Raw genomic sequence first — 1,041,748 nt, forward strand, 5'->3', positions numbered from 1 at the left:
GACCTCAACCGTAAGGGGACCTACGGTCGGGGTAACAGATACAGGTTCCCAATCTCCTACAAGGTTGTCTCCCTCGCTGGACATGGTAGTCCTGCGTGTCACTTTTTCTCTGCCAGATAAAAGCATTGTTACTGTCCCAGCCTTGGTTGACTGTGGGGCAGCTGGATTGTTCATGGACGATTTTTGGGCGAGAAAACAGAATATTCCCGGTCTCCCAAAGCAATCGCGATACCTGTTGAAGGCGTAGACGGAACCCCACTAATATCGGGACCTATACGAAAACAGACTCTCACTTTGAAGATGTTCATTAGATCACACAGGGAGGACGCCCTATTTGATATAATAAAAGCAGCTCACTACCCTGTCATTTTGGGCTTGCCATGGTTAAGACTACATAACCCTTACATAAATTGGGCAGCCGGTTCCATTTTTTTGGGATCGGAATATTGTACCCAACACTGTCTTGCTGAAGGATCAGTCGGATTTTGTACTCCTTCTTCGAATCCTGTTGCCCCTCAAAGGATAGTAGACTTGATTAGTCTTGTTCCTCCTGAGTACGAAGAGTTTCAGGATATTTTCTCCTCTTCCAAATTTTCTGAACTTCTGCCTCATCGGAGAGACGATTGTTGCATCAGTCTAGACTCCTCTCAGCCACTCCCTTTCGGAAAGATGTACATCCTTTCCAAGAAGGAAAAATTAGTCCTACGACAGTATTTGGATACCCACCTTAGAAACGGTTTGATTGCGGAATCGACTTCCCCTGCAGGCGCATCATTATTCTTTATAGCAAAGAAGGACACGGACGAGTTACGTCCCTGCATTGATTATAGCGGTCTTAACAAGATCACTATTCCCGATCGATACCCAATGCCTTTAATAACAGACATCCTAGAAGCAGTAAAAGGGGCAACAATTGACACAAAGTTGGACCTCAGAGGGGCTTATCACCTCATCAGAATTAAAGAAGGCGATGAGTGGAAGACCGCGTTTCGTACCCCTTTTGGACATTTCGAATACCGGGTTATGCCCTTCGGTCTCGCGAATGCACCTGCAGTGTTTCAAAGATTCATTGACCATATATTCTCAGACCTCCTTCTTCATACGGTAGTGGTGTATCTTGACGACATATTGGTGTTTTCCAGGAATCCTAAAGAACATCACCAGCATGTGTGTCAGGTATTACACCGATTACGAAGTAACCACCTCTATTGCAAGCCAGAAAAGTGCAGATTCCATCAGACTACAGTCACGTACCTGGGGTTCGTTCTATCCCCTACTGGAATTTCCATGGATCCTCGCAAGGTGACCGCTATTCTGGAATGGTCCCCTCCTAGTTCTATCAAGGAATTACAGAGATTTCTGGGGTTTTCGAATTTCTATAGGAAATTTATAGCAGGATTTTCCTCAATCGTTCTGCCCCTTACAAGATTACTCAAGAAGGGAAATCCTTTTGAATGGACAGAAGACGCCCAGTCAGCCTTTGATACTTTGAAGACTCTTTTTACTTCCGCTCCACTCTTGCGAACCCCAGATCAGAGCTTACCGTTTATAGTCGAAACTGATGCCTCCCATTTTGCTTTGGGTGCAGTGCTTAAACAAGCTTTTGCTCAAGGACCAGAGCACCCTGTGGCTTTTCTGTCCAAGACTTTTTCTCCCTCTGAGATCAATTACACAGTGCTAGAGAAAGAGTTGCTGGCTATAAAACGGGCCTTTCAAGAATGGAGACATCTCCTTTTGGGTTCCCAACATCCCATTGAGGTTCGCAACGACCATCAGAATCTCAAGAGTCTACAATACGCTGAGACTCGCAACAGCCGGCAAGCAAGATGGGCCAATTTTTATCTCTCCCTACAATATCACTTTCACTATTATTCCAGGTAAAACTAATCTTCAAGCAGACGCTCTATCTCGAAGAGATCCCGATTGCAAATCTGGTTTTCAGACCGAAAGATTGTTTCCTCATGCTACATTTATATCTATGGTTCAGGACTTCCTCCACTCTGTAGCAGCCCAAACTCATGCCTTAATGGGCTCCATTAGATTTCAGGCGGATAAATGGGGACTAAGTCTCGAAGATGGATGTTTCTACCGGGGTCATCAGGTTTACATTCCCTCACTCCAGCTCCGAACTGAAGTAATGCACATGTGTCACGATTCTATAGTAGCTGGACATCGTGGAATAGCCAGCACACAGGAGCTCATACTGAGACATTTCTGGTGGGAAACCTTAAGAAGGGACGTGACTGATTACGTCTCTTCCTGTGTGGTCTGTCTGCAAGTCAAGGTTCCTCGCAGTAAACCATTGGGAAAGCTGGTTCTAGTCCAAATACCTACCCGTCCTTGGCAATTGATTTCCACAGATTTTATTGTTGACTTACTTGAGTCTAAAGATCATACCACCATTATGGTAACGGTTGATTATTTCACCAATTAGGGACCGCAGGGGACTCTCCATTTGCCTCGTTGGTTGCTGCACGAGACAGGTTAGTGTTGAAACATTACACCTTTCCGCTTACCCGGGGAACTAGACAGGGCTGCCCTCTCTCCCCCCTGTTATATGTCCTCACAATTGAGGCTTTAGCCATAGCGGTCAGATCCCACCCAGACATTGGGGGTATTAGAAGGTGGGAGGTGGAATTTAAGCTCTCCCTGTTTGCCGATGACATCCTGGCATATGTGGTGGACCCGGCCTCTTCGATCCCCCCACTTCTGTCCCTGGTCAGCTCCTTCGAGCGGTTCTCGGGCCTGAAGATTAACACGACTAAGTCCGTTCTCCTCCCAATGCGCCTGGTGGACTCGTACTGGACCCCTTGCCCAGATTTCACGGGAAAGCAGTTAGCAAGGACAACGTTAAAAACCTGGGCATCCTCCTCACTAGGGACTTATCGGAACTGGGAACCTCCAATTATGGGCCCATTCTATCTGAAATCAATTCTGACCTGAGGAGATGGGGAAAAATGATTCTCTCCTGGTATGGCCAGATGACGGCGGTAAAAATGAATATACTACCCCGGCTTTTGTATTCTCTTCACGGCCCTCCCTACCCGGGTACCCGCCCAAACCTTCATAGACTTGCATAAAGGGGTCCGAGACTTCATTTGGCAGGGGAGAACCCCGAGGGTCGGTAGGGCCACCCTGACGCTTCCAAGGGAGGAGGGGGGTTTCGGTCTCCCAGACTTCCAGTTATACTACCACGCAGCACAACTACAGGTCCTCCTAGAACACATGAAGGAAGGCTTGCGAACATATTGGTCTTATTTGGAGGACATGGACGTCCACTCCCTCAAGGTCCGAGACCTCCAATGGTCCCCTCGCAAGTTGATTCCGAAACACGTACTGTCCCACCCGACCCTAGGTGTTCTTTGGGAGATCTGGAGGGAGTGTCCTCGAACAGCTCATCTTTCATCTTGGCCGTCCCCTATGACCTCCTTGTGGGGGCCCCTTCTGAAATTGGGCAGCAGAGGGTTTAGCCAATCCCAGCGCTGGTCCGACGAGGGCTTGGAATGGGTGGGCCAACTGTTCAGAGAGGGCGAGTTCCTGAGTTATGAGGACCTCAGGGATGGGCTCGGAGGTGGGTCCCTCTCCATCTTCGAATACCTTCGTCTTAAGGGTATCCTCAGCAACCCCGCATGGGGCCCAAACCTTCGGAGACAATTGACTCCCTTCGAGAAACTCCTCGACCCAGCAACTTCCAGAAAGGGCGCGGTTTCCTGTATGTACACAGTCCTCAACACCCATAACCTTCAGGCTAGGAGAGGTTTTCGTGGGTTTTGGAATGATCTGGCAGGGGAAGAGATATCTGAGGATGATCTGGCGGGGGAAGAGATATCTTTAGGATATCGTTTCATGGCAATCTTTTTACTTCAGACATGGAACATAATTTCAAAATCCTGCAGGGGTGGCACAGAGACCCGACAAAACTCTCGAAAATGTTCACAGGGGTGTCACCAGACTGCCAGAGGCATGTGCCCAGGCAGGGACCAGAGGCCACATGTGGTGGCTATGCCCGAAAGTGCAGTCCTACTGGGAATCCGTGAAGGATTGGATAGCGAAAGGTAGCGGAGGACTCTCTTCCTCTCAACCCGCTGACCATGCTGCTGGGCCTCCCTCCGGAGGAGGCGGAACTGTATCGGTACCCAATGATGGTGGAAACTATGTTAAGGGCAGGCAGAGTGGCCCTGGCCCAGAAGTGGAAGAGCCCGGAAATGCCTTCCAAAGACGAATGGATAAAAAACTCAAGAATATGTTCTTGATGGACAAATTGACTGCCCTGGTGAACAATGACTTGTTTGTTTCTCGCAGACTGGTATGGGGTCCAGCAGACATGGGGATGGGACGTCCATTAGGGTCGGGACGGCACAACCGGATGGCCGGGGCGCGAACGTCTCTGAACAGGTATACACCCAGTTGGGGGTTCCCACGACCCGGGGAGACATCGGCCTCAAGCCAGATATAATGAGGGTCACATGTCGCGCTGCTTCAAAGACTGTGAGCACGATATGAAAGTCTGGTTTCCTTGCAGTTGTTATGTTTGAATTGGACTTGGGGGGGATGAGAGGGGGGACAACGATAGGGGGGGTTCGGGGTTTATGCACTTTGTTTTTTTGTGTTTTGTCTTTAAAAATGCTAATAAAACCAAAGTTAAAAAAAATAAAATGTATAAGTCCCACCTCTGAGACCGGAACTGCATAAATACAGCGGGCCAAGAGCAATTGGCACGCGCGCACTCATAGTGAGTGCTGAGGTTGAGTGCTGTGGTGGCTGTCTGCGCTTTGGAGTTCCTGGGCGCCTGGGACTAGAAGAGTAAATCTACCTTGTGCATGCCAGCATATTACTATTGCAAAGCATACGCCACTATAATCATTTGCATCACACTCGCTGGGCTAACTGCGCACTTGAGATCGCCTAGCCTATTTAAACTTGAACTATGAAGCCTATACTGGTTACAGAGACAAGGACTACGTAGTGACATACTACATAGGGGGAAGCGGGTACGAAGCCCAACGCTTTCCCGGAGACTGGTAAAGGTGGCACCAAAAACTAAAAGGGGGAAGAACGTTTGGGGGCCACATGGGGGCTGTCCCCCCAACTTTCAATCTAGAATCTCTGGGTTTTTCTCTGGGGTGGGCAATGCCTCCACGCAGATGAACAAAACCAACATGGTTGCTACTTCCCTCCCCCCAAGGGTATATCCACGCTCCCTGTTTCTAAAGCTAGTGCTACTAATTCACCTATGCTACTGCCAAGCTCTAATGATAAAAGCTGTATCCAATTATCTTGCTCTATGTTGTCTCTGGACAGCAATGGCTCGCTACTCACCTTATGCAGGTCCTTGCAAATTAACACATTAGGCAATGTTAACACTGCAGGGACAGACAATCTTTCTGTGAACCTGTCCAGTAGCCCCAATCCTGAGGCGCTGGCTCATGAATTGGAGGCAGCTGCAGCTACAAACTCCGAACCAGAGTCCACAGGGCAAAGGCCTGATCTGGGCCCTTTTGCTGGAGCCGAACAGTTTACTACGTATTTTAATGATCTTACGTCCAAGCTTGATGCACTGCTTGCTTTATGCTCTGTAATAGCTTTGGACCAGTGTGACTTAAAATCGAAGATGGCGACGCTACTGGAAACAAATGTTGTACGCAGGTCATTCTGCTCTGTCAATACTCAGACTTCTGTGGGCATGCAAGCTGCATCGAATACCCTGCTTGGGGCCACGGGGCTTCCAACGATCTGTTGAAACGTATGCTGTGAGCTTGGGGTGAGGAGGAATGGCAACTACGATCTCTGTCTCCTCAGATGGGACTGAGGTTTCCTGGAACTCAGGGGATTTAGTTAATATTGCTGCTGGGAATGAGGCAGATGCCCTGGAAGCGCTATGTGCGGAGATTTCTATGACGGAGAAAATCCCTCCCCCGGTACCCAGGCCTAATACCTCTAAGAGTTTGCTACTACAAAGATGCGCAAGGTGACGAGAGTGCCGGCTGATGGTTCTAGGCACACAGTGACGCTAAAAGGCCCCCTTGATAGGTCGACTGTCCCCAAGAACGCATCTGCTGTACTAAACCTACAGGCAGGTATTGGTCTCGGATTGGACATAGAGAGCTGTAGGAACAGATTGGTAGTAACACTGGCCAGTCACTCCGGCCATTTGCCCTCTAACATTCCTGGTCAACATGCTTGGAATTCGCATGAGGCCACTACTGAGCGTCTGCTGCATGTAAATGTAAAGGCCCAACCCCGATTAGTGGAAGTACCAGTGATTGAAAGACTGTGAGTGGCACACAGCATTATAGGGTAAACGTGCATGTACAGTGCAGTCTCTGGCAACAGAGTGATGGGTCCTAGAAGGCCAGGATCTTCAGCTAAATTGGAGGAGATCAAGCCCACTGTCTGTAGCCCATTTTTGAACAGATCAACTTTACTCCGGCGTTGGGCCTCTATACCATGGTTATCCACAATTAACTCCACAGACATGGTGCAACTTGAATTGCCCAAATGGGGTAGCCCCACTAATTGGGTTCTGATACGCTTTGTTTCACCATCCATTGTTTCGTTACTGTGTGCAAATGTTGATGTTTTGTTCTCAATAGGTTTGAAACAAACTGTTTGCGGTGACCTACAAACTACCCCCAGGTGCCTTGATTTGCATAAGGGGTGACGACAACTTGTGGGGAAGTATAGCTATAATGCTAAATAGGTATAGTCATAATTATGCTTCGTTTGCACATGCACCAATGGCTGAGGCCACCCCAGGTTTTGAAACAGTTCATTGGGTGATGACGCCCCAGCAAAAGCTCACTCCTGAGGGACCCCATGTGGGGATGTACTGACCTTTAAAGATTGCAAGTTGGAACACAAGGGGGTTTAGCCACTTATTGGCAGCCGAGGGGTCTTGTAGGGTTTTGGCTGATTTTGACATATTTCTGTTGCAAGAAACTTGGCTTGATTGCCCTTTGTTGGTGGAGGGTGTTCATCTGTACCAAGCACAGGCAAACAAAGGCTGTAGGGGAGGCCCTTTTGGTGGTCTCATTATTGGAGTGAGCCAAACAATCAGGTCCCGGAGTGTGATCTCTGCAACAGTTGGGGGTAATGCCTTGCCGGTCGAGCTTTGGTCAGATACCATCTGAGAGAAGTGGGGGATGTTGCTTTTTAATACCTACGTACCACCCAGTTTGAGTAACATGGAGGAGGTGTTTGGTGTGTTATAGGAGGCCCTAGCTGTGAGTAGTGGGTACCCTGCAGAGTACCTTGTCCTATTGGGAGGAGACCTCAATGCTAAGAAGTGTTTAGCAAATTTCAATTTGCCCCCTATAAGAATGTGGTTAAACAATGCAAAATGCTGCAGGGGAAAAGCAATGCAAAGGGTAAAAATTGGGTTACGTTTCTGCGAAGTTGGGACTTGGTAATGTTAAATAGCATGACTAGGGGGGCGGGGGGGATATTCCTGGCAACAATACGTGGACTGGGAATAATAGTCAGTCCACGCTTGATTACTGTTTCAGGAATAACCCCTGCCTTATGACTGCCATGGACCTCAGGGTGATTGTCAATGATAGCAGTGATCACAACATATTGGCCCTTACCATTAGTCTCCGACTTGTGGCTAGTAAGCTAGTGGTTGCCCTGTGCTGTTGCCAAATCACGGGGGCACATGCATACTTTGGACCACTAGACACACATATAAAGTGGGCGCTTTTATTGCAGACCCCTCGAGTGAGGCCATTATGGGTCTGGGCATGCTCGGTTGTAACGATATAGAAAGATGTCTTAAGGAGTTAGCAGGAAAAACTGGATCCTGCCCTGAGCGTCCATTTATTTCTTGTGTGAAGCCTGTGAACAAATATGATGGTGCTATCCAAGATGCCAAACGACTAATGCACAGTAAACTAAAGGGAGTACATTGCACCAAGTTGCTGGGAACGCAGAAGACTCGAAGGGTGAAGCAGATTAAAAATGGCTACAAGTGTTGGTTTAAGCGTTGGGCACACTCTTTACAAAACTCACATTAGCAAAGTATGATTGTGGTGCTCCGCAGCGGTAACCCTAAGAATATATGGGCGGTGCTATCTAGGGCCAGGGTAGACCTTAGAGTTAACATTCTTAATCCCATACATGAAGATATGTGGATAAACTACTTAAAAGAGAGAGGATGCTCCACAGTAGATGCAAATGTGCCCCAATTTATGTTGGAGGGTTAGCCACTGGAAATTGGGGAGAAAGATATTGAAAGTGTTATTAGAAATCTAAAGAACTCCGGGGCCCCTGGGCCTAATTGCCTTACTAATGTTGTCTTAAAGCAAAACCCTGGTCAGTGGGCTGGAATCCTTAAGATTTTATACAATAAAGTGTGTAATGAGCAGGCGATTCCAACCTCATGGCAGCATGCCGGGCTGGCGCTGGTCTATAAGAATGGGGACCGGGACATGCCGAGATAACTCCTGGCTGCTGTCACTTTCTGATTTTTTGGGGAACATTTTCTCCACATTTGCATTGAGGGCCCTGCAGAGATGGGTGGAAAACACACAACTGCTGCATTTTACCCAAACTGGGTTTCGCCCTGGATGCAGTACCGTACATAATCTGAGGATCATGGACATGTTGTTCTGTGGAGCTTCTGCCCCTGGGGGGTCCATGTTGTACGTCATCTACGTGGAGTTTTGGGCGGTTTTTGATGGTGCGAACCGTGGGGCGCTTTGGGCAAAAATGGAAAATTGGGGGTGCCCAGTGTGGCTTTTGAATGTCCTTAAGGGGCTACATTTAGATACTAAAGCATGAGTTTGCTTAGACAATCAGTGTAACACGACTCAGTTGGTGCAGATTTTTAGGGGCATTAAGCATGGCTGCACCATGGCTCCATTTTTTTACAATTTATACATGGCTGATCCACTCTGGTTTTTCACGCCAGAGGCTGGGTGCTTTCCATAAATTGGTGATTGCCCTATACCATGCATGCTATATGCAGATAATTTGGTAATGTTCAACCATGCATATACGGGTGACCGAGCAATGTTTGATATTTTAGTCAAATCTGCAAAAGAGAATGGGCCTCATTATGAGTGTGCCAGTCTGGAAACAACGTGCCGGTAAGCCTACCAGCACCGTTGTTTCTGGACCGGCACACTACGACTCTGCAGGTGGGTGCCGTCCCACCCACCAGGGTCAGACCTGGCAGGCAGAACAGCACCCGCCCGCAGAGTTTCACGTAAGCACCGGCACCGTTATTAACGATGCTGGTGCTTCCGTGGTCCCCATTCTCATGGAGTCCTCATGGAGTCGGAATACCCCCGGTGTTACCGGGAAGTAGGGTTCCGGTAAAATTCACAAGTCCGGCGTCAACCTGCCGGTTGTACCTCCACAGTTACCGCCGGGCTTGTGATGAGGCCCAATGACTTAATGATTAGCATGGGGAAGATGAAAGTAATGGCAATCGCGCCCAAGTATGCCTGTGTATTGTGACCAGCTTAGGGACACTCGAACATGTGGAGTCGTACCCGTACCTTGGCCTGGATATGAGTGCTAACAGGGCCTGCACATACATAAAAGAGGCCAAGGCTACTAAGGCACAGCGTTTGTCTCTTTTGGTAGAAATATTTGGTAACAAAATAGCTGGATATTCTTTAGAAGGGATAATCACCATATACACCCAGTGCTTGTGTCCCATGGTCTTATATGGTCTGGAAGCCTTGATTATGGGTGACTAGAAATGGTTGAACCGTATACAGGGACACTTTTGGAAGCGTATATTAAAATTGAGCCCTTCAATTCCCATAGAGTACCTTAGATTGGAATTGGGGTTGGTCTCTTTGAAGGGCCAACTGATGGTTAGACAAGGTATTTTACATATTAAAGCCCATTCCCAACCTCGTTGTCAGCATCTGGCCTCATTAAGGGTCTTACTCGGAAGCTGCCCTAAGCAAAGTGAAGCTGAATATGAGGGCAGACAAATTGATGACTAGATTATATGAGGGCATTGGTTGGCATCCTGATTTTAAACGTGGCACTAGGATACTGATACTAAAACAACTGTTTCAAAGTAAACTGAAGAACTGGGATTGGACTAATAACTACTTGCATTTGTCAACCTTATGCAGCTATAAGTATCTAAAGTTACGCACTTGTAGCTCCAAACCCAAAGATACTTGAGACAATGCCCTAGCCCTGCTAAACAGTTCTTTTTATTGAGACTCAGGAAGAATCAACTCCCCTTGCAAATATTTCTTGGTTCTAGGGAGAATAATCTAGAGCCGATTCTCCTTTTGAACCTCTACTGGAATCCGCTAAAAGTAGACATTGAGGAAGTGGAGGACTCTCTAGATATAATCTTGGGAAATTGGTTTGAGAAAGGGTTAGGAAATTGCATTATTTTGGGAGGAGATTTCAACTCAGCTTGTGCCGATGGTTCGGTGCTTAATGAAAGAGGGGTATTACCTAGACTTCTTAGTACGACGACAAAAAGAGGTATAAGGTGGGACAACTACTTAGATAACTGGGATTTGGGTCTTTTAGACCACGCCTTAGATTGGAATCTTCCTAAACATACTTGGAAAAGAGGAAGTAAGAGCTCTAGAATTGATTTCTTCTATGTATCTAATGGCTGGAAGCAAGCTTGTGGAAAACTATCACATATGGAGGTCGAGTTCAGCGACCACGTTCCCTTATGTTTTTCTCTCTTGATCCCCGTCAGGAGTATTTCTGTCAATCCCATGTTGCAAGGTTTAGAGGTGGGAAACAATGGGAGAAGAGTTATTTGGAATAAGAAAATAACTAAGAAATTTAATACCATGGTGTTGGAAAATTTGTCACAGGTGCAGCTTCAAAGTATCAGGGGGGATGACATTGAGTTGGGAGGTTCCTACTATAATATTATTTTGTCATGTGTTTATAAAATTAGTAGGGCCAGAGATCTGGAGGTGCCGACACTGAGGGTGCGGGTGGCTGATCCCAGAATTCAAAAAGCCAAGCATACTAAATATAGGGAAATTAAAGCCTTGAAAAAAGTATCTATTCCTCTCGAGGAATTTAGGCTGAAAAAGAAAAAAATAATTCAGAACTATAAAAACTTTATCAAGTCTCTTAGAATGGATCACTATCAAGAAACACATCAACTGATGATGTATAATCTATGTAAGGGCAGAGAGGTTAAATTTTGGTCTACCATCAACTCCATACTAACGCCCTCTAAAGACAAATTAGATTGCCCCATTCAAGCGGATGTGTGGACTCTCTTTTATAAAGCAAAGTTCGCTCTACCCGCTAATCTCGCTAGGGAACAGGATGTGAACTTGGGCCCTCCGGTTGTAAGTGAGTGTTTGTGGAATATAGAAGATATCAAATGGGCCATTAACAAGCTCAAACCTTCTAGAGCATCGGGCCCCGATGGTATTCCCCCCTTTGTTATAAAAGCGGCCCCAGAAATGTGGGCTAAGTTACTCAAACCCATATTTGATGATGTATTTACATATCACACTATCCCTAAAACCTGGTCGCAGAGCATTATAATTCCAATCTACAAAAAAGGGGATGTCCTAAATCCACAGAACTACAGGCCTATTGCACTGTTAGATGCAGCGAGCAAAGTCTTTGGCATTTTGCTCTTGAGGGACCTTAATAAGGTTATTAGAGGGAAGGCCTGCTATAGTAAATTCCAGGTGGGCTTCAGAGAGGGCTTGGGAACCGACCTAAATGGGATGATTTTGGCTCATTTAAGGGATACAGTCCACCAAACTAAAATGGGAGATGTATACATGGCTTCCCTGGACCTCTCTAATGCCTTTGATGGGGTCATTAGAGCTAGATTGTGGACAAAAATGTTAGCTATGAACAACGCAAGATTGTCCAAATCTTGGCCCTCTTACACAGGAATACCACCGTTAGGGTACGCTTATCTCAAGAAGGCTCCCTTTCCGAGGCAGTTGCTACTGAGGTTGGGGTCAAACAGGGCTGCTCCCTTGCACCCACGCTCTTTAACCTGTACGTCAGCGATGTGGAGGACCTGTGGCAGGGCCCTTCTACTACTCCGGTCAGGTTGGGTAGCTTGGCTATCGAGTGGATGGCCTTTGCAGATGACTTTATCCTCTTTGATCGTACCCCGAGAGGCCTTCGCAGAAAGATGGATATTTTTTATCAATATGCTCTGGCGAATAATCTCTCCCCCAACGCTTCGAAATCCCAAACGATTGTAATTTCTAGGAAAAGAGTTGCCAAACCTTGTATCTGGAAGATGGGAGATAACTCGGTGGAACAGGTTCAGGCCATAACCTATCTAGGTTATAATTTTTCCAACCAATCTAGCTTAAAGATGTGGAAACTGAATCTTGGGAATAAAACAGCTAAACTAAAGAATCAGATGAAGTTTCTGAGGGGAAAGGTCTGTAAATTTTCGCTTCTGCCTATTAGACGATTCTACCTTGCGAAATGTGAACCAGTTCTTTTATACGGTTTGGATATTTGTACAAAAGACTTGAGCTCTCACCTTAATGTGATCCAGGGGAAATTGTGGAAGGAAGCTATGGGCCTTTCTAGGGCTATCCCCAATTCCATTATTCGGCACGAGTTATGTCTCATATCACTTAAAGCCAGATACTTGTGGAGGCAACTCTCCTCTTTTAGAAAAATATATGATCCTCCGATAAATACTTTATATGAGTTGTTGAATAAGGTTGTCAAAACAAGGACGGTACTATCCATTAAGAGTTTCAGCGATAGAATGCTCTCGTTGTTGGAATCGCTGGGACTCTGCTTAGACGATCTGATTCAACGACCGGGACTAGTCAAAAAATCTTTATTTAGGTCAGACTGGGTAGACACAGTAAATGATATTGAATCCCATGTTACCTACAAAGAGTACGCTAAATTTTTTCATGCAAGGGAATCAATTCCTCTATATATTCAAAGATTTCCTTGCCAGAAGGCGAGAAATACATTTATGCGTTTCAGACTAAATCAGATGCCCACTCTAGAAAGAATTTACCATTGGAACCATAGAGAAAAAGGATCGAAGGATAATTTTAAAAATTTCGCATGTCGATTTTGTGGAGCGACCGACATGACAGAAACTCTTAGGCACCTTCTTCTGACATGCACCCACTTTGGGAATAAAAGATCTCTCTACCTGACAGATAGATTTGAGGGGGACTGGGAAATGTCGAAGAATCTGTTCTGGAGTCGCTGCATGTGGGGTACAAATATCTCCCTAATCCTCGCATTGAATGCACTCCTTCTTAATATTCAGGAGGAACTGGAAGTTAAAAATAATGAATTCAACGAGTAGAGACTAGATAGATCCAATGGTACATGAAATGATATATGATATATGAAATGTAATTTGTATATAAACATATGGAATATTGATTTTACGGCTGTGAATGATTTTAAAAGCTGATAAATGTGTTAAAAATGTTCTTTTCTTCATAAAATTAAATATATTTTGCTATTTGTTTGGAATGTACTTTATGTTGTATAAGGTTTTATGTAAACTATTCATGCAACAATAAAAATAAAAAAAAATAAAAAAAATATTTCTTGGTTCTAGGCTAAAGATACCGGAGTCCCATAGGACATGTTTAATATGCAAAGTTCCTGGGATACTGGAAACTGCAAAGCATGTTTTTACTGAGTGCAAATCACTTGGGCCTACGTATAGGACAATATTGGGCAGTTTTGTGCACAATTATGAGGCGATAAAGCACGACGACCACTGCCTTAATACTGATAGGGAAAGTGTCCAGATAGCTCCGTATTGGCTGTGGTGTTTTAATGTAAAATATTATCTGATGTAAATGGAGAGAGGCTTGAGTAATGAATTACGGTTGTTCTGCTTTATGTAAGACTAATTGATCCTACATGAACAGGTGTATAGCTATAGTCCACATCTCACTACAATTTCTGACCATAGTTTAATATTTCTCACTATCGATCGATTACTGTTTTGCTGCCATGATTTTTAATCATATTTATTGAGTATTGTCCTTATTTGGACTTTTAGCCTTTTATTTTGTATATTTACTGAGTGATTTATAATAATGTTAACCGTGATACCTCTGTAGCCAAGCTGTATGGTATTGTGTGGTAACGTATGGTATTGTATGGTGTTGAAATATGGAACATGTAATGATATTGTATTTGGATTTGTAATTGTACATTTTGGTGTTTGTGCTTTCTTTTAGTATTTGATGTGTTTTGTAAAGGTTATTTGAAATTAATACAAATAAATAAATAATAATAAAGAGACTAATCCAAGTTTTCCTCAAGAGTGCTTAAAGACCACTGTGGAGAACTCATATAGAAAGATCTGGAGAAGGGATTCATTTTCCTGGTCCTTTGTGATGGAATATTGAAGGAGTTACTTCTCCTATAAGACAGAAGCAAGAAACCAGGAGAAGGGAGTCATTCTCCTGGTGAAGGAAACGCAAACTTCACTTTAGTTAAAGACTTATGTTAGGGCTAGATTACTTGGTTTCTGACAAAGGACAGAGAACATTTAATTTTGATGGATATTCTGACAACTCACCAACGTTTTCCCCGGTTGAGGCAGGGCAGGCCCCTTTACAGGTAGTGGGTGATTGGTTTCTGTATTGATTTATTAAAAGTTTGTATCCCACAAGATGACCCTTCCTTGTCACTCTCCTTCTATTCCCTCACAGACACCACAAGGTGCTGCTATGCAGCTATGGCAAGCACACCCGGCCACTGCCAACAACCCTATGCCACCAGAGACAAATACAGGGCATACAGCCCCCTCCAACAATGGGACATGCCTTTTGGGGCCAAAATACAAAGGCCTGGACACAAACTTTAGCAATCAGCATCCCAGGATGTCACGGCTGTCAATTTCACAATGAGTGTAAATGGTAAATTTGGCACACAGAGGTACTAAGCCATCCGCTCACCTTGGCGATTGTAGACTCCAACCGGAAGACTCAAAAGCAGATAGGAAGATTACCCTGAATAAATCCTGACACCTCCGCCCGAGGTAAAGTAACCCGGGTGAGGAAGCAGGATTCCCAGGGAAACCCTCTAATGGGAAGAAAACCCTGGACGACTTCCAAGCACGGTGGTCCAGTTGACGGCAGTGGATAGGACAGCTCCGGCAGGAACCCTCAATGGTAACCTCAGAAATCTGATCTGTCGATTTGAACAAGGGAAGAAGCAGAGGAAAGTTTAGAGGAGAGCGCCAGGTAAGAAAAGAAATAAAGAGGTAATGGAAAGCTTCTCACCATCCGAAGATGGATTAGGAGTGATATCCGGAGCTTAATGGAGTAGGAGAGCTTCGGGAGAATCTAGATCGGGATAAATGGGAATAAGACACTGCGGTAGAGGTACGAGAGCCCCTAAAGAGCGGGAGACTTACTCAGCTGGAAGGGAGGCAGAGACGGGAATCAAAGGAGAGTAATCCGTGGAACCGAAGGCGAGCGGGATGAACGGGGATGGAGAAACCGGGGAGAACACTCTACAGAGGATCGAAAAAGACAGGTAAATCAGAATTGTTAGTTTGAAGAGAAAACAAGTGAGTTAGGAGAGAGAGATTCAGTAGCGAACTCACGGAGCGCCAAAGGCAGAAGCGACGCAAATTGCCGGTCGCTTGGTTTCCGTATAAAGGGTCACATGATCTCCATGCCACACGTGATCGTCTGTTTGCACGGTATGGGAGCGTGCAACAACTAGACCGCTGCTAGTCGGATGAGGAGAAAGGGAAACCACCCGCCTAGCGGGATGAGTAATCAAGGCACCACACAGACGGGTTTGAGCCCATATAGACCACTTGCGATGAGGTGTAACAGTATGCCCCCTCCTCCGGGAGGGTGCCCCGGGTTTACCCGGATGAAGTAGGAAGAACCGTCGTACCAGACGAGAAGCGTGAACCCCAGAGGCAGGTTCCCAAGTTCTCTCAGCAGGAGAATAACCCTTCCAATCAATAAGAAATTGTAAGCGACCTCGATGGATTCGTGAGTCACAAATAGCCGCAACCTCATGTTCAGGACCATCATCAGTGAGAACTGGAGGAGGTAAAGATTCCCCATCACGCTGAAAACGATCCTGTACTACAGGCTTGATCTGGGACAGGTGAAAGACTGGGTGAATCCGAGACCAGGAAACCGGTAAGGCCAGACGAACAGCAGCAGTGCCCATCTTGGAGAGGATTTGAAAAGGACCAAAGTATTTGGGAGACAATTTAGATGGAACCAAACGACGGGGAAGAAACCTGGACGAAAACCAAACAGAATCCCCAACGGTTAAGTTCTGAATGTCTCGTCGATGACGATCAGCATACTTCTTGGCTCGATCCTGAGCTTTTTGTAACGACTGTCTGGCAATCTTCTGCCCTTCATGGATATCAGCAACCAGAGAATCTATACCTGGGCAGCCAGATCCAGAGGGAGACACCGATGGAGCAAATGAAGGATGATACCCATAGGTACAATAGAAGGGAGTGGTTTGTAGAGCAGAATGTAGAGAATTGTTGTATGCGAATTCTGCAAACGGAAGCATTTCCACCCAGTTGTCTTGAGCTGCAGAGATGAAACACCGTAAGTATCCCTCGAGAGTCTGATTCAATCGTTCTGTTTGACCATTTGTCTGGGGGTGAAATCCAGACGAAAGGGCCCGTTTTACCCCTAAAATGTGACAGATCTGTTGCCAATAAAGAGAGGTATACTGAGGACCTCGATCAGATACAATTGTCTCTGGTAGGCCATGGCGAGAAAAGATTTCAGAGAGGAATATCTTGGCCATGGATGGGGCACTGGGTAGTTTTCGCAAAGGAGTAAAATGCGCCAATTTCGTGAAGTAGTCGATGGTGACCATGATGGTAGTCATTTTCGCCGATGGTGGCAGATCAGAAATGAAATCAGTTGAAATTATCTGCCACGGTCGTTCCGGAATAGGCATTCTTGCTAACAGCCCTAATGGGGAGGAACGAGGAGTCTTAGCATGAGCACAAACCCTGCAGGCAGCAACATAGTCCTGGACATCAGATCTCATACTTGGCCACCAGAAATGTCGCTGGATGAGCTCCAAAGTGGGAAGGACTCCTCTATGTCCGGCTGCACGTGAATCATGACAGAATTTTAAAACCTCCAGTTGTAGTGAAGGAATAGGAATCAAAACCTGAGTACCATGAAAGTAATAATCTGCTTCCTTGGATAGTTGGTGAAGAGAAGCCAAGTCTTCACAGAGTGATTTATTACATCTGGAGGCTGATTGTATCTCTTGAAGGAAATCAGTCAGAACTGCGATAAAACTAGCGTTGGGAAACATCTTTTCCGGACGAAAGGAAGAAGCTGGGGAATCCTTGCGGGATAGAGCGTCAGCTCTGAGATTATGTCTGCCAGGCCAGTAAACAAACTCTATTCGATAGGGCAAAAAAAAATATGCCCAACGTGCTTGCCTGCTGTTAGTGGTGTAAGCGTTTTGGAGAACCTTGAGGTTTTGGTGGTCAGTACGCACCAAGACTGGAAAGGGGGAACCCAATAACAAATGTCTCCATTCTTCAAAGGCGCGTTTGATGGCCAACAGTTCTTTCTCGAGTACAGAATAGTTTGTTTCAGCAGAACTAAAGGTTTTTGATAGGTATGCTACTGGTCTCTCTTCGCCATGAGCAGAGGACTGTAGAAGCACAGCCCCTAATGCATTTTGGGAAGCATCTGTTTCCACTATGAATTGTTTAGATTGATCCGGATTGATCAAAACGGTCTCTGATGTAAACAGTTTCTTCAGAATATCAAATGCTTTCTGGGCTGCTTCATCCCAAACAAATGAGACACCCTTCTTGAGAAGACGGGTCAAAGGAAGGATGATTTCAGAGAAGGATGGGATGAATTTCCTATAAAAATTGGTGAATCCCAGAAACCTCTGAATTTCTTTTACTCCTGTTGGACTGGGCCACTCTATCACTGCGGAGATCTTTCTTGGGTCCATGGCGATTCCCTGGGACGATAGAACAAAGCCCAAGTAAGTGACCTGTCCTTGGTGGAACTCACACTTAGATGCCTTGCAGTAGAGATGATTGGATTGAAGGCGTTCGAGTACAGTATTGACATGATTGATGTGTTCGTCCTTGTTGTTGGAGAAAACGAGAATGTCATCGAGATAAATGATCACATACCGGAATAGAATGTCAGCGAATACGTGGTCCATAAATCTCTGGAATACTGCTGGAGCATTTACTAACCCGAATGGCATTACGTGGTATTCATAATGTCCGAAAGGAGTGCGGAAAGCAGTCTTCCACTCGTCTCCGGGTGCGATACGGATGAGATGATATGCTCCACGAAGATCTAATTTGGTATACCATGAGGCCCCTCTAACAGCTTCTATAATATCAGTGATGAGTGGCATCGGATACTTGTCTGCGGTTGTTATCTTGTTGAGACCCCGATAATCTATACAGGGACGGAGCTCTTCTGAATCTTTTTTGGGAATGAAGAAGAGAGATGCCCCTGCTGGAGACACTGACTCAGAAATGAGGCCATTCCTCAAATGGGTTTGCAGATAGTCCTTCAATACGGCTTTTTCTCTTTGAGAAAGTACATACATTCGGCCAAAAGGTATAGGTTGATCGGGGAGCAGATCAATATGACAGTCATCTCTTCGATGAGGAGGTAAGGTAGGAAAATCCGGATTATCAAAAACGGATCGGTAGAGTAGATGACAGTCAGGAATCTCAAGATGATTGATGGAGGATACAGTGGGTTTGAGGGTCTGATCCGAAGGTATTCGGATTCCTACTGATTCGAGGGAAAGGCAGTGATGAACACAATAATCCGATCCTAAAAACAAAGTACCAGCAGTCCAGTTTATGAATGGATTATGTAGTCGTAGCCAAGGAAGTCCAAGGATGATTGGGTAATGGGCCGTTCTTATGACATCAAAAACCAATCTTTCCATATGACCCGAGATAGAACAAATAAGTGGAATGGTTTGTTCTTTAACAGGTCCAGAACTCAAAGGTGTACCATCAACCCCCTGTATCGGAGTTATCAACGTCTTTGGTACCTGAGAGATATTGTGTATCTTAGCCCACTCTACATCGATATAATTACCGGCTGCTCCACAGTCAATAAGCGCCGGAATACCTGGGATAGTCCTTTCAGACAACTGGATAGAAAGAGAGACGACCACCATGGACTGTTTAGTGAGTGAATCGTCAAGAGACATATTGGTCACATACGGGGAAGAATGTTGTTTGGCACTTACCGGTCTTCCCCTCACGGTAAGGCTTTGGAGTTTTCCGACTTAGGGAAAAAAGGACGGCGAGGGGGAACCAGATGACAATCCTTCAACACATGAGTCGAAGATCCACAATACATACATAGCTTTAAAGACTTTCTCCTCTCCCTTTCGGCAGCCGTAATAGGTCCACGGATGGTCCCAATTTGCATGGGTTCTTCCGATGAAGACAAACCTTTTTGAAGCGAATGGGACTGATCCAACTGAAATCGTGTTGTTCCTTTCCCTTTCTTCCTTTCATATGCCCTTTCATGCATGCGATAGTCAATTTGCATGGCTAGGGTGATCATGTCGGCTAGATTAGCAGGACGAGGAACTTTAGAGACTTCATCTTTAAGTTCGTCTGTAAGACCTCTCCGAAATAATGTAAGTAGACCTTCATCTGGCCATCCTAGTTCAGAGGAGAGTTGTTTGAACTGTGTGATGTACCAGAGTAATTCTTTGTTTCCTTGTTTGAGATCTAAAAGGCGTTCTTGTGTGGCAACTGTTATCTCCTTTCTTCCGAACATGGTTTTGAGGCTATTAGTAAAGGCAACGTAAGAATCGAGAATTGCATTGTTGGACGTAACTAGAGGGGTTGCCCAAGCCAAGGCTGGTCCCGAAAGACGTGACATCAAATATCCAACCTTATCTTTGTCGGTCGGAAAAAAGCGAGACTTAAATGTAAACAAGACGGTACAACTGTCAAGGAATTCCTTTAATTTGTAGGGATCCCCGTCGTACATAAGGGAATGCACAGAGGACGGAGGGGTATCGGAAAACACTCTGTCTACACGATTACGTAGTTGAGCATTGTCTTGTTTCAGGGATTGGACTTCTAACGACATGGCCTGCATGGCTGCCATTAACTGCTGCATTTGTTGTTCCATTTGGAATAACAATCGCCAAGAGCGATACCGATAGTATCTTTTTTAGGGCGTCGCTTACTGTCACGGCTGTCAATTTCACAATGAGTGTAAATGGTAAATTTGGCACACAGAGGTACTAAGCCATCCGCTCACCTTGGCGATTGTAGACTCCAACCGGAAGACTCAAAAGCAGATAGGAAGATTACCCTGAATAAATCCTGACACCTCCGCCCGAGGTAAAGTAACCCGGGTGAGGAAGCAGGATTCCCAGGGAAACCCTCTAATGGGAAGAAAACCCTGGACGACTTCCAAGCACGGTGGTCCAGTTGACGGCAGTGGATAGGACAGCTCCGGCAGGAACCCTCAATGGTAACCTCAGAAATCTGATCTGTCGATTTGAACAAGGGAAGAAGCAGAGGAAAGTTTAGAGGAGAGCGCCAGGTAAGAAAAGAAATAAAGAGGTAATGGAAAGCTTCTCACCATCCGAAGATGGATTAGGAGTGATATCCGGAGCTTAATGGAGTAGGAGAGCTTCGGGAGAATCTAGATCGGGATAAATGGGAATAAGACACTGCGGTAGAGGTACGAGAGCCCCTAAAGAGCGGGAGACTTACTCAGCTGGAAGGGAGGCAGAGACGGGAATCAAAGGAGAGTAATCCGTGGAACCGAAGGCGAGCGGGATGAACGGGGATGGAGAAACCGGGGAGAACACTCTACAGAGGATCGAAAAAGACAGGTAAATCAGAATTGTTAGTTTGAAGAGAAAACAAGTGAGTTAGGAGAGAGAGATTCAGTAGCGAACTCACGGAGCGCCAAAGGCAGAAGCGACGCAAATTGCCGGTCGCTTGGTTTCCGTATAAAGGGTCACATGATCTCCATGCCACACGTGATCGTCTGTTCGCATGGTATGGGAGCGTGCAACAACTAGACCGCTGCTAGTCGGATGAGGAGAAAGGGAAACCACCCGCCTAGCGGGATGAGTAATCAAGGCACCACACAGACGGGTTCGAGCCCATATAGACCACTTGCGATGAGGTGTAACACAGGATGCCATTGCGGTTCCACAGTAGGCCTGCATGGATGAAGTGGACAGGGCTTAGCCCCCTATTTGTAATCCTGGCTACATACAACCTGTCTCGGGTGGGGATGACAGACCAGATTGGCCAGGGGCAAAGAGCCAACCCATAGAGAGAGTGGGAGGGGTATATAAAGAGGCAACCAACTGCAGGAAGTGTGGGTTATTTAGTTGAGGTCAGAGGGAGAGGTGGAAGACCAAGAGACCAGTAGGAGGGAGGAAGGAGCTGCGAAACGCAGAGGCAGGCTTTGCAGCTGAGGTATTGGCTAGTAGATAAAAGTAAAGAAAGAGAGAGGAACAATAAAGAGTAGGTAGTGACAACAGAGGATGGATGTGAGACCCAGGAGTGATAGACATCAGCGGGATAGGAAGTGGAGGGAGAAGTTAGAAGAGGAGAGTAGAGTGGAAGGAGGAGATAAGATTAGAGTAGGCTAAGTGTCATGAATCAGCCGTGGAGACTTTGGAGACGGTGGAGGCTTCATTGATTTCACCGACACTTGCCGACATCTCATCTAGCGGTCTAGAATTCTTCCAACATTGCCGCCGCCAGGTTTATCACAGGAACAGTGCATCGCTCAGGTGCGTTGCAACTCTGCTCTGTCTGAGTCAAGACGCTCCGTAGTCTCGCTACTACCTTTCTACTCGTTTCACACCACTTGCATGCTTTCAGTCCCAGCTCCTCGGGCACTGCCTGCTCTCTCCTTCTGTGTAGTCTCCACGGCGCTGTTCTGCTTGTCATTCCCTGTCAGCGGACTCCGCGGTCCGGTACCCGTGCTCATTTCACCCTGTTTCAGCGTTCCTCCGCTGGTTCTGACGATTTTCTTACTTTGTGGCTAATCCTCCGCTGTACCCCTCTCCTGTCTCCCTGGCCAGGCTTCCCGTCTCCTTGTTTGTGCCTACTCTGATTGTCCATACTTACCAGTTCCATCCCGGGTTCCGGGGATTCCATCTGCTGCAGTCTGGGTACTGTAGTCCTGCTCTATCTTCCTTCTGCACGAAGCAAAAGACAGCTCCGACCCAGAATACTTTCTTTTTTGGAAATCTGCTCTTTACGTTGTGGACCGTCGGAAACGATCTGTTTGGAAATACAAGCCTACAAGACTCTTTTGTTACTCGAGATTAACAACACCAGGGTTTTTACGCCTCACAGCTTTTCCCTGGATTGGGGTTGGCTCCCCAGAGTCCCCAATGCCGGGCAGATTGCTAAGTAGGCAAAGTAGCGTCCGGGGGAGCCTACCCTTCTCACTTCCAGAAGAAGAGCAAGAGTAAGAGATCAACGCTCCAAAGAAGAAAGAAGAAGGACGAGTCCCCGGAGGAATCCACAGGTGACACAGGTGAGGAGACCGAGGAAGAGACCCACAGTAGTGCACCTGAGACAGTTCTAGATTCTGAGAGTAAGGTAGGAATTCCCTGATGTAGTTTAACATATACATATAAGGCCAAGGGCCGTTAGGTCAACATCTCAGTCCGTTTAGCACTAAGTTTAGTGAAGGAGAATCACTATATACTCACCTGGGGCTAACAATGTCTGGGCTAGGGAGGAGGTGCTTGTAGAGGAGAGAGGGGCAGCCATAGGACCCATTAACATTTCAATAAAAACATTGATCAGAGTCTGTAATTTGGAGCGATTTTGTGCCATCAGTGACACTCCACAGTACCTACCACTTGCACTCACTAACCAATATCTCACATTTTCAAGAAATCACAGCCACCCTCTGCTGCTGCTTCCTTCCTCCTGCTGGTCTCTTGGGCTGCCATTTCCTCCCCCTCTGACCTCACCCGAATAACCTACAACTTCCTGCTTCCTGTCCTTTTTTCTATGCTCACTCTCTTGTTTCTAATGGTCAGGTTTCGCTGGCCAATCTGGCTCTACCTTCTGTGAGAAAACTGAAGGTGTCTCCCTAGCTAGTCCCCGGGGATCTGTCATCCAGGTGGCCAGGACAGGGCTATTGCTGTTGGATCCAGTTCATAAGGGTGGACCAGTGAGGGAGGATCACCTGGAGGGGCGGGGGGGGTCCTTGGGGAGTGGGAGGTGGACATTGACGGGTGAGACATGGTATCCCCCTTCTTTCAAAACCTTTTTCTCATCCTACCACCTAGGATATTCCAAAACACTGTCCCTCCTCTCCCACACAAAAACTTTTGCACAACACTAAAGACAACAGACTAACACCAGAGCCGTTTACCTGACATGGCCCAATACAAGGGTCAGGCAAAGTCTGCCAATAGACCAGCATCACACACACACCTGACGGCCCTTCCCCTTCCCCACAGGGATAAAAGGTAGAGCACGAAAGCATATGATGAGCAAGGTAGACCACACAACGTGAGAGCTAACTCAGCATGGCAGTTCAAGAGGAGGCGAAAGACGGCGAATAATGAGATGGTGGCAAGGAGATAAGCGACCTTGCCCTTTCCGACCAAGGCCTGTGAAACCTCAGCAGAGGGAATTATAAGTCTGTGAACAAAAGCCAGCGTGTGTTGCAGCAGATGTCTACGGTAGATGAGACCCTCCTCCGCTGATAACCAAGCTGTGGAGAGACGTGGGTCTCTATGGTACCAACCGTGACTCAAGGGAGAAGAAAGGCAAGCAGTTCATCATAGCCGGTGAGTCAAGGGAAGAGCCAATAAGAAACTGAACCGTGTTGAACGATAAATAGCCAACGGCTAATTTGAACTTTTTAGAAGTTTAAAGATACAATTGATGAGAGAGGGGGGAAAACCAGCAACAGAGGAGTCCGGCACCACGCGGGTGTTCAGGCAGGAAACTCTGGGCGATTACCCAATGGTAGAAACTACCGTAACCAGAAGCCGGGGGAAGAGGCGAGAAGAGGTCAAAGTGGTCATACAGGGTGTTGTAAAATCCTCTGTACCGTCGAAAGTCTTTGACCGACAGATGATTGAGAAGCTAAGGGAAATGTGTCCCGTTTGCTGAAGTCGCTATGAACAGTGGGTTGTAAAGTTGTCAAGAGTGAAACCGGCAGAGGGAAGCCGACAAAAAAGCAGCAAAGCGCGAAGAACTGTTTAAAAGGACATTAAGATTTGTGAAAGTAAGAAAGGCCACAGTAAGCCCAAAAGAGGGAGGCGAACGTCTAAAAGGGGTCCAATGCCGAAAGAGGGAAATCGGGGGTGGAAAGTTGTCACCCAAAGTGCATTGAAAAAGGAACTGTTAAACCGATTTGTTGAATACGCAGGGGTGAAGCCATTACCCAAGGTATATGTGAAGCAGAACTTTGTGTTTGTTTGTTGGATACATCAGGAATCAAAGGCAAGAGACTTTTGTGAAAAGAGATTTGGCCATTGAAGAACCGTATAACTGATACAAAACTTTTGGCTCGTGCTGGGAAAGCTCGAGAATGTGCTGTGCTCAGGAGATCCACTTTATCCTGTGCTGAAAGCGTGGGGCTCCTGGCAATCACATCCCGACTTATTATTTGTGAACACTTCTTTCTTTATTGAAACCCTATCCCACACTCTTTCTGTAATTGGTTGTAAGGACTTGGCAATACGTTTTTCTTAGTATAGGCCCTTTTATTTGACACAAGCCACTAGGACAGACTTATTTTTCATTTGATGGTCGACGCTGGCTCCCATCTTAGATTTAGGTTTAGTTTAGGCGTTTTTCCACCCTGCATTCATTGTTCAATAAACACCCTTGAACTGTGATCACTTTTGGCTGTCTTTACTCTTGCCAACATGAGTTCCTTACACTTCCCAACCTGGGAGGGGTTCGTTACAGCAAAGATGTTATGGGCTGGGCTTAGGTAGGACCACTCTTTTCTCCACGTAGGCCCACTGTGGAATGGAAACGGTGGCCTGGATGGTGCATTATTCATGTTCGTATTAGATGGTCTTAATCCAGGTCCTCCTGAGGTAAGGAGAGTTTGTGTAGGGTTTTGTTGCTCCTTATTAAATTCTTGGTGGTTGAGAGTGTTGTCCACAACCTACGGCTGTTTGTAGTTGTTTTGGAGTGCAGCATGGGCTGTCTTGCCGCTGCAGATGCACAACCCTTCTACTGTGGTGTCTCGCTGCTCCCGGTTACTCTCCACGTCGGACACGGGACAAAGGACTGTGCGAGCTGCGGGAGGATTGTCTGTACTTCGCTGGGTTTGGATCTCTGGCTGCCTCGTAGGGATAACATGGGACGCTGGGTGACTGCTCTCTCTCTGCTCCTTCTCTCCGCTTCCACGGCTCAGTATGTTGTTCTATGAGAGCTATAAAGACACTTGCAAGCATTTTGTTTACAAGACAATGGGTGAGATAAGCTTGTACTGCACAATAACAATCTGGCACGGGGAAGGAACTGTAACCCTCTCAGCTGCCCCAGTCCTCCTCAGGGGAATAATTAGCTCTGGATTTCACCCTGGTGGGCCTCCCACCCTCGCTGAAAGGGGTACCCACGCCCTCTTTACAAGGCCAGGGTACTGGCCTGTTAGCAGGACACTATACCCCTGGGATTGCCAAGAAGCTAGTATGGTGCTATATCCCTAAGAGTGCCAAGCATCAAGTAGGCACTATATCCCTAGGATTTCCAAGATGCGAGCAGGGCACTATATCCCTAGGATTGCCAAGATGCGAGCAGGGCACTATATCCCTAGGATTGCCAAGATGCGAGCAGGGCACTATATCCTGAGGATTGCCAACATGCGAGCAAGGCACTATATCCTGAGGATTGCCAAGATGCGAGCAGGGCACTATATTCCTAGAATTAGCCTAGATGCGAACAGGACCATATAGCTACAGAATTGACAAGAAGTGGAGCTTGCTACTATTAGCCTGGGACTGAGAATAGAAGCTAGCTGGGCTCTACAAGACTGAGACTGCATTAAAAAAGAATCTATTTTGTGTCTTTGTTTTTCTATTAACCAAGGACTGAACAAGTACAAAAAAGGTGCAAAGATGCAAAACAACATCAGGGAGCAATTGTAATGTGTCTCAATATGCAAACATGATGCAAACGGGGTTCCTAAAATACAATCATCTGTTTACCTTGATCTCTAATATCGCTCCACTGAATAAACAATTTCATTATTTCTAGCATGGAATGTAACATAAATCATTTGACAAACAGCAAATTGTTTAAATAAAATACATCACCCCATAACTTGTCAATGCAGTTCAGTACCTCTGTCTTGTGTGAGGGTGCAGTAGTGAGAGATCGACACACAGGTGGCATTTTATTTGCTACAGACATTTATAAAAATATAAATATGTTTGGGGGAAGGCCTCGCTAGCCCTAACGCTAAAATGGGTTTCCCTGACTCCCATAAATCTTAAATGGGTCCGACAGGATGTCAAAAATAAAGAATTGTCCACCATCATGTCAAAACCCTAACTCTAGCCATCACACTAACAACCTCACCAAAAGGTGCAATGTAGTGTCTTCGTAGCAGATCGTTCACAGTTCCTTTCAGAAGTTTCAAACACAAAGTTCCTAATGGTGCAAAAACAAACAAAGCTCCAGAGGGGTCAAGAGAATGTCTCCCTTCCCCAGCTTTCTCTTCCTTTTACACAGCCAACCATGTTCACTCTTCTCCCCGGTACTGTGACTAAGAAGAGTAGTTACAACTGTTCTTCTTAAATGGGTGCGAGTCCCAGACTCCCATAGCAAACAAAATTCTCTTCCCAGGTATACTTGGTATGCTCTCCTGCCAAGTACTACCTTCTACAAATTAAGAAGGGAGGTCCTGGGAGTCCCTCTGCCAGACATTAGTCCTGGTTACGAGAGACTTACCAAGATTCTTTAGCTCACTATCTTTCACAGAGGAGAAATATCCAAAACATATCAGTCTTTGTCCGGCCCTGGGGCAATCCAGCACCGAAATGCTAGGCAATTCTCCTCTGAACAAGAGTACCAACAGCAACCCCAGACAAGTGTTTCGGTCTGGTTGGACCGCATCAGTTTGGTGGAGCTGTGCCTCTCTAAGAATAGTGGGCAAGGTGTCTACGTCTGGATTCCCCTACTAATTTAGTACTACCTTCTGCCACACCTATCCTTCTTTATATTGGTGTTAGCCCCAGATTCGTTTAACAGTTCACCTTCTGGGTAGACTTGGTGTACTCTCCTGCCAAGTACTACCTATTGCACAGCCAACATGGTTCACCTTTCTGCCAGGTACTGTGACTATGAAGATGAGCAACTGTGGTATTCCATTCTGTCTTCCTCTTTCTCGATATGCATGGTTTACTCTCCAACTAAGCACTACCATAAACGACCAAAGATGTAAAAGCTTCTTCGCTATAACTTTCAGGGTCCCAGAACCTTCGTTCGGGGTATCCCTCCCCCTTCTTGCTTGCCACAACCTCTTCTCCTTATCAGGGTTCCAGACCCTAGGTTCAGGGTATTCCATTCCCCTTTCTGCTTGCCACAACTTCTTCCCCTTATCAGGGTCTCAGACCCTAGGTACGGGGTATTCATTCCCACTTTTTTCCTGCCAAAACTACTTCTGCTTCCCAGTGTTACCCTAAACCCTTTGCATACATGTGGATTTGGTTTGCGAGCGTGTCCACTTTCTCCCAGTTTCCTCCATCAGCCGCCGGACTTGTGCTGCTTGCGAAGGCTCAGCTTGGTCTACGTCAGCTCTGTAGTACCAGCCTTCCTACAGGAAGTCATCTCGCTTCTGACTCCTCGGGGTCGCTTGCTGTCTTCAACCGCCAGCCTGCTGTCCCAGCCAGCATCTCAGGACTGGCTCCAGAGCGCTTGACCTCGCACTGGGCATCCCGGCTTCCTTCCCAGGTGCAACAAACACAGTCCTCTTCTTCGTGGCTCATCCAGGGAGTCATTCCTTGCTTTTTATTTGTTAGTTGCGTTCGACCAAACTGAATAGGCTGGCCTGCTCCCTGCAGTTCTGCAGGGTGCTCTTCTGCACACTGTGCATCTTCTTCATCGCAGTACTTTTCTTCAGGAAGTCATGACTGCTCTTCTTCATCTCAGTATTAATTTAAAGGAAGACAAACTTCTACCTTGTTTGCATATATAGAAGTGTGGAGGAGTCTTGCACCATGGAGAAGGTTAGAGGCTGAGGGAGCTGGGATTGTGGCGCAAGTGTACTGTGTCTCTCCTAGGGTGTCATCCCTCATCCCATGAGGGTGCTCCCTCCACATGTGATCCTCCACTGGTGTACCACCCCGAGGGGGATTATTGGACTGTGGCCACACCCACTGGCCTCATTAGAAGGGCTCTCCCCCATGGGAGAAGGGATGACATTCAAGGATTCATCACACTTAAGACAGATGTTTTGAGCCCAAGGGGAAATGTGTGCCATATCCCAAAGAGTGGGTATTAAGCCAATCATGTATTCGATCAAGGATTCATGGAAAGACCAATGATTCCTAGATTTACATCCCTTGTGGTTGTTGATCCTGTCTGCCTACGAAAAGGTTGTGTTTCGTAGGTGAACCTTTCCCAAAGGCAGAGAAACACAGGGCAGAGCCCAATACCTTTAGTTAGACTCCTACAACACAATTAATTTCTCAATCTAGACACTTTTGAGAACCGTTATCCCATTTGTGATTTAGTTAAAAACTCCAGGCTCTCCAGGTATTAAGCCTTCGCCATGACCCTTGAGAAATGCTTTAAAATAATGGACTACAATGGTGCATTTACAGCAGATTTTCTCTGAAAAATTACATAAAAGTCATACAATTTACAATCGTTTCTGAAGGGTAACACATGCACAAATCCAATAGATGCTAGGTCACCTACAGTGTACAGGAACATTTGTCAACATATTTTGACAATCTCTGCCCACAATATAAGCCACCATTGACATTGTAAAGTACACTTCATTTTTTTCTGGTCCCACAAATTTCTGGTCCCACAATATATGTTAATATATTGCCTCTGTAAGAAGGCATGTTGATGCTGGCAGTGTTAGGATTGCCACACACAGAACATGCTTATGTTGGTTGTGCCCAATAATGCCAGCATTGCCATTGAAAGACCAAACTCAGATTGGCTTTGCCTACTGATGCCAATATTGCCACTGTATGATGACATTTTCATGCTGACTGTGCCAATATATGTCAGCATTGCCCCATGTTAGGTTTGAGTTAGCTTTGTCCCATAGAAGTTGCAAAACTCTACAGATCCCTCAAGCATCCTGCCTGCAACGGCCTGTTCCCCCAGCTTTATTCTAGCCTTTTCCAGCTCATAGAGTGAACCCTATTTGAACATTCAGCAAAAACATGTATTACAAGTGGCTCAATGATTATTAGCAATGAGCACGTGTGGTGCAGCTAATGAACTAGCTCAGATTGTAGGCTGAATCCGAACATAATAGTCCACTTCTGGAGTGAGGTAGAGGCTGCTTTCCTGTGCATGCTGTAAGAAACCAGAAGGTGTCTCACCCGCTGGTCCCGGGGATCTGTCATCCAGTAGGCCAGGACACGGCCATCACTTTTGGATCCAGTTCCTGGAGGTGGACCAGTGCAGGGGGATCACCTGGGTGAAGGGTCTTCGGGGAATGGAAGTGGGACACCGGATGGCGAGGCGTGGTATCCCTTCCCCGGTAACACCTTTACCCCATGCTACCAGGTAGAATATGTGGGACCTTTACCACCCTTTTCTCTTCACAAACACTTCCACACGGACAGCCCGCTGTGGGAGAACACAGATTCACTGCCGAGCAGTGTACCAGACATGTCCCGCTACTATGGTCAGGTGAAGTCAGGCAATTACTGACACTCACTCACACCTGACTTCCATTAAACTTCCTCACACAGATAAAAGGCGGAGCACGAGAGCACACTCTGAGTGAGGCAAACCACACGAAGGAACAGTACTTTTCCAACGGCAGCTGAACGATGGAAAAAAGACAGCAAAATGAGAAGGGCACACAAGGAGGGAGATACCCTTGACCTTATCGGCTAGAAACAGTTACTTTCCAGAACCCTGCAACTCAGAAAGTATAAGGCCCGGAAACCAAACTACAGAATCCTGTATTGTGTGTCAGAGATACCCGGGGCCCTCCTACACAGCTGCACAGCTGGCCGAGTCAAGGAGGATCAGCCGCTGCGGTGGTTCCGTCCTTGGCTCCAAGAATAAAGCAGTGCCTGAGAGATCAACACAGGCTGTCAGTTGGGGAGACCGATACAAGACCGGTCTGTGTTGAAGTCAAGGTTGCAAGTGGCAACATTGTATAAAGAGTGCAAGAACAAAAAGTGAAACGCGTGTGATGAAAGACGTGAGGAAAGCTGAATTGCTGAACATTACAGAAAAAAGATATAATACCAGTGACAGAGTGGTCCAATACCATGTGGGTTCCCTATTGCAGGTCTTTGTAAAGGTATCCAGCCAAGAATGTAAGAACATTGTGTGAGGTAAATCGAAGTGGTTCTGCGATGGTTTAAACAAAACCCATCGCATATTCGAAAGTCTTCGATTTTGATGTCAAGAGGAAAACATAGAAAGTGAGATTGCATGGTCCGAGCTCGAACGAAGTAGACCAAATGTGAATATTGTGCTAAAGGGATCCGAGCCCGAATGAGGGAGATCCATGGTCCGAGCCGAACGAGGGAGACCAGTTGTGAACATTGTGGTAAAAAGGGGTCCAAGCCTGAAGGCGGGAGACCCATGATGAATATTGGAATGGAGAACTTGTACATGTGAAAAATCCTGACAAGAAAGGAACTGTGGTGCTTGTTTGTTACAACAGGCCCTCTGCAGTAAGAGGCTGTTATTGGAAAGGAGGCTTTGGCAAAAAACCTTGATATCTATGCTTTGTACTGTATCCAGAAGGCACAGAATGGGTCAACTGGCAGAGAAGCCAGAGTGTGGGTGAAGCTCGAACGTGCCGCCTTGCCCCGTGCTAAAATGTGGGGAGGGAAGCCAAATGCTTAACTATTCTGACATTATTTGTTGAACACTTTTCTTTTTGCATACATTATTGCCCCACACCATTTTGTATTTAGAAGTAAGGATTGGCAATAGGTTTATTAGCATAGGCCCTTTTATTTTGACTGACAGACTCGACTAGGACTGTGTTATTATTTGATGGTCATAGCTTGCTCCCATCTTTAGATTTTGGTTTAGATAGGCGTTCAACGAACCCATTGAAGTTCAATAAACATCCTTGAACTGTGATCACTTGTGTCTGTCTTCACTGTTTGAGACATGCCTTCCTTAGAATGCCCTGCTCACTCGTAATCCCGCCAATTTGCGGACACCTCTCTCTTGCTCACCCACCTTGACCACCACCCACACACCTGCACCACACTTACAATTTCCACTTTGGATTCACCGCCATCTTCCTTTCACTATGCCTGCCATGGAAAGACAGAAGGTGCTTGTTTTAGAGCACCCTTCCCTGGTTTCCAAATAGGCCATGTTTGCCCAGGTTTGTTTTCTGTCCCTGAATAAATATTCACCTGTGAGCATCCTTTAATGAAAAGAGTCTTCGTTTCAGTCAGGCCTACCAAATTGGGCTAGCAGACAGGTACTGTTCAGGTCGTCCCCGTAGTGGCCATTAATGCTTACAGATAATACACACACAAAAATGTGAATTCTAGTATGGAAATAACCTTTCGTTTACGAAATGAAAACTGGCTGCACAGATTTAGTGTATGTCGCTGCTTGTATTTCATGATTGAACACAGGGCTGGTGAAATCACTAGGCAAACTAGGTGGCTGCCTAGGGAGCTGGCCAGCAGGGGGGCACCAAAAAGTTGTTTTTTCCATCTTTCATGAAGTACAAAAGAGATGTAAAGCAGTCCAAGCTAAAGGGCTCCATGATTCTCTCTTGCAATTGTGGTGCCCAGCTGCAAAACCCAAGATTTGCATGTTTATGAGTCGCTAACTTAGCTGTGGGAACAGGGTTGTTGTCCATTGAAACCTGTTTTTGGGCTCCACTACGCAAGATCTGGCTCTAAAGTGGAAACAGAGAGGCCCAGCAGTAAGATGTCTTGATAAAATGTGGTTAGGACCAAGTCACTCACCCCAGGCAGGTGGGTGTCAGGGTAGATGCCTCTTGAAACTTAAGAAGGTACAAAATGGGTCAACCAAAGCAGACAGCGTAGTGTTTCATGCAAGTTCCGCAGCTAGAAGCTGAATAGACTTTTCCACTTTTCCACACAATCTCAGAAAAGGTCAAAGTGCATTGTGCTCAGAGCACATTCTCTCCTTAATGTTTCAATTATCATGAACAACCTGATAGATATAACTTTTTAAGTAATGCTGCAAGGACTGCCTCCAAGTACTGAACTTACGATTGATTTGTTGCATTTGCGCCAGAACTGAAATAGATTTAGTCTTGCAACTTTAACATTACTGCTTGAATAGACTATTTTGAGCAGACTGTGAAAGCATCATGAAGCAAGACACGTACAACAGATTCAATGTTCAAATAAAAATACTTTTATTAAAGTAAATGTCAGGATGGTGTAAGGCCTAACTTGCCATGTGATAAAATGGGATTTCCCTACCTAAAGGCACTAAGGATAGTCTGAGTCAGTAAGTTCAACTTAAAAGTCTGTCTGTGTCCAAAACCTATACTTACCCGCACAACTAAAGCTAAACAATGTGTAGGGATGTCAGCGCCAAAAGAAATAGTGTTACAAATAAAGTTCTGAGCTACTTCCAGCTCATGGCTTGCATTTCAGCCATTGTCCAAGTTCAAAACGGTTCCACACAAAAGCGCTTGGGGTTCCTGTCCCCGAGTTCAACACAGTTCCAATAGGCCTAGGGGTTCCCTTGCCTAAGTTCAACACAGTTTCAATAGGCCTAGGGGTTCCCTTTCCCAAGTTCAACACAGTCAGTTCTCTTGACTTTCAATAAGTGTTCCAAACCAACTTTGTAACCTCTCAGGCTTTTCAACGGTTCACTTAACTTGTTCTTTTCAATACTTGATAGGCACAACAACTTCAGTAATTTAACTTTCCTTGGTTCACTCCAAGTAGGGGCTAATCGGTATAGGCACAGTTGTCGGGCCACACGGTCCACCCACTACAGGTCACGCAACCGACAACCGTAGGCACTTTTTTATATTCCCTTGTTCTCATTGGACTTCCTTGCTAACACAGGCTCCCTCTTTGAACCTGTGTCAATTGTTAACTTGCGGTTCTTTTTATCCTTGGCAGCTTCTTGCCTCTGCCACAACGTAACTTTCACACCATCCACTTTGTGGGGTGCATTCCTTGTCACCACCTTGCTTTCACACTTCACAACAGTGCTTATCATTTGCTTTTCACATGTTTCCTAAACCCTTGTTACTGGCTTTCATTCGGTTCATAATTTCACATTGTCCATCAGTGCATTTTCACTTGCTTTCACTGTATTCGAAAATGCACCATGCTTTCACTTCACTCGTGCGGTGCTTTCATGTACTTTGCATAACATTTCCTTAGTTCAGTATTCAATAATGCATGAAACACTTTGCAGCTCGTTCGGCGTTCACAAAACTTTCCTTTGGTCTCCCGACCCTCTTATGTGTTTTGATCTGATTGGTATCTCCCTGTGCCCAAGCCCAGCCCCTGGGGCGCCCTGGTGTGACTATTCCCTTTTTGCCACTCGCCGGTCTGTGGCAGCTCCTCTGGGTCCTTTCGGCTTTCTCTGCTGTGTTTTCTCGCTCCCCGTTCACTCGCCGGGAGCTCCAACGAGCAGCGCTCGTCGCTTCCGAACTTTCAAGCTGCTTTTGACAGCTTTCTGGAGTCTTCAGTGTTCCCCAGCTCCAGCGGGGTACACACAGCGCTGAAAATCTGCAGGGCTCCCGACCTCCTCACAGGCCACTGCGGCTGTGGCTTCTCTCTTGCTCTCCATTAGCGCCCGGCGGCCCATCCACCAGCACTTCTCCAGCCTGCTCCATACCGGGTTGCCTTGTCCTTTTCCCCAGTGTTTCTTCCTCCAGGTTGGTCTCTAGCCCCAGGCAGACCTCTCTTTATATACACCTGTAGCCTTTCATCTGGCTGCAGGTGTAGGTCCTTTGCCTGACCCCAATTAGTGGAACATACCCGACCATGGTAGTAGTGTTTCACAGTCCTCTTCTTCGTCTCAGTACCAGATTGGTGTGCACCAATAGAAGTGTGCATGACTCCTAGGTGCCCAGGGTCAGGATCCAAAAGCAATGGCCTTTCTCTGGCCACCTGAGAAGACGATCCAAAGGGAGTAGATGAGAGGATGCCCTTGGGTTGCTCACAACACCTGATACATGCACGATGCCATACTTCGTATCCTGATAAATTTATAGCTCCATGCATTATGCAATATTCCTTGGAAAATTAACTTAAAAAACAAACATATTTACTTACAAATTATCTATGATAACTTTCCAAGCAAGGCTGAGCCACTTTGATCAGGGCTTGCCCAAGAATGGTAGTGTTTATCTGATGCAGGTTATAAAACCAAGATAAACAAGCTATCTGCGAATAAGTGCATGTTGGTAAATGCATAGAGCTAAACCTGGCAGTGGTTTATGTAGGTGGTCCAATGTTAAACTGCTTGGCCATCATCAAACGTAAAGTAAAAGACATTAAACTAATTAAACCTCTCGTAAGGTCCTGGCAGAATGGTGGTAACTTTGAGGGTGTCATTTAAGTCAATTAAAAGCAGGACTGAAACAAGTGTGGGTGACATTGAATATAGGGGACGCTGATGGCATATGCCGGCAGTGGAGTTACGCTTCGAAGGAGAGCGAAGGAGAGAGGAGGGAGTGGAAGAGAGGGAGAGACAAGTACATGGTCACTGGTAAGGGCTGTTGTTTTGGGTAGAGGGTCATGTTAAAGCATGCAAGGATATCAATTCATGCAGACTGCTAGCTCCCAGTTTACATAGGAGCTGGCAGACTGCATGAAACCAGCACACATGTAGTACATTTTATTTGCAAATGGAACTTGCAGTGCCCATGCTGTACTGGTTGTGTCTAGAAGGGGAGCTGACCAATAGCTCTGCCCATGCTGAACACGTACCCATTTTAAGCTTTGACAAAAAATGTGGCATGCCAACTTTGCAAAAGTATTACTAAGTATACAGGCTTTTCAGATTTCTATTTTGGCTTGTAGGGCATTCACCCAATTCAGTTTTGTGCCTGACCCTTACAAGGCATGTCAAGCACACTCTGATTTGATAAATGGTTGGTCACCCCCGAACACTCTGGTCCCTCCTCCCCGTCCTAGCTCATAATTTAAAAGAAATCCACGTTCTTGGTCCTAGTCCTGCTACGTCATGCTCCATCATCACAGCCCTCTTCCTTTGTCACAGTCCTGCATGTGACACGGTTCCAAATCTGCCCTCTTAGCCTCGGGTGGGAGGCCTACCAGGGTGGAAGCCAGAGACAGTCCTACCCCAGAGGGGGAAGGTGGCAGTTGGTAGGTCCAAGTCACTGTCCGCTCCCCAAATTCCTGTAGGTGCTCTGGTGGATCACAAGGACAACGTGGGCACTGTGATGACAACTCTGATATATGTTTGTTAAATGCTAGGAACAGAATAAGGCCTATATGTCCTGAACACTAGTGGGTATTCCCCATCTATATGAATAACCAAGGTGCTTATCAGTCATCAGATAATGTCCAAAATAATGAAGTCCGCCATGTTTGGCTTTCTGTATTTTGAAAAGATATTCTCTCCTAGGTGATGTACCTTTTCTGTTTCTTTTGTCCAATAGGCTTCTCTTGCCTTTACTTTGTAGTACTTTCTCTCACATAGGCTATGCTCTTTCTTACATAACCGGGTCTCATCCCCTTTTCCCATGGTAACTTTATGCCAATTTTAATTACCTCTTTCTCAGGACCACTTGGGATTCTCTTTCTCAGATTATTATAGCTCAAGTTCATCAGTTTTAAATTTTGAGTTTCAGTTCACTGGGACGAGTTTCTTTCCACGTTATATTCAAACTTTCGTCAATTTCACTGGGACGAGTTCCTTTTGAATTATAACAAATCCCCTGTGCCCTCCCAGTCCTCCCGTTCTTCCAGTACCAGTTACCACTGTCCTTTCAGCGGAACGTCTACAGGACTTGCAGTCACTCAGGACCATTTCTTTCCTCCCACTTCTTTGCCGGCTCGCTCTTGGTGGCATGCCTCTTTCAGCATCCCAGTATCACTTCAGATGCCCAGACAGTTTGCTGCACCCTCAGCTGGGTGGTATCGACGCTATTGATGGGGCAGCCTGCCCACCAAGGTACGTGGTCATGCCACCACCGCAATCAGCATTCTCTTCGCCTCGGCTTTTCTCCACCTGCATACGCTGCCGCTTTAGCACCTGTCTCTAGCGCAAAGCAGTAATGAACTTCACAGGCTCTGAGACTCTGCTGTGCCCCACCTCCACCAGGTGTTACATTTCCAGCAGGCCTCCCCTGCTGGCATACCACCTCTCTCGTCATTCCTTGTCCTGCATGGCCTCTATTTTAAACCTCCTTGTTGCTGTCAGTTGGAGTTTTGTTTAAAAGTGATAGATTCTTTCTCTTGAGGATAATGGCATACTTATATTTATCTTCAGCCAATCTTCTAAAGCTGGTTGTGTTTTGCACATCGGTTCGTCCCATGTATGCCATCACAGGGAATGTCTTAGGGAATTCCTCAGCGGAACGCAAGTCCTTGTCCTCAAAGAGGTAGTCTGTCCCAGTGAAGTCCCACTTGCCCATTCCCCTAGGGAGGGTCTTGCAGAGCAGGCTCACCTCCCTAACCTGAAAAGGGGAGGCTCCCCCTTGGGGAGAAGGGACACATTCCCTAGATTTGTCACAGCGCCTGGCAGTACCACTGGAACTCATCCAATGCCTCTTATAAAGATACTGGCCAGTTTATTCAATTTTATTGTAGGCCAAATCAGCCATCGATGATCGGGCGGACCGCCGTCAACATGGCAACCCACCTGAGTCTCCAGATAGACAACCTCTGTCCCAAGATTTGCTCAAACATTGTGAGGAGCAAGAACCCATATGCTGAGTGGTACGCACTATACAAGGCAACGAGGAATACATGCTACTAGTACGCCTTTGCAAGGGAGTTGCACTGGCCCTGCCCATATTGTACCGGTTTGTGAAGCAAGCATCTCCTGGCCCTTGTCCAGCACATACCTTTTTGTGAGCAAAGCTTTCACTGGCCCTGTACGTTTTGTTAGGGAGGCTTGACCTGGCCCCACCCATGATGTCCATGTGCCCATTTCTTAGGGAATCATGCTTTAGTCTAGTCCATGCTCTACCTGTAACTATTTGTGAGGGAAACTTGTATTAAACATGGTCAAGCCGTTCTACAGTGTGAGGAAATGGCCAGTAGCCCAGGCTGAACCATTTGTATGAGAGTGTTGCACTTGTCGTAGTCAGGTTGTACTTGCTTGAGAGGGAAGCTTGCAACATTCTTGCCCGTGCAGTATGCATACTTGTTATGGTAGCTTGCAGGGACCCTACGCATGCTGAATCGGTTTGTGAGTAAAGGTTCCATTGTCCTTATCTATTGATTTTCAGGGAAACTTGCACTAGCTCGATCCCTGTAATCCCTACCCGAGGAATGTTTGTGCTGGCCCGGCCTACTCTATGCCTGTGCATGTTCTATTTGTGAGTGACACCTGTGTTAGACTGTACAATGTATTAACTGTTCATTCTGAATTTGTAAGGAAAGCTGGTACTTTTGCCAACTTTGCACTATTGCTGCCTAGGCTGTGACTGTTATAGGTGCCTGTGAGGGAAGTTGGTAGCGCTGCTACCCGGTCTATACCTGTTCAGTATGTGTTAGTAGCTTGTAGTGAGTGCTGTTGTCCATGATTTTCTGGTCCAGAATGTCATGAACACATTGAATGCTGCTTGCTCCCTGTGCTATAGCTGTGCTTTTGTGGGGTTCACTTGCTCTGATGTTAGCCATCATTTTGCTGCACGTCAGGGCAGTTTGAACCACTGCTGCATATGCTGTTTTCTGTGTGCGAATACAGGTTGCACTGCTTCTGCCAGTGCTGTAGCTGTCTAGTGAGCTAAGGAAGTGGGGTAGCCCACATTCATGAAACACAACAAACTAAATTTAAAGAAAATTGAGCAAGTAATCTTGGTTAAAACTCCCAGCTGCACAGTTCACTAAAGCCCCCATGCAGGTGACCTGGCTGAAGCAGAGCTTTTACCACATCTCCACTCCACCTGACGCCCCCACTGACAAGCAGAGCCACTGGCCCATGTTCACATCTGGCACTAACAGTGACCGATTGGGGCAATCGACCTGGATGAAGAACTTTCACCAGGCAGTTTATCTGTACCACCAGTTGGTGCATTGGGTAGCGTAGCGCCTGCTCGTGGGTTGCCCCGGCGCTCCCATTCCTATCCTCCTCCCATACCTCTGAGTTGCCAAAGGAGTTCCCTTCCAGCCAGCCACGCATGCGCAGCCGGGTGAAAAGGTTTTATGCTTGGAACGAGGCTACGAGAGGAAGCTAACAACCTCCCTGCACTGGGATGGAGGTGCCGGTGGTAAAGCTACTGACAGCCATTAACACTCTCAACCGTCTCACTGACATGACCAACGGTTTCGTCTGCTCAGTTCAGTGGTGGTGGCATGAACGTCGACTGAGGCACGTCAAAGTTAGTTACTGCAAGCAACGTCAGCAGGAGCACCGCCTCAAAATCGGAGTTGCTAGGGGAGAGCCAGCAGTGTTGGTAGAAGGAAGCATTAACTGCCTTCCAAAAACCCTTAAATAGGCATGGGCCCTCTGGAGGTGGAAGGCCCAGGCACATAAGATGGGAGGTGGGCTATGTTGTGGGTCCGGATATGGGTAGCACCTTCTAGGTCCCCCCCCCTTTTATCATGCAGGGTGCAGGGTGGACCAATAGGCCCCAGCAACAACAGGGACCCAGACTCCTGGGCACCCAAACGGCAAGGAGGAGACAGGGGGCAGGTGACAACAGGAAGTCCCTATCCCCGACACCTCACATCAAAGGCCCCTCTCCCATCCGGACGGACGTGAAGACAAGAGGCCTTTGATGTATCAAAGGGGGGCTGCCTTGCCCTCAGGCCAGTGTTGGCCTATATCTGTGTGAGGGCTAGGCAGTACCCATTCATCTGTTCCCTGCTCCTGCATCGACTGGAGTTTCAGGACATTAATGAAAACCTCCCTCCCTCCCACTAAATGGTTATACTAGTGATTTAAATATGGTGATCAAAGAGGACAGATACTAATGGTAAAATAGAAAATCCTCAAGATAGAACAGGCACCAATTAAAAGGACATAGGTCACGGAACACTCAAAGAAAGGGGTTATCATAGAACTCAATCGTTTCAAATAAATAATCAAAAGGGCAGGTGGCCAAACTTGGATAAATTTGATAAAGCCGAAGCCCAGGAATCATCCACCAAGGAGGTAAAGACATAAGTAACCAAAAGGCAAATGCCTAGCACATCAAAAATCAATTAAATAACCAAAACCCAATGACAGATTGCCAAACTTGAAGCAAGTTTGATTAAAGCCAAAGCTCAAGAATCCACCACTGAGGATAAAAAATTAATAACGCCTCACAAGGGGCCAAATCCCAAGTGGATCACAGAGCAAAAGGCAACAGTGGGGAAAGGAAAAATGCCTCTCCACGGTGCATGGGAAAGGTAATCCCAAAAACTCAGATTAAGTTTGATGAAATCTGAAACTCAAGGATCCACCACTGAGGATAACAAATTAATAACGCCTCACAAGGGACCAAATCCCAAGTGGATCACAGAGCAAAAGGCAACAGTGGGGAAAGGCAAAATGCCTCTCCACGGTGCATGGGAAAGGTAATCCCAAAAACTCAGATTAAGTTTGATGAAATCTGAAACTCAAGGATCCACCACTGAGGATAACAAATTAATATAGCCTCACAAGGGGCCAAATCCCAAGTGGATCATAGAGCAAATGGAATGCCGACATATGCCTCAAAACGAGGAAAAAGTCGCACAAACAGCGCGGAAAGGCAAAATGCCTCTCCATTGTGCATGGGAAGGGCAATCCCAAAAAGGAGTTAATATCGATATCAAATAAAGACTGGATTTTGCAAGAAACTTTGGAAGACAGGAATGCCATTGGCGAAGCCATGGAGACATCTTGGGTATGAAGAATGCAGTATGAATATCATTGAAAAAGCAAAGAAGATAAACCAGACACAGCTCACACCCTACGTGGGAGTAGGGTCCCTGCTCTCCTGATCACCTGTTCCCCAAAATATTTGTGTTATGTTTTTTCATTATGTTTTATTATGGTTGGTTGGTTTTCTTTAGCACCATAGCTCATGTACAACAAAGCTTGTGGCCAAAGTTTTTCCACCTTACCTCTTGGTTGGCCTCCTCATTATGGCACTGTCATTACTGTCACCTGTCACACCCTGTATGGCTCCCCCCACACTAAAACACTTCCAGGCTTATAGATGTCTACTGTATGTCTAAAGTGGCCCACTTTGGCCCATAAGATTGGCTCACACAGGGACGTCCAGGTGCTGGCTGCGAGTGCGGTATGGGAATGGTCATTATTTCTAATTTTTTTTTTGTTTGTTTACTTGTATATAATCATAAAAGAAACTGATTTTTACAAGAGCAAGAGCAAATTCTGCTCGAGGTAAAGTCTCGTTGACATTGCTGTTGGTTTTACAGACGTATAGACCACAGACTTGAGGTTATGTAGGCGAGAAACCGACGTCCGCGGATGCTTTTGTTTTTTCTATTGCCAGTTCCAGTAGTTTGGCTGCTGCCGTGTGCCATCGGGTTTTTTCGCCTGTAATAACACGGTTCCACCAGATGTCTTCGTTGCCCACCAATGAGGAAGCTGTCAGAGGGCTGAAGTATGCAATTCTGGCTTGGTGCAATCTCATATCGTGCATTTTTCAAAATCCAGCTTTATATTTTTATTTCTAATCCTGCATGATCTGCTATAGATTGTGTACGAGGGACTGCATGTTACCTTATGAAAATATCCAAACCGTGATGACTAAGCAGCAGCGTGCGAGCGTGGTGGTCAGGGCATGCATGTAAAGAGGTGTGAACACATCTGGTAAGAGCAGATGCTATGGTTGGGACACATGGGGCTGGTATTGGAGGAGCCGCGTGGCAGAATGACCTTCCGGTTAGAGCGCCTAAAATCCTTGCACCGGCCCAGATTGAACAGGCTACATATCATGATGATATATCATGGTCAGGCTGCAGTATGCTCCCTTTTGGCGCATGCTGGTCTCTCAAGGAAACTTGACCTTATTATTGAAAGTAGGAGACCTGATCTGCCAACAATGTTGAAAAATTCCAGCCACGTTGTTACTAAAGCCTATTGGACAATCTTTTAATTAGAACATGGAGGTCAAAAAAGGGTGCGAAATTGAAATCTCTCTATTATAAACATGGTTCATTATTATAGAAGGGATGGACAAATGCACTGCTCCTAAGGTTTTAGAAAGATTTAAGGAGTATGCTAAACTAAACCTATTTCAAAATGGACTGGATGAGCGTGGTGGTAGCTGGAATCATTGGCAAACGCACAAGCGTACAGCAAGACAAGCAGAACACTATAGCTACATGCGCCTTTAAGCCTCCGGGCACCCAGATTCGCGTTATAAATATGTTAATGTTAAAGGATATTTGTACCGCGCACTATCACCATCGGAGTGGTCCCCTGGCGCTCTGGCATATCTGAAACAAAAAAGGGATGGGTAGGTTAGGGGTGTTAGTAGGACATCGTTTGGAGAAGAGCAAGGGAGCTGTGAAGCACTGTTGGCAGCTTCAGCTCGGTTAACACCGTTCGCTGAGCATATTGGTGTTTTATTCGGTTCTGAGTCCGTCGTGTGCTGTTGTTTGTGAGTTTGTGTGGTGTGGTTGTTGTTGCGGTGTGGTGAAGTGCGTGTGGGTTGCTGCGGCTTTAAGAGGTGGGGTTGTGTTTGGTTAGAGTGTGAGAGGTGTGTGAGGAGTGGTGAGGTTTTTAGTAGTTTTTTTGCAGGTGTTTGTTAGTGTCCTTGTTAGGAGAGGTGCCTATTTATATTGTGTCTCCTTCATGATTTAGAGGGGGTTGTTTCCTTTCGGTGATTAAGTTGGAGCATGATAAGGCTGTCTCATCTCCAAGTCATTACGCTAAGTTAGCTACTTTCATGTTTCCATCTTTGTAATTGGCCAGTCCTTTTATACCAGTTTGTCTTTGCTGTAACCTAGTTTTTTGGATTGATTTACTAGCGAGCTACGCCTACTTTAAATAAAAGTAAAGTAAAAAACACGATGGTCGAATAAGTATTGTGACCACTAAGCTGTGACCGGTTCCATTACATTGTAAAATGCAAAACTGCTTGCCAGGTGCTGGAGTTCCCAACCCGCTTCCAGGTTTGTTTTACCACCCACCACTTTATCCTCCTCAGAAATCTTCTTCCTCCTCTTGTGCAAAGCTGCCATCCAGTGGTCAAACTTGGAATCACGTTAAGTAATTCCATACTAATCAAACGACATAAATGGAACAAAACGGAAATTCTAACAGCAATATTAAAATGTTTGTGGTGTGGGAGCAGTATATGGGGAACTTACTGTACAGGCCAGTGCCCCTGAAACATTAAAACGCAGGATCAAACACTAATACTATTGACCGGTTTTCTTGACAGCCAGATCAGTGCCACAATAAGGCAATTCTATGAGGCTGCCTGGACCAGCAGAGAAGATTCATTTTACACCTAAAAAGATCAAATCTGGACCCAACAGAGACGGAGAAGGGGAGAGGGGCATGGGGGGAAGGCACTATAATGCGTGGGCGCCTGAAGCAGAATATATCCTTGCAAGACCCTGCAAACGCAATTTAGCTGATGAGCTGTTCATAATGTTATGACTATGGTGATTGTTCATGTTCATGCCATCTCAGACTAGGACAGGGTCTGCAACCTGTGGTTCTCCAAATGTTTTGGACAACAACTCCCATGACTTTTTGCTACTGACTATGCTGGCTAGCACCGATGGGAGTTGGAGTCCAAAACATCTAGCGAGGTTGCAGGTCCCTGGCGACTAGGGAAATTATTTATTGCTCAGATTACCTACCGGTAATCTTCATTACACTGAGGCCCACTCTTCTCCATCACAGTCCTTATTTCCTGATGGTGACCCACCGCCCTTTGGAGACAGGAACTTGCTTGCTCTATGTTTTGTACTCTTCCCCTTAACACAGGCTATCCGCCTCGTCACCCTTCCTTAATAAACCTATGCCCAATAAAACAGCACCGACCAAGCCCTAGAATTGCTGATTCTCTGTTGAGGATGTGGAGGGCTTTATTGAGAGTTTGAAATCCTCTCATGCCCAAAGTGGTCACTGGCTACGCAATTTATTAAAATAAAATCTGAACCGCCAATCTACCAAAAAGGGTTCTAGAAATGACCCAATAAACTTTCGTTTTATAGCACTGTGAGGACCTGCCAAGAGAGATTACGCGTGAGAAGCTCGTAGAGAGACACAAGTGCGGCAGATGCGGAGCAGGGGACCAGGAGGACAGTTGTGTCCGAGCGCTCCTCTCTAGCGCAGAGAGCCAGCTCCTGAAGGTCAGCCTGTGAAGCCAAGCAGGTTCCCTCGCTTGCAGAGTGTAATGCCATGGCTGAGAGTAAGCCTTGTGAGGGCTCTGGCAAGTGAGGAATTGTGGGATCAGTTACTGGGTTACCAGTGCAGTGAAATCTTTTGCACTGATCCACTGAGACTGAACTGTGAGTATTGGACCCATGCCCTATCTATGTAAGGTGTCTCAATAAACGCCTCAACCCCAATCCAGTGTCTTGTGCTCCTTGAGGCCACCACATAATTGGTGACGAGGATGGGATGAAACACGCGCTTTAGCCATGCAAGGCGCCACGCCACCTCCTGCTTCCTCCAGTCCCCCGGCACACCTGCCATTCCCTGGCAACAATGGGAGCCGTTATTTTGTACATATTTGGAGGCATTAGGACTCGAAGGGTATTCACTGGCCAGGAAGAAGGGCATGCTCCTTAATGCAATGGGATTTAAAGGACAACGCATTTTTGCGGGCCTGGAGGCTTAGCCCCCTCCTGGCGATGGCGTCGATTTCTACAAGGAGGCGATTCGTCACACTATTAAGAGGTTCTCCAACAAGGAAAATGTGGTCCTACACAGACTGAAGTTCTACACAAGGAAACAAGAAGGGACGGAGTCAGTTGATGATTACATCACCCAAATGAGAGAGCTGGCGGCCCTGCGTGGATTCGGGGACAATGTGGAGCAGGTCATATGAGACATGTTGGCAGTTCACACCAATTCCTGCAAAGTCCAGGATAAGTTCATCCAGGAGAAATAACTGGAACTGGACAAGGCTATTCAAATAGCGAGAGCCGAGTAGAAAAAGTTGAGCAGACGCAGAGAGGGGGTCGGACCCTTGCTGGCACCTGAGATGGCGGCTGTGCAATGGAAAGAGGGCAGATACAGGTAGTCACGGGCACCTACCCAAGAGAGGGGATCCAGGTGGAGGGATTCCCAAAAATGCTACAGGTGTGCCATGTGAGAAACCTGAAGGCGTCTCCCTGACTGGTCCCCGGAGGTCTGTCATCCAGGTGGTCAGGATACGGCCATTGCTATTGGATCCAGTTCCTGGGGGTGGACCAGCGGAGGAGGATCACCTGGATGGGGGTCCTCGGGGAGTGGAAGTGAGACGCTGTATCCCCCTTCCTATAACCCCTTTTCCCCATCATACCCCGTAGGATATTCAAACACTCTACCCCACCCCTTTCCAACTCTAATACTTTCACTCATCATGAAAGATGACAAACACCAGAGCCTGACGTGTCCCAACACAAGGGTTAGGCAAAGTGAAGCAATTGACCTGAATCACACAGACCTGATGGCCCTTTCCCTTCCCCACAGGGATAAAAGGTGGAGCACGAGAGCATACTAAATCAGCACGGCAGTTCAAGAGGAGGAGAAAGACGGCGCATACCGAGAGGGTGACAAGGAGAGAAGAGACCTTGCCCTTTCCGACCAAGGCCCGTGAACCTCTGCAGAAGCAATCGTAAGACCGCAAACAACAGCCAGAGTGTGTTGCAGCAGATGTCAACAGAACACAAGACCATCCACCGCTGATAAGCATGCCGGGGAGAGACGCTTGTCTCCGTGGTACCAACCTTGACTCCAAAGAGGAAGAAAGCCAAGTGGTTCATCATAGCCGGTGAGTCGAGGGGAGAGCTGATAAGAAACCAAATTGTGTTGAATGAAAAGTAGCAAACAGCTAATTGAACTTTGAAAGCATAAAGAGTGATTGATGAGAAAAGGGGAAAACCAGCAACAGAGGAGTCCGGCACCAAGTGGGGGATCACTCAGGAAACTGAGCATTACCCGATAATAGAAACTACCAGAAGGCCTTGGGAAAGGCGAGAAGAGGGGTCAAAGTGGTCCTACAGGGGTCTTGAAAAATCATCTGTACAGTCAAACGTCTTTGACCGACAGATGATTGTGAAGCTAAGGGAAGTGAATCCCGCATCATAACAGTTGAAAGAGAAAAGGTACGAATGACAGATTAGCAAACGTGAACCCGAACGAGGGATGCTCACAAAGGGGCAAATGTGAACCCGAATGAGGGATGCCGACAAAGGGGGGTGAAGTCTAAGTCCCGATATACAGTGTGTTGACAAGAGTGAACCCGGCAGAGGGATGTACACAGGGAATTATACAAAAAGACATTTTACGAAAGTCACCAGATAAATTGCATTAAAAGCCCTAGTGAACCCGATCGAGGGAGGTGAACAGACGAGTCAGATCTGAGCCCGGAAGAGGAGGACCCAAGAGTGAAAAGCCAACACCCACGGACCCATGAGTGCAACAAATCAAAATACAAAAGGAAAAGCCTTTTGAATGCATGATATGCCAGAGGGAACCTGATAAAGAGAAGTGATATTTCAGAGGGGTCTGAACCCGGAAGAGGGGGAGCTCGGGGGAGAAGAACTATCACCCAAATACAGATAAGAGCTTTTGTTTAACTTTTGTTTTGATGCTGTGAAGACACCAGACCCTCGAAAGCAGGATGAATAACTATCAGAGGCTCTAATATCATTAAAGATCTTTCTAGGCATCTCTGCCCGGACGACGGGGATCCAGAGGTGAAAGACATCACCCAATGTATCTCTGAAAAATAACTCTTTGTTTATTATTTGAATACATCAGGCCCACGGCGGCAAGAGACTTGTTGATAGAAAAGAGACTTAACCACTGAGGGCCCTGATTGCTGAAAGTGGAACTGTTAGCTCGTGCTGAGAAATCTCAAGCATGTGCTGTGCTCTAAAGTCCCACCTTGTCCCATGCTGAAAACGTGGGGAAGGGAGACCTCAAGTACCGCATCCTGACTTATTATTTGTGAACACATCCTTCTTTCTTGAGAACATTATCCCCACACTTCTTTTTGTAGTTAGCGTAAGGATTGGCAATAGGTTTTTCATAGTATAGGCCCTTTCTTTTGACACAACCCCACTACGACTGCCTTATTATTATTTGATGGTCGAAGCCTGCCGATTTTATATTTAGGTTTAGATTAGGCGTTTTTCCAACCTACCTTTACAGTTTAATAAACACCCTTGAACTGTGATCACTTGTGTCTGTCTTTGTAATACATAGTTATTCCCTGTGGGAAAAGTGGAAATTACACAGGTTATTCCCCCTTTTCCATCATGGCAACTCAGAGGTCCATTCATTCCATTCTATGAAACAGGTCTAGTTGCTTAAAAGATGGCCGTTGTGTCTCCTCCTTTAAATTCACTCCTTGCATGGCAGACCGAACGTTACTTCAAAGCTGACTGCCATCAAAGGCTGCTGGTCCGTAAAAAAATAACGAGTAAGTGCTACTGCTTACTTCCTTCCTACCTTTCCCTCTCCACCTTCCTTGAGCCTTTTCTCTCCCTGATCTAATTCTTAATCAAAGCCCTTTCACGGCTTCTGACTGCAACACTTGCATTCCCATATTTTCCCTTCGTGGAAAACTACCAGTGCTCATATCCCTTGGGATTTCTCTAAGGGCTTTTAGCCCCAACTATTTACATACGCGCGACACACAGAGAAACTTCACTTTGCATTTCCCGTGCCGCGTGTGGGGGTTTTTACATACCTCTAAGGGCTTTCAGCCCCCACTATTTACATACGCACGCCACACGGAGAAACATCTCTCTGCATTTCCCGTGCCACGTCTGGGTGTTTGTGCATTTAGTTTGGCAGATCAGAGCCAATAATCGCTCCGCCTTACTGTTCCGTTTGTGGAAGCCTTTTCTACATCGGAACGTTCACCGGCATAGGGATCTCCGTTAACCTCCATTCCTTGAGTGTTCATTCACTCACTTTGCATGCTTCAGCTTCATTACCCACCACGAGCTTTGGAAACTATTAATCTCGTGCAACATTATCCAGGTTAACCTACTATAATACGCAACCCGTGCCTCAGTTTCTAACGTCACGAAACACGTGCATCAGTTTCCAACATCACGCAACATGTGCTCTCTGGCCGGCCTCCCTTGGCCCTCCTCCTACATCCACCTGCGAGGCTAAGAACCTCAGGGTCATCTTTGACTCCACACTGTCCTTCTCCGCCCACATCGCTGATGCCTCTAAAAAGTCAAACTTCCTACTGCACCTCCTCAGAGGTACTCTGAATTTCCTCTCCTTCGCCCAGAAGCTCATGGTCTCCCAAGCTCTGGTTCTCTCTAGGTTGGACTATTGTAACAGCCTCTTTCTAAATCTACCTGCCTCTACTCTCTGCCCTCTGCAAGTAATCCAGAACAGGACTGCAAGACTTGTCCTTGGCCTCAAGCCCTGGAATCGTATCTCTCCAGCTCTGAAATCCCTCCATTGGCTCCCAGTGGATGCAGGGATTAAATTCAAAACCCTCTGCATTGTCCACAAGGCTTTCTGGGGCCTGGGTCCAAAATACCTTCAGCTATCCCTGCGCAAATTCCTCCCCTCTCGAGCTCTTCGTCCTCTACCTCTAACTCCCTCTGGGTCAGTCATTTTTCAAAGAAAGGAGCTGGGGGTAGATCTCTGTCTTCGGCTGGAGCCTCCCTCTGGAACAGCCTCCCTGCCACTCTAAAACTTGAGGAGAACCATCTCCGGTTCCGGAAGCACCTCAAGACCATCCTCTTTTCTTCTGCCTTTGCTCCCCCTCTCCCCTGCTGATCTGTTCTCTCTTGGCACAGTGCACCTGGCCACCCTCTGTCCTCCGTGCCCAGGTACCTGCTCACCTTGCCACTCTCCTGCACTGCCTCCGGGCCACCCCTTGCAATGGGGTCTGTATCTGTACCCATATAGCCCCCTCTTTGTTTCCTGCACTTATCAGACCTACCCTGTCTGCTGCCTTAAACCTAGCAATTGCCAATTTCTGGCTGCACTACCACTGTTTGTTGCCTTTATTTATTTATTTATTTATTATTATTTATCTGTTTCTCCTTTGCTTCACACTTTCCACTTCTCCCCCCTTCATGCACTTTTCCCCTCCCCCTCTCCCATGCACTTGCGCGTTCTCAATGTCACTGGGCCTAGTAAGATCGTTGTGTGGTTCTTCCCTGTTCCCCTCCCTTGCCTTGTCGCGCTCTGAAACACTTGTGTACGAGCGCAATAGAAATAAAATATCAATATCAATGTGCATCAGTTTCCTGTTTATGACAACACCTGGACCAATCCTCCAGTTGAAAGAGCTAGAGATCTTTCCACCGGTAAGCACAAAATACCTAACCTCTTTGAACTCTTCCATTTTATGTCACTTCTGCCATCCATATACCAGCACAGCACTAATTTTCTCTGTGTTTCTTTCTTTCTCAATCCCAACATGGGAGCAGTGTGGGAAATTTAAATGTAATAGAAGACCTCCCGGTGTCTGCGCAACACTGAAAGGCGGTATAGCCTATCCTTGAAGCCTTCATTAAGAATTCAACCCAAGTTAACTACCTTCCACTCTGCCAGGGTTTTTTCCCCAGGAGGGATACCCCTGCTTTACCTGTGTCCCTGTCTCATCATTTTAGGGTCCGAGGTGGAGTTGTGAAGGCTCCCCATAACGTCGCTTTGTACCTGTGTGTCACCAGGTAAGGGTTCTATGAACCAACTCAAAAGTCTATCATGTTGTATTCTCTGTAAGCTAAGAAAGTCATAACAGTTGTTACTGTTGCCACCATGAGTTCCTTACAGCCAGCACCAAGCATCTGTCCAACGATAGGGACTGTCCCGCTAGGAACAAAGAGTGCTCCAAGTGCAGGCCTTTCGGTCACGTTGCTGTAGCCTGCAGGTGTCGGGAATAGAAGGTTACCTACATCAGAGGAATAGGTCAGTGGTGATCATGGTAAACTCACCTCGTGCCAGAAGAGAGAAGCCCCACTGCACAGTGAAGGTGAACGGAAATGAAACATGAGTCATGGCCGACTCAGGGTCAGACCATACCATCCTCCCTATTCAGCCATACAAGACATGGCTTGGTTGAGATTAGAAGCACCACCCACAAGCCCACAGTCTTCGGGGCAGCCGCCGTGGGCCCTTTGGGCTACATCAATGTTAAGCTCGTGTTTAAGGATAGATGCACCACAACGTAAGTCTACTTCTCGACCGAAGGTCCTGCAGTGCTGAGATGGACCGACCAGCACAAATTGAGCATACAGCCCAGCACCGATGACCAAGTGTTGCTGGTCTCCTTGGGAGGAGCGTCAGATCTGAGGAGTGACTTTCTCCTGCTGTTTTCAATAACACCAGGCAAGATTAAAACCACGTTCACAAAATTCGCCTAAAACCGAATGCTGTGCCTGTAAAACACAAAGTCAGGCCCGTTCCAGCAATGGCAAAGTCAGTTCTAGAATCCCAGCTTCGCAAATGGTCAAAGAGGGCACCATCTAGACAGTTGAGTCCTCAGAATGGCTTAGCCGCATCGTCCTCATTAAAAAGAAGTCCTCAAATGAGTTGAGAATATGCATAGACCTACGCAGCCTCAACTTGGAGGTCGTCACAGACAGAAAGTTTTCCATTGCCCAGCATCAACTAAATAATACTGATGATGAAGGAAGCAAAAATCTTCTCAAAGCTCGACATGCAAGACGCTTACCATCAGATCGATCTGCACAAAACCTCACGTCCCCTCACAGCATTCATCACACCGTTCAGCACATTTCAAATACACACCCATGCCGTTTGGTTTGTCGTCAGCCGCATCAGCATTCCAGAGAATGATTAACTCATTACTCCACAGCATCGACAGCATCTCATACTTCCAGGACGACATCTTGGTATATGCCATGAACGCTAAAACCCACAACGGGGTGCTGAGAGAAGTCCTCAGCAAGCTACAGAGCGCAGGAGTTCACCTACGCTACGAGAAATGTATGTTTGGTGCGCATGAAGTGGAGTACCTGGGCTACCGGATCTCGAAAGAAGAGGTGAGCCCTAAACAGAACCTACTACAGGCCATAGTCGACACCCCAGCCCCTACCTCAAAGCATAATCTCTGGTCATTTTTGGGGCTAGCAGAATATTATGCCAAGCTGGTTCCCAGATTTTCCAAGACCATGTCCACCTTGAGAGAGCTACTGAGGAAAGGAGCGGAGTACATGTGGGACTCACGGCAAGTTGCGGCCGTCACTGAAATCAAGGAGAGAATTCTGCATGCCCACATTTAAAACCGTTCAATCCCAAATGGCAATCGTACATAACAACGTATGCCAGTGCATACGGTTTGGGCGCCACACTCACACCAAAAAGGGGGGGGACACCGAAAATATAGTTGCTTTCACGTCCAAAGCACTATCCGATTCAGAGAAAAATGACTCCACGGTCAAGAAGCAGATGCTGGTGTGTCCATGGGCTGTGGAGTACTTCAGGTCATACGTGTGGGGAACTAAGTTCTCCTTGGTCACCAACCACAAGCCCCTGGTGCACATGTTGAGCCCCAGGGGACATCAACGCCATCCCTAGCGAGAATTGCGCACATACTGCAGGAGTACACTTACAAGATCACCCGCATAGCCGGCTGGAAGAACGCCCAAGTGGACTGCATGTCCAGATTACTGGATCAAAGAATCCCAGTACCACCTGCCTGGAAGATGAACGTGTTGTGTATCCATAGGAGACCTAAGAAATAAGGACTTCATGGAAATGAGCGAGTCCTATTGGCATGAAGAAATGAGACACGATGATGCTCTGAGCAGAGTAGCAGAGTGGGCCCAAACGGTTGGCCTAATGAGAAAGAAATCCCAGAAGGCTTGCGGCCGCATTGGAAGGTCAACGAGGAGATCGTAGAAATGGATGGCTTAGTAATGAGAGGCGACAAAGTAATTCCTCCCAGAGGCATGCGCAAAGTCATACTGTGTAGAGCCCATGTGGTTCATTTGGGCAGCACTATGACATGGCGCAGAATGCCCGATGTGTACTGGTGGCCCGGCATGGATCAAGAAGTGAGAACGATGATAGAGAGGTGCCATGAATGTGCCAACAGCGACAAAAGGCTAAAAGTCAGGCAAACACCCATGATACGCACAAAAATTCCAGCTAGGGTGTGGCAGAAAATAAGACTGGACTTCATAGGCCCCTTGGAAAGCATGTCGAGTGACAACAAATATGGGGTAGTCATGGTGGACTACCTTTCCAAGTGGGTGGAAGTAGAATTCGTGCCAGACACCACAACAGCCACAGTCATTGAAGTATTCAACTCCGTCTTCCAAAGAGAAGGACTGCTCAGAGAGATTGTGACGGACAATGGGGCGCAATTAATTTCAAGAGACATGGAACATTTTCTCAAGAAGCATAACATTCAGCCATTGAGAGCAAGCCTGTATCACCCACAAGCCAATGGGCTGGTAGAAAGGGTGAACCCATTTATCAAAGGAGCTCTCCAACCGGCATGTGCAGCGGGCATGAATCCCTATAAGACAGTCAAAGAGGCAGTGGCGTTGCACCGCTTGACACCCAATGCCATCACAGATATATCGCCGTTTCAAATGTTGAGAGGGAGAAAGGCTGCATTCACGCTTGTACCCCCGTGGCTACACAAAGTCAGACAGGACGACAACATCGACTTGAGCGAAACCGTATTTTGACTACAGAAGAGCAAAGATGTCATGAAATCACAGAGTGACAAGCGCAGAGCAGCATATTGTACGGAAGTCAATGAAGGGGACCGAGTGAAGATATGCCTGCCACACAACACATCCTAACGGGTTCCAAGTCCAGCCAAGCCATAGAAGCCACCCGGAAAGGCACGTCTACACCAGTGACAGGAAAAGATGGAACCTAGAAAGGGTAGCTGTGCACAAGAAAAAAAGGTTGACGGCCCACCCCTCCAAGGGAACGGGAGAAGGCAATGACCCATAGGGTTCAACCGATGGTCTTCAGCAGCAGGACACGGAAGTTAGGGAAAAAGGCAAGCAAAGTGAGAGTATCCTCATGAGCTCTACACCCTTAGGGAAAGGCCTACACCGAGAAGCAACCCCAGCAGAACAAACTGTCATGCGTCTGCATCTCTGCCTCTGGGTGACGCTGCCTTCAGACCCGCGGGGTGTTTTCTACCATCTTCAGAGAAGCCCCTAAATCATTATTTGACATTTCCTTTCCGAAATCTGTATTTCCAAAAACATGGACTTCAATTCCCATAATGCACCTTGCAGCAGTTCTCCTTTCCTGGTTATTCCTAGGCATCAGTGTTGGAACCACAATCCCCAGGAGCCCTAGAGATCAGTGCTACTTTCACCATCCCAGGACCAGAGAGGGAGGCGGCAGATTACCTTCAGCTGTGCTGCTTCAGGTGCTGCTAATTAGCCTGCTTCAGCACAGAACAGGGCATTATTTAAGCAGCTGCCTGCAGGAGCACAGGCCTCTTGCATTGAGTTCACTCCCAGCCCTTTTTGCCTTGAGCCACGATATTATGCTGTTTCCTGTTGCTGTCAGATCCTGCTCATGTTCCAGTGCCCCATGCTCCCTGCCTGGCAGCCCTGGCATTCTCCTCTCTCTTCTGCCCTGCTCCTCTGATTTTGTTAGCCCAAACAGTGGAAAACACTCATGTCCTTTCGGGCATTTCTTCTGACACTGTATTCGACTTTCAGCCTGTGCACAAACCATGTACCCTTTTATCCCAGGCTGTCTCACGCCCATTGTCCAAACACTGCTGCAGCCAAAGATTTTTCACTCGTTGCGGCGGACTCGCAACCAGAGTATGTAATGGGGATTCCAGTGGTACAAGTTGTTTGCTCGGGACCTGCTTGGCTAGCGGCCCAGTACCCTACGCCTGTTTCTGGAACTCTGATCCCCAAACAGGTCACTCAGTTTCCCGCAGACAAATGGGTACAACCCATGTATACAAGACCAGTACACACCCTGGGATTTATCAGCTCAACTCCAGTGGCTAGCGTCCATTCCCAACCAGCAGCTAACGCTTACATTGCAACAACTAGTATACCTGCTAAATCAGCACCTAAGATTTGGGAATATGAAAACAATTTGAGCATAAACCAGGTACAAGAGCACCCCTGGCAGGTGAAAAGACACACAGTAGATCTTTATGATGAATATGTTTAGTTGTATCTGCAAAATCTTTCCCTTGGGTACTTGTCACCTGATCAATATACACAGTGTCCACAACCTGACATACTGTCTATTACCCTTAGTGAAATGAGACCTGGTCTAGAGCTAATTAGATTGATGCAAACCCATGCAGAGCAGTTGGAGGACCTGAACAGAGCATATGCTTACCAGCTACAACTTAAGAAAAGCCATTTCCCTCCCAAAGAGTCAAATCTAAGCTGCCTCTGCCACCTTTAACAAGGATCTATTTTAATGTTTTCTGAGCACTGATCAGGTAATGACTATTCCTGACCCACTGCCTATCACCTTTTCTGAAGATTGCTCTACTACTGATATCCAAGCCGCTACTACAGAAGCTGCATGGGATTCCAGTCTCTGCCTAGAGTCAGAAACCACCACTGCCCTACTGTCTGGACTCAGCATATCTATGGATTCACCTGTTACTCCAATCTTAAACCCAGAGGTGAATGATGGTCTTGTCCTTGTTATGCTAATTCTCTAACCTAAAATGAAACTCGCCAGTCCGGTGGTATATTCTGTTTCTTCTGTATCCCAGCCACAAAATACTGCTAATCATTCCTTAACTAAATGTATCCCTCCAAACATGGAGGAAGACTTGAAATCTAGCCGAGTCTTTGAAGATCTGGTGATAAGAACTGTGATTAGCGTGATGCTCCAAGAATTTCTAATCCAACTGAAGACAGTTTTTCACTTCTCAAATTCTCGTGCTGAACTTCAAAACTCAAGTGATGTGGCTAATTCAGTACAAACTACAGCAAGCTCTACATCTGAGGAGTCTATGATAACTGATGATGAACAGTTCAATGCACCGCCAGAGCCAATTGACAGAGAAAAGCCTTCTATTCCTGCTTCTACTCACTTGGAATCGTCTGAGTCTGTTATTGAAGTTACAACTCCCCCTTCTAGTGAGACTTTTAGTGCAACCAGTGACTCTATTGCTTTGACAAAATAACACTTGTCTCTATCTCCAACACATTCTGGGTTGCTTGCTGCTGACGAAATTATGTTTTTTGCCAAGGATAGAAAATCACATCATTTGCTGATTGTTTCCAACTTTCCAGTCTGTGAAGACACTAAGACCTTACTTAAAACCAAGCCTGTGTCTGCAGGCCTGAAGACTGCGTCATCAGGTACCAAATGGCTTATCAAGAAAAGAGTCCAGGTTTCTGAGCATGTAAAGAATGTCTTTTTGTGTCTCTGGAAGAACCGGCATTCAGCAACACACAAATGAAGCTGGTTTTTGCAGCTGTGTCTGGTAGTTTCTGTAATTTTGAACATTTCGAATAACGACTCTTCCCTTTTGTCCCTTCAAACACTGGATCTTTGAGGGGGATACTGTCATGCTTCTACATGTCTGCCTCTGGGTGGCACTGTCTTCAGACCTGCAGCGTGTTTTCTACCATCTTCAAAGAAGCCCTTAAATCATTATTTGACATTTCCTTTCCGAAATCTGTATTTCGAAAAACATGGACTTCAATTCCCATAATGCACCTTGTAGAGGTTCTCCTTTCCTGGTTATTCCTATGCATCAGTGTTGGAACCACAATCCCCAGGAGCTCTAGAGATCAGTGCTACTTTCACCTTCCCAGGACCAGAGAGGGAGGAAGCAGATTACCTTCAGGTGTGCTGCTCCAGGTGCTGCTAATAAGCCTACTTCAGCACAGGGCAGGGCAGTATTTAAGTAGCTGCCTGCAGGAGTACATGTCTCTTGCATTGAGTTTGCTCCCAGCCCTATTTTTTGCCCTGATTCACAATATTCTGCTGTTTCCTGTTGCTGTCAGATCCTGCTACTGTTCCAGTGCCCGGTGCTACCTGCCTTGCAGCCCTGCCACTCTCCTCTCCCTTCTGCCCTGCTCCTCTGGGCTCCCTGCCTTGCAGCCTGCTACTCTCCTCTTCCTTCTGCCCTGCTCCTCTGGGCTCCCTGCCTTGCAGCCTGATACTCTCCTCTGCCTTCTGCCCTGCTCCTCTGGGTTCTCTGCCTTGCAGCCTGCTACTCTCCTCTGCCTTCTGCCCTGCTCTTCTGAGCTTCCTGCATTGCAGACCTGCTGCTCTGTTGCAGTCATTGTTCCCTGTCTGCAGCCCCTTGCTCTCGACCTCCTATTATCTGGCTCCCTGCCTGCTGTTCCTTCTTCCTTTCCTTCAGTCTGTGTTTCCTGGCTTTAGGTTCCAAGTTCCAGTCCTGGGTGTCCTTGTATCCGTCTTCTGTCTTGCCCTTGTTATCCCACTTCAGAGCTACAGTTTCTTTGTTTATCTGTCTTCTGTCCAGCCGTCTTTATCCCACTTCAGAGCTACAGATTCCTTTTAATCTGTCTTCTATACCACCCTTGTTTTCCCACTTCAGAGCTACAGTTTCCCTGTTATCTGTCTTCAGTCCTGCCCTGGTTATTCCAGTACAGATTTACAGTTCCTGATTACCGGTCTGCAGTTCCAGTCGCCTGTATTATTGCAAATAGAATCTTTTCTACTTGCTTTTCCCCTTCTAGGCCTTGCTTACTTGACTGCCTAGTTGTCCCTAGTTATTTATGTTACTGTTCCTGTCCTCACTTGTGCTTCTCTTATTCCTTTGTTCAGAGTTTGGCTGCTGGGTTTCCCAGCAGGCAATCTCTGCCCCTTCCCTTGTCTTGTTTTACTTGTAGTCTATAGTGAATTAAATGTAACAGTGGGTTGCGTTCTGTTCCCTCAGAGGGCATCCGCTGTAGGTTCCGTCTGGACCCATTACGGCTTGTCTCGTGTAAGTACACTCCTTGTTTGTGTCCGAGGGTCTAGATACAGAAGCCACTCCCGCTTCCCCTTTCCATGGGCTTGCAAGGAGTGGTGCCTGTAAAAGTAACTTACACAGAGGCATTGAGCTTCCCTTATATCTGTGGCAGTCTCTAGTCCAACCTGTGTATACACCCCTAGTTGGATTCCTCATTGTTTGTCCACTGCATGGTTCCCACCCCTTTTTGTTCACCATTGAGATCCGTCCTTTCTTCCTGTTCCGTCGTTCTGAATTTCCTTGCCTATTCTTCATTCTTGTTTAGCTTCCTGCTGTGTGCGTTTACCTGCCCCCTTACATCAGCACAGCCACCCAAAACCTACCTGGGTATCCCAGCGCTCCTCCCTTGAGCAGAATGCCAGCTCCTGAAGGGCAGCCTGTGAAGCCAAGCAGGTTCCCTCACTTGCAGAGTGTAATTCCATGGCTGAGAATAAGCCTTTTGGGGGCACTGGCAAGTGAGGAATTGTGGGATCAATTACTGGGTTACCAGTGCAGTGAAATCAACTACACTGATCCACTGAGACTGAACTGTGAGCACTTGACCCATGCCCTATCTATGTAAGGTGTCTCAATAAACGCCTCAACCCCAATCCAGTGTCTTATGCTCCTTGAGTGTCACCGAATGAGCCGAAAGTAAGGAATATTACCACTGAGACAAACTGGTGTCAGGGCTGACTATTCCACTATAACATTTTTCTAAAAGGGTACTGAATATAGGGGGAAAGCCATTGTTTTCTGCTGTCCTTCACCCCTCTTCCTCGTCCCAGTACTTAGTTATGTTTTGTATTGGGACGAGGAAGAGCTGGACTAGGAATTATGGCGATTACTGGTAAGTAATCCCCAAATTACCTCCGCCCCCCTCTTCCTCGTCCAGGTACATAACACAAAGAGGTTCTGGGATGACGAGGAAGAGTTGGACTAGGAGTTATTACAATTACTGGTAAATAATCCCCACACTATAGTGCCCTTTTAGATGCAATCAGCAGATGTTATGAGTCAAGTTTCTCAAGCAAACTGAAAGGCCTCTCTTAAGCATTGTTTAAACAAGCACTGTTGCCCAATTTAAGCATTTACTGAGTCTTATAAAAGAATAAATAGGGCACAACAAATTTAAATTAGAAAATGCTTCCCGACGATTCGGAAAATGTGAAGCAAATGCTTAATAGTGCTTTTTTTAAGCAAGTGCTACGCAAATAAAATTAACTGAGACTACATAATTTTAGAATTTTTGATTCGATTTGGATTTTTGAATCTTATTTGGTGCGCTGTTTGCACTCAGCATTTTCTTTATAAAGATGATGACAAATGGATTTATTATTGGGGAGTACCTGTGTTTGTTGGGGTAACAGGTCTTCCCATCCCCTAATCTCATTGCGTGCCGGCCCTTCCAAGATGGCGGCCCGTACTTGGAAGCATTCGAGTCCTTTGTGCCTGATTTTTTGTGGTGTGCTGTGATTGGCTGGAGACCGCACTATCTTGGCCCAAGGGATAGCCAAAAGGCTTTGCCGGCCCTCCCACCAAAGGCACACTCCTGGCCCCTGCCTCTCTCGACACACTATTCTTCACGTTCTTCCTTCCTGCAACGTGCTGCCCAGCAGAAGCACCTCTCCCTCACACACGAGCGCCACCCGCATATCATGAGGATTTACGGTAAGCCCCCTGGGGCTTTCTCTGCAGTGCTCACGCTAGCGCTCATTTTTTTATCTTATTTAGTGCGCTGTTTGCACTCAGCATTTTCTTCATAAAGATGATGACAAATGGATTTATTATTGGGGAGTACCTGTGTTTGTTGGGATAACAGGTCTTCCCTTCCCCTCATCTCATTGTGTGCGGGCCATTCCAAGATAGCAGTCCGCACTTGGAAGTATTCGAGTCCTTTGTGCCTGATTTGTTGTGGTGTGCTGTGATTGGCTGGAGGCCTCACTATCTCGGCCTATGGGATAGCCGGCAGGCATGGCCGGCCCTCCCACCAAAGGCCCACTCCTGGCCCCTGTCTGCTCCCTGTCCGCTACAGGACGCTCCAAGGTGAGATGCTGTCCCCCCGGTTGTATGCATGTGCCATTGTGCCTGAACCCTGTACCCAGCGGTCCCCCCTGTTGTATGCATGTGCCTGAACCCTGTACCTAACTGTCCCCCCTGTTGTATGCATGTACCAGTGTGTCTGATCCCTGTACCTAGCTGTCCCCCCTGTTGTATGCATGTGCCAGTGTGCCTGAACCCTGTACCTAATTGTCCCCCCTGTTGTATGCATGTGCCTGAATGTGCCTTCCTAATTTGACCCTCCGCATCTGTGTGTCACAGCCACCGGGCAACATGGGGTTAGGCTTCATGAATGTGCCCATCTGTTTGACTTTACTGCATCTCTGTGTCGCAGCTGCCCTGCAACATGGGGTTAGGCTCCATGAATGTGCCCATCTGGTTGACTTTACTGCATCTCTGTGTATCAGCCGCCCTGCAACATGGGGTTAGGCAGGAAGAATGTGCCCATCTGATTGACTTTACTGCATCTCTGTGTATCAGCCGCCCTGCAACATGGGGTTAGGCAGCAAGAATGTGCCCATCTGATTGACTTTACTGCATCTCTGTGTATCAGCCGCCCTGCAACATGGGGTTAGGCAGGAAGAATGTGCCCATCTGATTGACTTCAGAAATCTGTTCGCACTTTTGCTTGTGATGTAATTACTTATGTACTGCTCTCTATGATGTAATCACTTCCTGCGCTTTCTCTCTGTAACCATAAGCACTGTAACCAATCTCTTAAGCATAAGCGCCTAGATACCTCCAGATTTGGTGCGCTATGTAAAGAAATAAACAAAGAGTTTAGCAATATTTTAGTAAATGCTAATGAATAAACCGTGAATGAACATTTCCTAAGGAGCTTCTTTAATGCTTAAATAACACAAACTGCTTCTAGCGTAGAAATGCGCATCACTGCTTGGAAACTTATTGAAACATTTAACCTGCTTGGTAAGGGCTTGATGTATGTTACACAAGCCTTTTTCTTTGCCCTGGTTTAACTCTGGTGGACTGAGCACGCACTGTTAAAAATGATCACAACTCTTTACGAATCAAATACAATAATGACTATGAGATTAAAGTCGAAGGGAGAGGTCTCTCAACAATTAAAAACTGAGTTACAGCAGGGATGTGCTCTTGCACCATTACCTTTACCTGTATGTTGACAGTGAAGGGGGCTCTCTACAATCTGCTGAGCCGTTTCCGCCAAGGCGAGGCTAACAACATATCCAATGTTTGGGATATGCAGACGATATAACACACTTAGATGCACCTCCCATTGGTGTGCAGAGGCTTTCGGTTTAAGGGTTGAGATAGTCTTCATCAGATGACCTTCGCCTTAACCATGACACATAAAATATACATGCTCTACTAAAAATCTAATAAGTAAGACTAGCAAATGACATTTATGTCGCCCAATGGACCTTTTAGAAGAATGTGGATACTTCAGAATATTGTATCTTGATTGCCTGAAGCGGCACACCCTCACACATGCGATTGGCAGCAGGAGCCACGTGCCTATGGCAGCAATAAGTGTATTTGATCTCCTCTTTCGAGGATTCCATTAATGGCAGCTTTGAGTTACAAATTAGGTCTTTCATCCTCTATTATTATTGATGATTTATATTGTGCGGACAACTCCAGCTTCTAAGCACCAGACCGGGGGATTGAACCTGGGGGATGTTGTAGATCACCATCGTGTTCCCAAGCTATCCCTCCGGCTCTATGGAGCAGAGATCTGGCCTTACCAGGACATTGTATCCTTCACAAATTAGAGGGCAATGTCTGCAGGGGCATAGGCGGGTAGGGTCCGTGGTCTTTACGAGAACACCCTAGTTGCATGGATTCACAGTGAATGGGGGGGGGGTCTTCTTTCTGTAGGCAATGTGGCCTTCACGAGGCAAGCCTTGTTTTATATTGTGGGTTCTGCAGACTAATTATTGAATGCCATCAAGATTGGATCGGGTGAGTGCTATTTCACCACAGTGCTCCTGCTATATTTTTCAAATTAATTTTATTTGTGGGGATATCTTTTGACTTTTTTGCTGCATCGCAACCTGTTTCTGTAAATCCCTTGCTCTTCCTCCTTCCCTCCCACCTCCCTCCCCGCCCGACCCCAAATTGGGCACACTGCCCCACTTAAGTGTACTCATCAAGGCAGCCCCAGGGCTCTATGCGGAAAACCTGAAGGTGTCTCATTCGCTAGTCCCGAGGGATCTGTCATCCAGGTGGCCAGGACACGGCCATCGCCTTTGGATCCAGTTCCTGGGGGTTGACCAGTTCGGGAGGATCACCTGGGTGAAAGGTCTTCGGGGAGTGGAAGTGGGACACCGGGTGGTTAGACACGGTATCCCCTTCCCTGTAACAGGGATAATTAGGAACTCAAACCCCCCCCCCACTTTCTCAACACAAACACTTTCTCACGGACAGCTCACTTTGAGAGAAAACGGACTAACATCCGAGCGGTATACCTGACATGCCCCATTGCAATAGTCAGGCAGGGTCAGGCAATTACTGAACATTACACACACCTGACTTCCATCACACTTCCCCACATAGATAAAAGGCTGAGCAAGAAAGCACACTCCGAGCAAGGCAAAGCACACAAGGAAGCAGCAGTTCCAAGATGGCAGTTTAATAAAAGGCGAAAGACAGCAAGACTGAAGAGGGTTGCAAGGAGGAAGTGCCCTTGACCTTTTCAATGAAAGACCGTTACTTTCATGAACCTTCGAAAAGAGGAAACCTAAAACCTGGAATCAAAACTGAAGAAACCTGCATTGCGTGTCGGAGGTACCGGGGCTCGCCTGCATCAGTAGTCAAGGCGGGGAGAATCATTTGCTGCTGTGGTACTGTCCTTGGCTCCTACAACAAAGCAGCGCCATTGAAGTCAACACAGCTGGTGAGTTGGGGCCACTGATACCAGACCGGTCTGTGTTGAAGCCAAGGTTGCAAGCAGCAAAATTGTATAGTGAAAAATGAAGAGAACTGTATGAATCGTATATGACAAACAACACAAATATAATTAAACAGCAGATGAGTGATTGAACTTTGAAGCCAAGATACAATACCGTAGACAGAGTGGTCCGTCACCACGTGGGTGCACATTCAAAAGTCTCTGTCAGGTATCCAACTGAGAGGTGGCAAAGGTTACAAGAAAAGGAGTTGTGAAATCAAAGTGATCCTGCAACCGGTCAAGCAATACCCTGTGCACTTTCGAAAGTCTTCCATAGTAAGAACATAAAGAAAGTAGGTGAAGTTCGTCCGAGCCCGGCAGAGGGAGATCAGCTAAGAGCTTTTGCTAAACCAAGTTTGTTGAGAGTTACATGTGAAACTGAAATTTGTCTGAACCCGGCTGAGGGAGACTTATTGTGTTAAAAAGGATTTGAGCCTGGCTGAGGGGGATCCGGGGTGAACCGTGAGTCACCTGAGAAAGAATATCGTACAAACATTGTGTTAAGAGGATCTGAGCCCGGATGAGGGGATCAAAGGGGAAGAACATTGGGTTGAAAGGATCTGAGCCCAGCTGAGGGGGATCCGGGGTGAATAGTTAATAGCCTAAGAAATTGACTCTCCTGATACGACCTCTGGACTCTTCCTCAACCTCTGTGACTCTCTTTCCCTTTCAATTTTTCCCTCCGGTCCGACGCACACAGCCGGACACACTTTGGATGCTTACATCTCAGCAGACATCACCATCTCCAGCCCTATTATTACGTCTCTCTGTTGGTTGGATCATGCTCTCCTGTCCTCTCACTTGAACCTCCTGGGCCCTCCAGCTAAGCCCCCACCCACACTGATAGTCTTCTTCTCTGTCATTCCACCAATGAAGCAAGTTTCAGATTCTGATTTTGCCGCCACCTTCATTCCGCCTCCCATTCCTGCCACCGACTCTCACACTGACACATCCCTTACTAACCTTCAACTCCCCATCTCCAACACTCTTGACATCCTTGCCCTTGTCATGAGGATCCGCATGAAGCATGCATCTAAGCACAACACCTGGTATGACTCCGACCTGGCCTATCTGCAACGCAAGTGTAAAGCTGCTATGGGGAAGTGGCAGGCTTCGAGCACATCCTCTTGACACACTGGCCTGCCGCCTGCTCCACAGGCAATATAGACTATCCATCTGCTCGAAGAAGATGGCCTAAATCTAGGCCCACATCTCTGGGACCACTAACAACATGGCTGACTGTTCTAAATCTGCGAGGATCCCGCCAACCCTACTGCAGTCTCCACTGCTCCTCCTCCTTCCCAGGCCCACTGCACTGGTTTCTCACTTCATTACTAAAACTCGGGACATCCTGTCCTCACTCTCCTCTACACCACTCCCCTCTCCCTCACCCGTTCTCGGGCCTTCCTTGGCCACCCTCTCCCCTTTCCACAGTCTCTCCCATAAGTCTGCTCTATGAAAGTCTTATCCAAGCAGGTGCTCCCCTGCTCCTCCAGAACTATCAAGGACAACATTGCCTCCCTTGCTCCAGTCTTGTCTGATTTCTGCAATCACTCCTGTGCCACTGGAACCTTCCCGCTACTCCTCAAGCACTCCCTTGTGCACCCTCTCCTCAAAAAGCCTTCTGCCGACCCCTCCTGTCCGGCTAACTACCGCCCTATCTCCATTACCCCTTCCTGGGCAAACTCTTGGAGAAGCTGCCCATCTCCCAGCTTATCCACCAGACTGAATCTGTTGGTTGTCTCCACAACCACCAGTCTGGCTTCAGAGCAGCCAGAGGGATGGAAACTGCACTCCTGAACACCTATGAAGACTTGCTCCATAATCCCGATTCCAACACTCCTTCTGTTCTCATCCTTCTTGACCTTTCCTCTGCCTTTGATACAGTCAATCATGCCACCCTTATAAATCGGCTCTGTGATACTCTTTGCATCACAGACCTGGCTCTGTACTGGTTGACCTCCTTCCTCTCTGACCGTCCTTCCCAGGTTCAACTGAGCCCTTTTCTCTCACTCCATTTCACTCTACACCTGTGGTTTCCCTCAGAGATCTATCCTCTTAACATGGCTCTTCAACATCTACCTTGCCCCTCTAGCCCATCTGATCTCCGCCTTCTCTCCTAGTTTCCAGTGTTATGTGGATGACACACAGCTCTCCTTCAAGCTTCCCACCACTGCCTCCTCTCTCATTCCTGATTGTCTGTCTGCTATTCCGGCACTGCAAACAATCTCTGCATTACTGTCACTAAAACTGAGAGTTATCAGGTAATATTGTCCCCCGTATATAATGTCGCCATACATATAATCGCTGGGAAACGGAATAGGCAACATTATATATGGGGTAAATGGGAGCAGGGGTTGCGGGGGTGTCCCCCCATGTTCCTTATGATAATGTCTCTGCAAAAAAATGGTGCCATTCTTGCATGGCAACATTTTTGTAGGGACATTACCACATGTAACCGACTGAGATCCTTCTCATTGGGACCCCAGCTCCCTCCTTCCCTCCTTTCCTCCTACTCTCTGGCCATCTTCATGGGCCCCATCCCCTCACCCTGCTGTGAGACAAAAAACCTTGGTGTCATCTTTGACCCCTCTCTCTCCTTCTCTTCTCACATCACGGACCTGGCCAAGAAGGCCCACTTTCAACTGCACCTCCTCAGAGGCATTCTGCTTTCCTCACCTTCCCCCAGGGTGGACTACTGCAACAGCCTCTTCCTCAATCTGCCCAATTCCTGCCTTCGCCACCTTCAACTAATCCAGAATAGGACTGCAAGACTTATCGTTTGCCTCAAGCCCAGGGACAGCATTTCTCCAGTCCTAAAATATCTCCACTGGCTCCCAGTTGCTGCAAGGATCAAGTTCAAGAGGCTCTGCATCATCCACAAGGCTTTCAGGGGCCTGGGATCCCATTAAATCCAACTCTCTCTCTCTAAATATCTCCCTGATAGAGCCCTTCGGCCTTCTAGCTCCAACTCTCTGCAGATAAGATGCTTTTCCAAGCAGAGACTGGGAGTAGATTTCTCTCTTCCGCAGGTGCCTCATTCTGGAATGGCCTGCCTGGCCCTCCCAGACTTGAGCTGGATCTCCTTAAATTCCATAAGCTTCTCTAAACCCTCATTTTTTCTTTCCTGTTCCCTTGCCCCCTCTCCTGCAACCTTTTGACTGGCTGCTTGGTTCCTTCAGATTCTTACAGGGCACCAGGCCCTCATCAACCAGTCTACCCCTGCACTTGGTCTCCCCCACCCCTAACCTGCACTTGCCCAATGGGCTCCCTCCATCTGTCTGGGCCTGCACCCCACTGAGCCCTTCCAGCCCGTCTGCCCGCACTTTGCATGTGTACCTTCTTTCCCTGCACTCTCTGCCTCCACTCCACACTTGCATAACCCATGGGCCCTTTGCCACCCTGACCGTCACTTCCCCCCACTCCTCTCCCCCGTAATTCTTGTTACTGCACTTGCACAAACCGAATGGTACAGGGCCTAGTAGGACAGTTTTTGTTTTCTTCATCCCGACTCCCCCTCCTTTGTCTTGCTGCACCTTGAAACACATTGGAATAATTGCAAAATTATAGAGAGAATCCCTAGTCAGTAATGCAGATGCTAAACAAACCACATCCCTCAGCTCAGTGGAGGTGGCCTCAGAGAGGAAATCTCAAATCCAAGATGGTGGACGGGACAGATACATGCTTGGTTCAAACTCATGAGCCCAAACCAGCCCCAGATGAGCTCAGGAAAGATAGCCAACCCCAGTCCTCACTTAATTACCAATCACAGGTGCAGACCCTGTGTGAAAGGCCCACCTCAGGGGGTAGAGGTTTCAAACAATAGAAATGCAGCAAGCCCCAGTTGCTGAGTGTTGGTTATAGGAGCAGGAGACTTCCATTTAGTAAAGAGTGGTGGAGAAGGCAGTGTCAGGAAAAATGAGAAGGGAACATCTGTAGCAGAGAAGTGGTGCGATCTGAAGAGAAGGATGTGATGGCATGTGTGCTGAGAGCAAAGTAGGTAGAGGAAACAGCTAAGGAGAGAGTCATGAGTTGCAGAGGTGGTCACAACAATTGAGGAGGTGTTAGCAGAGACACAATAGGTGGCAGCAACTGAGCAGGGGTAGTAGCAGAGGTCTTAAATAAGGAGGTCGTGGTAATAGAGCTGAAATAGGTGGTGAGTGATTAGGAGGTAGAAGATTAAGAGGAAACTAAATGGGAAGAGGTAATAAGTGAAGGAGGTTGGAAGTAGAGAAGGGTTTTGGGGTGAAGAACATCCGAATGAAGCAGCGGAAGCTTATAGGTTGGAGAAGAAGAGGAAAAGGTGGAGTAAGAAGTGCAACCTTATTTTGATGAAGTGGCAAGAGGAAAGAGATGGCCCTAGATTTAGGAGACTAAGCTCTTTTAGCTGCTCAACAAGGCAAAGACATGAGAATAGACCAGCAGAACGTTTAGGGAGAGGCAGGTCAGATCCTAGGCAAGCCCATGACATGGAAGGAGAATCCCGTTGGGGCCAGGGAGCCCAATGATAGTTCAGAGAGTAAGGAAGACAGATATACAGACAACCATGTCTAGAGTAGGTAGTAGAGACTGATCCTTCTGCCTCTTTCTTGGCCTATGCCCACAGCTTCTGGGGGGAACTGCAGCAGCTATTCAAGCACCTGACAGACTTGTTTAGCTGTGGGGTTCGAAGCCCTAACTAGAATGACAAAATGGAAAAAGTGTTGTGTCCTAGTCCTAGCGGTTGGCATAAACCTTTATTATATTATGAAAATTAAAAGAAAAGCCTATCTTACCCTAACTCTTAGAGGGATTTCCCTGTCTCAACCAAATTAACCAATGTCACTGTCAGGATGTCAAAAGAAAAAGTCTCAATGTCAGAGTGCTAGCTCTGTCCCTCACACTCCAAGTTAAACTAACTAAAAAGGTTGTCTTCCCGGCCCAGAGGAATGACTCTCTTCCCTTGGACAATAAAACAGTTCTGGAATGTCTTAGTTATGTGGTGGGGGTATATCTCCCATCCCCAGCCTTCCTTAGTCTTCTTGTGCAGTTTGTCAACTGCTAGGGGATGTCTCCTTCCCCCGCCTTCTTCAGGCTTGCAACATAGTTCAACATTTGGTGGTGAAATATCTCCATTCCCCAATTGGCCCTTATCAGGCTTCTCCTCTGTCTCTGGGGTCCCTGACCCTTGGATAAGCAAGCCTGGTTCTTTCAAACCATGCACTATGACAAAGAAGATGAGTTTGAAAGTGTCTCCAAACTGTGGTGGGTCCCTGACCCTGGTTGGCACACCTGGTTTTCTTCCTACCAGGTAATGCGATGAAGAATAGTGGCTTGAATGCTACTCCAAGCTGTGGTGGCTCCCTGACCCTGGTTGGCACACCTGGTTTCACCCGATTAGGTACTGTGACGAAGAAGAGTGGCTTGGATGCTCCTCCAAGCTGTGGTGGGTCCCCGACCTTTGTTGGCAGACCTGGTTTCCTCCTTCCGCAGGTCTCCTAGTTTTAAACACAGGCATGGTTCACTTGTCTGCCAAGCTATGTGTTCCTCTGTATTATTCTCACAGTTCTTTTTATGGCCTCTTGATGTCACATACAGACGCGGTTTACTCCTGTTGGATACATCCTGACACTTCTCTTTTGTCACAGTTTATTCCCTGGGATCTTAGCTGGACATCTACAGACTTTGTACCTTACCTTTTTTTACTGTAGATGGGCATTTACTCTCGGTGCAAGCCAAAGAAAAACCAGACATAATAATAGCCACCACATGCTTTCACAGTTATGCGCTTAGGCACCTTTATATTCATTCATCAGAGAGAACGTGTAGAAAATCAAACCATCTCATAATTAGTATAATGGTGAGCACAGAAACATTGGTGGTAAACATTTGCATTGAACACATGTGAGAAACAGGAAAAACGCTTTGCATAAATAATTACATTGCATTGGATCAGCAGAGAACTTCTAACATACTTTCTCTGTAACCTTAGACATCCTAGCTGACACACAGTGACTATGAAAACAATGCACTGTGAATAATTCAGCTCTCGGTTACTTCCCTAACTTTCCCTAACATTGGATTAGTAGCAAGATTATGATTATTAGATAAGTGATATTGTGATTGTGATCCCTTCTGCGTGAAAGAAGCCCCCAGTTAACACTTTGGTTCCCAGCTACTTTGTTAACCCCTTGGATGGGTTGAAAAAGTTCTGCCCTCCGTGTCCAGTCTGACACCTTTGCAAGTTACATAAAACCCTACAGAAGGGACCCTAAATAATCAATTGATTATTGCCCTGTGTCAATTTCCCCTTCCTTCTCCTCACCTGAGTCTCCAGAAGAGTTGTGCTGCGAGGAATCTGTCTGGGTTGGCTTCTTGTTTCTCATCTTCTTGGATGTCTTGCGTTCCTTGTAGAGATATGGCCTGTCGCGAGGAATAGGCAAGAGGCTGTCTCCCCGGAACACCCAAGCCAGGGGAAAAAGCCAAGGACCTAAAAAAAAACCTGAGAAACTCCTTAGATGATGTAGGAAGCTTGGGAGCACAGGCGATGAGTGTCGATGGATTCAGGAATGGCGTGAAAGGCAGCCCAGTAAATATATTTTCCGGGCAAAGAGGGACTGCTTCTTACGAGAAGCAAATGGCTGCGAGTGGAAAATAAATTGATATGCTCAGCAGGAGAAAGTCCCAATGGTAGGTAGAAGCCGACACAGCACAAGAAGGATAAGGCAGATCAGAAGGCAATCAGCACAAATAGAGAGCGGTAAGGCAGTCCAGCAAGCAGAGCTACCCAGCACAAGCAGAGCGAAAATGAGCAGCAAGTGAAAAGCAGCAGGGTAGGTCTGAAGATGAAAAGAGGCTGCAGGGATGTCCAGCAAGCATTACGGCAAACACAAGAAAAGGAGGCAAGAACAGAAAAGCAGCAGCGTAACTAGGGAAGAGGGCAAAGAAGCAAGGTAGAATTCAAGCTTAGGAAAGGGAGGAATACGGAGGAGCATCTTAACCAGAGGGAAAGCAAGTGGGTTGAAATGCACCGCCGTAGGATTCCAGAGCCGACTTATCCTAGCCGGCAGCCATCTTGCAAAAGACTAGAGAGGAACACATGTTCATGGGAAGAACATGGCGGTGCATCAATGGCGTCTCGTTCTACACCTCCAAACACGCCAGAATGGCGAAGCAGTGACACCCTGTTTATACTCACATTGGGCTTTCTGTTTTCCGCAACGATCTCCAGGTCCTAATCCAGTCAAGTACGATTTTGCCTGTTTCTCCCAGGGCCCTGCCCGACTCGAGATATGTGGTCTCCAGAGACAACTATGCAGGGTTGCCCCTACTTCTTTTAGTCGAGTCAGCTCCTCAATCTCTCCCCAGGATTCATGCACAGAGGCCCAGGAATCCACAGAAAGCCCCGGCAGCGCGCTCTCTCTCTTATCGGGAAGCTCCAAGCAGCCAAAGACCACTCCTTCTGCCTTTCTCCCCCTTTTAAACCTTCACAGGAAACCCAGTCTCCTTCATATGGCTCCTATGGATTTTTTACATTTTTCTCCTCCTATTCTGTGATGTCACCTATCACCACCCCTCCTAATTTCCAGCCCCTTTTATCCAATTTCATCTCGTGGCAGAACTTCGAGTACTATCCACCACCTTCCGACTTCCAACTTTCCAGCACTCGCTAAGTGACCTTCGCAGAGTACTCGGAACACAACACCTCCCTATAATGCTGGATCTCCATCCTCTCTCTTCCTGTTCCACACAATGCACGTTTTATTGTCAAGGCCCTTTTTGCAGCTACAGTACACACTCTGCCTCGTGAAACACCACTGTTCAGTTTTCCATTTTTTATTATTTTCTGAAACTGGCAATGGACAGCCAGTGGAGTTTGTGTGCCTGCTGCATTGTTAGTACTAGTAAGGCCTGTGGCCTAACATATCTGGCCCGGTGAAGTCACCCCAAAACTAGCTGTTAATACCCAAAGTCACCCCCTTTATAGCCCCAACGCTAAATGTTAGTAATCCATGTACTACACAACACTAGACACAGCATATGCTGTACACATTCTTTAGCTCGCAATCTTTCCTACACTCCTCTGCCAAGTACTGTCTTCACATGTATCACCCTCCCAGTTTTCTCTATGATTTCACATACAGACTTGGTTTACTTCCCTGCCAAGTACTGTCTTTAGATATATTGCTCTCACAGTACTCTTTATGGTTTCTCTTATGTGACAGACCTGGGTCACCTTCCCTCCAAGTACTGCTGCGAAGAAGATTATGCCCTCTTATCACCTGATATGTCCTTCACTCAGAAAGGTCCTAGACCCTGTTTCCCTTGTTATCATATCTTGGTAAACTGTCCCTTCGGATCGCGTAGGGGCCGTCTTCTTTCCCCCACTTTTCATTTGTTATGCTTTTTAGGGTTTCCTTCACCCTCTGGGGACCCCCACAGGCTTAGCCACCTAGTTACCTCCAGAGTCTTGGCTGCAGCCCTCTGATTGGTTGCAGGCTTCCCTGTGCTGCTTTCAGCTTTGCCGGTACTCTGGCATTATTGTCGGCTTGCCTCTGTGGCTCCAGACCCACTTCGGCGTCTCCCTCTTCGCCGGACCGTGTGTTCCTTTTAGGCTGCGTTTCTCGCACTTCCCACAGCCAGCCTCTCCACTTGTTTAGTGGTTTTGGTGGAGGCCACCCATTCAGCGTCTCTGCACCTGCACCTGGGTCTGCTCTTGCCGGCTTCCCAAGCGAGCCACGGACCCTCTCGCAGTTCCTCTAAGGAGCGTCTGACAAACGGGTCAGTCCGTTGTCAGTCTTTATGCTCCTAACCAGTAAGCTCTGTGACTGAAGACTAGACCATTCAGAAAGGTCACTGACCTGCGTGGCTCTGCGCCTCTTCCTCACCAGTTTCTTCATTGTATTCATCCTTATTCTTCCTCGTCTCAGTCCTTCCTACTTCTTGCATACTACAGAAGTGCATAGGGTAGGGGTGAGGAGAGTAGGGGTGAAGGAGAGGTAGGGGTACACGGTGGATACTGCGTTCTCTCACTAAAGACGTCACTGCTCCCATAGGGGGTTTCCCCTCCCATGAGATCCACCCGCTCAGTACCACCCCCAGAGGGACTTTGGTTAGCGGCCTCACCTCCCTGGCATCATGGGAAGGAGCTCCGGCAACGCAAACAGTGACGACATCTTGAGATTCGTCGCTATTCTTACTAGGCCACAAAGTCAACCTTGCGGGGTTTGAGTAACGAAAGGATGATCCTTGCAATGTCTTATTCCTTTTTAAGTTCGCTCTGGTGGTGGTAGGCCTTCTAATTTTTTTGTTTGTTTTCCAAATCATTTATGACGTGCTAGTATTTTGAAGACAGTTTCAGACATTTGGCACATACTTCTTTTGCCACATTTATCAAGATCTGTGTGTTAATAATAATGTCCGGACAATTGATTTTTATAACTGCTTGCTCAAGGGACTTTATGGCTGCTGAAAGTGCATAGCAGCTGATGTTGGTTTCTTTGAGAATTGTAAGAGGATGAGTATTTGCTTGCTTGCTGCAAACATCTGTCTGCACTTAGCCAAACCACAGATGAACTCCTCACTAGTGAGGGGTCTCTTGAAAGCAATCTCTCTAAATTTGGAAAATTAGATTTGGAGTTTTCTAAGATGTACAAATTGTGGTGAGTTCCCTGACCTCCCCATACTGTTATATGGGGGAAGCAGGCCACTATGGACTAGGTTTGGCCAGCCTTTACCAGATGTGTCTCCCAGAGGGTGGACAAGACGGATTCCCGTTGGCCCGCTTCCACCCATTAAGACACAGTATTCCTCATTCAAGGGGCTTTGGAAGGAAGAGAGATTTGAGACTCACAGTGGCTGGGAGACAAGTAGTCCGGCTAAAGGTTTCACAAATTTCCCAGTTCGCGTATCTGTCGCTGACCCTCGGAGAGCAAGAAAATATAAGATGCACATTATCTAGGAGAAAGCAGTCAAAAGGCAGCTGGGCTGTACCACGCTTTGAGATCACCAATTCAGAGGCAGCAGTAGAAGGTAGGGAGAGAGAGAGGGAGATGCATAGGCCAATGGAAATGGCTGGTAGAGGCAAGTCCCTTCCTGAGGTAGGATAAAAAGAGGTATGAGATCTCAGAAGAGGCGACAAACCCAGAGGAGACAGACAAGTCTACTCACGCTCTATGACCTCTGTGGGCGAGACCTATATGTACAGCACAGGAAGATGTCCTGGAGGAGACAAATGTACCTACTTGTGGCTCCCTTGTTCCTACGGCAGGTCCTGGAAGAACAGTGTTAGAAGGAAGACAGTCTGGGGGAAGACCGTGGCAGCTTGTTAGGCAGAAACCTGTGCAGTTCCCTTAGGGACCACTGCAAAAGGCTTAAGACTACAGGTGTTAGCAGTAAACCCAATTGGTAGCAGTCTGCACCACCCAGATTTACCTGGTAGCTGTGGCTGAGCAGCCAGACTTCTCTCAAGAAGAGTTAGACAGTATATAGAGTATACAAGATAGGTGCCAAAATACAGTAGCACAAGCAAACACTGACCAGAGCTTTTGGTATCAAGTATATAATTATTTATTTAAAGACACACTTAGAAACACTCTAGCACTATTATTATTAGCAAGTTCAAAAACACAGTCACTATTAATATATATACATCCCTTAGTCCTTATTAGACAAGTCTTAGTTAACACCACTTATTTCCAGACAGAGGTGAGCGCTTAACTAAAGATGACACTCCAATAAGTTTAAGAAAAAGGGAGGAAAAAGGCAGAAATTAGGAACAGCACACAACACAATACTTTAGAAGCACTCAGCAAGGCAGAAAGTCAAAGTGTACTTGTGAGCAAAAAGTTCAGAGGCCAGGCTCCCTCTTGGAGAGAGTAGAACATCAATGCGCCCAAGATCACACAGTTTAAAAGGCTTGGAAAGTCTTGCAGAGAGTTTAAAAAGGAATCCGTTCGGCTCAGAAAAGTTCAGTTAGCCAGCCTAGGGCCAATGCAAGTGGTAAATTGAGGATTTACGAGACACCCCACATAGACCGTTGCGAGGGAGGCCAGGCGGACACAGTACCTTAAAAGTGGAGAGAATCCTCAAGCGGGGGCAGTTGTTCCTGGCAGTGGATGCAAGTCACAGCGTCGTCCAGAGGAAGAGAAGATCTCGACGTGGAGGAAAGCTGAAGGTCGCTGCACTGCCAGGGAAGAAACCAGCCGCTGAGTTCTCCGGTTAAAAGGTACTACCTTTTTATTCGCGGTGGTGGAGAAAATGTGGTATTCCGGTTGCCGGGGTGCTTGGCACAGGCAAGGCGGCCACATGATGATCTGGGAAGGCGAAAAGGCGGGCAAACTGGTTATCCCCACCAGTCAAAGGAAGTAGACTCTTCGGGATGAAGATCTCCTCTGTCGTTGGAAGAAGTGGTGAGTCGGTTCAGCAGGGCTCCACCGGTGGTGTCGTCGTTGCAGGTCGGCTCAGCTTCTCCCTCTTCAGATTCTTTGGTCCTGTGGTGACGTCTGAAGTCCCAGTCCCCAAAGCCCTGCTTTTATGCAGAAAACCCCCATTCATCAGTCCTGGCTGTCACTCAAACATGCTAAGTGGTGAGCCGGCCGGCTCACCACTGGGCCAATCACACAAGAGTGCGACTTGAGTTGCCGAGGCAACTCAGACCAGGGTGCCTAAACCCCCTCCCACACCCCCTGTGGTACCCAGACAGAGTGGCACCACTTTTGGAGGCTTCTGTGGAGAAGCCCGCCAAAAAGTGGAACAAAGGGCTCGACTTGGGTTGGAGTCACAGAAGCGAACACAAATGCCATTTCGGAACCGAGTTCTGGCAAAAGATACCAACCGGTGAATTAATATTAAATAAATAAACCGGCGGTATGTTTGAGGCTATGTTAAAAAGTATTAGCCTCGAACAATAGGAAAATCCCATAGGAATACATTTGCGGTTGAATATAAAAAGTAGTATCCACTGCCACCACCCAAAACTCGCTCAGGGGGGACTGGACAGTGCCCCCTCGAACAACAGACCCAGGGGCAATCGAATTGCCCCTACCAGTACGCCCACAATATGATGGTTTGTACTGGTTCTGTTCACAATTTAGGACTAGTAAAGCCAATGATGACTTTACATGCCCTGGGAGACAGTAGTCAGTCCCAAGGTACGGAGTCTATGTTTGGGGGTCACTATGACACCCCTGTGTTACGGCACGGAGGGTGCTGTGTAAAACACATACCAAAAACACATGAAGGCCTATGGAGTAAAAGACCCCATAGCCCATCAAACACATTGAAAGTCAAAGGATATCTCAAATCATGTCTAGGAGTGGGAGAAAAAGAGTCTCATTCTTAGCAGGAGAAAAAAATAAACTCAAAAAATCCAGCAAAACTGCTGGGGGACTCACTAGGTTTGGGAAATTAGCCTTAACAGAGAATTCACCCTAATACTCGCCCCCCCCTCCCCCCAGACTAAGGGACAGGAGGATTTAATCCACTCCTGGATGAATCTCATACCTCTAGTCGATGACATACATCCTAGAGAGACCATCAGCATTTTGACATATGTTCTATGGTCCAATCAATCAAAGGTTTTCCTTTGTAAGGTATATGCCCTACAAACCCTTTGAGGAACATCAGTCTTTTTGAAACTATAAGGCATCTGTTTGACCAGTCCCTCAGAAGTTGGTACAACTTCTGAACCTGTGATAGGTTTTTTCAAGGGGTGCTTATAAAGGATTCCCTTAGATCTAGAGGGGCCTCCAGAGATCCTCACCACCTCTCTGTTTGGAGCAGGTTGGATTTTGGGCCTCTTGGTTGGAGGGGATGGAGATAAGCAAGGTACATGCTTCTCCTTCCTCTTAGATCTACCCTTACCTACTTTAGGAGTTTCACTCCAAAGATTAGGATTTGAGTTGGAGTCTTCAGTAGAAGGTCCAACAGTCTGAAGGTTTTTGGCCTTAGACTTTTCTTTCCTGGTTTTCCGCCAGCACTGAGAATTACCAGTTCTCTTAGGCCTAGTTAGGGGTCCAGTGGGTCTATCCACCTCTTCTTCAGAAGCAGGGGGAGTCACAGACTTTAAAACTGGGGGAATAATGATGGAGCTTGGTTCGGGCTCACATTTCCCTACCATTTTAGCCTGAAATGTGCCTGAGTTAGTGGTCAATTTACCAACACCAGGGCTTGGAGTGGGGTTCTCAGTAGAGGTTCCCACAGGCTTAGAGTGGTTCCTTAAGGTGGCCTCTCTAGCCAATTTGGTTAGGTTCTGTGTCTCCATACTGGGAGGCCTGGGGGTACTGGATACTACTCCTAGAGTTCTTAGATCATTTCCCAACAGGACTCTCCCAGGCACCTCAGTCTGAACACTGACAGGAATCCTCACTGTCATGTTATTACACTGAACGAGGGCTGGTAGAATTGGAATCATTTGGACAGGGCCTCCAGACATCTTAGTGGGACCTTTGGGTGCCTTAGCAACATCCTCAGGACTGAAAAAGCTTTCATCCACTACTGTTCTGCTGGCCCCAGAGTCTCGCCTGGCAGGAGTATCCTGGCCATTGACAAGAGCACTGTCCACATAATAAACTTTAGAGTTTTCTGGTATGGAGTTGTACACACTCCTATTCTGATCACTAACCAGATCCATGGACTCTACTGTTACACTTGCTTGAAGACCCAAAGGTTCTTCAGCAAAGACTTCAAAGTGAGCACTAGCCATTTGGATTTCCTCCTCAGGAGTGAAGGCTAAGGAGACTGTGCTGATCCCTGCAGGTTTACCCTTACATCTGGGATCTCCTTTGATATGGTCAGTGGCCTCACAGAGATAGCATGTTCCAAATGCTCTCTGAAAGGGTGGCTTCGTCTGACCTCCTTCTGGTTTGTGACCAGAGGGTACACTAGCCTGTTGTGGTTTACCCTGGGGCTTACCCTGGTTATTTTGTTGTTTGGGGCCCTCTTTGGGTTGGGAGCTATTAGAAGTCTCTTGGTTCCCTTTTGGTGGCTGCTGTCCCTCATCCTTTTTCTGAGTGACCCCTGAATCCTTGTGAGTGGCCCTGTTGGCAACCCACAAGTCAGCAGCCTTAGCTATCTTCCTGGAATCTAGTTCCTTTGAATCAGCCAAGTGCTGTCTGAGCTCAGGAGAGCAGGCATCATAAATCGACTCCAACATAACAAGATTTATCATTCCCTCATAAGTGTTCACCTTGTAACCCTTAATCCATCCCTCTAAGTTTTTCAAACTTTCACTCACCCAGGTAGCCCAAGGGGTACCATCATTCTTTTTGAGGTTCCTGAACCTCTTAAGGTACTGGGAAGGGGTCTTCCCAAATCTAGCTATCAAAGCTAGCTTCACACTTTCATAATCCTTCTTATCCACCTCCCCCAACTCCATTACCACATCAGTTGCAACAGGAGGAAGCCTAGAGAACAACCAGGTAAGTAAAGCATTACCTGTGATGTCCTGGAGCCCATGATTATACCCAAACAGACTCAACCAATCCAACACATCCAACTTAGGCTCATACATACCCACCAACTCCCTAGGCATCTGGGGTCTTTTGGGACTGGAACTCCTAGAGGATTTGGAGAGAGAAGCACTTTTCACAGACAATTTTTTCATTTCTACCTCATGGTTTCTCTGAGCCTTAGTTCTTGGTGCCGTTGTTCTGTTTGAGCACTAATTCTTTTGAATTCTAATTCAAGCTTCATTTTTTCTAGTTCCATATATTGGGGATTAAGTGTGGGACCTGGTAAAGGTCCAGTAGGTACAGCTGGCAGGCCAGGTAGAGGCCCAGGGGAGACAACTATATCGTCTTCACCCTCCTCTTCTGCTTCTGACTCAAAGTTATCAATACTAGCATCAACATCAATATCATTGCTGTTATCTACATTTGCTGGAGTGGTAGGTTCCTCTGAACCACCATCCAGACTTTGGTTTGCTAACAACCTTTCTATTAGCTCCATTTTCTTGCCTTTAGACAGGAGATTCTTATGCTTACAGAGAACTCCTAAACAATCAGCAGTTTTTGTAGCAAAGGACTCTTGACTATAACTTTCCATAGTTGACAGGTTTAGAAAATAACTTTTTTAGTGCTAAGCTTTGTGGTTAGTTGCAGTAAGGTATCTATAAGCACACTAAAATGTATACCCAATACAAATCCCACTGCTGTACACCAGTGTTAGGCAGAAACCTGTGCAGTTCCCTTAGGGACCACTGCAAAAGGCTTAAGTCTACAGGTGTTGGCAGTAAACCCAATTGGTAGCAGTCTGCACCACCCAGATTTACCTGGTAGCTTTGGCTGAGCAGCCAGACTTCTCTCAAGAAGAGTTAGACATTATATAGAGTATAGAAGATAGGTACCAAAATACAGTAGCACAAGCAAACACTGACCAGAGCATTTGGTATCAAGTATATCATTATTTATTTAAATACACATTTAGAAACACTCTAGCACTATTATTATAAGCAAGTTCAAAGGCACAGTCACTATTAATATATATACATCCCTTAGTCCTTATTAGACAAGTCTTAGTTAACACCACTTATTTCCAGACAGAGGTGAGCGCTTAACTAAAGATGGCATTCCAATAGGTTTAAGAAAAAGGGAGTGTCATGATGCCTACCTCCAAGGAGCCAGGTCCGACCCAGCAACCCCAGAGGCAGGCATCATTCCCCCCCAGGGAAGTGCCAGCGGGCCCAAGCTGGGGCCCTTTGGACACAGTCCTGGCGCATTAGGCGCCAGGCTCATGTTGGACCCCTGTCCTGGCGCCTTAGGCGCCAGGCTCATAAAGCTAGACATGTGTTCAAGTGTTTAAATGTGCACTTACCTGATGCAGACCAGGCTGCTACATCCAGGCCCTCTTGGGGCCTGAATGGAACTACTTTACCTTTGGGACTACTTTCCACCTGGGTGTGGTCGGGGAAGGATACATACCTGGAACTTCTTCCAAAGCTATTTAAACCACACCCGATCAGCAACTCACGCTTTGCGTTGTTCTGCTCCTCGCAGCTGGACGCTCACCGTGTCAGCTCCTGCATCTGGACTTCAGCCACGCTTGTCAGGATCCTGGGTTGCCTGCAAAGGGAGATAAGAGAGAATTGGAGAGAAAGAAGACCTTACCTGCTAAAGCTGCACCACGGGGACATCACACCGACGATCCTGAAAGGGAAGACATCATTTTAAAAGCATTTCGCTTCGATCGCTGCAGCGCTGCATTTCGCTCACCTTTCCTGGGCGCCTCCATCTTCAGCAGCGATCATCCGGATCCGCACCCACTTCCCAGAGCCTAGAGAGAAAAGACAAGAAAACAAGGTGAGAGAAGGAAGGGAAATAGGAAAAGCTCAGTTTCCTTCTAAGACTTACCTGTTGGGTCATTCCCATTTCATTTCGGGTCCTGCCGCTTCCTGGCATTCCGGACCCCAGCCCCAATGGGGAAAAAAGACAAAGACATTGAATGAGCGAATGCAAAGACATTACCTGAACGCTCATCCAGAACTTACACTTCGGGTCGGCGCCATATCTCCGGCATTCCGAACCCCGGCCCCTAAGGGGAAAAAGACATAAGCATTAGCGCTTGCTGCAATAAGACAATGAACATTATTATTAAGCTTGAACTTTTGAACTTGCAACAGAACTCTTACAGCGCCTCACCTGAATAGTCAAGCTTATTTTGAACTCCCATCAAACCTCAATCCAGTGAAGTAACTGGGTTTCAACGCGCCCCTGCATCAGAAGCAGGATGGAGAACTCATCCTTCCAGACCCTAAGGTGAGACTTCACGGGGAATCGTGGCAGGGTATCGAGGAGGGTTGGAAGGGGGTGGGAGGCTTGAGCATTATTCCGTCAGTAGGTAATACTCCCTTTTCACGCACAGGGGAATATTCCTGCGAGCCAGAAAAGCCAGAGTAGAGGGGCCCTTCATGTCCATCATCAAAGTCCTGCGCTTCACCATTGAAGAAGCATCAGCACTCGAAGCCAGACCTGCGCCTCCGTGGGAATCAGGTGAGCGTGACAGGGAGGGAAGCGGCAGAAATTAGGAACAGCACACAACACAATACTTCAGAAGCACTCAGCAAGGCAGGAAAGTGAAAGTCTACTTGTGAGCAAAATGTTCAGGGGCCAGGCTCCCTCTTGGAGAGAGTAGAACACCGATGCACCCAAGATCACACAGTTTAAAAGGCTTGGAAAGTCTTGCAGAGAGTTTTAAAAGGAGTCAGTTCAGCTCAGAAAAGTTCAGTTAGCCAGCCTAGGGCCAACCCAAGTGGTAAGTTGAGGATTTACGAGACACCCCACACAGACCGTTGCGAGGGAGGTCAGGCGGACACAGTACCTTGAAAGTGGAGAGAAAACTCCAGTGGGGGCAGTTGTTCCTGGCAGTGGATGCAAGTCGCGGCGTCGTCCAGAGAAAGAGAACATCTCGACGTGGAGGAAAGTTGAAGGTCGTTGCACTGCCAGGGAAGAAACCAGCCGCGGAGTTCTCCGGTTAAAAGGTACTACCCTTTTATTCGCGGTGGTGGAGAAAACGTGGTATTCCGTTTGCCGGGGTGCTTGGCACAGGCAAGGCAGCCACGAGATGATCCGGGAAGGTGAAAAGGCGGGCAAACTTGTTATCCCCACCAGTCAAAGGAAGAAGACTCTTCGGGATGAAGATCTTCTCTGTCATTGGAAGAAGTGGTGAGTCGGTTCAGCAGGGCTCCACCGGTGGTGTCGTCGTTGCAGGTCGGCTCAGCTTCTCCTTCTTCGGATTCTTTGGTCCTGTGGTGACGTCTGAAGTCCCAGTCCCCAAATCCCTGCTTTTATGCAGAAAACCCCCATTCATCAGTCCTAGCTGTGACTCAAACATGCTAAGTGTGAGCCGGGCGGCTCACCACTGGGCCATTCACACAAAAGTGCGGCTTGAGTTGCCGAGGCAACTCAGTTCAGGGTGCCTAAACTCCCTCCCACACCCCCTGTGGTACCCAGACAGAGTTGCACCACTTTTGGGGGCTTCTGTGGAGAAGCCCGCCAAAAAGTGGAACAAAGGGCTCGACTTGGGTTGGAGTCACAGAAGCGAACACAAATGCCATTTTGGAACCGAGTTCTGGCAAAAAATACCAACCGGTGTATTAATATTAAATAAATAAACCGGCGGTATGTTTGAGGCTATGTTAAAAAGTATTAGCCTCGAACAATGGGAAAATCCCATAGGAATACATTTGCGGTTGAATATAAAAAGTAGTATCCACTGCCACCAGCCAAAACTCACTCAGGGGGGCTGGACAGTGCCCCCTCGAACAACAGACCCAGGGGCAATCAAATTGCCCCTACCAGTATGCCCACAGTATGATGGTTTGTACTGGTTCCGTTCACAATTTAGGACTAGTAAAGCCAATGGTGACTTTACATGCCCTGGGAGACAGTAGTCAGTCCCAGGGTACCGAGTCTATGTTTGGGGGTCACTATGACACCCCTGTGTTACGGCACGGAGGGTGCTGTGTAACACACATACCAAAAACACATGAAGCCCTATGGAGTAAAAGACCCCATAGCCCATCAAACACATTCAAAGTCAAAGGATATCTCAAATCATGTCTAAGAGTGGGAGAAAAAGAGTCTCACTCTTAGCAGGAGAAAAAAATAAATTCCAAAAATCCAGCAAAGCTGCTGGGGGACTCACTAGTTTTGGGAAATTAGCCTTAACAGAGAATTCTCCCTAACACAGATTGAGACAGATGGACAAGTTCTAAGTCTGAAAGTGCCAGCATTATAGGATTAGTGAGGGGCCATAAAGCTGGGGGGACTAAAGCTGGGGGGACTAAAACAGGCCCTGTAGGAAGTCCTTACATTTGTGTGGGTTTTCGCATCAAAGGTCTCACACCCAGGAGATGTGCAAAACCTGAATTAGTGACTACATTTCCCAGAGTACACAGCAGACTGCCATTATGCCAGGATTCTACTGCAGCCCCACCCCATCCATACTCCGTGGTGATAATGGAGTTATTTTATTTATTTGTGTCATAGTTTATACAAACCTTTCACACAACATGATTCAACAATATTAAAAGAATACCCCCATAACAACCAATACAAACATCATCAATAATCAAGTATAAATAATAAAACAAAATAAAATCAGGTTCACAAGGTAAAAACCCTTCTTAAGAACTCATCGGGCGCAATACACAGAGAAGTCTCAGAGCAGTTCATTCGTAACCAGAAATCATCCCTATAAAAAGAACCTTCACAATCAGCACATTTATCAAAAACCTGTCTGGGAATATCCTCTACGAAAGTGCATTTAATGAAAAGATGCTTCACATTTTCAATAGCAGAATTACAATATGGGCTTACGCTCGTGTTTTTGGGTGTGCCATCTCTAGCAACAGTAACGTCCCTAGTTGGGTACAAATTCAGCTTAAATCTCAAAATAAAATGTCTAAAAGCCCACAATGGATGCGTGTATAAATATGGTACGATCGTATTAAAAAGCTTAATGTTCCATCTGAAATGCTAAAAAATGTGGCTAGTCGGTAATAGTTCTCTTGTCCGGATCCAGTCCAATACAAGGACTTTCTTCTTTGTATAACCCAGACGAAAGCATAGTTCTTCCTCGGAAGCGCCAACACTTATAGCAACAACTCACATAAGTCTTTCTACTAGGTCAGGACTCTACATAAATTAGAGCACACTTCAGCTTGGAGTTTAACAAATAAAGTATCAAATGCAGGCGATAAGACGTTACTATATAACTGAAGTAGCCTCCAATCGTAGTGTGCTTGCAGAGATCTCAAACCAGGTTTCCAACATATAGCAGCCATAGGGACCCCCTGTGGAAGGACCAAAACCTTTCTCCATAACAAGGCTTCCCACTTGGACCATTACACTGAAGTGGCAGGCCTTTCAGAGCCATGTAACAGCTTTGGCATGATTTTCTGATGATAACAACGCCATACTGGAAGATTTGAAAATCAACCATATCTTTTATCCAGTTGGCGCAATTGTACCGAAGCAGTAATAACTTGTGTTCTAATAGAGATATCCACAATCTTTTTACTATTCGCACAGATAGTAACCTGCAGATATTTAAAACGGTTCATAACTTCCAATGTAGTGTCACAAACATGCAAAACAAAGCGATTTTTATGTGAATGACATTTCACGGATTGCCAATTCATATTTTTAATTTGCCATCATTCAACTTCAAATCTAACTGCACTGAACAACCATTCAAGGCAGTGAGTGTTCTAATACCGATGGGGGTTCAGAGGTCGAAGTGGGCAGGAGAAGTCACGAGCGGTGCTCCCAAACTTTTTATTTTTTAAGTTTCACTGTTCCTATACTTTTATCTTAAAAAGAAACCGTTCTGGAATGGTTTTGTTTTAAAATAAAAGTGTAGGAAGAAGTTGAAGCTTGCACTTCAGTGCACTGCACTGAGCATTCCCTTAAATACCAGGTGCGTTTGTTTGGGGGTTTGGATTGTGTGTGGGAGGGGGTGCAGCAATGGGGTTTGTGAAGAACGGGGGCAGGCCAGCAGGGAACATAGTTCCACTACTACTTTTCCTACACTTCGACCACTGTGGGGGTTAAATAAATTAACACAATATCGTCTACATAGACCAACTACTGCATGTTAACACTACCCAGCTTAGGCAGATGCGCGTTGACCCCCCCCTCAAAAACAGATCCCATGTCACTTACATAAGCATTAAATAAAAAGGGGGTCAACACGCAGCCCTGCCAAAGCCCTCGTTAAGTGTCAATCCACTTAGTGAAGGTACAATTCTGATCCATTCAAACCTTTACTTTTGTCTAAGTATGGAGCGCATCAAAAATACTGACCAAACCTGGGGGACAGCCAAGATCAAGCAACATTTGCCAAAGTCTAGATCTTACGACACAATCAAAGGATTGAGAAATGTCAAGCAAGGCCAAATGTAGAGGTCTACCTTTTAGTCTAGCCTGCTTCAACAATAAATTAAGAACCAAACAATGTAAGGAAGTACCTACCCCCTTTTTGAAGCCAGACCATAAAGCATCCAAGCAGGTAGTACCTTGTGCCCAAGACTGGAGCTCTTTCAATAATAAACTAGCCAAGATTTGTTTTGAGGAATCTAACAATGATATAGGTTGATAATTAGTTGGCTGCATTCTATCTCCACATTTATATATAAGTATTATCGTAGCACACTTCCAGGACTCTGTGACAACGTGTGTCGGCAATATATTTTTAAAAAGAGACAGTACAACATTGGCCAATAGTGCTGAATTGGTTTTTAGTGTAGCATTAGAGATGCCCACAAGAAACAGATTTTTGGAGCACTAAATAAAAGTAGAGGAAGATAGAGCAAGAGCGAATCTTGAAAAACTGCTGCGGAAGCTGGAACATTATTTATCCACGCAATCCCTTTGCAGTCATCTTACTACTGTCAAGTGGTGGGCAAGATATAAGCTGGATAATATCGTGTGGGGTGAGCAAAGTTTTGTTGGTGGCGGCTTAACGCTTAATATGTATTAAAGGTCTGGAAGACAAGGAAGAAACCGACAGTGGAGGAGTGGATTTTAGTTTTGTCAAGATTTGAAAAAACTATGTATAGTAAACAAAACAAGGAAACCCTTTATGAAGAACTGTGGGGAAGGTTTATTGATCTTTATGGGTGATGCTGGATTGGGTTATGTAGTGGAGTGAAATGGTTTATTTTCAGATAATGTGAATATTGAGGAGGGTTTGTGTTAGTTATGTGGTTGTTTTGTTTTGTGTAGTCATTTGTTTAGTGCATATGGTTTTGTTTTAGGTTAGTCCTAGTTAAATATTGTAGAATATAGAGTTACGATTTGCAATTCTATTATAATAATTGTCTTAAGTTATTGTGTAGTTTGTGACCAAATGTCCTAAGATGTAGATACTGTTGTTTTTGTTGTACCTTGTTGAAAATAAGAAATAAAGAGTAAAAAAAAAAAATTGAATTACATGCATTACAGTTACAGAGACAGCAATTGAAATTAAATTACATACAGTTACAGAGACAGAGCATTTAGCAGTTGACTTGAGTTACATAAATCTGAGAATCAGGGGGCAGGCAAGAGTAGAATGAGAATTAAGGAGACAGGAAGGGTGTCATAAATTACAGAGACATTTTTGAAACAGTGACTACATATACTTAGAGAGAGTGTGTAGAAATCAATGATATACAAGGTTACAGGAAAGGTCACTAAGCAATTGCTATAGAATGGCAAGGAGTGTAAATTAGTTCTGCTGGGCGAAGAGCCAAACTTTTGCGGTGTTTCTGAAGGACCAGAAGGATGGTTCTTATATGTGGGCAGCTTCAGAACAGCCAACCTAATGTTGTCAAGTAAAAACTAGCTCACTCAAGGGAGACTCCTGCGAATGTTAACCGAAATGACTATGTGTATAACACGCAATCTGTAATTTAATCTCGGCAATTGAGGGGACCTAAAGAAGGCCATGGCTATGTACAGGTGGAAAAATTGAATTATGAATCATGCATTTACAAGTATTTCCTGAGAAGGGCTGGGTAATCTATATAACATATATGCAAACATAGGCAAACTTACTAATTACATCGGGGCTATGTCTTCTATTGTTCCCTTTTCTCTTTCATCCTTTTGTTGTTTAATGTATAATTAATATGTCTTTTAGCAATTGTTAATAGCTCATGTAGTTTCAGTTACATCAAATTTTAACTTGTTTGATATGTTGTAAAGGTTTTCTATAAAAACCAAAACAAATAAATAAATGAATGAATGATTTTAACCAATTATTGTAAGCCTGGTTCAGTTTATTAATCGCTAAACGCACGATCAAATCACTTCCTGTCAGGCATCTAATGTCCTACCTAGTTCCCTTTTTTTCAGTTAACCGAATATAATTCTCATCCAATTTCTTATTTGCGTTCTTCACGGGCACAGCACGGGAGAGGCAGCAGAAACCTCGCTCTCTCATTTGTGAACTGCCCCCAAGGGTTGCTTTTGGGGCACTATCTGTCACTCCAACTCCCACTCTAGTAAGACGCACTGGCTTTTGTTCCCCACTCCGCTTTCCTCGACAGTATGAATGTCGACGCCTGTCCAAATGCCATGTGCAGAAGTCACAGAAATAACCACACATTAACTACATTGCCCTAGGCACACTAGTTCCGGGTTGCAGGGCCCAAAGCTAAATACCAAACTCTTGTAGTCTAAATTGGGCATGGAAAACTTTCTGCGCATTGAGTGCTAATATGCGGAAGTGTCGTCATGGTTCAAGCCTCTCAGTGCCTGATGACTACGTGATACCATGAGACAGAAGAGTTGGCTTGGGAATACAGAGCAGGCCATGTTTCCTTATTTTATCCAAGGACTTGCTTCTGCTGGTCTGCCATGCTTTGTACCATGACTGTGCTATGTGTATGCCACATGCTATGCGACTGGCCTCTGGCTGTGCTACATGTGTGCTACCAGCAATATGTGCATATGTTCTAAAACGCCTTTCCGGGTAACATGATATCCTATCATCAGACTGGAACACTGAGTTCTTGGGTGCTAGTAGCAGCCTAACAAATAATGGGTAAATTAGCCACTTTGTACACCCTAAAAATAGGACCATTCTCCCAAAAAAGAAAAATAGATTACAAATATTCCAAACAAAAAATAGGAAACAGAGGCATAGGGGCTTGTCCCCCAGCTTTCAACCACAGCTCCATGCATATGTTTGTACCAGAAGTATACACAGTGCCGCTGGAAGAAACTTCTACTACAATCCGATTTGAAGAAGTAAAAACGTATGCTGTAATTTGAATGAATAACAAGGTGAAAAGAAATATTTATTCCAAGAAAATTATACAGTCAAAACACGTTTGACTTGCTTATTTATAAAATACCATCATTGGAAATGGGACTTACTTTTTCACACCCTAAAAATCATTTCACTCCCAACTTAAAATAGTGAGTAAAGTGCTCCCACTTTAGATTGTCTGTCAGCTGGAGCACTAACTAGTAGACTAGTAAATCCTGTGAGCTAGGAGAATGCGTTTATGTTAATAAATGAAGATTACCAAAGGTACCTACTGTGAGACAGGCATGGAATAAAGAGAGACACAGGGCCTCATCACAAGTTTGGCGGTAACCCTTAAATGAGGCGGTAACGCTAATACTGCCGCATTTAAGGGTCCGCCAAATCACCGGTTTGGCAGGATTTACCCCCACTCTGAGCTGGGGGCAAATCCGGTTTCGATTTTGCCAATTTTCACTGCTATTACCGCATGCTAATACTGCCGGCGGTAGTGGTGCCGAAAATTCCCCAGTGAGCCCAATGGGGAATGGGGAATTCCAGAATGGGCTCAATGGGGAATGGGGACTTACCGTTCCGCCAAACCAGTGATACGACTTTAATAGCGCCGGGGGGTTTGAAGGTAACACTAATAGCCCTGGCGGTAATACAGCCGTGGATACAGTCCAACTCGTGATGAGGCCCACAGATTCAAAAATAACAATTTCAAAACCTTTATTAAATAAAGTTCTGGGGTTGGTGGAATGACTAACTGGCCCCAACTCTAAAGGGATTGTTCCCTCAACTGATGCTTCTAAGGGCCGTTGATGTCCCCAGGTCCAACACCAAAGTTCGTCTCAGTCTAAACCTATGCTTGACCTTACTCTTAAATCAAATGTGATAGGGGGTCTTCTTAAAGAAAAACAGTGGTTAAAAAGGAAATGTAAACCACAGCTGACTTCAGGTAGTCTTACCCCTAGGTGTAGTTCTGCCAGTTCAAAAATTAGTTCAACTTAGAAGACTTACCTTTGGAACCTTCCACATAGGGCTCTTGCAGCAATTCACCAAAGTCCCAAATGTCTCTGAGCCTCTTGGGGTTACCTTCCCCAAGCTTCGATTCTTCCAGTTTCTTTAAGGGCTCTCAGCAATCCCTTCCCATGGTGTCTAGGCCTTTTCTTCAGAGTTCAAAAAAGGTCTTTGTGGGCCTCTCAGGGTTCCCTTGCCCAAGTCCAGGCCCCTCTGGTCCCAAACAAAGTTCACTTTGTTAGAATGTACCTTTTAACACTTTTCTTTCTTTCATGGGGCGGTGTCAGAGACGTTTGAAAATGTCGGGCTTTTGCTCCTCCCCTGTGTGACCACTCTTGACTTCTGGCCTCTCTCTCTGCACTTTGAATCACTCCTTTGGCACCTTTCTCCTCCGGTGCTTCTTCCACTATGCTCTTCTTTCCACTTTCCTTTACTTTTCCTTATGCATCCTTGCACCTTCTTTCAGTCTTTCCACTTTGCTTGTGCAAACTTGCACCTTCTTTCACTCTTTCTGCTTTTCATGTCCACATTTGCAACTACTTTTGGATTGTTCGCACGCTCTTCTTACTTCTATTTCCCTTTAAACATCTTTAATCTGGATTTTGCTTTATTTCTACACCTCTAGCACGCTTTCTCTTTCTTTCCGCTTTACTTGTTCCTTTTCTACTTCGTCTTTTTATGCTTTTACTCTCGCTTTACGCTCTGCGCCGCTTTACAAAATCTTGTCTCTTCTCCCTTTCCGCTCCAGCCAGCCGCACGCTCCCAGAGTTTCTCTCTCTCACTTGTTCAAACTCACTGGGTAGCGTAGCGCTGGCGAGCGGTCTCTCCTGGATGCATTGGGTCGCGGTCAGGGTCTCACCACCTGCCCCTCAGACACCTTTGGGACTGGCACATGTCCCAAGGGAACGAGAATTCCCTTGAACACTGCCAGCAGGATACAACTGCCTTGTTCCGGCTCCCTGGAGGCTCCCTGCCACGCTGCAGCCACTCACAAACACTGGTCCAGCCTCTCGGCAGCCCGTTCTCCTCCGTATTCACCAGGCCACTTTTCCTGCATCTCTCTGCTCCTTGACTCCTCTGGTCTAGTCAGCATCCCCAGCTCGCTCTCTGCCTCTGGCAGAACTACCCTTTTTATAAAGCAGGTGAGACTCAATTGGAGTCAGATGTGCACAGTTGGAGTAAAGCACCTGACCTTGCCTGACTATTAGTGGGACAATTCAAAGGTGTTACATGGTAGGCCTCACTTGGTATTCCTATGTTGTTTCTATTGGTAATCCTCATTACCCTCGGTTGCCTCTTCTTCGTCTCAGTATTTATTGGAAATGGGGAGAGGAAGATGGGTTGTGCTTGGAAATACCCTATTAGGGCAGAGAGAGAGTGGGTTGGTGTATAATTGGGAAATGGGGAATATCATGTCTTGCCCTTGGGTATTCTCCCCCCAATCGCCAGTGACCATCCACTCAGGTGATCCTCCCTCGCTTTTCCACCCCAAGGGTCGGGATCTAAAAGCAATGGCCCTCCCCTGGCCACCTGAATGGAAAATCCCAGGGGTGTAGGTGGGAGAATACCGTCATGTTTCTAACACTACCTATATGTTTATTGCATATCCCAATAAATCCCTCTACCCAGTCATAACATCTTCCTAATCCTCTTTCTTGTTTTTCTATTGTCCGTTGCATCTCCACAACCTCTCCCTTACAGTCTCCACCCTCATTGGCTGCCTCCTGGTGACCTGCTGTTTATTCTTAGGCATCCTTGCCAACCGAGATGGGAGGATTATATCATATGGCTTCTGTGTTAACAAGGAGGATGTGGGTATATCACCTTCATTCCGGATCGACCCTCACAGAAAGTCCCAACCAATTCATCCTGGAAAAAAAGGTTGTGCTGGATATTTGAAAAGCCACTCCCACATCCAAGGGAACTGAAAGGTGAACAGTAAAAGGTCAGGGAGGAGGACAGAGCCTATGTCAGGAACAGTGGTAGGCAAGATAGGGAGGAGACACCAATCTAAGTGTGCTGAACCCAAGGTCCACGAAGGACAAATGGTGTGGCAACAGTTGAACCTGAAGTCAAGAAAGTACCAGTCAAGAAAGTAAAAGCTGTGGACCAGAGAAGCAACCAGAGAAGAACACAATCCAGGAGAGACTTCTTGAGAAATCAGTCTGTACTTACAGTCCATGATGGACCAGATAAACTGAGGAGACCTAGGGCAAACCAGGTTGGTGCAAGATCGAACCAAGAGGCCAGCCTATGCTTCAAATGTGGAAAGGCTGAGAGACGATGCTGAGAAAGCTCGAGACCAGATCGAATCCAGACCAGCTGAGAGGTTTGTCAAAGCTGAGATGCATCTGAAGGACCAAGAGCCAGGAGGTCTAGATCAAGGTGTGAGGTACTGCATACGACAGGAAGAACAGAAATTCAAGGCAGGAATGACTAGATGTAATACCTTCTCAAAGACAATACCCTGAAGAATATTTGTTTTGTGTTTTAGACTAGAGTTGGACCTCTAAGTCATAGGCTTTAGGACAACTGTGTTGGGCTAAATATTGGAACTTCCTGTTACAAATATTAGGATAGCCAGAGAGCTAAGGACTAGTCCAGATTAGGTTTCAACTTTTAAATTGGCCATCCTTTTAAAAAGACTGTGTTCTAACATAAGGTGTCTCGGAAGAGAGATAGAAACTCATAAGATAAGGAGATACTATTTTTTAAAGTTCTCAGAAGGCTGAAAGACTGGAGGTACCAGATTCCAACACAAGCCACACTATCTTGTCCCCATCTCTTCACTGCTTTCGCGCAGTCTTTTAGTTGGGTCTCTGCGCTTGGAGCCATAAAAGGTTAAACCAACCCATAGCTGTTAAAAAAACCTTTAACCAAACTTAAGTGGTACAATGCTAGCTGCCTTGTCTGGGCTATCATTGTTCGGCCTATCAAAAAACCCACAAAAACCTTCACAAAAAATGACAAACACAGTATGTATGTGCAGCAAATTGACTCAATAAAGAATTCTCATACATTTTATTAGAAAATGTTTACTAAAACTGAATGTGCCAATGTACAGTACATGATTAGTGAGTGTTGTTCAAGCAAGTCATAAGTTAAATCTCTCTTCCACTTCAGATGCGATCATTTCTGCAATGGCGAGAGATGAGGTAGCAGCAGGAGACGGAGCATTTCTTACATGAAGAACTCGATTACCAATGGGGCCAGTCGCTCCATCAAATACAAAGTCATCCACAAGATTTCCATTCCTGTCCAAGGCTTGCGCTCTCACACCAGCCGGTCCCCTGGAAAAAGAAAAGCAAGGAAATTCATAATAAACTTAGTTCTTGATCAGTATTTCTACCATGAGAAAAGTGTGCCATGGATGGCACGCACGCACGTGTGCGCACATACACCCACCCATTGTTTAACATTTATTTTATTGTTATTTTATTTGAAGGCTACTAGCAAAACAATTGCTTGTATCGCACATCAAGAAAAGAAGGTGTGGGAGGGTGAAGACGGAAAGCTTGGTATACATTCACATGGTACATGTACGGATATGCAGAGCAAAAGTATAGTAGAGTACATTGACATTTTTACATTTGTTTTTAGGACCAAGTGGGTTGTGCGAGGATCCTCCTATATTATGTTTGGGAGGAGCAGAGAGAGGGGAGTGCTGTATACATTCACAGTAGAGGTTGGTACATTCCTGGTATACAGAGCAAGATATGATTTACATAGGTGGTGGTTAAGAGATTTCAATTATTTGCGGTTAGATTATGATCATTAGCTTAGCCTCTGGTAATTTACTAAGGGGAAGGTATTTGCAAAAAGTCAGGCCCTAAGGTGGTGTTTGAACTTGCACATTTTATTTTCTCGTTTGAGCTTTTTTGGGGATGGTATTTCAAAGATTGGGGCCTATGGTGGCAAGTATTCGACCTCAGAAACACAGTTTCCTGAATTTGACCGGTTTGCATCTGTGTTCATAGGATGATCTGCGTGTTCTCCGGGATAGGTATGTCTACCAGCAGGGTGATAGACATTTTGACCAAAGTAACACAGTGTACAATGCAAAGAGTTTTTAGACCAATCCTGGATGTATTTGTGAGCCAGCGGGGGAGTTGGTGGGGGCATATGGGCATGGGGATTTAAGCATGAACAGATTTAGTCCCATGATCTAAGGCCAAGAATCAGTTTGACTGCTCTATCCTGATTTAGTTGGAGTTTACGAATCATGAACTTGATCAGAGACTATTAAAGATTGGATGAGACTAACATTCGGAGGAGTTAGATCACTTGTGGCATTTCTAGGTAGGGTGTGACTGTTAGGTGAAGCTGAAAGCACAACCTTCTGGTTATTTCGCACTTATGCGTTAGGTGAACGATATGTCTGTGTCCCACATGGACCCTACATTTTGTTTCTCTGCCTTTCAGGTTGGGGGCACCTATGAACTCTGGTCGTTTGAACGATAGATGTTGGGATCAGAGTGCCACCCCCCCCCAACCCCCCAAAAACATTCTGTTAAGCCAGCATTAAGGCACAGATTATCTATCTTCCAGATTTGCACCACTGTCAAGAAGTCAACTGATCAGGCCAAACCTCTACACTCATGCCAAATCTGGCCATTCCAGTAACTTTTCCATGCCCAAAGGGATTGCAGCCAAAACATTTTTTGCCGCGTAAATTTCCATGGAGGCAGAAAAAGAAAAAAAAAACACTTTTGCCCCATATCTCGAAATTGTCTGGTCCAATTTGAGATTTTTGGCATACACCTTAACTTTTGTCTGAAGTTGTGCACACTGCAAACATTTAGAAACTCGGATCAGCCAAACTAGAGATTAATGAGGGCAAAAAATGTATTGCAATTGCTGTACATGCACAGTAGGTGTGGTGGGCCATGATAAATTAACAACATACTGCCCAACACACACAAGCATCCACAACCAACACAACCAACATACCCAACATTGAATGTATACACAGTTAGGTCATAGGGACAACATGAATGGGGGTGATATTGTTCAAGGACACAATCATCCGCACCACACAACACACACAAAGACGCACACATATCTACCCCCAAACCACCTGCAAACCCACTCAAGCCACCACCCCTATGGTTAAAAAGAACATTAAAAACTGTGTTAAACAAGATACATTGTGTGATAAATCCCTAGATGTTGTCACTTCTCACCGAGGGGGAGCCCCTTCACATGACGCCAGGGCAGCTACCCGAGAGTCCCCCTGGGGGTGGTACAAAGTGGAATTACCTCATGGGGAGAGACTCCCCCTCTGGGGACAAGGACAACCAGCTAGGGAGAACACGGTACGACAACCCTCACCCAACACACCTCAATACCCCATACACCCCAAGATCATCCGAAACCAACCCATAGACTATCTTACAGAGACTTCACTGATAAATACTGAGACAAGGAGGAAGTGTACAGTAGTGAAGAACATCCCGTGGAACAAAGATGAACGTTCTAGCCTTCCTCAGGGGAGCGTGCAACCAAGTAACCAGTTGTCTAACAATAAAAGGGAATAAGGACTAAAGAAAAGAGAAGGAGAAAGTGTATCAGGAAGCCACAAGGAAGTAGTCAGCAAGGAAGTGTCCTATCCTGTTGGGGAAGGCAGCCGGTGTCCAGTGCGAGAGCAGAAAGCACGGAACGGTAACCGCAGAGAAGCAGAGCATGGCGGGAAGACGCTGAAGGAGTTCTATGTTTGCCACAAGAAGGCAAACCGAATCCCAAAGCCAGGAAGGCACATCAGCATCAGGTGTGCAGTGGAGAGCAACCCGGGGAGCCACAGAGGTGCACCCCGAGGCCTGGAAGTCCTGGCGATGTATCTAAACCTTGGGAGAGGTAAGGGGAGATATGAAAGAGCCGGCAGGAACAGAGGGGCAGCGCACAGGCTAGGGGGGGGGGTTCTCCTGAGACCCAGTAACAGCAGGAAAGTTATTGGGTACAACCAGAGACGGGTCTGGGACCCGCACCAATGGCAAAAGAGTAATATAAGCAATCTTCTTCATGGCAGTACCTGGCAGGAGAGTGAACCATGTCTGCCCACGTATAAAGAGGGGGAAGCTAGGGTCTGGCACTCTCAAAGAAAAGACAAGAGTCATTTCTCCTGGTGTTGTCTAGAAAACAGTGAGAGCTAGATACCAAGAGGAGGGAATCATTCCCCTGGTAGTGGTACCTACAAGAGGGATCAAATCATTGATCCAGAGGAAGGGAGTAATTCCCCCTGGAGTGAAGAAATAGTGAACTCTCTGATGCAGAGTGTTAAAGGATCGGTAGTCTTTTGTTTGTGAAATACTACAACCAGGGGAAGGGACCAATTCCCCCTAGCGAGGAACTTGCAACCAGAATGGTGCCATCCAGTTCAGGAGAAGGGAGTCCTACTTCTAAGTCCATCTAAGTGTGGCACACGCTAACATTCATAATCCGATCTAGATGCGACACAGGCCAATCTTCACAGTTTTCTCTCTAGGTGTGGCACTAGATAACATCGGCAAGTAAGTTAGTGTGTAATGCAATACAACATTTGCAACAAGAGTTCCAGCTCGTTTACCTAAAGTTCCAAAATATACAGAGTTCTCCAAAACACAAAGTTCCCACTTAGAAAACCAAGTCCAAGAAAATAACTCCCATTTCTAGGTTGTGTTTCATCTCCTTTCTTTGGTATCCTGCTAATGTCACGTTTTGTAAGGGTACTATTCTCTTTTCCCTTTGTTGCTTCCCAGTTCCTGGTAGACTTGGTTCACTCTCCTGCCAAGTACTACCTGTCTTGTTGCCCAACCACTGGGACGAGGAAGAGTAGCACTGTTGTGGTGTACCTCTTTATTCTTGTGATTCTTCCCTTGTAGTCTAGGGTCACTGTCCTGCTCAGCACTACCTGTCACCTCCACTGTAGAGAGTAAACTATATTGGAAGGCTTATCAGATCGTCTCTCCGGGGTTCGACTCTACCCCCTTATAGGTCGCCATCACTCTCTCTAGTCCCCAGGGATCGTTTTCCCCCATGTGGGTGCCTTTTTCTTATCGTTCGTTGCGCTTGTTGCCTGCTTGCCGTCTGGCTATGTGAGCATGGGACCTGCGTGGCTTTGTTGCCCTCCTTCGTGCCGGCGGTTAGACACCATCCAGCAAAGGTCCCGCTGTGTACACTTTTCATGTCTTTCCACAGTCTTCAGTCTTACTGGAAGGCGACTAACCAGTTCTGTATCTCTTGATTGGTTTCCAAGCGTTCCTTCGCTCCACCGACTGGCTATTTCCACTCTGCTTCCTCGACTTCCTTGATTCCAACAACTAATACTACTAATCCCTCAATCTCGTCCTTCTTTTCTTTTTATTTGCAGATGGTTTTCCGATATCAGGGAACATCTACAAGGTTGGCTGTGGTTCTCCTGTCTGCTCCTTACATCCCCAGGGGGGGCCTACCCGTCTCAGTTCAGCTCCCATTACCCTCTATGGGATCTCCTCTTTTCTTCTAAGTCCCAGTATTATTCACATATGTGAATGGGTCTGTTATACATAAATACATATGTTTATGTGCCATTTTATTGATTGGGGGAGGAGAAACTGTGAGAGTGTTATGGTAACACTTATCTCTTCCAAGTTATTACCCCTAATCCTATAGGGGTTAGTCCTCTCCAGGCAATCCTCCCTTGTAACAGCACTGCTAGGGAAACTATTAGGTAATGGCTGTTCCTCCCTAACCTCATCAGAAGTGCCCCTCACCCCCATTAGGAGAAGTGCTGATGCCTTATGCTTCATCACAACACCCTTAGGAGAATTAGAATTAATTACAAACGCAATACAGGTGGGTAGTCGGAATGCACAGAAATAGAAAGGACTCCTTAGAACCAACAAATGACACTTCCCTAATTCATATAAAGTCCAAGCTTAAGATGATTTGATTTTTGCATTTGTATCGTGCACATGACGGACTAAACCGTATAGCTGCGCAGATGATATATCACATTCAAACACGACAGAACATGGTTCCAGGGACAAGCGAGCCAACAGAAATTTAGATAGACTACCTGAACAAATTATTTTTGAGAACCCTACGAAATTGATACAATGGCTTCGTAGTCCTTATCTCAATTGAAAGCGAGTTCCACAACTTTGGGCCAAACACAGCAAAACTTTGGTCTCTTCTTGTTGTATGCACTGAACGAGGAATTGACAAAAGATTACAGCCTTGTGCCCAAATGTCACCAGTTGAAAAGCATATAGCTCTTTGGGTAACTTCTTATAGACATTGCAGTGCCATTGGCTATGAATAATACAAGTTTGAAATTTAGATAAACGTTCAAATAAAGTTCAGGTAAGTGCTCACTCAGGCGGATAGGCCCAGGGAGGTATCCTTTACCCAGGTTCCACCACTAAAGGTCAGGTCAGAGAGAGTTGTGGTCAGAACCTTACACCCAATATAACCCTATGGAGGACAGAGGGGACAGAAACAGGTATGTTAACTTACCCCCTCACTCCGATTCTCCCACAGACCATTAAAGGTGTTCAGGAATCTGTTGGGGACACAATCTTCTGTGATTGGTCTGGTCGCGGAAGGCTCAGGAGTTGCGGGTGCAGAGGTCACTTTCAGATTTGGGATTTAGTTTCGGTTGGTGACGGTGCACAGAAATCTATTCCAGACAGCATCTCTTAGAAGACCCAAACAAGGAAAGATGAAGAATTCTCAGGTGCAGAACCCCTCAGCACACCTCACAAAATTGAAGTAGTGTTGCAACCGAGTTACCACAGTCAGGTGCCAACAGGCAACCGTCAAGTGACAAACACAGGCGCTAGTCCAAAACAGCTTCCCTTTGAAACAGAAGCAGGGAGGTAAACTTGCACATCTGACTCTGATTCCTCCCGAGACCACTGCTGGTTTTCCAGAATCAGCTGGGGACCCAGTCTTCTGTGATTGGTCCCATCAAGGAAGGTCCAGGGGTTGCCGGTGCAGAGGTCACTTTTCGGATGTGGGATTTAATTTCAGTCCATCGTGGTACTTAGAAATTGGCTGCAGACAGCTTCCAGAAAAACACCCAAATGAGGAAAATTAACACTTCTGTGGGGCAGGCCACATTAGGACACCTCTAGGGATTGAAGGAGTGTTGCAAGAGGAGTCACCACGGTCAGACGGTGATAGGTGAACTTCAATGGATGAACAAAGAAGCAGGCCCAGCACAGCTTCGTTCATGAAAGAAGGCACTAAAAGCAGGAGCAGGGCTGCAGCGAGGGATCCCAGGAGAGAGCTGGTCAGTCCACCGTTTGGTGCTGGGACACTTCCGAAGGCTCAGAAGGCACGGATCCTCGAGCAGGGTTCAAGACTGGCTGTTCCCACCATTCCAGGTGTCGAAGCACCAACAAAGTCTTTCTTGAGATCCAGACAGAGGAGCAGGACTTCACCGCAATAACACTGAAGTTGATGCTGATCAGCCGCAGGAGTAGTGTTCGGGACACCAGCAGGCTTCTCTTTTTCGTACAGGTCGTGGTTCCAACCATGATCTGATGAACAGTCACAGAAGTCCTCCTTTTATCCATTTATCCAAGATTCAGGCAGGGTGCAATCTCAAACCCACCAATGGTAAGGATTTGCGCCATTCAAACAGCCATAGGCTATCCAATCATGGATAGACACTGGCCATCACAACTGCCCATCAACAGACTCTCTGGCACCAAATATGTGGATTGGTCCCTGCTCGCTTCCCTGGCTCACACACACACACAACACCCCTTAGCCCGCGAAAGCCACAGCTTTCCTGGAAAAAGGGATTTCCAAATATGGCATTTCCTGACCCGAGGAGGCGGGAAGAATGACAAAGAACAACATGGCCAAAGAACCAGCGAAATGTTCGATATCATTTGCACCCTACAGCTAACTATGCACTCTCAGAATTATTTTGGTTACACTCACAGGTAGAAGTGGCAAGTCCATGCATTGGTATGTAGCCGATTTACCACAAATGTGCTGGTTTCTCACTGAATAATCACTTGTAGGTAAGATTATATCTGTGTTTTTGTTAAAAAAACAGAAATTTCAGACGATGGGATGTCTCTACAAAAGAGTTGTCCCTTTTCTATTATTGCAGTTGCATATAAGTCATTGTCGACCAAAGGGTCCCCCTGGATAAAGGTACCACATTTAATCAGTTAAGGGATGTTCACATTTTTATTCAATAAGGGCAATAAGGCTGTAGGAGTTGCAGTGAATATGGGGATGAGTCCTCTCAGTTAATGCTAATTGTGAATATGTTACATTTCTATTTTGCAGGGTCCAGTTATTGGAACCAGCATAGCATAACCAATGAAAGCATGCACTTATTTTTGGCCCATAGGTCTAGTAAGAACAGTTTGGAGCAGACTATAACAGGCAGTCTTAGCAAAACTAAATCTTTTCTGAATATTATATCTATTTACCAAATATATGTATTTGATTTCAGGGTCTATTTAGCAGTCCAGTCTCGAAGAAGGCGTTTGTAGACATTGCATCCACCGAAAACGCCGTAAAAGGGAGTACCCCTCTGATTTATTATATAATATGAAGTCGAGTACTCGATCAGTTCCAGCTATTTGATGGTGGCGTAGACGATAAAAACCCTGGTTACAAATAGAGTGAAGAAGTAGACGCCTATATATAGTTGGATGAAACATAAGTGCCAAATGTGTCAGGGTCCAGAGATAGATCCAATGAAAATAATTGGTTGCACAAAGTGACTTTAATAAATGGAGTGAGGGAGCTACATTTACCTCATGCTTGTGCAGCATACACATATATTATGCTCTGTTCATTAACTTTAAAAGTTAAAGAGATTGACCTACTGTTTACTCATACTTGCACATTTTCAAGCTTTTCTATAACATTTATTATATTCCACTATTTGTTTGTTTGTATGGATAATTGCAATAGAGCACTTTTGCATTGTTTGTAAGAATTTGTGTTCATTACACTTTTTAGAAGAAATTATCTGTAAACATTTGAGCAGGGATCAATGATAAATTAAATAGTTGTGTGTGGCCACATTAGATGGGCTTAGAAAATAATGCATTGATCTCCATTTTTGTATATTTATACAAACATGAATGGAGACAATCCTAACTTTGCATTTTAATCAAATAAAATGAAATTATTATGTATTTGACTGTCTGACTTAATTAGATAGCAGTTTTATTAAATCATGCCTTTTTTAAGTTAGGCGCATTAGGAGCTTTTCCCTATTAAGTGAGCCAAGGAGCATGGACTATTCTTAGGTTTCTCGAGACCCACGAAAGGCTGCCTGATTTCCTAGAAACAATGTTGGTCCCGGGTCATGCTTTCATACATTCTCTTACCACGAGTCCAGTCCCATTTGGATGGGCTTTCTCCTCTGTTCCCTCCCTTGAGCCCAATCAGTCTACTCAAATCTTACTGGATTTCCTCTCTACTTGCACCTGTTTATCTCATCAAAACACATCCTGCTCCCCACTATTTCTCTTCCTTATCTGCCCTCAAACCCTCCTTAACCTTGGTCTGATCTTTCTCTACCACCTCCTTGCTTCCTTCAGCTACTTGCTCCTTTTCACCTCCTACCCTTCTTTCTTTCATCATCTCCTTTATCAAAACCTTGGAATCCTAATGGACAACGAGCTAACCCAAGAACTGCAATTAAACGCGATAATCAAGAAATGCTTCTTCCACCTAAACACGACCAAAAAGCTTCTACCATTCCTCTCCTTAACGCACAAAACACTGGCCATCATCTCCCTGATCATGTCCAGGATAGACTAAGCCGACAGCCTACCCCTCAGAATGCCGGACTATTTACTGAAGAAACTACAATGTATACACAACGCAGCTGCCAGACTTCTCAAACCCTCACAAAGGGACCACATCACTCCAGTGCTAAAGATGCTACATTTGCTGCCAGTCAAAAAACGAATTACCTTCAAAACAATGTGCATAACACACAGAGCAATCCACGACCAGGGAGCAGAATTAATCCAAAAGAAAATGACCATTTACCAACAGACCAGAACACTCAGATCCAGCGACATCGGCATAGGACCTAAACCAGCCACAAGGAAAAAAACTCAGTGGTTCAGCTTTCTCTTGCCTAGCCACTAAACCTTGGAACCCCCTTCACAGAGAAATACGAACCATGAAAGATCATCTAAACTTCTGAACACTTGTAAAAACATGGCTATTCAACCCAGAATGGGACGAAAACGAATGAGCAACACCCACGCCCCATGGAATTAACACAAAGCTGGAAAGACAGGGGACTAGGACAGACCACAGTGAAATGCAGGGAAGTAGAGAGGCCTCTGAATGGGAAGGAGACCCAAGTGCAACCATTCAGATATAGGGGCCACATCGGAAACAAATAGAGGGCAATTAAAGGGTAGAGAATGGAGCCCGAAAAGATGGACCACGGGGCACAGAGAGCTCAAATGCGCATACAAGAGGTGCCAATCCTCAAGGGGCCCATGGAGGCGAGGGTTGCTGCACACCGGGAGGCGCCAGGGAGTAAAGTGATGTGGATATCAATTAGTCTGAACACGGGGGTGGAGAGGGTACACCCACTAAACAGCCCTGTTAACAACACACGTCCCTGCACAGAAAATAGGAGTGGGAAATGAGGCACACCACAATGTAGGACTTTGGAAGGGATACGTGCTGCAGGCAACCAAAACTGAGGGGTATAATATGATAATGCAATTAACCAGCCTCATCCCCCTCTGCATAAACCTCTCAAACTCTGAACTAAACACAACCATACCTCTACAGCTCAACAACCCACAAGCCCCTTACTACAACACAACAACTAAACAAATCACATACAGCCTTGCACAACGGCACATGAAGGCTACCGACTGAAAATGTCACACCTATACTCAGCGAATGGTGTAAACCGAGCTGAAGCTGCCAACAGCACATCCCAGCTCTCTTGCTCCTTGGACCTGGTTATTCCTACTAACCTACCCCCCACACCTTACACTCTTGCTTTACAGACACACCAGAGTGCCAGGGGACCACAGAGGTGGTGATAGTGTGCGGTATAAGAAACCTTTAACATAACATAACATCTCCTCCCCTCTTTCACCAACCACCTAATATTCTCACCCACTACCCTTGGGGCTTACAAACTTCTTCCTCAATTCCTCATACCGCCTGCTGATCTTATCCCTCCATCCACCTCTTTCTGAGGCTATCTTGCCTCAAACTCTCTTTACACCTGTCTAGCCTCCAACCACCTCTCACTCTGAAAACTCCTTTCCCTGCTCCCCTCTCCTTCCAGGCTCCTTATTCTTTACAATGGTCCCCCAAATCTCTTCAGTATCTCCTTCTGGAAAACCCTTGTCAGAGTGAGAGTTTATTTAGCCCTGTATCCCCTACCCCTGGACCGAAGTCTATGAAGGTCTACACCTGGCATGGCAAATGGGTGAGGGACTGGGATTGGCTCTCAGTAATGAGTTCAACTGGGTTCGCAAAGGAACTGGGAAGGTGAGACAAGCCTTAAAGTGGCTGATCCTCCATCTTTGATTTCATACATGTCCCTGTCGAAGTCTGCAGAGAGCTGCAGGAGCTGTACTCTTTCAGTGAGTCCAGCATTGCATCTGCAATGGCAATTGGTGGGGGACTAGGATTGGCTGTGTCTAAGAGGTTTGGATGGGCTCTTTATAACAGGGGAGGTGGACCACGCCTGTAAGTGGCTGATCCAACATCTTGGATTATCAAACAGATAATGGCCGGAGTTTGCCGGGAGACATGTGCTGTACAGTTTCATTGAATCCAATATTTGAGAATATTACTAAGCGCTGGGTGTGCGTTTCAAACTCTCCCACTCTCTGCATGTGCTTCACTCATGGATTGAGGCCTGCCGCACTATCCTCTACATTCAGTTTCCAATGAACTCACTGCATGGGCTACAAAGGGGTTTTTGTGAACGTCTGCAATCTGCTCAAGGAAGATTGTGCAGAACTTCATGGAGAACTCTCGATGTCGGTGCAGTTCCAGTGAAGAATAGGGATTCTTTGCACCTCATGTGCTATGTTGTCTGGGGACAGTGCTGAGGCCCTATACCTAAAAGGGAGAGAGCTGCTGAAATGGTCCTTCAAAGAAAAGCAAGGCTGATTGTGGCTATGGCCAGGGGTCTTTTGAAAGGGCGGGTGACTGTCCCCTGTCCTTTGGTGAGGGCTAAGTGAGGATGGCGAGGGGATCCTCCCCATACCAAATCCAGGCCCATAATCCCATAGATCCTCTAGCGGGCAGAGATACCCGACACCATGATCACAGGGTCATGCCACTAAAAATGTCCATAATCATGCACAGAACTGTCACAACACACATACCATTGGCTATGAATAATACAAGTTTGAAATTTAGATAAACGTTCAAATAAAGTTCAGGTAAGTGCTCACTCAGGCGGATAGGCCCAGGGAGGTATCCTTTACCCAGGTTCCACCACTAAAGGTCAGGTCAGAGAGAGTTGTGGTCAGAACCTTACACCCAATATAACCCTATGGAGGACAGAGGGGACAGAAACAGGTATGTTAACTTACCCCCTCACTCCGATTCTCCCACAGACCATTAAAGGTGTTCAGGAATCTGTTGGGGACACAATCTTCTGTGATTGGTCTGGTCGCGGAAGGCTCAGGAGTTGCGGGTGCAGAGGTCACTTTCAGATTTGGGATTTAGTTTCGGTTGGTGACGGTGCACAGAAATCTATTCCAGACAGCATCTCTTAGAAGACCCAAACAAGGAAAGATGAAGAATTCTCAGGTGCAGAACCCCTCAGCACACCTCACAAAATTGAAGTAGTGTTGCAACCGAGTTACCACAGTCAGGTGCCAACAGGCAACCGTCAAGTGACAAACACAGGCGCTAGTCCAAAACAGCTTCCCTTTGAAACAGAAGCAGGGAGGTAAACTTGCACATCTGACTCTGATTCCTCCCGAGACCACTGCTGGTTTTCCAGAATCAGCTGGGGACCCAGTCTTCTGTGATTGGTCCCATCAAGGAAGGTCCAGGGGTTGCCGGTGCAGAGGTCACTTTTCGGATGTGGGATTTAATTTCAGTCCATCGTGGTACTTAGAAATTGGCTGCAGACAGCTTCCAGAAAAACACCCAAATGAGGAAAATTAACACTTCTGTGGGGCAGGCCACATTAGGACACCTCTAGGGATTGAAGGAGTGTTGCAAGAGGAGTCACCACGGTCAGACGGTGATAGGTGAACTTCAATGGATGAACAAAGAAGCAGGCCCAGCACAGCTTCGTTCATGAAAGAAGGCACTAAAAGCAGGAGCAGGGCTGCAGCGAGGGATCCCAGGAGAGAGCTGGTCAGTCCACCGTTTGGTGCTGGGACACTTCCGAAGGCTCAGAAGGCACGGATCCTCGAGCAGGGTTCAAGACTGGCTGTTCCCACCATTCCAGGTGTCGAAGCACCAACAAAGTCTTTCTTGAGATCCAGACAGAGGAGCAGGACTTCACCGCAATAACACTGAAGTTGATGCTGATCAGCCGCAGGAGTAGTGTTCGGGACACCAGCAGGCTTCTCTTTTTCGTACAGGTCGTGGTTCCAACCATGATCTGATGAACAGTCACAGAAGTCCTCCTTTTATCCATTTATCCAAGATTCAGGCAGGGTGCAATCTCAAACCCACCAATGGTAAGGATTTGCGCCATTCAAACAGCCATAGGCTATCCAATCATGGATACACTGGCCATCACAACTGCCCATCAACAGACTCTCTGGCACCAAATATGTGGATTGGTCCCTGCTCGCTTCCCTGGCTCACACACACACACAACACCCCTTAGCCCGCGAAAGCCACAGCTTTCCTGGAAAAAGGGATTTCCAAATATGGCATTTCCTGACCCGAGGAGGCGGGAAGAATGACAAAGAACAACATGGCCAAAGAACCAGCGAAATGTTCGATATCATTTGCACCCTACAGCTAACTATGCACTCTCAGAATTATTTTGGTTACACTCACAGGTAGAAGTGGCAAGTCCATGCATTGGTATGTAGCCGATTTACCACAAATGTGCTGGTTTCTCACTGAATAATCACTTGTAGGTAAGATTATATCTGTGTTTTTGTTAAAAAAACAGAAATTTCAGACGATGGGATGTCTCTACAAAAGAGTTGTCCCTTTTCTATTATTGCAGTTGCATATAAGTCATTGTCGACCAAAGGGTCCCCCTGGATAAAGGTACCACATTTAATCAGTTAAGGGATGTTCACATTTTTATTCAATAAGGGCAATAAGGCTGTAGGAGTTGCAGTGAATATGGGGATGAGTCCTCTCAGTTAATGCTAATTGTGAATATGTTACATTTCTATTTTGCAGGGTCCAGTTATTGGAACCAGCATAGCATAACCAATGAAAGCATGCACTTATTTTTGGCCCATAGGTCTAGTAAGATCAGTTTGGAGCAGACTATAACAGGCAGTCTTAGCAAAACTAAATCTTTTCTGAATATTATATCTATTTACCAAATATATGTATTTGATTTCAGGGTCTATTTAGCAGTCCAGTCTCGAAGAAGGCGTTTGTAGACATTGCATCCACCGAAAACGCCGTAAAAGGGAGTACCCCTCTGATTTATTATATAATATGAAGTGGAGTACTCGATCAGTTCCAGCTATTTGATGGTGGCGTAGACGATAAAAACCCTGGTTACAAATAGAGTGAAGAAGTAGACGCCTATATATAGTTGGATGAAACATAAGTGCCAAATGTGTCAGGGTCCAGAGATAGATCCAATGAAAATAATTGGTTGCACAAAGTGACTTTAATAAATGGAGTGAGGGAGCTACATTTACCTCATGCTTGTGCAGCATACACATATATTATGCTCTGTTCATTAACTTTAAAAGTTAAAGAGATTGACCTACTGTTTACTCATACTTGCACATTTTCAAGCTTTTCTATAACATTTATTATATTCCACTATTTGTTTGTTTGTATGGATAATTGCAATAGAGCACTTTTGCATTGTTTGTAAGAATTTGTGTTCATTACACTTTTTAGAAGAAATTATCTGTAAACATTTGAGCAGGGATCAATGATAAATTAAATAGTTGTGTGTGGCCACATTAGATGGGCTTAGAAAATAATGCATTGATCTCCATTTTTGTATATTTATACAAACATGAATGGAGACAATCCTAACTTTGCATTTTAATCAAATAAAATGAAATTATTATGTATTTGACTGTCTGACTTAATTAGATAGCAGTTTTATTAAATCATGCCTTTTTTAAGTTAGGCGCATTAGGAGCTTTTCCCTATTAAGTGAGCCAAGGAGCATGGACTATTCTTAGGTTTCTCGAGACCCACGAAAGGCTGCCTGATTTCCTAGAAACAATGTTGGTCCCGGGTCATGCTTTCATACATTCTCTTACCACGAGTCCAGTCCCATTTGGATGGGCTTTCTCCTCTGTTCCCTCCCTTGAGCCCAATCAGTCTACTCAAATCTTACTGGATTTCCTCTCTACTTGCACCTGTTTATCTCATCAAAACACATCCTGCTCCCCACTATTTCTCTTCCTTATCTGCCCTCAAACCCTCCTTAACCTTGGTCTGATCTTTCTCTACCACCTCCTTGCTTCCTTCAGCTACTTGCTCCTTTTCACCTCCTACCCTTCTTTCTTTCATCATCTCCTTTATCAAAACCTTGGAATCCTAATGGACAACGAGCTAACCCAAGAACTGCAATTAAACGCGATAATCAAGAAATGCTTCTTCCACCTAAACACGACCAAAAAGCTTCTACCATTCCTCTCCTTAACGCACAAAACACTGGCCATCATCTCCCTGATCATGTCCAGGATAGACTAAGCCGACAGCCTACCCCTCAGAATGCCGGACTATTTACTGAAGAAACTACAATGTATACACAACGCAGCTGCCAGACTTCTCAAACCCTCACAAAGGGACCACATCACTCCAGTGCTAAAGATGCTACATTTGCTGCCAGTCAAAAAACGAATTACCTTCAAAACAATGTGCATAACACACAGAGCAATCCACGACCAGGGAGCAGAATTAATCCAAAAGAAAATGACCATTTACCAACAGACCAGAACACTCAGATCCAGCGACATCGGCATAGGACCTAAACCAGCCACAAGGAAAAAAACTCAGTGGTTCAGCTTTCTCTTGCCTAGCCACTAAACCTTGGAACCCCCTTCACAGAGAAATACGAACCATGAAAGATCATCTAAACTTCTGAACACTTGTAAAAACATGGCTATTCAACCCAGAATGGGACGAAAACGAATGAGCAACACCCACGCCCCATGGAATTAACACAAAGCTGGAAAGACAGGGGACTAGGACAGACCACAGTGAAATGCAGGGAAGTAGAGAGGCCTCTGAATGGGAAGGAGACCCAAGTGCAACCATTCAGATATAGGGGCCACATCGGAAACAAATAGAGGGCAATTAAAGGGTAGAGAATGGAGCCCGAAAAGATGGACCACGGGGCACAGAGAGCTCAAATGCGCATACAAGAGGTGCCAATCCTCAAGGGGCCCATGGAGGCGAGGGTTGCTGCACACCGGGAGGCGCCAGGGAGTAAAGTGATGTGGATATCAATTAGTCTGAACACGGGGGTGGAGAGGGTACACCCACTAAACAGCCCTGTTAACAACACACGTCCCTGCACAGAAAATAGGAGTGGGAAATGAAGCACACCACAATGTAGGACTTTGGAAGGGATACGTGCTGCAGGCAACCAAAACTGAGGGGTATAATATGATAATGCAATTAACCAGCCTCATCCCCCTCTGCATAAACCTCTCAAACTCTGAACTAAACACAACCATACCTCTACAGCTCAACAACCCACAAGCCCCTTACTACAACACAACAACTAAACAAATCACATACAGCCTTGCACAACGGCACATGAAGGCTACCGACTGAAAATGTCACACCTATACTCAGCGAATGGTGTAAACCGAGCTGAAGCTGCCAACAGCACATCCCAGCTCTCTTGCTCCTTGGACCTGGTTATTCCTACTAACCTACCCCCCACACCTTACACTCTTGCTTTACAGACACACCAGAGTGCCAGGGGACCACAGAGGTGGTGATAGTGTGCGGTATAAGAAACCTTTAACATAACATAACATCTCCTCCCCTCTTTCACCAACCACCTAATATTCTCACCCACTACCCTTGGGGCTTACAAACTTCTTCCTCAATTCCTCATACCGCCTGCTGATCTTATCCCTCCATCCACCTCTTTCTGAGGCTATCTTGCCTCAAACTCTCTTTACACCTGTCTAGCCTCCAACCACCTCTCACTCTGAAAACTCCTTTCCCTGCTCCCCTCTCCTTCCAGGCTCCTTATTCTTTACAATGGTCCCCCAAATCTCTTCAGTATCTCCTTCTGGAAAACCCTTGTCAGAGTGAGAGTTTATTTAGCCCTGTATCCCCTACCCCTGGACCGAAGTCTATGAAGGTCTACACCTGGCATGGCAAATGGGTGAGGGACTGGGATTGGCTCTCAGTAATGAGTTCAACTGGGTTCGCAAAGGAACTGGGAAGGTGAGACAAGCCTTAAAGTGGCTGATCCTCCATCTTTGATTTCATACATGTCCCTGTCGAAGTCTGCAGAGAGCTGCAGGAGCTGTACTCTTTCAGTGAGTCCAGCATTGCATCTGCAATGGCAATTGGTGGGGGACTAGGATTGGCTGTGTCTAAGAGGTTTGGATGGGCTCTTTATAACAGGGGAGGTGGACCACGCCTGTAAGTGGCTGATCCAACATCTTGGATTATCAAACAGATAATGGCCGGAGTTTGCCGGGAGACATGTGCTGTACAGTTTCATTGAATCCAATATTTGAGAATATTACTAAGCGCTGGGTGTGCGTTTCAAACTCTCCCACTCTCTGCATGTGCTTCACTCATGGATTGAGGCCTGCCGCACTATCCTCTACATTCAGTTTCCAATGAACTCACTGCATGGGCTACAAAGGGGTTTTTGTGAACGTCTGCAATCTGCTCAAGGAAGATTGTGCAGAACTTCATGGAGAACTCTCGATGTCGGTGCAGTTCCAGTGAAGAATAGGGATTCTTTGCACCTCATGTGCTATGTTGTCTGGGGACAGTGCTGAGGCCCTATACCTAAAAGGGATAGAGCTGCTGAAATGGTCCTTCAAAGAAAAGCAAGGCTGATTGTGGCTATGGCCAGGGGTCTTTTGAAAGGGCGGGTGACTGTCCCCTGTCCTTTGGTGAGGGCTAAGTGAGGATGGCGAGGGGATCCTCCCCATACCAAATCCAGGCCCATAATCCCATAGATCCTCTAGCGGGCAGAGATACCCGACACCATGATCACAGGGTCATGCCACTAAAAATGTCCATAATCATGCACAGAACTGTCACAACACACATACCCACACGAGAGAGAGCCAGAAGAACTAGGCATTTTAGGCTGTATGGTTTCCATTTGAAATATGAAACAACCAAAGATACTGTACAAGAAGGGTATTTTTCTTACCGGAGAACATCGCTGGTTGAAAGATCAGGTATAAACCTTTGAAGCTGTTTTATCTGAGCACTTAGGAAACATGCTCTATACATTTCACCCATTCCAAAATATAGATTTCTGTACACCAGTTTACGAAGGCCACTACAATGAAGGACATACAAGTAAAATACAAAGGTTACAAACATGCAGTAATAAGAAGGGAAAATAAACAGCATTATTATGGCAGGGAACAAAACATGCTTGCTTATGGAGTCAGTGGACAGTTGTACTACTGAAAGCACTTATTGACATGTTCATGCCATTTGCTTCAAAGCACCTTTATGAGAATACTTACCAAACGCCCATTTAAGTTTATTATGGTTTCCTCGTACAAATGATTCCATTTTACCCGTTACCAAAGATCTGCAGAAATTCTAGTGTATACAGGTGACAGTCAAAGAACAACACATTGAAGCACGGTAATGTTGAGATTACCAACGGAAACAATAGGGAGTCAGTGGACTATAGTTGCTGCTGTCGTCAGACCTTAGGACAGAGAGAGGGATGAAGGAATCTCAGTGAGGTGTGGGTCAGTGGATGAGGACTTACCAACTCAGGCTCGGCAACTTCCACAATCCGCTCATGTTTTAATGTTCATTCACTTAAAGAAGGAGCTGCAGGTGTTGGGAGGGTCTAGAAGGAGAATACTCCCTGCTGTGCCCCTTGGGAATAATACATTATGTATAGATCAGTTATTAGCTGGTTGACAAAATTAAAATATCAGATCATAAATTTTGAAGCATCTAAGTATGGATGCACAGTCATACTGCATCACACCTAGTTATGTTATGAGAGTTCTTTTTTAACAAATTAACAAGGGGGGGCCTGGCAGTGCCTCTGCCAGACATTAGTCCTGGTTACGAGAGCCTTACCCAGATTATTTAGCTCACTATCTTTCACATAGGAGAAATATCCAAAGCATATCAGTCTTTGTCCTGCCCTGGGGCAGTCCAGCAACGAAATACTAGGCAATTTGCATCTGAACAAGAGTACCAACAACAACCCCAGACACGTGTTTTGGTCTGGTTGGACCTCATCAGTAGGGTGGAGCTGTGCCTCTCTAAGAATAGCGAGCATCTGCATTTTATTTGAATTCCAAAATGGAAACATCAGAAACTAACAGCACAGAAGTATGGCTACAAGAACACATAAAAAAATGAAAAACCTGTGTTGAACACATCACTAGTTTTGCACATCACTTTCCAGAAACAAGCCAATATAGATTACAGAAATAACTAAAAATTCTCCCAAGAAAACATGTGACCATATAGTTAAGCCCAGAGTAGCAGAGACACAAGAGTTAATTTCACAAAGATACCAAGGTCCTCTATCCACAGCCTATATAGTCATATGACGCCACAGTTAAGGCAGAATTTGTTGCTACTAAAACAAATGACCAAGTAAGGCTAATATGTAGGTTGGTCATGCATTTCGGAAACCATACACGTTTCTTGTAAGAGATACATCCATATTAAGGGTATCACTCAGTCTGTCACATACTTGTTTGCTTGAAGATTGGTTTGTCCTGAAGAGGTTCATCAAAGTGTGAGACTTTTCCGGAGATTGGTCATGCGAATAGTTTCTTTGCATAATAATGTCCCCACAAGTTAGGAAGTTCTCTCGATAGCGGCACGGTGACCATTAGTCACTCACCCATCATCAATATCCGTACCAAGGCCAATCAGACAAGGCAATCTCTGGCTTCTGGCCAGCAGCAGTTTCTCAGTACTGAGGGGGTGCTCAACTATGCAAGGATATTGGAGAAGTCTTGTGAAGAACCACAGATGCACTCTGAATCCTTGTGTTGTTAAATGTCCATCTTTTGAGAACTATGGAACATCCTTCTGAGGTTTATTGCTGCCACCACTGACATGCATTTTGTAAATATCTGACCTAGCAGTTCAGGCTGGACTGCCCCTTTTTGGGGTAGGACCTAGCCTCATTTGCATATGGTTTTTGCCCTTCAGTAATGGCTTAGCAGGTGAAGCACGATGGTCTGGAGGGTTTCCCAGAGCAATGCCATAGGTTATGATTCATTCTAAACCTTACAGCCATCAGCTCTTTGTTTTTGCTTCCTCCTTCTGGCAAAATCGGGGAAACATCAGAAAGTACATCCAACATTCAGAGTTGGGACATTGGATGAAGTCGTAAACCCTCTTAGCTCCTGCACGCCATTGATCCTGCCTAATCCTGGCCACAGAGATGCAACCCGAACAATAAACATACCTAGGTGCACCTGAACATTTTGGGAGCTCAATTAGGGTGATTCCGACTAGTGATACCATCTTGGCGCCCTGCTGCTCTGGCAAGAAAACACGGGTGGCCGACAGCAAAACGGCCACTGCCCGCACAGCTTAACTTACTGCTGCAGTTCAAGCGTACTACCTTGAGTCGGCAGCACCAGAAGCTTGGCAAGTAATCTGCCTAAGGAGACTGACATGTGGACTGCCATCCTCCGCGTGGGCGGAGCAGAACAGGAGAAAGAGGAAGCCAGGGACTACGGAGAAAGCGAGCCACAGTAAAACCTCCCCGTGATAATTAGAAGATCATTGTGCAGGCTCGCTCAGAGTGCAAGCTCCACTACATACTTTCCAGCCAATGTGTCCACAAGGACAAGGATCGCGACGGCTGCAGAGGCTCGGCACCACAGCGGGTGGGTAACAACCTGAGCCTGCTGTGGTGAAACTGTGCTGCACTGATACCTGGCAGCAAGGGCGCCAGGCCCACGGCGGTGACAGCTGGAGAGTGGGCTCTTGGAGCCTAAATGCAGAGGTGAGGACCGGGGTGCTCTGAAGAGTAGAGAGGGAGCCGGAACCATAGGGCCGGAGCCCAGCTCTGGCGATTATTAGAGTGGGGGAAGCATTATTGTCTGGTCAGCAGCAGCGAAATAAACAGAATAAAACGGTGAGACCCAGTGGGTAGCAGCATTTTAAACACAATGCCCCCATAATACTCGCAGAACAGTAGTGCTTCTATACAGGGGGCACATAGTTTGACTGGCCCAGGGGCAGGCTGAACACTGGATGCAGTTGTGCCCTGTGAACAGATGGGCCTGATGGGCCTAATAAAGTAAAGGCAAGTAGAATACCCTGCTAGACAACATAAGCTCCCAACTAATACCAACTAATAGCACATGCCTTAAGGGAGGACGGCAGCAGGAAGGACTGGACGACCTTGGGAGGGAATGAGGACCAGGGATGCTGCCTGAGCAGTGGGCGCCCGCAAACAGAACTGAATGGGTGGCTTAGGGCCAACAGAAAGCTCCAGCATCGATACATCTGACAGATAAGGGTTTGGTCATGGCCGGGGAAGCATGACCTTCCTGCCTTCCTGTACCGGAGGCAACAGTGGTGTTTGGCGGCCATAGGGACCTAGCAGCGTTTGGTGAAGGCAGTAGGCGAGGAAGGGAATGTCAGTGCGTCCTAACCGCAAGTGACATTGTGGCCAAGGAAAGGCCCAGGCGGGGGGGGGGGGGGGGAGACTCCAACACAAAATGGACCAATACACAGCGAGTAGCCCACCCAACACCTCAGCCCCTCCCGCCAGATGGGGGTAATGCAGGAGGCACTCAGAAACCGCAGCTCTCCCTCCAAGACATCATGGGAGCCATGAGGGAGTCCAGAACCTCGTTTGAAGTCAAAATCGATGGCATTGGAAGTGTCTTTTCTGAGGCAGGACCTGCGGAAGCTCTCCCCAAGAGTCGGTGAGGCAGAGCAATGTATCGCCAACTCAGAGGACGCCCTGAGGCGCCTGGAAAAACAAATGGCCATGGTAGCTCAAAAACTCACCCAGCTGGAAAGAAGGGCAGAGGACAGCAAGGGGAGATCTAGACTTAACAATTTACGGATCCTTGGGGTGCCTGAGAAGGAAGAAGGTCCCAGTATGGAGATCTTCCTGGCAAAATGGCTAGCAGAGCTATATACCCCTAAAAGTCTGTCTAAGTTCTTCTCTATTGAAGGGACATATTGGATTCCAACAGGCCGCCCAGTCCCGGGGGCACCCCTGTGCATCATTATTGCTTGGCTGCTGAACTACAGAGACTGCAACACCCTACTACAGGTGGCAAGGGTAGCTGGCCCGATAACATACAATGGCCACTGGATCAGCCTTTTTCCAAACTACTCTAAGGAAATGCAGAGGGCCCACCAATCCTTTGACTTGGTTACGAGAAAGCTGGCATCCATGGGGGTTAAGTATGCCCTCTTTTTCCCGGTGCAGCTGAAAGTGTATCATGAGCAGACAGTTCACATGTTCAATAATCCTACGGAAGCCTGGAACTGGATGGAAGTCCGGGTCTTGTCGGTCCTCGGATCCCGAACACTGAAGGGAAGACCCAGAGCGGAAGGGGTGGGGCAGGCGCATCTCCGCTTATGTTCAACTTGTGGCCCATGGAACAACACGACAAAGCGGCTGGCAAGTTGGACCCCGGGGGCTCCAGCTGAACGAAAAAGCTAGAATGAGGCTGGCTCAACTCAGTGGTGACTAAATTGGGGTTGTAGCTAAACGGTGGCAGCTGGCGGAGCAAGGCTTGCATAGCCTGCCTAGATGCATACCCCACGCATGGTTAGTTGTATTCTCTTGTGTCCGTTTGACGCAGGACTGGGGCGACAGGTGCTTCTAGTTAGGGGTAAGTATGGGGAGGGGAGAGTTGGGTTGTTTGTAGGGTCGTGTTTGGGAAGGTACACAGTGCATGAGAAAGTCTTACAGACACAGGGTAACAGGGTGGGGGTGGAGCGGGCAGGGGAGGGTGGCCTGTGGCATGCCAAGGTTTCTCTGGGATGATGGCGCATAAGGGGAAGGTCTTGCTGATGACCTGGAATGTAAACGGGTTGTGTTCAAGCGTTAAGCACAGGCTGGTACTACAATTTCTTAATAGGCAGTCCCCAGACATTGGATTTCTCACTGAGATACATCTGGCGGGAAGGGAGTGCATGTATTACCTCAGAGCCAACTACAGGGTGGCATTGCATCCCGGGGGACGCTCATACTCCTACATAAGAGGATCCCATTTCGGTACGAAGAGGTGAAGTTGGACCCTAGGGAACGCTTTGTGATGGTTAAGGGGGAGCTATGGGTGGCCACCTGGGGCTTGGTTGCGTAGTATGTGCCCCCTCCACTTGCGCCCAATCTTCTTTCAGAACTTCAGGGGCTCACCCTTCAAAGTCAGGCAGACATATGAGTGCTGGAGGGGACGTCAAATGAGGTGTTGGACCAGGTCCTAGACAGAACGCACAAAGGCACCAGGAACCCGGTGCTTTGCATAAAACTGTGCTCTTTCGCCACTGCCCTGGGCTGGGTAGATGCATGGAGATGGCTGCATACAGCAGACCACGGATCTTCCTTTTTTTCTGGGGTTTACACATCCTTGTCGAGGATTGACTATTTGTTTGTCTCATCTAATAGATCTCATAGGTTGCTGTCTGCTAGGTTCTTGGCCAGAGGGATATCAGACCATTCCCCACTAGTCATTGAGCTGAATGCAAAGGCTAAGTCTGTCGGTGCTGGCACCTGAATACCTATTACCTGGGGGACCTGGAATTTGTGGAAGAGCTGTCTACCAAGAACAAGGAGTATTTCACTATAAACATTGGAACTGTTGACAGCCCCGTTATCCTCTGGGAGGGCTATAAGGCAACACTGCGGGGGGAGGTGGTCTCAGTGGTGGTCGCCATGCCTAAGAAACACACAGAGGCGGTGGAAGAGGCAGAGAGGGCGGTACCGCTAGCAGAGGAGTCGGCAGAGGCAAGGCTTTCCTTGGTCATGGCACAAGAGGCAATGCGCAACATGGCATTGGATAACGCCAAGGAGGTGCACTGGGCTAGACAAAGTCAGATACATGAGGTAGGGACAGGGGGAGTCGGCTTGTGCAGGCCATACAGGACGCTCAAGGGAGACACCTGACTGACAAAGATATTGTGTGGGCCTTCGCCCAATTTTATGAGACACTTTATAATCCTGCAATAGGGTGTGTGGAGGCAGAGGGTTCTGCTACGCTGGAGCGGTTGCCTCTTCTAAAACTCACCGCTCAGCAGGCTTTCAGCATGGAGGCAGACATCTCTGAAGAGGAGATCTCTGCTGCGCTAGCACAGCTAGAGACGGCAAAAACGCGGGGACCCAATGGTTTCCAGGTTGAAGTATGGACGTGATTAAGGGAGCGGGTGGTTGGACCACTGCTTTGCCTATACATGCAGTGCAGACGGGATATGTGCCTTCCTCCTGATCTCGGAACGGCTAGCAAAGTGGATCTCCCAAAACTCTGTAAACCCCCAGAACAATGCGCCTCTTATAGGCCAATATCTTTGATAAACTAGGAGGCCAAGATCCTTCTGGCTTATCGCTTACTAGGTGTAATCGGTTCTCTGGTTCACCTGGGTCAGCGCGGGTTCATGCCTTCGAGGTCCACACGGATGAACGCGCAGGGTGCAACACGCCATAGGGTTGGCTGGTGACTTGCCGCACTCGCTGGCTCTCCCTACAATAGACTTTGAAAAGGCGTTCTGTGAGATGGGATTCGCTTTGGGAGATCATGGGTTGCATGGGGTTTGGGGATAACTTTTTGACCTGGGCCCGCCTGCTCTACACCTCTCCTATGGCAACGATCAGGGTGAACAGAGTCTCCTGGCGGACCTTCTCCCTTGGGCGGGGCATGAGGCAGGGATGCCCCCTCTCCCAGATGTTTATGCTGGCGGTCGAGCAGCTTGAGATACAACTCAAGGATAGCCCGGAATGGGTGGGATTCAGATAGCCTTGGGTGTGTGGGGGGAGGAAAAATGTAACGCTACGTGGATGATCTCCTAATTTATATGAGCAACCCAGGGGTTTCCGTGCCTGGTAGTGACATGTATATTAACGGCATACTAGGGCTTTGGAGGGATAAACATTAATTGCTAAAAGTCTGTTTGGTTCCTGGGGCAGATGGAATTCCACGGGACTGGCCATATGCAATTGCAACCTCGGGATAGAAATACTTGGGTATTCACCTGAGCCCAAACCCGTCACAATTTTCCCGGCCTAATCTCTCGCCCATGGTGAACAGGTTTGCACTGGATACAACGCACTGGCAATCTCTCCCACTGACCTTGTTGGGCAAGGCGGTCCTCTTTAAAATGCTAACACTTACTACATTTCTCTATGCCTTGCAGAACGCCCCACTCCCAATCCCCAGACAAGTTTTTTGAGATTGAGGGATCCCTACGTGGGTTGCTCTGGGGAGGGAAGCAACCACGGGTGGCATTGAGGACACTCAACAATCAGTATGGGAGGGGGTATTGGCTTGCCCAATCTCCAAAGGTACTACTGGGCAACAGAGTTGGGGGTAGTGAATGATTGGCTGCATGGGGACCCGGCACTTCTTCACATAGCGCTCGAGTGTAGAAAGATGAAGGGGCGGACACCTAAGCAGGTACTATATGGGGGGGGCAAGAAACAGAGGGACTCTCCCAGGGTTGACGTGGCACACATGCCAGATATGGGTGAAGCGCACCGGGATGTTGGTTGGGTGGGCAGGCTGACTTTAGGCCAGGCCATCTGGCACAATACACACCTGACTGAATTGCTAAAGGTGGAACATTTTGGGAGCTGGGAGGCAAGAGGGATAGCCACCCTAGCAGATGTGGTGCAGGAGGGCCGGCTTTGCTCATTCGCGATGTTGAAAATTAAATTCCGCCTGACGGAAATGGAAAGGTTTCGATATGTGCAGATAACACACGCCATGAATACTCCATTTCCAGCTTTGGAAGAAATTCCGAAGAGCTCACCACTGGAAGCTAACTTGTTCTCGGCAGGTATCCCCTCCAAGGTAACGTCCACTCTGTACCAGGTGATCACGGCCTTCGGTGCCAAGAAACTGACCTGCCTAAAGGAGGGATGGGAACGGGACGTAGGTCAGTTGGAACCAGAGAAGTGTGTGGAGGCTTTAATGTTTCCAAGAGAAGTGGGAATTGCGGCCAGATTGCAGCTAATACAATTTAAGATACTCCACTGAGTATACTCTTCCCGTACTGCATTGGCCAGGTGGGGCATGGTGGGAAGTGATGTTTGTTTCAGATGTGGATGGTAGGGCAACACCTTCTATCATATATTGTGGGACTGTGCACAGGTCTAGGTTTTCTGGGGGAAATGTATGCGGAAACTGTCCACGGTGATGGGGGCTCAGGTGCCTAACAAACCGAAACTGGCTCTGCTGGGGATTTGGGAAGAGGCCAGGCTCACGAAACACGAAAAGTCATTTCTGGTGGTATCAATTGGGCTCCCCAAGAGACTGATTGCTGCATTCTGGGGCTGTGCGGAGGGCCCGAGACTGAGCCATTGGACTGCGGAAGTGGACCGATGTGCATCCCTGGAAAAGAGAGTGTATAGGGTGAGGGGCTGCCCTGAGACATTTTTGAAGATATGGGATAAATGGGTGGGGGAGGGAGTATGATTGTCTGCATTGTTTCAATCCCGGACATTGAAGAGGGTGTACTATTACCCGCTGGCTTCCATTGTTTTATTATGTTATTGCATTTGTGTCACCCTGTGGAGATGGCTGTATCATGCTTAGACCTGCCAATGTTTGTTTTGTTTGTTCAGTTATGGCAAGCATAATAAAAAGATCTGATAAAAAAAAAAGAGGTGGGGCATTTGAGATAGGGAGACAGATGGAGTGAGTAAGATACAGACAGAGAGAGAGAGAGAAAGAGGCAGAAAAAAAAGAGAGAAAGAGAGTCACAAAGAAAGAGAGAGACATAGACACATCGATCGACTATGGAACCTCTGCTTTCCATGAGAAAGACCGTACACACAGAGCACTCTTCCCCGTCAGCCCCCAATGGTGGTAAGCAGCTTAGACGACATATAAAAGTTCCACCCCAAATCTTACCCTCTGGCTGGGGAGAGACCCTGGCATCACAGGCGAGCCACAGTCAGAAAGGTCAGCTTCTATCTGACCTCAAAATGGCAGCATGGACCTTTAAGCCGTTGGTCGCCGCTGTGAATTACTCATTACCAAATTTGCCAAACAGGGAAAAGGAAATAAAAAGACAGCAAGCTCTTGATCCAATTACACCATGGAAGTGCAATCAGAAACAGAACAAAAGCAATCTGAGTCGAGTGTTCGAATTAGCATGGAGAACAGCCTGCACAGAAAATAGGCACTGGTTCGGACAGGTAGTGCAAGATCGCTAGAGACAGTAGAGTAGGAACCTAATATGGGGACAGAGGTTGGGAGAGCCCAGAAAACGGAATCAGAGACAGAACCCTAAGCCTGCTGAGGGTTATAGCTCAGACTATGGCAAAGACCCTAGCACAGTTAGCTAGAAGGGGAAACAACAGTTGCAGTCATTGCCACAGCTAATGGAAGGGGCCAGATCGAGAGAAAGTGAAGAAGCAAGCCAAACGCCTACTGGGACTACATCTGAGAAAATGGAGAACAGACCCCAGGAGAGTGCAGAGAAGAACTTAGCCCAGAAAGGAAATCTATGGTCGGTGAGTTATAAAAATACAGCCTGACAACAACCTTAAACAAAGGGGAAGAAATATCTGCTGGTACAGTATAAAGGGGTACAATCATCATCATCATCGGCCCAGAAATGTGACCCATGGCTAGAGGAAGATAATATTTAAGCCAACCCATAACTTAAGTCAAGGAGGAGTACCTGCTGTTTGGTGAAATCAAGAAGGCAGCTGGTTGCTATAATCCTGGTAAACTAAGAAACGCTATATTCCACTGACAGTTACGCCAAAAAGCCACCTAGCCACTGTAACCCTAACATTGAGTACAGTCAAATGTCATAGGCCAGAGAGGTCTGAAAAGTTTGGTTCTCCAGATGTATTGGATTACAACTCCCATCAGTCCGATCCTGCATAGACCTATAAAGGGAATGGAGCAAGAGCCCCTCCACCGTTGTGCCCCCTTTTCATAAGGCCTTAACCCTCTGTATAGGTCTTTGAACCATGTCCCTCCGGCCTTTCATCCACCCCACCCTTATTGGCTACAAATATATGGGTCACGTGACCCAGAACACAAAAGCCTGCACCTCTGCACCGGAGCACTCAACGGGTATTTTACAGCACAGGGCAAGAGAAGAAGAGGTGAATTTCAGACCCTTGAGGCGCTTGCAGACTCCTGCGCCATTGTGCCCCTCTTTCACAGGCTCAAACCTTCTGCATAGGCCTTTGTCCAATGTGCCTCCTTTCACTTTCAGCCTTCCCCCAGCCCTGGTCACCTGCCCCTGATTGGCTACCTATAGGGGTTATGTGAAGCAAACATGGTAGCCTGAGCCTCTGAGCCGGAGTGTTCACTGGGCATTATCCAGTGTGGAGCACAGGAGAAGAGGGGAGTTTCAGGCTCTCAAGGAACTTGAACCCCTGCATCATTCTGCCCGCCTTTCACAAGGCCCAAACCCTCTGTATAGGCCTTAGTCCCCTGCCCCTCCCTTCACCTCACCTCTGGCCTTTCCTCTATCATGCCCAACTGACCGCTGATTGGCTACCAATACAGGTCACGTGACACAAAACACCCACAACCCTTTCCCTTCCAGGGCAGCCTGACCCATGCAGCCTCGAAGGGCAGAGACTAAGTGTGCCTCCTCTTTACCCGATGCCCCAGCCCTGTTCTGCAACACCCTTCACTTGGAATCATCGAATTACCAACATTAGGGTAAGGGATTGTGCTATGAATAATAATTTACCTCTGTAACACGTTGCCACAGCAATAGTTTGCCACACTGATAGTCTCCCACTGTAATATATTGCCACCTTGATATGTTGTCACAGTGATATCTGTACCTTTGATAGCCTTTTCCTTGTAATAGGCTGCAACCCTGATAGCTTGCTAAACTGAGATAGTTTGGAACTCTGATAGTCTCAAACTGTGATGTTGCCACTGTGATATGTTGCCACAACATTATCCCATTATGACAAACTGCCACCATGAAGATGTGGCAGTTAAATAATTTGCCACTTTGATACCACTGAATTACAATACACCATCACTCCCCTTCCGGGGTCTTCGAGAGCTGCCCCATCATCCTAAATATAATCTTTAATAAAGGTTCCCAGAATCTCCTGCCCCCGTTACGTGCACAAAATTGACAAGCCATTGGGACTCTTGAGCACTGGAACACTTGACTACTGCGCTAGAGGGCTACTTGGCCACTGGACAACAAAATAAGCATACCCTAAACACAAACAAGATATTGGGGGTCATTACAAGTTTGCCGGTCATTACAAGTTTGCAGGTATCCTGCCGGTAATTCTGACCCCATCTACTGTTACCAGCACCGGATATCCAGGAATTTCCAGGATATTACAGGTGCCGGTAAAGGCAGTAAATCCCCCATTTCATGAGTCCCATAGGACTCGAGGGATGGGATTGCCGGAATCAATGTCACTGTTAATACCGGTGCCGGTAATTCCAGCATTTATTTGTCGGTGGGTGCCTGATTTAGCTTCAGGTCTTGACTCAGAAATTACTGGCAATTTTCCCAGAATAGCAAACATGTAATGAGCCCCCTAGATAATCCTTCAGCAACCACTCAACCAACATCACAAACGTAACCAAAATGCCTCGATCATGGAAAGGCCACAAGCCAAGTACTACCCATACCCAGCGAAGAAAAAACAAACATTATAACCTACTACCTCGCAGAACTGAAAAACACCAGGCAACCCAGCACAAAACCTCTACAAGGAAGAGAGCCCTTCTGTGAAAGCTTGACCTATGCGTCGCAATACCTGTGTACCTACAAACCATCTCAACCAGCAATTGAAAGACTTTCAACCATAAGGAGAGAAGAAGCAAACACCACTAATGAATTTAACAAGGATCAAAGAACTAGAATAGTACTAACCCACCACAACACACCGTCCTTCACCAAAAGCTGACGAGACAACTGTACTCACCATTATGTAAACTGGCTACCAATTCTTCGTTCTGGGCAAATTGTGCAAACAGCACCAGTTAACAGGCCCACAGACCCATCACGTTTGTTTTTCTCACAGCCACTTTTTAAGGCACAATCTATTATAGATTTAAAGGTGTGAAGGCAGGCGTTCAGTTACCAGTCTTTAGCTTCTCCTCCTAACGCACGTTTTCATGACTTCATCAATCTTCAGGGAGGCTGAGTTTCTTTGTTTTTTCAGGCGGGTCTGCATTTCTGTTTCAGGTGTGACAAGTTAATTAGCTCTGAGGATTCTGGTACTTGTATTTTTCGCACTTGATTTTGCTGGTAGACTGGTAACAGAGCGCCTGCCTTCACATCTTTAAACATTGTTCCAGGAGTCCCGGTCTCACAAGGCAGTGCAGCAGGGCCATCATGCCTTACATTGGAGAGCCACAACCATGGCTTTCCCCCTCCCCCCATCAAGGGGAACAGTTGTGCTATGGAGGGAGTTGTTTCCAGTCACCTGCCAGCAAAATCAAGTGCAAAAAATACAAGTACCAGAATCCTCAGAGATAATTAACTTGTCATACTTGAAACAGAAATGCAGACCCGCCTGAAAAAACAAAGAAACTCAGCCTCCCTGAAGATTGATGAAGTCATGAAAATGTGCGTTAGGAGGAGAAGCTAAAGACTGGTAACAGAGTTCCTGCCTTCACATCTTTAAACAATCTATTATAGGGTTAAATGTTCCAGAGTTAAACATGTAACAAGACCCGGTTCCCTGACCCAGATGATGGGGGGGTGGACCAGGGAATGCTCCCCATGTCCTGCAACGAGGAGCAGTTGGGCGCCCATGGCCCCCATGGTCATCTTATCTCACACACCTGCAGTCAGGCAGGGGGCATTGTCAAATAGCATCAGTGGCATTTGAAGAGCAGACATTGTATTTGTGATAATGTAGGATTAGGTGGAGCTAGGTGTTGGATCGAAAGGTGAGCGTTCCCGTATGTGTGACTGGTGATGGTGAAGCAAAAGCAGCTTGAAATTCATATGGAGACCAACGACTCTGACATCTCTAAGAAGTCAAACTACCAACTGCACCTCCTCAGAGGTATTCTTCCTTTCCTTTCCTTGCCCCAGAAGCTCACTGTCTCTAGAGCTCTGGTTCTCTCTAGGCTGGACTATTGCAACATCCCCTTTGTAAACATGCCTGCTTCTCCCTCTGCATCTCATCTAGAACAGGACTGAAAGACTTGACCTTGGCCTCAAGCCCAGGGATTGTATCCCTCCAGCACTGAAATCTCTGCATTGGCTCCCAGTAGCAGCAAGGATTAAGTTCAAGGCCCTCTGCATCGTCCACAAGGCCTTCTGGAGCCCGATTCCTCAATACCTCCAACTCGCGCTTCGTAAATACCTTCTTACTCGAGCTCTTCGCTCCTCCACCTCCAAATCCCTCAGGGTCAGTTGCTTCTCCAAGCTACAAGTTGGTAGTCAATCTCATTCTTTGGTTGGGGCCTCCCTCTGGAACAGCCTCCCTGCCTGTCTGAAACTCGAGTAGAACCATCTCCTGTTCCGGAAGCACCTCAAGACCTTCCTCTATGCTTCTGCCTTCTCTCTTCCTCTCCCCTGTGGATATCCTGTCTGATACTGCACTGGTCACCTGGCTACCCTCCGAATTATGGCCCAGGTCCCTACCCGCCCAGTTGCACACCCCGCACTGCTCCCAGCAACCCTTGCACTTGGGTCTGTATCTGTAACCCTACAGTCCCCCTACCTGCACTTTTGGACAACTGCTGTCTGCACTTAACCTTGCACCTGTCACCTGCTGGCCGCACTTCTTGTTATTGTTTTGATACCATGTACAGCACTCCCACCTCCCGTTTCCCCTTGTACTTTTCCCCTCCCGCCTCCCATGCACTTGCACAATCTCAATGTGACTTGGCCTAGTAAGACCATTGTCTCTGTCCTCCCTCTGTTCCCCCTTCCTTGCCTCGCCGCGCCTTGAAACACTTGTGTATAGGCGCGTTACAAATGCCATATCATATCATATATCATAACTAGAGCATGCCAATCATCAAAGTAAATTCCTATCAGGTAAGGAAAGCAAGAAACTATCATGTTCCTGTCCTTCCTCAAACATGAAATGGATTCAAAGAACCTGTTTTAGAAATAAAGAAAAACAAAAAATATGACATTGTGCAAAATATACGAAACCCCATTTACCTGAAGGTCACTGCATCAAAGAAGTCAGTGGCGCTGAAGTCGCTCAGTTTATAGCCCTCCCGTTTGAATGCCAGCACTGCATTAGGACCAAGCCAGACACTGCCATCCATTCGTGGAGTGAAGTGGACACCCAAAAATGGAAACCTGGGGTTTGGAACCTGCAGATCACATAAAGAGTATGGTGGAGATCAAAAGAAAGCTGAAAAAAATGCATCACAATTACCATGCATTCTACCATTTGCCAGCAGTTATGAACCGACAGAAGACAAAAAGGGACTAATTATAGCGTTGTGAAAAAAGGAGAAGGAGCCTTGCTAAGGGACCAAAAAGGCTTTACCAACCCTCTACACAAATGGAATGACTAGGGTCTTACAGCAATTGGTTGAACGATTAGAAAACATTTTTAAAACTTTTTTCTATTTTGGGCACTGGAACAAATGAGGTCTTGACATAATAATATGCTAACAATACATGTTTTTGTTTCTACTTCAAAGCCAAGAAGCAAAATACCCTCAAAATGCCATGGATTGCACTCCCACAGTGCTAAAGTGATTTCTCAAACCCATGGGCCCGAGTCTCAAAGATCTCCCATGGACCAAATAAAGGAGATGCCCGAGACCTTCTGAGAGGTACACCTGACAGGGGTCTCTAACCTTTCTTTCTCCAGATGTTGGACAACTCCCATCAGTCCGATCCAGCATGGTTAGTTGTGAGGGATCATGGTAGTTGTAGTTGCAATACATCTGGGAAGCCACGGGTTGCAGTCCCCAAACTAAACCGGTTTCACAAAGCCCAAAACCGGAGTAAATGTGGCAGGTGCTTCGAGCATCCTTGAGATGTTCATGTACAATTGCCATTCACAATGGTTTGTTAAAAAACATCTAAGAGACTCTCCATGCATCTCAGGATTTGCTTAATTGGGTTTTCTCAATCAGTTTGAGGTAGCAGGTGCAAAGGATCTCCCAATTTGCTCCACTGCAAACCTTCACGCATCAGGATAATTGTAGCAAGAGATAAAACGTTGTGGGGGGCCATTAATTAATGCACACACTCAAAGAAATAATACTTAATTTAACAATTCAGAATACAACCTTAAGCTTCATAGCATAATGCTGTACAGACATGTTGAACACGGCTCAATCACAGCTCCCTACCTTACAAAAAAGGCCTGAGTGAAGTACAGCCATGTTCTACGCAGACGGCACCCCCCCCACAAATCATACACAATTTACAAATTGTACAAAACCAGGGGGCCAGACTGTGCCTCAATGCAAAAAAAGATACAATTACATGCAGTTCATCTTAAAATCACTAATTTGACATGGTTTTTATGTGATTACATTTAGAGAAGGTATGGTCATGGAGGCATTCGCCTAGTGCTGGACCCCCACACTATTGGTTGACGTAACGTGGGCTCCATATGCTGCATATATTGCTGTGCCACTAAAATGGAAGGGCCTTAAAAGACTGCATTGACTTGCAGCACCAAAAGAGGCAGAAAACGGCATATGCACCCTACCAAGCTTAATAGATAATAGGTAGCCCCAAAATATGTATACACCCCAGCCGGAACCAGTGCTAAATAACTACACTCTCAAGTTCCCAAAGGATGCTAACAATACTCAATATTATATAAACAAGGTATTTTCAAACAATTTCAACATACAACTGATATTTAGCTAAAAAAATGTATGTTTGTACAATTTATTTGTACAGATTACTCAAATTCCTACACATTATAATACATATACTTGGATGTGTTCATATTTGGCTATGTGTATATCCAGTGTGCTGTTGGTGACAAGGACAGTACCCTGAAGTTCCACAACCAAAATGCACAGTTATACAGTCGTGGTAGGTCAGAAACGTGAGACGGACAAGGTGGCATTGTGAGTAATTTCCTTTTACTTTTACACAAAACTGAGTTGTCCCTATGTCTAAGGTTCTACTCTATCAAGGAAAATATCCAAAAAGGACTAGTGACGAATCTGAGGATATCGTCCCTACTTCACTAGGGAAAGAGGGACAGAGAGTTGCATACTTGGCAAGAGAACGAACCAAGTGGCAACAAACCTGTGCAAGTCTGGGTCCTGCACCCAAATATGCAAGAGACAGAGGGTCTGGAGCACTGCAGTTGCATACTTGACAGGAGAGTGAACCAAGGGTTTGAACTTGTGCAATTCTGAGACCCGCACCCATATCAGAAACCAAAGTCTAAAGTCAGGAGGGTCTGGGACCTAGAGGAAGAGACCTTTGCGAGTCAGGGACTTGCTCCCACCTATTAGATTGGAAACCAGGGGAACAAAGACTCTGAAAATGATGAAGCAAAACCTTTACTTGATAGAGGAGTAGGCCAAGTTACGGGGATTGAAGGACTGGGAATACAAGAGACAATTATTTGTGCGCTATCCAGTGTCTTGGAAATATAATAAACCTAGGGGAAAGGAGCAATACCCTAGCTTTATTACCAGCGAACCTGGAGACTTTTCAGTTTACTGAGCTCCACGAACACTGTTTATTTGAAGTGAAGACATTCATTGTACAGTTATAGCAGTATATTAGTGTTAGGGGCAGAAGTACGTTTACTTTGGCCATGACAGGGACTGACCATATTTATAGTTTCTGACTTCCTGACATTTTCAATAGTTTCTTTAGAGGCAGGGAAACCCTTCTTAATTTTAGGAACAGAGGTATTTTTCCAACCCTTTTTCCTTTAAAAAAAAGTCTTTACCCAAAATGATGCCACCCTTGTGTGTGAGTCTGACTTCTGCACCCTTACATATTGTGTCAGAAATGGGATCTGATCTGGTTGACACAAACTGGGAACCCTTAATGTTATCAAACGTAGTGGACAAACTAGTATCCCTATCCCCATAGTAGCAACTAAAGAATCCATAGAATTTGATCTTGCCAGTAGTAGAGAAGTAAACCAAGAACCAGGCGAAAGACAACTAATACCGACAGATTTATTATTGACTTCCCCTCCCAGGACGTACATCAGGTTAACTTTGAAGTCAGGATTGGTCTGGAAAAATGTGATGGCCAGTGTAATAGACCCCGGCTTCAGAGGGGATGTCAAAATAATCTTACAAAATAGTGGCAAACAAACCTATCATACCAATCAAACCGGGGGACAAAGTAGAACAAGGTATCTTGGAGAAAGTCCTGTTCCCCAGAAAAACAATTATGACAAGGCCATTGTTGCCTGTTCTTTTTCAGTTGGTCAAAAGGTTTTAGTACTTTTGCCCACATCTGAACACAAAATACTTTCTCCTTGGCATGGCCCTTATGAAGTTTTAGAAAAAACGGGACTCTGTAATTATAGGGTATAACAACCAGAACGAGGGGCCAAAACTCAGGTTTATCACATCAATCTTCTAAAAGAATGGAAGGAGGACGCAGCTGAGACAACTGCAGTGGTGATGGCCAGTCTCCTGATTGATGAAGCAGAAGAAATCAGTTTATTTCCTCCTGATTTACCACCGAGTAGAAAACACGAAATGTAAATTTAACTAAAGCAATTCCCCAATCTCTTTAAAAGTGAACCCAGGAGGGTAGTTTTTTTCATTATATCCGTACCTCTGCTGATAAAGTTGTTAATTTAAAACCTTACCAGTTTCCAGATGCCCATAGAGAAATAGTCTAGCTGGAAGTGGAGAACATTTTAGCTTCCAATATCAGAGAGCCATCACAAAGTCCCTGGTGCTCCCCAATAGTCCTAGTGCAAAACCCTATCAGTCCTGGAGGTTCTGTATTTTAATTAGACATTTAAATGCATTATCCCAGTTCAACAACTATGCTATGCCTGGGATAGACAAACTTATCGATCAACTGGGATCTGCAAAGTTTCTTTCCAAAATCGATCTAATGGTATTGACAAGTGCCAATGAATCCGTCTGACCAAGTAAAGACCACCTTCTCCATTCCTGTGGGACTATTTCAATTCAAAGAGCCCCCATTTGGTTGTCACGTAGCACCGGCAACCTTTCAGAGATTAATGGATCAAATCCCAAGACCATTCTATGGATTTTGCAGGTCCTACTTAGACGACATAGTTATTCACAGTAATACCTGGGAGGAACAGCTGTTACACTACACCTCTACAAAGTCACCAGGGCTCTAAGAAAGGGTGGTATTACTGCCAACCCAAAAAGTGCCATTTGGACAGCCCGCTGTTAAGTATTTTTTTTGGTTTGTTAATGGACTATTGCAGTCTCAAACCGAGCAGTAAAGGAACACACAGTACCCAAAACCAAACGAGACTTAAGAGCTTTTCTCGGTTTGTTTGGATACTATAGACGTTTCCTTCCAAACCATTCTTCCATCACCGCTCGTCTTACCGATAAATTAAACTCTGCACCCCAAAAGCTTAAATGGGATCAAACTGACCAACCCTATTCCAACACTTTAAAACATATCCTTTGCAGTGTCCTGGTATTGAAAGTGTCCAACTTCACTAAGGAATTTATCCTTCAACAGATGCCTCAAAGGTTGGGGTAGGAGCTGTTTTACCCCAGGAATATGAGGGGAAAGAGCACCCAATATTTTACAATAGGAAGCTCTTCCCTCGGAGGTAGAATAATGCAACAATAGAATTGGAGGCTTTAGGCATAAAGTGGGTAGTGGGATACTTAAACTATTACCTCACTGGTAGAAAGTTCATGCGAGTGAAACACTAACCCCAGAATTATGCACTGGTTTCTTGATCTCCAACCATATTGCTTGTCTGTAGGAGACCGTAAAGGTCAAAAGCAGGGAATGTAAACTTTTTGTTCCATTTCCTTATTGGAGATGAAGAAACCAGCAGCATAAGGGGAAAGATATGTGACGAATTTGAGGATATCGTCCCCTCTTCCTTAGTGGGAGACCTTTCCTATGGGGCCAGTGTTGTGCTTCCAAGTAAAATAGTCCCCCTGGGCGTGGTGTACAGTGGGATTATCGCATGGAGAGGGAAGCCCCCTCTGAAATTGGGGATGATTGTTCTCAGAGAACACAGATTTCTTCCACCTTAATACACCCAGCCCCCGCTCAGATACCAAATCCTTCCCCCTCATTTGTAGGCACTATTCCCCGTCCTGATGAAGGCCAATATAGTTGCTGCATTTCACTCCTGGTACAAGGCCAAAACACAGGTGTCTCGACCATTCCATCAAACAGTGCTCCTCACGCAACACTGTTGATTAAATTGTTTTGGCATTATTCTACAAAAATACTGCGCCTCAGGTAAGGTGAAACATTTTTCAGTGAAGATTGGATTCACTTTAAATGTATCAGTTTGTCTCCATGTGTTTTGATTAATTGCCTATGTAGGGAACGTATGCTTTTCTTTTACATGTGTAAAGATTTTTTGATTCAGTAGGTTTAATTTGTTGTTGGTCAAGATAACAATTCCAATAAAATAGTGGGTCATCACATATCCGGACTCAACCTGATCGGTTCTTTGATTTATAAATGCATCGCCCATACGTGCCTCTCCAACACAGCGCCCTCCTACCTAGCACACAATATAACCAGAGCTCACTCAGATAGACCCATAAGAGCGGCCTACACCAACAGACTTGCTGCAACCAAAATTTAAACTGACAAATCCTAGTGGGGCGAGCTTCCCTACCTTTGCAGCTAAACAATGGAACGTGCTCCCAACTGTCATTTGAGCTGATAAATCATACTGGGCATTCAGAAGAAGACTGAAAACTTGGCTGTTCCCATAACTCTAAACATTCAGCGCCACTCTGGCCAACAGAGAGACTATAGACTATATTCATGACGCTGTGTCCTCTATCATGCATGTTTGTGTAACTGGAACTGCAACAGCGCCAGGATGCCTCTGGGCTTGGCGTGCTCTACAAATGTAAAAAATAAATAAATACAAATAAATAACTAATATACCTTTCTAGGGACCTCCTGTCCTCTGAGGTGGGGGAGGGTGTTCACCCCCAGTGGAATACTGCTTGCTGTGAGGGGGTCAGCAATGAGAGGCGGACACACAATTGAAATATTCTCAATATTTGCCATGTTTATTAAAATAGAGTTTGGAAAAAAGCCTATCTTGCCCTAACCAAAGGAGAATGTCCCTCCTATGAAAACAAAACTAAAATAGTTGACCTTGTGTCTAAATACATCTAACCCTCACACTAACATATAAAAGAAAACAAAGACCAGTCAGGATTTATTCTAGGACGCTCTGCACACAACAACATACGTAGGGCGATTGATTTGGTAGCCTTGGCCCCCAATATGCCGGGTCCGTTTTCCCTCCTATCCCTTGATGCCCATAGGGCATTTGACAGCATGGCCTTAGACTACCTAGCTATGGTGTTGAAAAGTTTTGGATTTGGCCAGAAATTCCTGAAATTGATCCTTTCAAATTTTCAGATTCCCTCAACCCAAATTAGAGTCAACTCACTATGGTCAAAGTCGATTCTGTTGGGTAGAGGGACTAAACAGGGGTGTCCCTTATCCCCGTTAATATTCGCCCTAGCGATTGAACCCCTGGCTCAGCATATTCGTTTACATCCGGAGATTAAGGGCTTTGTCGTTGGGAGCCAATGTCATAAGGTTGCGTTATATGCAGATGACATCCTCTGCTTTTTGAAAGACACCCGGCTCTCTCCCCCCCCCCCCGGTCTGGCCCTCCTTGATCACTTCGGAAACATTTCGGGATTCACAATAAATATGACCAAATCTATGGGGTTAAATCTATCGGAAACTCCCGAGTCATTGAAGGTTCTGCAGAGCCTTTCCCCCATCCAGTGGACGAATACATCCATTAAATACCTAGGTGTTCAGCTAACGCCGACCTTTGCGGGGCTGCTAAAAGCTAATATTCCGGCACTGCTAAAGGAAGCCAAAGATTCTCTGGGGAGGTGGTCACTCCAGGAGATATCCTGGTTGGGGCGAATATGTGCCATCAAGATGGTGCTGCTCCCTAGGCTTCTCTACACATTCCAAGCCCTTCCCATCCTGATCCCCGAACGTGATCTCTTGGGACTCCAGAGAGAAATCTGTCGATTTGTTTGGAAGCGCAAAACCCCCCGTATCCAACGCAAGCTCTTGACTCGCTGCTGTTGGGTGGGTGGATTGGGCCTTCCCTCAGTTGTTCGATATTACTGTGCTTCCCAGGTTGCCGCCATCCTGAGATGGTCTCATACAAGAGAACCCCCTAGATGCCAAGATATCGAACAGCACAGAGCCGGGATACCTCTCCATCACTTGCCCTTTTCCCTCCCAGGAATCGCGGGTCCGTAATGGGCCGCTTTTGCCTGGCACTAAGACCTCTCTCCCTGCATCGGATAGATTTTGCACCCAAAGAGATATCATACCGGGTCTGGGTCCAATGTCCCCGGTACTGCAAAATCCAGACTTCACTCCAGGGCTTCAGCCTAAGTCTTTTCGTCTATGGTCAAAAGGGAAACCGCTAGCATTAAAGGACCTGTATGAAAATAGTTCTCCCCTAACTTTCGCCCAGTTTAAAGCTAAATTCAATCTTCCAGAAACCGAAAGGTTTAGGTATATCAAGCTAAGGCACTGGATCACCAACCCAGGGGTTAGAAAAGCAGCTACCAGACCCCCTACAGGACTGGAACTGACGGTAGTGGAGGGTCAACTCACCGGAAGGGTGGCTACATGCTACCGTTTGTTAGAAGAAGAAGTGAGTGAAGAGAAAATGTCCTATATGGCTGCTTGGGAAAGGGAGCTAGATAGGGAAATTGACAAAGGGACTTGGCAGAGGATATGGAGAAGGGCCCACAAGGTCTCTAGATGCACCACGGTAAGGGAATGTGCGATAAAAATCTGTTTTTGTTGGTACTTCTCTCCGCAGAAATTTCATGCGATTAACCCTGACTATCCCGATACCTGCTGGCATGGCTGCGTGGCAAAGGGAGACTCAGGCCATTTATGGTGGTACTGCCCAATTATCCAGTCTTTTTGGTTGTAGGTTAGATCCAAGATTAGAGACATATGTGGAACCCTTCTTCCCATGGATCCGCTGGTAATGGTACTGGGAGCCACCCCAGACGATGGCACATACCCACTGTCGGGCCCCAAAGCGGACTTGGTAACTCAACTGCTCATGGCAGCCCGGCTTACTCGTGCCAGATTTTGGAAGGACATTGAAGGACCCCACATTGCATACTGGTGGGTTAAGGTGTGGGATCTGTTGGGCTTGGAAAAGCAAACGGCGACCCTAGAAAGGAAAATGGATAAATTCTCTAGAATATGGGGTCCCTTCTTAGAGTTCGTGGCTGAGAGGGAACACATGTCTTTTCAACCTCGTATGATGAAATATTTCCTGAATCCTTAAGAGCCCTCTATAGGGGACACCGGGGTAGTCCAAGGTGGTAGTTGAGCTGATTGATGGTGATTGGACCCTGAATCGGGGTGTTAATTTATTTTTTTTTCTCTTCCCTCTCTGTCAATGTTTGTTGTAAACGCATCTAACTTGAGTTAAACGTTTCTCTTAATATGCCAGTTATTAATGAATTTGATGATATGCGGACTTAATTCTGATAAAAAAGAAATATCGCTGAGCTGATTGTTTTCAATTGATTTTTATTATGCTTCATATGAATGTATCCGACAATCTTTGTCCACTTTCAGCAAGACAACCCTTGTTTTCCAGGTTTAGTTTCCTTTGTCAGGAAAGGAAATTTCTAAATATTGTGTTTCACAAAAGTTATTTTAAGGATTATGAACATGTCTTTTCCCTGGTTATTTTCCTTAAGGTGACAATGGAAAATGCTCTTTTTAGAATAAGGGTAGACATTTATTGAAAAACAGTTTTGTAGTATTCAGGATGGTGAAAGCAAAAAATGTACAAATTTAACAAGTGTTTGGTTGGTTATGATAAAGTTATTTTTCCAACACACTTTGGATTTCCCGGTGTACTCCCTTGCCAGAAATTCCTTCAACTGAAATGTCCAAGTGCAAACACGATTCAATAGAACAATCCTTCTTGTCTTCCCTTTGGTTGAAATAGATACCCTGATGTACTCGCCTGCCAGGTATCTTTTCCCAAAGAAGGTTCAGCAATAAACTTTGTATATCCTGGTTTACTCTCCTGCCAGAAATATCCCCCTCTTGACTCACACACATAACTGGTGTACTCTCCTGCCAGGTAACTTAATGAAATAAAAAGGTCTCAATACTTGATACTCTTATCATACCTCTTCACAACAGCCACATTTCTTTTAAAGGTTCTCACAATTGTATTTCTACAGAGGCACAACCTTATTGACTTTAGTAAGCACCTGTATTAATGTCTTCATTCTGATTTCCCCAATATAAGTGTTTGCTCAGGCTCCCTCTTGTCAACCTCTTTTACAGTGTCTCTTGGCTCTTGGCAATGCTGGTTCGAGATTTCCCCCAACTGACATCTAATGTCAGGAGAATTGTACCATATTTGCCCTCTAGCTCTCACTTTACAATAGCTTTTGGCTCAAGGCAATGCTGGTTCCAGGTGTCCCCGAACTGATATCTCATGTCAAGAGAATTGTAATATATCTGCTCTCTTGCTCTTTATTTTATTCTATTAGGTCGGTATTCAAAACGTCTACTTTCTTGTCCAACCACCTGTCGGATCGCCCAGGGTCACCACTATCAAATGGCCCACTCACCGGTTTCTCCTGGCTGGGATGAATCAGAGATGATTCCCACAGAAAACGTGGCCTGGGACCCTTCCCATGTGGCCAGTGAAAGGCAGACGCTTCTTGATCCTGACCATTGGGGTGGTGCTTTCCATGGGAGGCTCACATGGGGGCCGAGGATTGAGGGTGGGGGAACGATCAGGTCAGGAAAAATAGGACAATACCTTTATCAACTTTCCCCAGAGACCCTACACTATTAATGGCCTATTGTAAAATTGAAACTGTACAAGGAAAAGCAAAGTACTCGGACAAGGAAGAGGGGTTTGGAGGTACTACACTGCAAGGTGCAGTCTAATGATTTCAATGACCCACACCTGGGAGGGATTAGGGAGTATAAATTACCCCCTCAGTTGCAGGCCAAGGCAGTTAGCAGGAGAAGAAACAGAGGGTGGAGTGACTCCACGTTGCAACAGCTACAGAAGCTGAGCAAAAGCAGAGAGGCAGGAGCTGACGCTAATTGGGAAGCGGATGCCGGTTTCGTGAGGGTCTCTACCCTTAAGCACCTTGTATGCAGTGCTTGCAAGGTGGGAAGCATTATTCTAGAGGATCATGTGTACACAGGGAAGTGTTAATTCAGAATACTTTCCCCAACGCTCCTCTCCCAACCAGCCCGGGCCGCAGGGAGCAGAAGAAAGCAACTTACCTTGTAGTTGGAGCAGAGAAAGCAGAAGACGTAGAGGCAGCGGTGCGAGCGGATGCGTATGCAACACCCAGTGAGTTCACTAGTTGAATGTGACCCCAGAACACTCCGTAATCGCCAGCTAGCCAGTATTTACAATATTGAATACGGAACTAGCGTAAAAAGGTGGAAAAGGCCGACTGGGAATAACTTTGCATACCAAACTGATGCTTACCAGCTAAAGTGGCAGAATAAGAACATTGGGGTCAATTGTAATTCCAACCGCCAAAGCCAAGAGAGGGAAATAGCAAAGGACATTAACTACAACCAATATTGCCACAACCTAAAAAGGGCAATTAAGAAGCAGACCAATTGTAAACTCTATTGTCACAGAGAGGAAGAGGCAAGAATCGAGAAAAACCCAAACAAGCATTGTTAAAGCCAAAGAAGAGCAAGGGTCATATTTCGCCATTGCCAGTACACCCTAGACTTGTATGCCGACCTCGGGTCAAATGTTCAGCCCACCAACTGTTGTGGGGCGGGAGCAAGCAATCGCAAAATCTGCGATCTCCCGAAATCGCCTATACTGATAGCACATGGCCGTCCTGTGTAGGGCGAATGGGTGGGGTTGGTCATATTTCGCCATCGCCAGTACACCCTAGACTTGTATGCCGACCTCGGGTCAAATGTTCATCCCACCAACTGTTGTGGGGCTGGAGCCAACCCCGAACATACAAACTTTCACAAATATATGTATACCTATACATATATTTGTGAAAGTTTGTATGTTCGGGGTTGGCTCCATCCCCATAACAGTGGTTATGGGGGTGGAGCCAACCACAGTTATGTTAAACAGTTGTTTGACATAACTGTGATTTTGTTATATTTTGAATTGCCATATATTCCCTTCATATGTTTATTGTATGTATGAGTATGAGGGACAGATTCCCTTTTAGAGTGTTTCCTTTAGTTTATTTGGATAGGTACAGGACTTCTCTTCAGGGTAGGGATAGTGAGGCATTTATCAACCCCTTTTAAGTGACTAAAATGGCAACTTATGAAAAACCTCTACAAAGTTGTCCGGCTCACATTTCTGATCCCTCAAATGGTGTCACCGACTTGTGGTTTGCGATAATGGCACAGTTCTGTTATGGGTACGATATCCGTAAATGGTCTGACTCCCTTTCAGGTTCTCTGCTCACTTTGTGGTCCCACGCCGGTACGGGTATTGCTTTCCATTGAGGCAGTGCAGTTGACAAACTGTCTGCAGTTGCTGATGCCTCTGTGGTCCTTCCCTGGAGCCCGATAACCTCTGTCCAGAGGCGTAGACAGGGTAGGACCTGAGCAGACAAAGGCCAGCCTAAATCTGTAAATGCCCGCTCAGCAGCGCTGTGTGACATTTATAGATATTATTGCGACTGCGGTGGGCCCAACTCCATTAGCTTCAGGCCTCACTTATTAGGCAATCCTGGCTACACCTCTGTCTCCGTCGGTTCTCCTGCCACTCTGGTACATTGGGGTGACAGAGGCATTCCGGGAGCACCTCTCCTCTGTGATCTGGTGCACTATCGCATGTCTGCCTCCCTCAGCAGCTCTGTTCCTGCTGCGCACACTCTGCAGCCTGACCTGGCTTCTCCTTCACTTTCGTTCACGTTTCTCTTCCTCTCCTGCCTGCAGGTGTTCTTACATTTAAATGTCTTGCGCTGTGGATTGTAGGGACAACTACTAGAAGACACATTACTATTGGCCATGTTCTTAGTTCTCATAAACTCTACATTCCTCTTCATCGTCCCAGTACTTCTGTGAATTGAATTCCCAAGGACTCCAGTATGTTAAGTTCTGTTTTTCCACATTTGTATCTATATAACAGGCATTGTCACTAGCAGATGGGGTTATATATGTGTGAAGAATAAAGACAATTCTGCTTCAAAGGTTCAACAGAAGTGGATGTCAAGAGCTCATAGTTAAAGGGTTGTGTTTAATGGCAGCAGGCCAATCAGAAACTGGATTTTTTGTTTCTTCTTCACTGTTATGAGAAGAGTACCGCCGGTCCCCTGTCGGAGTCACCACCTTCTCCCGACAGCCATCTCCTGCTATATGATCCACCCTCAGAATACCACCCCCAGGGTCAGGATCAGGTAGCAGCTGCCTTCCCCTGGCCACATGGGCTTTAGGCTGGGGTTCAGTGATGACTCTGCAGGAGTCATCAGATTGCCCTGTCCCCTAGGGTGTGTTAAGTTTAGCAGTCTCACCTCTCGTCCCAAAGGACATGGCTCCCCTTGAGGAAAGGGGGCAAATTCCCTAAACTCTGCACAATATTTCAGTCCCCCTTTAAGAAATAGATGACCAAGGAATTCTGACCAACTCCCAGTGACTGACAGAATCGCAACTGCAAGTATTATGAGGATGAGGTGAAATATGTTGACGCGTCAGTTTTTGGCCAGGCTGTTCCAGGGAACTCATTTGTAGGTAGGATGTTTCATATGGGAAGAAAGCTTAAGGTCAAGCACGGTTACAGATGAACTACTACAGCTGCCAAATGGGGCATTTTGTTAATGAGCGCAAGTTAGCAGACCTACAGATAAGGGGTTTATCTGACACTCCTAATCCCCAAAAACAGGCAAATTCTCCCAAAAATGAAAGACAGGGAGCAAAAATAATCCCAACAAAAAAATAAAATAATAGAAAACACACATAGGAGGAGCCTGTCCCCCTGCTTTCACTCCCACAGCTCCACAGATATGTTTGGACCTGTAGTACATGTATTGCAACAGGAAGAAAATATTACTGACACATCGAGGTTAACTCTATTTTTGAATGTGCATGAATTTAAAGGTAAAACATTTTACTTGCTTATAAAATATTCCTGCTGGGAATGGGGTTTACTTTTTTAGCTCCTAAATATGTATTTTACCACCAACTTTAAAAATAGCGAGTAGGGGGCGTGGATAGGCACGTCATCGGAAAGATGGGTTCCTAGGAGCCTCAGGTGAAATGAGGGCGAGAACTGCAGCGTGCCACTCTCCCGGTGCCCCAACTTTCCAAATAAATGCGGATACGAGCCTAGCGCTCCATGTGGGTGCTTTTCTGATCCTCTGCGGTGCCCACATTCCTTTGACTGACCCCCTTGATTTACGGGCAGTTCACACAAAATTGGTGCCTCCCGGTGCAGCGTCTACATGTGCAGAGGGACGCAGCCTCTGAGCGGCGAATGTGGAGAGCTGCGACTGGGCCCATGCTGATCTGAGGACCGCCCTGATAGTATGGCTGTGCCTTGACGTTTGCTAGGGGACTGCAAACGCAAAGATATCAGGGACAGCGCTGGGCTGCTGACTGCCATGACTGACCCTACAGGAGGTGCTGCGGCTAGAGGCTCCAGGCTGCCCTCGGTGGAAGTAAGTCGTGCCGGTGCAGAGGACTCGCTTCCCAGGACTTCTACTCTCCATCGGGCGGTGCGGTGGGGCCGTGACAGGACTGCCTGCTATGGGACCCTGGCCGTAGCAATGGCAGTGAAGGGGTGAACCAAATTGGTGCTGGGTGTCCTGTGCGCTGTAGTTCCCCTCCCACCCCTCAGTGGGGCATCCATTATCTTGCTACCTGTCTCTGGCTTTGGGAGTGTGCGGACCGCCCTGCTGCTAGTTGTTGTGCACCCTGTAGCTACAAGCATTCAACTCACCGCTAGGCCCACCATCACAGGTCTGTAGCACACCAGCTTCACCAGATGAGCGGGGTGCCCTTCTCTCTCTCTCTTAGTGCTTAAATTGCCCTGATTAAGTGGTACTTGGTCGTGCTTTGCCACTATCAGCCACAAGGCTTGCCTGATTCCTGTTTTAAGCATCTGGAGCCTTGTGATTCGTGACGGTCTGCACTTGAGCAACTCTTGGTGGGCTTGCTGGAATATATGCCTTTGGGTGTAGTGGTTTGGCGTTGTGAGGGGATCTGTGACCCCTTTGAGATTGGTGTCCTACTACTGCCAGAGGCTACAGTGTTGCAGGGTAGTGTTCCGCAGCTGAACTGCTGGGTGAGCCCTGGGTTGGGGCGTCTTTGGAGGTGCCGGCCGAAGCCACGGCTGCAGGGATGGAACACATTGTGTGGGGGCTCTTGAAGATTCATACCTGAGTCCTGCAGGCACTATGGCTAAAACATCCAAACCGGGAAAGCAAGGGGACCTTTCAGCAATGCTGCAACCAGCCGACAGGAATAAGCGCAGCAAGGTGGCGATGGCTCAGATCCATTGGGCTGATCTGCTTCCAACTATACTTACGTAGATGTCCACCAAGGCAGATCTGCAAGAATTATTAGCATAAATTCGAAAAGAGATTCAAAGAAGTACAGCGGAGCTCGCCCACAAGATCTTGGCATTAGATAAGAATCTCGGAGGAGGAGCAGCACATTTCTGAAGTGGAGGACACACTCTGTTAACAGTCGTATGAGCTAGGGGAGTGCTCCAACACTTTAGAACCTCTGGAGGCGCACTGCAATGCCTTGGAAGATAAACAGGAGGATGGGGAGAATCACTCCTGCAGGAACAACTTCCAGATCCAAGGTATCTCCTCAACAGTGCGGGATGAAGAACTCCCAGACTTCATGGCAAACCTTTTTTGCTTCATCTTGGATCTTCCAGAGGACTCGGCTATTGAATTGGGCAGGACCCATTGGATGAGGTCCTGAACTTCCTTGTACCAGGACAGGCCTCAGATGTGCTCTCCCAAGTATAATTCTTTAAGTTGAAGGAAAGCATAATGTCTGCAGCTAGTTCCCCGTCCACCATTACCTTCCCTAACATGTCCCTTTCCTTAAACTAGGACTTGGCCTCCACCACTGTGGTGAAAGGAAGGGTGCTGCGGCAATTGACAGAATGGCTGCGAAGCAAGGAGGAGAACCATAGGTGGGGGTTTCCTACGGCACTCCTCTTCTCATAACAAGGGAGAAGATGGGCTGTTAGAACCCTGAAGGAAGGGGAGTGCATGTTGACAGAGGGGGAGGTGACTGGTGAGGAGGCAGAGGCAGAAGGGCTGAATGCGGGCCCTAGTCAGGAGGGGTCACAGATGGCTGAAGGTGGGCAGATGGAGGAAGGTGAAGTGACCGGTCTGGAGGACCTGAGGAGAACTGAAGCCGGTATTGCTGGCGGTAAGGATTATGGTTGTTCATGCAGGTGGGTTCTCTTGACTCCCTTTGTGGGTGTGACTTCTTGGCGGGTGTTGATGCAGGGTGATTTGGGCCTATTAGTTGGGGTTGCTGGGAGAGTTGTGGTTGGTGATTCTACACTTTTGGTTGAGAAATGTTTATTCTCTGGATGGGGGATGGCAGGGGAATGGGGAGATCAATTTGTAAAGTATATTGTGGGTTTGGTATTGAACACGCACTACACATGGATTAATATCTTGGTGCAGGATGGTGATCTTGGTGCAGGATGGTGGGGAGGCGAAAAGCTGGCCCTGGGTTAAACCATGACTGAGGGCATAGTGGATCATGAAGTCGAGGACTATGTCCAGCTGGGCACGTGGAATGTCCCGGTGAAAAGGAAATTAGTCCTCAGGAAATTAGGGGGGGATGTCCTTGTTTATAGCCTTCCTGCAGGACAATCACCTGCTCATGCAGGACGAGAAGCGGCTGCGTACAAAGGCATTCCAGAAACAGTTCTTTGCTTCAAGAGATCAGAAAAAGCGAAGTCTGGCAATATGACTCGGTGAGCAGATCCCTTTGTCTAGGGTTAAGGTTTTACAGGATCCCCAGGTGAGATATTTGTGTGTTAAGGGGCTGCTCTGGGAGTGCATGGTTACCCTTTGCAGAGGCACATATTTTGTTGGGGGCGATTTCAATCTGGTGCCCAACCTTCTGCTGGGCAAGTCCCTGCCTGACACCAGGCTAGACTTTAAGCAAGCCCTATCTTTTGCATCCTTACTCTGGGAATTGGATCTGGTGGATGCATGGCGATTGCTTCGCAGTGAGGAGAAGTACTTCTCATTTCATTCGCATGTACATGGGGGCTTCCCCAGATTGGATCTCATACTGATCCCTGGAGCATTGTACCCTTGCATAAGTGGGGTGGAAATAGGCATGAGAACGCTCTCAGACCATGCTCCAGTGTCACTCGCTTTGTCGATAGTGGGCAGGCCAGACAGGACCTGGCACCCTTGGAAGCTGTATGACCAGATACTGAGGAACCCGGTAGTGTGTCAAGACATAGGGGAAGGAATAACTAACTATTTCCAGAAGAACAGCACCTCAGGTCCTTCTCTGGGTATTGTCTGGGATGCAATGCAGGCGGTGGTTCGGGGGGAACTAATTAGTAAAGCAGCAGCCTACACCAGGGAGAGACAGTTGGTCTGGATATGGCTAGAGGGCGAGGTGACAAAAGCCGAGCGGACTCTCAAAATGGACGGATCACGTGCAGCTCTTTGCGCCTTGCGAGACTGGCGCAAGAAGCTGGAAGAACACCTAGCATATATGATAGCCCAAGCAATGTTGAAGACCAGGCAATATTATTATGCTAACGGAAATAGGGCCTATAGGCTCCTAGTAGCCAAATTGAGAAAACTTCAAAGTCGGAATACAGTTCTGGCCCTGCGTGATAGCCAGGGAGTAATGAGGTAGGGTGATGGCAACAAATTGGGGTTATTTGAGGCCCACTTTAGAGCAGTGTTCCGGGAGGAGGCTGGTCCGGCTGACGCCTGAGTTAACTACTTGGAGTCCGGGTGTTTGCCGATGCTGGCGGTTGTAGAGCACAATGCCTTAGACGGCCAGATCTTTCCGGGTGAGGTAGAATGGGCTATTAAGTCACAGGAAAATAAGGCTCCTGGTGCGCATGGGTTCACGCCTCCCTTTTATAAAAATATTTACTCTCACCCGCTTACCCCCCGACCCCCAGTGGAGCTCTTTAATTCATTCCTGGCATATGAGTAGGACTCCTCCCTCCATGGATATCTCCACTACCATTCTGATCCCTAAACCGGGGAAGGCTCAGACGTTTTGCGAGCCATACCGCCCCATTACTCTTACCAACATACTTTCAAAGATATCTTCTAATATTCCGACACGTCATCTGATGGAAGTTCTCCCTAAGCTTATAGATTGTAACCAAACAAGGTTAATCACTGGGCGCAGCACCCATGACAATGTAATGTAAGGCAGATGCAGAACCTGTTGGAGGTGGGGCAGTTATCTGGGGCTGATGTGGGGATAATCGCGCTGGATACCCACAAAGCTTTTGACAGGGTTGACTGGTGGTATCTCCGGTGCATTCTGGAACAATTTAGCTTGGGGCTGGGGCTTATTGCACAGGTCATGGCCATCTATCAGTCCAGTCAACCTATCTACAAGTTAATGGGTGACACTCATCTGGCCTGAGCTTTTGACAGGGTTTACTGGTGGTATCTCTGGTGCATTCTGGAACAAGTTGGCTTGGGGCTGGAGTTTATAGCCAGGGGTGCAAGACAGGGCTGGCTATTGTCCCGCCTTAATTTTTGCATTGAGCATGGAACCGCTGGCTTGGAATAATGTAGCTATAGAAGAGATTGTGGTTGGGGGGTAGCCTATAAGGTTTCTATCTATGCGGATGACGCTCTGCTAACCCTGCGGAACCTCCATTCCTCCTTGGGTGCAGGGCTGTGCGAGCTGATGGATTTTGGCCTGGTCTCAAGCTTCAAGGTCAACTATGAAAAGTTGCATAGGTTCAAACTCTCCTTGCAGCTGCAGTACAAAATCCCAGTGTCTGCTCTGGCCTCGATAAAATGGACCCGGGAGGCTACCCTCTATCTAGGCATGCATATTCCAAGCAACATTTCAGAGTTCTTTCATTGTAATTTCCCATCTCTATTTCAGGAGCACTCTGAGGACTTAGCTAGATGGGGAGGGCAGGAAATATCCTGGTTTGGCAGGATTGATGTTGTTAAAATGAACCTAATCCCAAGGTTGCTTCATCTATGTTTGGCGCTGCCCGTCAGGCTCCCAGACTCGGAGCTCCGCACACTGCAGGGGAAGATTCTCAAATTCATATGGGGTAGCAGTCTGGCTAGAATCTCTAGGAGGGTGTTGTTAAAACCCACCAGGGTGGGTCGCTTGGGGGTCCCAGATGTGTTTCGATATAATCTGGCCATCCAGATCCTGCATGTGTTTATTTGGGGTGACGCTAATATACAGCCGAAATGGAAAACAATTGAACAGGCCCGCTCACTGGTAGCATATCTCCCATAGGTGGAGAAGGAGAGCATAACGAGGAAAAGAGGGCGCAGGTGTCCTGATGTGGAGGATCTCAGTCTTACTGGCATTAAGGCAGAGATCAATGGTGGCACACCATTCCCGAATTGTGGCCATACAGTCTGGTATGAGAGAAGAAGCAGAGGTGGCCGAGGGGAGCCTGAAGGAGAGCTGGGTGTCATCCGCATATATGTATACAGTGGGTGATCCTGTCCGCTAAAGTTGAGGGTACTGCACGTGTTTAGTGGGCAGTAAATTCTTTAAAACCTTCCTGGGTTTCTTATATCAGGCTCAGTAGATCCCTAACATAAGGTGAGAAAACAACCTTAGACAGTTAAATAGGTTTTAGTAAAGGTAGCCTTTTTTATTTTTTAAGTGGCTTGTTTTGCAATTTTTTCAAACATATAGAGAAGACATTTCAACTCAAAGATTCGAAAAGAAATCATATAGAGAAGACATTTCAACTCAAAGATTCGAAAGAAAATAGGCATGTCAAGGCGCAGGAGTGCACAATGAGGAAACAGGATTTAGCATTTTCATATTTCAATCTACATGCCTCTTAGTAGCATCATGTTTAGAATACAATTTCTTAACATACAATACTTTTTTTTCAAATTAATTGACATTTTCGACGTCTGTTAATCAAATAAAGAAAGTTCTGTGTGTTCCTGAGCTGTGGTCTTACAACAAGCTGCCCTTAGGAGCACTGACGTTTCGATTGATAAAAGGTTACAATCTTCATCTGGGGCCTTAGTATATTCAGGTCTCCCTGTTCCCTGCACCCTGGAGCAGTGTGGAACCTCCTGTGGCTCCAGAGGTGAGTGGGGGTCCAATGAACCTCGTGAGAGTTCTGGGGGTCCAGTGTAAATGCTGGTTTTAGTGGGCAGCCTCGAAGTGATCCGGGTGCCTGGAGGTGTACCCTGTATGGTTTGGGGTCAATGCACGGTTCGTCTGCGTATGCCGTGCTCGTGTTGTCTGGGCTGTAGTCCGCACTGCTCCAGGGTGCAGGGAACAGGGAGACCTGAATATACTAAGAGGCATGTAGATTGAAATATGAAAATGCTAAATCCTGTTTCCTCATTGTTCACTCCTGCGCCTTGACATGCCTATTTTCTTTCGAATCTTTGAGTTGAAATGTCTTCTCTATATGATTTCTTTTCGAATCTTTGAGTTGAAATGTCTTCTCTATATGTTTGAAAAAATTGCAAAACAAGCCACTTAAAAAATAAAAAAGGCTACCTTTACTAAAACCTATTTAACTGTCTAAGGTTGTTTTCTCACCTTATGTTAGGGATCTACTGAGCCTGATATAAGAAACCCAGGAAGGTTTTAAAGAATTTACTGCCCACTAAACACGTGCAGTACCCTCAACTTTAGCGGACAGGATCACCCACTGTATACATATATTTTGAAACCTCAGCCCACTATATCCTGTCCATTACAAGGGCTGTCCCTCCAGTTATAAGGGTGTCATCCGCATAACACTGAAAGTTAGAGCCGAATGTAGCGATGCGGTCGGCAAGAGGTGTCAGGTAGTGGTTGAAAAGCCAGGGAGAAAGGTTAGACCCCTGGGCAACACCCCAGGTAGAGAGAGAGCTAGAAGAGAGGAAAGACCCAAGTTGGACCTGGGAGGGTCCTGCAAGCTGATGCAGAATGTTGTTAATATTAATAACAGTGCATGCTTACATGTGTATAGCCCATCCTTTCGAGCCCACAATGCAACAGCTCACAAATTATTTGAGTCTGATTGCACAACAGCGGTGGCAGAGGCATGCACAAGAGTCTACTGCCCCCTGTTGGCTTAATACACACTCATGAAAATGAAGGAGCAGGGCTATTCAGCATTATCAATGAGGCAGAAGTCAGCCATTGTTAAGATGTATTTCTAAAATCTGGCCTGGTGAACAGATTTTAGGGGGCCAACCTAGTTTTAGTGTACAGGGAACTCAGAATTTAGCCAAAACCCAATCAATGTAAACGTGGTGAGCAGTCAAGGCTATTTTCAGGAGAGTGAGAGTAGGATCAGGGGCCCACAATGAGTCCACACAGTGAAGCACACAATAATTCAATTTAGACAGGAATGTCTAAAAATACAAATATTTATTCTAGGCCTTTACACACACACAAAAAAAAAATAAACGAGCAGGTGATATAATTGCATAAACCGCACTAATAAACATATATGCATTCACCATGTTTCTTAAAATGCATTCAAATGAATTATTCAACACAGAAGGTAGGTAAAGTGATGCAGTAAAGATGGAACCATGGAATTTCCCCTGACTTCAGCAGTCCAATACCTAAGAAGAATGGGGCCTTGACTGTGCCCAAAAGTCAGAGGAGCCACAATGCTTCTCTCCAGAATGTAGTCTCTGTAAGTAAGTTCTAGTTTTACTTGCATTGGTGATTGTTCAAAAGAGAATATTCAACAAGGTAACCAGGTAAGTAAATTGTGCTATCCTTCAGTAGCAAATACTACCCAGGTTCGACGATCGAAAGGCAGGTATATAGAAGATTAGGAAACAAAGGGACTAGTTCTCAATATTATCCTATGGAGGACAGGGGTTGAAAAATGCTTTGCATTTACTTACTCCCATGACTCCTATTTTCCCAACTGACATGATGGGTCGACTGGGGAGTGGGGGGTTCGCTGGAGGTTGGATTACCTGCTGTTGGTTCCAGTGAGAGATGCCCAGGAGCTGCAGAGGCAAGGATTCTTCTGTTAAGGTCCAGATGCAAGATACAACCCCTGGTGAGGAAGAGATTCAAGACTCACCTAGGCAAGCCTCTTCAGGACACTTCACAGGACAATGGAAGGGGGGTTCCAGCAATGGCCACCACACACAAACGATGGCAGTAGTCCTTTGAGTCGCAGTTGAACTAGCTTCTCTAGAACAGGATCCCTTGAGGCTGGGACACTGATATTTGCAGGTAAGGCAATTCGTAACACAAGCTGGTGACCACAGAATTTCCGGGTGCAACCATGGAACAGCGACTCTTCTGGGAAGGTAGCTGATGAGTGAGCAGGTAGTCCACCGGGCGGTGCAGGGACACTTAAGAAGGAACAGAACAGCCGGATACTCGAGAAGGCGTGGAGATCAGATGGTTCCACTAGACCAAAGGCTGAAGCACCGCTCAGGGTCTTCAGAGATAAGGTAGCCCAAAAAGGTTTCAACGGGCCAGACGCAGGAAGGGAAGCCAGGCATCTTCAGGAGTCTTCTTCTAATATTCAGTTGGCTTTCATCTACGAGGGATTCTTGGCTCCAACGTTGATCTGAAGAAATGGCTGCAGGAGTCCTCTTCATATTTAAAATTCAGCCTGGAAGCAAATCAAAGCCCACCAATGGTAAGGATCTGCACCATTCAAACAGCCAGTAGTTGTCCACTCAGGCACAACTATTGGTTTCACTCATGCCCCACACCTAGACTCTCTGGCTACACAGATGTGGAATGGGCCTAGACAGTCCCACCTACTTCTGAGCCAAATACACACAAAAGCAGCTTTCCCGGACAAGTGCATGACCTTATATGGGATTTCGGGACCTGACAAGGCAGAAATAAGGCAAAACTACAATATGGGCAAGGAACAAATAGAAATCTCAATACAGGGGCATTTTAGGGCACTAGCCACGCCGAGTAGCTATAAGCAGTAAACGCGAATGTGCACACTAGAAAAAACGCATAAAACTGTAAAAATATTTCAGCTGCCATCAGCTTGTCTTTAGGCACTGTGATGATACTTCAGGTGCCATTACTCGCTCCAGAGGGGAGCCCCCTCCCTTGAGGCTAGGGAGGTGCGGCCGGTACTAAATAGTCCCCCTAGGGGTGGTAACGTGCAGGAGGATCTCATGGGTAGGAATTCCCCACCTGGGGAAAAGGACACTGTCCCTTTAACTCCCGATCCTACAGGGTTGTAACAACACCCAAACCTTCTCTACCTATGGTGCAGTCTGAGAATATGTGTTATTGTAAACTGTTAGACAATCTCGCTGTGATGAGGATGGGGACAAAGAAGATTGCTGCCATCAAGCAAAAAGAGTGCTCGACCAGCTGGTGTCAATCGAACTGACATTACGCTGGGGCCATCCCCGGTATTTAAACTAAACAGTAAAGAAGGACTTTGTTCTGAATCTGGTAGGAGAACCAAGTGAGGGAGGATGCTGTCGAGAAGCCTGGCTTCAGGAGACTGCAGTGAAGCAGCTCTCCAGAGTAGCAGGGACGAGCAGCGGGATGCCCGAGAAATGTCTTGCAAGTTTGCTGGGAGCTGGCGCCCTTGAAGTTGAGAAACCGAGAAGTGGTGGTGTTACCTGTCGTGGGTGGACCATGTGGTCCGAGAACTGCGCTGAGACCGCCTACTCTGGCCTACTGTGTAGCCGCGTAGGCAAATGTATGGGGAGCACAAGAAACTGTGTTGGTGGCGTGACTTGTAACAGGTGGACCATCTGGGCCACAATGTGCGCACAGGCCGCCTATAGTACCTGGCCATGAAGACAAGCGGGCCTACAAAGAGAAGTAGAAAGCAGAAGAATGATGCTCTGAGAGAAGGTAACAGGAATAAAATAAGTTCCGGTAAGGGGGCCAGGAAAGTTTGTGATCGTGAAGCAGAAGCAGTAGCAGTAGAAGTAGAAGAGAAAGCAGTGGAACACGCTGTGAGGCAATTCCCTGGCCTGTTCCACAAGAATGTGTGGTACTGGGAAGTCATGGAGGACTCCGGGAACCTTTTCATTTTCCCAGTGGGGGCAAGTTCAAGAAAGTAGAGAAAGTAGAGAGTGGAAAGAAGCCCTTAGCGGGAACTGCAAAAACAGTTGAATTTAGAAGATAGCCCAGAAGAGGCTTACAAACAATGGTGACCAAGCTAGAAGAAGAGGGTCATACTCCTAGCTCCACTGAGTATTGTTGCACCTTGTCTTCCTGGATTGTGAGTCTTGGAACATTTCCAGAAGTTGAGAACGCTGCATCTTGAGAGACTCGTACCCAGGAGAAGGGAATCATTCTCCGGGGCTGTCGAAAGAACTTTTCTTAGATTTGAATTTGTGTTTAAGTCATGAGGATAGATTAGGAGTTTGGACTAGGACAGTGAACTTTTCATTTTGGACTACACAGACTTCCTAATTTTTAGTTTGTTTTGAAGTAGGGAAACCACCTCTAGTTAGGGAAAGATAGGTTTGATGGGTGTTGATAAACATTTATAGCAATCACTTTGTGGAAGGCATGGTATCAACAGTAAGACAGACACAAGTGACCACAGTTCAAGGGTGCTTATTGAACTTTCATAAGGGTGAGATAAACGCGTATCTAAACCTAAATCTACAGATGGGAGCATGCTACGACCATCAAATAATAATAATGCAGTCCTGGTGGAGTCTTGTCAAATTAAAAAGGGCCTATACTAAAAAAAACTATTGCCAATCCTTACTACTAATTTACAAATAATGTGGGGTGAAGTTCATGAAAAAGAAAGAAGTGTTCACAAAATGTCAGGATGAATGGGCCGTTGGCCTCCTTTCCCCACATTTTCAGCCAGGGCAAGGCGGTTCACTTGAGCCAAGCACACACTCTGGCTTCTGCGGCACGAGGATACAGTTCTATTTTCACAGTTCAGGACCTCCTGTGTACAAGTCTCTTTGCTTCGTGCAAGTCTCTTGACTCGGAGGGCCTGGTTTACACAAAACAACACGTAAATGTTCTTTTCCCTGGATCCCCCCTCAGATGGTCTCAGATTTCTTTCAATAGTTCAAAATATTCTTTCTTCGGTTGCTCACAGTTCACCCAGGATCCCCCTCAGCCGGGCTCAGATCCCTTTCTTTCAATCAATTAGTCTCTCTCAGCCGGGCTTGGATCAATTGTGATGCACATTAAACTATCTAAGACTTTCAAATGTGCACAGAGTTTGGCCTGACCCATTTCATAACTACTTCTATCTCAGTTTTCCTTTTCCTCACATTCAGAGTCAGTTGGATACCTAACAGAGACTTTCAAATGAGCAGCCACATGGCGCCGGACCAATCTGTCCACAGTTTCTTTTTTCTCGCAAAGTTCAACCACAAAGTTCAATAACTTCTTTGGTGCCAATTATACTTGCGTCGCTCATCGCCTCACACACTGTTCTCTTTATACAACGATGCAGCTTGCAACCTCGGTTCAAAACACAAGCTAGTTTGGTATCAGTCTCTCAGACTCAACAGCTGTGCTGCCTTTTCTGATGCCGCTTTGTTGTATAAGCCAAGGACAGTACCATGGCAGCAATCGCTCCTCCCTGCCTTGGTTATCGACGTGGGAGCATCCCGGGTACCTCCGACACACTGTGCAGGTTTGATCAGCCTTAGTTCCTGGTCTTCGGTTTGTTACTTTCAAAGGCTCACAAAAGTAACAGTCCTTAGAGGTCACGGGTACTTCCCTCCTTGCGACTCTCTCTGGTCTCGCCGTCTTTCTCCTTGTATTAAACTGCTATCTGGGAACTGCTGTTTCCTTGTGTGGTTTGCCTCGCTCAGAGTGTCCTTTCGTGCTCTGCCTTTTATCCATGTGGGGAAGTGTGATGGATTCAGGTGTGTGTAATAATCTGTAATTGCCTGATCTTGCCCGTCCATGGTGCTGGGACATGTTAGGTATACTGCTCTGGTGTTAGTCTGTTTTCGCTCATGGTGAACTGTCTGTGACAAAAGTGTTTGTGTCGGAAAAGGGGGTTGGGGGGGTTGAGTTCCTAAATATCCTACCTGGTAGGATGGGGAAAAGGTGTTACAGGGAAGGGGATACTGCGTCTCACCATTCGGCATCTTACTCCCACTCCCCGAGGACCCCTCATCCAGGTGATCCTCCCGCACTGGTCCACCCCCAGGAACAGGATCCAAAAGCGTTGGCCGCGTTCTGGCCACCTGGGTGACAGATCCCCAGGGACCAGCGGGTGAGACCCCTTCAGGTTTCTTACACACTACGGCACAGTTTCATCAGCCTTCCCATTCCATGCCGCCACAGCACATATAAAAGTAACCGGAAATCCCAAGTGTAAAAAGCTACGGTGCTACAAAGGTATCCCCATTGCACTGCATTGTAAGATTCTTTTTGGTATAAGGGTGTCGAAGAAGGAAGCTGACACAAAGGTGGCATGGTTTTGGTCATAGACTTATTTGTGTATAAAAAGTCCCTCACTATCCCTAGTTCTAAGAGGGGTTTCCCTGCCCCAAAACTAATACTAAAGGGCCCGTCAGAATGTCTGTTAAATTAAAACACCAACATCCTGTGTCATAGCCTACTTTTATCCTCCACACTAAAACTTCTGGATAATCTAACAGAAAGCCCCTTCTCCAGGAGAACGTGTCCCTTCTCCTGGTGCTTGGATAATGTTAAAAAAGAATATTCTCTTGCAACAAGATTATGCCGGGGGAACAACGCCCTTCCCCTGGCTTGCAGGTTTCACTCATTCTTTCCAGGAGAATGGCACCCTTCTCCTGGTATAGATCAATACAGTTTCTAATAAAACCACTGCCTTCCCCTGGCATCTCTACAAATCTCAGTTCGGTACCAGGAGAATAACTTGCTTCTCCTGGTATTTTTTGGCACAGTTCACAAAAAGGCCAGGGAGAATGACTCCCTTCCGCCGGCATATTTAGGGTATGTTCCACAATCTGTGGCACCTTCTCCAGGAGAATGATTCTTCTCCTGGTATTGCTTCAAATGTTCCTCATCACAACCCTCAGCTTGATTTACACTTTTCCACTCTGTTTTGTTGTTACCAAAGTGACAAATCCTTCTTTGCTGATCACTGGTCTCAGTGCCTCCACTGCGACGCAGAAGTTCTCCTTGCTTGCTCAGTTCCCTTGTGTTGGGGTCCCAGACCCTTCTCTGGTGGTCACTGGGCTTATTACTGCCACTGCGATGAGGAAGCTCTCCTCAGATGCTTTGTTTATGCAGTTTAGGGTCTCCAACCCTTCCCTGGTGGTCAGTGGGCTTATGGTCACCAATGCAATGAGGAAGTTCTCCTCAGAGGCTTGGCATGTCAGCGTTGGGGTTCCTGCCCCGTTTAGCTTCCATCCCTGTGTCCCTTCTGGGTCTCTTGCACCTCCTGTTACCTTCTAATGGAATTTGGAACGCCACTGGGACTTTCGGGGACTGGGATTCTTCTCTTCGCTGCACGGGTGTTTTCTCTTCGGTTTCCACAGCAGCGAAGAAGCTCCATGCTCCGGTTTGCTGCTCGGCTCTTCGTTCCTGCTTCGCGTTTGGGTCTTTGTCAGCTGGACCATGGAGAACTTCTTCCTTGCCTCACCGGCGACATCCGCTCTTCTCAGACTCTGGTCTCCCGGCTGGGTTTGACAACTTGGTTAGTCCGTTGTCCATACTTATACAATGTTGCCAGTCCCGCCCTGGTGGATTGTACAAGTCCTTTGATATTGTAGATAACAATCTTCATGCCTCCTCTGGGCCACCTCGTACCAGAACTAGCACAGTCAATTACCTTCATGCCTCCTGTGCTCTTCTTCGTCCTAGTAATTTTGGCTTTAGCTTTATCCCCTGTATTACAGCAGTACATAGGTTTGCTTTCAACTAAATGGTTCTGGACAGTGGGGAAGGCTAAGGAATATTGAGGTGTGACAGTATTTAATGGGCTGCACCCCAGGGGATTGTCCTTGTTCCCAGTGTGGGTAGTTACTCCACCATGAGGTCCTCCCACATTAAACCAGCCACAGGGTGGCTATTGGGTAGCGGCTGCACCTCCCTAGCCTCATGGAAAAGGGCTCCCCTATGGGGAGAAGTGGCGGCACCTTGTGAATCGTCACAGTGCAAGGTTAAAAAGTTACAAAAATGTCAAAGGTAAAAAGGGAAATAGTTTCCCAGTGCTGATAGTCTGATGGACTGATCAGTTTAACCACAACCAATGAGCAAAAGGCAGGGGAAGTGAGCTGAAAGATTTACTTCCTCCTCGAGACGTCAGAACAGGATAGGGGCCCATAGAAACTATGGAGGGAAAGTTGCCAAAAGAGAACACAGCCATCTACAAGCTATTTCTATTTCAAGGGCAACAATGTTCATAACTATTTTGAAACTCCACAAACTCCTCTGTCTCCTCCCCAGGGTAAAGGCTGGGTCAGTTGTGGCAACAGCCATAGATACTGGATGAACTAGGCTCTAATAAAGCTGCCGCTCGTCCCAAGACCCTCAATTCGGATCTGTCCTGAAAGGAATGTTCAAAAGAGGCTGCATGTCTGAAGTCTATGCCGACGTTGAATTGTTCTTGCAACTGCCCCTGATTTCTTATATACTCTCTATGGCGCGGTATTTCCAATGGAAGCTCAGCCAGTCTCTGCTGTGGGTCCTCACTCCCCACAGTGAACCTGTAGTAGTCAGTCCATGACTTGCTGCTGAGTCCGCTTTAGTTGGAGGCTAGGAAGTTGAGATTCTGACTCCCTCAGGGTCTGGTGGGTGCCACCTAGACTGTAGCCGCGCGGCTGTGTGCAGCAAGCCATCGCCCTCCATGGATACATCTTTCCTCTCTGCCCAGACGCCATCTTAAGCTTCTGCCTCTCCTAGCTCTCTGCTCCATCATCAGAAGGCCATTAAACACCCCTTCTATGGAGAATATGTTCATTTTTCAAATCCCTCGCAATGCTTCTCTACCTCAATACCGGAGCTTGGGCTACAAGGCCTGTCACACTACTGAATCCCAAATATACATAAAGAAGCTACTTTCTGACAAATGAACAATACTAGAACACACATTTACCAAAGTTAATTACTCCTATGAAAGTCTGTAACACATAGCCAAAACCTTTGTCTAGCAAGTTGCAATTTCCGTGTTGGGTGTCTAGTGTGGAGTATTTTGACATGCTGACTGGTATAATGTAAGATCTTTATTGAACCTCATAGATTTTAGGCCACATGGATATATTTTTGTGTGCAAATTACTTAAAAGTCTAAGTGGCCGCTCCACTATTCAAGCAGAAGCAGTTCGGCCCACCCTCCCGCACCCTGGCAAGCAGACCTCTTGGTTCTCAGTCCACATCTACCTCAAACTGCTCCAGAGCACAACCCTCCAGAACGCCTTCACCAACAGACTTGAATGGAAGACTGCAACAGATTGACTTTCAGGCAGTCAGGGGTAAACCTTGTGCGCTGCCGCCCTCTAGAGGGCAGCTGCATGCAGTGCAATTAGTGCATACAAACATTTCCGAAGGGGCAGGTCTACAGGGTTGAGTACAGGGAAAGAATTCGGCTGTGGGAGTGGATTTCATCTGTGGGAGTGGATTTCATGTAGCCTGCTATTCCTCTGTGTCTCAGAACTATAGGGGTGTCACTGGTGCTTGATGGCCCTCTCACGTTATGTAGGCCAATATCAAGAAGTCACTCATAGCCACAGGGAGCGGCCTCCATGTCTTGTGTCACCAGGAAACAAAAGGGGGCGCATCGTCAAAACAGGAAAATAAAGAGTGTACAATTGGGAACACTTTTCAAGGAGATGTTCAGAAAAGGAGTTTAAAAACAAGATAAAAACGTACATACAGGATAAATGTTTCCTTTCACAAGGTAGCATTTTTCTGGCTTCAGCACCAGGTAATCCCCACGGAAGGGTACGATCCGAGGCTCGGGGCTGCATCCGCTGACTTCTGATATGCGGTCTGAGTAAAGCCCTGCGCAGGTCACCACATACTGACAGTGCACTTCCTGCCCCTTGTACAAAAGTAAAACAGAAGATGAATCCATAAATATAAAGCAGGAACATTTCAATCACAGGACACACAACTTTTTCCATGAAATCGCAACACAGCTTAAGATAGCAATTTAAAATGCATGACGGGTATTCTTGTCCCTGCTTGCTAACGCATAATTGCTTGACTGAAGGGGCAGGGTCGGACTGGGACAAGAAATAGCCCGGTCACCACAAAAAAAGTGGCCCACCCCTCGCCTTAGAAAAGTGGCCCACCCCTCGCCTCACGACCCTTGACCTCTGATGACATCACCGGAAGTGATGTCATTTTATCCCATCCCAAAGTGACATCCCTGGAAGCGATGAAACACGACTTTCACCCCTTGACAAAACAGGAAGTGTCATCAAATAGCACTGTTCCTAAGTACACTAAATCACTGTGAAACCAAGCAGACGTCCAAGGCCAAATGATATGTTATTGTATAGCACTTGCGCTTAAGCTCTTTTTTTATAGAACAAATATGCATACAATATCACCCAACCTGTGTTGGTACTCATTTATCAACCTAAGAAGGAGGAAAGGCTTTTTGAAGAAAAAAAAAAAGTTTTAAAAAAATCTATTTTTTTTCCAAACTGGCCCAGGCATGGCCAGAAATCGACCCCCACTCTACAGGGACGATTTCGGCCCGGCCACGGGCCGAAAGGCACAGGGGCCAATCCGACCCTGTGAAGGGGAGAATAGAATAAACACTTTGAAAAACCACTGAACAGGTTATCATGCAGTGTTCTTTCGAGAGAGGGGCGCCTGCTACCTTTTTGGTATTTTTGGAAGGAACTTGGGGTTGGTCACCCTAAGTTACCTGGGGGCAACCAGACCTGCACTCCCTGCTCACAGTGCTCAGAGAGGAACCGCTTCACCTCACTGACAAATGAGGCCCTACTAGGCTGAAACACGTGTATGGGGTTCCTGTTGGTACTCTTGTTCAGAAGGGAATTGCCATAGCATTTCAGTGCTGGACTGTCCATGAGGGCGGGTCAAAGACTGATATTTCCCATCTGTGAAAGGTACATTGAGCTAAAAGCAGATGGCTGTGAACTCTCAAAGTGGTTAAAAACCACGGAACAGGTTATCATGCCGTGTTCTTTCGAGAGAGTCGATGAAACACGACTTTCTACCTGCTACCTTTTTTATAACTTTGAAAATCAAGCCACATTGAAAAAAGTCGTCCATAATAATAATTGTGCCACGTGCTGCACGTGCATTACAGATTGGAAGAGTGAAAATACCCATTTAACCACCCTTCCAGACTTTACTTCTCATAGGAACAAAACAGTAGGACAGGTCACTTCTGTTACCAACCATACCTGGGCAATAAAGACGTTGACACCGATACACACAGTACACAGGTTTAGCAAGTGTACATTTACTTCATTTGGAGAAAACGGACGCACGGGCCAAAGCAGTGAATTCAGCGTGTAAATACCAAACGAGATGTAATCTCCGATACGGTGGATCATACCATTGAAACCATTGAAAGAGTTGCTCAGGATGACGCACGGTTTCCAGTGAGCAGGCCGTCCAATCAATGCTCACAGGGAGAACCTTTGCCACCTGCGATACTAGCTCCTGCTAAACAGTTATCTGGCTGCGTGCAAGAAACGTCTACCTCCTGTCACAGATGGCCTTAGGAATACTCAGACACCAGATGTTGCTTGAAGACTTTTTTTGAGGGCTAACATTTAAATGATTTAGAAATGTGTTGCAGCTCACATGGGCTTCCCACCTCTTTCGCCCAGGGTTCCCTGTTCCCCAGGTTGGCAGCTAGAGATCGGTAACACCCACTTATTTATAGTTCTGATTAGAGTCATGGCCTAAAGACTTCAGCCTTTTCCATCTGTCTCCTTCTGGCATTTTCCATGGGGAACATATTCGAACAATTCCCCGGGATATGGTGCGCAACAGCATCTGGTGCCTCTGCCCAATTCCTCACACTCGACACCTCTACGCCCTTGCGTTCCTGTCCCGGATGTTCCCTGTCTCTACCTACGCACTTGCGTTCCTGTCCCGTATGTTACCTGCCTCTACGCACTTGCGTTCCTGTCCCGGATGTTACCTGCCTCTACGCTCTTGAATTCCTGTCCCGGATGTTCCCAGCCTCACTCTTCACCCCGCTTGCCTACTCCGTCCGCTCCCTCCTTCTGTCCATCCGATGGTCACACAAACGCCTAACTAGTGACTCCGCCATAGGTGTTGCTGTTGCAAAGATGCAACAACTTTCTTTTCACTTCGGCAATGGTTCACAGGACTCTTGCTGAGATTTCCAAGATATTTGTGTGAAGTCGGCGAGTCTTTGTCCCCGACCACAGCGACTTACATCTGCTGCAGTGGCTCTTGCTGCATGGTGTCCTAAAATGGAAGAAACATAACTCTGGCCAGAGCAAGGTACTCCTGATAGCGGTACCTCTACTTCTAACCAGGCATATAGGGGGAGGGAGGAGGGACTGCAGCCCTCCCAACTTCACTCACCTTGCCTCTTGGGCAGGACTGCCTTTGGTGAAAACCTTAGTAGACCTGCTGCCCCAGGATGAGAAGGGTCCGGGTCAACATGTGTTCCGGGGACCCTGTCACCCATCAGAAATGCCTAAGGGAGTGGAAGGGAGCCAATATGGCCACCTTGTAAGACAAACTCTCTGCAGCTCTGCCACCGAAATAGGTAAATGAACCCTGTCCTAAGCGATGGACCAAAGTTGATTTATACAGAAGAAGCAGAAGACACAACCACTACCCCTGCAGAGAGGAGAATGCTGAAGCCACAGCCGGCTCGAGAAGACGAACCAGGGCTCCAGTGGCAGTGGCACGAGAAGATCAGAGAAGTGGACCAGTGTCAGTGTGTGAGATGCGGGTGAAGCCAAGATAGATGAGGAGGTCCCACCAGAAGGTGTGAAGTACGAGACCCTGACCGATGACACGGTGAAGAGCGAAGGAGCTGCTGGACTGAAGCGCAAGGAGTAGTGTCATTTCCTCGCTGGAAGGGAGCTGAAAGAGGCTCCATGGGAGAACACGCCTAGCTGACCACATGACACTGCAGATTCAGCAGTGGGAGCAGCGTATCAGTCGAACCAAGACAGAGGGGCCAATGCGGCGCAAAAAGAAGTAGGACATATTGCCCGGGAAGAGACACACATTGGAATGATGTAGAAAAGTGAGAATTCACCAGCACAAGTTTGGGGTAAAAAACACAAACCCGCTGGACATTAGCTTCTCTCTGCCTGTGCAAATGTAGAGCAACATGGATGAAGGGGGAATACCTGGGGAAGCTATGGCAGAGGATAACTGCCACTCAAATGCTGATCAGAGAATGCTGATTTTGGAAAGCAACATGCAGATTGCAGACGTGCAAGACTCCCTTTCAGCTCCAATGCCACAGATGAGGCAGGATGTTGAAAAACAAAGACAGGGGAAGTAGAGAAGAGTCTCAAGCCTTGAAGATACCGGCCAAGAGTGCTCAAAAGAAATGGCCCACCTGAAAGAAATAACCAAAGCTCAGCAATTTGGAAGGCAGGTCAGGGAAAAATAATGTAAGACTTCTATGCCTATAGTACAACAACATGGGTGATAGCTGGAAGGTTTAGAATTAATCTTAAACTCTGGCATTGCTCTGGGTAACCCTCTACACCATCGTTCTTTTCCTGCCAAGCCATTACAAAAGGGGAAAGACCATGCGCAAATCAGGCTTGGGCCCACATCAGTGAGAAGTAGCCTGGGTCTCAAGGCCCAGAAGGCACAGTACCCACATCTGGGCATATCCCTCCCACTCGGGGTGACTACAGCAAAAAAAAAGAGAGGATGGCTGGAATGCTTAGAACTATTCTTAACCCCTGGCATTGCTCTGTGCAACCCTTCACACCATCGTTCTTTGTCTGCCAAGCCATTACAGAAGGGGAAATACCATATGTAAATCAGGCTCTGTGCCACCCCAAAAGGGGCAGTTCAGCCTAAACTGCTTGGTCACATCCCTTCTGCACGAGACCATTTGCATCTTCAGACATGTTTCAGCCTCGCTGAGCCACCACAGTGAGGAGTAGCTTGGGTCTCTATGCCCAGAAGGCATGGGACCCATGTCTGGGCATACCCGTCGCACTCGGAGGGGCTATAGCAAAATAAAAGGGGGGATGGCTGGAAGGTTTAGAATTAATCTTAACCTCTGGCATTGCTTTGGGCAACCCTCCACACCATCGTTCTTCATCTGCCAAGCCATTACAAAAGTGGAAAGACTATATGTAAATCAGGCTTGGTCCCACCCCAAAACGGCCAATTCAGCCTGAAACAAAAGGGGGGGGGGAATCGCTGGAAGGTTTAGAATTAATCTTAACTTCTGTTTTGCTAGACCTCTATGCCTGCCAGAGGGACCGGAGAAGGGGCACACAAAGACTTTCTGAAAAACGTTATACTAAAGTTGTTCAGTGATGAAGCACACATGAAGGAGATTAAAGTAGGCAGGGCACACCGATTGCGAGCGTGAAAACAGCCTGCTGCAGCGTCCCCTACGTGTAATTATGATTTGCCTCCTAGGGTATCAGAACAAAGTTAAGGTGCTGGCGGCAGCATGCATGCATGCATGCATGGCAACATCAAGCTTAATGGAAGCAAGCAATCATTCTTTGCAGATTTTGGCACAAAAACACAGAATCGAAGAGCTTTAGAGGAAGCTAAAAGGCTGCTCATACCGAAGAACATAGTATGTGCTCTGTTACACTGTGCACGATGGCACAGATGTGGGAGGGAATTGCCAATTCTTTGAAGACCCTAAAACTGCAATACATTATCATGAAAATATGACCTAAAGTAGGGGAAAGAGCTTCATGTACAAGAGAAGAGCGTTGGGTGGCATGATCATGGATATTGCAATGGCATGGCGGCCATAAATAGCATCAAAACAAGGTTCAGTTCTAATTATTCTTCCATTAACACTCTTGTGGTATGCAATAGTTTGGTTCATGCAACTAAAAATGACTACTGAATAACGAGAATCTATGTTAAAAAAGGTTTGGTAGCTATTGTCGAGCAGCCAGGCTTAGTCTAGGAGGGAAAAGGGCTGTAGTTGAGTACAGAGACCTTTCAGCACACTTATAATCAAGGAAAGACACACTGTAGTTATATAAAAATATGGTTATATTTATAAACCCTCCTTTGTGGGTTTGTGGCTTGGCGAAGCATTATTCCTTATACAATTCCTCACCGTTTCACCAATCTGCACCAAATCCTGCATAGTTAATGTTAATGTTAAAGGACATTTGTACCGCGCACTATCACCACCGAAGTGGTCCCCTGGCGCTCTGGCGGCTCTGAAAAAGGGTAGGAGAGGGGGTGGGTTAGTGGGAATAAGCTGGAAAAGTGCAAGAGAGCAGTGATGTGCTGTTGGCAGCCTCAGCCCGGTAGGTCCTTTGGCTGGGCTTGGGGTGTTTTATGGTCCGTAGTCGTCGTGTCTGTTGTGCAAGTCTATGTGTGGTTTGTTTTGTTGTTGCATTGTTGTGACATTTGTGCGGATTGCTGCGTTTTAGGCTTGTGGTTGTGTTTGGTTATAGTGTGAGAAGTGTACGCAGAGGGATAGAATTGTTAGTTGGTTGGTTAGTTAGTTGGCATTGCTGTCCTTGCAATTGTGGGATTCCATCTAGGTGCGGTACATGCTAACAGTCGCATTTCTATCTAGATTCGACGCAAGCTAGGTTCATAATTCTAAGTGTGGTGCATGCTAAGAATCACATTTCTATCTAGATGCGACGCCAGCTAACGTTCAGAATTCCGTACTAGTGTGGCACATGCTAACAGTCACATTTCTATCTAGATGCGACGCAAGCTAAAGTTCAGAATTCTAAGTGTGGTACATGCTAACAGTCAGATTTCTATCTAGATGCGACGCAGGCTAGGTTCAGAATTTTAGTTACACGTTAGAACCACCTGGACAATATTGGGTACATGACATTTGGACACCACACCCTGTTCCCGGGATTTCTGCAAAAGTCAACATTTTTGGGTGTGTGGTTTGGCAAAATGTTGTTACTTATACAATTCCACACCGTTTCACCAATCTGCACCAACGTTTGCATAGTTACCCATTAGGACCCTCCGGACATTACTGACTACATGACATTTGGACACCCCAAGCCTTTCCCCGAATTTCAGCACCTTCCCACATGAGACGTTGCTTGAAATCGGTGAAACATCAATGTGGTTGCAGAAGGACCCGTCCTCAATCCTAGAATGCATGGTTTCTGGAACATTTACACTGCAACGAAGTACATCACACCAGGTTGAAGTAACAGGTGGGGAGATAGCACAGTAGGTCCCCGTATGCAGCAGCCCACCAACTCTTGCCTCCTCCCATTATCTGCTCCGGGGTAAGTCAGTCAGCCACACACGCTCATTCTCAGTGCAGATTACTTCAGAGTGAAAAGCACATCAAGCGATAAGCGATTCGCAACAGCGACCTACAGGATCATTGATTTTCAAAAATTGATAAGAGACTTATCATGTCTGTCCACAGAGCCCGTTCGGAGAACGGTACTTTTTGCTAGTTTGTTATATATACTAGGACAATGTTAAAATAAATACAGTTCACGTAAGTAAATTGTTCAAACAGATAGACATATACATTACATATTTGCTATTGCAATACTAACTTCAATAGTAGACCTTTAGATGCTAAACCGGTAAGTATAGAGTAGGTTTGGGTTAGCAAATCATCCATCACCCAATATTTACTTAGTTAGCAACACTGGTAGGTAGGCAACTTTAGGAAAACCTTATCTTTAGGAGTGTGAGAAACTCAAAGGTATCCTCACACCTACTCTCTTTGGATCCTCTTCTCAGGTGGCCAGGTAAAGGCAATCGCATTTGGATCCTGACCCTGGGTGTGAAGATGTGAGGGAGGATCACCTGGGTGAAGGGGCCTAGGGGATTGGGGAGAGGATATCTGCAGGAAAGACATGGTATCCCCCCTGTTCTAGTGAGGACCACCCTTACCCTCCCCCAGCCATTATAGGCTGTTGTAAACCATCTCCCCTAATTTGTCCTCATTCAGACCATTATTGTACTGGGACAAGGAAGAGGTGACTAAGAGTAGTGAACACTAACAGGTCATTTCACCACTCTAGTACTGAGACAAGGAGGAGGCATGAGGACTGCTGTAAGGGTATGGGATGTCCCAATAACTATGGTCAGGCAAGTGAAATTAAGTGTTCACACCTGCAACCTGTTAAATGGTTGCAGGTGTATAAAAAGTGCCAGAAGTAGCAGAGAAGAAAACAGGTTGGGCCGGGTAGCGCAGTTATCTGAGATCGGGCGGGCAGAATATGGGCCGGTGAAAAGGACGCCGGCAGCAGAGAAGTCAGGAAGATGCAGAGGCCATTACTGGCTGCGAGAGTGTCTGCAGCTGTGCGAGGCCCGTTGCCTTGTGTTCCCCATTTGGAGTGGGGAACACAGACGCCGCCGACCACTGTAGGAAGAACTGGTGGGTGCGAGCGCTGCTTGCCAGAGCTGCTCAGGAGTGAGAGAGGAGCGAGCGGGAACCCAGAAGCGAGACCAGAGCACCTGCAGAGCCTGCTGCACACCAGTAAGTGACCAGGAAGGTTCACTCAGACACGGGCGCTCCAGGGGCATGGTGTGGGTTGTGGCGAATGCCGAACAAGCAAGAATATATAATAAAGGGGTCTGGAGACCCAAAAGTGAATGATTGAATACTGAACAAATTTCCAAGCAAGTAATGAGATTGAATACTGTTAAATGGGTCAGATGACCAAATAGGAACTATTGGATAATTAACAAGTTGAAAAGCAGTGAATAGGTTTTGAATGCTTAAAGAAACGAATATGAGAATTGCACGAATGAAATTGAAAGAGAAGTGCATTTGCAAACAAGAGTAATTTAAAAAAACAGCATTTGCAAGCAAAGTGAAAGGAGCGAAAAGCAAAACACTATTGGACAGTTTGAAAGAAAGGCGGTAACCAGGAGTAATACCATGAAAGAAAGTGTGTGAGAGTCACATGTTGATAAAGGCAAGTGAACCAGAAATACAAGTGGACTTATAGCACAGGTGCAGAAAGGAAATCCGTGTTGTCAAGGAAGTCCTATGAGAAAGAATGAACTGTTGTAAAGTGCCATGGATTATCAGTTGTGTGACCTGTGATGCGTGGACCATGTGGTCTGACAACTGCGCCTAGACAGAGGAACCCTTTCTTGGAGTAAACCAAGAGAAGTTAAGAGCTGGTCGGCCTACGTTGTTCAAGAGATGGAAAGAAAAGGCAAACTAAACAAATTGATGAAACTGTGAATTTGAAGCCGAAAGAACTGTGTTGAACTTGGGGACCGGATCCCCGAGACCATTTTGCTTAAACTGTCTTGAAATTGGGAAAGGGAGCCAAGAGTAAGCCTGGAGCTGAAAGCAGCTCAGAACTTTCATTTGAACACTGTTAGTTTGGTTGCTGACATCCCTACACATTGTTTAGCTTTAGTAGTGAAGGCAAGTTTAGGTTTTGGACACAGACAGAATTTTAAGTTGAACTTACTACTTACTGACTCAGACTATCCTTAGTTTATTTAAGTAGAGAAATCCTACCTTAGTATAGGGCAAGTTAGGCCTTACACCATCCTGATATTCAAGTTAATAAAGACTAAGTATTTGAACTTTGAATCTGTTGTCTGTGTCTTGATTCATGATGCCATGACAGAGTCCAACCCTATTGGGGGAACGAGTGTCTCAAAAGTAAGATGCGGATACTGGGGGACTAGTGACCCTTGGGCAGCAGAACAAAGGAAGGTAGACGCTGTCAAAGTTGTCAAATATCAGAAGAGGCACTTTCGTAACAAGTAAGTAATGGAATTGGACCCAAAGGGTTCAAGTGTGCTAGATAGGCCACTTAAAGGATTTCAGTCTCAAGGACGGATGTCCTTAGGCCTGGGAGAAAACGGTTGTTTCATCCACCCCAATGTTACTGAGGGAGCTCGGGAGGAGTGAACAGCAAAACAAAAACTACTGTGTGATTGGCATCATGGAAGTAGACACAGACAGTAGATTAAAAGTTAAACAATGTTTTATTAAATAAAAGTCAGGAGGGATTAAGGCCTAACTTGCCCTATACTACAGTGGGATTTCCCTACCTAAAGTAACTAAGGGACGTCAGTGTCAGTAAGTTCAATTTAACAATCTGTCTGTCTCAAAACCCTATACTTGCCCTCACAACTAATAAAAACACACGTGTAAGGACATCAACCATAACTCAAATAGTGTTCCAAACAAAGTTCTGAGCTACTTCGAGCTCTGGCTTACTTGTTAGCCTTCTCTCCCAAATGTCATTAAGTTCATCACAAAGTTCAATTTCTCCTCCTTTGAATATTAGAGGAAATACAATTTTATAAAAGTTAGTGTACCCTTCCCCATGTTCAACACAGTTCCAATATAACACAGTTTCAAGACACCAAAATGTAGGGATCTCTGCCCCAAGCTTAATGTCGATATCAAAAGGAAATATCTTGACACTCGAGTCTTTGAAATGGATTTACACAGCTCAGGATTCCCTTCCCCAAGTCAGAAGATTATCAAGAGTTGTTTTGCTGTTTTCACCACAGCAAGCTTCTTTGTTGGCATACAGGAATTCTATGGTCAAGGCGCAGTTTCAGACCACACGGTTACAGGTCACGCAACCAGGAACTTTCAGGTTTCCTTCAAAGTTCAATATTAAACAGAATTGCCAGTTTCTCGGAGTGCAGCTTCAATTTTAACACATTGGTATCTTTCATTCCATTTAGCTTCCTTTCGATTTTCACCTTAATGTTCATTCAGGTTGGTTTATCGTATACCATTGTATTCATATATCAAATATCTTTTGGCTTCTTTCAGTTCTATATTTAAAATAGAAGTCAGCCTAGTTGCAGTCCGCTAAACAGAGTTCAATAATTGTGCTTTTGTTAAATTCAATCACAATGGTATTCAAAAATAGTTATTTTCACTTATTTTAGTCAATTCAATCTTCAATATGAACAATGTGGTCCTTTTCGTTCCTTGCGATATGTTGCTTTTACTTATTTCACTTGATTCAGTATTTTTTATTCAGTTCGGTGTTCGATAGAAGCAACGTAATCTGTTTCATTCAATGTGGAACGTTACGTTCATTAATTTCATTCAGTTAGGTATTCAACAGTAGTAATGTGGTTCAATTTCATTCAATGTGGGACATTACTTTCACTCAGTTTGTGTGCTTCAGTCATAATTCATGGACCGTTATTATCTGCACTGTCTCCTTTGAGCGCCCTGGGTATTATAAGTGTACCCGACACTTACCCAGTCTCGGCAGCTCCTTCACATTGCTTCTTCTTCCTGAGGGACCGCAAAATAGTCAGGCACTTCTCTTTGCACTTGCCGGCTAATAAATGGAGTTTCGCCTCTGCCTGCATGTACCGCCTGCTGCTCACCTCGCCAAGGGTGGGATCTCCAACCTGCATTCCCAGTCCAGCGGGACCCCAAGGATTTCCTCTGGCGTACTGGTGTCTTGGCTTCTCCTCTACTCCAGCTTCCACTCTGGTTTTCCCGCTCTGATTCTGACTCTCGCTCCGACCCGTGCTCTCTGTTCTGCCTGCTGCCACAGCTTTTATACACCGGTGTTGGGCTAACTGCATACAACTGGTTGTCAAGAGTTTGCCTTGCCTGACCATAATTGAATGAATTAGTGGGACATGCCTGAGTTTCAGAATATTCTTCGTCCTGGTACTTGAAAGGGTAATGGTAGTAATGGTAATTGCTCCTAGTTGTTTCTTCTTCGTCTCAGTATTGTCATACAGTTTAAATGGGGAGAGAAGTGGGATACATTTACAGTGACCCATAAATGTCAGTGGACAATCAGGTTGATTATCCTGAGGAAAAGGGGGATACCATGCCTCGCCCCAAAGGTACCTCACTCCCAATCCCCAAGGCTGCTCCTCCCACGTGATACTCCCTCACTTGTCCACCCACAAGGTCAGGATCCAATAGCAATGGCCTTTCCCTGTCCACCTGCATAGAGGGTCCAAGGAGTAGAAGTGAGAAAAACCTCAGGTTTCTCACACTGCCCAAGTAAGTACCCAGGAGTCCGACAGTACCCTCTATGTTGAAGAACAATGATGTAACTGGCAGGTCCCCACTGGAAGATGACAGCAGCTCCAGTTCAGGTCTCTGGCCTTTGTGGCTGGAGGATTAACTTTTGGCAGGAGCAGATGGTCAGACTTGGTCATAGGGATGCTAACATATGATCTTCACGGCATTTGGTTGTGGCATTTGGTTGTGGCGGCTCGACACAGGCTTTGTAGCAGCGATGGTTGGCACCCAGCAGACTTTCTTCCTTCTCTCGGTCCTCGACTCTTCTGAGGGGACTTCTATGATCAGGATGTAGTCCATATAGGCCCAGACAGATGCGGACGAGTTTGCAGCCGGAACCACACTGGACGAGACGATGCACCGCAGCAATGCCAGAGGTCGCGGGGTATTCGGGTATTGCAGGCCTGGAAGGTCGCTACACTAAATGGGAGGGGTCAAACTGTAGCTGGTCTCAAGACTGGTTAGGCACACCAGTCCAAAGGAGGAAGTCGTCAGTCCCTGGATCTACCCTGTAGAAGAGATGGTTGGAGCAGCAGCAGTCATTCAGCTTTGGCGGTCGCTGGAGGTAGCTGCAGACGTCCTCTTCTTTCTTCTTCTTCAGAATGGATCTTCTAGTGGTCGACTCTGGCTTCTGCATTTAGACCATAGCCTTTTATGCAGTAACCCAGCCAATCAGCATGCATGCAACTTCAAACTTTGGGTGGTGGCTGTCCCAAGGGGAGCCAGACACCCAGTGAGCACTGGATCTAAGCAGATATACTGGAGGACAAAGACCTGAGGAGTTTCAGTGTCCTCCTAGCACAAGCAGCAAGAGGAGCCATACCGAGAGGAAGGGGATAGAATCCTCCAGGCGTCTGAAACACTGGCGAAGTGCGCGCGAAGGAGAACATGCAGTCAGGAGGCGTCGTGAGGCTGCAGAGCCACTGCAGAACCCGCTGCGAGTCTGATTGCTGCCAGAGCCTCACAGAGAGATGCAGCTGCCCGGGAACCACAGAAGCCTGTCAGAAGGAAGGAAACAGATTTGTGGGGTGTCCAGAAGGTGCATGAGGTCCCAGGATGCAATATAAAGCTGGAACCCCGAGTGACTTGACAGGAGAATGAATCAAGCATGTACAACGAAGAAGTGCAAGTGTGGGACCCGCACCCAAATAAGAGAACGAGAAGCAGAGGGTCTGGGACCCTGAATACAAGTAAAGAAAAGCCCGAAGAGTTCTACATTTAGCAGGAGAGTGAACCAAGCGGATATAACAAAGAATTGCGAGTCTGGGACTCACACCCACCAGAGAGGTTGAAAGCAAGAGAGTAAAGAACCCTGGAAATGACAAAAGGAATCCTATGCTTGATAGCGAACTGTACCAGGGGGCTAGGATAAAGAACCACAAGAGGGTAAGTGTATCATGCCACTGTATACAGCTGGTCATCAAAGTAGAGACTCAACACATACAGAGGATATTGGAAAAATGGGAACAAGTCCTCACAGTCTTTTGGTGGAATATGAGAGGAGGAAGTCTAAGAGCACTAAGGAAGTGTCGTGCGACATGAAGCTTAAGCTGATTCAGTATAAATGTCTACAACAAGCATATATTTTGCAAGCCCTGGTGAAGGAAATGAATGCACAAGCAAATGCTAAATGTCCTAAATGTGCATGTCTGTGTGCGACCTTCATTCATATGTGGGGGGAGTGACCCCAAGTTCAAGCATTATGGAGAGGGGTATGAGATGAATCAGTAGTGATTCCCCCAAAAACATTGGCCTGGGAACTTCCTCATGAGGCCAGGGAAAAGCAGACGCTTCCTGATCCCGACCCTGGGGTGGTTGTTCTGTGGGAGGATCATACGAGGGGAGGAAACAGGTCAGGAGGAATGGGAAAATTCTGTTTAACTTCCCCCGAAACCCTAGTTTTTTGATGGCTTATTGCAAAGTAGGAAGAGTTAGAAAAAAAAACACATTTTGTTATTCAGGACTTCAAATCCCATAACAGCCTCAGTACTGAGACGAGGAAAAGGGATGCAGAGGAACAAAACAGGAGTGGTCAGATAATTACCCTAAATAACCCTCAAATGAGGGAGACAGAGTCTGAGACTTAAATGGCCCTCTCAGGGAGAGAAGTCAGAGATGCAGAAGCCGAGGAGCAGTGTATGCTTGCGTCCATTGAGGTTTGAGGCGAGGCTGGAGGAGCAAGAAGATGCCGGGACCACTGTGGGTCCTAAGAGAGTCTGTGCCTCTTGTTATCCCCTTGCAGTGGTTGCGCAGCGGTAAGCGTGAAAGAAGAACACTTAACCCCCCAGAAAGTGCGTTGTGCAGAGCTTGCACAGTGGAAGGCAGAAGTGGCAAGAGCAGCCGAGACGTCTCTGTTGGCTGAATTGCACCAGGGACGCTCAGAGGTAAAGGCGGCTCTAACTTGGCGTGGCGGAAGCCAAGGCAACCCAAGAAAGGTCTGGCACCTGGTCAGGAGCAGCCGCGAGTGTCGAGATTCTGCAAACACCAAGCAGAGCACAGAGAAGCGACTTACCTGGTGAGTCTGAGGCAAGCGAGTGACTCCGGGTCTCTGGCGCTATCTGCGTGTGCCGCGCAGAACGCTTCACTTGAGTAGGAGTGAAAGACATGCATACAAACTGTATGAATTCCAAGCTGTCAAAAACAATGCAACAGGGATGCTGTAAGCTTAGAAGGCTCCAACCCAGATTCTGTAAGGTCTTGGAAACTCCAAATACGCACGGAGAAGCCTCTTTGGACTCTGAAGGGCACAACCAATACCCAAGCCACAAGAGTTGGAACAGGCAATATCAATCTAATAACCGCTGCCTGAGGTAATAGGGGAACAGCAAGAGGCCAAAGGTTCTAAAATTGGATGCTCATGCTTTGGGAGATTCATAAATGATGTTGATACAAACACACATTGCCAAAGCCAAGAGAGAGGCAAAGTAAAACCTTATATATGTCACTGTTTGGCTGTTGATGTATTTGTATTTTTTATGTAATTTTTGGACATTACTATGGTGCCTGTACACAAGTGTTTCCAGGTGCCAGAAAGAAAGGGAAAAGGGTGGAAAACAGGCTGCCCTTCTGGAAGAAGCTATTCAGAGGGAGATGAGCATCGTTTGTAGAAAAGTTCTGATATAGATCAATGTGAATGTTCTATTCACTGAAAGCTGATAACATTTTTATACTAAAGAACACTCTCGAAGTTGGTGTTATTCTAATTTGAAAGTTACCATTGAAGCACTTTTCTGTTTAAGTGTTGAAGAAGTAGACTGGCAGGCGAGTATACCCATAGGGCAAGAAGTGATTGCCCAGAAGAAACTGGTGAAATAATAAGTCAGGTAGTGGAAGGTGCAAGTGCTAAAGCGTGGTACTAATAGAAAACAACACAATGAGTTGTGACAATTGGTTTAGAATTGTGAAAGCTGGATGAAGGAAAGTTACAATTCTTTCTGCAGTTAAACATTTTAGTGAACCATCCTGACCAAACTATTTTGTAGTTGCCCCAAATGCAATACTTTTCATATTCCAGGAGTGAGAGCTTATGATTATTTTCAAGGTACTTTGATGCAGCAACAGAACTTTAGGAATTTTAGTACAAGAACTTAAGAACTGTTCTGGAACTTTGTGTTAAATTGGATTTCCCCGTTTTCCTTTCTTTTGGAGAAAATCCTGAAGTTTGCCCAGACCACGACACAAGACACTGATTATATTATGAATCAGGTCATATGTTATATAATTCTGTTGAATTGCCATATATTTCCTTTTTACTTTGATTGTTGTACAAGTGTGAGGGTTAGACATCCCTTGGTTAGAGTGTACCCTTTAGTTTATTTTAGGCAGGGAAATCCTTGTCAGGGTAGGGATAGTGAGGCGTTTATTCAACCTGTTTATTTAATAAAATGGCAAGAATTGAAAACTGTACAAAAGGCGTTTATTCAACCTGTTTATTTAATAAAATGGCAAGAATTGAAAACTGTACAAAGCTGTCCGCCTAACATTTCTGACTGCTCAGAGGTTTTAGGGTTATTGGAGAGGTTCTCAGGTTGGGAATTGCACTTGACAATCACGGTATCTCTACTGGGGCTAATACACATTAAGAAGAATAGCAAGTTGCACAGGACATTTATATTGTTGTAGCTTAGGTCAGCGAAACGGCTGATTGCAATCAACTGTTAGCAAACTTGCTCGTTATCAATAACATACTAGTCCAAAGAAGTGATTACCTAGGTAGCAGTGAAAGTGACATTGGAGTAAGGAAAGCTGAAGTTAATAAACCGAATGAAACCTATTCTATGTGGGATTCATACATAGAGGCAGTGCTAGAATGGCAGGATTTGGTGCCTCCATGAACCTGCACCGTTTGTAAACATTGGAGAGTAATTGAAATTGAAAATGTAGTGAAATATAGCTGTGGTAATGTGATGATGTAAAGGGTAACATGGAATGAATTGTAAAAGGGACAAGATTATTGTTATTAATGATGTATATTAGAGTACTCTGACCTTGTTTTTAATTGATTGAAGACATCTGTAAAGTTTTATGGTTTTAATTGTTTGATTATACAAAAATAAAAAATATCCCCCCCCCAAAAAAAATGCGTAAGTATGTGTCAAAAGTACTAAGCTGCCAACATCAACAATGGAATGTAGAAAATAAGAGCCTGATGTCTCATATCCATAAAAAAGACGATACAACTGTTTAGATTAAGTTGATCTCAACTTCCTGTTGCTAGAGCTGTGAAAAGGAATCCTGTTCAACCACATGGGAGGGTTGGGGAGGGCTCTGTGTACCACACAAGGGCGTGTGGTTTGTCGAGTGCCTCTTTGTCACATGAAACTGACAATGTTGTAATCTATGAGTGTTTTTAGACTTTTGCTGTTACAACAGCATCTGATGGCGACAGCTTACTGTTTTGTAATGCAGGATCTTTATAAATGTGCTGTGTATGTGTTCAGACGGCTGTTCTGCTGATGGACCAGCGAGCATGTGCTGTCTGCACTTTCATTAAATAGTGTTCCGATTGGTCAAAGCATCTGGATGCAACGTTGCGAGTGGAAGACGTACACTGCGAGTTTGGAAAATACATTTGGAGGGGGCTTGGGGCTTATTCCAATAGGGAAAAAACCAAGCAGGCTCCACACTCAAACCTGATCTCCTAAATTAGATCCTAGATCTGGACACTTCTCTCATTACAGGTAACGAGAAATGCAAACCCCCTCAAACCCTCAAGTATACCCCCACCATCTACTGTAAGGAACTCATGGTGGCAACAGTAAAGACAGACACAAGTGATCACAGTTCAAAGGTGTTTATTAAACTGTATATGCGGGTTGGAAAAACTCTCATAAAACCCTAAAAAAACCTCAATGTTTACCTGCACATTCTTTTTAGCGCAAGATACATTAAATAATAACTGGTGACGATCCTTTCATCGTCTCACAACGTATGTCTAGGAAATCTAATACTTCAGACCACCGTTTTTCTCAACGATGAAAATGGCTGGCCTATGCTAAATTTCCTTACCTGAAAATACTAAAACAGATTAACAATGGTTGAAGAACATTTTTTTGTTTAGTGTTTTTTTAACCATATCAGTTTTCTTCCTGGGGAAAAAAGATGGCATACTGTTTGTACATACCATTGAACTGCTGACAATAACAGGATATTTGATTCCTGAAACAAAACAAGAGAACACACCAAGTCAAATACATGCAGAAAATTAGATTTCAGCTGCAAGGCTTCTCCACTGTAGCTGTTAATAAACAATAGTGCCCTCGTTTTGTTATACACTTTCACAAGCCAATGCATTTTGCATGTTGGGCAAAAGGCTGTGCTCATTATGCAGAAAGCCCAAAATGTACTGAAACATGAATACGGTCTTCTTTGAAGTCTGCTTAGAGATAAAAGTATGATTCTTTTTTCCCAAATTACTAGTCAGCTGAATTAGAAAAACAAATGGTGCAGAAGCTTTGTTCCCTGGCATAAGTAGGGTTGTGGATTGTCCAAATCCAAATAGACACCATTGATAGACATAGCTATTCCTTTTTTTTAAAAAAAAACTTCCAACTTAATGTGTCTTTCCTTTGTGGCATAGAAAGGACCAAATGGAACGAATATACAGAATCATCCTGACGCCACCTGATATACCTCCTTCCCGCTACCATTACAAAGAACCCCATTAATAATCATCCTCTATTTGTGATAACCTACCAATCATTACCCTAATATACCAATCCCAACACACAAAGTTGGATACTTTCATATTACGTAACAAGATTACAAACAATTGATACGTATGCAGAAATATGGGCTTTTTTTCCTTGAAGGCGTGCAGTGTATGTCAAGCCTTGTATTTTCAGTAAACCAAGCAACCAGTCAGCGCGGAACAGAATGCAACCTCTTGTCCAAGTTTGGTGTCAACCCATACAGAGTTTTTATGATACATGAATGCAAAAACTCCCTTTCGGAAGTTGAATAATGAATAATTGTTTGGGTTCATCTTCCTTTATTTACCTTTGCTGTTGGTGCGAAAAGAATGGAAAAATAATACTTTATGTCCATCTCACACCACTTTGCCTTTCCTGGTTTTCATTTAGAACTGTAACTCGGAACACGAAGGTACTGCGACTCAGGGCACCAAGGTGCTTAATTGTCTTGTTTTATCCAAATGGTATAAACAATGTAGATTATGCCATCAGAAAAATCTAGATTCTGCAATGCAAGTAGATGCTAGATCAACAATTCTACTTTAGTCATGGCAGAGTATATTTTCAAGCCCTATTGATCGATCTAGGCCAAGGGTCTGCTTCTTTTGGGTCGCTAGAAGTTTTGAACTGGAAGTGCCATCAGCCCTAACCAGCATAGTCAAAGGTGAGAGATCACAGGAGCCACAGTGCAGAACATGTGGAGAGCTGCAGGTGGCAGACCACTGATTGCAGGCTCTGATCTAGGCCACCTTAAGGAGATAGCATGGATTGAAAGGCTATCTCTAGACCTGTCACGGCCTCATGAAGTGTTTGTATTTGCCTCAAGCAGAACTTTTTTCGGTTTTACTGTGCTTGCCGGTCCTCTACTGCAAGTGCACCTCTGAGTTACTACAATTGGGAACATTTACATTTGTATAAGATACTGTTTTTTATGTGTACTGTGATGAATCTGATGATGCCATCACTCCTTGCATGAGGGAGCCTCTCCCCATGTGGCCAGGGGAAGGCAGCCACTATCCGATCCTGACCCTGGAGGCAGGTATATGAGGGAGGACCCCCTGGGGAATGACATGACATCACTGGGGAGAGTCACATACCGCATATTCCCCTGTGCGGATGTTCCCTCCATTCCTCATGCCTTAATGGCATACTGTAACACTCTCCCTCAACAACTTGCCAGACCTATGTGTAGTATTCCCCAACCTGACACACAGGCTAGTGTAACAATTACTGAGACTTCCCAGGCCTTCTGCAATGCACTGGCCACACACTTTACCACTAAAACTCTGGACATCCTTAGCACCCTTGCTACTCACTCCTCTAACACCGCTCCCACCCCCTGCCTTCTATGGCCCCTCACCCTCATTTTCCACTCTCTCCTCCTTCTCCCCTATCGCAACTGAGGAGGTTACCAGAATTGTCCGCTCTATGAAGGTCTCCTCCAATCAGGTCTCCCTGTGCTCCCCCAGAACCATTAAGGACAACATTGGCTCTCTTGCCCCTGCCTTTGCAGACATTTGCAACCATTCTTTTGCCACTGGCTCCTTCCCCTGTTCCCTCAAGCACTCCCTTGTGTGCCACCTTCTGAAAAAACCTTCAGCAGATCCTACTTGTCTAGCTAACTACCGCCCTATTTCTATCAGCCCCTTGCTTGGGAAACTCCTAGAGAAGCTGGCTTTCCCCTAACTCACCTCATACACTGAACTTGTAGGCGGTCTCCATGACCATCAATCTGGATTCCTAGCATCCAGAGGCACGGAAACTGCTGTTCTCAACACCCGTGAAGAAATGCTTGCTTCCCTTGATTCCAACTCTCCAGCTGTCCTCATTCTACTTGATCTCTTCTCTGCCCTTGAAGCAGTCAACCACTCTATCCTCATAAAACGACTCCATGATACCCTGGGCATCTCGGAGCAGGCACTGGACTTTCCTTACTGATCGTCCGTCCCAGGTTATTCTGGGCACCTTCTCACCTATCTCCTTCTCCACCTATGGTGTTCCCCAGGGTTCCAACCTTTCCCCCTGGCTCTTTAACACTTACCTGTGAGAAACCTAAAGGTGTCTCATACCCTAGTACCCGGGGATCTGTCATCTAGGTGGGCAGGACACGGCAATTGTTTTTGGATCCAGTTCCTGGGGGTGGACCAGTGCGGGAGGATCACCTGGATGAGGGGTCTTCAGGGAGTGCAAGTGGGACACAGGACGGGGAGACGCGGTATTCTCTTCCCAGTAACACCTTTACTCCATCCTATCAGGTAGGATACTTAGGAACTCAGCCCCCACCCTTTCCAACACAAACACTTTCTCACCAACAGCTCACTGTGAGAGAAAACAGACTTATACCCGAGCCGTATACCTGACGTGTCCCAATACAATGGTCAGGCAATTACTGATCATTACAAACACCTGACTTCTATCACATTTCCCCACACGGATAAAAGGCGGAGCACAAAAGCACACTCTGAGCAAGACAAAGGACATGAGGAACCAGCAGTTTCAAGATGGCAGTTTAACACAAGGCGAAAGATGGCAAGACCAAAGAGGATTGCAAGGAGGGAAGTGCCCTTGACCTTGTCACCGAAAGAACGTAACTTTCATGAGCCTTCGAGAATAGGAAATGTAAGACCTGGAATCAAAGCTGAAGAATCCTGCATTGTGTGTCGGAGGTACCCGGGGCTCTCAAACATCGATAGTCAAGGCAGTGAGAATTGTTTGCAGCTGTGGTGCTGTCCTTGGCTGCTACAACAAAGCAGCACCAGTGAAGTCAGCACAGCCGGTGAGTTGGGGAGACTGATACTGGACCGGTCAGTGTGGAAACCAAAGTTGCAGCACATTGTATAAAGAAAATTGAAGAGAACAGTGCATGATGCGTGTGTGCCTAGCAAAGCAAATATAATTAAAACAGCAGAGGAGTGAATGAACTTTGAAGCGAAGATACAATACCGTAGACAGGGTGGTCCAGCGCCACGTGGGTGCTCATTCGAAAGTCTCTGTTAGGTATCCAACTAAAATGTGATGAATGCTAAAAGAAAATGAATTGTGAAATTGGAGCGGTTCTGCAACAGGTCAAGTCAAAAACCCTGTGCACATTCGAACGTCTTTGATACTTGTAAAATTGAAATTGGTCCGAGCCTGACCAAGGGAGACTAATTGAGTTTAAAAGGGATCTGAGCTAGGCTGAGGGGCATCCGGGGTGAACCGTGAAGTCACCGGAAGAAGAATATCCTACGAACAGTGTGTTAAAGGGATCTGAGCCCCACTGAGAGGGATCCAAGGTGAATAATGAAGCACCTAATGTGAATTGAAAATCTAAAGAGGAAAAGAACTTGTTGTTTATTTGGTCGCATCAGGCCCTCTGAATGAAGAGACTCTGAGAAGTAGAGAGACTTGAGCACAAAAGGCACTGATGCTAATAATTGAACTGTATCCTTGTGTAAAAGAAGCCAGAGACTCTGCTACGCTCGAGTGAACCACATTGTCCCGTGCTGAAAACATGGGCAAGGGAGGCCAATGGCCTGAACATCTTGACATATAATTTTGTGAACACTTCTTTCTTTTTCGTAACACTATTTCCCACAGTATTTGTAATAGGAGATAAGGATTGGTAATAGGTTTATTAGTATAGGCCCTTTTGTTTTGACAGACACCACTAGTACTGCGTTATTATTTGATGGGCGTAGCTTGCTCCCATCTGTAGATTTAAGATTAGCTGTGCGCTTTTCAAACCCTTTTTGAAGTTCAATAAACACCCTTGAACTGTGGTCACTTGTGTCTGTTTTACTGTTGATACCATGCCTTCCTCACAGCTCTTTAACACTTACCTTGGTCCGCTGGCATGCATCATTTCCTCCTTTACCCTAATTTCCAGTGCTATGTAGACGACACTCGACTCTTCTTCAAACTTCCTGCTGACTCTCTTGCTTCTTCCATCATCCCGGACTGCCATCCAGTCCTGGTGCACTTCCAATGATCTCTGCCTCAATGCCAGCAAGCATGAGACCCTTCCTATTGGGACTCCTGCTCCCTCTTTCTTCCCTTCACTCTGGCCATCCTCTATGGTGTCTCCACCTTCTGCTTCATCTGAAGCCAGAAACCTCAGAGTCCTCTTCGACACCTCGCTATCGTTGCTCCCTCACATCCAGGACATTGCCAAGAAGTCCAACTTTCAACTCTTCCTTCTCAAAGGTTTTCTCCCTTTTCTCATTTTCCCCCAGAAGCTCAATGTTACCAGAGCTCTGGTTCTTGCTAGGCTTGACTACTACAACAGCCTTCTCTTGAATCTACCCTCTACCTCTCTACGACCCCTCCAGCTAATCCAGAATAGGGCAGCAAGACTTACCCTTGACCTCAAGCCCAGGGACCACATCTCGCCTGGCCTAAAAACTCTCCACTGGCTCCCCGTTGCTGCATGGATTAAATTCAAATCCCTCTGCATCATCCACAAGGTTGTCTGGGGCCCGGGACTGTGATATCTGCAACTGGCTATTCATAAATACTCTCTCTCCAGACCCCTACATTCTTCCGGAACCAACTGTGTGTGAAGCGTTTCACTAAATAGAGTGCCGGAGGCTGATCCCTTGCATCTGCTGGCTCCCTCTTAGCGAACACTCTACCCCTTACGCTTTGTCTTGAGCTGCACTGCCTCAAATTCCATTAGCTCCTCAATACTCCCTTTCACTTCTTCCTTCCCTTCTTCCATCCTCGGCTAGCCTCAGTTACTGTGATCGGTGACCAGGGCACTTAAGTGTTCTTGGGGCCCTGGCTGCCCACATCCAATTGACTCAGCTTCTGTTACACACAGCACTTGCCACAGCACTCACTGGCCTAAGCCTTTGCAGGCCTGCACTTACTACAGCTCAACGCTCCTTTGCACTTACTATACTCAGCACTTACATCTGCTGCTCAACCACGAGCACAGACATTCCATAACTTACCACCACTCCCTCCTCCCCCCTTCTCTCTCTGCACTTGCACGTCCTGAATACTCACAAGGCATAGTAGGTTTGTCTTTTCTTCCAATGTTCATATTTTTTCAATCCCATGTACCATCCCTGTTGCCATGTGGGCGATTTGAAACACATTTAGTTGTATACGTGCCTAACAAACGCACAATAAATAAAGAAATAAAATGAGAAGAGGAAGACGCAGGGATCACAAATGATCACTCCCAATAAGACCTCATACCATCTTCCTCAACATCATATAATGAACGACATGGTAACCACTGAGACGAGGAAGAGGGACAGAACAATGAAGATCCCTAACACCGGTAAGCCCACAAAGCGGTCTAGTCTTTGGAGATTATTCAATCACGACGGGAACCCAGCACAGCTGGCAGCAAGCAGAGAGAACTGCAGACACTGGGTTGCACGGAACCTGCACGGATACCGACCAGTATGCTAAGGAAGAGGACGCGGCGGGAAACAGGGTTGAGGCTAATCCAGAAAGTGGAAGAGGAAACTGGGGTGCAGACTGCTCACCGCCTGAGAGGGCAGGGCAGCGGCGACTGAATACTGCAAAGAAGGACACAGTGAAAGCACAGTGGCTAACGGGATGCACGCTGAGCCAGCAACCTGGATGAAACTGAAGCTGAGAAGCACGAGTGACACTACAAGTACCCGGTAAGCCCAGGGAAACGGAAGGGTTACCGGGTTGCCTGAAAGTGTGCGTAGCTTCATAGAAACAGCACGAAAGAACGTGAAGAGGTTAACATACCTGTAAACCATGCCACAAACGGATCATTGAGCCCATACCTTGAAAGAGACAGAATTAAGAAAGAATGACAAATAAATGTGAATGAACTTGTAAAAGGGCGAAAAAACCATTATATGAAAGAAAAAACTATTAATGAAACAGACACTGTGTGTGAGAAATCTGAGGGCGTCCTCACATCTTACCACAAAATATCCTCCTCGCAAGGGGGCCAGGAAAAAGGCTGTCGCTATCAGATCCTGACCCCAGGGGTGGATATGTGAGGGAGGATCACCTGGGTGGAGGAGACTTGGGGAATGGGGATGATGCACTCTTGAGTAAGACATGTTATCCCCCATTTCCGTTTTCTAATCAACCTAATATCCCCCAGGCCTGTATAGGTTATTATCAGTCCCTTCCCTATTTCTTATCTAAAGTGACTCCCAGTAAATACAAGTCAGGTACTGGGATGAGAAAGAGACACATCAGAGGTATACATCCGCTCTTTATTAATTCTCACACACACGAACACCACTTTGGTACTGGGATGAGGAAGATGCACCAAAGGCTGACAAAATACTGCAGAACTCACTCTGTGCAGTCTAGTTGCCAAATGTCAAATCAAGCTGGTGGGATTTTTAAAAGCCAGTGCTGGAAGCAGAAGAGGGACCTGAAGGAGAGAGCAGTCGTGTGGGAGCTAAAACCTGAGTATTCCAGAGGAGCAGGAGAGGGAAGCCGGCAAGCCGAGCAGCAAGCCAGGTAGAAAGTAGGCTGGCACAAAAAAGCTCTGCAGAGGAAAGGTGAAGCTTCCCTCTGAAGCAGAGAAGCAGCTGAAGGGGCCGGGTGAGAAGCACTGCCAAACGAGCCGCAGCAGAGAAGGAGCTGGCGGGGTCACGGAGGCAGAGAGGTGCATCAGACTTACCGGCGGGCAAGAGATAAGCTGTCCACAAAGCAGCGGGAGGACCGGCAGGACAGAGAATGCTTCCCGGGGACACGAGAAGTGCTGCAGCCTCACACCAGATGTCGGACACGCCAAGAAACACTGGTGAGTCTGCCCAGAAGCACTGGGAGTCCCAGGGCGTACCGACACAGGTTTCAATGGGCTATTTACCATATGTTTCAAGCGAACAAAAGAAAGAAAATATAAGTATGTGAATTTCTTGAAATAAGTCAATTTGGTGAAAATACAGAATAAGCACAACAAAGTGATGAACTGTGATAAAACCAGTAAACTGGCTATGAACCGACATGAAAAGCAATGCTAATCAAGATAGCCAAATAAGCATGCATAAGTGAATGTTTGAGATGAAAATGTTTCAAGAGGCAAACAAGCATTGTCAAGATATTATTGTGCATTATTGAAAGACATGAATGGTTAAAAGCAGAGAACCTGTATGCAAGAGAAACCTGGTAAAAGGGCATCAGAGGTTTTGACCAGAATGCATGAAACAGTGAATACATTTCCTAGCAGGAGAGTGTATTGGGAAGCTTATGATAAGTGGTGCAAAAGAATTTTAAACTGAGGTTCCTAGCAGGAGAGTGTACTGGTAAGCCTTTGTTGGTTAGTGAAAGTGGATGCTTTTGAACAAGTGAGTGGTGATAAAAGAAGCAACAATAAAGCTTCAAGGGTACTTGGAAGAAGAACAAGTCAAGCCTTAATGTGAAGCTGAGATGGTAGGAAAATACTTATGAAGCAGATACTAAGGTGTGTTGGTTGCGTGACCTGTAATGGGTGGAACGTGTGGTCAAACAACTGGGCCTAGACCGAGTAGACCCACCTACGGAAAGCCACTTGGTAATTGAATAAAGGAAAACCTGAGGGAATTGATACTAAGAACTGAACTTTCTAAGCTGGTGAAAAGTAACCTGTAAGGAAGGCATGGTATCAAACAGTAAGACAGACACAAGTCATCACAGTTCAGGGGTGATTATTTAACTTCAATTGGGTCAGAAAAATGCCTACCTAATGCTAAGTCTAAAGATGGGAGCAAACTATGACCATCAAATAATAATAACACAGTCCTAGTCGAGTCTGTCAAAATAAAAGGGCCTATACTAATAAACATATGTACAATCCTTACTTCTAAATATAAATACAAATTGTGTGGGAAACAATGTTATGCAAAAGAAAAGTGTTTAAGTAATTATATGTCAGGATATTCCCTTCCCCACGTTTTGAGCACGGGACAAGGCAGTACACTCGAGCTTAGCACACTCTCTGGATTCTCTAGCACGAGGATGCAGTTCAGAACCTTAACATAAGGGCCTTCTGTGCCAAATTCTCTTTGCCATTCAAAGTCTCTTATTTCAGAGGGACTGATGCAAAACGACAAACTAATTGTTCCTTTCTTCTTAGGATTTCACATGTACAACTTCTCGGGCGATTTACTGTTCACCCCTGGTGCCCCTCTGCCGGATTCCGACTCACTTTAACACAAAATCTTCAATTGGTCTCCCTCCTGCGGGCTCGGACAAAATGTATCTACTTTTCCAAACTTTCTCGACTTCATCAAAATCGAAGACTTTCGACTGTGCACAGGATTTTCCTCAACCCGTCTCAGGACCACTTTCATTCACAATGATTTGTTCTCTTCTAGATAGAACCTTTTCCTAACTTTCACTTTTGCCACTTCTCAGCTGGATACCTCACAGAGACCTTCGATTGAGCCCCCACGTGGTGCCAGACCACTCTGTCTAAGGTATTTTATCTTGCTTTTAAAGTTCAATCACTCATCAACAGTTCAACTTTACATGCGTCTCTTATCATATGCGTTTTAACAATGTTCGTTCCAGTGGTCACCATACAATGTTGCTGCTTGCAACCTTGGCTTCAACACAGATTGGTCTTGTACCGGTCTCCCCAACTCACAGACTGTGTTGATTCACTGACACTGCTTTGTTCTTGGAGCCAAGAACAGTACAACAGCGGCTGGCGCTTCTCCCCGCCTTGATTATTGAAGCGGGAGGGCCCCGGGTATCTCCGACATACAATGCAGGATTCTTCAGCCTGGTTTCCTGGTCATACTCTTTCTATTCTTAAGGTTTCTGGAAAGTAACGGTTCCTTGTCATAAAGGTCAAGGGAACTTCCCTCCTTGCGATTCCCTTCTGTTTTGCCGTCTTTCCTCTCTCGATCAGTTGCCCTCTCGAAACTGCCGTTTCCTCCTGTACTTTGCCTCGCTCAGAGTGTGCTCTCGTGCTCCGCCTTTTATCCGTGTGGGGAAGCTTAATAGAAGTCAGGTGTGTCTGATGATCAGTAATTGCCTGACCATTGTATTCGGACACGTCAGGTATACGGCTCGGGTGTTAGTCTGTTTTCTCTCTTAGCTGGCTGTCCGTGTGAAAGTGTTGGTGTTGTAAAAATGGGGCAGGGGTGGAGTTCCTAAATATCATACCTGGTAGGATGGGTAAAGGTGTTACAGGGAAGGGGATCCACGTCTCAGCATCTGGTGTCCTACTACCACTCCCCGAAGACCCCTCACCTAGGTGATTCACCCGCACTGGCCCACCCCCTGGAACTGGATCCAAAAGGGATGGCCGTGTCCTGGCCACCTGGATGACAGATCGCTGGGGACTAGTGGTTGAGACACCTTCTGGTTTCTCACAAACCAGACGTGAAGAACTGGTAAGTGTCCCAAGGAACTATATTATTTTGGAACATTGAATATCCTAAGGAATTGTTTTGTTTTGGAACATTGACAGACCTGCAAGCTTGTGGGAATAGAGCCCCTCTGTTGTAAAGTCAACTGTTTGAACCTTGGGCAAGAGAAACCCTCTTTCCATCCAAGAGCTGGACAAAGCTTCTGGACTTTTATTTGAACACTTCTTATTTGATGCTGCCATCCCTAAACATTATATACAATAAGATATGAGGGCAAGTATAGGTTTTGGACTCAGACAGCTATTTGCTTTGGACTTTCTGACACAGACTATCATTAGTTGTATTCAGGTAGGGAAATCCCACCTTAGCATAGGGCAAGTTATGGCCCTTTTCCAGCCTCCTTTTAGTTAATACAAGTTAATATCCAAAATCGTATTCATTTGTCTTTGTCTACTTCATGATGCCATCACATAAGCAAGGAACGACAACGATATTGGGCAAATATCGTTTCATGGGTAAAAGGAAAAATTACTGTGGGAAAGTCCTGGCAGGAGAGTACACCAGGTAAAGACAAATGTTTTCCTTAAAAGGCATTGTGTGAAAGTCCTAGCAGGAGAGTAAACCAGGTGAATATAAGTGTTTGCAAGTGTGTGTAATATTACAGAAGGAGAATCTCAAGGAAGAAACTGTGGACCTGTGCTAAAAAGAAAAGCCAGCAGTGAGGTCTGCACACCCTTGTCTAGCATATTCGCTAGGATAACATGCCATTGAACTGTAACTGTGACATTACTTTTGTTCTGTCATTGCATAAGGAAAACACCAAACATTGGTTGTGGGAAAACAACTCTGTATTCTCATAAAAAATGACCACTTTACAGCAGCCTATGACAAAGTGCTAAAATGCCAATGCATTTCGGACATATTGTCCATCATCAGGGCAAATAGCTGGTAAGGTTGGTGCAAGTGGTGATTAGTAAGCCGCAATGTGCAGACTGTAACGGCTGACTTCAACAAACCGCACTCTCAGGATGAGTGCGCCCTTAAATTAGAGCGTTCTGAAACTAGTATTCAGCGCCTCATGCCACAGACGGTCACTGCAGGTCACTGCACTGCTAATGCTGCTCGGGGGCCTGCTCGTGTAATGTGCTCTCTAGGAGAGTATATCAGGTAAAGACAAATGTTTTGGTTAAAAGTCATTGGGGCACATCCCAAGTATGCCGATCTGGAAACAACGGTGCCAGTAAGCTTACCGGCAACTGTTGTTTCCAGACCGGTACACTACAAGTTTGCCTGCCGGAGCAGCTGTGCCCGACAGGGCAGACCCTGCCGGACACAGCGGCCACGGTAGGCAGACCGTCACGGAAGCACCGGAACGCCGGGGTTGTAATACACCGGTATTTCCGGCAAGTAGGCGCCTGTAAATATTTACGGGTCTGGCAGCAACCTTTCCGGTAATACTGGCACGGTTACCGCCGGACTCGTAATGAGCCCCATTGTGTGAAAGTCCTGGCAGGAGTGTACACCAGGTGAAGATAAGTGTTTAAAAGCGTGTGTAACAAATTACAGAAGGAGAATCTCAAGGAAGAACCATGCCCTTAAGATTGCGATGTACTGTAAGTGTGAAGAAAAACCTGGCAACAAAGTATATCAGGTGATCTGCAAGTCTGGGACCTCCACCCAAATTGTCATACAGTAAGAGGAGATAATCCCGAGAAAGTCACATGCCCTTAGGAATTGAAACTATCTGAAACGTGAAGAGAAACCTGGGGAAGGGAGTCATCCAGCCCGCACCCCACTCCCCCGAAACTGTGAAGGAGCTTGATTGTTCTTTGTTGAAACTTTTTGTTGTTGTAGAATCTGTGGAAGGGAGCCATTCCCTGGAACTGTCAACATTGTCCAATTTGAACTTTTTGGTTGGATTTATATCTTTATGTTGAGTTCGAACATGTGTACACCTTGAGATCCAGAAAATATATCCTTTGCATTCTTTGTTCGTTTTTAGACTGTGAAGGCCATAATAGGGTTTCAGACACAGGACATATTTTGCTTTGGACATCTTGGCACAGAACAGACCCATTAGTTTTAGTTGAGGAGGGGAATAACTCCTAGATTAGGGACAATGAGGCATTTTCCCACCCATTATTATTTTGAATACAGGTTTATAGCCAGAACAATGAGTCCTCTGGGTTCTGCATACAGTACCATGGCCATGATGTTTCAATGGTGAGCAGGTAATGGAAATAAAGTGCTTCTTGATTACTGCTTCTGCAATAAGCTCAGACCTCACTGAAGGTGAGGAAGGGGCTTGCATATTATCTCCTTTTAGCTTGTGTTTTCAGTTTTATTAGTCAGCAGGACTGATCCTTTGGTGGTTTTCATTTTATTTGGTATTTGCACTCTTGTCTCTACACCCATCATCTCCTTTGTTTTTCCCTTTTTCACCTTCCCTATACAGTGTGTCTAGGGCCTCGCTAGATCTCTACTGAAAGATTTACACTATGGACTTGTCTAGGCGAAATAATTGTGCTGTTTACTAGAGAAGCATGAAGTTTGGGACACTTGCAACATACCATATGTCTCCCAATTGCTGTTACAGTTCCGAAATGTTTGGACAATTGTGAGATTGACGGCAAGTCAATGTACAAAATGCAGAGCTGACATCTCCATATATATTCCAGGTGTCCCGGGCAATTCCCTTGCTCTGCCTCCAAAAAAGGACAGTGTCGCATCCAGTAATTGCGTGGAATATTGCTAAGGGGGTACAGCAATCAAGACCCAGAGCTCTTGCCAACTCACAAGCGGAAAAGAAATGGAAGTTCTTCCCAACTCCAAATGCAACCCATAGTTCATTAATGTTCTAACGATGCACTGATGTTCTGGCTAGAAATACAACATTAGGGTATGCAGTGTGAATTAATGTTTTGTTATAGCTTTGCTGCACAGCATTACTTAGGTGAAGTAAGATGCGACTGTCTGCATCTTCCTGTGAGCATGGAGCCAGTCTCCAGACGTTGTCTTGACACTTTACACAAAACACATTGGCATCGTTTGTGATAATCACTTGTTATTTGTGTCAATGGCTGCTGTAGACGTTGCCAAGAAGGCAATTCATCATTGTTTTCATCAATGCAGATACACTCTTGACTGTTTTTAGAACCATACTTGTTGGCTCAACACGTTTAAACACGTCAGCCTTCAACCTTTTTGGCCTATACAAATTCTTCAATCTTGATACAGATTGAAGCTGTGATTTGATGTAGGGCATGAAACAGTTGAACAATTTTTAAATGTTTTTGCAAACCCTGTTCCCAGCACGTTGACAATGGCTGCACCATCAAGAATGGAAACCTGAATTACACAGATGGGGAGATTTGCTCTCTTCAAGTGTGAGCTTTATCAAGCATTACAATGTACGAGACTGTGTTACGGGTCTCCGACTCCCTATCTTTGGAAGTGCTGGAAGTAAGCATGATTTTTGCACCGAAAGAAATTATCCAGGTCATCAATCTGTACCTGGGATGCAATGTAAAGTCTAGAATACAGTGAGAAGGCACTTCTTTTTGGTGATGTCAATTGTAACTGTTTTGAGTTTTCTCCGATTGGAGGACGGCTGAAGATCTGGATGTTGTTCTGTCTTTTAGGCCCTTTGATAGGTTTGGTTTGGATAACAAGTCACTGACTGAGACAAGTCTATTGGTTAAATCCACATTTCTTATTCTTGAGCACTGTGTATGCCACTGCTGGATGGAATGTATCTATTTCAAGTACAAAAAGATTGCAGCTGGTTTCATTAAATGTTTTTCCCATACCTTTTACTGTTCTGGTGAGAGACTAGACATCTTTTGCATACGCCGTCCTTTAATGTTCCATCTCTTTTTAGTTGATTTCTCAAACTCATCAATTAAGTGGGCCATCTCAGGTCAAGAGACCATCCAACAACGCAGAGCTGCTGGGTTTTCTGTGAGGCCTACAGGCCAACCATCACCTTTCATGGGCACATCATTCTGTTCATAGGCCTGATCAATCGCAATAGCAGAAAATGCATGTTTTCAGTTTTAAATAACACATTTCCCCTGCTTGAATTTTTCATGGGTGTTACAATGGTGCTCTTTCAAGTGAAATCATATCACGTAAGTGGACAGGATCCATCTTGCATAATGGATATGGTCTGAAGAACAGAACCAGAGAACAATCTTGGACAGGGCCTCTATATACAGCATGTTTTCCTCTCGCATCACTCTTACATAAAGCATCAAGAGAAGTTATAACTGTAGAATGAGGTACCAGAATTGGGGCTGGGGGACGATCCTTTCCTTACAACAGTCTTCGTGCAATGTTATTTGACAGGTTTCTTCCATGTCGTGTCTGCACTCAATGTAGGCCTGCTGGAGAAGTCCATAGAAACTACTGGCTGTGGTTTCATGTGCCCTACTGGTGTGTGTAAAATGGGAGAATTTTGTAAGCTAATCAGCTTTTCCATCTGTGGTATCACCAGCCAAAACAAGTGCTACAATCCACCCACTTCATCCAGATGATTTTCAAGTACCATGAGAATTGCCATCTCAATGTGGAGCCCACAAAACATTACAATACACTTATCCCCACCATGAGTTCCTGGCTAGCTCCACTGGATTTCTTTTGCTAATGAGTGGAGTGGCAGATATAATGTGATGATTGGCCATTGCTCATTAATTAAGCATTGATTTGCAGTCTTCACACTATCCATTGAATGGCGAATCATGGCCACTGACATGGCACAGTCTGGAAATAAAGGAAGCACAGATCTAGTCTCAATTCACCATCTGTTAGTGGTGGTTCTTGTTGACTTGCGTGGTCGGCCACCCAGGAGATTAGTTAATTTCTTGGAGGTTGCCAGTAGCCAGACCTGTGTCACACGCTCCAGCCACATATACCCTTTCTTCATGGCTTGCTGCATTAGTGGACAGTGAACTTTGCTTGGGCCTTCTTGCTTTGGCTCAGGACTATCTGTTCCGATAAGAGAAGCAGGGGGTGTATGCTGGTGTAGGGCTTGTGAGATGTGCAGTCTTTTCATTTGCACCTGTATCATAATCTCTGGAGATGGTTCAATCAACTGCACTGAAATGATTGTGTGAATGTTGAGACAGTGCTGTTCCTGTTCCATGGAATGAGTCATGAGCAGCAGTGGGCAGGGATTAGATGACATATTGTCAGCCACACTAGTCATATAGACCCCTCCATTTAGATGAAGTCGACCAACAGCCTTTTTCATATTGTACAGATTACATTATATTTCCTATCTCCGATGAGGATTAGCACAGGTTAGAACATTATAGTACACATGCAAGCAAACTCAGTTCCAGTTTGCCAGAAAGGGCATCAAACATAAGATCAAGCAGACTGAAACATTTCTTAGGCAGCCATTTTAAAATAAAAGTCGGCCATTACTGCTCTGGGGGAAATCTGCGATGGCCCAACAGCATAAAACGATGATCCTCAAAATATGCACTAGCCCCGAGTCTCATGCTTCTATCATAAAATGCAAAATTCTGCCAAATAGTTCGCCTGTCTGCTATATTTGATGGGATGTCCTGCTCCACTTCACCACTAGGCCCACCCCTTATATCCAACTTGTTCCTTTGGCTTGTCATTACTAGAGCATTGTAGCGAAGCAGATGACGTCAACTTTAGTGCCTGCCCTGTCACCTCTGTCATAATGGAACAATAGCAGGAAGACACTATGCACAATACCAGGTATTATCCCAATAGTGCATCAAAGATATGAGGGACGTTATGCACTTAGACAACAGTATCGATTGTACCCTCGCACTGATGTGGTGGAAGGATGTTGGCATACACCACTGGACATAGAAGAGCGGTAAGTGAAATCAGACCAGAGCAAAGTGACGTTATGAAGAGAAGACACTAAGACATACTGAAATGATATGCAAAAACTTAAAGAATGATAATGTAACTGATGTAACAAGAGAAACATAATTGCAGAGACAGAGAAATCATAATACAATAAGAAGATATGAGGAAAGCGGCCATGATGGAAAGATGGACTTTGGATCATGTCAAAACTACCTCAGAGACAAACCAAGGCTGTAAGCATGAAAGATGCTGAATAAACAGTTTTGTGCAAGGAACAAAGGATATCTGTTTGGCTGAAACGGAGGATGACACATCAAGAAATAACTGGAAGGTGCAGAGGGAGTCAACATGGATAATCTATGAGCAAAGGATACATTTCTGTTCGATTAAGAAGAACGTAAAAACATTTGCAAGTGCCAAGTATTGAACAATCAAGGATGCAGAAAACATTTGTAAGATGGAGGGCCAAGTCTCCAGAGGCCAAAAGGAGTAAAACAATCAGCATAATTAAATCAAACAGCAGTAAATAAAAGGTTGAAATTGACAAATTCGTGGTCTACTGGCATGTGATGCGAGACTCGAAAACAAGGCCTATTCATTAAGCTCCAATTGAAGATAGTGATGTAACTACACTCCCTTAAAAGTCCCAGTGAAAATGACAGTCAGCAAGGTCAGCTATAAAGAAAAAGCCTTGGCTCATGGTCTAATTTATGAGAGATGGTAGGCTGACTGACCAATGTGAGCAGTCGTCTTGACATTTCCTGCACCTGGGTTTCGTTTTGCTTACGTGCTGCTAAGAGCCGAATGTCCAAGGTTAGGAGAATATGCCAAACAATCATAAGAGGCTCTGTAGCAGCATGCTATAGAATATTGCAGAAGCCAATCCGCTGTAATTGTTTCCCTATAATCTGTATTATACAAATTTAGAGGTAGTTCGAGGCGTGCCTAATAGATAAGGGACAGCCAATGATGTTATTAAAACCTATACACACTATAGGTATATGTGTTCCCTAAACCAGTGCCTCCCCTCGATAGGTTTAATTATTTGTCAAGTAGGAGGACGTCATAACTGACATACATCGAAGTATAAAGTCTTTGTGTAATGGAAATGTATTTGAGAGTGAGTGAGCTGCAATTTGTATGGTCACCAGAGCTCCCTTCTTTATTTGAGCTGACAATAAACTAGTACTTTGCTATTTTCTTTGAGTGTGTCCTGTTATTTGGATCCGAGATCGTTTATGATGGTAATTCCATTCTGTGCATGAGAAACACTCAAAGGTGTTGGTGCACAGCCTCTTCCTGCAACCATACACACTCAGATTCTATGCGAGCAGCAGCCGAAGCAACACTTAGGAGGCCACATGTGGAACAGCAGGAAATGCATTCACAATCAAAAAGGCCATGTTTAACAAATGCTCACGCAAGGACGCAAATGGCTGAAAGAGTTAAAAGGTTCATGTTCGTACAAGATTGTTTTCAGGGGGATGTACAGGACCTATGTGGTCCCAATTTGACTTCTTAAAGGGAGTGGAAAGACGCAAAGGGGGACATGCACTCTAATTAGAAATCTGACTCAAGGCTTTGCTCATCTTCAGAGTTCCCATTGAATATAATATACTGTTTGGACATGTACACCATGTACAGGGTGCAGATGTGATTGCATTTTCAAATCCAACAATGAAATTAATGAATTAAGGCATGACTAATACCCAACGTAAGGAAAAATTACCTTCTTGATCGTCCTCTGCGCTTTCATTCACGATTTCAATACCATTTACTTCAAATTCAGTCAGGACTGTTCCGCCAGCTTCCAAAATATCTGTTGTGAAGGACTGTGCCACCTCCCTGTAGTTCACAATGCCAGTGTGAGGTGAATCGAGAGCCATTATGCCCTGAAATAACAGTACAGCAGTTATCAGGCTGCAGGAAGGAACTTTAAAATGTTACAATGTTTTGCAACTGTAGCACACCTACAAGATATCAGTCAATGTAAACTTCATACCCTAATGTTTTCTAAGCAAATATTGGCATACACCTTAATGTTAAATGTGTACCTCTAGTTTCATACTGAAAGTTTTTCTGTTTCATAATGCAAACAATGGGCAAATAGTCAGAGACCTACAAACAAGTAAATGAATGGGATTTTTCCTCACCTTGAGTCAATGCCACCAACCTTAGATACGAGGAGTACTTTGTTTCTCAGTCATGCGGACTCCAGTCTTATTTTTGGGTCTATAAAGTGTGAGTCAGACACACACCACATCACCAGTTTCACTGAATTACATTAATTGGTTGCATGACTTTCAAGACTCACTTTTTCACTGGCGCCTCCACAATTTAATACCCTACGACTCTAGAGAACTTGCCTCTTGTTAGGTTTCAAGGTGTGTCAAACATTCCACAAATGTACTCCTTTTGACTATGCAGAGGGCTAGGCTGTGCAAGGGGTAGGGGTGTCCATAGTAGCCTCAGCTTGTGGAAGGCATTGATGATAATCCGATTGTGGTAGGTCAGAAGAAAGAAACAGACTAGTTTTTGGCATTCTTGAAACTCTTATTAAAATATTAAGTGAAAAAGGCCTCACTATCCTCTAGTCTATGGATTTCCCTGCGTAAACAAACAAACTTAGGTGCTTGTCATCTGTTGTGAAGTCCAAAGTAAACAGGCTGTCCTCCATACAAAGCGAAACTGCTCTGCTCCTACCACTAAGACAAAAGATCAGTAGAATGACTCTTGTCTCCTGGATAGCTTTCCTCAGCCTTAGTACACAATGAATATTACCCACTCTTACAGCTCAGGGAGTCTTGATTCTATTAAAGACACAGAGACAAGCATTATGCGTCACTTCTATATTTGCCACTCTCCAGCAGCTTTCAAAACCTATACATTGATTTTGAACATTTTCAACTGTAAACCAACATACTCAGAAAACTCATAGAAAAAGTAACTACCCCTTCTCATAAGTCCTTTCCTTCCAGTAGTTTCTGAGTTTACAACTTTGACCAATTAGCACCCTCTTCTTCTCCATACGTCATGTCCTGCCTACATCCTCTCCTCTTATTTTGGGTGTCCTGCAACTGATACTTCCTTTTAAGAACTGTACAACCAACTGCAACAGTCCAAACCGACTCTTAACATTCTGTCAACTGACTCTGAGCATAACTGGGTTCACTAGGAAGGAACATCTTTGTCTAGTCAAGAGATGTACTTACTCTGCAGTAGGGCTCCTTCTCCTTTATTTCTTTTGCACTGATCAGCTTCAAATCTCGAACATTGTTCTCGAGGCCTCGTTCATACAGAGCTTTCAGTCTGGGGATTTCCTCTTGCTCGACCGCTACAATGAGCTGCATAAAAAAAGTATTTGTTAGGCCATACACTGCAAACTGATCCATACACTCAATACTCAAGCCACGTACATGAATTATGCTGAACTAAAGGCGCAGAGAATATGAAAGATGACCGCCAATGGCTATCAAAAAGGTACATTGTTCAGAGCTTGTTTGGAGACCCTAGACAAGATCTTGGTTGTCCAACCTGCAAGTGCATACCTGCAACTCATGTCTGGACCTTGATTCTGTGGTGAAATACATCAGTAAGGACTGGAGGGGCACTGTAGTTATGCATATTTTTCATGTGAAGAGTATCCCTTCTACTGCTTTCTATAATGTTAAAGACTATGGAAATATAGACCATTACCTTCACTGCAATTCCAGTATTCAATGTCTTTGCTCTCCCGCCTTCATAATTGATTAAAATGTCTGAATTGCAGTCAAGACCAAATGAACTAACAAAGAATGCTCCAAGTTTCAATCGGTACCAAGCACAAGCGTCTCTCTGCACAGTTAAGCGCCCCCCACCCTCATGCCACAATCCCAGTTTGTACAGGTTTCCAACGTGTTTGCAGCAATGTTTGTTCTGGCCTGTTGGCTGGGAGGAGGTAGAAAAGGATGCTGAGCAATAAATAAGAGCACTGAAAACGGCAGGAAATATATTCACTCTTTCGTCATGCTCAACCTTCTTTCGAATTGGATTTCACACACCAGCTGGAGAAGACGGCTGTGGTGAAGTGCCGTACTCATCCATGAGACCAACATAGTCTTTCCTCCAGGTCCATGGACATGAAATGCTGCCTGCAGCCCTGGGGTAAAAAGGGCGGAGAAGCCAGTGAAAAGAGGGAAGAGGTTTTACAATAGCATTTAAAGACAGAGGTTGGTCTTTAATAGGAGAAGAGGGATACCATCTCTCTCCTGTTTCATCCTTGACCCTTCTCTTCTTCACCCTCCTTCTGGTGTTTCTAGAGTGGTAATATCTCTGGGCCTTTTCCTGGTCAGTGGGACAGGGATAGCAATAACCCATAACCGCCTCTGGGATAGAGGGTTCTTCCTGAAAGGGAAATGCAGAATATCACATCTTGCCTGAGAACATCTCAATCCCAATCTCCAAGGACCATCCACCCAGGTGATCTCTCTCACGTCTCCACCCCCTGGGTCGAGATCCAAGAACAATGGCCTTCTCCTGACCACCTCAGAAGAGGACCCAAGGGGAGTAGGTGTGAGGACGCCCTCAGGTTTCTCACATTGTGCACAGCAAGTTTATCATCAAAGTGAAAATAGAGGTTCTATTTTAGGGGGAGTGTTGGTGAGCCAATGACGAGAGAATGAAGAGGAAAGTGGGGACGCTGGAATAAGGATTCCTGATGGGTCTTCTCTCTCCAGTCAGAGTGAGTTTGCTGAAATTCATCCACCCATGAATCGCTTTGTGACAGATGTGGAGAGAGATGAATAATGACCGTTGAGAAGACTGTCGGGAGCTAGTTCGAGGGAGGCGTCTGGCTCTTGCCACTAACTGGGTGCCGTCTGCAAACATCTGGAATTCTTCAAAGATCAATTGATGTTCATGAGCGGTTCCACATATGCATTAAAGAGAAAGAGAACATGGTGAGCTTTGAGAAACTCTTAAGACTAGATTGATAAGATAGGAAAGGGCCAAATTTAACTTGTTGGCATCTTTCAAATATGAAGGTTTTTCGCAAACCACAGGCCGAGTCTGATCTTGAAGCAGCCATGGAATTGTATAAGGAAGAAAGAATGGTTGACTGTGTCAATAGATGTCACCAGATCAAAGACGATGATGCAAACGGGTTGGACAGTCAAATACCTCAATGAGGTGTTCGCCGATGTCCAGAAGGGCTATTTTGGTTTCATGTGAGGGCCGGAATTCTGATTGGTGAGAATCCAGGCATTGGTTTATTTTAACTGGCTGTAGAGCTGCTTGATTCAGGTTTCTCCATGACTTTGCCAATTCGGAGTGGGGGCTGTCGAGATTGGAGATGGGGCAATAGTTGGCAGGTAAAGAAGGATCCAGCAAAGGCTTCAGGCTTCATGTGGAGGGGAGTTACTATGGCATGTTTCAGTCGGGTAAGAAAGACGGCCCCTTACGACGACTGGTTGATGATAACTGAGAGGGTCTCGAGTCAGGTGTTCAGCCAGAACAATGGAAACAGACACCAGGCAGGTATCTATGAGGTATGCAGAGTGGCCGTGTAAAGACTGGAGGGGGGTGTCTGTACTTCTGCTCTCTATATGGTAGAGGAGAGGCACAGAGGACCCCAGCCAAGAATCGCTATTCGGTAGCTATGGTCGAGCAATCAAGGCCTAGCTTCTCAGGAGGTGATGTAGGCTGGTTCTTAAGTACAGTGCAGTCCCCAAGCCCCCACAAAGGAATGTCCACACACTGTATTAGTTAAAACACAGTCTTTATATAATTAATATTCAAGGTTATGTACACTATCACAATAACTCACTTTGTGCTCAGAAAATCAATAATGGTAAATATATACAGTTCTAAAGTGGTACCACAATTATTATTAGATCTCATTAAAGTGCATCAACTATACTGTCAAAATGCCACTGAGATCAATAAAGAGGAAACCAGCAGTAGAGAGGGGAAGGAAAGCAAGATGGTTGAACAATTGGCAGAATACTGGCCTTTACCAACTAGGCACAATTCTGTGTGGAGATCCCCCCACCTGGGCAACCTGTAAAGCAAAGATGTATCACAAGCCCAGTCCATATATTGTTCTACGAGTCTTATTTCCCTCTACAATAGTTCTACAGCCCCAATGTACCTGGAATTGTAGCGTTCGTCGTCGGGTAATCGACGGCCCTTCTTGAGTGCCCTCCCTTTACGGAAGGAGTCAAGGGTCGTCGAACGTCCGACGGAGAACAGGGTGAACTACGGCGGTGAAGTGGCAGCTTCATTCCTAGCGGTGCTCGACGACGACGGAGCGTTGGCGTCCTGCAAGGAGGAGGCGTGCAGGGCGCCTCGGTGACGGTAGTTCTGAATCGCAAAGAGATGTTGAAGAACTGTGGCCCAGCAAGGGCGTCGAGTCGTCAGCGTCTCTGTGGTCTTTAGGTGGCAGGAAACCCACCGGCGGATGCTCCTCGGCGCGTCGACGGTCGGGCCTTCTCCAGCGGGAAAAAAGCAGGCGGCGATGTAGATAAGAGCGTCCTTGGATCAAATGAAGTTCTTAGGCAAACAGGAGCACGGCGTCTCCAGTCAGCGACGGCGGTCGTCAACAGAGACGGACAACAGACCGGGTGCTTCTCTTTGGGATTCCGCGGCAGTCCCCGTCTCCGGTTGGCAGCCTGTCGTAGGTCTGTCTACCAGGGAGCTTTGGCAAAGATCAGCTGGTGCACAATGGTCCCTCGTAGCTCGGGAAGAGGGCGCCTTACCAGGTCCTCTCTGGGTCAGTCCTTGGAGACACAGCAGCTTTCAGATTGATGAAGGAGAGCAACAGCAATTCTTCTCTTCCAGCAGGGCTTCAAGGTTAAGCTTCAGTTTCACTGCAGTTACTCTTCAGCTTCTGAGCACGAATTCTAGCCGTGAGAGGCCCCCAGATATACTAGTTGGTCTCCCATTCATTCTGCTGGGTCACACTCAGGCAACCAATCGGTCAGAAGGCCATTCATGCAGGCAGGCAGCCAATAAGGTGCATAGTGCATTCAGGCCATTCACTCCTCTCAAGTACCCAGCCATTCAACACTCCATACTGCATTCATACCATTTTCGGGCAGGGCTGTCTCAGTCATTGTGTCAAACACCAGATACTAGACACCCACAACACAGAATGCGTATTCATCACACTCTCCATTCACTCAGGTCCCACCCACAGGGTGTACCCACAACATACAGTCACTGGGAAGGCTCCAGCCAGTCTGGCCTGGACTTCAAAACAACACCATATATGGAACTTCCACCCAACAGCCGGTCAGGGGGAAGGGACAGAGTCAGGGCTTCCCAGGACTTTGGGAAAACAAGTTAACAGGCAATAGAAAGCAAGAGGCCAAGGGGGCCATCTTGTTTCCTATCAGGAACCAACTGATTCACATGGCTGGGCCTGGGTATCCCAAAATGGAGGATACTCAGAGCACCTGTCAAATTCAGCATGGAGCTGCCACCAGCCCATACCCTGCTCTGTAGGCCACCCACAGGTGCCCAAAAACATACACTAGGGGCTCGGGGTTGTACCCGCACCGATGGGTGCCATAAGGGTATCCCATGGGTCTGTACACTAAACCAAAAGAGAGAGCTGCACCACCAGGAGTGCCACATGAACTCCTGCGCGGAAAACACGACAGAACACACGATAAAAAACAGTAAAGGACAAGGATACAGAGGCCCTGTCCCTCCGATGCATTTCCAGCATCACAAGCCTGCTGACTTATGCAGTCTTCCAGGTGTCCCAAAGAGTGAAAGGAACACAATTAGTGAACTGGGCTGTAGTCAGAGAGGGAGTGAAAGAGAAGGAAGTTGGCGGCATAGGCAGACAACATTTTGCTTTTGATATTTGTAATCCTGGCAGTGAAGAAATCTGCCTGAATGATGAGAAGATCAAGCTCCTCCTAGTCGGATCACCCAATAACCTACAGAAACTCAGCCCTGACTACACCAACATCATCATCGATGGTAATACCATCCCCATCGTTAAAAACATGAAAACCCCAGGCTTTTATCTCGACGGCAACACCAACCTTTCTAAACAAGTCAACATGACCGCCTCAACCACCGCCTGCACCGGGAAACTAATTAGGGCCTGCAGACCTGTTCTATCCACCAACAGCTGCCTCATACTGGCCAAGGCTCTCATACAATCGAAGCTTGACTGTTGCAATAGCCTTTACCTAGGTGCCAACCAAGCTATAATCAATTCACTTCAGGTTCTCCAAAACAATGCACTGCGAGCAGCACTAAACATTCCCAGGCGAGAGCACATCTCTCACATCAGAATATCTTGTAAATGGCTCTCCATTCAACAAAAAATTTACCTAAAAACTCTCCGCCTCACCTATAAAGCCTTAAACCACCTAGCCCCCCTTATCTCACTAATAAACTCACTTTGAAGCCGAACACCAGAATCACTAGATCCTCCAATACTCTCTGCCTTACTGTGCCCAGATTCACCACTAAAAGAGCCGGTGGCTCGAGTTTCACGGTCCTCGCCCCTCAACTTTGGAATACCTTGCCGTTGAACATCAAATCGACCAAATCCTTCCAACTGTTCAGGAAATTAGTCATTGGCTGGCTACTGGATAAAACCAATCCCAAGTCAGACTAAGCACATTACAAACTGTATATACTGTACATGCCATACAAATGTTTATCCACATGTTCTAACTACCATTGATTGTATATATTGTTTATTGTATATTAATTCTACAAATGTATAATTGCTAAGTTTATATATATTGTACTTCTGTAACCTGTCCTTAAGCGCCCTTTTACTCCTGGGTCTGGAGCGCTATATAAATAAATAAACAAACAATTAGTTACAGCGATTGTACAAGGTGAGGGAGGGGAAGCAAGGTGGCTGGTCAAACTTGGTTTAATGACGATATTGTAAACTTTAAACTGGGATTCTGTATTATGCGTGGGTCTGCAACCTGTGGCTCACCAGAGGTTTTGCATTGCAACTCCCATCATCCTTCACTATTGACTCAACTGGCTAGGTCTGATGGATGGGAATTTAAGTCCAAATATTTGAAGGGTCAACGGTTGAAGACTCCTGGAGTAGAAGAAAGTGTTCCTTGCTCTAATAATGGATGCAACGGGCTCAGCTTGCTGAGAAGCCAAATTGCTTCCAGTGTCGTGCGAGCCTCTGAGCTTCTCTTCTGATATCAATGAATGTCTTGGAGCACCATTTGTTCTGAGAGTAACAAGGTTTTTGAATGGTTCAGATTTGGGTGGGGCAAGGTGATTGACGGATTCAATGAGGGAAGCAAAGTGTTTTTCTAGGGAGTGTTTGGAATTCAGTTGAAGCAAAGACTTGTCAAGGGGAAAAGTCAGCTGTGAATACCTCTGATGATAGGCTGTGCAAGGTGTATAGTGTTGTGGTCTGTCCAAGGAAAGCGAGATTGGGGGAATTTGGGCAGGAAGGTGAAAAGAGATCAGGAGGTGGCCGGACTAAGGAATGGGTTTGGTGGAAGTGTCCATGATAGATAGCACACGTTTAAAAATGAGGTCCACGAAGTGACCTTTGTCACGGCAGTTGCGCAAAGGTGGTATTTGTACTTAAAATTGTTGAAGATGTCAAGGACATTATAGAAGTGAGAGGTCTTGGTCTCTGTTCCAATGGTGCATTGATCGTGGCCTTTTCCAGCCAACTATGAAGTAGATGGACCTTTTTTCATTCAGGATTTTCATGCCGATTTAATTCGGAGTGGTTAAAAATCATGAAATAACTGATTGTCATGTTACGATTTGAAATTATAGAAAGATTTCTTATAAGGATTATTTTGCTACGTGATATTCTAAAAATAAAGGGATGTGCGTGTGGTCCATCCTTTGCTCCAGTTTCATGTACATGAGTAACTTTATTACAATCATATTGGATCTAATCATTTTGGCCATTGTCGCCCTGAAGAAGATGGGACTGGCAGGACAACTGTACTCACCAGAATTCTAGCTCCCATTGAAAAACATGTTGGCGCGTTTACAAGACCATGACCCATTTCAATAAAATAATTTTGCTAACATGTGCTATTTAATTGTGACGATAGAACTTATTGTGACTATCAATTGTTGGATTTATATAAATTAATTTTCACTATAAATGTAATGTATGATTTTCGAACACATATTTGTATTGTAATACTTAACTAATATGCCAGCATTATTGTGCGTTGGCCACTATTCAATATAGACACTAGAGTTGAAAAGTATTAGATGACTGGGAAACCCACATTCGCAGATTATTTGAACCAACGTCATAGGTTACATAAAGTGCTCCCCCAAATTTGAACCTATTGGTACCATGTCCAAACAATTTAGTTCTCAAGCACAATGACATACTTTAACAGTGGGGACATTCCTTAGAGCTGGTCGGACAGGTCTGTGGTGAGGGTAACTGTTCCATTGGGCGGTCAGTAAATGATATTGATAAAGAGTGAGGTCTTTGGCTCGAGAAGCCCGTTGGAAGTTGTGTTTAAACAAGTCAAATATTTTGGAGGGCACAACCTGTTCTTGGTGGTAGGAGGAAGCAATGGTTGCGTCACCTCGTCCCCTTTTCCTTTTTTATTTGTTGTAGAGGCAGGAGGAATTGTCTGCAACTATATCATACAGATATTATGTTCAAAGACTGCGGTTTCAGTGGCGACAATCTCAAGGTTATGTACGTTGATGAGGTTGGCAATGAGAGTAGTTTAGTTGGAGGTTGATCTAGCGTTTAGAAATAATTCATGAAAAAATGTGGAATTGGGTTTAGCCAAGTGACTGACACAGTGCATGGTCAAGGATATGTTGTAGAGTGACGGAAGAGGCTTTTCCTCACCATCCTACTTGTGCCTAGGCTATACAGTTTTGCAAGAACTGATTCTGTTCAAGACATGATTCCTGAGAGGGGCGCAAAGGCTTTGAGGGAATATTAATAATATTTGAAGAAGTCAGGGAATCTGTAACTGGAGGTAGTCCATTTCGATTGTGGGCCTCAAAGTCAGAATGTACTTGCCGTTTATTTACACAATCTCTGGTTTGTATACTATTCAATGCCACTTCCATTCATTTTGGAGGGGAACTGTTTATTACCGCTAATTGCAGGCTTGGAGAGTTTAGCATCTGCAGGGATTTGGTGGGGTAAAATGAACCATGATGTCTATTGTAATTGTAATTTGTCTAGGTCTTTGTTCTGAGATCAGAACCAATAACAGCAGCAGGATTGAACACTGCATTCCGCAAGCATATACCCTGTTGATGTGGACGCTAGTTGAAGATGCTTGGTTTTGGAGTGAAACGTAGAAAATAATGCAGGCATTATAGCATCTGGACAGTTATGATTTTTGTTACACTGAAAATAGTGTGATGTAATTCTGCCAGGCTCGGAATGCTTGATTAATGGCTGGAGGGCAGGAATCTGAGGTTTCTTATTTTGTATACATGAAGAATGGGGAGATGATGCTTCCAAGATGTCCCGCGTGTAGAGTTCACAGTACTTTTAGTTTTTATGTAGTAAGTTGGCCCTGAAGGACAGGACACTTTAGTCTATTTGTCTAAAGCCCCCTCACCACAAATACGTACGGCAATTGTAAGAATGAGATTTAACTTGTGGCTCACGCGAGATGTCCTGGTCCAACGTAGACAAATCTGTATGACGTAGTATTTCTGTAGATTCTGCAATGACCCACTAAAAAAAGAAACCCTAGAACATCTGATTGTAGAATGTGCCGCACTGGTCCCCTTGAGAAATAAATTGTTCGAGAAGCCTATGACTGTAGTTGCATACGTCCAGCCTGAACTTAAATGGCCCTTCTTGCTTATTTCTGCAAACATGAGCCTAAACACAGCATCAGTGAATTTTCTTACTGCTCTTCTTTTGAATGATTGAAATTGATAGTCGGAATTTTTGTTGAATTGTTACAGAATCTTTTGGAATGTTTATCCTAGATATAATGTATTTCAGTTAAACATCTTACAGTGATTGTCTAAGGGTAGAGAATTAGTTTGTTTCTCCACATCCATGTGATAGATCTGATGTTACGGACATTATTTCCATTTATATATGTAAATAATCAAAGTTTAATTGTGTAAATAACTTAGAACTTTTTCTCTTCTGTAACTTAGTATGGATTTAAGAAATGTATTTTGATAAATTGAAAAAAGATGATTGATTTCAACTAAACTTCAATAAAAAAACATTTAAAAAAAGACTTTAGTGACTACCCTTGGTGACAGGCTCACTGTAGGAACAGCACAGAGCACCCAGGTACTGATGCACAGGCTCCTAGAGGACATGCAAGCCCCCCGCCTCCCAAGTGGCCAAGGACGAGTCAGTAGCGTTTCACGATGCGGTATAGTAGGTCACTCAAGTGGTTCCACTATGGTAGCACAAATGATGACTGAAGCAGGCTGGGTGGCCACTCATGGGAGGGAGAGGGCTGTGGCAACCAAATAAGGAACTTCAGATTCCTCACCGGGCAAATGCTGCAGATTGCTGATACTTTTATAGAGATGTATCAGAGTCCGAAGATCAGCTGAGAGAAATGCAAAATAGGGGAATGTAAGTTGAGCGAGGGTTGTGCAAGGTGAAAGTCCAGCGTAAGCCGTTCAGTTGGAATGCAGGGGACCAATGACGGTCCAACTCGTTTGTAGCGGCTATCTTCTTCAGTGTTGATTGACGACACAAACTGTGTGGTTATGTACAAAACTCCATCAGCCAAAATATCACAAGGTCCTGATTGATTGAAATACATGAAGAATGATTTCTTATTTAAGGCAAAATTCTGATAAAAACGTTGGAATTAATGAAGGGATCACTCGAGGGCAACCTTAATGTGAGCCTCTTTAAAAGACAAAGTGTGTTATACATCTCGTCCTATTGACTCCCTAAGGTGGGTGGAATCAGCACTGCTTGGCACGTGTGTAGTGGGGGACTACTTTGAAGCTAATGGGAACTAATGCATTTAATTTTTAATGTTATTTTTCACAATACAAGATGAGAAGAAGCAAACAAAAACTCATCAAAACAAATAATACAGTCAAACAATTGCAACTCCCATCTTTTCCCCAGCTCATCTCCCACATTTCTCTGCCACCCTCCGGGTATAGGCAACAAACATCTCCCGAGCCAAATCGAAGATCCACAAACATCAAGTGCGATACAGAACCCAAAAGAAAAAATATAAACCGGTGGCAAGGTGACCAACATCCCCAAGCGACACCGCCCGTTACCATCCAATGAGTCCCACCCTTCTAAAGGAAGAGCAGAAACCCACATCTTCCGGGGTACACCTTTTGATCAAAACATCGCCTTATTCCTAGTAGCCCAAGAACCTCACAGAGGCACAAACCGGGTATGGAATTCACTCCATTCCATCTCCATTTCCACACTCTGTCCCATGAATGGCTGCCGTAATCCTTTCAATCACATAAATATTTGTAGCCGTGTTGACCCACTCCATTTTCCCTGGTAACGATAACCTTTTCCAATGCATGGCCAAGCATGCCCTAGTCGCTAACAGTAAGCAGTGGGCCAGGTGTGATAATCCTCAATAGTTCCCCCTCAATTTCCTCCAAGCCAAATACCACAAGTAACAGCGTACATTCCCGAGACATCTCCTTTATCCATCCAAGCACTACATCCCAAAAAAACCTGCACCTTCTCACATCCCCACCACATATGCCAATAATCTGCCCGCAGACTACAATCATGGCAACAAAGATGACTCGCCACAGCAAACATTTTAGAAAGATGTACCAGATTGTTCTGCCACTGATGCAGTACTTTAATGGTGCAGAGCTTGTACTGGCAGGCAATCGACACTTTGTATGCCCGGCAACACAGTTTGTGCCATAGAGCCCTGTCTAACCCCCAGCCCAGGTCTCTCTCACACCGACCCCAAAGTTTATCAGTAGTACCCCCTTCCGTTGCAGATACGAAAAAACAGACAAGCCCCCCTGAAACCCAAGGCCTCTTCCAATTCCAATATCAGGATAAATTGTCCATTTTTCCATAACTGTCCAACCCTGGTCAAGCATGCCTCAAAACAACTCTGAAAACTCTCCAAATTCAGGATATGGTCATTCACCCCTTGGGCCCTTAAATGGCTCAACAGGGAGGGCCAAGTCATAACACCTACTATCTCGGGTCCCTTGCGCCAGATATTCCAAATGACTCCCAATATAGGATGCTCCCTTATTCAACAGGCGATCCGGTCCCACTGCACTGTGAAAAACCAGGGGTGTTTCACAGCCCAGTCTCCGGGGATCCTGTAATAATCAGGTGGCCAGGGAAATGCCATCGCTTTTGGATCCCGAGCCTGGGGGTGAACAAGCAAGGGAGGATCTCCTGGGTAGGGGGTCTTTGGGGAGTGGGGGAGAAGAACCCTATGGTGAGACATGGTATTCCCCTTTTTCCACAACCCATCTAGCCTACCCCTGATTATTTTATGGGAAACTACAACTCCTAAAATTCCTCTGTAAAATCCTGGCAAAAGTACTGCACCAAGGAAGAGGAGGAATGAGGCTAGGGAGATTATCTCCACTAACTTGCATTGGCTCTGTGCCTGTATTGAGGCCAGGCAGAGTCAAGCACGTAGCTTTAACAATTTACACCTGCCACTAATTAGCACTCCCTATGAGGATAAAAGGTGGTGCGCACAGGCACACTTTGAGCGAGGCTGGGTACGTGAAGGAACAGCCCTTTCAAGGCTGATGCGGACCGGGTGGTGGAAGCTGGAAGGCCAACAGTCTCACCAACAGTTGAGAGGATCAAGAGAAAGCCAGGCAAGATTTTCATGCTTTCGGGAAGCTGCTAGTGTTAGAAAAGCAAAGCCGAGCGAGTGGAGAAAAGTAACCTTCAGGGTACCGGAAAGGGGCTTGCGACACTCACGGGTGAGCGAAGGAGTAGGGGAGGAGCAGAGGAGGCGTTGGTAATGGCCTTGAGCTGCAAGAAAAGATGAAAGACATCTAATTAACACGACAAGTGAGTTATCGAGGGGAATAAAAGTCTGTTGGTTGTTAATGGGAAATTGATTGTATTTTTGCAAGTTGAAGGTTACGCTTGTGCCAATAAAACGCGATTCAAGAGAATCATTATTTAAAGAAAAGGATACAAAGTAGCAGAGTGTTCCTGTGAGGTGAACTCGTGCATACGAAAGTCTCTGGGAAATGTTATGAATAATTGATAAAGATATTACAGCAGAGATCAAAGGAAAAAAAGTTGAACAAGTGCAAGATGAAAGATGTGAATATGCCAAGAGGGCAAAAGCTTGAAACATGTGAACTGTGAATACGCCAAGAGGGCAAAAGCAAAACATAAGAATTTTGGCAAAAGGCCAGAAAGGTAAATGAAAGAGAATAAGAACTACAAGTACCAAAAGGCAATGGTGCTGCAAGAGAAGATCGTGAATTGAAAGAGAGGTTGAAGTGGTCATGCAGAGGTCTATGGAAATTCCTTGCAGTTTCAAAAGTCATCAACAGAAAAGAGATACCTTAGATAAAACATGGGGAAAGGAACCCCCACAAGGGAAAAACAGGCTCGAGCCCGGCAGAGGGAAGCCTGCGCAGAACAGAGAGCAATTGAGAAACATGTGAACTGAGCATTCATGGAAAGGCGAGCAAAGCCTAAAGAAAGTGATTGAACTATCGGAAATTTTAAGACTAAGATTGAACTCTTGAAATTATACTAGTAAGTCAAAGTGTGCAAGACTGAGAGAACTGTGCCATCCACCTATCTTTCATTTTCTTAAAAGACTCTAGACCCTGTGAGGTTGAACCTGGGAAAGGGAGCGGATACTGAAGCCATTCTGACATTTCATTATGAGACACTATTTTCCTTTTGTATTCCCTTTACACATTTTGTTATTCTGAGAAGGTGGTCAAGGTTAGGTTTTCTTAGTATAGGACTTTTTATTTTGACCAGACTGACTTGGACGTATTTGTTATTGTTTAATGGTTGACATTACTCCCATTTTAAAGTTAGGGGCAGTTAGGAATTATACCATCCCAAGCAAAATATTGAATAAAGGTTTTTAAAACTTGTATCCATTGTGTCTGTGTCTACTGCTCGATACCATGCCTTCCTCACAGCGCCCACAACCATTCCCCCACCGTTGCCGGACAAAGATGAAAATTATCCAACCCAACCCACTGACGTTCCACCTCTTCTCTCAAATGTGGTCCCACCACCCAAAGGTCAGCCGCCTTATAATACCAATACAGGTAAGTAAAACCCAGAACACCTTGCTCTTTCAGAAGTAATACATCATAGGCCACCTGTGCTTTTTTTTCCCCATGCCATACAAACTTTAAAAGATGCCCCTTTCTGTCTCTAAACATGGAGTCGGGAACCCTGATGGGCTGCACCTGGAATAGATACAACAATCTGGGAAGGAAGTTAATCTTTATAGCTTTCAGACGTCCCATCCATGATATGTTTAGTCTATCCCATCTCACCATATCATTAAATAATCTCTGCAACAAGGGAGGGCAGTTATCCTCATACAGCCCCTGTATATCCCCTGTAGCCCACACCCCCAGGTAGCGGATATGATCTTCTCTCACCTCCATTCCCAACTGATCCAACCCCTATGTATCCCGATCCCCCCTTCCGGTCAAAAGGAAACAAAATAGATTTGCCTAAAATAATCTTAAACCCTCAGAAGACCCCATACTGTCCCATCAACTCAACCGCCGCCAGGACTGATACCAATGGGTTCCAAAGATGTAACAAAATGTCATCTGCACATAATCCCAATTTATATTCTACCTTGGCCACTTTAATACCTTCCACTCACGGATCTTCCCTTAACCCTTGGGCCAATACCTCCAAAGAGTGCAAAAAGAAGTGGCGAAAGGGGACAACCGTGTCTCGTGCCCCGGGTCAAATCAACCCAGTGCGAAAACCACCCATTCACCGCGACACACGCTTTAGGACTCAAATACAAAGCCATGATCCCATTCATCACCCTATTCCCCAACCAAAACTTGCGCAAACACTGCCTCAAGAAAGGCTCAGTCAACTCTGTCGAAGGCATTCTAGGCATCGATAGAAAGCAATGTAGGATTGCCCCCCTTCGCCCTACCTCAATCGATCAGATGCAGGGATTTCCACATAGTATCTGCTCCCTGGCGTCCCCTTATAAATCCCACCTGATCCAAGTGGACCAGCCGAAGCATGTGTAGGTCCAATCACGAAGCAAGAACTTGGTTAAATATCTTTACATCCACGCTAAGAAGTGAGATGGGTCGATAAGAACCACAGGCAAGTGGATCCTTACCCTCCTTAGGCATCACTGAAAGGAGAGCCCTCACAAAAGAACCAGGGGCCCGTCCGGATGACAAGATATTATTAAATAACCTCATCAAGTGAGGTACCAGTACACCAGAAAATGATTTATAAAATCCTGGCATAGAACAGTCTTCACCTGGGGCCTTTCCAACTGTATACGGTGAATAGTGGTCAAAATCTCCTGCCCCCTTATACGGGCGTTCATACTCGCCAAATTTTCGGCCGCATAACCGGATGAAAGACCCCATTCAGGTAGGCCTCCAGAGTCCATTTGCTCCTCCCCCTTATAACAAATGCATTTTTTAATGCTAAGCTTTTCTGGGCTGGCGATCCCATTGAAGTCTACGGAAGACCATGGTGTGATGGGAGGTTGACAATAGGACCAAATCAGGCTGCACCCTCCAAATGTGGGTTAGTTGAGAGGAATGGCAATCATGGAAGGGCTTAATCAATGAACAAGCAGCTATAACAAGCCCTGGGTAGATGCAAGGCCGGTGCAAACAGCCCCAAGAATTTGACAGATGCTCTGGTATTCTTACATTCCCCCAAGGATTCATCTCTTTTCACAGCAAAAGTTTGTTCCCCATCTCAAAGCATTTCAAGCAGTATTGCCTGAATGCCAGAATGAATCCCAAATACCTCATCCAATATTCACCCAACTGTCATCTTGGTGCACATGGACCTCCCTAGGATGCACCAGATCATTTTGGTATTTGAAATACTCGGGTTCATTCACACCAGGGGATGATCAAGCATAGAAAACAAACATTAGTGGTGGTGCTTACAGCCTGGTGTGAATGGGAGGTGCAGGGGGACGTGGCAGAGTCAGGCACAAGATTTTGGTCTGAAGATTTGGTTATATGTGGGCCAGGCAACAAGCACTGGAAAGAGGGGACAGACTTGTCGTCATTTCGGAACCATGTGAATTGGTCAGTCAAACAGGTTGTGACCAGCGTTAAAGCACAGCTAGCGATTTTCAACCAGCAGATTCACAGATCCACCCAGGCTGTCCACTGTCTCCAAGCTGGTCTTCTAGATTTATTTTAATGCATTTTGACTATCTACAATCATTTCCAACAAAAAACGTCTGTGTTTAAGCAGGTATGTGAGGTGAAGCCCATTCGGAAAGTCCTGCAGAATACAGGTTGATCTTGCAAGGGCGCCCAAGGGATTTAGCCTACATAACCCAAGATCCCTGGAGGCAAATTCTTTCCTCCCAAAATAATTTTAATTTCCAAGTGAAGATTGGGAAAGCCATTAAACCAAAGTCTAGCGCTCAATGCCCAAATTGCCAGATCCTCAGGTGCAGGACCGGTCAAGAGGAACATCAGATCCCCCAGCACAAGGCTGTACCTGCTGGCCACCTTCCTACAAAGATTCCCAACACAACCACACAGTCCCTTTGAAGAGCATCAGGATGCCAGCATTGGCAGCCCTATCTTGGATGCCGTATGGACATGGGCCTTCCTTTCTGCTCTAGGGACAACCTGCCCCAAGTGTATCAGCTTCATTACTCATTACCTTATTTTAAGACAAAAACTCATGCATGGGTCTATGCAGCAATTTAGGAAATAAAAAGCTCTGTTGAGGTGTAAAACCCACTTGGAGCCTCAAGGCCAGTCACTTGAGCCCGAAGGTTAGTATCATGGTTCTATCCCAAGTTGCCCAGTTCATTCTTCATCCCCAAGTAAATGAGGCTCTGATTCCTCAAAGAAATCAATACCTGGTCACTAGGTGACTCCATATGCAAGGCACATCAGGCTTTGTTAAAGAGGACAGGTGCTGCAGTGTGCGTTGTGTGGGCTTTTGGACTGCACCCAGGCTTTCCTGAGCTGCTCTCCATCCAGTGGAGCGCAGCAGTGTGCTGAAGTGTGTGTTTCGTGTTCCGTGGGGCTTGGGTGCTGGTGGAATGCCCATAGACTTTTTTTCCCATGCGGTCCCAATGGTTTGGGGTCTGCAACACCTGTGACCTCTTGGCTGCACACGCAAACTAGACCTTCAACAAAGGACTTGATGGCTTTCATCGCCCGTTCCGACCCCAGTATCTTGAAGTAAGTTGGAAAGATCAAAGCGAACAACTTGAACAACTCTCGATTGTATGTTTTGTTTTCTCATTGCAGGTACATTGGTTATAGATGCTACTTCTGAATTTCTGAAGTTTCTCAACTCGTGGCCTGCTATTTTAAGGTGGCTGCAGCGCTCAGCTATATAACTGAGAATTCTACAGGGGGGAGAGCGTTGCAACTGCGTGGGTTGGTCCCTTTGAGCTACGCTAGCACCTCACCTTTTTAATTACCTCACTGCGGCTCAGCTGCGGCTGTGACGCCGCCACGCCAAAGCTATGAGCCACTTGTGGGGTGGTAGCCGTGCCTCCAAAAGACTTGCTATTGCTAAACAAGGCAGAATGGGGCCTTTAGTTAACGGGCTGTTTATACAAGAGGCTGCAGGTTAATCTCTTGCAATTAATTTTGCACCGACTCATGCTTTAAATTCAATTGATATGGACTGTTCTGGCACTCAGGCTGAGGCTGATGACAGGGTAGTGTCTGTCAGCCTCTCGCTGCTTGAACTACCATATGATTTACTGTATGACTCCGATTTGGGGTCACAGCGGTACTCTCGAAGCTGCCCGCAAAAGACTTTCCATCTCTATGAGCCTGCCTCAAGCAGCCGGGCTGATCATAAAATTACAGATTTATTTTTCAGTTACTGATTCTGTTGTGCTCAGTGGTGGTGCTGCTGGGCCTGTGCCCGAGTTCTGCTCTGGTCTGGCAGAAGAGCTTTTAGTTTCACTTCCCTGCCTTGGATCAAAAACTATTGAATCTGTGGTAAATGCCTTGGCTAGTGGTTGCTTTGAGCCACATAGGGAACCTCTACTTGATCCCCATCTGGTGAACTCTTTTGGACCAACAACGCCATCAACTTCGGCCCTGTCAGCTCTTTATTAATTGTGGCTCCTGTTGTGCACTCTTGTTCTAGTCCAGTGGAGCCTGTGCCCAAGCCTCTCTCCGAGCCTGAGCTTGCATTTCTGGCAGAAAAAGAGGCCCCTGATGGGGTCATAATTACTCAACCTCTGTCCCTGCCCCATATTAGTGTTCCTTTGGGGGGTGAAGGCGCAGATTAATCCGACTATCATTCTACCGGCGGCCGCACCACATAAAGGTCAACTGACTTTTTTTTCCAGGGTCGCCATGGTTGAACCTGCCTCTGGACCAAATGAGTCACTAAATAGTGGCATAGCCGGCGGCGTCCTCAGTGGTTCATCTGAGACAATATTCTCTGTGTTGGAAAACTTACTTTCTCAGTTGCTTGCTAGAAGGGACACTACCAATGAAACTACAGAGGCAGGACACCTCCCTTAAAGTCATTGAAGGATCAATGGTCTCTTTTTGAACTGTTTGAATGGTCATATTATTAGCCTGGAACCAGTGGATGAGGAGCAGACTGAGCTGGCTGCTAACATCATTACTCCTATGGCTGGACGTTCTAAACGGAAATCTGTAATGGATCCCAAGGTCCCTACAGTATACCATGACCACTATGTAGTCAACTCAGGGAACCGGACCATAAATAGGAGGAAACTAAATAAAAGGGGACACAAAGTGACAAAGCCAGAGGACTCTGAATATAATCTGAAAGAGTTGTTTTGCCACGAGGATGGAGGAAGGGATACCAACTCAGATTGTCCTGTTAGCAACACTTCGGTTCAAACAGATTTTCCCAGAACTGAAACTGATGATCGGCAGCTGGCTCTGAAAAAGCCATTCCTTGGTAAAAACAAGGTTCTTCAAATTCAAAGACTATTTGGCGACAGTAAATTTCTCTATATGAACTGTACCACACTAATGGAACGGTTTCATCTAATCTCACATTTACACTTCATTAGAATCAACGACATAAGAAGGATTGATATCTGCGAAAATATCAGCCAGGCTACTTCACTTTTGTTCTTCAAAAAGGAAAATTCACTTGACTATGTTATGGCCCATTGTTCTGCATTTGTTAGATTTGGCTATGAATGCAGAGTGTTGGAAGTTGATCCCAAATTGGGTACTGCCACTCAAGGCACATTTACAGAAAACAATGAGCAACCAGGCTGCTTTGCAGCCGCTAATGTTATAGCTGGTACCTCATGTGAATGTGCCTCTCTGACAGATAAGAGGCAAAAGGAATGGAAACTGGAGAATCGGTCGGAAAAAGTGCTGAGTCAAAGACATGGGGGGTCATTACGAGTTTGGAGGCAGCCATGGCGCTGTTAGTGCCATGGCTGCCTCCAAACTCGTGTTCGGGTTCTCAGAATGGGGACTTACCGGGTCATTCCAACCTTGGAGGACCCGGTAAGTCCCCGTTCTGAAAACCACTTCCCATTCCCATTCGAGGCCCAATAGGGCTCAATGGGAATGGGGAAGGAGCTAATAACAGGCCCGCAAATAGCGTGCCCGTTATTAGCTCCCTGGTCCCTTAGCGGCTCCCGCTAAGGGCGGCTGGTAAAACCAGCCGGCTTTAGTGGGACCCGCTAAGGGACCTCGGAATGCGGCGGTAAGGGGTTGACGGCAGCGGCATCCTTACCGGTGCCGTTAACCTCTTACCGCCGGCCTCGTAATGAGGCCCATGGTCTAATTTATCAGACAATTGTCTTGCTAATGACAATCAATTTTATTTGGGGGAGTTGCCAGTGGGAGGGGGAGAAGAGTGCGATTGGGAATGGTTAGCAAACATGGTAGAACAACGCAGGTCTCAGCATTTCTAGCTCTCCCCTTCTCCTTTTCAGCTGGAATAAACATGGCCATCTTCACTTGTTTGCACATGACGGATTGCTCGATCACATTGACAACTTTAGTGTGATAGCATTGCAGGAGACCTGGCTTACTGAACCCTTAATTATAGATGTGTAGAACATAATTTCTTCCATGGCCACCCAGGGCCCTAGGGGTCACCCTAAGGCGGGCCTCATGTTGGGAGTTAGCAAACAGTTGGTTTTGGCAATTATTCCTTGTGTCTCTTGCCACGTACTTATTAGTAGAGTACTACTCCCTCAGGATCTTACTGTGCCCAGCGAAATGATAATCATCACCATTTATGATCCTCCTTATGTGGGTTGTCATGATACTGTAATCAAGGAAGCGGAGGAGCAGATCACCGCCCTGATAGAACACTGTAAGGAAGGCATGCTATCAAAGTAAGACGGACGCAAGTGACTGCAGTTCAAGGGTGTTTATTGAGCTCTCAAAGCGGGGTGGATAAACGCCCATCTAAACCTAAATCTAAGATGGGAGCATGCTACGACCATCAAATAATAAAGAATGCAGTCCTAGAGGAGTCTTGTCAAATAAAAGGGCCTAGACAAAAAAAAAAAACTATTGCCAATCCTTAGTACTAGTTACAAATAGTGTGGGGTGTAGTTCATGAAAAGAAAGAAGTGTTAAAAAATGATAATCAGGATGCTTAAGCCGTTGGCCTCCCTGCCCCACGTTTTCAGCACAGTGTAAGGCGGTTCACTCTGAGCAAAGTGCACACTCTGGCATCTGCAATACGAGGATATAATGGCAGTTCCAGAATCAGGGCCTTCCATGCTCAAGTGTCTTATTACGGAGGGCCTGATATTCAAAACAATAATGTAGAAATTTCTTTTCTTCTTGCAACCAAACAATTGTGGATGTTTCTCCCTGGATTCCCCTCAGCCTGCTCAGATCCCTCTTCACATTCAACTATCCTCCCTCAGCCGGGCTCGGACCAATTTCAGTTAACTTTTATACATATCAAAGACTTTCGATTGTGCACAGGTTTTAGTTTGTCCCGATGCGGGACCACTTCGATTCAAAGTTCTTTTTAGGACCATGCAGTTCCCCTTCAATGTGATACTCAACAGAGACCTTCGAATGAGCACCCCCTTGGTGCCGGACCACTCTGTATACGGTATCTGCTTTAGCTTTCAACAATTCATTCACTCCTTTAGTTTCCAATTCTTTGCGCCTCTTAATCACATGCACTTCATGCACAGTTCTTTGTGGATTTCTTCATACAACATTGCCGCTTGCAACCTTGGTTCAAACATATGGTGATTTCATATCGGTTTGACTCACCGGCTGTGCTGCTTTTACTGGCGCAGCTTTCTTGCAGGAGCCAAGGACAGTACAACAGTGGCATTTGCTCCTCCCGGCCTGGCTTGTCGACACAGGAGTGCCCTGGATACCTTTGATGCACAGTGTAGTTCTGTTCAGCTTCAGTACCTTGTCCTAGGCTTCTCACCTTCCAATGCTCAACAGCAGTTTCTGGAGGTTAAGGGTTCTTACTTCCTTGCAATCCTCTCCGGTCTCGCTGCCTTTCTCCTCGTGTTAAATTGCCAACTTGGAACTGCTGCCTCCTCGTGTGCTCGTCCTCGCTCAGGGTGTGCTTTCGTGCTCTGTCTTTTATCCGTGTGGGAAAGTGTGATGGGAGTCAGGTGTGTGTAATGATTAGTAATTGCCTGACTAAGGCGTTGGGACATGTCAGTTATACAGCTCTGGTGTTAGTCCATTGTTGTTCACGATGAACTGTTTGTGAGAAAATGTTTGTGTCGGAAAAGAGGGGGGCTGAGTTTCCAAGTATCCTACCTGGTAGGATGGGGAAAAGTTGTCACTGGAAAGGGGATAGATACTGTGTCTCACCTTTCGGTGTCCCACTTCCACTACCCGAAGACCCCCCCATCCAGGTGATTCTCTCTCACTGGTCCACCCCCAGGATCTAGTTCCAATAGCAATGGCCGTGTCCCGGCCACCTGGATGACAGATCCCTGGGAACTAGCAGTTGAGACACCTTCGGGTTTCTTACACCACTCGCATGTCATTAGCTGAAGGGGCTTTAATTGAAGGGTACCGCGTGATCTAGGTTGGATGGAGCAGGAGAGGGACTTTTCAACTTCACCCTCATTGGGCGACAGGCTGGACAAAACCTGTAAGCGTTGGTTGAACTGGGCACATTTTCTTTACATGGCTGGGTTCAGTGTAGCAAATGGCCATCAGACTCCCACCCCCCCCACCCCTCCACCCCCAATATACCAGAATAGGGCCTCATTCATGTAGCATCATTGATTCCATTGTCTTTGCCAACGCACCATCAATTATCTTTGACATGTGCATTTTCCAAAGTCAGTAGAGTCCTCACTTTCCAATCATTGTTAGTTTACACTTGAAGAGTAAGCCCCCTAGTCTAGCTCAACTGGATGTTTGCAAGTCAATCTGCAATTAAATTGTTTGGCTTGGAGTGATCGTAATATTGGGACTCCTTCTCTGTTGGCCTGTACTATTCTTGGAGACTTCATCATGGGAAGTCAGCACATTGCTGGTCTTCCATCAACTGAGGCCATTGACCCTATTATTGCTAACTATGAAATATGTATAGAAAACATCATGACTTGCACACCGGCCAAACACGCTGTCTGTTTGCATGTCGGGATTGCCCCTCATAGACTACATTGTTATGACTTTGGTAAGTTTATTAGGGTAAAGAAAAGGGCTGTGCGTAAAGAACTACAGAGGCTTGCACAGGTGGAATCGCATGCATCTGGGTTTGCCCTTGGGGTTAAGGATATTAAAAACGCCTACTGTAAATGGTTGAAATGGCACAAGTATCGGCACAAATTTGAACTAAACACTGCTGCCCTTCTGCTGTAGCCCCAACAACCTAATTTCTATTTAAATAGGCGTTACAATTAATGTCATTTTGCCATATGTGGATTTCAGTATTCTATGGGCCAAAACTCCATTCCTCAATGCAGACCTCTTTCCCCCCAACTTAATTCTCCTAAACTTCGAGGTCAGGAATAAGTTTCCCAAAAACTAGAATGTTTTTTCCTTAGGTGCAGACAAGAACCACACAATCCAAGGAGAGAGATGCCCCTCCATCACATAGAATACAGAAAATAAAACCCTCCAATCTCGAAAACTCACGTTTGTTCGGATCTAGATCCAACCTTTCTCTTGCCTTTATATCAATTATATAGGTTTAGGCCCTTTGCTTACTTTCTCTTTCAGGGATTGCCTCCCTCCATTTAATCTACTCATTCATTACATTCGGAATTCCATGGTGCCACTGTGCCCCTTCACCACATACATTGGTCATGTGCCCTGGGAGGATCTGTGCTGGAGAGATTCTTCTGCAATCCTTGTTCCTGGTCCCATCTAGCACAACATTCACTGCATTGGTACCAACTCTGCAACCTCCCTTTCAAGGGACTCTGGTCATTACAGTTGTCTGGTTCTCCACTCGTCCGGCTCACAAGCCTCAAAATGAAAGGCTCTGCTTCTCCCTACGGACACTAGTAAGTTTTCCTTACCTTTTAGTTAATACCAGGAGCTGGTTGTTGACTATAACCCGTTAAAGTACATGGATACACCTTTTGAACGCTCTAAAATGATCTAAATAGGTTGTTTACCTTTACATTTGGGATGAATACTTGTTTAGATGATGCTTTTCTTTTAAAAATAGAAATTAATATTCTAAGAAACAGTGAGGTACTTGCCAGTGTTTATATAAAATTGTAAATTAAGAAATACCTAAAAAAATATATATTTTCAGTTCTTTCCTGTGTGAACCTTCCTTTGAGCGCTTATGGGGAGCATGTACTTCACTGCCAACGTTCCTCCCTCTTTAGGGGAGGCATGGTATCACAAGTATGACACTGACACAATGGGTACAGTTTGTAAAACTTTTATTAAAACTGTTGGGGTTGGAGAAACTCCTTCTTTGCACTATAACTAAGATGGGAGTAGTCTCGACCATCTAATAATAAATAATGCAGTCCTAGTGGAGTCAGGCAAATCAAAATGACCTATGCTAACAAAACCTAATGCCTGCCCTATCTATTGTACAAAAAGTGTAAAAAGGAGAAATGTATGCAAAAGGAAAAATCAGTGTTCAAAAGAATAAATGTGGTTGAACCAGCTCTTCTCCCCATGTTAGACCTCACGGAATAACAAGTCTCTGTAGGTAGGATGACACACTCTGGCTCAGCTTCCAACACAACAGTTCCAAAACGTGGATGTTTTCTTGGTTAAAGTCTCTTCTCCTGACTTCCAAAATAAGGTTTCATCAAAAAGTTCACAAAGGTACCCCTCGGTCGGCTCAGACCTTTCACCACACAGTCCCCCTCTGTTGGGCTCAGACCTCTGATGACAAAGTTCAACAAAGGGGGCTCCCTTCCCCAAGCTTATTATACTACGAGTCTCCCTCAGTCAGGCTCGGACCACTTTCGGACATCAAAGACTTTCACATGTGCATGGCTTTGTTCACAGACGACGAGAGGATCACTTTGACTCAAGGCTCACAGTTTAACTTTCACTCTCCCCTTTTCTAGGAGTCAATCTTGCTTTTCTTCACTTTTGCTGTTCATTCGCTTCAAACAATGTACCTTTCACAGAGACTTTCAAGTTGGCTACTTCCTTTCACCGGACCACTACGTTACATAGTATAGCTGATTTCGCAGCTGTCTTTACTTCAAAGGTCATTCACACTTCTGCCTTTCTTCACATCCCACAACTCACGCATGCAGCTTCACTTGCAATATAATGTTGCTACTTCAAACTTTAACACACACTGGTCTCTCAGGTCGCTTGCCAACTCACCGGCTGTGTGCGTCTTTTGCCTGGTTTTGCGATTTCCCCTCGCCTCCCCAACTCTGCCGTTTACCCGCAAGGGTCGCTGGAGTCCTTGAAACACAATGCAGTCTTCACTTGTGGGATCTGGCTTTCTCCACGTTTCTTTTGCAGCCTGTCAGAGGGAACGACCTCCAGTAGGGAACTCTTGGGGTTTTCGAACCGCTCTGCTCCAGTAGGTTTGGCTTCGTGCCGGAAGCCCTGCTCGTACTCGTGTTCCGCCTTGCTCAGAGTGTGTCTCTAGGTTCTGCCTTTAATTCGTGTGAGGAGAGCTAATTGGTATCAGGTGTATAGTCAAGTGCCTGACTTTGCCTGACCCGACTATCGGGACATTTCCAGCATGATGTGTGAAGGTTAATGTTGTTACTCTCAGTCACCCTCTTCCTCGGCCCAGTGTCTGTGTAAAGGGGGGGGGGTGGATTGGGACCCCAAAGAATCCTAAAAAATAGGATGGGTTGGATAAACAAAATAGGGGGGAATACCGTGTCTCACCATCGGTCATGCACCAACCCTGGAAGCTCGTCCATCGCTGGAGGTACTACTAACATGGATGCCAGAAGCAAGCCTTACGGTCTAGTCTATTCTAAGATGGCCGCCCACTTCTATAACCTGCTGATCAGACTAGCGCTCGGCGCGTTGTATCGAATTGCTACCAGCGCTGCCAGTCCCTTTCAGTGACTCGCTTTCTTTATTCAGTTTAAAGTTCCTAGCCTTTATTTCTGTGCCTTTCCACTTGTGGTGCTTTCAGGTCTTCAGGTAAGGTGATCGGGATCTATTCAAGCTGTCTTAGCTTTCACTACGCGTTTACTTCATTACACGCGTATTCCATATCTGTGTTTTCTTTGCGTTTGTCCTGCCCCGCCGTGCACAACCGCTATCTCGGTTGGGGTAATTCTATACCTTTTCTGATCTATTCCCTATATGTGTTTCCTCTATTCCTTCCCTCTACCACTCCGTATATTCGGCTTGTTAAACTCTATGCTGGTTTATTCACGGAGACCAGTGAAACCGAAGAGACCTGCGGTATCCCCGTACGCTGAGTCCAGCAACCTGCTCCTTATTCCATACCGGAGTGTTCCACAGCTGGAATTGGCGGACCAAGGTTCCCGCTTCAGCAAGTCTTCGGCAAGATCTCAGATCTCATCACTACGGTCTTGATTTCATCGGGGTTTTTTGCCTATACGGCTTTTTCCCCGTTTAGGGCGTGCTCCTCTGGCAACCTGCGGTTCTGTATTACATTCAGACCACGGAGGCAGCCGAGGGAGCGCGGCCCTATTTACGACAAAAAAAGGAGAAGAAGAAGCCAGAGAAAAGGATTAAGAAGAGAAGCCCCGTCAGGGTGGAGGAAGAACCTGACCAAACAGGTGAGGAGGAGTCTGGGGAGGAGGAGACCCCGCTTGACACCATCGGCTGCCTCACCCCCACTCCCCGAAGACCCCTCACCCAGGAGATCCTCCTGCACTGGTCAACACCCAGGGTCTGGATCCAAAGGCGATGGCCGTGCCCTGGCCACCTGAGAGCGAGAGATCCCCGGGGACTAGCGGGTGAGACACCCTCTGGTTTCTCACTCCTCGTACGAGTAAACCTGACTGCTCAGTCACACTACTACTGAGACTCACGAATAACTCAAGGGAAAGCCAGTCTAACACTACTGATTGGTCTTCTCAAGCCCTCCCCAGGGGGATTGTAAAAACAAATTTTAAGTCAGACAAAGAGGTTTTGCAGAACAGTTGGGGAGAATTCACAGACCAGTTGCCACCCTCCATCTTACTTCATTGATTGGTAGTCTTCGACAAGTGTAAAGGAACAGGGATGGGATATGGATATAAACCAGTTACATGTTGTAGTAAGTTAACGTCTGGGGGATTTGTTGGCCCATAGTATTTTAGGCGTTCTAAGGAAATTAAAAGATAGGGGTCGAAACAGGCATTCCTGTAAAATACCGTTTACAGGCTACCCTTCATGCACAACCCTTCGCCTGCCAATATATTTTTTTTCCGCCATCGAGTTTCATCACAAAATGGATATGTGGATGAGGAAGATGCAGGTACAGGTCTGCTGAGGCTTCAGCATGGTCTTTGAGTCTCCATAAGGACGGGTCATAGGAGAATGATCTTTACAGACAGGTCGTACGAGAATGATCGTTAAAAGATTTTTTAAGTTTATGGTCTCAAACCCCCAATATCAATAGTTCTAATGGCAAAGCTGCCTTTTAAATGTTGTACAACGTGCAATTCCAAGTTTGCCAGTAATGTCACCCCCAAGCAACCACGGTCCACAAAGCCACCACGTGGAAGAGACTTGGAAATCCTCCCAAGCATTGATGCCAAAAACTGGATGTCTCAAAAAATGACGCTGGGGAGCATAAGCCATTGAGAAGCCTATAAGGTAGCGCTTGGACCAGGTAGCTGAACAATTTCAAGTTTAAACCATCAGGGGAAGGCCCAAAGGAGAGGGTATGAGGAGACTCCTAAATTGGGGACATGTCTACAGGCTCCACACTCTGTGATGCACACTGGCGCCACCTACAGTAAACACAAAGCTTCTTCAGTCGCACCTCATTTCTGGAGGGGCCCGGGGAAGGCATCCCAGGAGAAGTAATAGACTGGTGGGCAAAAGAATGTGGTACTAAGCACCCTGACATCCATAGAAACACCTTCACCAAAAACTCTATTGGTCCTTTCAACCCGCCTGTAAAGCCAGACACCAAGTCAATGGGCAGAAACACCACCAAAAGGTTGGCATCATGGGGCTAAGACTCAATGTGCCAATCGGAAAAACACGCACAAACATAGCATCTATAGGCCTGGTACTGACCAGTACAGCACTGACAAAAATGTCTCTAAGAACAACAGACTAAAAAGATGTTTAAAAGGGGCATACACACGTTTAAACACCTTCACAATACACTAACATGTTCGGGTGGGTGTACGATCTACAGCCACCTAAAAGCAAACTGGCACCACATTCACAGGGCAATTGACCACTGTAACTCTAAAATGAAATCCATTAAGCATATTAAAGCTACCATGGCTCCAGTTGTGGCCAGATGCGTGAATAGTCAAATTGAGAAGACAGTAGACGCTCCTGCCAACAAAAACAAACCAACACATGGCATGAGCAAAATGATGGCCACCACAGGGACTTGGTTTTCCAACGCCCCTCAGAGAGACATGGACATGTGCTGCAGGGTAATGATAGTTGTGTGTCATTACTGGTTACAGCAGAGGACTCAGGACCTGTGAAGAGTTTGAGGAAAATTGAAGGAAGGACTTCAGGCACTTTCTGAGCCTGCAGCTGGAAGGGTAGTGATGGGGTTTGAGCTGCCTGTAGAGAACTCATTTAATACAGAGAACTCGGCCTTGTCCGCATTTATTGTGCGTGTAGCTTTAGGCGGAGCCTTTGGGAGAGGTGCCTTTGTAGGTCGCGTTATATGCTGCATTCTAGCCAGAGGAGCCTTGGTTTATTTATCCCACCGCCTTTTACCATCTTTCTTTACCATCTTCCTCAATTTCTGCTTTTTTGCCCATCCAGCAAACTACCCCCTGAAATACCAACACCTGGGCTAAGAACAACCTTGTAGGACTGGGACTGGATGTATCCTCGTTTTTACAAGCAGGTCCTGGCGTTGCAGTGACTGTGGGGGTTCCTTGTATGGGAGCTGGCATTATGACTGCCATCTCTCTGGGACCTCCATTCGCTCTCTTGAATGTACTTGGCCCTACATAGTTGCTTTCTCCTGAAAAAAGGCCATGCACTTTGAGTCCTGCCCACTACTGCCCTCTAGTGAACTATGATACCTTCTTTGTGTGCCCCTAACCCTATGCCTTGACTTTTCTGTCACATATCAATTGTTTGTGCCTTCCTTCAAGCATCAAGAATCCTCATTTTGAGCAACATGGGTGCTCTATCAAAATAAGACTCAATCAACTCCCTTCAATGAAAATCGTACCACATGCAGGCACTAGTCAAGCAGATGCCGGGGGATGTCAGACCTCGGGCTCTAGCACAAGGGACAACTTTTCTTAACAGCATACTTCATAGCAGTCCTAGTGCTCCAGAAACATCAGGCAGACAAGCTGCCAATGCGACGGTCACTAAAAGTTATGCCTGGCTCCGGGCAACAGGATTTTGCCCTGTAACACAATCTATCCCGACAAATATGCAATTTGACTTTGAGACCTGGTTTTTTTAATGCACGAGGACAACTCACCACCCAGCTTGAGACAAACTAAGTTGCAGCACACAGCCATAAAGTGTCCCCATCACATGGTGTTTACCCACTCACATACAGGCCCAGCCCAACAAACATCAACCTTGGATGACCCAGCATCGGCCCAACAAGCAAAAAGCCCACCAGGAAGAACACAGGGAATAGAGAGTCCCAAATTAGATTTATTCAAATAACTTTTGAGTGGCATGCCATAAAGGTGCAGCCCATCATGTCTATACATCAATATTTTTGCAACGCCACCCAAAACCTGTACAAAGATTAGGAACTGTGGGGGTTCGGAAGAAGGAGTCAGACATGTTGAGGACATTTTGTACTCGCTTTAAATGAAAATTGTAAGAATAATGCCCATCCTCTCCCTATTGCTAAAGTGAATACCCTGCATATCTAAAAGGAATTAAAGGAGCTTGTCAGAGGTCAGGAAGTAATCCCAAAGTAAATATGTCCTCCGTCCATACTAACTATCCGATTCTAACCCTAAAGTAAATAGGCCAAGAGAATGTCACTCCCCCCCACCCCCATGTCTTTTCGTCATCTTGTATAGTCTTTTTATATACAGGTTTCTTTTTGTTCATATACTTCTTGATGTAATCTCCTTGGATAGTCTTTCTTAACAACTCTTGTAGTTCTTCAAAATGAATCTTGGATCCCAGTCACTTTGCTCAGGCTTTCCTAAACTATGTTTGTTTTGATTCTCTTTTTGGCTATATTTGCCAAGGTTTCTCTCTCTGAGATGCTCTGCTCTTTTTTATCTTGTTCACTGGCAAGCTTTATCTCGTCTTTCTCCTTGTGTTTTTCTGGCATGTACTTTCTCTGGCCTTCAACTCTGCAGATATAGGGTTCTTGCCCTTCCTCCCAGGGTTTTAGCTCCCAGTCTATGTTGGCTCCTCCCACTGGTTGATTAATTCTCTCTCTCAGATATGCATCGCATCCCTTGTGAACTACTTTCTTCAATACTAACTTGTCCTCAGGACTGGGACGAGTCTCTCTCTCTCTCTCTTCAAGTGACAACGGTCTTGCCCGACCGGGTTGTTTGCTATCTGCTTTCTCTGGTTTTTACAGGTCCAATCACTCAACTTTATACTTTTGTTCTCATCCTTAGGACTGGGGTGAGTTTCTTCATGCACAATGATTCCCTTCCTGCCTCCCGCTATTCCCGCTTCCCCCGGTACCTTTTGTTGTGCGGGGGGAGTGTTACAGGGCTCGGCTGGTACTGCTTTTCCCCTCTTGTCGCTGCTCAGGTTCCTGTTCTCAGTTCTTCGTGGGGTGCCTGCCTTCCAAAGACGCTGGCGATCGGATGCCTTTCAGGCTTCCCTACTTGGTAGTCTTGGCACTGTTCCTTGGGCGTCCTGCCCACCAGTCTGCAAGCGTGGTCACGCCACTACCAGGTAGCTCTCCTCTGTGTTTCTTCTCATACCGCTTCCATTGCGGTTGCATAGCTGGGCCTCTGGTGTCTCCCACTGTGTTTCTCTCGCTCTTCGAAAGTCGAGGGCTCTGTGGCCTGGCTTGACTCCACCTCCACACGCCGTGAGGTTGTCAGGCGCCTTCCCCTGTGCATAGCACTCTCCTTCTCTCTTTCTGCTCTGACTGGTTGCAGTTAAATGCACGTCTCTGGTTAAAGAGACATATTCCCCTTTTCTTTCACATGTTTCCTTTCACATTGTCTTCAGCCAAATGTAAAGTTCCCACACTACTTTTCATATTAGATAGTCCCATATATGCAGCTGTGGTAATTGACTGAGGGAGCTCCTAACAGGAACGGGAGTCTTTGTCCCCAAGGGGGGGGGGGGGGGGGAGTCTTTCCCGGTGAGATCTGACTTGCCTCGACCCCTAGGGAGAATCTTGCGGAGCGGGCTCACCTCCCTAGACTCACACAGGGAGTCTTGTACATGCAGAGAAGGGATGAATACCTGCGATTAATCACAGAACCCTCACTCAACTTCTCAGTAGCTAAAACCATTAAGCAAAATCCTAACACAAAAATATATATTGCAACTGCTATAAAAGTACACAGCATAAGGCGGTACCCTGGACTTTTCAAGAGGGGGCGCAAACCACTCTCAGCCAGGGAAGGAAGGCCTTGCAGCGAGAAAACCAGAGCCAGTTATACGCCGAGGTGGGTAGTGGCAGTTGAGAGCCCAGATTGCAGTGTGCCCCTACCCCCTTCCTGAGCAGCCCCCCTGCATCTTGTGAAGAACTCATGGTGGCAATAAGTAAGACAGACACAAGTGATCACAGTTCAAGGATGTTTATTGAACAATGAATGCTTTATGCAGGTTGGAAAAACACCTAATCTAAACCAAAATCTAAAATTGGAGCAAGCGTCAACCATCAAATGAAAATTAAAGCAGTCCTAGTGGCGTTATGTCAAATAAAAAGGGCCTATACTAAGAAACCTATTGCCAACCTCACAACTAATACAAACAGGGTGTGCAATGGTTTTCAAGAAAAGAAAGAAGTGTTCTCAAATAATATGTCAGGATGCGGTAGCCTGGGTCTCCCTGCCCCACGTCTTGAGCACGGGCTAAGGTGGAATCTTGAAGCACAGTGCAGTCTCTGGCTTCTCCACCACGAGACAACAGTTTTAATGGCATGTGTCAGAACCATCGATGGCCAAGTCTTGTCTCACTTGAAAGTCTCTTGCTTTCGAGGACCTGATGTCTTCAACTAACAAAAACAAAAGTTCCTTCCACAAAGGAAAGTTTGTTTCTAATATTTGCTGGGTGATGGCTTCACCCCTGGGTCCCCCCTTCTGGGCAAGGAGCCTTCTCAATGTCTTTTCAAACAGTTCATAGTGGACATCCCTCTGCAGGGTTTATGTCTGTCACCTCTCTGTTTCTTGGGACTTTAGACTTTGCTCCTCTTGGGATATGCTTACCTTTCTTTCACTTGGTTTGCAGATCAAAGTCTTTCAATTGTACAGGGAATTTGCTTTAGCCTCAGTATGACCACTTTGACCTATTCCCCAGCGTCTCCTATTGCCTGCTGGTATTTGTAATTTCTCTCAGATGGGCATCGACCAAAGTCTCTTGAGGTAGCACCCACGAGGTGCCAGTTTCCATCTCTACCCTTAACACTTTACAGTTCTTTCACAGTTCCCAAAACTTGGTTCAAATCTTGCCACTTTGCGATTATCAATGAACACGGCCCCATTCTTATCGGCTCTCCCCTCGACTAACTGGCTGTGATGAACCGCTTGGATTTCCTCTTCATTGGAGTCAAGGCCGGTACCGCGGTCGCGGGAGCTTCCCTCGTTCCTGCATATTCGGGTAGGCTTGCCCCGTGTACTGTTGAAATTTTCTGCAAGACACTTGTGCTATTGTTCATGGTTTTAGGCTTTCTTCCTCCAAGGCTCTGTGGGTCTGGGACAAAAAGGGCAAGGTCACTGCTCTCCTCGCCACCCTCTTGTGTCCTGCCGTCTTTCTCCTTCGTTTGAACTGCTGCACCTGATTAGTTGTCTCGTCGTGCTGTCTGCCGTGCTTGTACTGTTCTCTCTGGCTCCACCTTTTCTCCCTGTGTGGAAGGGCAAGGGCCGTCAGATGTCTGTGTGTGATTCTGATCAATTGCCTGACTTTGCTGGACCCTTGTATTGGGATATGTCAGGTAAACGGCTCTGGTGTAAGTCCGTTGTCCTTTGTGTTGTGCGAAAGTGGTCGTGTTGGAAAAGGGGGGTGGGAGGGCAGTGGTTTGGAATGTCCTGTATGAGAGGATGGGGGGAAAGGTGTCAACGGAAGGGTGATAGTGCATCTCACCAGTCTGTGTCCCACTCCCAGAGGACACCCCATCCAAGTGATCCTCCCTCACTGGTCCACCCCCAGGAACTGGATCCAATAGCGATGGCTGTGTCCTGGCCACCTGGATGACAGATCCCGGGGACTAGCTGGGGAGACACCTTCACGTTGCCCACAATCCCCTACCAATCCTCCTATATTAGATGCTTGCCAGTCTTTTCAGACTTTTCCTAATGACAGCTCTTCCAAACAAAGAAACACAGAGGAACGGTAAAGCTAGAGCCTGTGCCAAATCAGAGGCCCAATCCAGGGAGAAGGTTAACAGAATACCACAAGAAGCAGGAAGTAGGGCTTATTCGGTTGAAGTCAGAGGAGTTGAAGGTGGATGACCAACAGACCAGTAGAATGGAGGAAGGTGCAGCAAAGTGTGGAGGAGTTTTCAGGAGCAGGTGAGGTACTGGTTAGTGAGTGAAAGGGGGTACTGCAGTCAGAGTACTGTAGTGGTGTAGAAGGAGGACTCCGACACAAAGGTGGCATGCCTGGAACTAAATACTTATTAAATTATAATGCAAGAGAAAATCTGTTTTTCCCTATTCCTAAGAGGGGTTTCCCTGCTTGACTAAAAATCTAAGGTGACGGTCAGTATGTCTGTTAAAGTAAAAGTGTCCACCTACTTGTGTCAAGAAAACCTTACTTCTGTCCCTCACACTATAAACTAAAGAATAAAGCAGGACTGCCCTGGTCTCAGGAGAATGCCTGGGTTAGGGTCAAAGTTCCACACAATGGGCCTCATTCCGAGTCCGGCGGTAACCGCGCCTGAAATTCCCGCAGGTTACCGCCGGACTCTTATTACCATTCCACCTCTGTGATTCCCAGAATTACCGGGGCATTACGACCCCGGTGACCCGGGAATTCCGGAGGCGGAATTCGGTAAATCCCCATTCCCATTTGAGTACTATAGGACTCAATGGGAATGGGGAAGTGGAAACACCGGCACCATCTCGCCTTGCAAGATAAACCTCCTAGTTATGACACTCCAATGGTCTATTGTAATTCCTGCCCAGCTCCTTCCATGGAGATTAGAAAATCCTTTTCTTATAACCTATAGACCACCTCTCAAACACTGACCTGCTTTGTAAATCTGCTAAAATCATCTCTCATAACTCCACATACCAATATGCCATGGATAACTTGCCATCAAAATGCATTATGAATATTCATCCAACATTTTCATGCAAGTTGCCAAAAGGGGACTACTGTTCCCATAAACACCTCAACACTGTGACGAGGAAGAGGAGAAGAGGAATGCAGAGCAAGAGAAGCCCAGAGCACAGGCAGCGATCTAGTTGCTATGAGCACACACCTGTGCCCGATTAACTGAGGAATGCGAGAAACTCAGCACGACGGCTAGTGGGAGCGGGATGCTCCTCTCTGGATGAACGACGGGCTGGAAGGTCGGTGGAGCTAACCGGCTCAGGAGCTCAGAAGTAGTGAACTATCAAGAGGGGATGTGTGAGCAAATGCACAAAAGTGGAAAGCCCTGGCAGGAGAGTATACCAGACAGTTACAGGTGTATGTTTTATAAGAATATAGACAACAGTGAGACTGATTACCCCTCTGTACGCTACCTTACCATTAGAATAATAATTCTTGCACGTTAGACAAATATGGTTATAGTAACCCATATTCTACATGACAGATGTGGTAGAGTACACACTAGGCTTATAGAACAAACATAGATTATTAAATTCTCAGCATATTAAGTACAAGAGACTTCGTTAGAAAATATAGAAACAAAAATAAACTTCATTATTTTGTCATGGTTGACACTGGTAAAAATAGACTAAAACAGGGTCCACGATTGGGAACAGAATATACAATGGACCAAGTCAGAACACTTTAAAAAAACAAGGAAAATTAGATTAAACAGCACAGAGAGTAAACCAACGTTTAGTTTGTAAGACAAAAGACTCTGTTAACATTTAGTTACAAAAAGGATAAGAACCAGGAATTTTTGCTGTGGGTATCTTAGATAGTCGACATGTTTCGGCCTGTTTTTATACATTAGACACTATCCCTAGCGTCATTAAAATCAACAGTTTTAGGCCATCTTCAGGACAGCGATTTCTTCAAAATGAAACAGTGATTCTTTTTAAACCCCTGATGAGTGTATTCGAGAGTAATTGATCTACAAAACATATAAAGACATACCAAAAGGTCATATGAAATTACAGATAATTAACTCAATTACTAGTGCTAAAAAACTCTAACATCGAAAGACACTTATCTTCTATTTCCAAAATGTGTATGTTTTTGCACAGAAAACTTAACACATACTAAATGAGCAACAAAGATATTCTTTCTTAATTGGCATAATACTGATAGCATAAGAAAAACTGTATTGACTGCAGTTAACGACTGATTTTGTGGCCATATGGATTGGCCTATTATTAACATCATAGTGGTGGAGAAGCCTAGTTTTTCATCACTATGTGGAGCTCACTTCGGAACTTCCACAAAGGTGGATATCGAGTAACATATTCAGCGCTACCGGTAGATTTAACTCGAGCAGCTAAAAGTTGTACCATTGATGAAACCTCTGCTACTTATAGGCCTACACATCAATGCAGAAGGAAGACAAGACTTACATGTTAGCGAAATAGTGATGGTAAACTCGGAAAATAGTCGCAGGAGAGTATACCCAGCAGATACAAGAGTGTGATTCCAAGAGGCCTGGCAGGAAAATACACCAGTCAAATAAAAGAGTGGGATTCCAGGAAGCATGGCAGGAGATTACACCAGGCACATACAAGTGCATAGGGAATGTCCTGGTAAGGAATCATACCTGGCAAGGACACATTAAGAAACATTTCAGAATAACCAGAAAGGCAGTATTGGTCCAAAGGACTAAGGAGCAAAATCCATCCAGAGAATACGCCAGGTATCCTCATAAAACAAAGACCAAACAAAGTTGTGTATTATTTTGTTATTAATGAAAAGAACAGGCAAACAATAAAATAAACATGGCAGGGGAGTGTACCAGGTATCTTGAGAACATAAAGATAAGAAGCCAAACTGTTTATAAAGTACTTTAGTGTAAACTAAAGAAATGCAAGAGACGTTTTGAAAGGAAACATCAGGACTACCCAAAAAAACAGAGTTCAAAGGAGAAGAACAAGGAACCTATCTCTGAAACAGAGGTTTCCAAACCTAAAAGCCTTTTGTTTATGTTTCTCGACATCCAGAGGAGTAAAGACTTTGTGTTTGGGAATTCATATATAAGAAAGCACAAAGTGTTTAACACCAATATCCAAATGTGTGAGAGAAAATAAGAAGAGAACAAACCTCCACACAAAGACAACTAAGGAGCTTCTGTATCGGACTAAAACGAGAGGAAACCCCAAAACCTTTAATTGTGAGAAAACGTGAAGAAGAATCCAGGGGAAGGGAAACATCCTCTGGAGCAAGGGGACATATCCGTGAGAGACTTTTTGTTGGAGTTACCCATTTCTTTACCCATTTTGACCACTGAAGGTAAAGAACATGATCCTTTTCGCCTTCAAATTATTTTCTTTAGAGTGTGAGGATCAGAATAGTACTTTGGTCAGAGTACGATTTTGTTTTGGACATTCGGACACTGACAAATCCTTAGTTTTAAGTTCAGGTAGTGAAACACCTCCAGTACAGGGACAGCAAAGCATTTTCCCTACCCATTTTTATTTATCAATAAAAGTCTTTAGCCAAAACCACATTTAAAGTGTGTCTGAGTTTCATTCCTGATTCCTCACAGTAAGCAGGCCCTATTGCTAGTAAACTATGTTGCTTATTCAGTTTCAGGAATAATATAGTTGTACTAACAATGTTATAAGTACATTACAAATCTAAGTAACTTGCTCTATCTCCGGAATAATAAAGTTACCCTACCACAATAGTAAGTACCATGTAACTTATTCTGTTTCATGAATATGCATTACATTCTAGAATAGTGAAACACAATTCAAAAGGTAAGCAATAAGAACGGCAGCGTGCACTTCAAAGATAAGTAAAAACTCAGTATTACACATTTAGAACAGCAGTATGCTTTTCAAGGCGAGTAAACCCCTACTGGTAATATACTGTTACACTTATTCAGTTTCAAGAATAATACAGTATTACCAACTGTTACTTTCTAGAATAGTGGAACACAATTCAAAGGTAAGTAAATAACTGTGTCTACTTTTCAAACTGGCAGAAAGCAATTCACGGTAAGTAAGTACTTTGTAACACTTGTTCTATTTTCTAGACAGAGGCCTTATACTTTAGGAGTCCTTCCCTATTCTAGGGCATGAATGTTGTCAGAGGCATAAAATGGACACTGGTGGTCCAGTGGCCAACAGTAGGCAGGTCAAAATAAGGCACTCGTGCAGGAAAGTCAGAATTCCAGAGGATTTCTAGTCCAACAAGTAAATACAGACTTTAGAGTTAGTATAATGTATTCAGGGACTTCATAGAAGGCTCCTTATATGTGTGCCAGCATTAGGCCTGGGCAAATGGTATGGGCAAACTCCCAACTACACAAATCATTACCCTAGCCACACAGGGATGATACAAGACTTTAGGTAAGTATTACACTCGGCACACAGTACCTCAGCAGTGAAGAAGAGCTTGTAGGCGGACGCACAGCACAGGACCAGGTCTCTGGATTGTTGGTTGTGGTGACGAAAGAAAGGACAATGGATGGGAACTTGCAGCAGCAGTCAACAGAAAAGGCTCCCAACACAGAATGCTTCGGTGTTTCTCACGACTCTGGATTTGGGCCCTTTTCAAGGTACCAGATGTGAAACGGTCATCGTCTGATCGATGCTCCTGCACTTGGGTGAATGGACTTCAAGGAGTGGAATATTGCTTGTGGAGGTCCAACAGGAGTCCACCAAAGTTTCAGCGAGATGTGTTCATAGGAAGATGTTGCACAGCACTCAGCCTTGAGGTCCCAAGATATTGGCAGTTTGCAGCCCAGGAAGGTCACAGCTCGTCATGGGATGACTCGAAATGCACAAACCGAAGACTGATTGGTCCCACCAGTCTAAGGGTCGGAGTCGTCGTCTTCGGGACTCCCAGGTCGCATGGAAGAAGGGGGTCAGCACAGACAGCTGTTACACAGCAGGCATTTCTGGTAGTTGGAATCGGCTACAGCCGTCTTCTCTTCTTCTTCCTCATCGGATTCAGCACACATGCTACAGTCGAACTTTCTGGGGAGGCTGTCCTCGCAGGACAGCCAGCCTCCCAGTTAGGGCTGGTTCTAGACATGCAAGAAGACAAAGTGTGAGTTTCAGACTCCTCCCTCATTTTCCTGTCTTCACAGACAGTCTGGAGTCTCGGCGGCTGCACAAAGGGTTCCCGCCGAAGACAAAAATCACAGGACCTCCCCTTCCCAGGACAGCAGAAGAAGGACCAAGAAAGGCAAGCACACTAAAAATGGCAAAAAGAGAATGAAGCCACCATTCTATATGAATGGTGAGCCTTCTGTGCATTACTGCGGCTGATTTGACCGCCTTCAAGTAAAAATCACAACAAAGTCAGTAGAACACGTCCACTGCCACCAGCCATAATAGTAAGCCTGTCACTGTAACATAAATGTTGCAGGGGCAGTGAGAAAAGGGGTTACAGAGTAAGCCCCCCAGCACTCCACATAAGGTGGAGTGTGCTGGACTCCCAATATACAATGTAGAGAGGATACAATGATCTCTCTTTACCCTTGAGACCATGTGTTCTGCAAGGTAAGTAACTAACAGAAAAATTACAGCAACAGTGAGAAAGGGGATACTATGCATTTCCTCAATACTCAACATAAGGTGGGGTTTGCTGATCTCACAATGGGGATTGTAGAGAAGATAAAAAGGATCCTACCCTTGGGAAGGGTAGTTCACACAAGGAACCCATGCGGAAATAAAAAGGGAAGCTCAAGGGGCACCCCAGCAACACTGCACAGCAAGTGCTGTGTGCTGCAATCGAAAAATGCAGATGCCCAAAAAGTTATAGGAAAGTATCATTCCAAAAATAAAGAATGGCGAGCCATAAAAAGGACAACCATGAAAAGAGTAAAAGGAAGGGTGAGTCGGGAAAAATGTCCCCACTCACTCAGGAACATAACAAATAATCTGTAAATCCAGCAAAAAGTACTGGGGGTCTCGCAGGCAAGGGAGATTTAGCATAAATATGAAACAGGGGGAATGGCTCCCTTCCCCCAGTCTTCTCTCCACTAGGTTTTGCACCTATAACACCCAACTCTGAGTGTTCGGCGGGTGCGCAACACTGGCTTCTCTTCTTCTTTGGTTGATATGATCTGGCATTTATAACGTGCCTGTACACAAGTGTTTCTAGGCGCGACAAGATAAGGAGGGGGACACAACTATCTCACTAAGCCTTGTGTCATTCAGATTTCGCAAGTGCATGGAAAGGGAGAAGTGTCAGGGGGGAGTGGAAGGGGGAAGCACAGTTAGCTCACAAGTGCAGCCAACGGGTGGCTCATAAGTGCAGAGAGAAGGGACTGTAGGGCTGCAGATACAGACCCTTAAGTGCTGGGGAGCCTGGAGGCAGTGCAAGGGCAACTGGACATGTAGCAACTTGGTCCCGAGTTCAGAGGGTGACCAGGTGGTCAGTTTGCAGAGCAGTCAGGTGCATCAGCAGGGGAAAGGAAGAGAGAAAGCGGAAGTGAAAAGGAAGGTCTTGAGTTGCTTCAGGAACCATAGGTGGTTCTGCTCAAGTTTGAGAGGGGCAGTGAGGCTGTTCTAGAGGGAGGCCCCAGCCGAGCAGATAGATCTGCCCCCAACTCTCCGCGTGGAGAAGCGTCTGACCCTCAGAGAGTTGGAGGTGGATGAGGGGAGAGCTCAAGAAGGAAGATGTTTTGGAAGAGAAAGTTGGAGGTAGAGTGTTCCCAGGCCCCAAAAAGCCTTGTGGACAATGCAGAGGGTCTTGAACTTGATCCTTGCAGCCACAGAGAGCCAGTGAAGAGATTTCAGAGCTGGAGAGATACGATCCCTGGGCTTGAGGCCAAGGACAAGTCTCGCAGTCCTGTTCTGGATAAGTTGTAAAGGTCGAAGAGTAGAGGCAGGAAGATTTAGAAAGAGGCTGTTGCAATAGTCCAGCCTAGAGAGGACCAGGGCTCTACAGACAGTGAACTTCTGAGGGAAAGCGAGAAAAGGAAGAATACCTCTGAGGTGGTGCAGCTGATAGTTTGACTTCTTAGAGGCGTCAGAGATGTGAGGAGAGAATGATAGGGCAGAGTCGAAGATGGCACCAAGGTTCTTAGCCTCACAGGAAAAAGCAGGAAGAGGGCCCAGAGTGGGCGGCCAGAGAGAGAGAGAGATAGAGGAAAGGAGGGAGTGGGTGTCCCAATGAGGAGGATCTCAGTCTTATTGCCACTAAGGCAGTGATCATTGGCGGCACACCATTCCTGTATTGCGGCCGAACAGTCTGGTATGAGAGAAGAAGCAGAGGTGGCTGAGGGGAGCCTGAAAGAGAGCAGAGTGTCATCCGCATAACATTGAAAATTGGAGCAGAAAGTAGCAATTCAGTGGGCACGAGGTGCCAGGTAGTGGTTGAAGAGCCAGGGAGAGAGGTTAGACCCCTGTGGAATACCACAAGTAGAGAGAGGGCTAGTAAAGAGGAAAGACCCCAGCTGGACCAGAGAGGGTCGGTTGGTGAGAAAAGAGGTCAACCAGGCCAGGGTCTGATCAGTCACCCAAAGGTTGTCCCGGAGATGATGGAGCAGGATGGCCTGGTTGACCGTGTCAAAAGCAGAGGATAGATCAAGGAGAATGAGGACAGAAGAGAGATTAGAGTCAAGATTGGAGAGCAAGTCTTCACGGGTGTCCAGGAGAGCAGTTTTCTTGCTTCTTGCAGCTCTGAAGGCAGACTGGTGGTCATGGAGGCAACCAACATTCAATATGTAGATTAAGCTGGGAGACCAGGAAAGGAGTGAAGGAGATCAGGCGATAGTTAGCCAGAGAGGAAGGATCAGCCGAGGGCTTCTTTAGAAGGGGGTGCACAAGAGAGTGCTCAAGGGGGAGGGGAAAGTTCCAGAGGCAAAGGAGTTGTCAATGATTTTAAAAGGCATGTTACACTCCAGACCAGGACTCTTTTTACTGGCCGAGTTGCAGCATACAATTAAAACACTTATTTTATTTATTACGAATTCAGTTTGAGAAGGCACCCAACCCGTCTCACACCCCCCTTTACAAATACCCTGGGTCGCAATGGACCATGAACCAGGGCGGTGTGTAATAATACAAAATTTATTTATTTTTAAATTCCAATGAAAAAATCACACACATTTAATATAAGGCAGCAATCACCAGTGTGGTGAGAGTTACACTGTGCATTAATAGAATACACGTAGTCTAACCTCGTTACATAAGATATATAAGGCACAATTGAATAAAGGCAAGATTACTTTTCGGGTGGTATTTTCCGCTAGCACCCCAGTTAATATTTCCCCCTGCAACACTCCCTCAAACCCGGTTAACTGAATTTTGTGTGGGTAGAAAGGAATAGCAAGGAGTCAGGTACACTAGGCAACAAACAGAATGAAAATCCGAACTTCCACCTCTGAATGGGAGGCAAAAATCGGATGAAAACCCTTGAAATTGAGCAAAATAGCACTCAGAATGACTAAATATTTGTTTTACATGTGTGTTTGAATGAATAAGGCAGAAATGGGTATAGCAGTATCAAAGAAGTCAGAAAACTAGCAGACTACAAGGCAATGTACTAACAACGGGCATACAGTTAAGAAAATCAGCTTTGGAATAAAAACACAGTGCAGCAAAATCACACGTGGAAAACTTGCAATTGATTCATTTCACAGGTTTAAAATAGCGAAACGGTTTGGAATTTGGGCTAAACAGGCAATATCGGAATGCGGTTTTGATGCCAAGGTACAAAGACAACTCACAGGTAGGATATGAAAGTGAAAGGATAACTCTGAATGAATGACAGGATGGGATTCTTAAAGGGGAAGGAAAAATCGGTTTTAAAAATGAAAGAAGTTGCACAGGAAAAATTGTTTTGGAAAGGAAAGGACAAGTTTTACTGAGACTATATTTTAGTGGCTAATAAAGAGGAACGCCGCCCACGAAACAGGTTACTTTGCAACTGCAACCCCTTCACGCCGTGTGTCTCTTTGGATGGGAATTTAATTAATTTATTCCAAATATTGCTAAGGACATATACAACAGACTGAAATGATTGGGAAGGAACAGCGCTAACACATGGAGATCACTACAGATTTTCCTAAGAACATGGTACACAGAGAATTCTGACAATTTTAAGGATTTTGCTAGGGCAGCTATAGGATATCTATGGGATTGGACCTAATACAAGGTAACAAAGCACGGGATGCAGTTTTTGGTTACTGGGGAAGGGAAATACTCACAACAAGCACTTGAATGGGGTTTGGACAGCGAATCGGGTTTCTGGACAGCGAGGCAAGATCTGGTCACTGTGCAGCGGGCTCTCTTGGAAGGGGACAGCTGGGCCTAGTCTGGTCACTGGAGACAGCGAGGTGCATCAGCTGGGAAAGCAGGTAGCGGGGCAAAAGCCGGCCTGGTCACAGGATACTCCCAAAACCCACAGCCTTTCCCCCTTTCTCCCTGAATTATTGGGATTTTTTGTAGGGTTTTAATTCTGGATCAGGGGTTCAGCCTGGGTAAAATCAGCTACCTCTGGCCTGGCTTCTGGAATCTGGAATCTTGCAGGGTGAATGGGGAATATCTGGATCTCTGGAAGTTGATTTATGAATGCTGGATTTTCTTGAATGTCCGTCTGTCGGATTTGAATGTCTCCCTCTTTATAGGCCCGATGACATCAGAGTATTTTTACTATGTGGGCAGAACTAAACTAGACATACCTCTGAATCTGATATGTCGGCCTATGGAAGTCACCTCCTCCCTGTAAGCAGATTGGACTGAAGGGGGGGGACTCATTTTAGGGTGGGTGTTTTATGATTTACCTTTGTTTCACCAAAGTTATTTTTGCCCAAATAATTTATGAAGCAAAAACACTTATTGTTATACCCATCACCCTTATAAAAATTAGATAGACAGATCCCTTATTTTACAAAGAATATACCATTCAAATCCCAACACGGTGCGATGCTGTTTAATCTTTCGCCATTTGCATGGAAAACATTTCACCTAAAATTCTACAATTGTATATATACATATTATCACAGGGCATGTTTTCATTAATTTTCAAAGCTGTACCATGTAGGCGTTCCCCAAAAATGACATTTTCCTGGCGTTTGCGTCCCCAACATGCTAGGCAAACCTACAACATCTTATTTTAATGGTGCAAACATGACATTTAAACGGTCATAATTTCATACTAATATGTCTTTTGATTACTGAAATAAATGACATGATCAGAACAGTCTCTGAAATCTAAAGGGCTTGCTTTGTTTTCCAAATATGGGCAATCTTTCCAACCCCCAGCCAAACGTCAGGCTCTGGTCAGTTTAGCCCAGTGTTGCCATGGATTTGCCTTTGAAGTCCTTCAGTTGGAGTTGAGAGGAGGTGTCAGAGGATTTCACACCTCTGTGCAGGGCAGTCCATTGTCTCATGCTGGAGCACTGCCGCTTCGTCTGACGAGGTTGCTAGATTCTCCACCTTGGCCCATTCATAGTTTCCAGGGGGCTGGTCCCCTTGGTGAAGGTGATTCTGTTCCCAGGGGAGGCAGGGCCCTTTGAAGCCAGGGCCTGCCAAACCTGTTCTGCTGGCCTAAAACACACACATTTATTTTTCTTGCTTTCTATCACAGAAACCAGTCATTTTAGGAATATATCTCATGTTCATTTTAGAGCAAGCCCCCATCACATTTCTATGCAAGCACAGGGCCTTAGTTTAACATTTCACTTTTTTTAAGGCATTTTCTTGCTTGGCAAAAACACCATTTTACACATGGGTTAATATTCCTTGTATGTCACTTTTACAAATGCGGTTCTTTCTCGCATCTATATTCTGAACATTATTTATAGCCCTAGTCAATTTCCAATACACAGAAATCTGTCCAACAGAAGGGTTCTCTGAAACTGACTTCAAGCAAAAGGAGACAGAGCTTTTTCTGGAGGGTTTGGACTGCGTTAGATTGTTGCAAAAGTAAAACGTTTGCCGTGTGGCCTGGAGTGAATTCCTCCGCTATTTCACAGTTTTTCCTTGACACATAATGCCTTTCAGGGAGGACTGCCCTCCTTTGCTGGTGTGTAGCCTGAAGATAAATGGGCATGAATGTGTCTTACTGGAACCAACTGTGTCATGTTGAAGAAAAATGGAAATGGCATCAGTGCAAAGCCATTTTAAACTCAGGACATTTCCTTTTCTTTATTTGGATGTTTTTAAGCTGGCAGCATAGCAGCGCTGTACTAGCCTGCTTTTGAAATCATCTATTTCATGCAAATTAAGTTCTCGGGGTGTTCTATGTTTCATCTCGCCCCATATGTGCCTGGTAAAGACAGCGCAGCCATTATTTTGGTGACTGCAAAACACAGGTTTTGATGCAAGGCAATACTGCTCAACAGAGCCAGCACAGCCATTCTGCTGGTAACTGCTGAAGTGCAGTTTGGTGATGTGGGGGAGTTCTGCTGGGCTGGTAAAAGTACCCCACAGTGTGATTACAGAAATCGACCAAGGCTGGAGCAAGGGTATCGATGTGGTCTTTGATAGTTCTGGATGAGCTGGGGAGAAACTGCTTTGATGAGACTTTCATAGATCAGATCTGTCTAGAAACATTGTCAGGGGTCAACAGGAGAAAGGAGGAGAGACTACCTCAGACGGGCAAGGAGCGGTAGAGGAGGAGGAAGAGAAGGTAGAGGAAGAGAGTGGACAGGATGTCCTGAGTTTTAGTAGTGAAATGAGAGTCCAAGGCAGTGCAGAGGGCCTGGGAGAGAACAGGAGAGGTAGAGACTGCAGCAGGATTGGCCAGCTCCTTGCAGATTTTGAAAAGTTTGGCTGTGTTGTTAGATGCCACAGAGATGCAGGCTTGGATGTAGGCTCTTCTTAGAGAGGACAGAGAGTCTGTACTGCCTTTGGAGCAGGCGGCAGGTCAGTTTGTCAGGGGGTGCGTCTGAGGCTCTCCACTTCCTCTCTGCCACCCTACACTTGAGTTTAAGGTCGGCGAGGTTGGGATCGTACCAAGTCTTGCACTTGGATTTGGGCTTCAAGTGGATCCTCATGACAGGGGCAAGGACATCCAGAGTGTTAGCGATCGAGGGATGAAGGTTAGAGAGGGCTGTGTCAGGGTGTGAGTCAGCCAAAGGTGCAGGAGGAGGAGAGAAAGTAGCGGCAAAAGCCTCAACTGACGCACGCTTCATGGGTCGGATGACCGAGAAGGTAAGCGGCAGTGCTGGAGTTGGCTTGACTTGGGGGGAAGAGAGAGAGGTGGGAAGAAAGGAGAAAGTGATCAATCCAAGAGAGAGGAGTGATGAGAGGGTTAGAGAAGGGGAGGTCGCAGGAGATGAGAACATCCAGGGTGTGCCCTGCAGAGTGAATCAGGCCAGAGGGAAGAACAGAGCGAGATAGAGAATCATAGAGGTTGCAAAAGAGTCCTGAAGAAAGGCTGGTAGCATCCAGGTGGATGTGCAAGTCTCTGAGGAGAAGTTGGGAGGTAGAGGCAAGGAGAGAGAAGGAGGGAGAGGGGAAGAGGGCGAACTGGCCAGGCGGCCTGTAGATAGTGCCCACAGTGAGAGAGAGGTCAGGTGAGATGGAGAGCCTGCAGACCAGACATTCAAAGGAGGAGTAGTGCTGCATTGGAATGATAGAAGCAGGGATCCACACGGCGAAAATCAAGGCTACACCCCGACCGGGACAGTTGGTTCTGGGTTCGGAGAGGATCTTGTAGCCATCAGGAAGGAGAGAGTGTTGAAACTCGTGACAGAGCTGGCTGAAAACCGAGTCTTGGTGAGTCCGAGCACATCCAAATCAAGCTCTTCCAGGAAATGGCAGATGTCAGAAGAGTGTTTAACAGCTGAACGAGAGTTGAGAGTAGCGATGTGGAGCAGGTTGCCACATTTGAAGGACTTCCGGGGAAGGGAACAGGTCAGCGGTACACCTTGCAGAGGTGTTGGAGGTGCCTGAGGATGGGCAGAGGAGGAAGGTAGAGAAGGCAGGGTAGTCAGAGGGGAGGCAAGAGGGTGGCCAGAGAAGCATCAGGGGGTGCCGAAGAATTGGCAGAGGAAGGAGGCAGCAGATGTGCCAGAGAGGGATAAGAAGGGATAGCAGCAGAGGAAAGGAAGTTGATAAGGCACAGGCAGCGTCTATCAAAGAGGAGGAGATTGGCCTGAGGGCTCTGGACCTAGACGGTGCCATCTAAATATGATATATGATATGATATGGCATTTATAACACGCCTATACATAAGTGCTTCAAAGCGCGACGAGACAAGGGAGGGGGGACAGAGGGAAGACAAAGACAACAATCTTACTAGGCCCAGTGACATTGAGATCACGCAAGTGCAGGGGAGGGGGGAGAGGGTAAGTGCGGGGGAGGGAGAGGGGCAGTGCCATACATAGGATCAACAGTAAAGAATACATAAAATAAATACAACAGAGGAAAAAGTGTGGCCAGCTAGTGGCAAGTGCAGGAGTAAGTGCAGACATTAAGTGTCAGGAGCTGGTGGGGACTGTAGGGATACAGAAAAACAGCCCCCATGTGCTGGGGTTGCCCGGGAGGCAGTGCAGGTGTGCAGCTGCCAGGGAGTGATCCTGGGCCCGAGATCAGAGGGTAGCCAGGTGACCAGTGCAGTTTCAGAACGCAGAAGCAAAGGGGAAGGTCTTGAGGTGCTTCCGGAACCAGAGATGATTCTCCTCAAGTTTCAGGGAGGCAGGGAGGCTGTTCCAGAGGGAGGCCCCAGCCGAAGAAAGAGATCTACCACCAACTCGTTGCTTGGAGAGGCGACTGACCCTGAGGGAGTTAGAGGCGGATAACGTAAGAGCTTGAGAAGGAAAAGAGAGTTGGAGGTATTGAGGCCCCAAACCCCAGAAGGCCGTGTGGACAATGCAGAGGGTTTTGTACTTAATCCTCGCAGCCACTGGGAGCCAGTGCAGAGATTTCAGTCCTGGAGAGATACAATCCCTGGGCTTGAGGCCAAGGACAAGTCTCGCATTCCTGTTCTGGGTGAGTTGTAGAGGGCGGAGAGTAGAAGCAGGCAGATTTAGAAAGAGGCTGATACAGTAGTCAGGCCTAGAGAGAACCAGAGCTCTGGAGACAGTGAGCTTCTGGGGGAAGAGAGGAAAGGATGAATACCTCTGAGGAGGTGCAGCTACTAGTGCAACATGATGAGGGTCTTGGAGGAGTGGAGGGGTGCCAGGAGGGCCTCACACTGGGTGCCACCATTAATGGGAGAAGAGGAAAGGAGGGGGGGGACAGAACAGGATGAGGGGACCTGCGATGCAAGGGAGCGCACGCAGCCAAGTTGTTGGCTAAGTATTTGAGCAAGCACAATACAACACACACAGATTTGAATTTCCCAAAAGGGCAAAAAAAGGCTACACCGGCATACACCACTGGAGCTGTCCTTGGCCGAGGGGGCTGCCACCACAGCAGGGTGTGATTTGGGTGGCCAATTTAAAGGGCCTGTCAACCAATAGAAGCACGGTGGGATGGAGGGAGGGGAGAGCGGGCAGACATGCGCTGCGGTGTGAGAATAAAACCTTTAAAAATGCACAGCTTACTGTGTCAAGGAGCACCTGTCCTCACCCCACCACCGGATATGTTGATGTTGGCATTGCCTGATGATGGTGGGGATGGCCTGTGGGGAGAGGGAGAAAACACACGTTGGTACATGCTTACCTGCAATCTGAGCAGGGGTTCGGGCCCTGGGTCCTCCTGCTTCAAACAGGAATTGCCCTTTTCATCTGCCCTTCGCTTCAGATACCCGGGCGAGAGAAGCCATTAATCTAAGAGTTAAGAGCAGAAACAAAGGGGCAGGGCTAAGAAGGCGAGTGGTGCTTAGGCCAGGTGACCTAGATCCACTTGCACATGCTCCCCATTGGGTGGGCCCACTTGGTTCAATTATCTGACAAGTACTGCCACGAGAAAGAGGACTTGTATCTCTCGCTTGCTTTGGGTCCCCAACCCTGGTTTCTCTCTTACTGTGTCTATCTCCACCACTGTTGTGAGGGACTCTCCCTCTCAAGTTCTGTTTAGGGTATTTGGGGTTCTCGACCCTGGTGATCAACAGGCTTTGTTTCCCTATTGAAATTAGGAGAAGGTTTGTAGGCTTTCTGCCCCTGCCGTGCCACCCAAGCGTTATGGTCGCAAGGTGGCATAGGTGCAACTGCAAGCCCCCTCTGGGGAAAGCCGACCACGTCCCCTCCCGATCTCCCATGCCACCCTTTACCTTGTTGAGGGCCCTGACATGTCACTGAGGCTCACTGGGATGGTGGGCACCCTTTTCGGCTTCTCCCGCGTCTTGCCTTTCCTCCAACTGGGTAACATCGTCCTTGTCTGCCTTCTGCTTTCCTTCGTTGTCTTCTCGATGATGCTGCTGGGCACTGGTTTGCTACTGCAGACCTCCCGATCATCAGACGCGGTGGACTGCCAGCATCCTTGGAGTTCTCCTTCTACGGATGAGCGACAAGGGTTTATATCTCACGCGTTCGGCATGTAGCACACCTGCCATCCTCCGCGGCTGCCAGAGAGACAGTGTTTAGTCCATTGTCAGTTTTTATACAATATTGCCAGCAGTGTCTGGGCCCATTGTATAAGTCCTTCGTCTATTTCACATGTTTCATCTTCATTGCTCCACAGGCCAACTCGTCCCAGTACTTGAATTACCGATGTTCCTGATTTTCACGTTTCAGTACTTTTCAGAACCTTGGAAGTAGTCTGCTTTATAACAGCACATATGTCTACTGTCTACAAAGAGGTTAGCAGAAGGAGAGGCTAGAGTATGTGGGGGTGTGATGTTCTTACAAGGGCTGTACCCTAGATGGTCATCCTTCTGCCATGTGAGTGTGGGTGGGTGGAGTCACTCCCCATGAGATCCTCACGCATTATTCTGCTGCCAGGGGGACTATCATCTAGCGGCCTCACCTCCCTGGCCCCAGTTGGAAAGGTCTCCCGCTCGGGGAGAAGTGGCGACATCTAGTGGTTTGTCACAGTATGCATGTTAGGGTGGGAAGTGTGGGTAAAGAAGTTAATGGAGGGAGGGACTATAAAGTTTGGCACACTTAGATGGATTGTTGGGGGTAAGAAATGTGGTTCACTTTGATGGACTTTAGGGGGTTTGGAATGGTGTAGCACTCTCTCGCTGGCCTGTCGACATACACAGCTGTTTTATGATGATAACCCCTGCACTCTGAAGATCATAGGGAGAACCGGCCCAATGGGCATGAAGTCATTGGAGGTCAGACTGTTAATTGAACTAAGAAGATATATTAGGATTGACTCTTCTGTGCTTAAAGATCTGTCAGGATAACTTGTCACTGCTCCAGGGCCTTGGTACTGGACCCGACAGTTTCTTGATATTAGGCCGTTTATATGCTTAGAATACCTGTAAGTGCAGCCATGGGGTTGTACCTAGATATGCAGGTAGCCTGCCATTGCAATTAGAAGAAAACACATGCAGGTTAACACATGTGTTACACTTAAAGCATTAACGCGCCATAATGTTTCGCCCGCCCATGACACTCCAAGATATATGTTGGTAACCCTCCATTGCACTTATAATTGCTTAGGTTAGCCATTGCAATGCACAGTGGTTATATGCAAGTTTCATTGATATCACACTTAGTAGACTCATTTGGTTAGCGTTTATAGAATTTGGAAGATATGTAGTAAGTCTATAAAGGTAACCTGTCTATTGTGCTTAGAGAATCCCATTATCCTAGTTTCTATGGTAGCCTGTCTGCCACCCCCTAGAAGATATTCTAGGACAGCCAGTCTATTGCACTTGGTAGACTTGACGGTAGCGCGATAAATCCTACAGAGTCCTCACAAAGACCCTAAGTCTCCTCCCAGGTGGCCAGAGAAAGATAGGTTCTTCCTGATCCTGACCCTGGGGGTGGTATTAGCCAGGAGGATCCTGTGGGAGGAGAAGGGCCCCAGGAGAACAGTAGGACTCAGTTGGGCAAAACGCTGTTTTTGGTCTTCCCCAAGGAAGGAAATATCATTAATGACAGAATCTGTAATGGCTTGCCGTCAGAGAGAGCTGTTATTTTCCCAAACCAACTATCTGAATGTGGGTGAAAACAATCATAACCCGTTATTTATTTGCAGTAAGAAAACTCCCTTTGAAGTCATTAATGTCAATAGGGATGAAAACTCCTTTGACTCCCAGGGGAATATTAGAGATGAGTCTTTAAATATTACCAACTCTCATTCTTCTGTAAAGTAAAATCCTTAATTTAATCCTTATAATATTGGTTTAAGGCATATAAGTGAGAAGAGAAAGGAACTTGGTACTGTTATTTCCACTATAAAAGCTGACTGAGATTGGGGACTACAAGTCCCACAAAGCCCAAAGAACTGGGACAAGGAAAAGGGCTGCAGAGGCACGAGACTGCAAGCTGCAGCCTAAGGAATCCTGTTTTGTAAAAAAAAAGTTCCAATTCAGTATTTTTGGTTCCACTTGACAGCAAAAGTTCCAACTTGCATTCCACCAACAGTTCAAAAATGTTCAACAAGGTTTTTCCGCTTTCCACTTGTGGGTATTAGTGGTAATGACCCACACCGAAGGGAGACTTGGAGGCATGAAAAGCAGGAGGTGGAGTTGTTGTGACACCTCCACATGACAGCAGAAGCAGACGTCTGACGAGAGCAGAGACGCTGGGAGCACCGTTGTGTATCGAACGGATGCCGTTCCTGGGAGGGTCTCTGCTGCTCGAGACCTTAATTGCAGAGGTTGCGCAGCATGAAGTGTTGGGAGTAATGGCTCCACCCCCACCCCCGAGGATTTTAGCTGCAGAGGTCACTGAGGGAGAAACACACAATTTGAAGGCTTTTCCATTTGTCAGACGGACTCCGGTCGCAGACAAGAACCGGGGAAGCTGTGGGAGCAAGGAGAGCTGCTTTATTGACAAGCGCCAGCAGCAGGACGCCGATAAGGAGAGGTTGCTGCGCCACGCAGTAAAGCAGAAGCTCAGGACCTCGAGGCAGCAGGCGAAAGGACGCACACAAAAGACCCAGTGAGTTCAGGAGTAGATTGTGACACAGGCGAACTCCGTTACCACCCGCTGGCCAAGTCCAGGCACCTTAAACAGCAGATAAACAATGTAAAGCGGAAAAAGAAACATTGTTTTGAATACCAAACTGACAAAGCAGATCGATTACCCTTTTGCAAACCAAGTTGACTTCAAACGAAGCAGGTTGAAGAACAAGAGTTTAGCCCTCAGACCAGAAGGGTATGATTACACATATGTGGGGCAGATTAAATACCAGCACCAAGAGAGGGCAATACACAGAGAGACCAATACAAACATTGACAAAGCGGAAAGAGAATTATACTTAGGCAAGATATAAAGCAACCACATTGCCAAAGCCAAGAGAGGCAATGAAGAATTCAAGTGTTTGTAAAACACATTGCCCACATGTAAATGAGGTCATAAGAGGAACCGGCTTAAATCCACATTGCCAAAGCCAAAGACGGTGCGAGAATTATTGTCAGCATTTGGTTTATGCTGAAGTGGGAAAACAGGCGTGGCAGGAGGGCTGCCCTTCTGATAAAAGGCATTCAGAAGGAGTGAGGCATACCCTGCATTGCGTGGTGCATTCACAAGTGTGTAACAAACAGCACCAGTGCGGTTCTTGTTTCCCTGAAGAAATGTTGTGGAGCAAAAGACATTGCTAACCTGTTTGAAGTTAACCTTTACCACAGAAGTACTTGTAGTTAATAGTTATATTCTGTCCTGACAGGAGAGTACACCAGGGCAGAGAACTGCGTAGTAGTAGGTCTGGCAGGTGAGTGGACCAGGTGGAAGTTATTTAAGTACTGTGATGTGGTTGAACCAAGTAGCAGAACCCATAAGACGTTCTTGTGAACTGTCAGAGAATCATCATGACAAATTAATATCCGTCATGCTCCGACCCTGGAAATGCTGGAACCGATGGAAATTGGGCTGCATTGTTTGTTGGAACCGTTCTCAGCAGTCTAGTCTACCCCCAAGATGGCCACCATGAAGATATAGTCAGTTACTTCCAGATACACGGTGCGTTGCATCCGTCCTTGGACCTGCGCTAGCTAGTACTACGCTCCTGAGTCCCAGCGATCGTTTCCCTGCTCGCTTACTGCCTCTCATCTCTACTGTCCTTGCTTAGTTTTCTGTTCCCTGCATGCTGTGTGCTTTCTTAGCGTTCTCTTTTTCCGCGTCTGTTGCATTTCTGTCCACCCGCCTTTGCAGCGTGTTTTGTTTACTTTCGGTTTCTAGTCTTCTTGTTAGTACCTTTGGTATTCTGCGTATTTCGCTTTCACTCATACCTTTCTCCCTTACCTCTTATTTCCCCACGTTTGGTGTTCCCTTATCGTACGGCTACGGACACCTATACCGAAGCGGTTAATTCTATTGTTTGGTTTGATTTTATTCCGCTCTTTGTCCGTCTCCCGGTTCATCACTCCTATCTTTTGGTTTACCCGTTCTGACTTCTGTTCAGTTCTGCTTTTCCCGCTACCTTTTTGAGGTGCTCTTTTCTACTTCACCCGTTCTATATATGTACTTGCTTACCCATATCTACGTGCCTCTCTGGTCCTTTTGTGGTATTTTCCTGCTGTCTCAATACGGGTGGTCTTCCCGTACTTGTCCTTCCTTGGCTTTCTCCCTTATCGAAAGCTCAGGGCTACAGGAGCAATGAGCATCTCTGCAGCCATATGTTACCTTCCTTAGAGGATTTCTGCATCCATAGTTAACGGAGAAGGATTATTTACCTACGTTCTTCTGAGCAGTCTACTCCTGATCAGCGTGTAGGCCATACGACTTGCATTGGGACCTTTTGCTTGAGACAGTTTTGCTGCAACCAGTTTATATCTCATCACGACTTCACAGCAGCGTTATTTCTGCCACAACTGGCTTTTTTCCCTGTACAATTTGGGAGCTTGCTACTTGGGGTTCCCCTTGATCCTGTTCCCCTGCAGGACACGGTGGCCTCCGAGGGAGCTCGCCCTTATTTGCACGTTAAAAAGGAAAAGAAGCATGAAGAGACCAATAAATCAAGACGGAAGTAGGAGTCGGAGAGTCCTGAAGACACCATTGAAGACTTAGGAGATTAGAGGGATCGGGGAGGTTATACGGATCCCGACAATATCTCCGAAGCAAGTTTTGTGTGAACTGTTGCAGAATTATCCTGACAAAGACATTTTTGTTGATCCTGTTTAACTGTGGAATTATTCTTGGTTCATAAGAAGAAGTTGTTTTGAGCTCTTTGTCACAAGTGGAAAGTGGAAAATCCGTGTTGAACATTTCTGAACTGTGGTGCAATGCAAGTTGGAACTTTTGTTGTCAAGTGGAACCAGAAGTACTGAGTTGGAGCTGTGTTACATAATAGGATTTCCCTACCCTTTTGGAACTGTTGAATAGAATCCTGCTGGAATCTGGGGAATATAAGGATAGATTATAAGGATAGACAGGTACCAGGTTGTGAATATAACTTACATTTGTTATATGTGAACTGCCATACATTACGTTGTTGAGTTATTGTATGTATAAGTGCGAGGGACAGAGAATCTTTTTGTTGGAGTGTTTCCTTTATTTTATTTTAGGCAGGAAAATCCTCGTCAGGGTAGGAAAAAATCTTTACAAAACTGTCAGCCTCACATTTATGACCCCTCAAAGTGGCCTGTACATAATGCCTGGAAAAATCTATGAACGTAGCTGGCTTTTTCTCCTCCACAGATGATCAAGTGACACAGCGGCATCAAAGATAAGCTCTATCTGAGTTTAAAGTAGGTATAAACACACCACTTCGGTGGAGATCCGCCCCAGGCATGACTTTCCCTCCATGCACTTTATAATGCATCGATGAATACGACAGATTCGGTTTAGCTGGTCACATAACTGCCTCGCACTTAAACACCAGACTTGCCTCAACAACTCTGCTATTAGCATACGGTGACAACCTTACGACAAATTTTGGTCTAGCTGGGTACATATCGAATCTCCTGCACTAGCACTCTGTTGTGACCTCCCTCAGCACCCGTCCACATGCCTGACCTCTTGGGACGCTTAGTGGAGCCCACCAGCCAAAGGCGTTGCTAGGGGTGGGGGGCTTAGGGGACTATAGCCCGGGTCTTTTGCTTGTAGCCCCGGATAGAATCTCAGGGTCTACAACCAAAAGGCTAGCTAGCCCAGAGTCCTAACAATCACGGCATTAGTGTAGCCCCAGATCTTTTCCAGACCTAGCAAGAACCCTGCCACCAGCCCTCCTAAATCCCAATCTTAGCCAAATGCACACATGCATTTTAAGCCTCCTCTGAGAACTTTCCCATACCTGGAGTTCGGTCCCTGGGGGCGTTCCTACCACAAAGCGGTCTGAGGCAATGCAAACGGGAAAAGGCGCTATATAAATGACTATTACAATACAAGTATAAAAGTGTTGTCTAGGAGGAAGTAGTTGTGTGGAGAAGGAAGCAGTGGTGAGGAGGGGGATAAAGTAGTGATATGGAGGAGAAAGTAGTGGTGTGGTGGAGGGAGGAAAGTTGACTGAGTGAATGCAGTAACAAAGGGCAGAGGCGAGGCCTAGAAGGTGTAAGACATCGGTGGAGAAGGAGTAGAGGGAGAAAATGAGGGCTGCGGGTGGAGTTGGAGGGAGAGTGCAGCAGGAGAGAGGGAGCGTGAAATAAGAAGACCAAATAAAACGGTGTGCGCAAGGTGGAACCAGCATCCATGTGTGACACCACAACCATGCCACAGTACAAACAAAGAAATTTAAAAATGTGTGTACCCACACATGCATTTGGCCAGCATGCTTACCAACACATACACCATTGATGTGTCTCACACATGAGAGGACTCACATGCGGCAGGCTCATGTCCCTGTACATACACAACCATACATGGCCCTACAAAGACATATGTGCAACCTGCACACTCCTGCCACAACTCAACATGCACAGCGTCCAATCAGTACGCATGTACACTTACCCCTCGACTCTGGACGGGTCTGCCTCTCAAGGACCTGGAGGTGGAGCGCTGGGCGTATACGTTCCAGGACCCTCATGTGGTTGTTGGTTAGGCGGCCCCGGCACCCCTCGGCATTCGCTGCCTTCAAGAGGCGCCAGGCCTTGTTGAGGGTCCTGGACCTGAAGTCCTCCCAGCACTTCCGGACGTGTTCAATGTCGCGGACTGCCACCCCCTCCATGTTGATGGCAGCCACAATGGTGTCCTTCATTGTAGGCGCACAAACTTCCAAAGAGGGCATCATACTGCCCCAGGACTCGCTCCACCAGGATACCAACTTCATTGGCACTGAAGCTGGTAGCCCTCTGCCTCTCTGGTTGGGGGTTGCCAGTGGTGCCAGATGGTGTTGTGTCCGACATGGCAACCCCAGAGGCAGGTGTGGGTGGGCAACTGGGTCCTGGGGCTGGGCTGTGGAGCGACGGAATACCAGTCGGGAGTCTTCTGTTCCAGCAGGAGTGGTTAAAGCAACTGCACCCCTGCAGATGGCTGACGTGCAGGCACCAAACAGCAGGGCATGTGGGCAGCAGGCAGCAGCAGATGGCAGGTGGGAGCCTGCTCGGGACTCTGGGGGGCAGGAAAATGGCATTCTGAGCAGGAGCGTGGTCTTCCATATGTTGTTGCGTGGCCAGCTTGATAGGGAGTGATTTGGCACGTGAAAAAACTGCACGTCTGTGTGTAATTCGAGGAAAGGCCCTTAGCGCGTAAGCGCGTCTGTGACGCGCAAGGGCGTTTCCCTCAACACGGGTGCATGTTGATTGTACACGTGCAAAAACTGCACGTCCGGGTGTCACTGTGTGTAATTGGAGGAAAGGCCCTTAGTGCGTATGCGCGTAAGTGACGTTGCACGTGTGGGCTGGGTTAAAAGGTACGCGTAGGATGCCATTTTCTTGTACGTGCTTTTTGTGGAGAGCGAGCGGGCGATTCTTGTACTTCTTGTCGGTTCACACGCGATTACTTCACAACGGTTCCAGTTTGTACTCCCTGTATACTCAGACAGCGTCTTTTTCACATTCTTTTTCCAGGCAGACGGTGAGTCGCGCATGTATTTTTCAACTGTGATTGCCCCCGTGTTTTGCGTACCCATTCAGAGGTCATTGTAGCCTGCGTGTACCACGCCTATGCTTATTGTTGTGTTTCTGGGTGCCACAGCGTAGTGCGGGTTCTTTATTCCACACACGTGGTCTACCAGGAGTCGCGTGCACGTTAAATTTTGTTTTTGGGGTGCATGTGCATTGCATGACCCGTCATCTTCCCCCAGGGGTCACATACAGCCTTGCTAGATCACTAGGGTACGCATTCCATCTAGTACCCTACCCCTTTCACACCAATTGCCCAGGACAATTGTTTACTGCAACTCCCATTTGCACAACAACATCAGTGCCATGGTTGGGAGGCGACCAAGCAGTAAGGGAGGCAAAGGTGGCCGATCTCAAAGAGGTGGGCGTGGTAGGGGACGTGGCCAGGATGTGCAGGGTGGCCCAAGAGGCCAGTGTGTGGAGGACCAATCGGGGACACCTATGCCCCCCCCCAATGGGTCAGGGAGATGTAGCTGACACCATCCCAGCTCAGGCATTGTTAACCCGGCCCATATTGTCAACCGAACCAGCACAGGATGACTCCCAGGCTGACTTCCGTGCCACCAAGTCAAAGCCACGTGTGGCGGTGAAAGTTGCTGTCACCAGGCCATGTGGATCTGGGCAGCAATGTCATCTGCTGCCCCAAGTAGCCAGGGTGAGGAGGCTGCAGGGGCAGCTGCAGCTCAATCCAGCCCAGCTCCGAGTCTCCCAGCCGGGACAGTGTTGGTCCAAGTCCATCACACCGAGGTTGGTCCTGCCAACATCACCCAGCAGCCAATGCCTGCAGTGAGACCTTTGGTCATCGTGCTTTTGGCTACTTCCAGTGCCCAGTCCACCTGCGCTTCAACCCCTACCAACCAGAGCGGCGTAAGCCACTCAGGGTCCGCACCACCTTCCAAGAGGAGGAAGGGTGCTCTTGCGGTACAGGCTGGGACCCCAGACACGGCTACCCACTCCGGCACGTCAAGGAAGCCTAGTTTCAATGAGGCAGAACTAGGCGCACTTGTGGGCTACGTGTCAGCCCATGGCCGCAAAATGGTGGTGACTGCAGGGTGCAAGATTATGACTGCTCAACGTAGGGCCCACTGGCAGACCATCGCGGACTACATTAGTTCCCTTGGATTTGTGGAGAGCACAGCTGATGATTGCTCTAAGTGGTGGAATGACCTGAAACGCAGAGCAAAGAACAAGCTGACTTCCAATCATGCCTCTACTCTGGTGACTGGCGGTGGGTCTCCACCAGAGGAGGAACAACTCACTGAACACGAGTCTATCGCTGGAGCATTCATCACAGAGGATCAGATCCAAGGCGTGGGAGACCTACCAGATCTTGAAGCAATGTCCGGTGAGTGCCCATGCATGTGTGTGCAATCCATGTGTATGTTGCTTGGGTGATGTGTTCTGATTGAGTGCCAGGTGAGGCTGTGTAGTCATGACTGCTATGGGTCACCCATGTGGTCCCTCCAAACCATTCTCCGGCCTTGGGTTTCTGTTTCACAGTATCCCATCTGACCGCAGTTGACAATTTGCACATGATTACTGCACTTGCCCTTCAACTGTCATCTTGCCTCAACATTGTTCATACTGTTTTCCTGTTTATTCTGCCTGATTGATGAAATCATTAGCATTTTTACCACACATTTATGTGCCCTACTGCCCCAAATGTGACATACTTCAGTCATAGATTACAGCCCACAATGGCCCACATTTCTTAACTTATTATGGGAATGATTTGACCAATCAAGCTGATTTAGTAATGTGCACCTACACATGGCCTACACACAATCATTTTGGGGCCCTGTTTGAATGTTGAACATGACAATTGTATTCTGTCATGTCGAAGTGACCAACCATTGATGTATCGATGTGCCTGCCATCACTGCATCAGTGAACACTGGCTTTGTTGCAGCGTGTGGCACATGCGTGTTTTGTCACACTTTTTTCCATTTTTTATTTCATGATATCTATCTCACATGGATGGGTGACAGTACTGATTTGCTACCATCTGGGTGTCCTTGTCAAATCTGCCATGGCTATGCTAAGTGCCATCTGGGTGCTGGCATGTGTCATGTATGTGGATTGTCCATGCCACTCACAGGCTAATGTGTGATGCCAGTGCTATCTAGCATGCAGCACATGTGTTTGTTTTCCATCTTGGAGTCATCAGTGTTTGGTTTCTGCCCCCCTTCCAACTCATTGACAGTGCATGCATGCCAGAGTTATTGTCAGGTGTGACATGTGTCATTTCTGTACTGGATGTCTTCCTCGTCATGCCTAAGTGTGTGTGCTATGGTGCTCATGCCTGTTTACATTACTTATCTTTCATGTTTTTACAGGTGATGAGGCACTTGATGCTGTTGAGGAGGAGGAGGAGATGGCGCAGAGCCAGGAGTACTCACAGCCACAACAAGGCACCAGTGGAGGACATGGGGTGGTGGTGGGTGAAAACCCAATCCTACTACAGACCATACTGTCCACGGGTGTCTCTGGGTACACTGCCAGAGACCTCTATGAATCAGGTGCTGAATCGGACATTGAGACATATGTCCCGTCGCTGGTGAGTGTTTCTGGCAGGGATGCTGTTCTGTCCAACCCACCTGCACCGGGGGTAGACCCTCTATGGGGCATTCTGCATTGGAAAGTCTGCCTGTGGGGGTTACGGATGCAGGGTCACACTCCACAATATTTGCTCCTGTTCCTGGGCCAGCAGATCAAAGGAGGAATGCAGTCCTGCAGCCTCAGGCAGTGCCAGCACAGCAAGGTGCACATCACCTTGCCCCAAACAGGTGTGGTGCCCGCCAATGCGGTGGCCGTGCGCCACCAGGCAATACTATGTGGGAGAACTCCATCTACACTATAGCAGCACAACAGGGGGCATCGTGTGAAATGATGGCTCAGGCCATGGATAGGGTGGCCACTTCCATTCTCCCCCCTGAAAGGCAGGTGGAGCTTCAGCAGCAGGCAACAGAGTCTATTTGCCACTCACACATGGAGGACATGTTGGTGTCCGACAGGGACCGACGGGCTGGACTGGAGACTCTGCGCACAGCCATATCTGTAGAGTCACAGGCCCACAGGCAAGCCCTGAGGTTAGAACACAGGTCCCTCAGAGATACTCTGTGTGAACTTGAGGTGTCCCGGAGTACAAGGTCAGAACAGCAGCTGATACGCACACTCTCAGCTGAGCTCCAGGCAACATGTCAGGAGAACCGGCATCACGCGAGGCCATGCAGGCAGAGATGCGTGCTACCCATGAGGTGCTGCATGGGCATCTCCGTACCACCATCCTGCAGAACCAAACCTTTCACACCCGCATGCTTGCTGCCATGGAGAAGCATGCCAGGGCTTTGCGTGGTCTGCCTCCCATATCACCCCACCTTCTGATGTTGCACCAGAGGGTGATGACAGCGATGGCAGTTCTCCCACTGTAGCGTAGCCGTGCAGGCCATGAGCCCATGGAGGGTTTTTTTTTCTCAACATCCATGCATGTGGGTGTTGAGGTGCACCCTGTACCTCATCCCTCCTGGGTGCCCCCCCCCCCCCGGTCCACACATGGCCATTTTTTATTTTTTACATTTTTTCTTTACAGTGTGTTGCTTTGTGTGGCTCCCGTCGGCATTCACTGTGCATTCCTGCTGGGCACAGGCAGGCTTGTCCTGTGTTTGGGTTAGAAACTTGGGTTCCTGACACACATACCCCTCCTGCTTCCCCTTTCATGGGCTTGCAAAGGGTGTGACCAAGTGACAGTAACTTACACAGTGACATTGCACTCCCTTAAGTTGTGTGGGCAGTCTGTAGTCAAAACTGTGTATACATCCTTAGTGGGGAGTGTTGTTCAATTCTCCACTGCATGGTGGATTTATATATGGTTCTGCATCCATGACTTTATCCTTACATACATGTACCTTCTTCATGTCTTATCAAGCCAGTCTCCTTTGCAGATGCAGTTCATGTTGTATGCAGTACACTGACACATTTGCCTACCAGCAACACTCTGCAGTTGGAAGGGGCCGATGCGCTGCCTTAGTCAGGTTGTGACACTTGCACTACTTTAATTTTTTACTGTCATATATTGCCGCTGTTTGATCCTGTACTGATGTTTTGTCTTGCTGGTAAGTATTTCTTCATGTGTGTTGTTTTTTATTCATTACTGAGAGCAATTTGTCTGTGGCCCGTTTCCATTTGGGACAGTGTACTTTGTGACACCTGTGTCATGTGTTGTGTATTCATTTGGTTGCTTTCACATTGCATGGCATGGTGTGTTGGGTAGCTGAGATGGGGAGGGGGTGGGTGACATGCCACTATTTTGATGTGGTATTTTGCAAGGGGGGAGTCTTCATGCTGCATGAATGTGTGCCTTTTTCTGACACAGCATTGGGTGTCTTTAAGTAGCTAGGGATGCACACAATGTAGCACTTCCAGGTGAACAATCTCAGGCTTGTATGGTTGTGACAGTTGACTGTCCCTTTGGTCATCATCATTGATTGTGAGCTGGTATGTGCCAGGCCTGTGTGCACTCCACAGGGGTGGGATTTTAGGTGAAGTAATTTGCCACAAGCTGGGTACGGGCTGCCTCACCACGTGCCCTTTCACCTCCCATGCGCAGCGGTCGTGCATGTGGTTGGGGATGTGGGGACACCACCATGTCCACCGGCATGGCCCGCCGGGTTGCAACGTTGTGCAGGACACATGCTGCCACTATGATCCTGCACACTACTGGGGGCGCATATAGCAGCTGCCCACCAGAGCGGTCAAGGGAGCGAAAGCATGACTTGAGCACTCCGAATGTGCGCTCCACTGTGCCCCGGGTTGCAATATGGGCTGGGTTCTATCTTACCTCGGGTGGTGTGGTGGGGTTCCGAATTGGCGTCATCATGTAGGTGCTCGGAGGGTAGGCACTGTCCCCTGGGGAGGTGATAATGGTTGTCATTAGTGGGGTTTTCACATTTCTCAGTGTCTGACATGCATGCATGTGCAGAGGCATTTATACTCATCAATTAGCCATGTGTCGCCATGCTGTCCAGCTTCCAGGTCCCGGTTTAGGGGTGACATTCTGAATATGAAACTATCATGGCTGGACCCTGAATAGTTGGCATATACTGAGGTGACAATTCCCTTGGCATCACATACAACCTGAACCTTGATGGAATGTCAGTGCTTGCGGTTTTGATAGATGTGCTCAGTGGCCCTGGGAGGACGTAGAGCCACATGGGTGCAATCAATGGCACCTAGCACTTTGGGAAAGTGTGCCACCCCGTAAAAGTCCTGGACAACAGCCTGCCTTTCTGCAGGTGTTCTGGGCATGTATATGCGCCTGTGGACTGAGGGGCATGCAGTCATGATGGCCAACACCTGGTGTAGGCAGCGTGACTGCGTGGCCTGTGAGACCCCCCCCCCCCCCGACTATGGCACTTGTCCGCTGAAATGACCCACTAGCCAAGAAGTGCAGTACATTGAGCACCTTTTCCAAGGGGCTCAGTGCTTGGGAGCACAGGGTGGGTGATGTGAGGTCATCCTCTCACTCCCTGACCAGTTCTAGGATTATGTGTGGTGGAAACCTGTACCTCCCATACACCTGGTCATCAGGCATCCCAAAAAGGCTGGTCCTGGGTAAAATAATGCGGGGCCTGGCTATCCTCCTCCTCCTGCGGTGTCCCACGACCACTGCTGCGAGGAACGGTATATTCATCGTAGCGTCTGAACTGGTTTGTTGTTTGCGCGCACTTTTATGATGCGCGGGGCCGCTTACGCCTGCTTCCTGCTGGCATAGGTGTTTCCGGATTAGCGCGTCTTTTTGGCGATATTCTGCTTGAAATTCAATTTGCTTTTTACTGCGACACACTGAACTGAGGCCTTTTGCTAATGTCCAACCTGCTTTAATACGTTTAGTGGAAACATCCATAATTCTCCCATTCCTATGTATGTATGCATTAGCGCTTGCCGCAGTCTATTTACTATAAGCTTAGAGCTAGCTTCACGAATACTTTGCTGCTTGCTTTTCTTCTGCATCTGTACACGTGTAAAATGACTTGATATCTTCATCTGTTTCTGTAGCATAAGCTTCTTCACCTCGAGCCCAAGATGTCACTTATTCTTATTGCTTTCTTGATGCCTTATAGAATATCTGCATTCTCTGATCACTGCATCTCCTTTATGTACTTCATCTTCAGCTCCATGTAACCTACTTGGCAAAGGTCAGTGATACTACCGTTCTTACTTGCCGTTTATTGGCTCTGCTTCTTCAGGGATTTCATTCAAATGGCCATCATATTTCTTTGTATGCACATATGGTTTTCTCAATGAGTACCTTGGCTTCCTGAATCTCTTGGGTACGGACCCCTTTACTGGTACTGGACTGAGTCCATACTCTGATCTTTGTCGATTCAGCTGTTCTGTATACGTCACATACTCTGGTTTCCAGCATATAGGTAAAAGGGGTGAGTCGATTGAGGTGGTGGTACTTGGCTCTTCCTCTACACTACCTTTGTCCAGGAGAGACAGCATTCTGTACTCACACCTTGAAAATTGCTACTCATACCTTGCAAATTGCTAGGAGATATCAGGGACAGTCCCAGTTTCCCCCATCTTAGACAATCTTAAGCTTCGCCTCTTTGGTCCCCGGCATCTGACTCCCCTTGGTTCCAACAGGCACTGTTGGATTCGGTTTTCCATACGCTGCTGTCCAGGTGGAATCGGGTGGCATTTCCTTAGGGTGCGCTAGCTGTGGGGGCTTCGAGGTAGGGCTTTCCGCTGGACAGCATGTTTGCTCTTCTTTTGCTCCTCTTTTTTTGGCGATTTAGACAGCAGACATTGGCATTGCAGGGACTTCAGGTTTTGCATGTGTTGTGGTTTTAAAGGGCACCCCCTGTTGTTTTGGGGAAATGCTACAGGCTAAGTCCTATTAATTCCCTTACAGGTCCCTCACAGCATCTCCTTTATGTACTTCATCTTCAGCTCTATGTAACATATACTTGGCAAAGGTCAATGATACGACCATTCATCCTTGCCGTTTATTGGCTCTGCTTCTTCAGGGATTTCATTCAAATGGCCATCATATTTCTTTGTATGCAGATATGGTTTTCTCAATGGGTACCTTGGCTTCCTGAATCTCTTCGGTACTGGCCCTTTTACTAGTACTGGACTGAGTCCATACTCTGCTCTTTGTCGATTCAGCTGTTTTGTATACGTCACATACTCTGGTTTCCAGCATATAGGTAAAAGGGGCAGGTTGATTGAGGTGGGGGTACTTGGCTCCTCCTCTATACCCCCCGCCCTCTGGGCGATTCATCGACCACTCCCACATCATCCTTCACATCCAGGCAGTTTGTCCTAAGGAACAACTTCTTTGGGACCCATATTTTTATGACTCCCTTCAGGCATCCTGCAGTTTTCACATGCTCATCTTTATTCCATGTCATGAGCTGGCATTGTCCCCAAACAGAATTTCTACAACCTTTCTTACATGTGAATGGTTGCCAATGGCACTTATCTCAGACTCCGGTAATTGGTCATCTTTCTTTGGGTCAGGAATAACCACATGGGGTCTTGGGTGCCTAGTAGTTGCCACAATTGCTCCTTCCTTTTGCTCAGGATGATTCACTGGAGTCTTAGCCCTATGTACGTCAAAATATTAAGAAGTGCTAACTGTGAGTGAGAGCAGTATGATTATAAACAGAATGCAACCATAAATGGGGCAAAGGAATGTAGATGTACAACATCTATTCCGTGGACAAAATGGATGTCTTTCTACATCAGGTATCATGAAATTACTATTAGTACTGCCCATCTTCATTGCCTAAAAAAGAAAAAAATTATCTTTAATACATCAGCATTTTGCACTCCTCCTAGAAGTAGCGGTTTTGCCTCGGCACTTTCATCCTCGATCCACTGTCTGCTTGCTGAACGATGAGAATGAACTCTTGATCTCCATTTCACTGGAACCAGTTTTTAACCATACAAGATATAAATGTTTCCAGCAAGAAGAAAACTGCTCTCATTATGTCTATTCCAGTTCAATGACATATCAGCTCACAATCAACTCCTGAAATCTGCCTTAGTCCAGATGACATGACAAACTTCTTTCAGCACGAAACAAGAGCCTGTCTCTATAAGCAACCTTCTCGATTTGTCCCTCAAAGGAAAGTTTCACACCACCATCCTGTGGGTTCTCTCAGAGTATAGTCTCACGTGAATTATAATTCCCTCCAAGATCACATTCAGATTTTCACTGTTTCTGGGATCCCTTAGAAATGTGAGCACATCTGTGCGTCTGCCAACAAGATGTGGGTATTCTTCAATTAGACAAAAGAAAACCCTTCCGACAAGTCTGTGTGTGGTATCAGGTGATAGGGGCATTTGTGCTATCCCCACTATACTCGGGTAACTGCAACACTTGCTCGATGATTGCTGTAAGTAGTCTCCTCACAATCACGCAATTTATAGGATCTTGCAAGAAGGTACGAATGTTAGAAGTTCTCCCCAGAAAATATAATCCTCGAAACGTTGTCATTGGATAACACCAGGGGCAAATCCGAACAAGAACTCAGTGTGGAATGAGTCAGGATACTACACTCTTTTCCAATTATCAAACCCACGATCAGAGTCTGGCATATTTCTCTTCTTATCAAGGCTTTAGCATGCCTCAGTCCAAAGTTTTTAATAAGCTCCTCTGTGGCACAAAAACAAATACTTTTCTTTCACTCTGAAATAACAGCACAGAGTGTTCGCATCAGCTTCCTTTAACCCCTTCAAAGATGGCTTGAAAGAGTGTCCTGAACCATGCCACAGTCCAACAAATTCTTTGTCTTTCTATTTGTGAGCTTCTGCGTCCTTCTTCCTCATCATAGATCTCGTCTGCACATGCTGTGGTTCTTCCCCGATGCTTGTATTTGCTTCTAGTTGGGGTGCGGGCAAAGAGGATTCTCCAGCAAAGATTTTAATGTTGGCAAGAAATATCCAAGCATGCCTGCCCTGCACTTTGACAGCAGACCGCGTGACGTCTTCCACAATGAAGGGCCGTTAAAATCGCGGTTCATCCCACCTTTTCCTTGTGTAGTTACGTATTAAGACCACATCTCCGGCGAATAGTTGGGGAAGACGAAATTCTTGAGATTTATTTGTTGAAGCATCTCCTTCTGTGTTCTGTACTGCCCTACACCCTGGTCGCTGCAACTGTCCTGAAATGACAGAAATACTGGAAGTCATACAGTTCAAATAATCATGCATTTCCATTCCAAACAAATCTGCAGTTGACTGAGCATCAGCTCTGGCTGGAGGCATTAGTGATGTTCTCATTCGACTCCCAGTCACAATTTCGTGAGGCGTGAGATGGTGGTCAGAACACGGTTGGTTCCTTAAAGCATATAATGCCAGTGCTAGGCAATGCAACCACCCTTTCTTCAAAGTAAGCTTTAACATGGCTATCCTTTCCTTGAACAGGCCATTGAGCCTCTCACAGACCCCATTTCCTTGAGGATGATAAGCCGAGGAAAACTTGTGCTTTATACCAAGCAACAAGCTGATCGGCTCAAATGTCTGCTTCACAAAATGCAGGCCATTGTCTGACCAGATTACCTCACATACTCCCCATCTAGGAAATACTTCCTGAACTAAGAATTTAGCTGCACAGGTGGAATCTGGATGTGTACAGGGACCTGCCTCAATCCACCTTGAGAAGGGACACACTACAACAATCATGTATCTATATCCATTACATACTTGGATCAGATCGACATAGTCGATATGCAAATGCTGAAAGAGGCCAGTAGGTCTCGGAATAACCCCCCCTAACTGTGCGCAGTATATACCCAGCCATGAATTTTTGACAGACTATACAATTTGTCATAGAAAATGCAACATGCTCTAACAGATTTGGTACAAACCAATCTTCAGCAATTGTTGCAGCAAGGTTCTCCCTAGATGTGCGCGCAGGGTATTATACGTATTCCAGTGCCACCCTCAATAAGGCTACAGGCATCACCGGTTACCAGTGCTGTCTTGTCGCCACAATGCTTCAGAGGGGTTTAAAGAACACCCTCTTCGTGCCCACAAATCTTTCTCATCTTGAGGTGCTTCCCCCTGAACCTCCATGAGCTGCGTTTTTGACAAATGACCATACTTTTCAACCACATTCATCAACACAACCATTTTCTCTTTTAATCGTGTGTTTCAAAAGACATTATGTTTTCTGAACATGCAGCGATTTTCGCTTCATCGTCTGCTGCTTGGTTTCCGCTTGAGATAAAGTCTTCCCTTTTAGTATGTGCTGCGCATTTAACAACCGCGATGGCCACCGAGAGTTGCATTGCCTTGATAAGCCTGTCCAATAAGGCAGCGTGCTGCACTGGTGTGCCATCTGCTCGGAGGTAGCCCTTCCTTTTGCAACGTGCTAACCCTGCATGCACCATTGACGTCACATAGGCAGAGTCGCTGTACACTTACTTCCTAGTCTGCCTGACTCTCGAGCGCAACAATCAGCACCACTAACTCTGCAGCCTGTGCCGAATAGTCAGACGGTAGTCGTGCACTCACCAAAGTTTGAAACTCCTCATTGGCTGTGTATTTTACCACAGCGGTACCAGTATATCTTTGTCCATCATTTTGATCGATTCTTGAAGAACCGTCAATAAAAACAATTTCTCCACCTGGCAGGCATTTTCTTTTACTCTTGGAATTTCGTAATAGAACTCTTCATAATTTGCACAGTCATGCGCATGATCGTCTTCTGTCAGTGGTTCGGCTACAAACATGGCAGGATACACTACTCTGCATCAAACTAGTTTGATCGCTGGATTTGATACGACTACCTCGTAGGCAGAAGCACTTTGAGAAGTCAATGTGCCCCTAGGTTTTTCTAGAATAGCAAATAGTGTGGGGTCCACAAATAAAGTCATGGAGCATCCCCTCACTATACTTGCAGCTTTTTCTATGGCGAACGCGGCGGCAGCCAGAGACTTTTCACACGGAAAGTGACCTTGCATTACTGGGTCTAAAATCCCACTGTAATATGCAAGGGGCTTGTACCCCAATGTGGTTCTCTGCAGGAGTACTGCTGTCATAACATTGCCATCTGTGTGCGAGAACAAAAAGAATTCCTCAGCATAATTAGGAATCCCTAAAACAGGAGCTGTGCAAATTGCTTGTTTCAGGTGTTCAAATGCTTCCTCCATTCTCACAGTCCACACAATTATTTCCTGTGTTGCCTGTGCTTTCTTTACAGCCTGCAGTAAAGACCTTATATATGAACTGTAATCAAAGACCCATGCTCTGACGTAATTACATAATCCCAAAAACCTCTGCATGTGTTTTATCGTGTGTAGCTTTGCAGTTTTCAAAATAGCTTCTGCTCTCTCAGGAGTAACCTTTTTTCGTTCATGTGAAATCAATTGGCCAATGTTCTTGTGGACAATATTGTAACTTCTCTTTGTCAACCTTATACCCTTTGTCAGCAAGTATTATCATTAGCTGAACAGAATCGCGTCTGCACTCTTCCTCTGAAGTGCTGCAAACTAAAATGGCATCCACGTATTGCAGAACAAAACTTTCCAAATCAATATTGCTCAAGACCATCTGCAGGACTCTATTGAAAATCGATGGATACTCAATACCACTGAGGCAACCAAGTACTTTTCAGTCATGTTTGTCTCAACGTAAATGACGTCAGATCCTGTGAGTCTTTGTGCAATGGGATTGAGAAAAACTTATTTTTCAAATCAATCACAGTGAAATATCGTGCTCCAACAGGTATATTACATAGAATTGTAGACGGGTTAGGAACTAGAGGGAACTCGGCTTCTACAATTTGGTTTATCGGCATAAGATCTTGTTATAGTCTCCAAGACCCCCCCCTTAGATTTTTTGATATAATACACAGCAGTATGACACGGTGACTCGGACGTCACTAAGATGCCCTGTTCCATCATGGCAGAAATTGTCTTTAAAATACCTTAATCTGCCTCTCGAGAAATGGGATACAGTTGTGCTCGAGGAAAAATTGCTCCTGGTTTCAATTTAATCTTCACCTCTCCAACATCCTTTAACAGGCCTACGTCATAGAGGCCTATGGTCCATAATGAAGCTGGCACTTTCACCATGTCTTCATCAAAATACTTACAACGTTGTTGTGCTATAATTTTTTGAGGCACCTCTCGTTTGATTGCTTTTACACAATAAGTAATACTCATCTCAAATATTACTTAGTCATCAGATGGATGATCGCCACATATGTCCTCATCAGTGACGTCAGTTAATCTGTAACCTTCTCCGATGGCAATCACTGCACACCATTGTCTGCCTTCGTCATCATTCCCATCAAGCAAAGCCATTTCACCCCGCACTATGGCTCTAAAGGTATTGCTCTCATAGCTACTTGTCCTGCAAATGCTCTGATAATTTCCCACATGTTTACATAATGCATTGCTGGTGCTGAGTATACTATGCCTTCATCAGTAAACAAGATTGTCATATTCAACTTCGTCATTACATCTCGACCCAATATATTGACAGGTGTCTGCCTTGAATATAGCAGAGGCATCTTCATATCACATTATCCTATAGAGACTAGTAACTCTTCAGTGAAAGGGACTCTGCCTGTAGCTCCTGAAAAACCTTACGTATTCATGGCGGTGCCAGACATTAAAAACTTTCCCTCACGAATACATGAGGCCGTTGCACTGTGTCTACTAAAAACTAAAAAACTCTTGCCCCCTATGTTGACGTCTACCCCTGGTTCCTCATGAGGATTCAGGATCACGGATAGGACCGAAAACATCAAGCCTCCCAGTGAGCCGTCCTATTGCGGGTACAGACTCATTCCGTTACCTGCAAATGGATTCCCCTCAACAGTGGCACTCCCTATTCTTGGTGTCGTTATCTGTCCTGTACTTGTGCTCTGTTGAATCTGCATAGGTGCATGCTGTAACTGCCCTTGTGGTGGAGCCACCTGCTACCAGCTGTGTCTGCAAACCCCACTGCACTCTCGGCGCTTGATGCTGTTGCATTGTGTGATTCTGAGCAAACACATCACTGTACTGCTGCGAATATACAGGCGGGTTTGGAATCCCCTCTCTTATAAATTGGTAGTTTTACACAAACCCTGGACACATGCAAGCAAAATGCCCTCCTGCATGTCCAACATATAGGTGGCCTCCTAATCTGCCCATCCTGTATGTTCTGACCGTCATTCTGCATATTTTGAAACCCACCTTGATTGTTCTGAAAACCTCTTCCTCGAAATCCACCCCTTCAGCGTGGAGTAAACCCATTATTACTCTGGTCAAACTGTCTTTGGTTGTTCACCTGCGGCATATTTGCAATCTGCAGTGGATTCAATCCATCTACACTCGTCAACATTGCCCCTTAAATGGCATATTTGGACAATTTTTTCTGCACTAATTTTGCCTCTGTCTTTTCGGGCATCGTCTTTTGTTTGTGATTCTTTTCCTGCAAGAGCCTCCAATAGTGTGCAATGATCAGCTGAATCTCTGACCACGGTTTGGCTTCCATACCCACTAATTTTTTGGGCTGCTTCTGTACTAGCTCTGGCAGCACTTGGCATAATATATGCTAGAATACCGGTATAGATTTCCCCCAAGATTTGCACGTTTCCAAGGCCCAAGCCTCCTGGAAAATGTTGAATGTAAACCAACAGATCATCTCCGTCCTTCATCTTTTTCGTCATTATAGCTCCCATATCGGACGTGTCTGGATACAGTACTCTAAGCGCTTTCCAAACTGCTGCCCTATAGTTATTAAACGGTGCCCCATCGTGAGCAGTGTTGACTGTAGTCACAACATGGTTCGCTGCCCTCGTCCACACGTCATCAGCTCTCTCACAAAGTATGGCGATAAGGACGCCCTTAATGTCCCTTATGGCCAACATGTTTCCTCCCGTCATTTTGTCTAACACATGTATCCATTTCCCAGTGCCTGAAGTTAAAGTGGGGAGTTTATATCTTAAGTTATCCTTGTCCATCTGGGACCACAGTATATACTGTGGTCTGGCCCCACCTTTCTCCAACAAGGGAAACTGTGACACCCCAAACTCATTCTCATCTCTCATCATTTGTCTGTCCACAGCAGGGACAATATTACCACATCGCCTTCCACCTGGTAGCGATCTTAATCTGCTCACATAAGGCGGCAATTCTCTCCTTTCACTATGGAAATGCCCCATAGGTCGATCTGACTGTCAGTGGTTCTGGCACCCTGGTTACAGGTGCATTTAAATATGACCATCTGACTTCTTTCTCCATTGAAAACATCCCTCAGGACTGCATACGTTCCTTCTCTCTTCCCTATGGAAGTTGTCTCTGTCTTCATCTAACATTTCCTGTGCCAAACTCGTACAACTTCTCTCCTTGTCATCTCTGCTCAGAGTCAGTCTATCTAAAGATAGCTCTTTGGCCTCGTACTACATGAGGCTCCCTCCGCATCATACAACTGAGTACTCTCAAGTCGATAATTCTTTCCCCTTCCCCTTTAATTCTTTCTGGGCTTTCATGTCATGATATACTTTGTCGATTGCCTCTCCAATGCTCCTAGAGTCAAACTCGTCTTCTAGATTTACTCTAGATGGGCCTGGTAATGACTCGTATTCTGGGAAGAATTCTATCCTCCCATGCTACTTCTGGCTCAGGATCTCATCTCTTTTTCCAGGCAATCGAGATTGCGTGCTCTCTGCCTTCTCTTACATTCCATATCGTCATCAAATTCTCTTCATTTCCTTGCTTCATCTCTCACTCTTGTCTTCCTCTTTTTTCTTCATATCCCTTCTCTCATTTGCCCTGCGTATCTCATCCTTCCATCTCTGTATTCTTTTGTCCCTTAATTTCTGTTCCTCTACTTCTATTCTTTATTGTTCTAACCTTTCCTGCTCATCGAACGCTCTCTGTCTATCATCGCGTTTTCTTTGCTCTTCTGCTCTCTCTTGTTTTCTTGACTGCTCTTCTTGGTATAACTGCTCTCTTCTTTGCCTATCCTTCCTTTTCGCTCCTTCATCCTTCAATCGCTCCTGTGTTTCCTTATCTTTTTTATCCTGTTTGTCTTGATCTTCCCATTGTCTTACATCCTCAAAGCTCTTACCATTGAGTTTTAATAACATCTGACCACCCATCCATTCGTTCTGTAAAAGCTCTATCTCATCAGCCTTGTCTCCTTCTCCTTTCCATTGTTTTAATCTCTCTTTCTATGTCTAGAGATGTACTTGCTTGATCACTTCTTTCCTTATCGCGTCTCTCCTTGTCCCTCGGGACCCTAGAGATTACATCTTTCTCAGTATTTTTCTCGGTGCTCTCGTCACTGCTCTGCACAAGTGACTCATTTACCGTGTTACTATATCCCGTTGCTGCTTTAAGATCCCTCAATGGGTATAACCCATCGTTTTTCTTGCTCTCGTCTCTTATTTCAGCTGAGGCAGGGGAGCAGAAGGCTCCTCACCCCCCTCTCTGCATATATTAAGTATCCAATCTATAAGAGGTTCACATCTTTCTCTTGTTGGTACATTTTCCAAAGCCCTAAACTAGCTAATCGCTTCTCTAGCTTCTTCCCTGTGTATGCTGCTTGCAGATATGTTGTCATATGCTGCAGGACTGCTTTTGATAGTGACCCTCCTTGAGGCCATGGTATAAACCTTTTGTCCGCGGTTCATTTAACCCATTCGGCACTGTACTTTTTGAGCTTAGGTGCATGCTTCAGTAATTGCTTACAGAGATGCACAAGTGGAGTAATATCCTCCATTCTTGACTCGTCTACTCTTTACTTTGTATAACACTCGTTTATTTTCAATCACAGATTTAAAAAGTATGTTTCATAAAAATAATATAATATGAGCGAGCATCACTCGTCGCAAGCTCCAACCCCACTAACCACCATTTTTACTTTAATCTTACTAAAAACAACCATCAGGTTCAATTCTAAACAATCAATTTCTGTTTTATACTTATGACATCATTCACAAAAACCACATAAAACAAACAGACAAACTCAACCGGTTACAAAAATCTCTTACAATCTTTTTTCTAAGACACGTCTTGCCCTCTAAAAATACTTCAAGTGAAGTGCAAAATAACCCCATTGAAACCGTCTTTAATCAGTTCTGTCTCCTAATGTTCCACTATGGGACTCTGGATTCAAATTTCTTCTGTTACGTTGTAAAAAAGCAGGCCAGGGTGTATTCTCTTATCGTGGCCTTTCTCACGATTATTTTATTGCTCGGCCACACTCAAGTCAATATTTAATTCCCCATATATATTATACACTAACTCTTACGTTATATTTTATCCCGCCACCCTCCACTACTTTCTTTTTTCTTCAATCATCACCCATGCTTTTGCTAACTCACTCAGGTTTTTACTCACCAATATAATTTTTCGTCTTCTGACTCTCTGGATCATCCGCCTTTTTTACTGCCTCTTCAACCTTCCAATCGATCCGCTTCGTGTAAAAGTGGGAGGGGAATTCTTTGGAAACTATTGGACCCGTGACACCCTGTCTTGCAAGATTTTTTTAAACATTACACTAACTACCATCTACGGGGAGCTTCACGTCCTTTCAGCGGAATGGCAAAGGTAGTTTGATATTGCCGAAACTCTAAAGTCTACTCAGATCGATGGCTCTTAAACCATCCTCTGGTACAAAGTGAACTGGATAGTCCAGCCCCTTTGATGAGTAGCAATTACCCCTTACTCATACATCAATAATGACGCCAACTCAGGAAGTTGACAAAAGGAAGACTGTTTTAATGTCAATTATCTAAAACAGGGAGCATAACGAACATCAATGCAATCGCTCGATCTTCAAACTCAAAGTACTTTAAGAAAAAACTGCACTTTTTTAAGCAAAATGTGTCATCAATGACGTCTAAACCACACATGTACTACCTTCATCCTATGTAGCAAACTACAAAAATTTATAAGCATGGGCTATTGGTTCCGAGTGAACATCCAAGTATATGATCCATACTAGTCTAAAAAAGTATAACTATGTGATTGGTTACTCAACATCAGGTGGGGCAACTAAGCCCTCCCCTAAAAATGACTATGAACATCACTAAATTCACAATGTCCCATTGGTTTATATACCCCTAAATACACAGGTCCTCTACAATTGGTTGGCACCCTATCCTCCTTCAGTACTTTTCCACCTACGTTAGCAGCCTATAGGCTGGCCATCCAGATGCTGGCGAGGTTACCTTAACTTTAGCTTCCCACCAATTAGCATATCAATCTATCATCACCTCAGTGGCCTACTGTCAATGAGGCCTTTGAAATTCATCCTTGAGAGTGTTCTTAGCTCTGGGAAAATTAGGGAGTGAGAAGCACAGTCTGCCTTTGTGCGTAGGTGTGACCATCTTGTTCATCCAACTTCATGCTTCCATGTTACTAGAGACCATGGAATCCAGTTTTGTTCGTGCATTTAATATTATTTTCTAATAGACCTCGGATGTCTTTCTTGTTATATTCATACCTTCTGAACAGGAGTTTTGTTCTTTCACACGATTTTATATCCAAAGTCAGTTCACTCCAGTTTTAATAAGACCTTGGCTTCTTGGCTCGGTCAGCCTCACCTTTTGCTAATATTCTGCTTGAAATTCAATTTGCTTTTGACTGCGACACACTGAACTAAGGCTTTCTGCTAATGTCCAAACTTAATGTTATGTTGAAGGATATTTGTACCGCGCACTATCACCACCGGAGTGTTCCCCTGGCGATCTGGCGGCTCTGAAAGAGGAGGGGGGTTGAGTTAGTGGGAGGAAGCAGGAAAAGTGCACAAGAGCATTGATGTGCTGTTGGCGGCCTCAGCCCGGTGGGTCCGATGGCTGGACCTGGGGTGTTTGGCAACCTGCTACAATAGGTTTAGTGGAAACATCCATAATTCTCTCATTCATATGTAAGTATACGTTGGCGCTTGTTTACTATAAGCTTAGAGCTATCTTCACAATTACTTTGCTGCTTGGGTTTCTTCTGCATCTGTACACGTGTAAAATGACTTCATATCTTCATCTGTTTCTGTGGCATAAGCTTCTTCACCTTGAGCCCACAATGTCAGTTATCCTTATTGCTTTCTTGATGCCTTATAGAATATCTGCATTCTCTGGTCAGTGCATCTCCTTTATGTACTTCATCTTCAGCTCCAAGTAACATATACTTGGCAAAGGTCAGTGTTACTACCATTCACCATTCATCCTTGCCGTTTATTGGCTCTGCTTTTTTAGGGATTTCATTCAAACGGCCATCATATTTCTTTATATGCAGATATGGTTTTCTCAATGGGTACCTTGGCTCCCAGATTCTCTTAGGTACTGGCCCTTTTACTGGCACTGGACTGAGTCCATACTCTGCTCTTTGTCGATTCAGCTGTTCTATATACGTCACATACTCTGGTTTCCAGCATACAGGTAAAAGGGGCGGGTCGATTGAGGTGGGGGTACTTGGCTCTTCCTCTACACTACCTTTGTCTAGGAGAGACAGCATTCTGTACTCACACCTTGCAAATTGCTACTCACACCTTGCAAATTGCTAGGAGATATCAGGGACAGTCCCAGGTTCCCCCATCTTAGACAATCTAAGCTTCACCTCTTTGGTCCCCGGCATCTGACTTCCCTTGGTTCCAACAGGCACTGTTGGATTCGGTTTTCCATACGCTGCTGACCAGGTGGAATCAGGTGGCATTTCCTCAGGGTGTGCTAGCTGTGGGTGCTTCGAGGTAGGGCTTTCTGCTGGAAAGCATGTCTGCTCTTCTTCTGCTCCTCTTTTTTTGGCGATTTAGACAGCAGACATTGGCAATGCAGGGACTTCAGGTTTTGTGTGTGTTGTGGTTTTAAAGGGCACCCCCTGTTGGTTTGGGGAAATGCTACAGGCTAAGCCCTATTAATTCCCTTACAAGTCCTTTTAGGTCCTCTTGCTGCTGCACAGCTTCTGACATTTTACTATTAGAATACATGGGCATCGAAGGTGTGTTTTAATAATGGACCAACTAGGAGGTGGCTATGGATTATTTTTTATTTTAACTTGATTTTGCTAAATTGGAGAGATGAGTGTATGGGAATGGTGTGGGCAGATAGATAGAGGATCAAAGAAGCACCATTTCACATGTCCATTTTGGGTACCTCTTAGCTGCAAAGAACACATATGGGCAGGGCAGGTGTGTGAGCAGTATCTTATGCTCTCCTCCTTTTCCACTCGGTTTGGACTGAAACCAAAAAGTGCCTCACATTCATGAAGCACAATTTGTGACTTTTGCGACAAACTGTTTGGGTAGTGCCTGGGGAAAACGTGCAGTTGATGTTCAATTTCAAATTACAATGGGCCTATGTCATGGGTCAAAACTACCAGCTGCACACTGCACCAAGTCATCAAACTGACCTGCAAGGGCCCACTTCCCACATATTGCACCACATGTTCCTTGTAGCCTCATTGATGGGGCAGTTTACACCAGTCAGCTTTGCGAACAACAAAAGTTGGTCAACACAGGAGTCATGACATGTTTGAGGTGCAAAGGAAGGGAGTACTCTAGCAAGCCACATCGCAGATGCAGTTGCTTGCCCCTAATGCTACTCATCTCAGACATACTCCACACTGCCCAGCGAAAACACAATCTGCCGGAATTCCACCGGGAGGTATTAGGCTGGAACAAGATGGAGCGTAGGAACTATAGGAAACGAAGGTAGTTCAGTGTCCATTACACATAATGTCTCTCCTGCTTCACATACTCTGCACAGCACCTCTGCCATTAGAATGCAGCTACCCTCCACGATAAAATTTGATCTAGCGGCACACATTATCTCTCTTGCACACTCTCCAGACTACCTCTGTGTGCATACCCACTTGCCTGCTCAACATGGGTGACTAGCAGGAACTTGGCCACCCCTACCAGACTTGGCCACCACTGCCTACCTTCGTATAGGCTAAAATACACACACGGATTCTATAACTCTCTGATTGGTTTCCCATACTTGGACTTCTCGCTCCAAGAGAGTTCAACCTACTGGGCGTTGAGACCATACCAATGGTGAAAGGCGCTATCCAAATGCCCATTACATTACTTACCCAGAAGGGTTTAATGCTTAAATCATTAGAACTGGCATATTTTATCTATACAATTATTTGGTCATTCTTATGCTCCCAAAATGCTCTTTTCTTTTATGCAAATGTCCATACCACGTGCAGGTCCGCCCCCCACAGGTCATTCCTTGAGATCAGCGTGAGTTGGGCTGGGACTCTTCCTCCAGCCATCCCACTAGCCCCACCTGATTGACGCCACCTGTAATTGGGGGGTGGGGGGAGCAAAATGGAGGCAGTCCCCACAGTAAACGTTGTCCATTTCCAGCCAGGTTATTGGATCTATAAAACATGTACAAAATGTCAAATACAAAATGAAGAAAAAACAAATGTTTACCTTGCCACATTTTTTGTATGGAATCCTTTTCTGGTCGCAGTATTCATAGCAGAGTGCTGCACCTTTTACGCAGAGTTTGGCTTTAAGGGACCCAGGTGTGTAGTAAATTCCAGAGTGAATAACTCCACTATTATGTCCGCTCTGATGACTTGCTAAAGAACAGTGAGACACAAACATTCTGCGTTAGTGCAGCCAGTCATCGAATCAATAAAGTAATGATCTCGGGGGGATAATTCAGGTGGCAACGTGCTCGCCTTGGAAGCAAGACGACACGGAGCAACACAGGTTCGATCCCCGGGTCCGCGCTTAGAAACCTCTGGGCCAGGGGAGTTGCTAGGTCTGACCCGGGGCTACCCTGATGTCGGAACTGTTGGGACTGGGGGCTAGCTAGTCCTTTGGCTGTAGCTCCTGAGATTCTATCTGTGGCTACAACCAAAAGATCAGGGGCTATAGCCCCGTTAGCCCCCCACCCTAGCAAAGCCCCTGCTCTGGGCATTAAGCGCGTTATAAATAACCTATCATATCATATATCATATCAATGGATATGCATATATCAATGAAGAACTTAAGAGGTGGACATGTATCCCCAAAGGTGGTTGGGGCTGGGAACCCTATTTGACTGATATGCTTAAAAGGCAGACCAAAAGGAATGCTGGGTGAACGTGGGTAAAGTGGGAATTATCTACCACTAGTGCGTGGGTTTGGTCTGTAGCAGAGGGGCGGCAGAGCTCATTGCCAAATGGCCTGCAGATACTATCGGAAACAGAGAACCCGCTGATTGAAGCCCCAGTTAAAAAGCTGTAGGGTACTCACATTCATCTCATGTGGAGGCCAGTAATGCATTAGCACGCTGTATGAATGACGCAGCATTGGCAGCACCATAGCTAAATACATGGGGCTGCTTGTTTAACGGGGTAGGTTTGTTTTAAGCTCAGATTTTCAGCATTTGAAATAACGTATTTTAGAGAAAATGTCTTTTTATATGGAATTGAATGCTTATTCTTGATTCGAAGCAAAGGGGGAATCCCAAATAAGGCTGATATAAAATCAACGTACGTATTTGTATGGCCGAGTGAGTGCAACTTAATTACAATTGGCTTAGAAGACGAATAGACGGAAAACAGTAAGGAAAAAGTGAATGAACATTGTGCTTTCAAATTCCTGGCTCCAAATGCAAAGTCCAACACACCATCGATAGCAGCAAAGTGCAATATAAGAGGTTGCACACTTGTAGTCAGGACAAAATGCTATAAATAAACTCACATCATAAACAACCTATTCCTGTGTGGTCAGGGCACGCAAGCTGCTACTAGAGCAGAGCAGCAAACAGAAGCTGGCACTTCACGCCATTCAGTTCCTGCAAATAGGGGTATGAGGCAGGATTGAAGGCCTTTGACTGGATGGCTGAGACCATCTTTAGAATGCGACACCCCCATATTCAACAATGGTGAACATCTCCACACAATGCAGAACCAACAAATGGTTGTCCCGACGTTTACAGTGATCCAGACGTCTCCTAGGCCCGTCACTACGTGGTGGGTTTGGAAGTTAAATCTCAAACGCTACAACCCAACCGCTGCGTGCAGAAAATCGCTGCACAAGTGCAAGGCTTCCTCTCCAAGTCCCATCTTGTGTCGTAAAAGAGACGAGGCTGAGCTAGCGAGGTGATAATAAAAGTGTTGGGAATAGGGAAGAGCACAAGTTATTTTTCTTCCCAATGAGAGGCGAGACACCCAACACCCATCCTACCACGGGCGGCAAGTACGTGGGTGCTCCTGGGCACCCCCTAGGAAAAGAAATCTGTGGCAAAAATTCCTATGGAACTTCCCTCAAATCTGGCCACCAGCACCCACCGCCCCGGAATTTTAAAAGTTGCCTCCCCTGCATCCTACCAACCCTACACAGACCCCAGGCAAAGCTGGGGAAACAGAAAATGAACTGAGAGTAGGAAGGGACTGTACAGGTGAATTGAGAAACCTAGAAATCCTCCCCAAACTAAATTAGAAGCAAATTCCCCCCCCCCAGCACATGAAGAAAGCTACAACGAAAAAGGAGCAGCAGATACCCTGCAAATGGAAGCTGAAAAGGGGGCAGGCCTAAGAAGCCTTTTGAAGGCTTTCAGAGATAGCTTAGTCAGAGATTAGCCATGGGGAGCAGCATGTGACGGGGCGGAGGCGCAATGGGAGCTTTGAGGAGCGTTGGAAGCGGGAAGACTTGGCTGCACAAGCTGAGACAGCACAGAGGGGATTGAAAGGTGTTGGGGGGAGGTAATGGGGAGAAAGAAAGAGTTCTAGGTAACACTGTACAATTTTGAATTAAGGAAAGTCCACACAGGTTTTTTGAAATAAACTTGATATATCGTCAAGGGATAACAGGTGTTGATGCAGGTTGCAGGTAAGTAATTCAGGTTCAGAATCTCTTTACTTAAATAGCGTTTTGAGGTTGTGGCCCTCCTGTTAAGGTTAGAAGTAAGTCAAATATCAACCAGGACATTTGGTTACCAGGTTTGACAGTTCATACCTAGGAGGTAACTTAGGTCTTTATATTGGCTCAAGCGGGATGCCGTCTCTCATAGCAAATAGTGGCTAGATATGGACCGGCTTTCGATTGGCGGAGCAGTATACTGCTGTGCACCTTTGTACCCTATTCCCTGCTGTAGATCTGTTCTGTTACCACTGAAAAGCGCTCTGTTATGCATCTGAAATGTTGCACAGCTCTGTAAAGCGCTTTGTTATGTATTAATAATAAATACTTTATTGTGGTACAATCCAGAAATTGGATTTTACACAACTCATATCACATGTAAGATAGCTCACATATGAACAACATATAACATCAAATGTCAAGCATAAAAATATCTCACATAACAACAGTATAAGAAGAGTATAAGGACAGGAGCACACTAGATACATTTCATATACATATACATATAATTTACCATATAGGCAACCATATAGGCACAGGCTAAACAATCGACAATATGATGATGTCATTTCAATCGTTCATTCAACCATTAGCCTTTGGATTTCACAGTCCCATAGAGCGGCAGTATGTTACGATACCATAAGGGATCATTTTATTTCTGAGATAAAGAGTTTGTTATCACTGGGATAAGTAAGTAAGGGCTTTATTTGAGTCCATACCCTAAAAAGGGCTAGCTGTAAACTTAGGGAAACTGGATTCAAGCACCCATACCAGAACACTTCTTCTTTTATCGAATCATAATTATGGACCCATTGTCCATATGCATTCATATATGTTGGGTCAAGTTTTGGGCACAAGGTTAGCACATGCCGCGCAGATTCCAGCATTCCTGTCACCTGACATATTCTACAAGTCCTGGACTCACGAGGGATTTTCAACCTTGGCCCAATTATAGAAAGGACCGGGAGCTGGTTCGTTCTTAATTGTAGCAAAAAACGCCTTCATTCAGGCGCCGGGGATAGCAGTAGGTAGATCTGGGGTCTTAAATATCTGTGAGAAACATGAGAGACTGCCTCATATCCTTTAAGCTTAGTTAAGTGTTCTGTGTTCATGCACCAGTCCCACTTATTAAACTTATCTTGGAACGCTCTTTTCTGGTGAATATAAGGCAAATGTTTTAACTTTTCGTATGGCCAATCAATCTCCACAAACAGTAACTCATTCAGCTCTTTGTATGAACCACCTCTAGGGTGTTTTTCTAGGTGGTAGCTTTGTCCTGCCAGCCTGAGCAATTTACAAGGGTTCGCTAAGGCTTTCAAATAGAAGGAACCATGTGCCCGCAGTGCCATTCTTCTCAGAGAGATAAGGGCCAATTCCAATCTTAAATATTGAACTGAACAAGATGGTCCCAGGCCCAAGACACTCCACCAATAAAATCCCTCCAAGATGTGAGGTCCTGCATTGCCAAAGCCTCCATGCCATATAGCACGGCAGGTACAAAGCACTGTAGATACAGTTTCATAATACCAGCCATACTAAAGCCTGCCGTGCCCTTGGCAAATCTACAGGCCTGATACGTGAGCAATTTAGCTCTCCTCTTTTTAGTTCTAATAATGGCCTCGTAATCTGATAGGGCTTTAAAATCCAGCCCCAAATATGGGTATTGCTCCACCACCGCAATTGTTCCTAAATTGGTAGCAATTTCCGATCGTCTCGGCCCTCTTCTTGCGATCACCATTATTTTGTTTTTTTCCCAAGTTTACCACTAGACCTAATTGTGCTGAATAGACCTGCAATTCATTGAGTAAGTTCTTAATACCCGTTAGTGTACGATCGAAGAGGATCAGGTCGTCTGCATATAACATTCCCGTAATAGGAGTTTCATTTAGTTTAGGTGGGCAATTTGATTTTAATGCCATACGGTACAGCAGGTCGGCTCTATATAAATTATAGAGCATAGGAGCAGTTACGCATCCCTGCTTGACTCCTGTGTTAATCTTTTCTGATACCTCCCCCCTGTCATTTAGCCAGACCCTAGTTGAAGTACTAGTGTGCAGGGCTATCAGAATGTTTACAATCCAACTTGGGCACTCCATTTTCTTTAACTTGAGCCACAATATATCCCGGTCCACCAAGTTGAAGGCACTGGTAAAGTCTACAAAAACCATATAAAGTGTAGCCTCCTTACAGCTAATGGTGTTATTAATCAGCTGATCTAGAACCCTGATGTTATGGATTGTGCCTGCCCCTGGCCTAAAGCCCGTTTGTGCAAAGTGTAACACCTGTCTTTCTATGGCCCACTTTTCAATCTCTTTGAGGACCAAGGTGTTAAAGATTTTACTACTCACTTCCAGCATAGAAAGTTGGCGATAATTAGCGGGTAGTGTTCGCTCCCCCTTTTTATATACTGGTATCAGTAGGGACATCCTCCAAGAGGAGGGAATTTGGCAGGTTCTGCAGATCCTAGAGAATAAAGTAAGTAAAATCTGCACCCAGTTATGTGGATCCTGCTTCAATACCACGTTGGCCAAACCATTTGGTCCTGGTGCTTTTGAAGATTTTAAATTCAGTATAGTCTGTTTAATACACCTGTAGCTCATAGGGAGAGGCCAACTTGTAACCCCCTTAATACTTTGTGGGTTAGACATGTTCTCTCTGTGGAACTTATTAGTGATATATTCGACCCATTTTTCGCCCGAGATAGGATTTAACACCTTTAAATTCTGTTCTCCCCCCGCCAGTGCCAGTATTTGCCATATCCTATGGATATTTTTACTACAGAGGGCTTCCGCAAACTTTTGCCATTGAGTTCTTTTTTGAGACTGGCGATACCTTTTTAACCAACTACGATATTTACATTTTATCTGTAGAGACTCAAGATTGCACATGTCTCCCACAGCATTAGTAGTTCTATGTGCTCTTACGGCTCTTAAAGCTCGTCGCATCAGGCGTTTCTGGTCTCTAATGTTTGCGTCAAATGCAAGAGTACCCCCACTCTTCCAGCTTATCCCCGGGGAAGAAGTTGTTTTAAAAAGGGAGTGTGTTAGATGCATAATCCAATTTTCAATCTCTTCAGGGCTCTTTCCCCTCATTTGCTGTTTAATGGTCTTATGGATAGGGAAGGAGATAGTAATCATTTTTTCAATGTATCTTTGGGTCCATCTGATCTTATTACCCGCATGATTAGGTACCAGCTCTCTACTAGAGTCCACCTTAATAATCTCCCCCCCCCTTCAACACAAAATGGGAGGGTTCCATGGTCGCTAAAGTCATTTAACTTGATATTTAGGTGCTTAACATGTGGGAGAAAACATTCTGATACAGCCATATAGTCAACGACAGAGCACTTATTCCCCACCGACCAGGACGCTTTCCCTGGTGTATCCCCCCTTACACGACCGTTTAGGATTGTCAAATTCCACTCTTTCAATATGTCTAACCATATTCTCCCCTTGTTATTACTTTTAAACAAAGGCATATCACACATATTTTGTACATGAGGGTAGTTTCCACTCCCCTCTAGGTCACAGCATTTTGCATTCAAATCGCCTCCAAGTATGACTGCCATCTTATTTCCCCCAGTGCACCAGCCTGTCATCGAAGTGTCCAATTTATCCCCAATGGCTTCTGTATTAAGCTCACCCGGAGGGTCATAGATGGTAATTATCAAGACCTCCTTACAGCCTGCCCAGCCCCCTGGAGGATTTATTTGAACAGCCAATACATTTCCTCCTGGGGTAGCCTGATAAATCAGATTGGGGTTATAAGAGGACTTTGCACCAATTAGGAGACCCCCCTTGGGTCTTCCCCTTTCTCATCTTACTGCCCTACGTTGAAAAGATACGTAGCCATCAAATTCCACTTCAAAAGTTACCCAGGTTTCTTGCAGTAGAAATAGGTCAGCAGATAATATATTACAAGATTCTCCCTCACTTAACCAGTGGTTGTGTCCCCTCGTATTCCAACTGATAATGGAGGTAATTCAATCTTTTTTCTTCTGGGCAAACATTCCTTGCAACCACTCCCACCCTTGTTCATCACTAAGTCTTTGGGCAGCTTTAGTTGTCATAGGTACCACAGTTCTAGGAGTACAGGCACAGGAGCATTTTTGGCATGTTTCCTCCCCTGCCAAAGTCAGTATGGGTACATCTAATTTATATCCCAGATATTCCAAAGACGACCGGTTAGCCCTCATCATAGCCGCTGTCTCAGGTAAGCAGCAGTGGATTGTTGTAAGTTTCATTCCCTTTAAACGCGAAGGTTCCACAAAGTCAACATCGCTGGTATTCAGTATTCGAAGTGAAGGAATTTTAGAAAAAGGGGTAAAGAGTGTAGATCTGTTAAGATGGATACCCATTTCCCCTACTTCAATAGGCGCAATAGTTACATTTTTAATGTCCAATTGCTCCAGCACCGGAAGCTCCCCACAGGCCAGACTGGGCGTTTTAGTGGGTATAGGTTATGGATGAGACACCTGTTTCTGTCCAACCAAGGATACAGGATTTTGTATAACTGCGCCTGATTCAGTACCAATTGACAGCTGATCTTCCAAATGTTGGCTAGCATGCCCCTGTTGCTCATCCATGAGCCAGCTGGGGAGGGTGCCCGCTGTTTGGGCTGATCTTCTTTTTCTTCTAGCAGCCCGTTTATGTTATTTTTTAGATAAGATTTTTACTGAAGGCCGCGGAGTGGAATTGCGGGGTGGAGGGGGAGGGTTATTTACTTTATCTTCACATTTATTTGTCTGTCTTCTCTGTTTTCTAGAGGGTATAGTTCTATTTTCCACCTCCTCCTCTCCCACAAGTATGGGCCTGTGTTCCTCCTCAGTCGTAGTTTCCTTATCTAAGGTTAGTAATGGGGCTGCCCTATCCCGTTCCTTTCTAGGGATAGAGGTGGGTAGGATACCCCTTAGATCGATACAAGGAATAGTGGATTTTTTGGCCGGGGCACTCAATAGTTTATAGAGGGCAATAACCACTCTCCCCTGTGCTTTTTGATCTTCATTTATCGTGCCACATAGTTTTAACAGGATTTTAATAGCAAAATTAAGAGTTGCATTTCCAGATTGTGATGTTTCATGGGTGCTATACTCCGTTGGTACCAGGTCATGCAACGAATTTCCAGAATCAAAGGCCATGTTTGGACTAGCTGATAGCCTCGGTACCTTTGGTGAGGGTGTCGAGTTTATGATAGGTAACGGGGGGGTCCGTTTGTGAGGCAGAGGACACACAGATAGGATATACCTCTGCCCCTACAAGGGGGGCTTTTGGAATATGCTCCAATATAGGTGTTGTAGGTCCTTTTTCCTCCAGAGTGTCAGGTATAAGATCACTTGATGCAATGGATCCTACCATCTTTTCCTCTATTTGTATCCCCTCTTGTGATCCTACCCGCTCCTGGAGGGCATAGCATAACTGTAGTAATGAATCGTTATCTAAATCAAGCGGAATATAGCTGCCTTCCCCTTCAATTTGCGAGGCGTTTCCTCTTTTGGGTCCAGACGTGGTCCCATCATCCATAGGTTTACAGGGAAAATATGCATCCAAAGGGTCCTTTTGGGGGACTGCCACTTTTCCTCTGGTGGCATTTTTCTCCCCATTTTCTGCCATATGGTTTTTTTCCCATATCCACAGAGGTTCCTTTGTTTGAACGTAGCTCATAGGGTTTCCTCCCCTTGCAATTGCTTTATTTCGGCTTGTTGCCTTTCCCGGCATCTTTATCAAGCCTGGTTTAGCTGAACCAGAGGGGCAGCAAGATACAAAGAAAAAAAAAGGGGGGGGGAGGCAGGCAAGAGGAGAATAGAAAGTGTAAGTGTCAGTTATGAAAATTGTCCAGATTGTAGCACTTTTCTTTTACTCCACACGGCACCCCGACAACCAGTAGGTCAATGCAGCCCTCAGGTATAACTATGTCTAGGGCAATAACAGTATTATTGTTACACTCCCAATCAATTGACCACGAATATTCTGCAGCGTGCAACAAACTGATATTAACCCAATGCTTACACTTACGATATAGTCGTCCGGGATCAAAGAGAAATGATTCCACAGTCTCCCGCCCGATTTAGCCGCCAAACAGCCGCTCAACAGTACAGCTAGCGGCCTTGTCTCCGCCGGGCTTTACGCTGCAAGGGTTACTCGAGTCTCCTGAAGTGGACTCGTAAAGTCACGTGACGAGTCACGTGGGCCGGGCTTGTCCCGCCTCCTCCAGGAAGCTGGTAGCCTCACGGCAAGAGCTGCGCTCGCAGTGCCGTAAGAGGAAAGTTGGATTAAGTTGGATTAAGTGCAGCGTTCAGGTAAGGTCCAACAAGTCTTTCAAACAGAGTAAAAACACACCGCTCGGGCAGCTACAAAACCATTATATTAAAAAAAGACAGTCACAAGGGGACTCGTAAAGTCACGTGACGAGTCACGTGGGCCGGGCTTGTTCCGCCTCCTCCAAGAAGCTGGTAGCCTCAAGGCAAGAGCTGCGCTCGCAGTGCCGTAAGAGGAAAGTTGGATTAAGTTGGATTAAGTGCAGCGTTCAGGTAAGGTCCAACAAGTCTTTCAAACAGAGTAAAAACACACCGCCCGGGCGGCTCGAGTCTCCTGAAGTGGACTCGTAAAGTCACGTGACGAGTCACGTGGGCCGGGCTTGTCCCGCCTCCTCCAGGAAGCTGGTAGCCTCACGGCAAGAGCTGCGCACGCAGTGCCGTAAGAGGAAAGTTGGATTAAGTTGGATTAAGTGCAGCGTTCAGGTAAGGTCCAACAAGTCTTTCAAACAGAGTAAAAACACACCGCTCGGGCGGCTCGAGTCTCCTGAAGTGGACTCGTAAAGTCACGTGACGAGTCACGTGGGCCGGGCTTGTCCCGCCTCCTCCAGGAAGCTGGTAGCCTCACGGCAAGAGCTGCGCTCGCAGTGCCGTAAGAGGAAAGTTGGATTAAGTTGGATTAAGTGCAGCGTTCAGGTAAGGTCTAACAAGTCTTTCAAACAGAGTAAAAACACCTGTTATGTATTTGCATTGGTGTATACCTCTGTAAAGCGCTCTGTTATGCATCTGTAATGTTGCACACCTCTGTAAAGCGCTCTGTTATGCATCTGTAATGTTGCACACCTCTGTAAAGCACTCTGTTATGTATCTGCATTGGTGTATACCTCTGTAAAGCGCTCTGTTGCTTCTCGAAACTAGGTCCGTGCTAAATAAATACCATAATAATAAAAAGGATACCGCTACGGATACTGCGTTTTCCCCAGTTGCATGTTTAGGACTCAATGTTGAAAATATAGCCATTGTTGAAGGTAGGCTATTGCTTTAGAATTGTTCTGGTGCCTTTTTTAACACAATCCAAATGTAGGAAAACTACAGGTATGGGGCTAGGAAATGTGGCACTGGGAGCTGGAGGAAAAGCAACCTGCCCCACAATGCTGACACAGAAGAGGAATATGGAGGTTTCTCTCTGGGCCTCTTGCCCCTTCCAAACTGCCTCGCCAGGCCCACCTACATCGCCTCAGAGTCAATCTAATAGTCTCAGAATCTGACAGTAATTAGCGATCATGGTGATCATTGAACCGGACCATCCGCTCAATATATGACATGGAAGGGAAAGAGTATGCGAGCGCTGTCAGCTAGTTGGATCTGGTGGCGATCTTATCGGCTATTCTCTGCAGCAAGGTCCAAAGGAGGAGCTGCAGGTAGTTGGAGAAACAAGAGGCAGCAGTGCTGGAAAGTCAGTGGACACTCAGAGATTCAGGGAAACAATTGGCAAAATCAAGGGGCCACCAGGATAGGACTGCCTGATTCCAAAATGGCAAACCCTCCCTCCCTTACTCCCACCCACCTATATGTTGACTTTGCCTGCAAAGCTTGAACAAGTAATTGGAACGCTTCAGAAGGAGTCCGAGACCAATGGCTATTATCCATTCTAGCACTCCTTCACCGATTGGACCAAGGTGTCCACCCAAAAAAACCCTCATAGCACGAACCGCCTAAGATGCCTCCACAGTTAGTCTGGAAAGTTGATCGCAAGGAGGTGGCTGAAGTGAGCCAAGAAGGCGACGACGAGAGGAAAGTGAAGGGAGATGACAAAGTTGGAGAGGGTCGAGAGTAGAGGACGTAAGGAGTGCAAGAGAAGATGCAGTTAGAGGAGGGGAAGATCACGAGGATGAATGATGGAGTGCACGGCGGAGGAGGGACAGAGGATAAGGGGAGTTGGAAATGGAGCAAGCTCAAAAGAGAAGCGCAGGAAGGAAGGAGAAGAGGTTGGAGAGAGAGGAGGGTCCGAAAGGAGGAAGTAAGTCGACAAAGAGGCCCAAAGGCAAGACAAGAGAGCGAAATGCTAAACCGTGTCCCGAGATGTAGGTGTTGAGACCAGTGAGTACAATCGGTAGAGAAGCAGAGAGCATTGTTAACCTGGATTCAGAGATTGTGGGCCTAAAGACAGGATAGAGACAGAGAGTGAGACAGATGTTTGCCGGGAGCCACTATCTGTAGACCAGTGCGACTAGCAAGCTCACCAAGGGAATAAAAATACTTCTCTCCAGAAAATCTGAACTTGTGAGCCCACCTGAGTATCTGATCCAGGAATGCCCCTAAGAAACCAAGCCAGAGAGGAAAGCGGGAGGGGGAATCTATGAGAATCAAGCCAGGGAGGAGGGCCCCTGGGAATCAGAGTTGGGGGTGGGGGGGCTTGAAAAACCGAACCAGGGGCTTTCTGGGAAACCAAGCTATAGGGATTCCCTAGACAATTAAGGCAAGGGGTCCGCCCCACCCCAGAGACTCTGAGCCATGTGGGTGCCTCTCCAGTGAATATGGAACACGGGCATATGAATTTTGGACCCGAGTAGTCCATGGGTCCCTCAGTCTGTGACTGAGTTCGGCAGCATCTGTTCCTGTGTTCTGGTGGGCCAGTGGCACTTAATTGCAATGGACGATGCAAGAAAGACTACTGTGGGGTACCTGGGGATACTGCTTTACCAAAGAGAAACCTTGCTGGACCTGGGGTACAGTGCAGCTGCCCATTTGTTGAATATGCAGCACAGATACCCGACAGTGCAGTTGTCTCTAACGGAGGTAATTAAGTGAACACATTAACAACTTGAAGTCCCAATGTTATTTTGGGATTTCTTTCTAGCATAACTTAGTTCTTTACTTTGATACCAACCAGAGGCCTTGAGTTCTGTGAAATGCCCATACTCTGCCTTTCGCTTCCACTTCTTTGTGTCATATCCACCTATAGATGATTAGTAAAGGTTCCTGGGAGCAGTGGGATTCCACTGGGCCTGACAAGTTAAGAGAAGGGATTACTGGTTTTCATGTTCCTCTGGGAATCAGGGCTGTATGAGCCATAAAATTGTCGGGTACCAATGAAAAAGCAGCCCACAGCTGCAAATGGCAATTTGTTTCTTCTGTGACACTGTTTGAGTAGTACCCAAGGAGGAAGTTACTGATAACATGTAATGAGAATTGTGCATTTTAAAGAATATTTATTCAGTAACACTGGTCAAAACTTCTAGCCGCATGGTGCAGTATCAAACTGGCCAAATTGGCCAAAATAATGGCCCACTTTGACCGAAAAAACTGGCCATGGACATATTGCCCTATAGGCTAGTCCGGCCTTGCTGGGAATGATAGGTTTGGTGTCCACAAACACTGGGTACAGCTTTGAAGTCGGGACAGTCATTGAATGGGTAAAGGGACCAGCAGAGCTTCCTTACAAAATTTATTTGGTTGGATGTTACTTTCTTTGCTTCTGAACTTGTCCCCACGTTCATTACAGGATCCCTCCAGATCCATGCTTTTACGAGATATGGGAGCATCTAAATTTAGCTCAGCAGACATTCTCTGGGGCATTGGCTCAGATTTGGTTTCATGCTTGAATCCCAACACCATTGACAAAACAGGTCATATCTGGTATGTCAATATTAAAAGTACACATCCATATCCCGGGGACAAGTTCTGCCTTGTACTTCAGAATGGATGGCAAGGATGAAAGGTGTAAATTTGGACACACTGGGCCTCATTAAAACCTTTGCGGAATGGGTTAACGGGTGCCGCTAATGGAGGCGGACCCGTTAAACCCATTCCTCAAGATTACGAGGTCCCCTCGCGGACCCGGTAAGGACGCCTGGTAAAACCAGGCATCCTTACCGGGTCCCGCGAGGGGACCAGGTAGCTAACAACGGGCCGGTCGTAATCGGCCCGTTGTTAGCTCCCGCTCCCATTCCCATTGAGCCCTATGGGGGCTGAAATGGGAATGGGGAAAGTCTGGGTCCGGGTTCCCTGAAGGAGGAATTACCGGGCCCTCCAAACTCGGAATGGCCCGGTAATTCCCCATTCAGGGAACCCGGACCCGGTTTTGGTGGCAGCCATGCCCTTATTAAGGGCATGGCTACCGCCAAAGTCATAATGAGGCCCCCTGTGTCCTGGTTAAATCTGCCGGCAAGCGCAATCTGCGCTTTTGATTAATTCGAAGCAATAGCTGGCAAGGTGCAAATGGTACTAGAGCTCCCTATTTGAACTAGAATTTCAAGTACCTTGTACCAGCAAACATGTCCTCATGTTTCTACAGTGTAGCTGGGAAAAGGAACTACACAATTAGACAAATTCCAGGATTTCCTGTGCATGGTGTGATGTAAGTATACTCTGAGATGTAATTATACTCTGATGTAATAGCACTCTGCGCTTTTGAATAATTAGAAGCAAGAGCTGGCAAGGTGCATATGGTACTAGAGCTCCCTATTTGAACTAGAATTTCAAGTATCTTGTACCAGCAAACATGTCCTCATGTTTCTAAACAGTGTAGCTGGGAAAAGGAACTGCACAATTAGATAAATTCCAGGATTTCCTGTGCATGGTATGATGTAATAAGGTAATATTGATACCATACCCAACTCCTTTTCCTTTTCCAGAACAGCGAAGGAAAGCGATGGATGTCGCTGGATCAGCTCCCTGGCAGTGGCCAACCCCACAAGTCCCCCACCAACAACCACAATGTCGCAGGTGCTGAAAGAAAACACGAGTAGGTTTATAGTTAATCTAAACAATAATTCATGACTAGATGTCTAAACTTTAAAAAGTATACTATTCTACCGTTGAACTTTTTAATCTGGTTGTGAAATACTGCTAGCTATACAATGTTCAATAGTGATCACTAAGCTCCAGAACACAGAGTTGAAAACATTTGCGCTGTCTCCCTCGGCAGAATATTTAAAAATAATTAAGATATATCCGATGATATGTTCATATTATGCTAAGTGACCCAACTTGTCACTCTCCAGCTTTAGAAACATACTATCATCGGCCTGGCTATGCGCCTAGCACTAGAAAAGAGAATCATTCTTTTTTTTTTTTTTTTAAACTGGAACGACCTGGCTGTGCATTATTTGTGTCTCCAATCTTTGGAGTGAAAGTCATGTGTGAGCAGAGCCGTAGCTAGGGGAAGGGGGGTCTTCGAATGGCCCAGCCAGGTTTGTGTTTGTACGAGTACCCTGGCAGTGTTTACATGTTTGGCATGATCTCGGCTACAGTGTACAATGCGCACATGGGGTTCCTTTCATTCACAAGCAAACCGGGAGGTGCGCACGGACAGACAGATGGTACATAAGAAAGGGAAAATAATAGAGGGGGGTTGACTTAAAATAATAATACATACACAAATTAAAAATAATGAAAATATGTTTAACAGGGTGCAAAATGTCAGCTGTTAACATACCATAAAAAGTCGCTCGCAGCCTCCATGCTAGACACAGAGCGAGCACACACATTCTTACTCACCAAGAGTCCATTATCTCTAGCACATGGTGAATGGCGAGTGCAAATTGTGCGGCGGACACAGAGAACGATGAACAGACAGGCTCATGAAGGGGGATGGGAGGGGGGGAAGCAGTGACCAAGATTAAAGAATTGATATAATTATTTGGATGTGAAATGCACTGCGTGTTTGGTTGTATTGTTTTGTTTGATTAAAATTAATAAAAATTGTTTAAAAAAAATATGCACCCTGTGTTTAAACTAACAATTTAAAAATAATCAACTGATCCTAGAAGCAACCAGCATTCAAACGATACAAAATGCATTTACAAGCCCAGCAACAAGTGGATTATTTATTTATGCATTTCAAAATATCAGTTTTGACTGACCAGTCGAACATTTGCCAGGCAAATAAAGAATGCATACTGTATACGAAAAACAAAAACAAAAAAAGTCCTTAGAGAAAGGCAAACGCAAACCAAAAAGAAATGTTGACATACATTAAGGATGGGTTGCAATCTAGCATAACCATTAAGCACATGAAAAACTATTTCAGGGGCTCCGCTTAAAAGATCAGTAACAGATGAAATTAAAAGGATTTACACAAGTATTGGTAGCTGGAGGACCCCTATCTTTTAGGGAGAAGGAGTTGGTTCACCATACGCCATGCCAGATGAAGCAAATTATCTAATAGCAGGTGCTGCTTCCATTTCGTATTTTTCAAAACCATAAAAAAAATAAAATGATCAACGTTGAAAGTACAAAGCACAAAGGTCAACTGTTTCAATGCATTCAAATTCAGAAATGACCTGTGTAAACAATGTTCACAGTCCAATCTACCCTTCTCGACTTTCCACAAGGGAAATGGAGAAAGGTGGGAAAAGGTTTTCTAAAACCGCCATTCTTAAAACATTGCTGTACAGAATGTAAACCCTGAATGGAAAATGTACTTATAAGATCCTGAACATTTTTTTTCAACTCAATGATTGACCTAAAGCCAAGCAGAACAGCTATCTCTGGGGAATGTTTCAAAGCAAAATTTTGAACAGCAATATAATGGCAAAGATTTGTATTATCAGCGCAAGCAAAGAGGACAAAGACAGACAACATCTCTATTAGATTCTGTGTAAAAGTCAAGTGAAACATATAATAATACGTTTTCAACTGTCACCCCCTCCAACCAAATTCTTCAATTGGTCTCCCTCCGCTGGGCTGGGCTCGGACTAAATGTAAATACTATTCCAAAGTTTCTCTACTACAACCAAATCGAAGACTTTCGACTGTGTGGGATTTTGCTTGACCATTTCGATTCACAATACCTCTTCCTAATATAACCTTTTACTCACTTTCACTTTTATCACTTTTCAGCTGGATACCTTCCAGAGACCTTCAATTGAGCACCCACGCAGTGCCAGACCATTCTGTCAAAGGGACTGCATCTTACTTTTAAAGTTCAATCACTCATCAGCAGTTCACTTTACTTGCGTCTCTTATCACACATGGTTTTAACAATGTTCGTTTCAGCGTTCACCATACAATGTGGCTGCTTCCAACTTTGGCTTCAACCGACCAGTCTTGTATCAGTCTCCTCCACTCACCAGCTGTGTTGATTTCACTGATGCTGCTTTGTTCTTGGAGCCAAGGACGGTACCACAGCGGCTGCTGCTTCTCCCCACCTCGATTATTGACGCGGGAGGGCCCCTGGTATCTCCGACACGCAATGTAGGATAGTTTAGCCTGGTTTCCTGGTCTAACACTTTTGATTCTCGAGGTCTTAGGAAAGTAACGGTTCCTTGCTGAAAAGGTCAAGGAAACTTCCCTCCTTGCAATCCCCTTCTGTTTGGCCGTCTTTCTTCTCTCGCTCAGCTGCCATCTCGAAACTGCGGTTTCCTCTCATGCTCTGCCTTGCTCAGAGGGTGCTCTCGTGCTCCGCCTTTTATCAGTATGGGGAAGCTTAATAGAAGTTAGTTGTGTGTCTGTTGGTCAGTAATTGCCTGACCATTGTACTGGGGCACGTAAGACATACTGCACGGGTGTTAGTCTGTTTTCTCTCATAGCGGGCTATCCGTGTGAAAGTGTTTGCGTTTTAAAAGGGTAGGGGTAGTGTTCCTAAATATCCTACCTTGTAGGATTGGGTAAAGGTGTTGCAGGGAAGGGGATACAGTGTCTCAGCATCCGGTGCCCCACTCCCTGAAGACCCCTCACACAGGTGATCGTCCCGCATTGATCCACCCACGGATCTGGTTCCAAAAGCAATGGCTGTGTCCTGGTCGTCGCGATGAGAGGTCCCCGGGACTAGTGGGTGAGACACCTTCTGGTTTCTTACACCACCTTCAGCAATAGGCAGATGCAAAAAGACACTGTAAAAGCTGGGCAGCAGTTGGGGTGTGTGATGTTGGGGAAGGGACGGGTGGGGGGAAGGGAGGGAAGTTGGGGATTTATCGTGTACATAGTTATGGGGAGTTTGAGCTGGTACGAGAAGCTACAAGCAAAAATGGAGGGCTGTATCTGTATCACGTGGGCAAAGGGGAGTCGCTACATGGGAGGCAAGAAGACACTCATGAGCCATGGGAGACCTTAAGGTCGTAACATGGAATGTCAGGGGACTTAACAGCTACTTAAAAAGAAACAAAGTCATGATGTACTTAAAAAGACAGAGGATTGATATTGCGCTGTTGCAGGAAACACATCTGACCCAGCAAAAATCGGAACTGGTGGGGAAGAAGTGGAGAGGTACTGTAGTGGGCTCTCCGTACTCTGCCTACGCTAGGGGAGTGCTGGTCTGGGTGGCACCGCACGTTCCGCTCCAACTTACACAAGAGGTGGTGGACACGGAGGGTAGGTTGGTCATATTGAAGGCCTTGGTAGAGAATAAAGAGGTGTGCATTATAAATACATATGCCCCCAACCAAAACACTGCTACGTATTTTAGAACCCTATGTACTCATCTGGGCGCGTGTGTGGGGGAAGTGGTTATCTGGGGAGGGGACTTTAACTGTGTGCTCGACCCAAAGGCAGACAGATCTGATGGGAAGATTGATAGGCCCACCCCAGTGGCCAGGGTATTACAGACATTACTAGAGGACTTTGGGCTGGCGGATGTTTGGAGACTGAAACATCCTAATGAAACAAAGTACTCGCACTACACAGCTCCGCAGCACCTGCACACGAGGCTGGATTATTTTTTTGCCACGCCAGATGTGATGATAGAGACCACCCAAATAGAATATAGAGCGAGGGTCCTGTCGGACCACTCGCCTCTGGTGCTGACCTGGCAGCACTGCCGCCCCAGGGCGCGGATACCGACGTGGCGCCTCCGGGCGGAGGCGCTCAGAGACCCAGTCTTCAGGGAAGATATCAGGGATGCGATCTCACAGTACTTTGAGGTAACAGAACTAGAGGAAGCGGAAGAGAAACTGGAGCTCGAAAGCAACAGGACAGCAGGGAACGCGGAACTTGTACTCGAGTTGCAGCAGAGGTGAGCGGAGCTTTGGGAAAGGCTCTGCAACCTTAACTACAAAAAGTATGTCGAGAGGCAACATGCAGGTGGGGATAAAACTGGCCGCTTGTTGGCGTGGTTATATAAGAGCGAAACCCCCAGGCCCCCGATTAGGATAATAACCAGAGAAGACGGGGAGGTGGTTGACACCCAGGAAGGAGTCAACGAGGCATTCTTGGACTATTATAGAACATTATATGAGGACAGAGGAGGGGACAATCAGGAGGAGATTAGAGAAACACTAAAAGACATGGAATTACCTAAGATTAGTGATGAAGACAGGGAGGAACTAGACGCACCGATTACCCTGGAGGAATTAGAGGAGGTGGTGAAACAGCTGCCCACCTGCAAGACCCCGGGTACGGACGGATTCCCAGGCGAGTTTTACAAAATATATAAAGCAGAAGTACTCCCCCCTATGCTAGAGATGCTCAATGAGTCTTTTGAGAAGGGTCGGCTACCGGACACGCTCAGAGAAGCACTAATCGTGCCGCTCCCCAAGCCCAACAAACCAGGGCATTGCTGCGGCTCCTATAGGCCGTTGTCAATGTTGAACCAGGACAGCAAGATCTTGACGGCAGTCCTGGCTAATAGGCTGCAAAGGGTCATCAGTAAACTGATACACCCGGATCAGACAGGTTATGTCCCCAACAGAAATATAACCCACAACCACAGGCGACTCCACCGGGTGATTGAAGAGGGAAACAGGAGCGAAGGGGAAATGGCGGTGGTTTCCCTAGATGCAGTCAAAGCTTTTGATTCAGTGAGGTGGCTATGGTTGCTGGCGGCCCTGGAAGAATACGGGATGGGGCCGGGTTATGTTAGGTGGGAGAAATTGTTGTACAGTGAACCACTGGCCAGAGTACGCACAGGATCGGTGATATCTGAGAGGTGGCAACTCAGTAGAGGCACCAGACAAGGGTGCCCCTGGTCCCCGATGTTATACATTCTGGCCCTAGAGCCCCTGGCAGTGTACCTCAGACAACAATATGACATGGTCGGTATTGAAGCAGGGGAGAGAAACACCTAATATCCTTATATGCTGACGATTTGCTACTGTATTTGAAATCTTCAGTATATTCTAGAGGTCATGGAAAAGTATGCAGAACTGTCCGGCATAGCGGTGAACCCCCAAAAATCGAGCATGTTCCCATTGGGGAGCTACATAGGAGCCCCTCTGGAACGGTTGCCAGTGTTGTCCGTACCTTGGGCGGCTGATTCCTTCCTCTACCTCGGAATAGATGTATATCATACTGTGGAGGGGGAACACTTGCATAACACTGAGGTGGCTGTGAAAACAATCCGCACAAATATGAAGTTTTGGGAGAAGCTGCCGCTGGCGACGATGGGACGGGGGCGATGCTCAAAATGGTGGTCCTGCCTAGGCTGTTACATTTCTTCAGTAATATACCTTACTTGATACCCAAAAAGTTTTTTGTCAAACTGAACAGCACGTGTAGGGACTTCCTATGGCTCGGCACTCGCAATAGAGTGGCGCTATGGAAGCTACAGAACTTCCATGATAGAGGGGGCATCAAGCTGCCGAACTTTGAGGCCTATTATGTAGCCAGTCAGTTGCAATATGTAACCAAATGGCTCTCTGATGAAGAAACTCCTGAATCTAGGCTGTTTGGGCAGGACTGCACCCCGTTTTACCTAAAAGAGATTATCTGGGTTCCTAGACTTGAAATGAAAGAACGCCCGGGTATGCTGTTGCTTGGGTGGAAGATGGGGCACAGAGTATGCCAACTGATGGAGAACCCATGCCCGTGTTCCCCACAGGTGCCACTAGTTGCCTTGGCTAGGGGAGACAACCAGCTCAGGATGATAATCAGGACCTATTGGGAATCGGTTGGGCTGGTCACATTGGGAGACATATGGCAAGAAGGGGCTATTAAAGATTTTGAAGAACTGGGAGAAGAGACAGGCTTGCATGGAGGCCAACATGTCACGTATCTTAGGCTAGTGCAGACTATTCGCAAAACCTGGCCAGAGACTGTACTGGCGGAAGAGCCAGACGTTCTAATGGGAACAATATATGACATATCGGAAGGAGGGCACGAGATCTCTAGACTATATGAGATGGTGATGACCCGGGTGGGGAAGGATTTGACTCATCTGAGGCTGGACTGGGAAGCGGAGGTGGGGGCACAGATGACCGATGGAATGTGGGAACGTGCTACAGGATACCACAAGAAAGTGTCCAGAAATGCTAGATTGCAGCAGATACAGTTATACATAACGCATAGAGCCTATATGACCCCGAAGAGAATATCTAAGTTTGCAAACGCAGGAAGATAAGCATGCCCAAAATGCGATGAGGAAGACGCTGATATGACACACATGTTCTGGTCCTGCCCAGTGATTGAAGCTTTTTGGGGGGAAGTGGCATGGAAACTAGCGGATAAAGGGGTCTCGCTCAACATAGATACAGCCTGGGCCTGCCTGTTGGGAGGGTTTCCCAGACCACGGAACACTAAACACCTTGGGAAACTGAGGGACCTGGCATATGTGCTTGCTAAAAGAAGGATAGCTATGGGCTGGAAGCAATGCCACAAGCCACGGGTAGAGGTATGGTGGCGGGACTTGCAAAAATGGGCGGAGGCTGAAACGGTGGTGTGGCAGGAGGCATGTAGCAATTGCGGGGAGGAAGATGTGGGTAACCTGATGGCTTGGAGAATGTTAATAACAGGACTGTTTGGCACAGTAGTGGATCCTGCAGCTTCGGAAGGAAGCGATACCCGGCCACACGCAGCGGACACAGAACTAGAAATGCAAATAAGCTCTTGAGAGGGGGGGATTTGGGGAGCAGTAATGAGCGTTAATTGATGTTCACGAGTTTATTGTAAATAATGCTGTAAGTTTTGTTTGTATTGTTTATTTTTCAAAATAAACATTTAAACATTTTTTAAAAAAGACACTGTAAAATCCAGTGTTATGCAATACACAACATTTCTGCATACCCGTAATAAAGTACAGCATTCCAATTTATACAACAACTCAGAAAATACTTAATTATCAACCTCATGTACTTTACCACGGAAATACATGCAAGGATGCAACCAGAGACATGTCCAAAACGTAGCTTTTACTTTAGCTAATAGCCCTCCCCAGTTCTTTTGTACAAAAATTCCAGAGAAAAAATACCCAACACTTTTATACCAACCCCTTTATACCATCTCTGTTCCATATCGAATCTATTGGTAACTGGGATGTTGAGCGTCATACGTTGGCCAATAATATCTTTGCTGAAGATGCATGTTCAAAAGTGTGAATACAAAATACTAGCATTTATAGATCACTGTCATTATAATGAATCATGTGACCTGCATGCACAGAAGCCATCAGAGGTCTAACTTCTGGCACAGAAGCGATAGGCAGCCCAATTAAAGATTTCCTGATAAAATTCAAAAAAATTCAATAGCTAATGAAAACAGCAGGTCAGAGAGTGAACAACCTTTTCGTATTCTTCTCTGACAGTTCAGTGCAGGATTGATTTTTAAAACACTACAAATATTTTAATACAGTAAATTAATTTCCAAATCCGAAAGATGTCAATGTGTGAAAAAGAGAAGCATGATTAAAAGTTTGTTCTTGATCCAAAGAAATGAGAAAACATTCCAATTAAAAACGTTTCCAAACGGCAAAACTGCTCTTAACAAACACAAATGATCAAATATATATATATATATATTTTTTTTATTGTAAAATAGTTTATATTAAACCTTATACATTCAGAGAATTTAAAAAAAATCATCATAAAAAGGAGAAAAATATGAGTCTCATGATTAAAAAAAACGTTACAAATTCCTCTGATGGAAGAAGATAATAGAAAGTACATGAATTATTACATTTAACTTTCAGTTTTAAAAAAAACGATTCATTATATACCACCCAGGTATTCAGTATTTTTGATCAACATTTACAATGGAACTCAAGTGCATTTTAAGTCCGTTTGCTAAAACATTTAACAAACGTGTTTCATATTAGCATAAAAAGGACACTCGCCTCTGGGTACTAATGATACAACAATTTTTATATGGAACTAGAGTGATAATGGCCCCACTGTAGTAGAGTGGCAAGCTGTTCACTTTCTGGCATTCCACAATTATTTGAAGAAAATCGTCCTCAATCAAATCCCAGAAAAGTTCATAAAATTCATGCAAGTCCATTGTGAGAACAGATCGTTTTAATAAAATAAAGAAATGGTCAGTATAAACTATATATCGGCAGTGAAATATAGCGATAAACCTATACGATAAAATAAAATAACCAACAATAATGTGTTAAAAATACATATAAAAATTCTTAGAATCTAAAATATAAACAAATCATTTTCACACTAATTCCATTTCATGTGCTTGCAAAAGTGCCCAACGTACATATTGTAAAACGTTTCATGTATAGCACAGAATAGATCAAGTAGTTAAAAAAACATACCTGGAGGACATTGTTTGAACCCAAGTTCCTTTAGACTGGGAATTAAAAGACTATTCCTTGAAATGTTATATTATATTATGGACAGAATAGTAGAAACTACTAAATAGATTCAATAAACGTTAAATGAACAGGACAGGAGCATATCTGGTCCTGAGCTCCATGCCACCTAGATGTATTGTGTTGAGTGGGAAACAATTAAAACAGAGACAAGTAATTAAAATATGGTTCCCTGCTAAAGGGGAACAATTTAGATATTCTTAGCAACCAGATTGATTCATTAGTAAAAAGGATGATCCATTAGTCATTTTCATCATATCAAGGTCCTTTTGTGATTGAGATGAACAAGTTACTTACCCCTGGTACCGTTCTTTCGAATGTTCCTCCCACGTATTCCTTATCTTTGATATTCCCAATATCCCAGCTTTGCTGCTTCGGCAAAAAATGTTCAGCGGGGGTGCTGTGCGTCGATGCCCGTCGAGTCAATGTCCCTCTGAGACCTCCTTTTCAACGTCGACATCATTGCAGGTATATGTAGCACGCGCAGCACCCGTTGGCCTCCGTTCCGTTTTTACAAATGGAGCATTACCTTGTGTTCGACGGTTAATCCCCAGAGAGCGCGTAGGCTGCAACAGCAAGGGAAATTCTACTGCAGGGTAGGTTGGAAGGGGCAATAAGGAATACGTGGGAGGAACATCCAGTTGAAAGAACGTTACCAGGGGGTAAGTAACTAGTTCTTCAAATGGATGGTGTCCTCCCACGTATTCCTCATCTTTGATACACTCCCAAAGCACTTTACGTAATTTGGAGGTGGGAGTAGAAATGAGTATGGCATGACACTGTTATGGTTGTGTATGCACTGAATGCAACACTGCTTTTCCAAAAGCTGAATCTTGGCCAACGGAGGAGTCTAAACTGTAGTAAAGGTGCGCACAGACAACCATGTGGCAGCTGCACATATATCCTTTATCCAAACTCCCCTCTGCGCGGTAGACGAAGTTGCAATGCCCCTGGTCGAATGAGCTCTTAGGTGTTCTGGAGGATCTTTACCTACCAGTCTGTAGCATTCCGATATTGTTAGAATAATCAATCTGGATATTGTTTGCTTGGTAATGGCCAGTCCAAGTTTGTGACCAGAATAGCCCACAAACAACTGGTCACCTTGTTGTAATTTCACCAATCTGGAGATGTAAAAGCTCACTGGACGCCTAGGGTTTTCTGGAATCAGGGTCGAGGTCAGGGACATCGTGAAAGAAGCAAGCCATTGGAGACGGGGTGATGGCACGCCCCAAGATTCCAGTCATCATGGAGCATACCTCTCCCCAAAAACAAGCAAGAGATGGGCAAGACCAGAGAGGGGAGTGATCAGGGGACATACGATGTAGCATAAGCGGGGTGTAGTGGAACCTATGTAATATCTTAAACTGAATGGGCCTCATTCCGAGTATGGCGGTAAGGGATAGCAGCCACCGCTAACGAGAGCGGTGGCGGTAATCCCTTACCGCCATACTCCGAGTTCCCTTTGCGCCATGGAGGTTTTAACACCTGCTTTTAGCAGGTGTTAAAAACCATGGCGCTAAGGGACCTTGATGTTAATTACGCCACCGTAATTTACGGTGGCGTAATTAACGCCTTCCCCACTCCCATTATGCCCTATGGGGCAAGAATGGGAATGGGGAAGGGTAAATGGGGATTGGGGAATTACCGCCCCGCCAACCTTGGAATGGGGCGGTAATTCCGCCATCCACCAAGGCGCTGCCGGTCCGGGTACGGCGTCAACCAAGGCGTTAATAGCGCCATTGGTTAGCGCCGTACTCGGAATGAGGCCCAATGAGTTTGAAACGGGAGTTGAAAGATACTTTGCGGGTTCAAGCACACATCCGCTCCCAGCATTCATCTGTGATGTCAGTCTGAAGGTCTGTTGCCCAGGAGCGCCAGAGTTTGTCAAACACTGGGGCAGACTTGGCTTGCAACAGGGCATATAACCTGGAGATCTTCCCCTTAAAGGAACCAGCGTCCATAAGTTCAGAAAGGATGGGGTTATCTGGGGGCATGCTAGGGAACCCCGGGTATCGGTTTTGAGGAACCGACGAAGGCCAGAGTATTGGAGCCAGACCTGAGGGCCCAAGCAAACGGTCACAGGTAGGTCAGCCCACTGTATCAAGTGGTTCTGGTCAAAGACGTCACAAATGGACGCTAGTCCAGCATCTGCCCACAGGATGGGGAAGTTCCATAGAGGCAACGACCCGTTGAAAGGGTGAGGGACCTTAGTCAGAACCCAGATCTTGGATAGCGCCATAAGCGTAGTGCCAACTGGATCTAAGGGCCCACACCCAAGGATGGGGGTAGAGAGGACCAGGGACCAAATGTCAGGGCTACCAACCGCTTGCTGCTCCAACAGAACATGTGGAGGAAGGTTTGCCATATTAAACCAATGAGATGCAAATTGTGGCCGAGATACCAGCCAATATTTCTCAAAGCAAAGCGCCCAGAGTCCACCAGCATCCATCGGGGCAGCTAGTGTATCTAATTTTAAGCGAACCGCACCAGAGTGCCACAAAAATGTATTCATGAAACGGGATACAGATTGGAAAAACTCCCTACCGGGCCAAAGGGGGATATTGAGAAATCGGTAAAGAAGTTGAGGCAACACCAACATTTTAAGGATACCTACCCGACCGGACAGTGAGATTGGAAGCTTCGCCCACCACAAGCATTTATTAGAGAGCAAAGACAAGTAGTTCCGGTTGTTTAAGACGAATTCTACTTGGGAATGTCTGGCAACGGTTACCCCGAGATAAGTGAATTCAGAATGTGCCCATACAAACCCCTGTAGGTCATGAGGCGGATGTGTAGCCTCAGTAAGGGGGAATAAAGTAGACTTAGAGCAGTTCACCTTGAGACCCGAGAGCCGACCAAAGAGAATGATATCTTCTAGTATTGGGGTAAGGTTGTGCTCCGGGGAACGGACAAACAGTAATGCATCATCTGCATATAGGGATATAATGTCCGGCGAATCCAGCAGCCGGAGCCCGCGGTGAGAGTGGACTTGGTGTATTCTATCCGCAAGGGATTCGATGGCAATGGCGAAAATTATGGGAGAAAAAGGGCACCCTTGTCTCGTGCCCCTGGCAATCGGAAAGGAAGGTGAACATCTGTCTTCTGTGCGAACCCTTGCTACCGGCATCGTATATAGCAGCTTGACCCATGATAGAAAGCGGGGTCCAAAGTTGCATTTAACAAGTACCCGCCAAAGATAGTCCCAAGAGACAGAGTCAAAGGCTTTCTGCATGTCAAGGGCCATCGCTACTGCCTGTGTGTTGGGATCAATTCTCGCTATGATGTTAAATGGACGGCAGAGGTTGAGGGACGTGGACCTCCCAGGAATGAAACCAGACTGGTCTGGGTGGATGATATGGGGCATATAGGGGGTCAGGCGTTGAGCCAGGGTTTTAGCGTAAATCTTGATATCGCAATTAATGAGAGATAAGGGGCGGTAAGAGCCGCATTGAGTGGGGTATTTACCCGGTTTAAGTAGGACCGTTATTACGGCCTCCCGAAGAGAGGGTGGTAATATACCTTTCTCGCAAGACTCCTCCCACAGTGCCAGGAGGTGAGAAATAAGCTGTGATTTATATTGTTTATAAAATTCGATCGGGAGGCCGTAGGAACCGGGGGCCCTACCAGAGGCTAGGGAATCAATAGCAGTGGAGATTTCCTCAGCCTTGAATGGAGTGTCCAGAGCGTCACGAGTAATGTTGGAGAGGATGGACAAGGGCAGAGAGTCCAAGAACTCGTCAATTTCGAGGGAAGAGGCAACCTCAGTCTTGGAATACATGGACTTGTAGAAATGTCGAACTCTTCATTAATGTCCTGGGGAGAAGGGCCAAAGACCCGTCTACCTTTCCTATAGCTGGTATATTAGGAGTTCCTCTCTCCTGACGAAGGAGTCTGGCTAGAACACAGCCAGGCCGTTCAACCTCTCCATATCGTCTGGCGATGCCAGGGGTGTCAATGAATTTTCTCTCACGTTCTGCATGGGCACAGAAATTATCCAGCTCAATGCCAATGTCGGCGAGAAGCGCCGGGGAACGCGTCAGAGCATATTGTGATTCAAGAGAGGCAAGTGACGCTTCGCTAGTAAAAATATCTCTCCTAATCAACTTAAGGATCCCAGACTCTTTGGAGATGCAAACACCCCCCTAATATAAACTTTAAAAGCCTCCCATAGTGTGGCTTGAGTGCGGACCGATCTGGCATTGAGAGAGAAATAGTCACTCAAAGCAGATTGCAGGTCCGCATCAAATACTGGGTCCAGTAAGGATTGTGGTTTCATCCTCCAAGAACAGGGCCCAACACGAGACAGGTCCCAAGTAATGGAGAGGGTCACCGCAGAGTAGTCAGAGAAAGTCCGGGGAAGAATCTCCCATCTGTGTGATTTTTCCTAACAAGTATGTCAGAGGTGAGCCATCTATCAATCCTGGAGTGCGAAACATGCACCTAGGAATAAAAGGAGAACATACGGGAGTCGGGATGCACAAGTCTCCAGGCATCAGTCAGTGAAAATTGAGAAAGAGCGGAGAGGATAACACTAGCTGAGCTGGTAAGTTGACGGGGACTAGATCCGGACCTATCCCAGTCCACATCGAGGATTGTGTTGCGGTCGCCCCCCCCAGAGGATCGTAACTTGGGGTAATCCGGCCAAAAGGGAGACTAGGTGAGTATAAAATTTGGGGTCATCTGTATTGGGGCCGTATACATTCAGTAGGACAACCTCCTTGTTCTGGAGTCGCACATATAAAAAGGACATAGCGCTCAAGGGGGGTCTATATGAGACTTGGTGCAGTGGAACTTGACGCTCATATGGATCATAGCCATAACACCCCTATTCTGAGTGGAATAATCAGTGTGGTATCTCTGGGGGCCCCAACATTTAGCGAACCTGACACAGCCCTCAGCCCTAGCGTGCGTCTCCTGGAGAAACAAGATTTTAACCCGATGGCGGTCCACAAATAGCTGTAGATTCTGTATCTTTTTACAGTTCCCCAGGCCTCTCACATTCCAACTCATGCAAACCAATTTGCGCTCACCCATTAGGAAAGCCAAGGGTCATAGAGAACACTGCAGTATGATTGAGACATTTAGGAGTAGTGGATAAGAACCATAATAGAAACATATACCTCTCCTCTGTGCGGCATGTCAAGCTTTTTTAATGAGATTCTCCCCTCCCACCCAGCCGACCCACATCCCTCTCCCAATCAGAGGGGTGAAACCCAAACACCCAACAACCAAGAACAAAAACAAATACAATAATCGTGGCATCTACGCCTGGAGGGGCTGTGAACCAGAGGGGTGGCAATACCACGGCTCCAGAGGACCAAATAAGGATCGAAGCGAAGCTAAGCTAGTGAAAGTAATGTCGCGTATCTGCGATGGTGGAATAGAATGGTAATGGACGGAGCGCTGAATTTTGAGACCATAATAACAAGTCAACATGTAGCAGGATAGAACAACGAGAAAACACCAATCAATGTGAAAGCTGTTAAGCCATGCAGAGCTTCACTATGAGTGCACCAGGCTAAAAAGCCGGAACACAGCAACTGGTACAGACGGTTCTCACTGCAATACTCTGAAAGTGGGTGGAAACAATGCATGTCTAGAAAGAGAATCAGCCTGGGAAATGATCGTCAATGAACTTGGAGGCTTCCTCAGGAATGGTAAAGAAAAGAAAAAAACCTGGTTGGAATGTTCAATTCTGCGCTTGGCTGGGTATAGCATCGAATATTTAACCCCAAGATCTCAGAGGCGCCTCTTGACAGCGACAAAGGTTTTACGCTCCTGCTGGACAGCCACTGAGAAATCTGGATACAAGTGAATTATGGAGGAGCCCAGGAAAAGATCACCTTTCATTCTTGCAGCCCTAAGCAAAGCATCACAATCTCGATAGTTCAACACGCGGGCTATAATAGGACGCGGTGGAGCGCCAGGTTTCGGCTTAGCAGTGACGGCACAGTGAGCTCTCTCTATTGCAAATTGTGGCGAAAGTTGAGGGGAGCCGATTAGAGACTGCAGGGTGCGTTCGATGAAGTCCTCCATGGTCCCATTAATCTTATCTTCAGGGACCCCGATGATGCGGATGTTGTTGCGCCTCGAGCCCGACTCAAGGTCCTCATTCTTCCTGGCTACCTCCGACACCCTCCTGGTGAGGGTAGAGACCTCCGCTCGGAGGGCAACCAAATCATCCTCAGCGGCCACCACCCTCGTTTCCACCTCAGATACCCGTCCATCAGTCTTCCCCATGTGGGCCTTAATGGAGGAAATGGTACTGTTCATATCATCTAATTTGGCGTGTAAAGCAGTGAATTCCTCCTGCATAAAATCCATCATTGAATGGGAGTCCGCGGGCTCAGAAGAGGTTGCTGAAGACAGTACAGGCTCCGGGACATCAGCGACCGTTTTGACGGGCACTTTAGCGAACATATGCATAGAGCCTTGCTTTTTGCCCGCTCCTTTCATCATGATGCAGGGACACCAAGTAGTCAAGAGTGTAACAGGGAGCCCGGAGTCAGCCCCCTGCCGATGTTCAGCACGAGCAGAGAAATTGACAGAACCCACACACTACAGATGGGATGTGGTACTCCAGAAATGTAGCCTCAACTGATGGCCGGAAGCATTGTCACACCCATCAAGACAGCGGGAGGCCCAGGAAGGAGGCACGGGAACCGGGCGGGACCCCCAGCGCAGCAGTTCAGTGAGCAGAGCCTAGTCGCTGAGTACCCCCACCGCTGGCGAAATGCAGTGAGGTATAGGAGTCGAGCAGGTGGTCACATTAAGGAGTAGTTAGCCAAGGGGACTCATGTAAGCTCCTTAAGGAAATTATTATCAGGAGGGTGTGAGTTGCAGCGACCAGGACCTCTCTGTCACCAGCATCTAACTGAAGAAAGAAGAAAAAAAAAAAGTGTCTGAGGTTGGGGCCAGCTAACTGTATCCCAAGCAGGAGGAGTAGAGGCGAGGGCAGCAGGATCCAAAACCCAAAGAAGACCCACCAACAGAACATGCAGCAGACGGTGTCAGAAACAATTGTGCCTCAACAGGTGCATGAGAATCATGGGGAGAGGAGGTCCAGCGAGGCTTTCCCTTAATCAGAGGGAGAGAGAGCAGATGAGGGCTTATGGCACGTCAAGGTGGCTTACTTGCAGTTCCGTCCCGGATGGCTGAGGGATCAGCAGTTAAACAAGAGGCGGCCCACGTTTTCCTGGAGACTGGTGCGTCGAGAAGTGGAGAGCCGTTGCTCCAATGCCCCCTGCCGCCAGCAGCCCACGCCGCCACCCAGGAGCAGTGAAGGCGGCAGGCCAACCAACACAGCCCAGGTGCCACACGCGGGGCAGCGCCGTACACCCACCGAGGCCCAGAGGTGCACAGAGTGAGCCATAGCGGGACGGCCGAACCCACAGCGGCCAGCAGGCGGGGCCGCAGCGGCAAGCAGTGAGGTGCACCAGTCACACTGACAGGACCGTTGGACCCTGGACGCCGCAGTGCCCCTCGCCCACAGCAGGCCAGGCGGCCACAGAGTATCCCAGGAGCTGGGAGCCAGCCGTGCCGGAGCTCAGGGATGGGCCGAAGGAGTCCCGCCATGCGGGTAATGCGGATCAGCTGTATCTGCTCACACCGGTCTCGCCGGGCCCCCAAGTCGGCCAAAGGTTGAAGCAAGGACTCTGATTCAAAATGCCAGTCGCGGATACCAGGAGAATCCAGTGTAGCAGCAAATATTCATGCGAATGTCATCCTCGAGCAGGAGCACACTCAGAAGGCAGCCATTCCCCACAAGCGCAACAGAGCCCCCCCAACTCAGACAATTTTGGGGAGAAAATTAGGCTTCACCTTCAGTACCACTCTGTCTTTATAAAATATTGTATGAGGAGGCTTGTAGCATAAACCCTGCAGCTCACTCACCCTTCAGGCTGATGTAATTGCCACTAAAAAGATAGTTTTCAGAGTTAGCAGTCTTAAGGGAGAAGAGTGTAACGGCTCGAAAGGAGCTCCCATCAAAAAGTTTTAACACCAAGTTGAGATCCCACAGTGGGGCTTGAAACGGTACCAGAGGGAAAACATGAGTTAGTCCCTTTAAGAACTGTACTATTAAAGGAATCTTAAAATAGGAGACTTCCTCGGAAGTGCGCTTAAAATACGAAGTGCCGCCAGATATCCCTTGGTGGTACCAATCTGGAGCCCCAGATTTGCCAGATGTAATAGAAAGGATAACACCATTGGTGTATTACATGAAAAAGGGTCAACATTCTTATCTTTACACCAGCTGAAGAACGTATTCCAACGGCAGCGGTACAAAGACTTGGTTGCTGGCCTACTAACCGAAAGCAAAATCTCCATTACATCGTCCAGGAGGTCCCAATCTTTGTATCTCAGCCTCTCCGAAACCATGCGTGAAGGCTGAAAGTCCTGATATTCGGATGGAGAATCTGACCCTCCCCTCGCGAGAGAAGGTCCTCTCTTTGCGGAAGGCGTATCGAAGGGCAGATGGACATGTCCAGAAGTTCCAGGTACCATGTCCTCCTGGCCCAATCCTAGGATAATGGATTTCATGAACTTTATTAACCTCTTGATCACGTGAGGAATGGCAGGGATGGAAGGAAACGCGTACAGGAGTGGAAATTCCCAGTCCACCACAAATGCATCTCCTAGAGCTCTTCTTGGAGGAAATTCCGTTGAGCAGTACAGTTTGCACAGGTCGCAAAAAAACAGATCCACTTTAGGGGTTCCCCAAACGATGAAGATCGTTTGAAGGAATTCCAGAGCTGGCTCGTGGGAGACTGTGCTCTGACTGCTCAGAGCGTCCACTGTCGTGTTGTTCTCTGCGGCTATGTGAACTGCCGACAGAGAGATCCCGTCTTGTATTGCCCAGAACCAGAGCTGGATTGTCTCTCTGCACAGTGGTAGTGACCCTACACCTCCTTTTTTGTTGAGGTAGTACATGGCCACTTTGTTGTCCGTCATTATCAGGACATTATTTCCCCATACAGAGGGCAGGAAGGCCTTCAGTGCTAATCTGATTGTCCTCAGCTCTAAAAGGTCGGTATGTAGTTTGGACTCCAATGGAGACCAACGACCGCTGATGGTCAAATCGTTGGTATGGGCTTCCATGAGTGAGGCGTCACTAATGTTATCTCTGGCCATGGTTGCCAAAATGGTTCACCTTTCAAGATGTTCTCCCGACAGGCCCACCACTGAAGATCCATTGAGACTCTGTTTGGGATTTGTAGGAGATCTGACATTCTTCCTGAGAATTGTGACCACTGGGTCCTGAGAGCCCACTGGAGAGATCCAATTCTTAGGCGAGCCTCCGGCACCAGAAAAATGCAGGATGCCATGAGACCGAGCAACCTCAGAAAATCAAAGGCCGGTAGATGCTGGACGTTCTGGAATGTGGTCACCATCTGCAGAATGTCTTGAGCCCTGGCAAGGCTTTTCCCAGGGATGCACCCAGGACTGCTCCAATGAATCAGAGTCTTTGTGATAGTATCATGTGGGAATTCCTGAAGTTGATGGAGAAGCCCAGCCTGTGAAGGGAGTGACAGGTGGAGCGGAGATGTTCCAGGCCCTCTTCTGTGGAAGTGGCCCTGATCAGCCAATCGTCCAGATAAGGGTAGACATGAATCCCTGCCTCTCCTGAGACTCGTTGCCACAACCGCCATTAGCTTGGTGAAAACCATTGGGACAGAGGTCAGCCCAAATGGCAGAACGCGAAACGGATAATGAGAACTGCCAACGGCGAACCTCAGGTACTGTCTGTGCTAGTGGTGGATCGGCACATGAAAGTTAGCATTTTTGTATTTGTTTATTAATTATATTGCGCGCCGAACCCTGGGGTAACTGGGCGCTTGAGAATATAGGTTACAGATATACAGCAGGTATACAGGTTATACAGGAAAAGTGATCCTGGTTACAGCTGGGTCGGAATACGAAATACACAGGTGGTTGTACAATGGTGGTCGCTGGTTACAGTAGGATCTGTCAAGGGAGGCGGCTAGTCTCTTACTGAGAGGGGTTGTTGCTTAGCCATGTTTTTATGCCAGCTTTGAAGGTGAGGAAGGAGGGTTCCTGTTTGAGGGTGGTGGGGATGGCATTCCAGCATTTGGCGGCTTGAACTGGGAAGCTGACACCGCCTGCTGATTTTAGGTTGTATCTTGGGACCACTAGGTTTGAGGAGTTCGAAGATCTGGTGATACGGGTGGGTTGGTGGAGGCAGAGTTTATCTGCCAGGTATTTCGGGGCAGAATTGGTGAGGCATTTGTGCATGATGGCTAGGGTAGGAAGGGTGATTCTGTCACGGATGGGCAGCCAGTTGGCATTTCGTCTGTGTGTGGAGATGTGGCAGGATCTCGGGAGGCTGAGTGCTGCTCTTAGGGAATTATTCTGAAGCACCTGGAGTTTGTTGAGGTTGTGTTCCGAGGTGCCGAGGAATAGTGTGTTACAATAATCTATTTTGGAGAGAGCGAGTGCTCTGGCTAGTGTTAAACAACTATTTGTGGATAAGAAAGATTTACAACTATAGATCAGTTTGTTTGTGTAAGCTGTAGAGGATGCAACGCTGTTGACCTGTTTTCTGAGGAAGAGGGTTGAATCAAGATAAACCACCAGGGTTTTTTTATCTCTTTGGAGACGCCGATTGTGTTGTCAATGTCGAAAGATGAGTGTCTGCAATCGAGTTTGCTCAGGCGTGCCCGAGAGCCTACGATCATCAACTCTGTCTTGTCATTGAGACAAAGGCCATTGTCGGCCATCCAGGTTTGAATTTCACGATAGATATTGTTGAGTAGTTTGGAATCATGGTCATAGCAACCAGTAAGGTGGATGAGGACTTGGGTGTCGTCGGCATAATTAGTGTAGACGACACCCATGTTGTCTAAGCGGTCGAAGAGGAGCTTCGTAAAGATACTGTATAAAGTGTGTGACACGCAAGAACCTTGCGGAACGCCGCATAGTATCGGTGTTGGGTCTGCGGAAGCTGAGGGTGAAAAGACTCTGGTAGTGCGGTCTGCTAGGAAGGATTTGATCTAATCAGATGCATTAGAGGAGAATGCTGCTGCTGTGGATAGATGTTTGGCAAGGATTTGGTGGTCGACGAGGTTGAAGGCTGCAGATAGGTCTAGTAATAGAAGGACTGCCAGTTTACCTTTATCCTTTGCCTCATCCATTTGGATCTTTAGGTCTAGGAGGGCTGTCTCGGTTCCATGTCTAGGTCTAAATCCGGATTGTCTAAGACTGAGGAGGTTGTTCTCGTCTAAATGTTTCTGAATTTGCAGATATGCCACCCGGTCCAGAATTTTTAAGAAGAAGGGGACAGTGGTGATAGGCCTATAGTTGGTGGGGATGTTCGGGTCCAGGTTGGCTTTCTTCAGTAGTGGCATGACCCAAGCTTCCTTAAGATTTTGGGGTACCTGATTGGATGCAAATGAGGAATTGATCACGGTGGTGATGAAAGGGGCTAGGATTTTAGCGCCATCCTTGATGATAGTGGCCGGACATCTCCTTGGCAGTGTGAGGGCTTTAGGCTTTTAATAATGTTTTCGACTTCCTTAGGTGTTACTTGTGAGAAGGAGAACGAGGGACAAGGGGGGGTTGTTCTGTCGTAGTTGAGGTTACGAGATTGGTGGTCCTTTTGAAGACTGGCTTTTTTATCTTTGATTTTGTTTTGGAGGAGGGCAATTTTGTCTGCGAGAGCTTGCTGTATTTTGGTGCACCATTCTGCATTTTTGATGCAGTCTTGGGTTGGGGGTGCTGGGGACTCTAGCTCTTTTAGGAGGCTAAATAATTCCTGAAGGTCCAATGATACCATCCAATCCTGAAGCTGGAGGGCCTGTAGGATCTGAGAAAGAGTTACAATCTTGAACTTGTCCTTCTTGCGGAACTTGTTCAAGTCCAAGATGGCTCTCAATCCTCTGTCCTTCTTGGGCACTATAAAATATGGAGAGCATCAACCCTTGTTCCTCTCCGCTACAGGTATTGATTCTATAGCACCTTTCTCTAGCAGGGTTAAAATCTCCTGCATAAGGAGCAGATCTGGAACCCTCAAAGAGTTGTTCCCCGGTGGATGACAGATTTTTGCAGGAAAGGTAGGCAGTATCCTTGGGCAACTGTTTCCATTGCCCAAGCATCTGAAGTAATAGCATGCCATTCTTTCAGATGCTGTGACAACCTGCCTCCTACTGCAGTCTTGTGAACGAAGACCTCAGAGAGGTTTTGGGGCAGCTGACGCGGTGGCTGATGATAAGATAGCCACTGCTGTTGTGGTCTTAGTACTTCTTCCCCGTCCACCACGGGGGAATCGTCTTTGTCCTCTTTGAGCCGGCTGTCCTTTGCCTCTTACAATGTGGAGTAATGGTGAAAGGACCTACCCCTCCAGGGTGTCCCTGTAGGGCGGTTTGGAGTTAGTCTTATTGCAGCTCCAAGGGATTTGGTGGCCACCTTGGAAGTTTGCAGCTTCTCCAAACTCTCATCAGCTTCGTTTCCAGATAAATGCGTGTCGTCAAAGGGCATGTTGAGAAGCCTGGATTGTACATCTGGGGAAAATCCTTACTTTCGCCACCAGACAAATCTGCACATCACTGTACTAGCCGCCATAGCTGTGCTGATACTATCAACAGAGTCAAGACCAGTCTGGAGGGATTCGCACATTGCGTCTTTCCCATCCTTGACAATGTTAAGGAAACCGTCGTTCCTCCCCTTCGGGGATATGGTCAGCCACCATAGACATGCACTCCCAAAGGGTGTGTGTGAACCAGAGGCGTTTCTGGGGGGGTGGGGGGTGAGGGGGCTCTGGGTCTTCTGGTTGTAGCCCCAGATAGAAGCTCAGGGGTTACAACCAAAAAGCTAGCTAGCCCCCAGTCCTGACAGTCCCGAAATTAGCGTAGCCCCGGATCTTTTACAGACCTAGCAACACTCCTGGTGTGAACCTAGCTAGCTTGCACATAGCATCGGCCGTCTTCAAGGCCATACTGCTGGACGAAACCCCTTTTGGCCATGGCATCATAATGTTGGTCGTCTCTATCCTGAGGTATTGTAAGATAGGCATTTTGCCTACTTGTGAAGGTGGCTGCCTGAACTACCAGGCTTTCTGGTGTTGGATGCTTGGAGAGGTAAAAAGGGTCAAAGCTCGAAACTCTATACTTAGCTGTCAGCTTTTTATTTACAGATGGAATAACCTCTGGAGCCTCCCAGTTATAAGACGCTCGTCTTTGTAAGGCTTGATGAAAAGTAACAATTGGGTCCTTCTGTGGCCCTCTGTCCAATATGTCCGAAAGGTCATCCTGTTCAAAAACAGTTGTAGGTCTTGACCACCCCATGTATTCCATGAGCCTTGACATTAGCTGCCTATATGTTACCTCAGCGTCATCACCAGGGTCTGCTTTTCCAAATTCAACCTCAGGAGAGTTGTCAATTCCACTAGCCGCATGAAGGCATTCTTGTAAATTCTTTATACACAAGTCCTCTGATAACGGTTCCTCAGGCACTAATGGTGTTCCATATTGTGACCCAAATAGCTTTTCATCAGAGGATTCCTCTGCATCTTCATAAATGGAAGACAGGGATCATAAGAATTCTGAATGTGGTAAAGGGGTATAAGTCTTCTCAACCGCAGTTGATATTATATTTGTTGTTACAGGTGTCGAAATTACTTTGACGGCTGCATCAATGGCTTCGACTCATGCGGCGTTGAGGAGGTCGACACTCGAGGCGTTGAGGTCTTCTCCACAGTTATCGGCACCAATGGCGTTGATGACGCACTTTTCGGTCCTGTCTCAATCAAGTCCCTTGGCATTGACGGTTTAGTCTTCGAGGTGACCTTCTCGACTCTAGGGATGGGATCACTCTCGAGGAGACTTGGCTGCCGGGACCGAGGATGCACAGCTTTTGTGCTTCGAAGGTCTTTCGACCAAAGCATCCGCCAAGATGCCTAGGTCGTAGTTGAAGATCTTTCCCTGTACACTTTCCATAATCCTTAAAGACAAGTCCGTCTGACTTGCTTTATTTGACATATCAGAATATTTTTCCAAGCTAGTAGATGTAGAAGTGACTTGTTTCTGGCCAGCCGTACCAGTAGAATGTAACCTTGCCTCACAGTGAAGATACGCGTCCAGAGTATCATTGACCAGCAAGACTTCTGCCTACAGATCTTTCATTATTCGATAAGGGGATTGAGAATGCTAAGGAGTATGTTGGCAATTTCTACTCTGTTTTTGTCTAACTTCCCCTGGACTGCTGAGATAATCTCTTCCAGAAAAAAGTGTTTTAGTGTGCGTCATTGCAATGAGGGTCATTTGATCTTTAAGTTGGTCATTTATCGATTCATAAAGTTTAGTAAACTGGGCCATGGTGATCAATAATGCTGCCATCATATTAGTATTGATCCCAGACCAGTTTGAATCATTATTTGGCTGTATGCTATAGACAACCCTTAAGCGAATTTGCTAATTTTGGCGGTGTAATGGGAAGGGTAGAAGAACGCGATCTAAAATATCATTTCATATCATACCATCCTGGGCTTGCACAGCCTCTCCCACCTCCACAATCTGAGGTGGTTGTATCTGCTGTTTTTGAACCCCGGCTGATTTCAAGGTGGTTACAGTTTGGGTAGAAGTCTGATTCCAGGTGCTTGGCGGATTGTCAATGGCAGTGGGGGGAGCCCTCTTGCATGGTAAACGAAACCCAAGTACACGTTCACCTCACGTCCGGGTCATCTTTAATCCCCATGGGTGAAGGACCATTTGGCTTTGTTTCAGTACTATGCAACTTCTCTGGTAAAGTTAAACCATTTTGTGCCGTACTCTTCCCATATGATTGTTCTAACAATGTCCAGCTCTCCATAAGTGCCACATCATCCACTTCACCTGAATGTTATGCGTTTGTGTAAACTAGAATTACAACTCTGCCTTTCTCCTGTGGCGTAGGATTTCTATAGTGGAATCTTTGATTTACGGGACCAGTGTTGAGCCCCAAACCAGATGGCTTCCAGTAAATAGCTCCTTTTGAGGGTATTGTTGATGGAAGCTTCTGATGTGGATTTTTAAACCCTCCATCATCCATAAGTGTCTTGGGTGGAAAGGATAATAATCCCGTCTTGCGGTCCCATGGGACGTTCTTTAAGCTTTTAGTCTTGTTGTTTAAAGACACGTCCGTGGAGCGATCATCGGGCTGTGCCCACAATTCAGAAGCTGAAGGTAATGAAACAGCAGCAGTTGGGCATTATTGCTGGTTTATTAGTACTGGAGAGTGGGGCTGATTAGAACATTGAACTTGGTGTAAACAGTTAATTTCTGCCATAAGTGGAGTTGACCCATGCCCCTTTTGGTATTCCAATTGGGGAAAATATTTGTTAACGCCACCCCCTGCTTTTCAGCAGGAAAACTAGTCCAGAGAGCAGACTGCTGGCAACTTACATTCCAATTTAAAACATGTTTCTTGATAACTACTCTGGCAGTTTCCGTTATATTGGCATAATTTTCATCAAAAAATTCTACTACTGCCAAAGAACATTATGGCCCACCAGTCGTCTGGATATAATACTGTAAATCGAGTTATAATTGTATCCATAATGCAGACCCGTAGCTTCACCCAATCAAGTAAAAGGTGTCAAGTAGTTTCTTTTACCAAACTTGAATATTATCACCAGGCCGGAGCCAGAGAGAAAGAGAAGAACCAGAAACAGAAATTAGAGAGGGTCAGAAACCAGCAATACAATCCAATGTATAGTGAAAGTAGCGTGCATAAGCCATTTACATTGTTTAGTTATACTGGTAGAGCTAGCATAGGATACAGAGGAAGGAATTTATGTGAGACACCCTGACGAGAACCTGATTGTTATTTTCTTTCAAGACTAGGGTACCTTCATCACAGAGCTAGGGATAGCTAAGGTTTTCTTTAATAATGAACACCCTTGAATCAGGTCTTCATGTCCATCACCTACGGCTGACTTACCACAGTCCTCATCCGTCTGCAGTGCACAGGCAGAATGGTGGCATGCTACTTGTCCAAAACTTGAGCCTGCAGATTAGGCAGGCATCATGAAGACCTAACAGTTCAAATCAGATCAGAAGCAATAACCACCTCCTGCTGCATCCACGCCCCTGGGCCATGTGGGTATGAATGCACATTGACCTAGCGATGTGTCGATTCTACGTCAAGACCGGAGGCTAGCATTATGCTTCAACTTCTTCATTGACTCTCCCTAACAGATTTTTTAAAACTTAAACAACAAAACATCTCTTTTTTTAAACAACTGTATTGAAACATCACTGGGAAACACTACCAGGCACTGAACTCCAAATCCCCTGATGTCCCTGCTCTTGAGTAGTTTCCCTCCTCTTTATATCCAGCAATCAGGGCTCTCCCTTCTCCATCATGTGATCTGTTGTCCAGGTCCTTTCCTCTTCTTTGATGCTCTTCTAACAGATAGGTGCCCTATAGATTGTGTGCAAGATTAATGACATGAGCTAGAGGCTATTATAATTTGTATTTATATTTATTAAATTTATAGAGAGCTTTGTTTTGTAAACGAATGCATGCAGAGTTAATGAGATAAAGCGTGCTTATGTAAGTACTGTATTTATATTGATCGCAGGGCGTGCAAATTGCATACAGAAGGCAAAGAGAGAAGATAATACCTGCGAGGGGGTAGCGTGCAGCGCCCGAAGGAACATGGAATAGAGAGACTGAAAAACTAGGTTCCAGGTCGCATTCCGAGCATGGGCCAGGCCTGTGAGCAGTCTCAGCTCACTTCAGATAACACCACGGATGCTCTAAGGGTCCGAGGCATAAGGCGTCACCCTCGATGTATGGCACAAAGACATACATATTGAAGCGCAACCAAAGACACAGTTGCACTCACTCTCAGCAGAGCCATACTGAACCACAGGGCTTATAGCAGCACACAAGGGTGAGCAATCGAGAGGGCATATTTTAAGCAGTATTAACTGTACCAGGTTGTGGGTGTGGCAGATACCTGGAGCAAGTGGAAGCCACACATACGCCGCCACAAGGTAGCCTGCTTTGTTCAGGTCACAAGTTTTATCAGTATGCCTGCCTACTGAATTTCATGTTAATCTACAGGAATTCAGGTATGGGGCACAATATTATTGGAATGGAGCCAGAGATACAAAATGACAGATGGAGTGAAGACAGTCAGGGAGGCTATGTGTCTGAGGAAGACAGAGACCTCAATTTAAGTTTTAAAAAGATACTAGGGGACTCGCTTGTCGAGGCCGTATCACAAGGAATGATGCCCAGCAAGAAAGGGTTGCAAGTGTTTGAGAACCTGCTAGGGGAGAAGGTTTAAGATAGGATTACCAAAAAAAAAAGAAGAGAGCAGCCAGTCCATGTGAAGGCAGATCTGCCAGACACCCCCAAAGAGGGGTTGATAGACAGGAGAGTGAGCAGACCTGAAAGAGAAAGTACTCTTCTAATCCATTGGGTCAGCAATCGGGGGGGAGAGACAGCCCTGAGAGTCAGCCACTGCATCTGACAAGCTCAAGGCAGCTTTATTACCAAGCTTGGCAGTGCCCAGCCTCTACCCCCCCTGCCCCAGGGGCGCAAAATATAGGGGATGCTGACACATTGTCCATCTGACTGATTTCCATTTGACATTCTGTACACCAAGACACGCAAGACAAAAGACAAGAAAGTAGAGTGCAAGAAAGGCAAAGATGAAGGCTGCAAATGGGAGATGGCAGACATGTTCGAGCCTGAGAGCATCAGACACCATAGATCTATGGACTGGCTGCCATACCCAGAGTGACGCTTTATATGGTGCAGATTGTTCAAACCATTAGAAAGGGACGGAGGGTTCAGGATGAGATCTGAATGCGAGGCTAGAACTGCCCAGTGCAACGTGGCAGGAATAAAAATGGGATGGACAGATCATGGAGGAGCTGTCAAGACAAGCTCATAGACCTCGCTAGTCTGATTGCCAAGATCATGGATCTAGCCAAAAGAGCAAGAGACACAGGTGATCCGGTAGATGCAGAAACACTGGCCAACTGGGCGCAGTGAGCTGTATATCTTTTGGGTTAAATAGAAGGGTACATGTATATACCATAGGTCCTCCGGGTAGGTTAAATATGGAAACAACACAATGGACCTAGGCAAATTAAGCTAGAGCAGACACTTTTATAACAAACGTTGTATATATTTGTATCAAAACTATTGTGGTACATCCAAAAATACTTTGTGTTTGTTCATAACATCTCATACATCACAATTTTAGATGTAGTTTTTTATCGATCTCACCATTCATACTCTTATTCACACATTCAATCAATGTCTCCTATGTTAAAAGCACACTGTGAAACACAGATTATCACATTTAAACACAACACAATCCCATCAGTGTACAATATTGTTCCACCATCGACAGGTTTTCATATGTTCTTCATAGAATAGCTACAATTGCTTTTCTGTAAGATCTACACATGTTTCTGTCATGCTTGGGCCAGATAGGCCTGCTGTTCTCTGACCTTCCTCGGCATCAGAGTTCCCCAACTGTGGGTTTAGCCCAATAGAACAAGGTGAGTGATGTCCCCTGGCATATGTCTCCAACCAAAACGTGTCCGGGGTAGTATTGACGAGGGAACTAATCCTCCAGACTTCTTCTGTCGTCACTTACAGGAGCATTAGTCTTGTGTCTGTATATCTTTTGGCCAACACAAGCTGCGCACTCTCTTCAGCGAGAAGAAAAAGCCTTTTGTTGAAGATCAATAGTACATTGGGTGACATAGCTTCATACAAAGCAGGGTCAGGCCGCACAGGCCTGCTAGTTGGTAAGGCATTCACAAAAGAGAGGAATACATTTTTTTTTTTTTTTTAAACATGTTTTTATTAAGAGAGCAGTTCACAAGCACGGCATTAATTTATACAGTGTCATTAACATACAAAGAGGGAGCATTCAAAAGTGAGACACCACAGTATTCATATTATAAGTACAAAAAACATCACTGGCAAGATAAGCAGATAACACAAATCAGGGGGTATGTTCAGATGCTGTGTACGAGTCTGAATCCAGGTCACAGAGATAGATGCGCAGCAGTGACCAGATGTCCTTGGGGCGAGAGGGCGATGGTACTGACAGTATGAATAATTCTTCGTCATCATGTTCCGTATCATTAAAGAAATGAGAAACCCACCAGGCTGTGACAACACCCCAACCCCCTCGGAGAAACTATGCAACAATCTTGCAGACCACTTCAAAAAGAAAATCAACGACATCCGACAAACCATCCAACAGAGACCAACTAGCAGCGACATACAACCAAACAAACCCAAATCAGAACCGCAGCACAAACTCAATAACTACCCCGAAATATCAGCAGAGGCATTCGCAATGCTGGTAAAACACAGCAAGAAAGCGGGTTCACCGATGGATCCCTGTCCCCCGGACATCTACAAATCAATCCTCGCACAAGGAACACCAGCAGAATACTTCAGAAACCTTCTAAATCTATCACTGGCAACAGGAACAGTACCAAGGATCTTCAAATCGGCTTTCATCAAACCACTTCTGAAAAACACAAGCGGGGACGTAGACGACCTCTCCAACTACAGACCAATCTCCAACATCCCCTACCCAGCCAAACTCCTCGAAACCTACGTATACAAACTAACCCAAGAATACGCTGAAGAACACCACCTGCTAGACCAAGCTCAAGTCGGCTTCAGACCCACAAGAGGTACAGAAACAGCACTACTATCCATCTGGGATGACCTAAAAACAAACGCAGACTCCGACACAACATCTGCCCTTATCCTGCTCGACCTCTCTGCAGCCTTTGACACAGTTAGCCATGACACCCTAACCAAAAGACTAGCAGACATAGGCATAACAGACACAGCGCTACGCTGGACTAAATCATTCCTAGCAGACAGAACTGAAACCGTCTGGATCAAACCATTCAAATCTACCCCACGAGTCAACGACTGTGGAGTACCACAAGGATCCTCACTATCACCACTGTACTTCAACATCTATCAAACCCCAGTAATCAGAATCTTCAAGAAACACAACATCAAATGCTACAACTACGCAGACGACACTCAAATCATCTACAAGATCGAAGACACCCAAGCCGATCATTCAAACTTAACCGACTGTCTAAAAGAAGTCTTCAACTGGATGAATGCCAACAACCTGAAAATCAACCCAGGTAAAACCGAAATCATGATCATATCCAAAAACCAACAAAAGGAAACCGCCATCCCGTGGCCCACGGAAATGGGATCTGCACCATCACCATCTAAGGTAGTAAAAAATCTGGGAGTCCTGATGGACAACACCCTAACCTTAGAACCGCAAATAAACGCAACAGTCAAGAAATGCTTCTTCCTCCTCCACACGGCAAGAAAAATACTACCTTTCCTCTCCTTCACACAAAAAACTCACCATCGTCGGCCTCATCATGTCAAGCATCGACTATGCAAACAGCCTCTACCTCGGTATACCGGAATACCTACTGAAGAAGCTACAAAGGATCCAAAACACAGCAGCCAGACTACTCCTCAAACTATCCAGAAGAGACCACATCACCCCGGCCCTAAAAACACTACACTGGCTCCCAGTAAAACAGCGCATCATCTTCAAAACAATGTGCATAACGCACAGGGCAATCAGCGGACAAGGAGCAGAATTCCTACAAAAGAAAATAACAATCTACAAGCCAACGAGACCGCTCAGGTCAACCAATGAAATCCGACTGGAACAAAAACCTTACATCAAGAAGAAACTCGTAGGAACCGCTTTCTACCACCTAGCCGCGAAAACCTGGAACAGCATCCCAAAAATAATAAGGAACACCAAAGATCACCTCAAATTCAGAAAATTACTAAAAACCTGGCTCTTCAAAACCAGAGACTAAAACCGAAACAACAATAAGACAAATGACTCAACAAAAAGGACCTTGACATCGGGGTCCACCTGCGAGACCCAGGGATGCGGAGGCAACGACTCCAGCCAACCCTCACCATCCCCCATCACCCGTACAGCCACAACTAGGTACCACGAGCTGTGGAACGGACAAGACACAACTAATCACCACACAAACGGAAGTATGGACACTAGCAGCTGCGCTAGTCATGTGGGGGGGTGAGGAGCATGCAAAGTTATTAAGGGAGCGGGCGGAGGGGACAGCTAAATCCTCAAACGGCCTCGAATGGAGAAAAAAAAAAAAACGAGCACGTACCTCCTGAGGCACAGGGTGTACAAGTATCCCGTCGTGTAAGATTACACGAGCCCAACCGGCTCAATCCAGGATACAGATGCCAACTAACCAATACCACTAACAACTTCCTTCTCTGCATACACCTCTCAAACTCCAAACCAAACACAACCACAAACCTCCAGCACAGCAAACCGCACGAACTTCACTACACTGCAACAACAACAAAAAAACACACATAGACTCGCACATCAGCACACGACGACTACCGGCCGCATACACCCCAGGCCCAGCCGACGGAACCACCGGGCTGAGGCTGCCAACAGCACATCACTGCAATCTTGCACTTTTCCAGCCTCCACCCACTAACCCACCCCTCCCTCCCTCTTTCAGAGCCGCCAGAGCGCCAGGGGACCACTCCGGTGGTGATAGTGCGCGGTACAAATGACCTTTAACATTAACATAACATTAACATCATTTACCATACATAGTTCCTTCAGGAAGGAGGCCCTAGTCGGGGCGTTGGGGGATTTCCAGTGTTTAAGGATACAACGTTTTGCGATGACGCATGATATATTGAATAGCCTCCTCGTAGTTTCCTTCACCTTCCCTATGTCGCCCAAGAGAGATGTCAGGGGCGAGAGGTCTGCCGGAATGGCTGTGATGTCCTCGAGGAGCGTTGCCACTTCCCTCCAGAATTCAGCCACCCTGGGACACATCCAGTACATGTGATAAGGCCCTGCAGCAGGGGAGTCGCATTTAGGGCAGGCGCCCGTACAAGTATTCATAAATTTAGCTACCCTGGAGGGGGAATAATGGAGTTGGTTCAGTACTTTGAATTGGATTAGACGTAGCCCAGAGTTCATAGACACCGATCGAGTTAGTTGACAGTACCGGGCCCAGCGGACCTCATCTATCTGGCTGCCTGTGTCTCGTTCCCAGACCTCTCTCATCATGTTACGTGATGGGGAGTGGACTTGAACCAGTGTGTATAGCATGGAGACCCCCTTGCCACAGCTATCCGTGGACACCATTGATCTAATACATTCATGGGAGTGGGGTTCTTGTGGGAATGTTGGCCATTTCGCCGAAAAGGCCGCCCTCATTCTGTAGTATTGGAGGTGTTTAAGTTGACCTCTGCCCACCACAGCAATGAAATCTGTGAGATCACAGAATTCCCCTTCAGGGAACATATCGCCCAGTGTAAAAAGCCTGTTAGGATCCCAGGATTGCTGGAGGGCCCGATCAAACGTGGGGGAGATGCCAGGGAAGTCCCATAAGGGAACTTCCGGGTCATAGGGGGATTCCACGCCGATTCTTCTGTATATCTTGGCCCAGGCCTGCGTCGTTGTATATACCGGGTCAAATGGGCATCTGCCGCCATAGCGCGGGTTAAGGAGGACTGAACGTATGTCGTTAGGGCGGACTGAGTGTTTTTCAATAGGTATGTGTGGAGCGGTGTCCTTAGGATCAAACCAGTGTTTTACGAATTGTGCTTGTGCACATAAATAATATAACTCAAAGTCCGGTGCAGCAATGCCACCCTTAACGAAAGGTTCCACCATTTTATCCCAACCCATCCTGGCCGTTTTCCCATTCCAAATGAACGAGGAAGCAAGAGATTTAAGTTTAATGAAAAAAGGTTTACCAGGCCAGAGAGGGATATTATTGAAATAATATAGGAGCTTGGGGAGAACCACCATCTTTAGTAACGCCACCCTCCCGTATAGTGATAGTGGCAGGTTAGCCCACATCTGAAGCTTAGTCACCAGAGTTGACAGCAATTCCCCATGGTTGTGTGCGTATAGCAGGTCTCTGTCTCGAGCCACTAATATCCCCAGGTACCTTACCGTGGAGGGGGCAAAACGAAAACCCTCTATACCAGCCAGGTCCCCTGTGCCATCCGTAAGGGGGAATATTTCGGACTTGGGCACATTGATTTTGTATCCAGAATGTTCCGAGAATTCCTGTATGTCTGCCATGATGTGTTTTACGTTCTCGATGGGGTCTCGGACGTATAACAGGGTATCGTCCGCATAAAGCGAGATAATCTGAGGTCCCGACATCCTAAGCCCTCTATGTGCGTGGTGTTGGCGTATGAATTCCGCCATTGGTTCGATGGTTAAAGCAAAAAGTATGGGTGAAAAGGGGCATCCCTGTCTAGTCCCCCTGTATAGGTGGAAAGCGGGGGAGAGAGTGGAGTTAGTCAAGACCTTAGCTGTCGGCTGTGTATATAATAAACGCACACAGTTGATATAGTAGCGACCCAGGCCAAACCGCTCCAACACCAAAAAAAGGTAGGTCCAGGACACCGAATCGAATGCCTTCTCGGCATCTAGTGCAATTACAGCCGCCTTGGCATCCGGGTCTAACTGTGCCATGACATTAAAGAGGCGCCTCAAATTTAGGGCAGTAGATCGGGCTGGAATAAAGCCCGCCTGGTCGGGGTGGACAAGGATTGACATGAACGGGAGGAGTCTAGTGGCCAGCACTTTTGCAAAAAATTTTGCATCATTGTTAATTAGGGATAAGGGTCTATAGGACGCCATGTCGTGTGCTGGTCTACGGGGTTTCAAAAGAACAGTAATGATTGCCTCCCTCATTGACTCCGGAAGCACCTGCCGGTCCATAGCCTCCCCCCATACCTTCAACAACAGCGGGGCCAATTCATCACTGAACTCTTTATATAGCTCCGCAGGTAGACCATCAGAGCCAGGGGAGCGACCGTTCGATAAAGCCTTTATGGACTCAACAATCTCTTCCACAGTAATAGGACTATCTAGCGCCTCCCGGGTCGCACTGGTTAGTGTGGGAAGGTCAAGGTTGTCCAGATATCTGAACGTGTCTTCTTTATTTTTTTGAACATGATTGGGATAAAGAGTGGAGTAAAACTCCATGAATGCAGAGTTAATGTCCCGTTCTCCATTCACCAGTGTGCCATCAGGGGCGTGTATACTCGGGATCAGGTTGTGGTGCCTGTCAGATCTAAGCATGTTGGCGAGGAACCTCCCAGCCTTATTACTCTCCCCATACCGTCGTGCTCTGGCCGGTGTGGCCATGTACAGGACCTCTCTATGAGCTAGTTTATGGAACTCGTCCAGTGTTGTGTGCATTTGAGCAAGGGTTTCCTTGTTCTGTGTAGTACTGTATTCGGTCTGTAGTAAATCAAGCTTCGTCTCAGTAGAACCCAGCTCCTCCCGTACCGACTTCAACATACCTGTCGACTTCCCCAGGATATTACCCCTGACCCAAACCTTAAATGCACCCCACAGAGTCGCATAAGTCGGGACTGAACCCTCTATTTCCAAAAATTCTGCGATCTCCACATGCAGCGACTCACATACATTGGGGTCTCTTAGGATTGTGGATGGAATTCTCCATCTTCTCGCTGGGGGGAGGGCGTACCTCAAATTTATATCAAGTGTTATCGGTGAGTGGTCAGAAAGGGTACGGGGGTGTATATCACATCTAGAGATAGCCTCGGCCAGGGATTGACTAATGATCCAGTAATCAATGCGCGAGTGAGAATCGTGCACCGACGAGTAGAAGGTATATTTCTTCTCCTTCGGGTGTAGTGCTCGCCATGCATCAAACATGCCCATCTGTTCCATCAATTGTTTAACCACTAGTGCCGCCCTAGCGGGGGCCCTAGAGGCCGTCGATGAGCGGTCTAGGGATTGATCTAGTATGTTGAGATCCCCACCCCAGACGACCCACGCCTCCCCAAACGAGATTAACATATCTGCCAGGGTACTATAAAACTGTTGATCATCTTTATTAGGGCCATATGTGTTGATCAGGATTGTCTGGTGTCCCGCCAACTCCCCTATTACCAACACGTATCTTCCTTGTGGGTCTATTTTGCTGGACTGATATTTGAAACATAGTTTAGGGTGTATAAGGGTCAGCACTCCCCTGGATTGTGACGAGTGATCAGTGTAATACCTGTGGGGTCCCCATTTAGGCAAAAATTTAACAGTGACCTGTCCAAGTGCATGCGTTTCCTGTATAAACAGTATTTGGGGGTTATGTCGCACCACATACGCTGAGACCTTTCTTGCCTTAACTGGGTTATTTAACCCCCGGATGTTCCAAGATAGGAGCTTGATGTCTAGTCCTTTATTGTCCCGTGTCATGTTCATACCACAAATCAAGTGGGAGCCCACCCTCTAGTCCCCCGTGCAAGGGAAACGAAGGACCTGCTATAGAACTGCTCTCAGGTTTAATCATAGCAACACTTAACGTACAATCCCCAAACAGAGCCGGCATAACCGCTGGCATAACCGTGCCATTTTCCCATCCCCACCCCCCACCCGTATCATCAACCCCAACTGGACGATGTACCCTTAGAACCATAACCTAGGAACACTCCTGGGGGGTATGAGCGACACTCACGCGGCCTCCAGCCCAAGAGATCTGCATGGCCTCGTTGAACCAAACATTAACATTCAGGGCCGCCCAGTGGCCAACAGGCCGCAGCATTATAGTAGTGCAACATCAGGAGAATCACATCAACCCTCGGGGACACTGGGCTCCGCCCCACCTCGGGGCGGCGGGGTACGACCCCCAGCCCGGTCCCGAGCTGGCAACGGGATGGAGGCCTCAACATACAACATGGCTTCTGTTGGATTCTCGAAAAAATGGGCCCGGCCACCATGCTGTATCCTCATTTTCGCCGGATAAACAAGTGAATACGGGACCTGGCGCAGCCTTAGCTGCCTCTTGACGGGTTCATAAGATCTTCTTAGTGTTTGGACATTCGTGGAAAAGTCCGGATATATGTGTATTCTGTTATTCTCGTGTAGCAAGGTGCCCTTTTCCCTGGCCGCTCGCAGGATAGCGTCTCTGTCCCTGTAGTTTAGGAGACGGGCGATTATCGTACGGGGCGGAGCGCCCGGTTTGGGCAGGGGTGCCGATGTACGGTGTGCTCGCTCAACCAGAAAGTGGGCCGAGAATGTATCCGGGCCCAGTAATTCTTTCAGGAGGGTTTCTACTTGGCGCTCCATAGCTCCTTTACCGAAGGTTTCGGCCACCCCGACCAGCCTTATGTTATTTCTCCTTGAACGAGATTCCAAATCTTCACACTTATCAAGAGTTTTCCGGAGGTCCCCGTTCAGTTGGGCAATGTCACGGTCATGTTGCGCTATCGCCTCTTCGTTGGTGGCGATTCTACCTTCGGCCTCAGTGGTGCGGGCACTCTCCTTGTCCACCCTCGCCTTGAGGGAGCTAATTGTTGCCCCAATGTCATCGAGTTTTGTATTCACCGCCAAGAAGCCACCCTGGACCATAGCCATCAGTCTATCCACCCTCTCCTCCATTGGCAGCTCGGGCGAGCCAACTGCCCGCTGCGTTGGCGGATCCGCGGACCCACCGGGCTGAGCACTTGCAAAGGAGTCCATTGGACCGGTTTTCCTGGAGCGCGCTCCCTTCAGATCGTGGCGGCCCATATGCAATAGGGAGCGATCCGGGGTCTCTACTACCTCCAGAATTTCCCGCGTCCGCGTGTTGTAGAGGCGTTTATAGGGTGTTTATCTCAATAGCCGTTTCAGGGGGGTGAGTCCAACGAAGCCGTAGTGGGAACCAACCAGGCAAGGTCGTAGTGGCCCTTATAGGGGGGAGTTACGGATAGGTGACTACGGGGTCAACAGTACACTGCATGCCGATGTGTGTAACCGCCAAGTTCAGGCATACGGATAATATTGTGTCGCGTAGTCCAGCACCCCAGCCGCCTAGGCTCAAGCCCGCACCAGGGACGCAAGGAGTCTCGCTATGTGTGTGGCGGGCCCCGTAGACCCCAACAGGATTATTGTCCAGGGGGGACCTCCCTGAGTGCGTCCACAGCCTCCAGTGCCAGTCCCCAGTTGAGGACGGTCTTCCCTCCGTCAACCACCACACCGGACCTACTTGTGGCGGGAGTCGTCCAGCCAGACCCCGCAGATGTCGTCGCAGGGCGTCCTCCACGGGCTCCGCGCAGACTCAGGAAAAGCGGGGGAGATGCACGGGCGATCCGACAGTCGCCCCCGTTAGATCTCCGGTCCACAGAATCAAGACACCAGCAGGGAGCTTCCGCGTCCACCAGGCCTAGGCGAGCCACACGCGAACAGGATGTGTATTCGTACGCGGCCCCTCCCCCCGCGGCTCCGGATGGGTTGCGCGCGGAGCCCGCAGGCGGCCAGCAACGCGGCCACAAGCCGCCGGATTTTCTGGGCGGTGTATCTACCGCACGGTCCGGTGCCCAAGCCCCAGTTTTTGATGAGTGGGTGCCGCGACCGTCCGCCACACAACGTCGTGTTGATCGTGCTGCTAGGGCGGCCCTGAGCAAGGATGGTCGGTCTTCAGGATTGATCGAAGCCCGAGCTCACGGGCTAGTCGGCCATCTTGTTGTGTGCTAGCCACGCCCCCACCAGAGATGAATACATTTGTAGGCACTGTGAGGGGTCAGAAAAAGGAGGCAGACAACTTTTGTATGATCTCAGATTTTGCCATTTTATTAAATTATAAGTTTTATTAAAGGCCTCACTATCCCTAATCTGACAAGGATTTCCCTGCCTATCAAAAATAAAAGGAAAACACTAACATAGGATATCTGATCCTCACACTTAAACAGTAAATACACAAAGAAATATATGACAACTCACAACAAACATCAACAATGGTATTTTCAATATATTCTCAGCCTTTCTTCGTAACCTGGCTGAACTCCTGTTCCCCAGGTTTCAAGTCAAATTCAGTTTCAAAATTCAACAAAAAGAAACAAGTAAATCAGGGTTTGTAATGAAGTCTCAAATCAGTTCTTGGTTCCTTCAATGTGTCAAAAGAAAGTTCTGTTAAAAGTTCAAAAAACAAAAAAGCTCCTGCTCTTCTTTGAACAATGACTTTCCACTTTATCAATGAGCATCAATGTTATTTCAGGCCGAGAGGTTTCGCCACAATTTATAAATGTATGTAATGATTCAAGACTAACCTGTTTTGTGTAGCAATCAACGAGGCACTTGGGGAGTCCCCTGAAGACCCTGACACCTCCCCTCCCCTTAAAAGGGGTGGTGCGAGGGATCCCAGGGAAACCCTCCTGGGGAATAAAAGCCTGCTGGAACGGATGTGTAGCTGGATGGATCAACTCGTCCCTTGTATGCCGCTCTTCAATACGGGAAGGAACTCACAGGTTCTAGCCGCGGGATCCCGAAAACGTCTGGACTCTAAATAAACAAACAGGATATGAGCCGAGGGACAGACACGTAGTTAAATCAGATGAAAAGGGGTGGAGAAGTACCCAGTGTGTCGGGAGGAAGAGCCTAACGAAGACTCTTGAAGGGCCTTGGATGACGGGAGTAAATGGCAGGATAAAGACACAAGGCTGTGGGAAGGAATAGAAGGAAAAGGTAAGCAGAAGCAAGGATGTAGGTAACATGCACCCTAGCTGCGCACTCACGTAGCGTCTGGGGAGAGAAGCGATGCGCTGAGCTTTGGATCCGCTGGGCCATATCCAGAATCCCCGGAACAACGTGATGACGTCAAAGGACGTCCGACTTCCAAACGCGGAAATGCTGCACCACTACCCAGAGTAAGAGGAGCCATGTTGGAAGAAGGAAAAATAGACAATGCTCGCAACCTCCAGCGTTGCCAAAGAGAGCGGCGGCGCCAACGAGCCATGACAATGTCAAAGAAGAACACAGTTTCTTGTTAGGCCCAAATAGACAACTTCTGATAGTTTGGTGCGAGTGTTCCCGGTGCAGAGAAACCAAAGGAGACAGTCTATCTTTACTGTCCGTTTGTGAGAAGGCAGTGCTTAATCCATAAACACTCACCACTGGAGCGCAGCATGGCGGAGTGTGGTGCAAGTGTTCCTGTGGCTGCGTGGCACAGTGGAGTATAATTCTGGGCTTTAGGTTCTCGGAGGCCAACGGTTGAGCAATCTATTCTACACTACAGCTGGTGTGAAGCACAGTTTGCATTCAAGCCTACGGCAGCCATGGTCTGCAAGTGAAAATTGCGCTCGGAGACCAGGAGTAGAAACCGAAGTTGAACAACCGGTAAGAGACAAGCACAGCGCCTGTTTAAACAGATGACTTGGAACTGCTGTGGATATCGTTAAACTCAGGTTTCCTGAGTTTGCAGGGTTGCACAGTGAATACTGCAGAGAGCTAATCACGACCGAGTGACAGTTGCATTATTGGAGGCTCCATGAGAGAGTCAACGCACCATTCCTAGTTACTCAACAAATCTGAATGAACCAGCGAAGATCAGTGTATAATAATCACTTGCAGCCACAGTATATGTTGCTGGTTATTCAGAATTTAAATGGGACGAGGCTTAGCTGACTTACCATGTATCTGTATAAAGCACAAGCATCTGCGGGCAGGGACAACCAAAATGCTGGGAAAACTAAGAACAAGGGCAAAAAACTCAAATCTGTGAAGTACTGCTGCCCGTACTAGGGGACACAAATATAACTCACCAGTTACAAGTTCACCTCGTAGCAATGAAGTAAAATCCAAGGAAATTGGGGAAAAGATGGTATTTTTCCCAATTGAAATTGTAACACAACCAAAAGAAGCTTCACAAGTTGAATCCCAGATGGAGCAGCAGAAATCTGGGCCAGAGAACAGCAATATAGAGGCCTCTATGGATCCTCCTTAGCAACAATAGACGAGTACAACTTGCTGTTAGCACTCTGCTATATGCTGCAGGAAACTATCGATAATGATTGATGTGTGGGGGCAGAAATGGCAAGTGTCACAAAAAGCCAAGAGTGTATTGCTAACATCACGGAAATCACACAAGCAGCACCTACCTCTATCCCCAACAAAATAAATACACATAAACTCTCTGCATCGCCATACATATGTATGAAGGAAGAGGGATCTAGTGCTGCAAGTTCAATTTCTGATATGACTGCCTCTCATAATGAGGTGCAAGCCCAGCTAACAGCGCTAAAATTTGCGATGTGAGTTTTGTCGAGACTGAAGGGCAAAATACTGGAAGAAGTCACAAGAGTATCCACATTCAAACTGATATCACATGGTGAAGACAGAGAACTGGAGGCTCTGATTGCTGAAGCAGATCTAGAAGCACATCGCTCCGAGTCTCCAATGGAAATGAACAATGCCCTGGAATTGAAGCTTGTAGAAGCAACAGTAGACCAGGATGAACATAGTAAAGATATTAATTACATCATCAATTTACCTCACTAGAAAGGAAAGCAGGCAGAATAAGCGCGCAATAAACAACAAGCCGGCAAGCTCTTGAAAATTAAAGTCACGGTCTTGCATGACCCCGGAGATATAATCAAATAGGAAGGTCAACAAAAAGACAAATAAGAAGAAGGCGAAGGTCGTTAAGTCTAAGGGCGTACTGACAAGTTGGCTGGTCAATGATAAAAATAGAATTGAAACTGCAGAGGATTCACTATCGATCATCAGTGAACAATCTGACCTGGAAATATGGATAGTTCAATTCGGGATATGCCCATGGCAACAATAACAGAAAATGTAAAAAAAACATCCTGTGGCACCCAAGGCGAAAGGAATTAAAATGAATAGATCAACTGCCGTTGGAGACATGGAATCAAGCAAAGGCCAACCAGTTATCACGATAAAGCGAATGGCCCTAAGCCCAACAAAACTGAAGCAGCAAATAAACGGAGCCGATTTTTTAAGCATAACACGTCTACTATTACCGCTTTGAACTCTGGACACTAAGGACTTCGAATACATCAAACCTATTAAATATCTAAACCATCAATTTAGCAGCGTGTATAATTTTACAACGGCCAAAACGGCTGACATGGCGAGACTGTACCACAGTAGATTTTTGGAATTAGGGTACGAGCTGGATGCAGTAGTGGACCTGGTACCCTTGACGAGTAACCAATCACAGACTATGGGAAACCTACAGGAGTGTGTAAAGGCGGTAGCTACCAACGTGGAAAATAAGAGTAATCCCGATACTTTACATAACATACTAGGAGTCTGGAAACGGCTAATTGAAGCCAATGTACAGAAGTGTCCACTAAAGATCTGAAAATTGACTCTCTGCTTGTGCAATACTCAAGGTTCTGGTCACTTATTGAATGTAGAAGGTTCACTTAGAGGGTTATTGAAGAACAATATTTCTCTCTTACAGGAAAGCTGGTTGACTACTGAAATCTACATAGATGGATAGCAAATATTCCAAGTACTGGCGAAAAAGGGATTAAAGGGACGCCCCTATGGGGGCTAGGTGACTGGAGTAAAATACCATTACAGTGCAACTAGAATACTGACCAGTAGTGAAAAATCGATCTGTATTGCCACCAAGAACCTGCTTACTTAACAGTGAAATAAGCCTGGTAATAATTAATATCTATCACTCAGTGGGAAACAAGCATACTGTCAAATCCTGAGGGCCACGTGGATTAGTATACCTCTGTCCCCAAGCACCAGTCAGAGAGGGGCAAAGTACTTGCTGACCGGTTATTGGAGCCACAGGTGGGGGAAAACAGGAAACTCCAGGTCCCGGGTGGCTGCAAAGAAAATACCAGGTTAGCTAATGGCTACACAGTATTCACAACAAGCATAAACAAATAATAAGAAAGACCTACCCTGGAGGTGAATGATGAGTGACTTGAACCTAAGTGAATTTTCCCCCAAGGGTCAGATGAGTAGTGCAGAGGGGATAACGGGACCACAGGATCTGAAGGGAGAGGAGAGGGTTTGATTGTAGGTGCACAGTTCTTGACAAAGTTCCAAGGGTTCAAACAAAAGGTAGCTGAAGGTTTATCAAGCGCCAAATCCAAAGGTCAATCCATAAACAATCCAAGAAAACAGTTCAAAGTTCAGATAATCCAGTTATACAGGTCAGAAGAAATCCAAGCGCCAAAATTTGAGGGCAATCCAGAAGAAAAACGAAGTCCAAAATCCAAGAAATTCGATAAGCATGAAGTTCAAAACGCAGGAAATCGCTAAACGCTGAGAGATCAGCTGAGAAGCAATGTGTGCAAAGGCCAAGCCCCTTTTATTGCAGTCTTCCTGATTCGTTGGCCAATCGGGGACGATTTCCTGGTCACGTGATCTTTCACTTGGTCACGTGATCCACTGGTTCATTTGGTGCCTGTTTCCTGGAAGCCATGTCACATGACCCCTTCTTCGTGACGATCTGCGTCGAGCGGAGGACCGCAGTATGGAGTGGTGATCTCCTCCGCGCCTGCAGTCTCCAAGGCAATCCCCACTGCAGGCGTGGAAATCGACGCCAGAGATGCCTCAGAGTGTAGCGTCCCACTAACGATCGAGCAGAGGTGATCGCGGGAGGGGTCCATGTTTCTCTCCGCCGCCTGCATATCACCCGGTCGTGATTGGGTGAGTCTGAAAGCATGACACATACAGACAGCATCATCAGTGGTATTAATGCTAAGGGGAATAAAGAATCACTCATAATTGGAGGCGACTTCAATGCTCAATGCTGTTGCCTGAGCGAAATACCCGAGGCAGACTTTGTTAACAGTAAAATCACAAATGAAGTCTAAGATAGTTAATCTCAAACAAAATGCATGGTGTGATTTTCTGTTAGACTTGGGATGCTATTTGTTGAATGGTCGTGTGAGTGGTGACCAGCTTGGACAAAGACATGGAAGTGTGGTACAAAAATCGCAACACTGGATTACTGTATTTGCAATGACCCAGTGGTATCATGCATTACGAAATTAAGAATCAAACAGAACGAATTTAGTGACCATGCAGTCTTAATATTAACCCTAGAAGGTTGGGATGCCTGCGACGAACTAAAACAAGTGGGGGATCTTGAGGTAAATTCGAGTGGCAATAGGATAAGCTGGAAAGAGAAGAATATTGAGAAAGCGAGCAACCTGGTGGCTCTAAATCCAGAGAGAAAGTTAGAACATCCAATGGGACAGACTGCAGACGCAATTGAGACATGGATAACTGATACAATATGTGGGCTGGCCACGCAAACAGGAATGTATACTTGTGGGGCTAGCACTAGTAAGAGAGAACACTGTGACAAAGTAATCAGAGATGCAAAACGAGATATGAGAAGAGAGGTCTGTAGATTAAAAAAAAGGAAATAACTTTGCAATGTAATACGGTCCATCAAAAAACAAAAAAGAAATACAGGAGATGGGTCAAATGTTGGCAATGCGCCTGTAGAAATGCTCAATGGCAACATCTTGCCAAAACTAAAGATCCACAAAAGATGTGGTAACTACAAGGTCAGCCTAAATTGACCAAAGCAAAACAGGTCACCAGCATTATCGGTGAGCAGGAATGAGTGGAATACATTAGCTGTGCCTTCGATTATCTAGATAGACCTCAAAATGTGGAAATCGGTATGAAAAAAGCGCTTTAGAATCTTTTTTGATAAAGGGATATTGAGATCAACGTTAATGAACTCAAAGAATCTCAAGCACCAGGACCAAATGGCCTCTCAAACAGTGTTGAAGAGGGCCCTGGAATGTTGGGCCAAATTGATCTTTATCCTGTACACCAAGGTCTGTGAAGTCTCTATACCAATTTCCTGGAAGAGATCTTTGCTGGTTTCGATACATAAAAAAGAAAAAAGATCAGAGCCTGCAAACTTCAGACTTCTTGTGATGCTTGAGGTGTCAGGGAAAACGTTTGCATCTCTGGTCCAAGACGAACTGTCAAAGTGGGTAAACTCCATCAATTAACTGGATACATTCCAAATGGTATTTAGAGCAGGGTCTGCCTGGTACATTGTCTTAGACTGATGGATACTCTTATTACTCAGTCTAGGATAAAATAAAAAGAAACCCTTATTTACATGTGGCAATGATTTGAATTCCGAGTAGCCTTCGACACAGTAGAAAGAGACTGTCGTGGAAAATTGAGTCATACGGCTGCACGGAGGATCTATTGCGAGCTGTGTGTGGCTTTTATTAAAACACCTCGGTGCAGGTAAGAATGGACAGCAGGGGTGCCATCACGCAGTTGAGAACTATCCGGAGAGGAGTAAAGCAGGGATGTGTGTTGGCACCCATGCTTCTCTATATATATATATATATATATATATATATATATATATATATATATATATATATTGTATTTTATTTTTTTTCCAAAAGGAAAAGTATGCAATGAAGAGGCAAGACAGCAGGTCCAGGCAGCACAAGTATTCTTTATTTAGTAAAAGTGCATCAAAAAAGGGAAAGCCTGGCAAACGACGCGTTTCGCGGTATACTAACCACTTGTTCACGTAGGTAGAGAATGACACTGAAAAAGGACTCCTTAAGAATGCTTTAAAACCTCTATGGTAAAAAATACACAGAGTGTCCCCATTCACAAATGAATGCAAAGTGATGGGCACGTGGCGGCCATATTGTAACAGCAAAAAGTATCACAGTAGTATAATACTCCAAAAACAAGGTGCGCACCACAGTCATCTACAAGATATGTAGATGTTACACCATTCAAAATGTTACGACAAGTGCGCAAACACGATGTATATATATGTAAATAATTACTCCCCAAAAATTGTTGGAGAAAAGGTGGCATGTATATCATGCGCTGATGACCTAGTACTATGCGATCGTACACTTTCAGTCCTTAAAAGATCACTGACGGAACTGCATAGGTATGCAAACACAAATGGACTGAAAATAAATTATGAAAAAACTAAGGTGATGCATTTTGCAACCAGGGAAATAAAAATTCCCATGGTTATTATAGGGGGAAACCTCATTGAGCATGTAAAGAGCTTTAGAAATGTGGGTAAAGAGTTGACGTCCAAATGTGATTATCTTGCGATCACCACCGAGAAGGGCAGGAAAGCTATGGTATTGATGGCTATGATCTCGAGATTTATTAGAGAAGTTTCCGGCTAAAGCCTGCAAGGGGTATTGATGCTGCATAAACAGTGTTTTTGCGCTACTATACTGTACGGACTAGAGGCCTTGTGTATTCGTTATCTAAACTGGCTGAAGGTCATTGACTGAACATTATGGAGAAAAATATTGGGACTGGGCCCTAGTGTTAAGCGTTTCGGTTGTGCCTTTGAATACAGGAATCCGATATATGCACATAGCACTTTACCATGTATGGCTAATAGGGTTGGCCACAGAACTAGATAAACAATGTAATTAATGTTTAGTATTTCATATCGTTTTGATGGGTTTGCATATATATGCAGTATTTTATGGTTTGTATTATATTAATAAGGATATAATGAAATATGTTATTTATATGAAATATATGATAGTTGTATTAATATTTTTGTTTGACATGTGAAAGTTCGTAAGAACTACACACATTAAAATAAATAAATAAATAGATACATATAATGGAACACAACTTCTGGTAATACTTATTAAGTCTTTTTTAGTAGTATTTGGAATCACAGTTTATCTTTGTCAGGATGACTTCCCACCACTTCTACTTCAACCTGAACAACTCATTTCCGGTTAACTTCTGCGCGATTTCACCATGAGGGTCTACTCGTCTGACCCATAATGTTCCACATCCAATTGTGCTACTGAAGTTTCAAATCCACTGACAACCAAAAGCACAACCACAGCTTCAGTACTTTGTATCTTTGTGACTTTGAACAACTTTTCAGATGCAACAAGATTCACGTTAGTGTACTTTACCACCTTCAAGTAAGTAAGGCACTCTTCCTCTGAACATTCACTTTTCAGAAAGACAGCCTCTTTGCCACTCTTGTCCGTGTGCAAACCCAACAACACAAAATTGATAAAATACTTTCTTTCTCCTATTGGCTTTGACAATGTAGGTTGTATCTGCTTTTAGAGAACAATCGCCAGCAGCCAGCTTCCCTTTCCCCAACCTTGCCTTTTCCTCTTTGCACCCAGCTAACCAGAGTAGTTTACTCATAAAACTTGTCAGTCTATTTTGGCTGTAGGCAATGTTTGCACACTCTTGGCTTGGGCAATGTTGGTATCCGCTTTGGCTTAGGGGAATGCTTGCACCACACTTTGGCTTTGGGAAAAGCTTGTTTCACTCCTGGCCGGAGACACACTTGTATCCCTCTTGGTGTGGCTGTGGCCATTGCTCGCACTCTATACCTCATAACGTTAATGTTCAATGACTTATCTTTAGTGTTATATTGTTTTCAACTGCGGTATAAATGATTACCCTTCATCTCAGAATCATTTTTAAGTACATACGACTACTCTCATCCGATTTCAGCGACTTTATTATTCAATTAAAGGGTTGCACTGCATCTTCCTCTTACGCAAGTGAAAATAATAATGTTCGCTTTACATGCGAGTGCTAATTTTCAGACTACCATTGTCTGAGAATCAACAATCAGTTTCACATTGCTTTTTCTCATACGAGGGTGATTCTATTTCGGTAAAGTTGCCTGTCAATGTTCACGCAAGGGATCAGAACGCTGGGTAACACTCACTGGCTTCTGTATGCATCCCTTTGCATGCGGCAGGGCTTCTACACATTCTGGCTTCTTTTTGGACCCACACCCTTCCTCGTTGAAGGCATCTTCGGTCCGGCCATGAATTAAGAAGCGCCTCTCGCTCCCGAGACCCTCGGCTTCACAATGTCTTCTAGCCACGGTCTCCGGTACGTTTACTGCTGCACAATCTCTGCAATTAGGTTCACATGGGGAAAAGCAGTCTTCCTCCATGCCTTCCACGCCGCAACCTCTGCACTTCAAAGTTAGGAGGAACAGGACCCTCTCAGGATAGGCAGCTTAAATCAGCTTGATCAAAGCCTGGCGTCCCTTCTATTCTCCCTTTTCTGCCTGGATTGCCAACACTGTACTCTCTTCCTTCTGCTACTACTGCTGCTGCATGCACTCCAGCAACTAACCTAACACACTTCATCAGATTGTTGCTACCAGACTAATGAATCTAATTTGATTGTCATTTGCAGCAGCTGGGCATCTGAACAATGAAGGTAAACAGCATTCTTACTGATGCATCCTCATGCCCACTGCGCATCATAGTCCTATTCTTCTTTACTCATCATGCTTCTAAATTCCCTACTTCTCACAAGAGGCACATCTCTCTCAGGGCCTCCGCCTGTCCCCATTCTCTGTCCCACCCCTCCTCTCCCTACAAACCGTTTCCTGGCGACTGCTATCCCTTCCACACTACCTCATCTCCCCTGTGTTAGATAAACTGGACCTTGCCTATCGTTCTGCCTCTGCTACCTCTATGGCTCTCATCCTGAGCTGCCGGAATGCCCAATCCACTTGTAATAAAAGTTCTTTATTCACTAGCCACTACGACCAAAACAAGGCTCTCCCACAATGACATTGCCACTCCAGCTGCCCTCTACATTAACTTTGCAACGTTTACTCACTCTGCTCACCTTACCAAAACAAGTGGTGGTGTTGGCCGCCTCATCAGCAAGGATACACCATCAGCCCTTCTGCCCCTCTCACTTTACCCCCTCCCCATTTCAGAACATCTCTATCCAGCTTCTCGATCCCACACCTCTAAACATCCTCATCTGTTGGCTACCTGGCACTCCTCTTCTTCTCATAGCTAGACCTACAACTCTAATCGATCCCAGCGTACATCCCCTTGGTCAGGCTGGGAGAACTCAACCTATCCAGCATTATCAAGGCCCACCAATTACAGATTGACTCCACTCTAGTGGACTACTCTTTGCTCTGCTTGCATAATCTCCCAACCCAGACCCATACTAACTCACTTGATCCTGTCTTTGGATCCTCAATACTCAAATTCTCCATCTATAATGACACCTCTTCCTCTGACCATTCACACTATTTATATCCCCCTACTCGCTGTGCCTTAGAGAGGCTCAGCTTCACCTCACTGAGGAGGCCCAACACGGCCGAAACACGGGTCTGGGGTTGCTGATGGTACTCTTGTTCAGAGGAGAATTGCCTAGCATTTCGGTGCTGGACTGCCCTTGTGTGACCGACAAAGACTGATATGCAAATTGTTATTTCTCATCTGTAAAGAGTGAAGTGTGCTAAAATGTGGTTGTAGACCATCCCGAGTGGAAGAAATTCCATACAACAGGGTATTTGACCCATGTTCATTATCAGTGAAGGGGTTCCCACACTCCCGTGTAACTATATATATTCCCCCCTCACTCACAGCCCACCACCATATATCAACAAAGAAATTAAAAACAACTCTCTTTGGTCCATTATCCATATCCTGTTGAATCCCCCCTCCAATCCTCTACCCTCCACTTGCCTATTCCATCGAATTGAGTTTGTTGTGGCGTTCAATAACGCACTTGCCACCTCTTTTGATCAACACTATCCTGCTCCTTCCTCCACCCACTCCAGGCCCTTAAACATAGATCTTTTCAACCATCCAACGGCTGAAGACAATGACACGTCCCCACCTTTGTTGCTGGCACAAATATCACTCTCTTACTCTTCTATTCCTATAAAGACCTTTGGACTTTGCCAAATCTCCTATTTAAATCTTGTCTCTGTTCTTACCTGTGCAAGCTTTCCATAACGCTCCAAGCCACAATCCACCCCGCCCCTGTCTCTGTAGACTACTTTGCCACCTGATTCTCCTTAAAGATCACTAAAATACTCATCACAGCCACTGTCGTCCCCACAATGAAGAAACCCAATGCTGATTGTAACAATCACTTGTTCTACAGTCCCATTTCCCTCTTGCCCCTTCACTCCAAAATTCTTGAGAGTTGTCTTTAAACCCATTGTCGGTTACCTTGGGTACCCCCATTGTGTGACCCTTCCAAGAAGGCTTCAGGAGCAAACACTCTCATGAAACTGCTCTCACCTGCGTCTTCAACTTTCCAGCCACTGCCCACCACTCTCACGTCACCTCCTTACTCCTCCTAATAACCTCTCTGTAGCCTTCAACACTGTTGAGAATCTCTCCCTCCTTCTGTCTACCTGGGCTTCAAGGACACTGCACTAAATGAGGTACCCTCATTCCTCTTGGACCCCTTCTCCGAACCCCTTCTCCGTCTTATAGAACTCCAACATGTTCACCCTAAACCCATGCCAGTAAGAACACCCCCCCCCCCACCCCCTGCCCCCTGCCATCCAAGGCTCTGTCTTGGAGCCACTCCTCTTCACTGTCTACATCTCTTTACTGGGCAAACTCATCTTGTCATTTGGTTTCCACTATCACCTCTTGGCAGATGACACCCAGGTCGTTTTCTCAATTACTTCATTTACCCTTAAAAGACTCTGAACACAGTGCAAACTGTCCCACTGACATTTGTCACTATATGGCGTTGTGCTCCCTGATGTTAGACTCATTCAAAACTTAACTAATCTTTTTCCCCTGCACTCTGAATTCTGCATTCTCTTTCCATTTGGATTTCCTTATTCCCTCCCTGAATGCTCATACTGACCCAAGTCATCCCCAATGAAACTGTCCCACATAGATCCACTGAATGTAAATAAGTTTATTGATAATCTGTGATGGCAGTAGGCCGTTTTGTTGATGTTTTGATGTCTATCCCATATTTATGGACAGGTCTATTTCTTTTCCATCATCAAGTTAACCTCAGTCAGACACCCATCCTCTACTGTAAAGACAACTTTACTCTTTGACTGCCTCTGTGATCTGCATTGTTTCCTATGTGCAAGGTTTCAGAGAGATAATATGGGCACGCAGTAATAATGACAAGGAAAAGCTAAGCAGAAATTCTGGGCAGGTTGTTCAATTTGTTAAGCATTTAATGCTTATATTCTGTGATCAAATTGTTTTTGGGGGTACATTTTAGGTTATCTGATCATATTTATATGTGGGTCTTTTTATTAAAATATCTTTTGGGAAACTACTGGCCAGACAACTAAAGGGGAAAATTCAGGATAGGACAGTAATGGCGTTGGTTGACTATAAGGGGGATAGAAAGTCACAAACGATGGAAATTGGGGCCATATTCGAGCAGTTCTATCAGCGTCTTTACTTGACGGACCAACCAGACGAGAACCTCTAAAAGACCTATCTAGAGGGGGTAAATCTTCTGGTACTATCGGACATAGAGAGGCAAACACTAGACAAGATATTACTCAGGAAGAGTTAGAGCCCTTCCCAGGAATAAGGCCCCGGATGGATATACCGCATAATTCTATAAAAACGTACAGCGATATATTGACCCCAGTCCTAACAGATCTATTTAACTCCTTTAAAGATAAAGCTAATATCACCCCATCGATGAATGAGGCAAAGATGCTGGTTATACATAAACAGGGTAATGACCCGGAGCTTCCATCTTCATACCGCTCGATAGCGTTGATAAATTAAGATGCAAAGTTGTATACCAAAATTCTAGTCACCAGGTTCACGCAAGTACTCCTGAAGTTGATCTATCAGGATCAATCTGGATTCGTCCCTGAAAGACAAATGCATGACAACATCAGGAGGGTTCACCACAAAGTAGAAAAAATAGGAATAACACACTCGCCAGCAATAATATTGGCCCTGGACGCAGAAAAGGCGTTCGATAGAGTGGACGCTCCTGTTTCACACACTGAGGAGAATGGGGGTGACTCCTTCATTAGAATGGTTAAAGCCAACTACAACTCGCCAAACATAAGAGCAGCAGTGAATGGAGGCCTATTCAATAACATTCAAATTGAGGGGGGGACAAAACAAGGTAGCCACCTATCCCCCTTATTATATGCAATCTTCCTGGAGCCACTACTGGCGCAGATAAGAAACAAAAAGGAAATAACTGGCATAGAAATGGCAGGTAGCAGCCATAAAATAGCAGCATACGCTGACGATATGTTGGTGATTCTGGGGGATCCAGAGATCTCCCTCCCAATCCTCATGCAGGAGATTGAAACATTCAGCTCCCTGTCAGGGCTGAAAATCAATAGACAGAAATCAGAAATCCTGATACTGGCGGGTAATATTATGCAGATTCAATCAGTAGCAGCCGATCTGCACCTAAAAGTGGTGAACACGGGGGTCAAATATCTGGGAATCACTTTGACAGACAATATACAACACCTATACTCCCAAACCTATCCCCTTCTACTATGACAAATTAAACAAGGCTTGGGGAGATGGAACCCCTTATCAATATCATGGCGGGGGCGGATAACGGTGATCAAGATGACCATCCTACCTAAACTTATGTACCTATTCCTAGCGTTGCCGATAAGACTCCCACCGGCTTTCTTCAAATCTCAACCTCTCCGTCACCCATCCCTAATTTCTGTCTTTGAATTGTAATAATTGATAATATATGTATTTGTTCGGGGGGGTTGACAGACTTAGTGCACAATAATAGCCCAGTTTTGAAAAAGGCTTTATTTAGCTGAAACACGTGTCAACACAAAGGGCATCCTTATTTTTGTATAACACAAAGGGCATCCTTATTTTTGTATAATTCAACTTTGGATGACCAGAATGGCATCCTTATTTTGTTTAACGCAATTTTGGATTGAATAAAACACAAAGTGTGTGATAACGGATTGGCGCAGACTCACGGAGTTATTCCTTCATGCAAGGCTCTAACGAAAGCCGTCACAGAATACATATGGCAGGGAAAAACCCGAGGGTATCGAACACGGTCCTTACCGCCTCAAGGAAGGAAGGAAGGTGGGTTTGTCCTCCCGCACTTTAAAAAATATTATGAGGCGGCCCAATTATGGGTGTTGAAAGAATGGGTACCAGACAACTCACAGAAGCTGTGGGCAGCACAAGACAGAGCAGTGGCAACTACACCCACAACACATTTGCTATAGGTGGGGAGAAAACCTTGACATCCCAATTTACAAATCAGCAAAATTATGAAAGCAACACTAGAAATATGGGATAAGGCAACACAGAAATGTACACTAACAAAAGATCCAGCCCCCTTCATGCCTCTATTCAAAACTCCAGAATTCTTGCCAGGATTAAAGAAAATGGCGTTCCAGAAGTGGGAGGAGGCAGGATGCAAAATGGTCGGGGACATGTTCCAGGGACAACAGATAAGATCATTTGAAGAATGCAGTGCTCTGCTAAACCTGAACACTAAGGACACATATAAATATGATCAATTATACCACTGGTAAGATAAGCCCAGAATAAAAGAAGCCGCAACGAGGGAGCAAACTCCATTTGAAACATACATTATGACACTCGATGGAACAAAACATTTTCAGGGTAATTCATAGAATTCAGCGCACAAGTAGCGCACGCGGCTGGCGCACAGCGTGCGCGTGCGATAGTCTGCGCCAGCCGCGTGCGCCAAAACCGAATCCGGCGCACAGCGTATTCATGGATTTTAGCTTCCCCAGGCAGCCGTGGCGCACAGTGGCGCAGCGACTCGCTGCAGCGCCAGTTACGCCCCCAGGAACGCCCCTTGCGCTGGGAAATCTCATAAAAATCACAAACCAGCGCAAGGGGCTGCGCTAACCCTGGACCATCACGGCAAGCGGCCCATGCGATTTTCAAGGGTGCGCGGGAAGTTTCACACGTCAAATCCCAGGCTACGTCCATTTCAGGGGTGCGCGGGAAGTTTCACACGCGAAAAGCTAGGCTACTTCCATTTCAGGGGTGCGCGGGAAGTTTCACACGCGAAAAGCTAGGCTACGGGAATTCCAGGGGTGCGTGGGAAGTCCCACACGCGAAAAGCCAGGGTACGTCCATTACAGGGGTGCGCGTGAAGTTTCACACGCGAAAAGCTAGGCTAGGGGAATACCAGGGGTGCGCGGGAAGTCCCACACGCGAAAAGCCAGGGTACGTCCATTACAGGGGTGCGCGTGAAGTTTCACACGCGAAAAGCTAGGCTACGGGAATTGCAGGGGTGCGCGGGAAGTCCCACACGCAAAAAGCCAGGGTACGTCCATTACAGGGGTTTGCGGGAAGTTTCACACGCGAAAAGCTAGGCTACGGGAATTCCAGGGGTGCGCGGGAAGTCCCACACGCGAAAAGCCAGGGTACGTCCATTTCAGGGGTTCGCGGGAAGTTTCACACGCGAAAAGCTAGGCTACGGGAATTCCAGGGGTGCGCGGGAAGTCCCACACGCGAAAAGCCAGGGTACGTCCATTACAGGGGTTCGCGGGAAGTTTCACACGCGAAAAGCTAGGCTACGGGAATTCCAGGGGTGCGCGGGAAGTCCCACACGCGAAAAGCCAGGGTACGTCCATTTCAGGGGTGCGCGGGGAAGTTTCACACGCGAAATCCCAGGCTACTTCCATTTCAGGGGTGCGCGGGAACGTTTCACACGCGAAAAGCTAGGCTACGGGAATTGCAGGGGTGCGCGGGAAGTCCCACACGCGAAAAGCCAGGGTACGTCCATTACAGGGGTGCGCGGGAAGTTTCACACGCGAAAAGCTAGGCTACGGGAATTCCAGGGGTGCGCGGGAAGTCCCACACGTGAAAAGCCAGGGTACGTCCATTACAGGGGTGCGTGGGAAGTTTCACACGCGAAAAGCTAGGCTACGGGAATTCCAGGGGTGCGCGGGAAGTCCCACACGCGAAAAGCCAGGGTACGTCCATTACAGGGGTGCGCGTGAAGTTTCACACGCGAAAAGCTAGGCTACGGGAATTGCAGGGGTGCGCGGGAAGTCCCACACGCGAAAAGCCAGGGTACGTCCATTACAGGGGTGCGCGGGAAGTTTCACACGCGAAAAGCTAGGCTAGGGGAATACCAGGGGTGCGCGGGAAGTCCCACACGCGAAAAGCCAGGGTACGTCCATTACAGGGGTTTGCGGGAAGTTTCACACGCGAAAAGCCAGGGTACGTCCATTACAGGGGTGCGCGGGGAATTTTCACACGCGAAATCCCAGGCTACGTCCATTTCAGGGGGGCGTGGATAGTTGAACACGCTACTCCGATCGTTGGGTCTTCACAGGTCTTCCCTGTACAGCCTCCACGTCCCCTGCATGCAGTCCACACCACAGGGGATTACCCTGCACACCTGCTCATGACTCCCACCCCCCAGCAGTCATGGGGCACCCTCCATCAGGCCCCCACCCATGTCCCACTCATGCCTCCCACCACCCCCACCCCCCAGCACTGTGGGGCACCTGCCAGCAGGCCCCCACTCATGTCCCACTCATGCCTCCCACCACCCCCACCCCCCAGCACTGTGGGGCACCTGCCAGCAGGCCCCCACTTATGTCCCACTCATGTCTCCCACCAACCCCACCCCCCAGCAGTCATGGGGCACCCTCCACCAGGCCCACACAGATGTTCCCCTACCAATAGGAAATCACAATACAGATCCCAGGATCCCATGGGAAACCACATCCCACCCCATGTCACCCCAGTCCATACACACATCCAAGGTACACATCCATTCAAAAATCAAATACCCATTACATGATACATAACCAATGAGCAGTATGCGCATGAGTCCAAGTCCGTCAGACTCACACAATGGCAACACATGACTGTGAAAACCCAGATTGTGACAGTCAACAAACCAATGAGAGAAGTCCACACAATAGAATCAAAAGAACAATGTATTAAAATGTAAGAAGGAAAAAAAAAGAAACACCTAAATGAATACACAAAGTAACAGGTAAAAAAAAAAAAAAAACTAATGAAAGGTGAAATCCAAAAGAACGGGTGCAAAGTCAATCAAAATGGAAATCAAAAACAAACACATTGCCCCATGGTCCAAATAATAAAATCGAAAATATCCACAAACTATGTACAAAGATGATTGTCCGGGTCCAATATCCCTAAAAACCATAAAATGAAACCTACCCAAAACCTAACTAATGCTAACTATATACAAAAAACGTGGGCCATTGTCCAATCAACCCAAATAATAAATAAAAATAAAGGAAACCTACTATCTACATAACTATATACAAAGGCGGCGGGCCAGTCCTGCGGCTCACTGAGAGATGTTATGGGCCAGGGCATCATCGAACTCCCTTTCTATCTCCCCGAGGCGTTCCTCCTCAATGGCCCCGAGGGCCCGCAGGGCTGACGCAGTGTCCACCTCCAAGCCCCTGCGGATCTCCTCGAGGCACTCGGCACGCCTCAGGGCCCTCTGCATGGAGTCCACCGCCCTGACCATAGCGAGCCGCCCCTCTTCTGCCCGCCGCCTCTCCGCATCTATTGCGTGGCCTAACCGCTGCCACACGGAAGACACATTCTGTCCAGGGTCCTCCTGCCCTCCAGCCGATGGCTGCCCCTCCGATGTTGATGGCCCCGAGCCATGACGCCTCCCACGTCGCTGCCGCTGCCTCTGCAGCCACTGCCTCTGCCAGCACGACGGCATCCAGGCTGATGGTATCCACCGACGCCGTCGTGCACGTGCCCTGCCTGATGATGCCGGCACATCCTCCACCTGCAGGGGTCCAGTTGCCATGATGTCCACACCAGCTGGACCACCGACTCCCGACTGTGGCAGGGATGGGATCCCCACTGAGCCGGCTGCATTGGTCGGGGCAGGTCCACAGGGGGCCCTGGTGTCAACTGGGCCGGAAGACACAAGGAGAACGACCGGCGCATACTTTCCACAGAGGAGGAGATGCTCGACACATTGGCCATCACCTGCAGAAAACCCGCGCCAATGGCAGATCCCAACTGGGCCACGTCGGCACGGTGCTCTTCGTGATGATGTGCGTGCTCCTCCCGGGAAGCACGCACGTCATCACGAATGACCCCCGTGCGCAACGCGACCCCAATCAGGACCTTTTCCATGCGCCCACGGGTCCCCTCGTCCGCAGGTGGAGGGGAGTCAGATGACATAGACACCCCCTCCACCTGCGGACGGGCCTGGGACGGGGCATCCATGCTGGTGCATGGTGGTGCACTCACAGGGTCAGGGACAGCGACATGCACAGGCACCTCCACAGCGACCTGTGCTGCCTCCTGCCCCTGGCCCTGGACTGCACCACTTGCACCAGCAGGGATGCCCCCACCAGGCCTCAGGTGTGCCTCAGTCTCGGCCGCCTCCTCCTCTGTAGAAACCACCAACCTGGATGGCTCCTTGCCCTCTTCCGCTGTAGCTGGCCCCTGTGGGGGCTCACCCACCCCTTCCGCCGCAGCCGTGGGGGCATCCCCGCCGTCTACCTCCACAGCGCCGTCTCCGCCCTCTCCATCACTAGCCGCTGCATAGAGGGAGACATAGAACACAAGCATCAGGGCACTGTACAATGGTCCCCTACACAGGAAGCAATATCAGATGACTGGCAATGGTAAAGTACACTTCTATCATGTCCCTCCACAACACATGGGTCAGGCAATACACACACGCAACACCCATGGTCCATGGCATGCACATCAACATACATGTCCACTGCACTCTTCTAAAGTACGATGTCATGGAACTCACATGCATCATTGGTCATGCAAATCACACGCACACACTTCACCTCTGTCACATCCATGTGGCCTCGTACATCACAAACACAGTAGATACAAGGATGATTAGGCAGCATCAGTGAATCTGTACAGTGTCACAGACATGTGTCATGCATCCATGCCATTCAAAAGTCACAGACATGCAGGTCAAGCACAATGACCTCGACACCATACATGTACCTGGCATCAGCATCCATCCCTCACCCACACCCATGTCCACGAACATACACTTGCATGCTCACATGTGTCCAATCTGCATAGGCCTCCTCAGGTTGCATAGCAACACATACAACAACCATGTGATCCACAAATTACTGGTCGCACATGCATCGCCATGACAACACTGCACACATACATGCCTACAAGGCCCATTCCACACATACAGCATCACACAACCAGCACACTGCAACATGCACTGTCTCACACAGCAATGCCTGCACACTTACCGCTCAACTCCAGACGGGTCTCCCTCTCAAGGACCTGGGAGTGGAGCGCTGGGTGTATGCGTGCCAGGACCCTCATTTGGATCGAACTCATGTGGCCCCGGCCCCCCTCCACGAGGCGCCGGGCCTTTGAGAGGGTCCTGGACCTGCAGTCCTCCCAACGCTTCCTGACATGTGGGTTGTCGCGGACTGCCACCCCCTCCGCGTTGATGGCAGTCACGATGTCGTCCCAGATCCGAGTCCGTCCTTCATAGTTGGCGCGGCTACTTCCGAAGAGGGCATCATACTGCCCCAGGACTCGCTCCACCAGGACCCCAACCTCGGTGACACTGAAGCTGGGGCCCCTCTGCCTCTCTGGCTGGGGGTTGCCAGTGGTGCCAGATGTTTCAGTGCCCGACATGGCAACCCCAGAGGCAGGAGTGGGTGGGCAACTTGGTCCTGGGGCTGGGCTGTGGAGTGGTGTTCTTCCAGTCGGGAGTCTTCAGTTCCAGCAGGGGTGGACACAGCAACTGTACGCCTGCAGATGGCTGATGTGCAGGCACCAAATGGCAGGGCACGGTGGCAGCAGGCAGGCAGGCAGGCAGCAGCAGATGGCACGTGGGAGGCTGCTCGGGGCACTGGGGGGACGTAGAGCCACATGGGTGCAGTCAATTGCACCAAGCACTTTGGGGAATTGAGCCACACCATAGAATTCCTGGATGCACGCCCGCCTTTCTGCAGGAGTCCTGGGGAGATATATGTGCCTGCGGACTGATGGCCGTGCAGTGATGATGTTCAAGACCTGGTGTAGACAGCGTGACTGCGTGGCCTGTGACACACCACCCACTATGGCACTTGTCCGCTGAAAAGATCCAGTGCCCAAGAAGTGCAGTACATTCAGGACCTTCTGCAGGGGGCTGAGTGCTTGGGAGCACAGGGTGGGTGATGTGAGGTCATCCTCCCACTCACTGACCAGGTCCAGTATGATGTGTGCTGGAAACCTGTACCTCCCATACACCTGGTCATCAGGCATCCCGAATAGGCTGGTTCTGGGTGAGAAAATTCTGGCCCTGACTCTCCTCCTCCTCCTCCTTTGGTAACCCACAGCCACTGCTGCTAGGAACGGTATGTTCATCTTTGCACTGAGCTTCTAGGATTTTTTCACGTGAATATTTAGACGTGCTGGGTCACGTACGCCTGCTTCCTGCAGGCGTACGTCTTTCCGTATTGCCTGTTGTAATTTTGCACGTGTCGTGGCCGAGCGTGTGTGACTACATGCTCGAGGTTTACCAGGTTAAATGTACGTTATTAATATTGTAATTGTATTCAGATGTAAATGGTAAACGGGCGTTTTTCACGCGCGCGGTTGAATATGCGATTACTCGCTGTGTGCCTTTGGACCAATGAGATCGCATACGCGTGCTGACGCGCTCGCGCGGGAGGTTTATTTTTTTTCACGCGGGTTGGGAAACGGCCGTGCGTTATAGATGCGCTTACGCGCCTGGCCCTTTGGACCAATCACGCGGGTTGGGAAACGGCCGTGCGTTATAGACGCGCTTACGCGCCTGGCCCTTTGGACCAATCACGCGGGTTGGGAAACGGCCGTGCGTTATAGACGCGCTTACGCGCCTGGCCCTTTGGACCAATCACGCGGGTTGGGAAACGGCCGTGCGTTATAGATGCGCTTACGCGCCTGGCCCTTTGGACCAATCACGCGGGTTGGGAAACGGCCGTGCGTTATAGACGCGCTTACGCGCCTGGCCCTTTGGACCAATCACGCGGGTTGGGAAACGGCCGTGCGTTATAGACGCGCTTACGCGCCTGGCCCTTTGGACCAATCACGCGGGTTGGGAAACGGCCGTGCGTTATAGATGCGCTTACGCGCCTGGCCCTTTGGACCAATGAAATCGCGTACGCGTGCTGACGTGCTTACGCGGCCTTTCCTCGGATTCCACGCAGACGTGCATGATTTTCACGTGCCAATTCACTCCGTATCAAGCTGGCCACGCGTTCACACACGGAAGACCACGCTCCTGCCCCTAAGGCCGGAATCCTGCCCCCCAGAGCCCCGAGCACGCTCCCACCTGCCATCTGCTGCTGCCTGACTGCCTGCTGCCCACGTGCCCTGCTGTTTGCTGCCTGCACATCAGCCAGGGGTGCAGTTGCTGTGACCACCCCTGCTGGAACCAAAGACTCCCGACAGCCGTACCATCGCTCCACAGCCCAGCCCCAGGACCCAGTTGACCACCCACTCCTGCCTCTGGGGTTGCCATGTCAGGGAGCACAAAATCTGGCACGACTGGCAACCCCCGGCCAGGGAGGCAGAGGGGCACCAGCTTCAGTGCCACCGAAGTTGGTGTCCTGGTGGAGCGAGTCCTGGGGCAGTATGATGCCCTCTACGGACGGATGCGCCTCGACAAGGAAGGACGGACCAGGATCTGGACGGACATTGTGACTGCCATCAACGCAGAGGGGGTGGCAGTCCGAGAATTCCATCAAGTCAAGAAGCGCTGGGAGGACTACAGGTCCAGGACCCTGAACAAGGCCCGGCGCCTCGTGAAGGCAGTGGATGCCAAGGGGCGGCGGGGCCACTTGTCGCAAGATGAACTTCGGGTCCTGGAACGCATATCCCCAGCGCTCCATGTCCAGGTCCTTGGGAGGCAGACCCGTCTGGAGTCGAGCGGTGAGTGTACATGCATACTGATTGTAAGCTGTGTGTGCGGTGGTGTGCCAGGAGTGTGCATGTTGCACATGTCTTTGTGTGGCCATGTATAAATGTGTGTGTGCAGGGCTGTGAGACAAGCACATGTGTGCCTGTGATGTGTGAGACAAGGATGGTGCATGTGTGTGTGTGTGTGCTTGCAGTGCAAATGCTTGTGTGTGGGCACATGTGTTTGACTGTGCATGTGAGTTGGCATGCTTGTGGTGTGACACATGGATGCTGATTCCAGGTGCATTAGTCTGCAGCGTGTGCGTGTGTGTAGTTGTGAAGGGTGCAACAGTGTTGCTACATGGATGCAGGTGACACCGTCATGTTGGAGAGTGAATTGCAAATGTGACATGGATGTTCATCTCATGACTGACAGTTTGCGGAGTGGTACACATGCTTGGATGTGTGCTTTGCATGTGTGCATGTGTATTTGAGTCCGTGTGTATCATGTGATGTGTGGCTCACCTTTGTCTGCTCATGCTGCTGTATGTGAATGTATGTAGCGGGCTGTAGAAATATGGCTGTTGAATGACTCATGTGTGTGCGTTGAGGAGACAAGTGTGTTGGGGATTGTGATGCCAGGTCTGGAGTATGACAATGCCACTCTTGTACAACTGTTATGTGTGTGAGTCAATTGTACAGTGTCCTGATGCCTGTCTCCTGTCTCTCCCTGCCTGCAGCGTCATCTGATGTGGAGGGCGGAGAAGGTGCTGTGGAGCACAGCAGCAGGGATGCCACCGCCAGCCGGAGACGCAAGGCCCGGCTCCCCTCCCCTGTTGTCATCTCGTCGGGGAGTGAGGAGTCCGGTGCTGTGTCCCAGGTCGCAGCTGCCGAGGGGAGGTCCAGGAGGCGCAGGAGGAAGTTGGACTCCTCGGCAGCAGAAGGGGCAGCTGAGACCCCACAGGGTTCCGCGGCGGAAGATGGCAGGGAGTCATCCAGGTTGGTGGTGGGTTTGGTGGAGGAGGAGGCCGTGCAAGGGACTGAGATGGGGTCTGGAGGTGGGCATTCCACTGGTGCTAGTGGTGCAGCACAGGGGCAGGGACAGGAGGCAGCACAGGCCGCCGCGGAGGTGCCTGTGTGTAATCCTGTCCCCGGTCCTGTGTCTGCATCATCTTGCACCAGCAGGGTTGCCCACGTCCGGACCCATTCTCAGGGAGACCAGGCTGTGTTCCTCCATACACTGGGCCTTGTTCCGACCCCCTCCTCACCTGAACCCCCTATGCGCCAGTCGTCCTCCGTGCCATCTTCCTACCCACCTGTCACCTGGGTGCCCTGTGGAGCTGCCTCTGACGATGGGGCCAGGCTGGTGGAGGACACATCCCTGCCCCAGTCGGGAGTCGTGAGTCCAGCAGGGGTGGCCACCGCAACAACAGCACCCCAAACAATGGAGGATGTGCAGGCAGCAAGTGTCAGGGCACCGGCACCTGCACGTCAGCAGCAGGAGGAAGAAGGTGGGAGCCTTGATGGCTCGGGGCCATCACCATCAGAGGGGCAGGCATCAGCCGGAGGGCAGGAGGACCCTGGACGTCAAGTGTCTTCCGTGTGGCAGCGGTTGGGCCATGCCATAGATGCGGAGCGGCGGCGGGCGGAAGAGGCGCGGCTCGCTATGGTCAGGGCGGAGAACTCCATGCGGAGGGCCCTGAGGCGGGCCGAGTGCCTCGAGGCCATCCGCAGGGAGTTGGAGGTGGGTACATCGGCGTCCCTGCGGACCCTCGGGGCTGTGGAACGGGGCCGCCTCCGGGACATCGAGCGGGAGTTCGATGATGCCCTGGCCCGGAACAACAATCAGTGAGCCGCAGGACTTGCCCGCCGCCTTTGTATATAGTTCTGTAGTTTAGTTGTAGTTAGGTTTCCTTTGTTTTAATGTTATTATTTGGTTGCCAAAGGACAATGCACCACATTTTTGTATATAGACATTTTCTTACTTAGTGTAAATAGTTAGGTTTCATTTATTAGGGCTCATGGACCCGGATCATCATGTTGACAGTTTGAGGGATGTTAATATTTGTTTGAATTTTTCACATGAGGCAATGTGTTTCTTCTTTCATTTGTACTTGGATTTAATTTTGGACTTTGACTTTGGACCCCTATTTTACTTTATTTGTGTTAATTAGTGTTCCTGATTTTTTTGGTTGTGCTTTTTTATTATTTAGTTTGCATTGCATGTTTATTGTTATTTTTTATTTTTACCATCCTTGTTTATTTTTAATACATTTTCATTTGATCCTTCAATGTGTTGTATCATCTCATTGCTTTCATGCATGACATGTGGGGTGTTTGGACATTCACTTGCAACATCTGTGTGTGACAGACATGTGTTCATTCATATGATTTACATTGGGTGTGTCACATGTCATTGTGTTTGATATGTGGGTGGATGGGATAGTTGTTTGGGAATTCTTGCAGGGCAGACTGTCCATTACGGTCATGATTGTGTGGGGTTGTGACCCAGGTGAAGGTGGACATGGATGGTACATGGGTGGGGGCCTTCTGGTAGGTGCCCCTGACTGCTGGGGGGGTGGGGGTGGTGGTAGACATGGGTGGGGGCCTGCTGGAAGGTGCCCCTGACTGCTGGGGGGGTGGGGGTGGTGGTCGACATGGGTGGGGGCCTGCTGGAAGGTGCCCCTGACTGCGGGGGGGTGGGGGTGGTGGTAGACATGGGTGGGGGCCTGCTGGCAGGTGCCCCTGACTGCGGGGGGGGGGGTGGGGGTGGTGGTAGACATGGGTGGGGGCCTTCTGGCAGGTGCCCCTGACTGCGGGGGGGGGTGGGGGTGGTGGTAGACATGGGTGGGGGCCTTCTGGCAGATGCCCCTGACTGCTGGGGGGGTGGGGGTGGTGGTAGACATGGGTGGGGGCCTGCTGGAAGGTGCCCCTGACTGCTGGGGGGGTGGGGGTGGTGGTAGACATGGGTGGGGGCCTGCTGGCAGGTGCCCCTGACTGCGGGGGGGGGGTGGGGGTGGTGGTAGACATGGGTGGGGGCCTTCTGGCAGGTGCCCCTGACTGCGGGGGGGGTGGGGGTGGTGGTAGACATGGGTGGGGGCCTTCTGGCAGGTGCCCCTGACTGCTGGGGGGGTGGGGGTGGTGGTAGACATGGGTGGGGGCCTGCTGGAAGGTGCCCCTGACTGCTGGGGGGGTGGGGGTGGTGGTAGACATGGGTGGGGGCCTGCTGGAAGGTGCCCCTGACTGCGGGGGGGGGTGGGGGTGGTGGTAGACATGGGTGGGGGCCTGCTGGAAGGTGCCCCTGACTGCGGGGGGGGTGGGGGTTGTGGTAGACATGGGTGGGGGCCTTCTGGCAGGTGCCCCTGACTGCGGGGGGGGGGGGGTGGGGGTGGTGGTAGACATGGGTGGGGGCCTTCTGGCAGGTGCCCCTGACTGCTGGGGGGGTGGGGGTGGTGGTAGACATGGGTGGGGGCCTGCTGGAAGGTGCCCCTGACTGCGGGGGGGTGGGGGTGGTGGTAGACATGGGTGGGGGCCTTCTGGCAGGTGCCCCTGACTGCAGGGGGGTGGGGGTGGTGGGAGGCATGAGCAGGTGTGCAGGGTAGTCCCCTGTGGTGTGGGTTGCATGCAGGGGACGTGGAGGGTGTGAATGGAACACCTGTGAGGACCCACCCAGCAGAGCCGCGTGTGAAACTTCCCGCGCACCCCTGTAAATGACGTACCCTAGTTTTTCGCGTGTAGGATTTCACGCGCACCCCTGGAATTCCCGTAGCCTAGCTTTTCGCGTGTGAAACTTCCCGCGCACCCCTGTAATTGACGTACCCTGGCTTTTCGCGTGTGGAACTTCACACGCACCCCTGATATCGACGTGGCCAGGGCAATCGCGTGTGGGACTTCCCCGCACCCCGGGATACACATACCCAGGGCAATCGCGCGAGTGACTTCTCGCGCAACCTGTTGTACACACACGCGCGAATTTTTGAACAGTGGGTGTCCGTGTTAATGGCGTACACCTTTGCACATCATTTGTCCTTTGGGGTCACGGTATGGCCCATTGCTGTATGTGGGTGGTATTTGTTGGCGCAGGTTTTGGCGCACTTTCGTTAAGTGCGTCGGGACGCTACCGCCTGCTTACTTGTGGCGTACGTTTTTGGGCCTGTGCGCTGGTTTGATCGAGCGCTGTTTTGCCCTGTTCGAATCCATGAATACGTGTTGCCGGAGAGCGTGTGGGCGTTCCGCGCACTTGCCTCCTGTACTTCCCCGTGCCGCCCACATTCTTCCCCATTCCGAGTGTTGTGCCCCATTTTATTCCCCATTCCGAGTGTCCAGCCCTGTGTTCCGCCTACTTTAGAGCTGTGCGCTGCGCTCGGAGTGATAGCGCAGTGGCCGTGGCGCACGCCGTTGGTTGACCTGTGCGCCGGCGTGCGCCGCGCACTTTTTCAGCGCACGTCCTATGCTTTTCTTACGCACGGACTTCCATGAATCGACGTGCGCTGGTTTCCCTGCGCTTTTCGCTATTTTTCGGCGCAGCGCACGTATAGGCCCCTCTGCGCCGGAATTTTCGGCGCACATTTATTCCATGAATCGGCCTGTTTGTTTCAAGCACCTACAGATACATAAACACCTATGCAGAGGAAATAAAATGACAATACATTAAAAGATGGGAAAAGACCCTGAGAAGATCAATCCCAAAGGAGCGGTGGGAACACACATGGGAGATGATACCTAACTTACGAAGGCGATACAGAAAAGAAATGTGGATGAAAATACTCTTGCAATGGCGTTACACACCAGTAAGGTTCCGGGGATTCCCTAATGAATGTTGGAGGGAAAGGGGACTTGTGACATATTTGATGGGAATGCCCAAACCTGCAGCAATACTGGGTTGACGTGAAGGCACAGATGCAGCTAATGTTCCCAGGAATGGGGGACTTGGGGGAAGAAGTATGTCTATGTGGGATATGGGACCCGAAAGACAAGAAACTAACCAAAACACAGAAACAAAACTTTATGGGTCTACTGAACGGAGCATGGTTAGAAATAGCCCAAAAGTGGAAGCAGAAACTCCCACCCCTGGCAATTGATTGGATAAGAAGAGTATGGTCCCATATAACAATGTAACATATCACATACAACCTACAGGGGAGTAACCAAAAATGTAGAGACGATTGGGCTGAATCCCTTGAATACCTTCCAAGCGACTATATGGAACAGTGGTGCCCACACAAAATAAATATATTGGACTTATTTAAATAAGAAGGAGACAAGATATCTCGGAAAACAGACACATGGAACTTCCCTTGGAGGGGTTGGGGGGGGGTTGGGAATGTTACAAGTTCATTGTTGTAAAATCAATAAAAATATATATCTATCTTTTGGGGTCACTGCATGATGATTTTGGGGATCTTAATGATTATTTTGAGGCACACGCTATTTTTATTTGAGAAAGTTTATTGATTTAAGGTAATCTCTGAATGCACCGATTTGTTCATTATTTGCATCACATTTTATGGAAATGTGATGCCCAGACTGACATTATTGTGGTGCCTGCCATGGCCCTTACTTTTTAGTTTGGGCTATTTGGTGGTGCACCTATAAGCTGAAACTATTGCATTAGAGTACAGACAGGGAGAAATGCCATCTGAAGAGAGACATAGATGTTTTGTTACTTGTCCACCCATTGACTGCCCATGGTCATGCCACCTAGTTACCACCCACAAGCATTACCATCACACTTTGCACTCAAAGTGCCTGGCAGTGCTTTTTCAAAGCAGTCTTCTGAGAGTTAATTATTTAATTGGAGCTGTAAACATACATGCCAACATTCTGGGGCACCTGTTAGGGAGATTACAACAGGGAAATCTGGGAAACTATATTTTCCCGTATAACTGCATTGGGGCTAGTTATTTTAGGCGGGAGACCATGAAAAATAGCAGTATTTTTCTTTTTTTTTACCAACTTTATTTATTTCTCAAGAGCATAGGTTACAGACATGTATATGAGAATGGTAAATGATGGCCCCATTTCCCCCCCCGCCCGTCCGTCCCCACCTTTGTGCTCCGTCTGCTCATGAGTTTTAACTATTGAACCAAACTTTAATTCAACTTCCCCCTTCCTCCTCCCCCATCCCCCGCCACAATAATTCTTCAGCATTTGGGTGAAACATAGCATCTCTTATTCAGCACACGTGGGAATGTTGCAAGCTGGACTGTCTTTTCAAATCATGGCTTGCTTTGCTAGATAATAGAGACCCTGCGGAGTAGCTTTCGTTTGAGGTACATGTGTTCCCTGTCATCCGTGAACTCGTGAAGCAGCATCCAGGTGTTCAGGAATTTCGAGTATGAGCCATACGCCATTGCCGTCACCTTTTCCATGGCCATCACCCCCCAAAGTCTCACCCACCACATGGCCACTACCGGTTTGTTCTTCCACTCCTGCGCCAAGGTGATTCTGGCTGCACTCAGCATGTGGGTGATAAGGCAAGCCTTATTTCCGGTGCTCGCGTAGCATCCTTTGACAGCTTCGCCCAGTAGAACTATCACCAGGTCAAAAGGCAATTGTGTTCCCACCATCTCCCTAATATGGGTCAGGATCTCCTTCCAGTAAGTCTCCGGCACTGGGCAGGTCCACCACATGTGGATTAGGTCCCCAGGTTGCCTGCATCCCCTCCAACATGACATGAGATACTCTGGGTTAATGGAGTGCATACATTGTGGCGTCATATACCACCTCAGGCATAGTTTGTACGCCGCCTCTTTAATTGAGGCACATCTGGAGACTTTGGCGGCTCGATGCCATATGCGACTCCATGCCTCCTCCGCGATTGGTTTCCCCACATCTAGTTTCCATTTCTGCATGTACGGTAGGGTCTCTTGTGGGTCCGCCTCCCCCATCAACCGATACAGTCTTAATACCCCGTTTTCCGCACTTCCCTCCTTTACAATGAGTTCCAACCCTATTGGGTCCCCGAGTTGCTCTCTCCCAGACCTTCATGTTCGTAATCCAATGTCCAATTTGAATGTAATGAAAGCGTTCCCTCTCAGGAATGTGAACTTTAGCCTTACAGCCCTCAAATGTTAGGAGTAACCCCTCCACGTAAAGTTCTCCCAGTTCCAGGGCCCGCTCCCCCCTCCCCAGTGTGTCCAGATGTCAGGCTACATCCCTGGAGTAAATTCTGGGTTATGGGCCAGTGAGGCGAATGGGCCCCCCCCTATTTTTACCATTTTCCCCCATAGCGCTTTATCCCAGTGCCACAGGGTAGCCTTGTTTGTTTCCAGGAGTGTGCCTCCTCTACCTCTGTGGGGTATCTTAGCTGCCTGCCTTTCAAGGGTCACCCAGCGGTTTTGGTTTTCTCTGAGTGCCCATTGCAGCATGGGTGCTACCTGTGCTGCCCATAGATACCTGCACAGTTCTGGTACCCCCAGACTCCCAAGGCTTGTGGACGAAATAGGACTTTCCTAGAGACCCTAGGTTTTTTCTTCCTCCAGATGAAAGACATAACCTCTCTCTGTAAGTTTTTTATTGCTGGACCTGGGATGCATATTGGGAGGGCTCCTGTCACGTACAGGAACCTGGGAAGAAGGGTAATTTTAACTGCTGTTATGTGTGTGAACCATGATAGCTCCTGCATGTCCCATCGTTTGAGATCACCTATCTGCCATTTCAATAGGTCCAAGATATTAGCCCCATACAATCTCTCTTAGGTGGGTGTTAAGTGTACTCCCAGGTATTTTATGGATTTCTGTTCCCATTTCAGGGGATATCGGATTTCCCAATTTGACACGTGTTCCGGGACCTCAGTGATGTTAAGTGCCTTAGATTTGGGGCAATTGATATGAAATCCCGAAACCTCTGCAAACCTGTCCAGCAGCTCTATAGTCTTTGGAAATGATTGCTTTTTGTCCTTCAAAAACATGAGGACATCGTCCGCATAAAGGGCTACCTTCCGAGACCCCCCGGAGCCCACTTCCACCACTCGGACTCCTGGTTCATCACGGGCCTTTTGTGCCAGAGGCTCCATGGCCATAGCGAAAATCAGCAGTGACAACGGACACCCCTGCCTCATGCCCTTCCGGATAGGAATACTCTCAGTAAGATGTCCATTAATCGTTAGCCGTGTGGACGGGTTCCTGTAGTTCGCCAATACCATACGAGTAAAGACTGGTCCGCACCCACATTTTTCCAAGGTCAGCAGTAGGAAGTCCCAATTTAAAAACTATCAAAGGCTCTGGAGGCGTCAAATGCCAGCACCGAGAACCGTTGCCCTGTCCTTCACCCCCATTCAATGGTGTCTATAGCTCTACAGATATTATCATAGGTGTGCTGCCCTTTCACAAATCCTGCCTGGTCTGGGTGTATTATCTTCGGAAGGACATTTGCCAGCCTCAGGGCCAGAACCGTGGAATAGATTTTTTTGCGTCCCCATTCAGTAATGAAATAGGGGGATAACTAGCACATTCTGTAGGATCCCTGTCCGGTTTCAACAGTAATACCGTAGTGGCTGGGCCCATGTCCCCCGAACCCCACCCTGTGTCCCGTATGTAATTAAACAATTTCGTTAGGGGACCTACCAGAATAGACCGGAATGTTTTATAGTACGCATTACTTAGCACATCTGGGCCTGGAGCTTTGTATCCCTTCAACCCACTTAGGACCTCCCCCACTTCCTCCTCTGTTATGGGCGCTTCTAGCAGCAGCCTGTCTGATTCTGCGATCAGCGGCAGGGTCACCTGGCCCAGGAAAGCCACCTGTGCTTCCCTCTCCAAATCTTCCCCCTTCAGGTTGTCAATGTAATACGAAGACATGATTTCCATTATCTCTTTCTCCCCTCTCACTAAGTCTGGGCGATGTCTCAATTTGGCCGGAAGGAATCGATTGGCCTTATCCCCAATTATATAGTAAGACTGTTTAGTTTGCAGTAGAAGTTGTGCAGCTTCATCTGCCAGATGCGTCTCCAGGGCCGACCTGACTTTTTTAAAGTTTTCGCCACATTTTCTGTGAGCCCTTATCTTTATACTCCGCCTCAGCCTGTAACGCTCACCTGATATCCCTGGGGGCATCTGGAAGGCTCTGGGATCTGGAACCCTGGATACGAAGTTACCCAGCACGGAATAGCGAACATGCAATCACAGAAGGGAGGATTTGTGATAACTGTCTCTAATGGGTGAATCTCCAACCTCTCTCTGACCGATCCCCTCCCACTGTGTCTTTCTCACTTTGTTTGCAGGGTGAGCTATCCGTCCTGCATCTGGTGCAGGGGCGTTTGGTGTTTGTTGGCGATCTGCCCGAGTTGCTTCACTGGTGCAGTGCGCCTTCCTTCGGGTCCAGGCCTGCTGTGACCCCGACTCTGCTGGTAAGCAGGTAGGTTTGTTAATTGTAAGTCTTAGTTCTGTTTTATGGTGGAAATCCTGTTACTGTCTTTATCGTCTTCTTTTCAGGTGCGAAGGTTTGATGCTATTGCGCTGGATGAAAAGGCACGTTGTAAGGTAAGGGAAAGCACGAAGCGCGGTGTTCTGTATTGTCTTTTTGATGCTAACCAGTGTTCTCTTCTTCTCCTCCTCACAGGCTTCTGTGGTGCTACGAGTGGACGAGAGCATGATGAAAACTGACCCCAGGGATCCGTTAAGGTAAGTTAAGCGCTATGCGGGCATTAAATATTGAAAGCGAACCTGAATATTTCTCCTTTTCTCTTGCAGGGTGTTGCTGTGGAGTTCCAGATGGAAGCGCTGCATAGCGTGATGGACTTCAGGTAAGAATGATGGAATTCGATGTTTTGGAAGCGCGCGCGTTCTAATATTGGTTTTCCCTCTCTTGCTTTGCAGGTCGCGATGTTCGAACAGGAGCTGTGGCCACGGAATGCTGGAATTCCTCAAGCTAGTACTCACAGGTGATATTTCTTCTTCTCTCGGTTTGCACAGGTTGCGGCCCGGTTGAAATGCTGAGTGTAGGGTGGTGTATTCTCAGGTAAGACAAGTAATCTTGTTCTTGCAGGATTTCAGGAAGATGCTCAAGACCAGCAGCTGGACACGATGCACGTCACGCTGCTAGTTGCAGAATAACGCGAAGCGTGTTCTGCAGTCTGGGTGTAGTTTATATAGCCCATGTAAAGTAGTATCAGGTAAAGTAGTTCCAGGCCCAGCTACACCCAAAACACTAGACCGCATGGCTTGGTTCATAAGAACTGAGCTATGCGGTTGCTTTCATGTTGGATTAAAAGACCCATGTACATAAATGAAAGCAAGCCTGATAAGTCTCTCCTTACCGCATATGAGTCTGGTGCCAAGGGTGCCAGGACTGGCTCGAGGAGCCTTTTTACAGACGTTTTAAGGCCCTTAGGGTTCTGGTGGGAGCCTGCTTGTGGCACACCTTGTGACCCCCAACAGTGGTCATGACAGCGCTCCCTCCCAAGGCCCCCTCATGGTATTCTTCCTGTCCGGTCCTGGTTTGGTGGGGTTATTCAGGTGAAACCTCTTAATCAGACATGGTGCATGGATATGTTCACTTGGTTCCCAAGTTCTTGTTACGCTCACCTGGCTCCCACAGGGGCGTCGGTCTGACCCGGACGGCTGCGGTCTCCACCAACGTGATGCGTAGTGCAGAGATGACAGACTGGACTGGCCCTCCTAATCTGGTCTGTTTGACCCATAGAAGTATTCTCCTGCAAGTGGAGAGATGGATTTAGCAACCCGTGGATTCAAGTGATGGCACCCCCACAGTCCTCCCACTAATCACCTCCGAAGTGCCCTCTCACCAATCTCACCTTATGCTCTTGAAAGATGAGCTCTCCATCCTGCATGGATTGCAGGGGCGCGTTGATGCCAGTTACTTCACTGGTTTGAAGGTGTGGGAGAGTTTCGGAGAGTATTGACTCTGAGGTTCCAGGCGAGGACCAGTAAGTATCAAGTTCATAGAGTTCAATATGTCTGATGTTCACTCTTGTTCCCCCCTTCCTTCCTTGTCTTGCAGCTGAGTTTGTGAGAAGGTGCTCTCGTGGTAGCTGGTGGCGCTCAGGTAAGAGTCTGTATTACCCAACGCTGTTCGGTAAATGTTGCACGTGTTTAATGTGTTGTTTTCTCTCTCTTTGCAGATGCGGCACATGAAGATGTGGAGAGTTATAGAATAATCCCTCCGGTGGTAAATCAGGTAAGTCTATGGTGATCAGAGTTATATTTGTTGGTTTTCTCAGCTCACCTTGTTGTTTTGTTTTGTCCCCCAGGTGCTGGAGTTCTGCGAAGAAATGATGAAGGCAGCGCTGAATCGAAAGATGCTTCGAGGACTAGCGAGTATGGCGCAGCACTGCAGCTGGAGATGCGACGCATACTGAAATGATGTTCTTTCCAGGTCCACAGGTACCAGATTGGATGCTGACTGCAGGCACGGTGAGCGTTACGCTGCTGGATGCAGAATAACGCGAAGTGGCTGCTGCTGTTCGGGGGTGGTTTAAATAGCCTCCAAAGTAGTTGCAGGTAAGAAGTTCCCCAGAACCACGCCTGAGTAATAAAATAGTCCCTGTAATAAAATAGTCCCATCCAGGCCTCACATTGACTTGGATTCACTTGCAGCATGGTCTGCATCAGGTAAGTAAAGTCTATGAGCCTGGCGCCTATGGCGTCAGGACTGAACCCAAACAGCCCCCAGCTGGGGCTGTTGGGGTTTTAATAAGAATCTGGATGCCTGCTCCCGGAGCTGAAGGGCTTGGTCCTGATGCCCGGGGGTTCTGTCTTGAGGCCGGTACTCTTTCCAGTCCACTAAATAGTAGAATTTAGATCTGGTACGTTTTGAATCCAGGATGTCTTTAACTTCAAATTCAGGCTTTCCATCAACGAGCACAGGTTTTGGTGGTGTTATGACTCGGGTTCCGGGTTGTACAGGTTTTATAAGTGATACATGGAACACCGGATGAATTTGCATGCTTGGTGGTAAGGCTTACTTGACGGCCACCGGATTTATCACCAATTCGATGGTATAGGGTCGGAGATATCTTGGACGAAAGGTCCAGGTACCTTTTATGGGCACATGTTTTGATGCCAACCAGACTTCATCTCCAACTTGGTAATCGGAAGCTTTCTTTCGATGCTGGTCTGAGAATTTGGTCTGTCTTTGGCTTGCAGTAAATGTTCATTTACCCTTTTGAAGGCTTTGGTTATGCTTGTGTGTAGTCTTTACCGCTGGCATTTCCAAGGTCGTGGGGGAGTCTAGTTCAGAGGTACGTGGATGTCTTCCGTATATTGTGTAGAATGGGCTTTGTCCCGTGCTGGTGTGTATGGAGTTATTGTATGCGTATTCCGCTATCCATAACAAGTCTTTCCAATTCTCTTCCACTTGATGCAGCATGCAACGTAGATACTGTTCTAATGTCTGGTTTGTTCTTTCTGTTTGTCCATCCGTTTGGGGGTGATGGCTAGTGGATAATCGAACAGCGATTTGTGCCATGGTACAACATTTCCTCAAGAAGTTGGATACAAATTGGCTTCCACGATCTGAGATTAGAACTGAGGGGAAACCATGCAGTTTTATAATCTGTTCAAGAAATGCTTTTGCCAGACCAGTAGCGTTAGGAAGTCCTTTAAATGGAATGAAATGTGCCATTTTAGAGAACAGGTACCAGAATGGTATTAAAACCTTGAAAGAGAGGTAAGGCCGTAATAAAATCAAGAGAAAGAGTATGCCAGGGAGCCGGTGGAATATCCAGTGGTTGTAGAAGGCCAGCTGGTTTCTGTTTTTTGTGATTTATTCTGTGCATATCCCACAGGATAGAATGAACCCGAGCAATGTCCTTACGCCAGGTTGGCCACCAATAATTCCGTTTAACCTTGGCTAGAGTCTTAGCAATTCCGGGATATCCTTCGATCAGGGAATCGTGATAATCAGACATGACCAATTCGTGCAGATCTTTACTTGGTAGATATAGTCATTCCCTGAAGTAGGGTAATCCATCCAGAACAATGTGATGTTCATTTTGGGAATTCCATTTCTGCAAGATCTCGGGGTTCATTAAGGTTCGAACCTTATCTTGAAGTTCACTCAGAATCAATGTGGTGGTGAGTCCCAGTAGTTTATCACTTAGGATGATGGCAACAAGGTCCAGGGTACTGTTTGTTTTCTCTTCAACACCCATACGAGACAAGGCATCGGCCTTCCCATTCCGAACTCCCGGTCGGTATGTTATTAAGTAATCGTATTCTGCGAAGAATAGAGCCCACCGCAACTGTCATGACGATTGGGCTTTTGCGGACTTTAGGTGTTGGAGGTTTTGGTGATCTAGGATTACTGTGATGATATGTCTGGCACCTAATAGATACTGCCGCCAGGCCTTGAAGGCTAATTTTATTGCCGACAATTCTTTGTCTGTAATTGCATAGTTAAGTTCTGGTGGTGAGAATTTACGTGACCAAAATGCTACAGGGTGTAATTGGCCGGTCTGTGGATCTCTTTGAGATAGAACTGCTTCCACAGCTACGCTGGAAGCATCAGTTTCCACTAGATAGGGGAGATCAGAGCGAGGATGTCGTAAAATTGGCACAGAGGTGAATCTTTTCTTGAGTTCTTGAAAGGCCTGTTCCACCCCTTCAGTCCATTGGAATTTTTTGTTGTTTTTTCTCAGTAACGATGTGATTGGGTGGACTATCCGTGAGAAACCTGGAATAAATCGGCGATAAAAATTTGCAAAGCCGAGCATGCTTTGGGTTCCTTTAAGTGAAGAAGGTGACAGCCAATTAAGGATGGCATCTACTTGTGTAAATCCACCATGACTCCCTTTGGCGAGAGAACAAAACCGAGGAACTCAACTTCGGTGACATGGAAGGAGCACTTTGAGTTTAGTGTACAGTTTGTGCTGGCATAGTTTTACAAGGACTGAGCAAACATGTTTAATATGTTCTTTTTCAGAGTAAGAGTACACCAGGATGTCATCAATATAGGCTAGGGCACAGACATCGATTAGTTCTCGTAATACGTCATTCATTAAATATTGGAATGAGGTGGGAGTGTTGCACAGCCTGAAAGGCATTACCTGATATTCGTACAGGCCATACTTGGTGCGGAATGCGGTTTTCCATTCATCCCGACTTTTCACACGTACAAGATGATATGCCCCTCCGAGGTCTAATTTGGTGTAGATTTGGGCATCCTTAACTTGGTCCAAATGTTCCGTGATAAGGGGCAAATGGTAGTGTTTTTTTACTTTGATTTGATTAAGTGCGTGGTAATCGATACAAGTTCTCACATCTCCTTCCTTCTTTGGTACGAAGAATAAGGGGGAGGCTGCTGGTGACTTCAAAGGGCGTTTAAACCCATTAGCCAGGTATTGATCCGGATAGGACTTCAAGTGGAGATTTTCGGTTTCCGTAAGTGCATAAATCCGACCACAAGGAACCTGTGCGCAAGGTATCAGGTCGATCCGACAGTCATATGGTCTATGTGGCGGTAATGTGTTAGCTTGTTCCTTCTGAAAAACATCTTGATAATCTTGATATTCCCTTGGTAAGGTGTCCAATGATACCGCGATCACCGACACTATTCCTTACACAGATTTCTGGTTTGGCTGTGGTACAGATTTCAGGTAGCAAGTGGGGGCACATTTGTCAGAAAAGGCCAATCTCTTTGCACGCCAGTCTATGTTAGGATTGTGAGTTACCAACCATGGCATCCCTAAGATCAACCGGAACTGAGAAGCTTTGATGAGGTGAAACTTGATTGCTTCTTGATGTCCATCCCGACACAGAAGGGTTAATTCTGTTGTGCATTGGGTTACTGGACCAGAAGCAATTTCTGTACCGTCAACAGTGGTTACCTTTTCAGTTGTTGGTTTCTTGTATAAGGAAAGTCCCATTTCTGCTGCCAGATCTCGATCAATTTAGTTTCCAACTGCTCCGCTGTCTATATACGCTTCTATGGCATGTATCCGCGACGGTTGATGATTGATCAAGATTACTGGTAGAGCAAAATGTGAAGTCTGTGACTCATCCTTCTCGCTCGACAAGCAGACCTCTACGCTTGCCGGGCCTGGTAGTTTTCCAATTCTTTCCCATCATCTTCTTTTTCTGTAGCGCCTAATACCTTTCTTGCAGGTGTCACTGGGCAGTCCTTGAAGAAGTGACCTGATTTACTGCAGGCACAACTGTAGCTGCATCCTCTTGTCTCTTTCAATCTTCGTTAAAGGAGGTCGTACCCCTCCGATCTGCATGGGTTCTGTGGTATTTTCTGGTGGATGTTGACCATTGTCTTTCGAACGTATGTACATGGCCCGGTTCTCAAGTCTACTTCAATCTGTTCTCTGATCCTCTAATCTGTGATCCAATTGCACTACAAGGTTTATAAACTCTGCACAGTCTTTAGGTGGGTCTACCACTTGAGCAAGGACATCTTTTAGGTCTCCTCGTAGGATCCGATGAAACAACATGGTTCTTTTATCTTCAGGCCATCCTGCTTCCAAGACCAGTTTATTGAAGCCAGCAATATAAGTCAGTCAATCTTGGTTTCCTTGGCAGAGAGATAGGAGTTCACTGTCTAAAGCTTGTACATGCAAATTTCGAGCAAATAGCTTTTCCATCTCCCGTTGGAAACCCCGGAAATCCTGCAGTAATGGGTCATCCCGGCTCACTAAAGGTACCACCCAATCTGCGGCACTTCCACTCAAGTAAGATAAAACGAAGGCCACCCTTGGCTGGTCGTTTGGGAAGGCCCCAGGTCTACAAAGAAAATGGAGACAGCACTGGTTCATTAATGTTGCGTACCTTTTGGGGTCTCCATTAAATCGTTCTGGTGGTGCCAGAGGTACTGCTCCCGGCAATGTGATCTGTACTGGGTTGACTGAAGTTGGTGTAGCAACGGATGGAGCAAATCCGTGGAATGGAGTTTGCCCAGCCTGTGATTTAATAGCTGTTTACTTAGTTCATCAGTACGGTCTTTCGTAACTATTTTTCGTAACTATTCATTCTCGTTTTAAGGCATTGGTTTCTTGCCGGGATGCGTGTACCTCGGCACGTAATTGCCCCAAAAGCTGAGCTAAGTGGTCAGTTTCAGATGTCTCCATGACGCCTAGGTGAATAAGGTTTAGAGGCTTCACGTTCTGTAACGCTCACCCAGTATCCCCGAGGGCGTCTGGAAGGCTCTGGAACCCTGTATACGCAGTTGCCCAGCACGGAATAACGAATTTGCAATCACAGAAGGGAGGATTTGTGATAACTGTCTCTAATGAGTGAATCTCCAACCTCCCTCTGACCGATCCCCTCCCTCTGCGTCTTTCTCACCTTAATTGGTTGCGGGGTGATCTATCCGTCCTGCATCTGGTGCTGGGGCGCTTGGCGATCTGCCCGAGTTGCTTCACTGGTGCAGTGCGCCTTTCTTCCGGTCCAGGCCTGCTGTGACCCCGACTCTGCTGGTAGGCAGGAAGGTTTGTAAATTGTAAGTCTTAGTTCTGTTTTATGGTGGAAATCCCCTTACTGTCTTTATCATCTTCTTTTCAGGTGCGAAGGTTTGATGCTGTCGTGTTGGATGAAGAGGCACATTCTAAGGTAAAGGAAAGCGCGAAGCGCGGTGTTCTTTATTGTCTTTTTGAAGCTAACCTGTGTTCTTTTCTCCTCACAGGCTACTGTGGTGCTACGAGTGGACGAGAGCACAATGAAAACTGACCCCAGGGATCCGTTAAGGTAAGTTAAGCGCTATGCGGGCATTAAATATTGAAGGCGAACCTGAATATTTCTCCTTTTCACTTGCAGGGTGTTGCTGTGGAGTTCCGGATGGAAGCGCTGCGTAGCGCGATGGACTTCAGGTAAGAATTATGGAATTTGACGTTTTGGAAGCGCGCACGTTCTAATATTGTTTTTTCCTCTCTTGCTTTGCAGGTCGTGATGTTCGAACGGGAGCTGTGGCCGTGGGATGCTGGAATTCCTCAAGCTAGTACTCACAGGTGAGGTTTCGTCTTCTCTCGGTTTCCACAGGTTAGGGCTCGGTTGAAATGCTGAGCATAGGATGGTGTATTCTCAGGTAAGACAAGTAATCTTGTTCTTGCAGGATTACAGGAAGATGCTGAAGACCAGGAGCTGGACACGATGAGCGTCGTGCTGCTAGTTGCAGAATAACGCAAAGCGTGTTCTGCAGTCTGGGTGTGGTTTAGATAGCCCATGTAAAGTAGTTGCAGGCCCAGCCACACCCAAAACACTAGACCGCATGGCTTGGTTCATAAGAACTGAGCTATGCGGTTCATTCCATGTTGGATTTAAAGACCCATGTACATAAATGAAAGCAAGCCTGATAAGTCTCTCTTTACCACATTTGAGCCTGGTGCCAAAGGCGCAAGGACTGGCTCCAGGAGCCTTTTTGCAGACGTTTTAAGGCCCTTAGGGTTCTGGTGGGAGTCTGCTTGTGGCACAGCTTGTGACTCCTAACAGTGGTCATGACACAGCCTTTGTTACTTTGGCCTCCAAATCCTGCCTCACCCGCTCTTTTCTTTTAACATAATTTGTCGTATGTGCGATAAACTTGCCTCTTACCACCGCTTTACTGGCACCCCAAATAGTGGCCCAGTCCACCCCCTGTGTGATGTTTTCCTGAAAATAATTACTCAGAGATCTTTCTATCTGTGCTCTAAGTGCTAGATGCTTTAAGATTACTTCATTTATGCGCCATGGCTTGCGGGTCTGCTGCCACAGACTAAGCAGCTCCAACTTTAGAGAGACTGGTGCATGGTCTGATAGGCACCGCACACCGATCTCTAATCCCGTGATTTGTGGGACCAGGGAATCTGAGACGAGCACCATATCAATCCGGGAGTAACCCCTGTGCACCGCTGAATAATGGGTGTATGCTTTTTCTTGTGGGTGAAAAAAAAAAAAAAAAAAAAACGCCATGTTTCTATTAAGTGTAACTCCCTGATGAAACGCGCTAGGGCTTGTCTAATCGCCCCCTATTAAGATCCATCCCCATCCCCAATTAGCAATTTCGGGCAGCAGCCCCAGCAAGAAGCGATCCTGCCTCTCATTAGGGGCATAGATTGCCACCATGGTAACCTGTTGACCCATCAGCACCCCTCCCAGCACCAGGTAGCGGCCCTCCGGATCCCTCTTTACAAATTGCTTCTCGAAGCTGATCCCTTTGGCCAGTGTTATGCCCACTCCCCATTTTGTTGTCCCACTTGAGGCAAAGTATTGAAATGGGAAGGCCCTATGCCTTAGTCTATGCTCATCTTCTGGGAGCAAGTGTGGTTCCTGCACCCATACCACTGAAGCCTGCATATCCAAGAGCCTGTTCATGATCAACTTCATATTAATGGGAGAGTTGAGCCCCTGGATGTTTAATGTAACGAAAGTTAAATCAGCCATTGTTGAGTTGTAACCACATGCCTATCTCAGTGCTGTACTGCCGATCCATGCTCCACGCCCTCTCCCCCCTCCCCCCCCCCCCCCGAGTGTAGTGTCCCAAGTGTGCTATATGTGGCGTTCCCCCAAATGTCATTATCCTGTTTCCCCCCGAACTCCCCAACGTTAAACAACCCCTTGAACTTTAACCAGAATACTCCCCATGGCAATGCCACAGGGACTCACCGGGTCTACTTTCTCCTGGGAAATTTGGGATCTGGTCCCCCTTCCCCCGCATGCCTCTGAATCTGCTACATGCCTGCTCAGCGCCCCAGCAGGACGCACAGTGGGGCTGAGCAACCCTGTCGGCTCCAGGACCTCTAGCCTCCCCAATTAGGCCCGATTGTTACCTTCACGACTATACTGTTCATACGGGATCCCAAGCTTTAAGTTCCTAGTTGCGACCCCTCGGGCGGGGGCGCGCCGATTTCCATAATTCCCTTTCAGCTCAGCCTTCCCTCTCCCCGCCTCCAGGTGAGGACCTCTCTTTATCATTGCCTTCACTGCCCTCGTCTTCCTCCCTCATGAGCTCCTCCATGTCCTCTTCCTTCATGATCATGTGTCGCTGTCCTTTCCACTAGAGTCCCGTCGGGAATGCCCACCGGTACAGTACATTCCTAGTTCTCAGCCAGTCTGTAACTACCCTCAACGGTTTCCTCTTATTCAGAGTAGCTTGAGCCAGGTCTTGATATAAGTGGATGGGTGTGGACCGAAAGCTTATGGGTTCCTTTTTCTGTGCGGCTCGCATGATGGCCTCTTTCAGTTGGAATAGGTGTATCTGGGTCAGCACGTCTGGAATCAAGTTTTTATTGAGTTGAAACGTCGAGTAGACTCTGTGTGTTCGGTCCAGGACTATATCTCTTTCCTCCTCCGTGCCCAGGATTTGCTGGAACAGGTCTGTCACATATTGTTGCAGGTCGGAGTCTGCCACGGACATCAGAATCTCCCGTATTCGTATAGTTTCGCCTGGACCTTTTCTCAGCATCCTCCTGTCTGCTTTGGATCCGCTCCATTTGCTGTTCGAGTTCCTGCACCCTTTTGGCTAACTCATCTTGTTCTTGTCCTTGTTCAGCAACGGTGGTCTCCATCTCATCGATCCTTCTCTCTACTGCCATGACCCCTTTATTGAGATCCGCAATGGACTTGGCAAGGTCTGATGCGCTGTCTTTGATGTACTTTTTTAGCTCCTGCAACATTGCTAGCAGGTCTGATTTCCTGATTGGCAGGTCATCCACCTCTCTTGGAACCTCTGATGGAGGGGAGTGTATTTGGGCCAGTGCTTGTAGTTGGCTGCGTTTCTGGGTTTCTGCTGATTGCATCAGGGCTTTGATATCCCCGGACCCCGAATTTTTAGACTTCATAGTTTGCTTAGACATTTTTCCTGCGTCAAGGCGGTGCCCTTTGCCACCGCTCAGTTTGCGAGCCCACTGCTGATGTCCCTTTGCCACCTGTTCCCAGCAGATGACACTCCGGTCACCGTTAGAACACCACTGCCTTGTGTTGTTAGGGGCACTCTGTGGCTCCACCCCACTCCAGAATAACTGGGTTCCACCTAATTTTCACCTGTCTCTCAAAGCAGCTCCACCCATAACATTGTGCCACCGGGCTATAGCCTCCTCTGTAGCTTGCCACCTGGTCCACCACAGCAGTGGTAGCGATTATCCTGCCAGTTCCAGAGCGCCTCAGGGTTGCCTTAGCCTTAGATTGTTTCACATTCAGGGGCACTCCTCCTCGTCCCCGAGCTCCTTGGTGCACATTGCCAGTGCCAGCATCAGGCACCTCAAACATTTGTCCTGCAGTGCCCCTTCCTTTAATGGGTGCTGTCAGGGTGCTGAATCCCTCATGTTGCTCTGGCGAGGTTCTCACCCCCAGGGTTCGCCAGCTGATGAAGGGGCCCCTTCTGCACCAAGGTGCTTCTTTGTGCCTCTTCCCTGCTATTGTCACTATAGGGGACATTTGCTGATATTGTGGGGTTTCTAAAGGGTTCTACCTCCTCTCAGGCATGTTCATGTGCAAGTTGCCTACCAGGGGTGCTCCCGGAGGCCTCTGACCCACCTTAAGATACGCGTAGTATTAATTGTCAGGCACGCGGACACTTTCTTCTGCCCACTCCGGGCTGCTTAGCTAGCTGCACGTCGACATGGTCTCCGGGCCAGACCAAGCTCCCCACTGCGGGAAATCGATGATTCACAGCGGCCCGTTCCAGACGACACACAGCATGCTCAAGGTCCTCTCTGAGGGCGTGAGCCGCTTCCACACCACACCTCGGGCAGTGGGGCTCTACGACACCTGTGTGCCCGTCCCTGCCGCCCCAGCTCCCCTTACCCGTTTCTCTCCGAACAGTTGGTACACAGGGGTGAGGAAAGGGCCACTCGAGAGGGCGCACCGAGTCCAGTATTCGATCTGGGCACCCTTCACACTGTTGCTGGCAGCCCGGGGCGGCTCACCCTCCCTGTTTGCGGGCTACAGAAGGTCAGTTGTTGGATAGCTTACTGCAGCGCCGGGGGCGACCCTGCAGTTCTCGGGGTGCCGACGCGAGTTGCGTCCGCCATTTTGATCACAGCCGTTGGGCTCCGTGCCATTCTGCTCCTATCTTGTTTTCGGGGGCTCCTCTGCTTCCCAAACGTGTACAGCTTGCTCCTTAGACAGTCACACACCCCTGGAGCCGTTCCACTGCATTATTGAGGCATTTTAGGGGGTATTGGGGCCACGGGATGGGAAAGAGCTCACAGAAGAGGCATCCACTGGCGTTCTCGGATAGCTACGCCCCAAAATAGCAGTATTTTTCACCTAAATATCGAGAGTCTCCTTACAAAATCAGGAGGGTTGGCATGTATGTTAAATGTGCTACTGGTATAATAAAAAGGTTTTAACCAGGTCGGCCTTCAGCCAAACGATGTATAAGCTCTATGTGTGTCCTTGTCTGAAGTCCTGTTAAAAAGAAGCATTGGCAAAGCCAACAGTTTTTGCTTGTGTATAAGTATTCTGCATGTGCCAGGAACTGCTATTAGATGCCCAAGTACTCGCACCATGTTGCACCTGCTACCATCAATGGCCAAAGAATACCACTTAAGACAGTGACTGCCAAGTGCCTTTCCCATGCCTACACACAAGCCCAAAAGTTTAGCATTGCCAGTGCTTGTTGTACTACTCCGTTTAAACATGCTTCCGTGTAGGTCTGAAAGTAGGTGCATGCAAAATTGAAAAAAGAGATTGTTGACTTTTACATTGTACCCTTCAACACAATAGATTATACTTTGAGTTAATAGCCGGACTTGGTCAGGCCAGTCGTCGGCGCTCACCTGTGGTGCTGTCTTCTGCCAGCGTCCCATGGATGTGGGCAAGAGGCATGATCACACAAGAAACATGCCCTGCGCAAAAGTCCAGGACGGGCTCTAAGCATAGCGGCGGTCCCGAAGTCCCGTTTAGGAATCTAGACCGACACACTTCTGCTGGAGCCGCTGGACTCCTGCGACTGTCCTTTGCCCTTTCCAGCACCTGAGTACAGAAAGCCGATTCCATTGACTGGACCCCGCCTTTGCCCGAATCGCAAACAAGGCGGCCATCTTCAAACGCATCGGCTTGCCTAAGTTAATGTTCAAATACTACGGTGCTATATTTAAAAACCGGGGCTTTCGAAATTGAATGAAAACCGTGTTCCCCTCTGAGTTTTCTTAGGTGACGTGATCTACCCTCAACTACAGGTAGGAGTGGGGACTGTGTCAGAGATCTGGCACCTTGAACTTTGTTTATATTTCAGAAATTCAGTGTAAGAATTAACTTCAGCCACTCCGGAGATCAGTCAAAGAACTGTAAACATTCAGCATGACTTTAGCATGGCGGTCGGCAGTAGTGTCTCTAAGCCCCGCCCACAAAAAACTCTGTGGGTCCGAGCGAGGCACAACAACCCTGAGTGGATGAGGTCGATGTAAACATAGAAGAAGGATTCTAGCAGCAAAGCGCGCAGCACAGAGGGATACTACAGTGCCGCAGGCGGAGGTACCCTTCTATGTGTGTAGGGTTTTCCTTTAAGAACGTTAGCAGGTGCACATGGATTTGTGTGAACTGACCCCGTGTAGTCAACACGGATCAGTCGACTGTTGTATGCATCTGTGGTAGAGGTTCGTGATACTGCACATCGGTCTACGGCATTGAGTAACCTCTACACTCGGACTGTAAACTCTCCTCTCTCCCGCTGCAGTAATATTCTACGCCACAGCTAAAGAATGACAATCTATAACACAGAATCACCCTACCATTAGTGTGTGCCCATGGCTCAAAGCTATAAAGGCAGCGGGTCAACATTTTAATTTCTGTAGGAAGGTGTGGGGAGTGGCGAACCTTAGTAATACTAATAACTAAGTTATTATCCAATTACCTTTCATTTGGGTTATATCAGGGACGTCACATCACGGCGAGTGACACAGTAGGAAGTAACTTCACAGGGAGAGCAGCTAGTGCTTGTTGTGGTGGCCTCGATGCCACACTTACAGGACACTGGAAGTGATTCTAACTGCCTTTATTTAAAGGACACAACAGGTGGGCATAAACTGTCCATGTGCTTAACAGGGGCAAGTACTCACAGTCCCGTCTGGGTCTCCCAGTTACTTCACTGGAGGCAGGGTGTGCACATGGATGGCACGCTATAAGCTTCCAGGACCCCCATGAGGCCTCCTATGGCATTGGATTGATGCCCTGGAAGCTGGACTGCATAGGCCCCTCTGGGCCTCAGTTAGGGTGGCTCCTTATCAGGACCAGCGCTGTTTCCAGACCGCTTGTCTGGCGCTCTGCCAACCTTCTCCCTGGCGCCAACGTTCTCTCACGGAGTGCCGGTCCAGGAGATCTCGTTATGCTGAGATCTCGCAAGACCACGCTCCCGCGTTCACGTGACGTCCCCACACTTGTGGGTTTTTTTTATTGATACTTTGCTTTTCACCAAAACTAAAAAGTTATTGATGGAACGTTTAACGTTCCTAACCATAATCGTTGCTCTGTAAATCCTTCAATAGAAATTATTTCATCCCATTTCTGCCATTACCTCCCTGTCCCTCTTTCTCGTCCTAGATATTAAGATTGTAACTTATACTTCATGCGCACCACAGTTGTGCTGCCTGCCAAAGCAGAACTTTTTATGATGATAAAGGTATTTGTACCGCACACCGTCACCAACAGAGTTGGTCCCCAGGCACTCTGGTGGCCCTCACCTTTGTTTTCCTACGGCTCTACCAGAAATGTCGTCAGGCCTAGTATGGTGGTCGCCTGTCTGTTTCCATTTCCTTCTCACTCTACCCCTCCCTTCCTTATCTATGTCTTAGCACTTGCACTATCTGAAATGTCATCGGGCCGAGCACGATAGTTAATTTCACATCCTTACTGTTCATGGCCTGTAAGAATGTCGTCGTATTTTCCCTTGTTCCCTTCCTTGCCTTGAAGCGCTTTGAAACACATTGTGTATAGGCGCTATATAAATAAACTATCATATCATATCTGTAAACGAGAAGGTGGGATGGGTTAGTAAGTGAAGAGGGAGTAGGATAGTGAGAGGAGTAGTGTTCTGTTGGCAGCTTCAACTCAGTATACACCGGGTGCTGAGCTTTGGTGCGAGTATTGGATTGCTGTGGTGTTGGTGCAGCTTTTTGTGCGAGAGATGGTTGTGTGAGTATTTTGAGTGAGATAAGTATGCAGAGAGTTTGAGCTTATATTGGTTAGTGGGTTATCTGACATTTAACATACTAACATTCCCAGTTCTGTATAAGTGTAGCACTTGATGACTTTCATGATTCTGTCTAAGTGTGGGCATGCTAACATTCACAATCCTTTCTAGATGTGATGCAGTCTAATGTTCACAATTCTAACTGTGGCACATGCTAACATTCAAGTTTCATTTAGGTGTGGTGCTTGATGACCTTGACAAGTATGTTGGTATGTAATGCAAGGTAACATCTACACTACTGTCATGAATAGGTTCAGGGTGGTGGCCACAAATCTTTCTAAGTGTGCCTGGTGTAAGTCTATGGCAGTCTATGTTGTGGGAAGATAAGAGAGTGGCGGGGGCTTTCTAGAGTAGAGTCATTGCTCTATACCCCACCCATGCCACACTTACAGTTTTTGTTGGTGTATGTTCGCTGCTAGCTTCACTGGCTTCCACTGCTGACACCCGCAGACACTGTTTGGAGCCGCCAATGTAGGAGCCACTCTTTGCCTTGGGGCCCTTAGCCGCGAGGGCTGCCTGGGGTGTCCTTGATGAAGGTATAATGGACCAATCAAAGCCGTTGGGATTCGGGCGAGCAGGAAGCAGGAAAGGCTTGCAATAGACAACGCTGCAACCTTGCACTACATGCTTTTCATGGCACTATATTTAATTATGGATGGCTGGTTGGGAGCATGGGGGCTAGATTGCACTCACCTCTCCAGGGGTTAGCTGCAAATGGCGCTGATGCCTCGCAGTATGCAGGTTTCTAGGCCTGCGTTGATGGTACAATGTCGGACCAATCACGGCCTTGGGGAGGCGGGATTCGGGCGAGCAGGAAAGGCTTGCAAGAGACAGTGCTGCAAAATTGCACTACATGCTTTTCAAGGCACTGTATTTAATTATGTATGGCTGGCTGGGAGCATGGGGGCTAGATTGCACTCCCCTCTCCAGGGTTTAGCTGCACATTAATAAATACCAAGCTATAAGACCCATAACTTTAATGGTAACCTGGGACGCACGCTTATCGGGTAAACACCCTTCCTAAATCACTTCCAATTGTGCTTAATACTTAAATGAAGATCAATTGTACTATCCAATTTTATTATTGTTCATGTTTCTTTATACAACTTCACTTCTTATACAAATCATACACAGGAAGATATCGTTTCCTATTACACGTCTTAATTTCTACAAAACATAAATCCATGAAAACATTCTCGTACAGTCACCTTGTTAAACCGTTGCACTCTTAGCAACAATCCAATTTCTATATTCAGGATCAACAGATCAGTAAGTATATTGCGTGTGTCTTCCTTATTATTGAAACAAGGATTTCCCCACATTCTCTTCGTGTTTCGGACAGTAAGTCCATCTGGAGATCTTCTAATCTGTTTTCCTACAATAGCAAATAATTCAAAATCATTTTTTTAATTTCACTTCTATTACCCAGCATAGCTTCCTTTTACTCAAACCATCACTAACCTGTTTGTTATTGCTCCTCATCATCTTCAGTCACATATGACCTGTAAGTCATAAGTAATCATATGTCATATTTAATGTTCTTTTTTTTCAACTCCACCTATACAACTTTAACACATCTTACCTCACCTATTCGTTCCACTATAACTCCACAGGACATCTAAACGGCTCTCATATAGATGCTCTTCGAACTCTTTCCTCCTTAACCCAGCTTCTGTGTAAGTAAAACAAAGTATCCTTAAGAATCTTATCTGATCAAGTCCATTCCATTCTTACTTTTCCCATTCCTTGAATGAGACTTTCGTCAGATATCCTGCTCTCACCTCTTATTCATAATATTCATCATATAAAATGTCTTGCGCGCAGTGTTCAGTGTGTGTCCTGCTCTGAATGTTCAAACCTGCGAAGAATCAGAAGTACGTATCGTCTCCCTTCATGCATGGTGTGTGCCGTTGTGCGTCTGACATCATAGACTACGTCATGCCATGCTCATACTCTATATATCCATGTTTACGCAACCCTTAAAGTTATACTATTCCTGTTTGTGTCAATATTGTATATCTCTTTATTTTCGGCACAATAAGGGGGTAGTTCCCTTACAAATTGTATTGTTTAAAGAGATTGGCCATGATAGAAAATATATATAAAAAATATTTTTACAAAAAGTACTTATGTAAAATATTTGGCAAATTAGCCTCCAAGACAGGATTTTTAATTACTCTGAGGCATCCGTTTCGTGAAACGAATAAACCTCCTGTGTCTCTGCTCTCGTGGCAGTAATCAAGCAAAAGCCCTCTACTGGGAGCTTTTGCTTATTGCTGCGAGGCTCCAGCTGGAGGCTACACCGCCTGCATGCCTTTCTTGTCCCTGTGCTCCTGGTGAGTGCTGCCCCCAACCCTTTATTTCTATTTTTAATTCCTCTGGCCACCACAATCCTATATTTATGAACTCAGGTTTTCCGAGTTCATGAATATAGAATTGCGACAGAGTATTCATAATTGCTTGTACTTTTGTTTTAATTTTCTTGGGCTTCCCCGGAAAGTGTCCTGGGCTCTCCTGAGCCAGGGGAGCCCAGGAAACTTAAAACCAAAGTATCACCAATAATAAATACTACGCCTCACAATGCAATTGGTGCAAGACGAAACAAAAGTACCAGCAAATAATTGCAGTGAGTTTAGCTTGAAGTGTCCTGGGCTCCCAGAAAACTTCAAGCAAAACTAACTGCAATTATGAATGCAATGCCGGCAGGCTGTAGTTTGCCAGCATTCTCTGCTCTCCGGTAGCAATGATAAAAATATCCCATTAGGGGGTTTTGCTTGATTACTGCCGCGAGAGCCTGGTTCATTGCACAAAATTGATGCCTCCAAGTGCTTGACTTTGAGGCTCATTTGCCGAATATTTGACATGGCAACAATTTGTAAAAATATTTTTTACATATATTTTTTACCATGGGCAATCTTTTGAAACAATAACATTTTTGAAGGAACTACCCCTTTAATGGTATTGTGTCAGTTACTTTTAAAAATAAGTCTCAGAAAGCATATACCACCTCAATTGCATGGTATGCATCTGTTACACTCACCTGATTGTGACACAGAAAACGTGGAGATCTCTCAGGGACATGGTGATATGCGCTCCAAACCCGAGAAAAAGATGCCCACTAATTGGAATTTCCAATACAGTGTACACCTTTTCTGCTGGCGAAAGTGCTACGTGACACACCTCCTAACAAGGAGCTGTATGCGAAACAAGGGAAACACTGTAAACATATGAATCCCCCAGAATATACACATCAAAAGATGACAGTTACATGAACTCCTGGCTTACCCTCTTGTCTTGTACTCCTATTCTCAGGAATCAACCCAGAATCAATAAATGAAGGAGTAAACTCCCCCAGTAGCGGAGTAACCTAACAGCTTTCACTAAATACCTAACGCGTGATCATACTTACTAGTAAACGAGCTACGGGAACCTGGTTCAAAGATACGAAACCGTTGTGAGAAAGCTGCAGCATCTTCTTTTGGGCTTTTTGTATTTCCTGGGACGCCATCACCTCGTACATGATATGCGCTGGTGTATGTGGGCACGCTGCGTGCCTGCTCTGTGAGTGGCTAGTGGTAGAGTGTCTTTGGCTGTTGCTTGGCAACCTCACACGCGCACAGTGGACAGCCCTCTCCGTACCAGACGATAATCGTCTTGAGTAGTAACGGAAAGGCACAGGGTTTGCGCGCGGGTGCCAGAGCGTTTTTAACCGCATCCTACCCGACCGTACTTATTCACATCATACTTCAAAGTTGCCTGATATTCACATCCACTTAAAGTCAACGTATCGCTCATTTCATACCCTTATATTTTTCTTATAACCACACAAAAACTCAGACAGAGGTTTCCATATTTAGCCATATTTTTATTGCTCAATCATTTTTCAACTATTAGTGTTCTCATATTCAACAGCCTCGTTACCAGTGTTGACTGATCTCACTCAGATCACAAATAACACGTTCAATTGCAATCTACGTGCAAACCTTTTGGTTCTAAGGTGTCCAGTTTTCTTATCCAAAACAGTTCCCTTTTCTCAAGGATTTTTTGCAAGTTACCTTCTCTTTTTTTGTAATTTCACCAGTTCTAACCCAAGGAATTGCATTTGAACAATTGTGTGTCTCATCTCTTTAAAATAAAGCGCTATTGGTGATCTCTCCTTCCTTTTAGTACAATGGACTTGTACTCAGTCCATCTCACCTTAGCCTTTATCTTTGTCAAACCAACCTAAAACACTCCACATGGGCATCGTATCCCATAGGTAAAATTCATGGTATCACGTGTGGATGTATATCGTAACTCAATTTTCCCTGTATATTGATGATAAATCTTATTGCCTTTAATAATGTTGTGGCAGTGATGGCAATTTTCACCAGGTGTCGGACCCTTCTAATCCTTCTTTAATTAACCTTTTTTTAAAAAAAATAATTTTTATTGATTTTTACAGCAAACAAAAATTAACCAACACACCCGACATTTCCATCATAGTTTCTTTAGCATGCATCACTTGTTTCCTTTTTATTTAATGTCTTCCCCCCCTCCCTCCCCTTAAACTCGAGCTTTCCCCGCTATTCCTACGCTATTCCTATGCCCCCCCTTTTAGGTTGGTTCCCTTTGTCTTTCTTGGGTGTGTCTTCCTTGGGTGTGTCTTCTTCACTGGAGTCGGCGTGGGCGGACCTGGGCAATGCGGCTACCATTTGCCTCCATGCTATTAGAGGTCCCACTTCCTCCTCCTCCCCCCCATTGGCTGCTTTGTACCATACCACTGTCTCAGCCTCGGCCCATTTTAAGAGGTCATTCCACCATGCCTCCAATCTAGGTCTATGGGCGGCTCTCCAGCTCATGCCTATTCTCCTCTTGGCCAGGATGTAAGCTAAGTCCTTTAGTTTGCATACGCGGCCTGGTGAATCCCCCCCAGCATGCATGCCCACACAGATTCCACATCTAATTTAATTCCTTTTTTCGCATAACCTTGACTTAATTTCCTCCCAGAACCTCTCCACCTCTGGGCACGCCCAGAACATGTGGATCATCCCTGCCTCTACTTCTCCACACCTGGGGCATTTTTGGGCTTCTGTATTCCCCATTTTGGCTATCCTTCGGGGGGTCATGTATACTCTGTGGGTGACATATAGCTGGATCTGTTGCAGCCTCGCATTTCTGGATACCCTCCTATGATACCTCTGAGCCCTTTCCCATTGCCCATCCTGCATGGTTTCTCCCGCCTCCTCCTCCCAGTCCCGTCTCAGTTGGAGCAGCTCCTTTCCCACTCTAGACATCAACAGTTCATAAATCCAGGATATTTCATGCCCTCCTTCCGAGATGTCATTCATCATTTCTGTGGCTGCATCAGGGTTATTTCGGACCACGTTTCCTTCACTCGTTTGACTATTCTGTTACATGCAATATGTTGCCCCTTGTGTATGCCAGTCCTAGCCATTAGCGTTTCAAAATCCAATGCTACTCCCTCTTGCCATACGTCGCCTAGGGTCGCTAGGCCTACCGGCTCCCAATATTTACGGATAGCTTTCCTTAGTTGCTCGTCTGTCCCACGTAGCACCACCAGTGGCGCCTGTGGGGAGCATGGAGTCGGAATCCCCATGGCTCGGCACGCTTTATGCCAAATCCCCCAATCCAATGCCAACAGTCTCGATTTCCCTTGCATCTCTAATTTGGGTAGCCATATTAATTCTTTTAGGAAGTAAGGGTCGCTTTCATTCCTCAACAGTCTAGCTTCTGCTGTCTCGTTTTCTCATAGCCACCTAGCAACATATTGTAGCTGCGCCGCCAGGTAGTACATCTCAAAGATCGGCAGGTTTATCCCCCCTCTGTCGTTTGTATTTTGTAATTTCCACAGGGCCACCTTGTTTCTAGAGTTGTGCCACAGGAAGCCTCTACATAGGCTCTGGAGTTTAGTGAAGAATCGCTTGGGCACCATGTAAGGGATATTTACAAACAAGTGCAGTAGCCGAGGCAGGACCACCATTTTAAGCAAGGCCGCCCTTCCCACCATGGCCAGGAGGGGCCTTGCCCAGAACCCCATACTGTTCTTAATGCCTTCCACTGCTCTCTTTGTATTATTCTTGTGCTTGTCTATGACCGGGTGATATATGTGGATCCCTAAGTATCTGAATGTTATGGTCTGCCAGGCTATCTGCAGAGTGGGTAGGTTTTCCTAGGCTTTCCAATGGGATTCCTCTGTACCTGCCCAAGGGGAACATGCACGATTTTTGGGGGTTCACAGCTATTCCCGAAAGGCTCGCATAGCGCTCCATCACTTCCAGGATGTATTGCAAGTTTTCTGCTGGGTAACGTAGGTATAGCAGCATATCATCTGCATACAATGATATCAGCTGTCGTCCCCTTTTAGTATGTGCCCCTATTTCTCCATATTTCTGTCTCAGGCAGATTGCCAGCGGTTCTAGTGCGAGGATGTAAGTCATCGGGGACCATGGGCAGCCCTGTCTCGTGTCTCTACTTAATTGCTATTCTTCTGATATCATTGCTCCCGTCTTTACCCTGGCTTTTGGGGAGCTATACAACATTTTCACCCACCGCAGGTACCCAGACCCCATCCCAAACTCTTTCAGGGTTGCCATCAACCACGGCCACCTGCCCGAGTCGAAGGCTTTAACTGCGTCTAGCGAGACTACGGCTATTTCGTCTGGGTCGCCCTCAGTCTGTTCCATGACATGGTGGAGCCTCCTGAGGTTATCAGATATGCTTCTACCCGGGACATATCCGGTTTGATCGGGGTGTATACGTTTATTTATTACCCACTTAAGTCTATTCGCCAGCACAGATGAAAGGATCTTACTATCTTGGTTAGGGGTCTGTACGATCCGCAGTCTGTGCTGGGCAGGTTTGAGGAGCGGGATGATTATCGCCTCAAGGATTTCGGCAGGCTTCCCTTCTCGAAGGCCTCATTCAGCATTGCCAATAGTGGGGGGAGCACTTCTTGTTTGTACGCCTTATAGAATTCGATGGGGAGCCCGTCTGTGCCTGGGGCTTTGCTCGTGGGGAGATGCATTACCACTGTTTCTATTTCCTCTATTGTGACTGGGGCCTCTAGGTCCTCACTGTCTTCCGCACTTAGTTTAGGCAATCCTATATCTTCTAAAGTCTCCTGAAACTCCTGCTCTGTCATCTCTCCCATGTCTGCATAGAGACGTTCGTAGAATCTAAGGAACCCTTCGTTCACAGTCTCCTGGGTGTTCCAGACTTGTACCGCTTCTCCCGTTATCTCTCTAATCGCTGCTCGTGGTGTCTCGCTCTTGTATAGCCAAGCCAGCAGCCTTCCTGGTTTGTCCCCCCAGCATGTTGTCTTTCGATGTATTTTTTATAATTCACGTTACACAACCTATCCCAGAGCCCACCGCAAGCTCACCCGTTCGGCATCCTCCTGTGAGGTGCCATCTCTTTTCATTGTTGCTTCTAGTGTCCTTTCCGTATCTTGCAACTCTCTCACTATACCCCCTTGGAGCCCACTAGACTTGGATATGGCTGCCCCCCTTATTAGTACTTTAAAGGCCTCCCACAGAGTTCCCGCCGACTACGCTCCCCGTGTTGTTCTCAAAGTACCCGTTATCTCCTCCCGTAGGTCTTATCGAAATGTGGTGTCTTTCAGTGCCTCAGCTCTTAGCCTCCACGTTGGGATCCTATCTGGGGGGCTGTTGTCTCCACACCACGACCAGGGGGGAATGGTCTGACAGTATTCTCGCTTTATATTCAGAGCCCGTCATTTCTCCTGCTATCTCTGGGTTGGCAAACATATAATCCAATCTTGTGTGCAGGTTGTATGGGGCAGCAAAATGCGAGTAGTGCCTATCACTTGGGTGCTGTAGCCTCCAAATGTCCTCCAGCCCAAAGTCCCTTATCAGGTCCTGCAACTCTTTCGCTGCCGGGGTGGGCTTATCTAGTTTTGTGTCTGATCTGTCCATTTTGGGGTTTAGCATGCAATTGAAATCCCCCCCATATGATCGCACCTCCCATAAGGGGGACGATCTTGCCATATAGCATCTTAAAATAGGCCACTGTGTCTTGGTTGGGGGCATATGTGTTTATTATACTCAGCTCTCTAGCAGCCCCCGGATCACCACCATCCTCCCATCCGGCTCCACCCTGGTCTCAAGCATCTTGAAAGGCACGTGTGGTGCTACCCACGTAATTACCCCCATGGCATATGCCGAGTATGTTGCTCCCATGGTGGTCCCTCTCCACTTTTTCTTAACTACTTCCTGTTTTTCCTTAGTAAGGTGGGTTTCTTGCAATAAAGCTATGTCTACCTTTTGCCGTCTCAAGTAGATCATAACCTTATTCCTCTTCAGGGAGCTATTGAATCCCCTGACGTTCCAGGTAACTATCTTAAGGTCACCCATTATCCAGAATGTCCCGTCCTCCCTCCCTCCCTCCTGCCTTGGCCTTTAGCCCGAGAGTTCTTGGCATGGGTCACGCACAGAGGCGCATAGGTGCAAGCTTGTTTTCTAACATCTACCACTACAAACCCTCCAACCTCCCCCCCCCCCAACTGTTGCCCAGTTCCATCCCTGGATCTCAGGCGGTCCCGCATTTGGTCCTGTCCGGCTAGGTCAGTACTCGGAACCCAGCAGGAGGTTACCGCACTACTGATAACTCAACTAACCTGTCTGATGGGGTATGAGTTTGGGTGCTCTCTTCCTCCCTGTTATATGCCATGTGTTACCCATCTACCCTTTGTATAACAAGACTATATTCAAGTCCCGTTTTCCACAGCTCATACAGCACCTCAGCTTCTGAAGACTCTTTGTCATTTCTCTGTGACGCTCTCCTTCCGGCCGTTATTTCCTTCCGGGCAATTCTGTGCATCCAGCCGCTCCGTTGCTTCCTCCGAGGTGTAAAAAAATAATGTTCTGTTCCTGTGGAACACCTTCAGCCACGCCGGGTACATCAGCATGTACCTGTGGTCCGCCTCGCGCAGCCTCCTTTTCACTGTCCCCAAGTTGAGTCGCCGCCGTTGCACCTGGAGTGTATAGTCCGGGTATGCAGTGATTGATGCGGATGACCTTTGGATCGTGCCTCCCTTCCGAAAGTATTCCAGGACCTGTTCCCTGTCACAATAATTCAATATTTTGGCTATGATCGGTCTTGGGAGGGGGGAGGGACGGGGGAGAATTCTTGACAGGGCCCTGTGTGCCCTCTCCACTGCAAATCCCTGGGTTAGCTTTCCCCCTTTTATTTCTTGCAGCAACATGGACTCTATATACTCCGTGCGGTGTGACCCCTCCTCTCCCTCCGGGAGCCCTACGATCCGTATATTGTTTCTGCGTGCCGGTCTTCTTCGGCTCTGTTTCGAGAACGCTGACTTGTTGTTGCAGGGTGTGGCTCTCCGAGGCATGCAACGCGCAGGTGGCCGTGTTGGTCTTGACTTCTGTTTCCAATTCGCCTGTGTGCTCCGCTATTGCTCTCACATCCTGTCTCAAGAGGTTCAGGTCTATTTGTACTGCATCGATTTTGGATTCCAGCACCACTTTCAGGGTGGCCATAGCAGCCTCCAGTTTCATTTCCCACGCCCCTTTCAAGTCTGCAATGGCTTCCAGGATCTGTTGGGTCTCCCCGAGCTGGGTGGGGGTCCATCTGGGAACTCCTGTCTTTGCTCCTGGCTCCCTCCGATGATTGTGGGGTTTTTGTGAAGTCTTCCATTGTAGATTGTTTCCCCTTCCCCTTGGGCTGCTTGGATGCCATTCTGTTCTCTGTTTCTGGTGGGTGAGACCTAAGCTCGCCGTGTTGCGGCTCACTCAACTCTGTGCCACCTTTTTGTGCTCTGGCTAGTGACTTGTCTAGTGGGGTGCCAGTGGGGGTGTCCCGGTGCGGTGCAGCTAGGGCGCGGCCTTATGTTTCAGCAGGGCCCCCTCTCCCACCTCCTGAGGTAGAATCAAGTCTTTTGGTCTCCCTATTATGGGGTCCGGCACAAGGGCTTAGTTCACAGCGACCCAGAAGAGTGCCTGTTCCGCAGTTTCTGCGGGTCAGTTTATATGCTGGCACCACTCCAGCTCGCCCCTGGGGACCGTCCGTAGGTCCATGTCGTGACCGCTCAGCGTTTATTGGCGCAGTCCCCCGGCCCCGGTGTGGTCAGTGGGCACTCAGCTCACAGTGCAGTGTCGGGTCCAGCGTAGGGCGCACAGGTGGTCTACTCAGCTGCGGTGTCACGGCCGCACTCCCCAAGAGGCATCCATGGTCCTATGCCCCTGCCTTGATTATGTCCTTCTGTGCTAGGGGGCTCCACCACAGGCCGCCGCCCTCTCAAGGCTTACTTGTTTGTGCATTCCTCCATGCACCTCTGCAATGGTTTGTCGGCCCGTACCTGGTAGCCCTCTCATGGCCAGATGTGCAGCTACTGCCAAGTATGTTGTCGGGCCCGACGTGTGCTGGGCGCCGGGGGTGTGCTCCAGTGTCTGGTAACCCCGCCAAGCCCGCGGCGTGTCCGACAACGCTCTGCCAGACTTGGGCCCTCCCACAAGGGCCGGGGCAGAGCCAGCTTTTCCATGCGTATTCAACCGGCACGGGAGATGGGGGGGGGTGGAGCGGGCGGCCGTCTCCCGCTGTCTGAGTGTGCCCCGCTGTTCCGGGTTTTTCCCCTTGGCACCCTATGTCGGCGCTGGCTCCAGCAGCAATGTGATTGGGAGGCGCGCAGCGCAGGACCCGGTAGGGTCACACGATGGTCCCCTGCACCGCTATGGCGTCACCGCTGCCCCCACCATGAGGCATCCGGTGCCCATTGTCCCCTCACGAGGCGCATCATTTCCCACAAGGGGAAGAGGGGGCCCGCTGCGGGCAGCCATCGCAGCCGGTGTGCTGTTCGCTGCATTCACCTAGGATTTGCGTCTGCAGCAGCCCCAGTGCTAGCGCTCAAGTCCAACAGTCCGCAGTGTCTGCAGGCTCCTCCGGGAACCCCCGCAGGTCCCCAGTGCAATTCCTGGCCACGAGGTCTCGTGGCCCCCCACCGCGGGGGCACAACCTTGCAAGCTCTGTCAGCCTGAGTGCCTCAACTGCGCTGTCCGATTTGGCTTCCCTGGTTAACGCAGCGGGACGCCGTGCCGCACCCGGAGCCTCCTGCTATGGTGTCACGACGTTCAGCGGCCGGATCCTTTGTTCGGTGGTGCAGCGGCCATTTTGATCTAGGTCCGTTGAGTCAGTGGATTTCTCGCCCCCTGGGGCAACTCCCCTGCAGTGGTTGGATTCAGCTCCTTCTACTTGCGCTGCATTCAACTGCTTTTCCCCTGAATGTACCCGTTATTTGAGTATGGTTTCTGTAGTAGAAAGGGCAGATATTCCCAGGATATTGGTCGGATCATTGGGAGCCTCCTGTCCTTCTACATGGCCAGCTAGCCACGCCCCCTCCTTCTTTAATTAACCTTATCGCCTTTCTTGCTAGTGACTCCATGTGGCCGCATCGTGGGGCAGGCACAGCTTGTGGGTGGGGTTCTGCGCTCTGGCCAGTACCATGTCACCAACCTGCATGGGATGTTCTTTGAGTCTCCTCAACATTCTCCTGGTCGTTGGGCTTCTCCTGCCGTTCCCTCACCCTTGCCTGGTCGGGGATGGTTGGCTGCCTGGATTAGTACTCTGGAATCATTGATTTCACCTTGCGCCCCAAGGAGGCTTCTGCTGGGAACACGCCCATCATGGAGTGTGGTGTTGTCATTAAGCCATGAGGAAGGATGTGTGGGCAGGCTCAAGCGTTATTTCCTTATCCACTACAATCCGTAACCCTTTGTTGATTGTCCTTGTAAACCTCTCGACATAAACCTCTCGACATTCCTATTCTGCCACGGCATACAGAGAGTGATGCGCCAATGATGGACTCTGTAAAATTGAAGGAAGCCGCTCCTTGAAAAGGGGGTCTACTGTCCGAACGGACCGACTGCGGGATCTCATGTGCCACAAACAGCTTTTCCAGGATTGGGATCACTTCTCCTGTTGCGCTCTCAATAAACTGCATGATCGTATATCGCATGAACTCCTCCAGGACGACCAAAAGTGTCAAGATTGCAACACTGTCCCGAAGTCCAAGCTGAATTACTTCCACAGTGTTGCAGCTCTCTCAGGAGATGCCAATTCAGTGCTCCGTGACCAGCTCGCTGGCTGCCTGGCACCACACGCAGCTGCTGATTGCTTCCTCTACTTTTGATTCCGGGTCCGGGAACCATACCTTCTTTGCAGGTCCTTGTCTTGGTTTTACTTGCACCTTGATGCCCTACATGAGCCAGGTTCAGAACCTTTCCCTGCAACTCAAACAGGATAACCAGCTGTGCCCCTGGAGCAGGACACCTTCTGGCGGTATGGCTAGCTCACCTTTTACTTGCCACAGTCCTTGCAGAAACGCCTGTGCCTCTGGGGTTCGGTGTTGCATCCCCCACAGTAGCATTTTCCAGCAGCCGGCGATCTCCCTGCTGCCCAACATGCAGTAGAACCGCCCCCGGTCTCACGTGACTGCCGTTCACAACCAGCTCCGTATCTCATCTTGGATCAAAATATGCCATAGCAGTGTCCATCACTGGTGCTTCTTTGGTGGGAAGAAATGCATCCTGCTCATCTTTGCTCCCCCACTTCCAGTCATGATCCTTCTTGGTCAGCACCCTGAGGGGTTCGGTCAAAGTGGCTAGGTTGGGAAGGAACCTTCTGCGGAAGATCGCCATGCCTAGAAATCTTCTTACTTCTGAGGTGGATGCCGGATGTACCGTCTCCTTGATGTCTTGAACTTTCCAGGGGTCTGGTGACAGGCCTCCATTGTGGAATACAATTTTAAAAAATCCACCTTGGATTGCATTTATTTATTTATTACATTTGTTACTCGCCCAGACCCTCGGGTATCACGGCGAAAGATACAGAAGGTAGTCAATTATTAAACAATGTTACAGTTACAAAGCAATAATACATTTTATATACAAACGTTACAAGAGAATATGTGGTCATATATCAGATTCCAATTGGTGAGATAGTCCTTACCCTTATGTTCCAGACCTGTTTGCAGCACTGCGGTTGCCCTGAGCAGTGTAGGTGGTCATGGGAGGGTAGGGCTTGGGCGGTTAATATTTATTGAATAGCCAGGTTTTCAGAGCTTTTTTGAATTTTCGTAATGATTCCTCATTTTTGATGCTTAGAGGTAGGGCGTTCCAGTGTGAAGGGGCTAGAACTTTGAAACTACTTCCTCCTGCTCTGCTATATTTGTATGGAGGAACTTCTAAGAGGGCCAGATTATTAGATCTCAGTGACCTGCATGCCATTTTCTTTTTGATGGAGTTGTTGAGATAGCTGGGCGCTTTGTTGGTGGTACATTTGTAGACGATGCTAAGGGTTTTGAATATGATCCTTGCTTCAATAGGCAGCCAGTGATTTTCTCTTCTAGTGTTGGATATATGCTCTGATTTCTTTATCCCTAAAGCCGCTCTAAGGGCTTTATTCTGCAGTAGTTGCATATTGTTAATGTTGGTTTTGGAAGTTCCTAGGAAGAGGATGTTACAGTAATCTAGTTTTGTTAGGATCAAGGCTCTAGCCAGGGTGATGCAATTTACAGGGGTGAGAAATTGGCGACTGAGAGCAATAAGTTTTGCTGTGTAAGCTGTGGACGAAGAGAGGGCTGCTATTTGTTTATGTATGCAGAGGTTGGCATCGATGTAGACACCTAACGTTTTGACTTGTTTAAGTACTGGGATCCGGGTACCGTCGATGTTAATGTGAGAGTAGTCCGGATGGAGGGTGCTTATTCTTTTTTGGGAGCCCACAATGAGGACCTCCGTTTTCTCATCATTTAAGCAAAGACTGTTCAGGGCCATCCAGTTTTGGATTATGGAATAAACTTTATTAATGGTGAGAGGGTCTTGGGTGTAGTCGCCTGAGATAGGGATGAGGATCTGTGTGTCATATGCGAAGTTGGTGTAAATGACACCCATATCGTCTAGGGCTGAGAATAAGTGTTTGGTGTATGCATTATAGAGGGTGGGGGATAGGCAGGATCCCTGGGGGACACCTACGGGCACTAATATGGGGTCTGCTGCAAAATTCCCAATGGCAACTCTGGAAGTACGGTCGGTGAGAAAGGATTTGATCCAGTATGTGGCTTTGTTGGAAAGATTGAAATCTTTTTTTAGAGTGTTGCATAGTTTGTCATGATCTACCAGGTCGAATGCTGCTGATAGGTCCAGTAGCAGTAGTGTAGCTAGTTTGCCTGAATCTCTGATAGAGTCTAATTGGATTTTAAGATCCAAGAGGGCAGTCTCAGTGCTATGATTAGGCCTAAAGCCTGATTGTCTGGCTCCTAGCAGGTTATTTTGTTCTAGGTGGGTTTGTAATTGGTTATAAGCTATTTTATCAATGATTTTAAGTAAAAGTGGGACAGTTGTTATGGGCCGGTAGTTAGTAGGCACTAGTGGGTCTAGCGTGGGCTTTTTTAGTAGGGGGTGACCCAGGCCGCTTTAATGCTGTCTGGGACCTGGTTGGTGGAGAAGGAGGCATTTACAAAGTTAGTGATTATGGGCGTGAGGGTGGGGGCGCAGAGTTTAATTAGGTGTGCTGGGAAGTTATCTCCTTTGCAGTTGGATGCTTTAAGTTTGGCTATAGTCTTGAGTACTGTATCATGAGAGACTGGTGTGAAGTTGAAGAGAGGGGCGGTGTTTTCTAAGGTAGTGGAGATCTGGTTGGCCGTGTAGTGTTTGTTGGACAGGAGGTTTCTTTTAGAGATCATTTTGTTTTGTAATAGGTTAATCTTAGTGTCCAAGGCATCTTGGATGGTGGTGCACCATTCTTTACTTGGTTTGACTGGGTTAATTATGGGGATCGGATTCTCCAACTCCTTGAGTATGGTGAATAACTCTTTGCTATTGGAGGACGCATTACTAATTCTTGTGTTAAAGGCATCTGTTTTATGGGCGATGATGGCTGATTTATAGATTTTGTTTGCAGCGTTAAATTCTTCCAGCGCTTCTGGGGTCTGGTTTTTCTATAGGCGGTGTTCAAGCGATCTTTTGATTCGTCTAAGAGAGACTAGTTCCTCGTTGAACCAGAAGGAGGACTTTTTGTCTTTACGTTTAGTTTTGTTAACGCAAGGTGCTAGGGCGTGAATTGTACTAGTAAAAGAGTTGTGGTAAAGGTCTGCCGGGGCACAAGGTTCTTTGGCGTTAATGATTTTGTTATTGAGGGCTTTGGCTAATAGTGGGTTGATGTTTTCTGCTGTGAGTTTACGGATGTTTCTTGTTACATATGATTCTTCGACAACAGTTTTGGGTAAATCTGGATTTTTGCGCAGGATAGTGAAGTGTATGCAGTGATGGTCTGACCATGGTACCGGGGAGATGGAGTCTATGGATACTATAGTGTTAAGATATAGTATCCAATCTAGAGACCTTCCTTTTATATAGGTAGGGGTGTTCACGAGTTGTGTGAAAGCCATGTCTTTAAGTGCACTGTGTAGTGCATCTGCTTTGTGGTCTTGGGGGTCGTTAAATCCTAGATTCAGGTCCCCTAGGACTAAGCATTTTGTGTTTGGTTTTATAAGTGGCGTTAACAATAGTGGTATGTCTAATTCTGGTTGAGATAAAGTGTTAGGTGCTCTATAGATGGTTATTAAGTTTATTGTGGTTTTGTGGTCCGTAGCTAGTTTAGCTAGCAGGACTTCATAGCCGCCTGGGCTCTCAATAGGGCTGGCATGAACTGACACTTCTTTTCGATTCAGCCTCAGGCTTTGTTGGTCAATCCTGGCCAGTACCGGAAGCCAGCCTCGGCAGGTGGTCCTTATTGTTTTTGTAGTAGATGAGCACATCGTCACCAGCATTTAGCACTCCTGTCATTCTGCAAGCATTCCTCTGATGGTGTGCTGAAACACCTCGGCTGCGGACAAACAGCACAAACTAAGCTGCTTGTAGCGAAATAGCCCTAAATGTGACGAGAATGTCGTTATAGCTTTAGAATCCCTGTGCAGTGGGACCTGGTGGTAGCCTGCTTTCAAATCTAGGGTGGAAAATACCATGGCCCCCTGGAGATCTGCCAGAATATCATCCAGCGTAGGCATGGGTTGGGATTCCCGGTGGATGGCCTTGTTGGGGAGCCTCATGTCCACACAATTCTAGACCTCGTCCAGGTACTTTTGACTACCACAATCGGTGATACCGAGGGTGTGCGACCGTCCACCCTCTCGATGATGCCTGCTCTTTACATTTTGGTCAGCTCTTCCTCAACCTTCTGCCGTAGGTGGAACAGTATCCGACTGTGTCTCAGGGCCACCGGGTGGACCGAGTGGTCAATGTGCAGCCGTACCTTTGAGACAACCTACGCCATTGAAGAGGTATTCAGACCTGTCCAGCAAGCAGGTTATGCCCATCTCATACATCAGAGTGCACAAACCCTAAGTCTTCTTCCGTTGCGCCCCTTAGCAAAGTGTCATTGGGTGACATAGAATATGGTGTAAATTGAAGTCTGTTTGTGGCAAATTTTGTCCGGAATGCCTCATTTAGCGGCAGTGGCGCAGATCCACCGTATGTGAATATACAAATCCGCGGCTGTGTTGGGGTCGGTACTGGGTGTAGTTTTCTGTACTGTGCCGCCGGCATAATGTTTACTGATGCTGTAGTATCGATAAGGATGGGTAACTCTGTCGACAGGGTGGACACAGAACACAGTGGTTTACAACTTTGTCCAGATCCACCCAAGCATATCACTGAAACGAAAAAGACGTCTTCGATATCTGCCGCCCTTCTAGTCTTGATAGTGCTGATCTTTGGTCATCCTTTAGTGCTGCTACCCGCTGTTAGTTTGGATCAAGGTGGTGTAGGCGGTGGCCTTGGGATTGTAAAATTGCCCACGGTGCCATGCACAGCCTGGTGAAATGGTTCGACTTGGTGTAACAACCACACGCTTGACCCGCTGCCTGGCACACTTGTTCAAGTGGGGCCATACCACTGCAGGCATCGCACCTTTTCTGCTGTCTTTCACTAAGTTTGGGACTGCTCTGAGTTGGTTGCCTATTCAGTCTTCCTTTGGGCTTTGCTGGAGCTCTTGCTGCGACTGCGTGTGCTGATTCCAGTCTTCCAGCCGTGGATGCTTCTTCCATCTGATCCGCTTTCGATGTTGAGAGTTCCTGGGTGCGCCCCAAGTCGAAGAATCGTTGTAGCAGAATATCTGGCTCCTTGAGAATTTGCCTTCTCAGAGCCACAGATGCGCATTGTTGTATGATTTGGGCCCAGATCTCATCCGTCTCATCGTTGAGGTGACACGTCATCGCCAGGCAGCAAAGACATGCATGGTACACGTCCAGTAACTACGATGTCTCCTGATGTGCTTGCCTCAGCTGGAAACGTTCTTGGTCCCTATTGACTAGGGGCCGGAGGTACACCTGCAACGCACGTTTCACCGCCTCATATGAATTTTCTCTTGGTTGCAAAGTCTTGAAGATTTGGTGAACTTCGCTTCCCATATAGAATAACAGCATAGCTTTCATCGCCCTGTCCTCTGTTTCCCTGGCTGTCTTGAAGAACATATAGAGCCTCTTGACCCACATATCCCATCGGGTCCAAGCATTGCTGGAGCACCAGTCACGTCAAATTCAGGGACAAGGCTGCAAGCGAAACTCTGGGCAGCTCTTGGCATTGGGCATACTCCCTTGCGCTCTCCATGTGGACCTTTGATAGCAGCGTCCTGACTAAGGATACTCCATCGTCGGCCTCTATGCTCAAATCCATGGGGGCTACCCTTTCTCTCTGCTTGTTAGGGGGTACTTGTTATGTATTTGGCCCGTAGTGGCCCTGGAGAGGTCACCGCTGCACAAGCACCCTGTTCAGGCCGCAAACCGGACTTGATGGCGTGGATGCAGTGCCTCCTTATATATGCCTTTGACAGAGTTGTTGTATATATACATGTTTTTTTTTTTTTTTTAATTTTTTTTTTTTAGAGTGCCACTGTTACGAGGTTACACCCGGCCACTCAGAGCAGCACAGTGCTGTTCACCTTCCACAACGGGGCTTGCCTGTAATGCTTGGGCCTTCCCACTAGCAAGCTGCTTTCTCACCTACAGCCTGACCATGCACGGCAGCAGCATAATCCACTCGTACCAAGCCCTGCCTCTCTATTGGGACGGGCAAGCTTCACTTAACGGCTCGCTCCGTGCCCCCAGTCTACTGTACCAGAGCACGTCCTTGTGTTCCTGGTGCAGTGCGCCCCTCAGGCTTGTGCGAGGCAGCTCGTGGGAGGGCCTGCATTCCTCGTTGCCAGTTGTTGGGTAGCACGCAGGCCAGGGCCTGCTGTGTTAAATGAAAGACAGGAACGCCAGTAATGTGTGTCTGGCATATCCCTGCCCGTGCCAGGACAGGGCTCCTTTTTATTCATAAGGCGACATGGGTTTGCACCTGACAGCAGCGACTCACTACGTTACGACTGGTAACCCTTCTATTTATTATTACTGGGAACCCTTCAATTTATTTTCTTTCTCTTTGGCCTGCTCCTCCCATGGGGATACAAGACCCTCTCGCTCTCCCGACTTACCTCGGTTTTTATGTTTTCCCTTGACTTACCTTCGATCATTCTGCCCTCTAGCTGAGCTGACAGGGATCCATCAAGCACAGGTAGCGGGCCTCTCGTGCTGGGCACTGGAGGTCCTCTGCTGGTTCTGGTTCCCGGGGCTCCTGCAGTGCGAGGGTTCTCGGTTGTGCGCCATCGGGGGCTGCGCTCCAGCTGAGCTCCGGGTGCGGGCCTCTGTACGTGCAGCGGATGTTGAAAGAGAGGACTGGCAGCCCGGGGAAGCTGGGGTAACTGCCTTCCTGGATCAGTCTCGGCCAGGGCTCTAGCCTGTTTTCATTCCTCATGGGTGCCGACGGCCTGTTGACTAAGTTACAGATCCCGCCTACGACACTTGGCGCACTCTCGCTCTATATATACTATACTGTGGTGGCTTGGTCTGCTGTACTGGTTCTGTACCACTATGGGGAAGCATTCTGCAAAACGCAAACATGTGGAGCCAAGCTCCTCTACTCCTGAGAGAGCCAGGAAGAAGGCTGCCGGGTTTTCAGAGAAGGGTTTGATTCTGATTTTCAGGGAGGCTATTAGGGAGGAAAAGGATGGCCTCAAGCAGCAGAAGAAGTGTAGGCTTTCTAGTCCCTCCTCCTCTGCCAGCTCCTCTTCCCCTAATTCTGTTGGCTCCATGGAAGACCAGAGGGCAAGTACTCAAATAGGGATGCTGTGGCCTCTGTCTTGATTCAGGTGGCACACTACATGGGACTTGCCCAGCTGGAGCCTGCACCTACGGATGCCTCATGTAGAATTCTGCTGCCAAGTTTAAAAATGTGAAGTCTGAACTTCCTCCCTTGACTGAGCTGAAGGATGAGTTCCTCTATGAATGGGGGAACCGGACAGCGTGGCATTCCCCTTCTTTATGGTGATACTTTATACTCCCCCCCCCCCCTGCTTCAGTCCATTCCGGTTGATCGCATCCTCCCAAGTTTGGTAGGCCATTCCCCCATGGTTCTGGGTGAGGCTATCAAAGACGCCACAGACAAGAGGATGGATGGCGCACTGCAGAATGCCTAAGGGGGGTTCATCTCTCCATGTGTGAGGCAGCCTATTCCTCCTGTACCGGTGAAACTGCTCTGGGGGGGCCTGTGTTCTGTCTCCAGTATCTTATAGGAGGGGTCGGATCCTGCACCATTGCTGTTGCTGAAATCTCAAGTTGAATTCCTTTCTGACTTGGCGTATTATGGGTTGAAGGCCTCTGCGATGGCCGTGAGTGCCATCATCATCTCTATACCAAGGACTTGCGTGCTGATTCACACCAGAAGGCTGTGGCCTTAAAAAAATCCCCTTTGAAGCACATATCTTGTTTGGTGACTCTCTGGAAGACAAGGTGACCAAAGGTCTTCGGACCTACAAGCATGCCAGCAAGCTTCGGAGAAAATTGGATGCAAGGTTGAAGTCGCAGTTGTCCTCTTAGTATCAGCCTCTACCTTTGGGGGTTTCTAGCTGCAACAACACGCTGTTGGGGGTGATGGGGGAGATTGGTTACCGGTCCTGAGTACTCAGCCTTCTGGCGATGCCCTGGGGTCTTCGGCAGAGACAGTCTTCTGTCCCACAGGGCAGTCCACATCAGAGGCTCGAACAACACACTGGCAGACAGGCTCAGCAGGGTCTTCCTTTCCGGGGACTGGGAACTTCGGGAGGTAGTTTTTCAGATTATCTTCGTGACATTTGGGACCCTGTTGGTTGGATCTGTATAACTCCCCTGGTCCAAGAAGGCCCACAGTTTCTGCTTCCGGTTTCTGTGTCCTAGCACGTGGGGACAGATGCCATGAGTTTCTTGCTACAGAGCCTCCTGTATGCGTTCCCTCTACTCCCAAGGGTTCTACTGGAAATCAAGGGGTCTGAGCTGTTGGTGCTTCTGGTGGCTCCTTTTGGCCCCACAGAAGTTGGTTTCACCTCCTAGTGAAGAGGACAGTTGCTTCCGTGTTTCTCCTGCCGCCTCGGCCAGTCCTGGTTTCTATGCCTCAGGGGTTGGTGTGGTCCTGTGGTTTTGGAAGTTGAAAGGGCTTGTCTCCAAGAGAGGGGTCTGTCCCATCAATTAGTTTATTTTTTCCAGAAGGACAAGCTGCCCTCCACCCTGAAGTCTTATTCCAGGCACTGGGGTGTACTCCAGGTTTGATGCTCTCAGAATGGGTTATCTGCCGTCACTTGTGAGGCTCCTGGAGTTCTTCAGTTTCTACAGGAGGGGTTTGACCAGAGTTTGGCTGTGTCCACCTTGCTGGACACAGTGGGCAGCGGTCGAGGATTTCGTGGCTCTTTGGCATTTAGCCAGGGGATTGTTCCTTGGCCTCCTGCTTACTTCAAAAATGTTCCTTGAGGAGGCCCTTATCGGCCTTGGGACCCCCCTGGACCTTCCTCTTGTTTTGAAAGCCTTTGTTCCCTTTAATCCTCTTGAGGGTATTCCCTGAAGATCTTGTCCATCAAGACGGCCTTCCTAGTGGTGATCACGTCGGCCAGGCAACTGGGTGAAATTAGTACCTTAACTTGTTAGACCTCTGCACTTGCTGGTTTAGGAGGACGCATTGTTTCTGTGGTGCAACCCTGCCTTTATCCCCAAATGTGTGTCCCGCTTCTCCCTGCATTCTTCCTGTTAAGACGGATTTCTGAACTCTGACCTGGTGGGCAGATGTTCAGAAGGCCAGCCTTGTTTCTTGGAACAGGGTAACCTCTGGACAAGCCAGACCAATCAAGGTAGCTATGGCAGGCGGTCAAGACTAGACCTCAGGAGGGATAAGGGTGACTGAAGGACCTCAATGAGCACAAAGAGCAAGAACACTTACAAATTACTCCAGACAGGTGTTATATCCAAAATATAAACCATGTTCATTACAAGGCCTTTGTAACTCAACATACAGTAAAAGAATCACAGTAATACTATCAAACCAACACAACACTATCAATACAAGATATATACAAGACCATTGGGGTCTAAAGGGTTAAAGGCACGAAATATATTCACAACCTAGAGGGGAAGGAAAATAGGCAGTGCAGATAGTCTTTAGTCCCTTTCAACATCAAACACACACCTAACTAAGAGGCAGTCCCAAACTCTAAGAAGCGAGGGTCCTTATGCTCGATAGTACATGCAGTGCAGGCGCACACAGTTGTTCCAATGGGCAAAATGGGGTCTCTTCAGGGGTGTCTAGCATCTCAGGAAGGTGGGTGACGCGATGAAGAATAGATTCCCACTATTCAGGGAGGACCTCCACTTGAAGGTAGAAGCAGTTCCAGGGTTTGGGAATAGTTCGCTAGTTCGCACTAGCAGTGGGAAGGAGCGGGACCCCCAGGGGCCACTTGTGCGTAAAAATGGATGGAGGCGTTAGGGGCCACCGGTTAGGGTTAGGGTTACTCACCGGCCCTAGGCGCACTCCGGACCAAACTTCGCCAGTCGAGTCCACTGCGATTGCAGGTTCAAATGCGACAAAAAGAACATCTCTGCGGCTTTCAGTTCTGAAGATACAGCGATGATTCCCAAACGGGGCAGTGGCGATTTCTCTGCTCCTGATGGATGGATCAGGCCAGTTTCACTGCAGCAGGCTTCAGGGGCAAGAGGGTCACAAATGCAGCACACTTGCAAAGATCGTTGCTGTGACTGGGCAACACTGTAACCGCGTTTACTCCGGTCCTGGCGCACTCGTCTCACTTCAGACCTGGGAATGCCAAGTGTTCAAAATTTGGTGTGAGGGTGCAGTGGACACAGAGCTAGCAGTATACCAAGTTTTGAGGGCCTCCTCGAAACGGCAGCAGAGACGGATCAAAGGTTCTGCGTAAGATGGTCAGCCCACTGGTTGGCCCACAGACACTTCCGAGAAGGCTTACTTGCAGGTTTTGTTGAAGGTGCCGAGAATAGTTGGTCCCACTATTCTAATGGGTCGAAGCGTCTTCGCAGACCTTCTAGGACGACCAGATGCAGAGGGGTCCCACGGGACAACAGCGGGCTCAGGGTGCCAAACCTTCCAGCGATTCCTTGACTCGGCTTCTTAGTTTCAGGATACTTGGATCCTATCCTTCGTTCAGTGAGAACTCCAGAGATCGACATGGTATGGGTGTTTGGCGCCTCCTCTTATCCAGAGTCTCCTTTGCGCCAAAACAAAGAGGACCCAATGGGAGATCTGCTCACAAACGCACACTCCATACATGGACCAATCATGGACCACGGTGGTCCCAGGCATTCACAGCACTCCAGACTCTCTGGCACCCAGGATGTGTATTGGGGACAAACGCCCCAGCCCACATCCTGGAGGCACACACACAAGGCATGCAGAAGCCCGCGAAAGCTGAGCGTTTCGCAGGAAACTGCATGACCAAATAAGGACTGACTCTGGTCGGCTCGACCTGGAGAAGGTAAAGGGGCAAGATGGCCAAATGACAGGACAAAGAACCTTGTGGCATGGCCATTTTGGAGCCAGGCCACCTATTCGTGCTGAATGCGGTAAGCACGGTTAAAATGGCAGAAAAGGGTTAAAATTATAGGAAAAGGTAAGCTGCCACCAGCCCTGTCCATGACACATCTGCACAGCTCCAACAAAGTCCTACAAATCCAGGGTCTTTGGAAATGACTAAGAGACCCGAGTGCACTGTACTGTAAGGTACATTGTGCACTTGTTACATGTTGCAGAAAAGTTGCAACATTGGAAAAGGGCTAAGGGAAACAAAGTCTCCCAGTAGACTGTTTAAGGACATGTCAGTTTCCCCATTAAAAAGTGAGCGAAAGCCCAGAGGGGTGCAGCAGAAGGCTGTGCTCCCATGGCAAAGTCAGACTAAGGTGTTACAGCAGCAGAAAGTTGGGGGCTGTACAACTGGAGGGAAAATTACACATAAAATGAAATCTTTCCGAACACTTCCCTAATCCTGCGACTGAGGAGGTGGGCTGGAACCACCTGGATGTCCTCCAGGCGGTCCTGATTTATTTGGAGCGTTCTGGCTCCTTCTGACTGTGCATAATCTTTTTGTCACTTTTGGGGTAATAAGACTGGGATCTAAGGCTTCCACTCCTACCATTAGCAGATGGGTGAGGGATGCTATCTTCTTGGCCAATCTGTCTAAAGGGGTTCCTTCCCCCACTTGGGGAGCAGGAGAGGTCCACGCAGGCTATGACTGCCTTTTGGGCAGAGGTTCAGAGATTCTCCATTGGCGACATTTGCAGGGCTGCCACATGGGCTGACTTTAATACCTTTGTACAACACTACCGCTTAAATCTTCATAGAGCTGGGGCGGGTGCCTTTGGTACCTGGATTGTTGGAGTTGTTACCAGATGAATCTCTGGGTCCTGTTTGTGTTCTGTTTGGTTTTCGTAATAAAGTGGTGTGCACTCATTGGTGTCTTGTGTGTTACTTGCTTCTTTCAGCGCATCCTTTAACATACCCCATATGTTGTACTGGGACGGGGAAGAGGGACAGGGAGGTAATGTGGGGATGACTTACTGGTAATCTTTCATAACTCATCCCAGTACCTTTCCCGCCTCTTCCCTCCCGAATGGTTGAATGGGCTCTTCCTTGGTTAATGTACCTGAGGCAAGCCAGGGGGTACGAGGGTCTTGTATCCCCATGTGAGGGGCGGGGCAAAGGGAAAGACTTTCCTATTTACCTCCTCCTCCCTTCCTCTGCTAATCTTACAGTTTCTGTGTTTGGTGACCAGGGCCCTTAGGTATCCGTGGGGCCCTGGCTTTCCACACCCAATCACCCCGGCTTCTGTCCACCTTTCAGCACTTGCCTCTGCACCCTCCATCCTCGAGGCTTGCACCTTTCCGGCAAAGGCGGCTCCAGGCCATATAGCACTTCCCCTAATATGCACTTCATCTGCTGCTTACCCATGGACACCCAATCTCCTCTTTCGTGCTGCACTTGCACATTCTGTATACTCACAAGGCATAGTAGGTGCGGAGAAGGCATTCGATAGAGTTGATTGGCAATTCATGTTTAAAGTATTGGATAAGATGGGTTTTGGGATTCAGTTCTGTTCTTGGATTAAACTGCTGTATACCAGGCCTACAGCAGATGTTAAAACTAATGGTCAGAGATCGAAACCGTTTGAATTGGAACGTGGCACGAGAAAAGGTTGTCCATTGTCACCATTGTTATTTGTACTTAGTATTGAACCTTTGGCTATAAGGTTGAGAAATGAGGAGGGATTACAGGGCATTAATTGTTGGGGAATGCAGCAAAAAATGTGTTTATACGCGAATGACTTATTATTGGTCCTTAAGAACCTTGGAGAGTCAGTGCCGGTTCTTATGCACATTCTCGATTCCTTTCACCAGTGCTCTGGATACAAGATCAATTGGGCAAAATCTGAGGTTTTACCATTGGTTCTGCTGTGCGACAAACAATTTATTACCAGATTGGGTTTTAAGTGGTGTGCTGATAAACTATTGTACTTGGGGGTTTGGATTTTGCCCAATGTTGCTGATTTTGTGAGTGTAAATATGACTATGGTGTGCACTAATTTCAAATTGGATTTGGAACAATGGTGTTTTTTGAACCTTTCCCTTTGTGGGAAGGTAAACGCTTTGAAGATGGTGTCAACTCCTAGAGTAAACTTTGTTCCGAGTATGATCCCAGTAGACATTGAGAAACATTTTGGCGTGAGTTGGATAGACTCATGCAGGAATTTTTGTGGGATTGTAAACCTCCGCATCTGAAAATTGGCAAACTGCAATTACCTTTATCTAAAAGTGGGCTGGGGGTCCCTGATTTCAAGGCATACCATCTGGCTTTTATGTCTCAGTATATATTTGCTTTTTTCAAATCAGAGCATGATGATTGGGTGTGTGCAGAGTCTAGCCATGTAGGACCTTTGTTGCCTGGGGCTGTGTTGACAAGTAAGCCACGTCAGGCTAAGATGGTAGGCCCACTGACCAGGAGTTTGCGGAACTCATGGGTGGCATTGTGTGAGTGTTTGGGTTTCAAGGCATTGAAAGATCTGAGTGCTTCCATTTGGCTGAATCCAAGTATTAAACATATGGGGAACATTTTGTTCTGGCATGATTGGTACCTGGCTGGGGTGCGGTGGATTGGTGATCTGTTCAATGGCTTTAATTGGATGACGGCTAGGGAGATCTAGTTGAAGTTTGACATTCCTACTTTTCGCCTGGCCGATTATCGGAAGATCAGGAGGGCGGTGGGGGTGGTGGATATGGAAAAGAAAATCAATACGAACATGCTGGGTTGGGAGCCTGGAGTGAGTGGATGTGGCCTGGTTAGTTATGTTTATAGGCTGGTTGGGTCGAACTATCAGGCTAATGAGGCTTTAAGATTGGATTGGAATCGGAGAATTGGAGAAGATATTATAGAGGATGATTGGACGCGTATGTGTGAGAATGTGAAGCTGTGTTCTTTGAGTCTTGCAGACAGGTCGCGTCAAATAAAGATCTTGAATAGGACATACTGGACGCCTCAGAGAATGATGAAGAGGGGAATGAGTGACAGCTCGGAATGTTGGGCATGTTTACACGAAGTGGGCACCTTTGAGCATATGTTGTGGGAGTGCTCAAGGGTGAGAGGTCTGTGGTTTGAATTTGAGCAGATCTGTGAAAGGATTCTTGAAGAGAAGGTTCATATGGATTTTAAGACCATAGTACTGGGTAGTGGGGATTTGTTGGACGACCTGACTACTTCTCAGAAGAAATGGATCTTTCGTGGGGCAATGGTGGGGAAGAAGCTAATTTTGAGACATTGGAAAACGTCTACCCCTGTTACTATTGAGGAATGGATTGCTGAGATGCATTCTTTAGCAGATATGGAGAGAGTGCTGTATCGGAGAGAAAAGAAAGATGCATTATTTAATAAGATCTGGGGCAAATTTCTGTTACTGTATTAGATTTGCTTTATTGCTTGTATTGTGACCCCTGGGGGGAGGGGGGTGTTTCTGATGTATATAGTTAGTTAGTTAATGTTGATTTGCTGTGATTGCATATGTTTGTATTTTGTTTGTGTTTTTGTTCATATGTTGTTATGATGTGATCTTTTTTTAAAAATAAATATAAAAAAAAGATAACAAGGCATAGTAGGTTCGTCCATATTTCCTCCACTGTATTATTGTTTTCAATCCCATGTTCCATCCCTGTTGCCCTGTGGGTGATTTGAAATAGCATTTACTTACTCTATAAGCGCCTAGCAAATGCAAAACTAAAAAAAAAAAGAAAGAAAGAAATGGAAGAAAGGTTCCTGGGAGGTGGGACACCTCATGTCTACGGGTACGAGGAAGAGTAGGACTAGGAGTAATGAGGATTACCAGTAAGTAATCCTCTCATTATACAAACCGATCAGTCAATTGCAAAACGTGACTAGGGCCTGAGTAGTGCACACATGAGTGGGCTTAGACGGTGTTGTGCCCAAGCTAACAACCCCCTATGAATAGGGAAACCTGGCATGAATCAAACTACACAGAATGCACTATTGTTTAGTAAACATTGGGCATTGTGATGCTTGCAGATTAACACTTGAGCATAGGCAATGTGGGACAATTAGCTTTCAACCTGTTCTAAATACATTGATCACTGAACACTGATCGGGCCAAGCAAGTTGTAACTTTCCCAATGAGAACCAACTACACAGCCTAGAATGCAATGATGTAACGTAATATACAAAACTTGGTCTCACCCAGTGCTTTAAGTGGGCCGGGGCCGAGACCCGACAGTCTCCAAAAATTGGGGCTGAGCCGGGCCCCGGCACGCCATGGCAGGACGCATTATCCCGCCACGGCCGCAGCCGCGACGGGAGATGCGCCTGTCAGTTTAACGTTAGGCAAGTGGACAGAAGTGCCAGCCAGCCACAGCATCACTGAAGCTGGCTGGCACTTCTGTCAGTCACTGTAATTTACATGATGACCCCCATCTGAGGGGTCATCAGGGAAGTTACAGTTCCTTTGTTTGCCCTCGCCAGGTCACTGACCCTCTGTGAACCCACAGGCTCCATGATCTAATATGTAGATTAGATCACGGAGCCCTTGGGTTCCCACAGGGTGAAAGACGCCTTGGGCTCTGTGATCACTGCTCAGAGCAGGATCACTGAGCCCGAGGTACCTGTCTCCTTTGGCAAATCTTTATAAAAGATGCCTTGAACTGTGAACTTTTCAAGCCATCTTTTATAAACGTAAAAATATTTCTACGTTTATAACAGACGGCTTGAAACGTACACAATTCAAGGCATCTTTTATAAAGCTTTGTCGACGGACAAAACTACCTTGGGTTTTGTCCGTCCTCAACGCTTTATAAAAGATGGCTTGAATTGTGTACGTTTCAAGCCATCTTTTATGAACATAGAAATATGATACAAATGTTTATGTTTATAAAATGTGGCTTTAAAAGTACACAAACCATAGTAAGGTAAGCACACAAGTGTGTGTAACTTGCTATGGTTTGTACGCTTTCAAGCCACCTTTTATAAACATAGAAATATGTAACATTGCTATGTTTATAAAAGAAGGCTTGAAAAATACACAAACCATAGTAGTACACATACAAATATATAAATGCTCACATACATTTTTATATTTGCGCACCCTACTATGATTTGTGCACTTTTAGGCCACGCTCACAGTGGATGCCACGCGCCCAAAAGAGGGCCCCCCTCAATTTCTTACCCCACTTAAAGCACTGGTCTCACCCCTTGTTTAGTAGTAAACAAGATTTAACCCCAGCACCTTTGTGCTAGACCTGACAGATGTGACATGGGATAAAAAATTTAAAAAAGCCTGCAATTGTACTTATAAACAAGCATTGGCAATGCCAATAGTTTTTGAGTTTACTGTTCTTCTTTGCATTTATAGGCACCAGGGTGCAAGGAGAAGAGTGCAGAGGTTTAAAGGAGAACGTGATAAGGGGTGTGCAGGTGTGCAAGAGAATGAGAAGGGGAATAGAGCAAGGGAGGAAGCCATTGAAAGAGGATGCCATCAATGATTAGCAAGAGGAAATATGAGGGAGAAAGGGTGCAAGTGAGAGGGTAAGAAATAAAGCCAGAGGGTGAGAGGATGGATGAGAGGAGTTAGAGAGAGGTGGTAAGGTAGGTGGGGGAATAGAAGGTATAGGTTGGATGGGGCTACAGAGCTAGAGGGGGTTGGTGTTCATGGGTGGTGGTAGCTAGGCCACCAAAATGCGCCAAACCCAAGCAATCATGAAGTAAAGCATCCCTCAAATGCTACCTTCAAACAGCACAGAGCTGCGCTTGGAGCCTATTCTGCGCCTATTCTGCGCCTGTACCAGCATGGCCCCTGATTCTGAACATGCCAGGAACTGGGATTTTTTTTTGTTTTTTTTAAAGGCACTGTTGAGCAGCTCCAGCCCCGCTTTTAGGGCCCTGGTGATTTATAAACCACCCATCTACACTTTCATCAAGACATCCTTTTTGTTGGCTGTGGTTTCTCTCTCATCACCCAGCTAAATTATTTACAGTGCTTGCAGCATATTTTGTGTCCGATCCAGAGTGATTGCATATTGGCGTGTTAAAGTATACTTTTATAGAAACTTGATTTAACATTCCTTTATCTTGGACCGCTGTGCCATTGCTGTTTGGGTTGCTATTGTTAACACATTAACCTGCTTAATAAAATAGCATGCCCATGTTACCACAAAAAGCGAAAAAGGTGTACTGTCTGTTGCTGGTTTGTAGTAATAAGAGGTCAGAGTCCGTGCTTTATCCACTACCAATACTTGTACTCCTGCAGAGCAATAGGTAATGCGTCACACTGAATGGAATATTTATGGAATGGGAGTCTCGGTGGTAATGAATAGTAGACTGGAGCTGTGATATGCTTGAGATACTAAAGCGGACCCTTATTTCATAGCTCACACCTCCCCAGTAGACTGTGACCATGCAAGTAGGGCTGACACTGGGGACGACACCCCCACTGGCCCGATTTCTCTTTCCATTTCCCAACTCATTCACCTTACACTTTTGACAATTAAGTATGTTATGTCCCGAGGTCTGCTGTACTAGAATTTACCCAGTTATAAGCGTGCTTGCAAGAGTGTTATATATGAAGAACGATTCCCGGGTGTGTGCGCATTTAAATAAATGGCACTAGACAACCCAAGTACACGTTAAGAATCCTTATTTTTCTTTTTTTTAATATGGTCATAAGTACCCCAAGTTCGGGTTGAACATACGTGCATTTGTGATCGGTGCTTTCCAAATCACGCAGGTAACGAGGCTGAGAAGGGGATATTAAAATGTATAATTTCATAGCACCACCCACAAACTAAAGAAAGCCCGTTTGAACCCCAGGAGGTCGAAACTGCCACATCAGGTTTGGAAAGAAATTAAAGTCCTGCATAGATATCGCCACCGCTAATTCACCGGCAATGATTCATGTATTAGAGCATTGAGACCATAGTAATGCAAAAATGCGCTATATAAATGACTGCTACAATACAATTAGGCATGTCAATTATTTTCGCCCCAATTTTAGACGTACCAACCGCGCCTCTTATATAAAGCGCGATGATAACTGGGGAGCAACAACGCGTTGTGCGAGGGAGCAACGTAAGAATATTCGCAGTATACTACGCAGAGGATTGGGGGGGGGTCTAGACTATGTGCAACACAAACGCAGCTGAGCAAGAAGCTCATGGAATGAGAGATGCATATTCTAGCAAGAAATTGAACGTGTGCGACACACATCTCAGCTCACAGCGGGATGCACAAAGTGCGTGACACATCCAGATAAACGCGCGCTCATAACAGGACATACACGTTTACACAGAAAGGTGGCTTTCGTTCATACTTTGAAAAAGAAAAAAAAAGTATCGGATTCATACCACTTCTAAGTGCTATATGAAAATGTATGATTACAAAATGTAATTGTTTTCAATTTTGAGAATTGCTGAGACTTAAAACCTTAGACCAGGGGATTTGCGGATCTGCTCACAGCGCAGACACGATTCGGACATAGTACAATCTTTATTTCCAGGTCCGTATTCTGTTTATAAACGTTGCATGCAAAACATCTGCTCTTTGAAAAGTCCGAATGATTCATGGAAGGGGGTGGAGGGTGCGGAGGGGGGTCGGGGGGGGGGGGGGGGGGGAGGGTTAGCGTGTAAAAGAGCTTACATCTCAGACCGCTGGAGCTCATCAGCTGTCCCGGCTGTTTTTCTAGCCTTGCAGTGTGCTGCTGCTGCTGGTGCTGTTGACTAGATCACCGATTCACTGGCTGCCACCGTCCAATCCTGGTAAAGGCATACTTGCCAACCCTACAGATTTAGGCAGTAGGCTACTGCTTTTGAAGTAGCCCTACCCCCTACAGATTTCAGTGACAGATCCTACTGCTTTTTACAGTGGCAAGCATTGTATGTTATTCTAAGGCAGGCTCCAGGACAGAGCATGCAACACATAAATTAGTCTTTCTATACAGTGGACTGGTAGGTGATCACTTTCATTGCACTCAGACCAATCCACTGACCCGACAGCTGCGTGACTCTGTCCTGCACTCTTGCTGGTACACTTAGGTGAACCAGCAGTGAAAGCAAGTGGTAGAGTATAACACCATCACACAGCATCTGCCGACAATTTGGTGTTAGCATTCAGAATTATACATTTTTTCCATTTCAACATCTGTCCATGTTGTGCTGTTTGTATGTTTTTTTATTTTCCTGTGACGTCATTGTTATGGGAATCATTTTTTTCCAGACTTGAAAAATCCTACATCTTTTTGGTCACAGAATGTTGGCAAGTATGTAAAGGGAGTTTCACATGCTTCCACCAGGATAGCTGATGGTGAACGCATCGCTTTGCGTTAATTCAGAATAAACAGCGTGGATGTATTTGTCCCCGTTTCTAATTCCGTTTTGTTTGCTTGTAAACAGAGAGCAGCTACCTACAGTGGTGGAAATGGAAAACATGTGCTGGGGGATCCCACAACACAAGGGCCGGGGAGGAGTTTGGGGGGCCAGTGCCCGAGGGGCGTGGTCTAGAGGGGGCGGGGCTCGTAGTGGACATCCAGCAATGCTGGAATGCGTAAAAAAAGAAATAAAAAAAAACGCCTGCAACTTTTACCGCTGGCTTTGACACTGGTGTGGAATGCACAATGCTCGCTACATGTCAGGGCAATGCTGCCGTTGCTGGTGTTTTTTTAAATTTTTTTTAAAGTATTCCAGCACGGTTCATGGTCTTGGGCGGGTGGTAGCCCTACCGCCAAGCCCCCCGGCGCTATTAGCGCCAGATCACAGGTTTGGCGGAAGGGTTGTTGCCCATTCCCCATTGGGTCCATTTGGGAATTCCTCATTCGCGCTATTACCGCTGGCGGATTTCCCACCGGCGGTATTCGTGCCAAAAAGTGGCAATTTTGCCGCGGATTTCCCCCCAGCTCAGAGCTGGGGGGAAATCCGGTAAAGCCATGATCTGGCGGACCTTTAAATGCGGCGGTAATAGCGCTACCGCCGCATTTAAGGGTTACCGCCAGACTCGTGATGAGGCCCCATATCTGGTGCCGGATCTTGGATCCGCCGAGAGCCAGCCCAATGACCAGCACTGGCTACCTATTAACATGTGTGTCTGCTGCCTTACCTCTGTGCCCGTAGGCCTGTGTGATGGGTGATCCTTCACTTACCCGTTGTTCATGTTCGCCTCCAGCATCAAGCTCTGGATGTCCCTTTCACGAACCTTGTAGCTCAACCTCCAGATGTATTTCCGTGTAAGTAGCAGGTTATCAGCAATGTTTGCACGGGATGCCCTCGCCCTGTCACGCAATTTTTTTAATAAAAGTGACGTTTTGGAGTGGGCAGGCACTACACGGAGTGCTGCTGCAAGTGCTGAGCCTACATGTCTAAATTGTCTTGGGAGGATAGCTCAGGGGCAATGCGATTGCTTTGGAAGCAAGATAACGCAGTGCAACACAGGTTAGATCCCCGGGTCTGTGCTTAGAAACATCTGGGTATTAAGCGCGTTATAAATAATCAATTACAATTACCAGTTGTTGGGGGTGGGGAACATCGCAGCCCAGGCAGACTCTGCCTCCACTCCCAGCCTCAGAGAGATAAAGGAATCCAGTGACTGACTGCCTGTCTGTTTGTGCGCGCAGCTGGCTGGGCACAGCCTGCACACAGCACACTGTGCATGCCGCACATCTGTCAAAATACTGCTGCATACGCTCTTTCCCACCTCCATTGAGAAATGATGACACAGGCACGGAACGTATTTCTCTGCAACCTCTTTATTTAACTTCAACCTGGAACTGACCGCCCCCCGCCTCCCTAAACCCAACGTCACTTCCCTCAGATAAGGACCGAACACGGGCCATCCCACATACCGATGTGGGACGACTGGTCAGTCGCACTTGCGACATGACATCTTCTCCTCTTTTTAAGATGACAGATCACTCACAGTTTGTCAGCCCATTTCCTCAATCAGTATCTGGGGCTTCTCCCTCTGAGGCCTCGTGGAGAGGTGAGTCACCGGAGGAGGTGAGGGTCCTCTCCCACCACCAACCTCCTTCAGATTGTTCCCCGTCGCTGAGGAAGGGCTCATCTGAATGTCTCTCGTCTGGACCTTCGTGGGTCTGCTCCCACCGGAGTGCAGGGGAGGCCACGACCCTCCTTGAAATTAGTTCCTCGTTATGGATGGCTGTCTGTCCCCACTGGCAGTGATCGTAGTGCCCTTCTTGTGAGTCACTATCAAGTGGTCCGGTACAAATATGGAGTCTTCCTTTCGACCTTTTGGTTGACGTACCATAACCATATCTCTATGTTCAATGATGCATTCCTGGGCCCGCCATCATGTATCAGCTCGGTCCTTCATCTTGCTCTTCTCTTCCTGATCTTTGTCTCTCGCTTGTTGTTCAAGCAGCGTTGGCAGGGCTGGGCGGGTCCTTCTGGTAACCTCGTCTTGACGTGTCTGCGAAAAACCAGGTCCGAGGGACAAACCCCTGTTGTACTGTGTCGGTATTCCCGCATCAGCTGATAAAGTACTTGCTCAAAGGTTTTATTGAGTATGGTGGTTATCTGCAGTGTCCTTTTTATTTAAAAAAAAAATGTTTTTATTGGTTTTTATCATTTTAAAATCACATAAACAGTGCACCCAAACATGGTGCGTAACTATTCAAACCCCAGCTCCCCCATTCTCCTTACCCTCCCCCCAATAAAGTCTCTGTGAGGAGCCATCACGGTCCACTAGTCCACTACTGTCTCTTCTTCTCTGTATTCCTGGGAGCTATCCGTGTCCAATTTGTCAGATCTCAAGCCCGTCAATGATGCAATCAAGTGCTGCCATGCCATCAATGTTCCTGCTTCCTCTTCACCCCCTTTGCATGCTGCCTCCCTCCATACCACTGTTTCAGCCTCCGCCCACTGCAGAAGGTCCCTCCACCAGGTCTTTACATTGGGTCTCGCCTGAGCTTTCCATCCCATGGCTATCCTTTGTTTAGCTAAAATATAGGCCAGGTCTTTGAGCTTGCTCACATGCTTAAGTTTACACGGTCTGGGGAAGCCCCCCACCATACATGCCCACAGAGTGTCTATTACCAGTACAATCCCTTTGGTTGCCAGCCGGTCCGCTATTTTCTTCCAGTATCTGACTATCTCTGGACAAGCTCAGAACATGTGCACCATCCCAGCATTCTCTTCCTCACATTTCGGGCATCTCTGTATAGCTGCGTTTGCAAACTTGGCAATTTTCTTGGGGGTCATATATGCTATGTGAGTGATATACAATTGAATTTGTTGTAATCGGGCGTTCCTTGACACCTTTTTGTGGTACCCTTGCACCCTTTCCCACAGGCCGTCACTCATTCTCTCCCCACTCTCTTCCTCCCAATCTCGCCTTGTTTGAACCATCTCTTTTCCCACCCTAGACATCAATAATTCATAGATTCTAGAAACCTTGTGTCCCCTGTCTGACACCGCTTGAAACATTTCCAAGGTCTCATCTGGGTGTTGGGCCAGTTCTACTTCCGACCATGTTTCTTCAAACATAGCTATCAGTCTCACGGACGTGATATACTGCCCGCTATGTAAGCCTGTGTCCTCCCTTAGGCTATCAAACTTTATCCCGCAACCATCCTGCCACACGTCCCCTACCGTTGCCACTCCTACTGGTTCCCAATATTTCCTTATGGCGCATCTCAGTTGATCTTCTGTCCCTCTCAGTGTCACTAGAGGGACCTGTGTGGAGTACGGTGTCTGGTTTCCCAGTTTCCTTACAAGTCCTCCGCCAGATCTTCTTCCTTGGGTCAATAGTGCTGCCCTCCCACTTGTCGGTGGCTCCATTGTCCACATGCATTCATTCAGGAAGCACAGTGCACATTCCGCCCTCAATAGTCTGGACTCTGCTGTGGTATCGTCAGAGAGCCATCTAGCCACATATTGGAGTTGGCTCACCAAATAGTATACTTCAAAATTGGGTACTTGAATACCTGCTCGGTTGTGTGGGTTTTGTAAGTTCCACAGGGCAACCCTATTCCTGGTGTTGTGCCAGATGAACCCCCTACAGATCTGTTGGAGTTTATTGAAAAACCGTTTTGGTATAAAGTATGGGACATTTGCGAAGTTATGCAGCAACCTGGGCAATACTATCATTTTGAGCAATGCTGTCTTCCCCATCATGGTTAGGGACAGCCTCGACCAGAATGCCATACTGCTTCGGATCCCCTCCGCTGCCTTCTCTGTGTTATTCTTGTGTTCATCTGCAACTCTGTGATATACATTTATCCCCAGGTATCTGAATGTATCTACTGCCCAGTCAATCTGTAGCACCTGCAGCGCCTCCCTGGGCATTCCCCTTATATCTCCCTAACGGGAATATTGTGTACTTCCTTGGGTTTACCGTTATGCCCGATAATAGTGCATCTAGTACCTCTAATATGTATTGTACGTTTTCTTCAGGGTATTTCAGATACAATAACATGTCATCTGTATACAATGATGTCAGGTGCTGGCCGCTCTTTGTAGTGATGCCCACCTCCCCATATTGGTATCTAAGGTACACCGCCAGTGGCTTCAGTGCTAGAATGAACAGCATCGGGGACCATGGGCAGCCTTGTCTGGTTCCTCTGCTTAACCTCCACCTTTCCGAGACCACCGCCCCTGCTCGCACTCTCGCTAACGGTGCGCTATACAAGAGCTTCACCCACTGCAAATACACTGGTCCCATCCCGAACTTTTTTAGGTCCGCTAGTAGCCAGGGCCACTTGACTGAGTGAAACGCCTTGACTGCATCTAGTGAGACTATTGCCAGTTCTTGGGGAGCTTCCCTTGGTCTGATCTATAAAGTGATGTAATCTCCTGAGATCCGCAGGGGGGCGTATCCCGTTTGGTCGTGGTGTATTAGGGTGCTGATCAGCGGCTTCAATCTGTTCGCCATTACCGTTGTAAGAATCTTACTGTCCTGATTTAACATCGACGGCGGTCTGTAAGAACCGCAGTCAGTGTCTATTTTACCCGGTATGAGTATTCGGGATAATGATCACTTCCCTCGTAGTCTCCGGGAGCGTGCCCCGTTCTAATGCTTCGTTCAGCATGGCCAGCAGTGGTGGAAGCAAGTCTACTATGTAGGTCTTGTAAAATTCGCTTGGGAGGCCGTCGGCCCCCGGCGCCTTATCAGTGGGGAGGTTACGGATTACATACTCCAATTTGTCCAACTGTGAACTTTTCAAGCCATCTTTTATAAACGTAAAAATATTTCTACGTTTATAACAGACGGCTTGAAACGTACACAATTCAAGGCATCTTTTATAAAGCTTTGTCGACGGACAAAACTACCTTGGGTTTTGTCCGTCCTCAACGCTTTATAAAAGATGGCTTGAATTGTGTACGTTTCAAGCCATCTTTTATGAACATAGAAATATGATACAAATGTTTATGTTTATAAAATGTGGCTTTAAAAGTACACAAACCATAGTAAGGTAAGCACACAAGTGTGTGTAACTTGCTATGGTTTGTACGCTTTCAAGCCACCTTTTATAAACATAGAAATATGTAACATTGCTATGTTTATAAAAGAAGGCTTGAAAAATACACAAACCATAGTAGTACACATACAAATATATAAATGCTCACATACATTTTTATATTTGCGCACCCTACTATGATTTGTGCACTTTTAGGCCACGCTCACAGTGGATGCCACGCGCCCAAAAGAGGGCCCCCCTCAATTTCTTACCCCACTTAAAGCACTGGTCTCACCCCTTGTTTAGTAGTAAACAAGATTTAACCCCAGCACCTTTGTGCTAGACCTGACAGATGTGACATGGGATAAAAAATTTAAAAAAGCCTGCAATTGTACTTATAAACAAGCATTGGCAATGCCAATAGTTTTTGAGTTTACTGTTCTTCTTTGCATTTATAGGCACCAGGGTGCAAGGAGAAGAGTGCAGAGGTTTAAAGGAGAACGTGATAAGGGGTGTGCAGGTGTGCAAGAGAATGAGAAGGGGAATAGAGCAAGGGAGGAAGCCATTGAAAGAGGATGCCATCAATGATTAGCAAGAGGAAATATGAGGGAGAAAGGGTGCAAGTGAGAGGGTAAGAAATAAAGCCAGAGGGTGAGAGGATGGATGAGAGGAGTTAGAGAGAGGTGGTAAGGTAGGTGGGGGAATAGAAGGTATAGGTTGGATGGGGCTACAGAGCTAGAGGGGGTTGGTGTTCATGGGTGGTGGTAGCTAGGCCACCAAAATGCGCCAAACCCAAGCAATCATGAAGTAAAGCATCCCTCAAATGCTACCTTCAAACAGCACAGAGCTGCGCTTGGAGCCTATTCTGCGCCTATTCTGCGCCTGTACCAGCATGGCCCCTGATTCTGAACATGCCAGGAACTGGGATTTTTTTTTTGTTTTTTTTAAAGGCACTGTTGAGCAGCTCCAGCCCCGCTTTTAGGGCCCTGGTGATTTATAAACCACCCATCTACACTTTCATCAAGACATCCTTTTTGTTGGCTGTGGTTTCTCTCTCATCACCCAGCTAAATTATTTACAGTGCTTGCAGCATATTTTGTGTCCGATCCAGAGTGATTGCATATTGGCGTGTTAAAGTATACTTTTATAGAAACTTGATTTAACATTCCTTTATCTTGGACCGCTGTGCCATTGCTGTTTGGGTTGCTATTGTTAACACATTAACCTGCTTAATAAAATAGCATGCCCATGTTACCACAAAAAGCGAAAAAGGTGTACTGTCTGTTGCTGGTTTGTAGTAATAAGAGGTCAGAGTCCGTGCTTTATCCACTACCAATACTTGTACTCCTGCAGAGCAATAGGTAATGCGTCACACTGAATGGAATATTTATGGAATGGGAGTCTCGGTGGTAATGAATAGTAGACTGGAGCTGTGATATGCTTGAGATACTAAAGCGGACCCTTATTTCATAGCTCACACTTCCCCAGTAGACTGTGACCATGCAAGTAGGGCTGACACTGGGGACGACACCCCCACTGGCCCGATTTCTCTTTCCATTTCCCAACTCATTCACCTTACACTTTTGACAATTAAGTATGTTATGTCCCGAGGTCTGCTGTACTAGAATTTACCCAGTTATAAGCGTGCTTGCAAGAGTGTTATATATGAAGAACGATTCCCGGGTGTGTGCGCATTTAAATAAATGGCACTAGACAACCCAAGTACACGTTAAGAATCCTTATTTTTCTTTTTTTTAATATGGTCATAAGTACCCCAAGTTCGGGTTGAACATACGTGCATTTGTGATCGGTGCTTTCCAAATCACGCAGGTAACGAGGCTGAGAAGGGGATATTAAAATGTATAATTTCATAGCACCACCCACAAACTAAAGAAAGCCCGTTTGAACCCCAGGAGGTCGAAACTGCCACATCAGGTTTGGAAAGAAATTAAAGTCCTGCATAGATATCGCCACCGCTAATTCACCGGCAATGATTCGTGTATTAGAGCATTGAGACCATAGTAATGCAAAAATGCGCTATATAAATGACTGCTACAATACAATTAGGCATGTCAATTATTTTCGCCCCAATTTTAGACGTACCAACCGCGCCTCTTATATAAAGCGCGATGATAACTGGGGAGCAACAACGCGTTGTGCGAGGGAGCAACGTAAAAATATTCGCAGTATACTACGCAGAGGATTGGGGGGGGTCTAGACTATGTGCAACACAAACGCAGCTGAGCAAGAAGCTCATGGAATGAGAGATGCATATTCTAGCAAGAAATTGAACGTGTGCGACACACATCTCAGCTCACAGCGGGATGCACAAAGTGCGTGACACATCCAGATAAACGCGCGCTCATAACAGGACATACACGTTTACACAGAAAGGTGGCTTTCGTTCATACTTTGAAAAAGAAAAAAAAAGTATCGGATTCATACCACTTCTAAGTGCTATATGAAAATGTATGATTACAAAATGTAATTGTTTTCAATTTTGAGAATTGCTGAGACTTAAAACCTTAGACCAGGGGATTTGCGGATCTGCTCACAGCGCAGACACGATTCGGACATAGTACAATCTTTATTTCCAGGTCCGTATTCTGTTTATAAACGTTGCATGCAAAACATCTGCTCTTTGAAAAGTCCGAATGATTCATGGAAGGGGGTGGAGGGTGCGGAGGGGGGTCGGGGGGGGGGGGGGGGGAGGGTTAGCGTGTAAAAGAGCTTACATCTCAGACCGCTGGAGCTCATCAGCTGTCCCGGCTGTTTTTCTAGCCTTGCAGTGTGCTGCTGCTGCTGGTGCTGTTGACTAGATCACCGATTCACTGGCTGCCACCGTCCAATCCTGGTAAAGGCATACTTGCCAACCCTACAGATTTAGGCAGTAGGCTACTGCTTTTGAAGTAGCCCTACCCCCTACAGATTTCAGTGACAGATCCTACTGCTTTTTACAGTGGCAAGCATTGTATGTTATTCTAAGGCAGGCTCCAGGACAGAGCATGCAACACATAAATTAGTCTTTCTATACAGTGGACTGGTAGGTGATCACTTTCATTGCACTCAGACCAATCCACTGACCCGACAGCTGCGTGACTCTGTCCTGCACTCTTGCTGGTACACTTAGGTGAACCAGCAGTGAAAGCAAGTGGTAGAGTATAACACCATCACACAGCATCTGCCGACAATTTGGTGTTAGCATTCAGAATTATACATTTTTTCCATTTCAACATCTGTCCATGTTGTGCTGTTTGTATGTTTTTTTATTTTCCTGTGACGTCATTGTTATGGGAATCATTTTTTTCCAGACTTGAAAAATCCTACATCTTTTTGGTCACAGAATGTTGGCAAGTATGTAAAGGGAGTTTCACATGCTTCCACCAGGATAGCTGATGGTGAACGCATCGCTTTGCGTTAATTCAGAATAAACAGCGTGGATGTATTTGTCCCCGTTTCTAATTCCGTTTTGTTTGCTTGTAAACAGAGAGCAGCTACCTACAGTGGTGGAAATGGAAAACATGTGCTGGGGGATCCCACAACACAAGGGCCGGGGAGGAGTTTGGGGGGCCAGTGCCCGAGGGGCGTGGTCTAGAGGGGGCGGGGCTCGTAGTGGACATCCAGCAATGCTGGAATGCGTAAAAAAAGAAATAAAAAAAAACGCCTGCAACTTTTACCGCTGGCTTTGACACTGGTGTGGAATGCACAATGCTCGCTACATGTCAGGGCAATGCTGCCGTTGCTGGTGTTTTTTTAAATTTTTTTTAAAGTATTCCAGCACGGTTCATGGTCTTGGGCGGGTGGTAGCCCTACCGCCAAGCCCCCCGGCGCTATTAGCGCCAGATCACAGGTTTGGCGGAAGGGTTGTTGCCCATTCCCCATTGGGTCCATTTGGGAATTCCTCATTCGCGCTATTACCGCTGGCGGATTTCCCACCGGCGGTATTCGTGCCAAAAAGTGGCAATTTTGCCGCGGATTTCCCCCCAGCTCAGAGCTGGGGGGAAATCCGCCAAAGCCATGATCTGGCGGACCTTTAAATGCGGCGGTAATAGCGCTACCGCCGCATTTAAGGGTTACCGCCAGACTCGTGATGAGGCCCCATATCTGGTGCCGGATCTTGGATCCGCCGAGAGCCAGCCCAATGACCAGCACTGGCTACCTATTAACATGTGTGTCTGCTGCCTTACCTCTGTGCCCGTAGGCCTGTGTGATGGGTGATCCTTCACTTACCCGTTGTTCATGTTCGCCTCCAGCATCAAGCTCTGGATGTCCCTTTCACGAACCTTGTAGCTCAACCTCCAGATGTATTTCCGTGTAAGTAGCAGGTTATCAGCAATGTTTGCACGGGATGCCCTCGCCCTGTCACGCAATTTTTTTAATAAAAGTGACGTTTTGGAGTGGGCAGGCACTACACGGAGTGCTGCTGCAAGTGCTGAGCCTACATGTCTAAATTGTCTTGGGAGGATAGCTCAGGGGCAATGCGATTGCTTTGGAAGCAAGATAACGCAGTGCAACACAGGTTAGATCCCCGGGTCTGTGCTTAGAAACATCTGGGTATTAAGCGCGTTATAAATAATCAATTACAATTACCAGTTGTTGGGGGTGGGGAACATCGCAGCCCAGGCAGACTCTGCCTCCACTCCCAGCCTCAGAGAGATAAAGGAATCCAGTGACTGACTGCCTGTCTGTTTGTGCGCGCAGCTGGCTGGGCACAGCCTGCACACAGCACACTGCGCATGCCGCACATCTGTCAAAATACTGCTGCATACGCTCTTTCCCACCTCCATTGAGAAATGATGACACAGGCACGGAACGTATTTCTCTGCAACCTCTTTATTTAACTTCAACCTGGAACTGACCGCCCCCCGCCTCCCTAAACCCAACGTCACTTCCCTCAGATAAGGACCGAACACGGGCCATCCCACATACCGATGTGGGACGACTGGTCAGTCGCACTTGCGACATGACATCTTCTCCTCTTTTTAAGATGACAGATCACTCACAGTTTGTCAGCCCATTTCCTCAATCAGTATCTGGGGCTTCTCCCTCTGAGGCCTCGTGGAGAGGTGAGTCACCGGAGGAGGTGAGGGTCCTCTCCCACCACCAACCTCCTTCAGATTGTTCCCCGTCGCTGAGGAAGGGCTCATCTGAATGTCTCTCGTCTGGACCTTCGTGGGTCTGCTCCCACCGGAGTGCAGGGGAGGCCACGACCCTCCTTGAAATTAGTTCCTCGTTATGGATGGCTGTCTGTCCCCACTGGCAGTGATCGTAGTGCCCTTCTTGTGAGTCACTATCAAGTGGTCCGGTACAAATATGGAGTCTTCCTTTCGACCTTTTGGTTGACGTACCATAACCATATCTCTATGTTCAATGATGCATTCCTGGGCCCGCCATCATGTATCAGCTCGGTCCTTCATCTTGCTCTTCTCTTCCTGATCTTTGTCTCTCGCTTGTTGTTCAAGCAGCGTTGGCAGGGCTGGGCGGGTCCTTCTGGTAACCTCGTCTTGACGTGTCTGCGAAAAACCAGGTCCGAGGGACAAACCCCTGTTGTACTGTGTCGGTATTCCCGCATCAGCTGATAAAGTACTTGCTCAAAGGTTTTATTGAGTATGGTGGTTATCTGCAGTGTCCTTTTTATTTAAAAAAAAATGTTTTTATTGGTTTTTATCATTTTAAAATCACATAAACAGTGCACCCAAACATGGTGCGTAACTATTCAAACCCCAGCTCCCCCATTCTCCTTACCCTCCCCCCAATAAAGTCTCTGTGAGGAGCCATCACGGTCCACTAGTCCACTACTGTCTCTTCTTCTCTGTATTCCTGGGAGCTATCCGTGTCCAATTTGTCAGATCTCAAGCCCGTCAATGATGCAATCAAGTGCTGCCATGCCATCAATGTTCCTGCTTCCTCTTCACCCCCTTTGCATGCTGCCTCCCTCCATACCACTGTTTCAGCCTCCGCCCACTGCAGAAGGTCCCTCCACCAGGTCTTTACATTGGGTCTCGCCTGAGCTTTCCATCCCATGGCTATCCTTTGTTTAGCTAAAATATAGGCCAGGTCTTTGAGCTTGCTCACATGCTTAAGTTTACACGGTCTGGGGAAGCCCCCCACCATACATGCCCACAGAGTGTCTATTACCAGTACAATCCCTTTGGTCGCCAGCCGGTCCGCTATTTTCTTCCAGTATCTGACTATCTCTGGACAAGCTCAGAACATGTGCACCATCCCAGCATTCTCTTCCTCACATTTCGGGCATCTCTGTATAGCTGCGTTTGCAAACTTGGCAATTTTCTTGGGGGTCATATATGCTATGTGAGTGATATACAATTGAATTTGTTGTAATCGGGCGTTCCTTGACACCTTTTTGTGGTACCCTTGCACCCTTTCCCACAGGCCGTCACTCATTCTCTCCCCACTCTCTTCCTCCCAATCTCGCCTTGTTTGAACCATCTCTTTTCCCACCCTAGACATCAATAATTCATAGATTCTAGAAACCTTGTGTCCCCTGTCTGACACCGCTTGAAACATTTCCAAGGTCTCATCTGGGTGTTGGGCCAGTTCTACTTCCGACCATGTTTCTTCAAACATAGCTATCAGTCTCACGGACGTGATATACTGCCCGCTATGTAAGCCTGTGTCCTCCCTTAGGCTATCAAACTTTATCCAGCAACCATCCTGCCACACGTCCCCTACCGTTGCCACTCCTACTGGTTCCCAATATTTCCTTATGGCGCATCTCAGTTGATCTTCTGTCCCTCTCAGTGTCACTAGAGGGACCTGTGTGGAGTACGGTGTCTGGTTTCCCAGTTTCCTTACAAGTCCTCCGCCAGATCTTCTTCCTTGGGTCAATAGTGCTGCCCTCCCACTTGTCGGTGGCTCCATTGTCCACATGCATTCATTCAGGAAGCACAGTGCACATTCCGCCCTCAATAGTCTGGACTCTGCTGTGGTATCGTCAGAGAGCCATCTAGCCACATATTGGAGTTGGCTCACCAAATAGTATACTTCAAAATTGGGTACTTGAATACCTGCTCGGTTGTGTGGGTTTTGTAAGTTCCACAGGGCAACCCTATTCCTGGTGTTGTGCCAGATGAACCCCCTACAGATCTGTTGGAGTTTATTGAAAAACCGTTTTGGTATAAAGTATGGGACATTTGCGAAGTTATGCAGCAACCTGGGCAATACTATCATTTTGAGCAATGCTGTCTTCCCCATCATGGTTAGGGACAGCCTCGACCAGAATGCCATACTGCTTCGGATCCCCTCCGCTGCCTTCTCTGTGTTATTCTTGTGTTCATCTGCAACTCTGTGATATACATTTATCCCCAGGTATCTGAATGTATCTACTGCCCAGTCAATCTGTAGCACCTGCAGCGCCTCCCTGGGCATTCCCCTTATATCTCCCTAACGGGAATATTGTGTACTTCCTTGGGTTTACCGTTATGCCCGATAATAGTGCATCTAGTACCTCTAATATGTATTGTACGTTTTCTTCAGGGTATTTCAGATACAATAACATGTCATCTGTATACAATGATGTCAGGTGCTGGCCGCTCTTTGTAGTGATGCCCACCTCCCCATATTGGTATCTAAGGTACACCGCCAGTGGCTTCAGTGCTAGAATGAACAGCATCGGGGACCATGGGCAGCCTTGTCTGGTTCCTCTGCTTAACCTCCACCTTTCCGAGACCACCGCCCCTGCTCGCACTCTCGCTAACGGTGCGCTATACAAGAGCTTCACCCACTGCAAATACACTGGTCCCATCCCGAACTTTTTTAGGTCCGCTAGTAGCCAGGGCCACTTGACTGAGTGAAACGCCTTGACTGCATCTAGTGAGACTATTGCCAGTTCTTGGGGAGCTTCCCTTGGTCTGATCTATAAAGTGATGTAATCTCCTGAGATCCGCAGGGGGGCGTATCCCGTTTGGTCGTGGTGTATTAGGGTGCTGATCAGCGGCTTCAATCTGTTCGCCATTACCGTTGTAAGAATCTTACTGTCCTGATTTAACATCGACGGCGGTCTGTAAGAACCGCAGTCAGTGTCTATTTTACCCGGTATGAGTATTCGGGATAATGATCACTTCCCTCGTAGTCTCCGGGAGCGTGCCCCGTTCTAATGCTTCGTTCAGCATGGCCAGCAGTGGTGGAAGCAAGTCTACTATGTAGGTCTTGTAAAATTCGCTTGGGAGGCCGTCGGCCCCCGGCGCCTTATCAGTGGGGAGGTTACGGATTACATACTCCAATTTGTCCAATTTCAGTGGTGCCTCGAGCCTCTCCCTCTCCTCTGCTTGAAGCCTAAGCAGGATAATGTCCTCCAGCACCTCATTTACGTCAATTTCCTCTGCCTCTACTTTCTCGGCATATAGTTCCTTATAATATCTCTGCAAACATGTGTTCACCCCTTCCTGTGTCTCTACCAGTATGCCCTCCTCACTACGCATCTCTCGGATCACTTGCTTTGGGGTCTCACTCTTGCACAGCCAGGCTAGTATATCGGCCTGGTTTATCACCTTCCGCATGTTGCCTCTCTATGTATTTCCTGTAATTGAGGTTGCATAATCTCTCCCAATATAATTTACATTTTTCTGTTAATTGTCTAATCGCATATGCCTTTTCCGGGGTGTTTAGTCTCTCTGGCATTTTATCATCAATTTCCTTTTCTGTAGTTTGTAGGTCTGTCATTGTACCGTTTAATAACCCAGTAGACTGTGCTATTGCTTTCCCTCTTATCACCACCTTAAACACCTCCCAGAGTGTGCCGGCTGACTCAAAGCTTCCATTGTTTGATTCAAAGTACTCTTGTATGGCAACCCTCAGGTCTTCCCTAAACATGGTGTCCTTGAAAGCTTCAGCTCGAAGTTTCCAGGTCTGTATTCTGGCCGTGGGCGGCGAAATCTGCCACGTCACCACAAGAGGAGTGTGGTGTGATAGAACTGCCGCTTTGTACTCTGCATGCTTAATCTTCTCTACTATGGTATCAGACGCTAGTATGTAGTCCAACCTGGTGTATAAGTCCTGTGGGGCTGCGTAACGAGAGTACCCCCTACGGGCGTGGTGAAGCTTCCTCCATATCTTTGTGAGTTGGAAGTTTCTTATAAGTGTGGTCAGGGTTTTTGCTGCCAGGCTGGGCCTGGTCAATTTGCCGTCTGATCTATCCATCTTGGAGTCTAGGGTACAATTAAAGTCCCCTCCTACTATGACCTCTCCTTCCATATAAAAGCTAATAGTGGCATACAGGTTCCTGAGATACCGTGCAGTGTCGTTGTTCGGGGCATAGCTATTAATCAGATTAACCATTTTATTACCCACCATCCCTTTTACCAACACCATTCTACCATCCTCCCTTACCTCCTGTTGTAGCAATTTGAATGGGGCATGGGGCGCGATCCATATGAGGACTCCCCTGGCATATACCGAGTATGTAGCCCCTATTGTGGTCCCTTTCCATTTTCTCTTCATCACTTCTAATTTCTCTTTGACTAAGTGTGTTTCCTGTAGCAGCGCTATGTCTATTCTTTGCCGTTGTAGGTACATCATAACTTTATTGCGCTTGATATAGGTGTTTAACCCCCTGACATTCCAGGTCACAATTCTAAAATCCCCCATCTCAGCTATAGCCTACTTCGCCCGCCCTTCTTCCCATCCTCTTCCTATACAAAATTAACTGCGCTTGTGGGCAACCCATGATGTGCTCCTCTCCCGTTTCCTCTTCATTATCTCCCCCTTTACCCTTTTCCCTCCCCCAACCAAATTTCCCATGCTACCCCCCCGCTGCCCTCCCCCCCATCTCCCCTCCCCCAACTGTTGCCCAGCTCCATTCCTGGATCTCAGGCTCCCCTGCTTCTCGACCTCCACCTTGCAACTGCAGGTGAGGGTCGCTGCAGGTGGTTAATACACTACAATATCCTACCTAAACTACTCTATTGGGGTAGAGCCGCAGACTACGCTGCCGCCCCCTTGTTTAATCTCCAGTGTACCTCCAGTGGCCATCACTTCACATCAACCCCTCATTTCCAGCCCCTTATCTTAATCGAGGGATAAAACGGAGGTTCACTTATGGTTCTCCTCCGATGCACAGTCTGCTGCTTCATCTGAAAAGTTCTTTCCGTCCAACCACTTAGTCGCTTCTTCCGGGGTCTCAAAGAAGAGTACTTTGCCGCCATGTTGGACCCTTAGTCTTGCTGGATAGAGCAGCCTGTACTTCAGGATGGAGTCTCGCAGCCGTCTCTTAACCGATATGAAGTTCAGGCGTTGCTTTTGTACCAGGAATGTATAATCGGGGTATGCAGTGATGGTCGCTGTTAGGGAGAATTCTCTGTATAGATTAATTTCCCAAACCTAGTGAGTCCCCCAGCAGCTTTGCTGGATTTTTGGAGTTTATTTTTTCTCCTGCTAAGAGTGAGACTCTTTTTCTCCCACTCTTAGACATGATTTGAGATATCCTTTCACTTTGTAATGTGTTTTATGGGCTATGGGGTCTTTTACTCCATAGGGTTTCATGTGTTTTTGGTAAGTTTACACAGCACCCTCAGTGCAGTAACACAGGGGTGTCATAGTGACCCCCAAACATAGACTCCGTACCCTTGGACTGACTACTGTCTCCCAGGGCATGTAAAGTCACCATTGACTTTACTAGTCTTAAATTGTGAACAGAACCAGTACAAACCATCATATTGTGGAAGTACTGGTAGGGGTAATTAGATTGCCCCTGGCTCTGTTTTTTGAGGGGGCACTGTGCAGTCCCCCCTCGTCGAGTTTCTGGTTGGTGGCAGTGGTTACCACGCAAAATATTCCACGGGAATATTTCCTATGGGATTTTCCCATTCATTTTAAACGCATCACTTTTTTGGTGGAATGTTAAAGATACCGTCGGGTTATTTATTTAATATTTATTCCCCGGTTGGGTCTTTTTGCCAGGACTCGGTTTAAAAATGGCGTTTGTGTTCGCCTCTGTAGCTCCAACCCAAGTCGAGCCCTTTTTTCCACTTTTTGGTGGGCTTCTGCACAGAAGTCTCCAAAAGTGGTGCCACTCTGTCTGGATCTACAGGATGTGTGGGAGGGGGCTTTAGGCACCCTGGACTGAGTTGCCTCGGCAACTCAAGTCACACTCTTGTGTGATTGGCTCAGTGGTGAGCCGCCCGGCTCACCACTTAGCATGTTTGAGTGACAGCTAGGACTGATGAATGGAGGTTTTCTGCATAAAAGCAGGGCTTTGGGGACTGGAACTTCAGAAGTCGCCACAGGACCAAAGAATCCGGAGAGGGAGAAGCTGAGCCGACCTGCAACGACGACACCACCGGTGGAGCCCTGCTGAACCGCCTCACCACTTCCCGACGACAGAGATCTTCATCCCGGAGAGTCTTCTTCCTCTGAACTGGTGAGGATAACCAGTTCGCCCTCTTTTCGCCTTCCTGGATCGTCTCGTGGTCAAATCGCCCGTGCCAAGCACCCCGGCGGCCGGATGGCCACGCTTAACCACTACCGCGAATAAAAGGGCAGGACCTTTTAACGGGGAAACTCTGCAGCTGGTTTCTTCCCTGGCAGTGCAACGACCTCCAGCTTTCCTCCACGTCGAGTTCCTCTTCCCCTGGACGAAGCACCGACTTGCACCCACTGCCAGGAACAACTGCCCCTGCTGGAGCTTTCTCACCATTTCAGGTACTGTGTCCCGCCTGGTCTCCCTTGCAACAGACTGTTCAAGGTGTCCCGTTAATCCTTGACTCTCTATCCTGTGGTGACCTGAGACCTGCTAACTAACTTTCTCTGAACTGATCCAACTCTTTTTGAACTATCTGCAAAGACTTTTGAAGTATAATTCAACTGTGTGATCTTGGACACATTCCGCCTTGCTCTCTCCAAGAGTGGGCCTGGTCTATGAACTTTCTTGCTCTAACAGTAGACTCTGCCTTTTCTGACTTGCTGTGGTTCTTTTAAAAGTGTTGGTATTGTGTGCTTTCCTAATTCTGCCTTTTCCCTCCCTTTTTAACTAACTTATTGGAGTGCCATCTTAGGTTAAGCGCTCACCTCTGTCTGCAAATAAGTGGTGTTTTAACTAAGACTTGTTCAATAAGTAATCAGGGATGTATATATATTGATAGTGACTGTGTTTGAACTTGCTTGCCATATTAGCGTTAGTATATTTTTACAAGTGTGTTTTTAAATAAATAATTATATACTTTTGTACCAAAGCTCTGGTCAGTGTTTGCTTGTGCTACTGTATTTTGGTACCTATTTTGTATACTCTATATACTGTCTAACTCTTCTCGAGAGAAGTCTGGCTGCTCAGCCACAGCTACCAGGTAAATCTGAGTGGTACAGACTGCTACCAATTGGGTTTACTGCCAACACCTGTAGTTAAGCCTTTTGCAGTGGTCTCTAAGGGAACTGCACAGGTTTCTGCCTAACAGTCGCCGACACTCATTGTTCCACCCTTCCTGAAGTATTCCTGAATCTTTTCTCTGTCTCTATAACACAGTATCTTGGCTATGATCGGCTGAGGCTGGGCTCCGGGGGGTCATTTCCTTGCCTGGGCCCTGTGTGCCCTTTCCACTGCAAATCCTTGAGATAGCCTGCCCACGCCTATCTCTTGTAGTATCATGGCCTCGATGTACTCGTTGGGGTCAGGGTTCTCCTCACCTTCAGATAGTTCCACAATGTGTATGTTGTTCCTTCTCGCCGTCCCTTCCGCTTCATCAACCCTGTTTTCTAGATTGTCCACCTTCTGTTGCAGAATATGTATCTCCCTTCTAGTTTCTTTGCTGGTTTCCGTGGTGGCTTTCATCTCTTTTTCCAGCGTGCCGGTTCGTTCGGCTATAGCCCTGACATCTTGTCTCAACAGATTGACGTCCACACTAACCGCATCTATTTTGGCTTCCAAGGAATTTTGCACTTCGTCCAGTTTGGTCTCCCAGGTGGCTTTCAGTGCAGCAATGGCCTCCAGGATCCTCTGATCTTCTCTTGGTGCCTCGTCTCTCCCTGGTGGGGTGCGCCCACAGGGGCTGGCTCCTTCTCCGATTGGACTTGGTTTAGTGAATATGTCCTGAGATGACTGCTTTACTTTGGATTTGGCCCCTTTAATCGACATCTCGAGCATGTGGGTTGCCTTAGTGTCAGGCTTTCGCGTCCCGTGTGTTCTGAGACCCCGTGTCGGTAGACTGCTGCCCGGGCCTTCCCTGTCACTGTTAGTTCAGCATTCACTGCCTTCTACCTTTATTACAGGTCTTCTGTTAATCAGGTCTTTTTTGGGGTTGATATGAGGCACCTCCCCTCAGAAGGTATGAAGCGTGTCTGGCGCCCCCAGTTGTTTATCTGTTGGTAGGTTCCTTCTATTGAGTCTCAGCACTTCCCTGAATCCACTCTGCTGCCCTGTTTACTTTTGGGTCCACAACTGTATATGGAATAACTCAGGCCTTGTTTTCTCCCATGCATAATACTGCGTGTGGCAGCCGGGCCCCAGGGTCCAGTCTGGGCGGGCATGTTGATGGTGCAGCGGGACTCTGCTGTGTGGCAGCTCTTGCTGGCGCTACTTTGTCTCCCCCTAGGGCACAGCTGTAGCTCGCTCCCTCTCACACAGCGCTGCCCTTTTATCCACTTCGGTGTGTGTTGTGGGGGCTATCCGCAAGCAGGCCTCTATATGGACCTGCGTGTCTCCGGTGCACGCGTATCCCAGCAGGTCCCTCTTGCTGGATGGTGGTCACGGGCGAGTGCAGGGCCCGATACCACCTTTGCAGGCCATTCCAGCCTGGCTCCTGAACGTAACTTCTGTTCCCCTCCGCACTCGGGCTGATGTGTCTGCTACAGCTGATGTTCGCCTTCCGCGCTCAGCCTGTGCCGGAGCTCCTGTTTCTTGTGCAACATTGTTGCATGCGACGCTCCGCGGTATTCCTCTCACCAGTCTTCCGACCTGCTGATCCCTCCTGAAGCCGCGCTCCTCTCCACGGATGGTGGGGGGCACAGACCGCGTGCTTCTCCGAACTCCGCTCCGGGGTATAGTAGGTCCTTCGTAGCCGCCCGCAATTAGGGATCATATGTGGGCCTCAGCCTGAAGTTGGGCTGGTGTGCCGTTCCGTGCCCTGGTCCCACCTCCGTGTTTCGGTGCCTGGTAGCCCCGGTCGCCCACGCCACTCATTGTTGTGAGATTGGTCCGGGTCCCATTGTTCTCATGGTGTCCGCCATCTTGGATTTATCCGAGTGCAACCCTCCTCAACTTTTTCGATTTGTAGGCACCTTTCCTTCGCATACTGTAACGCTCACCTGGCTCCCACGGAGGCGCTGGTCTAGTCTGGGTTGCTGTGGCCTCTTCAAGCGTGATGCGCAGAACTCGGACCACCGATTGAACAGGACCCCCAAATCTTGCTTGTCTGGCCCGTAGGAATATCCTTCTGCAGATTAGAAAGGGGATTAATTGTCTGCAGAATAGTGTACTTGCTCCCCCCTTTCCCCCTTCGTTCTTCTCTGACTTCCTCCAAAACCCCTGGTTTAAGCTCACCTTATGGTTTGGAAGGATGAACTCTCCATCCTGCTTCTGGTGCAGGGGCGCGCGTTCGTCCAGTTACTTCACTGGTTTTCAGAATGGCGCTGGCAAAATCCACTTGACTTTTCTGAGCGATACGCCGTAAGTATGAAGATTCAAAAGTTCAAGTGTGAGCCTCTTTTTATGTTGTCTTCCTAACCTGTGATCTGTCCTTTATTTCAGGTGCAGAACGAAGGCGATGCGTTGAGGGGTTAAATTGCCGATGGTAAAATCAGGTGAGTTAGTGATGAGGGCGACCCCTCTAAATGTCTTTATAATTCCCCAGTAATGTCTTTTGTCCTTTCCCCATAGGGGCCGGGGTGCGGTACCTGCCAACGAAGCGGCGCCGACCCGAAATGTGGAATGGTTCACCAAGAAAAGCCGGTAAGTATTATGGCTGAAAATTCGGCTTTCCTCCTGTGTTCCCTCTGCTCACCTTTTGTCTCTTCTTCTCTCCCCTAGGTGCAGAGATGTGGCGACCGGTGCTGACAGCCGCGATGGAGCCGGGAGATGGCTCGAGAACATGTGAGTGAAGCGCGGCGCTGCAGCGAGCAACGCAATGCTTTTAAATGGAAGTCTTTCTTCAAGAATGCTGGCGTGAAGATTCCGGATGCAGGTAAGAAGTTTGAATAAGTTCTTGGTTTTCACCTTTCTCTTCTCTTCTTTCCTTACAGGTGTTCCAGGTTCGAGGCGGGCGTGGCTGGAGTCCAGGTGCAGGAGCAGACACGGTGAGCGTTCAACTGCTGGGATGAAGAACAACGCGAAGCACGTGTGGTTGTCCGGGTGTGGCTTAAATAGCCTTGGAAGAAGTCCTAGGTAAGTATTCTTCCACAGCCCCACCCAAGTAACAAAATAGTCCCTTCAGTAAAATAGTCCCTCCTAAGCCTCATTTGGCTTGGTTCTTCATGCAGCATGGTCTGCATCAGGTGAGTATGCAGCATGGTCTGCATCAGGTAAAGAGTCCAAAGAGCCCCTATAATGGGCCGCTGGGCTTTTACCCGGTGGCATGATGCCTGCTCCCGGGGGTGCTGGGCCTGGCCTGGTGCTCCGGGGGTAGGCATCATGACAGCACTCCCCCCCCCCCCCCCCCCAAGGTCGTTCCCTCTGGAGGTTTCGGTTTGTTTGGGAAATTCCGATGGCACCTTTTTACTAGCCGAGGTGCATGTACGTGGTTGCTGGGTTCCCAAGACCTTTCCTGAGGCCCGTACCCCTTCCAATCAATTAGATAGAAAAGTTTTGATTTTGAGATCTTAGAATCCAAAATGTTCTTCACCTCGAATTCAGGCTCCCCATCTATCTGGATTGGTTCTGGTGGCTTTATTAATCTGGTTCCTGGTTGCACTGGTTTCAAAAGTGACACATGAAAAACGGGGTGAATCCGCATATTAGCTGGTAGATCTAGCTTGACTGCCACTGGGTTAATTATAGCTTTGATCGAGTAAGGGCCTAAATACCTTGGATTAAAAGTCCGAGGTCCCTTGAGCGATAAGTGTTTGGTAGCCAACCATACTTGATCCCCTATTTGGTATGGAGGCGCCTCTCTTCGATGCAGATCCGTATTCTTTTTGTATTTCCCTTTCGCATGTTGTAAGTGTGCAGTTGCATCCTTGAAGGCTTGAGTAATCGTAGAATGCAAATGGTCCACTGCGGGCATTTCAAGGCTCAAAGGTGAGTCCAAGTCTGAAGTACGAGGGTGATGTCCATATAGGGTATAAAAGGGGCTCTGACCAGTTCCAGAGTGTATCGAGTTATTGTATGCATATTCAGCCACCCATAAAATATCCTTCCAATTACCCTCTGATTGGTGCAACATACATCGTAGATATTGTTCAAGGGTCTGGTTCGTTCTCTCCGTCTGACCATCGGTCTGTGGGTGGTGGCTGGTTGAGAGTCTTACGTCGATTTGTGCCAGTTGACAACACTTTTTCCAAAAATGAGAAATAAACTGGCTTCCCCGATCGGAGACTAGTATGGACGGGAATCCATGCAAACGGATGATATTTTCGAGGAATTCCTTGGCAAGAACAAAAGCTGAAGGTAATCCTTTCAACGGAATAAAATGGGCCATCTTGGAAAATAAATCCACCACAACCAGAATAGTATTGTATCCATTACAAGAGGGCAGGTCCTTGATAAAATCTAGTGACAAGGTGTGCCAAGGTGCTGGTGGAATGTCTAAGGGTTGAAGAAGACCGGCGGGTTTTGTTTTTTGACCTTTGTTTTGGGCGCAAACTCCACAGGACATCACAAAAGATTTAATATCCTTTCGCCAGGAAGGCCACCAGAATTGTCGTTTAATTTTTTCCTCTGTTTTGGCAATGCCAGGATGTCCTTCCATCAGAGTATCATGATGACGGGAAATAACCAGTTCTTGCAATTCGTTTTCTGGCAAAAATAAGCGTCCTTGGAAGTAAGGTAAGCCATCGTTGACTGAAAAGTAAGACCCCCTTTTGATCCAAACCTGCAAGGCTGAAGAGTTCAGGAATTGTTTTACCCGTGCTTGAATGTCTTCAAGGGTTTGTAAAGTGGTTATCCCCAAAATTCTTTGTTCGGGAATTATCGGCACAGGTTCTGAGTTTGTGTCCATTTCTCCCATTCCAATTCGAGATAGCGCGTCCGCTTTGCCATTCTTACAGCCGGGACGGTAAGTGATTACAAAATCGAACTCATGAAAGAACAAAGCCCATCGGAGCTGTCGTGAAGACTGAGCCTTGGCAGTTTTTAAATATTGTAAATTTCGGTGATCAGTGATCACGGTGATGGTATGCCTGGCGCCAAGAAGATAATGCCGCCAAGCCTTAAAGGCAGACTTAATGGCTAATAATTCCTTATCGGTGATTGCATAATTTATCTCTGGCGGCGAGAACTTTCTGGACCAAAATGCTACGGGGTGCAGTTGGTTGGTTTCGGGGTCTCTCTGAGACAGGACAGCTCCCATGGCTAAGCTGGACGCGTCGGTTTCGACTATATATGGGAGATCGGGACGCGGGTGTTTCAAAATAGGTGCGGACGTAAATTTAGCTTTCAATTCCTGAAAGGCCTGTTCAGCTTCCTCGGTCCATTCAAAACGTTTATTTTTCCGCAAGAGTGCAGTGATGGGTTGCACCACACGTGAAAATTCCGGGATAAACCTGCGATAAAAATTGGCAAAACCAAGCATGCTTTGGACACCTTTCACCAAACTAGGTGATGGCCATTTGAGGATGGCATCCACTTTCCGTGAGTCCATTCGGACCCCTTTAGGTGTCAGGATGAATCCAAGAAACTCAACCTCGGTGGTATGGAAAACGCATTTTTCCAGCTTTGCAAACAGTTTGTGCTGGCGCAATTTCTCTAGGACGGCCCTGACATGTTTTCTGTGATCTGATTCCGAAGAGGAGTACACCAGAATGTCATTGATATACACGACAACACAGAGATCGATGAGTTCCCGAAGGACATCGTTCATGAAGAATTGGAAGGCAGCAGGCGCGTTGCACAACCCGAAAGGCATCACCTGGTAGTCGAATAGTCCATATTTTGTACGGAAGGCCGTTTTCCATTCGTCGCCTTCTTTTACTCGTACCAGATGATAAGCCCCCCGGAGATCTAACTTGGTGTATATGCAAGCGTCCTTCACCTGGTCAAGGAGTTCAGGGATCAAAGGCAGAGGGTAACGATTTTTAACAGTTATCTGGTTCAATGCACGGTAATCGATACAAGTTCTAAGGTCGCCTTCTTTTTTTGGCACGAAGAACAAAGCCGAGGATGCCGGAGACTTTGACGGGCGAATGAAACCATTGGCTAGGTATTGATCTAAATATTGTCTCAAATGCAGATTCTCCGGTTCTGTAAGGGCATAAATCCTGCTACAAGGGGGTTGTGCACCGGGCACCAGATCGATTTGGCAATCGTACGATCTGTGAGGAGGTAACGTGTTGGCCTGTTCCTTTTGGAAGACGTCCTGAAAGTCTTGGTATCCCGGAGGTAGTTGCATGGAGACAGAGGTTACTGATGCTAGACTGATCTTCAGATTTTCTGGGTAGCAGGTTTGTGCACAATCCGGGAAGGTTATTCTCTTCGCTCGCCAATCAATTTGAGGATTATGTGTCTCTAACCAAGGGATTCCGAGAATAACCTGAAACTGTGGAGCCTTGATTACATCAAAAACAACTGCCTCCCGATGGCCGTCCGGACCTACAAGTGTCACCTCAGCTGTGGAATGTGTTACCGGTCCAGAGGCAATTTCGGTTCCATCAACTGTGGTGATGACATCTTTGCTGGTTTTAGGACGCAGATGGAGGTTAATCCTGGAGACCAATTCACGATCCACATAGTTTCCTATAGCCCCACTATCGATGTATGCCTTTATTGCATGCAACCGCTTAGGCTGTTCCGGATCTACGAGGACCACTGGCACAATGAAATGCGAGGTCTGAGAGTTAGTTTTCAAGCTCGGCAAGCGGACCCCTACGCTTGTCGGGCGTGGTCGTTTCCCGATACAGAGTTTTCATGGATTTTATCAGCGGCTCCTACCACCTTCTTGGGCGGCTTTGCCGGGCAATCTCGTAGAAAGTGTCCAGAGGACCCACAATAAAGACATAATTGCATCTGCCGTCTTCTTTCACGTTCCTTTTGAGTTAGAGGTCCTTTAACCCCTCCGATTTGCGTTGGCTCAGAGGCTTCAGCCCCCTTGAGGTTAGCGTGGGTCTTGACCAACACCCGGGTCTCAAACTTGGACCGATCTGCTTTTCTGTTTTGCAGTCTGTGATCCAATTGGACCACTAAGTCTATATGTTCTGAGCATTCTTGGGGCGGATTTACAACTTGGGCCAGGACATCTTTAAATTCTCCGCGAAGACCTCAATAAAATAACGTGATTCTTTCATCCTCTGGCCACCCAATTTCCACAATTAGTCTATTAAAGGTTGCAATGTAGGATAGGAGGTCTTGATTGCCCTGTCGCAGAGATAGAAGTTCGTCATCCAGAGCCTGCCCCTGGGAGTGACGAGCAAATAACCTTTCCATGCTTGCTTGAAATCCTTGAAAATCACGAAGAATCGGGTCATCTTGAGTTACCAGTAGAACTGACCAATCGGCAGCACTGCCGCTGAGATATGACAATACAAAGGCTACCTTGGTCTGGTCATTATGGAAGGCCCCAGGTCTGCATAGGAAATGCAAATGACACTGATTCATGAATACGGCGAATCGTTTGGGGTCCCCAGCAAAGCATTCGGGTGGGGCCAGCGGCATGTTTCCAGGTAGATTAATCTGCACCGGGTTACTGGAAAGCACAGGAGCGGGGTTCCCCCCGGAACCGGGTAAAGGAGTTTGTCCAGCTTGACCTTGCAAAAGCTGTCTAGCCAGGTCATCAGCTCTTTCCTTTGTTACAATCACTTCCCTCCAGAGAGCATTAGTCACTTGACGAGCGGCGTGTACTTCGGCTCGTAATTCCCCCAGTAGTTGGGCCAACTGGTCAGTCTCAGAAGTTTCCATACCGCCTGGGTGGGAATTTGTAGGAAGGCTTCGCGTTCTGTAACGCTCACCTGGCTCCCACGGAGGCGCTGGTCTAGTCTGGGTTGCTGTGGCCTCTTCAAGCGTGAATCGCAGAACTCGGACCACCGATTGAACAGGACCCCCAAATCTTGCTTGTCTGGCCCGTAGGAATATCCTTCTGCAGATGAGAAAGAGGATTAACTGTCTGCAGAATAGTGTACTTGCTCCCCCCTTTCCCCCTTCGTTCTTCTCTGACTTCCTCCAAAACCCCCGGTTTAAGCTCACCTTATGGTTTGGAAGGATGAATTCTCCATCCTGCTTCTGGTGCAGGGGCGTGCGTTCGTCCAGTTACTTCACTGGTTTTCAGAATGGCGCTGGCAAAATCCACTTGACTTTTCTGAGCGATACGCCGTAAGTATGAAGATTCAAAAGTTCAAGTATGAGCCTCTTTTTATGTTGTCTTCCTAACCTGTGATCTGTCCTTTATTTCAGGTGCAGAACTAAGGCGATGTGTTGAGGGGTTAAATTGCCGATGGTAAAATCAGGTGAGTTAGTGATGAGGGCGATCCCTCTAAATGTCTTTATAATTCCCCAGTAATGTCTTTTGTCCTTTCCCCATAGGGGCCGGGGTGCGGTACCTGCCAACGAAGCGGCGCCAACCCGAAATGTGGAATGGTTCACCAAGAAAAGCCGGTAAGTATTATGGCTGAAAATTCGGCTTTCCTCCTGTGTTCTCTCTGCTCACCTCTTGTCTCTTCTTCTCTCCCCTAGGTGCAGAGATGTGGCGACCGGTGCTGACAGCCGCGATGGAACCGGGAGATGTCTCGAGAACAGGTGAGTGAAGCGCGGCGCTGCAGCGAGCGACGCGATGCTTTTAAATGGAAGTCTTTCTTCAAGAATGCTGGCGTGAAGATTCCGGATGCAGGTAAGAAGTTTGAATAAGTTCTTGGTTTTCACCTTTCTCTTCTCTTCTTTCCTTACAGGTGTTCCAGGTTCGAGGCGGGCGTGGCTGGAGTCCAGGTGCAGGAGCAGACACGGTGAGCGTTCAGCTGCTGGGATGCAGAACAACGCGAAGCACGTGTGGCTGTCCGGGCGTGGCTTAAATAGCCTTGGAAGAAGGAAGTCCTAGGTAAGTATTCTTCCACAGCCCCACCCAAGTAACAAAATAGTCCCTTCAGTAAAATAGTCCCTCCTAAGCCTCATTTGGCTTGGGTCTTCATGCAGCATGGTCTGCATCAGGTGAGTATGCAGCATGGTCTGCATCAGGTAAGTGCACCAAACACTTTCCCTTATGAGCCTGGCGCCTATGGCGCCAGGACTGATGTCCAACATGAGCCTGGCGCCAAAGGCGCCAGGACAGAGTCCAAAGAGCCCCTATAAGGGGCCGCTGGGCTTTTACCCGGGGGCATGATGCCTGCTCCCGGGGGTGCTGGGCCTGGCCTGGTGCTCCGGTGGTAGGCATCATGACACATACTCCCGGCATCAGATTTCAGGTTTCTAGTCTCCTCGGGTTCACACGTATGGCGATGCTACTATTGTCCATCACAGGCACACTGAGGTGCACTTAGGTGCACTTTTTTGTCGGATCCGTGTCAGATGGATGGGAGCTCCTCCGAATCCACATCCTTTTACATGGCTTTTAAGCCACGCCCCCTGAAGTGTCCTTTTGATGCTCACCATGAACCTCTCGACTATGCCATTGGCTTGAGGCCAGCACACGGTTATCTTCCTGTGCTGGAACCCCATGTACCTTGCAAAATTCTGAAAGTCCTGGCTAGTAAATGGCATGCCGTTGTCAGTCTTTATAACTTTTAGGATCCCGTTTGTCGACAGCATGCAGTTCAGACTATCAAAAATTGTGTGGGATCGCTATAAAACTGTGTGCGCTCGTTCCCACTCAAAAAACTTGTAATGAACAGGTTGGCTGCAGGTTATATCCTACCCTCAAGCTTCCCACAAAGCTTGTAAAAGTGAAAATTAGAATACAAGGTTCGGGCGGATATCTTGCGCTCTAACAATATGTTTTTTAACTTTAGTTTCAGAAATGATTATTTTTACAAGTCCATCCTTTTTATCCATAGATTACTTCCAAGTCAATTCAATAAACTGCTGGCATAATATATCTCCAAATGAGTGAATTTATTCTTCGAGTAAACACATAGCCGACACGTGTTTCGACCTCAGGTCGTTTTCAAGGCCTAAAAGTTCTCCCTATATCTTTTTGATTTCGGTTATCGGTACCCGACAATTTCATTTGACAATTCCTTTTCAAGCCTGGGCGGATGATTATGTTTGAGTATTATATCGGTAAGTTATTTTTAGTGCTCCAAAGTTCGCGGACCAACTCGTCACGGGCTCAATCCCAGATCCAATTCTTTAATGAGTGCTCCAAAGCACTGGGATCACGCACGTGGCAGACGTGCTCTCGACCCGACCAGCTGAGCGTCCGGAAAATGGGAGTGTTCATCTATCAGCATGAGCACATATGTGCCATTCCGCAGATGACCAAAGAAGTCCACCACTAGTTCTTCCCAGACATTTTCGGGGAGTGTAGACATTTGTAGTGAGTTGGGATGTGGCGGCTGATCCACCTGCACGCAAGTTGGGCATCCCCCTACGATTTCCTCCACCATTGCGTCCAGTCTGGGGAACCACACATGTTGTTAAAGGAGCTGCTTCATCGACACCATCCCCCGGTGACCTTTGTGTGCCAGTCTGACCACATTCTCTCGTAGTGTCCCTGGAAAGATCACTTTGCATCCTTTTAGAACGATATGGTCATCCACAATGGACAGCTTGTCCTTTACCAGGTCTAAACATTGGATGTCGCCCCTTACTGACTCATTCTCATTTCTGGCTTGATGTTTCAGATGGGAGATCCTTTTCGACTTGATGCAGTGAGTCACGATGCTGAGGGCCTTGTCTTGCTCAGACGCGGCTGCTAGGTCGGCCCAGTCCGCTGGAAGTGGCTGTAGATGGTGTACAATGTAGTTAATCTGTGATGGATGGCCCGCTGCAGGCCGGGCCTGTCAGGTGGCAGGATAGATAGTCTGGTGGGTTTTACTCCTTGCTGGAGCGATGTTTGATGTCTAACTTGTAGTCCTGCAGGCGCAGACCCCATCTGGCTATCCTGGGGGACATTCTGTCGTTTGGGTCCCCATATATCGTTAAGAGGGCCTGATGGTCCGTTATGACCATGAATGCCTTCCCATAAAAGAATATGTGGAAGTACTCACAGGCCCACACAACTGCTAGACTTTCTCAGCCTGTGAGTACACCTGTTCCGTGGCCGTAAGGCTCCTGCTGGCATAGGCTACTATGAATAAATTGGAGGGATCAGCGGGGTCTCTCTGTGTCAGGATTGCTGCAAGCCCCACCGGACTTTCATCAACTATTTACTCAGTGTTCCTTTCCGCATCGAAGTATGCCATGTCCTCGGCTCGTTGCGAATTGTTTCAAATGCACTGTGGCAGTCTCTTCACCATTCAAGCAACTAGTCTTTGCGGGTGAGTAGCCTAAGAGGGTTGCTCGCTGTGGCATAGTCCTTGAGATATCTGGAACAATAGCTTGCAAGAGCCAGGAAGGAGCGCAGCTCAGATGTGTTTTAGGGAGGTTGTACCGTGTTAAGTGCTGCTACCTTGTCGGTATCGGACCGCATTGCTCATTCTGAAAAGATGTGCCTAAAGAATCGAAGCAAGCCTTTGCCAGATTGGCATTTGGACTTGTTGAGGGTTAGGCCTGCCACTTCAATTGTGGAGCACACCCTGTGTAGCGCCACATCGTGTTCTTCTTTTGACTTTCCAAACACAAGGACGTCGTCCGAGTAGTTGAGGCAGTTGGGTACGTGTCGTATGAACTTATGAATCTCCTCTTGAAATATCTTGGTGGCAGACGAGATGCCGAAGCTGAGTCGCTTGTATTGAAACAGCCCCAGGTGTGTCACGAATGTGGTGATGTATCGAGACTCTGGTGCGATCTCGATCTGGTGATACCCTTTTGTGAGGTCCAGTTTGGAAAATACCTCGGCTCCATGCAGTAAGTGTATTAGGTCGGTGATCCTCGGTGCTTGGAGTCGTTCGCGCTCAATCGCTTCATTGGCCCTGCTCATGTCTACACATGGACCCGTCCGGCAAATTCTTGGGCACCAGGACTATGGGTGACACCCATGGGGTGAGGTCGGTGACTGGCTTGATCACCTGCTGTTGCAGGAGTTTGTCTATCTCCTCCTTTACTTGGCACTGTATATTGACAGGTATGCCCCGGTAGTTCTGGGCCACTGGTCGAATCTCGGGGTTGATGTGCAATTGTATTTTCCGGTGTTTCAGTTTTCCCAGGCCTTTGAACAAGTTCGTGAATGCCACCTCTACGTCTTCCGGAATGGCAAAGTACTTGTGGACCATTAGCTGGTGTAAGATGTGTACCAGTCACATGTCGACTGCCGTCCTAAAGCTGAGTATGCAGCCACTGTTGACTTCCGTCTTTAGGGCGTAGAGTGGAATCTGTGCTGCGTGCATCTTGTGAGTGCGCCAGGCGGCTATGGTGCCCTTGCATGGTAGAGGCTTGGTCGACCCATAAGGGGTATATGTCATCTGACTTTGTAAGTTTTGGAGGCCTGGCGAGAGTGTTGTAGGCCTCTTCACTAATTAGAAACAAGTTTGCGGGGTACCAGGCAAATGCGCGATAGGGCACACCGAAATGCTGTGTCTACTATTGACAAGGCACTCACTGGGTCCTGCTTCACCAATGGCTGATGTGTTTTAACCTTGTTGTGGAGAAAAATTTCAATTTCAATTTTCTCAAGTATTTGTAGAGATCTATTTGAAATTCAGTAAGATCTGATTGTGTGCTTGGGGCAAAAGAAAGGCCTTTGTTTAGAAGAGAGTGTTCACATGGAGTAAGTGTTCTGTTGGACAAATTACACACTATGGGCCTCATTACATGTTATGCGCTAAATTCCGGCCCTTACCGGCATGTCGCTAACAACGTGTCCGCCTTGGGTAGAGGCCGCTAATTGCGTGCCATTACGAGTACGCAGACACGAGCACAGCGCCTTGCCGGTAATGACCCTACCGCCATGCCGCTAAAGACCCCAAAAAGACCCTTAGCAGCACCGACGAAAGCGCTGATAGCACTTCCGACCTCCTGTAACATGCTAATAGCGGACACCGCTATTAGCAGTGACCGTAAAATTGCGGAACCGGAAATCGCGTCATCGCACAGGAGCGGGAAAGAGCACGGCAGCCATCTTTAAAAACACAATCCATTGCCATCCTCTGCCCCCAGGACCTGTTTCCACACCAGTGCCATCCCAAAGCCTCAAGGATCCCCTCACAATGCCAAAGGCAATCAAGAAAGGCGCAGACCGCCAGCGTAAGGAGAAATTCACGAATGAGGAGCTGATAATGCTGACGGAGACCCTTGCAGCAAACGCTAATGTTGTCCTTGCTAATGACATGCGGCGGGAGACCCTGATTAAAAAATAAAAAGGCCACCGGGGCAGAGGTGGCCCTGAAAGTCAGTGCGGTGGGCACCACCACCCACACCGTTAGGGAGTGCAGGAAGCGGTGGGACAATCTCCGCCTCCGGGTCCGCAGCATACTGTCTGCTAACCGTAAACTGCCCATGGCCACAGGAGGTGGCGCTGATTCTCCCATCAAACTCAAGGAGTGGGAGGAGACCTGCGCCAGCACGATTGTCGTAGAATCCATCGAGGGAGTCGGGGACATGGAGTGTGGTGCGGCCACATCAGATGGAGGTGAGTGTACACATGAAACAATGCACTGTGAATGGTGAGGCACCCCCCAAATGTGAGCCCAGAATCACCTCATGGATGCGGCCACAAACATACATGCACACAACCCTGCCCATGTGAGTGTCACACCCCAACACACACACACACATGCACGCATCACCAGAGACACGTGCCACAGAGACCCATGCATGGATGACCCACTCAACAGCCCCATGACCTGAATGCCCACTAATGAAGTCCCAATGCACAGGACAGCATGATGAACTGAATCTGCATGAAGCACGTTGAACCATCACCAATGCCATCCCCCTCTTTGTCCCCCACAGGCTCACAGACCGACAGCGAAGAACCGGACACAGCGACTCAGGCTCCCCCTGTCAAGAAAAAAGCCAGGGCACAGGAGACGGGACACCCCCACCACATCAAGGGGCACAGGGAGGAGTGAGCACCTGCAGAGGGGCAAACATAGCAAGAGTGCCACTGCACCAAGACCTCAATCTACGGCTGCAACAATTGCCACACCCACTGCTGTGATCCCCCCAACACAGGTTACACCCACGGAGGGCCCACCCTCTGCTGCCACCAGTTCAACTGGTGAGGCAGCAGCCACAGTGCCGCTGTCTGACGTGGAGAACCCCAGTGAGTTCCCCATGCAAATGCATACCCCCAGGTCCCCAGGAACCCCAGAAGCAAGCCCACGGCCAACACCAAGATCCAGTATCCATGGCCAGTCTGGCGAGGAGACCACGGCAGGGTGCTGGAGCCCACAGGTGGCCGAGACATAGAGGAAGGTGCAGCAGCCACACCACGAGCTGGCCACAGTGGCCATGACCTGGCCACCATCAGGCAGCGCCAGGAGGATATTACAGCGCTGGTTGGCCAGCATGTGGATGAGGCTGCCCGTCTGAGGGGGGAGGTCAGGGAGAATGCTAGGCACTCGAGGGAGGCGATGGAAGCCTGTACCAACAGGCTGTGCGAGGAGATGGCACAACTGAGGCAGGTCCTCACGCGCATAGCGGACGCGATGGTTGTTAGGCAGAAACCTGTGCAGTTCCCTTAGGGACCACTGCAAAAGATTTAAGACTACAGGTGTTTGGCAGTAAACCCACTTGGTAGCAGTCTGTACCACACAGATTCACTTGGTAGCTGTGGCTGAGCAGTCAGACTTCCCTCAAGAAGAGTTAGGCAGTGTACAGAGTATACACAATAGGTACAAAGACACAGTAGCACAAACAAACACTGACCAGAGCTTTGGTGTAAAAGTATATAATTATTTATTTAACACACACTTTTTTTTTATAAAACACACTAGCACTAAATTGGTAAGATAAGTTCAAAACACAATCACTATTATCATATGTACATCCCTGATTACTTGTTGGACAAGTTTTAGTTAACACCCCTTATTTCCAGACAGAGGTGAGCGCTTAACGTTCAATGGCACTCCAACAAGTTAAATAAAAAGGGAGGGAAAAGCAGAATTATGGAAGCATACACACTAAACACTTTTTAAAGAACCACAGCAAGTTAGGAAGGCACAGTCTACTGGTGAGCGAGGAAGTTTAGGTGCCAGGCCCACTTTCAAGGGAGCCAGGCGGAAGGTGCCCAAGCTCAGACAGTTACACAGAATCTTCGAAGTTTGTGGAGGTAGTTCGAAAAAGGTTTAGTTCAGTTCAGAAAAGTTAGCTAAGGTGTCCCAGGCTAACCCAGGTTCGAGAGACGAGGATTTAATACACCCCGTTCAATCGGTTGCAAGGGAAGCCAGGCGGAACACGGTACCTTAAATGGAGAGGATCCTCCAGCGTGGGCAGTTGTTCCTGGCAGCGGGTGCAAGTCGCAGCGTCGTCCAGAGGAAGAGAAGATCTCGTCGTGGAGGAAAGATTAAAGTCGTTGCACTGCCAGGGAAGAAACCAGCCGCAGAGTTCTCCGGTACAAAGGTACTACCCTTTCGGTTTGCGGTAGTGGTGAAAACGTGGTATCCCGGTTGCCGGGGTGCTTGGCACCGGCAAGGCGTCCACAAGATGCTCCAGGAAGGTGAAATGAAGGTAGACTGGTTATCCCCACCAGTCGAAGGAAGAAGACTCTACGGGCTGGAGATCTTCTCTGTGGTTGGGAAAAGTGGTGAGACGGTTCAGCAGGGCTCCACCGGTGGTGTCGTCTTTGCAGGCCGACTCAGCTTCTCCCTCCTCGGATTCTTAGGTCCTGTGGCGACGTCTCTAGTTCCAGTCCCCAAAGCCCTGCTTTTATGCAGCATACCCCCATTCACCCAGCCTAGCTGTCAATCAAACATGCTAAATCGTGAGCCGGCCGGCTCACCACTTGGGCCAATCATACAAGCGTGCGACTTGTGTTACCAGGGTAACTCAGTCCAGGGTACCTAAACCCCGTCCCACATCCCCTGTGGTACCCAGACAGAGTGGCACCACTTTTGGAGGCTTCTGTGGAAAAGCCCGCCAAAAAGTGGAGCAAAGGGCTTGACTTGGGTTGGAGTCACAGAAGAGAACACGAACGCCATTTTAGAATCGAGTTCTGGCAAAAAATACCAACCGGCGAATTAATATTAAATAAAAAGAACGGCGGTATGTTCGAGGCTATAAGAATTAAATAATTAAAGTTGGTAGCCTCGAACAATGGGAAAATCCCATGGAGACATATTCGCGGTCGAATATAAAAAGTAGTATCCACTGCCACCAGCCAAAACTCGATCAGGGGGGACGGAGACGTGCCCCCTCGAACAACAGACCTCCGGGCAATCGAATTGCCCCGACCAGTACGTCCACAATATGATGGTTTGTACTGGTTTCTGTTCATAATTTGGGACTAGCAAAGCCAATGGTGACTTTACATGCCCTGGGAGACAGTAGTCAGTTGGGGGGTCGCTACGACACCCCTAGGTTACGGCACGGAGGGTGCTGTGTAACCCACATCAAAAAACACATGAGACCCTATGGAGAAAAAGACCCCATAGCCCATAAAACACATGGAAAGTTAAAGGAACACCTCAAATTATGTCTAAGAGTGGGAGCAAAAGAATCTCACTCTTAGCAGGAGAGAAAAAAATAAACCCCAAAAATCCAGCAAAGCTGCTGGGGGACTCACTAGGTTTGGGAAATTAGCCTTACAGAGAATTCTCCCTAACAATGGTCCGCCAGTACCCACCACCACCACAGGGACAAACAGGCACCTCATCCTCGGCAAGTTCAAGGCAGACAAGTCCCCGCCACCGCTCCTTACGCACCATGAGGCGCACACCCTCCCAACCTCCTAATGGTGGTGGTAGGAATGGGAATTAGGGACAGCAGGGTCTAGCTGGCACATGTACAGCAGGACACCACCGTTGTGCAAACCACACATTAGGTTGTTGTGGGGGGAGGGGGGAAGGGTGTTTTGGGAGTGTTGTGGGGGGAGGGGGGAAAGGGTGTTTTGGAGTGTTGTGGGGGAGGGCGGGGGAAGGGTGTTTTGGGAGTGTTGTGGGGGAGGGGGGCAAAGGGTGGTGGTATAGTTGGGGACATGCACTTTTTCATCTCATATCTTCAATACACTGGTGACTAGTTAAAACACAGGCTTGGACTTCATCATTGTGTATGTGTACTTTATTGGGGACAGGGCCCATTGTGCGCTTCACCACAAACACCAGTGCACTAATACCCATATCCATCCTACAGAGTTGAACCATGTGTCTCAGAATATTTGGTTGATCAGATGCTGACGCACATCGCGTCCCTCCTGGGCATCGCCTATTGCATGACCTGCATCCCCGTCCCCTCCGTCCTCATCACCATCATCATACTCGTCAGGGGGCAGTGGCATATTCTGTCTGATACACATATTGTGCAGCATGACATGCCATGGTGATCTTGGCCACCTTCTCATGGCCGTACAGGAGAGCCCCACCCGACCTGCTTATTCACCAGAACCGTGTCTTCAAAAGGCCAAATGTCTGCTCAATCACGACGCGGGTACGGATATGTGCACGATTGTAGTCCTCTTCGTGCCTGTTCTGTGGGTTCTGTACAGGGGTAAGGAGCCACCTCTTCAGGGGATAGCCAACATCACTACTGTACTGCCATTCTGACATCGATGTTACCATGCTGTGAAGCATCACTTCAGTGGTGGTATAGGGGTGTGGTTCAGTGCAATGGCTAGGGGTGATCCCTTTGCATGCACTCAAGGGCGCATTGCTGTATTGATGTTGTGCAGCGCTAATTTTCTAATACTATATTGACGCCATGTTGCTGATTTGTGTCATATGTGGTGTGGCATGATGTGCAATGTGGATGTGGATGATGTGTCATATTTGGCATCTTGGATTGTTCTCAATGTTGTGCAGCTTCAAATTGCATGTGGGTTCTTTTCCAGTACATTGTGGCCTTCCCTGATGGACATTGGCGTACATCTGTATGTCCATTTGTTCTACGGACGACAGTCAACACCCAGTTGGAGTATGCATCTCCCCCCCCCCAATCACACCTAGTTGGAGTATGCATCTCTCCCCCCAATCACACCAAGTTGGAGTATGCATCTCTCCCCCCCAAATCACACCCCACATCACACTGCCATGGGCTTGCCCTGCTACTCACCAAGTAGTCACAAACGTTGTCCGGCTTGTTGCTCCATGTAGCGTGGTATTGTTGAGTTCCGCAGGACCATTGAATCATGGGTTGATACGGGATATCAGGCACAACAATGTGTGATTATCTTGTTTGAGTCACATACCATTTGGACATTGATGGAGTGGAATAGCTTTCTATTTCGGTAGACTACTTCATTGTGATGTGGGACCACGAATTCCACATGGGTACAGTTGATGGCCCCGATGCAACTTGGGATGCCTGCCAGTGAATAGAAGCCAACTTTGGTGTTTGCGATCTCCTGGGCAGTCCGTGGCAGAGATATGTGTTCACTTGTGTGCTTCAGGAGGGCATCGAGCACCTAGGTGAGCGTGCTTGAGAATACTGGTTGTGAGATGCCATGATTCTGCCCTACTGTATGCTGATAGGTGCCTGTGGCCATGAAGTGGAGCACAGTCACCAACTTCATTAGAGGGGGGATGGCAGTTCGGATGTCTATGAGGCTCACAATGTCGTTGTGTATCATGTCCACGATGCTGGTGATGGTATCCCGGTCCAGACGGTACAGGGTGTGTATCTGCTCAGGGGTTAGGTTAAATGGACTGGCTCGGATCCTGGGGATTGGTGGCTGCCTCTGTGGTATTACTAGGTGCCCTGGTGATGCTTGCTGTGCCTGTCTTGCCCTCTTCATCATCCTCCTCCTGCGTCTCCTCTGTGCTGCCTGTTGTTGTTGGTGCTGCAATGCAATCATGTCCTCCAGCCCATGTAATGCTGCTAGTATTGGAACCATCTTGGTGTGAGAAGGGGTGTGTGAAGGGGTGTGGTGTGCTCCTTTTGTGCTGCCACAGTCTCAATTGCCTCCACCTGTGCTGATTGTGTCCACCTGTGGCAGGTGGGAACACTGCTCAATACTCTTAACGGGTGGTTGGCGATGGCGGTATTTACGCCATGCCGGTATGGGATTATGGGGGCTGATCCATGCCGCTATTAGCACGTCCGCATGGCTTGTGATTGGGTGCTCATAGCGCTATGCCGCTATTTACGGGATGAGGGGTTGCGCGCCTGCGGATTAGCCGCTATTAGTGGCACCGTTCTTAGCGGTGCTGCTAATAGCAGTTGGCCTGGTCATAATTGGCAGGGGAATTATTTTTTTTTTTGTTTTTTTTTTTAAAGCTTTCCCCCTTCTACAGTTTTTTTTTAATTCATTTATTTTCAAGATTTACAATAACCAAAATATACATCATCAAAAGTTCAAACAGAGTATTAAACATAACACTCAGTGTTTCATAGGTACAGAAGCAAAAATCCAAATCATGGATAAATATTGAAACATTTCAGATAATACAAGACACATTTTGTACTATTCTTAAAATAAAACACCTAATCTCAAAATAATTCAACAATAAATGCAACATAGATTATTACAAAAACATAAAGACCACACACAGACTACATAAAACAGAACAAAAACAAAACAGGGGGAAATCCTCAACTGATGCACATAAATAATATCGGATAGTCGGATCCGATAGAAACAACTAATCCTCAGATACACAGTCACCATATAAATCTGTAAATGGTTTCCAAAGATCTCGATACTTATTTTCCTTTCCTTTTCTCACAAACATCACCCGCTCAAAGTTTGACAATACCAACAAATCATTAATCCAATTCTCCACTCTGGGCTTCTTCCTCGTCTTCCACACCATCAGTATTTGTTTCACTGCAACCACAAGTGCTTTATCAACCAACTGCCCATACTGACGAGCAATCGCACAACGCCCCCTACCCGACAACAGCAATACCTGCATAGGCATCCTGGGAAAACGTATGGTCAAGATCGCCTCCAGCCTATCTAACATTTCCACCCAAAATTCTAACACCCGAGGACAATACCATAACATATGAATCAACGTCCCCTTCTCCTTCGCACACCCCCAACACAGGTCATCAGCAGTCATTCCTAACTTAAACATACGCAATGGAGTCCAATACAGATGTCCTAACACTTTCAAATGAATCAATCTCAACCTGAGATCCAACCTACTTCTATAACCTACATTCCACATAGATGCCCACTCCTTTTCCGCAATATCACAGCCCAACTCCTGCTTCCACCTCTCCAATGCTCTCCTGTCAGCATCAACATCCTTAGAACATTTCGGCATCAAGCTAGTATAAGTGCATACCATTCGTGGCAATGACATAAGGATCTGACCACCCGCCAAAACCACCTCCAAGGGTCCTGACAGCATTGCCAATCTTTCACTCAATAGAGCTTTCAACTTCACAAACCTATTCAGCTCCCTCCCTGCCAATCCCTTACCGGTATCGTTATTTCCTTACCGCCATCTGTGTAATGAGGCCCTATGTCTTCAAGTTGGGTTTCCCCCTGAGGTTCTTGGTGCCTGACCTGGTCAATCTTGCGTTTGAATTCCTGTGTATTTCTGATCCCTGACCCTCATCCTGTTCTTCCTCTGAAGACGTGGTCGCTGTTGGTATATTTCTGCCTAAAGCGATCTGAAATCTAACCTGTTTTTGAAGAGTAGGATTGAAGGTGCACCGATTACCCTTCTTGTAGCGTTTAATTTCTGCTAAAAAGCCTCTCCGATGTTGTAATCCTGTGGCTGCACTGGCTTCTCCTATTTCTATTGATGCAGGATTTTCCTCTTCTGATTCAACTTCAGAAGAAATTGGAGTAAGTGTAGTTGTTTTAACATTAGATGGTATGTTGCCATAATCAAATTTCGCTTGGAAGGTGTAAATCCTGTCATTGTTATAGTCCCTCTCCTCTCTATAAAATGTGGAAAATGTTATCAATTTGATTTCATCCTGATATTCTTTCAACAGTGCATGCATTTTGGCATAATTTTTTTTTTTTTTTTTTAACTTCTTTTTATTGGTTTTACAACATAAAAGGGATGGGAGAGAACAAACAGAACCAAAAACAAAAGTCCCCCTCCCATTGTCTTTTCCCCCTCCCTCCCCCCCTCTCTCTCCCCAAAGGCAGCCGCAATATGTTCATGGTCCTTTGCCGCTTCGGGCCGGCGCCGGTCGTTGTCAAGTTCGTGGCGGAGGGGCCAGTCTCCCAGTGGCTTTTCTCCTTTCCTTGGAAATTTCCCTTGGTCTTGTCTTTACGTGTAGTTGTTGGTCTTTCCCAGTTGGAGTTGCACTGTTCAGAGTCTGCGCAGGTCACGACCTCTTTTCTTCCTTCTCCTTAGTTCTCTCCGTTGTGAGTTATGTAGTGCCTCCTGACGTGGGCGGTTCAATTTCGTCGTTTCCTGTGTCCCCTGGATCGCTAATGTCAGTCGTATCGTCATCGCTTCTGCTGCCAAGCAGGTCTTGCACCAGGGAGTTCCATGCTTGTAATCTGGCTCCGCTGTTGCTCTCTCCCCTTTGTGTGGCTCTCGTCCAGACTGCCGTCTCCGCTATTGCCCATTTTTGTAGGTCGGCCCACCATCCTTCCTTCGAAGGGCCTTCACTCTTGTTCCATGCCATCGCTATGCGGCGTTTCGCTAGTATCGTCATTAAATCTTTCATTTTTGCCACGTGCGTCATCTGCCGGTGCCCTCTTGGGAACAGGCCCAATAGGTATGCTGCTGGTGTTCTTGCTGGCATCTGTATGTCTGCTGTCGACGCTTTTTCTCTCACCGTGTTCCAGAAGTCTGCTATTTGCGGGCACGACCAGAACATGTGCACCATGTCGGCCTGTTCGTCTCCGCACCGCGGACAGCTCCGGGATTGTCCTTCTCCTATCTTTGACATTCTCTTGGGGGTTAGATATGCTCTATGTACTATGTATATCTGCAGTTGTCTGAACCTGGCGTTTCTGGACACCTTTTTTGTGTACATGAGGACTTTGTTCCATTCCTCGTCTTCGAAGGGTTGTTGCAGTTCCTCTTCCCATTTCGTCCGTGCCGTTAGTGTCTTTTTGTTGGTGTGTCCCAGTATTCGCTCATAGAGTCTGGACACCGTATGGCCTCCTTCGGATATATCGTACCATGCCTCTAGTTCTCCTTCGGTGTCCTCGGGTTCTGGCATAGTGCTCCACCTCTTCTTTATTGTCTGGACTAGGCTATTGTGTAGGATGAATTGGCCCCTGTGTACATCTTGTTCATCCATCAGGGTCTGGAATTCAACCCACTGTCCGTCACGCCACAGGTCCCCAATTTGGGCCACACCCTTGTCTTCCCATTGTGCCCTGTACGTGGTCAGGCTGGCCACTCGGGTGTCCACCAGCCCCGCCAGTGGGATGTGTCTTGAGCAGGGGTCTCGTATGCCCTGTGTCTTCCAGGCTCTTTTCCATAGTATTCGGCCTAGTTGGGCTATTTTGGGCAGTTCTTTTGCTTGGGCGGCATTGACCCATAGTAATTCTCTCAGGTGATACTTCCGGAGTGCTGGCCCCATAATTATTGCGTCTATTGAGGTCTCCTCGCCCAGCCATCGCACCACAAATTGGAGTTGTGCTGCCAAATAGTAATGCTCAAAATCTGGGAGTTTGATGCCTCCCCACTCATAGCTTCTTTGTAGTGTGCTTAGTGCCACCCTGTTTCGTCCCCCTCCCCATAGGAAGGTTCTCGCTATGGTGTGTAGGCGCTTGAAGTAATATAGGAGTCGGGGTAGGACTGTCATTTTTAGTAGTGCCGCCCGGCCTATCATGCCCAACGGCAGCGTCTGCCAAAATTTCATAGCCTTTTCAATTTTGTCTAAAGCTATTTGTGTGTTACCTGCGTGTGTTTCCATGGTGTCGTGATAGATCTCCACTCCCAGGTATTTGAAGGTGTTCGGGGCCCACGTGATGCCCAGAGGTGGTAATTGATCTGACGGCACTGCTCGTAGGTCTGCCAGGGGAAACAGCACGGATTTTTCCCTGTTGACCACTATTCCAGATAACCTACCGAATGCGCGCAGCGCCTCCAGTAGGTCTTGCAGGTGGGTGCGTGGGTTCTGTATGTAAAGGAGTATATCGTCTGCGTATATGGATATCTGGTGTGTTTCCCCGTCTATCTCTATGCCTGTGTCTTTATAATCCGTTCTTAGGAATACTGCGAACGGCTCCAGGGCCAGGATATATAACATTGGGGACAGGGGGCATCCCTGCTTTGTGCCTCGCTCTATGCCCCATTCCCTAGAGATTTGTCTACCCGTCTTGACTCTCGCTCTCGGGTCTTTGTAAAGTAGTTCTATCCATCTTGTGAACCCTTGGCCTATCCCATAGTGGGTGAGCGTTCTCAGGAGCCAGTCCCATCCCACCGAATCGAATGCTTTAATTGCATCCAGTGAGGCTACAGCACACTCCCCACCTTCTTGGTTTGTCTTTTCTATAACGTAGTGGAGTCTACGCAGGTTCCAGGACGTGTTCCTTTCTGGCACGTACCCTGTCTGATCCGTATGGATCAGGGTGGGTAGCACTCTTTTCAGGCGGTTGGCTAGTGCCGCCGTCAGGATCTTGGAGTCCTGGTTTATTAGGGAAATCGGTCTATAGGAACCGCATTCGAGGGGGGGCTTGCCCGGTTTAAGGATCGGGACTATTATGGATTCCGACATACTGCTCGGGAGTCTTCCCCTCTCGTATGCTTCTTCTAATGTTTCTAGTAGTCTCGGGGCTATATCATTTTTGTATTGCTTGTAAAATTCCCCCGGGAGCCCATCTGGCCCCGGAGATTTCCCTGTCGGGAGCTGGGCAATAACCTCCGTTAGTTCCTCTACGGTGAGAGGGGCATCTAATATATGGGCCTGCTCCTCCGTCAATTGTGGGAGTTTGATTTCCGCGAGGGCTTCCCTCAGGTCCCCCTCCTCTGCCTCCTGGACCCTGGAGTATAAGTCCTCGTAGAACTGCGAGAACACCTCGTTTATTCCCTCTTGGGACCTTATCACCTCTCCTTCCCTGTTCTGAATTTCGTTAATTGGCTCCCGCTTAGTCTCCTGCTTGGTTAGCCAGGCTAGGAGTCTGCTAGGCTTATCCCCTTCAGCATGTAGTTTCTGTATGTATTTCCCGTAATCTAGTCGTCCCAATCTTTCCCAGGTCTCCACGCACTGTTGTCGCAGGGTGGTGAGGTTTTCTTGTTCCGCCCCCTCTTCCCCCGCTTGTCTCTCTGCCTTCTCGATTTTCCTTTCTATCTTATCTAGTTGTGCTAGGGTTTCTCGTCGGAGACCTCCCATTTTCCCCATCGCCTCTCCTCTGACTACCACTTTAAAGGCTTCCCAGACCGTTCCTGTGCTCTCCACACTACCCTCATTATGTTCAAAATAGTCTTCTATCACGCTTTGGATGTATTCCTGGAAGCCCGTGTCCAGTAATGCCTCTGCCCTCAATCTCCATGTTGGTATAGGGGCTCTCCTGTGTGTGTGCGCCCATGTGATTGTCTGGGGGGCGTGGTCAGATAGGGTTCGCGCGTGTATGTATGCCTCAGTGAATTCTCCCAGTGTTTCCCTGCCCGTGAACAGGTAGTCAATCCGTGTGAATGTTCTATGTGGGGCACTGTAATGCGTGTATCCTCTCTCTTCCCCATGTACCTTCCTCCAGACGTCTTCGAGTCCGAGCTGGTCTAGTATCTGTTGTAGTGCTCTCGCTGGCGGCGCCGCTCTCTTGTGCTTATCGTCCGACCTGTCCAGCCGGGGATCCAGAGTGCAATTATGGTCACCTGCCCAAATCATCGTTGCATTCCTGTACGGGGCCAGCCGGGGCGGGAGCATTCTGAAGAAGGCTGTAGCGTCGTGATTAGGGGCATAGGTGTTCACGAGGCATATCTCCCGGTTTTCTAGCATCCCATGGACTACCAGGATTCTCCCTTCCGTGTCTTTCTCCTGGTTGATGAGCTGGAATGGGACGCCCGGGGCGACCCAGGTTATGACTCCTCTGGCGTAGTTGGAATACGTCGCACTATACATCTGGCCTCCCCATTTTTCCTTTATTTTGGCCTGTTTTTCCGCCGTCAGGTGCGTTTCCTGCAACAGTGCAATGTGAGTCCTTGTTTTGTTTAGCCAGGTATAGATCCTTAGCCTCTTGACGTATGCGTTCATCCCCCTGACATTCCACGTGACAATTCTTAGGACATCTTGGTCTTTGTGGGGACTAGCGCTTGCGGCCTGCTCATTCCCATGGGCTCGCTCGGTGTCTCATTCTCACGATGCGTTCCTGCTGGGGATCTGTGTCCCTTCTTCTGGCAGTTGAGTTTTTTGCCTCGTGCCTCCCGCCAGCTTTTTGTTTGTGGGTGCTGTCCCCTGGATTTGTTTTCCTTGCTGATTCTTTGTGTGTGACAACTGTTATTTCTTATTCTGCTCTCCTCCTCTCTTTGTGGGCTTTGCCTTAACTTCCCAACTGTTATAACTGTTAACCTAAATAACGTCAACAAACGCCCAGCCTCCCCTCCTCTGCTCGGGCTCCGTCGCTTTCCAGGTGCCGCTTTCTCCTCCTCGGCCTTCCCTGTCGCGGCGTAGTGTCTTGAAACTGACACTATAAACATTGTTTTTGCTGGGGCTTCTCTGTGGGTCTTGGCGGTTCCCCTTCTCCAAGTCTCGTGCTCCCATTGTAAGTCTCTTTACTATGGGCTTTTCAACTTGATGGTTGTCGGTTGCTCTTTTTTGTTACTTCCCGGTAGGGCATTTCTACCGTCTTGTTCTTGCTCCTGTAGCGTTGAGTATGCTTGTCGTGCTCGGTTCTAATCTCTGTTTTGCTGGGGGTGGTTTCTGTTTCGCTCGTTCCTCTCTGCCGACTGCGGAATCCCACGCTGGTCCATCCACTCCTGGGCATCGGTCGTTGTCTCGAAGATCTGTGTTTTTCCGTCATGGAGTATTTTTAGTTTGGCTGGATACAGCAGCATGAATTTCACCCCTGCTGCTCGGAGGCGCTCTTTAGTCTGCCAGAACTGGGCCCTCTGCTTTTGCACCAGTACCGTATAGTCTGGATATATTGTTATCCTGGCCCCGTTCCTTGTGATGTTCCCTCCTTCTCTCGAGAAAGTCAGGATTTTCTCCCTATCCTTAAAGTTCATAATTTTTGCTATCATTGGTCTTGGTGGTGCTCCTGGGCGCGGTCTTCTAGTCAGCGCTCGGTGTGCCCTTTCTACTACGAAGCCCTGGGATAGGGTCCCTGCCCCTACTTCTTGGATCAGGAGGTTCTCTATGTAGTCCGTGGGGTCCCTTCCTTCCTCTCCTTCTGGCAGCCCCACTATTCGTACGTTATTGCGTCGGGCCCTACCTTCTGCGTCTTCCACTCTGCGTTCTAGTATATTAATTCTTTCCAGTGCTTCCGACATTTGTGTTCGCGAGGCGGACACTTCCACTGAGTTACTCTGTGCTTGTTGTTCCACTGTTGTCATCCTTTCCGCCAGATTTCTCGTGTCTTGTCTAAGAAGTCCCACATCTACCATCACTGCATCTAGCTTTCCTTCTATCGACGTCTTTAACGCCCCTATGGCTTCCAGTATACTGCTTTCCACTTGCCTGATCTCTCCCTGCGTGGCATATGACTCCGGCATGTCTTTCTCCTCGGCCCCTGGCTGCTGGTCGTCGTTCTTCCGGGTGAATGTCTCCATGACTGTTTGTCTCCCTCTGCCGCTTTTAGACTTGTCTGGCATATTAATGCCCACTGCTCTTGGCCTGTAGTTGGGCCCTGTTCAGTTTGGCTCCGTTTGCGCTGCAGTGGGTCCCTTTTCAGTTCCCCCACTCGCTTCCACTCTTCCTGTGTGTGTTACCTTGTTATTAAGCGATATCTCTCTGAGGCTTTACCCTTTCTGTCCGTTTGCCGTGTCTTTCTTCGGTGTTCTCTTCCCTCTCTCTTTAGGTGTTTAGAGCTGGGTCTCGGCTTCCCTGACCCGCCCTGCGGTATGTTTCTTGTTCCTGGGCCCGGTTCCTGTGTCTCGTCGCTGCCTCTCCTCTCCGGATCTGCTAGTCACCTCTGCGGCAGGGAAGGGCTCTTCTTCGGTCCGATTTGTGGGCTGCTTCCTGACCGTGGGTCTCGAAGCCTTCCCCCTTCCTCGTTCGATGTCGCGCCGTTTCCGTGGTGCTGTCTCGGGCTTTCTTCCCCGTTGCTGCCGTCGGTGCCTCCTCCCGCTGCCGGTCGGGTGATGTTCCGATCCTGCTTAAGCTGGGTGTTGATCTGCTGTCTCCCTCGGTTCCGCTCCGGACTGGCAGGTGAGGACTCCTCTTCAGCAATCCAATTTGTCGTTGTTGCTCTCTTCTGCGTCGGTCGGGGGAAGCTCTTCTATGGTCCGGCCCTCGCTCTCCGTTCCCTCTCGTTGTGGGGACCCTCGTTGCTCCGCTGTCGCTCACCTCCGTTTCAACGGGAGGGAATCTGCCTCGGTTCGGTCTGTGGGCCGCTTTCAATCCGTTCTGCCTTGTTTTCCGGTTCTCCGATTGTTCAGCTGGGCCTCCGCCGCTTCTGCGTCAAGGGGGGGCTCTCTCGGTCCGGTCCTCGGGTCGGCTCCCGGTCTCCGCCGCCTCGTCTCTCGGGGTCCCACGTCGCTCTGTTGGCTCTCCGCCGTTAACTCTCACCTTCGCTCTTCCGGGGCTCAGTCTGTGGGTCGCCCCTCGCCTCCGCTGCCTCACCGCTCAGGTTCTTCCGTTGTACCGCCGGGATCCTGCTGCCGCTGCTCGTCCCGCTTCGGCTGGGAAAAGCTGTTCTCCAGTTCCGGTCCGCGGGCCGCTCCCCGTTCTCGAGCCGTGCCGTCTTCACCTTCTCCGGGTCGGTGGTACGCGGCTATCCCTGCAGTCGGCGTCTCGGGTTTCTGCCACTCCGGTGGTGTTTCGGTCTTGCCTGCGCTGGACGTCGATCAGCTGTCTCGCCCGGTTCTGCTCCTGCTCTTCGGCCTTCTTCGTGCTTTGGGACGCGGGTCCTTTTTTCAGCGCTGCGCGTCCGCCATTTTGTCGGTGGTGCCGCGCGCTTCTTTCCCTTCTCGTTTTCACTCTTCTGGTCTCCGTTTTTCCTCGGGTCTTCTCCCGTGTGTGCCTTGGGTCTTCCGACGCCTTTTCCTCGCGTTTGTTTGTCTTTTTATTTACTGATATACGCCTTTCTCAGGATCTCTGGTCGGATCTGGCGGGAGCTCCTCGGAGTCTGCTCACTCTCGCATGGCCGCCAAGCCACGCCCCAGCATTTTGGCATAATTCTTTTCCTTACTACTGACTGGGTTACTCATGCCTTCGATTTCCTTTTTAATAGCGTCAATTTGAACTATGGCACGCTGTTGTTCACGTTCCGCGTGTTGTATGAGTAATTTTAACATTCTCTCTGAGATCAATGTAAGATTTTCTTCCCATTGTTGGGCAGGATCCTGATCTTACTTAATGTTTTTTTTTTTATTTGTTCAATTCCAATGATTGCTGGGTTTTGATTCATCATGTACACAATCTTCAACAACTGATTCAGTTTAGTTTTAGTTATTTAGTTTAGTTTTTTATCCTGATTTTGTATGATTCTTTGACATTAATCCCATACCATGTTTTTGTTCTTGCTTCACTGTGACATTTGTTGATCTGTTTATGCATATATATTGTTAAATTATATTGTTTTTATAGTTTTTACCTCAAGTTGTTTGGGAATTAGCCGTGCCTTGAAAAAGACCTATAGGTGGTCCAAACATGAGTCGCCATAGGCAAAGACAGCACTGATCAGAGTAGTTTCTTGTGACACTGTGACTGTCATTTGTGTTTGCTGTCCATTTCCTGATTCTATTTTATGAGACAGCTCATCTTCGATGGCACAACAATTTGTTTTACCTCTTCACTAATTATGTTGACAGTTGCCCCTGTGTCGATGAGAAACTCTAGTGGGTTATCATTGACGTGTAGCGTGAGGGCGGGGCTGTGTTGATTGGTTGTGTTATTGAGAGCCCATACGTAGCCCTTCTTTCGTTGATCGTCTCCTGACGAAGAGGAATCACTGCTTGATGGGGATGTCATCTATATGTAACAGACAAATCTTCACCTGCCGCTGCACCTGGAGCCCTCAGGGAGCCGACAGTCGTCTCGAGTGTAAGAGCTTCGTGTTCTCGTTCTTCCCGCCTCTGACTTCTGGGTTCACCATCATGTCTATTATCAGGTGGGCTTGCTCGGGTGCTTCTGCGTCATACTGGAAACGGTCGCCTGCTAGGCGTGTTAACTGGTGCATTTTTGCAGACAGCCTGGAAATGGTCATCACCCCCACATGCGGGAACATTGTTGACCCAGGGCAAGGCATTCGCCCATGTGGGGATATTCGTACCCACACAGGAAGCACGTGGCTTCAGACCGTCTGCCTTTTTGATTTGGCGCGGTAGACAGTTTGTTAATGGTGTCTGTTTCTGTGGGTTTTTGCTGTATGGTGATCTTCCCCAAGCTGTCGAGCTGGGACTCTACTGCCGCTTCCATTCGCGCCCACGCCAAAATATCCTCCAGCGACTGCTGTTTCTGTAGTAGCTTCTTCCTACATGTTTGTGTTTCACAGCCTGCTATGACCTGAGATTGTAAGGCCTCTTTGTTCGAATATCTGTGGAATTGGCAGTATATGAGTTTTGTGCAGCCCCTCATGACAAAATTGTCAAGGGACTCTCCTTTTTCCTGATGTGTTGTATGAAGGATTTGCCTCTCCTAGTCAACATTGGTGTGGGTTGCAAAGTATCTGACAGTTTCTCATGAAGGTTTCTGTATGATGCTGTCTCCAGATTGAGGGGTCGATTCATGGAAATAATGTGCGCCGAAAAATTCCCGCGTAGAGGAGCCAAAACGTGCGAATCGCAGTAAAAGTGCGAAAATCGCAGTGCAAGTGCGAACATCGCAGGGAAACCAGCGCACAGCGATTCATGGAAGTCCATGCGCGAGAAAAACATTGGATGTGCGCTAAAAATGTGCACCGCGCACGCCGGCGCACAGGTAATTCAACAGCGTGCGCCACGGCCACTGCGAAATCGCACATAGCACGGCGCACATCACAAAAGTAGGCGGAACACAGGGCGTAACACTCGGAATGGGGAACAATGCATGAAAATATGGGCGTCACGGGGGGAAGTACAGGAGGCAAGTGCGCGGAATGCCCACACGCTCGCCTACAATCCGTATTCATGGAATCGAATAGGGCAAACCAGCGCACGGTCAAAGACGCGCACAGGGCCAAACAAGTACGCCACAAGAAAGCAGGCGGTAGCGCCCCTGCGACTGAAAAAAATGTGCGCCAAAATGTGCGCTAACAAAAAGCACCCATATACAGCCATGATGAATGGGCCATACAGTGGCCCTCTAGGACAAATGAGGTGCAAAGGGGTACCGACAAACACGGACACCCGCTGTGTGAAAAATAGCGTGTGCGTGTGTTCCTGGGTGCGCGCGAAGTTCCACACGCGATTGTCCTGGGTACGTGTACTTCGGGGTGCGCAGGAAGTTCCACACGCGATTAGCCTGGGTACGTGTACTACGAGGTGCGCGGGAAGTTCCACACGCGATTAGCCTGGGTACGTGTACTACGGGGTGCGCGGGAAGTTCCACACGCGATTAGCCTGGGTACGTGTACTACGGGGTGCGCGGGAAGTTCCACACGCGATTGGCCTGGGTACGTGTACTTCGGGGTGCGCGAGAAGTTCCACACGCGATTGGCCTGGGTAAGTGTACTTCGGGGTGCGCGGGAAGTTCCACACGCGATTGACCTGGGTACGTGTATTCCGAGGTGCACGGGAAGATTCACACGCGATTTCAGCAGGGTACTTGTATTTCGGTGGTGCCGGGGAATGCTACACGTGATTTGGCCATGTGGGTCCTCCCAGGTGTTCCCTCTACACCCTCCACGGCCATTGCAGGCAGCCCACACCACAGGGGACTACCCTGCACCCCTGCTCATGTCCCACAGGCAACCCATCCACCATAGCCATGTCCACCAGCCAACCCACATGTCACCTTGCACTACTGATCACCAACAGATGTCACCCATCACCTCCACCCCCAGCAGTGCAGGGGCATCCTCCACCAGGCCCCCACACATGTCTCCCACCCCCCAGCCACCAGGGGCAGCCTCCACCAGGCCCCCACCCATGTCTACCACCACCCCCTGGCAGTGCAGGGGCAGCCTCCATCAGGCCCCCACTCATGTCTCCCACCCCCCAGCAGTGCAGGGGCAGCCTCCACCAGGCCCCCACTCATGTCCCCTATCACCCCCACCCCCCAGCCACCAGGGGCAGCCTCCACCAGGCCCCCACTCATGTCCCCCTATCACCCCCACCCCCCAGCAGTGCAGGGGCAGCCTCCACCAGGCCCCCACTCATGTCCCCTATCACCCCCACCCCCCAGCAGTGCAGGGGCAGCCTCCACCAGGCCCCCATCCATGTCTCCCTGCGACCCCACACCCCAGCCACCAGGCGCAGCCTCCACCAGGCCCCCACCCATGTCTACCACCACACCCACCCCCCAGCAGTGCAGGGGCAGCCTCCACCAGGCCCCCACTCATGTCTCCCACCACCCCCACCCCCCAGCAGTGCAGGGGCAGCCTCCACCAGGCCCCCACCCATGTCTACCACCACCCCCACCCCCCAGCCACCAGGGGCAGCCTCCACCAGGCCCCCACTCATGTCCCCTATCACCCCCACCCCCCAGCCACCAGGGGCAGCCTCCACCAGGCCCCCACTCATGTCTCCCACCACCCCCACCCCCAGCAGTGCAGGGGCAGCCTCCACCAGGCCCCCACTCATGTCTCCCTGCACCCCCACCCCCCAGCCACCAGGGGCAGCCTCCACCAGGCCCCGACCCATGTCTACCACCACCCCCACCCCCCAGCCACCAGGGGCAGCCTCCACTCATGTCCCCTATCACCCCCACCCCCCAGCCACCAGGGGCAGCCTCCACCAGGCCCCCACTCATGTCCCCCACCACCCCCACCCCCCAGCAGTGCAGGGGCAGCCTCCACCAGGCCCCCACTCATGTCTCCCACCACCCCCACCCCCCAGCAACCAGGGGCAGCCTCCACCAGGCCCCCACTCATGTCCCCTATCACCCCCACCCCCCAGCAGTGCAGGGGCAGCCTCCACCAGGCCCCCACTCATGTCTCCCACCACCCCCACCCCCCAGCCACCAGGGGTAGCCTCCACCAGGCCCCCACTCATGTCCCCTATCACCCCCACCCCCCAGAAGTGCAGGGGCAGCCTCCATCAGGCCTCCACTCATGTCTCCCACCACCCCCACCCCCCAGCAGTGCAGGGGCAGCCTCCACCAGGCCCCCACTCATGTCCCCCTACCACCCCCATCCCCCAGCAGTGCAGGGGCAGCCTCCACCAGGCCCCCACTGATGTCCCCTATCACCCCCACCCCCCAGCCACCAGGGGCAGCCTCCACCAGGACCCCACTCATGTCCCCTATCACCCCCACCCCCCAGCAGTGAAGGGGCAGCCTCCACCAGGCCCCCACTCATGTCTCCCACCACCCCACCCCCACCCACCAGGGGCAGCCTCCAGCAGGCCCCTACTCATGTCTCCCACCACCCAGCAGTGCAGGGGCAGCCTCCACCAGGCCCCCACTCATGTCTCCCACCACCCCCACCCCCCAGCCACCAGGGGCAGCCTCCACCAGGCCCCCACTCATGTCTCCCTATCACCCCCACCCCCCAGCAGTGTAGGGGCATCCTCCATCAGGCCCCCACTCATGTCTCCCACCACCCCCACCCCCAGCAGTGCAGGGGCAGCCTCCACCAGGCCCCCACTCATGTCACCTATCACCCCCACCCCCCCAGCAGTGCAGGGGAAGCCTCCACCAGGCCCCCACTCATGTCCCCTATCACCCCCAGCCACCAGGGGCAGCCTCCACCAGGCCCCCACTCATGTCCCCTATCACCCCCACCCCCCCAGCAGTGCAGGGGCAGCCTCCACCAGGCCCCCACCCATGTCTGATGGTTCTCCAGTTTCTTTTCATGGTGATCGGTGGTTTATCTTGTTGCTTGTTTATTGGAACGGCCATTGTGGAATGGAATGATGAGGTGGTCGCTCCAGAGTATTTGAATTGGGGGTGCCGTGGTAATGAGTTCTTTATTTGTGAATATTGCACCAAGTGTATGCCCTGCCAAGTGTGTTGCTCCTTTGACTAGTTGTAGATTCATTGCTGCTAGGTGGGCGGTTAAAGATTTTTGTATGGTTGTGATTTCTTCATCGTACTAGATGTTGAAATCTCTGGTGATGATCAGATGATTGTGCTTGATGGCTAGGCTGGTGATTGCTTCCATGAAGGTTGTATCGTAGGTTGGTGGTCTGCATATCAGTATGAATTTCAGGTTTGTTTTGGGGTTTACTGATAGGCGTAGTATTAAGGATTCACATTTATCGATATTTAGTGGATCTTCCAGTTTGATAGTCAGGTATTCCTCGTGGATGATTCCAAGCCCCCGCCCTTTAGTTTTCCTGTTTGCTTGGATGCATTTGAAGTTTACCGGTAGGCAGTTGTTGAGTGATCTTATAGTTGTCGTCTAGCCATGTTTCAGTTACAAATAGGATGTCAATACCTCCTTCAGATAGGAGGTCGAATATTTCGGTTGAATGTTTGGACATTGACCTTGCGTTTATTCAGTTACAGTGGGTTTTCTTGGTGTGGTATTGTTTATTGGTTGTTCCTTGTTTTGGTTTGTAGTTGTTTCGTCGTGGTTATCTGTACTGATGTTGATTGTATAAAGAACAGCGACGGCTGCTTCTTCATTGAGGTGGTCCACTAGGTTGTTAGCATGGCTGTTCAATTGTGATGCTTCTCCAGTGAAGATGATTGGTTGACGATCAGCAATGGCTTCTTCTTCAGTGAATCGGTCTGTTAGGTTAGCGGTAGGGTAGTTGGTTACCGGGGCTTCGTCATCTTGTCTGGTATGTTGTGGGTATCGATGGTGCCCCTCTGTTCTTGTGATGTATGGGGTGAGGGGTTGGAATCATCCCACTCTCTTATTGGGTGGTCCCTTCTTTTTTCTGGGTGTTTCGGGGGATTCTTTGTATGTGTCGAGATTTCAGTGTTGTTGAGGTATCAACGCTCCATGGTTGTTGCGATTTAAGGTGTAAGATGCAAGGATTTTTCTCTTATATGGTTTGTTCTGGTGATAACCGTTTTAGGCGGAGTGTTTCCTGAATCTGAGGCTGGTGCTGTTGGTTTTTTATGTCAGTGGCCATTGTTGCACTGTCTTGCTCTCTTTCTCAGCGTCCCTTTCTGGGTCAGGGTATTTTGGTTCACAGTGCAGAGGTAGCAGGGTGAGTGGTCCTCTGTGATGTATTGTGTAAGCACTGTATTGATGTTTCTTTAGTTTTTATATGCTTGGATGCTCTCCGGGTCAGTCTGTCCTTCCTGTCGATGGTTCGGGTGTGTTTCCTAAGGGTGCTCTGTCAAGGATTTTAGGGGGGGGTGGGCATTCGGCTGTCGCATGGTTTGGGATTCAGTTAGGGTGAATAGTGGTAGGGAGTTGGCAGGAAGTTGGGACTAGGTTTCACCAGCATGAATGATGAGTAATGGCAGCTGGTGCTTAACACTTCAATTGGTCCCCGGGCGGATGGCCCGTTTCAAACGGTCATGGGCGGTTGTTCGAGTAGCTCGTTTCAGGGCCCCTGGGTAACTAGAGAAAGGAGTGGGTTTTTAGGGAGTAACTATTCAGCGTCTAGATCTGAGTTGACAGAACAGCGGGAGAGGTCTAGCTTCAGGTAGTGACTGAGCACAGCTGGGTATGGGGTCCCGCACAGCTGGGTATGGGGTCCCGCACAGTGGGAGAGAGGCCCACGCCAAGCAGAACAATTGAGTGTAATACCGAACACCGCTGGAATTGAGAGGCAATTTAGTGATTGAGTACAGTACCAAACACTGTCAGACCTGAGAATCAAATGAACAATTGAGTAAAGACTGAATGCAGGTAGATTTGAGAGACAGTGGAGTAATTCAGTACAGTCCTAGGATCCAGCTGGATTTGAGGGCCCTGTATAGGGGGAGAGAGGCCTACGCCTCACAGAACATTTGCGTACAGTAGTGGACAGAGCTGGAGTCAATTTAGCTATTGAGTGCAATACCAAATCCAGCTAGTATTGAGAGTCAATTGAGTAATTGAGTACGATACTAAACGCATTTAGAGCTGAAAGTTAATTGTATAGTTGAGTAGAAGGCTAACCGCAGCTAGGTTTGAGGGGCAATTAAGCGATTCAGTACAGTCCTAAACACGGCTAGATTTGAAAGTGAATTGAATAGTTGGTTACAAAGGCAAGCACAGCTAGGTTTGAGAGCCCTGCACAGTGGGAGATAGGCCCACGCCCAACAGAAGAATTGAGTACAGTCCTAAACACAGCCAGACCCGAGAGTCCTGTATCGTGTGAGAGAGGCCTACGCCTAACAGAACAATTGAGTACAATCCTAAACACAGCTAGATCTGAGAGTCCTGCATAGTGGGAGAGAGGCCCACACCTCACAGAACAATTGAGTACAATCCTAAATACAGCTAGGTTTGAGAGTCCTGTATGGTGGGAGAGAGGCCTACGCCTAACGGAACAATTGAGTACAATCCTAAACACAGCTAGATTTGAGAATCAATTGAACAGTTTGGTACAATACTAAACGCAGCTAGAATTAACAGTGCGGGAGCGAGGGAGGCAGTGGAGAATAATCAGTGTTTTAGATAGTTTTGCTTAGTGGCTAGGCTTCCAGGGTAGAGTAATTGATCTACTCCCCACCTAGGTCACTCCTACCGTACTAGTCTTAGTAGTTGCTGGTTGACGGCTGGCCACTGGCTTCCGCTACTGACACCTGCAGACAAGACGTGGAGCCGCCTCTGTTGGAGCCGCCCTTTGCCTTGGGGCCCTTAGCCGCAGAGGCTGCCAGGCAGAGGGCTGCCTTGGAAAGGTCAGTTATGACCTCGTGGAGAGCCAGTCACGGGCCTGGGATGGCCAGGGAGGGCGAGGAAGTGGCAAGGGAAACTCCGTGGGCAGGTGCGGGCACAAAGGCCTTTGGGGGAACGACTTTTCAATAAAAATTATACAATTTGGCCAAGATGTGGGCCAAGGGGTGCTGCGCTTACCTGATTCCGGCCTGGAAGAGGCAAGGAACACGAGCGCGGGTCTCTAGACCCCAAGCAACACCGTTCACAATTCTATCTTTGTGGCTCTTGCCAATTCCACTTCTCAATTTGCACAGTTCCTTTAACTCATGCGATTCCACAAAACAACTTTCATTCATAACAGTATTCGTCCTTGCTTTCATTCAAATTGGTATTCAAGACACTTTGTTTCATCAAAATGCTTGCTTTCGCTTAAATCTGGCTTTCTTACACTTTCTTATAAGTCTTATGGAGAGAAGTGGAGTCAAGTGGTCCTGTGAACGGAGTGTTTTTTCCATTTCAACTGCTGGGGAGAATCATTCTACCTGTGTGCTTGACATTGCATTTAATCTCCAAAATCGCGCGGAGCGCGCACTGAGAGAAGTGGAGTCAAGTGGTCCTTCGTGGTAACTTGTGGACAAGAGGGACCTACCATTGAGTAGGGATGTAACGGTATACCGTTAAAGATACCGTGAACCACTTCATTGAACAATAATAACCGTCACATTGTTTATACCGGTATACAGTTTATACCGTTAAGTGTGCTTTTCAATCTGATTTGGAAAGGCTGCAGTAAGCAAGTGCTGTGCAGTCTTGGTCTTGCACTGTTGGATGTGCCATCTGCCAAGCAGTATCAGTTGGAGCAGTTTTTAATGCTATTCCATAAACCACACGTGCCTGACACAAAATCAGTATGTTAGCAATAGGAAGAATAAATACAGTGCCAAGAAGCAAAAGGGTTTACTTTGGGTTGGCGGCTTTGGGGTTTATTTATTTATAATGGATAATGTTTGCTAAACGTATGACAACGGGGGATTTCCGTGGTTCTATCATTGAATTTACATATAATAAGTCACACTGCGAAATTCACTCATCTGTAGGTATTCCCTGCTGCCATACTAAAGGGTAAAATGTCCGTGATTACTGAACACCTTTTGACCCTCAAGTAAACTAAAGGTTGTAACGTAAAGAGAGTGTGTGTGTGTGTGTGTGTGTGCGTGTGTATGCGCATAAGCGTATACTACCATCAGCCTGCATTGATTTGTGGCATGCAGGTTATAAAGATGGCAACATGTTTATCTTCATCATTAGCCAGTGGGGGAGCTAAAAGCCTAAATGGCCACTTAAGAAAAGCTATTCAGTTTGCTTTGCCAGTCGCAGCAGTGCTCCCCGCCCCCTCCTCCTCTCCACACGTGTGTTTGTGTTTGGTGGAAGCAAGGGCTGGCATTTCAGTGGAAAGTATGTTGAAAGGCCCAATTCTGGCCCTGGGTACCTGGTTTTGTTTGTGATGATAAATCTGACAATGTATGACCTCTTTAGAAAATATTTGATAAGATTGGTTAAGTCCACCTGCTATACCGCGATAACCATGATGTGCCGTCATTTGGCAAGAAGGTTATCGTACCGTCATAAAACTAATACCGTGATACCCCTACCATTGAGAGTGCTCTGTGATGCAGGAACTAACAGAGGAACCACAAGTTTTAGCGGTAAGGTGATCTGTTTTATTTTCACTTGCACACTCAGAGCCAGGGGAGACTGTTGGGGGTCCGCCCACCCTTTGATCCCAGAGCTCGGTCCATATTGAGACAAGTTTCCCTATTGAAGAGAAGTTGCACTGCAGGTGTCACTGGCTTGTTTGTCACTGGTACATGACAGTGTGTACCACTTGTTGGTGTGATTGGTACTTAACTAAAACAGGCCTGGGTCCTTATTTAACATTTTGTCGATGGCAAGGTTGTTGTGCTACACGCATCCCTTCACTCTCAGTCATTACTATTAAAAATATTCAACATAATACGTAATGGCACCAAAATCCAAAATAGTAAAATCCCGATATAATTTGAGGAGGGGCGGGATCGAGAAAGAGCCGGCAGCTACTAACAAAAAACAAAAACAGCCCAATACAGCTAGGGTACCTTATGAAAAGGGGACTATACCTGCATTATTTTGGAAAAATACAGCTAAAGACAAAAATATGGTGCCATTGGAGGAAGAGCCAATGACGTCACACAATGGTAGTCAGCCACAAGATATTACCAATTATGAAGACATAGACAATAATTCCCTGCTGGACCTCGGTTTATTAATACAGAGATCTATGGCAGCTACGACTAATAAGGAACCAGTGGCAAGAGGGGAGGAACTAACTGTTGAAGCCCAGGTCCTGCAATCACCGGACAAATCCCCATCAATTGACAGATCAACTCGACTCTATGCATCACCAAATTTGGTGCTTGACACTGGAGTGTCAGATAAATTGGAAGAGTTTAGTCATACGGATGGCTTGCAGTCTCATATGGCAGTAATGGCTGAGTTACAGGCATCTATGGTGTCGATGCAATTTGCCATGAAAATCCTGCTGAAGTTATGCAGGAGGATTCATGTGAACTCTGCACTCCATCTTAATTTATCGACTCCTCCAACAGGCAAATCCTATCAGGAACGAGAAGAACCTTTGGAAGCTAAACGAGATAATTCGGAACCAATGCCAGAGGAGAAAGAAATGAAAGACACTAGTGAGAGCTCAGTAGTTTTCTATTCTAGGACACAGACGTTTGGCAAAGACAGCGGCGGTGCGGCAATTACCATGTGTGGAGACTTCACCCCTACCCGATACTGTGCTGCCACCCCTGAAGAAATCCAAAAGAGCCTGTAAAAAGGCTAGAAGAGGAAAAAATCGAAATGCCAAAGGTCCCGGGAGACTTACAAGTTGGATAATACCGGAAAAGACCAACGAGATCTCGCAGGTTAGCAGTGATAATCAGGATTCAGTACTTTCACAAAGTCTGGAGCATAAAGAAAATAAAGTTTCCACACCATACCGGAGGACTAAGATCAGTGACCAGGACAGTATTCAATCAATAGAAGAAGAACTGGAAATATTGAGTGACTGTAATCCTGTGGAAAATAAGATATGTTGCATAAAGAACTTAAATCAGGAAGAGAAAAGCAGATGGCTACCAAGAACGGCCTTTCTTACCAAACTTCATCTTATTCCACAGTTACGTGTCCTAAGATCAGAGGATTTCAACTTTGTGGAACTGCTTAATTGCGTTAATCCTAATGTCACTGCATTGCATTGTAAAAGTCCTTGCTACCGGGCAACTGATGCGGAACCATAGGAAAAGCCTGGCACAAGTGGGGATAGAATTCGATGCTAACCCCGAAGAAGTGGATCTTAAGATGAGAGAGAAGGGAAATCCTCCATTAAACAAAAAATTGAATAATCCTGAACTAACTGTGGGCAGAAAGGTACAAATGAGTGACATACAAACGATGCTGAAGTGGTTAGCTGAATCATTACCACTAGTAGTACAAAATCGCTGAGGTTGGTCTCTTCTTACTTGGAACACCCATGGCTTTACTCATCTTCTGTCAAAGACTGGATCCCTACCAATGATTACTAACTATGCTTGCTTTCTACTTCAAGAGATGTGGTTGATTTCTCCTACCATGATTGATGCTTACATTCTGTATCAAACAGCAGCCAAGAAAGGCCTCCGCGGGCAACCTTATGGTGGGCTGATAATTGGGGTCTCAACATCATTAAAATCATGTAAAATAGCTACCTTGGACGAAGATAACAGCATTTGTGCTGTTCAGGTGGCCATTATGTTCAAAGATAACTGGGAAAGATTACTACTGGCGAATATCTAGAACCCACTGGGGGGGTATGCAGAGAAAAGATCCAGGATTCTTTGCATTGTCTGTTAAGTCGTTGGATGTATGACTCTAACAGCGATTATATTATTATTGCGGGAGACCTTAATGGTCATATTAAGGGGGGCAGAAGTATGGTCACTAATACACGACTTCAGCATCATGGAACATAATATAGATGACAAGGAAGGGGAATGGTTATTAAGTTTCTTTAATAACTGGGAACTAGAAATCATTAATGGTCGTACCCCAAGTGATTGTCCTGGTAAATCCACATGGATGCTAGTGCAGCTGAGCACCTTGGACTATATTTTTACCAGTTGTGAAATGGCATCCTTTGTTAAAGACATGTCTGTAACTGTAAATGATTGAAGTGATCATGAGGCATTATCTATGCACTTTGGTGCTATGGAACAGACGCAGTAACTATTAATACTGGAAATCTGCTGGTGAATCATGCCGCTACATGGATTGTATGGTCTGATAATAACATCTCTAAAGCAGAAATTGCCATCCTAGGCTGTAATGTTGATTTCCTCTGCAGGTTTGAATCTATGACAATTGAGGAGATAAAGAGCTGAATGTGTACGCTCTCAGGGGTGCATGCCACATTAATTCATTTATGGTGTTAAAGGATTCTGTAGCTAAGGTTCCTTATGACAGAGAAATCAGAGACGCCAAGCGAAATTTAAGAAAGAAAATACGCATAGCTTAAGGAACATGTAATTCTCTGACTAATTTACGTAAAACCACAAGAATATTAAAAAAAATATATAGGTTGTGGTTAAAACTGAGGAAAAGAGATAAGCTAAATGAAGCTTGGCAACACACAGTGAAGGTGATGTTCTTGCGGAACTCTCGCAGTATATGGGCACTGCTGGGGGTTCCAGGGGCGATAGGCGGCAACCTCTGGTGAACCCTATTAGTGCCCAGGTTTGGGAAGAATTCTGTGAGAGTCGTAATGAGCAGGCTGTACTCACGGTGGTAGGACTGTGAGTGATAAGCTGTTGTCCCCCCCAGTGGAGGTGACTGTGGCAGATTTGGAAAATAAAATTAACAACTGAAAGCCTGTCCAACATAGTACTTAAAAAAAAAAAAGAAAAATGCAGGGTTCTGGGCGACCCTAATCAAAATCCTTTTTGAGAGAGTATTGAGAGAAGGAATGGACCCTAATACGTGGCGAACAGCTATCCTTGTACCAGTGTATAAAAAAGGTATCAAAACTGATCCCTGCAACTATCGATGGCTTTCTATGCTCGACTGTACAGGAACTTCAAGTTTGGGCAGATGCAGAGGGAGTCCTGGACTGCTTTCAGAGTAGCTTCAGTGCAGGGTATTCTACTTCCCATAACTTGATGATCATGAACACATTGAGAAGTAGAGCATTACAATCTAAAAGCCCTCCTTTATATGCATTATACATTGACTTTAAAGCAGTATTCAATGTCATCAGCAGAGACAGATAATGGCTCAAACTACGTAAATTAGAAGGCCCTGAGGGGCTACTCTATTTCCTCAAATTGCTACATGATGATATCTCTGTCCGGTTGAAATTGGACAGTGGAGGTACCATGACTAAAGCAATAATGCAGGATAGGGGTGGTAAGCAGGGTTGTGTCACGGCACCCCTGCTATACAACCACTTTGCGTCAGATATACCCCAACATTTACATGAAAACTTTAATGTTCCTCCCAAAATTGGTACTAGGCATTGTCTCGTTATGGCATATGCAGATGACCTAGTGGTGTTTGACCATACTTTTAGTGGGTTAATGAGATCTGCGGAAAATATGCGGCAATATGCGGAAACCAATGGTCTTGTGATCAGTCAAGAAAAGACCCAGCTACTGGTATATTCCAATGGAAATATTGCGCAACCTCGTCCCTGTATTAGATCACGGGAGATACAGTATGCAACTTCCTATAATTACCTAGGAGTAGAGTTTGACATGAAAGGGGGTCATTATCAGTGTGTACAAGCTCGTAAAGTGAAGGCTTCGCAATTAACGGCTTTAATCTACCAGTTGACATGTAAACAAAGTGTTTTTCTATTTGGGGGGCTCGTCAGCTGTATATTCAATGCATGATACCTATGATTTGTTATGGCTTGGAGACACTTTATGATATGGATCTAGAGTGATTACAGATACTCGAAGGTAAATTCTGGAGGAAATTACTGGGTTTAACCCAGTCTATTCCTATGGCTATCATAAGGTTGGAGCTTGGGCTACTTTCTCTTAAGTCATTGGTGCTGAAAAAGAGGGCTGAGCTATACATTAAAATCTGTAATAACTCCACTGATTTGTTACTTTACAGCCTGGGTGAAGAGATTTGTAACAACAAATTGGCCAGCCTTAGAGATAATATGGACCAACATTTCAGGGATGTCTGTTGGAACCCTCAGTGGGGGGAAAAACGTGAGAACTTGAAATTTGCTTGTGGTAAACATATGGACACTTGGGATTGGCAAAGTAACTTTAACCATCTTGAGAAATTGAAAAGTTATAAGTATGTAACTTTTATTATTGCGCCTCAAGGATATACCTGTATTGGCGGTTTTGGGTAAACAGCGTCAACTGCCTTGGGCTGAGCGAACATGCCGACTGTGTAACAACAGTAAGAAGTTAGAAACTGAAAATCCCATATTAACACAGTTTCCAATGTTGGGATCTGAGTACATTAAACATTATGGGAGATTTGTACATAACCTTAATCATATTAAAGATCCTGAATTTTGGTATCAAAGCATAAATACCCTCAATGCCAGCCTTCAGATCTCCTTGTATAATGTATGGTCCATTGCTGAAATTAGAATGACCATTGATTTTACTGGATAATAGCGACAAGCAATGGGGGTGTTAAGAACAATGATGAGAATGTGAAATGATGGATACATTAATTCTATCCTCATGATCAATCGGGGCCTTACAAGGGAAGAGAATACCAATGATACTGAGTTGCCCTGAGGATCGGCCCACTGGGCAAATGAGCCACGAGATCTCTCTGCTTATTACTTGTGAAGTTTGAAATTTGTGATTTGATTTTATTGATCTTAAAATGTTAAATGTGATATGTCTGATGTTATGCGAATCCTGGATCCTGAATTTTGTGCTATGAGTTATGAGTGATGTCACTTGATTTGATTGTATTTTATATGTTATAGTTTCTGTGAAATATGTTTTACTGTGAAATAAGTTGTAGTATTGTTTCATATGACTTGATTTATGTGTACAGTTTTTTTTAATTTAAAAAATGGTATCACATTAAATTAAATAAATAAGTCTTACATGCTCGCCTGCCGTCCCGGTGTCCCCTTCTCTAGGCTGAATCACTGGTCGTGCTTCCTGCGTTCTGCAATGCTTCTGCCCGTCACAAACTCTCTCTCTCTCTCTCTCTCTTGTGCAGCTCGTTGCGTAGTCTCTGCAGCGGCTCTCTGTGGCTTCGCTGCACGAATGATGCGTGTCTCGCTGTGCGGGCCTCACTCGGCAGCTTCTCCTGCTCACGCCTGTTCCTCTTCCGTACACTGCTACTGGCATCCAGCTTCTGTGCTTCCCACTGCATACACTGTGACTCTTCTCTGGTTCCTCAAGCATTCCAACTGCCACGCTGTCTTCCGGGAGAGGTCTTCTTACGCACAGCAGTCCTGCGACCTGCTTTCACAGCTGCCCCCATGTTCTTCAATCTTCTTGCTTTTAAACCTCCCGCCAGGCTGATTGGTCAGAAAAAGAGTAGACAGGTCATTGCTGTTTTGGGAGTTCTGTGTTACTTTTAGTTACCTCCTCCTCGTCCCAGTATATAACTGGTGTGTTTTAGGGAATGATTTACAGGAAAATTAGGGGAGTTGACATCGGCCTATAAAGGCCTTGGGGGACATTGAACTCAGGGTGAAAGGGAAATGGGGGATGCCATGTCCCACCAAAGGGTGCCTCATCCCCACTCCCCAAGTCTCCACCCAGATAATCCTCCCTCACATATCCACCCCCAGGGTCAGCATCCTATAGTGACAGCCTTTCCCTGGCCACCTGGGAGGAGGATATATTGGGGAAAGAAGTGAGGACGCCCTCCGGTTCCTCACAGTACTGAAACCACTTACTATGACCCCTTGTTCATCCGTTGCATTTTACGCACAGCGGATCCCTTGTGGTCCTTCCTTTGGCTTGGGTAGCCCCCACTTTTTTAAATCCTCCGAAAGTTGGGAATAGCTTTGTTCATCACAGCAGGTTCTCCCCCGACTCTTGGAACCTGTTTCCACCCTTCAGAATCCCGTCTCTAACTTTGCCAGCCACATTTACGCAAGCATCGAACATTGAGCACAACGCTTCATTCATCATGGGGTTGGACTTGTAAAGTTAGGGTTTTCGATTTCTGAAAAAAATTTGCCTCTTTCCCTTACAGGTATTGGCAGGGTTTAGACCTTTACCACATTGTAAAATATATACAGTTACTGGAGTCAAAGTGTGTTGTTTGAGTGGTGTTTTTACTATTGCTTTCATTCTTAACTTGTGTTTATTCTTGGGCCTAATAAATTGTATATTTTAGTATGCTACTGTCTAAGGGTAATTCTTGGTTTTCGCTGTGTGTGCTCGTTCAATATCTCTGATCACCCTAAATCCTTCTGAGACGTAGCCTTGCCTGCTCTGCAAGCTGCTGTGAATTGATCTGGCTATCTTCCCAGAAGTGTCCCATGTTTCACTAACAAGGGTGGCCTCCTAAAGTTCTGTTCACCAGAGCAGAGTTTAGAAATACATTCTAACATGAAGCTACCTATCAACATGACTGCCAAATGGCCATCTTCACTATCTGATCCCATCACAACAAATAATTTTACTGTCCAGTAGACGCATTGATGTATCTGTTTTATGTACAAATATGAGAGTAGAATAGTCAATTTCACTTAAGCCACATGTGCCACCCAGCAGCCATTCCTGGAAGTTAACGTCCGGTTCAGAGCCAGTGCGCATTTCATCATGGGTATGACATTCTCAAAAGCATGCCCTTGGCTCCAGAGTATTATCTTTGTCTTATAGGGCAGCAGCTTATACATAGCTTTATCAACCCAACACAGACCACTCTCAAGGACGCAGACAACCACATATGCCTTTCTTTCTTATTAGGGATCATCAGTGCTATATATAGTCTGACATCCTTGTGGTGCACTGTAGCATGTGTGGCTTAGCTGAAATTGCCTATTGTACTCTCAAATTTTAGGTAGATGTTTTTCATACTTTTAAGACCTACAATAACCTTCTTGATGTTTGCTTTGTATAAATCTGTTCAGTGGCTTGCGCTGTTGCATTATGCATATGTATCCTATCCTATGATGACTGTGCTGACAGATCAAGTAGAGCCGGCTGTATTGTATTACTTTAAAAATAAAAAGCTACCATGGAGCTAGCACCAATTTATTTATAACTCATACTAAGCATATGCCCTCCACTGCTCTTTCAGACCAGGCGTCACCATATCTGAAATTGCCAAAAAGTCAGAAATAACTACGGTTTCTCAGGCTGGGCTGTCTCAAGGTAAAGTGATATGCACAGAGCTAACTGGGCCTACAGACGGTAAACCGATAATGTGCCAGGGTGGGAGGCTCACAGAATAAAGGAAGGGGACGAGCTGCAGAGTAGGGGAACAAATCAAGCAGAGTGAGTGACAAAAGGATCGAAGATTCTGAAGACAAGATGGCAGGAATGGTCATACTACAAAACACTGCACTATACTGTAATACAAAGGGGCAGCAATCCCATTCCTCTCCAGTCAACTTCCTTTTAGATGCCATCATGCATCTATATGCTGTCCCCAGGGATTGCTGTATGCACTTCCCAGCCTGAGAAACACTCGGGTAATGGCTTTGTACCTGGAGAAGTATCAGATAGGGGTAACTGGAAGGGAGAGGGATCCAAGGACTTTCTGCGGCATGTCGGGTGTGTTAGGGAGAATTCTCTGTTAAGGCTCTTTTTCTCCCACTCTTAGACATGATTTGAGATATCCTTTGACTTTGTAATGTGTTTTATGGGCTATGGGGTCTTTTACTCCATAGGGTTTCATGTGGTTTTTGGTAAGTGTGTTACACAGCACCCTCAGTGCAGTAACACAGGGGTGTCATAGTGACCCCCAAACATAGACTCCATACCCTGGGACTGACTACTGTCTCCCAGGGCATGTAAAGTCACCATTGACTTTACTATTCTTAAATTGGGAAAAGAACCAGTACAAACCATCATATTGTGGAAGTACTGGTAAGGGTAATTAGATTGCCCCAGGGTCTGTTTTTCGAGGGGGCACTGTGCAGTCCCCCCTCGTCGAGTTTCTGGCTGGTGGCAGTGGTTACCACGCGAAATATTCCACCGGAATATTTTCTATGGGATTTTCCCATTCATTTTAAACGCACCACTTTTTGGTTCAATGTTAAAGATACCGCTGGGTTATTTATTTAATATTTATTCCCCGGTTGGGTCTTTTTGCCAGGACTCGGTTTTAAAATGGCGTTTGTGTTCGCCTCTGTAACTCCAACCCAAGTCGAGCCCTTTGTTCCACTTTTTGGCGGGCTTCTCCACAGAAGCCTCCAAAAGTGGTGCCACTCTGTCTGGGTCTACAGGATGTGTGGGAGGGGGGTTTAGGCACTCTGGACTGAGTTGCCTCGGCAACTCAAGTCGCACTCTTGTATGATTGGGCCATTGGTGAGCCGCCCGGCTCACCACTTAGCATGTTTGAGTGACAGGTAGGACTGATGAATGGGGGCTTTCTGCATAAAAGCAGGGCTTTGGGGACTGGAACTTCAGACGTCGCAACAGGACCTAAAGAATCCAAGGAGGGAGAAGCTGAGCCGGCCTGCAACGACGACACCACCGGTGGAGCCCTGCTGAACTGTCTCATCACTTTGCCCGACGACAGAGAAGATCTTCATCCAAAGAGTCTTCTTCCTTTGACTGGTGGGGATAACCAGTTTGCTCACCTTTTCACCTTCCCGGATCATCTCGTGGCCGCCTTGCCTTTGTCAAGCACCCCTGCAACCGGGATACCACGATTTACCACTACCGCAAATAAAAGGGTAGTACCTTTTAACCGGAGAACTCCGCGGCTGGTTTCTTTCCTGGCAGTGCAACAACCTTCAGCTTTCCTCCACGTCGAGATCTTCTCATCCTCTGGACGACGCCACGACTTGCACCCGCTGCCAGGAACAACTGCCCCCGCTGGAGGATCCTCTCCATTTTAAAGGTACTGTGTCCGCCTAGCCTCCCTTGTAACGGTCTGTACGAGGTGTCTATTAAATCCTCTACTTACTACCTGGGCTGACCCCAGGCTGGCTAACTGAACTTTTCTGAGCTGAACAAATTCCTTTTTGAACTCCCTGCAAGACTTTTCGAGCCTCTTAAACTGTGTGATCTTGGGCGCATTGGTGCTCTGCTCTCTCTAAGAGGGAGCCTGGCCTTTGAACCTTTTGCTCACAAGTAGACTTTGACTTTCCTGCCTTGCTGGGTGCTTCTAAAGTATTAGTGTTGTGTGCTTTTCTAATTTCTGCCTTTTCCCTCCCTTCTTTGATAACTTATTGGAGTGCCATCTTCAGTTAAGCGCTCACCTCTGTCTGAAAATAAGTGGTGTTAACTAAGACTTGTCTGATAAGGAATAAGGGATTTATGTATATTAATAGTGACTGTGTTTTGAACTTGCTTACAATAATAGTGCTGGAGTGTTTCTATAAGTGTGTCTTTAAATAAATAATTATATACTTTGATACCAAAGCTCTGGTCAGTGTTTGCTTGTGCTACTGTATTTTAGTACCTATCTTGTATAATCTATATACTGTCTAAATCTTCTTGAGAGACGTCTGGCTGCTCAGCCACAGCTACCAGGTAAATCTGGGTGGTAAAGACTGCTACCAATTTGGTTTACTGCCAACACCTGTAGTCATAAGCCTTTTGCAGTGGTCCCTAAGGGAACTGCACAGGTTTCTGCCTAACAGGGTGCCAAACTGAACAGATACAGTACTCTGATATGATATGATAGGTTATTTATAAAGCGCTTCATACCCAGAGGCTCCTAAGCGCGGACCGGGGATCGAACCTGTGATGCTCCTTGTCGTCTTGCTTCCAAGGCGAGCATGTTGCCCCTGAGCTATCCTCCTGCGACCCCCTATCTCCACTGCTACACTTGCAACTACAGCAAAATGAACAAGAGAAGCAAGAGGAACTGCTTAATCCAACCATCCTCCCCCAAAGTGTGGCAGTAAATTTTCTAATCAGTACAATATGTTATCATGGTTGAGGAAACACCCACCTTAGTAACTGCCCCGCAGACTCTACTCTGAGCTATGATAAGGCCCATACCTGTCTATCTGGCCCTGGAAATAGCAGGAGTTAATCAACAGATGGCACCCCCTCTTGCAAAGCTAGCTGGTAATATAGGCCATAAGATTCGGGATCATATATGCGAACAGGCTCTTGACCTCCTGCTGCAGGGCTTGGATTGCATCTGCCATGGCATTGGCGAAAATCACCAGGGAGGCTGACCTATCAATCAGTGCCCCTTCATAATTAAGGGCAGAAGGTACACATGGAAAAGGACGTTGTACCACTAAGGGAGTACCGCAAAAGGATTTTCCACCACTCCCCGTCCAGACAGGCTTGAGGCCTCATGGGCCGAGGAGCGGGGAGTGAGTACATATTAGAAAGGGGTTACCATTCCCAGTGTGCATGTGCCAACCCAGTTCAGAGGCGCAGCACATTATGTGCGTTTTGTCCGACAGCCAATAGAACCCTGGATGGCGGAAGAATGGCAAACTCCTAGACAGGAAGATGCTCACCATCAACATTGCCACTGGTACTTAGATCCACAAATCTGACCTGTTCCAAGAACATTGGCCGGCCATATTTCTGGCAGTACCTAAGGACAATATGTACATATCTTTCCCAAGTTGAGCTACTGTGAGACCGTCATCATGGTCTAAATATTCCCTGCCAGTGTTATTACACTTGACCTCATTGTGAAATATCCAACCCGCAGATAGGTTCTCATTGATATAGATCAGGGCCTGATTAGTGAGACAGTATGTCCCACCATGGTGAATCTCCTAAGAGTGATATTATTGCACGCACAAAGGTGCGCTCACCCTGCAAGGTGTACTCTTAGTGGTGCCATTCTCCACTTGGCTGTTTCAAGTTGTCCCCTGATGCCTGTGGTAAAAGGCCATTCCTCATTCACAGAGTTCTGCAGAGAGGGACTGTTCTTGCTGGTGGTGGCCGGGTCCATTTGCATAAACACCCAGCAGTTACTTAAGTTGTAGGTGTGGGCCCTAAAATGTGACAGGTTGTAGACTGCATTGCCTGACCATGCAGTTTTACCTTCTGACCAGACAGCAGTGCAGACAGGTACTGAACTCATGAACGTACATGTCTGCTTTTATTAGATACCTGTAGTAAGGGCTGTATTTCCATAGGGCACCCTCACTCAGAACTTTGACAGTAAATAACTTCATTCAGACAAGGTCTACATACTTTGTGACTGCTATGGTGGTGAGTTGGTGCAGTATTAAAAAAAATACTAATAATAATCCATGTCTCCACCACCACACTGGGATCAGATGGGTGTGACTGGTGAATCAATTAATGACCATATTTACACCATTCCTAATGCAGACATTTAATCATTTCTTTTTGCAAGCAGAGGAAGCAGTGACCATGGCGTTCTCAATCCATAAAGCTATTTGTACACGAGTGCTTGAGTAGAGGACACATCAGGATGGACATTCAAAGGGCATGCTTTGGCCCTCAAATCCCTTTCACTTAAGCAGTATGACAGGGCAATGATCACGACGTTGTCAAGAGGGGAAAGGGTTGATGCTGGGCGGGCCAGTCGCTGAAACCCTCTCATGTTCCATGCCTGTTATTAATAATGCCACCCTCCACTTTTTCAGCCCAGGTTTCTTTTTCCTCTTTTTCATAGAAGGCACGTTGGAGCAACCAGGAAAACCCAGACTTGAACCAAACGAGCAAAAAAAAAAATAAATGCTGACACTAATACAGACTCTGAATGGACACTATAACCAAGCATCGGCCAGTGCCTCAGAAAAGCAAATAGCTCTTCATGGCAAAATACCAATGATCTTTCATACTCTCAGCATGCTAGATAAACAGCAGAGCAGACATTTTGTGTCAATGTCACATCTGCACGTCATCCAGTATTTGTGTGTGCGATTAAGCCGCATTACAGCCTATCCCCATACAAGATGGCGCCTTCAACTTACTAGACAACCTGATGTGATTCATGTTACGAACTTGCAGAACTCTGCCTGCTTTGCATCGCAACGGGCGCTTTCTTTGTTTGGATGCAAGTGTTTTCTTGTTACCTTCCTGCTAGCGTTTTGTTTCTTCCACAAATTCTCTTGTTCCTCTCGTCCTGTGTGTGTACCCTTCATCCCTCCCACAATAAGTTTCTGCAGCTCTATGCTGTATTCCCAGGTCGTATTCTTGAGCTTTTTGACATTTTCGGCTGATCCAGACTTCTTTATTCCCTCACCATCACCTCTATTCCAGAATTCATCTGAATTGGGGACGCTGCACTACGTGCCACCAGATTCATCCACCAAAGAGGTTTTGTTTTTCCCATGTGGTTTCTTTTCTCCAGATTTGAGGAGCATGTGGAGTATCACCTGCCACCAGCTGTTACATCAGGTGCTGGAAGGTTGAGCCAAGAGAAGCCTGCTCGCAAGTGTCAAAAACCTTCCAAAACAGTTGAGCCCTTTTTCTCAGAAAGTTGCATGTTAAAACTATTCAAAAAACTGTACTGGAAAAGTGTGGGAGGGACTTAGAGGTGTTTTTAAAGCCTCTCACCTGTGTAACACAGTGCCAGGGGAAAAGACAGGCACAGATTGGTTTCTTAAAATCAGGTGTGCCCTACAGCCAATGGAAGGGGGTGAGGGATAAGGAACCAGCAGAATCGTAGTACAAAAGAAAAAAGAGGGAAAGGCAGAGTATGGGTTGTTCTGGTGAGGTCAGAGATGGCAGAGTGGAGGCAAACCAAGAATCCAGGCAGAGGAATGACAGCATAGAGGATCATGGAGACACAGATTTCTCAGGCAGTGTGCATGCGTGTTAGGGTATTTGAGCGGGAGAATGTTACACAATTGTGAGAGTGAAACAGTGAAAAAGAGAATGTTTGTGAAGGTGAGGGGTACTAGTGATGAAAGTGTGGGAGATAGGAGTACAGGGAGTGGGGCTAGTAGGAAGAGGGAGAGGGAGTAGGTGTTGGGAAATGGTATGATTAGTAGAGAGGGATGTAGGAGTGATTTGTGATGAGAAGAGTGGAGGAGAGAAGTGTGGGGATGTGAGGATAGTGAGAGTGAGTGTAGTGGGAGAGTGAGCAGAGCCCTGCATCCCTGAAAGGGAAAGCAAGGCACCATATCCTTGAGTAGGGGTTGAGAAGAAGGACCTAGTGAGGAGTGCGAAAAGAGCAGAGAAGTAGTTCAGAGAGGGGGGAGTAGAATGTAGTAGTGGTATGGAGACAGGAGAGAGTAGTATTTGTGTGGAGAAGGGAGAGTAGTGGAGAGTAAGATTGGAGGGATTGGAGGTAAGCAGTATAGAGAGTTGGAGAGGAACATCGGACGGATAGAGAAGGAAGTGTCAAGGAATGTGAAGAGAGACAGTGGATGGACTAGGAAGGGAGGAGTGTAGGAGGAGAGGAGTGGGAGCTATTGAGAGTCATAGATGCAGGAATATCTGAGCATGCAAGGATATCACTGAGTTGGGCTGGAGTGTATGGAAGGCACAAACCTTTACCTGTACCATCTTTTGAGGTAATTGGAACAGGAACGCTCCAGATACAAGAGGGAGTTTAGATAGATAAGGCGTTTGCCTTTAGACAGATTTTAACCAGTAAGGGCTACCGATGAATGGAGACTAACTTGCGTTTGAGAGACGCTTGGTCTATGGAGGAAATGGCCTGCACTAGATGAAAGAGAGAGAGGGTTGGCCCTTAGAGAGCCACTCCCCTTTTCCAGCCCAGTACATTATATTGAGCAATCTGCCTATCGTTGCATTAATACAATTACGTTAAACAATCTGTACGTGGTCACCTTAAACTGTTGAAAATCCCAAATAATAACATTTTCCAGGAGTCTTTGCAAGTTAAAGCTATCTGTGACAGCATCTTCACTTTAAATTTCACTCTAATCGTTACTAATGGCATTTATTTTGCACACTTAAAGTGGACTTTAAATAAGTGCCGACCCATCTCTGTGCTCGCCATTGAAGTACATTCTTTTTTTATTATTGTGTTCCAGCCAAAAATTCAGATTTTCACATTACATGAATAATTCAGAAAATAGGAAAAAAACAAGTTGAAAAGAAAATCCTAACATACATTAATTTCTACAATTTGCCAAATTTTTACAACATCCATGTACTACTTTTAATACGTCGATAGTTAGGTATAGTTCATGTCCCGCTATCAATCTTTCCCAGAAGGATTCTGAAGATAGGCATTCTACCCTATCAACAAATCGACGCAAAAACTGCATTCTCGTCTTTCAAGTCCCCCTACAGTCTCATTATGTGCTTCAGTGACTGATATTCTTCCACATTACATAAAGAACAGATGTCATTATCTCGTAGACAATTGTTGCGTGCCAAGGTGATCTCCCTTGTGAGCAATAACTTCAGTCAAAATCTTCGAAATACCAGTCTCCATCTCGGGTTAGCGAAACGTCTTAGATAAGATGGGAGAAATCATTTAGGCTTGTCATAAATAAATGGAGATCTGGCAAGTAATAAATGATGCATTTCCGAAACCGTACAAATCCAATTCATCCTTGCCAAAGCCTCCTTCACTCCCACTGGGTTGTCTATGAAATTGTTTTCATTATGTTCACACTCTTGCATGATTCCCATCGCATGTTTCCTCATTTGTATAAGAAACAAACTTGCCCCTTTAACTGGCGCCCTAGTTCCTCATATAGGCAGTGCCTTTGTGGAACCAGTCTGTGTCTGTATAAGGAAACAACCTTCCAATCGAAGTACTTCATTGATTGCAAGTCCAACTCATACCTGAGACTTTCCATAGGCAGACTATGGGGGAGGTCCAGGGTCCGTTTCCTAAGTTTCCCTTCAAATCTTGACCAATTCATTGCCCAGGACTAGGTTTAATATCCATTCCATTAAGCAATGAGGTCACAAACTAAATGTTACTAGCGGGACTATCGAAAATTTGCAGCAAGAACTGAAATGTTTTCTCATTTGACACATCAACTGAGACAGCTTATCGTTCAGTTCTGCCTCTAATTGTGCTATCTTTGGATATGAGTGCAGTCTAATCCCCAGCTATGCAACTTCTTGCATTATTGGCACAATTTGATCTGTCAAGGTCCATTTAAAGTTCGGGACACGCTTGAGTGACATCTTGAAGATTACTATATTTGACTTTGCTGGATTTTTTTGTAAGTCATTTTGTTTTGCATAATCTTCAAGAGCAGACAGGAGGCGTTGAAGGCCTATCAGCGTATAGTTTAAGAGGACTATATATCGTCCGCATAGGCTATCCAATTAATGGGAAAGGAGTCTATCCAGGGGCTACGCAGTGCATGATGTTTGAGTGATTTGGCTAAATCCGCTAGATACAGATTAAAGAGGCAGGGGGCAAGTATGCACCCCTTTCTCAAACCCCGTCCAGTAGATACTGGGGCAGACCTCTCACCCCGAGTATTCAACCTTACTTGTAGGCTTCAGTCTTCATGCAAGGCCACGATTATTGCTAACAGAGACTTTGGTATTTCCCATTACTCTAACTTCAACCACAGTAATTCTCTGTTAATCATGTCGTAAGAGGTTGAAATATCTATCCATGCGCCATATAATGGTGGACCATGCTTCCCCCAAGGCTTCTCGCTTACAATGCTCATCACTAATCCATTCAGGGTGGTGGAAAGGCCTTTTCTAAAGCCGATCTGGTGCTTTGTTAAAATCTTTTTATCCAGAGCCCAGGTTTCTAACTCCTTCAACACTATTCCAGCAAAGATTTTTCTATCTGGGTCAAGAAGGGCGATCACCCTTCTTATAGATAGGAATGACAGTAGCAGATTTCCAAGATTCTGAGGTGCACCTACTCTCTAGAACTTCGTTAAAAATGACTAACAGGGAGGCCACCAGCGGGCACAGGCAAGATGGCCGCCTGAGCCCAGAGTTCCTGTTCAAGCCCCGGGAGCTCCACGGAGAAGTAGGAGTAAGAGGACCCCAGCTCACACATGAGGCCAAGATAACGCTATCGGAACCGAAGCCCAACAGACCGGTCGAAGTCTGGGGTTCAGGGGTGCTCCCAGGCCTGAGTTACACAGCAAAGGGCTTAGGCGCCCCTCCCCCTCCGGTGCTCCACATCGCACCACGGAGAGAGACATCGAGAGGAGCAGTGAACAAACCGCCGGTGCCCCATCGGGCTCGCTGTATCTGGAGCCGCGGCCCTAGCAGCGCCCCCCCCCTCCGTGGATGTACATCACCACCAGCATGGGGAGCAGTGGGGCGTACCAGCCCCCACAAGCCATCAGTAGGGCAAGCAACGGGAGAGACTGCAAGAAGGGGGTGCGGGCCACGCCACTGGAGGCAGCAGTACTGTCCTCCCTCTCGGTGGCCGCCCGCCCCTCAAGCTCAGCACCAGCATCTGTCACATGGGCTGACCACGGTCCCGGGGGGGGTGGCCAGGTAGGGGGGGCCTGAAGGAAACTCAAGGAGCAGCCCCCCACTGACACCAGCAACCCTGCAGCCTACACGGGGGGCCACTGAGCTACAGCGGAGTGACTCCCTTTAAAGGAGAAGGGCACACGCCCAGTGCAACCCAAGACTTCACAAGCCCTTGAGGCCAGACCTGAGGAGGCGAGCACCATCGTGACCTCCCAAGCCCAGACCGACACGGGAGCGCGCCCAAACGTTGGCTGGGGGGTATCCAACACTGCAGAGGCACAGGCGACTAGGTGAGGAGGCAATTTGGAGGGGGCCTGAGCGGACATTGTTGACCCCCACAACTCGCATGTGGGGGCCCAACTAATCACTGAACTGCGGCCGCCACCACAGGGACAGATCCCACAAGCCTACGCACCCAGACACGGGTCTCCAGCCTAGGGGGCCTATAACGCCGACCCCTGACCCCCGGGAAGCCAACCATAGACGCCCAGCTTGGGCCGTCGCGGGAACTCGTCCTTCTAACCCGCCGGTGAAGGAAACACGGGTGGGGCTGACTATCACCTAAGTTGCCACCCCCGAAGCAGTGTCACATAGAAAAGTACCATCTGCCCCACATCCTCACCTCAGATAGGGTCCACACACCTTGTCCCAGCACCCCTTGGAATTTTGGGCGACCCTGTGCTCCGCGCCGCCCGCCGCAACAGGCCCTGAGGCATCCGGAGATGCCTGAAAAGAGACCCTGAAACTGGCGACAGGCGAGCAACCGGCGGCCCTCCCATGATCTAACCACCCCGTGGACCTACTGGCCACGGGTGAGATAGCCCGACCACTGGAGCCACTGAAACGCCAACTGGGGGAGAAATAGGTTTAGGTTGGTGGTATAGCTATCACCACATGAGTGACACTGGACCACCCCCACGCCAGACCTTGGCACGATCTACATGAGTTGGAAGGAAGCTCTCTCCAAATTTCAATTTCGAGCCGGCGAGAACGAGATGGCGTCCGGAGGCCTACCCGCCCCGGACCTGGGCGCAATCCAGAATAATATCCAAATGATCCTAGAAGAAATCAGAGGGATAAGAACAGACATGGGGGGCCCAAGCTGGCAGACCTTACCACGAAAGTGACAACCCTGGAGGACCGCATGGAAGGGGTCGAAAACAACCAACTCTCCACTGCACTCCTAGAGACTCAAATGGAAGCGAGGTTCATGGGGGTCCAGCGGCGTGAAGAGGAACTAGAATTCAAGGTCGATGACATGGAGAACCGGGAAAGGAGAAATAATCTACGCATTTTCGGACTAGTGGAAACGGAGGGAGAGAACCTGCTTGGCCTAGAGGGCAAGGTACATGACATCATAAGGATCATCCTGGGCATAGAAGCCGCCGAAGATATCAAAATGGACAGAGTTCACCGTGCCGGAGGCAGAGGCAAAGGCCCTCGCTCGGTGTTAGCAAGACTACACTACTACAGAGACCCCACCCCCAACTCAGCACACAAACTCACAAGCATACACCATGCACCCATACAGACCCCACCCCCAACTCACCATACAAACTCACAAGTATACACCATGCACCCATACAGACCCGAACCCCCCACCCCCAACTCAGCACACAAACCCACAAGCATATACCATGCACCCATACAGACCCGAACCCCCCACCCCCAACTCAGCACACAAACCCACAAGCATACACCATGCACCCTTACAGACCCGAACCCCCCACCACCAACTCGGCACACAAACCCACAAGCATACACCATGCACCCATACAGACCCGAACCCCCACCCCCAACTCAGCACACAAACTCACAAGCATACACCATGCACCCATACAGACCCCACCCCCAACTCACCATACAAACTCACAAGTATACACCATGCACCCATACAGACCCGAACCCCCCCACCCCCAAATCAGCACACAAACTCACAAGCATACACCATGCACCCATACAGACCCCACCCCCAACTCACCATACAAACTCACAAGTATACACCATGCACCCATACAGACCCGAACCCCCCACCCCCAACTCGGCACACAAACCCACAAGCATACACCATGCACCCATACAGACCAGAACCCCCCACCCCCAACTCAGCACACAAACCCACAAGCATACACCATGCACCCATACAGACCCGAACCCCCCACCCCAGCACACAAACCCACAAGCATACACCATGCACCCATACAGACCCGAACCCCCAACCGCAACTCAGCACACAAACTCACAAGCATACACCATGCACCCATACAGACCCCACCCCCAACTCACCATACAAACTCACATGCATACACCATGCATCCATAAAGACCTGAACCCTCCACCCCCCAACTCACCAAACAAACTCACAAGCATGCACGCATACAGACCCGGACCCCCCACCCCCACATCTCAACATACACTTCACTTGCACACAAACACATTCAGGCAGACACGACACACACCCCACCCCTGCATCTCAACACACACTGCACTTGCACACCAACACATTTAAGCAGACCCGACACATACCCCACCCCCACATCTCAACATACACTGAACTTGCGCACAAACACATTCAGGCAGACCTGACCCCCACACCCGCTCCGCATCTCAACACACACTGCACTTGCACACAAACACATTCAAGCAGACCCAACACACACCCCTCCGCATCTCAACACACAATCCACTTGCACACAAACACATTCAGGCAGACCCGACACACACCCCACCCCCGCATCTCAACATACACTGAACTTGCACAAAAACACATTCAGGCAGACCCGACCCCCACACTCCCTCCGCATCTCAACACACACTGCACTTGCACACAGACACATTCAAGCAGACCCGTCACACACCCCACCCCCGCATCTCAACATACACTGCAGACATACAAATACAAACACACCCGACACACCTCTGCATCTCAACATACATACAAAAACAAAAAACACAGTCAGGACGGACCCGAGACAGACACACACACACACACACACACACACACACACACACACAAACATACAGCCTCCCACCCCCCACCCCACCATGTACTTACCCAGACGTGCTGGAACGCTGGCGAGGCTTCTGGCACTACGGCTGGCGTGGCAAGCAAGGCTGAAATGCCTTCCGGCATCAAGCCTTGCTGGCCACACCAGCCGTAGTGCTGGCACTCCATTGGTGCAGCACACACGCACTACGTGGCTCGTAGGAGCTGCGTGGTTTGTGTGCACTGAACCAATGAGGGCCAGTGTTTTGTCCGGCCCAAAAGACAACAAAGACTTTCCTAATGGAGGGCGGCCGATGCTGCTTGCGGGCCGCCCTCCATTAGGAAAGTCTTAGTGCCTCGCGGGCCGGACAAAACGGCATGGCGGGCCGCAACTGGCCCGCGGGCCGTATGTTGTGCACCCATGCGCTAGATGAATGGTTATGGGTCCCGAGTTCACGTATCTCAAGAAGTGTCCTACACCACCCGGTGTTGGGGGACTTGTGGTCGATCTGGAGGGAAGGAGGCTATTATAGATGGCTCACCACCTGGCCCTCGCCGCTGAGTTGTATTTGGGCCCCCCCCTCCATTCATAGTCAAAATAGCCGAACTGGTCGCATACCAACAATGTACAAGGCAGGTCTTACTAGGGTAGGCCATTTGTGGGTGGAGGGATCCTTCATGCCCTTACTAGATCTGGAGGAGGCCCTGGGGCTGGGTAAACTTTCACTGTTTTGCTACCTCCAGCTGAAGGGAGTCCTCACTGAACCTTCATGGGGAGACACCCTCAGGAGAAACCTGACAGACTTCAAGAAAATGCTAATCTCCACACGGGGCACCAAGGGTGTCATATCGCACCTCTACAAATTCCTCTTGCACTCGGCCCCCGGGGAACCCCCTCCTGCCCAGACACAATGGGAAAGGGACCTGGGAGGGGCAATTGACAATAAAAGGCGGTCCAAAATGTGTATCCGAGCCAACCGATCAACAACCTTGCTTCAATACCGACACCAGGCCCTGAAGATACTGCATAGGCGGCATTACCCCCCACCCCCGCCAGAGGATCGCTAGGATGAGGACAGGATACGACCCACACTGCTGGAAATGCCGGAAAGTAAAGGGTGACTATATACACATGTGGTGGAAATGCCCCATGGTCCAGACATACTGGGGTGAGGTACTATCCTGGATCAAAGGGGTGGATGGGGTGGGCAGGTCCCTGTGCCCCTGGTTTCTCCTCTTTGTAATTGATGTAGGGGATGATCACGAAGAAACCCAGGGCCACATGTTACAGGTCATTCTGGTGGCAGCTAGGTGTTGTCTGGCCCAAAAGTGGAAGAGCCCACACATGCCAGGAGAAAAAGATTGGGTTAACAAGGTCCGGGCCATTTACGAAATGGAGTTTCTGACACACCTCATTGACGAATCAAGGACTAATATTGAAGATCTTTGGCTCCCCTTCTTTGAGAAGTATGAACGCCTGGCCTGAAAGGACAATAGCTTGTCCGGGGACCAACCCGGACACTAAGGGCCAATGGAGGGATACCCCGAGCGTGCGAGGTACTCTATAAGTAAACACCCCACAGGCACTGCAAAAAGCCAAGCCCAAGACACCAGTTTGCAAAGAACTGACCGACTGTGCCTTGAAAAGTGGTCCATGAGCTTGTTGGATGAATTAGATCTCAATGTTCGATCTATGGCTGAGGGTGAGGGAGGGGGGAGGGCCGGGGATAAGGGTTGTTGTTCAAATGTTTTTTGAGGTGAATATTCACGAAAAATAATGTACGATGTGACAACCAGAAAATGCCAATAAAATACGATTTTCAACAACAAAATAAATGACTAACAGAATGTTTTCCCACAGATTAACATTAGTGAGCCCGTTTGATTAGTGAGTCCGCTTGGCCCCGCCGCTCTGGAGGAAGAATATTTTCCTGAGATAAGGACAACTCCACTCTATATTCAGGTTTAATTTACATTTTTTTCATTAGAGAGTTCCCCAATAGGTTTATGAAATAATTGCACAAGGTTGTCTCCGCTACAGGGTTGCTTAGTCATTTTTAGTAGAATTGTTGACGACAAGAGCCCAATAATTACTGGTGTTTTTATTACCCGGAAGCTTCAGCATCTGTACCCCAGCCTTCTGATTTTGAAGGAACCTATTTGATCGGGACCATTCTCGCTAGCTGGTGCGCAATTCTTTTGCTCTTAATTGATATTCTTGGGCCGAGTTGGTCTCATGCTTGAAGGCTCGAATTGAGGTTCTGAGCCCTCTCTTCCTAAGCCAAGTTTCTTCATCAAACGAATGTGCGTGTGATGGGCGCTTGGACAACCCACTGGCACCAGGAGGATTTGAATCCCACAGGAAATCCAAGAAGTTTACCGGATCACATGCCCTTGACAGTTCCAATTCGGTTAGCATATCCGTGACTTTAACTAAGTCTTGAACGATACGTTCAAGACAGCTCCGCCTTTCCTGAACTTTCAGAATTCTGTTTCTACCTGCGTTTACTTGCAGATCAACGGTATTCTCAATTGCCCCCTTCTTAGAAGCATTTGAAAAGCTCCCTGTCAGCATGCTATGATCACTATAACCTTTGGCACATACCCGAAAAGAGTTACATTTGATAAACATATCTTCTGATACAAATAGTCTATTGTTGAGCATGAAGACCCCCACCTCCAATTCAGCATAGGGGGCACGTCTCCCTGCACGTTCCCATTTGCAATTTTCAGTTTCCAATCCGAGAGACAGGTTAGCCATTTCTTGCCATTCATTGTAGATTTTTTAAACTTTGATGTTGCCCCTGGCAGACGAGACATAATACATTGGTAATTTAAATCCCCTGTCAGAATTATACCGACTGAACCATAGGCAATTTCTACCTTTACCAACAGTTCTGACAATAATTCTAGAAAAATTGGTAGGGTGGAGCTGGTGGGGTTCCAGTAAACATTAATAATACCAATGATTCTGGAGCGGATGTCCGCTCAGTAAGATTAAAACTGCCAGCAGTCCTTGGATCTCTGTTGAAATGAAACCACAATTATTGTGTTCCAAATCTCGATCAACAAGCCGCCAGCTGGGCGTCGTCCTTTATGGTGGGTGGCTAATTGCTCCAATATGGAGAATCAATCTACCTTGAATCTGCGAGTCAGCCAAGTTTCTTGCAGGAAGAATATATTGTTATTATTGAGACAAGCCTCCCTCATCATCCTATTTTTAAAAGAACTGGAACCCTGCATATTCCACGCCACCAATCGAAGATCCATTCCTACTAGAGTATCTTCAGGGACCCCCAACGTCTGAAATATCTGTGATAAAATATCCAGTAACACAGATCAGACTTTTGATTTCGTCTCACACAATGAATTGATATCACTCATGCTCGAGGAAAGTAGATTGCTCTTTTCAGAAGTGGCTGTGTGAAGAACTTAGACTTGTTTTTTGCTCCTCTGGCCTCAGCTAGTTCGCTCCTCCGTTTAGTGTTAATTTGAATGATTTCAGACGAGATCTCAAAACCCAATTTTCTTATTTTAATGCCTGCCGCAAACACTCCCTCGGCGCTGAGCTGTGATTTAATTCCCATTTCAGCTATTAATTTGCAGTCTTTGCAGGGAAACCGTACACATTCGAAGTCATGCATAGAGAAAAAATAAATGTCTGAAATGTTTCTACAAGCGGACAAAATGGCACTTGGGTTTTACGTTTTCGGGTCTTTTCCCTCAATTAGTTGTTTCATCCAGACTCTGGGGGTGACGTAAGATTGTTGCAACAAGCCATCAGCTTCCTGGTCTGTCTGGGATCTATTTGCCGCCCTATAGCTGGGCTGCCTCTCCAAGACTATATGTTGAGGCGCCAGGAGGTGATTGGGGCCCTCTTCTGCAGAATCCCTTCATAAGCTAGTATGTGTGAAATTGACATCGCTGGTTGAAGGGTTCTCGTGCATCTGGTTTCCTGATATTGTTGGTGGGAGAACAACTGAAGGGGCAACTTTGTTTTTTTTTCCTCTGTAAAAGATCGGCTCCCATTTAAGTGGGTCCTGAGGCTTTCGTATTTGGACTCCAATACACGATTTGGAAACTGGAGCTGGGAGAACGTTTGTAGCTGCTTACTTGCATTTTGAATATCACAGTCTTGACTCTGTGGACTTTGTGACTCTGAACTGGGGGCCAGAGATGTTTGCTGCTGTGAATCCTTAAATATGTTTTTGCTAATCTTTTCTCTTCCCCAGTGGCTATCTTGTTAGTTGCTGAAAAGGTACGCAAGAGGCTTGTTTTGATTGTATTCTTAATTTTCCGCGCTTTTTGATTTTTTGTTTTTTTCTCAGTGGACGATAGGGGAGATTTGGAATTCTCTTTATTCACTTGGCCTTTTCTCTTTTCTCCTTTGCTGTCTTTTCATATTACCTCTGCACTGTTCTAAAGTGTGCTGCTCAGGGTTTGAATTGTCCACGATTTCAATTGTGTCTTCTGGTTTATTCTCGCCTGTATCCATGTCGTCGGCTAACTGTGCCATTCTCCGAAACACTTCCAGCACTGAATCTGAGGGTGGAGTGAGAGTGGAATGTCATCAAAAGCCTTATATCCTTCTGCCTCAACTTGACAAAGAGGAGTTACAACAGCATTTCTGTTGTCTCTCTGTACATCTGAACAATGTGTATCAGAGCTAAGGTCTTCCCATTCATTATCTCCACCAGTTGTTTGTGTTGAGAGAGTTGCCCATCTTGTGAGCAACCTGCTTTTTAACCTCCACCTTAATCTCTTTTAAGGAGTCAATCACTGTGGTGTTCAGTGCAGTTTTAAGGTAGACAAATGAGGTGTCAACTTGACCCACTTCCTTGGTCAGTTCCATTAGGATCACCGAATGTACCTGGACTTCCCCTTTCAATGATTCAAATACCTTTACTAAGAATTTAGTACAAAGTTTAGTGCAGAATGTGGTGACGGTTCCATTCCTTGGGCTGCTACTTGTTGTGTCCATAGCTCGAAAGCGATCAGCATCGGGTGGCGAATGCACTGGGGTTCCAATCAGCAAGGGTTGCAATGCAGAAGGGGAAAAAGAGGCATGTTGCTGAGTGCTGGACAAGAGGACTAATAGTCTAATGTAGTTCTCTCCCAGGGGTGACATTAAGGAAAGAACCTTCCAAACCGCCTTGACTACATAACCTGAGACGACTCGCCTCATTTTTCCTTTGTGTAAAAATGCTTTTTATTTGCCGTTTGATCGTAGTTGCCGTTAAAGTGTATTCAAGGCTGTTGTCGAAAGCTGACCTTAACTCCTGAGTTGATTTTAGAGAGCTAGTTACATTTTTTGCAATGTCGTGCTCTATGGGTGCCGCTGCTGCGCTGCTTTGCCTGATCTCATACTCCTGTGCACAAATTATTTGCTCTTTGTATTTTGGATTGAAGTACATTTCTGTACAGACTGCAGCATCCATACCAATTTACTCTTAGCTCTCCTACAGCAGGTGTTCAGACACTGAGGTAGTAGTAGATAGTCTATAGTTTGATGTGAGCAGTAAAGCAGATGTTTGTTTGTGACTTATGTGGGAATTAGAATTCTTATTAGATTTTTACAAAACTCATTTATTGCACTGATCGTACATCCGATGTTGACCCCCACCTAACTTTGCGGACAGGGATACCATTGTTTTCCACATTTGTGAAATAATGCGAACCAACCATGTGGAACGCTAGGCGCGGCTGCATGGTTGTGTACACCTGCATACTCACAATAATCTCAGTTAGTAGTAGTGTAAAATATGGCATAAAGAGATGTAATGACCCATCAACTCCAAACTCCATTTCTTTTGACTCTTTATCTCAAGGTTTTGCTGACCACCTGTGACTTGAACACTCTTATTGACCATTACATCGCCCATACCTTGATCATTTCTGCTACAGTCACTCGCCTGGTATGATATGATACTTTATTTATAGTGCGCCTATACACAAGTGTTTCAAGGCGTGAAGGCTGGGAAAGGTCCACTACTGGTTCTATCATTCTCTTGCCTGGTAGCAGCAGCTCTATTTAAATTGAATCACTGTTGGGTGAAAGCCTCTACTCTTATGATCTTTTAGCAGGGAGGCAGGGAGCTGAACTCAAGCTGCTCATCTCCAGCAGACAATAGTTGCTGAGACAGCACTGGGTGATGTAATCAAGGTCGGCAAGCCAGTCCCACGGCTGCTTGTGGGAGCTCGGGAAGTGGACCTAATCCAGATAAACACTCACATAACACCAAAGCAGTCTTAATTGCTCTTTGGCCATTGGGTATGGGAACGGGGAGGTGGAAAGGAGCCGCATTATTCGCTGTACACAAAATATATTTTTCGCACTGAATATGTCTGCTCTTAGATTTGATCCACTGCTAATTAAACCAAAGCCTCATTTTGATTGATTTCTGTCCTCCCACGTATTCCTCATCTTTGATATTCATATCTCTCCAGCTTTGCTGCTTTGGAAAAAAAAATTCCTGGCAGAGGGCGCTGTGCACAATGTTGTGTTGTCTTTGTCCCTCGAGGGCTGCTGTCGAGTATCGACGCCACCAGCAGTATAAATAACTTGTGCCGCGCCCATTGCCTTCACTTCCGTTTTTCCGAAAATTTTCGCTTCAAGTACTAACGGCGCTCTTTGTTTTTATGTCGAAAAATGTCTTCATTGTCTACCCCTTGGACCCCAAAGTCGGGATTTTAAAAAAGTTACGACTGCGGGTCCAAGATATCAATAATTGATCCTCACTGTGTCTGCCTTTGGTGTCTGGGCTGCGGGCACCGTACCGATGACTGCGGATCCTGTCAGTCCATGACAGAAAAAGCTCTCCGGGGACGCAGAAGTAAACTGGTGGTGGGGAGGGAGGCTTCGAAGTCTACTTCGAAGAAGGAAAAGAAGTACAAGGAATCTAGAGACTCCACTCTGCATAAATGATCGAAGAGGTCCCAGTCGAGAAGTTGATCGACGCAGTCTTCGTCTTCGAGGAAGAGACACCATAGGTTTCACTCTTCTTCATCGGATTCCTCTACTGAGGTAATCAGGTGCCTGACAAGTTCGGATTCCCCACGTAAATGGGATGCCTTTTATAGTGGAAATGATGCAGATTTTTGAGAATGACGCCGCAACCCCCTCAAAAGAATCACGCAAGAGCCATGCCCCTGTCGCTCCTTCGGATGACTCCGGGAAGTCAAAGGCTATTTCGGCAAGGCCGAGTAGTAAGCCAGCTGTACGTCGAGATAATCGACCCGATGAAAAGGCGTAGAAGGTATCTATTCGAGAACCGAGTCTGCCCAATACCGTCGAAAAAACACAAATCGTCGACACCTTCGACGATTTTGTCGACGCAATCGGCGCTGAGCACTTCAATGCTAAAGTTGAGGGTCATTCCTAGTAAATGGATCCCTTTTTCGAAGCCGTCTTTGACACCGATCTCATCGAAGCCTATACCGGTTCAGGAAAGAACAGGCAGGCCTGTAGCGAAAAAAAGCATTTTTTAAGTTCATGTCTTCAATTTATGAGGAGGAACCTGCTTCTGATGAGGAAACATCTTCATTTGGGGTGCAGTTTGGCACTGAAAATGTACCTGAAGAGCTCATTGGCCCATAGTCAAGGATGAAAGACCTCTAACTCCCTCCAGTCTGCTAGTAGACTTAATACTTCACCAGAGCTGGAGATTGGCAGGCCTGAGCCCTCAGAAGATGCCGATTCTAATTACAGAAACCTCATGAACAGGGTCACGGAATATATGGGGTGCAGTAGGGCTTCCCGGCATATGAGCAGCATGACATGACAGACATCCTAGACCAGGGACCTCAGAAGAACTCAATCTTGCCCTTCCATAAGGCCCTTCAGAGGAAGGTTGTGACCAACTGGGAAGCTCCAGAATCTGGGCCTGCTGTGAACAGAAACTTCTCCAGGGAGTATAGACCCTCTAGCAGCGATCTATACTACCTCACCAAACACCCTACGCCTGAGGGTTTAGTAGTACAGGCTGCCACTTCAACCAAACAATCTGCCTATCCCTATATCCTCCTGGATACGGACGACAAGAAGGTTGATGCATGGGCTCGCAAGGCCTTCACATCAGGCAGCATGGCCTTGAAGTCTACTAACGTCACCTGCACCTTGGCTAGATTTTCTTATACCCTGTGGTACTGTGTTGCCATGGCGGCTGATCACATTCTGGAAGGCGAGGAAAGAGATGGCTTCCTGGCTATAGTAAAGGATGGAAAAGAGGCAATGGGAGAGTGTCTCCAGTCAGGATTGGATACTGCTGACAGCATCAGTAGATCCATGGCTGTAAGCACCATACTGCACAGGTTTGCGTGGTTCAGAAAGTCGGGGTTTGCACCGGATGTGCAGGCCAGACTGCTCAACATGCCCTTCGGTTCGAGGTTGTTCGGCAGCAAGGCGGATGAGTCTGGAGAAGCTGCAGACCTCCAAGGCGGCGGCTAAGTCCCTTAGCACCTCCGTTCCACAACCTCAACAACGCTATTCGGGCTCATCTTCCTGGAGGGGTCGTTCTTTTCGTTTCTATTCCTCATTTGGTAGAGGAAGAGGACGAGGACAGGCCAGACAAAGGGGGCAAAGAAGATTCCCTCGTGGTGGATGAGGAATGGGTGCTAAATCAGACCCAGCAGTGGCATCTTTACCCTCTGCCGCTGTTGCAGCTGCCTCTAAGCCACTCTGAGGCCTTGACCCACAAGACACCAGTGGGAGGCAGAATCTTTCAGCATCTGAACGAATGGCCGGCCATTACTTCAGATGCTTAGGCACTAGAAACAGTAGCCCAGGGTTACTACCTTCCTTTTCAAAGAAGGCCTCAAGGTCATCCACCGGGAACCAACTCTGTCAAAATTCCAGATATGCTCCTTGTGCAGGAAATTTTAACCCTGCTAGAAAAAGGTTTAATACAACATGTACCTGTAGCGGAGAGGAACACGGGTTGGTATTCCCCTTACTTTCTCATTCCCAAGAAGGACGGAGGATTGAGACCCATCTTGGACTTAAGAAACTTCAGCAAGTTCCTCAAGAAGGACAAGTTCAAGATAGTTACCCTTTCTCAGATCTTTCAGGTTCTCCAACTCCAAGACTTGTTGGTATCATTGGGCCTTCAGGATGCTTACTTTTATGTGCCGATCCATCTCAAGCACAGGAAGTACCTGCAGTTCGCAGTTCTCATGATCAGTTTAGAATTCTGCCATTTGGGCTGACCTCCGCCCGAGGGTTTTCACCAAGCTGATGGTGGCAGTGGCAGCGAGTCTCAGGAGATGGGGGATTCACGTCTACCCCTACCTGGGCGATTGATCAGGGCTCGTTCACCCGAGCAAGCCCAGGAACATCTCAGTATCACCTGCCACTTCCTAGACAGACCCGAGCTTCTCCCTCAATTACAAGAAATCCCATATAATACCATTCCAAAGACTCCAGTTCATCGGAGTGGTCTTGGATACTTCCTCGGGAAAAGCCTTGCCTCCCGAGGTGAGAGCTCAACACATTCAGCAGATGGTAACAAAATTCCTTAATGCCCAGCCCCTGACGGCCTTCGATTTCCTGAGGTTGCTCGGCCTCATGGCAGCCTGCATTTTTCTGGTGCCAGAGGCCAGATTGAGAATGAGATCCCTTGAATGGGCCCTCAGGACTCAGTGGTCCCAATTCTCAGGGAATGTCATATCAACTGCATTTCCGAGCAGAGTTGCTCACGATCTTCTATTAGTGGGCTTGCAAAGACAACATTCTCAAGGGTGAATCTTTTTGGCAACCATGGCCGGAGATAACAGTACTGACGGATGCCTCACTCACGGGGTGGGGAGTCCACACCAACAAACTGACTATCAGCGGTCGTTTGTCTCCATCGGAGTCCAAACTACACATCAACCTTTTGGAGCTGAGGGCAATCAGACTAGTGCTGAAGGCCTTTCTGCCCTCTGTAGGGGAAAGAATGTCCTGATAATGACGGACAATACAGTGGCCATGTATTTCCTCAAAAAGAGAGGTGGTGTAGGGTCACTACCAGTGTGAAGAGAGGCAATGCAGCTCTGGTTCTGGGCAATACAAGAAGGAATCTCTCTGTCAGCAGTTCACCTAGCCGGAGAGCAGAACGCGGCAGCAGACGCTCTGAGCAGGCAGAGGACAGTATCCCATGAGTGGGAACTAGCTCAGGAAGTTGTTCAAGAGATCTTCACCCTTTGGGAACCCCTCAAGTGGATCTGTTTGCGACTGGTACCAACTGGAAGTGCGAGCTGTATTGCTCAAGGGAATTTCCCCCGAGAGGAGCTCTAGGAGATGCGTTTGTGGTGGACTGTGAATTTACACTTCTGTAAGCATTTCCTCCAGTCCCCGTCATTCCGCACATGATCAAGAGGTTGAGAAAGTTTGGGAAAACCATGATTATAATTGCCCCGGATTGGGCCAGGAGGACTTAGTCCCCAGACCAGACCTTCTGGACATGTCCATCTGCCCTCCAATACGTCTTCCACAAAGAGAGGATCTTTTCTCGCAAGACGAAGGTCGAGTTCTCCATCCAAAGGTCAAGACACTCAGCCTTCACGCATGGTTTTTGAGAGGCTAAGATACAACTATGTTTGGGATATACCGGGCCGAAATTGGGCCTTGCAGTAACTAAACAAACCATATCCCAGTGGATCACGCTGGCTATTGGAGAATGCTATAGACTTGCGGGAATGGTCCTGCCCAAAGGGCTTCGAGCTCATTCCGCGAGGGGCATGGCAACTTCCGCGACTCTTCAAAGGGGTGTCCCTATAATTGACATCAGCTCAGCAGCTACTTGGGCGTCCATTCATACATTTGTTAAGCATCATTGCTTGGACTCCTCTTCCACTCAAGGATGTCTTTTTGCTAAGGCAGTCCTTCATTCCATTCACGATTAATTTAAATAGTATTCCCTCCTCCCAATTGTCACTGCTTTGGGAGTCTATTGAAGATGAGGAATACGTGGGAGGCCACAATCCTTTCGAAGAACAAGTTATTTACCCCTGGTAACGTTCCTTCTTCTGGATGTTCCTCCCACATATTCCCTCCCAGCCCACCCCACTGTACAATTATTACACTCTGTTTCGTGAGAGCTTGCGGTCTAGGGTACGCCTGGTTAGTTCCTCGATTGATGGGAATGAAAAAAACAGAACTGAAGCCAACGGACGCAGCATGAGCTATTTATACTGCTGGTGACGTCGATACTCGGCGGCAGCCCGCGAAGGACATAGACGCCACGACATCATGCACAGCGCCCTCTGCCACAAATTTATTTTCCTGAATCAGCAAAGCTGGCGAGATACGAATATCAAAGATGAGGACTACGTGGGAGGAAAATCCAGTCGAAAGAACGTTAGCAGGGGTAAGTAACTTGTTCTTTTGTTTATACCATTCTATGAAATGGCCCTAGCAATGCAACCCTTCATCCACTCCCTTTCTATATGCTCTAATTTTGCCAACTATTTTTCCCAGACAATTGTGGCCAAAAATGGGGCCATCAGAGAAAGATTCACTCTGCTCCAGTTTCCTCAAATGATCTTTATCCAAAGTCATGTCTAGTTGTACTACATTTTGACCTTACTGCATTTCCTGAGCAACAGGTATTGAAATCTGTCACAAAACCTTGCTACTCTCCAGGAGGTCTTCTTTCAGCTTTTGTTGTCAAATCACATTCCTCATGCTTCTGGGACTTGGGTTATTTTTTAATTAATTGTGTCCAAAGGCTGATTTCTTGACTCGTTAAAATTTTACTTCATCACTCCTCTTCACTAATATGAACTGTCTCAACAAATACTGTCCTATCACTGCTCAGCCATTTCTGGGCAGGACCTTAGGGCAAGTAGCCTTAAGGCGCTTAATAGATTTCTACCATATAATAGGATTTTCACACCTCACCAATGTGGCTCTAGACCTGAGCCATCGGCACTGCAGGTGATGGATCATGCCTGCTCTTGGTGTTTTTTTCTCTCAAGAGTGTTTGACATGATGGAACATTAAGTGTTTCTCAACATCAAATGAGGCTGCGGGAGGTTGGGTTGCTTGCAGTAAACCCAACCCCTAGGAGACCACCCGCATGAACATAGCACATCAAAGCCTCCAACAACCCAGCCAGCGGAATTCTCCACATCTCCAGAAGAAGAGAGAGAACTGGGTAGCAGAGAAACAGATGAGCCACACAGATGCAAGGATTGCGGCACACTGCCAAGAGTTAGTGACACAAGCTGCACTCCGACAGCAGAGACAAGGGACCCCCTTAAGAGACTTGCGTTACTACATCTCCAATGCAACGCAGCAACTGAACATTAACTGGCTTCACCAATGCGGCCACTGTTGTCACATCACAGCAGCCCTGCACAGGAAAATCGGGTGAGGTCTAGCTCCCTTTTTATAAACTCTTGACACTTGTCACACCTCCCGGACAGGGGAGACAGAACCAGATTGGTCAGGGAAAGAGGCCCATTGGGAGAAGGATGGGGGTGAGTATAAGAGGGGCAGGAAGGTGTGGGGTTATTCAGGTGAGGTCCGAGGAGGTGGCGGTCCAAGAGACTCACAGGAGGAAGGACTACAGCACTACAATTAATGCTGCAGATCACCGTATTGCTGGAGTAAACCCTCACAATTCGTGGCGTGCTTTGCGCCCGTGCACAGATTTATTCTTTTGCTTCGAAAGTTCTGGATTTAAGTGCAGGCAGCTGGATGATTGCAGGATGCCTAATTCCCTGCCTTACATTTAACCCATCATATCATCTGGGTTTTCAATATGTGTCAACTTTTTCTGCCTGTGCCTCATTGTTTGGCCCTTCTAAGATAGCCACACCACTTTGCATTCTGTGAGTAGCCTTGTCTGGCTTTTCTCCCCCCTCCCATTGGTTGCTTGTCCTTGATAGGCCAATCAGATGATGCGGGAGCCGGCCCGGTATACTAAGGCCCATAATGAAGGCCTCTGTCTGCTCCCTGTCCACTGCCTGGATGCTCTCGGGTGAAACCCTGTACCTTGCTATCCCCCTGTTGTATGCATGTGCCTGTGTGCCTGAATCTTGTACCTTGCTGTCCCCCCCTGTTGTATGCATGTGCCTGTGGGCCTGAACCCTGTACCTTGCTGCCCCCCCATTGTATGCATGTGCCTGTGTTCCTGAACCCTGTACCTTGCTGCCCCCCCTGTTGTATGCATGTGCCTGAACCCTGTACATTGCTGTCCCCCTGTGTTGTAAGCATGTGCCTGTGTGCCTGAACCCTGTACCTTGCGGTCCCCTTGTGCCCACTTGTTTCGCAGCCGCCCTGAAATATGGGGTTAGGCTCCTTGAATGTGCCCATCTGATTGACTTTACTGCATCCTTGTGTCGTAGCCGGCCTGCAAGATGGGGTTAGGCTCCTTGAATGTGCCCATCTGATTGACATTACTGCATCCTTGTGTCACAGCTGCCTTGCAACATGGGGTTAGGCTCCATGATTGTGCTCATCTGTTTGACTTTACTGCATCTTTGTGTTGAAGCTGCACTGCACCAAAAAGCCAGGTTGGTGATGTTGGTCATAACGAGGTGACACTTTTTAGACTTTACCTTCTGTCTAGACTAATACAGTCCATGTCTCACTGGAAGATAGAAGAGCCCTGTGAAGTCCAAACAGTAGACTGTGAAGTTGAACGGGCCCTTAGGAGTTGTGAAGGTCATTTTCTTTTCTCTCTAGGCGTCATCAATGTGTGTCACTACAGAGGGCGGGCATATCTCTATGGTGGCCATGACTACTCGTTCGTCTTGATATTTCCAAGCTTTGAGCCAATTCTTGTGCTACACCTGTGTGGTCTTCAGTCGATCATCTTGTTGTTGAGAATTTCAGTCACCTGTTATGTTCCATGTCCGTTAGCCAAGAGTTTTTTCTCTGTCGGCTGTTGTAAAAGGACTTGATCATCCACTTTAAACTTCGAGTGGGCTTGACTTTCATAGATGTGCTTCTGCTTTTCATGACTCTGTTGCATGTATTGCTGGACTAAGTCTAACAAAAGTTGGATTATGAACGCAGTATCTTGGACAAAGTGACCTGAGGTTTGGCGGTCCCTTCCACACTCCCAATCTTCTTGCAGCAAGTTAAGAATATCTCAAGGTTCGCAACCGTAGACCAACTAAAAAGGAGAAAATCCAGTCTTCCTTATTGGAAAGAAAGCCCAGGGTAACAGGTCAGACCAGTTCCTGCCATCTTTATTGACTAACCTCTGCATAAGATTCCTAAGGGTCTGATTTAAATGCTTCACTAGGCCATCTGTTTCAGGGTGTTTATATGGAAGTGTGAAATATGTCAATATGAAGGAGGTTTTCAAGGTTCACTCATGTGCTTGGATATGAAGGTGGAGCAATTATCTGTAAGGATTTCTTTTTTGAAATCCTACTCACAAAAAGTAAGGTAGCAAGTGCGTGCTTAATTATCTGTTGGTGGCTTTCACATGGGGAAAGCATCTGGCGTAATCTACAGCCAGCAGGATATGAAAAGTCTGAATTCACTCTGTGGAGAAATGCATATATTCTGACCAAAAACTAGCCACTTCAACAATTTTGCCCAAAGATCGAAATTGGTAATTTCAGGCATTTTCTCGTGCGAAATTTCATTTTGTGCCTGATATTTAAAGTGTTTGCTTGATATTTCAGCCATTTAGGGGGCTGTACAACATTGCAGTGCCCTAATGGACAGAAATGTGATGTAAAAATCCAAAAGTATGGTCAAAAAAAGGAATTTCAGGCTGGAAAGAGAGTTGGTGAATTGTAAAATAAATACCTCCTGGCAAAACGAAATTGGAGGGAATTTTTCAGTTTTTGGTTAGTCAACTGTAATTACTCGCACCCTAGAGAAGGGGACATCATTTGTGGGAATAGGATGCAGCGGTGCTCGACCACACAGTAGTGTTTAATTTTTGCATATTTGTATCAGGGTAAACCTAGCGAGCAAGCAACAGACTACAGTACATGACTTGTTGAAGGTAACCTATGAGGTTTTGGGGGATTGCAATGTGTGCCATGGGATGTTCCGGCCATGGGCGTGAGATATGATGCATGAACATTGTTAGGGAGAATTCTCTGTTTAGGCTGAATTTCCTAACCTAGTGAGTCCAACAGCAGCTTTGCTGGATTTTTGGGGTTTATTTTTTTTCTCCTGCCAAGAGTGAGACTCTTTTACCCTCACTCTTGGGCATGATTTGAGTGTTTTTCTTTGACTCTAGATGTGTTTTATGGGCTATGGGGTCCTTTACTCCATAGGGTCTCATGTGTTTTACTGTGTGTGTTACACAGCACCCTCCGTGCAGTAACACAGGGTGTCATAGTGACACCCCACCATAGACTCCATACCCTGGGACTGACTACTGTCTCCCAGGGCATGTAAAGTCACCATTGGCTTTACTAGTCCCAAATTATTAACAGAAACCAATACAAACCATCATATTGTGGACGTACTGGTCGGGGCGGTCTGTTAGTCGAGGGGGCACGTCTCCGTCCCCCCTGATCGAGTTTTGGCTGGTGGCAGTGGAAACTACTTTTTATATTCGACCGCAAATATTTTCCTATGGGATTTTCCCATTGTTCGAGCCTACCAACTTTAATTATTTAATTCTCATAGCCTCGAACATACCGCCGGTTTATTTAATTAATATTAATTTGCCGGTTGGTATTTTTTGCCAGGACTTGATTCTAAAATGGCGTTTGTGTTCTCTTCTGTGACTCCAACCCAAGTCGAGCCCTTTGTTTCACTTTTTGGCGGGCTTCTCCACAGAAGCCTCCAAAAGTGGTGCCACTCTGTCTGGGTACCACAGGGGGGATGGGAGGGGGTTTAGGCACCCTGGACTGAGTTACCTTGGTAACTCACGTCGCACTCTTGTGTGACTGGCCCAAGTGGTGAGCCGGCCGACTCACCACTTAGCATGTTTGAGTGACAGCTAGGCTGAGTGAATGGGGGTTTTCTGCATAAAAGCAGGGCTTTGGGGACTGGAACTTTAGAAGTCGCCACAGGACCTAAGAATCCGATGAGGGAGAAGCTGAGCCGACCTGCTACGACAACACCACCGGTGGAGCCCTGCTGGACCGTCTCACCACTTTTCCCAACGACAGAGGAGATCTCCAGCCCGAAGAGTCTTCTTCCTTCGACTGGTGGGGATAACCAGTCTGCTTCCTTTTTCGCTTCCTGGAGCATCTTGTGGCCGCCTTGCCTGTGCCAAGCACCCCGGCAACTGGGATACCACGTTTTACCACTACCGCGAATCAAAGGGTAGTACCTTTAACCGAAAACTCTGCGGCTGGTTTCTCGATCCTCTCTTCCTCTGGACGACGCAGTGACTTGCACCCGCTGCCAGGAACAACTGCCCCCGCTGGAGGATCCTTTCCACATAAGGTACCGTGTTCTGCCTCGCTTCCCTTGCAACCGACTGTACGGGGTAGATTTAGCCCCCGGCTTTCGAACCTGGGTTAGCCTGGGACACCCTGGCTAAACTTTTCTGAGCCTAACTAAAACCTTTCTGAACTACCTGCAAGACTTTTTAAGCCTCTTGTCATTGTGTGATCTTGGGTGCATTTGTGCCCTGCTCTCTCCAAGAGTGGGCCTGGCCTATGGACTTTGGCTCACAAGTAACTTTTGACTTTCCTGCCTTGCTTAAGAGTTACTAAGTATTAATGTGGTGTATTTTCCTACATTCTGCCTTTTTCCCTCCCTTTTTCGTTAACTTATTGGAGTGCCATCATAGTTGAGCGCTCACCTCTGTCTGGAAATAAGTGGTGTTAACTAAGACTTGTCTGATAAGGAATAACGGATGTATATATAATAATAGTAACTGTGTTTAGAGTGATTTACAATAATAGTGCTGGAGTGTTTCAATAAGTGTGTTTTTAAATAAATAATTATATACCTTGATAGCAAAGCTCTGGTCAGTGTTTGCTTGTGCTATTGTATCTGAGTGCCTATTGTGTATACTTTGCATACTGCCTAACTCTTCTTGAGGGAAGTCTGACTGCTCAGCTGTAACGCTCACCTGATTCCCACGGAGGCGCTGGTCTTGGCAGGAAGGTGTCTGCGACTCGAAAAGTGATGTGCAGGACTCGATTGGCTTCTGGGGTCGAACCTCTTCTCACTGTGTGTCGAACTCGAAGGGTGAGGTTTCTGCAGGTGAAAGAATATGGGGGTTAAGGGTCTGGGTTGTTGAATGTCCCTCTCTCTCTCCCTCTCTTCCTAGCTTCTCCGTAGAGCCACCAGGTCAACGTGCTCACCTTAGACAGGTGAATGCTGGACTCTCCATCTGCGTCTGGTGCAGGGTGCCGTTGCCAGTTCCTTCACTGGTGAAACATAGGCCTCTTGAACTCAGAGGATCGTTACCGTCGTTAACTGCACGAGCGGTGAGTTTCCGGACACCTTTTTAGTCTTTAGGTGCGTGGCACGTTAATATTGAACAGGACTCTGTATAATGCTTTTCCCTTTTTGTCTTGCAGGACTCTGGAGATGGAAGATGAAGTGAAGCGCCTGGAAATGAGTAAGTAAATGCAAGCGCTCAAACTGTCTTTTCCCTTGCTGCTTAGTTCGTGCTGAAGAGACGCTGGAGTATTTGCAGGCGTTCTATTGTGACGAGCGCGATGGGCGTAAGTAAATACCTGTCTAATGTCTCTTCTTTTGTTTTCACAGGCGGCGATGCAGCGTGAAGAAATCCGGAATTCGCAGAGTGCCGGTAAATAATAACAATGCTTTCGTCTTCACAGGCGGAGGTGCAGCGTGAAGAAATGGCCACAGCCGATGGATCAGGTGAGTAAGCACTGCGTGTAAAGGTTGCCTTGCTGACCTGTTGTTTCTTGTCTTTGCAGGTGCTGTTGTTGACTGGATACAGGAATGGTAAGTATAATTCTTGCAGGTTCAGGATCGAAAGAAGAAAGGCTGGAACAGACTCGGTGAGCGTTCTGCTGCAGATGCAGAATAACGCAAAGCACGTTTCATCTATCGGGTGTGGTTTAAATAGCCTTGGAGTGATGAGGCGTCTTCCTCCACGGCCCCGCCTAGGTAAGAAAAGAGTTCCAGTTCCAGAAGAGTTCCAGTGCTGTATCCAGGGAGTGGAGCTTGCCCCACCTAGGTAAGAAAGTAGTTCCTGTTCACAGAGGACTTCTAAGTGGCTGATAAGTAAGCAGCATGGTCTGCTGCAGGTAAGTCCACCCAAGCATCTTCATACAAAAAATGAGCCCGGCGCTTCCAGTGCCGGGACCGATGACTTTGATGAGCCTGGTGCCACCGGCGCCAGGACAAGGTCCAAAAGGTCCCAGTGGGGACCGGCTGGTGCCTAAGATAACGGTTAGGGGCCTGCTTTCAAGGATGTTGGGCTGTTCCTGACTCCTTGGAAGCAGTGATCATGACAGCACCCCCCCCTCAAGGCCCCTCCCAAGCGTGTCTTCTCCGGGGGTTTTGGCTTGTCGGGGTGATTCAAATGGAATTTCTTGACCAGACGAGGTGCGTGGACATGTTCTGAGGGTTCCCAAGACCTTTCCTGGGGGCCGTATCCTTTCCAATCAACCAGGTAATATAATTTAGATTTGGAGATTTTGGAGTCTAGGATGTTCTTTACCTCGAACTCAATTTCTCCATCTACTAAAACAGGTTCTGGGAGTTCGGTCAATCGGGTTCCTGGTTGTACTGGTTTTAGTAAGGAGACATGGAATACTGGATGTGTTTTCATATGCAAAGGCAATTCCAATTTAACAGCCACTGGATTAATTATGGCAGAGATAAGATAGGGTCCAAGGTATCTCGGGATAAAAGTGCGGGGTCCTTTTAGAGGTAGGTGCTTAGTGTATGACCAGACCTGATATTCCACTGCATAGTGAGGGGCCTCTTTACGGTGCTGATCTGCTCCTTTCTTGAATTGAGCTTTAGCTCTTTGCAGATGGTCAGTGGCTTCCTTAAAAGCACGAGTGATCTCCGAGTGCAAGTGATCCACAGCAGGTGCCTCGAATTCTTGGGGAGGATCCAGATTAGAGGTTCTAGGATGGTGTCCGTATAATAAGAAGAAGGGAGTCTTTCCGGTTCCAGAATGAGTCGAATTGTTATAAGCGTATTCAGCAATCCAAAGAATGTCCTTCCAAGGGTCTTCAATTTGTTGGAGCATGCAACCTAGATATTGCTCTAGAGTTTGATTTGTCCTCTCGGTTTGTCCGTCAGTCTGGGGATGGTGACTGGTAGAAAGTCTCACATCTATTTGGGCTAAACGACAGCAACTTCGCCAAAAGTGGGAGATGAATTGACTTCCCTTATCGGAAACCAAAACCGAGGGAAAACCGTGTAACCGAGCGATGTTTTCTAAGAATTCTCGGGCCAATACTGAAGCTGAAGGTAGGCCCTTCAGGGGAATGAAGTGAGCCATCTTGGAGAATAGATCCACGACTACTAAAATGGTATTATACCCTGAGCATGGAGGTAAGTCTGAGATGAAATCCATGGACAGGGTATGCCATGGACAGGGAGGGATGTCTAGTGGGTGTAAGAGGCCGGCTGGTTTCTCCTTCAGACTTTTATTTTGGGCGCATACACCGCAAGAGATTACAAAGTCTCTAATATCCTTTTTCCATGATGGCCACCAGAAATGTCTTTTGACCTTTTCCATGGTTTTGGTTATGCCAGGGTGACCCTCCATTAGTGAATCGTGATAACAGGAGATTACCTGTCTTTGTATCTTCTCACTGGGCAAGTACAATCGTCCTCGGAAAAAAGGTAGGTCTTGATCCACTGAAAATTCTTTTCCCCTTAATTGCCAGTCCTGTAAATCGGCCGGAGTTAGAAGTGATTTGACTGTGGTCTTGATGTCTTCAAAGGATTGAGCACTGACCAAACCCAAAATCCTTTGTTCAGGGATTATGGGTATTGGTTCTGGATTGGTCAAATGTTCATCTATTCCCATCCGGGAAAGGGCATCTGCTTTTCCATTTTTACTGCCAGGTCGATAAGTAATTATAAAATCAAATTCCGTCAAAAACAGAGCTCAGCGAAGCTGCCTGGAAGACTGAGCTTTGGCCGTCTTCAGATACTGTAGGTTGCGGTGATCAGTCATTACGGTGACTGTGTGTCTGGCTCCCAAAAGATAATGCCGCCAGGCTTTAAAGGCCGATCTGATAGCCAAAAGTTCCTTGTCTGTAATTGAATAGTTGATCTCGGGAGCCGAGAATTTGCGGGACCAAAAGGCTACAGGATGTAATTGATGTGTGACCGGATCTCTTTGTGATAAAACTGCCCCCATAGCAAGACTTGAAGCATCTGTTTCTACGATGTAGGGGAGTTCTGGACGAGGATGTTTTAGAACAGGTGCAGAAATTAATTTAGTTTTTAAGTCCTGAAAAGCTTGTTCCGCCTCAGTAGACCACTCAAAACGTTTGTTTTTCTTTAACAGAGCAGTGATGGGCTGGACTATTCGAGAGAATTCAGGAATGAATCTGCGGTAAAAATTAGCGAAGCCTAACATGCTTTGGACTCCCTTTATAGAGGTTGGTGAAGGCCACTTGATAATTGCATCGACTTTCTTTGAATCCATATGGACTCCGTTGGGTGACAATATGAATCCCAGGAACTCAACTTCAGTTACATTAAAAACGCATTTTTCGAGTTTAGCAAAAAGGTTATGTTGACGTAGTCTCTTGAGGACCTCTCTAACATGTTTCCGATGTTCTTCTTTAGATGATGAATAGACGAGGATGTCATCAATGTAGACAACAACACACACATCTATGAGTTCTCTAAGGACATCATTCATAAAATACTGGAAGGCGGCAGGAGCGTTGCAAAGTCCAAAGGGCATAACTTGATATTCAAACAGCCCATACTTGGTGCGGAAGGCCGTCTTCCATTCATTGCCCTCTTTTATTCGTACCAAGTGGTAGGCTCCTCTGAGATCCAACTTTGTATATATACATGCGTCTTTGACTTGGTCCAGGAGTTCAGGGATCAAAGGTAATGGGTATCTGTTTTTAACGGTGATTTGATTCAGGGCGCGGTAATCTATACAAGTCCTAAGGTCTCCTTCCTTTTTCGGAACGAAGAACAAAGCCGAGGAAGCTGGAGATTTTGAAGGACAGATAAACCCGTTGGCTAGGTATTGGTCCAGATATTGTCTGAGGTGAAGATTCTCTGGCTCAGTGAGGGCATAAATCCTACTGCAAGGAGGAGTTGTTCCGGGTATCAGATCTATTTGACAGTCGTAAGACCTATGAGGAGGCAGGGTGTTAGCTTGATCCTTCCGAAAGACATCTTGGAATTCCTGGTATTCGGGAGGTAATTTGGGAACCTCAGAAGAGATTGCCGCCAGTGAAACATCAGGCCGAGGATAACAAGTGGTAAAACATTCTGGAAACTGAACCGTCTTTGCTCGCCAATCGATCTGAGGATTGTGCTTCTCTAACCAAGGGATTCCCAGAATGATCTGGAACTGAGGGGCCTTGATCACATCGAACACGATTTTCTCCCGGTGTCCATCTTGGCTCACTAGCGTCACTTCTTGGGTGGCGTGCGTTACTGGTCCGGAGGCTATCTCCGTGCCATCCACTGTAGTAATGACGTCTTTTACTGCCTTAGGGACAAGGGGTAGGTTCATCCTTGATACCATTTCACGGTCCACATAATTACCGATTGCTCCGCTGTCGATGTAAGCTTCAATTGCATGCAAACGATCCGGACGATCAGGACTAATGAGGACCATGGGCACCACGAAATGCGAGGTCACGGGACAGATCTTAACGCTCGGCAAGAGGACCTCTACACTTGTCGGGCTAGGTTGTTTCCCTGCTCAGAATTTGTGGTACAGGTATCTGCGGCTCCTACAGCCTTCTTAGCTGTTTTCACTGGACAGTCTCGAAGAAAGTGCCCTGAGTTTCCGCAATAGAGGCATAATTGCAGCTCTCTTCTTCTTTCCCGCTCCTTTTGGGTTAAAGGTCCTTTCATGCCCCCTATTTGCATGGGTTCCACAGTGTCAGCTCCCCTAGTAGAGGTCTGTGGTTTAGAAAACACTCGGGTATCAAATTTGGAACGATCAGCCTTCCTGTTCTGTAATCTGTGGTCCAATTGGACAACTAAGTCAATATAGTCTGAGCATTCTTGTGGAGGATTCACAACTTGAGCTAACACATCCTTGAGCTCTCCACGCAAGCCTCGGTAGAAAAGCGTTATTCTCTTATCCTCGGGCCATTGAGTTTCCACTATAAGTCTGTTGAATGAGGCTATATAGGTCAAGAGGTCTTGATTACCCTGTCGTAATGAAAGAAGTTCATTGTCCAAGGCCTGCCCTTGTGCATGTCTTGCGAACAGTTTCTCCATGCTGGACTTGAAGGCATGGAAATCATGTAAAACCGGATCATCCTTGGTGACTAAAGGGATCGACCAATCTGCTGCGCTGCCACTGAGATAAGAAAGCACGAAAGCCACCTTGGTCTGATCCGTTGGGAATGCAGCTGGTCGACATAAGAAGTGTAGGCGGCACTGGTTGATGAACACTGCAAATTTCTTTGGGTCACCAGAAAAGCGCTCGGGCGGAGCCAATGGCACATTACCGGGTAGATTGATTTGCACTGGATTTAAAGATGATGCAGAAGGGTAACTTCCTCCTGGAGCGGGCAAAGGTGTCTGTCCTGCCTGCGTTTGTAGCAATTGCCTAGCGAGGTCCTCTGTTCGCTCCTTGGAAATTATCAGCTCTCTTCTTAGAGAGTTTGTTTCCTGACGAGCTGCATGTACTTCTTCTCTTAATTCCCCGAGCAACTGGGCTAATTGATCAGTGTCTGAGGTTTCCATTGCGCCTGGGTAGGAGTTTTGCGGTGGGCTTCGCGTTCTGTAACGCTCACCTGATTCCCACGGAGGCGCTGGTCTTGGCAGGAAGGTGTCTGCGACTCGAAAAGTGATGTGCAGGACTCGATTGGCTTCTGGGGTCGAACCTCTTCTCACTGTGTGTCGAACTCGAAGGGTGAGGTTTCTGCAGGTGAAAGAATATGGGGGTTAAGGGTCTGGGTTGTTGAATGTCCCTCTCTCTCTCCCTCTCTTCCTAGCTTCTCCGTAGAACCCCCAGGTCAACGTGCTCACCTTAGATAGGTGAATGCTGGACTCTCCATCTGCGTCTGGTGCAGGGTGCCGTTGCCAGTTCCTTCACTGGTGAAACATAGGCCTCTTGAACTCAGAGAATCGTTAGCGTCGTTAACTGCACGAGCGGTGAGTTTCCGGACACGTTTTTAGTCTTTATAGTCTTTAGGTGCGTGGCACGTTAATATTGAACAGGACTCTGTATAATGCTTTTCCCTTTTTGTCTTGCAGGACTCTGGAGATGGAAGATGGAGTGAACCGCCTGGAAATGAGTAAGTAAATGCAAGCGCTCAAACTGTCTTTTTCCCTTGCTGCTTAGTTCGTGCTGAAGAGACGCCGGAGTATTTGCAGGCATTCTATTGTGACGAGCGCGATAGGCGTAAGTAAATACCTGTCTAATGTCTCTTCTTTTGTTTTCACAGGCGGCGATGCAGCGTGAAGAAATCCGGAATTCGCGGAGTGCCGGTAAATAATAACAATGCTTTCGTCTTCACAGGCGGAGGTGCAGCGTGAAGAAATGGCCGCAGCCAATGGATCAGGTGAGTAAGCACTGCGTGTAAAGGTTGCCTTGCTAACCTGTTGTTTCTTGTCTTTGCAGGTGCTGTTGTTGACTGGATACAGGAATGGTAAGTATAATTCTTGCAGGTTCAGGATCGAAAGAAGAAAGGCTGGAACAGACTCGGTGAGCGTTCTGCTGCAGATGCAGAATAACGCGAAGCACGTTTCATCTATCGGGTGTGGTTTAAATAGCCTTGGAGTGATGAGGCGTCTTCCTCCACGGCCCCGCCTAGGTAAGAAAAGAGTTCCAGTTCCAGAAGAGTTCCAGTGCTGTATCCAGGGAGTGGAGCTTGCCCCACCTAGGTAAGAAAGTAGTTCCTGTTCACAGAGGACTTCTAAGTGGCTGGTAAGTAAGCAGCATGGTCTGCTGCAGGTAAGTCCACCCAAGCATCTTCATACATAAAATGAGCCCGGCGCTTCCAGTGCCGGGACCGATGACTTTGATGAGCCTGGTGCCACCGGCGCCAGGACAAGGTCCAAAACGTCCCAGTGGGGACCGGCTGGTGCCTAAGATAACGGTTAGGGGCCTGCTTCCAAGGATGTTGGGCTGTTCCTTACTCCTTGGAAGCAGTGATCATGACATCAGCCACAGCTACCAGGTAAATCTGGGTGGTACAGACTGCTACCAAGTGGGTTTACTGCCAACACCTGTAGTCCTAAATCTTTTGCAGTGGTCCCCAAGGGAACTGCACAGGTTTCTGCCTAACAAGCATTTGGAGTGTAGGAGGCACATAGATATTGACTGAATGCTAAGGGCTTGAGATCCTTACTGAACTGTAAGATTTTTGGCCTGGTCCAGATTTCCACCGGAATGGTGTTTCAATGGACGAGGACATAGTAAGCAAAGGTCTGTTTTTGTAATTTTGTGCCACATACATCTCAAGCCCATTGATGGCATGGCTGCTGAATGAGCATGACTCACCTTGAGCTACAGATTTTTTTAGCCACAAAGGTGGGTTTGCAAGCGATGTTTGCCTTATAGCCTTGCCAGCCCTGAGAAGCCTACACTGGCTCCCAGTAAAAAAGGCATTAACTTCAAAGCACTCTGCATCGCCCACAAATCATTGCATAGACAAGGAGCCAAATTCCTCCAGGCCAAGATCAACCGCTACCAACCAGAATGAAACCTAAGATCAAGCGACGACCTTCAAATCGAAACAATATGAAAAAATAAAATTCTGAGGAACTGCTTTCTCATCTCTAATTGCCAATTTAGGGAACTGGATCCTGAAGGAGATAAGAATGACAGAAGACCACCATACCTTCATAAAAACGACTGAAGACTTGGCTATTCAATTGACAATGATTAGCATAAAACAGGCGCTGACAACAATATCAACGGGGACCCAAGATAATCCAATGACGGTATGGATTCCGGAACCAACAATAAAACAAACACACTGTGCCAACCACTAACCTTCCCCGTTCCTCTACAGCATACCCCACACATATCTAACACAATCTAACGGATCAGTCCCACCTCACACAAACACATACATACACCATGGAAAATGAACTGCCACAAACAAACATCCAAATCACTGGAGGTTGCCGTTCTGGACACAACCCCAGTGTGCACAATCGAATCACAACTAGAAAACAAACTCGCACAGACGCCAGTTCCTCCTGGTTCTAAAAGCACCAATACAAAGCACAACCTCTATCCTACTCCTTCTTTCCCCACTAACCTACCCAACCCACTTTGTTACAGAACAATGTGAGCGCCTGGAGCCCATGCCAATTGTAACAGTGCGTGGTATAACCTGACATAACATAGCATATAGGTAATGCAGGCAGTATTCTGGTTGGGATAGGAAGCCAGCGCGGCTACCTTAGGTGGGAGAAATGTGGTCATTTTTCTTGTTTCCCATTACAAATTGTTTCACTGTATGTTGGGTGCCCCTAAGTGAGTCCAGGTGCGTTGCCAGAACTCTAGAGAGGAGTGTGTTTTCCCCCACCAATGTGAGTTATTACCATGGTCTTGGCTGTGGTTCTGAAATCTTCTGAGAAGGGTTTTATCTGAAGGAAGAGGGTTAGTTAGTAATAGGCACTTTGGGCCTATTGTTGATATGTTGTCTGAAGAGTACGGTCTATAGTAATTTGGCAGTCAGGACCAGGTATGGTGTGAAGCTCGATGTGCATGTTTAGTCACCCCAGAGCTGTATCCTACCTAGATGGGTGATGGAGTAGGACAAATTAACTCTTTGTGGAATTGAGCTTCAAGTATCTGCTTACCACCCAGGTTTGAATGGAGGCAAGGCAATTGCTGCGGTGTGAGCTATCCTGAGTACCACTGACTTCTAGCTATAATTGCGTATTCTACACATATTGCTGAAGTGAGACGTTGGGGTTATTGAAAAGTGATCCCAATGACTCTGTATGAATTAAATGTCTCAGTAAATCCCCAACCAATAGAAGTGGTGTAAGATGTGAGCTTGTGTCTTAGCCATTCCTTGATGGCCGGTGAACACATGTAAACGCGCAAGATCTATGGGTATCAGGTAATATGTTCGCCAGCAAAAATATCGCCGAACATATGGTCGTCGGGAACGGCCATAGGCGATATTTTTGGTGGCGAAAATATTAGGTGCGGGGGCGCACATAAAAAAATGATGCGTGGGTTGCGGGGGTGTCCCCCGCAGGGTCCATTTGTTATTTTCGTTAATATGGCGATATTTTTGCATCACGATATTTTTGCGGCGAAAATATCACATGGAACCGATCTATGACTGTCGTTCTAAAAGGTGGTGGCACAGCAACTGATACTGCCTTGTTAAGCCCCATTTGGCTTATATTTTGCTCTGTTGAGGACGCCTTTTGTCGCCACAAAGTAGGGACCAACTTTGTTTTTCATGTTCAACCAATATAAGCTGTCCAAAAGCCAACTGAAGGGACAATCATTACATTGGGCTGCAGCAAATTCCAGACTGTGTTGGCTAGTCTGGGCTGTTGCCTGCATCCTCTGTTGGACTGGCCAGTTTCCCAACAGTCTGGAACTTTGGGAACAATCGGAGAACCTTGGCTGCGCTTCCCTGGGTAAGTAAGTAGAGCCAAATTGCTGTTCCAATCCAACAGTGGGGTTTAGGCCTGATACCACTTCTGAGACACAGAGGATATCTCTTTTGCATATAATTTGTGCAATGGGATCACCCTCCTGGACCACAAACTTCTCTGTCCCATGATTAAATAGCCGGACCGTCACATGCACTTGATAATCACAGTTTATCACACCAGACCTCCCATCCATCTCAGAGTTGACTGATAAGTCTGACTTGGGAGAATTCAGCTATACTTCTCTGCTGGAAACTGCAACATTACGCCGGTTCTATGATTACGGGCCGTGCACAAAAGAACGCACCCGCATTTGCAGCACAAAAAACTACATTCCGCAGGTTCAACCTTTTTGTGTGCTTCCCTTTCCCGGTCATTGTCCGGAGGCGTTCCACTCCCCAATCTCCAGCTGCTATGTGGCAATGTCGGCCCTGGCGTTCACCTGCTCCCGCCCCCTCCCCCACTTACCTGCTGTGGGCACTGGCCTCTGGCTGCCTGGTTCCCACCTTGTGTTGTCTGGAAAACGTAGTGCCAGAGGCCCAGGGCATAGCACATTGTGCTTTTGTGCGTTACCTTTTTTGCCTGAGGCTTCCAGGCCGCGCTATCAATGCTGCGTACCCTTTAAAGCATGTGGAAACTGGAGCCCAGCCTCGTGGAGACAGCTCAACGTTCTCTGTGCTTTCGAGGTTGAACCTTGCAGCTTCCTCTGTGGCTTAGAAAGACAGGTTTGCCATACAGTTGCCCTCACGAACTTCAATGTTGGAAATGGAGACTTGGGGTTGTTGTCCAGGCTAGCATTTGTAGCTCCCACTTCTGACATCTCTCACTAGGACGATTGGTACCCACAAAGGACACAAACCAGAAGTGCATGAATTCTAACAATTCATTAATATGTTATTTACAAGGCTCTGTGAACTTTTATCTCAAATAGTGGGTCAGAATGGTAATCTCTCCAGTTGTTCGAATGTTCAAAATAACCATCTCTGTCTTTCCGGGTCTCTTCCTGGCGTCACTCAATCTTTTGTGTAAATGCAGTCATTTTGGTGGGTGCTCTTTAGGCGCTTGAAGATGGATTTGTTTGCTTTTAGTTCCCACACTAAATCCACAGTTCCCAGCTGCCACTCCTGCTCTGTGAAGGGTTCTACAGAGACCAAGCTTGCTCAAAGTCTTCACAGACTCTTCTCTAGGCTAGTGACTACCTCTGTTCCTACAGCTCTCCAGAACAATCTAATTTCCGCCTTGTTGTTCACTTGTACCTAATGGACCTGTTCCTGACAGTTCTTTTATGCCTTTACTACTTACTGTCCTATTTCCTCATGCTTCTCCACACATTTGTTCCTCCGCACTTATTCAGACCCTGAAGGCCAGAGATGTGGTTCCCCTCTTCCCTTCTCAGCTCTTTCTTTATTCCGAACTCCTCTTTCGGTCCCTTTTCTTCAGCACTTTCTTTCACCACTTCAATCAACCTCCTCCTCCACAGCACCTCTCCCTTTTTGTGCAGAGTATTACCCACTTTTGCCAAATGGCATCTTTACCGAAAATCTTTTTGCTGCATTTTGTTCCACTTTTTCTTTACCACAAACCTACAGATTGTAAGTTCTGTACGATGTATAGAAAGGGGGAAGTGCGGGTGTCTCCCTTGCTGTTTGTGGTAAAGAAAAATGTCAACATTGGCCTAAACAATTTGATGAAATTGCCAATCTGCAAAAGTAGAATCGGTAGGCCTTCATAGATCCTTGTACAGCACTCTGTTGCTTCCTAGCTAGGTTTGCGCTTAATATATCACATACACACATACATATCCTCTCCTCTTCGTCTCTTTTCACCACCTCCTCCTCTGTTCCTCCTTTCACCACCCACTTCACTTCTCCTGTCACCACCTCTTCCTTTGATCTTACTCTGTACACGTCTCCTCCTGCAGACACCCACACACTTTCTTTCCCCGTCCTGTGTTATATAAGCTGACAAGACACTGTCTTCAGCTCCCGAAATCCAATTACGGCCATATTTTCTGCAAGCCAATTGCTAGTTTTGGCATTACTCTCTTGGTCCTTTCCTTGGCTCTTTGTCTGCTCATCTCTTGTTTTTGTCTGATGAACCACCTCGGGTGACCTTTTCATAACAGAAACTAGCTCAATTCATGACCTTTTATGGCTAAAATATCTGGTTTCTAGAATCCGAGAATGATGAGACGCACCTGGTTGTTGAATCCTCCAAAGTGGTGCGTGTTTCTTAAGAACCCAGCGGTTGGTTCGCTGGTTGGAAATGCCACACGTCTTACATAACATTGTTTGAGAATAACTCTCAGGATGGCCTGCCACTATTCATGACATTTGAAGATTGCATCTGGACATGGTCTGCTGTTGCTTTCTGCTTGAGGTGTACTTCGAGTATATTACAGAGACCCTGTTCTTAGACCCATAATACCCTGTAGCCATCTTTTTACCAGCTGAAAGCCTGTAACCGAATGTCCTACATTGTTTTTAACAAACAGCATGTCAGGTTTTACTTGCACCGATAGTCCTGAGTCTACCGTGTTGTTAATCTAATTTATTACCAAAGAAGACAGACTAAAACATGAATGCTTGAATGTGCTACCATTGACATTACTTACATACCTTTATACAAAGTGCTCAACAGATGCATGTCATCAATGTTGCCATTACAAGGTTTCTTCTCGATTATATCAATCTGTTATATGAAATTATATAGTGTTGCCACTTCAAAACGTAAACGTGGCCTTTAATTCGGGCAATTAGAGGACAGTATTATCGACATTTTACTGAAATCCTTTTAATTCTTCCTTTCCAGGTATCACATGATGTTGCTTCGAAAGTGCATCCAGCCGCTCTTCTTGCCGAAACCTTCATCTCTAGGAAGCCACAGACACTTCTGGGGATGGCTGAATGCTGTTTTCAACAAGTAAGGAAGGCTATTATCTTGACCCCAAGGGAAGGTCGGATTGAGATGTGTATTGATGGTTCACACTTAAGGCAGAACTTAAACTTTTGTTTTCAGTGAGAGTACCTGATTCAGCCTTATCAAATCTTGTCTCTGCCAGATGAGTGAATAGACAAAAGGGGCGTGGTATAGTTGTTTTGCTTAACAATCGTTAATGCGGTTTGTGCCCAAACGCGAAAGGAAACTGGGCAGTCAAATCCAGAAAATATTTGCTTAACCGAGCATTTTAGGTGCTTGTGCGTGATCCTGTGATCTACGATGTCTCGAGGTGTACACATGTGAAAGGAAGGCTCGTACCGCCCTGGCACCTGTCTGGAAGAAAAGTATAACTTCCTAGGTGGTCTGTAAATTTAGACTAATTACTTGGGCCTGTCATGAACAGGAGGATCAAATGGGACAGAGAAGGTCTTTTAGCTTTTAGAGGGAAGGATAAGAACAAAGGTATCTGGCAACTGGACACACGTGAGAGAAGTTTGGAACAAGGAATTTTGGTTTCAATGCTTATATATATGGTTTCTCTCACAAATTGCCTGTTGTCACTCCGAGAAGCACCTAGACTCTTCTTTAAAAGTAATGCAACATAATTACATTTCAACATTCGGTCTTGTCAAATGGTAAAGTTTACATATGAATGTTAGGCAGAATCCTGTGCAGTTCCCTTGGGGAACACTGCAAAAAGATTAAGACTACAGGAGTAAGCAGTAAACCCAATTGGTAGCCGTCTGCACCACCCAGATTTACCTGGTAGCTGTGGCTGAGCAGTCAGACTTCTCTCAAGAAGAGTAGGGCAGTATGCATAGTATACACAATAGGGCCAAAACACAGTAGAGCAAACAAACACTGACCAGAGCTCTGTATCAAAAGTATAGCGTTATTTATTTAAGACACACTTTAGGCAATACACTAGCACTCTCAATGAAAAGTAAGTTAAAACACAGTCAGGTAAGTATACACACCTCCCTTAATAACTATCAGACAAGTCAGGGTTAAAGCACAACTATTTGTTAAGACAGAAGTGAGCGCTTACCCTAGATGGCACTCCAATAGTTTAGGTTAAAAAGGGAGAGAAGAGGCAGAGCATAAAAGAAAAGAGTTCGGCCCACTTTAAATGGAGCAAAGCGAAATGTGCCCAGGATCACACGGTTTAAAGTGCACTGAAAGTCTTTGCAGAGTGTTCAAAAGAGGTTCGGGTGATTCAAAAGATATAGTTAGAAGGCCTGGAGCCAACTCAGTTTAGAAGCCAAGGATTTAAGGGTCACAGTTAGTAATCTGTAGAAAGGGAGGCCAGGCAGGACACAGTACCTTAAAGAGAAAGGAAGCTCCAGCGGGGGCAGTTGTTCCTGGCAGTGGTTGAAGTTCGTGGTTCCGACCAGGGGAAGAGAAGATCTCGTCGAGGAGGGGACGTGGAGTCGTTGCACTGCACAAGGATGAAACCAGCCGCGGAGTTCCCGATTAAAAGGTGCGGTCCTTTTATTTGCGGTCAAAAGTGGTGAGCTTAGCTATCCGGCCGCTGGGGTGCTTGGCACGGGCGATTCAGCCAAGTGACGTCTTTGGAAGCGAAAAAGGGCAAACTGGTTGGTCCTAACTGCTCAAAGGGAGAAGACTCTCCAGCAGAAGATCTTCTCTTGTCGTTGGAAAAGTGGTGAGTTCGTTGCAGCAGGGCTTTACCGGTGGTGTCGTTGGTTGCAGTTAGCTCAGCTTCTTCCCTCTTCGGATTCTTAGGTCCTGTGGCAACTTCTGAAGTTCCAGTCCCAAAGGCCCTGCTTTTATGCAGAAAAACCCCCATTCATCAGCCTAGCTGTCAATCACACATGCTAAGTGGTGAGCCGGGCGGCTCACCACTAGGCCAATCAGAGTAGAGTGCGACTTGGGTTGCCGAGGCAACGCAGTCCAGGGTGCTTATTCCCCACTCCACCCCTCCTATGGAACCCAGGCAGAGTGGCACAACTTGGAGGGCTTCTGTGGAGAAGCCCGCCAAAATAATGGAACAAAGGGCTCGACCTTGGTCAGAGTTACAGAGACGGACACAAACGCCATTTTGGAACCGAGTTCTGGCAAAAAGACCCAACCGTAGATTTAATATTAAATAAATAAAGCGGCGGTATCTTTAACATTGCACCAAAAAGTGGTGAGTTTAAAATCAATGGGAAAATCCCATAGAGAATATTCCGAAGGAATATTTCGCGTGGTAACCACTGCCACCAGCCAGAAACTCGACAAGGGGGGACTGGACAATGCCCCCTTGAAAACAGACCCAGGGGCAAGTATATTAACCCCTTCCAGTACTTCCACAATATGATGTTTTGTACTGGTTCCATTCACAATTTTGGACTAGTAAAGCCAATGGTGACTTTACATGCCCTGAGAGACAGAGTAGTCAGTCCCAGGGTATGGAGTCTATGTTGGGGAGTCACTATGACACCCCTGTATTACTGCACTGAGGGTGCTGTGTAACACACATACAAAAACAGATGATGCCCTATGGAGTAAAAAGAGGTTACCCCATAGCCCATGAACAGATACAAAGTCAGAAAGCACCTCAAATCATGTCTAAGAGTGGGAGGAAAAGAGTCTCGCTCTTAGCAGGAGAAAAAAACAAACCCCAAAAATCCAGCAAAGCTGCTGGGGGACTCACTAGGTTTGGGAAATTAGACTTCTAAGAGAATTCTCCCTAACAATGAAAGATATGCAAGGGGTACAGGCACATCTTATAAAAATGTTAAATAAAATTAACTCAACCCTGTCTCATGGTTACAGCTCTGGTGTTAGCAGGGGCAAAATGGAAATAAGGCAAGTTACCTGCTGCAGGTACCTCCAATCCCTTGGGCTGGAACGCCATTAAAATGTGGCAAAATCACAAGTAAACACCTCAGTAGAGTAAAGACAGCTGGAGAAGGTTTTTGGAATATTTGGCTGTACATCCTCAGGCTGGCGTAATGGATATGGGTGACCCTGAACACTGGTGTGGGAAGCAACAGTATTCCTCGTAGCTGCAAAAGGCAGGCATCTTTCATAACAAATGAAGTGGTAAATACTGTTTACATCTTTGATGTTTGTACAATTGTTCAAAATACCCAACGCTCCAAGAGTAAAATTGAGCAATGGATTGGGTGTAACAGCACAATGTTACCTTTGTGGGTGTGGTTTAGGTTATGGGTCTTGCCAGCTTGCGTTTAAGGTAATTTCAAATGTTTAACTCCGTAGAGTTGGTTGGACTGTACAATACATAGGAACATTTTGAGATTTGTGTGTATAGATCTAGATATCCTGCTATCGTTTGAAGTATTGATTCACAGTAAAAGTTCTAGCTTGTATTTAAAATATAATTAATGTAAAGATTACTTATAAACATCACAGTTATGTATTGTGTAACATACTTTGCAGTTGGTACTCTTGGTTGTACTGAGCGTGCAGCAGAATGTCATCAAAGACGCATGATAAACCCAGTGGGGATGCCGCTTGCCTGCTTAGCACTGAGCAGCTTCTGTGAAGCTTCTGTAAAAATGGCTGCATGAATATCTTTACGGCACACCTTTAGCACACTGTTTTTGTTCTCACGCTTCTATGGCTTTGGGTATCCTTTCAGAGGTTTCTTGATGCAGTTGTGCATTCAGATTTACTCTTCACCATTTTTACTTCTCCACCTTTTGGGAGGCCACAGACCTCTGAAATGTTGTTTTAAAAAAATCAAAAGTCACCCTAACAATAAAGCTTTTGTAAATATAAAGCATTTATACAAGTTTGGCCATCAAAGACTTTAGCTGTCAGGGTGTTATGACTGCTAACAGTTTAAAATTACTCGCAGTGTTGTGGATCAGCCAGACTCGGAGGAACAAAATTGCATTTACATTTAAAAAATGACAACCAGTAAATTGAAAATGACAACTGCAATAAAATGCCTCTCTGCTGGCAATCGGCCGCCCTAGGCCTGCGCCTAGTCGGCGTTGTAAATAGTGTATGCCTCTACCATGCATCATATGAGGTTCTAGACATTGTTATAGAGCCTGTGGAATATGGGTTGCTCTTCTTTTGTAAGCCTAACATATTTTATGCCCACAGGTTCAGGACCACTGTACAGTACTCTCCTTAAAATCAGCCTTCTGTGCAGCTGCATGGCTACTTAAAGGGACACGTCAGTTTTGATCTTATTTTTCACTTCCCTTCAATAATAGCACAGAGTAACATTATGATTGGTTGACTTTTCTATAAGCCAGCCATTTGTGTTTTTAAAGTGAAGGTATTCATATACAAAGTCAAGGACTAGCCAAATGTGAAAATAGACATGCCAAGAATCTGAAATGATTAAAGATGAATACTACATTTAGTGTTTAACTTGCCTTATCGTAGTATTCGAATAGTTCATTAAGAGCCTCATTACATTTTTGCTGGTAAATCTGCTGATGTATCGCCAAAATCTGCCTCTATGTCCTATGGCTTTACCACATGATAAGGGTAAGTCTCTTGTAACCAGAACTAATGTCTGGCAGAGGGACTCCCAGGAATCGCCTTGTTTTTTGCATATTTAAGTAACTTTGGGTCTCCCCCTAAGTTGCTAGGAGAATCCAGACATGGGCCCCTTTCTCACTATTCTTGGAGAGGCACAGCTCCACCCTACTGATGAGGTCCAACCAGACCTGACCTGTACTTAGGTATTTTGTATGATATTCATAAATATGGTAAGGGATTAAGTGATCCAAATGTGAGGTTTTATTAAGTAGGTTAAAATTGCATATTAGTATAAAGAGATTGAGATATGCGTAGTAATAGTGTTTTCTGAAATGCTATTTGGTATTTATGTTGTAGGTACATTGGTATGAGAGGTATCTTGCAAGTGGTAGTAAGCATGTTTGATAGGTGTGCACGGGGGGTGTGTAAAAGTCGTGGCCTCTGTTACCTCTGTCAACAAATACATGGTAATGTTATGATGCAAAGGCAAAAAATTGTGGTACGGACCTGTACTTAGGTATTTTGTATGATATTCATAAACAACTTCCATGAAGTACCCCTATTACAGGACAACCTATCCCACAAGAAACTACACCTGACAACATACAGGTTCACTCTCTCATGCACTCACGCTGTCCAAATGCCATTCAGGCCTCACATGACAACAGATTCTGAATCAATAACTAATTATAACTACTTAACCAATTCAATGAAGGCAAGACCAAATTGCTTCCTTTACTTACGCTCGTGAAAGCATCATCTCTTAACTTAAAAGTACCTCTGTTATTCATTCCGGCAATTAAGATCATTCACAACTTAAGCTTTTTGAAAAAAAATTCCAACGGGCGGAAATGCAGCGGCCCGCAACAGAAATGGATTTACCAATCCATCTGCCACACTTCCTTTTGTAAATATCACCTCCCGAAGCGTTCCTTTCCTGGTATGTTCATAATGCTGCTTTTCATTGCTGCCAGCCACCTGCTATAAAAATTGTACTCCCTTTGCCTCCTACCGCATCTCTCAGTTCTTAAGTAGGCTCCAAGCCCCTCAGGAACTACTGACAACATGCCCTCAAAGATCCTCATCACCTCATATAAGTGATAGCTCCTACATGCACCTCCTTAGCGCTGCTGCAAATGGGCCCTTGCCCCTCCAGGCACTACACATGTTGTCTTGGGCAATATTCTTTCATCTCTGCACATGGACTCTAAGCCCCTAAGGTGCAGCCACGGGCTACAAGTCTCTTAGGTGCAGGTATGGGCTCCAAGCCCCCTCAAACGCTGGAATGTCCCCCCAGGACCCTCCTCTGCTCCAGGCGCTTTTCACATTCGCCACCAATCTTCTATTTAACATATAGGTGCAGCTTAGGTTCCCAACCTCTTCTATTGCTGCTGCCCCAACTCCAGGCCTCAAGCTGTACAACATCACTCCTCATTGTTTCTTTTCCCGGCGCAGCTTAGGCTCCAAGCCTCTCCTGTTGCTACTGCCTTGGGCTTATAGTCCTCAGTTGCACAGCATGCCTCCTCATAATTTCCAGGCGTAACTAGACCCCAGGCCTCTTCAAATTGCTACTGCCATGGGCACCAAGCCCTCCATGCTGCAGCTAGTGGTCCCAGACCCCTTAAGCAATCAGTCTCTGGGCCCTGAGCCCCTCCTCAGTCTCTTGCTTTCCTCTTTCCCTGACCTGTCCTTCTAGTGACAGGCCAGCTGGCCCCTGGCTCTGGCGCAGCCCCTTACTTTCTGCCCCTGAGCTCCATGCGCTGGGCCCTTCTGCGCCTATAGTTTTAAGCGCTCGCCCTACCTGGGAGGTCTTCTTCTTGGGTTGGGGGGAGGTGTATGTGCCATCTTCAATGCTGTCCCCCCCAGCACAGCCAGCATCCTCGTCGCCAATGTAGAACTCCTTGTTCCCCACAGATGACCATGACCTCAGGTGTAGTTCCAGTACATTATGATAGTCATATAATGTCAGGTACATCTGGGTTCAGGGCAACATACACCTGCATCCTCCCAGGTAGGCTTACATCTCCCAACTGACCACATAGAACCCCATTCACACATTAACATTCTAACCCTTAACACTCCATTGTCAATCAATACACTGACCAAAGGTTCCATTAGGATGCAGGAAAATACCAAATCCCTACAGGCCCCTTTCTCACTATTCTTGGAGAGGCACAGCTCCACCCTACTGATGAGGTCCAACCAGACCTGACCTGTACTTAGGTATTTTGTATGATATTCATAAATATGGTGTCAAAGCTGTTGAATTGATTATTTCTTCAATATATTCTGAATATTACCTACTTTTTTATTTTTTTTATTTGTGCACTTAGTTTATTTACAAAAACTTTAAGCACATGTATACAAAACAGAATTTAAGAACAATAATAAAACACTCTTCAGTTTCACAATTTTGCCCTTTGTGATGAGATCAAATATATAAATACTTAGAATGTTAATAGCTAAAATTAAAAATCAATCTGCAGGTTTTATGTATTTGAAAGTGTCGGCTCTGCTTCCTTCCATATATAAAAAGCAGCTGCTACTATTACTATCTAATTTGCCCCAAACAAAGAGGTTCAAAATTGGTCCTTAGCAATTTAGCAATGTCCTCGATACTTTGCACAAAATTGACATAGGCCTTTTCATGACATTCTTTCATTAACACACAATTAGTCAAGATGTGACGACTAGTCTCAGTTACCTTGTGACACAATCTACAAAGGCGTACTTCAGCAGGAGTGTTTTGCCAAGAACCAATAAAGTCCATGGTATGTAATATGTTTAGACGCAGGCATAATACAAAGCGTTTTATTTCCCTCTCGCATAGTTTAGTCAGATAGCCACATGACCTATACCATGTAAAGCTTTGTCATGAATGTTCATTGTACCTTTTTTTTTTTGGAGAGTTTATCCACATTTATCGCCCTGTCCCAGCATCTTGATTTGTTTTTTATCTTAATTTCGTAGTTATGATCTGTGCTTAAGATGTCTGGCTCTTAATATAATGCTTCTATGACCCTATCCACTGTCTTTTTTAGTTTGTTAATAAAAGTATTTTTCGCTAGGGTATGATTACTGCTTCCCACCAACAAAAATAACTAATTTTAGTTTTGACTGGTCTTCAGAAATTTAGCATATATCAAAGTTCTTTGAACCCACCAAGTTGTCATTAGTGAGGTTGTCCCAAATTCCAATCTCAAGGCCTCAACCGGCACAGAGTTTGGGACCTTGATCACAGTTTGCAGTAGTTTGCTCTCCAATCTCTCCAGCCAACGTAGTTGCTCATCTTTTAAAGCTACCAGTCCGTACAGGATGCTTGGGACCATACTTGAGCGATAAATCTCGAGAAGGCCCTCGATATTATGTCCACCACAGTGCCCTATGTAGTGCTTAATCGTCAGCCATTTTCCTCCAAGTTTTGGCAATCACCTTCTCACCATAATAAGTAAATCTAGATTTAATTTGTATAGGGAATCCCAGATATGTATATATATATTCAGTTACCCTTTCCATAGGGACATGTTTTATATACCACACATGTTTACACTTCGTCAGTGTCTGTTTACCCAAGGACATGCTTTTCGACTTATCTACATTTATATCCATAGCATTGTTGACAGCATATACACCTAGAGCACTCATCGAGCTCGGTAAGTCAATTTGTGTGAGGTCTAGGACTATGATATCATCGGTGTAGGAAATCCATGGTATCCGTACGCCGTTTATTTTTGGTGGAACATTTTGAATTGTACGAAAGACCTGATTCAAATCTGCCATGTATAAATTGCACAAGATTGAGGCCAATTCGCACCCTTGTTTGAGGCCACAGTTTGTGGCTTGATATTTCGTACACAATCCTGCCCGATTTAAGTGAACCAAAATAGATGTATTTGTATGCAGCTGTTGGATATAATGTAGCAAGTTTCCATCTATCCCCATGTTAAGAGTTTACGCCAGAGCAAATCTCTAGGAATAAGGTCGAAGGCTTTTCTGAAGTCCATAAAACAACGGTATTCAGCTATTAAATATTGCAATACAGACATGTTGGTAGTTGTGTTATAATTTTTCTTAAAACCGGTCTGGAAATAACTGAAGATTTTGTTTTCCTTCACCCAGTCTCTTTAAGAGGTGTGTTGCAAAGATCTTCTGACTGGTGTCCATCATAGCTAGAAATCGGTAATTGTGAGGGTCCACCCTATTGCCTTTTTTAAAGATGGGGACCATCACAGATTTACGCCATGACTCAGGTACACTGCCCGATGATTCTATATGCTGGTATAATTTTGTTAGAATCCGGGCCCATAAAGCCAGATGAGTTTTCATAACAATGTTTTGGATACCGTCAGGGCCTGGTGCACGGGAGCTCTTTAATTTAATTATGATGTTCGTACATTCTCCTCTTCCACATCCAGCTATTCATGTTTACTTTAGATTCATCTAATATGGCCACTATGATCTGGCTTTCCCAATCATAATACAGTTTTTCAATGTAAGCCAGACATCTGCTTCTGCCTTCTCTCTTCCTCTCCCTTGCTGATCACCTGCCTGTTCCTTGCACTGGTCACTCTCTGAATTTGGGCCCAGGTCCCTGCCTGTCCAGCTGAAATCCTTCACTGCCTCTTGGCTCCCTTGCACTGTGGTCTGTATCTGTAACCCTACAGTCCACTCCCTTGCACTTATTTGCCAACCGCTGGTTGCACCTATGAGTACCCGCATTTGCCACCCGTTGGCTCCACTGTTTTTTCTCCTTGGTCCCGCACTTCTCCATCCTCCCCCCTACCCTCAGCACTTCTCCCCTCCCCACTTCCCTGCTCTTGCACGATCTGAATGACACAAGGCCTAGTAAGATCGTTGTTTTGTCCTCCTTTTTTGTTTCCCCCCTCCGTGTCTTGTCGCGTCTAGAAACACTTGTGTACAGTTGCATTATACATGCCATATCATATCTATTTATTTAATATACCCATAGTTGAACAGCTTTGTATATACAAAAAATAACAATATTTTAAACTTTACACATTACGAATAAAAACATATGACATGTCATCAACAAAAGGTATTTAACATAAATGCTACATCAATATCCACAAATCAGCATTACCATATTTAATATCAAAAAAGTCTAAAGTACCCCATATCATAAAAAATCTAAAATCTCTTTTCATTTCCAATAAAATTTTACCATAAAATATATAACATTTTAATCATCACCCTCCATAAATTTAGGCCAGATCTGAAACCTTTCAGAGCAATCAACTTGATTATTATATGATTTAATAAAACTTGCCCTTATAGGCTCAGGACTCGCACTGTTTGCAATTACATGTTCCAGCAATTCCATCACATTATCACCACAGCGTCTGCACATTCGTTCTGATCGAGGGATTCCGTTTTTACCACCCTTTATTTCTAAGACATCACAGACATTACATTTGAGCAGTAGGTACTGTCTAATGATACCACTGCTCGGAAAATAATTCATGTATTTAGGCTTACTATAGCTGTCACTTCTATATTGAACAAACGGTCCACTATTTTTCTTAATAGATAGCGCTGTACAATAGGATTATCATGACTATAGATGAATAGCTTCTGCTTTAGCCAACATTTAGTCACATAGATAGGGCTAGATACAGAAAGATGCCCACAGCCAGTAAGCTATTTGTTGTAAAGATTCAGTATCTTACCCCAAATCCCCAACGTATTATGATTTTCAGGACACCTATAGGCCTCAGCATATTGTATCATTATAGTCCCGTTATTAAGACTTCACAACTTTGCATAACACATGACTTCTCTAGAGATAAAAACGGACAGAATCCCAGGTATAGATATTCAATAGATAACATTTGAGGCATTCTAAATAGCCTGCACAGTATTTTCACCTCAAATTTGATAAGGTCTGCGCTAAGCATGTGGCCCCATATTTCAATACCATAAGACAAGACAGGCAAGATTTTCTACGTATACAGCAGCAAGATGGTATGAGCTGAGTAACCCCCACTTTTCCCAATAAATGCACTTATGGTATTTACCATTATCATACATTTGGCTTTAGTTGTATTCCAGTGTATATTTCACTTTAAAGGGTCTTCAACATATAGGCCTAGATATTTATAGGATTTTACACATTCAAATATAGCGCCATCCAATTGCCAAGTAGTTGTAGGTTTCAATTGGGTTTGCCAGAGAACACCATAAACTTGCTTTTATCAATATTTACTTTCAGAGCATTCTTTTGTGCAAAGTCACCAAGTGCATTAATCGTGGATTGCAAACCTTTGGGGGTATGGTCAAGCAATAGGAGGTCATCTGCATAGGCAGGCCAACTGATTAATTGTGAACCAACTTTTACAGAGCAGTTATTTATGTTACTAAACGCCAAATTCAAGTCTGCTAAGTAGATTTTAAACAGTGTGGCTGCAACAATACATACAGCCCTTCTTCACACCTCTACCGGTGTATATAGGTGCAGACAATCTACCAATACCATCTAAGCGCACCTTGATAGTGGCGTCAGTATGGAGCAGCATGAGCATTTTTTGTAGCCCCAGCAGGATGTTCCAGGCCACCAGTTTTTGTCATAGTCTGTTCCACATCACAGTGTCGAAAGCAGCGCTGAAATCTATGAAGACACAATATACTGCAGTCTCTCTTCTAAGCCACGCATATTCAACAGCAGATACCAGAATAAGAGTATTGTGAGATGTAGTAGTTTTGCTTCTAAAACCTGTCTGATTTGGGCGGCTCAGGATGTTATTCTCATCGATCCATGAGTTCAGTTCAGTCAACAGTACCTTCGCAAACATTTTTGCTGGAATGTCCAGCATAGCTAACATGCAATAGTTAGCTGGCACATTCCGGGGGGCCTTTTTTTTATAGATAGTTAAAATATGACTCTTACACCAAGTAGTAGGAAGTTTGCCAGATGTTCCAATATCAAGGAAGAGAAAGTACAAGGCATGTGTCCACAGGTTTGGAGACAATTTAAGCAGGCCATTACACCATCCGGGCCAGCAGCACGAGATTTGTTGAAGTGCTCTATAATTATGGTAATATCAAGAATCGTCGCCGTACAGTTCCATGTAGCATGTGGAATGGGCATCTTCTCATCTATAGGGACGCTGGTCCCCAAGGTGGCTTTAATGTGCTCAACCCAGGCCGACTCGGGGGTACAATTAATTGGCAATGCACTTTTTCTGGCACCCCTCATTTCTTTCAAAATGTCTGTGTTTTACTAGCGATCGCAAGCAACGCAATCCGTTGCCATTTCTCCGTTTCACACCAGAAATTGTGTTCTTTCAGCCATCTCCTAAATCTTATTTTTGCAAGTTTAATCTGTTTGTTAATTTCATCAGAACTATAGATACTTAATATTGGATATATATAAGCTGAAATGTCGGCCCGCAGTTGTTTTTTGGCTGCCGTAATCTTAGGATCACGATGAAATTGCTTTTTGTACACTTTATTACTGCGCTCATATGGACTTTTATAATTTCTTTGCTTAGAAATTAGATATTTTACACTGATAACCAATGATGCAAAGGACCCTGCTTTATTAGATGACAAGGTATTACAGGGCACAGTATATTGTTGTATAAAAACTGGTAAAAGACTGTCAGAAGCACTTTTTCCTTTGTCCAAGTTATGTGGGTTGCAATGGATGTGGTTCCCCCTTCATTTACAAATTTAAATCATAGAGACGGGGCCAAAGAGTCCTCTTTAAAGGCTTAAAAAGGACACATAAGGGCAGATGGTCACTTTCTTCCCGAGGTAAGATTGATATATCCTGTACCAATGATAAGCCCCCTCCATTTACAAATACAAAGTCAATGGTAGAAGCACTCTTCCCCCTAACCCGTCTATATGCCTTTATGTGCATCCCCATACAGAGACCGCTCAGCCAAACAAAGCCATAAGCTTCCAGTGTACTTGCCCATACCTTGCCTTGTCGATTAGCCATGGTCTGCCTTATAGGTGCAGATTCAGGTGACCCATTAGACTCAATATCACAAATGTCAATATCCGCGTTGAATTCTCCCATAATCCATATAGGCAAATTCCGATTATTGGCATATATGATAGATTTCACTAATGATAGATTTCTGTCAGTGAAAACTCCTTTTGGGGGGGGTCATAAACATTAATTAATACTAAGGTCGTCTGTGCGTAAGAGATTTTTACAGCTTGGACCATCAATGACGAACCAGGCACTTCAGATAGAGACCAAGGCTGCAGAGCCGAAATCAATGGTCCTTTTGTGGCTAATTGCTGCAAGGTGGTGCGGCCATCTAAGTGGGTTCTTTCCATTAGCCATGTTTCCTGCAATAGTATGATTGCAAACAGGTCCATATGTGACCAGAGACCATCTACACCAAAGAGGTGAGAAAAACCCCTCGTAGTCTAGGAGAACAGAATATTAGTGTCATTGAGACATCAAGGAGAAATGAGATTTGAAAACAAACGGCAACCATTGCCAATAGCCATCGCAAGGATCCAACTGCCCACAACCCGTGGTGCTGGCTAAAGTATCTCTACTAGAGACCGGAGGAATCGAACATTGGTTAGATGAAACACTGACTGCTTGATTAGTAGGGGTACAACCAGGATGGTGCACACCCAAAATAGCAGCATTTCCTGTCGAAGTTTCAGTGGTAGTAGTAGTAGGAGGGACCAGCCGCTTTGTATTCTGATTAGGGGGACCAGTTTTAGAGGGCCTAAGTTTTGCAGCGTTTATATCAACAATGTAACAGATGTACCCAAGTCTATATAACTCAGCCTCATATTTAATAAATATAATGTTGCATCTGATTTAAACCATATGTTAGATATACTGGTAGAAATATGTTCCAACTGATCAACAATTTTAATGTCATTCAATAAAATCACTCTTAGAGCAGCAATAAAATGAAAGATGCTAAGTACTGCAGATTTATTAAGGAGAGGAAGAAGTTCTTCAGTAGACACTGGCTTAAGTTATAAAGCTTTCATTTTTATACGTGTAGCAACGGTTGGGGTGCTAATTACAGCATTGGTGTTATGTAGGGAGGCTAGAGCCCAAATGTCAGTTAGTTTAGTTTGTCCAAAGTCATTAGGAGGAGGGTGGATGTTAGGCGCCGGCATGGCACATAAGGATTGAGGTTCTTCTACGGGACACAACCCCATGAGGTGTGTCCCGGAGACTCATCACTCCGAGGTAACAAGGGCACATTTCCGGCTACAGCAGTTCAGTTAATGCACCAGCTTTGGCTACTTGCATATCATTAGACACTGCATCAAGAGGCTTAGTATTGTTCCATATCACAGAGTCAATAGATTGTATAACATTCCCAGGCACATTTTTCTCAGAAACAACACATACATTCTTTCGTGTTTTATGTCTTTTGGCGTACATCAAGGCCTGAGATGTGGCTTTAGATTTGTGTTTAGTTGTTTCACCCTTAGCAGGTATAGAAATCTTTGCAAGGTCATCAGGGTAAATGGTACTAACTTCAGTGGATCTGTTCACAACTCTGACCAACTCTTTAGATTATAAACACTACCGACATGGCCAGATAGCTCAGTGTTAGATCCCTGATCTCTAACCGTTTATTTTCCAGCCTCTCTCACTTCTCAACCAAGGTAGTCAGTAGACATTCAAACGCCATAAACATGTCATTCGAGGTCATACTCGTCACGCTAACTACATTCATCACAGAGTCAATCATCTCACTGGTCATAGGATAGACACTTTCATTCCTGACGGTGTCAACTGTGGATTTTTTCATGGCTTCATGATTAGTTTGATCAACAGATAGTGTTTCAACAGCACTATTGGGGCTAGGTCCAATGTCAAAAAAGGTTTGGGGGTCAGTCGTCGAGGGACAAGGGGTAGATGTCATGTCCATTAGATCACCCAGACATTCTACCTCTGGAACAACGGTAATAATATCTAGGTCGGTGCCAAGGCCAGATGGACCAGTAACATCATCATTGGACACTTCATTAATAACACTCTCAACCTTGGATTCTTCGTTAATAGATCTATGGATCATAGCAATAATAGTAGCTTTTACAGGTGTCACCATCGCTTGCACATTATCCGCCTCATTTTCTTTCAAGATGCAGTTCAGATTAGGCAAACTAGCCCGGGATGTCTTGGTATCAGGTATATCAGTAGGTTTCACAATTTCTGGGACCGAGAAAGCAGAGACTACAGACTTTGGGACTGCATCTACAGCAGGCACAGGATTAACAGATATAGAAATAACACTGTCCAGAAGCTCCAAACAGCCCAACGACAAATTAAGGTCAGCAACTATATCAGCAACAGCATTTTCTTCGTCAATCTTACTTAAATCACCCATTTTAGGGAAGTAAAATGTCATTTTTCTCGCTTTAGAAACAGTCGACGATCTAGTTATCATTTTCGAAGTGCATGTCCGCCTACGAGTGGCACCATCAGTGTCGTAGGCAACCAAGTTGCATGGAACAGCCAAATTAACATCGTACCCCCCACACGTAGACATACTGGAACTGAAACCACGAGTTCCACGGGAAACAATGGAGTACTAAAAAAAGGAAGACGAACATACAGGAAAGGATTACTCTCTCAGGAGATACTCCATGTGTTTACCACCAAGAGCATGGCGCTTGATACTAACAACGGGGTAATTACCACCAACTATAGATGATTTACCCTCTCTAGGTTCACACTGCGCTTGAAGCAACACTTTCACACTGTCATTGGTTCTGTTTTAACGATGCAGAGATGCAACCCCTGCAGACAACTTTGACATGTAATGTTTACAGGGGTATGTGTCAACTTGTAAACAAAAGGGAAACTACAATAGTTATAATTAACTCGGGCACCTTACAAGGACGATGGAAGAAGTACTTTCAGGAGTACATGGCTTCCACTGCTAACAGCGACCCAGCAATCAGCTATCCGCACTTTCCTATGCACTCCCCATATGCGCCTGCGCAAATGCGTGCGCTCAGTCCCTAATATAGTGGTTACGGGATCAAGGGGCCGGGGCTTTACACTGTAGCGAAATTCAACATAAATCTGCAAAAAATGAACAAACAGTATGAGTACTCATCAATAGTAATGGAACGCTGATGCTATTATAGCCCAAAGTAACACGAAAATAGTAGACCTTTTCAATTTGCAGAGTTCTTGTGGAGGTAGGGGTCCACAGCAGGCACTGCTAACAGCACTTTCCCATGAACTTCCCAAATGCGCGCATATCATATCATTTACTTTCTGAGATGGGATTTAACTCAGCAGGCGACAGTCCCATATTATACTCGTTAAATTTAGACCACAATGTATGGCTATCGTATGATTTCAGCCAACCAAACAAGAGAAGCCAATTGGAAAGTGCTTATGCTGTTTTCCACAGTTATTATATTTAGTGGCCACATTTTTTATGTAAATCTGCTTTTCACCCCAGTTCAATATTGTGTTTGTTTTAATTGCAACTCCAGCTTTCCGATAGAGTTGCTTTTTTGTCAGCTATCAAATAATCAAACGGTTTTCTTGCTTTAGTACAGTGCTTACAAATAGGGCTGTCCTTCGCCTTGATCAATTGCTCTAATTCCCAGTTAGTTTTTTGTAATGCCTTCTGTAGGTTGCCACGCTTATCCCATAATGCATTGTTTATTTCCCTAATGTTCAAAGCTGTCCAACGTAGGCCGTTTCCCTGAGAATTTGAAGCAACCTGGCATCTCATATACTCAAGTCGTATATAGTGTGTTCATGTTTAGCTCCCATCTCAAGGCTGCGTGGCCACTCAGTTTATTAAATTGTACTACTACCGGACTGCACCTCCTTTGTGTGGTGGGATCACTTATATGTGTACTGACCTTCCGATTTGTCCATTTGTATGTCAAAGGTCCACAATGTGCTGTATATAGAGGCAAACAAAGCGTGACCAAACACAATCATTACTGAGCAAAGGGGGGGCTAATATATGCAGGTTTCTGACATTTAAATCACCAGCTATAACAATATGGCGTCATCAATAATGGACATTATGCCTTTGGTTTGCGTACCCCTCGGCGGATCGTATACATTTATGATCAAGATCGCATTCGTTTTGTTTTTAGTTATTTGTAATATAACTGGTAAAACAGAAGGGGACCTCTTGATATGAGGGAGGGCAGTAAGAGTATGCTCCAGCCTTGCTTTAATTGCGAGCCCACCACTTGCACGCCCCTTAATGGAGGGAACAGCATAGTTTTGTACTATCTAGAAAGCAACTATAAAAAAGATTTGGTAGACCACGTCTCCTGTAATAAGAAAATGTAACTTGCTGTTATTTGGTCCAAGCGTGCAGAATGAAATCAGAAGGGGCGATACTTGCGTGTTTTCCTGGATATCCATCTCAGTGGTTTTCTAGTAACACAATGTCAGTTTGCTCCATTTAGAATTATTTCAGGAAGCCAGCATTCACCTTCCAGAATATTATTTACAGCTTTGTCCTTATTAGTTTGGACGGCACGTAAGACTGCTCTCTCTGATATTCGTACAGCCAGCAACTATGTTTCTTGCTTAGATTGGTATTTTGTCAGTTCGTCCGAGATGTGCTTCTTACTTTTCCATCAAAGGATGAGTGATAATCCCATTTGTGTGAAAGTTGCTGCATATATTTTGAGAAGTGCTGTCGCCAGTACTAATGAGAATTCAATTAAAGCCCAATTGGTAGTGCTTCCCGTGCGGGGCAATTCAACTCGTTTTATATCCGAAGACCTGATCTGATTTAATTGCACTATCTGTTGAAAAATCGCGAGGAGCTGAGTCTGGTTCAGAAAGGGGCTTTTATTTGTAGGATTTATTTCCTCCAATATGGCCCCTGTGCCGAGGTCTTTTAATGCACTAATGTCCAAAAGGAATTTTTCGTCTGATACAAAACTTTCTGTTCCAAACATGAAGGTTTGATAACCGTTCTTATTATCTCGGGATTACTTTTCTGTTTAGTCATTTTTGGGAGTTTTTGGCTTCAGGTTAACAGTTTGCTGTGTGGGCCTGTTTAGTACTACCTTTCAAACCGAACCATTCGAAGAAGTATTAGACACCCTTTTTCTCTCTTGGGCGACCTCGTTAATGGTGCAGGTGCCTCTTTCTCTAAATGTTTTAACTTTTGTCGGGCACTCATTTTTGACCTTTTTTTTAGGCCTTAAAGGCGGGCACAAATTTAACAGCTTTGGTTACTTTTACTGACTGCACATTTTTTTGTGTTGAGGGATCAAGCTCAGCTACCGGTAGAACAATAATCTCCTCATAGTCCCAATTGTGTTCCAGGTCCTCCGGTTGCAATGATAGGATATATGGACATGGGGCAAATGAAAGGGAGGCTGGGCCACCGCACACCAACACAGACGAGGTCCTGGTTATGGTAGTTGGTTTATTTTTCAGAATACTTTGTGATTGTATGTGGGCAAAGATTGATTTTTCAGTCAATTCTGTCACCTTTGCGAGAGTTTTGTATTGCCTATTCAGCTATTGGCATGGAGAGTGCTTCAACCTTTGCCATTATTGTATTAATGCCATTTAGTATTTGCCTCTCTAGAGCGTCCCCTCACTGTCCTCTTCCCTGTCGCTCTCATCATCATCCTCGCTGCTGGTCTCAAAAAGGGCAGGAGTGATCAAGAGCAATGTTCGGACAGTGAGATATGGTAAGTTTGATACATCAATATCAATGACGTTGTAGTCAAAGATTTGGGCAGGACACCCCTTTTCACCACCCAAAGTGGCAAGCCTCAATCCCACGCACATCTTTAATAGTGAGTTATTTTTTTCTATAGTGCGCGAGTGTGAAAGCTGTGCATATCGTCAACCAAAATCAAAGATGTTTGATGGTCCCCTTCTGTTCTCCCCACATGTAAGAAATCTGTAATATCAGCTTGCATCCGATTTATTTTATGGGGTTGTGATTTTTCCTCTGTAACATACATTCTTTTCCCCGCCAAGATCAAGCTTCGTTTTTTGGGTTTGCGCTTTAAAGCAGTCGCACTTCGTAATGTAGTTCTGCGAATAGGTGCAGATTTCTTTTGTAGAGCTGACCTGTGTCGCATTATCAAAGAACAAGAGGTCTTGCCTAAAAGCCGGTATAGTTTCAATTCGGACTCCGGCAGTGCAAGAAAACAAGCCATATGGCACTTCTAAGTACTCCTGCTGCACGGCATAAAGACAAGGAATCAATTCGAACTCCGGCAGTGCAAGAAAAAAAGGCACATAGCACTTCTAAGTACTCTTGCTGCATGGCACAGAGACCAGTAACAGCTGTGGCCGGTCCAAAGGGAAAACACACTTTAAGTCAAACACCAGGCTCAAAGGGGCACATTCCCCCGGTGGAAATTCTGATGAAGAATCCAATACCAAAGCAAGGTGAAGATTGTGCTGAGCCTAAAAACTTGCTCAGCGCAGGAGGTGAGTTGATGAGTTTCAAATTGGACGTTAACACAGTTCGGCAAAGTTCAAATGCGTTTTCACAACCTGTGTTTTCACAACCCCCAAAGGGGGCAGACCAAACACCCAGGGTTCTGTATTGTGAGAAACCTGGAGGTGTCTCCCTGGCTAAACCCTGGGGAATCTGTCATCCAGGTGGCCAGGACACAGCCATCGCAATTGGATCCAGGTCCTGGGGGTGGACCAGTGAGGGAGGATCACCCTCATGGGGGGTCCTCAGGGAGTGAGACACCAACGGGTGAGACGCAGTATCCCCCTTCTTTTAACTCCTTTTCCCCATCCTACCACTTAGAGCATTCAAAAGGACTGCCCCACCCCCTTTCTGACACACACTTTCGCACGACACACCAGAGAACGGACAAACATCAGAGCCGTTTACCTGACATGTCCCCATACAAGGGTCAGGCAATTGATCAGAATTGCACACAACTGACGGCCCTTTCCCTTCCCCACAGGAATAAAACGTGGAGCAAGAGAGAGCACAGTATGAGCAAGGCAGACTGCATGACTAGACAGCTATCCAGACCCGGCAGTTCAGGAGGAGGAGGAAGGTGGCAAATAACGAGAGGTAGATGAGATGAGACACGTCCTTGCCCTCTTCAACAAAACCGTGCAAACACTCTGCTAAAAAAAATCATATGGCCGAGGACAATAGCTCAAGCGTGCTACAGCAGATGTTAATGGCACGCGGAGCGTATCAACGCTGATAAGCCAGAGCGAGAGAGACTCTTGCTTCAGTGGTACCGGCCTTGAATCCAGTTAAAGAGGAACGCCAAGCGGTTGATCACAGCTGGTGAGTCGAGGGGAGAGTCGATGAGAACCTGGCTGCGGTGAATGAAAGTCGCAAAGTAAGAAAAGCTTAAAGAACTATAACATTGTAAAGTAGAGACCAGCTGCAAAAGAGATCCGGCAACACATGGGTGCTGCTCCATGAAACCCTGGTCAATCTCCGTCTGAATGAAACTACAAATACCAGACGGCCATAGGGGAGCCGCCAAGATGGGTCAAAGTGATCATACAGGATGTCAAGCAAAATCCCCATACAGTCGAAAGCCTTTTGACGTAAGAACTGTGAGAAAGCAAGGGAAGTGAATCCCGCGAACATTGAAAACAAATGTGAATGTGTAGTTGGCAAGAGTGACCCCCGGGGAGGGATACTGACAAGAAGGGGGGAAGACAAAAGTCCCAAGAAACAGTGTGTTCACAAGAGTGAACCCGATCGAGGGATGTCCACTGGAACTGTTTAAAAAGACATTAAGATTTGTGAAGGAAGGAAAAACCATAGTGAACCCGGTGGAGGGAGGCTGAAAGTAAAGAGGGGTATGTGCCCAGAAAAGGGAAACACAGGGGTGAAGAACTATCATCTAATTAAAGAGAAGAATGCTGTGATTGAACATTTGTTTCGATACTTCGGAACCTGGCAGGCCCGCAAAAGCGAGAGAACATAGATATCTGAGGTCCTGACATCAGGAAAGAATGTTCTAGGGATTTGTGCCCAGAAGAGGGGGATACCGGGGTGAAACTCATCACCTAAAACCCACAAAAAGGGAACTGTTTATTTGATTTATGAGACAGGATTTGTGAAAGGTCAGCGCCCAGAAGAGGGGTGAATCCATCGCCAAAGAAAACATGAAAAGGAACTTTGTGTTTGTTTAGTTTTTGAATACGCCAAGACCTCGAAGGCAAGAGACTTTCAAAAGAAACGAGACTTGGCCATCGACGGTCCTGATAGCTGCAAGTGGAACTGTCGTCTCGTACTGCAGAAGTTCGAGAGTGTGCTGTGCTCCAAGATCCCGCCTTACCCCGTGCTCAAAATGTGGGGAAGGGAGTCCCAGGCTACCGCATACTGACATATTATTTGTGAACATTTCTTTCTTTTCTTGAGCACTATCCCACACCCCTTTTTGTATTAGTTGTAAGGTTTGGCAATATGTTTTTTAGTATAGGCCCTTTTTATTTGACACAACGCTACTAGGACTGCCTTATTTTTCGGTTGATGGTCGACGCTTGCTCCCATCTTAGATTTAGGTTTAGATTAGGCGTTTTTCTAACCTGCATACAGTTTAATAAACACCCTTGAACTGTGATCACTTGTGTCTGTATTTACTGTTGCCACCATGAGTTCCTTACAGTACTCATGGTGATATCAATCCACAACTGGCCGGTAATGGTAGTAAGTTTGCAGCCAACCAGCACCGCAGTCTCCTGACTGCCGACTGCCCACTTAGAAGTCCCACTTCGCGGGAAGAACCCGCTTTGATATGAATGTGGGAGGAGCAATTTTCCATCCTTGATGGAGGTAGACAACAGACCAGCAAGATAGCAGCAAACCTTCCAAATGACTGCACACTTAGAAGTCACACTTTGTGTGCAGTCGGCATTAACACATCAGCATTTACTTTATTTATAAACTGCTCCTACATTGCTGAGGAGTAGGAAAGTGTTGAGACCCCTCCTCTTTAAACAATACTTATAGGAATAACCTTAGTGTGGTTTATGGCTGTTTTTCTAAAATGTGTTCGTCTTTTTAGTGCTTTACCATTTTAGAAACAATCCTATTGAGAAAATGAATTGTAATATTTATAATTTGTTAATTTTGAAAACTGAGTCCATATGGGCGGGCAATGGGAGAGGCCACTATATAAATGATTGTATCTTCGCCTGTCTTTTGTGAACATAATGCATAATTTGTCAATGTTTAGACACAATCTACAGCGTATGCAAGAAAATTATTTCCTTTTCAGTTGCATAATGGCAACAGATACCGGCTGTGCTTGGGCATGGCCATCACAATCTCTCCGTACAGGTAGGACACATTGGCATGCAGCATGGGCCCTCACAAATAAGACTGGTGCAGAATGGGTGATACCAGTGCTAGCTTCCCGACTAAAATCTTCAGGATTGGCACATTGTCTCTCGTATAGGCTTGTCTGTCATAACGACAAGCTTCCCACCCACAGATCGATCGTGGACAGAGCGTTCCTCACAAACAGTGCATTGCTTTTTTTAACAAATCGGTACTGTATTGGCATGGCCACGGTAAACATTCCTACTAAATAGTTATGGGTAGAGCATGGGCATGACAAATGCAAGCTCATCTCACAGACGGGTGCAGACATCATGGACCTGGTTAGTGCAAGCTTCCCTCACAAAAAGGTGCAAGCTTCGCTCATAAAAGGTACAACAAAGGCATGGGCAGCCCCAACTCTACTCTCAAACAGCAGCAGATGCAGCACTGGCGGCAAGGTGAGTGCAAACTTTCCTCAAACAGTATAGCATGTGTAGGCCAGGGCAAGCTTCTCTCTCGACTGGTTACATGTACAGCATAGGTATTGCAGGTGCAGTATTGGGCAGGCCCAGTGCAAGGTGTTCTCACATTTGGGAAAATGTATAGTATTGGCAAAACAAGGGCAATCGTCACTGGCAAACGGGCACCTGTACAGAATTGGCAAGGACACAGCAGGATTCGCCAACATATGGTTAAAAGTACAGCATGGTCATTGTAAACTTTCAACACACATGGGTACACGTACAAGCATCATGGACCAGGGTAATACAAGCTTTCCTCTCATTCCTTTCGGCAATCCCTCGACCCCATGGCTAGAGATCTGTGGGTGGAGGCGGAAGGGTGAACTAGATGGGGATGGGGCCGTCGGCACAGTGGTAAGTAGCCCTGCATGGACACTTAGTCTTTCCAACATACACACAATCGAGTACATCTCTACTATCAATACTACCTAGTGTTCCTGCTAGCAGGTGTGGACTGGCCCATAGGGCAAAAGGGCAATGCCCAAACCAAAAACGCATAATGCTAGTGTGGGGGGCACTTTTTTTGGTCAAAGTCGGCCACTTTTATGGCCGATGTGGGCCAGTTTGATGAGTTTCTTGATTATGTGGGTAGTAGTTTTGACCAGTGTTGCTGTATAAATATTCTTTGAATCGCACAATTTACATTACATTTTTATCAAAAAACTCCCCTTTGGGTACTATTCAAATATCGGTCACAAAAGTAATAATTGCCATTTGAAACTGTGGCCCACTTTTTCATTAGTGTCCGAGTCAGTTTTAGGCCCCAGTTCGACCATGCCTGCTAGCCAATAGCAGACTGCTCCTGGTTTAGTTGGTCAGCCAGATGTGTAGAGCGGCTTGGCAGAAGCGCAACTGCTCTTTCACATACATGGTACAATGCTGGCCATTGTGTTGCCAGTGTCACTCCTTTCATTTAGTGGGTTCTGTTTTAATGTGACCCTAATTTAAAGGCTCCAGGCCTCCTTTTCATTCCCCAAATATATCAGTTGGCACCTAGTTACTTCACTAACCTTCTCTCATGTTGATCATTGCTCTGCACTGCACTACTGATTGTTCTTCCTCCCTATCAATTGGCCTCTGTTCATTCCATTTAATTTGCATTCGTATTGTACAAAACTTTTTCAAAATTACACAATCCTCCAAAGCCTAAGTCCATTAAAACAGAAAACCAAGAAAAAAAAGAATACAAAGAAAGGAGAGGGAGGGGAAAGAGGGGCCTTTCTCCTGAGGTAAACACTGGTTACTAGCTGGGTCCCAGGCCAGAGGATGTAGTTGCCCCACAATTATACCCGCACCCACTCCTTATGTTTCCACTATAACAATATCTCATTCATAAATGCCACTGTAGTTTGCAACACGGACATCTTTTCCCCACTCAAAATAAAGGCCCACCAATCCGTCCGCACCCAAAGTTGGCACATCTTTTAGGTGCAGACTAAAATTTTTTGTTCTTTTTTCGGTCAGCCCCGTACCAAACAGCAGCAGATGTTTTAATGTTCTGCTTGATCCCTTTCTGAGCAGAAACTGCATTTGTTGTCTTTCGGGGCTTTTGCTGGCAACCTTGACCCAATGATTTCATTAGTCAGCAGCAGATTCAATCTGAGCCGTAGGAATAGGTCTCTATGATATCTGGATGGGAATTTAACCAGATATTTAGGTAGCTCGCCCAGTGCCCTTGCCTCATAAGCCAGATGGTAGTGTAGTTTATAGGCAGAGGCCTCGGTTAGGGTCAGCAACTGCATTTGTTGTCTTTCGGGGCTTTTACTGGCAACCTTGACCCAATGATTTCATTTGTAAGCAGCAGATTCAATCTGAGCCGTAGGAATTGGTCTCCGATATCTGGATGGGAATTTAACCAGATATTTAGATAGCTTGCCCAGTGCCCTTGCCAGATGGTAGTGTAGTTTGGAGGCAGAGGCCTGGTTTAGGGTCAGGATCCAGTCCAACTCCCCAAGTTTAGTTTTTAACTTAGATGGATTTATGTTCATCTCTTCTTCAGTGGACCCAAGTTCCCTCAGTTTTGCCAGGTTTCTTTCAACCCATGCTTTCAACTCTCTGTTAGTCCCTTTTGGAATTTCTTTGCGAATCAGTTCCATAGTTGGTGTGTTAACACCCAAGAGACATTTCCTAAATAGGGCCAGTCTCTTCCATTCCACTGTGGCATTCAAGGATTAATGGCCAGGTTCTCTAAGCAGGATCTGGGTGGGGACTAACGTCGAAACTCTCAAACTCTCTTCAAGAAGATGCCTTGCAGGATTGGCCATATCCTGTTTGATATCCTGAGTGTTGCATCAGATCCATATATCAGAGTCGGGACGACTTTCATATTACAGAAATCCATGATAAGGATAATTGAAAATCGACCACATTTTTTGTTAGTATGATCGCCTGACTTGCCAAAGATTTAGCTTTCTTCTGCAGGCAGTCAGTGGCCTGGGTTTCAGTGTGACTATGGTTTATCAATATACCCAGATATTTAAACACCCCTAGTTGTTCAATTCGTTTTTGGTCTAGTTTCCATTCTAAATGTGATCTTGTTTTTTTGGATTTTTCCAACACTAGCCTCTTCGGTCTTTGCTATGTTTATCTGGAGGTTGTTTTCCTCTGCGTATTTACTTAGATTGTCCAGTTGATGCTGCAACCCGATATGTATTTGGTCGATTTAAACCAGATCGTCGGCATATAATAGGCAACTTAAATGACCCCACCTATCCATGGAGGAAAGCTACTTGCAGCATCCAGAGTTAGATAAAGGTCTGTCAGAAAGAGATTGAAGAGGGCCGGTACCAATGGACAGCCTTGTTTAAGGCATCTGCATGTTCTTATTTTCCCAAGACAGTAGACCACTTTTGTTGAGTCTCATTCTCATGCTGTTGTTTGAGTGCAGGGAAACCCGAGGTTCTAGAATCGACGGTGGACCATTCCAGGTCTGTAGCTTGTTCCACAATCTAGACCGACCCACGTGGTCAAAAGCTTGGACAAAGTAGACAAAGGTTAAATAGATTCTTGGTTTGTCTTCCCATACCACCCCCTTCAGGATGCTTCGGATCAAGATGTTTACACCAGTTCCCATACCTCAGACAAACCCATTCTGGAAGGGGTCGTTCAGTTCTTGCTGTTCAGACCATTCATTTGGGCTCAACAAAATCATTGATCCACAGATTTTGCCAATCACATCAAGGAGGGCGATGGGACGATAGTACGTAGGGTCTTCCCTCTCTCCCTTCTTGAGTATCGGTAGAACAATAGCACTCCTCCAAGAATCAGGGAGGCAGCCGTAATGCAAAATTCGCCTGAACAAGAGATGAATAAAACTGGCCCGGTGCTCTGGATTCTGTTTTAACATGGTGTTGGTGAGGGAATCCAGAGCCGGAGCACAGGAGTTGTTAAGTTTCATACGTTTTTGTTTGATTTGCTCGATTTCGTGCAGAACCTCCCACAATGATGGATCGTTGCTTGATTTGAGGGTGGCACAATTCTTCTCTGCGTAGAGATTCTGAAAGTGAGCAACCCATGCTTCCTCCGAGAGACTATCTCGGGTAGCGTCACGTTCCCTGAGCTGCTTTTCAGCAGGGACCAAAAATCCCAGGCCCTTCTCCCACAGATTGTTTTCAGAGTCCACACCCAATTTCGTTTTAGCTTTCTCATTTCTTTCTTTTTTGTCACCGGGGTTGCGTCACAGGAATGCGACGTAGTTCTACTCACCCCTTTGATGGTTTCTCACATGGAAACGTTTGAGGAGGGCGGTGTAATCAACAGAGCCACCCACTTCTATTTTCTATGTCACCAGGTCCAGAAAGCCTTCAATCGACGTTGCCCTGGGATTCCAATATAAATGTATAATTGCCACGGGTAGTTCTTGTGCCTCTTGATGATCTCTGGTGGGGACCACCCCACTATGGTCACCTGAGCAAAAAGATTGCCAGGTGTCACCCCAGTCAGTTTAAGCCCGCTCCCTGACTTAATTTCTGTTAAAAGGCCAGATTTTGGTCTTCCTTTAGGGCCCTTTTTGGCAGGGTTGAGAATTACGGTAAATCCGTCCAGGCATGTTTAAGTCTGTTAGCAAGTCCCCTGGAGACTCGCTATATCAGAATCGCCTATATTTAGGTCACTGTTGGCAGTGAGATGTTTGAATCCTCTTGTGTTCCATGATGCCAGCCTTAGATGTGAAGAATGGCCCCTCTTAGGCAGCTATGATCTACTGTTGCAAGCCAAAGCACCCGAGAGCCAGGGCTCCAAGCTTATTCTCCTGACATAGCTCAATCTTTCTAGTAAGAGCATTGTTGCTGTCAGCGTATAGTGTGATGGTGAAGTTGGTTCTACCTGGACCATAGAGAGGTCGCTTTTGTGCTAATATATCTAGCACTATTCCCCTTTTACTTTGGTTTCCAGTTCAAACCCTCCAGATGATACTTCATTCGCCTTCCAAAGTTGCTTACTATCGTGTGGGCTACACCTCCGTTCCCTTGTACCCTTCACAGGCGAGGTTGTTCCCGGACAGTCTTTCACAGCTGTAATGTCAAAGCCCAACATTTGAAGGCTTTCTGCTGCTTCCAGCAGCATGCCTTTCACGATGGGAGAGGTTGTGTGGAGGTACACGCTATCTGTACGTGATTCGTCCACAAATTCGATGATCCTAAGGTAGTCAGATGATTTGGCAAAGGTTTGAGATGCATTGAAGTAAGTCCATTACACTTTTGCGGTTCAATATCAAATCAACCTCCCTGTCCACTACTCTTGCGAGTTTCACAGAGCAGATACTTTTCCCACGCTGTCGCTGGGATTGAGAAGGGTGACCCATGGACCTTTCCGTCCACTTCTGGGTGCTCCTGTACTCTGATGGTTTCCTCTTTAGGTGCTGGCTATTGGGTTTATCGATGAGGGTCGCGCCTTGTGGTCCGGGGTCTGACTTTTGTCAGATTTGTCGTCCAACTGGTTAAGATGGTTCGGCATTGCTTTGGCCTATTTTGGGACCAACTTCGTTTCCATTTTCTCAGAACTTAAATGGGTCGACCCTACATCCTTTTTTGTGGGCTGGTCATTGCCCCTGGTATGCCCTGTACAATGGTAATTTTTATTGGCTCTACATTTTCTTTCCTCAAGTGTCTGGAACTTAGGGGAGCATTCAGCCCCACCGTCGAACGTCTCAGTTCTTGCATGCAGGAACTGTTTTGCGACTTGTCTAGCCACTGTCGAGTCATGGTTAGTTTCTCTTTCAAGCTCAGACTCTGTGATTGAATACACCAAAATGTTCATTAGATCCTGAGGAGTAAGTGTTTCGTCTTCCACAAGATTCTCACCCATTGAATCATCAGGATCATCCATGACCAGCAGGGGGTGGGTTGATTTCATCCCTTTTGTGAGGACTTTTTCATCATGCAGGTCTTGGGAAGGCCTTGGGGAGACTAAAACATCTCTCAAGTATTCCCGGGAATCCTTTGATTTCACACCACGATAGAATTTTGCTCTGGGTTGCTTATCAGCAAATGTTCTTTGAATTTCTTCTTGCTTTTTTGGCCACAAATAGGAAATTCACTATTTATTTTGGCATTTTTAGACTTGGCTTATGTCTGGGTGGGGACATCCAGTTTTTGTTTTGACACTTTGACAGTTGGCGAAGTAGCTGGCAGCTATACCTCTGCATCCGCAGAGGTTAGTAGATCTATGTTTAAAGTTGGCAGAGTTTGTGAGTCCTGTTCATACAAGGGAGAACCCATCCAGAGCGTTTGGTTCCCCTGATCTCATGTAGCCGGCTTCACCTTCTCACCGAAAGTTAGTGCAACGTCCAAATTACTTTTCGATGTTGTTGCTCCTAGGTTCCACGCCTCTGCAGCTGTTATGAAGACCTCCATGAATAGAAGTTTGGAATGGACCATAGCCAACACTGTAGCTTGGACCCTGTCACACACTCCCTTGTACACACACCTGGCAATACTGCCACTCATGCCCGTGCCCACCATGCCCAAAACTCTGAATTGACTATAGCTAGCCCCGCTCCCTCTGTCCCATCTCATTTCCCCTTCACACTCCGGCACTCACGTGGGCCCCCTGATGACTCGCGTTCACATGCACGCCTCACCCGCAACAGAACACTCTCCAGGTTGCGTCCTTTCTTGCATTGGCAGCTTCCTTGGCGCTGTATGCTCCCGTGACCCAGAAATCCACTCACGTGATGCGGCAGCACGTCATGTGACGGGAAGTAATGCCAGAACCGCGAGTATTTAAACGCGGCTTTCCGTGTACTCGCTGCTTCACAGCTGTTCATTGCAACCTGTTTGGCGTTACTCGTTTGTTTGGATTTCTTGACTCTTTTGGATTTTTGACCTCGGCTTGTTTACTTGGACTTCGTTTGGATTATCTTACTGGTTTTGTTACATTGGAGTTCCCTGTGGTTTGAACTTGGACTGCTCTTTGGACTGCAACACGGATTACCCTTTTGCATCTGGCTTTCTTTGGAACTTCTTGCTTCAAGCTCCACAGTTACCAAATCACGTTCTTGTCATCAGGTGGTGCTCTCGCCATTCTTGGGACTACAGTCTATCTGCCCACGTGAGTCCCGGACCCCTACCTCATAGGTTCATTGCCTTTCTCCTGATCCCTCTGGTAAGACCTTTTCACGTTATTTTGGCACTGTCATTTACTATCATTTGCTTGGTACTTAATCAGTATTTTCTTGCAGCGGATTGGGGTCCCAGAGGTTCGCGGTTCCGGAGTTGACCATCTCCACCTGTGGCTTCAACGGTCGCACAGGGAGTGACTTTGAGTTCTCTCTGTGTGGCATTTGGGGACAGAGGACTCTTCTGCCTACACGACATTCAAGTCTCAACAGACCCTCAGTGTCGTTTAAGGCCTCATATAACTTAGTAAACAGAGCCGATGCTATGGATGACATAATGGTTAGTAGATCTGGCTTCCCTGGATGACCTGCAGGACGGACCGCAGAGGATCTATCTCTTTTGATGGCTCTTCCACTAGCCGAAGGCTCCGTGAAGGAATTTGAATTAGAGGAGGAGTTAGAAGAATCCTGCAAAGCTTGGGCCAAAATGGTTCCAGTACTTTTTTACTTCTATTTTTGTCCACGGTTTGAGAAGGCAATCCCAGTAGCTTGCTTAATTTCTTGGCAGGTTCTTTACTTCCTCTTTCCCTACTGCTTCCTTTCCATGACCTTTCCACTACCGCTGGAGTGGGAATTATACCATTACTGCGCCTCTAAAAGGCTGACTGTGCTTTTACTGCGCTGTCTGCATTTTAGAGAATGTCCACTCCCATTACTGCGCCCAAGTTGAGCAGGGGTGACCCCTGCTCGCCTTGATCACAGTAATGGGAGTCTGATTTGCGGGGGTGTCCCTCACTTAGCATTACGGTAAGCAGGGGAACAGGAAAAAGAAAAAACACATTTAAAAAAGGACCCTGCACCGTTTGCGCCGTCCCACTTAAGTGGGAGTAACTACAAAGGAGTTGGCGGCGCACACAGATGTGCGCTGCAGTAAAGTTTTATTAACCGCCTCACAAGCCAAACTAAACAAACTTGACACCACTTTCAACTCCTTCTGTAGAGACGGCATTAACATCCCGGTCACCAAAGTCGTCAAAACCTTAGGCGTCTATCTAAACTCCTCCCTAACGTTGACCAAGCAAGTGAACGCTGTAGCCTTCGCCACAGCCTACACTTGTAAATTAATAAACGCCTGTAGACCCTTTCTCTCTCACAAGCTTTTCCACCTTAGCTAGAGGGTTGATCTTATCCAAATTGTATTATTGTAACGCACTCAACCTCGGAACCTCGGAACCAGCAAAAGAAATGTAAACAAACTTCAGGTCCTCCAAAACAGCGCTATCAGAGCAGCCTTCAACATACCTGATCCCAGCACATTTCGGAAAAACGAGATGCAACACTGGACGGCTGTCCATCAACAACAGAATCTCTCTGAAAACACTCACCCTCACTCACAAGTGTCTAACCCAATTACTTGGTCTGCAAATTCACCAAAAACAATTCGTCCAGACCCACAAGATCAGCCCAACTACATTGCCTCCTAAGTATAACCGCCAGAAATCTGGAGGCACTAGCTTCCCTGTATTAGCGTCCAAACTTTCAAACTCTATACCTACAGCCATAAGAACTGTGCCTGCTCTCTCGCAATTCAGGACAAGCGCAAAAAAATGGCTTGCCACACGCAAAACCAACGACCCATAAGAGCTCTGTCTGTTGTTTCCCTCCTGCTTGTACATAATGTATTATTTCCTGCTTTTGTTAATGCTAATGTTTTAAATACCTTCTCAATGTTTTATATAAGTAACATCCCCTTTGACCATCATTGGGGAGGTTCCCCTAGCGGGACCCTTGCGAGCCCCATAGCCGCGTTGCTGCCTGATTTCACTGCTCCCGCCTCCCGCGCCCTCCCCCTGGCTCTTATTGGCCATTCCCCTTGTGTGTGTTGGTGTGGGCCTAACCCTCAGCACAGCAGCTCCCTGGGCCATTTTCCAGCTTGGCACCAGGTGAATGCTTTAGTTTTTAGCCCCCGTCGGCCCCTTCTTGACCATCATTGCAATTTGGAAAGGAAAATCTCCTTTCCCATACTTGTGTGCCACTTCCTTGTGTTCCCCTCCCTCTCGCCTCCCATCCCACCCTCCGTGACGTCTCTGCACCAACGCACCACAAAGGTCTACAGACCTGGTGCGAGCGGCTCACCGGAGCCATTTTTCAAAAATCCCCAGGCCAGGTGAGTTGTGCGACACCCCCAGCATCCCATAGCAGGGTACAAAATGGATCTACGTGCTCTAAAAAGCACGTGGGGGGAGGCCGTACCAGGCTCTCTCCCACGGCCTTGCCGCTTCCTGGGACCTCCTCTGCCCGCCTCCCAGATCTCCCCCGAGCCCTGATTGGTACCCTGCAACCTCATTAAGGACACCCCTGGGCAGCCCTCTGCCCGGCAGCCCCTGCGGCAAAGGACCCTGAGGAAAAGGACGGCTCCTACATTGGCGGATCCAAGATGTGTTGGCAGGTGTCCGCAGGGGAAGCAAAGGAAACCAGCAGCCAACAGACACCAACAAAACGTTGTGTGGCATGGTTGGGGTGTAGAGCAATTACTCTACACCAGAAAGCCCTTGCCACTCTACGTTACCTCTCCATAACATAGACTGCCATAGCTTCACAACATGCATACTTGGAACGATTAGTGACCACCAGTCCAAATCCATTCTTGGCTGGACTGTAAATGTTGCATTGCATCACGCACTAACATACTAGCCAATGTCAACCAGTGCTATACCTATAGAGAACGGTCAAGATCAACATGTGTCACCTTTAGACAGGGGCAATAATGTTAACATGTGCCACACTTAGCCTGCGTCACATCTAGATGGAATTGTGAATGTTTGCATGTGCCACACTTAGCTGAAAACCTGAACCTTAGCTTGCGTCACTTATATATGGTATTGTGAATGTTAGCATGTGCCACGCTTGGATGGAATTCTCAACCTTACCTTGCATCACTTCTGGATAGAAATGTGAGTGTTAGCATGTGCCACACTTGGATGTAATTCTCAACCTTAGCCTGCGTCACTTCTAGATAGAAATGTGAGTGTTAGCATGTGCTACACTTAGCTGACTGAAAGTCTTAACCTTAGCTTGCATCACATCTAGACAGGATTATGAATGTTAGCATGTGCTACACTTAGATGGAATAGTGAAAGATAGCAGGCTCCACACCCAGACATAATTGCAAGCACAGCAATGCCAACTAACCAATCCACTAACAATTTCATCCCTCTGCATACACCTCTCAAACTCTAACCAAACACAACCACAAGCCTTAAACGCAGCAAACCGCACAAACTTCACTACACTGCAACAACAAACAAACCGCACATAGACTTGCACAACAGCACATGACGACTACCGACCATAAAACACCCCAAGCCCAGCCTACGGACCCACCGGGCTGAGGCTACCAAAAGCACATCACTGCTATCTTGCACGTTTCCAGCTCATTGCCACTAACTCACCCCCCCTCCCTTTTCAGAGCCGCCAGAGCGCCCGGGGACCACTCCGTTGGTGATAGTGCGCGGTACAAATATCCTTTAACATTAACATGTAACCTGTAACTATATCTTGTAAAAATGTAACTAAAATAATGTGCCCAGATACCAGAGGGTTTGGTGTGCTATACAAATAAACAATACAATATAAAGGTAAGTGGGGTGGGGTTTGGATTATTGCGGGGGGGGGGGCAAAAGTCATCTATCTGATCACTGCACTGCCCCGTAATTGGCGTTGACATTTTTGTCAGCACATTTACAGGTGGCTCAGTGATGATATCGATTAGTGGAGGGTCGGGGTCAGGTCTTGAAGTCTTCGATCTGTGCCCATTGCTCGGTCTGCCCTTAGATGACACATCCAGGGGGGTTTCTAATTGTGGTACTCTTGGCCCTGTTCCTCTCCCCTGCCCCCCAGGTCACCTGTCGCGGGGCCCATGGCTGGGGGTTCAGTAGGCTCCAGATTTGTATCTGGTTGCTGAACCCTCTGAATTACGTGGTTCTCAGGTTGGTTTCGTGAAGGCAGGTCCATCCCCATGGAATTACCACTTCCTGATGTGGCCCTGCAAGGCCGGGCACCACACACAACACCTCCCTCTTTGATTCGCTCAACAAGCTTTGAAGAGCACGTGGGAGTGAGGCTGTCCCCTACACTTTCCAAGATCTTGGAGTCTGATAATTCCCCTGTTACGTCATGAAAGTTGGTCCGTGTTGTTTTCGACCCAGGATAAAAGAACGGCATTAGTTTAGCACTGTGAGGGCTTCCCTTCTCCAGACCAGTTTTAATAAATGTTTGATGAGTGCTTGAAGACGCCCCTGTTTTAACTTCTGTCTTTACAAGGGCGTCTGATGCCAGAGCAATTTTACCAAGTGCATCAGCTGCGTCCCTTCGAGCTGCCTTAACTTGTGAACTTGCAGTGATAGTGGGGGGTTCTTCAGTTGAGATGCCACTTTAGCACAGTTCTGTCCCAACGGGGGGCTAGTTTGATGCTCACTGTTGTTTACCTAAGCAAGGTCTTGTCTCCACTGTACACCAGGGTGAGCTTGATCCGTTTCAGATGTACCCTGGGTACCTATGTCAGCGGCACCCTTTTCCATGGCTTTTAGGGAGTCTGAGTTCAGCAAGGAAAATCCAAACTCTTTTGCCAGAGACTGCTCATTTACGTTCCGACAACCTGGATTGGGTCTGACATGGGAAGTGCAGGATACAAAGACAATGTTGAAGTTGTTAAGGGCCTTGAAGTCCACTCATCTTGTTTTCTGTGAAACTATAGACCTTTCAGGCTCCTCTGCTTCAGAACTGTTAAGGCCGGGGTGTTTTTTACTCAAAGGTGCAGCCACGAAAGCCACGGGGATGGTATGTACTACGTGTCTCCGGGGCTTTAAACTGTACATCTGGCGGGGTCCACGTGCTGTAAATATCGATGGCGGCATCAGCAGTATGTAGCGCAGGGGAAATGAAAGGCATTGGAGCTTAGCAAGTGTGTTTACGTTAAACTGGGGAGGAGAGTCGGGCACACATGCGTGGGTCGGAGTCAAGGAGATGTTTATTACTGCTGACTTCAAGTTTCACTTACCGGCAACTAGCGACTTCGTCCTTGCACCAATAATTGTGTACAGCACTTTGGTCAAAGTGCGATAAAAACTCAATGAAATGCAGATAAAAAGGGTCACTGCTTTAAAGGCAGCCGTGGCCAGCATTTAAAAAAATAGTTTAGCATACATTTCTTTCAAGTTGCTAGTAAGCTTAAAACAAAGGTGCTACAAGCACAAATATATCGGTCACATTCTGAGAGTGTGTGTAAAAGGCCATTGTAATCTCCCCTTTGCAACACTGTATAAGGCCCCTTGTAGGCCCCTTGTTCCCACTCCTGCCATGTCTCCCATGGTCCGACTTGTGATTTGTCTGCTTCCTGACTCCTGTCTGCCACCAGAGGATCCAAGCCCAAGAGAAAGCAAGATGCTTCTGGAGTGACCAGGCCCGCCTCCTATGTCAAAATATCCACCTGCCTGGGCTCTGAGTTTTTACCTTCCAGCTAGACTGCACGATGTGGTAAGTCCAGAGCAGGCAATAACCAGAGGCAGGGTTGTTTTTATCTGCCTTATGGGGTGGTATAGAGGGACTCCTACATCATTGAGCACTGTGGTTTGCAGGAGGGTAGGGCGTCCCCTCCCTGCCAAAGGGCACAACACCTAATCTTTCATTTAGTTACTCATTCAATCTTAGAATTCATAACATCAGAGATGAAAACATGTTGTTTGGGTCCTCCTGCTGGCCACTGTCATATCTAGAAGCCTAGTTTGCCCTGTACCTGCACTAGCCCTATTCCTAATTGGCTGGTGTACTGGGGATTTGTTATGGCTTTACTCGGTTGCATTCCGTTCTAAGGTCCCACCTTAAGACATTGTTTTTAGCCACATCCCTTTCATCCCTCCATATGACTGAAAATTCTGCAATATGTTTCCAGATTTCATATATTATATCCTATAGCAGAGCATAGGATATAATATGGAATAATATATACAACAGTATTTGGGGTAAGAGGCTCAAGCAAGATCATAATCCATGAACTGGTAATAATTCAAATAACTGATGAATTACTTAAGCACTGATCCAGCAAGTTATTCTCGTATTCACTAATTCCCCTTTTTTACTAGTTTTATAATAAATGTGATACTTGATGAAATGCCCGAAGAACAGTTATTTGCAAAAATTGCTTGTTCAAGTGTGGAATCAAAGTTATTTTCCATGGATTCCAAGATGGCCACTTCTCGAACATGACGTGCAAGAGCTTGCTCTGTCCTATCATCATGACCAAGTCAAGCAGCAGCGGGTGAAGAAGCCTCCCCAACCCTGATTCACAAATATCAGTGAATCCGTCGGCAGTAATCTGATCTCTGACACAGGAATTGAGAGGATTAAACTGCGGCAGGAGCGTGGAATGTGAGGGACACACCCTGGCTAGTTACGCAATCCCCAGCTCCTCAGCACAGCTGATGATTCTCCATGTGGAATAGTAGCCACGGCTTCCTTCCTCCCATCAAAGCACACCAATTTCCTGTCTTCTTTGCAGATAACGTTTGCGACCAGCAGCAAGACCAAACATTACATGAGTATCAGCTCAAACGGTTTTAAAATCGATCCTCAACGCTTTTTTTCAGTGTTAGATCACACACGCTTTGAAGGCATCTATAATCAAAATCAGAGATTGAACCGGCCACACCGTAACATCCGTACGGTAAGCAGCTTAGGAGGGGGCCTAATGGGATTTTGACATTACTGTAAGAGATGGGGAAGACTGCACAGGCTAAGTTAAATGAAGTGATATACCGCAAATAAAACAATCTATGTTCCTCCAGGGGAGGGGCTGAACACCTAATGCCAAATTCAGTAAAACAATAGATGCACTAACCTATACCAGTTTGTCATGGCACAAGAGAGGAGATAGTGCAGTGCCTCGTGGGAAAACCCTATAATTTGAGAAAATACCCAAGAGGTGAGGTGTGCCTTGTTAAACAAAGAAACAAAAGATTATCATGTTGCAGTTCGCATTGACCTCTCTGAGTGCTAAAAACAAGGCACAGTTCCTGGATCAGTGGGATCACCTCAATATAAAGTGATCTGAAAGGTGGTTTACATCCACAACAAGAAACTAGCTGACCAAAGGAGATGGTCTGGCTCCAGGAAGAAATCTATGCAACAAGGACACACAGACTCTCTGCAAAAACAACCCAAATCCTTGGACACGCTTTGGGCAAGTAGTAAAAGCCCATCCGGGCCCTTGATGAAATCTAAATCGCAAGACTCATCTGAGACACAACAGGGGTCATTCGACATGGCAGCGTCCAAAGAACACTTTATCAAAAGCTTCAAGGAATTCCAGGATAAATTCACCTCTTATTTTCAGCTGCAATTTTCCACCTTCACCTCAGAAATCCCTAGCTGAATTTAGCAAAGAAATCTCTACTATGGCAGAAAGGGTAGACACCAATGAACAAGCCATACAGGAATTAACAGAAGGGAGTACACTTTCAGACATTGCCTTAGAAGATCTGTCCAGAATGACACACATCCTGGAAATGCAATATGAAGACTTATAGAACCGCTCAAGTTGCTCTAACATTAGAGTCAACAATCTTCCGGAATCAGTGTAAGAGGCAGAATTGAAAGAAACAATTACTTGAATATTTACAGACCTCATAACCGAAAGTGACCAAGCCAACATTCTTCTGGACAGGGTACACAGAACAGGCCCTAAGAGGTTGGAACCAGGCCCCGGCCCCAGGGATGTACTAGTTGCCTGCCGCTTTTTCCTCAAAAGGAACAAATACTAATGGAAGCTAGAGCGGCTGCATCAGTCACATATGATGGGGTAGAGATTCAACTTTATGAAGATTTATCCAGGTGGACTCTTCAAAAACAGCGAGATATGTACCCCATAGTAAAAACACTGCAGGCACGGGGCATAAGATACAGGTGGTCTTTTCCATTCAGACTACTCTTTAATCTGGAAGGCAGGCAACAAAGGATCACTTCTGGGGAATCGGGCATGGCACTGTTGCACATCGAGGAAGATACTCAGACAGGGCTCCAAGAAGGGACACAAACGTCCGCGGATCAGCAGGTGGAGCTTTCAAATAAAGGGGCATTGTCTTCTGTGGATCGTCAAAAAAGGTTTCGCAAAGGCCCACGAAAAGAAGACTGGAGAGCCCGACTTAGAGGCCCAATCTACAAATGTGGTACTACATATGTAGGCCTACTCATGGCATAATATTCTTTTACAAGACACATAGACTTGGACAATAACACCAAATGAGAAGAATGGAAGGACAGTGACATCTTGGTTTCTATCTGTTCATTTAACAGATGTGGGAGATAGGACTCTCTGCACATAATCCTGGAATAGAGGGTGATTTACAGCTGGGATTGGTGATCCCGGGATACAATAGGTAATGTGTCTCACACCAGGGAATAGTTCTGCGGAAGGGTAATGGGATGGGTGGTGGGAAAGTTAAGTGAATAGATAGGGAAGGGGGAATCAAGTTGGGAGGGTTAGGGGAATAGCTCATTCTGCTGAAATATTATCATGATGTTGAAAAGAGAATGTACCGGAAAGTGCTGACTGTATAGTCTAATGCAAAAGTGGAATACAATTCAAGTGCCTGTCATGGAACTTAAGGGGGCTTAATACCCCCACAGAAGCGTAGAAAAGTAGAATCCTTCTTGAGTCATTACCAACTGGACTTGGTGGTGCTTCAAGAAACCCATATCCGAAAGGAAGACAAGGGTAGACTTCGATTGCGCCAGTACCCGAAAATAATACAAGCAAATGCAGAATTTAAGGTGGTAGGGGTACTTATAGCGTTGAAACATGGGTCAGAGTTACAAATCGTTCTCACTAAGATTCATAAGGAGGGTAGATATGTGTTTATCATTATAAAACATGGGACAAGGAAGCTTACAGTAGCTTCAGTATATGCCCCGAATACGGGCCAAGACGGCTTTTTGAAACATGCCACCGGGCAACTGGAATCTTTTATGGAAGGAGAATTAATGTTATTAGATTTCAACTTAGCAAGGGATTCAGATTGAGACCGAAGTAGGTTAACTAGATATGCTGCAGCTTCCCCTTTGAAGGCCCTGAAAAAGCAATTTTCAGATCTTTCCATAGTAGAGGTCTGGCTTATTGTGAATGGGGAAGAGAAAGGATATACCTTTTATTCACGCATACATAGGACATTCTCCCGGATAGTCTTTGTACGGATATCTACCTCATTTGTAGGCATTGTCACGCAAATAAAAACCCACACCATTTCCCTCTCTGATCACGCCCCAATTACCGTAGACCTTAATATTGCCAAAGAGCGACAAGCCCTTTGGTCTTGCGGGTTTCCACTTACATTAATACAGGATAAAGAGTCAGAGGAGAAATAGCGCAACAAATAAAGGAATGCTTTGATCTAAACTGAGAAGTGGGAACGTCGTTGAATACTAACTGGAATGCGTTTAAGGCAACAATAAGAGGCTTTCTTATAGCAGCTGAAGCTCAAAGACATAAACAGAGCATGGCATTAGAATTGAAACTAGAAGAGGAGCTAGCTTTAGTTTTACAAAAGATGGAAACTGACTAGGGTCCCGCGATACGAACAAAGCATAGAACACTAGCGGGTAAACTAAATCTTCATATAGCAAAAATAAACAAAAAAGCCCTTATTTTTTTAAAACAAAATTATTATATAAAAACAAATAAAATGGACCGCCTTCTAGCATCCCAGTTGTGACAACGTGCCGCCTCAAGAACTATACAACAGATCAAACTACCCTTGGGGGAGACCACATCTGAATCCATGAGCATCCTTGCACAGTTTCATTCCTTCTACATCAAGTTATATAAACCCGAAGCTCTGGTACCACACTTACAGAAAGATTATTTAGACACCGTCAGTCTCTCACAACTCACATCAATAGATAACCAAGCATTGGAAGGGGCCACAACTCAAGACGTGGCGACTCAGGTTATCAGGTAATTTCCCCTAAACAAATCACCAGGCTCAGATGGATACCCAGCCAGGTTCTATAAAACATTTATCAATGTATTAGTCCCCATATTGACCAAATTCTATATCTCCTTCACACACACACACACAGTCCAAATTACTCCTTCGCAAAAATAATCCTTTTCCCCAAACCCGGAAAAGACCCAACAATCTGCGGGTCATACCGCCCAATAGCATTGATTGATATAGATGCAAAAATGTTCACTAAGATTTTAGCCAATCGGTTAGTAGATCATATGCCTACACTTATACAGCCAGACCAAACAGGCTTTATAAAACTTTAACAGATGCATGACAAAATCCGCAGAGTATGCCATATCATAGAGAAAGTGGAAAAGAAGCAAGATTCTTGTAGTTCTTGTCTCTATAGATGCCGAAAAGGCATTTGACTGTGTGGAATGGTCTTTCTTTTCTTAACTCTGACTAAGATGGGATTTGGTCCAAAATGTACGGCAATGATCAAACCTAACCGTAATAACCCTACCGCACAATTATAAATAAATGGTCACACATGCTCTCTTATTTATGTTCAATGCTCTTCATTTGGAACCTTTACTGGCCAAGTTCAGACAGGGGGAATAAAGGCGATACAGTTTGGTGACACCCCACATAAAATTATGGCATATGCTGACAACATGCTACTTATTGTAGCAGACCCCATTAACACTTTACAGCTAGCCATTCAAGAACTGGAAACTTTTAGTGGGGTAGCAGAACTAAAGATAAATACTGCAAAATCTGAGATTTTAAATGCATCTCTCACGCCATCAGAAATTCAAGGCCTTCGAGAACATACGCGACTTGGTTGGGCCAAAGTGGGAATAAAATAACTTTGGGTAGTGATAACTTCCACATTAAAGGGGTTATATGCTGCAAACTACCCCTCACTCCTGCGAGAAATAGAAACACAATTACAAAAATAGGACCCTCTTACTATCTCGTGGCTGGGCAGAATACATTCAGTGAGGATGGTAACCCTCCCCAAGGCATTATATATTTTCAAAGCATTACCAATTAGAGTCTCCCTAGTATTTTTTCACAAAATACATAAAGCTATTTCGACATTTATATGGCAACATAAAACTCCAAGGATACCTTTAAACACGTTAATGACACCAACCGAGCAAGATGGGCTAGGTCTCCCCAATTTTTTAAAATACTGTTGTGCAGCCCAACTGAGGGCAATTAAAGAGTGGTCCATGGGCGAGTCGGGGAAAAGATGGGTACAAATGGAACAGGCAGTGGGGAATCTAGGCTCCATGAAGTATTATTATTTTTTTTTATTATTTTTACATTTGTAAAGCGCACTACAGCCCCAAGGCATTGAGGCGCTGTTTACATGAAAGTGTACGTAGGCATGAGTACATTAGGACATGCGGTTACTTGGTTATATCATATGTGCTAGGTTACAGAGTACAGATGGGCATACGGCGCCTGACATTTCAGACAAACAGGCTGGTTTTGATGGCCTTGCGGAAGGCCAGGTGAGAGTCGATTACCCTAATTTGTGAAGGTAGTGCGTTCCAGTGGGTGGCTGGGAAGCTGGAGCCCCCTGCATGCACTCTGCAGGTTTTGGGCTTGGTGATCATGTTGGCGTAGGCTAGCCTAGATGGCTTTGTGGAAGTGGGGAAGGCGATGCGCTGGGCGAGGTAGGGGGGTGCCAGATCATGGAGGCATTTGTGAGTGATGGAGAGGATTTTAAAGATGATTCTCTGTTTGACAGGAAGCCAGTGAACCTGTCTCCTTAGGTCCGATATGTGGTCCTTTTTTGTGAATCCAGTGGCAGCCCTAAGGGCATTGTTCTGGACAAGTTGGAGTTTGGCAATGTTTTTGCTGGAGGTGCCTCCGAGGAGAGCATTACAGTAGTCCAGTCTTGAGCCGATAGTGGCTCTAGCGATAGTAAGGCAGTTCTGTGTCGTTAGGAAGGGTCTTACTGCGTTAAGCAGTTCTGAGTAGTATGCAAATGGTTACCAAGACAAGAATGCCCAACAAACATACATGCAAGCAATATAATGGGGGTTGTAGAAGATACCTGGGATGCTATAGGTAAGTACAATTGGACGATATATCCATCACCACTAACACCATTATTCTTTAATCCCCAGTTCTCCCCAGGTCAAGACCACAATGCATTTAAAGAATGGAAGCATGCAGAATGTGCAAAGCTCAGGGACATCTTCCAAGGGGAAGAGGTTAAAGCCTTCACACAACGCAAACAAGAGTTTGGCCTGCCCGAAAAATCCAGATTCCAATATTTTCAAGTGAGACATTGGGCCTCATTACAACCCTGGCGGTGACGGTTTGAACGATGCCGGTAAGGCCCCCGGCACCGTTCATACGGTCCCGCTGCATTACGAGTTTTGCTTGCGGGTTCCCGATAGCCCGCCTGGCGGGCTGTGCGGCACCCGCGAGCAGAACTCGTGATTGCACTAGCACCGCTATCTACGGTGCCGGTGCAACCATGCTCCCCACCCACATGCTGCCCTATGGGGCAGAATGAGGATCGGGAGCCCGGCAATACCGCCACCCGCGAATGGGCAATTAACGGCCCATTCAGCTCGTAATGGGCCGGTTATTGCCCAATCGCAGGAGGCGGTGCCGGTAGTGAGCATGGCGGTAGCCGTGCCTGCCATTCAGGCACTGCTACCGCCATGCTCGTAATGAGGCCCATTGTATCCTGGCCCTACCAATAAAATCAGCAGCGGTCACAGAACTCACACCCTTAGAACATTTTGTAACTCATGATCCAGGGATCTTTGCCCTCATATCGAACTTGCAGAAACTAATGGGGGAAGGCATAGCTAATAAGGAGATCAGTTACAGACGCCGGTGGCAGGTAACCCTGGTAGCGGAGATCTCTGCTAAAGATTGGGAACAACTGTGGAAAGCAATTCCCAAACTCTCCAAAATCTATCCAAATCATTGAGTTTTGGTACAAATTAATTTTTGAGTGGCATTACACCCCGGCCCGTCTAAGGAAAATGCAGCTGAAAATGTTGTACAAATGTTGGAGGGAGTGTGGACAGGTGGTAAATTGGGAACATACATGGTGGAGTTGCCCAGTGCTTACCCAGGTTTGGGTAGAGGTGAATAAACAATATATGTAAAATATATCCTTCTCGAAAGTCAAGATCCAAATGCTTGTGTCTTTTGGTGCCGATTGAGACTTTAGGCGGCAACCAAAATCAACACAGAAGGCATACATACTGCTACAATTGGCTGCACTGTTACCCATTGCACAAAAATGGAAGGCGAAAGAATCCCTGCTTATCACAGAATGGCTTTCTAAAGTGTGGAACTTTTTAGCGATGGAATGGATGATGTACGCTTTACAAGTGATATAATCAGCGTTTTTGACAGACTGGAAGGAGGTACTTACTTTTTTGCATCGGGACTACAACATTCTTTACTGTCCGCAGAATGTACGCATAGTAGACATTGCTTGAGTTGGCAACAACTTATAATGTAAGTTATACTGTACAGTGGTACTAATATATCTGCAGAATGGGCAGGGAGGGAGGGTGACAGGATATACAAGACAAGGGTTATTCGCTGGGTGGGTTAGTGCGATTGATAAAAAGTTGTATATGAGAAATGCCAATAAAAAAAAATAACAAAAAAAGTTCTTTTCCATGAACAGAATTGACTAATTATAGGGTGTCTCCAAGAGAGTGCATCGGAAATAGAAAGTGCTCTCAAAGTACTTGGTCATTCAAATGTCTGGCAGCAAAGTGTGTGTTCCGTCCCTCCATAGGTGTCCTGACATCAGCCCGGGTCGTGTGAACTGTCAGGTGGGTGTGGCTGTCTGATAGAGCATCATGCCTAGAGCTGCTCTAGTGGAAGTGAATGCATGCTATGAATTGCAAGTTGCACATGTTCGTGATAGGCAAGACCGCCACAATATTTTGTTGTTGATTTATTTATAGTTGTCTTTAGTTCAAAGAACTTCTAAAACTGTTTCAAGTGACTCTTCTGGATAATTTATATAATATGCATTATCATATCTAATAACAAAACATTATCAACCCATAGATAACACACAGATGCGAACAAAAACCACAATTATCTAATTCACCATCACTTAAACCGTTTGCTTTATGCCTTATTACCGCTCTTAAAGGTCATGATAACCAATTAGTAGCCACAAATCTGTATCGTTTTACATTTGTTAAGACAATTGACTCACTAAATTCAAGAGTCTACTACCGTCGTTCCATATCAAATAACATATATTCAATTACTGAAAAATGTTACAGCTTTGAGCCAGACTCTATAAAGTGCAATGTGCATCAATTCAGAATGAGTGTTCAGACAATAACACAAGAAATGTTCTGTTTGGATGGTAGTATGATTATGTACATATTGCTCATAATTAGACATATATACGCTTGAAAGTATTAAGCATCCAGTCAGCACATGTCTTACTGTTTCTAGATTTTCATTGTTCTTACATATGCGAAAGTTGGGTTTTAGGTAATTTCCACTGTGCACCGTGGGTTGCCCTGACTGGCAGTTGGTTAGTTCGCATCAATAACTGGATTTTCCGTACCAGTGGATCAGGGCAGCGTATTAAGTATGCTTGTGGGCGTAAATAACTGTGTACCATTCCCTCAATTTGACTATAATTATGAGGTTCACTCAGACGGTTGTAGTTTTCCCAATCTTTTCTCCTCAACTTTTTTTAAAAAGCGTGTTTGATGGATTTATACTGGCCACAACAGGCACAGTCCAAATCTGTATATAATTCACGACAAGTAGTATCATAGATATTTAAGCAATCCATTTTCTTCAATTTGATGATATTGGCTCCTATTATTTGAAGCATATGGCTTCTGGATGACATGTGGCTTTCAGTGGTAGTAGGTCTCTCTGTTGCAAAACCATAGCTTTTACAGATAGTAACCCAAATTCAGCTCTGATGTATTGCATGGGAGAAGCTGGCGATAAACCTAATATGGACCGCCCGAAAAATCCCTCAATTTGATCCAACCAAGATGGATTTTTAATTGATAAAGCTTCTAAGTCGTAGGCTATCGCCGGTACCAACCACTGTCTGTAGAGAATCATAATCCCCTTCAGGGAATATCCAGCATAATTGGTTATTAAACCCTGCACAAGCATCGGTTTTTGCTTAGCTTGTCGTTTTTGTTTTTTATGTTCAATATACAGGTTATATCCAAATTTCCTATTCACCAATACACTTAGATATTTATAACTTTCCATATACTCAATATTCCCACAAGATACTTCCATTTTGGGTTTGTTTACTTTTTTGCTGAGAACAACATTATGTGCATCTTTTTAAAATGTATACTAAGAGAGAATTACTTTGTGACATGTCCAAGCTCTTACAAAATAGTTTTCATACCTTTTAAATGTAAGCTCCACGATAACCAGGTCATCAGCATAAAGTAAAGCAGTGACCTTGGTAGACTCAAATTTAACTGGACAGTTTGCCTTGTCCTCTAATCGTTTTATCAGTCTAAATAAATAAAGGTTAAACAAATGAGCTGCTATTAGGCATCCTTGTTTCACACCCTTATTAATCTTGATATATGATATGATTTGGCATTGATAACACGCCTACATACAAGTGTTTCACAGCGCGACAAGGCATGGGAGTGGAACAGAGGGAAGACAAAGACAACAATCCTACTAGGCCAGGTGACATTGAGATAGCGCCAGTGCATGGGAGGGGGCAAGGGGAAAAGTGCAGCGGGAAAGGGGAGAGGATAGTGCAGTACATAGGATAACAGTAAGATCAATAAAGACACTAATTAAATAAAAGTGCAGCCATCGGGTGTCGAAGTGCTAGTCAGGGCTGTAGGCGTACAGAACAGTCCCTGAGTGCATGGTTTCCGGTGGGGCAGTGCAGGTGTGCAACTGGCGGGGAGGGGACCTGGTCCCGAGATCAGAGGGTAGCCAGGTAACCAGTGCAGTTTCGGATTCAGTCAGGAGATCAGCAGAGGAGAGGAGAGAATGCAGAAGCAAAGAGGAAGGCCTTGAGGTGCTTCCGGAACCGGAGGTGGTTCTCCTCAAGTTTCAGAGGGGCCGGGAGGCTGTTCCAGAGGGAAGCCCCTGCTGAAGAAACAGATCTACCACCAACTTGCTGCTTGGAGAAGCGACTGACCCTGAGGAAGTTGTAGGTGAATGAGCGAAGAGCTTGATAGGGAAGCTATTTAGGAAGAGCTAGTTGAAGGTATTGAGGTCCCAGACCCCAGAAGGCCTTGTGGACAATGCAGAGGGTTTTAAACTTAATCCTTGCCGCCACTGGGAGTCAGTGCAGAGATTTCAGTCCTGGAGAGATACGATCCCTGGGCTTGAGGCCAAGGACAAGTCTCGCAGTCCTGTTTTGGATGAGTTGTAGTGGGCGGAGAGTAGAGGCAGGCAGCTTTAGAAAGAGGCTGTTGCAGTAGTCCAGCCTAGAGAGAACCAGAGCTCTGGAGACAGTGAGCTTCTGGGGGAAGGTGAGAAAAGGAAGAATACCTCTGAGGAGGTGCAGCTGGTAGTGTGACTTCTTAGAGATGTCAGAGATGTGGGTATCTAACGGATTTGGACGCTATTATTGTAGTGAAGCTTTATCAAAATTTCAAGTAACCAGCTAGGGCATTTCAATTCAGTTAGTAGTTCCCAGAGCTTCAGCCGATTAACACTATCAAAAGCTGAGCTGAAGTGTATGAAGTCACAATGGAGGGACATGAGGTGCAGTTTGCCCTGGGCTTTGCCCTCAAAATGGGGCCTCCTAGGCAGTATGACGTGAGAACTGAATTTGTTTTTGTGTTTTGAAGGCTGACCCAAGGTGCCAAATCTTACAGGTCACCGTAAGCTGCTGTTAGTTCATCCCAGCTGCCGGGTCCTCCTACTAGGGCATTCTCACCTTCTGAACATCAGAGAAGGGCACAATTCAATGAAGCGAAGCTGCAAGTGCCCACGGCATTCTGCCAGCTTGTACCTTTGGACAAGGTTTTAACATGAGTCACCTCCTTTACTTTTCAAAACATAATTGAAATCTTTGTATGAATTGGTTCATTAAGTTCAATTCAAGTTTGTCAACTTCTCAAATCTTAATTCATAGCATGTGTTGTCATTCCTTGCACTTTATTCTGGTTTGTAGAATAATGCAGATGAATTTCTAATGTTTCATTCCACTGTGATGAGGTCCCCTGCTGGGATTCAGGGCTGTGTTGCAGGGTTACTCTAAAACCCTCTGGGTCACTTCTGCAGCTCCCCTTCCTCCATAGCAGGGGACAGTTGTATGGCTCAGCAGGTAGTAATCACACCACTTAAGCAAATTCCATCTTCACTTAGCCAGGCCACTATGGGAAAGATGGGGAAAAGACCATTACAATTCCCAGTTTATTTATCACTAGGCCAACATACAAATGTAAACCGGATCCAGAAAAGGCAACTGGGGATTTGGGAGGGAGACCACCAAAGGGAACGCCAAGCCAGTACACCAAAACTCAAGAGCGCACCATGGAATGCATCCCCAACCTAGGCCACTCTAGATTTTGCCACAGAACAGGACGACTACATCTCCCATAATCTCCCTGGTGGGTTAAAGGAAAACCAGGACTGTGAAACCACATTTTCTGCCACAGGGGCAGGAGAGCTGGAGGAAAGGAGACCAGGCAGTCTACAAATGTTGTCTTTAACCATTAGCGAAACAGCTCAGGAGAACCCTTTCTCAACCTCGTCTCTTGACCCACCACTGCAGCACCTGATCTCACCCAAACACCTTTCATTATCCTCTGATCTGGCTTGGCTTTTATAGCCCAAACCCTTCCAACACTCCTACCGGCACCCATTGGTGTCCCTGGTCACATTCTCTACTTAGCCAATCTCGTGTTAAGTGATCCCTCTTGGGTTGGGTCTGTCCCTTCAATGCATCAAGAAGGGTTTGAACCCTGCCCCTATTCAATTTCCATTTGCAGGGTGGCAGTTATGTGGATTCCTCCATGAGCTGATGAGTTTCATTTCCAGTTGGGTTTAGGGAGGATTTCAGTGTCTCCCCTGCTGTCCTTTCTCACTGTTTTCTGCTGTCCCACAATTCCTCTTGTGTTGGTAGATTGTGTGTTGGGGGTCTCCTCTCTGTTTGGCAGGAAATATCTAAGTCCATTCCATTCCTGTTCCCAATTCCATTCCCCTTGTTCCAGTGCAGGTTTTCTTGTTTGTGCCCAGGTGCAGTTTGGGAGTTGCCATTTTGTAGAGGTCAAGAGCACTGTAGACAGAAGAGAGACCTACGGATATTGTGGAAATGCAGTGGTACCTGCAGTCATGGACTGCTGCCCCACCCCCACAAAATCCTTTCCCCACTTATGCGACGGGTCCCTGTTGCCTCCTGACAAGGTTATGACCCTGACTCTGTCGTAGATGGGAAGCCGGATCTCTGGGTCAGGATGGTTCTGCACATGTCCAATGTGCAGACATCCTTGGAGAATTACTTCTATTGGATATTAAGGATCCTAATGGTTCCAGGCCGTGTTTCCTGACACATTACATTGAGTGTCTCGGCAGACCAAATCCCAATATATAATAACTTTTTGATTTTGGGATATAAAAATAACTAATTCATTTGTTTTATTACAATTGTACAACAATAAGGGGCATTTGTTTTCCTTATGATCAACTAGTAAGAACACAGTTTACCAGTAACACAATTGTCTTTTCAATTCTATATTTTCACTTGTTAAGACTTTATTTGTAATCCAAAAGTGACGAAGAACAAATTTATGTTAATGTTCCCCACTAAGTGTTCTCATTTTGTTAATGAATCTACACCAAATAATTGTATGTACCATTTATATCACTGATTTTATATGTTTGTACATGTTAGACCTCACCATGTATGTTATTCTTGGTTTTTTTGACATAAAGCTTTTACTTTGCATTTTCCATAATGCTTATGTCTCATTTGTGAAGGAATGACTTCTACTTTTTACCGCATGTAATATGTATAAATTACACTAGTTATACAGGTTTTGGACCAGATAGACAATTCAAATTCATTTATACCTTACATGGGCCAACCTTCTGATACACCAGGACTTTGTTTTGTTGTAACCTACAGATGTTTTTTGACCCCCCTGGTGTGTCACTCCTGGGTCAGACCACTGCTGCTACATGGTGGCACTCTTTTTTGTATATACATTACATTGAGTGATCATGAGTTGGAATTCCTATATCCCAACACCACAGGCAACTTGTTTGTCAGGGACAACACATTTGCAGAAATAGCTTGCCCTCTGAGCAGGTAGACATTACATTGTCACAGTGTGCCACGTAGAACACAAGACAAGTGTGATGGAGATAAATTATTGGTTTATTGACCAAACGGAGATTAAGGAGGTGTAGGAAGCCAGTGCAATAAAATAACAATGTGCAGGATGTGGGTTGAACAGAAAAGAACTTAAATAGCTTAATATAGCCTCAACCTCTTCCCAAGTCCTCTTCAGCAACAAAAAGTGGGTGGTGTGAGAGCATGTGTCACCAAAGGAAAGCCCAGCTATGGGTATGTGCAGCTTAAAAGTATTTTATAGAAAGTTTGTGAAATTGTAGAGTTTCCTGAAGAAAAGTCAAAATATAATGTAGATTGTCTCACGAGGTTCCAGAGAGTATTAATGTCCTGGTCTTGGGACCTTCAGAATATGACCCTAGTTTTAGTCTTCGTTTTGTAAGCCCTCATAGAGTATGTTATCAACCTCTGTGGCCAACACTTCGAAGGGATTGTGTCCTCCGACGTATTCCTTATCTTAGATATCTCCTTCCAGCTTTGCTGGCCTCGGAAAACTTTTCTCTAGAGGGCGCTGCGCGTCGACGTCCGCCGAGTCGATGTCCCTCGACAGCCGCCGTATCGACGTCGACGTCATCCTGCCTATAAAGGCCGCGCGCAGCGTCTGTTGCTCAGTTCCGTTTTTCCGCGCTTACTCAGTGCCTCAGAATATCGTTGCTCCGTTTCGCAGAGAATTTATCCTATTTACCTCGAGATATTCGATCCATACTCGATGGCTTCCTCGTCGGAACCGACGACCCCTCGGTCCGGCTTCAAAAAATGCAGAGACTGTGGGAAAAAGATGTCGCTGACTGACCCTCACAGAGTTTGTCTGTGGTGTTTGGGAGCTGAACACCATTGTTCGGAGTGCGAGGACTGTATGTCCATGACAGCTAAGGCCCTGAAGGAGCGTAGGGGGAAGCTGGAGAAAGGTAAGACTTCAAAAGCTTCTTCTTCCTCGACGAAGTCGAGACATTCGTCTCCTCGTCACCATTCGCGCTCCAGGTCTCGGAGTGGGTCCCATCACTCCTCGAGATCGAAGCACTCGAAGAGGAGACATCGAAGATCCCCTTCTCCGTCCTCCTCTTCCTCTGTTTCTCCTAAGAGAATCCCTTGCCCCACGAAAAATAGTTCCCGGGCTGAATGGGAGGAATTCCGCAAAAATATGATGAGCGTCTTCGAGAAAGCGGCCTCGACCCCCTCAAAGACTGCCGAGAGCGATGCTCTGGTCGAAAGACCCGAAGGTCAAAAACGCCGCGAGTCGCAGTACCCAGCGAAGGAAGCTTCTCGAGCGCGTCACAAACCCTCGAGTAAGGCTATAACCTCGAAACCTTCTTCGAAGGTTCCGTCGACGCCGAGGTCGGTGTCTTCGACGCCGTTGTCGAAGGGACCTTCGACACACGGGTCTGTCGACTCGACGCCATCTTCGACACCGGCGTCGACGCCAAGGAAAGTCACGGTTGCGGCGCACCCAGTGGCTATATCCCCAGGTCCTCGATGACGATGGCGTCGAGATTGTCGACTTCCTCGAGCAGAATCCCAATTTTATCGAGGACCTCGAGGCCTCCGCCTTTGTTTTCGACGCCACGCCCGAAGCCTTCGACGTCGACGACATCGACGTTTTTGAGGCCGATTACAACAAGTTTGGCACCCTCTGCCTTGGAGATGGGTTTCACAGCCTTTGTGAGTTCAGAACAATTGAGAACTATGTCCTCAATTATGGAAGAGGGAGAACTATCTGACCAAGAAGAGACATTTGAGTTGCAGGGACCTGCAACCCCAGTTCAAGAGGAGTTATCCTCAGAAGAACACAGGTTAAAGGATCTCCATGATTCCTTACATGAGGCAAGTGGGTTAGACACTTCCCCTGAGGTGGAGTTCGCTAGACCAGACCCGGGGGACATGCTGAAACCCCCTATAGAGCCTTAATGGCCAGGATCACAGAATTTATGGGGTGGTCAACACCTTCACAGGCTTTCCAACAAGATGACCTTACGGATATTCTTGATAAAGGTCCACAGGAGGATCCTGTAGTGCCTTTTAATAAAGCTCTTCAGAGGAAAACCATGACGAACTGGGAAACCCCAGATGTCGTCCCGGCAGTAAATAAAAAACTGTCTACTAAATACAGGGTATCTTCTGCAGACCCGGAGTTTTTGTCAAAACACCCATCCCCAGAAAGTCTGGTGGTACAGGCAGCATCTTCTACTGACGTCAAGACTGCTTACCCTACCGTCCCACAGGACAGGGACGATAAGAAATATGATGCTATGGCAAAGAAAGTTTTTTCGGCATGTAGCATGGCGTTAAAATCTGTTAATGCTACTTGCACCCTTGCTAGATTCAGCCATACACTTTGGGAGTGTGCTTCTACAGCGGCTGACTGCATCCCGGAGGGAGAAGAAAGGGAGGCGTTCCTAAATATCATACAGGTCGGTAAAGACGCTATGTGCGAATCCCTCCAGACGGGCATTGATTCAGCTGACAGTATCAGCAGAGCAATGGCGGCAAGTACAACAACCAGGAGATTCGCTTGGTTGAGAAAGTCTGGTTTTGCCCCAGATGTGCAAGCCAGGCTCTTGAACATGCCATTCGATGGCTCTTCTTTGTTTGGGGAAAAAGGCGGATGACAGTTTAGAAAAACTGCAAACATCAAAGGCAGCAGCAAAATCCCTAGGCGCTGCAATCCGTCAGACACCTTTTCGTCCCACAGGAACCTCTGCGAGGGGAAAGTCCTTTCACTTCTAATCCGCATTCTGAAGAGGTAGAGGACTACCGGCTCAAAGGGGAACTACCCGAGGTGGACGGGGTAGATATTCAAAAGCCGCAGCAACAGCAGGTGCCTCTTTACCATCGGCATCTGCATCAGCCGCCCCAAAACCACTCTGAGGACTTCCCTCACAAGACACCTGTAGGAGGCAGGTTAACTCAACATCTGGCGGAATGGCAGGCTATCACGTCAGATGCTTGGGCACTGGAAACAGTTGCCCAAGGTTACTGCCTGCCTCTCCTACGCATACCTCAGAGTCATCCACCGGGGATCAGCTCTCAAAAAGCTCCAGATCCGCTCCTCTTGCAGGAAATTTTAGACCTGCTAGAGAAAGGTGCCATAGAACCGGTACCTGTAGCGGAGAGGAACAAAGGCTGGTACTCCCCTTGCTTTCTCATTCCAAAGAAAGACGGAGGACTCAGACCCATCTTGGACTTGCGAGAATTTAACAAATTCCTCAGGAAAGACAAATTCAAGATGGTAACTCTTTCTCAGATCCTTCAGGCCCTTCAGTTTCAGGACTGGTTGGTATCTCTGGACCTTCAGGACGCTTATTTCCATGTGCCTATCCATCTAAAACACAGGAAATACCTGAGGTTCACAATTGACAACTCTCATTATCAATTTCGAGTGCTGCCATTTGGGCTGACCTCCGCCCCGGGGGTCTTCACCAAGTTAATGTCGGTAGTGGCTGCAAGTCTAAGGAGGGAAGGGATTCACATCTACCCCTACCTGGACGATTGGTTGATCAGGGCTGTATCTTCGGAGCAAGCTCAGATCCAGCTAAATCACGTTTGCCACTCCCTTCACAGACTGGGCTTCTCCCTCAATTTAAAGAAGACACAAATGATACCATCGCAGAGACTCCAGTTCATCGGAGCGATCCTGGACACTTCCCTGGGAAAAGCCTCGCCACCAGAGGTGAGGGCTCAAGATATTCTACAGATGGTTACCAAGTTCCAAAATGCCCAACGTCTCCCAGCCTTCGACTTTTTGAGGTTGCTAGGCCTCATGGCATCCTGCATTTTCCTAGTGCCAGAGGCTCGCCTGAGAATGAGATCCCTCCAGTGGGCACTGAGGACTCAGTGGTCACAATTCTCAGGAAGAATGACAGATCTTCTTCAGGTTCCCGACAGGGTGGCTCGAGACCTTCAATGGTGGGCCTGTCAGGAGAACATTTTGAAAGGAGAACTGTTTTGGCAACCCTGGCCGGAGATAACAGTAGTCATGGATGCCTCACTCACGGGGTGGGGAGCCCACGCCAACGACTTGACCATCAGTGGTCGTTGGTCTCCATCGGAGTCCAGACTACATATCAACCTGTTAGAGCTGAGGGCCATCAGACTTGCGCTGAAGGCGTTCCTGCCAGCTGTACAAGGGAAGAATGTCCTGATAATGACGGACAACACAGTGGCCATGCATTACCTCAACAAAAGAGGAGGCGTAGGATCACTACCTCTGTGCAGAGAGGCGATGCAGCTCTGGTTTTGGGCAATCCAAGAAGGAATCTCTCTATCGGCAGTTCACCAAGCCGGAGAGAAGAACTTGACAGCGGACGCTCTGAGCAGGCAGAGCACAGTCTCCCACGAGTGGGAACTAGCTCAGGAAGTCCTTCAAGAGATCTTCGCCCTTTGGGGAACCCCTCAGGTGGATCTGTTTGCCACCAGTGTCAACAGGAAGTGCGATCTGTTCTGTTCAAGGGAATTTCCCCCGAGAGGAGCTCTGGGAGACGCGTTCATAGTGGACTGGGATTTCCGCTTCTGTACGCGTTCCCACCAGTCCCTGTCATTCCTCAAATGATCAGGAGGTTGAGAAGATTCCGGAAAACCATGATCCATCTGCCCTCCAATTCGACTTCCACTCAGAGAGAATCTACTCTCACAGAAGGGAGGTCAGGTTCTCCATCCAGACATCAAAACCCTCAACCTTCACGCTTGGCTTCTGAAAGGCTGAGATACAAGGATTGGGACGTCCCTGATGATGTTATGGAGGTGTTGCTTTCGGCAAGGAGGCCAGCAACAAAGTCTTTATACCGCTGCCGTTGGAACAGATTTTGCAGCTGGTGTAGAGAAAAGAATATCGACCCCTTTTCATGTGGTACACCAATGGTTTTGTCCTTCCAACTCTATTTGGCGAATTCGGGCCTTCAAGTTGGCACCACTAAGGGCTATCTCGCAGCGCTACCCATCTTTAAGCGCACTGCGGAAGAACCATCCTATTTCAAGTTACCCTTGGTAATACAGTTTCTAAAGGGGTTAACTAACGTTTATCCCCCAAGACCATTCCAGGTTCCCCTATGGGATTTAAACTTAGTCTTAACTTTCCTGATGGGCACACCTTTCGAACCACTCCATTCTTGTTCGTTAAGATTTCTTACCCTTAAAACTGTTTTATTAATAGCACTTACATCTGCTAGAAGGGTGAGAGAGTTACAAGCTCTTTCTTGTAAACCCCCTCATGCAATCTTTCACAAAGACAAAGTTGTCCTGCAAGTGAAGCCTAATTTCCTCCCAAAGGTGGTTTCTGAATTCCATATCACTCAGAAGATTACCCTGCCATCTTTCTATCCTCCTCATCTCTGGAAAGAGGAAGAGAGGTTACACAGGCTGGACCCAAGAAGGGCTTTAAGTTTTTACATCAGTAGACTGGCTAGGATAAGACAAGCAGACCAGCTGTTTGTAGGCTACGCAGGTCACAAGCTGGGGTTACCGATAACTAAGCAGACCATTTCCAGATGGATCATTCTAGCCATTTTGGAATGTTATAAACTGGCAGGAAAAGAGACCCCTCAAAATCTTAGGGCTCATTCGACCAGAGGTATTGCAGCTTCATCGGCCCTCAAAAGAGGAGTGCCGGTTAAAGACATATGTGTAGCTGCCACATGGTCGTCCGTCCATACCTTTACACGATTTTACAACTTGGATTCCTCCTCCAGTCAAGAGACTAGGTTTGGAAGGGCAGTATTGCACTCTATTCATCAATAAAAGGAAGCATGAAGTCAGTACTCCCACCTCCAATAACAGAATACTGCTATGGGAGCCTATCTAAGATAAGGAATACGTCGGAGGACACAATCCCTTCGAAGAACAAGTTACTTCTTACCTTGTAACGTTCTTTCAATGGGATGTTCCTCCGACGTATTCCTTATCGACCCTCCCATCCATCCCCGCAGTACTACTTCCCTTGTTGTTGCAGCTTACGCTCCTTCAGGGTGATTAGTCTAGTCCAGAAAGAAAAATTGTGGGCTACAAAACGGAACTGAGCAACGGACGCTGCGCGTGGCCTTTATAGGCAGGATGACGTCAACGTCAATACGGCGGCTGTCGAGGGACATCGACTCGGCGGACGTCGACGCGCAGCGCCCTCTAGAGAAACATTTTCTGAGGCCAGTAAAGCTGGAAGGAGATATCTAAGATAAGGAATACGTCGGAGGAACATCCCATCGAAAGGACGTTACAAGGTAAGAAGTAACTTGTTCTTCTTAGACAGGAAGTGGATCTGAAGAATTTGCCAGGAGTGGAAGTAAATGACCTCTCATCTGCTTGGACTCTGGCAGTCAAGATCTCTGGGAGCACCCTATTAATGGCTCCACTCCCGGTACAGATCCTCTGGTCCCCCACCTAGAATATCCCCTGGTAAAGTTGCACGGCCTCATGCCTTCTTTCACCAGTTATTATTACTTCGCTAGACAGGCTCACCAATTGGTACCTCCCTAGGCTTTTCTCCTAGGGCCGCATGGTCTCCACCCACCTCCTTGGTCTCATAACTCTATCTCCACCTCTAGCTCTTTTCTCCAGGCCACAACTGCTATGGACCTTATGTTTTTCCCCAACTCTCTCTCTCTAGAGATGGGTAGGTTATGCTTTACCTCCTCCCTCCTAATATGTCAGTCCTTCCTCACCTCCCCATCCTTCTCTAATGGTTTGTCTCCTCCTTCCTCTGCCCTTGCCTGTAACACTTTTCCCCCTACTTGAACACCTTACACTGCCAGACTGAACTGGCAGCATTATATACTAGGGTATTCTCCATCGTGGGATGTTACATTTTGTAATTGAGGGCACATGTGCACTGAGGATTGTGCGTGCCTGATGATTTGTTCCTTGGTTGGGGTCGTGTGGACTGTAATGTGGTTAGCCTAGCAGCTCAGATTTTTGGAGCTGCCTACTGAGTTCACTAAAACTGGAGGAAACCTACACGACCTTTACAAAAAAACTAAAAACAAGTCTATTCAAGTAAAGCACTACGTTCTACTTAACTAAACAACCCGGATGTCCCGTAAACTATTCGTAGTCCTTTGTCTATATGTAGGCGCCCTGAAGCCTGCGGGCTCTGGCGCGATATCAGTAAATTAAAAAAAATAATAATTAAAAAAACGGTTACAAGAAGGCTTACCACCATCTTTGATCTCAGAAGGGCTGTTGGCATGACTGGAGTTTCCCTTCCCCCTCGAAGTTCTGGTGTTGATAACTATGTGAGTTTGAGTCCTCCTTCTTTACCAATGTGGGATTCTGCTGATAGAAAACCTCTAGGTGCACAAGGTATGCTGTTTACTAAATGTATGTGTGAATCATCCTATGAATTTCCTCCCCTGGGTCCTCCAGCTGCATGCAAAGTATTGTTTCACCACTCACTGGAGATTGTCGCACGTTGTAAAATGTTTCTTTCTGATGAGAGGCTTCCCATCCTGCGTCAACGTTCTGAGTTTGGTCAAGGGACGTAGATGATTAAGGTAGCCACACACACGAGCAAGTGCATTCCATATTTAAACTAGAATAAGCTGTTGGCATTAAAGCTAATTGATCTGTAAAGTATGAAATTACAATGGTAATCATATTTCAATTACAGTAATGCTGCCTGAAGTACGACCCTTGTGGTCAGTATCAACCATTTAACATCTATTACCTCACCAGAAATAGTGGTGAGTAAGCAGTAAGCAGTACGCATCTTTCAAATTAGGCTCACCATTAGAAGCGAACAGTATATATTTTAACTATTGGCACCAACTTATTCTTTAGAATGCAAATATTGAGGACCACTAAATATGCTTCATATGCTACTCTAATTAGTGGAAACATTGATGTACTAGGATGAACTTATAAATCAACGAAACACAGGAAAATAGACACAGCCCGATATGAATTGACAGGGAAACATGCACACTGTGGGACTGTAATTATACTAACCAGACCATGCATGAACATGCATTGGTACTTCCCATTCACAGCAAGCTGTACTTTTCACTTGGAAGTGTGGGTGTCTAGCTGCTCTTAGAATAAAAGCACAGAAGTTTATTAGGGTAAATCAGTACATGATGGGATATTCATGTGACACTAGATTGGAGATGTCATGCTATGACAGTACTTTGTGTTAAGAAAGGAAGAAGGCAATGTGCACGAATCGCACAGTGTACAACTTTGAATCTAAATATGTACATACAATACCCAAGACTTGTGTATACTAAAACCCAGGAGTACAAATAGAGTGAAACAATAATACCAATATATGAAAAGGGATGTGGGGTAAGCACTTAGAACCTCCTTATGACTGAAAGGAAAGTCGGCAAACTCCTTACCCACTATGCTATTACAGATACTGACAGCGCTAAGCCCACGTAGAGGGCAAGCAAGGACAGGATCTGTGAGCTGACACTCTGGATGATACTGAATAAGGAACTTAGAAACAGTACTCACGAGGACCGGAAAGACCACTTGAATGTCAGTAAACTCACGAACCCAGTTGATCAAACAGGGACCCTGAAGGCTATAACAGCAATGGGTGGAGGAAACTAAATACATAAGACCCTAGTCAAGGGGCAAGTAGGAATAGTGATTATAAAATAGTGAGGAAAACAAAAGGGCATTCACACTGGGACTAGTTACAATAACACCCACACCTAATAATCAATGGGAAATAAATGCAGAAGTGCGATGGAAAACATGGAATGGATCCCAATAGAAAGTAAGGATCAGGAGCAGGGAAAATGATATCACAAAAGGAAACCTTAAGGCAGGAAGCTAAATCTATAAAGGGAAAGACTAAAGCATCAAGTTTTTCAGTAGCAAAGGACAGCAACAAAGAAACAGAGAACACAGGCAAATTGGGCAGCATCAAAGGGTAAAGCACAGAGAAAGGCTGCCTGCAGACAGAGGAAGACAGAAAGGGAAATCCAGAAAGCAGAAATCAATTAAGCACAAAAATCCGAAATCCAGGGCAGAGGAACAAGAAACAGGAACTAGGCACAAAAGCTAGGAACAAGGGACCAGTCACAACAGGAACACTGCAACAATGACCAGCGCTGGACTGAAGCAAACTGAGGCTTTTAAAGCTGCTTAACGAGCACACCCCTCAGGTGTGCCGCCTGCTGCACCTGCAGCCACAGGTGTTGCCTATCCTCCACCCAGCCTTGTCCTGCAAGGGAGGAGGTGAAGCCATGAGCCAGGCATTCTGGGAAGCATAGTCATTTGATTAAAGTAGCATGCTGGCTGCCAAAAACCTGGAATGGATCCGGAAGGGAAGTAACTTGGAAAATAAGGTTTTAGCGCTCCCAATTCATCAGAACACTGTAGCATAAGGTTCGGAGGAAATGTCCAGTAGGGAATAAACCCCAAAACATGCCCCCAAGTGGCAGGAATGGGAGCAAAGGGAGCGAGCCGTGACACTTTGCAACTAATTGGTCTTTAATAATCATTACTTTTATGTTTTCAATTTTTTATTTGTATTCTTTGTCAGACCTCTCATAAACCCTCCCCTTCTTCCTGCTCATATATCTTTTTGTTTATTTTGATAGTGACACAACATGTGATTATAGATTACTGTTAAATCAATTGCCCATGTTAAGCCTTGATAAGGATCTGAATGGTCAAAACACGTGTCTGCTGGGACACTTTTTAATTATTCATTACACATTCTTTACTGGTGATCTGAGTACAAGATTGACAATAGTTTTTGTCCTTATTTTGTAGAAAGTGCATGTGTTTTGCTTGACACAAAAACCGACCATAGGATTATTGCATTCTTTATGATCAAATTGTATATTAAATGCACATTCTTCCAACTTATTGACAAATGCAACATTTTTTGTCGTACAACATTTCTTAACATGTCTTAGCACGTTGACACCAGTTTCAACTAATGCAGTACACAAACTCACTGCCCTCTGTGAGTAAACAGCAATGAGATTTGGACACAAGGGATTCATGGTTTTGATCAAAGACTTTTCTTACAATAAACAGGGGTTGGAAAATACCTCTGTTCCTGCTCCAAGAGGTGTCAGAGTGTCCAAAGCAAAAACCGTCCTGTGTCCAAATTACTATTCGGGCACTCGCATTCTAAAAATTAACTCTAGAATGAAAAGGGAAAAAGTCTTTGCCCTTTAGTAGTACACACATGTTCAAAAAGAAAATGAGTAACCCCAACACAAAATGTTCCAGAAGGATAGAGTATCTTTTTCACATAGTTGGTTCCCTTCCCCTGGATTTCTCTTCACTCTGTTTTATATTCAAGAATATCAATTCCTTAGCTTTCTCTTGGTCAACAACACAACCGGTATGCAAAACAAGTTGGCTGTTAGTCTGTATCTTTCTAGGATACCAGGTGTACTCTCGTGCCAGGTTTTCTCTCCTCTTTATTACGTTCCACAGCCTTTTTCTAGCCCTGATGTATCCTTATCAGGACTTCCTTGGGTACTCTATGTTAAACACTGTTCACTTTGACAATGCCTGGTGTGCTTTTCCTTCCAGGGCTTTCTCTCCTCTTTAATATGTTTCCACAGTCTTTTGCTAGTCCTGATGTATCTTTATAAGGCACTTCCTTGGGTACTGTATATTACACACTGTTCGACTTGAGAATGCTTGGTGTGCTTTCCTGCCAGGACTTTCTCACACGAACATGCTTACAACTTGCATCTGCCTGGTATACTATCCTCCCAGGACTTTTCTCATGTATGTTCTTGCCTGGTATACTCACCTGCCGGGGCTTTTCTCATGTGTGTTATGTGCAGACCCGCAAACGTGATAGTCTCTTACACTTGGTCTATCTTCTCTTGAATCCGCTTGGTATACTCTCCTGCCAAGGCTTTTCTCATGTGTGTTATGTGCACACTCACAAACGTGATAGTCTCTTACACTTGGTCTATCTTCTCTTGAATCCGCTTGGTATACTATCCCGCCAGGACTTTTCTTACAGGTCTACTGCATGCACTTAACAACTTTACAGTCTCTTATACTTCTTCTGTTCTGCCTCTTTCCGAAATGGGCACTTGTTTGTTATCTTTCATATGCTTCATTCACGTTAATTCGGTGTTGTCACAGTTGCGAATATGCCCCTGTGTCCACTCTTCTCTTATGCAGACTTACCGGCTATTATTGGCGTATATTGGTTCTCCTGCAGCAAGCCAGTGGCAGTCTTTCGGTGTTCTGCTCCCTTTTGGTGCCTCTGCTTCTCCGCTTCTCTGCCTCTGTGTGTTTCCGGGCTTTGGTGGCATGGAGGTGGTCGTTCAGTACCTGCGCATGTCCAGAAGCCTTCTGTGCGATTCTGGTGTTCGCGAAGCATACTCCCACTTGCAGTCCTCCCCCTTCTTCCTTCTCAGTGAGCTGGTTGGCTCCACGGACACCGCTCCAGCCCCATGGACTCTTGGTCAGCACCGAGAGAAGCAGCATTCTCCAACCACTGTCTGCCTGTCAGCTGGTCTGCCAGTTTAAACCTGCCGGCATCAGACTGGTCCTTACGACAACTAGAGGCGAGTGCGTGTTCCTGGCTCCCAGTGACCTTCATTATTCGGCTTTTCTTTTTAGTCGCAGTACTTTCGTTTTTAGGGCAGTAGTAGTCTGTTTCTGGTAACTTATATACAAAGTTTGAAAAAGGGTTCTCAGTGATTTTAAGAGGTAAGGTAGTTCTTGAGGACTTGTATGAATAGTTTAGAACAGTCATCTCAGGAGTCTCGAAAGGCAAGTCAGATTTTAAAGATTTGTATACAGTTCCTGTGAAAGTGTTTCTAGTACCTTTCCTAGATGGGTGAGGGGAGGTATGACAATATGACATTAAGGCCTGGGGAATGGTAGGGGTATCCTCAAAAGGAAAAGGGATATACCAGGTCTCATCTGATGCTGTCGTGAGTCCCTCCCAAGGGCTGCCTCCCCCATGTGATCTTCCCTCGTATAGCCGCCCCCATAGTCAGGATCAGGTAGCGGCTGCCGTCCCCTGGCCACCTCCGGGAAAGGAGTGATGACACCGGTTTCATCACACCTCCTTAATTCATATTTTGTGGATGAAGTACTTTTGCCTTTCATTAAGGCTTTACAGGCGGTGGCTCTTGCTCTTTGGGAACAGTCCTTGTGCACTGCAATAGTCTGTAACAAAGTTGTCAGGAAGCATAGGCCTGCTTCAAGAAATCGGATTTCCCTGCCTGCCCACCCTAGTCTCAAGAGCCTAATGATTTAGGCCTCTAGCATGTACACGCCCAGTACCTTCCCAAACCTTAGGCTGGATATCTGGACCAAGTAACTTGATTCTTTGGACTGGATGGGCTTTGAGTACGGGCGTCTGGGGCTCTGGCCTGCCAAAATCCCTGGAATGCTTGCATGCTACTTTGATACCTTGTCGGGGGAAGTGCAAGTGGTTGCCCAGCATATGCCTGACAAATATTGCTCCGCTGACCTTAAGGTTCGTTGCAGATGGCAAAGATTCTGTGAAACAGACCCTGAGGGCAGGCGTAATCATAGTTTACTTTAACGGCAGATCCCTGGAGACTGGATGCATAGTCACTCCTGTGTGCACATATGAACAAACTCCTGGATATTCCTGTTGCTATGGAACATCTTTTTGGAGCAAAGGGTGGCGACGTGCTTGTGAAATTTAAAGTGTCTCTTTCTACTACCAAGTCTTTTCGGATATGAACTTCAGCTCAGAAACTCTGTCCATTGTGTTTTATCCCCTAATAACTCTCAAGAGGAAAGAAGATTTAGCAATAATAGTGTTTTTGTTTTAGCACGGGCAGGAGTAGTGGGGCCAAGTCGGGTATCTACATAGGTTCGGGTCCCACCCCTGCCCCCGCCCCCGCACACCACCATTTTAATGAGTTAGACATTGTGCATTTGTTTCCAGTGGGTGTCAAGATTACTTGCTTCAGACATCTTTTATGGCAGATTATCTCTGACCAATGGGCTTGTGGCTCATGAAGAAGGGTTACTGCCTGCCTTTCTCAGAGTCTCTTCCTGCAGGCCTGCATCTACCCTCAGCCCCTTATCCTGACAGCATTTTGAGTCTGCAGGTTGCAGAGCCTCTGTGCAAGGGAGCTGCTGAACTGGCCCTTCCCTACAAATGCGATCAGGGATGTGTGACATCGGAATCTATCTCCACCTGGGGTGGGAGGCTTACAAGGGAGAAATCCTGAGCTAGTCCTACCCCAGAGGAGGACTGTGGCAGTTGAGAAGGCCTCAGTTTCTATCCCACTATTGTGCCAGCCTGTCTAAGTGCAGTACCGCTTTGTGTCACACCATACCTACAAAACAAGATGCTCACCAGCTTTTCTTTATTTCTCCTGGAGTCAACGTTCAGGACCTGGGCGACAACCGGCAGAGAGCGAGCAGCTCCCAGCACCTCACGATATCCACACAATAAGACCATAGGACCAACCCAGGAAGAACAACCTTCCCACATCCCACGCTGCCAGTAGCCAGACACTAAAATCAGAGTGGCTCTGAAAACAGAGGGAGAGTTCACGCTAACTAGTGCAATGCAGATGCAGCAGTGAGGCAGACAGGGCAATGCAGCGTTGGCCCCAACCAACACAGGCAGGATACATTCAGGCCCCTTGACCACCAGCTACTAAACAAAGGGGTGCAGACCCCAGCATTGACTATACTTAACTTAGTGGAGCCCAGAGCAAACCGTCTAGCAGAAATGTGGACATTGAAAAACACGGGCCGCTACCCCTCTTCCCCAGGAGACGTGCACAGAGAATGGGGCAGGTGTTGACCCACTGTTTGTATTCTTTGCTGCTTTTAACCCTTCCCAGGCAGGGAAGGAAAGGCCAGATTGGCCAGGGCAAGTGATCCAATGGCAGTTGGAAGGGGAGCATAAAGAGAGCAGCAGAAAGCATGAAGTGTAGGTTGTTCAGGTGAGGTCAGATGAGGAGGAGGTGGTGACAGACCAAGAAACCAGCAGTGGAGTGTGGAGGCGATTTGTGGTGCAGGTTAAGTATTGGTTCGTGAGTGCAAGTGGTATTGCGTTGTGAGTGTGCGTGAGAGGGTGAGTGTGGCTAGGAGAGACAGTGTAGACAGTGAATGTGAAGTGTGAGTGAAAGGAAGGTGTCTGAGAGGTGGGGAAGAGTAGAAATTGTGGTGTGGAGGGAGGCGTTGTGGTGTGGAGGGAGGCGTTGTGGTGTGGAGGGAGTCGTTGTGGTCTGGAGGGAGAAGTTGTGGTGTGGAGGGAGGAGTTGCAGAAGGAGGAAGGACTAAGCACATCAAACGGTGAAGGCTTAGCTTAAGGAAGGAGATGGACATCGGAAGGACAGAGTAGGATGATGCAGGAAGTAGGAACAAATGAGGATGAAGTTGGGGGGAGGAGAGTAGCAAGAGAAGAACTTAAGAAAGGGAGAGGAGGATGTGGGTGCAGCGTCGGACTGGCCACATCGGCCATCGGCCACTGGCCGATGACCTTTGAGGTCTTGGGGGGCCAGTTTTCATGAGGCCACCCCAGGGACGTTTTTTTTGCCGGTAATGCAGCGCTGCTCACAGCGACTGCTGCGGGCGCATGGCTCAAGCTGGGCCTTTTTTTTTTGTTAATCAGCCAGCTCATGCCTCGTTGCGACGCTGGCACAACATACAGCGGATGCATTCATTAGAGAAAGGTAACATGCAAGTGTTACCTTTCTTTAATGAATGCATCACCTAGGCATGATGGCCTGGCAGTGCCCTTAGCCCTGAGCCGATCTGGCGACGGCGTGGGGCCAGTTCTTGCAAAGCCAATGAATTGCAGCAAAAAGAAGTGGCTCCTGGGGAGCCGCTCCTTTTGTTGCGATTCATTGCCTTAGCAACAAGCTAACAGTCAGGACTCTACTCTCAGGGAGACAGCAGGTGGGGTGGGACTATTAGGGGAGACTGATCTGGGTAGGGGGCAGACCCAGCTGGGAGGGTTGTGTCGCTCTCGGTCTCTCCATCCTTGGTCTCTCCGTTCATTTACGTGTTGGACTCTGCTATCACTTTCTGCAGACTGCAGGTCTGGAAATGACCCCAGCCCCCGGCCCTCCCCCAGATGAGGCGCATTGTCCACTGATCCTGGACTGCCGAGCTCGGCTGCAGGCAGCACTGACGGGAACTTTTCAGGAAAAGTCTCCGACAGTCCCGCAGCCACCTTCTGCAGTGCCGACTGCCGCCCATTTCCTGTCTTCACATTTATGTTCCTGACTCTCTCAACTGGTCCCCACTTCTCCTCAATAACTGAGCATTGCATTTCCTTCCTGGTACCGGAACTTGTGGATTTTTTAGAGCTGGACTAGTTGAAGACTACAGTCCGGAGCTGCGTGGCGCAGGCTGGTCATTAAGGCAGAGTCTAGGATCGCCTCTCTCTGGGGTGAGTCCCGTCCATGGAGCTGCAGGTGCTGTGTGGGGTCCTCTACTGGCTACTGTTACCCCTCTCCGTTCTGGCAGGTAAGTCATATGTCTTCAATGTTTCTTCTCCGACCACACCAGTTGCGACTACCCTGAAAGCCCCTTGCTTCGACCTCATTATTTAATATATTATATAAAGCACTCACAACATTGTTTCTAAGCGCTATAACTGCCAGGGAGAGGAAGCTTGGCACATGGGGTGGCACCCTGTACTCGAGTGGTAAAGCCGGGCTTATATTCTTTGATCCAAAGCTGACCCCACAGCCACAGGATGACCCAAACCAGCTTCCTTACAAACACCATAAACAAATGGATGTGGGGTAATGCAGTTACCGCAGGTTCAAATCCTGATAGGTAAAAAAAAAGTAAGACAGCCCAGGTGGTTGCTGCGATGAACTTTGCAAACCGTGTGAGGCTGACTAAATCTTCCCATCGTCACCCAAAGTTGATTAGAACGTGTGGCAAGTGTCAGTGCGCACTATGCAATAGGGCTATAAAGAGAAAGTGGCGATTGTCTGATATGCAAAGGAAAATAACTGAGTGGGTAAATACTCCTGTAGAAGATGTGTGTAACATGTTCCTCATTGGCCTTTTACCATTCCACGAGTGGTGAAACGTACCCTGCTGCGTGAATGGGCAAGAAAATCACGTGTTAGAGAGAGTTGAGTTTGTGATGTGCACTGTATAAAGTGCTTGGCAATGATATTGTGTTGTCAGGATGTTCCGTTTCTGCAGGAGGGAGCATATTGCATGGGATTAAGCATACAGGTCTTCTGCTGATGTTCTAGGACGTGAGGGAGAGGGCATGTAATAATAATGGCACTAAAGAGCTGTGGATGAAAAGGAAGACAAAGAAACAGTCTGGGGTATGCTGGAGCAGCCCTTCAACTCATGACGGCTGCTCACACTGCAAAGTTTGAGGGTAAGGCTTGATTAAAGCAAGCTGAAAGAGTTCACATGGAGAGGTTTTTTGGGCGGGCAGAGGCAAGAACTGGGTGGATATGGCCATAGTGTGCAGGGAATGGGTGCATGGGTTTGCTTGCTGGTGTAGCAGTGCATGTGTATTGTATTTGGTTATTTCTATAGCGCTCTTTCCCCATTTGTATGGCCTCAATACGCTTTGTGATTGGTACGCCCTTGGTGACCGCAGTCAATGTGGTGGTAGGTTCTAAGAGTTTACATTCAGAGATGCTAGTGTGAATTTTCGCCGTCTTAGGACTTAGGTGGCTGGCTAGGCTCCACTACGCACCACAAAACGTCAGGCACCTGTGTATAAGGGAGGTTTGTCTAGTGGTATGCATGTTAGGGTGTGTCTGCTTTACCAGCAATGCCAATGGGCCCGATTTAAAAACGTGTTTTTCAATGGAATTGCGCCATTGCAATACGCTTTTGTAAATCCGTCCAAATGTGTTTCCAGCTAGGCCTGTGTGTGCTGGGGACTAGCATGACTGACTGCAACTATTTCAGGCACCTGTTTCTGACGAGGCAATTATCTCACAGATGTGCGATAACATTTATGTTTCATGAATGTCTACACCGTCAGGTGTGCTTTGATAGGTGTTATGCTATTTTAAAATGCTTTTATACAGCGCCAAGTCACCACTGTAGTACTCAGAGCGCCCTGGCTTGTCCGTTGAGTGACGTTTTGTACCCGCGCGCCAGGAGTATGTTTTTTCTTCCTGTGTTTATAATAGAATGTGTGCCCAATTGCGTCAGTTTTGGGAATGTATATTTGTATTTCAGCATTCAGAATGTGCACCTTTATGTGCGTGTGTGTTTCCGATACGTGTCGGGCTGTGTGTGTCTTTGCGTCAGGAATTTGCGTGTGGCAATATGAGTCTGGCTCTGAGTGTGTTTGGAATGTTGGCTGGGAGTGTGTTTCTGACTGCCTGTGCACACCGTGTATCAGAAATGTGTTAAATAAGCGAGTTTCCCAGACCCCTGGCACTCTGTCTTCACATCCATGGTAGAGTTTTAGCATTTCCCAATCATATTTCAGTATTTCCCTGACATTTCAGCTCATTTGTATTTTTGTTTAATTTGCCACAAACAGGGTCGGGCGCGGGACTGGGCCATAAAATTGTCTCGGGCACCAATGAAAAAGTGGCCTACAGTTGCGAATGGCAATTCCTTCCTTTTGCGACAGACTGTTTGAATAGTAACCAAGGAGGAGTTTTTTTATAAAGTGTGATGCAAATTGCGCCTTTTAAAGAATATTCATTCAGCAACACTTGTCAAAACTACTAGCCGCAGAGTGAATTAACTCATCAAACTGGCCAAAAAAGTGGCCCAATTTGACCCAAAAAACGGGCCCACACCAGTATTTTGTGTTTTTGGTTCGGCATGGGCCTAGTCCCCTATAGATCTGTCCCAGCCTGGCCTCAAATGAAGTTGGTCCAGCTGGTACACGTTTCACGCGGTAAGGCACTTTTTCAAGGCTTGTGTTATTTCCTTTGCTCTCAGGGGAAGGAGTTCCACTGTGGACCTGTCGAGTCCTCCTGGACATGCCACTAACCCAAAGAAACCCGTTCAAGGTGACAACAGCACAGTAAAGTATACAAGTCTTGGAAAAGTGCCCAAGTGCGCGAAATGCACGTCCTGTGTGGAAAATCAAAATAAAAAGCAAGTGAACTTAAAGGAGGGGTGTCAAAAAATATATATTTAAGTAAACATCAGAGGCATACTGTAGACTAGCAACAGAGTATATGTAAATGTGTATATACGCCCCCAAAAAGAGCTCCCAAGTTGACTCCTGTGGGGGGCGATTCCTGAATGAATCTGTGCCACTAGGACGCTGCCTAGGCTGCATCTTGGCTCAGTGATAGACATTACATGTTCAGTTATGTGTTCTACAATGATACAATCTGCCCCTGTGCCCTTTCAGACAGGGTTTCGCCTCAGCCGAACAATGTCAGGAGTGCTCACACTGGGGGCCAAGTTATGTATTTACATATAGTCTGTTGATATTCTCCAAGGTGCCCCAGTTGTTTTATTCAATATTTTCTATTTTTTTTTGGTATACTTGACACGTCGCCTATTCAGATGGGTATCACCCTATCCAAATTGTTTTTTGTTTTGGTTGATGGTCACCGGTAGGAAGTAAATCAAGTCCTTCACATCATTATGTGGTGTAGTGGATTTTGGAGAAGCAATTTTAGTCTCTCAAAGTTGGTTTTGCAGTTCTCCAACTGCCCACCAGGGTAATGTCTGACATTAGCCTTTGTAATGCCTTTCCATCACATTTGTTATTCATCATGGCTGTTATGTTACAGTCTAGGATACATCTGTGGTGAGATTGAAGTCACCACCAATGATAATGCCATTGCCTTTATGGCTGAAGATCACATTTGATTTTTTGTGTACATCAGAATGAGAGTTCTGATTTTGCAGATACATTTTAATCAACAACATTATTTTAATGTTGGTTCACAGGGCTAGATATATTCTTTTCTAGTGCGCCATAGAGTTTTCAACCTATTTTGTACATCTCTTTCCTATCTGAATGATCTGACCACTTGTTTCAGTAGAAAACATTTGTGGTATTCTCTGCCTACTAAGAGTGTTGGAGGTTTCTGTACTTCATTATCGAGAAATTGGAACCAGGGAGGTTAGCAGCATAGGAACTTGGCTTCTTTCACCTAGTCTTTGATAAGATATTACACTGAACTAGATGTCCCACTCCCCCTCCCTTAGCACAGATTGACCCATTTTTCTTTGTATAAATAATACCTTTCCCACAAGGAAATTGGAGGGCAACAAGTATTCAGCAACTAAGAACAGTAAGAAGCCATGCCCTCCCAGAAAACCTTACCCTGCTTCAGATGTTACAAATAGGACTTGGGTGAGCAATGTGATGTAGGATCCATAAAACTCTCAATTGGTTAATGTATCGTTCAACACCTTTATTTACAAGACAGGATTAGTGGTGTGAATGCCTACAAGGCCTAGGTTTCCAAAGAAAAAAACAAGAGGGATAACTGTACTTGGGCAATAATACCCATATTTGCGTGTTTCATCAGCTGACAACAACCGGGGGCCCAAGTTCTAGCCGAGGCCCTAGTACTAGTACCGGGCGATCAAATAATTTCTGTGGTGATTACTACTATTTGCACCCTGGATCCAACTCCCAAGGTGCTAATAGTGTGTAGTATAAAGACAAAAGGATGCAGGGAACACACAGGTTAGTAGGAACTAGGTTGCAATGTAAATGGGATCTGGGGATCTGAGTGGAGTGCATGCTATGTTTTGGCTGATCAGTGGGAAAAGGGGAACTGTGGTCCACAGGCAGTCCACTGGGGCTTGAGCAGAGGGTCCTGTGGTGACGAGAGAAAGGTAAGTGAGGTAGAGAGAGCAGGGGCAAAGATGGAATAGGTAGATCATTATTGCAAACGGTCCGTGGCCGGTGAAGTCCGAGAAGAGTGGGTGGATGCTGGCAGCCTTCATGTTGCTTTAAACACATGCTTCAATCCAGCTCGATTTTGGCATAACCTGATTGGCTGTCACTCACATAGGGTGCAAATAAAGGCGTTGGGATGGGTTTTAAAGATATTGTCTAATGAACTATTTAAGGATTCCCTTAACACACTTCTACTAGAAACTACTCCCCTTGCTTAGTGTTTTCAGGTTGTGATATTTTCAACCATTGGCCAGGGCTCCTGGGATGGTTCTATGTGATATGGTCGCAGCACAAATCCTGGCGCAAAACAGACCGATTTATGATTATTGTTTTTTTGCACTTTATATGCAGGGGGAGACCCCCTGCAGCACCCCCTACAATAAATAATTACCATAACCCACCCCCACATACATATGCATGAAAAGGGCAAAACAAAATAAAACAATTCAGTGTTTTTTGCCAGAATATCACTGGATACGCCTAGGATAAGGCTGCCTCCTGTTTTCTCTCTGAGGCTGGATTCTTCCCATTTCTGGTGGGCTAGCCCTTAACAGGCTCTGTTAAGGTGAACACAGAGGTCTTCACAAATGACGCAGGCGGCAAGTATACACAATTATGGTGGCTTTATTCTTAAGTTACCTGTTTGCAATCTTCAGCTGATTATTAAGATACTTCAGAACAACAGACACCCACTGGCCACTTCGCACATTCAGCTCAGCCACTAGCTGACCCACAGACACATGCAACCTTCATTAAAACCACCCACCCAACATCCTCTGGGCTCTCATGCACACTAGGCATGGCAATATTTCATCTATCATTCATGAAGGCCAGCAATCCAGGCAAACAGGCACATCATCTTTTCTGGGTAGTGCCATGGTCTGATATGTAGCTTTCATCTGTTCCTCCCCCTGTTGGTCTGGTCTCAGCTAGTGTCTGAGGTATAACTTTCTGCAGCCTTAAGCATTTTTCTCTGGCCTCTGGGATTGCCTGTGGTATAGCCCCAGCAGACCCACTGGGTGTGAGGTCAGTCAGTTATGAGACATAGCCCTCAGCTGACTTTCAGAATTCTCTCCAGCGCTGTCTCTGTCTCCTCCTGGATCCTTCTGTCCTCCTGCCTCAGGTCAGTGGCCCTGTCGGGTTCTCTCCCTGCAGGTTTCTGGGCCTCTTTATAATGCTGCTGATCAGTCTACTTAACTAATAAAACATCTGATTGACAACACTTTAACTTTCTCCCTCTCTCGTTCTCCCTCTCTCGTGCTGTGATTGGTTGTGCCCCATTTCTGCGTGATTTCACTGGTGTATAGTTTCTTCCTTTAGGTTGTTCAGCGTGTTGTAATGCTTTTCTCCCCCCTTGTACTTGCCATTGATTCGTTTTCATTGCCTGGCTGTGGACAAGGATGTAAATCCCTTATCAGCTATTTCGAAGTCAGGCAAAAGTGTCATGGCAGCCACATAGCTCCACAAGGTTTGGTGATCTACCTTCCCCAAACAGGAAGTAATCTGAAAGCTGTAAGTGAAATGGTATGTCAATGCTCTAGAGATTCTCTCCCCTTGCAAGTCAACCAGACGGGAGTGCTGACTTCCAGAGTGCAGCTGTGAAAGTTTACCTCAGCTGTCATGGGCCATGGGTAGGAATCAGTGCAAGGTCAGTGTTCTGTCTGAAAGATGTGCTCAGGCATGCAAGGTTGGGCCAAACGACCATCTTACTCAATCACTGTATAGACTGAATGTTTGATATGCATGTTTTGTCTAAGGTCATCCCGAAAAGTGTGCTGTTATTATAGTACTGGGGCCCCATCTCCTTCTCTGTCACCAGTAAATCTGATGAACCAAGACAGGAGGAGGGGCTCTGGGGAACTCCCTCTATACCGCTTACAGGTAGCTCTTCACAGAGCTGGTCGGCATCAATGGTTCTCAGAGTCCCTCCGAGCAACAAAGAAGGGCTAGACCCTGTGACTCGGATGGTCAATCACAATGACAATGATGGTGAAATTCTGGTTATTCAGAAAAGGATTTTGAAAGAGCTGAATGACCTTAAACCCACCATACCTGTTATGAGTGTGGACCTCAAAAGCCTAGCATTGACAGTGGACTCAATTGAGGGGAAGAGTCACTTACTGTGACAGTAGGCTCTCTTGTAAAAAATGTACACATTTGTTGATCAGTAATGTAGGTTTATATGAAGCATACAGAACCATTCATCTTTCAACAGTAAAATAATTCATTAACAAGCTATACATGAAACATTCTTTGATACCTGTCAAACACTTTTTTTGTTTCTAAACCATCTTCAATAAAACCTATTTTACGCTTGCTTATTTACCTTTGACTAATAAAAAAACATTTTAAGCTAATGCACTGTATAGGTCCTTAGTATTTTTCTTCCAAGCAGCATATAATTCTGGCATATTATCCCCATTATGTTTGAATGTAATCCTTATTGTCTGTCGCTTATATTTATTTGTTCACGCCTTAAAACATGTTTTAAAGTGTTGGCCTCCATTTGTTTCCCACCCATGTTTTTTCAAGTGCAGCACACAGTATTTCTAATTCTGGTCTGTACCCAATACATGGAAGTATACAGAGAAATGAGAGATGGGAATGAAAACTTAACCGCTCACTCACAGAGAAAGACTGAGATCCCGGATTCTCAGCGGTATTTCTGCAGGTGTGGCAGGCAAGGGTGCAACCAATGTAATCTCCTGCAGATTTATGATAGATTCAACTTTGAGACACTCGAAAGGAAGCTGTCAGTTAAAGCCTGAGATCAACAGAGCCGACGGAGTAGGCAGAAAGAGTGATTTTTCCCAGTTCTAGATGAATTTGATTTAATTGTGGATGTGAAAAATCTGATATTTGAAGAAGCCACGAGAGCTTTGCTTGGCTCGGACATGAGGTCTCTTTTTCCAGGTTTACTTCAGGAAAGAAGCAGATAGGAGAACATTTGTAAAAGCAAGTTACCTCGTTGTGGTTCAACCATCAAGACCACCTTATTTTCACCCTTCTCCCTCCCCAAAAATGTTTTAACGAAAGTATTAGGTTTGGCAAAAAGCTCAAGACTATGGCGAGAATAATATCTGAGCAGCTTGAAGAAGAGAACTTTTATCATTTGTCAGGGTGGTTTTACTCCCCTCCTGTGTCCCTTATTTGATTCACATGTGTCTGTTTCCCCCCTTTAGTCAATTAACTATTTAGCCATTCTAAATGCCTCAAAATAGTACTTACTTAAGGTGGTGAGTGCATATGCAAGTTCCTCTAGCTTGATTTGCATCTTGTTGGGGTAATTTTCTTGAGGTCGGCAGAGCCGTCCGTGACCCCCAGCTGTGGGAAGGCCCCAACTACTTCCGTGTCCCAAAGGAGTAGGAGGCACACACAAGAGCAAAGGGTTACTGCTGTTTATTGCATAGAAACAGACAGGGACAGGTTCATGGAGCGTAGGTACCCAGGAACCTCCCATCCAAAGTGGGCTTGCATGCCCTTTTTCTAGCTGGGTGACGCCACAACGTGTGTCACCTGTGAAAACTCATCCCCAAACCTAACACTACCCCGGGTTGGTTCCCAGAGTGGTAGGGTCAGTATAGGACAGTATAGAAGAAAAGGTTATTGGTAGGTGAGAGGACAGGTGGTACGCTTGGGTCGTCCCTAAGAATTGCTACATGAAAATAGTTACATGAAGAGAGCTAGTGATTGGTTGTGTTGTGGTGCCGTCAGTAGTTAGCCCCTCGTGTCCTGATTGTTCCATCCGCGAGCCCCCAAGCCTGGGACCATCGTTGTTCCCAGCTCGCGATGTACCTGGTGCTGGCAACAATGTGTGACTGTGTCAATGGAGGACAATGGACAGGTCTTGCTACTCGCTGTTAGAGCGCTCCTTTCCCATCGCTGCCGGTGTCCAACTTGTTACTTCTTTGTTGCAGACTGGGTCCTAGACGTGAGACCCCAGAGCTTCTTCAGTCCTTGGAGTTGGCGCCATATCAGGTCGGCCTGGTCACGTGTTGAGAGACCGTGGCTGAGGCAGAAATATGGGGATTGAATTTGTGTTTCTGCTCCGGGGAGTCTTTAGTAATGGCAGGTGTAACCTTGGCGTCGAGAGCGTGGATTTTTGATTGCAACTTCGCGAACTTAGCTGTTAGGCTCCAGTTAGGGTTGTGCTGCATGATCAGCACCTTGTAGCTCCGTCTGAGCTGTTTCGGCTCTGGGCCTCTGGTTTGCGGCCTACCTTTGGCTTGGTTATATGTGGCGGTATAAAGTCCATAAGGTGAGGGTCATGAGGGTGCGGATTGGTTCCTTATACATCAGTCCATCTACAGGGTCTTATCTTCAAGGTGTTAGTAGCATGAAGCGTCTGCAAGCATGTACACCAGCTCTTTTGGCATCTTGCGTTTCTGCAATGTGGTAGTTGGCCTATGTGAAAAATAATAACGATGCATGTCTGTGAGTGTGCGTGGTCCTCTACGTCATAGCACTGAGCGTGTTCTTCGTGTGTGTTGGTGTGTGTCTGATCCAGTTGCCTGTCCGTCGTGGCTAGATCGTCATGTCATCTCTAATGATGGTGGTATTGGTAGGTGACGTTTAGTCAAGCTGGTCCATATGGTCGGCCTCAGCTCCACCTGGTTTCCCACCTCGTGGTCTGGATGGGGTGCTGCTGGCTTGTGGAGGTGGGGCATGGCCACAGTGGATCTTGACGTCTGGGGTGGCAGACAGAGGATCAAACTCATCCCGCTGCGGGTGCTTGGGTCGTAACGTCATTGGCCATAGTTTGTATTGGGGTCGGGGGAAGGGACCGTCCCATTTTCCCTCTTCAGTCCCCCCTCTGGTCGACTTGTCGACCACAAAATTATCCACTCTTTTGTCTCCTTGTACTCGCCCTACCATTGTTATTCCTGCCAGGTGTCTGTACCGGTTCAAGTGACCTTCAAACAACCAGTACATATACACACATCCACCACCGGGCTTTCAATAAACTCATTTTCCAACATAGCTCTTCGGATTCCGTGGATTCTCAACTTTTATTGATGGTGGGTACAAGTCTGCTTTCACTATCTGTTGGCAAAGTCCTTTGCGTTCTTTGATGATGTCTGTGTGTAGGTCATCATCGGTAGGCATTAGGATGTGCATGCCGATCATTTCCTCTGCAGTACGCTTTGACCTTGCCATCCATAGTGTTATTCCCATCAGTGAAGCAATTCCCAAAATCATGCATGCTGCCAAAACTTTGGGGCCATCCGCTAATCATGATGGCATCCAGGACCAGAGGTGTGAAAACCAGCTACCATCCTTTTTCACCCCCTTAGCTTCTTCTTCCATCTTCCCGTGCATCTTGGCCAGTTGTGATACTGCTACAGAAAGAGTGCCGTTATCCTCGTCGTTCGCAGGAATTAATGTACAGCAGGAACTTCCAATTTTGGCACAAACCCCTCCTTCCATTGCCGTCAGAAGGTCCAGCACATACCTGTTCTGTAAGGCCACCATCCTTATTGCCCATATTTCTTCTTTTATTGCGTTAAAGCCGTTTACTGTTGAGTTGATTGTCATCATCAGCTACCATCTGGTTATCTGTAGCCATTTTGCATTTGCATATGCCTGCACTCCTGGATGTATTACAGAGGAAAAGAACATAGCTGCTCTACTGAACAATCTATGTGCTGGTAGGATGTCACTCAATGCTGTTTCTGACTTTCCCCAGAGGTAATTTCCTGTGAGTGGTTCTCCTTGTCTTTTTATTCTCATCAGTGTTTTTTTCTGGGGTGGTGTCACTCTGTGATGCGCTGTCTACTTGCCCCAGGGACCTTCTTATTCTTCTATTTCCTTTGTTCATCTTAGGGAAGTTTTCCATGTTGAAGTGTTTCTGCGGTACCACCAGGGAGGGTACGTTGATGTTTACCATAGTACATACTCTATTCCACAACTGTGGTAGACTGTTGTAAGATTTTTCTCCGCAGGCCCAATAGTGGTCCATCATTATTGCTGTCCCCGCACCTCCCTCAGGAAGCTTTATTGTTCTTTTACACCCTTCGTTCACTCCAACGTCAATTTCCCCATTGTGCTGGTAACATAGCGTGGGGGCTACAATAGGAATTATGGTTATGGGTTCCTCCTCTTTGTCCAACCATGTTAGTAGTGCCACACTCTTTGCCCACTCCTTGTAGCATTTGTCATTTTCTTCTTGTACAGTCATTACCGAGGATTTTGCCAACGTCAGTATCTTGCTTCCCACAACTCCATCCGCCCATCCGTTCTTCGTATATACCTTGCCATAGATCAGTATTAGTGGTATTTCCCAGCATCCCGGTTCTTCTCCAATCTCTCTTGCGCTCCATTTACATGGCAGGTAGTTCAGTGTTACTTCTTTTTTTTCCCCTTTGCCGGGTCCGTCGGTTATGTATTGTAGCCCTTCGGTCAGTTGCCAATAGCCGTCAAACATCGGTAGTGTTTTGATGAAGTTGTCTTTGTATGGGTACGTTGACCTTGATTTCCATCTTAGTGTTGCTGTTTTCCATTGGAATCGTTCTTGTGTTTGGAACAGCGCTAAATGTAGGAGACATTCTGCTGTGGTCGCTGGCACTTCAGTTGCCACAAATGTTTTGGAGGCGCTCATGGCATACGGGATCAATGAGCACACATAGCAGTTGTCCTTGGTTGTGTCCTTACCAATTTTGAACATATGTTTATACCACATGTTGTTAGACGTGTGCGGATTCAGTAAGATGGGTCCACCCCTTGTACATCGATTGAAACACTACGTTTATCTCTTTTTACGTTTGGCCCCATGCTACTCGTACCACCTGACAGTGCTCTCGGCAGCTGGGTAGGGGAAATGTTAGTATTGGATTTTGCAGTCACATGTAAAGCATAGTAGGCCTGCCAGACAGCGGCAGTTATCAGACCAATGGTCAAAAATATGCCCAAAATGTTTATTACAGTTGCTATAACCACTAGCATGTTTACCTTTACCTGTGCTGCCGTCCTGCAGCTATTTTACTTCAGATGGTATAGGTGTCTGCCTGAAAATGTCTGAAAGTCTGTGTTATTTTCGTTAGTATTTGTTATTCAAGCCCTGCATATCAAGTGATCATTCAATGCCCAGGCGAAAAGCTCCTCCCACGCCTTCCTGACCGTCCTATCTCTCAGAGCAGGTAAGGCTGCATGGATATGAGCGTAATATTGGTAGGAGAGACGCGTTGTAGTAAACATGTAGCAGTCTGGGCCTTAAGTACTATGGCCTTTTAATTATATATAGAAATTGGTGTGATAATGCTTCTGGGAGGTCGTCGGTGGGTAGCATTTGAGCCTGCGCAGTGGCTGATGTTTTTTATCTGATATTTGCATACAATAATTACAATGCGCGATACCTGCATCTGCAAGACAAAAAGAAGAAGAGCATGCACGTGTTTACAGTGTTGTGTGTATTGCAGATATCCCTGTCTGTGTTTTTCTTATTAGTTGCTGTTAAGTGCCCTTAATTTAAACTTAATTTCCTCATTCCGATATCACCATCATAGTCAAATATTTATTAGCACTGCAGTGGTGACGTTCTGTGTCTGGGATCTCGTTGTCATGGGTTGTGCTGTGGGCTGTGGTCCGTTTATGTCCTTGGGTGTAGCTGGTGTTTGTGCTGTGTCCTTGTTCCTTGTCGTCGTCGGTTGTAGCTGAAGTGTTGGCCCTGTCGCTGCAATGGTGGGGCTTGGTCTGTGCTTTGTAGGGCTTGATGTCATGGATATGTGTCCAAACGTCTTTATCAGCTAACTTAATGGCCCTGGGGGCCACTTTTTCAACAGTATGGGGCCCCGTAAATTTAGGGGCGTTCCACTTTCTTCGATAGTTTCTAAGGAGAACTGTGTCTCCTTCTTTAACTGCCCACTGTCCAGTCTGCTCCTCATTGTTGATTGCTTCCTGTTGGTTGTTCTCTGACCGGCCCTGTGTACGTTGAATCTGTTGAGAGATAAAGGAAGCACTAGTAACCAGGGAAGAGACATACTCATACATTTCTTCACCAAAAACAGTATGTGTTCCTTCACAATCATACATTGCTCTTGTGGGTGGGGTGAGTGGGAGGTGCATTTGGCATCCAGTCACCACCTCATGAGGCGTGAGGTGGTGATCCGAACCAGGTTGTTTCTCAACTAAAACAGAGCCAGAGGAAGGCAATAGAGCCAACTCTTTTGGATGTTTGCTGTGTCTTGGCTATTGCTTCTTTCAAGAGGCCGTTGAGGCGTTCAGACACCATTGGCTTGTGGGTGGTACGCACAGGCGAACTTGTGCTTGATCCCGACCAGGGCAGTTATGTGCTGAAATCATTTATTCGCAAAATGGGGTCCGTTACCTAATCTCAATACTTTGCAAACCCCCCACCTCGGGAAGACCTCCCTTAATTAGAATTTTGCTGCCCTAAATGCATCTGCATGGGAGCACGGGCCAGCCTCAATCCACTTGAAAAAGGGGCATACTACTACAATCATGTATCTGTATCCTTGACATACGTTGATCATGTCGATTTAGTAAATTTGCAGGTGCAGGAAGGGTCCTTCAGGCCATGGTATTATACCCTTTATCACTTGCAGCGTGTGACCGGCCGTAAATTGTTGGCAAGTGAGACAGTTGCTGATGAAGTTTGCAACGTGTGAGTTTAGTTTGGGACTGAACCATGATTCTTTTATTCGTGCTGCAATTACTTCTTTTCCTGTATGAGTGGGATGGTGTAGTTGGGCCAGCGCTGTTTTCAGTAGGGCCAGGGGCATCACAACTTTCCCTGTGTTATTCTGTCTCCATAGCGCGTATGTGGGGGACATAGTGCATCCTCTTTTTACCCAAAGTTCCTTTTCTGCCATTGGAACTGCTGTAACAATCTTGCCAAGAGGATGATAACAAGCCACCACCTCAATGGGTATATATAATGAGGTATTCACTAACCTGGTCAGAATGCCGGTAAGGTAACAGCAACTGCAGAAAGGAAAAGGCTCCCTGAGGATCCTGAACCCCCTCCCGGGAAGTTACTCCCGTGGGGGAGGAGCACGAACCCCAGGGAAACCCTCTGGGGAATAAAACCCTGGATGTGTAGATAAATGGTCTTGCTGGTGGACGATTATCCTAGGCGCAGAATCTCTGGAAGATTGTAACTCGGGTTCTACTGAGTAAAGAAAAGACAGATAAATTACAAGGAAGACGAGGGAAAGGACAGCAGAAACAAGTGTAAAATAGCTCTTACGGAAAGATCCTAACCTGGTTAGATGCAGGCATAGATTAATGATCACTCAGTGTCGTTGAGGGGTGGTGACTGGTACTCTGAATCCTCCAGGGTTTCCTGCAGTACGAAAAGTAGTGAATAGCGGAACAAGAGAAGGGAAAGGGAGATTTACCGGAAAGAGAAACTCACTGAATCAAGAGGAACTGGGATCCTACTATTTGCTGCTCGTGAGGATGAGGGCAATGAATCAGGTAAAGTAGAATAACCCGGAAGAGAGGTCTGGATCGGAAGAGTCACGGGAAGAAAGCACTGCAAAGGAATACTGAGTAGAGGGCAAAAGAGCGAAAGGGTGAATACAGACAAGAATCTCAATACTTGGAAAAAGTACGTCTTAGAGTTCGAACTTACGAAGCGTCATGCACAACAGTAGCAACGCAATGAGAAGTAAGTCTTCGGTCCTTAAATGATATCACGTGACTTACCGTTGGCGTCAGTTGACCGCGTGATGTGATCACGTGGCTCGCCTCTGACGTGCGTTGACAGTGTGGAACAACTAGACCGCTGAGATTGTTATCGTCAGACTCTGCCGTCTTTGAAGACGAATAGTAAAATATAGAACAACATAATTTCCTTCTCTGCAACCAGGACCAACATCGAAAAGGTGTAACAGTATTCCCTCTCCTCCGGGGTGGTGAACCAGGCTTCCCGGGGTGAAGGCGAAAAATTTGCCGAATCAGGTGGGGAGAGTGGACACCAGAAGCAGGTTCCCACATCCTTTCCTCTGGGGAATAGCCCTTCCAATCGATGAGGAATTGAAGGCGACCCCTACGATAACGAGAGTCACAAATGTTGGCCACTTCATATTCCGTCCCGGTATTTGTTATCACCGGCGGAGGAATGGCCTTCGTAGCTCGTCAAAAACGGTCTTCAACAGTTGGTTTAACTTGGCACAGATGAAAAACAAGGTGTATACAAGACCAAGCAGATGGAAGAGCTAGCCGAACGGCAGCAGGGACCCACCTTGGATAATACCTTGAAAGGACCGAAATATCTAGGAGACAACTTGGAAGAAATCGAGAAGCCAACCAAACCTTGTTACCAACGTTCAAGTCTGGCATTTCACGGCGGTGTTTATCTGCATATAGTTTAGGTCAGTCTTGGGCTGCTTGAAGAGCTAAACAGGCTTGTCGGTGTCCTGTTTGAATGTCAGTTATGAGGCTGTCCACTCTTGGAGATTTAGAGGAAGGTGGAGTAACAGTAGGGATAAAAGAGGGGTGATATCCATAAGAATAGTAGAAGGGACTAGATTTAAGAGCCATGTGTTTGGCATTATTATAAGCAAATTCTGCCAATGATAACAGATCCACCCAATTATCCTGGGCTGCAGATACGAAGCAGCGTAAGTACCCTTCTAGAGTCTGATTGAGGCGTTCAGTCTGCCCGTTTGTCTGGGGATGGTATCCTGAACTAAGTGGCCTCTTGATTCCCAAAATGTGACATACTCCTTTCCAGTATTGCGAAGTGGATTGAGTCCCTCTGTCCGACACTATGACCTCAGGTAAACCATGTCGTGAAAATACTTCTGAAATTAATAATCTTGCCATCTGGGCTGCTCCTGGAAGCTTGACTAAAGGAGTGAAGTGAGCCGTCTTGGTTAGATAGTCAATGGTGACCATAATGGTGGTGTATCCGGAGGATGGTGGGAGATCCACTATAAAGTCAGTGGAAATTATTTGCCAAGGTTTCTCTGGTATGGGCATGCGGGTAAGTAATCCGAATTGAGGAGCTCGTGAGGATTTGGACTGAATACACGTAGTACAAGCGCGAACATAATCCTGTACATCAGACTGAACGGTTGACCACCAGAAATGTCGTTTGACCAAATCTAGAGTGGCCTGTATACCCCGGTGACCGGCCGCTCTAGAATCATGACACATCCGGAGTACTTCCGCTTGAAGAGAACTGGAAGGAATAAGAACTTGTTCTGCATGGAAATACAAATCACGATCATTTGTAAGATGATAAGTCGAAAGAAGACTTTCGCACCTTGATTGATGTTTGGTGGTTTCTTGTTTCAGTAGTTATAGAAAGTCGGAAATAACAGCAACAAAGCTTGCTTTTGGAAACCTCTTTTCAGAACAGAACCGTGTAGTCTGCAGTTTCTTCTGAGAAAGGGCATCAGCTATCAAATTTTGGTTTCCTGGGGGGAAAGTAAATTCGATCCGGTATGGTAAAAAAAATGAGCCCATCGTGCCTGTGTACTATTAGTAGTTTGAGCCTGTTGCAGAACTTTCAAATTTTGATGATCTGTGCGGACCTCCACTGCAAAGGGGGAGCCTAATAATAGATTTCTCCATTCTTCGAAGACCCTCTTGATGGCCAATAATTATTTTTCGAGCACTGAATAGTGTTCATCCGAAGAGTTAAACGTCTTTGACAAATAGGCCACTGTTCTCTCTTCTCCTAGATCTGTCTTTTGCAGGAGAACGGCTCCTAGGGCATGATGAGAAGCGTCTGTTTCGACAATGAACTGTCGAGATTGATCAGGATTGAGTAGGATAGTTGCAGAGGTAAATAATCCCTTTAAAGTTTCAAAGGCTTGTTGAGCTAAAGGGTCCCACGAAAAGGCTGTTCCCTTTTTTAGTAATCGAGTAATGGGTAGAATTGTCTCAGAATAACAAGGAATAAATTTAGGCTAGGTCATCATGTCATCTCTAATGATGGCGGTATTGGTTGGTGACGTTTAGTCAAGCTGGTCCATATGGTCGGCCTCAGCTCCACCTGGTTTCCCACCTCGTGATCTGGATGGGGTGCGGCTGGCTTGTGGAGGTGGGGCGCGGCCACAGTGGATCTTGACGTCCGGGGTGGCAGACAGAGTTGAGCTCATCCTGCTGCGAGTGCTTGGGTCGTGACGTCATTGGCCATAGTTTGTATGGGGGCCGGGGCAGGGACCGTCCCATTTTCCCCTCTTCAATCTATATTTATTATATTTCTTGACTGATCTATACGAATTAATCCTTAATGTGCTAGAAGAAATTGGGAAATTTAAAGTTTGTCATTTAAAAGTGTCACATTGATCCTGAGCGGTCTGATGGGTTGGTTTCCAGAGCAACAGTGAAGCCGGTAATAGTGGTTAGGTAAAGCAGCATTCCAGTGCCAGGATTGTCATGACCTCTTCATAAAATGGCACAGCACCTAAGCACAAACGCTACACCTAAGGAGATTGTAGATGCAGGGTGGAGTTAAGATTGTATTACATGAGCCCTGTCGCTGATCAAAGCTGAGATCTCGTCATAGACTAACTAAATTAAAACCCTGTGTAAATGGCAGTTGCAAAGGTTTGGGGCTTTGCTGTGGCCAGGATGGGTGAGCGCTTCTGATGGGGAGAGGTCACAGCGCCAATAGATATGTCAATATGGAAGAGTGATCCTTATAACACTTTATGAGCATGGGGAGTTGTTCTAATAGATAGTGCTCAATATGGCTTGACTTGAAAGTATTTGTATACTTTTGTGGGAAATGCATTTTCAAACGACCAAACTAGCACTGAATACAGTTTTATTCGAGGGGATTGGGTCCTCCGACGTATTCCATATCTATGACATGTAATCACCACAGCTGTGCTGCTTCGGAAACTTTTTTCGGCGTCTGCGTCGATGACGTCGATGCGCCGTCGTCGAGGGCCACGTCCGACGTCATCCGATGTGATAAGTAGGACGCACGACGCCCGTAGCCTCAGTTCCGTTTTTTCCGCGAACGTGTTGCTTCGTGTTATCTCGGTTCACGCCTCGACTCTTTGGAGTTCTGTTCTTCTCGGTTCTTCGAACCTGTTCGTTTTGTGAGATGTCTTCTACTTCGTCTTCGACCCCGCGTCCGGGTTTCAAGAAGTGCGGGGAGTGTGGGTCCAAGATGTCGGTGACGGACTCGCACGACGCCTGCCTCTGGTGCCTCGGGGAGGCCCACGACACGGATGACTGTATCGACTGCCAGTCGCTCACGTCCAAGGCCTTACGCGAACGTAAGAAGAAGTTGTCGGTAGGTCGGGTGTCCAAGCCCAGGAAGTCGAAGTCTGCGGGGCTTTCGACGGATGATTCGAGGGGCGACTCTCCGCATCATCATCGGAAGTCTCGTGGGTCTCCTTCTAGGAGTCGGTCTCGCCACTCCTCAGCCTCTTCGAGGCGTTCTCGGAAGCGCCGACACCGGTCGTCTTCCAGGTCCTCCTCGGAGGACTCTGCCCGGCAAGTCGCTTACCCCACCAGCCGTGCGACGCCGGAGGAATGGGCTTCCTTCGGGAAGAAAATGCTGGCGATTCTTGAGTCGCAGGGTACTAAGCCGTCCGCGCCCCCGAGTGGGGTCGGTCGTGTGAGGTCGAGAGACACCGCTCGCATGAGTGGTCGGCACGAGTCACGGGAGAGGTCCCGTTCGGACAAGGAGACTCGTTCTCGCCGTACCCGTTCCAGGTCCCGGTCCTCGACGCGTTCGAGACCGTGTGCACCTGTGAAGTCTTCGAGGAAGACATCGACGTCTGAGGCGTCGAGGGCGTCGACAGGCTTTCTCGAGGCTCCGGCTTTGAGGAAGTCGCCGAGGCCGTCGACGCTCGGGTCGTCGAGGGACACGCTCGGGGCTCCGGCCTCGAGGGCTTTGTCGACGCCGCCGATGCTGGAGGCGGGGCGTCTGACGTCGACGCCGATCCTCTCGGCGCCGATGCCGGTTCTCTCGACGCCGGCGCCGATTCGCTCGACGCCATCGACGCCTTTCGTGTCGGAGGTACCCCGTGGCACGGGAGAACCCCCTAGGAAGGCTCTGGTTAAGAGCAAGCACTCTCGGGTGCCTTCTTTTCGCCACCTGGACTATATTTCAGAGGCAGAGGAGGATTCTGATGGCCTGGTTCCTAGTCAGGTTCCAGATGAAATTGTCTCGGGCCATAGTCAGTTTGACGATTTGAGACAGTCACTGCATGATGCCAGTGGACTGGACACCTCTCCGGAGGTGGAGTTTTGTAGGCCTGAGCCTGGCTCTCATGCCGATTCCTCGTACCGGCGCCTTATGGCTAGGGTTTCTGAGTACTTGGGATGGTCTGCTCCCCCAGGGGAGTTTGTGCAGGATGATCTGACGGACATCCTTGATGTTGGTCCCCCAACTGACCCGGTACTGCCGTTCCATATGGCTTTACAGAGAAGGGTGGCGGCAGCTTGGACTGCTCCAGAGAGTCTTCCGGCGGTGGGCAGATCCTTGTCGCGAAAATACCGTCCAGCCAGTAGCGACCCCTGCTACTTGACCAGGCACCCCACTCCGGAGAGTTTGGTGGTGCAGGCGGCCACGGCCCCGGCAAAGCAGGCGTCGTACCCTACCATCCCTCCTGATAGGGACGACAAACGTTTTGATGGCTGGGCGAAGAAAGTGTTTTCTTCTGGTGGTATGGCGCTTCAGGCGGCCAACTCCATTTGTGCCTTGTCTCGTTTCACACACACTCTGTGGAACTGTGTTGCGTTGGCGGCTGATCATATTCCCGAAGGGGACGAACGGGATGGTTTCCTTGCTATGGTCCAGGATGGTAAGGATGCCATGTGTGAGTCCGTTCAGTCGGGTTTGGATTTAGCTGAATGCGTCAGTAGGTCCATGGCGGCGAGCACCGTGATACGCAGGTTTGCGTGGTTGCGGAAATCGGGGTTTGCTCCTGATGTGCAGTCCCGGCTCCTCAACATGCCCTTTGACGGTGAACACCTTTTTGGCAGCAAGGCTGACGAGAGCCTTGAGAGGTTGCAGACCTCAAAAGCTGCAGCGAAGTCGTTGGGCGCTGCAGTTCGCCAACCTCCGCCTTTTCGTCCTAGGGGACAGCAGTGGAGGGGTGGTTCCTTTCGCTATTACTCATCCTTCAGTAAAGCGAGAGGAGCTGGCAGTCAAAGAGGCCATCGCAGGGGTACCAGAGGTGGACGACAGGGTACCCGTGGTGCTAAGGCCGCTCGGGCAGTTGCCTCTTTGCCCTCAGGTAACGCCGCAGCCGCTCCTACTCAGTCGTGAGGCCATGTCCCATGGTTCGCCGGTTGGGGGAAGGCTGGCGCAGCATCTTGTAGAGTGGCAAGCCATTACTTCAGATGTGTGGGTTCTGGAGATCATAACCCACGGCTACTGTCTTCCCTTTCGGCACAGGCCTCGCGACAATCCACCGGGGAACCTCTCTTTGCAGAGTCCGGATCCGCTCCTTGCGCAGGAAATTCAAGCCCTGCTGGAGAAAGGCGCCATAGAACTGGTGCCTGTAGCGGAGAGGAACAAGGGATGGTATTCCCCTTATTTTTTGATTTCGAAGAAAGACGGGGGATTGAGACCCATCATGGACTTGCGCGGTTTGAACAAACTCCTCAGGAAGGACAAGTTCAAGATGGTTACTCTCTCTCAAGTCCTCCAGGCCCTTCAGCTTCAGGACTGGTTGGTGTCACTCGACCTCAAGGATGCTTACTTCCATGTGCCGATCCATCCCAAGCACAAGAAGTACCTGAGGTTCGCGGTTGGCGACTCGCACTTTCAGTTTCGGGTCCTGCCGTTCGGTTTGACCTCCGCCCGAGGGTTTTCACCAAGCTCATGGTGGTGGTGGCAGCACATCTCAGGCAAGGGGGGATTCACGTCTACCCCTACCTGGACGATTGGTTGATCAGGGGGAGCTCTCCCGAGCAAGTCCTGGATCATCTGTCCGTCACCTGCCGCTCCCTTCACAGGCTGGGCTTCTCCCTCAATTTAAAGAAGTCCCATTTGACGCCAACACAGCGGCTCCAGTACATCGGAGCGGTGCTCGACACTTCCCTGGGGCAGTGTTTTCCTCCCCAGGTGAGGGCTCTTCACATTCAGCAGATGGTGCACAAGTTTCAGCATGCCCAGACGCTCCCTGCGTTCGAGTTCTTGAGGTTGCTCGGCCTCATGGCATCCTGCATTCTTCTGGTGCCAGAGGCTCGCCTGCGGATGAGATCTTTGCAGTGGGCGCTCAAGACGCAATGGTCGCAGTCCTCCGGCAGGATGTCGGACCCGGTTCAGGTGCCGCCCTCGGTCGCCCGGGATCTTCTGTGGTGGGCCGTCGTAGGCAACTTGATGAAGGGGGCTCCATTTTGGCTTCCCTGGCCGGAGGTGACGATCGTGACGGATGCATCCCTCACGGGATGGGGAGCTCATGCCAACGGGCTGACAGTCAGCGGTCGTTGGTCTTCGTCGGAGTCCAGACTCCATATCAATCTTTTGGAGCTGAGGGCCATCAGGCTAGCCCTGAAGGCTTTTCTGCCGACTGTGCGAGGAAAAAGTGTCCTGATCCTGACGGACAATACAGTGGCCATGCACTACCTCAACAAAAAGGGGGGGGCAGGGTCACTTCCTCTGTGCAGGGAGGCGATGCAGCTCGAGTTCTGGGCCATCCAGCAGGAAGTTTCGATCTCGGCAGTTCATCTGGCCAGAGTCGAGAACGTGACGGCGGACGCTCTGAGCAGGCAGAGCGCAATCTCTCACGAGTGGGAGGTGGCTCAGGAGATTCTCCTGGAGATCTTCGCCCTTTGGGGGACCCCTCAAGTGGATCTCTTCGCCTCCAGTGTCAACCGGAAGTGCGAAAGGTTTTGCTCGCGGGAATTTCCTCCAAAAGGAGCCTTAGGAGACGCGTTCGTGGTGGAGTGGTCATTCCAGCTGCTGTACGCGTTTCCTCCAGTCCCCGTCATCCCGCAAGTGCTGCGGAGGTTACGGAAGTTCGGTTCCCGGATGATCCTCACTGCCCCGGCGTGGGCTCGGAGGACGTGGTACCCAGACCTTCTCGACTTATCCATCTGCCCTCCACGTCGTCTTCCCTACCGAGACGATCTGCTCTCACGGGAGGGGGGTCAGGTTCTCCATCCAGAGGTCAGATCCCTCAACCTTCACGCTTAGCTTCTGAAAGGTTGAGGTATAAGGATTGGGACCTCCCTGAGGACGTGATGGAGGTGTTGCTTTCGGCCCGAAGGCCAGCAACAAAGTCTCTGTACCGTTGCCATTGGCGTAAATTCTGCGACTGGTGCAGAGTTCAGAATGTGGATCCTTTTGCATGTGACATCCCCATGGTTCTGTCCTTTTTACTTTCTTTGGCCCACAGGGGCTTGCAAGTGGGTACCGTTAAAGGTTACCTGGCGGCGCTGTCCATCTTTAAGCGCTCGTCTGAAGAGTGTTCTTATTTTAAAATCCCTTTGATTTCACAGTTTCTGAAAGGGCTCACTAATGTGTTCCCTCCGTCACCTTTCCTGGTGCCAGGTTGGGATTTAAACCTTGTTCTTAAGTTTCTTATGGGTGCTCCGTTTGAGCCTTTACATTCTTGCCCTTTGAGGCTGTTAACTCTGAAAACTGTGTTTTTAGTTGCGGTTACTTCCGCTCGCAGAGTGAGTGAGTTACAGGCACTTTCTGTTAAGCCTTCCTTCACTGTATTTCACAAGGACAGGGTTGTCCTTAGAGTTCGTCCTTCTTTTCTTCCGAAGGTAGTGACGGAATTTCATTTGGCCCAGAAGGTTGTTCTTCCGGCATTCTATCCTCCTCCGCATCCTGGTAAGGAAGAGGAGAGGCTCCATAGGCTTGATCCTAGGAGAGCTTTGAGCTTTTATGTTTCACGCATGTCCCGGGTCAGAGTGGACGATCAACTCTTTATTGGTTACGCTGGAAAGCGTTTGGGGCAAGCTGTGACGAAACAGACTTTGTCTCGCTGGATTATTTTGGCCATCTCGGAGTGCTACCGCTTGGCGGGTAAGGACCCACCGGCTGGCTTGCGGGCCCATTCTACCAGGGGTATGGCTGCGTCTACTGCCCTGCAGAGGGGTGTTCCTATTCGCAACATCTGTGATGCAGCCACCTGGGCTTCAGTACATACATTTGTACGTCACTATTCCCTCGATTCCATCCGAGCACAAGATCTGGCCTTTGGCAAGGCGGTCCTTTGCTCTGCTATTTGATTGGCTATTCTAAATCTTGATTCTAAATTCTTTCCCTCCTCCTTGCTCTGGTACTGCTTTGGGAGTCTGTCATAGATATGGAATACGTCGGAGGACCCAATCCCCTCGAAGAACAAGTTACTTTCTTACCTGGTAACGTTCTTTCGATGGGATGGTCCGACGACGTATTCCATATCGCTCCCGCCCTGCCTTCCCCGCTGCAGAATTTCTTTTGCGTTTGCAGCTTACGTTCCGCAAGGCTTTGTGTCTGACTGGCAGTTGACTTGTGTCACACGTTCTGGGGGAAAAAACTACAACTGAGGCTACGGGCGTCGTGCGTCCTACTTATCACATCGGATGACGTCGGACGTCGGAGGAGGCCCTCGACGACGGCGCATCGACGTCATCGACGCAGGACGCAGACGCCGAAAAAAGTTTCCGAAGCAGCACAGCTGTGCTGATTACATGTCATAGATATGGAATACGTCGTCAGACTATCCCATCGAAAGAACGTTACCAGGTAAGAAAGTAACTTGTTCTTCTTAACCGAAGATATTATTTGCTCAGCTGACGATTTGTACAGTATTTGGTTAAGCTAACATGGACTAGGTACATGCTGGTACGCGTCTGCATATTTGTAGAGTTTTCCTGTTTTGATGTTCTTCTATTCTCCCTCCTGTGTACTCCTATCTGCCCTTTAAGCTTGGAGTAAGTGAAATGACAGGCTGTGGGTAGACCAATTGCACCAGGAAGGAAGTGTAGCCAGGCTGGATTAGGGGGAGATCATTCCATGCACTTATATACGTTTATATCGCCTAACTTGACCTATCTCTAACCTGTCTCCAATCCCGGCTTACCCGAGTTCCTGATCACCTTGGTGAACCTCACATGGAAATTGACAAGGGACAGAAAGGTAAAGGTTAGGGCCGGATGGATTCCCCAAAAACCCCTACGGAAGAAAACACTGGGTTGTAATAAACTGGCACACAAAAGGAAAGGCTGACATCAAAATTCCAGTGTACGGTTTCTTTATTTGTTATTCTGATGACTTATTCCTTCTTCCGGTACATTAGCAGGTCTCTTTTTTTAAAAATAAATGTAAATAAAATAAGAGAGAATCACAAGACACTATTTACAATATAAACTTTGCAGCCGTATAACTAAAAAAACCTTTCAGAAATATATAAAAATGTCCTTTTACAATATCTAAAACAGTTCTTAAAAAATTCTTAAAAAAATGTAACGGGCCCTTACAAATATATACAAAGTCTTCTTCTGCTGGTCTCACTGACTTAGTAGCTTGAGAAGCTTCTGAGGATTGAGCCTCCCAAAGGTTTTCTTCAGGCCTTTCAGGTCGGAGTCACTGCTAGAGGGCCTGAAATTAACATTGGATAAGCAGGAGCTACAATCAGCTCCTGGATATCCAGAATTAACCAGTGACCAGGCGGTAACATTGGGGAACGAGGAGCTAGTACATAGTGCTCTATACATCTAGCTTCCACATAAATTGCAAACATTTCATTTTGTCCATTAAATATGACCCCTTTTATGTTTTAAATGTCTTATAGATGTGTCCTAATGTTTATTTAGCGATTGTTCCAAATGCACACAGTTAAATTGATATGGCTCGGCATACATTGGCTTGGGAAGCCAAAAGTAGCTCCTGGTAGCTGTTGGTGTCAAGCTAACCAGGGTCTTCTCAGCTACAAGCAGGAGCTAAACAGCTCATAGTTCCCCTCTTGATGCCAACCAGCTCCAGCATCTGCTTCATGAGCGTTGATTCGAAATCCGGTCCTTGTTTGGAATTAATCCTTGCTGGCCGACCATAGTGCACCAAGTATTTCTCCTACAACACGTAGGCAACGATGGTCGCGCACTGATCTTTAGTGGGAAACTGAGTACTGAGTGAAGTGGTCTGTCACCACCAGGATGTTCTGCACACCTCGCCTGTCCATCTCCAACTTGAGGAAGTCAATGCAGATGAAGTCCATAGGCCCGGAACTCAGCAGATGATGAAGATAGGCTGCCCGGATGAGCTCTTGTCTTCCTGCTGACACACCTGCGGCTTGGTATCGAGAGAGACAACACAGACGATAGAACTCAAGTTTCAACACACTTTATTAAAATGTCAGGATGGTGACCTATAACTAAGATATGGACTTCTCTTTCTAAAGAAAACTAAGGCAAGTCTGAGTGTGTGAATCCAAATCAAAGTTATGGGCCTCATTACACGGTGGGAGGTAACCATGCCGCTAATAGCGGCATGGCTACTCCCTTACCGCATACCGGGTCCGGGTAGGCGGTATGGGAACTTACCGGGTCATTCTGTCACATCTTTGGGTAACTGGCGGCTTTGGAACCAATAGCAATGGAGAATGCCGTTTCCGTTTCCATCACATTCTGTGCAACGCAGAGTGCCGGTCTAGTCTTTTCTTTGCGTCACGTCTGACGCCAGTTGTTTTCTTTCTGCACTTCCGGCATTCGGGCGCTTTGCAACGTCCTGAGTTCCAGTTCTTCTGCGTTAGCCTGCGTCTCTCTTGCTATTCCATAGCTCCCTCATTATCCCTCCTTTGCTAACTTTTCGGTCTTATTTCTCGATCGCTCTCTCTCTGTTTTCTCCGCTGCCCCATCCCGGCTTGACTCGTACCTTCTCACCTTGTTCCTTCCTTTCCGCCCGTCTCCCGTTTATTCTTTCTGCTCCTTCTCTTTTGCCTTTCTTATTCTTCCTTCCCCCGTTCTTCCGTTTGACTTCCCGTGTACCGACCTTGCCTGCCTTTGGATTGCTCGCCCTCGCCCTGTGTCTTGATATTGCTCCCAGTATACCTGACCTACGCCTGTCCCTGGACGACTTCTTCTTTTCCCTGTGCTGCTCGCTGAGGCTCCTTCTACTACTTACCTTCCCGAGGAGTTCACGGGGGCTCCACTCTACATCCCATTCTGCTGCCGGACCAGGCCGCAGAATATACTTCCCGGATCTACTTCAACAACTCCTGGATCACATTAGTCTTTTGCAAGTCTTCTCCATATTGGTTTGTCAACCTCTTTGCTTTAGTACTGTTCGAAATACTGCTTTCACTCAGTCTGACATTCCTTTTCAGTTTATTTCCCAATGTTCATTCAGTGTTTAATTTCCCAGTATTTAATATGCCTTGGTTTGAATTCAAACAATACTTTCCATTCTGCTCAGCATTTAATATTGCATATACTCCTATGTCCCGTCCCCTTTCCTCCATACTAATGGACATTCCTCCATCCTGTGGGATGGGACCGGAGCACTTTGTAAAGCATCAACAAAAAAAATGTACAAACATTTTTGTCCCTCCTCTCTTTCTACACGGGGCACGGCACGCGGCTGTAGCCCCGCCCATCTCGGCTCCGCCCCGCGCATCGCCCATCAGTCCTTTTCTCCGCTCGTTCGGGATTGGACGCACTTCCATCTGCGAAAGAATTACTTCCTTTTTTCCCCCTCTTGGGCTCTCGCTAGCGATCTCGTACTAATCTGTCTATGTCGTTCAAACTAGACTTTCCAGATTGTTCATCGTGTCATCGACGCTTCGCGAGGGCGGATCCCCATCCTCTTTGTTTAGAGTGTTTGGGTCCGGATCACTGTTGGGACTCCTGTTTCTATTGTGACTCCCTTTCGGTCCGGGCACTTCAACGTCGGTTAGAGCGGTGGGAGGAGGTGGTCCAGCACACTCCTCTTTCGCATTTTCAATCTTTCATCTATCACCGGGGCTTGCCCCGAGGTGCCTTCTGGGCCTAATAAGTGTACCAGAGATTTCTCCGAGGGTCTCCATAAGAGGCCTGTGGATACCGGAGCACGGTCCGAGGCCCCTCCTGTGGGGGCTGCTTGTAGACCTAGTTCTACTGAGTCGTGGGGTATCGGAGCTCGCTCTGAGGCGTCTTTATCCGTTTTCCTCAAAAGTACCGGGGTGCGCCCCGAGGCCATGGCTGGGCTTGGTGTTACCGAACGCATGTTCGAGGCCCGCAGCGGAAAGGCTGTGACCGGACTTGGGTCCGAGGTCCCTCGCATAGAGGCTAAGGAAACCAACATTTCTGAGAGGCCTGAGAAGGCCTTATCAGTGATGGCTGTTTCTCACCGTTCCCGCTCTTGTGACGACGCCAGAACTGTTGAGGGGGCAAGGAGTTGAAGTTCCTGTCATGATGCCTGCACCCGGGAAGCCAGACCAGGCCCAGCAACCCTGGAAGCAGTCATCATGCCATTTGGAGCATGCCCAAAAACCCCAGTTAGGGGCTGTTTGGGTGCAGTCCTGGCGCCTATGGCGCCAGGCTCATAAGGATAAAGCCAGTCCTGGCGCCATGGGCGCCAGGCTCATTACAGAAAACCTACCTAGTGCAGACCATGCTGCATACTTACCTGGTGCAGACCATGCTGCACGAAGCCACAAGCCAAATGGGGCTTAGGAGGGACTATATTACCTAAGGGACTACTTTCTTCTCGGGTGGGCCCTGTGGAAGAATACTTACCTGGGACTTCTTCCTAGGCTATTTAAACCACGCCCGGACAGCCGCACGTGCTTCGCGTTATTCTGCATTCAGCAGCGTAACGCTCACCGTGCCTCCAGCAGCTTCCAGTCTTCAGCCACGCCCACTTCAGTCCTGGGCCACCTGGAAACGAAAAGAAAGAAGGAGAAGAGGTTCAAACTTGAAACCTTACCTGAATTTCGTGATCCATCACGCCGTCGATCTTGAAGGAGTCATCGCACGCACGTCGTCACGCACCTCGCAGCGCCGCGCTGAACTCACCATCCAGTGCAGCTTTTCCTCACTCCATCGCGAACTCTGCATTTCCAAACCGCTCTCCGATATCTAAGGGGACAAGAAAAGCCAGGTGAGCACGGGAATGCAAAAGGGCAATACAAGCTACCCCCAAAGACTTACCGGATTACCACAGGGGGGTACTCACCTCATCTCGGGTCGGCGCAGTTCACTCTGCATCACCGCCGCACCTCAGCCCCTAAGGGGAAACCACTGGACATTACAAGCTACCCCCCAAAGACATACCTGATTTACCGCAAGGGGGTACTCACCTCATCTCAAGTCGGCGCAGTTAACTCTGCATCATCGCCGTACCCCGGCCCCTAAGGGGAAAACCACTATAGACTTACCTGACTCTCACCAACTGCCATTTGGACTCTTCGTGGTGGTTAAGCCGGCAACCTACAAGGAATCGGAAAGAGTGAAGATCAGACATTTGAACTCTTACAAACTATTGGATTCTAGAGTCAATACTGGAACTCACCAATTCCTCCACGCCAGTGAAGTAACTGGTCATCTACGCGCCACTGCGCTCGATGCAGGATGGAGAGCTCATCTTTCCAAACCATCAGGTGAGAATAAGAGGGAACATCGGGAGTGGTCAGTGGGCAGACAACGGGAGTGGAAGGTGGGTTAACGCTCAAATTACGGGAGGTTAATTCCCTTTCTCCTTTGCAGAAAGATATTCATATGAGCCGACAAACAAAGTAAGTGGGGCTGTCCAGTCAGGCATCTCGGCTCTATGTGGCACCAGGCCAGTCCAGATCGACGTCCCCGTGGGAATCAGGTGAGCGTAACAGAACGCAAAGCCTACCCACAAATATCCACCTGGGCGTCATGGAGACCTCGGAAACGGATCAGTTGGCTCAATTATTAGGGGAATTAAGGGCCGAAGTGCATTCCGCCCGCCAAGAAACTAATGCCCTCAGGAGAGAACTGATAGTATCAAAAGAACGAACCGATGATTTGGCCAGACAACTATTGCAAAGCCAGGCTGGACAAACACCTCTACCAGGACTCGGGGCAAGTCCAGCTCCTGTACCACTGAGTAACCCGGTGCAGATAAATCTACCGGGAGCCGTTCCCTTGCCTCTGCCTGAACGCTTTGCCGGAGACCCAAAAAGGTTTGCTATATTCATGAATCAATGCCGCTTGCACTTTTTATGTAGACCTGGAGCCTTCCCGAACGATCAGGCCAAGGTGGCCTTTGCGCTGTCATATCTCAGCGGCAGAGCGGCGGATTGGTCCATTCCACTAGTCAATCAGGATGACCCGATTCTTCGAGATTTCCAGGGTTTTCGAAGAAGCATGGAAAGACTATTCGCCCGACACTACCAAGGACAGGCTTTGGATAACGAACTTTTATCCTTACAGCAAGGTAATCAGGATCTTTTATCTTACATTGCAACCTTTAACAGATTAGTAGTGGAAACGGAATGGCCTGAAGCCAAGCGAATCACATTATTCCATCGAGGGCTTCGAGGAGAACTCAAAGATGTTTTGGCCCAAATCGTGAGCCCGCCTCAAGACTGTGCTGAATATATAGATTTAGTGGTCCAGTTAGATCACAGACTTCAAACCAGAAAGGCTGACCGAACCAAGTTTGAGAATAGGGTGTTGATTAAAACCCACGCAAGCTCCAAGGGAGTAGATGCCCCAGAACCTATGCAACTCGGGGGGGTTAGAGGACCCCTAACGCAGAAGGAAAGAGAAAGAAGACGACAACTGCAATTATGTCTCTATTGCGGAACTACTGGTCATTTTCTTCGGAACTGCCCAGTAAAACCACCCAAGAAAACTATAGGAGCAGCAGACGAAAACCATTTGGAACCTGACTCGTGAAACGATCAAGCCCGGCAAGTGTAGAGGTCCGCTTGCCGAGCCTAAAGAAGGACACTCTGACCTCGCATTTCACCATACCCATGGTCCTTGTAGATCCAGAGCAGCCATCACGCATGCACGCGGTAAAGGCATACGTTGATAGTGGAGCCATAGGAAACTATTTGGACTGTGAATTAGCTTCCAGGATGAATCTATCTCTCACCCTAAAGACCACTGCCGATGTCGTCACCCCAGTGGATGGAACTGAAATTGTCTCTGGGCCCGTAACTCATTCCACTGCAGAAATGACATTGCTGGGTCAAGATGGGCACCGAGAGGTTATTGTGTTTGATTTGATCAAGGCCGCACAGTTCCAACTGATACTGGGAATACCTTGGTTGGAAAAACATAATCCCTGCATTGATTGGCGAGAGAAGAGACTAACCTTCCCAGAATGTGCTCACACCTGCTACCCAAAGAAAACTCTAAACTCAGTCCTGGCCCCAGTAATCCCAGCTGCCATGCAATTACCAGCTGAATACCAAGACTTTCAGGATGTCTTCCAAAAGGAACAGGCAAACACTTTACCACCTCACAGATCGTATGATTGTCAAATACATCTTGTACCGGGAGCACAACCACCTTGCAGCAGAATCTATGCCCTTACGGAACCCGAAAATCTCCACTTGCGCCAGTACCTTGACCAGTACCTTGCTAATGGTTTCATTCGCCCGTCCAAGTCCCCTGCATCTTCAGCTTTGTTCTTCGTACCTAAAAAGGAAGGCGACCTTAGAACATGCATAGACTACCGCGCTCTGAATCAGATAACCATCAAGAATCGATACCCATTGCCTTTGATCCCTGAACTACTACACCAGGTGAAGGATGCTTGTATATACACTAAACTAGACCTTCGGGGGGCATATCATCTGGTACGTGTCAAAGAGGGCGATGAATGGAAGACTGCTTTTCGCACCAAGTACGGATTATTTGAGTACCAGGTGATGCCTTTCGGACTATGCAATGCACCAGCAGCCTTCCAATTCTTCATGAATGATGTGCTCCGAGAGCTTATCGATGTTTGTGTGGTCGTTTACATCGATGATATCTTGGTATACTCCTTATCAGAATCTGATCATGTAAAGCACGTCCGAGCAGTCCTAGAGAAGTTACGCCAGCATAAATTATATGCTAAACTGGAAAAGTGCGTCTTTCACACTACGGAAGTGGAATTCCTTGGATTTATTCTGACCCCGAGAGGAATCAGGATGGATACACGTAAGGTGGACGCAATTCTTAATTGGCCTTCGCCAACTTCAGTCAAAGGCGTCCAAAGCATGCTTGGCTTTGCCAATTTCTACCGCAGGTTTATCCCGGACTTCTCACACATTGTACATCCCATTACAACGCTATTGCGAAAGAATAAACGCTTTGTGTGGACAGAGGAAGTCGAGAACGCCTTCCAAGAGTTAAAAGCAAAATTCACATCTGCCCCTGTATTAAGACACCCGCGCCCTGAGCTTCCATACGTAGTGGAAACGGATGCATCCAGTTCAGCCATGGGAGCAGTGCTCTCCCAAAAGGATCCCGAAACTAACCAGCTTCACCCAGTGGCATTCTGGTCAAGAAAGTTTTCGGCTCCCGAATTAAACTATGCCATTACCGACAAGGAGCTGTTAGCCATCAAGTCCGCCTTCAAGGCTTGGCGGCACTATCTGCTGGGTGCCAGACATACCATTACGGTCATCACCGATCACCGAAACTTGCAATACCTAAAGACAGCTAAGGCCCAATCTTCGCGCCAACTCCGTTGGGCATTGTTCTTCGCCGAGTTTGATTTTGTAATAACCTATCGACCAGGTTGTAAAAATGGTAAAGCAGACGCCTTGTCCCGAATTGGAATTGGAGAAACAGAAATAGCCTTAGAACCTGTACCCATAATTCCCGAACAAAGGATCCTTGGCCTGACGTCCATACATACACTGGAGGACATTCAAGAAAAGATCCACCAGCTCTTTGATTCAGTTGCCTTACAGGACTGGGCCAAGAAAGGTCCAGAGTATTCTGTCACCGATGATTTACCTTATTACCAAGGCCGGCTATTTCTGCCACAAAAGGAACTACAAGAACTTGTCATTTCCCGGTACCATGATACCTTACTGGAAGGACATCCTGGTAGTGCAAAAATTGAAGCCAAAATTAAGAAACAATTCTGGTGGCCCACCTGGCGCAAAGACATTAAATTGTTTGTCATGTCTTGTGGCATTTGCGCCCAAAATAAAAGTCAAAAGAAAAGACCTGCTGGACTATTACAACCTTTGGATATCCCACCAACTCCTTGGCATACCTTGTCATTAGACTTTATCACAGATCTACCCCCGTGCAATGGCTTTAACACTATTTTAGTTATTGTGGACCTTTTTTCCAAAATGGCTCACTTTATTCCTTTAAAAGGGATACCTTCAGCTTTAGTCCTGGCCAAAGAGTTCCTTGAAAACATTGTTCGCCTACACGGCTTTCCATCCGTGTTGATTTCGGACCAGGGCAGTCAATGAATTTCACATTTTTGGAGAAAATGTTGCCAACTGGCGCAGATAGATGTCAGGCTTTCCACCAGTCACCACCCTCAGACCGACGGTCAAACAGAGAGGACCAACCAGACTCTTGAGCAGTACTTGCGTTGTATGCTACATCAGTCTGAGGGTACTTGGAAAGACATTCTTTGGATTGCCGAGTATGCGTACAATAATTCCGTACACTCGGAAACTGGACAAAGTCCTTTTTTTACCATCTATGGACACCATCCTCGAACCTTGGACCTTGATTCGCCCCAACACTTGGAGATGCCTGCGGTGGACCATCTCCACGCTGTTATTACACAAGCCTTTAAGGAAGCAACTGCACATTTGCGAAAGGCTAAGAAAAAATACAAGAAAGATGCGGATCTGCACAGGAGTGAAGCACCGCAATACCAGATAGGGGACCAAGTATGGTTGGCCACTAAGCACATCCCACTCAAGGGAACACGGACCTTTAACCCTAGGTATTTAGGACCTTACTCCATCAAGGCCATCATTAACCCGGTGGCTGTCAAGTTGGACCTACCTGCTCATATGCGGATTCATCCCGTTTTTCACGTATCCCTTTTGAAGCCAGTACAACCAGGAACAAGACTAACCAAACCTCCGGAACCCATCCTCATAGACGGAGAGCACGAATTTGAGGTTAAGAGCATCTTGGACTCAAAAAGAGTGAGATCAAAAATCTTTTATCTAATCGACTGGAAAGGCTGCGGTCCTCAGGAAAGGTCTTGGGAACCTTGTAACTACGTGCATGTACCTCAATTAGTGAAGAAGTTCCACCGGGAATTTCCTAACAAACCAAGGCCAAGGGGAAGAACGACTTTAGGCGGGGCCTTGAGGGGGAGTGCTGTCATGATGCCTGCCCCCGGGAAGCCAGGCCCAGCAACCCCGGAAGCAGGCATCATGCCATTTGGAGCATGCCCAAAAACCCCAGTTAGGGGCTGTTTGGGTGCAGTCCTGGCGCCTATGGCGCCAGGCTCATAATGATAAAGTCAGTCCTGGCGCCATGGGCGCCAGGCTCATTACAGAAAACCTACCTAATGCAGACCATGCTGCATACTTACCTGGTGCAGACCATGCTGCACGAAGCCACAAGCCAAATGGGGCTTAGGAGGGACTATTTTACCTAAGGGACTACTTTCTACTTGGGTGGGGGCTGTGGAAGAATACTTACCTGGGACTTCTTCCTAGGCTATTTAAACCAAGCCCGGACAGCCGCACGTGCTTCGCGTTATTCTGCATTCAGCAGCGTAACGCTCACCGTGCCTCCAGCAGCTTCCAGTCTTCAGCCATGCCCGCTTCAGTCCTGGGCCACCTGGACACGAAAAGAAAGAAGGAGAAGAGGTTCAAACTTGAAACCTTACCTGAATTCTTGATCCATCGCGCCGTCGATCTTGAAGAAGGAGTCATCGCACGCGTGTCGTCACGCACCTCACAGCGCCGCGCTGAACTCACCATCCAGTGCAGCTTTTCCTCACTCCATCGCGAACTCTGCATTTCCAAACCACTCTCCGATATCTAAGGGGACAAGAAAAGCCAGGTGAGCACGGTAATCTAAAAGGGCAATACAAGCTACCCCCAAAGACTTACCGGATTACCACAGGGGGGTACTCCCCTCATCTCGGGTCGGCGCAGTTAGCTCTGCATCACCGCCGCACCCCGGCCCCTAGGGGGAAACCACTGGACATTACAAGCTACCCCCCAAAGACTTACCTGATTTACCGCAGGGGGGTACTCACCTCATCTCGGGTCGGCGCAGTTAACTCTGCATCATCGCCGTACCCCGGCCCCTAAGGGGAAAACCACTATAGACTTACCTGACTCTCACCAACTGCCATTTGGACTCTTTGTGGTGGTTAAGCCGGCAACCTACAAGGAATCGGAAAGAGTGAAGATCAGACATTTGAACTCTTACAAACTATTGGATTCTAGAGTCAATACTGGAACTCACCAATTCCTCCACGCCAGTGAAGTAACTGGTCGTCTACGCACCCCTGCGCTCGATGCAGGATGGAGAGCTCATCTTTCCAAACCTTCAAGTGAGAATAAGAGGGAACATCGGGAGTGGTCAGTGGGCAGACAACGGGAGTGGAAGGTGGGGTTAACGCTCAAATTACGGGAGGTTAATTCCCTTTCTCCTTTGCAGAAAGATATTCATACGAGCCGACAAACGAAGTAAGTGGGGCTGTCCAGTCAGGCATTTTGGCTCTACGTGGCACCAGGCCAGTCCAGATCGACGTCCCTGTGGGAATCAGGTGAGCGTAACAGTTCCTCCTTTACTGGCAATGGCGAGATCCTTCCTGTGAAGGCTAGTTTGGTATGTCGCAGAAACATTCCAGCCGAGTTTCCTTGTGTAAAGGCTAAAATGAAGACCCCTGATCCACCGTCGGGGACCCCTGCCTCACTTCCATACATGCTGCAGTTCCCCTCAGGGGATGGCAAAATGGCGGCCATTACCGCCACGACCACGGCAGCCATTTCGGGCGCTTCTCCCACAACTACGCCGTTGGCCTCAGGTGTGGGGAGCGGTTCTGTAGGTGAACACAAGGTTCCTTTTGTGCACCCGTTCCGTCCAGTTTACGACTGGAACGTGCGAATGCCTCTTACGCATAACATCTCGCTGCCTGTGGGTTCGGCACCCTTGATTTATGTGGACACCTCGGGGGATGGGCTGGCTTGGCAACCCTCCCCTCTTTGTCCGTGGAATTATCCCCCTCATGAGTGGCCTTCTCTGGCAGCTCCAAAGCTTTCTCTGGAGGACGCCTTTTTTGGCAAATTTCAGGTGCTCATGAAGGAGTATTTCAAGGGTCTTTTTAGGGAGATATGCCCGCCTGCACCTCCGGCTCTACTGTGCCTCTGGTGATTCCGCCGGCGTGGGTGTTACCTACGGTGCCTCCCCCGACCCTTCCGCTGTTGCCTCCGTTGTCCCCCGTGGACAAGACGGTGCCTGACGCGGTTCAGCAGGACCCTGACCTGTCAGATGATGCGCAGGGCGATCAGGATAGCGAAGACCATCCCCGCTCTATCAGAGCTTTTCACGACTGGGTATTGGACATGATGTTCCAGTACCTGAGGCACCCGCTCCGCAGGAGGGTGTGCTTTCGGGGGCAATCACCCTGTCTCCTTCGGAGCGTACCAGCCTGTTCTTGCAAAAGGACGTTTTGGCCGAGGTCCGTAGAGTGTGGGAAAAACCACACTCTGGACTTTTCGTCAATAAGAAAATTGATGCGCGATACAGGCTGAATTCTCTGGAAGAGGTGGCCCTAGCATCTTGTCCGCGCCCCCTCCTCCACAGTGGTGGTTGCGGCCACTTTACAGTCCAGGCCTGCAGCATCCTCTTCTACGACGGCTACTCAGGTCCTGGGGAAAGAGGACAAGCTCCTCGACTCCCTTGGGAGGAAGATTTTTGCTAACTCGGCCCTGCAGCTCCGCCAGGCCAATGCGGAACTGGTGTTAGCGGGGGCGAATATGAAGATGTGGAAAGGTCTGTCTGAGTTTGAGGAGTTCATTCCGGTTGAGAAGCGGGAAGACTTTAAGGCAGTATTGTCCGATGCCAGGGTCTTGTCCCAGGATCTGCTGGAGGCCGCGGCTCATCACGTCGATACTTCGGCTCGGGGTCTTATGCTGAGAGTTGATACCTCTCGACAGGCTTGGTTCCATGCCACCAAGTTCTCAAAGGGGGTACAGGACAAGGTGTTGGACCTGCCGTTTGACAGTAAGGAGCTTTTCCATTCCACAACGGATGTGGAGCTGACCGAAACAAAAGACAGCACCCAGACAGGTAAGTCCTTGTCCATCCTGGTTAAAACCCCTTTCAGAACCCAGAGACCATTGTCGCAAAGCCGGCCCTCGTCTGGTTTCAGAGGTTTCCTAGATCGGAAATCCCGGAGAATGGATAGTCCTTCAGGAAATTCCCGCCGGAGGCAGCAGCGGACTCGGTTTTTCTCCTGCTCCTCAGCCTCCTCTTTGGTTTCAGGTGGTAACACCACCGAAAAACCAGCCAAATGAGGGTTCTCCGCGCTCGCACGAGACCCCGGTGGGGGGGCTGCATTGCGTCTCATTGGGAGGCGTGGCAGACCATCAACGAGGACCGGTGGGTGTTATCAGTCGCTCGGGCGGGCTTCTGCTTACCCGTACTCCCTACCCCACCCTTCAACCGTCCTTTCCAGCAGTCAGGGCCGTCCTTCCTAAAAGCTGAGGTTCAGAAACTGCTGGACCTCAGAGCTGTGGAACCCGTTCCCCTAGTGAAGCGAGGGGAGGGCGTCTACTCCCAACTGTTTAGGGTGCCCAAGCCCAACCAGGCTGTCCTGCGCACCATCCTAGACCTTTGCCAGTTCAATCTTTTCCTACCTCAAGAGAAATTCAAGATGATCACGCCCGGCCAGATACGGTCCTCTTTGCAGATGGGTGATTGTCTCAGCGTGGTCGACCTTCAGGATGCGAACATGCATATACTGATCTGGAATCCACACAGGAGATATCTTTGTTACTCTGTGGGAGAGGAGCACTTCCAGTTTCGAGTGCTTCCTTTTGGCCTCAGCTCGGCGCCGCGTGTCTTTACGAAGATGTCGGTGATCGCGGCCTATCTTCGTCTGCAGGGTATCCATGTGTATCCATATTTGGACGAATGGTTCTTACGCTGCCTTGCCCGTTGAAAGCCGCCTGCAATCTTCAGTCTCTCCTCCAGCTCTTGTTCAACCTCGGGCTGTCAGTGAACTGGCGGAAATCTTCCATGATGGTCTCTCAGGACTTGATTTTCCCGGGTTTTCGCTGGAACACGATTGACTGCAGAGTTTACCAGACCGGGGACAGAATGGCAGATCTGTTAGCCACGTGTCAGATGTTTGCGCAGTTGGAGAGCATGTCGGCCTGGTGGTTCCAGAGGCTTCTGGGCCTCATGGCCTCGTGTGTTTTGGCTCTTCCTCTCGCTCATCTCAAGATGAGGCGGACTCAGATGGCTCTGCAGAGTTCTTGGCATCAAGCCGTGGATCCGGACTCCAAGTTGATATTGATTCCGGTTTCCATGAGAGCGGACCTGGAGTGGTGGTCGTCTCTCAGCAACCTGTCGGTGGGAGCAGGGTTTCAGGACCCAGCCCTGATGGTAACGGTCACAACGGACTCCTCCCTTCTGGGTTGGGGTGCGACGTTGGATCTTCTTCAGGTCTCGGACCTTTGGTCGACTCAGGACAAGTCCTCCACATAAATCATCTGGAGCTTCTGGCGATTTTCAGGACTTGATTTTCCCGGGTTTTCGCTGGAACACGATTGACTGCAGAGTTTACCAGACCGGGGACAGAATGGCAGATCTGTTAGCCACGTGTCAGATGTTTGCGCAGTTGGAGAGCATGTCGGCCTGGTGGTTCCAGAGGCTTCTGGGCCTCATGGCCTCGTGTGTTTTGGCTCTTCCTCTCGCTCATCTCAAGATGAGGCGGACTCAGATGGCTCTGCAGAGTTCTTGGCATCAAGCCGTGGATCCGGACTCCAAGTTGATATTGATTCCGGTTTCCATGAGAGCGGACCTGGAGTGGTGGTCGTCTCTCAGCAACCTGTCGGTGGGAGCAGGGTTTCAGGACCCAGCCCTGATGGTAACGGTCACAACGGACTCCTCCCTTCTGGGTTGGGGTGCGACGTTGGATCTTCTTCAGGTCTCGGACCTTTGGTCGACTCAGGACAAGTCCTCCACATAAATCATCTGGAGCTTCTGGCGATTTTCCTAGTGCTCAAGGCGTTCAGACCGATTATTGCCAACAAGTTGGTCCGTATCCGCACGGACAATGCGGTGTCAATGTATTACATCAACAAGCAGGGGGGCACCAAGTCTCCCCCTCTCGTGGACCTGTCCATCCAGATTTGGGAGTGGGCAGTTCGTCATGTTGTCTGGCTAGTGGCGGTACACATTCCAGGCCAGCTGAACATCACGGCAGATGCCCTCAGTTGGCGTACGATGGTCAGCTACGAATGGGAACTGAAGGCGGAGATCCTCTCAGGGATTTCCCTGCGTTGGGGCACCCCGGAGGTGGACCTCTTCGCAACAGCGGCAAACAAGAAACTTCCTCTGTATGCCTCCAGAAATGGTCTGGGAGCCTCCTCGCTGGGGGATGCGCTCGAGATTGCTTGGCACAACATGAGGGCCTATGCTTTCCCGCCTCTGCCTCTCCATCTCTGATTCATTGGATGATTTGCAAGCTGAAGAACACGGTGAACTGTTCTCTTCTGCTTATAGCCCTGTGGTGGCCGGCCAGGCTCTGGTTCTCAGAACTTCAGCAACTGTCGATGTGTGCACCGATCAGGCTGCCGGTGACTCCCGATCTTCTTCACCAGGGGGATCAACAGCTGTGGCACCCCTCCCCACAATCGTTCAGCTTGGCGGCATGGTGCCTGAGTTCAGGTCCTTAGAACACCTCAACCTGTCTGCGGATAACATGCGCATTATTGAAGCAGCCAGGAAACCCTTGACTAGGTCTCAGTATAGAAGCAAATGGCTCAGGTTCTGCCCTTGGTGCTTAGACAAACCGCCGGACCCAAGGGCGGCTACGATTGACACTGTGCTATCCTTCGTATCCCACCTAGCAGAGTCGGGCATTCACGTTCTGTCATGCACAACTTATCTTTCGGCGGGATCCGCCTACCTATCTACGGACCAATGCTCTTACTCCCTGTCCAATCCAGTGGTTAAGAGACATTTTACAGGTTTGATGCGCCTTTATCCCCCGGTTGGTAAACCGCACCCGACGTGGGATCTCAATGTGGTCCTTATGGCGTTGTGCCATAAACCCTTCGAACCAATGGCCACGGTGGACCTTAAACACCTGTCGTGGAAGGTGTCCTTTTTGGTTGTCGTTACTTCAGCAAGGCGTGTGAGTGAGCTCCAGGCTTTGTCGGTGGAGCATCCCTTCTTGGTTTTTCACAAGGATAAGGTGGTCATACGGACAAACCCTGCTTTCCTGCCGAAGGTGGTCTCTGATTTCCATTTGAACCATTCAATCTCCCTGCCGGTCTTTTTTCCGAACCCCGCTTCAGAGGCGGAAAGGATTCTGCATTGCCTGGATGTTAGAAGGGCTCTTAAGTTCCATCTGAACAGAACATCCGAATTTAGGAGCTCTTCTCAACTGTTGGTAACCTTTGGTAATCCACAAGGTAAGCAGGCCTCTAAGGCGACTATGGATCGCTGCCTGCATTACAGAATCCTACACCGTCGCAGGACTGCAGGCTCCTAAAGGTATTCATGTATACCTGGTGCGGGGCAAAGCAGCCGCAGTTGCCTTTCAGAAATATGTCCCCTGGGAGACCATCGCAAAGGCGGCTACTTGGGCCTCCCCATCGGCTTTTTGTAAACATTATTATCTAGACCTGAAGCTCTGTTTGGTCAGGCTGTGCTGAAGAACCTTTTTCAGAAAGGGGTTTTTCCATCCACCCATAGTTCCTGTAAGGAGTGCTTGGGAATCTCCCATAAGTATGGAGGAAAGGGGACGGGACGTAGGAGTATAACCAGGTTACTCACTGTCGTGACCACCTTACTCCTAGTCCATAGTCCCCTTTCCGCCATACGCCCGCCCGCCGTCCCCTCTAATAAGGTTCCTCTGTATTGCTTAAAGGTCTCTGACCTGGCGATAGAAAAGGACTGATGAGCGATGTGCGGGATGGAGCTGAGATGGGCGGGGATAGTGCCGCGTGCCGTGCCCCACGTAGAAAGAGAGGAGGGACAAAAATGTTTGTACATTTTTTTTTGATGCTTTACAAAGTGCTCCGGTCCCGTCCCACAGGACGGAGGAATGTCCCATAAGTATGCAGGAAAGGGGACTATGGACTTAGGAGTAAGGTGGTCACTAGGGTGAGTAACCTGGTTATTTTCATTCACACTGTACTTTTCATTCAGTTCTGTATTCAGGATTGCGTAATTGTATTCAAGTAGTACTTTTTTCGTTTAGTTCGATATTCAAGATTGAGTAATTGCATTCAAGCAGTGTTTTTCATTTAGTTCGGTATTTAAGATTGTTCATATTTACTCAGTTCTGTGAACCAATACTTGCCTGCAGTTCCCTAAGAGCGCTCCGGTTCTTCCGAGTCCTCTGCCCCTCACCGACTCTTCGCTTCTCCACCGCGGCAGTCCCTGCTGCTCCCGCTCACCTTCTTGCCAGCCGGGATGCAGCCCGTCTTGACTTCGCTTCCTCGCCAGGCACTTCTCTGCGCATGCCAGCGATCAGAGCGGCTGCTGCTTGCAGCCGTTCTGCTTTCTGGTTCTTTGATAGCTCCAGCTGTCCTCCTTGACTTTCACAGGTTCACGGCCCTGCACCCACAATGCGACTCGCTTGCTGTGGGTCTTCTGGGATAGTTGCCTGTCTCTCGACCCCCTGGTCTCCTTCCACCACCGCAGTTCTCTCGCGCTCTCTCCCCCATTGCAGCGCTCTCTTTTTATACACCTGACCCTTGTTAATGGGTCTCGGGTGTATGGTGTTGGTATTGCCTGACCATAACAAATCCAATTACTGGGACATGCCTTACCTTCAGTAGTGGATGTCTGCTCACTCCTATTCTTCGTCCCAGTACTATCGTGGTGTTTCACATAGAAGTATGTTTTACTCCTAGTTCCCTCTTCTTTTCTCAGTAGTAGGTAGGATGAATGGGAAATTATGGGTTGGGATTGTATATAACCCAAAAAGGCTGAGGAAGGGTCAGATAGGTCAGTGTTAGGAAAGGTGGGATACCATGTCTCAAACTCAGGCCCTCTCTCCCCAATCTCCAAGCACCCTCCACCCAGGTGATCCTCCCTGGCCACCTGAACAGAAGGGGAGTAGATGTGAGTGTGCCCTCAGGTTTCTCACATTTCCTTATACAGATTTCCACCTTCTGCACGACCATCTTTCACTGCTTCAGCATTGCATCTTGCTCTTATCACGAAGCGGATCCCTGGGCACATTCGCTCGTGTGGTCTTGGCTATTACGGAGGGGAGCGGTGCCAGGATCTGGTACCTGTGACATATAGATTTCATCTTGAGTCAGGTGCGGTAGCTCAGATATCGCCAGACTGGTGGTGATGCAGTAGACAGCGGGTACTGCCTCAGCTGAGTATCCCAAACAGTCCATGATTCTGGCTCTGTCTGGCTTCTGCTGACTTGCAGCCTGGCAGATAACTCTTAACGTCTGCTGAAGACCACTCCTTCCACAAGGTGGATCCAGCTGTATCATCAAGCCTGGCATGAGGCCCCTGAGAGAGGGCATTTGCACTGATGTTCGTGTCCCCAGGTCTGTTTTGTAAATTAAATTGTATGTTAATGTTAAGGGATATTTATACCGCGCACTATCACCACTGGAGTGGCCTCCTGGCAGCTCTGAAAGGTAAGCGGGTGGGGTGTGTTAGTGGGGCATAGAGGGGCAAATCTAGAGCGAGAACATTATGATGTACTGTTGGCAGCTGTAGTTCGGTTACCACCGATCGCTGAGCATGGGTGCGGTTTATTGATCGGTAGAGTCCCATGTGCTGTTGTGTGAGACTGTGTGGTTTGTTTTGTTGTTGCAGTGTTGTGAAGTGGGTGCGGATTGCTGTGAGAGCATGTACTTGGGTTTCTTTAGCGTTTGAGAGGTGCATACAGAGAGGAGAGCTGAGGTTTAGCAGTTGGGTTAGTGTTTTTTTTTAATGATTATTTTTTACCTTGTTGCTTTTGGGCATTTGCCCCACGCCGTGTTCTGCACCAGTGGTCGCGTCTCCTTGACACTGTTTGGTAATCTGAGGTAAGGAAAGAGGTGAGAGCCCCCCCTCCCCACTTGGGTCGAGAAGTGTATGGCATTGGGATCATTAGTAGGTCGTTCGTAGGTCACCAGGCAGTTGCCTGCCATCACCTCCCTGGGTTTCAAGGGCTGGTTCCCTCCCGGTGATTTGTAGGTGCTCCCTATCTAACTGTGTCCGTTAATTGGTTATTGCTCCCGCGTCTGCAGCTAGGGTGCCTATCCTAGCGTGAAGTTGGACGGTGGTTTGGGAATGGTATGTCCTGGGATTCTCTCCCTCTACAGCTTCTGCCTTCCATGTGCGTTCATTATGGCCCGTTTTATTTCCAGTGGTGTCTTAGTGTTTCTAGTCGTTCCCGTCCGATTGTGAGCTTAAGAGCCAGGTTTTAAGTCATTTTCTGAATCTTAAGTGATCCTCTGTATTACATATTTATTTCGGAACAGTGTTCCATGTATTGTCTCCCAGGTGGGAGAATGATGATCCTCAGTTTTTTTCTTGTGTATGGTTTTGGTTCCAGGCGGATGTCATTGCTTCATTTGAGAGTCCTTGTTGGTTGTTTTTTTTCTTTTGTAGGTGTCTGACAGCATCCAGCTTCAACTACTTCAACCCATGTGGTTGTAATTCACCCTCACTTTGAAAGTGGCACCATTGAGGTAATCCTGAAACTTCTCTGTTATGGCCCACTTAAATGCCAAAAATGTCAACTTGTGGACTGGGTAGTTCCTTTCTGCTGTGTGCAGGCCTTGTCTGGCTAAAGCAACTGGTCTCATCTCACTGTTGATCTCCTGGTAGAGAACAGCTACCGATCCCTCCAGACATGTGCCCATGTGCAAGATGTAAGGCATCTGAGCATTTGCGTAGTACCAGACTGGTACTGTAGTGAGGGTCTACTTGAGGCCCTCGAATGCCTGCTGACATTAGTAAGTCCACCACTCACCAAAGGGCCCCCATTGATGATATGAATGGTCTGCAAAAATGACTGTATTCCCCCAGCTCCTCTGGGTAGGTGGGTATCCTTTGGTGAAGTCCACAAGTGATTGGGTGATGTTGGCATATCCCACAAAGAGCCTCCGATAGTAGTTACATAATCCAAGGAGACACTAACTCCTTGAGGGTCTGAGGTCTGGCCAAGTGAGGAGGGCTTCCATCTTTGCCAGATCCACAGCGGTGCCGTCCGCAGAAACAATATGTCCGATGTACTTGATTCTTGTCTGGGAAAATTGTCATTTGCTCACACTGAGCTTTAGCCCTTGCTCCTGCTGGCAATCCAGCAGCTTTATGAACCTCCTGTTGTGTTCCTTCCGAAGGTTCATATCCCAGATGTTCCTTTCCATGAGGCACTGGAAAGTCGCTGGCGCACCCGAAATCCTGTGCAGTATCCTAACTAACTCGTAGATTCCAAGTGGGCAGATTAACGCTTTCTTCTCACGATACGCCAGATGCCTCGGGATCTAGCAATACCCACTCGACAAGTCCAGGACTGAAAACAACTTATTCCTCACCAGGCAATGCCTCGTCCACGCAGGGCATAGTGTACTGGTCCAGAATAGTGTGGGTTCTTGTCAATGGTAGTCGTTGCACATCTGTACAGCCCTGTTCTTCTGGTCAATAACGATGGGAAAAGTGTAGGGGCTCCTAGATTCCTAAATAATCCTTGCCTACAGATGATTATCCAGGTGGTGGCGTATATCCTCCACATCTCCTGGGGCCAGGCATCGGGCTTGCTTCCTAACCGCTGTCATGTTCGACTCTGTGGGCCTTCCTAAGGTCCCAGAGGCTGGTGGAGGAAACCTTGGCGTGTAGGGTGAGCTGTTCCGTCAGGTGGTCCTTGCCCCTCTCTGAGATTAGGGATTCTCCAAAGTCAAAAGATTTCGGATCCAGCACCATCTCGGATGGACTGGTGGCAACACTCGCTGAGACTACAGAAGCGGGCAGGTAGAACTGTGCGATGATGCTGCATCCTGGTAAGCGGATGTTCCTATTGGTCACATTATTAACCAGTACCTTGATGGTCTTCAAGTCCTTTCTATCTGTCGTCACCAGGGTGGCTGTACTAGTAAAACCCTGGGAGCTCCCCACGTTCTGATGCCTCCATCACCAGACATCTTGGGTGTTGCGCCCCACTGAGTCGCACTCTGCCAGGAACCATCAGTGGGGCGTGTGCTCAGATCTTGATCTGCCCGAAGCAGGTGGTGCGAACATCTCCAATTGGTCCATAATGGTTGGGTTCTGGACTGGCTCTCTCATTGCAGGTATGGCTGTTGCCACATGGGGTGCATGGACAACGTGCTAGCATATAGCGGTCCAGCCGTCTCCCGACATAATGCAGCCAGTGCGTCCAACATCAAGGAATTGGTTCCAATCACCACTGGTGTTGATGGATCTTCACCCAGACTGCTGCAGGCCAGGATGTCGATAGGAGTGCTGACTCCAGCTACAACGTGTGTAAACTCCAGTCTGACCCAGCTGTACCGCAGTTATTTGCAAGGGTTGTCTCCCACACCGGGAAGGTTCAGTCTAGCCAAGGGCTCCAGTGGGAAATCTGGCAGTTGTTTTCTGTGAAGCAGCTCATACACTTTGGTCACCTGTGAACTGCTATCCAGAAATGCTTGTGCCTCTTGTCCACCAAGAGCAATTGTCATACTGGCTGGTGGTCCTATGACACCCGTCAGGTACTCCCTATGAGATTCAGGCAAATAGCTTGCTGGTAGTTCTACTACGGGTGATTTTCATTTTGAGTGGATAAGCTGGTCTGGGCAGGTGTTGGTTCCCAGATGACTTGCCCACTGCTGGTGTCAGTGCAGCACTGGGCCCATCTGGCGGTGCTGACTTGTTGTTTCCTGTCTCTGATTGATCTTAGTGTAGTAATTCTTAGGATTCAAGTGCACCTCTTCCTGGTCCTCGCTGGTGTTTCCCAGCATCCCATGTGTTGGTGTTCAAGGCCTGTAACCTCTCTGCGACTCAGATGTGATCTGGTGGGTTTGTGCAAATATGGATAGTTTGGCCCTCCTGTCTACGCCTTTGGCAGAACTGCCAAGGGTGGAGTGGTCCAGAACGCTGTTGGTAGACTTGAGGTGGCCATGGTTCTTGACCGCACCGGAAGAGCTGGTGTTCTCTCTCTCGGGATTATGGTACAGAGCCTCTTCCGCGCTCTGGTAGCCTATAAGTCGCTACATGCTGTCGCTTGGTCGGTGCCCTCTGCGGCTGCATTACCTGGATGGTCTGTGTATGGAGACACCAGTTGAGTTGGTAGATAGTATACTGAGTCATCCAACTCTCCTTCCAGAGTACACAGCACCCGGACCAGTTAATCAAACAGTGGTTGTTTCTGGGTCCGTTCTGAGTCATAGCTGCAACAGCATCAGCAGCAGTGATCGTGCTCTGTGCATTACTTGTTGCAGCCTGATCAGGTTCAGGCTGCTTTACTCAATCACCTTTGGCTGGAATGATAGCTGCAGAATTGGCTAGTTTCTAGCCATATATTCTTAGAGTGTCTTACCTCGTTGGAAGCGGGTGGCTTAGTATTTGACCATCATCCCTGCGGCAAACTCTCTCTCAGCACACCATGTGGCGTGTATATGATGCCCTTCAGTGTGAAGTCTGCATGAGTGGCACAGTGCACCTGGGTTACACTTATTGCAGTATCGCACAGACTCTCAATGACTCTTCTTCTGGCCTGGAGTGCTCCAGTCTTGTATCAGGTTTGTTTGTTTGGTCTGTCCAACGTTGATATTCTTCTTCACCTCTCTGGGTTGTTTTATCCCATAAAAAGGGTCTCGAGCAGACATAAGGGCCATGCTCAGATTGTGTGTCGATGGCCTCATATAACACGTCCTTGAAAGCTTCCACCATTGAGAAAGCGATCGGTTTGGCGCCTCTAGCCTCTGGTGCAGCACTGGTGCGCATGCAAGACCCTGGTGAAATTAGGGTTCTCCAGCATGGGGTCTGGCATGGATTCACATGCTCATGAATATTCCCCGTCGTCAGGCTGGGAATCCTCGGTAAAGAAAAATCAGTATCAGTTTCGTTTCTGATCTGTCTTTTGTAGTAGTAACCAATCACTGATCTCTGCGTCATACTGACCACAGCCAATGACTGCCATCTCCCTAAGCCCCGCCTCTGGCAGCCATCTTCAGATTTTTACCGCACGTTCAAGTGTTGGGATCCTCGTGTTATTGCTCTCGAGCTTTAGTGCTTTTTTCGCGTTTTTTCCTAGAAAAATGTTCTCTTTTTCGGTCAAAAGAGCCTCAAGCTCCACCGTTTCTTTATCCGATCAACGGGGACCCGTGTCGGATTCTTCTACGCCCCTCAAGGGTGAAGACTTTGTCGAGCCACGCTTTTGGAGGACTCCAGAAGTTTCTCAGGCCCATCTCGATCATGGCCCAGGAGAAGGGAAGCTCGACGCCCGGAAAGCTGTTCAGGGTCTGCCCTGGATGCCAGCTTCAGAATGTTTTTAAGGAGGACGAACACTCCCTTTGCCTCTACTGCCTGCATGAGGACAAGACGCATGTGGAGAAGGACTGTGCGTTTTGCGGCAATATGTCGGAGCAGACCATGAATAACCGCCATCTGCGTCTCACCAACTGGCTAGAAGTGAAGAGCCCGTCAGGCGAGAAGAAGAAGAAGAAGTCCCAGCGGTCTTCTAAGACCTTTGAGGGCGCCCCGGCGATGGGGGTCCAACAGAAGGCCAAGCACCACGAGTCCGCTGGCACCGGGAGCGCCGAACGGTCGGGCTTTACGGGCGCCAGGCAGGGCGCATCCTCCCCGGCGTCATCAACCACGAGCCAACGCTCTGGCTCGGGTAAGAGGAAGGCCGAGCACCCGGCAAAGCTCCTGGAGAGACCCCGGTCGAGCTCGAAGGCCCCATCGGAGGGGGAGCGAGGCGGTGACCCTTCCCTCAAGGAGAAGGCGGTGAGCGCACCTAAGGTGGTGAAGTCCTTAATCCATCCGGCCAAGGCCTCTATCGAGACAGTCGCGGCGGCCCTGGCTCAGCCTGTGGAGGCTACACCAGTGGTGGCGACCTCGGGGCCAAGGGTCTCCCTGCCACCGCGGAGGGAGTCCTCTTTCATGCCCATCGACAGGACCCCCGTGAAACCTCCGATGGAGAAGAAAAGGGGGGGGCAGGAGGTCGTCGTGGATTCGGCCTCAACCTCTGAGGAGGAGCTGATCGAAGTCTTAAGCCACGGCGTTGGCGTGGAAGAAGACCAGCCCGTCGGGAGGGACGCCGACGTAGGAGACGACGAGAACGTCGAGGGTGCCGACGGGGCTCCTGACCGCCCGTCGGACTCCCCTCAACCAGTGCCGCAAGACAACTCGGCGGCCATTTTGTTGGCTATACAGTCCTTATGCTCGGAGATGAGGACGAGATTGCCGTTGCCACCAACGGAGGAACCTCTCCCGACAGGGGACCCGGAGCCAGGCCCTTCTGGGAGCCCTCCTCCTAAGAGATGAAGGATTCATCCTCCACCTCCTTTTCAACCATCGCGCCCTGCTCAGCCCTCCTGCCCATCCACGACCCATGGGGATGATACGGGGACTGACACGGCCGCGACGGGCACAGACGACGAGGTTTACGATGAGGATCTCCCGTCGTCACCTCCTCCCCGGGCTTCCCTGCCCGACGAGATTGGATTGTTTCATGCCATGATCTCCAGGGCATCCGAGCTTTTCCAGCTCTGCCCTGAAGAGAAGAAGAAGGAAGGTTTCCTTTATCAACGGCGCGAGACCAAGAGGAAGACGGTCCTCGCTGTACCTCTAATGGACGATATCTGGGATGAGGGTCTCGCCCTCCTCAAGAACCCATCCACAACGCCTGCGAGAAGGGATCGGTACGAGAAGAAGTACCGGGTCCCGGACGCGGCCCCCTTGTGCCTTCGGGCACAGCCGACCCCGGACTAGGTCGTCTCCGCGGCGGCCAGGAAGAAAGCAGGGGGGGCCTCGGCCTCTACGTCAACCTCCCCGCCGGACGGCGAGGGAAAGAAGTTGGACACGATGGGACGCAGAGTCATCTCATCGGCAGCGACGAAGATTAAGGCTGCTAACGCCTTGGCTATCGTAGCCCGCTACGACAGGGAGTTGTGGTACAAAATCGCCCCCCTGCTGGATTTCCTACCAGACAAGAGGGCGGAGGCCCTAGAGATCTTGCAGGAAGGAGAAGTGGCGTCGGACCACGCCATTACGATAGCGACGGACATCGCTGACACTGGATTTCGCCAGTTGGGCAACGGCGTGTGCCTTAGACGGCGTGGATGGCTCAAGGCAACTGACTTCCGTCAGGACGTGCAGACCAGAGTCTTGGACATGCCGTTCGACGGGAGCAACCTGTTTGGGAAAACAGTGGACGATTCCCTACAAGCCATCAAGACGGACACGGAGACTGCCCGGGCTCTTGGTGTCCTCCAGCAACGACGGCCGCCCTTTCGGAGCGGCAGAGGCAAGCAGGATGCCTCCAAAGGTTCCGGCGGCGGATTTTCCACCTATCGTCAAGCGGCCCGTTCATCGTCACAGGAAGCCTACAGGGGACGAGGCAAGTCGGGCGGACCCCGCCGTCGTCGCCAAGGAGGACAAGGCGGCAAAGCCTCGTTGAAGCAGGACTGAACCGGCCGTGGGGTCGGGCCCCCACCGAAGCACCCCGGTGGGAGGCCGGCTGGCGAGCTTCGTCAGCGTGTGGGAGTCCATCTCCACCGACCGTTGGGTGCTGGACGCCCTGGCCCAGGGTCACGCGCTCGAGTTTCTAAAGAAGTGCCCGCGCGTCCCCCCCTTGGCCAGGAAGGAACATCACGTCCCTCAACTTCTCTTGGAGGTAAAGGCGATGCTCAAGAAAGGCGCCATCGAGCTCGTCCCAAAGAGGCTTCGGGGCTCCGGAGTTTACTCAAGATAATTCCTCGTGAAGAAGAAGACGGGAGGATGGCGTCCCATCCTGGACCTACGACGACTGAACAAATTAATCAAGGCACAGAAGTTCCGGATGGTCACCCTCCAGCACGTCCTGGGTCAACTGGAGGAGGGCGATTTCCTGCCGTCGTTGGATTTGGAGGATGCCTACTTCCAAATCCCCATCCTAAAGGGACACCGAAAGTTTCTCAGATTCGTGGTCCAACAGTGTCACTACCAGTTCAGAGCCCTTCCCTTCAGATTGAGGTCAGCACCCAGGGTGTTCACCAAGTGCCTCGCACCGGTGGCGGCGCGGCTGCGCCTGGAGGGGGTCCACGTCTACCCCTACCTGGACGACTGGCTCATCCGAGCAAAGACAAAGGAGCTCGCCGCGGAGCACACGGCGAGGACCGTCCAACTACTCACAGACCTGGGATTCTCCATAAACTACGCCAAGTCCCACCTGGTGCCCGCTCAAGATGCACTGTTTCTGGGAGCGAAGCTCGACACAGTGGCGCTTCTGGCTGCTCCGTCGGAGGAAAGGACGAGGGCCATCTTGGGCAAGGTGCAACGGATGCTGGTTGTGGACGCGACCAGGGTGAGGTCCATCAAGTCCCTCCTCGGAATTATGTCTTCTTGCATTTATCTCATCCGCCTGTGCAGGCTTCGGATGCACCCGTTACAGGAGTTCCTGGACGCTCGCTGGATCCAGACGACGGGCAGCTTTGAGGACAGGATCACACTCGACGAGAGCTTCCGACGAGCGATCCGGTGGTGGGGCACCCGCGCGCATCTGACGGCGGGCATGGACTTCCAGACCCCGGACCACCAGAAGACAGTGACCACGGATGCCTCCCTGGAAGGGTGGGGAGCGCACACCGAAAATCTGCATGCGAGGGGCCTTTGGCTGCCAATGGAGTAGTCCCTCCATATCAACGTCCTGGAACTCTGTGCAGTATTTTGGGCCCTTAGGTCTTTTCTTCCGTCCCTCAAGGGCAAGGTGGTGAGGATCTTCACCGACAACACCACCACCATGTTCTACATCAGGAAGCAGGGCGGTACCAGATCCCCAGCCCTGTCCAAGGAGGCTCAGGATCTGTGGCATTGGGCCGTCGCCCAAGGGATGTTTCTGGTGCCGTTTCATCTGGCAGGGATAAAAAACACCATCGCCGATTCGCTCAGCAGGGAGCTGCGCTCGTGCCACGAGTGGGAACTGCGTCAGGATCTAGTGGACCGCCTCTTCCGACGGTGGGGCACCCCCCAGATCGATCTGTTCACGACGGCGACAAACTCCAAGTGCCGGAGGTTCGCCAGCAGGTTTCCCCAGCCGAGGAGCATGGGCGATGCTTTCTCGTTCCCCTGGGAGGGCCTGTTCCTATATGCGTCCCCTCCATTGCCGCTGCTTATCCGGCTCATCAACCAGCTCAAGAGGTCACTGTGCAGGATGATCCTCGTCGCACCTGCGTGGCCGAGGCAGATATGGTTCCCGGACCTTCTGGACTTGTCAGCGTCCCCGCCAATCAAGCTCCAGTGGACGCGGATCTTCTCTCCAGGGAAGCAGGCGCCATCCTCCACCACGACCCGAAGTCGCTGAACTTGCAGGCCTGGCTCCTGCAGCGTTAGAGTTTGGAGGTTACGACATACCGGCCGACTGCAGAGAGGTTCTTGCAAAGGCCAGGGCGTCCTCAACTCTTAAATGCTACGGACACAAATGGAAGAGGTTCTCTGTCTGGTGCCACGCACAGAAGATTAACCCTCTACGGATTACGGCTCCTCAAGTACTGCCGTACCTGCTGACGCTGGCCAAGGCTGGGCTGGCGCACGCTTCCATCAAGATTCATCTTGCTGCGATCTCCCGATACACCAGAACCACGGGACGGACGTCTTTGTGGTCTCATCGTCTGGTGAAAGAATTCATGAAGGGACTGTTCAGATCGTTCCCGCCGGTGAAGGCCCCGATCCCGGCGTGGGAGCTCAACGTGGTGCTGACCAAGCTCATGGGACCTCCGTTTGAGCCTCTGCACTCAGCTCTGTTGAAGTTCTTGTCGTGGAAAACAGCGTTTCTTGTGGCCATCACCTCCGCACGACGGGTGGGAGAGATCCAGGCCCTTTCCTGCAAGCCCCCGTAATTGACTTTTCACGACACAAGGGTAGTGCTCAGGACGCACCCCTCCTTCATGCCCAAGGTGCCGTCGGACTTCCACCTCAATGAACACTTGGTGTTACCTGTTTTCTTCCCGTCGCCTTTGTCGCCGGCTGAAAGGACTTTGCACTCGCTGGATGTGGCTAGAGCGCTGAAGTTCTACGTGGACCGCACAAAGAGTTTTCGGAAGACGTCACAAATTTTTGTGAACTTTGGATCTGTCAATCAGGGGAAGGCCCTCTCGAAGGCTTCCATTTCCAGATGGCTCTCCGGCTGTACCATGTACTGTTATCGGTTGGCAAACCGACCGCTGCCTGGCCGTCCGAGAGCCCATTCCACCAGAGCGATCGCAGCTACCACGGCGTTTCTATCTGGTGTGCCATTGCTGGACATCTGCAGGGCTGCTACGTGGAGGTTGACGCACACCTTCACGAAATTCTACTGCGTCGATCGGGATTCCAGGGAGGAGTCCAGGGTCAGCCAAGCAGTGCTGCGCAACCTGTTCGCCTAAGGTGAGCCTGGTGAGGAGTTAAGAATGCTTAATGTTGAGTTTTGGATGTAATGCTTAATGTTGAGCCTTTGCCACCTCCCGTGGTTGTGCATGTGTGTACTGCTATGTACTCTTTTATTCATGAGCATGTGAATCCATGCCAGACCCCATGCTGGAGAAGGAACAAGTTACTTACCTGTAACTGTTGTTCTCCAGCATGGGTCTGGCATGGATTCACATGCAAACCCTCCCGCCTACCCCTCTGTGGCTCTTCACTTGGTCATACTGCCACTTCACGTGCTACCAAATCTGAAGATGGCTGCCAGAGGCGGGGCTTAGGGAGATGGCAGTCATTGGCTGTGGTCAGTATGACGCAGACAGCAGTGATTGGTTACTACTACGAAAGACAGATCAGAAACGAAACTGATACTGATTTTTCTTTACCGAGGATTCCCAGCCTGACGACGGCGAATATTCATGAGCATGTGAATCCATGCCAGACCCATGCTGGAGAACAACAGTTACAGGTAAGTAACTTGTTCCTTATTTACGGGCACAGCCATGATGGCACCTACGCTGGACACTGCAGGATGACTGGGTGTGATTGGCTAGGAATAGGTGGTGTGACTGGTATACCAGCATGCAACCCTATCCATGTGTTCAATGCCCACCGAGGATATGACACTATAAGGTCTTTGCCCGTAAGTGGTATGTGGCAGTAGTTCAGGGTGGGCTTCCTTAGGCACGTAGCATACCAGGATACTGGTCCCTGCTAGCCAATGGGCTTTACGCAGGCATCTGACCTGGATGGTGAGGGACTCTAGGGACTGCGACCACTTGAGCACCTGATGGAGAGGTGTGCTCCAAGGGACACAACCTTTAATAAAGCAGTGCTCTGGCTTAATCCAATCAGCCCAGCTGGCTACCTGAAGCCGATCTATGAGAATGGTGCCTGTCTATCAGATGGGTGGCAAATCTGGTAAAAATCAAAGGCACTATGATCATAACAGTATATACAAATCACTAGACACAAACTTGCACAAAAAAATGCAAACTTATATTAGAACTGTGTACAATACCCCAGGTAGGGAAAAGGGTAGGTAGGAGGTAAGTAGGTAGGATGTGGTAGGATGCACACCAAAGCTGATCCCATCAGTGCATCCCAAAAATGTAGCAAGGTGGATCGTACCACACACTGTTGAAAGACAGGTGTAGGCGGGCACACTATATACTTTTATCTCATAACCCTTGACCCACTTCCTACCGGAGTTCCAGATTGCCTTGGTGAGCCTTGTGTGGAAATAGGCCAGGGACAGAAAGGGAAAGGTTGGGGCAGGATGGATTCCCCAAAAAAACAGTAGGGATGAACACATTTGTTTATAATAAACTGGCACACAAAAGGGTAAGTGGACAACAAAATCCTGGTGTACGGTTTCTTTAGTTGTTATTCTGATGACTTATTCCTTCTTCCAGTTTGCCAGCAGGGTAAAAAAAAAGGAATCGCAAGACCGTATTTACAATTAAACTAAACCTAAACAGCTGCATAACTAAGCAACCTTTCAAAATTGATTCCTTTTAAAATATCTGAAACTGTTCTTAGAAATATGTACAAAGCCTCTATACAGTGCTCTGTAAAAAATGTATATGAACTCTTTACTCAGAGACAGCATGGCCAGGGCTGTCTCAAGGTCCTTGCTGCTGTAAATGTTTTCTCTCCTCTGCTTGGTGATGTCTTTAGCAGGCAGTGTGTTACTTGGGCAGCCTGACAGCAACAGCAGGGTGTGGTATGGCCCAAAGTCTTTAGTTTGGCTGGGCTGCGTATGTCGAATGCAGCCCAGCAATTGCAAGCAGCATGGAGGGGGAGTGCCTTTGATGAATTTGGCCAGGTTGCATAATTCAGATTCAGTATGACATTCGCTGCAGCATTGTAGGTTTGAGGGGGCTCACAAAACTCAGCCCAAGCTACTTTTAACAGGTGGGACCCAGGGAGTCCTGGTGGATCGCCTGGAAGGGGGCAGCCGCTTTAAAACAAATATGCGTCCCAGAAGGCAGTGGTAATGTCAGGCACTCCCTGCTGTGGGTAGTGCCGGTTTTCGGGCAAGCCAGGGCCGGCGATGACGGGAAGGCACCTGGGAGGCGGTGTGAGAAACCTGAAGGTGTCAAACCCGCTAGTCCCCAGGGATCTGTCCTCCTGGTGGCCGGGACACAGTCATCACTATTGGATCCAGTGCCTGGGGGTGGACCAGTTCGAGAGGATCACCTGGATGAGGGGTCTTCGGGGAGTGGATATGGGACACCGAAGGGTGAGACGGGTATCCCCTTTCTTGTAACAACCTGTCCCCATGCTAGCGGGTAGGATACCTAGAAGCCAATGCCCCCACCCTCCTTCCCGACGCACACTTTCTCACAGAAAATTAATCCTGAGTGACAACAGACTAACACCAGAGCTGTATACACGAAATGTCCCAATACCCTGGTCATGCAATTACTAATCATTATGCACACCTGACTCCCATCACACTCCCCCACATGGATAAAAGGCGGAGCACGGAAGCACATGCTGAGCGAGATAAAGCACAGGAGGAAGCAGCAGTTCCAAGATGGCGTATTAACTCAAGGAGAAAGGCTGAGAGACCAGAGCGGGTTGCAAGGTGGGAAGTGCCCTTGGCCTCGAGAAATTGTTACTTTCACAAGCCTTGGAAAGTGAGAAGCCCAAGACCGGGAACTGACGCTGATCTATCCAACACTGTGCATCAAAGGTATCCGGGGCGCTCCTGTGTTGATAACCCAGACCGGGAGGAGCGATTGCCGCAGTGGTAATGTCCTTGGCTCCTGCAAGAAAGCCACGCCAGTAAAAGCAGCACAGCTGGTGAGTCAGAGAAACCGATACGAAATCAGCTTGTGTTTGAACCAAGGATGCAAGCTTGCGCATTGTATGAAGAACTCCACAAAGGACAGTGTTTGAAGCGCATGTGAAGAGAGGCGCGAAAAAGTTGAAACTAAAGAAGTGAATGTACTTTGAAAAGGACAAATAAGATAACGGGTACAGAGTGGTCCGGTGTCACGTGGGTGCTCATGCGATGGTATCCAACTGAATGGCACTGCATTGTAATAAAAGGAACTTCATATCGAAGTGGTCCTGCGACGGGTCGAGCAAATCCCTGTGCACATTCGAAAGTCTTCGATAAGTATAAAGTGAATTGCAATTGGTCCGATCCCGGCTGAGGGAGACTAATTGAATGTGAACAAAGGATCTGAGCCCGGCTGAGGGGGATCCAGGGAGAGCTACCCAAACCATATAATTATAAGAAGAAAATACATTTTTTTTTGTTTTGTACATCAGGCCCTTCAAATCAAGACACTTTGATGCAATAGAGACTTGAGTCCTAAAGGCCTTGATGCTGAAATTGGAACTCTATCCGTGTGTCTAGTGTGTGTGCTTGTCTCGAGTGAACCACGTTGCCCTGTGCTGAAAATGTGGGGAAGGGAGGCCAACGGCCCGAACATCCTGACTTATTTTGTGAACACTTCTTTCTTTTTTATGAACACTCCCCCACACTATTTGTAAATTAGCAGTAAGGATTGGCAATAGGTTTTTTAGTATAGGTCCTTTTGTTTGACAAGACTCCACTAGGACTGCATTCTTTATTACTTGATCGTCGTAGCTTGCTCCCATCTTAGATTTAGGTTTAGATAGGCGTTTATCACACCTCTTTGAAAGTTGAATAAACACCCTTGAACTGTGGTCACTTGTGTCTGTCTTACTTCGATACCATGCATTCCTTACAGCAGCGATGATTATGGGTGCTCCCCTGCCTGTCAGGCAAGCGCCACTATGCAGGTCCAGGCAGTGGCGGTGTGATGGCACAGAGTAAAGTGCCTCTCCACCCTCCTTTTAGTGGGTTGAAAACTGGTGTCCTTACAGCGCACCGCTTGTGCTGAGCCAAGGTTTGTTTTTTCTTTTAGATTAAACAAACAACTAGACAGCAACTAGAACACAAGAGAGATATAACTTTGTCCAATGATGTCAGAATGGAGCTATAGAAAAATGCATGAGGCTTTAATCTAAGTGGACCTTTTGTCATAGTAGAAGTCAAAGTCTCTAGTCTACAGAAAAAACACTGTCCAAATGATAATAGTTCCTATGCTGACTATCTTCAGGTCTCTCAGTCACTGGATGTTTACAGTGTCCCAGCACATTTTCTTGGCTTCTACTTGGGTGAATATCCATTGTGCATATGTGAGCAGTAGCGCGTGTGCATTTGTATGTGAGCATGCATGTGTGCATACACGTAGATGTGTGTGTGTGTGTTGATTGCAGTTGATATTAGATTGAGTCTACGGTGGGTTTGTAAGAGGTGGGGGAGAGTTTGGAAGAGACATGAGTGGAACACACCATCATGGACAGGTTTTCTTAATGAGGCACGGCAATATTACTGACATCATGGGCAGAGACAAGGTGTTTGTTTTTACCTGCGGATACAGGCCAATAGTGTAGCAGTCTGCATGGACATACTTTTATACAGTCGCATGACCATACTACTGGCATTATGGGTGAAGCCAATTTGAGTGTTATTGCGTGGGATGATGCCCTATAGTGGCCTAGCCAGCATTGCCCTGTTTTCACACGGTGGCATGGCAATAGTAGCATAATTATGGGCAAAGCCAACAGAAGTGTTCTTGCTTGGGGCTACTTGCCAGTGTTGGCACAGCCAGCATGTGCATGTTTTCTTAATGTGGCATGACAAGAATACCCGCATTATGGTTAAAGTAAATTATTGCTGCCATTATGGACAAATCCAATGTGCATGCTCTTTATGTTCTTAGGTGAGAATGCTGTTGTATATTGGCACAGGCAGCATGAAAATGTTGTGTTACATTGGCAGAATATTGGTGTGTATTGTGGGCACAGCGAGCATGGAAATGTCTTCTTGCACAAGTAGAATACTGGAATATATTGTGTGTAAATGTATCAAGCAATTGTGCTGGAAAATGCACTTTGTGTACTGTTGGTAACATGACATCTGTTGGATTATTTTCATGTGTTACCCTGAAAAGCCAATTGTAAACTGTGTAGGTTTTTTAACCGTTTAAAGAAAATAAAGCGTGTGGTAAAATGCACCATTTTAATCATTTATTTTGTAAGATTTCTCAGAAGAGAACCCTGTGATTGCCTTTGGTTGGTTGGGGCTCCCTCGCTATGCATGTCGCTTGCTCATATTCATAATCCTAGCAAATATTTACGCTCCTCCAGTGAAAACGTTCACCAGCTGCCACTGGTCAGGCAGAACTGTTTTGGTGCTCTCAAGGCTCAGCAAGCTGGCTCCCTGTTTTTCAACTGCCCTGTGTACCCATAGCTCTACCAGCCTGTACTGCTTGTGGGCTGCCCAGTTCCCCAGCACTGCAGGACTTCTGGTGAGCATGTGTGCTGCATTTGGCCGTCCGCCTGTGATTGGAGTGGGTGTATGCTTACAAGTTACTCACTCAAACACCTAAAATCAATGTCTGCTAAATTCCAGATGTTGTGGCCCCTGCATGCCAGTTTGCATGTTCAGTATCTTGATCCTTACCTCTTAACAAGTGTTCCCATGCACTTAAGGTGGGGGAGAGCATAGAGTCTCTTCAGATCCACATATACTAGCTAAGGTTTATTTCAGTTAGGAGGTTGCATTTGCTAGTTCACAGCACCTCCGGAGCCAGCGCAATATGCTCCACAAAGGCGACTTTAAAACATCACTTCACTTTCCAATGCCACCTTTTTAGTTTTCCTTCCCCGAGGTTGGTAAGGGTGGCATCTTCGGGAAGATTAGTGTCCCTATAACAAGCAAATGGTGGTATTTCTCTCTTCTGAGCTCTGTGCGTCACCTTGAGGATTATTCCCTACTCTGAAGAAATGGTTGGGACACCAGTGGTTTTAATAGTTGCCTTCTCTGGAAACCGCTAAATTTGCCAGTTAGATTTTTTAAAATATTGTTCTTGTTGAGGGGAAGCTAGTCTTGGTTTTTCTTGGACACAGGTTCTAGTTAGGCCAAGCCACTTGGGAAACTCAGATAGGACAGTACTGAGCACTACGATCTCTGGTAGTCCAGGCATAATTGCAGTTTCAACAAGGATAGTTTGTCCCTCTGCTTCAAATACAAGTATAGTCTTGAGGTAGCTTGCCTTATCCATGTGGATGTAGGTGATCTGTTCCGGTTAACCCTTTGATGGGGACACCAGATTGTCATGCATCGTGGTCTCTTGGGTTCCCAGATCTAACCGAGCATCGGTAGGAGTACCCCAGTCTGAATTAGGAGCTTATGTTTCTCTTCTCATGGGCTTTGGGAAAATATTTGGCTACTCTAGTCAGTAGTCCTTATCCTGCTATGGTTGTTTGCTGGGGCCCATATAGCTCATATCCATAGACTTCCATACGAAGATCTGAACTGGTTTGGACTACGTAGTCTATTCTTCCGCAAGAGTAACATTTCAGTTCTGGTCTGTAGGTGTTTGTCTGGGTGAGTTCCCACACTTCAATTATCAGAGTGATTTGTAGTGCTTCTAATCATTTTCCCTCTAAGCACTTTCATATTTTTTTTAATTCTTTTTATTGTTATAGTTAAATCAACTTTTCAATATATTTAAAAACATACAATGTTAGTTTTTTAAATCAAAACTGAAAGTATCTTTTTACAATTCTCACTTAAAATTTTTAAACACTTTGTTTCATTTACATCACAGAATTAAAAACAAAATATCGATTTTAAATAAAAAAGGAAAGAAGAAAAATTGAAAAAGCCGTTTCTGATTTAAGCAGTCTACACAGTTTACGTGGTATTACATCCCATACTTTAGACCAATCATGTTACAGTTTAGGAATGGCATCATTAAGTTTAAGTGACAACAAGAAATTGATAACAAAAATTCTTACTTTGTTCATGTCGGTGTTGTATACCATAATCCAGATATTTGTAACTGTCAACAATTTATAAGCTTCAAAATAGCGTTTAAAATGAATAATTCTGGTTTGAAGAAGTGCAGAACAAGCAGCTATTAGGTGAGGCAAGGCTTCAGGCATTTTGGGATTTTTACAAAAACGACAGACATTCTCAGAGTTGGGCATCAGTTTCCATTTAGTGAGAACATCCTTGGTGTGCAACACATTGCATCTAAACCTAATGAATAAATCCCTATATTTAGAATCAGTACATTTTAATATATAACTCTCAATTACAGTTGTTTACAATGTCTAGAATGCAAGCATTCCAAAATGTTCCTGTGTATTGATCCAGTCCCACAACATGATTTTATCTTTCGCTTTGTTAGGATTAGATATTGATATTGATATTTTATTTCTATCGCGCTCGTACACAAGTGTTTCAGAGAGCGGTAATGTATCTAATGAGCAACAGCTCATTAGATACATCAGCCTCTAGCAAATACTCTTCAACTTTTGTTCGCCAAATTGACATGGTTACATGAGTGGTTACATTTTTATATTTGGATAGTACATTCAGAATGGAATTCTCTTTAGAGTTCATAATACACTTCCGGTATAGACTACACAGCTTCCACATGTACATTGTATAGAGAGAAGTTAATCCCAACTCATATCTCAGTAAACATATAGAAACTGCTTTCGGTAGTCTCAACAAAGAATTCAAAAATGAACCGTCAATGATTGACCAAAAGTATTCATCTCGTCACGTCCTTGACTCCGCACCATAAATCACTGTTGGAACCGCTTTCTGGCAATAATATATCAGTAATGGTTTTAAAAAGAAAAGGCCATACTTATGATGTAGTATAGAGGCTTGAGCAGAAGCAGTCTTCATTTTCATTATAGTATGGGGCATCGGATAACATGGTATTGACGTTTAGACCCAAATACTTATATTCTGCTACGATTTCAAGAGGGCGCTGTTGGAGGGACCAGACTCGATGAATCCTTTTTTTGACACGTGGGGGCATCACCAACATGATCTTTAATTTATTCGTATTGACAATTAAATTATTCATAGTTAGTTACCCAAAGTGTCCAGCCAGGGCCTGCAGTCCCCTGGCAGTTTTCACCAACACCAGGTCGTCGGTGTAAAACAGCCAGGGGATCGCATGGTCCCTCAAACGAGGATAATCAGATGTAACCACTGCAAAGCTATGCACCATGTCAGATATGAAGTAGTTAAATATAGATGATGCCAACAAACAACCCTGCTTCAAACCTTTATTAGGTGTTAATACAGCATGTGAGCCTACCATCCATAGATAGTCTTATTTGAATAGATGTGCTGGTATGAAATTCCTGTATCCAATGCTGTAAATATGTAAGACAAGGACCCTAATTTAGAAAGAAGATGTCTAGAAACAGAGTCAAAAGCGTTTGCAAAGTCAATAAATGCCAAGAACAGAGGCCGCTTCAATTGTAACTCGTGTTCTTTGATGGCATGTAGAACATGCAAATTAATAGATGTGCCTAGTCCCGGTATGAAGCCAGTTTGAAACGGGTCATTAATATCGAGCGTGTTGGACCATTTGTTAAAATCGACCAAGACTAAACGTGCAAATAACTTGCCTGGGGCATCCAAAAAGGCTATTGGCCTGTAATTCTGAGGACTCGATCTATCTCCTTTCTTGAATATAGGCACAAAAATCGATTTCTGCCACGAGTGGGGAATTTTTTGTGAGTGGATGGTCTGAGAGAATATGACTCTTAAGATACTGGCCCAGGCTTCGGGTGGGCTTTCAACATTTTGTTAGAGAGCCCCTCCGGTCCCAGAGCTCTCGAAGCGCTTAACTTTTTTATGTTATCCAATATATCAACTTCACTAATAATCAGCTAGGGCTTCATGTCAAAAACTGATGGGGGGACAGAGTTGGCCCAGTGCGAATCTGCATATAATGAAGTGTAATATTATGTCCACACCTCTTCGGGGACTGCATTAATCTGAGTCACAGATTGAGCATTCACGTATACTGGTTTTATGAGACCCCAGACCATGGCAGAGCTCTTAGATGCTAGCAAACGTAACATAATCTGAGCATCATTGAGATGCATGGCCGCTTTATGTTGTTTGACCCAGTTGTTATATTTGTTTCTAACACTATTGGTTTGTTTAATTTTTTCCTTAGGGTGATGCATATATTACATTTCAAATTTCTCTTTTCAGATTAGCCTTATGGGTTCTGATTTCTTTATCATACATATGCATGGGATTTTTCTTGATTGTAGATTGTTGAGGACCTTTTACTCTGATGAGCTGAAGGGCCGCTACATAAGACCCATCTTGATGAAGAATATCAGGACCTAAAATATCTTTTGGATATGTTACAGCCAATAGGAGATCACCCAAAATCGGTGGCGACGACCTAAATCGGTTTCCCTTAGAAGATAGCATCAGGTCAACAGTATAACACTGGAACAAGTCACGATTGCTATTATCAGGCCATTTCCATGTCATTTCAAGAATATTATGGTCACTCAAAGTCTGTTCGATAACTTGGAAGGACTTCAAAAAAGTAAACAAGTTGCTGTCAATATATATATATATATATATGTCAATCAATGACGAATGAATACCAAATTGCCATGTGTGATTTAGGAGGAACATCATCTCTCATGGAGCCATTCACCATAATTAACCCTCTTTCCTTCATGAGGTGAATCCATTGTTTAGAGGACTCGCTAAACTTGCCTCATTTCCCTTTAAAGCAGTTCATATTGAGATCCCCCGCTATAATCGTGTGGACTATTGAGGAGTCTTTAGAAATGAGATCAAAACATATGTCCAGATCCTCAAAAAAAAATTGTTTTTCATTACCTGATGATTCCAATAAAGATTCAGGCAAGCAAGGCACTTGTGATTATGGGTGATCTTGCCTAACTGCATATACCTGTTGGGCGAAGCCCAGGACTCTAAACACAAGTTAGCAGAGGTCTTAATGGCTATGAGCAATCCCGCCATAGGTCGTCCTCTCAGAGGATGTGAAGCAGGAGTCAGCACGAGTTGATGATTTTCCCAAATGGGAGGACTTCTAAGCCACATTTTCTGCATTAAAATGATATCATAGCAGGCTAGAAGGCTCACTGAGGATGACTTTGTGTTTGTGTCCTCGCGTATTCCACAAGGGCAATTTGAAAGTATAAGTTTGGCTGTTGACGGGTTGTTATTGGGTGTTATCTTGTGCATAAGCTTGAGGGAATGCTACAGACTGTGAGTGATTATTCTCGACTGCAGAATATGAAATTGTCATGGGGGTAGTCAGCCAAGGTTGCATATGGGCAGCTCTCGAATTCTGCAAATTGAGTTTTTCTCCAGAAGCTCCCTTGCTTAGGTTTAACAGTATAAATCACATTTGATACATTTCCCGTCTGGCTCGCCAAATAGAGTTTCGAACCAGAGCTGACAACATCCATATTTTAACCACTGAATTGTCGTATTCATGGATGAACTCTATTTGAGCTATATCGGCGGGTAGCACATCTTAAAGAGAAGGGATGTTTTTTAGAATATTCAAAACGGCTGACCTATTAAGGTCGTAAAAACCATTCTCGCCACCACGACATTGTAGGATAAGACTAAAGTGCATGCTGTCATTACAATTATTATGTCGACCTTTAGCGCGATTATTAACTTCATGATTTTTGTTGCCAAGCAGGCCAGCAGTATTTTGGCGGGATGGTAGTTGGTTTATGCCCATAGGTTTAATGGTAGATTGAAATGTCATTGTATGAGCCAACTTACTGGGGGCTGCTTGTAAGGACAGATCAGTTAAAGCTTGCGTTTGTTGCCGAGAAGTACAAGGAGGACGAGACATGAATAACCCTACAGATTTCTGGATTTCTTCACGCCTACTCTGTAGAGTGGATGCAGGGGATGACTTGATTAGAGGAGCCAAACTAGTGTAAGGAGGGTTATACGTTGGTTTTAATTGTAAAGCACGTACGTTTTGTATGACTAAAGGTACAGCGCTTGCTTTAGTAATTTCATCAACCAAATTATCCAAGGGGGCGTATTGCAAATTAGGAGGAAGTGGTCCATCAGTTTTAGGAGCGCCTGATTTGACTGCTTTGTGGCAATCTTAAATTTGGAAAGAGCAGCATACTTCCTAACAATGGCAGCACCTTTTTCTTTGATGCCTCTGTCAGGGAGTGAAAGGAACTTCACAAATTGCCGAGAATTTCTAGTCTTTTGTAATTTTGAAATATTTTCATTCTTTGTTTTTTTGGTTGGAGCCATTTTTGAAGTGGTAGTGAGTTTTTTTAATTTTACTATTCTCTTGTACAGCAAAGATGCCAAACGCTGTAGTGTTCAGCTTTTTGGATGTTCTTATTGCAGAGTCAAGTAACAGATGTTCCACTGACGGGATTACATTATCAGGTGTAATCATGTCTACATCTTTCCCCTGCCGTCTGATACAGCCATTGCGTTAGTTGTTTGCAGATGGTTGGTCTATTGTGCACGTGGCTATGCTCATTGGATTAGGTTTAGCACCTGAGGATTTAGGGAGAGCACTAGGTTTGCCTGGTTGGATAATTTCGTTGACAATGATACAATCCATAGAGCTATTAGAAGACATGGAGTGCGTCATTGTTGAGACTGCAACCTTTCTAACTGGCACAAGCCTTAGTTCTAGCAGTTCTTTTAATAAAAAGTTTTGATCTGTCAATCGTGATTCTAAAGACTCGTACAATTTGGCCAGTGAGAACAAGGCTGTATTCATTGTTTGAAGAGTTGTTTCTGTAGATAGAGCCATTGGGTAAGATGCTATATCATTATTGTGGGAGGATACATGGCTAGCTCGTCTCGGAGTAGGCTGATTATATGAAACCGAAGATATCGAGGATGCATGTGGAGATTCTGTAAACATTATCGGTGACTGAGATAAGTGTTCATAATCGGGTAGATTATCTTGTTTATCCATGTTAAGCGGTATATTACCGTCATTATCCGGCTGTAATTCTAGAAGTGCTGGTTACTCCGTGTTCAATTGGTGAACGCCATGCATCTCTTCCATACATGGAGATAATGAAAAAGGTGCAACTGCAGGGTGTACTTGCACCTTAGTTACTGACTGAGTTTGTGAAGGCAGAGCAAAATTGCCCAAAAGATTGACTCCGAAAACGCCGCCAATAGAGAGTCAGGTGGCGTGCAAAGGTCTATGGACGGCGACTGAATTTTGGCAGTTGTAACAATACTAGCAGAAGGCAATGTTTGCTCTGGTAGCTTCATTGACTCACTCGGAGGCAATAACTTGTCAGATACTTTATCTGCATAGAACTTGCGGATGTCAGTTGTGAGGGACATCGACCTATGGCGCACATTTCTTTTGTTATGGCATGTTAGACTTGCAACCTGGGGAGCACGCTTCGATGTAATATGGCTCGAGAAGAGGGCTTCCGCAAATGCCTTGGGAGGAGGCATATCAGTCAGCAGCGTGTACAACTTTGCCATCTGGCTTAGACAGATAAGGTATTACAAAACGGGGATAATTTAATTTAAATTTTTTTTAAAAAAATAGAATTTGACCTTAAAGCGCAGTTAGCTTCACCTCTGCACCCTCCAGCTCCATCAGCCCTTACACACCTTTGCTTGAATGCGCGCAACTTTGCATGCACTCTAGTTGTTATGGGCTTCTAGGTATTGGAGGAGGAGTCACGAGAGCACTGAGGAACAAAACAAAGTTGTTGTAAAAGCTATGGCACAATAAGGCACAATCTTAAATGTTCGTCCTTAATGATTGAAGGCTGCCATTTTACCGTGATTAGTTGTCCAAACTCAAATGTTCATCAAAGTCCACAAAGTTGAGAAAATAGCAACAAAAACCAAGCGTCCACAAGAGCAGCGTTCCCAGCCGTATCAGCCCTTACAAGCCCTTGCAAGCCCTAAGAACTTTCATATAAGCCAAGTGGGGGGCACAAAAAAAAGTACATCAGAATGGTTTTACAACTGTTTTATTTACAGCAAGCCTCTTCGAACAAACCCAAAGCAGACATCCTTCATCTTACAGTGCCTGGTCAGCCTTGGGATTAAGGGTTTCCTGCACCATGCTCAGTAGTGTCCTTCCTGTCTCACCTCTCAGTATCAGGCTGAAGGTGTACTCACGCCCTTCTTCTCTATGGTTAGTCTCTCTATCAGACTGCTCCAGAAATTATGCTTTATTTCACCTTCCATTTGCTGGTATTAGGCAAACTTTGCTTCAAGGCTCCGGACGAAAGGCTCGTAAATAAAAAGCTGAATGCACTTTTATTGCTCATTCGGCTTGGTAGTAATAATCGTAGCCCATAATGCCGAATAGGGATTGCGGGGGTGTCCCCCGCATACATTTAAATGTATAGCAGGGGGACAAATGGAGAAATTCCTAAAATCTTGAGTTACATCTGAGATGAAGAAGAGGCGCAGAACCATGAAGAATACCTGGTGGAATGGTAAGCACCATTCTAGCATTCTGTAGAGAAGGGACTGGGAGCTGAAGATAAAAACTAATAAGGACTTGCATAACTGTCGGAGAAGCCGGAGTAACTGCATTGAGGAAAGCGACCTCCGCACCAGCAGCCAAAGCAGGAGGACCGCTCAACCCAGTAGATTCAACCGAGACGCGAAGAAGGAATCCCTCCGGTCTCCACAAAATGACATACCTGGTGGCATGAAGTGAACCTGGAGCCGTACTGAGAACGGGAAGCCGGTACTGGGAATGAGAAGCACCACAGCAGAGCTAGTGGGTAGAGAAACACCTGCAGTGCATGGCGAACGACCACAAGCACCTGAGTAGGATCGGCAGAGCGTCCAGCGAAGGTAAAAGGCCAGATGCCGGTGCCAGTGGGGGCTTGGAAAGTAGGGTCTTGGACCCACAAGCAAAAACAAGTTATCTTCCTCGTGTCAGTACTGGGTGAGAGAGGGAGCCAAGTTGGTTAGAACGAGGTAGAAGAGAAAGCAGGGTCTGGACCCATATACAGAAACGCGGTATCTGCCACATGACAATAACTGGCAAGAGAGGGAGCCAAGTTGGTCAAACTAAGGAGCAAGAGAGACCAGGGTCGGAGACCCCACAGAAATTAGATGTTTTCCTCACAGCAACGCTTGGCAGGTGAGTGAACCAAGCCTGCGAAGAGTCCTGGGGCAGGGTCTCATACACCCTGACCTTATGAACTGGAAACCAAGCTTGAGAAGAGGAATGGGGAAGGATGTCATACTCTCTGACAGGTTCCATGTGTTAATATCCCTGCAAAAATATCGCCATAAAAAGAATCGCCATATTTTTGCGGCAATATTAAGGCATGGAACCTGCAGGGGACATACCCACATTATTTTTAAAGCAGCGGGGGACATCCCCGCAATCCCTGCTCCTAAAAACCCCCAAAACTATCCCCCCCCAAAAAATATTGCCTATGGCCGTTCCAGACGACCATATATATGGCAATATTTTTGGTGGGGATAATATGTAGTGATACCCACTGACATTGTGAACTGCAAACCAAGCCCGAGAAAAGGCCAGGGTAAAGGAGTAATTTCCCTTGCCATTGTGAGTTACAAACTAAGCCTGGAAAAAGGCCCGGGGAAGGGGGTCATTCCCAAGGCATTTTGGCAAGATTGAAAGCAAGGCACCTGGTGAAGGGAGGCATTCTCCAGGAACCCAATAGTGAAGAAACTATGTACAATAAGGAATGCTGACGTTTGAGTTGGAACTTTAATATGGAACATTGTTTGATGCTTTAAAAGGGATTGAGACCTGGGAAACGGAGGCATTCCCGCGGGTAAATTTTCCACCTAACAATCAGAACCTTTGTCTTTTTGAGTTAAACTGAGAACTTTGCTGCTTGTTAACCTTTCAATTTGGAACTTTGTTTTGTAATCTGAAAAAAGAATTATGACATGGGGAAGGGAGTCATTCCCTCAGGAAAAAGGTCCTAACTACAATTGGAACTAAGATCCACTGTTCTGAAGAAGGGAGTAATTCTTCTGGACCAAGAAGATCCATTACCCTTTTACTTTAGTTGCAAGTGTAAGGGACAGAAGCAGGGTTTTGTCACCGGATGGTGGACTCTTGATTTCCTTTGACATTCTTAATGAATCCTTAGTATTTTGGTTGAGGTAGGGAAACCCCTCTTTGAGTTAGGGCAACGTAGGTTTTCTCATTTTATTTATTTTTGATCAATAAAAGTATATGCCAACAATCATGCCACCTGTTTGACGGTCTCCTCCTTCTGCACCCTTACACCTCCTAGAACATTTAGGGGGAAAAGGACTAACCTATTTCTATTGTTTTTATTCTTCTTACTCCAGGTTTAAAAACATTTTTAAGTTTGTGTGGGATATGCCACTGGGGTTCTGAATCTCATGGGAGCACTGGTAAAATAACACTTAGTACTGTGTGTGGGGGTAGGTGGGCTCTGAATCTTCAAATTGCTAGTCCGTCATCTTGGATTTCATGTGTCATTACCAAGGTCCCGTGGGAGCCGTAGCATGCTGCTCCTCCGATGCCGGCACTTGTAAATGTTTGTAAATGTAGGGTACATTGGTTAAGCTCTCACATGTCCATTATGGTTATTCCGCTCAAAGACTGAGAGCTGCTAACACTGTCTGCGCAGTCTGTTATTCTACATTAACTCATCCCCGCAGGCCGCACAGATTTCTGCAAATTGCTTGTGTCTTTTTTTTGCTCAATTTAGTTTTTCACTAGGCCCTTTCAAAGTCTCGATTTCCTAAAGGGGCGGTGTCTCTAAAATGGGGCTTTGTTAAAACGAGGGAGAGTGTAGCAGTGGGTAACAGCGCAGATGGAAAGGGATGGCTGCTGACCTTTTTCGAGTCCTTTGCTTATGTGATGTGGCTTGAAAGGCCAGTATCATCGTTGCCTTCTCTCAGGCTGTATGCTGCCCTATGATAGGAGCAAAGTGGAGGTGACCACAGAATCATCCATTTGACACCCTGACCCATCATTCGCTTGGTTGGTGAGCTACCCATCCCCTGTGGACACCTAAGTAGAAATACCAGAAGTCAGGCAGGGTTCTTCATCACACCACTTATTTAAGACATCTTTAATCCTTTATGCAAGCTGTTGGTGCTGTCTTTGTAGTTTGTAATTGGAGTTCCCTCCGCTTTTTTGAGGTAATATTTTGAGTGCAGTTTCAGGTAGGAGTTTGGGTTTCCTGGCTTCACAGGTTTGTTCTCCCCAAATGTCTTTCTTTTCTATACCCTGTCTTATCTTTGAGATATAAGTGGGACTTCTCGTTTTACCAAAGTGACAAGCCTCCAAATGTATTTCTTTCCCACTCTATGGTTTTCGTAATTCTTCCTATCTCATTCAAACAGTTCTGTTTCACTGGATTATTTCCAATAGTTTTCCCATTAGGACGAGTTTCGCTTGATTTATGAATCTGCTTGCCTTGCCGGTATTCCCATTCCCTGTTTTACCTTGTGAGTTCTGGGGCAACTTCGGTGTTACTTGCAGGCCCTTGGATTATCTTTTGTTTTTGTTACCGCGCCATGGCTTGCTTTCCACTGTGTCTCTTTTCTTGATGTGCTGTTCTTGTCTTTGGGACGTCACTGGGATCATGACTCGGACTAGGAGCTGCTTACTCCCCGGGATGGTCTTGGTGCTGTTGTAAGGGCAGACTGCCCACCATTCTGATTCCGTGGTCACGCCACCACCACTCTTTCTCCTCCACCTTGCTTGGCTCTCTTCTGCTCTCGTACGCCAGTTGCTCAGAGTTTGTTTCCACTGGAGAGCGTCTCTGTCGCACATCGGCTCTGTCTTCTCCCAGATCCCGACCTCCTTCCACTCTGTTACGCACAGAGAGCTTTTCCCGTGTCTCTCGGATTTTGGCTCTCTCTTGGCTTTCTCTCTGCTCTCCGCTTGTTGGTCTCGCATCCCTTTTCACCCTTCTTGTCGTAGTCCAATGGAGACTTGAATTTAAAGGGATATCTTCCATTTCTTGTCGTTCATAATATAACTTCACGTTATCTTCATCATGAGTTTGATACAATTTTGGTATATTGTAGTAGTCCATCTAAGCCAACACTTAGAAGCCCTCAGGGAGTTCCTCATGGGAACGGGAGACCTTGTCTCCAAAGGGGAATCTCTCCCAGTGAGGTCCCACTTGCCTACACACTATGGAAGTTGTTGCGGTAGGGGCTCACCTCCCTAGCTTCATGGAGGGGGGCTGCCCCTTGGGGAGAAGAGACAATGTCCCTCAATTCATTACAGGTGCTATATACTATCCCTATCTTTCTCTGGGCCACCCTGTGGTTTTTGGCCACCCATTCAAAGCTAGTAAATAAATATTTAGGGTCTTCTCCATCTAGGTTTCAATGGGCCTCATTAAGACCCAGGCGGAAAACCGTGGTGCTAATAGCACCATGGTCCATGCCAGTAATTTACCGACTCCGCCATGGAGAAAGGGGGAATTACCACCCCATTACAAGGTTGGCGGGGCGGTAATTCCCCCTTCCTCCATGGCCCTTCCCCATTCCCATTTTTGCCCCATAGGGCTCAATGGGAATGGGGAAGGCGCTAAGTATGGTACCGCAAATTGCGGTACCGTACTTAGCACCAAGGTCCCTTTGTGGGTCCCTACTTTAACAGCTGGTGTACACCAGCCGTTAAGGTCGGGTCTCGCAAAGGGACCTCGTAATCAGGCGCTAATGGGTTAACGGCGCTGCAGCCTTTTACGGTGCCGTTAACCCATTAGCGCCAGGGTCGTAATGAGGCCCAATGTCTTATAATGTGTATAGCTGGGTCGACTGGATTAAATTAATCAAAGCAGTCTTTAGTTTTTCGAGGGCCTCATTATGGCGTTTCTCTGCATTTTACTTTGTTGCCCACCAGTTATCATGCCTCATCTCTGGGTTGGCATCCTTCCATCCTTGCCGCCAGTAATTCTAGGGACTGTGGGTTTGGTCTGAGTGAAGGCTTTCTCTGGGGAATCAAATGGGAAGTAACAACTCCTCTTCTCAGTGTTGGAGTGGGCAAGATAATCCCCTTAGATTTTTATATTGGGGTTCAGGTCAAAAGAAAGGGTTGTGTCCCAGGTTGTGTCCCAGGTTTGTCCGGTAATGTGTAGTAGTCTGCATCTGTAGCTCCCTTTTCTCTGGTAGTGTTTACCTAATTCCCCTGACTCTGTAGAGGCTGACTCTTCGGACTATGAGGTCTCCACAGCTTTAGAAAATGTATAGTAGAGGCAGTATTTTATTCTGTTTTATATGAGCCACCAAGTTTAGTATTAGTGGTAGGGATCAGGATTTTTGGGTACAGTGTTAAAGTAGGGGATTCAGTGTTTGCGAGAGTTGCAGCTTTAGTAGGTAAAGGTGTCTCCTGCAATCCAACAAGTTAGCCTTTTGTTTTGGTCTGTTGGAGTGCCAAATCTTTGAGTCTGGGCTCAGAGGTGTTTTCCTCTTTCGCAGGCCTGTAGTTCTGTCTGATGGTGTGTGGGTGGTTGAACGTTGTGGTGCAGGTTTTGATCATCCAACTGCTGGAACCACGTTGTGTTAGTCTAGGTAGAGTAGAACACTCAGTACACTTGGAAGGATGAATGAATACCATTTTTATTTTTAACACATTATTGGTTTGCCAAATGTATATGGGGAGCAATCTGAAATTAATCATAACAGGATGACCATCTTGGATGACCTATGAAAATGGTGAACCAGAGGGGAAGGAACAAAACACATTGTGGGGAATGCTTGTCAAAGTCTCTGCACTGAACCTGGTAAACCCTTGCCAGGATTTAAGAGATTATACAAGGTTATACTCACCCCTTGGGCTTGGGCATTATGGGTTGGATGACTTTCTACAGGGACTGCAACTAAAACACAAGAGTGATGTAACTTTGAATATCGATGTCTGGATAAAGATAAAGAAAACGGGTGAGAGGACCTAGTTTCCAAGTCAATTTCCTTACTCTACAAAAACACAGTGCATCGAATTAAGCCCCTGTTAGCTATCTATCTTCTGGCCACTGTCGCAAGGTGTTTATTGTGCCCCAGCATACTTTTTTTGGTTTCTCATTGGGTTGCTTACTTGGCTCTGATATTCTCTCTAGATCGCTTTCTGGGCTTGGATATTATGGCCATATGGCCCAGATCACCTACCTAGGCTACTGCGTTGTAGACACAGCACACATCGATCAGCAAGTACCTATGATTCCCCCATGCTAGAGGAAACAACTGAAACTGATCGGTTAGCAGGAGTTTCTCCCCTCCTCCCTGGGTACTTTTCAGGTTGAAGTTATTCTAACCGCTAGCCAGGATTCTGCCACTTGAGCCTGAGCCTACAAAAGGGCCTGGATGTGCTTCTTCTGCTTAGGGTTCTCTGGTTCCCACCAGGATTTGGGTGTCACACGCCGGCTCTCCTGGCGCATCTGGCCCGCCTAGTGACGGTATCGCTGTTAGAATGTTCCACTACGCTCCCGTTCCACTGGGAGCGTAGGTCTAGTCTTTTGTGTTCACTTGCCTCCTTCCTCTTCATAGCTCCGCCCGTTTCTTCCCTGCTTTGCGTTGCAACTCACTGCCTTTGCTTCCCATGAGGTTAACGCTAGTGTTTTTCTTCCTGTGCTTCATAGTGCGCTTCCTTGTGTCTCTATTGCCTTCTCTGTTCCGCCCTCTCTTTTCTTTTCCCGGTACGTACATGTGTTTGTTCGGAGTTTCTGCTCTGCTTTCTTCTGTCTGTGCCGGTTCCTTTCGTTCTGGCTTCTCACCCGTCTTGGGCTCTGACTTTCTCTCCTACCCTTTCTTCTGGGAATCTGATCCCGTCTGCTTCTTTCCACGTTACGCATTTCCCCTTCTGGTTGGTTTCCTCTTCTTTTCTGGAGCTTCCCTGTCTACTCGCCTTTTCCCAATTGGGGGATGCTCCTGTCCTTTCACAAGGGCCCATCCAGAGTTTCACTCATTCCTATTGCTTGGAAGTTTACCCGCTGCAGTCTGGAGCCCATTGACACTCGGGGCTCGTCCTGTTGCTTTGAGTGCCCGCTTGCACCCTTTATCATCTGGAGGACTTGTGCTACTACAGTTTGTCAGCCACTGAATCTCCCAGTGTGACAAGAACAATCCGAGAGGTTTTTTCCACCTTCGGGCTTTTTCTTTTGTTGGACACCATTAGGAAGGAGCCCCTCTTGCTTGCCATTATCCGAAAGGCAGCAGAGTGGCTTAGAACCGAGGGATGCCCTACCTCTACGAAAAAAGATTTAAAGATAAGAAGAAAGGTGGGAAAAGATTTGAGGCTTCAACTAAAGATACAGGTGAGGAGAGGAGGAGGTAGGGGGCGATAGTTCTCAGCGACGACCCTGATATTTGTGTGGATCACCTCCAAAGTGACATTGGGCTAGGCCCACCCGCAGATTTGAAATCTGCTCCTCTCCTTCGATTTTCTCTGGTCCTTGCCAGGATCTGGACTAAAGCCCCCAGGAGATTTTTGGAAAGGTGCTTTCTCTTTTGTCCATGCATTTAAGGGACTAAGATATACTGTTCAGTAAAGTACTTCTTGTTCGAATGGATTGTGTCCTCCCACCTATTCTTCATCTTTTGATAAATATTCTTCCAGCTTCAGCTGCTTCAGCAAAAATATGTTCTCGACAGAGGGCGCTGTGCAGTAGCGTTGATGACTCAATGTCCCTTGAGTGCCTCCGTCCGACCGTCAATGTCAACTGCCGTATATGTAGCACGCACAGCGCCGTTGGCTGTAGTTCTGTTTTTTTTTCTTTTTCAGACAAAGCTTTCACTTTGAGAAATTACGGCACGCTTTGGTTCTTTTGAGAAATCGTCATGTCTTCACTGTCGACGTCATCGACGCCCAAGACTGGTTTTAAGAAATGTCAGGATTGTGGGTCGAAGATGTCCATCACCAACCCCCACCGTGTTTGCCTGGGATGCCTTGGCGCGGAGCATCGTACGAAGGAGTGTAATTCCTGTCAGGCAATGACTGACAAGGCTCTGAGAGAGCGTAGAGGTAAATTGGTGGTGGGTAGAATTCCAAAATCCCCTTCTGTTCCAAATAAATGCACTTCTGATGAGTTGAGAAATTCTCTTTGTCGAAAAAGATCAAAGAAATCTCGATCGAGAAGTCGTTCTCATCATTCATCTTCCTCCAACAAGTCGATGAAAAGACGCCATAAGTCTCCTTTTACCTCGAGTGGCTCCTCACTCGAGAGAATCACATGTCCAAAGAAGTCCGACTCCCCAGCTAAATGGGAAGGGTTTCGTAGAGAAATAATGAAAATCTTCGAGAGAACTACCTTTTCCCTTGAAAGAACAGAAGAAAGAGCATGTCCCAGTTGCTCTGCAGAAAGACATAAAAGGGAAGTCTAAAGCAAAACCCTGTGCACCCTTGAGTCTGGGTGGCAAGCCTGAAGATCATTGAGAGCCTTTGAGGCATTGAAAAAATGAAAAGGTGTCGAGGCTCTCGACAAGTCGAGAGTCCATCCCTTCGACGGCTTTGTAGAGGACAACTTCGACGACAACAAAATCGTTTGCATCTTACTCCGAAGACTTTTTTGGCGTCATTTAAGACAACACAAGAGAAATCTTATAAACCTTTGCCACAAAAAGATTTCTTCAAATCTCGTTCTTCAATTTATGAAGAACATGAACCATCTGACGGCAATCCAGTGCCTTTTAGCCTTCAATGTGGCATCCCAAATGTGCCAGATGAATTTATTTCAGAGGAATCTAGGCTTAAAGACCTGTATGACAATTTACAATCAGCCAGTGGTGTAGATACACCCACTAAATGGGAGGGAGGATAGCTCGGGGGCAACGTGCTCGCCTTGGGGGCAAGATGACACAGAGCAACACAGGTTCGATTCTCCAGATCCGCGCATAGAAACCTCTGAGTATTAAGCGCGTTATAAATAACATATCATATCATACATATCCTGAGCTGGAATTTGTGAAGCCAGATCCTGTAGATCACGCTTGGCTCATACGGACAATTGATGAGCAAAGTAGTGGAGTTTTTCGGATGGAATAGACCTGCTCCTCCTTTTCAACAAGATGACTTGACGGACATATTAGACCGGCACAACGTCCTTTCATCGCGGGAGGTAATTCCGCGAGGTTTTTCTCTGCAGATATTTTAACGACAAAACTCATCAAATTTATTTGCGGGGTGTTATAAAAATATATAAATGCGGTGTGGGTGTTTGGGAATAGATAAATGAAAGGGGATAGGGAATTTGGGGGAAACCCAAAAATAAAATAAATTGAGTTTTTTCATAAAACTTCCATGGAGGAAAACCCTGAAAAATGTCATGGAACCATTAGACCAAGGTCCACAGGGGGAATCCCGTTTTGCCCTTCCATATTGCTTTAGAAAAAAGAGTTACAACAAATTGCGAAACCCCAGATTCTAATTCTGCAGTTAATAAGAACTTTTCCCACTTCTACAGGCCATCCAGCTGTGACCCAGATTATTTAACCAAGCATCCGACTCAGGAAAGTTTGGTGAACCAGGCAGCCACCCCCACAAAATAATCTGTTTACCTTACCATTCCTACAGACAGGGATATTAAACGTGTGGACGCTTGGGTGTGGAAAATATTTATTGCCAGTAGCATGGCTTTACAATCAACAAATGCCATTTGTGCCTTGTCTTCATTTTCATTCATCCTGTGGGATTTCGCATCTATGGCGGCTGGCCACATCCCTGAAGGGGAAGATAGAGACTGCTTACTGGCTATCATCAAGGATGGTAAGGAGGCAATGTGCGAGTGCCTCCAGTCGGGTCTGGATACTGCAGATAGTATTAGTAGATCCATGGCAACTAGTACCATGCTACGCAGATTTGCATGGTTGGGGAAGTATGAATTTGCACTGGACATTCAATCTAGATTACTCAATATGCCTTTTGACGGCTCTAGGCTGTTTGTGATTAAAGTCTGGAAAAGCTACAGACCTCAAAAGCGGAGGCTAAATCTCTTAGTGCCGCTATTAGACCGCCTCAGCATTCCTACTCCAGTGCATCATCTTGGAGGAGGTAAGTCTTTTTGTGTCTACTCCTCAGTTGGAAGAGGGAGAGGACAAGCCAGTCATAGAAGACAGAGGATTCCCACGTGGTGGAAGAGGGAGAGGTACTCAACCAGCCCAAGCAGCGGCAGCGTTGCCCTCTGCTGCTGCTTCAGCTGCCTCAAAACCTCTCTGAGGCCTTAATCCACAGGACCCCAGTGGGAGGCATGCTCTCACAGCATCTGAATGAATGGCGAGACATTACTTCAGATGCTTGGGCACTGGAAACGGTAGCCATGGGTTTCTGCCTTCCTTTTCTAAAAAGGCCTCAGGATCATCCACCGGGAAACATCTGATTGAAAATTCCAGATCCGCTCCTTCTGTAGGAAATGTTGACCCTGCTAGAGAAAGGTGCAATAGAATCAGTACCTGCGGCGGAGAGGAACAAGGGTTGATAATCCCCGTTTTTTCTAACCCCCAAAAAGGACGGAGAATTGAGACCCATTTTAGACTTAAGAAACTTGAAAAAGTTCCTCAGGAAGGAAACGTTCAAGATGGTTACCCTTTCTCAGATCCTTCAGGCCCTCCAACTCCAAGACTGGATGGTGTCATTGGACCTTCAGGATGCTTACTTTCATGTGCCTATCCATCACAAGCACAGAAGGTACCTGAGATTCGCAACTGGAGGTTCTCATTATCAATTTAGAGTTCTGCCATTCGGGCTAACCTCCGCCCGAAGGGTTTTCACCAAGTTAATGGCGGCTGCGGCGCAAGTCTAAGTAGAGGGGGTATTCATGTCTACTCCTACCTGGACGATTGGCTGATCAGAACTAGTTCTCCCAAACAGAGAACTAGAGTGCGCACCTGACCTTTTCTTTTTTACTTAATGTTGCAGGAAGCCTGGGTCCTGGAGGCAGCAGCACCAGTGGTTGTCATGCCCTCACTTTGGAGGGCCATAATCATGGTTTTTCCCCCCTCCCCCAATTTTGGGTAAGATGTGTGTGTTTGGAGGGGAGTTAGTTCCTGGTGTCCTGAACAAAACATTGTGCCATCACTACAATGACCATAATTCCTTGAGACTGTAATTAAAAAAGTAATTGGCAACAGCTGAAAAGAAACACAGCCTCTCTGAAGAGAGTTGGAGACTCGAAAGTACTTGGAGGAGCAGAACTACTGTGCGTTTGAACTGGGAGTTGGGATTTAACCCTGGTATATTTTTTGAACATTTTGTGGGATCCAACCCTGTTACCACTCACATTTGGGATTTAACCCTGTTATTTTTTAACATTGTTGAGATCAAACCCTGTTATTACTAGTTTATGGATAACTGGGAACTAGAGTGCGCACCTGACCTTTCCTTCTTTTTTTCTCCCGAACAGACCCTGGAACATATCAGCGTGACTTGCCACTTTCTCCACAAACTGGGCTTCTCCCTCAATTACAAGAAGTCAAACATGATGCCATCTCAAAAACTCCAATTTATTAGAGCAGTTCTGGATGCCGCCTCGGGAAAAGCCTAACCACCCGAGGTGAGGGCTCATCACATTCTGTAGATGGTCACCAAATTTCAGAGTGCCCAGTATCTTCTGGCCTTTGATTTTTTGAGGTTGCTTGGCCTCATTGCATCCCGCATATTTCTGGTGCCAGAGGCTCATCTGAGAATGAGACCCCTTCAATGGGCTCTCAGTAATGAATGGTCCCAATTCTCCGGCAAGATGTCAGACTTTCTTCAGGTTCTGAGCAGAGTAGCACAGGACCTACCATGATGGGCCTCAGAGAACAATATTCTAAAGGGAGAAACGTTTTGGTAATCATGGCCAGAGATACCAGTAGTGATGGACACATCACTCGTGGGGTGGGCAGCCCATACCAATGATCTGACAATCTGCGGTCATTGGTCTCTATCGGAGTCCAAACTACACATCAAGCTTTTGGAGCTGAGGGCAATCCGACTAGCGCTGAAGGCTTTCCTGCCCTCTATACGGGGAAAGAATGTCCTAATAATGACGGACAAGATGGTGGCTATGTACTACCTCAACAAGAGTGGACAAGCAGAGTCACTAGCACTGTGCACAGAGGCAAAGCCGCTCTGGTTCTGGCCAATTCAAGAAGGAATCTCTCTGTCCGCAGTTAATCTAGCCAGAGAGATGAACACAGCGGTGGATGCTCTCTCTGAGCAGGAACAGCACATTCTCCCACGAGTGGGAACTAGCTCACGAAGTCCTTCAAGAGTTCTTCACCCTTTGGGGAACCCTTCAAGTGGATCTGTTTGCGACCAGTGTCAACCGGAAGTGCGAACTGTTTTGCTCCAGGGAATTTCTTCCAGGAGGAGCTCCAGGGGACGCGTTTGTAGTGGACTGGGAGTTTCCACTTCCGTACATGTTTCCTCCAGTCCACGTCATTCCTCACGTGTTCAGGAGTTTGAGGAAGTTCGGGAAATCCATGATTCTTATTGCCCCAGATTGGGCCAGGAAGACGTGATACCCGAACCTTCTAGACATGTCCATCTGCCCTCCAATACGTCTTCTATAAAGAGAGGACCGTCTCTCGCGAGAGGAGGGTCGGATTCTCCATCCAGAGATCAAAGCACTCAGCCTACATGCATGGTGTCTGAGAGGCTGAAGTATAAGAATTGGGACCTCCCGGGCATCGTAATGGAAACTTTGCCTTCAGCCAGAAGGCCAGCAACTAAATCCTTAACGCTGTCAGTGGAACAAGTCCAGCAGCTGGTGTAGGAATAAGAATGTGGATCAATTTCAGTGCGATACACCTATAGTGTTATCTTTTCTACTTCACTTAGCAAATCTACTTCACTTAGCAAATCTTGGGCTCCAGATCACAACAATAAAGGATTATCTGGCAGTGCTTTCGATTTTCAAGCGCTCAGCAGAAGAAACCTCTTACTTTAAAGTCCTTTTAATCATTCAGTTTCTTAAAGGACTTACTAATGTTTCCTCCTACTCCCTTTCAGGTCCCTGTTTGGGATTTAAATCTTGTATTAAAATTCTTAACATGCATCCCTTTTAAACCCATGCATCCATGTCCATTAAGACTATTAACACTAAAGACTATTTTGCTAGTCGCAATCACATCAGCTCGCAGAGTGAGTGAATTGCAAGCACTGTCTTGTAAACCTCCATACACAGCCTTCTATAAGGATAAGCTGATTCTTAAAGTAAAACCTTCTTTTCGAAGGGATTGTGTCCTCCGACGTATTCCTTATCTTAGATATCTCTTTCCAGCTTTGCTGGCCTCGGAAAGATTTTTCTCTAGAGGGCGCTGCGCGTCGACGTCCGCCGACGTCCGCCGAGTCGATGTCCCTCGACAGCCGCCGTATCGACGTCGACGTCATCCTGCCTATAAAGGCCGCGCGCAGCGTCCGTTGCTCAGTTCCGTTTTTCCGCGCTTACTCAGTGCCTCGGAATATCGTTGCTCAGTTTTCGTTGTGAATTAATCCAATTCCCTCGAGATATTCGATCCATACTCGATGGCTTCCTCGTCGGAACCGACGCCCCCTCGGTCCGGCTTTAAAAAATGCTGAGACTGTGGGAAAAAGATGTCGCTGACTGACCCTCACAGAGTTTGTCTGTGGTGTTTGGGAGCTGAACACCATTGTTCGGAGTGCGAGGACTGTATGTCCATGACAGCTAAGGCCCTGAAGGAGCGTAGGGGGAAGCTGGAAAAAGGTAAGACTTCAAAAGCTTCTTCTTCCTCGACGAAGTCGAGACATTCGTCTCCTCGTCACCATTCGCGCTCCAGGTCTCGAAGCGGGTCCCATCACTCCTCGAGATCGAAGAACTCGAAGAGGAGACGTCGAAGATCCCCTTCTTCGTCCTCCTCTTCCTCTGTTTCTCCTAAGAGAATCCCTTGCCCCACGAAACATAGTTCCCGGGCTGAATGGGAGGAATTCCGCAAAAATATGATGAGCGTCTTCGAGAAAGCGGCCTCGACCCCCCCGAAGACTGCCGAGAGCCATGCTCTGGTCGAAAGACCCGAAGGTCTAAAACGCCGCAAGTCGCAGTACCCGGCGAAGGAAGCTTCTCGAGCGCGTCACGAACCCTCGAGTAAAGCTATGACCTCGAACCCTTCTTCGAAGGTTCCGTCGACGCCGAGGTCGGTGTCTTCGACGCCGTTGTCGACACACAGGTCTGTCGACTCGACGCCATCTTCGACACCAGCGTCGACGCCAAGGAAAGTCACTGTTGCGGCGCACCCAGTGGCTATCCCCAGGTCTTCGATGACGCTGGTGTCGAGATTGTCGACATCCTCGAGCAGAATCCCAATTCTATCGAGGACCTCGAGGCCTCCGCCTTTGTTTTCGACGCCACGTTCGAAGCCTTCGACGTTTTCGAGGCCGATTACAACAAGTTTGGCACCCTCGGCCTTGGAGATGGGTTTCACACCCTTTGTGAGTTCAGACCAATTGAGAACTATGTCCTCAATTATGGAAGAGGGAGAACTATCTGACCAAGAAGAGACATTTGAGTTGCAGGGATCTGCAACCCCAGTTCAGGAGGAGTTATCCTCAGAGGAACGCAGGTTAAAGGAACTACATGATTCCTTACATGAGGCAAGTGGGTTAGACACTTCCCCTGAGGTGGAGTTCGCTAGGCCAGACCCGGGGGAGCATGCTGAAACCCCCTATAGAGCCTTAATGGCCAGGATCACAGAATTTATGGGGTGGTCAACACCTTCACAGGCTTTCCAACAAGATGACCTCACGGATATTCTTGATAAAGGTCCACAGGAGGATCCTGTAGTGCCTTTTCATAAAGCTCTTCAAAAGAAAATCACGAAGAACTGGGAAACCCCAGATGTCGTCCCGGCAGTAAATAAAAAACTGTCTGCTAAATACAGGGTATCTTTTGCAGACCCGGAGTTTTTGTCCAAACATCCATCCCCAGAAAGTCTGGTGGTACAGGCAGCATCTTCTACTGACATCAAGACTGCTTACCCTACCGTCCCACAGGACAGGGACGATAAAAAATATGATGATATGGCAAAGAAAGTTTTTTCGGCATGTAGCATGGCATTAAAATCTATTAATGCTACTTGCACCCTTGCTAGATTCAGCCATACACTTTGGGAGTGTGCTTCTACAGCGGCTGACTGCATCCCGGAGGGAAAAGAAAGGGAGGCGTTCCTAAATATCATACAGGACGGTAAAGACGCTATGTGCGGATCCCTCCAGACGGGCATTGATTCGGCTGACAGTATCAGCAGATCAATGGCGGCAAGTACAACAACCAGGAGATTTGCCTGGTTGAGAAAGTCCCCAGATGTGCAAGCCAGGCTCTTGAACATGCCATTCGATGGCTCTTCTTTGTTTGGAAAAAAGGCGGATGACAGTTTAGAAAAACTGCAAACATCAAAGGCAGCAGCAAAATCCCTAGGCGCTGCAATCCGTCAGACACCTTTTCGTTCCACAGGATCCTCTGCGAGAGGCAAGTCCTTTCGCTTCTACTCCGCATTCGGAAGAGGTAGAGGACGACCGGCTCAAAGGGGACAAAGAAGAACTACCCGAGGTGGACGGGGTAGATATTCAAAAGCCGCAGCAACAGCAGGTGCCTCTTTACCATCGGCATCTGCATCAGCCGCCCCAAAACCACTCTGAGGACTTCCCTCACAAGACACCTGTAGGAGGCAGGTTAACTCAACATCTGGCGGAATGGCAGGCTATCACGTCAGATGCTTGGGCATTGGAAACAGTTGCCCAAGGTTACTGCCTGCCTCTCCTACGCATACCTCAGAGTCATCCACCGGGGATCAGCTCTCTAAAAGCTCCAGATCCGCTCCTCTTGCAGGAAATTTTAGACCTGCTAGAGAAAGGTGCCATAGAACCGGTACCTGTAGCGGAGAGGAACAAGGGCTGGTACTCCCCTTACTTTCTCATTCCAAAGAAAGACGGAGGACTGAGACCCATCTTGGACTTGCGAGAATTGAACAAATTCCTCAGGAAAGACAAATTCAAGATGGTAACTCTTTCTCAGATCCTTCAGGCCCTTCAGTTCCAGGACTGGTTGGTATCTCTGGACCTTCAGGACGCTTATTTCCATGTGCCTATCCATCTCAAACACAGGAAATACCTGAGGTTCGCAATTGGCAACTCTCATTATCAATTTCGAGTGCTGCCATTTGGGCTGACCTCCGCCCCGAGGGTCTTCACCAAGTTAATGTCGGTAGTGGCTGCAAGTCTAAGGAGGGAAGGGATTCACGTCTACCCCTACCTGGACGATTGGTTGATTAGGGCTGTATCTTTGGAACAAGCTCAGATTCAGCTAAATCACGTTTGCCACTCCCTTCACAGACTGGGCTTCTCCCTCAATTTAAAGAAGTCACAAATGATACCATCGCAGAGACTCCAGTTCATCGGAGCGATCCTGGACACTTCCCTGGGAAAAGCCTCGCCACCAGAGGTGAGGGCTCACGATATTCTACAGATGGTTACCAAGTTCCAAAATGCCCAACGTCTCCCAGCCTGGGGCTTTTTGAGGTTGCTAGGCCTCATGGCATCCTGCATTTTCCTAGTGCCAGAGGCTCGCCTGAGAATGAGATCCCTCCAGTGGGCACTGAGAACTCAGTGGTCACAATTCTCAGGAAGAATGACAGATCTTCTTCAGGTTCCCGACAGGGTGGCTCGAGACCTTCAGTGGTGGGCCTGTCAGGAGAACATTCTGAAAGGAGAACAGTTTTGGCAACCCTGGCCGGAGATAACAGTAGTCACGGATGCCTCACTCACGGGGTGGGGAGCCCACGCCAACGACTTGACCATCAGCGGTCGTTGGTCTCCATCGGAGTCCAGACTACATATCAACCTGTTACAGCTGAGGGCCATCAGACTTGCGCTGAAGGCGTTCCTGGCATCTGTACAAGGAAAGAATGTCCTGATAATGACAGACAACACAGTGGCCATGCATTACCTCAACAAAACAGGAGGTGTAGGATCACTACCTCTGTGCAGAGAGGCGATGCAGCTCTGGTTTTGGGCAATTCAAGAAGGAATCTCTCTATCGGCAGTTCACCTAGCCGGAGAGAAGAACTTGACAGCGGACGCTCTGAGCAGGCAGAGCACAGTCTCCCACGAGTGGGAACTAGCTCAGGAAGTCCTTCAAGAGATCTTCGCCCTTTGGGGAACCCCTCAGGTGGATCTGTTCGCCACCAGTGTCAACAGGAAGTGCGATCTGTTCTGTTCAAGGGAATTTCCCCCGAGAGGAGCTCTGGGAGACGCGTTCATAGTAGACTGGGATTTTCCACTTCTGTACGCGTTCCCACCGGTCCCTGTCATTCCTCAAATGATCAGGAGGTTGAGAAGATTCCGGAAAACCATGATCCTAATTGCCCCGGATTGGGCCAGGAGAACGTGGTACCCGGACCTTCTAGACTTGTCCATCTGCCCTCCATTTCGACTTCCACTCAGAGAGAATCTACTCTCACAGAAGGGAGGTCAGGTTCTCCATCCAGACATCAAAACCCTCAACCTTCACGCTTGGCTTCTGAAAGGCTGATGTACAAGGATTGGGACCTCCCTGATGATGTTATGGAGGTGTTGCTTTCGGCAAGGAGGCCAGCAACAAAGTCTTTATACCGCTGCCGTTGGAACAGATTTTGCAGCTGGTGTAGAGAAAAGAATATCGACCCCTTTTCATGTGGTACACCAATGGTTTTGTCCTTCCCACTCTATTTAGCGAATTCAAGTTGGCACCATCAAGGGCTATCTCGCAGCGCTATCCATCTTTAAGCGCACTGCGGAAGAACCATCCTATTTCAAGTTACCCTTGGTAATACAGTTTCTAAAGGGGTTAACTAACGTATATCCCCCAAGACCATTCCAGGTTCCCCTATGGGATTTAAACTTAGTCCTAACTTTCCTGATGGGCACACCTTTCGAACCACTCCATTCTTGTTCGTTAAGATTTCTTACCCTTAGCACTTACATCTGCTAGAAGGGTGAGCGAGTTACAAGCTCTTTCTTGTAAACCCCCTTATACAATCTTTCACAAAGACAAAGTTGTTCTGCAAGTGAAGCCTAATTTCCTCCCAAAGGTGGTTTCTGAATTCCATATCACTCAGAAGATTACCCTTCCATCTTTCTATCCTCCTCCTCATCCGGGGAAAGAGGAAGAGAGGTTACACAGGCTGGACCCAAGAAGGGCTTTAAGTTTTTACATCATTAGACTGGCTAGGTTAAGACAAGCAGACCAGCTGTTTGTAGGCTACGCAGGTCACAAGCTGGGGTTACCGATAACTAAGCAGACCATTTCCAAATGGATCATTCTAGCCATTTTGGAATGTTATAAACTGGCAGGGAAAGAGCCCCCTCAAAACCTTAGGGCTCATTCGACCAAAGGTATCGCAGCTTCATCGGCCCTCAACAGAGGAGTGCCGGTTAGAGACATATGTGCGGCTGCCACATGGTTGTCCGTCCATACCTTTACACGGTTTTACAACTTGGATTCCTCCTCCAGTCAAGCGACTAGGTTTGGAAGGGCAGTATTGCACTCTATTCATCAATAAAAAGAAGCATGAAGTCAGTACTCCCACCTCCAATAACAGAATACTGCTATGGGAGCCTATCTAAGATAAGGAATACGTCGGAGGACACAATCCCTTCGAAGAACAAGTTACTTCTTACCTTGTAACGTTCTTTCGATGGGATGTTCCTCGGACGTATTCCTTATCGACCCTCCCATCCATCCCCGCAGTACTACTTCCCTTGTTGTTGCAGTTTACGCTCCTTCAGGGTGATTAGTCTAGTCCAGAAAGAATTATTGTGGGCTACAAAACGGAACTGAGCAACGGACGCTGCGCGCGGCTTTATAGGCAGGATGACGTCGACGTCGATACGGCGGCTGTCGAGGGACATCGACTCGGCGGACGTCGCGCAGCGCCCTCTAGAGAAAAATCTTTCCGAGGCCAGCAAAGCTGGAAAGAGATATCTAAAATAAGGAATACGTCGGAGGAATGTCCCCTCGAAAGAACGTTACAAGGTAAGAAGTAACTTGTTCTTCTGCCAAAAATAGTCTCTGACTTCCATTTGTCCCAAAAGATAGTTTTACCAACTTTCTAGCCACCTCCTCATCCTGGAAAGGAGGAGAGGTTATGTAGACTGGACCCCTTATATCTCTGGAATGTCAATCATTCGCCAGGATGACCAATTATTTATCAGATACACAGGTCATAAATTGGGTTTAGCAATAACAAAGCAGACTCTGTCCAGATGGATTATTATGGCTATCCAAGAATGCTACAGATTGGCTGGTAAAGATCCCCCAGAGGGTCTAAGAGCTCACTCAACCAGGGGCATGGCTACTTTTTCCACGTTTCAGAGAGTACCACCAATTAAAGACATTTGTGCGGCAGCCACTTGGTCTACCATACACTCCTTTGTAAAACATTACTCCCTGGACACTTCTACTCAAGAGGGAGCTTTTGGGAGAGGTGTCTTGCACTGTCCATGATAACTGCTAAGAACAAATCTAACTTCTTTTCCCACCTCCAAGACTGTTACTGCTTTGGGAGCCTATCAAAAGATGAGGAATATTTGATAGGACATAATCCATTCGAAGAACAAGTTACTTACCCCTGGTAACGTTCTTTCAATTGGATGGTCCTCACACATATTCCTTCTCGCCCCTCCCAAACTACCCCACTGCAGAATGTATGGGTTTTACACTCTACGCTCCCTGAGAGTCTTCTAAGATCTAAGGAGGTTACTAGTAATTCCTGTAAACATGGAAAACCAGAACTGAAGCCAACGGCTCTGCGGGTGCTACATATACGGCAGATGTCGTCGGTCGGACGGAGGCCCTCGAGTGACATCGAGTCATCGATGCTATCGCACAGCGCCCTCTGTCGAGAATTTTTTTTCGAAGCAGCTGAAGCTCGAAGAGTATTTATCAAAAGATGAGTAATACGTGGGCGGAACATCCAATCGAAAGAACCATGTCAGGGGTAAGTAACTTATTCTTCTGTCTGTCTCTACTTCTCGTGCGCCACTGCCTCTCCGGATCTCCTTCCTGACTGCAACACTTTCTGCCACGTTCTGCTTCCACTTCTACAGTTGTGCTGCTCTTAATTGTCCCATTAATGACTGAGATTGATGGTTGAGAGTTCTTTTGTTCTTGTCCCAGGGAAGAAGCGCAGTCGGCGCTTACTGATTGAACCTCCTATCAAATGTTTGTCCTCTCCTAATCCTTCTTCACATGTGGTTTGGTTCTCCCAAATTGCTGTATTCAATAATGGCTTAATACGTCCGAGGGGCATGTCATGTGTTGCGGGCCTGCAGTGTTCTGCTGCTGTTTGGAGGTCAAGCAGAATTGTCATGGAGCACACATGACTCCGCAAGCCTGCTCCATGTTTCCCCGCAGCTTGCGGGCTGCATAGCCCCCAACACTTGAGAATTTGTGGTGAGCGTCGGTGTGGCAGTGTGCAAGTGAATTCGCGTGCTGCCTCTGCTATGTGAATGGAGCAGTCGCGAGCTACCAGCCGCTCGCTCGTTCAGATGCCTGCATTCAATATCTGCTGCTTTTCCGTGTTGTGATCTCTGCGCCGCCAGTTATGCTCATTTTCCTCAAAGCCGGATACAGTTCTCCTCATTGATGCCCCTGCACTTACGTTTTGGGAAGGGAGGAAGGCCCTCAGCCATCCACCTGGGTTCCGAACTGCTCCTCAGAGGTGATGGTGTCACAGTAAACTGACCACTTTTCCTGACACATATTTTATTTGGCAAATCCCTGACCTATCTGTGGGAGTTATACCTCAGCTAGGAATCTCAGGACCATGGTCTGCGTTCCCTTTGTAGCTTGGACCAGTATTTCCTATAAGCCAAAACTATTGCGTTGGCATATGAGGAAGGTGTTGTTTGCCCACCCATTTACTGCCAATTGCCGTGCTAATCCCTATGGCCATTCCCACCCAGTTATTACCCCTCCCCTCTCTAAACACCTCCTCTTGGGAAGTCTTTGAGCTCGCTTTAGTCAAGCATTACCATCAAACTTTGCACTAGAAGTGCCTGCCATTGTTTTTTCAAAGCAGTCTTCTAAGAGTTAATGACTTAATTGGAGCTATAATTGCACTACTGGTGTAATAAAAATGTCTTAACCAGGTCGGGCTTCTGCCACTCTGTATGTGTGCCCTTCATTGAAGTCCTGTTAAAAAACCAGCATCGGCAAAGCCAACAGTTTTGGCTTGTGTATAAGTATTAGGCATTTTCTAGGCACTCCTATTAGGTGCCTATGTACTCGCGCCATTTTGCAACTTCCACCATCAATAGCCAGATCATACCACTTTGGCAGTGTCTGGCAAGTGCCTTTCCCTTGCCTACACAAAAGCCCAAACTGTTGGCATTGCCATTGCTTTTTCAAACATACAAGCGCTCTGATCTTTTCATTTGAAGTTAAAGCGCCCTTTTTATAATGCCCTTTAATCTCTACTTTGTTATATGCCCACTGCTTTTGATGGCATGTATGATATTGTGTTCTGCATAAGTTTATGTATATGAATCATATTGACAACGGTCTTTCGCTTAAACTATTAGCTATGCAAATGTATTGTGTGGTAACGTGTATGGGCTGGCAGCCTTTAGTATTTCCGGTAACATGTAGGTTTTATGCAGTCCTTAAAGGATACGGCTTCTAGGAGAGAGTTTATAAGCCAAGTGTGGTGTTACTCAGGGTCCCCACAGGTGCAGCCCGAATAGGAAGGTGGTCCTAACAATAAAAGGTTGGCATTTGCGTTAGTTGTTTGCTATGGTCCGGTAACACTTATGAGAAGGTTGTCAACGCAGGCTGAGGCACTTGCATTTTTATTGCAGTGTTTAACTTGACAACCATCAACGATTGTAAAGGCTTTTACAAATGTGTGTGCGTCCCGGGTGCCATAGCAGCGGATTGCGTCCTTCCCAGGGCTGTAAGATAGTTCCCGGGTTTTTGTTCTCATTGACTCGCTTTGACGGCAGAATTGTTTATCTAATGGACCCAGGAGTGTTACATTCTTCTTGGTTTGCTCTAACAAAAAATACCATCAGTAATGTACTTCCATTAGCCCTGAAGTATTGTCAGTGTTGTGGAGTACTTGTGTTAGTACTGGTGTGTTTTCCTGAGATCGCATAGTAACAAGGAAGAATGTGTCAACGCAAGCATTTGAAATAGAATTCTTTACTGTGATGAATAAAATAATGAATTGTTAATGTGGGTTATCTCTTTGATGGCAACCAACAGGCAATTGATGTTGGCTACTGGTCTGGACTATTAGTGTGTTCCTTCTGTAATACAACACGTGTCTGTATTCGCACATTTAGTGGCATAAGGTCTATATCAAATAATCTACCTGCTGACTTAAGAAATAAGAGCCCGGTCTGAGGACCGTACAATGTGGTAACTGACCATGGCTCAATTTAACAAGGCCCTCGGTTGTTACCACTTATTATGGGGCTCAGACCATGGTTTTAGCAACCAAGGCCAAGCACCCTAAGGGTGAAGACAAGGCAAGCAAAACGGGCAATGAGAAGTGTGTAATTCGTAGATTCGTATTTGCCTCAAGATATTACTTAATTGTCATCGAAACGGAAGCTGCAGCACCAAGGGGAGCCCCTCTGCCATTCACATAATGTGTGTGGAGTTGCTGGAACGCGTTAAGCTGGAGTAGATGCCTGGAGTGTGGTGTCAGGAAATAAGGTAAGGTAAGGGGTGGGTGGGGGCAGGGACAGAAAAAGAGAGGGGGGCCCGAGTCTGGGGGTAAAGCTGATAAATGAATGCCCAGGGGACGGGCCACTGTCCAGAAGAGTTGAGTGCCAGCTTTTTACCTGTAAATAAAGCCTGCGATCTTCGTCGCCCTAATAGGCTGATTCAGATTTCCAGAGCATTTATGCATTTTAATGTCTTGAAGTGTTGTCATCTATTTCTATTATGAACTTATTTCTATAGTGCTTCAACCCACAGTGAATAACTAAGTTCTGAAGATGTTTTATTCATTTATTGTATTTGTATATAGCGCCCAGAGCCGGAGGTCTGGGTGGGTTGGTTAGAGTTGGTTAGAGTTAGAGCAGAGGTGTGGGAGGCGAGGGAAGGTAGGTGCTTTATAGGTAGTACCCCTGCGCTGATCCACTTGACAAATTAATGTGTGTGTTCTTCCTGCAGCCGTTTCTAGGGTTCCTGCGGGACAGGGCTCCTGAAGTCTCGATGTTCGTGAGAGTTGTAAAGCTGGGGTTGGAACCCTGACTTTTTAGTGGCGCTGGATTTGACTGTTGTCATGATTCAGCTCTTCTCGTCATGCAAATGTACTAACAAAACCCGGGCAAACCCGTTGCCCATTGTAAAACCAATAAAAACAAGCAACATGAAAACCCAACTGTGTCCAGCAGTGTTTGCGTGAGCCTACACGCAGGCATTATCATAATTCATGACAACACTCAAATCCAGCGCCACTAAAGCCAGGGTTCCAACCCCAGCTTTACAGCTCAGAGGTGTGGGAGGGTTGGGGCTAGGCAATTGGAAATATCCAGGAACATTGTTTCTGATGATAAGGTTAACTGATCAGTTGTTTGGTAGAGCTCTTTAAAGGAATAGTGCGCTCTAAAATATTATTGCCTTAAAAGATTGGCAATAGTCTAAAACATACTTTAAACATATTTTTAATGAAAGTTCCTATATAAACCTTTGAGCAAATGAGTCTCAAAGCGTTTACATGAGAGCATCCATTTTGCCATTTCAGGCAGCCTCCTCAGCTCTGCCCTGGCGGCACTAAACAAGCAGTGCTTCACATTTTTGAGTTTGATCTTCATTTGCTGAATACTTTACATAGGGACTTAGTTTAAAACATTTTTTTAGATATATTTTTGATTAAAGGCCATCTTTTTAGCCAATAATATTTTAGAGCACACTATTCCTTTAACCATTACACATTATAGAGTTCCTTCACTTTGTCGCTTCATAACAAACAATTCACCTTTCGCAGAGGCTTTCGAGTGGGCTACTTCCTTTCGCCGGACCACTCCGCTACTCTGTATCGCTGGCTTCACAGTTATCAGTAATTAAAAGTTCCTCACAGGGTCTGCCTTCATTCACGTTGCATCCACAAGTAGGCAGCCTTCAATTATGAGATATATTGTTGCACTTCCAATCTTTCCTAAACACATACCGGTCTTTCATGTCTTTCGACAACTCACAAGCTGCAAGCATGCCGCCTTGTCTTTTCGGTTTCAATTCACGAGTCAAGGTTAATACCACAGGCTTGGCCTCGCCTCCCCAACTCTGTCATTCACCTGGTAGGGTCACTAGCACCTTTGAAATACAGTGCAGTCTTCTTGTCTGGGATTTGGCCTTCTCCATGTATCTTTCACGGTATACAGTGTTAATAACAAAAAATAAATAACAAAGATTTTCAGTGACACCTGAATAACAAAAGAAATGTTGACATTTTTAATAAAAGTATATGTTGGGGTTGGGGTAAGGGAAAAAAGGGTGGGGGAGTTTGGGGGGTTAGTAAAGCGGGGGAAACGGGTGGCTTGGGGGGACCTTCAAATTTAAAAAAAATCAAAAAATTCAATTTTTTAAATTTATGGTGTTGTTTTAAACACATGGAGCCAGCTTTCACAGTACTTCGGAGGCAACAACCTCCTGCAGGATCTCCTGTGTCTCTCTGCCTTTTGCTCTCGTCCGTCTGCCGGTCGTTCTGCTTCAGTAGGTTCGCCTCCGCCCCGGAAGTTCTGCTCCTTCTCATGTTCCATCTTGCTCAGTGTGTCTCTATGTTCCGCCTTTTATCTGTTTGGGGAGAGCTAATGGGTGTCAGATGTATGTAGTTAAAGTCAAGTGCCTGACTTTGCCTGACCCAATTAGCAGGACATGTCCAATGCAATGTTTAAGTGTTAGCCTCTTTACTCTGTCGCCCTCTTCCTCTGCCCAGTATTTTTGTAGAAAGGGGGGAGTTGGGATGTTGGAGGATCCTATAAAATAGGATGGTTCATGGGTAAGGGAAATAGGGGAATAGCGTGTCTCACCATGGGCTGTCTCACTCCCACTCCCTGAAGACCCCTCACCAAGGTGATCCTCCCACACTGGTCAACCCCCAGGAACTGGATCCAAAAGCGATGGCTGTTTCCTGGCCACCTGGATGACAAGTCCTAGAGGAATAGCGGGTGCGACACCCTTTGGTTCCTCACATATGATTAATTAGAGGTACCGAGATTTGACAATGATTGGAGGGAGGTAATCCCATTTCTTAAGGAAGACTATAGAATCCAGTGGTATCCTCAATGCTTGAAACATTTGGAACCTTTTTGAACTGCATCACCGTGGGACTGTTGTCGAGAGGCTGTAGTACTTTGAGATCCCACCGGTGGGAGGGTGATGGGGTTAGAGGTGGATGGGAAGGAGGCAGAGTTATGTTGTTGGAGTTTTGTAAGTCTGTTTGAGTGCTAAAGTACACTGTTATGTGCTCCATGAATAATAATAAACAAAAAAAAACACAATATTACTACACCCGGGCGACAAGGCGAATACATTTTTAGCATACAAACTAGCCAAACACAAAACATGTAACATACTCTGTGATCAGTGTTTCAGTGCGGCTTGACAGTCTGACGTACGAGACAAATTAGGTCCCTTCCTCTAATCGAGTCAGAGGGGATCAAGTAGAACACTGAATTGCTGGATGGTGCACCTGGAAGGCAGTATTTGTGAGCGGTTGAGACCCTTAGACGCTACAGAGCCTCATCCCCCATGCAGAATTCCCGCAATGTCTTGAAGCGGTTTGGTAAGCGAAACAACCCAACTGATCGTGATAGTGAGCGTGCAGTCTAATCACAGTCTACTCGCGCCAAGCTAAGTCGAGTGAAGGTGGGAGACTGCCTGGGGCTTTTGACCCCTTTGATCCTGCTGTAAGCTCAGACCGGCTTGTACAATCAGTGTGTATTATACGGAGCAGGAAGGCAGCTCTGGTTGCTTTTGTTGTATCTACGCCGTTCTTGCAGCATTATATAAAACGCATGATACCGATGGCCATGTGGTTTTAGAGTGCTCTTAGAGCGTGATAGGAGAGAGTGCTTCTGTCGTGCTGTGCTCTGTTGTGTCTCTAGCTTTGCGGCAGCACATTCTCACTTAATAAGGACTGGCGGAGCCAGAGTTGAGTTGAGTCAAGGCGGCTACAGGCAGTTTGCGGCCGTTTGCTGCGCTTGCTGTGCTTAGCCAGTAAAGCTTTTATTCTCTTTGGGACCTGTCTCGGGTCCTGGACTTCCTATCCTATTGCTAGCACGCTTTTCTCTCCTCAGCATTTCCAGCCTTTGAGACTAAGAATGGCTAGAATGGCTAGGGGTTGGAACGTGAATTACTGCTGGTGTGTCTGGGGACTGCAGGGGTCTACCATGACCTAGACTAACATAGACTTTTTGACCTAGACTCCACTGACTCAGCAGCTTAACAGTTACTTTTTTTCTACATAAATAAAAATGCAATCCAGACTACACAGTGGTGCCGGGTCGGAATTAGCACTGTAAAGGATTTGCCGGCAGATTTAATTACTACACTAGCACAAGCACGGATGGCAGTCAGCCCGTGCATGAAACCTGCTAAGGCATCGCCGGGGGGCTCTGCTACTCAACCTATCAATCATGAAGGCACTCCTCAGCAGTTGACTACTTTGTGTAAAGCTCAGGAGGGGGGCGAGATTCAAACTTGTGGCTTATTGGATCACACCGAGCCTGTATCGCCCACACAATCTGTTGACATACAAGACGAATGTCATCATGTTGATAAGGAAGTGCGAAACCTACCGCACAAAATACCTAAAACCCCCAAACCTATTCCGGGTATTAGACCAATTTCCGGGAAATGGATTATGGACCATTATTCCACCAAGTCAGTAACTTCTAGCACGGAACTCAAAACCTTCCCAGTGATGAAAGGTAAAGAAATGCTAGACTATTCAGTTATGACCACCCAGCCTAATTTCTCTGGGCTGAGGGACCGTACCGATATAAGCATTATTGAATTAGCTGATCAAGCAGAAACTGAATTATTGGCTAGACAGCCAAGAAGTGCTGAAAGTGCTATACTTCAGGGAGGAGATTATCCGATTTTGGATTCACCAACTCCTCTTGTTAGTATGTTTGCTGGGAACTTGTCTGGGAATCTGTCTGGGCATGACCAGAATTACCATCAACAACCGCCTCTTTTGATGGGCTTGGGGGCTTAGAATGATTCATCGGTACTCCACCATACCTTGAGGGAAATTGATGAACGTATTCGCTGGTCTCATCCCACGGTGTGAGCCCTAAACATGGTTTTGAGCTCTTTTGTTTCCCTTTATGACAATATCTGGGCAGAGTTAAAGACCACAAATTCAGTACTGGCAGACTTTAAGATTAAGCTTGAGGAGCTTGGAGTGATGTCCGCTTTGGCCACTGCGATCGAGGCACAAGAGAGGTGCCAGTGACTCAATCTACTGGGCATGCATGTCCCATCCTGATTACCTACTCTGAGGACATTATTGAAATATCTGATGAAGCAATTGTGAATGTTGCTACACCTGAACTGACCTTGAACTTGGTACCGGGCTTGAGTAGTATTCCTAGTAGTTCCCCCGCCCCAGGCCTTGTTGATCCTGTTACCCTCAGAAGTGATCCTAATAATGAGTACTTCAGACCTGGGGAAGAGAGTGAGGGTTTGGTGGGGATTAAGAGGTGCCAATTGCGCTTCCAATAGCCAAGAGCCATGGGACTGCTGCCAAGGGGAAACTGATGCAACCTAAATCGGGGGCCAGAAAGAATCAGGCTCTTTCCCCAAGAGCTGCTAACAGAACCCTCTTTCGCACCAGACTGTCCCCGTTGGTCGAACATGGAACTTTGAACCTTCAGCCACCACTAAAAATGTAAGTGGTTGTCATGATGCCTACCCCCGGGCATCAGGACCAAGGCTCTCAGCTCCGGGAGCAGGCATCCAGACATTTGTTTAAACATCAGCAGCCCCGGCTAGGGGCTGTCTGGGTTCAGTCCTGGCGCCTTAGGCGCCAGGCTCATCATAGAAATCAGTCCTGGCGCCATAGGCGCCAGGCTCATAGACTTTACTTACCTGATGCAGACCATGCTGCAAAAGAGTCCAAGCCTACATGAGGCCTGGATGGAACTATTTTGTTACAGGGACTATTTTTTACTCGGGCGTGGCTCTAGGGAACTTCTTACCTGGAACTACTTTGGAGGCTATTTAAACCACACCCGAACAGCAGCACATGCTTCGCGTTATTCTGCATCCAGCAGCGTGACGCTCACCGTGCCTGCAGCCAGCATCCAGTCTTCTGCCACGCCCGCGTGCCTGCAGCCAGCATCCAGTCTTCTGCCATGCCCGCCTCGAATCCGGAGCTCCTAAAATAAAGAAGAAGAAAAGGACAAGGTTAGAAAACGAACTTATTTCAAATTCCTCACCTAATTCCGGAACCATTTCATCTCCGGACGTGGAAAGTACATCAGTCCTGCACGCGTCGCTTCACCAGCTCCAGCACAGTGCCATACTCACCAGTTCTCACAGCATCTTTCGATCCGGCACTGTCTCCATCATTTCTTCGCCATAATCCGGCACCTAGGGGACACAAGAAAAAACAAGGTGAGCCAAGGGAATCAACAAATACAACCTCTTACCACCATAGTCTTACGTGATTTACCACCGGTGGTATTATTCCATAACTCTCCACATTTTCATATGCTGCATCTGTAAAGAGGGAGAAGAACAACAGGTTAACACATGCAATAGTTACCGGACAGCGTTGGGTAACAAAGACTCTTACCTGATCGCCAGCAGGAGCTACGAGACCTTCTTCTCACGAACTCAGTTGCAACTTAAGGAAGGAAGGGGACAAGAGTGAACATCGGGCACATTGAACTCTTTGAACTTGATACTTACCAATCCCGCCAGGGACTTCAGAGTCAATACTTACCGGAACTCTCCCAACGCCTTCAAACCAGTGAAGTAACTGGTATCTACGCGCCCCTGCAAGACACGCAGGATGGAGAGCTCATCTTTTACGAACATAAGGTGAGGTTACTAAGGGGATATCAGCGGTGATTAGTGGGGGAGAGCGAGAACAGTTGGGAGGCCATCACTAAAACCCACAGGTGGTTAATCCCTGTCTCCACTTGCAGGAAAATACTTCTTCGGGTCCAGCAGACAAGACTAGGCGGGCCAGTCCAGACAGTCATCTCTGCACTACGCATCACGTTGAAGGAGACCACAGCTGTCCGGGTCCGATCGACACCCCTGTGGGGTCCAGGTGAGTGTAACAGTGGTTGACTCTATGGTCCAAACACATTCCAACCCCATTGACATGGGGGAAGGTTGAGTTTTGGGAATGTTAATGAGACCTCTCGCGCACAGGCCCCTTGCAGTAAGGAGGACTGCAGGAAATCCCTGGTGGGGAGACAAACAATGGCTACTGGCTATATTTTGGGAGTTGGGGAAAAGGCTGCAATTCCTGAATCTGGGTGACCAATATGTGGGGCTTTGTGGGAGCATATCCACCTGGGGAAAATGCTTTAATGTCTGTACCGGTACGATCAATGGGTGGGGGATCTGTGGCAGTACATCCACCTGGGGAAATTCTTGAACGTATTGAATCAATCCGGGGTCCTAGTGAGGGAGCATCTACCTCAAATTACTCTACCCAACAAGATAGGGTCGACAAGCCTGTGGTTCCTTGCCATATTGAGGGTCTAGGGATGCTCACTGTGGACCCAATGCTCACTCCAGTTTCTGGACTAAGTTCCTGTAACACGAAGGCACGGTGTGGTAGTGGGAAATCAAGATACTTGGAGGATTTGGTTAACTTACCAGCTGAGTCCAATCACCCACAAGTCTCCGCCGAGTTGAAAGATTTATTATCACACTAAATATGTCCCTAGGGACTGTCCTAAGCCCCTACCTAACAGGAGTGGCAGGCCCTATATTCCCCCAGATAACACTAAAGGAAATGGCCAAAACATGTCTAAATCTAGTCGCCCCTTGGGATTGGGACTGGGGGAAAAGAGCATCAAAAATGGGCTTGCTCAAATTAGGATAAGTAGTAAACTGGAGCCCGGTCATAATGTGTGTCTTAATCACCCTAATATTCTCACTATATTCTCAATGATCCCTTCCCTTGCCCTAGTGGCCTCTTCTGACATTGGGAGAGTTTCCTTCCCGGAGAAAGATCATGTGGGTATTAGTATAATCCACCTGGCCTTTCCTCTGATGAGGGAGCTTATCCTTACTCAGGCTGAGGCCCTATTGGCTTTGGGATTCGAAGTTCAGTTGGTGGATGAGGAGAGGAGGGGCCAGAGTCTTAATGGTGATGACCAGAATAAGGTACCCCAAGAGTTGGACATAATGAATCTTGGTAGGAAATTGTTAAAAGGGGGTGGCAAGGATATTATGGATTGGGCAACCATAATCTCTTCATTGTGGTAAAAATTGGTCACATAAAAAGCAAATTGGTATTGCAACTGCCCATAAGGAATTGTCACTAACTATAAAATCTTGGAATACCCGTGACAATTCCCACCTTCTTACCAACCTGCCGTGTATGAATATTTTGAGACTCGCAAATTGCATGTGTCTACATGAGACTTGGCTGACTTCTGCCCCTATTCTGGATGGATTTAGTGTATTTGTGCAATCTGCTAAAGAAAGTGCTGGTGGCAGGCCATCAGGGGGTCTGCTCATTGCGATTGAGAATTCCTTAGGTCTAAGTGGGGAAAAAATTGTAAACTTACCATTTGGTGCCTTGGGATTTGAGTTTTCCTCTATTGAGGATAAGGTTAAAATGTTAATCATTAACATCTACTGGCATAGGGGCATTCCACAGCTAGAGTCTTTTGTGGAGAAAGTGAGCCCTGCAATTGACGATTGGGTTGGGAGTACTGTGAATGGGAGAATTATTGTGGCTGGTGACCTCAATGCTGACTGTGATCCCCAGCAGTCTCCTTGGAACTTTGAAGAGCCAACTGGTGGGCAGTTTGAGAAGAGATTTTTTGGCCAAATATGAGAAGAAGAGCTTGAGGGTCGGGTACTACAGCGTCTAGTTGGAAGGAAGGCCGATTCACAAACGGCCTTAGATTGGCACGCGTGCCATAGAGGCACTAGAGAATCCCTCATTGATTATATTTTTGTTGATCCTTTCCTAATGAACCATTGCCAGTCATTTGATTTACTGAGAAATGACGGCAGCGACCACTCAACCTTGACGGCTCAATTTGATTGGTTCTTGGCTACTAGAGAATTCCAGTCACAGCCGCTAGTCACTCCTATCATGGCTGATAATGCACTTAGATGGACTGAACATCCGCCTTTTGAACTCAAACGTAAGAAAAATACTTAGACTATCAACATTTGAATGGAAACTCAATAATTTCAATGCAAATGAGTTCCAGAGGTTTGTCGGTGCACTAGTAATTGGCCTAGCGGCAGGGACTGGAAACACAAGAAAACAATCAGTTAGACATACTCATTGCTATAGCACTGAATTAGCAGATGCAAAAAAGAGCCTGAGGAGGGAAATAAAATCTATTAATCACATCAATTCTGATCAAGCAACTCGTAATGAACTCAGTAGCAAGGCTAGACCGGTCTATAAAAACTATTGCAAAGCTTCTAAGCACTCTCTTCTTCAGCATGACGCAGAAATTATGCTGGAAATCCTGATCAATGCTGAAGTTAGTGCCTTCTGGCATCTAGTCAATGGGCAAGACCCGAATTACACAATCTCGCAACTTTTTTCTTTTTTTTAAACACTTTTATTTTTGTTGGCAGAGGTTTACAACAAACACACATGTTAAAGCGAATGATGCATTCAATATACACATGAACAGTAGTGCAGTAACTGCAAAGGCAATAGTATTACACATAGGGAGGTAACAAAGTATAATGTTTCATGGTGTTCAAGTACTTTCCAGTGGGGCCGGAGATGAGCCACTCTCAGATGTTCTCTCCTCTTGATTGTTAACATAGCTGTTGAATGCAGACCATATGTTCTTGGGGCGGGAATGAGTAGGGAGCATGGTAAGGTACTCTTCTTCACAGTTTAGAGACCATGTAAGCAAGCTTAACCACTTCTGAAATGTCGGGGGAGAGGGGCTCTTCCAGCTTTGAAGTACGCATTTCTTGGCCACTATGCAGCTTATATTGAGAAATGTAGCCATGCGTTTAATGTCGTTGGTTTTCCACACCCCAAACAAGATCCCCAGTGGGTCAGGGTCGATTGTAGTGTCAATTACCTCGGCAAGTGTCTCTAGGATTCTTGCCCCGAATTCCCCCAATCTATGGCAAGTCCAAAACATATGCAAATGATCAACTTTCTCCGCCTTGCAGCGGGGACAGGAATGTGTAGTGGTGTGGGCAAACTTCGAAATCCTGAGAGGGGTGTAGTACAACCTGTTCAGTAGTTTATACTGCATACCTCGGTAGCGGAAGTTGAGGGAAACCTTTTTGGTATGTGAGCATATTTTCCCCCACAACTGGTCGGAGATCTCAAAGCCCAGTTCCTCTGCCCATTCTCTGCGTGCCCTGGAAACCTGGGACGGGGGGCCCTCCAGTAACATCTTATATAAAGAGGAGACAACGCCACGGGCGCCGCCCGAATTAGCAATGTATGCAATCGCTGGAGTGTCAGGGGGTTCATTAGGAAAAGTGGGCCATGCAGCAAGGAATGCAGCCCGGAGCCTATAATATTGCAGGATCTCCAACGCAGACCCAGAGTGGCCCGGCTTCCATGTCTGTGGGTGAATAAACCTGTCATCGGGGTAGAAGCCTGTCAGTGCCTGGTAGCCTAGAGTCCCCCAGTGCCGAGCCAGAGCAGTGTCGTGTGTAGGTTCCAGCCCATGGAAAGCCCACACGGGCGGCCATTTATAATAGGGGGGGATTCCGCTGTTGGATATAGCAGTCAATTCCAGGCACGTAAGGTGGTTCCGATTGGATCGATGGGAGTGTCGGTACATAGTGCTTATGTAATATGAGGGTCATTATGTTAACTCCGGTTGCTGCCAGGATTTCCAGCTTGAGATGTGGGTGGGTTGGGGAGCCGGGGTACCAGTGAGTGGCGTACTGGGCCTGCGCAGCTGTCCAATAAGATATTAGGTCGGGGGCAGTGAACCCCCCCTTCTCATATGGGAGCGTCATATCAGACCATTTCTTGCGCACCGCAGCGGAGTGCCATAAAAACTGTGCACATGATTTGTGTAGTCTTGTGAAGTGTTTCTCCCCGGGCCATATTGGTATGTTACTGAAGGTGTATAACAACTTGGGAAGTGGGACCATCTTGATGAGAGAGAGCCTCCTGGCAAATGACAGTGGGAGAGAGCGCTACTGTGCCATTTTCGTCTTGGCTTGCTGTGCTGCAGCCAGGTAGCTGTGCCATTTTCGTCTTGGCTTGCTGTGCTGCAGCCAGGTAGTTGTCTGTGAGCAGGGTGGTTTTAGCTAAGGACATCTGGACTCCCAAATATCTGATTCTGCCGGGGGACCAGCGGAGAGGGTATTCGGTGACTGGTTGTTGGGTAGAGTAAGTAAGCGGAAAGACCTCGGATTTGGAATAATTAATTGTGAATCCTGAAAGGGTGCCTATGCATGTGATGTCTCGTAGTATGGGGTCAACATGGGTGACACATTCCCTAATGTATAGTAATACATCATATACATACAGGGATATCATTTCCGGGGTGTCTTTTAGTCTTATCCCGCTGTGGGAATGGCACGCTCTGATGTGGTCCGCCATAGACTCTATCGCTAGAGCAAAGAGGATCGGGGAGAATGGGCAACTCTGTCGGGTGCCTCTGAAGAGTGTGAACAGAGTGGATGTCAAGGAGTTAGCCCCGAACTCTAGCCACTGGGGAGGTGTATAATAGTTTAATGTGTCCAATCATATTAGGGCCAATGCCCATTGTCTCCAACACCAGCCACATATACTTCCATGATACCATATCGATTGCTTTCTGAGGGTCGAGTGAGACCGCAATTGCGTGCGCGTCATGTTCAATTCAGGCCATCACATTAAACAGCCGCCTGATGCTATGGGAAGTGGATCTCCCGGTACAAAGCCCGCTCGATCTTCATGGACCAGATGCGCCATAATCGTGAGGAAACGGTTCGCTATCATCTTGGCGAAGAATTTAGTGTCTAAATTCATAAGGGAAAGGGGCCTGTATGAACCACATTCATCGTCAGGCTTGCCTGGCTTGAGCGACACCGTTATAATGGCTTCACGCAAAGAAGAAGGGAGGACAGACATGTGGAGCGATTCGTCTCAGACTTCCAATAATTTGGGGGCTAGTATGGATGTGTGTTCCTGGTAGAATTCAGCGGTGAGTCTGTCAGGACCCAATGCTTTACCTTTAGGCAGTTCTGAGAGGGCCCTGACTATCTCGTCCAGAATGATCGGGGAGTCCAGCTGGTCTCTGGTCGAGGAGGAGACGCATGTTGTGGGTATTTGATCAAGGAGGTCCCTCATATGCTATTCAATGTGTTCAGGGGCTTGGGAATATAGGGTTGGGTAGAATTCAGTGAATATATCCAATATCTGTTGGTCCGACCACTGAGATGCCTTGTTCATCCTTAATAGAGGCGATCTGGGCCTGACCCCATTTCCCCCTTATTAGAGTTGTTAGTGTTTTCCCAGGTCTATCACCCTCCCCAAATTTCCGAGAAGCCTGTGGGCGGCTAAAGTATTGGACTTCTCTGGTGGCATGTGTGTTGAATGTCTGAAGTTCCTCGTTAATTGGAGCAAGTTTGGCGGGGTCAGCCGCTGTCGAACATTCCTGTTCCAACTCTCGCAATCTGGTTTCAGAGCGACTGAGGGCGGCTCTTATCATTTTTAACACTCCTGCTTCTCTGGATATGGACAGCCCCTTCATGTATGCTTTGAAGGCATCCCACCGGACGCCAATGGGGATAGCCTGGGGGGTGTTTTGCTCAAAAAAGGATTAGATGTCGGCTAATATATCAGCCTTGAACACGATGTCCCTAAGGGCCGCGGATTTGAATGCACCATGTGCTGAATGTCGGGACAGGGGTTCCCAGTTCTACCGGGTAATTGGGGCATGGTCAGATAATGTGCGAGTCAGTATCTGTGCTCCATCCACCCGGCACATCAATTCGCTTGATACTAGGAACAGGTCGATTCTGGAGGAACTATCATGGACAGAGGAGAAATAGGTATATTTCTGCTGTTGAGGGTGCAGTGTCCTCCAAGCGTCTCGAATGTTAAGTGTTGCGCTGTGACTATGTAGTCTGCGTGTGGCACCGGACAAATACCTGAAGGCGGTCCCGGTCCTGTCTAGGTTAGTGTCCAGTATAAGGTTCATACCCCCCCCCCATATTATCTGGATTCTCACGTAGTCCAGCAGTATAGCAACTACAGTGTCCACAAACTCAGGAGTATCTACATTGGGACCATAGGTGTTCACAAGAAGGTACTCCCTGTTTACTATGGTACAGTGTAATATGACATATCTGCCATCGGGATCTATGTAGCTCTTGTGTAATATGAATTTAATGGATTTGTGGATCAGCGTCAGCACACCTCTGGCCTGTGTGGAATAGGAAGTGAAGTATCTGTTAAGTCCCCATGAAGGTGCCATACTCCCTGCTAGGTGGCCCGTAGAGTGCGTTTCTTGCAGCAGCAGTATTTTGCTGCTGTGTCTATTGGCATAGGCTATAATTTTACGGGCCTTAGTGTGGTTACTCAATCCCCGGACATTCCAGGACATTATAGTAGTGGACATTTCACTTGTCTACGGCACATCCCAGCTCACCTATCGTGGCATGCATTTGCAGTTAGTGTAGTTACTCTTAAGACGCTCCAACATAGTGCGATCTGCTGGTCTGCCTCTGCATTTTCCAATGCAACTTCCCAAAACCTTACCTCCCCCCTCCCTCGACGTCCAGTTATGGCCAGCGGTAGGTACCCTTTCCCTCCCTCTCCTGCCCACCTCAAACAACCACCCACAGATGGGTGTCAGCAGGCCGATCCCAACATGGACCGTCCACGCTTTTGGCCCAACGGGGGCCTACACCAAACAAAACTTCCAACATAGTTTTGCAACTGCAGTGGGGTACGCTGTTGCCGTGTTGCCAACCAAACAAAGCAAAGAAGAGTAGTGAAGTACCGCAAGGGTACGTGAGTTTGGCTCTGTGTGTCCTCAGAACGTAGTTTTCCCTTCAAGGGACATATGGGCCAGCGGATGGAAACGTTGCATGAGTAGCCCCGGCCCAGCAGTTTCGATCAACCCAGCTAGAGAGTGATGAGATGTATAGGAGTATGAGCCAGTGTCTCTTCATGACTGAGATGGGTGCCACAGGGCGGTTTCAGAGTTGGCAGCATGGCAAGACAAGTGACAAGGCGCTGCGTGGGTAAAGTAAGCTTACTAGATGCTGATGAATATTAATTGCTAGCATATTGGCGAATTAGGGGTAGTTGAGGGCCGTCTCAGTCATTATCCATGTCCATATGGTCCCTTGGAAGGATATTGAGCTGTATCTGTGCTTCTATGAAGTTCGCTGCCTCGTCGGGAACCGTGAAAAAATAGTTTCCCCTTAAATGTGAACTTAGAGGAGGGCGTGGCCGGGAGCTGACTGAACGGCATGGCTCCATGAATGATCCTGGTCAGCCCTGCCGTCGGAGCAAATTTTTTCGAGGGCTGGAATCGTCACTGAGCTCCACAATCAGCACAGCAGAGGTATGAACACCCACTGCCCCCAGCGTACAGAATCGGGAGCTGAATAAACCAACCCCCGTGACCTGTCGGGCCCCCGAATCTCACCGGCGGGAGGAGGACCACGATGGCGGGCAGGTGCCCGGATCGATCGCAACAGCGGAGGGGGAGGGGCTGCGACATGCTGTGCGGCCCGAACCCACACTGAACGGCCGATATTAGCAATTGGCCATGGGTCGCTGGGAGGACTCGGACCCGCTGTCGCCGTGGGAGCCCTGGTGCAATCCTGGTGGCGCATCCTGTGGGCTGCCGAAGCTGGGAGTTCTCCGCGGCCGCGCACCCGTGTGGCTGGCGGGCGGGAACCCTCCGGCGCTGCCCTGAAGATCTTTGTGAGGCGGCGGCCTCTCCGTGCGAGTGGATCCGGGTGTGGACGCGACGCCCCCGGCCCAGGAGCACTGGAAAAGAGCGGTGGGGGCGGGCTCCACGCCGCTCCTCGTTCATCACCAGCCTGTCGGGGCCGGTCGTGCAGCCTAGTGAGGCGGGCCGAGCGGGCCCCTACGCACTTCGCACCAAGAGAATCATCAGCAAATCTCTGGACTGAGCCTAGCTTCTTAAGCGGGCACTTCCTCTTGTCTGAGGGGGCCGCAGCTGGACGTTGCCCGGTGCCTCATCATCTGCTTCCCTTGTGCCGGATCCGAGCGCCCCCTTGGCGGTATCTCCAGCGACCTCACTGCAGCACCAACCTGTGGGCAAGCGGCAGCTGGGGCAGCGCCCCCCGGCACTACTCTAGCCAACATGTTATGCTATGTTACTTTGCATTTATATAGTGCCTTGTATACCATTGGTATGGTCTGAAGGCGCTGGTAGGTCGAACGCCCTCAGATCAGTAGAGAGAGTAGAGCGAGTCAAAGGTGCGTGTGAGCACCGGATATGTGTGCAGCTGATGTGGTATTCGTACAATAGCTGCTTCTTAGCGGTAGGTCTGGTGGTTGAGATATCAATAGTATGTGTTCGTCCTGGCAGGTTTTATCCAGACCGATTGTGGCTGCGTTAGGCCTGAGGAGAACGCCTGGCTGGGGGTGTGTAACCAGCAGTGTTTAGATAGAGTGATGGGGAGTATGCGGCAGATGTTGGTATGAGAACAGTTATACCGAATGGTGTCATAGTATCTCTGTGTTCTAGTTGAATGGTGGTGTAAAGAAAAGAGTAAGCGTGGTGATGGGTTACATGTTCTTCAAAGTTCTAAATTCAACTTAGCACAGAGATGCTTATTAGGCACACTTCTAAATTCAGCCCAGGCACGCCATCAGGCGCACCTCCAAATTAAACTATGAACAGAGAGACTATTAGGGACACTAGTCAGTTCAACTAGGGCACGCTATCAGGGACACTTCTAAATTCAACATTGCACAGTGAGGCTATCAGGGAGGCCTCTACATTCAACTTTGTACAGTGAGGCCAGCAGGGACACCTCTACATTCAACTTTGTTACAGTGAGGCCATCAGGGACACTTCTAAATTCAAGTTTACACAGAGGGGATATCAGGCACACTTCTAAATTCAACTTTGCACAGAGAGGCTTATTAGGCACACGTCTAAATTCAAGTAGGTCACGCTATTAGGCACACTTCTAAATTCATCTTTACACAGAGGGGATATCAGGCACACTTCTACATTCTAAATTCAACTTTGCACACTTCTAAATTCAACTTTACACAGAGGGGATATCAGGGACACTTCTAAATTCAACTTTGCACAGAGGCTTATTAGGCACACGTCTAAATTCAAGTAGGGCACGCTATTAGGCACGCTTCTAAATTCAACTTTATACAGAGGGTATATCAGGCACACTTCTAAATTCAACTTTGCACAGTGAGGATACATGGCACACTTCTAGATTCAACTTTGCACAGTGAGGCTATCAGGAACACTTCTAAATTCAACTTTGTACAGTGAGGCTATCAGGGATACTTCTAATTTCAACTTTGCACAGTGAGGCTATCAGGGATACTTCTAATTTCAACTTTGCACAGTGAGGCTACCAGGGACACTTCTAAATTCAACATTGCACAGTGAGGCTTATTAGGCACACTTCTAAATTCAAGTAGGGCACGCTATTAGGCACACTTCTAAATTCAACTTTACACAGTGAGGATACTTGGCACACTTCTAGATTCAACTTTGCACAGTGAGGCTATCAGGGACACTTCCAGATTCAACTTTGCACAGTGAGGCGATCAGGGACACTTCTAGATTGAACTTTGCATAGTGAGGCTATCAGGGACACTTCTAATTTCAACTTTGCACAGTGAGGCTACCAGGGACACTTCAAAATTCAACATCTGGAACTCCTGGGACTAGCGGAGCGGCGGATTGGAGATTGGCCCAGTCACCGTTGGGGCTGGGTTCCCTCCTTGGAGCAACAAGCCAGCAACTCAGTGAACAGCTTCTCCTAAGGGCGGCCTACATCTTGGGTAGTGTCAGAGTTGGGACAGCCTACACTCACAATGGGGTCGGATGTCTTCGGCCTTCCCTGGACCTTCCCCTAACACTAACTGGGCAATCTATCTCCCTCTGATCAGCCCCCATGGGTACCAGTACAAGCATGTTCCTTCTCGGATAGACCAGCACCCCAGCTATTAAGCAGAACACTGTCCCTGATCAAGGTGGCCCCAGGTCTCGAACTTCTCTACATCATTCTACGGTCTAAACGCAGTACTATCAGTAGGGGGGCCGGGGAATTCCCCGCACCCGTGATCCAGGCATTAGGCGCTGCGCCCCTGCAGTCTCCTCGGGGGACTTGCTGGCATTGTCTCCCGGGTCCAACCCAGAGAACTGCAACATAACTAGAGAGCTCAACCGCACCCGAGGCATGAGGCTCTGCACGGCCCACCCACAGCTGAACCATAGGAATAGCGGCCTATACCGAGAGAGCACCCCACCAACGCAGCAGAGCTCAGACGAACACTGCAGGAATCAATTCAAAGTGCACATGGAATAGCACCTACGTCGGGCAAACACTGTTTGGATCCAGCGCACACAGCAGCCCGCACTCCTTGCACCGGACCAGACAGAGCAGCACCAGGGGGGCGATAGCCAGTACCCTTCCGCGTGGGGCGCACCCAGCACCGTGCAGGCTTACAGCACCGTGCAGGCTTACACCCCGCTGAGGCGCCTTAGAGCTGTGAGCACACGGAAGGAGCCGCATCATTGCTGTCTACACCCCCAGACCGGAGGCGCCATGGCAAAAAGCAGCAAAGCGGCAAAACAAGCGGACATTGCGACAGTGATGACCAACTCCAACCAGAATAAAGCAGGAAAGCCCGACCATTCAGCGGGCGTAACCCCTGGGGGCCCCTACACAACGGAGCAATCGCAGACTGACCATTTTGCTACCAAAACAGACCTAAAAGATCTTCTACTGCTCACCAAAGAGATCCAGAAGGGCACTGAAGAGGTCACCAAGAAGATCGCCTCGCTGGACAGAAGAGTGGAGGAGGTGGAAAAACACACCAAGGAAGTTGAGAATGGCCTGTGCGATAACACAGTCAAACTGGAGCGCGGCTTAAACAGATTAGCGGCCTTGGAAGCCAGATGCAATGCACTCGAAGCCAAGCAGGAGGACACAGAGAACCGATTCCGCCGCAACAATATCCGCATTCGCGGGATCCCCACCACAATAACTAATGCTGAGCTCGAGGGCTTCACCAAAGACCTGTTCAGGTTCATAATAACATTACCAGTCCACCGCACGGCACCAAGACAAGCATCAACCTCCCCGCCGAACGTCCTCGCCCAGATCCACTTTTTCAGGGTCAAGGAGGAGATAATGAGAGAGGCTAGATCCTCGAAGCAAATCACCTTCAGAGGCGCCAACATCGCGCTGTATCAGGACCTTGCGAGCATAACCCTCCAGAAACGGAATGGCTGCAAGAACGGGAAATACAATATCGCTGGATCCACCCAACAGCCCTAAGCTTTGAATGGGAAGGAACCCGCAGGCAGATTCGCAACCCAAAGGAGGCGGACCAGTTTCTGGGAAAAGGATCCACTGACGAGGATTCCGAGCCAGCAGCACGCTCCCAGCCACAACCCGGCTCGCCATCATCCGCCTGCTGGTCACGCGCCAGCAGGCCCTGGGGCCCTCGGAAGCAGCATGACCCGAACTGATTCGGTGGGTCCCAGTGATCTGCCCGAAGCTGATGCAGAAGGTTAGTGCCGCACCTCTTGGAACTCCCCTGGGACGTACGAGCACTGACAACGCACCGGGTCCCCCTCTCATCCTGGTGTGGCGGGGGTCTGGCACCCACAGGGATACTCACAAGCATGTAGCTAAGAACATAATCCCATACCAACCGCCAACTGCACCGTCCCTGAGCCCAATTTGTCACAGCCCTGCAGATACCCTCTGTTGCTTATGAAGTGCAACTTCCAACGGCGGGGTTGACTAGCAACCACACGGATGAGCTTTATGGTCTCATCCCAACAGTTTCTGGGGGGAGGATGGTGGTGGGTAGTTATAGGGCCTGGGAATAGTTCAGAATCCCAATGGCCTCAGTTAATAGTTATAATCTCACACATAGACATCGGTAATCATGGCACATCAACACACACGCACGGGAACTCTTTTATAGCCCCCCTTTTATTGCACAGCACGATCCGCACAGAACCAGGCGTTCTCCCATAACCAATAGGCCCGGACAACGTTACAGATGTCCGCATCTTGACTTGGAACGTCCGAGGTCTTAACTCTCTGAGGAATCGCAAATCGGTGGAGAATAGACTAGCGTCGCTAAATGGGAACACAGTAATTTTCCAGGAAACTCACCTTTTGCCAATCGATGAGCACCGAATTAAATTCAAGCGCTTCAAGCAGGGTTTCTTCGCCTCCAGTGATGAGAAAAAACAGGGGGTGGGGATTCTACTAAGTGATAAATTCCCTCTGACTAACCCCTCAGTCAAAATGGACCCAGCAGGCAGATATCTCCTCATACGAGGACATATCGCCGATCAGCCAATTACAATCACAGTGATATATGCCCCCAATGCAAATCAGGGCAAGTTTATCCTGGAACTACTCCCATTGTTGTTGACTTTCTCCATGGGATACCTCCTCATCGGGGGGGGGGGGGACTTTAATGCAGTACCGGATCTCGTAAGGGATAAATCACTGCCTCCGTCCAGTCCAGATGTCACCAGTGGGCTGGCCCTAGCTAGGCTGCTAAGAGAGTCAGGCACGGTAGACATATGGAGGGTAGCCAACCCAGAGACCCGCGACTACACATACTATTCAAATGCTCACGGGGGGCACTCCCCCTGCTTCAGCAACATTGAAATCCATACACGCATGGTATCTGATCACGCACCAGTTTCAGCGGACCTCTCGGTCCTGGGGGGGGCCCGATCCACCTCCCAGATTCTGGAAGCTCAATGATACCCTTCTACTGGACCAGGTGATCAGGGGAGAGGCGGAAAACGCCTTGGTTAATTATTTTAAGGAAAACAAAAGTCACAATAGGGCTACTGTGGGAGGCTATGAAACCAGTAATAAGGGGGGTGTTCATCAGCGCAGCCGCTGAGCAAGTTAGAATCTCCAAGCTCCACACGCAGGCCCTGGAATCCAAAGTCTCCACACTAGAAAAGGAATTAAAGGCCCAACACTCCCGAAAGGTGGACAGGGAACTAAAAAAGTCCAGAAGGGCGCTAGAGATGCACTGGGCCGACCGCACGCGAAGGCCTTGGCGTATACAAAACAATTTTACTATCATAAAAGTAATAAGGCAATCCGGATACTAGCATACACATTACAGAAGACACACAATAGGAATAATATCGCAAGCCTCAAAGGGCCGGATGGGAAAATCAAATTCACCACTCCAGATATAATAGAAACTTTGGTGAGCCATCACAGGTCGATTATGTAAGGGCCGCCTTCATCTCTGGAGGAAAGGGCCCAGCAGAAACCCTACCTATCATCATTTCGCGCCCCAGCTGTCACTGACCCCCTTGACCCCTTAGAATCACTGATTTCCACAGAGGAAATCTTAGATGCCATAAAATCACTAAAGAACACAGCCCCAGGCCCGGATGGGCTGATGACCAAGTTTTATAAAAACATTTGCTCGCGTCCTAGCTCCCCAACTGACACTGCTGTTCAACTCCTTCCTGACCACTAAGAAGGTAACAAACTCTATGGCCAAATCAACCACTATCCTACTCCGGAAACCGGGGAAGGACCCTGAGCAGGTGGCCTCATACAGGCCAATAGCACTGATGAACACCGAGGGGAAAATCTATTCCAAGGTGCTAGCAGTCGGACTGGGTAGGTTCCTCCCCGAGTTAATACATAAAGATCAAACTGGCTTTATCCCGGTTAGAGGGACACATGATAGTATCAGACGAACATTGAACATTATCGAATCTGCGAATAGAATGAGGACTCCGCTTCTGATTATATCCCTCGAAGCACATAAAGCGTTTGATTTAGTAAACTGGGATTACATCCAGAGCACCTTAGCTAGCATGGGACTGGGTCATAATTTCATAACCTGGACAATGGCAAACTAGGCGACCCCATCAATACAGCTCAGAGTCAACGGTAGGAAATCGGAGCCCATCCCCATATCCAGAGGCACCCGCCAGGGCTGCCCGCTGTCCCCCCTGGTGTTCACCTTGTCCATGGAGCCGTTCGCCGAGAGGATTCGGTCACCGTAGGCAGGATAGAGCACAAAGTGGCACTCTACGCGGATGATGTTCTTTTAACCATCACCGACCCGGACACATCGCTGCAGTCCCTGCTTGAAGAACTAGAGGCATTTGGGGCAGTCTCTGGGTTCAGAGTGAACTATGATAAGTCCTCAGCCTTGCCGATCAATTTACCAAAGCAACAGAGAAACATCCTAAGCCCTGAACTCCCCATCCCATGGGCCAATGCAACGTTGGAATACCTGGGGGTCCATATCCCTAAAGCTAGCGCCCAGATCTACAAACACAACTTCCCACAATTATTTAAAGCGCTGCGAACGGACCTAAAATGGTGGAATAAGCAGGAGATCTCCTGGCTAGGCCGAGCAGCGGCGGTAAAAATGAACTTACTCCCCAGAGTACTGTATCACTGCCACGCACTCCCAACCCATATTCCAGAGGAGGACCTTATCTCCTTGCAACGAGAAATCATGAAATTCATCTGGGTGGGGGGGAGACCTTGCATCGCAAAGAAAATAATGACCCAGAGTCGCCAGATGGGCGGACTGGGCGTTCTGGATATCCCCAGATAAAAACGAGCGGCCCAACTCTCATTCGCCTTTGCCTGGACTCGGATCGAAGATCGTCCATGCTGGCTGCAACTGGAAGAAGCATGGTGCAAGTCACCCCTGTCCGACTTGCCGCATATCCAGTCCTGGAAGTCCTGTCCCACCCTGAACCCTCTACCGGCAACATGTAACACGGTGAACAGCTGGAGAGCCGCGGCCGGGAAATGGAGAATCATAAGCTCACTTGGCCCACTGACTCCAATCTGGGGCAACCCGGGTTTCTCCCCTGGCCTCTGCAGCCGCAGCTTCGCCAAGTGGAAAGAGAGTGGTCTTCAGAGGATCTCTGACTTTCTGGAGGGAGGGCCTGCCCCTCTCATTCGAGGACTGCAAGGCGAGGTTCAGCATCCCTGAGGAGGAAAGATTCCGCTACTCGGAGATCCGTCACTGGATCTCTCAGCGTATTGTCAAAGAGCACGGCTCCAGAGACCTAACGCCTCTAGAACTCACATTGACATCTCCCCCCCCCCCGAGGGGCAAGATATCTGCTCTCTACAAACTCTTGGAAAAGACTAACCCAGAGACGAAAGAAAGATACATGTTGAACTGGGAGAGGGACCTGGGGCACCCCCTGAAGCCAGAGGCATGGAGCAGAATATGGTCAAGGCTTCACAAAAGCACCCAGTGCGTTACTAACAGGGAAGGTGGGTATAAGGTGTGCTACAGGTATTACATTACGCCATCCCAGCTGTTCAAATCTGGCGCAAGCTCATCATCGAACTGCTGGAGAGGCTGCCCGCAAGAGGGATCGCTATTCCATCTTCTATTGGACTGCCCTAAAGCAGCACACTACAGGAAAGGGGTGATGAACCACGTCCAGGCAATTACGGGCCTCTCCATGCTGTGGGACCACGGAATCATCCTGCTGGAGGATTAGGCGGGACGGGGACTTGCTGCTATCAGAGAACATGGCCTGCTTGTGCATACAATTGTTAACAGCAGCCAAGATCGCCCCGCCCGACTCTGGAAGCACCCTGAAGGCCCCTGTATTCCACTATGGTGGGCCAAGTGTTGGGACATTGTCGTAGCAGAAACGATTACAGCACTTCGCACGGGCAACCTCAATCCCTTCCGAAACACCTGGGCCCCATTCATGACCTACGCAGAACGCTATCCAGCTCTCACGCAAAAGCTCCCAACCGCACGTTGGCTAGATTGAACTATAAGTTGACGCGTCCTCGCCAAACAGAGCCTTTCACCGCTGGTCCCCCGGTTCCACGGCCAAATAACACAAAGAATGAACTATGTGATATGATTTTCCTAACACTGCCATGAACTGTGCCATTTTACGCTTTTGCCATTACTGATGTCTACTGCTTAATTGCTGTTTCTTTATTTGATAACAAATAAAATATCCATGTTGAAAAAATAAATGTGAACTTAAGCCGTGCCGGGAACAGTATTGCGTAGGGGATGCTCTGTTCTTGCAGCATCTTCTTGACCCCAAGGAACTGGCGCCTCTCCTGCTGTACCCCCACCGAAAAGTCAGGGAAGATCCTGATTGTCTGGGAGCCCAGGCGCAGTTCCCCGTTCTTACGGGATAGACGGAGGATGAGGTCCCTGTCTCTGTAATTGAGTATTTTAGCGATAACAGGCCTGCAAAAATCTCTGGGTGCAGGGCGTGATGGCAAGGCTCGGTGAGCTTGCTCTACCGTGAAGAAGGGGGACAGGGTGGGGTTGTCGACCAGCTCTTTTAACAGATCTTCAACCGCCAATTCCATGCGGCCCTTGAGAGCATTTTCAGGAACACCAATTATACGTATGTTGTTCCTGTGCAATCTCGATTCCAGGTCGTCGCATTTGGCCTTGACCATTTTCATATCACGGCTGAGGAAACCAACTGTGTCTTGGAGGGTGTGTATACTATCTTCATTGACACTTATTCGTGCTTCCGCCTCTGTGATCCTTGTCCCAGCGTGGTCTATTTGGGATTTGGGCGACACAACCTTGGCATTAATATCATCTAGTTTCTCGAGAAAGGAAGCAACATTCTTGGTCATGGATTCCAGTATTGCCGCAAGGTCAGGTTCCGGGACCGGTGGGGGTGAGGTAGATTCATCTTGATTGGATGATGTGTGCCCTGATCCGATCTAGGCGTCGCTTTAGCAAACTTATCCATAGCTCCCGTTTTACTGGCGCCCCGGGATCTGTTAGACATGACAATATAGTTAGATGTATGGTATCCGCCGATAGTTCGTATCCAGGTGTAATGGTAGGGCAACCAGGCGGGTGGGGGCCAAGGAGTATTATGAAGCCATAGTAATAGTGGTAAGCGTACCACTGTGGAGGATCGGATGCACTGTTGTAGGCAAGCAAAGTTGGTACGCTGATTATGTGCTTTCTGGTCAGAGGAGTGGATATTTCAGTGTGATGTTACAGACCTGGCCGCGGCTCGAGCGATGATGACATAGAGGGGAACAGTCAGAGGTGGAGTACGGGTGATCACGCTCCCGCTAACTGCCCAGCAAGACGCCCCGTGGTTGGTAATGTCTCAATAGGGAGCTTCATGTGTAGTAGTGAGGTATGGCACTCTGTGAAGTGGGATGTGAGCATCCCAATTCAGAAGTACCCATATACTATGAGGAATCTCCTGTGAAAATTGTCCTTTGAGGTCACCCATTAAATGGTACCAGAATAAGGATCAGCCTCCACACTGAAAAGGTGGATCCCAATAAGTGTTCATGTGTGTTAAAAACATTGTTTCAAATAACACTTCTGGAAAAACTTTGAAGTATAATTCATCGCCTCCCTGTATGTGATCCAGCATGTGAGCAGTTCCACCAGGGCTCAGAGCCCACCCCGGTTAGGGGTTCCAGAGCCTGCCGTGCCCGCCCAGCGCGGGGGGGAAGAGTAGGAAGGGAGCTGTCCGGCAGCGGCACAAACCACGCACAGGGGACGCCCCCCCGGCGCCGCTCCTATGGCAGTGGAGGGCAGGGCAGGCAGCCGTGCGACCTCCGGGTCGGATCCCAGCAACAGTGCTTAGGCCGACTGCCGCCGCTACTGCAATGAGGGTGGGAGGCCCCGCCGTCCCCACCGAGGTGCCGCAGCCTGCCGAGTCCGCCCGGTCCGGCAACAGAAATGACATAAAGGCTCCTTCCATACCGAGGTGCCATCAGGCACAGGATGTTTCTGAGCTTCGGGGCTGCCCCAGCACTGCCCCCGCGTGTACCGACGGCACAAGCAGGCAGCCCCACCGGACAGCGCGAGTGAAGAGTGTGCTCCACGGGGGTCGCAGGAGCGGGCAGTCGAACGTGGCGTATTCTGCTGCAGCTCGGCGGGAGATTGCCCGCAGGGCCAGCCAGACACAGCTGCACCACGAGGCCACGCGGCCCGGGCCGCACACCGAGCCAAATTGCTGGCGGACACAGCGCGGACCCCCAACTCCGATTCTTCTCCAAATCACACGTAGGTGCACAGCAGGGTGTCAGCTATCAGCCGGTGAAGTGATGGCCAGGGATTCATAGGATAGCCGCCGATATTTTGGGATGAAGGCTGGCAATCCACGGAGCTCAAGGGATAGGCAGCCATTACTTAGGCTGCTCAACAGCGCCCCCCACAATCTTGCAACTTAACTCAATATCAGAACATATCTATGAGTATAGGTTCGGGCCACCATCATTCTCGAATGTGTCTATCCCGGTACAGGTAGGAACCCCAATTGGACCTTGATACCATCCATGACATGATTACCAGGGGCAAGAGATCTCGAGCCCCAGGCCCTAATGGGCTCACTAATAACACCTTCAAAGGTGAGCATAACATCTGGGCGAATCGCTTGTATTTGGAATTTAAAGATATTCTAAATACTGGGATTACATCTACCTCTTGGAATACTGCCCATGTGGTCCCCATCTTCAAGTGCGGGGGCAGGACTGACCCTAGTAACTATCGACCAATCTCACTAATTGACGCTGATTTTAAGATCTTTTCAGCGTTCCTGCTCTCGCATCTTGAGGATTTGGCCTCTACTGTCCACCCCCTGGATCAATTCCAGACTAGCTTCAGGAAAGGACTTTCCACCAATATCAATGGCCTCGTTCTTAAATGTATCCAAGAAGAAGCCTTGTTACAAACTAGGGGGTGTACCTATGTCGCCTCAATAGATTTGACGGCCACATTTGATTGCGTTGATCGTGGCCGATTATGGGCTAAATTGGCTAAATTGGAGATGCCTGGTGGGCTCCTGAGATTGGTTAGTAGGGTATATAATAACTGTGGCATCCAGGTTCGTCTTAGCCAAAAGTGGGATATCTCGAAGAGAATACAATCTTACCGGGGAGTGAGACAGGGCTGTGTCCTGGCCCCCTGGCTATTTAATCAGTATTTCTCTGATATTATGCTATCACTTGCCAAAGAAGGGCTGGTTGCTCCAAGGATTGGTAAAGATAAAATTGTATGGCTTGTGAAGATGAACTGCTTATCTTTGATCTCACTAAGGTCGGGCTGCAAAGATCACTGAACAACTTTGAGAACTATGCCAAGGACAATGGACTGCTTATCAATCCTACTAAAATGAATATCTTGTGTTTTAGAAAAGTGAAGGCACAATTTAAAAGATTTATGTGCTGTGTTGGAGGTATGTTCCTCAATTATTCGGATTTGGACCGATATCTGGGCTTTAATTTCTCTGCATATAGGGGATCTAAGATAGTAACTGAGGCCCTTATTCATAATGCAAATCTATTGGAAGCCCAGTTTGTGAAGATCGACCGAAAATTTGGAAGATTCTCCCTCAAACCCGCAATGATGTTCTATGAAGGAAAAATTGTCCCAAAATTAATCTATGGGCTAGAAATAAAATCTGATATTTGTAAAATCTTGAGCAAAATTTAGGGGAAATTATAGAGGAGAATACTTGGGGTCCCTAACACGGTGCCGTTATCAGCGATCTCCGCTTTGAATTGGGTATTGTGTCCTTGTGGGCACGGGTGGAATGGGCCTGTCTCTCTTTGTACTCAAAAATGAAGGCTCCTATTCGAGACCCGTTATACCAATTGGTGGGCAGAAATCTGGATCATTCTCGAGTACTAAGTATCTTTAAGATTCGATCAGAATATGTTCTAAATGAGATTGGTGTGACCCTGGAGACCTTGATCTCGAATTCTATGAAGGCTAAGCGAGCCTTGTTTGATTTTGATTGGTCCCAGGCCATTGATGCCTTTCATTCTTATCCATCCTTGAGTCATCTAGCTCATGAGCATGGACGAAGAGGCTCTTTAACTGAGATCTTGTTCCAATTTCCAAATTGCTTCTACAGGGGTATCCTATCAAGGGCTTGGTGGATTCTATTACCTACTAGGGAAAACCAATTGCTGAGATCCTTAATTTTGGCAGACACAGCTGGTTGCAGGTTCTGTATGGAGAAAATGGAGTCCTTAAGACATCTTGTGGTTGAGTGTGCGCCATTACAGGGCCTGAGAGTTAAGTGCCTGGGTCCCCTAGCTGTGAATTTGACTATGCTTAACGATGATCTTATATGGAAGTGCTGTCTTGAAATTCATAATACTCTGAAAGGGCTGGCTCTTTCGAGTTTTATTAAATCACTGAATCTAGATTTGAAAGTACTTTGATTGTAGGTACTGACATGTATTTTACTTTGAACCCATTTTCTAAAATATGTGAAACAAATGTATATTTGACCTCTGTTTTGAAATTTGACTGGTTCTTATGTGCTTTTTTATTGTTATTGTTGCCATCTTTTGTATATTGCTTTTACATAATGTGGATACTATTTTCTCTATTATGTTATGATTTCTTCTTATGTTTCCTTAGATTGCTCTCTTCTCTTTTTTATTTTTCTTTAATATTAATCTATGTGAACTATTTAAATCTTATTTCTTTGCTGATTTAATTATTTGTAAAGGTTTGTAATAAACCAAGTACAAAAAAATAAATAAAACTTGTAACAATATATTTGCACTGGCTAATAGAGCAGTCTCACTGCGACTGGATGATGCTAGAAAACTTTACCTGGTTCACCAGTATTATTCAGAAGTCATGGCCGGCCAATCTCTAGATTCGGGGGCCCAGAAGGAATATTTGCGAGAAGCAATGTACCTATCCTTGCACAGGAGGCAGTAAGGCAAACTTGATCAGCCCATCCTAGAAGAGGAGGTAGAGGCTGCAATTAAATCACTCAAGAACACCACTCTGTATCCCGATGGTTTCACCACCGTGTTTTTTAAAATCTTTTTTCCCTGTATTGGTTCCCCATCTAACCAAACTTTATATCACCTTCCCGGAGACTGGGATGGTTACAGCAACGATGCAAGAGACAGCGACTATTCTAATCTTGAAGCCAAAACAAGACCCTAACTTGCTGGATTCCTATCGTCGTATAACTCTAATGAACAACGATGCTAAGATTTACTCAAAAATCCTAGCTACCTGTTGATGAGTGTGCTTCCAAATCTAACACAAGTAGATGAAACGGGTTTCATTGTCCAGAAAAGTCTGTAGGACAACATCAGAAGAGCCCTCAATTTGATAGAGGGGGCAGAGAATACGGGACTTGGATCAGGAGTTATAGCACCAGGTGCCCACAAATCGCTTCTACGTACTTGTGGATTAAGCCCTGCCTTTCAGCAATTCATACTAGCTAGCTACATGAACCCAACTACAAAAATGTGAGTTAATGGTAAACCCACCTTACTAGTTGTTGTTACTAGAGGCACAAGACAAGGGTGTCCACTGTCCCACTTACTATTCTCTCTTTATGAAGCCTTTTGCATCCCGAATTAGGAATGAGGGAAATATCAGGGGTATATGGTATAAGAACAAGGAATACAAAGTGTCTCTTTATGCGGATGACTTCTTTGTTACCTTCACTGAGGTGGGGACCTTGATCACAGCCCTAATGGAAGAGCTGTAAGGTTTTAAACAGGTGTCAGGGTTTGCCGTGAACTACGTAAAGTCCCAAGGATTAGCTGTTGTGCTCACACAGGTGGAAGCATGCAATATTTCTGCCTCGTGCCCAATAACCTATAAGCAAGACGCGATTAGTTGTTCAGGTGTAAAAATACCTTCAAATAGTACAAATCTTTATGGAGTTAACTTTCCCCTCCTGTTTTCAGATCTGAAAAACTCTCTGGATGGAGGGAAAGCCCAGGAGTTCTCTTAGCTGGCAAGAACAGCTGCCATAAAAATGAACACGGTGCCCAGGCTGCTGTATCGTTTCATGGCGCTCCCAGTTAAGATCCCGATCAGTAAGTTGCATTATCTCCAAAATAGGATACTGACATTTATCTAGCGAGGGAGAAGGGCTTGAATAACGAAGAAGAAGGTTCTATTATGTAACTCCGGTACGGGCGATTTGGGAGTGCCGGACATAGATATGGTACGTATTTACTTGGGGTCATCCATCTCCAGGTCCCAGGTGGCTGCAGACAGAACAGGCCTCAACCCAAATTGCCCCTTTTCAGCTACCCTTTACTAATACGGCTCCGTACCCGTCAGGTTTCCATCTCTTATCAACTCAACTCCCCTTAAAATGTTGGCACAAAGCGATTGGAAGATGTGGTATTTCTTTGGGATTAGGCCCTCTCCCGACCGTTTTTTACAAACCAGACTTCACACCAGGTCTCTGGAAAAAGGATTTACGTCAGTGGATTAACGGTGGCTTAACAGATTTAAGACCGCTATACATTGAGGGTACCCCTGTACATTTGTGGAATGCAAAGAAGTATTTTCTTTACCAGAGAGTGGGTGATTTAGATACTCCCAATTAAGTCACTGGGCCTCTAGCCCGGAGGTCAAACAAGGAGTAACGAGAGAGTTGTGTACTAGAGCTCACATTCATTTTGATACTGACTAAAGCTAAAGTCTCTACACTCTGTAAATTACCAGATCGCTTTGACCCCCAAGACAAACTCCCTTATGTCAAGATGGGAACAGGACTTAGAGCGACGGATAGATGAAGTTTCCTGGAGACATATATGGGAGCTCAACCACAGGCATCTTTGTGTACCATTGACAAAGAATGCCAACTAAAACTATGTTACAGATGGTAATTATCCCCAGATTGGCTCAACAAGATGGTTCATGCCTACCAAGACTTTTGCTGGAGAGGCTGCTCTGAGAAAGGGACCTTTTTCACACGTGATCGCCATGTCCCAAAGTGCAGTACTTTTGGAGAAAGGTCCTCTTGTACATTAGAACCATCACAGAGCTAGATTTGCTGATGAACCCATTGATATTGTTCTAAGGTGACACAGGAGAAGGAATCTATCCACTTAGGGGATCAACCCTCTGTACCCATTTGCTTTTGACAGCAAAAATCACAGTATCGCCTAACTGGATAGCTCCCGAGGGTCCCATTATTCCGATATAGTGGGGTAAAATTTGGGAAATCCTGGCCTAGGAGAAAATAACTGCATTTTCATTGAAGAATGATGCAATATATGTAGCCACCTGGCTCCCATTAAACAATTATACTAACAATACACTCCCTACGGTATTCAAGCCAAACCTCTATAAATACTTGCCTTGTTGTGAACGGAAACTGGGAGAGGACTAGGGGTGCGGGGGATTAAGGGAGAAAGAACTGCATCAGGAAACTCTGGAAGTTGGGGAGGGAAGTTCATATTGGGAAATGTTCAGAGGTCAATGTTCTAGAATGTGAAGCTATGTTAATCATGACTTCTATGGTCTGTTTGTCATTACTCATCTGTCTCCTCTGAATAAATAAAACAAAAATAATAATAATTGGAAGTATAGAGGCATGTAATGATATATGGCATTTATAACGCACCTATACACAAGTGTTTCAAGGCGCCATGAGGCAAGGGAGGGGGAACAGAGGACGGAGACAGCGATCTTACTAGGCCAGTTGACATTGAGATCGCGCAAGTGCAGGGGAGAGGGGAAGGAGAAAAGTGTGGGGGGAAGGGGGCGGGGGCAGTGCAGTACATAGGATAAACAGTAAAATAAATAAAGATAATTAATAAAAAGTGCTGGTGGCAAGTGTGGACATCAGGTGTCAAGTGCTGGCAGGAGGCTATAGGGATACAGAAACAGTCCCTGAGTGTAAGGGTTGCCGGGGGAGCAGTGCAGGTGTGCAACTGGCGGGGAGGGGACCTGGCCCCGAGATCAGAGGGTAGCCAGGTAACCAGTGCAGTTTCAGTTTCAGCCAGGAGATCAGCAGGGGAGAGGAGGAGAGAAAGCAGAAGCAAAGAGGAAGGTCTTGAGGTGCGTCTGAAGATGGTTCTCCTCAAGTTTCATAGAGGCAGGGAGGCTGTTCCAGAGGGAGGCCACAGCAGAAGAAAGAGATCTACCACCAACTCGTTGCTTGGAGAAGCGACTGCCCCTGAGGGAGTTGAAGGCGGATGAGCGAAGAGCTCGAGGAGGAAGATATTTAGGAAGAGTGTTGAAGGTATCGAGGCCCCAGACTCCAGAGGGCCTTGTGGACAATGCAGAGGGTTTTGAACGTAATATTCACGCCACTGGGAGCCAGTGCAGAGATTTCAGTCCTGGAGAGATACGATCCCTGGGCTTGAGGCCAAGGACAAGTCTTGCAGTCTTGTTTTGGATGAGTTGCAGAGGGCGGAGAGTAGAGGCAGGCAGATTTAGAAAGAGGCTGTTGCAGTAGTCCAGATCAGAGAGAACCAGAACTCTGGAGACAGTGAGCCTCTGGGGGAAGGAGATGAAAGGAAGAATACCTCTGAGGAGATGCAGCTGGTAGTGTGACTTCTTATAGATGTCAGAGATGTAAGGAGAGTGTGAAGTTGAAGATGACTCTGAGCTTTTTAGCCTCACAGGTGGGAGCAGGAAGAGGGCCAAGAGAGGCCGGCCAGAGAGTGACAGGAAAGGATGGAGCAGGTGTGCCGATGAGGAGAATCTCTGTCTTACTGGCATTAAGGCAGAGATCATTGGCGGCACACCACTCCTGAATAGAACACAGTCACAGATGAGAGAAGGAGAAGAGGTCGCGGAAGGGAGCGTGAAAATTAGCTGTTTGTCATCCACATAGCACTGAAAGTTGGGGAAGAGAGAGGCAATCTGGTGGGCAAGAAGTGCCAGGTATTGGTTGAACAGCCAGGGAGAGAGGATAGGCCCCTGAGGAACACCACAGGTAGAGACAGAGATAGAGGACTGGAAGGACCCAAGTTGGACCTGGGAGGGTCGATCGGAGAGGAAAGAATTCTGCCAAGCCAGGGCCTGATCGGTGATATCCAGGTTATCACTGAGACAGTTGAGCCGGTTGGCATGGTTGACCGTGTCAAAGGCAGAAGAGAGATCAAGTAAGATGAGGACACAGGGGGTGTTAGAATCAAGGTTGGAGAGCAGGTTTTCACAGATGTTCAGGGGAGCATTTTCTGGCAGCTCTGAAGCCAGACTGATGATCATGGAGACAACCAACAGATTCAGTGTGAAGATTAAGCTGGAAAATGGGCAGCTTTTCCAGGAGTTTGCCCAGGAAAGGAGTGATGGCGATTGGACGATAGTTAGCCGGGCAGGAAGGGTCAGCAGAGGGTTTCTTAAGAAGAGGGTGCACAAGGGAGTGCATCAGGGGGGAAGGGAAGACGCCAGTGGCCAAGGAGTGGTTCATACAACTAAGGAAAGCAGTCAAAATTGAGAGCTTAAAAGGAGATGCTGCTAAATTATTGAGCTGTGTAGCTATGGCTTTTTTCTCATTCAGTTTCCAACTGAGATAATATTACATTCTATAGGCAATGTCAAAGAGAGCGGTTAGCACAGAACAATCCAGTCTAGATAAATGGTTCCATGCCATTTATTTTCAAAGATTATGATGAGGGTTGGTGGAAGGCCTAAGGTTCTGAAATTCACATAGGAGGGATTTTCTAATAGGCATATTTGGAGGGGAGTAGAAAACTACAAAGCCAACAGACACCTAAACCACAAGGGCATATTGCTCAGAGTCCAATTCCTTATATAATACAAGTTTTCCTGAGTGTTTGGCCATAATAGTGTTCCACAAGTCAATCACAGGGAGATTTAGTGTATCGCACCATGCTTCTTTTCTCTGGATCTTTGTCTGTATCTGTGCCAAGGTCTTGGGCTATTTTGTGGATCTTGACCTTGGTCCTTAGCTGGCATCTGCATCTTTCATGGGATGCGCAACATCTTTCTTTGTGTCTCCTGGAAGGAGTGGTGGTCAGAAACCAGTTACCTGGGCAGCCATATATCACATATCTTATGTCCTAGGAGTCTGCAAATCTGTGCTTGGTAGGTAATGACCCTTTTTCCAGGGTTTTATTTCTCACCTCCCGAGTCCAGTATTCGGCACATTGAAGCTTCTTTAGCAGAGATGGAATATGTGTACTTCCTTTCCTCAAATTAAATTACTTCGTTGTAATTTAATGAGATGAAATAACACTCAGGCCTTTTTCTTAAAAAAAAAATGTAATTATAGGGGTTCACCCAATACATCTGACCCAAATCCCACCCACGGCCGTCCCTACCATTCCCACCTCCCCTTCTACCTGTTACATATATATATATATATGTATATATATATTACATGGACACGGTAGCTATGTTATGGTTAAGTTGGTGTTTCCATAGAAAGATCATTTTCTGGGTGGCTTATAACTTCGCTCCCTCTGGACGAATCCTCACCAAACTTTGCAAAAAAGTATATGGCCCACTCTGAATTTTTTTGCAAAGTTTGGAGAGGTTTGGTCCAGGGGGGGGGCAAAGTTATAGGAGGGGTCCCAAAACTTTTGTTTTTTTTCCCATAGACATAATGGGAAAAAACTTTGCGCATGCCTACGCTGGGCGGATTTACACCAAACCTCCCGGTTCGCTGTGCAGACAGTGCCCTGATTGGCCGAGCGGCTTGCGTGATGTCCGCGGACATGCAACGTGTTCGCTGATTGGACGGCATGGTGCGTGAAGCGCGTCAGATTTTCTGTGGCGCCCGCCATCTTGCATTCGCCGACGACCGCGGACAGCGCGGTGAAACGTGGATTAAAAATTGTATTTAGTGGAGTGTGTTGGTGTGTAAGAGTGTTTGGGGAGGGTGGGGGAGTATGAGATAGGTTCAATGTTCTTTTTTTTTTATGTGCTAGACACTTTTGTTGTGTTTGATTTGTCTGCGGACAACACGGCTGTTCTGAAATGTTCTATATAAACTAAACGGTGGGGTGTTCTGAGGACGGAGTATGTGGCCGTTTTGTTCGCAAGCAAGCTAAAATTGAGCTAAGAACACTTGCGGTGTCCTTAAATGTTCGTACATAAACAAAATGGGGGTGTCCTGAGGACGCTGTCCGTATTGTACTCTGGCAAGTTGAATGTGTTCTAAGAACACTCGCGGTGTCCTGAAATGCTCTGATTACTTACTGGTAATCTTCATTACTCCTAGTCTTACTCTGCCTCGTCACAGTACTGACGACCCTCCTCACCCTCCCTGCGGGGAAGGTCCCATGCTCCGGCTTGGTAATATGAAACTGAGTGATGTGGATGTGGGGGAGGAGTTATAGGAATTTAAAGAAATAGAAGAAGGTCCTGTGTCGGAGGCAGGGGCCTCATGAAGTAAGTACTGGGACGAGGAAGAGTGGACGTGGAGGTAATGTTTGCAATTAAACAAAATGGGGGTGTTGTGAGAACGCTGTTCGTATTGTTCGTTGTCAGGTTGAAAGTGTTCTAAGAACCCTCCTTATGTCCGTTGACATTACAATTTCCTATGGGCCTTACCCGACTTTTTGTCCACTAAACAAACGATAAATCAGACTGCTGTCCGCCGACATTATGTGATAATCCTATCACTTGCCCCATCGACCTGGCTGACCTGCTTTTGCGACACTAAATCATATCTCCCGCCTAAGCCTGACATTATCAAAGCATCCATATTCCCCGTCTCTCTCCGTGACGTTACAGGGTGCGTAGCCAAACGCGCCCAGTCGTCTCCAGTCCTACGCGACTTTACACAGAACCTGGAAAACAACACAGATCATCTCACAACACAGCACGCCACCATTCGGAATATGAAACTGTGATTTAAAAGCAAACAGCAAGATTGTACATTTCGTAAAGTACTTTTATTTGACATCAAATGTTTAGAGAATGTTCAACGATTTGCATTTGTCTTTGCTGTCGATCCGCATAAGTTCAACAAGAGTCACGCACTGTTCCTTTGCGGTACACAGGGTGTTGGTTTATGATAAAAGAAGCACTATGGTCGCACTGATAATCGGAAGGCTGTTCCAACAACGAGGCATTAGACCACCATAATGATTGGTATGTTGCTTCTAGCCGCTAGTACCGCGGGTCCTTGGCGATTGTCCCATAAAATGGTGAGGGTCATGAAGTTGTTTAGAAGTAGCTGCACATGGCAGTTAAAAAATCTGTCGGCCGGGGTCTGAAAATCGTGGCATTAACAGTAGGGAAGGATGTACCTGTTTTAAAAAACATAAATTAGTCTCACGAGCCAATCTTCATTAAAAATATTCATTTTATTTATTAAGGCGTGAAACTATTTGCTAGCGAGGATAGTGCAACGGAGTATGTTAACTTATTCCCACTAACCCACCCTCTCTCCTCTGCCTTTTTCAGAGCCGTCTGAGCGCCAGGGCACCACTTCGGCGGTGATAGTGCGCGGTACAAAACAATATGCCACATTGAACGAACAAGTACAACTTAACCGGGCTTTAACGCCACGCTATTGTTATTATATTCTGGTATAAAATAATCTAAAGGGTTATTTACATTATATTGGCATTTTCCATTGTCTACACGTAATGCAGTCCCTAAATACGACTCCGTCTGTACCAACGATCTTTCTCATAGTGATATAATATATAAAAGCGGTTTAGTTTCAGAAATTTCATCCTTATCGTTTCTTACGTTTTTGCACCCCTCCTTCAAAAGAAGTCTTTTGGCACGATCCATGTCTGTCAAGGTCAAAAAACAATAGAACCTTATAGTGCGAGTCGTGGACCACTCCGGCCCGCGAGCAAAAAATGGAAGCAGCTGACCTTCACTGTGAACGAGCATAAATTCTTACTTTGCAACATTGTGTGTAAAGCCATCCATGAGAAATTGCTTTTTACACTCCATCTTTGTATATTGTCTGCGTGCTAATGAAAAATGTTTGTTAAAGGGAGTTTATGGTTAACTTGTGCTACTAAAAACCTATGAAATTAGGTAAAAAAACTTTGTTAACGGGACGTTATGGTTAAGTTGCGCTACTAAAAACCTATGAAATTCAGTAAAAAAACTTTGTTAACGGGACGTTATGGTTAAGTTGCGTTACTAAAAACCTATGAAATTCAGTGAAAAAACTTTGTTAAAGGGACGTTATGGTTCCAAGTAAAACCAAAAAACCCCTAAAATTCGCCAGTTATGGTAAGCTAAGCAACCATACCTCACGCCACCACCATGCACTGCTAAGCCTAACACCCAGGACATCAAAGATGACATCACAGATGTCATTGATGACATCACATGTGCATTTACCTTTCATGAAAAGTCTGTACAAGGGATTCTTAGTGTAATGTTAATAAAAAAAAAGTGTCAAAGATTATTGGAATAAATATCAAGTGCTAATCAGTGCATTAAGCTATGCATTGATATAAATAACATTCTATTATTAACTTCAATCCAGTATACTAAGGTACTCATGTAGAAACATAGGCATTGTGTGCAGCATACATGATGGAGGTGCAATATTCATAAGCTTGCCATGTTGAATAGTGAAATGATAACGGTTTTCATATTAGAGTTTTGCGTACAGTGAAACTTGTGATAAGTAGGTAATAAAACCCACTTACTACATAATTGCATTATTATAGACAAATCACAAAGAGACAACACCAGATGCAAATATGAATATATACAAGGGAATTGAAGTAAGAAAAAGAAACAGCAATAGTAGCAGAAAGTGTTCATAAGCTAACTGATTACCTTTATGCAGAGAAATGATTGCTCTGTTTCAAAGCTGTTACTTTCCCTATCTATATATATCACATGATGTGTCTGGACCCTAAGGAAAATAGTGTGAGTACAACATATAAAAATATGAGCATATACAGGGAAAGTACAGTAATAAAAAAACATCAAAAGTATCAGAAAGTGCTGATAAATCTACTGATAATTTTAATGCACAAAAAGAATTGCTGTCTTTCAAGGTTGTGTCTTCCCCTATGTATATGTTTCATATGATATGACTGGACCATAAGGGAATTATTCTAAGAACATACTTGAAGGATAAGTCTACGAATATAGTAATTTACAATGTTTAGTTCCTGACTGTTACTGAAGAAAATCATGTGGCCTAGATATGTCAGGAAAGGAAAAAAGGGGGAGTCAGACATGTGATGTCATCAGTGATGTCATCAATGACATTTGTGATGTCATCTTTGATGTCCTGGGTGTTAGGCTTAGCAGTGCACGGTGGTGGCGCGAGTTATGGTTGCTTAGCTTACCATAACTGACGAATTTCAGGGGTTTTTCGGTTTTACTTGGAACCATAACGTCCCTTTAACAAAGTTTTTTCACTGAATTTCATAGGTTTTTAGTAGCGCAACTTAACCATAACGTCCCGTTAACAAAGTTTTTTTACTGAATATATATATATATATATATATATGTGTATATATATATATATATATATATATATATATATATATATATATATATACATATATATTTCTGAGGCTTGTGGAATCTGCTTAGATCACATGCTGTGCATAGGCCGACATCTAGTGGAAGCTGCGGAGTATTATAGTTTGTTTTTCGAAACTCGAAAATGGTCATCGACATAGGGCGTGCCAGTAATACTATCCCTAGTGTGACGTCCACTGTACCCATGATCCCTCGTGCGTGTAGAACCCTCAGTTTGATTTTTTTCAGCCATGCTTGTCGGAAGCATCATTGCGGAGTTCCCTGGCTTCAGCCATTTTGTCATAATTCATCAAAAAATCCCTGTTCTTCCAATCCCACATCGAGAGATCGAAGATCGATGCCGGTCCGAAGAATGAACAACCGTCGAGACTGCACAACAGACTTTGGACCCCGGAAGGCCTCTGGCCTCGGCCCGGCCCCGGAAGGCCTCTGGCCTTGGCCCTGCAAGTAGGGAGAGTGGGGGGTGGACACAATCACACTCCCTTTATTTCCTACATACACTCGCCCGCTGCCATAAGGTGACATATGGAGAGTACTCCATTTAAATTCTGCCCCAAGTGCAACCGCAAGTTTCCTTGGGTTGACAAGCATAACACCTGTAATCTCTGTTTGCATAGGGATCACTCCGAAGCTAACTGCAGAGCGTGTAAGCTCTTTAAGGCTAAAACACTAAAGGACCGCTCCACTAAATGTTGGGCCCATTATGCCAGGCAGCTCAAGGCCATGGAGGCGGAGGGTTCCTTCAGTGATGGCAGCAACGCCGCTGTTTCGAACGGCGAGGGCACAGGGGTGACGATAGACACCCAAGCGCGTGTCCCCGGCCTCGGAGGATTGTCTGGGGGGGCAGTTATGGGGACCACACCGGGCGACACTAGCGTTACTCACACTCCTGCACTTAAGCACACTAACCCCAGACGATACTCGACGTGTGTTGAGCGCTCGGAAGAAAGAGGCACATAGAGAGCGGTCAAAGGAATCAGTGTGCTCTGGGCGTTCCAGGTCGAGATTGACTCAAGGCAACCGTGTCATGAACCGTCATCTACGTCCTTTCTGGACCTCCTGGTCCCTGACTCGCAGGGGATTGCATGCATTTATCCTTCCAACATGGCCGCCCGGAACAGAATACTCCAGATCAGTCTATGCGTTCCACGCTGCTCATCCTACAAAAGAGACACACCACCGCGGCTCTGTGCGTCTCAATGCTACCGCTACCTGTAGTCGGACGTGCTTAGCCGGAGTTCGATCGGGGCTCTCGCTTGATTCCTTGTTCCCAGTCCCTTGAATTCCCTCCTGCTCCCTTTCCTCCCCAATCTCCTGGAAAACCTTCCGCGCTCGATTCACGGTCTTCCGTGCCTCCGAGCGTACCTTAATTACTTCCTGGAATTACTCTGGACCTGTAGAACGCTCCTGGAAACTGAACCGCTACTCGCACGCTGACCAGCGAAGACCGGCGTTCGGGACTATACAAATCCCGGAACGTAAAGAAGAAGAAATCCCAGGAGGTCGCAAGTACACAACAGAAACAGGTGAGAAGGGGAGAGACTTGTGACAAACCGTCCCCGATTGCCAAGGGTGCCTCGCTCCCCAAAGTCACGGAGGTATGGTCGTCAGAAGACGAATCCGACCTCCACCCCCAAGCAGCACGCTTAGAGTTGGCTCAGTCAGCAATTTCCACGTCTGTATCCGAGTCTCGATGCACACACTCTAAAAATACAGCACCTAACCAACACACCCCCGAATCTCGGCGCCTGGCGTCGAAAGATTAAGAAGGAGTGAAACCATCAGGGAAACACTCCTCTACCCATGGTAAAGGGGACAAACAGCAGAAAAAGTCTTCAGAGACGACATCTGCACCCCAGGTCCAGAAAGACAAACATAGGTCCTCAAATAAGGATAAATCTAAGACCCCTGACCCTGTCTCTAAGCCTAAAGTTATCCCTCCCACTCTACAGGGAGAGGAACCTCAGCAGGAGGTGGTCATCCCCAGTTCCAGGGACTGGAACTCTGACGACATCGACAGGGTGATGAGAAGAATGTCTTCTTAAGCCAATTTTCTAAGTTATCAGAGTACCCCTGACAACTCTACTCCTTTTGGATCCAAAGACCCTCAGCCGCCTAGTAAGAGACCTCGTAATGAAACTCCAGCTCAGGGCCTCATTTCAGACCCATTCTCTATTCTACCTTACCACCAGTATGCTGAAGACCCAGACATACAAATGCTGGACGACCACGCGGGGGTCGATTATTACGGAGACGACGAGGACTAGGATGAGGAGGAGGCAGACGAGGCAGAGGTCTATAATCTAGACTCACCTGTTAACAAAGAACCACCGGTCACTGTCTCATCTGTGGATAATCAGCCTCTACTGAATGAGGTCTTAGCTGGAGCTGCAGAGCACTTCCACATAGACACTCAAGGGGTTCAAGAAGAGAGGGACTTTGCAGAAGAGATCATGGGGGATAAGAAACCCATTGCCCAAGCCATACCCATTCTGAAGTCCATCCAACGCAGAATTGACCCTTCCCTCTTCACCCCTAATCTCACTAGGGCTGTTAATCCCAGAATTGAAAAATTGTTCAGGGTCGCCCAGTCAGACCCACTTTATATAAGGGGCCAACTTAAGCCCCACTCGTTGGTAGTCACTACCACCAGGAAAAGATCGGGTACACCTCTATCATCATCTGAAGCCCCCCAGACAAGGAGAGCAAGAGGATATATGGGCTAGGTAGAAAAGTGGCCTCCACTTCCGCTTACCAGGAAAGAATCGCCAATACCACCACTCTGCGGGCAAGCTATAATTGCCACCAGTGGGAGCAGGTAGCTGCTCTCATCGCCTCCGCACTTGAACCACTAAAGGGCCAGTTAGCCCAGATTGCATCGGAGGGTAGATCGGTGTCCGGCTGCATTCTAAAGGCGACCTTTGACGCCGCAGATAATGCAGGCCCGCTCATCGCAGAGAGCACTGTCATCAAGAGACACGCTTGGCTCAGACAGTCAGCGTTTAAACCCGAGACCCAGGCTACTCTTATCGACATGCCGGTGGAACCGAATGTCTTGCTTGGCAAAGCAGTAGAGTAGGCACTCAAAACTGCCAAGGATGTATACGAAACCCTAAAGCCCCTGGGACAATTAACTAACAAACCCACAAACCAAAGAGGGAATAATAATATTTTTCGTCGCTCACGCGGACACAATTCCCAGAGGGGTTGCAATTACTCACAAGGGCAGGGTATATCGTGGGGTAACAACCAACAAGGTACCCAAAGTTACGGTAGAGGTAACAAGAGGGCCCGCGGTAGAGGGAGAGGCAGCCCGGGCAGAGGCGGTACGCCTCCCAGCAAACAGTGATGCTGCGCTCAGGGTCCCTTCCCATGCATCCTCAGTAGGGGGGCACATTTCAAACTTCACCCAGGCATGGGAAGGGATCACCTCGGAGAGATGGGTGCTATCCACAGTGTCCGTGGGATACTGCATCGAACTGCTGGAGCGCCCCCGCAACCACCCTCCACGACATAAAATACACTCCCTGGACCACCAAAAGATCCTCCTCGAAGAAATAGTTAATCTTCTCGCAAAGGACGCGATAGAACTCTCCCCGGGCAACTAGGTAAACAAGGGTATTTATTCAACTTACTTCCTTGTGGCAAAAAAAGATTTGACAATGCGCCCAGTATTAGACTTACGCCCTGCAAACAAATGTGTCAAGCCTCAAAAATTTCGCATGCCTACGCTCCAAGAGGTAATCCCCCTCCTACAAAAGGGAGATTACATGGCAACATTGGATATGAAAGATGCCCATTTTCATATTTCCATGTTCCCAGCGCACAGAAGATTCTTGGGCTTCAAGGTGGACAGTCAGCACTACCAGTTCAAGGTGCTGCCCTTCGGTATAGCTTTGGCTCCAAGGTTATTCACCCAGGTATTGGCGGTAGAGGCGGCACACCTCCGCAGGGAGGGAATCCAGTGTACCCTTACCTGGACGACTGGCTCATCACGGGAGAAACCGCAGTAATTTGCAGTTCCAACATCCAAAGAACGATCAACCTCCTCTTCGAATTGGGGTTCTCGATCAACAAGAAAAAATCAAGCCTGGTGCCAAGCACCTCCAAACAGTTCCTAGGAGCTGTCCTAAACACGCAAGAGAGGTTGGTCTTCCCATCAGAGGAAAGAATTCGGAATATACTACTGCAAATTCCTCAATATCAGCCCGGTCGCCAGATAAAGGTGCGCAAAGCGATGTGTTTGCTAGGCATGATGGCGTCATGTATTTACTTGGTTCCCCACGCGCGCATGCGCATGCAGGAATGGTTGGCGAAACAGTGGTCTCAGGCAAGTGGTCAGTGGGAAGATCCTAGTGGTTGTTTCGCCAACACTAGTACAGAGTCTTTACTGGTGGACAAGAGAGAACCTGTCAAAGGGAAAACCCTTTTACGACCCGGAGATACAGGCCGTAGTCACTACAGACGCGTCCCTGTCGGGGTGGGGAGCATACCTCCTTCACCACACAGCTCAGGGTCTCTGGTCCCACACAGTGGCCAAGAATCACATAAATCTGCTAAAGCTTCTGGCAGTCTTCAGAGCGCTTCGAGCGTTCGAATCCCACCTGTTGAACCTGTCAGTGTAGATCATAACAAACAGCACGACAGCTATGTTTTACATAAACAAACAGGGAGGGGCTCGTTCGCCAAATCTGTCCAAGCTTGCCCAGAAAATTTGAAAATGGGCACTCAGACGGAACATTTACCTGTCATCGAAACATGTTACAGGGGATCTCAATTCACTAGTAGACGCTTTGAGCAGAGACTCCTTTCCGGAAGAGCACGAATGGTGTCTACACAAAGAAGTCGTAGGGGACCCCTTCTCACAGTGGGGTTTCCCCACTATAGACCTATTCGCCACAAGCGAAAACAGACAATGCCCAGGATTCGCATCCAGGTTCCCCCACCCAGACTCCATGGGGAACGCTCTATGGATGAACTATTCAGGGATGTTTGTCTACGCTTTTCCACCAATCCCTCTCATGAGGAAGGTGGTCAACAAGATGCACAGGGAATCGATGAAGCTCATCCTAGTTGCTCCCATGTGGGCGAGACAACCGTGGTTCCCGCACCTGCGCAGACTAGCAGTGTGCGAGCCCATCAGACTCCCGTGCTGCTGCAACCTACTGTCCCAGCACCAAGGTCAAACAGTGCATCCTCAACCCAGCTCAATGAACTTGGCATTATGGCTCCTGAAGTCATAGAGTTTGGACATCTCAACTTACCACAGAGATGTATGGCCATCCTAAAAGAATCTAGGAAACCAAACACAAGGCACTGTTACTTTGATAAATGGAAAAGATTTGTTATCTGGTGCCAGAATAAGCAAATCAACCCGATTTATTGCACTCCTTCCAATATTGTCACATACATGCTCCACCTGCTGGATGCTGGATTGGTATTTAACTCCCTCAAGGTACACCTGGCGGCGCTGTCAGCCTACACCACCTCCCATAACAAGGGTTTGTGGTGGAAAGTACCGGTGGTTAAAGCCTTCATGGAAGGTGTAAAGAGACTCCACCCTCCAATTTCAAACCCACCACCACGATGGGACCTTAATGTGGTGCTTGCTAAGCTCATGGGCCCACCCTTTGCACCCATGCATAAAGCCAGTCTCAAACACCTGACCTATAAGACTGCCTCCTTAGTAGCCATTACATCCATAAGAAGGGTCACTGAAATTCAGGCTCTGTCAGTGCAGGATCCTTTCTTTACCGTTCATAAGGATAAGCTGGTCCTACGAACACACCCTAGGTTCTCACCTAAGTTCATTTCTAAATTCCACGTTAACCAGTCCATTGAGCTTCCTGCCTTCTTCCAAGAACCCAAAAGCTCTGCTGATGTGAAACTACACACTCTAGATGTGCGAAGAGCGGTCCTCTACTACGTAGACAAGACCAGGCCGCTAAGAAAAACAGACCAACTGTTTGTCTCCGTAGCTACAGGCAGAAAAGGAGATTGCGTCTCTAAAGGTACCATCTCAAAATGGATAGTCAATTGTATCCAGCTATGTTACTCCCTTTCTGAAAGAACTTTACGCCAAGAGCCCACTCTACTAGAGGCACTTCATTGCAAATATACCCCTTGACACCATTTGCAAAGCAGCTACATGGAGCTCTATTCACACTTTTACTCAGCACTACTGCATTGACAAGCATTCCAAGACAGATACTGAAGTGGGACAAGCGGTTCTAAGACATTTATTTGCTCATGACCCTTCTCACATCCCACCTCCTTCTTCAGGTACTGCTCGCTAATCTATGCACAGCATGTGATCTAAGCAGATTCCACAAGCCTCAGAAGGGATACATTACTCACCTTAATTGTGTTTCTGATGCTTGTATCTGCTTAGATTCACATGCGCCCGCCCTTCCTCCCCTCTGAGAGAAGGCGCATAGATGCTTGTAGTCTTATCTTTCTATTTATCTGCTTGGATAATCTGTACTCGCGCTACTCCTCATGCTACCTCATGTCAGAAAAAATACAATCTGAGGGTCCTACATGCGTGAGGGATCATGGGTACAGTGGACGTCACACTAGGGATAGTATTACTGGCACGCCCTGTGTCGACGCCAAACAAACTGTAATACTCCGCAGCTTCCACTAGATGTCGGTCTATGCACAGCATGTCAATCTAAGCAGATACAAGCATCAGAAATACGATTACGGTGAGTAATGTATGATATATATATATATATATATATATATCACTAAAAAAACTTTGTTAAAGGGACATTATGGTTAAGTTGCTTTACTAGAAAACTTTTTTGCTACAATTACATTCACAACCCCTCGTCCGAAAAGTAAATGCACATGTGATGTCATCAGTGATGTCATCAATGACATTTGTGATGTCATATTTGATGTCCTGGGTGTTAGTGTTAGCAGTGCACAGTGTTGCGGGCAGTTATGGTTGCTTAGCCTACCATAACTGGCGAATTTCAGGGGGTTTTCGGTTTTACTTTCAACCATAATATCACATTTATAAAGATTTTTTTAGTGAATTTCACAGGTTTTTAGTAGTGCAACTTAACCATAACGTCCCTTTAACAAAGTTTTTTTTTTTTAGTGAATTTCATAGTTTTTTAGTAGGGCAACTTACTCATAACATCCCATCAACAAAGTTTTTTTACTGAATGTACACTTTCATCATGTGAATTCGGGAGATATGTACTATAATTCCCTTACTTTATATACATGTAACATAGAACATACCGAACCCCCTTGCTAATGATATTTGAAAGGCACGGACTGAGCACCTGTCTGCGGACGAGCGCGGACGAGATCAACACTACCCAAACAGTCAGGGGGTATCTGAAATTTTACTATTGTGCCATATGAGAAATGCACAAGTTTAAAAAAGAACACAGAAACACATTGTAAGTACTAATAACTAACCAATTGAACCTACACGTCTCACACATTACCCATGCATTTAATTACCATGTAGAATGAAATGGATTATACCATAACAAAATAAGATATGCCTCAAACGTAATTACCTCTCAGAAACTGTGCAGCCAGGACTGACAGTAGACGCACACAGCACAACTAAGATAATTTACAAGAAAAATAATGTATTTCTGTTGTTTTGATACAGAAATGTGCAGTACTTTAGAGTGGTTGGAGGAGAATTTTCCGCATGGGGAAATGTCCGAAGATAACGATAAGAATGGTACACACTGCTCTGCATAAGCGAAATAATGGTCAGTATTGTACGGGCATTTAACATATGTATCTTTTTTTTTAACAGACGAGGAAAAAAAAGATGAAAGGCCAACAGACGACACAGAGGAAGAGAGGCTGAAAAGGATAGAACTGAAAATGGACACATTAAATTATAATTTTAAAAGTTTAAGGGAATTTGTGGAGGAGTTTGTGAGAGGAAAAGTACGTTATCACTGTCCCACCCGTACCTGCCCCCCTTCTCCATTCGCTAGTGAACCGTCCTCAAACCTTCAAGAGGAAAATAGATGTTTTGATGAAACATCCATCCCTTCTTCCCCGCACAAATCTTCCCCTCACAACCAGCCCGTATTGAACCCTAATTCCCCTATATTCGTGTCAGTATCTGCTTCCCCCTGTGTTTCTGTTGATTGAAGTGTGTGTGTGTATTTTGAAAGTTTTTGTATATTAGGTGTTCATGAAGAGTTTGAGGGATTTTTTTTTTTAAAGACGTAAAATGTCAGCGAACAACGTGCCTGTTCGAGCTATCTGCAAGCAATAGAGTATGGATGTTCTAAGGGCAATACACCTACCCGTAGCAATGGCAACCAAGATGGAACTGATCTTAGAACGCACCATCTGTGCAAGTTGTGCGTAAATAAACAGAATGGGGCGTTCTAAGGACATTATAGCTCTCCGTACCGCTCATCATAAACGAGATAAAACATGTTCTTAGAACACACCAGGTGTCCAGGATGTCAGTAAATGAGCAAAATGGGAGTGTCTTAAGGACACTATACCTGTCCGTATCGTCCGCATCCTAGATGGAAACGTCCGTAGAACAGGGGCGGTGGCCGGCATGTTCGTAGTCAAAGAAAATGGAAGTGCACATGCACAGTACACTCATAAGTACAGCGAACATTGCGCCTGTCCCTAACTGTCCGTCACTTGTGTCGCACTTTTAATTAGGTGCAGGACCCGTACACTGGCCGTAGGACATTTGCGCGCATGCGCACGTTTGTAACTGTATTTGCTGTCCAGCGGGCACTCATTTCCCTCGCGGATGTGTTCAGGACGTCATCATGTGACCGCACCCACGCTGAGCGTGTGGACTAATTTGCGCAGTTTGTGTGCTTCTGCAACATTACAAAAGAAGTTATATACAGAAACGGAAATTATTTCACAGTATAAAATCATCATTTCACATTTGCCATACAATAGCTGTACCTGTGCACGTATTGTTCAAAGTTTTTGGAATGCTTTTGAGTGATGAAGATGGTCGTGAGCCGCAACCCCTCCACCTCTACAAATGGCCTCACTCCAGAGTGCATCTTCATTGTGCCTCTGGCTATAGTTGAGTTGTGTTGCCTTTACTGCTGTAGTGACCAATAGGAAAGTAATCGTTATGGCATCCATGGATACTGTTGCTTCATTAGCCTCAGCACCACCCCCAAACCCTCCACCGCTACCACCTCCCCAAGGGCCTGGTGAGGGATATACGGGTGAGGATGTAGAGATCGAGGAGGAAGAGGAAGAAGAGAATGAGGTGGAGGAACTCCGCACTACAAGCACTCGCGGGGAGTCATGGGTGTGGCGGTTGTTTTCCGTTTATGGGAACGTACCAAAAGCATGCGCAAACCTTGTGAGGTGTAACCAGTGCCAGTTGGTGCAGAGTCGCGGGAGACCTGGTGCGTACAGCATTGGTACGACAACCCTGAAGCGACATCTAACTTCATTCCACAGTGCGAACATTCGTAAGGTGGTGCCATGTGAAGAACTTAGTAGGTTGAGTTCCTCCACAGCATCCTCTGTGTCCGATCCTCTCACCACAAGAGACACTCTTTGTGGGAGCGCATCCGTCTAGCTGTCTCACAAGCCATTCGCAATGATGTTGACCCTTACCTTTCGAAGGTGACAATATTGTGTGTATTGCGATGCAGTACTCTGCAGGGGGGAGAGTTTTCGAAGTGCTTTTGAGGCTACGGTCACGGAGCACCAGAAGAAGAACCTCCTACCCAAGTAAAGCTCACCCTATATCTTTCTCCACCTGCCCCTTCTTATCCCCGTGGTTGGTGTCCCTTCCTTAACCTCCTTTGCCCTCCTCTCCTAGTGTGTCGTGTGCCCAAAAGCAGTGAAGGGGAAAACTACAAAATTTCTTAGTTAAACAATAGAACTATCAAGTGACCGTTGTAGGCCTCCGCGCATTTTTGAAAAAGTCAGTGGACAGTCGCAGGACACACAAAAATGGAGGGTGCAATCGGAGCAAAACCAATGGACTGTTCGCTGGGAGTAAGTGGTGGCTCTGAAAAGAGCCTTTTGGTGGTGTTTTGTGTGCGTCAAAAAATTGTACATTTGAAAAAACGGATTGTTAAATAGGTTACAGTGAATCCAAAAAAAGGTCGCAATGCAGATTGTACATTGCGAAGAAAAATCTGATTGCCAACATATGTGAGATGGTCTCCATCTCTGCGAAAAATGAAAGTGATGCGAAAAAAAATGTTTTCATTGTGGAATGAGGACATGCCAACATCTCTTAGAAAGGCACAAACAGCCTTATTTACATTGTGCCTCGCTTTCTCCATTTGTGGACCAAATGCAGAGGAACGCAGCCATATTTGTCTTTGTGCAATATGGGAAAAAAGTATTTGGCAATTTGGAAACATGTCCATGACCTTCGCAAGTCCTTCCTTCATTGCAAATTGCACAGAAATTCCAGAGACATGGCCTAAACTGTTTCCTCCACAATGAATGATAATTATATCCGGATGACGCTCTTTCTGTAAAGTAGCACAGAGAGGTACCAAGTCGAGCCACCTCATTCCACGCACGCCTTGCCAGTGCACCTCCACATGAGTAAATCCAAGATCTGCAGATAGACCGCAACTTTCTGCATGCACCTTCAACCAATGTATCCAGGAGTCTCCCAAAATCCTGATAATCTGTTTGCGCCCACACAGAGCCATGGCTGTCTGGTCTCCTGTCAGGGAGAAGACGGTGTCATTAAATCTCAGTTCAGAACACACCCACTGAACTTTACTGACCAATCCCTAGCTCTGCTCATTCTCATTTGCATGTGTCTCCACCCCAGAATTTCCCATGTTAACATGTGCCGCCTGCAAACCATCGCCATGTCCGCGGACACGTACAGGATCAGAGCGTGACGACTGTACATTTAAGCATTATTCCCCTTTTCCCCTTTAAGGTGGGCTTTGAAAAGAGCCTTTTTTTTGTTTTTGGGCAGATGCCTTACAGACGCCTGTTATTTTGTGTTTTCTTTTCTTCTTGCTTTACTCCTACAACCATTATAGAACCTTCTCTAAAGCAAGCCTTACATTCCAAAAGAACATGGCATTTCCCTAAGAAGATAACACAATACCATCTGCTTCAAAATAATCTGAATTACTGGGAACAATGTTATCGTGGCTGCAGAAAAACATACCAGCTCGTAACATGAATGCACGCATGCCGCGATTGATGATACACCTCCCAATATTTTGTTCAGGACAGAAAACAGAACTGTTGTCCCATTTTCCTCTAGCGAGTAAACCAGAAAAAATTACTTTTGTAGTTGGAAATATGTTCATGACAGCTTGAACCAACTGTTCCAAATCTTTCAACAAAGTACGAGAAGTCATGTAGCCCAAATGGCAAGCACTGTAGTGCAAAGGACTACATGCGGAGTGGTCATCGTACGCATGTGTCGGCAAACTTCCACAGTTGCCTCAACATTGCGATCACTCTCAGCACTCCACACCACCTCCACTCCTCTCACATCCAAATGGTGTGCCACATGCCCACTCTCGGCATAGTGTTGTAAACCATGGACATAAATATCTCCAAGCACCAAAACCCTGACCCTCTGCACCTCTGCCATCTTCAGTATACGCACCAACATCTAATTGGCTGATGCCGACAGTCCCCTTTCCATGGTGGATTTGCTGTAGAAACCCGTATGTGACACGCCCTACTCGCGGACAAGCGTTGTCTATGTGCGGCACGTAACTCTTACCCAGTCCTTCTACCCTTTCCACATCAGTCGCGAATCCATTCCCTCATTGGACAGAACTAAGCAGTCACACAGCCATCCAACAATCACAATCAATAATGCTAAATCAAACTCCATCATCAACATTTCGCACTTCAAATGTACTATCGATGACTCTGAAGGGAAGTCGCATATCATTGCAAAGCACCTACTTGAAAAACTACTGTGCAAATGTCGCAGATTTCTACGTACATCTCCATTTATGCACACATGCATAAGTATAAAGTACAGGTATGCATATTTTAAGCAGAGAATATGTGCAACCCTTATGATTTCATTTAAACAAATGAATGCCAATAAATCTGCATAGGCAATACATGCCAACGCTCCCCCTTTATGTGCAAGATATCTGATTTTTCATTGACAAACCGCACTACTTTTTTACTGTCTCCCGCATAACCTGTACATACGTCACAACTATCCCTATTGAGCGCAAACCTCTATTGTCCATTAGAAAATGTCTGAATTTTGTAACGTGTACCGCCTACATTAATGCTACTTGCAATGCGATCGTATGAGAAAAATAAACGCTCCCGATTGCTGTGGTGACATCTCCCGCTGAGGGTCTCCTGATTTTTCAGAATCATACGTATAATATGAAAGTAGAGGAATTTTTTCCATCTACTATAATGACCTATCTCTTACAAACCTCTCTGCTATAGATAATACAGCTTTAAAAAATCAAGGCATTTTCATAACCTAAAAATTGTACTCATTTCTGAAGCATGTGCAACTAAGATACTGCAAATAACCTACAGAGGTAGCACATAGTGAAGTGAAATGTGCACATGCACTGTGTTGAAATATGAAAGGAGAATACTCCGATAAAAGATGCAAAAGTAACGTGTATAGTAACATCACTGCTTTAAGCACACAAAGTTAATAATTTTTATTTACGATCGCAGTGAAAACTACTCTCCTGAAAATCAACAGCATCTACACTGCAAACGACATATCCGAAGAAACCTGGTCATTCTGCAAAAAAAAGTAAGTGCAGTACTACCTTTATATTCTAACTATTACTCAAAGAGACTGTGTGGGTTATTTATTTAATTTGTGCACCAAAGCACACATTGATTTCTGAACCATTCTACCCACAAATCCCCATTTATAAAATTAAGAATAACAGGCAGAATGGCTCGCAAATCCCTGTGTGTTTGGAACTCAAATAACATACAAAATCCTTAGAATGTTAGTACTAGAAAACAAATAGCTGTTTTAATTTTATGCCATTACTTTTACTGTTAGTGCTTCTCCTCACCACTAGGCCACTTTGTACTCTCATCTGAAGCACATTGTAGTAGTATACAAACAGAGAAATAGCCTTCCCAAATCATTGTAAGAGGCCAATGCACATTGACACACGACCACAAAGAGTTTCCCCTTCAAACGCATGCACGCATGCACACAGCACACATACATTGTACAACAGACCAAACCATGCCTTCTTTATTTCAACAGACCCCAAAGAATGCCTACCAAAAAGCAAGTCCGTAGAAAGGAACGCAGAAGTAGAGCAAATAAAAATAAGTGCCCAACCTAAGCATCCATCTGTAGTAGAGTTTGTAGAGAACGTTGGAGCAAAACAGCTAATACAGTCGTTTCGGAAAACAAAGGAAGCTTCAACTACCGAAATTTGACCTCTTCCATCAAAATGTAGCATGAAAACAAAACTCTTCACAATAAATCGGCTACCAGTACTGCTAACAATTCTCCTATTAATCCTAATATATTAAAAAGAACCCATAGTAAAAAAAGTATTTTAGCAAAAATGTTTCGCCACAGAGTCCTTCAGAATCTAATAAGAACAGGACCGAAAGGACCGAAATCATCCTCAACCCTTAAAACCTACCGTAGAAAATTAATCCTACAAGCTCTCGTGGACAGTGCAATCCTTCTCAAAAGGAAGCTGTTCATATTAGTGTTACATAGGATGAAACTAAGTACCAAACTACAAAAGAAACTTATCAATAAACGGAATGTGAACAAAAATAACTTCTTACATATTTGTGGAGGTGAATGGAGTCACACGACAACCACAGAACCATATTTTAATGAAGAGGCATACAAACAAAATCAAACAAACACAATTGCCATCCATAGCAGTGGACGAGGGTATGAAAAAAACAATAATACTATCATGGAATAAGAAACACTGCTTACAAAAGTATCCCCTGAAAACTCAGCATTACCTCTCGATTTGACTGAACCAGACCGTCCAGTATACAAATGGCTGTGCACATCAATGTTTGCCATTCCTAACAAATCTTTCAAATCTTTACGTCAGTTCCTCAATCAGTATATAAAAGGTAAAGACAAAATGAAAATGAAAATGCTGCAAAATATGGATATCTGTCCAGTGTACAAATACAGAGGACTGCAAGGACATTCATTAGCTTGCATTTCTGGACCTATTTGCAAAAGCACCTTCCATGATATCAAAAGGATATCAATACGTCATTCAAATGTAAGAAATCTAGTGTATAAAAAATATGCTATGTTAAAAGTCCAGCTTCAGAATTACCCAATTTAAATAACACTCTTCTGCATGGTACACCCAAATATCTACAAGAAGAAATTCACCGTATCCAGAGAAAATATTTTGGAAGTGAAAGCCACTTGCAAAATGCAATAATTTTAGAACAGACTACCAACAATGCTGCACATAGCAACCTTCTATTACACATATACAAAAAAGAAATACTAAAATGTAAAAGGGCAATCGGCTGAAGTACCAAACCATGTGTGTTTGTGTTGCCGCAGAACATTTTACAAAAGGAACACAAAAAATATAGACATAGCCTACAAAATAGAAGACAATGAAGATTCTAAACGGTTTCAATTAGCTCTCTACCTTTTAGCAGAAAACAAATATGAAATAAGAGAACCCCTAATACGTTTCAGTTACTGCAAACTACGCAACAACCAAACTCCTTCACGTGCTATCACAAATAATTTGGAATTGTTCCCACTACCAAAAACCCTGCAACAACTCAATTTGTACGAGAGCATCATAATTCAAACAGTTCACCCATTTCAAGCAATTATACTCCTTCACCCAAAAACAGCAAAATTACCTCCCTCTGAATTGGTGAAAGGCATTCGTGGCAACGTAGTTTATTTACCATTAGATCTTACCGAAAATGTACACACTCTAGGAGTGCAACGATCAATAGAGCATTCTTTAATTGTCTTGTCTGGAGTACATATTCCACCTACTATTTGAAAGTGAACTAGCAACGCTATGTTACGGAGTAGCACACATTTTGAAATTTGGAACCCACTTTCAAAATATGTCAGCTACGCAATTAATACAAAAAGTACAGGAAAAAGATGAGGTTTAACAATCAAGTATAACAAATTTGTTTGCAAACATGCATGGTACAAAAGAGTACTGGTTCCGACGGCACGGAGACGTACGTTGTATGATCTGAAACATTGGACCACCGACTTGGTTTGTGACACTAAGTTGTGCAGAATATGCATGGGAAGATTTACATGAGTTCCTACGCATAGCAAACAACAACAAAACCAACATAGATATGTTAACACCTGGAGAACTTTGCTCTCTAGATCCAGTTAATGTGTCAAGATATTTCCATCATCGTTTCTTTGCTATATTTGCAAAAAAACTGTTCCTCCTCTCGGAGAAGTGCAACACTTCTTTTGGAGAAAAGAATATCAAGAGAGAGGAGCACCACATATTCACATGCTTTTATGGATCAAAGGTGCACCTAAATTTGGTCACAACAGTGATGCCACTGTTTTGCAGGTCATCCAGAAATATGTCACTTGTGAAATCCCGTCACAACGGACACATAGTGACCTGCATGGGCAGATTTTACAATTTCAAAGACACAAATGTGGCAAATATTGTCGTCGCAAATACAAAAACAAAGGTAAATACTACACCAAATGCCACTTTGGTTTCCCTAGACCAGTTAGAGAAACAGGTGAAGTGAATAGCTTCATGTCTTCAGTTCGACGTAGTGTTAAAGGTAAATCACCTAAGAACACATATTACATAAAAGAATCAAAATATATCAATGATTACAATGAAATCATTGCCCTCTTATGGAATGCAAACATAGATGTGCAGTACATTGCAGACAATTCTACTGCTGTTGCACGATATGTTATAGCCTACTTAACAAAAACAGAAAAAACAGAGCTTCAAGACCTACCTCTGGGATGACCTAGCATCAGACAAAACACTATCCCAGAAATTGTACAGCCTAGGTATAAAAATGCTCTCTCATAGAAAATGTGGCGCCTTTGAAGCAGCAGATCGTTTAACCAGTACTGCTTTGTATGGAAAATCAGACAACATAGTATGGCTAAGTCTTGGTCCTGCTAAAGCTAGAAAAAGGGTTCTGAAATCATATGACATAGAAACAATTGCCAGAAATGATCCCAACAGCCAAGACATTTTAAAAAAACAATTTACTGGACACATACTATCCGAACAGGAGTAGCACTTTGGAAAGCATGTGTCTATACCACATAGCTCAAAACTTTGCATACAAAAATAGTGTAAAACCCAATGAAAGCAAAGGTAGATATGGAGTAACCGATTGTGAAGGCAGCTTAGTGAAACTTATCAAACGAAGCTTAATTAATCATGGTAAATTGCCATTAAAAACTCCTTAACAAAAAGAACTATATTACATGTCTCTGCTACAACTTTTTAAACCGTGGAGAAAAGAGGAAGAGATAATAAATAACTATGACTGCTATGAAGATGCTTTCAAAGCAAATGAAAGCGCTATCACCGATGTGAACTTTACGCAGTACAAAACAATGTTACACAATGAGCAGCAACATGAAGAAGAACTTCAGGCCCAACTAGATAAGGACTCTTCCGACAGTAGTCAACCTTCTGTAACAGGAAGCCAAGAACCACTAGGACAGCCACTAATAGCAAATTAGGCAGAATTAGCTATGACAGAAGGGAAAACACCATGTGTCACTATCAAGAAGATATCGAAACCTAACTGTACAACAAGCAAAACTTAAAGATCAGCGCACCATTCTTGAAGACGTAACAAAACAAATTGTACATGGTGTGCAACACGAAAATAAAGAATGTACCTGCCAAAATTACAAACCTATACTGCTGTACGTCAGTGGTGAAGCTGGGTGAGGAAAAACATTCTTAATCAAAATCATCAGCAAGTGCCTTCAAAAATTGACAAACAACAAACTTTCAGCTGTTGCAACTGCCCCCAACATAGGCGGTGTCACTTTACACCGATTACTACTCCTTCCAGTAGCGCACTAAAACAAATTGGACTATTACAAACGTTCTGCAGAAGCTGCAGTGGAGCTACACAGAGTATTAAAACAAATGAAAATGCTACTAATAGATGAAGTGAGTATGGTCTCCAACCTAATGTTGGCCTTGATTCACCTCAGATTGTTAAAACAAACTACGAAGAACTCTTTGCAGGAAAACACATTATCGTTTTCGGAGATCTTCTACAATTGACACCAGTGATAGGTGAACCTATTTTTAAAACCTTAGGACACAAACTTTGCCGTAAAACTGTGGCCAGCATAGGAAATGTCAACCTTTGGCAACATTTCCAATACAGAGAATTAACAGAAAACATGCAGCAATCTGCAGATTTCACTTATGCCAACATCTTAAAAAGTATTAAAGTTGGTGTACTATCGCAAGAAGCACAAGCCATATTGAAAAAATGGCCCATTCATGCACTTTATGGCGATAATGCATGTGCTACTGATGTCATGGAACAATTAGCGCACAAAAATGTCAATTGTATGGCATTAATGCCAACTCTTGCAAGCTGTTTCAAATTCAATGAAACAATGTTAATTAAAGACATGCCACCAATTATAGAAATCAGCGCCACAGACAAACTAGATGTACATGGTATGACACTATCCATGTGTGAGCAAGCTACAATAAGACTACATAGCTTAGAAAAATCAATCTCCAACACAGCTGGGTTGGAAAAAATATTAAAATTATCCTTAAATTGTAGAGTAATGCTTAAATGTAACCTTGACATGGAGCAAGGGCTAGTTAATGGGGCACTGGGTACAGTTGTTGGCTTTCAATCATACCCACGTGACAACAACATTCAGTTTGTCAATATTCGCTTTGGCAAACTTTCAGGAGTGAAAAGGATAGGGCGCTCAACTGCTCGATTCCTTCTCTTCAAAGACATGTATGTACGTAGAGAACAATTTTCTCTAACTCTTGCATATCCAGTCACCATTCATATATCCCAAGGTCTTACCCTAGACAAAGCATTGATTGATATAGGAAACAGTCTTTAAAGAAGGCACAAGCTATGTAGCGCTATCACGCTTAAGTACACTTGATGGTCTATTTCTAATGAACTTTGATGCAAGTAAAGTGAACGCTGATATTCCTTGCATTTTACAATACAATAGACTGTGTTCAATGTACACCCCACATCTGAAACAATATCCTGTTCCAGAAAAAGTAAAACGTGGTAAAAGAAAACTAAATCAAACAGAAATGCAACAGAATCTGACAGCAAATCCTTCAAAGAAAACAAAAGAAGCTAAAGCTTCATCAATTACCACAAGCAAAGAAGAACCTATTAGGGAAAGTAAACCCGATACTTCTTCAAACATGGAACAGAAAGGCTGAAAGTGCACTCAGATACAGAACTAGCTGGTCCATTCAAATTTTCAAATGAAACTGGTGTAAATTGCTATGCAAATGTAGCAATGAATATTCTATTTCAATTGCCACCAATTGTTAACAATATTTACTTACACAGTACAGACCAATTGTGTTTGCAAATGTTAGTCCTGCATAGAAACGCAACAAACAACCCTGACAACACGTACATTTTTCACAGAATAAGACAAGAATTGGACTACTGTGCTGGAATTGTGAGATTCACTATAAACACACAAGAAGATCCACAAGAATTTCTAGTGTACTTACTACAAGTACTGGAAAACAAAAGCATACCTATAAATGAAATCTTCCAGATTTCATACATGTGGAAACATGCATGCACTCTCTGTAGCAATGTGATACAGGAACAAATGAGCGATTTGTGTACGTATCCATACCTAATTGTGAATCCATTCCATTTCAGCAACTTGTACAGTATGCAAACCGTGGCAGATTATGTCCTAGGTGCAATTCAGACAATTGCTCCACCTTACTGATACAAACACATAGTAACTACATAATACTTATGCTTCTACGCTATAATGCAGATGGTACCAAAAACAACTGCAAGCTGAGTGCATTCACACACGGTCAAGTGTCACTTGGAAAGAAAACCTTTACAACAATAGGTATAATCTACCATGCAGGAGCTACAACCAATGCAGGCCACTACACTGCATACATTAAAAATAAATGTGGGCGGTTGGAATGTAATGATAGCACCATTACTGTAAAGCATAGATTGCCAGCTAATCTTACAAATGCGTATTTAATCTTCTTAAAGTCAAAATTTAATAACTAATGTGTACTTCAACATTACCAAAAAATGAAGTGAAAGACTGCAAACAGAATACACCAACAGGTATCTAACTGCCCAAGAGTTTGTTACGACACAGATAAATGAATATCACAGATCTGTAACCACAAATGCACAGTTAGAATACCAACAGGTATCTAACTGTTGTTAAAAATCGGCAGCAAGGCAACAAAGATAACATTAATCAGAAAGATGAAGGAAACAGTCAAAGAAAAGAAAGAAATAGTGTGTAGCATAGCAAATAAAGGGTTTTTTTAATCCGACAAGGATTTTTTTCCCCCCAGACCCAAGGATTTGAAAAACAAACACAGAAACTGAACAAAATGCACAGTACACTGGTTTGTAAACTAAATGTGAGGGTAAAAAAAAATAGCTAAACTGTCTATTATACAGTGTAATAAATCTTCTTAAAATGCAAACACTAACATGCTTTGTTCTTTTACCACAGAAATTGAAAAAGTATCGTTCCGCCAAGTGCTAAAGTCATGTAAGACATATATGGATTCTGAACAAAGTAAACAGAAAGTATAATTATACATATGCAAATCTACACGTCTAATCTATGGCACTAATATGCTGCAGTGGCTGTAGGCTGGCCCTAGCATCTTTGTTGTATAACCTACCACCTACACCCTACGGCCAAGCAACCAAGCAACCAAGACGATGGGTCCTACCCGCAACCATCACTGCATATCAAAACCATGGTGCTTGTAATTTGACTACTTATAAGTTTACTCTTGGGTGCATAGTCTGCAGCCATGCACCCAAGACGCTATGACGTGCACACAATTACCGCACCACACCCATGTTCACTTATAACCTCAATGCTTATGACTTCAGTCTTGGGTGCATGGCCTTTGGCCATGCACCCAAAATTCTGGGTCCTGGGAAGAACCACCACAGCATATCGCACCCATTGTGCCTTCTAACTTCACTACGTATAAAGTTGGGTTTGGGAGCATGGCCTTCGGCCATGCACCCAAAATGCTTGGCCCTCCTCACGACCACCTGAATAATGTTTCATAGTACGAGTGTACCTATACCTGTGATATGCTGCAGTAGTTGTGACCACAAGCTACAAACTTGGGTGTGAGGCCATAGGTTTTTCAATGCATGGGTATGCAATATATAGAATCCATAGTGGCGTACAACTGCAGTGCTTGCAACTTTGTTCTCCAGTGCATGGCCTTCAGCCATGCACCAAAAACTGTACGTCCTGGCCACAACTACCACACCATATGACACCCATTGGGGCGTGTAATTACACTACGTACAAATGTGATGTTGGGTGCATGGCCTTCGGTCATGCACCCATGACTGCTGCCCCTCCCCATAGCCAGTAGAGTGATGTAGTACCACACCATATCACACTCATTGGGGCGTGTAACTACACTACGTACAATAGTGCTGTTGGGCGATACTACGGGTGTATCTATAGTTGTGGTATGCTACAGTGGATGAGGCCTTAGTATAAAGTCTTATTTGTTTGTCCATAGATATTGCTATGTATGGGTGTGCAGTAGCTTATAAGTTTAGTGCTTACAAATTTGATGTTGTGTGCATGGCCTTCGGCCATGCACCCAACTCTCTACACACTCTCCACAACCACCTGATCCACAAGCAATACTAAAGGTGTATCCATTGCTGCGACATGCAGCGGTGGTTGTGGCCAGGGCCTAGAGTCTTGGAAGTATGGCCTACGGCCTACGGGCATGCACCCAAGACTCTAGGCCCTGGCCACAACCAGCAGAGCATATTACATCCATGGTTGCTTATACATCATTAACACACCCATACAATGAAACATTGTAAGTGGACCATGTACTCAATTCGTACTCAGGACTTTAGGCCCTGGTCACAACTACCAGATACATAATCAAATGTATGGCTGTGATATATGAAAGTGATGTCCTGCAGTGCTTGTGGGCAGGGTCTACACTCTACAGTGTGTGGCCACAGCCTTCAGCCATGCACCCAAAAGGGTACGTCCTGCCCACAACCACTGCACTATATAAAATCCATGTTGGCTTATGAAGTTATAGCTTATAACTTTGTTGTTGGGTGCATGGCCTACACCGAAGACTGCAGGTCCTCCCCACAACTGCCTCAGTGATGTGACGGAGATACAAGTGTATCTATAGGTGTGGTATGCTTCAGTGCTTCTGGCCAGGGGCTGGACTCCTAGCTGTATCTGCATAGATAATGGAAGTTATGGCTGTGCAGTGGCTTAGACCTCCAGTGCTTATAACTGTGTTCTTGGGTGGATGGCCTTCCCTTCGGCCATGCACCCAAGACTGTACACACTCCTCACAACGAGCTAATCCATAATCAATACTACAGGTGTAGCCATGGGTGTGACATGCTGCGGTGGGTGTGGCCAGGGCCTAGAGTCTTGGAAGTACTGGACGACGGCCATACTTCCAAGACTCTAGGCCCTGGCCACACCCACCGCAGCATGTCACACCCATGGCGGCGTACGAAAGAATGGCGTACGCATAGGAAAAAGTAATGTAAATACGGCATGACCTCAATTTCAATGTTCACTAACAGCACGGACTGAAATACTACCCTTATTAGACCCCTCATTCTCTGTACGTACAAACATCCCAAACAAGGCGTCCATAAAAAGTACATCAGGAACACCTACCGCCAGAACATAAGCAGTTTTTCATCCATCTCTTACTGTCTAAAACTCCCTAAGCACTTTGACACAGCAAAATAGGTTTCGAAATAGCTTGTGCCGCTGGTACCCGCTCTGCGGTCGGTGGATCCAAGATGTCGGGCGCATCCAAACAATCTGACGCTGAACACGTCTCGCTGCAGCTAATCGGCAGAGACGGTGCGTGTCCACGGTCATGACGGCAGCCCCTTAGCCAATCGGTGTCTTGTCCATGGAGCGAACAGGGAAGTGTGACCGCGGAGCGGACAAAGATATCACTAATTTTTTAATACCTACTATTTGGTCATTTAAAAAAAGTACTACATGGAAAGTCACCAAATTTACAAAAGCATGATTTCGGGACCAAGCCACTCCTCGTGCCGCAAATTTTGTGGAAATCCGTCCAGCGGTTTGGCCTGTAGCCGAGCGCAAAGTGTTTCCTTCATTCAGTCTATAGGTAAAACAGAAGTTTTGGGACCCCCTCCTATAACTTTGAGTTTGGTGAGGATTTGTCCAGGGGGAGCGAAGTTATAAGCCGCTCAAAAAGTGCTCTTCCTATGGAAACAGCAACTTAACCATAACTATATTTCTGAGGCTTGTGGAATCTGCTTAGATCACATGCTGTGCATAGGCCGACATCTAGTGGAAGCTGCGGAGTATTACAGTTTGTTTTTCGAAGTCGAAAAATGGGCGTCGACACAGGGCGTGCCAGTAATACTATCCCTAGTGTGACGTCCCCTGTACCCATGATCCCTCACGCGTCTAGGATCCCCAGATTGTTTTTTTCCGCCATTCTGGTCGGAAGCACTTCATCGGAGTTCCCTGGCTTTGCCATATTTTCACTCTAAACTAATTCTAATTTGCCCCGTTTGGCCAACCTTTCGTCGATCAACATCTCGACGCCGAACCGGGGAGGAGATCAACGTCGAATACCCGACGGATTGGGCCTTGAGGCTTCCGCCTCGGCTCGGGCCTGGGCCGCTGGCCTCGGCCCTACAAGTAGGGAGAGTGGGGGTGGTACACTTCCACACTCGACACCTTATTACCTACACACACTTGCCCGCTGCCCACAGGCGCGTATGGAGGGTACGCCCTTTCAGTTTTGCCCCAAGTGTAATAAGAAATACCCTTGGGTAGATAAGCACGCTACGTGCAACCTTTGCCTACCCAGAGACCACCCCGAGACGGGTTGCAGGGCCTGTAGTAGGTTTAAGGCCAAAACTCTTAAGGACCGCTCCACCAAGCGTTGGGCCCACCACGCCAAGCTAGCAGCTATGGAGGCGGAGGGTACCTTCAGCGACGGCAGCGACGCCGAACTTTCGGACGGCGAGGGCACCAAGGCGTCGAAGGACAGCCGAACGCACGTCCCCGGCCTCGGAAGGTCGTCCGTCCCGGCGACTATGGGGAAGTCCCCCGGCGACAAAAGCGTTACATACACACGCTAAACACAAAAAATCCACCCGAGATTCGACGTCGTCGAAACCTCGGAAAGAGGCACAGAAGGAGCGGTCCGAAAGGACGTCCTCTGGGCGGTCCCGGTCGAGGTCGCCGCACGACGTCAGGCAAGCCTCCACACTTGCACAGAGTGCCTCGACCATTAATATCCCGGAAGATCAATCGTCCGGAGACGATCACGACTTCCACCCCCAGCCTGCACCCCAGGAAAAGGGTACATCACTTGGGAGTAAAGAGGGGCCAGTTTCGAAGGCTAGTTCGAAAGACAGGGATTCCACCTCCGATCCTCGACGCCAGGCGTCGAAAGATAAGGGAAAGGGGAAACACACTTCCACCCACGGGGAAGGGGGTAAACAGCAAAGGAAACAACCCTTGCAGTCCTCCACTACAAAAGAACTGACCAAGTCTTCTCAGGGCCAATCCATAGAAAGTCCCAGCAAGGTCACCCCAAGCTCAAAACTCTGGTCATGCGAGGACATTGACAGAGTAATGTCAAGGATGTCTTCCTTGGCGAATTTTTTCGAAAGACACCCTGAACAACTCCTAGCTTTAAACCCTCAGGAAGATTCTCCCTCAGGGTCAAGGGACCCTAAACCCTCAAATAAAAGACCCCGGGTCGAGACACCATTTAGGCCTTTAGACCCCATCGAGGTCCAACCCTATTCTTACCTCTTCCCTACAGACCAAGGAAACTCTTCCCTGATAGAAGGTCAGGAAATTGACACGCCAGAAGATCCTGCAGGATCAGATTATTACGGCGAAGACGAAGACGAGGATGAGCCAGAAAATAGCCCAGATATTTTCAGAATGGACTCACCAGTCGAAAGGGAAGCCCCAGTGTCTGACTCCCCAATAGATAATCAGCCCCTCCTGAATGAACTGCTCTTTCGGGCAGCTAACCACTTCCACATAGACACACAAGGTGTCCAGGAAGAAAGGGACTTTGCGGAAGAACTAATAGGGGAAAGGAAGCCAGTAGCCCAGACCATTCCCATCCTAAAATCTGTTCAACGCAGAATAGCACCATCCCTTGTCAACCCAAACCTGACAAGACCTGTAAATCCGAGAGTGGAGAAGCTGTTTAAAGCAGCCCAGTCGGACCCCCTATATATTAGAGGTCAACTTAAGCCAGACTCTCTAGTAGTAACCAACACCCGCAAAAGAGCTGGTACACCATTATCTTCCTCTGAGGCTCCCCCCGACAAAGAAAGTAAAAAACTTTATGGTTTTGGCAGGAAAGTAGCTTCCACGGCAGCCTACCAAGCCAGAATCGCGAATTCCACCACACTGTTGGCTAGCTACAACTGTCACCAGTGGGAAGAAGTGGCAGCACTAATAGACTCTGCTCCCGAACCCCTTAAAAGCCAGCTAGCTCGCATTTGTGCGGAAGGAAGGAACGTGTCAGGCTGCACTGTAAAAGCAACTCTGGACGCCGCTGACAATGCGGGTAGACTTATAGCAGAGGGGACTGTCATCAAAAGGCATGCTTGGTTGAGGCAGTCGGGATTCAAAGCAGAAACACAAGCTGCGCTCTTAGACAAACCAGTGGAAAGTGATCTCCTGTTTGGGAAGGCAGTCGAGGACGCTCTAAAAAACGCTAAGGAAGAATTCGACACCCTCAAATCCCTTGGCCAGTTAACTACCAAACCACCTAACCAAAGAGGGAATGGCAATTTTCGTCGCCCCCGCGGCCAAAATTCCAATAGAGGAAATAGCTACTCCCACACCCAGGGTACACAGTGGAACACCAGCTCACAACAGTCTACCCAGCCGTATGGTAGGGGTAGTAAAAGAGGACGTGGTAGAGGCAGAGGCAGCCCCAGTAAAGGAGGAGGCACGCCTCCACCAAAGCAGTGACGCTCAGTTCAGGGTCCCTTCCCATGCAACCCCAGTAGGGGGACGAATATCAAGTTTCACCCAGGCATGGGAAGGGATAACATCCGACAGATGGGTGCTGTCAACAGTATCCAATGGGTACTGCATAGAACTACTGCAACGTCCCCTAAACCATCCTCCAAGACAAAAAGTCCACTCTTTACAACATCAGAAGATCCTCCTCGAGGAGATCGCCATTCTGCTAGAAAAGGACGCGATAGAACTCGTCCCGGGACACCAGGTAAACAAGGGTATCTATTCAACTTACTTCCTTGTGCCAAAGAAAGATTTAACAATGCGTCCAGTTTTGGACTTACGGCCTGCCAACAAGTATGTCAAGCCCCAAAAATTCCGTATGACCACACTACAAGAGGTAATCCCACTCCTAAAAAAGGGGGATTACATGGCAACCTTGGATATGAAAGATGCCTATTTTCATATTTCCATGCTCCCGGCGCACAGAAAATACTTGCGCTTCAAGGTGGACAGTCGCCACTACCAATTCAAGGTACTGCCCTTCGGGATAGCTTCTGCACCAAGGGTATTCACCAAGGTACTGGCGGTGGCAGCTGCACACCTACGCAGGGAGGCAATCCCAGTGTACCCTTATCTGGACGACTGGCTCATAACGGGGGAAACCCCAGGAATCTGCAGGTCAAACATTCAGAGGACCATCGACCTCCTCCACGAATTAGGCTTCTCCATCAACGAGAAAAAGTCAAGTCTGGTGCCAAGCACCTCAAAACAGTTTCTAGGAGCTATCCTAGATACTCAGAAAGGATTGACCTTCCCTTCGGAAGAAAGAATTCGGAACATACTTCTGCAAATTCCGCATTATCAGTCAGGTCAACAGATAACAGTACGCAAAGCTATGCGGTTACTCGGCATGATGGCGTCATGCATTTACCTGGTCCCCCACGCGCGTCTGCGCATGCGTCCCATGCAGGAATGGTTGGCGAAACAGTGGTCTCAGGCAAGTGGTCAGTGGGACGATCTAGTGGTCGTTTCGCCAACACTCGTACAGAACCTACACTGGTGGACAAGAGAGAATCTCGCAAAGGGGAAACCCTTTTACGATCCCGAAGTACAGGCAGTGGTGACGACAGATGCATGCCTGATGGGGTGGGGAGCTCACCATCTCCACCACACAGCTCAGGGTCTCTGGTCTCACTCAGTAGCCAAGAACCACATCAATCTGCTAGAGCTTCTGGCAGTATTCCGAGCGCTGCAGGCGTTCGAGCCCCATCTACTAAACTTGTCGGTGCAGATCAGGACGGACAGCACGACAGCCATGTTCTATCTGAACAAGCAAGGAGGGACTCGTTCGCCAAATCTGTCCAAGCTTGCCCAGAAAATATGGATATGGGCACTCAGACGGAACATCTTCCTGTCATCGCAACATGTTCCAGGGGAGCTCAATTCCCTAGCGGATGCTCTAAGCAGAGACTCCCTCCCAGAAGAACACGAATGGGTCCTTCACAAAGACGTAGTAGAAGATCTCTTCTCTCAGTGGGGTTTCTCCACTATAGACCTATTCGCCACAAGCGAAAACAAACAATGCCCAGGATTTGCATCCAGGTTCCCACAACCGGACTCCCAGGGGAATGCCCTGTGGATGAACTGGTCAGGGATGTTTGCGTACGCTTTCCCACCAACTCCTCTCATCAGGAAGGTGGTGTACAAGATGAACAAGGAATCGATGACGCTCATCCTAGTTGCTCCCATGTGGGCGAGACAACCATGGTTTCCACACCTACGCAGGATGGCGGTATGCGAGCCCATCAGACTCCCAGCCTGGTACAACCTTCTGTCCCAGCAACAAGGTCAAACAGTGCATCAGGAACCCAACTCTATGAACCTAGCAGCATGGCTCCTGAAGTCATAGAGTTTGGACATCTCAAATTACCACAGAGGTGTATGGACATTCTAAAAGAGTCCAGGAAACCAAATACAAGGCACTGTTACTTTGACAAGTGGAAAAGATTCGTTATCTGGTGCCAGAGTAAACAAATCAACCCGGTTGATTGCACTCCTTCCAACGTTGTAACATACATGCTCCACCTGCTGGATGCAGGGTTGGTTTTTAACTCTCTGAAAGTACACCTGGCAGCCCTCTCAGCCTACACCACATCCCATAACAAGGTTTCGTGGTGGAAAGTACCAGTGGTTAAAGCCTTCATGGAAGGAGTAAAGAGACTTCACTCTCCTATCTCGAACCCACCGCCAGGATGGGATCTCAATGTGGTGCTATCTAAGCTCATGGGGCCCCCCTTCGAACCCATGCATAAAAGTAGTCTCAAACACCTGACTTATAAAACGGCCTTCTTAGTAGCCATTACCTCCATAAGAAGGGTCAGTGAAATTCAGGCTCTGTCAGTGCAAGATCCTTTCTTTACTATCCACAAGGACAAACTGGTTTTACGCACACACCCTAGATTCTCACCAAAATTCATATCCAAGTTCCATGTAAACCAGTCCATCGAGCTTCCGGCTTTCTTCCAAAACCCACAAAGCTCAGCTGAGGTGAAACTACACACCCTAGATGTGCGTAGGGCGGTCTTATACTATGTAAATAAAACCAGACCGCTAAGGAAAACAGATCAACTGTTTGTCTCCGTAGCTACAGGCAGAGAGGGGGATCGCGTCTCTAAGGGCGCTATCTCAAAGTGGATTATCAACTGTATACAGCTGTGTTACTCTCTTTCTGAAAAAACTCTGCCTTTTACGCCAAGGGCCCACTCTACCAGAGGCATTGGGGCCACTCTGGCTTTCATTGCAAATGTTCCCCTTGACACCATTTGCAAAGCAGCTACTTGGAGCTCTATTCACACTTTTACTCAGCATTACTGCATTGACACTCATTCCAAGGCAGATACACAAGTGGGACAAGCGGTTCTAAAACACCTGTTTGCTCATGACCCTTCTCACATCCCACCTCCTTCTTCTGGTACTGCTCGCTAATCTATGCACAGCATGTGATCTAAGCAGATTCCACAAGCCTCAGAAGGGATACATTACTCACCGTAATCGTATTTCTGATGCTTGTATCTGCTTAGATTCACATGCGACCCACCCTTCCTCCCCTCCGAGAGAAGGCGCATGGTTGCTTGTAGCCTTACCTTTCTGTCTATCTGCTTGGACTATCTGTACTCACGCTACTCCTCATGCTACCTCATGTCAGGAAAAACACAATCTGGGGATCCTAGACGCGTGAGGGATCATGGGTACAGGGGACGTCACACTAGGGATAGTATTACTGGCACGCCCTGTGTCGACGCCCATTTTTCGACTTCGAAAAACAAACTGTAATACTCCGCAGCTTCCACTAGATGTCGGCCTATGCACAGCATGTGAATCTAAGCAGATACAAGCATCAGAAATACGATTACGGTGAGTAATGTATCCCATATATGTATATTTTTTTTAAACCATTTTTATAATTTTTATTGATTTTTACAACAACCAATCAACAAAAAACCCAACAGTGCATAACATATAATTTCAAGCATCATATACTATATCATACAACGTCCACTGCCTCCCCATACCCACCCCGTTAACTCGAGCATACTCCACTTCGCCCTCTGCTGTTGTTTCCTCTAGGGGTACCTCCCCCTCTGTATTCTTAGAGGAATCATGATCACTTAGGCAGGCCTGGGTGGACCTTGAGAGTGTGGCCACTAGTTGTCTCCAGGCCATCAGAGTTTCCGCTTCCTCACCCCCCCCCCCACCTCTATTGGTCGCTTCATTCAATACCGCTGTTTCCGCTTCTGCCCACTTCTGGAGATCGTGCCACCAGACCTCTACCTTTGGCCTGTTGTTTGCTTTCCACCCCATGGCGATTCTCCGCTTGGCAAGTATGTAGGCCAAGTCCTTGAGTTTACTCCTGTGTTTCAATTTGCGCGGTCTAGAGATTCCCCCTGCCATGCATGCCCACACAGATTCCACATCTAGCGTGATCCCCTTCTCGGTTAAGCAGTGGGCTATTTCTCCCCAGAATTTACCAATTTTCGGGCATGCCCAGAACATGTGTATCATCCCTGCGTTCACTTCCCCACATTTGGGACATATTTGTATTTCTGCGCTCTTGAATCGAGCAATCCTCTGGGGGGGGGGGGGTCATATAGCGGGATCTGTTGCAGCTTCGCATTCCTAGATACGTTGTTTATGGTATCACTGGGCCCTCTCCCACAGCCCATCACTCATGGGTTCCCCGGCTTCCTCTTCCCAGTCCAGTCTCAGCTGGGTCACTTCTTTTCCCACCCTGGACATCAGTAGTTCATAGATTCAGGATAGCTTGTGCCCGCCCTCTGAGATATCATAGATTGTTTCTATGGCCGTGTCGGGTTGGTCTTCCAGCACTACTCCGGACCATGTCTCTTTATCCCGCTGTATTAATCTGATATAGGTAATATACTGTCCTGAGTGTAGGCCCGTTTCTTCTACCTATACGCAAAATTCCATTACTTTCCCATCCTGCCATACATCTCCCAGCGTTGCAATGCCCACCGTTTCCCAGTGCATGCAAATCGTCTTCCTCAGTTGCTCGTCTCCTCCGGTCAGTGCCACTAACGGCACTTGCGGAGAACATGGGGTCGGGTTCTCCATGGCCTGGCAAGCCTTACGCCACATCGTCCATCCCAGTTCTAGCATCCTCGTTCACCCTTTTAGCTCTGGTTTTGGCAGCCATATCCATTCTTTCAAAAAGAACGGAGCACATTTCAACCTCACCAAACTGGACTCTGATGTTGAGTCTTCCATCAACCACTTAGCCACATATTGTAATTGGCTGGCCAGATAATAAACCTCAAAGTTGGGCAATTTTATGCCCCGCTTGTCATACATTTCCACAGGGCTATTCTATTCCTGGTATTATGCCATATGAACCCTCTACATATGCTCTGAAGTTTAACAAAAAAACACTTGGGTATCATATATGGAATATTCCCAAAGAAATGTAACAATCTCGGCAATACTACCATCTTCAACAGTGCCAACTCTCCCTTCCATGGCCAGAGGGAGCTTAGCCCAGAACCTCATGCTATTCTCAACTATTCCCACTGCCTTCTCTGTGTTATGTTTATATTCAGCCTCCACCGTGTGATAGATATCAATCCCCAGGTATCTGAAGGTTGTAGTCTCCCAGGGTATTTGTAATACTGGTAAATGTTCTTGCGGAATCCCCTTGTATCTCACCAAGGGGAATATACATGACTTCCTGGGGTTAACTGTGATGCCAGAGAGCAACGTGAATCGCTCCATTACTTCTAAGATATATTGCAGGTTTTCCTCCGGATACCTCAAGTATAATAGCATATCGTCGGCATACAGTGACATCAGATGTGGCCTTCCTTTCGTGTGGATTCCCACCTCCTCATATTGCTGCCTCAGATAAATCGCTAAGGGTTCTAGTGCGAGGATAAACGGCATCAGGGACCAAGGGCAACCCTTTCTGGTGCTCCTACTGAGTTGCCACCTCTCCTCTGAAATGATTGCTTCCATCTTGACTCTGGCTAGTGGCATACTGTACAGTAGTTTCACCCACCTCAGGTACCCGGACCCTATACCATATTCCTTTAGAGCTGCCATCAGTCAAGGCCATTTGATTGAATCGAAGGCCTTCACCGCATCTAATGAGACAATTCCAACTTCTTGTGAGTCCCCTTCTGTCTGCTCTATGTCTCGATGGAGCCTTCTGAGATTGTCGGATATGCTCCTGTGCGGCACATATCCGGTCTGGTCAGGATGTATGAGTTTGTTGATAATCTTTCTCAATCTGTTTGCCAACACAACCGTGAGTATTTTGCTGTCCTGTTTCAGCATGATTAGCGGTCTGTACGACCCGCAGTCCATACTCTGCTTGTTAGGTTTGAGAAGCGGGATAATAGTTGCCTCTCTCAGGGTTTCTGGCAATAACCCTATTTCCAACGCTTCATTCAACATTGCCAGTGGTGTGGGGAGTACTTCCAACTTATACATTTTGTAGAACTCACTGGGGAGTCTGTCCATTCCTGGGGCCTTGCTAGTAGGTAATAGATTAATTACTTCTTCTAGTTCCTCGAATGTGATTGGGGCCTCTAGGTTCTCTCTCTTCGCTACTCAGTTTAAGTAAGACAATGTCCTCTAGTTTTTCCGTCATCTTGCTCCATTCTCACCCTTCAACGTTTCCATACAGTTGTTGATAGAACTCAAGGAACCCCTTGTTCACGCCCTCTTGGGTATTATGTATCTTTCCGTTCTACCCCTTTATTGCTCTGCTCGTTGATCTGGGTGTCTCATTTTTATATAACCATGCTAGCAACCTTCCCGGCTTGTCCCCGCCAGCGTGCTGCCTCTCTATGTATTTCTTGTAATTTAAGTTGCATAATCTTTCCCAGTGCCCTCCACACTCTAGCTGCAATTGGGTAATCGTTTCAGCATCCTCAAGGGACTTATCTCCCCTCTGCATAATCGCTTCCAATTTCGCCTCTGCCTTTTGCAGCTCCTGTGTTATGCCTCATTGTAGCCCTTTAGATTTGGAAATATCTGCTCCCCTCACCACCACCACCTTAAATGCCCCCCATAGTATGCCATCTGATTCTACACTTCTAGTGTTATTTTTGAAGTATTCTACAATTTCCTTTCTCAGGTCCTCCCTGAACACTATCTTTCAATGCTTCTGCTCTAAGCCTCCACGTAGAGATCCTAGCTCTAGGAGGCAGATATTGCCATGTTAAGATCAGTGGCGAGTGGTCTGAGAGGACCCTCGTCTTGTATTCCGACCGCACTAGCTCCCCCGTCAGCTCCGGAGTAGCAAACCTATAATCTACCGTGTGTACGAGTTTTGTGGGGCCGAGTAATGAGAATGTCTTTCATGTGGATGTTGTAGCCTCCATATATCCTCCAGATGGAAATCTCCCAGCAGGGCCCTCAAGGTTTTGGCTGCAGGGATAGGTTTGTCTAGCTTCTTGTCTGATCTGTCTACCCTGGGATCCAGCGTGCAATTAAAGTCACCTCCCCATATCACCGCCACCCCCAAGGTACGGACTAACTTTACTATATAAGGTCTTAAAATAGGCCACTGTGTCTTGGTTCGGGTCAAATGTATTAATGACACACAGATCTCTATTTTCTATCAATCCCTGTATCGCCTCCATCCTCCCATCTGATTCCACGGCGGATTGTAATAACTGAAAGGGGACATGTGGTGCTATCCAAGTAATCACCCCACGGGCGTATGCAGAATATGCTGCCCCTATGGTAGTCCCCTCCCATTTCTTTATTATCACATCCTGTTTTTCTTTTGTAAGGTGCGTTTCTTGTAATAGGGTGATATCTATCCTCTGCCTCTTCAGATACATCATGATCTTCTTCCTCTTCAAGTAACCATTGAGCCCCCTGACATTCCAGGTTGCTATCTTGAGGTCTCTCATCTCTCATCAATACCCCGTCCCACCTCTGTCCTCCCTTGTCTTCCGTCCCATACGCAGTAGAACCTGGGTGTAAGCTTGTTCCCTGTCCCCGACCTCCCCTCCTCCCCCACACACCCAACAGAACTCCCTCAACCCACCCACCCTCCCCAACCCCAACTGTTGTCCCCCCCCCCTCCCTTCAACTTCCCTTAACTGTTGCCCAGCTCCATCCCTGGATCTCAGGCCACCCACATCTAGCCCTTTTCTCGGTACAACTGATACTCTGTACTCAGCAGGGGGATACCGCCCTAGTAGTATCCTAACCAAACTACCTCAGAGGGAATGGTACCGTGTCTCCTGGTGCTGTGCCTCCTGCAATGTGCTAACAACATGTTGCCGTGTAGGACCACATAGACTAACGAGTCGAGTTCCTATGCATTCTACTATAATCAAGTCCCAGTGTCACTATGTGTGCTGTACTTATCTCTCAATTGTCTCCTTCTGCGACAATGCAGCATCAGCATGGCGCCGGTTCACTTTTCCGTTCCGCTTTCTGTCTGGTCATCTGCTCGCATTGGGCAATTTTGCAAGTCCAGCCATACAGTCACATCTTCTGGTGTCTCAAAGAACAGTGCTTTATTCTTATGCAGCACCTTCATTTTTGCCGGGTACAACAGCATGTATCTGTATCCTGCTTCACATAGCCTCCTTTTTACTGCCACATAATTCAACAGTTGCCTCTGCACCAAGAGGGTGTAGTCCGGGTATGCAGTGATGGTTGCTTATGCTCTGCTTATCGTTCCTCCTTTGCGGAAATGCTCCATGACCTTCTCTCTGTCTTTTATAGTTCAAAATATTGGCAATAATAGGACGCGGTGGGGCCCCCGGTGGCGGCCTCCTCGTCAGGGCACTGTGCGCTCTCTACACTGCGAATAACTGGCTTAAAGCACCACCCGGTATCTCTTGCAATAGCATGTTTTAGACAAAGTTCATCGGGTCTGATCCTTCTTCGCCTTCCGGAAGCCCCACAATGCGCACGTTCCTGCAGGCACCCCCTTCCGCTTCTTCGGCTCTATTCTTGCGATTGTGCATCTGTTGTTTCAACACGTGAACTTCTTTCGCATTGGTCGTGCATGTGCTTGTGTTGGCTTTCACCTCCTTCTCTAGGAATCTTGAACTCCAGCGAGGTCCTCCGTTCCGAGATTGCAGTGCACATCTTACTTTCCCATGACACTTTCAATTCAGCTATGGCTTCTAGTATCTGTTGGTCGATGCGCGCCATAGTCTCGCTTCCTTGTGTGCCTTGGCACTTTCTGCTGGCTCCTTCCGTCACCTGCGGGGACTTGGCAAACTCATCTATAGTGGGTTTCCTTCCCTTTGTTTATGGGCAGCCTTGACGTCATCTTTACTTGCTTGCGGACCCACTTGTCTGGTTGCACCTCACTGTGGGGTTCTCCCTGCTATAGGGGCACTTCTCCCCAGTCTGGGGGTGTCTACTTCAGTCTGTCCCCACGTGGCTGTTCTGGGCCCCCCCCCAGCACTCCTTGTCGCTGGGGTTCACTTGCCCCCGGAGTACGTGTGTGGGCAAAGTGTCACCCCAGCCAGACTTGTTGTGTCAGGCTGGTAAGTGTTCTGTGTCCCCCTTTAGTCCTATTATTGGTACCTTCTATAGTGGGACTACAGTGTCACTTCCAGCGTGCTGGGTTATTTTGTAATATGCAGCTTGCGTCTCTATATGGCTTGCAATGTATCTGCCTGCATTCTCTTACGGGATGCTATTGGCATGCACAGGTCCTGTCCCCACATTGCCTCCGGCTCCCCCTGTGTCTTCCCGCACCCCTGGCCTCCTTCATCGTTTATTGTCACCTTTCCAATGAAGTGGAGAGGGCCTCCTGGGAGACTTTGGGAATCCGACTGTCTTATTTCTCTCCTGTGTAACGTCTTCAGTGTATAGGGCCTTTCAGGTACTTAGCCTGTTGCTAGCCTCATTATTGTCGACCCGAATTGCCTTTAATCCGGGTCTCTCCTATTGTGGATTGTTTCCCTTCGACCTTGGGCAATTTGGTTGTCATTTTCGCTTGTATAAGGACCACAAGCTGGATATCGCCCCAAGCTTGGCACTTCCTGCTATTAAGGGCACTCCTTCCTTGTTCGGGAGGCGTCCACCTCAGCCTATCCCCTCTTGGTTGTACTGGTGTTCTCCTAGTCCACCTTGCCACTGGGGGCTTATTCACGCTTAGGGGGCCACATACAGACTCGGGTGTCCCCCCGACCCAGCTTGTCACGTCAGGCTGGCGAATTTTCTGTTGTAACTTAAGTCCCACTGTTAGTGTTAGATGTCGCCTCTATGCAGACTGCTGGGTCTCTCCCAGGACATTGGGTAATTTTGATGCCTGTAGCTAATGCACCACATCTTCAGCAAAGCATGCTACCGGTATGCTTCTATCATGCACAGGCCCCTCCTCAATATTGCCAGTGGCCTTGCCTGTGTCTCCTCTCTCAATTGGTGTCACACTGGCCTTGTCAGCTCACATTGCCACTTATTCGAGCATGTTTGCCTTCCGTTAAGCTCCTTCGCCACGCGTGTGATTGCCACACTGTATCTACTGGAGTGTCTGATCAGTTTCGTTTCATTTATCCACCTCTGCCAGTGTTTATTTAGCCCATGGAGCGCTGCCTGTTCACTCGTCTTCCGCATACGCTCTTACCAGTGTTTCTCTTGCAGTACTTTGAATTTGGGGGCCAGCCGCCGATTTGTCTCACGTCTGTGGAGTTTGCCTTGGTCTGCGGCTGCTTCTGTTGTGGGCCTCCCTCGCTCCGTGTTTCCCCCTCCGTTGTGCGCACTCGGCTGCTGTACGGCAGTGACACAGAAGGGCTGCAGATCCGTGTTTCCTCCTCGTCGTGTTCCACAATTTGTTATCAGGTCTCTCCTGGTTGCCCTTCTGATGTGCGCTCCTTTGTTCTCGGGTACCTTCTTTACGGTCGCCTGCAACGGACCTTTGCTCTATCCCTGGTGGGGCGGATATAAAGCCAATCCTCCTAATGTGAGAATAGTCTGCAATTCTTCTCTCCGGATCATCTGTGGGCGTGGCTATCTAGCCATGGAGTAGGACGTGCTTTCCCGGGGAGCTCCTACAGATCCAGAATTGGATTTGCAAGTTCCACCACAGTCTGTGCAACGCCCCAGTTAGCGATTCTTATGAGCTTCAATTAAGGCCTAGCTCTGACCAGCCTCTGTGCAAAGGTCTTCAAGGGGTTGTACACCTCGTTTCCCTTTTAAAGCTAGCCTGTCACACTGTGTGGCCAAATTGGATGAACCAGTTGTAGTTGAAACTTTCTCTATTTGGCCTATTCTGCTGGGCACAGGTTAACACAGGTTAACGATGTGTCTTTCTTCCTTGTTCTTTGCTCACTCTGTGTTTCACCTCCTTCTTGAAAAGGCGTCCTAATTCCCTCTGTGCTGCGAGACTTCTGTCTCCTTTAAAGGCCTATTTAATTACTAGATTAATGCAATAATCTTGCTGATGCCTGGGCTCAGTTACCCAATGGGATTCTGAAACTACATTGATCATTCTAATTTGCTCCATCTCCTCCTCATCTATTGTTGCCTGGGAAGAAATGGGGTGGTTCACACAATGTAGGAAATCAGACAGAGCCTTGTGGCCTGAATATTTAAATGTGTGTCTGACATTTTTGGATCATGCATTCTTGCCATTGTGGTCCTTCATTCGTTTGCAGCTTTCCCGTGACCAAAGCCTTCTTTTAGGGAGATCATTTTTGTGCTGGAATCATTATATGGATGATTTTTGCGACCTCTGGCTTTGCTGCAACCTGTGGTCCACACATCGCTTCATTAATAGTGGAGTAGAATCATTCCCTCTGCTGGTTCACTATCCCAACACGGAGACGTGAACGGCCTAACTCACATTAACAAAGGTTTGCCAATGGTCCCAGTTCATGGACCTGAAATGAGGATTCTTCTTCTTGAGATTGAATGCCTTGTTGCACCAGGCTTTTAGTTCAGCACACCAATAAACTATTTCCTTCACTATCTACCCCACACGTCTCCCTTTTGCCTAGCTGGGTATGCAACAAGGTTTTCAGGGTCTTAGCTCTGCATGAGAGAGGACTTGGGAATCTCTTTGTACTGCATTCAGGGATTACATCAGAGCATGAGGTTCCTCCTGGCCCCAGAGGTACCCAGTCCTTCCAAATGGGCGGTAGGATATGCTGAACTCCTCGCAGTAAGCAATACGTTGAGGGGATTGGGTCCTCCAACGTATTCCATACCTTTGACAGTAATCACCACAGCTGTGCTGCTTCAGATAATCTTTCTGCGTTGATACGCCGTCCCCGAGGACCTCCTCCGATGGCCGACGTCACCGGATGTTATAAATAGGACGCACGACGCCCATAGCCTCAGTTCCGTTTTTTCCGCGAACGTTTTCACTTCGGAGATCTCAGCGTGCCTCGGCTCTTTGGAGTTTCTGTTCTTTCGGTTCTTCGAACCTGTTTGTTTGTGAAGTTCATCGGGATGTCTTCCTCTTCTTCCACCCCGCGTCCGGGCTTCAAGAAGTGTGGGGACTGTGGGTCCAAGAAGTCGGTGACGGACTCGCACAACGCCTGCCTCTGGTGCCTCGGGGAGGCCCACGACACGGATGATTGTGTTGACTGCCAGTCGCTTATGTCCAAAGCCTTGCGGGAGCGTAAGAAGAAGCTGTCGGTCGGTAAGGTGTCCAAGCCCCGGAATTCGAGGTCCACTGGGCTTTCGACGGACGATTCGAGGGGCGACTCTCTGCATCGTTGTCGTAAGTCTAGGGGGTTTCGGTCCCGGAGTGGGTCCCGCTACTCCTCTGCCTCTTTGAGGCACTCCCGGAAGCGCCATCATCGGTCACCTTCCCCGTCCTCGTCCGAGGACTCCGCCCGTCGGCGGGTCGCTTATCCCACCAAGCATGCGACTCCGGAGGAATGGGCTTCCTTCGGTAAAAAAATGTTGGCGATTCTTGAATCGCAGGGCACCGGTCTGTCCGTGCCTCCGAGTGGGGTCGGGCATGACCCTACTAGAGACACCGCTCGTACGCCTTCGGGCTCGGGTGGTCGGCACGATTTGTGGGAAAGGTCCCGCTCGGACAAGGGGAATCGTTCTAGTCATGCCCGTTCCAGGTCCTGGTCCTCGACATGCTCGAGACCGTGTGCACCTGTGAAGTCTTCGAAGAAGATGTCGACGCCTGTGGCGTCGAGGGACTCTCTCGAAGTTCCACCTCCCAGGAAGTCGTCGATGCCATTGGCGCCCAGGCTGTCGAAGGACATGCTCGGGGCTCCGCCCTCGAGGCCTGTGTCGACTCCGTCGATGCTGTCGGCGCCGCGCTCGGCCTCGACGCCGATTCACTCGACGCCCTTGACGCCTTTCGAGGCAGTTTTGTCGGGGGTACCCCGTGGTACGGTGGAACCCCTAGAAAGGCTCTGGCCAAGGCCAAACATGGCTTTGTTCCCCATTCTGTGCCCACTTTCCACCATCTTGATTATATTTCGGAGGTGGATGAGGGTTCTGATGATGGGATGGTTCCTGATACGGTGCCAGACGAGATTATCTCAGGACATAGCCAGATTGATGTCCTGCGTCAGTCATTGCACGATGCCAGTGGTCTGGGCACCTCTCCGGAGGTGGAGTTTTGTAGGCCTGAGCCTGGCACCCATGCCGAATCCTCATACCGGCGCCTTATGTCAAGGGTCACCGAGTACTTGGGGTGGTCTGCTCCACCAGGGGATTTTCTACAGGATGACTTCACAGATATCCTCGACCAAGGTCCACCAACTGACCCGGTACTGCCGTTCCATATGGCTCTACAGAGGAGGGTGGCGGCGGCTTGGACTGCTCCGGAGAGTCTCCCGGCAGTGGGCAAGTCTTTGCCGCGAAAATACCGCCCAGCCAGTAGCGATCCCTGCTACTTGACCACGCACCCCACTCCGGAGAGGGACGACAAGCGTTTTGATGTTTGGGCGAAAAAAGTGTTTTCTTCAGGGGGTATGGCTCTTCAGGCAGCCGCTCCGTATGTGCCTTGTAACGTTTCACGCACACTCTGTGGAACTGTGTTTCCTTAGCGGCTGAACATATTCCCGAAGGGGAAGAACGGGATGGTTTTCTTGCTGTGATACAGGATGGCAAGGATGCCATGTGTGAAGCCGTTCGGTCGGGTCTGGACATGGCAGATTGCGTCAGCCGGTCCATGGCGGCGAGCACCGTAATACGCAGGTTTGCGTGGTTGCGGAAGTCGGGGTTTGCTCCTGATGTGCAAGCCCGGCTCCTCAACATGCCCTTTGATGGTGTACATCTTTTTGGCAGCAAGGCTGACGAGAGCCTTGAGAGGTTGCAGACCTCAAAAGCTGCAGCGAAGTCGTTGAGCACTGCAGTTCGCCAACCTCTGCCTTTTCGTCCTAGGGGACAGCAATGGAGGGGAGGTTCCTTTCGTTATTACTCATCCTTTAGTAAAGCGAGAGGAGCTGCTAGTCAAAGGGGCCACCGTAGGAGTGCCAGAGGTGGAAAACAAGGTACTTGAGGTGCCAAGGCTGCTCGAGCAGTTGCCTCTTTGCCCTCAGGCAACGCCGCAGCCGCTTCAGCTCAATCATGAGGCCATGTCCCATGGTTCGCCGGTTGGGGGAAGGCTGGTCCACATCTTGTTGAATGGCGTGCCATTACTTCAGATGTGTGGGTTCTGGAGATCATAGCCCACGGCTACTGTCTTCCCTTTCGGCAGAGGCCTCACGACAATCCACTGGGGAATCTCTCTTTGAAGAGTCCGGATCCGCTCCTTGTGCAGGAGATTCAAGCCCTGCTGGAGAAAGGCGCCATAGAACTGGTGCATGTAGCGGAGAGGAGCAAGGGTTGGTATTCCCCTTATTTTTTTATTTCAAAGAAAGACTGGGGATTGAGACCCATCAGGGACTTGCACGGTTTGAACAAGCTCCTTCGGAAGGACAAGTTCAAGCTGGTTACTCTTTCTCAAGTCCTCCAGGCCCTTCAACTTCAGGACTGGTTGGTGTCTCTAGACCTCAAGGACGCTTATTTTCATGTGCCGATCCATTCGAAGCACAAGAAGTACCTGAGGTTCACGGTTGGCGACTCGCACTTTCAGTTTCGGGTCCTGCCGTTCGGATTGACCTCCGCCCCGAGGGTCTTCACCGAGCTCATGGTAGTGGTGGCAGCGCATCTCAGGAAAGGGGGGATTCACGTCTACCCCTACCTGGACGATTGGTTGATCAGGGCGCGCTCTCCCGAGCAAGTCCTGGATCATCTGTCAGTCACCTGCCACTCCCTTCACAGGCTGGGCTTCTCCCTCAACTTAAAGAAGTCCCACTTGACGCCAACTCAGAGGCTCCAGTACATCGGAGCAGTGCCCCTGGGGCAGTGTTTTCCTCCCCAGGTGAGGGCTCATCACATTCAGCAGATGGTGCACAAGTTCCAACATGCCCAGAGTCTCCCTGCGTTCGAGTTCTTGAGATTGCTCGGCCTCATGGCATCCTGCATTCTTCTGGTGCCAGAGGCCAGGTTGCGGATGAGATCTTTGTAATGGGCGAAAAAGGGTTTCTGCGCCCATCTATTACTGCGCCACAGTGAAGTTCAGGTATCAACCAAAACCAGTTTTTCTTAATTCATCTTATATTTATTGATAGCCCATAAGGATGACACGTGTTTCGGCACCCTAAGTGTGCCTTTTTCAAATCTGGGCATTAAGGGTCGCTTGATAAACTATATACAAGATAGCAGAATTTAAATAAAATTAAAGTTAAAAGGCATTTTTTGTGATGTATAGATAAAACAGATTCCCAGGGGTTCCCAAAAGACCAAATGCATATCAATCATATTATCCAGCATATGACCCGAACAGATCAGAATTTTTGTTAATAACACAAAACAAAATATATCACCCGTTTGTTTCCACACCATTATGATTCCGAGAAAACATGTGTAAATCCATCAAAACATAAAAACATAGAACATACCATCGTGGCGCCCAAATGTAGTGACGGAACATGAACGATCACCGTGGGAGAGGAAGGAGAGGGAGGGAAACATCATTGGTAGAACAGGAAAAAAATAACAGAAAAGAACTAGAGATTAGTTTATATTTCACCTGCTAGTTAAATTTAAAATAGATCTGTCTCCAGATAGGGCTTACCTATCGTCGGAATGCGCGCACTGATCTCGTGTTGTCAGAGAGAGTCCCATCAGACTCATAAGCGCTGCGAGCACTTCAACAAGAAAAAAGAGCACAGTGGGAGAATATGTTAATTTCCCCTGCTTGATACCGTGTCGAAGTTTTATTTTTGTGTTAGAGTTTTATTTCTATCAGGATTCGGGTATCTGACAATCCTCCTGTTTTTTATAAAATGTTTAATTAATTGTTCATACTAAAGTACCCGACCTGGAGATGTTACATTTAAATCTTAACTAGGTTACGTTTTCTCCAGGTTTCTAATAGGAGCAGAAACTCCAGCATAACGATTAAACTTGGCCATTAAAAGAGACGTATATTCATAAAGCATGCATGTCTTCTATTCCTCATTCAGGTGGATGAGCGTTCGTGAAGTAAGTGAACACCAAGAATTTTAAAGAGTGTTCCGTACGGATGCATATCATAGCGTCCACAAAACAAAGCGGCATGTGTAAACCCACCTGTTTAACTGCGGACCTGTTTGTGATTGGGCGGCTATTTGGGTGGGCTTCCGCTGCCCTTCAGCGCTTAACTTAACAATCTGGTTTCCTGCTTCACACGTCGGGTTCTACTAAGAGCCCTTTACGGCAGCCGTGGAGCGTATATGTAGTGTTGCCTAGGCAACTGCTTTGTCCTACTTTCACTTCTGTCTCGGTAGATCTGTCTGCCATGTTTTGGGATAAAAGGCTCAGTGAGAGTCTAAATTGCGTTAAGTCACAATCTATTCTTTACCATTTGAGCATACACTTGTCCTTTTGATATTTAGAGGAAAAAGATGAACCATAGGTGCATGGGGGAGAGATGGGCTCCCGTAATTTTACTTCCAGTGCCATGTGTATTTAGGAAGACATGCTCCCAGAGATACATGGGGAAATGTAGTTTTCCACCGAGGGGGAGACAAATTAAGCCGGTAACAAACCGTATATCTGACTCTAGACATGTCCTCTAAGTCTACTTCACATTTATTATGTGTGCTCCTTTCTGAGGTTTATTGTCCACTTACTTCCTACTTAATTCATTTAAATGTGCACATTATGTTAGTTGTTCTACTAGTCATTGCTTCATGCCTTGTGGGAGATGTAGTGTCATATATATAAATACAGGCAAGGTTGGTACCGCCTTGGGGCACTTTGGTTTTTATCAGATGACGAATTGGTGTTTCTCATATTATTGCCTAATGCCTTCTGGGAAACGGTAAAATACAGAATTAACCCCAACCACGGGGTACCTTCCAAACGTGTCAGATTATTATTTCCATATTTTAAGTCCAAAATCTTGAAATGCATGTCATGTCATGTGTATGTATATTAATGCAACTATAACCATGGGGTACTTGTATTCTCATATGTACATTAAAGTTGGTGCAAAATCAGTTACATTCCATTTCACAGTGGAAAACAATTTTTACAGAAAATTGGACATTTCATTGTCCGTGTTCAAACCAGTTTCTATACATCTAAAATAGTTTGAGTTTAGCTTCTTCCTGACGAAGTCGCAATTCTTGATTTCCCCCCCCTGCGTCCCAGGGTCACCTTTTTGAGTCCAATAAATTAAACGTTTTGCTTGAGTTCCATCTGATGACGCCTCTGCTAGTGTTCAGCTAGAGGCATATTTCTGTCTTGTCTTCCGATAGCTGCTAAGTGTTCCCGAATCCTGATACGGGGTTCTCGAATCGTACTTCCAATGTACATTTTCCCGCAGGTGCATATGATAGCATATATCACGTACCTAGTACGACAATTGATCTGTTCTCTTATTTGCATCTGAATTCCATTCTTGTTTTTGAAGTTATCTGTCATTGTAACCGCATGTTTACACAGGGAGCACATTCCACATTTCCTGAAACCTGGTCGAGATTCCTGAAGCCAGGTACCTGGCATTTCTTTGTTGTCGTCGGGTAATAATGAAGGGCTAAGGCTCCTCTCCAGAGTTCTTGCCCTTCTGTAAACTAATGAAGGATAGTCATTGATAAATGGTCCTATATGAGGATCCAGTTTAAGCAGATCCCAATGTCTTTTAAGGGTTTTCCTAATCACATGGTTATTAGCACAGTAGGTTGTAATAAATTGAACCTTATTTTCTTGGGTTGGTGTGTCTTGCCGGCTAAGTGTTTGTAACCTAGGTGTCTGTTTCGCTTTGTTGTAGGCTGTTAGAATGCTTGTTCTAGAGTAGCCTCTGGCTTCAAATCTTGTAGACAAAGTTTCACATTCCTTCTTGAAACTCCTTTGATCATAACAGTTCCTCCTTGCTCTAATATACTCCCCTTTGGGGATGTTCCATATTATGGGTTCATAATGGCAACTAGTGGCATGTAATGTTGAATTCACTTCCGTACTCTTCCGGTACGTTCTGGTTTCGAGATGGTCTCCTGATACATAGATTGTCAAATCCAGAAAGTTAATCTCTGTACTGCTGCATTCTCCTGAAAATTCAATACCTAAGTCATTATTGTTGATTTCTTGTCTGAACAGTTCCAGTTCTTGTGGTGTGCCTTTCCATATGAACAGGACATCGTCAATATAGCAGGTCCATTTTACAACATGTTGACTGTATGTTTCCTTAGTATAAATTTGTAAGTCCTCGAACATGCCCATCACCAGGTTTGCTAAGGCTGGTGCATACTTCACACCCATGGCTACCCCACGTTTTTGCTTGAAGAAGGTGTTATTAAACGTAAAAATACTGTTGTCCAATGTAGCCATGAGCATTTCTTTAAGCATATAAACGAACGGGAAATGTGATGCTGATTCTTGTTTGAATGTATAGTCAATTGTGTCCAGGGCAAGGTCGTGGCCGATGGAGGTATACAGGGCCCTGACATCCCATGTTGCTAAATAATAAGATGGATGCCATTGTATACTTTCAATAATGTTGATTGCTGAGGTCGAATCCTTAAGGTATGCCTGTACCATTTGGGCACTCAAGCTCCAGTGGTCTCAGTCCTCCGGCAGGATGTCAGACCCCGTTCAGGTGTCGCCTTTGGTCGCCCAGGACCTTCTGTGGTGGGCCGTCGGCAGCAATCTGATGAAGGGGGCTCCGTTTTGGCTGCCCTGGCCGGAGGTGACGATCGTGACGGACGCGTCCCTCACGGGATGGGGAGCTCATGTCAACGAGCTGACAGTCAGCAGTCGTTGGTCTCCGTCGGAGTCCAGACTCCATATCAATCTGTTGGAGCTGAGGGCCATCAAGCTTGCCCTGAAGGCTTTTCTGCCGACTGTGCGAGGAAAGAATGTCCTGATTCTGATGGACAACACAGTTCACTACCTACACAAAAAGGGGGGGCAGGGTCACTTCCTCTGTGCAGGGAGGCGATGCAGCTCTGGTTCTGGGCAATCCAGCAGGAAATTTCGATCTCGGCAGTTCATCTGGCCGGAGACGAAAACGAGATGGCGGATGCTCTGAGCAGGCAGATCGCGATCTCTCACGAGTGGGAGTTGGCTCAGGAGTATCTCCTGGAGATCTTCGCCCTTTGGGGGACCCCTCAAGTGGATCTCTTCACCTCCAGTGTCAACCGGAAGTGCGAAAGGTTCTATTCGCGGTAATTTCCTCCAAGAGGATCCTTAGGAGACGCGTTCGTAGTGGAGTGGTCATTCCCACTGCTGTACGCGTTTCCTCCAGTCCCCGTCATCCAGCAAGTGCTGCGGAGGTTTCGGAGGTTCGGTTCCCGGATGATCCTCATTGCTCCAGCGTGGGCCAGGAGGACGAGGTACCCGGTCCTTCTCGACTTGTCCATCTGCCCTCCACGTCGTCTTTCCTACCGAGACGATCTGCTCTCACGGGAGGGGGGTCAGGTTCTCCATCCAGAGGTCAGATCCCTCAACCTTCACGCTTGGCTTCTGAAAGGTTGAGGTATAAGGATTGGGACCTCCCTGAAGACGTGATGGAGGTGTTGCTTTCGGCCAGACGGCCGGCGACTGAGTCCTTGTACCGTTGCCGTTGGCGAAAATTCTGCGACTGGTGCAGGGTTAAGAATGTGGATCCTTTTTCATGTGACATTCCTGTGGTTCTGTCTTTTTTTGCTTTCTTTAGCCCACAGGGACTTGCAAGTGGGTACCGTTAAAGGTTACCTGGCGGCGCTGTCCATATTTAAGCGCTCGTCTAAAGTGTTCTTACTTTAAAATTCCTTTGATTTCTCAGTTTCTAAAGGGGCTCACTAATGTGTTCCCTCTGTTACCTTTCCAGGTGCCCGGTTGGGATTTGAACCTTGTTCTCAAGTTTCTAATGGGTGCTCCGTTTGAGCCTTTACATTCTTGCCCTTTGAGACTGTCAACTCTTAAAACTGTATTTTTGGTTGCGGTCACTTCCGCTCGCAGAGTGAGTGAGTTACAGGCACTTTCAGTTAAGCCACCCTTCACTGTGTTTCATAAGGACAGGGTTGTCCTTAGAGTTCGTCCTTCCTTTCTACCGAAGGTGGTGTCAGAATTTCATTTAAGCCAGAAGGTTATTCTTCCGGCGTTTTATTCTCCTCCGCATCCTGGTAAGGAAGAGGAGAGGCTCCATAGGCTGAATCCTAGGAGAGCTTTGTGCTTTTATATTTCACGCATGTCTCGGGTCAGAGTGGACAGTCAACTCTTTATTGGTTACGCTGGAAGGCGTTTGGGACAAGCTGTTACTAAGCAGACTTTGTCTTGCTGGATTATCTTGGCAATTTCTGAATGTTACCGCTTTGCGGGTAAGGACCCTCCGGTAGGCTTGCGGGCCCATTCTACCAGGGGTATGGCTGCCTCTACCAGGGGTGGAGTGGCCTATAGGGAACTCTGGAGATTTCTCGGTGGGCCTCTGCACCCTGGGCCTCTTTTGTGTGGTATTTTTAAATTTTCTCATAGGAAAAGCATTGGGTTTGCTAAAAATGTGTCATATGGGGCCTTCTAAATACTTTTCCCACCTCCTTACATTGGTACTGCTTTGGGAGTCTGTCATAGATATGGAATACATCGGAGGACCCAATCCCCTCGAAGAACAAGTTACTCTCTTACCTGGTAACGTTCTTTCGATGTCCGACGATGTATTCCATATCGCTCCCTCCCTGCCTTCCCCGCTACAGAATTTCTTATGCGATTGCAGCTTACGTTTACGCAAGGCTTTCTGTGGTCATACTGGCAGAAGATTGGTGCCACACGTTCTGGGAAAAAAACTACAACTGGGGCTATGGGCGTCATGCGTCCTACTTATAACATCTGGTGACGTCGGCCGTCAGAGAATTCCTCGGGGACGGCGTATCAACGTCATCAACGCAGGATGCAGACGCCGAAAGATTTTCCGAAGCAGCACAGCTGTGGTGATTACTGTCATAGATAAGGAATACGTTGTCGGACCAGCCCATCGAACGAACATTACCATGTAACAGAGTAACTTGTTCTTCAGTTGCAAATTTTCACAATCTACATAGTGTAGATTCCTCTATCAAGTGTTTGTTGTCTGTTTTCTCATTGGAAGTTACCAAATACTGGTTCTATCACACAACTCTGTATAGAGGGTGGAGCGAGAGAGGAGACTACATTCTACTTTATGAGGGGGTAGTTTATTCTGCTTTACTGTTTGATTGTGTAGTCTTGCAGGGTTTTCCTTTTTTTTCTGGGGTTAGTGCAACCTCAATCTGGCGTGCACTTAAGCACAGGACGGTAAGTATCCCCACCAGTCCATCCCAGGCTATTCTTGAATCTTCCCGGATATACTGATGTTGCCTAGCCATCCCAACTTCTTTGTGGCTTCAACAACGTGGAAACTTGAATTAAGCAAAATGATTGTGAACAGAGTGCTTCCTTTCTCACACCCAGCACTGTTTCCTTGGAAGTCCATTACTAGGAGACTTCAAGCTTCACCTTTCAATCCAGGAAAATGTTCCCTCCCACTCTACCCATTTATCAATTTTGTTTCCTTTTTTTCCTCAGCATCTGTGATTAGAAGTACATGGCCACTCTTGATATCTACCCTTCTATCTTTGGGTGTGTTGCCCATGCTGATTTCACCATGCTGGTTGGTGAAAAAGAGAAGAGTCACAAACTCTCCACAAAACACCAGCAACGGTAGGAAACCTCAGAGGCCATGTTGATTATTTTTCCTATTCATTATAATGTTTTGTAGGTTAAGACCCAAAAATCAATAATAAAAGTTATCCAGATGAGTCAATAAAGTGCACAGGAGCAAGGAAAACGAAAGTTTATGACATGCAACCGCAAATGGGAATAATTGAAAAAACATTCAACGAGCAATACAAAATGGTAGTGTTTTATAGTAGAAATAGTAGAAAGTAGAGTAACATTGCAAAACATTGTTTCGGAACCTTTTGAAAATAATGTTGACTCATTGGTCAATCAAGATAGCTCTATAGGAGAATCTATACAATACCTAACCCCATTGATTTATCCTACCCCTCGTGACCATTCTGTTAACAAGATCATAATAATGATTTCATGGTGGTACGATCTAGTTTCCCTGACTTAAGTTTGGATGGTCAATATTTTATTGTCTTTCCTTCCATCCTCGGCATTCAGTTGGTGGAGCGCGTTTAGCCTTCCTGGGGTGGGCCACTTCGATCACTATTGACCAATGAAATTGTGAGGTGCGAACAGTGTGGCAACATTTGTAGTTTTTACAACCTATTCCCATGAGAATTGAACGTTAGCACCATTTTACCGTTCTCACCCTTCGAACTGTGTCAAACAGCAGTGTGTTATTGCGACTTCTGATTGGAAACATGCAACTTCTCCCTTTCCTTTCCCATGGTTTTTGTGCATGACCTCATGTGATGCTCCTAGGCCCTTTGTTCTGGGACCATACAGCTACTGGAATTATGTGTGTCTTTACCTCTATATGGACATGTGATCTGGTGACTGAAATAATTTCTGTAATTCATTGATGTGCCCTAATCGATGTATAATCTTTATTGCATTTTCTGTGTTGAGCTATGGTCTTTGAACCTGGCTTAGTTTTGTGTACTGAGTTCTCCCTGGACTATGGGCTTATGTTGTCCATTGTATGTGTCTCTACTCCTAGGTGGATGTTTTCCTACTGGGGGCAATGTGATTCTTCTATTTGAATGGCTCTATCAAGTACTTGTCTCTGCACATAGTCTTGTTCTCACCAGGGCTGTGACCTTGTGTTCGTTCATTTTGAGAACATGGCAAATCCTTTATTAGTTATGTTTTGTTAGGCAAGGTTTGTATGCAGTACCCTCTGGGAACACTATACACAACTATGACTACAAGTATAGGCAACCCAACATTTGGTATACGCTTTTACTACACAGTTTTGGTAGCGTGTTGAGCAGCCAGGCTTATCTCAAGAGGAGAAATGTGAGCAGTAGTGGAGTTACACAAAGATTCACAGTTGCAAGTATTCAAATAAACTCTTACACTCAATATTTCTTGCATAAACAATTATTAATTTATTTATCAGTCAATTATAAAGCCTTCTTCAGAAAGGAGCAATAGAATAGTAACGCACAAGTATACTTCAATACTGTACACTTTGAGTTTCTGAATCAGCCTACACAGGTGACTTCAGTAACAAGGGTGCTGGGCACATTAATATCTTACTGTTGGCATTCAGAATACTCTTAAAAGTTGGTAAAAGGCGAAGGTTATTTAGAACAACAAGAGAACACAAATATTCCTAAGCAGGTAAGTACTTTTAGATATTCTTAGAAGAGTCATTCAATTCAATAGGCTAAGCCAAAGTCCGTGGGCAAAAGTTTTGGATAGGATGAAACACTTCTGGTAATTAAATGGAAAAGTCTTTGCACAAGTTCTTAGGAGTCTTTGATGAAAAGAAGAATCAAATGTAGGGCCACAAGCTGATTAGAATTGTGAGTTGTGGAAGTTACAAGCAATTGTACAGTAAGAGGTAAGTTCTCTTAGACCTGTTTTACAGTACCTTGGTAAAGAAGAAAAGATGCAGCTGATGACTTCTGTTCCTGTGCAACTCTGCAGATCTCGCTGTTCCTGGGCCTCAGTCGTGGGGAAAAGAGGGAGGACGTCGGGGGACTCCTGCAATTCACTGGGACTGTCAAAACCTGCAACCAGCAAACTTCACTTTCAGTGGCTGTTTCGCGTTTCAGCTACCGCAAATGGCAACAACGCGGTTCCTGGCTGTCAAGGTGGACTGTCCTTGCTTCTGGGGTCCTGCACTCTGCTGAAGGGGGCTCAGGCTTAGTCAGTCCTGCTTCGTGGGTGTCCGCAGGATCTTCCAAAAGCTTTAGGCCAGCTTAAAAGTAACGCACACAATCTGGTGCCCCTCTCCCTTTCTGTTACGCTCACCTGGTCTCTGCGGGGATGTTGGGGCACGGTTGGAGCCCTCCCTCGGGCTTGGCTCCCTTGGATAGACTCTCTCCCCCAGCTGCTGCTGAGCCTGCTGTTCTGGACGCTGGTATTGCCTCTGAGAGAAGATGAGAGGCAATGAAAATGGCGTGGTGGGTTCATGAATTCCCTCGACCATCTTGTGCCAAAATGAAGTGCGCAACCGTTTTCCCATGCAAGCTCCCCTGTGGTTTTGTAACGCTGAGCTCTCCATCCTGCTTCTTGGAGCAGGGGCGCGTAGAGTGGACCTAGTTGCTTCACTAGTCCATGGAAGTGGTAATCCAGACTGGCTGCAATCAATCCACTTAGAAGGTAAGTCTTTTGATTGATTAATGTTCGTTTTTTTATAATGGGCCTCATTACGCGGTAGGTGGTAAGGGATTACGGGCACCGGTAAGGTCACCAGTGCCGGTAATCCCTTACCACCCTATTCTGAGGTCCCTCAGCGGGTCCCTTCCTCAACGCCTGGTTTTGCCAGGCGTTATGGATGGGACCCGTAAAGGGACTTCAGAGCTAATAATGGTAACGCAAATTGCGGTACCGTTATTAGCTCCATCCCCATTCCCATTGAGCCCTATGGGGGCTCGAATGGGAATGGGGAATGGTTCCCGGAATGGGGACTTACCGGGGGGTCCTCCAAGGTTGGAATGACCCGGTAAGTCCCTATTTCGGGAACTTGGCCCGGTATGCGGTAAGGGTGTAGCCATGGTGCTAATAGCACCATGGCTACCTCCTACTGCAAAATGAGGCCCAATGTCTTTTGCCTTGATTATTAATAGTAATTCTTGCAATGTCTTATCTCTTCCCCAGTAGGTGTGAAGATGGCCAATCGGAGTCGTGGAGCGAATCCGTGGGTTCCCTTGAGGATGATGGAGCTCCCGAATTAGCTGATAAATCGGCCTTCATAATGGAACTCTAGACTCGTGTATGGCGCAGTTATTTATATGGTTTCTAACCTGTTGTGTTCTTTTTCCCTTGCAGGAGATGACTGGCGGCGTAGAGCAGAGTTTGGAGGCTCGGGAGCAGCTCTGCAGCTGCAAGATGAAGGTACCATGAAGATGATGAAAAGAAGTGGAGCTCTGCGTTGCTGGAAGCCCGGATCAGGTGAGGAAAGGCTCCGAGTCCGATAGCGATGGGATGCAGGTAAGATTCGCACCCAGCGATGGGGCGGTTGGAATCAGGTAAGGAGCGCCTTCAGCGATGGAGCGGCTGGAATCTGGTAAGGCGCGCCTTAAGCGGTGGAGTAGCTGGAATCAGGTAAGATAGGCCTTCAGCGATGGAGTAGCTGGATTCAGGTAAGAGGTGCCTTCAGCGATGGAGTAGCTGGAATCAGGTAAGATAGGCCTTCATCGATGGAGTAGCTGGAATCAAGTGGGTGCACGTCGAGATGAAGAACAGGTAAGGACAGCGGTAAGCGTTACGCTGCTGAAAGTAGAATAACGTGAAGCGGAGGCATGTGTGTTGGCTGGCCTTAAATAGGCTGGCCCTGATCCCTCCCTTTGGCCCCTCCTTGTGGCTCCACCTTGCCCCTCCCAGGGACTCTTGCACATGCCTTCCAATGATAGTCTATGGCCACGCCCGGCCCTGATGCACGTGCCCTAGGCACAGAGTGTGCAAAGCACACTTTTCCATGAGCCTGGCGCCAAAGGCGCCAGGACTGGGTCCATTTTGGCCCTGGGGGTGATGAAGGCCTGGACCCTTGTCCAATGGCCATGACACTATCATTGCAACAATCCTTCCCACTCAGGTTTACTCCTCTTTCGAATGCCTTGTCTGCAGGCTCTCAATCTCTCCTCGCCACTCTCTTACTGTTGCTACTCTCTACCGGCCCCCTGGGCAAATCGCCTCTTTTCTTTCTGAGCGAGCTGACCTCTCCTCCTCCCTCCTGGCCTCAACCTCTCAACTCCTCCTCCTTGGTGACCTCAACATCCACCTCGATTCTACCTGTCCCTCATCTCTGCTCTTTCGTGACCTTTGCGATTCCCTCTCCCTTGCTATCCTCCCATCTGGCCCAACGCACTGCAGGACACACACTTGATGTCTTGATCTCCTCTGGCCTCCCCCTCTCTATCCTTCTGACCACTCATCTCTCCTGGAGTGACCACTGCCTTCTCACCTCTCACTCTCTTCCCCCCAAGTTAAGCTCACCCCAACTGTGCCACCTACTCGGGCGTCCGACCTATGAAGTGTGTGTCAATTGAGACTTTCGCTGCCACCCTCTTCCCCCGCCTACTCCTCTGGCTGACTCATACCTGGACACAACCCTGTCCCTTCTCTACTCTTCTATTTCTGATACTCTTGATGCTCTTGCCCCTGTCATGAGGATCCGCCTGAAGTCCAAAGCCAAGTGCAATTCCTGGTACGACTCTGACCTAGCTACACTTAAACGTAAGTGTAGGGCGGCCAAGAGGAAATGGAGAGCTTCTTGTTCATCCTCTGACAAACTGGCCTGTCTCCTGCTCCAAAGGCAATACAGAGTCTGTCCGCACCAAGAAGAGAGTCCACATTGAAGCCGGCCTCCCAGGCTCTCTACAATTCCCTTGCCGCTCACTTTATCTCTAAAACCCAGGACATCCTGTCAACCCACTCCTCCCATCCCCCTCCTATTCCCTTTCAGTCTGTGCTTGCTGACCCCCCTTTAACCACCACCCCACCCTCTTTCTCCGCCTTTCCTCTTTTCTCCCCTGATGAGGTCGCTAGACAAATCTGATCTATGAAAGCCTCGCCAAAACAGGTTCATCTCTGTTCCTGTAAAACCATCAAGGACCACAATGACACCCTTGCTCCGACCCTTGCTGATTTCTGCAACCATTCCTTTGCCTCAGGATCCTTCCCCTCCCCTCGGAAGCACTCCCTTGTGCATCCTCCTCTCAAAAAACCCACAGCTGATCCTTCCTGTCCGGCAAACTATCGCCCAATCTCCATTACTCCCGCTCTGGGCAAAACTCCTGGAAAAGCTGGCCATATCTCAGCTTAACCTTCATTCTAATTCTGTTGGCTGTCTCCATGACCGCCAGTCTGGCTTCAGAATGGCCAGAAGCACGTAAACTGCTCTCCTGAACATCCATGAAGATCTGCTCTCCAACCTTGATTCTAACATTCCCTCTGTCCTCGTCCTACTTGATCTCTCTTCTACCTTCGGCATGGTCTACAATACCATCCTGCTCGACCGTCTCTGTGACAACCTGGGTTTCACCAATCAGGCTGACCTCTTTCCTCTCTGATCGACCCTCCCAGGTCCAACTTAGGTCCTTCCTATCATCTATCTTCCTCTCTACCTGTGGTGTTCCCCAGGGGTCTAACCTCTCGCCCTGGCTCATCAACCAATACCTGGCAACTCTTGCCCACTGCATTGTCATTTTCTGCTCAAATTTCCAGTGCTACGCTAACGAGACTCAACTCATTTTCAGGCTGCCATCGGCCACCTCCTCTCCCTCTCTCATCTCTGATTGCCTAACTGCCATTCAAGATTGTTGTGCTGCCAATGACCTTTGTCTGAATACCAGCAAGACGGAAATCCTCCTCATCGGCACACCGTCACCATCCTTTCCCCCCACTCTCTGGCCGTCCTCTCTTGGCTCACCTCTTACCCCCACCTGCGAGGCTAAGAACCTTGGGGTCATCTTTGACTCCACACTTTCCTTCTCTGCTCACATCTCTGAGGTCTCTAAAAGGTCAAACTTCCTGCTGCACCTCCTCAGAGGTACTCTGCCTTTCCTCTCCTTCCCTCAGAAGCTCACTGTCTCCCAAGCTCTGGTTCTCTCTAGGTTGGATTATTGTAACAGCCTCTTTCTAAGTCTACCTGCCTCTACTCTGTGCCCTCTGCAACTAATCCAGAACAGGACTGCAAGACTTGTCCTTGGCCTCAAGCCCTGGGACCGTATCTCTTTAGCTCTGAAATCTCTCCATTGGCTCCCAGTGGATGCAAGGATTAAATTCAAAACCCTCTGCATTGTCCACAAAGCTTTCTGGGACCTGGGTCCAAAATACCTTCAGCTATCTCTCCGCAAATACCTCCCCTCTCGAGCTCTTTACTCCTCTACCTCTAAATCCCTCATGGTCAGTCGTTTTTCAAAGAAACAAGCTGGGGGGGGTAGATCTCTGAAAATCTCTAGAAGGACCTTTCCATAAAGACATGGCGAAAAAAGAAGACCGGGGACCATTTCGTCAAAGATGGCTCCCGCAGTTAGCTTTACTAGAGCTGCGAACAGTCGCGTTAAATGTAATCCATGGTAGTTCAAAAGGAAACCACTGCCAACAGCCATTCTGTGAGGAAAGGGTAACAAAAAGGTTTTTTTTTTTTTTAAATAATTTTTTTTTATTTGACTTGGTTAACAAAATCAACCTTTCAAACATTATGATTTAAAATACATTGAATACCATTAACATTTTCAGCGTAAACCACAATACATGTATCCAGAAAAGATCACAATACATGTATCCAGAAATCACTTGTTCTATTCAATACAATAATCAATCGGATGTATCAATAGTTGAATACATGATGTACACTATGTTTACATAATACAATGACGTGTTTGAAATAATATATAAGAAAAGGTTTTGTTGTTATTTCTCATGACGGATCAGGGGCCAATTTCCAGTGTTATTTGGATGTGGGGTTATACAGCCAAAATTGATTGAAGAAAATGCACTATCGCAATTTTCAATGCGAGTCTATGATTAGAAAATATGTATTGCCAAAGATTGGCTGAACTGGATGGACAATATAAAGAAAACACATTCTTAAAGTGCAAGCAGTGTTTCTCTGTCAAGGCTGGACAAAACATGATGAGATGTTGCAATGTTTCTTTCTGCGTAGCATCAGAGCAAAACCGACAGTGAATCTGGACTTTCTGTATTTTGCCTCTTTTGGCCAAAACCTCATTGGTGTGCCATAGGTTTAGCCTAAAATATAGATATTGGTTCTGAATATAGGGAGAGGGACATTTGATCAGATAATCTGCCATCTCACCATATTTCTTAAAGCCAAACATAGATGTATCAAAATCTTTGTAAAGAGTACACCTGTCATGATTACAAATCCAGTCATGTACGAATTGTTTGGTTTTTGCCCGACTTGGATTCGATAAAAGTAGATCTACAGTAACTGATGCATCTGAAAGGGCATTCAAAATATAAACACACCAAGTACGAGGAAATAGATTTTCACACTCCAAAAGGTAATATGCTGTTACACTGAAGATGTTATTTGTGTTAAGGCCTAATAAACACTTGCGTAACAGTAAAGACATTTTCCAAAGGATGTGAACATACAGGGACATGGAACCCATTTCATTTTGTATAATCGGTAGTGGGGTGGAATTTGGCAGTTTGAGAAGATGTCTCCAAAATTGACCTTCAAGGAGGTCCCAACTTTTTTGTTCTTTTACTAGTCTTGTCTCTATACCATAGAGAAGAATGGGCACTTCCTTTTGCTTGAAAAACTGCATTATGTGAGCGCAAGAAAATTTGCCATGCTTATGTAAAAGTATCTTTGCTTGCGAAATTAGTGAGCCCAGATTTGAGTGCAAACTACATTCATAAAGGGCGTTAGACATAGAATTATTAAATAGTATGCCCAAATACTTATAGTGAGACATAGCTTTTAGGTCTGATTTTTGCATTTGCCACTTATATTTGGAAATCCTGCTCTTCGTGCCACTGTTACAGACTGGTATTTGTGTTTTGTCTGTGTTTATCGGCAGATTATTTATTTCAGTATATGTTGCAAGCCGAGTAAGAAGATTTTGTAATCCTTTAGGTGTCATGGAGCATCTGTGCGTGTAAAGACCAAGTATTTAAATTACAAAGAATGATTCGAGTGAATATTTTACCAGGGGCGTCCAGAAGAGCAATTGGTCTGTAACTAGATGGTGCACTTCGAGCTCCCTTTTTGTAAACCGGCAAAATTATAGATTACGTCCACGGTGATGGCAGAGATTGGGTATTATTTATATGTGTGAATATGTTGAATAGTATCTCAGCCCATCTCCCGGGATGCTGCTTAAGTGTCAAATTGAAGAGGCCGTCCGGGCCTGAAGCCTGCAAACGACTTGTTCTGTGTATATAATAAAGAATGTCCTCTTTATCAAATTTAAGATTGAATTTCATATTTGGTGGTAGTTTAGCAAGTTGCTTCGTGACATGAGGAAGAGCATATAATTGCGTAAAATAGTACACTAAAATAGTACACTTTTTGGACTCACCTTTTCCTAAAATGTGACAGTAATATTGTTGACTCGGAATGACTCTGAATTGAAAACAAACATCATTTTAGACGTAACAATTTAAGCTGGGGCTCTGAAAGGATTGTGCATATCCTCAGAGAAATGTATCATGAAAAAAAAGTAAGCTTATAACAAATTTTGAGTTGACCAAATTATGTTTTAATCTGTTGGAATTGAAATATTATTTTATTGATAGTGGTGTAATTTGAAGAATTGTCATTTGTATGTTGTTGTATATTTGTTTTATATATTTGAAAGGGTGATTGTATTATCCAATGCAAATTAAAAAAAGAAAGTTTCAAAGCCCATAGTCAATACGAACCACCTTCCAAAGTTTTTAGAAATAAGATTAAACACAATGAATCTTGACATCCATTCGATGGCCACTCTTTTTGAAACCCTTGATACAAAGATTTCCTTGCAATCTTTGCAAGTGGAAAATATATTGAATTGGCAAGAAAACATATGCAACAATTTGTTTTCTGAGACCCGAGCTAAAAAAGACCCCTCTCAGTCACGGCCGCTTTTGGTATCCAAAGCTCGTGAAACTACTAGCTGCTCACAAGATCATGTGATATCTACTGTTCTGATTAATAAAAACGTAGCTGTAGAGACATCATCTGTGCTACCACATTTTATAGATGTCATCCAGGCCACAAATATGATGACAGACATCTTAATAAATAGTCAGCCGTCTCTCGAAAGGCTTTGTGTCCAAACACACAGATATCAAAATCCTTATATTTTTGACACAACCTACGATTTTCTATCCAGTCATGCTGGTATAATTTTTGTTTTGCTCGTTGAGGGTTGAGTAATAACAAATCGAGAGTACTTGAGGCATCAGCTAATACATCTAAAGTGAAATTACACCACAACTTAGTACATACATGTTCTCGAGCCAGTAAGTGCTGAGCCATGATGCCCAGTGTACCAGGAGTGTTAATTCCCATTATGGATTTTCTGAAAAATGCACACATTTTGCATTTAATTTGAGATTCCAACGAGAGTAGGCCCAATTTATGTCGGGTTAACGGAAGCAGAGTGCACTTGGGTAGGTGCAACAGTTGTTTCCAAAAGTGGGCTTCAAGAGTACTCCACCACCATAGACCCTTTAGGCAATAGGGTTTCTACACCATAGATTATACTGAGGATCACTTTCTCTTGATAAAACTGCAGGACATGCTTCAATGTGCATTTCCCATACTTTCCTCTGAGTACTTTAGCTTGGGAAATTAACATTTGGAGTTTGGTCTGTATCACATCTTCCATTACATGGTTTGATGTTGACGCCTGTATCATTATACCCAACTATTTGTACTGTTGGACTTTCAAAAGGATTTAGTTTTGTAGATGCCAATTGCACATTTTTACTTTAACTTTATTATGAGGTTTGCACACCATGATTTGTGTTTTTTGTGCATTGATTGTTAAATTATTAACATACACATACACAGACAGTTTATTAAGTAATTTTTGTAGGCCCATGGGTGTCTGGGAAATAAGTATTAAATCATCTGGATAAAATAGATGACAGATGGAATGAGGGCCCAATCTAGGGGAATCACATTCAATTGATCACATTGCTATACCTAGATCAAACATAAACAGATTGAAAATGGAGGATGCCAAAATGCAGCCTTGTTTAAGACCTTGATAAGTTTCAATGATTGATGAAAGTTTGCCTGCCAGAGTCAATCTCACTTACATCGTCGTATTAGTGTAATAACATGATCAAAGTTAGTAGTGATGATGGGCAATTATATTGAACTAATTTGTGATACATAATAGATCGATCAATGGAATCAAAGGCGGCTTTGAAATCAATAAAAGCAAAATATAATAATTGATTTCTCGCCGCATACTTTGATTTTAACATATTCAGAACCATAAGATTAGGGTTGGTTCCAAGGCCAGCGCCAAAGCCTGTTTGAAAAGTATCCCTTAGATTACTTTGACACGTTCATTGATTTAAGTCCCTCAATATGATTCTCGAAAATATTTTTCCAGGGGCGTCCAGCAACGCTATAGGTCTGTAGCTGGATGGTAAGGTGCGAGCACCCTTCTTATATATGGGGACTATAATAGAGTGAGTCCAGGATTCTGGCAGAGACTGAGTTGCATTGATGAGTGAAAATATTTTGTACAGAATGGATGCCCATAAATCTGGATGTTGTTTAAACATTCGATTCGAGAGGCCATCTGGACCACAAGCACCCGATTGACTGATGTAATACTGAATGTCGTCCAAATCAAAATTGAGATGAAAACACTTACAATCATCTCTAATATTTGAAATTGAGGAATTTTGAGGCAAAGCATAAAGATTAGAAAAATGAGAGATCCAATTCAATTCTGATACATTATTGGCCTGGGAAACTGATTGCGAGTGGTGCGTAACCTTATTCAGTAGGGACCAATATCCTGCAACGTTCTTAGGTTGTAAAGACAGTAACATAGCTTCCCCATCGTTCTGGTAAATTTTTGCTCACAAGGCCCTTAATGTATTCTTATGTTTGGTTTTTATGCTCCTCAAAATGGATGCTCTGTTAGCCACAGGTTCTTTTAATGCTTGCCGTTTCAGATAGCGAGAGTGTGCTTTCAAGGTTTTGACTTCCCAATTAAAAACGTGAAGTTTTGGACGACATACTATCTGACCTGATGTACTTTTTAAAGAATTAGAAAATTGGAAAAGTTGCATCAGATCTGAATAGTTGGTGGTCTGATTGATGGAGGTCATTGTTTCATTATGGAACAGAGCATCCATATTTATTTATTTATTTATTTATTTGGATTTATAAAGCGCCCAGCGGCCCGGAGGCATGTGGCGCTGTTACAGGATATTCACTTAGTGCAAGTTATACAGGTTATACAGGGTATACCTTCGGTGCAGGTTATAACATTGCTGCAGGAGCAGATGTATACGGCAGTATATGACATTGTAGAGAAGGTGTTACGGGTTACAGAGGGAAAGTTTTAGAGACAATGCATGACATAAGGTGGTCTAGTTGAACAGCTTTGTTTTTAGAGCTTTCCTAAAAGTTGTCAGGGATTCTTCTTTTCTTAGACTGAGTGGGAGTGAGTTCCAAGCTTTAGGGCCTAGAACCTCAAAGCTAGAGCCGCCTGCTTTAGCTCTGTTGAATGCAGGGACTGAAAGTTGGTGTGCATATTGGTCACGTTTCAGTCTGTGGGCTGCTGATTGGTGTATTCTTTCCAATAGGTAAGCTGGGGCAGACTGGGCGATGCATCTGTGTGTGATGGTGAGGTCTTTGAAACTCGCTCAAAGATCTCGGTGACCATAATAGGCGGTTGCCCCATTATTCAAAATTACACACTCTTGTGGATATACCTTCTAGTCCATTACAATGATTCTATGGTTCCTCCATTGAGCTACTAATTGATTGTGATCACAGTTCGAATTTTCAATTATAGAAAAATCAACAATGCATGGAAAAAAGTGATAATTGACGTAGACAAAATCAATTGTAGACGAGCAAGAGCCTCTTTTCCAAGTTGGATGTGGAGGAATGTCTGATGGAAAAAGCTCCATTGAGCTTAATAAGACTATAATACGAAGCAAAGGCCAGCCATTTTGTCAGCCTAGATTTGTTATTGGATGTATGATAAGATATGCAATCAAGATTCAAATCTCCTGCAAAATGATGTTAGACACAGATGTATCTAAAGCGACTAGGTTTAACAGTTCGCTCAGATCTTTAAGAAAACATCCATCAGATATTCCTGCAGGGTTCCAATAAACATTGATTAGAGCATAAGAAATGTTATGGATGCACAGTTTTACCAATTGCATGTATTTATTGGGGCACCTCCATTCTTGTGCTATGATGTCTTGATCTATCCTAATTGTTATTAGCAATCCAGAAGTTGGTCTACCAGAGTTCACTTGAATAGCTGAATTAAGGAAGACGTCATAATTGTCCCATAAAGAAACCAACGTCCTCCATGTTTCCTGAAACATGAGGATGTTATGCTGTAAAAGTGAATTTTGATTGTTATTAATGAGATGAGAAATGCCTCTGGTGTTCCAGCTAATAAGGGAGATATTTTGGGCATTTGTAACATGTATTAGCTAATTCGATTGTAATGCTGTGAGACAGGAGCATTCTGTTGGTTTGCAAGACAATTTGTTTTGATAAGTGGAGGGAAGTTTAGAGTTGATTGTTAGAGATTGTGATTTCTGTCTAGATGCATTCACTTCAGGAGTATCAATGGAAACAACAAATCCCAGGGATAGTAAATCACTTTTGGCCATCCATATGGTTTTTTGGATGACCCTGGTATTCATCCATATCCTAATGGAATTAAGATTCGACTTGGATAGGAATTCTATTAATGCAATGTCTGCACTATTGATATCCTCGAGCAAAGGAATATCAGAGAAAATAGCTAGAAGAGACCTCCGATTCAAATCGTATTGGGGGGAGGGTCTTGATTTACAAGCTAGTTTCAAGGAAAAATGTGCTTGAAATCTTTTGTTTGAGTTTCCCAATATTGCATTGTTCATTGGTCTGGGTTCTTTATGGATTTCAAATGCACCCATCACTGACTGTGATTTTGTATTCATTGCTGAATGTAACAATTGTATGATTTCAGGAGTGACTTGAGCCAGTAAATCATGTGGGTCATTAAAGATGCCTGGATCAATTTGATCGGTCTGTGCCTTAACTTTAACATCTGTAGGCTTTGTGTAAACCATTGATCCAACGTTGTTATTTTGTTCAATGGTAATAGGAGTTGATATTGGGGGTAGGTTGCTCATATAGGCATCAACCGCCTTCCAAATTTCTTATCAAAGATAATCATCAATGCTCAATGAAGAACTAATTTCTGCATTTGTTTTGGATGATTTGTCGACAGTAGAGTCAGGCAGGGTCACAAAGCCATTATCAGACTTTGGTTGTGCTAGTGCTGCCTTCACCAGTTTGTCAAGGGGAGCATAATGCACTGGAGCATCTACTGCTTCACACATTGCTTTTGCCGTTTTATCCTGCATGAGTTGTTGGTATTTTTTTGTCACTGTGTGGGCAGCCACAATTGTGTTTTTTTTGGGAGGATTCAATCTCTTAATAAACTGTTTCATTTTGGCAGTGTTGGCATTCCTTTCTTTAGATTGGTTCTTGCTCATTTTGGATTTGGGAATTACTGCATTTCCCTTATGGTTTTTAGAGAAAATTGTGTAAGCCGTCCTAATGGAGGACTTATGCAATTCCTGATTATGACTGGTGCTCATCTGTGGAAGTGATGATTCCACTGATAGACCTGCTTTTGGTGATGTTGGATTGTCCATTGACCCTTTAGGTGCTTCAAGCGTTTCGGAAGTGAGACCAATTGCAGGACACACGAGCTCGACGCTCGTACCGCGGGCACATATAATTTTAACAAAATGCGGAAGGCTCACAAAAGGTATTTCTGTTGCAGATGTTTGGGTGGCTGCCACATGAATTACTGGAGCGGCCTCATGGGGCTCAGGCTTGGCAACCATAGGGGCGAGACTGGATTTAATTCTAGAGCATGAGGGACAATTCTGCTGCATCCTAGTTGCAAGTTCATGTTGCCATGATAGTAATTTTTATATTTGTACAGTTTGAGCATTAAGTTTTCTGTCAAGAGAGTTATATAACTTGACTAGCGTGACCAAAGATTGGAGCAAAGCGTTAAGGGCAATTTCAATTAGTCCAGCACCACCCTCCGTACAAAATAATGGCAGAGCATCAGTGCTCTGTTTCTGAGAAGGAATAGGTCTACGAGGCATTGGTAGACAAAAAGAGATGTTAGAAATGGTAGAGCTAGTGCTTGAAAACATAATGGGAGACTGTAACGCTCACCTGGCTCCCACGGACGTGCTGGTCTGGTCTGGGTTGCTGTGGCCTCTTCAAGCGTGATGCGCAGAATTTGGACCACCGATTGAACAGGACCCACAAATCTTGCTTGTCTGGCCCGTAGGAATATCCTTCTGCAGATGAGAAAGGGGATTAACTGCTGAATAGTGTGCTTGCTCCCCCCTTTTACCGCCTTCGTTCTTCTCTGACTTCCTCCAAAACCCCCGGTTTAAGCTCACCTTATGGTTTGGAAGGATGAACTCTCCATCCTGCTTCTGGTGCAGGGGCGCGCGTTCGTCCAGTTACTTCACTGGTTTTCAGAATGGCGCTGGCAAATCCACTTGACTTTTCTGAGCGGTACGCCGTAAGTATGAAGATGCAAAAGTTCAAGTGTGAGCCTCCTTTTATGTTGTCTTTTCTGTCCTTTATTTCAGGTGCAGAACAAAGGCGATGCATTGAGGGATTAAATTGCCGGTGGTAAAATCAGGTGAGTTAGTGATGAGGGCGACCCCTCTAAATGTCTTTATAATTCCCCAGTAATGTCTTTTGTCCTTTCCCCATAGAGGCCGGGGTGCGGTACCTGCCAAAGATGCGGCGCCGACCCGAGATGTGGAAGGGTTCACCAAGAAAAGCCGGTAAGTAATATGGCTGAAAATTCGGCTTTCCTCTTGTGTTCCCTTGCTCACCTTTTGTCTCTTCTTCTCTCCCCTAGGTGCAGAGATGTGGCGACCGGTGCTGAGAGCCGTGATGGAGCCGGGCGGCGTCTCGGGAACAGGTGAGTGAAGCGCGGCGCTGCAGAGAGCAACGCAGTGCTTTTAAATGGAAGTCTTCCTTCAGGAATGCTGGCGTGAAGATTCCGGATGCAGGTAAGAAGGTTGAATAAGTTCTTGGTTTTCACCTTTCTCTTCTCTTATTCCCTTACAGGTGTTCCAGGTTCGAGGCGGGCATGGCTGGAGTCCAGGTGCAGGAGCAGACACGGTGAGCGTTCAGCTGCTGGGATGCAGAACAACGCGAAGCACGTGTGGCTGTCCGGGCGTGGCTTAAATAGCCTTGGAAGAAGATCCAGGTGAGTATTCTTCCACAGCCCCACCCAAGTAACAAAATAGTTCCTTCAGAAAAATAGTCCCTCCTAAGCCTCATTTGGCTTGGTTCTTCATGCAGCATGGTCTGCATCAGGTGAGTGTGCAGCATGGTCTGCTTCAGGTAAGTGCACCAAACACTTCCCCTTATGAGCCTGGCGCCTATGGCGCCAGGACTGATGTCCAACATGAGCCTGGCGCCAACGGCGCCAGGACAGAGTCCAAAGAGCCCCTATAAAGGGCCGCTGGGCTTTTACCCGGGGGCGTGATGCCTGCTCCCGGGGGTGCTGGGCCTGGCCTGGTACTCCGGGGGTAGGCATCATGACTGAGACTTGGACAAGTTTTCAGACAACAATTGTGGAGAAAAATATGAGTTTGTTAAGTTAAGATCAATTACAGCAACATCAGACACATGCACAATAGAGGAATCACAACTCAGTATCATTTCCGCTGTGGGCGGAACATTCTTGAGGAGACTAATGTCAATAATTGCATTTTGTGGGCCCCTCGCGTCCCCGGCACACTCTAGGTACTGTCACTGACAGTCAATATGTATAGGTCTCTAGATATAAATGTTAATCATCATCTAACATATTGTTATGTCAAAAAGCTTTGTAAATGATTCAATTATTGGTATTACCAAAGAGATTTATTCACATAAACTTTAGTGGACTTCTCTTATTAACATACATATATTTTGCCAACAATAAAGTTGTGTGAAACTTTTAGAAGTCTATATAATTTCTTCACACGTGATAAATCATCAAAATTCAAACATAAAAACTCTACGTGTTTCGGGAAAACTCCCTTCTTCTGGAGTGGATGTTAAAGATTGTCAAGAAAAATTTCTGTCCAATGATTAATCTTCAGTATTCTAAACTTCCGAGACGTTGTGTCTGGATATCTGCAAGAGAAGACATTATTCTTAGTTGTAATTTTTACTCGGAGAAACAAGACTTTCTTACTAATTGTTATAAGCAGACTACCATAGTGCTTCCTACCTCACATCAGTGCCATGAGGTTGAAACCCTGGGTCTAAGTGGATGAGATTAACATCTATCAGTCTTCGTATGTCAATACTGGTAAATAAGTACCCTGCAAGATAAGGGTAGGTCTGATAAGTAAAGTATCAAAAAACCAAGACACATATTCATAACAGGAGAATCCAAGAGAATGACAGAGAGATGTACCTTGGATATGAAACTGCATGGAGCTTGGGATTATTACGCTATATTATTTCAGTTTCCTGTAGTTCAAAAATCTCTAGTCCAAGTCATGCCTTGGCAGGAGTAGCTGGAGTTACAAAGTAACAGGGGGTAGTGTGTTAAGTCCTCCCATTGTATGCCCCAATGGGGGTCCAAGATCCTAATTTGGAAAGAAAGAATTAAGGCTGAAATTAAATCAAAGTCGGGGCTTTGGTTGGACCTCAAAAATAACATATTTAGGCATAAGGTGGGAAACAGAGAGTGGGTAACTCCCAACAATCTGTAATATCGTTCAGATAGCTTACCTATTGTTGATGTCTGGCGTGCTGATAGTAAGGATCCTGCTTGTGTGCCTAATGAGAACTGGCTGCTATTCGCGGTGCATTAGGCAGCGGGACTGGCTCGTATATTCAGTTTAGTAGGAATTGACTTCCTGCAACATTCGCGTCTTGTGCGTCAGCGCGTTACGTGCGCGATGACGACACCCAATTACAAAAACTCTTCCCTGAACCGCCCCTTATTGCCTACAAGAGAGGTAAGAACTTCCGGGACCAATTGGTAACAGCAGAACGTACCCAGGAACAGCGACAACAAACATTACATACCCAAAAAAACGGTACTTTCGCATGCCTACATTGCGGGAACTGTAATAACATCACCAAAGGAAACTACATTAGACATCCAAGGACAGGTGCAAAAATCAAACTAAGAAATTATGCAACCTGTGATACCAAGTCAGTCATTTACGCATTGAGTTGTCCCTGTGGGATCTATTATGTGGGACAAACAAGAAGGAAAATGAAATGAGCACAAAAGTAACATCAGGACGAAGAATGAATGGTCACCAGTGGCACAACAGTTTTTGGAAAAAAGGCATACGATAGCCCAATTGTGTTACCAGGTAGTAGAAGTAGTCTCTAAGGCAGCAAGAGGAGGTAATCATTCCAAAAAACTTGATCAACGTGAATTATACTGGATTGATAAATTGGACAGTATGACTCCCTATGGAATGAATGAAGAGTTTCATTTAGGTGCTTTTTTTATAAACCAGCTACATGAACACAACATACACACATAACGGTTGAACCATCAGGTGATTGGTGATTTAATTTAAAGATCTTAGATGACATCACACTATTGACCAAGCATTGTTGAGTACAATTTGAGGAGAATATAAAATATATATATAATATTGGCACCAGATCATCATGAGTTATTGTCACCATAAAGACCGATGTGAAAATGATTACTGCATTAATTTGATGTCTTTAGATTGTGAACAGAGGTGCCCCGTGGTTGACCTCTGTCTCTTACCATATATCATTCCCGACATAATGTAAATACCCCCCAGATTTAGACATCCCCAATATGATTCGCGCTCTCATCGCGATGTGTGATGTCGTCGCGGGTTCTCGCAGGACGTCATCGCGCACGTAACGCGCTGACGCACAAGACGCGAATGTTGCAGGAAGTCAATTCCTACTAAACTGAATATACGAGCCAGTCCCGCTACCTAATGCACTGCGAATAGGAGCTAGATCTCATTAGGCACACACGCAGGATCCTTGCTATCAGCACGCCAAACATCAACAATAGGTAAGCTATCTGAACGATATTACAGATTGTTGGGAGTTACCCACTCTCTGTTTCCCACCTTATGCCTAAATATGTTATTTTTGAGGTCAAACCAAAGCCCTGACTTTGATTTAATTTCAGCCTTTATTCTCTTTCCAAATTAGGATCTTGGACCCCCATTGGGGCATACAAAGGGAGGACTTAACACACTACCCCCTGTTACTTTGTAACTCCAGCTACTCCTGCCAAGGCATGACTTGGACTAGAGATTTTTGAACTACAGGCAACTGAAAGAATATAGCGTAATAATCCCAAGCTCCATGCAGTTTCATATCCAAGGTACATCTCTCTGTCATTCTCTTGGATTCTCCTGTTATGAATATGTGTCTTGGTTTTTTGATACTTTGCTTATCAGACCTACCCTTATCTTGCAGGGTACTTATTTACCAGTATTGACATACAAAGACTAATTGATGTTAATCTCATCCACTTAGACCCAGGGTTTCAACCTCGTGGCACCGATGTAAGGTAGGAAGCACTATGGTAGTCTGCTTATAACAATTAGTAAGAAAGTCTTGTTTCTCTGAGTAAAAATTACAACTAAGAATAATGTCTTCTCTTGTAGATATCCAGACACAACGTCTCGGAAGTTTAGAATATTGAAGATTAATCATTGGACAGAAATTTTTCTTGACAATCTTTAACATCCACTCCAGAAGAAGGGAGTTTTCCCGAAACGCGTAGAGTTTTTATGTTTAAATTTTGATGACTTATCACGTGTGAAGAAATTATATAGACTTCTAAAAGTTTCACACAACTTTATTGTTTGCAAAATATATGTATGTTAATAAGAGAAATCCACTAAAGTTTATGTGAATAAATCTCTTTGGTAATACCGATAATTGAATCATTTACAAAGCTTTTTGACATAACGGTATGTTTAGATGATGATTAACATTTATATCTAGAGAACTATACATATTGACTGTCAGTGACAGTACCTAGAGTGTGCCGGGGACGCGAGGGGCCCACATCTTGTGGTTACCCTCCCTCTTCCAGTTTTTCCAAACCCACAACCTCGTGTCAAGGTTGTTACACTCCTCAGCACCTCAATACCAATCTTAAAACCAACAAATAGGTTTCTCCAGGACAACAATAGGAGTGCATATGTGTTCATTATTTCTTGTAATAATTGCATTTTGCTCACCAATGCGGGCGCCAATTGAGGCAGGGCCTGAGCCCGGCGCAATTCCAGATGCTGTAACGTTAATTCCATGGGCAAACTGAAGAACATCAGTTTTTTTCACATCCGCCTATGAAGACAACCAATTCTAGTTGCCGTAGAGTTTGTGGGTTCCGCATTCGATGTTGTCGAGCATACCGCAGGATTACTTTCTTTGCAATATTTACGAATATCCGGCAATGGGATGTTTTTGTAGCCTGATTTTGTACCTCTTATGAGCCGAGAAGCTCTTGGTGTGGAAGTTTGACTTAAAAAACACTCCCGTGTGTCTATGGCAACCGCTCTCAGGGCGGCTGGTTGGTCATTAGGTAGCAAGCCCTTGGGCATGCCCGTCTTCAGAGTTGAAAACATTGGAAAGCTGACCACTGCAATGCACTCGCAAAGCCCACCGAAGCCCCGTTCGCCAAGGCAAAGAAGGACTTCACGGGGCTTCTCGCGGTGCACGCTCAGAGGGTACGCGTGAGGAATCGCTTGTGAAACAGCGTCAATACAATAGGCGTGGTTTGAGCCCAGTAAGGATTTTGAGCTGTTTTTCTTTGTTTATGATATGAAGGCAAAGAAGAAAAGCATATGTTATATAAAGTTTGCATATGCTATAAAAGCTTCAATGAAGGTTCTTCAGAGTGAAATATGTACCAATGAACACGTCCAAAGCAAGTATCCACAGAAGCTGCATGCGAGGGCTCCGTCACGGGGCTTCTCACGGTGCGCGCGAGGAGTCGCTTATGAAACGGCGTCAATACAATGGGTGTGGTTTGAGCCCAGTAAGGAGTTCAAGCTGTTTTTCTTTGTTTATGATACAATAAACACGTCCAAAGCAGGTATCCACAGAAGCTGCAGGCGAAGGCTCTGGGCAAAGAGGGACTTCACAGGGCTTCTCGCAGGCTTTGAAACTCACTGAATACTCACGCGGTCTACGCAGAGTTGGAGCAGTATATGACCACTGCCACCAGCCATTCTGTGAGGAAAGGGGAACAAAAAAAATGTTACATGAGCATCTAGACACAGGGGATACGAAGTATCCCCGGCAGCACTCTATTGTAAGATAGTGTGTGCTGGGTCTAAAAAGTTACAATGCTAAGTAAAGTCAATTTCACTTTGCTGTTCTGGAAACAGTAGTTTATCCCAGAGAAGGTATTTAAACCTTGGGAAATCTGCAAGACTTCCATGGGCCACTGCACTGAAGGTGCTGTGTGTGTCACGACCCACCAGTCTTGGCGACTATGGAATAGAGTTCGCTTGAGACGCCATTGTTCAGCCTCCACGTATCCCTTGAACGTGCAGTTGCGGTCTAGATGATTTCCAACATGGCCGCCGCCAGTCTGAGTTATCTCCAGTCGGAACCGGCGCTCGGCGCGTTCCAACCCCTTACACTCTGTGCTTTGGGTGTTACGCTCCGTATCATTTCCACTTGGCTCAGGTGAGCCCATTCTGTCCTCTTCTTGCCGCTTGGTTTCTCAACTCCTCCTTTCTACGCACCTTTTCCAAACGTCCTTGTTTTTTCCTTTCCCTATTTCTCCTCGCTCAGCGGTCTCTGCCTTTCTCTCCCTTCTGCCGTTTCCCCTTCTCCTCCTTTCTGCCGCCTTTCTGTGCCTGACAATTCCTTCGCTGGATTCTTGTATCCTGTTTGGAGTTACCACTCACCTTGTTGTTACGGTCTCTGATTGGATCTTTCTACCTTGCTAACCTTTTCGGATTGTTGCAAGTCATTGGGGTCATTTCTACTGAAGTAACCGCCCGGAGTTCTCCTTCCATCCACGACAAAGACCTTCAGGGTTTTTTATGCCTTTTCAGCTTTTTCCCCTTTTTGTCTATTTCGGAAGTCTCGCCACCGGAGTCCTTATCTAGAAGTGTTCACGGTGGCGAGCTCCCGGGGTAGACCGTATCTACATGACAAGAAGGACTATCGTCGAAGATGCAAGACCACTACAAGCTCCGCCGACAAAGGTGAAGAGTCGGGGGAGGCGCTTTCCGACGGCGAGCTTGATAGTGTGACACAATGTAAAAGATTATGCCTATGGAGTTTGTCAGACCCCATAACCAAAAGAAACACACAGGTAAAATTTACATAAAAGTACATGAGAGAGTGGGAAAAAGGGTCACACTCTCTCCAGGTTAAAAAAATCTAGTCCTCAAAATCCAGCAAAGTTGCTCGGGGTCTCTAAGGTGGAGGGAATTAGCACATTTTTGAGAATTCTCCCTAACATGTTTCACTTGTTGAATGTGTGGAACCAAGTTGAGTATTCTCCTTCGCAGCCAATCGCTGCGTGGCATTATACGCCTCCCCATCACAGACCCAGCTTCTGGTAGCAACATCTAATTAGGCCATGTTTCCTTGTGCTGTGCTTGGGTAAGGGTTTCACCTCCTACTTCTAAGTCAATCGCTGCGTGACTTTACACAGTGCTGAAGGCTGCTGACCTTGCCAACACATTCCTCACGCTCTGTCTCGACCTGCTGTGTGAAACTATCTCTAATGTGTTGAGGCCTGCCATTCAAACGGCCCATGTACTGTCTTCCATCTTGAGGCCTACTAAGTTTTAGATGCCTATAAAGCATTAACGTATGGATATATATATATATATATATATATAACATGGCCACGGTAGTGGCCATGTAGTTATGGTTAAGTTGCTGTTTCCATAGGAAGAGCACTTTTTGTACGGCTTATAACTCCGCTCCCCCTGGACGAATCCTCACCAAACCTTGCAAAAAAAGTATATGGGGCACTCTGAATTTTTTTGTAAAGTTTGGTGAGAAATCGTCCAGGGGGAGGGGAGTTATAGGGGGGATCCCAAAACATCTTTTTTCCCATAGACTAAATGGGGTAAAAACTTTGTGCATGGCTACAGGTGAAACCGCTGGACGTATTTTGACGAAATCTGCGGCAGGTACAGGGGCTTGGTCCAGAAAGCGTGCTTTTTTAAATTTTGTCACCATCCATGCAGTACGTGCATTTATAATTATGAAAAAGTAGGTCTGAAAAAATGTGTGATGTCTATGTTCGCTTCGCGGTCACACTTCCCTGTTCGGTCGACGAACAAGAAAACGATTGGCTAAGGGGCTGGCGTCATGACTGCGTACACGCAACGTCTCTGTCCATTGGCTGCTGCGAGACATCTTCTGCGTCAGATGGTTTGGATGCGCCCGACATCTTGGATCCGAGGAAAGCGGAGTAACAAACAGCGCACACATGCTTTTTTCATTACCCTATTTTGCTGTGGCACAGAGCATTGGGAAAGGGTTACACAGTAAGAAATGGGTGATCTATGCATTTGTTCCTCGGCCGTCATGATGTCATTTCTATGGACACCTTGTACGTACAGTAAATGTGGGGGATAATAACGATAGCACTTCAGTCCATATAGTGGGCAGGACATTTTTAACACTTGACTGCATGTAGTGGATAGGAAATGTGTAACTCTTGAAAGCACACAGGTATAGGTAGGCAACATTGAAATTGACAACATGCCATGACCGTATTATTTTTTCGTAATGCCTATTATTACAATCATTAGTACGCCGCCATGGGTGGCACATGCTACGGTGGTAGTGGCCAGGGGCTTCACATATGGGTGATTAATGCACTTGTTCTGGGGGTCGGTCGTCATGATCTAATGTGTATGGACATCTTGTACGCACAGTACACTTATACCTACTTAATGACATATGTTCTACGGCCTCCTTGTACGCACAGAAAAGGAGGGGTCCAATAAGGGCAGTATTTGAGGCCGTGTATTGCACGGGGGAGTTGTTACATTTGTACGGACATGTCTGGTGTTAGGGAACATTGAAATTGCCTACATGCTGTGAATACATTACTCTTTCCAATGCTTATTATTATATTCATTAGTGCGCTGCCATGGTTGGCACATGCTACGGTGGTTGTGGCCAGGGCCTAGAGTGTTGGATGCATGGCCGTCGGCCGAAGGCCTTACTTCCAAGACTCTAGGCCCTGGCCACAACCACCGTAGCATGTGCCAACTATGCATACAATACACCCCTTGTGTTGCATTTTCATTGGCAAGTTGTGGAGAGTGCGTGCAGTGTTGGGTGCATGGCCAAAGGCCATGCACCCAAAAACAAAGAGGTGGTTGTGGGGACATCCTGCACTCTTGGGTGCAAGGCCGAAGGCCATGCACCCAATAATACACTTATACATACTTACTGTTTCCAATGCCTATTATTATATTCATTAGTACTCTGCCATGGTTGGCACATGCTACGGTGGTTGTGGCCAGGGCCTAGAGTCTTGGATGCATGGCTGTCGGCCGAAGGCCTTACTTCCAAGACTCTAGGCCCTGGCCACAACCACTGTAGCATGTGCCAACCATGCATACACCCCTTGTGTTGCATTTTCATTGCCAAGTTGTGGAGAGTGCGTGCGGTGTTGGGTGCATGGCCGAAGCCCATGCCCCCAACAAGAAAGTGGTAAGTACTACACTTGGAAGACACTGCACACCCATCCCATGTAAGATCTACAGACATACACCTACGAGGGAAGCCTCTGGGCAGGGGTACAGCAGGATAACACACCTATAGAATAACCCCCACTACCACACATCACCGAGGTGGTTGTAAGGAGACCCTGCAGTCTTGAGTGCATGGCTAAAGCCCATGCATGCAATACTGAAGTCATAAGCAGTGGAGTTCCAAGTTAATATGGGTATGGTGGATTCTGGTCGTTGTTTTGAGGCCCTAGTTTCTTCACTTCATGGCTGCAGACGATGGTCCGAAAAGTCAATTTATAAGCAGCTACTTTACAAGGACCATGTTTCACATATGCAGTGATGGTTGTGGATAGGACCTGTACTCCTTGCAACTTGTTCGTAAGGCGTAGGTGGTAGGTTACTCACCGCAGACGAAAGGCCAGCCTACAGGCACTGCAGCATATTACTACCACACATTAGGCGAGTACATTCCCATGTGTAGATAATGCCTGCCAATATACTTACTCCCTACTTTGTTTAGAATCCAGAAACTTTTTTTTGTGTTTGGTTTTCGTACTTGACGGAAATATCACTTTTTCCATTTCCGTGATGAAAGAAAAAGGTGTGTTAATGTTTGCAGATTTTCCACATTTACCACATTGCTTAATAGACAGTTAATTTTATTTTTAGACCCTCAGTTTTACTTTACAAACCAGTGTACTGTGCATTGCGCTCAGTTTCTGTGTTTGCTTTTCTAATCCTTGGGTCTGGGGAAACAAATCCTTGTGGGATTAAAAAAAAACTTCATTTCTTATGCAACTAGGTACTTGATTTTTTCCTTTCAGTGCGTTCTTCATTTTTCTGATCAATGTTATGTTTGTTGCCTTCCTGCCCATTTTTATCAACAGTTAGATTCAAACTGCATTTGTTCCTACAGATTTTCGATACTCATTCATTTTTGTCGTTGACATATCCTGTTTCCTGTATCTTTCCCATTAATGTTTTCTTTGTTGCCTTCCTGCCCATTTTCAACTACAGTTGGATACCTATAGGCATATTCTACCTGTGAGTTTGTTTCCAACGATCTGTGATAATCATTTATTTGTGTCATTCTTCCATCCTGTTGAGTAGTTAGATACCTGTAGGCGTATTCTAACTGTGGATGTGTTCCTACAGATTTGTGATACTCATTCATTTGTGTCGTTGACATATCCTGCTTCCTGTATCTTTCCCATTAATGTTTTCTTTGTTGCCTTCATGCCCATTTTCAACTACAGTTGGATACGTATAGGCGTATTCTCTCTGTACATTGGTTTCCAACAATCTGTGATAATCTTTTCTTGTCATTCTTCCATCCTGTTGGGTAGTTAGATACCTGTGGGTGTATTCTAACTGTTTGTAGTCCTTCGCTTACTTTGTTCACAGTTTTGAAATGCACATTATTTCATAAATTTTGGCTTCAAGAACATTAAATACGCATTTGTTAGGTTAGCTGGCAACCTCTGCTTTAGAGTAATGGTGCTATCATTACATTCAAACCATCCACAATTCTTTTAATGTATGCAGTGTAGTGACCTGCATTGGTTGTAGCTCCTGCATGGTAGATTATTCCTACTGTTGTAAAGGTTTTCTTTCCAAGTGACACTTGACCGTCTGTAAATCCAGTTAGTTTGAGTTGTTTTTGGTGCCATCTGCATGATAACGTGGAAGCATAAGTATTATGTAGGCACTATGTGATTGTATTAGTAAGGTAGAGCGATTGTCTGAATTGCAAATACTACATCATCTGCCATGGTTTGCATTTTGTACAAGTTGCTGAAAAGGAACGCTCTCACAGTTTGGTATGGAAATATACACAAATCGCTCATTTGGGATTTCTTCCTGTATCACTTTGTTGCAGAGAGTGCATGTATGTTTCCACATGTATGAAATTTGAAGATTTCATTTACAGGTATAGTTTTGTTTTCCAATACTAATAGTATGTACATTAGAAATTCTTGTGGAGCTTCTAGTGAGTTCATAGTGAATCTCACCATTCCAGCACAGTCGTCCAATTGTTGCCTTACTCCATAACCACTGTATGTGTGGTCAGGATTGCTTGTTGCATTTCTATGCAGTACTAACATTTGCAAACACAATTGGTCTGTGCTGTGCAGGTAAATATTGTTAACAATTGGTGGCATTTGAAATAGAATATTCATTGCAACATTTGCATAGCAACTTACCCCACTTTCATTTGTAAATTTGAATGGGCCAGCAAGTTCTGTACCTGAGTGCAATTTTCGGTTTTTCTGTTGCTTCTTTGCCGATGTGCCTGGTTCACATTCCCTAATAGGTTCTTCTATGTTTGCGGCAATTGATGAAACTTTAGCTTCTTTTCTCTTTCGAGAATTTAAGGAAAATCAGCTTTGACTTAACTTGAATCAAGGTTAATTAACAAAAGACTGTCAAGTGTACGTAAGCGTGATAATGCTACGTAGGTCATGCCTTCCTTAAACACTGTCTTTCCTATATCTATCAATGCTTTATCTAGGGTAAGACCTTGGGATTTATGAATGGTAACTGCATATACAAGAGTTAGAGAAAATTGCTCTCTACGTACATACATGTCTTTGAAGAGAAGGAATCGAGCCATTGAGCACCCTATCGTTTTTACTTCTGAAACTTTATCAAAGCAAATATTTACAAACTGAATGCTGTTATCACGTGGGTATGATTGAAAGCCAACAACTGTGCCCAGTGCTCCATTAACTAGCCCTTGCTCTACGTCAAGGTTACGTTTAAGCATTACTCTACAATTTAATGATAATTTCAATACTTTTTCCAAACCAGCTGTGTTGGAGATTGAATGTTCTAAACTATTTAGTCTTGTTGTGGCTTGCTCACACATGGGTACTGTCAAACCATGTACATCTAGTTTGTCTGTGGCGCTAATTTCTATTATTGCTTGCATTTCTTTAGCATTGTTTCATTGAATTTGAAACAGCTTGCAAGAGTTGGCATTAATGCCATAACATTGACATTATTGTGCGCTATTTGTTCCATAACATCAGTTGCGCATGCATTATCGCCATAAAGTGCATGTATATGCCGCTTTTTCAATACAGCTTGTGCTTCTTGCGATAATACACCAACTCTAATACTTTTAAAGATGTTGGCATAAGTGAGATCTGCAGATTGCCGCATGTTCTCAGTTAATTCTCTGTATTGGAAATGTTGCCAAAGGTTAACATTACCTATACTACCAACAGTTTTCCGGCAGAGCTTGTGGCCTAATGTTTTAAAAATCGGTTCACCTTCTACTGGTGTCAATTGTAGAAGATCTCTGAAAACGATAAGGTGTTTCCCAGCAAAGAGTTCTTCCTTATTACTTTTAAGTACTTCTTGCAATCTGAGATGAATCCAAGCCAACATTAGATTGGAGACCGTGCTCACTTCATCTACTAGTAGCATTTTCATTTGCTTCAATACTCTCCGCAATTCCATTGCAGCTTCTGCAGAAAGTTTGTAGTAGTCTAACTTATTTTCATGCTCTACTGGAAGCAGTAGTAATCGGTGTAAAGTCACACCGCCTATTTTGTAGGCCGCTAAACCTGTGGGGGCTGTTACAACAGCTGACAGTTTGTTGTTTGTCAATTGCTGCAGGAACTTGCTAATAATTTTCATTAAGAATGTTTTCCCTGTTCCAGCTTCCCCACTGACGTACAGCAGTATAGGTTTGTAATTTTGGCAGGTACATTCTTTATTTTCGTGCTCTACGCCATTCACAATTTGTTTTGTTACCTCTTCAAAAATGGTGCGCTGATCATTTTTAAGTTTTCCTTGTTGCACAGTTAAGTCCTCTGTATCTTCTTGATACTGATACATTGTTTTCCCTACTTCTGCCATCGCAACTTCAGCCTCATTTGCTATCAGTGGTTGTCCTAATGGCTCTTGAGTTCCTGTTACAGAAGGTTGACTACTGTCGGAAGAGTCTTTATCTAGTTGGGCCTGAATTTCTTCTTCTTGCTGCTCATTGTGTAACATTGTTTTGTACTGCCTAAAGTTAAAATCGGTGATCGAGCTTTCATTTGCTTTGAAAGCATCTTCATAGCACTCATAATTATCTAGTATGTCTTCCTCTTTTCTCCATGGTTTGAAAAGTTGTAAAAGAGACATGTAATATAGTTCTTTCTGTTCAGGAGTTTTTAATGACAACTCCACATGATTAATTAAGCTTTGTTTGTTAAGTTTCACTAAGCTCCCTTCACAATCGGTACCTCTATATCTACGTTTACTTTCATCGGGTTTTACATTATTTTTGTATGCAAAGTTCTGAGCTATGTGGTATAGAGACATGCTTTCCAGAGTGGTACTCCTGTTCGGATAGTATGTGTCCAGTAAATTGTTTTTCAGAATGTCTTGGCTGTTGGGATAATTTCTGGCAATAGTTTATATGTCCTCATATGATTTTGGCACTCTTTTTCTAGATTTTGCAGGACCAAGACTGAGCCATACTATATTGTCTGATTTTCCGTACAAAGCAGTGCCAGTTAAACGATCTGCTGCTTCATAGGCCCCACATTCTCTATGAAAGACCATTTTTATGCCTAGGCTGTACAATTTCTGTGATACTTTTTTGTCTGATGCTAGGTCATCCCAGAGGTCTTGAAGCTCTGTTTTTTCTGCTTTTGTTAAGAAGCCTGTAACATACCGTGCACCTGCAGTAGAATTGTCTGCAATATACTGCACATATATGTTTGCATTCCATAATAGGGCAATGATTGCATTATAATCATTGATATATTTTGATTCTTCACTTCATTTTATGAAGGTGATTTACCTTTAACACGATGTCAAACTGAAGACATGAAGTTGTTTACTTCACCTGTTTCTGTAACCGGTCTGGGGGAAACCAAAGCGGCATTTGGTGTAGTATTTATCTTTGTTTTTGTATTTACGGTGACAATATTTGCCACATTTGTGTCTTTGAAATTGTAACATTTGCCCATGCAGCTCACTATGACTCTGTTGTGAAGGGATTTCACATGTGACATATTTTTGGATAAACTGCAAAACAGTGCTATCACTGACGTGGCCAGATTTCGGTGCACCTTTGATCCATAACAGCATGTGAATATGTGGTGCTCCTCTCGCTTGATCTTTTCTCCAAAAGAATTGTTGCACTTCTCCAAGGGGAGGAACACTTTTATTGCAAATAAAGTGTAGCATTGCAATGAAACGATGATGGAAATATCTTGCGACATTAACTGGATCTAGAGAGCAAAGTTCTCCAGGTGTTAATATATCTATGTTGTTTTTGTTGCTGTTTGCTATGCGTAGGAACTCATACAAATCTTCCCATGCGTATTCTGCACAACTTAGCGTAACAACCCAAGTTGGTGCTCCAAGGTGTCTGATCATGCAACGCACGTCTCTGTGCCGTCTAAACCAGTATTCCTTTGTACCGCGCATGTTTACAAACAAATTTGTTATACTTGATTGTAAAACCTCATCTTTTTCTTGTACTTTTTGTATTAACTGCGTAGCTGACATATTTTGAAAGTGCATTTCAGATTTAAGAATGTGTGCAACTCCGTAGCATAGTGTTGCTAATTCACTTTCGTACAGTAGGTGGAATATGTATTCCACATTTTGTCTAAATCTGGGATCTCGGGAATACATTTGTAATGAGCGGTATTCTGATGCCCCAATCTGAGTGGGTCTTTCATCGTACCTCCCACCTTTGCCAGTAGGAAATAGCAGTGGAAAAGCACGTGCTTCTATACTTTTTCCCAAATACTCATTGGCGAGCCTTTGGTTTGTCGCATTTGGTAAGTTTTTAGTGCATCATCTATACTTTCATTGGAATGCAGTGGATGAATTGTGTAATGGTCTAACAGAGTGGATACTGTAGCTGGATCCAGAAGTTTGAATTGTCCAGTTTCTGATGACTCTTGAATTATTTCAGTTGTTTGCCTTAAGCTTTCATCAATATTTATTTCCTTGTAGTACTCATTGTTGTCTTTTAGATATTGCAATGCTTGTGTAACTTTGTGTAAGTCTACTAATTGTTGCCAATGTTTTGTCCTTTGTTGGTACTCCATTTACCAAGACTATTAAAGAATGCTCTATTGAACGTTCCACTCCTAGAGTGTGTACTTTTTCTGTTAGATCTAATGGCAAGTACACTACTTTGCCACGAATGCCTTTCACCAATTCAGAGGGAGGGAAATGGGTGAACTGTTTGAATTATTATGCTCTCATACAAATTGAGCTGTTGCAGGATTTTTGGTAATGGAAACAATTCTAAATTATTTGTAACCATTTAGAGTCTTCACTGTTGTCTATTTTGAATGCTATGTCCACATTTTTTGTGTTCCTTTTGTAAAACGTTCTGCGGCAACATACACACACATGGTTTGGTACTTCAGCCGATTACCTTTTAAATTTTAGTATTTATTTTCTGTATGTGTGCAATAGAAGGTTGCTATGTGCAGAATTGTCGCTACTATGCTCTAAAACATTTGCATTTTCTACGTGGCTCTCACTTCCAAAATACCTTTTCTGAATACGGTCCATTTCTTCTTGTAAGTATTTGGGTGTACCATGCAGAAGAGTGGTATTTAAATTGCCTAATTCTGAAGCTGGGCTTTTTGCACAATATATTTTATACACTAAATTTCTTACTTTAGAATGATGTACTGATATTCTTTTGATATCATGGAAGGTACTTTTGCAAATAGGCCCAGAAATGCAGGCTAGTGAATGTCCTTTTAGTCCTGTGTGTTTCCGCACTACACAAATATCCATATTTTGCAGCACTTTGATTTTACTTTTGTCTTTACCTTTTACATATTGATTGAGGAACACACGTAAAGATTGCAAAGCTTTATTTGGAATGGCACACATTGATGTGCACAGCCATTTGTATACTGGACGGTGTGGTTCTGCTGAATCGAGAGGTAATTCTGAGTTTTCAGAAGACAGTTTTGTAAGCAGTGTTTCTTGTTCCATGATGGTAGTATTGATTTTCTCATACCCACGTCCACTGCTATGGATGGCAATTGTGTTTGTTTGATTTTGTTTGTATGCTTCTTCATTGAAATATGGCTCTGCGGTTGTTGTGTGACTCCACTCACCACCACAAACATGCAAAAAATTATTTTTGTTCACATTCCGTTTATTGCCTAGTTTCATTTGTAGTTTGGTACTTGCTTTTGTTGGTGCTTTCATCCTTTTTACCACTAATATGAACAACTTCCTTTTGAGAAGGATTGCACTGTCCACGAGTGCTTGAAGAATTAACTTTCTACGGTACGTTTTAAGGGGTGAGGATGACTTTGGTCATCTTCTTAGTACATTCTGAAGGACTCCGTGATGAAACATTTTTGCTAAAATACTTTTTTTACTATGGGTTCTTCTTACACTATCAGGATTATTAGGAACATTGTTAGCTGTACTGGCAGCCGTTTCTTTGACATAATATCTGTGTTTTATGATACTTTTTGATGGAGGACGTACAGTTTCGGTAGTTGAGACTTTTTTTATGATGTTATCCAATTGCATTAGGTGGTTTGTACCAAGATTCTCCCCTAACTCTACAACAGGTGGATGCTTACATTGGGTACCTTTATTTTTATTTGCTCTAATTCTGCGTTCCTACGGAGCTGCTTTTTGGTAGGCATTCTTTGGTGTCTATTGAGAAAAAAAAATATTCTTTGGTCTGTTGTCCAATGTATGTGTGTTGTGTGCATGTGTGCCTAAGTGTGATGGGGAAACTCTTTGGCACGGTGTGTCAACGCACAGTGACCTCTAACTATCATTTGGTAAGGCTACTTTACTGTTTGCATAGTAGTACAATGTGCTTTAGATGAGAGTACACAGTGCCCTACTTGTGCCCCTATTTGTGCCGAGAACCATTATTAATAACCAAAATGGCAAAAACTTGCTACCGCCACTTATTTTGACAATCTAACCTTCTACGGATGTCCTATGTCAATTTAGTACCAAGCACACAGCCATTTGTCAGCCATTCCACCTGTTAATCTTTGTCCTATTATTGGATATTTGTAGGCAGAATGGTTTACAATTTAATACTTCCTTTGATGCCCAAAGTAAACAAATAACCCACGCAGCCTCTTTAAGGAGAAGTTACAATATGAAGGTTGTACTGTACTTATTTTTTTGTGGAAGATGCCAAGGTTGCTTCGGATATGTCGTCTGCAGTGTAGATGTTGTTGATTCTCAGGAGAGTAGTCTTCACTGTGAATTAAAAAAACGATATCTATTACTTTGTGTGTTTGCAGCCGTCATGATACTGCAGCCTTTACTTGTACTTCTTTCGTCATATGATTCAACTTTCATGTTTCAACCCAATCCACGTGCACATTTCACTTCTCTCTGCGCACTTTTTGTATACTACTTTCAATATGGTACTTCAAAGTCCTTCAAAATATCTATCTTTTTTTAGGGGTTTGGAAATGCCTTGTTCTTTACAAAGTGTACTATGCATAGGAGAAAGGTTTGTAAGCGATAGGGCAATGTAGTAGATGGGCAAACTTTTTGTACTTCTTAAAGCAAAGCAGGATGACCAAAAATCTGGAGACCCTCCAAAGGACATGTCAGCACCACAATCGGGAGCGATTACTATTGTCATACGATCACATTGCAAGTAGCATTACTGTTGGCAGCACAGAGGACAGAACCGCTCCATTTTCACATACAAAATTAAGGTCTGCCCTAAATTATACTTCTCAACTCACACACTTTTGGCGGGTGTCACCCGTCTTGTAAAGGGCAGACTCACCCGCCAAGCCTCTTGCGCGGCCATTCATTCTAATGGGCGTGTCACCCGCCAAAAACAAAATACTCTCATTTCACCCGCACTTCACACAAAAATGGCTGAGAGCTATGCCTAAATAGGCATGCTTGCAACGTATGTACAGGTTATTCAGAAGAAAGTAAGCAGTCGTGCAAATTGTTAATGGCATATTGGCATTCTTGCACTTTACAAGGGGGAGCGTTGTTATGTGCTTCCTATGGAAATTTACCAGCATTATTTTGTCTATTTTAAATTATAAGGCTTCCACATGTACTCTGATTAGAATGAACATACCTGCACTCTATACTGATGCATGTGGTCATGCATGTAGCTGTACGTAGAAATTCGCAATCCTTGCACAGTAGCTTGTGAAGGAGGTGCTTTGCAATGGTATGCGATTTCCATTAAGAACCATCGACAGTCCTTTTGAAGTGTGCAATGATGATGACGGAGTTCAAATTAGCGAGGTTCTATGTGATTGGTGGCTGATTGTGCGCCTGCTTAGTTGTGTCCAATGATGGACTCACTTTGGTACCGCTGTAGAAAGGGTGGAAGGACTGGGTAAGAGTTACGTGCCGCACGTAGGCAACGCTTGTCCACTGGTAGGGCGTGTCACATACGGGTTTCTACAGCTAATCCTGCATAGAAAGACGACTGTAGCCATCAGCCAATCAGATGTTCACATTACTCTTTTGTGTCGAAAGACGGTGCACACACTGAAAATGGCATAGGTGCAGAGGGTCTGTGTTTTGCTGCTCAGAGACATTTTTGTGCAAGGCTTACAACACTATGCCGAGACTAGGCATGTGGCACACCATTTCGATGTGCGAGGAGTGGAGGTGGTCTGGAGCGCTGACACTGATGCCAATGCTGCGGCAATTCTGCAAGTTTGCAGAGACATGCGTAGAATGACCACTCCTCGTGTGGTAATTTTGCACTATGGTGCTTGCCACTTGGGATACCTGACTTCACGTACTTTGTTGGCAGATTTGGCACAGTTGGTTGAAGCAATCATGACCATCTTCCCAACATCCAAAGTTATTTTTCTGCTTTACTCCCCAGACTACAATGGACCAACACTTCTGTTTTCTGTCCAGAGCAAAGCATCAGGAGGTGCATCATCAATCGCGGCATGCGTGCATTCATGCTGCGAGTTGGTATGTTTTTTTGTAGCCACGATAACATTGCTCCGAGCAATGCGCATTACTTTGAAGGAGATGGCGTTGCACTATCCTCTTTGGGAAATGCGATGTTCTTTTGGAACATAAGGCTTGCTTTAGAGAAGGTTCTGTAATGTTTGCAAGAGTAAACCAAGGACAAAAACTACAAACAAATGCATAAAATACCACATGTCTGTATATGTTGGCCAAAAAAAAAACAGCTCTTCTCAGAGCCTACCTTTAAGGGGAAAAAGGGGATTAGTACTTTAATGTACCGTCATCACGCTCTGCTCCTCTACATGTCCGCGAACATGGCGGTAGTTAACTGCCAGCACATATCACCACCGGAGCCGCATGTAAATGAGAATGAGCGGCGCTAGGGATTGCTCCATAAAGTTCAGTAGGTGTGTTCTGACCAGCGTACTTTAGTAAGACCGTCTTCTCCCTCACAGGACATCACACAGCCATGGCTTTCCATGCTCGAAAACACCAGATTGTCTGGATTGTGGGAGACTCATGGATACATTGGTTGACGGTGCATGCCAAAAGCTGCAGTTTATCTACAAATCTCAGATTTCCGCATGCGGAAGTGCACTGGCATGGCGTGCGCGGCATTAGATGGCTGGACTTGGTGCCTCTTTGTGTTACTTTACAGAGAGAGCGTCCACCAGATATACTCATCATTCCTCTTTACAATTTCTTTACAATTTGCCATGAAGGAAGGATTGCGAAGCTCATGGACATGTTTCCAAATTGTCAAATACTTTTTTCCCGTATTGCCCAAAGACAAATATGGTTGCGTTCTTCTGCATTTGGTCCACAAATGGAGAAAGCGAGACGCAATGTGAATAAGGCTGTGTGTGCCTTTTTAAGAGATGTTGGTATGTCCTCTTTCCACAATGAAAACATTTAGTTTCGTAGCAATTTCATTTTCCGCAGAGATGGAGTCCACTTCACATATGCATGCAATCAGATGTTTCTTCACAATATACAAAATGCATTGCGCCCTCTTTTGCAATCACACTAACCTATCTGACAATCCGTTTCACCCAATCCACTCCTTTTCAACCCAAACAACACACCAACAAAAAGCTCTTTTCAGAGCCGCCACTTACTCCCAACGTACACTTTATTGCGTTTGTTCCGCTTGCACCATCCCTTTTTGCCCTCTACGACTGTCTGCAAACTTTTGCTGAACTCCGCAGGGCTCTACCGCCTTCACTTCATAGTTCTATTGTTACACTGAGAAAAGCGGCTCTGAAAAGAGCCTTTTCTGTCATTTTTTTTGTTTTTACATTTATTGATTAACAGCACTCCATACACTAGGAGAAGAGAGCGAGAGGAGGGTAAGGAAGGGACACCAGCCACGGGGATAAGAAAAGGCAACTAATCAGATGCATACTAAGGGTGACCTTTATTTAGGTAAGGAGCAAATCTTCTGGTGCTGACTGACTGCAGCCTCAAAAGCACTTTGAAGACTCTCCCCCCTGCAGAGTAGTGTGTCACAATACGTGCACACTACTGTCACCTTCGAAAGGTAAGGGTCCACAGCATTGTGAATGGCTTGTGAAGCAGCTGGAGGGAGGCGCTCCTCCACAGGAGTGTCTCTTGTGGTGGGAGGATTGGATTCCGCCGATGCTGTGGAGGAACTCAAATGACTACGCTCTTCACATGGCACCACCTTGCAAATGTCCGCAGTGTGGAACGAAGTGAGGTGGCACTTCATGGTTGTCGTACCAAAACTGTACGCTCCTAATCTCCCACGAATCAACACCACATCGCGCTGGTTACACTTCACCAGGTTCGCACGTGCTTTTGGTACGTTCCCATAAACGGAAAAAAAACGCCACACCCACGACTCCCGGCGAGTGCTCCTAGTCCGGAGTTCCTCCACTTCATTATCTTCCTCCTCTTCTTCCTCAATCTCTACATCCTCACCCAAATATCTCTCTGCAGGCCCTTGGTGAGGTGGTGATGTTGGCGGGTTTGGGGGAGGTGCAGAGGCTAATAACCCAACAGCAGCCATGGAAGCCATAGTAATTTGTTTCCTTTTCGTCACTACAGCAGTAAAGGCAACAGACCTCTATCTGCTATAGTTGGAAGGACAATGAAGATGCGCTCCAGGGGTGTGGCCTTTTGAAGGGGTGTAGGGATTGCCTCATGACCATCTTCATCCTTACAAAGTGTTACACTCAATTTTACACAGCAACTCCTGAGGTGGCCTATTGTTTGGGATGTGTGAAATTACATTTTTCCACTCTACAATACTTTGCCTTGTGTCTACAAGTTCATTTTTAGTGTTGCGGAAGCACACAAACCGCGGAAACTAGTCCCCACACTCAGCGTAGGTGCGGTCACAAGATGACGTCCTGAACACATCCGCCCCCTTCATGAAAGTCCCCTGGACAGCAAATGCAAAGAATCACACATGCGCATGCGCACAAGTGTCCTACGGACAGTGTTCGGGTTCTCAAAGTACTTCAAAGTGCGACACAAGTGAGACAGACAGTTAGGAACTGGCGCAATGTTGCCAATCCTTTTGTTTGTACTGCGCATGTGCTTGTATGCTATGTTCACTGTACGGACAGTTCCAGTGTCCTTAGGACAACTCCATTTTGTTTCCCTACGACCTTTCCGCCCACCATGCCTGTTCTACGGACGGCACCATTTTGACTGCGCCCAATACGACCCGCTATACTGTCCTTCACACACTCCCTTTCTACTCATTTACACCCATTCCGGATATCTTGTGTGTTCTACCACCATGTATTATCTCGTTCCCAAGCGGTACGCCGAGTTAGTATATCCTTTGGACACCCCTTTCTGTGTATGTACCACATTGTGAAAAGATGGTGCTGTCACAAATCACATCCATCTTACTTGGCATTAGACAGCACCCACATTCCAATGTTTGCGGATAGGTCGAACAGGCGCGCTGTTCGTGAACATTTTACGTCTTTTTAAAAAAAAAAATTAAAACACATACTCTATCTCTACAACTACTGTACAAAAACATTTAACATATACACAAAAACACACATCAATCTAAAGAAACAGCAGGGGAAGCAGACACTGAAACAAAAATGGGGGAATTTGGATTTAACACAGGCTGGTTATGAGGGGAAGATTTGTGAGGGGAAGAAGGGATGGATACTTCATTGAAACATCTATTTTCCTGTTGCAGGTTTGGGGATCGGTCATTCATCAATGATATTTGTGATGTCATCTTTGATGTCCTGGGTGTTAGTCTTAGCTATGCACGTAGATGGTGCGAGTTATGGTTGCTTAGCTTACCATAATGGGGGAATGTGCAGTGGTTTTTGGTTTCACTGTGAAGTATAACATATCTTTAGTGCCATTTTTTTACTGAATGTACATATATATGTTTGGCAGGGAACGAAAAGAAAGGGGCTAAACAAGTGATGTTGTCATTGATGTCATCATTGACATTTGAGATGACATCTTTCATGGTCTGGGTGTTAGTGTTAGCAGTGCACAGGGGTGGTGGCAGGTTTGGGGGCTTAGTTTACCATAACTGTCGAATTTCAGGGGTTTTTCGGTTTTAATTTGAAGCATAAAGGGGAGGTGGAAAGTTTACCGGTTTTTGTTGGGGCATATATATATATATATTTATTTCTGAGGCTTGCTGATCTGCTTAGATCACATGCTATGCTTAGGCCGAAATCTAGTGGTAGCCGCGGAGTATTACATTTTTTGTTTTCGAAACTCAAAAACGGATGTCGACAGGGCGCGCCAGTAATACTATCCCTAGTGTGATGTCTCGTGCACCCATGGTCCTTCCCGCGTTAATGTCCCTCAGACTGTTTTTTTTCCGCCAGCATAGTCGGACGCAAGTTGTGGAGTTCCTTCTTCTGGCTAACACCATTACTTATACAAAGCTTAAAAATTAGACTTTCTTTCTGTCCTTTCGACAACTGTACACAGCAAGATCTCCAGCGATGGCTTTCAAGGACAAGACCATTCGTCGATGACGACTCCCGTATCGACAAACTTTGTCTGCGGCTTACCTATGCCCCAACGGGCCTCAGCCCTGCACAGTAGGAAGAGTGGGCGGGAGGTCATAATTCATCTCATTTAGATCATGCCTATTCCCCAATACTTGCTTTTATCGCGCCAGGCTTCTGTCTTTCCATACTATGGAAAATACACCATTTAAAGTCTGCCCTTCCTGTAACAGGAAGTTTCCCTGGAAGGATTCACAAAGGGTGTGTAACCTCTGCCGTCCTAGGGAACATGCTGAAAAACAATGCAAGTCCTACAGACTGTTTCGGCCAAAAACTTTAAAGGACCAGAAAACTAAATGCTGTGCCCACCACGACATGCAGGCCGAGGCCGCTATGGATGTTGAGGGAGCCTCCAGTGATGGCAGCATCGGGGTCCTTAGTGACACCGAGGGCGATCAGGACCCGATGGATTCCTGCGTGCGAGCCCCTGGCTCCAACAGCCAAGCCAGAGTTTCTGCAATGGAGACAACACCTGGCGGCTCAGGCACTCTCACTGCAGGCCACACTAAACACAAACCCCATGGCTGACAGTCGACCGCGTCGTCGACAGATAAGCCACACATGGTTTTAAAAGGAAGGTCCGAAAAATCCTGGTCTTCTGGACCATCGTGTTCGCCACATGAAAGGACCCCGAAACAGATGCTGAAGTCTGATTCCGACACCGCCAGCAAATTAGGAAAGTCCTCAGGTTCCAGCAAATACGTGTCGAAAGCATGCATCGAAAGACACGTTGACTGCCCCTGCTAAAAAAATGTAAATTAGTTAACTCATTAAAAAATACGTCTCAGACACTCTCCTCAAAGCAAAGACATTGAAAAACTCCAAATCTTTGACGCCCCTATCCTCTAAATCACAAGTTCCAAAGGATAAGGAACACTCTGCCCCTAGGGAAACCCTCTCAGGAGCAATGCCCCACAAATAGCCCCCTGCTCCAGAGCCTTGTCTGATGACCTATACTATTATGACACTACAGGTCTGCAAAACCCTGGCTCATTAGCAGACCAAGCAGACCAACGGGACATGGCGGATACAGACCAATACTATGACCATGATGTATACATCATTCAATCTCCAGACCATATTGACCAACCAGTAGCTGATTCCCTTGTAGATAACCAGCTGCAGTATAATGATCTTCTTTTGAAAGCTGCAGAACACTTCAAAATCGATACCTAGGAGGCACGAATCGATAAGGATTTTGTGGAGGACATTGTAGGGGATGAGAGATCTGCAGCACAGTTCATTCCATTGCTCCAATCTGTCCAAAGGCGCATTCAGCCTTCTCTGCTTACCCCCAATCTGACATGGGCAGTCACCCCTTGCATTGAGAAGATGTTTAGACCAGCTCCATCATACCCATTGTACATCAGGGGGCAGCTAAAGAGCAGACACACCTTTAGCCTCTGCCGAAGCCCCTTCTGACAAGGCGAGCAAAGAAATTTACACCCTAGGCAGGAAAGCAGCTTCCTCGGCTGCTTACCAAGTGAGGATAACCAACAACACTACGCTACTGGTGGGTTATACTTGCCACAAGTGGGACGACATCTCTCAACAGATAGACTCAGTCCCTAAATACTCAGCCTTTACAAATAGTAGCTTAAGGTAAACAGGTGGTAAGCTGCATCACAAAAAACAATCTGGACGCAGCAGACCATGCAGGCCGGATAGTAGCTGAGGGTATCCTCATCAAACTCCATGCATGGCTACGTCAGTTAAGTTTCATGCTGGAAACCCAAGCCACCCTTTTAAATATGCCAATTGAGCCTACCGCCTTATTTGGTAAAGCCGTCGAGGACGCACTAAAAAGTGCTAAAGAGGAGTATGACGCTCTCAAATCCCTAGGACAACTCACAAACAAACCCTTTGGGCAGAGAGTTGGGTTTAACACCCACCGTTTTAGAGGACAAAACTCCCAGCAGTCCTCCAACTACAACCAAGGCGGGCAAAATTCATCTTGGAGTTCCTCGCAGAGGCAGTCCTCCCAACATTTTCGAAGGGGGTACAGAAGGTCCAGAAGTAGAGGCAGATATTCCTCCTCCAGAGGAGGCCCCACCCCACCAAAGCAATGACCACCCGCTACAAGTCCCCTCCCATGCCTCTCCAGTAGGAGGTTGCATTTCTCAGTTTACCCAAACATGGGAGGGGATCACGTCAGAGAAGTGGGTACTTTCCACCGTGGCGGGAAGCTATTGCATAGAACTCATATGAACACCACCCAACCACCCACAAAGACAAATCACGCAGGAGGAACAGCTCATTCTACTGGAAGAGGTCAAAGCACTGCTGCTAAAGCAAGCCATAGAATTTGTCCCGACAAACCAGGTAAACCAGGGTATCTATTCAATGTACTTCCTTGTGCCAAAGAAAGACCTAACAATGCGCTCTGTAACCTGCGCCCTGCGAACACTTATGTCAAGCCTCTGAAATTTTGCATGACAAATTTACAAAAAGTAATCCCATTGCTAAAACAGGGGGGGAGGGGGCGACATGGCAACCTTGGATATGAAAGATGCTTACTTTCATATTTCAATGTTCCCAGCGCACAGAAAATTCCTGTGCTTCATAATAGTGAATCAACACTACCAATTCAAGGTGCTACCCTTCGGCATAGCCTCAACTCCAAGGGTATTCACCAAGGTACTAGTGGTAGTACCAGTGCACCTACGCAGAGAATCAATCCCGGTGTACCCTTATCTGGACGACTTGCCGATAACAGGGGAAACCCCTCGAATTTGCAAGCAAAATACCCAAAGGACAATCAATCATCTGACCGCTGCCATGTTTTACATAAACAAGCAGGGAGGCACACACTCTCCATGTCTGTCCAGACTAGCCCCAAAAGTTTGGAAGTGGGCACTCAAGCGGAACATGTTTCTAGTGTCTCAACACTTTCAGGGAACTCAATTCTCTAGCAGACTCGCTAAGCAAGAGCACGAGTGGCAACTCAGGAGAGACATTTTAAACAAGAGCTTTACCCTCTGGGGCAATCCTCCTTTGGACTTCTTTGCCACAAGCCTAAACACGCAATGCCCAGACTTCGCATCCAGGTTTCCCCAACCCAGATCCAAGGGGAACACCCTCTGGATGAGCTGGTCAGGGAAAATTGCTTACACTTTTCCCTCCCAACACCGCTCCTGTGCAAGATGCATCAGGACCAAGTAACTCTAATCCTGGTTGCTCCTCTGTCAGCGAGACAACCTTGGTTTCCGCATCTGCGCAAACTGGCGATGTTATGTTCCAATCAAGCTCCCATGTCCCTTCACCATACTCACCCAACACGGGGGGGATAACGTTACACCCACATCCTCAATCCATGAACTTAACAGCTTGACTCCTGAAATCATAGTTTGGTCATGTAGAACTACCTCAGAGGTGTATGGAAATCCTCAAAGAGGCACGTAAACCAAACACCAGACACTGTACCTTTACCAAATGGAAAAGATTTGTAATATGGTGCCAGTCAAAAAATGTAAACCCTATCGGATGTACTCCATCATGCATTCTTCACGGATCGGGGTTGAAAGCCCACAATCCAAATGTTCGAGGGGAAATAAGGCTGAAGATTATTTTTCCGAAACAATGGACTAACAGCAGAGCCGTTTAACTGACATGTCCCAAAACAAGGGTCAGGCAATTGACAATAACTACGCACACCTGATGACCCTTTCCCTTCCCCACAGGGATAAAAGGTGGAGCATGAGAGCACACTTTGAGCAAGGCCGAACGTACGAGGAAGCCGCTATTCCGGACTGGCAGTTCAAACAGAGGAGAAAGGAGGCGAGAGCTGGAGCAATAACGAGGAGGGAAATGCCCTTGCCATTTTTAATTCAAACCTGCAAAGCCTCCGAAAGGGAAATTATAACACTGGGAAGTCCAGCTGGCATGTGGTGTGACAGATGTCAACGGCACATAGGGCCCTCCCGCGTTGATAGCCAAAGCTGGGAGAAGCGATTGTCACCACGGTGCCGTCCTTGACTCCCGAGACAAGAATCTCCAACACTTCAACACACCCGGTGAGTCGAGAGGACTGATAGTAAACCAAGCTTTGCTTGGCCCAAGGTTGCAGGCGACAACATTGTTGAACAAAGAACTTGTGTATTTGAACCTTAAAAGAAACCCCATTGAAGGACTAGAAGAATAGTGGTCCAACGCTGCATGGATGTTCATTTCGAAGGTCTCTGACTGGAGCCTTTTTGCGTTGTTTTGTTGAAACTATGAGAATCAAGAGGCCTTAGCGGCCAGCGTGAAGTGTTGAAGTGGTTGTACGAGAATCAAGCAAAGTCCCTCGTACACTGGAAAGTCTTTTGACACATTGAGGAAAACTGAGTGAACTGTGAATTTGGCAAATGTGAACCCAACCTGAGGGATGCGTGCGAATTGGGGGTAAACAGTGATATACCTGTGAACATTGTGGTCGACAAGTGTGAACCCGGTTGAGGGATGTCCACAGTGAATAGTTGTTTAAAGAGACATTGAGACTTTTTAATGTTAAGTTTTGAGTGAAAGGGGGACATGGCTTGGTGGCCATGGAGTAGGCTGCAGCATCACTGAGCTCCCAAGTGATCCTCATGAAGATACGGCAAGCTGGAATGAAACCCTAACGAAAACCACAGCAAAAAGCATGAAATGTTGTCTGAGAGTCTGGAGCACGTCCATAGCGAATCCTGCCGAGAAGACGTTGCACAGTAAGAAGATGAACTGCTCAAGAGAAGTTGCCGTGTCGGCATACAAAATAGCGGGTGCAACCAGCTACGCATACTGATAAGAAAATACCAGAGCAGGGTCTGGTGCAGCGCCGGAGGAAGTAGGAAGGTCAGTAAGCGGTGCGGACCGGGGAGAGGATAGTTCTATAACAGAACCCACTGAGAACACGGCTCCACGCAACCCTAGATGGGCAGACAGCGGTCGCAGAGCTAGTACGCAACCGGGTGTGAAGGGATGCCCCAGAACACGGGCAGAGGTGTGGATACCGCACCATCTAACAGGCACCCCGGAGAGAGTGCCGAGCAGGCGCAACATCTAGGGGAACTCCCCCCGCGGCGACCAGGAAGAACTCAGGGTCCTGCGTGCTTCAGTCGGGAGCATAGACTGCACTGCGGGACATGAGACAGAACGCAACCCACCAGGCTGAGCCACTGGGTGCCGGCCGTGACGAACGAATGGTCGGAACAATCACAGCGGTGGGAACGGATTGCTGAGCCCTCTGTGACCCGGAGATAGCAGCTCTACAGGACAGTAGGTACGGGCTGACAAACTGGTGCACAGGATTTCGTTGTCCTTATTATTTAGAACGGAAACGTTTTTACTGTGTTATTTTAAAATCTGTGCTCATTAGATCTGTACCAGACTTAAGTTTTAACTTAGTTAACATTGGTATATAATTGTTCAGGCTTTCAGTCTGTTTACTTGCCTTCACGCGCTGCCTGGGAGCTAAACTACATATCCCATCAGCCTTGTAGTTTGCTGCCCGCTTATCTGCTTTAACCCGGCGGTGCGAACGCGCCGGCGCGAAGGGGGCAAGCCGGTCTGTGCCACTCCGTGGCCGGACGTGTCGGCGTCTCAGGGTAAGTTTTGATTTCTAACATGGAAACACCTCCCTCATCCCTGAACACCACTGCTCTTCACACTTCATCTTGCAATTTGTCACAGCTTAACACCGCTCCTCACTTATCCACACTGAATTTACTAGGCACATTCCCAGAAAACCAGAAGTCAGATTCTGCCGCCTCTAAGGCGCTGCCAGATACTTCATTTGTTAGTAATAAAGGAAGGGGCCATATCCTTTCCCATCCCATCGGTTCTTTGAACTGCATGCTACTTAATACCAGATCCCTAGTCAAGCATGCGCATGAAGTTTCTATTTATATTGAGGATAACAACCATGATATATGTGCTATTACAGAAATATGGAGTTCTGCCGCTGCAGGACTATCATTACAGTTTGCCATCCCAGAAGGGTACTGTATGATCAGGCAGGATAGAGTATCAGGAAGAGGAGGTGGGGTAGCCTATATTTTAAAGAACTCACTATTAACCTGGAAAATTAGGAGCCACCTAATGGAAGGAATAGATTTTCTCCACTTAAAAATTGGGATGAATGCCAAAACCACAGTGAATATGGTTCTTATCTATCGGCCTCCATCATGCCCAGGCAATTTCTGCACTGAACTTGCCAGCTATCTTCTTGCACTATTAAAACCCAATTCACGTTTTATTGTCTTAGGAGACTTTAACTATTGGTTGATTCACCCAGAAGATCAGTCGGCATCTGAACTTGCCCAATCCTTTAACGATTTAGGCTTCACTCAAATAGTGCAGGTCCCTACCCACAACCTAGGACATACCCTCGATTGTGTAGCAGTCATCAACAGTCCTCATCATGACGTATCAGTACTACCATGCCCATGGTCGGATCATGACGCCGTTCATTTCTCAATACTATTCCATTTGTTACCAAAGTTCAAACAACTCGTTCGATTCCTACTACATATCGTAACATTAAGCCACTAACGACGCTCAAAATAGAAGCCCTTTCCTCTCCAACCTTATTTATCCTAGAGACAGACGATTTTGACACCCTGGCTGAAAAAATCTCCTCCAATCTTAAACTGGTGGCGGATACTCTTGCCCCTATGAAAAACAAAAAAAACTTGCTGAAAGGAAACCCACCAATTCCTGGTTTTCGCCCGAACTTCAATCCCTTAAAGCTTTGTCCCTTAAACTCTTCTATATCTGGAAAACCAATCAATTACCCGTTGCTTTACTCAGCTATAAGGAAGATGTTAATGACTACAAAAGACCAATCACTGAAGCAAAGAAATCTTATTTAGACGCCAGAATCTCTCAGGCCACCTCGAATTCCAAGGAATTATTCAAAATCTTGAAAGAGCAAGAGGTTATCCCAGAACCAGCCTCATCTGTGATTACCAAAAATGACGATTGGTGTCTGGACATACGGAATGCCATGGCAAATAAACTGGATGGTATTCGGGATTCTATAGCTGCTAAAAAAAAGTGCTTCGGATTTACACAGCACCCATTCAGTTAACAACACCTTTACTAGGGACCGTAATATCCCCATTTTTGATTTTACACCCATATCAGAAGATGAGCTAGTTTCCATCATTAATAAACTCAAGGCAACTAATTGCACGGGGGACCCTTGCGCTTCTACAATTATCAAAACATGTCCCCCTACACTGGGTCAAGCTATTTGTAAATTTGTTAATGCTTCTTTTCAGAATTGTGTGGTCCCAGACAATATGAAGCAAGCTTGGGTTACTCCGTTATTAAAAAACCCTAATAGGGATCAAAACGTTCCCACCAATGATAGGCCTATAACCAATACCCCTTTCCTTTTAAAGATTCTGGATCGGGTAGCCTATACTCAAATAGCGCAACACCTCAACTCCCACCCCATTCTCAATCCCTTCCAGTCGGGTTTCAGACAAGGCTTTGGCACTGAGACCTCCCTTCTGGACCTTAAGTCTCAATTACTCCAAAGAATGGATTCCCAAAAAGTCTCACTTCTTATTTCTTTGGACCAATCGGCAGCGTTCGACTTAGTCGATCATGCCATTCTTGCAGATCGGCTTATGTCCGTAGCCAACTGCTCGCAGGCAGCCACCAACTGGCTACTATCTTTCTTATCCAACAGATCTAGCAGGGTATGTGCCAATAATGCCAAAGCGCCAGCAATCCAGATAATGTTTGGAGTGCCGCAAGGCCCCAGCTTGTCGTCGTGCATTTATAACATCTTTACGAGTCCCTTTTTTGCCCATCTTGCTCAGGAGAGCATACTCTTTTCCAACTATACCGACGACACCCAATGTGTCATCCTGCTAACAGGCCAGCACGAGGAGGACGAAAAAGAACTTAATCGTATCTTTGCCATGATAGAACAATGGATGATGCTGAACAATCTTGCACTTAATCGTAGCAAGACCGAACTCATGGTCCTGGGATCGGACAGTTCTGTAGCTAAACTAGACCCAGCGTATAAGCAATTCCAGCTGGGAGATGCATTAATCCCTACTCTTCCCAAGGTCAAGATCCTAGGGGTGATCTTGGATCAATCCCTTAATATGAAAGCCTATGTGGCCAGTACAGTAGCTTCTGCCACCTATTATATTAAACTCTTGTCTCATCTGCGACCTCTTATCTCCCAATCCAATGCAGAGACCATTGCCCGAGCCATTATAGGCTCTAAACTGGATTACTGTTGCAGTCTACTAGCAGGCTACAGCAAAAAAACCATCAACCGCCTCCAGGTGGTACAAAACGGAGCAGTTAGAGTTGTATCCAGCCTTGCTTACAGGGCTCACGTCTCGGAGGCACGGCGAGCGTTGCACTGGCTGCCGGTGGACTCAAGAATATCCGTCCGACTTATGGTCATCACATTTAAATGCCTTAGGGGCAAGATGCCCTTCTATCTCCAAAGGTATATAGGAATAAAATCCTCGGCCAGAAATCTTCGATCCAACAACCAGAATCTGCTCCATCAGCCCAGAGTGAAAAGCAAAAAAGCACAATGCGGTGCTTTTGCGTTTGTGGCGCCGGCTTTGTGGAACACGCTGCCAGATCAATTGAGAAACTCAGCAGCGTTGAGCACTTTTAAGAAGGGCCTTAAAACATTCCTCTTCAAATAGTCGTTTTTAGCCCGCGATCTCCCTTCTATGAACTCTTCCTCTTATTCTCTTTTTGTGTCTGTCTGCGCCCTCATACCTATGGGTCTACGGTTGCGCATTATAAATATAATAAAGTAAAATAAAGGTACAGGAGCCCTCCACTAACGGAACGCGATCCACAGACGGCCAGCCGGAGGATCACACGCATGGGCACAAACATATCACTTGGCCAGCGCCTTTACCTGGCTGGTCTAACTTGGGAGGCCACAACCCAACAACATGCCACAAAGCGGCTGTGCCATAGTCTGTGAAGAGGACCAGCTCAGCGCAGCCAAAGAGTGAGAGCAAAAGGTCTGAACCTCAGGTGCGCACTGCCGCAGCCACACCGATGTAAGGAGGGGACACGATGTAAGGGGGCAGAAAGCAGATGTGAGAGAGCACAATTCAACGGCAGATAACACCAGCTCAGAGGGCCACAACAAGCACCTTACTGGGGTTGCAAAGATTATAGAACTGATGACTACACACTGAGGCTACAGAGAGACAACAGAGAGTTTGGAAGATGTGTGGAGGGCCTCCGCGGGAATTATTTAACTTATACGCCCCAGAGAAGAAGACACTTGAGGGGGTACAGGGAAGCCCTGAGGACATTGTGTAAAGCGCTGAGGTGGTGGCGAGGGGATAAACAATAGCAGCAGACAAGGCCCATCAACAGGACAGTAAAAGGGGCCAAAGCAGCATTAGGACCTCAGGAGACAAGGACACTCGACAATCTGATACGCAGCTGGAGGCTCATACTGGCAACTAACAGTGGACAGGTACTGCATGTCAAGAAGTCCCACATAACGTGGGAGGCCACAGTCCATTGGCACATAATAAAGCAATCACAGCTACAAAAGAAAGTGTCGGCCCTTGTTCGGATGAGGGTAAGAGAACACATATAATCTTGACTAGGACCCAAATATCAGAGGGCCCAACCTCAACGATCAGAACACTACGGCACTTGCTGGAAAGGGAGCCTGGACCAGGGACAGGCGAGCAAAGCGCGGAAGTGCATCTCAACATCAACTACAAGAGCCATGTTATAGTCACCAATTAAAATAGAACACCAACCGAACAGGGGGTACAGCACCACAGTGGAAGCAAGGAAGAGTAGAATACTGAGGACTGCAGCGGGGAGCAAAACAATCAGCGTGCAACAAGCAATGCCCCGGGTGAACCAGTGACTCAATAACAGTGCAAGACCCCCACCTGTGCCTCTGGGCTGACGGCCACAGGGTAAGGACCCGCGAGCCACAGGAGTAACATGGTGCGGTGAAGGAGCAACAATGATTGGTGGACGCAGGAGGGCACAATCCACTCGCGTGGCAGCATAGCGGCATTTAAGCAAGTGAGGCACAGCTGGGAAGGCCAACAGCCGAGACTGGCTGGGGTATGCCACTCGGAGGAGCCCACCACCAGAATCGCTAGGACTAACACTGCGGCAGTCTCACTGCCTAAGCTGGTAGACACAGGACACAACAAGCCGCAGTCTCCCCCCTTCAAGAAGAGGCCAACAAAGAAGAGGCAGTGGAGGGCGGGGTACCCACATGGGTTGGGTGAACTGGCTCTCAAAGCCGACGGCCAAAGTGCAGCAGCGACTGGTGGACGTGAAAGAGCACAACCCACTCGAGGAGCACCACAGAGACATCCCACAAGGGAGTTACATCGGCAAAGGCACTTTGCAGAGACTAGCCAGCGAGGATGACCCCCCCCCCCCCCAAACGGAAGAGACATATGACCAGTTTACCACTCGGGAAGGCCAACAACCAGGCCTGCCAGAACTACCATAGAGGCGGGACACACTGCCTAACCCAATGGACATCAGCACATAACAAATTGTGGTTGCCCCCCTGCTATGAGGGGCAAATAGTAAAGCGGTAGCCGGGGGTGCAGATCCACGGAGACTACAGCTACGTAAGTACGCAAGAGGAGTAGAGCGCCTCAACGAGTGGATGGCAGGGCTTATCAAGCCCCGAGGCAAACCAGCAAGAGCATAGAAGAAGCTTGGCGGGCCGCCCGGCAAGGAGGAGGAAAAGGACTGGGTCACATCGAACAGCAAAGCATGCCAAGCAAATCGAAAGGGGGAAAAGGCAGACAAACCAGCATTGAACCTTTTGCCAGGAAGTCTGACAAGGGCCAGCCTACTCCATTGGATGCTGCCATGGCCTCGTCCAGCGCTGTACAGCAGGAGGGCGAGAGCGAAAGCCCAATATTGGAAGCCATAGTGACCCTGAAGGCATCCCTGGAAAACAAGTTAGAGACGACCATAGCGGCCCTGAAGACGTCCCTGGAAAACAAGATGGATACGCTAATGGTGGATGTGGGCCTCCTCCGACAAGATGCACGGAACCTGGCCGAAATGTCAGACGTGCTCCGAAGGGTGAAGATCCTGGAGCAGAGGGCGGAGGATGCAGAAGGGAGGCTCAAATTAACAATATCCGGATCGTTGGACTGCCAGAGGGAGAAGAGGGTCAGGACCCCATGAATTACGTTGAGAACCTCCTGTTACACGAGATCGGGTGGGGGTACTGTCCCAAGGCTTTGCAGTGGAGAGAGCTCATGGAGCCCTGACCAGGAGGCCCAACCAGGGGTTCCTCCGAGATCCATTATTGCAAGAATCATGAACTTCAAAGACAGAGATAAAATACTGACATTCTCTAGAGAAGGGGGGGTGATAACCAGAAATTCCTCCAGAATAAAGATTTACCCAGACTATACCATCCTGGTCCAGAGACAACGTGGTCGATACAGGCCCACGAAGAAACGCCTCAAGGCAACTGGTTTACGTTATATGTTGCTGTACCCGGAAAAACTGAAGGTGATACGAGAGGGCAGATCGCATTTCTTCGAGACAACTGAGGAGGCCCAGGTATGGATGGACCAACAGGGCATCCCGCAAGTGAGACCCAGCAATGCCAACGACGACAATCCACCCCGAGTTTAGCAGGAGTGAACCTATCACGGGATGACGGTCCCGACACTATACACATTATGCAAGCCAGCAGACATAACTAAAGGAGCAACAAGATGTACTATTCCCGCAGATGGCGGCAAGACAAGCAACCACAAGACTTTTGTTAGCTAGGATGTCAGTTTTAAGACATCACGCTGCCACAAGCTGGTCGCACCTCGGTGGGCGGTGCAAGAGAAGCAGCGAGGCCCAAGCAGGGGGAGGGTGGCTGGGCGTTTGGTTATTAGTTACAGTTAGTGAGTGGTTGGATAGAATGAATGAAGTAGTAGTTATAGGGTTAGTTTGGTTAGGAGATGGCACGAGTGGAGGAAGAAGCATCAAACGACAAGGATACAGCAGAGGAGAAGAGAGAGACCGATTAGAGCTACGTCCAAACACAGAGAATCAGAGAGACACACCGGGGACATGGGCCCACGCAGAACAGATGCAGGTGGAGCCCACCGGGGAGGGGAAGGACCAACACCACCCCAACGGGCTGGGGAAATTGGAGGCAGGCCAGGAAGTACCAAACACTAGAAGAACAATAGCACACGAGCCAGTGGGAACGTGCGGGCCCCCTGATCCAGTGAACACATGGACCAGGAGGTATTAAACATAGTCACATGGAACGTCAGAGGGCTAAACGCCTACATCAAGAGGCTGAGGGTGTATGCCTGGCTGAATAGGGCAAAGGACCAAATTTCAATGTTACAGGAGACACACCTGATGGCCAAATTGCAAGCTAAGATAGCCAAGAAATGGGGAGGTCAGATGTACAGTTCAACATACTCTAACTACGCAAGGGGAGTGGTTACAGTTATCGCTCCGGGATCCTGTTCCAACACATGAAACAAGAAAAGGATGTGAAGGGCAGGGTCCTGATCATACAGGGAATGCAGGAGAATCGGGAAGTGTGCCTGGTGAATACGTACACTCCCAACCATGAAGCAACAGAGTTCTTCAAGACACTTGCGATTCGGCTGGCCCCAAGCAGTGATGCAACGATCATTTGGGTCGGCGACTTCAACTGCACATTGGACCCCCGACTGGACAGGTCGGACACCAAGCATAAGAAACCACCGCCGCCGGCCAGGGCACAATGGAAGATACTGGAGCAGCTCAAGCTAGAAAGCGTCTGGAGAAAGGTACACAAGGGCAAAAGGGGATACACACACTAGAGCGCCCCGTATGGGACATTCACTCGAATAGACTATTTGTTCACCAGCAAAGAGACACTGGGGGAATTCACCGGGGCACACATTCATGCACGAACACTGTCTGACCATGCCCCGCTGGGGGTGGCTTGGGCACATACATATAGAAGAGCCCCCATACCCACATGGCGAGGGCGTAAGCATTGTTGGATGGGGAATTCCAGGAGCATATCCAGAGCATGATAGATGGCTATTTTGAGCATAACGCAGGGAGTGTGGATAGCACTGGAACATTATGGGAGGCCCTTAAGGTGGTGGTTAGAGTAGCGGCAATGGGGAAGACTGGAGGCCTCAGGGGAGAGATTCTGGCCAAACTACAGGGAGTAGAAAAGGAGGTCGAGAGGGCGGAAGCATGGGCGGGCGAGATGGGAGGAGACCCGGGAGATCTCATTACATTGAGGCTACAATACATGGCAATCTGGGAGTGGCTGGGGAAGCTGGATTATGGGAAGTATATACAGAGGCTACATGCAGAGTGAGACGAGCCCGGCAGGCTCCTAGCCCGGCTAACTAAACAGGAGGGCAAGCGGGAACCGATAAACGCAAATAAAGGCGAACAGGGGGAGGTGATTAGGCCCTAGGAAGGCATAAATACGGTTTTCTCGTGATTGTACGAGAAACTATACTCCCAGGTCCAGGAGGCAGAGTAGGGAGATATAGCTGATGCTTTGGCAGAAATCCAACTTCCCCAACTAACAGAGGAGCAAGCCCAAATGTTAGACATGCCCCTCACAGTGGAAGAACTGTCGGCGGTCATAGCCCAGCTACCGACAGTGAAGTCCCTGGGACCCGACAGGCTACTAGGGGAATTCTACAAGAAATACAGGGACAGCCTGGCCCAGAGAGTACTGGAGACACTAGGGGAGGCATTCGAGAGGGGACGGCTTCCGAGTAGCATGCCGGAATCCATAATAGTGCCGATACTAAAACCAGGGAAACCGCCCCTAGAGTGCGGGTCCTATAGACCAATCTCCTCGATAAACCAAGACTCCAAAATCCTCACAGCAGCCCTGGCCAATTGTCTCAAAAGAATGATACCCACATTGGTGCATCTGGACCAAACGGGGTATGTACTGGCACGGAATACTACGTGGAATCTACGCAGATTCCACTATTTCATAGACAATACGAATCAGGGAGAGGGGGAAAGCACAGTGGCATCACTGGATGCCATAAAGGCATTTGATTCGGTGAACTGGGACTGGCTTCTGGGAGTGCTCACCCACTTTGGGATAGGTGAAGGGTTCCTACATTGGATCAAGCTTTTATACAAAGATCCGAGGGCGAGGGTAAAGATGGGCAGACACGTTTCAGAAGTGTGGAGCATAGCGCGGGTTACGAAGCAGGGGTCCCTGCTGTCCCCGATGTTATATATCCTGTCCTTAGAACCATTTGCAGCCTTCCTAAGGACTGAGTACAGGGACTCCGGAATAGTGATAGATGGGCAAGTACATCCAATATCAATCTCTGCAGACGATATGCTACTCCATGTCCAGAACCCACGGACTCACTTGCTGGACCTGCTTAAAGCCGTAGGAGCATTCGGCAGGCTATCGGGAATTACCATCAATAAGCAAAAATCCTTGCTATTCCCCTGGGCGGGCCTGAGAGGCATGATACCAGACCGGTTACCGGATCTAGGCCTCACATGGACCCCACTCACCTTCATATATCTAGGAGTGGACATATACCACGATACTAAAGAGGCACACAAGGCCAATACACAGGTGGCCCTGGATAAAATGGGGAAGGCCATGCAGTTTTGGAGGACACTACCGTTGGGGATGATGGGTAGGGTGGCCCTGTTGAAGATGATGGTCCTACCCCGCCTCCTGTACTATTTCACTAACATCCCTTACAACATCCGGGGTCATTCTTTAAACTGCTACACGCCATGGCAAGGGAGTTCCTGTGGGGAGGAGGGAGAAACAGGGTAGCACTGAACACACTACAAAGGGGCTATGAGTTGGGGGGTGGCATCATGCTCCCAGACTTTGAACGATATTATCTGGCAGCTCAACTTAAATTCGTGGTGCAGTGGCTAGGCGAGGATACATCCATAGACTCAATACTTTTTCGACCGTCGCTGCAGCGATATTACCTGAGAGAGCTCCTGTGAACAGACACAGCTTCAGCCAAAGCACTCCCCAGTATGGTTAAGCTGGGCCGAGCCCTATGGAAAAGAGCATGGAAAATCCTAGACATAAATCCTGGCATCCCTGCTCCAGGCAAATCCCACTAGCGGGATTAGTGGATGTCTGCATAGCAAGCCTGGCAACATTCAGAACACAGTGGGAAGACAAGGGAGTAGCCCAAATAGGAAATCTGTGGCAAAACGGACACTGGGTGGACTTCCAGACCCTCGTAGAAAAGCAAGGCATACACCGAGGCCAATTCATATTGTACAATACCATGGTCATAACGATAAGGAAGAGATGGGAGACCCTACCGGAGGCGGAGGACACAGGGGGGGCACTAGATGCATGGTACAATGTTTCAGAGGGGGGACTCACTGTCCAGGCTTTACGAACAATTACTAGGAATGAACAACACGAGAATTACAAGCACAAGCTAAATGGGAAGAAGAGCTTCAGAAACCCTTCAAGGATGAGGAATGGAACAAGGTCCTCCAATATGCAAAGAAAGTCTCCAGGAACGCACGGTTCAGACAGATGCAGCTCTATGTCATACATAGGGCATATCTAACACCAAAAAGAATGTCGGGCATGGGGAATAGACAGACCCGGAGCTGCCCACGTTGTGCGGCGGAGCTGGCGGATATGGTGCATATGTTCTGGTCATGCCCCGAGAATAACAAACTTTTTGTACATTATCAAGAAAAGAGCGCTAAAGGGGGGAATGCAAATGCAAGCCAGGTCGCCGGCATCTTATCTACTGGGCCTGTTCCCAAGAGGAGACGAGCAGAGAGCACACTTGGAGTAATCGCCCAACGTGAAGAGCCCCAAATGGGGAAATCAGCTGCAGGTAGAAACACTGCGCAGCATGTAAACATAACCGCGTGTGTTTCTGCCTGCTGTGGCTTTCACTTTGGGTCTCCGGTCCTCCCCTGGGAGCACCGGAGACCCAAAGTGATAGCCACAGCAGGCAGAAACAACGCGGTTGTGTTGGAAAACGCTGCAGTTTTTCTTTCCGAGTTTCTCAGGCTCCTCCGAGCCGGAGGAGCCTGAGAAACTTGGAAAGAAAAACTGCAGCGTTTTCCAACACAATAACGTTGTATTTATGTTTGCGGTTGCTTCAAAAGCGACCGCAAACATAAATACAACGTTTTAAAAGCTGCGGTTTTATTTCTAAGTTTTCCGGGCTCCTCCAGCCCGGAAAACTCAGAAAAAAAAAACGCAGCTAGTGCTTATTTTTTTAAAAAAAAATAAATAGCACTTACCGAGATTCAGCTGCAGCTTTCCTGCTCTGGTCTCCGGTCCCCGTCCTCCGCCTACAGCACTAATGAAGGGAAAGCCACCCAGCGGTAGCCTTTGTTTAATACAGCTGGCTGGCTTTTCCTTCATTAGTGCCGCAAAAGCAAAAGCCAGCACAGGAGGGCCTCCATTTCACAAAATGGATGCGCCCATGTGCTTGCTTTTGCGAATTTTGAGCTTGAATAGCTCAAAAATTTACATAGGAAGTTTTAAAACGGAGAATGCTAGTATTTTTTTTTATGTTGCCTATCTATTTTTTAAATAAACATTTTTACTAGACCATCCCTTTAAGTTCTGGATCTCTGAGAGAGACCATTCACATTTCCAGCACACACAGTTTAGGCAACACATATTTTCATCGTAAGGATTTCGCCTTATGAGATCGGATCGCAGAGTGCTTATTTGCAAGTTTGCAGAAGGGGTAGCAAGGGACAAAGGAAGGGGGTGTGGCCTAAACATTTTTAGTATGGTGGGACACTTCTCCTGGGGACAGATTCTCTCTGAAGCTACAATTGTCACTGTCAACGTCGGATTGAGGGTGTTTAACAGGATTCGCTCTTACTATTACACAGGAGTGGCTTCCGGTGTAAAACAAGTGGAGTCTGTCCCTCTAAAAGGCCAGCTTGTTGAAAAACAGCTGTCGGAAGGCACAGTCCTCAAGTAGGGGAAACCCTCTGGGGTAGAAAAAAAAACCTTTCCGGATATTGCAGGATGTCCTTGAGGGTGCAGACGATCTGTATTCAGGATAGGAGATCTAGCAGAAGAGAGAGAGGAAACAAGGAAGTTTGGGTGGGAGGGCGGTGGAACTGGACAGGACCCACAAGAGCAGGCACCAACTTGGGGAAGAATAAGGCAAATTGGTGCCAGGGAATTATAGGAAGGAGGGTCCTGGAAGGACGTGTAAGGTTAGAGAGAGACGAATGAGCAGGGAAAAAAGAAAGAAGGAATCTGGGAACTTGCAGGCTTCCGAGCATCTGCTGCCGGGCAAGGATGCGTTTGCGGCGCGAGAAACTCAGTGATGGATCGGGTTAAGACTTCTTCGTCACAGCGTGATGATGTGCCATGAGAGAACTTGGCAGTGCTAGATTGTTAAAACAAACTGTGTCGTAATGCATAACGTGAACAGAGATGACCCCAATAATGCGGTATCATGACAGCATGCCCCCTCTCCAACAGCCGGCCACCTGGCTTGCCAGGATGCAAGCAATGGAACCTCTGCACTAAGGAGGGGAGCATGAACATAACGAGCGGGCTTCCACAAGCTGTTCCAAGGCTTATATCCTTTCCAATTGACCAGATATAGACACCTCTTCAATACCTGGAGTCGCAAATGGTTAAACCTGGTATTTAGGTCCATCATTGCTAAGCGGAGGATGAGGAAGAATCTGAGGAGCAAAATGACCTGACTTGTAGGGTCGGAGGAGGGTCGATTGAAAAGAAGGATGAATCTTGGATCAAAAAGGAGGGAAATTAAGTCAGAATGCAACGGAATTGATCAGCTGAATAATAGAGAAAGTTCAGAAGTATTGTGGGGCTACTTTGGATGGAACTGGGTGTCTCTAAGTATTTGGAGGATACAATAAAGGTGTCCTTCCTTTATGTTCATTGGCTTGCTTCTTCTTTCTTGAGCGAGCGATAAATGATTCAAAACTTCCTTTTGACCTTGGTGTATACTTTTTATGAGGGCATCCATAGAGGATGTGGGTGTTCCACCCCCAAATTCTCTTGGAAATTGTTAGGCAGAAACCTGTGCAGTTCCCTTAGGGACCACTGCAAAAGATTTAAGACTACAGGTGTTGGCAGTAAACCCACTTGGTAGCAGTCTGTACCACCCAGATTTACCTGGTAGCTGTGGCTGAGCAGTCAGACTTCCCTCACGAAGAGTTAGGCAGTATGCAAAGTATACACAATAGGCACTCAGATACAATAATACAAGCAAACACTGACCAGAGCTTTGGTATCAAAGTATATAATTATTTATTTAAAGACACATAGTTGAAACACTCCAGCACTCTTATTGTAAAATATTCTAAACACAGTTACTATTGTAATATATACACCCCTTTTTCCTTATCAGATAAGTCACAGTAAAACACCACTTGTTTTCATACAGAGGTGAGCGCTTAACTAGATTGCACTCCGATAAGTTTGTGAGAAAGGGAGGGAAAAAGACAGAATCTGAAAAGGTACACCACTCTAAGATTCAGGAACACTGTTAGCAAGGCAGAAGAGCAAAAAGTCACTGGTGAGCCAAAGTCCAAAGGCTGGGCCCACTCTTAGAGAGAGCAGAGCACAAATGCGCCCAAGATCACACAGTTACACTAGGCTTAGAAAGTCTTGCAGAGGATTCAAAGAGAGTTTAGAGAGGCTTTAAGAAAGTTTAGATGGAGGTCGTTGCACTACCAGGGAAGAAACCAGCCGCTGAGTTTTCCGGTTAAAGGTGGTACCTTTGTTTCGCGGTTGTGGTAAAACGTGGTATCCCGGTTGCCGGGCTGCAAGGCACGGGCAAGGCGGCCACGAGGTGCGTCAGGAAAGCGAAAAGACGGTGAAACTGGTTATCCCCACCAGTCAAAGGAAGAAGACTCTCCGGCGGGAGATCTCCTCTGTCGTTGGAAAAAGTGGTGAGGCAGTCCAGCAGGGCTCCACCGGTGGTGGTGTCGTGGCAGGTCGGCTCAGCTTCTCCCTCGTCGGATTCTTAGGTCCTGTGGCGACTTCTGAAGTTCCAGTCCCCAAAGCCCTGCTTTTATGCAGCAAACCCCCATTCACTCAGCCTAGCTGTCACTCAAACATGCTAAGTGGTGAGCCGGCCGGCTCACCACTTGGGCCAATCAGGATGGAGTGCGACTTGAGTTGCCTAGGCAACTTAGTCCAGGGTGCCTAAATTCCCCTCCACCCCTCCTAAGTACCCCAGACAGAGTGGCACCACTTTGGAGGGCTTCTGTGGAGAAGCCCGCCAAAAAGTGGAACAAAGGGCTCGACTTGGGTTGGAGTTACAGAAGAGAACACAAACGCCATTTTAGAATCAAGTTTTGGCAAAAAATACCAACCGGAGAATTAATATTAATTAAATAAACCAGCGGTATGTGCAAGGCTACCGTAAATAATTAAATAAATATAGTAGCCTAAAACAATGGGAAATCCCATACGAAAATATTTGCGGTTGAATATAAAAAGTAGTATCCACTGCCACCAGCCAAAACTCGATCAGGGGGGACGGAGACGTGCCCCCTCGACTAACAGACCCCGGGGCAATTGAATTGCCCCAGCCAGTACGTCCACAATATGATGGTTTGTACTGGTTCTGTTCAGAATCTAAGACTAGTAAAGTCAATGGTGACTTTACATGCCCTGGGAGACAGTAGTCAGTCCCAGGGGATGGAGTCTATACTGGGGGGTCACTATGACACCCCTGTGTCACTGCACTGAGGGTGCTGTGTAACACACATCACAAAAACACATGACGCCCTATGGAGTAAAAGACCCCATAGCCCATTAAACACATCTAGATTCAAAGAAACACACTCAAATCATGCCCAAGAGTGAGGGTAAAAGAGTCTCACTCTTGGCAGGAGAAAAAAATAAACCCCAAAAATCCAGCAAAGCTGCTGGGGGACTCACTAGGTTAGGAAATTCAGCCTAAACAGAGAATTCTCCCTAACAGAAATGAAACCATTGGAGACAAGAAAAGGAGACGTATTCAAGAATGAATAAATAGCATTGTTGTAGCCAAACTCTGCCAACAGTAAAAGCCGAGACCAGTTGTCAGAATCAACTGTCAAATAACATCCAAGATACTGGTCAATAACCTGGTTAACACGTTCAATTTGTCCATTGGACTGGAGATGGAATCCAGAAGACAGATGTCAGTCGACCTGAAGAATGTTGCAAAGATGCATCCAGAATTTCGATGTATACTGCAGAACCCCAATCAGAGACAATAGTGCTGGAGAGTCCATGCAATCGAAAGAGGTCTTTGATAAAAACTAGAGCGATTTCTTGGGCAGTAGCTATCTTTTTCAATGCCACAAAATGTGCCACCTTAGTGAATCAATTGACGGTTACCATGTCCGTCCTGCCTTGCGAAAGTGGCAACTCAACAATGTAGTCTGTTGATATCGAATCCCAAGGTGAGATAGAAAGGGCCTGTAGTTGGACAAGTGGGGCTTGGCTGCTGTGTTTGTTTTGGGTGCACAGTGGGCAAGAGGCAAAGTGTTCTTTGAAATATATTTTCCATTTGGGCCACCAGAAGGATCTTGATACCAGATTGCTAGTTACTGCACAGCCTCTGTGACCAGCAGTGGGATTGTCATGGCATAATTTAAGAACTTTTTCTCAAAGGCTTTCTCTGAGAATATAAATGCGATGGCCATTGAAAATTAAACTGTTCTGAGTCTGTAGAGAAGCTTGGTGAGGTATCTGAACTTTATCTATTCCAGGTGTGAATTCCCAGACCAGTTGCAAAAACGATTGACCTAGAAAGATGGATTACTTAATTGCAAGAAGATGTTCTGATAAGACTGCAGGGGTAGATGAGTCTTTATCCTTCCGAGACAAAGCATCCGCTAGTATGTTCTGTGTTCCAGTTTGGTACGTTAAAAAACATAACAAATTGGACTAAAAAGTAGACCCATAAGGCATGTCTACTGTTGCTGCAGTCTAATTACTGTATAGTCTGTAAATTCTCGCGCTCAATTCTGAATTCTACAGGGAAACATGCTCCTAGTAGGAGGTGTCTCCATTCATTACAGACCGCCTTAAGGGCCGAGAGTTCACTCAACAAAACTGAATAATTCTTCTCGCTGCTCGTGAGAGACTTGGAATAGTAGTCTATCGGATGCTCAATTCCATCTTCTTGTTCTTTTAACAGAACCGCTCCGATTGCGGCTTCTGAGACATCTGCTTCAATCATGAAGGGTTTTCTGGTATCAGGCTGTCTTACGATAGGAGCCTGTGTAAATTCAACTTGAGATCCTTGAACGCTGCTTTGGCAGCACCGGACCAATCTAATTTCTGCCCTTTTTTCAAAAGAGAATGTTTATCTGCTGTACTTGTTCTGAAAAGCTTGGGATGAGTTTGCTGTATTTGACAGACTTAAGTGGGTGATGGGCATTGGAGGATTGCTTCCACCTTCCTAGAGTCCATGTTTTCTTCTGAGGAAAGGCTATATATCGTAGGTATGCACTAGAAGAGGCATAAAACGTGCATTTCTTGAGTTTAGCCTGGTGATTATTCTGCCATAGGCATATTAGTACCTCCTGTACACAAATAACGTGTTCAGAGCAGGTCTTGGAAATATTGTCCGAAAAATCTATAACGGAGATAAATAATGAGTGTGAGAACAGTATATAAACAAATCGCTGGAACGGGGGGCGCTGTTGCGCACATCGAGTATGGCTGCCTGAAATGTGAGCTCCGGCTCAAGTGAAATCCTGAACCTAATTAATCCTTCCAGCGCCATTCCAGATGCATTAAAAAGCAATATTTCGGTGACGGAGGGCCACCCAGATAGACCCTGAAAAAATTGCGCACGCAAGTTGGAGGAGCGCCGAGATATCCTGCCCAAGGCTTTTGGCAGTCTGGAAGCTTTGGTGCAGCCGCCCGGCGGCTCCACAGGACTTCGGCTGTGAGCCGGTGGGGCGGACGACAACAGCAGGCCTCATTGGGGGAGGGGCGCCACCTTGACTGAAGCACCCAGGGCCAGAAAAGAACGCGGAGTGGCTGCCCCATCCTGGTGCGCTACACCACCACCAGCCAACGCCTCGCACAACCGGAGGGGGACACTGAGTGCTGAGACGGCGTGAACCGCAAAACAGAGGGAGGGAACGGAGAGCCGGCGGCGACGCCAGAGGGGCTGTGTGCCGCTCCCACTGGGTGCGCAGCTGGTGGCGCCGCAGCCACCGCAGGGCCTGGCCTTTGCTTCCCCACACGGAAACATACTGCCTGCGGCGCCCTGCAGAAGCGCAAGCTTGGAGACAGAGGCACGTGAAGAGGGCAGACATTTTCCCGCATATCAAGTAAGTGGAGAAGGGCGGGGAGGGAGCCCCTGCTAACATTTTAACGGCAGCGTGAAAACACCTGACGCGCAGTCCGCAGTGGGGGTCGCTGGGGGGGCTCTCAAGTGGACATTATAAGCCCAGACTGGGATTCGAGGAGTCGCGGTGGTCTGCACCCCCCTAGATTCAGGTGAAAGCAGTACTTGGGTTACCATAAAACCCTAAGCGTGGGACAGCTGCCTGCAACCTCAGGATATCCTGAATACAGCGGGCGAAACCAGACGACCCACCCCGGGCATTACTCCAATCATACCAGAAACGCGCAGAGGTGCACTCTGCAAGGAAACATAGCAAGGCAACATCCCAAACAGACTTTGGGGGTGCACCTGGGGGGGGAGATTTAGGCGCCATAAGAAGCAAAAGCGCTCTCAACAAGCGGGCAAAACACCCTGTGCAAGGAGAGGGTATAGAGAATACACAGCCCTACTTTCCTCTTTCTTTCTGTCAGACAATATCACAATTGACATTGGTACGTGGGAGAACACAGTCCACCCTCAAACCATAAGCCACAAAACATGGCCCGCACTGAGAAGAAGTGCACAGGAGGGAAAAAGACCGGCCCAATGGACTCCTTCACCAGCTCCCAGCCACATGGAGCGGCCGGGGTGGCGCCGCAGGCACCCGACAGACAGGAGGAAGATCCTTTAGATTGCCTAGCAACACTGGTACAAAACGAATTCTTGGCGGTTAATGTCAAGTTGGACAACATAGTGGCGACAATTGGATCCCTGAAAGCTCGAGTGGAGAAGGAGAGCACGCGCATCATGGAAGAGGAGAATAGGATAAGTACGAACGAGGACACAATTTCACAACATGGCCGCGACATAGCCCAACTCAAAACAGAACTACACAAAACTCAAAGCAACTACGAAGATCTTGAATCAAGATCACAGAGGAATAACATCCGGATTGTCGGGGTTTCGGAAACCTTTGGCAAGGGCCCTATGGAGCGACAGGTGGAAAACCTCTTGAAAGATATCCTGGGAGCGGAGTCCTTCTCTGAGCACTTCCCCATCGCACTCTAGCACCACCTCCAAAGCCAGGGGCTCCACCTCACCACAATAATAGCACGTCTCCTTAACTATAGGGACAAAGATGCTATATTCCGACTGTCCAGAGAGAAAGGAACTTTACACTATGAGCAAAATAGATTTCATATATACCCGGACTTCTCAGCTAACATACAAACAGAGAGAAGGTCCTATGAATTGGTCAGGAAACAGATATGGATGCGCAATGTGCCATATGCCCTCATCTTCCCGGCAAAAATGAGAATCCAACATGGGGGAAGAGCCCACTTCTTTGAGAATCCTGCAGAAGCCATGGCGTATATGGAAGCCTCCATCCCGCTGCCTCCCAGGGATCGGGCGATCGATCAAAATGCCAGACCACGGCTGGGAGAGGAGAGGCGAGACTCAACAGACTGACAGAGGCATGCCACCTGCCCACCGTCACAAGGATAAACGAACACTAACCAGGACGGCCTGGACAAAGGTTCATTGTTAATCGAGCCGTGAGCCCCTAACAGGGTCAGCCGGATGGCCACAACAGGCGACCCTCAGGAAAGCTCCACCAGTTCAAGGGAATGCCCAAGGGGAAGGTTTTGAGAGTCTACGGGCAGCATTGTCAAGTTGGGGAGATGATGCGGGGGGGGGGGGTAAAAATGCCATATGATGCTTAGCTATGTTGAGCTATGTGGGAATAAGGGAGGGGAGGCGAGGTTCCGGGACCCAGTTGGAGGGGTCCTACAAGTTAAAATGTGTGATTGTGCCGCTGCATACAACACACTACCGAGAAATATTGCGATAAAAGACATAGCAAAGGCATACAGACATGGCACACACTAACTACTTACGTGGAATGTTCGCGGACTGAACAACCGCACTAAGTCAAGTAAGGTGGGAGCCTATGTCACCAGACACCACCCTCAGGTGATTATGTTACAAGAAACACATGCACTCCAGAAGGTAAACACTGAGTTTTTGAAGAGCTGGGGGCAGCATAGCTATTACACTGAGTACTCCTCAGAAGCAAGAGGTGTCCTTACCTTGATCCAACCCTCCGCAGGCTTTCGATTTGGAAAAAGCAAAATAGACACCCAGGGTCGCTATGTCATAGTATGGGGCAGTATTGCGGGGAAAGAGATGGTGTTAGTATTTGTTGGTGACCCCGATTTCTACACAGATGTGGTACATGAAATAGGCTACACTGGGAATGAGCAGATACTGTGGGGGCGTGACTTCAATACCATCTTGGATATCACGCTAGACCGCTCCACCACCAAACACCGAAATCCCACAAAAACATCCGCCATGTTACAGCATATCCTATTGCAACTGACAGTAGTGGATGCCTGGAGAACGCTTCACCCACAAAAAAGGCAATGCTCGTTTTACTCCTCAGTGCATGACACTGAGTCCCGGATACATTACTGATTGGTATCCGCATCCCTTATGAACCAGATCAATAACTGTGAGATACTCCCCTGCACCCTGTCAGATCACTCCCCTATCACAGTGGACATGACACTGTAGAATATAAAACCCCTGGTTAGGAGATGGAGGGTGCCACCTGACATCCTCAAAGACCCAGCAGTAGCAATCACAAATTTGTGATTGTGCCGCTGCATACAACACACTACCAAGAAATATTGAGATAAAAGACATAGCAAAGGCATACAGACATGGCACACACTAACTCCTTACGTGGAATGTTCGTGGAATGAACAACCGCACTAAGTCAAGTAAGGTGGGAGCCTATGTCACCAGACACCACCCTCAGGTGATTATGTTACAAGAAATACATGCACTCCAGAAGGTAAACACTGAGTTTTTGAAGAGCTGGGGGCAGCATAGCTATTACACTGAGTACTCCTCAGAAGCAAGAGGTGTCCTTACCTTGATCCAACCCTCCGCAGGCTTTCGATTTGGAAAAAGCAAAATAGACACCCGGGGTCGCTATGTCATAGTATGGGGAAGTATTGCGGGGAAAGAGATGGTGTTAGTATTTGTTGGTGACCCCGATTTCTACACAGATGTGGTACATGAAATAGGCTACACTGGGAATGAGCAGATACTGTGGGGGCGTGACTTCAATACCATCTTGGATATCACGCTAGACCGCTCCACCACCAAACACCGAAATCCCCCAAAAACATCCGCCATGTTACAGCATATCCTATTGCAACTGACAGTAGTGGATGCCTGGAGAACGCTTCACCCACAAAAAAGGCAATGCTCGTTTTACTCCTCAGTGCATGACACTGAGTCCCGGATACATTACTGATTGGTATCCGCATCCCTTATGAACCAGATCAATAACTGTGAGATACTCCCCCGCACCCTGTCAGATCACTCCCCTATCACAGTGGACATGACATTATAGAATGTAAAACCCCTGGTTAGGAGATGGAGGATGCCACCCGACATCCTCAAAGACCCAGCAGTAGCAATCACAAATTTGTGATTGTGCCGCTGCATACGACACACTACCAAGAAATATTGAGATAAAAGACATAGCAAAGGCATACAGACATGGCACACACTAACTCCTTACGTGGAATGTTCGTGGACTGAACAACCGAACTAAGTCAAGTAAGGTGGGAGCCTATGTCACCAGACACCACCCTCAGGTGATTATGTTACAAGAAAAACATGCACTCCAGAAGGTAAACAGTGAGTTTTTGAAGAGCTGGGGGCAGCATAGCTATTACACTGAGTACTCCTCACAGGCAAGAGGTGTCCTTACCTTGATCCAACCCTCCGCAGGCTTTCGATTTGGAAAAAGCAAAATAGACACCCAGGGTTGCTATGTCATAGTATGGGGCAGTATTGCGGGGAAAGAGATGGTGTTAGTATTTGTTGATGACCCAGATTTCTACACAGATGTGGTACATGAAATAGGCTACACTGGGAATGAGCAGATACTGTGGGGGCGTGACTTCAATACCATCTTGGATATCACGCTAGACCGCTCCACCACCAAACACCGAAATCCCCCAAAAACATCCGCCATGTTACAGCATATCCTATTGCAACTGACAGTAGTGGATGCCTGGAGAACGCTTCACCCACAAAAAAGGCAATGCTCGTTTTACTCCTCAGTGCATGACACTGAGTCCCGGATACATTACTGATTGGTATCCGCATCCCTTATGAACCAGATCAATAACTGTGAGATACACCCCCGCACCCTGTCAGATCACTCCCCTATCACAGTGGACATGACACTATAGAATGTAAAACCCCTGGTTAGGAGATGGAGGATGCCACCCGACATCCTCAAAGACCCAGCAGTAGCAAACGCACTACATATAGAGGTGGAACACTTCCTTGATACCAATAGGGGATAAGTTGATAAGAACGCAACCCTTTGGGAAACCTTTAAGGTATGGGTGAGAGGGATCCTAATTTCTAAATCCACAGGGCTGTTGAAGTCAGTCAGGGTAGAATTGGCGTAGGTGGAGAAACATTTGGGAGAGCTAGAAGCACGATACACAGTTACACATGAGGATAAAACCGTCGCAGACATTAACAGCAGTCCGCAAGAGTTCAATAAACTAGCAACTAGGGAACTACTATATACGGCAACTCCACTTAGAGCACGCCGCTACGGCGAAGGAAATAGAGAAGGTCGTACCATATCAAACCTGTTGAAGGTCGAGAGACATCATACACCGATCTCTGACATATTAACAGGCGACGGCACAGTGACCACCAGTGAGGAGGGAATAAATAGAGAATTCACCTGTTTTTATTCAGAACTGTATACTAATCATGATTCGAAATCAGCCAGTGATATAAGAAATGACCTAGACCAGGGGTCTCCAACCTTTACGTTAGCTAGAGCTACTTGTAGTGGAGGCCAACAGTGGAGAGCTACTAGCGGGTGATATTGGGGTGGGGATATTTATAAACCTCTGAATTGTTACCAATATTTTTTGGGCTCGATTATTTCCTCCTCTATAAATAGATGCAATAACATATGCCTTCACGATTATATTAAGAACTTCAAAAACCCTTTTGTTGCATTATTATTTATTAGTAGCTGTCTCAAAAAGACAGATATTTGTTGGACTACCACACAAATATCCTGTAATTTTTGTGCCCTTCCTTTGCGTTTTATGCAGTCTTTCTACATGCTAGGCACACTATTGTTTTCCAAATGTGCATTTCACACTTACATAAAAAAAAAGTAATTTCCAAATAGAAAAATGTTGCTTGCGTTCACATGTTTTCTTTGAAATGTTTTTTTTTGTCAGACACCACACATACTCTGCTATTTGCCAGTAAGATAGCTCAGCGGGTTGAGCGCTCGCTGCTGCGATCTGAGCATGATCTGCAGGTCGCAGGTTAAAATCCCTGCAAGGCCAACTCAGCCTTTCATCCTTCTGAGGTCGATACATGAGTACCAATTTCAGTTGGGTGATATTGCATGTAAATATGTGCTGTGTAAAGCGCTTTGGATTAAGGCGCTATATAAATAACTTATCATTATTTGTGTGCCCCTCTGTGTTTTAGCACATGTTATATTTATAAAGATGTTATATGCTTGTCAAACTGGTTAATCACAAATAAATGTTTCTGTTATGCTGACAGCAGTTTTTAGGAAATTAAACTATGGGTTCATGGGTGCCAACTTTTGATTTTCACAGGGGCAGAAATATCCCCACCTCAGCCAAGAATATAAGCAAGCAACCAGCCCAACCCATACCCTGGCCAAACACATTGTATAGCACTTTTATTTATAATGCATTGCAAAAAGTCATACGATTAACAACCTGTAGTTTTGAATATATAACATTTCAGCATCCGTCTGTCAACCTGCTGAACTACCCTGGTAGGCTTCTACTGTACAGCGTGTCTATGGATTGCTTAATGTACTAAAAGTGGGTGTACTTGTGTCATGAAAGTGATTTAAAGTGGAAATGTACGGTGTGAAATTTGGAAAGAAACCACCTGAAAGAAATTGCACCATTTTTTAAATATTATTTTGAACATTTCCAGGCGAGCGGCAGTGCCACTGTGATATTTTTATTGCGTGGTCACAATGATCCTGATCCTGCCCCAGCCCCTCCAACATCTCTGGCAAACAAGAGCAGCTTGCTTAAGAAAGACTGTCGTGGGGGCACACAAGGCCAACTGCGGTACTACAGGCGGCCTGCAGAAGCATAACGTGATACTGACATTTGTCAGTGGATTTACAAGCAGCTCCAAGTGGCACAGTAGCCAAGTTCTCTGCCTGCAATTGGGCTGACTACGGTTCGGATCCGGAACATGGCGGCAAAAACACCATTAAATAATATAATTTAGGAAACACCATTAAATAATATAACATAGGATAAATGTTTATTTTTCGGTATCTTCAGCGCGGGCGACTGAAAAGGCTCAGGCGAGCTACTAGTCGCCCGCGATCAACTGTTTGGCGACCTCTGACCTAGACAATATTACACTCCCGAAACTGCCTATAAAGTATAAACTAGCGCTAGACCAACCCCGAACGATTGATGAGATCATTGAAGCAATAAAATCATTAGCCAATGGAAAAGCACCAGGCTCAGATGGACTGGGAGCTGAGTTGCATAAGGAACTCAATGAGGAGCTGGTCCCTGTGCTACTGTCAGTGTGGGAGGAAGCCATAGAACTAGGAACCCTGCCAACATCCATGAGAGAGGCCATAATAACAGTGCTTTTGAAGCCTAGGCGACCACCCAATGAGATGTCCTCCTACCGGCCCCTGTCTCTAATAAATTGCGATGCAAAAATATTGTCATGATCTCTGCTTCCAAAAGATCAGGACTTGCCCGATTCCCTTGGAAGCAGACCCATAACCCCGGTTCCGAGTGCCAGCCAGTCCCAATTGGGACCTTTTGGACCCTGTCCTGGCGCCAGTGGCACCAGGCTCATAAAGATGCCCAGTCCCAGCGCTGGAAGCGCCGGGCTCATAATGCTTGGGTGGACTTACCTGCAGCAGACCATGCTGCTTACTTACCTGCCAGTTGAACCCCTGATCCTCTTCTGTTTGGGACTACTTTTCCTGTTGGGTGGGGCAGGAGCCACTCCCTAGGTTCAGAACACTGGAACTCTTCTGGAAAGCAGGAACTCTTTTCTTACCTAGGCGTGGCTGTGGAAGGAGACACCTAAGCACTACAGGAGGCTATTTAAACCACACCCGATGGATGAATCTTGCTTTGCGTTATTCTGCATTCTCTGCAGCAGAACGCTCATCGTGTCTTCTGCTTCTGATCATGGGCCTAAGGGAACAAAGGCTTACCATCCTGGAATCCAGTCTTCAGCAGCACCTGTAAAGACAAAGAAAGAACAGGTTAGCACTACGGTCTTCAGTGGCAGCGCATCTCTTACCTGGTCCATCGGCTGTCACCAACGCCTCGCGCTGCATTCCGGCATCTGAAAAACAAAGGCTTACCTACTCTTCGCATGCTCCGGAGGTCATCGCACTGCATTCCGGCATCTGAAAGACAAAAGCTTACCAGCTCTTCGCACGCTCCGGAGGCCTTCGGCGCTGCATCCCGCATCTGAAAGACAAAAGAAGGTGCGTTTAAAGACATTGGGCAACTTTATTACTCACGTGCCATTACTCCTTCCCACGCCGAATCCAGTGGGTATTCCAGCACCCTTCAGCTTCTCTAAAGCTCCGAACTTGTACCTGCAAGATAAAAGGGACAGTTAGTGCGCATCGTGAAGCAGGCTACAAGCGCTTACTTACGTGCTTCCAGGCGCTTTTATTCCTCACGCGGGTTCGATCCTGAACTCTCATCAGCCCGCCATCCGCCATCGCCGGAACCCTGCAAAACAAGAGATATCATTACAAAAGACTTTTAAGACATTTGAAGTGCCCAGAACTTACCGTTCGTGCAGTTAACGACGGACAGCAGTCCTCTGAGGTCAAGAGGCCTGCACCCTTATCCAGTGAAGAAACTGGTTACGGCACCCTGCCCCGAGGCAGATGGAGAGCTCGGCGTTCACTTACCTAAGACATCTTACTCTTCGAGTCAGACATACAGTGCACAGAGGTCCAGCCCAAAGAGCCAACCGTGTGTTACACATCACCTTTGAAGATGCGGCATTCACCCGCTCAAGACCGGCGCCTCTGCGGGAATCAGGTGAGCGTTACAGAACGCAAAACCTATCGCAAAACTCCCACCCAGGCGCTATGGAAACCTCGGATACCGACCAGCTAGCCCAGTTACTTGGGGAACTAAGAGCAGAAGTGCATGCAGCCCGTCAGGAAACGAATGCTCTAAGAAGGGAACTGATTATTTCCAAGGAGCGAACAGACGATCTCGCTAGACAATTGCTACAGTCACAAGCCGGACAAACTCCGTTACCTGCATCAGGGGCAAATCTTCCTTCAACATCCTCTACGAACCCAGTGCAGATCAACCTACCTGGGAATGTACCTCTGGCTCCGCCCGAACGATTTTCTGGTGACCCAAAGAGGTTTGCAGTATTTATTAATCAGTGCCGGTTGCACTTCTTATGCCGGCCAGCAGCCTTTCCAGCTGATCAAGCTAAGGTAGCTTTCGTGCTTTTGTACCATAGTGGCAATGCGGCAGACTGGTCGATCCCTCTAGTTAATCAAGATGATCCAGTTCTCCATGATTTTCAAGCTTTTCAGCTCAGTATGGAAAAACTGTTTGCAAGACATTCACAGGGGCAGGCCTTGGACAATGAGCTCCTTTCATTGCGACAGGGTAATCAAGACCTTTTGGCTTATATTGCGTCTTTCAACAGACTGATAGTGGAAACTCGATGGCCTGAGGACAAAAGGATTACACTGTTTTATAGAGGTCTACGTGGAGAGCTCAAAGATGTGTTAGCCCAAGTAGTGAATCCCCCGCAAGACTGTTCGGACTATATTGACTTAGTCGTTCAAATTGACCACAGACTGCAGAACAGGAAGGCCGATCGTTCCAAGTTTGATGCTCGAGTATTTTCCAAACCACCAACTCCTACCAAAGGAGTAGACTCCGGGGAACCCATGCAAATAGGGGGCCTGAAAGGACCACTAACACAAAAGGAGCGGGAAAGGAGAAAACAGCTGCAATTATGCCTCTATTGCGGAAACTCGGGGCACTTTCTTCGAGACTGTCCGGTGAAACCAGCCAAGAAGGCAGTAGGAGCTGCAGTTACCAGGGTCACAAACTCTGAGCAGGGAAACGACCTCGCCCAACAAGAATAGAGGTCCTCTTGCCGAGCGTTAAAACCAGTTCCGTGACCTCTCATTTCGTGATACCTATGGTCCTCATTAGCCCTGAACATCCGGATCGATTACATGCGATTGAAGCTTACGTCGACAGCGTTGTCATCGGCAATTATGTGGATCATGAAATGGTTTTGAGGATGAATCTGACTCTTTGTCCAAAGGCTGTAAAGGACGTCATTACTACGGTGGATGGTACGGAGATAGCCTCCGGACCAGTAACGCATACCACCCAAGAAGTGACGCTAGTAAGTCAAGATGGACACCATGAGAAGATCGTGTTCGATGTGATCAAGGCCCCTCAGTTCCAGATTATTCTAGGAATTCCTTGGTTAGAGAAGCACAATCCTCAGATCGATTGGCGAGCAAGAACGGTTCAGTTTCCAGAATGTGTCTCTACTTGTCACCCTCGACCTGGTGTTGCACTGGCAGCAATTTCCTCGGAGGCTCCTCAGTTACCTCCTGAATACCTAGAATTCCAAGATGTTTTCCGGAAGGATCAGGCTAACTCTCTACCTCCTCATAGGTCTTATGACTGCCAGATAGACCTGATACCTGGATCTACTCCTCCTTGTAGTAGAATTTATGCCCTCACCGAGCCTGAGAATCTTCACCTCCGACAATACCTGGATCAATACCTAGCGAATGGGTTTATTCGTCCTTCCAAGTCCCCTGCTTCCTCAGCTTTGTTCTTGGTTCCAAAAAAAGAAGGGGACCTTAGAACTTGTATAGATTATCGCGCCCTGAACCAGATCACCGTTAAGAATAGATATCCGTTACCTTTGATCCCTGAACTCCTGGACCAAGTCATAAAAGCATGCATATATACAAAGCTGGATCTTAGAGGAGCCTACCACTTGGTACGAGTAAAAGAGGGCGATGAATGGAAGACGGCCTTCCGCACCAAGTATGGGCTATTTGAATATCAGGTCATGCCCTTCGGACTTTGCAATGCCCCGGCCGCTTTTCAATATTTTATGAACGATGTCCTCAGAGAGCTCATAGATGTGTGTGTTGTTGTTTACATTGACGACATCTTCATTTATTCTTCATCGGAAACTGAACATCAGAAACACGTGAAAATGGTCCTCGAGAGATTGCGTCAACACAAACTTTTCGCTAAGTTGGAAAAATGTGTTTTCAACGTGACTGAAGTTGAATTCTTGGGATTTATATTATCACCTAGCGGAGTGCGTATGGATTCAAAGAAGGTCGATGCAATTCTCAAAAGGCCATCGCCATCCTCCGTAAAAGGTGTTCAAAGCATGTTAGGCTTCGCTAACTTTTACCGCAGGTTTATCCCCGAATTCTCTCGAATAGTCCAGCCCATCACCGCCTTGTTAAAGAAAAACAAACGTTTTGAATGGTCTACCGAGGCGGAACAAGCTTTCCAGAATTTGAAGACTAGATTTATCTCTGCACCGATCTTAAAACATCCTCGCCCAGAACTCCCCTACATCGTTGAAACTGATGCTTCAAGCCTTGCCATGGGGGCAGTTCTATCACAAAAGGACCCAGTAACCAATCAGTTGCATCCCGTGGCATTTTGGTCCCGCAAATTCTCGCCTCCTGAAATCAATTACACTATTACTGATAAGGAACTTCTAGCTATCAAGTCCGCCTTTAAGGCTTGGCGGCATTTTCTTCTGGGGGCCCGACACACCGTTACTGTGATTACAGATCACCGAAACCTGCAATATTTGAAAACCGCAAAAGCTCAATCCTCTAGGCAACTCCGTTGGGCACTATTCTTTGCCGAGTTTGACTTCATAATTACCTATCGACCTGGTACAAAAACGGTAAAGCTGATGCCCTTTCTCGGATGGGAGTGGAAGAACATTTGATCAATCCTAAACCTGTACCTATCATTCCCGAACAAAGAATTCTAGGTGTAATCGCCACACAATCCATAGAGGAAGTTAAGGATAAAGCCAGGCTACTGGTAACTCCAGCAGACATACAGAATTGGCATCTGCAGGGAAAGGACTTTACGGTGAAGGACAACCTATTATATTTCCAAGAACGGTTATACCTGCCCAGCATAGATTTACAGAAAAAGGTAATCTCTTGTTATCACGATTCTTTAATGGAAGGCCATCCCGGTATGACCAAGACCTCAGAAAAGATCAAGCGCTACTTCTGGTGGCCGTCTTGGAAAAAAGATATCAGAGACTTTATAATGTCCTGTGGAGTATGCGCCCAAAACAAGAGTCAAAAGGAAAAACCAGCCGGCCTCTTACGCCCTATTGACATCCCGCCTCGCCCTTGGCATACGCTTTCTATGGACTTCATCACCGATCTACCTCCATGCTCCGGATACAATACGATCCTAGTAATCGTGGACCTATTCTCCAAGATGGCGCATTTCATTCCACTCAAAGGCTTACCAACAGCAGCAACTCTGGCCCGAGAATTTCTCGAAAACATCGTCCGACTGCACGGTTTTCCTTCAGTTCTAATTTCGGATCGAGGTAGTCAATTTATTTCTCATTTTTGGCAAAGTTGCTGTCGGTCGGCTCAAATTGATGTGAGACTTTCGCCCAGCCACCACCCTCAAACCGACGGACAAACCGAGAGGACCTATCAAGCTCTGGAACAGTATTTGCGCTGCATGCTACAACAAACTGAAAAAACTTGGAAAGATATCCTTTGGATAGCCGAATATGCCTACAATAACTCTGTCCACTCGGGAACTGGGAAGACCCTGTTTTTTCTTTTATATGGTAGTCACCCTCGAACCTCGGAGTTGGACCCACTCCAAGATCTTGGAACACCAGCAGTAGACCACCTGCATTCTACAATCACCCAAGCCTTTAAGGAAGCCGTTTCTCACCTTCAAAGGGCTAAAGAACAATACAAGAAAGGAGCAGACCAACATCGACAGGAAGCCCCCCAATATCAAGTAGGAGATCAAGTCTGGTTATCCACCAAATATCTACCTCTAAAAGGACCACGCACATTCAACCCAAGATACCTTGGTCCCTATTCCATCACTACCATAGTAAATCCAGTAGCGGTCAAGTTGGACTTGCCCCCTCACATGAAGGTACATCCGGTCTTCCACGTCTCTCTATTAAAACCCGTGCAACCTCAAACCCGACTAACTACATCTCCAAAACCTATTCTAGTTGATGGAGAACTCGAGTTTGAAGTCAAAAGCATCCTGGATTCCAAGATCTCCAAATCTAAACTATTTTACCTGATTGACTGGAAAGGCTACGGCCCCCAAGAAAGATCCTGGGAACCTGCAGAATATGTCCACGCGCCTCGTCTAATCAAAAGATTTCATCGAACATTTCCTAACAAGCCCAAACCCCCGGAGAAGCCCGGTTTGGGAGGGGCCTTGAGGGGGGGTGCTGTCATGATCTCTGCTTCCAAAAGATCAGGACTTGCCCGACTCCCTTGGAAGCAGACCCATAACCCCGGTTCCGAGTGCCAGCCAGTCCCAATTGGGACCTTTTGGACCCTGTCCTGGCGCCAGTGGCACCAGGCTCATAAAGATGCCCAGTCCCAGCGCTGGAAGCGCCGGGCTCATAATGCTTGGGTGGACTTACCTGCAGCAGACCATGCTGCTTACTTACCTGCCAGTTGAACCCCTGATCCTCTTCTGTTTGGGACTACTTTTCCTGTTGGGTGGGGCAGGAGCCACTCCCTAGGTTCAGAACACTGGAACTCTTCTGGAAAGCAGGAACTCTTTTCTTACCTAGGCGTGGCTGTGGAAGGAGACACCTAAGCACTACAGGAGGCTATTTAAACCACACCCGATGGATGAATCTTGCTTTGCGTTATTCTGCATTCTCTGCAGCAGAACGCTCATCGTGTCTTCTGCTCCTGATCATGGGCCTAAGGGAACAAAGGCTTACCATCCTGGAATCCAGTCTTCAGCAGCACCTGTAAAGACAAAGAAAGAACAGGTTAGCACTACGGTCTTCAGTGGCAGCGCATCTCTTACCTGGTCCATCGGCTGTCACCAACGCCTCGCGCTGCATTCCGGCATCTGAAAAACAAAGGCTTACCTACTCTTCGCATGCTCCGGAGGTCATCGCACTGCATTCCGGCATCTGAAAGACAAAAGCTTACCAGCTCTTCGCACGCTCCGGAGGCCTTCGGCGCTGCATCCCGCATCTGAAAGACAAAAGAAGGTGCGTTTAAAGACATTGGGCAACTTTATTACTCACGTGCCATTACTCCTTCCCACGCCGAATCCAGTGGGTAGTCCAGCACCCTTCAGCTTCTCTAAAGCTCCGAACTTGTACCTGCAAGATAAAAGGGACAGTTAGTGCGCATCGTGAAGCAGGCTACAAGCGCTTACTTACGTGCTTCCAGGCGCTTTTATTCCTCACGCGGGTTCGATCCTGAACTCTCATCAGCCCGCCATCCGCCATCGCCGGAACCCTGCAAAACAAGAGATATCATTACAAAAGACTTTTAAGACATTTGAAGTGCCCAGAACTTACCGTTCGTGCAGTTAACGACGGACAGCAGTCCTCTGAGGTCAAGAGGCCTGCACCCTTATCCAGTGAAGAAACTGGTTACGGCACCCTGCCCCGAGGCAGATGGAGAGCTCGGCGTTCACTTACCTAAGACATCTTACTCTTCGAGTCAGACATACAGTGCACAGAGGTCCAGCCCAAAGAGCCAACCGTGTGTTACACATCACCTTTGAAGATACGGCATTCACCCAGTCAAGACCGGCGCCTCTGCGGGAATCAGGTGAGCGTTACAAATATTCGCTAAAATCCTGGCCACGAGACTCCTACCCAATATGTCCACGCTGGTACACCCGGATCAGTGCAGCTTTATTCCCACCAGGTCAACGGCACTGAATCTCCAGAGATTGTTTGGAGTCATGGCCCAGATAAAACCTGAAGCCCAGGCAGTGGGCGTATCCCTCGACGCTGAAAAGGCGTTTGATTCAGTGTAATGGATGTATCTATTTATAGTACTCGAGAAATTTGGAATAGGCCCATACTTTCTAAGATGCGTCAGGCTACTATACTCTAATTCGGGAGCTAGGGTACTAACTAACCGTACATTGTCTGACTGGTTTGGGTTGGGCAGTGGCACGAGACAGGGATGCCCATTCTCCCCCATACTGTTCGCCCTCACAATGGAACCAGTCGCAGCAGCTATTAGGGAACACCAAGGACAGAGGGGTATAAGGATGGCCGGCCTAACCCAGTCAATATCATTATATGTGGATAACACATTGTTGTATGCCCCAGAACCGGACATACACTTGGGGCCAGCAATGGAAACCATACATGAGTTTGCTGAATACTCAGGTTATAGAACTAACAGATCCAAATCCGAAATCTTTCCCCTAACCCCTGCCACAAGATGCCCGAACAGCACACAAGGACTGCAATGGTCTCCCACTAAAAGATACCTGTCGGGGATAAAACCTCCCTATACTCAGACAATCATGAACTATTATTGGGTACAATCTCTACCAAACTCCGTCTATGGGCAAAACTTCCTATCTCGCTTATTGGCCGGGTGGCCATACTAAAAATGGTTATTTTACCGAAGCTACTATATATTTTTACTAACATCCCGATATGGCCTGGCAGACAGTTTTTTTTCGATGCCCTTCGATCCATGGTTGTAGAGTTTGTGTGGAGCGGGGGAGCAGTCAGAATGAAATGGGAAAAAATGGTGGAGCCATATAACAAAGGGGGCATAGCAGCTCCAGACTTCGAATTATATTACCTGGTAGCGCAGGCTCAGTTTGTCAGATACTGGTACGATGATCTGGACACCTCACCACACATCTACATAGAGAAACACGCAGCACATCCAACCGATTTAAGATCCATCATCTTTAAGTAAAACATAAAGATGGCTGTCCATTCGACCCAGTCAGTACAACAGTACATGCATGGTCCAAGATCTATCATATGCTCAAACTGGAAACACCATACTACTCAGAAGCCCCTTTCTGGAACTTTCCCGGCATCACACCCTCATATGATCCTGATGTTCACAAGACTTGGGACCCAGAGGGGGAATTCAAAATTAGAGAAATTTTCCCCAATGTTAAATTTATAACACTGAAAGAATTCAAGATTGGGATGGGGAGGGACCATCTGAAGATACTACAGTATCATAGGATGCAAATGGCCTTCAAGGTTAGATGGCCACTGTTCCCAGATGAGCCTCCTCCACACCCATGCCTCGTGGCTCTGTCCACCCGGACGGGAGCCAGTGTTTCAGGGCTCTACACGGCTGTACAGACACACACGCCGACAGTAAATACGATTAAAGCCTCCTGGGAAACCGACCTGGGGACATCCATAACAGATAATTCCTGGGCGAGATACTGTGAACTGACCAAGAAAATATCCATTGACGCAGGCCTCCGGCTGATCCAATTTAAAATACTGAATAAGCTGCACTACACACCCGAAAAAATTGCTAAATTTACACAAAACTTGCCCGGTAGGTGCCAGAAATGCAGGAGCGAACATGCCGACTCATTTCACATGTATTGGAGCTGCCCACTCATATATGGGTTCTGGAGAGAAGTGGCACAAATTCTGAAATAAATCACAACAGACCTAACACCCCAAACATACCTGTTTGGAGATATAGGGAAGATATCTGAAGTTACTAGAAGGCTGTTTAACATTGCGTGCGTAGTGGTCAAGAAGTGTATATTACAGAACTGGAAGAGTGTATACGCGCCACGCATAAATCACTTCCTTAAACAACTGCTGTATGTCAACCAGTGTGAGGAACAGTATGTAATGACACTCCCACAGACAAGTAAACCAAAGGACATTTGGGCCCCGTTCAGAGTGTACTTATGTGAATTGGGATCAGCTAGTAGTAGCCCGACAGGGCCCTGAAATACGCCAGCTCTGTGAATATCAAATGTCTTGCTATAATTCTGAACCAGACATCTCGGTTATAGAAATGTAAGGAATGTTGTGTTGTTGCAGTGACGTGTATCACAATCAATAAATAAAGTTTTTTAAAAAAAACAAATCGCTGGAAGACAGCAGGGGTGTTTTCCAGCCCGAAGTGCATAACTTGATATTCAAAAGGAGTACAAATGGCCGTCTTCCATTCATCGCCTCTACAAATCCTGATGAGGTGGTAGGCTCCTCTTAAATCCAACTTGGTAAAAACATTAGCTTCTCATACTGCCTCCATGATGTCCGAGATTAGTGGTGCGGCACTTATCCTTCACACAGATCTTGTTAAGACCCCTGTATTCCAGAATATTCGGCTGGTAAAGTAAGCAAGGTGGATACTGTGTGAGACCTCTCTTCCATAGTCTGTATCTTACAAAGGAGTGTGGAGTAGAGCCATTTACCAACACAATACTCAGAACCAAAAGTCTGTGGTCCAGTCCTCCAGTTTATGAACGAGTTATGCCTTCTGAGCTAAGGTATACCTAAAATCACTGGGTAGTGGGCGGCCCGGAGCAAATCGAATTAAAGGGTTTCTGAATTTTTGCCTATTAGGAAGTCCAAAAGCATGGTTTCTTGATAATCTAACCCCGAGCTAAGGGCTTTACCAACCACACCTTCTATTGATTGTGCAGAATCTTTTTCCTTGATAATTCCTTGTTGCTCACCCCACAGTTAGGCCATGAATAAACCTGCAGCATCGCAGTCTATCAGGGCAGAAAAGTCAACTATGGAGCCCCTGTCATGATGAATTTGAGCTTAAGGACCTGCGTTCTGGTTTCATAAAATAGATCTTTTTCTGAATCAGGATTGTTTGGACCATTCTTGATCTCCCAGGCCAGGGTCCCACTTAGGACCGGGAGCCAGCATTTCCCGATCGTCGTCCAGTCGCTACTTGGGCCCTCTTTGACTAGCTGTCCTTTGGTACCACAGTACATGCAAAAAAAAACTGACTTCTATGGCATCTTCTTTCTTCCTCTGTTAATGGACCCTGGGCTGCACCGATCTGCATAGGTTCGGGGAGGGCTTCAGTCTCCAGAGGTTGGACTATGGTATTCCCTAAGAGGCCCGAGTAGAGCGACTCTTTCTCTGTTAATTCTTTCTCTCCTGAAGAGGTTAGTCAAGTTGTAGAGCTAAGGTAAGCAATTTAGGAAATGACGCAGGTCGTGCAAAGTGTGCTAGCTCATTTTTTAATTCCTCGCTAATTCTCTCCTAAAGTGCATAAGCCAAGTTTTGTCTACGAGCTGCTTGAATTTAATCACGTAGCTCATGGTATCCATTGCACCTTCTGCGAAATACAGTAGGTTTTCTTGTGCCAAATAGGCAGTCTCAGAGCGTGCGAAGATCCCTCTTACTTGAGTCACAAAGCTCTTGTGGTTATCCAAGACTGGACTGTTAGAGGTAACCGTGGGTGTGACACACGCCAAACCTTTGCTAGCCAGGTACGTCACCATTTATCCTATTTACCCCACCTTAGAACGAGTCCGCAAATATTGGTGGGGACGGAAGTTGGACTCAATAACACAATAATTCTAGAAACTTTTTTCAATTTTTGGGATAGTCATACTTTAAGCCTATTTCAGAGTTGCTAGATAGGCCATTCGGCAAACCTTCCCTGTCAACCACGGCCTGACGCATTGTATGATGCTCTAGACACAGTTCTTGCACTGCTGCGTTTAATTTCTGTACCGTATCTTTGAGGGGTTGTATTGGTTCCATCTCAGTAGATGAAGGCGGGTATCGCAAACTGTCACCATTGGATTCAGGGTGTTTAACAGGTTTAGCGTTTAAGGTTACACAGAGAAGTTTCTGATATCGAACAAGTGGAGTCTGTCCCTCGGAAAAGGCCAGCCTTCCAGCATACAGCTATTGGAAGGTCCGTCCAAGGCAAATCCTCAAGGAAGTGGTAAACCCTGTGGGGTAGAAACATCCTGCTTGATATTGCAGAATGTCCTTGAGGTTACAAGAAGATCTGTATTCAGGCTAGGAGTTGTAGCAGAACAGATCCAGTAAACCAGTAAGTCTGGAGGGGGGGGGACTAAACAGGACCCACAAGAGCGGGCACTGACTCGGGGAGGGCTAAGGCAGATTGGGAACGTAGGCTTTGGAACTTCCACTGCTGCGCAAGGAAGTATTGTGACACAAGAAACACAGCGTCAGATCGATCTAAGGCATCTGGGTTGTCACGTGATGACGCACTGTGTGAGAACATGGCAGCACTAGAATGTTAACTGCGTCGGAAGGGGTAACTGGAACACAGGAGTACCCTATAATGGGGAATCATGACAACAATATATGTTCCCCTCTTCTGTTTGCCTGGGATCAAAAAGGCTTCAGCATTTATCCCCTGGTGTGACTTCCTCATTGTGTTGCAAATATTCTGTTGATGTACTGAACCCCCACCCTACCCCCTGGGGGTATGTCCTGTCCTTCTTGAGAGGTGTCGAGCTTTCCCAGCAGAGAACAAATGGGGATTGCAGGCCTTGGTCCAACATCTGTTCTGGGTATGCCCTCCACCCCAGAGAGAAATACACAAAGAGATTTGGCAATTACAGGAGCCACAGGAAATCAGTTTGACAATAAAATGACATTGGATGGATTTTGGCATTCATAACTGTATTTCTTTAGAGTCTACTCTATCAAATGTGACTAGGGCAGTAATCTGACCTTGTCATGAGGGGATAGGAACCCCTCTATGCCCTGGGATGGGAGGCCTACTGGGGTTGAAGCCATAGGAGGATGGTGGCAGTTGAGTGGGCCCTAATTCCTGCCACCTCCCCAAGCGCCTGTTTATATCTGTGCAGTACCAACTTGCATAACCCCATGCCTCGTAATACCAAAATGCTGGCCAAATTGTCTCTTTCTTATTACCAGAAGTGAGACCACATACGCGGAAAGTGACGACCTGCAAGATTACAACCCGTCAGCGCCGCACACCACTGGTTTACAGGCATCAGAGCCACAGAGCGAGGGACAGTGAACAAGAACCAAGAGAGGTTATGCAGCTTCCAGAGACATGTCCAAGCTCATGTTGGGGTGGCTCTGTGCGGCTCCGCCCAGGGTGAGTGGGGTCTTGTTGCTTGGCCATTGCTCCGTGGCAGGTCCTTGTGCCAGTGGGCTTGGTGCAGCAGTTCAGTCACCCTGGGCACCGGTGCTGAGGAGTAGTGTGTGAAGACGCTGAGCACTACTCTCAAGCGCGGACTCCTAGAGCCGTGCAGGTGCTGCGCCAGGTCCATTGGCGCAGTGACTTGTCACAGAGCAGCAGTCAGGCACGTAGACTTCACTTGCCTTGTGGGGTACAGCACCGAGACCCCCTAACAAAAACTTGGATACTTTGCAATGTGGGCCACCATCATTGCCTCACGGTCGTCCCATGGGGAGAAAAGGGGTGAGGATGTACTCCCTACTTGTAACTTCCCTTGATTGTAACACCACCTGAGCAGCAAAAAAGACACAGCGAGATTGGTCAGGGCCGGTTAACCAATGAATGAAGGAGGGGGAGACTAAAAGAGCAAGAGGAAACAGGAACATGTGGGTTGTTTGGGCGAGGCCCAGATGAATCTGATTAGCTGTTTTATTTAGTTTTTGAATGTATAGTCTTGTTTTGTCATGTTATTCATTGTCTGTGCACTATATGTATTTGGCACTGCACCTTGAAACTGTTTTTTCCTGGTAACGAGTTGCACTCAATACATAATTTACTATTACTACTTCTAGATACCAACTGAAAGCACCACCATCTTCACTGGGGACATAAACCACATGATTCTTCACGTGTAGAAGTAATTACCATTACCTCACCATAGCTTTTAAAATGAAGTGTTTGTGACAGCCAAGAAATATACCAAAGCAAAGTGCTAAGAAAAAAGTGGAACAGAATGTAGGAAAACTGGACAAATGGAAATGAGAAAGTTACATTGCTGTCACCATGCATATACCCAAACCCAAAGCACGAGAGGAAATAAGACTACGTGGACATGTGTCAACTGAAACAAGCAAGCAAGCGGAAGAGGCATTTATCAGCAACATTTAAAGACATACTGGCAGATCATAAAATGAGCAGTGTTTTTGTGGACTTTAATTTTCACTGCTTTTGTGCCACTTTCTTGGCAACCTGCAACCCTAACTCATTGTCTTTGGGCCTTACAACATGGCCGCACATATTTCAACCCTGACCTGCTGCCTTGGGTTGGCCCTGCTCCCCCTCCCCTTGGTTGCAATCTGCTTTTAAGCCAATCACAGCAACCGGGAGGCGGGAGCCAACCCTAACAGCTAAGGCCCACAATGAGGGCCCCTGTCTGCTACCGTAACGCTGCCTCCTTACTTCACTGCCCCCCCGTTGTATGCATGTGATGCCTCTATGCCTGCCTCCTTACTTCGATGATCCACCTGTTGTATGCATGTGATGCCTCTATGCCGGCCTCCTTACTTTGCTGCCCCCCTTGTTGTATGCATGTGATTCCTGTATGCCTGCCTCCTTTCTATGCTGCCCCCCTGTTGTATGCATGTGATGCCTGAATGCCTGCCTCCTTACTTCGCTGCCCCCCTGTTGTATGCATGTGATGCCTGTATTCCTGCCTCCATCCCTTGTTGTATGCATATGATGCCTGTATGCCTGACTCCTTACTTCGCTGCCCCCCTGTTGTATGCTTGTATGCGTGTCTCCTTACTTTGCTGCCCCCCCTGTTGTATGCATGTGATGTCTGTATGCCTGCAGCCTTACTTTGCGGCCCCCCTGTTGTATGCATGTGATGTCTGTATGCCTGCCTCCTTACTTTGCTGCCTCCCCTGTTGTATGCTTGTATGCGTGTCTTCTTACTTTGCTGCCCCCCCTGTTGTATGCATGTGATGTTTGTATGCCTGCCTCCTTACTTTGCTGCCTCCCTGTTGTATGCATGTGATGTCTGTATGCCTGCCTCCTTATTTCGCTGCGCCCCTGTTGTATGCATGTGATGCCTGTATGCCTGCCTCCTTATTTCGCTGCCCCCCGTTGTATGCATGTGAAGCCTGTATGCCTGCCTCCTTACTTCGCTGCCCCCCCTGCTGTATGCATGTGATGCCTGTTTGCTTGAATCCTTCATCTTGCTGTTCCCATGGCCGCCCTCTCCCGCTCTCCCCCCCCCTGCATCAATTAATCCCTCCCTGCCCATTGTGTGAGTTTGTATTGACAAATTTTGGTGACACCATCTTCGCCTTGTTGCTGATGCTTTGATTTGACTTTTTGGTCTCATGTGACTCATGTTGGTTCACCCATCTCAAATCTCGTCGTTCTCATGCTGGACTTCCTTTAGCATCACGTAATCATGGTGGCCTTGAATCATGTTGTGCCCATCTACGACTCAAATCCTGGCCTGCACTTGTTGTTCTCTTCGAACATTATGTGTTCAGTATTTTACCTCTGCAACTTATGTGCTCTCTCCACTTGCTTTCTGCTTTATAACACTGTCTTCACCTGCTTGCCTCTTCTCCTTCACCACACTCACCGCTTCTCAGTCTTCTCTTTCTCTCCATATCTTCTCCCTCTCTCCCCCCTACCCTTACTATATTCTGTGCACTTACTTTAGCTGAAATGTCACCTGACCTAGTACGATAGCTTGTTTGTTCCTCCCGCACGCTCCCCCACTCACCTTTTTGTCAATCTCCAGCACTACCAGAAATTTCATCAGGCCTAGTACGATAGTCGCTTGTTTTGTTCTCCTCTTTCCACTCTCCACCCCCTTCCCTAACCTCTTGTCAATCTCCGGCTCTACCAGAAATGTCGTCAGGCCTAGTACGATAGTCGCTTGTCTGTTCTCATCTCCTACCGCCCTCCCTCCCCTCTTTATCATTGTTAAAGCTCTTGCACTATCTGAAATGTCACCAGGCCTAGTACGATAGTTAATTTGATATTCTTAATGTCTCAAGGCCTTGTAAGAATGTCATTGTATTTTCCCTTGCTCCCTCCCTTGCCTTGAAGTGCTTTGAAACACGTGTGTATAGGCGCTTTACAAATAAACAATCAATCATAACAAGGCGAATATCTTCACAAAACTCAAGGTAACACCGGTTACGATCATACAGAACTAGAATAAGCGTCTCACAATAGGCCAACAGTTTCATGCACATAGGACTGCATAACTTGTCACAGATGGCTTTAATAATTCACGAGAGCCACTAGAAAGTTCCAGGATTTCTATCCCCCCATCCCCTCTCCTGCACCTGTCTGAGCACCTGTATGATCTGAATGTACCATGCCTTGAAGATCGTCTACCTCTTTTTTCTTTGTCTCCCTTAATCAGACGTATTTGCTTTTATCTACACTGTTAAGTGTACTATATGCACGTGTGCCATGCACTTACTCTGCCTAGTGCAGTCTTGTATCATTCAGAAATTCAAGGGCTCTGAATGACTGTTGTTTTTCCCCTTGTTCCCTCCCTCCTTGAACACTTTGAAACACTTGCTTTGTGTATAGGCGCTTTACAAATAAACAATATCAATTGAAAATCTCAACAAAGTATATCACCTGGGTTGATTGTGCAGATTATTCAGCATACAAACAGGCTGCTAGTCCAACCAAGGTACTGACTGGAAACTCCCCAGTTAGTGCTACAGACTGGTAACCCCTACTGTCTATTGTCTATCTTCGACTAATGGTGGTTCCCATAGTGCAGGCTATCTAATTCCCATGCACTGCCTAGCTGGTCCCCACTGTCAATGAGGTTAGTTCTAATAGGGTGGTGTATGTTTGTGCTGTTTGATCTTCATCCCTCTATCCCCTTACTACTCTACTACTACCACTCTGTCTGCACTACTAATGCTCTCTTCTCCCCAACCTCAGTGTTAAACTCACTCGCACCTCCTTCCCACTTCTCTTATGCACCCCACTCTACTAGCCCCACTTTCTCCTAACACTCACTCGCTCTCTACTAACTACTACTACACCACCCCCCTACTCATATCTCCAACACTATCTCTATCCATCTTGTGCCTGGTCTCCTGGTCCATCTTCAGATTCCTATGTTGCCTTATTTGTCGCCATACTTTTCTCTCCCTCGTTGGAATCCAGTTCAGGTTTTGTGTGTTGTTCTGTGAAGGCATCTTGGAGTAAGACACAGACAATAGATTCTGAATTAATAATACAACTTTATTAACCTAAAAGTCAGGATGGAAAAAGGCCTATCTTGCCCTATACTGTGGTCGGATTTCCCTACCAAACCAAAACTAAGGAAAGTCCAAGAGTTCAACTAAGGAATCTGTGTCCAAAACCTGTACTTGCCCTCAGAACTAATCTATACAATAAATAAATAAACAATGATAAATAAATAGACTAATCTATACTAATCTTCCCTGGAAGGCCACCGAGCGGCCTGGAGCTCGTACCAAGCTGCAGGAGCAGCTGCAGACTCTGCATCCCTCATTGAAGGTAAGCCATAAGGCTTCACCACCCCCTCACAAGAACCCGCTCCACCGTTAAATCTCAAGAAAGATCCTTTCATCTAAGTGCAGCTCTCTGCATTATTTCTGTGCTAATGTTGGTGCAGTGCTTGATCATTGCCTAGTTGCGCTACTCCGACACCGACCATCTCCAGATTGGGCGCCCCTAGATACCTACGATGGCTAATACCCTACTAAGATGGCCTTTCTGTAGCTTGTCACCCTCAGGCTACAAGCAAGGCAGCGCTGATTGGTCATTCCCTTCTACTAGAACCAAACACGAAGTGCCGGCAGGCGTAGCCGGCCATCACAACTAAGGCCTGCAACCAAGGCTCGTATCCTGTCTGACCCGGAAGTCTATTCCATGGAAGGCCACCGAGTGAACTGGAGCTTGTACCGAGCTGCAGGAGCAGCTGCGGACCCTGCATTCCTCATTGAAGGTAAGCCATAAGGCTTCACCATCCCCTCACGAGCACACGCTCCGCCGTTACATCTCAAGAAAGATCCTTTCATCTAAGTGCAGCTCTCTGCATTAATTTCTGTACTAATGTTGGTGCAATACTTGATCAGCGACTAGTTGCGCTACTCTGACATCGACCATCTCCAAATTGGGCGCCTCTAGATACCTATGACGGCTGATACCCTACTAAGATGACTGCTGTGTACTTTCTGTAACTCGTCACCCTCAGGCTACAAGCAAGGCAGTGATGATTAGTCATTCCCTTCTACTAGAACAAATCATGACGTGCCAGCGAAGCCGGCCATCACAACTAAGGCCTGCAAACAAGGCTCGTATCCTGTCTGAATCTGTCCAACCCGAAACGGCACGTAGAGGCCCTGAGCTTAACATGCATCACACCTGGAGGTGCGCATACACTCCCGGCATCATTGGAACACATCCATCTATGCCCACGCACCTTTACAGTAATTATATTAGTTCCTGACCACTTTACCCAGTCTCGCCAGATCAGCTACAATGATCGAGTCTGCAACATTATCATTATTATTCATATCTCAGGACCTATACCATATGATGCACCTATGCCATTTTACGAATTCCAGAACCTTTAATCAGATACTATAACGTATTGCGATCGTCCTGACCTATTTGCACCTATGAACCTTTTTTTTTGCTGGCGCTGCGCCTTTCTAGTAATTTGTTAACCTCAATCGTGTTATTTTAACCAACCAGCAATTCCAGTGTTTTAATCTGGAAAACGCCTTTCACTAGCAATTTCTCACGTTGTCATTCCAGGGTTTAATACTGTTATCAAAATAGACACTGCTCTAATCACTGTTTGCCTCATTACACTGCAAGTGGTCTCTCATGCTCTACTTCTTTAAACCACATCATTACTAGCCAATCATACCATGCAGCCCGTTATGCGTGCCAGCGATGCATTGTTAGCTGATGTTGCAAATGTACACAACAAATGTTTTTTTTTTCCAGGCCCTGCCTCATTGCTTTTTAGACTAATGCCTCAGTTGTCCTTATAGACTTTTTGGGATTGCCTCAATAATTATCACAGCCTCTGCCACTACTTACCTAGGTGCCCTCTTATACCAGCCGTGTTGTCACTATATGGTCAGCACTGCGACTTACCCTATAACCTTATTTCTGCATGTATCACTTCTATGCAATCCCTGCAAATGATCAATGCTAATGAAGGTACATTACTAGATGTATGAATTGCCTAACAAGACTACATATTTTAGAAATCTGCCCAGAGCTTTACATCTTCAGGATACTGGTAAACGAATAGAGTCTCACTGTGACTGCATATAACTTAGCATGTATACCACAAATCCCCTGACTGTAAGTCATGTGTCTCTATTTATCCTAAGTCTCCTCTACACAATAAAGAGTGACTGTCGCCAGCTCGAAGAGACACAGCCCATTCACAACATGAATCCCTGCCTATCTAGAGAGATCAAACCAACCAAATTCCTGCCAATCTGAAACCTAACAATCCTCAACCAGAGATCAAACCAACTCCATTCCTCCAGAGACTCAAACTGCTTACTAGCACAGGCCTATCTACCTACCAAGTTAGTCAAACTAGCATAACATATATTCTTACTCCTAGTCAATGGATTAAATTATTTGCTAGCAAACCAACTGCCAATCAACCCTCCTTGGGGGACCTCAGAAATAACAGACTAGGCTCTAGACTACACAAACAACCTTCATCACAAAGACCTAGCTATACACCTACTAAATATGTAGTGCCAGCTGCCCTACCCCAAGATAAAGCATGTATATTACCCTGCCCTAAGAAAGCTGCACCAAAACACAACAGGGCTACACAATCTCTGCCTTTCACCTCCAACATCCCTCAGCTCACAAAATCCACTAAGGATCTAAAGGAAGTCCTTACATCCTCACCCCAGGACACAAACCACACCATCAAGGGGGCCTTTATCAATGCAAGATCCATCATTGCCCATGCCACAGATATAGCAGATATCCTCAACAAGGGAGATCTAGACTTCCTAGCTCTCTCAGAGACCTGGCTACATGCTGCCACAGGTCCTTCACCCCTCCTGGCCATTCCTGACTCTTATACTATTGCAAGAGCCGGTAGAGAATTAACCAAAGGTGGATGAGTTGCCTTCATTACCAAGGCTAGTCTAGCACTTAGAGTAACAACTTCACCCATGCTCAAATCATGCAAACTTCTATCAGTCAAGTTTGCGACCTCTAAAACAAGCTCCATTACCATCCATCTAATATACAGATCTCCGGGCCCCATTGGGTTCTTCGAGGAGGACATCATTGCCTTACTTTCTGACAGAACTAAACTATCTTCTCAAATATTAGCGTTAGGTGACTTTAACCTATGTTTCCAGGAACCTAATGACCACTCTGCTAAAATCATTGCTGACTCCTTTGCTGAAATATACTTCATGCAAAGAGTCACTCAACCTACCCATGCCAAAGGGAGAATTCCCGACTGGGTGGTTGACTTCAATTGCGAAACCTCTATTACAACGATAGAACCCAACCTGTGACAGATCATTCATTAATTTTTCTTTACCATCTGTGCCAATAGACCAGCTAACAAACTTGAAATAATGGCCCCACCTCTCCCCACCAGAAATAAACGAAACATCACTATGGACAAGTTATTGCCTCACTTGCTCCCAACCTTAAACCTATCTACTTCGCAAGACCCAGAAGAACTTTTAAATCTTTACAATAACACCATGACGCAAGCCTTAGACGCTATTGCCCCTGTTAAAATGAGAAATAGTAAACCTAAAGCACACCTCAACATTTGGTTCACCCCTCAGCTAAAAGCCCTTGCGTTAGAAAAAAGGAAATTAGAAAACAACTGGAAAAACCTACCATCAAAAGAAAACAAAGACAAGGTGACCAAAATGATCACCTACTACAAAGCACAGATAACCCGTACCAAACAAGAAACCTATAATGAAAGAATCCAATTTGCCAGTTCCAGTACAAAGGAACTATTTGCTATCCTTAGGGAACTAGAATCTCCCATTGCCCCTGACTTGTGCACAAAAAACAAAGAATGGTGCACTTGCACCCAAAATGCCCTGTCTAATAAAATTGCCACACTACAAAATAAAATCACTGCCAAAAGGCGCAACCTCCCTAACTAAGAGACATCCCAGAGACTGCAAAAAAGAAAAGCCCTCAACAATCTCCAAGAATTTAGATTTGCTCAAATTTCCACAGTCGAAGTCGAAAAAATCATTGCTTCTCTTAAACCATCGAGATGCCAAGGCAACCTTTGCCCTGCACAAATAGTCAAAGAAGCAGACAGAGACCTTGCCCCATTTATTACGAAATAAATAAACGCCTCCTTTAGAACATGCCAAGTACCAACCAATCTGAAGAACGCCTGGGTTCTGCCATTACTTAAGAAAGCCAATCAGGCTTAAGGCCTTTCCATGGAACGGAAACTGCCTTGATCTATTTACATTTTTTAGTTGATCAACTGAAAGATAATAGACAATGTGCCCTATTCCTCCTACTCGACCTCTCAGCCGCCTTCGATTTGGTGGACCATAACACACTGTGCGAACACCTATCTTCAGCAGCAAATTCCTCACAAGAAGCTGCTGACTGGATCAAATCCTTTCTCAGTAACAGATCGGTGAGAGTTTTTTCTCAATCGGATGCTGCAGACCCAATCCCCATCACATGCAGAGTACCACAAGTCTTGTGGGTTTCGCCGACCCTGTACAATGTATTTGCCAAGCCACTCTGAGACAAACTAGACCACCTGGGTGTCATCTGCACAAACTATGCAGATGACACCCAGATACTCATACCCCTATCAAGGAATTATGACACTGACACGCCTTACTCAACAAATTCTATCATCATTCAGGCATGGATGGCCACCCATAGCCTCTACCTAAATGATGAGAAGAAAGAAATCTTGATCTTAGGCACCCATACAAACCTTAACAAATTGGACGTCCAATACTCTGCATTCATCATTGACAGAAACATCATTAAAATTGCAAAGGATACCAAAACTCTTGGCTTCTACCTTGACGCAACCTTAAATCTTGGCAAACAAGTTAATGCGATGGCCTCGGCTACCTCTTACACATGCAAGCTTATACATGCATGCAAACCCTACCTTTCAACAAACGGCTGCATAATTCTAGAAAGCACGTTAATCTTGTCCAAACATGATTACTGCAACGCACTTTCTCCAGCATTGGATCTTTCTTGGATTCACATGCTGTGAATATTCCCCGTCGTCAGGCTGGGAACCTCGGTCATTTTGTTACTTAGTGTTTTCCTATGGAAAACCTTGACACTTCAGTGTCCTATCAACTTCCTTTTTGGGCATTTTAGCTACCACCAATAGGACGTAGGGTATAAATAGCCCCTCCCCTGCGGCTTCCCTTCAGATTTCAACCGTCTCCAAAGTGTTGGGATTACCTCGTGTTCATTGTAATTTCTACACGTGTTGGTGCGAGGGTGAAATTGTCTTCAGGAAAATCGTTGTTCTGGCCCTGTGCAGGCTGCAGAAAGTGTATAAGGGGGACGGGCATATGGACTGCCTTTATTGTCTCTACGACCATCATTCGGCCGAATCCTGTGAGATCTGTAAGGGGTTCTCCCAAAAGACGCTTAAGGACTGCAATCGGCGGTTGGTGTGTTGGCTGAATGAAGCTACCTACCCTTCCTCGGAGGGAGGCTTGGTGCGTAGCTTGGCATCGGAGAGGCGAGACCAGCCCATGCGGCAGATCATCGCCGGTTAGCATCAGCTGAGCCTCCAGCTAAAAAGTCCCGGCCTGTCCCAGTGGTCTGTGAGAGTGGTCGCGCCTCTTCAAGTAAACATCTATCTAAAGGGAAGTCTTCGACCAAGCATGATCGCTTGGACCAGTCACGAGGATTTGGAAGTAAACCTGAGAAGGAGCCTCAGGGGAAAGCCAAGAAAGACTCTTTGTTGAGACGCTCCTCTTCAGGGGACCATCACAAATCCTCCTCCAGTAGAGAGGCGTCAAAGCATTGGTCCAGTGGGACCAAGCAGGCGGGATCGCCTGAAATATCTGCTCCGCAAGCTGCAGTTCCTGCTACGTCGTCGTCGACTGGAGACAATTCTGTTATCAACTGCGATACCGTCGTCGACCGTGATGTCTACGGCTCCGGTAGGAGAAAGAGACCCGATACTGTCGTTGTCGAGCAACTTGTTACCGACGAGGGAAGTGTGGCGGGCTTCTGCGTTTGACTCTCGTCTACCAGACACTATGCTACAGCAGGAGACTGCATCGGAAGCGGAAGACGGATCCATCGGCCCTGGGCCTGCAGTGTGTTGGTCCAGCGTCATCGGTGGGTTAGGGGGCTGGTCCGCCCAGTGACCCTTTGGTGAACCCGCAGGCGATGCTATTGCTCCAGGTGCTGTCCATGTTACAATCTCTGTTGGACCAACTGGATTCTAGATTACCTCCTCTGCACGTAGCTCTGGTGGGGCCTACCATCGACGCTGCAGGTGTTCCTCTGCGGTCGACGGCTTTGGCTGAATTGCCTTCACCCCTACAGGTGCCCGAACGGCCACGTTCCCTCGCTGAGGAGGGTGAGATACCGGATTCCGAATCGGACAGTGGGCCTAGGGAGACCGTGTCTGCTGGCTCGTCATCGTCACAGTCGAGAGACCCGGCGTGGAATTCAGACGTCGAATTGGAACCACCTCGTAGTGCGGCGCAGCCTCCCTTCCCCCCCGACGATGTGGGGGCGTTTCATGCAATGATGGCTAAGGCATGTGCGGAGTTTGGGTTGGCTCCTGAGGAAGAACGGAAGGAGTGCTTCCTGTTTGACCACATGGGAGAGAGACAAAAAGCAGTGTTCTCCGTACCAATCCTGGGCCACGTGTGGCAGGAGGGCCTGCGTATGATGCAACACCCCTTCTCAGAACCAGCTATCAAAGGGAGGCTGGAGAAGAAGTTTAAGGCCCCGGAATCGGCACCGAAGTGCTTGGTTTCACAGCCAACTCCTGAGTCAGTGCTTTCAGCGGTGGCTAGCCGGAAAGCCAGGAGCCAGCACAAATGTACCAACCTTCCGGATAACAAGGCCAGGAGACAAGATGCCTTTGGTAAGAAGGTTCTGACCGTGGGAGCGACGATGGTGAAGGCAGACAATTCTCTAGCAATCATGGCTCACTACGATCGTGAGATGTGATATCGGTTGGTTCCTCTACCAACACCTACCGGAGGAACAGCGAAAAGTGGCTATGATGTTGGTATGCGAAGGGGAGGAAGCATCCAATCATAGTATAAACATTGTGGTGGACTTGGCGGAATCTGGTTTTAAACAGATCAACAACAGCGTAGTACTGCATCGACAAGCGTGGCTTAAGTGCACAGACTTTCGGCCAGAGGTGCACTACAAAGTGCTGGACATGCCATGCGAGGGCGAGCAGTTGTTTAAGGAGAAAATCTATGAGACCCTTACGGGTATGAAAGAGGACTCTGAGACTGCCAAGTCGTTAGAAGCCTTGCAGAGTGGGTGCTCGTTTCGTCCCTTCCATCCCTTTCGCGGGGCTTCGGGAAATACCCGATTTGCTGCCCCCAGAGATCGAGGCTACGGGCGATCTGGCTACTCCTCTCAGGGGTACAGGAAGTCGGCACAGTCGATGCAAAAAAGTAGAGACTTTCAGGTGTCCAGGAAAAGAGCGGGTCAGGCCTCTTCCTCCAGAGGGAGACAGGCTAAGCCGCAGCAATGACTATCATGGGGAAAGTCTGATGGGGGGCAGGGTGGCACTACACGTGGACGAGTGGTGCAAGATCACGACAGACCGTTGTGTCTTGGACACAGTGTGCATGGGCCACTCCCTGGAGTTCAAGTGCCCCCCTACCACCATTCCTCCGGTGTATACGATACCGCCCCACCTTCACATTCTTCAACAGGAGGTGTTACTTATGCTGCAGAAAGGAGCTATAGAATTTGTTCCAATAGCCGAGAGAGACCAGGGGGTTTATTCCCGGTACTTTGTGGTAAAGAAGCCCAATGACAAGTGGCGGCCCATACTAGATCTTCGGGCGTTGAACAAGACTCTGCAATGCCTGAAGTTCAAGATGCTCACGCTTCAGGAGGTCGTTCGGTCTGTACAACCGGGCGAGTATCTGGCCTTGTTGGATCTGCAGGACACATATTTTCATATCCCTATGCGTCGGCGACACCGCAAATTCCTGCGTTTTTTCGTGGGAGAAGATCACTACCAGTTTCGAGTGCTTCCTTTCGGATTAAAGTCATCCCCCAGGACGTTTACAAAATGTCTGCTGCCGGTGGCGGCCTGGCTCCGAAAAGAAGGTCATCATGTTTACCCATACCTAGACGACTGGCTGGTATGCGGTTCGTCACTGGGGGAGATGCAGGAAAGTCTTGGCGCTACCATGCAGCTGTTGCAACGGCTAGGCTTCGCCATCAACTTCGAGAAGTCCTTTATGTCGCCTTCCAAGGACTTGGTTTTTCGGGTAGCACAGTTTCAAACTCAGCTGGCGCTCGTGAGGCCCTCAGGCGAGAGGGTTTGGAAGCTCAAACAGAAAGCAGCAGAGTGGAAGATCGGTACAAGGGTGTCAGTCCGAACCTACATGTCACTTGTAGGAGCCATGGCGTCTTGCATCCCGTTGGGGAGAAACTGTTGTCTCTTCATGAGGCCGGTACAAGAATTCCTCGCCGACTGATGGACGCAGAGTCTTGGATTGTGGTCCGACAAGGTGGTGATAGACGGCGAGCTGGTGGAAGCGCTTCGATGGTGGCAGTGCTCGGCCAACTTGGTTCGGGGCATGCCATTGCTGGAACCGGAATTCCACTTCACAATAGTGACGGATGCCTCTCAGACAGGATGGGGAGCACATCTCGTAGACTCGCAGGTCCAGGCTCTGTGGTCTCGGGTGGAATCACATTTTCTTTTCACATCAATATGTTCTAACTGAGGGCAGTGCATTGGGCCCTAAAATAGTTTCTACTGCTCATACGCAGTTCGGTTTTGAGGGTGTTGATGGACAATACCACCACAATGTTTTACCTCAGGAAACAGGGGGGGCACGCATTCCAGAGTGCTGTCGAAAGGAGCACAGGACCTCTGGCATTGGTCTCTGTTGCACGACATTAGCATCGTGGCCTTTCATCTACCGGGAGTGTTGAATGTGAAGCAGATGCTCTCAGCAGAGAGGGGGCCAACTACACGAATGGCGGCTGAAGAAGCAGCAGGTGTCCATGCTCTTCCGAAGGTGGGGCCGTCTTTCAGTGGACCTCTTCACAACGAGGAAGAACAAGCAGTGCAAGGAGTTTGCCAGCAAGTGGCCTCATCCCGAGTCTCTAGGGGACACGTTCTCATTCCCGTGAACGGACAGGTTTGCTTACGCTTTTCCTCTGTTTCCACTCATTCGACAGACAATCCAACGGATTCAGAGATACACGTGTCATGTGATTCTGGTGACCCCATTCTTGGCCAGACAACCGTGGTTCTCGGATCTCCTTCATCTGTCTGTGGCAGAGCCTATTCGGTTGGCGGTGACGCCAGACCTGTTGTCTAAGAGCAAGGGCGCAGACTGGCACCACGATCCGGGATCTCTCAGCCTGACAGCCTGGCTCCTGACTTCTCCGCGTTTGGACTCCTAAAGCTTCCTAGTGACCGTCGGCGCATTCTAAGGGCAGCAAGAGCTCCTTCCCCGAATGCCTCTTATGCGGGTAAATGGAAAAGGTTTTGTGTGTGGTGTAAGGATCAACCCGGAGTGGAACCTTTGAAAATTTTGCCGGAGCAGGTTTTACCATATTTATTGCAGTTGCCGAAAAAGGGCATTGCAATTTCCTCTATAAAGGTACACTTGGCGGCAATCTCTAGATTCACTCGGAAACGGCATACAGCGCCTCTGTTTAGTGATCATCTTATCAAGCATTTCTTAAAGGGGCTGTTTTGGACTTTTCCGCCAGTCAAAAAGTTCCCTCCGGAGTGGAGCCTTAATGTGGTTCTGTCGGGTCTGATGAGACCTCAGTTTGAGCCAATGTCGTCGACTTCTTTGCAATTTTTGTCTTGGAAAGTGGCTTTTCTGGTGGCCATTACTACGGCTAGAAGAATATTGCAGTTGCCACCATGTGAATCCATGAAAGATCCAATGCTGGAGAAGCGAGTAGTTTCTTACCTGTAACTCCATTTCTCCAGCGTTGGTATCTTTCATGGATTCAAATGCGCCCTCCGTCCACCCCTGCAAACCTAAATCTGTTAAAATCTAAAGGGAAGCCGCGGGGTGCTATTTATACCCTACGTCCTATTGGTGGTAGCTAAAGCGCTCAAAAAGGACATTGATAGGACACTGAAGTGTCAAAGGTTTCCATAGGAAAACGCTAAATTAAAAAATGACCGAGGTTCCCAGCCTGACTGCGGGGAATATTCACAGCATGTGAATCCATGAAAGATACCAACGTTGGAGAAATGGAGTTACAGGTAAGAAACTACTCCCTTATGCAGGAGCAAACAAACATATCCTAAACAAACTTTACAAAATAATGCGCTTAGAGCTGCATTAAGTATCCCTAGGAGAGACCATGGGCCTCATTATGAGTTTGGAGGTAGCCATGCCGCTATTTGTGGCATGGCTGCCTCCAAACTCGGGTCCGGGTTCCTTCAATGAGGAATTACCGGGCCATTCCAACCTTGGAGGACCCAGTAATTCCTCATTCAATTGACCCATCCCCATTCCCATTTGAGCCCCCTTGGGCTCAATGGGAATGGGGAGGGAGCTAACAACGGGCCCGTTATTGGCTCCCTGGTCCTTTAGCGGCTCCCACTAAGGGAGCCTGGTAAAACCAGCCGCCCTTAGCGGGACCCGCTAAAGGACCTCGTAATGCAGCGGTAAGGGGTTAACGGCACCGGCGCCGTTAACCCCTTACCGCTGTCATGAGCACTGTTTCCAAGGAGTCAGGACAAGCCCAAAATCCCCGGAAGCAGGCTCACAACCCCCGCCCCTGGTCCCAACCGATCCCTATCGGGGCCCTCTGGACCATGTCCTGGCGCCGTTGGCGCCAGGCTCATAAGAATCACCAGTCCCGGCGCCAGAGGTGCCGGGCTCATACTTTGGTTAAAGGTGCTTGGGTGGACTTACCTGTAGCAGACCATGCTGCATACTCACCTTCACAAGTCCTGGCAAAATGAAGCCCCAGCCTTCTGCTGGGTGGGACTATTTTTTCCGAATCTGGAACTACTTTCTTACCTGGGTGGGGCTGGCATCACTCCTTGACTCTGGAACACAGGAACTCTTTTTCTCTTGGGCGAGGCTGAGGAGGAAGACTCCTAATCACCTCAACACTATTTAAACCACACCCGATTGGAAGAATGTGCTTCGCGTTATTCTGCATCTGCAGCAGGACGCTCACCAAGTCAGCTCCAGTCTTCTAGTGATATCTTCTGCTCCAGCCTGTGAAAACAAGTCAGATCTTCACTTACCATCCAGGGATCCAGTCTCCGGCTGCACCTGTCAGCAAAGGAACATCAGGTTAGCAAAAGGCAACGCTTTAGCAGCCGCGCTTACTTACCTGAAACCACGGCATTTTCCGAATCCCGCGGCCTTTACCTGCAAGACAAAGAACTGCGGTCAACGTTTTAGCAGCCGCGCTTACTTACCTGAACCCACGGCATCTTCCAAATCCCGCGGCTTCTACCTGCAAGACAAAGAACTCCGGTTAGTGCAGAAAAGGGGGGAATTGGACGCAATTATATTTTCACTTACCGGAACTGTGCGCTCCTCGCCATCTCCTCTTCTGCTGCATCTCCGCACCTGCAAATCAAGAAAAAGACATTAAGAGGTGCGAATAAACTTGTCAGCAAGCACATTACTTACGTGCTCCTCCATGTGCACGGACCTTCATACTTACGTGCTTCCGTATGCTCAGCATATAGCATTTCGGCACCTAAGAAATAAAGGCAAAGACTTCATTAAAAGGTGCTCTCGAACTTTCAAACCGACCAGCATCCGCTCGTGCAGAAACGACGGCATCGCTTCTTCAGCAGCTTTAAACCTCTGAGGCTACAAGAGACTTAAAGCAGTCCCAGTGAAGTAACTGGAACCCAGCGCCCCTGCATCAGTCGCAGGATGGAGAGCGCAGCATTTACATATCTAAGGTGAGAGCTCATTCAGACTTTGGGCCTCAGGGAAAAGAACGAATAAGGAGGAGAAGCTCAACCAACAACCAGCCATTAATCCCTTTTTCTTCCGCCTGCAGACACCTTACTCTACAAGTCAGGCATTCCATAAGAGGAGGTCCGGTCCAGAGAACCATCCGAGTCCTGCGCTTCTCAATTGAAGACACGGTAACTGTCCAGCCAGGATCTGCGCCTCCGTGGGAACCAGGTGAGCGTTGAAACCGCCAGCCTGGGAATGAGGCCCTATATCTCTGAATTTTGAAGGAACCATACATGGCTTTCTATTAAAAATAGGATTAACTTCAAACTGGTCGCTATTACGCATAAATGCCTCCGCATAGCTGCACCACCATACCTTAGCGAGAAAATCATCATAAAAACCTCTTCCTGACCAACAAGGTCCATCAATGCTTTCTGTGTTACTGTCCCGCGTTTCAACCTAAAAAGAGCTGGAGGGATCAGTTTCCCTGTTCAATCGGCCCTAGCCTGCAATGCTCTCCCCTTACATCTATGCACAGAGCAATCTTTCCAAAGCTTTAGATCCAACCCAAAAAATTGCTATTTGCGAATGACACTCTGGAATATCTAGATATCCAGAGCAGTGGAGTCTGCCCCCTCATCTTGTATGAATATGCACTTGTCTGTTGACCTGTTTTTATTATGTAATGCCGCCCTTTTCCATGTGATTTGTTCTTGCTTATAGCCCTTATGCATTCCCACCCCATTGTGTCACTCCCCTTTTGTATCCAAATTTGTATGTACTAAACTGTGATACTAAGCTGTCTTGTAATGCGCCCAGATACCCCACGGTGTGGTGCTCTTTATAAATAAATAAAACAAACAAACTGTGTAGAGATGTCAGCAACCAACAAAACAGTGTTCAACATAAAGTTCCTCAAGTTTAAAAACACAGTTCATGATGGTGTAGAACTAAGCAGTACTCGGGGTTCCCTTCCCCAAGTTTCAGTTAAAACACCAAATATAGTAAGTAGTTCAAACCTCAGGGTTCCTTTCCCCAAAATGCCCTTTCAATTAGATATTGATAGAATAGTGTTTCTCAGATTTTCTCAGATTTCTTTTTTTTTTCCAAAGTATTTTTATAGAAATTTCGATCAACTTGAAATTCATTGCATAATACACAGCAGCAGTAAATCATTAAACACCCGTTAATCAACACTTTGAAAATTCATTTTAACTGGATTACAATATTTCTAGAAATTCATCAACTCATCAACACGCTCAAGCAAGTCTGGTAAAACAGTTTAACATATTGTGATGCTTCAACACAAGGAGCCCAATTAAAATAAAATAAAAAAATTAAAAAAAATCACACACACAATCTAATTCACTGCTCTTCCAACCACATAAGGACTACTCGTATCCAGTCTTTATCAGGAATTAAGGAAAAATGTGACCAGTCCTGGCTAATGACACATATGTTCTTTTTCGGCTACGTGTTCCAAAAAACGGTCCCCAGGTGCGGGCGAACTTGGGCATCTTCTCTTCAATTGTAGCTGTAAGCTTTTCCATTCCAAGCAGTTCCCAAACCTTCACCCACCAATAGGCTATGTGAGGGCCCTCTACCTCTTTCCAGAAGCGGGCTCGTGTGAGGCGAGCTGCCATAAGTAGTTGAGTAATCAATTCAGCCCTAGGGCCCGACAGCGGATAAGACCCATCTTCTGGTGTATCGCCCATTAACATAGTTTGCGGATCCATAGGCAGTAGAGCCCCACATATGTCTCTAATTCTTGACCTAATTTCCAACCAGAAGGACTGTATGATAGGGCAGTGCCACCACAGGTGGCCCAGGTCCCCTCGCTCCCCAAATCCATGCCAACATGTGTCTGGGTAGTCTGGGTTCAGTGCCTGCAGTTTTTGCTGAGAGAAGTACCACTGAAAATAGAGTTTAAGAGCTCCTTCCTTTCTTGCCATACACCTTGAAGATCTGTGATCCCTACCCCAAATCCTCTGCCAGGATTCTTCAGGGATAGTGATCCCCAATTCCCTCTCCCATGCCAGCATATAGGGGAGCTTTTCGTCCTCTGGGACATTCTCTAGGAGATGGTAGCAAGTAGCTATTCTACGGGAGTGTTGACCTTCCACAGCTGTTAGCTCCAGGCCTGTGGGAGCTCTTGTGGCCAACCGTCTCGTATTCGGGTTAGTTATCCAATGACGGAGCTGCATATACCTAAATCTTTCCATTTCTGGTAGCTTAAATTTCTCTTTACATTGGTTGAAGGTCAGGGGCAAGTTATCTACATAAAGCTCTTGTAGTCTCAACGGTTTTACAATAGACCAAAGATGATATGAGTTGGGTTGAAGCCCTGGGGTGAAGGCTGGATTCTGCGTGATAGGAGAAAATGGGCCAAGGCCTGATTGGAAACCTCTCTGCATACAGGTCCTATCCCAGCATCGAAGCGTAGCTGCCGTTGTGGGGAGAAGGGAACCTCGATAGCTACGCGCCTCTCGTGGGAGAAACGGCAAGTGTCTCAGGGGGGCCCAAATAGTTAGCTGTTCAATATCATATCATAGGGGAGGCTCAACTGGATTAGTCCAGCTCAAGATGGCTGCTATTTGGGCTGCTCTGAAATACCGCGAAATGGAGGGAAGCTCTAGGCCACCTAGCAACTTATCACGCATTAATAGTTTACGCTGGATTCTTGGTGTTTTACGTTGCCATATAAAGTGGCCTATTTCTTTTTGCAGCTCGAGGAGATCTCGCTCTGGAATCAGTATTGGGAGGGCGTGGAACGTGTTTGGGAGCAGGACCATTTTTACCGCACTGATGCATCCAAGCCAAGATATCTCTTGTGAGAGCCATCTCTGCAGGGATTCCTTGGAATCTTTTAAGAGGTTGGGGATATTGGCCTTCAGGAGCCTCACATAAATTGGGATCAAGTTCACACCCAGGTATGTGATGTATGTGTTCTTCCAGTGGAAAGGATATGCACGCTGCAGGGCAGCCAGGGGATCAGGGGTTTCTGACAGGTTCAAGCCCATTGATTTAGCTGTGTTTATTGTAAACCCCGAAAACGAAGCAAATTGGGCAAGTAGGACCATGAGGGCAGGAAGGGAAGTTCTGGCCACTCTCAAAAAACAAAGCACATCGTCCAAATATAGTGCCACTTTATGACTCTGCCCTCCGATCTCGAACCCCTGAATCTTCGGGCAAAGATGAATCTGTTGGGCCAAGGGCTCCATCGCTAGTGCAAATACCAATGGAGACAGTGGGCAACCTTGCCTGGTTCCTTTACCCAGGGCTATCTGGGCCGACCACAGTGAGTTAACTCTTATTCGTGTAGAGGGGATTTGAAAATTTGACAGTATTAGTCTGGAGAACTTCGGACCAAAGCTGAAGCCCCTTAACACCAGATTCAAGTAGTCCCAAGACATAATATCAAATGCCCTATGGGCATCTAGGGATAATAATGAGAAGGGGCCCAGGATTGTGGGGGCCAGGGCCACCAGATCTATGGCTCGGCGGATATTATTGTAGATCATTTTGCAAAAAATACCTCCTGCATTTGGTGCATATATGGAGACTAGGGTGATTCTGCGCCCATCTAGCATGGCCACGACTAATAGAAACCTCCCCTCTTCATGTCGCACTACCTCCAATGCCTTAAGGGGAATGCCCTTGCGCACCAGGATGCCGACCCCTCGTTTTTTCCGGCCGCTGGAAGCAAAATATTTCGTGGGTTATAGCCTGTTGTTAAGCCAAAATTCATCATCAGGCTGCAGGTGGGTTTCTTGAAGAAATAGGAACCCAGTGTCTAGGGAGGTTAACCTATGAAACGGGGCGTTACGCTTCAGAGGGGAGTTTAAGCCATGTACATTAAGAGTGATGCAATTAACGTTCGGGGTCGCCATTCAGGATTCGCTCAGGCTTTTATGATCCATTTAATAAGAGTTTCATGCTCCTGAGAGGGCTCCCTAATTCGTTGTCTTTCCCCCCCCACACCCTCCCGGTTGTGTCCCCTGGATAACATGCATTGTATAATGGGAACAAGTATAACAATTTAATTCATGCCATTAGGCTGTTCATGGCATGGATTAAATAACTGTACACTTGTACTTTGTGGCAGAATTTTTTTTGTGTGTGGCGCAATTCGATTGTTATACTTGTTCTAATTTGCTTACACTGTGGATGCTGGGCAAGGCATTCACACACTAACAATTGACCACAGCCGCCTTAGAATTAAGTTGCAAGCGCTGGGATCTCTTGGATTTTTTGCCCAATTTCCCTTGCATTGTATAATGCCCAGCAGAGAAATACGGAGGGGGGGGGCCTGACAGAAGCTCCATCAGGACCTTTGCATTGCGATGTAGTTTACAAGACTTGTGCGGTGTGTGGGGCCGTAAAACAGGCTTATTGGTAAAGTAATGAAAAAAACAACAGACATAAAAAAACAATGGGTATAAGGTAACAAAAACAATGTAAATAAAGCCCATGCCGGGCTCGCTTTTCCAGCTAACATGAGCAAACCGTCATCCATAGTGGGCGACATCCACTCAGGTGCCCAAATACTCTATTGTACGAGAACTTCAATCACCGTAAATTTAACTTAGGAATTCGCATACAAAAAGCATGTCTCCTCAGGTTGCACACAAGCTCTGCAGACAAGTCAGAAATGAGGTCTCGCCATGGTCCCCCAGTTCAGTGGAGCTGTCATAGAGTGGAAGTGGGCAAGTGAAGAGCTTTGTCATCCATCTTGTTGCTTGTTGTAAAGCCAGGCATTGCCCGGGTTCAACTGGCACTGGGATTGTCCGCTTCCAACACCGAGGGGGTCTTTAATTCTCGCTGCTTATTCGCCTCTTTCGTGGGTTCCGCCTCTTGGTATGGGGGTGCACCCGGTCAAGGCCAACCTCAGGGTTTTCTCCGCTTGTCCTTTGGCGTAAGACTGAAAGGTGAATCCACTAGACCTGGGCGTGAGGCCCCTGGGCATCTAGGTTGTGTGGCTCTGACATTAGCTTGTTTGCTTCATCTTCCGAAGAGATTATGTAGTGCTGATTGTGAAGGTCAAAGATTAGCTTGCACAGGAATCCCCAGCGGTACCGAATCTTTTTAGCTTGCAGCCAGGCCGTCACCCTCTATAGCCGCCTCTGGTTTGCAAGTGTGTAAGGGAAGAGATCTTGGAAGAGCTGTATTGATGATCCCCAGAATTGTACTGAGGCCGATTTTCTAGCTGCTAGCATGATTTCTTCTTTCCGACGGAAGAAATGCACCCGGTAAGGACGTCCGGCAGCAGGTTTCTTCTTAGCTGGATTGAGGAGTATACCCGATGGGTCCTGTCCAATGTCAATACTTCGGAGGATGGGAGATCGAAGAGGGATTTAAACAGAGCTTCCACATATTCAGGAAGATCCTGATCCGGGATTTGCCGGGGGATGCCACGAAGGCGCACGTTATTCCTCCTTGACCTGTTTTCAAGGTCTGCCTGTTTGGCCTGGATATCTTCCAGCTGATCTTCAATGACCTCACCCTTTCCGAGAGAACTTTGCTATGGTGCTTCTGTTCACAGGCTAAATTTTCCAGCTCATTGAGCCGGGTCTCGCGCCCCCGAGGTGCGCCGTTAAGTCAGCTAGTGATCGAGCCAGAGAGTTTTTTGATGTTTTAATTTCCGCTTTGATTTCGTGGGTAATATCTTGTTTGAGGGCCTTTAGCATTTCTTCAAAGTCACTTTTGGAGAAGGCCATGTCTGAGTGCCAGGAGCACAACGGGGCCAGATGGATGTCAGCTGTGACTATGTGCGAGCAGGAGGAAGATGCCGGCTGTGGCGTTAAAGTGGCATTAAAAAGGCCTTCATGCTGTGCGTTTTCCGCTTCCCTGCAGTTCTAGGCATTGCCAATGGCTCCACCACAATTGCGTTAATGCGCCCTCGGCGCTGAGGCTTATGGTTAGTTCAATCTTGCAGGAAAAGGACGGGAAATCCCTCTGGGAATACAGCGATTATAAAATATACTCCCCTAGTTCAGATCCTTTGAGACCTACACAGTGGAAGTCGCGCGGCCGGTGACAGGCGTTTGGGATCTCTAATGCTGGTGCAGGCGGCCTTTTCCACCCAGGGTCCCCCTCCTCCAGCCCGCGAGAGGGAGATAATCCGGCCCAGTGAAATTGGAAGTGCTCTGCTAGTTCAGCACGTTTAGGGCAGTGGGGGGTCTCATTTCTCCAGAATTTGTATGTCTGCCGCGAGTGCACTGCAGTTATTGGGGCTCGTCCCTCCAACAGCATCCAGCAGACCCCCACCTACCGTTCATAGCACTATGATGTTCCAATGACCGGGGGCGCGGACCTCCACTCGCCATCCCCGCAATGTACAGAGGGTCGCTCACTGAGCCCGCCGGGGGGCCTGCGTCAGGGAAGCCACTTGAAACGAGGTATGCAGCGGTCGTCGAGCGGACCGTGATGTAGGGGCCTCAATGCGCAGCGTGTCCCCCGCAAGCATTCCAGGCTCCCTGTCTCCAGCGCTCACAATGCGGGCAGCCGCCTCCTACTCCTGGTCCTCTCTCCACCAGCCTGCAAGTGGGGGGTTGGTGAGGCCAAGCTGGCCCAGTGAAGCTCCGCTCTCCAGCGCACAAACCCGGGGGGGGGACAGGTCCGCTCTCCGAGGAGACGCGCAGGTCCGTCCTACACACCGCCCGAGCCGCCAGCCAGAGGGTCCCCGTCACATGTCCCCTCCAGGAAGTGTTGGCCTTCTTCTCGCTGTTCGGGCAGCCGGGCAAAGCTCCAGCCGACCTAAGGGTCCAGCTCACACATATTGGCGTGCACTGCCGTTTTCTTTCCAAGGCCGAGCTGACACACTCCGGGCTAGAACTTCAGGATCCAGGGCAAGTGGCACTGCATCTCCCCCTCCGCCGACGCTGTGTGTGTCTGGCGATCCGTGGGACGCATATCGGGTGATGAATCTCGTTTTAGTGCGTCAATTTCACATGCTTCGGGCACCTTACTGCGGAGCTCACAGCAAACACGGCCGCATAGCGTGCTGCCTAGCCATGCCCCCCTCAGATTTCTTAAAGTTCTGCGCCCCACTTGCGCCCTCTGCATATGGATACTCTTTGTACCAAAAAAATGTGTCTTGGCTGAAAACTCTAATCTTTTTTTTGTGCATGGTACAGGTAAGAGAGGTGTGCAGGCCCTTTTCATATTTTGGGGCACTTTTGCCCAGTGTGTTTGTTCCCCTGTCCCTCCAGGCTCTCCCACCCCTTCTGACCCGTTCTTATGATGTTTTCCCTCCTGACCCACCCCAGGCCTTGATGGGCTTAGTCTGCTGTGTCTGCCTCCACAAGGACTGAGACGGACATCCAGCCTCTCTCCATACCACTTTGGTCTCTGGTACAGGTAAGAGAGGAACCTAGGCTGTTTTTCATAGTTTGGAGCTCTTTTGCCCAGTGTGTTCGCCCCCCGGTCCCTTTGGGCTCCCCCACCCCTTCCGACCCGTTCTTCTAGTATTTTCCTTCCTTCCCTGCCTCCTGATCCTCCCCCCAGGTCCTGATTGGTCTACTCTGCTGTGTCTGCCTCCACAAGGGCAGAGACCAACATAAAGCCTCTCTGCATACCACTTTGATCCCTGGTACAGGTAAGAGAGGTGCCCAGGCCCTTTTTCATAGTTTGGAGCACTTTTGCCCATTGTATTTGTTCCCCCTCTCTATCCGGGCTCCCATCCCTGACCCCTTCTTCTGGTGTTTTCCTTCATCCCCCACCTCCTGACCCTCCCCGAGGCCCTGATTGGCCTATTCTGCTGTGTCTGCCTCCACAAGGGGTGAGACTGACATCAAGCCTCTCTCCATACCATTTCGGCCCCTGGTACCGGTAAGATAGGTGCCAAGGTCCTTTTTCATATTTTGGAGCACTTTTGCCCAGTGTATTTGTCCCCCTGTCGCTCCCGATCTGTTCTTTTGGTGTTTTCCTTCCTACCCCACACCAGGCCCTGGCCTAGTTTGGTGTGGCTGAATCCACGAGGGGTGAGTCTGACATCCAGCCTCTGGTCTTTGGTCCCTGGTACAGGTAAGAGAGGTGCCCAGGCCCTTTTTTCATATTTTGGAGCACTTTTGCCCAGTGTATTGGTCCCCCTGTCTGTCTGGGCTCTCCCCCCTGGCCCCTAACCCTGACCCGTTCTTCTAGTATTTTCCTTCATCCCCCACCACCTGACCCTCCCCCAGGACCTGATTGGCCTAGTCTGCTGTGTCTGCCTCCACAAGGGCAGAGACCAACATCAAGCCTCTCTCCATACCACTTTGGTCCCTGGTACAGGTAAGAGAGGTGCCCAGGCCCTTTTTCATAGTTTGGAGCACTTTTGCCCAGTGTATTTGTTCCCCCTCTCTATCTGGGCTCCCCCCGCCACCCACCCTGACCCCTTCTTCTGGTGTTTTCCTTCATCCCCCACCTCCTGACCCTCCCCCAGGCCCTGATTGGCTTAGTCTGCTGTGTCTGCCTCCACGAGCGCTGAGACTGACATCAAGTCTCTCTCCATACCATTTCGGTCCCTGGTACCGGCAAGATAGGTGCCAAGGCCCTTTTTCATATTTTGGAGCACTTGTGCCCAGTGTATTTGTCCCCCTGTCCCTCCCGATCCGTTCTTTTGGTGTTTTCCTTCCTACCCCACACCAGGCCCTGGCCTAGTTTGGTGTGTCTGCCTCCATGAGGGCTGAGACCGACATCCAGCCTCTGGTTGTTGGTCCCTGGTACAGGTAAGAGAGGTGCCCAGGCCCTTTTTTCATATTTTGGAGCACTTTTGCCCAGTGTATTGGTCCCCCTGTCCGTCTGGGCTCTCCCCCCCCCCGGCCCCTAACCCTGACCCGTTCTTCTAGTGTTTTCCTTCATTCCCCACCACCTGACCCTCCCCCAGGCCCTGATTGGTCTAGTCTGCTGTGTCTGCCTCCACAAGGGCAGAGACCAACATCGAGCCTCTCTCCATACCACTTTGGTCCCTGGTACAGGTAAGAGAGGTGCCCAGGCCCTTTTGAATAATTTTGGAGCACTATTGCCCAGTGTATTCGTCCCCCTGTCCCTCCAGGCCCCCCCACCCCTGAGCCATTCTTCTGGTGTTTTCCTTCCTCCCCTGCCTCCTGACCATCCACCAGGCCCTGATTGGCCTTGTCTGCTGTGTCTGCCTCCAGGAGGGCTTAGACCTACATCCGGCTTCTCTCAATACCACTTTGCTCCCTTGTACAGGTAAGAGAGGTGTAATACAAAAGAAGGTCCCTTGTGTTGTTCGGGGGATATGACCTGGTACACTGTGGCAACATCAATTGCCTAAATGGATTAAATCAGAGTACACACAAATCAATAATGTATAATTGTTTACTGATCGAGAAGAATTAACAAAGGAAATAAGTCCATATCAGGACACTTCAATTTTAAATCAAAAAGGCATTCAAATTTCATTCCAAAGACAAATTCTTGCACTACTTATGCAGATTTTTCTGTTTTAACAAATTCGATGAGTGCATATCAAGTACACTTAAATAACATTACATGGTAACATTCATGATTAAAAAACTCATGAGGACAGATCTCTCATTGGGGGAGAGTTCTGGGCTGAGACAAGATAGTGTGGCTCTGCATGTCTCCTCCGATTCGCTATGAAGCATTTCGGACAGTGGGCCCTTCATCAGGTAAGTGATCGGTGGTTATATTTTTTTTCTATGGATTAGATTAATAGTATGTAAGTAATGGTATTCATTCTGGGGGGACAAAATGTCTAGTATGGCCTGTGGACCTGATTGACTAACCTGAGGGTTTGCCGGTTGAACTGCCAATAAACCTTCACTGGCTAGGTAACCCTCGCCGTATCTGGTGACAAAATGTTTTGAACGTATTTAAGTTGTCAAAAAATGCAGACAATTATATACATTGAGCGGTCAAACATGGTACCAGTCTCTAGGAAAGGGAGTTGCCCAGGCCCTTTTTCATATTTTGGAGCACTTTTGGCCAGTGTATTCGTCCCTCTGCCCACCCATGCCGTTCTTCTGGCGTTTTCCTTCCTACCCCACCTCCTGACCCTCCCCATGTCCTGATTGGCCTAGTCTGCTATATCTGCTTCCACAGGGTTAGATCAACATCCAGCCTCTCTCCATACCACTTTGGTCCCTGGTACCGCTAAAAGAGGTGCCTATGCCTTTTTTCATATTTTGGAGCACTTTTGCCCAGTGTATTCGTCCCCCTGTCCCTACGCCACCCCCACTCCTTTTGACTCATTCTTCTGGTGTTTTCCTTCTTCATCTGCCTCCTGACCCTACCCCAGGCCCTGATTAGTCTAGTCTGCTGTGTCTGCCTCCACGAGGGCTTAGACCGAAATCCAGCCCCTCTCCATACCCCTTTGCTTACTAGTACAGGCAAGAGAGGTGCCCAGGCCCTTTTTCATATTTTGGAGCACTTTTTCCCAGTGTATCCGTCCCCCTGTCCCTCGGGGCTCCCCCCTCTCAACCTGTTCTTCTGGTGTTTTCCTTCCTCCCCTGCCTCCTGACCCTCCCGCAGGGCCTGATTGGCCTAGTCTGCTGTGTCTGCCTCCACAAGGGCTGAACCCGACATCCAGCCTCTCTCCATACCACTGTGGTCCCCAGTACAGGTAAGAGGGGCCCTTTTTCATATTTTGGAGCACTTTTTCCCAGTGTATTCGTTCCCCTGTCCCTCCGAGCTCGCCCCACCCCTGACCCGTTCTTCTGGCGTTTTCCTTCCTCCCCTGCCTCCTGCCCATCCCCCAGGCCCTGATTGGCCTAGTCTACTGTGTGTGCCTCCACAAGGGCTGAGACCGACATCAAGCCTCTCTCCATACCACTTCGGTCCCTGGTACAGTTAAGAGAGGTGCCCAGGCCCTTTTTCATATTTTGGAGCACTGTTGCCTAATGCATTTGTCCCCTTGTCCCTCCGGTCTTGATGGACAATGAACTAACACTTGAGCCACAAGTAAACGCTATAATCAAGAAATGTTTCTTCCTCCTACTCGCAGTAAAAAGGATCCCACCATTCCTCTCTTTCACCCACAAAACACTCACCCTCATCGCACTCATGTCCAGAGTAGACTACGCCAACAGCCCATACCTAGAAATGCCAGAACAACTATTAAAGAAACTTCAGCACATCCAAAAAGTTTGCGGCCAGACTCCTGCTCAAACTACCACGAAGAAAACACATGACCACAGCGCTGAAAATGCTACACTGGCTACCAATAAAACAGCGACTGTAGTTCTGTTCATAACTTTCAGAGCAATCCGTGGCCAAGGAGCAGAGTTCCTTAATGAGAAAATAACAGTCTACCATCCGACAAGACCACTCAGATCAAGCAATGGCATTCGCTTAGAAACTAAACCATACAATAAAAGAACATTCGGAGGATCATCTTTCTCTCACCTGGCAGCAATAACCTGGAATGACCTACCAAAAAACTTACGCAACACAAGGGATCATCTGGAATTCAGAAAACTGCTCAAAACTTGGATCTTTGCTCCAGAACCAGAAGGAAATGATTAGGAAACATATACAAAGCGGGAAACATGAATCCCAGGGAGTAACCCTTGACTCCTAACTTAATCTCCCCTAACTGGAGGGCAGGGGAGGACGCCCCAACCACTCATGTCTACACACAGCTAGTCCATTGAGGAAACTTAGGACTGCACACAGGATGGGCAGGGAGTGATCAGAAACCTCTAACCCAAATACTGCCAACCCCTTGGCCAGCGAACACGCCTGCATCAGCCAGACACACATACCATTAGAGTTATTCGGAGGAAACTGCTGATCCTAAACGTGCCTGCCAACTAGACGGACAAATGACAATACCAATTGCATAGGATAATCATAGATGTTGAGCGCAGAAACGCAAAGTTAAAGAGATAAAAAACCTGCTAACCCAACTCTGAAACCTCAACTTTCTCCATATACTTCTCATACAGAAACTCACCAAACCACCCCTCCGCACAGCAATCCGCACGTACTTCACCACATTGCAACAACAGACAGACAACATATAATTCAGCACAACAGCACACTGGGAAGTCACACCGACCCGAAAACCACACTTAAGCTCAGTGAAAGATACAAACTGAACTGAAGCTGCCAATAGGACATCAAAACTCTCACTCTCCTATTCCCAGTACACCCTACTAACCTACCTCCCCTTTTCAGATCCGCTAGAGCACCTGGGGACAACTCTGGTGGTGACAGTGCGTGGTACAAATACATTTAACATTAACATATTCCCTCTCATGTGTGGGATGTAGGACGTACATCCCAACATTCCCCCCTTTCGTTCCTTATGGAACAAATTCCCCCATCAACTCTTTATCTCTCAAGTCGTGTTTGTGTGCACAATCATATGTATCTTTTGGGATCCATATTTTGATTACGTTTCTCCAATCCCCCCTCCCCCCTGGCATAATCACAGGGGCTGCACCCTAAAAAACAGCAGCCCCCATCTCCTGTGCGATCTGTGTAGCACTCAAGATAATTTTTAGGATCTGGGGTGGTGTCCACGGGGTTCCTGGTGGGCCTATTAGATGATCTATGGGTACCATCTTGGGTATGACTTTATTTCAATCTCGTCTGTTTGTGTGTTCTCATGTTTCCAAGGAGAAGTGGCTTCTTCTACCTTTACTGCAAGTAATTCTATACCATCTCCACAGGGCACACCACAGGCTCTTATGACTTGATTAATGATCCAAATCAGGATAAGGAAAAACACATTTGGCAAAATTATTTGTTAGGCATTTGTCAACCAGTTTACCATCCATGAGAACTTTTGTGATGACAAGTCATTGTCTCTTTTAATTCCCCCCTTATCGTCCATTTTGACCTTTAAATTATGCAATGCTTTTATTGCAACAGTGAGGGACCCATTATCTTGTTTGTTTGGTGGAACCTAGGTACAGGAAGAACTCCCTATTTTTCTACAGACTCCTCCTTCCATGGCTGTGAGGAGATCTTGGACTATGCAATTTTTAAGTGCCATAATACGAATCGCCCTCAGTTCCTCTTATGGCTTTGAGTCTGTTCAATTGCGTTTGCCTGCTGGACCAGGTTGCAGCGTATTATCTGCAACCACTTTGCATTAGTAGCTGTTTGTATTCCAGGAGCTAGAAGTGAAGCGAAGAATGTCTCAGTATTAGTGAACAGTCTGCATTGAGTCAGGACGTTTTCTAGGGCTTTATCTGCTTCCTTGCTGAGATAATTAGACCTTATCCTGCAAGTCAAAGTTCTTGAGTCATTCTGTTTTAGCACTGCTAGTGGCACGGTAGGGGACTGGGGTTTCTTCTTGGGGATCGACAAATGCTCTGCATGGATTAAAAGTACTGGGGCATTCAGGTTCACGAGAAAGCCCACCCGTTCCGAAATCATGGTAGATGGAAGTAGGCATTGGATTCACGTTGTCATAGGAGATCCATGATAGTATCTGTGCCATGTAGAACTGGCATTGTCATCGTTCCATTGCATCCTTTGTTCTAACCCAGGGGCACATTTCCTTTGCCTCTGGAACAGAATGAAGATCGAGGGAGTATCTGTACTTTTACTGGTTGCTCATGTTGCTGCAAATTGGATAGTTTATTCACATATGATGCCCACACTTCTCAACATTTTCCATCTACATTTTTAATTATGTCTTCTTCGTACCCCAACAGTCCATTTGCTTTGAATACTGCTTTGCGCTTTACCCATTTCTTATTCCAGTGTGTTGCTTATTCTATACACACCTGGGGTTTATTCGTACATTTGTTGTAGTTTTGTCCCATTTGTCCTTCACAGTTGCTTCTGTCTACTTCTTTGAGCCTTATTCGAACTGTGCCCCCCTGGAATTGCCCTCGTAACTTGCAGAATACTAAATGTGCCTAGCACTGTAATTCTAACACTGGTATCTCTCTGGGAATTAAGAGTCTGGGTGTGCCCACTGCATGCGGGATAAGCCCCCACACAAAACATCAGTCATTGTACTGCGCTCTGGTGGTTGCTTTCACTGTATCATTATTCCCTTCAGAATGGTGTTCCTCTATTATTTTAGTTTTGATATTTTCTTCCTTTTGTATACTTCCTTTATGTCTGGTCACAACGTAACCTCTAATTTCTGTTACATTGGTTATTTCTATTAAATTCCTATTTCTAACTTCTACAGTCATTAGTTTCATCTGAGAATAGAAGAGAAGAAGAGAGAAAAACAAACAGCTCATTGAAACAGTTGTTTCATTCTGCTTGTTTCTGTGATTCGAGTCTCTAAAGTCTGAGTCGACCTCTCAACATGTGTTTGCCCGAATGGTCATACTCTCCTGAAATATGATTTCATAGTCTTTTGTACTCCACTTTGGCTGAGGGCCCCAGTGCTTGCTTCTTGTTGGAGCTCTGTTGCTGTGCTGGTGTCTTTTTTTTTAATGTCTGAGATGTGTAGCCACGTCTTGGGATTCTTTAGTTTTACGACGGTAAGAGTAGCCTGGATGTTTTCATAGGGTCCCACGAACTTGGGCTGGTGCCATTTGCAATTGTGCTGTGGTGTATAGACTGTCTCCGGGGCATAGTTGTGTTGACAGTGTAACTTTGATGTCCCTCAAGTTTGTTGGGACCTGTTGCTGTGTCTTTAAAATTACCTGATAACAAGTTCCTATGGTGTACATTGAATTCTTACCCAAGAATATCTGCGCTCCTATGAGCGTCTGTTAGTGTTCGAGTTGGAGCGACCGGCGTGTGTATCCGTCTACCTGTTACCACCTCATGCAGCGACAAGTGGTGGTCTTTGCTTGACTGGTTGTGCAAACTGAACACGGCTAGGGGCAAGTAATAGAGCTAGCTGTTTTTCAGCATGGTACACATTTTGGCCAGTTTGTTTGTCAGCAGGCCATTTAACCTTTCAACCTATCCGTTGGCTTGTGGATGGTGAGCTGTGCATAGCTTGTGTGTTATGCCTAGTAATTTTATATCTCATTGAAGAATTAATTTGCAAAATGAGGACTGTTGTCGGACCTCAGGACATTGCATATCCCCCACCTTGGAAAGATCTCACCAGAAATGTGACTGCAGATTTTGCATCTGCGTTTACACAAGGACCCGCCTCAATCCAATGGGAAAATGGGCATACAACCAAAATCATAAACCTATATATACTGCACCTGTTCACCATGTCGATAAAGTCAACATGGAGCTCTTTGAAAGGTCATGTTTTGGGGAGCAATGTTGCCCATATGGTCTTCATGGTGTGGAACATATAAAGTTATTGGGAAGCTCATGGTACTTGTGGCACATTTCTGAATTGCAAATGCGGCGGCTGCTAAGTCTTGTTCACATTAGAAATGACCCTGCATGACTGGGTCTAAAAGTCCACTGTAAGATGCTAGGGGATTGTGTTTCTGAGATGATTTCTGTGTGAGTACTGCTGTCATCACCTGTCCATTTGCATGTGAAAACAGATAAAAATGTTTGTTGTAATCTGGTGTTGCTAACACTGGGGCATTGCTGATGGCCATCATTAGGCCATCGAAGCACTCTGTCATCTCGTCTGTCCATTGAAGGGGCTCTTTCTTTTTCTGGGCCTCTTTGAGTGCTTGCAGTAAGGGTCTGACGTATGTCGAATAGTAAAAAATCCATGTCCTACAATAATTGCATAGCCCTAAGAACTCCTACATTTCTTTCACTGTCTTGGGTTGTGGTGTGTTTCTATGCTGTTGTCTCTGGTAACTCTTCTCCCTGCTGCTGAGAGTATCTACCCTAGGTACACTACTTCCCTTTGGCAGCATTGTAATGTCTCTTTGTCAACTTTGTATCCTTTGTCTGTGAGGTGTTACAGGAGCTTGATAGTGACTTCTCTGCACTGTTTTTCTGTGGTGCTGCATACTGTGATGAATCCAGCAGAGTCATCACTGATGCCCAGCCTAAAGTCTCCTCCCATGTGGCCATGGGAAGACAGTTGCTCGACTTCCCACTCTTTGTTAAACAGCGCTGCCCCCACGCCTCATCTAGAGATGTTAAAACTTCAATAACCACAATTACTACTGCTGTGACATCACCACTTCCCCTTATAGATGCCCTCTTCTATTTCTACTAAATATCAAAACGTACACAGAGTTTACCACGTGGTTCACTCCTCACGCACTCTTCTTTTGCACATATACTCCCTCTCTCTGTCGTTGTTTTTACGCCAGGTGCCCCTCATTCTCTATGCTCTACCGAGGTCCTCCGGTGCTGTCTATCCCATCAAGAAGGCCTGAACACCTGCGGTCGGTGCCACCGCATTCAGTGATCAGTCAAGCCTAAGGATAACTCTGGCGCTTGCTGGCCTCCTTATGGCGCATGCTGTTTCTGCTCCCTGCAGGCAGGCGCTATGTACCCAAGGAATGCGGCAGAGGGGATTTCGGGCCAGAGAATCCTTAGGATCATGAATCGGGGTCAGCAAATGTAGGGTAAGACCAAAATATCAACAATAAAAGTAATCCAAATGAATCAAATAAGTGCACAGGAGCAAGAAAAACACATTACATGCAACCGCGATCAGGAATAATTGAAATATCATTCAATGAGAAATACAAAATGGTGGTGTTTTATAGTAGAAAGTAGAGTGACATCGCAAAACATTGTTTCACAATACTTTGAAAATACAGTTTGCGGATTGGTCATTCAAGATTGCGAATCTATACAATGCATAGCCCTATTGGCTTATCCTACCCCTTGTGACCGTTCTCTTAGAAACATCATAATAATGATTTCATGGTGGTACCGCATAGTTTCCCAGATTTATGATTGGATGGCCCATGTTTTATTGTGTTTCATTTCATCCTCAGTGTTCAATTGGTGGAGCTCTATTGGCCTTCCTGGCATGGGCTGCTTTGGTCACTGTTGACCGATGAAATTGTGTGGTGCGAATAGTGTGTGATCAATTGTAGTTTTTACATCCTATTCCCATGAGAATTGAACGTTGGCACCATCTTACCATTCTCAACTTTCGAACTGCGTCAACAGACAGCATATTATTGCAACTTCTGATTTGAAACATGTATCTTCTGCATTTCCTTTCCCATGGTTTGTGTGCATGACCTCATGTGATGCTCTTAGGCCCTTTGCTCTGAGGCCATGCACCTCTTTCAATTATGTGTCTCTAGCTCTATATGGACATGTGATCTGGTGGGTGAAATATTTTCTGTAATTCATTGATGTGCCCTAATCAATGTATTATCTTTATTGCATCTTCTGTGTTGAGCTTTGGCCTTTGAACCTACCTTAGTTCTGTGAACTGAGTTCTCCCTGGGCTATGGGCTTACGTTGTCCATTGTATGTGTCTCTATTCCAAGGTGGATGTTTTCCTACAGGGTGCAATGTGCTTCTTCTGTTACAATGGCTCTATCAAGTACATATCTCTGCACTTAGTCTTGTTCTCACCAGGGCTGTGACCTTGTGTTTGTTTGTTAGGTTTGAGAACATGGCAACCCCTTTATTAGTTATATGTTTCACTTGTTGAATGTGTGGGACCGGATTGAGCTTTCTCCCTCACAGCCAATCCCTGCATGGGATTCTACCCCTTCCCCTCATAGACCCTGCTTCTAGCAGTATCTAATTAGGTCATGTTGCCTTGTGGTCTGTCTGGGCAAGGGTTTCACCTCCTACTTCTTAACCAATCACTGTGAAATTTTACACCATGCTCAAGACTGGTGACCATGCCAACACATTCCTCATGCTCTGTCTCAATGACTGCCTTTTGCTGTGTAAAACTATCTCTAATGTGTTGAGGTCTGTCATTCAATCGGCCCATGTACTGTCTTCTTTCTTGAGGCCTACTAAGTTTTAGATACCTATGAAGCATTAACGCATGCATATGTGTGTGTGTGTGTTTGTTATATTCTCTATCCCTTAGTGTTGCTACTACACACTCATAACTAACTGATGTGTTTCTCGTTTCTTCTAGTCTGTGCTAATGTGTGTATATTTGGTTAGGGCTAACCTCTGTCTCTATGTTATTCTATCAATTCCATTCCTTGCAAGTCTTATAGCCTACCTATAAATGTACCTATCTATATGCATGAGGTTCTGCTAGCTGCTACCTAGGTCATGTCACACAGTGAACTATCCCTACTGCTGTTGTGTCATGTTCATTGCTCTACTCTATTAATGCTTGCTCTATATAATAATTGCTTACTCTATCACCTATTGCCCACCCTGTCTCTTGGGCCTACTCGCTTGCATCTACATCTGTGTTTGTCGAGTTGGCACTTGGCTTTTCATGGCCGATTAATAATGTCTGTTGTCTGTGTGCATCCAAGCTCAGAATGCATGTGTGTGATGCTATTCCCCATTTAGCTCTCAGTGAAGGGATATGGTGAGAATAACAGGGTAATGTGCTGGCGACCTGGACCTTTAGTTTTGGATGTGCGTTCTGCTGCGTGCTTTATGGGTTTTCTTAGTTTATATTTCCTCATGTGTGGGATGTAGGACGTTCATCCCAACAGTTTTAATTTTTTTTATGGTTAATTACAATGTGTATGCAGCATGCGTGTTTAAAAACTCACCTGTCATGTTAAAACTCAACAGGGTGGATTATGAAAGGATTAAGGAAATTGGCCCAGACCGAGCAGCTTCCGAATGGCTCCTAAGGTGTGGCGCACAAGTTCGTTACCAAGGATTTGATAGATGGCAGAATGACTACAATGGTCTCCCAACAGGACCGCTGGGAAAATACAAGATTCAAGCCATTGATGCCACCGAATCCTGCATCATGCATCAAGGCTTCGACTACTTAGGTAAACAAATGACAGAATAATGTCAATTTTACAATGAAGTAAGGTTCGGAGGAAATTTCACACAAGTGAAACATTTTAATGTTTGATATAAGATATGTTCTGCCTCGAAATAAAATAAAAAAAATACCTGCACTGTGATGCTTTGTTTTTTGTAATATTCCCCCTAAACCAAAGCCTGTTCATAATGCATGCAAGCCTTCCATCCCTTTTTTGTTTTTAAATTATATATTTGCAGGTTTTATACCAGAAGTAGCACTATATTAGAACATTAAATAAAGAGAAAAGAATAGGGAGTGCTTGAGTGCTCACACCAATAACATACAAAGTGACATCATTCGGCCAAAACATAGTCACATTGCCCTGGAACAGAGATTTTCACCTCAAGAAAGCACCCGTCTTGCACCTAATTTTTTCATGTTCCGAAAGGAGCCTTTTGATCTTTTAGCAATTGCATGTCCTGTGATAATTTATAGATGCAAAGCATAGTTGTTAATTATTATTGCTGCTTTTACTTCTTATCCCCAGTATTATCCATTTTGCAGATTGAATAACGAGTCTCCCAGTGAGTGGACTTCATTTCTAAAGATTGTATTGCAAAAATATTACTAGACATTCAAAAACATGTGTCAATGCTCCACCCCCATTTATCCACGTTTAGAGCATGTTTAAGTATATTTGAATTCATCTGTTGAGTTTCATAGAAGAGATAAGCAAGTCATACATTTTATAAATTGCCTTTTGTTTGGCAGCAATGGTTTCAATATGCATTGCTCGGATAGATTCCCAAAATGCCTGTATGGACATTTTTTCACCTTACATCCTTGACAAGGTTTGCAAACAAATTTAATAAATAGATGATTATCGCTTTCCAATTTGATTCTTTCTATTGATAGAAAAAGTTTTCAAAAATACACTTCATTCAGAGAGGTATTGTTTATGTCCATTGTTTTGTAACATACTCTCGTATCTGAAAATATTTAAGAGTTTATCTTGGGAATGCAGAATTCAGATTCTATGCTAGAGCATTAATTTTGCCCATTATCTGTTGTTGATGGCCATGATATCTAAGGCCTTCCATGTGCCAATATTAGAACCCTGCTGTTCTTCGGCTTCAATTTATGTCAGACCAGATCTGTATTAGATCTTTTAAGACTGTTTTAAAAGAAGATATTTGCAAGTGTTACATTTTAGAAGAAAATCCTGTTTATGTTACTCTTCCAACTCTCTCAAAATTAATAATAGCACAGAACTTGTTAATCAGATTCCCTGTGATATTGCTGTAAGCGGCCCAGAAGTATCATCAGAGGTTCAGGAGAACCCACTCTCATTACTTTCCTAAAAGCCTTTGTGGGTTGTTGTGTGCTTTCAAATAAAACAGGAGCAAGCCAATTCAGTTTGAAAAATAAATGCTAGTATGTGTATTGGCAGACCTCCTAAAAAGGAAAACAAATTTGAGTAAAATAATTATTGTAATGATATCCCAATATTCAATCAATGGTATTGAAAGCGAGGTCCACTGTTTTAAAAACCTGTTTTAAGTAGTTTACATGGGTAAAGATTTAAAATTGCAAGCTACTAGCCAATCATAAAAAGTCTCTCGCACAACAGTTCTCCACATACACAGAGGAAATGATTTCTTATTATCCACGAGTCCTTTTTCACTAACCAGAGGCTAGTAGCGAGTGCACAGTTTGAGTCTTTGTTTATGAGGATTCAAGTCAAACATATTTTGTGTTTTTTTTTATTATTGCCAGTGGAGGATGAGTGTGTTCCCGTCTGTGCATCACTTGAAATAATCTGTTCCTTTTTCATTTAGATTCAATTTATTGCATGAAAATCCATGCTTTTGTATGGCTATTTACTAAATATCTTGAATATCCTGTTGGATCTGCCTGTTACTTTGGTAGTATTCAGTAAAAAAATGTATACACAATGCACTCCAATCCAATGTCTAACAAAAAGGGATAACGTTATTTGGGTGCAGGGGGGTAATCCCTGTCCTGACATGTGTACAGAATAGCAATATAACAAAGATTGGTCTCCAACTCAATAGAGACACTCATCCCCTGGACACCTTTTTCCTGTATAAACAGGCAGTATTCTAAATAGAAATTTCTTTCAATATAGCATGCCTTTCTGAATATTTCTGCTCCAACAATACAGTATAGAGTGATTTTATTACATAGAATAATTGGGCGAAAAAAGATACAGTATATAGTGTACGTTTGGTACTGAATATGAGGCTAGTATACATATTTTTTATATTTTCTATTGGAAGAGCGGCAGACAAAAGTAAAATGAAAATGAAAAATAAAGAAAAGTGGCTGTTTCAATGCACAGTGGCCATTCCCGGGGTGTGTGTACTGTGGCCATGTTTATCTCTTCTTCTTTTTGCGAGCAGTGCCAGCTTGTTTGGTGGTGACGCGGGGCAGGGGCTACAGGCTCGTCTTTCGTTGGTGTCGATGTCTGGCCACTCCTGGTCTCTTCTGTTCCACCTTTCGTCACTTGAGGAGCCTCAGCGAGTGCGGCAGCTGCTGCTCGCTCCACCTCTTCCTCTGCCTGCTTGGCCTGCTCGGCCTCTGCTTTCTTCAAAGCTCGAATCGCTGCTTCTTCCTCTGCCTTGAGGGTCTGTTGCCTCTCAATCGCAGCCAGACGCTCTCTACTCCTCAGGATCTCTTCTTTTACATGTTCTGCTTGTTCATGGGCAGGGAAGAACACCTTGATGAAAAATATGTAGATCTGGCTGAGCCACAAAGCAAACTTGCACCAATTATGCACAAGGCAATAGGTGAATGTACCACATACGTCACCCAATTGTTATTGAAGACACTAGTACCAATATGTCCCCTGATTTTGAACAAAGCGATATTAGAAATACTAAAGTAAAGGCACAAATTCCAAAATATCCTCACCACCAAGTGCTTCACCACCAAGTGCTTAAACAGTACCCTAGAACCTACTTCATACCTTACAGGAAACTTCCAAAAAGTAAATGCCTGTAGTAATCACGTATCCGTGAAAGTACTTCACATTGAAGAGAAAAATAAGAATTTGAAAGAAGTATAGACGCCATGCCACAAAAGAACAAAGAAAGTGCCAGTAACCTGCCCGTGATTGAAGTGAGTGTTCTAATGTACCTTATCTGCATACTGTTGATCGTCAATCGGCTGCAAAAGAAACTTTGTTGTAAATCATGTCCATAGATGTAATAATGCGAGCATATAATGTAACGTAGCCCCCAACTGTAATCACCAAAAGTGCAAAAGTAAAAGAATTGCCCTGTACCAACTGATAATCTCCAACAACTGACAAAACGCTGAAAAAGCGTACCTGTCAGAAACTTTACAGAGAGGTTATTATATTAAGATATTCTGTCACATCTTGGCGTTCCCTAACGTGCTCACGTAGTCAGCTAATTACAGCTGTACATTGATGCACAGAGCCTAAAGCTTCTTCACTGAAAACTGAGAAAGGACTAATTTAAAACAACATTGAATGCAAAAGGTTTTCGGGCCATTGAGTAGGCATTACGACAAACTGAATATGTCCAATGGAATAAACAATTCATTCTGGAGCTCTTAAGCATTATCCTGTATAATAGCTAGTTTAGATTTGAATCTACTTTCTACCTTCAATCTGCTGGTATCTCAATGGGCGCATTGATGGCACCAGCATATGCTATTATTTTCATTTAAAACAACATTGAACGCAAAACAAATTCAATGAAAAAGGAAGAAAGAACATTCATCCAAGATCGCATATTTAGTGCAAACTTTCATAGGTACAGAAAATAGTGTTTGTAGCATTGTTCTGCAAAACATCACTTGATGGCCCAATGTCTCAAGTTAAACAATCAATCAGTTATTTCTAAATTGAATCATGTAGTAACAGAATATTTTCAACTCGCATATATATGATATTTTCACCAGAATGGTTCAAACGAAAATACTTTTCTAACAGTTCACAACTCCAGAAATGTTCCAAGAAGTCAAGCAATTTGACAGAAAATAGATAATCACATGTTCTCAATCCAGGTTGAGACATAGTAAAACATTTCCAAGATGAACATTGTTATAAAGGGATCATAGACCTGACTTGTATATAATTGGGTGAACATCTTGTGTTATTTAGCCCAGGTCACAGCATTACAACACATAAGGAAGATACATATGATAAAAATGGCATCCTTCATTCATTTTCTTTGTTTCAATGTATGTCTTATTCCTGATTCCTCCTTCTACATACCAAACCATAATATTGCAGACAAAGTGGACAAATTAATTCCTATCGTATCACAGTTCTACTGAAGCTTCAATTAGCTAGTCATTTTATTACAAAATAAATTATATCATTTACATGATAGTTTATTTGAGCAATGTCATTATATAAGAATAGGAGAATGGAGAGTAACTGGTAATCTAAATACGGCTTTGTTTCAGGCAAATAGCCAATTCTTCACTGTCATATTAATGCTCTAGAAAATTAAAGGAGCATCTTTCTTAAGGAGGTAAGGACCTCTCTGATTAACTGTCTATGTGGTCTGGTGGTGGTACAACCAATGGATTAGTGTGTAGTTAGGCTGTGTCTAATATATTTAGGATAACAGGGACCGACTGATGAGTATGAATATCGATTTGTTTCAGGTATCAAGCTTTTTTGTTCTTGTTAACGTCCATGCTCTGGAGCTTGAGGAGCATTCCACTTAGGAGGCAAGGACCTCACCATTGAAATTTAGGTGGCCAGGTTGTGGTGAATGTATGTGGTGTTGTACAATTAGGCAAAAGGAGGCATCTATCCATTAAGTATATGCAATTTCGGTTTCACAGGTAAAACATTATTTCTTCTAAAAAGAATAGGATATTAATCCGGTTTATAAGGAATGTTCACGTTGGGAGGTAAGACGGAATGCTACCTTATTTGGGTGTTTCATGGTGGTGGACTCATTTATTTTAGTAGGGTTTTGCAACAAATCCACTAATCTAAACCATTTTAGGTGATCATCATCAACAAGATTGTATAGGAAGATAGTCATACATGGAGAAATCCAATAGAGAGAGCATTTGAAGTATATTAGATTGTTATCATGCAAATAAGGTAAAACTCTTTTATGGAGTATCCCTAATCACAATTATTCACTATGGGTTGACCTTTCAACCTATGAATATGTATTGTTTAGGACATGGTGTCCATCAGGAACTTGAGCATCCAGTAGGATTTTGTAAACAAAAAGACAAATTAGGTCCCTTTTCAATCATTGGAAATGGTAATTATGCCAGCCTTTGTCCTACTAAATACAAACTCGAATTAATGACAGTAGAAGTGTATAATTGGCCTAACTTAGAGTTTTGGATTGGTACCCACAATTAGAGACTATAGGGTGAAATTGACTAGCATTGGCGATAGTCTTTTATTTTGTTTTTTTATTTCGTTTTGTGGGGTGTTACCCTGGTGGTGGACACAGGACACTGGTGGTGGAAACAGACACAAGCACAATGGGGTGCCTGGGTGTCAAGTAAGGATAATAGATTTGTGTATTTGTAATGCGGATACTGTAATGTCAGTTGAGCCTTTCTGTATGCTTTCTCCCTTTTTCCTTTAATCCTTGCTGGGAATTACAATTGATTTGCTCTTTCTAAACAATTATGGATGTACCTGTACATATAGATCTCAAGTGCCAAATCTTTTGGTAATGTATAATTTGTGACAGTTTATGGTGTTGGTTTATGGTGTTATATTATGGTTGTGACATCAATGGCATAAATTGGTGTTTGATCAATGGTATAAAAACCCTGAAGAAGACCTTTTTGTATAGGTCGAAACACATGTAGGCAGCAAACCAGTAAAAAAGAATATGTACCAAGAGAATGCTGAGCATTGTTTCTTTGTTGAACTGTGTGCCTAAATACTAGCAAAGAATAAGAGCATTGCTCAGTTGTTCTGTAAGATAATTTGGGTGTAGCATAATTGGTCTATAACCTTCAGTATTCTACAATATTATGACCTAGGGCTGATGTCCTTCATTTTGGCCAGTGCATGCTGATCACCCATGTTTTTCTGAATCAATAATCATTGCTTAAAAATGTAAATTGAACAAATAATAAGGTATACAGCTCAATGAGGTGTTAGCCCATTTCTTTTTGAATTGTCTTTAAGCCAAGCCCTTGGGTTCTGGGTGCTAATGTTGGCAGCAGTCTTTAAATCTGGGGCTGGTCCATCTTGTTACTGGCCCATCTCTCTGCTGGATGCAGCAGCTAAGCTATTTGGAAGACTGATTTATATGCAAGCCCTTGACTGGGCGAAATAATTCTACCCCTTAGCTGATATCCAATATGCTTTGAGGGTGGGAATTGGCACTAACGAACAATCCCTGAATCATCATCTTCTCTTAACTAATAAGTTAGTGAAGGTCCATGGTTTGCCTTTGTACCTAGCTTTCATGGATTTGTCATCAGTGTATGACTACTGTGGATAGGGTGCAAGTGTACTCGGGGGTCCACCGCTCATACCATGAAAAACACATACTCAAAAGGAGCACACAGCAGGCAAGAAGCAATGCTGTTCATTAAAGCCGGGAAAGCACAAATCAACCAGTGGAAGAAATACGATTTGAAAAGAGCTGGCATCGGAATGCTCTGTGGTCATTAGTTTCATACATTAAACATAATAGTTGGAACTCATGTATACAATTGCATTTTGGCATGTTCTCATCCTCAACGTTTTCCCAGACATTTCATTGGCTTCTTGTACGTCATATCCTTGGTGCTAAACATACATTAGTGAAATGCGATTGAACCACACAGTTCAATGCTATCCCAACTCATCACTTCCCCATGAAGCGCCACATCATTTCTCAGGCCCCCCCGGAACAATTAGTCATTAAAAAAATAATTTTAATAAGTCTCGCCGGAACTTTAATACACTGCCATTGGTCAGCACCATTAAGGATGGAACATGGGACCACCCTGCTTCTGGTGAGAAAGGAGACAGGAGAAAGGAGACATTCACAAAGTACCTGCCGGATTGCACCCTTTACAAGTCCAGTGGTGGATACTCTGAAGGCTGGCCCCCACCCGGGATCACAGTCACTTACCATCTGATTGGTTCTCCCAGGAACGCCACTGTCTCCGGTTTCCCTTTCCCACAGCCACCTGCCGATGGGAACAGGAGACCATGTGATTGGTACACTGGCTCAGGTCCACTTCCCCTCTATCGCATGTGGCTGCTAGATTAACAGACCGCCCTGTAACTGCGTCACCTTGTGCTGTTCTAGCTGCTTCGGTTCGCCTGTGACAAGCAACTTGTGCTCTCTCCCTCCTCCCTGGCCCTTAGCGTGCTAGTCACGTGTTTCAGATCAGAGTTTCCCTGTTGGGGCCCACCCCCAGGATTTCCTCATCAGATTTCCTCAAACATTAACGATGTTGTGTTTCACCCATTCTTGTGCTATTTATATAAGATTGCCTGGGATGTTTGTTCATGCTATGCATCTCTACCCTTGCCCTTCCCAGTGAGGTATTTTTATTTGTAAGGGGACTATAGGCCTCAGTACGACTCCGGCTGTGGCCGTGCCGGTAAAAATGGCAGGCTGCCGCCAGAGCCATGTTTTTTTTCCAGCATCTAGAAAAGGGGAATCACTGGGGCATTACAGCGCCGGCGGTCCCTGAAGCCAGGCGCAGGAAAAAGTAACTCCCCATGCGAGTCCCATAGGACTCAATGGGGAGTACGGTTGCACCAGCACCGTTAATAACGGTGCTACAGTGCAAGTCTGCGGGTGGGTGCCGTTCCGCCCACCAGGTCAGACCTAGCCGGCGGGAGAGCACCTGCCCACACAACTCGGAGTGTGCCGGTCCAGTAACAGCGGGGCCGGAAGCTTACCGGCACCGTTGTTACCAGAGCTGGCACACTTCTAATTAGGCCCATATGACTTTCTGTACTTTTGGCATTTGCCCCCAGCAGGTGCCTCATCACCCCCCTTCCTTACTCTCAGCAGTGGTAGGTGCGCCCCCTATCTGTTAGTGAATTAGCACATTTAGTACATTGCCCCTTCGATCAATCTTTCAATCGGCATTTCTTTGCCTTTTATTTCCTTACCTTTGTCCTTGCGCACCCACACCCGTGTAACCCTGTTTATGTCTCCTCCTCCTTCATACCCCTCTACATATTTTCCAAAAATTAGGATCTTTGTGCCATCAGGTGGACATTTTCCCCATAACACTTTGCAGTTTTCTAAATCCTGCAGGTGTGCCGTGAATATTATTGCCACATCATCTTCATCACTCTCATTCACACTAGGAAGTTCCTCACCCTAAACTTTGTGCAGCTCAAATGTATTCAGCAACATTATATGGTGTCCCTTACGCTGGTGGCAGCACTTACACCAACCAATGTCGGCCGACACAGATTCCGACAAGGATCACAACAAGCAGAGGGACAGCTATTTTGAACATTGCTGCCAACCAATTGGGCAACCAAGCAAAAAGTGCATCTAGCCAGGTTCTTGGCATAACATCCTGTCTCTTGTCATTTTCTTGTGTACTGCTTTAATTTGTTCAACAGCTTCTGTGAGTGTTCCATTTGCTGCATCATTAGTGTGAATTGCTGTGCAGCAGGTGCTGCCAATTTTGTGGCACACGCCCCCTTCCATTGAAGTCATGAGGTCCAAAATATATCTGTTCTGGAGAACCATCGAACGCAGTGCTCGGAGTTCTTCCCGGACCGCGTTTTTGAGTTGCATCAGCCAATTGGAGCAACTCATACCTGGTTATCTGCAGCCATTTTGCATTGGCTGCATTTTGCACTCCACGTAGTAGGAGAGAGGTGAAACGCACAAATGCCTTGTTCAACAATCTTAGATGGGGCGGAATGTCCTCCAAACTCAGATTCTGCTGATAGATAATTATTCAACCTCTTCCTCCTAGTTATATTTTGTTCTCCTTTCTTCTCCTGCGTTGATGGTTTGTTGAACGCCATCACATCTTCAAAAGGCACAACCAAAGTAGGGCTGTGAAGGGTCACCAGTGCACATATACCTTTCCAGTCTGGTGGCAGCTGGGCTTGCGCTTTTGTTGTATATGCCCACCAGAAATCCATCATCGCTGATGTCCCCTTCTGCAGTGCCGCGATGCTCATCATCCTCTTGCACCTGGGGTTCATCCCCAGCGTCAAGGTCCCGATTACTCTGAAACACAAAGAGTACTGTGTAAGTGGTTTTATGTAGACTGGGAATGGTTTTCATCTATCCAAGTTAAAGTATGGACATTATCGTTCCATATCATCCTACACCTTGCATCTATTTTTTTTCACCACATTCCGTTCAAACCCCACCAGCCCTGTACCACCCCTCTTTCCCATCTGCTGTTGTACAGCATCGAACCCTGGATTTGCACCCATGGCCTGGTGTGGCACAATGGAAAATCGTATCCGGTGGAGGTCTTGCAGAATATTCTTTCATCGGTCACAAGTACATGCCTTCCCTTGTGTGCCCCTTTGTTTTTTATATTCCAGTACTGTGTGCTTGTTTTTCTCTCCCCGGGCCATGCTTTCCATCTGTATATAATTATCCTCGTACTCCTCCTCTCCTTCATCTATCCATTTCACTTCCACTGTGTGCCCCTGGAACATTCCCCTGCTTTTGCACAAGGACATATGCATCAGACAACCTCTCTCCTCTACTGTCACTTCTTGTGGTAAAAATTATTTTGGTGTCCCCGCTAGGTGTGGGATGAGTGAGCACATGTAGCATGTGCCATTTGTGCTCCCTCGTCACATTTTCATCATCTCTTTATAGCTGACGTTTTCTGATGCCAGGTCCCCTCCATCTCCTACTGCATTTATAATACTCTGCAAAACTTGATATGCTTTGCCTGGTGTGCATCTCTCTTCCACCATCAGCAGGTCTGCTTGTATAGCTCATATGTATCAAAAACCAGAAGAGGAAAAGAATAGAGAAAAGAGAAACACAAAACAACCCAATCCCTATTATAGTTACATCACTTTATGTTCTACCTCCATTTCCCCTAATGTTTTCGTGTCCCTCTCCTCTTTCACTTGCAGCCCTTCTGAAGAGCCTTGCTGTCAAACATAATGTTAATGTAAGTTCATAAATACTCCCCATCAGGTTCTCTTTCTGATGTGTTGCTGGTGTCTCTGCATACATGTGAAAGGTGAATCCATGCCCATCGTTCTTTGATCTTCATCGCTGTGGGGGTCAAGTTAATTACCTCGCAGGGACCGCAGAACCTTCCACTTTCTTACTGTATTTTGGATTACAATTTGATCACCATGATAGAGCGGTTGTGCTTGTGGAAAGTCCTCTCCTGATGTGTTTGCGTGCTCTTATCAACCTTTGGTCAGCCGACTTGTTGGTCGCTGAACCTGGTGGGAGATGTAGCGGAGAACATTGGTCATCTCAATTAAGTATTGTTTCATTGCATTGCCAAGTATTTCTGGATCTGGGATGATCAGCATCAGGTGAGTTTCAAAGAGCAAAAAGGGCAAGAGGGAGGCAAGAAAGACAGTTTTGGCATAGGGCAGATGTAAGCTTGGCTAAGCGCTCCTTTAGTAAGCCATGGAGCCTCTCAGCAATCATGTTCACTTGCAGCCAGTACACTGTGCAAAACTTGTGTTTTATCCCTAGTAGACACGTTATTTCCTCAAAAAGGTAATTGGCGTGGGTCAACTGGAGCCGGAAGACTGGGTAGATGCGTTGATGTCCCCCAGGGAAATTGGGATAGATAACAAACTCAGACTAATACAATTGAGAATTCTCCACCGCTCGTATCACTCACGGGCATCGATGGCCAGGTGGGGGGGACTAGATGATGGGACATGTATTAGATGCCAAATCGAGCCCGCCACCTTCTACCATATGATTTGGGAATGCCCAGTGTTACAGCTCTTCTGGGGGGACTGTATTAATAGGATCTCGGCTGCCATGGGAACACCAATCCCTAGGGACCCCAAAATGGTACTCCTGGGCATCTGGGGAGAAGTAGACCTGACAAAACATGGGAAAATGTTCCTGTTGATAGCGCTTGGGGCCGGTAAGAGACTCATCGCGGCCAAATGGGGCTCCGCTGACCCACTGTGCCTGAACCGATGGAGGAACGACCTGGACAGGTGTGCGGCCTCGGAACGCCGGATCTACAATGCACGAGGCTGCCCCCGCAAATTTGAGAAAATATGGGGCAAATGGCTAGACGCGCAGTAAGCCCCGCCGGTCGATACAACTCAACATCTTGCCTAACCCCACCTGCCTGCCTTGACATGCAACTGCCTGTGGCCCCTGGCCTGGTGTTGCCCCTCTTGCCTTGGACAATGTTTCTGTTGCTGCCATGCTATGCCCTTCTCATTTGTTGAATGCCGATGATTTATGTTGCTTGTTATGTTGTTATGCTTTAAAACTCAATAAACAGAGTTATAAAAAAAAAAAAAAAAAAAAAGGTAATTGGCAAAGCTCTGGCCATTGTCCGATCTTATCTCTTCATACACCCCCCATCTTGGGATCACTTCCCTTACTAAGAATTTTGTGGCAGATATTGCGTCATTCTTTGCACAGGGTCCCGCCTCAAGCCAACCTGAGAATGGACAGACCACCACAATGAGGTACCTATAGGAGGCACATCTTTCTTGAATGTTGACATAGTCGATAAGCAAGTGCCAAAAGGGCCCTTCCGGCAGAGGTATGGTTCCTTTCAGTGTCTTCAAGGTGTGAGTGTCTTCAAGGTGTGACTAGAAAATAATTGTTGGCAAATCATGGAGTTTCCCATAAACTCAGCCACTCTTGCATGCAAGTTTGGCACATGCCACCCTTCATCCAGTTCTGCCGCTATACTTTCTTTTGATGCGTGAGAGGGAAAGTGCATCTGTTCTAATGTTACACTTAATAGTTTTCTGGGCATCACCAGCTTCCCTGTGCTATTTTGTTGCCAAATCAGGTTGGTAGGGGAAAGTGAGCATCCCCTTCTTATCCATAGATCCTTTTCCTCTTTTGGTACCTCTCCTTGTACTTCTATTGTTTGGACAATGGGGATGGTGTTAAAACACTCTTCTCTTTATTCCTCTCCACCTACTTTCCTATCTGCTGCCATAAGTGGTATATTTTCCTCTTCCTCAGGATACCTTCTAATACTTCCCTCGGGCAGATATGCTGCTTCTTTTGCTGCTCTGTCAGCCATTTCGTTCCCCAGTGAAATCCTGTCCTGCCTACCTGTGTGGGTGGCACATTTTATTATGCCTACCTCTGTTGGTACTTTTAGGGGCTTCAATCAGTTGCTTGAGAAATACTACATGTTACACAGGGGGCCCATCACTCCTTTTGAACCCCCTCCTTTCCCATCGAGTCAATCCCAAATGTATTATTGATATGACAGGCTGAATCTGAAAAGAAGTTAGTTGCATGTCCTTCCATCATATTTAGTGCTCTTATAATTGACACTAGCTCTGCTGCTTGGGCTGAGTAATGTGAAGGTAGCTGTTGTTGGGATGCTATTACATATAACCCATTTATGTAGCACACTACTGCTGCACCAATATGTCTTCTTCCTGTCTCCGGGTCAATATTTGATGACCTGTCACTATAGACCATGCTGGCCCCTTCTATTTCTTCCTTTACCTGTATGTCCTCTTCCATTCTGTGTATATGTTCTGCTGTATATGTGGCTGGGTTGACCACTCAGCACCTTACCACCTCTATGGCTGGGTTTAGTAGGATCACCTCATTCCCTGATGCCCTTTGCATTGTCAATGTGCTTTTGGATTTCTCTAGGGTGTTGAATAGTGAGTGCTCTACATACAATACTACGGGGCATCCCATGGTTATAGTTGCTGCTTTCCATATTGCAAACACGGCAGTGGCAAGCACTTGTTCGCAAGGCAAGTGTCCCTGCGTTACTGGGTCGAGAAGAACACTGTAACAGGCCAATAGCTGATGTCCCTGTGGCTTCTTTTGCGTGAGGACTGCTGTCAATACTGAGCCATCTGAGTGTGAAAACAGAATTTTTCTTTGTAATTTGGTGTGGCCAGCACTGGTGCGTGGGCTAGTAAATCCTGCAATTCTGTAAAACTCTCCCTCATTTCAGATGTCCATTTTAGTTCCCTCTTTTCTTTTTGTGCTTCCTTAAGGCCGTATAAAAAGGGTTTGGTGTACGAGGAGTAATCAGACACCCAGGCTGCAGTAATTGTAGTCCCAGGAATTTCTGCATCTTCGTCACTGTACGTGGGCGTGCTGTTGAGTGAATAGCCTGTACCCTTTCTGGTGTTATCCTGCACCCATCTGTGGATATTATTTGTCCCAGGTACACACCTTCTTCCTGGCAATACTGTAATTTTGCTTTGTCCACCTTTTCCACCTTTGTCCACCTTGTGTCCTTTCTCTGTGAACAGTATCAAAATGTGTACTGAATCTGCTATGCGCTGTTCTTTTGACTCGCTGCATATCAGCTAATTGTCAACGCACTGAATCAATGTACTTGGTGTTTGTATATTGCACAGATTCATCTGTATCACCCTGTTGAAAATGCTGGGTGGCTCGCAATACCCGTGTGGTAAACAAGTGTACTCGATACATAACCGTGGTTAGGTATCTTGAGTCTGGGTGCAGGAGTATTGAAAAGAAGGTGTTCTTCAAGTCAGTGGGCTTCATTACAAGTTTGGCGGTCTGGGAACTGCGCTCCCGGTAAACTTGCCAGTACCGTAGTTCCCGGACCGGCAAAGTACGAGTTGTGCTCGCGGGTGACTTTCTGCCCGCCACGTCTGACCTGGCGGGCAGAATGGCACCAGCGAGCACAGCATGTCGGAATGCACTGGCACCGTTATAAATGGTGCCAGTGCATCAGACCTCCCCATTCAGCCCTATGGGGTGCCCGCAAATGGGCAATTACCGGGTCCGGCAGGGCCATAATGACCCGGTAATTGCCCATTTGCAGGCACGGCTACTGCTGATGTCATAATGAGGCCCAATTGCTGTGAAGTACTTTGCCTTTGTCAGTATATTGTACAAAATTGTGGCAAGGTTCGGAACTACAGTAAATTCTGCCTCAACCACAGTATTCAGTGTGCAAGAATCCTGAATAAAGTGCCACAACCCACCATGGATTTCCTTATCGGGTATATTGCGTATTACATAGTGAGGTGGATGTCTGAATGATGCCCTGCTGCCATAATGCATGTAAGGTGGAGTATATCCCTTCGTCTGCTTCTCTGGACAATGGGTATTGCTTTGTTTGTGGCAATAGAGCTCCCTCCCTTTTTATTTTCACTGCCCCAACCCCTTTCAGTACCCCTACATTGTGCGGTCCCTTGCTCCATAACTTCTTGGGTCTTTTTTGAGATCTTCTTAAGTGTGTCTGTTTTTTCTTTTCACTACCTGTGTTAAAATTGGTCCCAGTTTCTCCTTTAGTTGAACCGGGCAAGGTATCTGTATTTGTATCTGAAAAACCATTTCTCCTTCCTCTTTTTCATTGGAGAACAGTTGTTCATCCGATACACATGTATTTGTCAACATTGGGTCAATACACAGCACTGTATGCCATTCCATATTTTCTTTGTCCGTCCCACACAATATAACCATGTTTTTGCCTATCACTACTTCTTCTAGTTGTAACACCTCTGTGGTTCCTTTCAAGTCATCCTTCTGAGACTGTGGTCTGAACAAGAATTCCAAAGCCAATCGGAACACCTTCCCCTGTATTCAGTGGTTGTGCTCACAGGGTGCTTTGAGCGTGTGCTGCCAAGAGGAGGGCGGCCACGCAGGTAGAGTAAATGCCAGGTGTAGTGCATACCATCCCCTTCTCTATGAATGAAATCGTGGGATTTAGTTTGCTGAGCAAATTGCTCCCTAGAATATTAATAGGAGTGTCTTTGCAGTACAATAATGGTGCTATGAGGTATTGAGTTCCTATTGTCAGTGGTAATTCTCCAGCATGGGGTCTGGCATGGAATATTCCCCGTCAGGCTGTGAATTCTCAGTAAAAGAAAAAACGGTTTCACTTTCACTTCAAAACTGTATTCCTCCTCTAAACCACTCACTGTCCTCTGGGTCATACTGCCCCATCAAATGACCATTCTTTCCTTAAGTTCCACATCTTGTGGCCATCTTCAGATTTGTACAGCCCACTTTAGTGCTGGGAGTCCTCAAGTTGCTCTCCAAAATAATTTTGTTTTTTTTTTTAAGTGTGTCCAAAATAGATTTTTGCTTGATCGTCTTCGAAGGACAGAGACCGGCAGCGGGGACCCACTACCAGCAAAGATCTTCATCCACCATTGGACTGTCATCGAAGTTTCGAGAACACCTGGCTTTGGGCCTACATTGCACCTTTCAGCATGACTGAAGAGAAGAAGGAAAATCGAAGCCTCTTCAAACTCTGCGCAAAGTGTGGATTAAGAAACATCTTCACGGAAGCTTGGCATCATAAATGCTTATGTTGTCTGCATCCGGACCACGATGAGGAGGGATGCAAAGTGTGCCGTGGACCAAAAAAGACTGCTACAGCAGACTGTCAGCGTGGCTCAAGTCGAGCAAGGCCACTGACTCAGCCTGTGGGCAGGGTGAATCCTCATCCAGGACGGACCGGTCTGAGGAACGAACTCCCTTCAGGAGGAGGTCGAGATCCTTTGAGGATGACCCCCTTGCAGGGGTCCAAGAGAAGGCCAAGCTCTGCTCCGCTGGGTACGCCAGAGAAAAGTCGATCGCCATTACCGTCAACCTTCCCAGTGAGCCTACCAACGAAAGGAACATCTTCAAAGAGAAAGTCACTTACCCCGTCCAAACTCTGTGTGTCCGTGGATAAACCGATGGACAGGTCCGGAGAGGACTCATTGTAGCTGAGTAAGATCTCATGGCGCTGTTGACGAAAGCAGCGATGAGTACTTTTGTCGATTTAAGTCAACAACCTCCTACTGCGGCAGCTATGAAAGAGAGTGGGTCCACAAAATAAGTGACGGCCACTCCATGGGTGTGGTTGCCCCCAAGGCGAGCTACGGCCGCGGAAGCATCGTAGAAGGAGCTGGGGTCAGGAAAAGACCAGGCGGCTGCACCGACCCAGCAACCTCCTGTGACCAAGAGACAGATGGTCCCTCCGATGGAATTTCCCCGGTATGTGGACCAGCGGGCTGCTCCAGATAGGCCGGAGCAGATCTACTCAAGTACCGACGAGGGAGAGAATGATCCTCACGACGGTTACTGCACAGATCATGAAGGGGAAGGATCTGGGGGGGGTGGACCTGAGTCCCCTTCTCGCAAGAGATGAAGTGCCAGCCCAGACCCCACTCCGCTGGCTCTTTTTACCCCTAGACCTAGCAGCCATGTGTCGCTGGACATTTCAACAATTTTGCACACAATGGTCACCGAAATCCAGCAAAGGAGGCCTCCACTGGGACCTACACCTCCAGGGGAAAGGCCAAAGCCTCAGAGGTTGAACTCTCCCCCGTGGAAGAAAAAGTCCAAAGGGGTGGTGCGGGTCCTCGGCATCATCCAATCCTCCACAACCTTCTGGTGAGAAGACCCCACCTGGAGTCCCGAACTGACACACGGACACAGCTACAGGCAGCAACGAGGATAACTATTTCATCACAGCTGATGGAAAAATGCCACACGCGGACGAGCACTACAGGGCCTCCCCAACGGCCAACGTTGGATCCTTTCATTCTGTCATGTCAAGGGCCTCTGAACTGTTTCAGTTGGTTCCCGAGGAGACTAAGAAAGAGGGTTTGCTGTACCAGCGGCACGAGTCGAGAAGAAAGACCATCATGTCCATTCCCTTCCTGGACAACATCTGGGAGGAAGGCCTAACTCTAATGAATAATGCAAGTATGGCTCCGACCAAGCGGGACAGATTGGAGAAAAAGTACAGGGTGCCAGATTCAGCTCCCGGGTGCTTAATGTATCAGCCCTTGCCTGATTCGGTGGTCTCGGCCGCAGGTAGGAAACACTCTGCGAACCAGTCATCGGCAGCCATGGTACCTCTGGACCAGGAGGGGAAGAAGCAGGATGCAAAGGGTAAGAGGATAATTTATACAGCAGCCTCTACCATCAAAGCAGCTAACCCCCTAGCCATTTTGTCCCGATATGACCGGGAACCATGTTTCAAGCTGGGACCTATTCTGGACTTCCTGCTCAAAGACAAGGAGGTAACGGTGCTAGAACTCTTTCAGGAAGGGGAAGTGGCCTTTGATCACGCCATCACAGTGGCAGTGGACATCGTAGACACAGGTTTCCACCAGATGGGGAACAGGGTGCCCCTGCGTTGTGAAGGTTGGTTGAAGGCAACAAACCTCTGGCAGGACATTCAGACTAAGGTGCTGGATATGACGTTCGGGGAGAACCTCTTCAGAAAGGCAGTTGACGAGTCTTTGTAGGCAATAAAGACTGACACAGAGACGCAATGCTCCCTGGGAACTTTGCAGCAGCGACAATCATCGTCCTTTTGCTCTTCCAGAGGAAAGCCAGGAAGATCTTCCAAGGGTTATAATACTCCATAGCAGCAGCCTTCACGCTCTTACTCTCAAGCATACATGGACGCTCTCACAGCAGCAGAGGATAGTGGCGGCACAGCCTGCAGGCCTGAACCGGCTGTGGCCTCGTGCCCCCACCTACGCACCCCAGTGGGAGGCCGGCTGGCAAAGTTCATCAGCACGTGGGAAAAGATCACCATGGACAGATGGGTGCTGGACGCTCTCAGACATGGGCACACCTTGGAGTTCCAAAGTAGGTGTCCTTGTACCCCTCTAATTCAGCGACAGGAACAATATGGGCCACAGCTTCTGCAAGAGGTGCGGGCCATGTTACAGAAGGGAGCAATAGAACCCGTCCGCCAGTGTCTCGGGGGCTATCAAGTATATTCCAGATACTTTCTGGTTCAAAAGAAAACAGGGGGGTTGGATGCCGATCCTGGATCTATGTCAACTCAACAAGTACTTAAAGTCCCAAAAGTTCTGGCTGGTCACGTTGCAACACGTGCTGGGCCAGCTGGAACAAGGAGATTTTCTGACATTGTTGGATCTGGAGGACGCCTACTTCCACATTCCCATTCACAAGAAACACTGCAAGTTACTACGATTCGTAGTTCAAGGTCAGCACTACCAGTTCAAGGCTCTGCCTTTCGGCCTGAAGTCAGCTCTGAGGGTTCTTACAAAGTGCCTGGCCCCGGTGGCTGCACATCTTCGTCCACAGGGCATCCATATATACCCCTACTTGGACGACTGGCTAGTGCATTCCCACTCGCACTCTCTGGCAAGCGAACACATATCAAAGACCGTACATCTGCTGACGGAGTTGGGGTTCTCTATAAACTATCCAAAGTCTTGCTTGACGCCATCTCAAGACGTGCTGTTCCTAGGTGCCCCACTCAACACTGTGACGTGTTTGGCATCGCCCTCGCAGGAGAGGATGAGAGCCATACAAGGCAAAGTGCAGCGCTTGTCGTCGGCTCAGACGGCGACGGTTCGGTCTGGCAAAGCGCTGCTGGTCATGATGTCCTCCTGCATCAGTCTTGTTCGCCTCTGCAGACTTCACATGAGACCTCTCCAAGAGTTCCTGGATGCGAGGTGGATGCAAGTGTCGGGGAACTTTGGGCGATACAGTGGTGGGGTGTTCTGCCTCATATCGTCCAGGGAACTCCGTTTCAAGTTCCTCCTTACTAGGAGACGAACATCATGGTCGCCTTTCTAGAGGGCTGAGGATCCACACCGGATAGTTGCACGCCATTGTCCTATGGCAACTGGAAAAAAAGGACCTCCACATAAGCGTCTTGGAATTTCGGGCCGTATTCTGGGTCCTCAAGTCTTTTCTACCATCGTTGAAGAGCAAAGTGGTGAGGATCTTCACAGACACCACCACCATGTTCTACATCCGGAAACAAGGGTGGACCCGCTCACCGGCACTCTCCAAGGAGGCCGATGACTTCTGACTTGAGGCGCTGGGCCATTTGTCAAGGCATTTTCCTCGTCCCATTTCACATGGCAGGATTCGAGAACACCATCGCAGACTCGCTCAGCAGGGAACTGCGTTCTTGGCACAAGTGGGAACTTCGCCAGGACCAGGTGGATCTTTTGTTCGGTAAACAGGGGCAGCCCCAGATCGATCTCTTGGTGACGGCAGCGAATGCCAAGTGCCAGAAGTTCACCAGCAGGTTCCCTCAACCGAGGATCATTGGGGACGTGTTCTTGTTCCCGTGGGAGGGACGGTTCCTGTACACGTTTCCTCCGTTTCCCCTCCTCTTACGTGTAATCAACACACTCAGACAGCCCACTGCAGGATGATACTCGTAGCCCCAGCATGGCCGAGACAAATCTGGTATCCAGACCTGCTGCCTCTGTCAGTGGCCCCTTCCATCAGGCTACCACTGTCCCCGGACCTTCTCGCCAGAGAAGGGAGGCCAATTCTGCATCATGACCCGCAGTCTCTGAACCTGAGGGCATGGCTCCTACAGCCTTAGAGTTTGCGGGTTATGCTTTGCCTGCAGAATGTGAGGACATCCTGGCCAAGGCCATGGCCTCATCAACATTGAAGTGCTGCAGGCATAAATAGAAACGCTTCTCTGTGTGGTGCCGGACTCAGAAGATTACCCTGCTGCGTGAAACGGCCCCGAAACTTCTACCGTTCTAGCTTTCCTTAGCCATAGCGGGACTAGCTCATGCCTCTATCAAGGTGCATCTTGCTGCCGTATCCAGGTACACCAGGTCCTGGGCAGACCTTTGCTGTGGTCTCAGACTTGTCAGGGAGTTCCTCAAGGGACTCTTCAGGACTTTGCTCCTGCCCCGACTGGGGAGCTCAATGTAGTGCTAAGTAAGCTCATGGGAGCTCCCTTCAAACATATGCATCAGGTCCTGCTCAAGTTTCTCTCATGGAAGACATCTTTCCTCATGAAATCACCTTGGCCAGGCGGGTCGAGGAGACTGAGGCCCTGTCTTGCAAGCAGCCTTACTTGTTTTTCCATGCTTCAAGGGTGGTGGTGCGTACACACCCCACATTTGTGCCAAAGGTACAGTCGTAATTCTACCTCTGCAAACCTTTGTTGTTACCTGTCTTCTTTCCGAATCCGTCGTTGCCAGCAGAAAGGGCCTTGCATTGGCTGGACATGGCTCATACCTTGAAATTCTACGTGGCATGTACAAAGAATTTTCAGAAGACTTCTCAGTTGTTTGTCAACATTTGACCTGTAAATCAAGGAAAGGCCTTCCATCTCCAGGTGGCTTTCCGGCTGCATCATGTACTATCATCGACGGGTGAGCAGGCCGCTGCCCGGCCCGCCTTGAGCCCACTCCAACAGAGCCATTGCAGCAACAACTGCATTTCTCTCTGGTATGCCCCTGCTGGACATCTGCAGGGCTGCTATGTGGAGGTCCACGCACACCTTCATGAGTTTCTACTACGTCCAGAGGGATTCCAGGGAGGAATCCTAAGTCGTCCAGTGGTGCTACGCAACCTGTTTGTTTGAGGTGAGTCTGTTCCAGAGGTGAGTGTTATTGCTTCTGTTGAGCCTTGCCACCTCCTGTGGTTGTGTATATGTACTGCTGTGTAATCGTTATTCATGAGCATGTGAATCCATGCTAGACCCCATGTTGGAGAAGGTTTAAGTAACTTAACTGTAACTATTGTTCTCCAGCATGGGTCTGGCATGGATTCACATGCAAACCCTCCCTCTGTCCTCCTTCTTGGTTCATACTGCCATTTTACGTGCTTACCAAATCTGAAGGGGGCCACCAAGGGTGGAGCTTAGGGAGAGGACTGACATAGCTGGAAGTAAAACTTTTTTCTTTTACCAAGGATTCCCAGCCTGACAGGGAATATTCATGAGCATTTGAATCCATGTCAAACCCCTGCTGGAGAACAATAGTTACAGGTAAGTAACTTAACCCATCTTTTGTAACTGGAACCGAGACCGCTGCCCCAGAGAAGCCCTGCATATCCATTACCTTGTTGTATAATGGGAATCCCCCTTCCTGATGCAGGATTTTGTTGCTCCTGTGTCAATAAGAAAGGAAAATTCTCTTGGTCCTATTTTCACTGCTACCTCGGGTTCCTCTTCTGGTTCGTCAGTTACTGCTAGGACTGGACACACTTTGGCTTTCTGTGGGCCCCCCTATTGTTGCGTGCTGTTTGGTGAGAAAGGGAAAGGATTTCCTCCTACAACGCTAACTCCAGTATAGAGGGGCACCACGTTGTGTCCCAATACTATGGTGGTCCCTTTTGTCACAGCTGATGGTTGGATCCCATTGTGGCAACCCTTTTATTAGGATATGATGGAACAGGGATATACGTTTGCCCAAGTCCTTCGCGTCTCTTGCGTCCATAGGTCTTGTTCTCGCTTAATCTAGTCTGCAGTCTCATCTTTGTCCTTCATTTTATGGGCTATTACTGTGCCTACGTCATAACTGTCTACATACATACTCCTCAGGACCTCCCACACTTGGGCCCGGCAGTTATTAAACGGAGACCCGTCATGTGTATCTGTGCTTCATTTTACTCCTTTGTAATCTGCTTGGTTCTATATTTTTCTGCCTGTTCCCCTATGATTGCAGTGAATAAACTTTTCATATCACCCTCTTCCTCTGGGAAACTCCTGGAGAAGCTGGCCTTTCCCAACTTACTTCACACACTGAACTTGTTGCCGGTCTCCACGACCATCAATCAGGATTCCGAACATCCAGATGCACGGAAACTGCTCTTCTGAACACCTGTGAAGAACTGCTTACATCTCTGGATTCTAACTCTCCAGCTGTCCTCATTCTACTTGATCTCTCCTCTGCCTTTGACACGGTCAACCACTCCATCCTCATAAAACGGCTCCATGATACCCTTGGTATCTCGGAGCGGGCATTGCACTGGCTGACCTTCCTATGTGACCGTCTGTCCCAGGTTATACTGGGCACCTTCTCCTCCCCTACCTCTTTCTCCACCTGCGATGTCCCCCAGGGCACCTACCTCTCCCACTGGCTCTTTAACACTTACCTTGCTGCACTGGCACTCCTCATTTCTACCTTCTCCCCTAACCTCCAGTGCTACGCAAATGGCACACCACTCTTCTTCAAACTTCCTGCTAAGCCTCTTACTTCTTTCATCATCCCAGACTGCCTATCTGCCATCCAGTCCTGGTGCACTGCCTCAATGCCAGCAAGACTGAGATCTTTCCCATTGGGACACCTGCTCCCTCTTTTCTTCTCCTCACTTTGGCCATCTTCTTTGGGCTCTCCCCCATCTCCTTCATCTGAAGCCAGAAACCTTGGAGTCATCTTCGACTCCTCTCTCCTTCATCCCTCACACTGAGTACATTGCCAAGAAGTCCCATTTTCAACTCTTCCTTCTCAAAGGAATTCTCACTTTCCCTCAGAAGATCAATGTTACCGGAACCCTGGTTCTCTCTAGGCTAGACTACTGCAATAGCCTTTTCTGGAAACTACCCTCTTCCTCCATACGACCCCTACAGCTAATCCAAAATAGGGCAGCAAGACTTATCCTTGGCCTCAAGCCCAGGGACGGCATCTCTCCTGCCCTAAAAACTCTTCATTGGCTCCCGGTTGCTGCAAGGATCAAATTCAAATTACTCTGCATCATCCACAACTCTGTCTGGGGCCAGGGATCACACTATCTGCAACTTGCTCTTACTAAATACTCCTCTGGTACCAACTCTGTGTGTCAACCGTTTCGCTAAACAGAGGAGTGGTGGCCGTTCTATTTCCTCAGCTGGCTCCCTCTTATGGAAAACCTCCCCCTTCCTCTTCATCTTAAGCTGGATCTCCTCAAATTCCAGAAGCTCCCCCAAACTTTCCTTCTCACCTCCTCTTTCCCTTCTTGCCTCCTCTGCTAATCCCACAGCTGCTGTGATTGGTGACCAGGGCCCTTATGAGTCCTTCTGGGGCCCTGGCCTTCCACACCAAAACTCCTGCCTCTGCCCGCCCACAGCACTTGCGATGGCACCCACTGGCCTATGCCACTGCGTGCCTGCACTTAGCGATTTATTGCAGCTGAACGCTCCCTAGCACTTCCTACACAGGGCACTTACATATGCTGCTCACATACGAGCACTGACACTCTAGCGCTTACCTCCCACTTCCCCTCTCCTCTCTTTGCACTTGCACGTTCTGAATGCTCACAAGGCCTAGTAGGTCTGTCTTTATCCTCCAGTGTATTAATTGTTTTCAATCCCATGTTCCCTCCCTGTTGCCCTGTGGGTGTTTCAAAACATAATTTACTTGTTGTATAAATGCCTAACAAATGCACAATAAATAAATAAATAAATATTCCCAACTGTTAATGACACCACAGTCGTCTTTTTCTCGAGCGCCTGTATCATTTACTGGTCGAGGCCATGAGAGAAGGCAGGCTACATATTAAATTGTCTCGGTCCATTTTTTTGCCATGCTACGTAATGCACACCACTTCTTCCGTTTTGCAGTGAGGGCATTTCTCGTGCCTTGGGTCCTATTCCTCCCCCTTTAGTAGTCTGTGTTAATCCCATTTTCCTTTTCCCACCCTGATGCACAGTGAGGTGGACCAGCCCCTGTCACTTCTGTCACTATCCTGCCTTTTTTGCTCTTTTCTTCCTCCTCTTGTTTTGTCAGGTGTCCACTCGTCACTATCCCCTTCACTCCATTCATCCCCTAACAGTCCTTCGAATGCTGCTCCATCCCCTGCCCCTTTGTCTGCGTTTTTCTGCCTTTCTTCTTCTTCATCTAGTTTAAATTCCACATTTTATTCTTCCTGATAGCCAGTCCCTTTTCTCCCCCTTGCTCTTTCTCCTTACTTCCTCCTCTAGCACTCGTTCGGGCTCATAAAATAATGCATCCACTTGTTGGCACGTTTTCTATGTCTGCTAGATATTTCCGTTCTCCCTTTGTGTGTATTTCCTCCCTTTGTTCATCCTATCTTTTCCCCCTGCCATTTTCCTGTGGTCCCCCCGTGGTATATCCCTACGGGGGTTAGTATACCCTGCTGCGGGTCGTAATGTAGGATATAACCCATAAGGTGGGGTGGACAGCTTGGTCCGCTCCCTTCCGCATTCTCCTCTTTTTCCTTCTTCATTTATTCCTCTTTAGTTTCCTCATATAACTTCCAGAGCCCCAATATGTTCTTCAACTTGCAGCCATTGTATTTGGTTAACAAATATGAGAATGTATGTTCTATTATTTTACTGTCAAATATACCTTCCCATGCCACGCATGGAAGCACTGACCTGCAGTCTGAGCCCATTGAAAATTGTATTTCAATAATTTCTCACGATATTGGGGCAATTTCTGACACATGTTGTCCAGGGGACTATCCATATAAGCCATTATTTCCCAATCCCTCCTTATTTTCAGTCCCATCTACCCTTGGGTTCCCATGTCCCCCTATCACACACTTCTTACTGTTCACTCTGACCCTCTCCACAGGTCCAACCAGACACTCCACTAATCACACTGGTCCTCTCCATGGGCCCAACCAGGCACTTCACGCGTCACACTCTCCCTTTCCACAGGCCCAACCACTCATTCAATGTTAGTAACCATCTGCCCTTTCCATTGGCTCACTGTTTCCCTGTGTTAATGTAAGACTGTGCACCGTGCCTCCTCTGCACCATCTGCACACACCCCCACCGCTATGAATGGCAAGCGCCCTATTTACATGAGGTACCTTCTGGTATGTACTCTTTCACCATGAATCTACACCATAAGACAACACGAACTACTGCATGCGTGTCCCTCTCTATACCCTTTGAGGCAGGCATGGTATCAAGAGAGACACAGACTCAGGGTAATAGTTTTAAAACCTTTATTAAGAAATTAGTAGGGTTGGTGAAATGCCTAACTGGCCCTAACTCTAATGGAGTAGTCCCCTCAACTGATGTTTCTAAGCGGAGTTGAGATCCAAAAACAAAGTCTGTCTGTGTTAAACCTAAGCTTGCCCTCACTCATGAAATACATTTAGTGCTGGGTCTTCATAAAAGAAAAATGGTGTGTCAAAAGGAAGAGTAAAACTAGGCAAGATTCAGGTGGTCTTTTCATCAGGGTCGGCTTTGCCAGTTCAACTAGTTCAACTTAAAATTATCCAGGTTCAGCTTTGCCAGTTCAAAAACAGTGCAACTCAAATGTAGCCAGATACAACTTTGCCACTTTAAAAACAGTTCAATTTAAAAGGGTGCCCTTGGGATCTTTCAGGCAGGGCTCTTGCACCACAACAAAACAGTTCACAGAAATTCTCCTGGGGTACCCCTACCAAGCTTCTCAATGCTTACAGTTCGTTTGGGCCTCTCAGGGTTCCCTTCCCGAAGCGTAAGCCTCCTTAATTTTACAAATTCATCAAAATGTTCCTAAGGTCGCTTGTATTCCTTTTCCCAAGCTTCTTAAAGTTCACAATATCTCTGGGCCTCTTATGGGTCCCTTCCCCAAGCTCGGGCCCCTCTGTTTCCAAAAGAAGATTCACAAGTTTCTTTAAGGCCTCTCTGGATTCCCATCCCCAAGCCTAGGCCTTTCTCGTTGCAACAATTCCTCTCACAGTTTCCTTTGGACCTCAGGGTTCCCTTCCCCAAGCCTAGGTCTCTCAGGTCTCAAGAGATTCACTTCAAATTTCACAAACACAAAACACCAAAGGTCATCTTGTCAGGATGCATCTCTCAAAGTACAGTTCCTCCTTGTGGATTTTCAATAGCCTTTCTTTTACTTTGGGGATTTCGCTCCCACTTCACTTGGTGTAGCTCACCCTTTTTCCACCTTCTCTCGAGTGGCTCTGTAAACCTCCCGTTTTTAACACTGGGGCAATATCAGATTCGAGAATGCAGGGCTTTTACTCCTCCCCATGCGCGACCACTCTGATACATAGCACCTTTCCTTAGATTCTTTATCTTGCTTGCTTTTGGCACCTTCTGCCTTTCCGTGCCACTTGCACACTTCTACTGTTTTTCTCTCCTCGTGCCGCTTGCACGCTTTCCTTCCTTTTTCCCTTTTTGTTTTGTGCTGCTCGCACCTTTAAAACTTTCACTTGACTTTCTTTCCCGGTCGCTCGCACCCTCTTGTTTCTTCCTTTTCTTTACAATTCACACTGTTTCCTTTTTCTTTTCTCATGTGCCTTTATTTCTTTTTCCCTTTCGCTCTCTCACTGCCGTGCCGCTTTCACTTTTCTCTTCTAACGCTCCCACCTCCCACACCCTTCTGAGTTTCCCCCTTTCATTGAAACTCACTGGGTAGCGCAGCGCTGGCGGGCAGACTTGTTTGGCTTTAGCGTTGAGATCAGGGTCTCACCACCTGCCCCTCAGGCACTCCTGGGACCTGGACACCTGCCAGGGTAACAAGCACTAGCCTGGGCACGGCCAACAGGAAACAGCATTGCCCAATCGGCTCCCTGGAGACACGTCTCTCTCGCCACACTGCAACCCCTCTGACACACTGGGTCAGCGTTTCGACTTCCCGTTCTCCTCTGGGCTCCTCCAGCTGCAGCCTCCTGCTCTCTGGCTCCCACGATCTGTCCAGCAAATCCAGCTTACTCTGCATTTCCTGGAAAATGTGGTTTGGCACTGAGAAGGCATCCCTTGCTGGACTCACCCACACAGCCTCTCTTCTGGTCTACCAACTTCTGCTCCATGCCCACCTTTTATACACCTGAGCCCTGTTAAGTCCTTGGCCTCCCTTGCCTGACTCTCCTTGGGCCAATTAGTGTGACATGCCTGACCTGTAAGACCCCTTTTCTTCTGGTTAGTCCTGAAGTGGTGTTTAATAGAGTTCAGGTGTCTAGAATTGCTGTCAAGTGCCTGACTCTGCCTGACCTTAAGGGACAGCCTAGTGGTGTAGTGTAGACCTTTCCAATCATCTTCCTAGTCACAGTACTTTTCACACAGGTTATCTTTGTAACTCTCAGTTGTCTCTTCCTTGTCCCAGTACATGTTGGAAATAGGGAGGGGGAAATGGGATGAGACTGAAAATACCCATAAAGGCAGAGGGAGAGTGTTATGATGTACTCCTCGGAAGGGGGGAATACCATGTCTCTCCCTTTGGCATTCTCCTGCCAATCCCCTGAGACCCTCCACTCAGGTGATTCTCCCTCACATCTCTGCCTCTAGGGTCGGGATTCAAAAGCGATGGCCCTCCCTAGCCACCTGAATAGAGGATACCCGGGGAATAAGTGTGAGAATGCCATCAGGTTTCTCCCAACCCCCGTAAACAATAATGCACAACACAACTCTTCCCCCAGTGATGCAACTATACAATTACCGTTTCTATGCTCAACTCCCATCTCAGTGGGCTTGCCACACACTATGCACCACTCTGGCTCTAATGCAGGAGTGCTCACACCTGTGTCCACTCCCTAATGGGTGATCTGCACTAATTTCTACACTACTTCGGCTGATCGTTCTATCTCCTTGAGGATGTGTCCTAGGTACCATAATAATCTATCACTCCCGCTCTCGGGGGCATGCACCACTTTGCAGCGTGTTCTTGCATGGTTATACTTACGTCCTAGAGAACCTTGAGTCACCTTGGCACCAAGCTTCCAGCACGTGCCCACCCCTCCCACTGAGCGTTGGCTGGCGCTTGGGACCAGGTAGACCTTCGCAAACTCGGCGTCTGCAGGGCCTCCAAAGTGATGTGCGTTGATCAGGTCTGCGATCACGGGACCCCCGCTCCCAGGGAGGGCGACTTGGATACCCTCGGCTGACCGTTAGAACTGATTCTCTCACTGGGGTCTCCAAGAAATGTGCTCTGAGGTCTTCCGCTCATACAATAAAAAACAAGTGCTCAAAAGGAGCACACAGCGTGCAAGAAGCAACGCTGTTTATTGCAGCCAGGCAAGCACAAACAGAACAGTGGAACAAGTTTGATTGAAATGAGCTGGAATCTGAATGCTCTGTGCTGATTAGTTTTATACCATAAAACGCAATAGTCACAACTCATTGATACAATTGCAATTTGGCATGTTCTCATTCTCTACGTTTTCCCAGAAATGTAATTGGCTTGTGTACGTCATATCCTTAGTGCTAAACATTTGTTAGTGAAATATGATTGGACCAGACAGTTCAATGCTATCCCAACTCATAACTTCCCCATGTGGTGCCACAGCTATTCTAAACCCACATCTGCCTTAAATGCATAATGAAATGTTGTTCTATCTCACTAATGTTGGTAATGTATTTCCCTCCCTCCTGTAACCAAGTGTAACTACAAGTAACAGCGCCACGTTGCCTAGGGGCTGCTTTGTGTGCTATACAAATGTAAAAATAAATAAAAGAATAGTATCTCAGGCCGTCCGGAACAATTGGTAATCAATAAAATAACATTTGTGCTGACCACCAGAACTTTAATACACTGCCATTGGTCATCACCATTAAGGACGGAACATAAGACATTCACATGATACCTGCTGGATGGCAGCCTTTACAAGTTCAGTGGTGGATACTCTGAAGCCTGGCCCCCTCTCGGGAGCACAGTCACTTACCATCTGATTGGTTCTCCCAGAAACGCCACTGTCTCCAGTGTCCCTTTCCCATAGCCACCTGCCGATGGGCACCGGAGACCATGTGACTGGTACACTGGCTGAGGTCCACTTCCTCTCACCCGTGTTGCTGCTAGATTGGCAGACCGCCCAGTAATGTCATCACCTTGTGCTGTTAAAGCTGCTTCGGGTTCGCCTGTGACGAGCAACTTGTGCTCTGTCTCCCTCCTCCCTGGTCCCCGGCGTGCTAGTCACATGTTTCAGATCAGGTTTTCCTTGGTGGGGTCCGCCCCGGGCCTTCCTCATCAGATGTGTTTATTAACGATGTTGTGTTTTACCCATTCTTGTGCTATTTATATAAGCTCCCTTGGGCTGTTTGTTCATTCTATGCATATCTACCCTTGCCCTTCCCAGTGAGGTTTATTATTTGTAAGGGGACTTTGACTTTGTGTACTTTTGGCATTTGCCCCCAGAAGGTGCCTCATTGCCGCCTATCCTTCCTCTCGGAGGTGATAGCCGCACACCCCTATCTGGTGCTGAATTAGCGCATTTTGTACACAAGTATGGTCACTGCTGAAGAACAAAAGGATTCTGCTTCCATTATTTAATGTTTGGTTAGTTTGCATATGGACGTCACAATCGAGATTAGATACTGTCCAAGCTGTGAGCTTTTGGCTCCCTTTATACCAGGAAGAGGAGTATAGCATTTCTGTGTGTTGGCCCCTCTCCTCTTCAATCTCTACATCAATGACCTTGAAGTTGAGCTTGCTGGTATTAGCGATGTCCCAATGGCAGCTGGCCGCTCATATCCATTTTTACTCTACACGGACGACGCTGTCCTATTAGCTCATGTCCCAAAGGCCCTCCAGACTCTTGTCAATAATTGAACTGGTTTCATGGACAGGAGAGGCCTAGCAATCAGCGTCCAAAGCGACAATGGTGGGGGGAGGGAGTGGGGGAAGAGCCACCTAATTTTGGTAATAGGTGTAAAAACCAAAAGTTAGTTTCTTTATTACTATTTGGGGATTACATTCTCATGTTCCAATTATGGTACCATGTTGATAAAGTCCTAACTTGCACGAAGCAATCAAATGCCTCTATCTTTCGTTTTGCCAAAAATATCTGTCATTTCTCAATACAACACATGCCCGGGTTGTATAGAAGCAGAATGGTGGAAGCTGTCGCATGCAGTGCAGGCATTTGGGGTTACAGCAAGATGGCCCTGTTGGGGCGCTGCCAAAATGCGTTTGTTTGTAAATTATTAGGTGTCGCGCAAGAGGCCCCGTCCTTTTTAGTTCATTTAGAGCTGGGAGTAATGTTTCTGTTGGATTATTTTAGACTGTAGCCTCTCTTGTTATGGGTCTCAATTTGGACTAGCCACCAGGCTGTTCTAATAAAAACTATTTTGGCAGATCTTCAGAGAAGCGAAGTAGACCATAAGATCCAATGGCTCGCTCACGTAAAAAAACAGCTATCAAACCTGGGGTTAGCTGACTGGTACGAGAATCCAAGCCAATTGACTGGTAGCTCAAAAAACACACTTGAGTACGTCTTCTATGAAAACTGTAACAGCCAAAGAGATGGGTCTGAGTTTGTAAAGACAAGGGTGAGAATGCATGCATCTCTTAAGTGGACTGGGGATTGTGAGCCTTATCTATCCTATGTTATGCATAGGTACACTCGCTCTCAGATAGGTAAGCTCAGATTAAATATTGTATCAGTAATAAGTGAACCCAGTACATGGAGCAAAGGCAAAGAGCCATCTGGGTGCAAGTGTGATCCAGGGGTAGCTGAGGATGGAGCATACTTTGTTGTTTTTGCCCAATGTACAAGGACATTCAGCAGAAAACTGTCCTTCCGATTTTAACCGGTATGAATTATATGGGTTATCAACCAGCTCTCTTCTTTTTAATGATGTGTAGTAATCCAGCTATTTACTGTGTATTGGGATTATATTTAGGCAAGGCTGTGAAATTAAAAGGAAGGTTTTTACTGTGAGTTAAGGATTTTAGTATCTGTCTTATGATTGTACTGTTTTTTGCATTTATTTGCTGAGAACTTTTATGGAGTGTTTTTTTCAGTACGAAATAAAGAAAGAAAGACAGATGGCTACATCTATTGATGTACTTATTCTTCCATTTTCCCCAGCTCCATTTTTATTCTGCAAAGTATAATTTACTCTAGGAATAACACAAGAAGCAGGTTTAGATACCTTTTTATTGGACAAATTTAAAATACTATGCAAAGATGGACAAAAGCATCAGCTTTCGAAATCCCACAGACTTCTTTGCCAGATGTTGCAAAGTGAAAGGATTAGTAAAAGAAAGCCACAGTACAGATAATTCCCAAAACGCAGGCAAAAAGAGCATTTTAAACATAATTGGCAGAAGGAACAGTATGCCTGGAATTTGGATCTTGAATTGCTTTATCTAAAAGGCCATAACATTTCCAGGGACCACCTAGAGGTTTGAAAACAGTACACATTCTGAGAGTTGCATTTAATAAAAAGAGAAATAAAAATAAAAAATCCTTTTCACGTGCAACCGTTAAATTAGGCACAGGAAGTCTTAAGGTAGGCCCCACACGTTTCCTGAAATTACTGATGTTGTTTTAAAAGGAAAATTGATGTGTGGCATATGAAAACACATGTTTAGGACACAGGGTCTGAATGGTCAGTATTGCATTTTCCTCATGTAGAGTCTAAAAATGTGTTTTGCAGCCTCAAATGTGGTGCTAGGGCATTGTAGGTTTCCTGGCAAAATATGCTGTCAAGGTTTAACTGGTGCAGTCTCAAATGTTACCTCACTATGCCTCAAGCTTCTCAATGATTTCCTTGCTTGTACACAGTGTGGCAAATGCAAAATACATTACCCGCTTTTGAACAGTGCAGTTTCTTTTAGCTCAGCTTGTTTTATGCTCGGTAATGGGTACCAATAATTTGAGCATAGACACACAATATTTCTGTTGTTGAAGTCTGGTTCCCCTCACGCATTAGGGGTCCTACACAATAGTGGCTGACAGTTGTTGGTGAGAAATGATACTGGAGTGGTCTTATCTGACTTTGTTGATGTGATTGCATTGCTGGACATGAGCTCAAAGTAGGCCATAGATAAAACCAATATCTTTGTTTAGACCGCTCTCTTTTAGGTTAAACATCTTCTGGTACTTCAGCTCCCACATCCTTCTGCATGTGGTATTTAAAAGGACACCTTTTAAAACCATTACGGAGCCTGCAATGAATGCCCATTCCGTGTGAAATGTGAACCTACTGGTGTTTGTTTTGTGTTTTGAGATGGTGTATGTATGTAGGTTTATCCTTTCAAACAGCTCTTTGCAGGTCTCATCCACATGCACTTGTTGCATCGGATGGTGTATACAACATTACATTATCTGCAGTTGTATGTCCTTTTGTATCTGTATTGTTCAGTTCTGTGGGGTTGTAATGGCATATCCAGTGCAGATGTGTTGCCATGTTTTGCTTGTCCTGATGTTGCAAGGGAAGGTTTCAGGTCTTCTCTGTTCTTGATCTAGTGAAAATGTACTCCTGGGCAGAGACTTTTAGGTTTGTTTCAGTTGCTTGTATGAAATGAGGGGAGCTCATTTGAAGATGTAGCTTAGCTCATCAGCCCTGCTAAAAATTGGTTTGAGGTCCTTAACAATCCTATACAAGTGTGTTAGTGCTGGATGGTAGGTGACAACCAACCAAAGGTATTCGTTCTGGCTCTCAGATAGTTTTCGCTGGGAATTTTAAATGCACAATCAAATTCTCTGTCAATTTGTCTAGCCAAATGATCCTTTTGCAGGAAGGATGTGCAAAGTGTGGCACGTTGGTTGTCCCTTGTTTCCCTGTTGAAGCATATGAATTGGTATTCAATGACATGTGGATTTTTGGCAGCAAATAAAAGGTCACAGGAGTTGGATTGTTTGGTATCAGATGTTGGAGGTGCTGCTTGGAATGGATTTGATGATTTGTTCCAGAGTTTCTTTTTGTACTCCATGGTGAGGTCGTCACTAAGTTCCTGGTAATAATTTGTGTCTGTATGCTTCAATTTTGTATTCATAGGTATCCATGAGCAGAACCTCACCCTTTGTCAGCTGGCTTTATTATAATTTCCTTGTTTCCTTGCAGTGTTCTTATTTTTCTTCTCTCTTGGGTGTGGGGTGGAGAGGTGCATAGTTTGAACTATTGAATACAAAATCCTGATGGATTATTGATAGTTATGATATATCACTTTTCCCAGGTCAGCACAGTACCCGTCAATTCCACTTGTTCATACGTTTTAGTAAATGAGACTGCCAGTGTTATCCTGATTTATATGTTGGGAGACTTTCGATTTTAGTAGCCAGATGTAGTCCTATTTGATTGTATTCAGGGTATCATTCCTTAATTGAATACATTGAGTACTTATTCTCAAAACTGTAAAAAACAAAAGAAAAAAAAAAGCATAAAGATTCTTGCTTCTTTTCATTTAAGAGGTTATGTGCTTAGGCTGTATTTTGTAATTTTGCCCTTCAAATAAGCTTTCCAACATTCCCAGAATATTTCTAAATAATATGAATCCATATTTATGCCAATGAATTCATTTAGAGTGTTCACTATAGTGTCATTAAATATTACATTTTGTAGGAGTGCCCTTTTGAATGCGCATCTTTTTAGTCCCTTTGATTTAAAATGTGGTATAAAACGTATTGTATGAGGAGAGTGGTCTGAAAAAGCCATAGGTAGTATCAGGGGCGTTGCTAGGGGGGGCTAAGGGGGCTATAGCCCCTGATCTTTTGGTTGTAGCCCCAGATAGAATCTCAGGAGCTACAGCCAAAAGACTAGCTAGCCCCCAGTCCCAACAGTTCCGACATCAGTTTAGCCCCGGGTCTTTTCCAGACCTAGCAACTCCCCTGGGTAGTATTCCAAAATATGCATTATGCAAAAGGCGAAGTGAAGTCCAAAGTGAAGGCAGTCGGCAGTGATTCTACCCTGTGAGCAAGGCGAAACAAACGAGTTGGAGAGTGGCAGAACAACCGAGGCTCTGCCTTCAAACTGTTAAAACCTGCGGTCCCCCCGAAGCGAACCACAAAGTGGTGTACAAAGTGAAGGCAGTCTGCGAGCTGGGAAAGCGACGGAGCCAACTGAAATAAGCCAGGCGGCTAGGCTCATATTGCCGTGAGTAGTCTGCTGACTCCAATGCATTTCACTACTCCATATTGACTTAGTTGATTCAGTGGGTTTTCCTTCAGTGGTTGATGGTATTAAAGAGACTTCTCATGATTATTCCATACAAGTCACAAGTTTGTTTTGAGACGAATGGCTGATCCTGTTTAGCAGATTATTCAGTATTTTGGATACTATAGCATGAGTGGTGACTGCAGGGTTTAACCCTTTCAGCCACTCACGCGCAACACCTTTTGGATTGAAATCCAGAACCTTTGAGGCCCACCATCGATTCAGTTGAGCTGGTAAACATTTTGCAAGGGGTGAGGAGCTTGGTTTCGGGAAAGCCAGGTCCCCTGCGCAATTTGTCGTCTTTATTCAAGGTTAGGCCTGCAGCCCGTACATTGTTTTGTCAGGGAATCATTTTGGACTAGAACTATCTGGATTTTCAAGCTACACTAAAATTGACTTTCTGGACATCAACATCTTGCCAGTAGGAGCCGAATTAACAACCATGACTTTCAGGAAACCTACGGAAGTCAACTCAGTCCTACACGCCTCAAGCTGTCACAAAAAATCGGTGATCAACAACATTCCCAAGGGTGAATTTCTGAGAGCAAAACGAATCTGCAGCACAGCTAAATACTATGGCCAAGAATGTTCCACACTCACGAAACGATTCATGGAGAGAGGATATCCCCAACATGCTATCAATACAGCCAAAGAAACCGCTACTAAAAGGAATAGGAACACGTTACTCACACCCAAAGTTCCATCTACAGGAGCGAACATCGCCCATACTGAACTTCGGTACATCACGCAATATTGCAGTGACAACCAAGAAATCCAGAAAATCCTGAGACGACACTGGCACATCCTAAAAATTGATAAAGACATCAGTGAATGGATCCCAGACAAACCATGCCTGACGTATACCAAGGCCAAAACTTTGAAAACCATCCTTAGCCCATCCTTCATGACACCGACTCCAAAATTGAACGACCACTGGCTCAACAGAACTAAACCAATGGGTTTCTTTAAATGTGGAACTTGCTCCATGTGCAAGCATGCCAGAAACACCAAAACCCTGGACTTTAGTGAAACTGACACACATGTGTGTTTGAGCGTAAATACATTGGAAGCATCAAGAGGGAACTCAGGATCAGAATTTGAGAACATCTGAGCACCCTGCATTCCCAAGATGCCAAATACCCGCTGGCACTACACTGGCAAGAAGAACACCAGTGGGCACGCAAAGATGAAATTGCGTTGTGGGACTTGAAACTATTCCGGCTGACGCAAGGGGAGGAGACAGGGAACTCCACCTTCGTCAGAGAGAAGCAAAACTAATTTGCAAACACAGAGGCATGACTGTTGGCCTCAACACTGACCATGATTTTCATGTTTTCCTATGATATTCCACGTTTCTTCTTCTTCTTTATTCTCTGTCCTCCTTTCCCACCGTGGATCAATTTTTAATCAATTCCACTCCATGAGTTTCATGTTTTCCTATGATATTCCATGTTTCTGTTCTGTGTCCTCCTTGCCCACCTTGGATCAATTTTCAAACATTCTACTCCATTGGCACTGCCTCTGCACCCACACGCCTGGATGCACCAATCAACCAACACCGTGTTGGTCAATGAATAGTGCTGTCCTCCACCTACGAGCCAAGCGGGGCTCCCCTCATGCCCAGCCCTCTCACCTAGGGGACCGCAGGGGCTCCCTGTCACACCATCTCCACCATCCCCTTCTATCCATAGTCATGCCACATTGACTTATGGCCATTACCTATTTTCCGGCAACACGGGGTCCTACAAATACTTGCTAAATTGCTCCGTCAAACATTGAGCATCGTTTGAACAGACTGACGTCCTATCCGACCATTCAGCCTAGCACACGTCATGACCCGCCCCCGGGCCCATCATCCAATCGGGTGCCGCGGCCTCACTTCCATACCGGAAGTATCTCCTACATTACTATGAGCCTTTTCCTCCCATTACTGGAAACCACCCGGACGCTGATGGACCACCAGCCCAGGTAAGACCTCCTCACTCCTTCCGGGACGCCTTGCAAGTCTGTGCCTCCACCGCGGATTGCTCCTGCATTTGAACACGCTTGCCAACTTTTAGCTTCCCTTTAATCCACGGGCCACTATTCCTCGGTGACATCTTTGTCTCTCCTTTTTAGAAACCTGCTATCCAGCATCCACTCAACCCCCTACTCAGGGTTCTTCTACATATATTCCGAAGGGAGCCCCCGCCCCAACTTCTATGGTAAGCTTGGCTTGCTTAGCTTTGCACCATGACATACTACGGTGATTCACAGTCTAACAAGCAACTTTCTAACTCTCGTTTTCATAACCTTTTCTCCAACCTCTCTTCCTTCCACCTTCGCTTATCAATTCCCCTTGGTACTCATTGTCTAATTCGGACCTTCCATTATGTCTTGTTGCAATTTCTACCTACTGTATCATTGGTGATGTCACCTATTACATATTCACTGCACCAATCTGCACTAACCACCCCACTCACCACGTATCTCCATGCACTAATCATGCCGCTGTACTCATGTCTTACCATGGCCCATATTGTATGAATATCTAATGTATTTTTCTATCATGAACATGTCACTACTATGTTATACCATGTCGGGATTGATATATGATTCCAATTATCATAAATTCACCCATGCAACATGTCACTGAACCACTCACTCTCCCACCACTCACCAACCCCCACCTCGCACAGCCTTGAGAAAGACTTCGGTTGAAACGCGGGTTGGCTGTTTTTTCTATTGTTACGGTTCACCAACCTGGTACACTGTACCCCAGGTGTTATGCTGCACTTGAAATAATAAATATGCCTGCACACACAAAAACATCTTCGAAGTGATTTGTGTAATAACCAAGGGGCACCAACCCCCTTGGCAGTGCCACCAACAAACTAGGTTTTGTCAACCCACCCTCTCTCTATTGTAAACATTTCATATTGATTTTTGGGCTGCCTTTAAGGTTTTTAGCAGACAAGCTGGTATGGGAAGTAAAACCAAAAGTTATAACCTCAGAAGCAGGGACTCCACCCCACTAGACAAAGAGATGGAAAGAACTTTGACTCAACAAGGGAAATTATTGTCTGGCCTTGATAAGGGGAAAATTATTACATTTTGTCTGCAACAGCAAATGAAAATATATAGCCAGATTGTTCGGTTGGGCTCCTCGATTCCAGACCCTATAATGTAGAGGGCAGAGGCTGAATGTAATGCGGACTGTGAATTTTCTGGAGCAGTCCTCAGTCAAGTGGAACAACAAGCAAGTGCCTCCATACTGAATGCCTGTATTAGCTTAGAGAAGCAGTTGAGGGCCCTCGAAAAAGGCTCTGTATGTCTCCAGGTTTATTTAATACACAGATTATGAATGCAATCCCTGACGCGATTAATCCTGAAGATCATTCATTGAACGAAAATTGAACCACGGCAAATGGATCATCTCTTCCTTTTCAAGGAGATGATTCGATCTGCCGAGATATTTCGGAATCGGGAATGAGCACCCTGACTGCCTTGAATGTTGTGCTCCAATCGTTTATTTGATTATACGACACAGTTGCTTATGACGTGAGAGCTAATTCCTCTATTTTTTATGAAATCAGACATTCCCTATTATGAAATCAGACATTCCCTATCACTAGGAGCACAGATTCACTCACAAATGGGGGAAAAGGTCTGATGCCACTGAAGCATCGGATCGAACTGGTATTCAGGGACCACTGAATTCCCAGGAGAGCAAGAAAGAAGGAGCATATATGGGTAACTTGAAGGAGTCGCCAGTATCCTCAGGTAAAGATATCATTGTGGGTAAAAAGAAAACTGCAGATATCTCTAAGAACAAGAAACCAAAGAATATTACAGGTGGTCCTAAGGTCACCAACAGAGGGTCTCAGAGGTTCCTAGGAAAATGTTGTATGCTTCTAGATATATAGAACAACGCGGAGGGGCTAGCTGTGTTACTTCTCGGAATTAAATACTATAGATGATAGAATGAAAAAACAAATTTTACTGGCGGGGCCACAGGCAATAATGAATTACTTGAATCTGTTTCAAAAGTAATTGCTATGCCCCCCGAAGCCTTGAACCACACCAGTAATACGAAACAAAAGAAAACTAAGAAAGTAACAAGTAATGTACAGCGTATACCCACTGGAGCAAAGATTCTTAATGTCGATCTGACAACGCAACCTGAGGGGGAAGTAGAGAGAGAACCCCTGTTGCACAGAAACTTGGCGGAGTGGGAGTGTTAACAATACCTCATTGGATAATGTGAAGACCTTAAGGAAGGCTGATATTAATATGAATAACGAAGGACTTTGTGAACGAGTGGCCAAGAGTTTACCAAAGCAAGGGATTACATGTGGACCTAAAAAAAACACAGACGTCAAGCCCTACAAAGAAGACAAGAGGGAATGATTCAACTAATAATCTTTGAATCAGTGTTTGAGGAAGATCGGGACACCCCTCTAAATAGAGCAAGAATACTGACTCTATTATCTATAGTTCCAGAAGTACACTCAATTTATTCAATGGATATAAAATGTGTCTATTTATTTGATTATGGGTATGTGGGAAAATGCACAGTCCATTTTCACTCAAAGTTAATGAAGAGGCTGGTGAGTGATCGACAAGAGAACATTTTACTAAAGGGTTTTGACAGCTACTACTCCCACCAGTCTTACGTTGATCAAAAAGGGTTTCATCGTGATAATATTACAGTGAGGTGTTATTTCCAATCTGATCAGCAGAGGCAAGTCACTCTTGATTCAGAATTGTCGAGTTGCAACTCTCGTGGACAGAACTCATTTCTGAATACTGAAATGAACACGGTCTTTGACACATTTGACATTATTTTCCTTCAGGAAACTTGGCTAAGAGAGCTTCCGGTGTTTGATGGTTTCATGGTGGAAAATAAAATTGCCAAGAAAGGTTTAAGAGAGAGACCTATGGGAGGGATTTTAACAGCAGTAACAATTAAATAACACTGCTCACTCATAGACTTGAAGTGCTCTTCAGATGTTGTGCTTGCCGCACTGGTAACAGATTTTATTGAGGGCAAACAATTTAATATCTTATATGTCAATACTTAACACCTACTGAGTCGAAGTGTTGAATGATATTGAAAATGTGCTGATTGTCCGAGGATAAACATTGCAGCCCTATAATCTTAAGTGGCAATTTCAATTTCACATGCTTCGTCACAGACTTTGCCTATGTAAAACTGTAAATGCTTTAAAGACCTCAGTAGAGAGAGATAGGGGCAACCACAGGAGGTTATAGTCGCAATTCCTCTCTAGATGTGGGTTTATGCAAACAAACTTGTTCACCGGAAGGTTGAAGGAGGAACCAACTTGGTTTAGTTTGATATCCTCATCTACCATCAATCTTATTTATATAAATAATATTGTGTGTGAAGAAGTCCGAAATGTTGAGATAGAAAGAACCAGCTTGGGAGATCATGCAATGTTGAAATTAACTCTTCATAGGAGTGGAGAGGGAGATGTGAGTGAGGTTTTGGGACCGAAGCAGTTTATTGTAATGGGGACGAGAAATAGGGTCGTTAAATTTAACAGCAACTATGAAAAGCTAAATCATGGTTTAAAGAATTGGTGGAATAATCTTACTGAAGAAGAGAAACAGTTATTCCTCTTCTGTAGAGTTCCCAGCTTTACTATCTAAATTGGGCAGACCTTTTAATGACAACTTTAATTGGCCTCGGTGGGTCTTTACTCAACACCCCAGAAATCAGTTTGATAAAGAAATACAAATATAAAGGTGCATACTTCTTAGAGCCATCAAGAAGTTGACTAAACACACTGATATGTCTTTGGGGGGGAGGGGCAGAGGTGAAGCAAAAAAGAAAAAAAGATCTTAAAACAAAAATATAAACATTGGATCAAGCACCATAGAATTAAAAAATGCATCGGCAAGATGGCCGCCGGCAACGACTACACGTGCCGACGGCTGCTCCCGTACTCTGAGGCCTGTGTTCGGGACCCACCACCCTCGGGGGCACAAGGCAGCAGTGGAAGACGGGGGCCGCCTGTGGGGGCCAGGCAGTGGACAATTCTGGGTGCCACGACCCCAGCCTGAGCACGGCGCCGGCTGCCCATTTGGCTGCGGTAGGAGAAGGCTGCCGAGCCGCGGCGACGAGCTCCGTCTGCTCGCTCGGCGGCGCCAGGGACGCCGGGGGAGATTGCCGGCACGGAGCGTTGTGGCGGCCATGGCAGCGCAGGCGGCCTGGAGCCCCGCGGAGTCCGACGCAGCCCGCAGAGGGGAGACCCAAGCGTCCCTTTGGATAGGTGCCACCCAGGGCCCGGACGCCCCACCAGCGGAAGAGGCGCTGATCCCCGGCATCCAGAGAGCGGGGGTGCCGGAGCAGCTGTGCCTGAGGCGAGGAGCGGGTGCGCTGTGGGAGGCGAGAGGAGGGATTTCTCCCTGCTGGCCCACTGGGCCCTGCCACCTGGAGGGGGCAGGCCCGGGCGACAAGGCCATTTTTTTTAAAAAAATGTTTTTCCTCGCTTTTTACAGCGCAGGTCTCCCTCAGCCCGGGGAGCGAGGAAGGGATAGCGGTGCCCGCTCGAGGAAGGAGGAAGGGCTGAGGTGGACACTGCTCAGCCCCTGGAGCTGGAGGAGCCGGCCTCTGGACCTGACGGGTCCCTCAGAGGGGGGGGAGCGGGTGCCCTCCCTTGGAGCTAGTCCCCTGGATGCTGAGGGACTTGGAGGAGGGGGGACTCTGGTAGGAGCGGGGGTGGCGTCATTCCCCCCCCCCCCCCCACCGGTGGCCAGCAGTGAAGGGCTCTGGAGGGAGCCGAGAGGCATCAGGGAGCTGTTGGACATATCCGGCCCGCTCTTGTTGGGCCCAGGACACGGAGGACACAAGGATCCTGATGCCCTCCAGGGCCAAGGGCAAAGCAACGCAGTCCGGCCAGCGCATGGGAGACCCCACGGCTACCCGCCCCTCCATGTGGTCGACGATGGACACTAGAGATAACAGAGGGGACGATAATGGACAACACAAGAAGCAGCCGGCCCGGGAGGGGGCGGGGGACCAGGAGCTTCTGACACGACAGGACCTTAGAGGGGAGATGCAGGCTCTAGGTGAAACCCTAGCTAAAACGTTTCAGGATCAGTTTCAGTTAATGAGAGCTGACTTGAATGTCGCGCTGGGAGAGTTAAAACAGGACATGGCTCAGCTAGGGGAGAGAACAGACCTGCTGGAAAGGGGCCTGCAGGAGGTGGAAAAGGATTCGACAGCCAACGGGGAAGCTATTGATCGGCTGGACCTGGCGACGCGTAACTTAGAAGCCCAAGTGGAGGATCTCGAAAATAGATCAAGGAGGGTCAATATCAGGGTGAAGCTCCTGCCGGAATCGGTAGGAGATAAGGACCGGAAGGGAGAAATCCAGAGACTTTTCATGGGACGTTTGGGTGAGGGGGACCCCAAAGCGATCGAGTTGGACACGGTGCATAGAGTGGGCTGACTCTCCCGGGGCCCCAATGCTATGCCTCGAGATGTCCTGGCCGCGTTCGCGCGGTACGCCCAAAAGGAGGCGGTCCTGCGCGCCGCGAAGCTCCAGGAACCAGTGCGCTACAAGGGCCAGGAGATCGCCCTGTTTCAGGATTTGGCATACAGCACCCTAGTGAAGAGGAGGAATATGGGTCCAGCCCTCAGAGAGCTCACTGGAAGAGGCATTAAGTACAGGTGGACCTTTCCATTTGGGCTTGTGTTCGAGTGGGAGGGAGTCCAAAGGAGGGCTACTACTCTGCAGGAGGCAGCCTATATCATTCACGTGGACCTTGAGGATGGAGGGGGGGCCGCCCGGGGTGCCCAGCCGAGTGCCTCGGCCCTTGGCGAAGGTAGCAGACCATGGTCATGGTCCACAGCTGGCGAAAAAACAAGGAAGAGAGTGGGACGGAGGGGTCCGCAGGAGAGGGGGGAGTGCATGAGGGGAGGAGGAGGGAGCAGCGTCTGGGTTGGGTTAACGCTGCCGCATTGAACCGGGACAGTTCTTAAATTGGGGGTGGTGGGGTATAGGCTATTTAGAGATCCGGGGGGGCGGGAGTGCACTTCTTGGAACACGCAAGGACAAGTGAGTCCGGGGACGGGTGCGGGGGGGTTCGGCTTGCCTTCCAAGTTGGGGTTCGAGGGGCTTGGGGGGGGTCGAGGGGGGAGTGAGGGGAACCTGCCAGCGGGGGGGAGCTGGCAGTATACCCGTACGGGGAGGGGCCCTCCGCGAGGGAGAGCTCGAGGTGACACAAGGGGCACCGAGTGCCGGGAGGTGTTGCTCTCCGGGTTTTGATAATAAACGTAAAGTGTGTCAGCGGAAAAAAAACAAGTTATGGAGGAACCCGTCTATGGAACTAGGAGGGGGGCACCCAAATTCAGAACCACAGATCAAACCATACCAAGAGCAAAGAAATTTAGAAACCATAAATGTTTTATTTGTATTTCATTATATAAAATATACATATTGAATCATGTTTCGAGCTCATTATCTGAATAATACTGTTTAATTAGAAAATTGAAAAACACAGTACTTTTCTAAAAACACGACTGATAATTCAGTCAACGCTAACTTGATGTAGCCAAGCAGTCTGAACGTCATGTCGGTTGAAGGGGATCATCCAGCTGGCGGTCAGAGGCTACGGCCACATTTAACAATATAAGAACAGCCGTAGCTTACTAGACAAAATAATGTTGGTTACTTCTGAAGTTAAGACCAACAGAAAAAAGAAGGGGTGCCGTACGTCTCCGGGTTTTGTACAGGTTAGCAGGCGCGCGGCACCTTCCACGGGGCGTTTGGGGGCGTTTGGGGGCTCATCTGAGGCGGTTCCTCGTTCCTAATTCTTGTTGGGGGGGACGGGTGGTGGGTAGGGAGGGAGCAGTACGGGGGGTGGTCACAGCAGACAATGGGGAGGGTAACTCTCGAGTGGATAGTGGGTGGGGGGCCAACGGGGACCGAGGGGGGAGGAGGGAGCCCGAGACCCACATCAGGAAGGAGGGGGGAATGGAGGCCGGGGTGTACCCGGAGAGTCCAGAGGGGCTGGTTGAAGGGTGTGCCACTTGTTCAAACGCTGCTTTCCAGTGGCTAACACATAATGTGAGGGGGCTTAACTCCCCCCTCAAGCGTACGAAGTTGGAGCAATTCACTAGATCCCACAAGCCGGACGTGCTGGCATTACAGGAAACCCACTTGAGGTGGCAAGATCAGGGCCGGCTACGCCTGAAGGGGTTCCCGCAGATATGGTTTGCGTCTGGTCCTACGAAGAGGGGGGGCGCTGCCCTAGCCTTTGGAAGGGGAGTCGATTTTAGGCTACAAGAGATTCTCAGAGATAGTAACGGAAGGTATATTATGGTGAGGGGGACAATACTGGGCTCGTGCTACACTATTGCGTCGGTGTATGCCCCCAATGTGGGCCAGGATCAGTTCCTGCGGGATACCTTGAGCACCCTGGAGAAGTTCGCAAGGGGTCAAGTGGTTCTGATGGGGGTTTTTAATTTGGCTTGGGACAGAAGTCGGGACCGCTCCTGTCTTGGAAGGGGAGGGGGGGGCGTAGTAGCCTCTCCTCTATTGAGGGAGAGGTGGGAAGAGGCCGGCTTGCCGGATGTCTGGCCGGTGTTACGGGAGACGAGGAGGGTTTTACTTTCCTCTCGGAGGTTCAGATTATATTTGGGGTTCTGCTAGTCTACTCGGAGAGGTGGGGGCGGTGGAGGTGGGCCCGCTGGGAATAGCCGACCACAAGGTTGTGCAAATGACTCTGAGGCTTGGAAGGCGAAGGCCGGAGGTGTGGGGGTGGAAATTCCCGGGGGCGCTTCCAAGGGACCCTGTGATACGTGGGGAGCTGGAGGGCAGGATTCAGGAGTTTTTTTGTAAGGAACACCTGCATGGATACGAGTTTGAGCACAAGATGGGACGCCTTTAAGGCTACTCTGAGGGGCGAACTCATTGCATTAAAGGCGGAGAGAAATAAAGCGCTAAGGGGGCTGGAGGCTCAGCTCGAGAGGGAGGTTGAGTCTGCTAGATCCCGGATGCGGGAAACCCCCCACGAGGAAAGTATACAGGGAATACAGGCTCGCAAAGGGTCAGCTAGGGATACTAAGAACTAAGAAGGCAGAAGAAGCCATGTTGAGGGTCTGACAAAAATTCTATGCTAAGGCCAATAAGGCAGGCTCACTGCTAGCTCGCTTCCTAAGGGGTCAGAGGGAACAGAAAGTAATTCAGGCCATTAAAGACCAGGGGGGTAGGAGACTGACCCGAGCTGACGAAATAAAGAGGAGGTTGGTGGAGTTCTACGAAACCCTTTACTCCTCCCAGCATCCGGCTCCACTCCCGCAGGAAGAGTTCCTAAGGGATTTACCTCTGCAACTGTCCGGAGAGGAGGGCGAGGAGCTGGGCCGTCCCATTACGGAGGACAAGGTGAGGGCGACAAAAGCATCCCTTCCCCGTAACAAGGCTCCCGGGCCCGACGAGTGTCCCGCTTCCTTCTACAAGGCATTCTACCATCTCTTGGTCCCACATTTAACGCAGCTATATAATTCATTCGGAGCCGAAAGCGGAATTACCCCGACGATGGAAGAATCTAAAATTATTCTCATTCATAAGGCAGGGAAAGACCCGGAGGAATGCACCTCCTACCGTCCCATCGCCCTCATCAACACAGAGGCAAAAATCTTCACGAAGATTCTGGCAAGGCGTCTGGAAAAACACCTACCCACGAGACCAGTCGGGCTTTGTGTTGGGACGGCAAACTGCCAACAACATAGGGAGAGTCGCCCACCTGGTGGAGAAAGCGCGTAAGATGGCCACTCCGGCGATCCTTTTAGCACTTGACGCCGAAAAGGCGTTTGAACGGGTGGAGTGGTCGTTCTTATTCCGGGTGATGGGCATGATGGATCTGGGGGAGGGTTTCATGAACCTGGTTGCCGCGAATTATAAGAACCCCACGTCACGCATCCTGGTTAATGGGGAGGTGTCCCAGTCGTTTTTATTCTCCAGCGGGGGACGAAGCAGGGGTGCCCCCTCTCCCCGTTACTTTACGCTATCTATCTGGAGCCTCTCCTTTTGGCACTCCGCCAGGCAGAAGACATCAGGGGTATTCCTTTCGGAGGGAATCAACACAAAGTAGCGGCCTTCGCCGACGATATGTTGCTCACACTAACTAACCCAAAGGGGTCCCTCCAAGCATGCATGGCCTTACTAACCACCTTTGGTGAAATCTCAGGCTTGCGGGTTAACTTCCAAAAGTCGGAATTGTTGAATTTGTCTCTGGGGGTACAGGAGGCGAGGGAGACGAGGGAGATTTCCCCGTTCAAGTGGAGCCCGTCTGGGTTGCGGTATCTGGGAGTAAAGATAACCCCCTCGTTGGCGGGGCGGTACGGAGCAAACTATGAGCCGATTCTCCTAGCAATTAAAAAATACTTATGGAAGTGGGGAGCCCTGCCCATCTCCTGGTTGGGCGGGGGAGCAGTCCTTAGAATGGTGATCCTCCCTCGAGTACTTTACCTATTCCAGGCTATCCTCTTGAGGGTTCCTGAGAGTTTCTTCAGGAGGCTGGACCGGGTGACCAGGGAATTTGTTTGGGATGGGAAGAGATCGCGTATATCTAGGCAGTTACTTACGGCATCTAGGGAAAGGGGGGGCTTGGCATTCCCCGACTTTCGCCGCTATCATGAAGGGCACAGCTTAGGGTAATCAAGGAGTGGTTCTCGAAGGATTACCTGAAGCACTGGGTGAAGATGGATAGGGCAGTGGCCCGACACCACCTAGGCGAGGTCTTGTGGCTCCCACGCAGGCTGAGACCGGCCCACCTCTATTTGAGTGCCATCACTAAAAGCGTGCTTGACAGTTGGGATTGCGCGGTAGAGAAGCGGGGGATTACATCCTTCCCTTCACCGCTCTCTTAATAATGGGGACTTTTCACCGGGACTGGAGAGGGGGGCGTTTCTTTCACTGGCGCAGGGCGGGTGTAGAACCTTGAGGGACATGTTCACCGGGGAGGGGGTGAAAACATTCGAGGAATGAAAATGGGAGTTCGGCCTGGGAGAGCGGGAGAGGCTCCGGTATTTCCAAATCAGGCATTGGGTTATGTCCGTGGAGGTTCAGAGAGCCGCGACTAGAGATTTAACCCACTTTGAAAGCTTTATAACAACCCACGAGGGATCTAGGGGGTTAATTTCAGATTTGTACAAACAGTTGGAGAGATCCAGCTCGAGTGTCAGTTGGGCCTACATGGAGGACTGGGGGCGGTACGCTGGGGTTCGAATGGAGCTGAGGGACTGGGAGAGGCTGTGGAGAAAGATTCCTAAGGTTGCAAAAGCGATCCAGCTGCGGGAAGGCTGGTACAAATATCTGTACGGGTGGCACTACACTCCCACCCGACTTCACGCTATGTATCCGGCTACCTCAGGGGAGTGCTGGAGGGGTTGCGGGGAAATGTGCACGGCCAAGCACATATGGTGGGATTGCTACGTTATACAACCTTTCTGGAGCGTAATCATGAGCGCGCTCGCCCAGGCTCTTGGGGGGCGGGGGGAGGGCACCAGGAACCTCAGGAGATTTTATTGGGGTTAGGCGGGAGAGAAAATGAAGTGGAAAGGAGGGGGTGTACCAAGGTGAAAGTAATATTTACATTGGCTGCTATGTCCCTCATGGCGCAGAATTGGAAATGCCCCACAGCCCCCACAGAGCAGGAATGGCTAAGGAAAATGTGGGATATTGTCTCCTTGGAATGGGCAACGTACGCAGCCGACAGCAAACTGGAAGCCTTTTATGCGGATTGGAGGGAAACCCTGGAATACTTGAAAGGGGAATTCAGGGAACAATGGTGCCCCCAGAGACTTAAACTGTTGGACATCTTTAACTGAAAGAGTGATTGGGAAACGGTTGGAGGGAAGGACTATGGGGGCTGTGACGAGGGGTTCGGGGTGAGAGGGGGGGTTTATTTCATTGTTGAACCTTATCTGTTTCTCTTTGTTAATAAAACAATAAAAAGAAGTTAAAAAAAATGCATCAGCAAGAATCAGGAACTGAAAGATAAGATTGTCAGGAAAGATATGCGCTCAATTTAGTCGACTTTAAATAACAAAAGTGAGACCCAACCTTCTGGTCAATCTTGCTGTGTCTTAGAAGCGGTTTGGGTAGAGTATTTCACCAACAGGTGTTGTGCCAGCATCGATCATATGGGTGGGTATATCATTGAGAGTAACAAGCTATCTAGTTGATCCTTCACCTTTGATGGGTTTGACATTGAAATGGTAATTGGAAAGTATCCTTTGGTGCTGTTCTGACTCCTCCACCGATCAATCAGGCATAGATCTTGTATTGAAACTTTGGCAGCGGGCCAGCATTTGTTTAATTTTCAGAACCGTTGCACCTTCTTAGTAGTGTGGGGTCTGTCTAATACTAGAGCCATGGACATTTCTGGTCAAGTATAAAAGTACTGGGGAAAAGAGCAGTTTCCAAAATTCATTGTAATTCCAAAGAAAGGAAGGAAACGACGCATATACATGACTATTATTAAAACGTTTAAATTTGAAGTATTGTGTTTAGAAATGTTCTGACCAATAAATAATGTAATCGTTTGAAATAATCTGTGTGTGTGCGCGCACTTATATACATGTATAGGCCTCTTCTACTTTGCTTTTTGTCTTATTCATGCTGGAATTCTATACGGTTTAAGGATAATGTGCATATTTATTGTGCATTAAAAAATGGTTTAGTTAAAATGTAGTGAATACGAATGTGAGTTATATGACTGGGAGCATGGTGTCTTTAACCCTCAAGCACAGCTATCTTGAATACTAAAGATGCTTCATAAAGTTGGTATGGTATGGTATGGTGTTGTTTATTTATATAGCGCCTTTACACAAGCAAGTGTTTCAAAACTATCAAGGAGGGTGGGAACATGAGGAAAAAACAAACAGTCGTTCTGAGCCCTTGACATTCTGAGACGATAATGGTCTGCACAAGCAGAGTAAGAGCTTAAAACATACATTTAACAGTTTGGGAGGCAGCAAATAGACCTGACAGCGATTCTGCAGTTTTAACCGTGCAATTAAGGGGTGAAGACAAGGGAGAACAGAAAGCCAATCTTCAGGTGTGGTGCGTACTGATCGAGCAAGTGCACAGCGGGTCAAAGTGAGGGGGAGGATCAAGTGCACCCGGTCGGTTGAGACTGGGTTAAGTGCAGAGAGAGCCACTCTCTTGGGTTAATTTCTCAAGTGCATTAAGTGTGGGTTGGGTGTAGGGCCCTGAGGCAAGTGCGAGAGTGGACTGGCGGGTTGCTGGGGACCAGTGAGACTGAGGTACACCTAGCAGCCATTCAGCATGCTCTAAGGAAGAGGAGGGAGAGAGGGAAAAACAGAGAACTGGGTTAGCAGGGTAGTGGGAGAGCGGAGGAAGAGGAGAAGAGGAAAGTCTTGACGAGATTCCGGAATTTATGGAGATCAGGCTCAAGATGGAGTGCGGCAGGGAGGCTATTCCAGAAGGAGACGTCTGCTGAGGATAAGGAACTCCCTCCAAATCTCTGTTTGGAGAACCAGCTCACTCACAGAAGGTTGGAGGTAAATGAGCAGAGGGCTTGTGAGGGACAGTATTTAGGTGGGTAGCATTGCAGTTGGGTAGGTCCCAGGCCCCAGAAAGCCTTGTGAACAATGCAAAGGATCTTGAATTTGATTCTTGCAGCCACTGGGAGCCAGTGATGGGATTTCAGCGCCAGAGAGATGCAGTCCCTGGGCTTGAGGCCAAGGATAAGTCTTGCAGTTCTGTTTTGGGGAGGTTGAGGAAGAGGCTGTTGCAATAGTCCAGCCTGGAGAGAACCAGGGCTCTGGAGACAGTGGGCCTCATTATGAGTCCGGCGGTAACCGCGCCAGTAAAAACACACGGCTGCCACCAGAGTAATTTTTTTTCCTTTGCCCGGCAATGGGGACTTATCAGGGCATAACAGCCCCGGCGGTCCTGGTAATTCCTCATTGCTGGGCGTCGGAAAATATTACTCCCCATTCCCATTCGAGTCCCATTGGACTCAATGGGAATGGGGAGGACGAATGCACCGGCACCATTCATGAACGGTGCCGGTGATCCCTCAAAGTCTGAGAGCGGGTCAGACCTGGCGGGTGGAAAGGCACCCACTCGCAGAACTCGTAGTTTGCCTGTCTGGTAACAACAGTGCCGGTTCCGTTGTTACCGGACCGGCAACCTTGTAATGAGGCCCATTGAGCCTCTGGGGGAAAGTGAGAAAAGGTAGAGTACCTCTGAGGAGGTGAAGCTGATAGACTTTTTAGAGATGTCTGAAATGTGAGAGAAGGGAGAGAGTGGGGTCAAAGATGACCCCAATGTTTCTTGTTTCCCAGTTGGGTGCGGGTGCAGGGCCAAGGGAGGAGGCCAGAGCGAGAGTGGGAAAGCGGGAGCAGGGCTCCCAATGCAAACATTCCCAGTCTTGGCGGTGTTGAGGCCGAGGTCGTTTGCAGCACACCAAGACTGAATAGCAGACAACCGGATATGAGCGAGGAGGAGGAGTAGGAGGAGGAGGAGGCTAACGGTAGCCTGAAAGATAGTTATGTCATCCGCATAGCACTGGAAGTTAGAGGTGAAAGTGGCAATCACACGTGCCAGGGCAGCCATATAGACATTGAAGAACCAAGGGGATAGGTTAGATCCCTGTAGAACGTCACAGGTTAAGAAAGTGGTAGTCGAGTGAAAGTCTGAGTTCCACCTAGGATGGGCGGTCGGAGAGGAATGAGGCTAACCCCGCCAGAGCCTGACCTGTGATTCCCAGGGTGTTGCAGAGACATGCGATCGGGATGTTGTGGTTAACGATGTCGAAGGCAAAGGAGAATGAGGAAAGAGGGGGTGTTAGTGTCAAGATTTGAGAGCAGGTCTTTGCAGGTGTTCAGAAGAGCAGTTTCCGTGTCTGTGGATGCTCTAAAGCCAGATTGATGGTTGTGAAACCAATGGATTCAGTGTGGGGGGGTAAGCTGAGAGATAGCCAGTTTCTCCATGAGTTTGCCCAAGAAAGAAGTGATGGAGATAGGGCAGAAGTTTGCCGGAATGGATGGGTCAGCAGAGGGTGTTTTGAGCAGAGGGCGCACAAGGGAGTGCTTCGGGCAGTTGGGAAAGCTCCAGTGGAAAAGGAGAGATTGCAGAGATGAGCCAGGGCTGGGGCGAGGGAGTAGATCTTATCTTTGATGGTTTTGGAGGGCAGGGGTCCACCTGTTTGGATAAAGCCTTCATAAATCGGACCCGTCTGGTGACCTCATCCGGTGTAATGGGGGAAAGAGAAGAGGGTAAGAGGAGGAGGGGCAAGCGAGGCTCTGGTGTTTGTGTATGCTGTGGTGTGGAAGAGAGGGTGGAAAGGATGTCTTAGGTTTTTGTGGTGAAGTGTGCAACCAGGGCCGAGCAAAGGTCGTGGGTGGGTGTGACAGAAGAAGAGGCTGCTGCAGAATTGGCCAGTTCCTTGCAGACTTTGAAAAGTTTGGCCATGTTGCTTGATGCCGCGGAGATGCGGGCTTGAATAAAGACTCTTTTCTTGGTGCGGATGCAGAGTCGTTTAATGCCTTTGAAGGAGGCGGTAGGCCAGTTTGTCAGAGGATTCGCCCGACACATTCTATTTCTGCTCAGCTGTCCTACACTTGCGTTTAAGGGCAGCCAGATCGGAGTAGTATCAAGAGTTGCACTTTTTGGAAGGCTTCAGTCAGACCCTGATGGTAGGGGCAAGAATGTCAAGTGTGTTGGAGATATAGAGATTGAGGTTAGCGAGGGCTGTGTCAGGGTGGGAGTCAGCTGAAGGGGTGGTTGGAGGAGAGCAGGAGGAGGAAAAAACAGCCACTGTCACTTTCACTTGGCAGATGAAAATATCAGCGCATTGTCCTTTGTACAGGAATACGTATTGATAGTAATCTGAAGGTTGTAATGAGGCTGTTTGGTGTAGGGATTGAGGTTTAGGTAAATATAGGCATTTGCACCCGGAATGTAGGGTGTGGTTTGTAAATTGGGATTGGCATATTCATGTTTTTTGCATGAGGAAAACAGATCTCTATCAGTGCACTATATTGTTGGGTTTGTATTCCAATCAGTTGTAATGATCATTGTTGGTTTAAAATGGAGTAAACATAAGCCCCGAACGCTAAGAATACAGTGTTTCTACATAGTCTTTACAGCACTATTGAAGGTCTTGGATATATGAACACAGATACAAAAAGAATAGACTATAAAGCACAGTTAATTGGACTATGTATTAGTACAAGCATATAATATTTTGCATCAGGCTTGCACAAAAAATTTTAAGAGGAGTATTTATTGACCTTGGATGAAGTGTAGAATCTGCCTGATTAAAAAATAAACATGTGGGCAGTACACCAATACAATAGCCATCAGTTGTTAGATTATTAATCTGCAAGTGTTGTTCGGGGTCCCTCCTTATTCTTACATGTACATTTATTATTAGACTTAAAAGGATTGTGAAATTTGGATACATATCGCGAAAACGGAGTGGATGAATGGCATTCACAAAAGGAAACGTGGGACAGCAAATGATTGACATTTATGTAAAGTGCACACAGTGTAATGCATTAATTTGTGGACGTTTTTAGACAATTTGGCTATAACATATTTGTATTGGTTATTTTCTTCAGCAAAATGTGTGTATAAGGAGAATATTTTGCCTGTCTTGGGGGTATTACCTTTTCCCACTCAAGCATAAATTTCCACCAGCTCAGGGATCCTGCTACAATCAGCAGATTAGGCCACTGATTACCATGAGAAAGGAATTTGGGGAAGAGTGGGCAGAGTCTTCCCATCCATGATAGAAACAAATTCATAATACTAGCCCAATGTTTATGTTGGAGTGAAAGTATATGCAGAGCTGGCAGGGTCTTCACTCCTCCAACAGAAACTAATATACTATAGTAACTGAATGTTAAAGCTAGGATAAACTAATTTTGGCACACATTTGTAAATGGATGTTTACAAGCAAACGCAAAAAGGCCCCTTTGCCATTTAAATGCGACAAGATATTTTCTTGAAAAATGTTTTGCCCAGAGTAAAATCTTGTAAGAGCGTAGCTGCTCAGTATGTGTTAGAACTACTTGATCTTTTGCTCTATAAGACACTCTTTGTAATGTTGTGTGACTTGGGATTTTGCAAAGTGTGAAGCTGCTTTGTGCTGATAAGCAGATGATTGAAATTTACAAATTCCAAGTACGCAAAAACATCCTAATACCTTTCCATTTCAAATCTCCTTCTTTTAATCATCCTTTTTGAATAATGTAAGTCAACTTGCTCATTTGTCATAACACTATTTCAGACATAGTACTAGTTCCCTTTTTCCCTTTTGTGTATTCATTTGATAAAAAGTTGTAGTGTCTGCAATTTTCAACAAAAGACTGCCTTTCACAAGCTCCATAGAAGTTCCTTGATGGTGTATACACTGCAATGAAAAAACAACTACAATCCTTTTCATAGAAAAACTAACATGCAATTTGATTTTCAGATGGCCTTGAACATGTTGAAGAAATTAAGCTGTGCAAGTGCATCTATATCGAGGATGCCTGTTTGGAGAGGATAAGTAAAATTGAAAATGTACAAAAAAGTCTCATGCGCCTGGAAATCATTTCTTGTGGAAATGTCACTGACCGGGGCATCCTGTCTCTGAACACTCTTCGGTATGTCCCAAACTGTTGTTTTATTTTTTGGGGCTAAAGTACTTGTCAAGATAATTTTCCAAAGTTTGATTCATCCACACAAATGAGATACTGACAAGTCAGAATTCGATTTTTGCAACTCAATCTGTTAAAAAGATTATGGGATAATGGGGAACCATGGAACTCACAGAAATAACATAGTAAACTCTGAAGGGCATTCCGGTTTCACAGGGACCTCCACCAGCCTCTTTAACTTTTATTGTGTTTAACAAGAGTTGCCCTTTAACTATTCCTTGGGTCAGGCCAGCAACCTTTTTGGAACCTATGAAGAAGTGTTGTCGACTCATTGAATTAACCTTTTGTGTACTGGAGAAGATTTTTAGTACCGTTTTTAGTACCGTTTTTGGAATTTTGCTTAACAAAAAATTCAGAAAAAAACAAAGGAAAACATTGTAGTCTCTCTTTCTGATCCCTCTACTGCGCTTTATTGGTATCAAGACGAGTGTCTGCGAGCATGTGTTTGCAGTTTGTTTCGATGGGAGTGTTTAGTAGCGTTCAGAAAGTTGAGAGGTGCAAGGAGCATATGTAATTGGTATAATGTGTGTCTTGTTTGGAAATCTCCAGAAACAGTGACCGTATCTATGGAATTTACCACAACAGCTTGCAATGACTATTTCCATTGCTGAGCCCTTTGACCGCCACGCCTCTAGAGGCACTGCGTATTTTTACCAGATCTTTGCTGTTGCAAGATGGCCAGTCACTACTAAGTAGGTAATTAATTTGCCCCATCTTTGTGCATAGGATATTTTCTCTATGCACCCAATGCTTTTATGGCCAGCAGTAAAGGGCCAACATAAGCATAGTTCTTGGGATCTCATTCATTTTGGGTTTGAATTGGTTGACACTGCCACCCTGTGTGGGCCATATATTTCCAACAGCAACAATGTTAAATGTGTATCCATCTTGGAGGGAGATTACAGTGAAATATATGCATTTATTTTTGCTTGGACCCAACAGAACAACAATTTCTTCTGTCCCCAAATCCCTTGTTTGTTTTCTGCTGAGTATGTCTTGTTGAGCATTCTCTCCTTCACTAAATATACAGAAACCTCTAAAACATAGTATCCTGTTTAAGTATGCTATAATATGTAGTAGACACGAACCACATACTTATTTCTTTTTATTATATTTGCACATTAAAGTGAGTAAGTTGTCAGGTTGCCCCTTTTAATTTTGGCTGAGAGGTGGGGCTTTGGCACTGTCTGGTATAGTGTGTAGAACTGGAAAGAAGACATTCAAACAACCCTTTCTACATTAGTGGCAGTAAATTGTCTGCATTTGCGTCTCTCTGACATAAAGAGGTAGTTTACCCTCTGCAAAGTATAATTTATTTTGTTAAAACTGTTCTCACTCTTGTCACATTACCTTGATTTGTGGCAAGGTGATGGGCTGCAAAGGTGGGGCATTGCTGGGACTTGTAACATATCTGAAAAGTAATATTTCTCCAGCATGGTCTCACACTCTGAGTTAATAACTGGAGCAATACCCTTGTCACTAGCCCACTCCTCACTGGAGGGTTCTGTGATTGTTTTCGGAAAGATCTTCTGAGGATGTTTCCGCCGGTTTCTTCTTGCTGGGCTTTCCTACTTCTTGAAGAAATAGGGACAAGCTCCCCCGGGGGCCATTTTGCCTGAACGCTATCTGCCCGGCAGTGGGGACTCCGGGGAGCCCACCCAAACCAGGGAAAAGCAGGGCTGAAAAACCCTGGAGTAGATGTTGTAGCGGGTTGAAGTGGACTGTAGTGGTTGATGTAGCTGGAGGAGGGTTTTCCTTCAAAATAGATGTGTGGACTGAGGACTACAAGGACCAGCCTGCACTGGGAAGCAGGCGCACCGGAGAGAAGTACAAATGGAGTCAGGTCTCAACAGGGGTCCATATAATAGCAAACAAAGAATGCCTGCTCTGAATCTGCACTCCCAAAGCGAGCCGATTGCCAGCTCCGCACTGTAAATGAAGCCGCTTGCGGAAACATACGGAGGTAGTTTAGCAGCAGCGGGGAAAGCAAAGAGGAATCAAGAGGGCAAAGGTATACAGAAATGAGTACATGGGAGGTACAACAAGAACATAGCATTTCGCACAGTTGCAACGCACCGTTTTAGGAAATGCACAAAACTGATCGAGTCCTTGGTGGCCGTGCTACGTGACGGCAATGTTATGAGACTAGACATCTGCTTCACATTCTGGAAGTACATAACGGAAATCAGTACGCCCTCCATCGGTCCCAGACACGCCAGGGACGGATTGTGACACATGGTGTCTTACATGGATTCACATGCTCCTGAATATTCCCCGTCGTCAGGCTGGGAATCCATGGTAATATTAAAGCAGTTTTGCGCAAGTGCAAAATCCTGTTGGAGCACCTGTCAACTGACCCATCAGCGTTTTCACCGTCAACGATTTCCTCATCATCACAGACCCCAACAATGAAATCATCTGCCAAGTCCGTTACCCTGTTGATGACTACCCCGTCAACGACTTTGTCAATGAAGATTCATTTTACGTTGATGACTGTGATCCCGACGACGGGCTCGTCCACTACGGTTACTGTTTCAACAAAGACGATTGCCACAGCTAGAGTAGCCTTACCATTTAGGCCTCCATCGGGGGATCTGACAATTATCTGGTCGACGGCAACACCGTTACCTACTCCTCAGGCCCCGGTGATAGCATATTTTCCTAGGAGAATTTGGAGAGCGAGATGCCTCCAGCTCTTGATTTTCTCCCTAGGCCCACCAAACCTATGTGTTTTTTCAGCCTCTCTCCTTTGGTGCTTCACAAAGGGTCCTCCCCAGTTGCAGCAACTCACTTCTTTTGAAGAGGACTTAACCTAGGGTTTTTATTCCGAGTAGGAGGGCGGCCATGGAGTGCCCATTTTGGTTGTGCCAAGGCAAGGCGCTCAGCCATTTCGTCTGCCATCTCAGCCTCATAGCCCTTAACTTCAGGAACCAGCAGGGCCGCCTGCAGCACCAAGGGACATGTCTAAGCACATTTTGACGACTCTACACACGCTGGTGACAGTGTCTAACAGTTTCACCGAAACCTGTTCCATCAAAGAGCCCTCCAAGGACATCTAGAGCCCAGCTAATACCGTCTCATCCAGCCCAAGCTACTCTTCTGGAAGTTACCTGCTGCACCACCTTCTGTCGTGGAACAGGCTGTGCAGCCATACACTAATACTGATACTGATACTGTCCCTACCCAGGATACACAGGACACTGATGAATTTGACAACTACGTTCACGCGGATGGGGAGCCTCCGAACGTCGATGTACCCTCAAGGGATTCTCCACCAGATGATATTGGTTTGTTCCATTCCATGATCTCACGGGCGGCAAAGCTATTCAACCTCATCCCTGAGGAAAAGAAAAAGGGAGGTTTCTTTTTTGAGTGGCGTGAGCCCTCTAAGAAAACTATTGTTTCGCTTCCCCCTCTGGATGACGTTTGGGAAAATGGCCTGTTGGTCGTGAGGACCCCAGGCACAACCCAGGCAAAAAGGTATAATTTGGAGAAAAATACTGTGTCACAGACATGGCCACAAAGGGCCTCCGATCTCAACCATCACTGGATTCTGTGGTTTCGGCTGCGGCTAGGAAGAGGTTGTCTAACCTCTCTTCCTCTTGGATGTTCTTCCGGAAGCAGGAAGGTAACAAGTTGGATGCAATGGGGAAGCGTTTCATCACGACGGCAATGTCTACCATCAAGCCGCTAACGCCTTAGCCATTCTCTCGAGGTACGACAGAGATGTTTGGTATAAAATGGGGCCCATCCTCGACTTCTTCCTCCAAGACAAGAGGGTGGAGGCACTGGCTTTGTTCTCTAATAAAGTGGCTGAGGAACTATTATAAATCTCCCTGATTACGTGCAACAGGAACTGGTCCCTGAAAATCCCCTGCTCCAAGAACGGAAGACCTAGCCATAGGGAAAAGTTCACTGTCTTTATTAACAATCAAAATGACAGGGATCGCAATATGAACAATGCAAAATTCCCAAAGTGCTCTTGCTCTCCAGGCACCTATTGTGCCATTTTGTTAACCAGTGATGTCGCAAACCAAAGTTACATCCCAAAAACCTAACAGGATAAGGGATTGGTTAATGAGGTGAACTATATATGCATTCTAAAAGGGATCAGTACGATCATTGGGTAAGCCATATCTGGTGGCTTCTCCTGAGACCACATCTGTGTCACAAATACAAAGTTATAGGTTAGTATATAGGTGATTGGCCCGTGCAAAGTAGTGTATGCTTAACATGGAAGGTGGTTAGGGATTGGACAGAAAGGGTCTTCTCAGCCTTGGCGCTTTGGGCATTTACCAAGTCAAGTGCAACTATTAAAGGTAGTGGGAATGACCTCGAAGGTGCTACATGTCCCCAATAACTTATCTCAGATCTCCTAGGCCTTGAGACAGAACATTTTGAACCTGTATAACTGTTGTATCCTTCTATCCTTAGTTTGATGGGAACAGCTTTCCCCATCTGACTTGTATGAAAAGGCTCAGTCTCGAAGATTCAGGTCACGTGTCGGGACCACGAAATAGAGCTTCCTTTCCTGTAATTAATAGGATTTCTTACTGTGTCCCTCGCAGGAGTCCTATCGCCCCTGTTAACTGGAAACATTACCCTCCCTACTTGTCCTTGGTGAGGCTGTGCGCAGTGTCTGTGCTGGAAGCAGAATCAGTCTGTCAGTCTTTCTCTGTATTCTGAAGTTCACCTTGCTTTCCCATTCACTCCAGTGTACCTATGTACCTATGGCTTCCATCTTTATTCGAATGGCCGTCCATGTTTCTTGCGGTTAAGCGTAGGCAAGCCATTCATATGTATTCTCATATGTCTTGAGGTTCTCGCGTAGCAAAAGATATACCTGTGTCAGTCCTCTAACTATGCGAGTCATGAGCATATTCTTTGTGTCTAAGCGGAATGCAGCCTAAGTGTCTGTGTAGCTTTGTTCAGGGATGCCTATGTGCTTCATGTTTAACGTATCGGTCATGTCAGTTGTGACGTCATCAGCGTGCAGTCTTGGGACCCAGAACTTTGTCACTCCTCCCAGATGTCCATGGTACCTTACGTGCTCATCTAAGGTCCAAGTCATATAGCCGCAATCTCCATATCTGGTTGTACCATACCCATTTTCCACAATAGTTGCGTGGATCTGGGGCAAAAGAGAATGCAATACCTGGCGGGAACAGAGAGAACTGCGTCAAATGTGATTTCAAGACGTCAAGAGTCTGTCTCTCAATCAGTTTTCGTCTCTACGTCCAATAATAGTTTCATCCTGATCGTCTTTTCAGTAGTTTTCTTGCACTGCACTATAGCTACTCTGATAACCCAGAAGGCGAATAATACTAGCACTAAGGCTGCTATCAGCACCTTCAGTCCATTAGCCATCCATGATGGTATCCAAGAAAAGATGTTAGCCAGTCTTCATCTTGTCCTATCGGGTTTGTCACCGCCTCCATTATAGCATGCAGGTCTGATAATTATTATTATTATTAACTTCAGCCTGATGGGCTCAATGTAAACATTGAGTTCTCAAGCTTTTGTTACAAGTTGTTGATCATCAAAATGTGATAAAAATCCATGTTCGTAAAAAAAAAGCGTGTTATACGCCTAAGTAAATATATAAATCGCTAGACAATCACAGTTTATCAATTCGTAGTGCATCTAAGAAATTAACTACAGCACAGCTCAATTTAATGCAGTGCCCAGCACTGGCATAAGTCCACCAGTCTCGATTTCCTTCTGCTGCAGGCATAAATTCGCTTAGATGCAGAGTTTGCTGTGCTATAAGCCGCTCACACTTTGTTAACAGATGTTCAGTTGTTTCTGTATCACTATTACAGAAGCGACACATGTTATCTCTTCCTTCATTGATATGTCGATGCCACAGCATCTCTTTTTTTTTGAGAGCGCGTTTAAGCGGAGTCTCAAGAATTGGGCCCTGTGATGAAGAGAGGACAGTTTGTCAGATACATGCTTGGCATGTTTAGTTTGTGGGCGCCAGGTCCGGAGTCTAAAGTAGTCGGCATATGATTACGACGATTAGTGTTCTGGATCCAGCACCAGAGTTCAAATTTCTTTTTTGATACTTGGGGGCGCATGATTAAGTAATTTAGGTTCATATCGGCAGCAGTTAGAATTGAGATCATCATCTCTTTCCACTCATCTAGTAGCTTCGATGAGCTCTGGCCTGGTTGTGTGCAAAAGATTTGGAAAGCTGGAGTCACTGGAGTTAGGCACATCTTGCGCAGAGCCATTAGTGATTGCCACAAAACGCAAGTGTGGAGCGGGTTCAAGGATAGTTCGTATCTTATTTGAACCATCGAAATGTATGACGGTAGACCAAGAACTCGCCGCCAAAAAAAGCCCTTCCATTTTCTGCCAAAATAAAATGTCAATATTCCATGCGGCTTCTGATCCAAAGGTAATTGCTGGAACAACCTTTAGGGTGTAGAAGGTTAGAACTGGGGTGAGAGTGAATTTACCGTAATTTCTGTTCAGCAGCCTCGCTTGGATGGTAAGTCGCATCATTCTGTTTTCTATGTCACGTTTCCAATGGTGTTCATGTAGGGACTTGTTGAAGGTGATTCCCAGGTAGCGAATAGAGTTTACGATCCCGAGGGCTTTCCCATCGACTCTCCACGAGAAAGCTTTCCGTTTTTTGGAATCCCGTTCACCAATTATAACGACCTTTGTCTTGTCGATGTTCAGGGTCAGGTCGTTGATATTTAAATAATCTTGTAAATTCGCTAGCTGCCGCTGAAGGCCAATTTGGGTACGGTCTAAGAGCACCACGTCGTCGGCGTAGATTATGCAGCCGATTTCGTTCTGATTGATTTTGGGAGGAAAGCATCTTAGATTTTTTCTGAACTCTGGTAGATCACAAATGAACGGTTTAAACAGGTCGGCTGCTAGCGGACACCCTTGTTTTACTCCTTTAGTTGTGGTTATTTGGTTAGATAGAGCGCCATGATCATTCAGCCTGATGCGGATGGCGGTTTGGGAATGAAGGGCTTTTATGGGATCGATTATGTTGCGAGGACAATTCCAGTTATTCAATTTTTGCCACAGTTTGTCTCGATTAATGCTGTCAAAGGCGCCTTTCAGATCGATGAAAGCCAGGTAGAGATGGGTCTTGGACTTTAGAGTTTCCAGCTTTAGTATGTTCAATAGGAGATTTACTTCCACACCCACACCTTTGGTGAAGCCAGTTTGTCTGATGTCGAAGATGTAGTTGGACACAGACCATCTTGTAAGTTTTTGCCACAGAAATGAAGCGAAGATTTTTCTTATTGTGTCCAACAGGATAATTGGGCGATAGTTGGCTTGATCAGCCCGATTGCCCTTTTTGTATATTGGCACAATAATCGCTTCACGCCAGGAATCTGGAATCGACGTTGATGTAGACAATCGCAGGAACAGCATTTCAATGAACGTTGACCACTGTTCGACATTTTCCTTGAGCATAATGTTGGAAATTAGGTCAGGACCAGCAGCATGTGATCTTTTTAAGGCTCGTAATGCTAACTCAATGTCCTCCTTGGTGATACTCAAGTCCCATGAAGTTAGACCGAGGTAAGGGACGGTTGATGGTTCCAGGGATGGATTACCGAAGAGGTTTGAGAAGTGTTGCTCCCATTTTCCGGCATCAATTACATTTGACATCATGGAAGAGTGCCGGACATTGCCTGTATTCAGGATTGCCCAGATTTCACGGGAATTCTTAGTGATCAGTTCCTTCATTAGCTCCTCAGCTTGTTCTTGTTCGATGATTACTTTCTGCGATTTTAGCCAATTACGATATATTCGACGCCGCTGACGAATTTTTGTTTGAATCGAGTTGTTGTCGCTGGTCGTGGAACTAGATTTGTTTATCGCGTGGATATCGTGTCTCATGGCCTTTTTTTCTTGCGACAGTGTCGCTGAGGATATATGTTTGTACTTTGTACCCGATTTCAAAAGATGGGGTTTAGAGGTGACAAAGTCATATAATAGAGGAGTATAGTTCACGGACAAAGCTGTGTCCTGGTGAAATTTTTGGCCTATTTTCTCGATCTTTGGTCCATCAATACGCAGGCGATTTCCTCCCGCGTTGACAGAGATAGAGGGTTTAAATAGGCTACAGTCTGATTACCACTCTACGATACAGGATAGACGCAGAAGATTGTGATCGCTAGATGGCATCTCAGTTATTGTCAGGGTTGTGTCCTCCTCTAGTAAGTTACATGAGACCCAGAAATAGTCAATTATTGAATGTGCCTTTTGATTTGACCAGGTTGGTCGTGGTGGTTGATCACCTGGGACATGTCCATTAACCATCATGCAACTGCGGTTTCCGAGAGAGAGACTCCAATGATGACTCCTTATCGAAAGATTGTCAACTGGCAAAAGTTTGTAATTTCAAGGGCTGGGATCATAGCTGAACCAGGAGCAGTTCAAATCACCAGCACATATTATTGTCAAGTTTTTGTGAATCAAAAGTGTCTCATCGATGATTGTTGTGACCGCATCTATGAAGGTCTTTGTGCTTATTTTACTTGGATTCCAATATCCATTTAGGACTAATAAATGATTTCTCGCAGAAGTTCTTGTTTCAGCAGTTTTTAGTAGGGCTCCTTGTACACATGGATTCGGATTAAATGAGTCCACAAGACTCCACCAAGAATTGATTTTAATCAGCATCAGGAGCCCGGATGATGGGCGTCCCATCGGGTTTTTGAGGGCCGGGTTTAATAAAGAGACAAAGCCGTCTCTAATCGGAGGATCGGTTAGCCATGTCTCTTGGAGACAGATAACGAATACATTGTCCAATTCCAGGTCGCAAGAGTTGAATAGATGGATGAATTCGCGGGTATTCCAGGATAAGAATTCCCGTTTGCATTCAACAGGGATAACTGTTGGCTAGCGCTGAAATGTAGCAGCATGTCGTATGACACTTTTTTGTGCCTCGATGGAAAGTGATCTTGAATTATTTGGAATTGATATTGCTTGACGAAGATCCGCACGTCGTTGTTCATTGCTTCCTAGAGGGCTGCTCCTTGGTCTTGATGTTGACGGATTAGGCCTGAGGGATAATGGTTCGATTGAGATATCGAACCCAAAGACGAGCAGGTCTTCTGTGGCGTTCAGCAGGGTGTTTTTGACTGAGGCTGAGGTTATATGTAAAAGAACTTGGTCACAACATTTCTCCGTGACATACTCCACGACTCGAATGTCTTCGGATCGAATGGTGCGGAGTGATGGAATACAGGAAAAAAGTTTCATCACGTTATGCCGATTCAGATTAAGTTCGCAGTCTTCGTGGTGGACATTTTGTAAACAGAGTTTGCAATTCGGGTTTCCAGAGTCAGATTTTGAAGCAGCATGGACTCGTGAAATAAACCGAGGTTGTTTTTGTGACTGGAATCTTGGTTGTTTGGGGTTCAAGAACCCTGAAGTTTGGTGACCTTGTTCAGCATCTTTAGTTCTGTAGTCCAAGTTGTTTTTCTGCCAAGCTTCTGGTTTGGAACTAGGCAAGAGTGCCGCACCAGCAACTTTGGGATTTGTATGGAGTTGATCAGTTTGATGGTCGGTAAAAGAACCATCTGAATATATTGAGAGATCACAAAGATCGATCTCCGATCCTGTTGGGTTACTCACAAGACTTTCATGGTCGGACTCCAAACATTGTCTTTTTTTTGCAGGCGCCACAAGGTTTGGGTGATTGGCCATTGAGGTTTCTTCCAGCGAGATGCCATTTTGGGGCAGAGGGGCTTGCAGTTTAGACCGCGAAATTAAACCTTGTTTGGTTGGAGGTATAATATTTCTGATATATTTTCTTTGCTTCGTTTTCTGTTCACAATTTTTGTTTTTTTTTCTCTTTCATGCCTGCCGAAGTGTGGTCAATTAAAACTTTTTTCACAGGTGGTTTTTGAACCGGCTTAGAGGTGATCACTATTGATTTAGCAGGGCCACCAAAAATGCCAAAGGAACCTGTGGGATTCAATGGAATGGCAAATTGAGGTGGACATTTTGGATGTTCCTTTGATGTGGTATTTGAGGTAACCACTTGAGGTATTGTGTCCACATTAATTATTCTGACTTCGTCAATTGTACTACCAGTGCCTTTTTCAGTATGCTCATGCTCAGAGGGAATAACAGGTAGGTGTGGATTGTTTGCGCAATCAAGAGAGGCCGTAGAGTCAGGAACAAGGATTAGAGGTTGTGATGGAGGCTTTACGATGGTATTGACCGCTGGCCTTGGAGGATCCTTAACGAGCGCCAAATTTGAATTTCGTTTGTGTTGAATGGCGCATCCACTTTACAGCTTCAAGAAGGCCATCTGATAGAGAGTCATTTTGGCAATGGTGCCGTGCGGCAAGATCACTTAGCCGCTCTTGCCATCGCAGGGTCTGTTCCGCCTCCCGAGATAACTGAGATTGTAAGAAATTGGTCACGGCTTCAAATTTATCCATCTTTTCTTTTAGAGTAATGATTACGGAAGTCTGGTCTTTGAAGGCTTCATGAAGTGATAAATACATTTTTAGGAAGGGTAGCAAAGCAGTGGAAGAAGCAGCCAAAACGCTGTTGTAAATCTGCATCGCTGCAGCGGACGAGAGACTCGGTTTAAATTTATATCCGGATTTTTCAGCAGTGCTTGATTGAAAGTTGTTAGCAGAATCAGAGTGGACATCGCTAAAACCAGAGATGTTGACAGCTGGCAAGACATGACTGTCACATGGTAGCTGTGCAACTTTGGTGCGTGAGCTTGCTCTCCTGGATGTAGTGAGAGTGTCTTTGTTGATTATAAGCACGTGTGGTTTTAGTCGAGTCTCTTTCACGCTGAGGCCTCGCAAACCTACAGGGTTTTCACCTTCGACTAGATTTACACTAGAACGAGGAGAGATCAGTTTTGAATTTCGTGAATTATGTGAATTGTCACTTGTGAGGAAAGGCAGATTGTCCAGACCAGCATCATATTGAAAGATATTTTGAGTATTCATGATAGAGTTAGTCAGAGGGCGTGGCTGAGGAAGCTTTGGCATGCATGGGCGATCTTGAGGCTCTGTGCAAAGGGGCTGAGGTGAAATGGTGGCATTTTGGTTTTTATTTGGTAGCTTTTCATTTGCATCGCCTTCTAAGAAGCGAAGGTTGTTTATTTCATGCCCACTACGGCTGACATCTTGTGGGGTCATGGTTTTAGTTTCAATGTCGCAACCAATCACAGCTTTGATATTTGGGCACTGAATTTCACGTGTGTGTTGGTCAGTGGTGTACACGCTCTTATTGAAGCTTGTGTTTTCGTCACCATCTTGAGAGGCTTCCATTAACTCTGCGTCGGTGAAGTCAAAGGGAGAGAAAAATTCATCAGCTGTTGCCGAGGTTAGCAGGTTAGGATCAGTTCGTTTACAGTTAGCTACCAAAGACAGACCTGATAGGCTTACAGGTACATGAGGTAGATCAGTCAGCATTAGTGGGTTACATGGAGGAAGGGTTTTGGAGTGCATTGAATTGTTATCGGGCGCAAAGATTGATTCGCGCTCATCAAAGACTTCAGCGGGAGCTGCAGCCTCTGCACAGGCGGATGTATTCAGCTCACCAGTTCCGGCGAGCTGACAAGTGATTACTTCTGGAAGTAGTGGGGCCTGATCAGGAGCAATGTCACTGCTACCGGGTAAGGAAAGGTTATTATCTCGTCCTTGTTAACTATTAGCTTGGATGTTATAGGCATAGATGTTGAGGTGCGCGATGGTGAGGAAAGGGGGGGAGAGGTGACAACACACGTTTCCAATGATAAGATGGGACTTGAAGCGGAGACTGATGATATGTCAGACAATGCGTCAGTAGGGGAAGCTAGTTCGATAGGATGTTGAACACATTTAGAAGCGCTTACCTTTACAGTCTCAAGAAGTGAGTCGGCTTTTAAGGCAGTCCAGGGGTTTTGCATCCGGCGCTGTTGGATGGTTTTTCTGCACGTATGTGGTCCTTCATTTCCTGTTTGTGCAGTCATTATGAATAGGTCGCTGCCGGTCGCGGATTAACGCGCTCTCCGCACGTGAGCTGAAGATTTATGAGCTCGGATCTCGGAAAAAACTTGGAATGTTAGTGCACGAATGGTAGTCCCGTAAAGGAGTCCGTAGCTGCAGCTCCTCTCCGGCTGATTTTCTACAATGGAGGAACATAGAGTGACTTTAGGCACGACTCCGTAGGCACTCAGAGGGGATCAAAGAGGTAAATCCTCTGCAGTCTTCCCGGATGTAGTTTGCGCGCCACCAGCGCCAAACAGCCGCTCAACAGCCTTCAGGCCTTTACCCCTGTCGGGCTTAACGCCGCAAGGATGGTAGCCTGTGTCTTTTCAGTAAGCCCTCACTCACGTGACCAGCACACGCGACAAACGTGGCCCCGCCTCCTCCAGGAAGCGAGGTGCAGCAGGGATGCCGGCAAGAGCTTAGGAGAAGCTTGCAATGCCGGGTGAAAGATCGCAGCTTTAGAAGTGAAACAGCAGTTCCTTTAGGTAAGCGTCATGATTGCCTCTGTTAGTGTTCCATTCTCTCCATTGTGGGAAGGCACGTACGTACAGCAAGAAGGCCCCATGTTGGTGCAAACGCCTCCTTCCATAGCTGTGAGAAATTCCAGGACATATCTGTTCTGTAAGGTCATCAATCTGACTGCTCTCAACTCTTCTTTGATAACGTTAAACCCCTTGACGGTTGAGTTTGTCTGCAACAGTTCCCATCTGGTAATCCGGAGCCACTTAACGTTCACATTGGCCTGAACTGCAGGAATGATTGATGCAAAGAACATCTCCGTCCTGCTGAATAATCTGTGCTCTAGTGGTATTGCATATAGTGCATCTTTGATTTTTGATGACAAGTAGTTTCCTCTCTTTACTCTTGTCAGCTGTACAGATCTCTTCTTCCTCTGGTGTGTATTCATTTTGGGGAATCCGTCTACTTGTATATCTTTTCGAGGCACTATTAACGCTGGTGTGTTCAACTGTACTAGAGAGCATATCCCACCCCAGTTTGGTAGCAGGTGCATGTATGCCTTGGGTCTGCTGGCCCAGTAGTGATCCATTAGCACTGCGGTACCCACCCTCATGCCTGGCATCTTCGATTTTTGTTTGCATCGCTTGGGCTCTACAGTCTTAACTGGACCATCATTCTGGAAACACAAGGAAGCGTCATCCATCTTAGTGTAGCCCATCTGCCTTCGAATTGGCCTGTATTTGTGCAGAGCAACAAGTGCATGAGGAATTGTGCTCTGACTGTTGGGATTTCTGTTGCTATGAATGTTCTGGAGGTACTCATGGCATAGGGGATGAGAGAGCACACATCGCAGCTCTCCCTCATTATCTCTCTCCCTACCTTGGTCATGTGTTTATATCACATGTTCTTGGATACATGGGCCAAATCAGCTAGGCTGAATTTACTTGTGCTAAATTTTCTTGTTCGAAATCTATATCTGTGCTTCACCTGAGTCTTTTTACTTCTCGGGCAGCATTGGTTACCCACCCAGATATGGCTTCAGTAAGGGCAGGAATAGGGGTTGTGTTAACAAGGACCAAAGAATGTGCATGAGATAATACAACCTTATGTAGTGCAAAGAGGGTAAGGAAGTAGAGACAACAGAAGGCAAACAATATCAATACAACAGATCTTGTTACAGCTTCCATTTTCTGTAATGCCAGATGTCTTTTATGTTGTCCAGAGTCCATGAGACCATTTGGAAAAGTCTTTAAAATGCATCATTGCTGTTTTAGTGTGTTAGTCAAGCTCTCCTGCATTAGTATTGAGCAAGTGCAGCAAAAAACAATCGCTCTCAGACAAGTTGCACCTTAGCACTATTGAGCAGTGTGATGATAGGTGGTTAATCAAGTCAATATGGGATAAGTATGTGCCACATCAAGAAGAAAAGCGTACAAGTCCAACTTAGGTGGTATCATTCCGTCCAAATGTGGTTGTAAGCTTTTGGAAAGTGCTTGTCAAAGGTTGTGCAGGTATAGAATTATTAAGAAAACCCAGTATAAACTTTCATGATGATTACCTAGTGTGAGGAAAAGATAGTGTACCTAATCTAGCTTTTCATTTTGTTCTTGTCTAGCTCTAGTCGCTGATCACGTCTGCATTCGCTGAGGTTTTTCTTCTTGTTCTTCTTCTTGCATCAAATTGTCTGCGTGTTGGACATAGGAGGTCTCACCTCTGCAGGGCTTGACGTCTCCAAGGTAATTCCAGCCCCTTTATTCCCACGAGTTTGACTGCCCTATCAGTAGCTTGTTCTACGGAGTAGGGGCCCTCGAACCTGGGCTTGTACTGGTGCATTATCTTCCTCCTCCTTCTTCGACCTCCCCACCGATATTGGAGCTGTCGAGAGATAAAAGAAGCACTAGCCATCATCGAAGTGAGATATTTTCGCATTTCATCACCTAAAACAGTGGCTGTACTCTGGCCATCCGTCAGCGCTCTAGTGGGAAGAGCAAGTGGGAGTCGCATGCATCCTGTCAAAGCCTCATAAGGGGTTAAATGGTGGTCGGATCCAGGTTAGTTGCACAATGCGAACAAGGCTAGGGGTAGGCAATGTAGCAATCCCTTCTTGAACATTGCTTTTATTTTAGCTATTGTTTCCTTCAGCAAGCCATTGAGGCATTGACAAATCCCATTTGCTTGCAGGTGATAAGTGCAGGAAATCGTATGCTTAATCTCGAAAGTTTCATTTACAAATGAGGCTGATTGTCTGAATGCAGGACGACCTCGCTGAAGAGGAATTTCACTGTAGTGAGGGTATCAGGGTGTGAGCATGGACTCGCTTCAATCAGGCAAGAAAAAGGGCATACAACCACGATCATGTAGCGGTACCCTTGACAAACCTGGATCATGTCCACATAGTCTACACGTTGCCATGGGAGATCAAGTCCTCCCCCCTTGTGTGTGACTGCTATGGCTGATGGGAGTTGTCCTACGTCTGATTCTAGCCAATAGAGGTGCGTGCTGCACTTGTGTGCACTGGTGTGCCGTCAGCACATCAGAAGCCCCTTCTCTCCCACTGCGTCAGACCTACATGAACTGTAGGCGGAATCAGAATACTCAGTAATCTCCTTGTTCTCATGCGCTTCTAATGCCATTACAAGTGCTACTAATTCTGCCACTTGCACTGAAAAATGTGAAGGCTTGCTACTACTTCAACAGTCCTGTCTGGTTTTATTTTTACTACTGCCGTCACAGTATGTCTCACTCCTGTCGTTTGATCAATGGTTGAAGACCCGTCAATAAAGATTATTCTTTCTAGGGGGCATTCTCTCCTACTCTGGGAAAAGCGTCATAGTGTTCTGTGTATGTAGTGCATTCATGCACATAGTCTCCCTCTACTGGTTCAGCTATTAACGTTGCTGGGTTTGCATTTCTGCACCTCACTGTTTTTATCACCGGATTCAAGATGATCCCCTCATATCCGGATGCTCTCTACGTGGTCAATGTGCTCTTGAGCTTTTCAAACATAGCAAAAAAGGGCATGCTCCACGTAAAGTGTAGTACTAAATCCCATTGTGATGTTCCCAGATTTCTCCACTGCAAATGTAGCAGCAGCCAATGCTTGTTCGCAAGGGTAATGTCCTTTCATCACTGAGTCCAAATCTCCACTGTAATAGGCCATTGGTTTGTGCCCTAAGGTCGTCTTCTGTGTGAGCACCGCTGTCATCGCTACTCCGTTGGAGGGGGAGAACAAATAGAATTCTTCGCTGTAGTTGGGAATCCCTAACACTGGGGCCGTGCATGTTGCTCCCTTCAATTCCTCGAATGCTTCAGTCATTTCCTGTGTCCATGTCAGGTTACCCTCCCCCTTTGGGCCTTCCGGAGCACACTTAATAGGAGTCTTGTGTATGTGCTATAGTCGAACACCCAGGCCCTGCAATAATTACAGACTTAAGAATGGTTTCATCTCTCTTACCGTTTGTCGCAGTGGCGTTCTAAATATCGCCTCTGCTCTTTCTGGGGTTACCTTCCTACGGTCCTGTGAGATTGACTGTCCAATGTACAACACCTCACTTTGGCAATATTGCAACTTTGCCCTGTCCACCTTTTAACCCTTTTCTGCCAACACTGTCAGCAACTGCATTCAGTCTTCTCGACACTGTTCTTCTGATTTGCTGCACACCATGATATCGTCTACATACTGAATAACTGTGCTGTCCAAATGTATGTTCCCTAGATCTATCTGGAGGACCCTATTGAATAAAGAGGGTGATTCACAGTACCCCTGAGGTAACCTTGTGTGTTTCTACTTTTTATTTCTATACAGAAAGGATGTCAGATCTTGTGATTCCTCATGAAGTGGTATTGAGAAGAAAGCGTTTTTCAAATGTATGTGAAGTCGGTAGCTTCCGGGAGAGGACTAAATAGTGTTGTCACTGGATTGGGAAAAAATGGGAACTCTGCTTCTACGATATGGTTTAGAGGTTGCGAGTCCTGAATAAAACACCCCAATCCCCCTGTTGCCTTCTTCACGGGTACACAGCCGTGTCACACTGCATTTCCGAAGGTACCAGAATCCCTTGCTACTCTAAAGCGGAAATTATCTCATAAATGCCTTCATTTGCCTCCTTGGACAAAGGATACTGCCCTTGGTAAGATAACCCCTGGAGCTTTATTCTAACAGACCCTATTCCCTTTAGCAGGCCACCGTTATATGGGCTGTTGGTCCATAAGACACTTAGTACTCGTGCTAGGTCTTGTTCGAGAAATGGCAGTGGTGCCTTTTACAGTAACGCCATTCTCTGTGGTACTTCCCCATAATGAATTCTCACCCAGTAGGTAATGCGCATAAAAAACACTATCTTAAGGTCTGAACAGTTGTCTAGGAACAGTTCTTCGTCTGTCAAGTCAGTCCGTCTGTGCCCTTCTACCGCGATTACTGTTCTCCATGCCGTCCTGTGCATTACTACCCTCTCATCCCTCACTATAGCTGTCTCCAGTTCCAGTGGAAACACTTACCCTTCCTTCTCGTCTAAAGAGACCCCTGGTCTAAACAAAAATTAATTAGGTATTCAAAGCAGTTTGCCCTGTATCCCTGGAAGACATGCTAATACTACTTCTACTCCATATTGGAACAACACGGGGTTCACTGGCACTCCCCTCTGTGCAGTCTGCCCAAAATATGCCTGAATGAGTTCTTGCACGTTAATGTAGTGAATTCCTGGGGTCGAGCATATTATTCCCTGAACAGTCAATGAGATGGTCATGTTAAGTTGGTTCATCATGTCCCTGCCCACTATGTTGACTGGTGTCTGTCGGGAATATAACAATGACATAGTCAGGCCATGTTACCCTATGGAAATCGGAAGCTTGTCAGTGAAAGGAACCAAGTCCGTAACCCCAGAGAATCCCTGTGCATTCATTGCAATGCCTGACATTGGGTATCTCACTTCCCTGATACAGGATCTGGTCGCCCCCGTATCTACGATAAAAGAGAATGGGCCTCATTCCATGTGAGCCGGTCCGGTAAAAACGACATGTTTGCCGGTAGGGCACCTGTGTTACTGGAGGTAAGCAGGTGTCCTACCGGCAAAAAAAGTCATGATCTCTGCTTCCAAAAGGTCAGGGTTTTCCCAACTCCCTTGGAAGCAGATCCATAACCCAGGTTCCGAGTGCCAACCAGTCCCAATTGGGACCTTTTGGACCCAGTCCTGGCGCCAGTGGCACCAGGCTCATAAATATGCCCAGTCCCAGCGCTGGAAGCGCCGGGCTCATAATGCTTGGGTGGACTTACCTGCAGCAAACCATGCTGCTTACTTGCCTGCCAGTTGAGCCTCTGATCCTCTTCTGTTTGGAACTACTTTTCCTGTTGGGTGGGGCAGGAGCCACTCCCTAGATTCAGAACACTGGAACTCTTCTGGAAAGCAGGAACTCTTTTCTTACCTAGGCGTGGCTGTGGAAGGAGACACCTAAGCACTACAGGAGGCTATTTAAACCACACCCGATGGATGAATCTTGCTTTGCGTTATTCTGCATCCTCTGCAGCAGAACGCTCATCGTGTCTTCTGCATCTGATCCTGGGCCTAAGGAAAAAGGCTTACCATCCTGAATCCAGTCTTCAGCAACACCTATAAAGACAAGAAAGAACAGGTTAGCATTACGGTCTTCAGTGACAGCTCTTCACTTACCTGGTCCATCGGCTGTCACCAACGCCTCGCGCTGCATTCTGGCATCTGAAAGACAAAGGCTTACCTACTCTTCGTACGCTCCGGAGGTCTTCGCACTGCATTCCGGCATCTGAAAGACAAAAGCTTACCAACTCTTCGCACGCTCCGGAGGCCTTCGGCGCTGCATCCCGCATCTGAAAGACAAAACAAGGTGCGTTTAAAGACATTGGGGAACTTTAATACTCACGTGCCATTACTCCTTTCCACATCTAACCCAGTGGGTGTTCCGGCACCCTGCAGCCGCTCCGAACTTGTACCTGCAAAATAAAAAGACAGTTAGAGCGCATCGTGAAGCAGGCAACAAGCGCTTACTTACGTGCTTCCAGGCGCTTCTATTCATCACACGGGCTCCATCTTCAACTCACTTCAGCCCGTCATCCGCCATCGCCGGAACCCTGCAAAACAAGAAACATCATTACTAAAGACTTTAAAGACATTAGAATTACTCGAAACTTACCGTTCGTGCAGTAAACGACGGACAGCAGTCCTCTGAAGTCAAGAGGCCTGCTCCCCTTATCCAGTGAAGAAACTGGTTACAGCACCCTGCCCCGAGGCAGATGGAGAGCACGGTGTTCACTTACCTAAGGTGAGAGCGTTAACCTTTGGGGTTCTACAGGAGAAGAGAAAGGGAAGAAGAGAGAGACATTCAATAACCCAGTTCCTTAATCCCATATTTTCTATCTGCAGACATCTTACCCTTCGAGTCAGACATACAGTGCACAGAGGTCCAGCCCAAAGAGCCAGCCGTGTGTTACACATCACCTTTGAAGATACGGTATACGCCCAGTCAAGACCGGCGCCTCTACGGGAATCAGGTGAGCGTTACAAAAAAGCAGTCATTACCGGTAATGACGGACAATCCCCTCATTGAGCCCTATGGGATTCCATGAATGGGGATTAACACTGTCACTAATCCGGTGGTAATGCAGCCAGACCTGGTGCCGGAAACGGTAACATTTGATATGGCAGTGATAGAATGTGGCCCAATGCCAAAGCACCTATGGTCAGACCATACGTGGTTCCTCGTTCGGGTTGGGTGTAACAGATAGGATTGAACACATCAGGTCGGTCTATGGGCTGTCCTATTGTGGGTATAGAGTCATCCCGGTCCCTGTGAAGGGGTCACCACCCACCACGGTCGCTCTCTCCAAGTTTCGTACGGGAGTCTGCATTGTGGAGTCTGTGAGTCTTGTGGCTTCAACACTCTGCTGTGCAGGTCCTTGCTGTGCTGATTGTGGTGACTGTGTTTGCTCCTGTGTCTGTGGTGTGTATACCATGGGTTGGTGTGACTGTACCGGTGCACCGTGTGCTGGCGCCGGTTGCAGCGCATATGTCTGTGTCTGCGTGTGATTATGGGTATAATAGTCTGGTTGTTCTGTCTGATATGCTGGCTGGTATGTCATTCCCCCATTTTGCTGTACTCAACCCCTGCTCCTGCATAGTCCTGATATGTGATCTATTCTACCGCACATCCAGCTTTGTGGTGGCCCCCATGGGTCTCAGCGGTCCTCCTTTAAACCCGTCTCCACCCTGCTGCATTGGGTGCCCAAACCCTCTTCCCCCGGGCACTTCTCCCCGTTCTCGCAGCCAGTAATCGGCATCACTTCTTCCTGCAAAATGTTCCCCTGCTACCCGTAGTTGGTTTCGCACGTTCTGAGTAACTTCTCCCTCTCCGCTCATAACTTTGCCCCTTCCATTGTGTATTTTGATAGCTTCTTCTGCACTAACTTCGCTTCTTCTCCTCACGCTTTTTTCTTGCGTTCTCCTGCATTAGTCGTCATTAATGCACTATAATTAGCTGAGTTTCTGACCATGGCTTCGCTTCCATCCCCACTAATTTCTTCAGTTGCTTCTGTACCTGCTCTGGTAACACTTGGCTTAATATGTGGTAAAATAACCCCACAGCTTTATCCCATGGCTCTCTCATCTCGAGACACCAACGTCCTTGTATTATCTCCTGAATATATTGAAGTGGGTCTTCGTCCACAAGCATTTTGCATGCCATAATCGCGCCCATGTCAGATGTGTCTGGGTACTGTACTCTCAGAGCTTGCCATATGGCTGCTCTGCATTTATTGAACGGTGCTCCATCGTGCGCTGTATTCTGTCCTGCCTTCCGGGATACCCTTGCCATTTCAAAACATCATCGGCTACCTCCCCAAGAATGGCTGAGAGCAAGCTCTTCATATTGTCCACTGCCAGTGTCATCCTAGTCATCAACCTTTCAAATTCATTTATCTATTTTCCAGGTCCTGTGGCCAAAAAGGGCAACCTCAAATTATCCTTGTCCATTTGTTGCTGTGGTCGCCCGCCACCCTTTTCTAGCAACGGAAACTGTGTCAATTGTATTCCCATGTCATGTCTCCCTATGTCTTTGGTAGCTGTGACCGCTGTTTTCCATCCCTGTAAGGCTCCGAGCCTCTGTGCATATGGAGTAAATTTGTCTGCGCTATGCAACCTATCTTTTGGATGCTCCAGACGTCCTTTGGGTTCGCCCTTATTATTGTAAATGTCTTCCTTTCCTTCCCTCAGTGTCTCTCTTTCTGGGCTTATTTCCCTGGAGGGGCAGCAAGGCCTCCTCCCTTCGTCATCGTCACTTTCCCCTAGGTCCTCATCTGACCCCATGATCCTGATATGATTATCAATGTCCTCTTCTCCCTCATCTCAAAATTAAGTCTCCTTAACATGTGATTTCCCTGTCGGTTCCCCGTCAGGTTGTCCAATGAATTGCTTTCCCCCTCAATGGAGTTCAGTTACTCTCAAGCCCCAATTTGAATTGTGATAAAGGGATCTACTTCCCTGGACAGACTATGAAGGAATTGTGTACAGCACCCGAAATACAACAGAAACTATGCTTTCCCCACCACCCTCAATCGGCCAGGGTAGTTCAGAGGTATAAAGGTACCATTAAAAGTAAGTTGGCCAATATGTTTGCTGAAACAGACCTTTAGTGGCCAAATGCCTTATTTTTGGTCCTCTTTAGCATTCGAGGCACCAGAAATAGGAAAACTAGTTTATCCTCATGAAGTCTTGATGCATCACCCCTTGTGTCTTCCCTCATTACCAGTGCTGAATTCTCTTACACGTCTCCACTGATGACATGATGCAAGAGTTCTGTAAAGAGACTCATTGCCTGTATTAAGTTTGTTCACTGACAGGAAAAGAAAGTCTTGCTGAACGACCCAGAAGAGACATGCCATTCTCTGGAACCAGGTGACTGCGTTTATGTGATGTTCCACCAGTGGAAATAGTTACTGGCCTCCAGGATGAGGTGGGCCTACCAAGTGATATTAAAAACAATGAAAACCACTCTTAAAGTAAAGGCGTTACCCTCCTGGGTTAATTCCACCCAGTACAAAAATGGTGAAGCTCCAAAGGGTGTGGTGCTAGCTACTGCCAGCAAGTATGTTATTGTCATTTTCTTTAAATCTTTGTTACCTGTCAGTGACTTGAGACTTTGGAAAAAAACTTTGGAAGAGAACAAGGAAAGTATCTGAAATGGTTATCCCAATATGGCAATCTAAGCAACACAGTCACCATGGCCAAGGTTGGGAGCTGGCAGTAGGGAACAAAAAGGTATATAATGGCATAGCACTGAGGGCATTGTGTGTTTCTTGGGTCTTGGGATTGTGAAGTGGACCTTTTATTGGGTTTTACATTGTCTGCAGCTAAATGTAAAGTAGGTCAGGTTAACCCCCCCATGCACAGCCCTTCCAAACTGAAAGATGACCAGAAAGCACACTCTGCTACCACAATTAAGCCACAATTCTTGCTGCTCCCACTGCCTAAATGGACCAGACCCAAGTCGGATTAAATGATGTGGCCCAGGACATCTCATATGAGCAAGCTTGTCTGGTATTGTGCTAATACGTAGCATTTTTCAGAGCATGGTAGCGATCAAGTGGTATACAGGTGGTAACATGCAGCATTGCTGACATTACAGCTTATGTGTCCATGGCCAGGATCTGAGCTTTAAGGTTACTCCTAAAGAGGTAGACAGGGAGGCTGCAAATGTTTTTCCGACATTGACCCTGATACAGACAATGAAAGGCTCCTTTTGCGTTCTAGTGACAGTTTTCAATAGAAAGGAATACTGTCAATAAATACAGTATGCCCTGACGAGCCTTGTTTATATTGCATACAGGAATATTTAGCACATGATTTGTCTTGTAAAGTTAGTAAGTATTCGATCTCCCCTGTTATTAATGCTACTGCAGTTACCATTGTAGCAACATAGGAATTGTGGTATGAAACAGCTAGGCTGGATATGCCAGGACACAGGTTGTCGACCATGAATGTTACTCTAGGGGCTATCAGTTTCTCATTACCGTTGTCTGTGTTCCAAGTGACTTCTCAATTTCTGAACCATTAAGGGTTTAGCCATTTGTCTAGCGCAACAGAAAGCATTGTTAATCACAAGAATTATGCGGAATTGTGGAATATCGGGTGTGGAATAAGGAAAATTCTGCACTTGTAGCCTGGAGAATGTACAAGTACCAATCACTTGATCATTTGGGTTGATTAGAAAAAGCAATTTGCTTTATAACTTGCTCATGAATGACCATTGTTGATGCCAAAGTTGATGAGTTGCAAGGTGTTTCTGCACTGAGCACCAACACCAAGGACATGTTGACGAACATGATCTGGAACGTTACTGCTGCTGGGGAATCAATGGTATGGAATGTAACTTGTTTGGAGTTCCAGGATTTCATCAACCAAATCTGGCCCAGAAAACTCCTGAAGGTGCATGGGATTCCTGCTCCTGAACTAGATGGCATCTGAGGTGGGGAAAGGCAGTAAGTCTTCGTTGAAGCCGCAGCAGTCGAAGGCGAGTGGCTCTTTGTTGTCCAAGCATGGTCGGTCGGACCATTCCAGGGGGTCTGGTGGTAGGCCCGAGAAGTGTGTTGGAAAAAGTCCTGGCGAAGCAAAGGAGTCTTCGTCGAAGCACTCGTTGCCCAGGGACCATCACAGGTCTTCTTCCAGCTGGGAATCGTCGAAGCACCGGTCCGGTTCTTCCAAAAAATCTGGGTCTCTGGTGAAATCGAAATACCAGGGGACGTGGTTCCCACAACGAGCTCTTCAACGGTTACTCCATCGTCGGCGGTAGTGCTGCAGTCTACAGTCCTGTTTTCGACGATGGGGTCATCCGCGTCGTCCACGACGCTGACAGTTAGTGGTCCGATGCTGTTATCGTCCACGCAGATGGAATTGGGAGGGCTGTTGTCGACGGGAGGGGCTTGGCAGTCTGCCACCTTTGAGTCTATCCTTCCTGAGAACATTTTGCAGCAGGATCCAAATACATTTTCTGTTTCTTTGGAAGCGGAGGAGGAACAGGAGCAGTTGGTTGACCCGTCTGCTCTGGGTCTGCAGAGTGTGAGGCCTTCGATGTCAAGTGGAATGGGGGCTGTGCCACCCAGTTATCCACTGGTTAACCCACAATCTCTGCTGTTGTTGCAAGTGCTGTCTATGCTTCAATCATTGTTGGGGCAGCTGGATGCAAGGTTGCCTCATCAACCAAGTTCGGCGGTGCCGGTGGTCTAGGTGTTGCCTGGTGAGGTTCTGAGGAAGTCTCCTCTGGCACGATTGCCATTGCCATTGCCGGTGGGTTTGGGCCATCCACGGTCTCATCCTGAAGAAGGCGAGCTACCTGATTCAGACCCTGAGAGATGATATTAGGGCGTTCCACACCATGATATCGAAGGCGTGTCTGGAGTTTGGACTGGCACCTGAAGAGGAACATAAGGACTGCTTCCACTTCGACCATATGGGCAAGCGGAGGAAGGCGGTCTTCTCTGTGCCGATTCTCGACCACGTGTGGCAGGAGGGCCTGCGCATGATGCAGCACCCGTTTTCGGAGCCGGAGGTGAAGGGTTGCCTTGAAAAGAAATTCAAGGCTCCGGAGTCTACCCCTAGATGCTTGGTGACGCAGCCCACGCCCAAGTCTGTGGTGTCGGCGGCTGCCAACCGGAAGGCTACGAGCCAACATAAATGCGTTACGCCTCCGGACATTGAGGCCAGGAAGGAGGACGCTTCTGGAAAGAAGGTCTTGACGGTCGGTGCCACGACAGTAAAGGCTGCAAATTCCTTGGCGATCATGGCCAGATATGATCGTGAAATGTGGCATCGGCTGGCCCCAATTCTTGAACATCTGGCAGAGCAACACCGAAAGGAAGCCATGCTGTTGGTGCGTGAGAGTGAGGAGGCCTCCAATCACAGCATAAATATTGCTGTGGACCTGGCAGAGTCAGGTTTTAAACAGATTAACAATGGGGTTGTGCTTCAGCGCCGGGCCTGGTTGAAGTGCACTGACTTTCGCCCAGAGGTGCAATATGAGGTCATCGACATGCCCTGTGAGGGCGAACACTTGTTCGCTGAGATAATCGATGAAGCCCTGAAAGGAATGAAGGAGGATGTGGAAACCGCAAAATCTTTGGGTTACCTGGAGAGTGGGTACTCTTTTTGTTCCTTTCGGGCTTTCAGTGGAGCCTTGGGAAATGCCCGGTTTGCTTCCACCAGAGATTCCGTTTTACGGGTGCTCCAGCTACTCCTCTCAGGGGTATCGGCGGTCTGTCCCGTCGACGCAGAAAGGCTGGGACTTCCAGGCTCAGTGAAAAAAGGGTTTGCAGTCCTTTGCGCCTAACGGGAGGCAAAATAAACCTCAACAATGACTGCCATTGTGAACAATCTGCTGGGGGACAGATTCGCCATCCACGTCGACGAGTGAAGAAAGAGAACATCAGACCGCTGAGTGCTGGACACGGGGCGTATTGGTCACTCGTTGGAGTTCCAGCATCCTCCGTTTCCTATTCCGCTGGTGTATGTACTGCAGCTGCATCTTCCAATCCAGTGGCAGGAGGTGGTTCTCCTGCTAGAGAAAGGGGCGAAAGAACCAGTTCCGGTGGCGGAGAGGGGCCAGGGGGTTTCCTCCTGGTACTTCGTTGTGAAAAAGCCCAACGGCAAGTGGAGGCCTATTCTGGATTTTCGGGTGTTAAACAAGACTCTGCAATGCCTCAAGTTCAAGATGCTCACCCTCCAAGATGTCATCTGGGCGGTGCAGCCGGGTGAGTTCCTGGCGTCGTTGGATTTGTAGGACGCCTATTTTCACATACCCATGCAGCGGAGGCACCGTAAATTCCTGCGATTTGTGGTTGGAGAAGAACACCATCAGTTTTGGGTCCTCCCGTTTGGCCTGAAGTCGTCACCAGGGATGTTCACGAAGTGTCTCCGGAGGGAAGGTCATCATGTGTACCCCTACCTGGACGATTGGTTGGTGAGGGGTTAGTCGCAGGAAAGGGCACGAGAGTCTCTCGTGGCGACGATGCAGCTTTTGCAACGGCTGGGATTCGCCATCAATTTCGAAATCATTTTTGGCGCCGTCGAAGGAGTTGGTGTTTCTTGGGGTGCAGTTTCTTTTTTTTTCTTTTTTTTAACATCTCTTTATTGGGTTTTACACATGAACAGAAACATAGAACAAAGAAGAGAAAAAGAAAAGAAAAAAAAACCAACAGAACCCTCCCCCAACCCTCCCCCCCACCCCCTACAGGCGAGTGTCTCTACCTTTCCAGTAAAGCCCCTGGTTGGACACCCACGTCAAGCTTGATACAAGTCCAGTATCTTAAGGTGTTGGGGGCACCAGTTCGCTCTGTAGTCATCTCGGAGATAGGCCAATGTCTCTCCCCAGTCATTTGCAAATCTCGACAAATCCCCATTCTTTGCATAGGTCGCCCATTCGAGAGCGACAGTATCCCACAACCTCCGTAGCTAGTCCGGGAGGGTCGGGACATTAATACTTCTCCATCGCTAGGCAATAAGAGTCATAGCAGTAATGTGTCAAAATCACCCTCGCTCGCAGTTCCCCAGTCGCGCCTCTGCCTTGGATGCCCAACATAATATGTTCAGGAGGTTCAATCCCCCCCTTCCCCAGAGCTTGTTCCTGGCCCCTTCGTATTTCCTCCCAGAATGGGGTGAAATTCGGACACCTCCACCAGATATGTTCGGCCGTTCCCTCCTGCCCACAGCCTCTCCAGCACTCCCTTGCAACCTCCGGATTCATCCTATGCAGGATTTCTGGTGTATAGTGCCATCCGTATATTATCTTATACCAGGCCTCTCGTGTCAGCGAAGCCTTTACCACCTTAGGGATTTCCCTCCATAATCGGGCCCAAACCTCCGGTTCCAGCCCTCTCCCAACTACCCGCTCCCACCTCGACATAAAGGGCCATTTTCATGAGGGGTAGCCTCTTCCAAGATCTTATACAGGTTGCCAATTAGACCTTTCCACCGATCATTGGTGAGCAGGAATTTATCGAGGGAAGTGACCTCCCTTGTTGTCGCCTGTTTGTTTGGGGGCTGAAGCAGCCAGTGGTGCAATTGAGCATATCTAAGCCTCTCTCGCTCACCGATCCCAAAGGCCTCTTTACACTCTCCAAATGACAGGATTTCCCCATTCTGAAACATGTCACAGAATCACCTGCATCCCCCCTCCTCCCATTGCCTGAATGCTCCCTTTTCGGTTCCGGGGGTGAAGTCAGCGTTGTTAAATATCGGTGTGAAAGGGGACGGGAAGGACGTAATTCCCTTCTTCCTAGCCAGCCGGTCCCAGTTGGATGCCATTAAGCCCGTAATGGAGCTCTCATACATATGTTTGGGTTGAAGGTCCTTCCTCAACCACAAGACTCCCTTCAGGTCATATTTAGTCACCGCCTTATCCATGCCAACCCATAGAGGTCCCTCACCTTCCCGCAACCACTCTCTAATAATTCGTAACTGGGTTGCTTCGTAGTATAGCCCAAAATTAGGAAGGGCTAATCCCCCCCCCCCCTTGCTCCTAGAGGCCTCTAGCAGGCGTCTGCTGAGTCTAGCCCGTCTTCCTTCCCAGATGAAGTCCTTTGTTAAGCATTGGATCTCCCTAAACAATTTCTCTGGGACCCTCTGCGGGATGGCCTGAAACAAATTAAGTAAACGTGGCAGTATAACCATCTTGATCACAGCTAGACACCCCGGCCAGGAGATATGTAGAGACCCCCAGCTCCTGAGGTCCTTCTTAATCCGATCGAGGAGAGGGAGATAGTTTGCCGCGTACCAGCCCCTAAGAGTAGGGGTAACCCGCACACCCAGATACTTAATTCCCCCGGAGGACCAGATAAATGGGGCATGCACTTTCAATCTGTCGCTCAAGGCCCCACCCAGGGACAAACCCATAAGCTCCGATTTTCCCACATTAATGCAAAGACCCGAGGCCTCCCCAAAGTTTTCCAGTACCTTCTTACTAGCCTCGATAGAATCTGCTGGGTTAGTTACGGAAAGAAGCATATCATCGGCAAAAGCTGTGACCTTGTGCGGTTTCCCCCCAAACAGAATCCCCTGTATCCCCTCTTCATCCCGTATCATTTGCCAGAGTGGTTCTAAGTAAATAGCATAAAGCAGCGGCGACAAGGGACAGCCTTCTTTTGTACCCCTATTTAAGTGAAAGCTGCGGGAGAGGGACCCATTTACCATAATCTGGGTTTATGGTACTTGATAATTAGCTTTCAACATTTGTAAAAAATTCCCTTCCAGACCCATCTTCTCCATAGTTCGAAAGAGGTACGACCACTCCACGCGGTCAAAAGCCTTCTCGGCATACAAAGAGAGTAGGATCACGGGAGTGTTTGTTTTCTGCGTCTTTTCCACTAAATGTGGTATAAGTCGTAGATTATCTGCCGTCTGCCTGCCGCGTATAAACCCCGATTGGTCTCGGTGGATTAATTCCGGGAGCAGTCCCTCTGATCTGTTGGCCAAAATCTTAGTATAGATTTTAGCATCAATATTAATTAGTGCTATTGGCCTATACAAAGACCGTTCCAGGGGATCCTTATGAGGTTTCAGGATCAGAGACAGTTTAGCTTCCTCCATAGATGGAGTGATACACCCAGAGACCTTAAATGTATTGAATAAGTGGGTCAAATGTGGGACAAGAAAAGCTGAGAATGTTTTATAAAGCGCGGCCGTGTAGCCGTCTGGGCCTGGAGCCTTACCAGGGGGAAGATTTAATATCACCTTTCTCACCTCGCCCTCTGTTATCTCTTGGCTTATGCACATTTGAGACTCTTTGCTAATTTTGCGCAAATTGACTTTCCCTAGCAATTCTTCCTGAACTCAAGGGGTAGGGTGCTGTGATGTATAGAGTGCTTCGCAGTAGGCTACGAGGAGTTCCTGGATGTCCTCAGTTCGTGTTACCCTTTCTCCCTCCTCAGACCTAAGGGCCCCTATCACCTTCTTCGCCGCCTCTCCTCTCAAGAGTCTAGCCAATAAGGTGTCAAATTTATTCGCTTTGGCATAGAATCTTTGTCGAACGAACAGTAAAGGCCCCTCTGCTTTTTTCGTTCGGAGGATTCGGAGCTGCTCCTCAGCTCGCCTATACTCTCTGAGAGGATCTAGATGGTGCAGCCTCCGCTCGTAGTCGAGCAGCCCCAAATTCACACTCCAGCTGTCTCTCAAGCTCCCCCATTAGCCTATCCCGATTGGCCTTGGCTGCTATAAGTTCACCTCTGATAGTGGCCTCAAACGTGTCCCATCTTATCCCCTAAGATGTATCTCCTCATCTATTTTCCTCCATGAACTTTTTCATTTTACCCTCTATCTCCTGCCTGAGTACTGGATCTCTCATGAGATTCGCCGGGTATGTCCAGCTCCAAATCCCTCTCCTCCTCCCCCCTAGTTCTAACCGCATAGTAAGAATTTTATGATCCGCTATACCCTAGGGACCCACTTCCACCTCCTTGACCCGCCCCAGAAGGGAGGCTGATACCCAGATATAATCTATCCTAGACTGGGTCCCATGCACCCCCGAGAAAAACGTATAACCCGCCTCATCCCCACAGGTCTCCCGCCAAACATCCCTCAGACCCAACTCTGCCATTTTCTCTCGCACCGCCGCCGAGATCGCTCTCACCATGCCCAAACCCCTCTCCCCTGACCTGTCATGAGCCCCGTCCCAAGCTAAAATAAAATCCCCCAAGATCACCACTGGGCCCCTTGCCGCTTCACCTAAAAGTTCAAGGAACTGCTTAAAAAACTTTTCCTGTCCTGTGTTTGGGGCGTATATAACCGCAACTGTACAGACCATCCCCGCGCATGACCCACGCGCTATGAGGTATCTACCCCCCTTATCCCGAACGATGCACTCCTCCCGGAACTGTACAAATTTTTAAACGCCAAGGCCACTTCCGCCGTTTTCGTGGCCGCTGAGGCCTGGAAGATTTGGTCGAAGCCCTTAATTCTCAACCTTTTTTGGTCTTTATGTAGCAGATGCGTTTCCTCTAGACCCAACATGTCCGGCCCCTGCTTCTTCGTAAACCTCTCCAGCTTTTTTCTACTCAGGGGGAGTTAAGCCCCCGCACATTATGGGTCATCCATTTGAACAGTCTAAATCCCTGATAAAGTTCCTATTGCCACCCCTTTCTAGGGCCGCTTCAATATGAGCCTTTCCTTCTTTGGCCTTCTGTCCCCTGTGAACCCTGCACGCCAAAAAGCTTCCCGCCCTGCTTCCTCTAAGCCATAGTGCCGCTCCCCCTGTGCCTTGGAGTTCCTCGCCCGCGTTCCCTCCCCGTCCCCAACTCCCCTCTCCCCCCCCTTTACCCAACTGGGGAAAACCCTCCCCCTAACCTCCTAAGTAACTCACTTCCATTATCGTCCCCAAGATGTTTGCTCCTGGTTGCTCCTTGCCCTCACAATAGCTTCAAAGCCCACCGACTTTTTCAAACCGAGCTGTACCCTCAGGGGGATGACCCGCTGGCAGCATCTCCCCCTCCATTCTGTTGTTCCCTTCTCTCCAACCCTTCAGGGGGTCCCACAAGGGAAGGTTTCCTCCTTTTTTTCCCTCCTGCCATAGACCAAGCCCAGGGCCTAGATTTGTGTGCTTGATCGGCCGCCAGTGACCTTTGCAACCTTCTCCCGGTCTCTTTCTGATCACACTCCAAATGCAGCAGGTCTGCTCCTTCCTGCAGCGATGTTATCCTTTTTTGAGCGCCCTGCCACTCAAACAGGAGGCCGAAGGGAAAAGTCCACTTATACTTGATCCCCTTAGCTTTTAGGAAGGTCAGAATGGAGTTCATTTGCCGTCTCTTCACCAAAGTGCTGCCAGCCATATCCTGATATAGTTCTATTGTATGGCCGTCATAGATTAGGGGTTCCCTCTGCCTAGCAGCTCTCAAAACTGCCTCCTTTTGTGCATATTAGGCAAATGCCGCTAAAACATCCCTTAGTCTGGCCTTTGCCCCACTGTAGAGACAACCCACCCTGTGAACTCTATCCAGCTCCACTGATTGAGGGGAGGATTAATTCAGAAGCTTCACAAATATGGCCTGCAATGTCTCCTTTAGATCTTTGTCCTGGACTGCCTCTGGTAGCCATTTTACCCGGATGTTGACTCTCCTCGACCTATTTTCCAAGTCCTCCATCCTCAGCTCCAGATTTCTTGCAGCTATGTCGAGTCTTTCAATCGCCTCGCTGTTCTCCATGACCACTTTGTCCACCTCTTGCAGGCCCCTTTCTAAGACATCTGTTCTTTCCCCTAGCTGGGCCACTTCCTGCTGCATTTCTGCCACCGCCTGATTAATGTGTGCTCTTAGGAGCTGTATTTGATCCTGAAAAGTTTTGACCAGGTTGTTCTGAAGTGTTAAGATCTCCCCGTGGAGGTCCTGTCGTGTCATCGGGGCCTGCATGGGTTCCCCCCCAGGGGGCCCGCGGTCCTGTTCCTCTCCTGAGGATCTGGCCGCTCATCACTTTCCTATTGTTGTTGCCATAAGGTTGGGAGAGTGCCTAGGGTCTCTGCTTGTGCAGGCCCACCCTTAGACTGTTTATTTTTATTCTTTGAGGACATGATAAACTCTAGGGAGGGGGGACCGCCTCACTCCAGACTACTTGTAACTCTGCGCCTCCCGCGCCGCCGCTATTATCCCAGGGTCTCGCACCCTGACGTCTTCCACTCTGCCGGCCCTCCAATGAGCTGTTTTTGAGGGGGGGGGGGTCACAGAGAGTCACACAGCTATGATTCCTGATCAGTTTCTGCTCCCAGCCACACCCTGGGCTCACCACTCCAGACTTTCTCCATGACTACGATACTCCTTGCTGGGAGGCGCAGTGCGTCGATGTCTCCTACTCCCGTATTCCACCTCCTTCCACTCAGCGTCCCCTGTTGTCTCGCCAGCCTGTTGCAGCCCAACTGAGAATCCAGAACTAGGCCGTGATTAACGACCCAAGGGGTGCCAGACTGTATAGGTTTTAGTAACGCTCCCAAGTTGCAGTCTGAGAGAACCTCCTGACCGTGACTTTTGTCCAAGGCAGAAATAATTTACTAGGCTAAGTAAACTGCTGCAGCCCCGCTCCAAGTGACGTGGCAGCCGGTCTCCTGTGATGTTGCCGCTCTTCCTTCACGGCTTCTTGGCCCCTCTTCCACCTCCCGGCCCGATGTCTCCTCCGGCACCTCAGACGTCAATGTGACCGCCCCCTAAGGGCGACCAATGCAGCCTCTCTTCTCTGTTGGCCCAGAGCAGATCTTCTCTCATGCCCCGGAGCAACCGGGCCCGCTATTGTGCCTTCCGCCGGCCTGCCCCCCACACCACAGAGAGCGGGGCCTCCTCGATACTAGCCCTGCTGGGCTTGGGCCGCGACGCTGTCAGGTACCTTCCATGGCCCGTGATGAGGCCGCCCTCTCTTCCTCCTTGTTGTGGCTCTCCCCGCCCCCACTGCCGGCGCGGGGGGCACGCCACCGGGCTCCTTCCTAACGCCCCTGGCGAGGGTCTTCACTGGGCATCCCCAATCCAGGCACCCTGCGCCCCCCCCGGGCTCCTCCGTCCCATCCTCGCACTGCAGCAACTCCTCCTTTTCTGGGCACGGGTCTCCATGCCGCCGGCCCAGCCGCTCCGTGACCGCCTGCGAAACGTTCATCTGCCACTTGGCAAGGCGCCCCTCGACCTCTGCTGCAGCTCCTCCGCCTTCGGTACCGGAGGGCCGCGGATTGCCGCCCGTCGGAATCACTCCAGTCTCCCCGATCCTCGGGCCCCGGCCCGACTGCTCCGACACCATGGCAGCCGTTGAGGATAGGCTCTTGCACCACTGTTCACACTCCTTGCACTGTCCGGAGCACAAGTTTAATCCGCAGGGCCCGCTAGCCCAATTTCAGCCCCAATCGCTGAGTGGTGGGCATTCCCCAGCGTCAGAAACCAGGACCTCCGCCGGCACATCTATCCCCTGCAGGCGGCAATCTTGAAGTCCTGGGGTGCAGTTTCTTGCCTGGCAAAATCTGGTGAAGCCTTCCAGCGAGCGTGTGAAAAAATTGCAGGCCAAAGCAAGTGAGTGGAAAGAGGGCGCAGCTGTATCAGTCGCTGTTGGGGTCCATTGCATCGTGTATCCCTCTTCTGCCCAATTGCCACCTCTTCATGAGTCCGGTGCAAGAGTTCCTTGCGGACAGATGGTCGCAGAGTCGAGGATTGTGGTCAGACAAGTTGGTGGTCAACAGAAGTCAGTTGGATGCCCTTCCCTGGTGGGCATGCATGACCAATCTGGTGAGGGGAATGCCCTTGCTGGAGCCAGAGTTCCAGTTTACAATTGTGGCTGACACCTCCCAGATAGGGTGGGGGGCACACCTCAATGGCTCGCAGGTGCAGGGCCTGTGGTTTTTTGGAGGAGACTATGTTCCACATCAGTGTGCTTGAGTTGAGGGTGGTGCATGGGCCCTAAACTAGTTTCATCCGCAGATCAGTGGTGAGGGTGTTAACGGACAATACCACCACAATGTTTTATTTAAGGAAACAGGGGGTGACACATTCCCGAGTCCTGTCGAAGGAGGCACAGGACATTTGGCATTGGGCTGTAGCTCAAGGGATCAGTCTGGTCGCTTTCCATCTGCCCGGATTGCTGAATGTTCAAGCCGACGCGCTCAGCAGGGACGCCAGTCAGCTGCATTAGTGGAGGCTGAACGAGCAGCAGGTTTTGAGGATCTTCAGGCGATGGGGACATCCTGCGTTGGATCTTTTGGCTACGAGGGAAAACAAGCAGTGTCTGGGGTTCGCCAGCAGAGGGGCTCATCCCGAGTCCTTGCGGGATGCGTTTTCGTTCCTGTGGACGGGTCTCTTCGCATATGCATTTTCCCCGTTCCCGCTTGTTCGGCGGACCATCCAGTGGATTCGGAGGTACCAGTGCCGAGTGATTTTGGTGGCCCCTTTCTGGCCCAGACAGACATGGTTCTCAGATCTCCTTCATATGGCGGTGGAAGAGCCAATTCGGTTGGGAGCGACTCCGAATCTCCTGTCTCGGGACAAAGGCAGGGTGTGGCATCACAATCTGGCGTGTCCAAGCCTGGCGGCGTGGCGCCCGACCACTCCGAGTTTGGTCATTTGAAAATATCCCGAGAATGTCGACGTATTTTGGAGGCAGCTAGGGCGCCTTCCACGAATGTCTTGTATGGGCATAAATGGACGAGATTCTGTGAATGGTATACGGGTCAACCTGGAGTTGACCCTTTGAATGTTTCTCCAGCGCAGGTTCTCCCGTACTTGTTGCACTTGGCAGAGGGGCGTCTAGCATCGTCATCCATTAAGGTGCATTTGGCAGCGATTTCTAGGTTCACGAGAAAGCGCCATGCTGCTAGTCTGTTCAGTGATCGTTTGGTGAAACATTTTCTGAAGGGCTTGTTTCGGACATTTCCTCCAGTGATGAAGTTTGCACCGGTGTGGAGCCTTAATGTAGTCCTTTCTGCTTTGATGAAGCCTCCTTTTGAACCAATGTCGACGGCTCCCTTGAAGTTCCTTTCCTGGAAGGTGGCTTTTCTCGTGACAATTACCTCGGCCAGACGGATGTCTGAGTTGCAAGCACTTGTCATTTACCCTCCTTACCTGAGATTTGTGAAGGACAAGGTTGTCCTGGCCACTAACCCGCATTTTATCCCGAAAGTGCCAACGGCATTTCACAAACTGGCCTCTACTTCTTTACCCTCGTTTTTTGCTAATGCATCCACGCCAGCGGAAAGGGCTCTGCATTCTCTGGACGTTAAGAGGGCCCTAAAGTTTTATCTGAATCGCACACGGGAATTCAGGAAGTCAAGGCGATTGTTTGTGGCATATGGGCGGTCCAACAAGAGGCAGGCCATCTCCAGGCAAGGACTTTCCCGATGGGTTTCCTCTACAATTTCGTTTTGCCACTGCAAAGCTGGGAAGCCTTTGCAGAGTGCTCCTAAGGCACATTCTACAAGGTCCACTGCCTCGTCGGCGGCGCTGTGGTCTGGGATACCACTAGTGGACATTTTCCAGGCAGCCTCCTGGGCGGACATTACTGTCTGGGGCAGCAGCATATGGAAGATGTGCAGGTGGGGCGTGCGGTCCTCCAACGTCGGTTCCAATAAGGTAGGCCCCGCAGCTTCAGGGTTTGTTCTATGTGCTTTGTCACTTGATGGGTTTGTTGGCTAATACATGTGATTAAGTCATGTTTGTTGGTTTGCCTATCACACACCGCCACTAATTGGTTGTACTGCTATATAGTCTATTCACAGCATGTGAACCCATGAAAGATCCAATGCTGAAGAAGGGAGTAGTTTCTTACCTGTAACTCCATTCCTCCAACGTTGGTATCTTTCATGGATTCACAGGGGCCCGCTGGCCGCCCCTGCAGGCAAATCTGGGTTCAGGTTCCCTCTACTTTGGAAGCACCCAAAAAGGACGTTGATAGGACACAAAAGTGTTGAAGTTTTCCATAGGAAAACGCTAAATTAAAGTTACTGAGGTTACCCAGTCTGACGACTGGGACATATTCACAGCATGTGAATCCATGAAAGATGACAACGCTAGAGAAATGGAGTTACAGGTAAGAAACTACTCCCTTTTCAACAATTTGGCACACACACAAATTTTAATAAAATAAGGTAAATGTGTCCTCATTATGTTATTAATCCTGCACACGTTCCATACTATAATTATGTACTGGCATGTGCCCAGAGTTTATGCACACGTACTCCAGGACTCCAGCTTCTGCCCTCTCCCATATAATATGTTGATACTTCTGCCTGTGTACTTCACTGCAGCATACATGTATGCCTTGAACCTTCAATTTGCGAAAAGGGTTTGTACAGTTGCACACCTTTTTATTTCAGACAGAGCAACTAGTATATTGTGAGTAGCGAGGTGCAGACCGTGGACACAGTTTCTCTCTGTTTCCTTGAACCTTCAATTTACCACAGCACTCTTTCATGATCGTTTGATGTGCATCCTTTGACAGGGATTGTCAAATTGGGAACTCGCTACATGTCAATGTAGTGATTTTGGCACACCAAAATGAATAGTTGTGTTTAAGATACATTATCCCCCAGTTTCTTTGAGAATGCATGTTTGACATTGTATTGTCTGAAGGATCTCTTCCTGGGCAGTGGTACAAAATACATATCGCCGGCACAAGCTTGGCAGGGCGATTGCCCAGCTCTGCTGTTTGTATTGTGCTTGCAGAGGGATTTGGCCAGATACTTGTCTGCAGTGCCATAACAGGTGGTGTGTAGGTGTTCTGTCTGTAAGAGTGGACACGAAAGCTAACGGATATATTTATCATCTGTACATGTAAATGGTGCTTTCTCCTCCACAGGATCAGCGTTGATGTATTAATAAACTCATAATTAAATGATCGTTCTTTGTGGGGATGGGGGGATTGCGGGTGCTGGTGAGCAGCCAAGCAAGATGGCTGCCTGAGTGAGGTGCTCCAGCCTTGTTAGATCTGTATTTTGAATAAATCCGTTTGTGCCCACAACTTCTTGAAACTCTTCACACTGGTGCTTGGGGGACTGTCCAGCGCACCTACGTGCTTAATCCCGCAGGAAATCAGAGGTCTTGCTGAGAGCATTGGCCCATAGAAGAGCCGCAGAGTAACACCATCCAGCGGTGGCTGTGAGGATGGAGGCCGCGTGGTACACTGCCGTGGGTGCCCTCTGGTGCCCCTCGACTGCCGCTGACCCTGCTGGTGGCTGGTGCGGTGCTGACGGCAGCGGGGGCATGCTGTGTGCTTGCAGCATGCTCTCCATATTGCGGCCGGATCGGGCCCCATGGTACCCCCCCCCCCCCCAGCTGAGAAGCGGCCTGGCCCCTGAGAGCCGATCTACATCGGCGGTGGGCGAGGTGGGCCCTGCTCCGACACCAAACACCCTGGAACGCCTGAGGCTGTGTGCGGCCACCTGACCGGGGGGGCGGGGGGCAGTGACTCACCGTTCGCCCCTATAGCCGAACTGCGGGCGCTGTCTATGCCCCTGGCCCCCCACGGCCAGATCGCACTGCTGGCGGCGTGGGGCGGCCTGCTGCGGGGTGCCCTGGCCCCATACTCCAGAGCTGTGCACTATTACAGCAGTACCTTACCTGCTCCTCCCCGGCCTGGCGGACAGTGTTGGCTGCACTGCGGCGCTCCACCACCGCCTGGATTGCACCTGGAGCCATGGACTTGACACTGGTGGGCAGGCTAGCTACGTGTTGGACCCGACTGGCTTGCCCCGGGGCATGCGGGGGACACAGAGGCGACATTGCAGATCAGAAGATCCATGCTGAATTGGTCTGGAGGTGATGGTGGATAATTCCGCATACAAATAAGAGAGCGCCCTGTGACTTGGTGTGCCCCCGTTGGGTCTTGCGCTGGTGCTGGGCGGATCAGGCTGTGGGTCCTTCCCCTGTGGGCCCAACATAAGAATATTTTCCCGGTCTGCTGCCCTTGGCATTTGGCCGCGCTGTGGCCAGCCTTGGGGCAGCCTTCACCCCTTGCAGACTGCATCGGCTGTCATGTGGAATCCGCTACTCTCTCTGCCGCAATCTTACACAGTCGACAAGGATACATGAGATCCCCTGTGTGCACCCTGGGCATAACGGCTCCCGGCGTCCGTTTGACTACTCTCTCATGCCTCAGCACACAGCGCTCATTGTCATAAAGTTGCATAACCTTTCAAGCAAACCTGCGCGCCATAAATGTAAACGGCCCACTGGGCCAGAGGGAGTGTGAATGGCATGGTCGAAGCCAGCTGGCCAGCGAAAGCGCTTTACTCAAGCTTGCTGGAACCTTGCATGGACTGTTGGGGCTGTGCCATTATGCTTTCCCTAGAAATTTAACGACACTGCACACTATTCAACAACTGCTCCCTGCTGCCCATTTGAGTGGTGCTGCCGCCACGTACTGCACGGGGCGGCACTGGGACCTGAGCGGATCAGTGGGACTTACACATGTCTGACACCTGTTTTCAGCTGCTCAATAAAAGTATTTGGAGTGCCTGGCTTTGGTCCTGCTGACGACTGCTACTACTGACCTGTGCAGTGTGGTCACGCCTTGGCAACCTGACTACGTCCTTGGCAATTTCCCCTTCTGCGATATAAGGAATGCAGTGCTTGGCTCTTGGACAGCGGTGCCCATCGGAAACCCTTTGTGCAGTAGTGGACGCCTGTCTCCCACCTCCTCTGCAACGAGTTGCCACTAGCCAGCTGCGCAGCAGGTCACGCCCTCCAGTATAAAATACTCTGACTTGACTCCGGACCTCTAGATCCTGGACAGCCTACCAAGGGGCCGCGTGTGCGGTCCTGGCAAGATCTCACTGCATATACCCTATCCAACCCTTGGCACACTGCACAACAGAAACGATACTACAGGCTGCGATGCAGTATACCAGGTCCAGCGGTGCAAACAGACAACCAGAGCTCCTTGGGATACGGATCGGTCGCCCAGTGGACGACAACATGACGAAAGGCACCGGATCAACAAAAAAAAGGCCCTCTGGACACTACACCAGTACACTAGCAAAGACTCTGACCTCTTCTGGAAACCCGCCAGATGAGGAACAGGCCCCTGGATCCGCTTCCACCAGAGACAACCACATACTTACTGCAATCCAGAACGGCTTCTTAGCAGTAAACGTGAAACTAGATGAGATAGTCTCCACGATCCATTGAAGTCAAAGCTCGAAAAAGAGGGGCCCCGTATCACTGAAGTTGAGATGAGAGTGAGCGAAACTGAGGACCAGGTCGCAAAACATGGCCGTGACATCGCCAACCTACAGCAGGAATTCGGCAGAGTTCGAAACGAATGTGACGATGTTGAATCCTGCTCTCGCTGAAATAACATTTGCATAATTGGAATCCCGGAAGCGGCCTGTAAGGGTCCAATGGGGCAATTCGTTGAGAAACCACTACAAACATTATTTGACCTCTCCAGATTTTCACAGTTGAAAGAGCGCACCAAGATTTGGCCCTAGTGCACAAACCAGGAGCTCCCCCTCATACCACCCTTGCCAAATTACTTAACTATCGTGACAGGGATCTGATCCTTCGCATGGCCAGGGAGAAAGGGGCCCTACGCTTTGAATCCTCAGATACACATATATATATCCAGATTTTGCTGCAAATGTTCTCTCCAAACGCAAATCATACGACCCAGTCAAAAAACTTCTATGCATGCGTCAAATGCAGTATGCACTGTTATACCCTGTGAAACTACGCATACAACATTGAGGGAGAGCCCACTTCTTTGAAGATCCCAATGAGGCCACATAATTTGAATCCAATATTTCCATACCAATAACTAGACGGGACTGTGACCACGGTGGGTCCTCACCCGAGGTCAACAATGATTCAAGTATTGTGGATAATGACTGACTTCAGCGGGTTGCACAGACCCTCTGTACGCATTCAATATGGGTGCAAGTCATTTAAGTCATGGGGCTGGCTGCAGGTTGGCGGCCATCAAGATAGTCCGAATGCCAGCACTTCAACCTGATTTTAGTCTGCGCGCTTGACAGATCCAGGGCCAAATAAAGGGACCGGTCTGCAGCGGGCCGGATGTTGTTAAATGTGACAAAACACTTGGGGCTATTGGATGCATGGCGCAGACGTAACCCAATTAAACGCGAATACACATACTAGTCTACAGTCCACGATGCTCTCTCTAGATCGACTTATGGTTAGTTCCCAACCCTCTCATGTCACGGGTAGTGGACTCCAGGATTCTCCCTTGCACAATCTCAGATCACTCCCCTATCACACTGACCCTTGAATGGAGTGCGCAGCCCATTGCTAGACCACTCTGGCGTATGCCCCCGTCCTGCTTGTCTGATCCGATATTCAGAGAGGGACTGCAAAACGGGACTGAAGAATTCTTCCAGAGAAATGATGGGTCGGTGCAACACCAAAGCACAGTTTGGGAAGCCTATAAAGTATGGGTTAGGGAGGAGATAATTTCCATGGCCTACGGGGTTTTGCGCGAAACTAATAGGGAGCTGGGGGTGGTGGAAACTGATCTTAAAAAATTGGAAGATGAATATGCCAACACTCACGATCGGGCACTCCTGGGCTGCATAAAGGGGAGTCTTCTCAGATTCAGGGAACTCACTGATAGAGAGGTCCAACTACTCTATAGCCCAGTACGGCAAGGAGGTATGGCAAGGGCGACAGACCCGGTTGCCAATTGGCAAACGCTGTCAAATGCAAATCCGGGGTGCAACATATTACTGGTATTCTTGACTCCACAGGACACACCCTAAATTCCCTGGAGGCAGTCAACTCTGCATTTCCCAAATTCTATAAATCCTTATATACTAACTCTGATAAATATACGCCTACAGAACTTGAGGCATATATAGACAATGTACCACTCACTGTGCTCTCTGAAGAGTCCCGCTTGGCAATAAACCAGCCACTGACCACTGACGAGATCAAAGCCATTAAATCCCTCCCCTTGGGGAAGGCGCCGGGCCCGGGCGGTCTGGGAATAGAGCTTAGCTCCGCTCTTGCCCCAAATCTGCTGCGTATATGGCAGGAGTCACTCCAAACCGGTAGACTCTCCCCCCCCCCCTCAATGTCATAGACAGTGATCACAGTATTGCTGAAACCCAATAGGCTCCCCTCGGATATGGGTTCATACAGGCCACTGTCCTTAATTCGGATATCAAGATCCTTGCTAAATTATTAGCCACCAGATGCATTCCATACATGTCGGACCTGGTATACTCTGACCATTCGGGGTTCATCCCTGGGCGTACGACGGCATTTAATTTGCATAGGTTTTTGGCATAATCGCTAAACTCAACCCGAAGGCACAGGCGGTGGCGGCTTCGCTAGATGCCGAGAAGGCATTCGACTCGGTCTCTTGGCGGTTCCTCTTCTCGGCACTGCAACGTATGGGACTGGGCGAATTGTTCATCCAGTGCGTACACTTGCTATATTCCTCCCCATCGGCTAGGGTAAGGACTGGGTCCACAATGTACCTGATTTTTCTGCTTGAATGTGGTACAAGGCAGGGGAGCCCACTGTCCCTGTTACTTTTCGCCCTTACTATAGACCCCCTCGCTTGTATCATGCGACTTAGACACATACAGTGTGGTTTACGCATGACAGGCCCCATGCACATTATTTCTTTGTATGCTGACGACTCGCTACTATACATTAGGAACCCTGCCACGAATCGTGCCCCAATACTGAAAGAAGTTCGCAAATTCGCTAACTATTCGGGATACTGCATCAATGAGTCCAACTCTAAACTGTTTCCTTTGAATGAGGCCACCATCCCCCCTCATAACTTGAAAGGTTTCAGATGGGTTCAAGATAAGTTGAAATAACTGGCCATCATGATCACGTGACAATACCACACCTTATTGCTTGAGGACCACGAGATATATATATGCACACTCTCAAAGACAAATTGACTCTATGGGCTAGACTCCCAATCTTGTTTTACGGTAGGCTTTCTCTCCTTAAGATGATTGTAGTTCCCAAGCTATTTTACTACTTCGTCAACATCCCGATCTGGCCGGGGCGTACATTTTTTGATAAGCTGAGGTCAATGGCAGTAGGTTTCACGTGGGGTCCTGAAGCTCAGCAGATGAGATGGGAGGACATGACCAAACCATACGACCAGGGTGGGCTCCAAGCTCCCGATTTTGAGTTATATTATGAAGTGGCTCAGGCCCACTTCGCTGGGCATTGGTATCTTGCACACGGTCGACCGCTTCACACAAGCCTTGAGGAATATAGCGCATCCCCATCTGACCTGTGCACAATAGTCCCAGCCAATCGACACTCCAACACTTACATGTTCGACCCGGTCCGTACTACAGTTAACGCCTGGTCCAGGATATTCAAGAGACTACATGTCATGGAGCCATATGTAGGCTCCATCCCGCTCTGGTGTTGTCCTGGATTGCCCCCAACATATGATAAGGCTATACAACATGGGTGGGATCCGTCCAGCACATTGACACTACACAGGCTTTTCCCTGATGGAACGTTTTTGTCACAAGTTTCTACCCTTCTCACCTGTTTCTCCTTACTTGCGGCCTTCTTGGAAGTTGCTTCCTTCTTTCGTACTGTCCGGGAATTGTATAGGCCGGGGCGCGGGTCTTCGGATTCCAGCGTGAGTTCTTGGTTGCTCTTCGCTAGGAAGCGTTCAGTATCCAGGACGTGGAACCAGGAGGGAGATAGAGTCCAGGCCAGACCGAAGCGCCGTAGGACCGAGCACAAGATTAATCCAGGAATGTACCACGGAAGGAGGAAAGGATGGGAACGAACGGGTACCAGGAATAGGAAGGAGGTAAACAAAGGAATCAAAAAAGAGCACAGAGCGGACTCTGACAACACATGTCTAACTACTCCAAGCAGTAGCGCTGAGACGCACAGCGCCGCAGGGGCGTGGCTGTTTTCTAGGAAGTCGAATGTAATGCGTAAGGGCTGGTGTGCAGTATTTTGAAACTGTCGGCCGTGTTGGAAGGATTACAGAGTTCATACCGAGGTGCATCATGGACCATGAAGTCCAGAATGGACAAATTCGGCGGTTCATGACAGTTGGTAACACTATCCGATTTTTCGGAGAAACTGGGCTTGGACCCACTAGAACACTACAATATTATAGAATAAGAGCAGCAATTAGGGCGCGATGGTCGTCATTTCCTCGCAAACCTGAGGTGTGCGAAATGCTAGAAATTGTGGCAACAATCGGGAGCCCCAGAGGCTTGGTTGCCAAATTGTACAAGAAATGTCAAGAGACACATCCACAATCCCTGAAAGCCAGGGAGAGATGGGAGGAAAAATGATCCTGTCACTAAAGCCATCCAATTGCAAAGGTGACATCTGCCCAGCACAGTTAATTAAAGATGCCGCCAGAGATTTATCACCATTCATCACCAAACTGATTAACGCCTCCTCTGCCACAGGCACTATTCCTGCCAACCTTAAACTGTCTTGGGAGCTCCCTCTCCTGAAGAAACAGACCTTAGATCCACTCATCCCTACCAACTACCGCCCTATTACCACGGTCCCTTTTTTACTCAAAATACTGGATAAAGCTGCCTATAACCAAATTCAAAAACATCTTGAACAGCACAAACTCCTTGGTAACAGACAATCTGGCTTCCGCCAGCAACACCGGACAGAAACAGCCTTAATTGACCTAAAGACCCAAATAGACAAGCTGAGAGACAAAGGGCAGACAGTACTTCTACTCCTTCTTGATCTCTCATCCGCATTTGATCTGGTCGACCATAAAGTCCTCTGCAGACACCTCGATTCTGCTGCTCACTTCTCCACGGAAGCTATTAACTGGATCAAATCTTTCTTGAGCGTCTTCTCTCCCTCGGCAGCAGCAGACCCCACCCCATCCTGTGCGGTGTCCCGCAAGGCTCTTGCGTCTCTCCAACTCTATACAATATCTTCACCAAACCCTTGTTTGATGATCTGGACCTTCTGGGTATTACCTACACCAATTACGCAGATGATACCCAGATTCTCTTCCCGCTTTCTGGGGATTAAAACAATGACATGGGGCTGGTGAACAAAGTATATCTTATGATCTAAGCATGGATGGCCACTCATGGCCTATGCTTAAACGATGATAAGACAGATTTGATAATTTTGGGTTCTCAGGCGAACATCTATAAACTAGGTCAGGAATTTGCCTCATTCAACATTGATGGGAACTCTATTAAAGTATCCAAGGAGGTAAAAACCCTTGGCTTCTACTTGGATTCCACATTGTCATTTGATAAACAGATCAAATCCCTGACTTCCACCACAGCCTATACCTGCAAGCTACTCAGAGTGGGCAAGCCCTTCCTCTCTGACGACAGTTGCCTGATCCTGGCTAGAGCTCTAATACTATCCAGAATCGATTACTGTAATGCTCTTTACAGTGGTGCTAATAGAACAACCATCCACAAACTCCAAACCCTAGAAAATAATGCTTTAAGAGCAGCCTTAGGTATAAACAAAAGAACCCACATCTCCCCTATCAGACGCCAATATAAATGGCTATCCATGGCCAATAAAATACAATTGAAGACACTTTCATTGACACACAAAGCCCTTAATAACTCTGCCCCTAGCTATATTTCAGCTAAATTTCAGAGAAAAACTCCATAGATTAACCAGAGCTGGTAATGCTAATTGTCTTACCATACCTAAACACAAGCTTACCACTATTGGTGGCAACAGCTTCCCTGTAAAAGCCGCTAAATGTTGGAATGCCCTGCCCCAAGATTTGAGAGCTGACCAACCCTTCCCACACTTCAGAAAATAGGTGATAAAACATATCATCGCCACAGACCCTTAGCCTCAGACCTGATAGATTATGCCCGTTGTCCCTGCTCACCTGCGTGCCTCAGTAATACACGGAGGCTCTGACTAAGTATGGCGCATTTTTGCACACTGCTCATGCTCATTCATGCAACTACAAAGGTCACTTTATCGCTGTACATATCTGCACATTCTGTATACTCTGTACTTTACATGTTATGTACATTTGTAACTATGTAAGCTTCGCATTTTCATACTGCTGCACCCTCTTACCTACGGGTCTGGTGTGGATAACAAATAAACAAACAAACAAGGTGGTGCCGCCTCACCAAGGAGGTGTCCATGAATGCTAGGCACACTCATTCAATTTAAGGTACTCAATAGACTGCACTACACCCCAGCGAAAATCGCCAAATTTGCCCCCCTAGCTAATACTAGCTGCTCTAAATGTAAGGCAGACACTGCCGATGCACACCATATGTACTGGGAATGCCCCCGGGTTCTTCAATTTTGGCAAGAAGTTGCCCATGTACTACATGAATGTACAGGGGTCATTGGCAAAATTTCAACCAAGAAGAGAAGACTTTTCAACATGGGCTGCTTACTGGCTGCGAAGTGTATACTGTTGAAGTGGAAGTCTGCAACTGCTCCTGATATAACAATGTGGATACATGAAATGACGTATGCTAATGAATGTGAAGAGGCCTATGTATCACTGGTAGCACCGGGCTGTAGACCAAAGGACATTTGGGAACCTTTCCGTGCATATCTACCTAAACAGGGTATTGTTTAGCTTCTACCGAAACGAAGAATTTGCATTTACTGGTGTTTTTAAATGTTGATTAAATACGTGGGCACTGAAGCCCTATGATGATGCATATGCCATAACCCAACTGTTGACTGTGGTTGAGGAGGTATGTCTTCCACTGTACTGAAAATAAAGTTTTTAAAAAAAATATATGGTTCTTGGTTGATTGCTGTTTTTATGTTTATGCAGTGGACTGATACCACCAACGTACCTTTTGGTGCTGTCCTCGAGGGCATTATGGCTGAGGTTACAAGAGACTCTAACCACTCCAAAAAGTAACTTCTAAGGATAGCATGGGCAACTGTAGATGTATCAGTGAGGTTTTAAGGTTGTTGTATTCTGAGGTAGTAATATAATATCTTAAGGCTCCTGCAAAAGATGGGTAATGTATAGCAGCGTTTATTAGAGATCTTTCCTGGAGAACCTGAGAATAACCTCCCTTCCATGCAACTGTAATCAACTGTAACTTGCAGAATACCGAGTTTTCATCTTTTACAGATTTTTAATGGCAGGTTGTGGTGTCTCAAGTGGACCCATTAATGAGGTATTGGAGACCTACCATGTAAATAGAAATGGTAGCAAAGTCACTGTACAGCCTTAAGCGTCCCTTATGGTGTACATGAGCACTTACTTGCACCGTTCAGTTTACAATGGTGTAGCTACTAGGGAATATTATGGCGGTTCCTCGCAAAATGCCTAAACAGAAGCCATAAAAATATGCAAAACTGTTGGCTTTGTCAATACTTGTTCAATCATTGTGGAAACAGTTTCCTATTTGAACATAGCGAATTCTCGTACTCTCCGAACCTTGCAACTTTTTATTACCATTCTCGAATTGCACATTTTCTTCATTTGTACACGTGCCCCCTACCGTCTACGTTATTAATCAATTAATACACTTTAAATAACATAAGGTAATCGTTATTGATAATATTGCCACGTGAAACTACAATATAGTTTAGTGTTCTTATATTGGCACTTAACACAGATTGGAACTGTATGTTCATACAATTACTGTTTTAAAATAATTTAGATGAGGATTCCAGAATGCAATATTTCTCAACATTTTCTATTTGATTGTTGTAGGATATCATACTTTGACTTTATTTCATTAGGAATCAATTTGTTGTCACAGTTGGCTCAATAAATACCCTGAGTCTCGGAGACAGTTCAGGGGTTTATATCTGATCTTTCAGGGCTCTAGGGCAGTCTTCCTCTCTCTCTCTCTTCTAGAAAGCATCGACCCTTCCTAGTCCAGGCATCGCAACTCCCCAGGTTAGTGTATACAGAGTATTGACACCTAATGTCTAGATTCTGACTTATATAGGCGGTAAAGACCTTAAGGCAAAGTGCCTTACACTGTGCAGTGGTTAGTTATCTAAAAAAGGCTATTGGACTTTGGAATCCCTCTTATTCCCGTACATTCCCCTTACTCTACTCTCCTCCGTGTGTCTTAATCTTCTGTCCCTCCAATGTATCTCACACGTTCAGCTCCTTGCCTCCACCCTTTGATGTTTCTACTCACTCCACTACTCTACTGCGCCCTCCTCCAAGCTACTGCTTCCCCCTCCTCCATGCTACTCCTTCAACCTCCACACTTCTACTTCCTCCTCCATGCTACTAACCTCTCCTCCAAACTACTGACTCCTCCACACTACTACTCCACCCCACCTTCTGCTTAAAGACCATCCTTTCACTCAAACACGCACTTCACATTTGCTCCCTACACGCCCTCTCCTAAGCACAATCACCACCTTTTCCTGCATACTCGGAACGCAGTACAACTTGCACTCGCAAACCAATGCCTCACATGCTCCATATATTGCCTCCACGCTGCATTTCACCATCCTTCTTCTGGTGGTCTCTTGGTCTGCCGCCGCCTCCTCATCTGACCTCACCCAAACAATCCACAACTTCCTCGGATCTCTTTTGATCCCCTCCCTATCCTGTGGGTAGTCTGCCGTCTCTAGCCAATATGGCACTGGCTTCCCTGCCCATTAAGTGTTACATCCAAGAAAAGCTTCCTGTAGTCTCTTAAGTCCCACTCCCTTTCTCCACACGGGGCCGCCTCAGACTAAAAATGGCAGTTCATTGTGGACAATGTCTTAATTCGTGTACAGTGGAGTTTCTGCCCTGGTTGTTCCAGGGGGGCCTGCGTCTTGTCGCTTTAGTGGGTGTGCCGGGGCTGGCGTGCAGTGTGTGGCTTTGGATACAGCCACATAGGAGCTCTGGCTCCTCGTTCTGCTTTTTATTTCTCTTCGGCAGCTGAGGTATGCTGCCCACACGGGACTGTGAGCGTGTGTGCAGGGCCTCTGATTCTCTCTCTGCTGATTCGTAAATGCCTGGGAGTGAGGCGCTGTTGTTTTTCTCTCTCACTGGTAATCCTCTCCCATGACTACAGTGTTTCTGGGGGGAAAAAAGAAACACTTGGCTAGCATTTGAAGTCATAGACTTAGGGCGATGCAAATGGGTACGGCACATACACTGGCACATGGGGAGGGGACAGGAGTTGGGACCCTCCCAACTTCCACTTGCCCCTTCTGGGGTTGGACTGGCTTTGGATTCTTCCCTAGTAGGACTCCCACCCCGGGCTGAGTGGGGATTCCTATCCCCTATTGACAATGTAAGGGTACTGACCTTGTCACACCATGTAAGCCTGTTGAAAAGTATACATTTCCAAATATTAGTGTAAGCCAAGAGGGAGCCAGAGAAATGCAATGTTATGTTCTCACAGATTCCCCTAGGCAAGTGTTGAGAAGAGATACAGTACTACAAAACAAAGTTGCTCAGATTCTCCCTTTGGCCCTTAAAGCATAGCCTCTTGTTCACTATAGTTTTTCTCCCTTTTACTGTAGGTGAACCTGTAGATTATCCCCATACTTCCTTCAAATGATGTTCTAAATTGATAGTTTTTTGTAATTCTTTGTTTGCTAATGGCAATCCCACTCACTCTGCTAGGTTTTTTCAAAGAATTGCAATGTTTTTTTTATGAACCCAGATGAAATATAAAATCATGCATAGGTCAGATGAATATAGTTTAGGTGTGTTTTTAACTGTTCACTTAGTCCTAGTATTACTCAAGAGGAAGGTCCCTGCCTGGTTCACTATTTTTCACTGGTAAATCCTAGTACTTATCAGTGACGTGTATCTTCTAGTGTGACCCCAAGTCCTCAGGGTTGTGGTTACAGCATGTGCCTTGTTTTTTTCACTGAGTAATCTTACACACACGACCAGCTGTGAGGAGATCCACTGGTTGATAGTCCCTTTGATCAGCGTGAAGAAGCACAGTAGTTATGTGGCTTCCAGCTGCTCCCACAACCTAAAACTCAATGTGAAGCCCTGCTGCAGGCAAGGCTCTGTTCCCATGATGTGTTTTGGGAAGACATATGTAGCCAGTTAGGGCATTGCTCTGAATTGCCACTGCTGCAAAAGCCACAGTATGATGAGGCCAGTGTGAATGGGATGTCTGGCATCAAAGCTAAATCAACATTGCGAGAGATTTTCAAGAAAGAACTTTCTAAAAGCCTATGATAGATGATTGTGGTGACAGCACTTATTGCCTTGCAACCAACACATTTGAATGGATGCAAGCATTTGATTGGGGATATCTGGCATCAAAGCTGAATCAACATTGTGAGAGATTGCCAAGAAAGAACTTTCTAAAAGCCTATAAAAGTTGATTGTGGTGACAGCACTAATTGCCTTGCAACCAACATATTTGAATGGATGCAACCATTTGATTGGGCCGTGGGGTTCCCGCGATGTCTACTTCCCAGCTTTCGGACTAATCCATGAATACTGAAGATGACACTGGCTTAAAAAGTAGACATAAGAAAGCCCTGCGGGAACCCACAACCTTTCAACCACTCCCATCCCCTGAAGTTTGCATCTTTGTTATGAGCCAGACACAGATACCATTTCCTCTATATCAATCTGTCTCTGACATTTCCAATCAATTTAACAATGAGCTTTGGGACTTGGTAACAGGTTTCATAACCTGGCATCCATGTATTTAATTAGGAATCCAAAGAGATAGGGCAGTACATCTCCAATCTGATCTATCCAAAGCCCTAGACACATTTTTAGCAAATTCAACCACTTGACATATTTTTCCTTACAGAAACATTCTTCAGGATGTTATATTTTTGTTGAATAGGGAAAATCCATTTCTTGAACCATAATGCCTGACAGTTGTCTGGCCCTATAGGTTCTCTGCTACAAATATGGCTGGCTTTTGTTGCGAAGACCAGTATTCTGACATGTGCTACGGTTTACAGCATATTTAGGAGTATGAAGCCCAGGTGGCCACCCCCCTATAAATTGTTGGTTACCAGATGAGAAATAGCTGGCCTTTTTGTGATCAATGAGTAGGGCTAGGTTAAATAAATCTTTAACTTAAATGTGCTCACTTTGCAATAGTCCATTTATTTCATAGCAAGGGTAACTGAGTTGATATATGTTGTGCCATGTTTTTTTCCAGAAGAAAGTATGCTTTACTTTGATTTACCACTTATCAATTTACTTATCAATGTATCCTCTATTTGCAAACTTACATGATTGTATTGTGGTTATTTCCTCTAACACCATAAGTCAATGTTACTGAAAATCTAGTGATCATAATGTATAACTTCAGTGGTCTAATATCAAGCTGGTATCTTGAAAACCTGTTTTTTTATTTTTATTTTCAGAAAGCTTGAATATTTATTCCTGAGTGACCTTCCTGGGCTAAATGACAAAGTAACAACTGTTGAGAGCCTGAAGACAGAAATACCAGGATTGAAAGTGGAACTTGATCTGGAATAAAGCCAATTTCAAAATGATTGCCTTTGTAATTTCCTCTATTTGCATGCCTGTTATGATCTAAATATAACATAATATATGCTTTCTTGGTGGTGTTAAGTTTTCTTCTGGTTCACATACGTCATGCTCCATGTAGAGAGCTGTAACATAAGTTGAGGTTTTGGTTCTTTACTGGTTGCAACAATGCCATCTTTGAAATGCTCATTGAGGAATAGGGAACTCTGAAGGCCATGGGAAGCCTCTACCTTTGCAGGCAGTTTATGGATAATTCCCCCAGAGATCCCCCAGTTTTTCTTCGAATGCCCCAATAGGTGCCCTGCAAAGGAAGACCCATAGTGTCTCCCACCAGAAAATATCTGTTATGAGGGGCAAGCGAGACCCGTTATTGTTCTCGGTTGAGGCTAATGGTAGTAAAGGTGAAATAATGAGAAACGCAGTACCTAGAAAGGTATACTAGGAGTACAACATAGGCCCAGTGTTCTCTGAACATTTTTTGGCATAAATGTGGATATATCATTGAAGTGGGACTTTGTGATGAGCACTTCTCAAGTGTGGAATCATTGGTGTACGCCGGAAAGCCATGCAAAAAGTACAGACGGGAAAACAGGCTCAGTGTATCCACGCCGCATGCATGCTCTAATCATGAGTGACCATACTAATTTGAAACATCGACAACAGGAAGGCTAGATCGCTCAACCTCCAAGACACTAGTGCAGATAGGCTAGAGTCCTCAGACGAATTGGCTTGTCAGAACGAGCACAGCACCTGAACATGAGTGGAAACAAAGGGGCATGCCCCTGGGATGGAGATGGAATCGCAAGACAAGCACCAATTACTAAACAAGTGTGGAAGGAGACCCAGCAGCCTGTGCTGTCCTTAAAACAATTATTGCCAAAAAACCGAACTATAAAAAGACAGAAGCCTCTTCGCTGTGAGGTGTTAGGTTGGCCTTACAGAATGTTGGTGTGGAAACGGTGAGATGGGAAGTGGGAGGGACAGCAAAAGAACGTTGGGAAGCTAAGCCAAAAAGGCCACATATTGGGAGGACCAGTGAACAGGTGGGGCTAAGCAAAAAAAGGCTTGTCAGGTACATGACCCTCAATGGTCAAAGGGGAGGGTCTTGGTGGGTTTGCTGCAGCCCTAAAGAGTTATATGGTAAACAATGGGTTTCAAGAGGTTGAAAGTAGGATATTAGCTGTGACCTACAGCGGTAGGGGGATCTCCCCATTGCTAATATTAGCAAGCTGGTTGAAAGACCACACATGTATGTTTAGAGTTTTAGAGTGAGTATTGGAGTGAGTATTGGAACTGTATTGTTCCTTATGAGATTTCCTTGACTTTCATAACCAGGAAACATGACTTACCATGGTCCAAGATTTTAGAGAGCAGCCTTTTATCTAATGAGAATGCAAGTGTTCACGAGTGCTGCTAATGAAGTGTTCAGGCACAGGCAGATGTTCTAATCTATACTTTTTCAGTTGTCCTGCTCAATGCAGGACCTCTCTCATGCCTTTCAGGTGTATTGGGCCTCAAATTCTTCAAACGCCAGCTTTGTGGGACCTTTACGGGAAGAGAGATGTGGAAGCTCTTCCGCTACTGTGTGAGGTGTTGTTGTCTGGGACACTACTACCGACACTGTATCAGTTTTGTCCAACTGCCAGGGACTCTCAATGAGCTCTTGCACCTGTGCTGGGCGGACTACCTCTCCTAACTCCAATCCTCTCTGATGCTGAACTTGTACTGGTGTATGTCTTAACTCTGTTGGAGCAACATCCCTAAATTAAGTAGGCCTCTGGAGCCAACATTGTCGGCGTCCCTCAGTTCATAAAGCTCCTGAAGCAAACGTTGATGGAGTACCTTCCCTCTGCTTATAAACCATTCTTCCTGGCACATCATTGAGGTGACCGAGGATAGAGATAGTTTTGTCTCCCACCCCCTTAATATTTTGAGTAGTGTAGTGTACTTTCAGGAGTTTAAGGAGATTGTTTCTTCTTCCCTCTACAGTGAGGCACCTGATTCTAAGGGAACGTTGTCATTTTGGTAGTTTGCAAAAAATAACATTTAGAAACCTAATTAGTAGAAGTTAATAGGAGAGTTCCCGGATAGACGGCGATAGTAATAGCCTAGTTATATTAGTCTATAGGTTTTGTAGTTGGGTTTTGAGGTTGCGTTCTTGGATAAGCTCTTTCAAGGTTATGTGGAGAGCACACTGGCACTAATGTACTGAGGCTGGTTGTAAATTGTGGAACTCAACTAAGATTCCTTTCAAAAGCAAGACTTAATAGGATGCAACTCCAGACTGAAAGTTGAAAGAGTACCAATGGTTGTTATGTATTCTTCATCTCAGAGTTTGAAGGCATCAACCATAATATTCGGAACATCACCTTTGGACTATTTAGCGAAGGTGTCCAGGTCACTGGCAAATCTAGGAGGGAGCCAGTTCTAGTGTATGGATAGAGAAGTAAGGGAGGTGACTAAAACATGCTTTGCTTATCATTCTGCAGATATTTAGGAATCAGAAGAGTGGAGATTTTGTTGTTTTGTCCCAGTGCTTGTTACCCCAGAGGTGTGATACAATTGAAACAGTATCTTTTAACTGTTGCAGGCCTGACATTCATGGGCGTCTGAGGGATCAGCAGCTACTGTGAATTTTATTATCATGGAACATGGCATGGATAAGTAAGAAGACTGCAGGGGACCTTGCCCCAAACACTGTCGGGAGAAGCTTGAGGATTGCCTTTATACTTGTGGTAGCTGCAAAGCCACCTGAAAAAAGTTGTAAAGTTGTATTACACCTAAAACAATAAACAAATAATCTCTCTCTTAAAAAAAAGCCACCTTATCAAGTTTGCAAGATTGAAGACCCATCACTGCAGGGTTATCATTTCTACAGCCTGACAAATAGCTAGAGGGAAGACAATCCCTCACAGAATAGCCCTAGAGTAAAAGGGGACTATTGCATGGGCAAGCTCTGGTAAAGCACGAAAGAGACCCCCTACAGCATGAAGGCAAAGCTACTTGGTATTGCCTCGGTAAGAGCATCACAAGACCACTACGGCAAGAGGGATAACTCAACAGGTCTTGCCCTGGTAGGAGTGCATCAAGATTACATAGTCTGGGAAGGTCGAGTCGAGAAATGTGCTGAGATACCTAAAACGTCCATGACAATCTGAGTGTTTTCTAGGACGATTACTGGGGAGTGGACACCCTAAGACTGGAGATTAGAATAGGGACCAGACATGAACATTGGACTTTGGACAATAGATCCTCTTACTATACGTGCGCCACTCATTTTGATGTATCCCTCCATCCTGCCACTTTTGTCTTAGAACTTCCCCTTTTAAGTTAGTTCACCATTCAATAGGCATTCATCCAAACCCTTCTTGCAAACAGAAAATAAGGTTTTGGAACATCTTTGCATGTTGTGTGTTCTGTTTCCACACTGTTGCATGGTGCAACAATCATGTAGTCATAATATTGCTGAATGCCTCATAGACTGATTCACAGAGACATTCTCCACTTTGACTTGATGAAAACAGTGCCTGAGTATAGAATGCCTCCAAAGGTCCTTGGGTCTGCAGGCAGCCAGGGAGTGGGAGAGCAGGGACCCTGTGCCGCCCTTCTGGTGAAAGGAGTGGTAGAAGGATCTTATTCTTCCTGCTCTTTGCCTGCCTCTCCAGTGGTGCTCCTGCCGTCCTGGCCTCGGTGTCAAAGGCTTGTTGCACAAAGCTAGGTAGGATTAAGGCATGGATGCAATACCAGTTTGCCACTGAAAAGGACATGGCATCGCTAGAATCCCCATGGTGACCTATGTGGGGCTCCACCGTGTTTCTCAATCCTGTGGTCAAAGGTAGCAAGGCTGGGGAAGTGGTACAGCCAAAATGCTACACAGAAATAACACTGCTAGCTATTGCTCCCACATGCCTCCCCTTGAGATCAGCACCTGGCCAATTGACGGTGATCCTCTCAATTAGCCAAAACCAGAGTGAGTGATAGCTCTATGGATCTACGAAGGTAACGGGCAATTATCACCAATATCAATGAAGTTCCCAGTGAAATTAATTTCCCCCAGTCATTTCAAATATCCTATTTTGTGTTAAATAAATGTAATATTTAAAAAGTTGTCTTACACATCTCTGACATCAATTAATAAATATAACTTGGTTCTTCTTCTTCTTAACATGCGATTACAGTAAGGACATATCACTATACATTTTTAGATCTAAAATGCAAGCAACATATGATACAAAATTACATATTAATATATTTCTGTACTAAACAGGTCAACCATAATTACATTAAAGTCATTAATAGCAGAACGATATACAACTAACATATGAAAGCATATGTAACCTCAAACAAGAAAAGAGGGGTGGAGCTTGGTGGCACTAAAGATGACTGCCTTCTTTCTTTGCTCCGATTCTTTGGGGGCTGCCCCGGCCTGTAATGTCGGCCCTGGTCTGTGACTTTGCCTGTCATGGATGGACAGTCATACCAGATGTTGTCTTTCTCCCAGAAGACAAAATAATCAGACCCCCTGGCAGGCAAGATCCTCTTTGCACTGAGAGCCACAGGGGGAAGCTGTAAGAGAGCCTTTATGTGTTCCCCTATAGGAGGGTGGTGAGAGTTACATTCCTATTGCTAGGTGAAATGGTAAGTGTTCTCGAAGAGGGACCCACCAGAGAGTCGGACAATCCTAAGGTGGTCAGGAGAAGCCTCACCTACTGATGTATCCTGATCTGTTTTGTGTGGGAAATACTGCTATATACTGTTGTGTGGATTTTGACTTCCTTTTTTGATCCACTGATTCGAGACATATATGGTGTCAGAAATGGGACCAATGGGGCTCAACCCAAGTGTCCCACTTGGTCCGCCACCTATACTGTTAAGAGGTCGTTAGGATGTCTGACTGGGTCAAACTACCACATCAAGCCTCGTCTGGGGCTGCAAAGTTTCACCTATACAGTGGCGTATACTTGGTGGAACTTGCTTGAAGTATGGCTGTGGTTTCAAGGGGCAAAAGACCCAGGTTCACTGAGTTGTCTTTGGGTAGATTGCTTAAAGTCCGTGCAAGCTGCCAACCACAGTGTTGATGCAGGAACAGGAATGAATGACAAGTAGTACTGTACAGTGGTTATGGCTCTCCTCATTAGCAACTCCCAGGGCTCCTTCCCGGTGTAACAAGGCAATCCCATAGCCCATAGCCCAGATGATTTGAGGTTATCTTTGTCGCAGACATCATGAAAGTAAAAGGATGAGAAATGTTTTGGGTCCACCCACCTAGCACCACAAGGTGACCATTCCCTGGACTTTACTGTAGCCCGACTGAATAATGCCACTCTAAAAATGTCTGACCCATGCATTCTTGTGGAGGAAGGGCTGCAGAGCAAAGGCCATTTTTTGTAGAAAGAAGCAGCTTGTTTTACAGAGGAAAAAATAATGTGTAAGTGGTTGGGAACACTTGTTAGCATCCCTTAGTTTCTACCCCTTTTAAACAGGTTGTCCTGCAGTTAACCCAATCCCACCCAACGGGCCGAGAACCTGTTCTTAGTACATTTTTCGAGTAAGGAATTTTTCAACCGTTGAAAAGTTTGAGCCATGCCAGATCTGCTAGGAGAGATGAAGGATGACTGTTAGGGAGTCATACCATAGACAAAAAAAGAGAGGCTCAAAATCAAAATTTTATTCAGAGCCACAAGGTCACAGGGTAGACAGAGTCAGTATCCAGGCATTTTAAGGTTGACATGTATATCTGCCTGAGCGATGTGAAATGGGGAAGGGTGTCGGTGGGCATGTAAAGGGCTATGCCTATCTTTTTACATGGAGGATCTCTTGATGTAGATCAGAAGACATACAACCAGACGATTCCCAAACCTTGATCATTATTAAAATTCCTTTCTTACGGGTGTCCAAAAGTATACTAGCAAAATCATTGGTATTTCTCCAAATGTCCAAGAATTTATGTCATGGTCTTCTGTGGGCTGTCATCATATTGGTGCCTCCAATTCTTAATATGTATTTAGGAAGCTCTGTTTTACTCTTCACAGTGACTGATAACCCAACATCCTCTAGGTTCTTATACATTCTTTCACTTCTTGTGCTTCTTTCCTCATGTTCATGACATTCCTTTTCTTAGCTTGAATAGCCCTTGCTTACTGCTTTCCTTGTGTCTGCAGGGTAGTTCTTGGAGGCTGGTCTTAAAATATAGAAAAAGTGGTAATGCAGGGCAAAGATGTGGCTGCAGTCACTCAGGTTCAGGGTAACTTATTCCTTTATTTGTCAGTTACAACCGACACAGAGAGCCCACACCGGGCAGGCATTCTGGGACCCATTCTCCAGCGAAACGCACAGCATAGCCTGCACCGACTGCGTACAGAGGTTTACTAGCACCTTTCAAAACAGTGAAACATGTAAATTGTGACCTTGAATTTATAAGGAGACATTTTCATTAGGGGGGATAACGTAAGAAACCTGTGTAAAAGACTTGAGGAGGGTGTTTTTTTATGTCATGCTCCGTTTTCATTGCTTTGTACGGCGTATAGGAGGGGCGGAATGCAACTTGCATTTCCGCCACCTCCCTTCCTCTCGGCCATACAAGTGCTCCAGCATTTGCACTGGCAGGCATTTTCATGGTGCAAATGATAGGCATCCCTACGAAGTCTGCGGTGTTGTGGGCCAGCAAAAAGCTGGTGAACCCCATAGGGGTCCATTGGTCGGCGTTTACTTAATTTATGGGAAGCATTCGTTAGCTGCACTTATGCTCCCCGATGTGCAAATGTCCCAAATTCGGCATTGGGCACCCACCCACGTGCATTTTTAAATGTAACCGGTCCCTGCCGCCGTTTTACAGAGCTCAAGAAAATGTGCCTCATAGTGTCCAGCAGTTTTTAGTATAAATCAATCTTTTAATTTAAAACCAACACGAACTGTCTCAGAAACAGGATGTCGCACTGCAACATGTAATGGATGCATACAATATACTCACCATCATCAATTAACAGCATGGACTGGTAACATTTGCTCCCTTTAGTCAAAGGATAACGAAACCTTTGAGCAAGCGCAAGCCAGGGCGTGACATGTATGTACAACTCCACCCTCTACAAGCTAACCTAAGCTGAACTTAAAAGCATAGATCATGCCATGCATTCCATGAGGGTTTTAGCAGAGCATACTGGGGACACTGATGTCAAGTTTATTAATACACACCATTGTGAATATCGCTGTGTGAAGTTGCATAAATTGTGACGTTTAATGAATAACGGTGCAAACGTCACACATTTTACGAAGTTATCCACATAAGCATTACTTTAAGCGCTATCATGGGAATCAAAGTACCAGATTCACTTAAAGAACGTCATTTTAAAGTGGTTTATTTGGGACTGGTATATTGAGTGGGCAAAGTAATAAATGGAGCAGGCATGAAAACATCTGAGATGTCATGGCCTCTCTAGTGGCTGTAATTAACTGACAGTTCAGGTAGAAATAAAAATTTCCGGAATTGCGACCAGAGGGCGCAGGGGCGTAGTAGCACCTCTGCCTCTGCTCCTCTCCACTGAGGCCGAAAAAGGGAATTGAGCCCACCAGCTAGTCCCCAGAGCCCTGCACCGACCTCACCCCCCCCAAACCCCACCCCCGGCGCACCCCGGGAGGCAAAGACCCGGGAGCCAGAGCCCCCGCAACGACAGAGATGCGGCCCTCCGTTGAGGAGGCCAAGCCAGCATGAGATCCAAGCCGCTCCTCGGCTCCAAGGAAAATGTAACTTACCCCGAGGAGTCTGGGCACGCAGCCTGGGATCACGCAGAGCAACTAGCCTCCCCCACCCCAGAGAGTGAGGAGCAGCTCGCCCCCCCTCACAGCCTGGAGTACCTGGGGGGCATGAGGGTACGGACCAGCATCCGCCTTGGAGCAACGCAACATAGGTGAGAGGCGAACGCTGCACCCCCCCCCCTCCGGGCCTACACAGTAGCGCCATCCCCAGTGAGGGATAAAGCAGCCATAGCGTCACCAGCCCCACACGAACATTGAGGCAATTGGAGGAAGCTGGGGATTATTGAGTGTGGCACGAGACGGCCTGGCTGTCCCTCAGAACACTGCCATTCACCAGGGGCCCCCTGCCCCCTTAACTCCAAAAGCTCCGGAGCTTGCAGCCTGTTCATAACGCTAACTAAGGAGTCGACGTCCAACCTCGGGTGGGGGACAGAAGAGCACCTCCCCCCCTCCGGAAGATCCATTTGGGTAGAGCAGGCCAGTTAAAGTAGAGCATCTGGCCCTGAGCCCACAGAGGGCCTGGCTCCACGGTGGGGCAGGAACAGGGGTCCTCCTGCTCCATGTCAGTGGAAGCAGTGTGCTGATCGCTGATGACAGCAACTATAGGGGCTCCCCAGCAATCTAGGAACACCATGTGCTCCTGACCAGGCCCAGGAAACAAGCACAGACTACTCTGGCATTGGCCAGTGCTACAGCATTATTTAGACTCAGGCAGGCGGGGCACATACAGCTGTGACCTGAGAGGCCGTGCTCAGCGTACAATGGAAAACAGTCTGAGGCCCAATTAGCCCAGTACTGAGCGAACGAGAGAGAACGGACCCCAATTGGGCACCTCCCCCCCCCTTCTGGATATCTCTCTCCAGCACCACAGTGGAGTCCCTCCCTAATCCCGCTTAGACCCTGCGGAGAACAATTAGTCATCACTTCGGCAACTGGGAATATAACGGGTAGATTGCCCATCCTACCTCACATGGCATCTTGCTTCTGCGCTTGTGCCTCTTTTAAGCTGCTGATAGCCCTGGTCTGTTGCCTGGCCGCCCTCCAGCCCTGCAGCCAGAGGGACGCTGCCTCCCCACCTTGGGCCAGGTCCTGCTGACTGTCTGGGGGACTCTGCAGCTGGTTGACCTTCTTGCTGAGGCCAGAGACCCCCTCCCCGACTAGAGCAGACCCTAGTGGAATCCGTGGAGGGAAACGCCACCGCTTCTTGGGCAACTTCCCGGTCAAAGTGAGGCGATTACACAGGGCTCTCCCAGCCTGCCCGGAAGCCCAGGAGATCTAGCCTTCTGGAACCATCCATGAGCTGGGCAGCCTCACTTCAAAAGTTCAGGCACAACCAGACCCTGCCCCATCACCTACAACCATGCCGAGCTCATCAGCGACCGACTCAGAGGATTCTTAGTCAGTGAGTAAAAGCATAGCCACACTCTTGGATGAAATAAGGGGCTTTAGAGCCGACATAGGCAAGAGGCTAGATGGTCTGGATAAAAAAGTCGACAGTATGGATGACCGCATACAAGACCTTGAGGCCAATTGTACCTCTGTGGATCTTCTTGAAACTCCAATCGATACGAGGCTCCGGAACTGGAGCGTAGAGAGGAAACATACGCCCTAAAGATGGACGATTTAGAAAACTGAGAGCAACGCAATAATCTTAGGTTTTTGCGATTTCCGGAGCGAGAAGGCGAGTCCCATAGTGAAATCGACAATGCTATTAATACGTGGTCAGGAAACTCTTAACAAAGAAAACACCAACGGACCAAATATTGACAGGGCTCATAGAGCGGGAGGAAGAACTAGGGGCACAAGGACCATTTTGGCAAGATTTCACTACTTCACTGAGAAGTCCAAGATCTTAAAATTAGCAAGGATGAGGGGCCCAACAGAATGGGGGAACTCACAGATAACTGTCTACCAGCATCTCTCAGCATTTACCCTGACATGAAGGAAGCTCTACTGGCCCCTAACAAAGTGGCTCAATACTAAAGGAGTGCGTTACAGATGGGGGTTCCCGTTTTCCCTCTCTTTTCTACAAGGGATATAATTCAACCTTGTAACAGAGGATGATATACAGAGGGTGACACAGGATCTGTTAGGCAGAGCCGCCCCGGCCAATGCCCCAGAGCTCCAAGGGGAGGACTCTGTGAATCCCAGAAGTCCGAAGGATTGGTGGACAGGTGCCGTGTTCGTGGAATTGAAAATTTAAGAAACTCAATCCAGCATCCCCACAGCCCAACCAAGGACGTGACTGAGGAAAGCTAGGAGGTGAAATCTGCCGCCCCCACCACCTACGGCAGGATTATCCTTTGTGGAACAGTTGGGAGCCTCAGAAGAAGTTGCGTTGGCTTTGAATCGGAGAAGCAATGTAGTGGATTGAATGTCTAGCTGATGGTCAGCCAAAACTGTCTGTCTCTGAATCTCTGTTTCTTATGTCCTCGTCCAGTGTCCCTGAGATGGGACACTCTCCCCAGGAGTGGTTTAGCTCTCCCAAGGAGGAGCTCTACTAATTCTCTTGTACTCGGGGGATGAGAGGGTGGAGGTGTATGTAGTTTTCTTCTCTATCATAGTTGGGCTAATTGGGGGCGGGGGCTCAGAGGTGGTATTTTGCATCAATCGGGCCCAAGGAGGGTTGGAGTTGGTGGCCTGGCCCAGCGGCTAGTTCATTGTTGCAGATGCCCAGGTGGTCAGTTGGGGGGTGTGGGGTATGGTTACTTAATGTAAGATTTATCGTTCAATCTACCAAGGTCTTTTCCAATTCTCGCGGGAATTGGCATCCTCTTGGAGAGAGGTACGATGCCAAACCCTGGAGGGAACCCACACCGGGATCCTAAGCATGAGAGATATGAGAGTTGTTTGCCCCCGCAATGGATGATACAAGACACACCCTGTCGTTGGGTTCCATGAATGCAAGAGGTTTGAATTCCCCCCACAAAAGATCCCTAGTGGTAAGGGGATTTAACCGATTAAAGTTACACTTCATGTTCCTACAGGAGACCCATTGGTTGCCAAGTCAATAAAAAAGGTGTACCATGCCTCCGGCCCAAAAAAGGAGTTGCCCTTCTTGTATCCAGTAGTCTGCAGTTCACACCAAAGGCACACTGCAATGACCCGGAGGGCCGCTTCGTGATGGTTAAGGGGGAGATTAAGAGCACAATGATTATGTTGGTCTCCATCTACTGCGCAAATGAAGCCTAGGACCACTATTGGGAATCGGCTAGGAACAACATTTTGGTCTTTACAGAGGGTTCATTGGAGGTAATTTCAATTTGGTCTTAAACCCTGAGAGCGACTGAAAGAGGGAAGTTCCCTGCTCCGACACCATGGTGCAATGGCGGGTAGCCACACGCTTCCGTAGGGTGAACACAGAGCTGGGCTTGGTGTACACATATACGAGGGGTCAGGGTTGAGATCCATTATCCACATATTATTCTAAGGTGCATGATATGTTTTCAAGGATTGACTGTGTCCTGGTGGATGCCTCCCTGGGGGAGCGAGCGAATTCGTGGTCGAGATGGTCCTGTGGTCCGATCATGACTTGGTAAAGGTCTAAATTGGGATGACCCCAGAACATACACACAATGCTAGGTGGTCCTGCAATGACTTGCTGCTGCGAGACAAAGATTTAGCCCAGGCACTCCTAAGGGCGGTTAAAGAATTCTTTGAAATTAATGACAATGGGGAGGTTTGGACAGCGGGTGTCTGGGAGGCATTCAAGGCCACGATAAGAGGAGTACTGATGGGGATGGAGTTAAGGAGGAAAAGGGAGAGGGTGCCTGAGGAGAAGATCCTTAGAGGAAAAAATGTAAACTGAAGTCCCAAATGTTTCCAGGGAAGTGGGCTGAACTAAATGCCCTCTTGGTCACCCAAAGAGAATGAAAATTTGCCTTTTTGAAACACAAATATATGGAGAAGGGGGAGAAGGCGGATAGGATACTGGCATGGAAGTTGAGGAAACTGAGGAAAAGCCGGAGGGTGGACGCGATTTGTTCAACCGAGGTTACTAGGCGACTCGAGGATCTGCATATTTTATGAGACAGCCTACACCTCAGAATATAAAGGGGATGGGTCAAGGTGGATTGTTTCCTTGACTCCCTTCCGATTCTGCGCCTTCCGCTGGAAAAAGCAGAACCCCTGGAAGCGCCCATTACTGTCCAGGAAGTAATAGATACGATTAGTGGTATGAAAGCGGGACCACTCCAGGGGAAGACGGTTTACAGTATCCTTCTATAAGAGATTTCGATCCACTCTGGCGCCGTACATGGCCAAGTCATTCAACTCAGCCTTGGAGACTGGCAACCTGCCACAGTCCATGCTAGCCGCCTTAATTGTAGTTATTCCCAAGGAGGGAAAATACCCTACCCTGTGCAGGTCTTATAGACCCATCTCCTTGTTGAATACTGATAAATACTGGCAAAGATATTGGCCAGTAGACTGGGGCAGCACATGACCTCTCTGGTTCATGGGGATCAGGTGGGATTTATCCCGGGAAGGCAGGGAGTAGATAACATTAGGAAGACCATAAACCTAGTGCATGAGTCTAGACAAAGGGGGTTGTGGGCACACCTGATATCCATAGACTCAGAAAAGGCCTTTGCCCGAGTCGAATGGCAGTACATGGGTAAAGTCTTACAAAGGATGGGGCTCGGTAAGAAATTTAGGGGGAGGGTAGCAACGTTCTGTAATGGTCTGTTAGGTAAGATTTCCACAGGGCTTCTAAATCTTCCTTGCCTGGTTCAACTCCAGAACTTTTTGCTTTTCTAGTGAGATATTTTCCATTAATACCTCAGTGAGTGGGAACCTTTTTCCACACTCACCTGTCTTTAACTCTTTTTATGGGTGTCATTTTTAAGACTCTCCATAGTGTCTTTTTAAAGTTATCATGTCTAACAACTTATTGGCAATAAGTGCCTGTTGTTGCTGGGTTGCCCTAGGGGCTCCCCATTTAACTTTCTTGTGCTAACCTTGAGTGGACTACAGTTCCCAAGGGTAGAAAGGATCTTTGGATCCCTTTTACATTTACTTCTGTGAAACCAGCACACCCCACCTTATGTGGAGTGCTGGGGAGATACAATGTATCCCCTTTCACATTTAAACTGTAACAATTCTGTTACAGTGACAAGCTTACCTTTAATGGCTGGTGGCAGTGATACCTTTTACTAATTTGGTGCACCTTTACCGCGTGCTGTAATCACAGCTGCAGTAAAGGCACCTAAGGGTGCTCATTTTTACCAAAATGGCCCCTGTCTTCTTTTTCTGCCATTTTAGTGTTTCTTGTCGTTTCTTGTTCCTTCCCCTGACATCCAGGGCGGGAAAATCCTTTGTTTGAGTTTTGTCTTCGGCGGGAGTCCCCTGGACACCCCGCCCAGGCTCCAGTCAGTCTGTAAGCACAGGAAGTGGGGGAGGGGTCCCAAACTTCCCCCTCCTTTGTCTTAGGTCTTCCTTCAACTGGGCCAAATCCCAGTGGGGGGTTGGCTGTCCTGATTGGACAGCCAAACGCCCCTTTCTTGTAAAATGCGGGGAGAGAATGCAGAGGTTGTGTTGCAGTTCCTGATAAATACTGGAAACCTGGAAGCTGAAGTCATGTCGACCACTGGAACTGAAAACCGAAGAGGATGACGAAGGAAGAGCGGCGGGAATGATTTCCAGCGGCCGGAGAGCCTGCTTTGTAACCGGAGCCTGCTGCAGCCCTTCCTTCCGATCGACCTGGGGTCTCCGAAAACGACGACCCGAACCCAGAGCCTGGTGAGACCCACTAGACTCAAGACGACCTGCATTTTGAGGCATCCCACGGGTTCCTGCGACCTTGCGTTCTTGCAATACCCCAATACCCTGGGACCTCTTGCCACTGTGCGGTGCACGGTCTTCCGAATTCCGAATCTCGCTGAAACCTCGTGGGCATCTTGGTCTATCTCCAGAGACACGAATCGAGTCCAAAAAGTCCCCTCACAAGAGTGCTGGACCTTTTAAACGACGAGAATTCAACCGCGATTTTTCTGTCTTCATCTGTGCTCCTTGAAAAGGCGCCAAACCCGCAGAACCGCATTCAGCTGCGAGAGAAATCTTGCCTAGAGCCTTCTTCATCGATCCCTGCTGCAAAGTCCCTTCTGAGGTCTTGTGTTCAGTCTCCAGGACAAGGAATCCAGTGACCGGGTATTTGGCTGCAGTCCTTGAAGTTCTCCTGCTGCAATCTCTTCTTCATTGCTGAGGTACTGTGTTGGCTTGGGTATATACTTACCTTAAGCCTGTTGGGATTTCTGTGTAGTCCTGGGGTGTTTTCTGTGATTGGGAGGTCCCTCGTCCAGTACACCCAGTCCCACTGCTAGAATCCTGCTGGGGTGTCTTCTGTGAAGCCCCTGGACCCTCTTCTAACCCTAGAAGTAAAGTACTCACTTGTTTGCCCAGTTTTCCTAAGGAAACTCTGGCTTTTGCTACTAAAGAACTTATTCTAACACTGCCTGTTGGTCACTAGTCCTAGTGACCCCCCTTCTGCCACTGAGAACACTCATGCTCTAAGGGAAAAGACTTTGAAGGGATTGGGACTTCTGCCTAGAAAAGAAATCAAGTGTTTTTACTTACTTGTAAAGAGTTGGTTGGTAAATGTTTAATTCTAAGAGTGAACAGTTACAAAAGTTCTTACTGATCTTGGAAGTGTGATGCACTATTCTTAAAAGTATGGTTAACATCTTACCTTCCTTAGCCACTGTTTTGCCAGTCTAAAAGAAAGTAGATGTGAAGGTATTTTACTCTCCTGTGATTAGGTTGTGCCTCTTTACAAAAGTAATGTGTTGGGATCACCAGGTTAGTCCTGCTAGGATAACTGTATGAGTGTCCCCCAACTGGGTCTTGCTTCCCCTGACTTGCTGCTAGCCTGTCTTTAATAAGTCTACATTAGGTTGTTGCCTACCTAGAATATCTATTCAGTAAAGTGTGACATTGGGTTTTACTTTCCCCTTCATTGTGAAGTTAAAGTAAGTGGGTTTTACTTACCTTGTGTTAGCTGTGTGCCATCCAAAACAAGTTACAAGAGTTATTGCTTATCTCCATCTGGGGTTCCCTGATTTCCAAAGCATCTGTAATTGTATATTACATCTATTAGGTTTTGCTCACCTGGTATAACTGTGTGTTATGACAAAAGTAGTGATAGGTTTTTACTGCACCTAGAATAAGTGTTTCACTATTCACCAAAGGTATATTGTCCAGTTGACTGTTTATGTGATTTGTTCCAAGAGTCACTGTACAACTGGTAGGGCCTACTGTCCTTGTATTACCAAAAGTGATCTAAAAGTAACCATTGGTCTTTTCCTCCCAAAGAATAGGCTTGACCTATACTAAATGTGTATAACAAGGTTTTGACTTCCCTAGAACTACTGTTAGTTGTTCCAAATAAGGTCTATACTTGGGTCTGTGTACTTTCAAGTATAGTGTTGTGTTTTATATTGTGATTTCATATAATGTTTCAGTATTTACTTAACCCCTAGATTTATCTGGGCCTACTTGTATTTAAATAAATCCTTTATTTTTATAATACATAGTGTTTCAGTGTTTCTTTGGATCATTTGTATTACAATTTTCACTTGTACTGTATCTACTGCCCTCTCTCCCTCCTAAGATAAGCCTGGCTGCTCTGCCTACGCTACCATGTACTCAGGTGGTACAGTCTTATACTAAGAGTGGAGTCTTGTACTGCCTCAGTTGAATGGTTTTACTAGGCCCTTAACTGGACTTCAGAAAAACTGTCCTAACATGGTCCAACGGCAAGAGTGGCTGTTAATCCCAGTATCTCCTCCCTCTTTCTGCTAATTAGAGGGATGAGACAGGGTTGTCCCATCTCCCCCCTGCTGTATGCTCTCATCATGGATCTGCTGGCGATTGCGATTAGATTGAACCAGGGGATTGAAGGAATCCAATGCAGAGAATTTGATTTTAAGTTTTCTTTGTTTGCCGATGACATTCTCTGCTACCGGACGAACCTATCGAAATCACTACCGGAACTCCTACACCAAATGCAATTGTTTGGCAGGCTCTCATGCCTGAAAATAAATCTCTCCAAATCAAGTTTTATGCCTATGGGGGATAACGACCGAGAGACCTGAGGTAGGACGACAGTAAGTGGTATGAGAGTCGAGAACTTGTCCACTCTGTACCTCGGTGTTCTCCTCACTAGAACCGTAGAGCAATTAGCCAAGGTCAATTACAGGCCCATCCTGGAGAAAATAAAAGTAGATCTCCTAAGATGAGGGCCACTCACACTCTCTTGGTTTGGCCGAATGGTATCAGTGAAAATGAACATCCTTCCCCGTCTCTTGTATTTATTCACGGCTCTCCCTGTCCCGCTTTCAGAGTTGTTCTTTGTGAAATTAGAGTGTGGTGCACCGTTTATATGGAGTGGGAAAAGATCTAGAATGAAGTATGCAACCCTGACTCTTCCTAGAGATTTAGTGGGTTTCGGCCTGCATGACTTCAAACTATATTATAAAGCAGCAAAGCTACGTGTATTGTTGGAAAACCTGAGAGATGACATGAGTATTCATTGAGGATACATATACACTCCCAAAAAAGTACAAGACTTCCTATGGACACAGGCTAAAGAGATCCTGCCCCATGTCAGAACCCACCCCACTTTGTCAGCGCTCTGGGGTCTGTGGAAAAGTAATAAAGCAAACTCCCTTCCTGGCCTTCACCCCTGAGTTCATTGTCAGGAGCCCCCCTAGATCTGGGTACCGAGGGCTTCCGCAGCATGCATCAATGGTCCGACATGGGTTTGGAGAGAGCTGCCCAACTTTTCAGGGGGAATCATTTCATTGAATACGAGGCACTAGCAGAGGCAATGGTTGCAGACCCATTGTCTGTCTGAGTATCTTCGCCTGAAGGGTATCATGACAGACCCCAAGTGGCATGCAGCTGTTTCTCGAGGCATCACACACTTCGAAGAAACTGTCTGTGAAGACACCACAAGAAAACGAGTGTTGTCAAGAATTTAGGTCACCTGTAATCAACACACTATAGAGGGGAGATAGAATTTTTGACAATGCTGGGAGGCGAGAGTTGGAACAGACATATCAGATGAAACCTGGAGTAATGTGTGTAAATTCATGCTTGCGGGTTCCCTGTACACATCAGCGATGGTGCATAATTTTTAAATTCTTCACACCTGGCACCTACTATAAAGCTCACCTGGTATCCACGGGGGCGCCACCCAGTCCAAACTGTTTCACCCTTGGACCTCTTCCTTTGGACCCTCGTGTGGCTGAAGACTAGGTCTGAAACACAGTAGTTAGATCTTAGCTTGGTATTCTCCTCTGACCCGGGGTCCACCTCCCATATGGCCCCAAGGATCCCCTGGTGCACTTCTCACCTTGCTTCTTGATAATGTCCGCTCTCCGTCCTGCCACTCGGTGCAGGGGTGCGTTGGGGTTGGGCTCGTCGCTGCCTAGTTACTTCACTGGAGCGACTCTACAGAGTCCAGACCTGCTGCGACTCTGTTCTTCAGGTTAGTCTGTCTTGATGGTGTGTTCTTTGTTTTGTAATTGTCTCTATTTAACTCTCCTTTGTTTATAGGTGTGGATGCTGTCCTAGTGATGTCGCGCAGTTTGTGCACGAGATGGTAAGAAAGCACGGAGCGCATTGCCATATGCTTTTCTTGTGCTAACCTTTTTATATTGTCTTTCTTGCAGGCTGCGGTGCTGATCTGGAATACGCATGCCGAGAAGATAGAGAGCGGTGTGTAGTGGTGAGCGAACCGCTTACTGGCACTCTGAGTTGGAACCAGCCCTTTCGTTCTTCTGCAGGTGTTGGAGGTCGTTCTATGCAGGTAAAAAAGTGTTTATTGAATGTGAAGAATAAAGGCTTACTAATGTTGTTTTCTCTGTTTCTTTTCCCAGGTAGTGGTTTTCTTGATGGGGCGAGATGTTGACTGTTCGGGATCCTGGAGCGGAGTATGGGAGCTGATTCCAAAAGGTAAGCAAATACTATGTCTTATCTTTGTTTCTTGCAGGAGATCAGGTCCGACATGCGGATGAAGATTCCAGCTGACTGCGGTGAACGTCACGCTGCAGCAAACAGAGCAATGCGAAGCGTGTTCTGCAATCCGGGCGTGGCTTATATAGCCTGCAGGTATCCCAGGTGTCCCTGGGCCTGCCACACCCAAAATGCTAGACCGCATGATTCAGTTATGGAACTGAGCCATGTGGGAACATCCATGTTTTTGAAAAAATGCCCTTATGGGCCCAGATTATTGGCTTTTCACATGAGCCTGGCGCCAAAGGTGCCAGGACTGACTCCAAGTGAGTCTGAGGGCAAATGTCAAGGCCCTTGAGGCCCTGATGGAGGTACTGGGTGCAGCCCACATGGTCTGACACCCCAGTCCAAGGGCAGGAGTTGTGACACCTACCCCCGGTAAGGCTCTTCAAAATGTTCGCGGGAGCTTCTCCCCTGTGTCCAAGGGAGTGTGGTCAGCAAGGAACATGGTACCATATGTGGTGGGAGTACCCGTCTATGCAAGTTTACTGGGCACAGGTCCTGAGCTGGATGAAGGGTTTGGTTGGAGTTGCCCCTGAATTACGCCCCTTTGAGATTTTGTTAGGCGTGCCGTCCCCTGATTCAAAAACCTCTAGTTTTCCGAAAATTGTGAAGCCATGTTACGGGCTGGGATGGTAGCACTGGCCCAGAATTGGAAGAGCAAAGACGCTCCAACTAACAAGTAATGGCGAATTAAACTGTGGGATATTTTTACATATGAGAAATTGTCAGCGATTGCAAATGGTAATATAGAACGTTTTTTTGTCTGAGTGGGGTACTGTGTTGTTAAAAGAAGGATGTGCAGGCCTCAAGCTCTAACCGGAAGGGCGGTCCCCGGTTTTGGTAGAACATGGGTCTCCTGGGCAGAGGGAGACTCTGGTGGGGCTCAGGTGCGACGCAGTGAACCTGCAACGCCAGATACAACTGAGGGTTTGGTCACAATTGTTACTCTGAAGGTCCATCCGGACGGTTGGTCATGGTAGCTCATGTGCGGTAGCGGGGACAGGGAGGGCAGGAGGGGAATAAAGAGGGCTTGTTTCATTTGCTGTTTTGGTGTTGAATACAGTGTATTGCCTATTGAAAAATGTTTAATAAAAATTAAAGTGAAAAAAAATAACAATTCCCACAGCTTTTTTTCAGCATCGTGAGGTTCTAGAGTTCTCTTGCCAGGGAGGTGATCACACAAATAAGGTATTTCTCAGTATCTAGGAATAGGTCTTTAAATGACAGTCTTATGTTTCCCCAGTGCATGGAACTTGCCCTAGCCCAGATTCTTTAGACAGTCCTCAGTCCACTTCTGACTTCACCGAGGTGCCTCGCCTTATTTTTTTCTGCCCCTCTGAGACTTGTCTAATGCAGTGGTTGATAATGCTTTAGTTCTACTTCTGTTTCAAATGCTCAACCACCATGGGAATTTTGGGGTCCTGGGTCCAAAGAAGGGGGGCCTTGGCGGAAGTTGTGACAATACTGGCAGTCCTAAATGTGCACCAGGAGAGTTGGGCATGGTAAGAGTTTGGTCAACTACTCCATGGCCCTGGCTTGTAGTGCCAATTTGTAGTTCCTATGCTGGAGCCTCTCCCCTACTCTCCTCAATCTCCCTCTGCTACTCAGGCTTCCTCCTGTTCCGCTCTTCTTTCTTCTGCCACTTCCCTCCCAAACTCCCTTTCCCACTCTTCAATGGTACACTCTTCAGCAAGTATCTCAACAAAGGTCTCATCTCTCCTATCAATGCCTTAATTTCTAAAAACCTTCTGGTATGTGTATTTCTATCCTCACTTCCCATTCCCACTTTCTTCACCCCTTTGGGGATGACTGTCGCTGACTTTGCCTTCCTCACTCTCTTTGACACTACTGTCACTATCGCCTACTAAAACGGTTTGGGCATTGCTGTTTGTCCCCTCATCTTTGCTCCTGTGAGGAGTATCTTCCTCTGCTGCTTCTGATCCAGCCCTTCTCCTGAGCTCATAGGCTCCTGCTCCAGCCCCTCTTGTGTGCCCTTTGGTACGAAAGTGTTTCAGTCATCTTGCCTCCTTTACTCTGGGCCTTAAGGAGCCTCCTGCTTTATCTAAAAACCTCCCTCCAGAATAGCACTTGGCTTTGTGCCCAGCACCCCCACACAGAGACTGACACTTTGTGCTTTAATAGTGCCATATTCCTGCCTTCCAACCATGGGTTTCAGGTGTTTTAACTGAGCAGAGGTTTAGCTGTTGGGGTCTACACCTTGAGATGGCTTTCAGACTAGATATGGAACTTGCGATTGGTTAGTCACTCCTCTTGGCCAGTCCACTCTCTGGTTGTCCTGTCCTAACCATGCCCTCGGGGTGGACTCCCTTGGCTTATCTGTTCTTGGCTTTCTGAGAGTAGTGGCCTTGTGCGATGGATGACTGTTGAGTCTCTCTTCTGAGTTCAGTCCCTTTCTCACTATATAAATTTAGAGTTGGTTTCTGCATACATGAGGAGAGCTGAGCCTACAGGTGCTGCGTCTCTGGGGCTAGTGTTCCTTGTTTTCCTTAAAGGGGTAGTAGCTACAGTCACTAGTTTTAGGGGGATTGAAAATACTGTGTTAGAGGGCGCTAGAGCGCGGCCAAGATGGCGGCTCTGATGTGAACTCCGGGAGTGCACCACATAAATCCCGCAAAAAAGAACGACTCCAGGGGCCTTTCACCTTCCCCAGTGACCAGGCTGCCATCCCTGGGTGGTCCAGTGCAGACCGAGTGGCGGCAGCGGCGACGTGACCCCTTCTCTGCCTTCGGTCGGGCCCTGCGGGGTGCAGGAGGCGCCGAAGCGGCTCCCCGTGACATCACCCCTGGGTCGGCGGCAGTGGGAGGTGGAGCCCCAGCGCTGCCGGTGCGTTCAGGGGCAGCGCCCATATCCTGGCCGCAGGAGTGGCGACTTCTGGGGGCCCTCCTGCCCCGCAGTGCCATCGCTGCCACGTACCCACCCGGGGGGAGGCTACGCATGGACCCGGCCGCTGGCACTCACCTGCAGCGACCCGCGCCGCCCCCAGCGAGGCGGGCGCCGAGGCGACGGATCCCCAGACCACCAGGCGACCTGAGGACCGGATCGCACAGCAGAGGGACGAGGGGAGAAGCATTCAACCCAGGTGAGCCACCCGTACCCCCCCTCGCCCCACCGCATATTACGCGGGCATACAGCGCTACAGAGTCGGGAGCAGAACACGACAGCGCAGCCCGATCCACCGCCGAAGAGTCACATCACCTCGCATCCCGCCCCCCCACGGGGAGAAGTTGTAAGGGAGACAGGCACCGGGGCGGCAACACGCTTACCTCGGATAGGCCCACAGATCATGGCGGAGCAGCGCACTGTCACCGGAAGAGAAGCGGGGGAAGGCCGGATGAGATCTATCGCCTGGTTTGCCGAACTGCGGGCTCAGTGACTGGCCTGCTGGGATTCCTGGTCCATCGGCCATTCCAACTAGGGCAGCGGTCGGACCCTAGGCCACCTCCCCGAAACTACTACGGTCCAGAAACCATCACCACACAGGGTCTCACCCTACAGGTGCTTACACAGGAGTGTAGTCCGAGGAAGCCTGAGCCCCAACAAGATACCAAGGATTCCGCCAGTCCGGGCCCCATTCTTTCCCCGGGCGAGTATCACGGGCAAACGCCCACAAAAGTGAAGTGAACATTGGCTATGAGCCCGGACACCCCTCCCCCCACGATTGCGAGTTCCAACAGGAGGCGACCTCCTAAGACTCACTGGAGAGTCCCCCATCCGCCACGGCCTCCCACCACCAGTTCCACTCGTAAAAGGACTCCGGTGAGCTCAACAGGCACTTTCCCGCACAAGAGCTACAGTTGGATAACCTTATAGTCTGGACACTATTAATAATTTGGGAACAACAGTGCCATCAGGATGGGGAAATCTGATAAGTCACAAAGGAGGTTGAACTTCGAAGCAGGAACCATAATCAAAACCCCAAAAACGAACAGCTGTCTGGGGAGTCCCGAAGAACCCAGACCTCGAGACAAAGACCTTGCCCAGACTACGGACATCAGAGAGATCCTTCTCAAACTAAAGGCCGGCATAGGGAACATCGACAGTAAGTTAGACTCCCTATCCACTAAAGTGGATCAACTTCAACATCGCCTGGATAAGCACAGAGACAGGCTAGACGCCGCAGAACAACGAATCTCCAACGCGGAAGACAACGTGGCCTCAATAACCACTAAAGTAACAACACTGGAAAGGCAAATGAAAGCCATATTAGCAAAAAACGAGGATCTCGAATGGCGGTCCCGCCGAAATAATGTCAGGATCCTCGGGATGAGAGAACAACAAAATACCAAAAAAAATGAAGACTTTGTAGAGACTCTATGCAAAGAAACATTTGGTAGCCCCGCGCTTTCCAATATATTTGTGGTGGAGAGAGCCCACAGAGTCCCGACCAACAGACCTGTCCCAGGGACTGCTCCGCGCCCAATTATAGCCAAACTGCTTAACTTCAAAGACCGAGACACGATCCTCCGCCTGGCCAGGGAGGAAGGGAAGCTACAATACGACGGAGACGATATTCAATTCTTCCCAGACTTCTCCCCGGCAGTTCAAGCGCAGCGCAGAACATTTACCGGAGTGAAGCGTCGGCTGCAAGACAACAAACTGCCTTACTCCATGCTATATCCAGCCAAACTTCAAATTCAACACAGCGGCAAGTCACAATTCTTCACCACACCCGAGGAGGCCAATACATTTCTTGACAAGTTGGGGTGCAAACAAAACAGTAATAACCCAAGACCCCAAAGAAGAGACCGAGAGGTACGGGACCCGCCATGACAACCCCTCTCGCCCATGCCCACGACATTGAAGGAACCCCTGGATTATTCCCAGTCACGATGTACTTCATGGTGCGCCAACCTTGGTTGCTCCCTAGCGCCCCATGCGCAGTTCAAGTATGTTATGGGAATCGGGAAAGGGACATTGGATGGGCAGGTTGGGGGTTGCCCATGATTGGGAGGGTTCTAGTTTACAGTTACTGAAGTGTGCTCATCCCCGGTTTGTACCCCCCGCTTATATCCACGACCACCGAGTTGACGCGACAAAACCTACCTCGGATAAAGAGAGCAGTAACCTGGACACAACACAATAGCATCCTGACCTGCTGCGGCCAACAACCTCCACGCAACCAAAACTATCAAACAGGCTGTCAACAAGAACATTCAAGTTAGCCACTTGGAACATTAAAGGGGGCAATAACCCAACTAAATCCAGGAAGATGTCACTGTACCTCTGTAGACACAGAGTAGACATCGCGTTGATTCCGGAAACGCACATCCTCCCCTGTACGGAGAATCGCTGGGCCCGTGAATGCGGCTGCCATAGATATTTTGCATCATATTCTTCATACGCCAGAGGTGTGGCAATCCTTGTACACAAATCCTTGAAATGCAAAATAATTTCGGTTAAAAACGACGAAGAAGGAAGAACGTTGCTAGTACATGCGACCCTGGACAATATGGAATTTATCATCATAAACTCCTACGGGCCAAACATAGATGGACATAATAACTTTGACTGGGTAATGACTCATCTGGGAGAAGTGAGAACCGCAACAATCATTTGGGCCGGCGACATGAACACTGTATCCCTACTGGGATAGGTCCCACCCATCATCCACACCGGTCTCCAAGGCTGGCCTCCAAGTGACCGAAATTCGCAAAGCCTACGACTTGGTAGATATATGGAGGCGTCAGCAGGGTGAGACCTGTGACTACTCCTTCCACTCCTGGGTCCACAAGTCCAGTTCCCGCCTCGACTATATACTGGTATCCGCACACAGCCATGCCCAATGGTCGAACAGTCGGATACTATCCAGAACAATATCCGATCACTCGGCTGTTACGGTTGAATGTACCCCACTAGATTCATCGGAGAGGAGGAGACGCTGGAGGTTCAAAACCGGTTCCCTACAAGACCGGGTGTTTGCGGACGAACTCCGTGCAGAAATCATAGCCTTTCTCGAACTCAACGAAGGCTCGGTGACATCGGCCGGGACCCTCTGGGAATCCCTGAAATGTTACATCAGAGGGATCTGTCTGTCCATGGAGCAGGGAATCCTCAAGCTCATAAGGCGCGAGCTTGCATTGAGTGAGGCCCGACTGAACAAGCTCGAGCACTTACAGACCACGACTCCAGATCCACATGTGTTGGTTGCATTAAAGAAGGAACTCGACAACTTCAGAGCGACTGCAGAGCGTGAAATAAAATTTGTATCACACAGTCATCGCATTTGCCAGTACGGAGAGGGACAGAAACCAGGTGCCCTGCTCGCGAGATTGATAGCGGCAGACCACATACCAACACGGATAGAACAAACTCGAAACCCCCAAGGTACTATGGTGCACACAGACAAGAAAATTGCCGAAACATTCCACACCTTTTACCAAAACCTATACAAAACCAATTTCACCACCACCCAAGAAGAATTAAAGAAATACTTTGAGGAAATAGAACTGTACTGTGTGGATGCAACACTGCGAGAACCCCTAAACCTACCCATCACGCAAGAGGAAATCCTGCAGGCCATCAAAGACTTACCAAGCACCAAAGTACCGGGCCCCGACGGAGTAACAGGTGAATTCTATAAAGCATTTGTACCAATCCTCGCGCCATTGCTGTTGCAAGTCTACGAAGAGGCATTGGAGACGGGCTCGCTGCCGCCGACCCCACGCGAAGCTAATGTAATCCTGCTCCACAAAGTCGATAAACCCCCCGAGGAGTGTGGCTCCTTTAGGCTGATCTCATTAATCAATCTCGACAACAAAATTCTGGCGAAGATCCTGGCCTCCAGGATGATTCCTCTGATGCCGGCGATGGTGCTGGCAGACCAGGCCGGATTCGTTCCGGGCCGGAACACAACGTTCGGAATTAGACGAATGTTCGGAGTCATGGAGGCACTGGTCCCCTCGCAACAGGCTGCAGCAGTCCTCCTCGGCGCCGAGAAGGCCTTTGATTCTGTGGAATGGCCTTTCCTGTTCGAGATTCTGCAGCAGATGGAGCTCAGCAAACGGTTCATCCAGCTCATCGCCCTCTTGTACACCAGCCCAAATCATACATCACTCTAGGGGAAGTCAGATCGACTGCAATCGACATTCAGCGAGGGACCAGGCAGGGCTGTCCGTTGTCCGCTATACTCTTTGCACTAGTAATGGAACCACTCGCCTCCGACCTTTGAGCGAAACACATACAAAGAGGCCTCTCCTTTAGTCCCCATAAACTAATAATCTCCCTTTATGCCGATGACATCACCCTCTACATTCAAGACCCGGCAACAAACCTGAACCCAGTAATTCGTGATATAATAAAATTCGGAAACTACTCCTGCCTAAAAATCAACCATAGCAAGTCGATTATATTCCCGCTCACCCCCGAGACCCAAGAATTCCCAAATGGGAACACACAAACGTTAGGTATCTGGGCATCCACATGGCAAGGGACCACGCGGTCCTCTTTCAAAATAATTATGACAAAGTACTCCAAACACTCCAGGGGAAAATTGACAGATGGAAATCACTTCCACTTACTCTCTGGGGGCGAGTGTCTCTGGTGAAGATGGTGATACTCCCCAAACTCATCTATCTTTTTGTGAACCTGCCCCTTTTGGTACCACTGGAACACCTCAAACGCCTCTGTAGTCTAGTCCTAGAACTTTTATGGGCCGGCAAACCGGCCAGAATAGCATATAATTCACTCATCCAGCCAGTAAAGAAAGGCGGGATGGCACTGCCCGACCTCGAACGCTACTATTGGGCAGCACAAGCTCAATTTCTGGGGCACTGGTACGCCACATACTTCATATGGCCCCACGTTCAGCTAGAGTGCACTCTCGCTTCTCCCTTCTTACTTAGAGCGGTCATCTTCGGTCAGACACATAAACCACACAACACATGAAACACGGTTCTCTCCACCATAGCAATATGGAAAAGAATGCCACACAAATGCGGCGTTCAAACTAGGTTCTCCCCCCTCCTACTGTTAAAATTCATCCCGGGAATCCCCCTGCCCACAGAGAAAGTGTACCTAAACTGGGTTGACAAACTAAAACTTAAAACCCTGGTCGACCTCTTCATCGGGGAGACCTTTCTCACCCCCCAACAGGCCAAGGACCGTGGAGCCACCACTGCCCTCGACACATTCATCTACTTTCGCCTCAGACATGCCCTCCAAGCTATACTAACCTCATTCCCGCAACAGCCCGCCACATGGCAGCTCTTGCATGGAGTCATCCAGTCACAAGGTGAGGGTAAACTAGTATCAATAATATATAAGTCATTGTTAACAGAAACTGCTCCAAACCCGATAACATCCAGGGTGAGATGGGAGAGATCCCTTCAGATGACATTCCCAGACGAGGAATGGAACTACATTCTAGCATCCTAGCACAAACCCAAAAGGTATCACTAAACACAAGGTATAAACTAATACACCTAAAATGTGTTCATCAAGCATATCACAACCCCCTCAGAATCCACCACTATCTCCCCTCAGTTCCCCCGACGCGCAGCCGCTGCGGCGCTCAGTCGGCAGACTTTGTCCATCTTGCTTGGCTCTGCCCAACAATCCAACAATTCTGGGGGCAAATACTTGAGGAAACAGCCGCAATCATAGGAGTCCCCCTAGAACCCAACCCCAAGACCATGCTCCTGGGGCTTACCCAGCACTCTCCCCCTCCTGTAAGGAAGCTCGGCGGGTTGCTGTTGCTGTTGGCACGCAGGAGGATTGCAATGACATGGGGGAAAGGCCCCACGCCAACCGTTCAGCAATGGTTGAAAGACGTTTCATACTGCCAGGACACCGAGTCGAACTTTATCAGACAGCTACCTCTCCATGCACGCCCCCCTGACATCTGGGGCCCATACATCACTTATCTGATGTCCGCCGATCAGAGTGGCTCCTTGCGGGGAGCGTCCCCGGGACTTTAACAGAATTAACTTAGTCACTAAACCCAGGAAAAGATTGACAATAAACTGATATTAGTTACTGAAACCATGAACTGCTACAGACAAGGTGATCGGGGGGAGGCGGGATCGGAGCACAAGTTATTTTTAAGTTACTTTATGGTGCAATTTCTTGATTATTGTTTTATCAGTTGAAAATTCAAAAAATAAAGTTTAAAAAAAAAGAAAATGCTGTGTTTTGGGGGAGAGCCTGATTACCTTTTTCTGGTAGAGTCTACACTTCTTGAGTGTATGCCACCAGAGTCAGTTAAATCCCCTGGGCAAGTGCTGTGGGGACTCTGGGGACACAGGACCCCTAAAGTCCTTGATCCCAGGTCTCATTAAGTCCCCTAATAAGGCAGTAGCCTGTCCCAATCGGGAGAGTGATCTGTCAGGCTTCCTGTGGTTTGCTCCCGTCTTGGGATAGGGGTTCGATAAGGGTGGTCAGAAGATCCTCTGCATCCCGCCCCCAAGCTAATCATCCTCTAGCTTGGGGGTGGGACCAGGCCCCATTGGTTACCCCACCATAGAGCCTCTGAAATAGGCAGGATGCTTTGTCACAGCATATTATGCATATAATGGCACTTTGCATGCATGTACATGCACATATAGCATGGGCCTTGAGGATGCATATGATAATGCTTTTCTGCAGAACTTTGAAACTATATTATATAGATACAAACACACAGATAATACTAAATTGTTTACATTTTCTCATTTATAGTTCTGCAGAGTACCTCTTCGGATGCTGTCAGGGTTAAGCCCAATATGCAGGCCTTCACTTCTACCTTAAGAGTGTCTCTGTGGACGTAGATAATCTGTGACAAAGGCCCCCCAGTATTCTCCTAGGCAGACAAGACCGGCACTGATGTGCATTCTTTTGCTCTCCGAATCAAGCAGGGTTTTCGCTGGCTTTCCTTGGATGATTATTGGAAGGTGGAATTTGTGTTCTGCTTTCCCAGTAGTGTATACCATCCAAGATTGCTGGTGCAGGGCCTCCTTCTCTTCTGCGAATAAATCCAGAAGGTACCCCGGGTCATTTGGTTCAGTCTCTGGGTCTTGTTTTGGGACCTGTGAAGATTCTTCTTTGCATACAGAGTTCAGGAGGCTAATCACCATGGGTTCTTCTTTCGGCTTATCAGGGCTAAATCTAGCTATATGCCCTGACTTATGTTTCTAAGGTGCCAATGTGAGATACTCTGGTTCAATAACCTCCCTCAGTCACTCCTGCTCTTTTCTCTACCTGATCTTGCTTCTGCTTTTAGTCTACTCTGTCTCTCCATCTCCCTTCCTGTTTCATTCCCTCTGTCGTCTCCCTGCTCTCTCTTTTCTGTTCCTCTAATGTTCACACTCTGTCTGCTCTTCGTACCCCTCTCCTTTTTCTCGCCTCACCGCTGTCATCTCTCCAGTATGCTCTTTTTTCTCCTCTCCCCTTTCCCCTGCTCTCCTCTCCCCTCTCTACTGTCCACTCTGTACTTTACTCTCCTCTTCCCTCTCTACATTCTCTGATCTATTCTCCTCTACCCAGTCTACTCTCATACACTCCTTTCACTCTCTCTGGAACTCCTCTTGCTCTCACTCAATCAGCCTTCTCTATACCCATCTCCACTCACTCTGTATACCATACACCTCCTCGTTGACAGCCTCAATCTCCCAATAAAGTAGCACACTCACAACCAACACCTCCCCTGCAACAGGTTCCAGCACAATCTCCACAATGCCTCACTTCGCCGTCCTTCTTCCGCCTAGACTCTTGGTCTGTCACCACTCCACTTGACCTCACACGAACACCCTTCATTTATTCTTGCTCTCACAGTAGTTTTTGTACCCCGACTTGCTTTTCTATCCCTCCCTTTTCCATTGGTTACCCTGTTCATCTGACTCTTTGGACCAATCTTTGCTTACTCACCCTCCCTGGGGTTTCGCCGCCCTCTTTTTGTGCATAGTGGTTGAATCAGTTTGTCCAGTTTGTGGCTTGGTAGCTGGGATGCTATCGCAGAGATGCAAGGTCTTCTATGACTGGTAGGCCTGCAATGAAACAAAGAATTGTAGCCAGAATAAGGTTTGGCGGGCATTGGGTTATCAACAGCGGTACCACTGTCAACATATATGGTACATGTAGGGGGGAGGGACTGAGGCCCAATCAGCTCCCTAACCCCACCTCTGGGGCAGGAATGGCTTTGCTGAAAACCGTGTTAGGCCTCCTGCCACAGGGTGAGTCAGATCCCTGTTCTTCCTGGCTGGGGCATGACCCAGACTCTATCACACTGTCCTAGTTATGTTATGTTATGTTATGTTATTTTGCATTTATATAGCGCCTTATATACCAGTGGTATGGTCTGAAGGCGCTGGTAGGTTGAACGCCCTTGGGAACCGAAGTTCAGATCAGTAGAGGGAGTAGAGAGAGTCAAAGGTGCGTGTGAGCACCGGGTATGTGTGCAGCTGGTGCGATATTCGTGTAATAGCTGCTCTTAGCGTTAGGTGTGGTGTTTGAGAGATGAGGAGTATGTGTTTGTTCTGGCAGGATTTATCCAGACCGGATGTGGCTGCGTTAGGCCTGAGGAGAACGCCTGGCTGGGGGGTGTGTAACCAGCAGTGTTTACTTAGTATGATGTGGAGTATGTGGCGGATGTTGGTATGAGAACAGTTATACCGAATGGTGTCATAGTATCTCTGTGTTCTAGTTGAGTGGTGGTGTAAAGGTGAGAGTAAGCGTGGTGGTGTGATATGATGGGTTATATGGTCTTTCGAACGTTCTCTGCATTCCAACCACACTATGCATGTCACGCAATTCTATGTGCTCCAGTCCGTTCCATGCACTCCTATCCACTCCATGCACCCCATTCTGTTCCCCACATTCCCGTCGGCTCCACGCACTCATGCATTCGAGTCCGCCCTGCGCGCTCAAGTCCGCCCTGCGCGCTCCAGTCTGGCCTACGAATGGACTCTTGTCTTCTCCACGCATGCACTCCTGTCAGCTCCACGCACGCACTCCTGTCTGCACCATGCTCTACGCATTCAGCAGCTCTACGTACTCATCCGCTCTACGCAACTCGTCCGCTCTATGTAGCATGTCCGTTCTATGTAGCACGTTCGTATGCTCCAGGCACTCCTACGCTCCAGGCACTCATCTGCTTTATGCCCTCACATGTACTATGCATTCATCCCCTCTGCGCACTCATCCCCTCTGCGCACTCATCCCCTCTGCGCACTCATCCCCTCTGCGCACTCATCCCCTCTGCGCACTCATCCCCTCTGCGCACTCATCCCCTCTGCGCACTCATCCCCTCTACGCACTCATCCCCTCTCTGTACCCCTTTTTTCATATGTACTCATTCGCTGTTCTATATATTTGCCGGCCCTACCCATTAGTCTGTTCTATGCAGTCCTCCACTCTACACATTCTTCCGCTCAGCTCATCTATCCGTTCCTCGCACTCTGCCTGTATTCTGCACTCATCAGTTCTACCTGCTTATCCATTCTACGCACTCACCCCGTCTGTGTAACTCATCTGCACTAGGCGTTTGTCCACTTTAACCCCTCGGGTGCACTATGCCTTCATCTGCTCTACGCATTCACCCACCCTACGGAATCACCTGCTCGCCGCACTCACCTGTTCCCGACTCTCACCCACTCCCTGCACGCATCTGCTCTCCACCCTCATCTGCTCTCCACCCTCATCCGCTCTCCACCCTCATCCGCTCTCCACCCTCATCCGCTCTCCACCCTCATCCGCTCTCCACACTCATCCGCTCCCCACACTCATCCACTCCCCACACTCATCCGCTCCCCACACTCATCCGCTCCCCACACTCATCTGCTCCCCACACTCATCCGCTCCCCACACTCATCCGCTCCCCACACTCATCCGCTCCCCGCACTCAATTGCTCCCCGCACTCATCCGCTCTATGCATTCGTTCTTTCTATGCATTCATCTGCTATATACACTTATCCGCTCTATACGCTCATCCGCTCTATACGCTCATCCACTCTATACACTCGTCTGCTCTATACACTCATCCGCTCCATATACTCATCCGCTCCATATACTCATCCGCTCTATATACTCATCCGCTCTTTACACTCATCCGCTCTATAAATTCATCCGCTCTATACACCCATCCGCTCTATACACCCATCCGCTCTATACACTCATCCGGTCTGCACATTCATCTGCTTCAGCGTTCTACACACTCTTCTGCAGTCACTCTGTCTACAAACTCATCTGCTCTACGCACTCCTGCATTCTACGCACATCTCTGTACTTACGCACTCATCCGCTCTACACATTTGTCCATTCTACACACTCCACCGCTCTATACACTCATCCGCTCAACATACTCATCCGTTTTATACACTTCTCCTATCTATACACCCAGCCGCTCTACTCACTCATCCGCTCCCCTTGCTCACCTTGCTCATCCGCTCCCCTTACTCACCCGCTCCCCTTACTCACCCGCTCCCCTTACTCACCCGCTCCCCTTACTCACCCACTCCCCGCACTCACCCGCTCCCCGCACTCACCCGCTCCCCGCACTCACCCGCTCCCCGCACTCATCCACTCCCCGCACTCATCCGCTCCCCGTACTCGTCTGCTCTATACACTCGTCTGCTCTATACACTCGTCTGCTCTATACACTCGTCCGCTCTATACACTCGTCCGCTCTATACACTCGTCCGCTCTATACACTCATCCGCTCTATACACTCATCCGGTCTGCACATTCATCTGCTCCAGCGTTCTACACACTCTTCCGCAGTCACCCGGTCTACACACTCATCTGCTCTACGCACTCCTGCATTCTACGCACATCTCTGTACTTACGCACTCATCCGCTCTATGCATTCGTCCGTTCTACACATCCAGCCGCTCTACACACTCATCCGCTCAGCATACTCATCCGTTCTATACACTTCTCCTTTCCACACACTCATCCGATCTACACACTCCTCTGCCCAGCGCATTCATCCGCTCAGCGCATTCAACCGTTTCCTAAGCTTCATCTATTCTAACCATTACATCTACTTCATTCACTTTGTTCATTCATCATGCATTACATCCATTTCATTGGTTTAAATCTCGTTACTGTTTTTGTACGATTTATTCTTATTATTCGACTTCACTGCACTACTTTGGTCTACTTTACTCGTTCTATTCTGTTTGTCTTTTTAGTTTATATTAGTGGTTATTAGATGTTGATTTCTCGCATCTGGTAGTTTGTTGGAGTGGTGTCATTGAGATGCTGTTATTCTGTTTGGGTTAGTTTGCGTACGGGTTGGTTCTAGGGGAAGAGCCAGGTTTTCAGTAGTTTGCGGAAAGACATTAGATCCTCAGTTAGGCGGATGTGGGGTGGTAGAGCGTTCCACAGCGTGGGGGCCAAGGCTGAGAAAGATAATCCGCCTAACCTGACTGAGTTTGTCTTAGGTATGACTAGGAGGCCGGCTGAGCTTGATCTTAGAGTGCGTTGAGGGTGATAGGGTTTTAGCTTGTCTTGAAGATATTGAGGTCCGGTTTTATGCACTGCTCGATGGGAGATGCATAAGGTTTTGAAAGTCACCCTTCGGGCCACTGGAAGCAAGTGCAGTCTCTTAAGGGCCGGGGAGATGTGGTCTCTTGGGCCGAGCGAAAGTAGCAGTTTGGCTGCAGCGTTTTGTGCCCTTTGAAGTTTATTCAATTGGTAAGCGTGGAGTCCGAGGTAGAGGGGGTTTGCGTAATCCAGTCTTGATATAACAATTGATTGGACCGCAGAGAGTCTGTTGGGAAAGGAGAGATATGGAAAGATGCGCCTAAGGGTTTTTAGGTTGTAGTGGCATGATTTTGAGACGTTGTTGACTTGGCGCGAGAGTGTTAGGTCAGAATCAAGCGTGCATCCAAGGTTTTTGACTGCGTTATAGGGGGTCGTGAGTTGCCCATGGCAGATGGCCATGGTAGTGGGTGTGGAAGAAGTTCAGAGTTGCCACATACCATGATTTCAGTTTTGGAGGGGTTTAACAAGAGGTGGCTTTGGGTCATCCAGAGCTCTATGTCAAGGAGGCAGGAGGCAAGGTCAGGTTGGGAGTTGGGTTTTGGGTTCAGGAGTTTTAGAATTAGTTGAGTGTCATCAGTGTAGTTGTAACACAGGATGTTGTGTGAACGAATTATTGGGGGGAGGGTGATCAAGTAGAGATTGAACAGGAGGGCAGATAGGCATGCTCCTTGTGGGACTCCCGTGTCGACTGGTCGGGCTTGGGAGGAATAGGTGGAGAGCATCGATATTTGGTACCTATCTTTGAGGAATGAAGCTATCCATTTAAGAGCGGTTCCACGAATTCCTAGGGAGTGGAGGCGGTCAAGGAGGATTGAGTGATTGATCGTGTCGAAGGCGGCGGATAAGTCAAGAAGTATTAATGCGGCGCATCCCGCCGAGTCAGCCGTTATTTTAAGGTCATCCCAGATTGAGGTTAGGGTGGTTTCGGTTCCGTGACGGGCTCTGAAACCGGACCGTGTGTGGGGTCTAGGAGATTGTTGGCTTCCACAAAGGCATTTAGTTGGGAGTAGGCAGTTCGGTCAATGAGTTTGGCAAGGAACCTTGTGTTTGAGATAGGGCGGTAGTTTTTGGGCTCGAGTGGGTCGAGGGAAGGTTTTTTTAGTAGAGGTTTGACATGAACCGTTTTGAATGCGAGCAGGAGGGTGTGGTATTATTGTTGTGTGGCTGTCATGAGGTGCTGAGGCTCAAATTCCAATATGTATGGTGTCCCTCATGATGGCTAACATGCATGTCTAGATGATTGGAGGTACCAGGCATGATGTTTTGAGTGCCTGTCCTTACATTTGTGGTTTTTATTCTGATGAGCTTGGTGTCTGCTGCAGTATTTAGGGTCCTTTTGTGGTGCCTTTCCTGATCAGCGAGGTGCATGGTCTCATGTTTTAGTTATAGTCCTGTGAATGGCATGTTGTTCTGAGGAATGTGAAGACTGTCCTGTTGTTCAAGATGCCTGTCTCGATGATTGGGATGTCCGACTTGATTAGATTGCCTAGCACTATTATTGTAGTACTTCACTTGATGTTTGATGTGCCTAATCTGTTGTTTTGGTGCTTGTACTGATGATTAGGGTGCCTGCACTGGTTACTGGAGGATAAGCAATTGTAAGTGTGGTTTGAAAGGAGTTTCTCGCTTGGGCATCAGGCATCAGGAAGTAGACACAGACAACTGAGGACAGTTTGGGCTACCAACTTTAATTTAAAATCACAGAGGTTGGCGTAAGGCCCTATGCTAAGGTGGGATTTCCCGACCTAAATAAAACTAAGGATCGTCTTTCTCAGGAAGTCAAACTTAAATGTCAGCTTGTGTCCAAAACCTATCCTTGCCCTCATATCTATTTGTTCAAACTGTGTAGCGATGGCAGCATCAAATGAAAAAGTGTTCAAACACAAGTTCTGAGCTTCTTCAAGCTTTTGGTCGGAAAGGGGTTCTCCCTTTCCCAGAATTTCAAATAGTTCACTTTCAGTCAAAAAGGGGTTCCCTTCCCCATGCTTGCAAGTCTCTCCCTGTTTTCACAACAACACAATGCCTCAGGATTCTTCCCAGCTTTCAGGCTTTTTGGCACTTTTATCCGTATTAGACCGTTCAACTCTTTAAGTTCACAAAGTACAAGCTTCTGTTGATGTTCAACCATATGCTTATAGATGAGTCAAGTGGCTTCTCTTTAGTGGGGTGTATTTGGTGTAGGCGCAGTTGTCGGACCACACAGTCCACCCATTACAGGTCACACAACTGACACACCTGATTGGCTTCTTTTCCACAGTTACACCATCACTGCTTAAGCTCAACAGTGGTATTAGATGTATACTCTTGCAGTCCTTGTCAACACTTGTTTTGCCACCATTCACTTGCTGTCTTATCAAACCTTCTCATGTTTTTGCCACAGTTTCAACTTTTAACTGGTACAGTTACTCTTCTTATCCTTATGGCTCTTGCCAATTCTTGCTTTTTCTCAGCTTCTACAATTCACGGTTCTCTATATGCATGACCGATGCTTGCTTTGTTTAGTTTCCACGTTTCACAGTTCCTTTGTATCAGGGAACGCTCTTCTCGTTTTTTCATTCATGTGACATTCACTTATTACTTTCCTTTGGTTCAGTTTTCAAAACTTCAATGCATTCATATCCAAATAACATAACTGCAAATTCCCAGTTGACTCTCCTGCTGGGAATTTGCACCCTGCTAACGGGCCTCTCCTTAAATTTAAATTTCACTTCTTTTCTGGCCCTCTTCTGTGGCCTTCTCAGTTTCAATACAGTTTGGTAGTCACAAACTGCTCTGTTCATCAACCTTCACTTAACTGCAGTCATCAAACATCTGTGGTTTACTTGTGGACCGGCAACTCCATTGCCCCTGCGATCCTACGCTCCCTTGCGAGCACCCCGACCTGCATTCTCAACTTAGCTTGCACCACAGCATTCCAGAGTCATTCAGCCTCATATGACTCACTGAGTATGCTGTCTTGGCGTGCCCTTCTCTGTTCGGTCGGTTGTTCGTGGCGGCTGCTGTTCCCGGTTTGGCAAGCCCCTCCTGCAGGGTCTCCGACCCCTCGGGTTACCGGTGAGGGAGTCCTCTTGACTCCACGACGTCGGCAGCCTGACCCGGCACTGGAGACCTTCCGACAATGCCAGCCTCAATCTTATTCCACTGCAACGAAACTGCAGCACCTCAACACTTCGGACATGTGTCTCCTTGCCTTCACCTCTGGCATCTCTGTCTGCAAGCACTCCACAGATGAACTCAATCGCCTTCTCAAGCTCCAACTCCATCTCTCTGGCCTCACATGAGCAGGCCATTTATGCTGCCCCATTGACTTCAGGTGCAGGTCATTCGCATTGATTCCACAATGGTCTTGGTACTCAGCATCCCTCTTCCTCGTCCCAGTACCAGAGTTTTGTTTGCGTATGTCTGAGTCAATAACGGATGGATGTATGTTTCTATGTGGTCTCCTCCTCATCCCACTGTCACAGTAGTATGTATTGGGGTAATGGTTTTCTTACACAATAGGGAAGGGAATGGTAATATCCCATAAAAGCCTGGGGGACATTTCATTCCTTATGAAAGGGAAATGGGGTGTGGGGGGTACCATGTCTCACCCGAGGATGCCTCATCCCCACTCCCCAAGTCTCTACCTCCCAGGTCATCCTCCCTCGCTTATCCAGCTGCAGGGTCAGGATCCGAAACCAACAGCCTTTTCCTGACCAGCTGGGGGGAGAATATTTTGGGGAAAGAAGTGAGGACACCCTCAGATTCCTCACAGTATCCTAATGATTACAGTTTCTCTGCTGATAATTCTGAGACTCTGGTGCCTATCTGGATGTTTGGGTTCTCTGTATTCATATAGGCACATATTCTGGGATTTCGGGAGCCTTTCCTCATGGGGCTGCCTGTCCAAGTTATAAGGGTGTCTATCCAGATGCTAGGGATTGCACGTGAGATTGAGGTGCCTGGGCCGTACTGAAGTGGGTCCAACAAGGCAGTTGGGCTGTGCTCTGAGCTTCTCCATTTGCCCCACTTGCCAGATTTCTGTGGTTTTGCCTGGGGCAAAGACTGAGATCTGGAAACAGCACTTCTCTGGCGATCAACCTGAACCTTGTCCGAACGGGACCTCAAAGGTTCCCGATGAGAATCGCGCAGAGGACCCGAGCCCAAAGGCGTACGAGCCACTTGCCGAGACCGTTCCCTGCCGGCTTCTTCTGAAGGCGTGGATGGAACTGTTCCCTGGGATTGGAAAATCGCCAGCATCTGATCCCTGAAGGCTGCCCACTCCTCTGGAGTTGAGGACTTAGTGGGACAAGCCACTTTACTCGCTGAACCATCCTCTGAGGAGGACGGGGAAGGCGACCAGTGACGTTCGCTTCCGAGACTGCCGAGACGAGGAGGACAAATGGCGGGAACCACTCCGGAACCGAGATCCCCGGGACTCTTTCTGATGAGGAGAGTCGCCCCTCAAATCGTCGGTGGACATCCGCTTAGCAGCTTTACAGGACATACTGGGTTTGGAACCCCTACCTACCTGAAGCTTCCCCTTAAGCTCCCGCAAGGCCTTAGCAGTCAGCGACTGGCATTTGGAACAGTTGTCGGTGTCATGACTCTCACCCAAACACCACAATCAAATGCGATGCGGGTCTGTAATCGACGTCCTAGACTTGCAGTCCCGGCAAGTCTTAAAGCAAGACCGCAGAGTTGGAGGGGTCGAAGAAGAAGACATATTCACAAGGAATAGACGAGGCACGCTGAGTCTCTGAAGCAAACCCGTTTGTGGAAAAAACGGAACTGAGGCTACTGTGCTGTGTGTCCTATTTATAACATCCGGTGACGTCGCCCTCGACGGAGGCCTTCGAGGGACATCGACCCAACGCCATCGATGCAGGACGACCTCTGCCGAAAAATTTCCAAAGTAACACAGCTGTGGACATTACATGTCAAAGATGTGCAATATGTTGGAGGACACAATCCATTCAAAATATACATTAACATCCGTGGCAGAACTCGTATCTGCTAACTAAATTAAAAGGAGCATATACCTCCATTGTGTACATGGGAATGAATGTCCAATATTGCTGCACACCGGCGCCATGTTTTTCTTAGCTCTTTTTCGCACACACATAACAAGTCAGGAATGTAACACTTTTAAAGATAGTGTATGAAAACAAGTCAATATCTCATGCTTACATATGTAATAAATGGAGCTTGAAGTGTCACAAATACAATCCAAAAGTTGAAAATTAAACCGTGATGAAAAAATGGAAGTCGCATGTTATTCCACAAGAGCAAAAAGTAATGAGGAATGTATACATCAGTCTGTAGGAAAATTAGGAAAGATTTAATGAAGCAAAATACTTTCAAAGGATGTTCTGAAATAGTGTTGATGTTTGTAATCTACAAGAATAGTGAACAATGGTACATTTCTGTTAAGGGAAGATGATTATAGCTAGGCTGCCAGGTTAAAATCTTTATTCATGCCAATGGGGTGCACTTTGATCCAATTTCACTATCCAATGAAGTTCCCTTTGTGCTAATTCTTTTGAACAATCTGCCATCTCTTGGTAGTGGGTACACCGTATCCAAAACTATATATTTTAGTTCGGCTATAGAATGTTTGTTCTTGAAAATGTCTTGCAACTGGGGATTTCTGATTGCCAGTGTGAATGTTAGATTTGTGTTTCGTCCATCTAACTTTGCATATTGTTTGGCCCACGTAGTATCAGCCACATGGATAGCTGAGAGCATACATCACATTACGTGAGTTACAGCTGGCAAAGTCATGCAATTTGATTTTATCGTCCCGTTTGTGGATGTCTGATATAGAGCCTCTGATGATCTTATTGCAATGACGACAATTTAGACAAGAAAATGTACCAGGTTTTTGGAGTCGTCTGTTTGTCTGGATAGTATCTTTCAGCCTTTATTAATTAGTCCCGGAATTTCCTACCTCGCTTGTAGGCAATCATGGGTGGTTTAGGAAATAGGTTAGAAAGTTGTGGGTCTAGTCTTAATGATCCTTGATATGTGGTGGCTTTGGTTCATTCTTTTGTTTAGGAATCAGAAGTTCATGTCTCTTTTTATTAGACGCCTTTCAACAACATTCTTTGACTATTGTTTCAGGGTAGCCTCTTGAGTAAAACCATTAACTCATTACTTCACATTCTTTTACATAGGGATCATTGTTAGAGACAATTCTCCATAATCTTAACAATTGACTATACAGTACATTTATGTTCTTTGAGATGTTGCGGGTGAAAGCTTTGAAAGTGTAATGTTTTGGGGGCGTGGCTAGGTAGCGCGCCATGCAGCAGCAGCTGCTGTAGGCTCCATGTTGGGGCACCTGTTCTTACCCTTTATGGCGCTTTGAATGATGGAAATTTGGCAGAAATGGTGGTCGGAAGGTGCAGCAACCACATTGCGCGTGGTTAGCGGCGGATTTGTTTGTGCTACGCCGACATTTTTCGTGTGATTCCTTGGAGCTGCCGTGAACAAAATGTTGTGCGGCACCGTTCACCGGCGGAACTAGTGAAGCGAGAGCGACGGTGGAACTGTGCGGCATAGGGGCACCCATGAAAACTGGTGCTTCCAAGGGAAAGGAAGAGGCAAGAGGCTCCTTGCGCCGCGGGAACCCGGACCGGGAAGTGTTGCGCATCGCATGGACGAACGCCGCAATCCCTCTGGGAGCGGCTGTCCTCATCAAAGGAAGCGATGGTGAGTGCGGCGCGGTGCGGTCCCTGGGATCCGAATCCCTCGCATGGAAGCATATTCAGCCCCATACCCGGCTAGACGAGTGGGCTCCTTGGAGGACTGATTATTAGTGGGACAGTTAACTCCGCGGGTGTGCATATTTGGCCCCCGAGCTTGGCTGCAGGAGCGAGCAAGCAACTAAGGCGGGCCGAAAAGGAGGTCCGACAGAGCTAAGGAGCTTCAGCGGGTGTGGCGTGACTTCTCCTGGAAGATTGCTGGATGTGGCGGGCGCGATCCTGCTCATATTCATTATACGTATATCGCTAAGGGCATCTGCAAGGAGACAGGAGGCGAGCCTTGAAATGCTCCAGGAGAGAACGGGCTGAACTGCGCACTAATATTGTCTGGCGGCCGTGGCTGGTGTGGACTACCTAGGTGGGTTAGCAATGGCAGTAGCCCCCGCACACTTGTAATGTCACTCTTCAAATTAATAGGGCAGCAGGCAGCATCTGACGCCGATCCAGGGAGAAAAGCTGTGCATGTGTAGCTGGACTTGGGACCAAACTAGGAAACTTATAGCTGGTGCCCCGTGAGTTCTGGCGTGCTTTTCTTAGAGACAGCACTTGCTTGGGAACTCATTGTGAATTGGTGTGATCTTCTGGTTTGGTGATGCCCAAATCTGCACAAAAGCACAAGAGGGGCGGAATCACAGCATACTTGACATCTGGTGGGCCCGGGGAGCAGGCAATGCAAACAACAAAAGCAGATATACACTCCCCACCAGAAGTGGAATCCTCCATGGAGCCTACACTCTCCAAGCAATACTTTGAGGAGGTTATGAGAGCCCTAAAAGTGGACATCACGCACAAACTAAAATCAGAAATAAAGTCTTCCACAGACTCCTTGGCGCAATCCATCGCAGTAATGGACTCCCATTTGAAAGGCCTGGAAGACATAGTTAATGAATTGGAAAATATAACTTGCAAACAAGGGCATGATTATGAGGAACCCTCCACAAGAATGCAAAACATGGACAGCCGCCTGGAGGAGTTATGGGCAAAGCAAGTGGATCAAGAAAATCGATCTAGAAGGAACAATATTCGGCTGTGCGGAATTCCCAGGCAGGTATCTGATCATGATCTCTCGGAGTATGTTGGGGCTCTTTTCAGATCCCTTCTAGGATTAGAGGAAACGGACGATCTGATCCTGGGTAGGACTCCCCGAATCTACACTACTATTCAACAAAAGAAAGACCTCTTGCCAGATGTTCTCACCAGAGTTCATATCTTCCATCAAAAAGAGAGAATCGTGGCGGCAGCACGAAAGGCAGAACCAGTGAAATTCTGGAACTCCACCTTGATCCTCTTCCAGGATCTCTCACCTTCTACTCTGGCAGATCGTAGGCGGCATCAGAAGGTCACAACATGGCTTCAAGAGAGGAAGATTCGCTATTGATGGGGGTTTCCATTCAAGCTGCTTTTTGAATATCATAATCACACCTATGCAATCCGCTCTGAAGAGGAGGCCAAGAAACTAATGCGTGGAGAAGAGGGGGGAGACACTGACTCCGGAATGAAGAACACTCCTTCGGATGATCGGTCACGAAGCCCTACGCCGAAAGATGTAAGTAGGAAGCCCAGAGGCTGGCAGATGGTGAAAGGGGGCCTAGGCACGTCAAAAGGCGTGACAGATCCCACATGATCCGCCTCTGACTGATCCTTGCTCCACCTACAATGAAGGATCCTCAAGTATGACTATACTTTGTTATAGGGGTTCACCTTGAATTTGCAAATATGAGAAGCCCAAAGTTTGGTTGGCTATAGAGGCCCTTCTTGAATAGAGGCACCAGGTGAGGTGTCCTTACAGGTTTAGAGAGGAGTTCACGAAGAATAATAATTTCTTTCTTGTGGTTTCTAGGGGGCTTATATAAAAGCTCAGGAGCCGTCCACCTAGGCTTGAATGGAAGGTTTAAGTTGGAACTTTGAATACCACCATTTCAGTTCGTATTTTGATTCACAACTGAGGTACAGGCGTATACAAAAGTGGGTGCGGTCGCCTACCACACGCATTGCGCCTACTATAGTGCTTTAGAACAAGCTATTGATTATAACCTTGAAAATCTTGTAATTCTTGGTCAGTAATGCTGGTTCTTGTTCCTTTTTTCCTTTTTGTTTTTGTCAAGTTTCTTCTTATATGGGTTCTTAATGCTGGGTTTGGTCTAAAGAATGGTCGATGTGATTGGAAATGCTGTTTGTTTCGCACTGTTGGCATTACGGAAAAGGAGTTGGTCTACTTGTCAGCTTGGGTAATCTGGAAAGGGTTGCATACTGGATGCTTCATCAAAATCAGAGGTATGATCTCTGTGCAAAGGGGAGTGAACAGTGGAACTGCTTGGGTAGAATCTTGCGCGAGAAATAAATTGGGTCAGATATGTAATGGGATCAGGTCATCACCGGAATGGCTACCCCGAATGTAACATGCCTCACCCTGAATGTACAGGGTTTAAACTGCCCGTTAAAGGGGAAAGCTCTATTTCATCGATTAGCCACACTCAACCCCACTATATTATTTCTGCAGGAAACTCATCTATTATCCACTGATGAATTTTGACTTAATGATAAACTTTATCCTGTCAAATTTTGTGCTTCCTCGGGGCAGAAGAGATGCGGCATAGCAATTCTGGTCCACAAGGGGGTATCGCGAAAGGTTCATAAGACCCTGCAAGATAAAGGGGGGAGATATATTCTATTGGTAGCCACATTACAAGGGAAAAGAGTGGCCCTGGTATCGTTATATGCACCGAATGCCCACCAAGACTTTTTTTTTTGCCTCTGTGTCAAAGATGTTGCACAAGCAGACTGAGGGAGACCTCATAATGGGTGGGGATTTTAACACAGTGATAAATCCGCTAGAAGATAAATCCCTTCCCCCAACCTTGGCCGACAAAAAACTTTTTGTAGCACTTACTACACTCCTTCGGGAGCATTCGCTGATGGAAGCTTGGCGTTTCTTTCATCAAGGGGAGCGGGATTACACTTTCTATTCTGCGGTACATAGAGGGTTTTCTAGGCTGGATATGGTTTGCCTTTCGGGTAATTTTATTCCTCGCACAATGGTCATAGAGATCGTTTCCGAAGGCTCTATCAGATCACGCCCCTGTGTTAGTAACTATGGATCCGTTTACTGACATTTTGGACCCCGCGCGCACCTGGCGTCTGAACAAACTCATTTTGGAGGATCCTCAGTTCTGGTCCTGCATCTCAGACAATATAACTCAGTACTTTATGGATAATGACACAGAGGGGACAGATTATGCGGTGGTATGGGACGCAGCAAAGGCAGTGATTAGGGGTCAAATCATAGCTCAGACAATAGAAAGGGGGAAAGTCAAAAGGCAAGTTCAGGGGGGGGCGTGGCCTGGAGTGCCTGCGATGTGGCAGCTCCTGTAATGGCCTCCACATGGGACCGCAGCGCAACTTAATTCTTTTTGGTTCCCGCGATGGCCAAAACTCTTGAACGACCAGCCTGAGGTGCGGAGCCCGGGGGGCATCTGTGGCAGTGATTTGAGACTCTAACATGGCCGCCTTCCACTGAAACGCAGCAGAAGGAGCTGCGGCCCGCAGCCTCGCCTGACTCCAAAATGGCGGGCGCGTCATCTTACCCCCGGCCCTGCAGCCTCCCCTCAGCGCCTTTCATCCCCGAAGCTACTCCTGCAGCCGGGCTCCCTGCGGGGCCCGACCACAAAGACCAACACCCCTAACTCTTCGGGAGGTGTACTGCCGGAGCCGTTTGGAACTCGGGCCCGGACCTGGCCTCTGTGATCCGCGCCGCCCGGAGGGGCCTCCCCGCATCGACGCTATGCGGCTGCCCGCCCAAACAGCCTGAGGCCCCCGCCAGAGCATCCACTCCCTCCGGGCTTGCGAGCGTGGACTTGGGGTGCGCTGACAGTGCCTTCACCTTCCGGCGTGGAGCCCCTAGTCCCCCCCTCCTCCGCCTACTTGCTGCAGGCTCACCCCCCGCGGCTTCAGCCTCTCGCCTGTGGGTGCGGGCCCGTGGACTCCTGGCGCCCTTCTGAGCGAATCGCGCCCATCTGCAGGCTGCTACCCTGGGGCTTGGGACGGATTGTGGGGAGACGGCAGCTCCTGCAGCAGATGATTCCTTGCCCTAACGGGCCTGAACTATCTTTGCAACCCTATCTGAAGCTCACACCTGCACCCACCAGGCGGAACCGGACCTCACCTCTGCTGGGCAATCCCCCTGCACTAACCACCGGTATGCGGGGGGGCCTCAACTCTGGTCCCTGGCAACTTCCCGGATTGCCCATCTACAAGCATCCCCGCTGGTGGACCCACGCCGAGGACTTCCTGGGGCGCCCCTGCCCATTCCCCCCTCCTGTTTACTCAGAGAGTGCCTGCCCGCAGTTCCTGCACCCTGCTTTGAACTTGGAAGGCGTCCTGTGGACCTGCAACCTACTCCGCTGAGCAGTCCTGCGCCACAGAGGTACCCTTTTGCCATTGAGGGGAGTATAGCGCTTGCCGCCCACGCAGCCCCCTGAAGTACCCCAGCGCACTTCCTTCACCCCTGGTACCGGTGATTGTGGGCCCACAATCTTCTTGCGCAGTCGCCAATCCGGATCCCCCGAAGCAGCCCTTCACCTGGAAGTCATGTCCAAAGTTTCAGAATCCGTTAAATCGGGTGATATCTCTACCATGTTGCTGGCTCCGGAGAAGGGGAAGAAAGCGGACCCCCCAAACTCACTCCCCAGAATCCCACCGAAGATAGGGAATCTCTTGCAACTAAAGAGGACCTCCAGGTCTTCATGTCTGATATTAAAGCATAATTCAGGTCCTGTATGACGGAACTCACGTCCAAATTGGAGCAAATGGAACAGCGGGTCAACGATGTTAAACGCAGGTTGGGGAGACCGAAGAACTAACTACGGACCACTCTAACTCCCTAACGGAGCTCCAACGCTCCATTCAGGCACTAATGGACAGAACTGAGATCCTCGAATACAAACAGGAGGATTTAGAAAACCGCTCCCGGCGCAACAACCTCCGGATCCGTGGGGTGCCCTCTGCAATCTCCGATAAGGAGCTCCCTGAATACATAAGCCTCTTTTTCCGATCCTTGCTACCAGAACTAGAAGAGTCGCAACTCCTGCTTGACCGTACTCATCGGTTGTGCCCTCGCCGGGGATCCGATACTGACCCCCCGCCAGACGTGAACACGAGAGTTCACTTCTACACCACCAAGCAAGCCATCACGGCAATAGGCCGCTCCAAAGATGAACTCTCTTTTCAGGGCTCCCCCCTGCAGATCTTCCAGGAACTCTCCCCTCTTACTCTCCAGAAACGCAGGGCGCTATGCCCACTCTCGCTTTTCTTGCGAGACCAACAGATCCGCTACCGCTGGCTCTTCCCCACGGCTCTACGATTCTCGTACAAGGGCTCCCTCCGCACCATCAGCCACCTCGAGGATGCTGCATCGATTCTCCATTCGGACTCCCCCGGAGACACGGAACCGCACTCTCCTAGCCAGACGAACCTGATGCAGGACGCCGTCTCTCCCGGGCCAAAGCGGGCCCCATGGTCTAGGGTGCGGAGAAAGCGCAGACCCAGATAACGGGAGCCGATATGTTTGAGGCACACGTAGATCTTGGAACCACTGACCTATTCTCAAGCCCGCTGCGGACCCTGTGTGGTCCATACCCTACTCCAGGGTGCATACCATCATGTTACCCCTGGAGAATATTTCAACTTTGTTGACATCGTCACTAGATGACAACCTGTGCGGCCGGGGGATGCCGCCGACACTACAAATCGTTCCCCCCGGTTGCAGCCTGGTTCTCCCGTTGGAGGCCACTGTTGGTAGTTTATGTCTCCCGTTGGAGACTTTCTTTAAAAACTTTCAGCCACAGGAAACCTTAATGCTGCATATCCTTCACGGCTATGGCTGACTCGACTTGCACCGCAACCCCCCCTCGCAACAAGTGGACTCGGGGCTCCAGCCCCCGCACCTAACCTTGAAGCTTACCACCCTGAACGTCAGAGGCTTGAACTCCCCCCCGAAGAGGAAATCCATCCTACACAGACTGCATAATGAGGGAACCTCTATCGCGTTCCTGCAAGAAACGCACCTTCTCCCAACAGACTTTTCTCGCTTACGAAGCAGACTCTACCCCCTACAATTTCTGGGCTCCGGAGGAACCAAGAAAGGAGGCACTGAGATCTTATTTGCTAAGACCCTGAAACCCAAGATCCTGGACACACTGAGTTGCCCCGAGGGCCGTTTTGTGGCGGTCAAATGCACTGTCCTTGGTCAACTTTACACCCTCGTCTCAGCTTACGCCCCGAATGAGCATCAAGAGGGGTTCTACCAGGACCTAGAGGATTCCCTCCTTCCATTCATTGAAGGGCAGGTAGTCATTGGAGGCGACTTCAATGGGGTCCCGGACCCCCTCAGGGATAGGTCTCACCCCTCACCAGCTAGAGACCTGAAGTTGGCCACAGCTCTGCTTCACTTATTCCATGCGCTGAACGTTGTTGACTCCTGGAGAGTGCTATCTCCAGAAGAGAAAGACTTTACCTTCTATTCATATGTTCACCGTACCTTCTCCAGAATCGATTTGCTGCTGGTTTCCACCCAGATTCTGTCCTTCACAAACAATGTTACGATCGGCTCCCGAATCCTCTCAGACCATGCCCCGGTCTCTCTCGCCTTGTGGGCTCACAATCCGGATCCCCCTCTCCGCCGCCAGTGGAGCCTGTACGACCCCATTTTGGGAGATATGGCTATAAGGGACACGATTGCTAAAACGATTAAACACTTTTTCGCTGAAAACCCCAACGAGGACACCTCCTCGGCCAATACCTGGGATGCCATGAAGGCAGTATTTAGAGGGGAGCTGATTGCCCAAGGCGCCGCGTACCACAAACAAAAGAAGGCGACACAAGCTATCCTGGAAACTGAGGTTCGCGAGGCAGAGGCCACTCATAAACGCAAAGGCTGGTCCCCGAAATCCTACAGGGTCCTACAAATGGCACGGAAGAAGCTCGAGGTACACTACACTGATGCTACAGCGAATCTGTTGACCAGAACCAAGCAATGGTATTAGGTCCACAACAACAAAGCTAACAAATTACTGGTCAGTAAACTGGCTAAGGAGAAGAGCAGGAATTTCATACAGGGACTGCGTGACGCACAAGGGAGGACCTATCACTCGGAAGACGAGAAATTACAGTTGGCGACTGCCCACCAGTTGGAGACAATGACTGCAATCCCACGGGACCCAGATGAACAGCGCGCCTACATTCAGGGGGCCTCGCTTCCGCCTCTCAAACCAGAGGCGAGAGAGGGACTGGAGTCCCCGATTACCACCGAGGAAGTGGAGGAAGCCATCAAAAGCCTAAAGCCGAGGGCTCCTGGCCCTGACGAGTTCTCCACATGTGGACCTATCGGACCCAATCCCTCTCACATGCGGCACGTGACAGGGATGTCCGCTATCCCCCTTGCTCTTTGCGCTGGCCATGGATTCGTTGGCCCAGCGAGTTTGCCAGAACCCCCTCATCTCTGGCCCGAAGATCAGCGCCACCCAACACAAGATTGCCCTCTATGTTGACGATGTGCTGCTGACTGTCGCGAATATCAAAGACTCTATGAAGGCGGCCCTAGCGGATATCCAGACTTTTGGGAGGGTCTTGGGCTTCGCCATCAACTTTCACAAGTCAGTTGCCCTCTGCATGGGCCTGTCCCCAGGCGAAAGAGAAGCCCTGAAGAACCTGAGCCCACTCCAATGGAATACCCAGGCGATCCCATATCTGGGAGTCCAGATCCCCGCTGACCCTGCGAAGATCTACCAGGCCAAGTTCCCCCCACTCTTTGCGGGACTGGAAAAGGACTTGGCCCGTTGACAGACACAGGAAATCTCGCTTCTGGGTCGCATTATGGCAAGCAAAATGAACCTCCTCCCCCGCTTCCTCTACTTATGCCCTGCCCTCCCAACCACAATCCCCCTTCCCCCTCTGCAACGGCTCCAGAGGAAAATCGTTGGCTTTATTTGGAAAGGCAAGAAAGCCTGGATCCCTCGGAGAACAATGATGTCCAGCACACAACTGGGAGGATTGGGAGTCCCGGACCTCCAGTAATACCACATTGCAGCAGAGTTGGCCCAATTTCAAGCTTGGGATCTTGTCTCCAATCGCCTGAAATGGGTGGAAATCGAACAATCTCGCCTTCCTCTCCCCCTCCGCTTCCTCCCGTTCATTCCCACCACACTTCGACGCAACTGGCCAGGGGTACTGACTGCCACCAGGCAGACGTTGAAAGCATGGGAATGGGCCCGCAGACGTGGAGGCATCCCTGGAACCCTTAGCGCAGCCTCCCCAATCTTTCTTAACCCCGCTTTCCCCCCGGGAACCCGCCCGCAAAACTTCAGAAACTGGGTGGCGGGAGGCCTAGAAACTTTGGGACAACTCTTTGAGAAGGAAGCCCCTCTCACTTTCGAACGATGCAAAACGACTTTCCAGCTTACAGAGACAGATAGTTTCTCCTATGCCCAACTGAGGCACTGGTGCACTCACCCCCAAACTCGAACTGCCGCAACGAGACCCCTGGCCCCCCTAGAGCTCATGATTAAGGACCTGCTGGCCTGGGGTAAGATCTCAGCCCTATACAAACTTTTGCAGGATGATCCCCTCCTCTTCAGGCCCTCCTATATGACCCAATGGGAATCGGACCTGGGTCGAGCGATTGAAGACCACATGTGGATAGACGTTTGGACGCGAATGCGTACGGTGTCTCGGTGCATTACCAACCGGGAATGCGCCCATAAGCTCTTGTTACGTTGGTACTACCCCCCCTACGCCTCCATTTCCAGCGGGCCCTGGACCCCCACTGCTGGCGCCAATGTGGCTCTCCAGGTTCCTACTTCCACATGTGGTGGACTTGCCCCAAAGTGAAGGAATTCTGGATCCAGTGCCTGGCCATCATTCTAGAGATCACCCAAGTTGAAATCCCCCTAATGCCTGAGCAGGTTCTCTTGGGGATCCCACTTCTGGACTCGTATCCAAGAACAGGGAGAAGAGCGGCGCTGATCTCGCAACTCTTACTGGCTGCCAAAATCACAGTGGCTCGCACCTGGAAGTCCGCGGAGGGCCCCCTGATAACCCTCTGGTGGCTTAAATTATGGGATATTCTAATAGCCAAAAAGTCAGCCAAAGCGAGACTGCTCCTCCGATTCACTGACACTTGGGCCCCAGTTTTGGACTACGACCGGAATTACCCGGCCCTGACTTTCAAACCACGCTTGATCGCCCGGGCCCTCTCCCCGTTGGAGGGGGGCTCCCAGCCTGCTCAGGCCTAATGAGACATCCCCTGCTGCTGACACGGGAACTTGGGGGAGGGGAGGACTCGAGTCTATTTTGCTTGATTTACCTGTGAAACCCAATTACTGTTAATGTCTTGTTTCCTCTGTGCTGTGTTATAAATAAAAAAATTAAAAAAAAGGCAAGTTCAAACACAGTTGGAATCGGAGCACGAAAGGAGAGAAGAGATACATAAGAATAGGACCTCTCGGCCGCCCCTCAGAGACGTACGTGTGGCTCAGAAGGCACTCGAGGCTCACCACATGAGCCGGGCGGCATATGGGTTAATGCTCACTAAACAATATTATTATTCAAAAGGGAATAAGGCCAATCGGCTGCTTGGAGCCAAACTCAAAAAACAAAAAAAGCATAATCATATAAACTCTTTAAAGGGGACAGACGGGAGGCAGGTCTATGCGGAGTCAGAGAAACTCCAGATAGTAGAACACGTCTTCAGAGACCAATCAGCCCCACATATAACGGACTCACAGCTGGCCTGAGATTTCATACAAAAGACGTACCTCCCGCAGATTTCGGCGGAACTGTGTGAGAGTTTAGAAGTTCCGATCACAGCTGAAGAGACAGATATAGCAATCTGGTCCCTTCCGTTAGGTAAGACCCCGGGGCCAGACGGTTTCAAAATAGATTTTATAAAACCTTCACAGCGGAGCTGACCCCTTATCTAATGAAGCTTTTTAATACCGTCTGGAAAGCAGGGGTAGTAACTAAGTCAATGGCTGAGTCGGCTACGACGCTGCTTTTAAAATCAGGAAAGGACCCTATGGATTGTACCTTCTATAGGCGAATCGCACTGTTAAACACGGATGCAAAGCTGCTGGGGAAAATAATTGCGGGGGGGTCTGGGTGAGATTCTCCCTTCCCTGATAATGAATGATCAAACGGGGTTCATACGCAACCGATCAACGTATGACAATGTTCGCCGAGCTATAGATCTGATTGCTCTTGCCTCGAAGAACCCAGGGCGGGTGTCATTGTTATCCTTAGACGCCCATAGGGTGTTTGATAGTATGTCCTGGGGTTATTTGGAAGCGGTTTTAGAGGGGTTTGGTTTCGGCCCAAGGTTTTCCAAATGAGTGCTTTCAAATTTTCAGATCCCCTCGACCAAAGTCAAAGTAAATAGAAATTGGTCCCCGATGATTTCGCTGGGCAAAGGCACCAGGCAGGGTTGTCCCCTGTCACCTTTTGTTTTTGCCTTGGCGATGGAACCCCTGGCCCAACACATTAGATTACACCCAGATATCCTAGGCTTTGAGGTGGTGCGGCAATCCCATAAAGTGGCCTTCTATGCAGATGATTTACTTTGTTTCCTGAACGATGCCCCTAATTCGATTCTGCCCCTCTTGGACCTCTTACTGCGGTTTGCCTCGATTTCTGAAGATCCCAGTAGGTTAGAAGGTATACAGGCAACATCACACATCCCATGGTCCTCAACGGAGATCCCGTACCTGGGGATAAAATTTACTCCGACTTACGCCTGCCTCTATAAGGCGAATATCCCTGCTTTGTTTAAGGAGGCAAAAGAGTGGCTGCAACGGTGGGAGTCTCAAGAGATCTCATGGCTAGGCCGTGTTAACGCGATTAAGATGTCACTTCTCCCGAGACTACTATATGTGTTCCACTCCCTACCAATCTCCATTCCTGAGTTAGAGCTTATAAATGTGCAGAAAGAGATAGGCCGGTTTATCTGGAAGGGGAAGAGACTGAGGGTTCTTTGCAGGCTCTTGACAAGAGGGAGGATACTAGGTGGCCTGGGCCTTCCCTCAGTGTCAAGGTACTTCACGTCGGCTCAGGTGGCGGTGATGCTTTCTTGGAGAAATGTACTGGATCCTCCTAAATGGCAGGAGATTGAGCAAGCGTTTGCTCCATTTCCCTTGGCCTATTTCCCATTTCTTCCCAGGGAGGCTCGGAACTACAGGGGTTAGATGCTTCCCACCACTCTAGCCACACTTCGGAGTTGGGCTAGGGCTTGCTCACAGAGGGGTATTCTGTTGGGGCTGGGTCAGTTATCCCCTATCACCCAGAATCCGGCTTTCACCCCAGGATTGGATGCCAAGTCATATCAAAATTGGAGTCAGGATAAACCCCTAAGGCTGAGGGACTTGTACTGCAACCAAGAACCCCTGACTTTCCAAGAGTGTAAAGATAGGTTTGGGATTCCAGAGACAGAACGCTTTAAATATATTCAACTTCGGCACTGGCTGACCAATAGGGGCACCCGTCAAGCTGCAACGAGAGCCCCAGTAGGCATAGAACTTAAAATCCTCGATGGGCAACAATCGCATAGAATAGCCTCATGTTATCAACTGTTAGAGAAAGCTCCAATAGAGCAGAAACTTCTTTACATGCAAGCTTGGGAGAGGGAATTGGGGCTGGAATTTTCAGAAGAGTGTTGCCAGCGGATTTGGCATAGGGCTCAGAAAAGTTCACGCTGTGGGAATGTTGAAAGAAAATGCCATCAAAGTTTGTTTCAGGTGGTATTTCCCCCCAAGTAGACTCCATTCGATGAATGCAGAATATCCAGATGCATGTTGTCATTGGTGTGGGTTTCGGGGGGATCTGGCCCACATGTGGTGGCATTGTCCAATTATCTAAACGTTTTGGCTGGAAGTAAGGTAAAAAATTAAGGAGATTACGGGCTCTCTGCTCCCCATGGACCCAAGAGTGCTGCTGCTGGGGGATGCGCCAGAAAATGGGGCTTTCCCAATGACAGGACACGAAGCGGCTTTGATCTCACAGCTGTTTATTGCTGCTTGCATCACAAGAGCCCGGTTCTGGAAAACGATAGATGGCCCGCAAATAGCTTACTGGTGGATAAAAGTATGGGAACTGCTGGGCCTGGAGAAACTTACAGCCATGCTGAAAGGGAAACTCTCAAAATTTGGGAAAATTTGGAGCCCATTCTTGGACTATGTCTCAGACAGGGAACACATGTTTTTTTCAACCGCAACTTATGAAGCACTTTATGAATCCTTGACATTTGATGCTGACCTTGTGCATTGATGAATTGACCACCTGTCGACCAGAGCTAACTTTTTTCTTTTCTTTTTCTCCCTTCTCCCTCCCTGAGTTTTGATCTTTGAGTTAACCTCCCATTTAATCAGTTGGCGATGAAAAATGAGTTGAGTAAGTTTGGTTAAATTTATGACATTTTTTTAAAAGGTGAATTGGTATTGAAGGTAATGAACTGTAGAGTGGGGAGGGGGGAGGAGGGGAAGGGGGAGATGGAAGAGGGGGAAATAAAATGAATTATTATGTATTGTTGTTCATTATGCATTTACATGTTGGAAAATCAATAGAAATATTTTTTTTTTAAAAAAGAAAGTGTAATGTGTTAACATCAGTGGGTTTCGTGAAGATGATAGTTGATATATCATGATGTGTTAAGGTTACTGCTACATCTAGAAAGTGCAGTGATAGTATGCAGATTTCCAAAGTAAATTGAAAATGTGAAAAAGGTGTGTTCATGAATTCAACAAAATTCCTCAGTTCTTGTTCTGTGCCATTCCAAATTCCAAAGATGGCATCTATATATCTTTTCCATGCTAATATTTTTGGTGACCGTTCATCATTGTTGTGTACATTGGTGGTTTCAAAATGATACATGAATATTTTAGCGTAGATTGGGCCATCGCTGATCCCATGGATGTCCCGGATACCTGTAAGTAATGCCTCTTCCATTGTCTGCTCTGTTTGTTTCATCACAGCCTCGGAAAAACCTTTAATTCTCTCATTTTGGCTTCTGAAGTTGATGAACCCACATCGCGGCTACTGTTCTATGTACCACTGCTTTAGAGCTCTGGCATCTTGCAGCTGGAATATTGGGTAGCAGGCATCCTACAGATGTACGTTGGCTTTAGCAGCTTCACTCTAGATCAAACTTTTATGGCCTGGGCCCCCCCTGAGCAAAGTGTGGGCAGGCCGGGCCCCCCCCCCCAAAAGTGCCAGATGGACAGTATATAGAAATTGCTATGAACTTTTGCGTGCCGTCACCGCACCCTACTCCCAGTACAGACCCTGGGCTCTCCCCACCCTACTCCCACCACTATCACAGTGCTGCCGCCCATCCTGCTCCCACCACAGTCCCATAACACAAGCATACACACATCCATACACATTTAAATAAAAAATAAATCGCCATAAACGTACCTCGCGTGGTTGCTAAAATGCCCCGCTCCAGGTTGCTCTGCCCATATGTGCGAAGAGGCACAGGAGCACCCCCTCGCACATACATACATGCAGTGCCCCAGCCAGCATTTCCAATGAGCTATGTAAGGCTGGCGAATCAAAACACCCCCAGCGTTGCATGGCTCAGTGATCATGTGCTTCTGGGAAATAAACTGTCAAAGGCAAACAGAGTTTCTCTTTGACAGTTCAGCCAGTCCAGTAGCACTCCCTCAGCTGGAAAAAGCAGCAGAGGGAGTGCTCAGTGTTTCACTGGGCTGTCTCCTCGGCTCCTCCATAATGGGTGAGGTGTCCAGTGGGTGGACGCCCCTCACCCATTATGGATGAGCCGGCGGGCTTGGACTGGCCTATAGGGCAATATGGAGATGACCGTACCGAAAATGCAAAATGCTAGTGTAGGACAGTAAAAATGGGCCACTTTTTTGGCCATTGTGGGCCAGTTTGAGGACTTACTTCACTATGCAGCTAGTAGTTTTGACCATTGTTGCTGAATAAATATTCTTTAAATATCACCATTTGTTTACATTTGAACAAACAACAACCCCTTTGGTACTATTCAAACAGTCTGTGACTAAACACTGAATATCCATTTGCAACTGCTGGCCATTTTGTATTGGTGCCTAAGACCGTTTTATGGCCCAGTCTGACCATGTCAGCTGCCCCTTCCCATTTCCTCCAATCTAAAAAAAACAAAAAAACATATTTATTTATTTATTTATTTTTACATTTCATGCTGGGCTCTGGCGCACCCCACAGTTTGAAGACCTCTGTCCTAAGGCTATATAATATTTGGGGATTAGTATCTTTGTTACATGCCATCCAAACTAGGGTACAGTTCAGTTATTAATTTGAACCACTGCCTGGTGAGGCAATATCGCAGGCTGTGTATGGCCCACTTAGCGGCCAAGCATTCCAGCTCCACTATAGAGTAATTGCTTTCCTCTGGATACAGTGTTCTACTTAGGAAAAGGATGGGCAGTTCTTCTCTATTTTGCATTTGTGGAAGGCGGCTTCTAACCGAACGAGAGAGGCATCGGTTTGTTGGATGAGTTTCTATGAGAAGTCTGGCAGGACTGGAATCTGGCTGTGACATAGATGAGCTTTCAGTTGGTCAAAGAAGTCTTGCACTGATTTGTCCCAAATGATTTGGTTTCCGTGACCCTTACTGAGTCTATCAGTTAGTGGTGCACCCAGGGTCGTGAATTTGCAGGCAAATCGGTGTTAATATCCAACCAACCCCAGGAAGGCCTGAATGTACTTTTTGTTTTGGGGACAATGCTCCTTCTCTACTGACTTTACTTTGGTTTCATGGGGTAACAGATATCCACTCCCCACTTGAAATCCCAGGTATTTCTCTGAACCCTGGCCTAGGTGGCATTTGGATGGATTGGCCGTTATGAGGACCACTCACTATGTGATTTCTCAAACACAACCAGGTCAGGCATGTTCCTCAGTTGTTCATTTACTGTCCTTTTTCTGGCCTCTGACACGAGAGAAGGCTTCAGTCAGATGTCCCTTGCTGGTGGAGTTCAGATCTTGTGATGGAACCCATGGATTTTCCCAGGTTTTTCCGAGAACGCCTTGAGAGATGACTGAAGGAGCTTTACGAAGTCTTTATGATCTGGGATTTTCAATTCTTGAGGGATGTTCACTCCTAATTTGTATGAGGATGGGTGTCTGTCTTGTGTGGTTTTCATATAGTGCAAAATAGTAGATTACTGTTCTCGTTCTAGGCCTTGAGTTTGTTAATATGATAAAACTGGGATGGTTTCCCTAGGTCGGCTCGTTACACCTTTTTATGTTTGGGAGGGGACTACACCTGTCACGATGTATGGTCTGTGCCACCGGGACAACTGCTTATTCTGGGTAGTTGGGAGCAACACTATCCCCTTATCCCCAACCTGGAAAGTCCTCAGTTTTGGATTTTTGTTATAATACTTTTCTTGTTGGACCTGGGTGACTTCCATGTGTGTCTTAACAAGGCCTCTGACTACTTGTATTTGTTCACCGGTGTTCTGGACTAGGGGATGTCACTGGAGTGGGCATGGTCTGTGCTTTCCCACTTTTCCCTCATGCCCAGTTACTCACCAGCTCGAAGGGTGAAATACTGCTGAGGCATGAGGTGACTTCCAGACTCAAACAGGGCCAATGGAATTAGTTCATCCCAATTCCTTTTCATCCTTGTCCACCAGCTTCCTGTGTGGCTTCTTTAAGTTTGGTTGAAGTGCTCCATCAGGCTGTCTGTCTGGGAATGGTATACAGACCTTTGCGGTTCTGGTTTTATGAAGTCCCCTAATTGAGCAACTCGCCTGTACTGTTAAAGCTTTATGTTGGGAGCTGTTGTACATGAATACCGTACCACATGGGAAGATCCATCTATATGGTATCTTGCATGAGCGAAGAGGGCCCGTCACCTGCTTATATTCTCTGCATTTCAGTGCGTGCTGCTATATTCACGGAGGCCATTTGTCTGGAGCCTTTGAATTCTATGAATGGCTTATTTATGGTGGAAGTTAATATCTTTTATTTGTAATTAGAGGATTGAAATGTTATCAATATGTCTCTGGATCTGTCCCATGGCTGTTTAGACCTAAGCCTACCTTGTGCACTCTGTCCATGGTGAGATCTAATTGATGGTTTTCAGGAAGGATAGTTTGTAATAAGTAACAGAGAAATCCTTGTTAATCTGTTCCCTCAAGTTCCTCCTTAACTGTCTTCAGCCCAATATTATCCCTTCTTGAGTGATTTATCAAGTCTTCCCATTTGTCCAGGAGTCGGCTTGACATTGTAGGGCAGCTATGTCTCCTTGGACCTTATGGAATTCAATCGAAGCTTCTGCAATGGCATCCTCCTTTGCAGGCATCCTGTCTCTGAGAGATTGGATCTCCGTGTGTACACTTTCTAAGGATTTCTTCATATAATGCATTAGTGCTAGAATTTCCACTGTGATATTCTTTTGAAGGTCCTTTAGGCAGGATGTTAGATCTTCATTCGTAAGGACTTCTGCCTCTCTTTCTGTATTGCTATCTATATTGAGAGCTTGGGACCACTCGGAGTCAGTGGGCCTGCGTTTCTTTAGGGGAGTATGTAACCATCTAATGTGTTCCTTGTGAAAAAAAGTTCTCTAGCTGTGACCAGTTTTAATGTGGTGTTGGACTGCACATGCACCAAGGGAATCCATGTACTCGCTGTCCTCTGAAGGTCTTCTATATATCCGCTGCTGGATGAAAGGATATCTTGAGCAGTCACCTAGGTCTTTCCATTGAGTACCTTCTTCTGCTAATAGTCATTTCTATGCCCAACAGAGTTGTGGAGCCATGCCCGTGGTCCATGCTCCCGGGAGAAGTTCACGTCTTGCGTTTCCCCACTTCCAAGGTTATTGGTTAGCTATCAATTGGAAAGCTCCCCCCACTCCCGGCTCATATCTGTGTTTGATGAATTCCCTCTCCTGCAGGTTGCCCATTGTTGAGGCCTCTTTGGTGGAGAGTGAAGCTGAGTGGGTCTGCATAGCTCGCTCCGTCTCTATGATGTTTCTTGTTCACCTGGAGGAAGCCAGTCTGCCAGCAACCACCGCTACGCCCTCCTTCTCTCCTGCTGGAGGTTGCCACCTATAATGGTGCTGTATCCTCAACTCCTCTATTGCGGGCCTGCATGGCCTTTCCAGTTGGGTTTGGGGGCAAATTGGTTGTTGGAGCCCGACCCATGCTCCTCTGTTGGCTGGCAGCCATGCTGCCTCCATTGTATTCCACGCTTGCTCGAAGAGGCTAGCCCGACAGCAGCCATCGCCTCGCCCACTCCTTCCCCCATAAATCTGGCTCTGTCATTCTGAATAGAGGCCTTGAAGAATATTGGTCTGGAAAAGGCTCCTTTTGATGGTAGCAGAGAAAGATTATAATTGGGCCCAGGGTGAGATATGTGAGGAATTTTTACTAGCTAGGAGCTTGAGGCAGGGATGTGCGGCTATGCATTTTAATCTGCTTGAATGATGCAGACGGCTGGCTACAGGGAAGAGTTTCGTACCCCCTCAAAATGGGAAGCGTATTGTGAGAGTGCACAAGGAGGCGACTGATATAAAAGTGGCGTATTTGTGGGCTTTTGTTCAGTGAAAACGAGAAAATAATATAGGTATATCCCTATCTCTAGGATGGTGGGGGTTTCCCTGCCTCAACTAAAAAATCTAAGGTGACTGTTAAATCGAAGTGTCCACCCTCCTGTGTCATGAAAACCTTGCTTCTGACCTCACACTAGAAACTATAACTAAAGTAGTATTGTTCTTCCCGGTCCCAAGGGAATGACTCCCTTCTCCTGGGTTCAAGTTCCGGTTCGTTGTAACAGTTCTGTTCAGTTCAAAACAGTCTTGTGCCTCAAACGTTGTCAGGGGGAATAGCTACCATCCCCTGCTAGTAATATTGCAAACAATACTTCTCACAAGTTAACAGGGGGAATGGCTCCCTTCCCCTGATTGTAGAGTCCCAAACACTCTGGCACTCCCTCTTGGTGGGTCAGGAAAATGACTACCTTTTCCTGGTGCACGTTTTCAGATAGCCTGCAGGAATTACTCCCTTCCCCATGCCTACTTGAACTTGAATGCCGTTCCCGGCTACCAGGAGAATGACTCCCTTTTCCTGGGATCCTCCTCTCAGTTCATCACAACCAGGGTGAATAGCTCCCTTCCCCGGGTCTTATTTCCATCAGGCTTCACACCTGCAACACCCAATTCTGGTTTCACTTCTTCTTTGACTTGGCAAGTACTGCCACGAAGAAGATGACTTGTATCTCTTCATGTTATTGGGTCTCAGACCCTAGATTCTCTTTTGTCTCTTCTTTGAATTGGCCTACTTCCCTGCCAAGTACTGGAGGAAGATGGCTCGTACCTTTATCTTTTTCTCTATCGTTGGGGTCCTCAAACATTTTCTGAGCGTTAGTGGCCCTGGGGCCACCACCAACACGAGGAAGACATCATTGGATGCAAAATTAACATACTCTCACATTGGGGTCTTTGACCCTTCTCTGGTGATCACTGGTTTTGGGACTATCACTGACACGAGGAAGATTTCCTCTTATGTACAGTTCACTTATACTTCCTTTCCAGTTAGGTGACTTGTGCGTGACCCCGTTTCCATGTGCTGTTATTCGGTTTCCAGGACCCTCTTGTACCCCCACCGGTAGCCCGCTCTCTCCTGTACCTTCTGCAATATTCCTACCGGGCTCCGGTCTCTCCTGGGGTATAAAATGGTCTTGTCTTGGTCTTCGGTGTCTTCCAAGGGCTTCTGGGTTGCCGCAGCAGCATTGCAGCATTTGGCTCCTTGCAGTGTCAGCACTTACTACGGACTGCGCGGTCCACCTCCTCTTGGAGGCCATGCTACTGCCTCACCAGATTCTTGAAGGGTTGTGTCAGATCTGCTAGAGAAGCATTTCCTCCGACGGCAGCCCAGTCTCCAGCCCTTTGAATCCCCTGTGCCAAACAACTGCCACGAATGCTGTTGCTCTGGCGCCCTCTTCGGTTTTTAAAGCCCATACAGGTATGTTTATGGAAGGCTATTGTTCACCGAAGTGCTCCACATGCATCCTCTTCGTGTCAGTACCTGCCTCCCAGGTATTCTTCTTCGTCTCACTACTGGAGTCAGTAAATGGTATAATGCCCCAATAGCAAATGGAAGGGTTAGCAAGTGGAGGTTGGCTAAAAGATGGCAAAGGGTTTTGGAAGGTTAGGTTGGGGTATATTGCGCCTAATTCTACCCAGGTGTTCGTCCTTCTCGGGGGTCGGGGGAGTCTCTCCCCATAAGATCTCCCCACATTGTATCACGCCCAGGGAGACTATCGGGTTGCCGAATCGCCTCCCTCGCCTCATGGAAAGGAGCACCCCTCGGGGAGAAGTGAGGCCATCTGAGGAATCATCACTCTACGTGTCCCTGTTCTTTTATTTGTGGATGACACAGTGATACTCTCTCAGAATGAAAATGGCTTGAAGCAGCTCCTACAAGGCCTTGAAGATTTCTGTCATTGTAAACATCTTACAATTAACGGGCCTAAAACTAAGGTTGTGGCTGTAAGAAAACACAAACGTTTTGAGATCTAGGATTGTGCTGGGTGAAGCGGTTCTTGAATATATAGGAATGTTGCTTATTCATAATTACAGTTTAAACTGAAACTGATGTTTGTGATACCTGTCGTAATGGATGTGGTGCCCGTCCTGTTGGCCTGTCTGGATCGTGGTGCACAATTGTTTCAAACAATTTCAGACAGGGGCAGCCATTTTAAAGGTGGTTGATACTTTCTGTGGGGGAGTCTATTTCCGAAGGGGAATAACAATTTCAAGAAGGTTGGTGGTTAGGAGATACAATAGGATGGGTGATCATTTCAGAGGGGCAACTGAAAGTGTTTCAAGGAAAGGCATCACTTACAGGGATATAATTTATTTGTATCGCGCTCATACACAAGTGATAAGACAACAATTTCAGTGAGCGTCAACGCTTTATAAAAAGGCCCACATCCACAGAGGATGTCAACACTTTTAAGGAGGGCAACACTTTAGATAGCACTTTTCTCCAAGGTAAATAACGTTTTTGTAGGGGGGGGAATGTTTTTAGGGGAGCAGCAGGACCAGTGCAGGACGATTTCAAAGGGGCAACTGCTCTAATGGGAGACAACAGCTGAATGCTACAGTTCTACTGGGAAAGAAACGTTTGAGAGAAGGACATAACGTAAATGTTTGTCAGGACCATTATGAGAGCTTGTCCATCAAGACAAGTGTAGGCTATAATACTGGGGACACAGAAAAGTAGTGCGAGCCAGTGAGGTCATTACGAATTTGTTTGAGGGGTTCATCCCAAGTTAAGCTAAGCAATGGCCAAGGTTCAGCATGACGAGTGACCGGTAAAGGTTTTGGTTGGACAAAAAGGGGTGGGGCTGGGTAGCAAAAGAGTACATCAGTATGGTAGGTCAAGTAGAGCACATTGGCATGCTTATAGTAAAATATAGGGTTTCAGAGGATCTGTGAGATCCCACGATTGTCAACATGAAATAAACAGCTGTGGGTGTATTAGGCCTTAGCCTGATTAATTGCAATAGTGCCACATTAAGAAGGAGATGGTTTGTAGGGTAAGACTGAGGGTCCTCCCTCTACTTTCTGCCTTCTCTTCATTGATTATCTGCCATATGTGCCACAACCCTGTGCAACACCATCTTTCTCTGCCTCTTAGCAGGGTCCCTGACAAAGGGTATGTTTATTTCCATTTAGTTAGTATTACCATAATCATTAGATGCTAAATATAGATAATAGTAGTAAGTGAAAAATAGTGTGGCTCCTCCCCAGGGTGCTGTCATCTCTGTTTCTCCACTTAATGGGCACTACTACGTCCCAAGCAAGATGGAATGGAATTGCATCTTGTGATGGTTCACAAACCTCATGCACCACAACCTCTAATTGGCATTGGCAAAAGAATTAAGTATACCTAAATGGTAATCCTCTTTGGCACCACGTACAACACTAGCAGATTCGTAGAAATATGTTGAATAGTAGCAAAACGTTTTCCTCCAATTGGCTCCTGGGGGCAGCCATCCTTGTCACTCCCTCACATGAGGCCTTGGCTCCTGCAACAATGCATCAATAGTAGACTTATTTGATCTGTGTGGGGCTATCTACACCTCTGAGGCATCAGCTGCTGTTACAACACATAAATAATGAATTTGACTCTAAGAAACATTTATCAACTCTGAGATGCAATTATACAGTTCTGAAATTGTCTAATAAGCTGTTAGTACACACATATAATGCTATTTTGTTAAGATATTTCGACCTCCTTCCATCTTTTTCCTATCCTTCTTCCTAGCCTTCCTTTGTTTCTTCCCTTTTTTCTGTCCTTTGCTTTCACTTTCCTTCTTTACCTATATTCTTTCCTTCCTTGCTTTCAACTATCCTTTCTATTTCTTCTATTTTTCTGTTCTTCATTCTTTCTGTTCTTATACCCTCCTTTTCTCCTTCCCTCCTACATTCCTTCCTTTGTTCCATCTTGCATTTTTGTTCCCTCCTTTCCTGTATTCCATCTTTCCTTCATTTCATCGTTTTCTTTGTTCTTTCTTTCATTTTTCCATTTTCTTTCTATATTTTCTGCATTTAAAATGTCCTTCTAGCTTTAATTTAATCTTGCTTCATCACTTCTTTCTTCCCGTAATTCGGTGTCCTTGCTGACTTTCTTCATTTTCTTATTTCCTTCAATTCATCTAGCCTTCATTCCATCTCTCCATCTTTCCTTCTTCCCAATTTTCTTTTAATTTTATTTCCTTTCTCACTTTCACACACTACTTTTTTTCTCTTCGTTAATCCCTTTACTCTCTTTATGCTCTGGTTCCATATTTATTTCAATGTATCCATCCCTTTCTTCCTTTTTCTTCTTCTCTCCTGCTTTTCTTTCATTTTAGTTGATAAAACAAACATTCACCATGGTAAATTCTCTTCCTGTTGTCATCTGTGAAATTATCTGGTGAATGATCCATTAGCAGATTTAACAAATCAAACCAAAGTCATTCCCAATCTTTTCAAAAAAGGAAGACTGACCCTACTTTCTGTGTCTTAATATCATGTCCTGAACAACCACATATCGGCTCTTTCTACAACTTCTAGCAAAGTCTTAATACTCGGCCAAACTGGAATAAATTATTGGCAGGAATTTGACCCTCCAAAGAGTGTCTATGGAATTCTTCCCTTTTAAGTTATTGCATCTTCTCTATTGTTTCTTCCCGTTTTCATGTCTATCTCTGAAGCATCAACGTACATATACTTTGTGTTGTGTACCATGTAAATGGTCTGTATTATAATCGTGTAAGCTTGAAGGTGATTATTTGCCTTTCCACATTCTTTTTTGGAAAGACCCGAATAGTGGTTAAGATGCTTTGAATGATGCGCTCTGGTATTACATTTCTTTATTAGCACCTTATATGAGTATTATAAATGTAGACAATTCAACACCAAGCTTTTATAACTTTCCACAGTGACTTTCCAGACTTGAGATTGTGAAGAGAGTTGCTCAGAATCTGTAGGTAATGGTACATTTTGGTTTAGTGGGGATCCTACCCAGATACGAATAGTCATTTATACGGCACCTGTACACAAGCCTATAACAATATAGTAGAGGGGATGCGTCTATTGACTGAGATTGGGTAAGGAACAAGTTACTTACCTGTAACTGTTGTTCTCCAGCATGGGTCTGGCATGGATTCACATGCTCATGAATATTCCCCGTCGTCAGGCTGGGAATCCTCGGTAAAGAAAAAACCAGTATCAGTTTCGTTTCTGATCTGTCTTTCGTAGTAATAACCAATCACTGGTCTCTGCGTCATACTGACCACAGCCAATGACTGCCCTCTACCTAAGCACCGCCTCTGGCAGCCATCTTCAGATTTGGAAGCACGTGAAGTGGCAGTATGACCAAGTGAAGAGCCGCAGAGGGGTAGGCGGGAGGGTTCGCATGTGAATCCATGCCAGACCCATGCTGGAGAACAACAGTTACAGGTAAGTAACTTGTTCCTTCTCCAGCATGGGGTCTGGCATGGATTCACATGCTCATGAATAAAGAATACATAGCAGTACACACATGCACAACCACGGGAGGTGGCAAAGGCTCAACATTAAGCATCACATCAACTCAACATTAAGCATCTTACCTCCTCACCAGGCTCACCTCAGGCGAACAGGTTGCGCAGCACTGCTTGGCCGACCCTGGACTCCTCCCTGGAATCCCGGTCGACGCAGTAGAATTTCGTGAAGGTGTGCGTCGACCTCCACGTAGCAGCCCTGCATATGTCCAGCAGGGGGACACCAGATAGGAACGCCGTGGTAGCTGCGATCGCTCTGGTGGAATGGGCTCTCGGACGGCCAGGCAGCGGTCGGTTTGCCAACCGGTGACAGTACATGATACAGCCGGAGAGCCATCTGGAGATGGAAGCCTTCGAGAGAGCCTTCCCCTGATTGACAGGTCCAAAGTTCACAAAGAGTTGTGACGTCTTCCGAAAACCTTTCGTGCGGTCCACGTAGAACTTCAGCGCTCTAGCTACATCCAGCGAGTGCAAAGTCCTCTCAGCCGGCGACGAAGGCGACGGGAAGAACACAGGTAACACCAAGGGTTCGTTGAGATGAAAGTCCGACGGTACCTTGGGCATGAAGGAGGGGTGCGTCCTGAGCACTACCCTCGTGTCGTGGAAAGTCAAGTACGGGGCCTTGCAGGAAAGGGCCTGGATCTCTCCCACTCGTCGTGCGGAGGTGATGGCCACGAGAAAAGCTGTTTTCCACGATAGAAACTTCAACGGGGCCGAGTGCAGAGGCTCGAACGGAGGTCCCATGAGTTTGGTCAGTACCACGTTGAGCTCCCACGCCGGGGCCGGAGCCTTCACCGGCGGGAACGATCTGAACAGTCCCTTCATGAACTCTTTCACCAGACGATGAGACCACAAGGACGTCCGGCCCGTGGTTCTGGTGTATCGGGAGATCGCAGCAAGATGAATCTTGATGGACGCGTGTGCCAGACCAGCTTTGGCCAGCGTCAGCAGGTACGGCAGCACTTGGGGAGCCGTAATCCGTAGAGGGTTAATCTTCTGTGCGTGGCACCAGACAGAGAACCTCTTCCATTTGTGTCCGTAGCATTTAAGAGTCGAGGACGCCCTGGCCTTTGCAAGAACCTCTCTGCAATCGGCCGGTATGTCGTATCCTCCAAACTCTAGCGCTGCAGGAGCCAGGCCTGCAAGTTCAGCGACTTCGGGTCGTGGTGGAGGATGGCGCCTCCTTCCCTGGAGAGTAGATCCGCGTCCGCCGGCAGCTTGATTGGCGGGGACGCCGACAAGTCCAGAAGGTCCGGGAACCATATCTGCCTCGGCCACGCAGGTGCGACGAGGATCATCCTGCACCGTGACCTCTTGAGCTGGTTGACGAGCCGGATTAGCAGAGGCAAGGGAGGGAACGCGTAGAGGAACAGGCCCTCCCAGGGGAACGAGAAAGCATCGCCCATGCTCCTCGTCTGGGGAAACCTGCTGGCGAACCTCCGGCACTTGGTGTTCGTCGCCGTCGCGAACAGGTCGATCTGGGGTGTGCCCCACCGTCGGAAGAGGCGATCCACCAGATCCTGCCGTAGTTCCCACTCGTGGCACGAGCGCAGCTCCCTGCTGAGTGAGTCGGCGATGGTGTTTTTTATCCCTGCCAGATGAAACGGCACCAGAAGAATCCCTTGGGCGACGGCCCAATGCCACAGGTCCTGCGCCTCCTTGGACAGCGCTGGGGACCTGGTTCCGCCCTGTTTCCTGATGTAAAACATGGTGGTGGTGTTGTCGGTGAAGATCCTCACCACCTTGCCCTTGAGGGACGGAAGGAAGGACCTGAGGGCCCAAAACACTGCACGGAGCTCCAGGACGTTGATATGCAGGGACTTCTCCGTCGGGAGCCAGAGTCCCCTTGCGTGCAGATTTTCGGTGTGCGCTCCCCACCCTTCTAGGGAGGCATCCGTGGTCACAGTCACCTGGTGGGCTGGGGTCTGGAAGTCCATGCCCGCCGTCAGATGCGCGCGGGTGCCCCACCACCGTATCGCTCGTCGGAAACTCTCGTCGAGCTTGATCCTTTCCTCGAAGCTGCCCGTCGTCTGGATCCAGCGCGCATCCAGGAACTCTTGCAACGGGCGCATCCGGAGCCTGCACATGGGAATGAGGTAGATGCAGGAAGACATCATCCCGAGGAGGGACTTGATGGACCTCACCTTGGCCGCGTCGGCCACCAACATCCGTTGCACCTTGCCCAAGATGGTCCTGGTCCTCTCCTCCGACGGGGAGGCCAGAAGGGACACTGTGTCGAGCCTCGCTCCCAGAAACAGTGCGACTTGCGCGGGCACCAGGTGGGATTTGGCGTAGTTCACGGAGAATCCCAGGTCCGTGAGGAGTTGGACGGTCCTTGCCGTGTGGACCACGGCGAGCTCCCTCGTCTTGGCGCGGATGAGCCAGTCGTCCAGGTAGGGGTAGACGTGAATCCCCTCGCGGCGCAGCTGCGCCGCCACCGGTGCGAGGCACTTGGTGAAAACCCTGGGTGCCGACCGCAGTCCGAAGGGAAGGGCTTTGAACTGGTAATGACGCCCTTGGACCACGAATCTGAGGAATTTTCGGTGCCCCTTTAGGATGGGAATGTGGAAGTAGGCATCCTCCAAATCCAACGACGATAGGAAGTCTCCTTCCTCCAGCTGACCCAGGACGTGCTGGAGGGTGACCATCCGGAACTTCTGCGCCTTGATGAACTTGTTCAGGCGTCGCAGGTCCAGGATGGGGCGCCATCCTCCCGTCTTCTTCTTCACGAGGAAGTAACGCGAGTAGACTCCGGAGCCCCGAAGCCTCTTTGGGACGAGTTCGATGGCGCCCTTTCTGAGCATCGCCTTTACCTCCAGGAGAAGTTGAGGGACGTGAAGTTCTTTCCTGGCCACGGGGGGGACGCGCGGGCACCTTCTTTGAAACTCGAGCGCGTGGCCCCGGGCCAGGGCGTCCAGCACCCAACGGTCGGTGGAGATGGACTCCCACACGCTGACGAAGCCCGCCAGCCGGCCTCCCACCGGGGTGCTTCGGTGGGGGCCCGACCCCACGGCCGGTTCAATCCTGCTTGGACGCGGCCTTGCCGCCTTGGCCTCCTTGGCGACGACGGCGGGGGCCGCCAGACTTGCCTCGTCCTCTGTAGGCCTCTTGCGACGACGAGCGGGCCGCTTGACGGTAGGAAGCGAAACCGCCGCCGGAACCTTTGGAGGCGCCCTTGCCTCCGCCGCTCCGAAAGGGCGTCCGCCGTTGCTGCAGTACTCCAAGGGCCCGGGCCGTCTCAGTATCCGCCTTGATGGCCTGAAGGGAATCGTCCACTGTCTTCCCAAACATGTTGTTCCCGTCGAAGGGCATGTCCAGGACCCTGGTCTGGACGTCCTGCCGAAAGTCCGTAGCCTTGAGCCATCCGCGACGTCGAAGGCAAACGCCGTTGCCCATCTGGCGGAACCCAGTGTCGGCGATGTCCGTCGCCACGGTGATGGCGTGGTCCGAGGCCACCTCACCTTCCTGCAGGATCTCAAGGGCCTCCGCCCTCTTGTCGTCCGGCAGAAAATCCAGCAGGGGAGCTATCTTGTACCAGAGTTCCCTGTCGTAGCGGGCCACGATAGCCAAGGCGTTGGCCGCTTTAATCGTCGTCGCCGCCGACGAGATGACTCTGCGTCCCATGGCATCCAATTTCTTTCCCTCGCCGTCCGGCGGGGAAGTCGACGTGGAGGCCGCACCCCCCCCCGCTTTCTTCCTGGCTGCCGCGGAGACGACGGAGTCCGGGGTAGGCTGCGCCCGGAGGCATAGGGGGGCCGAGTCCGGGACCCGGTACTTTTTCTCGTACCGGTCTCTTTTCGCTGGCGTCGTGGAAGGGTTCTTGAGGAGGGAAAGGCCCTCATCCCAAATGTCGTCCAACAGAGGCACTGCGAGGACCGTCTTCCTCTTGGTCTCGCGCCGTTGGTAAAGGAAGCCTTCCTTTTTCTTCTCCTCAGGGCAGAGTTGGAAAAGCTCGGATGCCCTGGCGATCATTGAGTGGAACGATCCAATCTCGTCGGGCGGAGAAGCCCTGGTGGGAGGCGACGACGGAAAATCCTCGTCGTATGCCTCGTCGTCCGTACCCGTCGCTGCCGTGTCAGTCCCCGTATCATCCCCTCGGGTGGACGGGGAGGAGGGCTGGACGGGGCGCGACGGTTGAAAAGGAGGCGGTGGATGGATCCTTCTTTTCTTGGTAGGGGGAACACCAGAAGGTCCCGGTTCTGGATCCCCCGACGGGAGAGGTTCCTCCGTCGGTAACGGTAGTCTCGTCCTTATCTCGGAGCATAAGGACTGTATAGCCAACAAAATGGCCGCTGAGTTGTCTTGCGGCGCTGGCAGAGGGGAATCCGACGGGCGAGCAGGGGCCCCGTCGGTATCCTCGACGATGTCGTCGTCGTCACCTGCGTCGGGGCCCATTCCGACGGGCTGGTCTTGTTCCACGCCTAGGCCGTGGCTTAAGACCTCGATCAGTTCCTCTTCTGAGGTTGAGGCCGAATCTACGACGACGCCCTGCCCCCCCTTCTTCCCCACGGAGGGTTTCACGGGGGTCCTATCGATGGGCACGAAAGAAGACTCCCTCCGAGGAGGCAGGGAGATTCTGGGCCCCGAGGCCGCCACCACTGGTGCAGCCTCCACAGGCTGGGCCAGGGCCGCCGCAACCGTTTCGATAGAGGGCTTGGTCGAATGGATCAAGGCCTTCACCACCTTAGGTGCGCTCACCGCCTTATCCTTGAGGGAGGGGGCACTGCCACGCTCCTCCTCTGCCTTAGAGCTCGACCGGGGTCTCTCCAGGAGCTTCGCCGGGTGCTCGGCCTTCCTCTTACCCGACCCAGAGCGTTGGCTCGTGGTTGATGGTGCCGGGGAGGGTGCGCCCTGCCTGGCGCCCGTAGAGCCCGACCGTTCGGCGCTCCCGGTGCCAGCGGACTCGCGGTGCTTGGCCTTATGTTGGGCCCCCGTCGCCGGGGCGCCCTCAAAGGTCTTAGAAGACCGCTCAGATTTCTTCTTCTTCTCGCCAGACGGGCTCTTACCCTCCAGCCAGCTGGCGAGACGTTGATGGCGGTCCTTCATGGTCCGTTCCGACATGTTGCCGCAAAACGCACAGTCCTTCTCCACGTGCGTCTTGTCCCCATGAAGGCAGTAAAGGCAGAAAGAGTGTTCGTCCTCCTTGAAGACGTTCTGCAGCTGGCATCCAGGGCAGGCCCTGAACAGCTTTCCGGGCGTCGAGCTTCCCTTCTCCTGGGCCATCTCCGAGACCGGGCCTGAGAAGCTTCTGGAGTCCTCCGAAGTGTAGCTCGACGAAATCTTCACCCTTGAGGGGCACAGATGAATCCGACACGGGTCCCCGTTGATCGGATGTAGGATCGGTGGAGCTTGAGGCTCTTTTGACCGAAAGAATCGAAGTTTTTGTGAAAAAGCGCGAAAAAAATAGCACTAACGCTCGAGAGCAATAGCACGAGGATCCCAACACATGAACGTGCGGTAAAAATCTGAAGATGGCTGCCAGAGGCGGTGCTTAGGTAGAGGGCAGTCATTGGCTGTGGTCAGTATGACGCAGAGACCAGTGATTGGTTATTACTACGAAAGACAGATCAGAAACGAAACTGATACTGGTTTTTTCTTTACCGAGGATTCCCAGCCTGACGACGGGGAATATTCATGAGCATGTGAATCCATGCCAGACCCCATGCTGGAGAAAAGGAGGTTTAGAAGGACTAACAGGCAAGGACCCTATTTTACTGGGAACCATTGCTTTATATATTAGACTCCCTTCAAACTTAATAATTCCCGCCTACATCCTGTTCCAGGTCAGAGGAGTAATAAGTATTTGCTATCAGTCGTAGGAAGGGCAGCAATGAGATTTCTCTGATCATGATATTCATGGACAGGAAGTAGAATTGGTCTTCCCTTTTGGAAAAGATTTAAGAAAGATTAATGTGATGGAGCTTATGTTATCAGTTGAAAGAACAAAAGAAAAATGGAAGCAATGGAAAAAAAGCAAAATAATAAAAGAAAATAAGAAATAAAGGGATAGATGAATAGCTTTAAAGGAACTTAATGGATAAATGGAATGAAAGAATGGTAAAAAGGTGAGATAAAATGAAACAAAGATGGAAATAAGTAAACAAGAAAGCGCAAATGGATGGATATAGAGAAAGAAGGAAAACACAGGAACAGAAAGGAAAAATGATGAGGAAGTGGAAGGACAGATGATGAAAAGAAAGCAAGGAAGAGAAAGGAAAGAAATGAAGAAAAGACAAAACAAAATACAAGAATGGAAAAACCAAATGAAGGCTGAGTCGAACCCATAAAAGACATGGTCAGCAACAGATGTTCTTGACTGAAGTTTATTTAAACGCACAAAAAGATCAATCTTCTTTAGAGTGACAGGAAGTTACTTGCATAATGTATTTCATCCATGAAGTCCTTTCCGACCCCCCTCCAATATGCAGGGTGTAGCACTCCTAAGTTGTCGCTTTGTCCAAACCAGACAGTTTTGCTACAAGTGCACCTCACATAGACGACTTGCATGCAACCCCATCCCACACTCAGCTATGCACGACCAGGCTCATCACCCATGTTAATACAACCATCTGCTTTTGATAACATGCATGCAACACAATGATAACCTAATGTATGTACTCACTAAGAATGTACGACCATGTATTTCACCCATCCTAATGCTACCAACCGCTATTGACAACATGTATGTAACATAATGATAACATAGGGTATGTATGCACTTCCTAAGAATATCAGCGCCCAGGGGTCCCAGGGTTAGGTGCTCTCTACAAATGCCAAAATAAATAAATAAATAGTCCTTAAAGAGATTTGATTTTTGTGGGTGGATGTCTCTGTTCTCTTCAAATGGGAAGGTAAGATTTGCACCCCCTGATTTGAGAACATCTTAACCTGTCCTAGCTTTGCACTAGGCCTTCTTGCCACCACGTGCTAGTTCCTCCATCCACCTCGAGTTCCACCCTTCCTGGGCTCCTTCTTCTCTTTCACTGCACCACCTCCGCTAATTTACTTGATTGCTTCCAGCAGTTATTATTTTACCTCCTTTTAATCTTGCCAACACCTGTGACTTCACATCCGTCCACCACCTAATGTTGATCCACCACCTTCTTTCCAACTTTGCCTCCTTCTATGTGATCTTCCCCAACCTCCTTCAATATCTCTCCAACCTCCTCCTGATCTTTTCTAGTCTCCTCTGATACCTTCTCCTTCCTACATCCTGCCTTCTCTTCCAACACCCTCTGCTCCTGCAGTCTGTGCACTCCAACCTCTTGCTTGCCATCGCCAAACAAACACTGGCCTTTCTGTGCTCCAACAACTCACAGACTGACTGGAACGGTATGTAGTTTTATAGTATTCTGGCCCCTCCCCTGTGCTTGCTTTCCAGCTGATGGCTAGCACTGGAGTCTGATTTAAGAGGTGGGGTGGCAATCTTGGATTTTTGGATTTAACATTGCTCTGCCTGTCTGCTTTCTGTGTCTTCCAAATGCATCCTCAAGGGGTAGGTCTGTGGGTCTCTGTGTGAGGGAACCTCCGTCTATGAGGATGAAGGCCCAGGACTGGGCTTAACTTACCCAGCCCAGCGTTTTTGGCATTTTCAGGATTCACAGTTCCAGTAGCAGGTCTGCAGATCCTGCATCATTGAAAATATAGTGCTTTACCGCTTGGTATGTGGACCTAGTACTGGGTTTGCGGGTGCTGTGGACCTTAAAATTATCCATAGGAGTCACCTCTCGTGGTTTCTGTGCCCCTGTAAACACTTACGTTGATGGCACTGGGAGGTTGTCTTTAAGGGGCATGCGCATGTTCCCAAACGGGGAGGGTGGGTTCTAACTGGTTATGGGTAAGGAATGGAAAGAAGAGCAGACATCAACACCTCCCCTGACATGGAAGGGCATGGACACCATAGAATATCAAAGGAAGAGGGTGTTTCTCCTGTTGAACCACATCTAGACTGTGTCAAATTGCAGCCCTACCGTTGTGAGGCACTCAGAGATGGAAGAAGATGTTGCAAGGAGGCTTAGGCTGATCCTCAGTGAGGATGGGGGGGGGGCAGCAGGAAATGGTGGTGGCTCCATGTGACCTTCAGAGCCTCCCTGTCTTCATGTTCTGGGGACCACTCCCAAGACAATGCCAGATTTGCTATCATCTCATGGTGAGCTGTAACCAGAAGAAGAAAGTTAACAAAGGAAGCTGTGCAAGCCTCATTGAACTTCAACCCCAACTCTTCAGGAGGCAGATTAGGCATGGCACACTTGTTTGTGAAAAAAACGAAACACCTGCTTTGGATCGAGGTGTACCACATTTAAGAAGACGATACGTTAATTAGTTGGATTTAGTCTTTCAGAAATTTGCTGTATAGAGAAGACTCACAAAAATGAAGAAAATACAGTTGTATTCAGAACCGGACAAGTGACAAGACTGAAAAAAACACTGTTCGACTCACAGAAAAAGGTTTATGCGTGTAAGGAGACATTCTAAATTTCAGACTGCCATAAAAATGCAATATATTTGAGGTAGCACAAAAGAAGTAATAACGAGCACAGTAGAGGTCTGATTAGAAAACAAAAATATCCAAAATCAAAAAAGTGACAATAATATCAGATTTAGTCACAAGAAAATAGATTGGGTCAAAAGTATTTTAAAATAAAATACGAAAATCATATATTTCTTGGCACTAAGAAATGCTTTCTTACTCTAATTTGTATGATTTGGCTTTCATGGGATCTTACTGCAAAGAGAAAATGGCAGCATATGCGGTTTGGCGACTTGATGACCTGTGTGTGTCATGATCGTCATGAAACAGTCATGAATTATAAAAAGGGGACACATTAGGCTGTTAGTGCATAGAACTCCATTCAGAAAAATGCAGCACTGCTGTCTGATGACTGTTTCTTAAAATGCGACTTTCGGTGTTATCACATACTCCTTATCGACTCGCTGCATTGGATGAAACCATAACCCCACACTAGCGTGTTCTGCTCACGACGGTCCTTGCCTTTCATGACTCCAATTTAGGCACTTTTATAAACCCATTTTTAAACACAAAATCTGTTTGAATCTGTCATTTCGGCTTTGCTTGCATCTGTTCCAGTGTTTGTTGGGGATCTTTCTGTCATTAAATCCTTGCAGTCTCTTCATTTTGTTGAATAAATAGTGTTTCCCTCCTCATTTGCCATCGTCTTTAAATGTTTGGAAAGCGGTAGTTAAATTTTCTTGTGTTGTTGTAATAATACTTCTTGCAACCCAAGGCTGGTAAAATGTTACTGCTGGTTAACTGTGGCAGATGTTGTAACTGAAAATCAAATAAACATTGTGAGGTTACAGTTTGCATGTGGTTTATGTGCTTATATTAACGTTTTCCCCAAGGAATCACAATCCAGAATTTCACAATAGTCATACTTACCAGCAGTGCTTAATTTGTAAAAAAAATAAGTGCCAGTTTCCAAAAAATATTGGCCACATAATGTCGGGCGCAGCGCCGCCTCGCAGTGCGGGTGCGCGCCCCGCGCTTGTTCAGTGCTAGACCTACCTAGATCAGCCCACCAGCAGCCCATCACACTGCTGCTGCTCCATGTCACATGTTTGGCGCTGCAGCAAATGCAGGCACAGGCTAGTAGTGGGATGGATGGGGAAGGGCACACATGGGTTGAGAAAGTATAATGCTTTAAAGTTGGAAAACCCTTACTTGTTATGGTAGGTGTAGTGGTTCAAAAGGGTTGGGGTTTCTGAAAACGTGTAACACGGGGTGACTTTAAGCGTTATTTCCAGGGTCTCTTTTGGCTCCCAGTCCACCCCCGATGCACAGATTAGCACATCTTCCGCGTGGGGGCTTGTACACACTCTGCCGGCCACATGCTCTTGATTTTTAGCCATAGAGCTTTGCATGCTGACACATGTGTCCACAGAGTAGTCATGGTAAAAAAAACAAAAGCACAAATCCCAGCATGCACCTGCAGTCAGCTACACATTAAAGAGTGCATTAAGGTGACTGGAGAGATGGGGCGAGTCTGAAACCATGAACACTGCAACATGGATGCAGACGCCTTGCCGATGAAAGAGTGTTCTAGTGATTGCAACATGATGTCACAGATTGGCAGGCTCAGCCGCTCAGCTGTAGGCAGCCTTGGTCGTCCGAGTCCGACCAAGGCTGCCGCAGGGGTGGGGCGCTTTCCGCCCTTCACGCTCGGCTTATTGCGGGTGTGGGCAGCGGCCGCACTGTCTATGGGATCTTATCTGCATCATCAATATTGATGCATGCAGATGATCCCATTAGCCAGTGCCGCCGCCGCCGGCCCGCTCGCATTGCCTCACGGGCCGCGGCCTGCTGCTGAGTCGGGCTCGGGACAGCCCGGCTGCGGAGCAGGCGCAGCTGCCACGGGGCAGCAGTGGCACACACACTGCTGCAATGCATGCAGCATTGGTCAAAGTTGGGGGATGCGGGGGGGGGTCGCACCGCATTCGCAGTCACCGTCGGACATATGGATGGCGGCATGGTGCGCACGGCACGCCGCCGTGGATGTCGCAGAACCGAGCATGTACATTTCACAGCGGCGGGTGGCGGCGGGTGGACGCAAGCTCGAACAACACAGATAGTGAAGTAAAAAAAAAGACAAGTTAACTTAGTTTCACTTCACTTACCGTTACTGCTGGCGGCGCCGCGTTGTTCAGCAAGCACGGCCTGCCCCTGAGGAACTCAAGTAGGCCCGGGCTGGGGAGCACACAGAACGGAACACGAGTCTCACCCTCACCTCATGCCACGCCGTAACAAGTGTGCTCCTGAATCCTGCCTCTGCTCAACAACAGACCCACGTGACTCACACACCCCCACACACTCACATCATCATGTCATTTCACTGGCTGGAGCCTGGAGTCAACAAGTTAACAACACAGCCAATGAAAACTGTACATTCTGTGTTACTATACAGAATGTATCAGATACTGCATAGTAACAACAGAATGTTGGTTTTCATTGGCTGTTGTTGTTGTTGTACTCTGTAGGCCCAGCCAGCCAGGAGCCAGCCATGTCTCTGCCAGGAGAGCAGCAGCAGAATGATTTATGATGATCATGAAACTAGTTAAAGTGTGAATAAAGAAAGGAATTACACGTGCGCCAACCGCCCAATGATGTTCCGGTCCCCAAAAAAGAGTTCCGGTGTTGGCCACCGCCTAACACCGGCACAAATTAAGCATTGCTTACCAGTTACCAAATGTATGGTTCATATCCACATTGTAGAGTCACTATTAAGACCTTGAGACATTCCTCTTCTCCTCTTCCTGCTCGCTCCCTCTACCCTGCTAACCTCTCATTCCGCTCTATTCCCTCTCTCGCTCATTTTCCACACAGCTTGCTGACTGGCCGCCTGGTGTACCTCAGAGTCTCACAGGTCCCCGGAACCCTTGCCAGCCCTCTCCCACTTGCCTCTGGACCTGCACTTGTCCTCATTGCTACTGCACTTGGTCAATGACCCAAGAAAATGGCATTCTCTCAGCACTTACCCAGTTTCTGACTAATTGGGTGCACTTGGATTACCCTCCTCTCTCCTGTACCGTCTGTGCACTTGCACAATCTGAACGCACCTTGCCTTGAAGATTGTCTATCTTCCCTGTCTCCCCTCCTTGCATGGTGGTGCCTCAATGCTCTTGGAAAAACTGCTGAATCGTCATCAGACCTATTTGCTGTTACCTACACTGTTAACTGTATTATATACACTTACTCTTCCTGTGCAAACTTGTATCGTTTGGCAATTCGAGGGCTCTGAATGACTTGTTTTTTCCACTGGTTCCCTCCCTACTTGAGCGGTTTGAAACTCTTGCCTTGTGTTTTACAAATAAACTTTAACATACCATACTATTCTAGGATGTTGTTAATTAACCATATCGACCACTAACTTGCCCATTAAAATCCTTATTGTTTTGCTGTTCGACAGAAGGGCCTCTCTATAGTGTCACAAATGCCCCTAAAAAGGGACTTATTTGTTACATGCAAGTTGGAAGCATAAATACAGCAAGTTTTTTTTTTTTTTTTTTTAAATTTGTATTTAATCAATTTTGATTTTTACAAAGACTTTCTCTGGTTTTAGAAGAGAAAGAAGTGTCATTTTCTGTACATTTGTAGGTTTCTCAGACAGGTGCTTTATAGAAGAAAGGTCTCTTTTATGTCACTTGCATAGTCTTCTCCATAGCGATGGTTATAAGTTTGGTAGCCGCTATTAGCCAACGCGTTTGGGCTCCTGTGATGAGGCGGTTCCACCAGATGTTTTCGTCAATGATGTAGGATGCTTTATACACAGGACCGAGGAAGGCCTCTTTTTCAAGGTCAATGGCCGGACAGACCATTAAAAGGTGTTTGATAGGTTCTGTGGATTGGAGGTCTCTACAGAGTCTACAGGTTTTTTCTTTAGATACGGATCGAATTGCTAGGACTTCCTGCGTCGGTAAAAGGTTTAGACGGGCTTTCAACAAAGTGCTCATGAGGGATTTACTTGGATATTTGGTGCAGTACTCCATCGGTTGCTTCAATTTGTTGAAGACTGGTGGCAGATGGGTTAGTAATTTGTTCAAGACTGCACTGTCATCGGTTTTTATCCAATCAAGCCACTCCATTTTTGTTTTTATTCTCATTGGATTCTGGAATAGTTCTTCTTATGAACAAGCTATTTCTTGCAATATGCGCCTTTGTTTGTCTGCCCAGTTAAGGAAACTGTTACTCCCTTTAGATATTTCCTCAGAAATCATCCTGTATATTTCCAGGCTATCTTGGCTCTGAATTTTCCTGTAAAGTTGGATCGTACTCTGAGCGACAACTGCCTCCATAGAGAGCAGCCCAAGTTCACGCCTTATGGGAGCCACAGCTGTTGATTTCGGTAGGCCTAGTCTTGCCCTCCAGATGAAGCCTTCTAGTTTGGACCATAGGGTCAGTGGGATTGCGGGGTTAGCGTCCATACCATATGTCAATGCTGGAATTACTTTCGACTTATAGAATTGGATTGCCGGGAGGACACTGTATTTACCATATTTTCTGTCGACAGCGTGGAGTTGGGCCGTTAGGTTTTTTGTTTTTGACCACAAAGTTTTCTGCATACTTAAAGATCTTTTTGAACTGTCGATGTCAACTCCAAGATATTTGAATGTGGAGACGATTTTGATTTTTGAGTGGTCAAGGAACCACTTCAATGGCTCCTTTTTTTACCGTCCCTGCTTCTGTAGAATCAATATCTTCGTTTTTGAGTTGTTGATCTCCAGATTGTTCTCCTTGGTGTATAGGGCCAGGTTGTCTAGTTGGCGTTGAAGGCCCACTTGGGTATGGTCTAAAATGATGAGGTCGTCTGCATATAGAAGTCTGGCGACCATTGTGTTTCTGATTTTTGGAGGGAAGCATCTGATCAGTTCTTGTGAGGTTTGAAAATCGCCAAGGGAGGAGATGAAGAGTGCTGGGGCCAGAGGGCAGCCCTGTTTGACTCCGCGATTAGACGGTATGGATTTGGACAGTAGCCCTTAAGCCTGACTGATACAGTAGTGCCAGTATGCAGGGCGATAATTGGATCGAGGATCTGGCTAGGGCAGTTCCAGTTCTTCAATTTGGCCCACAGTTCGGTCTGTCCACTTTATCGAAGGCCTGGGATAGATCCACGAAAGCAAGGAATATTCGGGGAGCACCAAGCAGAACTTTTTCTTTTAGGATGTTTAAGATCATTATATTGGCAGCAGTACTGCCGTTTTTCTGGAAACCCGTTTGAAGTGGGTCTCTGGCAGGAGAAGATCTTGCCCAATTCTGGAAGTGAATCAGAAGAGAGGTAGCGAAGACTTTGCCGATGACATCCAATAAGGCAATAGGACGATAGTTGGAAGGGTCTTCTCGAATGCCTTTTTGAAGATCGGGATGACAATAGCTTGGTTCCAGGAACTAGGGATTATCTTTCGTTCTTTGCAGTGTTTGAAAATCAAGCTCAAGACCGCTGACCAGGCCTCCGGATGTTCTAGGTCGGTATTTGCTAGACCATCTGGTCCAGGGGCACGTGATAATTTCAATTTTGAGATGATTGCCCATATATCTTCTGTGTCTGAGAGGTCGACCTAGTTTGATTTGGTAGGAGATAATGTCTTCTCTGTGGCATAAGTAGGGCAATCGAACACTTTTGAAAAATGGGTGATCCATCGTTCTTCGGAGACCGCATTTATCATCTGCGAATTTGGCTGAGCTTTGATGTTGTTGATTAATTTCCAAAATTCTCGGGTTTTTTGCTGGCTATGGCCTTAATCATGTTTTCAGCATCTGCTTGATAGAGTGCTGATCTGGTGTTTCTTAGCCATTGTTTGTAGGATCTCAGCTCGAGAAGATAGGATTCCCATAGCGTTGAAGAGCTTGCGGTCGTTGCCTCTTTTTTTAGTTTTCTTAGGTGACGGTAGGTCGATTGTATGTGTTGGTATGGTTTCTAGTCCGGTATTCGAGCCCTTTTTGGGGTTTTTTGTATGTCAGGAGCAGTGGGATGTAGCTAGACTTAAATGTTGTGTAGTTTGCTTCGATATCTGAAGTAAGAGTTTTATATTCATCTCCCAAAGTTTTGATATCTTTTGCGGTCATGCGCAGACGGGAGAGCTGAGTGTTAGTATTGACCGCTACGTTGTAGAATTGCTGATCCCGACGCTTTATACTGCATGTGAGGTTTAGCAGGTTGTGGTCACTAGCCTCGGTTCTGATTACTTCAAAAGAGGATATAATCGCGTAGATTTTTTCTGAAACAAAGATGTAATCGAGATTGGCTGTAGATTGGTCTCACTCCCATGTAGGAATGGTGATATGATTAGTGAATTTTGCAGCGTTACAAAGGATTTTAGAGTTCATTAGCGATACCCACTGTTTTCCTCTTTCTGCTGCCGGTGTGTGATCTGACGGGTTCAAGCAGTTAGAGCTGAGGTCTCCACAAATAAGAATATTCGATGTTTTGTGTTTGATCATTTTTTCATTGATGATGTTAGCTGCTTCGTCACAGAATTTGTCGGGAGACGTTTTTTGTGTGTTGCAGTAGGCGTTGATAATTGCCCAGACTTCAGAAGACTTATTGTCGCCCGTTGTTATGAGCACTGCCAGAAAAGTGTAGATGGCTACTATAGTCTTACTGATGATTATGTTTGATCCCGTCCGAATTGCAATCAGGAGGCCGGAAGAGGGTCTACCGAACGGACCTTTTAAAGCTGGCGAGATTTCGATGGAATATCCATCAAGGGCAGGCTTATTCAGTAACCACGTTTCTTGTAGGCATAGGATATTGTGGACTCCTAGGTTGTAGCTCCCAATTTTGGTTAGGTGCGTGTGACCTCTGGTGTTCCATGATGCTATGGATATGATTGAGTTCTGGAGAGTTTCGTAGCTTGCTTCGGGTAGCCGTGGTGAAGAATAGGCTCCCTGCGTTTGCTGCTATCTCTTGAGGCCAGGGGTGAAGGCGTCTCGCAGCCAAGACCATGTATCTTTTGTTGGCTTAGGGTCTGGATGGGTAGTAGACTGGTTTGTGTTCTGTTTTTACCGTACATACTGGTCTGGCGATGCGGGTCTTCGTTCCTTGTGGCGCGCTGATGATGTATAGGTGGACGTGGATGGTTTTCTCAGCTCTTAGCACTTCCTTGAATCACTTTTTTCTTCAAATCTTGCATTAGTGTCCCGATAATGTTTCGAGTCGTTGGTTCTAGGTGGAAATTTCCCCGAAGTTCTTGGTTCATGGAAGACAGGCTTCTCCCAACGGGGCGGTGTTCTACCGTGTCTTCGCGATCTATACAGATCCTCAGTTTGTGACTTTTATCTGTAGTTTTTTACTGGCAGATTTTTGTGGTTTACTGTCTGGCTCTTGCTGCTGTTTGTATTCTGGATCTCCGTCAGGATAAAGCCTGCGTGATTCACTTTAGCATAGACTTCTTGGGGGATCTCTCGGAGCGCCAAGTTTTTGATGTGGAGATAGGCTTTTGCTTGCTTGTTTCTGTGGTAAGGCTCTATCAGCGTGAAGTCGTCAGACTTTAGAGTGTTAAGTATATCAATCTGTTTGAGGATCTTAAGGACACTTCTTCTGTTCAGGATCATGTAGTGTTCTTCAGACGGTTTTTGTTCAATTTTGAATAAACGCACTGAGTCTGTGATCTCATTTTTAGATCTTGAAGAAGATTCATGTTGATGTTCTTTTTTTGACTTTTTTTCTTTAGTAGGCGAATGTTTAATCGAAGCATTCGATTTAGTAGATTTAAATTTTTCATAAAGTTGTTCGATACTCAAGTCTTCCGCTTGATTTGATTTAGGTGTTTTTGTGCTCTCGTTAGAGAGTGAGATTTTATCCGTGGCTTCTTTGAGTGAGTTTGGTTGAATTTCCAGTTGATTTTCAGATGTGTCACCTGTTTCTGTGTCAAGCTCACTGATTTCTGCTGAGTCCTCATGTTGTGTTAGATCAATCAATGAGCTTTGACAGATGAATTTGTCGGCAGACCGTGGAGATAGGATTGGATGAGTGGTTGAATTGGTATTGTTTTCAAGTACAATCACTAGGTCCGCGGTCTCTATTCTAGCTTCTTTAGAATTTCCCTTTGCAGTCGGTGGTAGGTCTGCTGTAGGTTCTTTGTGCCTTGAACTCGAATCTTGTTGAGGGCTTCTAGTTAGCTTCAATAGGGGTTGCTTGGTCGTTGGAACTGATGGTTTTTTGTAAGTGGCTTCTTGCGGATGCCATTTTTGTAGTCCCCGTTGGTCGGGGGGGGGGGCGTTTTGTTTCTTCGGTTGGCAAAGAGCGGCGCTGTTTTCATGGGTTGTGATTGGAGTGTGATCTGGGTTTCAATATCATCTGAGGTGGTTTTTTCTTGGCTTGTGGTTTGGAGGAGTCGTAGTTTTTCCTCCAATACCAATAGCTTCAGGTCCCAGGATTCTTTATGCTTCTTATTGGTTTGTTCCAGCGCGGTGATCAAACCTTCTACAAATATCAACTTGGTGTGCATCATTGCTGTTACTGTGATGCTGTCCTTTAACGAGTCATTGATGTTTTCGTAGAGTTTCCCAAATGGCGCGAAGGCTATTGTTATCGCTGACATGATGGTAGCTAAGTTGTTTTTTTTTTACGCCGAATCCTTTGAATTTGGAGGAGCTATTTCACTTAATCTCCTATTTCTCGGAGGAGAGTGTGGTCGAGGTGTTGAGTTTGGCGATTGTCCTGGTTGAAATAGACTCTCCTCTGTTTGAGTAATTTGATCTTGGATTTTTGGGTTCCCAGTTTGTTGGTCTACAGGAGATTGTGTAGTCGGTCGAGTCCCAAATGGTTAATAGTGGGTTGAGACTAGAAGAGGGGGCAGTATGATTTCATTGACCAGTTTTTCTAAGGGAGTGCTTTCCATGGTAAGAGGGAGCAATATGTCAATTTAATCTTCATCTTGTGGAGGTGTGAGAGGTTTGGTGTTAACTACAGCCTCGGCTTTCCCCAAGTAACTCAAACTAGGTCAACGCGGACGTACCGGTTGTGGGATGGCGGCCGAGATGCTTACAGTGTCTTCTTTTGGGGTGGATACAATTGGCTCATTTTGATCTTTCGTAGGGTGCCTTCCTCTTTTCGATACATTATTTAATTCAGGTTTGCTTTTGTCGGGACTCACAGGGTCTGTTTGTTTTTTTGCGTACCATATTGTTTTTCTTGCTTTGGTGGCTGGTGGGAGATCCTGGATTGCTTCCAAAATTTCCACATCTGAGAGTTCGTTAGCCTCGTCCAACTTTCGTTTACATTGTTTTTTGAAAAAGTCTTTTAACGCCGAAGATAGCAGTGGGCAAGGAAGAGTTTTCTTTCCTGTGTCTTTTTTCTTGTATTTTCTTTTTAGGTTTTGTGTTTTTTTGAGTTGAGCATCTTGTTTGTAGTTTTTTGCCAGAACTTGGGGAACTGTTGATTCATGGACAAATAGTTCAGGTAGTTTATCAATGTCATCGTGAGATGCTTTCGACATGCAGGTTTTGCTTGTTTTGGACAAAGGAAGGTCTTTGGAGATTGAGCAGATTTCAATGTTTAGTTCCCGGGTATTTGGACGGGACTGCTTATTTGCTAGAGTGTTCTCCTTAGTTGGGCTTCTTGTCGATTTTGTTATTGTTTGCATTTTTCGTGGTATTGAAGTAGGGTCGCTGTCGTTGCAGATTCTTGACGGGATTGCTGGAGTGATTTGCTCTCTTGCTACGTGGATTTGGGCAAGAGTTAGTACTGGTGATACCAGCGTATTCTCTGGCTGTCAGAATAGCTCCTGCGGGGGTGCCGCAGCGCCAGCCGTTTGGTTTTCTGGCAGGGGCGGGAATTCTGCCGACGCTTGTGGAACTCTGTTTTGAGTGGTCTGGTCGCTGCCGGGAGACAGCAACCCCCTTGTTGGAGCACGATACTGCGCCCCCACACGCGTGGGTTCACCTCTCTTGGCGGCCGGGTGATCGCCCACTGTTTCCTCCTCAGCCCGGTTCTTCACCCAGGCTGCAAGCACAGGGGCGGACGCTGCCCATCCTCCGACCGTCCTCCGACCGTCAAGTCGTCCGCACCTCTCGCCACCGTGAGGGCTTGGCGGGAAGGCTGAGCAGGCTGGGTGTTGTCGCTGGCGGGGGAGGAGGGAGGAGATCCCAGTGAGGCGTGCGGTTGCTGCGCCGGGGGGACTGCAGCGTTATGGAGATTCAGTGAGTCTCGCGAGTCCCAAAATCCTCCGTGTTCGCGAGCGGTCGAACAGGGGAGACGGGGAGTTCCAAGGTAAGAGCACCTGGGTTTGTTGGGTTTATTGGAGTGCTTGGAGGTTCCGGTGGAACTGTAGAGGTGAAAAGTGGTAGTTCGGTGAAATCGTCCTGAGAGTGCTGCGTTCTGGGGTTTGTTGCAATTGTAGGATTTGTTAGGTTTATGTCGATTGTAACTACCTGCGTTTCAGTTGCGCTGTATAGTGGCCTTGTGGGTTCCGTAGGCTCCATGGGTGTCGAGCAGGAAACGAAGGGCGAACGCTGGGTACCATCGAATGGATTTTCAAAATCAAATTGGGTTGGGAGGGATTTACTTGGCGCAGTGTGCATCGGGGAAGCCATAGAAAAGTTTCTTTGTGCTTTAGGGTTTTGTATCGACGGATTCTGTGGCACAGTGTCCAGAGACTTGAAATTACTTCTTAATAAGCGCTGTTCTGTTTTGCGCTCGGATTGAAGTTCCGATGGGCTTGGTGTACTAATTAAGGTTCCGTGCAAGGAAGTTTCACAAGGTCCACGGGGCGCTCGGGGCTCCATTCAAAGGACCGTGAGCCGCGGACTGCCGGAGACTGTAACGCTCACCTGATTCCCGCAGAGGCGCCGGTCTTGACTGGGTGAATGCCGTATCTTCAAAGGTGATGTGTAACACACGGTTGGCTCTTTGGGCTGGACCTCTGTGCACTGTATGTCTGACTCGAAGAGTAAGATGTCTTAGGTAGGTGAACGCCGAGCTCTCCATCTGCCTCGGGGCAGGGTGCCGTAACCAGTTTCTTCACTGGATAAGGGTGCAGGCCTCTTGACCTCAGAGGACTGCTGTCCGTCGTTAACTGCACGAACGGTAAGTTCTGGGCACTTCAAATGTCTTAAAAGTCTTTTGTAATGATATCTCTTGTTTTGCAGGGTTCCGGCGATGGCGGATGGCGGGCTGATGAGAGTTCAGGATCGAACCCGCGTGAGGAATAGAAGCGCCTGGAAGTAAGCGCTTGTAGCCTGCTTCACGATGCGCACTAACTGTCCCTTTTATCTTGCAGGTACAAGTTCGGAGCTTTAGAGAAGCTGAAGGGTGCTGGAATACCCACTGGATTCGGCGTGGGAAGGAGTAATGGCACGTGAGTAACAAAGTTGCCCAATGTCTTTAAACGCACCTTCTTTTGTCTTTCAGATGCGGGATGCAGCGCCGAAGGCCTCCGGAGTGTGCGAAGAGCTGGTAAGCTTTTGTCTTTCAGATGCCGGAATGCAGTGCGAAGACCTCCGGAGCATGCGAAGAGTAGGTAAGCCTTTGTCTTTCAGATGCCGGAATGCAGCGCGAGGCGTTGGTGACAGCCGATGGACCAGGTAAGAGATGCGCTGCCACTGAAGACCGTAGTGCTAACCTGTTCTTTCTTTGTCTTTGCAGGTGCTGCTGAAGACTGGATTCCAGGATGGTAAGCCTTTGTTCCCTTAGGCCCAGGATCAGAAGCAGAAGACACGATGAGCGTTCTGCTGCAGAGAATGCAGAATAACACAAAGCAAGATTCATCCATCGGGTGTGGTTTAAATAGCCTCCTGTAGTGCTTAGGTGTCTCCTTCCACAGCCACGCCTAGGTAAGAAAAGAGTTCCTGCTTTCCAGAAGAGTTCCAGTGTTCTGAACCTAGGGAGTGGCTCCTGCCCCACCCAACAGGAAAAGTAGTCCCAAACAGAAGAGGATCAGGGGTTCAACTGGCAGGTAAGTAAGCAGCATGGTCTGCTGCAGGTAAGTCCACCCAAGCATTATGAGCCCGGCGCTTCCAGCGCTGGGACTGGGCATCTTTATGAGCCTGGTGCCACTGGCGCCAGGACAGGGTCCAAGAGGTCCCAATTGGGACTGGCTGGCACTCGGAACCGGGGTTATGGGTCTGCTTCCAAGGGAGTCGGGCAAGTCCTGATCCCTTGGAAACAGAGATCATGACAGCACCCCCCTCAAGGCCCCTCCCAAACCGGGCTTCTCCGGGGGTTTGGGCTTTTTAGGAAATGTTCGATGAAATATTTTGATTAGACGAGGCGCGTGGACATATTCTGCAGGTTCCCAGGATCTTTCTTGGGGACCGTAGCCTTTCCAGTCAATCAGGTAAAATAGTTTAGATTTGGAGATCTTGGAATCCAGGATGCTTTTGACTTCAAACTCGAGTTCTCCATCAACTAGAATAGGTTTTGGAGATGTAGTTAGTCGGGTTTGAGGTTGCACGGGTTTTAATAGAGAGACGTGGAAGACCGGATGTATCTTCATGTGAGGGGGCAAGTCCAACTTGACCGCTACTGGATTTACTATGGTAGTGATGGAATAGGGACCAAGGTATCTTGGGTTGAATGTGCGTGGTCCTTTTAGAGCTAGATATTTGGTGGATACCAGGCTTGATCTCCTACTTGATATTGGGGGGCTTCCTTCCGATGTTGGTCTGCTCCTTTCTTGTATTGTTCTTTAGCCCTTTGAAGGTGAGAAACGGCTTCCTTAAAGGCTTGGGTGATTGTAGAATGCAGGTGGTCTGCTGCTGGTGTTCCAAGATCTTGGAGTGGATCCAACTCCGAGGTTCGAGGGTGACTACCGTATAAAAGAAAAAACGGGATCTTCCCAGTTCCCGAGTGGACAGAGTTATTGTAGGCATATTCGGCTATCCAAAGGATATCTTTCCAAGTTTTTTCAGTTTGTTGTAGCATGCAGCGCAAATACTGTTCCAGAGTTTGATTGGTCCTCTCGGTTTGTCCGTCGGTTTGAGGGTGGTGGCTGGTCGAAAGTCTCACATCAATTTGAGCCGACCGACAGCAACTTCGCCAAAAATGAGAAATAAATTGACTACCTCGATCCGAAATTAGAACTGAAGGAAAACCGTGTAGTCGGACGATGTTTTCGAGAAATTCTCGGGCCAGAGTTGCTGCTGTTGGTAAGCCTTTGAGTGGAATGAAATGCGCCATCTTGGAGAATAGGTCCATGATTACTAGGATCGTATTGTATCCGGAGCATGGAGGTAGATCGGTGATGAAGTCCATAGAAAGCGTATGCCAAGGGCGAGGCGGGATGTCAATAGGGCGTAAGAGGCCGGCTGGTTTTTCCTTTTGACTCTTGTTTTGGGCGCATACTCCACAGGACATTATAAAGTCTCTGATATCTTTTTTCCAAGACGGCCACCAGAAGTAGCGCTTGATCTTTTCCGAGGTCTTGGTCATACCGGGATGTCCTTCCATTAAAGAATCGTGATAACAAGAGATTACCTTTTTCTGTAAATCTGTGCTGGGCAGGTATAACCGTTCTTGGAAATATAATAGGTTGTCCTTCACCGTAAAGTCCTTTCCCTGCAGATGCCAATTCTGTATGTCTGCTGGTGTTACCAGTAGCCTGGCTTTATCCTTAACTTCCTCTATGGATTGTGTGGCGATTACACCTAGAATTCTTTGTTCGGGAATGATAGGTACAGGTTTAGGATTGATCAAATGTTCTTCCACTCCCATCCGAGAAAGGGCATCAGCTTTACCGTTTTTTGTACCAGGTCGATAGGTAATTATGAAGTCAAACTCGGCAAAGAATAGTGCCCAACGGAGTTGCCTAGAGGATTGAGCTTTTGCGGTTTTCAAATATTGCAGGTTTCGGTGATCTGTAATCACAGTACCAGTGTGTCGGGCCCCCAGAAGATAATGCCGCCAAGCCTTAAAGGCGGACTTGATGGCTAGAAGTTCCTTATCAGTAATAGTGTAATTGATTTCAGGAGGCGAGAATTTGCGGGACCAAAATGCCACGGGATGCAACTGATTGGTTACTGGGTCCTTTTGTGATAGAACTGCCCCCATGGCAAGGCTCGAAGCATCAGTTTCAACGATGTAGGGGAGTTCTGGGCGAGGATGTTTTAAGATCGGTGCAGAGATAAATCTAGTCTTCAAATTCTGGAAAGCTTGTTCCGCCTCGGTAGACCATTCAAAACGTTTGTTTTTCTTTAACAAGGCGGTGATGGGCTGGACTATTCGAGAGAATTCGGGGATAAACCTGCGGTAAAAGTTAGCGAAGCCTAACCTGCTTTGAACACCTTTTACGGAGGATGGCGATGGCCATTTGAGAATTGCATCGACCTTCTTTGAATCCATACGCACTCCGCTAGGTGATAATATGAATCCCAAGAATTCAACTTCAGTCACGTTGAAAACACATTTTTCCAACTTAGCGAAAAGTTTGTGTTGACGCAATCTCTCGAGGACCATTTTCACCTGTTTCCGATGTTCAGTTTCCGATGAAGAATAAATGAGGATGTCGTCAATGTAAACAACAACACACACATCTATGAGCTCTCTGAGGACATCGTTCATAAAATATTGAAAGGCGGCCGGGGCATTGCAAAGTCCGAAGGGCATGACCTGATATTCAAATAGCCCATACTTGGTGCGGAAGGCCGTCTTCCATTCATCGCCCTCTTTTACTCGTACCAAGTGGTAGGCTCCTCTAAGATCCAGCTTTGTATATATGCATGCTTTTCTGACTTGGTCCAGGAGTTCAGGGATCAAAGGTAACGGATATCTATTCTTAACGGTGATCTGGTTCAGGGCGCGATAATCTATACAAGTTCTAAGGGCCCCTTCTTTTTTTGGAACGAAGAACAAAGCTGAGGAAGCAGGGGACTTGGAAGGACGAATAAACCCATTCGCTAGGTATTGATCCAGGTATTGTCGGAGGTGAAGATTCTCAGGCTCGGTGAGGGCATAAATTCTACTACAAGGAGGAGTAGATCCAGGTATCAGGTCTATCTGGCAGTCATAAGACCTATGAGGAGGTAGAGAGTTGGCCTGATCCTTCCGGAAAACATCTTGGAATTCTAGGTATTCAGGAGGTAACTGGGGAGCCTCCGAGGAAATTGCTGCCAGTGCAACACCAGGTCGAGGGTGACAAGTAGAGACACATTCTGGAAACTGAACCGTTCTTGCTCGCCAATCGATCTGAGGATTGTGCTTCTCTACCCAATGAATTCCTAGAATAATCTGGAACTGAGGGGCCTTGATCACATCGAACACGATCTTCTCATGGTGTCCATCTTGACTTACTAGCGTCACTTCTTGGGTGGTATGCGTTACTGGTCCGGAGGCTATCTCCGTACCATCCACCGTAGTAATGACGTCCTTTACAGCCTTTGGACAAAGAGTCAGATTCATCCTCAAAACCATTTCATGATCCACATAATTGCCGATGGCACCGCTGTCGACGTAAGCTTCAATCGCATGTAATCGATCCGGATGTTCAGGGCTAATGAGGACCATAGGTATCACGAAATGCGAGGTCACGGAACTGGTTTTAACGCTCGGCAAGAGGACCTCTATTCTTGTCGGGCGAGGTCGTTTCCCTGCTCAGAGTTTGTGACCCTGGTAACTGCAGCTCCTACTGCCTTCTTGGCTGGTTTCACCGGACAGTCTCGAAGAAAGTGCCCCGAGTTTCCGCAATAGAGGCATAATTGCAGCTGTTTTCTCCTTTCCCGCTCCTTTTGTGTTAGTGGTCCTTTCAGGCCCCCTATTTGCATGGGTTCCCCGGAGTCTACTCCTTTGGTAGGAGTTGGTGGTTTGGAAAATACTCAAGCATCAAACTTGGAACGATCGGCCTTGCTGTTCTGCAGTCTGTGGTCAATTTGAACGACTAAGTCAATATAGTCCGAACAGTCTTGCGGGGGATTCACTACTTGGGCTAACACATCTTTGAGCTCTCCACATAGACCTCTATAAAACAGCGTAATCCTTTTGTCCTCAGGCCATCGAGTTTCCACTATCAGTCTGTTGAAAGACGCAATATAAGCCAAAAGGTCTTGATTACCCTGTCGCAATGAAAAGAGCTCATTGTCCAAGGCCTGCCCCTGTGAATGTCTTGCAAACAGTTTTTCCATACTGAGCTGAAAAGCTTGAAAATCATGGAGAACCGGATCATCTTGATTAAATAGAGGGATCGACCAGTCTGCCGCATTGCCACTAAGGTACGAAAGCACGAAAGCTACCTTAGCTTGATCAGTTGGAAAGGCTGCTGGCCGGCATAAGAAGTGCAACCGGCACTGATTAATAAATACTGCAAACCTCTTTGGGTCACCAGAAAATCGTTCGGGCGGAGCCAGAGGTACATTCCCAGGTAGGTTGATCTGCACTGGGTTCGTAGAGGATGTTGAAGGAAGATTTGCCCCTGATGCGGGTAACGGAGTTTGTCCGGCTTGTGACTGTAGCAATTGTCTAGCGAGATCGTCTGTTCGCTCCTTGGAAATAATCAATTCCCTTCTTAGAGCATTCGTTTCCTGACGGGCTGCATGCACCTCTGCTCTTAGTTCCCCAAGTAACTGGGCTAGCTGGTCGGTATCCGAGGTTTCCATAGCGCCTGGGTGGGAGTTTTGCGATAGGCTTTGCGTTCTGTAACGCTCACCTGATTCCCGCAGAGGCGCCGTTCTTGACTGGGTGAATGCCGTATCTTCAAAGGTGATGTGTAACACACGGTTGGCTCTTTGGGCTGGACCTCTGTGCACTGTATGTCTGACTCGAAGAGTAAGATGTCTGCAGATAGAAAATATGGGATTAATGAACTGGGGTTATTGGGTGCCTCTCTCCTCTTCCCTTTCTCTTCTCCTGTAGAACCCCAAAGGTTAACACCCTCACCTTAGGTAAGTGAACGCCGAGCTCTCCATCTGCCTCGGGGCATGGTGCCGTAACCAGTTTCTTCACTGGATAAAGGTGAAGGCCTCTTGACCTCAGAGGACGGCTGTCTGTCGTTAACTGCACGAACGGTAAGTTCTGGGCACTTCAAATGTCTTAAAAGTCTTTTGTAATGATATCTCTTGTTTTGCAGGGTTCCGGCGATGGCGGGCTGATGAGAGTTCAGGATCGAACCCGCGTGAGGAATAGAAGCGCCTGGAAGCACGTAAGTAAGCGCTTGTAGCCTGCTTCACGATGCGCACTAACTGTCCCTTTTATCTTGCAAGTACAAGTTCGGAGCTTTTGAGAAGCTGAAGGGTGCTGGAATACCCACTGGATTCGGCGTGGGAAGGAGTAATGGCACGTGAGTAATAAAGTTGCCCAATGTCTTTAAACGCACCTTCTTTTGTCTTTCAGATGCGGGATGCAGCGCCGAAGGCCTCCGGAGCGTGCGAAGAGCTGGTAAGCTTTTGTCTTTCAGATGCCGGAATGCAGTGCGAAGACCTCCGGAGCATGCGAAGAGTAGGTAAGCCTTTGTCTTTCAGATGCCGGAATGCAGCGCGAGGCGTTGGTGACAGCCGATGGACCAGGTAAGAGATGCGCTGCCACTGAAGACCGTAGTGCTAACCTGTTCTTTCTTTGTCTTTGCAGGTGCTGCTGAAGACTGGATTCCAGGATGGTAAACCTTTGTTCCCTTAGGCCCAGGATCAGAAGCAGAAGACACGATGAGCGTTCTGCTGCAGAGAATGCAGAATAACGCAAGGCAAGATTCATCCATCGGGTGTGGTTTAAATAGCCTCCTGTAGTGCTTAGGTGTCTCCTTCCACAGCCACGCCTAGGTAAGAAAAGAGTTCCTGCTTTCCAGAAGAGTTCCAGTGTTCTGAACCTAGGGAGTGGCTCCTGCCCCACCCAACAGGAAAAGTAGTCCCAAACAGAAGAGGATCAGGGGTTCAACTGGCAGGTAAGTAGGCAGCATGGTCTGCTGCAGGTAAGTCCACCCAAGCATTATGAGCCCGGCGCTTCCAGCGCTGGGACTGGGCATCTTTATGAGCCTGGTGCCACTGGCGCCAGGACAGGGTCCAAAAGGTCCCAATTGGGACTGGCTGGCACTCGGAACCGGGGTTATGGGTCTGCTTCCAAGGGAGTCGGGCAAGTCCTGATCCCTTGGAAGCAGAGATCATGACAGAGACTGCCTCAACCTTACCCCACGCTCCGCGGTGTACACTGTTATTTAGTGGGTCCTCCCACAGTAGAAAGAGTAGACAGGGTAGAGAAACTGCCGGAGACTGCCTCAACCTCACGCTCCGCTCACCGCTCCGCGGTGTACACTGTTATTTAGTGGGTCCTCCCACAGTAGAAAGAGTAGACAGGGTAGAGTGACTGCCGGAGACTGCCTCAACCTCGCCTCAAGCTCCGCTCACCGCTCTGCGGTGTACACTGTTATTTAGTGGGTCCTCCCACAGTAGAAAGAGTAGACAGCAAGTTCCCCTTCATAAATCAAGGTGGCCGAGTACACTTCCCTTTAATGAAACCACTCCAGAGAGGAATGGGAATGAAATCTAAGATGGCAGCCTGAGATGTTTTACCTTCTCTCCAAATACACCATGTAACTAGAATAGGAATCAGAGACTGAACATGGTGGAAAGTAAGGACGACATTAGGACCAGTGGGCCAATAAGAATATTTAGAATAGGCCATGTGACTTCCAGGGATTTCATTTGGGGGTCAACTGCAACCCCTGAGGTCTGCCTTGTACCCCTAAAAAAAATATTTAAAAAATAACTTTTTTTTTTTATAAATGTAAGCTGGGCTGTGGCCAGCGCCATGCCACTCTTTATTTTTGGAGTGGCTGGCTTTCTTGTTCGGGCCTCTTAAAAAAATAACCAGGGGGTTCCACAAGTGCAACACTTTGAGCAGTGATCCTAAATAAGAAAGAATAGGAATAACAAATAACTTGTCTTTCTGAAATTCTATACAATAATTGCTAGACTCATTAAAGGTTTATTTCAGGCACCTTACAGGGGGTGAGTCACTGGTTTAGTTTGTTCTGAAACACCTCAATTCAGCCTTTCATCCTTTTGAGGTTGATAAATGAGTACCAACACAGGTTGGGTGCTATTGTAGGTATGTTGTTCTATATAAAGCGCTTATGCGCAAGTGCTTTATAATAACACCATTATCATTTGGCCTTGGAAGTCTGCTTGCATTCACAGTAATTTGGTAATATGGGTCTATACACACTGATATTAACGATACATATCGTGATCCATTCTTGTATGAAATGTTTATCACATTATAATGATATCGTAACCATATTTTTCATAGTGCACTTTGGAGCAATGCTATGCAATGCTACTTCCTGCTGTGTCAAGGGGTGAAAGGTCATGTTCCTTCACTTCCCGTGATGTCACTTCGGGGTGGTGGTCAAATGACATCACTTTCTCTGATGTCATCAGAGGTCAGAGGTCATGTGATGTCACTTCCGCTACCCCAGGCATTTTGGTGAAATGACGTCCTTGGTGACTTCACACCATTGGGCGTGAACATTTGAGTAGTATCAGAAGGGAATAGTTTCTTACCTGTAACTCCATTTCTCCAGCATTGGTATCTTTCATGGATTCACATGCTTAGAATATTCCCCGTCGTCAGACTGGGACCCCTCGGTACACATATATAGCCTTTTCCAATAGGAAAACTTTTGACACTTTTGTGTCCTATCTACGTCCTTTTAGGACCCGCCTACGCATGCTCCGTAGGGCGTCCCAGTATAAGAGGCCCGCCCCCGCGGTTCCCCTTCAGATTTCGGCCCCTCCAAAGTAGGAAGGGTTAAACTTATCAATCAAATACATTACATTCCGGGGAGGTTGGCGGGCGCATGTGAATCCATGAAAGATACCAATGCTGGAGAAATGGAGTTACAGGTAAGAAACTATTCCCTTCTCCAGCATTGGATCTTTCATGGATTCACATGCTTAGAATAGATTGTATAGCAGTACCACTTGAGACGGCGGTGAGAATGTAATGTAATATACCCTCAACATAGAAAGTAGGGAGAACAATGGACAAGTGTTTGTGATACACTGTCGGAACTTTTGGGACGAACATAGGATTAGTTGCCAGGACTACTTTGTCCTTAAAGAATCTTAGGTATGGCGGGTCTACGACCAGCGCTTGCAGTTCCGAGATTCTTCTAGCTGATGTGATAGCAATCAAGAATGCCAACTTCCACGAAATGAATTTTATGTCGGACGTGGCCATAGGCTCAAAAGGCGGTTTCATTAAGCCTGCCAACACTGTGTTGAGACTCCAAGTCGGGGGGAAACGTTTTTCCGGGGGGAAAGCTCGAAATAAACCCCTCATGAAGTGTTTTACAAGTCTGTCGCTAAATAGAGGAGACGACTGCCTTTTCCTTGTGAACCTCGTGATGGCCGCCAGGTGCACCTTTATTGATGTGAAGGATAATCCCCTCTCCGCCACGAGGAGCAGGTAAGGTAGAACTTGTTCCGGCGTCACCGACAACGGTTGTAGGCCCTGTTGTCCCCTACACCATTCACAGAACCTCCGCCACTTATAGGAGTAGGATTTGTTTGTAGAAGGGGCTCTAGCCGCTTGCAGAATTTTTTGACAATCCTCCGAAACATCTAAAGCCCCGAACTCCGAAAAGTCAGGAGCCAGGCTGTAAAGTTGAGACTGTCCGGGTCGTGATGCCACACCGTGCCTTTGTCCCGGGATAGTATGTTCGGGACTTTCGGAAACCCTATGGGATGTTCCAGCGACAGGTGAAGCAGGTCGGAGAACCACGGTTGCCTTGGCCAGTATGGTGTCACTAGAATTACCCGGCAATTGTATCTGCGTATCCACTGTATTGTCCTCCGTATGAGGGGAAACGGAGGAAAAGCATAGAGGAACATGTCCATCCATGGGAAGGAGAATGCCTCCCCCCTGGAGCCCTCTTGAGGCCATCTGCTTGCGAATTGCTCGCATTTCTTGTTGTCTTTGGTCGCGAAGGCGTCCAGAGGGGGGTGACCCCATTTCTCGAACACTTTCATCAGGTGAACTGTGTCCATTTCCCACTCGTGTATTTGGGCCATGCTTCTGCTGAGGGAGTCTGCTTGGGAGTTCCTCACTCCTGGAAGGTGATGAGCCACGATGGAAATTTCGTGCTTTAACGCCCAATGCCATGGTTTCTGGGCTTCTATGGAAAGAGTTCTTGATCGCGTCCCTCCTTGTTTCCTCAGATAAAACATGGCCGTTGTATTGTCGGTCAGTATTCGTACTCGCGAACCCTTGATGTGTGGTAGGAATGCCTTCAAGGCCCATCGTACTGCTCTGAGCTCTAACACGTTTATGTGTAGGAGTGACTCCGTTGGAGGCCAGCGACCATACATTTGGAGAGCACCCATGTGAGCTCCCCATCCGGTTAGGGACGCATCCGTGACTATGGTTCGCTGAAACTCCGGCTCCTGTAGGGGTACGCCGTTGTTCAGATTGTGGAAACTCTGCCACCACTGAAGGGTCCGAAGCAGCTTGTCGTCTTCGATGGTTATCTTGTCTGACCACGATCCTTGAGCTTGCGTCCATCGGTCTGCGAGGAATTCCTGGACTGGCCTCATGAATAGGCGACAGTTTTCCACCAGATGGATGCAGGATGCCATGGCCCCTAGCACCGAAACGTATTTTCTCACTGAGATCTTGGTGTTTCGCCGTAGTCGGCATGCTTGTTGATTGAGTCTTGAGGTTTTGTCGAGAGAAGGTTTCACTAGCCCTAACTGGGTCTCGAACTGTGCCCCCAGGAATACCAGCGATCTCGATGGCTGCAGAGAGGATTTTTCGAAGTTTATGGCGAATCCCAGCTGTTGTAGAAGCTGCATGGTGGCTTGTAAACTTGTGTTGGTCGACGCTGGGGAGGATCCCCTTACAAGCCAGTCGTCGAGGTATGGGTATACATGGTGGCCTTGCTTCCTTAGCCAGGCCGCTACTGGAGCCAGGCATTTTGGGAACGTTCTGGGGGAGGTCTTGAGCCCAAAAGGAAGAACCGTGAATTGGTAGTGAGTCCGCCCTATTACAAATCTTAGGAATTTCCTGTGTTTCCGACACATTGGAATATGGAAATACGCATCCTGTAAATCCAGGGACACTAGAAAATCCCCCTCTTGAACGGCGCAGATCACTTCCTGCAGAGTGAGCATCTTGAATTTTAGGCTCTTTAGAGACTTGTTGAGATCGGGTAAGTCTAAAATGGGACGCCATTTGCCGTTTGGCTTTTTTACGACGAAATATCTTGAGTAGACTCCTTGACCTCTCTGTGATGTTGGAACTAATTCTATCACGCCCTTTGCTAACATGAGTGTTACCTCTTGTTGCAGTATCTTCAGATGGGAATGACCCGTGAACGCAGGTGGAATTTGCGGAGGGCTGGGTTTGAATTGTAGAGAGTGTCCGTTTCTTATAGTATCCGGCACCCATTGATCCGTCGTTATTCGTTCCCATTCGTCGACATATGCTGAAACTCTTCCCCCCAGAACGGTGTGTTGTATGTCACTGCTGATCTTTATTTTGCTTGTCTCTCGACGACGACGGATATGATAGTCTTTTCCTGGAAGTCTGGAAGTTCCTGCGACGGTTCGCCGTTTGGGAGGCACGTATGTATCCCTGGGAAGGGTAAGCTGATCTGCCAAAGGATCTGTCTCCAGACGCAGAGAATCTTGAATTACCTGAAGCCCCTCTAAAGGGACGAAAAGACTTGTAGTTTCTGCCACTCTGGAGGGCACCCAATGAAAGTGCCTTGTCCGAGTCCTGTTTCATTCCCTTTAGGGCTTCGTCCACCTTCTCCCCGAAAAGAAGGTCTCCCTCAAAGGGCATATCTAAAACTTTGTATTGTACTTCTGGCCTGAAGTAGGTACACTTAAGCCATGACTGTCGACGTAATACGACCCCATTATTGACTTGCTTGAAGCCTGACTCAGTGAGGTCCACCGCGATGTTTATTGCATGATTTGAGGCTTCCTCATCTTCTCGGACGAGTAACATCGCTGCCTTCCTATGCTCTTCCGGAAGATGATCAAGCAACGGAGCTAGCCTGTGCCACATCTCCCTATCGTATCTGGCAACAATTGCCAGAGAGTTTGCGGCCTTTACTGTGGTCGCTCCCACGGATAGCACTTTTTTGCCAAAGGCATCTTGGCGTCTCGCTTCATTCTCAGGAGGAGTCGTGCACTTGTGCTGGGCCTTCGCCTTCCTCGCCGCTGCTGCCGACACCACTGAGTCTGGCGTTGGTTGGGAGGATAAACACTTGGGGGTAGACTCTGGAGCCTTAAACTTTTTTTCCAGGCGTCCTTTCACTGCCGGCTCTGAAAACGGGTGACGCATTGTCTGCAACCCCTCCTTCCACACATGGTCTAGTATTGGTATCAAGAACACAGACCTCCTTCTCTTACCCATGTGGTCGAACAAAAAACAGTCCTTTTTCTGTTCTTCCTGGGACAAACCAAATTCTTTGCATGCCTTCTCCATCATAGAATGGAATGGCGCAATGTCGTCCGGAGGGGACGGGTGAGCTGGGCTTCTAGGGGTTTCCAACTCCACCTCTGACTCCCAGGTTGGAACCCTGGAGGGGGATGAGGAGATATCCGACATGGCTCCCCTGTCAGACTCCGAATCTGGCAGCTCACCTTCCTCTTGTGCCATTGCGTGCTGAGATTGGCGTGCGTAGGTGCGTCGGTTGATGGGACGGGCCCGGCTCGTCGACGGGTGACTGTGGCAGGTTTGCCTGAGGTAGTCTCTGGTCCAACGACTGTAACAACGAATGAAGCGTGGACAGAATTTACGACGACAAAACAGATTGAGGATTGAGAAGAGGGGCAGATACCGGTATAATGGATCCCCTCGTCGACGACTTGTCAGCCACTCGTAGCCCTAGGTCTGCTGGGCCAGCTATTCTCTCATTCTCGTCCTCCGAGGACAGCAACACAGCCTGTTCTTGTAGTAAAGTATCCGGGGGGATCGGATCAAAAACTTCAGGCCTCCTGTAGAATCCCCGTCGACGAGGCCATCGTCGACGTCGTTGTCGGTGGGACGGTGGATGCCACCTGCGTAAGTGGCAGGGTGGAGGCCGATGACTGGACCGCCGTCGACGACGGTGACTTAGCAGGTGGTTTTGGCGGTCCCGCCTTTTCCACACTTGGCTTGCTTTTACTCGACTCTTGATTCGTGGTCGATCTATGATGATCGCCCGAGGAGGATTTCCTTTCCTTTTCATGCTTCTTGATGAAGATGATTTCTCTGACGAGGAGTCTCTAGTTGAGTGACTTCCAGACGACTCTTTTTCCGTCGGTCGAGATTTCTTCGCCGGTGGTTCCGACGAGGTAGCGCGGCATGATGTTTTCGCCGATTGTGTGGAGCCTACCCCCGAAGGGGGGTATGTCCCCGCTCCATCATTCAGCCATGCCACCAGTCGTCTACTGCGGTCTTTGAGGGTTTTTTGAGAAAACCCTTTGCATATGTCGAAGTTATCCGCCGAATGATGAGGGTGGAGGCAATATATACAATCCATATGTCCGTCCACTTTTTTCAAGCCGCACGTCGCGCATGGGCGGAACAGCGCTTTTCCTGACACGGAGGACATTTGTTGTACTCAACTTCCAGTAATGCAACCTTGTACAAAATAGTAAGACAGCGCGAGGAGATCCCACTACTTTGGTGACGGTTGAAATCTGAAGGGGAACCGCGGGGGCGGGCCTCTTATACGGGGACGCCCTACGGAGCATGCGTAGGCGGGTCCTAAAAGGACGTAGATAGGACACAAAAGTGTCGAAAGTTTTCCTATTGGAAAAGGCTATATATGTGTACCGAGGGGTCCCAGTCTGACGACGGGGAATATTCTAAGCATGTGAATCCATGAAAGATCTAATGCTGGAGAAGTGTAGGTACAGAGTACAGGGGGAGAAACCTTAGAGACCTGGAAGAGGCACATCTGCAGAAGCCTAGACAAGAGGGCTCAGAGTGTGGTGTGCAGGTGGCACTCTTACCTTGGTTGGGAAAGTCAGAGGGCAGACTGAACTAAAGAACCCATGCTGCTGGAGGGGTTCTGAGGCATGAGGTTGCCATAGAAAGAGAGCAAAGAATCTAGGAGAGGCCATTGGCCGCAGATTAGGGGACACTGGAGACACGGCCAGAAGAGCCACGGGAGCTCTAGTGACACCAGAAATGATGTGGCTAATATCTGTAGAGCAGAGCAGTCTGCTGTAAGAAGCCACCAACTGGGAACGTCAGGGGGAAAACCTGGGATCGAATGACTACCAGTACAAGGCCAAGTGGAAGAAAGACTCTAGAGGATGGGCCTGATGCTACAAAAATGTAATTCAAGTAATGAGGTTCTATTAAAAAATGTGAGAAAGGGAGCGCTTAGACACCGACATCTGGGAATTGTAGTTCAAATACCAACGTGTTTAAGAAAGACTGCAAGAAAAACAATCTCTCCAGACACTGCAGTCTGGGAGGCAACGACGTGAAGTGTGCAAGACACTTGGTGTATGAGTAGAAGCACCCTTGTGACAGTGATAATTACCACCAGAGCACATATTTTTTGCAATGCCATAAATATGGTCAGCATTAAAAACTACTGAAGGATGTGACATATATAAATGTCAGGCATATTAGAAGTGTGTCCCAGGCTGTTCTGCATCTGCCCAGCTTGATATGCAAATTGCTGTAGACTGACAATATTCTCCTTAGATCTTTCAGGCATACCACCTAGCTTATCAAAATCCACCTTCCTCCAGTTGATTCTTCAGCACCTAATGTGGTAAACACTGGAGGTTGTCCTCAGTACTCGCAATGTGATGCCCTGCATGAAGGAATGCCAATGTGTTACAGTATAGTCTATGCAGGGGCATTGTCATTACGAAGCCATTAGGTGCACTTCTGAGATTAAATATTCATTCAGTTCTCATCTGCTGCGTCTGGTCCGTATTTGATTTTCAACATCCAGGGCGTTATATGCGCAGCACAATTTATTTTATTTTGCATTTTTAAAGCACTCACACAGTCCGCGGGCATCGAGGCGCTGTTACAGGAATTGCCGTTTTTTTTTATTTTCAGTTGCGTAATTGTTTTTTTTGTTTGTCTTAGTTGTATTTTTTTTGTTTGTCTTAGTTGTATTTATAATGCGCTTAAACACCCAGAGGTTTCTAAGCACGGACCCGGGCATCGAACCTGTGTTGCTTTGTGTCATCTTGCTTCCAAGGCACACACGTTGCCGTTAAGCTATCCTCCCCGGACAATGAGCCACATTCCTACTTGTACTCACCCCAACGGCCTCATAACAATGGCGTATCTTGAGCAGTGTTTACATGAGTCTAGAATGTAAAATCTAAAATTGTCTACACTTCTTTCTGCTCCACACGAGTGCTGTCTCCCTCTGTGCACACGTCTTAAATCTAATTCAATGTCAGGAGACTGGCCGTAAAGCACAGGGCAAAAGATATATGTCAGAGTATGCACTGTAGATTAGGGGAGATTCAGGAGCTAACACTTAGACTATAGCAGAAACTGGCTATACACCAACTTGATCTGAGAAGAGACAGGTAGTCACAGGAACTGCACGGGCAGAAGCTGGCTGTAAGCAAAGATACACAGAGAGAAAGCAAAGGCAAGCAAATATACTGGGAAACATGGCTTGATTAAAATAAAGGGTGTACTGGAATATGATAAGGCGTCTCAGGGATTATTGAAAGCCCTTGGGGTTGGTACCAGCAGATTACTCTTGACTGTAATAAAGCAGTGTCATGAGTTAGGAGTGATGAAGGGACCCTTGTACTCATAAGGGTACACATGGAGACCATATACTGAGACAAGTAAGACTCCAAAGGACTAGACGAAGGCAAAAGAAGTCTTTCCCTTATCTGATCTTAACAGAAACCAGGGACACACTGTATAAAGATACAGAGTCACAACAGTGAACCAATTTGTAATACAGGCAGAAAGCAGCGTGGATAGAAATAACCAGGCACATGATAGGGAGAGTAACAAAGTACAAAGCAGAGACTGTAGACATCCACCACTACAAGCACTAATTTGGAATTCACATGGAAATGGTAGTACAGAGGAAATCATGGGCAAAGATTCTGAGTAGGTATCTGGGGCCAGCAGGGAAGTAGGCATACTTGTTCTCCTCCCCGACCCTCTTCCAGCACTATCTGAAATGTTGTCAGGTCTAGTAGGAAAGTGGCTTGTTTTGTTCTTCTCCCTCTTTTCTCCTCCCCTTTCCCTCACCTCTCACCTCTTGTTATATTCCGGCTCTACCAGAAATGTCGTCAGGCCTAGTACGATAGTTAATTTCACATTCTTGTTGTTCTTGGCCTGTAAGAATGTCATTGTATTTTCCCTTGTTCCCTCCTTTGCCTTTAAGCGGTTTGAAACATATTGTGTATAGGCGCTACATAAACTATCACATCACATCAAAAGGAGCAACACAGAAACATGCAAACCTAGTGTTCTAGGAAGAATAGGAAACTTAGTTCTATAGTTACATACAAAACAGGTTCCTGACAACTCAGCAAATACGAGGGATTCACAAAACTCAGTGAACTAGTTACACACAAGACAGGTGGTTGTTGAAAAGTCAGCAATTAGATGGGTTCAGGAAACTCAGTGCAGTAGCCACAAACAAGACGGCAAAGCAAGAAACTGGGATTGCAGAGACAAAGTGAGAAATCAGCATTGGGAAAATAGGAGTAGTCTGTGAGGAAGGAACACTTGCAGAAATCAGTGTTTGCAGAAAGGCAGCAAAGATACTGGTACAGAACTAAATGTCCTTAACATGAATGAAGCTGCAACTAAGCAGTTACAGCAGGCAGGATTCAGTAGCCAAAAGCAGGATTTTCAGAAAAGGTTATAAAAAACTGGCTGGAAAAAGCAGGAACTACCATTGAAGCAGTTGCTTCTGCTGAAAGTGTGCTTAGGAAAAGCCACTGCCCACTGCACCACAGGGACGGGCAGATTGGAGTCTCATGCAGCTAGCTGTGTTCATATAAACCCACTCCAGGCTTCAGTAGACTGCAGGAGTGGATTGTAGTTAAGGTCTCTCCAGCTCTGGGTAGTCTAGACGGCAGTACATTGCAACAGGTGAATGTAATTAGCTTCTCCCCAGCTCTTAGCAACTTGCTGCAAGTGAACATACTCAGTATGCTTCCACCAGTCCTCTGCCTCATGGACAGCATACACATAGCAGAATGCATCTGCTGGATTAACCCAAAACCCAGAATGGAACATGAAATGAGCGTGGTCCAAAACAGAAGCAGTAAAACAGGTAAATGAATTCACAGGCAGTTTGTAGGTTTTGACATAGACATTATGCCAAAAACAGTCTCTCTGAATGTGCACATGCAGCAATGCTGGGTGGCAGGTGGGTAGGATCCTGACATTAAGCCATTTCATTACACATAGCGCAGGCTTTACATTTCTTCAATCGCTGTGCACCAAATTCTTACTAGTAAGATCATTTAAAGTACATCTTCACTGCTCGCTGCAGTCAAGATTCCTTTCATACTGTGTGTTTGCCTTCCCCCGCGGTGAGCCTGCAGCGCTCCCACGCTGCTCTGCTCAGATAGCCCCTTGCCTCTAGGCCTCGAAGCAAAAGCTGTCGGGAGCCAGAGGATACTGAAGAGGAGGAGTAGGATTTACTTGCTAGGGGTGTTATATTAGATTTGGGAGTTGCTGCAAGTCCACCAGAGCCAAGGAGACGCTGAGCAAAGCCTGCTGATGGCTCAAGCTCAGGAGGGTGTTACTTGGCTGAGGTCTATAATTACTGCAGGCTGTGGGGGAGACAAACTTGCTCAAAGACACCCATAACGCAAGACTGGGAATGCTGCACAGTCTTGCCTCTGTAAGAATTCAAGAAACCCCTAGGGCAAGGGAAGGGGGTCCTGAATGGCCTTGCCCTAGTTGGAGTGTGTCACATAGATACAGAATCCTCGAGGATGGATTATCTGCTCAACCACCTGCAAACGTCAAGTAAAAAAGCATGTTGGGGCACTTTAAACCACCCTGACTTGGACCGCAATGAAATATTTCCTGAATGTTGATGTCCTGCAAATCTGTACGTTTGAATAGGGATTGGACTTGTGCTAAGGAGACTAGTTCCTTTTAGCTTAGGGTCTCTTTAAGGTTCTTCTTCATTCTGGCAGCCATGCCAAGTATAGAATTCCCTATTTTATATTTTAGTTAACATATCCTAGACACTGAAGGCATTTTTCTAACCCAAACCCAAGCGCTACAGTGAACGAGGCTGATCGAAGCTATTAATAAGGAGGAAAGGGAAGGGATCTTTGGCAGAAAGATAAGAGGGAAAACAGGGAAAAGGGAATTCCCTCTACGCCCTGTGGCACCCTTCTATCCACCCCAGTTCCTCCCTACAGACAGTCATGTATTCTGTAAACAAGGGCACACACACCACGTTTGTTGTCACATAGACAAGGACGTGATTTATGTGCAAAGATGTGTTTTGTTACATTTTGAATCTCTCATTCTTTGTTCCTTCTGCTTGCAGCTACCAAGTAATATGTTTTGTCGGCTACAGTGATTCTATAATCTTCATAACCGCAGTGAATGACTAAGTGATACTCTCCATACATGACTGTGTCATATCAATATGATTGAAGTTCATCAATTTATTTAAAAACAAATGTTGTGACGTATACATAGGATCATACAAACATCTACAGTTACCTCGGTAGCATGACTATCTTACTCAGTTTCACAAGTCTAGGGAATATTGGATCAAAATTCATGGCCTTCATATTAAGAAATAAAAAACATCCACCCCATGGAGTTGTATGTGTTTTCAGGGGGTCTGTGAGATTTCCCTGCATAGGACATTATATGCATTTATATGGGGGTCCTCTATGACCCCCTTATTTAACCCCACGTTTCCTACACCTAAACTCCCTTTACTCTATTCTACAACCCTGCTACCCCACAAAAAATGCTGAAAAAAATTACAAAAAAAGTCCAGC

The 1,041,748-nt window shown here is 47.0% G+C and overlaps 2 protein-coding genes across 3 annotated transcripts; one reads left to right on the plus strand and one right to left on the minus strand.

Annotated features, from left to right (window-relative positions):
* Positions 1-89,017: 89,017 nt before the first annotated feature.
* L2HGDH (L-2-hydroxyglutarate dehydrogenase) lies at positions 89,018-354,179 on the minus strand. 2 transcript variants are annotated; one of them, XM_069638978.1, is made up of 10 exons: positions 353,942-354,179; positions 273,976-274,091; positions 260,687-260,838; positions 185,416-185,547; positions 183,933-184,095; positions 166,493-166,527; positions 149,599-149,766; positions 120,643-120,800; positions 106,526-106,657; positions 89,018-89,327 (listed from the first exon to the last, which is right to left on the minus strand). In XM_069638978.1, the coding sequence occupies exons 1-10, from the start codon at positions 354,040-354,042 to the stop codon at positions 89,132-89,134; spliced, it is 1,353 nt and encodes a 450-aa protein (XP_069495079.1). In that variant the 5' UTR covers positions 354,043-354,179; the 3' UTR covers positions 89,018-89,131. The 2 variants fall into 2 exon arrangements, with proteins under 2 accessions (XP_069495079.1, XP_069495080.1); XM_069638979.1 differs by lacking the exon at positions 149,599-149,766 and having other exon boundaries at positions 353,942-354,150.
* Positions 354,180-354,627: 448 nt separating this feature from the next.
* DMAC2L (distal membrane arm assembly component 2 like) lies at positions 354,628-941,306 on the plus strand. The gene is made up of 5 exons (XM_069638980.1): positions 354,628-354,650; positions 491,773-491,883; positions 839,470-839,678; positions 891,758-891,929; positions 941,175-941,306. Coding segments are annotated over exons 1-5 (609 nt in total). The 5' UTR covers positions 354,628-354,648; the 3' UTR covers positions 941,290-941,306.
* Positions 941,307-1,041,748: the final 100,442 nt, after the last annotated feature.

Source organism: Ambystoma mexicanum, chromosome 14 (genome assembly GCF_040938575.1).
Source record: "Ambystoma mexicanum isolate Mex_15411 chromosome 14, UKY_AmexF1_1, whole genome shotgun sequence".
NCBI lineage: Eukaryota > Metazoa > Chordata > Amphibia > Caudata > Ambystomatidae > Ambystoma > Ambystoma mexicanum.

Bases quoted from the DNA above. Each gene is read 5' to 3' on its own strand.
- L2HGDH (XM_069638978.1), bottom strand. From the start codon at position 354,042: ATGCTTAGAGCCCGTCCTGGACTTTTGCGCAGGGCATGTTTCTTGTGT. The intron at 274,092-353,941 runs GTGAGCGCCGAC...GTTTTCTTTCAG, and splicing joins GGCAGAAGACAGCACCACAG to CACCTGCGACATTGTGGTTG. The intron at 185,548-260,686 runs GTAAACATTTGT...TTTTTTATGCAG, and splicing joins CATACAAAAAATGTGGCAAG to CTCATTGTAGCGGTCGAGCA.
- DMAC2L (XM_069638980.1), top strand. The intron at 491,884-839,469 runs GTAAGGAAGGCT...AAAACTCAACAG, and splicing joins CTGAATGCTGTTTTCAACAA to GGTGGATTATGAAAGGATTA. The intron at 839,679-891,757 runs GTAAACAAATGA...TTTGATTTTCAG, and splicing joins TCAAGGCTTCGACTACTTAG to ATGGCCTTGAACATGTTGAA.